The 1114348-nt window shown below is 55.1% G+C and overlaps 38 protein-coding genes, 3 long non-coding RNA genes and 1 other non-coding gene across 78 annotated transcripts in view; 19 read left to right on the top strand and 23 right to left on the bottom strand.

The window, feature by feature from the left end:
- Positions 1-24749, top strand: part of MROH1 (maestro heat like repeat family member 1) — a 53237-nt gene extending 28488 nt beyond the window's left edge. The window contains exons 21-43 of one of the 4 annotated variants that reach the window (XM_039911697.1): positions 563-685; positions 1813-1959; positions 2179-2205; positions 4193-4315; positions 4551-4630; positions 5173-5287; positions 5471-5566; positions 6193-6297; positions 7140-7275; positions 8430-8542; positions 9535-9687; positions 11278-11432; positions 15698-15863; positions 16855-17051; positions 20901-21038; positions 21741-21855; positions 22029-22175; positions 22410-22598; positions 22712-22867; positions 22953-23087; positions 23269-23311; positions 23418-23483; positions 24432-24749. In XM_039911697.1, the coding sequence (XP_039767631.1) occupies positions 563-685; positions 1813-1959; positions 2179-2205; positions 4193-4315; positions 4551-4630; positions 5173-5287; positions 5471-5566; positions 6193-6297; positions 7140-7275; positions 8430-8542; positions 9535-9687; positions 11278-11432; positions 15698-15863; positions 16855-17051; positions 20901-21038; positions 21741-21855; positions 22029-22175; positions 22410-22598; positions 22712-22867; positions 22953-23087; positions 23269-23311; positions 23418-23483; positions 24432-24517 (2811 nt within the window). In that variant the 3' untranslated portion in view covers positions 24518-24749. Of the gene's footprint in view, positions 1-562; positions 686-1812; positions 1960-2178; positions 2206-4192; positions 4316-4550; positions 4631-5172; positions 5288-5470; positions 5567-6192; positions 6298-7139; positions 7276-8429; positions 8543-9534; positions 9688-11277; positions 11433-15697; positions 15864-16854; positions 17052-20900; positions 21039-21740; positions 21856-22028; positions 22176-22409; positions 22599-22711; positions 22868-22952; positions 23088-23208; positions 23312-23417; positions 23484-24117; positions 24230-24431 lie in introns of those variants that run through there. The other 3 variants (XM_029062441.1, XM_029062443.2, XM_029062442.1) reach the window with 3 other exon arrangements.
- LOC114811121 lies at positions 19456-20952 on the bottom strand. Its single transcript, XR_003758824.1, has 2 exons — positions 20871-20952; positions 19456-19630 (listed from the first exon to the last, which is right to left on the bottom strand). It is a non-coding gene; the product is annotated as an uncharacterized LOC114811121 (long non-coding RNA).
- Positions 24750-24857: 108 nt separating the features above from the next.
- On the bottom strand, positions 24858-60794 carry BOP1 (BOP1 ribosomal biogenesis factor). The gene is made up of 16 exons (XM_029063306.2): positions 60634-60794; positions 55462-55692; positions 51805-51912; positions 28030-28184; positions 27788-27905; positions 27582-27683; positions 27250-27462; positions 26925-27086; positions 26621-26701; positions 26447-26516; positions 26228-26360; positions 25961-26141; positions 25570-25858; positions 25380-25464; positions 25179-25286; positions 24858-25074 (listed from the first exon to the last, which is right to left on the bottom strand). The coding sequence occupies exons 1-16, from the start codon at positions 60718-60720 to the stop codon at positions 24921-24923; spliced, it is 2277 nt and encodes a 758-aa protein (XP_028919139.1). The 5' UTR covers positions 60721-60794; the 3' UTR covers positions 24858-24920.
- On the top strand, positions 32043-35518 carry SCX (scleraxis bHLH transcription factor). The gene is made up of 2 exons (XM_029063307.1): positions 32043-32585; positions 35411-35518. Exons 1-2 carry the CDS (start codon positions 32043-32045, stop codon positions 35447-35449), a joined length of 582 nt encoding a protein of 193 aa, XP_028919140.1. The 3' UTR covers positions 35450-35518.
- A 274-nt stretch (positions 60795-61068) lies between the features above and the next one.
- On the top strand, positions 61069-81150 carry HSF1 (heat shock transcription factor 1). Of its 3 annotated transcripts, none has more exons than XM_029063695.2 (14): positions 61069-61209; positions 71601-71709; positions 72020-72156; positions 72278-72402; positions 75407-75482; positions 76039-76100; positions 76310-76406; positions 76578-76705; positions 77069-77296; positions 78240-78326; positions 79301-79406; positions 79499-79564; positions 79775-79844; positions 80240-81150. In XM_029063695.2, exons 1-14 carry the CDS (start codon positions 61093-61095, stop codon positions 80449-80451), a joined length of 1620 nt encoding a protein of 539 aa, XP_028919528.1. In that variant the 5' UTR covers positions 61069-61092; the 3' UTR covers positions 80452-81150. The 3 variants fall into 3 exon arrangements, with proteins under 3 accessions (XP_028919528.1, XP_028919530.1, XP_028919529.1); XM_029063696.2 differs by lacking the exon at positions 61069-61209 and adding an exon at positions 70292-70386; XM_029063697.2 differs by lacking the exon at positions 78240-78326 and having other exon boundaries at positions 61070-61209.
- A 437-nt stretch (positions 81151-81587) lies between these two features.
- On the bottom strand, positions 81588-84055 carry LOC107547244 (classical arabinogalactan protein 6-like). Its single transcript, XM_029063698.2, has 8 exons — positions 83969-84055; positions 83320-83375; positions 83141-83191; positions 82789-82944; positions 82426-82470; positions 82184-82222; positions 81957-82004; positions 81588-81766 (listed from the first exon to the last, which is right to left on the bottom strand). Exons 1-8 carry the CDS (start codon positions 83983-83985, stop codon positions 81759-81761), a joined length of 420 nt encoding a protein of 139 aa, XP_028919531.1. The 5' UTR covers positions 83986-84055; the 3' UTR covers positions 81588-81758.
- Positions 84056-91679: 7624 nt separating this feature from the next.
- On the bottom strand, positions 91680-104531 carry DGAT1 (diacylglycerol O-acyltransferase 1). The gene is made up of 17 exons (XM_029062553.2): positions 104195-104531; positions 100990-101077; positions 97203-97243; positions 96536-96621; positions 96329-96381; positions 95819-95924; positions 95427-95543; positions 95174-95248; positions 94162-94265; positions 94028-94066; positions 93830-93871; positions 93661-93705; positions 93151-93263; positions 92989-93054; positions 92800-92887; positions 92516-92578; positions 91680-92353 (listed from the first exon to the last, which is right to left on the bottom strand). Exons 1-17 carry the CDS (start codon positions 104428-104430, stop codon positions 92195-92197), a joined length of 1521 nt encoding a protein of 506 aa, XP_028918386.1. The 5' UTR covers positions 104431-104531; the 3' UTR covers positions 91680-92194.
- A 4305-nt stretch (positions 104532-108836) lies between these two features.
- LOC100087452 (TBC1 domain family member 20-like) lies at positions 108837-113048 on the top strand. Of its 7 annotated transcripts, none has more exons than XM_039911691.1 (9): positions 108837-108986; positions 109236-109415; positions 109500-109580; positions 110448-110634; positions 110722-110823; positions 111158-111269; positions 111426-111607; positions 111931-112118; positions 112576-113048. In XM_039911691.1, exons 1-9 carry the CDS (start codon positions 108875-108877, stop codon positions 113025-113027), a joined length of 1596 nt encoding a protein of 531 aa, XP_039767625.1. In that variant the 5' UTR covers positions 108837-108874; the 3' UTR covers positions 113028-113048. The 7 variants fall into 7 exon arrangements, with proteins under 7 accessions (XP_039767625.1, XP_039767624.1, XP_039767630.1 ...); XM_039911690.1 differs by having other exon boundaries at positions 111128-111269; XM_039911696.1 differs by having other exon boundaries at positions 111128-111269; positions 112056-112118; positions 112576-112661.
- Positions 113049-115166: 2118 nt separating this feature from the next.
- On the bottom strand, positions 115167-119917 carry SCRT1 (scratch family transcriptional repressor 1). Its single transcript, XM_029062636.2, is given in 4 exon segments — positions 115167-115186; positions 116048-116572; positions 116575-116916; positions 119635-119917. Coding segments are annotated over 4 exon segments (1002 nt in total). The 5' UTR covers positions 119750-119917.
- Positions 119918-129015: 9098 nt separating this feature from the next.
- On the bottom strand, positions 129016-134100 carry TMEM249 (transmembrane protein 249). 2 transcript variants are annotated; one of them, XM_039911689.1, is made up of 6 exons: positions 134003-134100; positions 133688-133834; positions 132678-132778; positions 130996-131191; positions 130800-130885; positions 129016-129090 (listed from the first exon to the last, which is right to left on the bottom strand). In XM_039911689.1, the coding sequence occupies exons 1-6, from the start codon at positions 134013-134015 to the stop codon at positions 129043-129045; spliced, it is 591 nt and encodes a 196-aa protein (XP_039767623.1). In that variant the 5' UTR covers positions 134016-134100; the 3' UTR covers positions 129016-129042. The 2 variants fall into 2 exon arrangements, with proteins under 2 accessions (XP_039767623.1, XP_028918398.1); XM_029062565.2 differs by lacking the exon at positions 129016-129090 and adding an exon at positions 130370-130671.
- A 1623-nt stretch (positions 134101-135723) lies between these two features.
- Positions 135724-145034, bottom strand: FBXL6 (F-box and leucine rich repeat protein 6). The gene is given in 11 exon segments (XM_029062542.2): positions 135724-136101; positions 137200-137443; positions 137826-138057; positions 139017-139130; positions 139306-139413; positions 139520-139651; positions 139935-139998; positions 140565-140612; positions 140614-140709; positions 141461-141954; positions 144863-145034. Coding segments are annotated over 10 exon segments (1668 nt in total). The 5' UTR covers positions 141934-141954; positions 144863-145034; the 3' UTR covers positions 135724-135944.
- On the top strand, positions 144942-152681 carry SLC52A2 (solute carrier family 52 member 2). Of its 2 annotated transcripts, none has more exons than XM_029062556.2 (6): positions 144942-145020; positions 149567-149641; positions 149994-150136; positions 150262-151162; positions 151626-151749; positions 152003-152681. In XM_029062556.2, exons 3-6 carry the CDS (start codon positions 150004-150006, stop codon positions 152213-152215), a joined length of 1371 nt encoding a protein of 456 aa, XP_028918389.1. In that variant the 5' UTR covers positions 144942-145020; positions 149567-149641; positions 149994-150003; the 3' UTR covers positions 152216-152681. The 2 variants fall into 2 exon arrangements, with proteins under 2 accessions (XP_028918389.1, XP_028918390.1); XM_029062557.2 differs by having other exon boundaries at positions 149897-150136.
- A 4426-nt stretch (positions 152682-157107) lies between these two features.
- Positions 157108-175104, top strand: ADCK5 (aarF domain containing kinase 5). Of its 7 annotated transcripts, none has more exons than XM_029062536.2 (15): positions 157108-157167; positions 164222-164322; positions 164757-164906; positions 169918-169993; positions 171229-171429; positions 171590-171730; positions 172033-172146; positions 172415-172546; positions 172926-173009; positions 173149-173230; positions 173419-173497; positions 173702-173793; positions 174037-174289; positions 174554-174670; positions 174762-175104. In XM_029062536.2, exons 1-15 carry the CDS (start codon positions 157135-157137, stop codon positions 174865-174867), a joined length of 1761 nt encoding a protein of 586 aa, XP_028918369.1. In that variant the 5' UTR covers positions 157108-157134; the 3' UTR covers positions 174868-175104. The 7 variants fall into 7 exon arrangements, with proteins under 7 accessions (XP_028918369.1, XP_028918371.1, XP_028918370.1 ...); XM_029062537.2 differs by lacking the exon at positions 157108-157167 and adding an exon at positions 157228-157279; XM_039911688.1 differs by lacking the exon at positions 157108-157167 and adding an exon at positions 162052-162256.
- Positions 175105-175168: 64 nt separating this feature from the next.
- CPSF1 (cleavage and polyadenylation specific factor 1) lies at positions 175169-191994 on the bottom strand. The gene is made up of 37 exons (XM_029062531.2): positions 191800-191994; positions 189869-189896; positions 189566-189708; positions 189071-189151; positions 188631-188782; positions 188184-188330; positions 187883-188022; positions 187601-187711; positions 187118-187211; positions 186724-186811; positions 186486-186626; positions 185888-185939; positions 185681-185775; positions 185247-185321; positions 185008-185088; positions 183473-183562; positions 182798-182908; positions 182497-182638; positions 181854-182032; positions 181530-181666; positions 180518-180692; positions 180200-180415; positions 180011-180100; positions 179765-179908; positions 179470-179622; positions 179176-179292; positions 178716-178806; positions 178178-178262; positions 177886-178027; positions 177562-177714; positions 176628-176804; positions 176328-176394; positions 176156-176203; positions 175835-175990; positions 175604-175733; positions 175370-175508; positions 175169-175291 (listed from the first exon to the last, which is right to left on the bottom strand). The coding sequence occupies exons 1-37, from the start codon at positions 191941-191943 to the stop codon at positions 175244-175246; spliced, it is 4362 nt and encodes a 1453-aa protein (XP_028918364.1). The 5' UTR covers positions 191944-191994; the 3' UTR covers positions 175169-175243.
- Positions 191995-194800: 2806 nt separating this feature from the next.
- SLC39A4 (solute carrier family 39 member 4) lies at positions 194801-200750 on the bottom strand. The gene is made up of 12 exons (XM_029062533.2): positions 200348-200750; positions 198192-198509; positions 197744-197948; positions 197384-197565; positions 197132-197306; positions 196772-196946; positions 196468-196609; positions 196248-196352; positions 196100-196154; positions 195730-195882; positions 195411-195598; positions 194801-195222 (listed from the first exon to the last, which is right to left on the bottom strand). Exons 1-12 carry the CDS (start codon positions 200555-200557, stop codon positions 195094-195096), a joined length of 2037 nt encoding a protein of 678 aa, XP_028918366.1. The 5' UTR covers positions 200558-200750; the 3' UTR covers positions 194801-195093.
- Positions 200751-209289: 8539 nt separating this feature from the next.
- VPS28 (VPS28 subunit of ESCRT-I) lies at positions 209290-214378 on the bottom strand. Its single transcript, XM_029062566.2, has 9 exons — positions 214163-214378; positions 214046-214074; positions 213688-213725; positions 212757-212846; positions 212300-212405; positions 211498-211599; positions 211263-211316; positions 211007-211098; positions 209290-210686 (listed from the first exon to the last, which is right to left on the bottom strand). The coding sequence occupies exons 1-9, from the start codon at positions 214200-214202 to the stop codon at positions 210569-210571; spliced, it is 669 nt and encodes a 222-aa protein (XP_028918399.1). The 5' UTR covers positions 214203-214378; the 3' UTR covers positions 209290-210568.
- A 3123-nt stretch (positions 214379-217501) lies between these two features.
- On the bottom strand, positions 217502-233774 carry TONSL (tonsoku like, DNA repair protein). 2 transcript variants are annotated; one of them, XM_029062532.1, is made up of 26 exons: positions 233631-233774; positions 230438-230533; positions 229990-230132; positions 229535-229718; positions 228681-228810; positions 228354-228525; positions 227740-227854; positions 227236-227381; positions 226849-227001; positions 226523-226648; positions 226198-226408; positions 225827-225897; positions 225442-225531; positions 225079-225151; positions 224826-224989; positions 224477-224603; positions 222777-223588; positions 222414-222517; positions 221991-222147; positions 221826-221904; positions 220988-221292; positions 220075-220246; positions 219683-219858; positions 218632-218705; positions 218153-218286; positions 217502-217841 (listed from the first exon to the last, which is right to left on the bottom strand). In XM_029062532.1, the coding sequence occupies exons 1-26, from the start codon at positions 233653-233655 to the stop codon at positions 217648-217650; spliced, it is 4233 nt and encodes a 1410-aa protein (XP_028918365.1). In that variant the 5' UTR covers positions 233656-233774; the 3' UTR covers positions 217502-217647. The 2 variants fall into 2 exon arrangements, 1 of the variants encoding a protein (XP_028918365.1); XR_005659912.1 differs by lacking the exon at positions 217502-217841 and having other exon boundaries at positions 218195-218286; positions 218632-218701.
- Positions 233775-245599: 11825 nt separating this feature from the next.
- On the bottom strand, positions 245600-275996 carry CYHR1 (cysteine and histidine rich 1). Of its 2 annotated transcripts, XM_029062564.1 has the most exons (6): positions 274981-275171; positions 273007-273116; positions 272724-272888; positions 251186-251424; positions 249290-249501; positions 245600-246502 (listed from the first exon to the last, which is right to left on the bottom strand). In XM_029062564.1, exons 1-6 carry the CDS (start codon positions 275153-275155, stop codon positions 246111-246113), a joined length of 1293 nt encoding a protein of 430 aa, XP_028918397.1. In that variant the 5' UTR covers positions 275156-275171; the 3' UTR covers positions 245600-246110. The 2 variants fall into 2 exon arrangements, with proteins under 2 accessions (XP_028918397.1, XP_028918395.1); XM_029062562.2 differs by lacking the exons at positions 245600-246502; positions 249290-249501; positions 251186-251424; positions 274981-275171 and adding an exon at positions 275725-275996 and having other exon boundaries at positions 271314-272888.
- A 204-nt stretch (positions 275997-276200) lies between these two features.
- On the top strand, positions 276201-288190 carry KIFC2 (kinesin family member C2). Its single transcript, XM_029062534.2, has 18 exons — positions 276201-276302; positions 276724-276796; positions 277066-277244; positions 278078-278273; positions 279586-279719; positions 281313-281378; positions 281501-281647; positions 282436-282633; positions 282919-283012; positions 283139-283269; positions 283482-283578; positions 283702-283859; positions 284460-284564; positions 284661-284791; positions 285012-285135; positions 285465-285594; positions 285783-286012; positions 286877-288190. Exons 5-18 carry the CDS (start codon positions 279690-279692, stop codon positions 287102-287104), a joined length of 1869 nt encoding a protein of 622 aa, XP_028918367.1. The 5' UTR covers positions 276201-276302; positions 276724-276796; positions 277066-277244; positions 278078-278273; positions 279586-279689; the 3' UTR covers positions 287105-288190.
- Positions 288191-288516: 326 nt separating this feature from the next.
- On the bottom strand, positions 288517-290805 carry FOXH1 (forkhead box H1). The gene is made up of 5 exons (XM_029062634.1): positions 290723-290805; positions 290233-290422; positions 289442-289546; positions 289012-289299; positions 288517-288918 (listed from the first exon to the last, which is right to left on the bottom strand). The coding sequence occupies exons 1-5, from the start codon at positions 290803-290805 to the stop codon at positions 288517-288519; spliced, it is 1068 nt and encodes a 355-aa protein (XP_028918467.1).
- Positions 290806-294907: 4102 nt separating this feature from the next.
- Positions 294908-296653, bottom strand: LOC114811133. Its single transcript, XM_029062554.2, has 2 exons — positions 296483-296653; positions 294908-296272 (listed from the first exon to the last, which is right to left on the bottom strand). The coding sequence occupies exons 1-2, from the start codon at positions 296640-296642 to the stop codon at positions 294924-294926; spliced, it is 1509 nt and encodes a 502-aa protein (XP_028918387.1). The 5' UTR covers positions 296643-296653; the 3' UTR covers positions 294908-294923.
- Positions 296654-298774: 2121 nt separating this feature from the next.
- On the top strand, positions 298775-338942 carry PPP1R16A (protein phosphatase 1 regulatory subunit 16A). Of its 4 annotated transcripts, XM_029062543.2 has the most exons (12): positions 303150-303175; positions 314610-314945; positions 321715-323543; positions 329901-329971; positions 330913-331058; positions 333683-333786; positions 334396-334520; positions 335295-335420; positions 336076-336151; positions 336331-336460; positions 337187-337370; positions 337726-338942. In XM_029062543.2, exons 3-12 carry the CDS (start codon positions 323285-323287, stop codon positions 338137-338139), a joined length of 1635 nt encoding a protein of 544 aa, XP_028918376.1. In that variant the 5' UTR covers positions 303150-303175; positions 314610-314945; positions 321715-323284; the 3' UTR covers positions 338140-338942. The 4 variants fall into 4 exon arrangements, with proteins under 4 accessions (XP_028918378.1, XP_028918377.1, XP_028918376.1 ...); XM_029062545.2 differs by lacking the exons at positions 303150-303175; positions 314610-314945 and adding an exon at positions 298775-298908; XM_029062544.2 differs by lacking the exon at positions 314610-314945 and having other exon boundaries at positions 303122-303175.
- A 2002-nt stretch (positions 338943-340944) lies between these two features.
- Positions 340945-350234, top strand: GPT (glutamic--pyruvic transaminase). 5 transcript variants are annotated; one of them, XM_029062548.1, is made up of 13 exons: positions 340945-341019; positions 341466-341554; positions 344460-344610; positions 346055-346144; positions 346335-346443; positions 347024-347157; positions 347435-347678; positions 348009-348088; positions 348360-348496; positions 348688-348862; positions 349052-349207; positions 349314-349426; positions 349701-350234. In XM_029062548.1, exons 3-13 carry the CDS (start codon positions 344464-344466, stop codon positions 349789-349791), a joined length of 1476 nt encoding a protein of 491 aa, XP_028918381.1. In that variant the 5' UTR covers positions 340945-341019; positions 341466-341554; positions 344460-344463; the 3' UTR covers positions 349792-350234. The 5 variants fall into 5 exon arrangements, with proteins under 5 accessions (XP_028918381.1, XP_028918384.1, XP_028918382.1 ...); XM_029062551.2 differs by having other exon boundaries at positions 340985-341019; positions 341502-341554; XM_029062549.2 differs by lacking the exon at positions 340945-341019 and having other exon boundaries at positions 341343-341554.
- Positions 350235-354195: 3961 nt separating this feature from the next.
- On the top strand, positions 354196-358318 carry MFSD3 (major facilitator superfamily domain containing 3). Its single transcript, XM_029063143.1, has 5 exons — positions 354196-355899; positions 356623-356770; positions 357040-357146; positions 357285-357394; positions 357968-358318. Exons 1-5 carry the CDS (start codon positions 355089-355091, stop codon positions 358139-358141), a joined length of 1350 nt encoding a protein of 449 aa, XP_028918976.1. The 5' UTR covers positions 354196-355088; the 3' UTR covers positions 358142-358318.
- A 140-nt stretch (positions 358319-358458) lies between these two features.
- Positions 358459-366571, bottom strand: LOC103164662 (alanine aminotransferase 1-like). Of its 2 annotated transcripts, none has more exons than XM_029063140.1 (11): positions 366396-366571; positions 366150-366239; positions 365847-365955; positions 362831-362964; positions 361135-361378; positions 360675-360754; positions 360283-360419; positions 359419-359593; positions 359022-359177; positions 358800-358912; positions 358459-358604 (listed from the first exon to the last, which is right to left on the bottom strand). In XM_029063140.1, the coding sequence occupies exons 1-11, from the start codon at positions 366516-366518 to the stop codon at positions 358514-358516; spliced, it is 1452 nt and encodes a 483-aa protein (XP_028918973.1). In that variant the 5' UTR covers positions 366519-366571; the 3' UTR covers positions 358459-358513. The 2 variants fall into 2 exon arrangements, with proteins under 2 accessions (XP_028918973.1, XP_028918974.1); XM_029063141.1 differs by having other exon boundaries at positions 358800-358876.
- On the top strand, positions 360751-379928 carry LOC114811200. The gene is made up of 7 exons (XR_003758872.1): positions 360751-360969; positions 371134-371204; positions 374017-374201; positions 375179-375444; positions 377640-377735; positions 378125-378409; positions 379323-379928. It is a non-coding gene; the product is annotated as an uncharacterized LOC114811200 (long non-coding RNA).
- Positions 373693-398552, bottom strand: RECQL4 (RecQ like helicase 4). Of its 2 annotated transcripts, XM_029063136.1 has the most exons (25): positions 398516-398552; positions 397022-397112; positions 394477-394510; positions 393584-393690; positions 392507-392647; positions 390159-390958; positions 389512-389611; positions 389203-389332; positions 388281-388397; positions 387631-387762; positions 387294-387386; positions 386527-386663; positions 385944-386027; positions 384773-384961; positions 383463-383645; positions 382412-382550; positions 381591-381853; positions 379919-380068; positions 378106-378379; positions 377629-377758; positions 377073-377245; positions 376506-376686; positions 375357-375522; positions 374690-374798; positions 373693-374260 (listed from the first exon to the last, which is right to left on the bottom strand). In XM_029063136.1, exons 2-25 carry the CDS (start codon positions 397103-397105, stop codon positions 374139-374141), a joined length of 4038 nt encoding a protein of 1345 aa, XP_028918969.1. In that variant the 5' UTR covers positions 397106-397112; positions 398516-398552; the 3' UTR covers positions 373693-374138. The 2 variants fall into 2 exon arrangements, with proteins under 2 accessions (XP_028918969.1, XP_028918970.1); XM_029063137.2 differs by lacking the exon at positions 398516-398552 and having other exon boundaries at positions 397022-397205.
- Positions 398553-404641: 6089 nt separating this feature from the next.
- LRRC14 (leucine rich repeat containing 14) lies at positions 404642-408609 on the top strand. Its single transcript, XM_029063977.1, has 3 exons — positions 404642-405031; positions 406100-406723; positions 407489-408609. The coding sequence occupies exons 1-3, from the start codon at positions 404736-404738 to the stop codon at positions 408042-408044; spliced, it is 1476 nt and encodes a 491-aa protein (XP_028919810.1). The 5' UTR covers positions 404642-404735; the 3' UTR covers positions 408045-408609.
- Positions 408610-412569: 3960 nt separating this feature from the next.
- LRRC24 (leucine rich repeat containing 24) lies at positions 412570-418158 on the bottom strand. Its single transcript, XM_029063223.2, is given in 7 exon segments — positions 412570-413054; positions 413056-413644; positions 414389-414557; positions 415511-415789; positions 415903-416074; positions 416351-416631; positions 418008-418158. Coding segments are annotated over 5 exon segments (1587 nt in total). The 5' UTR covers positions 416062-416074; positions 416351-416631; positions 418008-418158; the 3' UTR covers positions 412570-412663.
- Positions 418159-420419: 2261 nt separating this feature from the next.
- LOC114811217 lies at positions 420420-420867 on the bottom strand. The gene is made up of 2 exons (XR_003758887.1): positions 420829-420867; positions 420420-420563 (listed from the first exon to the last, which is right to left on the bottom strand). It is a non-coding gene; the product is annotated as an uncharacterized LOC114811217 (long non-coding RNA).
- A 287-nt stretch (positions 420868-421154) lies between these two features.
- Positions 421155-425887, bottom strand: C4H8orf82 (chromosome 4 C8orf82 homolog). The gene is made up of 3 exons (XM_029063224.2): positions 425724-425887; positions 423551-423599; positions 421155-421718 (listed from the first exon to the last, which is right to left on the bottom strand). The coding sequence occupies exons 1-3, from the start codon at positions 425874-425876 to the stop codon at positions 421249-421251; spliced, it is 672 nt and encodes a 223-aa protein (XP_028919057.1). The 5' UTR covers positions 425877-425887; the 3' UTR covers positions 421155-421248.
- A 4275-nt stretch (positions 425888-430162) lies between these two features.
- On the bottom strand, positions 430163-708329 carry ARHGAP39 (Rho GTPase activating protein 39). Of its 4 annotated transcripts, none has more exons than XM_029062655.2 (12): positions 708014-708329; positions 649446-649602; positions 610896-611333; positions 568419-568502; positions 518945-520352; positions 501595-502156; positions 476852-476944; positions 452044-452117; positions 439426-439625; positions 438608-438699; positions 435887-436056; positions 430163-433963 (listed from the first exon to the last, which is right to left on the bottom strand). In XM_029062655.2, exons 2-12 carry the CDS (start codon positions 649523-649525, stop codon positions 433769-433771), a joined length of 3396 nt encoding a protein of 1131 aa, XP_028918488.1. In that variant the 5' UTR covers positions 649526-649602; positions 708014-708329; the 3' UTR covers positions 430163-433768. The 4 variants fall into 4 exon arrangements, with proteins under 4 accessions (XP_028918488.1, XP_039767620.1, XP_028918491.1 ...); XM_039911686.1 differs by lacking the exon at positions 708014-708329 and adding an exon at positions 704902-705202; XM_029062658.2 differs by lacking the exons at positions 476852-476944; positions 708014-708329 and adding an exon at positions 704902-705202.
- Positions 708330-717138: 8809 nt separating this feature from the next.
- GFUS (GDP-L-fucose synthase) lies at positions 717139-729489 on the top strand. Its single transcript, XM_001518781.5, has 11 exons — positions 717139-717237; positions 720953-721109; positions 722243-722357; positions 723141-723269; positions 724658-724731; positions 725237-725370; positions 725953-726017; positions 726743-726809; positions 727172-727251; positions 727964-728063; positions 728755-729489. The coding sequence occupies exons 2-11, from the start codon at positions 720964-720966 to the stop codon at positions 728808-728810; spliced, it is 966 nt and encodes a 321-aa protein (XP_001518831.3). The 5' UTR covers positions 717139-717237; positions 720953-720963; the 3' UTR covers positions 728811-729489.
- Positions 729490-732183: 2694 nt separating this feature from the next.
- Positions 732184-741666, top strand: PYCR3 (pyrroline-5-carboxylate reductase 3). Its single transcript, XM_029063117.2, has 6 exons — positions 732184-732375; positions 737375-737439; positions 738238-738417; positions 739523-739735; positions 740283-740375; positions 740761-741666. Exons 1-6 carry the CDS (start codon positions 732234-732236, stop codon positions 740941-740943), a joined length of 876 nt encoding a protein of 291 aa, XP_028918950.1. The 5' UTR covers positions 732184-732233; the 3' UTR covers positions 740944-741666.
- Positions 741667-742784: 1118 nt separating this feature from the next.
- On the bottom strand, positions 742785-748812 carry TIGD5 (tigger transposable element derived 5). The gene is made up of 2 exons (XM_029063116.2): positions 745121-748812; positions 742785-743172 (listed from the first exon to the last, which is right to left on the bottom strand). Exon 1 carries the CDS (start codon positions 748721-748723, stop codon positions 746699-746701), a length of 2025 nt encoding a protein of 674 aa, XP_028918949.1. The 5' UTR covers positions 748724-748812; the 3' UTR covers positions 742785-743172; positions 745121-746698.
- Positions 748813-759123: 10311 nt separating this feature from the next.
- EEF1D (eukaryotic translation elongation factor 1 delta) lies at positions 759124-775534 on the top strand. 4 transcript variants are annotated; one of them, XM_007662164.3, is made up of 10 exons: positions 759124-759185; positions 761370-762607; positions 765130-765253; positions 765924-765995; positions 771769-771825; positions 773114-773213; positions 773344-773444; positions 773898-774131; positions 774890-775084; positions 775441-775534. In XM_007662164.3, exons 2-10 carry the CDS (start codon positions 761370-761372, stop codon positions 775477-775479), a joined length of 2160 nt encoding a protein of 719 aa, XP_007660354.2. In that variant the 5' UTR covers positions 759124-759185; the 3' UTR covers positions 775480-775534. The 4 variants fall into 4 exon arrangements, with proteins under 4 accessions (XP_007660354.2, XP_028918819.1, XP_028918820.1 ...); XM_029062986.1 differs by lacking the exon at positions 771769-771825; XM_039911685.1 differs by lacking the exon at positions 759124-759185 and having other exon boundaries at positions 761355-762607.
- A 5427-nt stretch (positions 775535-780961) lies between these two features.
- On the top strand, positions 780962-787162 carry NAPRT (nicotinate phosphoribosyltransferase). Its single transcript, XM_029063990.1, has 13 exons — positions 780962-781266; positions 782843-782970; positions 783386-783468; positions 783604-783734; positions 783883-783998; positions 784241-784416; positions 784552-784692; positions 784874-784958; positions 785091-785171; positions 785381-785483; positions 786110-786267; positions 786462-786569; positions 786778-787162. Exons 1-13 carry the CDS (start codon positions 781056-781058, stop codon positions 786841-786843), a joined length of 1587 nt encoding a protein of 528 aa, XP_028919823.1. The 5' UTR covers positions 780962-781055; the 3' UTR covers positions 786844-787162.
- Positions 787163-793049: 5887 nt separating this feature from the next.
- On the top strand, positions 793050-806086 carry MROH6 (maestro heat like repeat family member 6). The gene is made up of 14 exons (XM_039911933.1): positions 793050-793617; positions 793883-794064; positions 794218-794372; positions 796114-796264; positions 798258-798445; positions 798723-798860; positions 800608-800722; positions 801078-801221; positions 801423-801602; positions 801789-801944; positions 802696-802815; positions 803433-803535; positions 803941-804006; positions 805854-806086. The coding sequence occupies exons 1-14, from the start codon at positions 793050-793052 to the stop codon at positions 806084-806086; spliced, it is 2499 nt and encodes an 832-aa protein (XP_039767867.1).
- Positions 806087-809664: 3578 nt separating this feature from the next.
- GSDMD (gasdermin D) lies at positions 809665-829429 on the bottom strand. The gene is made up of 12 exons (XM_029061934.2): positions 829249-829429; positions 822764-822884; positions 818158-818393; positions 816765-816954; positions 816354-816519; positions 815569-815659; positions 815385-815429; positions 814769-814795; positions 813125-813291; positions 812665-812806; positions 811259-811332; positions 809665-810299 (listed from the first exon to the last, which is right to left on the bottom strand). Exons 3-12 carry the CDS (start codon positions 818372-818374, stop codon positions 810078-810080), a joined length of 1341 nt encoding a protein of 446 aa, XP_028917767.1. The 5' UTR covers positions 818375-818393; positions 822764-822884; positions 829249-829429; the 3' UTR covers positions 809665-810077.
- Positions 829430-832117: 2688 nt separating this feature from the next.
- On the top strand, positions 832118-1077318 carry ZC3H3 (zinc finger CCCH-type containing 3). Its single transcript, XM_029063878.1, has 12 exons — positions 832118-832189; positions 838069-839314; positions 842139-842335; positions 929177-929330; positions 987575-987768; positions 1012730-1012817; positions 1013746-1013904; positions 1016086-1016155; positions 1025795-1025926; positions 1055466-1055650; positions 1059935-1060140; positions 1075950-1077318. The coding sequence occupies exons 1-12, from the start codon at positions 832138-832140 to the stop codon at positions 1075979-1075981; spliced, it is 2715 nt and encodes a 904-aa protein (XP_028919711.1). The 5' UTR covers positions 832118-832137; the 3' UTR covers positions 1075982-1077318.
- Positions 882821-882893, bottom strand: MIR1346 (microRNA mir-1346). The gene has a single exon (NR_034692.1). It is a non-coding gene; the product is annotated as a microRNA mir-1346 (primary transcript).
- A 13609-nt stretch (positions 1077319-1090927) lies between the features above and the next one.
- MAFA (MAF bZIP transcription factor A) lies at positions 1090928-1092038 on the top strand. The gene has a single exon (XM_007658430.2). It carries the CDS (start codon positions 1090956-1090958, stop codon positions 1092036-1092038), a length of 1083 nt encoding a protein of 360 aa, XP_007656620.2. The 5' UTR covers positions 1090928-1090955.
- Positions 1092039-1114348: the final 22310 nt, after the last annotated feature.

Genomic DNA, 1114348 nt, shown 5'->3' with positions numbered 1-1114348 from the left:
TCAGCAGCCGGACAGCCGAGCGTCAGCCAGGCGTAGGGGAGTAAGCCCGGTTGCCTCGGGGTCGGTCGAACATCAGTTGGGGCCCTCGTGGTCCGGCAAGTAATTGACTTTATCCTGAGCTCTCGTCTCTTCTCAGCCTGTGCCGTCTGTTGAAGCTCAGAGATCGACCCGCTCTTGGCCGGAGCCCCCCGGGGCTGCCGCTGTTGGCTTTTTTTGAAGAGCCCTCGTCCCTGGCTCTGGAGAGGATGGCTCTTGCCAATGGGAGAATGGAGAGTCGGGGTAGGGAGAGGAGCCGCAAGTGCCAACCTACTCCTGGGTTGCCCCGAGGGGTCAGGGGAGACCCTGGGCGTCCCTGGGCCCTTTGGGCGGAAGCTGGTCCCGGCAGCTGAGCCCGAGTAGAAAGCTGTGTGGCCTTCCTTCCTGCCTTCCTTCCTGCCTTCCTTCCTGCCTTCCTTCCTGCCTTCCTTCCTGCCTTCCCGCCTTCCTTCCCTTCCTGCCTTCCTACCTACCTAACTCAGGGGAGCCCTTTTCCTCCTTCTCCTTCATCGCCCGCCCTCACTAGGGACTTGCGTGCAGCTTTGGAATCTGTGCAGTCACCCACCTAGACGACACTTTGGCCAAGCTCGAAGACTTTGTCAAGTCGGATGTGTTCAAGAAGACCATAGGGAGATTCACACTTTTTAAGGTACAGAGCCCCGCACCTCTGCTCGGGAGGCCTCAGGGAGCGGGCGGTCCCCGCGGGTCTGAAATCGGGAATGAATGGTCCTTTTCCTTTCTGGGATCCCCTTACTACCGCCACTTTTCTCCGACTCCTCTCCTGAGGGCGGGATTGAGGTGGGCCGGGGAGGAAGAAGGACCACTGCTCTAGAAGGAATCGCTCTCATTTGCCAGTCTCTGCCCTCCAGATTTATCCCCCTCAACAGATGGGACACAGGACTGTCTCCCCTGAGGCGAGGGGGCCGGACAGAGTCCGACACAGGCCACTGGGACCTATGCCCCAGGGCTTGGCTGCCGTCAGTCGGGCTTGGGGAAAGGGTAAGGGACTGCAGTTGGAGGAGAAGGAGCTTCACAGTTGTTGGGGGGCTGGCTTTGTCACCAATCCACCCCCAAAGGCCTGGGTCGTGTGAGGAGCCCCACGGAAGGAATCTCGCTCCCGTTCCCCGGGCCGGAGGCTCTGAGCAGGGAGGATTTTCCTGACTCCGCACGGGAACACCGTAATCAGACCATTACCTCTCTTTTTCCCCTCCTCTCCTCCTTTCCCGTCTCTTCCCCTCCTCCCATCCTTCACCATCTCTGGCACCCAGGGACTTCTCAGACCTCAGGGAAGGAACCCTCTTGGGTTGAGTTGGCCCGACGGTCCATCTGCTTTGGAGTGTGAGCTTTTCTGGGCCTGAGTTCCGTAGATTTTCTCTTTTATGGTATTTAAGCTCTTACTATGTCAAGCACTTTCTAAGTGCTGGGATAGATATGGGTTATCAAGTTGGACACCGCCCCCCACCCCCTTGGGGCTCACGGGCTAAGTAGGTCTCGAGTTTCCATTTACAATTGAGGAAACCGAGGCTTAGGTAATTTAAGTGACTTGTCCAAGGTCACCTAGTTAGCACGCGGCGAAGCTGGGATTATAACCCAGGGCCTCTGACACCCAGCCCCGGGTTGGGATTCTGACCCAGTGAAAAACCCCTTCTCCCCGCCTACCCGACCGCCTCCCTCCCCTCCACCCCACCCCCTTCAGTTTAACGGGGCCCCGGGCTGCCTAGCCGTGTGCCGCCAGTGGGGTGCAGGTCTTCCCCTCTCTCCCACGTCTCCGTTCAGGATCGCAACGATACCGAGGTGGAGAAAGTGAAGAGTACCCTGATCCTGTGCTATGGCCACGTGGCCGTCCAGGCCCCACCGGAGCTGGTGCTGTCCAGGATCGAGGCCGACATCCTCCGAAATGTCTTCCAGTATTTTAACACAAAGGTAGCGGCGAGGGGTTGGGGAGTGGGGGAGCGTCCGCAGAGGAGGGCCTATGGATTGCGGCAGCTTTTTCATCCCCGGCGGGCGCTGAGAGCTGGGGCGGGCCACCCCAGGGTGGGTCAGTCGGCCGCCGACTGGGCTGACCCGGGGCGAGGGCAGGGTGTGCCGGAGGAGGCAGGATTCTCTAACTTCATTTTGTTTTACTTTTTTTTCGTTGTTCAGGTTCTGGGAATAAAGGTAGAAACCAAGGTACAGTGTATAGGAATGAAAGCTCCCCGGTGTGATCTCCTCCTCCTCCTGCTGTCCCTCTTTGCTCTGCCTCCGTTTCTGCCTGTGTCTGTGGGGAGGCCAGAGTGCCATGGGCGCGGTGACCGGCGGTTCCTAGGGCAGCCCCGAGCTGCAGCTTGGTCGCAGTCAGGCGGGAGGCCGGAGCCCCGAGCCGTGGCTCCCGCTCGCTTGACGCTCGGGGATCTCAGGGACCGAGCCCGGTCTGAGCCTTCGATTTTTGCCTTCGCCACGGCCACCGCTCCCCTTTGGTCAATAGCCCAGGCCCAGCCTCTTCGACCGAGTTCCGGTCGGTTAGCTGGGTCTGTTCTGAGCCTCTAGTCCGGCCCCACCCGGGGCCGAGCCAGAAAGCCTTTTGCTAATGGACTTCCCTTCCTGGTCTCCGGTGGGCACTGACCGAACCCAGACGCCCTCTCCAGTCGCTTGGGGTCAGCCGGCTGGCGGCGTTTGGGTTCTTTCGCCCACACGACTCCGCAACTGACTGTACCGGAGGGGAGGCCGGAGGAGGCTTAGTGTCCTTAATTAGGTAGTGGTTCCTGGGGAGAAGAGAGAGGCGGGAACAAAGACTGGGATTAAAGAGATTGATTTGCTGGGGATTCTGACCAGATCTCTCCCCCGGAGCTCCCTTCAAGCCGCTCCTTCCAGCCCCGGGGGAGAGTTAGGGCCAGAGCCGGAGCCGGGCTCCCTTAGAGTCCGGGCTGATGCCCGCGGCGGTCCCCTCCCGGCTGTGCTCAAGCCCTCGCCCTCTTGCCGGCTCCAAGCACGCCGGACTGGAAAGGCAGGAGTGGGGGGCCATTCTCGCTGTGCTCTCGAAGCCGCGAGCAACGGGACCGGGGAGAGTCTGCTCTGGCCTCCCGGCTCTGACCGAAGAAGGCTTCAGCCAAGCCAGGGATTTCGGGACCTGCCCCACCTCCTTTCCTTGGCCTGTCGGTGTGGGGGCCCTCAGCTGCTGGGCTGGTCTCGTCGGCCAGGGTTGGACTCTGCACATTCTTTTGGGAGCCAGGACTCCAAGCTGAAGGTGGGAAGGGGGCGCTGGGGAAGGCTACTCCCCACCCCTGCCTGGTCGCCATCCGATCAACCGGGGCTCAGCTGGAGTCAGGTCTGGGCCCTGACTCCCCATCAGAATCCAGGTCTGGGCTCCCCAGCAGGGCCTGCCTCGGTCGGGGAGGGAAGGAGAGGAGGAGGAGGAAGAGGCAGTGGCCCCTCAGCCTTCAGTAGTAAGGCTGAGAGTGGACAGGGCAGCAGGTTTGGGGGGTCGTGGCCCCCTCTCCCTCAAGCCCTGGGAGGTCTTGGGGCAACTGACACCCGAGAATCATTCCCCACAGTATGGCCCGAGGCCTGCTGGGAACAGAGGGACCGTCAGAGAAAGCGGGAGATGGGTATATCTTTCTCATTTATTTTAATCACTTGTATCATTTCCTACTGCCGTTCTCATCAGTCGTTGCACTACTCGCTCTTATTTCCGTCGTATGTTTGCCGCCGTGTCTGCCTGTCTCCCGCGGTGGGCGGAATCTGTCTTCTACTTGAGTTGTACGTTTCCACGTGCCTGTCCGTCGGTGATGTTCAGTGAGCGCTCACTCTGTGGAGCCCCGGGCTGAGCGCTTGGGAGGATGCCACGGGGTTGGTGGCCACGGTCCTAGTCCTCGGGGGACTCGGTAGCCAGGCCCGCAGTAAATACCGACGTTGCTCACGGGAGCCCTGCTCTCTAGGAGCTCGCAGCGTAATGGGAGAAATCGGAAGCCTAATGGACAAATAGGGAAAAGAGGCTTGGGCGGGGCCTGGGACCCAGGGTCCAGACTTTCCCGAGTGAAAGCGCTCGCTCCGGGCTAGGGGGAGGAGTGGGATTGGACTCCCCGGGTCACTGGCCTGCCGCCCCGAGCTGAGGCAGCTCATTCTTGTCTTGCCTTGTCCTGCCCTCCTCCCCTGCTCTGCCCGGGGTGTCTCCCTTCAGGATCTGATGTTGAAGCTGTGCCTTATCCGAAGCCTGTGTATGATCAGCCAGGCCATCTGCAACAGCGTGCAGGCCACCTCCTTCGTCTTCACCCGCAAAGCGGAGCTGGTGGCTCAGATGGTGGTGAGCACGGGCGGACCGGGTCGGGGGCTGAGGGATTTGGGTTGGGGGGCGGGGAGTGGTGGTTGACCGGTGGTGATGGAGAGAGGTGATTGTTGAGACTTGTGAGGCGGGATGGGCCTTGAGACGGGTCGAGCGGGGAGAGGAGAGCGAGTGGATGTAGGCGGGCTTGTTTGAGCTCCTCCTCAAGGGAGCGTCGGGATGGGAGCTGATTGGGGATGTGGTTTGCTCCGCACAGGAGTTTATCAAAGCAGAACCCCTGGACTCATTGAGGACCCCGATCCGCAAGAGGGCAATGATCACCTGCTCGTACCTGGTGTATCCTTTTCCCTCCCGTGGGCCGGGCGAGAGCCGGCATCACCTCGGGGGCTTCCAGCTAGGGATCCGGACTCTTTCTCTCCCACCCCATTGGGGTGGGACTCCCCCCCCTACCCCGACTAGAGTGTAAGCTCCTGGAGGGTAGGGGCTGGAACTTTTTCTTCCACTGGCTGTTCTCCAAGCTCCTGGTACCCGCTCTGTGCACACAGGTGCTCAACAGATGCCGTGGAAGGGCTAGAGATCCGGGAGCTCCTGGGTCCCCTCTGCGGTCCTTAGACTGCAAGCCCTTCGTGGGACAGGAACCGTGACCGATCCGACTGTGTCGGGTCTATCCCGGCACAGTGCTTGGCACAGAGTCAAGTGCATAATAAATGTCACTGTTGTTGTTATCATTATTACATGACCTGGAGCTCCAGGTGACTCCTTCCTCCTGGCCGAAGGGGTGCACGGGCCCGAGTCCGGCCGACCTCTCTGGGGAAAGGGTTGGAACGGGCAGCCGCGTCAGCCCTGGGCCAGGCCGGGCTCCTTAACTCCTTGCTCAGACCCCTGGAGCCGCCTCTGGGAGAGACAGAGAGAACCGAGCTCATCCAGGCCTGCCTCCACAGCGTGCTGGTCCTGCCCGCGCCGGCCGGCCTGGTGGAGGACAGTGGGCAGGAGGTACGGCCGGCTTGCGGGCGGGTGGGCGGGGCCCCGGGGTTATTGCCGGATTTGCCGGGGAGCCCTCAGGCCCGCTCCCGCCCGGCCTCGTTCGGCTTCCCCTCTGAGGCTTGGGGTGGGCTGTGGGTGCCACGTGGCTGTAACCTTGGGCCACTGGCTGCTCCGTTCCCCCCCCCCCCCCAGCTCCTGTACTTTGACACCGTCAGTGCCCTCAAGGACTTGTTGACGAGCCTCATAGTGCGGGACATGACTCCACGTGGGCTGCAGGACATGTTTAAGGTAAGGCGAGGTAGGGTGGGTGTCTGTCCTAGGGATCCCCACCCAGATCTGCGGAGGGAGACCGGGCCTCTGGCGTAGGAACCAGCGGGCCCCCGCCCTGAGCCCGACCTATCCTTCCGCAGTTGGGTTCCGGGTGGCATTTGACTGTGTCCAACTTGATTTGCAAGCATCCACCCCAGCGCTTAATATAGTGCCTGGCACATAGTAAGCACTTAATAAGTACCATTATTATTAAATGCAAAGAGGGCATACCGGTCCCCGGGAACCCAGGAGCCCTGGCAACCCAAGAGGAACCCGGACGTGGACCCAACCTGGCTTGGGCTCTCAGGCGATTGGAGCTGCTTTCTCTCGGGGGCTTTTTGCTTGGAGCCAGGGTGGGCCCTGGCATGCATTTACCCTCGTGGGAGGGACCCAGGGTAGCTCCGTCTGGGCCACGCTTCACTTAGGGGAGTGTGGTTGGTGTGCCCCCTCCCCCTTCTCTGAGGCGTGCTTGGGCATTCTGAGATCCTGCTTCACCAGTCTCAGGGCTAAAGGCCCAGCGTGACTGGGCCTGGTCCCCCCTCCTAGCTTGGCTCCCCTCCTTCCCCCTGCCCAGATTGGTGACGGGAAGTCCCCTTCCTTTGCAGCATTTGGGTCCATGGGTGAAATCAGTCAAAGAGCACGAGCGGGAGCGGGCAGCGGGGGTGAGCGCCTGCCTGCTGCGCTACTTCCTGGAGCGTCTGCATGTCAGGGTGAGTCTCGCCTCCCCCACCCGGTTGGCTCCATCCCTCTCTGGCTCCTACCTTCTCCTCGCTCAGTCCTCTGGCTTTGGCAACCTGCCCCCGCCCCCCCCCCCCCCCCGGCCCCCAACTCCCCCAGCTTTTCCTCCAGATCTGCTCCCAGTCCTTCTCGGGCCCTGCCTCCGCTGCAGAGGGCCAGGTTCGCTTGCTCTCCCTGGGAATTTTCCCCTCCATCTCTTCGGACTCGAGAACTGGGCTCCGTGGTCTGGTGCTGACCCAGATTGACCAGAAATCTCTCACCTCTTTCTGCCCCCCAACCCCAGGTTTTTGAGGCATTCAATCATCTCTCGCCCTCCTACCTCACCTCGTTGATCTACTACATCCCTTCACTCCTCTAAACGCCGACCTGCTTACTGTACCTTGAGCTCGTTTAACTCTCCGCCAACCCTTGCCTACATCCTCTCTCTGGCCTAGACCTCCCTCGCACTTCATATCTAAGAGACCACCTCTCTCCCCACTCTTAAAACCTTCCTAAAATCACGTCTTCCTCCAATAGGCCTTCCGAGAGACTAAGTTCCTTATTTCTCCTCCTCCATCTCCCTTTTGGGTCATCTACGCACTTGACCTGTACCCCTTGAGCACACGATATTCTCCCCATCCTCAGCACTTACGTACATATCCCGTCTCTCCCATTTCTCCTCTCTGTAATTTAATATCCGTCTCTCCCTCTGGACCGTCAGCTCTCCGTGGGCAGGGAATGTGTCTGTGCACTGTCCCAGGGATTTGGGGGGTCTGCTTGAGGTGTTCTCCCACTGACTCTTGGTCCAGTTTCCCTCTCTCTCCGCTCTCCCCAGTCAATGGTGCCGTTTCACAACCTGGGGCTCCTGCTGGGGCTTGTAGCCCCCCGCTGTTCCGACTCGCTGGCCACCATCCGCCAACCGGCCGTGGACTGTGTGTACTCTCTGCTCTGTATCCAGCTGAGCTACGAGGGTAAGGAGTCCCCACCCCGGGAGGCAACGAGTGGAGGCCGAGGGCAGGGAAGTAGATGGGCCAGTCAGGGCTCTGGCAGCCAGGATGAGATCTTTCTCATTCTGGCCCTGGTCCAGATGCCGTCCGATCAAGCCCAGGCCTGGTTCCGGGGGAGCTTCCTGAGATCCGAAGCCTGGTTCCTGGTCTTGGGGAGCTGGCGTTCCCGGGGGCCACGCAAGAAGCAGTTGGATAGAGCCCAGGCCTGGGAGTCAGAAGGTCATGGGTTCTAAGCCTGGCTCCGCCATTGTCAGAAGCGGCGTGGCTCAGTGGAAAGAGCCCGGGCTTGGGAGTCAAAGGTCATGGGTTCGAATCCCGGCTCTGCCACCTGTCAGTTGTGTGTCTGTGGGCAAGTCACTTAACTTCTCTGTGCCTCACTTACCTCATCTGTAAAATGGGGATGAAGACTGTGAGCCTCACGTGGGACAACCTGACTTACCCTGTATCTGCCCCAGCGCTTAGAACAGTGCTCGGCACATAGTTAAGCGCCTAACAAATACCAACATGACGATGGTGATCTGTCTGCTCTGTGACTCTGGGCAAGTCACTGGATTTCTCCGTGCCTCAGTTACCTCCTCTGTAAAATGGGGATCGAGACTGAGACCCATGCGGGACAGGGACTGTGTCCAACCGGATTTGCTTATATCCACCCCGGCACTTAGCACAGCGCCTGGCTCATAGTAAGGGCTCAACAAATGCCATTATTACTATTATTATTACCTGCCCATCACCCACTAGAGCAAAACTCTAGTTCTCTATAGAGAACCTGAGCCCCTCTGGCTTCTGCCTGGGGATTGAGGGTTTGGCGTTGTGGTTTCCTTTCAGCTTTCCTCCCTCCTCCCTCCCCGACGTTGGCCGAAGCCAGCCGCGGAGCTCTCGGGAACCGCTCCGATCCGACCTCGGCCCGAGCTCCCCGTCCCGCTTGGGGGAATAGGCCGGGCGCCGTCTCCACCCCAACCCCGTCGATGAGGGAACGGCCCTCCCCGGGTCCGCTCCTGCGGGGAGACCGAGGCCCAGCCCAACGTGTCCAGGAGGGGGCGCTCCAGCCCCGGCCCTGAAGGAGGGAGCCTGGGGAGCGGGCCCGGCCCTGACTCTCTTGTAAATCCTCCTCCTTGCAGGGTTCGCCCAAGATCACCGGGACGACCTGGTGGAGTCGCTACTCTCTCTGAAAGATGGCCTGGTCAACCCTGACTACTCGGTCCTCTTCCATACCTGCTTCAAGATCGCCACGGTGAGGCTGCCCACCGGCACTCACGGTACCACCTGGGCCCCGCTGGCCCTACGGAGGCCACCTCCTCCTCCTCCTCCTTCTCCCCTTCTTCCTTCTTCCTCTTCCTCCTCCTTTTTCTCCTTTTCCTCCTCCTCCTCCTCTCGTTTCCGCTTTTTCTCCCTATGCCAGACCATAGTTATCTACTCCTGCCAAGTGGCCTCCTTCCCAGGGGAAGGAGGAAGTTTGAGGTCTCTTCTGGGACAGGCATGACAGAGAAAGGAGGCCAAGAGAAAGAGCCTTCCAGCCCCAAGCCGGTTGTCCGTGAATATTCCGGCTCCTTCCTCCACCTCCTCTTATCTGTTCGGGGAGAACCGAGCCCAGTTTGTCCTCCATGGACTGCAGCCACCACCGTGGTCGGGATGTGAGGGACAGAAATCTGCAGCAGGCCACGCCCAAAGTCTGGCTTTGCCTTCCTACCCCGACGATCCCGGCAAACCCGGCACCTTTCTCCCTGGATCCCGGCTTCTCCCTCAGCTGAGAAAACGGAGCTGCCGGGGAGGGGTGGGAGTGGGAAAGCCTTGCCTCGTTCCTGAAGGGAAGTGGAGAGGTAGGGAGGTTCGGAAATGATCCCGGGGCCCGGCGGTGCCGGAGCTGGAGATTGGAGGGCCTTGGTGTCTGGGTCCGGTTCCCCACGGCTGGCAGCCGGGCTTCAGGGAAGAGTTAGGTTGCCCTCTGCCTGGTCTGCCCGGAGGGTCCCGGGAGCCCGGGCCCCAACCCGTTTTGCCCAGGTGCCCAGGCTGAACTCTGAAACTTGGAGCATTATTCCCAGAGGCCCCAGCTCGCAGGCTTTGTTGCAGCCAAACCCGGTCTCTACCCCTTCCTGCTCCCCAGGGATCCGGAGGGAGACCGCGAGACCAGTTGTCTCTGGGAGGCGGTGCTTGCGGTTCTCCCTGCTCCGGGCCCGGAGACCCGGTGGGGGGGTCTCCCTCTGACTCTCTCCCCACTCGTGCCAGGTCATCGGGAAGCGGCTTCCCCCCGACCAGCTCATCAGCCTGCTGTTCGTCATGTTCGAGGCGCTGGGAGATGCGGACAAGAACTGCTCCCGAGCGGCCACTGTGATGATCAACTGTCTGCTGAAGGAACGGGGCTCGTTGCTCCTGGAGAAGGTCCGTAACCGCCGCCCAGCCCGCGGGTGTCGGGAGGCAGGTGGCCGGAGCCGGGGCCACGGTGTGGGTCTGGGTTGACCGCCGTGTCGGGGAGCCCAGGTTCTGCTTGGAGGTCGGGATCATGCGAGGACGGAGATGCGCGTTTGCTAGAGTCGGGGTGCTGGGGGGCCCCAGTAGAGAGCCGGGAGCCATCCCAAAACTTTGAGTGCCTGGGGCTGGGCCTGGCCGCTCTGAGCCTATCCCCTGTTTGCTCCTGGACCTCCATCGAAGGGATAGGCCTCAAGATTGGCAGCTCCAAAAGGCCTGCGGCCCAGCCAGCTATGGCCAGAAGCCCCTGGATAGTGAAGTTGGACCCTTAGGTTTTTCTGGATCGAAGCGAGGTGAGGAGCGTTCTCCCTCCCACCGGCCCCTTGGGCCATAACCGGTCTGGAGAGGTCTTGGAAGATGAAGCGGCTGCCCTTTCTTTCCCCCCGGGGGTTGGGGTCTAACTCCGCTGTCAGTCAAGGGGGCCTCCAGGCCCAGCCGACGCCGTCTAAAGGGACCAGTGGCGGCCGGCAAGGGGAGCATCTTCCCTTCGAGGGGGCAAAGAGGGGCCCATCCGAGCCACGGACAGGAGGCCCGGGGCCTGGACGGGGCCAAGTTCCATGGCGGAGAGGTCCCGGGCCAGGGGGCGCTCGGCTTCACCGGCGGCCAGGCGTGCAGAAAGAAGGCTCTGGCTTCCCCCTCGCTCGGTCCTTAAGCTTTGGATCAAGTTCTCCTCCGGTTCCCACCGCTATTTGGGGGCCATAATTGGAAACACCAGTTCCCTTCCCTTCTTGGGTTTCCTGCTGCTCCCTTTGCTGAGGCCCTATGCTCGCACCCCCCGTTCGAGTGGCTCCGTGCGATCGCTCCAGCTTCCATATGACTCACCTTTTGGTCCCGGCCAGCCGAGCCCAGATCCTGAAACCTGAAGCGACGCTAAGCCCCACCGAGCCGGCGAGGCCCGGGAGCCTAGCTGGGGGCAGGGAGCGCGCTGGGGCCGGGAGTCACGGTCCCCCTCCCGAGCTCCAGTCAGTCAGTCAAGCGTATTTATCGAGCGCTTAACGTGTTGGGAGCACTGTCCTGCGCCCTTGGGAGAGGACAATGTAACAAGCATCCTGGTCTGCTTGCTTGGGCTGGGGATGTTGACAGAGCGTCAGGCAGTCTGGCTTCGGAGGTTGGGGCAGGCGGTCTTCCTCGGGAGAGGCCTGAGGGCAACGGGCCGTGACAGAGAGAGCGCGTCCCCAGCTTGCTTCCCTGAGCCTGGCAGCTCCACGGTGTCCTAAGAAGGGGCAGCCCTTAGGGCTGGGGGAGAAGAGGAGGTGACAGAAACCAGAAGCCCTGAAACCCTCTTTGGCCTCGAGGAAGTAGGGGATGCTCAAAGGGCAGTCAGGGGCACGATTTCGAGGCCCTGCCGACAGTGGGTTCTGTGTCCCCAGGGTGGGTTCAAGGTAGTTGGGGCCGGGGAGACCGGCTGGGACAGCGTACACCTCACCGGGTACAGGTGAGAGGAGGCGAGACCTCTGAGTGATGAAGCCGAAGGTTACAGTGCATTCCTACTCTCCCCTTCAGGTGCCTGAGATGGTGGGACTGGTGCACAGTAAGCTGCAGGAGGTCTCTGAGGAGCACGTGCAGAAGGCCACCCAGCAGACCGTGTACATCCTGGCTTCCCAGCACAAGGCCGCCGTGGTGGGCAGCCTCCTGGCCAGCGCCCTCCCGTTCGACAGGTACCGACCGCCCCGCGGGGTCAGCTGAGCCGGGGCCGGGCCAGAGAGCGTAACCCGGCCTAGGTCGGGTCCGCCGTGACCTGCACGGAGCCGGCCGACGGCTTGCCGGCCAGGACGTCCCCAACCGGGAGACCGGGCCCCGGGTCCCTGGGGGGCGCCGAGCCCCTCTGCCCTAATTTCCCCTTCTCAGCGGGGCGGCTCGAGGATCCCCTCGACTTGGCCCTGCTCCGACCTCATCTTTTCCTAAGGGTTCCTTGGTTCCCTCGCCTTTGGGTAGCCCCTTGGAGCTTCTCGGCTGGGACACGGAGATCTCCCCGTGACAGCCCGGGGTGGACGAGAGTCCCGCGGGTGAGCCGTCAGGTTGATGGCTCCTCCAGCCGGGACAGAGGCATCCTGAGCCCAGCTGGGGCTAGGAACCTAGCTGATGACTCCAGAGAGGGCTGGGTGTTTCTATGTGCTTCCTAACCCTTCCAGGGCTACCCCACTACCAGCGATGGGAACAGCCTGAGACTGTGTTTGAGGGATTGCTCCATTTGGGTGGTGTCTCTTCCTTCCTAGGCACCACAGGGGCATTTTCCTAGAATCTGGGCACGCCAGCCCTGAACCCGAGGGAGTTTCTCCAGCACCTTGCCACGTTTCTGCCCCGTTAGCCTGTGTCCGAGCCAGACTGGCCCCGGGAGAGCTCTGCAGGCTCCCAGTGTGGGTGCCCTGGGCCTGTCTCTGGGGAGACCCAGCTTGCAGGGCTCAGACCTTGGTGGGGTCTAGCTGCCCAGCCCTTCGATTAATTGCCCATCTATCTGGGGGACGCCATCGCCTCCCTCGAGCTCTCCCCGGAATGCTGGCGCAGACGGCGAGACTGCGGTGCCCACGCAGCCGCCTCGTAAAGCCTGTCCTTTGGCTGGAGGCTGGTGCCGGGCGGGTCCCAGCCTGACCCAAACCCAAACTCGGACGGAGCCTCCACAGTTCCACCGGGCCCGGGCCAGGTTAGCGCAGCTCCGGCGCTCGTTCCTCGCAGCTGCACCCGGCTGACCCGAAATTGCTCCGGCGCATCCTCGGCGTCTGTTTGGCCCATCCAGCTGGCCGATCGGCAGCTGGTCGGCAATATCTTCCCATCGTCCGTTCTCCTCCACCAGCCTGTCCGGAGGAGCCGGGCTGCAGCCACGCTGCCCGAACGGCAGTGGACCGGCTCCGTTCCGGGGCTTCTGCGTCCCGGGTCGTGCTGCGACGTGACGTTGGGCTCGCAGATAACACTGATGAGACCGTCCGAGCCTTGCCGACCTTCAGTTGGTTGTACAGCCTCGGGTCTTATTGCCACCGCCTCCTTCTGCCGGTCTTTCAGAGGACACGCCGGCCCCCTGGATTCCATTTTCTTAGTCCCATCTGCACAAGATTGCACCCGCTGCCCAGGTAGTGAAATTCCACGGCATCTTTCAGCTCCGTTTCCAGCTCCGGTTTCAGCCGGCTTCGGATTTCACAGCATAGGCTTGTCTGTGAGGTCCGGCCTCTAGGAGCGACAGCAGTACTGTGCTGACTCTCAAGTGGCCCGTGGCCTCTGTCTTGTTTGGGCTTTGAGAAAGAGGACTCGTCTATGCCCTGGATGACTTTTGAGAATGTTTATAATCTGCTGTGTTTCCCAAGGGTCTGGAAACACCATCATCCCACTTCCCCGGTCTCGAAAAATCACCCGATCGGACAGACCTAGGCCATCCCGATGAACTCGGGAACCAGGTTTGCTAGGAGAAGGCAGAGGTCAGGAGGCCTGAAGGGGTGCTGTGCTTGGGCACGGTGGATGAGACCGGGCTACGGGTCCTTCCGGTGTCGCCCGCGCCGCTCTTTCTGCCACCCAGAGCAGCTCCTGTTTGCTTCACTCTCTTGCCGCCCTGCAGCGGTGCTGGCAGCAATCAGTGGGGTGTGCTGGAGAGGCATGACTCCGTCCAGGATCTCTCAGAGAGTAGAGACCAGTGTGCTGCCTTTTGCCCGTTTCTTCAGGGAGATGTTGCCGATGTCTTTTTTTTTTTTCTTAATGGTACTTGTTAAGCGCTTACTGTGTGTCAAACACCGTTCTAAACGCTGGGATAGGTACAGGTCAATTAGGTCGGTCCCAGTCCCTGTCCGGGCTCACAATCAAAGCGGTCTCTGGCGTTCCTTCCCTGCTCAGGGACCTTGACATCGCTCAAGGTTCTGACCGCAGCACTGCCCTGTCACGGATGCGACCGAGTCCGTGGGCTCTGCCTTAGCAGCTTCCCGGTTCCCGGTAGACGGCTTTCACCAGCCCGGGCCAGACGGTGGTCCGGCCAGGGCAGGATTCCATCTCCGGCAGTCCACCCGGGCTCTTGGAGGAACCCGGGCGATGGTGACCCGTATTGACGTCCCATCCTCGGGATTTGGGATGGTCCCTCCAGCCAGCCTCCAGAACTCTCCCTCCCTACCGATATTTGGACCTGCCGATTTATTTTTTTTCCAGCCCGCGCAGCATCCGGTGGGAACGGGTTCCTGCCGAGGAAAGATTTGTTTCTTTTGAATTCCTACCTTCATGCTTCAGTGGGTGCCTGCAAACGGGATCCCATCGCTTCCAAATCCTCTCCTGCTCTTGGCTGCGGGTAGAAGCCGGTTCTCCCAGGGGGGCCGCTGGTCAAAGTCTGTGGTTTGAGGAGCCCCCGTTCTCTTTAACTCTCGTTGCTCTCCGGGATTCTGACTTCTCCAGGCCCCTCGGCCGGATCTTAAGGCCGAAAGGTGCTGGCCTAGTCACTTGGCTCTGAATAAGCACTTCTCTGGTCCGAAAGGCATTCCCCGGGGCCCTGTGGGTTCTGTCGCCGGGCTGAAAGGAGTGGTCGTCTGCTGGCTCTCCACATTGGCCATTTTGGCTGAGACCTCTGAACCTTCCCTTGCCTTCTACTCGGGCCGGGGATATGCTGGAGGCCCTCCGCCACCGTGGGGCTGTGGTCTTGGTCTCCTATGGTCTGGGAGGAAGAGGGCTACGGAGAGCCAGTTGAAGGCTCTCCTGAATGGCCTCTCCCCAGACCTGAGTCACCAGATCTTCCCAAGGCCCCGGGCCACATCCTCTCGCCGTCGGATTGGTGGCCAAGGGAAAGGGTCTGGGGAGAGGAGCGGAACACTGTCAGGGCCCGGTTCTGCAGTAAATGACAGGCAAAAAAAAGCCTCCGACTTCCTGACTTCTTTAGAGAGCCGAGAGGTGTCAGTGGAGGAGCTGGTCTCGGGTGTCCACTATCCCCCGAGTGTCTCTCTTGGGCCTGAAGGGCTCAGATCATCCCACTCAGATCCTTAGGTTCAGTTCGAGTGGCGGAGTCAGGCACCCCGGAGCTGGAAGCAAAACTCCCAACAGACCTGCTTCCGGCCCGACGGGGAGAGGGGTACCGGCCTGCCAGTCGGGAGCCTCCGGGCACTTGTCCCAGCTCTGCCGCCGGTCGGTTCTGTGACCCTGGACAAGTCACTCTCCCGCTCTGAGCCTCCGTTTCCTCGTCTGTAGAACGTGGAGAATCATTTCTGCCTCTCCCTTCCTCGCGAGGCCGTTGTGGGGAGAAAAATGAAAGGGTTGATGTGAAAATGCCCCGGGGACACACGGGGACTTACATGGATGGTGGGTGGGGATTTGAGTGTCAGGGCTGGGCTTCCCCGCCGCCGCCCGCCCCGTCTCATCCCGGTTGGGATCAGGAGGTGTTCACCGGGTGGTCAGCAGGTGCGGAACAGGCGTGTTGTCTGCGCGGAGTCGGGGGGAAGGGGCCCGCGACCGTTTGGCCCTGCCCCGGGTCAGAGCCGGTTCAGGCCCGTTCTGGGTCCGGGCCAACTGCCGCTCTGTTCCGGACCCTTCAGGGGAAGATGGAAGTCGCGGGAGGCCCGAGCCGGCTTCACCCCCTTCCCGGGGAGCATTGTCCAGGGCAGACCTCCAGGGGTGGCCCCAGGCTAGCGGGAACCGGACCGGCCGGGTTGGGACTCGTGCTTCCAGGTTGGCGCGTCCGGGGGGGGGGACCTTCCGCTTGCTCCAGGTCAGCCCAGGGGACAGGCTGGCGGTGGGGGCCGGGGGTAGGGGAGCATTCCCTGGAAGCCCTTGCCCGACCTCCTCCCCCCGCCGCCCCCCCCCCCCCCCCAGCCATCGGGCCTGCCCGGGGCTAGGATCCGCGGGCGGCGGAGGTCAGATAGGGGTGTCGGAGGGGGATGGGGGAGGGGGACACACGAGCCGTCCGATTCCCGACCTCTGACCCCGGGCCCGGAGAGAGCCTCCGTTTGCCTCCCTCCGCTCCCTACAGACATGTGTGCACCATGTGGAGGGCCCTGGCGTCGGAGCCCGGCCTGACCGGCCAGATCCTGGAGCTGCTCCTGGAGAAGATGAACAAAGACGTCCCTTTCAAAGAGAACAAGCCTTCCCTCCTGAGCAGCAGTTACGACCGGATCGCCACCGTCCTCCCGCTGGCCGTGAGTGGGTCCCCTTCTCCTCCTCCCGGGCTTCCTCCCGCCCGGGGGACTGGTCCTGGGAGTCTCCGCCTCCCCCGGCCCCCCCCCCAGGAGAGGCTTTCCCCACCCTCCCTCCACCTGGCCCACTTTCTTCATTTCCTTCGCCCGAGGCTGGTGCCCGGCCCAGATTCTGGAAACCTGCATCCCTGCATAATGCCTATTAGCGCTAATCCACAGGCCCATAAAAAGCCTCTCAGGTGTTCATCCCCCAGGGAGATCATTTTGCGTTTTATCCCTTGAAAAAAAAATAAACTCAGCTTGGCAGCTTTTTAAGCAGGAAAGCAGCTGTGAAAATTTCCTCCCTCTCTGAAGGACCAGGTTCAGAGGGGACGGAATCCGTCACACTGAAAGGGGACACTCTGTCCCCGCCTCCCACCCCGGCTTTTTTAGCCGCCCCGGGGAGGTGATGGGGGCGGTGGGGGGGCAGCCTCATTACAGCGCCGCCGTGTGCCTCGTCCCCCCCTCCCCCCCGCCCGACCGGGTCCGGCGGGGGGTGTGTGCCCACGGGCGACGCCTTCCCGCTTATAAAACGTGAGACGGGCCATCTCCTGCCCTCCCAGTCGCTCCCTCTCCTCCCCCAAGGCCAGAAGTCGGCCTCCTGGAGGTTTCCCAGCTCCTGGGGCTTTCGGGCTTCAGCGAAGCAGGGTCCTTTGGAACGGTGGCTTTTAGGCTCGGTGCCCGCTCTTTCCAGCTTTTGATATCGCCGGTCTCCCCCCGCGCCCCCCCACCTCCCGAGCTAAGGGAGGGCCGGCCCGCCGGTAATCGCCCGGCTCGTCAGGGAGCCGGAATCGGAGACGGGATCTGGTTTTCCCCGGGCCCCGTCCCGCCTGGGGCCGTCCCGCGGGCAGGTACCTCTGCGGCCTGGAAGATCCTTCCTCTAATCCCCGTCTTCCCCCCTTCTCCTCTGTCTTCCCCCTCCCCTCCCCCCCAACTCCCACTTCTCTCCCTCCAGGCCACATGTGCTCTGTATGAGATCATGTCTGCTCCAGAGTCTGGGGCAGCGGTGCTGGGGCTTTACCCGGAGCTGTTTGTGACCCTCCTGCTGCGAGTCAGCTGCACGGTGGGTGTCCAGCTCCCCAGGGGCCTCCAGTCCCGGGAGAAGAAGAGCGGCCACTGCGGCCCGGGGCCCAGGACCCTTGACCCCTGCAGGTACCGCCTCGGCCAGCTGCCTCGGGGCTGCCGCTCTGCTCCCCGCTCCTTGCCATGTGGAACTGATTTTTGTTTTTCATCAGCGTGATCACCCGGGCCGGGGCGGTTGGGGGTGGGCGAGGATCGGGGGGCCGGGGGGCCGGGGGGCCGTGATGGCTGGATAATACTCGCCAGAACCAGTCAGGGTTTACCCGGTTGGGAGACGCCACTCTGGAGGAGATGGGTCTCCTCCTCTCCCCCTCCCAACTCTCCCTCGTTTTCCCCCTCCCTTTCAGGGCCGACTGGGGCGGGGGACATTATACGGATTGCTCAGGACGGAGGGGGGCTTCGCCCTTGGTCCAAACAGGGTTCTGCCTCCAACGGGGAAGGCCGGGCTGGGGTGGGGGGGGTCTCCGGCCCCGGGCCCGCGGCAGCGGGTCCCCCGAGGGCAGCGGGAGGTGATGACCTTCCCCGGAGGCCTGGAGATCCAGGGCCAGAGCTCCGCCTCCGGAGCTGCAAGTGGGTTGGCCCAGAGCCAACTCCGGGAAACTCTTTTTCCGTGTCCGGGTGTGAGGCTGCGTGGGAGCAGACGGCACTCCGCCCCCCCCCCCCCCCCCCCCCCCCGGGACCCGGTCCGGAAGCCTCTGCCGGTTCACGAGGGGACTGGGTAACCGGGAGATGGACCGAGGACTTCCGAGGGGGGACGACGGCTGTCCCGCCTCCGGCCGCTCGGGCAGGGCTGCTCGCCCGCGCTGTCTCCCGACGCCTCCTCGGGGCCGGATGGCGTCCGGTCCGGTGGCGTCGGCTCCCTGTGGGGTCCCCCCTCCGAGCGGAGGGGGTCGGGGCGGATCCCTGCCCGAGAGGGATTCTCGCCGTCGGGCTCTCGAGGCGTCCGGCCCCGCCGACCCCCGGGAAAGGAAGAGCCCCGAGCCCAGCCGGGAGCGGGGCTGGCGGGCGTCTGCTTGGCACGTGCTCGGGGCTAGGCCCCTGAGTGACGGCAGCGCGCCCGGGGCCGTGACGGCTCCCGTGAAATATGAGTGCCGCCTCTCCCTCTTCCTCCTCTCTCCCCCCACCCCCGTCCCTCCCCCCCGCCACAGCGGGAGCCCCTCAGCTCCAAGCTTCTGAAATCTCTGCCGCAGACGCGCCAACCCCGACGGCGTCTGCCCAGCCGGGCCTCTTTTCCCCGCAACCGTTCCCCGCCAGGAGTAGGTCGCGCCCGAGGCGGCCTCACGCGATTGCCACCTGAGGCGCCTTCTCGGGGGTTCCCTTGCGCCCCGGCTGCCACTACCCCCGGAATCCCCGCCGCCCCTCCTCCCCCCCCAACTCCCTCGTCGTATGAGCCGCGGGCTCCCTAGGGGTTCATCGGGCTCCTCGGCCCTTGGAGCCGGGCGGCGGAACCCTGCGCTCGGCTCCCCCCCGGGGCGGGGGCGGTGGGTTTAAGATGGCCCCGGCTCGGCGCCCGCCCGGCCCCATTTGAATTCCAGCCTCGTTCGGCGGTCGGGTGGGAGTCTGCCGGAAGCCGTGGCCGGACCCCCGACCCGCCGGGAGGCGTCTCTTCTAACCGGGAGACGGACGGAGCCTGATTTCAATTGCTAATGGACGCCTTGGCCGACGGTGGGTCCGATGGGTCCGGATTGGTCTTATCTGACCCGGGTGCGGAGCGATAGGCCCCCTTTCCGGCTCGGGGAGCCGCCGCCGATTCCGACGGTGGGTCTTTCCGGCGGCAGGGGCTCGGTGAGTGGAAGCAGGTTATTGTGCCGGAGAGCGACGCCGCCGACTGATTAGAATTCTATTCAGACCACATGTCGCGGCGCGGCCCGGGCCCCCCAGCGGCGCGCGTGTGGGTGTCTTCTGGGCTTCCCTCCGGAGCCGATCCCCGGCGGGAAGTCATCCTTAGAGACCGGCGGGTCGCCGACACGAGGCCCGCTCTCCCTCCCCTCATTCGCAGCTTCGCAGGCGCCGGCCGAGCCGGAAGCGTGCGGCTGGGTCTCGTGGGCGTCCTGGCCAACACCCCCCCGGCCCCTCTCCCGCCTCCCGCCCTCCCGTTCCCGCCCGGGCATTGGGAGGCCCCGGGAGCTGCTCGCATCCTCCCTGGATGGGGTGGAGGGAACCCCAAACCGGCAGCCCCTCGAGCCGGGAAGAGGGAGAAATGCCCTCCCTGTGGCTCTGAGCCCAAGAGCTAGGGCTCTCCCTGCCGTCGGGGTACCCTCACCATCCCCCCTTCTTCTTCTCACCAGCCGGGGTCCGGCTTCTTTCTGTCAGAGCAACCCTCCCCATCCCCCCCGACCTCCTGGGACGGGAAGCAGAGCGTGTTGGGGAAATCAGTGGTATTTACTGGGCACTTACTGCAGGCAGAGTACTAAGTGCTTGGGAGAGAACGACGCCTCCGTTGGTAGAGACACTCCCCACAAGGAATGTAGGCGAATTGAGGGTTTTAGGGAAGACCTCTTGGAGATGTGATTTTAATAAGGCTTTGAAGATGGAGAGGGTGATGGTTCTTTGGCCGTGAAAGAGGCGGGACGTTCCGGGCCAGAGGCAGGGCGTGGGCGAGGGGTCGACGGTGAGGTAGACGAGACGGAGGTCCGGTGAGTGGGTTGGTGCTAGAGGAGTGAAGTTGCAGGCTGGATTGTGGTAGGAAATCAGCGAGGTAAGGTAGGAGGAGCAAGGCGATCGAATGCTTTAAAGCCGCGGGTGAAGGGTTTTTGATTGATGGGGAGGTGGGTGGGCGACCACCGGAGGGAGGTTCTCGAGTGGGGAAACGTGGACCGGACGGTCGTGTGCAAGAACGATGGGTGGAGCTGATAGAGTGCGGACTGGAGTGGGGGAAGAGGGGAGGTCAGCGAGGAGGCTCACGCAGTAGCCAAGATGGGATAAGATAAGCGCTTGTTGGCGGGGTCCGGCTCGGGCCTGGGACAGCCCGAGGGGCAGAGGGCCCAGGCAGCGGAGGTGTGGTGCGGAGGGGGAGAGCCCCAGCCGGATGAGGCGGCCCACGACCGGGCAGAGCTCTCCACACGTGGCCCGGAAGGTGTGAGAGGAGCGGTGGGGACGGCTGGGCGCTTTATGGAACAATTAAAATTAACAGCCCAGATGTGGCCGCGCCACAGTGAAGCGGGAGTGAGGCGGGTGCTCTGATGGGGTGCTGGCTGGCGGGGACGTTTCCTTCTGCGGCCGGAGCTCCGGGCGGCCGGCCGCCCTGCTCCCGGGCCCCGGCGGGCGGGCGGGCGGCGAGGGCCCCAGGTGGCCTGGGTCTCGTTACTGGTCCCCAGGCGCCTCGCCCTGCTCCCCTGAGCTCCTCGGCGATGGCCGTTTCTGTCGGAGCGGAGGTCCCTCGCGGCTCAGAAGGGAGCGGGACAAAGTTAGACTCGAAAATCCTCCGCACTGCCCCCGCCGCCAGCAGAGGCGGGCGAGTTGGCGGTCCCGGGCCGGCCCTCTGCGGCCCTGCCCTCCTGGGCCTCGACGGACCAGACAAGGTGGGGGGCCGGGGCCGCCGAGGGCGACGCCCGGCACCCTTCCCGCGTGGGGAGCGTCGCCTCTCCTGCTGGGAAGCAGTGGGGATGGCGGGTGGGGAGATGGGGGCGGTTTTCTCGTCCGGGCTCGGCTCCGCCTCCTCCGGCATCACGGCCGGTCCCTCCGACCCGGCTGGCCCGATCCCCGAGAGCCTCGACCTCTCCGCGCTCCTCTTAAACCAACCCGACTTCCTCTGGCCCGCCCGTCGCCCGGTCCCTCCGCGCTAACACCTTGGGCCGCCCTCGGGATGCCCGGCCCCGCGTCTCCGGGGAGGCGGGGGAGGGCCGGACGATCCCCGGGGGCCCCCCGGACCCCTCGCGGTCGCCCTCTTACCCGGTAGAGCTGATGGATCGTTCTGTACAGTGGCGCCGTGGAGACCCTGCAGGCCATGCTGCTCCGTGGGGGTGGCGAAGAGGTGGTCAGGTCCGTGGGACTGGCTGGAGGCTGGGAGCTGATGACCACCTTGGATGGGCATCCCGAGGGCACGGCGCAGCTCGCCAGGTAAGAGAGGGGGACCCCGAGGGGCAGGCTGACGGGAGACGGACCCGTAGCCGTCGGGGGAGGGGTTTCCCGGCCCGGACCCCGCGTCGGTCACGTTCTCCTTCAAGAGGGTGGCTCCCTGGTGTCCGGACGGCCGGCAGGGCGACCCTTCCCCCCGGGGTCGGAGGGCTCGGGGGTGGGGGGGAGCGGGGACTCCTACCGGGTCCCGCGAGAGACCCAGCTGGCTGGAAACAACCTGCCCGGAGCCCCTGCCTCTGCCCCTCTCCCTCCCACAAGCGAGCCTTGTGCCCAGCAGAGCCAAGCAGCAGCACCACCCGCACCCCCATCACCTCTCCTATGCCCTCCGCACCCCATCTGGGAGGGAGGGTTGCCCCTTGGGCTCACCCCGCCGTGCCAACTAGGACCCCGGCGCCCTGACGTGGGCAAAGCTCCACCCAGTCACCGGGGCCATCCGAGGGAAGGCCCCGCCCCACCGGTGCCGGCTTGTGGAGCACCTGCCGTCCCCGGGAGGAGGGACGATTCCCCCCCGGGGACCCAAACCGCCTGCCGACTCTGTTATCGGGCCTCTCCCGTTCCCCCCGGCCCTAGTCCCGGCGGACTCGGCCTCTTCCCCCGTGGGCGTCGGACGGCCCCACGGTGGGCCGGCGGGAGGGGCCGAGCGCGTTCGGCTACGGGGGCGCCCACGTGCCCGCTTATCCGCAGGGCCATGGCCAAGCACGCCGGCCCCCGGCTGCCCACCGTGGTGAAGACCCTCGCGCCGATCCTGAACAGCGTGTTCGAGATCCAGCGGGTCACCGCCACCGCCTTCTTCGCCGAGGTGAGGAAGGAGCCGCCCCCACCCCCCCGGGCCGGCCGGGCGAGCGGACGCGGCGACTCGGGACGGAGGGTCCCGGGAGCCGCTTCCCGACGAGGGCCGGTGGGTGTCGGGGACGGGGGGGGAAACGGTCAGGCCGGCCAGCGGCCCCCGGCGCCCTCTGCTCCGTCCTCCAGCTGCTCGGCAGCAACGTGGTGAACGACCTGCCCCTGCTGGAGCCCCTGCTGGACCACATGATCGGGCGGCAGCGGGACGCGTGCACCTGTGTGCGCAGGCTGGCCCTGAGGGGCCTGGCCAACGTCGCCGCCAGCGCCCCGGATAAGGTGAGCGGGCGCGGGGCCTCCCCCGGCCCACCGGGGGGGGGGGAGGACGGGCCCCGCCCGACCCCGGCGGCCACCTCGCCCCCGCCTCTCGGCGCCACCCGGGGTCCCGCCGAAACCCCCGGCGGGGGACGGGTCGACACGGGAGCGGCGAGGCGGGGCCGGGATGCCGCGGTTCACACGCGTCCCCCACGCCCCTCGCCCGGCCCGGGGCGCTGAGCGGGTCTCTCCCGCCAGGTGCGGAAACACGGATCCCAGCTCCTCACGTCCATGATCAACGGTCTGGACGACAAGGACGACCCCCACAACGCGGTGGCCCTGGAGGCGGTGGCCGGCCTGTCCCGCCTCCTGGCCCACGTGGAGGAGCGGGACGCCCGCTCCCTCCTGCTGCACATGGCCATCCGCATCCGCCCCTTCTTCGACAGCGTGAGCCCCGGGCCGGCGGGTGGAGCGCGGGGCGGCGGGGGAGCGGGCGGGGGCCGCGGGCCCGCGGCGGGGCGGCGGCCCGGCGGGCCGCGGCCGACCCGTGCCGTCGGCAGGAGGAGGCCGAGTTCCGGCGGTCGTCGGTGGAGCTGTTCGGGAACCTCAACAAGTTCTGCCACGGGAACTGCGAGGACGTGTTCCTGGAGCAGATAGTGAGCGGGCTGGTCGCCCTGCTCCTCCACCTGCAGGACCCCAAGCCCGTGGTCGTCAGCGTAAGAGGCCGCTCGGGGGACGGGGGGACGGGGCGAGGCGGTTCCCGGGGCCCCCCCTTCAGGGCCGGGACCCCCTCTCCTCCAGGCCTGCAGGTTCGCCCTGCGCATGTGCGGCCCCAACATGGCCTGCGAGGAGCTGGACGCCACCTTCCGGAGGCTCGGGCCCGAGGCTCGCCGCCTGCACTACGGCGAGTTCCTCAACGACGTCTGCAAGCACCTGGTGAGCCCCGGGGGCGGGGGAGGGTCCCGGCCGGTGTGTGTTGGGGGGAGGAGGCGAGGCGGGGGCCCCCCCCCGCCCCTCCCCGGCAACCCGCCTCCGCACCCCCGCCCCCAACCCCCAGATGCAGAGCTTCCCCGACTTGCTGAGCCGCTTCGTGGCCACCAACCTCTTCTATTTCAAGAGCTGCTGGGAGGCCATCCGGGCCGCCGCCGCCATGTTCGTCGGTGAGAATGTGGGGTCCGACCGCCCCCCCCCCCCCGACCCCGAGACGCAGACCTCCCCCCCCCCCCCCCCCGCCACCCTCCCCTGACCCGTCTCCTCCGCGTTCAGGATTCCTGGTACTACACGGGGAGCGAGAACACTATTGGCAGCTGGACCTGGATCACCTGATCTCCGGTGAGCACGGCCCCCCCGCCGCCCCAAAGCCCCTGCGGGCCGGGCCGGAGCCCGCCCATCCCTCCCCCCGACCCGGTGACGGCCGGCGCGGTCGGTCCGGCTCCCCGGGCGAGGGGCGGGCGTCTCGGACCCGACAGAGCCCCGGGAGGGACGGGCGGACCTGCCGCCGAGGCTCGGCCGGTGCCTTCCCCCGGGACCCCGGGGAGGGGCCGGTAGGGCCGGGGAGTTGGGGCGGAGGGGCACGCGCTGGGGGGGGGAAGAGTGATTTTCCTGGATTTCGGGGATTTTTTTTCCCCCGTCACGACGGGTGACCTCATACTCTCGGGTAACGCACGGAAACTTCCGAGAGGGGCCAGCGGAGCTTAAAAAAAAACACTAAAAAAAGGGAAGGCTCCGTCGACTGTTTCTGGGGCTTTGTGAGGTGCACGCACGCGTGCGCGCGAGCGGGGCGGCGTAAGCGGCTGGAGCGTGTGCACGGGCCGGCCGGGGGGGGGGCCGGTGGCCTGGGGGACCGGATCGGCTCAAGCGGGGCCGGCTGCCCCCCCTCCCCCCGCCTCCCTCCCTCCCCACGTCCGGTGAACCCCCCCCCCCCCCCCCCCCCCGCCGGAGGCGGCAGTAGAGATTTCTTGAGCAGGAAGCCGCGGCACATAAATCAGGAGATTTCGGGAGCTGAGCGGCCGTGGGGATTTGCAGGGATGGAGATTCACAGATTCGCAGTGTAAACAAGCTACCGTGGAAGCAGGCGAGGCCCATCCCGCCTCCGCTTTCAGCCGGAGCGGGGGCGGCGGGGGGCCCGAACCCCCCCGCCGCGGCCTCCTCGGCCCCCCGGCCGAAGCGCCTCGCCCGGCGGACGGGGGGCTCTCTCCGAGCCGGAGGCCGGGGAAGGAGGGGCGGTGGCCTCGACCCCCTCCGGCCTCCTCCCGACGCGTGCGTCTGTCTGTGTGTCAGCCCTCCAGGTGCTGCTGAAGGACCCGGTCCCCACCGTCCGCGTCAAGGCGGCCGAGGCCTTGGGCCGCCTGGTCAAGTTCGCCTGAGGGGTCCCGGGCCCCCCCGCCCCCCCCCGGCCTCGCCTACTAGCGATACGGAGCCCACCCACCCCGAGCGGCGTGGGGGCGGGTGCGTACGCACGGAGCCGGGCTCCCCGAAGCCCCTGCCCTCCCCCCGGCCCGCGAGGACCGAACGACCGAGACCAAATCCCTCCGGGGGGCCCCCCCGGTCGGGCCCGTCCCCCTCCGCTCCTTTCTAAATAAAAGCCGTTCGCTCTGCCCCGGCTGCCGGCTGGTGCGGTCGAGGTGGGTTCCCGCGGCCGGTTCGCCGTCGCCCCTCCCTCCCTCCCGCCCACTCTCCCCCCCGCCCTCGTAGGAAACTCCAGGCCACGAGCCCCTCGTGCCTCTTTAATGGCCGGCGCGCCTCCGCCCGCCCGCCCGGCCCCGGGTCCTAGGTGAAGAGGCGCACGGTGCCGTCGGCCCCCGAGGAGAAGATCCAGGGCTGGGAGGGGTGGAAGGCGACGTCGAGCACGCCCAGGTCCCGCGTCGGCGCGTGGCCCTTCAGCACCTTGACGGGCACCAGCAGGGGGTTCCGCAGGAGGTCGCTGCGAGGGGGGGGGGGGGGGGCCGGCGGCCAAGGTCAGGCGGGGAGGGGGGGCCGGGACCGGCCCGCCCCCCGCCCCGCGGCCCCGCCCCGGAGGGTCCGTACCCGTAGACCGCGCCGTGACACACGATCACGCTGCCGTCGTCCGAGCCCGACGCGAAGAGCGGGTAGCGGGGGTGGAAGGCCACGGCCCTCAGTGCCTTCTTGTGGTGCCTGCGGGGAGGAGGGCCGACCCAGCCTCGGGGCGCGCCCCCTTCCAGCCCCGCCGCCCCCTCCCCCGCCCGGCCCGCCCGGCCGCCCCCTCACCGTAACACCCTGTAGGGCTTGGTGGAGAGATCCAGATCGAACCAGACCAGCTTGCTGTCGTAGCTGCCGCAGATCACGTTGTCACCTGGGGGCGGGGGGGAGCCGCGTGGGGTCGGGGCCGGCGACGGGGCGCCCGCCGCGGGGAGGGGACGGCGGGAAGGGAGGCGCGGCGCGGGGGGGGGGCCCTCACCCCCGGGGTGGACGGCCAGGCTGGAGATCCACTTGCAGTTGGCCAGCAGCTTCTTGGTGAGCTCCTGGCGCAGGAGGTGGTAGAGGCGCACGCAGCGCTGAGAGGCCACCAGCAGGAAGGGGCGGCTGGGGTGGAAGGCCACCCGCTGCACCTGCCCCCGGCTGCGGCGGAACGGGCTCTGGCTGCGGCGGCGGCTCAGCTGGTGGATCAGCACCTGCGTGTGCCCGCTCTCGGCCAGGACGGCGGCCAGGTAGTCCCCGCGCCCGTGCCAGGCCACCTGCTTCACGGGCTGAGGGGAGGGGGCGGAGACGAGCTGAGCGAGGAGGGCGCCGGGCCGCGGCCCGCCCCTCCCCCCGACTCTCCCCCCGACCCTCCCCTCCGGCGCCCGCACCTTGCCGTGGAGGACGATCAGCCGCAGCCCCCGTTCCTGCCGGGCGCCCTCGGCCTCCTGCCACTCCACCGGCTGCCGAGGGGGCTCGTCGGGGGGCTCGTAGGCGCCGACGAGTCGGTCGGTGGCCCCGCACGTCAGGCGGTCTCCCAGCCCGGGGTTCAGCAGCAGCACCGACCGATCCCTGGCGGGGAGAGCGGAGAGCGCCGGCCTCAGCCCCCGCCGCGGAGGGGACGGGGAGGGGACGGGGAGGGGACGGGGAGCACTCACACGGCGACGGCCACGAGGCAGACGGCAGGGTTGGGGTTCCAGGCGAGGCTCTTCACCACGCCCCCCACGGGCACCGTCTTCACGCAGCGGGCGCTGGCCACCTCCCACAGCCGCACCGAGCCGTCGTCGGAGCCTGGAACGGCGCCCGGCCGTGAGGGCCGGGCTCGGCCGGCCCCCGGGCCCCCTCCCTCCCCGGCCGCGGCCGCCCGGCCCCCCTACCTGAGGCCAGCCACTGGCCGCCGGGGGAGACGCTGAGGCAGCGCACCAGGTCGCCGTGGCCCCGGTAAACCTGCGGGGGAGGGACGGCTGCCGCTCACGCCGCGGGGGCCGGGGCCCGCCGGCCCCCGCCCTCCCCGCTCCCACCCGCGCCCGCCGCCGTCGGCCCGTCCGTACCAGGGCCTGCGTGGTAGGGAAGGGCTGCAGGTCCCGGGGCTTGGGCAGCTTCGGGATCAGGTCTTCGGGGTCCACGTTCACCTGGGAGCGGGAGGAGGGCGTGAGCCAACCCCGGTGGCGTCCGAGAGAGAGAGAGAGAAGGAGCACGGCCCCTCCCGCCCCCACCCCCGCCTCTCCCCTCCCGCCCCCCGGCGGCCAGGGGGACGCTCCCCACGCTCCGCCCGGCCGCGCCGCTCCGTCGGGCTCCAGGCGGTCGGTCCGTCCCCCCGCCCGGCGTCCGGGGCCGGTCACCGGCTCTACGTACCCGCATCTTGCGTTGGCGCGGGCAGAGGTAGAGGTCGAGGCAGCGTTCGAAGCGTTCGTGGATGAAGCGGGCGTAGGCGGGCACGGCCCGCAGGCACTGGAACCGCTGCGGCACGAAGCTCAGTTTCCTCTCGGCCGGTTCCTGCTGCTCCCACGCCAGCCGCTGCCGGACGGGGGTGGGATCGGTCGGGAGCCGGGCGGGGGACCGACCCCCACCCCCCGCTCCCCACCCCCGACCGCCGGCCCCGGTGCCCCGCTCCGGGAGGCAGAGGGAAGGGCGAGCTCCGAGCCGGCTCCCGCTCCCCGGCCCCGCCCTCGCTCCTCACCTCCTCCTCGCTGAGCAGGTACTCGGGGGGCGGGTTGTAGGACTCGGCGTGCCCGGGCAGTGCCAGCTTGGGGGCGGGCACGTGCATCTTGTGCCGCCCCAGGACGGCGTCGGGGTCCTCCCGGGCCCACAGGTCGTAGTAGCGGGGGGTCGTGTCCTTGGGCTTCCGGGGCTGGATCCAGCCCATCTTGATGGCGTGGACCAGACGGGACACCTGGGGCACAGAGGTCGGGTCGGCGGGGGGGGGGGGAGCGCGGGGGGCGGGGCGGCCGGGCGGGCGGGCGGGACTCCGGGCTCCGCCAGGGGGGCGGGGAGGAGAGGGGCGCCCGTCACCTTGGCCTTCTCGACGAGGGACGGGATGAAGCTGCGCTTGTCGGCCGGGCGGTTGGTCACGGGGTGGATCCTGACTTCGTGGCTGAAGAAGTCCACGGCCGGCTGCCGGGAGAGAGACGGGCGGCGCGGTCAGGGCCCCGGGCGGCCCCGCGCCCGCCGCCGGCCCCGCCTCCCCGCGGCCCCCGGCCCCGCCCTGCCTCTCCTACCTCGTAGGGGTCGAAACTGGCGTCCCCGAACTGCCCCTTCTGCAGCCGCTGCACCAGGGCCAGCTGCTCGTCCGTCAGCTTCACCTCCCTCCCGGTCATCCTGTCCTCCACCGTGCGCCTGTGGGGGGGGAGGGGAGGGGAAGAGGAGCCGTGGGACGGGGAAGGTGGGGGGTGGCGCGTCGGGGCGCGCCCCATCCCCGCCCCCTCGGCTGCGCCCGCCCCGCCGAAGCCCAGCCGCTGACCAGTAGTCGGGGTCGTCCATCTTGTCCAGGAAGCGATCCAGCTCGTCTCGGTTGCGCAGGGGCTTGTATATGCGCCGCCCGTCCAGGTCGTAGCCGATGTGGGGGAAATCCTGGTACCACTCGAGGGGCACGTTCCCCACCGTGTTCCGGATGTCCTGGGGGCGGGAGCGGCATCCCTCAGCCCCCCCCCCCCCCCGGCGCCCACCCCCTGCCGCCCTTCCCCGCGTCCCGCCCCGTCCCCGGGAAGAGGCCCGCGCCGCCGCCGTCCCTCGGCTCGGCCCGCCCCTCCCGTGCCGTCGCCGGGGTCGGGGTCCGGGCGGGACCGCGGCCGGCCGCACGGGTGAGACGCGCGGATGGGTGGATGGAAGGGCGGCCGCCAGGCCCGTTCTGCTGGGAGGAGGGGAGGAGCCAGGGGCGGGCCTGGTGCGTAGGGGGGTCTGGGGATGCGAGGTGGGTTCAGGTACACGTAGCCCCCCGCCGTGGTCTCCGGTCTGGGCCGGCCTAGACCCCACCCGCCCCCGGGCCCCTTTGAGTCAGAGGGCGAACCGGGGAGGCCAAGGAGAGGCGGGCGACACCTCGGACTCGAGGCCAAGGGGCGTCCATCCACCCTCCTCCCAAGCCGCGAGGACAGACACGGAGGGATCTGCCGAGGAAGGAGCCGGCCTCGCCCTCAGGGTGCCCCTTCCCGGCACGGGGACGGGAGGGCGGAGAAGCCCCCGACGATGGCAGTGGGCACGGGCAGATGGACCGGCCCGTTCCCGTCACCGTCCGCTCTCGACGGTCGCCGGGAGGGCCCGGGAAAGGGAGGGGCCGAGCCGAAGCCGCAGGGCTCCGGGAGCGGAGGCCGGCCGGCGGGCGGGCAGACGAACGGGCGGACAGGCCGGCAGCCGACTCCAGGACCTCTTGGAGGCGGGAGGGAGTCAGACTCGAGGGGGACCGGCAGTCGGTAGCCCACAGGACCCGAGCGCCCCATCCCGGACCGCCCCGCCCGGAGACGACCGCGACTCGAGGGGCAAGATGACCGCTGGCGGGGCGACTGGGCAAGGGGGCACCGGAGGGCCCTCGTGCTCCTCCTGTCACGCGGGGGCCGGGCTACACGCACGGACTCAGGGGCCGACCCCTCCCCAAATCCGGCCGGTCCCTCGCCGCGCGGTCCAGAGCCCAGCGCTCTCAGGGGCGGGCGAGGAAGAGCCGTGGGGCTGCCCCCTCCGTCCGTCCCGCCGTCCCTCTGACGCCCGGCTCTCACATTTTCCACTGGGCGGGAGCCAGCCCCGCAGCCCGCCCCCCTCCCCCCGCCGACTGTGGATTCCTTGGCCGGGACCCCGGGCGGTGGCTGCCGCACCGGTGACCTCACCGCTCGCTCGCTCACCCGCCTGGCATGCGGCTGGCACCCCGCGCCAGGGCTCCCGGCACGCCGACGGGCCCCGGACGGCTCGGCCCGGTCGGCGGGAGGGCGGGGGATGCGGGCGGCGCGCCCCGGCCCGTCAACCCCCGCCCGGCCCCCTCCAACCGGACCGGCGGGCGGCGCGCCCGACCCGCTGCCGCCCGACCCGCTGCCGCCCGGCCCCTCCGCCGGGGGCGAGGCCCCCGCCTCCCCCGGCTCCAGGGCCAGGTGCCTGCGCCGCCCCACGGCCCCGGGGAGGGAGGTGTGAGCTGCCCGGGGCGGGACACTCCAAGGCCAGAGGCCGCCTCCCGGCACCACCATCTGGTCTCCATAAACACCCGGCGGGAGCTACTCCCCTGGGCTGAGACAGAGGGGGAGAGAGACAGAGACAGGGGGTTGCGGGGGGGAGGGGGGTGACCGAGTGCAAGAACCCCAGGATTCCCCAGGGAGGGCCTCCGGCCCCCCGCCCCGAGGCCGGACCCGGGCAGCCAACGGCCCCGGGGGTTGGGGGGGGGGTCCCCGTCCGGCTCGGCCCGACCGGCTCCCGGGGCGGCCGCGGGCAGGACCCCGAGAGAGACGCCAAGGGGGCCCGGGAGGGCAGGGGCGGCGGGAGGAGGAGGAGCGGAAGGGGAGCGAGGCTGGACTTCCCCGGGCGCCGTGGGCTCCACGCACGAGACTCCCTCCCCGCCCCCGGCCCCTCGCCGCGCACGGAGGCCGGCCGAGGGATCCCCCCCTCTCCCGCCCGCCCCCCACCCACCACGCACGGGGGCTGCCGTCACCACCTCTCTCCCCGCTCCCCCCGCCTCCCCGGCCCCCGTCTGGAAGCCGCTCCGTTGGCCAGGACGGCAGCCGCATTCCGAGACGAGCATTCCTGGCCGGGCTCCCAACCCCACGCTCCCGCCTCCCGCCCCCCCCATCCGAACCCCAGCCCGCCCCGTCCCCCTTTCCCCGCCCCCCCCCGCCCCATCCCCGGGCCGGGCTCGCTCTCGCTCGCTCCTCGGCTCCCCCGGTTAAAGGGTTCCTTCCCCGGCGGCTTCCTGCAACAGCGGCCACGTGGAGGGGCGGAGAGAGGGGAGCCCGGAGACTCCGCGGGGAGGGTCCCGGGGGCCTCCTCCGAGACGGCCCACGGCCCACGGGCCGGGCGGAGGACTCCAGGGATGACGGCGGGCAGGGCCCGGGGACCCGCCCCTCCCCACAGACGGGGCGCCCGGGGACCCGCCTCTCGGCGGGTGGGCGGAGAAGAGCCGGGGGAGCGGATGACGGACGGGAGAGGGGAGGAGAGGAGAAACGAGATGAGGGGAGGGGAGGGAATCCTGCGAGAGGGCGCCGACAGAGGGGACGGCGGCCCGGGCGGAGAACGTCCGGCGCCTCCTCGGTCCCGGCCGGACGCCTCCCCGGGTGCTCCCCGGCTCCGGCCGCCCCGACCCGCCCGGGGCCCCGACTCGGGCTCACCGAGGGCGGGCGGGCGGCACCGCCCTCCCGGGGTCCGGTCCCCGGGCGCCTCGCCGCGGGCGCCGGCACGGCCCAGAGGGCGGTGGCCGGGCGGAGCCGGGAGAGGCGAGAGGGGCAGAGCCCTTTAAAGGCCCAGGCCTCTTCCCAAGTGTGTCACTGTTCCCCCTCCACCTTCCAGCCCGGGCCCGGGCCGGCCCGGGACATCCCGGGGGGCCACGCCGTGAGCGCAGGCGATGCCGGGCGGAGGCGGGGGCTCGGGGACGACTAACCGCCCCCCGACACCCCGCCGAGCGATCCGATCCCCCGGGCACTCGGCCCCGCAGGGGTTCCAAGACACGGGCGCCGCCGGCCCCGCTCGGTGGCCCCGGCCCCAGGCCGCCGCCCCTTGGCCGGGTTGGTTCGGCCCCGCTGGGCACGGGGCTGGGGGAGGAGGGGGCTCTCACGACCTCCCCCCGCTGCCGGCTCTTCCCCGGCTGCTCCCGGGGCCTAACCCCGGGCCTCCCTTCCTCGCTCCGCCGGCCGCGGAAGCCGGTCTCCCCCCAGCCCTGCTGAAATAGGACTCCCCGCTTCCCCGGCTGGGAGGGGAGGGGAGGGCTGGGCGTGGATACCATGCCCCTCCCCCGGGGAGAAGGGGAAGCCCCCCCACCCCTGCCCCCAGCCCGGACCCCCCCCCCCCCCCCGAGCCCCCCGGGGTCCGTCCGGCCCGGCCCGCGGGGAGGGACCCCGACCCCGGGGCCCGCCCCCCCGGAGGGCCGGCGGCGGGAGCCCCGGCGGGGCCCGCGCGGACGCCGCGGTGGCCGCGGAGGGGAGGGGGAGGGGCCAGGCTGACCCGCGCCGGCGGCTCTCGCCGCCGCTATAAAGCTCCCGGCTCCTGCCACGCTCCGCTTCTTAAGATGCACATGTGCGCGGAGAGCGGCCACCGCCGGCGGCGCGCCCCGTGAGAGCCCGGACTTAACTCCCGCCGCGCCGGGGCCCGCCTCCGGCCCCCCACCCGCCGCGGAGAGGATCCCCGGCTCGGCTCCGGCCCTCCGGCCGACCCCCGGCCGACCCCCGGGGCCCTCGGCGGGCGGCATGAGCCGGGGTCGGCGCTGAGGGCCCGGGCCGCTCCGAGGCGGCCGTCGTCGGCGTCCCGCTCGGCGCCCCCGGCCTCCCCGCGCCCCCGCGGCCCCCCGGCGCCATGTCCTTCGCCCTGCTGCGCTCGGCGCCCCCCAGCCGCTACCTGTACCCCGAGATCAGCATGCTGTCGGAGGACGAGGAGAACGGCAGCGAGAGCTCGGGCTCCGACGAGAAGCCCTACCTCCTGGACGCCGACGGCTTCGGCCTCAAGGCCGGCAAGCGGAGGCCGGGCGGCAAGAAGGCGGGCGGCGGGGGCGGGCGGCTGGGCCGGGAGCCCCGGCAGCGGCACACGGCCAACGCCCGCGAGCGAGACCGCACCAACAGCGTCAACACGGCCTTCACGGCCCTGCGCACCCTCATCCCCACCGAGCCCGCCGACCGCAAGCTGTCCAAGATCGAGACGCTGCGCCTGGCCTCCAGCTACATCTCCCACCTGGGCAACGTGCTGCTGGTCGGCGAGGCCTGCGGGGACGGCCAGCCCTGCCACACGCCCCCTACCTTCTTCCACCACGCCGGGGGCAGCCCCCCGCCCGCCCCCCGGGACGGCGAGAACGCCCAGCCCAAACAGATCTGCACCTTCTGCCTCAGCAACCAGAGGAAGCTGGTGAGTGCCGGGGGCCTCCGGCCTCGCGGCCGGGCGCTCGCACGTACGTCGACGGCCGCGTGCCCGCGGTGCGTGCCGGGTGCGGGGGGGAGGAAGACCGCCGGTCCTCTCGGTCCCGGTCGCGGGGGAGCCGGGCCGGACCGGGGCCGGCCCGGCGGAGGAGGGGGCCGCCCCGCGAGGGTCCAGGCCTAGACCCCCAGGAAGGAGACCGCCGGATTACAGGGTCCCGGTCGGGGCCGGGGCCCGGCCACGGGGTCGGCGGCCCCCCGGAGGGTACCCGCCCCATCCGTCGCCGGCCCCCGGGACTGGGGGCGGACTCCTGGGAGGGGGCGATCGGTCCCGTTGGCACGGCCGTGATTCCCAGGAAGCGGCGGGCCTGGGAGAGCGGCGAAATTCAAGCCAGATGCATCCCCCTCCCCACCACCGCCCACCAAGCGGCTCCGGGGTAGGAGAGCGGGGCCGAGGGTCGGCCGGGCTTGGTGCGGCTCCCCCGACCGACCTCCGGTTTGCCTTCCCCGGACGCTGGGGGCCAGGATCCACCCCTGCCCTGCGGTCACAGCGGGGCCCGGGCTTCCCCCCTAAGCACGCACCCCCTCCTTCCAACCCAGCTCCTCCGTCGTCACTGCTGACCCGCCAACCCCCAGGTCACCCCGACGACGCAAGCGGCAGAAGCCCCGGTCGTCGGTTGTAGATTCGGGTGGGGGGGTCCTGCCCCCCACCCCCCAATCCCCTGCCCAACAGCCCGGCCCCTCCCCCTGCCTGAGGATGCCCGGAGCCTCTTCTTGCCTGCCCCTTCCCTTAGGGCTCCCTTCCCCGGCCCCGGAGGGTAGAAAATGGATGTCCCCCATCCACCCATCTCCCCAAAGGCAGGGCCCACGCTGGAGGGAAGAGCTCGGCCTCGGGCTCTACTGAGCACCCCCGGCCAACACCAGCGTTAGTCCGGTGGGGGAAGGGAGAGGGGCAGGCGGGGCGGACGCACGCACATTTACGGGCACTGAGGGGTGGAGGGCGAGTGAGCCACGAGGGGAGACGGAGTTGAAATTCGGGCTCTGCCTTCCCCAAAGTCCACTCCCTCCTCCTGTTCACCTCCCGGTCAGAAGAGGGGGAGGGGAAGGAGGAAGTGGAGAGGGGCGGAGAAAGAGGATGGGGGGAGGGGAGACGAGGACAAGGAGGACAGACGAGGGGGGATGGGGCGGAGGAGGAGGAGGAGGAGAGGGTATCGTCGTCGTATCGTCCTCTCCCGAGCGCTCAGCAGAGCGCTCTGCCCACTCTAAGTGCTCAATAAATACGACGGGGGGGGGACGAAAGGGCACGTGGGAGCGGGGCCAGGCCAGGTTTCGCAAATCCGGCTGCTCTCCGATCTCCGAGACCCTCGGGTCTGACTGAGGAGACCTGGGACGGCCTCCCCCAGCCACCACCTGTAACCCTACCCCAGCCCCGACCCCTCTCGCTTCAAAATCCCCGGTCCCCAGAGAGGAGCCCAGAGAGCCTCCGGAGCTGCCGGGGCAGCGGCGGGGCCCCTGGGGTCGCCGGGGTCTGGGCTCCTCCGCCGACAAAACCCCAGCCCGGGGAAGCCGGGCTGCGCCTGGAGCGATGGGGACGACCCATCGCTGCCACTGGCTCGGGTCGACGGGCGGCGAAATCGAAAGCGATGGATCTGTTGGGGGTCGGTGGGGAGGAGGGCCTGAGCCGGGAAGCTCCTCAGGCGGGACAGAGGACGGGGAGCCCCGGGGGAGATCCTCGGGTGGACGGGGAAGGCAGAGTCCTGCCTCCAGATCGGCCCTTCCCAGGCCCGGGGCGGGCAGGTGGGTGGGCGGACCCTGGAAGCGGTCTTCCCGTAAGCTCCTTCTGGGCAGGGATCGATCGTGCCTACGAACTCTACGGCACCGCACCTTCTCCGGCGCCTAAAACGGTGCTCCGCCCAGTGACGGAGGGTTCCGTAAATATCACGGACCGACGGAATGAAGAGGGCTGTCGGATTGGGGGACCCCGGGTGAGCAGGAGGAGAAGCGAGGGGAACGGATCTGGGGAACGGCCTCCATCTGCAGCCCGGAGTCCAAGGCTCGACGCGGGTCTGCTTTTAGTGTGTCGGTGGCAGAGATGCGGGGAGGGACGGGCCCCAGAGGGCAGCGTCAGAGCAGGGGAGCGCACGGGCTCGGGCCCGGGGCCGTCTCCCCGGCGTCCCGCTCGACCGCCTCGCCGCTCTCTCTACCCCGGGGTCCTCCTCCGTGCCCACCCCCCAGCCCCAGCCCCTCACCCCCACCCTCCGGGGCTGGACCCGCCCCTCCACCCCAGATGTCGGGGCCCCGGGGCCTCAGCCGGCCCTCCCTGGCATCAAGGAGGCGGGCCGGCCTCAGAGCCCGCTAATTTACGGTTCCCGCTGCACGGTTCCCGTGGCACCGGAAAGGCAAGGTGAGAGGGGAAAAAAGACAAGACGGCCTTGCTCAATCCCCATTTCCTCTCCAGACAGCGCGAGGGCTCCTGGGGCCTGAACATCTGGGAAATTTAATTTTACAATTTCTGTTCTGTCGGCCCCCACGACCCCCGCGACGCTCCCCGATCTCCGCCCCCCCACACCGCAAACCGTGGTAACAAGAGACGAGGCGGAACGGAGTCTGTATGAGCGAGGGAGAGGCAGGGGAATCCTCGGAAGGCTCCCCGCCACCAACCTCCCCCCCGCCCCGCAGCAGGCGAAGCTGGGGAAGGGGAGGGGTACAAGGGTGCTGGGCCCGGCCTGACCCCAGGCCCGTGCATCCTGTCTCTTACCCCCCCCCCCCCACCGCTTTCCCTGAGATCCCTAACCCGGCTCTCAACTTCCTTTCCAGAGTAAAGACCGTGACAGGAAGACCGCGATCCGGAGTTAGGAGACCAAGAACCAACTCTGGGGGAAGGAGGAGGCGGACGATGAGGAGCGGAAGGCGGGGAGAGGAAGCAGAGGGTGGGAAGGAAGCGGGCCGACACCCCTTCCGCGCCCCCCGCCCCCACGGACCCCGCCGCACCCCCCGCCTCCTGGGCTCGGCCCCCCGGGGACCCGCCGCATCGGGGGCCCGGCCCTTCGGGAACTGCCGCGTCCCGACCCGGGGATGCCCCGCGCCCCGCCTCCGGGAACGTCCCGGCGCCCTCGGACCCAAAGCCCAAGGCGGCTCCGGGAGTTTTCCCCGCGCTCAGCCGCAGGAGGGGGACGCCGCCCCCGCCTCCCCGGGAGCGGAGCGGGCGGCCCCGGGGATGGCGACGGACTCCTGGCTGGGCAGGAGAAACGGGGCAGAGCTGGAGGCCACGCTCTCCCCGCCCTCGCCGGGCACCGAGAACGGTTCCGACGTCTACCGTCCCGACCCGGTTTCCTTGCTGAATCAATGCATGCTGGTGTTTCATGTCATTGATGCAATAACGCCTGGGTACGTTGTCTAATTAAAAAAAGTGAAATGCCGCCACGGGTCCAGGTGCCAGCGTCTCCCCACGGGGTGGCTCCCGGGCCCCCGTCCTACCGGTCCTCTGCTCCAGGCACAAGTGTGGCCTCGGGAGCGCCGGGGTCCGGGCCCCTCACTCCGGTTGGCCTCCGCCCTCGCCCGTCCCGGCCCGTCTGGGGTCCGCGTGGATTCCCGGGGGCCGGTGGGGAGCGGTAGGGACAAAAGGGAGGGGAGGTTTAAACGGGTGGCCAGTGATCTCCTCCCCAGACCGGGCGGGAAGGGCACGGTCAGGTCCTTCGGGCTGGTTCTGGATGAGACTGGGAAGCCCCCTAAGTCCAAGCCCGGCTGGCGGGGTCGGGGGGATCCACCGGGGTCCCGAGAGCTTCCCTGGCCCCCAGAACGGCCCCCTGCACCCCCGGGGCCTAGAGGCTGCAACCTCCCGGGGGGACCGACCCTCCGAAGGGAGGACGCGAGAAACCCGACGGCAGCCGAGAGTCCTGAGCGGGAGCGGAGGCCGGGAAGCGTGACGTGAAAACGACAGGTGGGCAGGCAACCCGGAGACGGAGACAGAGCGAGATGGAGTGGACGTGCGGTCCCAGAGGCCCCGCGTGGCGGGCGCCGCGGGCCGGCCCGAGCCGGAGGGAAAAGGAGGTAAACAGCCAACGACACGAGGAGACCACCGAGGGTCAGGGTCAGGCGGGAGGCCAGACAGACGGGGGGAGACACGGAAGCCCTACGTGGAGGAGGGGGAACGGCAGGCATCGTAGGGTGCAGGTGGGCCTCGGGGCCTCTGTTGAGGTGGAAGCTTCCAGACTCCCCCAGCTGGCTGCCCCAGCCGTCTCCTGTGGACCATCTCTGCCGCAGGGAAAGAGGAAGACGGGGCCCCAGAGCGGAGGAGACAACTGGGAGCTAAATTCTGCAAATCAAGAAACATCAACCCCCAGGGCTAGGGACTACCCATCTATGGGGGAGCCCCCTAAGCCTCCTTCCCTCTGCCCCCCGCCCCAACGACCCCTTCCCTCTTTCGGTGGCTGCTCTCTTTGGGAATGAGAGGCCAACTTCCTGGAGTCCCCGGGGAAGCTCGGCCCCCGAAGCAGCGGGCGCGCCTTGGTGGAGAGAGCACGGGTTTGGCAGTCAGAGGACGTGGGTTCTAATCCCGGCTCCGCCACTTGTCTCCTCTGTGACTTTGGGCAAGTCGCTTCACTTCTCTGGGCCCCGGTTCCCTCATCTGTAAAAATGGGGATGAAGACCGTGAGCCCGTGGGACGACCTGATAACCCTGTATCTACCTCAGTGCTTAGAACAGTGCTTACCCTCTGGAGAAGGGAGCGCCTCGCCCCGACCGAGACTCGGGGCTCAAGGCTGCCTGGCAAGCCCCCCTCTCCTTCGACCCCAGACATCCGCCTCCGACTCCCCGACTTCCTCCGGACTCCGGTCCCCCTCGTGCTCGTGGCCGGTTCGCCCGGTCCCCTCCTGTCGTCGTCGCCCATCCCCGGAGCTCTGGGCGGGCAGGCGGAGCCCCTCACCTCTGACCTCCCCCTCCCCACAGAAGGGGCTCCCCAGCCACGTCCGGCGTCCGCTGGGCCGGCTCCCGGAGTTATTTCCGTCTTCCCGTCGGTGCCAGGGGGATGAGCGGACGCCCGCGTGGAGCCGGGAGGCAATTACCCTGAGCTGGATGATTGCTCCTCGCTGGACTTCATTTTCCACCACATTTTTGCTCCGTGAAATCACAGGTGATCTCCGGGATCCGCACATCCCCCCGAAGCCCGGGCCTCCGGTCCCGGGGGCGGGTGTCCGACGGGGACGGGGGAAGAGGAGGGACCCGGCTGGCTCCGTGCCCACCCGGGGAAAGCCCCGCGCAACCTCCCGGCTCACGGCGAAGCCCGAGCCCGGGCGGAAGTCTCGCCGGATCCAGGAGCGGCGGCCCTCTTCCTCGCCGGGGCTCGGCCCCACCTACGCCCCGCGCCGGCCGCCCCGTCCCACCCCCGGCCGGCCAACGGGGCCGCTCAGGAGACGCCGACCTTCGCCGAGAGCTGGGGTCTGGCCGCGCCGTCCTCGGCGGGAAGGAGAGCGCGTCTGCCACGAGAGGATCCGGTCACCTCCCCGTGTTGGGAGACCAAATGGGAGAGCCCCGGACTCGGACCCAGCAGCTGCCCGAGGGCCATCTCCACAGCCCCGAGCTTCACCTGGGAATCCTAATTCCCGCCACTGGGGCCCTGGGGGCTCTCGGGAAAGAGAGGGAAAGAGAGAGAGGGAAGCGGCGACACCGTACCCACGCTGTGGGGGCTGTAGTCTGGGGAGGCCCTGATCTGCTCTCCTCCCCTGGGATACGCAGCCCGGGATCAGGAGAGAGGAAGGTTTCTAAGGGCTCCAGGAGCCTCGGGGAGAGGGGCCCCGACACTCAATCCGGGAGCTCAAGGGCCACAGCGGCCTCGGGGACGACGGGGCGGGGATCGATCGGCTCTACCCATTCGATTATATCGTCCTCTCCCGAGCCCTTAGTCCGGCGGGCTGCTCCCCGACCGGGCGCCCCCCCCCATCCCCCCCCACCCTCAGACAGGACGGTCCCCGGCGAGGTCAGCTCCGGTCACCCCTCCCCCCTCGCTCCTCCCCCCCGCCCCGCCGGGTCACCGGGGCTCGGCCGGCTCCGTCACGGATCTGGAGCGCATTACCGCGGCGGCAACCTGAGCCGGACCCCACGCAGACCCCGCTCTCCGCCGCTACCTGAGGTCACCGCCTCCCGTGGCCCCGGGGGCAGCCGGCAGCGCACCTGAGCGGGCACCCGCGTCTGGCGGCGGCCCCCCACTCTGCCGCCCGCCCACCCGCCCCACGCCGTCACAAAACCCCAGGGGAAGCGCTCGGCCTCTCGGCCGGAACACGGAAGGCGGCACCCGTGGCGGGGCGATGGCCGAGGCGGTCTCGCCGAAACCCACCCTTTGGCCCCATCTTCCCTGTCACTCCCGCCCGGGCCCCCACGCCCGGGCTGAGAAACAGCATGTGTGTGTTGGGGGGGCACACCCGCACAGGCAGGGGTGCTGGACCAGACCCTCCCTCCTTCACCTCCCGCAACGGATGACGAACGGGAAGCAGTAAAGATCAAAAAACCGAAGCGTGGGCAAAACGGAGCCAGTGGGAGCGGGGGGCGGGCGGGCCCCCTCCCCCCCACCCCGAGCTCTGCACAGCTGGCCGCCCATTAAAATGCCGCAGGTGACGATTATAGGTTAGGTTAGCGAGCTGCCCGGGAGCCTGGCAATCGAGAAGAAAGGCCAAGCCGGCTGAGAGGGCGGGGGCCGGGGGCACCAGGGAAAGGAAGCACAGCCCGCCCTGCCCGGCTCCCGGTTAGAACCCCGGAGTCCCGGTATCGGTCCCGGTACGGCCTCCGGCGGCTCCCTCGGAGGGTGGAGCTGGGAGGGGAGGGACGGAAAGGAGACGGGAAGGAGAAGCGGGGCCGGGAGTGGGGACGGAGAGGAGGAAATGGGTGAAACTGTCAGGGCAGTGGGAGAGGGAGCGCCAGCCTCCGGGTCATCGGAGAGGCCGTCGGCGGGGAGGAGAGGGGGAGGCCGTGCGGAGGACGATGCCCGGGGCTTGGCTCTGCCCCCGGCCCCCACTCCCCGGCCCCGGGCGGGCATCCCTCGCCCCGGCGCAGCCCCGCCCCCGGAGACAGAGTCGGGGAGAAGTCGGGAGTGTCCAGACAGCTCAGCGCCCGGACGGGCTACGGGGACTGAGTCACTGACGGCGGAGTCCAAACTCGGAGAGGCCCCGGGGCCCAAGCCTGGGCCCGGAAGCACCTCGCCCCCGCCCCGCAAGGCGCTGGCCACACGCCGGCCCCCCCCAGACCCCTGGCTCCCCTCTCCCGCCGGGCTGGGCGGGAAGAGGCCTCTCAGGGGGAGGGAGGGGAGAGCGTCCGCGGGCCGTTCTCTCCCCTCTTCTCCCTCCTCGTCCCCTCCTGCCCCCAGCGGCCCCCGGAACCCGGGCCGAGACGGCGGCCGGTCCCTCCGAGGGGGCGGGGACCCCCCCCCGGGGCTCCAGGGCTGGGGGACCGACCCCTCCGGGAGCACCCTTGGCTCAGCGCCCGCTCCCCCCATCCAGAAACCCGGGGTTTGAAAGGCCCGCAATCCCGCTCCGGGGCTCTCTCTGCCCAGCCCTTCTGCACGGCAGCGAGCTCCAGGGACCCCTGGAAGCAGGAAGCCGGCGGTGTAATTTTGGAGGAAATTCTCAAAGCCAAAGCCATTAAGGGCTAGAAAGGGGGCTGCGTCCAATCTGATAGAAATATTACAGGATAAAAAACATTATAATGGCAGGTTCAATTCGGAGAGAAACCCAATTCCAGATTTCCTCCCCTTAATCCTGCAGGAGCCCACAGCTGGCGGAGACGGGGAGGGGGAGGGGGGAGGAGGAGGAGGAGGAGGAAGGGCACACTAATCTGACAGGCTGCGTCGGAGCTCCCTTACGTGCTCCGTACCCCGGACCCCCCAAGCCGGAGTCGGGGGAGAGGAGAGGGCTACGAAAATTCAAATAACGAGCAACCGGGTAAAAGCGACGTGAGAAGCAGCCCGGCCTAATGGACGGAGCACGGGCCTGGGAGTCAGAGGGACCTGGGTCCTGATCCCAGCTCCTCCACTTGTCTGCTTTCGACCTCGGGCAAGTCGCTTACCTTCTCTGTGCCTCAGTTACCCCGTCTGTAAAACGGGGATGAAGACTGGGAGCCCCACGTGGGACAGGGACCGGGTCCAACCTGATGATCTTGTATCTACGCAACGGCTTAATACACTGCCTGGCACACAGAAAGCTCTGAACAAATTCTGTTTCACATTACTGCCTGACTCCCCCTCTGGACTGTAAGCTCGCTGCGGGCAGGGAACACGCCTGCTAATGTGGTTGCACTGTACTCTCCCAAGAGCTTAGTACAGTTCCCCGCACAAAGTAAGCCCTCGATAAATACGAACGATTGACCGATGAACAGAGACGAGAACAAAAAGTGATAGGTCGAGGGATACTCTCCCATCTTGGGGTGCAGTCGACACCCCAAGAGGATGAAGGGAAAGACGAAGACGGGGCCGGGCCCGTAACTACTGCGTCCGTCCGGGGAAGACCCGAGCGAAGATCACGGATGCCCGAGGACGGCTGCCTCGGGCCTCCGCCCCCCGGCTCGAGTGAACAAGGCTAGAGAAGCGCGAGGCACCTTCCGGGCCCTGACCAACCCGAAGTGCCCCCACCAGGATGGCGACCGATAGCTTCCCCCAACTTCCTTTCTGAACTTCTCCGGGCCTCGGTCTCCTCCTCCGTACAGAGGGGGTGCGTTACCTGTTCTCCCCCGGCCCTACTTAGACTGTGAGTGCCACGTGCGGCCGGGACTGGGTCTGATCTGCCTCCGCTGTATGTACCCCAGCGCTCAGTACAGAGCTTGGCCCGCAGCAAGCGCCGAACGAACAGTACAGTAATTGTTCCCGCTGGAAAATTCTCCACGGATGGCCCCGGCAGGCAGAGAAGACCCTCCCCACTGCTCTCGGTATCTCTAACGCAGAGGCTGGCGGTCGAGGGGCGGGGGCGGCGTAACGCCCTGGACTGGGAATGACCTAAGGTCAGACCCCGCCTCGATCGGGCCAGATACGTCCTGTGACCTTTGGAGGCGGGAAGGGCTCAAGGACGATTCCTGTAGCCGAACCAGTTTCCTTCCTGCCGCTGTTGCGACCCCCACCCACAGCTGCTCCTTCCAGACTCGAGACCCCCACCCTGCCGGGCCTTCGGACCTGAGGCCTGGGGACGGGGAGGGCTTCTCCCGGGGCCTGGGACGGTTTCTAGGGTTCGAGCCCTCTTCGGGCCTCAGGGGACCCTTGGCGTGGCTACGTGAGGGGCGAACGGAGCCCGGCGAGAAGGGCTCGGGAGCTGAGGGGGAAGAGCGGGGACGAGGGGTGGACGAGGGATCCTGGTTAACCGGACAAAGCCCGGACCGACCTCTCGCACACATCTCCCCGCCGCCGCCCGCCCCCGACTACTCTGGCGCCGCCTCCCGGCTCCCTCGGGGAGCCGCGGCTCACGGCCCTCGGCGGCCCCGGGCCCGCTCTCCCTTCCCCGACGGCTGCAGCTTGGCAGGGCCGCTGGCCCTGGGCAGCGAGCCCAGGTTGCTCCCGGCAGCGCCGCGCTCGGTAGCTGTCTAGATCCCGGCCCGGCCGACTCCGGGCCAGCGGGACGCGGGGCAAGTGGGTGGGGAGGACCCCGCGGGGGACAGAGGAAGAAGCCGCGCGGCGGGAACGCCGCTGGCGTCCCCTCGCCTCGCCGCGGACGGACGGGATCGGGGGACGGCGGGAGGGGCGCGGGGGGCCCACGGCCCCTCTGACTCTCCGGCCTCCGCACCGGTCCCGCCACGGTCGTCGTCATCCCCGGCCCCGGCCCGGGGACTCCCCGGGGCCCGGCCCAGCCTGGAAACACTCTGCGCCCGGGGGCCTCGGCTATCAACCCCCTGTCCCGGGGCCCGGAGAACGAGCTGCCGCTCTCGCCACATGATTCATCACCGGGTCCTCGCTCGCTCTCCCTCCTTCCCTCCCTTCCTCCTCCCTCCCTCCCTCCGCCGCCGCTCAGCACCTGCAGCGCTGCCAGGAAACACATGTGACCCGCGGGTGCAAGCTCGCAGGCCGCCGCTCCCTCTGATTTAGTTGCCGCGAGCTTCTCTCCCTCCCCCCGGGCCCTCCGCCCCCGGGGGGCCCCCTCCCCTCGCCCCCGGGCCGAGACGTTCGCTCGCCCGCATCCCCGACCGGGGCGGGGGGCCCGGGCCGTCCCGGGGCCGCCGGCGGGGCGGGCGCGGGGGGTGCCGGGAGCGGACCGCCCCCTCCCGCTATGGGATGCGCGGGTAGGCCCGCGGAGCCCAAGGGTCCCGGGAAGCCTCCACCGGACCCGCTCGCTGGTGCTCTCCCTCTTCCCGTCCGCCCCCGCCCCCCGCCCCTCTCCGGTTTCAAGCCCCGGAGCCCGAGGAGGGCCAAGCGGGGGCCGGCCGCGGCCGCTCCGTCGGCTGTGATTTTTCCGATCTCTGGCCGCGTCTCCCCCGGCCCCCTCTTCCTCCGCCGCCCCCCCAAAGTGGCTGCAGCTGTCAGGGCCGCAGATTGGAAGTGCAGGTATGGGGCTGGCCCGCTGCCCGCCTCCCCTGTGTCTGTCTGCCGAAGAGGAAGCCAGTCCACCTCTGGAATCCTTCACTCTCTCCTCGTTCTGCCTCTCCCCACCTGTCCCCCGGGAGCTTGGGGTCAGCCGCCCTCTCTCTTTTCCCTTGCCCCCTCTCCGATTACAATGCCGGCAGTGTTCGCTCCAACTCCCCCACTGCACGTTAATTCTGTGCCTCTGTCTCTAACGACTGAACCGCCTTCCTGTGCCTCCTGTCTTTCCATTCCGCCTCCGCGATTTTTTCTCTCTGACAAACGGCGCACGGTGGCTCCCGGAGGAGGGACCGGGCCCGGGCGGGGGAGGCGGCGGCGGCCGCGGGCCGCTCGGCCCGAGCCCGCCCGACGGGAGGCCGGCCGACCCCGGCGGCGAGTGACCGCCGCGGGACCGGGCTCCCGGGGCCGGGGTCGAGCCATCTGGCGGGCCGCAGGCTAGGGGGCGAGAGGCCAACGGGGCTCTTCTCCTCCGAGGCTGGGGTCACCGGGCAGCGGGAGGGCTCGGGGGGAGGGGAACCCTGACCTCGGTCGGGCACGGGGGCCCAGCGACCCTGCTCGCGCCGGCCCCGGAAGCCGGCCCGGTAGTCGCTCCCCGGGCCGCGTTCGTTCCTGTGGCCGGACCACCCCCCGCGGGCCGCCGGACACCATTCGGCGGGCCCCGGGTTCCGGTCCGGCCCACCGCCGCCCGGGCCGGTCTGAACAGTGACCCGCAGGCCAGGAGGCGGCGCCGGGTCGGACTCTCCGGGGCCCCGGAGGCCGGGGATGGCCCGGACCGGCTCCCGACCGGGAACCGGAGGGCCGGGGCGGGCCGGGGTCAGAGTCGGGCAGGCAGATGACCAGAGGCCATTCGGGTTGCCGGGGTCGGCCGCGGCCCGGTCGGCGGACTCCGCGCCCCCCCCCCCCCACCCCAGTTCAGATAAACCCCCGATCCTTGTCCCGACCAATTCCACCCCCCCAGACTCACTCGGGGACACCCAGGCTACCGCCATCCAGGCCTTCTCCCTCTTGGGCAGGAATAGCTCTCCCCCAGCCCCCGACAGGTCCCAGGAGAGACGGCGGGTGTCGGGGTGGAGGGTGGCTGGGCGGGGGGGGGGGGGAGGGTCCTCCGGGAGCGGGGCGCCCGGCCACTCTGAACCTGCACTCGCGCCGCCAAGCCCCCGGTTCATTCCCTCCGGTCGGCCCCGTCCCGACCGTCACAACTGATCGGCCCCTTCCCTAGAAGGGTTCCCATCGCGGCTCCCGCCGCTCGGGCAGTGAGCCCCACGTGTCCGACCCGACTGACGTGTACCTACCCCAGCGCTCGGAACAGTGCTTGTCACGTAGTGATTGCTTTACGAATACCATAATAACAACCCGTAAGAGCCACCCATCCCACCCCCTGGATCTCCCCTCCCCCAATCTTTCCATCCAGAGCCGCTGCCCACAAAGGAACTTTCCTTTTCCCCATCCAAGATTCCTGGAGTTCTGGCATCCTGTAGCACAGATCCCCGCGCCCCGGCAGGAGAGCTCAGCTCCCGAGCCGGCGGAGGCCCGGCCCTGCCCGTTGGCTCCCCTCGGCGCATCCCCGGGCCGCCGGCGCCGGCCCCGCCCCAAAGCTCTGCCCCTCCTCTGGAAAACTCCCAGGCCCCGAGCCCGGAGGCAAACTCGGGGACCGGCCCGCTCCAGCTCCCGGGACGGCGGCCGCGGGGAGACCCAGGCGGAGCCGGGCGGGGGGCACGTGGGGGCGGAAACCCGTCTCTGAGAGTTGGCGTCCTCGTTTCCCCTTCCGCGCCCCACAGTCCTCCACCCGATCAGAGCGGGCTTCTCCGCCGGCTACCGCCCCACCGTCCCGGGGGCGGGCAAGGTGGGGCCTGGGGTCCTAGGGCCGCCCTCCTGCTCCCCCCGGGCCCCAGATGGTGCTCGATAAACACCGATATGCCCCACAAAGTACAGCGGAGCCGGACCACTCCCCTTCCCCACCCCGCAACCGGCCTCCTTGCTCCCCGGGGCCACCTCCTCTCCGTGCCCTCAGCCGGAGCGAGGAGGGCCGGATGGAAGGCAACGGCTCTAAAACCCACACCGCCCCTCGGCAGCGGAACGACAGGTGGCCGGTCTGGCAGATGGGACGGGTCCCGCCACAGACACGCACCTGCAAACCCCACTCCCCCCCCCCGGCCGCAAGCGCGCGACGGCTCGGGCATTAGCCGGTAGGGGAGGAGAGCGGCCGCATTCGAACCGCCGGAGACGCTTCGGGGGATCTCCCGAGAAGAGGCGGCCCACGGGTCTTCGGTGCAAAACGTTTCTGGGTTTAGTGAAATGAGGCCTCGCCACTCCAAGCAGAAAGACTTCCTGAAGGGGATCGGGGGGGAGACGGGGGGACGGGACGAGAACGGAAGGGGGAATCCAGCCGGGCAGGCGGGTCGCCCGAGCCACCCCCCGGCCCGAAGCAGCCGACGACTCCCGCTTCCACCCTCCCTGGCCCCGTCCCGCTGGGCCGGGGTCACCTTGATTCCCAGGGAGGAGACCGGTGACCCCGTCGCAAGGCTGCTCACGAGGGCCCGGTCTCCCGGGGACGGGACGGCGGGGTGGGAGAATCAAAGAGGAGACGCCCCGGGGGCTGAAGGTGACGAAAGTGAGGACGATGAAGAGGAGGCCCGGCGGGCCCGCAACGCCCCCTCCCTGGGAAGCAACGGGACTGGCGGCCCCCGAGTACAGACGGGTCCGTCCGTGGCTCGCCACGGGGAGCCGGGTCCCCTCGGCCTCCGACCGGGGCCTCTGCCAGAGTCGGGGCACGGGCTCCCCGGGGTACGCCGGCTAAACGGCGACGGAGCCAACGTCGGCGAGGCAGGTTCGGGGTGCTGCCCCCTCTCCAGGTGCGAGCCCAGCAAGGGGTTGAGGTGGAGGGGAGCTAGAGGGGGAGGGGGGAGAGAGGGACCGACGCTTTCACTCCAGGGGAGAGGGCATGAACCTTAGGGAGGGCGGGAGGGGAAGGGTTAGGGGCGGAGGAGGATGGCTGCGGCTGCAGAGGATGTGAGTGATTTTCAAGACGCAAATAGGAGCCCGACGCGGCTCCCAAACAGAACGGGAGGGCCCCGGAGCTCGGGAAACCTGAGCGGAGAGGGCTTCCCGTGCCAGAGCAGACACGTCCATTCTGAGGCTGGGGGAGGGAAGGAGGGGAGGAGGGGGGCCCAGGCGGGGGCCCGCTCCGGGAGCAGGGGGAGGCCGCCAGCGCTGCAGGCAGCTGCCGGTTCGGTAGCCGGGAGAAGCCATTAACGGCATTTGGCTGGAGAGCAGAGGGGATCGCGGTTCCTGGACACGCAGACGGGCCGGGGCCGCGTCCCCTCGGGATCTACGGTTACGGCCGGGCCCCGGGGCGGGACGGCGAGCCCGGGGCCGCCGGCCCCCACGGCCGCCGGCCCCCAGAGCCCCGGCCCCCCGCTGCTACCGTCGACGGCCGGAGGGCCGGCGGAATCGACGCCTCGGTCGCGGGGCCGGGGGACGCGGGGCCCGGGGCCCGGCAGGGCGGGGGGTCCCAACCTCTGCCCCAACCTGGGATGTTGGGAAACCCCCGAGCGGGAGGGTGGAGGGATGGGGAAAGGCGGGGGGGGGGGGGGGGGGGGGGGGGCTACCGCGCGGCGGGGCGGCGGCGAGAATAAAGCCTCTCGCTCCCCGCCCCCGCCCCGCTAGGCTAAATGAGTCTTTCTCGGGGAAAGTTCACAGCGGCGGGCGAACTCCCGTGACCTCTTCCGCACTTCCTAGAAAAACAAGGCTCTGCACACGCCGAGAAGCGGCCGCACGGCCCGGGACGGGGGCAACGACCGGTGCCCGGCGAGGAGCCAGGACGCCCGGGTTCGGCTCCCGGCTCCACCCGTGGCGGTCCCGGGAACTCGGAGGCTCGACCCTGCTTCGCCCAGTGTCTCAGTTTCCCTAAAGTGATGGGGGGGCGGGGAGGGGAGAGAGAAATCCCCATCTCTGAGGCCTCCCCCTACTCCTTCCGCTCACCCCCAGCCCTCCTCCTCCCCGGGGGGCCAGGAGGCTGGATGAGATCATGTCTGTGAAGCGGTAGGGTTTGTGGGGAGAGGAGTGTGGGGAGGCAGAGAGAGGGTCTCCCGTCTCCTCCCCTCGGCCAGACCCCCCGGTTCGGGCGGCACGGGGCGGTGACTGTCCGGAAGTGGGTGTGACACGGGGGACGAGGAAAGCGGGGAGCGGGAGCACAGGTGCCCCGACCTCGGGAGGAACCGCGCGAAGCCACTGGACGCGGGCAGCCCCGCCGAGGGCAGGCCGGACGGAAGGGGGCCAGAGGCGGAAGGTCCCCGTGGGTCCCGGGGCCAGCCCTCTCTCTCTTTCCCGGGTTCCGGGTGACCGGATGGGGCCGGGGGGTGGTCGAGAAATAACAACAATAACGATGGTACTTGTTAAGCGCTTACTACGTGCCAAGCGCTGTTCTAAGCACAGGGGTAGATATAAGGTAACCCCGTTGTCCCACGTGGGGCTCACAGTCCTCATCCCCATTTTACGGATGCGGAAACTGAGGCACAGAGAAGTTAAGCGACTGGCCCCGAGTCACACGGCTGGTAAGCGGCGGGGTCGGGATCAGAACCCACGCCCTCTGACACCCAAGCCCGGGCTCCTTCCACTAAGCCACGCTGCTCCTCGAAGAGGCCGTCGGGTTGGCCCGTCCCCAGTCCCCCTGCTCCGGGGCTTTGTCTCCCAGCCCTCGGCCCCGGGGCTCCCGGGGAAGAGGAGGGTGGGGAAGGCCCCGAGGGGCGGCGCTGGGGCTCAGAGGGTCGGGGGAGGGAAGCCAAAGAGCACACCCACGGCGTTTAACGAGGGTCGGACTTTCCACTCCTCGGTCGGAGGCGCTGCGGGTCCCCCCCGCGCACCCCACCGCAACCGAGAGACGCGTTCTCTTTCAATGCTCTCGCTGATGTCATTTCTTCCAGGAGAGCGGCCCTCCCCGGCCCCCCCCCCCCCCGCCCCGCCGGCCCCGAGGCCGGCGCGCCGGGGAGGGGGGGACGGGAACGGACGGCCGGCGGAAACTGAACCGGGCCCGCCTTAATGAGGGCCCCATCGCCCGCAGGTCCTGCTCCTCTCGCCGCTCGAGACCCCCCAGGCAGAGCTGGGGGATGTGGGAGAAGGGGAGGGGAAGGAGGGGAGGAGGGGGGGGACGGAGGGGAAAGGGAGGGCCCAGAATAGCAGCGTGGCTACTCCCCGCCCGCTGTGCCAGCAGCCGCCCCGAGGCCAATCTGTTTTTCCGTGTGGCCGTGCCAGCCCGGTCTGGCGGGGAGCGGGCCGGTTCGGACGGACGGACCGACGGCAACGGAGGGGACCCGTGCAGCCCCTCGCCGTGCGTCCCCTCGGGGCCGACGCGGCGCGGGCCCGGAAACGCACGGACCCCGACCGGTCCAGCCCCTCTCAGACGCACCCGGGCTGGACGGGCGCCACGACCTCTCCGCACAGGAAGTCCAGAGCGAGCGCGCGTCCGGCCGAGGAGACCTCGCGCTCCGACCGCGGAGGGTGAAGGGAAAATCGTCCCCGAGCATCCTACCGGACGATGCCCCCTCCTCGCCTCGCCGGGCGGGGTCAGTACCCGCGGCGGCGGCGGGCCGGGAGGAATGGGAAGCGGTGGCCCCCGACGCTGGCCCGGTGGCCTCGCCGGGAGCCGTCGCCCAGGCCGCCGGGGCCACCTAGTGGAGCCTCATTTTGGGGGTGGCCGACCGGGAACCGCGGGAGACCCTCGCGTCCGGGAGCCCCGACTCCCACCCCCCAGCCCGGGTTCTCTAAGGGCCGGAGTGGGGAGTCCCTCCACACCCTGTCACTGGCAGGGAAAGCCCCTGCCACCCTCCCGCCACCACTCAGAGGGCGAGGATCCTACCCTGGCGGGGGAGGGTGGACCTCGGTCGCAGCTCGCCCCAATCCCCCCCCAACCCCTGGCCGTGGGGCAGGGCGCTCGGAGAAAGACCCGCTCTACTCCGACAGGTAAGGTACCGAGGCCGGCTCGAGCCGGTCCGTATTCGAGACGGGGCAGCGAGACCCCGCCGGCCCGGACGTGGGAGACCCGGGGCCAGAGGGAGTGGGGAGATGGAAAGGTCGGGGAAGGGGGGATCCCTCCCGGCCCCCGGGCTCAGCGGCCCCCTCCGTCTCCCCCCCCCCCGACCCCGGGTCCGTCGTGCGGCCTTGGTGGCGGGAGGAGGATGAGGAGCGGGAGGAGGCGGGGGAGGAGGAAGGAGGCGGCGCTGGAACGGGCGTGGGGGTGAGGGCTCACGGAGGAGCAGTCAGCGCGCTGTCATTCATTAGCCCGGACATATGGAATAGTCATCGCGGGAGGAAACAGACCCAGGCAGCCCCCAACCTGCTTCCTCCCAGCGCGGCCGCACCAGCACTCAGCCCCCCGCGGGCGGCCGGGCATGAGGACCAGACGCTCTGGGCTGGGGGGCGGGGGGGAGGGATGGGGGAGGGCACATGACCAGCTGCCCCCCTTCCCACCCCCGCGCCTCCCCGGCTCAGGGAAGCGAAGGGAATCTGGAGGACCCGGTGATGGGGGCCGGACCTCCACCTCCCCCCCTCCCGCCCCCCCCCCCCCCGGACTAACGCACGACGTGCAATCACCATCTATTTTAGAAAATTCGGAATATAAAAAGTAGCCGACAGGATGTGGCTGCCGACAGCCAGAGCCCTTGGGAGGGGGATGCCGGGCGGGGGAGGGGTGGGGGGGGGTGAGGGGAGGGGGGTTGCACTCATACTCCGGCCCCCCCCGCCCCACCCCCCCCAAGTGCGCCCGGCCGCTCCCGGCCAGGAAACCAATTTATTTTGTTTTGTCTCTGTTCGCCGAACACACGGCAGAGACCGGATCGGGCTGGCGGGCGGGCGGCCAAAAGGCTCGTGCGGCGGACTGCCAAGTGAACAGGAGGACGGTGGCGTGCGCCGAGGAGGGGAGGGGGGAAAGGGCAGGGCCGGGGGAGGAGGGGGACGCTCCTCCCCCGCTCCCTCCCTCCGGGGCCGGAGGGCTGAGTGGGGAGGCCCGGCAGGGCCGGCCTCTCAAAAGCCCCCACCCGCCGACGGCGCCTCCGCCGGCGGGGCGGAGAAGCGGAGAGCGGAAGGGACGCAATGACTCCGGCTGGAGCTGCCCGAACGGGACCCGGGCTCCGATTACAGCGGGCACCCGAATGCGGCCCGGCAAGGGAGGAGGAAGACGGAAGCTACGAGGCCGAGGGGAGAGGCCCACTGGGACCCAACTTCATCCCCCGGGGGCGACGCCCGCAGGGGCGGACTACGCTCCCCGGCAGGCCGCGCGGCCGGGACTCGGGCCGACCGGGGCCTCTGGGCCGGAGTCGGCTTAGTCACCGGACCGTCCGCCGGCGGTACCCTGACTCGGTGACGAGCGCGCCCCCGGCTTGCCGGGCGGGCGCGAGGCTGGGAGTTGAGAGACCTAACACACCCGGCTCCGCCTCCGCGCCGCTGCCGGGTGACCTCGGACAAGTCCCGACTCCTCGGTGCCTCCGTTTCCCCGTCTATAAAATGGGGATACTCCGGTCTCCCTTTCGCTCCTTAGACCGGGAGTCCCTTGAGGGACAGCCCCACGGGGGAAGCAGAGCGGCCTAGGTGTCAGAAGGAGCCGGGTTCTAATTCCGGCTCCACCACTTGCCTGCCGGGTGTCCTCGGGGAGGTCACCGAAAGCAGAACCTCCTGCCTAGGCCCCCCATTCGGAGCGACCATCGGGCGCACAGCCAACGGGCCTGGGGGCATCTCGGTTCAACCCAACGTGCTTGGGACGAGGCAGCTAGCACCGGTACCCTACCCGAGTCACCGAAGTCGGGGCCGTTTCGAAGACGAGACGCGGGCATGGGGTCAAAGAGGTGAGGGGGGAGCGGGTCGGGGAAGGTTCCCTAAAGCAGCCCGCCCCGGGGGTCCGGGCGCAGACACGGACGCGGGTCGAGCGAGGCAAGGGACACCTCGGCTTTCTGCACGAAGGGTCTCTGGGCCGACTTCCCTCCCTCCCGCCCACCTGCCTGCCTCCCTCCCGCCCACCCGGCGGCAACGTCTCAGACATTACACGAGTGCACATTTTCTACACTCGTCGATTTTCCCAGCTCCTAAATCTCTATTCCAGATCTCGGGGCGGGGGCTCTTCGGCTCCAGCTGCCGATGGAGCGGGCCCCCGCCCCTCCCCGGCCCCCTATCCCCTTCCGCCGCCCCCAGGCTCGCCCCGGCTTCTCGAGGTCACGCCCCGGCAATCTCCCAGCGACGACCTGGAGGGACAACCTACTGGGGTCTGGCCCAACCCCAGCCCCCCGCCCCCACCCGGGGAGCCCACCCTGGGAAGAGCTGAGTTCCGCGCCGCCCTTCAGCTTCCTTACCAGGGCAGACCGAAAAAGGCCCCCAAGCCCGGAGGCCAGGCGGAGGCCGCTGGTCTCTTCCGGCCTAACGGGAGGCGCTGGCCGCACGCGCGCACCGCACTGAACGAGACCCCCACCCCACGACCCGCCTCTTCGGGAGGCCGGGATCCCAGACTAAGGCGCTAAAGATCCCCAACCCGGCTCCGGTCGAGGACGAAGGATCGCGCCCCGACCCGGCGAGGGGACCGAGAAAGGCGGACCTGAAGGCGGCACCCTACTCCCCACCACCTCCTCCAGCCGTCTCTTCCCGCACCCCGACACCGATCACCACGGGCGCCCCGCGAGGGTCTCACCTCTTCGTCGGAACTGTCCTCCGCGTACTCGTCTTCCTTCTTCGGCTCCGGGGCGGAGGCGGGGCGCTGGGCGCTCGGTTCCTCCGGCTTCCGGGGCCTGGCAGCAGCCTGGGGACGGGAAGGAGAGCGGTTATTATCGAGGAACGCGGGGCGTGCGGTGCGGCACCACTGGAGGAGCCCAAGTGGCCCTGTGCCAGGGAGGGCCCGGCCAGGACAGCTCCACGGGCACCCGGGCAATGGCGTCGGAGGAAACCCAGAGCCTGTCGTCCTTCCCCCAGGTGCCGGTCGTCACCCTGGAGTCCGACCAACCCCCTCCCCCGCCCCGATCCTGGGGGGTGCAGAGATGGTGGACTGGGGATGGGACGATTACAGACCCAACGGAGTAGGGGTGTCTAGAAATCTTCCGCCCCCACCCCCCCGAGACTCTCCTGCAAATTCTGATAAGTCAAAAAACGGCTGTCGGGAGTCTTCTCCGATGGCCCCCGCACGACCGGCCCGCTCTGGGCTCGGGCCCAGCAGGGGAAGCTGCGGCCCAAGGAAAAGGGGAGGTGGGGAACGCCGTCGGAAAATTATACGGGAGGGGGGCCGGACGGCGCGGTGGCTCATTTCCCCCTCCTCTCTTCTCCCCGCCGGCAGTTAGACGCATACACCACGATGAGCCCAGGCACCTGTGAGAGCACACAATCTCAACCCAGGCCCAGGAAGCACCTTCCGGGGCTTGGCCCCGGGCCCCGTTCCTTCTGGAGCTTTGGTCCCCTCCCCGCCCGCCCGGAGTCTGAGTCCCCGGTGTCGGGGCTTCGGGCGCATCATCTCCCAACCCGGATCCGGATCGGGGTGACCCGCTCCCCAAGGCGGGAAGCCCCGATGGCAGCGAGTCCCGCCCACCCACGCCCGCCGGCAGCCACGGATAGACGGCGAAGCCGGGGCTCGGACCCAGAGCTCGCTGTCCCTCCCGAGTCAGGTCTGGCACCCGTTCCGAAGGTCAGGGAGTGGGCGCGCAGAGGCACGCACGTGCTCAGATCCTGCCCTGGAAAACAGATTCTCCCACTGCCCCCCTCTCCCGGCCCTCCCTCCCCCCGCTGGGGCGTGGGGAGCGGGACGTAGGCCGGGTCGGGTTTGCCGGAGGAACCAGGAAACGATCGGAAAAACAGCCCCCGTCGCGCCTCTCTCGGGAGTAGTAAACTCCTCACTGTGCAAGGATCACCTTCGGCCTCCGTAGCCTCCCCGGCCCACCCCCGGCCCCCACGCCGACCCCCGCCCGGCCGGGGGCTCGGCAGGCCTCACGCCGGAGCCACGAAGACGAAAGCCTTCGTTAAAATGAAATCCGCGTTCACCCTTCTGGGTTTATAAGGAAAGAAGGGGGCTAAGTCTTTCTCCAGGAGAGGACGAGGGCGGAGTTCGGTTTCCGAGGTCTCTGGCCTCTTCCCTCCCCGGCCCCCCGCCGCGGGCCTGCCGGAAGCCCGTGGGCCCGAACGGGACTAGCGCGGCCTGGGCGGTGCCCCGGGCCCGGGAAGTCCCGGGAGTTCGCCTAGGCGGCTGGGCGATGCCCCCAACGTCCCCGCCCGGGGACCCGCCCGCCTTCGGGGCGAAGAAAAGCGCTGCCTCGGTACGTCTCGGCTGAGGTCGGCCGGGGGGCTCCACCGCCCCGCCGGCCCCGTCCCTCGCCCCCGGCAGGCACCGCTGAGCTCCCGGGCGGGCCCCAGGTCGCTTCTCTGAGGATGGCACTTCAGAAGGCCAAGGAGGGGGTGGCCCCAGGGCTCTGACGGGCCCCCCGGATCCTTTAGACCCTACCAGAGATCAGACAAACGGGCCCCAGCTTCCCTCTACGTCCTGAAGCCAGTGGCCCAATCTAGTACCGGTGGGAAGGCGGGGGAGTCTGGAGAAGCCAGCACGGGGGGCTCCTGGATACGCCCGTCTGAGCCGGGCCCGCCGAGAGGCACACGGACAAGAAGAGGGGGACGGCTGTCCTGAGGGCCCGAGCCTTCCCGGGGGCGAGACTGAGAGCTGAGCCACCTCCCTCTTCCCGACCGCCACGGCCCCGGGGAGAGACGCCAGGGGCGGCCCAGGCTCGGGGAGGGAACCCGGCCAGCGGAGAGGAGGAGCGGGAGATGGTCAGGCCGCACCGCTGGCCAGACTCCACCAGAGGGCAGCAGGGGATGCTGGGAGACCCAGGGGATGCTGGGAGAGGCGGGTTGGGGGGCCAGGGAAGCGGCGCCCCCCCAGGGTCCGGGGGCGGGGGGCTCCCCCGCCGGACACGGGAAGCCTCCTCGCTCATCCCGTCTCCGCCCTTACTCCGACGCTTCCGGTCAGCCCCCGGGGTGACGGAGAGAGGGGCCGCGGGAAGGCGGGTGGTCATCCCGGCCTCCTGCTAGAGCAGGGTGCCGAGTGACAGAGGATGACCCGGCACTCCAAAGCCCCGCTCGCCCCCCGCCGGAGCATGGGTCCGACCGGGCCCGGCCTGACTGGGAGGGGCCGGAATCTGAAATCCGGCCCGGGCGGGCGGGGCCGGCCCCGTGACTTTCGACGCAGCCCCCTACTCACGTCCCCGAGGAGCGGGAGGTTAGAGAACGGGCCAGGTGGTCCCTAAGGACCCTCCCTCGACCCAGTGCCCTTCAACGCAGACTCTGCAGAGTTGGGACATCTCTCCACGACTCGGGCAGGAAGCTCCACACGGCTTAGCCCCGAAGGGTTTAACCTACCGGCGGGGTGGTCTCCGCCCTGCCCGGTGGGGCCGGCGCCCCATCTGCCTCCATCCCCATCAACTGGCTCGAGCCCGGACCGGCCCCTTCCCCAAAACTTCGAGACATAACCCCGAAGCTCTCGGCAAATGCCCATCTGAGCTATGGGGGAGTCTCCCGCTCCCCTCCCCGCCGGACCCCAAGTCCTCTCAATGAACCAAGACCAAATATCAGAGGTGGGACTCTCCCAGATCCCCCTCCAAAGCAGGGTGTGTCCCGCTCGCCCAGGAGGCCGGGATGGCCACCTGCTTCCCCGCCCTCCTGGGAAGGATCTCTCTCTCTCTCTCCTTCACCACTTCCCAACCCCCTCCCTCCACTTGGGACTCCAGCCCGTTGGAACCCTCCTGGAGGGCAGGGTTTCAAGTCGTCGACTAATTCCGTCGTATCCTCCAGAGCTGTCCGGTGCAGTCTCGTACAGGAGACGCTCGATAAATCAATACTACTGTTTGGTTGACGTGAAGGCACGGCTGGGAATGTGAAGGAGGGATGGCAACTGTGTTCTCCTCACGGGTGGGGTTGGGTATCCTGATCTGCACCTACCTCATGAGGACCCAGGGGTGCCCCACCATGTGCTCGGGTCGCGGTTCCCCAAATAACACCCAACAAAAGAAAAGCAGCACGGCCTAACGGACAGAGCATAGGCCTGGGAAGTCGGAAGGACCTCGGTTCTAATCCCGACTCCACCGTCTGTCTGCTGGGTGACCTCGGGAAAGTCACTTTGCATCTCTGGGCCTCAGTTACCTCACCTGTGAGCCCCACGTGGGACATGGACTGTGTCCAACCTGCTTAGCTTTAATCTACCCTAATCCTTAGTACAGTGTCTGGCACATAGTAAGCACTTAACAAATGCCATAAAAAGACAGACACACTGGACCATCACCTCTATGCCTCCCGGGCAACTGAGAATCAGCCCTCTTACCTGTGTCTGCTGAGAAGCCGCGTGGCCCTTCGAACTGTCCTTCACACTGATGCCACGGTCGGCTTGAGTTCTGGCACTCTCCTCTTCCTCCTCCTCCTCCTCCTCTTCATCTTCGCTGCTGTCACTGCCGGAGTCCTCCAACCCGGAGAACACGCTCTCTTCGCTGTCCGACTGGTCGGACTCGCTGTCCGCATCGCTCCGGCCGTGGTCCAGCTGGCTGAAGAGAGGCAACTGCAAAAGGAGCACCAGGGTCAAGGCACGGGACCATCAACCTCTCGCGGCAATCATAAGTGATACTTACTGACCACCTACATTTGAAACCCTGTGAAAGAATGCGCCTGAGCGGGAAGCACATTAGCTGTTCCCCTGGCCTGCGGGACCCTGTGATGATCTTCTATCTTCTCCACCGCTTAGTACAGTGCCTGGCACAAAGTCAGTGCTTAACAAATACCACAATTATCATCATTACTACGAGGCTGGGAGACTGCGATCCATTTGGTATTGGGCAAAGGGTGACTGATTCCAAGAGCAAAGACATCTACTGCCCACTTGATTAATCATGCATTGGAATAATCATAGTAATTTTGGTAGGCGCTTACTACGTGACCCGCCCCCCAAGACTAAGCACTGGCACGGACATGACACAAGCAGGTCAGACACAGTCTCCGTTCCACATGGGGCTCGGTCCAGCAGGGAGAGAGAACGAGTATCGAACCCCCTTTTACAGATGAGGAAACTGGGGTCTAGAGAAATTAAGTGACTTGCCCAGGGCCTCGCAGGCAAGTGAAAGAGCTAGAAGAACCCAGGTCTCTTGACTCCCAGACCTTTGCTCTTCCTACTAGGCCAAGCTACAGGGCTTGAACCAACAAAGCCAGCTGATGAGAGGCCCTTGAGGCTTTCACTACCACCAGGCCGCTCCCCTAACCTCAGAGACTTTTAGGAGTGAGGGTGGGATCTCATCTCTGCCCTGGGCAAAGATCACGCATCTGAGGATCCGCGGCCTCGTCCACATCTGAGGATCCCGGGCCTCGCCCGTGGGACCAGGATTTGGATGTCCCGAGATTCCAGGGCGGGCAGTTTCTCCAGAGTTCCCCTCTTGGGTGTCAGATCTGCCTGCTCAAAGGAATAAGGTGGCCAGGAATTTGGGCAGGAGGAAGGAACACAGGCAAAATAGCCGCTGGCTGGGGAGGGGATGAGCACCTCAGAGCGCCACAGATCCCTTCAACTGGACGGCCCTCTGTGGCCAACGAGGGACCAAGAGTTTGGTATCAGGAAGACTTACACCCGCATCAACGTATACTACCGAGAGGGCACAGCGATGAAATCTCCCCAGGACTCTCCGTCGCGGGTATGCCGCCTGGCGGGGAGGACCAGCTGAGCAAAGGAAGCTATTTATCTCCTGTCCATCTGAGGACTGCGGGGAACGAACGGATCGGGATCTTTCCTTCATTCATTCAATCGCGTTTACTGAGTGCTTACTGTGTGCAAAGCACTGTTCTAACCGCTTGGGAGAGTACAACGGACACAGTCCTGCCCACGTCGAACTCACAGTCTAGCGGGGGAGACAGACCTTAATAAAAATAAGTAGATGATACACTACATAGGTTCACATTTACAGGTATACGCGTGTATATCATATAAGCATAAATTACACATGTACATATATATCACATATATAAGATACAGACAAGGCATGTCTATCCGTGCCTACGTATACACATCTCTAAAATAAAGCGAATCCACGGCAGAACGGAAAAAAAGCAAAGAGCTCTAGCCTGGAAGGGCTTGCCTTAGGCAGGTGAACCCCTGCATGAAGCTCACTGCCAGATCTCCAGCTCCGACCTCTCACCAATCCCACGCTTCTCCGTCTACACCTTCCAAAAACCTGCCAAAGCACAGTTCAGTCTTTTCCCCTACGACCCGGTCTCAATTTTTCCCTCACCGACGGTGGCGCTTTCGATCCTCCCGGGAAACCCATAAGCCGAGTAACATCTCTTGGCCTCGTCTCCCATCGGCCGAGGGGCGGGGAGGCTGGGGATTCCTCAACCCTCTCATTGAATCCATCTTCGAATTTTGTTTCTTCCTCCGCTCCGTTTCACAGACCTGCTTCTTCAGGTCCACAACTACAGCCCTCATCACCTCCCACCTGGACCACTGCAAGGGACACCTGAAACTCCCACCTCGCCTCCAAACCTCCCCTTCACTCCACAGAAACGGCCCTCTCTAAGGTCATCGATGACCTTATCCAACGGCCTCGACTCCCATCCTAATTCCCTCGGTGCCTTCGACACCGGACCACCCCCTTCTCCTGGAAACATTATCCGACCTCGGCTTCACTGACACCGTCCTCTCCTGGATCGTCTCCTATCCCTCCGGTCGCTCCTCCTCGGTCTCTTTCGCTGTCCATCTCTAATGTCCATTTAATGTCCATCACCCCCACTCGACTGTAAGCTCCTTGAGGGCAGGGATCGTATCTACCAATTCCACTGCGTTGTAGAATTGTACTCTCTCAAGCACTCAGTAGGTTGTCTTGCACATAGTAAATGCTCAATAAAGACGACTGACAGATTCAAAAAGAGCAAGGTTCCTCTTCCTCCAGCATCCGCTCTGACGACAGCATTCCTCTCTCCCAATTTCTCTGCTGAATCAAACCTTTCCTCCCTTTATTTTAATATTTGTTAAACGTTTACTACGTGCCAGGCTCTGTACTAAGCACAGGGATGGATAGTGAGAAGCGGCACGGTGGATAGGGCACGGGCCTAGGAGGCACGTGCCTCTCGGGGGATCATGGGCAAGTCACTTCACTTCTCTGCGCCTCAGTTACCTCATCTGGAAAATGGGGATTGAGACCGTGAGCCCCAGGTGGGACGGGGACTGGGTCCAACCCAAATGGCTCTTATTCACCTAGGCACATAGTAAGCGCTTACCAAATACCACAGTTATTAATCAGGTGGGACAGTCCACGTCCCACACGGGGTTCACAGTCTTCACCCCCACTTTACGGATGAGGGAACTGAGGCCCCGAGAAGTTAAATAACACCGCAGGCAAGCGGCAGAGCCAGAATTAGAACCCAGGTACTTCTGACTCTCACGCCCCTGCTCTATCCACTAGACCTCGCTGCCCTCCTTCAAACTCCTTCCTAGGCGTCACCTTCTCCAGGAATACTCTCCCCTGGCCCCCTTCTGTTCAGCCTTTCAGTCATTCAGTCGTATTTATTGAGCGCTTACTGTGCGCAGAGCACTGTACTAAGCGCTTGGCGAGTACGATTCAGCAACAGAGACAGTCCCTGCCCACGACGGGCTCACAGTCTGGGGGGGGGAGAGAGATGGTCTTTACTGATCGCTTACTCCAGTGCTTAGGACGCTGCCTGGCACCTAGTAAGCGCTTAACAAATGTGATAATTAGGTGCAGAGCACTGTACTAAGCGCTTGGGAGAGTACAACAGAATTAGCGGATACTTTCCCTGCCTCTAGACTGTAAGTGTGTTGTGAGCAGGGATCGTGTCTACCAACTATTACACTGTATTCTCCCAAGCGCTCAGTCCAGGGGTCCGTACCCAGTTAAGCGTTCGATAAATAGGACTGATTGACTGACTGCCCAAAACGAGCTTGCAGTCTAGAGGCGTAGACAGACGTTAATACAAGTAAATGATTTATAACGTACAATTTAAAGATAGCTACGTCACTGCTGGGGGGCAAATACCAGTGAGGGGAAGCAGCATGGCGTAGTGGACAGAACACGGGTCTGGGAATCAGAAGGTCACGGGTTCTAATCCCGGCTCCACCACTCCTCTGCTGTGTGGCCTCGGGCAAGTCACTTCTCTGGGCCTCAGTTCCCTCATCTGCAAAAGGGGGGTGAAGACTGTGAGCCCCACGTGGGACAACCCGATCGCCGTTTATCCCCCCCAGCGCTTAGAACAGTGTCTGGCGCATAGGAAGCGCTTAACAAATACCATCATTATTATTATTAAGTCACTTGAGTTATCTGGGCCTCAGAGGCCTCATCTGCAAAATGGGGATGAAGACAGTGAGCCCTACATGGGACAACCCGATTACCCTGTATCTCCCCCAGTGCTCCGAACACAGTAAGCACTTGAGAAACACCATCATCATTATTATTAAGTCACTTGACTTCCTTGTGCCTCAGTTCCCTCCTCTCCAAAATGGGGATGAAGCTAGTGAGTCCCACATGGAACAATCTGCCCCAGCACTCAGAACAGTGTTTGGCACATAAGAAGCGCTTAAATACCATCATTAAGTCACTTGACTTCTCCGGGCCTCAGTTCCCTACTCTGCAAAATGGGGATGAAGACAGTGAGCCCCACGTGGGACACCCCGATTGTCCTGCATCTCCCCCCGCGCTTAGCACAAAGTGAGCGCTTAAGAAACACCATCACCATCATTATTATTACTAAGTCACTGGACTTCTCTGCGCCTCGGATCCCTGCAAAATGGGGATGAAGCCAGCCCCACGTGGGTCGCCCCGATTGCCCTGCGTCTCCCCCAGCGCTTAGCACACAGTGAGCGCTTAACGAGCACCCCCACCATCATTACTATTAATGATTATTAACGATTATTATTATTCTCGGCACCTCGGATCCCTGCAAAATGGGGATGAAGCCAGCCCCACGTGGGTCGCCCCGATTGCCCTGCGTCTCCCCCAGCGCTTAGCACACAGTGAGCGCTTAACGAGCACCCCCACCATCATTACTGTCAATGATTATTACCGATTATTATTATTCTCGGCACCTCGGATCCCTGCAAAACGGGGCTGAATCCAGCCTCACGTGGGCCGCCCCGACTGCCCTGCATCTCCCCCAGCCCTTGGCCCACAGTGAGCGCTTAACAAGCGCCCCCTCTTATTCTCGTGATTAAGGTCACTTGAGCCGTCTGCCCTTCAGTTCCCTCCTCTGCAGAAGGAAGGGCTTTGGCCCTCTTGGTCGGCTGCCCCGTCCCGGCGCTCAGTAGGTAGCCGGCACCTAGTAGACGGCCGGGAGAGGCGGCGGGGACGGTCAGGGGGTGGAGGGGCAACAGTGGTCAAGGGGCGGCGAGGGCCGAGGCGGCGCTTCCGGTTGCGCCGAAGGCCCCGGATGGAGCAGCACGTGGGTGGGCCGCCCTCCCTCCCTGCCTCCCTGCCTCCCTCGACGTCCCGGGCCCGGCCCGCGCCGTCACCTGGTATCCGGACTCCGGCGCCGGCTCCGCTCCGTCCTCGGCCGGCCTCTTGGCGGTCCCCGGCCTCCTTCTCCCGACCCCGGCCATCTTCCCGCCGCCCGGCCTCGCCTCGGGCCGGGCCGCGTGGTGCGCGGGGTCAAAGGGCGCGGGGAGGGCCCGGCCCCGCCCCCTCTCCCGTCTTCGCGCCCTCGGGGCGCATGCGCGGCGGGGGCCGGGCGCAGCGGCCACGCAGGCGCGGGGAGGCCGGGCGAGCGGCCGCGCCTGCGCGGAGAGGCCGGGCGAGCCACGGCGCCTGCGCGGCGAGGGCGCGCGAGCGGCCGCGCGCCCCGGCTGAGGCGAAGGGGGCGGGAGCCCCGGCCCGGGGGAAGATGGCGGCGGCCGCGCCGGGCCTCGGGCCTCCGGACGCCCCGCGTTAGCCCCGCGGACCCCCCCCCCCCCGCGCACACCCCCCCCGGGGGCATGGAGCTGTCGGGGGCCGCCGGCGCCGCGGGGCCCGGCAACGTGCCGGCCTTCCTCACCAAGCTGTGGAGTCTGGTGGGCGACCCGGACACCGACCCCCTCATCTGCTGGAGCCCGGTGAGAGGCCGCCCTCCCCCTCACACCCTCCTCCCCCTCCTCCTCCTGCTATCTCTTAAGCGCTTACTAGGTGCCCCCAGCACTGGTCTGAGCGCTGAGGGAGATAGAAGGGACTCAGGTTATCCTCCGTGGGGCCCACGGTCTTCATCCCCGTTTTCCAGATGAGGCAACTGAGGCCTGGAAGAGGATCATCATCAGTGTAAGAATGGTGTTAAGCGCTTACTAGGTGCCCCAGCACTGGTCTGAGCGCTGAGGGAGATAGAAGGGACTCAGGTTATCCCCATTGGGGCACACGGTCTTCATCCCCATTCTCCAGGTGAGGAAACTGAGGCCTGGAGAGGAATTGTAATAATTGTAGTAATGGTATTAAGCGCTTACTAGGTGCCCCAGCACTGGTCTGAGCGCTGGGGGAGATAGAAGGGACTCAGGTTATCCCCTGTGGGGCACACGGTCTTCATCCCCATTTTCCAGGTGAGGAAACTGAGGCCTGGAGAAGAATTGTAATAATTGTAGTAATGGTATTAAGCGCTTACTAGGTGCCCCAGCACTGGTCTGAGCGCTGGGGGAGATAGAAGGGACTCAGGTTATCCCCTGTGGGGCACACGGTCTTCATCCCCATTTTCCAGGTGAGGAAACTGAGGCCTGGAGAAGAATTGTAATAATTGTAGTAATGGTATTAAGCGCTTACTAGGTGCCCCAGCACTGGTCTAAGCGCCGGGGGAGATAGAAGGGACTCAGGTTATTCTCTGTGAGGCTCACAGTCTTCATCCCCATTTTCCAGATGAGGGAACTGAGGCCTGGAAGAGAATCATCATCATTGTAATAATGGTATTAAGCGCTTACTAGGTGCCCCACCACTGGTCTAAGCGCTGGGGGAGATAGAAGGGAATCAGGTGGTCCTCCGTGGGGCGCACCGTCTTCCTCCCCCATTTGGCAGATGAGGAAACTGAGGCCTGGAGAAGAGTCGTAATAATTGCCATAATGGTATTAAGCGCTTCCTATGTGCCCCAGCACTGGTCTAAGCGCTGGGGGAGATAGAAGGGAGTTAGGTGGTCCCACGTGGGGCTCACAGTCGTGGGTTCTAATCCCGGCTCTGCCACTTGTCAGCTGGTTGACTTTGGGCAAGTCACTTCTCCGGGCATCAGTGACCTCATCTGGAAAATGGGGGTGAAGACCGTGAGCCCCACGTGGGACAAACTGCTTACGTTGCGTCAACCCCAGCGCTTAGAACGGGGCTTGCTACATAGTCAGCGCTTAACAAAGACCATTATTATGAATAGTAGTAGTAGTAGTCTTAACCCCCTCCTTTTCCAGATGAGGCCACTGAGGCACAGAGAAGTGAAGTGGCCTGTCCTAGGTCACCCAGCAGGTAAGTGGCAGAGTCGGGATTAGAACCCACGTCCTCTGACGCCCAAACCCGGGCTCTTGCCACTAAGCCACGCTGCTTCTCTAACCCAGTGTTTGATACATAGTAAGTGCTTGACAGATACCGTTATCATTATTGTTATTATTTTGGTGTGGATATTGGGGGCTGGGTGTGTAGTGAACAGCAGGGAGGGCAGGGCCTGCTGGACAGACCCTAATGGCCACCCTAATGTCTAATTAGACACCTAATTAGACACCCTAATAATGTCTAGCCATGTGGGTCTGCCAGACTACTTGTTTTGTTTTGTTGTCTGTGTCCCTGTTTAGACTGTGAGCCCGTTGTGGGGCAGGGATCGTCTCTGTTGCCGAATTGTCCCTTCCAAGCGCTTAGTCCAGTGCTCCGCACATAGTAAGCGCCCAATAAATACGATCGTATGAATGAATGAAAGTGGAGAAGGGGGTCATCGCCTTTAAACGGGCTAAAGCAGGCAGGGCCTCTCTGCTGAATCCCTGGGAATCATATCACTCGTTTCCATGGCAACAGCTTCCCCCTAGGTACCAGGGCGTCGGGCCAGTGAGTTCTAGGAAGGCCCCGGTCTGCCTCGGCAGAAATGCCCCACGTGTGTGGGAGTTCCCTGGTTTCCCCAGGCCAGGCGGCAGCGCTGATAATGATGATGAGATCTGTGAAGCGCTTATTACGTGCCACACACCGTTCTAGGCGCTAGGTTAGATGGAAAGCCATCAGGTCGGACAGAGTCCCCATCCCACATGGGGCTCACAGTCTCAGTCCCCGTTTTGCAGATGAGGGTATTCAAGTAATCAGGTTAGTCAGGTTGTCCCGCCTGGGGCTCGCACACAATCCCCATTTTACAGGTGAGGAAACTGAGGCATGGAGAAGTTGAGCGACTTGCCCAAAGTCACCTGACAGGGGCGGATCCGGGATTAGAACCCACGTCCTCTGACTCCCAAGCCCGGGCTCTTTCCACTAAGCCACGCTGCTGCTCAAAGTGGCATCCCAGCACACACACACACCCCCCCATTGGGGTTGGGTTAGCGTCCCCCCGAAAATACACTAAGGGTTCCAGAGGTCAAAGATGCTGTCTGGTGACTAGGGAGAGACCCGGATTCGAGGCCTGAGGAAGGAGGGGCAGGGCAGCGGGCAAGGGTTCCTTGGGGCAGTGACGGGATGGGCCTGAGTGATTGATGCTTTGGGTGATGGGGGATTGGTGGTTGGGTTGGGAAGCGGCATGGCCTAGTGGATAGAGCGTGGGCCTGGGAAGTCCGAAGGACCTGGATTCTAATCTGCTGTTTGACCTCGGACCAGTCCCTTTACTGCTCTCTGCCTCGGTGACCTCATCTGTAAAATGGGGATGAATACTGTGAGCCCCATGTGGGACGTGGACTCTGTCCAACCTGACTAGCTTGTATCTACCCAGTGTTTAGAACCGTGCTTGGCGCATAGTAAGCGCTTAACAAATGCCGTTGTTTTTATGGGATGGATATTGGGGGATTGGTGTGAAATGAGCAGCAAAGACAGTGGGAGGGTTGAGGGATCAATAGCCTGGGGATGGGGAGGAACCTGGCTAGAAACTTTCAGACTGAGGCCACCCTCCCCACCCCCAGCGAAATAACCGGTATCTCGGCGTGCTTTGGGGTGCCATTCAGATTTCTGTCTCCCCTCCCACGCCTCCCCTAAAGGATGGGAAAAGGAAAGGTGGAGTCTTGTTTCTCGCAAGCCACGGCACTTGGCCTCTCCCCGGCAGCCTCCTCTGAGCACCCTGCCCAGCGAGTGCTACTTGGACTCGTTCGGCCCCGGCCCGTTTGCCCTAAACTCTCCCAGCGCCTCCAGAAGTGGGCTGCAAAATCTGCCCAGGCACCTCTAGGAGGTTAAATTACGCCTTTAAGCTGTGTGACGTTCTCCGGAGCTTGCGGGGAAGCTATTGACCTGTTGTCGACCAGTTGTCTGCAGGGCCCTGAGGATTTCTAATGGATTTCCGTATCTACTGCTCGCATCGCTGGCTTAAAATGCGGGGGTGAGGACACCAGTCCTAGTGTCCAGAGCGTCCCCCTCTTTCCCTCCCCCGGGGCACAAGCCTCTTTCCTAGAGGTCCCCCAAATGGGCCTGTCTTTTGCTTGCCCCTGGCCAGGACAGAACTGGTCACCAGGTGATTCAGGCTGCTGGATGTAGCTGGGAATTTGGGCCGACGGTCCGGCCAACACGGGGGTGCTTGGGTTCTCTCCTGACTTTGCCCCTAGCCAGGTGGCACCGCCCGGGTTGGGGAGGACCGGCTGGGGTCAGGCCAGGCTTCCAATCGAGTAATCAGGTATGCGTCCCCTCCCCCCCACCCTGCTGCCATCACCATACCCCACGGAGACATCGGGGATCTTTGGCCTTCTAGGGGCCCGAACCTTTGGACATTCTACTTCGTTCCCCGCTAAGCGGGGCCCGGAGACGGGAGTTGAGGAGCTGGGCTGCCAGGGAGTCGGGCCAGGAGCCTGAATCTGAATCCCAAGTCTTGGTCGCAGTAGTTCGTCCAAGCTGGACCCTCCTGCCGGACAGGCAGGCCCACACACAACCCCAATCTCGCCCGGTTGGAATCGGCTCCCTTGAAGGCTGTCGCCAAGGGTAACCTCCTGACAGCCAAGAAGTTCTTGTGTCCAATCCAACTCTCTCTCTTGCTGCAATTAAAGCGCATTTCTTTTCCTCCTCTCTTGGCCCCGGGATCCTAGAAATCTTGAGAGACTTAGAAGGCAGCGTTTCAGGCAGTCCGTCCACTCCCGCCCCCGTCCCTTGGCCTCTCCGTCTCTTGCGGGTGTCGGAAACAGAAGATTTTGCCGGGTGGCTCGTCCAGCCTGACCCAGGATCGCTTTGCTTCTGATCTTCCGCACGCTCGACCGCCACCGTTCCTTTATTTAACGTTTCCTCTTGGGACCCGTCTTCCGTCACTCCCCCATAGGCCTCTCGGGTTTCTCCACATCTCATGTAAAGCGCAGCGAGCGAAGCCGGCCCCGGGCCGCTCAGAGATGCCTGATCAGGCAGATTCCTGGCCCGGCTCCCACGTGCCACGCTGCTCTGTGTCGAGGCAGCCCGTGACCACGTTGGTGGTTTGAATAATTGCACGGAGTTGCTGACTCCTCTTCAGCTCGGGTCAGCTGGAACCTCCACCCCCTGCTCTTTCTCTGCTGAAACGGTACCTAGCCAGACTCCCCCATCCCGTCGCCGCGAGCTTTGTTGTTTGTGCCTGACGAAAGACCTGGCACGTGTGTCCCGGACGAATTTCATCCTAGTATTGAGGGTTATTTTCTCAAATTTTTTCAGTTCTCTTTGACTTCTGTTCCTGGCCTCTGAGGTGTTAACGCCACTACCCCACTGAATGTCATCTGCAGACTTGATGAACACCACACCAGCTCCTTAAAGAAGATCCGAACAGTCCTGCCCCCGGGTCCCCGGTCCCTTCCCCGAGGGTCACGCAACCCATTAGGTCCCCTAGCCTGGAGCCGAACGCCTGTTAACTGCCCTTTCGGGGCAACCCCAGGTGACAGGCCGCCACCCTCTTGCCCCGGCCTGTGAGTCGGCGTCTCCGTCTTGATATTCCGCTGCCCCTGCCCAGGCCGAGCCCTGCCGAACGCTGTGCCGTGTGGCTACAGCCCGGGGGTCCTGAGACGCCTCCCGGCTTGGGAGCCGCAGGTTGGGGGGTGGGAAATTAAAGATGGCAACATGACAGAATTACAGAGCCAGCTGCCCAGAAGCTTCCATGAAACCCGGCTTGCGAATCGCTGGCTCGTGGATGAGGACATCGTGTGCAGCTGGACGAAAGAGGGCCTTGAGTAATGCAGTTCCCCTCCCCGCCCCCCCCCCCCCCAGCTCTCCGGACTGCCGGGCTGGAGTAACCGAAAACCCAACTGACCCGGTCCGCCGCGGCCTTCTTTGGTCGCTTTCCAACGTCACGGGCCTCCACCGGGGATCGTCTCTTCACTGATTTTGGTGGTCGTCTTCCCAGGCCTTGAAATCAAGCTGACCGGTCTGCCACCCCTGGGGTCATCCTCATTCTTTTTTTATTTTATTTATTTTAATCAGTGGTATTGATCGAGCACTTACCGTATGCAGAGCACTGTGCTAAGGCTTCGGAAAACAAAAGAAGTAAAAGATACCCCCGACTCAATGAATGAACAGATACCGCTGGAGTTCTGTGGTAAACGATAGGTGTCGTGTGTGGAGGATTACTTGGGGACGACATTCTGGAGGAGGTAGCTTTTTTAGGGAGGGCTTGGAAGGAGGAGGTGGATGTGGTCTGGCGAGGCTGGAGAGGAAGGGGTTCCCCCGGAACGAGCAAGGGGTTGGGAGCAGGGGAGTCGAGGGCAAAGGGCGGCTGAAGGGGGACGGTGCTTAGGCTGAGCAAGGTGTCCAAACTGGGGGGAGGCCAGAGGAGAGAACGCCGAGGTTAAATGGAGCTGGGCCATCTTGGAGAGCCTTGAGGCCACGGGGCAGGAGATGTTGTAAGGGAGAAGCAACGACGAGCCGTTGGAGGCTTTTGAGGAGAGAAGTGATGTGCTCTGGTCAGCCTCGTCAGACGGTGCGGCCGTTCGCCGGTTAGCTTGAAAAGGCGAGGCCGGAAGGCCCGAGTAGGTAGCGCCGAGCTGGCCCGGTGGAGAGGGAGGGGTCTGATGCATTACGGCCCGGAGAACTGGCGGGATGCGGTGACAGACTGGGCACGCCCTACCGGGGAGGAGAGGAAAATGAGGGGTTCTGAAGTAGGCCTGGACTGAGGGGTCGGGCCAGCGGCGGGAGCGGGGAGCATCTGTTCCCCCCAACCTCCCGGGGAAGAATCCGAGCGGAGGCCCATCGGACGCCCTCACCCCAGGAATGTGTCTCCTGGGCCCCCTCTGGGTCTGGCCAGGCTGGTGTGAAGGTCAGATGAGATCAGAGAGGAGGTGGTGCTCCCTGGAGTTCGCAGGTCCGGAGCGGGAAGGAGAAAAGGGCCAGACGGGGCCCTTCTCTCTCCCCTCCCCTGCCCACATCTGACAGCCCGGACCCCCACTGACGGAGGAAGCCGCGCTGGGACGCGGCGGGGGACGTGGAGGTTCCGTGCGCCGCTCCGATCTGCAGGCTGCCCCCACCCCCGAGGCTTGTCCTGGCAGACCCTGGTCCCAGAATCCCCCGGGGTCTGGCATTCATTCATTGATATTTATTGAGTGCTCGCTGTGTGCAAAGCACTGTACTGAGCACTTGGGAGAGTACAGTATAACAATAAACGGACACGTTCTCTGCCCACAGCGAGCTCCAGCCTCCAGGACCGCATATGGGGAAAGAGTCCCGGGCCTCAAGACGCCAGTAGAGGTCCACAGCCTCCCCTTTCTCGTCCCTCGCACTCCGTTTCCCCTGCAGCCCTCTGCCCAGACTCCTCTCCACCTGCCCCCTGCCTCCACAGACTTATCGCCACTTCCTTCCAGGCTGGGCCGTGCCAGTAGGGCGGTGGATAGGGAGGGGTCGGTCTGAGTAGAGGTGTTTCCCAGGGCCGGCACCCTGTCGGGAGAGAAGACTTTCCCTTCTCTTTCTTCCCGAGTGGCGTCGGAGCTCTTCTCCGTCCGCCTCTCTGGAGTGGGGACATCTGCGGGCCAGACTGCTTCCCCCCGCAACTCTGAAGGAAATGGAGAGGGAGGAATCACGGACTCATTCCCGGAACCAGGGAGATGCCATCGTGTCCCAAGAATCTCAATTGGAGACTGGCAGGGACCCAATTGGGCTCTTCCCAGTGGAATCCTGTCCAGGCCAAAGACTGGGGCCCAGCCTGGGCTTCGCTACAGGAGGGTGAGGGTCACGTGTGTCGGGCGCACGTGCATGCGTGTCTTCGGGGACTTTCTGCATGGGGCCTCGCCCACCCGCTGCAGCTGGCCTCTCGGGCGCTGCTGGGGGAGTCTCTGAGGAAATGGGAGGCAGGGTCCAAGGATGAGGAGCGTCTTGGTCTGGACCCTGAAGAACTTTCCTGCCCCTGTGGAATCAGTCAGACCAGGGAGAGGGGAGTGTTGGGGATCCCCCTCCAGTCTACCTGCATCCAGCTGGGCATCGAGCCATTCCAGGCCCCTCCCCGAGCTGTTGTTCCCATCATTAGACCAGGCGGGACTTCTCACTCCTGGGGCTGGGAGGGAGAGGCTAGTAGACCCTGTTCTGCTCCAGGCAGTGAAGGACCGGCAACCCAGCCATCAAAGCAGGACTGAACTCCGCCTGAACCCCATCGTTCCGTACCAAGGCCACCATCTCCCCGTCTGGAGGGGGGAGGAGAGAGGTGGGACGGTATCCCAGTTCCCCGAGGAGTTATGGCCACCCGGTGGTAGGTGGGCTGAGAGGGCCTGCTTCCCGTCCCACCGAGCTTTCCGGTGTCAGCCCCGATCTCAGCTCTCCGGAGAGGAGGGATGACCCAGGGACATCAAAAGCTGAACCTTTGAAAGCAAGAGGGTGTGTTGACCTCAGCGCTTAGCACAGTACCTGGCACATAGTAAGCGATTAACATATATGAGTCAAATCAGTCAGGCCAGAGTCCATCGTACAAGGGGGTCCCCGGGAGGTGAGGGGTGGCGGGTGACTTGGTCCCCGCTGCCGACCAACTGTGAGGGTCCTAAAGCCGCTCGTCTGCCTAACTGGCCTCATCTGCCCCTCTTCCCCTTCCCTCCCCCACCATCGCTCTCACTCTCTCTTTCTCTCTCAGCCCTGTCGCTGGGAAATGCAATGTCAGAACTGCCATCAGCAAGCTATTTATCCAGCTCCCTACTGAACTCTAGCTCGGAAAGGCCTAGGGGCTGGTGGCTCCGCCTGGCACCATCCCAGTTCTCGGCGAACCGGGGAGCAGTCCCTAAAGTCCCCACCGATCTGCCTCTGGGATCGTGGAATGATGCCCCCCCCCCCAGCCCCCCGCCTCAAATCAAAACCTTTAAAGCCCATTTAAGATCAACAGCGTTCCCAGATTGCAAGACCTTTAATGTCCATTTAAGATCCACGGCGCTCCCAGATTGGACTGCTGGCAGGGGGCCGGGTGAGGGTGGGCCGGCCGATCTGTTCCTGTTGCGGGTGTCCACCTTGTGTTCTTTGACTAGGGAGGCTGGAACCCAAGGCATCAGGCTTCGAGTTAGCGGTGACCTCGAGGGGTTGCCAAGCCGAGCTGGCGGCGGGCTTGGCCGCCGTCCAGGGCCAGGCCTGCATCTGCACCGTCCGGCCTGATCCACTTCACCAAGCTTGGGCCAGACCAATTTTAGCGCCGATTCTCCCCATTGGAACAGGTCCCCAGCTCCAGGGGCCCTGCCTGGCCTGGGGGTGAATTTGCTCTTGGGTAGGTGGTCTCCCCGCGACCCCCAATGTCACTAGTGGGCAAACTCACTAAACGTGCCCAGGTGCCCCCAGCCAATCCCCAAATGCCCCCATGGCCCAAGCCCAGCCTAAAATGGGGCTGCCGGTGGGTGGGCCCGTCACCGTCCGTGGGCTAGTCCAGGAACCCCACACAGGCTGCCGTTGGCGCCTCCTGCCCACAACAAGCACAGTGGAGTTTTAGGGGAGATAGCCAGCCCCCCGAGTCCCAAGCCTGCCTCACCTCCCGACCTCATTTGGGAACTTCAGGCCAAGGGGAGTGAGCGGGTTGCCACAGTGTACGCGTGACTGATGCTTCCCCGTGTGTGTAATCGGTAGCCCCAAGGGCACCCGCTCCTCTGCAGTAACCTGGGCCTCCTTGCAGCCCGGCTCCTCCTCGCTCCTGAGACACCGGAACCGTTCTGGCCCAGACCGAGATGGGGGCCGGGCCCCGACTTCCCGGCCAGGGCTGCAGGGTACGTCTGGCGGGAGCTCCTGGGGGGTCCGCGGATGGTCCGCCCTCCCTGAGACACACGAAGCGGGGAGGGGACGGGAGTCCCCGTCGGCAGAGGGAGGGCTCGGGGCTGGTGCGGGGACCCGAGATTGTGGTCTCCTGCCCGCCTGGCCCGCCCCTCTCCGCTCTTGGGAGCGCCACTTGACAGACGACTCTCTGGGCAGTTTTCTGGCTCCCGGGCGGACTTCCAGGAGGGCAGCGGGAGCTCTGTCGTTCCCTGGCTCCGTGTGGGTGGTCCTGGAGAGCGATCGGCCACTGGCCCTCTCCCGCTGGAAATCTAGGGCTCGTCAGCGGCTCTGCCCGGCTGCCCCCCGGGGACCGAGGCACGGGAAGGGAAAGGGGAGTTAGCGGGGGGTCTGGCGGCAAGGGGCGAGCCCGCCCGTACCTTGGCTCCATCCCTCACCCGCCTGACTGGGAAGCAGAACCCCTTCTCTCTTCGAATGGGTCACTTTCCTGACTTTTGCCACTGTCGGGTTCCTGCCTCAAGAACCAGAAGGCAGACGAGATTTCACTCCAGAAGCCGATGGCACGTTTTTCCTCCGGGCGGAGGAAAATTGGGCCGGACTCATCCCCAAGGCGGGTTTGTTTTCCCAAGGCAAACACCCAGGAGAGGGAGGGATGGTGGGACAAAACCCGGCCTCTTGGCAAGGGTCCTGTTAACCCAGGTTCCCATCAGGTTTCCAACAACATGGTTGTCATCCCTCCCTCCTCTGCCCCCCTTCTGGCCCTCGTGGGCCTCCAGGAGACCCCCCACCCCCACCCCCAGCCTCTCCGGACCCCTCTCAACTTCTCTGTACCTCAGTTACTTCATTTTTAAAATGGGGATTGAAACTGAGCCCCGCAGGACCGGGACTCTGTCCGATCCGATTTGCTTGTATCCACCCCAGCACATAGTTCGGTGCCTGGCACGTAGTAAATGCTTTACAAATACCAGACTTGTTGTTCCTCCCGGGAGCAGCCGGCAATGCCAGCTAACCTGGGTTCCTCCCTCCCCCCCACCCCCCAGCCGTCAGGGTCTGAGCTGCCAGGGTCCTGTGGACCCTCAGAACCTCTCCCCATGGAGTCCAGGGGCCATTGGACTGCAGAGAGGTCCCCGAAGGCCACTTCCCGGGCTGGCTTTCCTTCAGGGTGGCCGGGCAGCAGGTGACAGGTGGTCTGCTCTGGGTTTTCTGACAGAGTGGGAGCAGCTTCCACGTGTTTGACCAAGGACAGTTCGCCAAGGAGGTGCTGCCCAAGTACTTCAAGCACAACAACATGGCCAGCTTCGTGCGGCAGCTTAACATGTGTGAGTTGACCCTCCCGCGTGCCAGTCCCTTGCTGGCATCAGATGGATCGGGGAGCGGGAGCGGGAGGGGAGAACGGACATGGCCAGGCTCACCTGCCGCTCCCTTGCCGTAAACGGGAGAGAGGGTGGGTGGGAGAAGTCCCTTAGCCTCGCGCCCCATCCCCAGCCCCTGCCCCGCGGATGTAGAAAGGCCTTCGTGTCCGGCAGCCCGGCCACAGTCCCTGACCAGAAAGCGACCTTCACCACCCGAGGGGTCTAAATCCATTCCGGGCAGCCACAACGCTGGGTTGCTCTCTCCCGGGGATGGCAGATGGCTTCCGGAAAGTGGTCCACATCGAACAGGGTGGCCTGGTAAAGCCGGAGAAGGATGACACGGAGTTCCAGCACCCGTACTTTGTCCGTGGCCAGGAGCAGCTGCTGGAGAGCATCAAGAGGAAAGTCACCAGTGTAAGTGCGTGCTGCCCTCTCCCCCGCCCCCCGACCTTTCCAGGCCCTGGGCCAGTCTGTGGGGGGCCGGGGCTAGGTGCGAGTGGCCTGCCCGGATTACCCCTCTCCCTTCGGCCCCCAGGTCTCCGGCATCAAGAGTGAGGACTTCAAGGTCAGGCAGGACAACGTGACCAAGCTGCTGACAGACGTGCAGTTGATGAAGGGGAAGCAGGAGAGCATGGACTCCAAGCTCATCGCCATGAAGCAGTACGTGCTGTTGGGGACGGTGGCGGGGGGCCGAGAACGGCAGGGGACCCCTGGAACCGAGTAGCCAGGGAGTGCTGGTCCGAGGGCCATGACCTGGACTCAAAGCCTGTCTCCAAGGAGATGGGGGTGAGGGTCTAGACCTCAGGGAGCCCGGACAATCACTCCCATCTTCCGGCTTCTAGAAGGCGCAAGTCTGGTGGGCCTCTCTGGGGGCACACGCGGGTGGCTGTCTGGTCCTGTGGGAAGTAGGCAGCGTCACCCCATCACCTTGGGCTTGTGAGAACATTGGCACCCTAGATGCCCCGAGCTGCTGCTGCTAACGCCATCTCTCTGGGTCTCGGTGCCCCCGGAGTTGGGGTGTTGGCTTTGGCTGGGGCCCTGTCACCCACAGCCGACTTCCGTGGCCTCGTCTTTGTCAGGCACCGTCCTTTCCCGAGGAGTCTCCCCACCCCAGCCCCTTGGGAGATGTTGGTAGTGGGGGGCCCCGATCCATCGGGCCCACTTAGGGCCAAGGTGTCCCCAACTACTGCCAGTCCTTAGCAGCAATTGCTCAGCTCGTGTCTGCCATCACCCCCTGAACGCCAAGGCCGTGGCGTTGATCCCACTTGCCGGCCCCCCAGCCGGCCGGGAGCCCTGGGCTGAGAGCCTGCGCTGCTACTTTGGGGGTGATGGCGAGGAGCCCTGCTCCGAGTGAGCCCAGAGTGGTCAGGGGCATTAGTCGGGCTGACCCCCAGCCCACCCTCACCCTGCCTAGAAGTGCCTGAGCTCGGGTTCGGCAAGGACCTCCTCCTCTCCGGCTGGCCACGGCCCAAGGGGTGTGGGCATGGGGGCCGTTAGCCAGAAATGAAGGGAGACAAACCCAGAATTCCTTTTCTGAGGGAGCAGGCCTTGGGGGCCTGGGGTCGGAGGTTCTCCTTGGCCTCCAGCCCAGTTAGCCAACCGCCTGAAATCCTCCCGACTGAGCCCCGCTGAAATTGCAGCAGAAGGGACGTCAGGGAAGGCTGAGCATCCAGGATGGGTTGTCAGAGCGGTTAGGGAGATCAGGGTGGGGAGCGGGGGCTGAGCTGGGTGCTCGGGCCCCAACCCTGGCCCTCCTTCTTGCCCTCTCACCCTGCCCTCCTCAGCAAGCCATCTCAGATCCCATCCCTGTGGAGAGCGGAGCCTTCGGTGCCCGCCGAGGATCACCAAGGCCAATCCAACCAGAAGACCGGAAGGAGTCCTAAGAGGTCACTCCATCCAGTCCCTGCCTCCAGACGGGGCGTCCCTGATCCAGCCAGCATCCCTCGCCCCAAAGCTCTAACGCAGCCAAAGGACCTTATCCCCTCGTGGAGCAGACGTCTCCCTAAAGTGGGGTGGGGAGCTGTGCGTGTGGGTGTGTTCATTAGTACACAATTAGCAGAGCCTTGGGCTAGGCACTTGCATTCACGGTTTGAAAACAGAACTGACCCCAAGCTTGAGGGAGTTGCCCAGTGCAATTCTCCAAGACAGACTGAGACCCCACAACCGTCCCCAGTCTCTGAGCTGAGGGGGGGTGTAGAGGGTCAATCCCAGAGGCCGTCCCAGAGGAGGTGGCCTTGAGCTCCATTGGAAAAATTGGGGGGAACAGGGCCAGGATCTGGGTTGCTGTTCTTGGCCTAAGGTACAGCCTGGGGCAAGTGTCAGGGAGAGGGAGGCCGGAGTCGGGGCTTCAAAGGCAGCGGCGAGGGAAACCCGGGGAGAGTCAAGGGTCTGACCTGGGTGCCCGGACCTTGGCCGGAGAACGCAGGGCTGATGTAGATTTGCTCCAGTCAGCTCTGGGGTGGGATGTGCACGCCAAGTTTCCTTAGGATACCCCGCCAGGCAGGGCCAGTGGGTTTCTGGGCAGCCCTGCGGGTCAGTGAGTGCCTGGTCTGGGCTTAGTCGTCCTCCCCACCCCCCGCCCCCACCCCCAGAGCCACCCCCACCGTCTCCCTGCCCTGAGCTGTGGGTCCAGCGGGGAGGTTTGCCGAGCCCCAGTGTGGCAGGAATCCTTGACTCCGACCGGGCCCTGGGTGAGGAGTCGTCAGTTGATATCAAATGGACCGACCCGTGAGAGGGGCGGGTGGGCCCCAGCGGCTGGGTCGGCATCTCTGTTGATGGGCTTGGCCTGCTCCGAGCTCAGGCCTTCAGAGTCCCATCCTCGATACCCCAGAGACAGCTCTCCCCGGGCCCCTCCCGTAAGTCCTTACTGCTTTTACGTGATCTTGGCTCTGCCCGGCCTCCCAAAGAGAAAAACCCTTCCCGGGGCAGGCAGGGGCTCCACTCCAACCCCAGGGCCTTGGGCAGAGCTACCCCAGGAGCGGCAGGTGGCCCGGGGAGGGGCCCTTAAGAGCCGGACCGCTGACCCAGCCCCTTCCTGGCACTCCCGGCGGGTGAGGAAGAGGGTCGGCACCCGGCGGGTCTCTCTGGGCCCGACTGGGAGGGCGCAGGATTCGAGCCGCTCTCCATTATCCGTGCCACCCTCGTCACCGGGGCAGAGGTCAGGAGAGAGAGGCGGATCCGCCCGGGGCTGAGGCACAGCTGGGGGCGGGGGGTGGGCAGGGCTGCCCCAAACATGGGGCCCCTGGCCGTGGGCCAACACTCTGATCTGCCGCAACTGATAGCGGCCCTAATTGCCAGGTGACGACATCCCAGAGCCCCAGCGACCCGGTGAAATGCCTCAGTGGATGAGCCTGTCAGCCCTCCCCCGCCCCCTCCTGCTTGTGCGCGCGCGCACACAAACACTCACACACTCCCCCTCCCCTTTGCTCTGCCCCTTCCTGGGCTGGGGTTGCCCGGGCCAGGGGATAGCGCAGCGGGGCAGGGCCAAGAAGGAGGTTGGTCCTTTAGCCCCCAGCAGCAGGGTTGCGGGGTCGGGGGCCACGGGGGGACGGGAGGACCAGATTTACAGTTGCATTCTGGGTGCAGCCAGCGGCCCCGACTCCAGAGCCCGCTGACTGGCTCGCTCTCTGCCGCTGCCTGGCTGACAGCAGCCGCTCTGTTGCAGTGAGAACGAAGCGCTGTGGCGAGAGGTGGCCAGTCTGAGGCAGAAGCACGCCCAGCAGCAGAAAGTCGTCAACAAGGTGATTGGCAGCCGCCGGGGAAGGGTCCCTAGGGGAGGAGGCCGCGGGCCCTGGTGGAAGGAGCCTGGGAATGGAAGCCAGCAGACCCCGGTCCCGATCCCGACTCCGCCACTTGCCCGGTGTGAGACCTCGGGCGGATCGCTTGTCACCTCTGTGTCTGTTTTCTCATCTGTAAAATGGGGATTCGATGCCCGTTCTCCTTCCCCCCCTTTGATCGTGATTCCCGTATAAGACAAGGGATTGGGTCTGACAAGGGATTGGGTCTGATCTGGTTATCTCATACCTACCCCAGCGCACGTGATGAATACAAAAATTATTATTTAGTGGGGTGGCTGGGCCAGATAGGTTTGGAGATCCATCCAGGGGTGAGGGGGGGATCTCCAGGGCAGCTCCCTCGACGTGGCCGACGGCCGGCCGGGGCTACCGGCTGTCGGCCGTCATTCAGCACCCCGACCCTGGGGACCCCTCGCCGTCCCCGGTGGTGCTACAGGAGGGTCCGCGGGGAGTAGATGGGGGTCTCCAGATCCTACTGAGGATCCTCTGTTCATCTCTACAGCTCATCCAGTTCCTGATCTCGCTGGTGCAGTCGAACCGGATCCTGGGAGTCAAGAGGAAGATGTGAGTTGAGGGATGGGGAGGGGGCGGGCCGCCCCGCCCCACCCGAGCCTGCCCTCTTCCCCCTCACTCGGGGATTTTCCAGATCTGAGCCCCAGGGCCCCAGTCCCCCGTCCCCACTACCGACTGCTGAATGCCCCTCTCCCCAGACCCCACCCGCCCCCAGCACCCTCTCGCCTGCCCCCCATCGGTCACCTTTCGCTCCCCACCAGCCCGCTGATGCTGAACGACAGCAGCTCTACCCATTCGATGCCCAAGTATGGCCGCCAGTACTCCCTGGAGCACGTGCCCGGCTCCTCCCCGTACACGGTCAGTGCAGCGGAGCCGGGCTGGGCCGGGGCCGGAGGGAAGCGCGGAGGGCGGGGATGCCCGGGTCTCGGGAAACGGCCCCCACCTCCCCTCCCTCTCTGCCCGCTCCCGCCTTTGCCACTGAACACCCAACCGCCTCCCCTCCCTCCGCGGCGGGCACGGCCGTTCCAGGCTTCATCCCCAGCCTACAGCAGCCCCAACCTCTACCCTGCCGACTCGGCGATCAGTTCCGGGCCCATCATCTCTGACGTCACGGAATCCAGCCCTTCGGCCTCGCCCGGCGGCAGTCTGGACGACAGGTACGGCGGGGAAGGCCGCCCAGGCCCCTCCGGGGAGCCGGGGCTGGGTGGGCGAAAGCGTGGGGGGCTGTGTCTCGGAGGCCCCGGTGTTTGGGGACCATCACCCTAAAGCTTCTGGGTTGCAACGGACCACTGGAATTCTGAGGAAATCCTGGTGGCCGGCATGGGCCAGTCCGGACCCCGACTCCCTCCCGGCCCAGAGAAAAGGCGTACTCTTTGGGGAACAGCCCCAGCTGTGGAAACCCCTCTTCCCCGTCTCCGTCAGTCTCTTCCCGGCACAGACTTCAGCCGCACCTCCCGTCACGGTCCCCACTGGTGTCCCCGCACCCCCACCCGCCTCACGGTCCCCGGCTGTGTCCCCAGAGCCAGTCCCATGGTGCGCATCAAAGAGGAGCCGCCCAGCCCGGCCCCCAGCCCCCGGATCGAGGAGGCCGGCCCCGGCCACCCTGCCACCGCGGCCACGCCCCTGTCACCCTCCACCTTCATCGACTCCATCCTCCAGGAGCACGAGCCGGGCCTCTCGACCGCCCCTACCCGAGCCGGGGGCAGCCTCTCCACGGACAAGTGCCTCAGCGTCGCCTGCCTCGATAAGTGAGTGGGGGGGGCGCGGTCCTAGTCGAAACGGCACCGGCGGTAGAGCGGCCGGGCGCCCGGGCTCCGTCGAGTCCGACCCCACCGGGGAGAGCGATGCTCCCCGCAGGGGGGGGTCGGGGGAGACGGACAGACCCGGGCTTCCTCATGGCATCCAGTTTCCCCTCACATACCACCACCACGCCCCCACAAGGCAGGGCCAGGGCCGGGGAGGGGCGTTGTCCGGGCCAAGGGACACCGGGCTTCCGGGGACTCACCCGGCTCCAGAGCCGGGTTTTCCACAGGTGACCTCTTGGGGTGGTGGGGCGGGGTGTCCAGGACAGATGCAAAGGTTGGCAAGAGGGCTGGGCGGGGTGACCTGGTCTGGGGGCAGGGGCAGTTTCTCGACAGCCCAGGCTTCTTCCTCTCTGATACTCCACCTTCTTCGCCCCATTACTAACCCACCAGATGCTCTCTGTTTCCCACCCTCCTGCCCCGCCCATCCCCTCCACCTTTCCAGTCTCCAACCACCGGCAATAGGACTCCCTCCCCACCCTGGGCGGTGCCTTGGGCTCAGTGTGGGTAGCTCCCCTGAGGCCTCCACCCCTCCGGGAGCCCAGGAAGGATCTGAAGCTAAGACCAGTCAAGCAGGGTGCGGGCAGAGAGCGGGGGCCGAGGCCACGGGCGCCACACGGTGCCCAGGCAGCCCCGGCCCACGGGTCCCACGGCACCGGCCCCGAGACTGCCAGTGCCGCCTGCCCGTCTACCTTCACGACCCCTTTTCGTGGATTCCCACCTCGTTCCCCAGAGGGACTCGCCCTCCCCCCCAAGGAGGTGCCATGTGGGATCTGAACGGCACAGAGGGCCGATGTGCCTACCCCATCTCTCCCCTCTTCCCTCCTGCCCCCCGGGCCACGGCGCCTGGGCTTTGAATCGGGTGTCCTGTTGTGTTTCTGTCTTGCAGCTTGACCCGCTCTCCACAGATGACTGAGGTCTCCCGCCTCTTCCCCAGCCCCTCCTCATCCTCTCTCCACGGCCGAGCTCAGCCAGGGTTAGCCCCGCCCTGCCCCCGTCCCTTCCCGGGTTGAGGCTTGGTTACCCAACCCGGGGCCCCGGAGTCTCCTGCCCCTCCCAGCGCCCCCCCTTCTTCTCTCTGCCCAGGCCTCGGGGCGACCGGGAGGCTTCTCCCTCCCCTGGGCCGGCTCTACGCCCTCTCCCTTTCACCCCCATTTAGTGCTCCCCATTTCCAGGTTTCGGGCCTCCCCCTGCCTCCCTGCCCTGTCTCTGCTCATTCTTCTCTCTCTCCTCTTCACTAACCCTGCCCCGCATGGCTCCCCTGCCCCCAGTCCCACCCCTTTCTTGGCCCTGCAGCCCACCCAGAGGTGCTCGCCTAGTTCCTCCAGTGGGGTGGGGATCCCAGCCAGGGTCAGTCAGTCATATTTGAGTGCTTACTATGTGCAGAGCACTGTACTAAGCGCTTGGGAGAGCACAGTACGACAGAATTAGCAGGCACATTCCCTGCCCATAATGAGCTTCCAGTCTAGAGGGACCGCAGGTGGTGCCTCAGAAGGCGTGGAGAGTAGTTGGAAAGGAGCATTTGGGGGTGCCCGGGTTGGGGCCGAGGCCAGCCTTGGGAAAATAGTCCTGGTGGAATCTTTTCCGTGGGGGCGTGCGGGGAGGCTGGAGGTGCCCTGGGTGGTGGAGGAAGGCTGGGAGAGCAGAGGAAGGGGAGTCTGTTCTGGTCTCTTGGCTAGTGGCCGGGTCCCCGCTTCCACCTCCTCCACTAGCCGTTGGTTCCAGCTCAGATTCCGCAGGGGAGGTTGGAGCAGGAGGAACCCAAGAGGCCTGGTCGCCCAGCCAGACTGGCAGGAGAGGAGTGTGGGAGGTCCAGCGGTGACAGGGCGGGTGCGGAGGCGGGGGATGGCCCCCGCCCTCCCCCCCATCTGTGTCATGCAACGAGGAGCAGACAGCCAGGGCAGTCCCGCCCTCTCCCCAGCCTCCCTCACCGCCCCCTTCTTGGGCCAGGGCTGAGCTCAGTGACCATCTGGAGGCCATGGACTCCAACCTGGACAACCTGCAGACCATGCTAACGGCCCACGGCTTCAGCGTCGACACCAGCGCCCTGCTGGACGTGAGTGGCGAGCCGGCGGTCCCCCGTCTCCCGTGGGCCCACGCCCGCCCCGCGCCCTCTCTAACCCAAACCCACCCCTCTCCCCCCGGCAGCTCTTCAGTCCCTCGATGACGGTGACCGACGTGAACCTGCCCGACCTGGACAGCAGCCTGGCCAGCGTGAGTGGCCTATAGACCCGAGACCACGGGGGCCGGCGGGGCTGGGGGGAATTGGAGGGGGGTCTGAACCCTGCCCGGCCCTTACTTAGTTTCCCAAAGCCAGACCGGGCTGGGTGTGGGCGAGGGTGCGGGTCTGTGGGTGGCCAGTGCCCGGCCACCTGCCTCCTCCTGGACCCCCAACTCTAACGCGGGCATGCGCCCACCCCGCAGATCCAGGACCTCCTCTCCTCCCAGGAGCAGCCGAAGCCGGCAGAGACGGAACCCAGTAGCACAGACTCAGGTGAGTCGAGGCTCCCCCGGCCCCTGACCATCCCGGCCCTGATCCCAGACCAGACTGGGCCCCGGCTCCCGCCCATCCAGGCCTCTGACTCCCGGCCCCGTCCAAACCCCCTGCTGCAGCCCGGCCCTGGCTCCAGCCCAGACCCAATCCCGTCTCTGGGCCCACCCACCCCGTGGCGGTAACTGGCCCCTCTCCCTCGGCCATGGGGTTTCCCACCCAGGTGCGGGGAGAGAGGGAGGAGGGGGAGTGCTGAGATCCCAGACCTGGAGTCTGGGCTGGGTGAGAGCCCAGAATCCCAGCAGCAGCCCCAGCCTCCCCTCCCTGCCTGGGCCCTGCAGGCCAGAACACCCACCCGGCCCCCTCATCTGGTCCCGCTCTTCCCACCCCACCCCCAGCACACACAGGGAAGCAGCTCGTCCATTACACCGCACAGCCACTGTTCCTGGTGGATTCCAGCGCCGTGGACGTGGGGGCCGGGGACCTGCCCATCTTCTTCGAGCTGGGGGAGGGGTCCTACTTTGCCGAGGGCGAGAATTACGACGACCCCACCGCCTCCCTGCTAGCCGGCCCGGAGCCACCCAAAGCCAAGGACCCCACCGTCTCCTAAGGGTCCCCCTTCGGCGGTGGGGGGTGAGGAGCGAGGCCGGGCCCTCACGTCGGCGCCCAGCGTAGGGTCGGCGGTGAACCCTCAGCCCCTCCGCCCTCCGCTGGGAGAGACCACCGACGTGTTGGGGGAGCGAGCGAGCATGGGGGCCGGGACGGTCAGGAAGGAGGCTGCCCGTGAGTTGCGAATGGTCGCGCGAGGAGTGGAGGGAGGAGGAGGAAGAAGAAGAACCCTCTCCCCCCGGGGTGGGAGGGGGGGAAGGGGGCAGGGCTGCTGGCCTCACCTGGAGCAGGAATGGCTGAGCTCAGAGAGTCACTCCACTGCCCCCTCCTCCCCGCCCCCCTCACCTCCCCGGCTGCCCACCACCCCTTCTCCCCCTGCCAGCAAGAGGCCGAGTCTGCCTCCGTGACCCTGACGCACCCACAAGCGCGCGCGCACACATACAAACACACGCCAGCGTGCACAGTTGGCCCAGGGACCCCCCTCACAGCCATGTGCTTCCCCACGGTCCCCGCAACCCCCAGGTGTGTCCCCCGTCGATTGTATGGGCCCTTGGCCCAACCATTGTTAATAGTCAGAATTGTATTTTGGATTTTTACATGAGAGAAGCCCCAACTTCTCCCCCGCCCCTTCCCGCCCATATAGAGAATATATATCTACCGAGAGACAGAGATCTATAAACAGACAGGATATATGGCTGGTCTGACTGGTGCGGTTTTATTTTGGTGGGGCGGGGAGGTAGGGCGAAGGTGGAGGGGCCTGCCCGGACCCTGGCCCCTAGGTAATCTCAGACCACCGGCACCCGCTCCCCCCGTCCTGTTCGTCACCTGAAGCCCCCGGCCCCTGCTGGCCCCTAGATTGTGGGGGCTCAGACGCAAGAATTTCTTCTGGCTCCCACTTTGGGGGCAAGTGGGTTGAGGAGTGGTCTAGCTGGGTGGGGAAGACTCCTCCCCTCAAGGGGCTCCAGTGAGAGGGCCTCCTGACCTCACGACCCCCAGCACCCCCCCTCCTTCACAGCCAGGGTGGGGGGCATTGCCCCCAGACACCAGAATCCCCTTCTGAAAGTGTGTCAGGGGCCCTACGGGCTCCCGCCATCCCCCCAACCACCCCTCTCCCCACATAGACAATTAGCTCTCCTCCCATTTGCTGAGCAGTCTTTATTAAGCAGGAGGGGACGGGGCCTCGGGCAAGGAGAGGAAGGGGTGAAGAAGAGCCAGCACCAAAGGGAGTTAAAGCAGGGCAGGGACATCGCCGGGAATGGCAAAATTGCTGGTGACGGCAGGATCCTGGACCAGAATCCCGTGTCGACCTCAGAGGCCTGGAGGGAAACGTAGAGGTCAGAAATCACTCAGTGTTATTTATTGAGTGGTTATTATGTGCCAAGCACTGTACTATGTGCTTGGGAGAGTATGATTTAGTAGATTTGGTAGATATGTTCCCTGCTTACAAGGAGGGGGGAAGCCACCCACTCCAGTCCCGTTCCCCCACCCTCCACCTTCCACCATAACCTTGAGCTGGGGCAGACTCTTCCTCTGAGTCACGGTCGGGGTCCACACCTGGGAGAGAAGCAGAGAGAAACATCAGAGAGACTGGAGGGCAGGGAGGGGGGCAGACGGGTGGGTGAAGAGGTACGGGAGACTGGGGGAAGGTTAGCAGGGTCTTCATTCAATCCAGTCATATTTATTGAACGCTTACTGTGCGCAGAGCACTGTACTAAGCACTTAAGGGTACTTACTCTCCTCAGATTCCTGGGTTGGGCTATCTCCTGTGTGCTCTGAAGGAACACAAAAAGAGGGTGGGAGAAATGGGGTCAGATGAAGCCAAAGAGCCCCTACTTCTGCACTACTGGTGGTCAGGTTGTATTTACTGAGTGCTTATTGTATACAAAGCACTGTAGTAAGTTCTATTCCATTCAGTCGTGTTTACTGAGCACTTACTGTGTGCAGAGCACTGTACTAAGCACTTAAGTGTACTCACTCTCCTCAGATTCCTGGGACTGGGCTGGGCTGTCTCCTGTGTGCTCTGAAGGAACACAAAAAGAGGGTGGAAGAAATGGGGTCAGATGAACCCAAAGAGCCCCTACTTCTGCACTACTGGTGGTCAGTCAGGTTATATTTACTGAGTGCTTATTGTATACAAAGCACTGTAGTGAGCGCTTGGGAGAGTACAACAGAGTTGGTAGGTAGGTTTCCTGCCTACAACGAGCTTCCAGTCCAGAGGTGTGACTTCTGCTACCAACCGGGCCACCCACCCCCCACCTCTGGCACTGCTCCGGCCCCAGGGCCGCCCCCCCCCCCCCCCCCCCCGGCCATCCCCGCGACCCTCCGCATCACAGCGCACCGCTCGGAGCCTCGCTGCCATCTGGAGCCAAAGGGGGGATGGCATCGCTGTTGGGGCGCGGCCCGTCCGACTCCTGTTCCGGGACGAGGTCTTCCTCCCCTGGGAGGGCCCGGCCGGTGGCTCCGGTCTCCGCGGCCGGGGTCTCCGCCAGCGGCTCTGGCCCAGGAGGGGCGGGGGGTTCAGGGTATGGGTCGGGGAGAGGGGCCTGGGTGGTGGTTCCTGGGTCAGGAGAATTGGGCACTTCCCTGGGGACTCCAGTCTGGGGGCCAGGACAACTGCCAGCACTGTTGAGGTGAGAGGGCCTTTCCATCCCCACTCCCACCCCCAGTCTTCCCTCCCCCACCGGACTCACCTTGGCCAGGGTCCGAGGGGGAAGAGAAAGGCGCCATGGTGGAGGCAGGGTCTGTGCGGGTTGGGGAGAGAAGTGGGTGGCGGCAGGGTTAGGGTCCGGCTCTTCCCCTCCCTGCCCTGACTGGACACTGAGGTTGGGGAGGGAGAGGGGGAGGGGGCGAGCTCCGGTCCAGTCCTCACCGTCAGCAGAGGAGATGGCCAGGAATACCGCCAGAGCAGAGACGGTCAGCAGGATCCTGCAGGTGAATGGACAGGGGTTAGAGAACATCAGCCTCCAGGCCCAGACACCCCCCCCCCCACCCAACCCAGTCCCCCAGCCGAGACCCTGCCCTTCAGGGCCCAGAAACCAACCTCCAGATCTTCCCACCCTGGGTCTGGGGCCTCTGGGAGACAGGGAGGCCCTGCCCCAGTCCCTGAACCCCCGACCAGTTTGGACTTGGAAAGTGGGGGGGGGTCTCAGGAGTCTCAAGCCAGGCCCTTCCCCAGGTAGGATGTCGTCAATGCCAAGCCCGTGCCCCCCTCCCCTGCCTATCTGGCTCCCCTCCTTCCACGTAACCTCTCTTCTCCCACCGCCACCCCGGCCCCGCCGACTGCCCTCCTCCCACACCGCGTACCCCATCTGCCAATCGTCTCTCTTCCCCTCCCTGCCAACCCCTTGCCCACCCCGCAATACCAGGTGGTCTCCCATACCCCAGGCCCTCGCCCCCATTCTCCCCTCTTCCCATCGGCCCGCAACCGCCCGGATCCTTCCCTGGCTTCCCAGTCTTTGCTGGGCCCAGGGACCGGTCGCCAGGAGAGAGGGGCCGCCGGACCAGGACCCCCCACTCACCGGACCAACGGAGCCATGGCTGCGGCAGGAAGGTGGGTAGCACGGGCTGCGGGGTCCCGGTCGGCGGGGCCAGGGCTATAAGGAGTTGGAGCAGGTAGGCCCGCCTTGGGGAGGGGCTGACAACTGACCTGTCCCTCCTCCCACCTCTCCCCCTTCCCCCGAGGAGGGGGACCGAGAGGGAGCTGAGCACAGGGGGTCTGTTTGAAGTCACCCTAGACGAGGGGGTTACAGGGACAGGTTCCCTGGAGGGAATCTAGTAGGAACTCCCTCCTCTAAGCGTTGAGCTGGGGCTATCCTCCCGGATGTTGGTGTTTCCTAAACCAGGGAGCTCCTGTCTCACCCCTCAACGCTCATATCCCTCCCCTTCTGGGGCTGGACCGATACCTCGTGTTCTCTTGGCTTCTGGCCTCCCCCCCACCCCCCGACCTCCAGGGTCACAACTGCTTTCTCCACTCGGTGGGGTAAAAAAAACCCTGACTCTGCCCAGTGATCTCCTGCCAGAGAGGCAGTCGGAGAAGGTGGAAGGTGGGCGCTCTTGAGTGGGGGACGAGGAGGCAGGGAATCTGGGCTCCCGGGACTGGTCTCGCCTTCGATATTTCCTGTCCCTGGGTCCCCCCCGACCTGGCATGTGCCCTCTCAGTGACCCAACCTCGTGTCCGGGGAGCGGGCATTGGGGACTCCAGGCACTGGGGTTGGGCTGGGTGTGCCAGGGTCGGGGGTGAGTGGAAAGAGGGAGGACAAGGGCCCCTTTCTGGAGGCCCCGCCCGCTCAATACCCTTTTGTCCGCTGCTCCCGGGTGGCTCCGCTCCGCTGCCCCCAAGGGAAAGGGATGCTGACAGAGGAGGGGCCTGGGGGGGGAGGGAAAGAGCCGGGGACAGGCAGAGGGCCCTGCTTTAGGAAGGGTCTTTGTTTCCTGCCTGAAACAGGAGCCTAGGGATATTCCACACCAAGCCCCCTCCCTCCCGTTCCTCTGGCTGCCCCCTCGCCAATTCCCCCCCACAACACACACTAGAGAGACAGGGCAATGCCAAGCTGGAAGTCCTGCCATCCGGGTCCTTTCCCCGGCACTCCCCCACCCACCTCTCCCAAAACCCGATCTCTGCCCTCACCCCATCATCCGGCCCCAGGGGAGGGGAGGAAGGGAGGTCTGGACTCCATCCGATTTGTCCATTCCAAGCGCTTAGTACAGTGCTCCGCACCTAGTAAGCGCTCAGTAAATACTATTGCATGAACGAATGGATCCCCTCACCCCCACTTCCACCCCTACCCGCCCCCCGCCCCTTTGGCCTGGGCTCAGAGGCCCTTTGTGTAGAGGATTAAAGAGGCAGAGCCGAGGAAGGCGGGACTCAGGAGATCGAGTGCAGGGAACTGTGACGGCTACTCAGGTACCTCCACTCCCCCTCTTTTTCCCCATCCCTCGCCTCTTGCTTCTCCGCTCTTCCCAGCTCTAAGTCTCCTTCCCTCCCCCGTCCCCAACCCACTCCTGATCCCACTCCCTCCCCTCCCAAGGAGTTGCGGTTCCCACACCCATCTGAGAACCGAGCTACCCGGTGTGTGGGTATGTGGCTATCCCTCAAGGTCCCCGAAATTTGCTTAGGTGTGGGCACGGGTGCCAACCTTTCATTGTGAGTGCCTGACAAGTCGGGGTGTGGCAACCAGGAGATGGGGTTTACGGGACCTGGCTTCCAGGGGTGGAACGCCCTGCCCAGGCCCCAGTGGGGAAATAAAAAGTCTTCAGCCCTGCCCTGAAGACCAGAACAGTGAGAGGAGCCCCCAAGCTGGGCCAGAGGAATAGATTGATGTGCCAAGATGGCAGCTCCCCTTCCAGCTGGACGCCGGCCAGCTCCAAGGAGCAGGAAAGGCTGGCTAGGACTGCCCGCTCTGTCCAAAAAGCTGTGTGTGGTGTGGGGGGGGAGCTAATTAACGCCTTAATGATTTAACCCCACAATCCAAATTCGGTGGGGACTATAGACTCGTCACCCTCCTCCCTCCCTGAGTTGGTCTCCCGCAAATGTAGGCTTGCTGAGCCAGGGATTCTGTCTGAATACTGCATATCTCTATAGCTCCCGGGTGTGTGTCTGTATCTGTGTGGCTACATAAATAGCCAAGTATCCCCATGTCTCTTTCCACGTTCGTGTTTTCTCTCTTGGCCTGGTACCTCGGTGTGTGCAGGTGAGGGGCCAGCTTTTAAGCCCATACTGTCCTCTGGTGGTTGCTTGGAGAGCCATGGTCCGAGCCTAACGGAAAACCCAGGTGCTCGGCTTCTGCTGAGCCAGGAGGCAGGATAATAATAAAAAATATCTGTTAAGTCCTTACTATGGGCCAGTTTACTATAGGGTGGATAAAAGCAAATAGTCCCTGTCCCACATGGGGCTCACAATCTCCATCCCTATTGTCACAGATGAGGCAACTGAGGCCCAGAGAAGCGAGGTGACTTGGCCGAGATCACACAGCAGACAAGTGGTAGGGCCGGAATTAGCTCCCAGGGCCGTGCTCTACCCACTGCGCCATGCTGTATCTCTAGCCAGGTGTTGCGGCTAGCGAACGCTGAGGACCAGCGAAGGGGTCAAGGAGGTCTGGGGCTTATCTGATTGTGACCCCTGGGTCCTCTGAAGCTAGGAAGGGGATGAGAAGACACTCAAGTTCCCCTCTAGAGAGACAGAAGTAAAATAAACAGAAGTCCCTAATGAAACTCACGTTGGCTCTTTGGGGCGGCGGGCAGAAGGGAGGGGAACGGGGAGGAAGGGAGGTCGGATAAATTACAGTTTGGGGGGTGAACCGGGACACAAAAGTGGCAGAGAGTAAAAAGGGAGTTGATGGGGAGAGAGTTGTGGGGGTTGGGAGGAAGCAGGGGGTGAAAGTGAGGGAGAGACATCAGAGTTGTCGTCACCGCTGCCAATCCAGTGGCAGTGCCCCCGTGGCCCAAGACAGCCCAGCCGTTGGGAGCCCCGCGGCAGCTGGAAAAACAGGCTTGCAGCGACTCCTGGGCCCGGATACTCTCTCGCATGGCCTAGTGGAGAGAGCACGAGCCTGGGAGTCAGAAGGAGCTGGGTTCTTATCCTGCCTCCCCCACGTGTCTGCTGCGTGGCCTTGGGCAAATCACTTCACTTCTCTGGGCCTCAGTTACCTCATTTGTAAAGTGGGGATTAAGACCGTGAGCCCCACATGGGACGGGGACTGCGTTCAACCTAATATGCTTGTATCCTCCCTAGTGCTTAGTACATTGACTGGCACACAGTAAATGCTTAACAAATACCACACTTATTAGTATTATAATTATTATTATCTTGATCCAGGGGCAGCCACTGGGCTGAACAGACCAGTCCACCAGCTCACCCTCACTGGACTTTAGGGCTAAATCTATAGCCTCCAGCCTAACAGGAGTGAGGGTCCAGGCTTCTGTTTGGAACCCAGGGCTGGGCCAGTTATGGGGGCTCCACTTCCCACCCCCTTCTGGGACAAGGGATAAGGCCTTTTCTTAGAGGCAAGGGAATGGGCAGCTTAACCAATCAATCAATCATATTTATTGAGTGGTTACTATGTGCAGAGCACCTTACTAAGCACTTGGGAGAGTACAACAGAATTAGCAGACACGTTCCCTGCCCATGAGTTTATAGTCTAAATTGACTCTTCCTTCCCTAGAAGGTTTGGAAGGGACCCCCTTGCCTCCATGGGGCTGCTGCTCCTTCCCAGGATAATAATAATAATAATAATAATGATGATGGTATTTGTTAAGCGCTTACAATGTCCGAAGCACTGTTCTAAGCGCTGGGGGGGATACAAAAATAATAATAATAATAATGTTGGTATTTGTTAAGCGCTTACTATGTGCCGAGCACTGTTCTAAGCACTGGGGTAGACAGGGGAATCAGGTTGTCCCACGTGGGGCTCACAGTCTTAATCCCCATTTTACAGATGAGGGAATTGAGGCACGGAGAAGTTAAGTGACTTGCCCACAGTCACACAGCCGACAAGTGGCAGAGCTGGGATTCGAACTCATGAGCCCTGACTCCAAAGCCCGTGCTCTTTCCACTGAGCCACGCTGCTTCTCCGTGGTACAAGGTGATCAGGTTGTCCCACGTGGGGCTTATAGTCTTAATCCCCATTTGCCAGATGAGGTCACTGAGGCACAGAGAAGTGAAGTGATTTGCCCAAAGTCACACAGCTGACAACTGGCAGAACCGGGATTAGAACCCATAACCTCTGACTCCCAAGCCCGAGCTCTTTCCATTGAGCCACGCTGCTTCACTAATAATAACAATAATTGTGGTATTTGTTAAGGGCGTACTTTGTGCCAGGCATTGTTCTGTGAGCTGGAGTAGATACAAGGTGATCAGGTTGTCCTATGTGGGGTTCACACATTTGATCCCCAATTTACAGATGAGGTAACTGAGGCACAGAGAATAAAATAATATAGTATTTGTTAATCACTTAAGTATTTGTTTTCCCATGTGGGGCTCATAGTCATGGGTTCTAATCCTGGCTCTGCCACTTATCTGCTGTGTGACTTTGGGCAAGTCACTTCCCTTCTCTGTGCCTCAACTACCTCACCTGTAAAATGGGGATTAAGACTCTGAGCCCCTCGTGGAACAACCTGTTTGCCTTGTATCTACCCCGGCGCTTAGAACAGTGCTTGCTACATAGTAAGCGCTTAACAAACACCATTATTATTTTTAATAATAGTGTTAATTAATCCCATTTTACAGAGGAGGTAGCTGAGGCCCAGAGAAGTGAAGTCGTTTGCCCAAGATGACACAGCAGACAAGTGGCAGAGGTGGGATTAGAACCCACGTCCTCTGACTCCCAAGCCCGGGTTCTTGCCCCTAAGCTACGCTGCTTCTCTCCAGGTCTGCACTCAGAAGCGCTCAATAAATGCCATAAACAGAGGACTGATTCATTTATTCATTCATTCAGTAGTATTTATTGAGCGCTTACTATGTGCAGAGCACTGTACTAAGCGCTTGGAATGTACAATTCGGCAACAGATAGAGACAATAATAATGTTGGTATTTGTTAGGCACTTACTATGTGCAGAGCACCGTTCTAAGCCCTGGGGTAGATACGGGGTCATCAGGTTTGTCCCACATGAGGCTCACAGTCTTCATCCCCATTTTCCAGATGAGGTCACTGAGGCCCAGAGAAGTGAAGTGACTTGCCCACAGTCACACAGCTGACAAGGGGCGGAGCCGGGATTCAAACCCATGACCTCTGTCTCCCAAGCCCAAGCTCTTTCCACCGAGCTGCACTGGCTTCCCCACCCTGGTCCCACCTAGCCAGTGTGGGTTGGGGCAGAGAAGAGAGCAGCGTGGCTCAGTGGAAAGGGCCCGGGCTGTGGAGCCAGAGGTCATGGGTTCGAATCCTGACTCCGCCACTTGTCAGCTGCATGACTGTGGGCGAGTCACTTCACTTCTCTGTGCCTCAGTGACCTCATTTGCAAAATGGGGATGAAGACTGTGAGCCCCACGTGGGACAACCTGATTCCCTTGTGTCTACCCCAGCGCTTAGAACAGTGCTCCGCACATAGTAAGCGCTTAACAAATACCAACATTATTATTATTATTATTAAGAGAGCCTGTTATTGGGTAGGGATTGTCTATCTTTTGCCTTATTGTACTTTCCAAGCGTTTAGTACAGCGCTGTGCACCCAGTGAGCGCTCAAGAAATACGAATGAATGAATGAACGAACGAATGAATGAATAGCTGGGGCGCGTCTCTATGGTGACCTGGGTGGGGCAGAGAGGCAGGAGGCTGTCGGAAAAGGCCGAGCGCCCCTTGGCGGCGCGGAGGGGAAACTCCACCACCTCCCCCCACCCCCCCCAAAAAGGGTCAGCAAACCCTCGGTGTTGTCCCCCAATGTCCTTGCAGGAAATCCTAATTCAGTAGAAGCAGCGAGGCTCAGGGGCAAGAGCCCGGCCTTGAGAGTTAGAGGACATGGGTTCTAATCCCCCCCCCTCCACCCCTTGTGTGCCGGGTGACCTTGGGTAAGTCACTTCTCTGGAGCTCAGGTACCTCAACTGGGAAAGGGGGATGAAAAGCGGGAGCCCCACGTGGAACAACCTGATTCCGCTGCATCTACCCCCGCGCTTAGAACAGTGCTTGGCCCATAGTAAGTGTTTAACAATGACCATCATCGTTATTATTTTCTTTCCAACTACTTGGTGTTTTTTTTCCTACAGGGTCAATATTAAAAATTGGCAAACTCCAGAAATCCATTTGACCCATAATTGCTGATGAGGTAGACATCCTTGCCCACCCCCTCTCCCCTCCCAGCTATGTCATCAAGGGAAGCTAGATGGAGGCAGGGTCAGTGAGGCCGTGGCCCCGCCCGCCCCTCGTAATAATAATAATAATAATAGTAGTACTTGTTAAGCACTTACTCTGTGCCAAGCACTCTTCTAAGCACTGAGGTAGATATAAGTCATTCAGGTTGGACACAGTTCCTGTCCCAAATGGGGCTTACAGTTTTAATCCCCATTTTACAGGTGAGGTAACTGAGGCCCAGAGAAGTGAAGTGATTCATCAAGGTCACCCAGCAAACAAGTGGCAGAGCCGGGATTAGAACCCAGGTCCTTCTGACTCCCAGGCCCGTGCTCTATCCCCTAGGCCCCTTCTCAGGGGCAAGCCACTGGGGTGCATGTGGGGTGAGGTGGGAGGGGAAGACCAGTCCACAGGCCCAGGGGTCTGCAGCCAGGGGGCCCGGGGGTCTCCCACCTCCCATGAGGAGAACCAGAATCAGAGGGCTGCCGCCCTCCGACCTCCAGGCTCGGCTGGCCGCCCGGGTATGCCACAGACCATTCCTACTTCAGCGAGGTGGAGAGGGAGGCGCGGGGGGCAGGGGAGGGAAGGATGCGGTCCAACGAGGTGCTACCTCATCCTCCCCAACCCCCCGCCAACTCCCAGACTCCATCAGTGAGGACACAGCCCGTGGGCACCCCACTCTCTACCCCCCTGCTCAGCTCCAGGAGCCTGTGGGTAAGGAGGGTCACAGGACAGAACAGGGGCAGGCGAGTAGGGGGTCTGTCCCAAGTAGAGCCCTCCCCCTCTCCAAATCTACGGGTAGGGCCACTCCTTGAGGTCTCGTCTCTCCTCCCAAAGGGATCCGGCCCCCGTAACGGCCCTGCTTCCGTTGGTTTCTCTCGCCGTCCCCCTCTGCCAGTCAGCGCCCAGCCCCTACTGCCCCCGCAACCTTTGGCCCAGGAGAGAGGGAGATGGGTCGGGTTGGTTGGGCTGGACCGTGGCTAAGTTCGGTGCAGGCCTCCCTGGAGGGGAGCGGGGAAGCGGCAGCAGAAAGTAGGAGGGTGGGAAGTAAACGCAGCCACGGTGAGCGCTCTGCCTTGCCCGACACCCAGGCCGGGCCCCTCCTCAGGGTAGAGATTGACGTGAGAATAAAGTTGATTTGGTACATCGTCCTGGGGTGTCCTCTCCCTCGCCCCTAGTCCGGCACAGGGACCCGGGCTGCCTCCCTCGGGCCTGGCAGAAGCAGGGGTGGGCGCCTACCTCACGCCACCTCCGGGAGAGGATGCGAGGGAGGGGGCGGGGGACAAAGCAGCTGGGCCCGGGGCCATGCTGGGTTTCTTCCCCCTCTTGCCCTCGGCCCTGCTTCGACCTGCCCGGCCGGGGTCCCGGAGCCGAAAAGGGGGCAGTGGCGCACCCGGCCCGACCGCTCTGGTCCCCAGCGTCGCCAGCGGGAGAGGGGACAACCCGCCCAGCAGCCACTTTGGACAACACTTTAATGACAGACATGGCCGCAGCACAGTGGAATCGTTAAAAAATCAGCAAGTGGTAAGACCCCCCCCATCCCTCGCCCACTGTGCCCAGGCCCCCTGAGCTCTTCCCTCTCTCCCAGCCGCGGGAGGGGGAGTTCCACGGGTAGGGAAGCGCCCAGGCCGGACCGTCCACCCTCCCCCCAAATCCCTGCAGATATGGCCGACGCGGGGGAGGGGGCGGCGGCCCCGGCGGGCCCTGGCACAGACGCACATTCTGAAGTCCCCGGGCGGCGGAGGAGGAGCGGGGACGGACGGACGGGTGACCGGGGTCCCCCCACCCCCCCACAGGAGGGGTTCTCCCTCCTCCAGCGTCCTGGGGGAGACTCGGGTTCCCCGGCCCGAGGCCCGCTGGGGGCGGCGGGCGGAGGGGGCCCCGACGGAGCCGCGTAGACAACTTGCAGCGTGAGCCGGAGAGGGCCGGCCCTCCGCGGGCCGGCCCGCCCGCCCGCTCCTCGTCCGATCAGGGCTCCGCGAGCGCGGGGGCCTCGTAGTTGAGCACGTAGTAGTCATGCACGTACATGAGGACGGCCACGGGCTGCCCGATGATGAGACTCAGCCACACGGCGGCGTTGCCGTAGTTCCCCCGCAGGAAACGCCCCACGACCCAGGCCAGCGGGATCTGCGGGGGGGCAGGGGAGAGGGTCAGCGGGACAGAGGAGAAAGTCGGGGAAGCCTGCTCTGGGAAGCCTCCCCCAGGGCCCAGGGGAGAGAAGGGCAGGGCAGAGCGGGGGAGGACGCGCGATCTGGGGTGAGGGAGGAGAGGAGGGGGCGCAGCTCTGACCTGGGCCATCATGCCGGTGAACGCCCACAGGCGGAACATCCTGAGCGGCACGCTCACCAGGTACTGCGCGGGGAGGGGGACGAAAACGGCAGGGTCAGCTCCGTCCCGGCCTGGCTCCTCCCACCCTCCGAACTGGTGTTCCCCGGGGGCTTCCCCGGCCCTTCCCCACGCTCCCCTCTGCCAACCGGTCACCCAGCCCAGGGGAAGGCACGGCCTCAGGGCGGGGGCGAGGCGAGATCTCCCTCCCTGCCTCCGGCCCGGCCCCCCGGGCCTGGCAGACTGACCTCATGGAAGAAGGCCGAAGCCAGGAAGACGCCCGTCTGGGCCAACCACTTGTTCATCCCCCGCTTCAGCGCAGGCTTGTAGAAGTGTCTGGTGGGATGGGGGAGGGAGAGGTGACGCTAGGCAGTGCCCGGCGGGAGGCCAGACCTCCCCCCTAAAGGCTGCAATGACCGCCACCCCCCAGCCCCCACCTGAGGCACCACTTGTGGACAGGAATGTTCCAGTTCTGCCAGAAGTAGGTGACGGATTCGGAGTTCCTGGGTGGAGAGGGAGAAGACGCAGGGGTCGCCAAGGCCCGGGCCCTCCCCTCCCCTCCCCGGGACACCCCCCCAACCTCCGCCTTCGCCCCTCACCACCAGTCACGGTAGAACTCGCGGTCTCCGAATTGCAGGACCTCGGCCAATGCGTTAAGGCAGGAGTGGAAGAACCAGTAGAAGAAGATGAGCCAGATCAGGTGGTTGGGGACCTGGGGGCACAACGGACTAAGAGAGGGAACGGAGCCTCTCCCCTTCGCAGCCAGGCGGTGCCACAACCAAATCAGTCAGTGGTATTTACTGAGCGCTTACCGTGCGCAGAGCACTGTCCTGAGCATTCGGGGGAGTACGATACGAGCGCGTAGGGCGGACGTGTTCCCTGCCCACAATGAGCTGGCGGTCCAGAAGAACCCCCAGCGCCGCCTGCCTCCCACAGCTCACCGGGGCACTACCCGTCCTGCGTGGCCCCACCAGACATTAGGCCCAGGGGATCCGATGAAGAAAATGGTGGGGGGATGAGGGGAGGGAAGGGAAAGGCGGGGGGGTGTTCTGTTCCCCTGCTGCATTGCCGGGGAAGGCTCAGACAACCAGAGAGACAGACAGACTCACGGCCAGTTTCAGGAGCCGCTCGATGATGCGAGAGTAATCCATGTCCTGGGGATGACAGGCTGGTCACGGCCCACGCCTCCCCCCTCCCGGCCCTCCCCACGTCTCCCTCCCGGCTCCGACACCTGCCCCCGCCGCCGCCCCTCGGCCCCTTCCCCCGGCCTCCGCGTACCTTGAATGGCTTCATGGAGTTCTGGATGGTGGGGACCATCCACTGCAAGGAGGAGAGAGAGGAGTTAGCCCTACCGCTCTCCCCACGCCACCCACAGTCCCCAGGGCGCCGGAGCCCCGACTCCGGTGGAGGCGCGTGGGGGGGCCACCCGGGCAGGGGATCCCCAGGACGCCCAGACCCCACCCTCGTCCCACGTACCTGCTGGATCAGCCCCACGAGCAGCTGCGTGAAGAACAGCTACGGAGGGAGAGGGAGAGGGGCCCGTGAGGCACGGGGCCGCAGGCCGCCCCGGCCCACCCGCCGCCCTTCCCCGCTCCCGCTTCGGGACTCACCATCTCCAGGAGCCTGCGCAGCAGGAACCGCTTACGGATGCGGGGGGAGCGTGGGAAGTTGAGCTCGTAGCACAGAGTGGGGGCCAGCAGGAAGTAGTATAGGTCTGGAGGGGGAGGTTTCAAGCCCTCCATCACCTTCCCCCCTCCTACCTCGCCTCGCTACGCTCCCACTACACCGAGCCCGTACACTTCACTCTAATGCCGACCTCCTCTCCGTACCTCCATTTGGTCTATCTCACCGCCGACCACTCACCCACGTCCTGCCTCTCTGGCCTAGAACGCCCTCCCTCTTCACATCTGACGATGACTCTCCCCGACTTCAAAGCCTTTTTGAGGGCCCATCTCCTCCGAGAGGCCTTCCCTGACTAAGCCCTCGTCTCCTCTTTTCCCACTCCCTTCTGCGTCGCCCTGACCTGCTCCCTATATTCATCCCCCCCTTCCAGCCCCAACAGCACTTATGTACGGATCTGTCATTTTACTCAATGTCTGACTCCCCCTCTAGACTGGAAGCTCACTGTGGGCAGGGAATGTGTCCGTTCTATTGTTGCCTTGTACTCTCCCAAGCGCTCTGCACACGGTAAGCGCTGGAGAAGCAGCGTGGCTCAGTGGAAAGAGCACGGGCTTTGGAGTCAGGGCTCATGAGTTCGAATCCCAGCTCTGCCACTTGTCGGCTGTGTGACTGCGGGCAAGTCACTTAACTTCTCTGTGCCTCAGTTCCCTCATCTGTAAAATGGGGATTAAGATTGTGAGCCCCACGTGGGACAACCTGATTCCCCTATGTCTACCCCAGCGCTTAGAACGGTGCTCGGCACATAGTAAGCGCTTAACAAATACCAACATTATTATTATTATTAATAAGTAAGACCGACTGACTCAGGAGGAAGAAGAGGAGGAGGTGAAGGTGGTGGGGGCGACGGCATCAGGCCAGCTGCCCCCGTTCTTCCCTCCCCCATCCCCCAGAAGTCTGGGTTCTGCCAGCCCCCGCCCCCTAACTCCCCACCCCGCCCCTCACCTCTATAAGTCAGGTTGGCCGGGTAGCTCACCGCACCGGACCCCACATCGCCGTTGGCCTTCTTGGCACCGGAAACTGCAGTGACACACAAGGAGTGGATCTCTGGGGGGGTCCTCACCCCAAGCCACCCCTCCCCACCCCCACCCCCGGGAGCCAGCAGGCGAGGCCCGCGCCATCCCCCCGCCCGCCTCCGGCCCCTGAGGGCGACCGGCTCCCCCGGCCTATCCTCCCTGCCCCGTGCCCGCCCCCTCACCGGCTTTGCCCGTCTTGCCCCTGGCCCACTGTTCCCGGCACCAGAGGTTGACGTCGCGGTAAGAGAACATCTTGAGGAACAGGATGGTGTAGATGCCCAGTGCAAACACGGAGCCAACTGGAGGGCAAGACAAGGGGGTGGAAACGTTGCTAGGTCGGTGAGGTTCAGACGCTGTGCCCTCCTCCCCCAACTCGGCAAGATGGTGGGGCAACGGACCCGGATGGCTCGATGCTGGAGGAAGGGGCTTTGGGGCCCAAATCCCTCTCCCAACCCCGTGCCTTGGCTCTCTCCCACCCCGGCCTTCCAAGGGGGCGGGAGCGCGGTGAGAACACACATACTCGAGGGCTTCCTCTGCCTCAAGGGGAGGAGGAGGAGGAGGAGGAGGAGGGTACCTGGAGTGATGGAGCGGACCAGAAGCACCACAGCAGCGGGGAAGCACAGGATGGTGAGGAGGTTGGCCACGTGCAGCAGAGTCCCCACCCTCTCTGACACGGTGCCCTGGGGAGCGGCGGGAGGGCAACAGGTGGCTTCAGCGAGACTCATCACCCCCTCCTCCCAATCACCCTTCCGACCCCCAGCGCCGCCCTGACCCTCTCCGAGCCCACGCTGCCTGACGTGGTTGACGGAGAAACGAGACAGGGATGGATGATTGAAATCGGGCGGCGGGCAGGTAACGGAAGTCCCGCGGGGCCGCGTCCGGCTGAACCGAACCGGAGAGGGTCTGGGGGCGGTCCAAACCCGACCAGTGAGCTCCCCGACCCCATACGGGGACGCTGGGCACGTCGGGGGTGGCCACTCCGCATCTGAGTCCGGCCCCTCGCCCGGGTACCGCGGAGGAGGTGGCCGGACGGGACCCGTTTCCGGGGTGAGGGTGAGGATTGAGGGGTGGGCCCGGCACGTACCGCCGCCAACTGCCTCTCCACCTGGAACCCGGCCAGGACGAACGTGTTGGCCACTGGGAACGGAGAGGACGGTACAGACACCACTGTCACCCCAGCCTCCCCCCCCAGCAGATTCCCGCTCCCCAATCTGCCTGCCCCGCAGCTCCGCCCCAGCCACAACCCGTGAGGATCCAGGCTCCCACACGGGCCCAGCCCGGCCTGACTCACCGATGACCAGGCACAGGGAGGGCCAGCTGTACGGGTCCTTCAGGAACAGGGACACCACCTGGATCGGATCCACCAAGATGCCGTACCTGGTCGTCGGGAGGGAGAAGAGGAGGAAGCACGGAAGCCGGTCGGTGGGAAGGGCGGCTCCCCGAGGCCGTGCGCCTTCCCCCCGGCAGGTTGGGGACGACGCGTCGTACTCCCCCGAGCGCTCAGTCCGGTGTTCTGCACACCGTAAACGTTCAACGAATACGACCGATGGACCGACGAGCAATTGACAACCCAGAGACCTGACCTCCCCAGAGGTTGTTCGGAGCAACCGAAACGCCCCCGTTCAGGGGCCGGCCGGCCCAACGGACAGGGCCAGGGGAAAACAGCCCGCCGAGCCCTTCCCGGACCCCAAGGACGAGACGCCTGGGTTTACGCGGGGCCGAGCCGGACGGCGTGAGGACGGAGAGGCTCCGCGAGGACGTTCTGGGGCAGGTCCCCTGAGGTCACACCGAGGGTAGCCCCGAAACCAGGCGGCAGGGCCCCGCGTGACCCACCGGGGTGGCCCGGGGCGAGCGTGGCCCCAACCGGCCCGGGCCCCCTCCGTCTCCCGAGCCCGGGACCGCAGGCGCACCGCCTCCCCTCAACCCTAGGCCCGCCCGGAGCGGACGGGGACACTTACTTGATGAGGTTTTCTAAAAATAGCCGTGCGTTGCTCAAGATCTGGCAGGGGGAAGAAATGACACTGTTACCTCAGACCAGCTGAGCGCCAGGGGCCGCAGCTGCCAGCTCAGGGGAAACCGACACCCGGCCGACCACTCCCTCTTCCCTTCCTTTCCCCTCCCCTCTCCTCGCCGCCGCCAGCCCGGCCTCGTCACGGACAGCTTTTACCGAGTGCCAATTGGGTACTGGGTCCCGGGCACTTGGGAAAACGCACTAAAAACCAGAAGAGATCCAGGCCTTGCCCCTGAGGAGATTCTAGGCCAGCGGGAAGAGGAGGGGAGGGGATGAGCCGGGCGGACACGGACTGACCTCTCACCCATCCTACCGGCTGTGACCCCTAAGGAGAATGGCCTGGGGGTGCGGGCTGGGGGCGGGGAACATTAGCGGGTCTGCCCTGTGCCCAACCCGCCCCAGGCCGAAACGTCTCTCTTCTGGGAGGGGGCGAGGGGGCCCCCGCTGACCTACTGGTTGGTTTGGGAGGCCAAAAGCACCATCCCCCACCCCTCCCCAGGGAAAGCTAGAACTCTCTGCCCCAGTGGCTAGTACGGTCACGGGCTGACCCGGACTCAGCTGGCCCGTAGCCTGGGACCCGAAACGGAGGGTTGCCGACACATCTGGGGGAGAGGCAGGGTGGACGGGAGAAGCGTGGAGAGGTGGTGGGGGGGCAGGCCCCTCCGGGGCAGGATGTGGCCACATCATCCCTGACACAAGTGGAGCTTTTCCTGGAGACCGTGCTGGCGCAAGTCCCGGGGTAGGGGGGTATAACGTCGGGGGGATGGGGGAGACCCCAAACCCCGCCATAGACCACCGTGCCCCGACACCCACAGCCGGCCGACCCCTCTCCATGGAGCCCGGCGTCCTCGGCTGGTAGGGGAGACTCCCAGGGAGGACCCGAACCAGACTGGTCGCCTCCTCATACGTCCTGGCGCGGCTGCCCTTCCCTCCCAGCCGCAGCTGACCACACGTTGTAAGTGCAGCGGCTCTAAACCACATCTTGGGCCTCCAAGATAAAGCCGGGCGGCGGCCTGTTGGTGTCTGCCATTTGGGACCCGGCCGGTTTCCTCGGGGAGAGGGTGCCGAGTCAGCAGGGACCCCCTCGTAGCACTCGGGGCTGCGGGGGACGGAGGAGGCAGGGATTCAGCTGCTTGGCGGGACCGATACCCACTAAGCAAGCAGAAAGATGCTTGAAAACCATCGGCAGCGCCACGGAAGCCCCTTTCCGGAGGGGCGGGGGCCGGGCCCTTCGTTTGGTCCAGATCCACCACGGTGGGATCTTTCTAGCGGAGTCCCGACCATCCTCGGGTTCGGCCCCTAGTCCCGGGACCACCCCGGTAGAGGACGCAGGGGCACAACCGGAGTCTGGACCGAGCCCTCCCACTCCCCGGCCCTCCTCAGGCCCCGTTTCTGCGCCTCGCCTCGGCCCCAGCTGGACCTCGCGGAGTGAGCCGCTAAAGAGGTGGGTGTGTGTCTGTGTCTGACACAGAGAGCCTGTCTACCATTACAGCCCCAGGAAGGGCCCCAGGAAGGGCACAAAAACTCCTGGGCTGGGTTCCCTACGTGGCACGGGCCTATTCATTCAATAGTATTTATTGAGCGCTTACTATGTGCAGAGCACTGTCCTAAGCGCTTGGAATGGGCAATTCGGCAACAGATAGAGACGATCCCCGCCCAATGACGGGCTTACGGTCTAATCGGGGGAGACAGACGGACAGAGGCAAGACAACGTAATCACGATAAATAGAGTCAAGGGGATGGACGCCTCGTTAACGAAATAAATAGGGTAATCAAAATATATCCAAATGAGCACAGTGCTGAGGGGAGGGGAAGGGAGAGGAGGAGAGGGAAAGGGGGCTTAGCTGAGGGGAGGTGAAGGAGGGAAGGGGGAGGGAGCAGAGGGCGGAGGGGGAGCAGAGAGGGAGAAGAGGCCTAGAGATATGGGGGTTCGGGGGAGGCTATTAGGAGCTGTCCCTGACTTGCCCCTCCCTCCCTAGGGCGGCTTATCTCCCCACCTGGCTGTTAAGGTGGCGTCTAGGGACGGTACGGGAGAGAGCCAATGAGGGGTTTGGAGAGAGAGGGCATTTCCTGCCAGACCCCTCTCCCAGCAAGCTTTAAGGCCCACAGAAGCAAGCACTGAGGCTGGGCAGCCCTCTACAGGGTCCGCGGGGGCCAGGGGCTGTGAGTCAGGAGGGAGGGGGACTGACGGACCCAGGTCTCTCACCCAGGGGCCGGACCCACAAGCCCGGCTCAGCCCCGGGCTACTGATGGCCGTGAGCGTAAGCCGGCACGGGCCAGGTGGGCAACGGCCCTCGGGCTGAAGCCAGGCGGCCCTCTGGCCCTAGGTCCCAGGTGAGGAGAAGTCGGGAGCGGGAGGGGGATGAGAGATGTCTTCGCTGCCCCCCTCGGCAGAGGCCAAGGGAAAACAGAACGCTCTGCCCAGGGCGGCCGAGCGACCCTGAGAGCAGTCAGAGGAGACCCAGAGTCGACGGCCTCTACAGGCGACGCGATCTTGACTCCACGGGAATCTCACCTGGGGAGAGCCAGCTGTGGGACGGGGAAGCTGAAGCGGGAGGGAGTTTCCGCCCAGGGGTGGGGTGGCCCAGAGAGGGGCCTCGGGACAGCTGACGGCCGGCGCGGCCGGAGGCGGGAGGCCCCGGCCGGCACGTCAGAGGGCCCCCTGGGTCCCCGACGGCCGAGTCTCGTTGCGCAACCTGGCCGGCCAACCTGGCCTCTGACCCCTATGAGCGAGGTGCCGCCGGAAGTGGAGGGGAAGGGCAGGGGTCAGTCCTACCGGGGCCCCGTCACTCCGCGACGTGGACAGCGAGAGCTGATAAATCAGGGCAAGGGTTAGCAGAGAGATTAGCCAACGCCCAGCGATCGGGGTTGGGGAGGCCCGGACCCCGGAGATAAGGGCCCCGAGCTCCGCTCTCAGCCTCTGCCCTCCCCAGGACCCTGCTCCTCAGCCCCCATCCCTGCTGGCTCCAAAATCTGGCAGCGGGGCCACTCCCTCCTGCCCACACCCCAGGGGAGAAACTGGCCCCGGGGGAGACGGAGACGGAGTCTGGCCCTGGCCCCTGATTCCACCCCCAGGGCGAAGGAATTCCTCAGCGCATGCCCCTGGGTCGTGGAGAAAAGGAGTGGTGGGTGTGAGAACAAATGGAAGCTTCCCGCTCCCCCGGGGCCAATGGCTCCTCCCGTCATCCTTGGGTTTGGGGGGCAAGGAAGGTGGATTCAGGATGAAACCTTCACTCCCGGGGCCAGCCCTCTCACGTCGGGGGCGGGGTGAAGGATTTCCCTCCTCCTCACCGCTCCCCCACCTGCACCCCGTTGCCCCCAAACCCCGGTCCCCGCCACCCTTTCAACAGTTCCTTGATAGCCGGGGCCCCCGCTCTGGGAGGAAGCCGGAATCTGGCTGCACTCAGAGTTGGCCCAAGTGGCCGGGCGGGAGTTGCCTCAGGCCGGGCGTCTTACCACCCCGGGCCGGCCGTGGGGGGCTATTTATAGATGCCTCTAGAGCCGGCCAGATCCATTACCCTCTCTGGCCCCCTGCCAAGCCACCCCCTGGCCCTCGGCCCTCCCCCACTTCACAACCAATCTCAGCTAAGCCCTCCTCACATTCCCACCCCTCCGGCCCAGCAGTGGCGGGGTCTGGGACGGGGCCTGGGCCAAGGAACAGGGAGGGACGGGTCAATCCGGAGTCGTCGTCGTCGTCTTCCTTCCCTCCCCTCCTCCGAGACCCTCGCACTCACCAACATGACCACACACCAGTTCAGGATGCCCCGGTAGTTACTGAATCCGCTGGCTGAGCTGAACAGAGACTCCTGTACCCGATGGCACCTGTGTGGCATGGCACAGAGTGGGAGGAGGAAGAAAGGGGAAGGGAAAAGGGGGGGGGGGGGGAAGACCACCCAGCCCAATCAGACACAAGCCTAGGGGCCGGGGAAAAGGAGGCGTGGAAGTAGGGTTTCTGGACTGTAAGGTCAATGGGAGCAGGGAATGTGTCGACCGACTCTTATATTGTACTCTGCCAAGCGCTTAGTACAGGGCGCTGCACAGAGTAAGCGCTCAACGAATACGACTGATGGATTAATAGAGCCCTGAGGGGAGAGATCCATCCACCCGAGGGGCCGGGCTGGGCCCAAAATCCCAAGGGAGCCTCCCCGCAGCCGGCCTTGGGCGGTTTTACTCCCCGGGAGACCCGTGACAAAAGGCGGGCAAAGAAGCAGGCGAAGGCGGCCCGTTACGCAGTGAGGGAGACTGGGCGGGGGAGGCGGGTGAAGGGGAATTGTGCGGCGTCGTTCCACTGGGGTAGAGCGAGTCCTCCAGGCCAAAGTTGCCCTCCCCTACCCCAGGCTGCCCACCCACCCAATAACCCCGTCGGGCCAGCTGCGCCTCCCCAGCTAGATCAAACCGGGTCTGACCTGGGCCCTCTCCCGGGATAAACCTCTCTACTCTGCCACCTCCACATCCTCCCCAAGTACTGAGCGCTTATTTGAGCGCCAAGCTCTGTACGAGGCACCGGGGGAAGTACAGCAGAGGCCTTCCTAAAAGAATCATTTCCTCCCAGAAGGCATTCTTTGACAAATTCTCTCAGCTTCCCGGTGATTTCTCCCTCCCCGCTTCAGCTCTCCTGGATCTATCCCTCTCCGCTCCTCAGACACTCCACCAGAGAGAGTCAGACCCTCCCTCCGCCCCCAGCCCACCCAATCAGACAATCGGCGGCAGTCGCCTCTTCCTGCCCTCTTCCCCAGCTGACAAGTCACCAGGCGAGGATGCCCCTGCCTCTGCCGTGCAGAAAGCATTGTCCGGGGCTAATCTGGCAACCTGCCCCTACCCTTGCCCTCCAGGAACCAGTCCGGGGCAGAAGAGGCTCTTCCATCTCTGAGAGGGCAGACCAATAAAAATAGTAATTGTAATTATTACGGTGCTCGTTAAATGCTCACTCTGTGCCCGGCACTGTAGTAAGCACCGGAGTAAAGACAATACAATCGGGGAGTCCCGCCAGGGTCTCAGAGTCCAAAAGGGAGGGAGAACAGATCTCCTATCCCCAGAGTGAAGTGACTCGCCCAAGGGCTCGCAGCGGGCAAGCGACAGAGCCGGGACGAGAACGCAGGTCCCGAGTAGGAGGTCCCTGCTCTTTCCGCGGGGCCAGGCCGTCTCCCTAATGTTTGACGGGGAAAAGGTCTGGGGAGCCAGAGCAATAAAGGCATGGAAGCTGGCACCGTCCCCGGCAGGTCCCAGCTGAGATGTAACTTCTCTGGGACCCCCGGGTCCCCGCCCCCCCGGAGGCCTAAACAAAAACAAGTTGAACGTCGGTGGTCCTCCCCAGTTCCGGGCCTCCGATCCGGATTGGGAGGGGCCGGAAGGAAGTCGAATCGAGGCCATCCCTTGACTTCTGGGGAGGTGCGGGGCAACCCTGCCCCTCGACTCCCCTAATCTTGGCATCAAAGTCCAGAGCCTTAATGAATTACACACGCGCACGCCACACACACACGCTCTCTCTGGCTCCTGCCCTTCCAACAACTGAGCCAGTTCATCACGTAATTCGGGCACTCGGGAGCAAACTGGGAACTTCAGCTGGGGCAGGGAAGAGTTGAAAAGGTGACAGGGGAAGGTGAGAAGGTTCCTGCTGAATCAGAGAGTGACTGGCTCCCGGGGTCCGGCCGCACCCTGGCCTGGCGGGTACCCCCACCCCCGGCCTCGCCTTTCGTGGAAGGCCTCACCCAGCCAGGAAGTGCTGGGAAGCAGCCAGCTGCCCGCTGCCTACCGGCGGCTCCGGAGAGAGCGACTGCGGGCCCGAGAGTCAGAAGGACCCGGGTTCTACACCCAGCTTCGCCTCCTGTGTGCCGTGTGACCTCGGGCAAGTCACTTGGCCTCGCTGGGCCTCAGTCGCCTCATGCGTAAAATGGGGGTGAAGACCGTGAGCCCCGGGCGAGGCGGGGACGGCGGCCAACCCCGTCTCTTCTCCAGTGCTTAGAACAGGGCTCGGCGGAGAGTGAGCGCTCAGATTCCATCATCGGGGGGGGGGGGGGGGGGCCGGGGCCACAGGGGCTCTGTCCGTCTCACCTTTGATGGTTCCGCTGGGACCAGCGGGGGGCAGTTGGACGGATCCGGAAAAAGATGAGACTCGGGGGAGTTGGGCAGAATCCGGGGAGCCTGGCTCTGAGGAGGCCCGCGCAAGACCAACCCAGACCTGCCTCTCCCTCCCAGCACCCAGGTGGACCACGTCCAACCTGATTTGCTCGACCCATCCCGGCGCTCGGTACGGTGCCCGGCGCATAGTAAGCGCTTAACAGATACCATGATCACCATTATCCCCCCGCTGCTCCCTCGACTCCCCCGTCGCTCCGCGTAGAGAACGCCCCAGTCCGGTCCTTAGGGGGGAGATACACTTTGTCCAGAAACCGGGGGCAGGGCCTCTCCCCCCTCTTGCCGGGCAGGCTGAGTTGGTTTCAATGCACAGGAGTTTTAAATAAAAGGGGGGCAGGAGAAGGGTCTGCTCCTCTCAGGAGCTGGACAGCAGGGAAAGGGGGGAGGCCATCGATTGATGGGACTCGTGGAGCACTTACTGGGTGCAGCGCAGTGTTGTGGGCAGAGTTGGTTGACACATTCCGTGCCAGTCGGGGGGCTACAGTCTAAAGGAGGTCGGGGATGGGGGGGGAAATGGGCACAGCAGCCGGTGGGCCTTGGGGACCCCACGACCTCCCCCCTCCCTCGGGGAAAACCGGGAATCCCCGGGTCGCGGGGGTCGTCCCGGACCTTCCCCTTGACCCCAAAGCCGCGGGTTCTTTGCACTCTGAACCGTGGGTCCGGCTCGGCTGCCGGAGGTCACGCCGGCCACGCCGCCGCCCCCGGCCGGCCCCGGAGCATCGGCGGACACGGACGGGCCGGTTCGGAGCCCGGGGACGGAAAGGTCAAGGGGGAAGGGGAAGGGGAAGGGGAAGGGGGGGCTACCTCCAATCCCGGTCGGGTGCGGGCGCGGGGGGTCCTCCTCCTGCTGCTGCTGCCGCCCCCCTGGGGGCCGGCCCGTCGGCGGCGGCCAGCTCCTCCGGACCCGCCTTGCCCCGCTTGGGCTCCGCCGCCGGCCGGTCCTGCTCGGTCGCCGCCAGGCCGCCCCCGCCGACCTGGGGCTGGTGCCGCCCGCCCGTCCTCCTCCGGCGAGAGCCGGACGCGCCGCCCCGGTCTCCCATGGCGACCCCGGACGGGCTCCCGGCCGGACTCCCGGACGGACTCCCGGGGCCTCGCAGCTGCCCGGCGCTGGACACCGCCGCCCCGCCTCCTCCTCCTCCTCCTCCCCCTCCCCCCCGCCGCCGCAGCGACCCCTGCCGCCAGCCCGCCGCCACGACGCCGGCGCCGCTCGGCTCCTCTCGGCTTCCGCTCGGCTCGGACTCGGGCTCCGCTCGGCCGTTCGGGTCGGGCTCGGGCTGGGCTCGGCCGCTCGGGTCGGACTCGGGCTCCGCTCGGCCGGGGTTCGGCCCCTCCCTCCGCCCAGCCGCTCCGGGAGGGGGGGGAGCGGGGCCGCGGTGCACGCCGGGAGTTGGAGTCTCCCGACCTTGACAGGTATCACCCTGATAAATAAGAATACTAATTCTGGGACCCGGGGGGACCCACAGGGACGTTTATGATGGTAATAAATACTAATACTAGCTCTGTGAGCCGGGGGGACGCTTCTGATCGTAATGATAATACTAGTTCTGGGACTTAAGCGCTTACTAGGTGCCAGGCGCTGTGCTGAGCCCTGGGGTGGTTACAGACCAAGCGGGTTGGACCCAGTCCCTGTCCCACCTGGGGCTCATAGTCTCCATCCCCATTTGACAGATGAGGGAACTGAGGCCCGGAGAAGTGAAGCGGCGCGCCCAAGCCCACACGGCGAACGAGTGGCGGAGCCGGGATTAGAACCCGGGTCCCTCCGACTCCCAGGCCCGTGCACCATCCACTAGGCCGTGCGCTAATTCCGGTATGTGTTAAGCGCCTAGTATGGGCCAGGCACTGTAGTAAGCACTGGGGTAGATTCAAGATCATTGAGGTTGGACACAGTTCCTGTCCCTCATGGGGCTCATGGTCTTAATCCCCAGTTTACAGATGAGGGGACTGAGGCACGGAGAAGCGAAGTGACTTGCCCAAGGCCACACAGCGGACAAGTGGCAGAGCCTGGATTAGAATCCGGGTCCTTCTGACTCCCAGGCCCAAGCTCTATCCGCTAGCCCTCCCTAAGCGTGCACACCTTACGCAAATTCTGTTGCCAAATTGTCCATTCCCAGCGCTTAGTACAGTGCCCTGCACAAAGTAAGCACTCAATAAATACGATCGAACGAAGAAAACGAACGAAACACACACACACACACACACCTAGAAATGGGTAGCTGAAGAGCAAAATTCTCCATAGGCAGCTCCCTCGAGGGCTGCCTACCAGTCAGGCAGTAGTACTTATTGAGCGTGTTCTTCGTGCTGAGTACCGAACGAAGGTGTGGGGAGTACCACCGAGTTAGAAAACATAATCCCTACCCTCAAGGAGTTTACAGTCTAGTGGAGGACACCTGCAAAAGACGGGTGCAAGAAATAATAATGTACAGATGGAAGGAAAAAGTGGGTATGGAGAGGAATAATAATGTCGGTATTTGTTAAGCGCTTACTATGTGCAGAGCACCGTTCTAAGCGCTGGGGTCGATCCAGGGTCATCAGGTTGTCCCACGTGAGGCTCACAGTCTTCACCCCCATTTTACAGATGAGGTAACTGAGGCACAGAGAAGTGAAGTGACTTGTGAAAGAGGAGGGAATGTCAATCGAAATGTACCGAGTGCTCTTTCCGCCCGGTGTTTGGGGAGGCTCTGGCCGTCCCCTTTGCTTGCCGGGACAGAATCAGGGAGGGCCTTCAGAACCAAAAACCTTTTCTAATGGAAAGAGCAAAGGACCGATAGGCAGGAGACCCGGGTTCTAATCCCAGACCCACCCTTCGCCTGCTGTATGACCTCGGACACGTCCCTTAACTTATCTGGGTCCCAGTTTCCTCATCTGTACAATGGGGGTTAAAGGCAAGCTCCCTCTCCCCTTTAGACTCTGGGTTCCATGTGGGCCAGGGACCCTTGAGAAGCAGCGTAAGCGCTTAGTACAGTGCTCTGCACATAGTAAGCACTCAATAAATACTATATTGAATGAACGAATGGCTCACTGGAAAGAGCCCGGGCTTGGGAGTCAGAGGTCGTGGCTTCTCGTCCCGGCTCCGCCGCTTGTCAGCTGTGTGACCTCGGGCAAGTCACTGTGCCACAGTGACCTCATCTGTCAAATGGGGATGAAGACTGTCCCTGATGACCTTGTATCTACCTCAGCGCTGAGAACAGCGCTCGGCACATAGTAAGGGCTTAAGAAATATCAGCGTTATTATTATGATTATTATCCAGTTGCGCTGTATCTACCCCAGCGCTCTGCACACAGCGCTTAAACCATCACCACGAGGGAAGAGAGCCAGAGGACGGGTGCCAGCCGGCAGCCGCCCCGGGGCACGTTAACTCTTTCGGAGGCAACTAACGAGCTCAGGTAATAGAAGGTCCAGGCTCAGTAAGCGGAACCGCAACCGCAGCAGAGACGTGGCCTGGGGCACACGTGCCCATAACCGGCTGCTTAGAAGCAGCGTGGCTTAGTGGCAAGAGCCCGGGCTTGGGAGTCCGAGGTCGTGGGTTCTAATCCCGCCTCCGCCGCTGGTCTGCTGCGTGACTTGGGGCACGTCACTTCACTCCTCTGTGCCTCAGTGACCTCATCTGGAAATGGGGATTAAGTCTGGGAGCCCCCACGTGGGACGAGATGATCACCTTGTTTCCTCCCCCAGTGCTTAGAACAGTGCTCGGCACATAGTAAGCGCTTAAGAAACGCCATCGCTATTATTGAGAAGCGGCGTGGCTCAGTGGAAAGAGCCCGGGCTTGGGAGTCAGAGGTCGTGGGTTCTGATCCCGGCTCCGCCGCCTGTCCGCCGTGTGACTGTGGGCAAGTCACTTCACTTCTCGGTGGGTGCCTCAGTGACCTCATCTGTAAAACGGGGATTAAAAGTGTGAGCCCCACATGGGACAACCTGATTACCCTGTATCCACCCCAGCGCTTAGAACAGTGCTCAGCACAGAGTAAGTGCTTAAGAAATGCCATCATTTATTATTATTATTATTATCTGGGCCTCGTTACCTCCTCTGTGAAAGGGGGAGTAATAATAATAATGTTGGTATTTGTTAAGCGCTTACTCTGTGCAGAGCACTGTTCTAAGCGCTGGGGGAGATACAGCGTCATCAGGTTGTCCCAGTGGGGCTCACAGTTCATCCCCATGTGACAGATGAGGTCACTGAGGCCCAGAGAAGTGAAGAGACTTGCCCGCAGTCACACAGCTGACAAGTGGCAGAGTCGGGATTCGAACCCATGACTTCTGACTCCCAAGCCCGGGCTCTTTCCACTGAGCCACCGTGAGCCCCACAAGGGACTGTGGGCAAGTCACTTCACTTCTCTGGGCCTCAGTTCCCTCATCTGTAAAATGGGGATTAACTGTGAGCCTCACGTGGAACAACCTGCTGACCCTGTATCTCCCCCAGCGCTTAGAACAGTGCTCTGCACATAGTAAGCGCTTAACAAATACTAAAAAAAAAGAAAAAAAAGGGGGACAACCCGATGACCTTGTATCTACCTCAAGGGTTAGAGTAAGCACTTAACAAATACCATCTTTTATTATTATTATTGTTATTATTTATGATTATTCTCTGGGCCTCAGTGACCTCATCTGTGAATGGGGAGGAAGACCCCCACGTGGGACCACCTGATGACCTTGTATCTACCTCAAGGGTTAGAGTAAGCGCTTAACAAATACCATCATTTATTATTATTATTTATTATTATTCTCTGGGCCTCAGTGACCTCATCTGTGAAATGGGGAGGAAGACTGTGAGCCCCACGTGGGACCACCTGATGACCTTGTACTTACCTCAAGGGTTAGAGTAAGCGCTTAACAAATACCATCATTTATTATTATTATTATCATCATTATTATTATTTATTATTATTCTCTGGGCCTCAGTGACCTCATCTGTGAAATGGGAAGACTGTGAGCCCCACGTGGGACCACCTGATGACCTTGTACCTACCTCAAGGGTTAGAGTAAGCGCTTAACAAATACCATCATTTATTATTATTATTATCATCATTATTATTATTGATTATTATTCTCTGGGCCTCAGTGACCTCATCTGTGAAATGGGGAGGAAGACTGTGCGCCCCACGTGGGACGTCCTGATGACCTTGTACCTACCCCAAGGTTAGACCAGTGTTTGGCACATAGTACGCCCTCAACAAATACCACCATTATTATTATTATTTTTATAACCGGACCTTGCCCTGTCAAACACGTCAACACCCATCGCGCTGGCGCCCGCCGACGCCTCCCAACTTTCGGCGCAGGCGAAAACTACATTTCCCAAGAGGCGTCGCTTCCGGCCGGGGGCTCCGGGCGCCTATTGGCGAAGGGGATGAGCGACGGCCGCGCCGTCCAATAGGACGCCGGGGGGGGCGGGCCGAGGTCCAATGGGCGCGGAGGGGCGGGCCGGCGGGGGGGGCGGGGGGGGCGGTCGCCTCAGGCCCGGCAGGCCCGGTGGAGACGGGAGCGGAATGAGCGGCGGGAGCGGGAGGCGCAGGGGCGGCCGCAGAGCGGCGGGGACGGGCGCGGCCGAGCCGCCATGGCCGCCGCCCGCCGTCGGAGCCGCCAAGAAGCGGGAAGGCCGTGAGTGACGGGCCCGTCCCGGCGCGCGCGCGGCGGGGGGGGGGGGGAGAGGAGGCGGCCAATGGGAGAACGGGGCGCCTGGAGCCCGGCCAATGAGGGGAGGGGCCGGCGGGGGAGGGAGCCAATCAGCGGGCGAGGAGGCCTCCGAGGTGCGAAGGCGGGAGGGGGGGCGCGTGCCGAGGAGAAGCTCGACGGAGGGGGGAGGGGCGGGGGGGTCAAGGGTCACCGGCGGGCCGCCCGTCCCCGCAGGCTCCTGGAGGAAGCAGAAGCTCCTGGACATCCACGAGGCGCTGGGCCGCGACCCCGTGGACGTGGAGGCCCTGCGGGCGGCCGCCCGGGGCCGCGGGGGGCTGCTCAGCGACCAGGTCCGCAGGCGGGTCTGGCCCCGGCTCCTGGGCCTGAACCCCTACGACCTGCCGCCCCACCCAGGTGCCGGCGGGCGACGGGCGGGGGGGGGGCGGGCGGGCGCGGGCCCGGGGCCGCCCCTCCACCCGCCCCTCCCTCCGTCGCCAGGCCGCGGCCCCCTCCGGGACCACAGGGACTCCCACCAGGTGCGGATGGACGTGGAACGCTCCCTGGGGCGCTTCCCCCCAGGTGAGACCGCGGCCGGGGACCGCCCCCCCCGGCTTGGCGCGCCGGACCCGCCCCGGCGCCGAGCGTCGCCCCCCCGCGCGCGCGGGCCTGCTCCGTGCAGACGGACGAATGAACGAGACCCCGTCTCGGGGCACCCGGACACGCGGCGCGCGGACCAGAGAGGAGAGGGCGCGTGGCGGCGAGGACGGGGCCGGCCATCAACGGCCCGACGCACGCGGCGCGCCGTCGCCCTCGCCCCCTTCTCGAAGGGGAAGACGCATCTCCTCCGAGGGGCCTCCCCCGACTAAACCCCCCTTTCCTCCCCCTCTGCGCCACCCCGATCTCTCCCTTCTCGTCTCATTCATCCCCCGCCCCTTCCACGTCCACGTCTGTAATCTCTTTATATTCTTCACGCCCGGCTCCCCCCACAGACCGTTGGGTCCTCGTGGGCGGGGAATGTATCTGTTGTCAGACTGTGATAAGGGTAATCTCCGTGATGGTGTTCGGTGAGGGCTTACTATGAGCCAAGCACTGGGGTAGAGCCGGGGTAAGCAGGTCTTCCACGGGGGGGGCGGCTCACGGTCTCCATCCCCATCTGACAGATGAGGCCCAGAGAAGCGAAGGGGCTCGCGGACAAGCGGCGGCGCCGGGATTAGAACCCACGACCTCCCCCCCCCCCCCCCCCCCAGCCCGGCCCGGGCCCTTTCCACTGAGCCGCGCCGCTTCTCTCTCTCGTCGTCTCCCGGGCGCTCGGTACGGGGCCCCGCACACGCTAAGGGCTCAGGAAATCCGCTGGAGCGAGTGCGCGGAGAGAGGCGAGGAGGGCAGAAGCCAGGATGCAGGCTGACTGGGTCGCGGCCCACCCTCTCCCCTCTCTCCTCCCCGCAGGCATGCGGGCAGAGCAGAGGTCCGTCCTGCAGGGACAGCTGGTGGCCCTGATCTTGGCGGTGCTGCACGGCCGGCCCGAGCTGCACTATTACCAGGGCTACCATGAGCTCGCGCTGGTCTTCCTGCTGGTCCTGGGGCCGCGCTCGGCCACCGCCCTGCTGGACCGGCTCTCCACCCACCACCTCAGGTACCACCCGGGGCACCTCCCTCCGGCCCTCCCCCCTTCCCCTCATCATCGTCCCGCTCCCCTCACCGCCAAACTCCCGTGCTGCAGGGATTTCATGGATCCCACAATGGACAGCACCAAGCACATCCTCAACTACCTATCGCCTCTCCTGGCCCGGGAGAGTCCCCGGCTGCACCGCTTCATGGAGCGGTAAGGGAAGCCCCGAAGCCCCCCGCGTCGGGCTTCGGGTCAGGGAGGGCCTGGGAACGGAACGGGGGAGAAGGAGGTCGCGCCGGGGGGCGGGCGGTGGCGGGATCCTTGGGGTCGAGCCGACGGATCGATCGCGTCTCTTGAGTTCTCTGCGCGGGGCACTGGACTCAGCGCTTGGGAGAGTCCGGTACCGCAGAATTACCCCATCCGTTCCCCGCCCCCAACGAGCTGAGGGTCTGGACGGGGAGACCGACGCGTCAGTGCGAATCGGTAGCGTCCGAGGCGCCCTCGGGTCTGTGCGCAGGGCAGACGTGGGCCCGGTTTTTGCCCTGAGTTGGCTGCTGACCTGGTTCGGCCACGTGCTCCCCGACACGGCCCACGTGCTGCGGCTCGCCGATTTCTTCCTGGCCTCGCACCCGCTCATGCCCATCTACCTCGCCGCGGCGGTAAGGGAGCCGGGGGGCGGGGGGCCCGGGGGAGTCGGCGCCGGGGTGACGGCGGAGGCAGGTGGAGACTCGTGGGGCGGAGGAGTGGGGTGACGGGAGGCCCCGGGGGCCGGGGCCGGGATGGCGATCACGCCGGCCGGGCCGGCTGTGCCGCAGGTGGTGTTACACCGCGAAGCCGAGGTTCTGGACGGCCCGTGCGAAATGGCCCACCTGTACCACCTGCTGTCTCGTCTGCCCCCGCACTTGCCCGACGAGTCTCTCCTGGCCCGGGCCCTGCAGCTCTTCGCCCACCACCCCCACCCCGAGCTCGCCCGCCAGGCTGCCCCTCGGCATCGGAGGTGAGAGCCGGGCCGGGCCCGGGGACGTAGAGGAAGGCGGGGGGGGGGTGGGGGGGAGCAGCGCGGGCCCGGGAGTCGGAGGACCCGGCCGCTCCGCTGCCGTGCCGCCTCGGCCGAGTCACTTCACTTCCCCGGGGCTCGGTCGCCTCATCTGTAGAACGGGAGCCCCGCGTCGGGCAGGGACCGTGTCCAAACCCGTGCCGGATACAGTGCCCGGCGCATAGGAAGCCCTTGGCGAATACTAGCAAAAATTAAAAAAAAAACGCTGGGAAGAAGGATACGGGGGAAGGGCCAGGGGCGGAACTTTATTTCTCCCGGGAGAGGGGCCTCGCTTCCCAGCGAACCATCTGGGGAGTGCAAGACTGGCAGGAGATTAGAAGAACTGACAGGCCTCCACTTCGTGGATCGAGTACCCCGGTTCCAGCTCTGCATCGCTCCCTCTCGTCAGGAGTAAAAGCGAAGCGTACCCAGTTGAGAGAGGCTCCTTTTGATGATTCCCCAGAGAGGGCAGGTTAGGACCGATCCGTTCGTGACGCTCAACGCGGTGTGCGATAAGCCCTCGATACGTGCCCAACGCCGTACGAAGCGCCGGGGTAGAGAGAAAGAAGATCGTCGGGTCCCACGTGGGGCTCGCGGTCTCAGGTAGGAGAGAGAACGGGTATCGAAGCCCCATTTCGCCTACGAGGGAACCGAGGCCCAGAGAAGTAGGTGACTGGCCCGAGGTCGCACAGCAGGTACGTGGTGGAGCCGGGATTAGAACCCAGATCCTCTGGCTCCCAGCCTCGTGCTCTTTCCACTCGGGCCTCGCCGCTTCCCCTCTGTTCTCCTCTGGGACGTCATTTGGCCCCACCGAGTTCGGTCACAGCTCGAGCGCCGGGGCGGGGGGGGCGGGGGGGGCGGGCCCGGCCGGGACGTTCCCCGGGCAGCCCAGAGCTCCCTCTGAGCGCCGCCCTCTCCCCACCTCCCAGCCTGGCCATCGGCTCCTTCCCCGCGCTGCAGGCGGCTTCCTCCAAGCAGCGGCCGGACTCCATCCTGCGGCGGCGGCGGCGAGAGGCGGAGGCGGAGCCGGGGCCGACGGCGGCCGGGGGACCGGGGGCGCCCAGCGGGCTGGTCAAGGCTGCGGTGTGGGGGCTGTCGGCCACCCTGGGGGCGGCCGCTCTGGCCGTTACGCACTCGGCCCTGGAGTGGGCCCCGGACTTCCTCCTGCAGCTCTTCTAGAGGATCGGACGACGCCCCGGCTGGACGGGATCCATCCCCGTGGACACCTTCCACCCCGTCCCCCTCCCGCCCGCCCCTCCCGGGACCCGGCCGGCGGAGGGACAGACGGAGGGCCCCCGGGGCGGGCCGGGAGCCCGAGGGGACGGGGGACAGAGGAGGGCGGGCGGGCGGACGGCGGGAGGGAGACCGAGCGGGACAATAAAGGCGGCCGCAGAAAACCTCGCGTCGAGGTCCCCGTCTCCGGTGCTGGGGGGACGAGGGGCGGCGGAGAGGGATGGAGGCAACTGGGGTTATTGTCCGTGCTTCCCACCGGCCTTCCTCCCCTCCCTCTTTTCCCTTCCCTTCCCCTTTCCCTTCCCTGCCTTCCCGGGCCGGGCGGCCCGGGGCATCGGTGCCCCCTCGTGGCCCGGCGATTCGCGCGATCCTAACGTGGCACGTGTTGGGCGCTCACTCTGTGCCAAGCGCCGGGGTATCTGGAGCGTGATCAGGTTGTCCCACGTGGGGCTCACAGTCTTAATCCCCGCCCCCCCCCTTGGGGAGACGAGGTCGCCGAGGCCCCGAGAGGCGAGGCGACCTGCCCGAGGTCACCGGGCGGGCGAGTGGCGGGGCGGGGATCGGAAGCCACCCTCTCCCGGGGCCCTTGCCAGATGGAGGACGACGACCCACCCCGGCGGACCCGTCCCGGGGAGACTCCGGGAGACGGGGAAGGGCCGGGATCTCCCAGGGAGCGGGAAAGGGCGGCGTCGGGGGGCCCCCGCAGCGACGGCAAGGAGGCGCGAAGCCGCGTCTTATCAAGAAAGAGTCAACTTTATTCTCCTGCGGAGGGCGATGCTCCCGGAGCTGGTGCTACTGTGCTTAGGAAGGAGGTCGCGGCGGCTCCGAGCCTCCAGGCCCCGGCCCCAAACGGGGGCGAGGCCGCGTAAAAACCCGGGCCGGGCCGGGCCGGGGGTATGTACATGTACAGGCTGGGGAGGGGGCTCTGGCCCGGCACGTGCGTTTCCTTTCGAGTCGGTACAAAAACATAGGTGCTATCTAATGAAACACGTTCCTGCTACCTGAATCGCTAAGTTAGGTTATTGTGCTGCTTAGTTATCGGAACGGGAGGGGAGGGCGGGTGGGCGGTGGGGAGCTGGGGGAGGCGAGGGACGGGGCGGGGGGCACAGAGAGAGAGAGAGAGGGAGGAAGAGAGGGAGAGAGGCCTCGGGCCTCGGCCGCGCCGCGGCGCGCCCGCGTGCCCGGGCGCGCGCGCCCACGCGGCCGCGATCCGGGGAGTCGGAGGAGGAGGCCCGCGCGGACGAGGACCCGGAGAGGGCCGCGGGCCCCGACCGGGCCCGCGGAAGCGCGGCCGAGCGGGGGTCGCCGCGGGGGTCGCCGGCCCCGCGCGCCTCCGCCGGGATCCGCGTCGGCGCGCGGGGCGTCCCGACGGGGCGCGTCCGGGCCGGCGAGGGGGAGCCGGAGGGCGCGGGAGCGTCGACGGGGGCTCGGGGCCGCGTCCGTCGCCGGCCCCCGGGGGCCGGTCGGGGCGGGGGCCCCGTCTCGACGGGCTGAGGCCCGGCGCCCCCGGAAGCCTAGCGTGTGGGGCCGGGCGGCGGAGGGCGTGCGAGGGCGCGAGGGGGTCGCGTGTGCGCACGGGGACGTGGGCACGTGTGCGGCGGGGAGGGGGGCGCCTGTGTGCGCGCGGGGGTCTGTGTGCGTGCGCGTGTGTCCCTCTCTCTCTCTCTCTCGGTATCGATCCGTTCCCGGTTGGGGGTGTCCCCCCCACCCCCGCCCCTCCCGAGCCGGGAGAGGGGGTTGTCCCCCGTCCCGGGCCCCGGCCGCGGGTCGGGGGGCTTAGGGGAGGCCCGGTAGGCCTCACGGCCGGCCGCCCCCGGCCGGCCCGGCGCGGCGTCCCTGATTTGGGCGGCCGGAGGGGCGGAGGGGCGGAGGGGCGGAGGGGGGGTCCGGAGGGGAAGGGGGCGAGGGGCGAAGGGGAGGGGGTTACCTGATTCTCAGTAATACTAGAGGCGGCGGCAGCTTGACATGCAGTGCGCGTTATTGCTCTATAGTCGGGGTGGGACTCTTAGCGAGAGTATTGCTCTCGATACTACCCTAAGGGGGGGTGGGGGGGTGGGGGCGGCCCCGGGGGGGGGCGGGGGGCATGCAGTGACGTCACAAAGGCGGCGGCGGGGGGGGTCGGGGCCCCGGAGGGGGGTGGGGGGGGATGGGGGGGATGGGGTTGGGGGTGCGCCGCCGAGGCTTTGGCATAGACGGGGCGAATTGGCAACGGACTGGGCCGGGGGGAGGGGGCGGGGGGGCGGGGCCCCGGGGGGGGTGGGGGGTGGGAGGGTGGGGGGGGGGACGTCTAGCAGAGGGTCTGGACCGCTTCGGACCGGGGGGGAGGGGGGGAGGCGAAGGGGGGGCGCGGGGGGCGTGACCACGCCCCCTCCTCCGACCCCAGTGCAATCCGTCCATAATTTAAAACGTAAGTCACAATAAATACATAAATAAATAATTAAAATAAAACCTCACCCCCAGACCCACCCCCCCCCAAAAAAAGAAAAACGACGCGTTCGGGACGCCCCCCGCCCCGCCCGGGCTTCTCCCCCCCCCCCCCGCAAGGCGGAATACTGAGGTGTTGGCAGCGGGAAGGGGCTCGGGTGGGGGGGGTGGGGGTCGCCCTTTTTTGTCTTAAATTATTATTATTATTATTATTATTATTATCATTATTACTTTTGCCCCTAAAAGACCCGACCCCCGACCGCCGGCGGGCATTTAATGCCCGGGGAGCGGGAGGGGGGGTCGAGGGGGGGCCCCCGGGGCGGGGGCGGAAGAGTCGGAGGGGTCGGGGGGAGGGGGGGGCGCGGGGTCGGGGAGGGGGCTATAAGGTCCATGCGATTCGATAGGAGTCGTTATTAACGGGGGTCCGGGGACGGGGCGGGAAGGGGGCCCGGACGGGCCGGAAGAGTTCGGATTTGGCGGGAGAGGCGAGGCGGGGGCGGGGGGGCTCCGCTCCCCGGCCGCCCCCCCCCCCCCCGGCGCGCGCACCTTCGTCGCCCCGCCCGGGCGACCGTCTGGACGCCCCCCGCCCCCGCTCCCCTTCCCCGGGCCCGGCGGCGGGCCGAGGGGGTCCGGCCCCCTGCGGCCCGGCCGTCCGGCCCGGCCCCCCCGCCCCCCGCGGCCCTCAGGGCTGCGGCGGGCCGAGCCGGGGCGGGCCGGGCGCGGCGGCGGCGGCGGCGGCGGCCCCGGCCGGGGAGGCCTGCGGGCCGGGCCCGGGCCCGGGCCCGCCGCCCTTGAAGCAGGCGGACTCGTAGTGCTTGTTCAGGTAGGACTTGAGGGCGAAGCTCTTCTTGCAGCGCTTGCACTGGAAGTGCTTGAAGGCCGAGTGGGTCTGCATGTGGGCCCGCAGGTTGGAGCGGTCGGCGAAGGCCTTGCCGCAGTGCGCGCAGCCGAAGGGCTTCTCGCCCGTGTGCGACCGCATGTGGCCCTGCAGCAGCCAGGGCCGGGAGAAGGCCTTGCCGCACACCCCGCACTTGTGCTTCAGGTCGTGGGTCAGCAGGTGCATGGCCATGGCGGGCATGGACACGTAGACCTTGCCGCACGTGGGGCAGCGCTTGGCCAGCTTGCTGTCCAGGCTGCGGTGGGTCTGCTTGTGGCGGCTCAGGTTGCTGGACGTGGCGTAGGTCTTCCCGCACTCGCTGCACGCGTGGCGGCCGCCCCCGCCCCCGCCCCGCCGCGGGGCTCGGGCCCGGGCCCGGGCCCCGGGCCGGTCCCGGCGGCGGGGCCGGTCCCGGGCCCGGTCCCCGGCGGGCCCCGGCCGGCCCCGGCCCCCCGGGCCTCGGCGCCCTTGCGGCGGGACCGGCCGTCGGTGATGTAGAAGGCCGCGGCCGCGTAGCCCTCGCTGACCGCCGCGTCCCCGTTGATGTAGCCGCCGGCCGTGGCCAGCTCGGCCCGGGGGCTGCGCGGGGGCGGGGCCGGGCCCGAACCGGCCGCCGGGCCCAGCTCCCCCCGCACCGCCGCCGCGTACATCGGCTGCGGGGACGGGCCCTTGAGGAGGGCGCCTTCCGGGCCTCCATCGTACACCGCCGTCGGCGGGATGTAGTCTCCGAGGTATCCTGCGGGGAAACGGGGCCGGCGGGCACGGGGCGGGGGGGGGGGGGGGGGAGGGGGACACGGAGGGGACCCCCCCCGGGCGGACAGCCCGGCGGGCACCCGCGGGAGGGGGGCACGGAGACGGAGGGACGCGGAGAGACGGACGGACGGACGGACGGAGGGACGAGGAGGGGGACGGATGGAAGCGGGAGACCGGACCGGGGACACGGAGAGGGGGGCCGGGTCGGACCGGCGGGAGAGAGACAAAGACCGTGAGGAAGAGAGAGACGAGAGACAAGAGATGGGGGGGTGGGGTGGGGTGGGGGTGGGGGGGGGAGGGGGGGAGGAAGAGGGAGGAGAATTGAGGTGAGGGGCGGGGGAGGGGCGAAGGGGCGGAGTCCCGGTTCCGGGTCTGCCTTCGCCCCTTCCCCGCCGCTCGTCCCGAGGCCCGGGGAGGACCGGGCCGGAGCCTCGGCCCGGTCCTCCGGGAGGAGGTCGGGGAGGACGACGAGGAGGAGGAGGACGAGGAAGGGGGGTGGGAAGGGGGATGGGGAGGGAACGGGGGGGTGGGAAGGGGGGGCCGTCGCCTCCCGCCCCATCGGGCTCCCGGCTCCGTCGGGTTCCCGGGTTATGCAAGACACTGCGGACCCGACGCCGCCTCCGCCGCACCGTCCCCGTCCCCGCCCGGACCCCCTGGACGGAGTCCCCGGACCCCCCCAACACACACACACACACACACACACACACACACACGCCCGGCCCCCTCCTCTTCCTCTTCTTCGCCCCCCGACCCCCGGGTTTCCCAAGACCCTTCCTCCTCCTCCTCCTCCTCCTCCGCCTCCGGACAGCCGCTCGGACGAGCCGAGACCGTCTCCGGCCGGGGGGGACGGATGGAGGGGGGCGCCGCACGCAAACGGTAACACGCACAGGCACGCGGCCGTAAAGTCACACACGGACACACGTTCACACACACACACGTACACAACCGTAAAGTCTCACACACACGAACACACGTTCACACACGCAAACACGCAAAACGGCAAAGTCACACATATAGGCGAGCACACACGCGCGCGCACACGACGGCGAAGTCAAACACGGAGACAGACACACATCCACCCACGCCACGGTAAAGTCACACACACACACACACAGAGACGAGCACAGTCACACGCACACACAACGGCAAAGTCACACACGGAGACAAACGCATTCACAGGCGCGCACACAGACCGCGGTAAAGTCACACACAGAGACACGCACACAACGGTAAAGTCACACAATCACACACACAATAGTAAAGTCACACACATAGACACACACACACACACACATTCACACGCACACCCACACACCACAGTAAAGTCACGCAGAGGCACGCACAACAGTAAAGTCACACACACAGACACACACACACACATTCACAACCGTAAACAAACACAACCACACACAACGGTAGTCACACGCATGCACACGTGCGCACACACAACCATAAAGTCGCACACCCCCCCCCCCCCCGCAGGGTCGCACGCGTAGTCGAGCACGCGCGCGCACAACCGTAAAGTCACACACCTCCTCACACACAAGGAAACAACCGTAAAGTCACCCACGTAAACAGACACACGCGCACGGCCAACGGGCCGAAGTCACGCACACGGCAAGTCGCACGGAGACAGGGTAACATTCACCGTGACAGGGACCGGCCCCGCGCGCGGCGACGGCCGTACCCGGAGCGGCGCAACGCGCCCTCACGGACCCAGGCCCGGAAACGGTCCCCCACACAAAGACACGCGCGCGCACCACCCGGACACACCCACGCACCGGCCGTCGCCAACGCGGATCCGCACACGGAGGGACGCGCGAGGGCGCCCACCCCCGCGGATCCCCAGGCGCCCGACCCCCGGTCGGGGCGTCGACGGGCCCTCGGTCGCCCTCGTCCTCGCCGTCGCCCGGCTCGACGGGCCCGACCCCGGAGGGCGACCCCGGAGGGTGACCCCGGAGGCGCGGGCCCGCGCGTCGCCCGCCGGCCATCGATCGACCCGCGGGGATCCGACGGTCGCGACGGGGCGGCGGGTCGCGGGCCGGCCCGCGGCCTCCGTCCTCTCGCCGGGGCGGCGCGGCGACCCCGGCGACCCGGGAGGCCTCGCGCCCCGCGGCCCCGGTGGCTCCGCGCGGCGGCCCGGCCCGGTCCTCTTCTCCCCGCCCGGGGGTCTGACGGTCGTCCTCGGACTCGGGAGTCCCCCAGACAAAGAACGCGGGCCCTCCCGCGTCCCCCTCCCTCCGGGTCCCGGGCGGCGTCCCCGCCCGGGCGCCTCGGCCCGGGGCCGACCCGTCGGTCCCGCCCCGGGCCTTCCCCTCCGCCGGCCCCATCCCGCCCTTCCCACCCCGCCGGTCCCCCCGCCTCGCCCCCCGCTCTCCCCGAGCGCGGCGGCGACCTCCGGGCAGGGCGGCCGGGGCCCCGACCCCGAGGCCGGGGGGCGACGGGACGCGCCGCGTGCGCCGGCGCGGGCGGGCGAGGCGCCGTGTGTGTGCCGTGTGTGTCTCGCGTGTGCGAGGCGGGCCGCGCGCGAGGGAGGGGGGCCCATCCGGGGAGACGAGGGGCTCCGCGCGGATCCGGGTCCCCGGGAGCGGAGGGGGCGGCCCCGGCCCCGGCCCCGGCCCCTCCCGCCCCCGCCGACCCCGGGTCGGGGTGGTCGTCGGTCCCTCCCCCGCCCCCCGTCCCGCCCCGTCGCCCCGCTCACCCTTGTCGTGCAGCCCGGGTCCCAGGTCTCCCCTGGCCCGGCCGTAGGAGCCCTCGAGGTCCGCCGAGGAGAAGGCGTCGAGTTTGACCTTTTTGACGAGGAAGGACCTGGGCATGGTGGTTCCTGCGCGGGCCCGGGGCCTCGGCGGGGCCCGGCGGGCCGGGGGCGGCGGGGGAGGCGCCTGGCGGGACTCGTCCCCGTCCCCGTCCTCGTCCTCGTCCTCGTCCTCGTCCCGCCGGCGCCCCCGGGGCTCCTCGTCCTCCCGGGCCGGGCTCCGGGGCCGCAGTGCCGCGGGCGGGGGCGGGGGGCGGGGGGGGGGGGGCCGGGGGGCGGTCCCGTCCGGCCGGCTGCGGCCCTGCCCGGCTCCGCGGGGGGCCCGGGGGCCCCGCCGGCCGCCCCCGGCCCCTGGCGGGCGTCGAGGCTCAGCGGCCCCCCATGCCCCCGGGGGCGACGGCGGCGGCGACGGCGGCGGCGGCGGCGGCGGCGGCGACGGCGGCCCGGGCCGCGGGGACAAAGGGGCGGAGCGGGCGGCGCCCCCCAACTTTCAGCACCGCGGCCAGCGCCGCCGCCGAGCACCACCCCCGCGGGCCGGCCGGGGCGAGGACCGGCCGCGGCGGCGGCGGCAGCAGCGGCGGCGGGACGAGACCGGGACCGGCGGCGGCTCCGCTTATTGTTCTGCCGCCCGAGCAGCCCCAGCCGCCGCGGCGGGCGGGGGACCGAGGGGGGCGGGGGGCGGGCCGGGGGCGGGCCGGGGCCGGGGGGGCGGCGCTCCCCGGCCGGACGGCTCCCGCCGACCGGGCCTCCTCCTCCTCCTCCTGCTCCTCCTCCTCCTCCTCCTCCTCCTCCCGGGGGTCGCGGGCTGGGGGGGGAGGGGGGGCTCCCCCGGAGGACCGGCCCGCCCCCCTCCCCCGGGCGGGGGGGGACGGACGGACGCAGAAGCCCCCTCCCCTCCCTCCTCCCCCCCGCTGCGGGGTTGGTAGGCCCCGGATCCACGCGGCGCCGGGGGGCGGGGTGGCGATGCTGAGGCAGCAGAACTGCATTTGGGAAGGCGCGTCGCTCGCTGCCGCAGTGTGCCCCGCTTCCCCCCCCCCCCCCCCGCCGTCACCCGGGCTGACCCCTCCTCCCGCCGGGGGGTCCCCGGCCTCCCGCCCCCCCCCCCCCGCCCCCCGGGGGACGCCGCCTCCCGCTGGAGGGGGGGGGGGGAAGGGGGACACGACCCGTCGGGTGTTTTCGGCCTTTCGAAAGCCGCGGCGAGGCCGCCCGAGCTCCCTCCCCTCCTTCTCCTCCCCTCCTTCCCCTCCCCTCCCGCCTGGGCCCCCGAAGGAGCGACGGGGGCGGCGAAAAGGGCCCCCGATCTACCCGTCACCCCGTGACGTCACGGGGGCCGGCGGCCAATGGGCGGGCCGGGCGGACGCCCCTCCGACCCCCGGCAGGGGGCGCGCGAGCGCGCGGGCGGGAGGCTTCCCCGCACAATGGCGGCGCGCGGGGGACCCCCTCCCCCCCGCACCCCACCTCCTCCATCATCCCGGGGCTCCCGCACCGCCCCGCGCGCCGCCATTGTCCCTCCCCCGCCGCCCCCCGACCTCCGAGGAGCCTGTGCGGGGCCGGGGAGGGGGGGGCGAGGGGAAATAGGGAAAGGGGGGCTGGGGGGGGGAGGGGCCGCCCCCCCCTTCTCTCCCCTCCCACAGCGCCCCCTCGCGTCGAGAGCGGGGATTGCCCCAAGGTCACGCGCGGAGCGCCGCCCCCGCCTCTCCTCCTCCCCCTCATGAAGGCCTTTCTTGATAACGATTAATAATAATATTCATTCAGTAGTGTTTATTGAGCGCTTACTATGTGCAGAGCGCTGTCCTAAGCGCTTGGGATAATAACGTTGGTATTCGTTACGCGCCGACTATGTGCCGAGCACCGTTCCAGGCGCCGGGGGAGACGCGGGGGAACCGGGTGGTCTCCCTCCCGGTCTCCGTCCCCATCTGACAGATGAGGGAACTGAGGCCCGGGGAAGTGACTCGCCCACAGGCCCACAGCCGACGGGGGGGGGCGGAGCCGGGATTCGAACCCACGACGTCCGACTCCCAAGGCCGGGCTCTGGCCACTGAGCCACGCCGCTCCTCTAGGAGAGCGGCGGTGTTCGTGAAGCGCTGTGCGCAGGGGAATGAGGTTGGACGCCCGGGGGGCTCGCGGTCTCCATCCCCGTTGGACAGATGAGGGAACCGAGGCCCAGAGACGTCAAGTGACTCGCCCCGGGTCGCCCGGCAGACGAGCGGCGGAGCCGGGATCGGAACACACGACCTCTGACTCCCCAGCCCGGGTTCTCGCCACCGAGTCCCGGTGCTTCTCGTAAGAGCCTGCCGTGGGCCCAGCGCCTTTCTAAGCGCTGGGGAGGACACGAGGTCGTCGGGTCGTCCCCCGGGGGGCTCGCGGTCTCCATCCCCGTTGGACAGATGAGGGAGCCGAGGCCCAGAGACGTCAAGTGACTCGCCCCGGGTCGCCCGGCAGACGAGCGGCGGAGCCGGGATCGGAACACACGACCTCTGACTCCCCAGCCCGGGTTCTCGCCACCGAGTCCCGGTGCTTCTCGTAAGAGCCTGCCGTGGGCCCAGCGCCTTTCTAAGCGCTGGGGAGGACACGAGGTCGTCGGGTCGTCCCCCGGGGGGCTCGCGGTCTCCATCCCCGTTGGACAGATGAGGGAGCCGAGGCCCAGAGACGTCAAGTGACTCGCCCCGGGTCGCCCGGCAGACGAGCGGCGGAGCCGGGATCGGAACACACGACCTCTGACTCCCCAGCCCGGGTTCTCGCCACCGAGTCCCGGTGCTTCTCGTAAGAGCCTACCGTGGGCCCAGCGCCGTTCTAAGCGCTGGGGGAGGACACGAGGTCGTCGGGTCGTCCCCCGGGGGGCTCGCGGTCTCCATCCCCGTTTTCGAGATGGGGAACTGAGGGCCAGAGGAGGGAAGTGGCTCGCCCAAAGTCACACAGCTGACAGTAACACCTACCCCGGCGCTGAGAACGGCGCTCGGCACATCGTGGGCGCTTAACGGATACCGACATTAATAATCGTCATCGTGACGATGGCCTTCGTTAAGCGCCTACTGTGGGCCGAGCACCGTTCCAAGCGCTGGGGGAGGATACGAGGTCGTCGGGTCGTCCCCCGGGGGGCTCGCGGTCTCCATCCCCGTTTTCGAGATGAGGGAACTGAGGCACAGAGGAGTGGAGTGGCTCGCCCACAGTCACCCAGCTGACAGATGGCGGAGCCGGGATTAGAACCCCTGACCTCTGACTCTCAAGCCCGGGCTTTTGCCACTGAGCCACGCTACCTCATTCATTCATTCGTTCGTTCGTTCGTTCGTTCGTTCGTTCAGTCGTATTGATTGCGCGCTTACCGTGTGCAGGGCGCTGGACTAAGCGCTTGGAATGTACAGTTTGGCAACAGAGAGAGACCATCCCTGCCCCACAAGGGGCTCCCGGTCTAAACGGGGGAGACAGACAACAAAGCAAAACAGAACAGAACAAAACAGGTAGGCTCCCGGCTGGACTCCGAGGGGGTGGCCAGGAAGATACCCAGGAGGGGGGCACCTCTTCATCCTATTTATCTTGATGGCGTCTTGATGGAGGAGCAGCGTGGCTCGGTGGGAAGAGCCCGGGCTTGGGAGTCAGAGGTCGGGGGGTTCGAATCCCGCCACTCGTCAGCCGGGTGACTTGGGGCGAGTCGCTTCGCTTCTCTGGGCCTCGGTGACCTCATCTGGAAAAGGGGGATGAAGACTGCGAACCCCACGGGGGACAGGCCGATGACCCTGCATCTGCCCCGGCGCTTACAGCGGTGCTCGGCACACAGCAGGCGCTTGACGGATACCGTCGTTATTATTGATGTCTACTTGTTCTGTTGTCCGTCTCCCCCTTTTAGGCCGTGGGCCCGTCGTTGGGCAGGGATCGTCTCTCTCTGTCGCCAAACTGTACATTCCGAGCGCTTCGTACCGTGCTCCACACGCAGTAAGCGCTCAGTCGGTACGATGGAACGAGTGAATCAACACCCTCACAACCACCTTCCTCCTGGCAAGGGGCTAGAAAAAGGACACCGCTGGGTGACCGGGTGGGGAGGACGTGGGAAGAGCGGGATCTGCCTCATGTGGGATACCTTGCGGGACATCACCGTACCGTGTGTGTGTATGATAGATATAATTGCGCGATCCTGAAGCAGCGTGGCGTAGTGGAAGGAGCTCGGGCTTCGGGAGTCAGAGGTCGTGGGTTCTAATCCCGGCCGGGAGCGAGATCCACACTGTAGGGAGACTATGCGGCAACCCGAAATCGACCCGGTGTGTGACGTTGAGAAGGTGTACGCGAGAGGGTGAGACGGTAACCCCGAGCGTGGCGCCGTTAACGTGGATGGCGCTGAGTGGGATCGGTTGGCTGACAGAGTGTGCGATGGTGGGATTCCAGCTCAGAGATCGTGGGACACTCCTACCTCACGTGCGTGTACGCGCCGAGGGTATGACACCGTACCAGACGTGCCTGTAGGACAGCGTGTACCGGGACACCCGCGGTTCCGACGTACGACGCGGGTGGGTCGACGCGGGAAGGAAATGAGGAAGTGGGTTTCTTGCCGCGGGAAGACTGTGAGTACGTGGCTTTCTCGCCGCCCATCGGGGTAACATTCTGAGTCTCTGCGGTTGCGTTTCCCTAGCTCTGAGCGTCCGTAGGGGTGCCTGCGGATCCGTGTCGGGTATGACTTTAGATGACGGTTTGAAAGTCTGACTGTGAATGTGTGTGGCTGAATTCGTGTGGTGCGGTATATGTGTCTGTCTGTGTGAGCGACTGTACCCTTTGTGGCCGGGTGTCTCTATATGTGTATGTTGGGTGTATACGTCTCTGGGTGTCTGATAGTAATAATGACGATAGCAATAATTCGGTATCTGTCGAGTGTTCATCACGCGCCAAGCGCTGTACTGAGCTCTGGGGTAGGTACAGTACAATCGGATCGGATTCGGTCCCCGTCCCGTCTGGGGCTCACAGACTAAGCGGGAGGGAGAACAAGTTTTTAATCTCCATTTTACGGATGAGAAAACCGAGGCCCGGGGAAACTCAGCGACTTAGCCAAGGTCACACAGAGACAAGCTGCCACCGGAACCCCGGAAATCCATACGACAGAAGAGGTTAGAACTCGACACCCCTGGGGTCCCGCTCGAGCCCTCGCTCTGCCCCCAGCCGCCCCCCCAGGACGGGGCTGTTTCTTGTCCTTTGGCCTCCGAGTAGGCGGGTGGGGTGGCGGAGAGCTTTCCTGCTAGCCTTAGAGGGGGCTCAAACGTGGAAGGGAGTTGTTGAAGCAGACCCCCTCGTCGGGACTCTGGGGCGGGTGACGGAGAAATGGGGAAGATGAACGCGGGGCTGGGTGCGGGGGGGTTCGCGAGCGAATACGTGGCTCCGTGTAGCGGGTGCGTAGCTACGTGAGCGGAAGAGTAGATCGGAGACGCTGAGGGTAGAAACGTCTCGTCTTTGACGGTGTGAGTTCGTGTGCCCATTTGGGGAGACGTGGGGCCGGCGTATCGCAGGCTCACAGACCGCCTGAAGCTTCTAGTGACTCGGGCGGCCCGGGCTCGGGTAGCCCTCTTCCCCGGGGGTGGCGAGGGGGCGGGGAAGGGGTGCCAGCCCCCGTTCCCCCCCCAGCTCTGGGCGAGTGCGGAGGGTACCCTGCCGGACACACAAACCTACCCTCGCGGCACTCGCCCGGTCGCAACAGTCCGCAGACCCGGTCCCGTCGGGGCCCACGCTCCCGGCGGATCCAAGGTCACACCGACACACGCGCTCTCCCACGCGACCCCACAGCCGTAAGTGCGGACACGATCGCAGTCGGGCTCACGGTCACACGCTGGGTCACGCTGAGCTGCACTTGCCCTCCCTCTCTCTCTCTCTCTCTCTGCCGGGGCCTGTCTCCCACTCGGTCCAGCGGAGGGGGGTCGGGGTTTGTGTGTGTGTGTGTGTGTGTGTGTGTCTGGGGGGGGTGGGGGACGGGGGTCTTTGTACAGGGGGCCATTCATCTTGCGTGTCAGGAGGTCCCACGGGGCGGGGGTGGGGCGGGAGAAGCGGGGAGGGGCGGAGCGGCCCCCTTATCTCCCCCAAGCAGCCCGGCCCGGAGGGGCAGCGGGCCGGGTGCGGGCGAGAGAAGGGGCCGGGCCCGGGGGTGGGGACGGGGCTGGGGGCTGCGGGGACACCGGCCGGCCCGGCTGGGGTGGAAGGGTCCGACCCCGCGGGGCCGGTGGGGAGGGAGTTGGGGTGGGGGCGGAGGCGTGGGGGGCGGGAAGGCCACAGCCGGGGAAATAGAGCCAATTACCATTTTGATTGCGGGGGTTGCCGGGGGGAGGGGGGTGAAGAGAGTGCGGGGCGCATCTGGAGCCGGTCGGCTCATTACCATCGGGGTGTGTGCGCGCTGGGGGCTCGGGGAGGGAGGCGGCCGTCGAACCCGGGCGATCCAGCTCCCGGCCGCCAGAAGAGTCGGGCCGAGGGGCTCGGCCCGGGCCCCCGCCGACCCCCGGACCCCGGCGGCCGCCTCGTCCGGTCCCTCGGGGCCGGGTTCCGGTTCGGCCTTGCCCGCTCCTCCGTCTTCCCCCTGCCCCCATCTCTCCGTGGGCCCTTAGCCCTCCGACCCCGGGCCCCGGCCCCGCCCCCTGCCCTCTGACCTCTGCCCCCCGCCCCCCGTCCACCCCTCCGTCCCCCGCCCCAGCCGGTCCGCATCCCCCAGACCCTGCCCTCCCGTCCGTCCGTCCGTCCCCCTGGGCTCATTGTCCCCCGATGAAGCGCGCACACACGAAGACACGTATACACGCGCACATCTAGACAGATACACATACGGACACACGCGGAGCCGGCCCTCCCGTCGCCCCGCGGGGGCGATTTGGGAAACACATGGGCCCGGCCTCTTGGGGGGACGGTCGAGGCGCAGCCCGTTGGGTAGGAGGGAGAGCATCCGTTACTCGGGGGCGGGAGCCGCAGCTGGGCCGGCCGGGCCGCCATCAGCCCCCTCCGCCCGGCCCGGGGAGAGCACATGGGGCCCCCCGACTCAATTACTCCGGCCCCCGGCCCAGGGAAGGCCCCCCGACCACCGAGGCCCGCCCCCACAGGCCCCAGATGCGGCCCACGCCCCCGTGGGATTTTGGGGGGGGGGGGGGGGGCCCGACACCCCCACCCCCCGTATTTGCTTTGCAAATCAGCCCCAGACGAACCGACGGCTCCATTGGCCGAGCGAGAGGCCGCCGCCCGTCGACCGGTCGGATGGGAGCCGGGGCGAGCGCCATATAGCGCTCCGGAGCCGGGGCGGCGGGGCCGGTAGCCAGCGGCCGGTGTCCGGGAGCCCGACAGAGGCGGGAGGCCCGGGCGAAAACGGGCCTCGGAGGGCACGTGGGCGTGCGTGTGTGTGTGAGAGAGACGAGGGAGAGCGTGGGAGACCCGGGCACGGACACAACGGGTCACGGGTGGGCCGGGGGCTCCTCGCCGAGGACACGGCTTCCCCTTCTTACACGGGCCCGTCGCCCCCCGACGCTCCGTCCGGGCCCGGGTAGCCACCACCCCCGCCCCGACCCCCCGTCCCCCAGCTCCGGCCTCACGTTTCCCGTCCGCCGGCCCTTTGGCTCCGCGAGGTCGGAGAAGGGCCTGAATCCGGAGAGGGGCAGGGGGAGGGGAAGGGAGCGATGGCGGCGGCGAGGGGGCGCCGCGCCGGTGGGGGAGGGCCAGAGGGGGACCGAGGCCGAGGTGGGGAGGGGGGAGAAGATGCAGGTGTTGCTAATTAACCACTCGCCCGTTAATTAGTCCCACAGACGGGCTGCCAGGCGGTGGGGGAAGGCCTGCAGGGAGCCCTCTTTTCTCCACCCCCTTCGGTGCTTCCCTCTCCCCCCGCCGTCCCCCTCCTCTGCTTCCTTCACTGGGCTTCGCCTTGACCCCCCGCCCCGGGCTGGACGGACGGAGAGGCAGACGAGGTCCAGGCCAGCCGGCACGGGGAGTTGGGAGACTGGGCAGCCTGACCGGGGTCAAGAGGAAAACGGGGATGGTTACACGGGGGCCGAGCCGGAATCAGAGGGTATGGAAATACCGGGGCGGGGACTGGTTGGAGTCAGAGTGGGGAGTGGACGGAGAAATGGGACCTAGGGCAGGGCCGAAGAGGGGCTGGGATCAGAAAGACGGGACAGAGAGAAGGCACCGGTCAGGCTCTCGAGGACGGAGCCGGCGGGGCGGGCCTGCGTCTGGGAAGGGGAAGGGTTGGCGAGGTGGGAAGAGAAGGGCGGGAGTCGATGGGCTCGGCCAGGGACGGAGGAGAATGAAGGGTAAGGCAGAGAGACGTGCAGGAGTAAGTGCTTCGTGGGAAGGGCGCGGGCTCGGGGGTCCGAGGTTGCGGGTTCTATTTCCGGCTCTGCCACTTATCGGCCGTGTGACTTCGGGCAAGTCACTTCTCTGTGCCTCAGTCACCTCATCCGTAACACGGGGATTAAGACTGTGAGGAGCCCCTTAAGATGGGGATTAAGACTGTGAGCCCCCCCCTCCTCCCGGAGGACAACCTGATTACCTTGTATCTACCCCAGCGCTTACAACAGTGCTTGGCGTTGGAACTAGGAATAGGGCCTGTTCTCTCCCTCTCTCCCCCTGCCACCCTCTCTTCTGGCTTCTCCCTCTCTCCGTTCCTCGGCTTCTCTCTGTGCCACCCCCCCCCCCCCGCCTCGGCCCCTCCCCCCGGCTCCCCGTAAGGGGTTGGGAGATGGGGGGCTGGAGATAGGGGGATGAGCTCTTTCTCCATCTGGTCTTGATCCAGCCGGTAACTGTAGCTGGCCGGGGTGAGTGGTCTGCACAGGAATCCCCCACCCCCACTCGGGCTCCTGACGCCCCCAGACCAACCCGCCCGCCCCCCCCTTCCCGCCCCCCCCCACCCCAACCAGCTGTTTCCGCTCATTATTTCCTGCCCGGCCACTGAGCCGCCAGCTCCCATCACTATCAAGGCTCCGGCCGGGCCAACCCGCCCCGAGGTGTGGACGGCGAGGGTGGGGGGAGAGTCACAGGAGTGGACGGGGAGTGCCGGAGTCAGACTGGGGTGGGGCAGGAAGGATCAGAGTTGGGAGCCGAAGCAATCCCTCATGCTGACCCCCAGCTCAGGTTGCAGTCAGAACTCAGTTCTGCCTAGGTCCGTCTGTTTGTGTGGACCAGCGTAGAGCCCGAGATCACGCGTGTGAGCGTCCTGTAGCCCAGCGCGTGTCTCTCCCGGGCCCCATTGTGGCTCTTGCTCCGTCTCTGTGTGTGTGTGTGTGTGTGGCTGGGGTTGGAGGGTGAGGCCAACCGACCCCATCGGGTTTGACCTGAGGCTCGGACCTGCCCTCAGTCACGCCAGGTTGCGCGCACCTCCGAGGCTGGGGCTACCGTGTCGACTTCTCTTGTAAGTTCCTAATTATCTACTACAGTTCTTTGCCTGCTGAAGGTGCTCAATAAATGCTGGAGAGAGAGAGAGGGAGAGAGAGAGAGAAACACATTATATTGTTTGAGGGAGGAAGGACAGAGGGAGAAAGACAGGCCCTGGGATTTGATGGGTAGATAGGGCAGTTATAGTCACAGACGCATTGCTTTGAACGAGGGAGGAACGGAGGGAGAAGGAGACGGTATCGGCTCTCCGGGGCGGGTAGCGTGAAGAAGGAAGGATTCACCCCTCTCCCTCTTCCTGGGTTCTGAGTAGGAGGCAAAACCCAAGGGCAGAAGTTCCAATCTGATCCTAGCAGGGACTTGGAACGTCTTGCAAGATTGTAATAATAGTGATGATAACCGCATTTAAGTGATTAGCCTGTGCAAAACACGGGGGTAGGTACAAGATAAGCGGGCCCCAGAGGGGGCAGATGGTCAAAGTAGGAGGGAGAACAGGTACGGAAGGTGGGAGCAGGGCGGGGACAGAGAGGGTGGGGAAACTGAGTGAGAGGTGCCTGGATTTGGAAGCTTAAGCCTGATTTATCGATAGTCTTCTTGGTGTGGCCCCTGAGAGGGGCACAGGAGACAACTCCAGGGCTAGGAGGGTAGAGGTTGGGAAGGGGAGTGGGCCTTGGGGAAGGTCAGGGCAGGGTGTTGGGCTGACGGTCATCCCTTTGACTTGCGGGAAGTGGAGCTGCAGAGCACAGCAGGGGTCTCGGTTGAAACCCGTCACAGAGGAGGGGACGGTGGGGTCCGCAAGCGGACACTGCAGCCGTGTCGGCTTCCGGCATTCCCTTCACTCCTCCGGCATTCCCTTCTCTCCTCCCGAGGGGCCCCGATCCCGTGGGGTGGGGTGGGGTGGGGTGGGGTGGGGATCCGGTAGTCTACCCCTGACAGACATTCCTCAGGCCGTAGCTACAGCCCGCTTTACCGGAGAGGGAATGATTGAGAGGTGGGGGCGGGGAAGGAGAGGGATGGGGATGGGTGAGGGGGGAGTTGGTACTACTCCCCACAGGTGGGACTATAGGGGACCCCCCGGGCGATGGGGAGGAGCCAACCGAGGCATAGTGGATAGTGCCCGGGCTTGGGAGTCAGAAGGTCACGGGTTCTAATCCCGGCTTCTCCACTCGTCTGCTGCGTGACCTCGGGCAGGTCGCTTCACTTCTCTGGGCCTCAGTTACCTCATCTGGCAAATGGGGATGGAGGCTGCGAGCCCCACGTGGGACAGGGACCGTATCCAACCCGATCAGCTCGGATCCACCCCGGCGCTTAGTACGGGGCCGGGCACACAGTAAGCGCTTTCCAGATACCGTCGTGATTCTCGATTATTATTGTCGAGCTGAGGAGAATCGGGAGGATGGGGGCGGGAGGGACCGGACGTTTCGGGGTTCAAGTCCCTTCCAGGTCGGTCGTGACGACCGGGGATGGGCAGGAGGCTTCTCAGTAGCCGTTCTGCCCTCTGTGGTACCGCCTCTGGGTGATGCCCTGGATGCCCAGCGTTCCGGGCCCCTCGCCCAGGGGCCAGTGGCGGATTATGTGGCGGGTGGACAGGGAAGTGCAGTCGAAGTAGTTGAGGTTGAGTTTGCGGGCCACGTATCGGCCCAGGAACTCCATCTGCTGCAGGGAGAAGGAAGGGGTGGCGGGGAGGGTTGAGGGGAGGGAGGGAAGGAAGAAGGCGGGGAACGAGGGAATGGAGGAGGGTGAGGAAGTGGGTGGGGGGTACCGGCGACCAGAGGAATCCCTACCTCGTAGTGCTCCGACAGCTTCACCAACACCAGCGCCTCTAGCTTGTGCCCGCACAGGACCAGCTGGTAGAAGCGGCGTCCGTAGGCTGCGGGCGGGAGGGGAGGGGGAGGGTCTCGGCCTCCGGAGAGCCGGGCTGGGGCGGTCCCCTCTCCCGGGCCCGTTGCCCGGACCACCCCGGCGGCCCCGCCGCCCTACCGTCGATACGCACGGCCATCCGGACGTAGATGTAGTGCAGGGGGCCCTGGTAGACCATGCGGCCGCTGATGGAGAAGTGGTAGAGGCCACGCGTGTGGTTGAGCACGAGGCGGCGCCTCTGCATCGAGGACAGCACGAACCACAGCCCGATGCCCAGCCCGTAGATCAGGAAGCCGCTCCCTTCCTCAGAATTCTCCTGAAAGGAGGAGGAAGAGGAGCAGGAGGAGGAGGAGGAGGAGGAGAGGGGTGAGGGGGGGAAAGGGGAGGGAGAGGGAAGAAGGGGAGAAGAACCTCCAGAGGCCGGGGGTGGGACTGGGGTGGTGGAGCCAGGAATCCTAGAATCGTCGGGTGAGAGCCTCGGGGCCGGGGAGGGCACGGAGGATAACAGAGCACGGGCTTGGGAGCCAGAGGTCATGGGTTCGAATCCCGCTCTGCCACCTGTCGGCTGCGTGACCGTGGGCAAGTGGCTTCACTTCTCTGTGCCTGTTACCTCATCTGTCGAATGGGGATTAAGACCGTGAGCCTCACGTGGGACAATCTGATGACCCTCTATCTCCCCCAGCGCTTAGAACAGCGCTCTGCACAGAGTAAGCGCTTAACAAATACCAACATTATTATTATTATCAATAACGATGGTACTCCTTAAGCGCTTACTATGTGCCACGCACTGTTCTAACTGGTGGGGTAGATGCAAGTTGATCAGGTTGGATACGGTCCCTGTCCCACATGGGCCTCACACTCTGAATCCCCATTTTATCGTTATCATTATTAGTGATAATGATAATAATGGGATTTGTTAGGCGCTTACTATGTGCCAAGTGGCGTACTAAACGCTGGGGTAGATACGAGTTAATCAGGTTGGGCGCGGTCCCTGTCCCACGTGGGCCTCACACTCTTCATCCCCATTTTATTATTATTTTTATTAATAAGAGTAACAATGATAATAACAGTATTCGTTAAACGCTTACTACGGGCCAAGCACATGCTGGAGTAGATAGAAGATAATGGGGTCGGGCACAGTCCCTGTCCCACGTGAGGCTCACAGTCCCAGTCCCCGTTTTACAGATGAGGGAACTGAGGCACAGAGAAGTGAAGGGACCGGCCCCAAATGACACAGCTGATAAGCGGCAGGGCTGAGATCAGAACCCCCCGACCCCCGACTCCCAAGCCCGGGCTCTCGCCACTAGGCCGGGCGGCTTCTCCGGGAGGGAACCGAGGCACAGGGAAGCGAAGCGCCCTGCCCGAGCTCGTCGGACAGTCATCAGAGAAGCAGGATGGCTCAGTGGAAAGAGCCCGGGCTTGGGAGTCAGAGGTCGTGGGTTCGGATCCCGCCTCAGCCACTCGTCAGCCGACGGTGGGCCGGTCACTTCACTTCTCTGGGGCTCGGTGACCCCGTCTGTAAAATGGGGATGAAGCCTGGGAGACAACCCCATCGCCTCGTATCCTCCCCAGCGCTCAGAACCGTGCTTTGCACCTAGTGAGCGCTTAGCGAATGCCGTTATCGTTACTATGGGGTGGAGGCGGAATTAGAACCCAGGTCTTCATGGGGGCCGGGCCCGCGCCCCGACCATCAAGCCAGGCTGCTTCTCTGTCATGGAAGGGGGGGGTGTGTGTGTGTGTCTCGTCCTGTCCCCTCCCTGCAGGGTTCCCTGCCCCCCCCCCGGCCCCCGCCCCCGACTCACAGTGATCTTCAGTAAGTAGGAGAACTGCAGGCCGACGAGGCAGGCCAGGCACATCAGCCCCCCCTTCCACAGGGAGTCGTGGTAGTACTCCAACACGAACACTAGGGGGCGCCGCCACGCCGGGGGTGAGGAGGCCGGCGGCTCCGGGCCCGGACAGCGCCCCCACCCGGCCCTCGGGGCCATCGCCCTCTCCCTCCCTCCCCCCCGCTGGCCCTCGTTCGCCCCCCACTTTTCCCTGCCCCCCATCACACACTCACTCTCACCCTCACCCCCCCCCATGCACCCCCCTCCCCAGCCAGTCGTGCTTTCCCCCTTCCCACTGTCCCATTCAGACCCTTCCCCTCCCGACACGACACACACACTCACACACACACACTCACACACTCTCACACCCCACCCCACCCCCAGCCCCCTCCCCAGCCAGTCGTGCTTTCCCCCTTCCCACAGTCCCATTCAGACACTCCCCCTCCCCACCCACCACTCACACACACTCTCTCTCTCTCACACACACACACACCCCTCCCCATCCAGTGGTGCTTTCCCCCTTCCCACTGTCCCATTCAGTCACTCCCCCTCCCCACCCAACACTCGCACGCCCTCACAAAACACACACGCACTCACACACAGCCCGACTCCAGTCGTGCTCTCCCCGTCCCCACTGTCCCCGATTGTTGCCCCTCTCCCCGGACACCGAAACACACGCCCACTGCCCCAATCCAGTCGTGCTCTCCCCATCCTCACTGTCCCCCATTGTTGCCCCTCTCCCCCGGCACACTCGCACTCCCCCGATCCAGTCGTGCTGTCCCCCACCCCCACGTTTAGACCTTGAGCCCATCGTTGGGCAGGGGTGTTGCCGAATTGTACGTTCCTGGCGCTTAGTACAGTGCTCTGCACATAGTAAGTGCTCAATAAATACGATTGAATGAATGTCCGTGACTGTTGCCCCTCTCCCCCGACACAGACACACACACACACACGCTGCCCCGGATCCAGTGGCCATCTCCCCCCACCATTGGGCTGCTGCAAGGTGAACGGGTGGCAGCTGTTCTTCTTCAGCCGCTGGGCCAGGCGGTTCTCGGTGCTGAAGAAGCCGAGGTCCCACAGCGAAAACTGTTTCTTCATGGTCTTCATGGAAGGCAGGATGGTCTTCTTCCATCCTTGGGAGAAAGCGGAGCACCTGAGGAGCCAGCTTCGGTGGGACGCCGCCCCCGGCCTGGTGCTCGGGGAGGGAGTTGGGGAAGGGACTCTATCAGGGAAGCCCACCCCTGGACCTTTTCACCCTCCACCTCCCTTCCTTCTCTTCCTTCTCCCACTTCCTCCGATACCGGGGGAACTCATTGGAAAGCCGGAGGTGACCGACAGAGCGGGTGGACAGCGATGTTCTAGAGGAGGAGGGAGTGACTCATCTCCATGGCAACAGAGATGGGAAACCGAACCCCAGTCCAGTGTCCTTGGGTCAACAAAAGGACCGTGACCACCTTCCCCTCCGCGTTCTAAATTCCCCGGAGCTACGCTGAAGGGATGTGAGTGCCCTCTGAGGGGGCGGGGGGGATTCCAGCACCCTCTGCCCTCTTCGTGAGGGCACAGGTGCCAATTTGTCACTTGGAGTGCAGGGGCAAAGATTTTAGAAGGGAAGGTGGGCTGTGACAAGCTTCAAAGAACTACGGGGCCAAAAGGTCACCCTCTCGGGCCTTTCGGTTCTGACTGGAAGCTCCAGGTCTGGTCAGAGGCCTTGGACGACTAGGGTCGAGAGTCGCACCTGCTTGCATCGGGCCATTGCTCTGCCGGGCCCGGAATCCTGCCGCTGACAGAAGCCACGGGGCATTTGAGATCAATCGGTGGCATTTACTGAGGGCTGACTGGGTGCCAAGCACTGTGTTGAGCGCTTGAGAGAGTACAATCGAGTAAACGGGATCTCTACTCTCAAGGAGTTTACCGGCTAGGAGGGGACATTAAAATACAGCACGGGGGAAGCAAAGAGTATAAGGAAATGGCCGTAAATGCTGTGGCTTAGTCCCAAAGTGCTTAGGAGTTAAGGACCCAAGTGTGTAGGTGACACTGTAAGGGAGGGAGAATAAGGGAGATTAGAGGTTAGTCAGGGACAGCTTCCTGGAGATGCGATTTTTAGGAGCTGAGGAGAATGGTGGTCTGTCAGATGTGGAGAGGGAGGGAGCTCCAGGCAAGAGGGAGGGCGTGAGCGAGGGGGTTAGAGGAGTGAAATGTGTGGGCTGGGTTTTAGTGGGAGAGGAGCGAGGATAGGTAGGAGACAGCTGAGTGCCTTGGGGAGTTTCTGCTCGATGCGGAGCTAGTCGGGCAGCATTCGAGGTTTTTGAAGAGTGGGGAGACACGTGCAGGACAATTTTTGGAAGGACTGGTGTGTCGACCCCCTTTGATATCCATTCTCGTGGTTAAAGATAGACTACCTAAGATCGCTCATTTCTCCCTCTTCAATCTTGTTTTCTGGGGACCTCCTTGAACTTACTGACATTTCCAGCCTGTCAAAACTTTCTGTTTTAATAATGCGATGTTTCCTGAGAAGAAATCTTTCCTTTATTCCAACTACAATAGGTGTTCCTTCCCTATCTCGGTGGTTTGGGGTTTGGTGAGCAATGCTGGCTTCGCCCCGTTGGCAAACCTCACTTAGCCTTTTTCTTTCCGCACGGAAATTCCTGCTACTGTTTTCAGATGGTAAAGTCTCTCTCCTCACCGCCCCAGATGCAACTGACCTTCACAGCACCCTCACCTCCTCAATTTCCAGCCCAGCCCACCACCCTTGCGATGCCCAGAGCCTGCAAAGGCCTCTCTGCTACTCACCCTTCTCCCCGGCCCCTTCCTCCCAGGTCCGCCCTCCAGCCAACCCTTCTATCTCTAAAACCCGAGACCAGTTACTCTCCGCCCTCCTCCTCCAAGCACTTGAGTCATTACTAGACCAAAACCTATTGATTTTTTAGAGTGTGAGCTTCGGGAAGGCAAGGCCTCAAAGACACGCCGGGGGGGGGCCCAATCCGGGCCTCTACAGAGGAAACGCATGACATTCCGCAGCTGCTAATAGCACTGAGGTTTTAATTTAAATTTTACAAAACCTGAAATGTGTAGAAACTGTGGGGGGGGAGACAGGAATAAGAGGGAAAGTTAGCAGACGTTCTCTTCACAGGCCAGGGCTCGAGGCCTCAGCTTCCCCTGAACTGGGGAAGAGGGGCAAACCTCCCCTCCTCTCCCTCACGCTGAGGCGGCATCGGGGACCGGGCCAGATGTGGGATCGGGGTCCTAAGTTGGTTCCTGAGTGGCTGTGCTGCCGAGGAGCTGGTCCAGGCACTGGCGGAGCTCCTCTGGGCCCCGGTACACTCTCTTCATCCCTCGGGGCATGTAACGGCAGGCCGAAAGGTTGAGGTAGGTCAGGGTGGGGCAGTTGCTGATCAAGGTGCTGAGGGGAAAGGAGACACTGTGAGCTTCTGTCGGACAGAGAGATTACGGAAGCTGGCCAGGTGCGCAGAAGGGCCAAGCTTGAATGGTAGGTAACTCCGAGACCTGGAAGGGAACTCGAGGGGTCACGTCGTCCAGCCCGCGGCCTCCAGGAGAGTGGCTAACTCCACCGCTCGCAGACGGGTGTCTGTTCCCTCCTGAGAGCCAGCTCCAGGGACAGAGCTCCGCATCACTCCTGGCTAAACTGTTTTCAGAGTTTCCTCCTGACCACAGAAACTTTTTATTTTGGTCCTGCCTTAAACTCACTTCTTCCTGCTCAAGCCCGAGACACAGAGGATATCTGGCAGATACAATCCTCCCCATAAAAATCCCATATACTTAAAAGAGTGATTACGTCCTCCCTCTCCAGGCTAAACCTTCTCACATCCCTTCACGTTTCCACACAATTTGTCTTAAATGCCGGAGCGGCGACGGACGCCAGCATGAACGAGAATCTCACCGAGGCACCGCGGGGGGTGGGGGAATCCCAGCCCAGAGCCGTTCCCCATCAGCTGGCTCTTCCGAACTTCGGTACCGCCGTCGCGTATTAAACTCCCCCCCTCGGCCTCTCTCTTTTCTGCTGAGCTCGTGCCTGGCGGGTCTTTCGCCATCTTGTCTGGATGGCTATTTTTCACTCCCCAGGTGTGCTTCCTCACACTCTGCCCTAGCCATTCTCATCCTGACTCTGCAGGATCACCTCCCCATTTCTCTCTTCGAATCCCGTCCGAGGTATTGGCTAGGCAGGGCTGGCGGTAGAGTCGATGGGCGGGATTTTGTCTCTTCCTTCCTTCAGGCCATCCAGAGAGATACGATGCCAGGACCCATCTCTCTGGGGGACCCCACAGGAGCCACATCCCCGCAGCCAGGTTGCCACTGCTGCTGTCCCCTGATGTTCGGGGGCGGGGAAGAGGAGACGGAAGCACGGAAAGCCCTGCCTGCCAAAGACAGCCGAAGAGGCTAAGGCAGCCCCTCCCTTAGGCCTACCGGACCACGGGGGCGACGGTGCCGACGACGCGGGGGGGAGAGGCGGGAGGGGGGAAGGGGGGCGTCCCAGACTGACCTGACCGTGGTCAGAGTGACCCGGGTGCCCTTGAGGCTGAGGGAGTGCAGGGCGGGGCTGTGCTCGGGGTCTCCATCCGTGAAGGCCGCCAGAGCCTGCTCCAGGTCAGCCTCCCGGAAGCTCTGGCCGCTGAGGTCCAGCTCCCGCAGCCCTCGCCACTTCCAGGTGAGCAGGTGACAGTCCTTCTGGGGCTGGGCTAGTTCCACCTCGGCATAGTACAGGCCCCAGTGCAGCTGCTCCACCTCTGGGACAGGGAGGGGAGAAAGGACAAGAGAGCTTGGCTTCTTACTGGCGTTGCCCCGATCCTCTGGGGCCATGGGTGTGTGCTCTTCCACACTGTGGAGAAGAGAGGGGTGGTCGAGGGCAGCAGCTCCCCACAGGTAAGGCTTTGTCTTCCCCCAGCCGGTCTCCACCAATTCCTGGATTCAGCTCTCCACTTGCCTCCCGCGTCGGCTGGCGCCCCACGTTGGTTGGCCGGCCCCTCCCGCTTCCCACTCCTTGAAGCCGGGGGGCACCTGGCCTGAACTGCATTTATGACCCAGCCGGGTGGGAGACGCCAACTCCTCCTCCCTCCCTCCCTCCCTCCCTCCCTCCCCGCTCACGGCGGGGACTGCAGGCTCACTGACCCGGGCAGGACAGGCTGTGCAGGCCGGCGGGGGTGAGGCGGGAGCAGCCCCGGACGTCGAGCACCCGCAGGAGAGGGGAGCGGCACAGGAGGCGGGCCAGGGCCTCGTTGGTGACGAAGGTGTGGGCGGAGGTGGCCAGGCAGAGCTCTTTCAGGTGCGGGAAGCCCGGGGCCGCCGACGCAGTCCGCGATGGGGGCTTGGGGGACCAGATGAGGTTGAGCAGCCGCAGGACCTGGGAGGGAGAAGGGGGAAGGGAGGGAGGGAGGGTTGGACGGGAAGACCACCGGGTGCCGGGTCGGGCCCGAAGGAGGCCGGGGTTCTAGGACTTGGCTTAGGGCCAGGCGAGGCTGCCTGTCTGGGAGCGGCCTCGTGCAGACCCCCTCACCGATCCCTGGAAGCATCGCTGAGCCCCCACTGGGCCTGTAGAGTTGCGGCACTTCAGACCAAGCGCCGGCCAGCTCACGCTTCTAGCCAGTGGGTTCAGGGCACCTGCCACCCAGAGGATCTGTGGCCGGGGCTGGCCTCCATCTCCAGATCCTGGCCCTGGAGGGGGGACTCACCTGGACAGCGTGAGCCTTGGAGGGGTGGCCGGCAGGACAGCTGGGTGCTGACAGCTTCCCCTCCTTGGGTTTGAGGCGGTGAGCAGTGGCCGGGACACTGAAGGGCAAAGGATGCCCAAGCCACCCCTATCTCCTTGGGGTGATGCCCATCTCTTTGTCTTGAGGCCCCCCACCAGCCTCTGCCCTTCCCTCCAGTGTCACCACAGCCGGTCAGGCCTCCAGAAGGGTTCCAAACCCCGGGGAGGAGGAAAGATGGACTGACCTCTGGGACTGAGGCCTCTGGGCCAGATTGGTAACTGGGCATTGGGTCCTCGGGAACTGGACGGACGGGTGACTTTTTTTAGCCCTGCGCCTGCTGGGGTGGGTCTAAGGCTGGCTCTGAGGGCAGAAAGGGAGACTGAGGTAGGGGAAGAAGCCACTTGGGGCAAGAGAGACAGGAACAAGGAAGAGGAGCAAGAGAAGACACCGGGGCCGAGGAAGTCCGGAGCACCCGAGGTGCGTGGGGCAGTCGAGGAGGGGCCGGGCAGAGAAACGAGGGGGAGCGTCGGTGACCGCGGGAGAGGCCTTCGAGACGAGCGGCTAGGGGCCGGGAAGGCGGAGGCTGACCCAGCGGCTCGGGCAGCGGCGGTACCTGCAGGCTCGGGCAGCCGGCCTGGAGCCCCTCGATGTTCAGCTGGAAGTGTTGGCTGTTGGGCTGGATCCCCGTATCGATCTCCAGCAGCTGCAGCTCCGGGCAGCAGCCGCCCTGCTCAGACCAATCGGTGGGGTCAGGAGTGGTGCGGGGGAGGGCTCCGGGGCAGGCCGGGAGCGTGAGGGCGTGGAGGGAGGGCACGGAGGGAGGGAGGCTCTCCCGGGGCCAGCTCCTCGGCCCGCCTGCGTGGCGGCGGCCCCGTCCCTCTTCCCGCGACCGGGGCGCTTACCGACAGGGTCGTCACGATAGCGCTCAGCCGGCTGCTGTACGTCAGCTGTAGGTCCCGCAGCCGCAGGCCGGCCGCCTCCAGGAAGCTCACCACGGCCACTGACTCCACCTGGGGCCAGAGCGGCCGGGAGAAGGTTGGGGGAGGGGAGGGCGCGTCGCTGGCCAGTCCTCCCCTCCCCGGCCAGGGGCCCGGCGCTTCCGCGGGAGAGACCCACCTGGGAGTTCTTCAGGTCGAGGCTGGTGAGCTGGGAACAGCGCTCAGCCAGTGCCCCGAGGGCCTCGGCGCTCACGGCCTGGCAGTGGTCCAGTCTGACGGACGTAAGGTGCGGGCAGGACTCGCTCACCGCCTGGAGGGACAGGGACCCCTCAGCGGGACAGGAAGAGGCTGGTGGGGGGCGGTGGAGCGGGAGGGAGGGAGGAGCATCTGAGGGAACGGAGCCGGTGCCGCGGGGCAGACGAGGGCCAGAGAAAGGAGGGGCTGGCAGGTGAGGAGCACAGGCTTTGGGGGGGGCATGACCCTCCAGGTTGCTGGGGTGCAAGGGAAGGGAACGGCGCTGGAGGTCGGGGGATAGAGAAGAGGGAAGCCCGGGGTCCCGGGCGGCAGCCCCGACTCCCCCGCCTCTATCTCACCTTCAGGATCGGAGGCACATGGCTCTTCCAGTGGAAGAGAGAAAACTCCCGAAGTAGTGAAAACCTGAGGCCCAGAAAGAGGGCAGGGATCAGCTCCGCCCAGCCCAGATCCGGTCCGAACCCGGGCTGGGGCACAGCCCCTAACGGGACGCTGAAGGACGGCGGGAAAATGACCGAGGGCCTCGGGCTCTGAGGAGGCCGGCCGGCCGGACCCTCCCAACCGGGTCAGGACGTTCCCTGCGCCGAGGGCCCCGTTCGGACTAGACATCTGAAGCCTGGCTCGGTCTGAGTGAAGCCCAGGGACCCGCGTGCCGAGTCGGGTCAAAGCAGCGCCCAGGCGTTATCGGAAGCGGCCTGGGATCCCCTTCCGAAGGCATTATTCCCTCCGGTACACGGCCGTCCTGGGGCCGCTGGGAACCACACCCTCACAGCGGACAGCCACAAACACGCGAGACTCGGCCCGTAAGCGGCGGCACCCCCCAGCCCTCGCCCCGGGTACGCGACGGGCCGAGAAGGAGGCCGCCGGGTGCCAAAATCGGTCCCATCCCAATCGGATCTGGCTGCGATCTCGAACCGGTTCCCGGAGGGGGAGGAGATTGGCTTTACCGCTCAGCGTCTCTGCCGGCTCACCTGTTGGGCACTAGCCACTTTAAGGCCATGAGGATCTTCTTGGAGGGGTGTGGGGTCAGGGCCTTGGGGGGGGGCGATGGACACTTTGCGCCACAGCAACGGATGGGAGGCCGCATCGTACCACCGCCGGCACACCCGGGCAACCCTGGGAGGGAAGACGGAAGATTACGGCAGGAAAATGGAACCGCCCTCAGGGACGCCCCAGGAACCCTGGCCCGTGGGCCTCTGGGTGCTGGCGTTTCTAGGGTTCCCAGGCACGCACCCTACTCGAGGACCCTTTCTCCCTGTTGGACTCAGAGCCTCGAGGGGCCTGACCCTCCGTGAGGCTTCTGTCATTCCTCCCCTTCTCCTAAAGTCCTAAAAGGCCACAGGGACCGGCGCCTTAGGCTCGAGGAAAGGGTAGCGAAGGAACTGGGATCTCTCAGCCTGCATCAGAGAAGACTGCGGGGTCAGTGTTGGGGGTTAACAGCCAGAGTTCGGGGGGGGGGGAAGGTGAACCAGGTGGTCCCCCTCCCCACTGGGCCAGAATGGGGCGAGATTAAAGGGAATGGTAGTGAAGGCTACTGACAATCTGACAGTTCCTTCTCCCGGTGTCCCTTACAACCAAGATGGACAGAGAGCTCTACGGGTTGCTCACGGTGCTGCCCTCCCTGAAGCAGAGAGGTGGATTAAGTTCCTCTAGACGGTAAGCTTGTGGCGGGCAGAGAACGTATCTACCAACTCTGTTGTATTGTACTCTCCCAAGTGTTTAGTACAGTGCTCTGCAAACAGTAAGCACTCAAATTCCACTGACTGGTTGACTAAACCGGCCTCTGGAGTCTAGGAGGTCGGGATGACAAGGTTCCTCTTTGGGAAATAGGGAAGAGGGCTGTTGGCAGGGGACTGAGGAATGTTACCTGCAGAGGAAAGGCACCGCCCCATCCTCCGCCACCACGGTCTGGAAGATTCGCACCAGGATCTCCACGGGGAGCCGCTCCCCCCAGCCCGGCTCGGGGGCGGCGCTGATCTCCAGGGGGAGCGAAGCCTCTCGTTCTGGCACCCGCCTCACGGCCCTTGGCTTCTCCCCCCGGCTCCGGGCTCGCCGGACCGGGGGGCCCGGCCGCTGGGGCCTCTTGGGCCGGCGGGGCCTTTTCCGAGGCTGGCGCGGGCCGCCCTCGCCCGGGTCGGAGATGACCAGCAGCATGCCCTCCGTCTCTTGGATGAGGTAGCCGGGGTTGCTGGCCCGCGGCGCTCGGCGGGGCCTCTTCTTGGTGACGGCCGAACGGGCTCTCGGCCTGGAGGTCGCGCTGGGCCCCCCAGCCGGGGGTCGAGGGTCGGACTCGGGCGGGGAGGCGGTCCCTCCGCCGGGCGCCTCCTGCAGCTCCTCCATGCTGCCCGGGGCCTGTGGGTCCTAGAGAGTGGAGGAGCGGGAGGCGGGGGTGGCACGTAGCCCCTGGGGTGGGAGCGATACCGGGGGAAAGGATCGGCTAGGACCAGGGGCCTGGGAGAGTGTGTGTTTGAAGGGGTCGGGGGAGGCGATACAGGGAGCGTGTTTGTGTGTGTCTGTGTATGAGAGAGCGAAGTGAGGAAAGTCAATCATTTATTGAGCGCTTACCGTGTGCAAAACACTTTACTAAGTGCTTGGGAAAGAACAGCAGGGAGGATGTGAGAGAGAAGGAAACAGAGGGAGTATATGAGAGAGGGGGAGACCCAGGGAGTGTGTTTGTGTGTGTGTGTATCCGTGTGAGAGAAAGAAAAAAGTCATTTATTGAGTGCTTACTGTGTATACAGCACTGTACTAAGCACTTGGGAGAGTACAATATAACAAAGACACAGGGAGGATGCGTGAGATGATGAGACACGGAGTGTGTGTGGGGGGGAGAGTCACAGGGTGGGTATGAGAAGGGGGAGTCACAGGGACTGTGTTTGTGTGTCTCTGTGAGAGACGGAGAGAGGAGACGAAAGTCAGTCAATCGTATTTATTGAGCACTTACTGTGTGCAGTGCACTGTACTAAGCACTTGGGAGGGACACAGGGAGGATGTGTGAGATGATGAGACACAGAGTGTGTGTGTGGGTCTCAGGGAGTATTTGAGGGTAGGGGGAGACACAGGGGGTGTGTCTGTATGTGTGAGACGGAGAGGAGATGAAAGTAAGTCACTCGTAGTTATTGAAAACTTACTCTGTGCAGAGCACTGTACGAAGCACTTGGGAGAATACAATATAACAGAGACACAGGTAGGATGTGTGAGACGACGGGGAGTGAGTGAGGGGGAGACCCGGGGAGTGTGTGGGAGAGGGGTAAGACAGGGAGTGTTCGAGAGAAGGGGAGACACGGGGAGTGTGAGAGAGCAGGGGAGACACAGGGAGTGTGTTTGTGCGTGTGAGAGACAGAGGAGACGAAAGTAAGTCAGTCGTAGTTATTGAGAGCTTACTGTGTGCACAGCACTGTACTAAGCACTTGAGAGAGTACAGTATAATAGAGACACAAGGAGGATATGTGAGACGGGGAGTGTGTGAGAGAGGGGGAGACAAAGGGAGTGTGTGGGAGAGGGGGGACAGTGTGAGAGAGGGAGGGAGACACAGGGAGTGTATGAGAGAGGGGAGACACGGTGAGTTTGCAGGGGGAGACACAGGGAGAGTGTCGGGGTGACATAGGAAGTGTGTGCGCATATGAAAGAGGGGGAGACATGAGTAGATGTGAGTGGGTGCGAGAGAGAGAGCAAGGGGGAGACGCAGGAGATGTGTATGTGTGACGGGGGGGTGGAGATGCAGGGAATGTGTATGTGTGACGGATGGATGCAGGGAATGTGTATATGTGATGGGGGAGATGCTGGGAATGTGTGTGTGAGAGAGGGGGAGATGCTGGGAATGCGTATGTGAGGGAGGGGGGAGATGCTGGGAATGTGTGTGAGACAGAGGGGGAGATACTGGGAATGTGTGTGTGAGAGAGAGGGGAGACACTGGGAATGTGTGTGTGGGGGGGGGAGATGCTGGGAATGTGTGTGTGATAGAGAGGGGAGACACTGGGAATGTGTATGGGGGGGGATGCTGGGAATGTGTATGTGAGAGAGAGGAGGAGATGCTGGGAATGTGTATGAGAGAGAGGGGGAATTACTGAGAATGTGTGAGAGAGAGAGGGGAGACACTGGGAATGTGTAATGGGGGGGGAACTGGGAATGTGTATGAGAGAGAGGTGGAGACACTGGGAATGTGTATGGGGGGGATGCTGGGAATGTGTGTGTGAGAGAGAGGAGATGCTGGGAATGTGTGTGAGAGAGGGGGGGACACACTGGGAATGTGTATGGGGAGACACACTGGGAATGTGTATGAGAGAGAGGGAGAGACACTGGGAATGTGTATGGGGGGGGGGGAGATGGTGGGAATGTGTGTGAGGGAGAGAAAGGGGGAGACACTGGGAATGTGTATGGGGGGGAGACACTGGGAATGTGTATGAGAGAGAGGGAGAGACACTGGGAATGTGTATGGGGGGGGAGACGCTGGGAATGTGTATGAGAGAGAAGGAGAGACACTGGGAATGTGTATGGGGGGGAGACGCTGGGAATGTGTGTGTGAGAGGGAGGAGGAGATGCTGGGAATGTGTATGAGAGAGAGGGAGAGACACTGGGAATGTGTATGGGGGGGGGGAGATGGTGGGAATGTGTGTGAGGGAGAGAAAGGGGGAGACACTGGGAATGTGTATGGGGGGGGGGTGCTGGGAATGTGTATGTGAGAGAGAGGAGGAGATGCTGGGAATGTGTATGAGAGAGAGGGGGAATTACTGAGAATGTGTGAGAGAGAGAGAGGGGAGACACTGGGAATGTGTATGGGGGGGGAACTGGGAATGTGTATGAGAGAGAGGTGGAGACACTGGGAATGTGTATGGGGGGGATGCTGGGAATGTGTGTGTGAGAGAGAGGAGATGCTGGGAATGTGTGTGGGGGGGGGGACACACTGGGAATGTGTATGGGGGGGAGATGGTGGGAATGTGTGTGAGGGAGAGAAAGGGGGAGACACTGGGAATGTGTATGGGGGGGGAGACACTGGGAATGTGTATGAGAGAGAGGGAGAGACACTGGGAATGTGTATGGGGGGGGAGACGCTGGGAATGTGTGTGTGAGAGGGAGGAAAAGAGGGAGAGAAGGGGTTGTGGAGGAAGGTGAGGGGGGGCCCGGCTGGAGCGGCGGGGAAATCGAGGCAGCGGCCGGACAGGCCGGGGGAGGGGGAGGAGGGAGAGGCGACCCGGGGGTGGGGGTGGGGGCTCGGACACCGACAGACGGTTGGGGAGGGAAGGAGGGAGGGAAAAAGGGGGCAACTCACCCCCTGAGCAGACAGCGGAGGTGGGCAAGGCAAGGCAAGGCAAGGAGCCGGGGCCTAGTTGAGGCTTCCGGGCTGGGAGGGACTTCCGGGGGCGGAGGGACTGTGCGGGACACTGCGCGGGGCGGAGCCTGTCGCAGCGGGGGTCGCGCCCGCGCCGCGTGAGTTCAAATCCTCCCCTCCTCCTCCTCCAGCTCTCGGCGCCTCCTCCTTGGGCCTCTGTCCTCGTCCCCCCTCCCCCCCGAGGCCCCAGAAATGGAGAGGCAGCCCCCCGATCCCGCCCTCCCCTCGGCCTTAGCGATCTTGCTATTTGTTGAGCGCCTACTACGTGCCAAGCACCGTCCTGGGCGGCGGGGTCGGTACCGGGTCATCGGGTGGGCCCACGGGGGGGGCTCGCCGTCGTCCTCCCCATTTTACAGAGGAGGGAACCGAGGCCCAGAGAGGTGAATCATAATATTGCTATTTGTTAAGCGCTTACTATGTGCAGAGCACTGTTCTAAGCGCCGGGAGGATACCAGGTGATCAGGTTGTCACAGTCTTCACCCCCGTTTGACAGATGAGGTAACTGAGGCACAGAGAAGTGAAGTGACTTGCCCACAGTTACAAAGCTGACAAGCGGCGGAGCCGGGATTAGAACCCACGACCTCCGACTCCCCAGCCCGGGCACCTGCCACTGAGCATCCCCTCCTCTCTCTCCTCCTTTCTCTGTCCTTCTCCCTCCCCGCCCGCAAGTAATAATAATAATGAGGTTGGTATTTGTTAAGCGCTTACTATGTGCAGAGCAGTGTTCTAAGCACTGGGGTAGACACAGGGGAATCGGGTGGGCCCACGTGGGGCTCACGGTCTTCATCCCCATTTTACAGATGAGGTCACTGAGGCACAGAGAAGTGAAGTGACTTGCCCAAGGTCACACAGCGGACAAGTGGCGGAGCCGGGATTCGAACTCATGACCTCTGACTCCAAAGCCCGTGCTCTTTCCACTGAGCCACGCTGCTTCTCTAAGTAAGGACCTGTCCTCTCTGTAAAGCGCATACTATGTGCCGGGCACTGCGGCGAATGCAAGTAAAGAGGGCCGGACACCGTCCCTGCCCCACGTGGGGATCGATCCCCATCTCACCGAGGCGGGAACCGAGGCCCCGAGAAGTGACTTGCCCCAGGTCGCGGGGCCGACGAGTGGCGGAGTCGGGATTAGAACCCACGACCTTCTGACTCCCGCGCCTGGGCTCTAATAATAATAATGTTGGTATTTGTTAAGCGCTTACTCTGTGCCAAGCACGGTTCTAAGCGCTGGGGGAGATCCAGGGTCATCAGGTTGTCCCCCCGTGGGGTGCACGGTCTTCATCCCCATTTTACAGCTGAGGTCACTGAGGCCCGGAGAATAATAGTGTTGGTACTTGGTAAGCGCTTACTATGTGCAGAGCACCGTTCTAAGCGCTGGGGTAGATACAGGGTAATCAGGACGTCCCACGTGAGGCTCGCAGTTAATCCCCATTTTACAGATGAGGTAACTGAGGGACAGAGAAATGAAGTGGCTTGCCTAGGGTCACACAGCTGACAAGCGGCAGGGCCGGGATTAGAACCCGCGACCTCGGACTCCCGAGCCCGGGACCTTTCCACCGAGCCGTGCTGTTCTCTAGCTACTAGGCCATGCTGCTTCACGTCCTGCCTCTGGCCTGGAAGGCCCTCCCGCCTCCAATCCGACACGCAACCACTCTCTCCCCCTTCAAAACCTTACCGAAAGCCCAGCTCCTCCAAGAAGCCTTCCCAGACTGAGCCCCACTTTTCCTCAGCTCCCACTCCCTTCTCAATCGCCCTGACTTCCTCCTATTGCTCTCCCCGCCCCTGACTCCCAGCCCTACGTCGTTTTATTTCTTTGTATTGATGTCGCTCTCCCCCCGCCAGACTGTGGGCAGGGATTGTCACAGTTTATTGTTGTAGTTAGAACAGTGCTGCGCACACAGTAAGCGCTAATAAATGCGATTGAATCCATGAATGAGAGGGGAGAGGCAGAGTCCAAGGGGCCGAGGAAGACTTCCCTGATGATATCACGCCTGACTTTGGTGGTTGCCCCTTGCCCCTCAGCCTTTGTCTTCACCCTGTCCCTCACCTCCCCCTTTCCCAACCTTTTCCCTCTCCCTCCCTCTCTCCTTTTCCCTCCTCTTCCCACCCTCGACCGTTTTTCTCAGCGGGCTTCTGTGGGCAGGGCCTGGAAATGAGGGAATTCCTTGGGGTTGAGCCCCTGGTTGCCGATCTGCCCTGCCCGACGGGGAGGGATGGAGCGTTGGGGGTAAGTTAATCAATAGTATTTATTAAGCACTTGAGGGCAGAGTTCTAAGATCTTAGGAGAGTAAGCAGATCCCTGACCTCAAGGCGCTTCCAGGCTCCCGACTATAGCGAGCGTCCCAGCATTGGGAGCCGACTGCTTTGTCGGTGAAGTCAGGGGAGAAAGGATCCCCATTCCTTTGAGGAGGAGGGTGCGGACACCGTACTCCAGCACGGTGAGGAGGAGCACCGGGAGGAGCGAGGGGTGAGATCGGACACTGGCTATTCAGAGCGGATGAGCGGAGGGCTCTAAAGCCCAAGATCGGGAGTTTAGACTTGTTTGGGCCAGCAACTGGGAGCTTCTGGCATCTTCTGAGCAGGGAGAAAGGAGGTCGGGGCTTTGCCGTGAGGTTCTTACTGTGGAACAGGCCGGAAGGGATCCAGGAGGGAGGTCTGCCAGGAGGCCGGGGAATGGGTTGGTAGCGGAGAGTTTCTCGAGGAAGAAGGGGCTGGGCCGACCGGGGGAGTGAATGGGCAAGATTTGGCCTTGATCCCGGATTTATGAGTGTGGCATCGGGGAAGGTAAAGGTGCCGCCCTCCTTCCCCAAATCAGTGGACTAACCCCGGCCGTGTCTCGGGACTGAGATGCCTGAGACCGACCGGCGTCACTGGGTGCCTTTCTCTTAGTGCCTGTTCATGATGGGTTCTTAATGATAATAAAAATAATAATAGCATTAAGCGTGTACTTCAGCAACGTGGCCTAGTGGGTAGAACATGGACCCGGGAGTCAGAAGGACCCGATTTCTAATCCCGGCCCCGCCACTCGGCTGTTTGACCTTGAGCAAGTCATTTCACTTTTCTGTGCCTCAGTTACCTCAGCTGTAAAATGGGGATTAGCCCCAGGTGGAACATGGACTGTGTCCAACCGGATTAGCTGATATCTTCCCCAGTGCTTAGAACAGTACTTGTCACATAGTAAGTGCATAACAAATAGATGAATATGTGCCAAGCACCATATTAAATGCTGGGGTAGGGACTATATAATGAGATCAGACAGTTCCTGTCCCCCGGCAGCCTAGCCCCATTTTATCAAAGAGGAAATTGAGGCACATAGAACGGGCAGGTGACCAGGATTAGAACCCAGGTCTCCTGACTCCCAGTACAGTGTTCTTTCGCAAGACCATGGCTCTGGGATTTGTAGTTCCAGACCCCGTTGAGGTAGCCATCGTAAGAACAGTAATAATTGTGGTATTTTTAAAGCGCTTTCTGGGTGCCGAGCACTGAGGTCGTTTCAGGATAATCAAGTCGGACACGATCCCTGTCCCACATGGGGCTCACGGTCTAATTGGGGAGGGAGAACAGAGGAGGAAACAGGCACAAAGAAGTTAAGTGACTTGCCCGAGGTCACCCAGCAGGCGAGTTGCAGAGCCGGGATTTGAACCCGGATCCTTTGGCTCCCTGACCCTGGTTCTTTCCGCTGCTGCTCTAATGAGCCCACCCTGCTTTGTGGGTTGAAGGCATCAGATAGAAGGAGTCCATGCCAGTCGGTCAGTGAGTCCATGCCAGTCGGTCAGTCGTACTGAGCACATATTGTGTGCAGAGCACTGTACTAAGCGCTTGGGAAGTATAATTCAGCAACACCCTCCAGCATTCTAATCCCTCCCCTCTCCCCATGAGGACCCCAGTTCCTCACAGCTTCTCCCCTGCTGCCCCTGTCCCAGGGAAACACCCAGTGCCCTCTCCCCCAGTGAGACCCCGTTACAGGGGAGCAGCCGGGCATCAGGAGGGCATTGGGGCTGACGGGGCGAGGCCCACAGAGAGTTCTTGACCCAACAGTCACGAGGAGCGTGGTGCAGATAATAGTAATTCATAGTATTTGTTAATCACTTACTGTGTGCCAAGCACTCTACCAAGCGCTGGGGTCGATACAAGAAAATCAAGTCCAGAGTAGTCGGTAGGAAGAACACTGAGTTTCCTGAGAGAGAGGTGGGCTTGGAGTCCCCATTTTTGGTTTGTGACTGCTCCTTGCAGCTCTAGGAAATAGGGGAGTGGGGTGGGGAACTAAAGGGGGGGGGCAAGAGAGGAATTGGGGGAACATGGGGTGTTTGGAGGGTTGTGTAGGGGGTGCGGGATGTCCTCCCCGGAGGGCAGAATGGAGCTGTGAGGCGGCCAGACTTGGGTTCCGTCTGTGCGGCTCCTAGTGCCCCCCGGGGCTGCAGAGCAGGGGATGGAGTTGGCAGTTGGTTCCAGGTCCGTGGTCCCCCACCCCCCCACCTCCCTCCGGACGAAGCTGGCCTTGGGCTCCCCAGCCGCCGGCCCGGCTCAGCCTCTGTTCCTGTTCCAGCCCCGTGCCCACCAGCCTCTCTGTCTCCTCCCACCTCCCTACTGCGCCCCACCCCCGGTCCGAGATCCGGTCCCTGGCCCTGACTCGCCTGCCTTTTGCAGCCTCGCAGCCTGAAGGAGCGGGTCGGCGGAGGCCGGCCCCGGCTGGGAGACCCGACCCCGCCAAGGGGCCCACAGGTTCGTGACCGCGTGGAGGGCGACAGGACTGGAGGGAGGCCAACGGGCAAGTTGGGGGTACCCTCGGGGTGAGGGGTTTCAGCCTAGATGTACCCCCTTTCTGTCGCTCACACCATCCCCCCCCCGCTCCAGCGCAAAGTTGCCTCTTCCCTGAGTCTCCCAGGTGGCAGTGGAGTCAGTGGACTCTCCCAAAGGACTCTCTCCTTCTCTCTCCTCCTTCCACCCTCTCCCCTCACCCCCTCCCCACAATCCCAGGACCAGTGGCCGGGGCCGGGGGCGCCCCGGGACGGGAGGGCTGGACGGAGATCTAAGAGATGACCTGACCCCGCCCTTCCACCCTCCCGGTGCCCAGGGCCGGCGGGATGGCGGCTTCCCCGAAGGCGGGTCCCACGGTCCGCACCCACGTGCTGGTGGCCCTGTTCGGCATGGGCTCCTGGGTGGCCATCAACGGGCTGTGGGTGGAGCTGCCCGTTATGGTTGAGGATCTGCCCGAGGGTGAGTTGGCTCGGGGCCCTGGGGACTGGCTGGGAGGAGCGGGGGCGGCGGAGGGGAGGGAGGATCGGGGGGCTGGGGTCGGAGCCCCTCCGCCGACCCCCACCTCCCGCCCCTTCTGCCCACAGGTTGGAACCTCCCAGCCTACCTCTCAGTGTTGGTCGCCCTAGGAAACGTGGGACCACTGGGGGTAACGCTGTGCCGGCGGTGGGGCTGGGGAGTGGAGGGGGCCGGGGAGCGGCGACTCATCCAGGCGGTGCAGTGGCTGGCCGTGGCGGGGATGGCCCTGCTGGCCCCGCTGTGGGCCCGCACGGCGCCCGTGCTGGGCCAGCCCCACGCCGTGGCCTTCCTGGCGCTGGCCTTCGTGCTGGCCGTGGCCTGCTGCACTTCCAACCTCACCTTCCTGCCCTTCCTCACCCGCCTCCCCCCGGCCTGCCTCCGCACCTTCTTCCTGGGTCAGGGCCTCAGCACCCTGGTGCCCTGCGTCCTGGCCCTGGCCCAGGGGGTGGGCCAGCTTGAATGCCGCAACCTGACCCTCCCGGCCCCCGACGCCCACCGCGGGACTCCCCCGCCCGGCCTGGCCTTCCTCCCCACCCCCGTGCCCTCCCCGCCCCCACCCTCTCCCTCCCTGGTGCCCATCTACTTCCAAGAGCGCTTCTCGGCCGGGACCTTCTTCTGGGCTCTGGCGGGCCTGCTGGTCCTGTCCGCCGGCGCCTTCGCGGGCCTCCTGCTGCTCCTGCCTCCCCCGCCGCCGCCTCTGGAGCCGGAGGGGGAATCGTCTCCGCTGCGGGACCACGGCGGAGGGGCCGCGGTGGAGGTGGAGTCCCCTCCCGCCCCTTTCTGGACCAGCCGGACCACGTACTCGTTGGGGCTGCTGGCCCTGGTCAACGCGCTGACCAACGGGGTGCTGCCCGCCATCCAGAGCTACTCCTGCTTGCCCTACGGCCGCACCACCTACCACTTGGCCGTGGTGCTCAGCAACGTGGCTAACACGCTGGCCTGCTTCGTGGCCATGGTCGTCCTCTGCAGGTGTGGGGAGAAGCGTTGCTGGGGGGCTTAGGGATGATGGGGGTGCTGGCGAGGCAGTGACCGTTAAGGCGGGGTGGGGGGGTGGGAACGGGAGTCCCCACCCGCTGCCTACCCCCATCGACCCCTCGACCCCAAGGGGCCGAGAGCCCTAAACGTCTGAGGCGCTCGTCGGCCGCTTCCTTTTTCTGTTGGCTTTGGATTGGACTGCGACTCGCTTCCGAGGATGCCGCCAAGTGGTCCTGGGCATTTTAAGTCCAGCAGTCCCAGGAATGCCATACCTGGGCAGAAAAGCCCCACCCGTGCATTCGCACCCCCATCACCGTGGCAGGGGGCGAGGGCAATCCCAGCCAGGTTTGACTGGAAGTCGACTGCCCCGGGCTGGGTTTGAAATGGAAGGGTTTCTTCGGCCGGGCCCAGCCCGGGCTAAGTTCTCCTCGATCTTTTCCCGCCCCCTCTGCTCCAGGGCGGCCCTGGGCCTGGCAGCGCTGGCCTTGGCCGGGATGGCCTGTGGGACTTTCCTAATGGTGCTGGCTGCCCTGAGCCCCTGCCCGCCCATGGTGGGCACCGTGGCTGGCACTGCCCTGGTGGTAAGTCGAACTGGCCGGCCGATTGGCCGGTGGGGCCCTGGGGCGATCCGGGGAAGGCCCCATCCTGGGGCCTCGGGTCTTCCCTGGGGGGGGGGGGGGACCCCATCCCCTAGTCCCTCCCACTTCCCCGGGGCTACCCGCCCGTTGACTTTCCTCCCGAGCTCCGCCCACCGCACTCTTCCTCCCGGCCCCTCATTTTGTCTCTTTCTTCCGGTCCCTCCTCCCTCTTCCACCTCTCTGCCCCCGTCTGTAGGTAACGGTGTGGGTGCTGGGCCTGGGGCTGCTGTCCTACGTGAAAGTGGCCGTGGGTTCTCTGCTGCACTCCAGAGGCCGGCGGGGCCTGCTGTGGGCCGGCGTGGCCATCCAGGCCGGCTCGCTCCTGGGGGCCGCGGTCATGTTTCCGCTCACCAGCGTCTATCAACTCTTCCACAGCGGCCAGGACTGCGTGGACGGCTGCAGGGCCTGAGGGTCCCCTCCGGCCCCCTGGCCCCGAGTCCCATCGCTCCAGTCCCGTTCCCCCCGGCCCGCCACTGGCCGGAGGGATGCCGGGGCCCCTGCCTTAACCCTCCAGGGCCCCGCGGATTCTCCGTCGGCTGGCCGACCCGGACCGACTCACTCCGCGTGAACGCCCCCTTCCCTGCCTCTGGGCATGAGGTGGGCACAGAGGCCCCCTCCGTGGCCCTACTACTGACTCCTCTTTCCAGAGGGACCAACTCAAGGCTCCCCGACCTCCGCCACCGGCCCCTTTTCCCTTCTGTCGCTAGGACCGCATTTGCACTCCCCCAACCTCCGAGTCCTTCCTTGATGTGTAAGTGGGGAGGTCACTGACTGAGCGGGGGGCTTGGGCTAGCCTGGGATAGCACGACTGGAATCCCTCCTTTTCTCTCCCCTGGGGGACGGTGACGGGGAGGGGGGGCGGGTCCCCACTTCAGGTGGAGTTTTACAATAAAACCGTCACCCGAAGTGAGCTCTCCCCTGTTGTGTCCGCGGTGTAGGATGTGAGGGGTGGGGTGGACGGGGGGAAACCGCTGGTCGGGCGGTGGCCGGAGAAGCCAAGATGGGCTTGGAATTTGGGATTTAGCACTAGGAATAAGAGAACGGACTTCAGGCTTATCAGACTCTGCCACCTTCAACAGCCCCTCCTGTCTCATCTCTGTCAGGTACGGAAGGGATTTTTTTGTTTTAAAGACATCTGTTAAGCGCTTACTATGTGTCAGGCACTGTTCTGAGCGCTGAGGTAGATACAAGGTAATCAGGTTGGACCCAGTCCATGTCTCACATGAGGCTCACAGTCTTAATCCCCATTTTACAGATGAGCAAACTGAGTCACAGAGAAGTGAAGTGACTTGCCCAGGGTCACACTACAGATAAGAGGCGGAGGTGGGAGTAGAAACTCAGGACCTTCTGACTCCCAGGCCCGTGCTCTAATCATTGGGCAGCGCTGCTTCTCATGGGGGAGAAGGGATTGGAAGGGGTGGGTTGCCTAGGACTGGGACGGGGGGGTGGGATTCGGTCCCTCCCATCTTTCTCCCTGTCCCCGTCCTTCACAGCCTCCCCCAAGATCCCCTCCTTCAGCAGCCTCCCTCTGGGCTAGCGGGGATCTGAGAACTGGGTTTCTCCACACATCCTGTAACCGGGAGTAGAGGGGAGGGGGCCAGGCAGCTCAGCGGACCTCCCAAAGGTCACCCCTACACCTCTTCCCGGCCCAGATCCCTCCTTCCCCGCCCACCCTGCCGAACCTCCACTGCCCACGCTTTCGGGGCAAACGGGCCCTGGTCGGCAACCGTTCGAATCCGGGCCCGGGCTTAGCCCGCCTCACGTCCAGCTGCAGCAAGGCATGCCAAGATACCTCGTCTCTTGGGCGAGCCTGACTTCATAAATGCGGGCTGCAGTCTAGAGACCGGGCCCGGTTTCCCGAATAGATGTCCCCCAGCCTCACTTCCAGGGCGCTTGACTGGCCCTCAGCAGGCTTCTCCCCACCCCATCTGACTCTACTTCATCATTTGCCCCTAGGCAAGGCCCAGCCTGAAGCTAAGCAAAGAAGGGGGAGAGAAGCCCAGTAGAACTGAGCTCTCTGACTCATGGGTGGACAGCGATTTGGGGGTCACTAAACAAGGGATGGTGGGGGTCTGGAAACCCTCACTGCACAGTCTGAGCCGAACAACCCCGCCGGAGCACCGTGGCTGACTCCAAACAGCCTCCTCAGGAAGGATGGAGATATTATAACCGAAGGTACCCTTCGGCCACAATGCAAAAAAACCCGTCTCCCCCCACACGGGACACTGCAGTCCCAGTCCCTGCACCGGAGAGCATCTAGACGATCGGGAGGTGGAGAAGCTCCTGTGGGAGGAGACGTAAAAATCAATCCATGGTATTTGTCGAGGGCTTACTGTGTGCAGAGCACTGCAGTAAGGGCTTGGAAGAGTACAATATGACAGTTGGTAAATATCCTGTCCACAAAGAGCTTACAATCTAGAGTGCTCTTCGGCCTGAGAGGAAACAGAAGTGACGATTATAAATTCAGAGTTTATTGAGTTAATTTGCCATTTTCTGTGGCCCTGGCAGACACGGTGACTTCTGCGATAGTTGGGGTGGGGACTGTTTCCTCTCTAGACTGTAAGCTTGTTGTGGGCAGGGAAAGGGTCCACCAACTCTGTCATATTGTACTCTTCCAAGCACTTACTACAGTGCTCTGCACGCAGTAAGTCCTCAACAAAAACCATGGATTGTTTTTTGTCACTTTCCACGGGAGCTTCCCCATGCCCGCACACAGTAAATAATAAATCTGATTGATTGATGTCAGTTGGAAGGTGCTTGATGGTGGGGACTCATTTTCCACAGAAACTGTGTTCAGGAGAATATTGAGGCATTTATTCACTAGATATTATTATTACAAATAATGGATAGTCACTAGATTGATATAGTCAATATCTAGTTATTCACTAGATCGTGAGCTCCTGGAGGGCAGGACAGGGATCATGTCTACTAGCTACGGTACATCCCCAGTTGCTTAGCACAGTGTTGCACACGCAGGAGGTGCTCTCTAAATATTCCTGATTGATTCTCAGTCTTCCCTGTCTGTGTAACCAATCCCTTTGGAGGTTGGGTGTGTGAGTGGCTGTGTGACTGTGGTCACAAAAGAAGAGAAGATGGAGTTAGATGACCATGTGAAGATTCAGAGAAGCAGCGTGGCTCAGTGGCAAGAGCCCGGGCTTGGGAGTCAGAGGTCATGGGTTCTAATCCCGGCTCTGCCACTTGTCAGCTGTGTGACTTTGGACAAGTCACTTAACTTCTCTGGGCCTCAGTGACCTCATCTGTAAAATGGGGATGAAGACTGTGAGCCCCATGTGGGACAACCTGATTACCTTGTATCCCCCAGCGCTTAGAACAGTGCTTTGCACATAGTAAGCGCTTAACAAATACCACCATTTATTTATTTATTTAGGGGATGGAGTGTGGGCCTGAGAGTCAGAAGGTCATGGGTTCTAATTCCCACTCTGCCACTTGTCTGCTGTGTGACCTTGGGCAAGTCACTTCACTTCGGGCCTCAGTTCCCTCATCTGTGAAAGGGTGAGACTGTGGGACAGCGACTGTGTCCAGCTCGATTTGCTTGTAAAAAAAATAAAATAAATGGTGGTATTTAAGCACTTACTATGTGCAAAACACTATTTTAAGCGCTGGGGGATGCAAGGTGATCAGGTTGTCCCACGTGGGGTTCACAGTCATTATCCTCCCCAGCTCTTAGTACGGTGCCTGCCACGTAGTAAGCGCTTCACAGATACCACAGTTACTATTACTATTAACTCCCATTTTCCAAACGTGGTAACTGAGGCCCGGAGAAGTGAAGTGACTCCCCCAAGGTAACACAGCAGACAAGTAGCGGAGTGGGGATTAGAACCCAGGTCCTTCTGCCTTCCAGACCCGGGCTCTATCTGTTAAATCAGTAACCTATGTGTCGGATCATTTTTTTATATAGATAATGGGTTTTATTAAGTGCTTACTATGTGCCAAGGACTGTTCTAAGCGCGGGGGTAGATACAAGGTATCCCCATTTTGCAGATGAGGTAACTGAGGCCCAGCGAATAATAATCACAATGTTGGGATTTGTTAAGCGCTTACTATGTGTCAAGCACTGTTCTAAGCACTGGGGTAGATACAATATTAATCATAATGTTGGGATTTGTTGAGTGCTTATTATGTGCCGAGCACTGTTCTAAGGGCTGGGGGAGATACAATAATAATGACGGTATTTGTTAAGCGCTTACTATGTGCTGAGCACTGTTCTAAGCGCTGGGGGAAATAATAATGCTGGTATTTGTTAAGCGCTTACCATGTGCAAAGCACTGTTCTAAGCGCTGGGGTAGATAGAGGGTAATCAGGTTGTCCCACGTGAGGCTCACAGTCCTAATCCCCATTTTACAGAAGAGGTAAACGAGGCACTGAGAAGTTAAGTGACTTGCCCAAAGTCACACAACTGACAAGTGGCGGAGCCGGGATTAGAACCCATGACCTCTGACTCGCAAGCCCATGCTCTTTCCACTGAGCCACGCTGGAAATACAATAATAATCATAATGTTGGGATTTGTTGAGCGCTTACTATGTGCCGAGCACTGTTCTAAGCGCTGGGAGAGATACAGTAATAATCATAATGATGGTATTTGTTAAGCGCTTACTACGTGCCAAGCGCTGTTCTAAGCGCTGGGGGGGATAGAAGGTCATCAGGCATAGAGAAGCAGCGTGGCTCAGTGGAAAGAGCCCGGGCTTTGGAGTCAGAGATCATGGGTTCGAATCCCAGCTCCGCCACTTGTCAGCTGTGTGACTGTGGGCGAGTCCCTTCACTTCTCTGGGCCTCAGTGACCTCATCTGTCAAATGGGGATGAAGACTGTAACCCCCCCCCACACACACGTGGGACAACCTGATTCCCTGGTGTCTCCCCCAGCGCTTAGAACAGCGCTCTGCACATAGTAAGCGCTTAACAAATACCAACATTATTATCAGGCGAACAGGGCCAGGCCAGGCCGGACGCTGCGCATGCGCGGGGGGTGAGGGACGGGGTGGGGGGGATGAGGAGGGTCGGGGCCGGAAACTGCGCATGCGCGGGGGGTGAGGGACGGGGTGGGGGGATGAGGAGGGGCGGGGCCGGAAGCTGCGCATGCGCGGAGGGTGAGGGACGGGGTGGGGGGGATGAGGAGGGTCGGGGCCGGAAGCTGCGCATGCGCAGGGGTTGAGGGAAGGGGCCGGGGTGGGGGGATGAGGAGGGTCGGGGGCGGAAGCTGCGCATGCGCGGGTGACCCCCTCCCCGGAGGGGCGGTCGAGCCGGGAAGCTGCGCATGCGTGGGGGGTGACCCCCCGGGCGGGGCCCGCGGCCGGGTCGGAAGCTGCGCATGCGCGGGAGGGCGCGCGCGCGGGGTGTGAAGGTACGCGGCGGAGAGGGGCGGGCTGGGCGCGCGACGCTGCGGGCGGGAAGGAAGGAAGGGAAGAAGGAGAGCGCGAGCGCGGAGCGGCGCGAGCGGCGCGATGTGGCGGGCGGTGAGGAGACCCCCGGGACGCCGCCCTGACCCCGAGGGGACCCCCCTCCACCGGAGGCCGCGCCGGGGGGGCCCGTTGGGTCACCGGGGGGGTCAGGCGCCAACCACTGCGCCCCACCGCCATCCGAGCCCCGGCCTGCCGCGGAGGAAACTGAGGCCCGGGGAGGGGGAGGGGCGGCCACGGCCCCCCGCCAAACCCGGGGAGGAGGCGGGATTAGAACCCAGGACCGTACGACTCCCAGGAGAGGGGAAGGGACTGGGGATAGGGCCACCCAGGGGACAGATGGAGGAGGCGGGATTAGAACCCAGGTCTCTGTGACTCCCAGGAGAGGGGAAGGGACTGGACAAGGCGACCCAGGGGACAGATGGAGGAGGCGGGATTAGAACCCAGGTCTCTGACTCCTAGGAGTGGGGAAGGGACTGGATAAGGCGACCCAGTGTCAATCTCGGTGTCATCCTTGACTCGTCCCTCTCGTTCACCCCACACATCCTATCCGTTACCAAGACCTGCCGGTTTCACCTCTACAATATCGCCAAGGTCCGCTCTTTCCTCTCCACCCAAACGGCTACCTTACTATTACGGGCTCTCGTTATATCCCGGCTAGACTACCGTGTCGGCCTTCTCTCTGACCTCCCTTCCTCCTCTCTCGCCCCGCTCCGGTCTATTCTTCACTCCGCTGCCCGGCTCATCTTCCCGCAGAAACGATCTGGGCATGTCACTCCCCTTCTTAAACAACTCCAGTGGTTGCCTATTGACCTCCGCTCCAAACAAAAACTCCTCACTCTAGGCTTCGAGGCTCTCCATCACCTTGCCCCTTCCTACCTCTCCTCCCTTCTCTCTTTCTACCGCCCACCCCGCACGCTCCGCTCCTCTGCCGCCCACCTCCTCGCCGTCCCTCGGTCTCGCCCATCCCGCCGTCGACCCCTGGGTCGCGTCCTCCCGCGGTCCCGGAACGCCCTCCCTCCTCACCTCCGCCAAACTGATTCTCTTTCCCTCTTCGAAACCCTACTTAAAACTCACCTCCTCCAAGAGGCCTTCCCAGACTGAGCTCCTCTTCTCCCCCTACTCCCTCTGCCATCCCCCCTTTACCTCTCCGCAGCTAAAGCCTCATTTTCCCCTTTTCCCTCTGCTCCTCCACCTCTCCCTTCCCATCCCCACGGCACTGTACTCGTCCGCTCGACTGTATATATTTTCGTTACCCTATTTATTTTGTTAATGAATTGTACATCGCCTCGATTCTATTTAGTCGCCATCGGTTTTTATGAGATGTTCTTCCCCTCGACTCTATTTATTGCCATTGTTCTCGTCTGTCCGTCTCCCCCGATTAGACTTTAAGCCCGTCAAACGGCAGGGACCGTCTCTATCTGTTGCCGACTTGTTCATCCCAAGCGCTTAGTACAGTGCTCTGCACATAGTAAGCGCTCAATAAATACTATTGAATGAACCCAGGGGACAGGTGGAGGAGGCGGAATTAGAACCCAGGCCCGTCGGACTCCCAGGAGAGGGGAAGGGACTTGGACAGGGTAACCCCGGCAGACAGATGGAGGAGGCGGGATTAGAACCCAGGTCTGTCCGACTCCTAGGAGAGAGGAAGGGACTGGACAAGGCGACCCAGGGGACAGTTGGAGGAGAAGGGATTAGAACCCAGGTCTCTGTGACTCCCAGCAGAAGGGAAGGGACTAAGACGATAATAATGTTGGTATTTGTTAAGCGCTTACTATGTGCAGAGCGCTGTTCTAAGCGCTGGGGGAGATACAGGGTCGACATCACCATCGTTATGGTATTTGTTAGGTGCTTATTATATGCCAAGCACTATTCTAAGCGCTGGGGGAGATGCAAGGTCATCCCATGTGGGGCTCACAGTCTTCATCCCCATTTTCCAGATGAGGGAACTGAGGCGCAGAGAAGTGAAGTGACTTGCCCACAGTCACACAGCTGACAAGTGGCAGAGTCGGGATTCGAACCCGTGACCTCTGTCTCCCAAGCCCGGGCTCTTGCCACTGAGCCACGCTGCTTACCTGGCAGACGGATGGAGGAGTCAGGATTAGAACCCAGGTCCCTATGACTCCCAGGAGAGGGGAGGGACGGGGTCACCCCGGCGGACAGATGGAGGAGGCTGGAGTAGAATCCAGGTCCCTCTGATTCCCAGGAGAGGGGAAGGGTCACCGGGTGGACAGATGGAGGAGGTGGGATTGGAACCCAGGTCTGCCTGACCCCCGGGAGAGGGGAAGTGACTTGGACGGGGTCACCCAGGGGACAGATGGAGTAGTTAGGATTTGAACCCAGGTCCGTCCAGCTCCCAGGAGAAGGGAAGTGACTTGGACAGGGTCACCCAGTGGACAGATGGAGGAGGCGGAATTAGAACCCAGGTCTGTCTGACTCCCAGGAGAGGGGAAGTGACTTGGAGAAGGTCACCCAGTGGACAGATTTAGACTGTGAGCCCGCTATTGGGCAGGGATTGTCTCTATCTGTTGTTGAATTGTCCATTCCAAGCGTTTAGTACAGTGGTCTGCACAGAGTAAGCGCTCAAATACTATTGAATGAATGAATGACAGATGTAGGCGGCGGGATTAGAACCCAGGTCTGTCCGGCTCCCAGGAGAGGGGAAATGACTTGGACAAGGTTACCCAGGAGACAGATGGAGGCGTCGGGATTAGAACCCAGGTCCGTCCGCCTCCCAGGAGAGGGGAAATGACTTGGACAAGGTTACCCAGGAGAAGATGGAGGTGTCGGGATTAGAACCCAGGTCCGTCCGCCTCCCAGGAGGGGAAGTGACTGGGCAAAGTCACCCGGCGGACAGATGGAGGAGCCGGGATTTAAACCCAGGCCCATCTGACTCCCGGGAGAGGGGAAGTGACTTGGACAAGGTCACCCGGCGGACAGATGGAGGAGCCGGGATTAGAACCCGGGTCCTTGCGACTGCCAGGCCCGGTAGGTCACCCGGCTTCTCTGTGTACAGTGTCCGCTTTGGTGTTTTGGAGGCAGGAGCTGTTGCTTCTCCGTGATTTGTGAAACCCCTAGCAGGGAGGGCCCGGGCTGTTGCCACCGCCAAAGGTTCTGCCCCTAACAGTGGCATTTATTACGTGCCTACCTTGTGCTGTCCACTGGGGCGAAGGTGATCAGATCGGATCCAGGATCCGTCCCACACCACTCACCCTCCCCGAGGGAGACACTACCCTCGTCTGCAAATCGAGCCAATCGTTTATTTATCGATATTCATATCTGCCTCGCTCTCCAGAGTGGGAGCTCGTGGTGGGCAGAGAATGCGTCTGTCGTCGTGGTGCACATCCCCCAAGCGCTTAGTACAGCGCTTTGCACCCAGTGAGCGCTCAGTAAATACGACTGAATGAGGGACAGAACCGGGATCTCCTCAGTCCCAGACTTGTGCTGCTTTTAACCTGGCGTTTAACTTTCAAAGCCTTAGGTCTTTCCGAATAACGGGAGCTTTGGACCCGAAGCCCGACCTTCCTGTCCGTCGCTGCGTCAGTCTGTCGGCATGGACCGCCCTGGACCTTGTATCGTGTTTCGCAGTGTGCGTCTCTTTGTCCTCTGCCCGTCGGATTACCATCCCTCCAAGGCAGAGACCCCGTCTTCTGGGTCTCATACGTTCAATCAGCGCTCTTTACTGAGCGCTTACTGTTTGCAGTGCGTCCCTAAAGACCCGTACTTTTTATCTTAATTTATTCTCCAAAAATGACGAAAGCACACTGCACTTTAAGAGACAGCGTGGCTCAGTGGGAAGAGCCCGGGTTTGGGAGTCAGAGGTCGTGGCTCCGCCACGGATCAGCTGGGCGACTCTGGGCAGGTCGCTTGATTTCTCTGAGCCTCAGTGACCTCCTCTGTAAAATGGGGATGAAGACTGTGAGCCCCACGTGGGACCACCTCATTCCCCTGTATCTCCCCCAGTGCTTAGAACAGTGCTCGGCACATAGCGCTTAATAACTGTCATTATTATTATTATTATTATTATTAAAGAGCATGGGACCAGGAGGCGGGAGACCCAGGTTCTGGTCCCAGCTCTGCCACTGGCCTGCTCTTTGGGCTTGGGCAAGTCACTTAAAACCTCTCTCTGCCTCAGTTGCCTCATCTGTGAAATTGGGCCAAGACAGACTGGAGGACCTGTTCAGAGTGGAGATTGTGTTCAAGCTCATAATCTCGCGTCTACTCCATTGCTTAGCACACAGTGAGTAATTAACAGATGCCGTCGTTATGGACCAGTGTGCTACGATGTCTTGGACAGTCGTGTTGGCAGTAAATTAGAGGCACTGAGCCTAGTGTAAGTAGATGGCAAAATGACAACTTTACTTGCCAGTCACTGATCTATCTGTGGTATCTATTGAGTGCTTATTGTGTGCAGAGCACTGTACTAAGCACTTGGGAAAAGTGCAGTATCATATTAATTGTGGCATTTGTTGAGGACTTTATGTCAAACACTTCCAAGTTCTGGGGTAGTAATGATTATAATAATATCAAAATAACTGTGGTATTGGCTAAGCACTTATAATGTGTCATAATAAGAATTAAGGTATTTGTGAAGCGCTTACTAAGTGCCGAGCCCTGATCCGAGTGCTAGGGTAGATACAAGGTATTCAGATCGTCTCACGTGGGGCTCACCGTCCTAATCCCCATTTTACAGATGAGGTCACCGAGGTGGAGAGAAGTTCAGCGGCTTGCCCCAGGTCACGCGGCAGACAGGTGGCGGAGCCGGGATCAGAACCCACGTCCTCTTGACTCCCAAGCCCCGGCTCTCGCCACCGAGCCACGCTGCTTTCCTCAGAGGGTTGACGGAGGCCATCCCTGCCCACCAGGGAGATTTCAGACTGCAGGAGGAGCTGACGGGCTGCGGCCATCTTACCTCCCCCTCGGCGTAATTCGTCCTCCGATCTGCTCGGCGATGGTGGAGTTCCTTTCTTGCTCCCGATCTGGGAAGTGAGAGCGTCCCACTCGTCCCTCTTACGGAGCGTGTGAGGGCAGCAGGTACCGTCTGTGCCCGTGGGACCCGGGCGTGTGCTCCCCTCCTATCTCAGGTTCACACGAGGTCCCCTGCCATCAGTGTGTGACCCCGGGGGAGGTCTCTCTCACTCACCCGGAAAGAGACAGAGCCGTCGGCCCGTTAGGTTCTGCCTCTCCCCGAGCTCGAGGTACCTTTGGCCTCCTTTCCCGGGGAGTGCCACGTTCCGCTGAGCGGAGACGTCTCCGACACGTCGGGGCCGGGATCCCAAGGATCGCTCTCCCGGAGAGCCGCCGCAAATTCCCGGCAAGCTGGGCCGCATGTGGCCTTGCCCGCCGCGGGGGATTTGGCCCGGCTCCGGGGGTGGGATGGCTCGGTATCTCTGGGAACATTGGATCAAGGACACCGTCCTTTGATTTGTGGCTGTTTTGCAATCTTAAAGATGATTCTGACCCAGACGCTTTGGCCGAGAGGGGACGTGTCAGGGGTCCCTGGTTTGGACCCGGTGGGATACCGGGAGGCCAGAGCCCTGGTCTTTTCTCTCTCCCTTGGGGTCGAGCCTCTCCCCGGGGAGTTGGAAGGAGTGACCGAGCCCCCGGTGGACGCCGGCAAGACCCTCGTCCCGGTACTAAGAAACCAGATTCCAGGCTAGAGATATTTGATTTGGAATTAGGCCGAAGCTGGAGCCTGCCCTTTCCCCCCTGTGCCGCCAGCTCAGGGTTGGTTCCAGGGCCTCTCAGCCGGGGGCAGAGCTCCCTCGGGGTGGACGGGGGCGGGCGGAGGGCCGCAGCTGGGTGCCCTTCCTTGGGCTTGGCGCCTGAGTGGCTCCTGCCCTTCTAGGGGGACAGGGACTGTGTCCAACCCGATCACCTTGTATCTACCCCAGCACTTAGCCTGGCGCATAGTAAGCGCTTAACAAATAGCACAATAATCACTATTGGCGTTAGGATCCAGGGGACGCTTCCGGGGCACGTGCTTTCCGTGAGATCCCGAGGACCCCCCCCCCCCCCCAGCCTGAAACCGGCAAGCAAGAAGGCAGGGAGCTGGGGATTCCAACCCAAAAACTGGCCACAGGGCCCACATGGGGCTATTTCTCTCCCTGCTTCACTCTATTAACCGTCTTTGCCTCTCCTTTGGCTCCTCCAGCTTCTAGGCTCCCTATTTAATCCCCATTTTACAGATGAGGTAACTGAGGCAAAGAGAAGGTCATCCAGCAGATGAGTGGCGGAGCCCAGAATACTTCAACCAACGATGACTTGCAAAGAGCCCTGGGGGTTTTCAGCCTAGGTTCCTCGGGGAGCCAATAAAGACGATAATAATAATAATAGTACTTTTAAGCCCCTACTATGTGCCCAGCACCGTGCTAAGTGCTGTGGTAGATACCAGATAATCAGGCTGGATACAGTCCCTATCCCACACGGGGCTCACAGTCCAAGTAGAAGGGAATAAGATTGAGGCAATAAGTAAGGCAACCGTGGCCCCGTGGCTAGAGCACGGACCTGGGAGTCAGAGGGACCTGAGTTCTAATCCCGCTCCGTCACTTGTCTGCTGTTTGACATCGGGCAAGTCTGTTCACTACTCTGTGCCTCAGTTACCTCACCCGTCAAATGGGTATTAAGACCGCGAGCCCCGTGTGGGACCCGGACTGTATCCGACCCAATTTCCTTGTCTCTAACCCAAGCTTTTAGTACAGTGCCTGGCAAATAGTAAACGCGTAACAGATACCACATTTCTGACTTTATTCACTGTGGATCACCTCTTCCTCAAGCGGAAATAACTGGACCCTTTGGAGAGCACAGCTCGCTCAGAGTCTCCTGTCTTTATGTATCGTCTTCCTTTGCCTTCCCTACGTCAACCTCCAAGGAGACACGCCGCGGGGTGTAGAGTTCCCTGAGTCGTGAGGAGAGGAGCCTTCGATAGCGGGGTACCCTGGCAGTCACCCCTCGATCCCTGCCGCCTCCTGACCCCCCCCGCCCTCCTTCTCTCCGCAGGGACAGCTGTGCCGCTTTCACTCCGCCCTGCTGCACAGCGAGCGCTCCTGGCTGGGCCCTGCAGTGCTCTTCCAGAGAAACGTCAGGTCCCTCCCAGAAAGGTCAGTGCCCCGACCCGGGGTTCGTTCGGTCAGTCAGTCGATCATTCGGTGCTATTTATTGAGCGCTTACTGTGGGCAGAGCCCTGTACCGAGCACTTGGGGGAGGACAGTACAACAGAGTTGGTAGGCACGGTCTCTGCCCACAGGGAGCTCACAGCCAAGGGTCGGGGGAGACAGACGTCAATGTAAATAAATAAATGGCGGATTTGAGTGCCGTAGGGCCGAGGCATGGGTGAATAAAGAGAGCGACGCAGAAGGGAGTGGGGAAAGAGGGCTTAGTCAGGGAAGGCCTCTTGGAGGAGATGTAAGGAGGGAGGCGGAGGTAGCGAATGTCTGCAGCCCCCCCAACTGAAGCCTCGTCCAACGGGATCGGCCAGCCGAGCCATGAGAGGGAAAAAGATCGCGACTTTCAGGTTCCTGCCTTTCCCGTGCAGCTCCGTGGGCCTCAGGAAGCCATGGAAGAAGCTCCTTCTGGGCACAGCGGTAGGAGTGCCCTTGGTGGTGGGCATCCGCTACAGCGTCGCCGAGACGCAGGAGAGGAGGAGGATGAGGCTGTTGGTGGAGGGCTTTGCCCGGTTTAGCAGGTGGGTTGAGTGTGTTTGCGTGTGCTTGCACGTTTGTGCGATGGTATCCCATTTTCTTCGGGCTCCGGGGTGGAACTAGGAGCTTTTTCTTTCTCTTTCTCCGTCAAGTTCCTCCCTAAGTTGCTGAAAGGTGGCTTCCCGAGGCTGACCCTGACTCAGCCGCCTGGTGTTTTAAGTCCAAACATTGGCCCGGAGGGCATCCCCTGGTCCGTCTCTTTGCCTCGGAACAGACCCCAGTTACCCACCGAGGTACCGTCCTCCCCCTCCGCAACGGCTTCCCCCAAGGCCGCGCCTTTTCCCCTCAGACCAGACCAGACCGGGCAGGCTCCCGCAGCCTCTGGCATGGCCCTGGTGGGGTCGGTCCCGTGAGAGTCATCCTGGCTGCCAGGATGCCCAGTCCAACCACTGTCTGCGATAGCTGGGCGGGAGGAAGGAGGGAGCACATATGACCCAGCCATCACAGTTTATCACATTATTATCACAGTTTAGGTCAGTTCTCCAGCAGGGATTAATGAGCCAGCACCTGGAGACCCAGGTGACCGCCCCCCGGACACCCTGAGTTAAAGCCCATTCGTCCATCGGTAGTATTTTTACATTCATGGCTGGCTGCTTGACGATGCCTCCAGAGCAGGTCTCCCTCTCTCTCCGGTGAGCAACCTGGTGTCAGGGTGGGAGCGAGAGCTTCCCAGCCATTACGGGGTGGTGGGGGAAGCTCGGTGTGGCGGGGAAACCAGGGTGGAGGCCCTATCTTGGGTTGCTGCCCTTGCCCACAGTTCAGTGATAAAACAGTGGCCAATGGGAAGGTGTTCACCCTGGCCTCCCACCCTGCCTGCGGCCAACTCCGGGTTATCTTGGAAGGGGACATCTCCAAATCAGTGAGGAACTCTCTAGTTGATCGTTCGACTTCGCCCCACCTTTTCCTCCAAGTTGTCAAGTTGTTTTAACCCCGCCTCCTCTCCCCTGCCATCTCTCTTTCGCCCTCCCGCACCTCTCCCCAGCCCCGGGGCCGGCTGAGTAATCTAGAACTGAAAGACTCAGCCCGACTCCTCACCAGACCCTGGGCTCCAGGAGGGGAAACTGGCTCTCCTCCGAGGTGGAGGCCGGGCCGCGGGGGGTGACCGGCGGGGTGGGGGACCGGGCCACTTCCTTGTTCCCAGCCTTGCTGCCCGAGGGCCGGCTCGGGGATATCCTGGAGCCAGCACTTCCTGGGGATGAGAGACTTTGTGGTCTCGGTGGAAGCCAGGACAAGCCATCTGACCTGCACGCCTTCCCGCTCGGGAACGAACACACCAACCTCAGTTACATCAGGCAGGGAGGCAGGCCAGGGAAAATGTCCCGGCCCCTCCTCCCCCGTCCCCCCTGCAGGCAGGAAGGGAGAGCCGGAGAGACCAGGCCCTGTTTCCCTTCTGTCCTTATTCTGCAGATCAAAAGCGAGCAGTGGGCCCCAACAAGTCCCCCAGAGCGGGGGGAGGTCAGAGGTAAACGGCTCCCTGGCGGGGATCCCAGGCCACCGAAGGGTTTGGCAGATGTTTCCGCAGGGCGACGGGAGATCTAGGGAGAGCTCTCCTAGACAGGGACGTCTTTGAGGTGTGGGGGAAAAAAAGGAAAAGCGGAACTCCATGGTAAGGATAGATCCACCTTGACAGCCCCTTCTCGAGGCCCCTTCCCGGGCTCTGATTCTCTGATCTAGTAGGAGGCTTCGGCTCATTAGCCAGGATAGTTGCTGATTGTCTGGGGATGAATGTCTGTCAAGGATATCTAGAACTTTTATTGTCTGCTGTGAGTCGGGGTGCTTTCCCATGTGTGAGGGCGTGGCCTTGGTCTCAGGTTCGAGGAAGGACTCTAGAATTTATTGAGCCAGAGCACTGTACACTGAGCAGTTGGGAGAGTCATCAATCAGCTATATTTATCGAGCGGACCGTGTGCCAAACACCGTACTAAGCGCTTGGGAGAGCACAGTATAACAGAGTCGGTAGGGACGTTCCCCGCCCACAACGACCTTAAGGTCTGGAGATGGAGACAGATATTACTAGAAATAAACAAATTACACGGAGATTTACGTAAATGCCTGGGGCTGAAGGAGGGGTGAATAAAGGGAGCAAAGTTCAGCCTAATATAATAATAATAATAATGTTGGTATTTGTTAAGCGCTTACTATGTGCAGAGCACTGTTCTAAGCGCTGGGGTAGACACAGGGGAATCAGGTTGTCCCACGTGGGGCTCACAGTCTTAATCCCCATTTTACAGATGAGGGAACTGAGGCACAGAGAAGTGAAGTGACTTGCCCACAGTCACACAGCTGACAAGTGGCAGAGCTGGGATTCGAACTCATGAGCCCTGACTCCAAAGCCCGTGCTCTTTCCACTGCGCCACGCTGCTTCTCTATCTGATATCTATCTCTTCTAATATCTGAACACGAGGAGCTTACAGACTGGAGGAGGAGGACGGGCATGAAAATACATTTCAGATGGGGTAGGTGGTTAAGCACAGTAGGGCTGGGGGCATTGGTGAATAGCAAAGTGCTTAAGAGGTGGGGAACCAAGAGCAGGGGTGACAGAGGGAGGAGTTAGGCAGGAAAGTCCTCTTGGAGGACTTTGAAGGGCGGGAGAGTAATTGTCGGGTATGGAGAGGGGAGGAGGGTGTTCCAGGCCAGAGACAGGACGTGAGCGAGCGGTCGGTGGCAAATTAGACAAGACCGAGGTAAAGCGAATAGGTTGGCATTAGAGGGACGAAGTGCGTGGGTTGGGTTGTAGTAGAACCGATGGTCAGGAATCTCTGTTTGATGCGGAGGTGGGCGAGCCGGAGGTTCTTGAGGAGTGGGGAAACCTGGACTGAACGTTTTTGTAGAAGCGAAATAGCGCGAGCGCTACAAAACCCGTGTCGAGGTCTCACTGTTCCCTTCGCTGCTCCTGGGCCACCGCGATCGTGACCGCCCTGCTGTGCAAGGGATTCTGGGATTCCGTCAAAGGGCACGGTGATTTCGGAAGAACCCGGCTGGGACCCCGCTGAGCTCGCTGCCGGCCACAGTTTTGAGGCCGCGATGGCCTCGCTAGTTTCCAAAGTCAGCGGTCTCGCCTCCCTTCCGGAAGATGGTAAAAATCTGCCGTCTTTGAATCCCTGTGCTGTTCCCCATGTTGAGGAAAAGTCTGAATCTCTGGGGCTTTGCTATCTCCATGTTTTGGCAGGTTCTCCGTTCTCTGTAGTTGTGTGTGTGTCCGGGAAGAGAAGCAAATTTTAGATTAGGAACCCCATGCCTAGAGCAGAAAGGCGTTAACAAGTGTCCTAAATAAATAAATGGAACTTTCTTCTTTCTGTGAGTACCTCTGGCTTGTACTCATCAAGCCAGTTCTTCTGATGGCTGGTGGCAGTATCCACAGTACTAGAAGTGGCCTACTTAATAATAATTACTACTTATTTATTATTCATTGCTATGATTAATTAAACTCTCAATCTTATTAAGCATAATCTTATATTCATTGTTAATATAATTCTATAATCAATACACATATAAATGTAAATGTATATAGTTCTAATCTTAATATAATCTTATTAATCCACAGCCTCCATACCTCTTACTGTGCGCCGGGCGCCGTACTAAGCACTGGGGTGGATTCGAGCAAATTGGGTTGGATACAGTCCCTGTCCCATGTGGCGCCCACAGTCCCAATCCCCATTTTACAGATGACGTAACTGAGGGACAGAGAAGTGAAGTGACACGTCCAAGGTCACAGCAGACAAGCGACAGAGCTGGAATCAGAACCCACTCCCTTCTGACTCCCAGGCCTGTGCTCTGTCCACTATGCAATACTGCTCCTTGATAGTTGTACCCCCTGAATCCCATTGACTTTTTTTCTTCCTTTTTTCTAATTGATTGCACTTGTTGAGTGCTTTCTCTGGGTGAAGATCCAAGGAAATTGATTCAGACTTGGGGGCTCACTGTCTAAAAGAGGAAAGGCTGGGAAGCAGGCACAGACACACAGGAGACACAAGGAGGTGATGAAATAAAATAGTCCAGTGCTCTGCACACAGTAAGCGCTCAATAAATACGACTGAATGAAAAATAAAGCCCAACAATATGTTAAGAAACAAGGATAAGGCACTGTGGTTCATTCTAGTTGAAAGATGCAGTGTGGCCTGGTGGATAGAGTACAGCCTTGGTGTCAGAGAACCTGGGTCTTGTCCCTATCCCGCCACAGTCTGCCATGTCTCCATATCTTGGTCAAGTCACGTAATTTCTCTTTGCCTTAGTTACCCCCTCTGTAAAATGAGGATTAAACCTGTGAGCCCCATGTGGGACACGGACTGGGTCCGACCTGATTAACTTGTCTCTACCCCAGCGGTGGATTTGGGCTTTCCGCACGTCCCCCCGGGGCAGATCTGGTGGTGGTTGGGGAGGGCCTTGTCCGGAGCTGGAGACGGAGCCCCCAGGGTCGGAGTTGCATTTTCTGCCCGTCCTGGACAGACACGGGGGTGAAAGGGGTTTCTTGTCCAGAACGCTTCTCGCAGGAGTTTGACGGTCAGCCATCTGATCTGTTTGGGCTGTTCTGGAGCCCCCTCCTAATAGGAAGGACAGATTTTGGTGGGCATATGGTAGTCTCCCTCAGGAAATGGGGGTTTGGCCCAGCCGGGGAAATCGAGAACTCCAGGTTAGACTGCAAGGGATTGTGGCAGAAGCGATCGGCAGTCAGTGACGATCCACATCTGACCCAGAACAAGTTCTGCCGGGCCCTCCCAGACAGGCCCTTATCTGCCCGGTCCCTCCCTTGTGGGCTGGATGGCTCTTCCTTATGTAGCCCAGGAAGTCAGGCGATGGGAAGGTTGGGGCTGGGAGGGGGCGGGGGGAACCTCCATGAAATGAAATCTCCAGGGAAGGAGACCCCATGGCTTCCCCCTCTTCCCCGCTCCAGCTTTGGGAAGGTCTTCCTTATCCCAGCGAGAATCTCCGTTGCGGGGAGTGTTTGGGATGAGATCCAGCATGGCTCCGACTCCTGTCTGGCTTTGGCCCCGGCAGGTCTCTTCGGCTGGGCATGCAGATCTCCCTGGATTACTGGTGGTGTTCCAACGTGATCCTGCGAGGGCTTGATGAGGTAGGTCTCGTGGGAGGGGTCGGGAAGCGGAGTGACCAGACTTGGGCAGGTGACAGGGGAAGGATTCCTCCTCCTCCTCCTCCTCCATATTTGGGGGAAGAAGCTGCCTGGTTTCTCTGATCTTCATTTTCCCTCCACCATCTCCTCCAACCATGGCCCCTTGACTCTGAGGGGGTGGGGGACCAATCTGGTAGGAGCTGGCCACCTCAGGAGATAGCCGAGAAGCAGAGGGCTCCTACCAGTAGCCTTCCCTCCCCTGGTCGGTCTAGTTCTGATCCTGGCGAGTTTCCGATGCCGTGTTTCTTTCCCTTCCGCCCCAGCTCTGGCCCTGTTCCCCTCAGGAAGGAAATGGGGGCGGGTTTCCCCCATTCTTCTCGCCTTCATCCAGCCTGGAACTATTTGCTCCCCTTTCCTCCCTCCCCGCCCATCATTCTCGGGGCCCGCAGGCAAAGGCTGGCTGTTGGGGGTGCCGTTTCCCCGGGACGAGGAGACCTGGCCCCCCTGGAAGCAGACCTTCCCTTCGCCCCCGACAGCTGCCGGTGTCCTTGTGGGAGTCAGGAGATGATAATAGTGCTGTTTATTAAGCGTTTACTATGAGGCAATCACTGTACTGAGCGCTGGGGATAAACAGCCTGGGCGTGGGGGTGGGAAGTGGCAGAAGGGGATTGAACAGGGCCGGGTTAAGGTTTCGGAGGGGGTTTCTGTTGCACATCTTGCCCACATCCCTGTGATAGACGATCTTCCTGTCCGTTACCCTTTATAAGTGGAAAACGGTATCCAAACTAGCAACCCGGCTGGGAGGCAGGCGGGGCATCATTTTCCTTGGGAGGACCGAGAGCGGTTCCCCCCTTGGACGCCTCAGTCGCTAGGCTGGTAGGACTGGAGCTGGGCTCTTGGTTTGCTCTTCGACTGACCTCCAGCCTTCCTGTGTTCAGGCCTCTGCCGCTCTTGACTGGTTGCCGAGCTGAGCTGTTTTAGGGCCAGGAGAGAGCAGTATCTGTTGGGTGTGGGAAGGCACAGGGGTTGGGTTGAGAGCCATCCGGCCGGAAAACGCCCCCCTCTAGAGCGATCTGGGCCACCTGTCTGGTCTGGACCCCGAGGGCCGAGCCAAACGTCCCCGCGGCGCTTCGTCGGCCCGGTTCCCCGACGCTAGCCAGAGAGGATGAGGGGGGAGGACCCAACTCGCCAGCGAGAGCCATCCCCATCCCCGTCCCCCTGTCCTTCCCTCTGGTCAGAATAGCCCAGAGTACCAGGAGGTGATGGCAGGGTGCCATCAGCGAGCAGCCGACCGTCTGGTGGAGGGTGCCATCCGCAACGGGGGGCTCTATGTCAAGCTGGGCCAGGGGCTCTGCTCCTTCAACCACCTGCTGCCCCCGGAGTACATCACCACCCTGCGGGTACTGGAGGACAGGGCCCTCACCCGAGGCCACAAGGAGGTGAGTGACCCCGGCCGGGCCGTCCCCCCGACCCTCATCCTTCCCCCCGGATCCCTCTGACCACCTAGAACTAGAGGGGGGAGGGCTCCAGGACTCAACTAAGCTGTCCCTGCTCCGGTCCCCCCCGCCCCCCCCCACCCAAATCCCCAAATCCCTCCAGGTGGACGAGCTGTTCCTGGAGGACTTCCGGGCGCCCGCCCACCAGCTGTTCCAGGAATTTGACTACCAGCCCATCGCGGCTGCCAGCCTGGCACAGGTGCACAAGGCCAAGCTCCAGGATGGCACCGAGGTGGCTGTGAAGGTGGGTGAGCGCCAGGGAGGGTGGGAGGAGCCGAGGCCAAACTGAGAAGGATCCGCGGAAGTAGGCCGGAGGGGCGGGTGAGAAGTTTCCGGCCAGGTCACCTGTCCGCTCTGGTGAACTCTCCCCGTCCACCCTGCCCGAGGCGCTGGACGCAGAGGGCTCCCGCTGGGGATTGGGCGACGGGTTCGGCGCCTGCCCTGGGAAATCCCCGTGAGAGAGGAGAGGGCTCGGAGAAGAAGGCTGAGCAGTGGAAAGAGGCCGTGGCGCAGCCAGATTGAGCCGAGCTCTGGCTCCCGAGGCAGGTGCAGTACATCGACCTGAGGGACAGGTTTGACAGCGACATCCAGACCCTGGAGCTCCTGCTGCAGATCATCGAGTTCATGCACCCCAGCTTCGGCTTCAGCTGGGTCCTCAAGGTACGGTCGGACCCGGGCCCTCCCCCAAACTCCCCCAGGGCCACCGCCACTGCCGCTCGCCTCCCCGCGTGTCCCGGGGCCGGTGTCGGAGGCCAGACGTTGGGCCGGACGGACAGTACGACTCACCCAGAGCGGGGCCGGTCAGGGTCTGACGGCCTCCCCTCCCCTTGGAGGCTAGGGTGGGGTGGGGGGGGTCCCCGGTTGGCTGGGGGGGTTGGGAAGGGGTTACCAGATGTGTGCTCAGCTCCCCCTCTCCCCTGACTGCCAGGATCTCAAGGAGACCCTGGCCCAGGAACTGGACTTCGAGAACGAGGGCCGAAACGCCGAGCGCTGCGCCCGGGACCTCCGGCACTTCGGCTACGTCGTGGTGCCTCGTGTGCACTGGGACAGGTCCAGCAAGGTAGGACCCCAGGGGAGGGCACCGGAGTGTGAGCCCCTGCTCGGGGGCCTCTCGACCTCTGTCCCCACCGAAACGAAGGGCTTGGTTCAGAAATGACCACCCCCCGCCCAACCGACCCAGGCCCCAAGTGGAAATCTCGGTTATCGGACTGTTGGGAGGCAGGCGGGTCTCCGGGGCCTCAGGTGGAACACGACAGACTTTCCAAGAGGAAAGAGTCTGGCTACCTGCGGCGTACAGGCTGCGCAGCCCAGGTCTAACGAGGCCGGGCCCCCATCCCGCAGCCGCCAGCCCCCGCTGTCCAGCTTCCCGCCGTCCTCAGAGGTCAGCGGTCGGGATCACGGTTTCCCAGCCGCCTCCTCTCCCGCCCCGTCCCTTCTAGCGGGTGCTGACTGCGGACTTCTGCGATGGCTGCAAGGTCAACAGCGTGGACGAGATCAAGAGTCGAGGCCTGACCCCGAAGGACGTGAGCGGGGGCCGGCCGGGAGGAGGGCCGAAGGCAGGGGTGGCCGGGCCGGGGGATCGAGAGCGCCCGGGTCTCCGGTCCTCCCGCTTCCCCCGCCACCCGGGAGACCGTCAAGATCGGCTCTCCCTCTCTCCGGCAGACGGCCGAGAAGTTGATCCGGGTGTTTGCCGAGCAGATCTTCTACACGGGTTTCATCCATGCCGACCCCCACCCTGGGAACGGTAGGCGTTGTCTGTCCCCCACTCCCACCCCACCGGCCCCGGGCTTGGGGAAAGGGCCGGATCGCCGGGCGCGGGGCAAAGCCTTCCCCCGCTGACCCCCTGCCGGGGCCCGGACCCAGAGGGGCCCCGGCCTCTCCCCTAATGGCTCTTGCAGGTGGGGCGGGGACTCAGGTGGCTTCTGGTTTCAGTGCTGGTGCGGAAGGGCCCGGACGGGCAGGCGGAGCTGGTGTTGCTGGACCACGGCCTCTACCAATTCCTGAACGAGGAGTAAGACCCGCCGGCGGGGAGGGGGAGGGGTGGGGGGACAGATGGGTCCCTTTCGGCCACTCAGCGCCCACACCCCTATGCAACCAGAGCAGATCGGCTCTGTGGCTCTGGGCCCAACGGTCCCCGAGGGGGAGGCCTCTCCTGGGGTTCAGCCACACCCCCGCCACTCCCCCCCCCCCCCCCCCCCCCCCCCGTCTCGTCCAGCGACCGGTCCGTGCTGTGCCAGCTGTGGCGTGCCATCATCCTGCGGGACGACGCGGCCATGAAGGCGTACTCTGCCAAGCTCGGGGTGGAAGGTGAGGAAGCCTCGGAGCGGCGGGGGCGAGCCGTACACGGTTCGGAACGGCCCCGACCCCGAAGGAGGGGGACCCGCCTCCTCTCCCTCTCCACCCCTCACCGTTGGGTCGTTGACGGGCGTGAGAGCCGCCGGGGCCAGATGGCACTAAACCTCACCAAGGGGAGGGATTCGCAGAGGAGAGCGGGAGAGGGAGCGAGTGGTCCCCGGTCGCAGCACCGCCCCGCCTCCTGCCCCGACGCAGACTACTTCCTGTTCTGTGAGATCCTGATGCAGCGGCCCATTCACATGGGCCAGCTGTGGCGCACCAGCCTACTCTCGGCCGAGGAGGCGGCCTACATGCAGGAAATGGCCAAAGAGCACTTTGCCCGCATCATGGACGTCCTCCGGGCCCTGCCCCGCCCCATGCTGCTCGTCTTCCGCAACCTCAACACCGTCCGCTCCATCAACGTGACGCTGGGAACCCCCGTGGACCGCTACTTCCTCATGGCCAAGAGGTGAGGCCCGCCCGCGGCCCCAGGTGTCAGCCTTCCCCCGGCTCCCGGGGCAGGGAACTAACCGACCGGTCGGCGTTTAGAGGGCGCAGGCCCGCAGGGAAGGGGGAGTGGGAGGAAGGAGATGAAATGCCCCTGCCGGACTCGGGCTGGCCAAGCCCTGCCCTTAGGGGGAAGGGGGCGAGGGGGGTGGGTGTGCACCTGCACACGCACGTGTCCCCTGCCAGTTGGCACTGACCAGCCCTTGGCGCCGGGGGCGGGGGGCAGCGCGGTTAAGGGCTGGAGCCGGCTGGCGGGGGAGCGGTCCCACGGCCTTCTACACAGCAGCATTCTGCGTCGGCTCAAAGTCGCATGGGAAAGCATCAAGTTTGAGCTCGCCCTCAGGTGAGACGGGGGCGGGAGGGGAGCGGGAGGAGGGGGGCGCAGCTGGAGCCGTACCCTTTCACCAACTCCGCTCCCTCCCTCCCCCCTCCAGGTTGGAGATCCTGTACATGCGCATCACGGCCACGGGCATCCGGCTCCTGGCCTCCCTGGGGCTCATCGCCCAGCCCGAGGGTCTGTACGAGTACCTGGAGACGTAGCGCAGCCGGAGAGGAGGCGGAGGTCCTCCCTGCTGCTGCTGCTGGGGCTCGCGGAGGGCCGGGCCGGGCCCGGCCAGTGGGACCTCGGGAGTGGAGCTTGAGGAAGAGACTCCCGGGCTGGAGAGTCTCCCCCACCCCGGTCCCGCTCACCCCCACAGATGCCTTGGGGAAGGGGCGTGGGGGTGGTCTCGGGGTGCCGGCTCCGCCACGTGTCACAAAATAAACTCCGAATCTGAGTTCGGTGCTGCCGTGCCTCCCCCCTCCCTGCGCTCGCCACCCCAAACACAGTTTTGACTATTTCTTGTATCTTTTTTTAAACAACTTTAAGGAACCGGTTCGGTACAAAACGGGGAGGGTTTGGGGGCAGATACTCCCGTCAGAAGTGAGCCGTGACACGGTCGATCTCCAGCAGGTCATCCAGGATCTGGGGGAGGAGAAGAAAGGCAAGTCAGGGGGAAGGCGAGAGGCCACGCGGCCCCACCCGGGTCCTCCCTCGGCTCACGATGTCGGGCGTGGTGCCGATCTTCTTGGCCAGCTCGGCGCGTTCCATGGTGCTGAGGTAGAGGTAGCGGTTGAGCAGTTCCCCGTCCAGGATGTTGCGTACGGCGTTCTGCAGGGTCCGCCGGTCCACGTGCAGCAGCCTGGGGACGAGGGGCGCGCGGCCGTCAGTCCGCGGGGGGACCCCGGGACCGGCCGGGGGGGGGGGGGTGTCCCGCCCCGGGGCCGTGCCACTGACCGGAAGGCACGGGGGTTTAGGCCGGCGTGGTGGGGCAGCATGGTGGTCAGCGCGTTCTGCAGCATGAGCAGTCGCCGGTACGTCTTCTCCTGCATGGGCAGCAGCAGTCCGATGCCCCCGTCCAAGGTGGCTGCGGTGGGGGGGAGGAGGGGGCGGAGGTCAGCAGAGCTTCACCTCCCCAAGAGCAAGTGGCACCTACCTCCCACCCCCGCCGGCCCACGGGCCCCGTACCGAACCAGGTGATGTGTTTGTTCTCCCAGACGATGGACTTTTTGCTGGGTCCCTCGGCCGCCCCGCGGCAGGGCGTCCGCCAGAAAGCGTTGACGTGGGCCCCGACGTGGAAGTCCGCCCGCCGCAGCAGCCGCATTCCCCCGAAGCTCTCCTTGGCTGGGCGGGGAAGTACCCGACACGCTGGGGACTCCCGCCTACGGGGACCGTCCCCCCGCAGCTGCTGCTGCTCCTCCTCCTCCTCCTCGCATACACCCCCGCCCCGGGGCCCCCAGCCCAACCCCCCTGCCGGGGCCGCCCCGGTTGGATCAGAGAGGTTCTTACCTTCGGGCAGGTACATGTAAACCATGAGGTTGCGGTCCCGGTCGGACACTGTCGCGGGGAAAGGGGCAGGGGTCGGTCTCCGCCGGCCCCTCCGGAGGAGCCCACCGGACCGAGACCGCCCCCCGCCCCCGTGGGCCGCCCGGGCCCTAGAGGGGGAGGCCCTCCGACTGACCCAGGAAGCCGAGCTGGGCGTTGTCCACCATGAAGTCCACGCTGTAAACCTCCAGGGGCTTGGCATCCTGGGGAATCACCAGAGGGCCGGGACTGAGGGAGGGGCTCGTTCCTGCCCTGGCCGACCACCCTTACGGGGGTCTGAGGTCCGGGGGCCCAATCTACCCTGAGCCAGCGCCTCGCCCTAAACGTGTTGTTCCCGAATAAGCCCAAGGTGCCGGCTGGGAGCCGGGGGCTCCCCTCAGATGGCCGGCTCGGTACCCCCCCCCCCCCCCCGACCCAAGGCAGGCCTCTCCCTTACTCGGCTGACGAGGCTCAGCGTCTTGCTCTCCTCCTGATAGCGCAGCAGCGAGATGCTCTTCATGACGTCGGCTGCCAGGATGAAGTTCTTCACGCTGATCATCTGGTGGATGTAGAGCTGCGTGTCGATGAAGGCCATGCCCGTGAGCTCACTGGCACGTAGCGACCACAGGAAAATCTAGCGGAGCGGAGCCAGGCGCACGGTGTTAGAGAAAAACCCGGGGCTGGCGTGGAGAAGTCCGGGGCGTCGGGAGAAGCGGGGCCCCGGGGCGAGATCCAGAGATTCATCCAAACCAGACGGGATCAGCTACGGCTCCCACTCGGCCCGGGCCCGTCTATCGCTGCCAGCGGGGCGAGGGGAGAGGCAGCGACGCGTGTGGGCACGGTCGGGGGATGCACCGCCCCAAACCGGCCCTTCCCGGCCTGGACCTCCTCACGCGGCCCAAACCCCTCACCGTCCCGGGACGGCGAATGCCACTCCGACGCCCCCACGGCCGCGTTCGCGCACCTCTTGGTCTGGAAACCTATCTGCCCACCTGCCCGCCCACCCCTGGATCTTCCCTTCGCCGTCTACCGGGCTGTACGTGCCAATCGACCACTCGCTAGTATTTACTGAGCACCTAAAGGGGGCAGAGGGCTAGACGGCGTGCTTGGGAGAGGACAAGAGACGGTTTAGAGGTCATCCTGGTCCTCGGGGAACCCGCGGTCTAGCAGGGGAGATGGCGTCGGCGGGCGCCCACCTCGCTCCGCCCAACGGGAAGTCTGGCCGGAGGAGGAACCCCGTCTTCGCCCCCTGGGTCTCCCTCCCCAGGGTCCAGCGTGCGCACGCTCTCTTTCGGTCTGACTCTCGGGCCCTGGGGTGGGGCAGGGACCCCATCCCCCCCAGCCCCGGGTTCGGCTTCGACCCGAAGCCCGGGCGGACCGGGTCTGGGCACCTTCTGTCCGATGGCCGACACCAGGTAGCCGTTGCAGTGGCAGAGCGCCGTCACGGGACCCTTCTGTTCCTTCTCGTAGAGAACCTTGAACTTGTTCTTGGTGAGGGGCTGCCCCGGCTCCGGCACCACCTCGATCACATCCATGATCAGGATCTGGAAGGGCGGGAGCGGGGACCGGTGCGGAGGGTAGGGACTCGCTCCTCCCCTCCGCCGCCACCTCCGGGCCAAACCCGTCCCCGGGGCCCCGCCCGGAGCGGCCCCCCGACCCCGGCCCGTCTCATCCCCGTCCCGGGGTCCCCCCCCGGCCGCCCGCTCTTCCCGTACCCGTCCCCGGCACGTGACTTCCTCCCCCTGCATGAGGCAGGTCCCGGCCGCCACGTAGCCCTTGAGGCCGGACACCGTCTCCTCGCTGCGCAGAGAGACCGTCTTCATGCACGTCACGTGCTCCCATTCCTCCAGCTCGATCCTGGAGGGCGGCGAGGGGGTGGGGCGAGAGGCTTTGAGCGCGGCCGTCCGACCACAGGCACGTGCACGGCCGGGCCCCGGAAGGGGACAGACGGCGAGAGGGCAGAGGGCGGAGGCCCCGGGCAGAGAGGAGTGGAGCCTGGGGTCCTACCTGGCATTGGGAATGGCCTCCCAGCTGACGGGGGAGATGAGCTGGATGGAGAAGGCCTCCTGCAGGGGGTGGATGTAGCGCTCGTCTGGGGAGAGATGAGGGGGGTGAGAGAGGAAGGGGCAGGGGGAGAGAGAAACTGACACCACGCCCCCTCTCCCCTAGGGCCCTCCTTCTCGCCGCCGCCCCCCAGGGAGCAGGGGCTTAGCAAGTGAGGCGGGGGGACGTTGGACACCTGGCTCCCACCTGCCAGCACCCCTCTGCCCGTCCCCACCCCCTCCTCGGACTTGCTCCGCAGCCGGGGGGGGGGGCGGAGGGGCCGGGAGAGGTCCTTCCCCACTAGCCCTCCTCCTCCCCTTCCACCCATAACCGCTTCCCCGTGCTCCAAACCGTCACCCCCATGTCTTCCCGGGATCCCCTGCCCTATTCACCCACCAGCCCGCTCCAGTCTCCCGGAGTCCATCCGGAGGGCAGGGGGTCCCCGGATCCGTCTCGCACCCCCGTCCCCCCCGCAGCCGGGGGGACTGCGGGCTGCACTCACCCCTCTCGATGGCCTCGAACTCCTTCTCCTCGCCCGTCATGCGGGGGATGCGGGTGCACAGCGTGTTGGAGCTGGTGGCCACGACATACACCTGGGACAGGGCGTGAATTGGGGATCTCTGCTCTGGGGTCCCGCATTTCCGGGGGGGGGGGGGGGGGGGGGGGCACCTGCGGCTTTGGGGAGGGACCCTCCGGCAGGGTCTGCCCCGAAACGAAGCTCCGGCCAGCCGGGGTTGGGGCAGGACCAGATAGGCGGGAAGCGGTAGGATCGGCTGCTGTCCCGTGGGCAGTTGGGAATCGTAGTCCCGGGAATCCGAGGCTCATCCCCACGGGTAGGGAGGGCGGACGGGCCTCTTCCAGTCCGGGCTGGACCCCCATCTCGCAGCGTGTGACGCTGCTCCAATCGGGGCTGGGCCCGGGCTGGGGTCGGGGGGCGGACCCAGGGAGGTTGGGGCCCTGACCTTGGACTCGACGTGATAGGCCACGTAGTGGGCAGTGCAGCGTAGTGGGATCTTGCGGACGGGCCACGGGGCGTCGTAGGAGAGGTAGGCCGGCAGCACGCTGATCCGCAGCTCTCCCTGCGGGCGCCGGGGGAGGACCCTCAGCCAACGTGGGGGCGGGGGGACGGGGGGCGGCACCCCCGACTCCCACGCGGCCTCGCAGGCGTCCACCCTCAGGCCCCCCCGGCCCGGTTCGGTTCCCCTCCTCCCGGCCCACCCGCCCCGGAGGGAGAGGAGGCTGGGCGGTCACCTCACCTGTCTGTTGAAGTAGAGGAAGCCCTTGGGGCAGTTGACGTTGTGGAAGGGGGCGAAGGAGTCAATGAGGCCGTCGATGGTCATGGGGTGCAGTCGCAGGGCCCCTCGCGCGGTCACCAGGAGCCAGTGCGGGGAGGGCCCGCAGATGAACACCTGGCAGGGGGAGGAGTCAGCCAGCTCGGCCCCCTCGGGGGTCCCGACGGCGGCGGGGGGACGGTTCCGGCACCCAGACCCGCGGACCCCTCCCGCCGCCCTCCCGCCCGGCGGCCCCGGCCTCCCCCCGGACCCCGCTGACCCCCGAGTAGCCGTAGATGTCCTCAAAGTAACGGAATCGGGCCACCCGGCCCCGGGTCCCGGCTCCCTCCTCGCCCCCGCCGCTCTCCGGCTTCTTCTTGGACGGCTTCGGTTTCTTCTCCCGGAAGTTGATGTTGTGGGGGACCTGCGGGGAGGGCGGGGCTGGGTGGAGCGAGCCCGGAGCGGGGCTCGGCCGGTGAGGGGTCGGGGGGCGGGCCTCGGGGTGGGGGTGGGGGGGGTCCCGTACCTTCTTGAACCGCACTTTGAGGTTGCTCTGGCCGAGCTGCGAGTCGTGGGCGAAGGCCTCGTAGATCAGCAGCTCTTGGTCCACGTGAACCTGGGGGAGGGAAGGGGGCCGGGGTGGGGGGCCGGCGGAGACTTAGCTTGGGCCCCGCCCGCCACCCCTCCCCGGCCCCCTCTGCCCCACCCCCCTCACCAGCAGGTAGGGGCGAGTCTGGCGGTTGCCCAGGGCGACCAGCAGCACCTCCTTGACCAGCGGCAGCTCGCCTTGGCGGGCCGGCTCCTCCTTCTTGGCCTCCGCCTGGGCGGCGGAGGCGGCGGGCTGACCGAAAGAGCTGTCCACCAGCACCCGCTGCCCCATGGGGAAGTTTTTGACCAGGAACACCAGGCGCCACTCGGGGAGCTGGTAGATCTGAGGGCGGCGGGAGAGACGGGAATGATGGGGTGAGGCGGGAAGAGGGCGTCAGGGCGGGGAAGGCCGGGGCGGCGGTGGGACGGGGGGGGCGGCCGGTACCTCCATGGCTCCGTTGTCGCGCACCAGCACGCACCAGTGGGTGGGCTCCGCCCGATACTGGGGGGCGTCGCGGTCGGCAGGAGGCAGGCTGCTGCGGCGCGGCTCGTCGCGGCTCGGGCTGAACAGGGAGCTGGAGTCTCCGTACAGCATCTCCTCCTCGTCGTCCACCGTGTGGCTGAGGGAGTGGGCGGGGGGGTCTCGGGTGGGTGGGCGCGCCCCACACGTACCCTGTCGCGGGTGCTCTGGTCCGCCCGTCCAGCGGTGGGGAGCCTGGGGTGGACCCCCGCCGTCCCGGACTCCCTTGGAGGACCCACACCCAGTCGGGGAGGGACCGAGGGCAGTTCAGTCCCGGGGCCTCGCCGGGGCTCAGAGAGCGGGCGCTACCCGCGAGTCGGTGGGCAGGAGAGCCCGGCTGCTCCCCGGGGCCGCGGAGGGCAGTGCCTCCCTCCCCACGCCCGACTGACTGAAAGGCGTCTTGTCCCCAGCCCACTAAACGGGTCCACAGAGACCGCTCGTTAATTTGAACTCGTTTCATCGTATCTGTATTTTCTTCTCTAGCCGCGATCCTTCTCCGCCTAGCCTGGAGCCCTGCGGGGAGCGGGACCCCGTCCATCGCTCACCCCCAGAGCGGGGCCGAGCGTCTTCCACACGGCGAGTGCTCAACGAACGTTACGGCGACGGTCCGCGGCCCTTGGGTGGGCCGGTTCACCTGAGGCCGCAACCGTCCCTTCCGCCTAAGTCGCAGCGGCAACCGTTTCTTACTTCCGCCCAGTTTCCTCCTCCCAATCCATCACTTCCATTTTACTGAGCGCTCACCGCGTACTTAGCTCCTCGCCTTCTCCCTTACCCCTCGACCTCCCTCTTCTCTCTCCCCGGTCTCTGACCCTCTTGGGTGAGGGAAACGCGGTTATTTTTCCACAGCCGGAAGGCCGGGCCTCTCTCCCTCCCGCTCGCGTCCCCCCTCCCCGCCCCCTAGATCTTGTCGGCCCCAGCCCCGGAGGGTCAGCGGCACCTGAGTTCCTGCAGCAGGGGCTCCGCCTCGCTCTGGCCACGCAGGCTGGGGTCATCGCGGGGGCCGGAGGCTCGGCTCTCGGTGGTGAACATGCCGCTCACGTCCCGGTACACGCACAGGGCGATCACCTTCGATTGCTGTCGCGGGGGGGAGCGTGGGCCGCCGGGGTCAGCAACGGCAGCGGCCCAGCCCCCGCCCCCTTCCCGACTCTCCCGTGGGGGTCGGGACCGGGACGGGGGCGTGAGGGCGGTGCAGGGAGAACACGGCCGGGCAGAGGCGGGGGATCCGAGCCCCGAGGTCCCCGGGGGGTCCTCCTCTACTTACGGAGTGCAGCGGGGGCTTGTGCAGGGCCAGGCGGTGGGTCCGGCCCCCGTACGAGTCGCTCTTGAGCAGGAACATGGTCACGTGGCCCTCGGCGCTCATGATGACCACGTAGGGGTCGGCCACGGCACACTGAACGATGGGGGAGCCCAGGTCCACGGGGATGAAATGCAACTGGTTCACTAGGAGCGGGGGGAGAACGCCGCTGACGTCGGACCCCCACCCTCCCGGGCTTCCCAAAGCATCGCGGGCACGGCCTCTCTCCCCAGCGCCTCCCGAGCTCGGCGCCGGCTCCCGGCCGCCTGGGAGCCAGGTCTGGGAGAATAGGGAGCAGCTGCGGGTTCGCTGCCCCCATGGAACCTGAGGCCCCAGACCCCGGGGGATGCTCGGAAGACACACGGCTTCAGCCCCCGGAAGCCCGACGGGGTCCCTGGAGGCTCTGCTGACTGGAACAGACCAGGCCGGGCCCCGGCCCGGTGCTGGAGATCAGCCTGGGGGCCGAATCGGGAAAAGCCTCGGCCTTGTTGGGGCTTCCGAGAGCCCTTCCCCAGCCTCAGCCCTCACAACCCCGCAGCGGGAAACGGACGGGACAGCTCCATGCCCGTCTCCCCTCCGCACCCCGGCGCCCCGTGGGGGGGGGCCCCACCTCCTTCCAGCAGGCGGAGGCCGAGGGGCGAGACCTGCACGATGTAGCGGTCGTCGCCAATGTTGCCGGCGTAGACGGTGGGGCCCTGCGTGGCGAAGCCGCTCGTGTCCAGCTCCATTATCTCCTGCCCCGTCTGCAAGATCTGGACGAGAGACACAAGGAGGGGAGGGTTTAAGCTCCCCAAACCCCAGGCCCAGACGGCAGCGGGGTCCAAACTGGAGAGCAGTGATGGGCCACCCCACTCCACCTCCCGCCCCCACCCCCAGCCTCCCGTCAACTCCCTCCAGACCCGTGCCCTCACCATGGTAGAGTCCTCCCGGCTCAGGATCAGAAAGCCGTGTCTCTTCCCATCGTCTTCTGGTTCGGGCGGGGTGGGCTCACTCTCAGCTCCTTCCCCCTTGGGGCTATCACCCTGGGGACACAGACCAGGAGATGGGAGAAGATGAGAGGAATGGAGGCCCGATGGGGGCTGGGGGCCTTGGGAGAAGGGAGGTGGGGTGGGGGACAGGGAGAAGGGAGACGTTGGAGCTAGACGGGTGGGGGAAGGAAGAAGAAAGGGAGCGGGAAGAGGAGAGGAATGGGAAGAAGGGAAGGGAAATGGAAGGTAGGAAGCCACCACCCATTTTTCCAACAGACGCCAAGGGGCTGCACGGACCTCGGACCCCAAGGAGGGAGGAAGGGAGGGAAAGAGAGGAGGAGGAAGCAAGGGAAGGATGGAGAGGGGAGCGGAGAGAGGGAGAGAAAGATATGTTCTGGGGCGGGGAGGGAGAGAGAAAGAGAAGGACAAGGAGAGGGAGAAAAGGAAGAAGGGATGGAGGAAATGAGTGAGGCAGGGAGATGGGAGGGAGAAGGAGAGAGGCTCTGGAGGGGAAGCCGGGATGGAGGGGAGGCAGGACGGGGAATCACACAGTTCAGTGCTCTGCACACACTAGGTGCTCAATAAATACGACTGAGGGAGTGAGCGAAGGGCCCTGACCTCCTCCTTGCGCACGGGTGCGATGACTGTCCACATGTCGTAGCAGCCGGGCAGCTCGAAGGTCGTCACCACCTGCGGTCGGATGCTCTTCTGCAGCGTGAGGGAGCCGGGCCGGGAGGGACGAGTATGAGGAGGACGACGAAGGCTCAGCCAGGCCACCATCTCCACCCCCGACCCGGGTCTGGACTCCATCCCCGGACCGTGCCCTGCCCGGCTCTCCGCAGGGTGAGCGGGAGAGGGGCGAAGCGGACTGGAGCGGGGCCTTCCTGAAGCATTGCTGGGCTTTGAAGGACCGCGTCCCAGTGACAGTGGGCGGCCCCGGGGACGAGACGGCTGCTGGGGCACCCGCACCAGACCTACGGCGTACGCTCCCCGCCGCAGACCTCCGGAATAATCATCACTGGGGTACCTGTCCGGCCCTCGCTATGTGCCAGGCACTGGGGTGATACGAGTCGATGGGGTTGGACCCAATCCCTGTCCCATATGGGGCTCACGGTCTTAATCCCCATTTTACAGATGAGGTGACTGAGGCCCGGAAAAGTGAAGAGACTCGCTCAGAGACGCTGTGCCTCGCTCTCATCTATCTCCCCGCCAATCCCTTTCCCATATCCTCCCTCTGGCCTACAACTTCCTCCCCTTCCACATATGCCACAGCACCACTCCCCCCCGCCTTCAAAGCCTTATTAAAATCGCATCTTCTCCGGGAGGCCTTCCCCAGTTGAGCCCTCTTTTCCCTAACTCCTTCTCCCTCCTGCACTGGCCGCATTGCTTGGATCTGTATTCACTCAATCCTATTTACTGAGCGCTTTCGGTGTGCAGAGCACTGTACTAAGCGCTCGGAAAGTACCATTCAGCAACAAATAGAGAAATCCCTGCCCAACAACGGGCTCACAGTCTAGAAGCGGGGGGCAGTCGGACATCAAAACAAGTGAACAACAGCATCAATATAAACAGAATGACACACATATACGCATCATGAATAAAATAGACAGAATAATATATACATATATACCCAAGTGCTGTGGGGTGGGGAGATGGGTAGAGCAGAGGGAGGGAGTCGGGGCCATGGGGAGGGGAGGAGGAGCAGAGGAAAAGGGGGGCTTCGTAGGCCCTTGACATTGACCCTCTCCTCGGTCCCTCAGACCCACAGCCCTTATGTACACATCCATAATTCATCTTAACGTCCGACTCCCCCATTAGACTGCAAGCTCCCTGTGGGCGGGGAATGTGTCTATTTTTTCGTATCGTACCCCCCTAAGGCTTAATACAGTACTCTACGCGCAGTAAGCGCTCAATAAATACCACTGATTGGTCCCCGCCCAGCCGTCTTCCACCTTCTTAGTTCCCACCCCAGACCGCCCAGACCCTCCCCGGGCTCCCCAGTCAGTGGGGAGACCTTAGCCCCTTAAGAGACTCCCCAATACTGCCTCTTGGCTACCCCAAGCCCCATCCCCACCCCCCATCCCTGGCAGCACGAAAACCCCCAGCCCCACCTGCAGCCCGCACGGCCCCCCCATCCCATCCCCCAGCCTCACCTGCAGGACAGACAGCGCCCCGTTCTTTCCATAGCCCGAGCAAACCACGATCTCCAGGTCAGGCTCGGGGCTGTTCTGGAACTGCCGGGCGAGAGGGGAAGGCGGGGAGGGGGACATTTGGTTAAGTGGGTGGCTGGCCGAGGGAGCGGCTCCTCCCCGGCTCCAGCCCTCGGCCCCCGCCGTCCTACCGAGCCTCCGGCGCCCCCGGGGCCGAGGCTGGGGGAGGGCGGGCCACCTACCTCTTCGGACAGGAAGGCCGGCTCCCCCATGGCGGCATTGGCACAGGGACCGATGTTCAGGATGCTGTCGCACACCTGGGTGGAGAGGGGTGACCCGGTCGGGTCGTCGGAGAATTCAGATTGGGTCCTCAACCACGAGCGCCCAGTCCCGATCGGTCGCCCCGGGGACATCCCCCCTCACTGTGGCCAGGGATCGGGTCTTCCGTCTCTACTGCGCTGTACTTTCCCGAGCGCTCGGTACAGCGGTCTGCGCACGATAAGGCCTCGGTAAACGGGACTGGCGGATTGAGTGGACGGATGGGGGAATCGGTGGGGAGGATGGGAACTCTGAGGGCGGGGGCGGGACACCAGATGCGGTGGCGTCCGCTGGGACCCCGGGGGAGGGAACAGGAAGGAGGGGGATCAAAGGGCAGCGGAGTCTCCGTCGCCCTCACCTCGAAGGAGTAGGTGGCCAGCTGGGTCCCGGACTGGGCCTCGCTGCCGTACACCTCGATCTCGTCCACCTCGTCCTGCGCGGCCGACTTTCCCCCTGGAACCCGGGCCCCTCCAGTTCAGGCCCGTCCCGGGCTCCGGCCGCGCACCCCTCACCCCCGGCCGACCCCCCACCGTCCCCGGCCCCTCCGGCGGGGCCCGGCTCCTACCCGCCCAGCTAAGCGCTTGCTCCACACGCTTCTTCTTGACGGGGGGCTCCTCCTGGGGACGCGGAGAGGGGAGGGGTCGCGGCGGGCCCAGAAGCAGCCTTGACTCGGTCCTGCTCCCTCCCAACCCGAGCCGAGATGCCTCCCTTCCCCGTCCCCCGGCCCGGCTGGCCTCTCGGTCCCCCGGCCCGGGCCCCGGGACTCCGAGCCTGACGGGGGGGGACGGCCAGCTGGCTGCCGGGCCCGCATTCCTGCGTCTGTGCGGCCAGATCGGGTGGGTACAGACTCCAACCTGGCTGAGTGGGGCCCGGGTTCTAATCCTCCCCGCTCCCCAGGCACATCTATTTTAGGTGCTGGGACTGAAGGGAACGAGGTCAGAGATTGGGGGGACCGCTGGCCCAGAAGGGAGCCCGGGGCCGGGCTGAGCCGAACCGCCGCAGCTCTTGCACCTGACGGGTCTTGGGGCCCCGAGAGGGCCCGGACGTCCACTCTGAAAGGGGACGGGACTCCCCCCGCCCAGGCAAGCGGGCGGGAAAACAAGGGGATGGGTGCAGGGAGGGGAACGACGGGGTGGGAGGAGTTGGGGTGGGGACCAGCTGACCTGCTTGTCGGCCCCGGAATCCCGGGCTGGCTCACGGGCACTGCCGGCGGGGGGCTCCTGCAGCTTCTCCGTGTACTTCAGCAGCAGCGAGTTGCCGAGACGGGAACCCAAGAACAGGTACCCGGGCTCCATGGTGATCATCTAAGGGGCGGTGGGGCCGACCCGACTCGTCAGCCGCCCCCAGGCGACCCCTTCGCCCAGCTCGCCCCCGCTCGCCCCCGGCCCGCGGGGCACTCACGCAGGTGGTGAGGACGCTGGCGGCGGCCTTGTCGAAGTGGAAGGACCGGACGCTGCGCATGCCGTCCGTGATGAGGGTCAGGACGTAGCTGGGGAGAGAGGGGGAGCGGCGGGAAGGGAGAGAGGGCGGTGAGAGGGGCTGGCGTTGGGGGGGCTCCGTGGGGGCCCGAGGTGGGCCCTCGGCCTTGTCTTTCTGTTGGGTGGTCCCGGGGCAACAAAGAAGGCCCGGGGGCTGGGAGGGAGAAGTGGACGGGGGCCCCTCGAAGCGCGGGACGGACACGGGAGGAGGACCTTTCGGGGGGGAGGACGGGAACCTGGACCCCAGGCAGGTAGGACGGGGAGAGTGGATTGCGGACCTGAGGCGTGAGAGGGGAGGGCCCGTGGGAGATACTCACATCTCCCCGCCCTTGAGCGAGATGACCATTTTGTCATAGGAGATGAAGGCTGCCTGAGCACAGTCCAGTGTGATCCTCACCCCGTCGTGCAGGCCTGGGAGGAGCGGGGGGGAGGAAGTGGAGCCGAGACAGAGGGTCAGGGGTGACCCTCGGGTCCGGTCACGCCCCGGGAACGCCGAGGCTTTGAAGGAGGCAGAAGGGAGGTGGGGGGGGCAAGCGACAGAGGCAGGTTGGGCACAGCTGGGGTGACGGGAAGAGGAGCCCAGGGCGGTGAGACGGAGGGTCCCAGCCCGGTCAGATTGGAGGCGGGGAGAGGGGCGCAGTGAGGGGCCGGAAACCCCAAATGGCCCAAAGGTTACGGTGAGCTACCTCCCGCTCCCAATCCTCGAGCCCACCAGGCCCTCCTCGGCCCCCGGGGCCCTCCCGGCCCCGCCCCGCCCCCAACGCCCGCCCCCACCCGCCCTTCGTCGCGTCCGGGCTCACGCAGGGGGAAGGCGGTGGTGCCGGCAGTGAGGCTGTTGAGGGAGACGCCGTACGGGGGGACGCTCTGGTTCAGGTAGAGCAGCGAGTTCACGGCGAAGATCACCACCCCGCCTGGGGAGAGAGGCAGAGAGCCGGAGGGTCGGCGGGGGGAGGGTCTGGGAGGAGAGGCTCGGGGGAACGAGCGGGCCGCCCCCCGGCCCCACGCCGGGTCCCACTGCGGCAGGGGAGAAGCGGGCAGAGCGCGGCCGTCGGACCCCGGCGCCCCCGGGGGCTCCTCCTCACCGATGGGCTTGGGCACGGCCAGCGCCTGGGTGCAGTCGAAGGGCAGGCTGGTGAGGGACCAGATCACCGGGTGGACCTTCTGCAGGATGTTGAGCGAGATGGCCACGATGGAGCACGTGTCCTGACGCACCGCCACCCGCCTGGGCCGAAAGAAGCAAGGAGGGGGCAGGGCTTAACCGGGGGGCGGGCAGGGGGAAACAGAGTCCCAGCCCGACCGGTTTGGGCTTTCGGGGGGCGGGAAGGGTGAGAACGAGGCAGGAGAACAAGGGGCCGGACGGACGAGGGGAGGGGGCGGCCGCACCCGGGCCAGGTCTGGTTGGGCTCGTAGAGGATGAGGAGGGTGGGCTCGTAATAGCCGTGGAGAAACTGAAGGTCGATGATGTTGAGCAGTTTCTCATCCAACGCCCGCACGTCGATGATATAGCTGGGTAGAAAACTCGACTTCTGCCTGGAGGAGGGAAGCGGGGGACAGGGTGGAGGTGTCGCTGGGAACTCGGGGCCGGGCGGACAGAGCCCGGGAAGATGGGGAGGTGAGAGGTGGAGGGGGTCTCTCCTCCCCGCCGGCCAGTCCCGCCCCCTCTCCCCGCCCCGCCGCCGGCCCCCGGCACCTTTCTCCCCTCCCTCAACCTCCTCCCACCCGCGAGATCCCCTCTCTCCCCAAATGTAGGCCGCCCGCCTCCTCCCACCCCGCCACCAAGCCTCCTCTCCTCCTTTGCCCCCAACGTAGGCCTCCCCGCCCCCGACATACCCCTCCCCGACGGGCCCCTCGTGCTCCTCGGCCAGGCTCTCCCTGCGGAAGGGCAACACGACGAGCCGGGTCCCGTAGATGAGCATCACGGCGCAGCGTCCGTCGGGGTCCACCCGAACGCGGGGGATGTGCACGTTCTGGACAAACCCGTCCTGCGACGGGAGACGGGGGCGGGTTCGGGCCAGGACGGGACAGACGCTCAGGGCGCCAGAGGGCAAGGCCCGGGGCCGCCGGCTCGGACGTCTCAGGGGCCACTGAACCCTTCCCGCGTCCGCCCCTCGGCCGGACCCGCGCTCCCCACTTACTCCCAGGGACGGGCCTGGGGAGAAGCAGAAGTAGCCGATCCACACGGGGCCGCGTGGGGGGCGGGAGGTGGGAGGGGAACGTCGGGGGGGCTCGGGGCCGGCGTGTGTGAGGAAAGGGCCAGCGTAGGGACTAACCCGCAGCTCAGGTTCTTCAAAGTAATGCAGGGAGAGGGTCTTCAGGTCATGGGTCCCGGGGTCGTATTCCACCACAGACAGCTGTCAAGGGAGCGGAGGTTATCCATCGGCCCCGGCCCGCTCTTCCCAGGGGCTGAGCTCTGCCCTCCGAGGCCTCCGACCCCCCACCTCCTACACACACACACACGCTTTGGCAGACTCCTCCCCCACCTCCTTCTCGCTCCACACCCCCGTCTCCTTCCCCTCCCGCTGCCCCTGCCCCGAGCCCGTCCAAAAATAAGAAGGTCCGGGTGTCCGCCGGCCTGGTCGCTCCTGGGGGGCGGAGGCCGGGGCCCCCGTCTTACCGAGACCCCGGATACCCGGCGGCCCGGGGCTCCGCCCCCCCGACGGGGAACGAGAATCGACCAACGGGCCGGCGGTCCCGCCCCAGCCGGCTTCCAGGGCGGGCCCCCGGGTGCCCCTAGGGGCTTCTTCCCTTCCCACCGCGGCGGGCACCTTGGCATCCTTGAAGCTGAGCAGCAGGGCGTCACGCTTGGCCCCGGCGAGCTGCACGCTGGCCATGGACATGACGTTGCCGAAGAAGGAGAAGGAGGCCACCAGCTCCAGCTTCTCTCGGTGCTCCCGGGGAGCCTTGCCATCTGCGGGGAGGGGAGGGAGGGGTGAGAAGCGGGAGTCCGCCTTCGCCCGCCGGCTCCCCCGCCACCGGACCGGGCACCGGGGGAGGGCTCCGAGGACTCGCGATCCCTTACTCCCGGACCCACCGTCCCCCCGCCCGCCTCCGGCCCCCCGGCCCCTCACCTGGATTCCTGTCACTCTTGGTCGCCGACTGGGGAGGAAGAGACAGAGCTGCCGTGAGGAGCAAATCCCTCCCTGCCCGGGACCCGCCTTGGAGGCCTCTGCCCCGGCCTGGCCGGAGGGACTTGGGACGGGAGGCTGATGGCGGCGGCCGGGGCGGGGGGAGCGGCAGCGAGAGTGCCACACTTACCAAGCCCTTCCCGGGCAGAGAGCGCTGGGCTAAGAACACACAGGTGGGAACGAGGCCCGGTACCTATCCCTCGGAAGCAGCCGGGGGCCAAAGGGGTCCCCGCCTCCACCCCAGTGAGGGGAGGGGGGCTCAGAAGAAATCACACGTGGTGGTCCTGACCCGGACTGACAGGTGGGTACCTTTACCCGCCCCCCGGCTCCCCCCACCAAACACCCACACGCACCCCTGCCCCGGGGTTGGGGACCCACACCTTGACCTCTGCACGGACCCCTGATGATGGCAGTCACCCAGACCGGAGGGCGATTATCCCCTCATCCCCCTACAATCCCCCTCCGCTCCATCCCCTTCCCCACCCCCCACCCATTCGTCACCACCCCCTCCCCCTAACCCCCTCCACCCCACCGCTTGTCCTCCCTCCCCTCGCCCCCCAGCCCTCCCCCCTCCCCCCTTCCTCCTCTCCCCCACCCCCTCTCATCCAGTCATTCGTTCGATCCGACTGACTGAGCGCTTCCTCTGTGCAGAGCACTGGACTAAACGCTGAGAATGAACAACGGGGGAGCAGATACAGACCATCCCCACCCAATAACGGACTCACAGTCTAGAAGGGGGAGACCCTCTGTCCTCCCTCCCCCCTTCCCTTCTCTCCCCCCTCCTCTCCCCCACCCCCTCTCATTCATTCATTCGTTCCTTCAACGGTATTGATTGAGCACTTACTATGTGCGGAGCACTGTCCTAAGCGCTAAGAATGGACAACTGGGCAACAGAGAGAGCCCATCCCTGCCCGGTAATGGGCTCACAGTCTAATCGGGGGAGACCCTCTGTCCTCCCTTCCCCCTTCCCTTCTCTCCCCACCCCCTCTCATTCATTCATTCATTCATTCATTGGTACCGATTGAACTCTATGTGCACAGCACCGTCCTAAGCGCTAAGAATGGACAATTGGGCAACAGAGAGAGCCCACCCCTGCCCAGGAACGGGCTCGCAGTCTAAACGGGGGAGACCCTCTGTCCTCCCTCCCCTCCCCCCCACCCCCTCTCATTCATTCATTCATTCATTCAATGGTATTGATTGAGCGCTTACTATGTGCAGAGCACCGTCCTAAGCGCTAGCAATGGACAACGGGGCAGCAGAGAGAGCCCATCCCTGCCCAGTAACGGGCTCACAGTCTAAACGGGGGAGCCCCTCTGCTCCCCCCCCTCCCCTCCCCCTCTCATTCATTCATTCATTCATTCATTCATTCAATGGTATCGATTGAGCGCTTACTATGTGCAGAGCACTGTCCTAAACGCTAGGAATGGGCAATTGGGCAATAGAGGGAGCCCATCCCTGCCCAGTAACGGGCTCACAGTCTAAACGGGGGAGCCCCTCTGCTCCCCCCCCTTCCCCTCCCCCTCTCATTCATTCATTCATTCAATGGTATCGATTGAGCGCTTACTATGTGCAGAGCACTGTCCTAAACGCTAGGAATGGGCAACTGGGCAATAGAGGGAGCCCATCCCTGCCCAGTAACGGCTTCACAGTCTAAACGGGGGAGCCCCTCTGCTCCCCCCCCTTCCCCTCCCCCCTCATTCATTCATTCATTCATTCATTCAATGGTATCGATTGAGCGCTTACTATGTGCAGAGCACTGTCCTAAGCGCTAGGAATGGGCAACTGGGCAATAGAGGGAGCCCATCCCTGCCCAGTAACGGCTTCACGGTCTAAACGGGGGAGCCCCTCTGCTCCTCCCCTCCCCCCTCCAGCACCTCGGAGTGGTGGTTGAGCCGGTAGACGTAGAGCTGCGAGGTCCCGGCCACCACCAGGTTGCGTTCGGCGTTGCTGAAGAAGTTGCAGTACATGGAGAACTCCAGACCGGTGGGCGGGTGCGCCTGTTTGTACACCGCGTACATCGCTGCTACAACGCGACCCGCACAGCGCGGGCGCCGGCCCCGGGGCCCAGGGGGCGGGGGGGGGGGAGGGGAGCCAGGCAGGGAGGCCGCGCACTGCGCCTGCGCCCCGCGCCTGCGCCCTCGGCCCAACCCGGAAGCGGCGCCCGCCTGGCCTCGCCTCGCCTCCCCCTCGGCCCCCGGCGCGCCGGAGAAACCCGTCCGGCCGGGCCCCCGCGGACCCGCCACAAACGTTCCGCGGCCCCTCCGGCAGGGGGAGGTCATCGCGTCTGGTGGCCGGACGGGGGAACGGCGGCGGCCCCTGGAGGCCGGACGGGGAACGGCGACCCCTGGTGGCCGGACGGGGGAAAGCGCGGCCCCTGGTGGCCGGAAGGGAGAACTGCGGCGGCCCCTGGAGGCGCGACGGGGACACGCGACCCCTGGTGGCCGGACGGGGAAACCGCGACCCTGGTGGCCGGACGGAGAACTGCGGCGGCCCCTGGAGGCCGGACGGGGGACACCGCGACCCCTGGTGGCCGGACGGGAGAACTGCGGCGGCCCCTGGAGGCCGGACGGGGAAAACCGCGACCCCTGGTGGTCGGACGGGAGAACTGCGGCGGCCCCTGGAGGCCGGACGGGGACACCGCGACCCCTGGTGGCCTGTCGGGAGAACTGCGGCTAGCGGCCGGGGGTCCTCCCGTCTCCGGCCCAAGCGGAGGGACTCGGAACCGGACAAGCAGCAACACTCGGTGGCAAGAGGCCGGGCTGGGGACTCAGAGGTCGTGGGTTCTAATCTCGGCTCCGCCGCTGGTCAGTTGGGTGACTTCGGGTCACTTCACTTCTCTGGGCCTCGGTGACCTCGTCTGGGAAATGGGGATGGAGACTGGGAGCCCCACGTGGGACCACCCGATGACCTTGTATCCCCCTCAGCGCTTAGAACAGGGTTTAGCGCGTAGTAAGCGCTTAACAGATGCCATTATTATTAATAATAATAATGTTAAACATTTAGTATGTGCCAGGCACTGTACTGATAATTGCAATAATGATGGTATTTATTCATTCATTCAGTGGTATTTATTGAGCACTTACTGTGCACACAACAGGGTTAAGCACTTACCATGTGCCAGAGACTGCACTAATGATAACAATAATAATAACGGTGGTATTTGTGAAGCTCATACTATGTGCCGGGCACTGTTCTAAGCGCCGGGGTAGATACGAGATAACCGGGTTGGACACGATCCCCGTCCCACGTGGGGCTCACAGCCTTAATCCCCATTTTACCGATGAGGGGACCGAAGCACAGAGTCGTTAATTGATTTGCCCAAGGTCACACAGCAGACAAGGAGCAGGGGCAGAATTAGAACCCATAACCTTCTGACTCTCAGGCCCGTGCTCTATCCACTAGGCCGTACGTATCTGCCTGGGGATTCATTCATTCCATTCAATCGTATTTATTGAGCGCTTACTGTGCGCAGAGCATCGAACTAAGCGCTTGGGGAAGTACAGCACAGCAGTAAAAACAGACAATTCCCCATCCACAAGGAGCTCACAGTGTAGGGTCCGGGGGGGAGACAGACGATTAAAGAGACATCGACATAAATAAATCCCAGCAAGGTCAGAGGGCGAGGGCGTCATCATTTCAGCAAATGCCGGGCAAAGAGCTTTTCAGATATTGTGTCGTCTGCGGTCTGTTCGCAAGTACGTGAAGCTTTTCTATTTTTTGTTTTTAAGGTGTTTAATGTTCCCAGCAGACGGGCAGATCAGATAAAGGTATTCTATTTTATCAGGGAAGCGGCCCGGCGTAGTGGATAGAGCACGGCCGGGGCGTCGGAAGGTCATGGGTTCTAATCCCGGCTCTGCCACTTCTCTGTTGCGTGGCCTTGGACCAGTGGTTTAACTTCTCTGTGCCTCAGTTACCTGTCTGGAAAATGGGGATTGAGACTGTGAGCCCCTTGCAAGTCAGAGAACGGGTCCAACCGGATTCGCATATATCCACCCCAGGGCTTAGTACAGGGCCTGGCACATACTAGGCGCTTAACAAATACCATTATTATTATTATTATTATCATCATTATTATCACCCTGCCTGAGCTGTGTCCCTGCAGTTCCATCCCCTCCGTCCATCAGCTGGTCTATCTTCAATCCCTTCTGCTGCATACACAAGCCAAGCCGGCGGGGCCGGTCATTCCCCAGGTCCCGGTTCCTCCTCTGAGAGGGGCCAGAGGCCGCCGCCTGGGGCTGAGATGGGAGCGGCTTGGCGATCCTTGCCCGCCGCACCCTGGGGGTCGAGTCTTCGGCCCATCTGGGGGGGGTCCACCCCCTCTGACTGTCTAGGGTCGGTGGGCAGGCCGTACCTGGGGGACCCTCGAGGAGCCCTACCCTCGTTTCTGAGTCAGAAGATGTGTGAGGGGCAGATAGGGTTACAGTCACAGGGACCCCAACACGTTAGGACCTAGGGAAAGGGTGAGGAGAGGTTGTCCCCTGGTTTGGGTTGATTCGGGGGAGCCAGAAGAGGATGACAAACAGGCCCAGCGGAGGGTGAGGATCTGCCCACCCACCTTGAGGGATTGGATCCCTCCTTCTTGGACCAAGAGCCCAGCCAGACATCCCCTCTCCATCCCTAAACCCACTTCCCAATTCTGTGACCGGGACATAAGACCGCCTCCCACTCCCTTCCTGTCCCTGCTTCCCTGGGACCATTTTTTATTTTATGGCATCTGTTGAGCGCTTACTATGTGCCGAGCACTGTACTAAGCCGTGGGGTAGCTACGAGATCATCGGAGTAGACACGATCCCTGCCCCGGGAGGGTCTTAGAGTCTAACTAGGAGACGTGATAGGTTTTAGCCCGTTTTACAGATGAGGAAATGGAGGCACCAGTAAATACAATCGATTGTATTTACCGAGTGCTTACTGCGGGCGGGACACCGTATTGAGCGTCACAGAAGAGGGGAGGTCGAAAGGCAGTGTGCGACTAGATCGGCAAGATCACGGGGTACGAGGGGGAGTCGATCCCATCGATCGATCGATCGATATTTATTGAGTGCTGACCGGGTGCGGGACACTGCACTGAGCGCTTGGGCGAGCCGGAGCCCGTCGGTGACGTCGGAATGACCTCGTCCGGGAGATCGGGGGTCAAAGGGTGCTGCTCGAGGGCGGGGGGGGTCGAGGGGTCAGAGGGCGATGTCCTCCTCATACACCGAGAGCAGCAGCAGGATGGCCCAGCCACCGAGCAGCCCCACGTTGTGGAGCAGGAAGAGGAGCCGGGGCCGCGGGTCCTTCACGCTCAGCATGGCGGGAAGCTGGAGGGGCGGGAGGGGCGGGGGAGCTCAGGGTGGCTGGCTCCGCTCCTCCCCCGGGCCCGGGTCTCCCCGCCATCGACGCCTCTCCCCGTCGGCCTCCCGTTCCCGGAGTCCGCGCACCGCCCCCCGCCCGCCCCCGCCTCAACCCCGCTTCCCGGCTGTCAGTCAGCCCGGCCCCCGGCCCGCACCATGTCGCAGAGAGCCACGTAGAGGAAGAGGCCGGTGGCCACCGACAGGATCCAGACCTCGAAGTCCCCTTGGGCCCCCACGGCCAGAGCCAGGTAGAGGCCCAGGAAGGCCGTCAGGGCCGAGCCGAAGTTCAGCAGCAGCGCCCGCCGCACGCTCAGCCCCACGTGCAGCAGCGCGGCGAAGTCGCCTGGGAAACGAGGGGCGCGGGGGCGGTCGGTCAGCCCGAGGGACACCGGCCTGACCCCGAGCCCCGTCTCAGCCACCTCGGTGCCGCCCCCCGGCCCCCCGGCCCCCACCCCGGCGGCCCAAGGCACCGACCCAGCTCGTGGGGCAACTCGTGGCAGAGCACGGCCAGCGACGTGGCCAGACCGGTGCTCCAGGAGGAGGAGAAGGCGGCGCCCACCGCCAGCCCGTCCGCGAAGTTGTGCAGCGCGTCGCCGACCGTGATCATGTAGGGCAGGACCTGTAACTCTGGGAGGGTGGAGGGCGGAGGGTGGCGGTCAGGGCACGGGCGAGCCCGTCGTTGGGGGGCCCGAGGGCTGGGGACGGCTTGAGAACGGGGGAGGAGAGGGGCACGAGGCATCTCCGGGGGGGGGCCCGGATCCCGGGCTGGGGCGGGACGGCTCTGGACACGGGGCGGGGAGAGGGCCGGGTGGGACGGGGCGCCGACCGCGTGGCCCCGACTCACCCCGACTGGACTTCTGGGTCTCCAGGCCGCCCTGCTCCGGGTTGTCGATGGAGACCTGAGGGAGGCGGATGGGGAAGCCCGGGTGAGTGCGGGGGATGATGGTGGCTCTGGTGCCACGGAGGGGTGGGGAGGGGTGGACGGGGCGTACCAGGTCAGCACGGGACCCCTCCGGGGATGGCTGTTTCTTCAGCTTCAGCTCGTTCTGTGCCATCTGCAGGGGCAGCCCACGATCGCAGTGCCCGTCCGTCGAGTCCTGGGGGACGGACGCGGTCGCTGGGAGCACCCCTGGGCCGGGCCGGCCGGCCCCGCGGCCCCTGGGGGGTTCCCGGGGTCCCCGCCCGGTGGCCCCGGCTTCCCCGCTCTCCCACCTTGTGGCCGTGGGCTCCCAGGAGGCTGAAGAGGGATTCCAGAAGGAAGAAGCTGTAGAAGCCGCCCAGCACCACCAGCAGCCGCCACACCGGCTCCACGGCTTCCGGCCCCTCCTCGGCCTCGTGGGAATGCAGGCCCAGGGACCTAGGGGGCGGTGGGCGGGGTGGGGGGGGACGGACAGTGAGGGACGGGGCGCGGGACGGGACGGAGGGGAGCGGGGTGGACCGGCCTCAGCTCGGGGTCACCCCCCCACTTCTCCGGGCGTGCTGGGGAGGAGGGGCCGGGGGCGTCCGGAGCCGGACTACCTTGGGGATGAGGTGGAGGACGGCGTCTCCGGTGAGCGAACCCACGGCCAGGCTCAGGAAGGTCTGGGTGACGTAGCGGGAGGCGGCGGCGCAAGCGGAGCAGGACAGGAAGACGAGGCCGACGAGAGAGCCCAGACAGACGAGCAGGGTCGCCAGCGACCCGTACAGGTACTCTACGGGAGTGGGGGGCACAGGTACCGGGGGAGGCAGGATGGGTATCCTGTGGGGGAGGGGGACGGAGGGAGGGGACAGACCGACCGGGGCAGAGAGTCGGGTGCCCCGCCTCGGGGGTGGGATTGGAGATTGGCAGAAGGGGCGGGACGAGGGGAGGGGACGGGGACGCCCTTCGGCCACTCACTCTCCGTCTGGGTCAGCCGTCCGGCCGACGGGGCCGGGTCGGGGGACGGGAGGCAGGCTCCGCTCAGCTGCTGCTGGACGAGCGCCGGACTGAGCCGAGCCCAGGCCGCGGGGGAGACGCCTCCGGCCCCCGCTATCCCATACACCTCCAGCAGCTCCGACGCGCTCAGACACACCTGGGGGCACCGGGAGGGTCAGGGGGCGGCGCCCTCGTCTGGGGGCGCCCCCCCCCAGCCCTCCGTCTCCGCCTCACCGTGTCCCACACTTCGCTGGACTCCCGAGACTCCCCCGGCCGGGGGCCGTTCCTCCTCCTCCTCCTCCGTCGCTCCGAGTGGCTGTGGTCCACGTGGTCGTGGTGGCCGGGGTCCGTGTGATCGTGGGGCTGGGCTGAGGCCTCCTTCCCCACCCTTAGGTGTCCCATCAGGGCGCTCAGCTCTGAGGGGGGGAGAGGGACGACCTGGGCTTAGCTTGATCCCCCCGCCCCCAACCACCAACCTCCCCCCAAGTGGTTTCTTGGCCCCGCAGCACCAGGTTTTCAACTCCTCCCCGGCCAGGGCCCCACTCGGACCCCCCCCGCCCCTCCCGCCCGACTGTGGCCCCGGACCCTCCTCACCAGTCAGTGTGAGATTGCGGGACTCATTGCCGACGTGTCGGAAGACGTAGTCCACGAAGTAGCCCGGTGGGGGCAGGGCGTGGAAGCAGGACCCGGCCAGGACGTGGTCCAGCAGGGGCGGCCAGCAACCCCGCTCTGGCCCCCGGCCCCCGGGCCCCGCGGCCCCCGCCGCTTCTGCCAACACTTGGCCGGCATCCACACAGGGCTGGGGGGGGGGTCGAGGGTGTCGGGAGTGGGGAGAGACGGGCTCAGAGCCGAGCAACGCGGCCGAGCGAGGTCCTCTCTCCCCCCAGGGCCGGCCCTCAACACCTCTGGGTCCACCCTCCGCCGCCGACGCCCAGCTCCCCCCGCCGGGCTCGACGAGGTGAGACGGAGAGAACGCCAGCGAGGCCGGGGGGGTCCCGGAGCAGGTCATCCCGGGGCCACCGAAGCCCTCCCCCCCGCTCACCTCGGAGCCCCCAGGCTCCGGACGGTAGTGGGTCAGGACCCTCCTCATCAGCTGGCTCAGGAGGTCGGAGTTCACGGCGATGTCGGAGGCGGGGGCCGGAGCGGGCAGGGGGCCGGGGTCGTCCGGAGGTCCTTCCAGGTGCCGGAGGAGGGCTTCAGCCCGAGGTCCCCAGAGTCGGGCCGTGGCGTCGGCGCACACCCCGAGGGGGTCACTGAGATAGAGCAGGGCCCCGGCACTGAGGCGCGGCACATCCCCGGGGCCCAGCACCGGCCCCTCGGACCTCCCCAGCAGGGCCAGCGCGTCCTCCTCGTTCAGGCACTGAGGGCAGAGACACCGAGTCGTCAGCCAGCTCCCTCCCACAGCCCGGGCTCTCTGGCCCGAGCTGAGCCTAGCGCTTACTACAGTGCTCTTCCCATAGTAAGAGCTCAATCGCTTGTCTGCCGTGTGGATCACTGGCAAGTCGCTTAACTTCTCCGGGCGCCTCACTTGCCTCATCTGTAAAATGGGGACGGAGACCGTGAGCCCCACGGGGGCCGGGGACTGCGTCCGACCGGATTTGCTCGTATCCCTCCCGGCGCTTGATACGCTGCCTCACACATAGTAAACGCTTAACGAACACCGAAATGATTATTATAAGCTGGGCAGGGATGAGGGTTTTCGGCTCAAGCCCGGCTCCCGTGGGGGAGGACTCTGGAGAGTGACGGAGCAGCTCAAGCCTAGAGGGGGGCCGGGAGGAGCAGGGGCTCAAGGACAGAGTTCAGTCCCGCCCTTCCCAATCCTCCCCTCATCTTAGGTTGTCCCGTCCGGGATCGGGGTCCGGGATCGGGACAGATTCCGAGAGGGGCAGGGGAACCGAGGTGGGGGAAACAAACGGCGGAGGATCCGGGTACCCTGCCGCACCCGCTTCCAGCTCGGGAATGGGTCTAATTAAGGTAGTTATTAAGCTCTTACTTTGTGCCGAGCACTGGGCTAAGAGCTGCAGTAGGATCGAGGTGATCAGATCGGACAGGGATCTCTGTCCTAATCAGGGCTCACAAACTAAGGGGCAGAAGCAGGGTGGCGGGGTTAACTCCGGGTAGAGGGGAGGACCTGACTGGACTGACAGAGAGAGGGGGAGAGTTGCCATCTTCTGTGCCTCCCCTCTCTCCCCCACACCCCGGGGCGGGATGAGGTCAAGAGATGGACAGTCCTCCCCGGCACCTCCCATCTCTCTCTTCCGCCTCCATTAGCCCTACCAGGATCTGTATCCCTTCCAAGTGCCCCAGGTCAACTTTCTCAGAGTCAGTCCCCAGGCTAGGCAGGGCACAACCGAGTCTCCGAGAATCCCTCCTGGGGCTGAGCCATCTCTGCCCGGGGCCTTCCCGGATCCGGTGATTTCACCAGCAAGAGCCGGGGCAGGAGGATGCGGAGGGGGGGAGGGGGGGGAGGCCGGGCCCAGTTTTCATTCCTCCCGCCCCGCTTCTGGGACTGAGGGCCGGGAGACGTGGAGGGAGCTGGGGTTGGGGGGCAGGAGCCCCTGGGGTGCCGGAGGAGCCAAGGAAAGGCCCTCCCCACCTCCGGCCAGGTCCCAAAGGTGCGGAGGCTGTCGCCCCCTTCCCCGCCCCCCATCCCACCCCCGGCAGAGGAATGCAGGAATGTGGCAGGTGGTAGCCTCGGGCTCTCCAGGGAGCTGGGGGCGGTGGGGAGACTTGGGGTGGGGAGGAGGAGGGGGAATCGATCCCGAGTGCAGCACAAACACTCTCTCCATCTCCAGCTCGCTTCCAACTTGGCCTGGGCGGGCCGGGCCGAGACGATGGGGCGGACACCCCAGGCTCCGCTAGGCCCCAATCCAGGGTCGGGACGCCTAATTGGGGGCGGGGGGGAGGTGAAGGCAGGGGCACGGCCGAGCCGAAGGTCCGGGCCGCCTCCCCCGACCCTGGAGAAGGTGGCAGCGGGGCAGGATCGGGACGGGGGCTGGGCTGGGTTGGGGCAAGGTCTGGGCAGGGGCAGGGCAGGATCTGGGCAGGGCGGGGGCAGGGTCGAGGCCGGGTGGAGTTTGCCCGTCTGGGTGCCCTGCGCTCCCGACCCGGTGGGGGCAGAGGGCGGTGGGGGGAGGGAAGGGGGGGCCGGAGGGGAGGTCAGAGGGCAGAGTGGGGGGGAGGGGGGGGAGGCCTTACCTTTCCACACGGCCCGGCGGGGCAGTGCACACGGGCCGCCAGGGTATTTAACACGGAGCCCAGGGTGGCCCGGCCCAGAGGACCGTCCCCGTCGGCCAGCAGCGCCAGCAGGCTGGTCCCGGGCCCGGCCCCGGCCCACAGGCAGCCCCGCAGGCCGGGCGGGCAGACCCCCAGCCAGACCCCCAGGAGCCAGACCCACGGCACCCCCATAGCGCCGCCGGCCCCCCCCTCTCCGGCCCTCTGTCCGGCCGTCGGTCGGTGTCGGCGGGCGGGTCTGTGGCGTCTCGGGGTGGGCGGGCGGGTGGTCGTGCGGCTGTCCCGCTCCTCTCCAGAGGCAGATGCTGCGGGCCGTCGGTGGTTGGGCCGTCGGTGGCGGGGCCCGGCGGCGGGTCCGGTGTCAGGTCCGGTGACGGGCGGGGAGGCTCCGTGCGGGCCTGTGATTGGCCGCGCCGCGGGCGGCCCGAGTTAACCATTCCACCGGCATCGCGGCCTCACCCACATACCGGGCCCCGGGGGCCGGGGGAGGGGCGGGGGGGCGGTTGGGGAGGCCCTGGGGGGACTAGGGGTGGGGGGCCGGGGGGAGACCTGGGAGAAGGGCCGGGAGAGGGGAGGGGGGCCGGGGGACGATTTAGGTGGGTGGGGGGGCGGGGGGAGGTCAGAGGGAGACGTGGGAGAAGGGTGGGGAGTTGGGGGACAACTTAGGAGGGCGGCGGGGGACAGGGCGGAGACGTGGGAGAGGGGTGGGAGGCCGGGGGACAACCCGGGAGGCGGTGGGGGCGTCACAGGGAGACGTGGAAGAAGGGTGGGGAGCTGGGGGGCAACAGGAGGCCGGTAGGAGAGGGGGGGAGAGGGCTGGGGGACGACTTGGTGGGACGGTCGGGGGTCGGGGGGAGACATGGGAGGGGCAGTGGGGGACGGGGGTGGTCGAGGGGCAACTTAGGAGGGCGGTAGGGGTCGGGGGGCAGAGGGCTGGGGGACGACTTGGTGGGGAGGTCGGGGGTCAGGGGGAGACATGGGAGGGGCAGTGGGGGACCGGGGGGGGGCGTCGAGGGACAACTTAGAAGGACGGTGGGGGACAGGGGGCAGACGTGGGAGTGGGGTGGGGAGTCGATGGACAACCTGGGGGGGGCCCGTGACCCGGAGTCTGCCCATATAGGGGTGTCCTAGGAAGGGGGAGAGGGGCCCTTCGCTGGACCGGAGCTAGTGCCAGGCTTCCCCTTTCCCCCACCGAGCTCTCCTCCTCAACCCCAGCTGGGAGCTCGGGAGCGGAGGCCGGGAGTCGGGAGACCCGGGTTCTAATCCCGACTCCCCCACTTGCCTGCCGGGGGGACCTTGAGCAAGTCACTTCCCTTCTGAATCTTAGTCTCCTCACCTATAAAGTGGGAATCGAATACCTGTTCTCCCTCTCTCTTAGACTGTGAACCTCACGGGAGACAAGGACTGTGTCTTCCCTCTAGCATTTAGCACAGTGTTTAGTAAATAGTAAGCTGTTAACCAACGGTAATAATAAAAGTGGTATTTGTTACACACTTACTGTTTGCCAGGCACCGTACACAATGCCGGGGTAGATACGAGGTGATTGGGTTCGACACAGTCCCCGTCCACACAGGACCCACAGTCTTCATCCCCGTTTTACAGGTGAGGCACAGAGAAGCGAATTGCCCAAGGTCACACGGCAGACAAGCGGCAGAGCCGGGATTAGAAGCCAGGTCCTCCCGACTCCCAGGTCCGTGCTCCGTCCAGTAGGCCACACTGGGGGGCAGGCTGAAGCGATGAGCAATGTTCAGAATCACGCGTCCAACCCAACTTGGATCTTCCCCAGTGCTTAATATAGTGTTTGGCACATAGCTAGTGCCTATCGAGCGCCCTAAATATTGAGATTATCATTATACACACCCACTGCTGCTGTGTTTTCGCCTGTCCCTCTCACAGGTCCTGTAGGCTGGGCTGCCTTGGCCGCCCCCCCGCACACAGTTCTGGTCCAGCTAGACGCCTGCCTCTTTGCTCAGTCCTCCCCTGGGGTCAGCAGCCACTTTTGGTCCCTGGGATGGAGTTGGGGGGTAGGGGGTTATTGGGGTCCCAAGCAGATACAACCCACCCTCCACCCTGCACTAGCAAGGAGGCTTCAAGAGAGGCCACAAACAGCTGGGGGTGGGGAGAGGAGGACAGGGGACAGGAATTTGGGGCTCTGAGAAAGACAAGCGGTTCTCCGGGCCTAGTGGCGGCCATGGAAGTTGGCTCAGTACCCGCCCCCCATCCATGCCACCTCTCTTCAGCCCCTCCTTCAAGTTTCTGACCTCAGGTCAGGCCAGACCACCCCCCTGGCGGCCCCTGGGGTGGGGAATCAATCGTCCCCATCACCATGACAATGGCCAAGGGGCTGCACCGCTCCCTGGGCCCTGGGGGATTGTGAGGGGCAGTTGAATTGGAATGGCAGCCCCTCCCCTAGCCTGGCCCCCACCCCACCTGGTCCCGCTAGACCAGGGAGCAAAGGGGCCCCTTTTCCGGGGTGAGGAGTGGGATTCAGGCCGGGGCATGATGTGGGAAGGTCGCCCTGGGGAGCTAAGGGTAGGACCGGGGCCCCTCCAGCCCCGCAGGAGAAAGTCCTTCTGGATAGGGGACATTCCTCTTCCCAGCCCTCTCAGCTGTGGGTTTGGAGAGCCGGTGTGCGGAGAGAGGGAGCCTGCCGTCCCGTAGCACTCTGGAAAGCTGGGCCCCTGGGGTTGGGCTGGACTCTGCCCGGAATCCGCTCCGAACAACAGCAGCAGCAGCAGCAGCAGCGGGGTAGGTCAAAGAGCAGCCCTGAACAGCTCTGCGGCCTTGGCCTTTGGCCCTGCCAGGTAGGGTCCTCGTCCCCTTCCCGGAGGACGGAGGAAGGGGCAGCCCCCCACACCCCCGACCCCTGGCCGGTTTCCCCGGCCAGCCGCGGCAGTGGTGGAGCAGACCGTGACCGGAGGGAGGGGGTCGGGGGAGAGACCCTCTTGAGGCCTGGGAGTCCGGGAGGACTTGGGTTCTTAATGCCGCTCCGCCATTTGTCTGCTGTGTGATTTGGGGCAGGTTACTTCGTTTCTCTGCAACTCAGCGACCTCATCTGTAAAATGGGGATTGTGAGGCCCACGTGGTCCAACCTGATTACCTTGTATCTGCCCCGATGCTTAATTCAGTGCCTGGCACGTAGTAAGCGCTTAACAAATACCCAAATTACTATCATCATTATGAACCTGTGGGCACAGGGGTTTCAAGAGATGCCAGGCTGAGGTGGTCAGAGAGGGGCGATTTACATGCCCACCCCACCACGCAGGTTCCGAAATAGGGGGAAAGAAGAAGCCCTGCGGTGACTAAGGTCACATCTCCTCCAAGAGGACTTCCCTGACTAGATAATCTTTTCCCTACCTCTCCCGTCTGCCTCGGCATGCACCTCAATCTGTGACCTATGGACACTCGAGAAGTCTCGTGGCTCAGTGGAAAGGGCACGGGTTTGGGAGTCAAAGCTCATGGGCTCTAATCCCCGCTCGGCCGCTTGTCAGCTGGGCGACTTTGGGCCAGTCACTTCACTTCTCTGGGCCTCGGTGACCTCGGCTGTAAAATGGGGATGAAGACTGTGAGCCCTAGGTGGGACAACCTGATTACCCTGTATCGACTCCGGCGCTTAGAACACCGCTTGGCACATAGTAAGCGCTTAACGAATACCCACGTTATTATTATTGATATTCTCCCCACCCCCACCGCACTTATCTTTAAATTAGATACGATGAATTACTCATTTATTCAGATTAATGTCTGTCACCCCACCCCACCCCCCCACCCCCGTGGACTGTAAATTCGTGATGGGCAAGGGCTTGGCTGCTAATTCTATTACATTGTCCTCTCCCAGGTGCTTTGCACATAGAAAATACTCAATAAATACCAGTGACCGATCGACTGTCACCTTAGGGCACGTCCCCTCAGACCCCTCCCGACCCTCCCACCCCCGGGGGAATCGGGTCCCTGACTCAATGGGGGAACCACGGGCACTCCCTCCGCTGCCGTTCAGCCGGACGAGCCCCTGACTCAATCCAGAAGGGATAGATTGGACTCCCGTCCCCCCCTGTTCCCTCCTCTCTCAGCTGGAAGAGCAGAACAGAGGCAGGAGGGGGAGGGAACAACGGCTCAGGAGGAAGGCCAGGGATAAAGGAAGGGGATTGAGGGAGGGAAAAGAATCCGTTCTGTTCGGGGATCAGGACTGTGACCATTTCCAGCCAGTGTACATCGGCTTTAAGTCTTTTTCTCTCTCTCTCTACATATATATATATATCTCTCTCAAACACACACACAATTTCACAGACATATCATCCGCTCCGGGCGGGCAGAGAGCAGGTTGGTCCTGCTGAAGCCAAGGCTGTTCAGGAGGAAAGGTTGGCTTGGATTCTGTGGGCACGCTGCCTCCTCTCCGTCTCAGAGGACCATGGAGAGCTCGTAGCCATATTTTCCTCCTTTTTTAAAAAAAAAAATTAAAACGGTACTTGTTAATCAATCGATAGGTGGTATTTATTGAGCTCTTACTATGTACAGAGCACTGTACTAAGCGCTCGAGAGAGTACAACAGAATTAGCAGACCCAGCCCTGCCCATAATGAGCTGACAGCCCAGAGGAAACGCTTACTATGTGCCAGGTACCTTACTAAGTGCTGGGCTGGATCCAGATTACTCAGATTGGACATAGTCCATCTTCCACATGGGGCTCACAGTCTTAATCCCCATTTTCCAGATGAGGTAATTGAGGTCCAGAGAGATGAAGTGACTTGCCCGAGGTCACACAGCAGACAAGTGGCAGAGTCAGAATTAGATCTGAGAAGCAGCTTGGCTTAGTGGAAAGAGCCGGGGCTGGGGAGTCAGAGGATGTGGGTTCTAATCCCGGCACTGCCACCTGTCTGTTGCGTGACCTTGGGCAAGCCACTTCACTTCTCTGTGCCTCAGTGACCTCATCTGTCAAATGGGGATTAAGACTGTGAGCCCCACGTGGGACAACCCTGTATCTCCCCCAGCGCTTAGAACAGTGCTTGGCACATAGTAAGTGCTTTATAAATCCCATTATTATCATTATTACAAGTAACACCGGTTGGACACTGTCGCTGTCCCATGTGGGACTCTCAGTCTCAATCCCCATTTTACAGGTGAGGTAACTGAGACACCGAAGAAGTGAAGTGACTTGCCCAAGGTCACACAGCAGACAAGCGGCAGCAGAGCAGGAATTGGAACTCACGACCTTCCGAGTCCCAGGTCTGGGAGAGCTAGAGGGGCAGGGAGCCCCCGGGAGTTTAAAGAGCTGGATCATCGGACCTGAAATGCCAACGGCCTGCGAAGTCCCGGCTGCTTAAAACTGAGCTAAAACGGATCATGTCTATAAAGTCTGTAAAAAATTTCGATGCTCGTCAACATGGGCAGTCGCCACCGCTGGAGGAAACCCGGAGGGGGAATTCCGAGATTTCATCACTGCCGACTTCTTTAAAGAAGGCAAGAGAGACAGGTGCCCCCGGGTACGGCAAGGGTCAGGCCTGAGATCCGGGGGTCAAAATCCTGTGGGGTGGTGGGAGGGGGAAATCAAACTCATCCGCATTTATTTTAATTGCGTCTGTTCAGTGCTTATTAAGCAGTGGGGTAGAGGTCAATTAAGCAGGGTAGACATTGTCCCTGTCCCACATGGGGCTCACAGTTTTAATCCCCATTTTCCAGATGAGGTGACTGAGGTCCAGAGAAGTTAAGCGACTTGCCAAAGGTCACACAGCAGACAAGTGGCAGAGGCGGGGTTGGTCCTAGGGCCCAGCGGAGGTTTGTTGCTTCGATTTTCCCCCACCCCACCCTTTTCCAAGCAGTCGTAAAGGGGGCAGACCAGTTTGAATGATTCCCAGTTTTCTCTCCTCTCTCCCGAGGGGGAAGGCAGGACGGTAGTGAGGTAGGTGGTGCTTCCGGCTGGCCCTGCCCGGCAGGAGGAGGGACCTCCTTTGTCCCTGGGATGGGGGGAAACAGTGGATGAGGGTTGGAGGGCTCAGGGTCAGTCCTGATCTGGGGAACGTCCTTTCCCCTTTCTCTCCTTTCCCACCCCGGGATTAGGTGGACCGGTGTGAGGTGGGAAGAGGTAGAGGAGGTTGAAAGCGCCTCCCGCTCGGCCCTCCTGCTGTCCGGAAGCACAGGCCCTCTCAAATCTCCCATGAGTCCAATTTTGCACCGGAGGCCGGAAGGAGGGGGTCCATTTTGCCTTTCAGCCATCACTGGGATTAATAATAATAATTACGGTGTTTGTTAAGTGCTTACTATGTGCCAGGCACTGTACTAAGCGCTGAGGAGGATACAAGCAAATCGGGTCGGACACACACTCCCCTTGTCTCACTTGGGGCTCACAGTCTTAATCCCCATTTTACAGACGAAGTAGCCGAGGCCCAGAGAAGTTACGTGACTTGCCCAAGGTCACACGGCGGATGAGCGGCGGGGCCGGGATTAGAGCTCACGACCACCTGACTCCCAGGCCCGGGCTCGACCCACTATGCCAGGCAGCTTCTCTGCATCGCCAAGGCCAACACCTTCCCCCCAAGATCCATCCATCCAACCGAGGGAGCCGGGGGGACCGGGAGAAGCAGCTTTAGGCTCCATAGGGGATGGCCACTCAACTCCATCCTCCTCCTCCTTCTTCTCCCCTAGGGAGGAGGCGGATGTGTCTCTGTCTTTCCCTTCCAGGGTTGCCAACTGCCACGGCCTATTAGCGGCTCGTCATAATCGTCCCCACTGGACTCCCGAACAGCCGCTATCTCCTCCCCCTCCCCATCCGCTGCCCCGAGAGCAGTCTGCTCTCCACCGCTTTTGATCTGTCAGTAAAAGTTTTGAAAGTCGGTGCTTTTTATTCATGCCGCTCGTAAAAAATCACCCAGCAGTTGGCATCCCTGGATCAGACCAATACTCTAGGCTGATGTCACGCCAAGCAAGCACATGGCCCGAGCCTTCTCTGGAGGTCCCTGGTTCCCCCACCTCCCCCTTTCCCCACCGTCGGCAGCAGGGCCCAGCTGGGATCCCAGTTTCTATAGAAAAATGCTCCCTGCTTGCTTTCTCAGGACTGAGCCTTGACCCCGAAATCAATCAATGGTATTTATTGAGCACTTACTTCGTGCAGAGCAATGCATCCTAAGCACTTGTGAGAGTATGACCAGTTTGGTAAACATGCCCCTGCCCACCAAGAGCTTAACAGTCTAATAATAATAATAATAACGTTGGTATTTGTTAAGCGCTTACTATGTGCAGAGCACTGTTCTAAGCGCTGGGGTAGATACAGGGTAATCAGGTCGTCCCACGTGAGGCTCACGGTTAATCCCCATTTTACAGATGAGGTAACTGAGGCCCAGAGAAGTGAAGTGACTTGCCCACAGTCACACAGCTGACAAGTGGCAGAGCCGGGAGTCGACCTCATGACCTCTGACTCCGAAGCCCAGGCTCTTTTCCACTGAGCCATGCTGCAGAGGGGGAATAATAATAATAATAATAATGTTGGTATTTGTTAAGCGCTTACTATGTGCCGAGCACTGTTCTAAGCGCTGGGGTAGACATAGGGGAATCAGGTTGTCCCACGTGGGGCTCAGTCTTAATCCCCATTTTACAGATGAGGGAACTGAGGCACGGAGAAGTTAAGTGACTTGCCCACAGTCACACAGCCGACAAGTGGCAGAGCTGGGAAGACAGACAGGCATTGAAATAATTTATGGATAAGTACCTAAGCGCTGTGGGGCTGAGGGTGGAGTGAATCTCAATGGGCTCGAAGGGTACAGATCCAAGTGTAAGGCCCAGGAGGAAGGGAGGGGGAAAAGGGAAATCGGGGCTTCATCAGGGAATGTGAGTTTAAGTTTAGAAGGTGGGAGAGGGGTGGTCTCTTGGGTATGAAGGGGGAGGGAGGTCCAGACGACAAGACAGAGTAGGCACCTTGTAAGAGAAGTGAAGTGAGCGGTTGGGGTTTGTAGTAGGAAGTCAGCGAGGTAATGTAGGAGGAGTGCTTCAAAGCCAGTTGTGAAGAGTTTCTGTTGGCTGCAGAGGTGGATGGGCAACCATGGAGGTTCTCGAGGGAGTGGGGAAACTGAACAGCTTCTTTAGAAAAACGATCTGGGCAGCTGGGCAAAGTAGGAACTGGAGTGGGGAGAAAGCGAGGGGCAAGGAGGTCAGAGAGGAGGCTGGTGTAGTAGCTGGATGAGCGCTAGGGTCGGCGTAGCAGCCGTTTGGAGGAAGAGGAGAGGGCGGATTTGAGCCGTGTCGTGAAGGTGCAGGGGCAGGGAGCAACTTTAGGAATCGAATACCCCAGGAGGGAGGAAGTGGAGGTGGGGAGGAAGGGAAGCTAACTGGACGTAATTCTCTTTAACAGGGAGCACGGTCACTGGCTACCCACAAAGTCGAAAACTATTGCTTAGTCCGTTCCTTCGATCGAATGCAAGACTTCCGAAAAAAGCATTTGCAGGGGTCCCTGCTGTCCTGGGTCCAGCTTATTTCCACACTGCCATAGCTCTGCAAAGAATCCTATTCCCGACAGCCAACGACCACAGTACTGCTATATTGTTCCCTCCCAAGCCCTTAGTACTGTGCTCTGCACACAGTAAGCACTCAATAAATACGATTGGACTGATCAGAGAGGAAAAAGTAACTGAAAAAAAATAAACCAACCCTAGGGACCTTGGATTATTAGTCCCTCCCACCCCCCAAAATTGTGATCTCCACTGCTGATCCAGACTGGGGCTTGAGGTCACTGCCCAGTGACTGGAAAACTCTGGATTAATTCTCTCACTCCTGGCTGCCTACCCACTGCCTTGCCCTAAACCCACAGCCACCTGCTTGATTTCAAGTCAAAATCCACAGAAGCCCTTTCCTCTACCTTCCCCAAGCTCCAGGCCCAGCCGTTGGACAAGACTCCCTAAAGACCAGGCGACGACACGGCACTTCCATACGTAATCGCGTGCAATTTATTTTCCTGTCGGTCTCTCCGCCACTAATCCATACGATCCTTGAGGGCGTGAGTCTCTACCAACTTTGTGCTTTACCAACTATGTAGTCCGGTGCTCTGCACATAGTAAGCGCTCAATAGATACCATCGATTAAGCATAGCCAAAACCAACAGGGGAAGCTCCCGGGGGAGCACACCCTCAGCTCCTCTGTGTGATCATCTCCGCGACCAACTCCGGAGACGGCTCGCTGCTCCGTCAGATGCCGAACGGGTGGGGAGGCGACCCTGGGCACTGGAGACAACTGAGAAACGGGGATCCCGGGACCGTTGAATGTTGGCCAGTGAGGCGGAAGCAGCGGAGACGGACTGGGCCACCCCCAGGACCGAGGGGGGGTCATGAAGGGCCAGCCGGTCCATCCCCGTGTCCACGCCCCAAAATGACCGGCCCATCCAGGCCCGACAGGGGTCTGCTCGTTTCCTTACCATCTTCGGGGGCCGTAATCCCACCGAACCTTGGGTACACCCTGTCCGCTTTTTAATGGGCCCCACGGCCAAGGAGGTCTTCCTTCGTTCCAACCACCATCTCTCCTGTTGAAATTTAAGCTTGCTCCCCGTGGTTTGTTTGCAGCGGGCGGAGGAAATAACTGGCGAGAGGCTTCCCCACGAAAACCCTTTATACAGTTGGAGACCTTGATTCAGTTCCCCACGGGCCTTCTGTCCGCTGGGCCGCGCGCTCCCCCAGGTCCCAGGCACCCCTCCTCACGGGGCTCACTTGGACATCCCTTTCAGCAGCGGGGACTCAGTCTCTCCCCGCCTATTGCCTGTGGAGGGTGGACCTGGGCCCTGTGACCCAGGGTCTGGCCTCCAATCCAGGGGGAAATTGCTACTGTCCACTGTGGCAGAGGGGGCCACTTCAGCCCAGCTCGCCCTTCTCTCTCCCAGCCCCCACAAATGGCCCACGGAGGGGGGCGGGGGGCAGAAGGGACAGCTTCGACACCGAGGCTTTGCTTTTATTCCACCTGGGGCGGGGATAGGAGGGGCTAGAGCTTGGCAGCCTCAAGGGAGTTAAAGTAGTGATGGTGCAGAGGCTGGGGCAGGTGTGAGCAGGTGGGATGGGAGGCCAGTGTAAGCAGAGACTCTGGTTGGGGATGTCCGTCCGGTAGGGATCTCACCCCCTTCCCTCTGGGAGATGGTGTCCCCTCCGCTGTCCCGAGAAAGAAGGGGGGGTGGGGGGGGAGGCCTTTGTCCTGGGGAGCAGAGGAGGGAGGTGGACACTCAGGAGTGGAGGAAGCGGTTGAAGGCGTTGTAGGCCGACTCCAGGTCGAACAGCATCTGCCGCACCTGCGAGTCGTCCAGCTCATCCGCGGCAGACATGGCGCTCAGGGTTTGCAGCCTGGCAGGGGTTGGGAGAGGGAGAGGTCGGTCGGGGGCAGGGGTGAGGTGGCTCCGTCCACCGTCACCCCCCGTGTTGGAAAGGTTGGCACGGGGAGTTCCCCCTCGGCTCATCCCTGACCAACGCCACGCGGCCGGCGGCTGCTGGGGCAGTTTTTGGGTCCCGGTTGGGGCTTGGCCGTGGGAACGCGGTGCCAGTGGTCTCTGGCAGGCAGGGGGTGTGCATGGCCGGCTCCAGATCTGGGCAAACCTGGACCTCACGCACTTGGCTCTGATTGTAGTCTGCCCCCTCCCCTTCCTGCCCCATCCCCGGGCACTGACCACTGGTTGACCTTCTGCCGCCCTTCGAAGTCGGTGGGCAGATGGCTCATGCGGTTCATCGTCTCCATCAGCTCCCGCAGATCTGGTTGAATCTGCAGGCGTGGGGGAGCTCAATCCTCTACTGGCCTCCCTCCCCTTAAGCACCCCCATCTTAGCCCCAGGAAACAGAGCTCGGTCCCGCCCCCGCCCCCTGCCCGGAAGGAAGGAAATCCCCTTCTCCTCCAGGTGCCCTCATCCAAAGTCCCAAACTCCCGACCTCGTCCATGGCGCGGATTTCCAGCCGCAGCTTGTCCATCACGGTGATGAAGAGCTGAGGGGATGGGAGGGGAGAGCGCACGTCCTGAACAAGGCTCCGGGCCCTCCCCTTGTCCCAAGGAGCAGCCCCGAGCACGATCCCCCACCCCCACGGCCCAGATAGTGACTCCCCGACCCCAGGAGGGCAGAGAGGGCCACCAGCCCCCCGCGAGGCCGAGCCCCGGCCCGGTCCCCACCGAGACGATGTCAGCGATGCAGCGGTTCAGATTGCCCTTGTCGTCTTTGATGGTGATGGGTCTGTCCTCCTTGATCCGCTCCATGGCCAGCGGACAGTCCAGCTGAGGAGACGGAAGGGGACGGGAGAATGTCGAGGGACAGGGAGCGCAGTGACACGGACGTTCTCTGCCCCCACCCTGGACAGAAAAACCTGTCCTCACAGTCCAGGACGATCCCGCCCCAAAAGCCGGTGGCCGAAGCTGCTTTCGCCCTTTGGAGCTAAGGGCCCCTCCACCCCCAATCTCGTCACCTCCACCCTGAACCTTCCACACCGGTTATGCTCTCTGGACACCCCGTCGGTCAAAATCACTGAGCGGTTACCGTGTGCAGGGCACCGTACTAAGTACTTGGGAGAATACAATATAACCAAGTACGTAGACACATTCTCTGCCCACAATGAGTTCAGCGTCTAGAGCCAAACTCACACACCTCACCCACCTCTGAGCCAACGTACGCCCCGTTCCCTCGCCTGCATGGGCTTCTTCCTTTTTCTGGGCCCGAACCATCTCCCCTCCTCAAATTCTACCCATCGCTTCCTCCTCCAGGACGCCCTCCCAGGGTCACCCCGGCCACTCCGGCTCCCCAGTACTGAAGCCTCTGCCTGGACTAAGTTAATTCCCCAAGGGCAGGAACCGGGCCTTCCTCTCTCTGTCTCACCCCAGTGCCAGCTGGCAGCCAACTGCCGAAAATGTGTTTTTTCGTCTTCCCTTCCTGCCACATCTCGGCCCAACCCCACGGTTCCCGGGCTGACCGGGCACTCACCCGGAACTTGCGGCAGAATTCGTCGATGGAGCCGATCTCTGAGCCCTGAACCTGCTTGAAGGCAGCTTTGTATTGGACCAGGAGCCGAGAGCAGGCCGCGGTGTACCTGGAGAGAGAGAGGGAGGGAGGCTGGGGCTGAGGCAGGTTCTCTGGGGCAGGGAGCGCTCGATAAATACCACCGACTCCTTGATTTTAGTCTTGCTGTCTGCTCTCAAGGTCCGAGTACAGTGCTCTCCACCCATGAGGGGTTTAATACACGTGAATGGGCAAAAACAGACCTACGCTCCAGATAGATCCTTGGCCTCTTAATCCCCCCTTCTACGCTCCCCTAGTAGGAAAGCAGAAAGAAATAGCGGAGGGAGGACACAAGATCGGACAACAGAGAGGAGGCAAGTTGGGGCAGGGGAAAGGAAAGAAAACAGAGGAGAGAAGAAGCGAGGGAAGGGATCATACTCACTCTTTGGGGGTGACACAGTCTTTGATGTAAGCTTTTTCCAGGGCCTGAAGAGTCTTCACTACCGCAAAGAGTTCTGCCATGTTGTCGTACCTGCGCATCAACACTGGACCGTCAGCCCACGGGGCAGGGGGCGTCGGGGGCGGGGGGGGGTATCGAGGTAGATCCGGGCCCCCTTGGGCTTCCCCTCCCTCTTTCGTGGGCATCTTGGGCCCCCAATAAGATGGGAGACGGCTGGTTCGGGGAAGGGGAGAGGGGAATGCGAACGGCAGCAACGTTTCTGGTTTTTCCAGAGTGGGTGGGCAACTCCCCCATCCAGTTGGTCCCACGGGTGCCCATCCATCCATCTCCCCATGAGAAAGAGAGTCCCTCCTAGCGGCTTTAAGACACTCTATCAGCTCTCGCCTTCCTACTTTACCTAGCTTATCTACTACAGCCCGGCCCGTACGCTTTGCTCCTCTGTGCCCTAGAGCCTACTCACAGTGCCTCCACCTCACCGCCGACCCCCTCGCTCTAGCCTGGAATCCCCTCCCCGTCATAAGCCAATAAAACCCCATCTCCTCCAAGAAACCTTTCCTCCGCCAACCTCCCTTTCCCCCACCTCTATTCGCCTCCCCTTCTGCGCCACCCATGTACTCGTTCCCCACCCTTATCTGTCTTCCCTTCTGCATCACCCTACGTATTGGGGTTGAGGCTTGTCCCCTAAGCAGTGCCCCTCTGCAGTTATGTACATCTCCCGTCCCCCTGCTGCAACTCTGGGCTGCAAATTTTCTCTCTCCCCCCGTAGTCGGGCAGGTTTCTCTTCCAAGCAGTCAGCGCAGTGCTTTGCACCCAACGGGCGTCGTCTGGCAGGGGAAGGGAGGGTGGACGGCTGGGGCTCCTGGCCATCGTCTGTCCATCCTCCCCGGTTATTCAATGGGTGGCGGAGACTCACTTCTCTCGTTCGCGGGCGTTCTTGTAGAGCTTCACCTCCTGCAGGGGGGATAAAAACACCCGGGTCCGGCGACCCCCGCCGCCATCCTCCCTCCCCACCCCGGGGCCTCGACCTCCCCCCACCCCGGGGGCAGCGCGGCTCGCTGGCAAGAACCCGGGCTGGGGAGTCCGAGGTCATGGGTTCGAATCCCCGCTCCTCCGCCCCGAGTGAGTCACTTCGCTGGGCCTCAGTGACCTCCTCTGCAAAATGGGGGTTAACTGGGCGCCCCCCTATGACCCCGGACCTCCCCCAGCGCTCAGCACAGTGCTCGGAGGGGGTTAAACGACGTTATTAAAAGGGGGCATGGCGAGGGGCTCACCTCGTAGAGCTCCGGCTTGTTCCCCGGGGCTGGAAAGCGAGAGGGAGGCGGGGGTGAGGCCGGGCGGGACCGGGCACGGCCACCCCCTCCACCCCCGCCGGCGGGGGGGGGGCTCACCTGGGGGCCCCGCGGACGGGGCCGGGATCCCGTGGAACATCTCTCCGGCCGCGGGACGGGCGGGCGGGGGTCGGCAATGGCTGCGAAACGAGAAAAAGGCAGCCGGACGGTGGCCAAGGACCGGCCGGGTACCCGGATGGAGCCACTTCCGGTGGAAGCCGTGAGGCCTTGGCAGGACCGGCCAGACGCCTCACGTTGGGCCTCCGGACCCCCACCCCGGGCCCTCCTCCCCGGATCCGTGTATAGTTTTACATATATATATGGTTTTATATATATATTTATGTGGGGGGGGGGTGTACACTGGGATACGTGGGCGGCTCTGTGTGTCCCCGCACTTGACCTCTCCAAGATGGAGTCGGGGCAGCCGCCTCCGATCGACGACTCGGCGCTCCGTTCGCCAGCCTGCGGCCCACCGCGCCTGCGCGCGACGCCCGATCTGCCCTACTTCCGCCCTCAGAGGCCTAACACACGCGCCCCCCCCCCTTTACTATAATAATGTTAGTCGTTGTTAAGCACCTACTGTGTGCTAAGCACTGTTCTAAGCGCTGGGGGAGATGCAGGGTCATCAGGGTGTCCCACGTGAGGCTCCCAGCCCTCATCTCCATTTTAATAATAATAATGTTGGTCTTTGTTAAGCGCCTACTATGTGCCAAGCGCTGTTCTAAGCGCTGGGGGAGATGCAGGGTCATCAGGGTGTCCCACGTGAGGCTCCCAGCCCTCATCTCCATTTTAATAATAATAATGTTGGTCTTTGTTAAGCGCCTACTATGTGCCAAGCGCTGTTCTAAGCGCTGGGGGAGATGCAGGGTCATCAGGGTGTCCCACGTGAGGCTCCCAGCCCTCATCTCCATTTTAATAATAATAATGTTGGTCTTTGTTAAGCGCCTACTATGTGCCAAGCGCTGTTCTAAGCGCTGGGGGAGATGCAGGGTCATCAGGGTGTCCCACGTGAGGCTCCCAGCCCTCATCTCCATTTTAATAATAATAATGTTGGTCTTTGTTAAGCGCCTACTATGTGCCGAGCGCTGTTCTAAGCGCTGGGGGAGATGCAGGGTCATCAGGGTGTCCCACGTGAGGCTCCCAGCCCTCATCTCCATTTTAATAATAATAATGTTGGTCTTTGTTAAGCGCCTACTATGTGCCGAGCGCTGTTCTAAGCGCTAGGAGGGATAGATGTGGAGAAGCAGCGTGGCTCAGTGGAAAGAGCACGGGCTTTGGAGTCAGGGCTCATGAGTTCGAATCCCAGCTCTGCCACTTGTCGGCTGTGTGACTGTGGGTAAGTCACTTAACTTCTCTGTGCCTCAGTTCCCTCCTCTGTAAAATGGGGATTAAGACTGCGAGCCCCACGTGGGACAACCCGATTCCCCTGTGTCTACCCCAGCGCTTAGAACAGTGCTCGGCACATAGTAAGCGCTTAATAAATACCAACATTATTATTATTATTAGATGGGCATCAGGTTGTCCCACGTGGGGCTCCCAGCCTTCATCTCCATTTTAATAATAATAATGTTGGTCTTTGTTAAGCGCTTACTATGTGCCAAGCACTGTTCTAAATAAAAGTAAATAAATTGTGGTATTTGTTAAGCACTTACTATGTGCAAAGCACTGTTCTAAGCGCTGGGGGATACAAGGTGATCAGGTTGTCCCGCGTGGGGCTCACAGTTTTAATCCCCATTTGACAGATGAGGTAACTGAGGCACAGAGAAGTGAAGTGACTTGCCCAAGGTCACACAGCTGACTAGCGGCGGAGCTCGGATTAGAACCCGTGACCTCTGACCCCCAAGCCCATGCTCTTTCCACTGAGCCATGCTGCTTCTAAGCACTGGGGGGGATAGAAGGGCATCAGGTTTTCCCACGTGGGGCTCACAGCCTTCATCTCTATTTTAATAATAATAATAATAACGTTGGTATTTGTTAAGCGCTTACTATGTGCAGAGCCCTGTTCTAAGCACTGGGGGAGGTACAAGGTAATCAGCTTGTCCCACGTGAGGCACAATCTTCATCCCGCTTTTACAGATGAGGGAACTGAGGCACCGAGAAGTGACTTCAGTCACACAGCTAAGTGGCAGAGCAAGGATTCGAACCCATGTCCTCTAACTCCCAAGCCTGGGCTCTTTCCACTGAGCCACGCAGGGGGCACAGACCCTGTGCCCCAAAGGTCCCATTATCCCCAGCTCGGATGATGTGATACATCACCATGACATGGGGTGGCATAAGGAAGGAGAAACTCTTTCCTAGCGGCTTTGGAACACTCGAAGCAGCGTGGCTCAGTGGGAAGAGTCTGGGCTTGGGAGTCAGAGGTCATGGGTTCAAATCCCTGCTCTGCCACTGCTCAGCTGTGTGACTGTGGGCAAGTCGCTTCACTTCTCGGTGCCTCAGTTACCTCATCTGTAAAATGGGGATTAACTGTGAGCCCCACGTGGGACAACCTGATTCCCCTGTATCTACCCCAGTGCTTAGAACAGTGCTCTGCATAGTAAGCGCTGAACAAATACCAACATAATAATAATCAGCTCTCACCCTACTTTACCTAGCTTATCTACTATAGCCCGGCCCGCGAACTTCACTCTTCTATCCCCTAGGGCCCAGTCCCCTTATCCCATTTTAGAGCAGTGCTTGGCACATAGTAAGTGCTCAACAAATACCATAATTATCATCATCCATCCGAGTCCAGCTAGCTGTGAAAGATTGGACAGCGGCCGGTTTCTTATAGGCCTCACCACTCGGTAAAGTTACTTCGACGCTGAACTTCTGCTCTTTGATCCCTCCTTGGGTGCTTGCCCCAAGCCCTGACCCCCGTAGGGATGGCCATGACCTTCGGAAACTGAAGACCGGCGGGGATTGGGCAGGTCTCATCCTCTAGCCTGTCAGAGGGCCGGGGTATGCTCCCATTAGCCCACCAACCAACCCTCGGCTACGGCTTCCTCCCGGGTGCGATTACAGCGAAAGGAGATAATGCGTTTGGGGAACGTGTGAGAAGCCAACCCCGTCTTCAACTTTCCAGGTGACCCTTTTTTCTCCCCTGCTCAGAGGGGAAAGTGGGAACCCCTTCCCTGTCTTTAGAACCGAGATGTAATCGTGCCTCCACCTGAGGCTCAGGAGCCCCCAAATCTAGTCAGCCCGGAGGCAGCCCTCCCCAACCACTGCTGGGTTTAACAGTTTGTATCCAGCGGCAGCCGAGCCGGTAATCCCGGGCCCAGTCGCCGATCCGTGGACCAGACTCCAGGGGTTTGCAAGAGGAGCCAGCTTGCTGCCCGAAATGGGGTTGTCGGATGTTCTAGAGACCGTTGGTGCAGAAGGCCCGAGCCGCACTTCCAGGGGCCATCGAGTGCACATAAATAAAAAAAACCCCACTGTCCTTTATTGAAGGTTAAAACTCTCTGAGGCGGGCGACATTCCCGATTTTGGGCCTGCCCGACGTTTAAACCCACCCGCAGTTAGAGAGAGCAGGCAGGATTGCAGGGGTGGGGGAGGTGGCCGGTGGGTCAAAGACCCCTGAGGAAGAGCTTGTGCTGATGAGTAACGGTGCAGAAGGCAGGGCCCGGCTTGCCGGGGAGGTGGTCCCTGATGTTCTCCCGGTCGGTTCGGCTTAGCCGGCGGCTACACAGCTGGAGCTCCCGCAGCTCTGAAGAGATCCAGTCCCACGTGGCGCTGCCCAGTGGCCCTTGGATGGAGCAGCCTGTGGACGGGGGAGACACATTGTGCTTCCCATGCGCTTAGTACAGTGCTCTGCACGCAGTACTCGCTCAATAAATACGACCGAAAGGACAGACTGAAGGAAAGATTTTCGGTGAATTTGGATTCATGAAACTAACAGAGACCGTGGAAGCCTGGTGGCATAAGAAAGGTGAGAACTCAAGCAGACCTTTCTAGGCTCACGCGACAAGCAAGGCGCAGGGAAGGGGGAGCTGCACCCCTCGATGGGAAAAGGTCAACGGGAAGGGAAGCCGTCCTGGCAGATCTGGTGCCAAACGGCCACCTGAGGTTCACCTGACAGGCTGAGGAAGTCCAGTCCCCGGCGCCTCTCCCGAAGCGTCAGCAGCACCGTCTCCAGGCCGGCCCCGCTGACGGCGGGGTTGGCAGACAAATCTAGCGAGACCAGGGACAGACAGGCCGGGAGACACCTGAAAGGCAGAAAAGGGCAAGGGACCCGATGGAGGGGGGGAAACATCGAGTCCACAGTCCCTCCCTGTTGCCAACCCACCCACTCTGGCCTGCGGGAGAGGACCCAGGAAGCTGGGGCAGCCCCTGGGGGAGACCCCGGGAGGCCCGGCAGGCCACGGGCCAAGGAACCTCTCCCGGAGATGACCCGGGCTGCCGTGGCCTGACTCCGTCCCTCCCCTCCGGGCCCAGCCGCTCCGATGGGCCACGAGCCGAGTAGCCGTGGCCGGGAGGGACGCGGGCTGCTCGGCCCGGCCCGGGCTCTGCCCTGAAATGCCCGTGGGCCCGCTCTGAAATGACCCTGTTACCTGCTCAGCTTCGCCACCGACTCGTCATCCAAGTGATTCCCGGGCAGGGCCAGGTGGGTCAAAGCGCAGCCTTCCTGGACACAAACCATAAAGTGTTCCGGTGAGGCTGGCAGGGGGTCAGGACCCAACACTTTCCCTCCCCTCACCCTCCGGGCCTGGTCATCAGGAGGAAGAGATGGATTTGGGGGCGGGGGGGGGGGCGGATATCTGGAAACCCGCGGGGCCTCCAGATGGGAAGGGATTGCGAATCCTGGGTGGGATGGGGAGGGTGACCGTGCCTCGTCTCGTCCTCTTGTTCATTCAGTCGTATTTATTGAGCGTCTACTGGTTGCAGAGCACAGTACTAAGCGCTTGGGAGAGTTCGCCATAACAATAAACAGACACATCCCCTGCCCACGACAAGCTTACCATCTAGAGGAGACAAATATAAACAAATAAACTACAGATATATACATAAGGGCAAGTACATATCCGGAAGGGGTTGTCCACCCCAGAACTGAGCACGGTTTCTGGAATATCCTAAGTGCTCGACAGACAATCCATCACTAGCAATCATCTTCGGTGTGCAGAGCGCTATATCAAGCGCTTTGGAGGGTTCGACAGAATTAGATGTGAACCTTGCCCTCGGGCAGCTTCCACTCTAACTGGGGGGAAACCGGCACCAAAACAAATTATACCTAGGAGGATGTAACCTAGAACACGTACAAAAGTGTCATAGGGTAGGGGATGTGGCATAGAAGCCCTGAAGTCATCAATCAGTGGTATTTTCTGAGCGCTTGCCGTGTACTGTACTCTGCATTTAAGTGATAATAACTGGAAGTAATTAGTAGGATTATTTTAATAATTGATAATGGGGTTCTGGTCTGACCGTAAGCTCGTTGCGGGCCGGGAAGGTGTCCGCCTCGCCCAAGCACGCAGTACAGCGCTCCGCCCACGGCGGGCGCTCGACAAATACGACCGACTGACTGGTCCTATCGTATCCCAACCCTAAGTCTCCTTCCCCGCTTCTGCTTAAGGGACACCCCCGTCCACCCCAGTCCAGGGCCCTCACCTGGATCAGATACCCGCCCACCGACTCCATGAGGCCGGCGCCGGTGCGGGTCCCAGCCACGGCCCCGAGCTCCAGTCGGGAGATGGTGCGGTGGGGCAGGCTCCTCAGCACCCGCTCCAGGGCGGCCGGGCCCAGGGCGTTGTAGGACAGCGAGAGCTCCGTCAGGTGCGCGGCCCCTGGGGTCGGCGGGTCCGAAGGCGGAAGGACGCCGGCGTCGGGAATCCGTATCCGCCCTCCTCCTCCCTTCCCCGGTCGCCCTCGGTTCCGCGCGCCCTCCCAACCCCGGGGCCGCGGGGGCCTCCCTCCCGGACAGCGGAGCTGTAACCCAGCCGGTTTCGGGAGACCCCTCCCGCCCCCCTCTTTTGAGGTGAACCCCCAAACCGTTCACCAACCCTGCAAGGCGCTGGCCACCAGAGGCCGGTGGTTCTGCAGGAAATTGGGGCTGAAGCCACAGGCTTGTAGGCGCAGGGTACTGAGCAAGGGGCAGGCCTGAAGCAAGGAGGCCAGGACGGGGGAAGAGCCATCGCCCAGCAGGTTCATGCTCAAGTCCAGCTCTTCCAGGCTCTGCAACGACATACACGGCAGCTGGGGCCACGGCTCCCTCAGCGGGCCGGGCAGTCGGCGGGGCGGCAGACGGGGGAGGAGATGGCGGGGCCCGAGCCTACCACGGTCCTCCTCTCTTTCAAACCCTCCCGAAGCCCACCTCCTGCAGGAGGTCTTCCTGGGTTAAACCCACCGGATCGCAGTCCCTCTGCTCCGGCTGCTTCCCAAGGCTGATGTCTGGGACTCTTCCTTCGGGGATTTATTTTTTAATGGTATTTAAGTGCTCAGTATGTGCCAGGCGCGGTACTAGGCGCCGGGGTAGGTACGAGATAATCAGGTTGGACACGGTCCACGTCCCACATGGGGCTCACGGTCTCAATCCCCGTTTTACGTGTGAGGTAATTGCGACGTGGAGAAGTGTGCCTTGCCCAAGTTCACCCAACAGAGTGGGTGGCAGAGTTGGGATGGGAACCCAGGCCCTCTGACCCCCAGTCCCGTGGCTCTATCCACTAGGCCGCGCGGCTTCGCGACCCGATACGGTTCCTGTCTGCGCTTGCGTTTTAGGATGATCCCTATCAGTCTGATCCATGAGAGAAGGCGGCTGGGCGCGGGGCTTCTGTCGGAGAAGCCCCCCACAGCTCCCAGCCCGGGCTCAGAGACCGCGAGAGATTCCCCCGGCCCAGCCGCCCCCATCGGGGAGGCCGGAGGCGAGGCCCAGGGCCGGCCCGGCTCCCCCCGGATGCCCCCGGCCCCAGGCCGCACCTGGAAGGCCGTCTTTCCCGAGAGCCCCTCCGCGAGCCGCTGCAGCCCATCGGCGCTGAGGTGGTTGGCGGAGAGGTCCAGGAGGGTCAGGCCGGGCATGGTGCTCACGGTGGCTGCCAGCTCGGCGGCGACCCCGTCCCCGAGGCGGTTCCCCGTCAGACGCAGCTCCCGGATGGAGGTCTGGAGCTTGAGGGCGCGCAGCAGGGGGACGAGCGCGGCCGGGCGCAGGGCCAGGGAGCGGGCGCTGAACGACGGGCCTGGGCCCCGCTGCTGCTCCAGGGCCTTCAGGACCAGCCGATGCTCCGCTACGGGGCCGGGAGAGGGGGAGATGGCGACACGGAGGGAGAGAGAGCTGGTCAGTGCGGCTGTCCTCTCTCCCAAGTCCCTCTCCCACACGCGCGCTCTCTCTCCGTGGACCCTTCGCTCTTGAGCCTCCCCCGCCTGCCCCTCTAATACTACTCATGATAATTACGGTATCTGCCAAGCGCTCACTACGTGCCAAGCACCGTTCTAAGCGCTGGGGTAGATACGAGATAATCAGGTCGGGCACAGTCCCCGGCCCACCCGACAGAGACGGTAAAATCCCCAATTTACAGACGAGGTAACCGAGGCACAGAAAAGTCGAGTGACTTGCCCGAGGTCACCCGGCAGACCCGCGGCGGAGATGGGATCAGAACCCACGTCCTCCGACTCCCAGGCCCGTGCTTTTTCCACCGAGCCGGGCTACTTCCCAGTAAATAGATACCACCGGCTGACGGAGACAGGCGGCCGGCGCTGTCGGGGGTGACGGGTTCCGCCTCCCCAGGAGGGCCCCGGGTGCCCGCCCCCCGGGCCTTACCTTCCCCCAGGCTGCGGCAGGCCTTGCGGTAGCGATCGGTGAGCGGGGGGAGGTCCCAGGACTCCACCTCGGCCAGCACCTGGCGAACGCCAGCGGGGGTCGGTGGCCGGTCCGCCTCCCCGGCCCCTGCTCCAACCCGCCTCCCCTGCCCGGTCCCTAGCTCACCTCCTCGTTGCTCTGCAGGACGTCGGCGATGAGGTCCTGAGAGGCCAGCAGGGCCCCCTCCTTTTTGAGAGTGAGGCGAGGCAGCAGGCCGCCCATCTGGTAATAGCGCTGCGACGCCTGCTCGGCCAGCCAGGACACCGTTCGAGCCTCGCTGTCGCTGGGGGCGAGGGAACGCGGCGGGCGGGAAGAGGCTCGACGTCTCCGGGGCCGGAGACCAACCCCCCGGGCCGCTCCCCCCGCCAACCGTGTCGCCCCCGAACCGGGAGTCCCCCCGCTCCCCGGCCACCCCTTCTTCGGCCCTCTGCTACGGCCCGTGCCCTCCTGGGAGCCTTCCCTGCCTGACTCAACTCCTCGACCCACCCACACGGAAGGGGGGCGGGGGGGGTGCCCCGACGGACCGGTGGCGAGGGGGGGGGCCCTTACCTGTGAGGCACCGGGATGAGGAAGACGTTGTCTTGCACACGGACCCGGACTCTGATTGGCGGGGGGAGGGGTGGTCCCTGGGGACAGGGGGGGAGGGGTGGTCCCTGGGGACAGGGGGGAAGGGACGTGAGACTCCAAAACTCCCCCTGAGCCCGTCACCGGCTCCCGCCCCCTTGCCTGAAGAGCTCTTTGAGGACTCCAAACCCAAGGTCGGAGCCCCTCACCCATCTGGGGGCACCGGACAGATACCCCAGCATTCCCCGAGAAGCGCGGTGTCCCCCAAATTAGATTTCTCAGGGAGGAATCGGGTTCTGATGACCCTCCCTCCCCTCCCCCTCCAACAGACTCCCGCCCCGAGCTCACCGACGGTGGCCCCGCCGGGGGGCTCTCCATGTCGACGTCCGGGGTCCTAGGGATGGGGGGGCTCTCGGGAGACTCCCTCCCGGCTCCAGCCCGGGCCGGTTCCGTCCGGTCCACGACGCGCGTGAGCCGGCTCTGCCTCTGCCGGGGCCCGGGTCGGGCGGTCCCCCGACCGCCCTCGGGCCCGGCCGGGCCCCGGCCCTCCCGCTCGGGGTCGGTCCCGGACAGCAGGCGGCTGCGCTTGCGGCGGGCCCGGCTGGGCCCCACGTCGTCCTCCAGCCAGTCCTGGGCCAGGTATTCCCTCTCGGGGATCAGGGCGGAGCGGTCCCCGGGCCTCTCCCCGCTCTCCCGCAGCGGGCCCTGGCCCAGGAGCCGGCTCTGGGCACTGCCCACGCCCCGGATGGCTTCCTGGTACACGGCCTGCACCTCCCGCAGCCCGTCCCCGTCACCGGTGCCCCGGCCGGCCCCCACGGCCCCGTCTGGGCTCCGGCCCCCCGGCTCCGCCGCCGCTCGTTGGCCCGGGACGGGTGGCTGGTGCTTCCTGACGGGCCGAGGGGGCACCGGGCCACCCTCCCCGCCTTCCTCCTCGCTGCTGTCCTCCTCTCCCTCCCGCCAGCCCCGCCGGGCCCTCGTGCCTCCCGGCCGCCTGGCCGGCGAGGCGGCTACGGGCTGCTGGTCCGGCATCTCTCGCCTGGAGGCCGGGGTCAGCCAGGAGGCCGGCGGGGCCGGCGGGCGGGGGCTGGCGGGCGGCGAGGTCTCGGCATCGAACAGCTGGCTGGATGGGGAGCCGCGCCGAGCCAGGGAGCCCTGAGTAGCTGCGGGAAGAGAGGACCGCCCCCCAAATAAGCTCTCTGCCTCTAACGGCGCCCACAGAATCATTACCCTCAACTCCGGGGCACAGGCCTTCTGACCTTACACCCTAAAACCCCAGAACAGGTGAGCAGTCCCAAATCTCTCTCTAGCCCCGACCTGCAGAGACACACTTCCTCCCATCTCTGCTACGTAGCCACCCCCTCTCCCCTCCCCAACTCTTGCCACCGTCAGCCTCACTGTCCCGCCCCCTGCCACCCCGGGGTCCTCGGTGACTCCCCTCCCGAGCCAGTTTGTCCCACCTTCTCGCTCGTCGCACTCCCAAATGAAAATCCAACTCAAAACCCAGCTCCCTCGCTCCCGTCCTCAGGTCACGGAGAGATTCCCTCAGAACCTACCCCACCCTCAGACGCGGAAACTCCCAGACCCAACCAGATCGTCGGGCAACTGTGGCATTTGTCTGTCCTGTGCCGAGCACCGGGGTGGATCAGATCGGACCCAACCCCTGTCCAACGTGGAGCTCCCGATCTAGGGCAGAGGGGGAACGGATATTTCATCCCAGCTTCACGGATGAGGGAACGGAGGCCCAGAGAGGTTAAGTGACTTGCCCAGGGTAACACAGCAGGTGAGTGACAGTCCCGGGATCAGAATCCAGGTCTGCCAGGCCACGCCGTTTACCGCATGGGCATTCTATCTCCCCCATTAAACCGTGGAGCCTTTAGGGGTGAGAGTCACGTCTCCTCTCTTCTGTCCATCCCCCAGCTGTCGAGGTGTACGTGCATCCTGCTCTCTACCCCTCGCCGCCATCAGACCCCCTGCTCTTCTTTTTCCTCGAGTCCCCGTAGAGCGTGGGTGCCCTGAGAAGGCTCCCGATCCCACCCGTCTTGCCCTACCTCGACCTCCTGCGGCCGCCTGCAGCAGGAGCTGCTCCGTGGCCTTGGCCTTGTGTCTCGTCTCCCTGTCCAGGTCTTTGCCGTAGAGCTTCACCCACTGCTGCAGGGTCTCCCGGGGGCTGTGGCCCTGGGGAGAGAGGGTGGGAGGCAGCGGTCGTCGGACGGCAGGGGCCCCGGGTCGGCTGAGGCGGGCCACAGGGTGCCCTGGGTGGCCTGCTCAGCCTCTTGGGGTTTGGTGGGACCGTTCTGCTACGGGATGGCGGGGGGTCTCTTGCGTGGGGAGGGCGTCTGGCCCGGTGCAGGGGATCCCCGGGGACACGCACTGACCCCCGTCGGCCCCGCCGCCCACCTTGCTGTTCCTCTGGCTGACCGAGGCCCCCCGCTCGACCAGCAGCTCCGCCACCTCGAAATGGCCGCAGTTGAGGGCGTCGTGCAGGGGGGTGATGCCTTCACAGCCTGGACCGCCGGGGTCATCCACACAGGCGCCGTGTTCCAGCAGGAAGCGCACGATCTCTGGGAACCGGGACCCCGCACCCAGTAAGCCGCTCCGTTCCCCCAGCCGCCGGGAGTCCCGTCCCTCGCCCGCCCCGCCCCCGACTCACCGAGGTGTCCGTGATTACAAGCCTCGTGCAGGGGAGTCCAGCCACAGTAGTCGCGGGGGTTCAGGGGGTGACCCTGAGCCGGTTGGGGGGAGACAGTGCGGAGTCTGGGGGTGACGGGGCCCAGATCTCCATATTTCACCCAAGGCCCTTGGTCTCTCCCCCGCCGGCCATCCCTAGTCGGGGCCCCTCAGGACTGGCAAAGTGGGGGAGGATTCAGGGCTGTGACCTGTGGCCACACGGAGCTCTCTCTGACCGGTGAGGGCCAATTCCCTAGCCCTCCCCGGGCACCCTCCGCCACGCCACGCCCGTGTGGTCCTAGCCGCGTCCCCGGCCCCCGCCCCGCCATCCCTCGGCCACACCCACCTGGCCCACGAGGTCCCGGACCCGGGAGAGCTGCCCTTCGATGCAGGCCCGGTGCAACAGCGTCTCTCCCATGTCATTGCGGCGATTCCACTGGAAGGGTAAGTCCCATTGGCCGGAGGGTGGGGATGCGGGAAACGGGGGCGACCTCCACTCCTGACCCGGTTCCCCAGCTCTGGGCCCATCTCCTTCCCCACCAGCCCCGGTTCCGGGCGGCTCCGGGCCTATGGCAGCCGGGGCCCCGTCGGGCTCCGGCCTCGGCTTGTAGGATACAGAGGGCGGGCCCGGGGCGGCGCTGCCCGGAGGAGGAGGCAGCCGGCCGGGCCACGGTTCACCCGGGTGGGGGCCGGTAGTCGCTGGGGCTAAAGAGGCCGGGCTGCAGCTTTACCTTGTTCGCCCTCCTCCGACTCGGGGCCCCCAGCTCCTCCTCTTCCTGCTGCGACCCTACGTCCTCCTGCTCTGGAACACAGCGCCCACGGCCATCACACACGCGCACGCATCTGGAGGAGCGCCTGTGGCCGGCCCTTTCTCTCTACGAGCCCCAGCACCGCCCACGAGAAACTAAAGGGGAGGCTTCCAGAAATCGAGCCCCCCCAAGCCTCCCCGCTCAACTGGGGGAGCTGGGGGTGTCGGGGAGATGACAGGAGGACCCCGAGAGGCTCCAGGTCAATGCCGACCCTCTGCGAACAGCTCTACCCGTCTTTCTACGTGGCCCGGGCCCTGTCTCCCTCCCTCCTCCTCCCCCTCCCTGGCTCTTACCGCTCTCTGACAGCTCCAGCTCGCTGTCGCCCAGGGGCTCGCTGTCGCCCAGGGGTTCGCTGCCCTCCAGGTCCCCGTCCTCCCCGTCCTCTTCGCTGTCCGTGCCCCTGCCCTGGGCCCGGTTCAGCTCCCGCAGTCGGGCTGCCGTGGTGGGGGCTTCCGGGTGGGCGCGCCTCAGCTGCACGGCGTGGAGGTGCCGAAGGACCCGCCGCTGCGCGGCAGAGCGGACCGGGGCTCACGGTCGGCCTCCCGGGAGACGGACAGGTATCGGAGGGGCGGGCTGTGCGTCAGAGTGCGGGCCCAGGGACGGGGGAAATGCTCTCACCTGCAGCTGTGCCAGGCCGGCCTGCTCTGCGCAGCGCAAGGCGCTCTGGAAACACGGTGCCAACTCCTCGTAGCTTTCGCCCACCTCCTCCTTGGCGAGACCAATGTTCAGCCACGTCTGCCCCTCCTGGGAGCGCAAAGGGAAGGGCTGGAGGCTCCAGCCGCCCCAGGGACCCGCCTCCCCTCTCCTCCTCTCCCTTCCCCGAGGCAAATGGTTCCAGGACCGGGGTCATCGTCTGGCTCGGGGCCACCGGCGCAGGAGGCAGGAGACGGAGGACGAGGGTCCCACTGGGGTGACGGGGCGACCCCCCCCGCCCCTCCGCTCACCTCCCCGGGGCTGCCCTGTCTCAACCGCAGCTCCGCCTCGTAGTGCCGCACGGCCCGGCCGTGGTCCCGCAGGTCCCCAAACGTGGTGGCCAGAGAGACGTGGATCACGGCCAGCTCGGCGGGCGGCCGCCCCAGGGACTCGGCCAACTGCAGCTGTGGGAAGAGGATGTCCTCGTTCCTGCGACCACCCCCGGCCGGCCCCGCCATTCTTCCCGGCTCCGCTCCTACTCTCAAAGCCCCTTCTTCCAGGAAGCCTACCCGGACCTCTTGAGCCCAGGGTCACCCTCCGTTCTTCTCTCCCTCCCCGGTGGATCTAGACACCACCTACCCCCCTCTACAGATTTCCCTTGGCCCTTCAAGCCCCTCAGGCCCCCCCAGGCTTCTCACCTGCTTCTCGTAGGCCTTGGCCGCCTTCGGGAACTCCCCGGCCCGGGAGAAGAGGTCCCCGAGGTGCTCACAGACGGCCAGGGCACCGGCCGGGTCGCTGCCCACCGCCTCCTCCAGCTGCTGCTGTAGGCGCACCACCTTCAGCACTGTCCAGGGCACAGAGACCCACGGGTCAGGGCGGTAGGGCTGGCAGAGCCCAGCCTGACTCCACCTTTCGCAGGCCAGAAAAGCCAAGCAGGGCAGCCTGAGTCAGTGACCCGGGGAGGCCCGTGTCCGAGCTCCCAACCTGCCCCCCCCGAAAGCGTCCCTGGAAACTCCCCTACCGCCCCCGGGCTCAGGCTTCGGGTCTCAAATATCCTTTCCTTCCTTCCAAACCCAGGCCAGGAGCCCCAGGGGAGGGAGAGGGGAAGGAAAGGGGCACCCCCTACGTGAAACCTAACCTTCGATCTCCCCTCTCAGGAGCCACGTCCCCTCCCGACGACCCCGGTGCCCCCCGGGACGCACCATATTTAAGGCTCTGGCGGATGGAGTCCCGCTGCCGTGACTGCTGAGAGCCGAGCGCGTAGGCCTTCTTCAGAGCCCGCTTGGCCGCCACGAAATCCCCCAAATCCTGCAGCACCTGGAGGCCCTAATGGGGTCACCTTCCCTCCACCTCTCCCAGCACGGGGGTCCGGCGACAACTGTGGGAGACTCCCCTGGGATCTCTACCTCGGACACGGGCACTTTCGGCCTGCCGGTCCGTGCCCGTCCGTCTCCAGCATCGGACTGTCTGCTCCTCGGAGGCAGGGACTGGGTTTCCTTTTCCTTAGGCCTCACCCCAGCAGACAGACAGTGAGTGAGTGTGAGAGAATGTGTGTGGGAGTGTGTGCGCGTCTATCTGTGTGAATTACCTCCCCCTGCAGATGGGCAGCCCCTCAAAGGAGAGGGTCCGCACCTCTAGCACCTAGTCCACGGCTCCGCCCAGAGCAGGAGGGTGGAGAACGGGATGGAGGACGGGACGGTGGAACCGGGTCTAAAGGGATCAAGCCTAGCGTCCGCCTGTCCGTCCCCCGGGTGGGCGAGGAGGGCCTCGGGTCAGACAGCCCGAGAGCAGCCGGCTCGGCCTCGGCAGGAGTTACCTGGGCGATGACGACGCAGCACTCGCTCTCCATGAACTTGGCCTTCATGGTCCGGGCACACTCCCGTGCCCCCTCCAGGTAGCGCATGGCCTTGGAGTGCTCCCCGCTGCGCCAGTGAATGGTGCCCAGGTTGTAGCGGGCCCGGTACAGGTCTTCATACAGATGGGTCTGCCTGGGGGTGGGAGACAACCCAAATGTTTCCAGAACCCCAGCTCCCACCTGGCTGCAGGGGCCCGAGACCACCCTTCCCCTCGGTGATTCCTTCTCCTCCCCCCCCTCCCCAGGATGAGCAACCAGGCCTCCGGACCGTGGGGATCGGGGCCTCACTCTGAAATGAAAATGCTCTTCTTGATGTAGTAGCTGGACATGGCCGGGTCCTTCATGCTGTCGTAGGTCAGCCCCAGGTTGAGGTAGAGACGGGTCCTCATCTCATTCAGCTCCCGCGACGCCACGACCCCTGCAAGACCGACCCCGGCTTCCGCCGCCGCTTCCTCCCGCCCCGCCCCGGGATTCCCCGGCCTCAGCCGCCCTCTCAGACCTGCAGGATGGGGAGGGGAGGAAACCGGAGAGTTTCCCCCTTCGGCGGAACCCATCCCCACAGATGGCCAGGTGAAGGGGAAGGCAGGCAGGAATAATAATAAGTGTAGTTTTTGTCAAGCAAGTACCGGGGTAGACACACGACAATCGGGTCCCGCGTGGGGCAGTGACTCCCCGTTTCGCAGATCATAATGACGATTATGGGATTTGTTGAGCGTTCGCTGTGGGCCAGGCACTAGATTAAGCGTTGGGGGACACGAGCAAATCCAGGTGGACGCGGTCCACATCCCACCCGGGGCTCCTGTTCTTCCTCTCCATTTTACGGACGAAGGAACTGGGGCCCAGAGAAATGAAGTGACTTTCCCTAGGTCACACGGCAGGTTAAGTCCTCTGCCCGATCTCTTTCCGCTAGGCCACACCGCTTCACGCCAAGAATGGGAGGGCAGAGGGTTGTGGGGTGGGGAGGGAACTGGCGTTCTGAGGCAGGACCACCTCCGGGCCCCAACCCCGGGGAGGGGCAAGGAAGAGGAGCTGGCGGTCTCTCCAAACAAAACCCCAGGCCGGGATAAACGGCAGTGATTTCTGCCGGGCCCGCTGGGAGGTCGCAGTATCCGGGCCTGGCCGGGGCCCTCTCGGACACTCACCCTCCAGTTTCTCCTCCACCAGGGCCAAGCTTTTTCCGAAGGCCCGCCGGGCCTGCCGTAGCGCGTCCCCTGACTGATCGGTGTCATAGACGGATAGGTAGGTGCGGCCAATGGTGGCCCAGGCTCGCTGCTGCTCCGTGAAGTTGGCCAGGGACTGGGCCAGCTGAAGGTGCCGGTGTTGGTGCTGAGGTCATGGGGGAGAGAGGCCTCGGGATCCCTCACACGGCCGGGGAGCGGCCTCTCCCGGGGTCTCGGGGGGAGCGAGGAGGGGGCGAAAGAGGGTATCTGCGCCCTCGTGGTCGCAGGCGGACCGTATGCGCTCAGCGGGCGGGGGTCTACCCGCCCGCCCTCCCGCCGGGACACCGTCCCCCGGAAACCGGCACCGCTGAGCGTTCACCTGACCCTCGGCCGGCGAGGGCGGATCTACGGAGCCCGTCCCCCCGATCGCGCCACACCTTCAGAGCCGCCGGGTAGTCCTCCAGCTCGGCCAGCCGCTCCCCAATCTTGCGGTGGGCCACGGCGCAGCCCAGCACGTCCTCCACGCTCTCCAGCAGCCGCAGCTCCCGCCGGTGCTCTTCCAGGGCCTCCCGGAAACTCCCTGACCCCCGCGGGGAAAGAGAGGGGAGCCGCCTGGATCGAGGAGCCGAGGGGGGTGGGGAGAAGGGGAGCGCGCCGCCGGTCCTCCGGCCGGCTCGACGTCCTCTGCGCCCAGCTGACGGGGGGAAGGCCGGGGAGGGGTCTGACCCCCAGGACTCCCCCCGCGCCGCCCACGCTTGGGCACGACAGGGCCCGAGGGCCACGGGGCGGACGCTGGCCGGGACGGCTCTAGATTCGGCCCCCGCGGGAGGACGAGGCAAGGGACATTTTGGCTGGGGCCCAGGCGGGTGCGGTCCTCCCACTCACCATGACTGGCTAGGACCTCGCCAAGCTGGTTGCAGATAGCGGCCTCCTCCTTCAGATGCCCACTCTTCTGGGCCTTGGCTTTGGCTTTGGTCAGCTCTGCGGGCGGAAGGGGCACAGCGAAACGGACGGGAATGAAGCTAGCTGGGCCGGGCCGGATCTTGGGCCCCTCCTTGACTCCGAGACCTAGGTATCTACGTCCCGGCATTTGCCGAGAGGCTTGAATAATAACGCCGGTATTCGTTAAGCGCTCACTGTGTGCAAAGCCCTGTTCTAAGCGCTGGGGCGATACACGGCGATCAGGTTGTCCCTCGTGGGGCTCACGGTCTTCATCCCCATTTTTCAGCTGAGGTAACCGAGGCCCAGAGAAGTTAAGTGACCTGCCCCAAGTCACACAGCTGACAAGTGGCAGAGCCGGGATTAGAACCCATGACGTCCGACTCCCAAGCCCGGGCTCTTTCCACTGGATTTAGGGATGAAGGGGGGCAGTTGGCACCCTCCTAGACATTAGGTGGGATGGAAAGGAGGGCGGAGCCACCACGGCGCGGATCCTCACCGCTTGAATAGTAAGTGCGGCATCCGTTAAGCGCTTAGTATGTGCCGAGCGGTGTCCCAAGTACTGGGTTAGACAGCTGCGAGATCATCAGGTCCACACGGGCCTAAATATTCCGCTTGAAACAGAAAATGAGGTTGACTGGGTCACCGGTCTGGCCCGGGAGTGGCATTCCCTCTCTCCCACCTGCCACTCACCGCCCCCCAACCAAGAGCACGATAATAATAATGATGGCGGCATTTACTAAGCGCTCACTATGTGCCGAGCACTGTTCTAAGCGCCGGGGTAGGTAAGAATGCGGGCCCGAGCGTGAGAATGACGACGGCCACTGTTAAGCAGCAGAGAAGCGGTGGGGCTCGGTGGAAAGAGCCCGGGCTTGGGAGTCGGAGGTCGTGGGTTCTAATCCCGGCTCCGCCACTTGTCTGCTGTGTGACCTTGGGCAAGCTGCTTTGCTTCTCGGTGCCTCAGTCGCCTCGTCTGTAAAATGGGGATTAAAACTGTGAGCCTCCCGTGGGACAACCTGATTACCTTGGAGGACAGCAATAATGAGGATGGCGGTACTTGTTAAGCGCTTACTATGAGCCAGGCACTGTACTAACCGCTGGGGAGGAAACAATAATAATAATAATAATCATAATGATGGCATTTGTTAAGCGCTTTCTATGTGCCAAGCACTGTTCTAAGCACTGGGGAGGATACAGTAATAATAATGATGGAATTTGTTAAGCGCTTACTATGAGCCAGGCACTGTACTAAGCGCTGGGGAGGAAACAATAATAATAATAATGATGGAATTTGTTAAGCGCTTACTATGAGCCAGGCACTGTACTAAGCGCTGGGGAGGAAACAATAATAATAATAATAATAATAATGATGGCATTTGTTAAGCGCTTACTATGTGCCAAGCACTGTTCTAAGCACTGGGGAGGATACAGTAATAATAATAATGATGACATTTGTTAAGCGCTTAGTATGTGCCAAGCACCGTACTACACGCTGGGGTGGACACAGTAATAATAATCATAATGATGGGATTTGTTAAGCGCTTATTTTGTGCCAGGGACTGTTCTAAACGCTGGGGGGGGATACAGTAATAACAATAGTGGCATCTGTTAAGTGCTTATTATGTGCCCAGCACCGGGGAGGATACAGTAATAATAATAATGATGGCATTTGTTAAGCGCTTAGTATGTGCCAGTATTACACGCTGGGGTGGATATAGTAATAATAATCATAATGATGGTATTTGTTAAGCGCTTATTATGTGCCAGGCACCGTTCTAAACGCTGGGGGGGGGGGGATACAATAATAACAATAGTGGCATCTGTTAAGCGCTTAATATGTGTCGTCAAGCACTGTTCTAAGCGCTGGGGAGGATACAGTAATAATAATGGCATTTGTTAAGCGCTTTCTATGTGCCAAGCACTGTTCTAAGCACTGGGGAGGATACAGTAATAATAATAACGATGGAATTTGTTAAGCGCTTACTATGAGCCAGGCACTGTACTAAGCGCTGGGGAGGAAACAATAATAATAATAATAATAATGATGGAATTTGTTAAGCGCTTACTATGAGCCAGGCACTGTACTAAGCTCTGGGGAGGAAACAATAATAATAATAATAATAATAATGATGGCATTTGTTAAGCGCTTACTATGTGCCAAGCACTGTTCTAAGCACTGGGGAGGATACAGTAATAATAATAATGATGACATTTGTTAAGCGCTTAGTATGTGCCAAGCACCGTATTACACGCTGGGGTGGACACAGTAATAATAATCATAATGATGGGATTTGTTAAGCGCTTATTTTGTGCCAGGGACTGTTCTAAACGCTGGGGGGGATACAGTAATAACAATAGTGGCATCTGTTAAGTGCTTATTATGTGCCCAGCGCCGGGGAGGATACAGTAATAATAATAATGATGGCATTTGTTAAGCGCTTAGTATGTGCCAATATTACACGCTGGGGTGGATATAGTAATAATAATCATAATGATGGTATTTGTTAAGCGCTTATTATGTGCCAGGCACCGTTCTAAACGCTGGGGGGGGGGGGGATACAATAATAACAATAGTGGCATCTGTTAAGCGCTTAATATGTGTCGTCAAGCACTGTTCTAAGCGCTGGGGAGGATACAGTAATAATAATGGCATCTGTTAAGCACGTCCTATGTGCTAGGCACCGAATAATGACGATGGCATTCGTTAAGAGCTTAGCATGTGCTAAGCCCTGTTCTAAGCGCTGGGGAGGAAACAGCAATTATAAGGGCATTTGTTAAGCGCTTAGCATGTGCTAGGCACTGTTCTAAGCGCTGGGGAGAATACAGCAATTATAAGGGCATTTGTTAAGCGCTTAGCATGTGCTAGGCACTGTTCTAAGCGCTGGGGAGAATACAGCAATTATAAGGGTATTTGCTAAGCGCTGGGGTGGACAGAAGGGAATCGGGTTTACCCGCCGTCTTCCTCCCCATTTTCCAGATGAGGTCACTGAGGCCCAGCGCAGTGAAGTGAGCGGCCCGGCCGAGAAGCGTCGGGATTCGAACCCAGGCCCGCGCACCAGGCGCCGCTGGAGAAGGCCGTGCGCGGGGGGGGGAGGGGCAGTGGAGGGTGTCGGCGCGGCTCTCCCGCCCTTTGACTTACGGCGGATCTCCCGCTCCCCGCTCATGGCGGCGGCGGGGCGGTCGTGGTCGTCCGTCCTTCCTTCTCCTTCTCCTTCTCCTTCTCCTCGATCCTCCTCCTTCCCGCCGCGTCCGCCGGCGACGGCGGCGGCTCCATCCGGGTCCCGGCCCCGCCTCCCGACAGCCCCCGCGGCCCACCCCGCCGCCATTGGCCAACCCGCCTCCCGGCAGCCCCCGCGGCCGCCCCCGGCCGGCCGGCCGGCCGGCGCGCTGCCCGCTGGGACTTGGAGTCCGGGCCCCCGGCAGCCCCCGGCAGCCCCCGCGGCCGGGGCTGGAAGGGGGACGTTCGTCCGTCCGTCCATCCATCTATCTATCCATCCATCCGTTCATTCATCCATCCATCCATTCATCCATTTACTCCTTCATCAATTCATCCATTCGTTAATTCCCTCATCCATCAATCCATCTACTCGTCCACTCATTCACTCATCCATCCATCCATTCATTCATCCATTCATTCACTCATCCATCCTTCTATCCATCCATTCATTCACTCATCTATCCATCCATCCATCCATCCATCCATCCATCCATCCATCCATCCATCCATCCATCCATCCATCCATCCATCCATCCATCTATTCATTCACTCACCCATCCATCTATCCATTCATTCATCTATTCATCAATCCATCCACTCATTCACTCATCCATCAATCCATCTATCCATCCATCCATCTAACCATCCATCCATCCATCCATCCATCCATCCATTCATTCATTCAATCATTTATTGAGCACTTACTGTGTGCAGAGCACTGTACTAAACGCTTGGAATGTACAATTCAGCTACAGATAGAGACAATCCCTGCCCAACAATAGGCTCAAGTTTAAAAGGGGGAACTCATTCATTCATTCATCCATCCATCCATCCATCCATCCATCCATCCATCCATCCATTCATCATCCATTCATTCATTCAATCATACTCAGTAAAAACACCCCACACAAAAGTCAGTCAATTGTATTTATTTATAGATAATGACAATAATGATATTTGTTAAGCACCTACTCTGTGCCAAGCACTATTCTAAACAATGGGATAGATACAAGGTCATCAGGTTGTCCCACGTGGGGCTCACAAGACTTCATCCCCATTTTACAGATGAGGGAACTGAGGCCCAGAGAAGTCAAGTGATTTGCCCAAAGTCACACAGCTGATAAGTGGCGGAGTCAGGATTCGAACCCATGACTTCTGATTCCCAAGCCCGGGGCTCTTGTCCCTAAGCCACGCCGAGAAGCGCTGTGGCCTAGTGGAAAGAACACGGACCTGGCAGTCAGAAGGCCATTGGTTCTATTCCCGGCTCTGTCCCTTAATAATAATGCTGGTATTTGTTAAGCGCTTACTGTGGGCCAAGCGCTGTTCTAAGCACTGGGGGAGATCCGAGATCCCACGTGGGGCTCACAGTCTTCATTCCCATTTTACAGACGAGGTCACTGAGGCCCAGAGAAGTTAAGCGGCTTACCTAAGGTCACAGAGCTGACAGGTGGCAGAGCCGGGATTAGAATCCATGACCTCTGACTCCCAAGCCCGGGCTCTTTCCGCTGAGCCACGCTGCTTCTCCAATCTGTTGTCGGGGAAAACAACCTGGTTTCTGTAAGAGGAAAATACCTTGACTGCGCACGTGGTCAATGGGCATAACGTGCTCACATTTTCAAGGAGAATTTGGCAAGATTTTGCCTCAAAAGCCTCTTAAACTCTGCGTAAACACTGGATTAGAAAACCGCCTAAAAGGAAACCGGTGGAAGGGATAAACAACCGCTCCTCAGGATGGAGGAGTGGGGGGCTGGGGTCCCCCAGTTATTAATGTGACAACCAGTTTCTAACATCTTCCTAAATGACCTGATAGAAAATGGGTAGCGAAATCTCCAACTCCGTGGATGCCACTCAGCTTTTCCAGGAGTGGAGGTGCCACGTAGCTGGGCCTAAACTGTCGAAAGACCTCATGGCTCTGAGCGGGCTGAGAAATAATCGAGGAGCTTCGATGTGCGTGGGTGGAAGATTCATTCATTCAATAGTATTTATTCATTCATTCATTCAATAGTATTTATTGAGCGCTTACTATGTGCGGAGCACTGTACTAAGCGCTTGGGATGAACAAGTCGGCAACAGATAGAGACGGTCCCTGCCGTTTGACGGGCGCACGGTCTGATCGGGGGAGATGGACGGACGAGAACAATGACAAGAGCGCTTACTATGTGCAGAGCACTGTACTAAGCACTTGGAATGTACAAATCGGCAACAGATAGAGACGGTCCCTGCCCACTGACGGGCTTACAGTCTAACGAAACTGGGGGAAAAAAAATAGGCCATTACATGATGAGGCGCTCAGGAAAGAGGTCTCCGAGTCCTTGATGATGGTGCCTTTTATTGGTCCAATGTGCAGCAGCAGTCAATGATATTTATTGAGCACTTACTAGGTGCAGAGCACTTTCTAAGCGCCTGGGAGAGTACAATGTAACAGAATTAAGAGACACGTTCCCTGCCCATAATGAGCTTACAGTCTAGAGGGGCATATAGCGGCCAAAAAAAAGCCCGCTGAAGGCTGAACGTTAACAGGATGGGGGATTAAAGCCGTTTCGCCCACACCTGAAATAAAGGCAGTCCTCGACTATTTCCTCTTTTGAATAATATTTAAACGCTTACTATGTCCTTGGAGCGTAAGCCCCATGTGGGACAGGGACTGTGTCCAACCTGATTATCTTATATCTACCGTAGCGCTTAGAACAGCGCTTGGCATATAGTAAACCCTTCAATTTCATTTAAAAAACAAAATGTGCCAGGCACTGTACTAAGCGCTGGAGTAGATACAAGCTAATCAGGTTAGAGAGAGTCCATCTCCCACGTGGGGCTCGCAGTCTCAATCCCCATTTCGCAGATCGGGTCACTGAGGCACAGAGAAGTGAAGTGCCTTGTCCAAGGTCACACAGCAGAGCACTATAATAAGCTCTGGGAACCCAGGTGAGAATTAGACCCGGGCCCCGGCCTTCGAGTGAATAATAGTGATAATAATAATAGTAATAATGATTTGTATTTGCCAAGCATTGTGCTAAGAACCGGGATAGATAAATATTAGCGGATTGAACACGGTCCCTATCTCACATGGGGTTCCTGATCGAAGAGATAGCTACCCTATCATTCATTCATTCGGTAGTATTTATTGAGCGCTTACTATGGGCAGAGCACTGTACTAAGCGCTTGGAATGTACAAATCGGTAACCGCTTTGCTCATTAAATACTAATGAATGAACGAATGAACACACTACCGTGGAACCTTTCTGATTCAATATAAATACAGTAATGTAGTTACAGGACTCATCTGTAATCGACTGAGGACGCATCTGAGGCCAATTCAGTAAAAACAGGGCTCTTGACCTTGGTTCAGGAAACAATTCCCTCATTTATGACATTTTTTCGATGAGAAAACCGGTTCTGCCATAACAGTGTTTCACCCTGAGATAGTTCTCGGGAACCAGCTGAGAATCTCAGTTTGAGAACTGCCAGAGCAGCCCACGGTTTTGATCACAGCACTTTAAGAGGGACACGGAAAAGCAGGAAGAGGTACGAATAAGATGGTTGGGGGGATGAACGAGCTTCCTCATGAGGAGGGTCTGGAATGATTTAGGGCTCTTCGGTCCAGAAAGATAATAGTAATAATAATGTCGGTATTTGTTAAGCGCTTACTATGTGCAGAGCACTGTTCTAAGTGCTGGGGTAGATACGGGGTAATCACGTTGTCCCACGTGGGGTTCACAGTCTTCATCCCCATTCTACGGATGAGGTAACTGAGGCCCAGAGAAGGTAAGTGACTTGCCCACGGTCACACAGCTGACAAGTGGTGAAGCCGGAATTAGAACCCATGACCTCTGACTCCCAAGCCCGGGCTCCTGCCACTGAACCACGCTGCTTCTCTGAAGCAGTAGAAGACCCGGGATCGGAACCCAGCCGGTGGTGGTTGTTTATGGCATTTCTTAAGCACTTACTAAGTGCCAGGCACTGTATTGAGCACTGGGGTAGATACAAGCTGATCAGGTTAGACAGCGGGCACGTTCCACATGGGGCTCACAGCCTTAATCCCCATTTTACAGATGAGGGAACTGAGGCACAGAGAAGCTGAGTGACTCGGCCGAGACTAGTGGCCGAAATTGCGATTAGAACCCCGATCCTCTCAGGCCTGTGCTTTTTCCAGGAGGCCAGGCTGTTTCTCAGTGTGATCCGGGCCCTTACAATATGCAGAGGACAATCCTGGGCTCCTGATTCACGCAGATGGCCGTTCGGGGTGCCTGTGTGTCAAGCATTAGGCTAAATGCTCATAGCCCGTGCGAAGTACGATACCTCCCCATCTGCGCTGGGTGCGTTGAGCTCTCTGAGCTCTGTGTTTTTGCGGATTTGGTCTCCGCTTCTGGCACGGGAGCAGAAGCAGCGTGGCTCAGTGGAAAGAGCACGGGCTTTGGAGTCGGGGCTCATGAGTTCGAATCCCAGCTCTGCCACTTGTCGGCTGTGTGACTGTGGGCGAGTCACTTAACTTCTCTGTGCCTCGGTTCCCTCATCTGTAAAATGGGGATTAAGACTGTGAGCCCCACGTGGGACAACCTGATTCCCCTATGTCTACCCCAGCGCTTAGGACAGTGCTCGGCACATAGTGAGCGCTTAACAAATACCAACGTTATTATTATCTGGGCCATCTCTGCTTCCCCCCGCCAACCCATTCAGTAAGCGTATTCCCTCTCCCTCCCATCGGATCGTCGGTTCCCGCAGGACAGGAACCACAGACCGGCCGAACGGAAGGAGCACGGGCCTGGGAATCAGAGGACCCGGGGTCTAACACCTCCGGTCGGCTCCGCCATCGGGCTGCTGGGTGACCTGGGGCAAGTCACTTCACCTCGCCCCAGTCTCCTCATCTGTAAAATGGGGGTTCGATACCCGTCCTCCCTCCTACACGGACGGTGAGCCCCACACGGGACAGGGACCGGGTCCAACCCGATCGACTATCGCAGCACTTGGAAGTGGAGCTCGACACGTAGTTCATTAATGAATTCTCCCCGTCCGGGGCCCGGCATTTCACCGTGAACACAGGAGGATCTGGGGCGGGGCAGGAGGCAGGGAATAAAAGGGCGGAGACGGAGAGGTTGGACAGGGAATCCTACTTTGCCCAGTCCCCGGGCCTTCTGGGTCGACTTGAGCGACTGACGTCGGGTGTGGATTTTCAGAGCGCTTGGAAGGTGATCAGGAATCTCGGAGAGACGGTGGGAATCCTGGCCGAGGGCCCGAGACTAGGTTTTCTGGGCTGCTGGATCTGACGGCGGGGAAGCGGATATAAATGCCACGACCGGGTCAGGTCCGTGGAACAGAATTCTCCCTAAAGGGAGGGGAGCACGTGGGGAACGGAATCCAAATGGTTTCCCCCACCAAATGTCTGCTCACCTGTGACTGAGCAGATCCCGTTCCAAAGGGCAATTCCCTGGAAACCAACGGGAGCTCAGCCGGCAGAAAGGAATAGTCTCGAAACCGTTGATTCTGAGGATCTGTCCCAGGGCTCTGCTCTTACTGGATCCTCAGTAGAAAGGGTCCCGACCCTTTCTATAAAATCAGGGAGCCAGAGGCCAGATCGGAGGCCACGCTGTGGTGATCCAGAGGGGAGCTCTCGGTGTGGGCGGGTTTTGGAATAAATCCACTTTCAGGATCTTGCTAGAGGAGGGTGTTGGTGCCCCTCTAGGCCAGCGTGGAATCCTTTCCCCCCAAATCCTGTTGCCCAAATAAAGCTTTCTCATTTGTCTGGTCCCCCGAACCTTGCGATGGTCACTGTTGAGGGGACAGAGGGAGTATCTGACTTTCCCCCGCTCCTTCCTCCGGGAAGCCCTTCTGGATTAACCACCTCCCGACCCCACCCTTTCCAGTTCTCCCAGAAATCTGCCCGCAATTAAGATTAGTTCGGGCACCAGATTACTCAGTCTTGGTGCCAAGGTTGGCCTTCTCTAATTTTGAACCATCAACAGTATTCATTTGGTGCCCGCTTACAGAACGCGGCACTAAATCCCGGCCCTGCCACTCGCCCGCTGGGTGACGCTGGGCAAGTCACTTCTCTGTGCCTCAGTTCCCGCATCTGTAAAATGGGGATTGAGACTGTCAACCCCAGGTGGGACAGGGACCGGGTCCAACCTGATTTGCTTGTATCTACCCCAGCGCTTAATACGGTGCCTGGCACATAGTAACAAACACCACGATATTATTATTAAGCCCCTGGGAGCATTCAATAGAATTGGTAGACATGATTGCCTTGCAGACTAGTGGAGGAGCTTACAGTCATCTAGATTTTTTTGTTTTTTAAAAACCACAATGCAGCTTTGGTTGGATTCTGATGACCAGCCCCTTCTCTTGGACACACCATCCGAACCTGGGTTTCCCAATACAGTCCTTTCCTGGATCCCCTCCTCTTTGGCCACATTTCTGACTCACCCTCCTGTTGGACTCTCCGAGCACACAAAGCCGGCACTCAGAGACACTTCACCACGAACACAGGAGGCCGACTGATTTTTCAAACTGCATTCTCGATTCTTTCCCGTCGGACTGTCCGCCCCTCAAGGCCAGGGACCGAGTCCTCCGTTCCACCTGTCCCTCCCTGGTTCCACAGCCCAGTGGGAGGCGGCGATTTCCAGCAACCATCTAGTGAGGCCGGCAGAAAAGCCGGTCATCTGAACTCAAGGACACATGGACACAGTGTGGCTTGGCAATTTTTTTTTTTTAAACTACAGTTACATACAGAAAATATCCAAACAGAACGCAGACCACAAAAGTAACGAAATGAATCATTCTCGACAATTAGCGACACTTTTTTCTCTCCCTTACATTTTCTCTTTTTCGGTGAGCTGGATCGAGTGCCCGCGGGGAGGCCCCTTCTCTTCCAGGCCAACTCCCGCTTCCCATCGGCCCCAACCTTTCGGCGACAAAGACCACCCTCTCCCCCTCGCTTTTAAACCGGAGGCCGACGACACGGTGGGACTCCACGGCCGTAAGGGCCGGCCTCTCCCCCATCCCGCTGGACAACAGCCCGGCCTGACTCCCGTGGGCCTCCCCCCGGCCCCCCGATTCCGTGACCCGGTTTCTAGTCTCTCCGGGTGGGATGAGTCGGAAGAACGAAAACACAAATCGAGTCGGGTGAGGTACAGAGAGGACACGGAATCCTGCGAACAAAGCGTTAGTTCTGGGGTTCGGTTATTTTAATTCTACATTCACGAGTTAAATAAATTACCCACAGTGAATACTGCAAAGAGGTTTGTGGCGTGCCGGCCGAGGCCGGGTAGAGAGACATGCTACAATCTTTAAAATCGTCTAGTTCTGGACCAGACAGGTAAGGCTCAGCTACTGTGTATGAATTTTACAGGGTCCGAGAAGGACAGGGTGGCCTAAGGGGGATGAGGGATGGAGGGGGACAGGGGAGGGGAAGGAGGAAGAAACATCTGCTATGTAAAAATGTCAGGATTATTTACAATTTCCTTCTTGACTGTCACTGAGACTTGTGCATACCACGCACACGCGTGCATACACATACATACAGAGACACACACACACACACACACACACATACACACAATCTCTCTCTCTCCCTCCTTTCCACAGCAGTGACCTGGGTGGGGGGCAGGAGGTAGGCCGGGAGCTGCAGTTTCAGACGGTAGCCAGGGAACGCTCTCGGGAACCCGTCAGGAGGGGTGGAATCCGGTCTCCGGGAACCCCCAATCTGAGCGGCCCGGGGAGCGGAGCCGGCGGGGATGTCGGAAATTCCCATTTCCCGCCACCGGCCCTGAGCCTTCCCGGTGCCGCCCTCCTCGCCCCTCAAGACGGCGGGACCTCAGCCGGGCGAAACCTGGCCGACCTGGGGGTCAAGATACGGCCAGCGGCAGGACCGGCACCCCGGTTCTCCGCAGGAGCACGCGGAGCTAAGTTTCCACCGGTCGGCATTCTTGAGCGGGCACCTGCGCGGCTTCTCTGCCCATCACCCCCTGGAGCCCTAAGAAGCCGTGGGGGAGGAGGTCCGCCCACTCGAAAACGTACGGGAGGGTCCTCGGGAGGCAGCGGGGGGCCCTCTGCTTTTGCTCTACGGGGATGGGGAACAGGGAGGAAAAAGGTAGGAGCAGGAGGGCACGTGGCTACCCGGGAGATGTTGAGGATCGGCCGAGGGGCACCCCCAAATCAGGCTCTCTCCCCTCGGTTCCGGCTACTGAGAATCCGCCTCCCCAGTCGCATCTCCACTCTGGCGCTATCCAAAGCACACAGGGAAGGGATAGAACTGTTTCCCTGGGGTGGCGGACGCCCCGTCTTCTGGGTGGCCTTGGTCACCTTAGGAGCGACGGGTCTCTGACCTCACCCCGGGTGGGCACGGTTGGACGGACGTGGGGGGCGACTCCCTGCGGGGTGCCCCCTGTAGCGTGCCCACCGGCCCTCGACAGCGCCACCGTCCGGGAGGCACATCGCCACCTCAGCCGACGTCTCCCCTCACTCCCGCCCCCCGCCCTCTAAGAACTACCACTCTCCCAAACCAGGACCCCAGGGTAGGGAAGAATCTGGGGTTAAATGGGTGGGGTGGAAGGCTCTGAGGGGTCTTCAGGGTGGCGACTCACAGCTGTGACACCCCCCCCCCCACCAAAGAGTACCCTCCCCTACGACCTCCCCGGGGCCCTGAAATTGCCATCTCCGACAGGACCACGGAGAAGATATCTCCCTCCTATATTTTATCATCCGAACCTGCGCCTCCCCGTCCGTATCCCCAACTCTTGCCCCCTCCGCTCGCCAGCCCAGACTCCCGACTCGCGCCTTCTGACCCGGATCCCCCATCCGGTCCCACATTCACTCCCACGTACCCAGACCCGCACCTGAGCCCCTAGACCTACGCCCCTCAGACCGGCTTCAAAGCTCCGACGCCGCCCGCCGGACGGCCGGGGCAAACACCCTCTTTATGGGAAACGAGAAATATCGGCACGGAGGCAGGCCGCTTGCCCCTGGAGAGCGGCCGGGTCGGATCTTAGACGGCCCGGCGGAAGCCCGAGACGCTCAGATTTCCCCAGGAAAGGACGGAACAGCCTCCCTACATTTCCCTTGCGGGATTCTCACCCCGCTCCTCGGCCTCTAAGCAAACGGGAGGGACTGAGAGAGCCGGGGGCGGGGAGGGGCGGACTGGGGAAGAGACGGAGAGGAGGAGGAGGAGCCCGGCCACCTTAGGGAGAGAGGACCGAGTGGCCGTTTCCCTTGGCACATCTGGGAAACGAACGGGGCTGGACGCACAACTGGACAGAAAGCCCTGATTTGGAGCACGGGGGGCGGGACGGGGAGGTAAAAGGGGGCGATGATGGAGGAGTGGCTCACTGCCCAATGAGTAGTCAGGCACGTGCTACTGCTCCTAACGCCGCCTGGATTTACGGCGGCAGAGGACGTCCTGGACTCCCGCACGAGCCGCCGGCACCCGGCGGCCATCACCGTTACCTTCCCCGCCCGCCGGCCACGCTGCCGAGGTAGCTCCGGCCCTGAGAACGCCAGGGCAGGAAAGGGAGAGGTGGGCAGGGTGCGGGGAGACCTCGGCCAAAGTCCGCCCCTTTCCTCTTAAGCCTTCGGCCACCGGGGAGGGAACCGGGTCCCGGGGAACGGGGACGGACACAATCCCTCCGAGGAGCGTCCCGCTCCTCCGGCCCGCGGGGGGGAGACCTAGACCACGGCCCGCTTCACAGGACCCCAAGCCGCCGGCCACCTCGGAGGACCCACGATCCAACGGATTCCACTGGGCTCACTTTGACCCGCTAGCCGTTCGGACGGGAACCGAGCCGAGAGCCGCCCCAGGATCCCGATTCCTAGCCCCGCGAGCGAGTGGCCCCAAGCTGTCCCGGCAAGTCACTCCGGGAAGGACCTCGTGGTTTTCCTCCACGCCGGTAGCTAGTGGGCATCGCGGTGACCCCGGGCTCCTGGCCAGACCACCGGGCAGTCTCCCAAAATGGCCCAACCCGATTTGGGTAGAACAGCCGCCCCACTTGGGAGAAAGTCAAAGGAGGGTCAGTCTGTTCCCCCATTTCCTAGTCCTCCGTGCTATAGCCTCACTCCAGCAGTTGAGCAATCCAAACTGGCCAGGGCACAGAGAGGGGGGGATCTCCCGAACGCTCAGCCAGAGTTCCAAGGGGCATCCGTCCACCTTTCACCCACGGCTCCTCTGACGAGTCTCTCTCCTAACCGTACCCACTTACGCATCAGGGCTCCCCGCAAGGGACACCCTGCCTGAGCTGCTATTAATCAGGCTAAATGCCTAATGCCCAACCGGGATGAGCAGAGGGGAGTTGGAGCAGAGCGAGATGGTTCTTTGGTATTTAATCAAAAAAAGCTATAAGAGGGAGGGTGATCTTCCTCCAGCGGATGGGGGTGGGCAGGAGGGGTCAGGAGAAGCAAGAGCCGCGATCGCCCGCCGCCGGGACACGGTGAGGGAAGTGACGGGACCGGCTCAACTGGGCCCCGTAGTGGGGCAGATCCTCGGGCACCTCTCTCCACAGGCACCGGGGCTCCTCCGCCCAAAACCCTCCCCAAGATCCCTTGGGGGAGAATGGGCCGAGGCCCAGAAGCCCCAGGCTCCCACTCAAAGTCCCGACGCTCGGCGGCCCAACTCTTCTGGTCAGTAAAATTTGGGCCCGAGAGCCTAGAAGGGCTTCAGGGAAGCGCGGGACAAGAGGGAAAACCGGACCCCCGGGGCTCTCCCGGGCAGTCGGCCGGAAGCAGCCGCGTGACCGCGGGGTTTTCCGAGCAGTTCCGTTCCTCCCGCCCCCTCCGCCGACAGGCCGGGGGCACAGAGAGGCCCGGGGCCGGGGCCGAGCCACCCCAATTGCTCTGGTGTGGAGAAATGCCTCCGAGGACCACAGCCCAGCGGAGCGGCCGGCGGGCGGACGCCGCCGGCCCTCCCAGTGTGGACTACAGGGAAGGGAACGGATCCGAGAGTCCTCTTTGGGGATTCGCAGGATCCTCAGAGAGCCCGGAAAGGGGAGGGGCGGAGGGATGGGCGGGAAAGGGAGGAGGTTGGGGAGAGGGGAAGATTTGCACCCTGCATTCCGAAAGCGTCTCTAAGAACTTACAAGGTCCGGTTTCTACGGCGCTGCTCCTTCCGTCTCCGTTAATCACAGCCTGTGCTCTGGGGTGGGGTCGGGGGGTGGGGGGAAGTCGGCACGAGACGGTCTAAAACCGGGCCCCTGCCCGAGTTCCTCAGTCATGACGGAACACGAAACAAAGTGAACTAGACATGAGAGACCTGGCGGCGGGGGGGGGAGGAAAGGGGAGCGAGTCTGCAGGTGCTGAAGAGGCGGGGAGGGGAAGGGAGCACGGCAGAGGGCGGGAGGGATGGAGGGAAGTGACGGAGAGGTCTGGGAAGGTGACGCCTAGAGAAGACGGGAGCGTCCGGCTCGCAGTACTGAGTTCCACCCCTCGACCCCGACCGTAGGCAGTCCTACCGACCGCCTTTCCAGCCACCCGCGCGGCGCTCCTCCTACCCACACGGATGCCGACTGATTGCCGGGGATCTGCTCAACGGGAGCCAAAGAAGGGCGTTCGAAATGTCCCCGCCGGAAACAAACCAAGAGTTCCGTTCTTTGGAATCTAACCCCCTCTTCCCGGCCCCGGCGGCCCCGGCCCCACGGTTGCATTCCCCAGGAGTTCCGCTCCCCCCGGCCCCTACTGAGACTTTTTGCCAGAGACACCCCCCGGCCCCCGCCCCAACACAACCCCAATCCAATCTTTCCAGGGGAGGGAAATCGTTTTCCATTTAACTTGCAATTCCCCAACGGGCCTTCCGCTCCCCGTTGCGCATCTGGTGCTTTTGGATTTTCAACGAGACCGCCACCCTCCCCGGCTTTCTCCCCGTCCCCCTCCCGCCGTGACCCGCCACTCCCCTCCCCGAAGCAAAACAAAAGAAAGAAATGATAGGCTTTTAATTTCAATCCAAGATGCCATCTGACGCAGCGGGTGGGGGCCCTGAATCCCAGGGTCAGAGAATTGTGCACTCAACCGTGATCTCGGGCCGCCTCCGCCCTCGCTCCTCCCCCAACGTACCGGAACCACCGGACCAGACCCGCGCAGGGTTGCCAGGGAGCGCTCTGCCAGCCACCAGCCAGCACCGCCCCCGGGGCCGGTTGGGAGAGAGCCGGGGGGCCGGCCGGTCTTGCCTGTCCATCGGGGAGGAGAGAAGACGAGAGAAGGAGAGGACAGGACAGGACAGGGAAAGGAGAGGAGGGAAGGAAGGAAGAGAAGGAAGGAAGGAAGGAAGGCTGAGACGGCTTACACCGGTGCCCACGCATGCAGCCTCGCCGGGCTCGCTTCCATTTCTACCACGGCCCGGCCCCCGCGGGATCGTGCCGGGCGCAGGCCGCCGGCCGAGGTAACTCTGGTTCCGCAGTGCTCTGGCTTGCTCCGGGCCCGGGCCTGGGCCTATTTCTGTATCTGGAATATAAAGAGCCGGAGGTTGATGTTCTTGGCAGCGAGCAGTTTGTTACATTCCACGGAGTCTATGATGGGGAGGGGTACGTATTCGGTCTCGTTGTTCTCGTTGGTGAAGACGAAGTGGTAGATGACGGGGTTGATCTTCACGTCGTCGTAGGGCCCCTTGAGCAGCAGAAAGGAGCACTCCATGGGCGAGTTGGTCTTGCTCTTCAGGATGAGCTGGAAGGACAGCGTGCGCTTGCAGGAGAGGTTGGGGTTGCGCTCCGAGTCGTTGACCCGCGCCTTCAGGACCCACGTCTGGTTCAGCACGGTGAAGCGGGGCGTCTCGTAGTAGAGCCGGGTGATGAAGTCGTCGGTGCGGTAAGGGCGGAACTGAACTTCTGCAAGGGACAGAGGGGGCAGGGGAGAGAAGGCGCACCGTTAGCGAGCCCGCCCCGGCAGGGCGCCGTCCAGCTCACGTTACCTGCGGCCCCGCGGGTCCGGCCTTCCTGGGCCCGGCGGGGGGGAGCGGCGGTCCAGGCGGGCTGATTCCGGAGGGACGGGACGCAGTGAGAGGGGACTCTCTGCGCTTTAGTTTTAAGTGACAAATGACCTACGGGGACCACTTGAAGATGCATGAGCTTGGCGGTGGGTGGGTGGGGGGGGGGGAATAGGAAAAAAACAAAACAAAAACACAAACACGGTTAATGAAAATGAACAGGAGAGATAAAAGCCTCAAGAGGACAGTCCACGAGTCGGTTCCCGGGGCCAGGATGGCCCCCGGGAAACCACTACGACCTCCGGGCGGCCGCGGCGGGGCCGACCCCCGTCCGTCCGACTCCGCGGCGGCCGACCCCAACGGCCAGGGGCCGGCTTTCCCACCATCCGTCTGGCCAACCCCGAAACGATCCCCCGGACGGAGGTGGCCGGGGACCGGAGGCGCCCCCCGGGTCGGGCCGCTCGGTCTGGGGGGACGTCGCGTTGGGGGAAGAGATCCAAGTTCCGAGGACGGATGCCGGCTGCGGGGCCAAAGCCGAAGACACAGACAGGATTCGGGTCTGAGAACAACACACAGTTTATTTGGACTCGGCATACACAACGGTACACGAGGTAAAAGGCACAGACGCTGCCCGGCCGCGGCGCCGACCGGCGGGGAGGGCGGCCGCGCTACAGACTCGGCTTTTCGGAAGGACGCGCGGTGCCGGTTTGGGTACAGAAAGGCGGGAGACAGTACGCCGGGGCGGAGGGGAGCAGTCGAACCCGACCTCTCGGGGGGCAAGTGCTCTCGGCCCAGTCCAGCGGACCCCTCCCGGACCCCTGAACCAGTGGGCTACCTCCCGGTTAAGTCTTTACGGTACATACCAAGCCTCTTCGGAGAGCCGAATCTACAACCTTCCCGTGCGAGTCACACGATTTTCCCTCTTCGTCGGGACTCGGGAGAGAGGCAGGGCGAGCCCCCGGGGCAGAGGGGATCCGAGCTCTCGGGCTGGGCGGATACCCGCTCCCGCCCCTCCCCATCCCGCCGGCTCCCCCCGCCCGTGGCCTTTTCCAGCGCCAGATCCGGTCTGCCTCGGTGTATCCAGGCGCCCTCGCTTCTGCTTCCCGTTTGATCCCCAAGTCTTTCCTCAATGGCGTCGGGGGAGGGCGGGCTCCCGTCCTGCCGAGAGCCGACACGCAGCCCGCCCGAGGCTGGCCGCGGAGCCCAGAACCGGATCCCGAGCTCTCCCTTCCCGAGCCCCGGCCGTCCTGCGTTCGGGGAGGTCTCGGCCGGTGCGTTCTCGGGGGACCAGCCTCCGTGGCGCAGCGGGGAACTGGGGTCTGCTCCCTGGTCCAGCCCAACTGCTCGGGGTCGGGGAGGGAACGGGGAGGGCCACGGACCCTAGGGCGCGCCGGTCTGAGGCCACTCCCTCGTGGCGTCTTCGCCAGGTTTAGAGCCATTTCCGTCTTCGGTGGGAAGGGGTGCCCGAGGCAAGATGCCGGCTAAACCGGATCCCCGTGTCTTCTCCCAGAAGAGCTCTGGCTTGGACGGGCTGGACCCAAGCCAACCCTCAGAGGCAGCACGGCTCCCGCCTCAAGCTCGGGTTCCCGAAGCTGGAAATATCCAGGAAGGAAACCTTCTGCTCCCCGGAGATCGAGGGGCCGGCGGCACCCGTCAGCATTTAGCCCCGACGCCGTCCTCCGAGGAACGCATCGACAAGCCCGACGTCGTGCCCGTGGGGCTGGCTCGCGCCCGAGACCCGAGCGGCCCAAACCTACCCGGCGAGCTACTACCGGGGCGTAGAGGCAAGGCCCCCAGGACGCCAGGAGGAACCCCGAGCTGAGGTTTCCGAGGGCCGGGGGCCGGCGCCTGCCGGCGGCCTCTGCAAGACCAAGCCAGGTAATCTGGCATCGGGAAGACGGGCGGAGCGCTAACCCCAAGCGGCCCCAGGCCTCTGCATCGTGAACGGACCGCCGATCCCGGGACGGAAGCCCGAGGGCGGTTCTACAGTGGAACGACGGGCCCGTTCCCTCGGTCCGGGTCGGCGGGGCGGAGGAAAGAGAGAACCCGAGAGAGGATTCTGAATGAAACGGCACGAGGACCCCAGGAGGAGGGGCGAACCAGGGGTCCGTCAGGCAGCTGGCAGATTCCCTTTCCGTGTCCGATCGGTCTGGGGGGGGGGACGGCCCCGATGGCACCACTCTGGTGGGCTTGCGATCCCCCACTTCTCTGGTCTTGCCCGCTCCCGGGTACCTTACCTGCTTCTCAGGAAGGTGGAAACCAGCTTCCTTGATGGCCCTCAGGTGGGGGCGGCCCGAGCCGGGGGCAACTCCTGCCCAGGCCGGACCTCCAACCTGCCCAAATCCAGGCTCCACCAGCCCAGGGGCCCAGTTCCTATTTCACCGCCTCCCCGGGCTCCACCCTGACCGGTCATTCAGTGTGCTCTTTCAACGACACACGCCACAATAACACACACTCCCTCCGGCTCCACACGGGACACAGACCAGCCAGAACCAGGCGTCCAGTGGGTGGGCTAGGTTTTGAAGGAATTCTGCGGTAAGAGGAAGTCCATCCCCCTGCTGACTCCTCAAAACCCTGCACTTCCGGTCCAGAGAAAGAGCCCTGCCCGTTCCAAAGGCATTCAAGGGAGAGGTCGGCGAGGAGGCCCTGGGCCGTGCCCGCCAGAAGCGAGGCCCCGGGGGGAATTTACCTGTGTAGCCGATCTTCTCGAAGCTGAGCAGGCTGAAGATGCTGTTATACAACTGCATTTCCTTCTTGTGGGTTTGGTCCATCCCATCCAGGATCTCCATGAGCTCATTGCCCGTCTTGGTGGGGTGGGTGCACTCCGCCTCATGTGCCGTCAGCTCGTGGAACGGGCCCTGCCACGGGCAGCCGATCCGCTTGTACTTGCACTGAGTCACCCTAGGCCAAGAGAAGACAGACGGAGGTGACCCCGGGCCCCGCCGCCGGGCACGGCCCCAGGTCCCTCCTCCCGGGGCAGCCTGGGGCCGGGGGGCGGCTCGGAGAGTGAGCCGTAAACCTCGCTCCGCTTTCAGACTGCCTCCGGGCCGCGGCACTAGCAGCTCCTTGAAGCCCGACCTAGGTCCCGAGGCCTCCCCGGGGCCCCTTCCCCATTCCCCGGCCCCGCAGATGCTCGCTGCTCTTCCACCGCCTTCTCCTGGGAGGGACAAAAAACCTTTTTCTGGACTCGGGTTAACCTCCTGGTCCGTTTACAGACCGCTGAAAAGGGTCTGGCTACCCCAACATAACCGGGGGGGCTAGAGAAGAGATAAATCAAGCCGGTCAAACCCATTAGGGCTCAATTATTTGAACGTTCGCCTCCAGGTTGATTTGAAGGAGCCTGGCCGTTCGGCACTGACGAGAACTTTCCCGTGACACCGTCCCCTCTCTCCCGCCTTGAGCCCTACCCTGGTCGGCGGTCTTCCGGGGGACATAGGTGCCGGCATCGCTTTATCCCGGGAGGAGAGAGGAGGAGGGTGGTGAGGGAGAACTGGCAGAGGGCACCGGGCCAGCGGAAGGGTTGCCTGACAACCCGGGGCAACCTTAGTACTCCCATTTCCCTCAGCGGGTGTCCAATCGGGCCACCTTGTCTGACACCCAACGTCATGCAGCAGAAAGGGCTGGGGCTGTGCTTTCAGGCTGGCTCCGGTTCAAGTCCCGGGCTCGGGCCGGGCCTGGCCGGGGACTCGGGCCTGGTCAGGCCGAGGGACCCACCCTGCAGCCGACCGAATATCGAGGTGCTGAGCTTGTCCCTTGGACATCCCGGATGGGGATGACTGGGATTGAACAAGCTGGGCAGGTAACAGTGGGCCGCGTTGGGAGCAGACTTGGGATCCCTGTACCAATGCCCACTGTTGTCTTGAGTGCGTTCCAGGGGCCGAGACCACCCACTGATCACACACACCCTCATTTTACACCAACTCCCCCTCGCCCCGCACACACAGACCCCACAGGCCCAGGAGCTAGGTCCGGCCAGGCCCAGGCCCCGGACCTTCACTCCATTTGGGGTTCTCCTGGATGGGGATGGGAGATGTTCTAGAGTTCAACTCTCAGGAACCCCCTGCTGCCATTGTGGGGCTGGCTCTCCGTTCCTTGGGAGCAGGCCAGAGACCAGGCTGGCGTAGCCGAGCCTGGGTCTCACCCAGGCACCCTGCTGACAACCCAGCAGGGCAACAGACCATTCCCTATTCTCTCCTCCTACTGCCCTTCCCCCAGGAAGTTCCAGCTAGATGCCCCCGGACCTCATCGCCTTCCGGGGGAGTCTCTCCGTCTCGACCGCTGCCTCGGGCAGGCGGCCGGCCCGGGCTGCCCTAGCCCCGGCCCCCGAGGCTCCCCGAGCCAGGATTGAAGCGGCTGCCCCGGCTCTTTGGAGTAAGGATGGTTGTTTTCCAAGGCGGGAGGGAATCCCGACGGCTCCTTCGGCAGGTTGGAACCGGAGCGGCGGGAGTCCGTTCCCACCAGCCCCACCGCTCCCGGGGCCTCCACGGTCACCAGGCCCCGGAGCCCCCCGGTCACCTGCTCCTCCACACTGACTGCCGAGCGGCCCAAGAGCAGGGCGGCCGCGGCGGGGCCACAATTGGTTTACCTGTCCTGGCACTCCTCTTTCTGGTGCCTCTCCAAGAGGGAGCGGGGAAACTGCTGCAGGCAGAAGCCACACTCTGAGGGCAGCTCGCTAACAGCTTTCTCCACAGCTAGGTTGCGGCAGCACAGGCTCTTACTGATTTCACAGCGACAGTTGGGGCACGTGGCCTGCTCCTCTTTCAGCCGGGCATCTGCTAGTAGGTGGATAAAACAGCCAGCGCACATCAAGTGACCATTAGTACACTGTGAAGGAAAGGGAGATGAAGCTTCATAGATCCGGTGGCTCCAGACGCCCGTTCGCGCAGCTCGATCCGTTCCGCGAGCGGGTCCGCCGGCCCGCCGCCTTCCCCGGCCTCCCCGCCCCCCAGCCAACGAGACGGGAATCGGGACCGAGAGGAATCGGGCTCGGGTGGCGCGTTTGCACTCGACGGCGAAATTCAATTCTCACTGGGGTTGGGAGTAGATTCCCGAAGCTCTTACAGAGAAGAGAAGGTTAGAAACGCTGCATTTTTTTTTTTTCCTTCTAGAAATAACAATAAAGAATCCGGGGAGGCCGGCAAGAAGGGAGCTGACTCTATCGGCACAGCCTTCCACTCCGCTCCCGAAACCGCCTTTGATATTCTCTAACGATATCTAGTCCTTACTCCGCAGAAACTGTCACGCCGGGAAATTCCCGCTGCAGAGACGGGATGAATGGTGAGGGGGAAAACTTGAGTTTCCCACCGAGGAGCCTTGGGCCAGCCCGCTCTGCAGAAAGCCTTTTGGCCCAGTCTGGTCTCTCCCCCTCGCGCCGCCCGCACCCCAGACAAAAAGAGGTGAGGGGCTAAATTTCTCCCTTCGCCAGTCCAAGTCTCTGGGGGGGGGGTTTGCTCAGGTTTTCACTTGCGAACCCGAGTCCACGAAACATCTACACCCAAGACACACCCTCAGGCCCGTGCCTGGGGAGCACAGCCAAGGCCACCTCCTCACGGTCGACGCTTCTCGAGCCCGTGGAAGGCCTAAAGGGGGTGTCGGGGGAACGAGCACCATCAACGCAGCCCAGTAATCACGTTCCGTTTGGGAAAACCCCCAGGCCTGACCCAAGAGGGGAAAATTTCAAACAGATTGAAAATGACGTAGTGAAGACAACGCAACTCTTCCGACCGCTTTCTGGAAGGCTGTGTGGTGCCTGGGGTCAGGCGGGGAGAGTCTGTCCCTTAAAGGCAGTCCTCTTCCGAGGTGAAGGGAATTCATCCGTGAACCAGAACGTCCCAGCATCCAACCCTCAACTCCCGCAGTGTCCCCCTCTAGTCCAAGCTCTGAATGATTTAGCCAAGGCGTCTGCCTTTCCCTCCTGCTGCTGCTGTGAAATGGGAGAGCAGGCTCTCAGAGTAATAATGTTGGTATTTGTTAATCGCTTATTATGTGCCAAGCACTGTTCTAAGCGCTGGGGGAGATACAAGGTCATCAGGTTGTCCCACGTGGGGCTCCCGGTCTTCGTCCCCATTTTCCGGATGATGGTAACTGAGGCACAGAGAAACCAAGTGACTCGCCCAAAGTCACACAGCTGACAAGTGCCAGAGCCGGGATCAGAACCCACGACTTCTGACTCCCAAGTCTGGGCTCTTTCCACTAAGCCAAAGTACTGTTCGGTGAACCTTTCCCTGAAACCCCAAAGAGGAAATCTCTGAGGAGGAACTTAGTAGTATTTTATCTAATCGGCCCAGGGGGTGAGCTCTTTTAAAAAAAAAAAGGGAAGCGCTCAATAAATACCACTGATGATGACGACACAGCGAGCAAAGGCTCTCACAGGTAAGCCCTCAAACCAGCTCCTCCCATCAGAGAGTTTACAACCTACAAATCTACTGATGATGGCTTACCCTGAGCCGGATTCGGAAACTGTAAGCTCGCTGGGGGCAGGACATGTGACTGTTATATTGTGTTGTGCCCTCCCAGGCGTTTAGTACAGTGTTCCGCACACTGTAAGCACTCAATAAACATGACCGACTGAGTCCGGTGGAACCAAGGGTCTCGCACTGGCTGAGGGCCTTTCCGGGAACCACGGGGTCCTGTTTTTCCCCAGCCCAACCGCCCCTGTGACACCACGGCCCACCCCTTTATCTGGTTGTTTTCCTTTTAGATAACGCAGCTTTTTCCAGCTCGGTCTTTCCTCTCTTTGAAAGGACGGGCTGTGGAGCCCGCTGTCCGGACAGGAAACGGGACAAGGAAAGTGCTTGGCTGACTCCGGCCAGATCGAAACTCGTGCTTGTGCCCACTCGGCACGGCCCGTTCCTCCTCCCGGAATCACCCAGAGCAGCTCGGAAGCGGGGAAGACCCCACGCTCCTCGGCCTTCCACAGAGGCGGGGTGGGGTCGCAGAGGGCAGGCCACTTGAAACTGAGGTTTGGAGGCCAGGGACTGGGGCTTTTGGGTGGATTAAAGCCCCTGACAGGATCCTCTCTAAATTGTCTGAAATGAGTGCTTCTTGGACCTCTTTCATCCCAGTTCCACCACTTGTCTGCGGTGTGACCTTGGACCAGTCACTTCACTGGGCTCCCTTATCTGTCAAATGGGAGCTGAGACTGTAAGCACCCAGGGACCGCGTTTGCTTCTATCCACCCCGGTGCTTAGTATAGCATCTGGCACATAGTAAGCACTTAAAATGGAAACGGCCACAGTCCCAGCCAGCCAGCCCAGGGAGAACGTTTTCTGACTCTGGCTCGCTCTGCCCAGGAGGGAAATCCCTGGGGAGTTAAACGATGGGGGCCGTCTCATCCATCAAACTTTGATCCTCCTCGCTGATGGAGGGGGAGTAGTAACCTGGGAATTACAGAGCAGCGGGGAGTGCAAACCTGAGTCGGCTGCTCTTGGCCCCCGTGACCATCCGGGTGGTCAGAGGAGGAAGGAGAGCACAGGTGGTTGAATCGTGCAGAGCACAGCCCCTCTGCAGTCATGGAAACCCCTCCTTCGAGCTCCTTCCCCCGGCTCTACACACCTTGTAAGAGACCTAGATCTCCTAAAGCTCCTTTGAGCTACCAACTCTTGATCTGCCCTCCCCCAAGTGCTTAGTACAGTGCTCCGCCCTTAGTAAGTGCTCAATAAATACCACCGATTGATTGATGGATTGGAACCACCCCTAGGGAAATAACCCCTATGGAAACCACCCCTATGGGATGCAGGCTGCTGGACACAAGAGGCTGGCTACAACTCAACAACAAAAATGTATTCGCGTCCTTGGAAACAAGTTTTCCCCTATTTCGGATTTAATGGTCAGCCTTCCATTCTGATCCTGTAAATAACTGTGGAACGCCGAATACGACCTAGATTTTACAGTCGGGAGGAAAAAAAAGAAAAAAGCAAACAAACAGCAGAGGAAACTGAAGTTCCCTGTCCTGACAAGATGAAACGGTCCCCACAGAAATGTGGTCAGGCTCACGCTGCGCTGTCTTCAAATGCAAACTTTGAGAGTTTCGACTGTTTTTTTTTTTTTTAAGAAAGATCGTGAATGTAACTTATTTCTTGACTCATTCGGGATTATCGGGGGTCCCTTTTGCCTCCATCTGCCCTAGGGCTGTGAGAACCCACGAGCAACAGTTAATAGGTACAGGCTTATGCCCCGTAGAAGGGCAGGGCCGGCCGTGGTTCCTTGAATCTGGACGGCTGCATCGTGGAGCCCGTTTTCCCACAGACTCGCACTGTATGAATCAGGATTTGATCCAGAACCTCTGGAAAGCACCTACGAAATCCCTTTCCGTGCTGCCAGACAACGTAACGACAGAAGCAAAACAGCCCGTCGTTAACAACTGACAGAGGAGTTGTGCTTTAATTATGAGTCCTCTGCAGGAGCTGAAACCGGTTCTCCTGACCGCGGCAGTGGTTTTTGAAGTTCAGTGAAGAATTTGGGTCGAACGGCAGTCTTCGCCTTTTCTGCCCAAAGTACCGTGGCAGTCTAACTCCTTGTAACCCAACTCCTTCTGAAACCTCTGACCTCCCGGCGGGACACGGAGCTCAGGGACACGGAGGCTGACGCGCACAACCCTGAGTGCCAGGATTCCCGAGTTTTATTTCCGGCCACGGCTTCCGCCTCCGCAATCTCTCCCCTTCGCACCCAAGGGACCATAATGGACCAGACCTTGCCACGGGAGGAATCTGTTCCCCTCGGTCTTAGACTGGGTGAAAAGTTCTGCCTCCGGCCTCCGCTCCCTCCCTGCCCACCCTCCGCCGTTCGCGGCAGCTTTTCCGCACCTCGCTCTGCCTCCCCTTTCCTTCTCTAGCACACTGTTCTGGAAAGTACAGTGTTTTGACTCTTGCCTTCATCTTTAATTTTCACCTTAGTGTGATTGCTTTCTGTTCACTGGCTTGTGGGCCCGTTTCCATTCCCAGCTCAAAACTACGGGATGTAGACAGTGACGGATAATGGGATGGGTGTGTGTGTGATGGGGGAATGACACCGTCCCCTCTCTGCTCACCCCATCCCGATCCGTTTCTCTCTCCAACTCCACAGCTTTAGGCGGAATGGCAAAGTGGGACAGCAAGTTGGCAGATGGGAGGCAGAGAGCCAAGAAGGGGAAGGAACTAGACGGGCAGTGGCTTCTACGGTCCGAATTAAAGGAGAAAGGACCAAAATACCGTGTACAGCTCAATATAAAGGGAAAAGGGAGGATGGGAAGGGAACTGACTTACCCCAAGTGATTGGCTGTAATGTTGGGGATGGGACGTGCACCTAAGTCAGCAAGCAGAAAATGTGGGATGGTGACTCCCAGGTTTTATGTACCGTGGGGGGCTCTTTACTTGGAGCACAGCTGTAATCTCTTTCCCGCTCATTTTTCCACATTCCCTAAGCAGCACTTCCCACCGTCAGAAAACTTACTCCAGATCTCCGTTTCCCTCTAAAAAAGCAGTGAGATTTTGGCTTCCCGGGCTCTCGAAAGAGGCAGGCAGCAGCTCCCTTGGAACGAATGCGACCTAGGTAAAAGCAACCCCAAATCTGCCCATTAACGGAAGAGCGAGGGGCAGGATGGGGGAGGACAGAGCGACAGCTGCTACGAGAATCAAAAATTCCTCAAATTAGGACAAACGGGGTGGTTTCGCTCTACCTTTAGAGGTCAATTCTGGCTGTAAAAAGATCCAAGCGAGTCAGGGGTGAGAGACTTGCATTGGACTGGTTAGGGGGTCTGAAGAGTCTCGTCTTTTTCCATACTGGGTGAAACGGAGGCAGAGTCTATATTGTGCAGAGGCGGGTGGTCAGGTCTAGCTATTCTCGACCTGCTGTGCGGCTCGGGCCTTCGAACTTCTCGTCGTTCGGCTGCCCTAGCCTTTTGGGGGGCCGCATTGGCCCCCGTCTCCAGTGTCCGCCACCTCCTGCTTCCCACCGCTGCTCACCCCCGTCAGCACGCCTGCTTTCCAAACACACCGCCTCCCCACGCCTCCGTCCCCGGGCCGGTTAAATGTGGGGAGGGGGCGGGGGTCCCGCAGCTCTCGGACACATTCCGTCGCGGGTTTTCGGTTGACGAGGCTCGGCCAACCGTCCGGTCCAGGAAGCTGCACGTTCCCCACACGGAATGACTTTTCAGCCTACGAAGCCAACCCCGAGAGCCACCATGGGGGTCACCGAGATGGCACCGGGCCCAGCACTGACCGGCCCGTCTCCCGGTCGGGTCTAACCTCACTGCCAAAGCATCCGCACCCTACACCTCAGGCTTGGTTCTCCTGGGATCTTTAACACCGAGGTCGAGGGCGACCAACATCCCGCTCCCCGCCGACCACGCTGTCCTCGCCAGGGAACAGCTGAGCCCACCGCCCAGGTCCGGGTCAACCTCAAAAAACCATGTGCCCTAAGCACACAGAGGGCTCCTTTGTTCTGGAGTCTGTCAACTCCTCCAGATTCAGAAGCTCAAATATTGACCTACTTTGGGGTTGCCTTAATAGCCACTCGTGCCCCCAAAGAGTCAGAAGTCTCAAGTACACACGTGCAATTAATTAATCGTGGTGTGAGTGTTAAGCACTGTATCCTGAGTTAGCCCGAGAGTAGACACGAGATCATTAGGTCACACCCACTCCTTGCCCAACCTGAGATTCCAGGTTTAAGGAAGAGGTAGAACAGGTATTTAGCTCCCATTTTCCAGATGAAGAAATTTGAGGCACAGAAACACAGTATCCTGCCTGAGGTCACCCGGCCAAACATGGCGGAGCCAGAATTAGAACGCAGGGGTCCCCTGCCCCTTTTTCCTAGGCTACGCTGCCCTTAGAGCTTTGTAAAGTCCACCGATGCCAGCATCCTTCTTAAAAAGGAGCCAGGAGTCCTCGTCACGGCCTCCAGCTTCCCACCTGGCAGAGAGCCTTCGCGTCCCATGGGATGGGCACCCCGAATCCCGAGCGGACGCAGGTCTCGGTCACACCCCGGCCTATCCAGTCCGGTCCGAAATCTTGACGCGAGTGGCTACGAAACTTGGGGGAAGAGAGGAAAAATCAGAATCCGGTCCCAATGACCACCAACTCTGAAACACCTGGAAACTACACGGGCCAGAGATCCCCATGTTTCCATCCATGTGCCCGCACAGCATAGATGACACATCCTCCTCCACACTGGAAGGCCACACCACAAACGGCTGTTTTCCTGGGTGGGGAGGAGTGCCCGATGACAGCTATTTATCTCAGCGTGGGGTGGGGCCGCAAAATTTGCAATCCAGTCTCCCCTCAGCCCAGAGTACCAGCGGGTCTCGCCAAACCAACCATTGGTGTTCCTCCTCCGCCTCGACGACGACGGCTCCGGGGAAGAAGCATTCCGAGCTTCCTGGGTCACTCAACCTCTGCTTAAGACCGAGTCAGACCATTTCGAGAAGCATTTAGTGGCCTGGGCTAAGCTGCCCTTTTTGGCATTTTTTCAGCAGGGAGAATGGACAGCAATGGATCATCTTGGAATTCAATCCCTCCCTGACTTTCCACGGGCTGGGCTCCGATCCCCAGCCACTCTGCCCTGGGCTGCTGGGGGGGGGACGAGACCCGTCCGAGCCCTCTCTCACCTCCGGGAAGCTACGTCTTCTAAGTCGGGATTTACTCCGCTTTTCCTTCAATCCCTTCTCTGGAGCTGAACCCTTTGAAAGGGTTCTTCCTTCCAGCTTTCCTCCCTCGGTCTGCCTCGGTCTTCCCCTCTACGCCGCCAGCTTACGCCACCCCTGCTGCCTAACCACCACCTTGGGCGTGCGCGCACCTGCTCTTTCCGAACTCCCACGATCAACATAAATCCAAGCTCCTGACAGTTGGGGGGGGGGGGGGGGGGGAATCGGCGGCTCCCTGCGGAGGGAACGGAGGCAGGGAGAGGGCGCACCCTTTCATTCCCTTCACTCTTGGCGGCTGCCACTTGGTATCCTTCCCATGCCCTCGTCGCAGACAGACAAGCGAAGGCAGACCCCTCGAGGGCAAGCACCGTGACTTCTCCCTCTGGCCCTCTTCCCGGCACCGAGTCCGGAGCCGCGGTGTCCGAGTGTGCCCCTCTCACCAACCCTGTCAGCCCCGGGTTTTCTCCCCCGACCCCACCACTCCCTTCCCACAGCGAGGGCACAATAACTACGACTGATCCACTACCCAAAAACCTCACGTTAAAGAGTCCTGCCTACCAGGCTCCAGTGGCCCTGGCCTCTCTTCCCTCTCCCTGCAAGATGAACGCCTAGGTGCGCCCGGCACCTTGCGAAGTTTCCGGGTGCCCGCCCGGCGGGGCCAGAAAGCCCATCGGCAGGTAGGCCCACTCTCAGAGAGCCTAGGCCTGCTGCCTCGGAAAACCAGGTAGGATTCCGCCACTTCTGGGGTTTTCCCGGTCTGGGCCCCGCTCGGGACCCCACATCTGACTGGAAAATAGTATTCCACCCGCCTGGGCCCTCCCTCTTCGAGCTGACAAGAACTCTACTTCCCCATAGGGCAGATATCTGACAGATGCTCCTGCCACCGTTAAGACGACGACGACGATTACTACTTCCAGCTTGCGTCCCTCCCGCTGACGCCGAAGGGTGGAGAGAAAGGATTCGTTAGAGCCGAAAATTAAGATTGGGGAAATGGAGGGGAGAGGCCGAAGGGGCGCGGATTCGGCATGCGGGATCAAGCCCAGGGCGGAGGCCTGTCCGAGCCGCCCCGCCACAGGGGCATCAAGGATCAGAGAAGAGTCCCATACGAAGCCGTGGGAGCTCCGGTCAGGCTCAATTTTCTAACGACCTTTCATTTTCCTGACCCCGGTGGTCAAGGCCGCTTGCTTCGGGGGACTGCTAGCTTTTCATTTTTGAGGAGGAGTAGCGGCAGTCAGCTGCTGGAGCAGGTCACACAGGAGAGAGGTCACGGCCTCCCGACTCCAAAAGACACCACCGGGCCACCCATCATCCCCTTTCTCTTCAACCGCAAGAGACCTTCGGGCTCGCAGGACGCGGGCAGAGCTTCGGCTACCTCCGTGACTCTGACTGTGGCTTTTGGACCCGTGGAGTCGTGAGGAGTCCTCGTCTCCGCTCTTCTAGCCAAAATGTCGTAAGCATCACCGACCTGGTCTTTTTTTTTTTACTGCCCTTGTGTTTTCATTCTTTCATCTTCCCTTAGGTGTCTGTTGCCCATCGCCTCTCCCCTCCCTTATACTTAGGTTGTGAATCTCTTGAGGCCCAGGTCCATGTCTCATTTGCACCTGTGTATATTTCCCAGTGTTAAATACCACACTTGACCCAAAATAAATGTTTCGTGAATACCACCATAGACGACCAAGACGACTTCTAATACCACAAACCATCACGACCACTCTTTCTTCTGGATACCAACGGGTCTTCATCTAAGTCTGTTTCTACCCCATTCCCCTCTCCGGACCACGAGCGCTCAGAGGACAGGCTCGGGGCCGGTTTAATTCCCACCAGCTCTGGACCCCACAGGGTGTCGTGATCTAGAGATAAGATCCACAGAAGTGCGACACTTCGGTCTCCAGACGCTTCGGTCTCTAGAAGGGCCGGAAGGTGGAAAGGAGGGACAGGGCAGAGGGTGAAGGAAACGAGGAAACAAAGGGGAGGGGAAAGGGGCGGTGTCAGAGGTATCCAAGTCACAGGAAGGTAGCCTGTGGAATCGTCTGTTCTCGGACCTCTAGAGCTTTACGGACTTTAAATGGAAGCCATCCGGGGGCCCCGCTGATTTAAACTAAAATGTTTGCCTGACGATTGGCCGTAAAACAAAATCAGCGGTGAGATGGCAGAGGGGTGACGACTGGAGGAGCAAGGTGACCAGAAGGAGGAGGCGGATGCAAGGAAGAGCATAAGCCCTCTCCTTTTCCCCTTGGAGGTGTCCCCCGGGGACCCCGGCAAAGTAATCTTCCGACGGAAAAGCCGGACGCCTGCTGCTCTAGAGGAACCCGGGGGGTATCCAGAAGAGTTTGACGGTTTCGGAACCAGAGGTGCACTATAAACACACAGCCAGCCGTGAGCCTAAAACCTAGTTACCCAGAAGGTGAGAGAGAGTACGCTGGAAACTCTTTAGCCACTGGCCTCAAATCCCTATCAGAGAATCCCCTGCTGCTGCAGCCAAGTCTCGAGGCTTGGTTCTCTTCAGGTCTCTCCCCGGCTAACTACAGACGTCGCCCACCTAAATAGGATCGGCGGCGGAGTACTCGGCTCCCACGGCTGAAAGGCTCCACCTCCGCCTCCACACGAGAAAGCAACACTTCCTCCGGAGAAATTCCGGGCAGCGGAAACGGCGACCGCTCATTTCCTCTCTCCAAGAACGATCCGCCTCTGGGTCGGGAAGCCAAGCAGGCGGCACCCACTTTGCGGGGAAAAATGGCATTTCTCCATCGGCCTTTATTTTGTGCCTCTGGAATTATGTGGTCCAGAGCCCCGCCCTCTCCCCTTGCTGCCTGCCTAAGCCCGCTAATGTTCCTCTAAGTATCGCGTGCTCGCTGAGAGCCATTTGGACCTCTCCAGAGAGCCCCATCCCACCACCTCGGCTAAGCCGGAGTGGCCGGGATCTTGGGGCGATCCGAGAGCCGGAATCGGTAACGGGACCACCCCCCCCCCCCCAAGCCCCAGAGCTGAGTCCTCAGAGGAAAGGAGTGATTTCTGAGAGGCTGGGGGGCAAACAAAACCAAGACAAAGCACCCTCGGCCGGGCTCCCCTGAGGCAACCGACGGAGGGTCCCGAGGTCCAAGTGGCAGTTCGGGACGATGACGCTGGCTTCCTTCTTCGTTCGCCACTCTGACGGTTCCCCGAAGCTCCCCTTCACTCCAAGGCCCTAGGGGGCCCCCCAAAATCCAGGCCCAGAATCCCATCACCACGAGGGCCCGGTCCCCGTCACCAGCCCTTTCCTTGGATGGACAAAGTAGGGAAGGGTTCGATGCTCCAGGCTGGGCTGGCTGCACAGGTTTCTCTTCAGATCCAGCAGCCATTTTAAGAGATTCCCCACCCTCCTCCTACCCATGGTCTGCGCACCTTACTCCAACCAATGTTGTGTTTCTGAGTGAAACCGACCTCGACCGCACCGGTCCCCGTCATCACGGCCGGCCACCACCTCTGCCCTTCGCACCACGGCTGGCATAAGTAACAGATCAGGACCATCGGGTGGCTATTTTTAGGGCCCGATCGGCACAGACAACGTCACCATGGCAATGACCTTTGCATCGAGTCCTCTGTTTCAAACCTGGCTAACCTGCCATCCCAGACCCTTTCCGACATCCCTCTCCTTCGTCCTTGCGGATGCCCCTGAGCCTAAACCCAAATCGGCCCGTCCTGGGAAGGCTAAACAAGGTGCCACGTTTGGCGACAGCCGGCCCGTTGCCGCTTCCGACCTTCGCCCCTCGCAGATGGGACCGGTCACGGGCGGTGGAGTGGTGATTCCAGCTGGGCCCAGAGTTCACCAGACCTAAGCATCAATGAGCATCTTCTGAGCCTTTAAATGGGCAGACCACCCAACCTGGTGTTGCCCCAAACCTCGGCGAGCTTTTGTAATGTACGAGGGGGAGGTCGTGACTCCGTAGAAACGATGACTACCGGGGCGATTTCAAACACAAAGTAATCACCAGATCCTCCTTTCTTGGCTGGGGGGGGGGGGGGGGGGACACGCTACCAAAGACAAAAGAAAGAAGCAGGAAGGAAAGATGGCCTGCCAGAGTGGGATCAGGCACTGAGGAACCTGCTCAACCTGAGGAAAAGCACATCGCAAGGTGGGGAGAGGAGGGGGAAGAATAGGAGGGACAAAGCCATTCCCGCCCACTGGCCAGTCCTGGGGGGCGGGGTGGGGGGAAGAGGCAGCAGCCGGCGACTGGAATTTGTGCGATTTGGATCTTTTTCTCTGCCCCATTAGAGGCAGAGGCGAGGGGTGGCCCGAGCAGGGCGCGGTGGGCGGCCAGTACTAGTTGGGGGAAGGAGGGAGTTGGTGACCAGCAAGGGTTAGGGGGGGAGGCGGGCGGCAGGAGCAGGGAGGGGCAGTTGACGCTTTTGCTGGTTGTCAGGGGCAGTTGTGTCAGATCTCTCCCGAATGGAGATCCCTGGCCCTCCGGGATGACAGCAAAAAAGATGGACAGAAAGACGGAGGTTAGGGGAGAGGGAAGGAGTAGGAAGACGGGGGGTGCTCTTCTCTTGGGTAAAGTGCTCCCTTTAATTTCCCCATCACGCTCTGGACTCCTGCTTTGGCGGTGAGGAGAAGCCTCGTCTGCTTTTGGGGAAAGAGAAGAGAGCAGAGAGGAGGGCCGCGGGGTGAGCCGGGAGGCGGACGGGGGGAGTGGTCCAAGGGCAGCAGCGGGGAGTGGGAGCCTGGATCATCAACCAGAAAGGCTCCGGAACAAGGTCCGGACCCTGGGGACGGGGAAGATTCGGGGCCTGGAGTGTGGGGGGGGTGGGCAGGAAGGTGGGGGGGCTACATATAAAGTGGGGTGGGAGTGAGGAGCTGCGGGGAAGAATCAAGATCTGACAAGGTGGGGGGGGGGGGGGAATATAGTGCCTGGCACATAGTGCGCGTTTAACAAACACCATAATTATTATTATTATTACTGGGGGGCGGGGTCGAGGACGCTGAGATGGGGTTAAAGAATGAGGGTCTATGGGGCAGAATGAGGATCTGACATGGTGGGGGGGGGTTGAGTGCTTAGCACAGAGTGCGTGCTTAACACTATATTATAATTACTTGGAGGGGGGTCGAGAACGCTGGGATGGGGTTAAAGAGAGAGGGTCTGCGGGGAAGAATGAAGATCTGACAGGGAGTGGGGGGGATAGAGTTCTTAGCACAGAGTGTGCGCTGAACGAGCACCACAATTATGATTATTAGTGGGATGGGGTCAACGAGGGAGGGTCGGCAGGGAATAATAATAATAATAACGTTGGTATTTGTTAATGAAGAGCTGACGTGGGGCGGGGGGGGGGGGCGGAGCGCTTAGCACAGAGTGCGCGCTGACCACACACCACAATTACGATTATGATGGTTATGAGTGGGATGGGGTCAAAGAGGGAGGGTCGGCGGGGAATAATAATAATAATAATAATAATAATAATAATAATAATGTTGGTATTTGTTAATGAAGATCTGATGCGGGGGGGGGGCGGAGCGCTTAGCATAGAGTGCGCGCTGAACACACACCACAATTACGATTATGATGGCTATGAGTGGGATGGGGTTAGAGAGGGAGGGTCTGCGTGGAAGAATGAAGATCTGACAGGGGACGGGGGGGGGGGATAGAGTGCTTAGCACAGAGTGTGCGCTGAACAAGCACCACAATTATGATGATTATGAGTGGGATGGTGTCAAAGAGGGAGGGTGGGCGGGGAATAATAATAATGTTGGTATTTGTTAATGAAGATCTGACGCGGGGGGGGGGGGGCGGAGCGCTTAGCACAGAGTGTGCACTGAACAAACACCATGATTGTGATGGTTCTGAGTGGGACGGGGTTAAAAGGGGAGGGTCGGCGAGAAATAATAATAATACTGTTGGTATCTGTTAATGAAAAGCTGGGGGGGGGCACGTTTAGCACAGAGTGTGAGCTGAACACACACCACGATTATGATGGTTATGAGTGGGATGGGATTAAAAAGTGAGGGTCGGTGGGAAATAATAATAATAATGTTGGTATTTGTAAATGAAGAGCTGGGGGGGGGGGGGCGGAGCGCTTAGCACAGGGTGCACGCTGAACACACACCACGATGATGATGGTTCTGAGTGGGACGGGGTTAAAAAGGGAGGGTCGGCGGGAAATAATGATAATAATGTTGATATTTGTTCATGAAGATCGCGGGGGGGGGGGGCGTTTAGCACAGAGTGCGCGCTGAACACACACCACAATGATGGTTGTGAGTGGGACGGGGTTAAAAAGGGAGGGTCGGCGGGAAATAATAATAATAATGTTATTTGTTAATGAAGATGGGGGGGGGGCGTTTAGCACAGAGTGAGCGCTGAACACACACCACGATGATGATGATGGTTGTGAGTGGGACGGGGTTAAAAAGGGAGGGTCGGCGGGAAATAATAATAATAATATTTGTTAATGAAGATCGGGGGGGGGGCGTTTAGCACAAAGTGCGCGCTGAACACACACCACGATGATGATGATGGTTGTGAGTGGGACGGGGTTAAAAAGGGAGGGTCGGCGGGAAATAATAATAATAATAATGTTGATATTTGTTAATGAAGATCGGGGGGGGGGGGGCGTTTAGCACAGAGTGCGCGCTGAACACACACCACGATGATGATGATGGTTGTGAGTGGGACGGGGTTAAAAAGGGAGGGTCGGCGGGAAATAATAATAATAATAATGTTGATATTTGTTAATGAAGATCGGGGGGGGGGGCGTTTAGCACAGAGTGCGCGCTGAACACACACCACGATGATGATGATGGTTGTGAGTGGGACGGGGTTAAAAAGGGAGGGTCGGCGGGAAATAATAATAATAATAATGTTGATATTTGTTAATGAAGATCGGGGGGGGGCGTTTAGCACAGAGTGAGCGCTGAACACACACCACGATGATGATGATGGTTGTGAGTGGGACGGGGTTAAAAAGGGAGGGTCAGCGGGAAATAATAATAATGTTATTTGTTAATGAAGATCGGGGGGGGGGGGCGTTTAGCACAGAGTGAGCGCTGAACACACACCACGATGATGATGATGGTTGTGAGTGGGACGGGGTTAAAAAGGGAGGGTCGGCGGGAAATAATAATAATAATATTTGTTAATGAAGATCGGGGGGGGGCGTTTAGCACAGAGTGCGCGCTGAACACACACCACGATGATGATGATGGTTGTGAGTGGGACGGGGTTAAAAAGGGAGGGTCGGCGGGAAATAATAATAATAATAATGTTGATATTTGTTAATGAAGATCGGGGGGGGGCGTTTAGCACAGAGTGCGCGCTGAACACACACCACGATGATGATGATGGTTGTGAGTGGGACGGGGTTAAAAAGGGAGGGTCGGCGGGAAATAATAATGTTGATATTTGTTAATGAAGATCGGGGGGGGGGGGCGTTTAGCACAGAGTGAGCGCTGAACACACACCACGATGATGATGATGGTTGTGAGTGGGACGGGGTGGGGACGAAGAGGTGCGGCGGGGAGGACGCAGCGCTTAGCCCAGAGTGCACAAAGGTGGTGGTCCGTAGGAGGGGGTGGGGCCCAGCGGGGGGGCGTCACCTGGTAGACGGAGGCCTTGGGTAAGTCGAGGCAGACGGTGCAGCAGAGGACGGAGTAGAGGCGCTCCTCCAGCTTCCCGCTGCCCGCCGCCGCCGCCGCCAACGCCGCCGCCTCGGCCGCCTCGGCCGCCCTCAGACGCTTCTTGGGCGGCGCGTCGGGGTCCCCGCCGGCCTCCTGCAGCAGCTGCCGGCCGTCGTCCGCCTCCCCCGGGCCCGAAGCCGCCGACGACGCCGCCGCCGCCGCCGCCGCCGCCGCCGACGACGACGAGGGCGCGGCGGCCGAGGCGGCCCCGCCGGCCTCCCGCTCCTCGGGCCCGGACATGGCGGCGCGATGAGGGACGACGAGGCCCCGCGCGCTCCCGCCGCGCCTCAGTGGCCCGGGGCCGCGCTCCCCCCGGCGGCCGCTGGGGCCGCCCCCGCCGCCCGGCCCGACGCCGCCGACGCCGCCGCCATCTTGGTTGTTCCTTCTCCCTCCCTGCCCGGGGCCCCCTCCCCCCCCGCGCGCGCGCGCGCGCCGGCGCGGCACGTGCCGCCCTCCGCCAATGGCCGGGGCGCCGGGGGCGCGCGCCTCCGGCCCGCGGCCAATCAGCGACGAGCACCGTCGCCGCCCCCCCCCACTCCCCTCAGGCGCCGCCCCCCCCCGTCGTCGTCGTCGCCCGCCTTGCCTCAGTTTCCCCGAAGTGACAACAACGATGACGGCCCTCACTGGGCCCCAAGCGCCCCTCTAGTCATACACAAAATAACCCCAACGTTGGCGTTTGTTAAGCGCCTACTAGGGGCAGAGCCCCGGCCTCGGCGGGGGGGGGGGGGGGGGAGGCGGGGCCCGGGTTGTCCCACTTGAGGCTCGCTATATCCCCCTAAATGGAATTACACAGAGATGCTCATCATTAATAAAATAAATTGAATAATAATAAGAAAGTAAATAGAAGAATAATAATGATGATGGCATTTATTTAAGCACTAATTAGGTGCAAAGCCCCGTTCTCAGCGCTGGGGGGGAGGCAGGGCCCGGGTTGTCCCACTTGAGGCTCGCTATATCCCCTTAAATGGAATTACACATAGATGCTCATCATTAATAAAATAAATTGAATAATAATAAAGTAAATAGAATAATAATAATAATAATAATAATAATAATGGCATTTATTTAAGCGCTTACCAGGTGCAAAGCCCCGTTCTCAGCGCTGGGGGGGGAGGCAGGGCCCTCAGTTGTCCCACTTGGGGCTCGCTATATCCACCTAAATAGAATTACACATAGATGCTCATCATTAATAAAATAAATTGAATAATAATAATAAAGTAAATAGAATAATAATAATAATGGCATTTATTTAAGCACCTACTAGGTGCAAAACCCCGTTCTCAGCGCTGGCGGGGAGGCAGGGCCCTCAGGTTGTCCCATTTGGGGCTCGCTATATCCACATAAATAGAATTACACATATATGTTCATCATTAATGAAATAAATTGAATAATAATAAAGTAAATAGAATAATAATAATAATAATGGCATTTATTTAAGCGCTTACTAGGTGCAAAGCCCCGTTCTCAGCGCTGAGGGGGGAGGCAGAGCCCTCAGGTTGTCCCACTTGAGGCTTGCTATATCCACCTAAATAGAATTACACATATATGCTCATCATTAATTAAATAAATTGAATAATAATAATAAATAGAATAATAATAATGATGGCATTTATTTAAGCACTAATTAGGTGCAAAGCCCTGTTCTCAGCACCGAGGGGGATGCAGGGCCCTCAGGTTGTCCCACTTGAGGCTCGATATAGCCACATAAATAGAATTATAGATACATGCTCATAATTAATAAAATAAATCGAATAAAAATAATAAAGTAAATAGAATAATAATAATAATAATAATAATGGCATTTTTTAAGCACTTACTAGGTGCAAAGCACCATTCTCAGCATTGGCGAGGGGAGGCAGGGCCCTCAGGTTGTCCCACTTGAGGCTCAATATATCCATATAAATAGAATTATAGATATATGCTCATCATTAATAAAATACTTGAATAATAATGATGATGGCATGTGTTGAGCGCTTACTAGATGCAAAGCACCGTTCTCAGCACTGGGGTGGATAAAGGGTCCCCAGGTTGTCCCAGTTGAGGATCAATACGTCCATATTAAGAGAATTATAGAGATAAACACATCATTGATAAAATAAATTGAGTAATAATAAATAGAATAATAATCATGATGGCATTTTTTAAGCACTTACTAGGTGCAAAGCACTGTTCTCAGCGCTGGGGGTGAATGCAGGGTCCTCAGGTTGTCCCACTTGAGGCTCAATATATCCATATAAATAGAATTATGGAGATATATACATCATTGATAAAATAAATTGAATAATAATAATGATGATGGCATGTGTTAAGTCACTTGCTAGGTGCAGAGTACCGTTCTCAGCACTGGGAGTGGATATAGGGTCATCAGGTTGTCCCACTTGAGGCTCAATATATCAATGTAAATAGGATTATAGATATATGCTCATCACTAAAAAAATAAATAGAATAATAATAATGATGGCATTTGTTAAGCGCTTACTATGTGCAAAGCACTGTTCTCAGCACGGGGGTGGATGCAGGGTCCTCAGGTTGTCCCACTTGAGGCTCACAGTCTTCATCCCCATTTTACAGGTGAGGGAGCTGAGACACCGAGAAGTCAAGTGACTTGCCCAAAGTCACACAGCTGATAGGTGGCAGAGTCGGGATTAGAACCCAGGACCTCTGACTCCTAAGCCCAGCCTCTTTCCACTGAGCCACGCTGCTTCTCTACAGGGTCCATTGGGGGGAACAGACCTGTCCCACAAGGGGATCGGAGTCTCCCACCCCCATTTTCCAGATGGGGGAACTGAGGCCCGGAGAAGGGAAGTGACTTACCCAAGGGCACACACTAGACAAGTGGAGGAGGTGGGGTTAGAGAAGCAGTGCGGCTCAGTGGAAAGGGCACGGGCTGGGGAGTCAGAGGTCTTGGGTTCTAATCCCCGTTCCACCACTTAGCTGTGTGACTTTGGGCAAGTCACTTGACTTCTCTGGGCCTCAGTTCTCTCTTCTGGAAAACGGGGATGAAAACTGTGAGCCTCACGTGGGACAACCTGATGACCCTGCATCCCCCCCCCCACCAGCACTTACAACAGTGCTTCGCACATAGTAAGCACTTAACAAATGCCATCATTATTATTATTATAACCCAGGTCCTTCTGACTCCCCGGCCAGGGCTCTACCCATTAAGCCGCCCTACTTATTATTAATAATCGTATTTATTGTGAGCCCGTTGTGGGGCAGGGATTGTCCCTATCTGGGGCCGAATTATTCATTCCAAGCGCTCAGTGCAGTGCTCTGCAGAGTAAGCGCTCGATAAATACGATTGAATGGGCCCTTACTGTGGGCAAAGCACTGTACTAAGCAGTTGGGATGTACAATTCGGCACCAGATAGGGACAATCCCTGCCCCGCAACGGGCTCACGATAAATACGATTATTAATCGTATCACACTAGCTGTGTGACTTTGGGCAAGTCACTTAACTTCTCTATGCCTCAGATACCTCATCTGTAAAATGGGGATTAAAACCGTGAGCCCCACGTGGGACAATCTGATCGTCCTGTATCTCCCCAGCGCTTAGAAGAGTGCTTTGCACATAGTAATCGCTTAACAAATACCACCATTATTATTACTATTATTAATAAGTAAGGCGGCTTAGTGGGTCCATTATAATGTGGAGCTGGATCTCCCGCCTTTGTGTGGGACTCACCGGGTGAGGAGGGTTTCTGTCTGCTTTTGTCCTGGCTGGGCAGAGGTAGGGGTGTATACTGGGTGCAGGTAGGTAGTGGGATTGGGGGATACTGGGTATACACGGTGCCCGGGATCGGGGGCCGAAACCCCCAGCGGGAAATGGATGCCTTCCCCTTGTTGGGAGGTCCAAAAGGACACTGAGGGTCGGAGTGGACCCCCATCAGCTGTCAGGGCCCACCCTGTAGAATAATAATAATTGAGGTCTTTGTTAAGGGCTACTAGGTGCCAAAGACTGTATTGAGCCCTGGGGTAGATGCAAGATAATAATGTTGGTATTTGTTAAGCGCTTACTATGTGCCGAGCACTGTTCTAAGCGCTGGGGGAGATACAGGGCAATCAGGTTGCTCCACGTGAGGCTCACGGTCTTCATCCCCATTTTACAGATGAGGGAACTGAGGCACAGAGAAGATCATCAGGCCCCGCCCTGGGATCAGAGTCCAAGTAGGAGGAAACACAAGTATTTAATCTCCATTTGGCAGAGGAGGGAACTGAGGCACAGGGAAGTAAAGTGACTTGACCGAGGCCACGCTCGGGCAAGCGGCAGAGCCGGGACGTAAGCTGGTCCTCTAGTCCGTAAGTTCGCTGTGGGCAGGGAACGCTGTCTGCTCGTTCTGTTGTACTCTCCCAAACGCTTAGTACAGTGCTCTGCACCTAGTAAGCGCTCAATCAATACGATTAAGCGATGGAATAGAAACCAGGTTCTCTGACTCCTCCCAGGTCAGTGGTCTTTCCACTGCTTCCCCAAGCAGGCTGAATCGGAGGCAGAGGGAAAGGGAGGACCTTCAGCCGCCGCACAGACTGATTCCGACCCTGGAGTGGCTACCCTGACACCCACGCTGTGTGACCTTGGGCGAGTCACTTCACTTCTCTGGGCCTCAGTTACCTCATCTGTAAAATGCGGGCGGAGATTGCGAGAACTCCGTGGGACGGGGACCCCGTCCAACCTGATTTGCTGGTATCCACCCCAGCACTTAGTTCAGTGCCTGGAGCATAGTAAGCGCTTAACAAATACCGTAATTATTATGATGATCAGGGTCACTCATCCAAAGGGCGACTTCCAGGGAACAGTGAGGCTCTCCAAAGGGCAGCCATCCAAAGTCAACCCTCGAGTTTGTTGGAGAGGAAGAGGAGGGAGGGGGCTAGGCCTCCAATCTAGTGTATTTTTCCTCTCTGGCCAGAGTCTGGGGGCCCAAGGAGGTGGAATCTGCATCCTAAATGTGTATTTTGAGAGGGAAAGGGGATGGCCGGGTAATTCTGCCCTGTCTGAGGAAGAAGAGTAGCACCTCACCCCTTGGAGCTGAGAGCTTGGCCCGGGATCTTGGGGGCTTGAGAATCCGCTCAGGGTCCCAGGCTACCAACCGGGCAGGCAGCATGGCCTAGTGGATAGAGCCCAGGTCCTAATGCCGGCTCTGCCTCTTGTCTGCTGGGTGACCTTGGGTAAGTCACCTCTCCGGGCCTCAGTTACCTCGTCTGTAGAATGGGGATTCAGACAGTGAGCCCCACGTGGGACGTGGACTGGGACCTGATCACCTTGTACTTACGGCAGCAATGCCCACCCCTAGTAAGCTCTTAACGAAAACCAAAAAATAAGAAATTGTTGCCCTCTAGCCCATAACCTGCCTTTTCAAACCAAACAGTTCAGAACTGCAGGAGTGAAGCTGATCGGCCCAGGGTAGCTTTGACCTGGGGCCTGTGGAGAAAAGGGACCGGGACAAACAGGCTTGAATTCCCGAGGTTTATTAAAACGCCCTTTGGAGCCCCAGGGTCTTTCCCATCCGGAGTCTGGTCCTAGCCAGCCCGTGTGCCTAGGCAAGGGCACGGGGCAGCCTCCGGACAAAGAAGGAGAGGGAGGAGAAGAAAGGAAGAGGAGTAATTACAAGGTCACGGTGATGACGCAGGGCCTCTCTCAGAGTCCTCCTCCAGAGTCCTCTCGGGGCAGGGAGCGGGGAAGAGGACAAACCTGATCATCCGGTCTGGGAACTGAATTCAGGAGGGAGGCAGAGGCTGGGCAGGGCCAAGCGGAGGCCGAAGGGAGCCAGGAAACGCGGTCACCCCCAGAAAGCGCACTCGGGATGGACGGGAGGGAGGTGGAGGGGAGCTAGGCTCTGCCTCCCCGGAGTGAAGCTGAGGCCCAGCTGCCTACAGCCACTCCCCGCTCTTCCTGGGGAGAGATCCTCGGCTCAGAGCAACAGCGGGAAGGAGAGAAAAAGGCGATGGGGGGGGGGGGGGTCTCACGGTAGCCCCCGAGGCCGTGCCTTAAGGGAAGGCCCTGTCCCTCTCCCCACAGAGGTCCCTGACCCAGTTTACAGGTCCTCTGGTGGAAGGAGACGGGGATTGGGGGAGTTCCCGCTGAATCGACTGAAAGGGAAAGGACAAAGGAAGAATGGGCCCGGACAGAACTCCCTCCCTGGTGGGCGACCGCTTGGCAGCCCCGATCCAGCTGGGAATTGCAAATGAGGTGCCACGCCGCGATTTTCTCAGTCCACCTCTCCGCCCCCCGAGACAGTCCGAATCCCAGCCAGCATTCCGGTTTCCGAGGGAGCTCTTCCACCTGGATTGAGCCAAGGCTTCCAGGTCCCAGAGAGGCGGCCACGTGCCTCTGCGGAAGAGGGCAGCCTCGACTGTTCCCCAAGGCCTTATGTGCCGGACACTTGCCCAACCGCCTCCCTTTTGGCCCGGGCTCCGCCTGACCCGATCCCGCCCCACGGCGGTTTCTCCGAAGGGCCCCAGGTGTCCGTCCGACCGCAGGGCAGCCACGAGGGGCGAGCCGGGCGTCCTGGCCACCGGCCGGTCCCCGCTCAGTCCAGCTCCTGGTGCTGCATCTGCAGAGCCCAGCGGTACGCCCAGCTGCCCAGGGCCAGTACCCAGCAAATCACATTCTCCTTCCTGATCCCCAGCAGGCGTCCTCCCTCCAGCCGGGCCATCAGGCCAGACGCTCCCATGGCCACGCTGCCGACCACCCCGTAGGCGTTAGCGGTGAAGACGGACACGATCAGGATGGTGACGGAGGCCACCAGCGCCACGGATTGGGCCACTACGGCCCGACTCTCGGGGCTGAAGTGGTCCCCGCTGGCCGCCAGCACCATCCCGCCCCCGAGCAGCAGGTTGGCGGTGGAACGGTCTCCGTTGACCCAGTGGAAGCCGAAGGCCAGGAGGGGGAAGCCGATGACCGTGGCCACCCAAGCGCCCGCCTGTGGATCGACATCCGGCCAGAGCCCCGGGGAGAGCGTCGACGCGGCCACCAGCCCGGCGGCCAGCGCCTGGAGCAGGAAGCCGGCAGCCACCCCACGGTTCACCTGCGGGGCAGAGACAGGCGGGTGAGTTTCGATTTGGCTTTTGCGGGCCCAAGCGCTGGGCCTCAGGACCCTCTGTTCTGCCCCAGCCCCCTCCCGCCAGCGAGTGGAAGTCCCTCACCTGGGCAGTCTGAATAGCAGAGCTCAGGGAAACCGCACAGAGGAGGACGTTGGAGACCACGGGGCTCCACTCCGCCAGCTTGTCCGCCATGGAAGGCAACTCCGACGGACCTACGGAGGGAAAGGGGACACGCTGGTTGTGCCGGGCGTCCGGTCCTCTTGTTTTCCCGTCCCCAAACGGCAGTGCCAACAGGGCGGGAGTTGCCACCCTCCGGGAAACGGTCCTAGTCTAACTGGCAGGGAGCTCAGACCTGGCAGGCAGGCAGGCCTGGCGGGTAGTGGGTTGAGGGGGAGGTTACCTACCGCCTCACTTCATTCATTCAATAGTATTTATTGAGCGCTGACTATGCACAGAGCGCTGTCCTAAGCGCTTGGAATATACAATTCCACAACAGATAGAGACCATCCCTGCACAGTGATGGGCTTACAGTCTAATCGGGGGGGACAGACGGACAAAAACATCCTTTTCAGACTCGGGTGGTCCCCACTGGGGTAACCTCAGGGCTAATGGTGGGGGGGAGGGAAGGAGGAAGGGGCAACTGCATGCTCAGTACCCCAGCCCAAGCTCTCCTCACTGAGCCAAATTCAAGCCATCTTACTTCCCATTCTCCTTCCCATCCTAATTCCCATCCTCCTTATTCCAGAAGGTAGGAGGGGAAGAAAGACGCCCCCAGACTTCAGCAGGGGTCCCTAAGCTGTTGGAAGTAGACCTGTGGAACCCCTTCCCTGCTTCAGCGTGGCTCGGTGGAAAGAGCCCGGGCTTGGGAGTCAGAGGTCATGGGTTCGAATCCCGGCTCCGCCACTTGCCAGCCGTGTGACTGTGGGCAAGACACTTCACTTCTCTGTGTCTCAGTTACCTCATCCGTAAAATGGGGGTTAACTGTGAGCCTCACATGGGACCACCTGATGACCCTGTATCTCCCCCAGCGCTTAGAACAGTGCTCTGCACAGAGTAAGCGCTTAACAAATACCAACATAATTATTATTCCTCTTTCCCCTCACTTTCCCATTCCTTCTCCATCCCCCTTCTTCCTCCCCCTACTGCCTTGCCTTTCCCCCTTCCTTCCTCTCCTCCTTCCCACCTCTTCTTCCCTCCACCCTTCCCATTCCCTGCTTCCTGTTACCCTTCCTCCTTCCCATCTTTCCTTTCCCCTCTTCCTCTTCCCCTCTTCCTCTTCCCCACTCATCACCTCCTTCTCCCTCTTCTCTGTGCCTCAGTTACCTCATCTGCAAAATGGGGATTAAAACTGTGAGCCCCCCCGTGGGACAGCCTTGTAATAATAACACCGGTACCTGTTACGCGCTTACTACGTGCCAGGCACTGTACTGAGCGCTAGGGTGGATCCAAGCAAATCAGGTCGGCCACCATCCCTGTCCCACGTGGGGCTCCTACTCTCAATCCCCATTTTCCAGGTGACCGAGGCCCAGAGAAGCGAGGTAATAAGAATAGCTGTGTGACTGTGGGCAGGTCACTTCACTTCTCTGGGCCTCAGTTCCCTCATCTGTCAAATGGGGATTAACTGTGAGCCTCACCTGATGACCCTGTATCTCCCCCAGCGCTTAGAACAGTGCTCGGCACATAGTAAGTGCTTAACAAATACCAACATGATTATTATTATTATTATTAATAATGAGGGTATTTGTGAAGCGCTCACTATGTGCAAAGCGCTGCTCTAAGCAGCTCGCCCAAGGGCACCCTGCAGACAAGGGGCCGGGATTAGAACCCAGGACCTCCTGACTCCCCAGCCCGTCCTCTATCAAGTTGCTTCTCCATCCCCAGTGCTTGGCACAGCGTTTAGCAAAATACCAAAATGATGACTCTGCTCTCCAAGCGCTCAGGGCACAGGAAGCGCTCAATAAATAGGACCGAACGAATCCTCAGAATGATCTCCTCTCCCCTCCAGGGCCTCCATCCCCCCTCACTCCTCTCTTCTCCTCCCCTTTCGTCCCAACTCTGGGAATCGGAGTTTCCCACCTGCTCCCGAGCTGGAAACGTGCTCTGCCCGCCGCAGGCCCCGTTGCCATGGCAACCGGTGACGCTCCCGCCCCCCTCCGGGCTCTTCCGGGGTCACCGAGACGCGCCCGGGGGATAGATGGGCCCCGACGCCGGCCCGGCCCGGATCCTGGACCCGGCGCCCCCTACCGGCCATCGGTGTCGCAGCCGCCCCTGGCGCTGGCCTCCTCCCTGCGTGGGCGCCTCCAAGGAGGGGGTTTTTTCCTAACCACGTAAGGGGTGGGTTTCTGTCTAAACCCGTCCCCCATGCGCCGATTTCAGACTCCGAGTTCCCTCCCACTCCTCCTGTCTTCCTTACCCCACCCCGGACCTCCTCATCCCCCTCCCCATCCCTTTCCCCATCCTCCTCCCTATCCCTTTTCCCATCCTCCTCTCCATCCCTCTCCCCATCCCTTTCCCCATCTTCCTCCTCATCCCTTTCCCCATCTTCCTCCCCATCCCTTTCCCCATCTTCCTCTCCATCCCCCTCCCCATCCCTCTCTCCATACCCCTCCCCATCACTCTCCCCATCCCTCTTCCCATCCTCCTCCCCATTCCCCTCCCCATCCCTCTCTCCATCCCTCTTCCCATCCCTCTCCCCTTCCCTTTCCCAATCCTCGTCCCCATCCCCTTCCCCATCCCCTTCCCCACCTCCCCACCTCCATCCCCATCCCCTTCCCCACCACCCCCCATCTCCATCCCCCTCCCCCTCCCCATCCCCCAGACCTTGCAGGACCGTTGCCCATCCCAGCTCCTCCAGCTCCTGGCCCTCCTCTCCGGTTCCTTCCCCCGGGCTCCATCCCTTAACAAATACCATCATCATCATCATCATCATTATTATTATCATTATTATCCCCGGCCCAGGAGCCAGCCCTCGCCCTCTTCCCCAGGACTGCCCTCCTTCCCGGTCCGAGCGTCCCGGTCTCTCCGCAGTTCCCTCCTTCCTCCTCCTCCTGCCTCAAATTCCCAGCCCCTCCCTCGTCATTCCCCTGCGCCCGTGCCGGGGTCCCCGCGCCCCCTCCTCTCGGCAGGCCCGGGAGTGGGGGGCGGGTGGCACTGGGCATGCTCACTGCCACTGCGGCGGGCGAAGAGCTTGGTCGGGGAGCCAGGCCCGGGGGCCACCGGGAGAGGGGTGGGAAGGACAAGGCCGCCGGGCCGGTGGGGCCTCGACCCCTCCATGTACGCCTTCTACTCCCTCCTGATCTACATCTTCTACAGCCTCTTCCGGAGGGAGGCGGGTGGGGAAGGGGCGGTGGGGGAGTCCGACCCCCAGCCCCGGGACCCCCCCCCGGGACCGTTCCCAGGTGAGTGGGGTTCGGGTGGGAGGAGAGGGGAGGAGGCCTCGAAGACCCCCGACGTGCTCCCGGCCCTGCCCCGAAGCCCTCGGCCCCATCTCCATCCCACCGGTCCTGTGGTTTTCCCCCTCCCCTCTCTGCCCCATGTCCAGCCCTGCTCTCCGACCCTGATTTCATTCAATCGTATTTAATGAGCGCTTACTGTGTGCAGAGCACTGTTCTAAGCGCTCGGAAAGTACAGTTCAACCATCCCCTCCGGCCCTCCCCGTATCCCCCCGGTTCTACGCCGATGGCCCCCTCCCACCCCTCCGGGACGAAGCTGTCCAGCTCCTCTTCTCCCAGATCCGGGTTCCCATCCCAGCTGTCCAGGCCTCTGGGAGCCAGGCCAGGGGAGCAGACTGGAGCCCTATCCCTCCCCTCCCGCCCCTAGGGCAGCGACCCCGGGGAGCCCCCACACCACCAGGCTCTGCCGGACCTGTGGACGGAGCTGACCGGCCCTGACAGTGCGTACCTGAGGAGGAGGGCGGGGCGGGGGGAAGCTATGTGGGGAGGAGGGGAGAAAGGGGACGGCACGGGGCAGGGGGAATTGGATGGGGGGAGAGGTGGGGAGACAAAGGAAGAGGGGCAGTTCCCCGTCCAGCCCACCCCGGGTTGATCCCGGGCCGATTCCTCAACTGACCCTCTGTTCAACTTGACCGGCCCTGACCCCTTACGACCCCGGCCGCTCCCCAGATGCTGGCCCAGCTTGACTCCTCGATGTCCACTCCTACAGGTAGCTCTGACCAGTACTCAGATGGAGGGGAGGGAGAGGAGGAGGAAGAGACGGCCGCGGGGGCTGGGTCCAGCCCTGAAAGGGGCTCTCTGGAGGAGGCCTTGGCCCCCCTGGCTGAGTTCCTGATCCTCACGCTGGGGGCGAGAGAAGGTCGTGAGGGGCTCCCTTCCCCAGACAAGGTGAGCGGGGGCCCTTTTGCCTTGATCCTCCCTCCCCCCGGCCCTTCACCCGGCCCCCCAACCTTTCCCCAGTCTTCCCCCGCCCTCTCCCCGTTCCCTAGGGGCCCTTCCCACTTCCCCGTGGAGCTATTCCCCGATCCGGTCATCCCAACACTCCTCCCCACCGCCGTCCGTCCCTCTTCGACTCCATTTCCGAGAAGCAGCGGGGCCTAGTGGGGCTTGGGGGTCAGAGGACGTGGGTTCTAATCCCGGCTCTGCCGCTTGCCTGCTGTGTGACCTCGGGCCAGTCACTCGGCTGCTCTGGGCCTCGGTGACCTCATCTGTAAAACGGGGATTAAGACCGCGAGCGCCATGTGGGACGGCGACTGTGTCCAACCTCGTTATCTTGTAATAATAATGATGATTATGGAACTTGTTAACCGCTTACTATATCCAACCACCATTCTAAGCACCGGGGTAGATGCCAACTGATCAGGTTGTCTCCCGTGGGGCTCACGGTCTCAATCCCCATTTGACGGATGAGGGAACTGAGGCACCGAGAAGTTAAGTGGCTCAGTGGAAAGAGCCCAGGCTTGGGAGTGAGAGGTCATGAGTTCTAATCCCCACTCTGCCGCTTGCCAGCTGTGTGACTTGAGGCAAGTCACTTCACTTCTCTGGGCCTCAGTGACCTCATCTGTAAAAGGGGGATGAAGACGGTGAGCCCCACGTGGGACAACCTGATGACCTTGAATCCCCCCAGCGCTTAGAACAGGGCTTTGCACATAGTAAGCGCTTAACAAATACCACCATTATGATGCCCCCCTCCCCGTTCTTTCCCTTCTGTCCCCCCACAGCCCGAGGGTGCCACCCTGCTGGCCGCGTTGGTCCGGCAGCTGCTGGGCTTCTTGGCCCTGCGGCTGCGGCGGAAGGAGAGGCGGCGGGGCCGGCGGAGAGGCCCGGGCCGGAGGCTCCGGCCCCAGCGAGGTGTCGCGCGGCACCCGGCGGGAACACCGGCCCAGGCCCCGCCAGAGGAGGCGGGATGCCCAGGTGGTATGTCATCCGTTGGTTCATTCGATCGTACTTATTGAGCGCTTATTGTGTCTCGGGTGGCGGTGTCATTTGCTTCTATTCATTCATTCCTTCGTATTTATTGAGCGCCTTATCGTGACTCGGGACGCGGTGTCATTTGCTTCTCTTCATTCATTCGATCGTGTTTATTGAGCGCTTACTGTGTGCAGAGCACTGTACTAAGCCCTGGGAAACGACAGTCCGGCAACAAATAGAGACAGTCCCTGCCCACACCGGGCTCACAGTCTAGAAGGGGGGAGACAGACAGCAAAACAAGTAAACAGGCTTCAGTAGCATCAGTATAAATAAAAAGGATTATAGATATATACACATAATTAATAAAATAAAGAGAATTATAAATATGAACATATAAACACATGAGTGCTGTGGGGCGGGCAGTGGGGTAGAGGAGAGGGAGGGAGTCGGGGCGATGGGGAGGGGAAGCGGAGGAAAAGGGGGGCGGGATCCGGGAAGCCTTCCTGGAGGAGGTGAGCTCTCAGTAGGGTTTTGAAGGGGGGAAGAGAGCTAGTTTGGGGGACGTGAAGAGGGAGGGCATTCCAGGCCAGAGGCAGGATGTGGGACTGGGGTCGACGGCGGGACGGGTCGCCCCCCCCTTCTAGACTGTAACCTCACTGTGGGTAGGGAGTGTGTCTGTTTATTGTTCTGTTGGACCCTCCCATCCCTTGGGAGAGTGCTTTGCACACAGTAAGTGCTCAGTAAATACGGCTGATTGATGAGAGGGCAGACTGCGGAGCCAGAAGGTGGGGGGGTGGACCTGGGGGGGGCCAGCAATCCAGTCCCGGGCCCTGCCTTGCCTCAGCGCTGGTGCAGACGTGGAGGGAATCATTCAATAGTATTTATTGAGCGCTGACTATGTGCAGAGCACTGTACTAAGCACCTGGAATGGACAATTCGGCAACAGATAGAGACCATCCCTACCCATTGACGGGCCTACAGTCTAATCGTGGGAGACGGACAAAAACAAGACAACTTAATCACGATAAATAGAATCAAGGGGATGGACACCTCATTAACAAAATAAATAGGGTAATAAAAGTATCAAAGTTGAATATCCTGTTTTCACCCAAATCACCCAAAATTGTGCCCTCCATCAGTTATATGTATGCAATAGTTTTCAATCAGGGGTACATATTGAGCGCTTTACTGTGTGCAGAGCACCGTAGTAAGCGCTTGGGAGAGAACAATATAACAGGAAGCAGGCCGGGACTGGGTTCTGGGGTGGAAAGGGGTCGAATGGATGGCAGCGCGCGCCTCGGGTTCTTCGCTGCCACAGGCCTCCCGTTCCCTGCCGACCTCCTAAGCCCCGAGGATCCGCCCTCCCGCCTCACCCCGGTCCCCCCGGCGGGGCCGGTGCCCGGGGAACCGGAATGGCGACGGATGCTGGATGGGACGTCGTGGAGCAGCCAGGTGAGAGCGGAGCTGGAAGGAGGGGACTGGCGAAAGAGGAGGGGAAAATGACAATAATATTCAATAGTATTTATTCAATAGTATTTATTGAGCGCTTACTATGTGCAGAGCACTGTACTAAGCGCTTGGAATGAACAAGTCGGCAACAGATAGAGACAGTCCCTGCCGTTTGACGGGCTTACAGTCTACAGTCTAATAATAATAATAATAAGAGTAACGATGGGATTTGTTAAGTGCTTACTATGTGCCAAGCACCGTTCTAGGCAGATTTGCATGGCCTAGTGGCAAGGGCACGGGCTTGGGAGTCAGAGGATGTGGGTGCTGATCCCGGCTCTGCCACTTGTCTGCCGTGTGACCTTGGGCAAGTCACATCTCTTCTCTGTGCCTCAGCGACCTCGTCTGTAAAAGGGGGACTAAGACTGTGAACCCCACATGGGACAAACTGATGACCTTCTATCTCCCCCAGAGTTTAGAACAGTGCTTTGCACATAGTAAGCGCTTAACAAATACCAACATTATTATTAAGTACTTACTGTGTGCCAAGCACTGTGAGGTAGGTTCCAGATCATCAGGTTGGACACTGTCCCAGACGGGGCTCACAGTCTCAGGCGGATGAGGCTCAGAGAAGTGAAGCGACTCGCCCAAGGTCACAGCAGGCAAGTGGTAGAGCCGGGATTGGAACCTAGGTCCTCTGACTTTCCACTAGGCCGTGCCGCTTCCTTATTGAGCGCTGACTGTGTGCAGAGCACCGTCCTCGGGAGAGTACAGTGCCATGAAGTTGAAAGACAGGGTCCCTGCCCACAGGGGGCTGTCAGTTTAGAGGGGGAGACGGACGGGAGAATAAATAAATTATGGATCTGTAACAAGAGGTGCTGTGGGGCTGACGGCGGCCTGAAGAGCAAGTGCTTCAAAGCTAAAGATTCAAGTGCCTAGTGACCCGAAATACTGAGGGGAAAGAGGGTTTAATCTGAGAAGGTCTCTTGGTGGAGAAGTGGTTTTAATAAGGCTGATTAATAGTAATAATAATAATTATGGTATTTGTTAAGCGCTTACTATGTGCAGAGCACTGTTCTAAGCACTGGGGTAGATACAAGGTAATCAGATGGTCCCTCGTGGGGCTCACATTTTTTTCTTCATCCCCATTTTCAAGGTAACTGAGGCCCAGAGAAGTTAAGTGACTTGCCCAAGGTCACACAGCAGACGAGGGGCGGAGTCGGGATTAGACCCCACGACCTCTGACTCCCAAGCCCGGGCTCTTTCCACTGAACCACGCTGTTTCTGTAATCAGGTCGGACACGGTCCTGTCCATGGGGCTCCCAATCGACGTAGGAGGGCAAATAGGTGAAGGAACTGAGGCTCAGGAAAGTTAAGTGATTTGGCTAAAGTCACACCCCAGATAAATTGCGGGGCCAGGATTAGAACCTCTGACTCCTTTGAGTGGGACAGGCAGGACTTAACGGATACCAGTTAGAAAAAAAAGAAAGAAAAGGAGACCTCTGTGGCTCACTGGCAGGAGTTGGACCACCGACTAAACAACGGTCCCGTCCCCCGCAAGCCCCTCCACACCTTCTCCTCCTCTCCTTCCCTCCCCAGATCCAAGATCAGAAGCGGCAGGTGGAGCAACAGGAAGGGGAGCTGGGACGGCTGCCGATGGGAGGGGTGAGAGCGCGGTGGTCCGGGGGGCCGGGGTCCCCGGGGCGAGGGGCTCTGGACACCTGGTTCTAGGGGTCGAGAAGCCCGGACGAAGGGTCCCGGACGCCTGGATCCGCGGTGTTTCCCAGGGGGTGACCGACTCCGAGAAGCGGATCGAAAACCTGACGGCGGAGAATGAGGGGCTGAAGCAGAGCCTGAGACTCACCCGGGAGCTGCTGTGGCAGCTGGGGGGTCCCGGGCCCGGATCCCGCCCTGCCCACCTCCCCCTGCTCCAGGTGACCCCCCGCATCCATCCCTGCCAGGGAGGAGGGAGGGTCTGGTCGGTCATATTTATTGAGCGCTCATCGTGCGCAGAGCCCTTGGGAGAGTGCGATATAACAATAAGCGGACACGTTACCTGCCCGCAGTGAGCTTACGGTCTCGAGTGGGAGGCAGACGTTGAGATGAACAGATAAAATGACGGATGTGTTCATAAGCGCTGTCCTACTGGGCGATGAATTAAGGGAGCGAGTCAGGGCGAAGCAGAAGGGAGTGGGAGAAGAGGAAAGGAGGCTCGGTCAGGGAAGGCCTCTCGGAGGAGACGGGCCTTCAACGAGGCTTTGCAGGGGAAGAGAGTAATCGGCCAGAAGAGCCGCGGGCCCGAAAGCCGGAGGTCCCGGGTTCAAGTCCCCGCTCTCACACCCGTTCCCTGTGTGGCCGTGGGCGAGCCGCTTAGCCTCCCCGTGCCTCAGTTTCCCCAGCTGTACATTGGGCCCTGCCTCACAGGGGTGTCGCGAGGAGTAAATAACTAACTAATGTAAGGCGCTCTGGTACCACATGGAAACGCCACCCTAGACCGTAAGCTCGTCTCTCGACCGTAAGCTCGTCGCGGGCAGGGAAGGTGACTGTTTATTGTCGTATCGTCCTTTCCCGGACGCTCAGTGCGGTGCTCCGCACACCGTAAGCACTCGGGATGATCGAATGACGCGGGCGAGGGCTCAGGGGCGAGAAAGACGAGGTGGAGGCAGAGTGAGGAGGGGGGCATTAGGTCGCCTCTCTCCCCCCCAACCCCTTTCCCTCCCAGGAGGACGCGGCCCCGTGCGCAGAAGCGGGTTGGCGGGCGCGGAGCGTGCCGGAGCAGGAGGAGCGTCTGGGCCGGCTGGAGGAGTGGTTGGCGCTGCTCGGGGGGAGGCAGGAGGAGGCTGCGCGGAGGTTGGAGCTGGGGCTCCAGAGTCTCCGGGAACAACTGGAGGCCCAGGGCCGCCGGGCCTCCCCCACCCAGGTGAGACAACCGGCCCTCCCCGCCGGGAGACCCCCGAGATCCCGGCCGGCTCGACCCGGGCCGGGCCTGGGGGGGGAACGGACGTCCGCGGCCGGGACCCCGGCCGACGATCCCGCGATCCCGGGACTCATTTCAGGGCAGCATGTGGACAGGACAAGGTCTGGCCATGGGGGAGCGCAAAAAATGGGGCCTGGAGGAGCTGGTGGGGCTGATGGGACCACGGGCAATGGGCAGACGCAGTGTGGGGAGATTGTCCCCCACCCCTCTGCCCCGGCGGATGCACAGGACCGGGAGCTCCAGGGGCTGAGGGACCAGCTGGCCTGTCTGGAGCGACGGCTGAAGGCGTCCGAGCGCGGCGGCGACGGGGGGCAGCTGGCGGGTAAGGGCGCTGGGGCGAAGGACGGGGCGCGGGGGCCGAGGAGCGGGGAACTGGGGTTCGGCACTGAAGGGATCGGCTCATGCCGGGGGGCTGGGGTGCCCGGCTGCCCCTCGTCGTCCCCCCCAGAGCTGCGGGGCCGCCTGGCTGCCCTGCCTTCCGCCCTGCACGGCCTGCGCCGAGGATGCCTGGACCTCAGGAGCCTGCTCAGAGACTTCACCCAGAGCTCCAGGGAGGTGCTGAGCCAGGCCCGCGGGCGGGTAAGCCCACCCTCCGAATCCCGGCCCTCCGACCCATCCCCCACCGCTCCCCCGGAGCCCTCAGAGCCTCCCCCGGAGGGCCACGAGGGAGAAGGGGTCCTCCGGTGGGAGGGAGAGGGTCAGTGAGGCCAGATGACTGGATTTTGTTTTCCGCCTTAGCTCTGTCCTCCTTCCCATGCCTCCGCCCTCCCTCCCCGACCCCCTCACCCCAGATGGTGCTGTGGGAGGGCCCGCGGGCCCTGGAAGAGCAGCACCAGGCGGAGCAGAGGTTGCGGCGAGACCTCCAGGGGCCACGGCTGGAGCTCAAGGGTGTGACTGAGGAAGATCGGGGTGGGGAGGCCGGGAGGGAGAACCGAGGATCCCGTGGGGACCCGGGCCGGGGAGCGGGGCCGAGGGGTCGGAGTCGGGACGCCTCCTCCCCGCTACCCCCAGGGAACATCCGGGTGCTGTGCAGGCTGAAGCCCGGGACTCCAGGAGGCACTGTGAGTGTGGAGCCCGGCCCGGGGGGCATTATCACCGCCCATCACAGGGGCAGGCGACGGCGATTTTGTCTTGACCGGGTCTTCCCGCCCCAGGCCACACAGGAGGAGGTGATTCGGTGCCCTAATCTACGTGCCCTCTCACCCTGAACGGCATCGATCGTAACTGTCCTGTTTGTTAAGCGCTCACTATGCGCTAGGCACTGTGCTAAGCCCTGGAGTGGATACAAGCAAATCGGGCTGGACGCAGTTCCCTGTCCCACGTGCGGCTCGAGGCCTCGATCCCCCATTTGACAGAAGAGGGAACTGAGGCCCAGAAAATTTAAGCGACTTGCCCGAGGTCACACAGCAGACAAGCGGCAGAGCCGGCGTCGGAACCCGTGACCTTCCGACTCTCAGGCCTGTCCTCTATCCATTCCGCCAGGCTGCTTCGATCTGCGCTGTTTATTCATTCACTCATTCGGTCGTATTTATCGAGTGCCTACCGTGTGCCGAGCACTGTGCCGAGTGATTGGGCGAGTACAGTAGAGTTGGTAGACCCCTGCCCCCCAGGAGTTTCCGATCCAGCGGCGCTGTCCCCTTGCCGTGTTGCCCCCTCCCGCCGCGGCCTAGGCGAAGCCAGCCCTGACCGCGCTCCTGCCAGTCGTCCACCTCTTCCTCTTCCTTCCTTTAACCACACTTCTGTGCCCCCCTCCCACCGTCCCCCGTCAGGTCTTCCTGGAGCTGGAGCCCACGGTCCTGTCCTGCCTCAGCGGCTACAGCGTCTGCATTTTCGCCTACGGCCAGACCGGCTCGGGCAAGACCTACACTATGGAGGTGGGGATGGGGAGGGACGGCGCCAGCCTTCCTCCTCGGAGGCGAGGGCGCGAGGTTCCCAGGTCTGAGCTGGTATCATCTCCCCCCACCCTCCAGGGCCCCAGTGAGGACCCGGGCATCGGCCCGCGGGCCCTACGGGTGCTGTTCCGGGAGCTGGGGGCGGAAGGCGGGCCGGCCCGGCCCCGCGTGCGAGTCAGCATGGTGGAGATCTACAATGAGGTCATCCGGTCAGTCCTCCCAACCCACCCCAAGGATCTGACCGCTGGCCTTTCCCGACCCCGGGGTCTCCGAAAGACCGTTCCCCCGCCTCCCTCCTGGGCCCCCATCCCTCCTCCACCGAAACTCCGTTCAGCCCAGGTTCCTCTTCCCTCCTCTTCCTCCCGCTCCCAACCTGCCGTCCCCTCCAACCCCCCGGCCCCCCCTCAATCCGCTGCCCTCCCTCCTCAGAGACCTGCTGGCCCGGGAGCCGCAGGAGAAGCTGGTGGTCCGGCAACGCCCAGATGGCAGCGGGCAGCTCCACGTGCCGGGCCTGACCAGCCTCGACGTGCCCAACCTGGAAGAGCTGCACAAGGTAACGCGGATCCCCTGGCGATCCCGACGCGGAGGCTGAGCCGCCCAGCGGCCCCTCGCGGGGACGCCCGCCCGGGGATGTCCCAGCCCTGCTCTCGGTTCGCTCGGGGGTCTTCTGCCTCTCAGATATGGTCGTAGTTCATTCGGTCGTATTTATTGGGCGCTTACCGTGTGCAGAGCCCTGCACTAAATGCTTGCCCACGGTGCTCACCAACCCCATCCGCCGTCCTCGCTCCCATTTCACCCCCGGCATCCCGGGCCCGCGCTCCCAGGCCGCCGTCCCCCTCCCCCAGGCAGCCGGGGTTGCCGGACCTTTTGACTCGTCCACAGATGCTGGCTCTCGGGAGGAGCCACCGGGCCACAGCTGCCACCCGAATGAACGAGCACAGCTCCCGCTCCCACTCACTGCTCACCCTAACGTTCACTGCCGCTCGGCCTCCCCACGGCTCGGGCGCTTCAGGTACCTGCCCGCCATCCTCTCCCTTCCCGGAACACCCTCGCATCTCCTGTTTACCCTTTCGGGGGTATTTATCCACCGTGTACGGCGCGCAGACCGCTGTGCCGAGCTCTTGGGAGGGTGTACGACGACGAGAGACACATCCCTTGCCCACACCGAGCTCACCGGCCACGCCGTCTGTCTCCGCTCAGGCCTGCTACACCTGGTGGATCTGGCGGGCTCAGAACGGGTGTGGAAGTCCGGGGCGCAGGGCGTGCGGCTGCGGGAGGCTCGGAGCATCAACCGGTCCCTCCTGGCACTGGGGGAAGTCATGGCCGCCCTGCGGGCACGCCGGCCTCACGTGCCCTTCCGCGACTCCCAGCTCACCCGTCTGCTGCAGGGCACGCTGGCCCGCGGCTGCCGGACCCTGATGCTGGTGCAGGTGCGTGGGGCCGGGGGGGCCTGAGACGCTCCATCCATCAATCGTATTTATTGAGCGCTCACTCTGCCAAGTGCTTGGGAGAGCGATAATAATAATTATGGTCCTTGTTAAGCACTTACTATGTGCCAAGCACCGTCCTAAGCGCTGGAGTAGATACCAGTCGGGACGTAGCGTGGTTTAGCGGAAAGAGTCCGGGCTTGGGAGTCAGAGGACGTGGGTTCCAATCCCGGCTCCGCCACTTGTCTGCTGGGTGGCCCTGGGCAAGTCACTTCACTTCTCTGGGCCTCAGGTCCCTCCTCTGCAAAATGGGAATTAAGATCGTGAGCCCCACGTGGGACAACCTGATGACCTCGTATCTACCCCAGCGCTTAGAACAGTGCTCGGCCCATAGAAAGCGCTTAAGAAATACCATCGTCATCATCAAGTCGATCAGGTTGGACACGGTCTCCGTCCCACATGGGGCTCACGCTATCCATCCCCATTTTTACAGATGAGGGAACAGAGGCCCAGAGAAGCGAAGTGACTTGCCCGCGGTCGCACGGCAGACATGTAGCAGAGCCGGGATTAGAACCCAGGTCTTTCTGATTCCGAGGCCCGTGCTCTATCCACTAAGCCACACTGCTTCTCTAACAACAGCTCGAAGTGGGGTTCCGTCAGACCCCTGCCCGTGGCCAGGCCCGTGCTCCCTCCGCTGTGCCACACTGCTTCTCTAACAAATGATAGCTCGGAGTGGGGTTCTGACAAATCTCTCCTGGGGGTCCTGGGGTGGCCTTTCATTTCCTCTCTGGGTCTGGCTGGGCTCTTGGGGGTTGGGGAGGGATATGGGGGCCGGGGTGTTTATGGCTGCCCCTTCCCCCCCTTCAGATCTCCACAGATCCCGAAGACCTGGGAGAGACCGTGTGCTCCCTCAAGTTCGCTGAGCGCGTCGGCCAGGTGGAACTGGGGCCGGCCGTCAAGCACCGGAGCCCCCCCAGCCCGGAAACTCCCCTCATCCGCACCCCCTCTACCCCTGAAACTCCCCCCACCCAGACCCCCTCTACCCCAGAGACCCCTCCCACCCCGGAGGGCGCTCTGTGGCCCCTGCCCCCTTGAAGGATTCCCTATCCCCCCTTCCCCTCCATTTTGTCACCCCTACAAGGCGTGGTCCTCGGAGTCCACCCAGACCCAATCCCTGTTGCCCTCTCTCCCCTGGCATCGGCCCCGCGCTCCTTCCCTTCCTGACTTCTTCCAGAGCCATGGCTCCTCTCCATCTCCCCCAGGGCCAGATGGAATCAGTGAAATGGTGGTTGGGGCCTCTGTCGGTCCAGCCTGGGGCTCCCTGTCCTGTCTCCCCTGGAGAGGGCCAAGAAAATGGAGTGGTGGGTGACCAGCATCCTCAGGGAGACAGGCTAGGTCACTCTGCAGAAGAGAGCTGAAACCCCAGGGTCCAAACTGGTTGATTTCCCCCAGGCTGACCCGAAGTCTTCCTTGCTCCTTCCTCACCAGCCGGGGAGCCTAGGTTTGACCTGGCTCCCCCCATCCCCCAGGAGGTTGGCTTGTCTGGCCTGGGCTCTGTCCTGGCCACCCCCCTCCTGGTCACCATTTGCTGCTGGTTCTGCCCTTCCTCCTATTGTGGGGGGGGGGGGGGGCGGGGGTCTGGACTTGGGAGACCAGAGAGCAGGGCTCTGCTGGGAGACTGACCTCATACCGAGAGACCCCCCCCCAACCAGCCCCAGTCCGACACCTCCCCTCCAAAGCACCAACTCTGGGGGCCAAAGTGTCACAGATTCCTTTATTGCCGCTGTCCCTTTCCCTCCAGCCCCCCACTCCAGGGTAGGGGGCTCTGCCCCATCTCCCCCCTCTCAAAAAAAAGGTGCTGGCTCCCTGCTCCGGGGAGCCCCCGCCCCCCGCACCGCCCGGCGCGGTGGGAGGTGGGGGTGACGAAATTGATTGTATCGGCCCCTCCCCCAGCCATCCCTGGAGATCCAGATAAGGAGGAGGGGGCCCTGTTCGGCAGATGGTGATGGATGGGCAGACCCCTGCTGGGGCTTCCTCCCCCACCCCAACTCCTCCAGGCTCCGGGGCCACCAGGACAAGTGGGAAGGAAGGCTTTGAACCCGCACTGGGGTTCTCCCCCCTGCCCCGTCTCTGTCTCCCCCCCGCACTGGGGCTTCTCAATAAATAGAAACATTAAATATTCACAAGGCTCAGGGGGGAGAGGCGACCGGCTCGACGGCGGAAGGATGGATAAAGCGATCTGTGGAAGCGTCATCGACCCCAGTTGGCTAAGGTGGCGGGGAAAAAATGATGACCCAGGAATGCCGGGGCTCCTGAGAATCGAGTCGGACAGCGAGCGGGGAGGCAGTGCGGGTCGGGGGACCAGAAGTGAAAACTCGGCCCGCCTCGGGGCAAGAGGCCCGTGGCCCCGCTGCCGCAGACTTGGTGGTGCCGCCCTGGGCTGCGGGGAGGTTTCCCGCCGCGTACTCCCCCAGATGAAGGGCGGCCTGGGCCGCCCCCGGCCCGTATCACGGGTTGTACCAGGCAATGATGGGCCCCAGGGAGTTGGGAGGAAGCAGGTCCCGGGGGTGGGTGAGCCGGATGTCGCTGACGCTCTTGTTCGGGGGCACGGCCTGCAAGAGGGCGCCCAGGTCCCGGGAGAGCCAGGGCCGCGGGCGCGGCCCGGGCACCAGGCCCCAGTGAGTACCGGGCGGGCAGCTGTAGCAGGGCAGGACCACGGGGGCCACCACGTTGGGGGCCCAGCCCCGGCTGTAGGACGTGGGCAGCGTCCCCCAGCACGGATGCTCCCCGGAGGACTCCGACCCTCCCACCCTCGCCGGGGGGAGCCGCAGGGGCTGCGGGGCGGGGAAGAAGCGGAGGGGCCGGGGAGCGTGGAGGGGCATGGTCAGGGGTGGGTGCGAGGGAGGCGGCTGGGCCGGTGAGGAGGAGGAGGAGGAGGAAGAGGAGGAGGGGGAGGCAGACGGGGAGGGCAGCCGGGGCGAGGGGCTCGGCGGGGGGGTCACCGTCTCCTGGAAGTCCCGGAGCAGCGGGTGGACGTCGAAGGAGCCTTGGGTCTTGGCCGGATCGGGGGCGGAATTGGGGGTCGCCGGGAGCTCCGGGGGGCTCTCCCGCTCCTTGAAGCGGCGGCCGTGAAGGACGTAAGGGGCCAGGTCCTGGGGGAAGGCGGCCGGCCCACCCCCCTGCCTCACCACCGCCGTGTTCTGCAGCCGCAGGGCCTCCGCCGGCACCAGGCTCACGTCCACCGCCCAGAAGTTGCCCTTGGCCTGGGGCTTCTTGGGGTTTTTCAGCACCTGCGGGGAAAGGCCTGGTGGTTCGGCCGGATGCCCGGCCCTCCGGGAACCCCCCGCCCTGCCCGTATCGCCCCCCGACCCCTCTCCCTTGACCTCAGGCATCAGGGCGGCTCCGGGGCCCCGAGCCCCAGCCCGGGCCCACCTTGTGGAAGCAGGGGTTGGACGAAAGGTTATGGCGGATGGAGTCCTTCCAACCATGGTAGTCTTCCTGGAAGAAGGGGAACAGCGAGCCGATCTCCTTGATGATCTGCAACAGACGCCCCCCAGTCAACCCCGGGCCGGTCCCCCCTTTCCTGGCGGGGCCGGCTAGGCCTCGGCCGGCTGGGGAACGGAGACGGTATCCATCCTGGGGGCTGGAGGGCTTTCCTGGCCCCCAGACAGACAGGACCCCGACTCGGGGGGGGGTGTCTCTCACGTCTCCCCCCAGTCTCTCCGCCATCGGGAGGGACATTGGAAAGGAAAGGCCGGCCTCGGTCCCTGCGGCCTGGGGTGGACCCGTGGCACTCCCTCCCCGGCTGGATCTCCTCTCTCCCTCTCCACCCGACTCCCCATTTCGAACCTCTTTCCCACCCCTACTCACCTCCCCGACCCTCCGGAGCCCCCCGGGCCCGTCCCGGGACGAAGGGAGGCGGACGAAGGAGTGAGAAGGGACGACGCCGGTCCTTCCAACGCCCTCGCTTTCCCCTCCCCGACAGGCGCACCCCGGCCCGGGCCCGCATGTTCCCCGAGGCCCCCCACTCCTGTCCGACGGGCTGGGCCGGGGACCCCCCATCTTTTCGGCCGTCTTTCCCGGGGCCCCAAGGCCCGGCCACCGACTGGGGTCTAGAGGGATGAGTGGCTGGGGATTTGGGGGGGCAGGGAGGAAAGGTCCCGGGCTGGACCAGGCCCCAGAGGGGGGGCAGGGGTCAGGGGGGCAGGGGGCCCACCTCTTACCTGGGCCAATTTGAGGCGCTTGCCGGGCGCCGCCTGGATGACCAGGGCGATCATGGCCAAATAGGTGTAGGGGGGCTTGGCGTGCCGGAGATACTTCTTCTTCTTCTTCCTCCGAGGGGGCGCCCGGCAGGGGAGCGGCTCCAGGAGCTGGGGTGAGGGGGGTCCCTCGGCCGGCCCGGTTTGGGGGGAGCTGGGGCAGGAGGGGCTGGGGGGGGGCCATGCCCCGGCCACCGAGCAGAGGGGCCGGGGGGGACGGAGGCCCGGGCTCGGCCTCCACCGAGGCCTTTAGCATTCTGATGGAGGAGGTGGAGGAAGGGAGGAGGAGGAGGAGAGGGGGAGGGGGAGGCCACAATTAGCAGGTTTCTGCTAATCTGGGGGGAGGGGGAGGAGGAGGGGGCAAGGAGAGGTCGGAAGGAAGGACGGGGAAGAGCCGGGAGGAAGGCCCCTCCTTGTCCCAACCCCTGCCCCCCAGCTTCCTAGGCCTTCGAGCCTTTCGGAGGTGGCGGGAGCGGGAAGAGGGGGTGGGAAAAAGGGAGCCAGAGAGAGGGCGGGGGTATGGGACAGAATAGCCATTATAATAGAAGAAGAAGAAGAATACTGTTGGTATTTCTTAAGCGCTTACTAGGTGCCGAGCACTGTTCTAAGCGCTGGGGGAGATACGGGGTCATCAGGTTGTCCCACACGAGGCTCCCAGTGGTCATCCCCATTTTACAGATGAGGTCGCTGAGGCCCAGAGGCGTAAAGTGACTTGCCCACAGTCACACAGCTGGCAAGTGGCTGAGCCGGCATTCGAACCCATGACCTCGGACTCCCAAGCCCGGGCTCTTTCCACCGAGCGTAGCTGTTAGGCGCTTACTATGTGCCAAGCACTGCTTGGGGGGTGGGGGGTAGAAGGTAATGAGGTGGTCCCACGTGGGGCTCCCGCTCTCAATCCCCATTTTACAGAGGAGATCACCGAGGCACAGCAGCGGTTCGCCCAAGGTCACGCAGCAGACAAGTGGCGGAGCCGGGATTAGAACCCACATCCTCTGACTCCCCAGCCCGGGCTCTTTCCACTGAGCCACGCTGTTTCTCTCAAATAACTGTGAGCCCATCACTGGGCAGGGATGGTCTCTATCTGTTGCTGAATTGTCCATTCCAAGCGCTTAGTACAGTGCTCTGCACATAGTAAGCGCTCAATAAATACTACTGAATAATAAAGGTGGTATTTGTTAAGCTCTTAATAGGAGCCAAGCACTGGTCTGTCCCAAGTGTCCCAATCCCCTCCTCTCCTTGGGAAAACTCCACCTATTTTCTTCTTTCCCTCCGTCCCTCCCTTCCTCCCTCCCCTAGCCACAACCCATTACCGGCCCTTCTTTCCTCTTAATCAGTCAATGAGTCAGTCAATGGTTTTTATTGAGTGCTTACTACGTGCCGAGCACTGTCTTAAGTAATCAAGCGATCCATCACGTTTATTGAGCGCTCTCACCGTGTGCAGAATGCTGTACTAAATGCTTGGGCGATTACAGTAGAACAGAGTTGGTAATAATAATAATTTGGTATCTTTAAGCGCTTACTATGTGCCAAGCAGTGTTCTAAGCGCTGGGCAGATACAAGGTAATTAGGTTGGCCCTCACGGGGCTCACAGTCTTAATCCCCATTTGACAGATGAGGTCACTGAGGCACAGAGAATAATAATAATAATAATGTTGGTATTTGTTAAACGCTTACTATGTGCCAAGCACTGTTCTAAGCGCTGGGGTAGACATAGGGAATCAGGTTGTCCCACATGGGGCTCACAGTCTTAATCCCCATTTTACAGATGAGGGAACTGAGGCACAGTGAAGTGAAGTGACTTGCCCACAGTCACACAGCCGACAAGTGGCAGAGCTGGGATTTGAACTCATGAGCCCTGACTCCAAAGCCCATGCTCTTTCCACTGAGCCACGCTGCTTCTCTAAAGTGACTTGCCCAAAGTCACACAGCTGATAAGCGGCAGAGTGGGGATTAGAACCCGTGCCCTCTGACTCCCAAGCCCGGGCTCTTTCCACTGAGCCACGCTGCTTCTCCAAAATGGTAGTCATGTTCCCTGACCCCAAAGAGTCTAGAGGTGGAGACAGGCAATAATACGAAATAAATAAATTATGGACATGTACATAAATGCCGTGGGGCTGATGGAGGGGTGAATAAAGGATGAAAATCCAAAGTGCCATGCGCTTGGGAGAATACAATTCATTCATTCATTCAATAGTATTTATTGAGCGCTTACTAGGTGCAGAGCACTGTACTAAGTGCTTGGAATGGACAATTCGGCAACAGATAGAGACAATCCCTGCCCCTTGACGGGCTTACAGTGTAATCAATGCAACAGAGTTGGCAAGTTTGTTCCCTACCCTCAGAGAGCTTACAGTCTAAGAGGGAGACAGTACTATAAATAAATAATTTATAATGTATAATTTAAAGATACGTACATAGGTTGTATGGGGTGGAAGAAGGGCCAAATATCAAATGCCCAAATGCCTCCTCTCCTCTCCTCCCTTTCCCTATATTCCTAGCCCCACTCTGTTGCTGAATTGTCCATTCCAAGCACTTAGTACAGTGCTCTGCACATAGTAAGCACTCAATAAATACTATTGAATGGACTGTTAATTCTGCCAGCCTCTGGCATGGGGAGTGAGTGGCTAAGGGACTGCAGAATCCCCCCCTCTGAGGGACCCCTGAGCTTTAGACCTAGTTTAGCGTCCCTTGAGAGCCATAATAATAATAATACTGGTATTTGTTAAGTACTTACTATGTGCCAAGCACTGCTTTCAGCACTGGGAGAGAAACAAAGTAATCAGGTTGTCCCACGTCTTAATCCCCATTTTACAGATGAGGTAACTGAGTCACTCTTCTAAGCACTGGGGTAGATACAAGATCATGGGGTTGTCCCCCGTGGGGCTCCCAGTCTTCATCCCCATTTTCCAGAGGAGGGAACTGAGTCACAGAGAAGTGAAGTGACTTGCCCAAAGTCACCCAGCAGACAAGCGGCAGATCTGGATTAGAACCCACGACCTCTGACTCCCAAGCTTGGGCTCTTTCCACTGAGCCACACCCCACCCCCTCAGGACACTGATATTCACTCCACCCTCTTGACTGAAAATTCAGTATGGCCAGGGACTGTGTCTGCTAATTCTGTTGTAGTGGACTCTCCCAAACGCTTAGTACAGGGCTCTGCGCATAGTAAGTGCTCAATAAATACTATTGATTCGTTGATTGATACTCAGTTCCTGAGGGAGGGAGGGAGGAGGCAGGCGCTGGAGGAGTTGTGGGGAAGGAGAGGGTTGTGGAGCAGGACGAGGGGGTGAATAATAATGTTTCTCTCGAGGGGTGGGAAGACTCTATGAGTCTCCAAACTGCTGGAAATAATCTGGGCAGGATCCCCGCAGGCTGAGTGTGGCTCGGTGGAAAAAGCCCGGGTTTAGGAGTCAGAGGTCGTGGGTTCTAATCCCGGCTCCGCCGCTTGTCAGCTGTGTGACCTTGGGTAAGTCACTTCACTTCTCTGTGCCTCCGCGACCTCATCTGTAAAATGGGAATGAAGACCGTGAGCCCCACGTGGGACAACCCTATGATCTTGTATCTACCCTGGTGCTTAGAAGAGTGCTTGGCACTTAGTAAGCGCTTAACAAATACCATTATTATTATTATTATTATTGTTCCCTGTGCCTTAGTTCCCTCACCTGTAAAATGGGGATTCCCACGTGGGACAACCTGATAACCTCGTATCTACCCCCGTGCTTAGTCGAGTGCTTGGCTCATAGTAAGCGCTTAACAAACACCATTATTATTATTATTATTATTATTGTTGTGATGGATCCACCTGATTGAGTCTCTGATACCCTCTGTGGGTATGAGGTTCTGTCCTTGTCAGAGATTTGCAGAGGGGTATCAATTAGCCCAGTGCTAATGAGGAAGGGGGGAGGGGGAGAATAGTGTGTAAAGCCCCAAAATTCCGCCCTTAAATCCTGCCCCTCCCCCTTTTACACCCCCAAAGTTGTGGAAACCGACCCTTTCCTGACCTTTTAGAGAGCTTGTTTCGCCTGCAGGATTGTCCTACCGAAATTCTGTTCTAGCCGAACGAGCACCGGCCTGGGAGTCAGAGGGCCTGGGTTCTAATCCCAGCTCGGCCGCTTGCTGGCTTGTTGTGACCCCAGGTCCTTTAACTTCTGTGTGCCTCAGTTTCCTCGTCCATGAAATGGGGATCCATGAACTATTCTCCAACTCCAACTTAGACTGTGAGCCCCATGTGGAATGGGGACTGTGCCTGGAACCTGATCGTCGTGTATCTGTCCCGGTGCTTAGTATAGTGCTTGGCCCACAGTAAGCGCTCAACAGATGGACCACAATTACTATCCCTTCCCTTCCGCCCAGCAAGTCGCCAGAATTCCTGCTGCTGTTGGAAATTTCTGTTCTTTGAAAAGTCCAGCGAGATCACCATCCCTAGCCAACTTGTCTCTTGTGCCCAGCTAACGTGTGTGTGTGTTTTCACCCTAGCCAACATTTCTGTCATCCTCTACAGAGCGGGGCTTCTTCAGTAATCGTCCTCATCCCCAGTACAATAACATTGGTCATAGCAGGGGTTCCAATTCCAGAGAAATTAAGGGGAACGAACCCCTTCCCCTAAATCCCTCTTTTCTTCCCCAGCACAAATCAGTGCTTGCAGCAAAGGCTGTTTAATATTGCTTGTGCTTCGAAGCTTGAGGACTAGCCAGACCCCTCCCTTCTTTCTCCCACTGCCCCGGACCCCTGAGCTGAGAGGGGGGTCTTCTCGCTCGTGCCGGGCCCTTGCCCTCCCCTGCGTTAGTGTCCTGACCTGAGCCCCGCCTGGTTGGGAAAGGGGCCTGAAGGAGATCGTCAGAAGGCCTGAAGTTTCCCCCTGCCCGGGAGCTGCCTCTTCTCCTTGACCCCCCGCTAGCCTGGGAAGCGGGAGCAAGACCCGGGGTCGGGATCAAAACCTGCCCCAACTCCTGCTCCTGGCGCTGGGCTGCCCGTTCAGCCCTCCGGGACTTGCGCTCAAATGCCTCCACGATGAGCCTGACATGACCCCGGGCCCTCCCAGGCAATACAGGGGCGCCACTGTTTCTGCAACCCCCATCCACCTCCTGGTGCCGGGGGGAAAGCGAAGCTTGGACGTTGTCTCCGGGGCCTTCCCACAGCTCGGGCCAGTTCTTCTTCATCTCCCCACTCCATTCCCACTTTGCCAGTGCCCAGGGATCTTCCACTGCCCTCTCTGGGTCCCTACGGTGCCCCTGATGGGTGCAGCTCCAGGCATCTTGTTCCTTAGGTTTTCCTCTCGGCCCAGTCTTTAGTTCCAGGGGCTTCCCACTCACCCACAGTTCTTCCCAATCTTCTTCTTCCTCTTCTTCTTCCTCCTCCTCTTCCTCTTCTTCTTCTTCCTCCTCCTCTTCTTCTTCTTCTTCCTGTCCCTCCTTCCCCTTCTTGTCCCCAGCTCCTGGCCACCAGCACGGTCCCGCCAACACCTTGCTTCTCTCTGGTCCCGGGGAAGAGTCCCTTTGCCAGACCTCCCCGCAACCCCAGTTCAGCCTCTGGCAGTCGTCGCAGCCGAACAGGTGGACCAGAGCACATTCCGGCCGGATCTGAGGCTCTTGGACCGGCCCCGTCCCTCTCTGGCTCTCCCGCTGGGTAGCGGCTTGCCCATCGTTGAAATCTGGAGGGTGACACCCGGGACCCCAAACCCCTGACCGCCTCATGCCTCCTGCCCTCCTAGGTGGGAACTCCTTCGAGTTGGAGCCGCTGGAGGTAGGGCAGGGGCCAGAGATGCCGTTGGGGTCGCAGGGAAGGCCGGAGTCCCTGGGATCTGACACCTGCCACATCTGGGTCAGGAAGGAGTGGAGAGCGGTGGAAGCATTGTTGGCAAACACCGAGTGGCGCTCCACGACCCGAACGGGTGAGGCCTCGGGGGGCTGTGGGCCACTGCCTCCACTAGCCAAGTCCTTGGAGTTGCGATGGTTTCGTTCTCCTCCGGGGCCTGGCTTACAGCCCCACGAGTGAAAGGATGGCTCTGCGGGGGACAGGGCCGGGATGGAGGTGTGAAAGATTTGGGGTAGGGGGCGGTTACTCCCGTCCACCTCTGTCCCCCCTCCCCAAACTAGATTCATTCCCACCAACCGTGAACTTCTCAATCCCCAGCGCCTCCTCCCCAACCCAGATTCTTCTCCCTCCCTGGACCCTTCTCTCCAAGCCCCCTCCCCTTCTCCTCACCCTCGCTCACCAGAGCCAGAACTGCTGAAGACGCTGGGGAAACCGCCCCCCTGACGTCTCCCCCAGCCTGTCTGGGGCCCGGCCCAGGCTGAGCAACAGCGCCTCGGCTGCTGTGGGGAAGGGTCCCGGGGTACGTGCCCTAGGGACCCCCCATAATGCCGGCGAAACATCTCACCCAGTTGGAGCCTGTCGACCCCCCTCCTGCAGTGAGGAGGAGCACCCCATTGTGAGGGAAACGGAACCGAGTGATGCGAAGGGCCACCTACGCATTAGAGAAACAGCGTGGCTCAGTGGAAAGAGCCTGGGCTTCGGAGTCAGAGGTCATGGGTTCGACTCCCGGCTCTGCCACTTGTCAGCTGTGTGACTGTGGGCGAGTCACTTAACTTCTCTGTGCCTCAGTTACCTCATCTGTAAAATGGGGATTAACTGTGAGCCTCACGTGGGACAACCTGATTACCCTGTATCTACCCCAGCGCTTAGAACAGTGCTCTGCACATAGTAAGCGTGTAACCAATACCAACATTACTATTATTATTATCCCGAGAATCATCAGCTGTCACTGCCCACTCGGGGCACGGGAAGACTCGGGGCAGGACTGGGGGACGTAAAGACCCAGAAGAGGAGACTTTGACATGCCAGCAAAGGGAGGGAAAGGGGACTAGGGGGTCATGAAGAGAAGGAGCTCGGTGCCTGAGAAGGAAGTTGCTTTGGGGGATGGAGCCGATGAAGGCCAGGTATGCTAAGATATGCTTATTCAGGTATGAAGATATTATATTATTAAGATATTATTAAGATATTCAGGTATGCTGATCTGAAAACTAGCTAACAGTGGTATTTAATAACGTTGGTATTTGTTAAGCGCTTACTATGTGTCAAGCACTGTTCTAAGCGCAGTGGTAGATACAAGCTAATTAGTTTGGACCCAGTCCCTGTCCCACGTGGGGCTCATAGTTTTAATCCCCATTTTACAGATGAGGGAACTGAGGCACGGAGAAGTGACTTGGCCGAGGTCACACAGCAGGCAAGTGGCGGAGTCAGGATTAGAACCCGGGTCCTTCTGACTTACGGGCTCTATCCACTGGGCCACGCTGAGCTTACTCTGTGCCGAGCATTGTACCAAGTGCTGAGGTAGATATGAAATAATCAGGTCGGACACAGAGACAGAAACTTAGGGAGCCAAGGGAGGGAATGGGAACAGCGTCGGTTTGGACTGAGGTCATTAAATCGGAAACCCTTGGTGGCTAGGCAATGAGTACTGGGTTTCTGTTGTACTTCCCCAGGTTTTTAGTAATAATAATCATAATTGTGACATTTGTGAAGCACTTACTAGGTGCCAGGCACTGCGGTGGATACAAGTAAATCAGGTTGGACACAGTCCCTGTCCCAGATGGGGCTCACCGTCTCCATCCCCATTTTACAGAGGAGGGAACTGAGGCCCGGAGAAGTGAAGTGGCTTACCCAAGGTTGCCCGGCAGACAAGTGGCAGAGCTGGGATTAGAACTCATGGCCTTCTGACCCCCAGGCCGGTGCTCTATCCATTACTCCATGATGCTTCCCGCTGCTCCAGAATGTATTCATTCATTCAATAGTATTTATTGAGTGCTTACTATGTGCAGAGCACTGTACTAAGGGCTTGGGGGCTATTGCAGAACGTATTGCATTCTGCAGTCACTCAATTAAAAACCATTATCGCTGCTATAATTTTAGGCGGAGCGAGAGAGGGAGAAGGAGGAGAAAATCAAGTTTCTCGCCCCAGAGGGGCTGACAGTTTAATGAGGCAGTTTGGGAAGACCCCACCCCACCCCCAACTCCCATCCATTTTAAATGACAAACTCCCCAGCTTTGGTGGAACAACCATGCTTTCAGAAGGGTTCGGCTTGTCATTTGACCGGTCTAAGGTCATTTAGGGCTCCTCATATTGTCCTCTCCCAAGTGCTGAGTACAGTGCTCTGCACCCAGTAAGTGCTCAATAAATACACTTTATTGTTAATCCTGGAGAAGAAGAGGAAGAGTCCTCTCCTTCAGTGCCTGCGAGAGCAGTCGTTCTTACACTCAGTCGACGACGGTATTTATCAAGTGCTTTCCGGATGCAGAGCACTGGGCTAAATGCTTGGGAGACTACAGTACGACAGAATTGGTAGACACCTTCCCCACACACAGGACCTCCCGTTCTAGAGGGGGAGAAAGCCCCAGAGCTAAACTGTTATTACCGGGATGAGAATAGAAGTTTACGGCATTGCTGTGTGACGCGTTTCTGGCTGATTCGGAAACTAGCTATTTTCAGCCAGGAAATTCCTCTTTGACCAGGCCGGCTGGCTGCGGTAGCTCCCTGCGGCCTCCTGCTCTTGCCACCCAGCTCGAGGGGTGCTGGGACCAGAAGAGGGGTGCGGGGACCAGAACTACCAGGACCAGAAGAGCAATAGAGGCTGGCGGCAGGTAAGAGAGAGGACCAGGTGGCGAGTTGTCCTTCATTCCTGCTCCTCTTTCCCTTTCCTCAAATCCCCATTCCTCTCTCTCCCTCAGTCTTCTCCCTTCTCTTCCTTTCCCCCTCTGGGAAAACAGGGTGCACACACTCTCATACACGCTACTGCCTTCCATGTAGGGCTGAGGGAGAAGAGACATGGTCCCTACTTTCGAAAGGGTGAGAGATTGAAGGGACACAGGCATAAACACACCCCTCCCCTTACCTGGTGCTGTGGGGAGGGACAAACTCTCAGTCCCGAAGAGGCCTGAGGTAGAGACGGGACATCAGACACACCAACCCACCTGGAGAAGGGACAGAGAAGACAAGTTTTTTGCCCTTGAGGAAGTGACACTTTGTTGGTTGGGACTGGACAGAAACAGAAACACAAATACGAGGTTTGATTAGCGGTGCCAGTCGTCCAGAGTAGGGACGACTCAGAAAGTGTGGAGGGGATTGGGGGGTCATAATAATGATGATGATAATAATTGTGGCTATTTGCTAATTGGTGACTAGGTGTCAGGCAGACAGATCCGAAGCAGTCTGAGTAGGACGGGAGGAGTGGAAATTTCTTTTACTTCCTCTATGCCTCGCTAATTGGCTCCATGCCGAAAAACTGCTCTCTCACCTGGCTCCAGGTAGTTGCTGGGTAGGAGCCAGGAGGATTTGGGAGTAGCCCTGCAGAAATAAAAAAATCCCAGAGGCCGATCAGTTCCACAGGGTTAATGCCGGTGCCTTCAGCGGCTGCTTGGAAGTCCCCAGTTATCAGGAGCCTGGAGCAGTTGCTTCACTGCTCTAGGGCTAATCCGGATGTCCCGGGGAGGAGGGACGGGTGGAGGTGGCTCACATGATTCTCCTTCTGAGGGAGATTTTGGATCCAGGCCCCACCACGGGGATTTTGGCACCCTGAACCTGTGGCTGGGAGCAGGGCCTTGCCCACGTTCAAACTGGAATCCACATTTATAATATGCATTCGACCTGGTTTGCAAAGTTCCCATCCAGTTTCAGCAGGCACGTGATGATATTTTTTACCTTAGGTTTTTCTCATTAAGAGCCCCAGAGGAAATAATAATAGCTGTGGGATTTGTTAAGCACTTACTCTACGCCAAGCACTAACCAGGTCAGACCCAGTCCCTGTCTTAATCCCCGTTTTACACAGGAGGAAACCGAGGCACATTTGCTGCCTTTGTGCGTATTCTCGGTGTTGAAGACTTTAGACCAAGGCCCATCCTACTTCATTATCATCATCATTGGGTTTTGGGGAAGATGGGCTGCCCTCGAGGCATGGATAGTCGATAAGACAGTCCACTGAGAGACCAGGTACACACTCTGTCCTTGGTGCTCTGGGGAGCGAGAAGAAGAAGACATTTGTCTGCTGTGTGACCTTGGGTGAGTCACCGCACTTCCTCTGTGCCTCAGTTACCTCATCTGGAAAAGGGGGATCAGGTTGGGAGCCCCATGGGCTGAAAACTCGTTGTGGGCAGGGAATGTGTCTGTTTATTGTTGTAATGTACTCTCCCAAGCGCTTAGTACACGTAAGCGCGCAAGCAGCGTGGTTTAGAGGCAAGAGCACGGACTTGGGAGTCAGAGGACGTGAGTTCTAATCCCGACTCCATCACCTCTGTGCTGTGTCACCCTTGGGTAAGGCACTTAACTTCTCTGAGCCTCAGTTCCCTCATCTGTAAAATGGGGATTTAGACTGTGTGAGCCCCACGTGGGACAACCTGATCACATTGTATCCTCCCCAGCGCTTAGAACAGTGCTTGGCACATAGTAAGCACTTAACAAATATCATAATTAATTGCCTGAATGACATGGACTGTGCCCAACCTGATTGGCCTACATCTAGCTTAGTACAGTGCCTGGAACATAGTAATCACTTATCAAAACCAAAAAAAGACAGTCCTTATTATTTTCCAGGGGCTGACGGTCTGTCGGGGCAGCCCAGGCAGACGCCATGCACATTGTACAGGCTGTTGAGGGAGAGAAGCAGCGTGGCCTAGTGAGTAGAGCACAGGCCTGGGAGTCAGGAGGACCTGGGTTCTAGTGCCGCCTCTGCCACTTATCTGCTGGGTGACCTTGAGCAAGTCACTTCACTTCTCTGGGCCCCAGTTCCCTCATCTGTAAAATGGGGATTGAGCCTGTGAGCCCCATGTGGGATGGGGGACTGTGTCCAACCTGATGACCTTGAATCCACACCTGATGACCTTGTATCTACCCCAGCGCTTAGTACAGAGCCTGACACCTAGTAAGTGCTTAACAAATAGCATTAAAAAAAAAAATGGAAAAGAAAGAAACCTGGTCCCCACCCTGGATGTGCTGATAGGGTAGACAAAAAGGTTACAGACACAATCAACAGAAGGAGGCTCCTCGCCCTACAAATCCCCGGCCCCACCCGCCTCGCGGGGCCTCCCTCCCTCTTTCCCCCTTTGATAATATTCATTCATTCAATAGTATTTATTGAGCGCTTACTATGTGCAGAGCACTGTACTAAGCGCTTGGAATGCATAAATCGGCAACAGAGAGAGACAATCCCTGCCCTTTGTCTGGCTTACAGTCTAATCGTGGGAGACGGACAGACAAGAACAATGGCAATAAATAGAGTCAAGGGGAAGAACATCTCATTAAAACAATAGCAAATAAATGGAATCAGGGTGATGTCCATCTCATTAAACAAAATAAATAGGGTGATGAAGATATATACAGTTGAGCGGATGATAATAATAATAATGATGGTATTTGTTAAGTGCTTATTATGTGCCAAGCACTGTTGGAGAAGCAGCATGGCTCAGTGGAAAGAGCATGGGCTTTGGAGTCAGGGCTCATGAGTTCGAATCCCAGCTCTGCCACTTGTCGGCTGTGTGACTGTGAGCAAGTCACTTAACTTCTCTGTGCCTCAGTTCCCTCATCTGTAAAATGGGGATTAAGACCGTGAGCCCCACGTGGGACAACCTGATTTCCCTATGTCTACCCCAGCGCTTAGAACAGTGCTCGGCACATAGTAAGCGCTTAACAAATACCAACATTATTATTATTATTATTATTCTAAGAGCTGGGTGGAATACAAGGTCATCAGGTTGTCCCACGTGGGACTTCCAGTCTTAATCTCCATTTTAATAATAATAATGTTGGTGTCTGTTAAGCGCTTACTATGTGCAGAGCACTGCTCTAAGCGCTACGAGGTCACTGAGGCCCAGAGAAGTGAAGTGACTCGCCCACAGTCACCCGGCTGACAAGTGGTGGAGGGGGGATTAGAACCCACGACCTCTGACTCCCAAGCTGGTGCTCTTTCCACTGAGCACGAGCTTCTCTGTAAAGCTGGTGTGGGCAGGGGTGGTCTCTCTTTATTGCTGAATTGGGCTTTCCAAGTGCTTAGTACAGCGCTCTGCGCACAGTGAGAGCTCAATAAGAGAAGCAGCGTGACACAGTGGAAAGAGCCCGGGCTTGGGAGTCAGAGGTCATGGGTTCGAATCCTGGCTCTGCCCCTTGTCAGCTGTGTGACTGTGGGTGAGTCACTTCACTTCTCTGGGCCTCAGTTCCCTCATCTGTAAAATGGGGATGAAGACTGGGCGTCACGTGGGACAACCTGATGACCCTGTATCTCCCCCAGCGCTTAGAATGGTGCTCTGCACATAGTAAGCGCTTAACAAATACCAACATTATTCATATTGTTCTCTGGGCCTCAGTTAACTCATCTGTAAAATGGGGATGAAGACTGTGAGCCTCACGTGGGCCAACCTGATGCCCCGGGATCTCCCCCAGCGCTTAGAACGGTGCTTTGCACATAGTAAGCACTTAAAAAATACCAACATCATTATTATTATAAGAATGAGTGAGTGAGTGAGTGAGTGAGTGAGTGAATGAATGAATGAATGAATGAATGAATGAATGAATGAATGAATGAATGAATGAATGAGGAGCCCCACTTGGGGCAGGCCGGCTCGATGCCACACTTCCGCTGCGACGCCACACTTCTGGCGGTCCCGATGCCACACTTCCGCCTCACAGCGGTCCGGCTCTGAGCCACACTTCCGGCACGACGCCACACTTTTCGGCCGTCCGGATGCCACACTTCCGGTCTCTCGATGCCACACTTCCTGTCCCCCCCGATGCCACACTTCCGGTCCCCGTGGGGGCCCCACTTCCGGGCGGCCGGCTGGCGCGTGAGCGGAAGTGTGGCGTTGCCATGGCGAGGGCGTCGCGCGGGGCCCGCCCCTGGGGCAGAGGGAGCGCAGCGCTCAGGTGAGTGTGCGGCGCGGTCATCGTCCTCCCTCCCTCCCCCCCCCCCCCCCCATCATCACCATCGTCATCATCAGGGCATTCATTCAGCACCTACTCTGTGCCAAGCGCTGCGCTCGGCGCCCCCTAATAATATCATAATGGTGGCATTTCTTAAGCTCCTGCTATGTGCTAAGCTCCCCATAGTAATATAATAATGATGGCATTTCTTAAGCGCCTACTATGTGCTAAGCGCCCCATAGTAATATCATAATGATGGCATTTCTTAAGCGCCTACTATGTGCTAAGCGCCCCATAGTAATATCATAATGATGGCATTTCTTAAGCTCCTACTATGTGCTAAGCGCCCATAATAATACAGTGATGATGGCATTTCTTAAGCTCTTACTCTGTGCTAAGCGCCCCATAATATAATAATGGTGGTATTTCTTAAGCTCCTACTATGTGCTAAGCGCCCCATAATAATATAATAATGATGGTATCTGTTAAGTTCCTTCTATGTGCTAAGCACCCCATAATAATATAATAATGATGGTATCTCTTTAGCTCCTACTATGTGCTAAGCGCCCCATAATAATATAATAATGATGGCATTTCTTAAACTCCTACTATGTGCTAAGCGCCCCGTAATATAATAATGATGGTATTTCTTTAGCTCCTACTATGTGCTAAGCGCTCCATAATAATATAATAATGATGGTATTTCTTAATCATAATGATGGTGTTTAAGTACCTACTATGCGCCAAGCGCTGCTCTGAGCGCCCCGTAATAATATCATAATGATGGTGTTTCTTAAGCTCCTACTCTGTGCTAAGCGCTGCTCTAAGCGCCCCATAATAATATAATGATGATGGTATTTCTTAAGCTCCTACTATCTGTTAAAGCACTGCTCTAAGCGCCCCATAATAATGTAATAATGATGGTATTTCTTAAGCTCCTACTCTGTGCTAAGCGCTGCTCTAAGCCCCCCATAATAATAATCATAATGATCTGTTTGTTGAGCACCTACTCTGTGCCAAGCGCTGCTTTAAGCGCCCCTTAATAACATAATGATAATGGTATTTCTTAAGCTCCTACCATCTGCTAAGCGCTGCTCTAAGCCCCCCATAATAATATAATGATGATGGTATTTCTTAAGCTGCTACTATGTGCTAGGCGCTGCTCTGAACGCCCCATAATAATGTAATAATGATGGTATTTCTTAAGCTCCAACTCTGTGCCAAGCGCTGCTCTAAGCGCCCCATGATAATATCATAATGATGGTATTTCTAAAGCACTTACTCTGTGCCAAGCGTTGCTCTAAGCGCCCCATAATATTGTAATAATGATGGTATTTCTTAAGCTCCAACTCTGTGCTAATCGCCGCAATCATAATGATGGTGTTTAAGCCCCCACTCTGTGCCGAGCGCTGCTCTAAGCGCCCATAATAATAATCATAATGATGGTATTTCTTAAGCTCTTACTATGTGCCAAACGCTGCTCAAAGCGCCCAAAACAATAATCATAATGATGGTATTTCTTAAGCTCTTACTATGTGCTAAGCGCTGCTCTAAGCGCCCCATAATAATAATCATATGATGATGTTTGTTAAGCACCTACTCTGTGCCAAGCGCTGCGCTAAGCACCCCATAATAATCATGATGATGGTATTTGTTAAGCGCCTACTCTGTGCCGAGCGCCGCTCTAAGCGCCCATAATAATCATCATGATGATGGTATTTCGTAAGCGCCTACTACGTGCCAAGCGCTGCTCCAAGCGCCCATAATAATATAATAACAATGGTATTTCTTAAGTTCTTACTCTGTGCCAAGCGCCGCTCTAAGCGCCCCATAATAATAATCATAATGATGGTCTTGTTAAGCGCCTACTATGTGCCGAGCGCTGCTTTAAGCGCCCATAATAATAATCATAACGATGGTATTTCTTAAGCTCTTACCAGGTGCCAAGCGCTGCTCAAAGCGCCCATGATAATAATAATGATATTTGTTAAGCGCCTACTCTGTGCTTAGCGCTTCTCTAAGCGCCCATAATAATAATAATCATAATGATGGTATTTCTTAATCTCTTACTATGTGCCTAGCGCTCCTCTAAGCACCCATAATAATAATAATAATAATCATAATGATGGCATTTGTTAAGCACTTACTCTGTGCCTAGCGCTGCTCTAAGTGCCCATAATAATATTAATCATAACGATGGTATTTCTTAAGCTCTTCCTATGTGCCTAGCGCTCCTCTAAGCGCCCATAATAATAATAATAATCATAATGATGGCATTTGTTAAGCGCTTACTCTGTGCCTAGCGCTGCTCTAAGCGCCCATAATAATAATAATAATAATAGTGGTATTTGTTAAGCACTTACTCTGTGCCAAGTGCTGCTCTAAGCACCCATAATAATACAATAATAATGATATTTCTTAAGCCCTTACTCTGTGCCAAGTGCTGCTCTAAGCACGGATGATATTGATGGAGTCTATTAAGCGCTTACTATGTGCCGAGTGCTGTTCTAAGCCCCCATAAAAATGCTGGTTTTTGTTAAGCGCTTACTCTGTGCCAAGCGCTGCGCTAAGCGCCCGTAATAACGATGGTATTTTTTATGAGAAGCAGACTTTACCGACGAGGTAACTGAGGCCCAGAGAAGTGTCCCGCTCCGGTCTATTCTTCACTCCGCTGCCCGGCTCATCTTCCCGCAGAAACGATCTGGGCCTGTCACTCCCCTTCTTAAACAACTCCAGTGGTTGCCTATCGATCTCCGCTCCAAACAAAAACTCCTCACTCTAGGCTTCGAGGCTCTCCGTCACCTTGCCCCTTCCTACCTCTCCTCCCTTCCCTCTTTCTACCGCCCACCCCGCACGCTCCGCTCCTCCGCCGCCCACCTCCTCGCCGTCCCTCGGTCTCTCCCGTCCCGCCGTCGACCCCCGGGTCGCGTCCTCCCGCGGTCCCGGAACGCCCTCCCTCCTCACCTCCGCCAAACTGATTCTCTTTCCCTCTTCAAAACCTTACTTAAAAATCACCTCCTCCAAGAGGCGTTCCCAGACTGAGCTCCTCTTCCCCCTCTACTCCCTCTGCCATCCCCCCTTTACCTCTCCGCAGCTTAAGCCTCATTTTCCCCTTTTCCCTCTGCTCCTCCACCTCTCCCTTCCCATCCCCACGGCACCGTACTCGTCCGCTCGACTGTATATATTTTCGTTACCCTATTTATTTTGTTAATGAATTGTACATCGCCTCGATTCTATTTAGTCGCCATCGGTTTTTACGAGATGTTCTTCCCCTCGACGCTGTTTAGTGCCATTGTTCTTGTCCGTCCGTCTCCCCCGATTAGACCGTAAGCCCGACGAACGGCAGGGACTGTCTCTATCTGTTGCCGACTTGTTCATCCCAAGCGCTTAGTACAGTGCTCTGCACATAGTAAGCGCTCAATAAATACTATTGAATGAATGAATGAATGAAGCGGCTTGCCCAAGGTCACCTAGCTGCAAGCAGCTCGGAGAAGCAGCGTGGCTCGGTGGAAAGAATCCGAGCTTGGGGGTCAGAGTTCATGGGTTCGAATCCCGGCTCTGCCACTTGTCAGCTGGGTGACCGTGGGCAAGTCACTGCACTTCTCTGTGCCTCAGTGACCTCATCTGTAAAATGGGGATGAATAATAATGTTGGTATTAAGCGCTTACTAGGTGCAGAGCACTGTTCTAAGCGCTGGGGAAGATACAGGGTCATCAGGTCGGCCCACGTGAGGCTCACAGTTAACCCCCATTTTACAGATGAGGTCACTGAGGCACAGAGAAGTGAAGTGACTCACCCACAGTCACCCAGCTGACAAGTGGCAGAGCCGGGATTCGAACTCATGACCCCTGACTCCCAAGCCCATGCTCTTTCCACTGAGCCAGTGTGGGACAACCTGGTGACCCTGTATCTCCCCCAGCGCTTAGAACAGTGCTCGGCACCTAGTAAGCGCTTAACAAATACCAACATTATCATTATTTGTGGCCGAAACCGTACTTTCCGGGCCCGTAGAAACCAACAGTATTCTTATCTGTGGCCGAAACCGTACTTTCCAAGCACGTAGAAACCAACATTATTCTTATCTGTGGCCGAAACCGTACCTTCCAAGCACGTAGAAACCAACATTATTCTTATTTGTTGCCGAAACCCTACGCGGGCCAGTGCCCCGCACACAGTAAGGGCCCAATAAATGCGCCGGAATGGATGAAAGGAAGGGAAGCTAAGGAGCCGGGCCCAGAATTCGGGAATTTCTGGGCCCGCACACAGTAAGGGCCCAACAAATGCCATGGAATGGATGAAAGGAAGGGAAGCTAAGGAGCCGGGCCCAGAATTGGGGAATTTCTGGGCCCGTGGCAGGAGGTGTGGGACTTGAAGGGGCCGGGGGAGGGGAGATTGCTGTTAATCCGGGGGCCAGATAAGGCCGAGTGGACTGGGGGCACTGAGGGCTAGGGGAGGAAGGGACAGATCAGATCTGGGAGATTTCTCCACGTGATGGGGTGATGGAGGCGGGGGCAGGTGGGGGGTGGCCTGGACTTTTTTTTTTCCCCTCTCCCCTGCCTTTGTCTGGGGGAGGTGGCCGAGAGCCATCTGTTGGAGATATCCTGAAGAGAGGAGGGGCTGGAGATACTCATCGGAGAGCTGTCTGCATACAAATGCCACCTCCCTGGGGGGGGACGCGACGACATCTCCAGCCAGGGAGAGAGGGGAGGAGCTCAGAATCCCTCCTGGCCCCCAGCCCCGGGGTGGGGGATCGTCACCGAGAGGTTGGGTGGAAGGGAGACGTTTCCGACCCTCCGTCCCTGGGATTCTCTGGCTCTTAGGGATATAATCTGAGTGACCAAGACACAAGACCTCCCTCCTTCCCTCTCCTCTTCTGATGGCATCCCCTCCGCCGCTCTCCTACACCTGAAAGTTGCTCCTTAGCTGTAGGTTCCCCTCCTTGGATTTCCCTCTTTAATAACGTTGGTATTTGTGAAGCGCTTACGAGGTGCAGAGCACTGTTCTAAGCGCTGGAGGAGATAGAGGGTAATAATAATAATAATGTTGGTATTTGTTAAGCGCTTACTATGTGCCGAGCACTGTTCTAAGCGCTGGGGTAGACATAGGGGAATCGGGTTGTCCCACGTGGGGCTCACAGTCTTCATCCCCATTTTACAGAGGAGGGAACTGAGGCACAGAGAAGTTAAGTGACTTGCCCGCAGTCACACAGCCGACAAGTGGCAGAGCTGGGATTCGAACTCATGAGCCCTGACTCCAAAGCCCGTGCTCTTTCCACTGAGCCACGCTTGTCCCTCGTGAGGCTCACTGTTAATCCCCATTTTACAGATGAGGTCACTGAGGCCCAGAGAAGTGAAGTGACTCACTCACAGTCACACAGCTGACAAGTGGCAGATCCGGGATTCGAACCCACGACCTCTGACTCCCAAGCCCGTGCTCTTTCCACTGAGCCACGCCGCTTCACTCTCCCCTTCTTGTCTGGGAGCGGCAGGCCGGGATTTGGACGGGCGATCTAAATCCATTTTAGACCAGAGATCTGTCCTTCTACCCCTCTGAAGCAGCGTGGCTCAGTGGGAAGAGCCCGGGCTGGGGAGTCAGAGGTCATGGGTTCAAATCCCGGCTCAGATGCTTGTCAGCTGGGTGACTTTGGGCAAGTCGCTTCACTTCTCTGGGCCTCACTTACCTCGTCTGGCAAATGGGGATGAAGGCTGTGAGCCCCACGTGGGACAACCTGATCGCCTTGTATCCGCCCCAACGCTTAGAACGGTGCTTTGCACGGAGTAAGCGCTTAACAAATGCCATCATTATTATTAGTAGTGAGATTCCCTCCGGGCGTCAACACGTTTACCCAAAGTAGATGCCTCAGAGGAAAGACTCCAAGCCTGGGAGCCAGGGGATCCGCGATCTAATCCTGGCTCCATCACTTGCCTGCCGGGTGGCCTTGGGCAAGGCACCAAACTTCTCTGGGCCTCGGTTTCCTCCTCTGTAAAATGGGGATTCCTGTTCTCCTTCTGTCTTAGACGGTGAGCCCCAGGCGGGTCTGTGTCCCACCTGGTTAACGTGCCTCTGCACTTTGGCACATCACTGGCACTTTGCAAGGACCAGAGTTACGACTATTATCATTAGATGGACAGTGGTCTCTCGCACCAGGACCCTGCTTAGGGTGGGGGGATAGACCAGATGACCCCTTTATAGCCAGTAGATTCCACGATGGCTTCCCTCCTCCTCTCTCCCCGCTCCGGCCCCTCTCCCTAAATCAACAGCGAGAGTGTCCGAGAGTCGGGACACCCACATGCTGGGGGGAACGGGCGGAACAGGAAGAACAGGCCCGGGAGTCAGAAAACTTGAATCCCTTGCCCGTGAGACTCCCAACCCTCTGACTCCCCCCCCCCAACCCTCTTGGGCGAATCTTTGTAGCCCCGCCTAGAGACGCAGCGTGGCCTAGTGGAAAGAGCGAGGGTCTGGGAGTTAGAGGACCTGGGTTCGGATCCCTCGGGCAGGTCACTTAACTTCCCTGTGCCTCAGTTATCTCATCTGGAAAATGGGGATTCAGTCCTGCTCCCTCCTATTTAGGCTGTGAGCCTCGAGTGGGAGAGGGATAGATAATAATGATGGTTAAGCGCTTACTATGTGCCAAGCACTTTTCCAAGTGGTAGCTTAGACATCTCTCTCAGGTCCCTGGACCACCTTTCCAGTCGACTACCAAATACCATCCTCTAGTAACCATCAAAAGCCCACATTAATGATATGAATAATTATGGCATTTGTTAAGCACGTACTACGTGACGAACACTGAACTCTCTCAGGTCCCTGGACCACCTTTCCAGACGAGGACCAAACACCATCCTCTAGTAACCACCAGAAGCCCACATTAATGATACGAATAATTACGGTATCCGTGAAGCACTTACTATGTGACAAACACTGTACTAAGTGCCGGGATAGATACGAGATAGGTCTGGCACAGTCCGTCCCTTGTTTGACTCCCGCTTCGAGGGGGAAGAAGAATGGGTTATTCCCCATTTTTCAGACGAGAAAAGAGAGGCGCAGATAAATTAAGTCAGCAGGCAAATGGCAGAACTGGGATTAGAACCCAGGTCCGCTGACTTCCAGGCCCATATTCTAGGAGGCCACGCTGACTTCAGTGTTTCCTTTTCCCGCTTTTGGAGCCGATGGGCTTTGACGACAATTTTGGCGAGTGTCCGCCCCTCAGCCTGTGAGGAATAGGAATAATAATGATAGTGGGAATTCTCTTTAAGTGCTTAGTTCAGGGCTCAGCACCCAGGAAGTGCTCAGTAAATACCATCGATTGACTGATCGTACAAGCAGAATTTATCGAGTACAGCAGAATTTATCGAGTACCCATTCGGTGCTGTGCATTTTACTAGGCACCTGGGAAGGATAGAATAGATAAAGGGCGCATTCCCTGCCCCTCAAAATGCTTACTCTGTAATAGGGAAGAGCAACGTAAAAATATTGACAACTAGAGCGCTCAACCAGTGTCACTTTCCAGCAGTAATGCTCTCCCAAGCGCTTAGTACAGTGCACTGCGCACAGGGATCGCTCAATGAATACGATGGAAGTGAATGAGACCTTCGAACATTCCCCCAGCCTCCTTGAGGGTCGGTCACTGTGCCCCTGCCTGGTTGTGGCCGGGGAGAGAGGGCGAGGGAATGTCAGGCACCCGGGAGGAGGGAAGGTAAGAAGTTTTCCAGGGATGAAGGGCAGAGAAATAGGGGCTATAAAGTGGCCACATTGCCATACTGTAAAATGCAATCGGGAGGTTGTGGGGGGGAGTCATTGGGATTCTGCATATCAATCAGTTGAATTTATTGAAGGGGACAGCAGGGTGTGAGACCTGGGGCTGGAGGGTGGGGAAATGAGAGATTAATCAGGGAAGGCCTCCTGAAGGAGACGCGACTGCTTTGAAGGTGAAGGGGGAGGGAGAAGCGCATTGTGAACAGATTGGCTTGAGAGGAATGAAGCCTTTGAACTGGGGTATGGGGGGAGAAAGAGTCGATCAGTAGGATTTATTGAGTGCTTACTGTATACAAAGCACTCTGCTAAGTGCCTGAGAGCTTATATACACAGTCGATCCCTGCCCTTGAGGAGCTTATTGTCTTGTGGGGAGAAGAAGGAGCTTATTGTCAAGTTGAGAAAAGAGCTGATGGAGTTCCTCGAAGTCAGGAATTTCGGTCTGCTGAAGAGGGGAATGAGCAACCCGTGGAAGATTTTGAGAAGCGGGGAGGCGGGCCCAGAATGGCATTTGAGAAAAAATTCTATTTTCCAAATTATTGGTTTACCGTCATGTCTTTCTCTAGATTCATTCAATCGTATTTATTGAGCGCTTAATAATAATAATAATAATGTTGGTATTTGTTAAGCGCTTACTATGTGCCGAGCACTGTTCTAAGCGCTGGGGTAGACACAGGGGAATCAGGATGTCCCACGTGGGGCTCACAGTCTTAATCCCCATTTTACAGATGAGGTCACTGAGGCACAGAGAAGTGAAGTGACTTGCCCACAGTCACACAGCTGACAAGTGGCAGAGCTGGGATTCGAACTCATGACCTCTGACTCCAAAGCCCGTGCTCTTTCCACGCTGCTTACTGTGTGCAGAGCACTGTATAAGCTTGTGGTGGGCAGGAAGCGTGTCTGCCAACTGGAAGGAGCACGGGCTCTGGAGTCAGAGGTCAGGGGTTCGAATCCCGGCTCGGCCACTTGTCAGCTGGGTGATTTTGGGCACCTTAACTTCTTGGTACCTCAGTTACCTCATCTGTAAAATGGGGATTAAGACTTTGAGCCCCACGTGGGACAACCTGATTCCCCTGTGTCTACCCTAGCGATTAGAACGGTGCTCGGCACATAGTAAGCGCTTAACAAATACCAATATTATTATTATTACCCCCCAAGCACTCAGTAAAATGCTCTGCACTCATTAAACGCTCAATAAATGCGATCGATTGATTGATTGACCTGTCGTTAGACTAGTGAAAGATGGCACTGCCAACCGAAACGGGAGAGCAGCTGTACTGGACGCTGGGGCCAGGAGCAGAGGGAGGATGCCGTCCTGGTTCTCGAGGGGCTGATAATCTAACAGGCTCCTGCGTCCACTCACTTGACCAGATGCTGGGGGAAAGGGCAGATCGGGCCGCGATAACACAAAAGTCCGAGGGGTGGAAACATAGGAATTAGGAGAGCTCAGTGGAGTTAGTCTAAGCATGTTTGTTGGAGAGGAGACATCAATCAATCCATCATATTTACTGAGCGCTTACTGTGTGCAGGGCACTGTATGAAGAGCTTGGAGAGCCCAGGATAACAGAGTTGGTAGACAGGCCCACAAGGAACTTGAAGTCTAGCTCTTTCAAGCGCTTAGTACAGTCTTCTGCACACGATAAGCGCTCAATAAATACGACCGACCGACTTGGACGGGGCCGAAGGGGATGAGATGAGGACTCTGACAGAAATTATGGGAAGGTAGGCTGTGTGCAGAGCACTGTATTAAGAGCTTGGAGAGCCCAGTGTAACAGATTTGGTTGACAGTGTCCCTGCCCACAAGGAACTTGTAGTCCAACTCTCTCAAGCGTTTAGTACAGTCTTCTGCACACGGCAAGCACTCAATAAATACAACTGACCGACTTGGACGGGGCTGAAGGGGATGAGATGAGGACTCTGACAGAAATTATGGGAAGGTAGGACAGGAATGGTCTCAGTCAATCAATCAATCTGGTATTTATTGAGCACTTGCTTTAGGCAGAGCAGCTGAGCGCTTGGGGAAATATAATACAACCGACTTGGTGGACGTGATCCCTTCCCACAAGGAACTTTCCAGAGTTTTCCAGGGGAATTTAGGGTCTGTGGGGGTGTCTCGAGGAGAAGGAGCTGGCTGAGGTGACACAGCGTGGGAGGGTAATAATAATAATAATAATAATAATGTTGGTATTTGTTAAGCGCTTACTTTGCGCCGAGCACTGTTCTAAGCGCTGGGGTATTGAGCATTGAGAGAGCAACTGCCAGGAGCCAGCATAGGTGCGTGCATTCATTCATTCAGTCATTTATTGAGCACTTTCTGTGTGCTAAAGGACTGTACTAAGCGCTTGGGAGAGTGCAGTGCAACAATAAACCCACACATTCCCTGCCCACAGCGAGCTAACAGCCTAGAGCATGGGAGACGGGCGTTAATGTAAATAAATTACAGATAGGTGGGTTGTGCTGTACATTAATGTAAATAAATTACAGATAGGTGGGTTGAGGCACAGCACGGGGAAAGTCTGAGGAGTATGGTCCTTAAGTTCTCATGGGCAAGGGATGTATCTACCACCTCTGGGCTTTGGTATTCTCCCGAGCGCTTAGTACAGTGCTCTGCACCTATTAAGTGCTCAATACCTTGATTGAGTGGGAGGTAGGGGCTGGTCTGGGGCCAGGGCATGGATAGGGGGACTGGAGACCCCAGTTCTGAGATGATGTAGGCGGAGCTGGGGTGGTATCCTCTGGCGGGGGGGAGACCATGCTGGGGTCCAGACCATTCCCTAGAGTTCCTGGATCGGATCCCTCTTCCCTCTTTCCCCTCCCCACCCCCAGCCTGCTTCTAACCTCTTCACTGTTTACGCAACAGGCCCTGTTTCACAGCGAAATGACAGTGAGAACCAGGATGGCTAGGAGGGACTAGTATGGGGAGGGGGGAGAGAGAGAAAAAAAGTGTGCGTGAGTGTGTGGAGGTGTGTGAGACTCTTACCTAGGATACTGAGTACTCCCCTCGACTGACAAAATAATAATAATCATGTTGGTATTTGTTAAGCGCTTACTATGTGCCGAGCACTGTTCTAAGCGCTGGGGGAGATACAGGGTCATCCGGTTGTCCCACGTGAGGCTCACAGTCTTCATCCCCATTTTACAGGTGAGGGCACTGAGGCACAGAGAAGTGAAGTGACTCGCCCACAGTCACACAGCTACAAGTGGCAGAGCCGGGATTCAAACCCAGGACCTTGGACTCCCAAGCCCGGGCTCTTTCCACTGAGCCACGCTGCTTCTCTGATCTCCAAGCATAGCGGGGACGTACTATCGATCAGTAGTATCTAGGGAAGCAGCAGGGTCTGGCCTGGGAGTGAGAAGGTCCTAATCCTAGCTCTGATCCTTGTCTGCTGTGTGACCTTGGACAAGTCACTTTACTTTTCTCTGGGCCTCAGTTAGCTCAACTGCAAAATGGGGATCTCCCTTCTGAGTACTCTCTCCCCTTTAGAGAAGCAGCGTGGCTCAGTGGAAAGAGCCCGGGCTTGGGAGTCAGAGGTCATGGGTTTGAATCCCGGCTCTGCCACTTGTAGCTGTGTGCCAGTCACTTAACTTCCCAGTGCCTCAGTGACCTCATCTGTAAAATGGGGATGAAGACTGTGAGCCTCAGGTGGGACAATCTGATTACTGATTATTATTATTATTATCTCAGCAGGGTGACCATCAGAAATGGGAGCTTTGCCCTTGCGACCATCAGAAATGGGAGCTTTGCCCCTGCGACCTCCTCATTCGCCAGGCCAGATGTCACTGTGGGTTGGGTGGATTTTCCCAGAGTTTCGCAGGGGAAAGAGTTCTGAAGAATATTGAAGTATGCTTGCATTCTCCCCAGGATTCCCTCTCCGTCCGGGATGAGACTGGAGCCGCCTCCACCCTTCAGAGTGTGTATAAGGCCCATTAAACTTTCTTTAGTGATGTGCAAAGATCTTGGCTTAGATCTCTTCTGCTCTGGTGCCTCACCGGTTGATTAACTCGATTTGCATGTTACGAGGTAGGTTTGCTGTAAAGCCTCCCTTTTGTCTACGTCTTGAGGTGCTTCAAGGGGCTGTTGATACATTGTTTTGCTGCAAGTAATCTCTTTATCTCTGAGTCGTTTTCATTGAACTCACCTTGGCTTTAACTAGGTATGCCCAGTGCCTTGATAACTGGTAGAAAGTCAGTCAATCCTGTTTATTGAGCGCTTACTCTTTGCAGAACACTGTACTGAGCACTCCGGAGAGTAGGGTGTAACAAAATAACACATTCCTTGCCCACAACGAATTTACAGGCTAGAGGGGGAGGCAGACATTAATATAAATAAATAAAATTACAACCACCTACCCGAGTGCTGTGGGGCTGGGAAGGGGATGAATAAAGGGTGATGCAAAAGGGAGTGGGAGAAGGGGAAAGGAGATATTCAGTTCAATCGTATTTATTGAGCACTTATTGTGTGCAGAACACTGTACTGAGTGCTTGGAAGAGAAACAGATACATTCCCTGCCCACACTGAGCTTACAGTCTAGAGAGCTTAGGTAGGGAAGGCGTCTTGGAGGAGATGTGCCTTCAAAGAAAACAGCGATGCCCATGTAACTTTGGAGGTTGTCTGACGGCTCCTTGTTCCATTTGTAGTTTGTTTTTTTCTTTCGTTCTCCAGCAGCCTGACATTTAGCCACCTTGGTGGTTGGAGGTAGCTTTTTGAAGTTGCACCCGATTGCCAGGGTAAACCCGAAGGTCTCGAAACAAATCACAAGACTGTTAGGTGGAACGGATTGCCTTTTGTGCCCTTGTCCAGTGTATAAACCTTTGTTGAATAAGACACTCACCCATTGAACACAGAGAAGCAATATGGCCCAGTGGAAAGGGCGGAGGCCTGGGAGTCAGAGGACCCGGGTTCTAATCCCGGCTCTGTCTGCTGCTCTCTGTGTGACCTTGGACAAGTCACTTAACTTCTCTGTGCCTCAGTCTCAACTGTAAAATGCGGATTAAACACCTGATCACCTTCCTATGTAGACTGTGAGCCCCATGTGGGACAAACCCATGTGCCTGACCTGATTAACTTGTTTCTACCCCAGCTTAACAAATATCATAAAACAAAGCAGAAGCTAACCCCCCCCCACCCAAATCCCACACTCTTGGGGCCTCAGCTGGGAAACCTTCCAAACATGTCAGCCCCCTCGCCAGGAGCAGTTGGGTCCTCATCGCTCAGTACAGTGCTCTGCACAAGGTTAAGCGCTCAATAAATACAATTGAATGAATGAATGAATCTGGGTTTCCATGCTATGGCTGTGAGCGCTTTGTGCAACAGGGATTGTGTCCAACCCGATTAGCTTGAATCTACCCCATCTCTTAGCACAGTGCCTGGAGTATAGTGAGTGCTTAAAAAAATGAGTACAATTATTATTACACTGAGATTTGCCCTAGAGCCTAACCTAAACTCTAGGCCTAGGACCATGTGGCCTGGAGGAGTGTAAGGGGGTGGAGGGCTTGGGAAATAGGATCATTTGACAGGTGAGCACATATTTGCTTCACCAGATTTCCTGGATCTCAGAAAGAGAAGGCGAGGTGGAGGGTGGGCAAGGGAGGATATGGAATCTTTAGGGAAAGCCATTCCCTGATTAATCCTCCCACCTTCCCAGTTATAACATCCCGTCAGCCACCTCCACACTCATATTAACTTGTCAGGGAAGCGGCGTGACTTCCAGACGGCAGGGGCGGGGACCGAGGTCGCCAACTCTGTGACGCCGTACGCTCCGAAATGCTTACTACGGTGCTCTGCACGTAGCCAAGGGCTTGATATATACAACCGATTGATTGAAAAAACACAGACCTGGGAGTCAGAATATAGGTTCTGATCCCAGCTCCATCGCTCGCCTGCTGGGTGACCTCGGGGAAGTCACTTGCCTTCTCTTTGCTTCAGTTTCCTTATCTATATTGTACTTTCCTTTACACTGTCCACTCCCAAGCACTTAGTACAGTGCTCCGCACACAGTAAGCGCTCAATAAATCTGACTGATGAAATGGAGATTCAGTTCATGTTCTCCCTCCTCCTTAGACCGAGAGGCGTGTGTGGGACACGGAATTGGGTCTGACCCAGTTATGCTGTATCCTCCCCAGGGCTTAGAACAGTGCTTGGTACATAGTAAGTGCTAAACAAATATCATTATTATCATTATTATTATTATATGAACTCCCCTCTTCCCTTCAGTGTATTCATCAGTTTGATTCTACTGGCTCTCCCAGTAGTTTGGGTCCTTTATTTCTCTATTTCCCACACACTTAGGACAGTGCAGGATCTCTTTGTAAGCACTCAGCCAATCTGATGACACACCGATCCCTCAGTTCTTCCATTTCGTGTGTGTTCACTGTAGGTTTAGGGTAGGACGCCGTTAGGGAATTAGGGAATTAGGAGCGTTTTTCCAACCACACACATCTAACTGTAATGCACCGTCCCCCCCTACCCGGCTCTCACACGTGATGGCAGAAGAAATGGTTGGGAATGAGGTATTGGCGACGACAATCCGGGCGTGCATGATATAAAGCAATTTTTCCTTAATGGATGATTAATTAGAAACCCAACCCTCATATAACAATAATCGAGGTGTTCGTTAAGACACTTACTGTGAGCCAAGCACGACAGTGAGCACTGGTGAATAGAGGATAATCAGTTGGGACTCAGTCCCTGTCCCCTGTGGCACTCAAAGGCTGAGGGGGAGGGTGAACAGGTATTTAATCCCCATGCGAACGGAAGGCCCAGCGTACGAATTGAAGGCTCTCAGCTCCTTCACTTCCCCGCTGGGACCTGGCGAGCTGGGCATGTCGTCCTTTCCCACAGGGCTGTTTTATGGGTTTTTCCCATCCACTCTGTCTAATTAGAGCCCTGCCCCACCAGGCTTCTAGCCTCCTTTGTCCCAAACCGACCCAGGGCCCCTCCCTGCCCTGTCCCGACCCGACCTTCCAGCCACCTTCCAGCCGGCAGTGCCCCGTTCAGCCTGCTTCCACCCCGACCCTGCTGCTTCCAGCAGAGAGGGATGGTTTCCCCCGAGTAGACGGTATTGTACCCTCCCTTGCGCTTAGTACCGCGCTCTGCACACAGTAAGCGCTCAGAAGTCGGAGGATGTGCGTGCTAATGTCCTGCTGGCCCAGCCTGCCTCCCCCTTCTTCCCCCCTTCACCTCCCCTCAGCTAAGCCCTCTTTCCCTCTGCTCCTCCCCCTCTCCTTTCCCACTGTGCTCATTTGTATATATTTTTATTACCCTATTTATTTTGTCAACGAGGTGTCCATCCCCGTGATTCTATTTTATCGTGATGATGATGTCTTGTTTTGTCCGTCTGGCTCCCCCGATTAGACCGTAAGCCCGTCATTGGGCAGGGATCGTCTCTATCTGTTGCCGAATTGTACATTCCAAGCGCTTCGTACAGTATTCCGCACATAGTAAGGGCTCACTAAATACTATTGAATGAATGAATGACGTGGCCCTAGAAAAGAGAAGGGCAGGAGCTTCGGGGCGGCTGGTTTGCATCGACTTTCCTCCTCCGGTGGTCTGTCTTTGGGGTATGGATGTCAGCTCTGCCATCCGCCGCCGGCCTCGGCTTCCTCCGGAGAAGCCCAAAGATCAAGGCAGCGGATTAGGAGAAACAGTTGTCTCTCCCAATTCCCGAGGCGGCTCCGGCCAGGGAGAAGCCATGCTACACTGCCTTGTCCTCTAGGATGAGGGGCAGGGTGGAAAGGGTTCTGGGGTTTGATCAGTTGACTCTCCACATCTGAGGAAGCACTCCTGATCCAGAGCAGACCCTGTCCGCTTGTCACGGGTCTCAGGAGAGGAGGGACACCAGGGGTAGAGGGGGTATCCTGTGACTTGGACTATCTTCACCGCAGGGCCAGGTTTGCTGATGTGCAGATATCCACGGCCTGCGTCCCCGCCGTCTTCCCTCCCGTGTCCCCCTCGCCTCCCGCAGGCTCCGGAGGAACCGGGGGGCTAAAGGCAAGGAGGGAGCTGCCAGTCGGGCTCTGCGGGGAGAGGCAGTTTTGGAGAATCCCGATCCCACCACGGGCCCAAGGAAACACATAATGCAGGGGGCTGTAGTGAAAGAGTGGAGGGAAGGGGAGGGAAAAAGAGGGGCGTAGATGGGCAGGGAAGCCGTGCTAATGAGTAGCCCTGATCTCTGGGATCCCCAGGGTGGGAAATGCTGAAGGGAGTGAATGCCACGCCAGATCTAGATAAATCTAGTATTTATTTATTTTTCCAACCACACACATCTAACTGTAATGCACCGTCGTCGTCGTCCCCCACCCCCCGGCTCTCCCACGCGATGCCGGAAGAAATGGTTGGGAATGAGATATGTGGTATCGGCGACGACAGTCCAGGCGTGCGTGATATAAAGCAGTGGTATTTATTGAGCACTTAGTCTGTGCAGAGCACTGTACTAAGCTTTGGGGAGAATCAGCGTAACAGTGTTCCCTGCCCCTTCCGAGCTTACAGCCTCAGAGAAGCACTCAGGGTTCAAGAAGCCATCTTCTGATCTGCCCCCCACCTCGTGACCAAGCAGAGGAACGGAGCTGCGAGCAGTCAGCGGGGCCGGGTTTCAGGGTGCCGCACTGCCTTTATTGTTTTATTGTACAGATTATTAGTACTCTATTAGTGCAGAGCTCTGCACGCAGTAAGCGCTTAATAAATACTATTGAATGAATGGCCCCCCCGCCAGCCGCCGGCCTCTCAGCAGTAAGAATTAGACCCGAATGGAGCCAGTCGATGGCCAGACGGGATGGGTCTGGCAGGCAGACGGAGCCGGGGCACCTCCTGGTCTGTAAGCGTGGTTACCTGTACATCTGAGTGCGGCTGCCGAGAGGGCCCCGCAGCAGGTCGCTCAGCCAGAACGGTCATGAATTCTTCATCTTCTTCTCCCGTTCCCCCAATATCCTGTTCCCTGGGCCCGGACTCCCTCTTCCTCTGTACGGGCCAGTCAGCCGGTAATCTTTATTGAGCGCCGGCTGTGTGCAGAGCACTGGACTGAGTGCTTGGGAGAGTATAATGTAGCCATAAAGACACATTCCCCGCCCACAAGGAGCTTACAGTCTAGAGGGGGACCAGGGTCAGCGGGCCTTCCGAGCTAGAGCAGCCCTGGCCCTCTGGTCGGGGGCAGAGGGGGGAACCACCGCTCAGCTCTCTGAGCCGGGAGCCCGTCGGCCAGTCGACCCTGGGTAGTTGTTCCTGTAGTGTGGATGCTGAGGATCCTTGGTGATAGGATCCCAGAGGTTGGAGGGAGACGGCCGCGGCGGGAGAATTGGGAACCACCAGCTCAGGGAGGGAGCCCAGGGGTGGGCAGCAAGCAAGCCAAGGCAGAAGGGAGGGCCCGTCCTGGACCGGGGGACTGGACTTAACACAGAGCCGTCCATCCAGTAAGCGCTCGGTATATACGATCGAGTGGATGACTTGGTGGTTGCTGGAAGTCAGGGATCCCCTACGGCTCTGTGTGCCTAATGCTGGGGAGGGTGATGCTGGCAAATCAAGCGCTTAGTACAGTGCTCTGCACCCAGTAAGCGCTCAATAAATACGATTGAATGAATGAATGAAATCCCGGGACCGAGGGCCCCCGTGGACTCACTCTTCAAAATTTACTGAGCACTTATTGGGTGCGAAGAGCTGTACTAAACGCCGAAGAGACCCTTCCCTGGGGCCACAAAGCCAGGCTGAGGTCCGAACAGAAAGGAGGCTGCCCATCTCACTCCCTTTGAGAACCGAAAGGGGAGAAGGGCAGTCCCCTGGGTTACCCCGCTTGGCAACGCTCCAAAGAGAGTTTGGGTGGAGAGCTGTGGAGAACCCAGAGGCAGCTTAGAGCCCGGACCTCGGGCCCGGGGAATGATGGAGCCGCAGGAGAATGGGGGAATGAAGAACCGAGACCGGCTGAAGAAGAGTGGGAGAAATGGGCTTGGCTCTGGGGCATTGTGTAGGGCCTGGGGTTGGGCTCGGCAGAGCTCTGAGTGGTTCTTTCACGGTCACCCCTACCCAACGCCATCCCGAGCTCCCAGCCTCCCCCCTGCCTGCCTGGGAAGTGTTGTAAACGTCGGCCGCGGTGATTAACCAACCCCTAGCTTATTAGGGAATTAAGGTTGGGTTTATTGGCCTGGAATCGGGAACAGTCTGGGTGTGGTGGCTCACGGGGTGGGGTAGGGGGTGTAGGCCGGGAGTGGGTCCGGGTCAAGCAGACCCCAGCCGAAGGGGAGAGGCCACCCCGGACCCTGACCGGTCAGTTGGATGGGGACCTAGTTTCAGCGGTTCCCCAAACCCACCGTAACCCTTAGTCGATCGTACCGTAGCGCTTAGTACAGCTGAGCAAATACCACGATTTCATTCATTCTTTCGAGAAGGCAAGCCGGACGGGATCTGAGCTTGTTGGACCCAGTCCCTGCCCCCCGTGGGGCTCACAGCCTTAATCCCCCTTTTACAGTTGAGGTAACTGAGGCACGGAGAAGTTAAATGACTTGCCCAAGGTCACGCTGCAGACAAGTGGCAGGTCCTTCCGAGTCCCAGGCCTCTGCTCTATCCACTGGGCCACGCTGCTTCTCGGCGTCGTGCTGGGGGTGCAGGCTGAGGAAGAACTTTTCCAAACGAGGGAGGCCAAGAGCTGGGCCCAGGGGCAGAGAGAGGTTACGGAGGAGAGCTGTAGAGATGGGCTCGGCTCACCGTTTCCCACAGAGACCGCCTCCCTCCGACCCTCCCGGCCCGCTCCCCCCCTCCCTCGGCCGGGCCCCTTTCATGTGCTTCCTTGTTCCTTCCTTTGCAGGCCTGTGGGAGCCGGCCCAGGGAGAAGCCTGGGGCCCAGCTGCCTGCCGGGAGGGAGGAGTCGGGCCGCCTGCACACGGGAGAACAGGATTCGCACCGGATTCTCCTCTGGAGCTCCGCTCCGCTGCCCACGCTCCCGGCATACGGACACACAAGCAGGCACACACGCTCCTGGACCCCGCCGCTGGCTCTGCTCTGGAAGTCGCGCAGTAGCCGTCCGTGCTGGCCAGGGCCCGGCTCCTCCTGCTCCTCCTCCTCCTCCTCCAGACTCAGCACCGGGTGGAGCCAGGACTGAGCCAGAGCCAAGCCGGGGGCCCGGAAGAAGGAGAGAGTCGGCCGGCCGCCAGTCCGGCCAGCAGCCCAGGGAATTCCAGCCCGCGGCAGGGCAGAGCTCCGCGCCTCGGAACCGGGGAGCAGCTACACCTCCCCCCTCCCGGAGGCGTTCCGGATTGAGGGAAGGATAAGAGGAAGCGGCCGCCTCAGGATTGCCAGGCCCTGGACCCTGCGCGGCAGCGGGGAAGGAGTCCGCCTCTGGCCCCTGGCCACCCGGCCGACACCCCCCTCAGGAAGAACGGCCCCCCGCCAGCGGCGGGAATGGGGGCGATCCCCCCGTGCTGGTGAGCGGAGCCGTCCCACGGGGCAGTGTGGGGAGAGGAGCAGGAGACGGAAGGAGGGAAGGAAGGACACAGCTATGGGCAGACGTCTGGGCGGACCTGTCGATCTTTCACCTCGGAGAGCGGTGGGTGTTCCCGCCAGGACCCTGGCCGAGGTAGCCGCCACCAGGTGATTGGTCGCCGGCCCTGCTGTGCCTATGCTCGCCCTCATCCCCACACCCTTCTCCTTCCCAAAGCCCTGAGGGAGGCTGGAGCCCTGTTATCTAGGTAATTTAGGTTCAGACCATGGACTCCCTGGGGAGTGGACCCAGCCCCTCTCCCGCACTATGACCCCGGGCACCACTGTGACCTGACCCGAGCCAGCCGACAGGCAGGCAGGGGGATCCCAGGCAGGCAGGGGGATCCGCTTCCCTCTCCCTCCGACTTCCACCCCATCTCCGGGCGCCCAACCATCCCCACCCACATTCCCTCTCCCTCCACCTCCCTCCCCGTCTCGGAGCGCCCACCCCCCTCACCCACATGGTCTGAGGGCTGACCTCCCAGGGGTTATTTGCTCGGAAGAAGAAGAGCCTAGAGTGGGTACAAGAGACTTTTGCCACCTCCCTTTCTTATCTGGCAGACTCCTCCCCGACTTTTCCCTTTCTCCCCTTCCTCCCACCCTAGCCGGATTCTCCCATCCTCCCTTGCCACAACCCCTCCTGGACAGAGGGCCGGGTGGGTGGGGGGCCCCAGAGTGATGGAGCGGGACCTCTCCTCTCTGAACCGCTGGGCCAAGGGAGTCGCCCAGGGCTGAAACTCCCTTGCTGCTGTGCCAGGCTGCCAGGCGGGGTGCTGGGTGCCATCAGGTAATGCCCTCCGAGGGCTTGGCTCCGGCTTCCTTCCTCCGTAGTCGGGCTCGGGTGGGCCCTCCCCATCCCCACCTTGGCCTTTCACCCCATCGGACTCCGTGGCCCCATCATGGCGGAGCACCTGGAGCTGCTGGCGGAGATGCCGATGGTGGGCAGGATGGGCACCCAGGAGCGGCTGAAACACGCCCAGAAGAGGCGAGCTCAGCAGCTGAAAAAGTGGGCGCAGGCCGAGAAGGAGGCCTCGGGCCGGAGGGGCCGTGGGGAGCCGAAGACGAAGAAGGGCGGCGGGAAGAGGGAAGAGAAGAAAGTGTTGTTCCCACCCAGCATCACCCTGTTGGAAGCAGCCGCCCGCAACGATCTGGAGGAAGGTGAGAGCCCGGGGCCCGGGACCTCCCCACGGGAGCCAGCCCCGAGAGAGCCCAGGCCCTGTACAAGGGGCGGCTGGGACCGGCCTTCCTCCGAGTGCCCCCGCAGACCAGTCTGCCCCCCGGCACCGGCCCAGAGAGCTGGGGTGTCCATCCGTTACCTTGCGGCCCGGACCAGAATCGGGCGTTCTGCCGGACGGTGTCCCCGTGCCGATGGCCCATCCCCCCATTCATGAGCTCTTACTACCTTGGTATCTCCCCGGAGACCCCCACGCTGGAAAACGGCTCGCCCGGTGGAACCCCCTGATGGCCACTGAGGAGTGGGGAGTCAGGAAGATGCCAGCTGAGCCCCGCTAGGAGGGTTGTTCCCCGACCCCGTGGGTCTGGAGCTCGGCCTGGAGCCATTTTGATCGGGAGGAACCCGGGGTGGGGAAAGAGTGCATTGTTTCAAATCCATCTTCCTGTCATCGTCATCCATGAGCTCTTGGCAGGAGTTAAAGCTCTGTCTCTTCTCCTCCCTCTCTTCATCCTTGCCTTTAATAATACTGGCATTTCTTAAGCGTTTACCTGTGTAGGGATGGGATAATCAGATCAGTGCCTTCCTGCCACCGGCCCCCATAAAAACCACAGTGGGTTGGAGCTGAGGCCGTGGACCCTTAGAGGATGATGGGTTCCGGACGGGGTACCACTTGGTTTATCTGTAGAGATTCAGGGCCCCCAGGCTATAAGTCCCAGCACGCGGTGCCCGTTTGGGAGCTGCAGGATGCATTGTGTTCTGGGTCCTGTGATCTCTTTTGGTTTCCCCTCCTTAAAGAGGCAGTCCTCTTCTCTTCCTCCCCGCACCCAACCTGGGGCTGGGCCCTGCCGCAGGGCCAAAAAAGTTGCCCTCTGGCTTCTTGTATAAGGCAACCATGTTTTCTAAAGTTCAAAGTCGAGGAAGATGGGGGGGATTGAATGGGGTAGGCCACTTGTGGGGTTTTTGGTTTCACAATCCTATGAATGGGCAGAAAGACAATCTCCCACTTTCCCCTGCCTCACTCCCCCGAGCTAACATCCAGAAATTGCTCTGTAAAGGTTTAAACCCACAGGTTTCCTCTAACTACTCTCCCGGCCCTCTCCCTCCAAATGGAGAGAGAGAGACCGAAAAAGGGAGACGGAGAGAGCTAAACAAACAGAGGAGTCGAGAGAGAGGTAGCGTGGCCGAGGAGAGAGTCCGTGGAACTGGGAGTCAGGAGACCCAGATTCTAGTCTCTGCCCTGCCACTGGCTTGCCGGAGACCCTGGGCGAGTGGCATAACTTCTGTAGGCCTCTGTTTCCTCTGTAAAATAGGGATTAATAATAATAATAATAATTAATGTTGGTATTTGTTAAGCGCTTACTATGTGCCGAGCACTGTTCTAAGCGCTGGGGGAGATACGGGGAACCAGCTTGTCCCACGTGGGGCTCACAGTCTTAATCCCCATTTTACATTAGATGCCTGCTCTCCTGTCGTTTTTCTTTTGTGATCCCAGGGTAGGAAAGAGGCTGAATCTGCTCTGATGGTGACGGTATTTGCTGATGGTGGTGGCGGGTGAGCGCTCACTCTGTTCCAATCACCGTTCTGAGTGCTGAGGTAGATGCAGAAACGTCAGGTCGGATACAGTCCGTGTTCCACGGTGGGTTCACGGTCTAAAATGTGATCTCAGATGATCTTGCATCTACCCCACCTCGTAATACCACGCAAGCATTTAATAATGGAGAGAAACTAAAGATGTGGAGAGAAAAGAGCAGGTCAGGGGCGGAGAGAGACAGACAGACGGGGTGCCACAGACGTGCCCATAAAACAAAAGCCACACCATACTTTCCGAGCGAATTCTTTGTTCAAGTCAGCCAAGCAGGGGAGCCGCAGCTGAGTAGCAAGCGCCCTTTTCTTCCGCTCCCCCGTCGCTTGCCATATTCCTGGTGCCTGGCGGTATTTCTGAGGTCATCTCCACCGTCATCCAAGGCTCCTCCCTGAAGGTCAAGGCAGAAGTGACCGCAGAAGTCAAGGTCAGTTACCAGGAGCTGGGCTGCAGTGGAGGCGGTGCGGGGAAGGCCGCTACATCGTCGGCTTTCACGGCCGCTAGGGAAGGTAAACGTTAATCAGGTTGGACCCAGTCCCCGTCCCACATGGGCCTCACACCGTTGACCCCCATTTTCCAGATGAGGCAACTGAGGCCCAGTGAAGTGACTTGCCCGAGGTCACACAGCAGACCAGCGGCGGAGCCGGGATTAGAACCCAGCTCCTTCTGACATACAGGCCCGGGCTTCTCACCTAAAAGAAGCACCTTCGTGGGTTCTGTTCATCGGCCACGGTTCAGGTGGTAGGATGGAGGTCAGAATTTTGAAACTGGCTGGCTTGACAGTGGACATCCACTCACCAGGTGTCCAAAGGTAAGAAGCAACGTGGCCTAGTGGGTAGAACCCGGGCCTGGGAGTCCGAGGACCCGGGTTCTCATCCTGACCGCCACTTGCCGGCTGTGTGACCTTGGGCGAGTCACTTAACTTCTCTGTGGCTCAGTTTCCTCATCAGTAAAATGGGGATTTGATATCTTTTCTCCCTCCCTCTTTAAACTGAAAGTCCCTTGTGGAACAGGGACTGTGACTTATCTGATTTTATTCTCCCCAGTGCTTAGAGCAGTGCTGGGCACATAGTAAGTGCTTAACAAAAATTACTATTATTATTATTAGTGCTCCAGACTTTTAAAGCAGGGGGTGACCTCTCTTCAGAGGAGCCCATGAGGCTGGGGCAAGGCCAGGATCTCCTATCTGCCCCAACCAAGGGCAGTTGAGGCCTGGAAATAGGAAGGGTTCAGATCACGTGGCTTAGTGGAAGGAGCCCAAGTTTGGGAGTCAGAGGTCGTCGTTTCTAATCCCTCCACTGCCACTTGTCGACCGTGTGACTTTGGGCAAGTCACTTAATTTCCCTGTGCCTCGGTTACCCCTTCTGTAAAATAAAATGGGGATGAAGACTGTGAGCCCCACGTTGGACAACCTGATTACCTTGTATCCACCCCACTGCCTAGAACAGTGCCCGGCCCGTATTCTTATTCTTATTTTCAGTTTCCTCGGGGCTGGGGTTGAAGTCATCCCAAAGAGGGGAGGGTGGGTGAGCAGACCTGCCTTCCGAGTAGGAGACCAGTCTCTCAGAGGCCTGAGAGAGTCACGCTTTTGCGGGAGTGGGAAGCAGGGTGGTTTGGCTGGAGTGGTCTGATGCCATCTCCTTTCCCACAGCCCCAGCAACTCTCCAACATTGGTCCCTGAGGGGCCGGCTACTCTGATAGTGAGATAGTCCAGCTGGCCCACCTCGGGTTCGGAACCTGCTCCGGGGAACGGCTTCCTCTCTGGTCTGCGACCGGGCCCTTCTTGGGAGGAATGATGATGATGATAGACGTATTTAAGTCCTTCCTATATGCCGAGCACTGTGCCAAACTGTAGGGTAGATACGCAAAAACCAGATTGGACCTAATCCCATCTCACAGCGGGGGCTCCCAGTCTAAGAGGGAGGAAGAACAGGTACTTAGTCCTCATTTGACAGGTGAGTAAATCGAGGCACAGAGAATTTAATTCAGCTTGCTCACTCAGCAGGCAAGTGGCAGAGCTGGGGTTAGAACCCAGGTCCTCTGTCTCCCAGCGTAGGGTCCAGATTTCCAGTTATATTCTGACCGTCAGCCCCTTCCCGCCTCCCACTGGCTGTGGCCCTTTTGGGGCTCACGCGGAGTGCCCGAGGTGGGTCGAACATGTGAGTGGGTAGGGACTGCTGCCAGGAGACGAGGGGAATCAGGCCCTCCCATCTCCACTCGGCCTCCCTTTCCTCCCCGCCTTCCTCTCTCCCCTCTCCTAACCTCCCTCTCTCCTCTCCTTCCCACTCTCTGCTGGGGGGCTCCAATTACAGTGAGGTCACCGTGGGGCCAGGCAGAGCTTTTCCCCGGGAAGCCTAGGGGATGGGCACACTCGCTCCCTTTCCCTCTGTCTCCCTCCCCCACCGAGAGGAGCCAGAAGACAGATCCAGGCGCCACTCTTCCTTGTCTCCAGCTGAGCAGCTTCTCTTCTGTTTACTGTCCAGCCCCTCACCTCCTCCCGCTTGCTAAGAGTTTGATCCCTTCAAGCGGTTCCCAACTCTCAGCCTTTCAGCCCCATCTCCCCACTCTTCCCACCTCCACTTCCTTCCTCTTCCTGCTCTTACATCCCCCTTTCCTCTCCAGTCCCCACCCAGGCAGGCTTGGCTCCTTCCCAAGCCCTCCCAACTCTCCCCAGTGTTCCTGGTCTCTCCTGGGGAAGCCTGGCCATTTCCAAAACTGTCCCAGGACCTCTGGCTTCTGTCTGCTAAGGGAGAGCTTGTTTGGCACGAAGGGGGAAACTAAGAGGGGCAGCATCCCGAAATCCTCCCTTCCTGGGCCCTGCAGTGAGTGGGTGGAGAGGAGGGGTATCGAGTTGAGCGGTCTGGGCATGAAGAGAGTGCTAGAGATTAATTTATTTAGGCTGCACAAGAGATATGTCGCTTAGGGTACTGAGAAGGACTTGGGGGAGCAGGACTTAATAATAATAATTTTGGTATTATGCGCTTACTTAGCTCTGGATAGATACACTTTCAAAATCAGGTAGAGGCAGCTCAGGCCATCCACCAGCCAGTGGTACCTCTTGAGCACTGACTTTGTGCCAAGCACTGCATTTATTGAGCACAAATACCTGGCAGCTGCCATTCTGGGGGCGTCCTGGGGTTGCGGATGGACACTGAGCTTTCCCGGGCTCGGAGCTCTTGTCCCAGGACTCGGGGAGGGTGTTCCATGTAGACCTCGAGGGGCCAAGAGCCACCACCCCAGGTGGACCAACAAAACTGGAAGAAAGGCCGGCCAGACTGAGGAAGCCGGAGTCCCCAAGCGTTGGACTGGGTCCCACCGAGGCAGGGAGGAGCCCACGAGGGGACTGTAATCTCTGTTTTGTTTCTTGGAAACGTGAAGCCTTTGATCTCTGTGGATTTGGGTTCCTGAGCTGACCAGAGATTGAGGAAGCCAGGGAGTGGTCGGAATGACTCTTTCCCCTCCGGACCATTTAGTGAGGCTCTGTCTGTGGAGCCTCCTCCTGTCTGTGGGGCCCCCCCACCCGGCACTGTCGGGTTTGGGGGTCCTGCCCCCAATGAGGCCAAGTGAGGACTTTCCGGAAGCTGCCAACCCCTGAGTCGCCCACCCGGGACCGGGGCTAACATCCCCTCCAACACTTGGCCCAGTGGGTTGGGGGAGAAGATCGTTACGGGGAAACTGTCTTCCAGGGGGAGCTGAGAGGGACAGTTTTCCTCTTAGTAGAGTGCTCTGCACTCAGTAAGTGCTCAGTAAATACCATTGATTGATAAATTGATTGGTGGATGTTTGCCCCCATCAGAATATAAACTCCTCGAGGTCAGGGAATGTATCATTCTGGCCTTCCCAAGAACCCAGTAAAGTGCACTACACTGCTCAATAAGTGCTGCTGCTACTACTAAAGAGAAGCAGTGTGGCTCAGTGGAAAGATCCTGGGCTCGGGAGTCAGAGGTCGTGGGTTCTAATCCCGGCCCCGCCACTCGTCTGCTGTGTGACCTTGGGTAAGTCACTTCACTTCTCTGGGCCTCAGTTACCTCATCTATAAAAATGGGGATTAAATAAAAATGAGAGCCCCACGAGAGTCAATCTGATTACCCTCTTATCTACCCAAGCGCTTAGAATAGTGCTCTGCACATAGTAAGCGATTAACAAATACCTTAATTATTATTATTATTATTATTTTTAAAGACCTAAACCCAGTCCAATCCACCTAAGCACAGCCCCTCAGGAGTACAATCCGACAACACCAGAAAGAACGCTTGAAGCCCTGGGGGGTCACCAGCCACACACCGGGGAAGAAGGACAAGAATGTATGGATTGTGAGGAATTAGATGTGGCCGAAGGGGCTGGAGGCTTCCCTCCATTCCCACCAGAGAAACTGCTCAGAGGGTCAGGGACCCCAGTGGAGAACCCTGAAGCGGGGAGGTGGGTCCAACCCCCCGGCCGAAGGCCCCGGGAGCTGAATCCAGAGGCCCGTGAGGGGCTTCGAGGTGGGAAGACCAGCAGGATCCGACTGTCCCGGCTCCCCGATTCGATTTAGCTGCCGGAAATTAGGGGGCGCAGTCAGCCCCAGATCCGCCAGTATGCTGGAGTAGGAGGACGCTGTCCTACCGCCTGGAAGAACCGAGACCAGGGTGGAAGGGATAGGGGACCCACCTCCGGGAGAGCGCCTGGCAAAATCTTAACACCTCACCTCCGCCGTGCCCTGTGCCTTTCCAGAGCCCAGGCTAACTGTCCCCCCTGCCCACTCGTCTCCTCTTCGCAGTATGCCAGTTCCTCCGGAATGGAGTCAGCCCCAACTTGTACAACGAGGATGGCCTCACGGCACTGCATCAGGTGAGCCCCCCTCCCCAGCTGCCATCATCCTCTTCCCAGCTTCCCCTTCCCGTGCCAGGCCGGGCGTCTCTCGGCCGTCAGGACCGCTCCGGGGAGCGGAATTCTATCTGCCGGCATGGAGAAACCATGGCAGGCAGCGTGGGGAGAGGCCGGAGAGAAGTGGCCCACGGACCAGGCTGGGGCCTTTGGAGAGTCCTCCTAAGTCGTTCCTCTTTAGTCGGGGCCTCCGCTGTCCGCCGTGCAGCGCTCTGTTGGGCCGGGAGGGGACCGGTCACGCCCTCGAGGCTTAAAACAGAACTACAGCTCCAGCAGTAGCGACGATTCCTGCTCTTCCCTTTACTAATCTCTCCAATTCTGCGCCAAACTCTAGGGACTCGTACGCGGCCCTGCCTCTCCTATCCTTACCTGCCGCTGCCGGCAACCTCGTTCAGACGCCGTCACTCAGACGAGCACGCCCCTGTCAGAACCGGGCCTGTGGGCCGTGAGGAGGTCACGCTTTTCCAGAGGTGGGGATGAGGGGAATCCTTAATCCCACCTCTTAGTGAGGGTGACTATCAATTAGCCCTGGAGCTTCACCCACTGGCCTAGCGCCCGGGAGTCGGCCCAGCCTAGCGACCGGGCGTAGCCTGACAGTATTACACGTTATTTCTCGCCCTCTTTCCTGGGCCGCCTCACACACGACGTAGGCTAGTCAGTCGCGTTTACTGAACGCTTAACTGTATGCAGAGCGCCGTATTAAGGGTTTGGGAGAGTACAGTGAGGCTAGCTGTTCCTCTCTCGCTGGGTTCCCCTTCGACACCCCGTCCCTGTCGCCCCCACAGCCACCCCTCTTCCCCGGGGAGACGGGGCCGGTGGGATGCCGGGGAGGGTTGCTGGCGAGGGTGAGGCGGCAGGTGCCAGGGCCCCCGGACTGTGAGCGGGACTCTGCCCGTGCCCCACAGTGCTGCATCGACGACTACGGGGAGATGGTGAAGCGGCTGCTGGAGGCCGGGGCCGACGTCAACGCCTGCGACAGCGAGCTCTGGACCCCCCTTCATGCCGCCGCCACCTGCGGCCACCGGCACCTGGTGGAGCTTCTCATCACACAGTAAGTCATATTTCTTGAGCGCTCACTGGGTGCGGAGCGCTGTACTAAGCGCCTGGGAGGGTACTGTTCCCCGCCCGCAACGAGCTTACAGTCTAGAGGGGGAGCAGAAAGCTGGATGGGAAGGAAGACCGAGAGTCCAGGTTCTCTGGGGGCCCTGTGAGGAGAGGCGGGAGCGGTCTGGACTTTCTCGATCCCTTTCTGGATAGCGGCGGCGAGGGAGCAGAGAGCCAGTCTGGCCCGGAGGTCAGTCGATCAGCCAGTTGTATTTATTGAGCGCTTACCGTGTGCAGACCACTAAGCGCCCGGGAGAGTAGAATACAACAATTATAACAGACTCGGTTCCTGCCCGCCACGAGCTTCCGGTCCAGTCTTTCCAAGTGCTTAGGACGGTGCTCTGCACACAGTAAGCGCGCAATAAATACCACTGATCGAGTGGTTAGTCGTCCGGGGCCGGAATCCCGGAACAAGCAGCTGGAGAGGGCCGATCCATCTGAAGCTCGGGGGTGACCAGAGGAGGAAACGTTTATTCCTCCAACAGCTTATAATAGTGTTGGTATTTGTTAAGCGCTGACTGTGTGCCAAGCACTGTTCTAAGCGCTGGGGGATACAAGGTCATCAGGTTGTCCCACGTGAGGCTCGGTCTTCACCCCCATTTTACAGATGAGGGAACCGAGGCACCGAGAAGCTAAGTGACTTGCCCAAGGTCACATAGCTGACAAGAGGCAGAGCCGGGATTAGAACCCATGACCTCTGAATTCCAGGCCCGGGCTCAGTCCGCTACGCCAGGGAACTGAATACCACAGGAAGTTGTTGAGGCTAAATTAGCAGCAGGGTCCAGCTGGGTTGGGCCAACTTCATATCGAAGCATTCCCAAGTGGGTCACTAAAGGGAAAACTTGGGAGTGTTAGGTGTTCTCCTGCCTGAATTTGAAGAGTATAAGCCATCCCCGGGTTCCAGCACTGGGGTCCTCCTTTTAGAAACATAGTATCGGTCTGGTCGGTCCATTGGTCTGACTCCTAAATGACTATTTTAATGTTCCTTCTCTTCAAGAATCTCCAAGGAGGTTGATTCTCGCCCCTCTCCCAGGCCCGAGGTGGCTCACTGGGCGCCCTTCCCGCTGTGTGGGCGGTCTGGCCCCATCGCACCCCTCCCCTGCCCTGGGTTGCCCTCACCTGTCAGCCTTCACTGCTTCCCTTTTCACTTGCACCCACGGCCCGGCCATCAATGTTTAATGCAACCAGCTTAGGTCGCCGAGTAACCTGACCCCTTGAGTCCCTCCCGCTCCTTTTGCCTTCCGCAACTGGCCCGGCGCCCCCAAGTATGAGTCTTTTAGCCTTCTCTGCCAAGACCCTGCTGGGAGGCCACCTGCCTCTGACCTAGTTGAAGAGTCTTTTCTCTCCCTCCCTCTCCTTCTGTCTGTCTCTCTCTCCTCTCTCGGTCTCTCTCTCACTTGCTCTTTCTCTCTCCCTCTTATCTGTCCTAGGGCTGAGGGTGCCAGTTGAGGATGAAGCCTTTGGGTGCCTCCCCCCTGACCCCAGTCCCCACTGCTCACCTGGCAGCAGATGGGGACCCCAATCCACAATCAGGCAGGGGATAGGAAGCAGGTAGCCAGCCCAGGAGTAAAGCGGCTCTCTGCCCATCCAGGAATCAGGATGGCCCCTTTCTGCTAGGCTTCGGCCCCGGCTGAAGATTTCTTGTAAGTCAGCGACGCCACATCCTTCAGGAGCCGTTTCCTCCAGGGGCCCAGGCCCTCTCTGTGGCCGGGCGCCGTATCTGGCTAACGGCCCTCTCGCTGCGGCCCTGGAACCCCTTGAATAGTGGAGGTGCGAGGCCGAGGATTTCCTGGAAGAGGCAATGTAAAAGACGCTTCGGAGGATCTTCCAAAGGAAGCCGGGCCCAGAGCTGAGGGCCGAGGAGAGGATTTTGGGCCACCGATTGAGCGGCCTGCTGTCCAGGAAGCCCCGAGCAAGTCCAGCAGGCCTCTGTTCCTGGCAGAACTCTCCCCGGGGGAGGGATGGGGTTGCCTAGAAAGAAGGAAGCAGGGTCTCACCCAAAGGCCAGAGCCGAGCGGGGAGCTAGAGTACCCGGCCTGCTGGTGCAGGCCTGGGCAGGACTGGGCCAGGAAGCCTTCCTAATGGAGTCTTAGAGAGGCAGAAGGGACTAGTTTTCAGCAGAGGGAGGGAAGAGGAAGCAGCTTCCATCCATCATGCAGAATGAGAACTGTCGAGGTGCCAGCATGGCCGAGAAGAAGCTGGGGGTCAGAATGAACCCAAGTCAGCAGTAAGTCGCTGGGCAAATGGGTGGAGCCTCCGGGAGCCGTGAGGCCTCCTCTCTTCTGCCTCGACCTTTGAGGGCTGGCTCAGGACTCCACGGGCTGAAGAATTTAAAGGGCCCAGGGGAGTGGCTTCCTGGGAGGCAAGATGGCAAACCCTGGAACGGATCGTCCAGGGCTGCGGTTGGGAGGCCTTCCCGTGACCCCGGAGGGGGCAGGTGAGCAGATATGGGAGGGACCCGACGTCAGCTGCTAGGAGTCTGCGTCGCGGTGGACGAAGACCCCGAACGGAGCATCCGGGCAAGGGGATCAAGGCAGGGGTTCTGTCCCCCACCCCTCTCTTTGTCCCTAGTGGTGCCAACCTCCTGGCGGTGAACACGGACGGAAACATGCCCTACGACCTGTGTGAAGATGATTTGACCCTAGACTCCATCGAGACTGCCATGGCCGACCAGGGTAGGTGGTCCCCTCCATTGGCATGGGGCTGCGAGGGCCTCGTCCTGGTGTGAGTAACTGGGGACTGGGGCCTGGGAAGGGGAAAGCCCCAGGCAGACCTCAGACCTGCAGTGAGGAGGGGTTCAGGGCTGCGGCGAATCCAGGGAGTGAGCCCCAAAAGCTTCAGTCAGGGACTGAAAATTACCAACAGCTGCCCTTCCCTCAGACTCTCTCCCCGGGACGTGCCCTGTACCTGATAATAATGTTGGTATTTGTTAAGCGCTTACTATGTGCCAAGCACTGTTCTAAGCCCTGGGGTAGACATAGGAGAATCAGGTTGTCCCACGTGGGGCTCACAGTCTTAATCCCCATTTTACAGATGAGGGAATTGAGGCACAGAGAAGTTAAGTGACTTGCCCACAGTCACACAGCAGACAAGTGGCAGAGCTGGGATTCGAACTCATGAGCCCTGACTCCAAAGCCCATGTTCTTTCCACTGAGCCACGCTGCTTCTCTGATAGATAACCTGATAGATTTGGCTTGCCCAGGCGAGGGAACTATGGGAGGCGAGGCAGGGCGGGACCCAGGCTCGTGACTCCCGGAGGCGGCACTGAGCCCCGGGCCCCACAGGCATCACCCAGGACAGCATCGAGGAGGCTCGGTCGGCCCCAGAGAAGCGCATGCTGGAGGACGTTCAGAGACTGCTGCAGGCCGGAGCTGATCTCAGTGCCCCCCAGGACCACGGCGCCACACTGGTGAGATCTGCTGACCTGGTGGGGGAATGGGGCAGGGAGCTCCACTGCCTGGGTTCTTGGCCTTCTCCTGGTGCCCCTTAAGGGCCTGCGTGAAATCCAAAGCTCTGCCCAACCCCGACGGGCCCTAGAGAAGGCTGGACCCTGGGGTTTCTGCCCAGGGAAGGCGGTGCTGTTGACCAACCACGGTAGATCTGGGGCAGTCCTGGTCCCGTTCGCTCCACGATCTGTCCCGGGCCTCCAAGAGGCCGTAGTAGCCACACTAACCTTCTGGTCGCCGAAAGGCTGAACTGCTGAGTCCTACTTCCAACCTGCACGGCTCCAGCTCCCACAGAATGGCCAGGTAGCATGCTGGTCGGGCCGGGCCGGGGGGGCGTCTCTCCAGGCCTATTCTCCTTCATTCATTCATCCACTCAGTCGTATTTATGGAGCGCTTACTGTGTGCAGGGCACCGTACTTAAGCGCCTGGAAAATACAATACAGTAATAAAGAGAGACAATCCTTGCCCACAACAGGCTTACAATCTAGAGTTGGGGAGACAGACATCAAAACAAGTAGACGGGCATCAATATAAATAAATGGAATTACAGATATAAGTGCCGTGGGCCGGGGAGTGGCGGGGGGGAGAGCAAAGGGAGCGAGTCGAGGTGACGCGGAAGGGAGGGGGAGCGGAGGGAGAGGGGGCTCAGTCTGGGCTTAGTCTCCAAGTGGTGGAAGTGTGGAGCAGGAGTTCCAGGTGCTCATTCCTGCTTCTCCCTCCTTCCGTGATCCCCGCAGCTGCACATTGCCTCAGCCAATGGCTACCTGGCGGCAGCAGAGCTGCTTTTGGACCACAAGGCCAGTATGACTGCTAAGGACCAAGACGGCTGGGAGCCGCTCCATGCTGCTGCCTGCTGGGGTCAGGTGAGGTCAGCCCCGGGCACCGTCAGGATGGAGGGGGCAAGAGGAGATGAGCGCTGCCCTGCAGCTCGGGACACTCGTGGATGATGACGATGGATAGCGGGGTGGGGGGAGCAGCACCCTAAAGAGGGACTAAGCTTTCATTTTGAGGGTGGAGGGCCAATTTAGGTAGGGAGGGGCTCTCCGGAAGGGGTGGGTGCCAGGACTCGTTCGGAAAGGGAAGGCTGACCCAGCTGGGTCCAAAGAGGGAGCAAGCGGGTGCTGGGGGGCAAACAGGGAGAGCAGTGGGGACCGGGCAGGTCACCTGCACCCAGGTGACGCCACTGTCTAGTCAGGGCCCAGATTGATCGGTCCCGGGCCTACTCGGAGGGGACCGGAGGGCTAGCCGACCCTGGGAGGGCCGGGGCCCCGTTGCTCCCTCCCTTCTAGAGTGGGGGCACCGACTCCTTTGCCAGGCTAGGCTGGGTCCCCACTAGTTCTGCACAGGTACTTGGCAGAGTGAATCCGTCGCCCGTCCCAAGTCCCCCGCGGCGGCGAAGCCCCGGCTGGGTGTGGGCGGCGGACAAGGCCAGAAGTTTGGATCTGGTGGCGCAGGGGCAGGGCATAGGGCAGCACTTTGGGCCTGGCAGGGTAGGGGCAGCTCAACCTGTGACCACAGGTGCACCTGGTGGAGTTGCTGGTGGCGCACGGGGCCGACCTGAATGCGAAGTCAGTGCTTGATGAGACGCCCCTGGGTGAGCCCCTAGCTCCCGGGCACCACCGGCGGGGGGCCGGGGATAGGGATGGGCGACCCGGGCAGGGGCGTGGGGAGGGACGGACACCGGGCGCGAGCGGTTGGTTGGGGGAGGAAAGGCCAGATGCCCCGGAGGAGGGCCGAGCGGGCCGGGGTGGTCTGTGATCCTGCCCCTCCCAGACGTGTGTGGGGACGAGGAGGTGCGGGCCAAGCTCCTGGAGCTGAAGCACAAGCAGGATGCCATCCTACGCTCCCACGACTGCCACAAGACCCCGCTTCAGCGTCGCACCTCCAGCGCTGGCAGCCGTGGGTGAGATTTGGCAGCCCCCGCCCCACGGGATCCCCCGACCGCCTTCCCCGCCGCCCCCGCCGGTCTTCCGGGGCCTCCGCCCAGCTGGTTTCCAGCGCCGGCCACGTGGAGGCGCCCTCTCCCTGCCGATGACCACTCCGGGCCCGGGCCTGGCAGGGCCACCCTCCGGCACTGCCCCACCAACCTAATCCCCTGCCTCCAGGCCCTCCCAGCCTAACCACGTGTAAATTCCTCCTTTCCTCATCACGATTTGCCCCATCCGAGGCCTCCCGTCTCCCCGGGTCCATCTCTCACTCTATCTTTATCTCCCCCAGTGACCAGGTTTAGACCCATCTCAGGCCCCGCTGGGCGGGGGTGTCTCGACCGAACCCTCCCGCCCCTTAGATTCTCTGCTTTCCTCTCCTCCTCCCTCTAACTTTACCTTTCTGCTTAGGTCAGGTGGTGTTTGCGGCCCAGGCTGCTCTTCCCAGAATCCCCAACCGTCTCCACTTCTCCCCCCCGCCCCAATCTTTTGGGTGTCCCCAGGGCACCCTCCCCATGAAGAGATGAGCAATCTAGTTCCCCGGAAACGGAACCTCCTCTTCTGTGTCCTCCTTGGCCCAGGAGTGCCTCGATTTGGTCGGGAGGGGGTGGACGGGAGGGTGTCGGGTATAAGGGAACGTATACGCCCCGAGCGGTCGGGGCCTGGTTCTGAGTGTCGGGTTGGGTTTGCGCCTGTCCCCGCAGGAAGGTGGTTCGGCGGGTAAGCGTGACGGAGCGTACCAACAAGTACCGCAAGGAGCACGCCCGGGAGGCCATCGTTTGGCGGCAGGGGCAGGGGCAGACCGGCGAGCCCCAGGTAGGCGAGGGCGAGCCTGGCGATGAAGACGAGGATCGGCAGACTGACACCGAGCTCCAGCTGCAGAGCGGGGTGAGGGGGGCGGGAGAGGCCCCGCCTGGGGGGTGAACCTAAGCCACCCCACCCGCCATACGCCCCCAATCCCAGTCATATGCCATCCCGACCTATCCTATCCATCCTATCCAAATATTACAACCCCGTACACCCTTCGTACACCCCAGTCGCTCCCTCATCCCTGTCCTCGCATCGTACCTTGAGCTCCATCCCGATCCATCGCCCTGGCGTCTTGTCTACTCGGGGCTCCCCACGCCACCACCTTGACGCTGCTGTCACTTTGTAGCCCAGCCCTGGACCCTCGCGCGAAAGCACTTGACATCTCTCCCATCTCCTTCGTCCCCAAATTCATGGACGCCTGTCTCCCCTGCAGGAGGCCTCCCTGGCCCCGGGCAGCCTAGCAGGGGTAGAGTCGGGTACGGTGGGACTGGACCAGCGGAATGGCAGCGCGGGAGCGGGCCCGGGGCCTTCCGCTCGCCACCTCTACTCCAAGAGACTGGACCGCAGCGTCTCCTACCAGCTGGCCACGCACGATCCCCCGGCGCCCGGCGCCCTCGCCCGCAGTAAGGCCCACCACACCCTGGCTGACCTCAAGCGCCAACGCGCAGCCGCCAAGCTGCAGCGCCCGCCGCCCGAGGAGCCCGCTTCCGCCCCGGGCCCCGGCCGGGGCTCCCCTCCCCTACCCGTCTACTACACGGAGGCCAGCGGGGACCCCCCGTTGCTGAAGCTGACGGCCCCGGTGGAGGTGGCGCCGGCCGAGAAGAAGCCGTGTTGCCAGCTCATGTGAGCGGGTGACTCCGGGACTCCCCGCCCCCCCCGGACGAGCCCCACAGCCTCCCAGGAGCAGCAAGTCCCCAGCCCAGGCGTGTGGGGGTATCCCCCCCCCGTCCTCTCCAGCCAACCGGAGCACACAACTCCCCTCAGGACCAATGTGGGGCCGGGAGAGGTGCGGGGGTGACGTGGAGCTGTCTGGGCACCACTGGGGGGTAGAGGGTCTCCTCATCCCTTATTGCCCTCCTCACCTGAGGCAGAGTGCGCTGCCAATTCAGCCCGTCCCGAGGGAGGGCTTCTCAGGGCTCGGCGGGGAGAAGAGGGTCCCTGGAAGGTCTACTGGGAAATGGGTCAGTGTTGTGGGGAGCGGTGGGAAAAGGCCCAATGGTGGAGCAGCTGGACAGAAACTGGGAACCGGACCCACCTCTCTTCCAGCTGAGAGAACCTGGGGCAAGGTTGGCGGGGTCAGAAGAGCCTAAGCTGGACCCCCATCCCCCTTCTGCCTTCCCCTCCCACCCGGGGTCCTCCACTAGATCCGGGTGGAATCAGAGGGCCCGATGCCCCAACCCTAGCGGGCCTCGGGGTTCTCCAGGCAAACAGCTGGAAGGGGTGAGGTGGCGGGGAAGAAAAGAGAGGGAAATGGGGGACTCAGGTACTCAACGCCCCTGGCCTCCAGCCGCGGGCTCCTCTCAGGGACAGCCCTCTGCTCTCCGCCTTGGTCTTCTGTGTCGGGACAGGGTGGTGCGGGGGTGGTCAGAGGGGATGTATTTTCAATGTTTTTACTCTGTGCGTCCTGATAAAGGAAGTTTATGCCACGAAGGTGTGCCTGTCCACCTGTTTGGGTGCATGTGTCTATCTGTGAGACCAGCCTTTCTCCTGACTTTGTAATTCCCCCAGGCCCCGGAGCCCCGCGAAGGGGGCGGGGGGCAGGGTGGAGGCGGGCTAGGAGCCGGACGGGGGGTGAGATGGGGGTCCGCAAGGAGCTACCCATTCCTCACTTGGCCTGGCGCACTTCTCCCTTCTCCTAAATTCTTTCCCTCCGGTGGCTCCTTTAATCCTTAGCCGCACTGAAGCGGAGGGCCTAAACTCTATCGGTTGGGGGAGGGTGGCAGAAGATACGGGGCCAAAGTCTGGGCCTAGAGGGCAGCGCTGTCTTGCCCTAAGACTCTTTTTTTAAAAAATATATATATTTTTAAATGATATTTGTTAAGCACTTACTATGTTCCCGGCACTGTACTAAGTAATGTCGTAGATTGAAGCTCATCAGTTTGGACCCAGTCCGTGTTCCGCTCGGGGCTCACAGTCTTAATCTCCATTTTACAGATGAGGTACCTGAGGCACAGAGAAGTGAAGTGACTTACCCAAGGTTACGGCAGACAGGTGGCAGAGCCGGGATTAGAACCCAGATCCTTCTTACTCCCAGCCCTGTGTTCCATCCGCTAGGCCACGCTGCTTTCCCATTAGGTATCCCCGGTGGGAGTAAGCATGGCACATGAGTCGCAGAGTTGTGCCAGCAGAACCGGAGGAGGAAGGAGGAAACGGGGCCGATGCCAGCGTCGGCCCCTTACCCCTCCTCCTCCTCCTTCTCCTCCTCCTCCTCCCCTTAAGGCCGGCCCGGATCCTGGCTCCGTGCCTCGGCAGTGGCCCGTGGGTGCCAGGGGCCAGTCAGCCAGCGGCTCGGTGAGTTGGTAACCGGGCGGTTTGGAGGAGGGGGCTCTTGTCCCCCCGGGTCCTTCCAGTGTCCTGGAGGGATGTTTGGAGGAGGGAAGGGTCGTGTGTGTTGGTGCGCGCGGGGGGGTACTTTTGCACATTTGAGGAAGGAGAATCGCCGTCCTGGGACCCAGCTTCACTCGCCCAGGGTCAGGACTCCCAGACTCTCTCCGATTCCTGTCATTCTCCCTGCTTCTCCTCCCTGGTGCTGCCCTCTCCCCCTTTCCTTCATCTCTCCCCACGGACGAGTCCGACTCAGGGGTAGTCTCCCCGTTTCCCCTCTCCAGGGACTGCGTGTCCGTCTCTGACCTTGATTAACTGTGTATCTCCCTCTTATCTCATCCTCCACCCTGACCCGCTGACAGACTTCTACCTCCTCCCCCAACATTGACCCTCATGAGGCCCTTATCGATCTGCTGTCCCCAGGATACGGCCCTACCAGGTTGCCCAAGATGGGAGTCCGCGCACGTCCCCCTGGGCAGGGGGAATCAGAGAGGGCGGGACTGGCACTCGGTCCTCCGCGAAGCCCTCGACTCTGGGGATAAGCCAGGGAGCACTGGACGGGGATGAGGAGGGGCGGACACGAGAGTGTCGGCTGAAAGGGGGAGGACGCGCACTTGGGAGGCGAAGGGAGCCGGATGGAGAGGAAGGGACCCCGAGGGAGGGAGGTGGGGGTGATATGGAGGGCCCTGGAGTGGCCTGGACTGGACGTCAGCTAGACCACAGGGCAGATTGGTGGGTTCATCCTCCTCTCTTGGGGCAGCTATTGGTCCACAACAGAGAGGGTCAAAAGGGTAGAATGGGCCCTTGGTCTACCCTCTCCCTGGAAAGTGAGAGGTCCCAGACTTGGGCGGGGGGGGGGGGGTAGTGTGAAGGCCAAGAGATTGCCAAGATCCCTGTCTCCAACTGGGTCACCCCTCGCCCCTCGGGGCCAACCCCCTCCCCGACGCATACCCCCCCACCACAGCCCACCCAAAGGAGGGGAGGGGAGGGGCAGGGCCGGGGTTAAATTTAGTGTGGGGCGGTGCAGCTGCTGCAGAAAGGTCACCCAGACTGGGAGGGGAGGAGACCCAGGGGGCCGGCCCCGCCTGGGGGGTGGTGGGGGGGTGCCCCAGCCTTTATTAGCCTCCCCAGGCAGAGGGCACAGAAAGGCATCCGCTGCCCCTACCGACTGGACACCAGAGAGGTGAGAGCCTCCGCCCCCTCTCCCCTCCCGCTCCCTCCCCCGAAGCCCTTCACGATAGGGCAAGAGCTGCCCTGCCCCTAGGAGGAGCGCCCCCGGCAGAACTGTGAGGCTGGGCTAGTGCCAGAGCCGAGTGGCTCAGCTGTGCCCGCTGGAGTCCTGCCAACGAGCTCGGAGCAGGGGAACGGGAGAAGGGGCCGGAGCTGCCCCAAGCTTAGGTCTGCCCAAAGACAGCGGGGGCCCCGCCCTCCCTCCCAAGCCCCCACCTGGGCCAGGGTCTCCTCTCCCCCTCCCCGCCACTACCCGCTGGCCTCGCCTCTCCGGCCCTTGGCTCAGCTAAGTTCCGGACGTGGGGCCGGGACTCCTGACTCGCCCCCGCCGCCGGGCCCCCTGTGAGCGGGGAGCGGGTGGTCCCACCTTTGCTCGGACCCTGTTTCCTCCCCCCGTAGATCGGGCATCTCAGCCCACCCCCTACACCTCCCCAGAATCGTTGAGGAGCAAGGGAAGGAAGGGGCGCGGAAACTCCCCGGAGCTCCAGGTAAGAGGCCCAGGGTCGGGGGAGTGCGGGTGGGCAGGGAGGGTAGGTGGGCAGAGGCAGGTGGGCAGAGGCGGAGTGTCCTTGAGACCCTTGGGGACCCTAGGCGGGGGCAATGGGGTCGGGACCAGAGTCGGGGAAAGTCAAGGTCTCGGAGGAGAGGACGTGGGACCCCGGGGAGAGGGATGCGCATTCCCAGGGTCAGGAGAGGGAGGCAGGGAATATCAAGGCTCTGAGGGGCAGCGTCGCAGGGTAGGGCTGCCCCCAGGGGGGCGGAGGGGTGGGTATCCTCTGGCCCTCCGGGTTGGCAGACGAATTGGGCCCATGCGTCTATCCTCAGGCCGAGAGGTCAGTGCGCTCAGAAGCCGTGGTCCCTCCGTGACCGGAGTCTACCCAACTGACCCGTCCCCCGGCGAAGCCTATCGGCTCCCAGCAGCAGGGCTACCCTAGCGAGGGGGAGGTAGATAAGGGGCAGGAGGCGGGACCCCGGCAACCTATCGCCACCTCCCTCCCCGCTCATCTGCCAATCGAGGCCCGGCAGGAAAGGGGAGCCGGGGTCACCCCGTCCGGCCCCACCCCACCCACGAGTCCAGCCGACGCCCCTCTGCCCTGAGTTGCCCCAGGAAGGGGATGCCAGCCCAGTGGCAAGAGCCCGGGCTTGGCGGAGGACGTGGGTTCTGATCCCCGCTCCTCCGCTCGTCAGCTGTGTGACGTGGGGCAAGGCACTTCACTCCCCTGGGCGTCAGTGACCTCATCTGCAAAATGGGGAGGAAGCCTGGGAGCCCCGCGTGGGACACCCTGATTACCTCGGGTCTACCCCAGCGCTTAGAACGGTGCTTGGCACGTAGTAAGCACTTAACAAATACCAACGTAATTATTATTACCCCAGCACTTGGCACATAATAAGCGCTTAACAAATATCCTAATTAGTATTATTCTTCTTCTCAGTTCTCACCCTTGGTTCTGGGGTCCGGTCCTGTCCCCTGCTCCAGCCCCGCCTCCTTACCGTCCCCTCCCTCCCCGGACCCCCCGGGCCCACTTTTCAATCAATCAATCAATCAATACTCTGTAAATGGTCTTCAACCTCACCCTGACCCCAAGTGAAGGGGAGGTGGTATTTATTGGCGGGCCGGGTTGGGGATTCCTCGGAGGGGCTGGCGGCTGGAGGAGGTGGGTCGGGGGGTGGACTGAGGTGGGTCGGAGGGTGGGCTGAGGTGGGAGTCTCCCCCTGGTCCTCACCCACTTCCGGAGGCAGCGCCCGGGGCTCGGCCTCACCAAGTTGCTGTCTCAGGAGTCAAGGTCCGAGAGTCCGAACTTTGGAACCCCCTGGGGCCCACTGGTGGGGGGGGACTTTGGCCGGGGCGGGCCCCGCCCCCTGCATGGTCCTCCTACCTCCAGGGCCCGGCCCGGCCGACGGGACCGGTGTATTATTATAATAATGATGATGATGGTATTTGTTAAGCGCTTACTGTTTGCCAAGCACTATTCTAAGCTCTGGAGTACATACGAGGTGATCAGATTGTCCCACTTGGGGCTCACGGTCTTAATCCCCATTTTGCAGGTGAGGGAACTGAGACCCAGTGAAGTGATTTGTCCACAGTCATGCAGCTGACAAGTGGCGGGGTGGGGGGGATTAGAAACCACGACCTCTGATTACTAAACCTCGGGTTCTTTCCCCTAAGCCACGCCGCTCCTCCAAGGTTTCCCCAGGATGCTGCAGGTGGGGGGCTGCACTGGGGAGGACCCTGGAGGGATTTGAAGGTGTGAAAAGGGCCTCGGCCATTCCCCACCCCAGGTAGGGAGAATGGCTGGGGTGCCCGGGAGCGAACCAGGCGTCCAGGCTCCCGGCACCTTCTCCTCGGCCTTCCGCCCCCCCAGCCGTGGAATGGGTGGAGAATTCCCCCCACCCCCCCTCCGCCCCCATGGATGGGGATTCCGAGCTGGACCCGTTGCCATGGGGAGCGGCCGGGGTGGGGGGTGGGGGGCAGGAGGGCCGGGGGGCCGCGGGGAGAGGACTGGGCCACCAAAATGAGAGGGATGATGAGGGGGCTCGGCCTCCTCCACTCCCTCTTGGGGTAACTGCCCCCTCCCCCTCTTCCTTTCCCTGCAGCCCGCAGGGAGGGGCAAACCAAATGGCTCCATAGTCTGCCCCCTCTCCCCCCCACTGCTCTGCCCTTTTCCCTTTACCCCTCCTCCTCCTCTTCTTCCTCCTCCCTTCCCCTTCCCCACCCTTCTATCCGAGTTCCTCCCTCCTCCCCCCGCATCTGTGTGCCTCTTCACCGCCCCCCCCCCCCATTTGTCTCCTCTCCAGCCCCAGCTCCCCGGAGAGACACAGTGTGTCCGGGCCTTTCCCCGTTCCTAGCAGTGACAGGGACCGATCCCTCCTTCCCGCCCCTCCCCGGGGCAGAGCTTTGCCCGGGCTGGGTCGGCGGGTGGGGCAGGGGCACGAGGCTCGCACCATTCCCAGCTCCAGCGTTTGGCTGCCGGAGACTCCGGTCCCGAGGCTCCGAGCCGGGACAGAGCAGGCGGGTCAGGTCCCACCTTCTCATCCCTGCCCCCCCACCCTCCCCCGGGCACCAGCTCCCCTTGCCCACCCCCGTGCCCCTTCCCTGACCCCTCTCCCTTCTTGTCTTGGCGCCCTCTCCTCCTCTCCACTTTCCTCTTCTTGTCTTTCTTTCTCCCTTTGCCCTCCCACCCCTCCCCTTCCCTTCCCTCCTCCCCCTTCCCTGCCTTGACAGCCCCGGGCATAGTCCCTGTAGCCGCCCCACCCTGGCAGTGCCCCGGGACTAGCGGCCACCGCCTCGGACCCCGGCATGAGAGGGTTTTCCCTGTCGAGGGCTGCCCGGTGGGCAGGTTCACCCCCGGGCCTCCTTGCCCCAGCCTCGCTGAGCCCCCTCCCGTCCCACAGGGCGATGGCGGCGGGCAGCAGGGCAGAGAATGGGCTGCGGGAGAAGGTGCTGACGCTGGAGTCCATGAACCCCTGGGTGAAGCGGGTCGAATACGCCGTCCGTGGACCCATCGTGGTGCGGGCCCTGGAGCTGGAGAAGGAGCTGCAGCAGGTACAAGGAGAGAGCGCCAACCCCTTCTGCCCCGACCGCCCAGTGTTCCCTGCGGAGAGCGCCCCGTCCCACGGGCACCCCTGCCACCCCCTGGCTCCCTGTTGCTTTTCGGCTGCAAGAGCAGCTCCTCTCTGCCACCTCTGCCCAGATCCCGGGCTCCTCGCTCCCTCCCACCCGATCCGCGCACGGGGCCGAGGTGGGACCCCTCGCCCAGGGACCCGGTTTGGGGGTGGGGAGGGAGATGCGGGGGCAGTGCCAACCTCCCTGAGGCTGAGAGCTGCCTCGGCCCCGGTCCCTGACCTTGGGAGACCTCCTTGCCTCTCTCCCCCACCGTCCTCTCCTCCCTCCCGAGGGCACTCCCGGAAACCTAGGCCCAGAAAGAGGGGCGGAGTAGAGCAAGGTGCGATCGGAGACGGAGAGCTAGAGATGGAGTGAGACGCGGAGACCTGAGGAGGGATCGATCCTTGACTTTGATTGTACTCTCCTAATTTCTAGTCCCGCACAGGGCTGGGCACAGAGTAGGAGCTCAGTGAATGCCGATGGATGAGGAGAGAAAAGTGGAGCCAGAGACAGGGACGGGGCAGAGACTGGTTTGCCTGGAATCCAAAGCCCGAGGGACAGAAAAAACCTGGTGGGGTGGAGGAGAAGCGGGGACAGACGCTCTGTCCAGGCTGGCCTGGGGTGTCGGTACCGTGGGACCCAGGCATCCTGCCTCCCAGCTCAGAATACTCTCCGGCCCCCGGGCGGCGGTGAGTGCACAGAGCCAGGGAGTGTGGGCAGACCCAACCTGAACCTGTTCTACCACCCCCGTGGGGCTTCGCGCCCGTCCCCACCCCCTACGACCTCTCCCGGCCCTGCCCCCTCCTTGGATCTTCCCCCTCCCGGGCATCTCGACGGGCGGTCTCGCCATCCGCGAAGCCCGGCGTGATGAGGGGACTCGGTGCCCCGTCGGTGGGCGGCCGCATTCCGCCCAGCGAAAGCCCCGGGGCGGGCAGAGTCGATTCGGCCTCGGAGCTGTGCTTTCCGCCCACCCTCCGGAGCGGAAAGAGAGCTGGACCGGGAAGCGAGGATGAGGAACCATCTTCCCCGGGGGGGGCGGCCAGTGAGGAGAAGGGGGAGGGGTCTGGACTTTCTCGATCCTTTCGATAGCGGCGGCGAGGGAGTAGAGAGCCAGTCTGCCCCAGAGGTCTTATTGAACTCTCACGGTGTGGAGACCATTGTACTAAATGCTTAGGAGAGTACAGTACCCCAATAAACAGCCACATTCTCCCCTGCTCCTACCCCTTTTTCTGGGTCCTGTTTCTGCCAGCCGGGTGGTACGAGGGAGGAGGAGGAGGAGGAGGAGAAGCAGCTGGGCGGGGAGGTGGGCAGGAGAAGGGGACCGGGCAGCGGGACGGGGCGGCCCGGCCGGGTCAGGAGGGCCGAGTCCCTGGGCTGTCCACAGGGTGTCAAGAAGCCGTTCACCGAGGTGATCCGGGCCAACATCGGAGACGCTCACGCCATGGGGCAGAAACCCATCTCCTTCCTGCGTCAGGTAAGGGTCCCCCCACCCCACCCCGGGCTTCACGCCCCCTCGCCTCCGTCCCCTTCAGGTAGGGTCCCGGGCGGTGCCCTGTGCCCACCGTCTGGGGCGGGGGAGGATTCATTTGCCCGGTTCCCAGGTGGGTGTGCCCCAGGCCTGGGGGTGCCGGTTGGCCCTGTACCCACATGTCTGAGTGGTGCAGGTGGTGGCACTGTGCCTGTGCCCGGAGCTCCTGAGCAGTCCTGCCTTCCCCGACGATGCCAAGAAGAAGGCGCAGAGGATCCTACAGGCCTGCGGCGGAGGCAGCCTGGGTGCGTGTCTTGGTTACGCCGGCTCCGTCCCGTCCCCTGCCCCTATAATAATAATGATGTTGGTATTTAGTAAGCGCTTACTACGTGCAGAGCACCGTTCTAAGCGCTGGGGGAGATACAGGGTAATGAGGCTCACAGTCTTCAGCCCCATTTTCCAGATGAGGTCACTGAGGCCCAGAGAAGCGAAGTGACTTGCCCACAGTCACACAGCAGCCAGAGTGGGGATTCGAACCCAAGACCTCCGACTCCCCAGCCCGGGCTCTTTCCGCCGCCGCTTCTCTCTCCACCGGGTTCTGGAGGGGTGGGGTGGATTCGGGCTAGTCTAACCTGGAGTGACCCCACTCCGCCCCTCCCTTAATCCATTTAGAGGAAGGCCGGGGAGGTTCTCCTCAGCGTCTGCGGGTCCTAGGCGATGCAGGCCGCGACTAGAGCGGAGTTACTGGGCCGGTGTAGACATCCCTCCGGTCCTCCCCTCCTGGCGGGGTCCTCTCTCTCCTCCTTGGCCCCGCTCCTACTCGTCGCTCTACCCCCCGCGGCGCCCCCGGCCTTACCCCTCGTCTCTCCGCCGGCCCTGGCCCAGGGGCGTACAGCGCCAGCCCGGGCATCGACCTCATCCGGCAGGACGTGGCCCACTACATCGAGCAGCGGGATGGGGGCATCCGTTCCGACCCCGCCAACATCTTCCTGTCCACCGGCGCCAGCGATGCCATTGTGGTATGCGTCCGGGGGCCCGGCCCCCTGCTTCGCCGCGTCCCTCCTCGGCGGCTCCCCGGTCCTCGGAGGGCAGCGGCACAGAGCCGGCATTGTGCCCGGCTGGCAGAGGGAGGGGGCGGGGCCGGCTCCGGGCCAGAGCCCGGAGCACGGGGCACCGTGGGGCGTGGGGGCGTCGGGGGGGGGGAAGGGCGAGGGCCGCCGGTCACCCTGGGGACCCTGCCCCGCTTTCCCTCCCCGCGGGCGTCGGGCCGCCGACCCTCTCTCCGTCCCTCCTCAGACGATGCTGAAGCTTCTGGTGGCCGGAGAGGGCCAGGGGCGGACGGGCGTGTTGATCCCCATCCCCCAGTACCCGCTCTACTCGGCCGCCCTGGCCGAGCTCAACGCCGTCCAGGTCAACTACTACCTGGATGAGGAGCACGACTGGGCGCTGGATGTGGGCGAGCTGCGACGGGCGCTTAACCACGCCCGCGGCTACTGCCGGCCCAAGGTGCTGTGCATCATCAACCCAGGGAACCCTACAGGTAGGCAGCGCCCCCTTCTCCGGGCCGCCCTCCGACGCTGAGGATCCGCTCTCCTTCTTTCCCAACTTCTCGTCTCCCCCTCTAGACCGTAAGCTCGTTGGGGGCAGGAAATACGTCTAATTATTATTATTATTATTATTATTATTATTATTGTTGTACTCTCCCAAGCGGTCAGTACAGTGTTCTGCCCACAGGAAGTGCTCAATAAATACGTCTATTCCTGCCCTCGTCTCTGCCTCCCAGATGCAGGATCTGTCCTCTCCCCTCCTTTTCTCCCCACGAACGGGGGCCGGCTCCTGACCTCGCTCCCCGACCCCCTCCCCACCCCAGGGCAGGTGCAGAGCCGCCGGTGCATCGAGGACGTGATTCGCTTCGCCATGGAGGAGCGGCTCTTCCTCATGGCCGATGAGGTGAGGGGACAGGGCGGCTCTCCCGGGGCCGGGGGACCCCACCCGGCCGGAGGTTCCCTCGATCGATCTCAGTAGCCCCCCCGCTCCCCGTTCTCCACGTTTAGGAGGCTGGCAGGAATCCCACGGTCTTCCCCTCCTATCCGGGAGCCCCCGTCGGACGTGACGGGCGGGAGGCGGCCGGTGGGACTTCGGACTGGGGTGGTCGGGGCCCTAGGGGCGGGACGGGACGGCGGACCCGGGTTGGACGGACCCCGTCTTGCGTCTCCTACAGGTATACCAGGATAACGTGTACGCCGAGGGCTCCCAGTTCCACTCGTTCAAGAAGGTGCTGATGGAGATGGGGCCGCCCTACTCCCAACAGCTAGAACTGGCCTCCTTCCACTCCACTTCCAAAGGCTTCATGGGAGAGTAAGTCTTGGCCCCGGTCCCCGGGTCCCTCCCTCCTTCCGGCCGGGGGTCCGTCCTGCACACCCCCTCTAGGCTGTTAGCTCACTGCGGGCGGGGAACGCGCCTCTTTATTGTTGCGTCGTACTCTCCCGAGCGCTTGGCACACCGAAAGCGCTCCATCAATCCGATCGAATGCGTGAAACCTTCCCCAGGTGCGGGTTCCGGGGAGGCTACATGGAGGTGGTGAACTTAGACCCCGACGTCAAGCAGCAGTTGTCCAAGCTGGTGTCGGTGCGGCTGTGCCCTCCCGTGCCCGGCCAGGCCCTGCTGGATGTGGTGGTCAGCCCCCCTCAGCCCGGGGACCCCTCCTACCGGCAGTTCCAGGGGGTGAGCGCGGGGCCGGGGATCCCCCGGACCAGGCTGATCCCGGAGGGTGCGGGCCGGAAGGGCGGAGGGGGGGCTGGCGGGACCTGGATCGGGTGGGGCGAGGCTCCCCTGAGGTTGATCCTCTGGGGCGAAGCTCCCCTCCCCGCCACGCTGCTCCTGAAGCCGCGACCCTCTTTCCCCCCACCCCAGGAGAAGCAGGCGGTGCTGAAAGCCCTGGCGGAGAAGGCTCGGCTGACGGAAAGCGTCTTCAACCAGGCCCCGGGCATCCGCTGCAATCCCGTGCAGGGCGCCATGTACTCCTTCCCCCGCATCTCGCTGCCCGCCCGAGCCCTGGAGCGAGCACAGGTCTGGGGGGTCCCGCCCGGGCCGGGGCCGGGGAGGAGGGCCCTCCCGTGCCTCTGACGCCCCCTTATCTCCCCCCAAATCTAACCCCGTCCGCCCCCGCCTCCAGGAGCTGGGCCAGGCCCCGGACATGTTCTTCTGCATGAGGCTGCTCGAGGAGACGGGCATCTGCGTGGTGCCCGGCAGCGGCTTTGGCCAGAAGGAGGGGACCTACCACTTCAGGTGAGAGCCGGACCCCCACGGGGCTGGGTTCCCCGGCTTCTAGAATCCCAATTACCGCCCCCCCCGCCGCCCCCCCCCATCCTCTCTCACGCCCTCAATCGATCGGCGGGATTTATGGAGCCCTCTCTGTGGGCAGATCACTACGCTGAACTCTGGGGCGAGTACAGCAGCAGAGGTGGTAGCGGGTGATCTCTGCCCACCGGTCTAGCGGGGGGATCAGCCCCTCCCCTCCAGTCACCCCGAGCCCTCCCCATCCGCCCTGTCTCTCTGCCAGGATGACCATCCTCCCCCCCTTGGACAAACTGCGCACTGTCCTGGAGAAACTGACCCAGTTCCACGCCAGGTTCACCAAGGAGTTCTCCTAATGGCGTCGGGGGCCAGCCACCCAGCCCCAGCCGCCCTGCCCCGCGGACACCAGCCCCTCTCCCTGAGGGGGCGGGCCCCCTCAGGGCTGAACCAGGACCCTCCTTTCCTCGGTGCCAGCGGTCCCGCGGGCCCCCGTGCCCCTTCCCATCACCCTCCAGCGCGCTCCTCAGTCCCCACAGCCCGATGCCAGGGCTCGACGAGAGGGAGCTCGGGGCCGGGTCGCACGATGAGAGAGACGGTGCGCTGGGGCCGGGCCAGGGCACGGCGGCTCCGACCCGGATCTCTGGACTGTGCCCGCGAGACGTTCCCCCTACTCCCCTGGGCTCCAGGAAGGGGACCCCTGAGTCTGGAACCCAAATCTGGCATGGTGAAGCTGGGATGACCGTGCCTTGGGGGCCTAAGCTTCCTCCTGGTAACCCAATAAAACCACCCAAGTCACGTAGCTGCGTCGGGCTCTTGGTGTATTTTTTAAAAATGGTTTATAAGTTCTCACTCTGGCCAGGCACTGTGCTAAGTGGTGGGGTAGATACAAGGTCATCAGTCCACGTCCCACAGGTTGGATGCAGTCCACGTCCCACACCGGGCTCACAGTCCCAGTCCTCGTTTTACAATCAAGGTGACCGCGGCACAGAGAAGCGAAGCGACTCGCTCAAGGTTACGCAGCAGAGTGGAGTCAGGATTGGAACCTGTGACCTTCTGACTCCCAGGCCCATCTCCTATCCCCTAGGCCATGCCGCTTCTCAGCATGGGGAGTGAATGGGGGCCTGAGGTCCCTTGCTCCCAATAGTGTTGGTGGGTAGTGGCTATAGTGTTAAGTGCTTACGATGTGCAAAACACTGTACTAAGCCCTGGGAAAGGGATACGTGGGCTGAGCTATAAACCGTTCCGCGCCCCCGGGAGCTCGCAACCTAATAAGAACAGGAACAGGGGAGGGGGGTAGCAGATAAATAAGGAAAGCTGGTTGGAGGCTGGGCTGGGGCTGGGAAGGCAGGGGGTGCAAACCGGAGACTGGGCGTGGGCCGTGTATACTTGCGTAGTTGTCCGTGTGCACGGAAGCACACGCTTCCGTCTGGCTCTAGCTCGGAGCAGGGGAGGGCGTAGCCAACTAGTCTGGACTGGAGAGTCATTCATTCAGTCGGATTTATTGAGCGCTTACTGTGTGTGGAGCTCTGCACTAAGTCCTGGGGAGAGTACAATAGTAAGTCCTTCCATCTGTGGAGGAAGAGTAGATTTTAAGGAGCGGAAGGGCCTCTGCCGCCTCCACCTCCGCTGACCCGAAACAGCCCCAGGCTCCAGTCCCTCGGCAGCCCTTTGCCATCCCGTTGCCTCACTCGGGGGCGGCTGTGGGAAAGCGGCGCCCCGAGGGCAGCAGGGGCCGGGCAGACGTGTGACGAGAAGCGTGGCGAGTGGATGGCTGCCAGCCGGCTCACCCCATCCCACCCATCCGGCTGGACGTTGCCGCAGGAGAGAGAGAGGGAAGTCAAGCTGGTCAGCCGGAGGGTCCTGGGTGTCCAGCTGGGTGCCCTGGCTCAAAGCTGGAGGCTCCCCTACCCTCCAGAGCCCAGGAACCTGCCCTGATTGACCCCACGGCAAGGCGGGCCTGCAGACCAGTGCTTTGGGCTTGTTCATTCATCCATTCATTCATTCAATCAGCTATTTATTGAGCACCTCCTGTAATCATAATAATAATAATGTTGGTATTTGTTAAGCGCTTACTATATGTGCAGAGCACTGTTCTAAGCGCTGGGGTAGACACAGGGGAATCAGTGTGCAGACCACTGTACTAAGTGCTTGGGTAAGTACATTGCAACAATAAAGAGGGACCGTCCGTTAGTACAGCCCTGCGTCCCGCTACCGAACCACTAAGCCCCAAGGTCCTAACCCTGCGATTCTTTCTTTAAAGTGCAATTGTTTTGAAAGTGTTCCCATTTATTAATCCTGCTGCTAATAATATCTGTTGAGGGCTTAGTATTTGCTAAGCACTGGACTACGGGCTGTGTTGGTTAATGAGATAGGTGGGACAGTTTCTATCGCGCATGGGGCTCCCAGTGTAAGTGGGAGGGAGACTAGGTATTAAATTCCCACTTTACAGCTGAGGAAACTGAGGGTCAGTGAAGCGGCTTGCCCGAGGTCACCCATCAGTCAGGGGGCAGAGCCGGGATTAGAACCCAGGACACCTACTCGCCCTAGACCGTGCTGCTTCTGTCACCGGCAGGGGCACGGGAGGCTTCCCGGAGGGTCTGGGAGCTGAATCGGCCTCACGGAGGCGTATACGAACCCGAGCCAGCTCCGGTTGTGCATTTGGGTACTTTAGCGGACGCGGCGGTTCCCTTGTCACGTGGAGGTGCCCAACAGACCGTGCCCTCTCTGCCCATCGGATGTTACCGACCAGTCCCAGGCATACGGTTCATTGCGTCAACATCGATTTTTGGTATTTTGACCTTTTAAAAAAAAAATCTGCATTTTCCGGTATCTCTGACCCTCCACTTGGGTTCACTCCCCGCCTACACCCCGTGATATAAGGGAGAGAGGTTATCGGTGTCCCAGAGAGACTCACTCGTCGGGCTCTGTTGGGCTCGTTGCTGCCTCAAAACGGGACAGACCCCGCTCAATGGCCTTGGGGTGGACAGAAACGCTCCTCATCCTCTGGAGGCCCCAGCCTGTCCACCCCACAGATGGGAGCAGGGATGGATAAAAGGGAATGGGGTTGGTTTAGGAAGAGATTGGAAGCAGGGGCTTGGGGCAAGATGAGCTGGGGCTGGGGGAGGGATGCGTCCTAGCTGCTGCGCAGCTCTCCCTTACCCCTCACCTCCCACGGTCTCCTGAGGAAGGTGAGGATGGACTGGAACCCAGAGAGGGTCAGCAACTGGTTCAAGGACAAACAGCAGTGGGTCAACGCGAGGATGGTAGAGGTCTCTCTTCCGGGGTTCAGTCCTCTCTGCATCTGAAGGCCCAGCCAGGCCCCTAACTAGGCACCAGAATCCTCGACTTGGGGGGGGGGTCTTGGCTTTGTGCTTGACAGTCCAAGCTTGACCCGGGTGGATCTAAGGACAAGGAAGGCCTGGGTAAGGCCGGCTCCCATGCACCAGAGGGGAAACCGAGGTACAGAATGAGGCAGGGACTTCAGGTAGGACCCGGGTGTTCTCACTCATCCCTCTCCCCCCGAGCGGTGCCCCACCCCTTTCCTTAAATGCAGCTACCCCCACCTTCCCTAAGCCACTTCGTCCAGTCATTCACTCATTCCATAGTATTTATTGAGCGCTTACTATGTGCAGAGCACCGGACTAAGCGCTTGGAATGGACAATTGGGCAACAGAGAGAAACCATCCCTGCCCAATGACGGGCTCACAGTCTAAATCAGGGAGACAGACAGCAAAGCCAAAGCAAAAACAAGACTGCATCATCAAGATAAGTAGAATCAAGGGGAGGTACACCTCATTAACAAAATAAATAGGGTAACAGATAATATCTACAAATGAGCACAGTGCTGAAGGGAGGGGGAGCAGAGGGAAAGGGGGGGGCCCAGCCTGGGCAGGCCTCCTGGAGGAGGTGAGCTCTCAGGGCGGTTTGAAGAGGGGAAGAGAGTTTGGCGACCCCATTAACTTGCATTCATTCATTCAATGCTATTTGTTGAGCGCTTACTATGTGCAGAGCACTGTACTAAGCGCTTGGAATGGACAAATCGGTAACAGAGAGAGACCCTCCCTGCCCTTCGACGGGCTTACAGTCTAATCGGGGGAGACGGACAGACAAGAACAATGGCGATAAATAGCGTCGAGGGGAAGAACATCTCATAGAAACAATCGCAAATATAATGGAATCAGGGTGATGTACATCTCCCCCAGCGCTCAGAACAGCGCTTGACACATAGGAAGCGCTTAACAGAGAAGCAGCGTGGCTCAGTGGAAAGAGCACGGGCTTTGGAGTCAGAGGTCATGAGTTCAAATCCCAGCTCCGCCACTTGTCAGCTGTGTGACTCTGGGCAAGTCACTTAACTTCTCTGTGCCTCAGTTACCTCATCTGTAAAATGGGGATTAAGACTGTGAGCCCCACGTGGGACAACCTGATTCCCTTGTGTCTACCCCAGCGCTTAGAACAGTGCTCGGCACATAGTAAGCGCATAACAAATACCAACATTATTATTAAGAAGTGCCAGCAGGCTGATGATGATGAGTGAGTCCGGAGGCTCCCGCTAGGAGGCACCAGAGCGCCCTCCGGCCCGCCCCGGGGAGTCCGAGGAACCCGGAGTTGGGCTCTCTAGCCGGCGCCTCTTATCTCTATGATCCCAGTAGTGGGGCTGGGTGGGAGGGGGGAGTCCTCCAGAGCCATAGAGGAGAGGAGGGAAGGAGCGTCCCCCCCCGGGGTCATAGAGAGGAGGCAGAGCGGGCGGCTAGAAGGGCGCTGGGGGGGACTGGAGGAGCGGCCGTCTGCCCCCCCCCCCGGAGGCCTGCTCTGTGGCCCTGGAGGAGCGGCCGGGCTGCTTTGACCGGTCCTTTTTGTGGGAGCATCTTGCCTACCTCCGCAGCCAATCCCCGTCCCCCATCCTGGGGGCTGCGGCCAATGGGAGAGCGGGATCCCCCTCCCCTCCAGAGGCCACAACCCCGGGGACCCCCGTCCCCCCTTCCCATTGGCTGAGGGCACGTGGGCCGGCCCCCTCCCCCTCCCCCCTGGACCCCTTTTGGAGAGGAGGGGGCTGCCGGGACCTGTGTCCATCCTGGGTCTTTGGGGGGGTTTCCTGAAGCCCCCCATTCCCACCCCTCGACCCTTTTTGGAGAGGAGGGGGCTGCCGGGACCTGTGTCCATCTTGGGTCTTGGGGGAGTCCCCTGAAGCCCCCCACCCCTGGACCCTTTTTGGGGAGGAGGGGGCTGCCGGGACCTGGGTCCATCCTGGGTCTTTGGGGGGGGTCCCCTGAAGCCCCCCATTCCCACCCCTGGACCCTTTTTGGAGAGGAGGGGGCTGCCGGGACCTGGGTCCATCCTGGGTCTTAGGGGGGTCCCCTGAAGCCCCCCACCCCTGGTCCCCTTTTGGAGAGGAGGGGGCTGCCGGGACCTGGGTCCATCCTGGGTTTTGGAGGGGGGGTTTCCTGAAGCCCCCCTCTCCCACCCCTGGACCCATTTTGGAGAGGAGGGGACTGCCGGGACCTGGGTCCATCCTGGGTCTTGGGGGGGGGGGTCCCCTGAAGCCCCCCACCCCTGGACCCCTTTTGGAGAGGAGGGGGCTGCCGGGACACGGATCCATCTCGGGTCTTCTTAGGGGGGTCGGCTGAAGCTCCCCCCGGGCAGGGGGCTGGACCCAATGGGAGATGGGGGGTCGTCCATCCTAGGAGTCCCTAGGCCCCGCCTGGCACCGCCCCCGTGCCCTAACCCCCCAGCTCCACGGCCGCGTGGGGAGGGGGTGGGAGGGGCGGCCCCGGGCGGCCCCGCGAAAGCCAAGCTGGTCCTCCTCGGTCTGCTGTACCTGGTGCAGGGGATGCCCTACGGGCTCCAGTCCGGCCTGCTGCCCGTTTACCTGCGCTCCCGCGGCCTCTCGCTGACCCGCATCGGCCTGACCAAGGTGCTCTACCTGCCCTGGCTGCTCAAGGTGGCCTGGGCCCCGCTGGTGGACCAGCGGGGCTCCAAGCGGGCCTGGTTGGCCCTGAGCACCGTGGCGCTGGCCGGGACCTGGGCCGCCTGTGCCGCCCTGCCCCCCGAGACCCACTTCGGGCCGTTGGCGGGCGCCCTGCTGCTCATGAACCTGTGCGCCTCGGTGCAGGACGTGGCCGTGGACGGGCTGGCCGTGCGGCTGCTGGCCCCCCACGAGGTGGGCCTGGGCAACACGGTGCAGGTGGTGGGCTACAAGCTGGGCTCCCTGCTGGCCGGCGGCGGGCTGCTCACCGTCGTGCACCTCCTGGGCTGGGGGCCCCTCTTCACGCTCCTGGCTCTCGCTTACCTGGCGGCCGCCGGCGCGGCCTGGCGCGCCCCTCCCCTGCGTCCGGACCCCGGCGCCCCGGCCGCTGCCCCCCGGTGCCCTCGTCCTGCGCCCCCGAGCCCCTCCCACCTCCTCCGCGCCCTCCTGGAGGTGACCGGGACCCTCTGGACGGCCGGGTTCGTGCTGCTGTACAAGCTGGGTGAGTGTCCGGGGGGCTGAGAGAGGAGGAGGAGGCGGCGGCGGGGCCTCGTGGAAGGAGCACGGGCCTGGGAGTCGGAGGACCTGGGTTCTCGTCTCGGCCACTTGCCTGCTGTGCGACCTCGGGCAGGCCGCTTCTCTGGGCCTCAGTTTCCTCACCCGTAAGTGGGGGACTCGCTACTTAGACCGTGAGCCCCGTGTGGAACAGGGACTGTACCCGGACTGATTAACCTCAGCACTTAGAACTGGCCGCGACATGTAATAAGCTCTTAACAAATACCATTTTTATTAAACCCCCCAAAAAAGGGGCTTTGGAAGTTGTGGGGATGAGAGAGAATCTCAGAGAACCCTCCTCTCCATTCCATTCCCGGAGGCCTCCTGCCTCTCTCTCTCTCTCTCTCCAGTCCCCACTCTCCAGCCCGTATTTCCCTTGGCCGGTCAATGGGCCTCTTGCCATCACTCCGCCCCCTCCCCCTTGTTCCGCCCTTTCTCCCCTGTCTCTCTCTCCCCATTTTTCTCCATCCTTTGTTTTTCCTCTTCTTCAATCAGTGGTATTTTTTGAGCGCTTACTGTGTGTACTGAGTGCTTTGGAGAGTGCAGTATAACAGAGTATAACATCCCTGCCCACATTCTTAGTGTCTCTCCCTCGTCCCAGTTTCAGTCCCCCCTCACTGTGTGTGTCTCTGTCTCTGCCATCTCCCCCCTCCTCCACGCCTCCCACCAGGTGAGCAGGGAGCCAGCGGCATATTTCCTCTCTTCCTGCTGGACCGAGGGATGTCCGCCCGGGAACTGGGCCTCTGGAACGGGATCGTGGCCGTGGGCTTCTCCATCACGGGGTCCTCCCTGGCCGGAGTGTTCCTGGCCAAACACAGGTGACCCCACTGACCCCCAGCCCCTCCGGCTCGTCGTCCCGGCCCTCCTCTCCCTCCCTAATCCTCCCCCTGCTCGGGGGCCCGGGTCGGATCGGCTCGTGTGTCGGGGAGGGGGAGGGGGTGGCTTGCTTGGATGTCTGGGTGGGAGGGGGCTGGATGGGGGTAGGGAAGAAGCTGAGGAGTTCCACCCTGGGTTTGGGCCGGTTTGGAGGGCGTCGGGACAGATGGACGGGCAAGAAGACCTCAACCTCTTTCCCTCCCCCTCGCAGACAGCCGCTCCTGGTCCTCAGGCCCCTGCTGCTGCTGCGACTGGGTGGCCTGGTTTTCCAGTCAGCCCTGCTCTTCACCTTTGACGGGTCCAAGGCTTTCTTCCGAGGTGAGCCCGCCGACCCTCGGCGGGGCCCCGGGCCCCCGCGCTGGGGATGGGGGCTGGAGCCGGCCAGGCCCTCCCCGTCCCGAGGGGTCGGCGCCCTCCCCCAACCCCGTGCCACCGCCTTTTCTCTCTCCCCTTCAGGGGCTGCGGTGCTCAGCATCTGCCTGCAGCACTTCGTGGGCGGGCTGGTCACCACCCTGACCTTCAGCCTCATGATGCACTGCTCCCAGCGTGCGGACGAAGCTATCCAGGTAGCGGCTCCGAACGCGGGAGCAAACTCCTCTCCCTCCCAAGGAAGATGGGGGCTGGGGGCTGCCGGGGTTCAGGGCTCCCCGGGCTCTCTTTCCCAGCGGGTCCCCCGTTCCCCTCGCCACACTGAGGGGCTCCCGGGTGGGTGGCGGGGGGTCTGCAAACCTCTGCGGGCAGTGTGCTGGGAGCCCTGTGGCGGTCGCTCCAGCTGGCCCCGATGCTCAGGAGGGAGAAGAGGAGCCTTTTGGGTCCGGGGGACTCTCCCTGGGTGTGCTGGGATGGGTGCCCCAGTGCCCCGAAGGCCAGAGTAGAGCTGGCGTAGGGGCGGAGCAGGCTGGGACGGGTGCCCGAGTGTCCTGAAGGCTGGGATAGAGCGGGGGTAGGTGCCCCGAAGGCCGGGGTAGAACTGGGGTAGGAGCAGGGCATTCCGGGTCAGGTGTCCCGATGCCCCGAAGGCAAGGGTAGGAGCGGGGCACGGTGGGATGGGTGCCCAGCGCGCCAGAGGCGAGGAGCGTGCCGGGGCCAAAAGTAGGGGGCTACGGAGAGGGATCCTGAAGCCGTCTCCCCCTCCCTAGGCCACACATTACAGCTTCCTGGCCACGCTGGAGCTGGTGGGGAAACTGCTGCTGAGCACGGTGGCTGGGGGGCTGGTGGACAGGGCGGGCCCGGAGCCCTGCTTCGGGCTCTTCCTCGCCCTGTCCCTGGCAGCTGTGCTGTACCTGGACCGCGCGCCCGGCTCCCTCGGCTGACGGACAGGCTGGCGGGGAGAGGGGACCCTCGCTTCTCCAGCCCACGAGACGAGACCTCGGCGCTCCAGCCCCCTCGGGCTCCCCGTGGCCGAGGCGCCCGGGCCCGCCCCGCTCCGGACCTTCCCCTCGGGGCAGTGGGATAGGACTGGCCGAGCCGGGCCGGGCCGAGGGTCGGGGGGCGGGAAGCTGGGGGGGGACCGCCCGGGGCCGGCAGAGATGGGGAAGGAAATAAAGTTCATCTTGGTTATTACAGCTCCGTCTTTCCTGTGAGGAGTGAGAGGGAAAGGGAGCAAGAGAAAGGCAGAGACCACTCGGAGTCGGGGAGTTGGAGAAAAGTGTAATAAAAGAGAGACGGAGCCCGATTCCGTTCGGTCAGCTGTTCTCCTCCACGAAGCGGCCGTAGAAGAGGGTGAGGGCGCGGAGAGTCCGGCTCAGCGTCTTCAGTGGCGGGGCCAGGCTCAGTCTGTGAGGGAGAGGAGGGTCCCGGCCAGGCGGCTCAGACCCCCACCCCACTTCTCGGTCTCCCCTCGGTACGGTCCCTCCCGCCGTAGTCTCGCGGGAGGGGAGTGGGTGCCGAGGACGGAGGGGAGGGTCCGTTTCCGAGGAAGGGGCTGGTGGTTCGGGAGGTGTGCGAGGATGGGGAGGAGGGCCCCGATACCTGAGGTGATGGGTGCCCGGGGCCTGCCCGAAGCTGCAGCCCGGGGCTACCAGGATCCCCGTCTCCTCCAGGAGGGACTGGCAGAAGAAGAAATCTGGGTCCAGGCCCTGGGCCTGAGCGAAGGGAAGCAGGACCCGGGGACCAAAATCAGAGTCCCGGCCTGAAGCTCCCTCCCGCCCCCTCCTCACCGTCCTCCCCCGGCCCGGGCGGGACCCCCCAGACCTGTGCTCGCTCCAGGGCTCGGGCGGGCAGCGAGATGCGGGGGAAGGAGTACACGGCGCCCTGCACGGGATTGCAGCGGATGCCCGGGGCCTGGTTGAAGACGCTTTCCGTCAGCCGAGCCTTCTCCGCCAGGGCTTTCAGCACCGCCTGCTTCTCCTGGGCGGCACGGAGGGGGCCGACGTCAGGGTCGGCACCGGGAGGACGGACGCGAGGCGGCGGGTTCCCTCTCCCCTCCTCCCTCGATCCCACCGCCGCCCGGTCGGTCGGGCAGGGAAGGGGGCAGAGCTTGGGGGAGGGGGGAGAGCTGGTTGGAGTTCGGGGGGTGTCCCGTGCTGCCCGCCTTGCCTCTGCCCCGTGCCGGTCGGTCCCCCCGGCCCTCCGCGGGAGCCGCTGCCACCTGAGTGAAGCGGAGGTAGGACGGCTCCCCGGGGCCGGGCGGGTCACTCAGAGCCCTCTGGGCCACCAGGCCCAGGCTGGGCGGGATACTCATGCTGTTCAGATTCTTGTAGGGGCCGCTCAGAAGGGTCCGGTCCACGTTCACCACGTCGAAGAAGCCGGCCCGGAACCCACACCTGCGTCGGGGACGGCACGAGGCGGGGGACCCTGTCGTGCGTTTCCCCCGCCCGCCCCCCAACCGCTCTGAGAAGCAGCCTGGTTTAATAGCGGTAATAGCGACGATGATAACGATGGTATTCGTTAAGCGCTTACTGTGTGCCAGGCACTGTGCTAAGCACCGGGGTAGATACAGGGTAATCAGGTTGTCCCACGTGGGGCTCGCGGTCCTCGTCCCCATTTTACAGAGGAGGGAACTGAGGCACAGAGAAGTCACGCAGCTGACAAGCGGCGGAGCCGGGATTAGAACCCACGACCTCTGACTCCCGGGCCCGGGCTCTTGCCACTGAGCCGTGCTTCTTCTCTAGCGGGTAGGGCACGGGCCCGGGGGCCGGAAGGACCTGGGTTCTGATCCCGGCTCTGCCGCCTGACCTTGTGCGTGTCGCTTGACTTCTCCGGACCTCACTTCCCTTATCTGTAAAATGGGGATGAGAGTGTGAGCCCCACATGGGGCAGGGACTGTGTGCAACTTGAGTCACTTGTATCTACCCCGGTGCCTAGATGGGTGAGCGCTTAACAAGTACCGGAATTATCATTATCGTCACAACACCCGCATCCCCCGCCTCGGTGGTGACGGGGACGGGCCTTCTCGGTGGTGGGCGGAGGGTCCCCCCCCCCCCGGCTCCCCGTGCTCCGGCCCGGGACTCACTCGGCGACCAGGCTGGAGGAGAGGGAGGCGAAGGAGATGAGCTGCAGGGAGCGAGCCGGGGGCGGCCCCAGCTCCAGCAGCACCCGGCGGAAGGAGAGGAAGCGGCAACCGGGCCCGAGGACCAAATCCTGGTACGCCTGGGCCAGAGAGAGACGGAGAGAGCCGGCGAGGGACGAGGGGTTGGACTGGGGGTGCCCGCGGCGATGGTTGGCGGTCGGCGTGCCGGAGGGGCGCCCGCCTACTGGAGCCTGGCTTCCAGTTCCCATTGAGCTGGTCGCGGGTGGAGAGGCCGCCCGGGCCGTCTGCCCACACCGGCCCCCCATTCCCGGGGACCCCGCGGCCCCCTCCTCAGGGTCTCCCCGCGGCATCCCCGGCCCCGCCGCCCGCCCCACCTCGTCGGCCAGCAGCAGCAGCCGCTCCCGGGCGGCCAGGAGGATCACGGCTTCCATGGTTTCCCGGCTCAGCACCTGGCCTGGGCGTGGCGGGAGGAGAAGGAAGAGAGGATGTCAGAGCACCGACCCTCCTCCCCTGCGGCCCTACGGAGAGTCGCTCTTCCCCCTCCCGCTCCCAAGAGGCCGAAGGAGAGGGCACGGCCAGGAGGGCTCGGGAAGTCGGGTCCCGGGAAGCTGCCCGAGAAGCCTCTGGGAGAGGGCAGACACCAGTCCCGGGCACGTGAACCGCGCCGAGGTAGGTATCGTCGCTTGGCTGGGGCAGCTGAGGTGACCGGTCGGGGAGGGCTAATCGGGGAGGGCTTCCCGTGGGAGGTTGGAAGCGGTCGGTAGATTCGGAAGGAAGGGAGGGATGTGTCCTGGTGGAGAGGGGAGAGCCGGGAGGCTCGGGGGGATCGCTCACCTGTGGGGTTCCCCGGGTTGACCACACACAATACTTTGGGACGGCAGCGCGCCCGCCCCTCCCTCAGCACCCTCTCCACCACGTCCACGTCCAGCGCCCAGCCCCGCTCCTCGTCCAGCTGGTACCGCAGCTCCACGCCGCCCACCAGGGCCACGGCCTCGGCCAGGACCGGGGGGCCGGGGGCGGGGAGCAGGACCCCCGTCTTCAGCAGGGCCTCTCGGTCCATCAGCATGTTCAGGATGTTCTGGGGTAGGGAGGGGCGCGTGAGGAGAGGGGCTCCGGGCCAGGGGGCACCCCATTCCTTCTTCCCGGGCTTCCCACGGCCGCTCCCATCCCGCCGTGACCCTGCCTCCCCTCTCCCCTAATCCTTCGGCCGCCGGCCCCGTCCTCTGTGGCCGTCCCTCGCTCTGGCGGCCCGATTCCTCTCCGAGAGAGCGAGCCCAGGGCCTGGCCAAAACTGGTCCCGTGGTCGGGCCGACCGAAGCTCTCTCTCTGTCGCTCGGGCCCTGGACCCTGTGCTCTTTACGAAGGTCCCTGTCAGCTCCCAGTTCCGGGAGTGACCGTGGCTTCGAGGTTGCCCCCCCAAATTTGGGCAGTTGGGGTAGAGTCTCGAGGAGGGAGTTGGAGAAGTAACTCGGCCTAGCGGACAGAACACGGGCCTGGGAGTCAGAAGACCTGACTTCTAATCCTGACTCTGCCACCGGCCTGTTGCAGGCCCTTGGGCGGGTCACTTGACTTCTCAGTGCCTCATCTTCCTCATCTGTGAAATGGGGTTTCAACGCCTGTTCTCTCTCCTGCTCGGTTCGTGAGCCCCATGGGGGATGGGGGCCGGGTTTAATGATCTCGCATTTGCTCGAGAAGCCTATGGCGCGTGGGCTGTGTGCTTAACAAACCCCGCCGTTATTTTAGCCCTGACTGTTTGAAGGAAACATTTCGTGGCTGCTCTTTGAGTGAAAAGGACCTGATGGCAAGACCTTGTGTCACTGTCCCTTTCCCGGCTCTGCCGCTTGTCTGCTCTGTGGCCCCGGGCAACTCGCTTCACTTCTCTGGACCTCGGTTACCTCATCTGTAAAATGGGGATTGAGCCGTGGGTCAGGGACTGCGTCCAACCCAATTGGCTTGTGTCCGCCCCAGCGCTTAGTACGGTGGCTGGCACACAGTAAACGCCTAACAAATGCCACAACAATTATTCCTGTTATTATTCCTGTGTAGAAAATTAGAATTCTCCTGCAGGGACTTGGGCGTGTTCTTGGCTACGAGTCGCAAGTCAGTGACCTTCACCAGGGTGGTCCAGCTTCCTTCAAGTGGCCTGGAGAATCTAACCATCGCCCTGAGCCTGGGGACCACCGTTCACGAGGCTCGGCGTAATGACCCAGTGAACGAAACCAGATGAGAAACTTATAAATTCTCTTATCGATAAGTCACGTGACCATATTTTTCACCCCGCGGCGCTGCTCGCCCCCCGGGCGTTCGATTCGTCGGACTTCTCCGGCCACCTTGGGGCACTTATTCCAGACTGCGAGCTCGTTGTGGGCAGGGAATGGGTCCATTTATGTTATATTGTACTCTCCCGAGCTCTTCGGTACAGTGCTTGGCACACAGTAAGCGCTCAGTAAAGGCGATTGGATAATGAATAACCCAAAGCTGATGGCCCCCTGCACCTCCACCCCCTTCTCCCGGGCTCCCTCGGCCTCACCGCGATGGCTTTGCAGGTCGCGCCGCAGGGCATCACGTCCAGAGGGCTGCAGGGGAGGCCCCCGTCTCGCTGCTCCAAGAAGCCGGCCAGACTCCGAGCCAGCGGCCCTTCCAGGAACAGCAGATTGTAGGAGCCTGTGGGGGGCCGGAATCGATCGATCAATCGTATTTATTGACCACTTACTTTGTGCAGAGCACTACGCTGTAAGCTCGTTGTGGGCAGGGAATGCATCCGTTTATTTTTGTATGGCACTTTCCCAAACGCTTAGTACAGTGCTCTGCACACAGCAAGCGCTCAATAAATACGATTGAATGAATACTTTTTTGTTTTAATGGTATCTGTTAAGCACTCACTACGTGCCAGGCTCTGTTCTAAGCGCTGGGGTAGATACGAGGTAATCAGGTCGACCCACGTGGGGCTCACGGTCCTCATCCCCATTTTACGGACGAGGGAACTGAGGCGCAGAGAAGTTGGGTGGCTTGCTCAAGGTCACACAGCGCACAAGTGGCAGAGCTGGGATTAGAACCCAGGTCCTCCTGACTCCCAGGCCCTTGCTCTAGCCACTAGACCACGCCGCTTCGGCACTTGGGAGAGTACAATATAACAGAGTCGACCGTAAGCTTGTTGTGGGCGGGGGAGGTCCGTTCTATTCTTATATTGTCCTTTCCCAAGCATCTGGTACAGTGTTCTGCACAAAGTAAGTGCTCGATTAGTACGACTGTCTACCTGGCCCGCAACGAGCTCTGTTTGAGGAGTCCTTGGAGGGAGAGTGGGGGACTGAGAGAAGATTCTCGAGGGCTGGTCAGTTGGTTTTTCCAGGCTATTTTAAGAGTCACCCTATCCAGAAGTAGGGAGATGGATCAGATGACTTCTGAAGTTTCTGCCCTCACGGACTTCTGTCAATCAGTGGTAGTTACCGAGTGCTTGGCGTGTGCGGGGCTCTGTACTAAGCACTCGAGAAAGTAGAATACAAAAGCTTGGCAGACACAAGTTCTGCCCATGAGAAGCTTCTAGTTTAAAAGGGGAGACAGACATTAAAATAAATTGCAGCTAGAGGAAATGGCAGAGGGCGAAAAAAGGTGTACTAAGTCTGTTTGGCCTCTTATCCCTTGAATTCAGCCTCTCCCTTCCATCCGCCTCAGTTTTCCCTTCCTCTGGGCCACGCCTGTTCTTTCCTTGAACACCTATGAACCCGTCTTTCTTACGGTAACACTAATAATAATGTTGGCATTTGTTAAGCGCTTACTATGTGCCAAGCACTGTTCTAAGCGCTGGGGAGGATACAAGGTGATCGGGTTGTCCCACGTGGGGCTCACGGTCTTCATCTCCATTTTACAGATGAGGGAACTGAGGCCCAGAGAAGTGACTTGCCCAGAGTCACCCAGCTGACAAGCGGCGGAGCCGGGATTTGAACCCATGATCTCTGACTCCCCAGCCCGGGCTCTTTCCGCTGAGCCACGGAAGCGCTGACTTACCGAACGCTGTCCTAAGCGCCGGGGGAGGTACCGGTGGATTAGGTTGGACACAGTCCCTTGTCCCGCGCGGGGCTCACAATCCAAATGGGAGGGAGAACAGGAGAACTGAGGGCCAGAGAAGTTAAGTAACTCGCCCAAGGTCACCCAGCAAAGAAGTGGCAGAGCCAGGATTAGAACACAGGTCTTCTGACCTCCAGGCCCGTGCTCTTTCCACTAGGTCTCACTGCTTCTCAGGCAAGTCTTTTCCAGTGACCGGTCTCAGCAACTCCACCCCCACCCTCAGTGCTGATGTTCACCTCCGCGATTCTGAGTCCGTGCCGGAATGTACCCATTTACTCTCGGTGCTTTGGACGCTGGACGTTGGTAGCGCAGAGTAACGTCTGGAGAACTTAGGAGCGAAGTCTTGTTTTTGTGTCCGTGTGTCTTGCCTCCCGCATCTGACCGAAAACCCCCTGAGGGCAGAAGCTGATGATTCTCTTAACTAGAGCCCTTTCCACTGCTGCCTGGCCCAGTGTAAGTTTGGGGAAGCAGCGTGGCTCAGTGGAAGGAGCCTGGGCTTCGGAGTCAGAGGTCATGGGTTCGACTCCCGGCTCTGCCCCTTGTCAGCTGTGTGACTGTGGGCGAGTCACTTCACTTCTCTGTGCCTCAGTTACCTCATCTGTAAAATGGGGATTATCTGGGAGCCTCTCGTGGGACGACCCGATGACCCTGTATCTCCCCCAGCGCTTAGACCGGTGCTCTGCACGTAGTAAGCGCTTAACAAATACCAACATTATTATTCCTTGTGGGCAGTGTTTACCAATATTGTACTTTCCCAAGCGCTTAGTACAGAAGCAACACGGCCTAGTGGATAGAACCCAGGCCTGGGAGTCAGAAGGACCTGGGTTTGGGAAGCAGCGTGGCTCAGTGGAAAGATCCCAGGCTTGGGAGTCAGGGGCCGTGGGTTCGAATCCTGGCTCTGCCACTTGTCAGCTGTGTGACTGTGGGCAAGTCACTTAACTTCTTTGTGCCTCAGTTACCGCATCTGTAAAATGGGGATGAAGACTGTGAGCCTCACGTGGGACAATCTGGTCACCCTGTATCTCTCCCAGCGCTTAGAACAGTGCTCTGTAGATAGTAAGCGCTTAACAAATACCAACATTATTATTATTATTATTATTATTATTATTATTATTATCCCCGGCTCAGCCGTGTGTCTGCTGGCAAGTCCCTTCCCTTCTTCGTGCCTTAGTTACCTCATTTGTAAAATGGGGATTAAGACAGTGAGCCCCATGTGGGGCGGGGACTGTGCCCGACTTGATTAGCGTGTGTCTGCCACAGCGCTATTCTATTCAATCGTATTTATTGGGCGCTTACTATATGCAAAGCCCCATACGAAGCGCTTGGGAGAATATAACAACAGACACGTTTCTGCCCACAACGAGCTCCCAGTCTAGATTTAGAGCCATGCCTGGCCCGTAGGAAGCGCTTAATAAATACTATTTAAAAAAAACGCTCTGCACAGAGTAAGTGCTCAATAAACTGGATTGATTGATTGATACCTATGCTGCATCCCTCGAGTTCCCACAGGATGCGGCGCGCTCTCTGGCAGACGTCCGTTGGCAGCTCCCCAGTTTCCAGCAGCTCTGGGTAAGCGCAGGCGGCCAGCACCTGGTGGTGGGACCGGATTAGGGATTCAAGAGCTCCCCGGGGGTCACCGCCCCCTCCCCACTCTCCTTCCTCAGTTTCCCTTCCATCCCCCAGTTCCTCCCCCCATCTGCCAGGCCCTTTTCCCTTCCCTTCTCCTCTCGGGGATCACGTGTGTGTGTCGGGGGGCGGGGGCAGGCCCCTTTCCTCAGCCTGACCTGGCGTAGGAAGCTGCAACTCGGACTCCCCGCGGCCTGGAGATCTCCAGCTTGGCAGTCGATCACCAACTGGAATGGCTTCTCGACCCCCTGGGAGGGAAAAGGGGTTGTTGGCCGGAGAGGAGCCTTCCTGATGACCGAGGGGAGGGCCGTTGTCCTTAGGAGCAAAGGTCTCTGGGATTATCCCGGAGATTTGGGACGGGCCACGGCGGGGAGATGGAGGCTGTGTAGCGGGGAAGGCCTCACCTGGTCCAGTTTCCTCTGGATCTCCCGGGCCCGGTCCAGCAGCACCCCCAAACTGTGGCCTCGTAGGGCCCGGATGCCTGGGTTCGTGGACTGCCGGGTGTAGACCCGGCCCCAAGAGGCCATTTCTCTGGACTCTGGCTCTGGTCTCTGCAGCCCAAACTATTGACTCAGAGGTCTGAATTGTCCAGGTTCTAAGGGAGGGGAACAAAGTCCTCTCCCAGAAGGGGTAGTGACCCATGCCAGCCTATGACTGGGCAGAGCGGGGGGAAGCGTCGGCTTCTACCAGCTCCTCCCTCCTCCCCTCTCGGAGTGGGGCCTGGACTCCAGGGCTCTGCCCTGGGGTTGCTTCCCCGTTTTGCTTCCTGGATCCAAGACGTCTGGGAAATTCCAGGGTCTTCTGCTCCCTAGGACTTCAGAGTGCCGATCTGGAGGTCCAGGGGTCCGGTTTGGTCCGGTACCTTTGCCATCTCCTCCTCTGACCCAGCTGCCTCTGGGCTGCAGCTCCTGGGGGGCGGAGGGGAGAGGGGGGAGCCAGAAGTGACCCAAACCATCCAGTAACCTCAGATCGAGGATGATTCAGACCAGCCTGGACTTCAAGAGTCCGCTGCCCCCGGGCCAGGCCTTAATGGGGCCGATCAGATCACCGGGTAGAGTAAAATTCATTCATTCAGTAGTATTTATTGAGCGCTTACTATGTGCAGAGCACTGTGCTAAGCGCTTGGATGGACAATTTGGCAGTAGGAGGTAGAAGCCCGCCCTCAAGGGGCTTCAAATCTAACGGGAGAGTCAGGCAGAGATTTTCTTTTCCAAGCTGGAGGAGGAAGCTCAAGGGTAACATTGGTAATCGGTGGTGAATGAAGGGTGAAATGGACGAATAAGTGAATGAGTAAGCAGCATTCAAAGAATGATATCACTACCTGTCGGGAATATTTGAGAAGGATCCGTCGTGGGATCAGACCTTGGATTTGTTCTAGTCGATATCTTTATGGGTGACCTAGATTTAGAGAACCAGTGTAGCCTAGTGGATAGAGCACGGGCCTGGGAGTCAGAAGGACCCGGGTTCTAATCCCGGATCTGCCGTTTATCTGTTGTGTGGGCTTGGGCAAGTCAGTTAGCTTCTCTGCGCCTCGGTTTCCTCATCTGTAAAATGGGAATTGAGACTGTGGGCCCCATGTGGGACAGGGACCGTGTCCAACCTGATTGACTTGCTTCTACGCCAGTTCTTATACAGTGCCTGGCGCATAGGAAGCGCTTAACGAATACCGCAGTTATCGTTTTTATTATACAACCCATCTATATATTGATGTACATTTAAGGGCCGGGGCTGGAGGTAAGTGACACGGGCTACCGGGGAGCGGGGCCGGAAAATGTACGGGAGAGGACGTGATTTTATAAGGTTAGATAATATATGACCGTGGAGTTGAGGTGTTTGATCGTAATGGGGGTTGACGGTTAGAGGTGAAAACAGAAAGCTTTTCTCGGGATGAATCATATTCAGAAAGGGAAGAGGAGACTTATCTGATTCATATACGGCTTTAGGGAGTCCCAGGCGTCGAGATCTCAGGCAAGGTCTGCCTGGTTAGCAGAGGCAGAGAAAGGAGACGTTGGGCGAGGCGAGGGCTGGGGACAGCTTCTGTCAGAGGTCAAGGTGTCACCACGCACCCTTCCTTCTGGGAGCTGTTGGCAGTGAAGTAAGAAGGGATTTTCATTTATTCATTCATTCGGTAGTATTTATTGAGCGCTTATAGCGCTTACTATGTGCAGAGCACTGTACTAAGCGCTGGGAATGGACAAATCGGCAACAGAGGATGAGATATCCAAGTCCAGAAGCTGCTTGGCATAGGGGATAAAGGATGGGCCTGGGAGTCAGAAGGCTTCTAATCCTGGCTCTGCCACGTCTGCTGTGGGACCTGGTTGTGGGCAAGACACTTCACTTCTCTGGGCCTCAGGTACCTCATCTATGAAACGGGGATTCAAAGTGTGAGTCCTGTGTGGGACAGGGATTGTGTCCAGCCTAGTGCTTAGGACAGCGCTTGGAACATAGTAAGCACTTAACAAGTACCGTTATTATTATTTCATATGCCAGTGGAGGTGAGGCTGGTGCCCAAAACACTTAACAAGAACCATAATAATAATAATAATAATAATAATTATTCCCCAGTGGGCATGGTGGATCAGACAGCAGGTGCGGGGCAGGGTGAGCCCGGGGACATACCCCAGCAGACTTCCACTGTGGTGAGCCCAGCCAGTTTATCTTGAAGAAGGGAAGGAAAGGGGTCTCAGTCGCCCTCGGTCTCTCCTTTTGGAAACCTGGGAGTTTCTAGCCCTGTCAAGACTGGGACAGAGCTTTAAGTGGTTGGATCGAGCCAATGGATTGGAATCTGTTCTCTTGGTGAGGCTAGGATGGGATAGGAGGCGAAGGGCTAGAGCTTATATTTTGATGTTTTTCCCGAGACCCTGGCACTCCAAGATTGGGCATTATATTCTTTGCCAGTGTTTCCTAGCCTTCCTGATTCCGCGTCTGCTCCCAAACCACCTCCCTTTGTCTGGCCCCACTGGAGTTCACCAGCCGTCTTCTGTGAAATCCAGGCCTTTCCCAGTTTGGCAAGCCACCTTGACCTGTCCCCCTTCCCACCCCATCCCTTCCCTCTCCCCGGCTCCTCAGCCTAACCTGGAGTGGGATCTCAGTTTTCCCACTGGTCCCCGGTTTCCATGGGACTCCAGTCAAAAGCGGAGCTAGAGGAGACAAGAAAAGCCTATTATTTCGGCTCATTAGGCACAATGCCTGCTGTTCATTAAGCCCCAGTCCCACAGCCGGGACTGCTTGCTTGGCTGGGTTGGCGAGGGTAATGTCTCGGCCATTATTCTTTTCTCAGTTCCTGCCCTGTCTCTCTGAACTGTGATTTATTGATGCCCGATGTAACCCGTTTGCTTCCGTTGAAGGGCTGCTTTGAGTCCAGTACCTTCCCTTGCAGCCCCCTTCTCCCGTGGGCTAAATCCCCCTCCCCCTGGCAGGCTCTGGCCACTGCCGACGCTTCAGTGACTCCAGGTTAAGGTTGAATAAAGAAAGCAACAACCCTCTTGATCCTGCAGTCTTAATTCTCTCCACTCCCAGGCTCCCTCCAAATAATTGTCTTTTTCCCCCTATTCTGATCAGTCATATTTCTTGAGCGCTTACTGTGTGCAGAGAGCTGTACTAAGCACTTGGGAGGGTACAAACTAATGGAATTGGTAGACACCTTCCTGGACCACAGGGAGTTATGGTCTAGAGGGGGAGACAGACAGTAATATTAAAAAAATAAAATTATTGGTAGGTAAATAAGGGCTGTGGGCTGAGGGGGCGAAGGAAATGAGAGCCTAAGTGGGGAAGGTCACTTGGAGATGTACCTTGAATAAGCCCATCAAACCTACCCTCCATCCCCAAACTCATCCTTCCCTCCAAAAGCCACTCTTGACAAGGCCCATTCCTCCACCTCTCTTTTCAAAGCTAAAAACTCACCCTTTGCCCCAAAACATCACCGATTATAAGGCTCCTGCCCGACTTCCTCTATCTCCCTTCCTCTTCAGCTGTGAGCCCCGTGTGGGACAAGGACTGGGTCCAATCTGCTTTTATTATATCAGCTCCAGTCCTTAGTGGGAGGCAGCGTGGCTCAATGGAAAAAGCACAGGCTTGGGAGTCAGAGGTCATGGGTTTGAATCCCGGCTCTGCCACTTGTCAGCTGTGTGACCGTGGGCAAGTCAATTCACTTCTCTGTGCCTCAGTGACCTCATCGGTAAGACTGTGAGCCTCACGTGAGACAACCTGGTTACCCTATATATACCCCAGGGCTTAGAACAGTGCTCTGCACATAGTAAGCGCTTAAATCCCAACATTATTATTATTATTATTATTACAGCATTCGGCCCCCAGTAAGCACTTCACAGAGACCACGATTATTAATATCCTTTCCAGCTGTCTCAGTTGTATGCCTAACTGGGTGGCTATATCCCTCTGTTATCATTTATTTACACCCTTGAATTTTTACCTGCTTCATTTTTACATTTTCCCCCCCCTCTCTGCTAAGAGGGAACTAACTTGGTCTTCCTTAATAACTCCTCACTGTGCCAAAGAGTAGGTGGCTGATGGTGATGAAACAGGTTGTGTCTTGATTGATTGAGATGAAATCTATGTAAAATAGGATCTGCGTTAACAGGAACCACTGAAGCTGGGGAAACAATGAGTTAGGAGGACAGCGGACTGGTAGAAACAGTACCAAAATGTCATTGCTATTTTCTACTGTCCGTGGGGGAAGGGACAGGCTGCAAGATTTCAGCCTAAAGAGCCACGGCCTCCTTCCTGACCCGATCTCATTTGTTTTGCTGGGCCGTGTCTGGTCAAGGAGCGAGTTCACGGTCTGACTACCGGTTAGGCTGATTCTCGGGCAGATGAAGTTATAGTTGAAAAACAGAAAAAAAAATTGAATCTGACAGTCGAGTTCCCCCCGCTGTGAGCCCGTTGTTGGGCAGGGATTGTCTCTGTTGCTGAACTGTATTTTCTAAGTGCTCTGCACACAATAAGCACTCAATAAATATAGAATGAATGAATAATCCATCTTCCCTAAGTCTGGGGTGGCTGGTGGTCAGCGGACCTGACTTCTCTTGACCAGACCTTGAGGCACATAAATGGCTGACTGAAAATCAGCTGCTTTCAAATGCTTTGCGTGACATTTAAAGGAAGCTGCTTTCTTTTCTTCCCTAGGGGCGATGAATGGGAAGGAAAGAGCATGGAGTTTCTGGAGGAATCGGAGGAAGAATGGGAGACTTAGAGAGGTAAGTTTTGACTCTACCACCTCCGCCTCCCTCCTCATGCTTTCTCCCCGCTTGGAACTCTCTCCTCCTCCTCCAAACCTTGCAGCTCTCAGCTGGCCGACCGTCTTCAAAGCTCATCTGAAATCCCACCTCCTCCTCCTCATTTTTAAATTTGTTAAGCGTTTACTACGTGCCAAGCACTGTTCTGAGCAGGGGTGAAGAGACAAGTGAATCAGGGTAGACGCAGTCCCTGCCCACATGGGGCTCACAGTCTTAGTAAGAAGGGAGAAGAGATACTTTAGCCCCACTTTACAGTTGAGAAAACCGAAGCACAGAGAAGTTAGTGACTAGGTCACACAGCAACCACCTGGCAGAGCTGGAAATAGAAATCAGGTCCGTGCTTTTTCCTCAAGGCCCTGTTGTTTCTACAGACTCTCCCCGGTTAATTTTTGTTCTCCCTGGAACGCATCCCCAAATATCAACTCCGCACTTTTCCTCTAATACCCACCGTAGGACTTCTGTACCTCTCAGTGTAGTTATTCTATTTAAACATTGACTCGCATTTCTCATCTTCCAGTCTCTTCTTCCTACCTCTAAATGATTTTGTCTGTCTCCCCCCTTAGATTGCAAACCCCTGGCGGGCAGGAATCGGATCATTCTACCTTGGTCGTAGTTCTCCGGGTGCTTAGGCTAGTATTCAACAAATACTATGGGTTTGATTGTTGAAAGGAGGAGATCAGGGGTGTTGCTTGAATAGTTGGTTAGTGGTCAAGGAAAGGGAGGATGGATGAGGGTTCAGCAACCCCAGTTGTTGGTTAGGAGCAGGTGGACTGTGCTTTTTGGATCGTGGTAGGTACGTTTCCTCCCCTCTCAGGGTTGCAGCTGGAGAGTTTCCAGCCCTCTACCAGTCTCGACTACGGGAGGGAGAGCCATGCAGAGGCCTAGCCATTCCATTCCTACTTGGGCCGTGGCTAGCGAGTGGAAGGCCATCTGCTGCAAGTTAAAACTCACCTGCGCTGGGCACCAGCGGCACGGGAGAGAGTCGAGGGCGGAGACTCAAAATTTATTGCGTGGAAGGAGGCAGCGCTTAACCGGTTCGGTATTTTTGTGAAGACAAATCTGTGGATCCACTACCAGAACGATCGCAGATGGAGGTGGGGCGTTCTGGGAGTGGTGTGTCTATGGCGTCGCGATGGGTCGGAGACGACTAGACAGCATAAGACATATTACCAATATGTTGTAGCCACTTACCACTGTCGGTTGGGCCAAGGGCCTACTCTGAGCTTTGCTAGGAGGTCCCTTTTTTTTTAAAAAAAGGTATTTGTTAAGTACTTACTGTGTGTCACGCATTCTTCTAAGCCCTGGGGTAGATACAAGTTAATCAGGTCAGACCTGATTATCTCCTATCTTCGCCACACCTTAGTACAATGCTTGGCACAGAGTAAGCACTTAACAAATATCATAGTTATTATTACTGTCCCACATGGACATGCAAGGGAGAACGGGTTTTCAATCCCCATTTTCCAGTTGAGAAAACTGGGGCACAGAGAAGTGAAGCAACTTGCCCCCGGTCACAGCAGGCAGGAGGCAGTGGCCGGATTAGAACCCAGGTCTTCTGACTCTCAGGCCCGTGATTCTTTCCCCTAGGCCATGCTGCTTCCCCGAAAGAGGACTGGTTGTGCGGGAAAGGAGAGAGCCAGAAAGTGGTGTGAAAAGTGCAGTCGGGGGGAGTCTTTCCTCCTGGGTGGGCAGAGCGCCAACCGAGGAATCCCTGACCACCTCGCCCCCGTCCCTCAACAGTTTCGTCTGGGTCTCTTCGTCAGATGCTGAAGGTGCGAGTGCCCTTTGAGGGATGGCTGCCAGCTGTTGACTGCAGCTTCTTCCAGGAATTAAATCAGGGAGCTGTGATGTTCAGTCCTGCATAAGGGCATGCCTCTCGCCCACACCTACCAGCTTTGGCTCGGGCCCGGGGATTCAGATGGGAATCTGAGTCGGGGGTGGGAAGACAGCGGAAGACATTGCGAAAAGGCCACCGCCAGCCAAGGGGGCACGGCCGTGGGAGGCTGTGAAGCGACAGCCGCAAAACCACCCCCGGCCAGGCAGTAATGGGGAGGAGGGGGAACGCTGAGGGGAAGGGTGACGGCTCTGCCCTCGGAACCCAGCAGAGGACAATCTCCTCTCAGATTCGCCTCGCGCTGAAATCCCTTCAGCGGGCTCCTCCCTGAACGGCAAGGCCACCGCCAACGTCCGTCTTATCAAAAGGCGAGGCAGCGGTGCCCGGTATGGGGCCCTACCACAGAAATCCTGAGCCTCTGGTCTCCAGCGGCTCTCCTCGGGCCCGGGAGCCAGGACTCTTGGCTTCTGTCCCTGGCTGCGTCCCAGACCCTTTCACTGGGTGACCCTGGGGGCGGGTTCGGGGCCTCCCTTTCTTCTGTAAAATGGGGTGTCTTGGGCCCGCTCCAGACGGGGCGGAGTCTCAGGGCCACACATCGAGGGTTTCAAACGGTGATAAAAAAAGCAAGTTCCACTTTATTTTACACATCCCCCCCCACCCCATTCTTTTCGTTCTACTCCTCTGTGAAGTGACAGTGACTGGACGTTTCAGACACCTCTGAAACAACCACCCCAGGGGCTGGAAAGGCAGCTGCTTCCTGTCCAAGAGATTGCCTTCAACTCCTTGAGCCCTCCCACGTCCCAGCCATAGGTCGGTGGGTGGTGGGCTGTGCTTTCTTCCCGCTCACTGAGCCCACGCTCGAGGCGGGAGGACCGGCGTTCCTCAGCGAGCACCCCGGGATGAACGTTTATCGTCTGCTTTCTCCCCTCGTCCTCCTAGGGGCCTAGGAACGGAGGTCCGGTCCAGCATCGGGGAAAGCCGCCTCAAGACAGTCCTGGTTGCCAAATCTCTAGGCTGGTGGTCTTCTCCCCCGACCAGGCAACCCGAAACCCTGGCCTGGCTTACTTCCAGCGCAGGATCTCCTCTGTGGCCAGGCGGATGAGCTGGTGGAAGTCCACGTGCAGGTACTTCCTCCAAAAGCGACGGTCCCGCCCGTAAACCTGAGCCGGGTAACAGGGGCTCCCTGAGGGCGGAAGAGAGAATGGCTCTGGTGGCAGAAGGCGGAGGCCTCCGCCACAACTGGGGCAGTCAGTCAGTTGTATTTACTGAGCGTTTATTGTGTGCAGGGCACTGTGCTAAGCCCTTGGGAGAGGACACTCTAACAGAGCGGGCAGACACATTCCCCGCTCCCAAGGAGCTTGCAGTCTAGGGGCCGAGCTGCACCAGGGCTCAGAACACGGAAACCCAAATCCAAACTGAGTCGGTGACCCCTCCTCGGCCAGCTCCGTGAAAACGGGGGGACCGATCCGACCCTGGGGTCACCGTCCACCCCGCTCCTGGAGGAGAGGTCCCCGCTGGTGTGAGCGCGCCAGAGGGTCGGGCTCTATAGCCCATGGAGAGCAGCGAGGCCGGCAGGGGCCCTAAGCAAAGATCAGAGGGCCGTAGCTCTCACCTATGCCGTGGAAGATCCGGGCAACTGCTCGGCCTGAAAACTTCTCTTCCTGCCGAATGGATAGGAACTGGCGGATATCCGAGCGGATCTGGTCCTCCCAATCCTGCAGCTGAAATATTTCGGGGAGGAGGAGGAGTAGAATCGGGAAGGGAGGGAGGCAGGGCCTCGTCCCCTCAGCGCTTCCTCCCTCCAAAGATCCCCTTGTGAGGATCAGGTGGGTCTCGGCCCAAGGCAGTCCGGCGTCTCCGTGGGGGGCGAGGGAGGAAGCTCCTCGGGCCCCACCCGGGACCCAAATTCCCCCGTCCGCCGCCTACGCCGTCCGAGTTTTCCTCTCCGCAAAATTGGCAGTAAACGAATATTTACTTGCTAAAACCCCAGGGGGTACACGGGGCTCCGGTCGAGCCGCAAAGCGTACCGACGCAGCTCAGAGCAGGGCATCGCACCCAAACGCTCAGGGGACAGGATTTTCGACACCTTTTGCTTTTTCAGGGACGACCGACACAGCCGGGATCGGTTCTTGGACCTCGTGAAGTGGAAGGGGAGCCCAAAGAAGAAGGAAAAGGGATCCAGACCACAGCCCAACCACTAGCTCTCTTCCTCCGGGATCTCTTCCCAGAGGAAAGGAAGGGCTCTCGGATGGATGCGGGAGGGGAAAGCGGGGACTCACTCTGGCCTGGCCGAGATGCTGGTCGTCGTCCTCATTCTCCGTTGGACCCTCATCCGGGCTTGCCTCTTCCTCCTCTTCAAAGTAGCGGGTGAGCAGGGCCTTGAGCCGATCACTCCTTTCCTCATCAACACGTTCTGTGCAGGGGCCGCAGTTGGGAAAGGCCACGCTGCCAGTGTGGATAAAAGCAGGACCACCTGGGGTTACTCAAAGGCCGCCTCACTCTCACCTAGGATCTGCTGGCTTCCCACCCCAACAAGAAATAACAATAACAATAATAATAATAACTGTGGTATTAAGTGTTACTGCGCGCCAAGCGTTTGATTAAGTGCTGGTGTATATGCAGATTGGACACAGTCCCGGTCCCACCCAGGGCCTACAGTCTAAACAGGAGAACAAGGTATCGAATCCCCATTTTACGGATGAGAAAACCGAGGCGCAGAGAAGTTAGGTAACTTGCCCATGGTCGCACGGTAATCATCTGTATTTACCGCACACTTCTGTGTGCAGGGCACGTACTAAGCACTTGGGAAAGAGTACAGTATAATAGAGTTGGTAGACACGCTCCTTGTCCACAGAAAGCTTACAGACCAGGTGGGGAGACAGACATTAATATCAATTCAATTACAGGTAAGTACGCAAGTGATGTGGGGCTGAGGGAGGGGTGAATAGAGAAGCAGTGTGGCTTAGGGGCAAGAGCCCGGTCTTGGGAGTGAGGACGTGGGTTCTAATCCCGGCTCTGCCACTTGTCTGCTGTGTGACTTTGGGTAAGTCACCTCACCTCTCTGGGCCTCAGTTCCTCACCTGTAAAATGGGGATTGAGACCGTGAGCCCCAAGTGGGACAACCTGATGACCTTGTATCTAGCCCAGTGCTTAGAATGGTGCTTGACGCATAGTAACCGCTTAACAAATACCAGCATTATTAAGTTACTTCACTTCTCTGTGTCTCAGTTCCTCATCTGTAAAATGGGGATTAAGACCGTGAGCCCCAAGGGGGACAACCTGATTATCTGGTATCTACCCCAGCGCTTAGAACGGTGCTTGACACATCAGTTAGCACTTAACAAATACCACAGTTATTATTATTACGATGGGGGGCCAGCTTACCCTGTCCTCGGGCTACCCACGTAGCGCCCCGACGCCCCCCTCACCTCCGGAAAGCCCGGAAGCTGGTGCGGAGCTGGGCCAGGGCCGTCCGTTCTCGGGCCCGCACCCGGTGGTGCAGGAAGTCGCAGATCTCGTCCCGCTCGCTGTCCGTCAGGTCTCCGGGGGCGCGTAGGTGGAAAGCCAGGTCCCCGAACTCCACCAGCACCCCCGTCCGGCCGGAGCCACCTGCACCCCGGGTCCAGACACGGGGATCACCCCTGCCCTCCAGGAGACGGCCGCCTCCCCGCTGGTGCCCATCCAGGCCTCGGCCCCAGATCCCGTCCACGTCCCGATGGGGCAGACGAGCTCCGTTCTCGGAGTTGGGGGAGGAGAGATGGGGGGAAAGGCAGAGAAGGGCAGGAGAGAGAGAGGCGGTAGATGGGACCTCGGTGGAAAAACCACCCCGGGGGAATGAGAAGCGCAGGACGGGCATGGCTGGCAAGTGTAAGAAAGAGGGCAGAGAAGTAATACGCTGCAAGAGGGAAAGGTGGGTGGAGGCTAGGCCTCGATCAGGGAGAGAAGAGGGACGGCGGAGACGGAGGAAGAGAGAGACAAGGTGATTAGTCAATTACCCTTCTCGGGAGTCGGTCCCCACTGAAGCTGGCGCAGCACCCGTCTCACCGGCGCCACGTCCCAGCCCATGGCATCCGCCAGCTCCACCACGTCGAACTCCAGCGAGTCGCCAAGCGGTTTTTCGGTCCCCGCCGGGCGCTGGCGAGCCAGGCACGCCGCCACCGGAGGGCAGCTGCAACCGGGGCAGGGCCAGAGGGCGGTGAGGGCTCGGCCCAGACCGCTCCGCCGGGCCCGGCCTCCATCCCTTCCCCATCCGGGCAGCGGGGAGCCGGTCCCCTTCCCCTCCTCTACAGCCAACGACGGCCCCAGGGGATCAGGGGAAAGCACCCGGCGTCGCTTTCTCCTGGCGTGGTTGGGTCAGGAGGCGATTCGGCCCATCTCCACAGACAACCTCTTCCCCGCGGACGGTCCCGCTACCAGGGCTGCCACAGGAGAGGGGGGCGGCGGACCCCTTTCGTTCATTCATTCAATAGCGCTTACTATGTGCAGCTTACTATGGGCAGAGCACTGTACGAAGAGCTTGGAATGTACAACAGATCTTTCTCTCCAACTCACCTCCTGGCCAGGGACCGGAGCTGAGGGGGTCCCCCGGAGCAGCGGAGGTGGCACGTGGCGAAGGTGGGAGGCAGCAGTTCTAACCATCGACGTGGGTGCAGCTCCAGGTAACACAGCAGTGTCTCGATGGCTGAGGGGGTGGGGGACAGAGCGAGAGAGGTGGGGTGAGGAAGGCAGGAGAGAGGGGGCCCAATAGGCTCAGCTGTGAACGGGGAAGGACTCCAGCCTCTGAACCCCAAGGCCCTCCCCGGGGCGGGGCACCGGGATATCTCCACCCAAAGGACGGACGGGAGTAAGAGCGCTTCAAACCGCTTAGCCTCACCTGCCCCGTCTCTCCCGCTGGACTAAAGAGGGCCACCATCTCTACCTGGACAGCAGAGTGGGGGTAGGGGCAGGGGAGAAGGAAGCAGATGATGGTGAAGGCTAAGGAATAAGTGGAAAAGGAAGAGGGACTGGGAGACCACCATAGATCCTCACCCTCTTCCCGCATGTCCAGGGCTTCCACCGACAGCTGCACTGAGAAGGCCCTCTCGTGCCCGGAGCAGACCCTCCGACCCCCTCCGGGCCCCAACGCCTCGGGCTTGAGGTCGGCCATCCCGAGTCCCTTCCCACTGGAACTTGGGTTTTCCATCTTCTCTTCCTCCGCATCTGGGCCCTCCAGCCTCTTGTCCCCTGGCAACGCCGGCCTCTCCTCAGCAGGATCCAGGGCCTCCAATCCCTCCAGCAGCTCTCCGTCACTCACCTCGGCATCCTGTTGAGAAAGCCAGTCACGTTGGAGCAGGTGAGGTGGGGCAGGGTGAGCCCCTCTGTCTCTCCCTTAGGAAGTTAGGACAACATCGACGCTTTGACAGCTCTTTCTCGATTCTGTGGTGGCTGGTGCCTGGTCATTTCTACCTGGTGGGGCGATCTGTCTGGTTAATTCCAGTAACAATCAATCTTTGCTATCAAGTGCTTACGGTGTGCGGAGCACTGTATTAAGCGCTTGGGAGAGGACAGTACAGCAGAGTCGGTAGACACGTTCCTGACCCACGACGAGCTTAGAGACGAGATCCTGGATAATTATACGACCCCCGAGCCAAATAAGCCCTCATTTCCTCTATCCTTCATGCTTCTGCATCGCCTGTACACGTGGATCTGTACCCATCTTCCCTGCTTCTAGACTGTAAGCTCACTGCGGGCAGGGAGTGTGTCAGTTTATCTTTGTAGTGTATTCTCCCAAGCCCTCAGTACAGTGTTCTGCACACAGCAGGCGCTCAATAAATTCGACTGACTGAATACTCTTTATTCACCCCGCCCTCAGCCCCACAGCATTTGCTTACATAATCTATAATTTATATTAATTTCTGTCTTCCCCACTAGACTGTAAGCTCCTTGTGGTATTGTTGTACTCTCTCAAGTGTTTAGTACAGTGCTCTATACATAGTAATCACTCGAATACTATTGACTGATTCCCATCCATTTGGATCAGCTGGTCTGGTAAGCGCCAGTCCACTTCCTGGGTTCTGGTTCTGAAGGAGATGTCAAAAGGGCCCCCCCACCTCCAACCGAAATCTCCACACTCCCCTCCTTTGCATCCTCCTCTTCCAGGGAGCCTTCCCAGTTTTCTACCCACAGGCTAGGCAATCTGCTGCAGCTGCCCCGAGCACCTCAGTTTACTCTCTAAATCACGTGTCCCTGTTTCTGTTTGGACTTAGGAATCTCATATTCGCTGCCCTTACTTCAGCTCTACCTATCTTTCTCCACATCTATCCTGTTTCACGCATCGGCCCGCCAATTTCGCAAGAGCGGAGATCGCGTCTTCTTCCGCTCCCGCTGCCCGAACCCAGTATCCCAGCTCGTCTGCCCCAGATCACCCCTCGGATCGTAAGCCTCTTGGGGACGGGGATCCGGCCAGCGGTTAGAACGGTGCTTCGCACATAGTGAGCGCTTAACAAATACCATCACCATCATCATTCTCCCTCTCATTCTCCCCACTCAGGCCCAGTACGAAGTTCTGCCCATGGCAGGTGGCAGAACCAGTGACAAGCGGGGCCAGATGTCTCTCCTTGCCTTTCATTTCCCCCTCTAGTCCGTAAACTCATTGTGGGCAGCAAACACATCTACCGACCCTGTTGGTCTGTACTTTCCCAAGCGCTTTACAGTGCTCTGCACCTGGTAGGCGGTCAATAAATACCGCCGATTGACGCTCATCCGCAGAGAAGGTTGGCCGGGGGGAGGTTCTGCAGCCCACCAGGGCCCGGGATTGGGTTTTCTCCTACCAGGTTCCCCTCTCGCCTCGTATCCGGCTCACCAACGCTTGCTGCTGCTGCTGCTGCTGCTGCTGCTTGAAGAGCTGGGAGCAGGTACAGTGGAGGAAAACCTTCTGGACCAACTTCTTGATGGTGAAATAGTCCACGGTGTCAGCGTAGATGTGTCTGCGCAGCTCATTCAAGTCCTCGCCCTACGGGAAAGAGAGCCAACACAGTGGAGGCGGAAAGTGTACTTTATATTAATGTCTGTCTCCCCCTCTAGTCTGTAAGCTCCTTGTGGGCAGGGAATGTGTCTGTTTAGTGTTACACTGTGCTCTCCCAAGTGCTTAGAACAGTGCTCTCAGTAAGCACTCGATAAATACGACCGAACAAACTAAATAGCAGGAGGAAAAGGAAGGGATCAAGCGGCCGTATTTATCGAGCGCTTACTCTGTGCAGAGCACTGTCCCTAGTGCTTGGGAGAGTACAATAATATAAGAGATACATTCCCTGCCCACAACGAGCTTACAGTCTAAAGGGGGAGAATGACACGATTATAATAAATAAATGACAGGTAGATACATGAGTGCTGTGGGGCTGAGGAGGGTGGGGAATAAAGGGAGCAAATCAGGGTGAGGCAGAAGGGAGTGGAAGACAAGGAAATGAGGATTTAATCAGGGAAGGCCTCCTGGAGGAGATGTGCCTTCAATAAGGCTTTGAAGGTGGGGAAAATAAAGCCATGTGAGCGATGTTAGGAATGTGCGAATGTATGAAATACCAGACTGGGTCGGGAGCATGGTAGTTTTGTGTTCTCCTGTGCGCTTAATACAGGGCTCTGCCTACAGAGGGACGTCAGACAGAGACGCGGCATGGCCTGGTGGATAGCGCACGGGCCTGTCAGTCGAAAGGATCTGGGTTCTAACCCCGGGTCAGCCACGTGATCGCTGCAAGTCACTTAACTCCTCTGTACCTCCGTTACCCCAAATGGAAACCGAGGATTAAGACTGCGAGCTCCACGTGGGACAGGTACTGTGTCCAATACGATTTGCTTGTATCCACCCCAGCATTTAGAACGGTGCCTGGCCCATAGTAAGCGCTTAACAAATACCACAATTATTATAATTATTATTAGAGATGGAGGAGGTCCAGGATCCATGGGGAGGCTATCCGATAGCAAACCAGCCTGGCATTGATGCCCGCCGGGGCGTCTTAGAGTTAGATTCGCCCCACCGCATTGTAATTTGCTTTAGTAGTTTGTCATTTATTTCTGCCATTCTACGAGTCTGTCTGTCGAGTCTGACCACCTGCTAGACGGTCAGTCTTGATACTGTGAGTTAACTGACTCTCTTGTATCTATCCCAATATTTGCCCAGAGAGAGGGCTGATCGAGACGATAATGAAAACGGGCCTATCACCTCTGTTATACTGCACTCTCCCAAGTGCTTCGTACAGTCCCTGTACTGAGCGCTCAATAAATACGGCTGCTGGATAACAGTGACAAGGCCTGATCCCCGCTCTGCCACTCGTCTGCCGTGCGACCTCGGGCAAGTGTTGCTCACCTTTGTGCCTCGCTTTCTTCAGCTGTACAGTGGGAATTAAGACCGCGAGCCACCACGTGGTCCAACTTATCCCCCAACGCTTAGTGCCCGCCTTAGAGTAAGCGCTAACAAACAGCAGCCAAAAGAAAGAAAAAGAGGGCTGGAAATGGTGGGAAGGGGAGCCCGAAAGACGTACCTGGGGCTGCAGGAAGAGGTGGCAGTGGGCGGGCTGCCCGTCGCGCCCGGCTCGCCCGATCTCCTGCACGAAACTCTCGAAGCTGCGGGGCAGCCCGTGGTGCAGCACGGCCCGCACGTCCGGCCGGTCCAGCCCCATCCCAAAGGCCACCGTGGCCACCACGACCCTCAGCCGGCCCCGCATGAAGGCTCGCTGCACCCGGCGGCGCTCGGACCCCGACAGCCCGGCGTGGTAAGCCTCTGCCAGCGCCTCCTGCCCCCGACCTGCACCGGCGACACGGTGACCCGGGCCGGGGTCGGGGACGGCCGGGTCAGGAACCGAGGCGGGCCGGGACCGCGGACCGGGGTGAGGGGGTCGGGGAGGGACGGCGTTGGAGCCTGGGCCCCGGACCCAGGAGAGGGAGAGACGGGGTCAGAGATGGGCATGCCCCGTGGGTCCAGGGAGTCAGAAATGGGGAAAGCGGTCCCTGGTTCCTCCGGGAAAAGGGGGTTGCATGTCTCTATCTGTAATTTATTTATTTAATGTCGGTCTCCCCCCTCTAGACTTGTGGGCAGGGAACGGATCTGTTTATTGTTGCACTGTACTCTCCCCAGCGCTCAGTACGGTACTCGGCACCCAATAAACGCTCAACAAATATGACTGAACGAAGGCCTCCGCGGGGCAGGACCCCGCTTGGGGAGAGTCTGCCGCTGATCCCCGTTCCTCTCGGGAGCCCCCTCGAGCCCCACCTCGATTCCCTGCCTCCGCGCCCTCCTCCCTAGCTTAGTTGCCCCTTCTCCCCTCCAGCCCCGGGCGAGGGCTCCCCATTCCCCGAGCGTTACCCTCGGGGGGTCCCGGGGTTCCCTGCAAGCAGGTCCGGATCAGCGCGGCCACACGAACCGTCTCCTCGCGGCGGTTGCAGTACACGATGATGGAGCCTAGAGATCTGAACCTCTCCCCCTTCAGCAGGGTCACCAGCGCCTGCCGAAGGACACCGGGGGCAGAAAGGGGAAGAGGAGAAGGAAAGGGGGAATGCTTAACGGTGGCCCAGCGAGGCGCAGACAGCACCCCCGCACTCCGCACGGCCCGATCGCTTTCGGCCTCGTCGAGAACGTCACCGCTCGGCACGCGGGCCCGGCTCTCAAAAGCCCGAGGCCTCCGTGGCGTCGACCCAGACCCTTATTTCCAACTTGACTCGTTAAAAATAAATGATCACGAGGACACGCGTGAGGTCCAAGGAGGGCGTGAACACGTTGGAGGAGAAAAGAGCGTGGCCCTGGGTTCTGATCCCGGCTCCGCCACTTCCATTCGTATTTATGGAGCGCTTACTGTGTGCGGAGCACTCGACTAAGCGCTTGGGGGGAGTGCAACAGAAGAGTGAACAGACACCTGTCTGTTGGGTGACCTTGGGCTAGTCCCTAACTTTTCCGGGTCTCAGTTACCTCACCCGTAACGTGAGAATTAAGCCTCTGAGCCCCGTGTGGAGCGGGGGCTGAGTCCAACCCGATTCCCTCGTGTCTACCCCAGCGCTTAGAACAGTGCCAGAGTTGGGTGAAGGGATGATAGGGGTGTACTCTCCAAAGAGCTTAGCGCGGTGCTCTGCACCCAACAGATGTACCGTACATACAGTGCAGAGTCAGCACCGGGCCCGAACGATCGAGGAGACGTGGGCTGAACGTTCTTTTACGGGCAGAGTGAAGTAAGAAATGGAGTGGGGAAGAGACAGGAGGCAGGGAGGTCAGAGAGGGGATTTGGTCCTTTCGTTGACCGCGCACAGAGCGGAGGGGGCTGGCTGGACCAACGTGCGGGGGTCTCGAAGAGAAGGGGAGACGGAGCGGACGGAGGGCGGGACGGCCCCCCGCAACGCACCTCGCAGAAAGGCCGGGCTCCTACCTGATCCTTGTCTCTGTCCAGGGAAACGGAGAGGTGCAGGTTCGGGGGGATGGCAGCCAGGTGCACCCCTAGGTCCACCCCTTCATGGGTCCCCAGGTGCTGGGCCACGTCCCTGGCCGTGGCCCGGGTGGCTGTGGCGGTGAGGCCCAGGAAGCACTTCACTCCCAGGCGCTCCCGGAGGACCTGAGAGGGCAGAGAGAAGCAGCGTGACGCGGGGACGCAACACGGGCCCGGGAGGCGGAAGGTCGTTCCTTCATTCGATCGTATCTATTGAGCGCTTACCGGGCGCAGAACATTGTACTAAGCCCTTAGGAGAGTGCAACAATAATAGGTCACGGATTCTAATCCCGGCTCTGCCGCTTGGGCAAGTCACTTCACTTCTCTGGGCCCCAGTAAAGGCTTGGAGGTTAAATGGGCCAGATGTAAAATGGGGATTGAGTGTGAGCCCCCGTGAGGGACAGGGACTGTGTCCCACCTGATCTGCTTGTAGGTATCCCAGTGCGTAGTACAGTGCCTGGCACGTAGTAAGCGCTTAACAAATATCAGAGTTATCATCATTATGATACGGGGTGAGGAAGAGCGGGGAGAGGGAGGAGAAGTCGACGGGGGGGAGGTGGAAACAGGGGACACCGACATGGGGTTTTGGAGACCCCAACACGGGGTTTTGGGGTTGTTGGGTGCTTTCTTTGGAAACAGGGTGGCACCCCGCAAGTAACTGCCAGAGCACACTGTTTTTTGAGGCTCTCAACCTATGGCTGGCTGGGTTTCCTCCTCCCCGACCCCCATCTTCTCCCCTCGATTGTATCGTGGGGCGTAATAGCAGCAAAAAGGCCGGGGGCTTTGGCAGTGGCGGCTCAGAGGGAGGGAGGCACGCACAGGGGTGGCAAGGCCACGGGCCTGGGCGTCAGAGGACGTGGGTTCTAATCCTGGCTCTCCCACATGTCTGCTCTGTGACCACGGGCAAGTCACTTCACTTCTCAGCGCCTCGGTTCCCTCATCTGTAAAGCGGGGATTAACACCGTGAGCCCCATGTGGGACAGGCACCGTGTCCGACCCGATGACCTCGTATCCACCCCAGCGCTTGGCACATAGTAAGTAGTTAATAAATACCACAATCACCATCACCATCACCATCATAGGAACCCCCCAGGTCTTGGAATTCCGGAGAAAAATGCCACGTGGCTCCCAGATTCGGAAATCCGGCCACCCCCCCGCGGCTCGATCCTTCCCAGCCGGCTCTTGGGCGGCGGGGCCCGCTCCCTCGTCCTCCGGCTCCCCCGACCCACCGCCCCCCAGGCCCGGGGCCTCACCTTGCAGAGCCTCAGGTAGCAGGGTCGAAAGTTGTGGGACCACTGGGAGAGGCAGTGAGCTTCGTCGATGCAGGCGAAGGCCATGGGTGGCAGCTGGGCGGCAGCGGGCAGGCAGCTGGCGCCCCCCGCGCCGCCCCCGACCACGGCCTCTGGAGACAGCAGCAGCACCTCAACCTGCCCGGCTTTCACCTGCAAGGGACGCTCTGCCGGTCACTCGGACCAAGGCACGCTCCTCAAAAACCTTCCCTGGCTGCCCGTTCACTATTTAGTGAGGGCTTACTGTGCGCAGAGCACTCCGCTAAGCGCTCGGGAGAGCACAAGAGGCGGCAGACACGTAGCCTGCCCGTGACGAGCCCGTCCTTCTCCGCGTCCGACTGGATCTTCTGACGGTAGGTTTTAAGGTCTCCTCGATCAACTCTCTCCCTTCTTCTTATCCACTCTCTTCTCCCGCTGAACCCCAGCTGGCACTCCTCGTTCCTCTCCAACCAACCTACTCGCTGTGCCTCGTTCTCATCTCTCCCGTCACCGACCTCTTCCTTAGGCCCCCTTCCAGGCCTGGAGCTCCTTTCCCCTTCATATCTGACAGAGCACAGCTCTCCCCACTTTCAAAACCTCGCTGAAGTCACATCCCCTCCAGGAGGTCCTCCCTGATTAATCCCTAATCTCCCCCCAAACCGTCACCCAACAGCCCCCGTCGTCTTCCGTGCTACCTGAGCATTAAAGTCTAACCCCTGTCAGTAATACTGTGTTACTTCTTCCTACCTGCAATTTATAATATTAAGGGTCTGTCTCCTACTTGAGGCCAAGGGTCACGTCTCTCAGCTCTACTGCATCGTCCCAAGCTGTCAGTACCGAGCCCCGCGCACGGTAGATGCTCGATAAATGGCATCGATTAATTAAGCTCATCACGGGCAGGGAACGTGTCCGCTGATTCTGTCGGATCGTGCTCTCCCGAGCTCTCCGTACAGCGCTCGGCTCAAGGTGAGCGCTCAAGAAATACCCCTGACCGATTAATCGACGGATTCAACGCTTATAATCGCAAGCCCAAAGGGGGAGCTCGGAAAAGGACAGTGGATGGTGGGCGGGGGGACGTTGGGGGCGGGGGGGGACCTTGGTGAAGTCGCAGGGCCTGACGCTTCCCACCCCCGCCCGGGGGCCCTCACCCACTCACCTTCTCCACGGCCAAATCCCTCTGCTTCTTGGACATGTTGGAGTGGACGCAGGCGGCTCTCAGTCCGGGAGGCAACCCTGACACCTGCCGGGCTCGAAGGACACAGTAACAGTGAACCTCCCCCAGAGCCGCCGAGGCCCACCCGGGGACGGGAACAGTTCCCGGCCTCGCGGGCCGCCGTTTTCAACTGTACCCCCCGGGATCATCTGCCATCGCCTCATCCCACCTTCCTAGAAGTCAGGCCCCTGCGTGGGGAGTTCTAGGATCCCATACACAGCAGCTGTGTATCCTGTTTTAGCCCTTTGGGGCCGGGGGAACTAAGTGGGGAGAAACAGAGTAAAGTCCTTAGAGGGGAGGAGGCACTTTAACCCAACCAGAATGTGGACAGGGGAATGCAGGAGGGGAGTGGAAGAGGGTAGTCGGGGGAGGATTTGAGGATCCGGGCATAGCTGAAACCGACGCAAGAGGACCAGGGAGATGCTCGAAAAATTGGTGGGGGGAGGTGAAGAAGAGTTTAGGGTCAGGGGAGTGAGGAACGTCAGGGACCCCAGGGACAGGAGCTGAGGGAGCGTCCTGGCCTCACCTGGTCGTCCATGAGCGAGACGAGCGGAGACACGACCAGAGTGATGCAGGGGCTGCGGCGGGCATAGAGCAGGGCCGGCAGCTGGTAGCACAGGGACTTCCCCGTGCCCGTGGGCAGCACCACCAGCGTGGAGAGGCCTGAACCAAACAGAGCCGGGTGAGCGGCCGATCCAAGGCACCTTGGGGCGGGGACAGCGCTGCCCACGGGTCCATCTCAGCCCATCTTCGGGTCGACGTTCCCAACCCCGGTTCTCCCCTCGGAGAGCCAAGCCACCCCCGTTTCTCTGCCGCCTGTCCAGGGTCTGGGCTTCCGCAGAGGACCCCGAGATTCGAGAAGCGGCATGGTCTAGTGGACAGAGCGCGGGCCCGGGAGTCGGAAGGACTTCGGTTCTAATCCCGGCTCCCACCGCTTGTCGGCTGCGTGACTTTGGGCAAGTCACTTCCCCTCTCTGGGCCTCAGTTACCTCCTCTGCAAAATGGCGATCAGGCTGTGAGCCCCATGCGGGATAGGGTCTGAGTCCAACCTGATTACCTTGTATCTGTCCCAGGGCTTAGAACGGTGCCTGGCACACAGTAAACGCTTCACAGATACCATTAAAAAAGAAACAAACAAAATAAGGAGGTGGGAAGTGGTCAGGAAGGCTGGGTGAGGGCCGCTCAGAGGGATCAGAATCACCAAAGGCCCCCTCGCCCCCAAGATCACAGCCTCTCCGTTTTAGGGATAGCATCTGCGGGGACTGGGTGGGTTGAGGGGAAAACGGGACTCACCGGAGAGAATGCGCATGACAGCGGCCTCTTGTCCGGGGCGGAAGGTTTTGTGGCCGAGCTGGGACAGAGCTTGGAACACCTCGGCCGGGGTCTCTGCCAGACACACGCGGTCAACGCCTCGGTGGGGAGAGGTCGGGGTGGGAGCGGTTTCCCCTCACAGAGGGAAACGTTGTCCAGGATGGGGGGGCGGCGGTCAGGGCAACCCCGGGAAGAGTCATTTTATAGGATCACTACAACTCTCAGGCCTCCACAGTGCTCCACAGAAGCCAAGGGGGAAGGGGAGAGGACAGAGACCTCCCCACCCTCCTGCCTCACGAGTCACGGGACGGGAGCTCACCTTTCACCTGTCCGGAGGGACCCAGACCGTACAGGGGCTTCACGGCCGGGGGTGGGGCGGGAGCGACGTGAGCCGGTCGTTCCGTGGGCACCAGCAGCTCCGACCCCGTCACCTCGGTCCCCTCGTCACCTGCTGGAAGGAGGGCGAGCAGGACACCCAGTTGTACCCCTAGGCCCACGAGTCCCAAGTCTCTCTCGCTACCCGGGGCGAGGCCGGGGGAAGGGTGAGGTAGGTCCTGTGGGGAGGGAGGGCGGAGGGCATCCAGTCCGGCCCCGACTTGAATGTCGAGAATACAAAGTCAGGGAGATGGGGAAGCAAAGTCGTGCACGAGGCTCAGAGGGAAGGCTACCGGGGTCACCGGGGGGCCAGACCGGGAAGTGTTCCCCTCTCCCTCGGCCCCCCAGGATACAACGGAGAAACAGCGTGGCGTAGTAGACGGGCCTGGGCATCGTCTGCTGTGACCTGGGGCAAGTCACTTCACGTCTCTTGGCCTCAGTTACCTCATCTGCACCATGGGGACGAAGACTGTGAGCCCCATGTGGGACGGGGACTGGGTCCGACCTGATTATCTTGTATCAACCCCAGCGCTCAGGTGCATAGTAAGTGCTTTATAAATACCATAAAAAAAGGGGAAAAAAAGACGTACTCACCAGGGATCTTGCTATACGCCGTGTTGGTCCTCTGGGCCACCTCCTCCAGGGTGGGCAGCGGGGGCTCCTCCTGGGCATGACTGCTCTCCTGTTCGGGCGGCTGGTGGGAGGGGGCTCCTGCAGGGAAGCACCCTGCTATCACAGACAGCTGGAGCAGAGCCCTCGAATTTCACCACACGGCTCCACGCTCGACCGTCGCATCCACCAACTCTGTCATACGGTACTCTTCCAAGAGCTCAGCACAGTGCCCTGCACCCAGTAAACGCTCAAGCGCAATTGAAAACGCTTAGTAGAGCGCGCAGTAAGCACTCAACAAAATACGATCGACGAGGCTTAGTACCGGGCATCGCCCAGAGTAAGCGCTCAATAAATACGATGCAAAGCGCTCAGTAAAGTGTACTGCACGGTAAGTGCTCACTGATTGCACTTAGTATAGCTCACTGCATGCAGTAAGCAGTCAATAAATACGATTGATTGAATGAAGGCACTTAGTACAGTGCTCCGCACACAAGAAACACTCAATAAATACGATCAATTGACCGATCGATGCCAGGACCCCCACCTTCCTGAGATGGAGAGGCAGAGGGGTACTGGAAGGACCTTTTCCACAGGGTACATACCCGTAAATTTATTAATATTAATGTCTGTCTCCCCATCTAGGCTGTAAGCACAGCGCGGGGAGGAAAAGTATCTGTTTATTGTTACATTGTAGTCTCCCAAGCACTTAGTACAGTGCTCCGCACACAGTAAGCGCTCAACAAATCCAACCGAATGAATGAACGAGGGGCCCCGCCGTGGCCTTCCGGGAAACGCTCCCACGAGGCCCAATCTGGAATCCAGTCGCGCCAACCCAGAGGCGCGTCGAGGCGCCTGCCACTTCGGGCAATTTCGAACGCGGCCCCTCCCCGCCTCGAGGCGTCACCTCTCCGCCGGCACTGAGCGGCCCAGTGTCCCCGTCCCCCACACCGGAAGCAGGTGTCGTTTTCGTGGCTGCCGTGCGAGCCTCCTCCCCCGAACTGCTGGCCTTTCTTCTGCCACTTCTGCTTCCACACCTGGGAGGGGGAGAGAGGGGGAAGACCCAGACAACTCCAACCCTCCGAGGAGGGAAGTGTGAGAGGACTTGCTCTTGTCCCCGTCGGCGTGGGTCTCGGGTGGAGGTGCTGGCGGGGGGGCCCACCAACCCCCGGGCGGCAACCGAGGCAGCGATCCCCATCCAGGGCCGGTCGGTCACCTGCTTGCGGAGGTGGTTGCCTCTCAGCGCGGAGGCCTTCACGTAACATTTCTTCTTCATGTTGAGCCGGACGAAATTACCGCTCGCCTTGGGGGCTGCCCTGAAAGAGACCCATCCAACAGGGAAGGGGTTACGAGCTCGCGGGCCTCCGGTTCCTTTTCCCAGGTCGTAGCGAGGCCTTAGAACAGTGCTCTGCACGTAGTAAGAGCTTAACAAATGCCAACGTTATTATTATTAGTGGACAGGACGACCTGGCTTCTAATCGCGGCTCCGCCGCTTGTCTGCTGTGGGCGACCCGGGGCAAGTCCCTTAACTTCTCAGGGCCCCGGTCACCTCATCTGTAAAATGGGGATTAAGTCTGTGAGCCCCATGTGGAACAAGGGACCGTGTCCAACCTGATAATCTTGTATCTATCCCAGGGCTTAGTACAGTGCCTGGCACACGGTAAGCGCTTAACATATACCATTAACAACAACAAAAAAAGAGTTTTTGGCCAAGGCTTCTGCTGTCTTGAAAGCCAGGAGCTCGTTGGGACTGCGGTCTTACCTGGCTGGCTTGACTTAAAGTCTCACTCTGAGATCGAGAGACCCTCTCCCCCCACCGAACCCCCCATTTCGAAGGTCCCCCCGCCCTCCACGAGGAAGTACCTGCGAGTGCTAACGCTGGCGAGGGGCCGGGGGGTATTCGCCCCTGCAATCTCTCCCAGGAGATCTTCCTCAGCCTCCGGGGCCGCCATCTGGACGGGTTTCTTGCCGTGCCGCCCGCTGCTGTCGGACGCTTGCCGGTCCCGGCTCACCGGATCGTCCGGTCTCTTCCTCTGTCGCTTTGGAGCTGCGGCCTCCTCTTCCTCTCCGCTCTCTCTCTGTCTCTTCTTGGCCGCGGGAGCCCTCGGCCTACACCTGCCTGGGAGGACCGAAGACGCTTCTCTTTCTCCGGGGCCGGCACGGAGTGGCGCCGCCTCTGCCTCGCTAGTGCTGCCTGGGCTGGGACTGGCTCCCGGAGCCTCGGGGGCCGCTCGGGGTGGCTCTTCAGCCAGATCGCGGGACCCAGGAGTCTCCCTGCCTGGCGGGGAAGGGTCCTCGGGCCTGGTTTGGGGGCCTGGTGGAGGAGGAGGCGGGGCCGAGATGGCTTCTCTCCCCGGGCTCCTCTCCCCGGTCCCGTTCTGACACCGTTCCAGCCAGCTGGGATCCAGAGAACTCAACCGTCGGTTTAGGGAACGCCGCAGCTGCCGCAGCCGGCCGGGCCGGGGGTTTGGTGCGACCCCGCCGGGCGGCCCGAGAGGGGAGGGTGGCTGGAGGCTGATGGCATCTTCTTCAGGGGGGCCGGGCGCTCTTTCGACCGGGGCCGGAGTCGTCACCGGGCCCAACTTGAGGACGGAAAATGCCCTCGGCTGCTGCTGCTGCCGCCCGCGTGGAAGCCGAGGAGTCCGGATGGAGAGGGCTCCTTCCTGGGGGCGGGGAGGACAAGGTGAGGCGGCAATCCCTTCTCCTTAGCCAGAGAAAGGCGTCTTTCTTAACCGGCACACCACCCCTTTCCAACAGGTGGGATTTAAACCTCTGGCGGGACTTCCCGGTACGCTAGACCCGAGAGTTTGCTCTCCTAAGATAAGGGGTGGGAGATCTCTAAAGTTACTTGTTTTTGTTTTAGCTCATTCTTTCAGGCGGAGGGGTGATCGCTGTAAATGTTGTATGAGTTTCCGTTCTCGATCTAACGGCGGGGGCCCCCGGGTCCTCTCCCTTCTCGGTGGAGGTGGGTCGGCCGAGAGGGAAGACGGGGGAACCGCTAGGCTTTTCAACCGCCGGTGCGGCACTGACAGTACATTCTGGCTGACGGCACTTCCCCCAAAAACCAGAAAAGATGGAAAAGCAACCTGTAGCTTCCCGGGATCGGGTTCCAGCCTGGCCCACAGTTAGCGCTTAAATATCACGGGGGACTCACGCTCTCAATCCTCATTTTACAGATGAGGTAACTGAGGCCCAGAGAAGGAAAGTGACCCGCCTGAGGTTCACACAGGGGACGGGTGGAGGAGTCGGAAATGGTTAGGGCTGGGGGCAGTTTTCTGTGACCGGGATCTGGACTCTGTCCTAATCCCTCAATCACTGGGATACATCGAGTGCTCACTGTGCGCTGAGCACTGCGGTCAACAGGTGGAAGAGGGAGGAACTGGCTTCAGGTGGCAGCCACCTGTTGAGCCCGGGCCTGGGAGTCGGGAGACCTGGGTTCTAATCCCGGGTGCTGCCCCTTGCCTGTTGCGTGACTTTGGCCAAGTCACGTAACGTCTCTGTCCTCCGGTTTTTAAATCTGTAAAATGGGGATGAAATATCTGTTCTCCTTATTTAGACTGAGACCCTCAGCTTGGTTATCTTGTACCTCCGCTACCGCTCAGTACGGTGCCGGGAACATAGTAAACTCTTCAAAAACTCCACCCTTATTATTATCGTCCTTATTGTTATCACTCCCTTAGGGGGTAATCACAGAGGCTGGACCAACTCTGACACGGTGAGAGCGTCCGCTTCGCCATCACGAGAAGCAGCGTGGCTCAGTGGAAAAAGCCGGGCTTGGGAGTCAGAGGTCATGGGTTCGAATCCAGGCTCTGCCACTTGTCAGCTGTGTGACTGTGGGCAAGTCACTTCGCTTCTCTGTGCCTCAGTTACCTCATCTGGAAAATGGGGATTGACTGTGAGCCTCACGTGGGACAACCCGATGACCCTGTATCTCCCCCAGCGCTTAGAACGGTGCTCTGCGCATAGTAAGCGCTTAACAAATACCAACATTATTATTATTATTCACGAAATGAAGTGTGCGTGTGTGGAGTGGGGAGGGCTTCGACTTCCAGCATAACTGCAGGAAGAACCCAGTCATTCCCACTTGGCTTTGACCCCAGAGGAGGCCGGGGCTTAGAGGCCCAAAGGGAATTCTCCACCCGAATTCCGTGCCTGCCCAGCCAGGGAGCCCACGAACCGATCAAACCAGAGGAATCCCCTTGGACACTCACCCGGATAACTGCTTTCAGGTTGGATTTGAGCTTCCTTCCAAAATAGTGGGCAGATCCCTGGGGGGCGGCCCGGGGGGCGGGCTGACGGATTCCAACCGCATTCCGGTTCAGGTGGGCACCCCAGCAGCCCGGCTCAGTCGCCTGGAAAGCCCAAACAAAGGGAAGAAGGGGGAGGCGATGAAGGCCCGGGGTTCGACGGAGGAAAAGCCAGAGGGGCCATTCGAGGTGAATGCGACCGCAGGAAGGCCCCTCACCCTGAGGGGAGCAGAGATAGGCAGAGGTTGATGAGGTTGAGGAGGGATTTCTAAATGTAGGCACCAGCTTGAGAGGAGACACCGCTAAACCTCCTTTAAGAGCTTGATGGCTCGGTGCGGGGTGGGGGGTGTGCGATGGGGTGGTCAGATCAGATGTTTTTTCTCCTTTTCTGAGGAGAAACGGTCAGCTTAAAAACTCAGACCTTATACTCCTCCTCATCCGCCCTGGGGGTGCCAAAATTTCAGTTTGCAGGCTGGGGGGGCGGACTTGGAACACAGTTCCAAGGGAACTTTGCTCTCTGGGAAATGTAGTTTTTTCTTTCCCTTCCCTGCAATTCCTTTGCCAACTTTCCGCCAGTTTATGAGAAGCAGATCGGAGATTCCCGTCACCTGAAATACCAAGGAGGCAATGAAACAAGGGAACGGATATACACACGACTGCGAAGGTAGCTCTCGGTTTGACATACGGTCGAAGGGATGGGCTCAACCAACCGATCGGATTTATCGAGCGCTACACCTGCAGAGCTTGGGAAAGGACACCACAGAGACCCTGTCGTCGCCCGGCCTTCTCAAAAAGGTTGTGCTCCCACCTGCCCTACCCCCAGCTCCGGGCAGAGTTACCGGAGCCTCATTTCCCTCAATTCATCCCAGAGGCTGGGATGAAGGATGAAGGGATTGGTTGGGGGAGGGACAACAAGGAGGCAGTAGAGTTGGTAGGAAAAAGGGATTTGCTGAGGTGAAATGCCAAGCGCTGACAGAAAACTCTAGCCCAACCGATCCCCCCACCAAAATGAGCACCCCAGGGGTCCTCTTGTTTTATTACCTTGTTTTCCTGCTCCAAAGCGGGGCTCGGTTGTTCTGGGTTGCCGGCATCCGCGAGGGCTGTTGACTCCAGAGCTCGCTTCAGCACTCGGTATTCCCGATAAAGCTCTGGATAGGATGAGGGGAATCGGAGCCACATTAGAGCGGGAAAGAGAAGTCTCCTGTCGGGATCGCTCCTCAGGCTAGCGGGGCTAGAACCCAGGCAGTCTGGGCCCCCAAACCCAGGTTCTTCCCCCTCTGCTGGGCTCTGCCCTCTGCTTTCCCCCCTTTACCCCATCAGCTCTGAAATATCCCAGAGATGTAGCCTGTAAAGACTACAAGTCTCAGCCCGCCTCCCGCTGTTCTTCGTCGCAGACGCTGCGCTCGACCCTCCTCGGGGAGCCAAATACCACCTCAGCCCCCATCAGAAATAATAATTAACGATAAGAGCCGTGGAATTTGCCAAGCGCTTACGCGGTACTAAGCGCTAGGGTAGATACAAGGTAATCAGATCCCACACGGGGCTCACGGTCTAAGTAGGAGGGAGAACAGGTATTGAACCCCCATTTTGCAGACGAGGGAGCTGAGGCAGAGAGAAGTGACTCGTCCGAAGGCACACAAGCAGGTACACGGAGATTAGAACCCAGGTTCCCCTGAAGCAGCGTGGTTCGGTGTAAAGAGCCCGGGCCTGGGAGTCAGAGGTCATGGGTTCGACTCCCGGCTCTGCCACTTGTCAGCTGTGTGACTGTGGACGAGTCACTTCACTTCCTCTGTGCCTCAGTTACCTCATCTGTCAAATGGGGATTAACTGTGAGCCTCACGTGGGACGACCCGATTCCCCTGTATCTCCCCCAGCGCTTAGAACAGTGCTCTACACATAGCAAGCGCTTAACAAACACCAATATTAATACTAACCCTTCGTCTCCTCCGGGGCTGCCTCCACATCGATCTACAATCAAAACAGATCAAGATCAGCACGGCGTCATCTTCATTTCCAGGCCTGGTGTCTGAGGAACAAAGAGGGACACCTGCCTCTGGATGAGCAGGGGTGAGGGGTCCCATCCTCGCTAAAATAAATAGGGCAATTCAGGGATACCTAAGGCTTGGATCTTGGCTCCTACAGTCAACCCTCTCACCACCGGCTTCATCGCGAATCCCAAACAGATATTAATTGAGCACCCAGAGCCAGCTTGTCCGGGGAAAGGAGTCCCAAGGGGCCCACCCAACCAGGAGGTTAAGGTCTCATCTCCATCCAGATCTTCCGCCCCCGGACAACGGGCCGGATTTCCCTGGTCCCGGGAGCTTTACTACGTCCACTCATCCTTCTCTCGTGCCTTGCGGTTCCGAAGGTTCCTCTTCCTGGGGAGGACCCTCCAAGACCAAGTGGAAGGAACCCGGCTTCTACTGAGCAAAGATAGCATCTCCTTGGGCTTTTGAAATCCAAAATCCAGCCCCCTGCTCCTTTTCCTGCCAGGTCCCTACGGTGCATCAGGAAGGGTCTGGAAATCTGTGGCCAGGTTCTCAACATAAAGCTACCTCCTCCACTTTTCATATGCCATCAATCGGTGGCATTTATTGAGCACTTTCTGGGTGGAGGGCACTGTATTACGCACTTGGGAGAGCATAACGGTGTTGGTAGATAAGTCCCTACCCACGTGGGGCTTACAGTCTAATAATAAGGGCATTTGTTAAGCGCTTACTATGTGCCAACCACGGTTCTCAGCGCTGGGGTATTCATTCATTCATTCAATAGTATTTAATGAGCGCTTATTATGTGCAGAGCACTGTACCAAGCGCTTGGAATGAACAAGTCGGCAACAGATAGAGACGGTCCCTGCCGTTTGACGGGCTTACGGTCTGATCGGGGGAGACGGGCAGACGAGAACGATGGCAATAAATAGAGTCGAGGGGAAGGACATCTCGTAAAAACCGATGGCGACTAAATAGAATCGAGGCGATGTACATTTCATTAACAAAATAAATAGGGTGATGAAAATATATACAGTTGAGCGGACGAGTACAGTGCCGAGGGGATGGGAAGGGAGAGGGGGAGGAGCGGAGGGAGATGGGGGGAAAAGAGGGTAAAGCTGCGGAGAGGTGAAGGGGGGACGGCAGAGGGAGTAGAGGGAGAAGGGGAGCTCAGTCTGGGAAGGCCTCTTGGAGGAGGTGAGTTTTAAGGAGGGTTTTGAAGAGGGGAAGAGAATTAGTAGACACAGGGTCATCAGGATGTCCCACGTGGGGCTCACAGTCTTAATCCCCATTTTCCAGATGAGGTAACTGAGGCACAGAGAAGTGAAGTGACTCGTCCAAAGTTACACAGCTGCTAAGTGGCAGAGCCGGGATTAGAACCCACGACCTCCGACTCCCCAGCCCGTGCTTTTTCCACCCAGCCACGCTGCTTCTCTAAAGAGCAGGAGGGCATACATTTGTTCATTCGTATTTATTGAGTGCTTTCTGTGTGCGGAGCGCTGTATCCTAGCTCTGCCACTTGTCGGCTGTGTGACTGTGGGCAAGTCACTTCACTTCTCCGCGCCTCAGTTCCCTCATCTGTAAAATGGGGATTAAGACTGTGAGCCCCACGTGGGGACAACCTGAATCCCCTATGTCTACCCCAGCGCTTAGAACAGTGCTCGGCACATAGTAAGCGCTTAACAAATACCAACATTATTATTAACATTATTATTACTAGGCACTTGGAAGAGGACGATAGAACAATAAACTGATCCCCACAACGAGCTTCCTGTCTAGACACGAATAGACTGTGAGCCCATTGTTAGGTAAGGATTGTCTCTATTTGTTGCCGGATTGTACTGTCCAAGCGCTTAGTACAGTGCCCTGCACATGGTAATAGCTCAATAAATACAACTTTAGTGACTGAATGAATAATGATAATAATGATGGTATTTGTTAAGCGCTTACTATGTGCCGAGCGCTGTTCTAAGCGCGGGGGGAGAGACAAGGGAATCGGGCGGTCTCCCGGGGGGCTCCCAGTCTTCATCCTTCATCACAGTCTTCATGCTTTAAGAGAAGCAGCGTGGCTCAGCGGCAAGAGCCCGGGCTTGAGAGTCAGAGGTCAGGGGTTCTAATCCCGCCTCCGCCGCTTGTCAGCTGTGTGATCTCGGGCAAGTCACTTCACTTCTCTGGGCCTCAGTGCCCTCACTCATCTGCCAAATGGGGATGGAGACTGTGAGCCCCACGGGGGGACAACCTGATGACCTTGTATCCTCCCAGCGCTTAGAACACTGCTTTCATTCATTCGGTAGTATTTATTGAGCGCTTACTACGTGCAGAGCACCATGCTGAGCGCTTGGAACGGACAATTCGGCTTGGCAAAATAGTAAGCCAAACGCCGGCATTATCATTATTATCCCCACGTTCCAGATGGGGGTCACTGAGGGCCGGAGAAGTGAAGCGACTTGCCCGAAGTCACGAGCAGCAGAGGAAGCCCCCCGTACCGTACCTTGGTGGGTTTCCTTTTGTGGTCCCGCAGGAACGCCAATTCCCACGCCTTTAGCAGGGCCCTCACCTCCTGGCACCGCTCCATCGGGGGGCTGCAAAAGGAAGGTTGGGAGGTGGTCCCAGGCTCGTCCCTGGGCCGGGGGCACGGGGTGGGCACCCCTCGATCGGGAAGCAGCGTGGCTCAGTGGAAAGAGCCCGGGCTTGGGAGTCCGAGGTCATGGATTCTAATCCCGGCTCCGCCGCTTGTCAGCTGGGTGACTTTGGGCCAGTCCCTTCACTTCTCTGTGCCTCAGTTCCCTCATCTGTCAAATGGGGATTAAAAACCGTGAGCCTCCCGTGGGACGACCTGATCACCTTGTATCCCCCAGCGCTTAGAACAGTGCTTTGCACATAGTAAGCGCTTAACAAATGTCAACGTTATTATTATTACTTCACCTCTCTGGGCCTCAGTGCCCTCATCTATCAAATGGGGATTAAAACTGTGAGCCCCACGGGGGAGCCATTTGATCACCTTGTACCCCCCGGCGCTTAGAACAGTGCTTGGCACATAGTAAGCGCTGAACAAATACCACCATTAATTTATCACCTTGTACCCCCCCAATGCTTAGAACAGTGCTTGGCACATAGTAAGCGCTTAACAAATACCACCATTTATTACCTTGTACCCTCCCCCAGCGCTTAGAACAGTGCTTGGCACATAGTAAGCGCTGAACAAATACCACCATTTATTTATCAGCTTGTACACCCCCCCCAGCGCTTAGAACAGTGCTTGGCACATAGTAAGGGCTGAACAAATACCACCATTTATTTATCACCTTGTACCCCCCAGTGCTTAGAACAGTGCTTGGCACATAGGAAGCGCTGAAAAAAATACCACCATTTATTTATTACCTTGTACCCTCCCCCAGCGCTTAGAACAGTGCTTGGCACACAGTAAGCGCTTAACAAATACCACCATTTATTTATCACCTTGTACCCTCCCAGTGCTTAGAACAGTGCTTGGCACATAGTAAGCGCTGAAGAAATACCACCATTTATTTATCACCTTGTACCCCCCCAGTGCTTAGAACAGTGCTCGGCACATAATAAGCGCTGAACAAATACCACCATCGATTACCTTGTACCCCTCCAGCGCTTAGAACAGTGCTTGGCACATAGTAAGCGCTGAACAAATACCACCATCGATTACCTTGTACCCCTCCAGCGCTTAGAACAGTGCTTGGCACGTAGTAAGCGCTGAACAAATACCACCATCGATTACCTTGTACCCCTCCAGCGCTTAGAACAGTGCTTGGCACGTAGTAAGCGCCGAACAAATGCCATCATTATTATTATGGAGGCTGCAGGGCGGAGAAGGACCGGTCATGGGTTCAGGTCCCTCCATAGGGGATGCCTGGCCCCGCCGCTGGGGGGCGCCTATCCCCCCCCCCCCACTGAGCGCTTACTACAGTGCTGTGCACCCAGGGGGAGCTCAGTAAATCCGGCTGGGACCTACCGGAGCAGGACGGGAGCTCAGGCCGAGCCTGCAAATCTCCCGCGGGAGGAAGGGAAGGCGGGAAGCTCCCGTGGCAGCGGCGGCCAATCAGAGGGCGAGGCTGGCCGAGCGGGCGGCGGGAGGGCCAATGGGAAGCCGACACGTCATCGGGTGCTAGGTGGCAGCTCGGGCAGGCGGGAAGGCAGGGGGATTCATTCATCCATAATGATGTTGGTATTTGTTAAGCGCTTACTCTGTGCAGAGCACTGTCCTAAGCGCTGGGGGAGATCCAGGGGCATCGGGTCGGCCCACGTGAGGCTCCCAGTTCATCCCCATTTTCCAGATGAGGTCACTGAGGCACAGGGAAGTTAAGTAATAATAATAACGTTGGGATTTGTTAAGCGCTTACTCTGTGCAGAGCACTGTTCTAAGCGCTGGGGGAGATCCAGGGGCATCAGCTTGTCCCACTTGAGGCTCCCAGTTCATCCCCATTTTCCAGATGAGGTCACTGAGGCACAGGGAAGTTAAGTAATAATAATAAGGTTGGTGTTAAGCGCTTACTATGTGCAGAGCACTGTCCTAAGCGCTGGGGGAGATCCAGGGGCATCAGCTTGTCCCACTTGAGGCTCCCAGTTCATCCCCATTTTCCAGATGAGGTCACTGAGGCACAGGGAAGTTAAGTAATAATAATTAGGTTGGTGTTAAGCGCTTACTATGTGCAGAGCACTGTCCTAAGCGCTGGGGGAGATCCAGGGGCATCAGCTTGTCCCACTTGAGGCTCCCAGTTCATCCCATTTTCCAGATGAGGTCACTGAGGCACAGGGAAGTTAAGTAATAATAATAAGGTTGGTGTTAAGCGCTTACTATGTGCAGAGCACTGTCCTAAGCGCTGGGGGAGATCCAGGGGCATCAGCTTGTCCCACTTGAGGCTCCCAGTTCATCCCCATTTTCCAGATGAGGTCACTGAGGCACAGGGAAGTTAAGTAATGATAATAAGGTTGGTGTTAAGCGCTTACTATGTGCAGAGCACGGTCCTAAGCGCTGGGGGAGATCCAGGGGCATCGGGTCGGCCCACGTGAGGCTCCCAGTTCATCCCCATTTTCCAGATGAGGTCACTGAGGCACAGGGAAGTTAAGTAATGATAATAAGGTTGGTGTTAAGCGCTTACTATGTGCAGAGCACTGTCCTAAGCGCTGGGGGAGATCCAGGGGCATCGGGTCGGCCCACGTGAGGCTCCCAGTTCATCCCCATTTTCCAGATGAGGTCACTGAGGCACAGGGAAGTTAAGTAATGATAATAAGGTTGGTGTTAAGCGCTTACTATGTGCAGAGCACTGTCCTAAGCGCTGGGGGAGATCCAGGGGCATCGGGTCGGCCCACGTGAAGCTCCCAGTTCATCCCCATTTTCCAGATGAGGTCACTGAGGCACAGGGAAGTTAAGTAATAATAATAACGTTGGGATTTGTTAAGCGCTTACTCTGTGCAGAGCACTGTCCTAAGCGCTGGGGGAGATCCAGGGGCATCAGCTTGTCCCACTTGAGGCTCCCAGTTCATCCCCATTTTCCAGATGAGGTCACTGAGGCCCAGAGAAGTGAAGTGACAGGCCCACAGTCACCCAGCTGATAAGTGGCGAAGGCAAGATTAGAATCCACAACCTCTGACTCCCAAGCTTTTTCCACGGAGCCACGCTGCTTCATGTTATTATTGTGTTTATATTGAGGTTATGATGATGAGCATATGATCAGTCTGATTACGACGATTGTGCAATTATCGTGCTTATTAGGATGATCGTATGATTATCGAGATTATGATGGTCACGTGATTATTGCGATTATGATGAGGAGCGTGTGATTATTGTGATGAGGATGGGGATCACGTGATTAGTGCGAGTATGATGAGGATCGTGCGATTATTGCGATTATGATGAGGATCATGTGATTATTGCGATTAGGATGAGGTTCATGTGATTATTGCGATTATGGTGAGGCTCACGTGATTATTGCGATTAGGATGAGGATCATGTGATTATTGCGATTAGGATGAGGATCGTGTGATTATTGTCATTAGGATGATCATACAATTACTGTGATTATGATGATGATCGGGTGATTATTCATTCATTCATTCAATAGTATTTATTGAGCGTTTACCATGTGCAGAGCACTGTACTAAGCGCTTGGAATGATTAGGATGACCGTATGATTATTGAGATTATGACGACCATATGATTATTGCGATTATGATGATGATCCTGTGATTATTGGGATTATGATGATGACCATGTGATTACTGGGATTATGATGATCCTATGACTATTGTGATGATGATGATGATGAGCGTGTGGTTATTGTGATTATGATGATCCTGTGATTATTGAGGTTATTATGATGGTCATAGGATTATTGTGATTATGATGATCATGCGGTCAGTCTGAGTATGAGGGTGATGACGCGATTATCATCATTATGTCAGGATTATCGTGATGATTATGATTATCGACCCACCCCGCCGCCCAGGGCCCCTCCCTCGCGCCGCCCTCCGCTCTCCTCGATGATGGCATTGGTTTAGCGTTTACACTGGTGCCTATTTATCTATATTATCGATTACTCTATTAATGACGTGTAGATATCTAGGATTCTCTTTATCTTCATGGTATTAATAATAATAAATATAATGGCATGGATTAAGCGCTTACACTTGTGCCTATTTGTCTATATTATCTATATTATCGATTACCCTATTAATAATGTGTATCTATGATTCTATTTTTTTCATGGTATTAGTAATAATAAAAATAATGATGGCATTGGTTAAGCGCTTACACTTGTGCCTATTTGTCTATATTATCGATTACTCTATTAATGATGTGTATCTATGATTCTATTTATTTTCATGTTATTAATAATAAAAATAATGATGGCATTGGTTAAGCACTTACACTTGTGCCTATTTGTCTACATTATGTATTACTCTATTAATGATGTTTATATATCTCTTATTCTATTTATCTTGATGGCATCTGTTAAGCGCTTACACTTGTGCATGTTTTTACACTTGGGCCTATTTGTCTATATTATCTATTACTCTATTAATGATGTATAGCTATCTAGTATTCTCTTTATCTTCATGGTATCAATAATGATAAAAATAACACTTGTTTCTATTTGTCTTTATTATTGATTATTAATGATGCGTATCTATCTAGGACTCTATCTTCACGGTATTGTTAATAATAATAACGATGGCATTGGCTAAGCGCTTACACTCGTTTCTATTTGTCTTTATTATTGATTATTAATGATGTGTATCTATCTAGGACTCTATCTTCATGGTATTGATAATAATAATAATAGTGATGGCATTGGCTAAGCGCTTACACTTGTGCCTATTTGTCTACATTTATTACTCTGTTAATGATGTGCATCTATCTAGGATTCTATTTATCTTCATGGTGTCGATGGTATTGATAATAATAATAGTGATGGCCTTTGTTAAGTGCTTACACTTGTGCCTATTTAGTCTATATTATTTATTACTCTATTAATGATGTGTAGCTATCTAGGATTCTATTTCTCTTGATAGTTTTGATAATAATACTAATGACGGCATTTGTTAAGCGCTTACACTTGTGCCTATTTGTCTATATTATAGATTACTTTATTAATGATGCGCAGCTATCTAGGATTCTATTTATCTTGATGGTATCGCTAGTAATAATAATGATGGCATTTGTTAAGCGCTTACTATGTTCCAAGCACTCTACTAAGCGCTGGGATGGATACCGGGAAATCAGATTGGACACAGTCCCCAAGGTGGGGCCGCAGAGGGGGCCAGTGTGGCGGCCTTCCCTTCCGACGGGGCATCTGGGGGTCTGTGACACCCCCAGCTCAGTCTGCAAGCATCTTGAGGGCAGGGAAGAACTTTCTTGGCTGGCTTTTAGGGAGGATAAGAAGGAGTCTTGTCCTCAGGCTGCAACAGGGACAGGCCTGAGGGGTTGCTGAGGCCTGTAGAACAGTGCTTGGCGCGTAGTAAGTGCTTAAATCCCCTAATTATTCCAGCTCAGTCTGCAAACATCTTGAGGGCAGGGAAGAACTTTCTTGGCTGGCTTTTAGGGAGGATAAGAAGGAGTCTTGTCCTCAGGCTGCAACAGGGACAGGCCTGAGGGGTTGCTGAGGCCTGTAGAACAGGCGCGTAGAAAGTGCTTAAATCCCCTAATTATTATCATAGAAGGGAGACCATCGTTTTTTTCCCTCCCCCGGGGCCGTGGGTTATCAGAGCAGAAAGCGGAGGGGCGAGCGTTCATTCATTCGATAGCATTTATTGAGCGCTTGCTATGTGCAGAGCACTGTACTAAGCGCTTGGAATGGACAATTCGGCAACAGAGAGAGACAGTCCCTGCCCAATGACGGGCTCACATGATGACCTGTTCCCCCCCCCCCCCAGCGCTTAGAACAGCGCCTGGCACGTAGTAAGCGCTTAACAAATATCATCATCATTATTCTCTGGGCCTCAGTTTCCTCATCTATAAAATGCGGATGAAGACTGTGAGCCCCACGGGGGACAACCTGCTGACCCTGTATCCCCCCCAGCGCTTAGAACGGTGCCTGGCACGTAGTAAGCGCTTAACAAACACCATCATTATCATTATTCTTCTCGGTGCCTCAGTTTCCTCATCAATAAAATGGGGATTAACCCCGCTCCTATTAAACTGTGGGACGGGGACCGTGTCCAGCCTGACTAACCCCGGCGTGGAGGGCAGTGCGGGCCCCATGGAGGCGCTTAGTAAGTCCCCAATGTATTATTGCGCGCTTAGTACGTGGCAGGCAGTGTACTGAGCAGCGCGAAGGGACAGAGGCCAACGAGGTGGGGGGAGGCAGAGGCCCTGTCCCGCGGGCGGGCTCCCGGCTTTTAGAGGCGACCTCCTGCTTGCCCTCTCATTCGTTTGGGGGCATTTACTGAGCGCTTCCCGCGTGCCCAGCACTGGAGTAAGCGCTGGGGGAGAAAGAGCAGCGTGGCTCAGTGGAAAGAGCATGGGCTTTGGAGTCAGAGGTCATGGGTTCGAATCCCGGCTCTGCCCCTTGTCAGCTGTGTGACTGTGGGCAAGTCACTTCTCTGTGCCTCAGTAACCTCATCTGGAAAATGGGGATGAAGACTGTAAGCCTCACGTGGGACAACCTGATGACCCTGGATCTCCCCTAGCGCTTAGAACAGTGCTCTGCACATAGTAAGCACTTAACAAATACTAACATTATTATTCTCTGTGCCTCAGTTACCTCATCTGTAAAATGGGGATGAAGACTGTGAGCCCCACGTGGGACCACCTGATTCCCCTGTGTCTACCCCAGCGCTTAGAACAGTGCTGCGCACAGAGGAAGCGCTTGACAAATACCAACATTATTATTATTATTAAAATGGGGATGAAGACTGTGAGCCCCACGTGGGACCACCTGATTCCCCTGTGACTACCCCAGCGCTTAGAACAGTGCTGCGCACAGAGGAAGCGCTTGACAAATACCAACATTATTATTGTTATTATTAAAATGGGGATGAAGACTGTGAGCCCCACGTGGGACCACCTGATTCCCCTGTGATTACCCCAGCGCTTAGAACAGTGCTGCGCACATAGGAAGCGCTTGACAAATACCAACATTATTATTATTAAAATGGGGATGAAGACTGTGAGCCCCACGTGGGACCACCTGATTCCCCTGTGACTACCCCAGCGCTTAGAACAGTGCTGCGCACAGAGGAAGCGCTTGACAAATACCAACATTATTATTATTATTAAAATGGGGATGAAGACTGTGAGCCCCACGTGGGACCACCTCTGTGACTACCCCAGCGCTTAGAACAGTGCTGCGCACAGAGGAAGCGCTTGACAAATACCAACATTTTTTTTTTTTTTAAAGGAAGGGCTGAGGGGAAAAGGGGCCCAAGATGGCGGCCAAGATGGCGGCCAAGACGGCGGCCAAGACGGCGGCCAAGACGGCGGCCTTCCCTTCGGGCGGAGGAGAGGGACGGAGGGGCCTCGGCCAATCGGGGCGCGCGCCGCGGTGACGTCAGGGGGGGCCCCAGCCAATCGCCGGCGCGTGCGCGGGAAGAGGCGCGGGGGCGTGCGCGCGGAGGGGAGGGGGGCGGTAGCCCGGATGTTGGGCAAGAGCGGGTGGGCAGCCCGGGGCAAGACCGGAAGTCGAGGCCCCGAAGGCCCGGGCCGGTCCTGGCCTGGCCTGGCCGCCCTCGCCATGTCCTCCCTGGTCTTCCTGTGCGCCCGGCAGCTGCTGCGCCACCAGGCCTCGGCCTGCCGGGCCCTGGAGCGGCTGCCGCCCGAGCTCTACCCGCCCCTCTTCAAGGCCGCCTTCGCGGACGGCAGGACGTGGGTGCTGCGGGAGCTGGTGCGCCGGTGGCCCTTCCCCCTGCTCAGCTTCCGCCAGCTGCTGCGGGAGGGCCGCCACGACAGGCCCCGCCGGGACAGCCTGCAGGCCGTCGTCCTGGGGCTGGAGGCCCGCCTCGGCCAGGACGCCCCCGGGCCCGCCCGCAGGTGAGGCTCGGGACCCCGTGGGTCGAGCACTCTCCTGAGCGCTGGGGTGGCCCCCGAGGGGCTCACGGGCTTCACCCCCATTTTCCGGACGAGGGAACTGAGGCCCACCGCAGGGAAGGGACGGGCCCGGAGTCACACCGCCGATAAAGAGGCAGCGGCGGGATCGGAACCCACCACCTCGGACTCCCCAGCCCGGGCTTGGGAGATGATGGCGTTTGTTAAACGCTCGCTACCTGCCAAGCACCGTTCTGAGCGTTGGGGTGTCCTACGTGGGGCTCACGGTCTTCACCCCCATTTCCCAGATGAGGGAACCGAGGCCCACGGAAGTGAAGGGACGGGCCCAGAGTGACACGGCTGACGAGTGGCGGGGCCCGGATCTGAACCCACGACCTCGGACTCCCCAGCCGGGGCCCCTTCCGCCGCGCCGCTTCTCTGCGGGTCGCGGGGGTCCCGCCGGCCCCCGTCTCGCCACCCCGACTGCCGCGCCTCCGAGGCCGCCTCTCCTCAGGGAGGGTTTGGAGGCCCCGAGAGGCGGCCCGGATCGATGCCGCCCATGCAGTCGATTATCGCTCGAGCCCTTCCCGGGAGAGTACGGCGCGACGGAGTCGGCGGACCCGGTTCCCCGCCCGCAGCGAGCTTCGGGTTTAGACGGGAGGCGGGGCCCCGCCCTCCCCCGGGCCCATCCGCCCGTTCTCCGAGACCCCTCGCGCCGCCCGGCTCGGTCGGCCCGTCCCCAGACGGCCGCGGCTTCCGAGGTGGGAGGCCCGAGAGAGGGGGAGGAGACGGAGGGGGAGTCGGGGTTGCGAACACGGGGGAGGGCAGGCGCAGGCAGCGGACGGGCCCGAAGGACGCGAGAAGGAACGGCCCGTCCCTCGGGCCTCCCCGGAGCCGGGATCGCTTAGAGGGAGGGGAGGAGGCCGTCCCGCGTCGCCCGGACGCCCCCCCCCCCCCCGGGGAACGGGGTCCGGTCATCCCTTCCGGCGAGGGAGAGGCGAGGCGGGTCGGGGGTCCGACGGGGAGGGTCCCGCCGCGGGTTTCTTAAGGCCATCCGGCTTCTCCTCCCCGCAGGAGGCGGCGGCTCCAGGTGTTGGACATGACGGGGCTCCCGGACGGCGACGGCGAGCGCGACCCCGGGACGATGAGCCTGTGGGCCCGCACCGTGGCCGTGGCCAAGACCTGCGTCGGCGCGCGCCGGCGGCGGGCCGGGGCCGCCGGGCGCCCTCCTAAGCGGCCCAGGGCGGAGGGGCCGGCCGGCGACACGCCGGCCCTGGAGGTGCGGGCCGACCTCCTGGTGAACCGGACCTCGTACGGGGTGCTGAAGGAGGCCCTGGAGGGCGGCGGAGGCGACGGCCCCGTGCGGCTGCTGTGCCGGGACTTCCGGGCGGAGGAGCTGTCCCTCACCGGCACCGTGGGCCTGCTGGAGCTGCTGGACCCCCTCCACCTGCGCCAGATCGACCTGCGCTTCAACAACCTGGGCCTGTCGGGCCTGTGCGCGGTCATCCCCCACGTGGTCAAGTTCGCCAACCTGGTGAGCCTCAAGCTGCAGTACAGCAACGTGGACGTGCGGCGGCTGTCCGCGGAGATGGAGAGCAGCTTCCGCTACTTCGTCGCCCAGCTCGGCAAGCTCGGCCGGCTCAAGGAGCTCAACGTGGGCTCCTCCCGCCTCTCGGGCCGCCTGCGCCAGCTGGTCGGGTAGGTGCCCCGGGGCGGGGTTCGCCCGGCCCGGGCCGTCGGGTCTCCCGGCCCCGGGCCCCCGGAGGATCACGGCGGGTTCCGCTGGCGCGGCTCAGCGGGGGCCGGGGGGCGGTTCCGGCCCGGCGGGGGAGGGGAGAGCGGGGCCGGGCCCCGCCGGCCTGCCGAGGGAAGGGGCGGGCCAGGTGGGAGACGAGAGCCTGCCGGACCCCGGTGTGGGAGGGTCTGGCTTCCCTCTGGGCCGAGACCTAGCGCCGCCCGCCCGCCCGCCCCTTGGTGAGTTTCCTCGGGCCGGGCTCCGGCCGGTCCCCGTCCTCAGAGGGGGCGCAGACCTACCTCGTCGGAGGGGGCGGCTCCCGGCACCCGGGGACCCTCGACCCGTCACGCCCTTCGGGCTCCGGCGGGGGGACCAGGTTTGGGGGGTCGGGGGGAGAGGGGAGGGCCTCATTTCGACGTGGCTCGGCGGATCGGCCGCGGGCCGGGGAGTCGGGAGGACCCGGTTCCCGGATCCCGCCTCCGCCTCTCCGGGCCTCGGTTCCCCCGTCCGTAAAGTGGAGACACGGAGGGCGAGCCCCCGTGTGGGACGGGGACCGGCGCCGCGTCCCCCGCCCCCGACGAGCCCGTCCCGACCCCAGCGCCGACGGCGGCGCTCGACCCGGGGCAGGCCCCCGACGGGCCCCGCGGTTACCGGAATCGGCGCCGACGCCTAGGTGTCCCCGCGGGGAGGGCCTCTGGCGGTAACGGCGTACGTCCCCTTCCTCCCAGCGGCCTGCAGAGCCCCCTGGAGAGCCTGGAGCTGGCCTTCTGCTACCTGCTGCCCGCCGACTTCAGCTACCTGTCCCAGAGCCCCCACGCCTCGGCCCTGAAGAAACTGGACCTCAGCGGCAACGACCTGTCCCGCGCCCTGCTGGACCCCTTCCGGACCCTGCTGAGGGAGATCTCCCCCTCCCTCCTGCACCTGGAGGTGACCGAGTGCCAACTCGCCGACCCCCATCTCGCCACGCTGCTGCCCGCCCTGTGCCGCTGTGCCCGCCTCCGCTACCTGGGCCTCTCCGGCAACCCCCTCTCCACCCACGCGCTCAAGACCCTGCTGCGGCGCTCGGAGGCGCTGGGGGAGCTGCGGCTGGTGGTGTACCCCTTCCCCGCGGACTGCTACGAGGACCCGCCCTGGCCCCCGTCGTCCGCCGGCCCGCCGGACCGGGAGAAGTGCTCCCGCGTGCAGGCGAGCTACTCCGGATGCTGCGGGGCCGCCGGGCGGGCCCACGTGCTGTGGACCACCGACGCCTACGGCGGCGGCGCCCTCGACTACTTCAGCTTGTAGTCCGGGTCTCCGGGGGCCGGTCCGGGCCTCGCGACCGGGGAGGCTTGGGGCCTTCCGGGGGCCACGCCGGCTCTCGCCCGCTGCACCCGTCCGCCGCCCACGCCCCGTCTCCGCCGGCCTCTCTGGTGCCCGCCGAGCTGGGTGGGGGCTGGGGCTCGGGGGCGGTCAAGCGCCCGAGCCCGGCTCACGTCGTCCGCCTTCCGAGGAGGAGGAGGACGACGGCCGTCTACGCCGGCGGGGTGTCCCCGGCCCCCTCGCCGTCCGCCCACCCCCAAGCCCCCGCCCCGGCTCCGAGACGGCTGCGGCGGACGTCCCCAGGGGAAGGACGACAGACGGGGAAGCCTGCGAGGGAGGCAGAGCGCTGGCCTTTTCCCTCTTTTGGAGGGGAAGGGGAAAGAGGAACGGCGGCCGGGCACCCTGGGCTTCTCTCTGCCTTTCCGTTGCTGCTTTCTCGCCGGGCGTCCCGTTGCTCTCCGCCGGGGTCGGGGGGGGGGGGGGGGGGGTGTCCGACCCCACCCGGCGTTACGAACCAACGTCACCAGGAATAAAGCACAAACTAGTTTAAGTGTGTCCTTTCCATCGTCGCCCTCTCCGCCCTGCCCTTCCAAGGGAGGGAGTCTCCCGGAGGGGCAGCCCCGGGCTGTGGATCCCTACCCAAACCCCAAAGTGGAAAAAGCCAGGGCCCCCCGAGGGGACCGGAAGAACGAAAGACGGGGTGCCGTCGCCTCAGCCCCTCTCCCCTTCCCCCTCCCGCCGCTGCACGCACGACGAGCAGCAACACGGTCTAGGGGCGAGAACGGGGGCTTGGGAGCCGGAAGGCGTGGGTTCCGATCCTCGCTCCGTCACCCTTCTGTGTGACCTTGCCCCTTGGCTTCTCTGTGCCTCATCTGTAAAATAGGGGTGGAGACCGGGAGCCCCACGTGGGACAACCTGATGACCCTGTATCTACCCCAGCGCTTGGGACACCGCTCGGCCCAGAGTAAACACTTAAGGACTACCCCGACTGTCATCACAACGGGGAGAAAACTCTGCGGGAGGAGCGTCAGAGGGGCCCGGACCCTCCGTCGGCCAGGGTGGTCTCGGGGGGGGGCCGAGTCCACCCTCGGGTCAACCGGGCCCTGGGGTCCCTCCCGGTTTCGGTGCCCACCTGGGTCGCAGCTCCGCGACCCGTCGGGGTACTCGAGGGTGCGGGACTGGAGCGTGTGGGCGCGGCCCGGGTCCTCGACGGGCACGTGCGACGCGAGGCTCCGGAGGCCGGGCGGGGCCGCCCGGGGGCCCGACGGGTGGGAGGGCGGCTTCTCCGGCGGGGCCTGGAAGCGTCGGATCTGGTCCGGCTCAGGTCCGGCTCCCGCGGGCGGCCGCGATGCGGGCCGTCGGGGCCTCGGGGTCGCCCGGGTCGCAGCCGGCCGGGAGGCGGAGGGCGCTCCGGGCCTTCGGGTGCCGGGAGTGGCGGCGCCGGACCTCGCGGGCGGACGGCGGGACGGCCCCCGGTCCCACGAAGGCCCGGCGACCGGCAGGGCCACGAGCGGGACCGCGCGCGCTCGCCGCAAGTCCTCCCGGCGGCCTCGGCGGCCCCCCCGCCGGACGAGCGGGAACCGCCGCCGGGCCCGGCCGAGAAGCCCGCACGGCCTTCGTAATAATAATAACGAATAGCGTCGTCAAGCGCTTCCTCCGTGCTGAGCACTGCTCTAAGCGCCGGGGTAGTTACAGGGTACTCGGGTTGTCTCACGGGGGGCTCGGTCTCCACCCCCGTTTGACAGATGAGGGAACCGAGGCCCAGAGAAGTGAAGCGGCTTGCCCAAGGTCACCCAGCTGACAAGTGGCAGAGTCAGAATTCGAACCCGCGACCTCTGACTCCCACATCCGGGCTCTTGCCACTGAGCCACGCTCCTCCTCTAGCTCGGCGCAGCGCCCCGCATCCACGTGAAGCGGCGTGGCTCAGTGGCAAGAGCCCGGGCTGGGGAGCCAGAGGTCGCGGGTTCTAATCCCAGATCCGCCGTCGTGTGACCTCGGGCGAGTCGCTTCACTTCTCCGGGCCTCAGTGACCTCATCTGGAAAACGGGGATGAAGACCGCGAGCCCCACGTGGGACAACCCGATGACCTTGTATCCCCCCCCGGCGCTCAGAAGAGGGCTCGGCCCGTAGTAAGCGCTTAACAGATAGCATTATGATCGTTATTATTAATAAATACCACCGACACCTCCAGCCTCCCGCTCCTCCTCGGACCACCCTCCTCTTCGCCGGAGCTGGAGGAAGGGGCTCGGAATGAATCCCTCCCGCCCCCCCCCCCCCCCCGCCAGGGAAGCCCAGCGTTTAGGTCTCTCTCCGTCCGAGCCGGTTTAGGTCTGCCATCTTAAGCACTCGCTAAATACCACCGTTCGATTCACTCGACAAATAGTCACTGTTAGATTCACTCAATAAACACCACTGTTTGAATCTCTGTGCCTCAGTGACCTCATCTGTGAAACGGGGAGTAGATCTGTGGGCCAACCCGATGACCTGCTATCTACTCCAGTGCTTAGAACCTAGTAGGCACTCAATAAGTACCGCCGCTCGATTGTCCGTGCCTCAGTTTCCTCATCAGTGAAACAGGGAGTAAGACCGTGAGCCCCACGTGGCCCCACCTGATGACCCTGTATCCACTCCGGCGCTTAGAACAGCGCTTGGCACCTAGTAAGCACTCACTAAGTACCGCTGTTTGATTCTCTGTGCCTCAGTTTCCTCATCTGTGAAACAGGGAGTAAGACTGAGCCCCGCACGGGCCCACCTGATGACCCTGTATCTAATCCAGTGCTCGGAGCAGTGCCTGGCACATAGTGAACGCTTAAATACCACAATAACGACGATACGTCCAGCACTTCCAGCCTTCCCCGAGGGGCAGCGTGGCTCAGTGAAAAGAGCCCGCGCTGGGGAGTCCGAGGATGTGGGTTCTAATCCCGGCTCCGCCGCTTGTCAGCCGTGTGACCTCGGGCAAGCCACTTCTCTGGGCCTCGGCTCCCTCATCTGTAAAACGGGGATCAAGACTCAGCCCCACGTGGGACACCCTGACGACCCTGTATCTACCCCAGGCCTTAAAGCAGGGCTTGGCACACGGTAAGCGCTCAGCAAACACCACCGTTACCATTATTGTTATCGACCATGCCGGCACTCTCGCGCCCCTTCAGCAGACTGAGCCATCCGAGTGTAAAGATCGGGTTCTCCCCGCCATAGCGGGGGGGCGGCCCGGCCCAAGGGGGGGAGAACCCAGGCCCGGCCCCGGGAGGCCCTCTATGTTAACGCTAACTCGGCCAATCGGCCGCTACGGGACCTCAACCTCCGCGCCTCGGTTTCCTCCTCCGTAAAACAGGGATTCCACACCCCCTCGCCCTCCTCCTCAGACTGCGTCAAGGACCGTGCCTGACCCGATCGCCTCCCCTCTACCCCCGTGCTCGGAACGCGGTAGACGCTTAGCAGATTGGTTATTATTGTTCTCCAATCGTCGTATCATCACACCACGATACTAATTACGGTAACAGTAAGGGTGGCCCCGGGCCCGCCTCCGGGGGCCGATAATCCGAGGAGAGGCAGGCGCACCCGTGGTTTCCCTCCCCTCTCCGCGCGGAGTCGGAACGGGGCTGGCCGGGGGAGGCGGGAGGGTGGGACGGGCAGGGGAGGGACCGGTCTCTTCCGCGTCACCGCCGCTCCGGACGAGGACCGTCCCCCTCCCGCCGAACGACCGGCCGCGCCCACGTTACCCGTCGAGCGGCCGGCCCCCGGAGGGGCCTCTCGGACTCAGCCCGAAGATCCACCTCCCCGGGGGCCGAGGACGCGCCCCTCCCCTCCCGAGCGAGTCGCCCGGGCACGTCTTCCCTCGGCGGGGCAGGCGGAGGAAGGGGCGGCAGGCCCAACCGGGGGGGTCGGGAGACGACTTGGTGCTCGGTCCCTCCCACGTTCGGGAGACAGAAGGGAGGGAGGTCGATGTCGGGGCCTCTTCATTTGGGGAGCGGGGCCGGGGCTCCGGCTGGAGTGGAAAAAGCCGGGCCCCCCCCACCCCCGGCCGGGGGAGCGCGGCCTCGCCCGCCTAGCCCTCCGCCCGGACGGCTCCGCGGACGGGAAGCGTGTGCAGGGGGAAGGCCCCGCGGAGCCCGCGACTACCCGACGGGGGACCGTTTTCCCAATCCCTCTGCTACAATCGGGAGAAGCCGAGAAAGCGAAGGCTCTGAGACGGCCCTCCGTCGTCGGCCGGGGAGCGGCCGAAATCCTCGGCCTCGTCCGACAGGACGGCGTCCCCGCGCTCCGCCCCGGAGGCCTCCCGCCCCCGGACGCCGCGTTCCCGGCCGAGGCTCCGCCGAGGGGGTCCGGGGAGGCGATCCCCGGGGGGCCCCCCGTCCCCCGCCGCCGGGGCCGGACGGCCGAAGCCCGTCCCGGGGAAGTCGCGGCTCCGCGACGGACCGGGAGGGAGCCCGGGCCGCGGCCCCGGGGGCCGCCGGGCCCCCGAGGAGAAGCCCCGGGCCGCCTCGACCGTCCGGTTTCGGCGGCGCCTCCGGCGATCCCCGCCGGAAAACGGAAAACCGGGGAGACGGGGCGGGGAGGCGGACGGCGGGGGAGCGGACGGGCCTCCGCGCGGGGCCCCCGACGCCTCAGCAGCGGATCTCGTAGGCGATCCGCGGCCGGAAGGGGAGCCCCCGGATGGGGAAGGGCCGGCCGGCCTCCCCCGCCGCGGCCCGGTCCCGCCGCGGGTCCGGGTCCGGGCAGCGGGCGCCGGGGCCCCCCCCGGCGTCCTCGAGGGCGGCGGAGAGGGGCTTGTCGCGGTCGATGACGAACATCTCGTGGCCCCGCTCGTCCCGGTACTCCTCCAGCTGGGCGAAGGTGGTGGGGCCGTCCGAGTAGTCGTTGACGTAGAGCACGCTCTCCTCCCTCTGGGCCTCTCTCCGCCTGCGGTGCTTGCGGCAGATCCCGGCCACCAGCAGCAGGGCGGTGAGCGCCAGCAGGGAGATGCCCACGGCCACGGCCGTCCGGGCGGCCGGCCCAGGGCGCGAAGTCCAGGCTCCCCGCCTGGTACGGGCCCCCCCGGCCGCCGGCCGCCGAGGCCGGGAGGGGCCCCGGGGGCCGCTGGCGGGACAGGTCGACCAGCAGGAGGAAGGGGACCCGGGCGGCGCCCCCGGGGTTGGAGGCCTCGCACTCGTACCTGCCGGCGTGGGCCACCGTGACGTTGGTGAGGGACAGCATGCCGCTGCCCGTGTCCGAGTCCACGCGCTCCCCGGCGCCCCGCCCGCCGGGCCCCGGGGCCCGGCTCGCCGGCCGGGCGCTCGGCCCGGGCTCCCCGGCCCGGGAGGGGGCCGCCACCTTCCTCCAGGTGACCAGCGGCTGCGGGTAGCCGGAGGCCCGGCAGGAGACCTCAGGTCGTCCCCTAGCGGGCGGCCGCCTCCGGCGGCTCCACCTGCACCACGGGGGGATGCAGATGAGGCTGTTGGCCGAGACGTCCAGCAGGCTCCGCCGGGCCAGGCGGGGGGGCTCCGCGCACACCATCTTCTCGTCCAGGGGGCCGAGCAGCCGCCGGCCTTCCTCCCTGATCCAGCCGCTGAGCCAGTGGAGAGCGCAGTCGCATCGCCACGGGTTCTCTGGTCGTAGGTGGGAGGAGAGACACGGAGAGGGACGGAGAGAGGGCAGGAGCCCGCCGCGTCGCCGAGACGGAGTCCAGCACGGTCTAGCGGCCGCAGCCCGGGCCCGACCCCGGACCCTCCGCCCCCCCAGGCCGCCGGCCCGGCCTCCTCCCGCGGCCCTAGAGCGGCCGGGGTCGGGAAGCGGCGCCCGGAGGCCCGCCCGGACGGAGCCGGACCGGAGGCCGGCTCCCCGAGGCGTCCCGCGGGCCTCCCCGGCCCGTTCTGGGGCCGGCCTTGCCGCTGACCCTCCCTCCCTCCCTCCCACTTCTGCTTCAGCCGGTGCAGAGGGAAGGGAAAGGAAGGGGAGGGAAGGAGAGAGGAGGAGAAGCGAGGGGAAGGGAAGGGAGGCGTTAGGCCCCAGCCCCGCCGGCCGCCCTCCCCGCCGCCTCCCCTCCACCCCCCGGGTCGCGCGTCGGAGGAGCGGGGTGGGCCGACGGACGGAAACCCGCGCCCGCTTCCCCGGAGCCACCCGAGGAGCGCGCGGGGCGGCGGCGCCGAGGTTCCCCCCCGTGTCCGCCCGAGGTGGGGATGGGCCGGGGGGCCCGGAGATCTCTCGGTGCCCGGCGCTTAGTAATGGCTTAATATCATCATTATTACCGTATTATCCGTTGAGCGGGCAGAAGGGCACGGGCCGCCGACGGAGAGGCCGGGGCGACCCCGCCCCTCCGGCCCCCCGCGCCCGCCCCGTCCCCAGCCCCGTACCTGCGAGCCGCAGGACCTGCAGGCTGGCCAGGGGACGCAGGGCAGCCCGGCTGATGGTGCGCAGGTGGTTCTTGCTCAGGTCGAGCAGGGCCAGGGACGTGAGCCCGGCCATCGCCTGCTCCTCCACCATCTCGATCCCGTTCTTCTCCAGGTGCAGCTCCTGCAGCCTCTGGAACGGCGGAGGGGAGCGGAGCCGGGGCGGGGAGTGGGCGGGCGGAGGGAAGGGGCTCGGCTCAGCTGCGGGACGGGCTCGGGCTACCCCCGGAGGGCACCGGCCGACCCGCCGGCGGCCGCCGGTAACCTGTCAGGCCCTCACGATGTGCCGGGCGCTCGGAACGGTGCCTCGCACACAGCGGGCGCTCAATGAACGCCATCGTGATCGTCATTAATCCGAACGCCGGGGCGGAGACCGATCAGTTGGGACGCGGTCCCCGTCCCCCACGGGGCCCGCGGTCCCCGGCCCCGTTTTACGGATGGGGTGACGGAAGCGAGACCCGCCCGGGGTCACCCAGCGGACCGGGGGGCGGAGCCGGGATCAGAACCCGGGTCCTTCCGAGTCCCAGGCTCCAGCCACTAGGCTGCTGCCGCTTCCCTCCTCCTCCTCCGACGCGACGTCACCTCCCCTAGGGAGCCCCCTAGGCTCGACCGGCTCCGTCCCCTTAGCTACCCCGGCCTCTCCGTAGGGACGGGGACCACGAGGGCAGGGAACGGGTCCGTTCGTTGTTCTTCCGGCCTCTCCCGAGCGCTCGGTTCAGCGCCCCGCCCACGGTGAGCGCTCGCCGAACACGACCGCAAGGACGCGCGGGCCACGTCGTTCGGTCGAAGCGGCGGGGCCCAGCGGACGGAGCCCGGGCCCGGGAGGTCACGGGTTCTAATCCCGGGCTCCGCCGCTCGTCCGCCGTGGGGCTTTGGGCGAGCGGCTTCCCTCCCCGGGCCTCGGTTCCCTCATCCGCATAAGGGGACGGTCGGTTCCCACGCGGGACGGGGACCGCGTCCGCCCCGGGGGGTCTCGCGTCCGCCCCGGGGCCGGCGCCCGGCCCGTAGCGAGCGCTTCGCGGATACCGTCGCCGTCAGACGGCGCGGCCCCCCGCCCCGGGGGGCCGGAGGGGCCGAGCGTCTCACCCGGAGGTGACGGAAGGTGAAGTCCGGGAGCCGGGTGATGCGGTTCCCGGCCAGGTAGAGCACCCGCAGGCGGTCCAGGCCCTTGAAGACGCCGCCGTCGACGAGGTGGATGCGGTTGGCGTCGAGGGCCAGCTCCAGCAGGCGCCGCTGGCCGCGGAAGGCCCCGGGCTCCAGGGCCGAGATGCTGTTGTTCTGGACGTACAGGTAGCGCAGGGCCGGCAGGCGCTCCAGGTCCCGCCGCTCGATCCGCCGGATGCCGTTGTCCTGCAGGAACGCCGTCTGGGGAGCGGGCAGAGGAGGACGTGGCCGGTCCCCTCCTCCGCCTCCGGGCCAAGAGGAGGGGGCCGCCGTCCTCCTCCCTCGCCCGCCCGCCCGCCCGCCCGCCCGCCCACCTGGGTGGAAGGCTGGATGCCGGCGGGGACGTCGCGGAGGCCCAGAGAGCCGCACTCCACGGTGGTGCTGTAGCAGCGGCAGGCGGCGGGGCAGGCCCGGCCCCGGAGCAGCAGGAAGCCCAGCAGCGGGAGGACGGCCGGGAGCCCCCCGGGGGCCATGTCAGAGGCGCGGCTGGACACGGAACGCCGACCGACTAGAATCCCCCTCCTCGCCGAGCGCCGCCGCCGTCCCCCTCCGGGGAGCCCGGCCCCGAACCGTCCCCCTCCCGCCCGCCCGCCGGCGACCCGGCCCCGGCCTCGTCTCCTCCGGACGGTCCGCTCCGCGACGTCCCCTCGCCGGCGGCGTCCGCGGCCGACCCCCCCGGCCGAGAGGTCTCCCGTCCTCGCGGTCTCTTCTCCCGCCCCGCCTCCTCAACCCCGCTTCCTCGGCGCCAAATGAATTCCTCACCCGAGGTGGGCCTTCCTACATCTTTGGGGTTCTCTTTCCACCCTCCGGGGGCGGCGGGAAACGCCAAACGGACCTCTGGGCTTCCGGATCCCTCGAGGGCCACGGGCCGCCTTCGGATTCGCCTCCTTCCGCCTCCCTCCTACACGCCCTCCCGCTCCGGCCGCTGCCGGCCAACGCCGGGGTTGCAGTAAACCGTTCCTGCCGCGACTCGCTGCCGACGGGGGGCCCCGCCAGTCCTTCCGGCACCCGTGACCTCGAGCGTCCTCCGGCGCACGGCTCCCCTAGGACCGTACGGACCCAACGGCCACGTCACGGATCGGTCACCGAAAAGAAAAGGGGTCGGTCCCGGACGGCGCTGGCCGAAGAAAACCGATTTATTTTGCAATTTCACTAAGGGGAGGGGGGTGACGTTGGGGACGGGGGTCTGGCGTGGCGGGGGGGGGGGGGGAGGACGGACGGACAGCGATAGAAAGAAATGACAGGGACAAAAGTGCTGTTGGGGGGGGTCGGTGGCAAGAGCCGGGGCTTGGGATTCAGAGGTCAGGGGTTCGAATCCCGGCTCTGCCACTCGTCAGCCGACTGTGGGCCAGTCACTTCACTTCTCTGGGCCTCGGTGACCTCGGCTGGAAAATGGGGATTAAGGCTCTGAGCCTCGCGTGGGACCGACCCGATGGCCCCGCATCTCCCCCAGCGCTTAGAACAGCGCTCGGCACGTAGCGAGCGCTTAACAGATACCAACGTTATTATAAAGGGAGCGGGGCGGGGCGATGAAGGAGGGGGCCGAGGGGGAGGAGAGGAGGGCTTAGTCAGGGAAGGCCTCTCGGAGGAGATGGGCCCGTAGAGAAGCAGCGTGGCTCGGCGGAAAGAGCCCGGGCTTGGGAGTCCGAGGTCATGGGTTCGAATCCCGGCTCCGTCACGCGTCAGCTGTGTGACCGTGGGCGAGTCGCTTCACTTCTCTGGGCCTCAGTTCCCTCGTCCGTGAAATGGGGATTAAAACCGTGAGCCCCACGTGGGACAACCCGATCACCTTGTATCCCCCCCCCCCCCCCCAGCGCTTAGAACAGTGCTTTGCACATAGTAAGCGCTTAACAAACACCACCGTTATTCTGTGCGACCCCCGTTCATTCATTCGATAGTATTTATAGAGCGCTTACTACGGGCAGAGCACCGTACTAAGCGCTTGGAATGGACAATTCGTTCCCTCATCCGCCAACTGGAGAGTAAGACAGGTGAGCGAGCCCCGCGTGGGGCAGCCCGAGGCCCTTCATTCATTCCTTCAATAGTATTTATTGAGCGCTTCCTATGTGCAGAGCACTGTACTAAGCGCTTGGGATGAACAAGTCGGCAACAGGTAGAGACGGTCCCTGCCGTTTGACGGGCGCACGGTCTGATCGGGGGAGATGGACGGACGAGAACCCCAGCGCTTAAAACAGTGCCGGGCACACAGTGAGCGCTTCGCAAATGCCATCACTATTATTACCACGAACGCCCGTTTTACAGGGGAGGTGACTGAGGCCCAGAGAAGCGAGGAGGAGGAGGATGACGATTCAATCATTCGGTGGTATGTATCGGGCGCTTACTGTGTGCAGAGCACTGTGCTAAGCGCTTGGCCCGTGCAATTCAACGCCGCCGCCGTTGGTGCCCGTCAGGCGCTTACCACGTGCCGAGCAGTGCGGCGAGCGGAGGGGCTTACTCGGGCCCATCGGAAAGGCCCGTGGCGCGGGTCGGGGGGTCGGCGGAGACGCCTTCGGCCGGGCGGGCCGGACGCCGCCGGGTAAACTGAGGCGGGGCCTCAGTCCTGGACCTCCCTCTTCATCCCTTCATCCGCTCGCCTTGACTGAGCGCTTCCCGGGTGCGCAGCACTGTCCTGAGCGTGGAGGCAACAGATCAGAGGCGATTATAATAATAATAATAATAATGTCGGTATTTGTTACGCGCTTACTATGTGCCGAGCACCGTTCTAAGCGCTGGGGGAGACGCAGGGGAATCGGGCTGTCCCACGTGGGGCTCACGGTCTTCATCCCCATTTGACAGATGAGGTCGCTGAGGCACCGAGAGGTGAAGTGACCCGCCCCAAGTCACCCAGCCGACAAGTGGCCGAGCCGCGATTCGAACCCATGACCTCTGACCCCAAAGCCCGGGCTCTTTTCCGCTGAGCCACGCTGCTTGTCGGCACTCGTTAAGCTCTGTGCAAAGCACCGTCCCTGCCCACACCGGGCTCACGGTCCAAACAAGTGGGCAGGCAATCGATAGAAATAGAATAGCGATACATATAGATATAATAGCAATGTAATAGCAATATATATATATATATATTGATATCATAGCAATATATATTGGAAGGTTTACATTGAGATGGAACGCGTGGCTCAGTGGAAAGAGCACGGGCTTGGGAGTCGGAGGTCGTGAGTTCGAATCCCGGCTCTGCCACTTAGCTGTGCGACTGTGGGCGAGTCACTTCGCTTCTCTGGGCCTCAGTTCCCTCATCTGTCAAATGGGGATGGAGACTGGGAGCCTCACGTGGGACAACCCGATGCCCCCGGATCTCCCCCAGCGCTCAGAACGCTGCTCGGCACAGAGGAAGCGCTTCACAAATACCAACATTACTATTATTCTTATGATCCAATATATTAATGCGATGTTGATATTAATATAAGTAAAATGATAGATCTCTATTCGACCCCCAGGGCCTTCGGCTCCGCCTGCCTTCATCAGATTGACGGCGTGTGCAGAGCGCTTAGCGCAGGGCTCGGCACGTCGTAGGCGCTTAACAAATACCGTCATCAGGGCGGTTATTCCCGGGCGGTTGCTGGGGGCCGGACCCTGCTCTAAGCGCTGGGGAGAAGGTCACCCCGCAAGGGAGGCGGGATTAGAGGCCCGGGTCCAGCTGGGGGAAACTGAGGCAGGAGGTGGGGGTGACCTTGGCGGGGGAGGGGGGGGGGGGCGCTCACCTGGGCGGCGGCGGGGGGGGGGAGCGTGGAGCCCCATGGCTGCAGCGCGGTGCAGCGCGGTGCAGCGGGGTGCAGCGCGGTGCAGCGCGGTGCAGCGCGGTGCAGCGGCTGCAGGCGCCCCCCGGGCAGGTCCTTCCCCTCCCCCACCCTGCTGCGCGCGCCGGCGCGCGCGCCCGCCCCGCGAGGAGGCGCCCGGTGACGTCACGGCCCCCCCCCCCGCGGCCAATGGCGAGGCCGCCGCGTGACGTCAGCCCGCCGCGGGACCCCCCCCCGCCCCCCTCCAGCGCGGCTCCGCCCCCTTCGCCCCAAACGCGCCCTCATTGGCCGCGCCCCTCCGCGACCCCGCCCCCCGTCACCTTGGCAACGGCCCTCGCCACGCCCCTCCTCGACTCCGCCCCCGTCACCTTGGCAACGACCCTCGCCCTGGTCCCGCCCCCACGACTCCGCCCCTCGTCACCTTGGCAGCGCTCACATGACCCCGCCCGCTATATGCCCCTCCCCCTCCCAAATTCATTCATTCATTCATTCATTCATTCATTCATTCATTCATTCATTCATTCATTCATTCATTCATTCATTCAATAGTATTTATTGAGCGCTTACTATAACAGTAATGTTGGTATTTGTTAAGCGCTTACTATGTGCGGGGCACTGTTCTAAGCGCTGGGGGAGATACAGGGTCATCGGGTCGTCCCCCAGGGGGCTCCCAGCCTTCATCCCCATTTGACAGATGAGGGAACTGAGGCCCAGAGAAGGGAAGTAATAATAATAATGTTGGTATTTGTTAAGCGCTTACTATGTGCAGAGCACTGTTCTGAGCGCTGGGGGAGATCCAAGGTCATCGGGTTGTCCCACGTGAGGCTCCCAGTTCATCCCCATTTTCCAGATGAGGGAACTGAGGCCCAGAGTGAAGCGACTTATAACGTTGGTATCTGTTAAGTGACTTGCGCACAGTCACCCAGCTGACAAGTGGCGGGGCCGGGATTCGAACCCACGACCTCTGACTCCCAAGCCGGGGCTCTTGCCACTGAGCCACGCTGCTTCTCACGTGCAGGGCACCGTGCTAAGCGCTTGGAATGGACAATTTGGCAACAGACAGAGACGGTCCCCGCCCACTGTTCATTCAATAGTATTTATTGAGCGCTTACTATGTGCGGAGCTCTGTACTAAGCACTGACGGGCTCACGGTCAAATCGGGGGGTGACGATGCTAGTGATGCGACTTCTCTGGCGCTTCCCACGTGCCAAGCACCGCTCTAAGCGCTGGGGGAAGATCCGACGTCCTCAGGCGGGGGGGGGGGGGGGGGGGAGACGTCCGGCGGGGGTCGGGGGGGAGAGGCCGGGCGCCACTGGGGTCTCCGGGGGGCTGTCGGAATCCCCCGGGTACGCTCGACCCACCTCCCTTCCGTTCCCTCCCTTCTCCCTCCACGCCGGGTCACGGCTCAAGGTCGAGGCCAGCCGGGACCCTCCCCGGCCCGGCTCCCCCCGGGGGGAGGGAGGATAACGTCGGTATTCGTTAAGCGCTTACTACGCGCGCGGAGCGCCGTTCTAAGCGCCGGGGGAGATCCAGGGTCATCGGGTCGTCCCACGTGAGGCTCCCAGTTCATCCCCATTTTCCAGACGAGGTCACTGAGGCCCAGAGAAGCGACTGGGCCACAGTCACCCAGCTGACAAGTGGCAGAGCGGGGATTCGAACCCACGACCTCCGACTCCCAAGCCCGGGCTCGCCGCTTGGTGGGGGGGGGGGGGGGGGTCCGAGGCAGCAATCCGGGGGGCGGATTCCGGGCCCGGCCCGGGTCTCGGGGGCGAGGGGCCGGGGGAAGGGCCGCGCGCGCGGGCCGCGACGCGAAGCACAGGCCGGGAGCCGGTCGTCGGGTCCGAATCCCCGTTAAGGCCCCGATCCCCCCGCGGCCGGCCCCGCGCCCCCCTCCGCCCCCGGGCGGGGGGGTCAGGGGGTCCGGGGGGTCCCGGGGGTCCGGAGCAGGGGCATCAGCTCGCGGGTGAGGGGGTGGCACCGCCCTTCCCAGAAGAAGTGGGTGGGCGTCCCGCCGGGGTCCCCGGCCTCGGCCGGAGGGCGTCGGAAGCGGGGGCTCAGCTCGGAGGCCAAGGCCGAGCCCACCAGCCCCACGCGGCCCAGGCGGCCGGGGGCCGGGTGGTAGAGCCGCCCGTTGTCCGGCAGCGGCAGCAGCTTGGCCGGCTCGAAGGGCACGGCCAGCTCCCCGCCCCCGCCGCAGAAGGAGAGGCGCGGGGGGCACCCGGCCGCGCCGTCCAGCAGCCGGGTGAAGACGACGGGCCGGTCCTCGCAGCGCACGAAGTTGCGCTCCCGGCCGCACGGGGACAGGTAGGGGAAGGACTCCTCGTAGCGGCCGCTGCGGTTGAGCCTCAGGCGCGAGAAGAAGAAGACGAGGAAGCGGCGGTCTGGGGGAGACGGGGTGGGGGGGGGAGGGGGCGCGTCGGGCGGGGGGAGGCGCGGGGACACGCCCTCGCGCCCCTCTCTCCCCCCCGGGCTCTCAGCGCCGTGTCGCTCCCCTTCTTAAGACCCTCCAGCGGACGCCCCTCGACCTCCGCGCCAAACGAAAGCTTCGAGGCCGTCCGTGGGGTCCCCCGGCCCCCTCCTCTCTTTCTCCCGCCCGGCCCGCCCGCCTCCTGGCCGTCCCCCGGTCTCGCCCCCCGGGCCGCGTCCTCCCGCGGTCCCGGGAGGCCCTCCCGCCTCGCCTCCGCCGGATTCGTTCTCTCCCCCTCTTCGAATCCCTACTTAAGGCTCCCCTCCTCCGAGAGGCCTTCCCGGACTGAGCTCCCCCCCCCTTTTCCTCCGCTCCCTCTGCGCCCCCCTTCACCTCTCCGCGGCGAAACCCTCTCCTCCCCCGTTTCCCTCTCCCCTCCCACCCCCTGGGCCCCGTGCTCGTCCGCTCGACTGTCTACGTCTTCGTCGCCCTACTCCTTCTGTCAACGAGAGGGACGTCGCCTCGATTCTATTTATCCGCTGTCGTTTCAATGAGACGTCCGTCCCCTCGATTCTATCCGTCGCCATCGTTCTCGTCCGTCCGTCTCCCCCGATTAGACCGCGCGCCCGTCAGAGGGCGGGGACCGTCTCTTTCCGTTACCCATCCGCCCATTCCGGGCGCCCGGGACAGTGCCCCGCGCGTAGTAAGCGCTCGATAAATACCACCGGATGAACGGATGAGCCGCCGCGCCGGCTCACGCGTGGCCGGGGCTCCGGACCGGGGGGCGAGTGACGGGCCCGGGAGCCGGGAGGTCCCGGGTTCTAATCCCGCCCGTCACCTCCCGTGGAACGGGGAGGGGGACCCAACCCCGCGTGCCCGGGCCGGCGCTCGGTACGGTGGCCGGCCCGGGGGGGGGGCTTAACGAATCCCGCGATCACGATTATTAGGATTATCGGGGGCGGGGAGCTGGACGTCATTAAAAGGACCGCGTTTCCGAGCCGGGAGGGATGACGGTGATGATGTCGGGATCCGTTAAGCGCTCACTACGTGCACAGCGCCGTTCTGAGCGCTGGGGGGGAGATCCGGGGTCATCAGGTGGGGCACTGCCAGCGCTGGGGTGGATAATAATAATAATGATAATAATAATAATGTCGGTATTTGTTAAGCGCTTAATAGGTGCCAAGCACCACGGGAGCCTCGCAGTCTTCATCCCCATTTTACGGATGCCGGAAATGAGGAAACTGAGCCCCAGAGAAGTGACCTGCCCCCCGTCACCCAGCCGACGAGGGGCAGGGTCGGGATTCGAACCCGTGATCTCGGACTCCCCAGCCCGGGCCCTTTCCACTGAGCCGCGCACCCCGATTCCGTTCCCCCCCCCCCCCCCCCCGGGCTCCTCTCTTCGGTCATCGGGCGCCTCCTGGGCGCCGAGCGTGGCTCAGTGGAAAGAGCCCGGGCTTTGGAGTCAGAGGTCGTGAGTTCGAATCCCGGCTCTGCCGCTTGTCAGCTGGGTGACCGGGGGCGAGTCGCTTCACTTCTCCGGGCCTCAGTGACCTCATCTGTCAAATGGGGATGAAGAGCCTGATTCCCCCGTGTCTACCCCAGCGCTTAGAACGGGGCTCGGCACAGAGTAAGCGCTTAACGAATACCGACGTTACGATTCATTTGTCCAGGCTCTATTTGGGGAGCACTCACTGTGTGCAGAGCACTGCGCTACACCCTTGGGAGGGTACACGGGGAGGGGGCGTTTACAAGGTCGGGCGGAGGGGGAAGGGGGTCCCCGAGAGCGGACGGGGGGGGGCAAGTTACCTTTGAAGCAGGTGATGAAATTCTTCACCTTGGCGTCGTCCAGGAAGAGCTGCGGAGACAGAGAAGGCGGGAGGGGTGAAGGGCCAGAAGACGAGGCTAAACGGGGTTTCTGCAACACGGCCTGCAAATCTTCTATGTGCCCCAGCGCTCAGTACAGTGCTTGGAGCCCAGTCTTCCACAGATACCACAGTTATTCCGGGCACCGTCAGCGAACGTGTGCGCAAACGCAACCCGAAGGACTCACGAGAGCAGGTCTCTCTTCCGAGCCGGGTCAGGGCCGGGGGAGAAATTCCGGCCGGGAGAATTACACGCTGGTATCGCAGTATCTACAGTACAGCATATACGGTATTTCAGCATTGATAATGTCGGTATTTGTTAAGCGCCTCCTACGTGCCGAGCACCGTTCTAAGCGCTGGGGGAGATGCAGGGTCGTCGGGTTGTCCCACGTGAGGCTCCCAGTCTTCCTCCCCATTTGACAGATGAGGTCACTGAGGCCCAGAGAAGTGAAGTGACCCGCCCCCGGTCCCACGGCGGACAAGTGGCGGAGCCGGGATTCGAACCCATGACCCGGGAAACCCCCCCCCCCCCCCCCCAGCCCGGGCTCTTGTCACTGAGCCGCGCTGACGGGGACCGAGAGGGGGCTCGGGGAGGAGCCCGGGGAGACCGAGAGAGGTCTGGGCTGGGAATCTCCAGCGAATGAATGAATAATAATAATAATAATAATAATAATGATGATGTTATTTGTTAAGTGCTTACTTTATTCTCTTAATGATGTCTCTCTATGATTCTATTTATTTTGATGGTATTGACGCCAGACCACTTTTGTTTTGCTGTTTCCCCCCTTTAGACCGTCAGCCCATCGTGGGGCAGAGACTGTCTCTCTCGGTGGCCCAACTGTCCATTCCAGGCGCTCAGTACGGTGCTCTGCGCACAGTAAGCGCTCAGTAAATACGAACGAACGAAACGCCACAATCATAATAATCATCACCCACCTCAGTGCTTAACACAGAGCCCGTCACATAGTAAGTGCTTAGGAAATACAACAGTCGTAACAATCATAATAATAATAATCACCCACCCCAGCGCGTAATACAGAGCCTGTCACGTAGTAAGTGCTCAGGAAATACAACAATATTAATAATAATGATAATAGCAACGATGACGGAGGAGCAGCGTGGCTCAGTGGAAAGAGCACGGGCCTGGGAGTCAGAGGTCGTGGGTTCGAATCCCGGCCCGGCCACTCGTCAGCTGTGTGACTTTGGGCAAGTCACTTGACTTCTCGGTGCCTCAGTTACCTCATCTGTAAAATGGGGATGAAGATTGTGAGCCCCACGTGGGACAACCTGACTCCCCTGTGTCTCCCCCAGCGCTTAGAACAGTGCTCGGCACACAGTCGGCGCTTAACAAATACCAACATCATCATTATTATTATTATAATCCCGGCTCCGCCACCTGTCAGCTGTGTGACCTTGGGCGAGTCACTTCGCTTCTCCGGGCCTCGGTTCCCTCATCTGTAAAATGGGGGTTGAGACGGTGAGCCCCACGTGGGGCTTGATTACCTTGTCTCTCCCCCTGCGCTTAAAAGAGTGCTTGGCACCTATTAAGCGCTTAACAAATACCGACATTATTATTATTATCATTATTATCATCATCCACCCCAGCGCTGGCACTGCCTGGCAGAAAGTAAACGCCAAACAAATGCGGCAGGGATTATCGGCGTTTAGAGGAGTGCTTGGCACCTAGTTAGCGCTTAACAAATATAGAAATTATTATTATTATTATTATTATTATTGTTATCCACCCCAGGGCTCAGGACAGTGCCTGGCGGATAGTAAGCGCCGAACAACTACGGCAGGGATAATCAGCGTTCAGAACAGTGCTTGGCACCTAGTAAGCGGCAGCGTGGCTCAGGGCAAAGAGCCCGGGCTTGGGAGTCAGGGGTCATGGGTTCGACTCCCGGCTCTGCCCCTTGTCAGCCGTGTGACGGTGGGCGCGTCACTTCACTGGGCCTCAGTGACCTCATCTGTCAAATGGGGGTGAAGACCGTGAGCCTCACGTGGGGCGACCTGATGACCCCGGATCTCCCCCAGCGCTCAGAACAGTGCTCTGCACAGAGGAAGCGCCTAACAAACCCCAACGTTATTATTATGAGAGTCCCCGGCGGGGTCCGCACCTGTCCCTGGTGATTGATGTAGTAGAAGTACTCCCGGGTGCGGGGCTCGGGGCTCTGACCCTGCGCGTAGGAGGTGCTGCGGCCAGGCCGGGCGGGGCCCAGGCGGGGCCGCAGCCCGAGGCCTCCGCGGCCCAGCGGAGGCGGCGGCATCATTGTCTCCGCCCCCCGCGCATGCGCAGATGGGGACCCGGAGCCCGCCCACCGGAAGTTATCCGGTTGCCGGGGAGACGGGGGGGCAGGGGGACCGGTGCGCCGCCGCACCGCTTCCCCCCCGCCCCCCCCCGGCCGCCGCGCCTGGTGCTCTTCGGTTCCGGGTGGTGGGGCGGGCCGGGCTTCTCTTCATCTCTCTTCACGCCTCTTCATTTCCCTTCATATGTTTTAGATCGTATCATGCCAGAGCATATCGTATCATTAGCACATCGTATCATCGATCTCATCTCATATCGAGAAGCGGCATGGCTCAGTGGAAAGAGCCCGGGCTTTGGAGTCGGGGGGCATGAGTTCGAATCCCGCCTCTGCCACTTGTCAGCTGTGTGACCGTGGGCAAGTCACTTCACTTCTCTGGGCCTCAGTGACCTCATCTGCAAAATGGGGATGAAGACTATGAGCCCCACAGGGCTTAGCACAGTGCTCGGCACATAGTAAGCGCTTAACAAATACCAACATCATTATTATTATTATTATCACTATATCATTTTATATCATAGTGATAATAATAATAATAATAATGTTGGTATTTGTTAAGCGCTTACTATGTGCCGAGCACTCTTCTAAGCGCTGGGGTAGACAGGGGAATCAGGTTGTCCCACGTGGGGCTCACGGTCTTAATCCCCATTTTACAGATGAGGGAACTGAGGCACGGAGAAGTGAAGTGACTTGCCCACAGTCACACAGCCGACAAGTGGCGGAGCTGGGATTCGAACTCATGAGCCCTGACTCCAAAGCCCATGCTCTCATTATTATTGTTATTATTATATCATTTTATATCATATTAATAATGTTGGTATTTGTTAAGCGCTTACTATGTGCCGAGCACCGTTCTAAGCGCTGGGGGAGACACAGGGGAATCGGGTTGGCCCACGTGGGGCTCACGGTCTTCATCCCCGTTTTACAGATGAGGTCACTGAGGCACCGAGAAGTGAAGTGGCTTGCCCAAAGTCACACAGCTGACAAGTGGCCGAGGCGGGATTTGAACCCATGACCTCTGACTCCAAAGCCCGTGCTCTTTCCACTGAGTTATATGATATTAGTTATATCATATATTATATCCTATCATATGACACTATATCATATTTTAATATACAATAAATAATACAATACAATATCATATGAGGTGATACGATACGAGATAACATAATATTATATAACATTGTATATTATATATCATTATATTATTTATAATAATGATGACGATGAAGATGATGATTCTCTTTATTGCTATTAAGTTGTCTTGTTTCTGTCCGTCTGTCTCCCCCAGTGAGACTGTAGGCCCGTCAACAGGCAGGGATCGTCTCTCTCTGTTGCCGAGTTGTCCATTCCAAGCGCTGAGTCCAGTGCTCTGCACATAGTAAGCGCTCAATAAATACTACTGGATAAATGATGATGATGTTTGTTAAGCGCTTACTACGGGACGAGCAACTGTTCTGAGCGCTGGGGGAGATACAAGCTAATCAGCTTGTCCCACGGGGAGTTCACAGTCTCCATCCCAGCATGGCTCAGTGGAAAGAGCCTGGGCTTGGGAGTTGGAGGTCATGGGTTCGAATTCAGACTCTGCCACCTGCCAGCTGTGTGACTGTGGGCAAGTCACTTCACTGGGCCTCAGTGACCTCATCTGTAAAATGGGGATTGAGACTGTGAGCTTCACGTGGGACAACCCGATTACCCCGAATCGACCCCAGTGCTTAGAAGGGCGCTCTGCACTTAGTAAGCGCTTGACAAATACCAACATTATTATTATTATCTGGTTGGCCTTGACGGCTGCGGGTCATTTAAGAGAGCGTTCAGCCGTGGCTCTGAGATTTGTTTCCTCGGCTGACCGCTTGGCCCGAAATTTGGGTTAATTTTCCTTAGGCGCGCAATTTTGTATTTGCTCATCTGCCATTTCTCGGCCCACCCCTTCGCTGCGCGAGGTCTTCCTGGACCGTACCGGCATCTTTACGGCACCGCGTCGTCTGGTGGAGCGAAGAGTCACCTGAAAACCTGAAGATTTCGATTTTCAACCGTTTCAAACGCATTCAACAAAGCTCGTCCCGGCCCAGAGCCCTGGGGGACCCTACTACTGCCCTCCATTTTCTCCATTCAGAAGAGAGGCCCTTTACTCCTACCTCTTGTTTCCTCTCTTTTAGCCGGTTGTCTATCCGTCACAGCACGTTCCTTCCAAACCCTCATTCCTCATTTTTTGCTTTTTTTTTTAAAAAAAAGCTCCTGGTGCGGTCCCTTGTCAAAGGTCTTTTGAACATCTAAACCTTACGTCTACAGGCTTTCACGATTCACACGCTCGTTGGAGCCTACGGAGCACGAAAGGGAAACGATAAGGGGGTCATCCACTACGACTCTTCTATTCTCACTGCTCTCGTTGTCCTTCCCGCGCCCGCCCCCGTGCGCCTCGCGGCCTTTTTTCCACAGTTTATGGCTTGGCAGGGTTGTATCCCATTGATTTCCTTCCCTCCGCTAAGTCTCAGAGATGCCACTTTTGAGGCCGAGAAGAGGCCACGTGGGTGGGGGGCGTCCAGCGAGGATGGACACATACATCTCTCTCCCCTCGCCCCCGCCCGAACGGTTCCACCTCGTTGCCATCTTCCCTTGGCCGGACGCCCCCTCCGCCGCCTCCTCCTCTTTCTGGAGCACCGTGGGCTGCTGAGAAAGGCGGCCCGGGAAGTCGGGCAGTCACGGAGCCGGGGCCGGGCAGACGTACGTAGTACAGACCAGAGGACAGCACGGGGGAATGTCCATATGCAGTTTATTCACACAACATGGAGTCGCCTCTACATGTCCATGCGTTGTAATTACAGAGTTAGTCAGACAGTGGGACTCGGGGGAAAGGAGGTGGTGGGATTCGGGGGGGGTGGGAACAGCAGTCTTCAAAGACGGCTCTGCTCTTCCTCCTCCTCCTCCTCCTCCACCCCTTACCGATAAGATGGAGAGCTGACCCGTCCCCCTCTTTTCACCCCCGGGGGGTTTGCCCAGTTCCTGAGATGATTGTCCAGGGAGGAATTCAGGGGTGGGGAGGGGAGCGGAGCCCTTCCCGGGCCCAGAAGGGCAGGCTGGCTGGGCACGGTTGGAATGGCTCGTTTTCCCCCTCGGCCCCAAGGGTGGGTCTTTCCGGGTGTCCCCCCCCCTCGCCCAACCCCTAAGAGGGGAAGGATCTTGGTCCCCGGGCGCTGCCATGTTGTGAGAGGCTTCACGCCTGTTCTGAAATCTGCCCGCCCCCGCCAGGATGACAGATCCCAGGGGTGCGCGAGGGCAACTCGGAGAGCACGAGGCGGCGGCCCTCGGCCCCTCCGGCCCCTCCCCGCCCCGGAATTCAGCTCAGGCTCAGCCAAAAGAGAAATGGTGTTGGACCGGCCCAGGCCCCGCGCTTGGATGAGACCAGGTGGGGCTCTAAAACCGTGGCCTCCCCAGCGCCGAAGGGGGAATGGAAAGAATGAGGAGGAAACCAATCGGGGGTGAAAACCTAGAGGTGGCAGAAACGTCGACCTCCCCTTCGGGACCGGTGCTACTAGTGCGGCGAGCCCCGGTGAACCGGCGTCCTCGGGGGTCGGAGGCAAGTACGAAGAGCGGAGAGAGCTGCCGTCCCACTCGGTCTTCCCTGAAAACCCCGGGCACGGAGAAGGGCCGGGAAGGACCGGTTGAAGGAGAGGACCTCTGGAATGACGGCAGTTCCGCTCCGTACGTCCCCGTCTTCCCAGGCCGAGAACGGCCGGCTACCCGGGGCTACCGATGGCCTGCACCGTTGGGGAGTGGGGAGAGAGGCAGGGAGAGACCCCCCGCCCGCACCCCTCCCCCTCCCCCCCGTCGTTTTCCATCTGACCTTGGGGTACGGCAGCCGACGCCAAGGGGTGGCCCTCAGGTGACCGCCAGTTCCGCTGGTCCCTAAAGCCGTCTCTCGCCTCCCCCCGACCCCGATCTCAGGGTAGAGGAGGCGCACAGCCGGGGTTGGCCGACGACGGGCCTCCGCTCCAACTGCCCTCGCCGGACGCCAGTCCCCCGAGGGCCGGGTGTCAGTCCCCGGGGTCCGGCGTCCGCCCCGGCCCCGTCGGCCCGAGGACGGGACCGCCCGGGTCGGTCGGCGGCACGGAGCCGGACCGGGGAGCGGGGACGGACCCCGGGGGCCGGGGCCGGGGGCCCGGGCACCCCGGCCGACCCCGTCTGCCTCTCCCTGGATGACAACGGGGGTTTGGTGGGGCGGGGCCGGCGGGGGAGGGTGGTTTTTTGCGCTTTTTTTTTTTTTAATAATAATAAATAAAAACTCAATTCTAAAAAAAATAGATATATAAAAACAGGAAAAAAAACTGAAGTTTTACAACAACCAGAACAACAGAAAAATCCAACATTGAAAAATGTACAAGTGGGAGAAAGCCCCATTTCGTCTTAAAAACAAGAAGGGAGGGAAACCGCAGCTCGGCCGGGCCCGGCACTAGCTGAGAGGCGGCTGCCTCTTCGCGCCTGTGAATTTTATACACCCTGTGACTCGTGGCCACGAAGCGAGAGAGAGGCCGGTGCCCCGAGGGGAAGCCCACCCCTCGTCCCCAGCGCCCCGGGGGATGGGGCCGGTGGGCTCCGGGGGCCCGGGCGGCTGGGAATCCCGGGATCGATTCGCGCGCCCGCCCGCACGCACACAGGCACGCACACACATACGCACGCACGACCACTCTCACGCGTGCAGGGGGATGCACAGAGGAAGAAAATCGTTCCCGAGATGGATAAGCAGGGAGGTTCCTGGCTTCTCTCGCCTTGACTGCAGAGGCCGAAGGGCAGAGGTCACCCTCCCTGGGTGGAGGGGAGCGGTGCCCACCGCCTGGACCTCGTGGATTATTTCCTTTGGTGTCCGGGGACCTCTGGGACTAACCCCGAGTTGCCCCGGCAGGCCCCCCGAGGCCCCCGAAGAGACGCCCGGGAGTCCTTTGCGGCGACCACGGCTCTCTCTAGCCGGGGAGGGGGCGGGGAGAGTCCGCGTCCGGGGTCGGTGGGGGAAAGGGCGCTTCTCCCCAAGTCGGGTTTGCTTTTTGGTCAGAAGCCAAGAAGGGCGGAGAGGAAAGATGGGCAATACCTAGGCGAGGAGGGTGGGGCGACGGTGGGGAGATAAATAGCATTTGGATTAAAACTATCTCATTAGCAAATTTAGTACTTATATCTCTCTCACTCTATTTATATCTCTATACATAGATTCTTACCGGCTTGGGACGATGACTAGAGTCTGGATCTACAGTTCCGCTAACAAAAAATAATCTCCGAGGCTTCTCCCTTTCCCCTCCCTACCCCGACACCCCCCCGAGCCATCCCTGCCGCTGCCACGGACTACTCTCCGGTTGGCCCGGAGTCCCCCGGCCCGCCCTGTCCTACCTGGGCCTCAGAGGGTGGGCAAGGCGGGGACCCGGGCTCCCAGGTGGACTCCAGCTTCTGCGCCTCGGACCAGACCGGGTGGCGGGAGGGAGAGGCCAGAGCACTTTGGTTCGGGCGGGGGACGGCACCGCGGCGAGCCGCGGCTTCGGGCCTCCCGCTCTGGCGACGGACGGCCGCGGCCTCCCGGCCCGCCCCGGGGGCCTCGCTCTCAAGACCCCCGTGGCGTCTGTCCCGCCGGCGAAGAGGGCACGTGGCTCCAACGCGGCGGAGAGGGTCGGGGGGAGGCCGGGGGCCGAAGCGAGGCGGAGCGCGGAGGGAGGAGCGGGGAGGAGGCTCAGCTGGGGTCAGAGGAAAGGCCACTTGAGGTGGAAAGGGTACGGCTAGGACGGGAGGGGGAGGTAGGATCGCCGCAGCCGGAAACGGACCCTTCGGTTAAACGAGCAGCAGATTCCCCGGGCCCCGGCTGGACGCCGGACTCCCTCCCGCTCCCGAGGACTCGCCGGGCCCCGGCCTGGGGGAAAGGGATTGCCCAAAGGGAGCCAGGTGAGCTGCCCGGGCTTGGAGGCTCTGCACCCTCTCCACCCGCCGCCAGATCGGACCGCCCCCGGAGACCGGGAACCTAGGAGGGAGGCAGGGAGACGAGAAGCGGCCCCCTCTCAGTAGCGGAAGGAGTTCACGAGACATCGGGCAGAAGCCAGAGGGTCAGCGTGGGGAGGGGAAAAGAGTGGCCGGGGCACCTCGTCCCACGGCTTGGAAGGGGGGCTTCCGTCCTGACCGGTGGGCGGGGGGCCTGGAGCTGTCACGGCAGGAAGAGCACCCGCTGCGGATGGGTTCGGGGGGATGGGACGCAAGTTTGGACAGGCCAGGCCCAAGGTGGGGTCCGCCAGGCGGGGGGGGGGAAGGGCCCTAACGGCCGCACCCGGCCTCTCCCCACGGGGCTACTTGGGGACGGGAAGGCAGAGGCCACCGGCCGGCAGATCCCGGGAGGAGAAAGGGAAGCCGGCGGCCGGCGCCCACCTGGAGAGCTGAGCAAAGGGGAGAGGAAGCGGGGCAGGGAGCGGGCCCCGGGGACAGGGAGGCGGTCCAAAGCCAAACAAGCAGAGGGCAAAGAGGACTGGAGCAGCCTGGGAAGGAAGAGAGGGAGGGGGCCGGGGACAGGGGGCCGGGACCGGAGGAATCGGAGCCGGATCCGGAGGGACGCTTTGACACGTGGGGCGGCTTTGGCCAGGAAGCCTCGGAAGTGGGGTCAGAAGCTGGAGGAGGAGGAGGAGGAGGACGACGACGACTCGCTCTTCTTCTGCTCGGACATCATCTCTGGCTAGATTTAGATCCCGTCTGCTCTGAAACCGCGAGGGGCTGGGCCCGCCGGAGGCCGAGGGGGGCCGAACCCCCGCGGGCTCCCCCGGCAGCCGGCCTCTCCGCTCCCGGGCCCGGGCGAGCTTCCGCTGGGCGGCTGCCGGGCTGGGGAGCGGGCGGCCCGCTGCGTGAACGCGACGCGGACCGGGGCCGACACAAAACCGTGGAGAAATCTGTACACCGGGCGGACGGTGGGCCTTGCCCTGGCTCAGCCTTCCCCCTATTTCCCCCGGGAGGGCCTGGGAGGGGTGCGACTGTCCCGTGTGGGTATCGTGAGTTCATAACCTGTCATGCTTATTTCAGTGGTCAATACATTCCCTCAGCCCCTCCCCCCTCCCCTTCCCCCTTCCCTCCCCCCTTCCCTCGCCGCAAACCCCGGAGCTGGGTCCGGAGACCTCACCCGCTCCCTTTTCACACGACGACGCTTTCCGGAGGGGAACGAACCGGGGAACGTCCGCGCCGAACGCTCGCCCGCCCCGCGGCCTGAACGTCCCCCTGGCCGGATGGACTCTGGAAGGCCATCCGTCACCTGCCCCGGGCCCGCACCCTTCCGCCACAGGCTCAGCCTCCCCCCCCCCACCCCGAGAGATCTTCTCCAGAGCACCGGCTTCCCTCCGCTACGGGCGGAGGGCCCGGCAAAGGGTTCTGAGAGCGTCAGCGGCCGAACCACCTGGCAGGCTCTGGAGAGCGGCCCCAGCCCAAGGCCTTCCCTGCCGGATCCGGTCGGAGGGGGGGGTCTCCGCGCCCTCGTTCCGGTGGTACCCTTTACCTCTCCTTATTTCCAATCCGAACGCAGACCCGTGGGGCCCGGGCCGCCCTGGGAACTCAACCCAGCCCCACCTCTACCCGTCAGCCGGGCTCTTTCCCGCCAGGGCTCAGGCGCCCGCCGAAAGTCTTCCCATCTGGGGAGAGGGGCCGGGGTCGGGACGGGCACCCGGAAGGGAGAGACGTCTCTGGGGCGGAGGCTGACCGAGGGGCCGGGGGAGAGCCGCCCCAGCCGCGGGCGGACGGGCGACGGGCCGGCCGGCGCGGTCCCTTTCCTCCGTGCCGCGTCTCTGTGCGGTGTGGGGCGTGGGGGCCGGCGGGGGAGGAGGTGCGGGCGGGGCGTGGGCCTGCCCCCTTCTTCGCTATAGCACCCCTTCCATGAAGCTGGTGTCCAGGTGCTGGATGAGGACCCGGATGAAGGACATCTCCTTCCTGGTGTTCTCAAAGATGATCCGCGGGTCGTCCGACTGGCAGCGTAGGCAGTTGGGAGCCATCACCATGGCCAGGTTGTTGACATCCATCTTGGTGATGGCCACGTTGGCGGGCTGGACGAAGACCTGTGGGGCGAGGAAGGGGCCGAGGGGGGCCCGAGAGCGTATCCGTGATGTATCTATCCCAGCGCCTGGCAGGTAGTAAGTGCTTAACGAACACCACCATTATTCTCCTTCTTAAGCTGGGAGGAGGCCTCTCCCATCTCGGGGTCAGCTTCGGGAATCCTCGCTTCTACTGTCCTCTCCCAAGAGCTCAGCACCGTGCGCCGCGCACAGTAAGCTCCATAAATACCACCGACCGACCGACTCCCCACCGTCGGCAGCGGCTCAGGGCAGGCGGGCAACACGGAGTCAGCAGCCTACGCAGAGCGAGAGTCACCGACGGAGCCGAGCCTCATGATTTCTCCTACTTCCCATCTTGGGGCGTCCCGATGATGGTACGAAGGATTCAAACGTGGTTCCTGCTACCTGGGGCTGCCAGGTTGGGCCTTCCCAAATCAGCCGGGGGGATCCCGGGCCCCCCGGACAAATGGGATGGTGGGGGAATGCTACGTGGCTCCCCCGGCCAGGTCATTTTGGACTGCGAGATGGAGCCGGGGACTTCACGGCCCACGACCGGTCCCTGGACAGCCGTCCGGGGCCAGATTTAGTCATAATAATTTTTCCCCCGTCCTTCCTCTCCCCGAGAGTCGGTTCCGCCCAGAGCCGGGGGCATCTCGGAGGCTTTCTGGAGGTGTGGAGTTGGCCAACCCAGAGGGCTTCTTGTGTGTTATACTGGGTGACTACAAGGAGAGTTCTGGGATTCAGAGGGGAAAATCTAGGGATGTCAGATAATTACAATAATAACGTTGGTATTCGTTAAGCGCAGAGCACTGTTCTAAGCGCTGGGGGAGATACAGGGTCATCAGGTTGTCCCACGTGAGGCTCCCAGTCTTCATCCCCATTGTCCAGATGAGGTCACTGAGGCGCAGAGAAGTGAAGTGACTTGCCCACAGTCACACGGCTGACAAGTGGCAGAGCCGGGATGACACCTCCCTACACCTTACGACTGACACCGATAATGATAATGAACGTGGTTATTTGTTAAGCACTTACTATGTGCCAAGCACTGTACTAAGCGGGGGTAGATCCGAGACAATCGCACCGGACACAGTCCCTGTCCCACATAGGGCTCGCAGTCCTGATCCCCATTTCGGATTAGAGCAGCAGCGTGGCTCAGTGGAAAGAGCCCGGGCTCGGGAGTCGGAGGTCGCGGGTTCTAATCCCGGCTCCGCCACCTGTCAGCCGTCTGACTTTGGGCAGGTCGCTTGACTTCTCGGTGCCTCAGTGACCTCATCTGTTCTGGCTCTTAGTACAGTGCTCTGCACACAGTAAGTGCTCAATAAATACAATTGAATGAATGAATAAAATGGGGAGGAAGACCGCGAGCCTCACGTGGGCCAACCTGATTCCCCGGTATCTCCCCCGGCGCTTAGAACAGTGCTCGGCACGTAGTAAGCGCTTAACCGATACCAACATCATTATTTCGGAGGAGGCAGCTGAGGCCCAGAGAAGTGACGTGACTTGCAGCGTGGCTCAGTGGAAAGAGCACGGGCTTAGGAATCAGAGGTCATGGGTTCTAATCCCGGCTCCGCCACCTGTCAGCCGTGTGACTCTGGGCAAGTCGCTTAACTTCTCTGTGCCTCAGTTACCTCATCTGTACAATGGGGATTAAAACCGTGAGCCCCACGTATACCCCCCCCGGCGCTTAGAACAGTGCTTTGCACATAGTAAGCGCTTAACAAATGCCATCACTATCACTGCCCAAGCTCACGCAGCCGACGAGAGGGGGAGCCGGGATCGGAAGGCACTCTTTCCCCTAGGCCACGCTGCCTCTCCCGACTGGGCGCTTCTTCCTCTCTCAGGGGACGGTGAGAGGACGGGCAGGGCGTCTAGGGCGCTTCTCTGAACCCCCAGGCCGAGCCCGCTCCGGGCTCTGCCTCACTTTACCTGGAGGAAGCGGATGAGGTAGCAGAGCACCATTTTATTGATCCGGGGCAGAGAGTGGATGACGGCGATGGCGGCCTCTGGGTTCTCGTAGTGAGTGATGCACTGTTCGTAGAACTCATGGGGGATCAGGGGCTCCTCCAGCTCCCGGTACCACAGCTTCAGCAGGGAGGCTGCAGGGCAACGGCACGGTGAGGAAGACACAGTGAGGAGGAGGAAGAGGAGGAGGAGGAGGAGGAGGAGGAGGAGGAGGAGGAGGATGGGGGAAGGCCAGCAGCTCGGTCACCACCACTTGGGCTGGGGATGGGCCGACGCCCAGTGATGCCTCTAGCGTGGCTCAGTGGCAAAAGCCCCGGCTGGGGAGTCAGAGGTCGTGGGTTCTGATGCCGGCTCCGCCGCTTGTCAGCTGGGTGACTCTGGGCAAGTGACTTCACTTCTCTGGGCCTCAGGGACCTCATCTGGAAAATGGGGACGAAGACTGGGAGCCCCACAGGGGACAACCTAATCACCTTGCATATCCCCCCGCCAGAGCTTAGAACAGCGCTTTGCACATAGTAAGCACGTAACCAATACCATCATTATTACGTACGGGCTGCCGATTTTTCCACGAGGGGGGTCGAGGAAGTGGCTCAGAGCCTCTGGCCCACCCGGAATGACACCGTTTCCGGTGCGGATGGACTGTTGGGTCAATTCTTCTTCTCCCCGCCCCCAGTGGGAAGAGGGGGAAAGGAAGTTGTTTATCTCTACTAATGTCCGTTTAATGATAATAATGATGATGGTATCTGTTAAGCGCTTACTATGTGCCGAGCACTGTTCTAAGCGCTGGGGGAGATACAAGGTCATCAGGTTGCCCCACGTGGGGCTCACAGTCTTCATCCCCAGTTTACCGATGAGGGAACTGAGGCACAGAGAAGTGACTTGCCCAGAGTCACCCAGCTGAAGAGTGGCGGAGCCAGGATCAGAACCCACGACCTCTGACTCCCAAGCCTGGCTGCTGCTGCTAAGCCACGCTGCTTCTCTGTTTCCCCCTCTAAGTTGGTCGTGGGCAGGGCATGTGTCCGTTTATTGCTGTATTGTACTCTCCCAAGCGTTTAGTACTGTGCTCTGCACACAGTAAGTGCTCAATAAATACGCCTGAAGTACACCCTCTCTGGTTTGTTCTAGTTGTGTGACTTCCCGCGCCTTCAAAGCCTTATCGAAGGCCCATCTCCTCCAAGAGGCCTTCCCCGACTGAGCCCTCCTTTCCTCTTCTCCCACTCCCTTCTGCGTCGTCCTTGCACGGGGATTTTCACCCTTTATCCACCCTACCCTTAACCATGACATACATAAGCACGAATTTTTCTTTATAGTAATGCCTGTCCCCTTCCCTAGACCGTGCGCTCCTTGCGGGCGGGGAACGTGTTTACCCACTCGGTTTTATTGTAGTCTCCCAAGGGTCTTGTAAAGCGCTCTGCACACAGTAAGGACTCAATAAACATGCCTGATTGACCGGGATCCGGTTTCCCCCAGGACCCTTCCTCGAGGGTCCTTCCTTTCCCCATTAAGACTGTGAGCCTCACGTGGGACAACCCGATTATCCTGCATCTACCCCAGCGCTTAGAACAGTGCTCGGCACATAGCAGGCGCTTAACAAATACCGGCATTATTATTATCGTTATTATTAATTAAAGCCTGCAAGGTTTCAGAGCATCCCTGGGGGGAGCAGGTGGAGGGGGACGGAATAGTCCTAAGGGAATGGGCCGCTCCCCTCGGATTGGGAACCGGGATGAGCCCGAGGACTTTCTGCAGCTGAGATGACTCTCTGAAGTGGTGTGGCCTGAACGCTGGGCCTACGGCGACCATCTCCTTTTCACGGGCATAAGCTTTACTAGAAATGGTGGTGTGTGCTCTGTGGGCTGAAGGGTGACCCCAGGAGTTTTTCCTATCCTACCTCCTCCGGGTGGTCCCTTCTGCGGGCCCTAGAGCAGTCGCTGGTCGGCCAGTCGGTCGCGTTTATCGAGCGCTGACCGTGTGCGGGGCACCGTGCTAAACGCTTGGGAGAGTACGATATAACCGGACGCATTCCCTGCCCGCAATGCGCCTATGGTCTAGTGGGGGAGACAGGCGTTAATGTAAATAAATGAATTACACCTCCATATCCATATCTCCTGCCTGTCCGCAGCTTCTCACCCCCGCCGACTCGGGCGGCCTCACTCATTCATTCATCCAATCGTATTTATTGAGCGCTTACTGCGTGCGGAGCACTGTGCTAAGCGCTTGGAAAGTACAATTCGGCAACAGATAGAGACAATCCCTCCCCAACAACGGGACCACGGTCTAGAAGGGGGGAGACAGACAACAAAATGAAACAAAACAAGTAGACAGGCATCAACAGCATCAATATAAATAGAATTATAGGTATACACACATCATTAATAAAATGAACGGAGTGATGAATAATAGAGACAAATATACACAAGTGCTGAGGGGAGGGGAGGGAGTCGGGGCGATGGGGAGGGGAAGAGGAGCAGAGGGAAAGGGGGCTCGGTCTGGGAAGGCCTCCTGGAGGAGGTGGGCTTTCAGGAAAGGGGGAAGTGAGCTAGTTTGGTGGATATGAGGAGGGAGGGCATTCCAGGCCAGAGGGAGGATGTGGACCGAGGGTCGACGTCCTACGTCCGGGGGCCTCCCCGGCTGATGCCCGGGGATGCCCGGGGATGAGGGAATAAGGGGTGCGGGACCTCTTACCGGGGACGTGGGGGTCTTCCAGGCCGGTGGGGATCTTCCACTGATCTACCTGTAGTTTCAGGGCGTTGACCTCATCGATGTCCCCGGGGACCCTGAGAGGGAGAGCGATATCAACTACGGGAGGCCGCGGGAAACGGTGAAAGAAAGCCCAGACCCACGGGGGCGGGAGAGTGGCGGGGTTCGAGGCGGGGCCGAGGGTGAGCCCACCCATGTTTGCCAGCAGAAAGGACTGGGAGGTTGTGGGAAAAGACAACCCCCTGGAAACCAGCCCACCAACCAAAGTCTCTCTCAGCTGAACTGGCAGAGAGTTTACTCTCTCGCCAACTCTTCCCCCCGGAGTCTGGCTGAGGTGCGGAGAACTGGGTCTCTTTTAGGGTCGGCTTGAGGCTTCTAGTATTTGGGGCCCATGGCCAAGACTTCCTCTAATGATCCTCCAGGTCACTACAGGGAGGCGTTTTCTCCTTTGTCCGAGATGCCCATAGTAGCCCCAAACACAGTTTGACCCGCTGCCCCGGCAGGGGCTGGGATCTATCGGAATCAGTGGCGGGATTTGAAGACATGCCCATCTCTCTGGGCCAGTTCCGACACCCGGGCCATAAAACTGTCCCGATTTCAGAGGCTTCGAGGCACCCCCTCCCAATTCAACACGTGGACCGAGACCCTTGGGGTGAGCTTTTTAAGCCGGCGGGGAGGGAGAGGTTGGGGAGGCTGAGTCTGGGCTTGGAGGGCCCCTGAAGGAGGGCCAGGGAGGCAGGCCCCAAACCCAGCGGTTCTCTCGGCAGCAGGTGTGACGGGGAGGAGGGGGAGGGCTCGATTACCTGAAGATGCCCTCCGTCTGGTCACCGTTGAGAGCCAGCACCTCCTCCGAGAGCCTGGTCTGCACCCAGGGCAGCTGCCGGTCGGGGTAACGCTCCTTCTGCATATTCATGATCTCCTGCAGCGAGCTGCCAAACATGGACGGGCTGAACACGGCGTTCTTTGCATGCCGGATCTCCTCAATATTTGGCTTCTTCAGGCCCTGAGGGAGATTGGACCACGGCAGACATGAGGTGTGGGAAAACGACAAAAATGAAAAACACAGTCTCGGCCCTCGAGGGACTTTCGATCTAACGGGACGAATGTGAATGGATACACTTGAGGGGCATATTTTCCTTCTCTAGTTGCTCAAGACTGTGGCTTCTCTCAAAGGCCACAGTCCCTATCCACTGCTCTTAGCTCCACCTCAGCTCCACATGGCCCAATATTTTCGGTTTCCTTTATTCGCTAATCTGCTCAGACCTATCCCCTCCACCTCGCCTTCTCACTGAAGGCAGGCAAACTACTTGACGCCTTCCATTCTTTATGGGAGGTCCAGTAGCTAGACCAAGGGCAAGGGAATCCAGTGAGCCTGGCCGCCTCTCCTTTAGAGACATTATGGTGATAATGGTTTCAGAATGAACAACGACATTTTGCTTTCTCCACCAAACCTCAACAAAAAGTCTGGGCTGAGCCAGGGAAGGGAAAACTGGATGAAAGAGCATTCCTTCTGAACTACTGCTGTGGTGCTTGGGAGATTACTGGGGTGCCAAGCCTAGTGAAGTCCACACAGTTTCCTGGAGAACAAACCAGAAATGGACTAAGATTTTACGGGCTCTCCGGCCCCAAGGAGTCCATTTCTCTTCCGATTGGCACTTGGTCGTCCCTCAAAAAACTAAGAATTGTGGTATTTAAGTTCTTACTACTTACTAGGCACCGTAATAGATACATGATCAGATCAGACAAGTCCCTGTCCCTCATGAGGCTCACATGGGGGAGGGAGAATAAGTATCTTACCCCCATTTTACAGATGAGGAATCCTAGGTACAGAGAAGTCAAGTGACTTGTCTAAGGTCATTCCACGGGCAAGTGGTAGAGCTGGGATTAGAACCCAGGTGTCTTGACTCCTAGGCCCGTGCTCTTTCCACTAGGCTTCATGGAATTCTGTCTGGTTGGGGACTTTCCAACCAGATTATTTCGAACATTTCTAGGATCGACCGCCCACATCCCCAGGTCCAGCAATGCCAAGGATGGAGATTTTTCTTCGGGCCGGAAACGATCCTTCAGTTGCCAAGCCGATCGTGTCCTTGATCAAGCTGCCCAGACTCTCTCAAGCAAAGACCACCAGCATGGGCTCTTTCGCTTTCGGGGCTGTGGGAAGGTAGCTGTGACTGGGTTGAGGAAAGCCAAAATGGAGAAGTGGAGGTTTGGGTGAACCTATTTACCTGCTCAGCTCCGGCGACCGTTCACCAACCTGGTAGCCTATGGACAAAACAGAACCCTGCTTGCCCATAGTGGGTTTTTTCCCAGGAATTAAAAACTTGGAAAGCCTCAATCCAAACCCCACCTCCAGTTGGCCAGGCAGTTCATCCTTGTCCCCGCCCCTACTAGATCAGGGGGTCGGAATCTCAGATCTGCTCCCAAGGGGCATCATCCTGGCCTAGGTGGGTTCGGCTACTGAGAAGTTTGCCCAAACTTTCTTGGAGATTCTAAAGTGGAGGCCCCCTCCTCGGCCTGGGCCAAAATAGGGGGATGGACTGAATGACCCCTGACTATCCTTTCCGGAACCCAGAATCCGGCAACGAAACAAAGTGGGCTCAGGATGTCCGCACGTACACGGCACATCCAGCCCACGGCGAGAATACAGGATCCAAAGGCGAGAAAATCTTGCGTTTGCACAAAGTTAAGCTTCTGTACTAGAACCGGGAGAGGCAATTGAGCTCACTGCTTCCTTAACAAGCCAATTTCTTTCCTTGATTGCATTCATTTGGCCAGGATGCAGTGGATAGATGAATTGTTTTCCAGCTGGTGGAGATCACACGCTGGAAAGGCATTCTAACCTCTCATTGATCTTGCATTCTGAAGCCCTGGTCTCTTGGGCTCTTTTCCATGTTGGAGCTGAGGGTGGAGGAGGGAGCGAGAGGGGTGTGTGACTAGAACAGAGCTGTTCATAGAGAGCTGGAAACACCTGAGAATAGCTGAACTCGGCCTACGTGGTGGTGGGGGCGAGGGGGAGGAAGGGAGAATGTGCTAAAGGGGACAGTGCCGGGTTGAGAAGAGCAGCGTGGCTTAGTGGCAACAGCGCGGGCTTGGGAGGCAGAGGTCGTGGGTTCTAATCTCTACTCCGCCACTTGTCAGGTGGGTGGCTTTGGGTAAGTCACTTCACTTCTCTGTGCCTCAGTGACCTCATCTGTAAAATGGGGATTAAGGCTGTGAGCCCCACGCGGGACAACCCGATTACCCTGCATCTACCCCGGTGCTTAGAACGGTGCTCGGCACCTCGTAAGGGCTTAACGAATACCATTATTATTGAGGGAGAGCCCCAGAGGAACTTGGGGATGAAAAAAGCACCGAATAATCCTCCTTCTTCCTAAAATATTATGGGAGGTGAGAGGGAGAGAGAGAAAGGGGGGAGGGAAGAGGGAGAAAGGGAGTGAGAGAGTGAGAGAGCAAGAGCATTTCTAATATGAATGGAAGGATGAAGGAAGGAGCTAGAGGGGCAGCCTCCGACTGGTAACGGGGAATGGGTCAGACAAGGCACTCTCAACTCTAATCTGATTGGACTTTTTAAAACGATATTTGTTAAGCGCTTACTATGTGCTACGCACCGAATTATGGGCTGGGGTAGATGCCATCTAATCAGGTTGGAAGCAGTCCTTGTCCCACATGGGGCTCACTGGCTTAATCCCCATTTTACAGATGAGGCGACTGAGGAACGAGAAGTAAAGTGACTTGCCCAAGGTCTCACAGCAGACAAGGGGTGCAGTGGGGGTTAGAACCCAGGCCCTCTGAATCTCAGGCCCCTGTTCTTTCCACTAGGCCACACTGCTCCATCTTATACTGCTGTCTTCTAGACCGAGCGCCCACCGTTGGGTAGGCATTGTCTCTATTTGTTGCCGAATTGTAGTTTCCAAGCGCTCAGGACAGTGCTCTGCACACAGTAAGCGCTCAGTAAATGTCACTGAATGACTTTACTATGGAGAATAGTAGTCTGAAGATCATGACACATTTCACAGGGCAGCCCAATTTACTCAGTGGTCACCGGGGCCTGGGTTTGCTCATGGTGTCAAATGCCTTTGTGAGATCTCGGGAGGTAGCCTGGAATACTCGGTGCTGCTTCCCGCGCTTCTGAGAAGCAGCGCGGCCTCCGAGAAAGAGCAGGGGCCTGGGAATCAGGGGACCTACCTCCTGCGTGCCCTAGGGCAAGTCACTTCACTTAATAATGTTGGTATTTGTTAAGCGCTTACTATGTGCCGAGCACTGTTCTAAGCGCTGGGGTAGACACAGGGGAATCAGGTTGTCCCACTTGGGGCTCACAATCTTAATCCCCATTTTACAGATGAGGTAACTGAGGCACCGAGAAGTTAAGTGACTTGCCCAAAGTCACACAGCTGACAAGTGGCCGAGCAGGGATTCGAACCCATGACCTCTGACTCCAAAGCCCATGCTCCTTCCACTGAGCCACGCTGGAGGCACTTCTCTTGCCTCATCTGTAACGGGCGAGGGGGGATCGCCGCTAACCTGACTGACCATCCCGGCCAAAAGACATCCTGATTTCTGCCAGGAGGAAGGGTCTCTCAGACCCCCCGTCTCCCATCGCTTTTCTTCCCACTCCTTCCCTGGGATCTCTCCTAGGTGACCCTTTCCTTATAAGTCCAGCAGGACCCCAAGCCTCTCTCTCTGTACGCTCAGCCCCCTCGAGCGGTCGCTTAGGCTGATTCTGCTTTTAGACCCAATGCGGTGATAATTGGAGGATAAAAAGGGTCTTCGACATAAATTACTTCGGCAATTAAGACCGAGCTGTATATCATTTCCCTTCGCAGGCAGATTTTATAAGGGATCTGCTGAAAGAGGCTTGGCCTGTCACTCTCGCAACACTGTAATTACCCAGCTCGCGCGGTAGATGAAGTAAAGGAACAAATTAATTAGTCAGACAGTTGGTTTAACTTATCAGGGGGTTGGTAGGAGTGCAGCTCGCTCTCCTTCGAAGCCACGCTTTCCTTTCTGCCTGCAGTCTTGAGGGGAAATGATTCTGGTGGGTAACATTTGCTTGGGATTGTAAGCGGCAGGGAAATGGTGGGAAATGCTGGGGGGCGTGTGTGTTCCAGGCCTGTGGATGGGTGGGAGAGGGGAGGAGAGTGGGGAAGGAGGAAAAAGGAGGGGAGGGAAAGCAGGGGGAGAGGGGAAAGAAGGAGTGCAGGGAGGGAGGGAGAGGAGGGACCGTTAGGTTTGGCCCCCCAGGACAACGCAGTCCACGGATCGCTTCTTCAGAGTGGAATCCCACATATCTGATGAATACAATTAGGTTATGTTACTTCAAAGTGGAACATACGTATTATGAGGTAGGTTTCCCCACAGACTGTAATATATTGTCATATATATTGTCATATATTGTAATGAGAGATGGCACCCAACTCCCGTTCGATCTCTATTAAAGCAGTTCGGAGCACAACATCCCGATTTTCGGTAAACGAGGAGTTGTGATACGAAGATGAGTCGCTGTGGGACGTGGCCTAAAGAGATACTTGGTCTGCTGATGGAGGTGGTTGTTCCATTTCAGTGAGGAATTTGTCCAAATTAAATAGACTACGTAGTCTTTTTTTTTTTTTTTAAATGTTTTGTAGCAGGTTAGCTCCTTTCAAACACCCCTGTGTACCTTTGGACTCTTCTCTTCAACAGGGTCATCGTCAACTATTATCTATGGGTCCAACCCGATTTGCTTGTATCCGCCCCCTCTCTGTCCCTCTCCTTCTCTAGACTGTAAACTTCCTGTCAGGAGGGAACGTGTCCATCGGCTCCGTCGTATTGGACTCTCCCAAGCGCTCAGTACAGTGCTCTACACACAGTAAGCTCTCCAAGACCGCTGATTCTTTGATCGATTGGGCGTCGGCACGGGCTAAGCCATCGAGCGATACACGGCTGTGTCCTCGGGATGGAAGTATTACAGGATGTCTGTAACCCCGGGTAGGGCATCAAATAATACAGGCTGAATCCCTGGGGGATGCCGGTATAGCGTTTAATTGTGAGAAGCGGCGTGGCTTGGGAGTCAGAAGGACCTGGGTTCTAATCCCGGCTCTGCCAAATGTCTGCTGCGTGACCTTGGGTAAGTCACTTAATAATAATAATAATGATGTGGGTATTTGTTAAGCGCTTACTATGTGCAGAGCACTGTTCTAAGCGCTGGGGTAGACACAGGGGAATCAGGTTGTCCCACGTGGGGTTCACAATCTTCATCCCCATTTTACAGATGAGGTAACTGAGGCACAGAGAAGTTAAGTGACTTGCCCACAGTCACACAGCTGACAAGTGGCAGAGCCGGGATCCCTCCTGTGTGTCACCGTTCCCTTATGCAGGATTAAGACCGTGAGCCCCACGTGGGACAGGGACTGTGTCCAATCGGATTAGCTTGGATCTACCCCCGAGTTTAGTACAGTGCCTGGCACACAGTAAGTCCGTAAAAAAATTGAAATGGGAAGTCTGAGGGCTGGGGGCCTACAGGTCCTGGTGTCGGTATTGCTATTACCCAACAGGAAGGTAGCGATAGACTGCTTCCCTAGGTAAACCTTTGGCTGGGGGAATAGCCAATACCACTCAAGTGTGTGTTTCCACGGCTAACGCCTACCCCGCTGAGGGAGGTGTGACTGCTGGTACGCAGATCTCTCTCATTCCCCGGCAGGAAGTGGTTCTTCACAAAGGAAGAACTTACAATAATAATGTTAGTATTCGTTAAGCGCTTACTATGTGCAGAGCACTGTTCTAAGCGCTGGGGTAGATACAGGGTCATCGGGTTGTCCCGCGGGAGGCTCACTGTTAAGCCCCATTTTACAGACGAGGTAACTGAGGCACAGAGAAGTGAAGTGACTTGCCCACAGTCACACAGCTGCTAAGTGGTAGAGCCGGGATTCAAACCCATGACCTCTGACTCCCAAGCCCGGGTTCTTTCCACTGAGCCACGCTAACTGATCCATCCTCTTAGACCGGATGCCATCTCTGCCTCAACCTCAGCTGCTCACTGACTGCGTGACTTGCAGAGATGGAATTAGAACTCAGGTCTGACTCCCAGGCCCAGGCTCTATTAATGAATGTTGGTATTTGTTAAGCGCTTACCATGCGCAGATCACCGTTTTAAGTGCTGGGGTAGATACAGGGTCATCGGATTGTCCCTCGTGAGGCTCAGTCTTCATCCTCATTTTACAGATGAGGCAACTGAGGCACAGAGAAGTGAAGTGACCTGTCCACAGTCACGCAGCTGACAAGTGGCAGAGCCGGAATTCGAACCCATGACCTCTGACTCCCAAGCCTGGGCTCTTTCCACTGAGCCACGCTGCTTCTCTATCCATTAAGCTGCGCTGCCTCTGCTCGAGAACTCTAACCAGGCACCAAGACACCCTTTCTCAGCCCAAGCCACTGGGGAGGGAGAGTCGGTCTCAGGGGGCAATCGATAATAATAACGTTATTGGTTAGGCGCTTACTACGTGCCAAGCACTGTTCTAAGCGCTGGGGCACAAGGTAATACAAGGTAATCAGGTTGTCCCACGTAGAGCTCACGGTCTTCATCCCCATTTTACAGATGAGGGAACGGAGGCCCCGCGAAGTGAAGTGACTTGCCCGAGGTCACAAAGCTGACAAGCGGCGGGGCCGGGATTAGAACCCATGACCTCTGACTCCCTAGCCCGGGCTCTTTCCACTGAGCGATCAGTGGGCAGTACTTTGGTAGGGTTATTGGTGAGATTCACCTCTCCCCTTCGGAGAAGCCCTCGATGTTAAGCAGAGGCTCACTGATCCCTCTGCGGTGGGATAAATAGAGAGTAAACCAAATCAGCATGTCGCCGGGAGGATTTTCAATTAAAAACCAGTTCCCAGGGCACAGCCCGTAATAAAGAACGGTGAAAATGTCACGGTCTCTCCCAATCAACATTCTGCCCCACTTAAAATCTGATTACCTTCCATTATTTATAGCACTAACCACTGGCTGCTGGGGTACCGAGAAGGAGTAGGGAAAAGTGAATGCGCTTAACCCTCTCCGTACAATCGATCGATGTATTTACTGAGCACGTACTGTACGCACAGCACTGGGCTAAGCGCTTGGGAGAGTACAGTTCAACTGAGTTGGGTAATAATAATAATAGTAATGGTGGTATTTGTTAAGTGCTTACTATGTGCAAAGCACTGTTCTAAGCGCTGGGGGATACAAGGTGATCGGGTTGTCCCACGTGGGGTTCACAGTTTTAATCCCCATTTTACAGATGAGGGAACTGAGGCACAGAGAAGTGAAGCGACTTGCCCACAGTCACACAGCTGGCAAGTGGCGGAGCCGGGATTCGAACCCACGACCTGTGACTCCCAAGCCCGGGCCCTTTCCACTGAGCCACGCTGCTTCTCATGTAAACATGTTCCCTGTTCACAGGATTAGAGCAGCGTGGCGTAGGGGCAAGAGCCCGGGCTTGGGAGTCAGAGGACGTGGGTTCTAATCCCGACTCCGCCACGTATCGGTTGTGCGACGTGGGGCACGTCGCTTAATTTCTCTGTGCCTCAGTTACCTCATCTTTAAAATGGGGATTAAGACCTGGGACAACCTGATAACCTTGGATCTACCCCAGCGCTTAGAACAGTGCTTGGCATATAGTAAGTGATTAACAAAATCACCGTGGCTCAGTGGAAAGAGCACGGGCTCGGGAGTCAGAGGTCATGAGTTCGAATCCCGGCTCTGCCACTTGTCAGCTGTGTGACTGTGGGCGAGTCACTTTACTTCTCTGTGCCTCAGTGACCTCATCTGTAAAATGGGGATTAACTGTGAGCCTCATGTGGGCCAACCTGATGACCCTGTATCTACCCCAGCGCTTAGAACACTATTACGGGCTCTCGTTATATCCCGGCTAGACTACTGTGTCAGCCTTCTCTCTGACCTCCCTTCCTCCTCTCTCGCCCCGCTCCGGTCTATTCTTCACTCCGCCGCCCGGCTCATCTTCCCGCAGAAACGATCTGGGCATGTCACTCCCCTTCTTAAACAACTCCAGTGGTTGCCTATCGACCTCCGCTCCAAACAAAAACTCCTCACTCTAGGCTTCGAGGCTCTCCATCACCTTGCCCCTTCCTACCTCTCCTCCCTTCTCTCTTTCTACCGCCCACCCCGCACGCTCCGCTCCTCCGCCGCCCACCTCCTCGCCGTCCCTCGGTCTCGCCTATCCCGCCGTCGACCCCCGGGTCACGTCCTCCCGCGGTCCCGGAACGCCCTCCCTCCTCACCTCCGCCAAACTGATTCTCTTTCCCTCTTCAAAACCTTACTTAAAAATCACCTCCTCCAAGAGGCCTTCCCAGACTGAGCTCCTCCTCCCCCTCTACTCCCTCTGCCATCCCCCCTTTACCTCTCCGCAGCTAAAGCCTCATTTTCCCCTTTTCCCTCTGCTCCTCCACCTCTCCCTTCCCATCCCCACAGCACTGTACCCGTCCGCTCGACTGTATATATTTTCGTTACCCTATTTATTTTGTTAACGAATTGTACATCGCCTTGATTCTATTTAGTTGCCATTGTTTTTACGAGATGTTCTTCCCCTTGACGCTGTTTACTGCCATTGTTCTCGTCTGTCCGTCTCCCCCGATTAGACTGTAAGCCCGTCAAACGGCAGGGACTGTCTCTATCTGTTGCCGACTTGTTCATCCCAAGCGCTTAGTACAGTGCTCTGCACATAGTAAGCGCTCAATAAATACTATTGAATGAATGAATGAATAGAACAGTGCTCTGCACATAGTAAGCGCTTAACAAATGCCAACATTATTATTATTATTATTATTATTATTGGAGCTCATCCTTTAGACTGTGAGCTCGTTGTGGGCAGGGAATGTGCCTGTTTATTGTACCGCTGTACTCTCTCAAGCGCTTAGTACAGTGCTATGCACACAGTAAATGCTCAATAAATACCACTGATTTTTATAAAAAATTAATGGTATTTAAGTGCTTACTAAGTGCCAGGCACTGTCCCAAGTGCCGGGGTAGATACAAGCTAATCAGGATGGACGCGGTTCCTGTCCACATAGGACTCTCGGTTTTCATCCCCATTTTACAGACGAGGGAACTGAGGCAGCGAGAAGCGAGGTGAGTTGCCCAAGGTCACACAGCAGACGAGTGGTGGAGCCGGGATTAGAACCCAGGTCTGGTGGTTCCCACTAGGACACGTTGCTGCTTCTCTGATGGATTGATTGACTCTGACTCTCTGCCTGAGCTGCTCCGGGCAGGCACTGAGCTCCACCAATGCCTAGGGGGAGGCCACTCCCAGCGGACTCTAAAGCAGAAGCAGCGTGGCTCAGTGGAAAGAGTACAGGCTTGGGAGTCAGAGGTCACGGGTTCGAATCTCGGCTCTGCCACTTGTCAGCTGTGTGACTGTGGGCAAGTCACTTCACTTCTCTGTGCCTCAGTTACCTCCCTCATCTGGAAAATGGGGATGAAGACTGTGAGCCTCACGTGGGACAATCCGATTACCCCGTATCTACCCCAGCGCTTAGAACAGAGGTCTGCACATAGGAAGCGCTTAACGAATACCAACATTATTACTCCTGGAAGATTTCTGCTGGCCCCTGAAAATCCCAAATCAGCAGCTCTCCCGGGGATTGGGGGGAAAGTAGCTCAATGCAACGGTTTCTTTGCCACCTTCCACTTGTGCGACGCTTCAGGCCTGCCAGGCCCGGAAGAACTGCAGGAGGCAGCAGAGCTCCAGACACGACCTTTTCAGGAACAGCGGAATCCCAGGAACAAAGAAGGGGAAGAGTTCGGGCGAAAGGGGTGTGATGATCACCCCAACTCGCCTCACGGGGAGAACCCAGAACCTGCTACACCACCTAAAAACTCACTGCTGGGACCGATCTTCCGGGGGAAAACTCATCTCCATTACCCTATTCAGCTGGGGGTTATACTGTGCTTTCCCAAATGTCTAGTACAGTCCTCTGCGCACAGGAAGCGCTCCATAAATATGATTAACTGGCGGCTCCGCTGGGAATAGAGCCAGTTCCAGGGGCGGAGGGAAAAAAGAGGAAGGGGCTAGTTAAATGGTGGGGAGGGAGGGAGAGGGCCCTGAGCCATTTTAAGGAAGAGTTGGGAGCGAGAGAACCCGGGGATGGGATGTTGCGGAAGAGGTCTCCACGTTGGGAGCCAGAGGCTAGGATCCCTGAGGAGTGAGGATCCCTCCCCGGAGAGGATAGACCATTTGTGGGGAGCGGCAGCCGTTTGGTCCTGGCATCCGGAAATCCCAAGGGGAGGATCTAGAGGGGGTGAACTTGGAACTGGGGTACCCTGAGTTGAATGGAGCGGAGGAATGTGGTCTCGGGGAGGGGGTGGGGGAGAGTGAGTGGAAGGTTAAACCTTGAGGAGAAGGGGTTAGATCAAAGAGATGGGTGGTTTTGTTGAAACACAATTTATCTTTGCTGCCGAATGATATCTGTTAAGGGTCGATCTATTTCGCTATTACCAATCAGCTAGAGCACTCTGTCTAGATTTGGTAGGGGGCCCGAACGGCTCCTGGTTTTCAGGAGTTTGCCCGCGAAGCTCGGAGACGGGAAGAAGGGAGATACGGCCCCTTCCAAGCTTCCTGCAGCTTCGGGAGGGCAAGAGGACAGCTGCTGGACACCCCCGTCCCCACCTAAATATCCTCTGGGTTCAGAGTGATGATGTGAGAATCCAGGAATGGGGGTAGTGATCTCTAAGAGATGGAGGTTTGGGGTTCCCTTTGTGGAAGCCCCCAATTTTCACCCATTTCTAGAGGGGAAGATCTTGAGGGCAGGCCTAGTGGCTCCAGGGGCTATTTTGGCTGGGAGGTGGGCTGAGGGGAGAAAGTTGCCCCAAGAACAGAGTCACAGGAAGTGAATAAGGAGAGCGAGACTAAGCGGCCGGCAAGTACACACTCTCCCGGTCCCATCCAGTCCTGCATTAGTTTTGTTGGGACCAACTTGGATGACAATAACAACAATCATTATAATGATAAGAAAAATGGCATTTCTTAAGTGCACACTATGTGCCAAGCACTCGTACTAAGTTCTGGGGTAAATACCGGGTAGACACAGTTCCTGCCCACATGGGGGCCACAGTCTAAGGGGGGGAGAATGGCTATTTAATCCTCATTTTACAGATAAGGAAAGCGGCACAGAGAAGAGCCCAGAGTCGCAAGCGGCAGAGGCAGGATTAGAGCCCAAGTCTTCTGACTTTCCGTCCTCTGATTTTTCCACTAGACCATGCTGCCTCTCTCCTCCCTGTTAGGCCAAGGCTAATTGAAAAGACAATTGCCCCTGCCCCTTGAGGGAGGCCCCTTGGGAACCCAAAAAGAAAGCTGACCTGAGGAAAACCAGAATCAAGTGAACTGCATGGTTTTCTCCTTCCAAAGACTTTAACAAGGTTGGAGTGAGGGAAAACATCAGCTGGGAAACGCAGGGTGGGGGCAGAATCCGTTGACTTCCATTATATAGGTGGGGAAGTCGAGTCAGAGGCAAATTTACGATTAGGACAAGCTCAGCTCTCTGAGCAACCTGTCTTATTATTAATCACCAAATCATCCAGGCTCCTGGCCGACTTGCGGTAAAAAGCCGAACTCCAGCGGCCACTCACTCAACCGCTCGCTTCTCATTTCTGCATCGTCAACCGAAGGGAAAAACAACCTCCGCTCGGAGAGAACAGAGCGTGATGAGGCAGGAGTCTCCACTGGGTGGGACACCATTTCGGCCCTCCCTCACAAGATCTGTCGGTTGTTGAATCAGTTCTGTGTCTGAACGAAAGGTTAACAGGATACTGTCACATGAATGAGGCCTTCATGGCCCAACTCATGACAGATTTCATTTCAATTGCAGAGGCTTCTGGGTCCAGAGGGGAGGACTGGCTGACGGGCTGGTGGGTGGACGGGTGGGTTGCCAGACTGAGCCAAGTGAAGGGCCCTTCTGTTGATGATGAAGCTTTTCCCAACCCGAATTAGCCTGCCAGAGTTAACCTCTTCCTTAGCGAGCTAGCACAAGGATCACGGCTTCTACCTCTCCTTTACCCTCCCAAGCACTGAGACTTTCGATAGCTCCCTCTGAGAATTACCCAGCTGGACCCCCCTCCCGCAACAAACCCAGAGATCACCCCTGAAATATCCCGGCAAGCTCAACCCAGATTTGAACTCCCCTCGAAGAGGGCTCCACGCGTGTTCATGCCGTGGGCCAGCCAACTGCAGCCTTGGCTTTGGAAAGTCTCCACCTCCGGACGGTAACATGCTCGGGGAGAGTCCTTTCATCACCTTCTCCAGGCCTCCCTCCCTTATCCGTGTCTAATCCCACCTGGGTATTCTCTCCCAGGGCTCAGTACAGCGCTCTGCACAGTTAGGGCTTTATAAACGCTAGTACTACTTAGGCCACCTCCCGACACTTTGAAAATCCACATGAAAAGGCAGAAAAAGGGCCGATACCTTCTTTGCTCCCGTCAAGGCTGCCTTCTGGAGCTTGTTGTAACAATACTTGGCGTATGTGCTTATTGCTACCCCTATAAGGAAAAACAAAACAGGGTCAAAATGGGAATCAGAGCAGAAGAAAGGGAATCTCAGTCTCCAATTTCAGGATGGCCAGAATCTCCCAAAGCCGTCAGCTTAGGACGGGACCGTTCTGGGAGTCGGAAAGCCCCCCCTCCCACCCCCGCCCGATACCAGCCAGTGTTGAAGGAGGGGAGGAAGATGTGCGGGAGGCATACGTTTTCACAGAGACAAAATGTGAGGGAAGTCTGAATAGCTGGCTTTCCAGGCAAGAGTTGTCAAACATTCCCACTGTTACCATAAAGGCCCAGAAATCAATGGCCCTCAGTTGACATGTTTTGGGCCTTATTTTGAAAATGGCAATATTCCAGCTGGCTCTCTCGTATGGAAGGGAGACAATTCTCCGATCATTAACCCCTTCCATCAGCCCGACAGAGATTCGGGGTAACCGTGAATTAAGGCGTAACCCAGGGCAGGCTGCTGCCGGGTTAGGGAACCCCACTCTGAGTTCTGTGGGTTCTCGTTCCTGGGGGCGGGCTCTGGATCACGGGATGCTCTTTCCAGCCCATAAGAGTGGAGAGCCAAACTGAAGAGTGATGGAAACACGAAACGACACCCCACATCTCCAATCATCACATTCAACTACAATCATGATCGACGGAGTTAGAGCAGTTTCACTTTTGATCTTACAAGCTGGAAATGCAGGGCGGTGAGGGTGGGGTAGGAATGAGAGATCAGTTTGTTTAGCATGGAAAGATTTCACAAGCACAGTGAACATGGAGGACCGAAATCCAAGCTCCGAAGGGTGGCGGAAGCTGCTCTTGATGACAGGAGACAAAAGAGAAAAGGAGTCAGTAGTCGCCAGAAATGGCAGCGTCAGAAGTTGAGCTTTGGTTAACGAACTGCACAGATGCAGCTAAGCTTTATTAAGCCCCTAGGAAAAAGATTAATCTGAGAGATACCGGATTTGATGTTCTGTGGAGAGGCTTTTGTAAAAATACGTCATCAGCTGAGTGCCAACCCTCTCCAAAGGAAGCTGCAAACCAAGGGCAAAATCCTGCTGTTAAATCCACATCTCCATCCCAACACTCTGCTCTCTGTGAGGGCCATTTGGGGCCTGGCTCAGGGCGGGGAGAAAGGGGAAGAGAGCAACAGGTAGTGAGGCCAAGAACCGTCAAATCTGGCGGGCCGACTGAGTCCGAAATGCGGGCACCGTCAGGCCCGGTGAACAGTGGCCTATTTCAAGTCAGAATCACTGGTAGCTTTTAACGGGACCCGCTTATAAACCCCTGACTGTCATGCCTACGTGCGGCTAAAAATCCCTACTCTCCCACTGCCCTTTCCTCCTCCTTCGGAGACCTGCAAGGCAAAGAATGCAAGGGGAGGGACTCTGGCTCCATAACTCTCTCCTGAGGGGAAGTGAGAATTATCTGATTTTAGTTGTTTCTTCCAAATAAATAGCTGGCCTCAGTTACAGCGAGGCTGCTTTCAGAGAAGCCAAAACCTCACCCGTCATCCGAGGGGGAACGGACCGGGGGAATGCAATAGCTGCCTGCTCCAGTCCGAGGCTGGCCCGCTTCTACCCGATCCCCCCCGAGCCTGGCTGCCCCAAACCTGAGGCATCTTCTGCACCGGGAACTCTGTGCCTGAATGAGAGGAGCAGTGGTTTAAATTAGGGTGGACCGGGGTAGAACCAGCTCTCCAGAACCTTGATCTAGGAATGACCGCTTTCCCCATCCCAATCTCCCAGCCATGCTTCTGTGGCATTAGAAAAAAGGAAGATATTTTCAATAAACCCAAACCTCTACCTAGAAGAGATTTCTTTCTAAAAATTTTCAGTTCCCAGTCAGGCTAGATAAAGTTCTAATTTCCTTTGGGAACTCTTCTCATCCATCTCACTTCACGTACTCCCCTTTCCCGCAAGAGTTCAGCAAGCTGGCTTTCCATTAGGATCCTATGAGACGCTCCTGTTCAACTCTGCCCAGGGGGAGGGATTCTGCCTCAGCTGGATAGGATGATCACCGGGGGGCAGGGCCAGATTCTTCCCGATGAGAGTGGGCTACTTCCCCCAAACCCGAGTGCCCTTTTCTGTGCAATTTCCTTGGGTTTGGGTGATGAGGCAAGCAGCGTGGCCTGTCGGAAAGAGCCCGGGCCTGGGAGTTGGAGGACCTGGGTTCCGATCCCTGCTCTGTCGGCTCCTTGCCGTGTGATCTTGGGCAAGTCACTTCACTTCTATATATCTCAGTTTCCTCATACGTAAAATGGGGATTAAATCCTACTTGTTCTTATTTAGACTTTGAGCCCCACGTGGGACAGCGACTACGTCCAACCGGATTACCTTCTATCTTCCCCAGCGCTTAGTACGATGCCTGCCAATTAGTAAGTGCCTAATAAATATCATTATTATTATTAGGAAGCCCAGACATCAGTGCTTCCTCCAAACTGGCGTCACCAGTCACGTATTAATTCCACTTACTCAGCAGGAGACCTGACTTTTTTTTCCAGTAGATAGTCAATCTACAAAGTAAACCAGTCAGGGTTATCTTTGTGAGTTATACAAGACTTCCCACCAAATGCCTGCTAAAATGCAGAGGCAGTGTATTACATCTATTGAGAAAGTATTGCCGTTCTCTAACGCTTTTATAATATTCTCCATAAAGAGTAATGCTCGGCACATAGAAAGCACTCAACAAATACCATCATTATTAATATTACTGTTGTGTCTGCCAATCACGACTCATTCTGCTTCCTCCAGAACTATCCTCTGCAAACCTGGTCCATTACTTCCAAAGGCTAATGTCTGACTTCCTGGATCAGGTCCTGCCTGGTGACACCAGGACCCTGGGGGTCGTCTGGGCCTGGTAGCATGTAGGACAATCACTGTAGGTAGAGGTTTGGGTTTGTTAAGAGGTTACTATGTGCCAAGCACCATTCTAAGTGCTGGGATAGATGCAAGGTGATCAGGTTGTCCCATGTGGAGCTCACAGTCTTTTACAGAGGAGGTAACTGAGGCACAGAGAAGTTAGGTGACTAGCCCAAAATCACACAAAAGACAAGTGGCAGAGCCGGGATTAGAACCCACGTCCTCTGACTACCAAGCCCCGGTTCTTTCCACTAAACCATGCTGCTTCTCTAATGAATCACTGTTTCCATCTCATCCTCATAGAGCTTGCTCATTGGGCAGAATTTGGCCCTCTGCCTGGTAATCATCAGGACCCCTTTACTCCTTCCTGATCGGGGCCACAATTGTTTTCTTCCAGCTCCTTAAACATCACCTCAGATGTTTCGATCCACGCTCCCCGAGAGGAACCTGAAGCCATTAATTGTATACAATACAACCAACTCAGCTAGCACATCCTGTGCCCGGCATGCTCAACACATCCATTAAAGCTGTGGAAGGAAAGGTTTGCAGTTTTCTGGGAGACAAAACCTTCCAGCCATCAGAATTTTTCGACAGCCCTGCAACTACGCTAGTGGATGATTCTACTTCCAGGGTAGCTTTCCTCTCCCAGGACATTCTGAAGAACAAATGAAATGGCAAACTATCTCAGTCGGAATAGGAGAGGGTGACCAGAACCGTACGAAGCCAGAAACTCACGTGACCAGAAACTGTCCTGTCTCCTGATTTGCCATAAAACTCATAGGGCCCAACTTTTCCATCAAATACACAGCCGACTCCAGTCCTGGATTAAGGGAATCCCTGGGCTGCCCGTTCTAAACAGCTCCCTTTTTTGGTCTCTCTGCACCGTCCCTTCCTCATCAGTTTATTCTGTTGACAATTTTTTTTTTACGGTACTTGTTAAGCACTCACTATGTGCCGGGCACTCTACTGCACTGGGGTAAATACAAGTTAATCAGGTTGGACGCAGTCCCTGTCCCACATGGGACTCACAGTCTTAATCCACATTCTACAGGTGAGGCACAGAGAATTTTAAGTGACTCGCCCAAGGTCATAAGACAAGTGGCAGAGCCGGGATTAGAATTAGAAGAGGACCATGTTCCTGCTAAGCCTAACGCACAAGTGTAATCTTTGCTGAATGTCAGATCCTGGAGAAATGCAGGAAATAACCTTTGAGGCCTCTATACGATACGTGTAGACTTTACCACCACTTGGCTCTGGCAACGACAGAAAAGAGTCTGGTTGCCCCAAGAAGTTTATTAAGATCCCAAGATTACACTTGGGATGATACGTCTGACTACTTTGGAACCGAAGGGATGCAGTGGGAGCCTCTCCCCCTCGGGCAGAGTTTTGCACTACACTGCCTCCTTCAATCTATTCAACCCAGCCTCGCTTGAGGACGCAACAAGGAATCCTGAAGCTGCTATCAAAATATGAATCTGATTCTCTGGGAAAATTTTAAGCCAACTCTAATCCTCCCTACCTTCTCTTTCTGGGAGTTGGTTTCAATAGAGATGAAGGTACCCTGAACATGAGTCTTACAGGGACTACATTTGATAGAAAATATCGTTTTACTCAAACTGAGGTATGAAGGCCAACTATGTATGTTGTTGACGATGACAGTGATGAAGAACCCCTTCAGAAATGAAAAGAAAAAGGTCTCCGTGGATCCCCGGGTATATAAAGTGGAAAGGGAAACAGAGAGACACAATTTGGTTTATTCCCAAATTCTGGAATTCTGTCTTGAGCCTGGGCCATCAGGAAAGTGCTGAGAGACTCGAAAGGGTATAGAAATAAGCAATACTCATCGTATCGCCGAGCGGCTGGAGAGATGACATAGCAGTGATTAAAGTAGGAGAGGTTGGACATTCCTCAGTGTGGGGAAAGGGGCACCCAGAAGATTCATGGATAGTGGACAGAGCACGGGCCTGGAAGTAAGAAGGAGCGTGATTCTAATTCCAGCTCCACCACTTGTCTGCTGGGCAAGTCACTTAACTTCTCTGTGCCCCAGTTCTCTCATCTGTAAAATGGGGGTAAAGACTGGGAGCCCTGTGAGGGAGAGGGACTACTTCTAACTTAATTAACTTGTATCTACCCCAGGGCTTAACACACTGACTAAGAGAGTAAGTATCTAATGAATACCATTAAAAAGAAGCCCAGAATTTTCTCGAGGCAGCAGTGGAGCCCATCTACTTTCTGGCTAAAGTAGACCTAGTCAAGTTTGGGCAATTTCTGATTTTCCAGCTCCACCTCCTTAAATCCGCAGGAGCCCATTTTTGAGCAGCCCACACGTTCAATTCATCAAACAGAGGGGAAAGAAAGCGGCAACAGAGAACCACCCTGGCTGTGAGGAAGAGCATTTTCGCCAACCTCGGTGGCAGGCGGTAATTAGACGTTTAATCTGATTAGAAGGTAGGATCTCAGGGTTCCGAGTCCTCTCAGGACCAGATGGCTTTGTTTAGCTCAGGTGGAACTCAACGATCCACACTTAACACCACCCGGGCTGCGTAGAGGCCTCCTACTGTAGGTGCCTTTCGAATCTGGTCATTGCCACAGCTACCTGCAAGCTGAGATCATTTTCCAGGCAGCGTGGGCGGCTGCCAAATGAATGGAAGCAAAACTGGGGTGGTGCAAGCCGACCAGGCTCTCTTGGCCTTTTATTTCTCTAAATTTAGCTTCTTCCAAACCCAGGGCCCGGTCTAGTTCTTATGCTTTATACTAGTTATCGTCTCGCCTGTCTGGCGAGAAACATAAGGTCTTCTGCTACGCAGATGCGAAGCTTTCCTCCTTGCAAATGGGGCAGATTTCTTTCTAATTCCCTCTCTCCCTTGACAAAACAATTTCGTCGGGTGAAAGAAACCACCTTCTTCTTCAGGAACGGCCAGAGATGTATCGAGGAGGAGCGTGGCCTAGTGGGAGTCAGAAGACCTGGGTTCTAATCCCGGCTCTGCCACGCACCTGCTCTGTGACCTTGGACAAGTCACGTAAGTTTTCTGTGCCTCCGGTTCCTCATTTGTAAAATGGGGATTCAGTCCTCCCTCCCTTCTACTTACAGTGTGAGTCCCATGTGGGACAGAGACTGTGTCCGACCTGATTAACTCGTGACTACCTCGGCGCTTAGAACAGTGTTTCTCACGCAGTAAGCGCTTAAAAAATACCGTATTCATCATCATCATCATCATCTCTGGAAAATAATGAACTAAGCCACCTGTCTGTCTCTCCTCTGGTTTCACGGGCTGGGCACTGTGATTTTACATGGGCTGTGTTTACCAATGAGACTCGTTTGGGTAGAGTCTAGCAAGAAAACACGCAATTCAGTGTTTCTGCTCCATCTGACAACCCAGTGAAACACTGGGACAATTTCCCTTGTCCCTTGCGTATTTCCCCAAGGAAGAGATTCCCATTTCAAAATCTTTGGCAATAACCTTGAAGACTTCAAGGACCTACTGTCTCTGGCAACTGTGCTTGGGAGATGAGTGGAAGAAGTTATTCTGACATGAACTTTGCTCTCTGGGGACTGAGAGATCAAGGCCTCCAAACTGATACAGAAGCAAAGAAAGAAAGGAACATACGTTTACAATCATTCCTAGGTAAAGCAAAAAATTCACACAGAGGTATATCTGTATTTGAAGAAGACTGGCTTATTTTTGGTAGACTGAGTGCAATGCTCACAAGACATCAAGATTCAGCTCAAATCGAAGGAATTTAGGGCTACTGTGTTGGTCCTACCATAAGAATCCCGTGTGGCTTCTAGAGCAGTTTCAGCAATAGACTTGTAAGCTCGTTGTGGGCAGGGAATGTGTCTGTTTACTGCTGTATTGGACTCTCTCAAGCGCTTAGCGGTGTTCTGCACACGGTAAGCGCTCAATAAATACGACTGAGTGCATGCATTTATGTGAAATAATGAGCAAAGAGTATAATAATGAGTACAGAGTTGATGACAGAGTCATAAACAAAGAGATCCTGGAAAAACCACTGACCGCTACCAGCGTCAAAGCGAAGCTCGACACAATACATCTTCCTTGGGGGAGCACGGAAGGAGAATGGACAACAGGCTACCCAAACGACTCCTATAGCGGGAGTAGGGTTTCTGATGGTTTCCGGCGATTTGGGGAAATTCCAGCTCTCCTTTGGCCAATCCTAGGTTGACTGCCAGGGGAGTCGTGCACCCTGTTGAGGTTGTGTCATGGGGAGCTGCCCTCTGCAGTTGTGCAGTTCTTTTGGAGACGATGAGAACAAGGATGGGGATTGAACCCCAGAAGATAGTGGTAACTCCCAGCTGTGCAAAGGGTCCAAACCTACCCAGCAAACTGCCCAACTGCCAGGAGGACTATAATAATAATAATAGTATTTGTTAAGCATTTACTGTGTGCCAGGCGCTGTACTAAGCACTGGGGTGGATACAAGCTTCCTTTCCTTGGCTTCAATTCAAGCATTCTACCCCTCCCAGTCTCAGCAGATGAAATGAAATTCAGCCAGCCAGGGATTTCCCTCAATCTGCTACTCATTCATTCATTCATTCATTCAATGGTATTTATTGAGTGCTTACTGTGCGCAGAGCACTGTACTAAGCGCTTGGGAAGTACAAATCGGCAACAGATAGAGGCAATCCCTACCCAACAACGGGCTCACGGTCGGCTACTCGACAGCGGAGTCGACCGCAGAATCTTTAAGAGTCTCACAGGGGCCCATGGCTACAGGAGACCACAAACCCCCCCACCCCTAGAGATCAGACCAAGTCCATTCTCCCCTCTAGGCCTGAGTGTTTCTCCTTACCCTAGTTGGAAAAGTCCCCGGTAGGAAGCTGCCAACAACTTTCCTGAGAACTTTATACCCCAAAGATCTCACCCTCAGAAAAAGTCTCCGGAGATAAGCCCCGCTGTTTCTGCCTTCCCTCTGAACAACAGCCCAATCTTTCTCCCTCTCCTGGGGCCCTTCTTCCAACAATCTGAACTGAGAGGGTTCACGCCCTTAGCCTCTCTTTCCTTTCAAAGCAATCCCTCCCATAGAGACCGCCACATTGTTGTTTTTTCAGTTCAGCGGGCTCCATCTCCCAGGATATCTTTGGCTTTCTGGAATGGAGGTATCTAACGAGGCTTCCTCCGCCTCTTAACCCCACAGAGTCCCCCCATCGTGCCCCTGGAACTGTGTTCTCGTCCCCCCCGGCCCGGCCACCTGGGCTCCTTTTCTACATTTCCTTCCTATTTTGCTCTGCCACTTTATTATTTTGGTATTTATTGAGCACTTCCTCCGTACAAAGCATTGTACCTTGGCGTTCGGGGGAACATAAAACTATCGGTAAGACATTTCAGGCTAATTAGCGCTTCACGGGGGACGGGACAGATGACGGATCATAAAGAACTTCCAAAATCGGCAGCTGTGAGCAGGGTTAGTGACGCTGTTATTTATGATTTCTTCCAGCAAGAGGCCGAATGCAATCCAATGGAGCCCTTTGTTGATCCACCGGGGAGGGTGGCCCTAGGATCACCGGCCTGGGCAGGAAATAATTGGAGAAGCATTTGAGGGAGTAGGGCCTGCCACTCCCAGCTGCCTGGAAAACTGGATTCCTGGGCTCAAAAGGTCTTCGAGGGCAGGGATCGAGCCCATCTGCTCTATTGTATTCTCCCAAGTACCTAGTACAGTGCTCTGCACAGAGTAAGCGCTCAAATACTCCTGATCGATTGGCTGAGTTCCCCCTATAACCAGGTAGAGCCCTTGGTTCGTTTACAGGATGCCAGAGCTCACTTCAGCCCGGCAGAGTCTGGCTATCTCCCCGCACGCCCCCCTCAACACTGGAGAGAAATGGACTCTGTCTCTCCAAGAGCTGTGGGTGGTATTGTTGTCCCTACTTTACTTTCCGGGTGGGCCAAGAACCTGCCAGGGAAGGCTCTGGGCTTTGTTTTCTTCATCAGATGAGTGCTGAGCAGCAGACTGGCAACCTCTCCTGGCCACCTAACTGCAAGAGCAACAGGCAGATGCTGTGGATCTGGAGCCAAGGATTCTCCCTTTGTGATAGGAAAACCATAAATCAGGAGGGCCAGTAAATCGCGACGTACGGCCGCGAGAAAGCCCGACCCTGCAGATCACCCGCTTCTGCTCCCGCCCCCCCAGACTCCAGGCTGACGTGAACTGGGAAATTCCCACAGATACTCGGAGCGACTCCGGCACAGTGTCCAGTTGGCTGCTCTGTTAGGAAGGGGAAAGGAAAAGGCGGGGGCGTTCCCTGATCGAGAACCTCGTCGGAAGTACCGGATTGCCTCTGTGCCAGAATCCCTGAGGCCTTTGACTAGGTTGTCTGCTCACTAGGCTCTGCTCGATATTAGTTCACCTGGTAAGGATCATGCGGCCGTGCCATCTATGCGACGGGCAGAGTACAGGATGTCGTGACCCTGGAGGCCGAGAAAGGGCCACATACTACCATTTCCAAGTTGTGGAGTGAAAACCCCGGGGAAGACACTGGTGTTTTGGTCACTTGGGAGGTGAGAGGATAAGAGCCTGCAGAGAGCTGGTGTGAAAGCATCAGCATTGGGAAAGTGGCCCTTTCCTTTCCCTGTCCGCTGGTGGTAATGGAGGACAAAAACAGGGCCCGGGGTAGTGGGGAAGGGTTAGATGAATGTTTAATTCTAAAAACAGCAATTACTAAGTGACTGGAAAAAAAAGACAACGTTCCTCTGTTCTGCACCACGCTTCCTCCCCATGATCGGCCTGGGAAAAAAACGCAGGGAAAGCAAAGGCAGCATTTTCTGACCTTCCCCAAGGGCAGCCATTTTGCCGAGAACAGGCGGCTGCCATGAATTACACAAGACAGTTGGCTGGTGAGAGCCTCTAGAAGGAGCCTTGACACCTACCCAATTTTCATCCAGCCTAAAATTTCAATTCCAACACAAAACAAACAACCATTTAGAATTTCACAACCCGAGGTTTGGCTTTGAGTTCCAAGCTTCGAGCCTATAGCGGGCCGTAGACCTCCCACTTGGGGGCTGGGAGGAGGGCACTCAGCCCAAACCAAGTGGACTTGAAACAGCGAACTCTTCAAGGAACAAATAAAGACTTCCTCCCTCCCACGGCTTCAGTTACTGATCCCCAAATCTACCTCTCCAGCTTGGCCACTCTCCTTTTTTGCATCTCACATTTCCTCCTGCCTTCAGGATACCTCTCCTGGGATGTCCCACTGACACCTCAAATTAACACGTCTGAGACAGAACTCCTCGTCTTCCCACCCGAACCCTGTCCTCCTCCGGACTTTCCCATAACTGTAGACAACACGACTATCCACCCTGTCTCATAAGACCGTATCTTCAACTCACCTCTCTCATTCAACCCATATACCCGGTCTGTTACCAAATCCTGTCGGTTCTACTCTCACGTCTCTGGAATTCACCCCTTCCTTTCCAAACCAACGGCTATTTGGCTAATCTTGGTGGTTCTCATATCCCACCTTGACTACTGCGTCCTTCTCTGCGCTAGCCATTCTGCCCCCTATCTCTCCCTTCTCCGAGCATACTTCACTCTACTGCCCGGATCGTTTTTCTAAAAAAACGCTCGGTCCACATGTCCCCGTCCACCCCATGTTTCTAAAGTTTGGTTTCCAGGGTCTGATCTGCCAGTCTTCGTGAGAGAGCTGGGACAGAGCTTCGCAAAAAGTAAGATGACCCAGTTTACGGGGACATTTCCCTGCTCAAGCCTCGGGAAGGGGATCTTGCCCCGGAGCATCCCGGAAGCCTGCTGAAGTCAAACTCACGGGAACCGAAGGCAAGTGGGAGTTCGACTTGTGGAAGAAAAGCTCACCCCGTGCGGCTACCCAAGCGTGTTCTCGGCTTCCAGAATGTGCCCAGTTCCCAGCTTCCTCTCACAGCCCAGACTGATCTTCGGGCAAGTAGGGATCGGCATTCAGACCGGAGCCTCCAGTGAGAATCGAGTGTTAATTCTGAAAGCCTTAATTACTGTTTTCCCACCTCCGAGCAGTTCCAAATGTCAAACACCTTCAGGATTTTATTCCTGGAATACTTGGGTGTGTTTTCAAGGTCTTTGGGAATCAATTCATAAAGAATGATCTTTAATGGCTTCAGATAGAAGAGGAGAGAGAAAAAGAAGGCTGATGGCACATTTTAATTTCATCCCACAGGTGGCCAGCAGAGCATAAGCAGCACAAACTCTAAATGAGATACAAGTCGGATTCAACTGGGGGCACGTCTATTTGATAATAGGACATCCAGATAATTATCTAATGAGCTTGAGCCGAAATCTGGGATCCAGGACTCTCAGCATCATTCCCCAACACTGGATTGATCTACTTGCCCTCTAAACTAACATGCCTCCCAACTCTGTTGTACTGTACTTTCCCGAGCTCTTAAGACAGTGCTCTGCACACAGCAAGTGCTCAATAAATGCCACTGGTTAACTGATTTCCAGGCGCTCTTGACCTGGGGAAAGTCACTGGCAGCGTGGTTCAGTGGAAAGAGCGTGGGCTTGGGAGTCAGAGGTCACGGGTTCTAATCCCGGCTCCACCACTAGTCAGCTGTGCGACCTCGGGCAAGTCACTTAACTTCTCTGTGCCTCAGTTGCCTCATCTGTCAAATGGGGATTAAAACTGTGAGCCCCACGTGGGACAACCTGTTCACCTTGTATCACCCAGCGCTTAGAACAGTGCTTTGCACATAGTAAGCGCTTAACAAATACCACAATTTATTTATTTATTCTGGTTCCAGGGCCCAAGAACTAGAGTGATGCCAGGAGAAGGCTGTGGGATTCTTAGAGGAAAATGTGCTTCCAACAGGTGTGACTCTTACAGTGACAGGTTACCCGCAACAATCTGCCTTCATATTCGCCAGGATTGAGAAACCACCAGCCAGCCTCATTCCGCTGGGTGTGCGGAGGGGTTGGGAGAGAGAGGGAGAGAGACAGAGTGTGTGGGTATGTGTAGGTTTAATTGGGGAGTGTGGCAAATTTTGGAGACTATGAGTATCTCTTTCATCCCCGATCCCTTCCCAGATGGTTTTGGCTGGAGGTAGGGACCCCACCACACTTAGTTTGGGAAGTTACAAGTGATCTCAGCCTTTGCCCTCCTACACATGACGCCAGGTTTAGACAGGATGTGTGGGAGGAATGCCAGGGGCTGGCCTTGGGCCTGAATTCCTTTCCAGACCTGGGCCATTCTGACCGCAGGTCATGAAATGAACGGGGCCGACCTGCAGCCCCTCTCATTTCCGGCTTCTGCTCCCTCCTTGGGAGAAAACCCACAGCCGCCGGGGGTGACGGGCGGCGCTGGAGGTGGTCCAGAGAAGAATAACGAAGCACAGAGCACTGACTGCGTGACGCCGCTGCTGGTTATTTACCTATTTATTTTACTGCAGGGATGAAGAGTCTCAATCCCGGCTCCCGGCGAATGGCATGTGCTGTGATATCCCTGGAGTTACAGGCTCAGAAGGGAATCAAGGAAAGGAGACTGTCTGAGCTGAGCTGCCCACTGGGGTCTCAGAGTCAGGCAGTTGAAGGCAGTGAAGAGATCAGGGAGGATGGGCCAGGAGAAGCAGCATGGCCTAGTGGATAGAGCCCGGGCCTTGGAGTCAGAAGGACCCGGGTTCTAATCCCGGCTCCGCCACGTGTCTGCTGTGTGAGCTTGGGCTAGTCGCTTCACTCCCCTGGGTTACCTCACCCATAAAATGGGGATTAAGGCTGTGAGCCCCACGTGGTACGGAGATTGTGGCCAACCCGATCTGCTGGAATCCACTCCGGTGCTTAGTACAGTGCCTGGCACATAGTAAGCGCTTTAAAAATACCATTATTATTATTAGTAGTATTATGAGGAGAGGTTCTTCTTTACGATTTGCTGTGTTCTTCCAGCATACTCCAGGTCAATAAACACAAAATCACTTATTCCTAACCAGAATGGAACTGTTAAAGCCCACAGGAAGAACCGTGGGTTAAAAAGGAGCATGTGGCAGCCGGGTGGGGCAGTGGCACATAATAAATGTAATAATGATCATGATGGTATTTGTTAAGCGCTTACTAGGTGCCCAGCACTGTTCTAAGCACTGGGGTAGACACAAGGTAATCGGGTTGTCCCACGTAGGGCTCCCAATCTTAATCCCCATTTTCCAGATGAGGTAACTGAGGCCCAGAGAAGTTCAGTGACTCACCCAAGGTCACACAGCGGACAAGCGGCGGAGCCAGGATTAGAACCCGCAACCTCGGACTCCCAAGTCCGGGCTCTTGCCACTCAACCCACGCTGCTTCTCACATGAGGCCCAAGGGAAAGAACCCTATGATCCGATCGGTCCATGATGGCCGAAGCCCGGTTAGGACCGGGGGATCGTGGCCGAGGGCCCGATTTGGGCAGCCCCTGCCTCGTGCTCGTCTCACCTCACTTCTGTCCGCACGCCCAGAAGCCGCCGGGGTGGGCTGGCTGGAAAGTCTGAAATTTCCCAACAGCCCCAGACCATCCGAAAGCCTTCCCGCTCTCTGATAACGAAGCGATAACCAACGCTGAGGCAGAGCCGCTGCGGCACGGACCGTGCCCTAGGCAACGGAAAAGCTGACTTCTCCAGAAACGTCTTCTCCTCGTGACTCTCGACTGGCTGGGCGCACATCTTAGGGCTACACATCTTGGTGAGAGACACACGGTGCCTCGGGGGCAAAAAGCCCGCCCGGTGGGTAACACATTATGAATCCCTCGGGAACCCGGTCGTATACTTTTGGAGTGATGCTAATAACCAGATCCATCTGGTGCCGGCACTGCCATCTTCTCAACCAATCTTATCTACTGAGCGCTTACTGTGTGCAGAGAACTGTGCTTGGGAGTGCGATATAACAAAATGATAGAGTTGGTAATAATAATAATGATAATAATACTCTTTCGTATTTGTTAAGCGCTTACTATGTGCCCGACACTAAGTGCTGGAGTAGATACAGGGTAGTCAGGTAGTCAGGTAGTCTAAAATCCACACTTTAGAGATGAGGTAACTGAGGCACCGAGAAGTGACTCGCCCAGTCACCCAGTTGACAGGTGGCGGAGCTGGGATTAGAACCCACGACCTCCGACTCCTAAGCCAGGGCTCTTTCCGCTGAGCCTCGGACATTCGCTGCCCAAGGTGAGCTTACGGACTAGAGGGGGAGACAGGTGTCAATATGAATTATTGAGATTATTGAGAATTACTATTCTGAATTATTGAGAAGCAGCGTGGCTCAGTGGAAAGAGCATGGGCTTGGGAGTCAGAGGTCATGGGTTCGAATCCCGGCTCCGCTTCTTGTCAGCTGTGTGACTGTGGGCAAGTCACTTAACTTCTCTGCACCTCAGTGACCTCATCTGTAAAATGGGGATTAAGACTGTGAGCGTCACGCGGGACAACCTGACTACCCTGTAACTACTCCAGCGCTTAGAACAGTGCTCTGCACATAGTAAGCGCCTAATAAATACCAACAATTATAGATATGCACTTAAGTGTTGCGGGGCTGAGGACGAGGTGAATAAATGCAGCAAATCAGGGCGGCGCAGAAGGGAGTGGGAGAAGAGGAAATGGGGAGCTTAGGGAGGGCCTCTTGGAGGAGATGGGCCTTCAATAAGGCTTTGAAGGTGGGGAGAGTCATTGTCCGTCGGATATGAGGAGGGAAGGAGTTCCAGGCCAGAGGAAGGATGTGGGCGAGAGGTTGGCGCTAAGACGAGATCGAGGTGGGGGGAGAAGCCTGGCATTAGAGGAGTGAAGTGTGCAGGCTGGATCGTAGTAGGGCAGCAGCGAAGCGAGGTGGGAGTCGGCAAGGTGATCGAGCGCTTTAAAGCCAACGGAAAGGAGTTTCTGTTTGACGCGGAGGTGGCTGGGTGACCACGGGAGGTTCCTGAGGAGGGGGGAAACGTGGACTGAACGTTTTCGGGGAAAGATGATCCGGGCACGTCTCCTGGAAGCCTAGTCCCCAGCCCCTTCTCTGTAGGGAACCTGAGAGGAAAGACTAATCAATGCCCAACTAGTTCTTCCAGAGGTCTAAGGAAATCAGCAGGCTTGTCCTGGATGGACAAGGCAATCCCATTTCCTTAGATATTTTGCCGCGAAGGAAGGGTGCAGCTGGAAAGAATGATTTTTTACCAGGTTTCTTTCCAAAGGGAGCTAGCCCAAGGTGAGGTTATAAATATTAATATGGAAAGCTTCAGCACCATGGCAACAGGTGCGGAACACGAGAGGAGAGAAATCAAATTGCTTAGCCTCTTCTAAATGGTTTTATTGATTAAATCTCAGGAATGGCTGTATGCCAATTCTGGGATTCTTTTATAAGAATATCCGTTAAGCTCTTACTGTGTGCCAGACACTCTACTAAGCACTGGGGTAGATACCAGCTAATCGGGTTGGACACAGCCCACATCCCACACGGGGCTCCCGCTCTTCACCCGCATTTTGCAGGTGTGGCGACTGAGGCACAGAGAAGTTACGTGACCTGTCTAAGGTCACACAGAGGGACGAGTGACCGAGCTGGGATTAGAACACTGGTCTCTCTGACGTCCACACCCGTGCTCTATGCACTAGGCGGTATTGCTTTCTAACGCCTTCCCTGAGAACCCCTGAAGCTGTTGCCTTTCTAGGGGCTGGTTGAAACACGAAGTCTGAAGAACCCCGGGAAGTAGCACGGCCTAGCGGGTAGAACACGGGCCTGGGAGTCAGAAGGACCTGGGTTCTAATCCCGCCTCCATCTGTCTGCTGTGTGACCGTGGACAAGTCACTCCACTTCTCCGTGCCTCATCTGCAAAACAGGGATTGAGGACACGAGCCCCACCCGGGACACGGGCTGGGTCCAGCCTGGTTAGCTTTTATCTACCCCAGCGCTTAGTAAAGTGCCTGGAAAATAGTAAGCGCTTCATAAATACCATCAAAACAAAAAGCAAACAAAAACCAAACCCTGAACCCCACAGCTCCAGCAGAAATAGCAATAAAAATGAGTCAACAGTGACAGGTTCCCCCTTTCTGCCCCGACTGGTATGAGTTCAGAGAGAGGCTTTAAAAACTGTGCCGAAGTGAGGAGCGTGGCAGTGAGCTGGGGGAGGGGAAGGGCTGGGTCGCAGCTGCACACTGCTGCATCACTGCAGCATTTCTCCCGGCTGGCCACAGTGTAGCATGCCTGCAGAAGGAGGGGGATTCTCAGGGATCCCACGTTACTCCTTTGCTGTCCTACGGCCCGCGGGCTTCTTCATCAGGGACTCTGGTGCCCGGGGCGATGTGGGGCTCTTGGTGGAGGGCATACGATATTAATATCAACCACTTACAATCGATGGGAGACAGATATTACAAAAAAAAAATTTTCAGGCAGGGGAACCAATCAAGTACAGAGATATATAGAGAAGGAGCGCGGCCTAGTGGATGGGCCTGGGAGTTGGAAGGACCTGGGTTCTAATCCCGGCTCCACCACTTCTCTGCTGCGTGACCTTGGACAAGTCACTTCATTTCTCTGGGCCTCAGTCAACTCACCTGTCAAATGGGAACATGTCGGTGAGCCCTATGTGGTACAGGCACTTTATCCAACATGATTAACTTGTATCTACCCCAGCATTCAGTACAGCATCTGGCACACAGTAAATGCCTAACAAATACCGTAAAAAGCCCCCAAAACACCGCAAGCCACTCTGCCTTGTTCTGCAGGAACATTCTAGAAGCTGTGAGGCCATTAATAGGGAATTAACCTGGAATCATCCACTTGCTCCCAGCCTGAAGAGCTCGATCTCAACACGGAGGGTCCAGCAAGTCACGAGAGCTCGGAAATGGGAGACTATTTGTGCTTCCCTGAGCCTAACTCTGTAGGGCTTGGCGATGATGGATAATAAAGATGTTGAGGCTCAACCTCTGCTGGGGAACAGAAACGAGCTGCACGTTGTGCAGGATGATTCTGACCTTGGCCCTTCGGTGGAAACTTAATCTCCTGGTGGGGGAGGTTCCGTTCTTTTGCGAAAGGGCTAAACGGATCGGCAAGGAGGGAAAGGGCATGCTAGGGCAGTCCTGATCTTCATTCATTCAGTCGTATTTTTTGAGCGCTTACTCTGGGCAAAGGGCTGTACTGAGCACTAAAAGGATGAGGGGCCATGAGGGGGCTGGCAGCCTGCAGCCAGGGCTAGCGGCCGGAGGTTTTGAGGAGGTCTGCAGGGAGGGAGTCATGGAAGGGAACAGAAAACTCCCCCAAATAGCCAAGTCCACTTTGGACCAGAAGGGCAGGTGGTGTGAGGTGAACTTTTTTTTTTAAATGTTTTTAAGGGATTAGTTAAGTGCTGATTATGTGCCAGGCACTGTACTGAGCGCCAGGGCAGATGCGAACTAATCAGGTTGGGACAAGTCCATGTCCCACATGGGGCTCACAGTCAATCCCCATTTGACAGATGAGAGAGCTGAGGTGCAGAGAGGTTGAGTGACTTGTCCAAGGTCACACGGCAGACAAGTGGCGGAGCCGGGATTAGAACCCATGACCTCGGACTCCCAAGCCGGGGATCTTTCCACTTAGCCACGCCGCTTCTAGAGAGAGCACTGTGCTCTCCCAAACACTTAGTGCGGTGCTCTGCACACAATAAGAGCTCAATAAATACAGCTGAATGAGGTGCTTGAAAAGCCACTGCCAAAAAGGTGCGTGAAGTACTTTGTAAATTCAAAGATCCCCAGGAATAATAAGATGATCTCTTTCTAGATTGCGACCTCCTTGTAGGCAGGGAATGTGTCCACCCACTCGGCTATACTGTCCTCTCCCAAGCGCTTACTTAGTCCAGTGCGCTGCACCCGGTAAGTGCTCAATAAATACGACTGATTGATTGATGCCAAAGTCTGGGAAAGTTCACTCCTCACAAATCAATCTGCCTTGGGGGTTAAGCTTGTCCAACTAGCCAATTCACCGTTGCCTTAGACCCACTGAGGGAAACCATTCCGGCTTTCAAGGGAGCGTTATCCATCGTCGGGGAGAGAATAACTTGCGATACGATCAACGTCCACGTTGGAGCCACATGATAAGTAAATCCCAATTTCACGCTTCAGAAAACGTGACCTATCTTCCAGTATCGAAAAATGCCACGGCCTAATTTACTCCAAGCCAACGCGATTTGTAAACTGAGGTTCGTTTACCCAAGATGAGATTCGTTAACGGACGAGACAGCACACGGATACTACAGTGTTCATGGGACTCAGTGCTTCTACCTGATGCCTCAATCCACACCATGCAGATTGTGGGCACCGATGGGCTGTTTCTGGCTTCGAGACAAGTAATTTAGGTCTTGAATTGTGCTCTCTCTCGCTCTCCTCTAGACCGTCAGCTCCTTGAGGGCAGGGAACCTGTCCACCAACTCACTGCATTATACTCTCTCAACTACTTAGTATGTGCTCTGCACGCAGTAAGTGCCCAAGAATACCACCGACTGATCAATTGATCTTGGAAATGGAGGGTTCGGCACAAGACAGGAGACTCACAATCTCTAAATGCATAAATGCAGATGTGCACAATGTGGACGGAACATCTTTTTGTCTTTTCAGGGACAGATATACGGCAGTGAAATTTTGAATCTTCCTTTGAGTACTAACGTCCATTGGTCGTACAAAGGCACGTTTTAAGGGGGTTAGAGGACAGGGAGATGAAAGTAGGCAAGAAGATGGGAAAGCGTGGGATAACCAGCTGTTCTCCATCTCCTCTGAAGGCTGAACAGGTGGAGCTAGCCTATAATCGCATGGAGATTAAGGCAAACCGAGGGAGACTCAGTTGAATCTAAGGAAGGTCATCTTGATAATAAATCTGGAAACACCGGGACAGGACAAAGAGGGAGTATGTGGATTCCCCCTTCATAATGAGGCGACCCCTAACTATCCTGCCTACGATCTCTTCTTTCTAGAAGTCGGCCAGGAGAACTGAGAGGTAAGTTTGCCATCCTCGCTGTCTTGTTGGCTCCTGAGGCCCGGGATTTGCTTCCCCTCACATTGTTTGCCTTCTGCCCTGTTGTGCTTGTTGAGAAAGGCCTGCAGGAACAGCGGCACAGATCAACTTGAGCTGCTTTTGCTGAGCATGGACTAAGTGGGGAGATCGCTGGAAAATATTTATATTTTTATTACCCTATTTATTTTGTAAATGAGGTGTACATCCCCTTGATTCTATTTATTGCTATTGTTTTTGTCTGTCTGTCTCCCCCGCTTAGACTGTAAGCCCATCAATGGGCAGGGATTGTCTCTTTGTTGCCTAATTGTCCATTCCAAGAGCTTAGTACAGTGCTTTCCACATAGTAAGCGCTCAATAAATACTATTGAGCGAATGAATGAATGAATGAATGAAATAGAGGGTTTGGTTTTGGTCGAGGCTGCCTTATTCTGTGGCACCTCTGGGGCCCCTCAATCTCCTTGGTTGATGACTTGGAAACTACCTTTGTCAATCGTCATCACCAATGCTATGGAGTGAGTGCTTCCTGTGTGCAGAACGCTGTACTAAGCGCTTGGGAGAGTAGAGGAAACAGCGTGGCTCAGTGGAACGAGCCCGGGCTTGGGAGTCAGAGGTCACTTGCTCGAATCCCAGCTCTGCCACTTGTCAGCTGTGTGACTGTGTGCAAGTCACTTAACTTCTCTGTGCCTCAGTTCCCTCATCTGTAAAATGGGGGTTAAGACTGTGAGCCTCACGTGGGACAATCTGATTATCCTGTATTTACCCCAGCGCTTAGGACAGTGCTCTGCACATAGTAAGCATTTAACAAATACCAACATTACAACACAACAGAGGGCATACCCAGTATGAGGAAAAAAGATAAGAACTTTCCAAGGAGAAGAAACCGGCACTTTACTTTTTCAAGTGAGACTGCCTTCCAGGATCTTTGAGAGAGAGACTGGACTTCAAGTGGCTTTACCTTGTGCACCCCCAAACCGCCTGGTGCACCGAAGCATTTTCTCCTCTGTATCAAAGAAATCACAAAAGCCCCCACCCGAAGGCTACAGGGAGAGATGCCACCAAACAGCTTGGCATCACCAAAGAGGTGAAGCAGTGGGAAAACAACCTACATCCTGACCTTTGGCTATTTCATATTCGTCCCACAGCACTTATATACATATCTATAAACTATATATTTGAAATCATGTATACTGTCGGTCTCCTCCTCTAAGCTCGTTGTGGGCAGGGACCATGGCTACCCGCTCTGTTATACTGTACTCTCCCAGATGCTTAGTACAGTGCTCTGCACGTAGTAAGAACTCAAATACCATTGATTAATTGATCCAAATCTTCTGAACATCGCAAGTCTTTTGGAGTGTGACCAGTGGGAAGAGTGTAGGTCTGCACACTGAGAAGCAGACTGGCTTAGTGGAGAGAGCCAGGGCCTGGGAGTCAGAAGGACCTGGATTCTAATCCCAGCTCCGCCACCTGCCTGCAGTGTGACCGTGGGCAAGTCACTTAACTCCTCTGTCCCTCAGTTACCTCATCTGTAAAACGGAGATAAGAGTGCGAGCCCTATATGGGACTGTGTCCAACCTGATTAACTTGTATCTACCCCAGCACTCAGAACAGTGCTCCACACCTAGCGATTGCTTCACAAGTACCATAATAATTATTAGAACTCACTCCCCTGTGACTCGCATCCTGCCCCTGGGTTAATCTGGGATAGAGTGGAACAGGCTGAGGGCTAGGTCAGAGAAACAACAGAGGAGGGCCATGGGAAGGTGGGGAGTGAGTGAAAGAGAAGACACTGAAATCAGGAGACGCGTATGATTTGCCATCTGTAGACTCCTAGAGCCACCCCGTCTTCTCCAGTGGTGGACAGACCGTAGAACTGGCCGGCCAAGCTGCTGCTCAGCTCGCTGCCCCCTCCCCGGTCTCTACCCGCCTGCCCCGCAACAGCTCGGGAGCAACCGGAATGCAACCATGCTTTCCCGCCTCGGGGCTCAGACTTAGCTGGTCGGTCCGGATCGGAGGGGAAGCCTGGAAATCATTATCCCTTTCCTTCCTAACCAAAGCTGGCAGAGGGAAAATTCTGAAACCAATCCACAGAGCCCAGGTAGTCGGGTCGGCTATGTTGATCTTAGCCATGCTTGAGGAGAGCGAGGGTGATTTTAAAAACCAGAGTGGAAGCCATCGAATTGGGAAAACTAGGGCGTGGGAATCCGATGCTTTTTCTTAATGAGCCTTAGAGCCGGGATCACTAAAAATCCAGAAACAGATTGCAGTCGCTGGGGAGAAGGGGTGAGGGAAGAGGACGGGTCCCCAGGTTTGTTTTTTTGAACTGCTGGAGAAATTCCCACTGGGTTTTTCTGGGCAGTTTCTTCAATCCCAGGCCCCCATTCTTTATTGCAAGGGAGCACGGCCCAATCCTGAATACATACTAACTCCTAGCCCCCACGCTTCCCTCTTCAGGCCCGTTTCTTCCCTGTTCACAGTAACGTATTTCGGGCCTTTACAATGTTAACCAAATCCTGCTGAAACGCTACCATTCCACCTTGTCCCGGTTGCCCAAGGGTCGGAGAGGAATTTGAGAATACAAATGTCAACTCTTCCAGACTTCCATCTCCCCGGTTCCTATTCCACCAGCATCCAGTTCAGCTGGAGTGTGCAAAGCTTACTTGGCGAGACTCGCAGGGGTTTTGCTCTGCCCGTTTCTGTAAATCCTGGCCCCATATGGAGGACTGTAACCATGGAAATGCTACCGGGGCTGTAGCAGCTCTCAGCCCCGAACGGACAATTTACTTCCATATCAAAAATGCCTAGAGTCAAAGCTTGGGGAATCACTCAAGCAATCTGCCAGTCATTATAGTTCTTAATTAAATGTTACATTTTATTTCTCTCCTGTTATACACAAAGCATCACTTGGGTAAACTTCCAGATAAGTGAATGGCCGGGACTTATTCTGATCCGTTTACTTCGGGGAAGAGATGTGAATTTCACAACGGTAGCTCTTACCTAAAAACAACCCTTTAACCCTATAAACCCGTCACCCAGACAGCCACGTCTTCATGTGGCCATATTTACTTAATACAGGCCTTCCCCTTTCAGGTAACCAGATTACTCCTCTCCAGTGTTTATTAAATGTTTCTCTTGCCCCAGTGGGAAGATGACTGACTGTAAAGAGACAATAGAGACATCACTGCATAAATCACTACAACCACAACCAACTCCTCCATGCCCTTTCTTCGGCCTGAAATCGCGGGACTGAGGCTCGGCAGTCGTTTGACAGGAGAGGGGCTATCAAGTATAAACCCACGGGGCTGAGGACTGGGGAAACCAAGCTGAGGGATGGAAAAAAATGTGAATAAAAATGGAAACTATAACCTAGCCCAAGTCGCTGCAGGGGTACCGCGCTCCTTTGGAAGTAGAAAAGCAAATCTAGTTTGTGGATCAACTTGGCATCAGGCTCCTGGGGAGGCTAGTTGGATAAATACAACCTGGAAGAGGCTACAGAGTGGCAGGGAGAACACAAAGATTGAAGGGGATGACTGGCCGGATAATGCACAATTCCACTTTTAGCCATTAGGTTCAATCTCCTTTCCAATGAGACCGAAAAAGTACAGCAAAATTGAAGGGCGGTGGGATTTACTTCACTTGTTTGTCCTTCGATCTTTTCCCTCTCCATTCTTCCCAAATCCAAGGTAAGTCCTGACTCAAGGGTCACATTCACATGACAGTCATCAATGTCCAGGGTCAATCTGGGGAGGGGCTATCATGAAGTGATCCGGGTTTCTCTCAATAAAATCGTAACAATTTTGGTGTTTGTTAAGCACTTACTATGGTTTGAGCACTGTGCTAAGCATTGGGGAAGATACACTGTAGGTAGAACTGAGACTCTCCCTATCCTACACGGAGTTCATGGTATATAGGGAAAGAAGAACAGGTATTTAATCCCCATTTTACAGTTTCCTGTTAGTTGCCCACAGTCACCCAGCCGGCAAGTGACAGAGCTGGGATTAGGACACGGATCTCCCGATTACCAGGCCTGTGCTCTTTCTACCAGGCCATGCTGCTTCTCCACATCTTTACCCATGACCTGAATGACAGAAATCAAGAATACGCTCCTTAATTCTTCAGGTGTCAAGAAACCAATCAAAGGCTGCCAAAACTTTGAAAACAGGAATAAGACAAAGTGACCTAGACAACGCAGAACAAAAGTAATAATAATAATAATAATGATTGTGGTATTTAAGTGCTTACTATGTGCCGGGCACTGAACTAACTGCTGGGGTAGACGCAAGATGATCAGGTTGGACACAGTCCCCGTCCCACATGGGGTTTATAAAATGCTGATGGAATTAACTGATTAACTTTTAGCAGCCTCGATGAATTTTCTGGCTAAAGTTTTCACCGGTTACTTCCTGCCGCTATCAGAGCCAACGATCAGCATCATAATTATCATCCTCCTCCTCCTCCTCCTCCTCGGCATCACCACCGCCACCACCAGCATTTACTGAGCTCCTACCATGGACGGAACACGAAACTCAGCCCTGGGTTATATACGACAGAACTAATAGATAATGCTGATGGTATTTGTTGAGCGTTCACTATGTGCCAAGCACTGTTCTAAGCGCTGGGGGAGATAGGAGGGAATCAGGTTGTCCCAAGTGGGGCCCACAGTCTTAATCCCCATTTTCCAGATGAGGTAACTGAGGCCCAGAGAAGTGAAGTGACTTGCCCAAAGGCAAACAGCTGAGAAGCTGCAGATTAGAACCCATGACCTCTGACTCCCAAGCCCGGGTTCTTTCCACTATGCCACGCTGCTTCTCAATATGATGCCTGCCCTTGAGGAACTATTACTTTGAGGTTTAGCGGAGTCACTGAGGCTTGAAGCCTAAAGGTAAATGGTTGCCAGCCTGGAGAAATATCTTGGAACCAAGTTCTTCTAGCAGTGGACCAGAATTCTACTAAGGCCTCATCTTGAGTCCCTTCCTATTCCTTTTCCTTTTTAAGCTCAAGACCCACAGACTCTTTATTTCCACTTTCCTCTCCTCTCAGCTCCCGACGGGAGCAGGATCCATTTCCAGAGAGAGAGAGTTCTATTTGTTCTGTAGGGAGGGGAGGAGTTGCCTCCAAGAAGGAAGTGGCGTTTTATTCCCCAGTCCAGAAAGCCCGAGGTGGGATTCCCCAGCCCTAAGTATTTTCTCCTGGGCCGGGCTCCCCTGTCACAAAGAAGGAAAGAAGCTGGGTTTGTTCTTGTACATCTAAGCAGCAATTCAGGGGCTGAAACAGATCCCCGGACCCACGTAGATGGCTGCTCTCCAGCACAACCGAGGCCCCGGCACAGACAAAGAGTACCCGATCAGTTTGACATCCATCTCCTGGGATCCATCCCAGTTACCTTCCAGTATTACGGATGAAGGAACTGATCGCCTCTCCTTAGTTAGAAAACAGAGAGAGTCTAGTACTTAGGTGCCTCTGTAGGTAACGAGATGCCCCGGGGACAAATCACGCTCAGTGCTGACTGCTAACTAGGCCCTCGCAAGCTACGGTGTCCTGTCAGGTTTCTGTCTTGGCCAAGGAGAAAAAGTTTCTCAAAGATTCTCATTCTGGGCTTTCTCCCTGTCTTTTTTGAAAAGGACATGCCAACCTCATTCAAGGAGAAGCTGACGGGTGGGATGCTAGCGATCGACTCCCGTCACCTGCCAGGTATCCATCCCGTCCAGGGAATCTGGGGGTGGCTAAGCCTCAGAGGTGGAAGGGTCATCAGGCTAATTCATGAACCTTTCCTCTGGGGGCCTCTCCGGTTCCAGAACTCTTCTCTCCCCTTCCCAGGCCCCAAATGCCCTCACCCTGCCTCAGGGAGTGAAATCTGCACGAGCCTAAGAGCAGTTAGGGCAGAGAGGAAGGGAGGGGGACGAAGGCCGAAGACAAGCAGGTTTGCTACGGTTGCTACGACAGGAAGCTGCTAGGAGAAGAGTTCTCGGACCCTACCATCGTGCTCTTCAATATAGGGCTTTGGTTTCTTTCTCAATTTGGATTTCTTCTTATTGTTCCTTTCCAGGAGCTCTTTTATGTGCTGAGTCACTGGGAAACAAACAAAACGATGAACACAACAGAACACAAACACACACGTTCCCCCAAAATAGAGATGACAAAAGTGCAGGTACCGTGTTTTCAAATTCAACAGGTCTGGGGGCTGTTTTTTGAAGACAATTCCCGGGGCGTCTCTTTGTAAACTAGGACTCGGGGAACCGAAGCACGGATGGGGCGCGGGGCAGTGGGCCAACTAGGATTTAGCTCTTCGGGGGGAAATAAACGGAGAGTGAGGCGTCACTTTGCTGGCAATTCTGGCCAACTGGGACTACTCCACTCTACTGTCTTGAACTTCCCAGGAATCTTCCAAAGAAGAAAGGAGCCTTCTCTTAGGGCACTGCTGGAGAAGATGTCACGGAGCTGAAATGCTCCTAACGCAGTCGAGAAAATCGTCTCGCATAAGGGCTTTGCAAGTTCCCTTAGTTTTACCAAATGTTGACAGACTCCAGGTCATTAAGTCCTAACTCTCTCTAGCCCTGAAAATGGATGCTCACATATAGGTGAAACTGAGTTACCAAGGGATTTGTTCCGACTTACAGGAAGGCTCAGAGGAATCAAGCAATCGTATTTATCGAGCGCTTACTTTGTACAGAGTACTGTACTAAGTGCTTGGGAGAGTACAATACAACAGAAGTAGCAGGGACTTTCCCGGCCCGTAACAAGCTCACAGCCTAGGAAGCACATGATTTTTTATCTTCAAGGCCTGGCTTTCCCCACTATGCCGCATCTAGTGCTATTTTTAGAAGCGAGCTACTGCAAGGTACATCTGTTCTACAAGTGGGGTGCTTGAGGAAGAGGCTGGGACTTCTGGGCTGGAAGAATCGATTGGATCAAGAAAATCTGAAGGAGGAGTTGACACCCCATGTCTTCCGCCCGGCCAAAATGAGCTTCCAGACCAAAGCGTTCGAGGGTCACTGGTCTGGACAATGATAGCTCGCCTTGTCTCCTCTACTCCGGAGTTGGATTTGTGTGTATGCATCCCTATAAGATGGAAGTTCCACATGGGCAGAGAACAGATTTACCAACTCTGTTGTAGGGTATTCTCCCAAGTGCTCTGCCCACAGTAAGTCCTCAAAAAATACCATTAATTGATTTATAGAATTGTGGCTTTCCTGATCAGAGATGACTGCATAGTAATGGAGAAATGGGTTGCCTATCTGGATTAGATGCCTTCTGGAGATTTAGTAATCTTTACTAGATTGCTCTTAGGGAGGACAGCATATTTACCAACTCTACTGTACTCTCCCAGGTGCTTAGCAGAGCATTCAGAACACTGCAGTGCTCAGTAAACATCATTAATTCATTGACTGATCATCCTGGTAACACTCCCCTACCTTAGTTATGGCCAATGCTTCATTTCCTGGGCTTCAGAAGAAAGACCGGGTAGCTGCTTAATTTGATTTGCGGCAGGGAGGGTCTCTTCAGTAACTAATCAGGTTTTGTTATTATTATTATTAGTGGTAATAATAATAATGGTCCTTATTAAGTATTTACTCTGTTCCACACAATGTGCTGAGCACCGGAGGGTCGTCATTTGTGCTCACTGCAGCAGGAGAGATCATCTCATCAGTTACCCTGATGTTTCAGAGACTTGTTGGCGGTGCTATTTGTGTCACCCAAACCCCATCCTGGTCGGAGTCTTAACGAAGACCATTTTGCAGTTTGCTGCACTCCCAAATGGGAAAGATCTCAGAGTGAGGGCCAGGCTGAGCTTGGCAGGTTCCGCCCATCCATCGCCGATCCAGGGACGGACGTACTCTGCAGCAGACAGACCATCTGCACCCAAAAAGGGGAGGGAGGATGCCGTTTAGCATTGAATGAAATGATGGGGGAGGGCGGGTCAGTGGAAGGTAGGGGCGCGAATGGTCTGGCCGCTTAGCTCCTCCCCTGTGGCGGAACATGGTGATGGACTTTTAACCTCTGTGGAGTAGTGAGGATCAATATCCCAGATCTGAAAACAAGGTTTCTGCAAATGTAAAATGACATTAAACAACAACAGCAATGGAATATAACAAAACAATAAGAAAATGCCAGGTGGAGGGTCAGCCTTTAGTCCTGGCTCCTGAAAGAAAAAAGGGTTTGAGATTAGACACCGGCTTTTCATCGCTGGGACATCCAGGGCTGAGCTCTAGCCCTGAGAGGGGCAGGAGAGCTGAGATTAGGGGACCCATGAAATGAGCTTTAGTGTCTCCCAGGGTTCAGAGGAAGAGAGTCTACCACAGGTTGCCAAAAAGCCTCCAAAGAAGCTCCCGGCTGTGGATGTTCTACTCTCGCTGTTCCAGGGTGGAATGGTGGAGGAGGGCGGAGGGGGAGATGGACTGGTTTAGCATGGGCTGCTCCTGCTCATCCTACCGCTTCATGTCCCAGATGGTTGATCCACTGGCTGCCGCTTCTCTTCCAATTTTCTCCCCTGTGTACACTACCTGGCAATGGGAACTGCACAAAGGAGAGATTTTGGGGGGAGCCCTTCCTAGACACGTCTTGTGGCCCACACTTACTCAGAGTAACTGCCCTATGAGAGTGACAGTGAGTGAGAGGGAGTGTGAGCATGAGAGAGGTGGGGAGAGGGGGGAATTCAGAAGAGAATGCCACAGCACTCTCTTGGCATATGCTTATTAGAAGGTAAAGGGAGCTGTGACCGGGAAATTATTACAGTCACAGGCCTCGATATAACCTAATCATCACTAATCCCATTTCACGCCTCTCCTGGCGAAGGACAAACAAGATAGGCAAACCACCCAGACCTCTCCGAACCGTTTTCATCAGGAGAGGGCTAGGGTTGGATGGGAGGCCCTGGGACACCAAACTAGCTGAAAAGGAACAAGGATACTGATTGAAATTTTACTCACATCCTCCCCCTACTCCCACTGTGTTTACGGCCCAAATCTTAAATACTTCAGGTCTCCGGGATGAAGGTCTGGAAGGTGCATCGGGTCGCTGCACAACGAGGGGAGCCTCCTTAGGTGATTACCTAGAATAATTTGTACTGGCTCTAGAGGAGAGGGTGAGCAGCCTGGGTAGTCTCTCCCAGAGGATTTTCCAGGGCCGTCCAGGCCGAGGCTCCTCTCGAGGCTACAGGCAAAGAACCCTGGGGGAGGTTAAGGCTAACCCACACTTAGAACCAGCCCTTCGACACTTCGGCGTCTTTAAGGGCCATTCTGGGGAGGTGAGTGGGTTGGTCATTGAATGTCACTGAAAAATCTTCCCCCCCAAATAACACCACCATCCAGCGTGTCTTTCTATCTCATAACTTCTCAAGTAGTTGCCCTTCCCTGCTAGTTGTTCTGGTGCTGAACCGCTCGTTCAGCTTTCAGAGTCACCACCATTCTATTGCCCGGGCTGCCCTTCTCCTCCCGGATGGCCGCTCCCACCCGCTCCGAGCACGGAGGCTCAGCTGCTGGCCCTTACTCTTCCTACCCGAAATGGGGCAGGGCACTGATATGCCTCCAAGTGAGATGGCAGGAAGGAAAAGATACGGCGGTCTGACTCTTACTCTTGAACTCTCCTTTCCCTAATGCCAAAGGAAGGCGGCACCGGGACCATACCCTGGCAGATTACGGGGCGAGGCCCAGAGCCTATTGTGCCGCATTGCGCTGAAAGACTTCAGAGGATGCCTAAGGCAGTCCCCCAAAAGGTGAAATTGCCAAGCAGGAAAGTAGTCACCATTCTAGGGAACCCCACATTATTCCCAAATGACCCCCTCAGTGACAGGGCACGGCAGTTTCCACAGCCAACCTCACTCATCATCATCAACAGCACTTACTGAGTGCGTACTACAGCAGAGCAATATTACTTTCTTAGTGGTCTCTGTTCAACAGTTGTAATGCAGCAAATACTATTCTAAACGCTAAGGGAGATACCGGTTTATCAGATACAGCCCCCGGCCCGCATGGGGTTTACAATCTAAGTTGGAGGGAAGAGGATTTAATCCCCATTTTACAGTTGAGGTAACTGAGGCAAGAAGCTAAGTGACTCGCCCAAGGTCAAAACTGCAAGCAACTGGCAGAGATGAGATTATACAACAGAAGAAGAAGATGTGATTCTAGTCCTCAGTGAACCTGCTATATACGATGGGAAAGTCACGGGAATTTCCCTCACTAGTGGCTGCCCTAGGGAAGGGGATCCCAAGAGCGTGGAGGTATCCAACAACTGGAACTTTGGGGCTCATGGGAGGAGGTCACAGGGGTGGGGCCCACCTTGACCCTCCTGCTGGATCCCACGGGGAATCCAGCCCCATCCCGCAGGAACTGAGAGCAGACCAACGTCTACCATCCCGCCATCACAGAAGCCTTGGGAAGACTGCAGTACTTGTCCATAAATGCCCTGCCCAAAGTGTTGAACAGTCAAGGGACCCAGCAGTAATCATCTGTTGCATCTTTTTTTCATTATTTCCTTCCTTTGTATACTCTTGAATTGTTCCATTTAGCCTGCTACCTTAAATTTTCTTTCTCACCTCTCCCCCATTTGACTATGAATCCCTTGTGGGCCAGGATGGGTGTCTTAAATTAATAACCTCACATTCTCCCCAGGGCTCAGTAGAGTGCCTTGCACACTGAAAGCACTTAATGTCATGACTGATAGAGTGATTCTGACATTTCACCTTGATGTAAGGCCCAAAGTTCTGCTTCTAGGGGAAGAAACAGTGTTGCTTAGTGGCAAGGGCACAGGCCTGGGAGTCGAAGGAGCTGGATTCTAACCCTGGCTCCGCCAATATCCGTGTGATCTTGGGGTAGGTCACTTCACTTCTCTGTGCCTCGGTTACCTCGTCTGTAAAAAGGAGATTAAGACTGTGAGCCCCACGTGGGGCATGGACTGTGTCCAACCTGGATCGATCCCAGCATTTCGTACAATGCCTGGCACACAGTAAGCGTTTTAAGAAATACCATTTAAGAAAAAGAATGACAAAGGAGAACAGATTAAGAGTTTGTCCCGGGACAGAAGGTCTCCGAACACATCTTCCTGTCTTGCAAATTCTTCACCTCCATCCCCGGACAGGGCTGACTGGCCGTAGCCACCCGTGAGAGTTTACCCGGCCACTCAGAAGGAGCAGCAGATGGTTTTCCTAGCTCCAGCCCATTTTGTGATTACTAATTCCGCAGCAGGAAGAGGCGGGGATGGAAGGGAAACAGGGAGATCCAGAGTCAGGGAACAAGAACCGGAGGGTAGTTGCTGTGGGCAACTGAAATGACCAAGAATCCCCAAACTTCATTCTAGCCATTAGTTTCAACCTTCTGCTCCATGAAATCTTTGACCTGAGCTGCTCAAATGGCCAATTTGATCCGTCTGCTTTTCTCTACTCCTATCCAGCCTGTGGTGGGCTGTGCTAATGAGCAGCGAAATGGAGAGAAAGAGAAAACGGGTCCAGATGACTAAATGAGAGGGGACTCAATAAGCCTGCTGCTCTGAGAACTGCCCCTCTGGTTCTCAGCTACCCCCTTCCCCTGCTCTGCTGGTCTCCCTTCCCTCCCCCAGGCTGGCCCCCTGCGACTGGCAGGGCAGAAAGGCTGTGAGGAATGCGATGGGCCACGGGATCCGGACCGAAAGGAAAAATCAGAGGCACGCTCTCTCCTAGTACTTCCAGTTGTCCTCTCCAAATGACCCCCAGCAGACCCGTAAGTCCCTGGGAAAAAAAGACCGCTCCGCTCCAGGGCGACAGAAGATGGAGGCCCTCTTTTCCATATCGTTTCCTATCAACCTTTTTCCTTGGAGAGTTTCTTTTATGTTTGCTAAACTAATCATCACAAAGTCAACACCCTACCTGGGCTTTTGGAGTCAAATACTCTCCCTCAGCAGAAACACCACGATCTCTATCCGAAGGTCAATGCTTTTCACTGCCTCTCTTTGGTGCAGGGTTTGGTGGGGTTTTTTTAATGGCATTTGTTAAGCGCTTACCATGTGCCAGGCACTATACTAAGCACTGGGGTCCATTCAAGTTACTCAGGTTGGACACGTCCACGTCCCACCTGGGGCTCGGAGTCTTACAGATGAGGTAACTGAGGCACAGAGAAGTGGTTTGCCCAAGGTCACACAGAAGACAAGCGGTGGAGCCGGGATTAGAAGCCAGGTCCTCCTGAGTCCCAGGCCCGTGCTCTATCCACTAGGCCATTCTGCTTCTCTTAACAACAAATCGTCTGGGATCAAGGACCGGGCATCTCAGGGAGGAGAGGACTCCTCTGACTGGGTTGGCAGCTGAGTCTCTCTGCTGCTCTTCCTGGTTGGATCCAGCTTGAAGAGTGACTTTTCAAGTGAGAGAAATCACTTCCTCCCCCTCCTCTCTCTCCCCTCTCAGCCTGCTCTTCTTTTCCACCTCCGCTGGCTCTCCCTCTGTCCTTTCCTCCTCTCCTTCAGGGCTCTGGTAGGCGTTCCAAAGAAATGACCAGTGAAGCAGCATGGCTTAATGGCAAGAGTCTGGACTTGGGAGTCAGAGGTCATGGGTTCTAATCCCCGATCCACTACTTGTCTGCTGTGTGCCCTTGAGCAAGTCACTTCACTTCTCTTGGCCTCAGTTACCTCATCTGGAAAATGGGGACTGAGACTGGGAGCCCCATGTGGGACAGGGACTGTGTCCAAACTGATTACCTTGTATCTACCCCCAGCACTTAGAACAGTGCTTGGCACATAATAAGTGCTTAACAAATACCATAATAATAATCATTATTAAATACCAAGAGCCACTCAACTCCAAGTGCTTTACACTGATAGTAACGGTTCAGGGCAACTGTATTCCTGGACTCAGGGCATTTCTCCCTTAACCTTCCCAAATTCCCAAAGTGAGATTTTATTTTTCTTGTACTCCTCATCCAGCTGAGGCACTTGAGATCCAGACTCAGAAAGGAACAGAGACATGTCCTTATTTGGAGAATGTCTCAAAGGCAGAAGCAAGAAGAGAAAAGAGACAGCAACCTACATAACTCTAGTAATTGTGATATTCAAGGGCTTACTCTGGGCCAAGCACTGTGTTGAATGTTGTAGTAGAAATGAGATAATTACCTCAGACCCAACCCCTGAACCCCATGGGCTGCCAGTCTTTGGGGGAGGGAGAACAGGAATTTGAATTCCACGTAACAGATGAGGAAATTGTGGCCCAGAGAAGTGAAGCGACTTGCCAGGGTCATATATCAGGCAAGTGGAGGAGCTGGAACTGGAACCCAGGGTCTCCTGACTCCCAGCCCTGTGCTCTTTCTGCTAGGCCAAGCTGTTCCTCGGTGTGGGCCACCCACCACCAACTGTCTGTATGGAGCAAACCCAAGACATGCCCCCGCCTTAAAGGAACTACAGTCTTACCCTGACTCTCCTAAAGCACTCTGAACTTTCTCCCTATTTTGTCAGCCTGCCAATCTTAAGACCAGAAGCCCACCATTCACTACCCTGCACCGTCCTAAACCCCGGCGACTTCCGCAAGTAAGAAGAACAATTTTATACCTACATATAATACTGTTCATTAGAAACCAGGCTGGCAGGGGCAGGTAGAACTAGAGAGGATCAAGTCACTGGGCCCAATACTCTGAATTATAATCCTCTAGAGGCTGCTGATGTCCAGGCAGGGATTCTCTGCTTGAACAAACACCTACTACAAATGGGGGATGAGAGAAAATCAATCAATCAAGGTATTTATTGAGCTCTTACTGTATACAGAGCGCTGTACTAAGCGCTTGGGAGAGTATATTACAAAAGACTTGGCAGACATGTTCCCTAGAGCATGCTTTGACCTTAAGAGCTTTCCAAGGAGAAGTGTTGCCTTTCCACAAGTCTTTTATCTGAGAGTCGAGTTCAATGATAAGAACATTCCTAGAGTTTTAACAGAGCTTTCAGATCAGTGAGCTCAACTGTGCTGCTGGTAATCGTGAGACAGATTATTTTTATGGTATTTGTTAAGAGCTTATTTTGTGTCAAACACTTGTCTAAGCGCTGAGGTAGGTAGGTGCCCCCTCCCCATCTCTCGACTGTGAGCCCGCTGTGGGCTGTCTCTCTTTATCGCTGCATTGTGCTTTCCAAGCACTTAGTACAGTAAGCACTCAATAAATATGATTGAATGAATGAAGGAGAAGCAGCGTGGCTCAGTGGCAAAAGCCCGGGCTTGGGAGCCAGAGGTTATGGGTTTGAATCCCTGCTCTGCCACCTGTCAGCTGTGTGACTGTGGGCAAGTCATTTAACTTCTCTGTGCCTCAGTTACCTCATCTGTAAAATGGAGATGAAGACTGTGAGCCTCATGTGGGACAACCTGATTACCCTGTATCTACCTCAGCACTGAGAACAGCGCTCTGCACATAGTTAGCACTTAAATACCAACATCATTATTATTATTATTATTATGAAGTTAATTAGATTAGACACTGTCCCTGTCCTGTATGGGGCTCACAGCCTAAGCAGGAGGGAGAACAGGTTTTTAATCCCCATTTTACAGTTGAGTGAACTGAGGCACAGAGCCCAAGGTCGCACTGCAAGCAAGCGCAGAGCCGGCATTAGAACCCAGATCCTCCGACTCCCAGGCCCGGGCTCTTTCCCCTAGGCCACGAAGGTTGAGCTGGGCCCTGGGCAAGCACCATGCCTACCAACTCTGTTGTTTTGTACTCTCCCAAGAACTCAGTAGAGTGCTCTGGGCAACCGAAGCACTCAATAAATATCATCGATTGATCTGACCGACTGGAGTACGGAGCTCTTTCTCCCAGCCCACGATGCCTCAAATTTCAGGTCGCGGTTATAGGTGACACAGCATTGTCTGTGCCAGGGATAATAAATAAAAATGTTCAGAGAAAAAAAATCCCCTTATGGCATCTGCAAAATGCCTTCCAAATAAAAAGGACTTCTCCAAACCAGACAGCTGAGAAGCCCTGACATGACTGCAGCAGCTGTCGCAGGTTCATGTTTAGGCTCCAAATAACCAAAGAGGGTTGAAAAGGACCCTTTGTTTCCAGAACGTGCAGCTCTGTCGGTGGAAAAATGCAGCAGCGCTCGGTCACGGGGTAAAGCCGGGCCCAGACTGGCAGCTCGCTTCTCAATCCACCTGGGAGAAAACCGGATTTCGAAGGGTGGCAGCAAAAAGCCGGGATCGGCGTCTCGCGCTTTGAGAAGAATACGTCTGGGGTCGGGAGGAGGAGCCGGAGAGAGGATGGGGAGGCAGTTGGGGAAAGTGTCAAGCAGGAGCAACTGGGGGAAGAGCAGGAGATGTTTACTGTCAGGCAATGGGCTACCTCTTCAGGTCTATCACAAACTGCCTGTGCGATAAAGGGGAGTTACAGTATGTTAAGAATTCATCTGCGGAGGAGTGAGGCGGGCGTCCTCAAGGAAGCTAAAGATGCCTTAAATGCTCGTTGTGGGCAGGGAAGGCGTATACAAACTCTTTTGTACTCTATTGGTGTTTTTTTTTTAAGCTATTTTGTTAGGAGCTTACTAGGTAACAGGCACTCTGCCGATGCTAACTCTTGGCCCTGCACTTTCACTCTCTCCCAGGAGTTCTCGATACGGCTAAAAGTGGCCTCCCATACGGCTAAAAGTGGCCTTCTGCGGTCTTCCTGGGAGGTGGTGGGCCACGGAGAGGGAACGGTCACATCCAGATCGACTGCGTTAGACGTTGGGAGACCGGCCAAACAATAAACTCCCGACTGGAGGTCTGCGTTTGGAACCAAGCTCCGCTAATAATTAACTAGGGCAATTTCTCTAGGCCTACAATTCTTCATCTGTCAGATCGTGAGAGCAACGCCGATCGTCATAACGTCTGACGTGAAGGGCGACAAATAAAACGTCATAAAATATTAAATAAATGATTGCTACCACTCTAGAATTAAGCTGAATTCTATGTCCCTCAGCAATAAGAAAACCACACTTCACGTAATTTAAGGAGCCAATGAAAAGTGTAAGAAGAACGACTGCCTTCGTCCAAGTTGATTTAACTCTTCCAGGGGACAGTTCCATTTCATTAGCAACATCTCTGTCATCCGTATTTACTGAGTGATAACTATACAAGATGTAGGCTAGGAACAAAATACAGGGCTCTTGCACATAGGTTCTAATGAAGGAGAGACGCAAACACAGACGGCTAAGCTACAACAGGAACGAGAGTATCAGCACAGATATAACCAACTGAAAAATGTTGGCCATTAAATAAATGAATGAAATAAAGAGGCAGTTAATAAACACAATAAAGAGATCTCTACGTGAGTGGGGATTAGTCAGGGAAGGCCTACTGGAGGAGGTGGTTGTGGGGTGAGGTGGGAAGGAAAGTGAATAGGTAGAAGTTTTTCTCAATCAGGGGGTCTGGCAAAAAATTCAACCCAATGTGAGAGAACAAATGGGTTTTCACATCCTTAAAAACAAAGCAAATGGAAATTGCACAGAAAGAGTCTAACGATGTTGGGAAAAGAAGAGTTAAGGTCCCAGGTTCACAAGATGGCGTTTTTAATTTATCCACTACAGCTGATATTTCACCCGTGCCCTGGAGCTGGGTCAAGGAGCTTTGGTCTGACCACAGAATCCCCCAGTGGGGACTCACAGGTGAGAAGGATCGGCAGGTCATTTACAGCCTTGAAACCCACAGCTGACCTATTGCCTGATTATAAATTGAGTCTGCAGATGAGCTTAAGGATGACCAAAGCCTAGAAACTTTAGCACTCAATAAATACACTGCTGCTGAGGATGGTGATGTTCGAAAGAAAAACACTTCAACTTAAAACTCAGACCGAAACCAAGGAGAGGATTTGACGGTGGAATTCAAAAGGCAGCTTCCAGAAAAGTAAGCTTTCAATCCACCACGGGCATTACTGATCAGTATTATTGCTTTCTGTATGCAGAGCACTGTACTAAATGACACTAGCTCTGCCCTCGAGGAGCACACAATTCTAACAGGGTAGACGCAATACTTACAGGTAGGGGAAAGAAACCGAATTACGTAAGCTGTAAGCTCGTTGTGGGCAGGGAACGTGTGTACCAACTTTGTTCTACTGTACTCTCCCAAGCACTTAGTACAGAGCTCTGCACACAAACGTTCAATAAATATGATTGATTGCTTGACTGTACTTTGTGGGTGGAGGGAGGCTGAGTACCCCAGAGCTTCAATCTCTCCACAATGACAAAGTAACTGGACAAACTTATCTTCGATCCCAAAATACACATCCAGTGATAAATACGCCCCAGACCTGCCCAGAGACTCCTGAAGGGATCAGTAATAATGTCTGACTAGGAGGCTGGTAATTCCCATTATTAATTATGCTCAACACGAGCAGAGACCAACCAAAAATGGAATCCCAAACTCATTCAAGGGGGTGTCCTCTCAGAAATCTTCATTCCTAATTACTGGGAGAAAAGAGCCTATGTGACGATGAAATTGAAGGTTGAAAGGCAATGTGACGAGTAAAGACAGATGTTCTTATCTCCCGTAGGGAATCAGATAGTTGGCAGGCCTGAAATTTGGGACCTGGATACGGGCCAACATTGGGGCAGGATGCATCCACGCCTTCCAGAGGTGCTGGGATGGCCCCTGGAAACCAAGCAAGGAAAACCAAAGGAACTACTAGACGGGAAGCTTTTCGTGAGGGCAGGACCGGGTTCAGAGGGTAAGTGGCCACATCGAGGCAGCCCATCGCAGGGCGTGCAGTGCCCTCTGACCCATTCAAGATGGCACCCAAGCCAGAGACCTCTATATTGAATCCCTTCGCCCCACCTCTGACTCCGCAGGCGCGGTAGCCATTTTCATTTCATTTTCTAGTGATCCCCCTTCCCCTTCTGTCCCGGGCCGCCAGACTGTGCTTGGGTCCCAGGTGCAGGTGGGTGTCCCGACCAGGGAGACCGCAACCACCGTCTTCCGGCCCGGGCACGCACGGAGCAGGAGCCAGAAGGATTCGGCCACACTGAGGGGGAGGAGGACCGGGGTGGCTTGGGCATGCTCTGTCCCGGTGGCCCAACAGCAATCCTCTCACCCACGGGGGGGTCCTAGGAGTGGGGTGGCTGGTATCCCACACCCCTTCCTCCCAGGCTTGATACTTGATCCACTCCATAATCCCTCAGGGCTCAGAGGGAGGCCGGGAGCTTCTCAGGACCGGAGCAAGTGACCTCTGACACAGACTGAGCCCTAAACTGCCACGCGGGTGGCATAACGTGAGGGCATCGCCTGGCACATGCCTCAGCCAATCGGGTTATTGCCTCCCAGGGTATATGATCCTAGAGCCAACCCTGCATGACGGTTTGGAGAAAACAGAGGGAAACAAGCAGCGGCTCAGTGCATAATGCTCCAGAAAATACCACCCTTCCTATTTTTATCTCGGTGATTCATCGTTCTGTCATTTGGTTCTTTAGGCCTCCTACCTCTCCAGGAAAGGACTGAGGTATTTAATGACTGGAGGTCAGAGCTTAAATCCTGATGTGAAACTATAAAGGCCTCTTCCTCTTAGCCAATTAACTGCAGCTGGGAACGGCGACCATATGAGAATTTCTGCAGCCAGTGGCTTTTCTGGCTCCCCGAACGTCACGGTTCTATTTCCGCATTCGCTCAAACGTTGAAGCTGTTTATCGCTGCGTATATTCAGACCCCAGGAACACTTTAGCTTAATTAACTGCTACAATCACATCAGCATGCAACACTTTCAGGAAATCACAATAAAAAACCTACTCGGATTGAGAAGAAGTAATAGGAAGCTTTATGAACGCTAAATAATGCCGGAAAAAGGATCGGCACCGCAAACCTGCTTACCTTGGGCACGGGTTCCATGAACCAGATCGAGAGGGGGCCTGGGATGGGGCGATACTTCGCAATGGCACTAGGGTATTCAATCACTCAATGGTATTTTTTGAGCGCTCACTGGGTGCGGCAAACTGTACTAAGCACTTGGGAAAGCACAATAAAATACAGTGGCTAGACAAGTTCACTGCCCTCAAAGGGCTTGCATTCTACAGGGGGAACTTTACTAACCCCAGTCACGTGATAGCCGGAGAGCAGTGGGTCTGCATCTTTTTGAGGAACTTTCCATAAACTGCTCTTTATTTTTAATTTCTAAAATTGACCTTTTATTTCCCTTTTTTAACGGTATTTGTTAAGCGCTTACTACGTGCCAGGCACCGTACTCGGTGCTGGGGTAGATACACGCTAATCAGGATGGACACAGTCCATGTCCCACATGGGACAGTCTTAACCCCCATTTGACAGATGAGGAAACTGAGGCATAGAGAAGCACAGTGACTTGCCCAGGGTCACCCGGCAGACAAGTGGCAGAGCCGGGATTAGAACCCAGGCCCTTCTGACTCCTAGGCCCGCGTTCTACCCACAAGGCCACGCTGCTTCTCTAACTTCTCCAACTCCTTCCTTGTAACTTCTGACAGAGAAGTCGTCTCGGGGTTTAAACTTTGCAAAGATCCAGACGCTATCACATGCCTCGCCGCTCCCGAGGGGGAAAACACAAAGGCAATAAGGCCTGCAAGCCACACCTGCCTTTCTCCCAAATCCCTTTGATTTACTGTGCCGAATGCAGAATCTCACGGGAGAGTTCACTGGAGGATTAGAAAGAATTAGTCGCTTCTCTATTCTCTAACCCCACACAACCCCGGGTCCAATCTCTAAAACTGCCCCTGCTGCTTGGCTGCCGTGATGCACTGTAAACACACATTTATGGAATCTGCTGCCTACCTCTGACCCAAAAGCTCTTTCGGCAACCCCATTCCCTGCTCTCACTCAATCTCCGTGCCTTCGGTTATTTTTCCTCCTACTCACTGTGTTCTTCTAGCTCGAACCTCAGGCTGATATTTACAAAGTTCCCTATAGTAATTTTCTGACCTTACCGGCTGCGGGAACATGAACCACCTGGAGGGAACGGTGTTAGATATCGCTTCCGGAGAGAGATGGAAGACGTTAGATGGATCTGAGATGCCCGAAGCATCCTCCTCATTCAATCACTCCTCATTTCTTACTCTTTCTGAACCCGTTTCCTGAAAACCCTTCTCACAGTCTAGCCAGCCCAATTGGAAAATTCATTTTATAAGTAAGATTCCTTGAAGCACCACAGATGCTAAGCAGTTGGGAACAAGTCCAAGCACCGGACCAGGAGTGACTAGCAGGAGGCACGTTACACATTCCCGTGGATGAGCCGAATATGCGGTCTGTGGGGGTTTGTGATACACTTCAGATTACTAATGCATTCTTCATAAAATCTTTAGCCACTTAACACGTTTTTAATGAATAGGACAAAAAGAGATTAAATTAGCCAGGAGCTTTTTCATTATTTTCTTGCAGATATAATATTAGCGGGAGGGACTTCCTTGGGAGGCAGGAGCAGCGCCCCCAAAATCGGAAGGGAAAGGCGGAGAGACAGAGAAGGGAAACAGAGAAGCACCCAGAGAAGGAGACTGGTGCCCAGAAGGACCCACATAAATACAGACAGCTAGCACGAGACACAGTCAGAGAGATACAGAGGGATCCAGAAAAAAGACCCAGAGATCAGCCCAAAGACAGACACAGAGAGAGAGAAAGAGGGGATATAGAGAGGCCTGCCACCACCAACCACTCACATATTCACCAGATGATTTTCCCACTGGACTCTAACTACAGAGGCAGCAAGTGAGATGGAGGGAGAGGATGAGGAAGGGAGAAGAGGAAGGGAGAAAAGGGAGAGAAGGGGAGAGAGACCCCATTCTTAGAGGGACTGAGCAGAAGGATGATGTCGCTGCCATTGCTCTCCTGGATTTCCATTGTGGTGGGGCTGAATGCATGCCATCCTGCTCGCCGCACTTCCAGCTCGTCCATCTCGCCGCCGACCTCTCGCCCCCGTCCTGCCTCTGGCCTGGAGTGCCCTCCCACCTCATATCCGAAAGACAATTACTCTCCTTCAAAGTCTTATTGAAGGCCCATCTCCTCCAAGAGGCCTTCCCTGACTAAGCCCACACTTCCTCTTTTCCCACTCCCTTCTGCGTCACCCTCAAGAGAAGCCATGTGGCTCAGTGGAAAGGGCCCAGGCTTGGGAGTCAGGGGTCAGGGGTTCTAATCCTGGCTCTGCCGCTGGTCGGCTGTGTGACTTTGGGCAGATCACTGCACTTCTCTGTGCCTCAGTGACCTCATCTGGAAAATTGGAATGAAGACTGTGAGCCCCACGTGGGACAACCTGATTACCTTGTGTCTTCCCCAGTGCTATAAAGAGTGCTTGGCACACTGTAAGCGCTTAACCATCATCATCATCAGATCCCTCGACCCCACGGCACCTATATCTGTAATACCTTTATTTATATCGGTCTCTGTCTCCCCCTCTAGACTGTAAGCTCACTGGGGGCTGGGAAAGCGCCTACCACCTCTGTTACACTGTACTCTCCCAAGCGCTTAGTACAGTGCTCTGCACACAGTAAGCGCTCAATAAATAGGATCGACTGATGGATTGACCTCAGAATCCTGGGAGAGCCGTTTCAGCAGGAGGAGCGTTAGCCCTTGGAGTCTGGAGCAGGAGCCAGGAGCGAGCTCTTCAAGGAGGGAGGTGGTGTCCTCCCACCTGCCTGCGTCCAGCTGCCCCGTGGGTGGGAAAGAACTTTCCGGAGAGGCCCAAGCGGTTTGCGGATACATACGTCAAACAGCAGGCTGGCCTGCAATACCAAGCCCCAGTCATTTGGGAACTTTCTTTTAACAGGGCGGGGGGCTTCTACCTCACTTGTGAGCTCATTTTATTCCTGTTCCTTATCAGCCTGTGGGGTTTTTTTCCCCTATCAAAAGAGGCAAACCACCTCTGATTTTGAATGATTGATGCCTTAGTGATAGAAAAGACCAAAAGTCTGGTTCAAAGCCCATATATAACAGACCGTGTGATGGGGGGCAATTGATAGAGGGGCAAACGCATCAGCATTGCAGGGAACTTTCTTTTGGGGCACCTAATAATAATGATGATGATGATGGTATTTGTTAAACGCCTACTATGTGCTAAGCACTGTTCTGAGCGCTGGGGGAGATACAGGTTGTCCCACGTGGGGCTGTCTTCACCCCCATTTTACAGATGAGGAACTGAGGCACGGAGAAGTTAAGTAACTTGCTCAAAGTCACACAGCTGACAAGCGGCAGAGCTGGGATTAGAACCCACGGCTCCTGACTCCTAAGCCCGGGCTCTTTCCACTGAGCCACGCTGCTCCTCGGCAAATACTGGAGTTCTCAGTCACAAGCTAGTCGGCCGCACCACAACCCTCGTTTCTGAAAACAAAGGACAGCTCTATGCTGAATGCACATGTACCCACCCACACGCCCACACCCCACTCCAGGGGCACGGAGGGCAAACTTCTGCATCCTAATGCCACAGCTCCATCTCTCTCTCCTCCCACCATCATTCCCTTGCTCATGCTGTCCTCCCAGCTCACCCTTCCCTCCCCACGTCGGACAGACCCCGGCTCTCCCCGCGTTCAATTCCATCTGAAAATCCCACCTCTTCCCGGATGGATTTTCCGATGCCCTGCACCGTACTGTCTCGAGCCCTGTCTCAATTTAACTCGTCCTTATTCATACAGTCACGCATATATGTCCGCTTTATTTATTTTTGACCTCTCCGGTTGTAAATATTTTTATGCTTGTCTCCCACTGTGAGCTCCTTGAGGACAGAGGACATTTCGCTTCTCCATCTTGCTCTTGTACTTCCCAATTGCCAGTACAATAAACCATTCCAAGTGGTCACTGAATAAATGCTAAACCTACTATTAACACTCTCTCTGTTGAAACCCTATCTCCTCCTCCTCCCCTCTAGACTGAGGCTCGACTCCAAACTCTGGCTCTCGAGGACCCAAGGCAGCCTGCCCCAACACATCCCTCCTTATCGCCCGTCGCCCCTACCGAACCTCTCTGTTCCAGCCCATCCCTGCTTGGGACAGCCTTCCCTTTCTCTCTCCCTGAGCCCAGTTTGAAGCCTCCACCCTTTCTGAAGTCTTTCCCAAGTGATCCTGTCTCCAATTGAGCAGCAGATATCCCTCGGTCCTCACCCTCCATGGATGATTTCAAACTTACCTAGTGTGCAATCCTTTCATTTCAATTGCTGTTTTTGTGATTTACCTGGACTGTGTGCTCTTTTAGGTAGGTAGGTATTGTGCTGGCTCTATGTTTTTTTCCCCACTATGGTACCTATGGAGTGCTTACTATGTGCCAGGCACTGTATTAAGTGCTGGGTTAGATACACATTGATCAGGTTGCACAGTGTCCCTATTCCACATGAGGCTCCCCTTGTTAATCCCCATCTTACGGATGAGGTAACCGAGGCCCAGAAGTGAAGCGGCTTGGCCAAGGTCACACAGCAGACAAGCGACAGAGACGGGATTAGAACCCAGATCCTTCTGACTCCCAGGCCCGGGCTCGATCCGCCGGGCAACGCTTCTCTCACCCCTGAGCGGGAGCTAACCATTCCGCCGGGCTTGATACCACCCCACTGGCTGATGTGGACAACGGGCTTTGGTGAGGTCCTTTCCAACTGCATCTTAACAGGGCCAGCGATTACATCTTCCCCCAGGGACAATCTTCAGAAACCTCAGGGCTAGCAGCTGCACCCTACCATTGGCTACATGGGCTGCTCAGGAAGGCAGCTAAATTCAGCCCTCCTGTCCCTTCCCCTGCCTATAATTTATTTTAATAATTGCGGTACCGGTTAAGTGTTTAACCCGGCGCTTACTATGTTCCAAGCTCTGGACTGAACGCGGGGACAGATACGAGATAGTATCTTAGATACGGTCTAAGTAGAAGGGACAGCGGTCCTCCATTCTGCAGATGAGGGCTCAGGGAAGTTAACCGGCTTGCCCAAGGCCACACAGCAGGTACGTGGCGGTGCCAGGATTGGGACCCAGGTCCTCTGACTCCCAGGCCTGTGCTCTTTCCATTAGGCCACACTGCTTCTCCTATTTCAATGTCTTTCTCCCCCTCTAGTCTTTACGCTCCTTGTGGTCAGGGGTCATTATCAACCAGCTCTAGGGTACTGTTTTCTCCCAGGCACTTGGTACGACTGGCACATATCGACCGACCGATTGATCTCTGGACACAAACCGCCAAAGGTAAGGTCCCCCGTGGGGTCCGCCTGAGAATCACGGCGGTTCTCGAGTGAAAAACCACTGGTCCCCTCTGGGAAAACCACGGGGGGCATATTACGGTCCGTGGGGAGTGAGTTTCCAGAGGAAGTGAGCTGAAGTCCTTTGGTGAAGAAGACGAACCACTGACAGGGAGCCGGTGCTTCCTGAAAGGACGATTTAATCCGCACAATGCCGACTAGAAAAGTTCAACAGCAAGCCTTCAACTTTCTTGAGTTGGTGCTGTAATCGCTTCTCGCAAAAGCTGTTTGGCAGAAGGTGGCGGGCGGGGAGTTGGATGGCAGAGAAAGGGATTTCATTTGTAGGTTGGCACAGTAGTTGCTGTTCTTCCTCACTCTCTGTGACCTGTGGTGGCGGGGCGGGGTGGGGGGGAGCTGAGGCAGAAGGACACAGAGTGCTTGTTCTAGGCACAGTCACCCAGCCCAAACCACAGGGAGAACAGTCCCTCAGAAAGCGCAGCGACAAGAATAGAGAAAGGGCTGAAGGAACATGATGTCACCCATAAGGGGAGACTCGGCTGGGCTAGCTGGGGATCCGAACACAGAGAGAACAAAGCCCCCTCTGTGTCCCACCCGGCTTCTCCCTGACTCCCACCCACATGGGAACTGCGGGAACTGAAGCTTCTGGGAGGGCAGAGAGAGAGAAGGGCTTTGTCTGCACAAAATGGGGGACTTTAAACCGAGAGGGCGAATGCCAAAAGCATCTCGCCAAGCACTAGTCACCACCCAGGACCGCCCTTCACCGGGCCACACCAAACGACCGTTTTCCCGGCCTAGAAGATGGCCTCGGTTGGGCTCTGCTGTCCTCCCCACTCCGTCGGCGCCCGCGGGCCTGGCGTTAAGGGAGCCGGGGCTTACGTTCTTTGCCTCACGCTTTCGAAGCGGGAATGGGGAACGGAGAAGGGGGATGCAAGTTCATCAGGTCGGGCACGCTCCCCGGCCCGTATAGGGTTCATGGTCTAAGGAGGGAGAGCGGGCATTGACGACTTCTCATTTTACAGATGAGGACACTGAGGCACAGAGAAGTAACTTGCCCAAGGGTCACACTGCAGGCAACCGGCGGGGCCGGCATCAGAACCCGGGCCCCCTGACGCTCCCTCCACTAAGTCCCGCTGCTCCTCATAACGGAGACAGGATGTCCGTTCAATTATGCTGCCCGCAGGGCACCTCGGGCATTTCGATGCAAGACGTGAGCTTTGGCCGTACAGGTCATTCGCTACACCCAGGCAGATAAGCTGGCAAGACGACCAGGACGCTGTGGCACCGAGGGCCTGCTCTGAGGACAACCAGGAGGTGTGTCCTCTGCATCTGTTCAGCTGAAGTCAAGAAGAGCCTAGTGCTGGGCCAGCAAATCACCCCAGGGTCACTTTAAGGTCTCAGCTCCTAATCGCCAGGAGGGACCGCCTGGCCGGTTGACCGGCGGGCCGTCAGAAACTGGACGCTTGAGGAAACCAGGATCTGACTCTGTTACATGGGAGGTCCGACTTGAGCAATTCCCTTAGATAAGTAAACAGAGAAACTTTGGTTTCTCACTCCTCTTCCTCGGGGGGTTCGTATCCAAGTCTGGTGATGAAAGAACAGCATCAAGAGCTTGGCTGTCACCGGACAGGAAGCCCACCAATCATCCAACCCACTGGGATATCTATCTCTCTATCTATACGAATAGATAGATATTCCCCCATCAGCCTATGGATATAGATCTATTCGTACAGAGAAACAGATATGGATGTATAGATCTATATCACTGCTCTAGAATGAGGTCACGAGTTAAACTTCTGGCTCATTTTAATGACTAGTCTGAGGAATAATAATAATGATGATGATGGCATTTGTTAAGTGCTTACGATGTGCCAAACACTGTTCTAAGCGCTGGGGGAGATAGAAGGTCATCAGGTTGCCCCACGTGGGGCTCACAGTCTTCATCCCCAGTTTACAGAGGAGGGAACTGAGGCAAAGAGAAATGAAGCGACTTACCCAAAGTCACATGGGGGACAAGTGGCAGAGCCGGGATGAGGACCCAGGACCTTCTGACTCCCAGCCCGGGCTCTTTCCACTAAGCCACTCTACTTCTCTAAGCAATCAGCAAACGGGACAAGGCGGGGAAGACAGCCTTGTCCTGTTTTCCCTGTTTCTTTGCTATTATTACCAGTAGAATGAGACACGATATGACAAAGAGGCTTCGTGTGGTGTTTTTATGGAGAAAAGAAAAAGGAAGCAATTTAGTGAATTTTCACATCTCGTTAAAAAAATCATTTTCTTCCAAACTGTCATCAGGTAGAGAGCACTAACTAGGATAGGCTCAATAATAAGTTAATGTATGGTTTACTGCTTAATGATTTATAATAAAAGCCTCTCACTAATAGAGACTAGAATCACCAATTACCAATTTGTACCTCAGGGCCGATTCTGGAAGGAGACGTAAATCTGATAATTCAGGCACTGCCATATTGCAAGTGGCATTTATAGGAAAATAACATACTAACGCTTCCGAGTTTAAATATTACTTGGGAAGTAGCGTCCTTTAAAAATAAAGCTGTTCCCTTCTCAATTTCTTTCTCCGGGAAAGGGTGAAATGGGTCCTGTAGAATATATATTGCCCATCCCCAAATCTTAGGTCCAAATCCTTTTTCCCTTAATTTCTTTTAGAATCTCTAATTCTTTTAGAATTAGCAAACTCCCTCAGGGCAGGGATCGTGGCTACCTACTCTCTTGTACCCTCTCCAGCACTGAGTACGGTGCTCTGCACACAGAGGTGTTCAATAAATACTACCGATTGATGAGTTGATCCAGGCAAGGGTAACGCGAGCCTTGCCTAGAGCGGTGGTGAGGGTGTGAACGGTTCCACCTGCAGCCTTCGCTGGGGCGAGAGGGGGCCTGAAGGCCTGCTCAAAATATTGCGGGCTTGGGGAGGGAACAATAATTCTCTTTAAGTACCGTGGTTGGGACATCATACACGTCGGGAAGCAGCACGGCCCAGTGGACGGAGCCCGGGCCGGGGAGTCAGATGGACCTGGGCTCTAATCGCTGATCCGCTACACATCTGCTGTGTGACCTCGGCCGAGTCGCTTCACTTCACAGGTGGAGAAGCAGCGTGGCTCAGAGGCAAAAGCCCGGGCTTAGGAGTCAGAGGTCGTGAGTTCTACTCCCGGCTCCGCCGCTTGTCAACTGGGTGACTTTGGGCAAGTCACTTCACTTCTCTGGGCCTCAGTTACCTCAACTGTAAAATGGGGATGAAGACCGGGAGCCCCACCTGGGACAACCTGATAAGGTTTTATCTCCCCCAGCATTTAGAACAGTGCTTGGCACATAGTGAGTGCTTAACAAACGCCATCATTATTATTATTCTCTGTGCCGAAGTTCCCTCATCTATGAAATGTGGATTAAGATTCTAAGCCCCATGTGGGACAGGTACTGTGCCCAACCTACTTAGGTTGTACCTACCCCTGCGCTTAGAACAGTGCTTGACACATAGTAAGCACTTAACAAATACCATTATCATCCTATAAAAGACTCACATGTGTGTGCAAGTCCCTGGTCTCTGGCTGGGACTGACTTGGTCTTTGTTTCACCTGGCTTCATTCACTCATTTATTCAATCGAATTTATTGAGCATTTACCATGTGCAGAGCACTGTACTAGTTGCTCAGTCTTCAGGTAGCATGAGTGGACTGCTGGGGTCTGAGATCGAACCCCAGGATTTCAAGCCCTTTATAATGGTATCTGTTAAATGCTTACTATGTGCCAACCACTGAACACTGGATTAGACGCAAGATAATCAGATAGACGCCGTTCCTGTCCCACATGGGGCTCACAGTCTGAGGAGAGAGAGCCGGTATTTAATCGCCGGTTTACGGACGAGGAAATTGAGGCACTGAGAAGTGAAGTGACTTCCCCCAACTGGCTCAGTTGGCGAGTGGAGGGGCCAGAATTAGAACCCAGGTCCTCTGACTTCCAGGCTCTCTCCAATAGACCACGTTTCTTAAGTCAAGGGCTGCGGGAAGCACGTAGCTTTCACTGTTAGCTACAACCTCTCAGGAAATTCTAATCTTCTAGACTGACTCGCCTCTAAAACAGGTCTAGATTATGGGTTTGAATAGATTAAAACAAACATCAACAACCATCTGAAGCAAGGCAACTTCTCTCACTGACACGCGATCGTTTCCAACTGGGACACGACTAACGGACTCACCCGTTCTGGAGGAATCGAGCACATGCCTCATTGTGGTATCGTTCGACCCTGTTGCTAGACTATTAGATATGATGTCCTGCATCAAAAATTAAGTGAATTCTCCTTCTCTTTTTTGCTTGCCACACCAAAAAGCCGGCCTCCTCCAGCTTACGTTCCAGGTGACCGTGGAACAGGTACACAATTCCTATAGCGGCTTTCCTTTTCCATCATCAATCCCAGCCTGAAGTTACGAGAGAAGAATCAGGCCAAAGAAGCCAGGAAATGGTGCGAGCTCTGGGAAGCAGAGGTCAGAAGGGTCAGTGACCCTTCTAGGAAAAGACTATCCTTAGGCCCTGCTTTAAGAGGAAGGGGAAGAGTTGTTAATCTCAGAGCGAGAAATGGCGAGAAAGCTCTCAGGCTGAGAACAGATGAGTCGTTCGGGAAACCATCTTGACCAAAAAAAAGAGATTAAAGAAAAATGGTCCACGGTGCTCAGTCAGGAAGGATGGAATGATAACAACAATTTGGGTCTTCGATTAGCGCTCATCATGTGCCATACACCATACCGAGCGCTGGGGTGGGTACAAGCAAATCGGGTTGGACACGGTCCCTGTCCCACACGGGACTCACAGTCTCACTCCCCACTTTACAGATGAGGGAACTGAGGCACCGAGAAGTGAAAAGACTTGCCCAAACAGTAGTCAAGTAGGGGAGGCGGGATTAGAATCTACCACCTTCTGACTCCCAGGCCCGAGCTCTATCCACTCCACCGTGTTGCTTCTCGATTTATTGAGTTCAGAGCACTGTACTAAGCACTTGGGAGAGAACAATATTACAGAGTCAGTAGACACGTCTCCTGCCCACAGTGAGCTTAAATCGGACCGGGACTCCTGACGACAGAGAAAATGATCGACGAAATGGCTCTAATCGATAGGCTGTAAACCCTGGATTAATCCTTGGGTTGAATAATTCAATTCCATAATTTCAATTCAGTAGGTTTATCTGCAGGGCCTTTCTTAATTTTGGGTCTGGATGTTATGCACTCGGCTGAATTTTAATTTGGGGGTGACCACAGGCCATTACTGACAAGCCAAAGGGTGACGGTGTCATTTCACACACGCATAGATGATTCCAGCACCTATTAAGCATGCTGCCCGTTGGGCTTGGAAACCACCTACTAACCCCGGGGTTGTAATGAAATCGAATCTACAGGACTGCGAGCCGGTGACTAATTGAAAACAATCTGTTGGGTTGCGGAGGAATGAACTGTTTCCTCAATCTGCGACTCATCCGAGTCCTATCTGGAATGGCAACACACGGTCCAGAATGCGGTTCCTTCCTCAAAATAGGTGGCTCGTCTAGAAGACAAATCCCAGAACTGCCAGCCACAAAGTCCTCCGGCTACTTGGGGGGCAGCGTTTGCGGAGCTCCTGCTGCGAAAAAGGGGTCTGAGTTGGAAACGGCAAACGGACGGCGACTTCCGCGTTCCGGGTCGATCCGCGTTGAGGGAAAGCAAATCTTTCCTACGTACTGGAGTACGGGAACGGTGTTGCGAGTCTTCACTCTGACAAGTGGCCCGAGGACATGAGGCTGCCCGTCGCCCTACCCCAAACTGGCTGGAGAAAGAGAACCATCTCAGCCTGGAGAGGGTAAGCCTACAATGACGGCGAAGGCGGGTACCGTAAATAGGACGATGAGCACCCGACCACCGAGTCAATGGAACTCTTGGTTTGGCTCACAAGTTCCTCCCTGCTACTCCACACTCTTACAGTCTTCATTCAATAATTCTTTCTTTCAACCAATTGTATTTATTGAGCGCTTACTGCGTACAGAGCGCTATACTATGCGCTTGGGAGAGTGCGACGTAACAACACACCGACACGTTCCCTGCCTACGACGAGGTCCCAGCCTAGAGGAGGAGACACACTGTGACATACTCTGAGCTCACTGTGGGCAGGGATTGTCACTCCTTATTGCTGTACTGTACCTTCCCAAGTGCTTGGGAGAGTGGTCTGTGCAGAGAAGCGTTTAATAAATATGACTGGATGAATACATCACTATAAATAGATAAATAAATTACAGATATATACCTATGTGCTGCGGGGATGGGAGGGAGGACGGATGAGGGAGCAAGTAAGAGAGGCACTGAGCGTATTAGAGGCTCGGGGGCGGTAGGGGGACGAGAGGAGAGGCTCCAAAGACGGGCCCCTTCCTCTCGTGTTTGGCAGCCTCAGCGGAGACCGGTAAAGCTCATTTCACGTTGGCAGTTTCCCGGGTCTGGAAAGGGACGCCCAGCGATGGAAGGCCAATGCTACGGTGCAGGCCCAGTTCCCTCGGGTCCCAGTTTCTCTTTGTTTTCAAAACAAGGAACCCTCCTCGGGGTGCAAAACTCACGCCACGGCAGCGAGAGGGCGGGAAGAGGGCCAGCCGACACTTCCCCCGGCCGGTCGGCTAACTCTGCCTTACCTTTGGTGTCGTTGACTGGATCCATGTGCCGGTAAATGTACCCTTCCAGGTAGGAGTGGAACTTGGGGGTCGGCGGGAAGAAGGCCAGGCAGATGGCCATGAGCTCCCAGCCTCGAGCCAGGCTCTCGTAGCGAAAGTTCTCCGTCGTCTGCCGGCAGAGCTGGATGTACAGCTCGTCTCTGAGGCCCTGCATGCTCCAGCCCTTGGTGGCGATCTCCAGGGCCACGTTGAGCTGGTCGGACTTGGCCCGGCGGTCCCCCATGTACATCTGGATCAGCTTGAAGATCTCGCAGGCTTCCTTCTTCACGTTGCGGTCGCTCGTCATGATCATCGGTTTCTTGATGGACTCGCTGCTCCAGGCCAGCATGTTGGCGATGGACACTTTCCTCCGGAAGAGCCCTTGGGTGTGTTTGTTAAAATGCTTCGAGGCCCAGTTCTCGATGTCGGTCTCCGAGGACGGCTTGCGCAGGGTGAAAGTGGGGAAAACACAGCTGGCGCTGGGCATCATGTTCCGGTTCTGTCTGCTGCTCTCAAACTGGGCACAGGCACCGAGGTCCTCTGACTGAGAAACAATAGCCAGAACACGTTATTATTACTCTCTGCATTCAGGGCCGGACTGTCAGCTGACAGAACCTCAAGAGCGCGGGGAAGCTGAGAGAACCACAGTAAGACTGGGAAAATTCAAGGAAGCCCACTTGGACGGTAGCAAGGCATGACACTTTTTGCTTTTGTTTTTTAAACGGCATTTGTTAAGCGTTTACTGTGGGCCGGGCGCTGCACTATACGCTGGGGCAGGTTCAAGGTGGGCGGGTTAGACACAGCCCACGTCCCACGTGGGGCTCACAGTCTCGCTCCCCATTTCACGGACGCGGTAACTGAGGCACAGAGAAGTAAAGTGACTCGCCCAAGGTCACACCGGAGACAAGTGGCGGAGACATGATTAGAACCCAGGTCCTCGTGACTCCCGGGCTCTATTCACTAGGCCACGCTGCTTCGCTAACGTTTTCAGGGACTGGAGAGAAATAAACTTAAGGTAAAGAAGGAAACTCATCGACAGATAAAGGATGCTGCTTGTCGGATACCATCCGCCATCGAAAAAGCATCATCAGTCATAACTATTAGGGAGCCCCAAAAAAAGACTTATTTTATTCCACGAAGCCAGAGGCCGTTGACGAGGATATGCTATCATGCTGACAAACCATTAAAACTCATATCCTAGCTTCTGCGCTGCTTACTCCTTTCATGACTACGGGTACAAGCTGAAAAAATCAGATTCTCAAACTGTCTAGCACTAAGAGCCCCAAATAACTCCCCTGGTTAGGACACCGACGAGATGATTTAAAAAGAAAAAAAGAAAACATTTTGGATCTGTCCGCTCAGCCTGAATGGAAATCAACTTCGTGACTATCTTCACGCTAAACAGTATCACCCTGGGTTTGGTTTTCCAAACAACAACCCATCCTGTCTTCTGGGACTCTGCAGAGCGCTGCGAACACAATGGGCATTCCACAAACCCCGCCGACTGTCCGGAAAAGGAAGATGCTTACCTGAAACCGGGGGGGTCCGGGGAGAGTATTTTCTTCAAACATCCACCCATAGGAACGAATCTTCGAACACTTAACAGAAGTTTGGGGGTGGGTGTTTGGATTTTATATATAACCTGTCGCCCAACTAAATACACACTGGCCGCATGCAGTCTTTGCATTAAATGCTTCAGGAAAGGCTGGTGATTTCCAGAAAACAATCAGCGCAGGTCAGATTGTAAGGAGGGGTGGGAGAGGAAAAAAAGACCTGTAAGGGAAGGTTGCTTTAGTGGCTTCCTGCTTCCTGGGAATTGTGGACAATTTCCTTTCAGGCAGCACAGCGGGCAGACAGGAAACTGGGGGCCCAGAGACGACTGGATCAGAAACTAAAGAGGGAAGGAGCCACTTCACCCACGGAGGTTTTATTTGGAAGGAAAGAGAGGCTCGGGTTACCGGGGACCCAACCTCGGTACCCTCGGGGACCCAAGAAAATATTTTTAAGACCCCCAAAGTAGTGCATCTCCAAGTAGCGATGGAAGATGCTTAGGGGCAGCAAGGTCCACTTGGAGTCTGTTCAACCTGATTAACTTCTATCGACCCCAGGGCTTGGAAAGGGCCTGGCGCACAGCGAGTGCTTAATGGAAAAATAATATAATTTTTTTTAACAAAAGAATGCGATAACTTTCTCTTTTGGTTCGATTAGATTGTGAACCCGTCATTGGGCAGGGATTGTCTCTATCTGTTGCCGAATTGTATATTCCAAGCGCTCAGTACAGTGCTCTGCGCATAGTAAGCGCTCAATAAATACGATTGAATGAGTGAATGGTTCGCCAATCCGCATCTCTTTTCACTTCCAACATTTTTCTACAAATTTACCTCTTCCAAGAAGCCTTCCCAGATGAATCTTGGCCTGGCTCTGATCACTCCTATCTCCTTAGCTTATTCTGTCTTGTGGCTCCATGGAAAGAGCCCGGGCTTAGGAGTCAGAGGTCCTGGGTTCTAATCCCGCCCCCCGCTACTTGTCAGCTGTGTGACTTTGGGCAAGTCACTTCATTGCGCCTCAGTTACCTCATCTGTAAAGTGGGGATTAAGACTGTGAGCCCCACGTAGGACCATCTGATTACCTCCTATCTCCCCCAGCAGTTAGAACAGTGCTTGGCACATAGTAGGCGTTTAACAAATACCATTATTATTATTATGCCACTGAGTCATTTCTGACCCATAGTGACACCAAGGACACATCTCTTCCAGAACATCCCGCTCTCCATCTGCAATCGTTCTGGTGGTGGATCCAGAGAGTTTTCTTCGTAAAAAATCCAGAAGCGGGTTACCACCGCCTCCTCCCGCTCAGTAAACTCGAGTCTCCACCCTCGACTCTGTCCCAGGCAGCCGCTGCCCAGCGTGGGTGAGTTTTGACCTGTAGCCTACGGCCTTCCACTCGCTAGCCACTGGCCAAGCTCGGAATGGAATGGACAGGCCTCTGCCTGACTCTCCCTCCCGTAGCCCAGACTGATAGAGGACTGGAAACTCTCCAGGAGCGACCCTGAGAGGGACCAGCTTACTTACAACTTGCAAATGATGTAGATATTTCCATGGTTTGTAGTCTTATGTCTACTTTACGCCCACGTATCTGGCCCTTGTGCCTTCGGTCTAGTTAGAATGTCCCTCTGATGCCAACCTACTCACTGTACCTCGATCTCGTCTCTCTCCTTCAATCAGTCATTCGATCGTATTTATTGAGCGCTTCCTGTGTGCAGAGCACCGGACTGAGCGCTTGGGAGAGTACACTACAACAACAAACAGACACATTCCTGCCCACAATGAGCTCACAGTCTAGAGGGAGCTCATGGTCTAGTTCGCCACGACCTCTCGCCCACGTCCTGCCTCTGGCCCGGAACGCCCTCCCTCTTCATATGTGACACGTTATCAGTCTCCCGACCTTCAAAGCTTTACTAAACTTCCATAACCGCCAAGAGGCCCTCTCCGACTAGTCACTTAACTTCTCCGTGCCTCAGTTTCCTCACTGAGAAAACGGGGATTCAATACCTGCTCTCCCTCCTACTTCAGACTCTGAGCCCAAGGTGGGACAGGGACTGTGTCCTACCTAAGTGACCTGTATCTAACCCCAGCACTCAGAACAGCGTTTGACACGTAGTAAGTGCTTACTGAGTATCTTAAAACAAACAAAACAACCAGCAATGTCACTGGACTAACTGCTTTTCTGAGGCGGTAGCCCAAACACCTTGATTCTCCGAAGTGATGAGACCACTGCGCTCTCAAGCGAGGCACGTCACATCTGCCAGACAACATCGACTGTTTTTAATCTCGGAACCCATCTCAGACTAAGGGCAGAACGTTCCTTTGCAAGAATGGGAGAACTATTCCTGTGTCGATAGGAAGTCTCACAGATTTATCTATGATAACGCGTGGTAGTCGGAATTACTCAGGGCAGGAAAATCTGATTTGAAAAACGGGGAAGATGGCTCCTAAGCAAAATAGCCACTCGAAAACTCTGACCTGATTCTGCCAGTAGTTCTCAGGCCAAACCACCCCTACTGGATTTCCGCTTAACTACGGACTGCATTATTAGGCCCGATGTATGGAAATTCAGGGAATGAATGATTTCATTGCTATTTTCAGCGATCCTTTCGCGTCCCCTAAGACCGTACAGAAATCTTAAAGGGAGCAGAGGAAATTCGAAGCATGGAAATGAGGAAGGGCGAAAAGAATTGAGATTTCATTTGGAAAACAGCCTTAGGAGCAAACTAATAACTCGCTTCAAATCAACGAAGGTTATTTTAAGGAGGAGGCCAATCAGTTTTTCATCTGCACTGAGGGAAGAATAAGATGAAATGGGCTAAAACCGTAATGAGACGGTGAGGTTAGAAATCAGCAGTCTCTAAATTAAATCTTCAAGGATGAAATGGAGTAGAAGCGAATGAAACAGGTAGGATTCCCGGAAATTTACAATCTAACACATCAGTGATGCAGATGGATACATATAAGGTCAACGAATGAAACAAGTTCATACGCTGAATAAACAACGAAATCAAGCTCGTGGTGGTCAGGGAATGTGTCTGTTCATTGTTTTATGGTACTCTCCCAAGTGCTTAGTACAGTATTTAGTACTCGGGGGAAGCAGCATGGCACAGTGGAAAGAGCCTGGGCTTCGGAGTCAGGGGACATGGGTTCGACTCCTGGCTCTGCCACTTGCCAGCTGTGTGACTGTGGGCGAGTCACTTAACTTCTCTGTGCCTCAGTTACCTCATCTGTAAAATGGCGATTAACTGTGAGCCTCACGTGGGACAACCTGATTACCCTGTATCTACCCCAGTGCTTAGAACAGTGCTCTGCACATAGTAAGCGCTTAACAAATACCAACATTATTATCATTATTATTATTTGCACACAGTAAGAGCTCAATAAACACGACTGAATGAATGAATGAACATTCTTTGCATGGAGATGGTGATTCGTCCCCATACGTCTGTCTTTTCTCCTGGTTTAAAGGGAAAGGATTTGAACCACTGGCGAGGGGATAAAGGAGGAGGCCTACGGTGCAGTTAGGAATAAGGTTCAGTGGTAAAAGGGGCCTGACCGGTAGAGTACGGGAAGCAGCGTGGCCTCGGGGAAGGAGCCCATGCCCGAGCGTCAGAGGACTCGGGTTCTAAATGCTGGCTCTGCCACTCGCCCGCTGTGTGACCTCAGGTGAGTCACTTCACTTCTCTGGGGTTCAGTTTCCTCGTTTGTGGAATGGAGCGCCGGCGTCAAGAGAATAGAGTTGAGGCACCTGGTGGTAGTCCCAGGGGGCCAGTTAGTGAAGGACTGGGTAACCGGGGTGAGAGAGTCTTAATTCTTAGGAAGGAGGGGGCGGGAGAGGGCGGGGGAGGTCGAACAGGTCACCAAAATGGACAGTAAAGTCACACTGAGGATTCACTTTAGGTAGGGAGGCTCTAATGGATAAGGAAAAGATGGAATCCGTCTAGAGTTGGCGAGGACTGTGGGATGGTGATGCTGTGAAGGAAAGTGGCAGGACTGAATAACGGAAGTGGGGAATGACAGGTAGTAATCAGTCCAAAGGGTAGTTGAAGTTTCTTTCTTATGAGGCCGGTGACATGACGGCACTATCCACTGCTTCATGCAATTAGGACCGAGGTGTTCCCCACTGACCTGAAAACTCTTGTCTAGAAAATTTCACTCCACCAAGCACCCACGGTATTTAACACCTGTTACTGGACGCAAGTGAAAAACATCTGGGGTTACCTTCCTGCCCGGCCCACGGAGAGGGAGGCAGATTTCCATCAGTGAAGATGAACTAGGGGTTCAGAAGACATTGATGGCTTCATAAATCGAAATTCTCCCCTCTCTGAATTCACAGTTCACATTTCTTTTTTCTTTCTTCCAGTCCAAATTGCCCCCTTATTCCAAAGGATGGAAAACAGGGCCACATGGGCACTGTCACCAGGAGGGGAGGTGGCCCACCATGACAGGATGAGTTCTCCTTGGGGAGAGAGGAGATGGACCGGCTGTCAAAAGGCTTTTCTTTTAAACCGCTCAAAGACGTTCAAGAGGTCTTCAAATTGTATTAAGAGGACCTCACTGGAATTAGATTAAAAGACCAAAGTAGAAATACAACCTGGAGAAACTGCATTTAAAGTGGAAGGAACTTCGGATACCCCAGTTTGCAATAAGCAAAGGTAACAAAAGATGAATCCCTACGGTCTGAGTCAAGAGAAACAGCGTGGCCTAGTGGAAAAACAGCATGGGCCTGGGAGTCAAAGGACCTGGGTTCTAATCCTGACTCGGCCACTTGGGAGAGCTGTGGGGGTTTGGACAAGTCATTTCACTTCGCTGTGGCTCAGTTACCTCATCTGTAACATGGGGATTAAGGCTGTGAGCCTCACGTGGGAAATGGACGGTGTCTAACCTGATTAACTTGATTCTACTCCGGCACTTAGTACTGTGCCTGGGACATAGTAAGCGCTTAACAAAAGCCTATTGATTGATTTGCCAAGGATTTAGCCTCATTCCTGTCATTCCATGCAGAAGCTATGGGTCAACCTGGCACACGGTAAGCACCATTTAAAGAAAAAAACCGAACCCATATTCTCTGCTCCAGACCACAATGTTTCGTCTCTGTCTCCTGTTAGAATGTGAGCTCCTTATGGACCTGACACCTGCCTGGTGTTTCTGTTGTACTTTTTCAAGCACTAGTATAGGAAACTGCATCCAATCAAGCATTCAGTAAATAGGAGTAAATAACCACTACTGCTACTAGAGCCAACTATTCTTTATGAAATTCTGCTATCGGTCTCCCCGAGCCTGGAGTGCTTCCTTTTTTCAGCATCCTACTGTCACGCTAACCCCTTCACTTCTAAAATCTCCCCTGATTTTTCCTTCTGCTCATTCGTCAGATTCACCTTGGGCAAGTGCTGTCCCATCGCCTCTTACCGCACGTCCCTCTCCTCCTTAAATTGGCCTTAATAAATTTAAGCCAGATATTTCGCCCAGGACTTCCCTCCCGTCACTCTTCATCTACTCTTCTCTGGCCTTTGGCACCACCGTCATCTGCTCTTGCTTTCTCCTCTGGACATCTTTTAAAATGCCTTGTGACAGGCCCATTCATTTGGCCCGACCTTCCCTTCCCACTCTTGGACTCCTCACTTTCTCCTTGCAACCCTTTCTCTGTTATTTCTTGAGCTTACTGGTTTCTTTTGTTTTTTATTCCCAGATTTACTGCATGGAGCATCTGTTTTCTTAAAAAAGAGTACGTTTACTTTTTTCCTCACCAAGTCTTACTCCAATCCCTCCCTCATATGTCCTTCCGGATGTCCTGAAAAATGGCTCGCCATTCTGCTGCTTTTGGATGATTTCTGGGATGTGGAAGCACATCACCGTAGCCCTACGGCCTGAGTTTGATGCCTTTCACTGGAACAGTCTCATTCCCAAGTAGAATCGTGGCCTAGTGGAAAGAGCAGGGGCTTGGGACATGGATTCTAATCCTGACTCTGCCACTCGTCTGCTGTGTGACCTTGGGCAAGTCACTTCACTTCTCTGGGCCTCAGTTCCCTCATCTGTAAAATGGGGATTAAGACTGTGAGCCCCATGAGAGACAGGGACTATATCCAACCTGATTACCTTGTTTCTACCCCAGTACTTAGAACAGTGCTTAACGAATACCCCAATTAATTAATGTGCATCATCTTTAATCTTTCATTCAATTGTATTTATTAGGTGCTTACTGCGTGCAGAGCACTGTACTAACTGCTTGTGAAAGAACAATACAACAGTAAACAGGGCCAATCCCTGCCCACAATGAGCTCACAGTCTGGGGAGGGGGGAACGGACATCAATATAAATAAATAAAATTACAAATCTATACATAAGTGCTGGGGGGTTGGGGGAGAGCAAAGGGAGCAAGTCAGGGCGATGCAGAAGGGAGTGGGAGACGAGGAGAAGTGGGGCTTAGTCTGGGAAGGCCTCTTGGAGGAGATGGGTCTTCAATAAGGCTTTGAAGTAGAGGGGAGAGTAACTGTCGGATCTGAGGACAGATCCTAGCTGCCCTTCCACTCCGCTCCCTTTGCTCTTCATTTCTTTCTCCTTCCTCTCCTCCTTCCCCAATGACCACTGGCATTCATCTGGTCCCTGTAGAAGTAGTTGGCTTAGTGGAAAGAGCCCGGGCTTGGGAGTCAGCAGTCGTGGGTTCTAATCCCGGCTCTGCCACTTGTCTGCTGTGTGACCTTGGGCAAGTCACTTAACTTCTCTGTGCCTCAGTTCCCTCATCTGGAAAAACGGGGATTAAAAAATGTGAGCCCCAGGTGGGACAACCTGATTACCCTGTTACCCCAGCGCTTAGAACAGTACCCTGCACATAGTAAGCAGTTAACAAATACCATAATTATTATTATTTTGCCAGGGGAAAACAGGATGGGGCTCTGAACGTCACTTCCTTGCAGTGATGTGACAAACAGCTGCTGCTGTACCACTCTCATCTTACCTTCCCCAGCTGCTGCAGACATCCCCCAGCTTCTCCATTCCTTTAAGTTCCCTGGTCGTTTCTAAGAGCTTGCGCCAATCCACTGCCTCACCATCGACCCCCTTACCCTCTCCACCCACCTCTTCCGTTCCTTCTACCTCCGCCGGCTCCAGAAGCCCCAGTTGGGCCGGCAGGAGCGGCTCTCCCCCCCCAGCACGCTGCCTTCTCCTGGAAGTCCATCTGGAGAAGACACGGCACGGAGGAGGGATGTAGAGAGGTTGTCATGGGCTCAAACCAAACTCTGAGAGATTCTGGAGAAGCACTTAAAAAACATTTACTACCGAGGAAGGGCTGAAATATCCAAGATGGGCACATCCGGACAGACTGTCAGAGACACTGCAATGAAGCTCTGAGGGTAAGGACAGAGCATTCATGATTATAACCACAGTGAATCAGTCTCAGTCTAAAATTAAAACTCCACTTGGGAAAGCCGCACTTCAAATAGCATTTTGGGTAATAATTTTGCTCTTGTGTCTGGGAGACACGGCTCCTTGGATTACAACCCGGTGTCTGCCGTCTCTAAATCGCACAAACCAACCAACGCAGCTTGTAGAAAATCGATTTCTTTTGTCCTGGTTCAGGAAAACATCAGTGACCAGTGAACAACTTGAAGCTGAGTCCAGCCTCATGAACAGAAACGTAATTTCCCGGAGACTGTGAGCTGCAGAGATGGAGCAGGCTGAATCGCTCGACTTACAGCAGCTCGCTGGGGGCAAAGAACGTGTCTACCAACTCGGTTGTATCAGACTCTCCCAAGCACTTAGCGTTCTGCACACAGTCAGCACTAATACATTATTGATTGATTATCGCCTTTGCATATTTCAGTTCGATTCAATCCTTAGTTCTATTATGCTACGCCATTACAATTTCCAAGTTTCATGAGTTACCACACACCTTATTTCCCTCAGGGGCAGGAAGGGCCTGGGCTGAAACGTTCCATAGTTTCAGGGAAAATCTCCTTTCGATAACTAAGGTCTGGTAAATATCAGTGTCGTGGGAAGGCGCCACGTGGGTAAACGAACCCACGTCCGCGTACTAATCTTTCGGAACTCGGAGTGTTTATTATTTGACTGCGTAACTTGCTCTCTGCTCCCCCAGGCCGTTGCCAAGTCAGCAACGGGGCTCAACTCACAGTCCTGACGTTACTTAGAAACCCGGAAACCTAAAGTCTTTGGAAATGCGGTCAGCCGCAAGATGACTTCTGGCTGAAGAAGAGGCAGCGTTGCCATTTGATGACCCTACTGGTGTCTGGGCAACGCCCGCCCTGACTGAGAAGGGGCCGGGAAAGGGGCATTTTGATGGGCACGGTGCCCGACTGATCGACTCTCAGTCACACCATACTCGTGGCTGAGTAGGAAGCAGCTTTGTTTCGTGGCTAGGGTACGGGCCAGGGAGTCAGGAGGTCATGAGTTCTAATCGTGGCTCTGCCACCTGTCTGCTCTGTGAGCTTGGGCAAGTCACTTCACTTCTCTGGGCCTCAGTTACCTCATCTGGAAAATGGGGATGGAAACTGTGAGCTCCAGGTGGGACTGTGTCCACCTCCATCTGTTTGTAATCACTCCAACGCTTAGTACGGTGCCTGGCACATAGCGCTTAACAAATGCCATTATTATTTTTACTATTACTGCTACAGCCTACGTACAACATCAACATTCTCTCTGATCCCAAGGACTCGGTTCGACTGCTACCCACTCTTATTTCTGAGTGACTGCTTTTGTTGATTCCACTTTTGTGCCTGTCCTTCCCAACTCTAGATTCCCTGGGTACCTGCGATCCTTCTGAATCAATGTCCTTGTGCACTCAATTCAGTATTTCACATATCAGAAGTGCTTTCTGTGGTTCCTATAGTTCTGACTTGGATGAAGAGGTCAGGATCTTGCCTCCTCTGTTGGAAAACGAACCTCCCCCACCCGACCACACCAAGTAACTTCTCCCCCTTTACCAAACTAGGGAAAGAGAGTAAATCAATTCGGAGACCACTAAAATGGATGATGAAAAAACCCTGCTGAATGTCTGCGCTGTGTTTGGGGAAATAATGAACATAAGTGTGGTACAAAAACGTTACCACTTAGTCCCCGAGCAGAGGGCAGGAACCACGTGTGTCTATGTGGTGAATGACACCTAGCTCAGGGTGGGTGCTTAGTAAATAGGAAACGGCTGCTACGTAAACAAGCCCAGCACTGGATACTTTCCTAATTAGGCTTCTGAGACACCCACGAAAAAGATGCCACCTACTCACTGGATAGTAAGGCGCCGGATCTTATTCAGTAGAGCCTCGTCTAGCTTCCTGACCAACATTTAAGGTTTGTGGCCACATTCACTTTCGACCCTACGATACAACCCAGGATCCAGTGAGGTCCTGACTTCTGCAGGCATGCCACTGCTGGTTTCTCCTCTCCTTACCTGATGGCTCTAACTCTACCTGTAATAATAATAATAATAATTATGGCATTTGTTAAGCGCTATGTGCCTAGCACTGCTCTAAGCGCTGAGGTAGATACAGGGAAATCAGATTGTCCCATGTGGGGCTTGCATTTGTTTTTTTTAAATCCCCATTTTTACAGATGAGGTAACTGAGGCCCAGAGAAGTGAAGTGAGTTGCCCGAGGTCACACAGCAGACAAGTGGCGGAGCCGGGATTAGAACCCACGACCTCTGACTCCCAAGCCCGGGCTCTTTCCACTGAGCCACGCTGCTTCTCTGCTGCTTCATATTATATTATGTAGCAAGTAATATGGCCAGTGGCTAGATCCTGGGCCTGGGAGTCAGAAGGAGCTGAATTCTAATCCCAGTTCTGCCAATTGTCTGCTACTTGGGCAAGTCACTTAACTTCTCTGTGCCTCAGTTCTCCTGTTCTCCTCCTACTTGGACTGTGAGCCCCGTGCAGGACGGGGATTGTGTCTAGCCTAATTAACTTGTATCTACCCCAGTGCTTAGAACAGGGTTTGATACAGAGTAAGGACTTAACCAACAACATGAGAGAAACCAACACCTGGAGGACCGTACAACAGGGAGAACCCGAAATTCCTGGGCCGAACCTATGCCCTCCTTCTGGGGTGAGACAGGATCGGAGGCAGCGTGGACTTTATGCCTTGAAATAATACCCACTACATCTGGGCCCAAAAGGAACGCTCTTGAACTGAAAGAAGTTTCGCTTGCCGAAAATTTTACGGCTCTTTTACATTTAGTGGTGTGCACTGAAGCAGATATTTTTAATCGAGTTCTTTCCCAGGATGGTGGAATTGAAAAAGTACATTTTGATTGATTCGGAGACATAGGACTATTTCTTGCCTCTGATATGGGTAAGTCCAATGCCCTTCTTCTGTCAGGTAATGGACGTGCTAGCCACTGAAACCCACTGGAGTGTGAAATCAAGAAATGGCCTATTTCTTCCCTATTGACGGAACAGAGCTGAGGAATCAGCACCCAGTGCAATAGATCACAGTTACCTCGACTGTCCTGAACGGTCTGTGTGGGAAGAACAGAATATAGAGTCCAAAAGGGTGCTGAAGAAAGGAAAAGGGAAAACTTGAGCGAAAAGGTCACTCCAGCAGATGTCTAACGCAAACAGCAGAGTTGTTTCTCCTGGAAATTCTACCAATCGGTTGTATTTACTGATCACTTACTGGGTCCAGAGCACTGTTTTAAGCACTTAGGGGAGAGTACACTCTAACAGAATCGGTAGGCACGTTCCCTGCCCACGACAAACTTAGAATCTAGAGGGGGAGACAGACAATAATATACATAAATTATGGATATGGACTAAAGAGCCGTGGGGCTGAGGGAGCAGCTGCAAATTCAAGCGTAAGGGTGACGCAGAAGGGAGTGGGAGAAGAGGAAATGAGGGCTTAGTTAGGGAAGGGCTGCTGGGGGGGGCAGTGGGCGGTGTCACAAACTTTCAGGTATAGCGGTATTTGGTGACAAGCTAGAATGACTGGAAGCCAATTTGAGGCCCGCCTTTCGTTAGGCAGGTCTGCCAGGCTTGGAAGCCCAAGAGGGAATGGGCAACATTTAAGGCGATGTCCTTTCCCTCATATACCACAATATTCTTGATTGCTGACCATCAGAGCAAGGCACCCTGGACTAGGCAGTTGGGACAAATCCCTCTGTGACCGAAATGGGACACACACGCCTTCAAAATGGTTAACCCTGGCCTATCCCATCCCATCCCGCTGCCTCCTTGCTCCGCTCTCTCTATAATCCGCACTTGTAGTTAAAATCTACAGCTGCTCTGCTTTTCACAGTCCTCACCAATGACACATATCGAATCTGCCCAATTTAAACTACTCAGCACAGGGATTTAAGCGTCAAAATAATCCCCCGTGAGAGATGCACTGAGGTTACAAGTTTAAACACATGGAAGACAAGAAAGGTCAAACTTAAATTTGAAGGGGCTACTCCGCCATCCTGTGTATTTGTGTATATATTTAGAAGTTAACTAGCAATCCAGAATCCTTCAATATGTGTCTTTGAGGTTCAGGATGAAATGACATCTGACTCAGAATTTGCCCTCTTGGCAGTGGAAATCACACCCACGGCTTTTTACTTCAAAGATGGAAGTGGGAGGACGCCCAGAAATATTGGGCAAGAGACCCTCCTCTCCCCCCAATTCTTAGAGACTGAGATTGAGACTGGGATATGTGGGATAGGTACTGTGTCCAACCCCATTACGTTATATCTACCCCAGTGCTTAGTACAGTGTCTGGCACACAGTAAGTGCTTAACAAATACCACAATCATTATTATTATTACTGTACCGAGCACTGGGGTAAATGGAAAGTAATCAGGTTGGACACAGTTCCTTCCCACATGGGGCTCAGAGTCTAAGTGGGAGGGAGAAAAGGTATTTCTTCTCGGGGGAAGCAGCGTGGCTCAGTGGAAAGAGCCTGGGCTTGGGAGTCAGAGGTCATGGGTTCAAAACCCGGCTCTGCCACTTGTCAGCTGTGTGACTGTGGGCGAGTCACTTCACTTCTCTGTGCCTCAGTTACCTCATCTGGAAAATGGGGATTAAGCCTGTGAGCCTCACATGATTATCAATCTAGATTATCCTGTATCTACCCCAGGGCTTAGAACAGTGCTTTGCACATAGTAAGTGCTTAACAAATACCAACATTATTATTATTATTATTTTACAGGTGAGGAAACGGAGGCATAGACAAGTTCAGTGATTTCCTCAAGGACATCTAGGGGGCAAGTGGCAGGATTAGAATTCAGGTCCTCTGACTCCCAGGCCCTTGCTCTTTCCACTACCCCATGCTGCTTCCCATTCATTAAGCACACCCAGATGTAGGACTTGCAACCTTTCTGCCACTGTGGTTTAAATGTAGGATGGCGGGTGTCGAGGGGAACAAAAATCCAGCTACCGTTGGCCTGGTTGGTATTTAACTGGGTCCCCGAAAGGTACAAAGTATTCCACTGGGCCCCCGGGGTGAGGAATTGTGCTCATACAAGGAAGTCGGTCTAAATCCCTGCCACTTCCCCACTTCCGAGATGGAAAAGTCTGAGGCCCAGTTCAGGGAAGAGACCTCCCCCCACCACAGAACCCCAGGGACGGACTGGGAGTGCAGCTCTCGCAACCCACCCTGGTTCCAAGTTCTCAGAGAAAACGACTCCGTGGTTGCCTGGTAGGAGTTGAGGTGACACTTGCACAGATTCCGCAGTAAGGTGGATGGTGCGGGGACGGGGTGGCGGTGGGGGAGGTGGGTAAAGGTAAAGCAGAAGTTATTTTTATACTAAATCACCGCGGCGCAGCCCAATCTAATGATCCCTTTAGCGAGGGGCAGGTTGCCGGGCTGCTGCAGCTGGAAAGCGGGTCTGCGTTTCGGCGGCTTTTTCCGTAACTTTTCCTATCTGGTAGCCACCACCTCAAACCATTAGCTTTCTCCTCCACTAATAGGGAAACCATTAATAATAATAATGGTGCTTGTTAAGTGCTTATCGTGTGCTAAGCACCGGGGTAGATATGAGTTAATCAAGTTGGACACAGTCCCTGTCCCACACGGGGCTCACGCTCTTAATCCCCATTTTACAGAGGAGGTAACTGAGGCCCAGCGAAGTTAAGAAGTGACTTGCCCAAGGTCACCCGGCAGACACGTGGCGGAGCCGAGATTAGAACCCAGGTCCGTGCTCTACCTCGCCAGGCATTAGGCGCTTGGTAACTCACTACCTCAAGCACTTAGTACAGTGCCTTGCACACAGTAAGCGCTCAATAAATACGACTGAATGAGCGACTGAATAGGCATCCACAACCCAGGCGTTTGGGGGTGTTAAAGCTATTTTCCCAGTCCATGAAAGAGGTCAACTGTCGTACCTCCTCCCGGAAAGAAGCGGAAACTAGCCCCAAGCTGGGACGGGAGCCCGAGTCCAACATTGCATTGGCCGAGGGGACGCTGACCATTCAGCTCTGCCCTCGATGACCACAGCGTGTGCCCGAACTAATATGGTCAAGGCTAGGGGCTGACGCAGTCTGCTGCAACGAAAAACAAACGCCTCCTGGAGGGGTGGCCTTCTCCGGGGTTGCCCTGGGCTGTATGTCCTAGACCGGATGGGGAGAAAGTGACCCCAGCTCTAAATAACTAGCTGGACCAGAGGCCTAAGGGATTTCTCTATTTCTCTCCTCTGACTTTCTCTTAATTTCACCCAAATATAGAGTTGTCCTTTGTGTTCAGAGAAGACGCCACTGACAGTGAAATTCAACTAATGGTGTGAGTGGGGCAGAAGAGAAAAGATCCAGATTCCGGCCACACTGTGTTCACAGAAAGGCCCCGTTACGTTTCGCTTAATGTGTGTAATGTATTCAGCCCAATAACCGTTTTCACTTGACCTAGAAGTGACTGTTAATTTACCACCCACGTATACATGAGTGCTTTAGAGTAAAGGCTAAATTTCTTCTTTTTTAAACCGTCGGGTTTTTTTTTCTCCTCAATGAAGGTTCCAGTGTCCTTCAGTTAGGAGATAAAAAGAGAGGAGTTAAATGGGTTCTCTATGGAAGAATCCTTCTCCTTTTCCAAATATCAACAGGTTTTAGATGACGGAGGGAGCTAGAAACGTAAAAAGCCCAGAATCGAGTAAGCAAACTCACAAGTTTACACCGGATACGGCCTTAAACAAAGTCTCTTTCTTGGGACTGTTCCTGTCCTCATGATGATCGTGATTCTCTGACAAAGACTAGTCTGGATCATGCAATCATTTAGCTCTTCTGTCTGGACTATTTCTGTCATCCGGCTTCTGGGCTAAGTCTGCTGGCCTTAGCAGCAGGCCTGGTTCCAGCTGGAAAAAAAAATTGCTTCTGAGGGATGATTGTTCCTTTGCTTTTCAAGTTTGGTGAGGCACCAAGAGTCTCTGCCTGGACACCATGCTTCTAATCAAGAATGAGAATCAGAGGCCCAGAAAGGACGGATGTAGGAGCTGGGGAATGGCAGCGGCAGGCATGGGTGGGGTCTTTAATATATTCTAAAGAGAGGGTCTTTAAAGGTTCTAAAGAGTCTAGCACGTTTTGGGCTCTCAGAAAAGAAGTACCCTATCTGTCTTTGCGCCCAGCTGAAGCTGTGAATTCCTGACACCTGGACGGCCTAAAAACAAAACATTTATTTGGAAAAAGGCAAGAGAATCCCAGATTGTAAAACAATGACCTTCTGCTTACCCAACACTTCCCCTCGGACCGCCGTCGTAACGGTACCTGGCTTGCGTCTCTCCTTCGTCAGACCTGTGGCTCACGCCTTTCCAATTCAATTCAATCGTGTTTATTGAGCGCTTACTGTGGGCAGGGTTTCCCTCCCCCCTTCAAATTGACCAAACCACAGCCCTCTGCTCCTCCAAACCCGCCTTACAAAACTTCCTCTGAAAGAAAATAATGATGATGATAAAAATTAATTATAATAATTGTGGTACTTGTCAAGTGCCTACTATATGCCAAGCACTGCGCTCAGCAGGTACAAGACGATCAGGTTGGACACCTAAGGCTAAGGATCACCGTCTTAATTCTCACTTTGCAGATGAGGTAACTGAAACGCAGAGAAGTGAAGTGACTTGCCCAAAGTCACAGAGCCCGACAAGTGGCAGAGCCAGGACTAGAACCCAGGTCTTCTGACTCCCAGGCTCGGGCTCTTTCCGCTGGGCTTTACTCAACTATTTTCCCGCCCCTCAGCACGTACGCGTATACCTGCTTTATCGCGCGTTCGTTTAGCCGTAGCGGGTCTACGTTCTTACTCACCTAGTGTGTACTTTTGACCATTTGGGTCCATTTACTGTGGTATTTGTTGAGCGCTTACTACGCGTCAAGCTCTGTTCCAAATGCCGGGGTAGAGCTCTAGGCTCTGACCTCACTGTGGCCAGGGAACGTGTCCGTCTGTTGTTACCCTGCACTCACCCAAGAGCTTAGTACAGTGCCTTGCACACGGTAAGTGCTCAATAAACACGACCGAACGAACGCACACAAGGCGGTCGGGTCGGACATTCATAAGCCCCATTTTCCAGATGAGAGAACCGAGGTAAAGAGAGGTTAAGGGAGTAGAGAGAAGGTAAGCGATTCGCCCAAGGTCACCCAGCAGGCAGGAGGCGGCGCAGGATCACACCCCAGGCCTCTCCGACGCCCAGGCCCGGGCTCTAATCCACTAGGCCACGCTGCTCCGCTTCTGGTGACCGTACAACGCGCTCACAGGTCCGGGTCCCACCCGGGAGCGGTGAAGACCTCCAGCGAGTAGGGGCTAAGAGGAAAGAGTAGTCCAGGCGCTCCCTTCCCCCACCCCCGGCCCGGGAGATCCTCGCCCCTCCAAAGCCGATCGGCGCCTCACCTGAGACGGATGTAGGTAGGGCTCCGGAGAAGCCAGGTTGGTCTGGACGGAGACGCTTTTCTCCAGCAGGATCTGAGGAAATCCCAGCTTCTCAAAGGTATTCCTCTTCCAGTGCTTACTCTCCTGCTGGGCCAAGGCCTCGTCTTCGCTGAAAGCCCGGACCACCGGGCCGGGCATGGGCAGGGGCAGGGCTCCGTCGCTCTCGTAGCCCGAGCCGTCCTTCTGGGAATCCCAGCTGCTCCGCTGCTTCATATGGTAGTGGGCCTGCTGGGCCTCCCACGCCAGCCTGGCCTGGGCCAGGAAGGGCTCGGGGAAGCCCCGGACCATCTCCGCCTCGATCGACTTGCTCTCCGTGCGGCTCATCTGGGGCCGGTTCGGGCCGGGCGGGGCCCGCTCGTCGGCCACGAGCTGCTCGCCGAGCAGGTCTCGGTCCCCCGAGCCGTCGGTGGACGAGGCGTTGGGGTCTTGGGACAGGGAGGGCTTCCTGCTTTTCCTCTTCCTGGTGCCGGGGGAGTAGCCCGTCGAAGACATGGTGTCCTGCTGGCCGGCCCAGGACACGGAGTCCTCCGCGTGCGAGAGCTGGGGGCCGGGCTGACCGTGCCGGAAGTCCGAGCCCTCCATGCTGCTGTAGTCGCCCGACTTGATCTCCAAGCGCTGGTCCCTGATGAGGCAGGGGCTGTGCTGCATGGAGTAGGAGCCCCCGATGGGGTTCGGGGAGTACTTGGGCCGCAGGCCCGTCTTGAGCTTGGGACTGGAGCCGGACTGCTCCACGTAGACCAGCTGCCTGACGTACTCCTTCCCCGCCGGGCTGTACTCCAGGCTCATGAACCGGTCGGGGCATTTCTGCTTGGTCAGAACCAGCTGCTGGTAGGGGGAGTTGGAGGTCTGCTTGGGTGACTGCAGGAACGGGTGGGGCTTGCGGATGGGTGACTTCTGCGGGGAGCCGGCCTTGTAGTTCCCACCGGCTTCGAACTGCATGTCTACGGGGGGCTCGTCGTAGATGGGGGCCTGGTACTCCATGGGGGGCTCCTCGTAGAGGGGCGGCTCGTAGGCATAGCGGGGCGACGAGGGCTGGGACTCGCCCGAGGGCTTCCGGTGCTGCGTCTGCAGCGGAGAGCAGAAGGCGTCGCCACGGCCCAGCAGCGGGGAGCAGCTGCCTACGTGCTCCGCTCGCTTCAAGAAGGGCGACGGCTTCCTCTCGGGAAAGAAGACGGCGCTGTCCGTGTCGGAGGCGAACGTCTGCAGGCTGGGGGACTGCTGGCCTCCCGAGGGCCTCCGCGACCGGGTGGCCTGCTGGTGGTCGGCGGGATAGCCGTTCCCCTGATGCAGGAGGAAGCTCGGTTCCCGGTCAGTCACCTTGATCAGCATCCGCTCCTTGGTGCCCGTATTCCACCGCAGTGAGGAGGTCCTGGGGAGGGGAGATAGAGAGAGAGAGACACCAACGTAGTTACCTTTGGGACGGGAAGCTTCCGTACGGCTTCTGCTCTGCAAAATCGACACCGAGACCCCCTGGGGTAAGCCTATCTCGGGGTCCGGGGTCAACTGGGAACGCGGCGACTCGGAAAGGGGACGGTCATTTTCTTTCCTCGTACTGTGGGACCGACAACCTAACGAGCGGAGGAGTCGCCCACTGAAGGACGGAGACTGTATCTAATTGTCTACAGTGCTCCGTATAGAGTAAGCACTTAGTAAACACTACTGCCAGATCAATCCCCTCCACCTCTCTAACGTCCTCAGGCAGTGGAGCGCTCCCAAGGGAGAGAGAGGAGGAGTGGGAAGGCCCGGGGGGTACAATTCAGATTACTGCATTTTCCAATCCCCTCAACTACGGGCAAGGGGCAATAGAGTCCTACAGGGGCTAAAAACCCAGAGCCCTGCCCAGCTCGAGGTCCAGGCTAGCGAGTGCCAATCTTGACTCAAGCCGGGATGGAGTCCCCTCAAAGAGAAAGTAGTGTGGAGACTCGCTACCGGGGCCCGCTCCTGGGCACGCACGGTTGCCCTCGTGGGCTGCTGGGAACTGTGGTCCTACCGGCCCAGAAGACTACAGCACAAGCACCTAATATCACAGGAAAGCGAGACTGGAGCCACTTTGAATTTGGCCCGGGCTCATTTCCACCTCTGGGTCGTAGCCCCGCTGCTTCCTCCTCCGCCCTCTGCTCCTCCCGCTTCCTCCCTTCACCTCCCCTCAGCTAAGCCCCCTTTCCCTATGCTCTTCCCCCTCTCCCTTCCCTTCTCCTCAGCACCGTGCTCATTTGTATATATTTTTATTGCCCTATTTATTTTGCTAAATATCCATCCCCTTGATTCTATTTATCGTGACTGTGCTGTCTTGTTTTTGTCCGTCCGTCTCCCCCGATTAGACTGTGAACTCGTCAATGGGCAGGGATTGTCTCTATCTGTTGCCGGATTGTACATTCCATGCGTTTAGTACAGTGCTCTGCACATAGTAAGCGCTCAATAAATACTATTGAATGAATGAATTCTTCTGCCCTGAAATTGGGAGACTCTTTGGGGGTTGAGAGGTCTTTCAAGCCTACCTACGGAGATTTAACTTTGGCCCGGGGACTTTTGAGACCTCCAAGTCCTCACTCTGCACTTACCATGAGACTGTTTCTCAGTCGGTTAATCGCATTTACTGAGCGCTTAACGCAGAGCACTGTACGAAGTGCTTGGGACAGTACAATAGAACAATATAACAGACACATTCCCTGTCCGCAACCAGCTTACAGTCCAGGGGCTCAAAGCCCAGGGAGGGTATAGAGGGCCCATCTCGGCTGAGGTCACGGAGGGGTCTGGAGCACTTCCCCCAGCCCCACTCGCCACTTGAGTTCTGACCTCTCCCGTGTCTGGCACGATTCCCGTCGCCTCCACCCCACCTCACAACTCTGGGACAGTGTTCTCATTGGGGGCGGGAGGTGCGGGGAGGTGGAGAAGATGGGGGAAGCAAAAGGGGGAAAGGGAAGAGTCACGGATGGATGGATTGGAAACTTTGAGGAAACACCATCCTAGTTTCACATAGCCACCAAGGTGCTCTTCATCTAGCATCTATTCACTCATTCAATCCTATTTATTAAGCTTTTACTGTGTGCAGGACACTGTACTAAGCACTGGGGAAAGAACAGTGCAACGACAAACAGTGACAAATCCTGCCAACAACAAGCTCACAGTCTAGAGGGGGCGAGAAAGACATCAATACATCTCCTCAATTCCTGGACCCTGCTGGAAGATTCCTAATGCGTAAAGCTGGTCTTCTCTCACGCACGCTCAAGAACCGAAGCAACAGAATGCATTCCTAATCAAGCTCCTGCAACACATGGGGGCCAAGAAACCAAAGTAGGAATGTGTCTGCTTATTGTTTCATTCATTGTATTCTCCCAAGTGTTTAGTACAGTCCTTTGCACACAGCAAGCGCTCAATAAATAAGACTGAATGAATGAAAGCAGGGAAGAGCACTGCAAACAGGTCTTTCATTTGGCCGGCACTCCTTTTTTCAATCCAAAACCAGAAGTGGATAAAATAAGATAATCCCAAGCAAAGTATATCACCACCAACACACTAGAATACCTCCTGCTCCAATAAGTTTGAAACTCTTTGGAAGACGGTAAGCATACTTACCAATTAAACAGAGAAACTGCCCTGCCACTTTCCCTTTAAATACCTTTCGAGAGAATATCCAGTTGGCCACAAGAAATCTAAAAGATCTGCAGAGAACAAAGGTCTTTCTGGCAACCTTTGCCCCTCCGAGTCTAGCAGCACGGAGTAATGCAAATCATCAGGTTTCTCTTTGTTTCCGCAAAGGTTTTCGGACTGTTCTCTCCAGCTCTCATTAAAACGCCTGGTCAGAAGAATTTCAGAACTCCTAATGAGCAACTTAAAACAGCGGAAGCGAGAGGAAGTCTAGCGGTAGACGTTTTAAAATGACTCCATTGGCCCGCTCCTTCCAGCCCCCCGAAAGCCACGCGGCGGGAAGAGCCGCCGGATTGTGGCTTGGCCTCCCATTTAGGTAGTCGGTCCCCTTGGCCACGAGCAAAACGAGGCACCCAGCTTGCCTCAGGGGGTCCTCCATCCCCCTTCCCTCCCGGCAAGCCCACACTCCTGGCCCATCTTAGGAACAACCCAGTCAGGGCCTTCCGCCTGACTTCTAGTTCTAATAATAATAATGTTGGTATTTGTTAAGCGCTTACTGCGTGCAGAGAGAGCACTGTTCTAAGCGCTGGGGTAGATACGGGGGAATGAGGTTGTCCCATGCGAGGCTCACAGTCTTCACCCCCATTTTACAGATGAGGGAACTGAGGCACAGAGAAGTGAAGTGACTTGCCCACAGTCACAGAGCTGACAAGGGGCAGAGTGGGGAGTCGAACCCATGACCCCTGACTCCCACGCCCGGGCTCGTTCCACTGAGCCACGCTGCTTCTCTAACTGGTTCTAGTTAAGGGTCATTCTCCCTGGAGGTCCTTAGTATGAAACTGAAGAGAAGACACATTTCACCTTTTTCCCCCCCTCCTCAGACTTTTACAGAGAGAGGTTGGTCAGATTGGAACATCAAGGCTAACTCTGGGTTAGATGGAACCAAACAAATCAAAATTTGGCACTACAAATTCGAGCGGCATTTCAAATTGGCCTCTGAAGTAGGGTTGAAGGAAAGAGAGGTGACACCCTGGCTAATTCACCTTTTCGGACTTCAAAAGCGTTCGACGATTTGAATTGGGGAGTTTCCTTAGTCTAGGGCAGCTTTCCTTATTAAAAAACAAAGATAAACCTCTTTGGGTACATCTCGTCATCTTCATCAGGAACGGTGTTAAGTGCTCACTGTGTACTGAGTACGGCACTAACTTAGTTGGTAGACACCGTCCCTGCCCACAACGAGCTTACATTTCACACTACAACAGTTCCCATTATAGCCAGAAAGTCAGAGTCGAGTTCAGCTCGGCTTTCGTTGTCTCGATCAATCAATCGATGGTGTTCGAGGGTTTACCGTGGGCAGAGCGCATGTCCTAAAAGTCATAGTAAAACGATCCAAAAAGGCAGTAGCGCACGACTTTCCCCCATCTCTCCTGTCTGCACAATAGAACTATTCTGATTGATTTTCAAAAGACTTCAATTCACACTTCCAAATGCGACGCCAGATTAACATCTAACATACGCAAGCAAACTCAAAGCAAGAGGAGAAAAGCAACAGACCTGAGATCGACCACTTCCATCTACCGAAAAGCCCCATTTCCTTTTCAATCTCCTAAAAGGACATCAGGGACAGTGGAAAATTTATCCCCGCAGAAGCATCAGGAGCCGAGAGAAGCCGACGGCCCTCTTCGGTGGGACTTTATTCAAAGGCGACACTGCCGGGAAACGTTTCTCTTTTCAGAGCTGGTGTTTGTGCGCTCGCTAATTACAGTATTGTAGGGCCCATTGTTCAAACTCAGTTTCTGTTACTATTCTAAACCTCGGCTTTTCGGGGCCTTACAGAATGGCATCGTTTTAAAACACATCCGCCAGAGACCCGGCGTGGCCCGGTGCTGTGGTTAGCACAGGAGTAATTAACTGAAGTGGTTTTTTCCCCTTTTGCTGCTGGGCCTCTGCTTCAGCTCCAGCTGTGCCGCTGCCCTGCCGCTACGGAACATTTTCCGGGATAACGGAGGAGCAATTTGCCCCCCCGGAGAGGACAATCGGCTGTAGTGGGGCAGGATACGGCATCTGTAGGGCTGAGGGGAAGGACGAGTTCTCTCCAAGCCTTTCTCCCCTCTCTGGGGAGCCCTTGCTGGTCAGGTTAACTCCGTGTAGGCAACGGAGCCCTCTGAGGCACGATGACCCAGGTGGGCCGAGGATCTCACCATGGCCTCACGCCGGAAAACGAGCTGCATTTTTCCAGGGAAACAAGCAACTGCCCGGAGCCAACACTTCAAGGCCTACACGTGAGGGGCAAACATCTCACCGACCTTCGTTCCTCTTTTCCATTCATTCATTTCATTCATTCACTCACTCAATCGTATTTATTGAGCATTTACTGTGTGCAGAGCACTTTACTAAGCGCTTGGAAAGTACAATTCGGCAACAGATAGAGACGATCCCTACCCAACAACGGGCTCACAGTCTAGACTGGGGTGACAGACAACAAAACAAAACAAGTAGACAGGCATCAAGAGCATCAAAATAAACAGAATTATAGATACACATCATTAATAAAATAAACAGAATAATAAATATGTACAAATATACACAAGTGCTGTGGGGCGGGGAAGGGGGTAGAGCAGAGGGAGGGAGTTGGGATGATGGGGAGGGGAGGAGGAGCAGAGGAAAAGGGGGGCTCAGACTGGCAAGTCATTTCTCCTCTCTTCTACCCCAGGAAAGCGAGGAACTCATCGTTTCTCACCTTCTCCCTACCGTACGGGCTCTCTTTGTGAAAAAAATGGACTTTGCAAACTCCAAGCAAGAGAGAGAAAAGCAACAGATCTGAGATCAACCACACTGAGTGTCATCTGGGGGTGGGTTCACTAATTTTCAAGCAAGCTACGGAGGGCGAGGGGCTGGAACAAGGATGCCAACCACTCCCTGAAAACCTGGTAGGGTAAATGAGAACCTCTAATGCAGGGGCAGCGTAGCCTCAGCTGGGACATGGGCAACTGCACGGGGTGAGGGGAACCACAGGTCCCAAGCCACCAGGGCCAGAGAGGAGAGATCGAAGCCGAACCAGGCTGGATTCAGAGCAGGTTTGGAGCCCGTTACCCCAACCTTTATTTCCAGAGAGAAATGTCGTGTGACCGATCTGGATCCAGCCCCAGCAAATTGAAATCTGGCCTCGGCCTGGCTGCCGCGCCGTAATCAGTACGGGGTTAGACCACGAGGGCAGGGGCTGGATTTCTTTTTCACGGTATTTTGTTAAGCGCTTACTATGTGCCGGTCACTGTACTAAGCGTTGCGGTGGATACAAGATAATAGTGTTGAACAGTACCGCTGCCATAGTCTCACATACCAGGATTCCTGGTAAAAGCAGTAACGGCATTTAAGGGCTGACTCTCTACACTGTACTAAGCGCTGGGAGACAATACCCAGGTGGGAATTAGATACAATCCCTGTCTTTTGGGGAGTGGAGCTCAAAATGCAAGTCATAATCTCCTATGATCCTGGTCTGACCATACTGTCACTGGGGAGAGGCATAGAGAACCGGAATCATTTCCAAAGGGGAAAATGTTTGTTCTTTTCGCTCCACCGTAGAGATGCTCTGAAAGGAAGGAGTTCATTACTGTTTAGGTTCACCTTTGAGTTTGCAGAATTCCTCAATTACATTTAGTAAAAAAATTCCTCTCTGCCTCCTGCCTAGTCCAGAATAATTATAAAAGAATCCCACGGATGATAGTTCCAAGCACAACTGAAGTTTCCATTTGGTAGTGCGATTTACATTCCAGTGGCATGTCCTCAGGATATAAATTTCACCTCTAATTGGAATTTGCGACGAAATGAACACAGTTTTTTCTTTTTCAATAATTCATGGGCAGAAATCATTATAATCTCAGCATAATCTAGGTCTGCAAAATTAACTCGCTGATGCCTGAGATGGGAAGCAGTTTGGCCTAGTGGAGTCAGAGGGGCTGGGTTCTAATTCTGACTCTACCACCCTGCCTGCTGCCTGACCTTAGGCAAGTCTCTTAATTTTCTGTGCCTCAATTTCCTCATCTGTAAAATGGGGATTCAATACCTGTACTCCTTCCTAATCCTTCTGTAGAGAAGCAGCGTGGCTTAGCGGAAAGAGCCCGGGCTTGGGAGTCAGAGGTCGTGGGTTCTAATCCCGGCTCTGCCGCTTGTCAGCTGTATGACTTTGGGCAAATCACTTCAACTTCCCTGTGCCTCAGATACCTCATCTGTAAAATGGGGATGAAGACTATGAGCCCCAAGTGGGACACCCTGATAACCCTGTATCTATCCCAGCACTTAGAACAGAGTTTGGCATATAGTAAGCGCTTACCAAATATCATTATTATTATTATCACTTAGCCCGTGAGCCCCAGGAGGATCAGAGCCTGGGTCTGACCTGATTATCTTCGATACACCCCAGGGATTATTACAGTGCTTGGCACAGAGGAGACCGTAAACTCCTGTGGGCAAGAAGCATGTCTATCAACTGTTGAATTGTGCGCTCGCAAATGCTTAGGACAGTGCTCCACCCAAGTGCTCAATAGCTACCACGGATTGGCAGTAAGTGCTTAACCAATTCTACGATTATCATGGAGTCAGTCAATCCTTATTTATTGAGCGCTACATGCTTGGGAGAGTACAACACAGCCATAGAACAGACGCATTCCCTGGTCCCAGTGAGCGCACAATCTAGGGGGGGAGTTGGACATTAAGACAAATAAATAAATTACAGATACGTACGTAAGTGATGTGGGGCTTGGTGTGGGGGGATGAATAAGAGGAGCACGTTAGGGCGCTGCAGAAGCAAAGGATGTCACGGGTTGACTCTCTCTGTTCCAGGCAGAAAGAACGGGACCATCTTGACAGCTAAAGTGAAGCCAACTCAGCTGCCTGGCCTTGTGGCTGATCTCAGGGATCCCCAGACAAAAATAATAATAATAATAATTATGGTATTTGTTAAGCACTTATATGTGCCAGGCACTGTACTAAGCGCTGGGGTGGATCCAAGCAAATCGGTTGGACACAGTCCCTGTCCCATGTGGGGCTCAAAGTTTTACAGATGAGGTAACTGAGGCACATAGAAGTGAAGTGACTCGCCCAAGGTCACACAGCAGACAAGTGGAGGAGTGGAATTAGAACCCATGACCTTCTGACTCCCAGGTGCCTGCTCTATATATTATCCTGATGGAGTCTCAGGGCCTCCCCGGGCTACGCCTCACAGTGCACACGCTCACTGTTCCGGAGGGCGTGAGGCCCGGCGTCCGCAGGGGCCTCGAGGATCTGGTCCAGCCAGGATTCCGGTCCTCCCGCAGCCTCCTCGGAAGATACTGGCCCCGAGTCCTGCCCTGGCCCCACTGCCGACACTGGGACAGCAGGGTCACCGGCTCCAACGAGCTGACCCTGAAGCTCACCCCCAGAGCATCGCCAGAAAGCGGTCCGAGCGCTCCGCCTGCCCGCCTACCCTTAACGGCCGAGCAGACTCGTTTCACAAAAGGCGATTTTCTCAGCGAAGGGTGGGATCAGCACAGTGTGAGGCCCCTGATACCACCCTGGGTTTCGTGTCAGTGATAAACCCACGTGCCCAGACACATCCCCTTGTCGACAATATTCCCACTCCTCTTCTCCACCTGTGTGGAAACCCTCTCTGCTCCCCTCTTGAGGCAGGAGGAGTCCTCCCACTGTCCCAGGGCTCAGCCGAATAAAGACTTGGTAATATCAACGCGGTTTACGGCGTAGGCCCCCGGCTACCGAGTGGCAAACCACGGCAGGTGCGGAGCAGGCGGCACCTTAGGGTTCTCCCTGACTCGGCCTCTCTCTGGTGCTTAACCAGCCCGCCCTCCTCCTTTCCTGAGTGGGTACCTGCAGAATCTCAGCTGCGTGGAATTCATTTACCTCCAAACCTGCCATCTGCTCTGAGTCCGTGGAGAGTTTATTAACAGCATTAGCGCTAAAGGTATTTATAAATAGTCTCGTATCTAGCCGGGACTGGTGCAGTACAAAGCAAACGAAGCAGATACCGTTCCAGGCCTCATCCACTCGGAATGTAATGGGTGGTAAAAGGCTGGGGCTCCCCTATTTATTTCCTGAGGGTTTACCATCAGGCTTATTGCTTTGAGTGGAACCCTTTCTAGCCAGGTAGGACAGGGCCAGGTGGAGTCAGTGTTGATTTGCTAAGAAGGACATTTTTCCCGTGTTTTGGCAATGCGTTGGGTTTTCTCCTTTATAGTAATAATAATACTTGTGGTATTTGTTAAGCGCTTATTTTGTAACAGGCACTCTATTAAGCACTGGGGTATGTACGAGATAATTGGGTTGGACCCTGTCCCTGTCTCACATAGGGCTCACAGTCTTAATCCCCATTTTACAGGTGAAGTAAATGAGACACAGAGAAGTTAGACGACTCACCCAACGTCACACAGCAGACAAGTGCGAAGTTGGGATTAGAACCCAGGTCCTAGCTCTATCCACTAGACCATGCTACTTCTTCCCCCGTCAGACCTTTGAGTATCTGTCTCCCTTGCTGAGTGGTAAGCTGTTTGTCGGCTGGGCTCACATCTACTAATTTAGTACAGTGCCCGGTGCATAGTAGGTGATCAATAAATACTATCGGTGGCTTGATTCAAACCTTGATTCCTGCCCCACTAGCCAGTTGCCTCCTTTCTCTCCCATAGCACCTCTGCTTTTGAATTTCTGCTTCCGAACCGCTCCCCTAGGTATTGGAACTCTTCCTGCCCAACTGGAAATCAGTGGGCCTGGCGATGAGTTTCTACCATTCCTCTGCTTAGGACTTGGTCTTCCCTGAATGAATCATTTCCCTGAGATGCAACCGACTCCCTCTGAACCCACTGTCCCTGACTGGAAGATTTATCCGCAGCGCCGGCAGGAGGATGACATAAGGGATCTGGTGGGAGCCCATATCGATCAACCGATGGCAGTGTCGGGGCCGGAATTACTGTATTCTACAAAATGCCCGGGGTTACGTGAGATGATGCCGGTTTCAGCGCTATAGCAATAACAAGACTTAACTCAAAAGCCAACGGGTTTTCCAGCAATTTATGGCCACTAAACATTAGCTCTGAGACCCTCCGCCAGAAGCTAAACCGAGTAGACAATAGTAACGATAATAATAATCATAATTATGGTATTTGTTAAGCGCTCACTACATGCCCGGCCCTGTACTGAAAAAAATCGGGAAGTGATATTTGTTAAACGCTTACTATGTGCCAAGCACATGGGACGATATGAGACAATCAGGTTGGATACAGCCCCCCATGGGACTCGCAGTCTTAATCCCCATTTTTCAGATGAGGGAAATGAGGCGCAGAAAAGTTAAATGATTTGCCCAAGGTCACACAGCAGGTAAGTACGTGGCGGAGTCGGGTTTAGAACTCAGTTCCTCTGAATCCTCCTCCTGTATTCCCAGTATTCCTGATGGGGAACTCGTACTCAAGATGCCAGAGTCAAAGCAGCTCAACAAGGAGCAAAAATATGGAGCCTCTAATATGGAGTCTCAGAGAACAGCAAGTTCCCTACACGGCAATTTCGGGCAAAGGAGAGAGCTCTTCCTGAGGAGGCCACGATGTTTAATCAATCCATCGATCGTATCTGAGCACTGACTGTGGGCAGGGCACGTGTATTAAGTTCTGGGGAGAGTACGATACAAAAGAGTTGGTAGACACGTTCCCTGCCCACAACGAGCTTACGGTCTGGAGGGGGAAACGGACCTTAATACGTGTGTAATAAGGAAGAGGTTACAAAGGACCCCATATAAAACTGGGGCTGCTGGAAGTAAAGAGAAATCCTGCATTTCACTGGACCTCCAGGAGAAGGTACCTATTCTGGAACGGTAAAGCGTTCCCCGTAAGGATGTCCATTTGTTAAAAAGCACATTTTCCCTGTGTTTTGGCAATGCGATGGGTCCTTTAGCAGGAGAGTGACTGCTGATGAATGCAGAGAACTGCAGTGAGCTGGAAGCTCTCGGCAGCTCCCTGTGCCTGGCTGAGCACTTGAGGTCTAGGCTAATCAGCCCCTCTGCTGCTTAATGAAAAAGGCCAAGGTCAGCACAGTTCCGTTGGGATGGGGAAAATAGGGAGAAGACAACAACTGAAACTCAGGAGCCACACTGAACAGGCCGGTTCCATCCACCCACATCCGGGGCAGTGATGGGAGAAGAGTGGAGAGTCGATGACATCCTGTGACCCCGCCACCAAGAGAGTTTCTGGCACTCTCAGTGTGATTGGGGTCCCTACCACCTGGGAAGTCAAGAGCTGCCTAATCCAGGCACTCTGATTAGGGAGGCAGCTGCTGGAAATTCCTAGCCTTTTCCCCAGTCCTCAAATTTTCTGGAACTGAGATGTGGAGGATCAGAGAGGCAGCGTGGTCTAGGCGGAAGGGTGGAAACCCTGCTGAAAGCCCCCCCAGAACCCTTCCCCTTATGGTTTGTTGAGTTTTTAACTCTTCCTCCACCCGCCCCCCGATGAAGCCAGGTTTCTACTCCATTCCTGCCTCCCTGAAAGGCTGAAAGTAACCTGCTGCCTTAACTATCCACACAAGTGTTGAGAAGCAGCTTGACCTGGTCGAGATGGAGCACGGGCCTGGAAGTCAGAAGGACCTGGGGTCAAATTCCAGTTCTACCACGGGTCTGCTCCGTGACCTTGGACAAGTCACTTCAGTTGCCTCATCTGCACAGTGGGGATTTTAAGATAATGAACATGGACAGGGTCCAACTAAAGGACTTCGAATCTACCCCAGCACTCAGTACAGTGACTGGCACAGAGTAAGAGCAAATACCAGAAAAATGTGATCACTTCTGTCTGCCCTGCAAGTCTGTAGCAGGAGGCCATGGGAGATCGTAGCCCCTGCAGCAACAGGAAGTCCTCCAGTTTGAGAACCTAATATTTTTTTCGGGGAGCTGTTGCTGAGAGGAGAACAGCCGGAGTTTCGGGACCCAAACAGAATTTACTGCACAAACTAAAACATACATGCAGATTTGGACTTATAAAAAGAGCTTATTTCATCAGAATTAAGAAAAATATTTGGACTCTCCAAGAAAACCGGGCTAGAGGAGCAAAGGGGTGAGGCTGGGGTGAGGCTTTGGGAGGGAAAGAGGTGAGCAAGGGGAGGGAGAGAAGAGCAAAAGGGAGGAAAGTCAGGGGAAAAATCAGTATCCCCTGTACTTCACCCTTGGGAGAGTACAATATTACAAAATCGCAGACACATTCCCTGCCCACAATGATCTTACAGTCTAGAGGAAAAAGGAGAAAAGTCCAGGTGCTCACCAGTTTTTCATCCCCGTCAGACTCTGGGCTGGGCCCAGGCATCTCTTGCCTCCAGCCTGGAAACCCTGTGAATGCGAGCGACCTGTCTGCCTCACCCTGCCGATCACCCGATGCCCGAGGAGCTCCGCCCAGAACCAGGAGGAAGTCCAAATTAAGGATCGTCTGTGAGGCTGCATCCTCTACAGCATTTTCTAACCTGCAACCCGGCTGTTTGCCTGGTCCAAGGAGCCGTGCAAAACCGCAGTAAACCTAATTGCAGATATTCCCCCGACTGCCCACATCCTGGGGCAGCAGAAACCTGAAATAGGTCTGGTCTGTAAACTCTGGTGGTCAGTTGTCCAGACTTACAAAAGTCCGTTTGGTTTTCGGTTGATACATGTAGAGTTTGGCAACCTGGTAGTTTAGCCTATATCTGCCCCGTCCTCACATATAAACCATCATTAAACATCTGAGGCCAGCAACCTGCAAGTCAGCAAACTGGGAACCACTGGATTTTGATTCTTTCAGTCAAAAAATAAAACTCGTTTTTTATTAACACTACATCAGATGGTCACGCCCCAACTAAGGCTATGCTTTATTTTGAGACTAAAGAGGCAAAATTGCAAGTCGTCTTATTTATTGAGCACTTCCTATGGGCAGGGCACTGTATTAAGCACTTGGGAGAATTTGATGCAACAGTAAACGGATACATTCCCCGCCCACAACGAGTTTACAGTCTAGAGACGAGCTTAGACTCTAGAGGAGATAAAGGGACCCGTGATCAGAACAGAAATTCCATTTAGAGGGAGAGAAGTAACTTACGTTTCCTAACTCTTGTCACAGCTATTTTGAAATCTTTGGTTTTCATCGTTTATCAGAGTGGAATCCCAAATGTGATTATTTGCCAATAGAGATAATCGTTTCTCAAGCCTCACTGCTGCTCTGTACCTTCCGAAGAATCCATCAGCTGAGCAGACTAAAACGTACATTCAAGAAGGGAAACCGACCTCCCTCTTCTTTTGCTCTTAACTCTTCTGTCACCTACCCTGCCACCCTTTGCCTCCCCCAACCAAACGCCCCGCCCCCAGTTCAATTACGGATTTTGATATTAAAAAATCCCACAAGAAATAGCTACGTAATTCGGCTTTCGCTGGTTCCCCACTTACGTTGTTGTACAGATCAAGAGTTAGGCTTTCCTCCGAGACATTTCAAAACCGCTAGAGGCAGTTTCAATTGGAAAGCCTGCTCTGTTTCAGTAAGGTACTGCCTGAGCAGTATCGCCTGGCGAGACAGAAACTACAAAGAGCAGAGAAGTGTCTAAAAAAAGGCCCATTTCCTTTCCTGCAGTCATTTTTCAGTCAGATGATGACTGACTGAAGTTTTCTAACTAAGCTAGAAAACGGCTCCAGGGTAAAGATGGATGTTTCTTTCCCATGGAACTGAAGCTCAGCGAAGCACAAGTGGACGGGGATTCCGCATGGGCAGGGGAGAAAAGGGCTTTCCAATGGTTAAGTCAGCAATATCGTTACTCATTTCTCCCACAGAAAACGGATCAAAAGGTTCTGTTGGCAAGTTTTAACCTTAGGGAACGTTCATCGGACAAATGAGGGAAACAGGCTGAACGCACTCCGGAGTTTTCTCTCTAAAATTCACTGTTGATAAATGGCCCTCCTAAGTTTTTACTCCACAGCAAGATGTCTCCAGTTTGGCCTATCTCAACTTGAGCTCCTTCGCAGTTTGGTTTCCTCGGCTCACGGCTTGTTCCGGGGCAGACGGTGGGGGCAATAACGGTATTGACGCAGAGAACGTTTAGATCCGTTTCACACTATCTGTCTAGTAGACGTATGGCAAGATTACTCAGTGAAAGTCAAGTCCCAGTCAAAATCTAACATTTCCTATAATACTCCTATAATATAGCCCGATTCCCTAGCTGCTGAAGGATCTGGAGCTTACTGGTTCTGCTCCTACAGTAAATTGTCTTCTGAAAGAAAGCAGATTAAACGTAATAATAATTACGATATTTGCTAAGTGCTTACTATGTGCCAAGCACTCTTCTAAGCCCTGGGATAGATACAAGGTAATCAGGTTGGACACAGTCCCTGTCCCACGTGGGGCCCCAGTCTCAATCTCCATTTTAAAGATGAGGTAACCGAGGCACAGAGAAGTTGAGTGACACGCCTAAGGCCACACAGCGGACAAGTGGAGGAGCTGGGATTAGAACCCAGGTCCTTCTGACTCGTACGCCTGTGCTCCATCCACTAGGCCATGTTGCTTCTCTTGAAATTAGGCCAAGTAGCCAAGACTGTTGGCCACTCTAGATACTGTGGAATACTTGAGGGATGAACCGGCTCGCCCCTTGAACTTGATAACCAGAGCTAGTTCGGTGATTCTCCTTGCTTCCTATTTTATCTCTGACATGACCGAAAGCTTCCCGGCTTTTCAGGAACCTGGCTGAGTACCTCTTTATTGGTAGTTTATCCCCAGAGTGAATTATTTCCTCTTAAGGACACCCTTAAGGACATCCTTTCCAAGATCTAAGGAGGTGTGCCGTATCGGAGGTCTGGTTAACGTGTGAGTGGAAGGAAGCTGCGATGATACCCTCCTTCCCCCATCCAATTCTAAACCACCGGACAGGGAGGACAAGCAGGAGTCATCCCTGAAGAATAAATCGGGCCTGGGAGTCAGAAGGTCATGAGTTCTAATCCCAGCTCTGCCACTTGTCTGCTGTGTGAACTCAGGTAAGTCACTTGACTTCTCCGGGCCTCAGTTTCCTCATCTGTAAAATGGGGATTAAGACTGTGAGCCCCATGTGGGACAGGGGCTGCGTCCAACTCAATTATATATATATACCCCAGCGTTTCGAACAGTGCCTGGTACGTAGTAAGCCCTTAACAAATACCATTATTATTATTATTATTATTATAAATTAATTAGCTGTGTTCCTTCCGGAGTGTTGCAGTGGTGTCTCTTGAGCAAGATGGCCCCTATCTCGCTTGGCAGAGTGTGGAGTAAGGGAAGCCAGTACCAACAGGATAGAGGAGTTGACAGTGCTACAGTAGGGATAAAGAGGCCGAGGGGAGGCCCTGAAGCTTGCGGGGTGGAAGAGGTGGAGGACATGGTATTTGTTAAGCGCTTATTATGTGCTGAGCACTGTTCTAAGCACTGGAGTAGACACAGGGTGATCAGATTGTCCCACATGGGGCTCACATTTTTTAATCCCCATTTTCACTGATGAGGTAACTGAGGCACAGAGAAGTTAAGTGGCTTTCCCAAGGTCACACAGCAGACAAGTGGCGGAGCCGAGACTAGAACCCATGACCTCTGACTCCCAAGCCCAGGCTCCTTCCACTAAGCCATGCTGCTTCTCTATGCTTAGGACAATGTCTGACACCTAGTAAGTACTTAAATACCATTAAATAAATGAGGAAGTCTGTGAAGACAGTTGTCCGGCAAAGATTTCACCCCCAGAATATCTGACATCATCAGGAGATAAAAAATATGGACGATTTCTGATATTTGAGCACTCAGGGCACAATATTTCCCAATGTATTAATTCAACTATACCCTGAGTCAAATTTCTTTCATCTTTTTCTTAGTCCACCGCTAAAGACTCAGAAAGGATTGACGTGCAGCTTTCCCATTCACCCTTCAGATGCATGGCCGATACTGGGCCCCTTACAAACTCTTAGACCCCGGTTCCAGGGATAAATTTCACACTGACTTCTAGAGTCCAACTACTTGAAACAAACTCCTTCCAGGTTCTCAGAAAGAGAGATGGGAAGAGAGGGGAAGTCCAATGAGGAACTGCGGGGCCAATTCCCTCTTGGACCTTCAATGAAATTCCTTAGAATCAGAGGAGTAACGGGAAGGACAATAGGAATTTCTAGGTTACTTTTCCGCCGATGGAACTCGTATCTCGTATTACACCGGTTAATACCCAAGCCCCGAGACTAATAACCATCAATGATATTTGAGCACTTACTACGGACAGAACACTGTACTAAGTGCTTGGGAGGGTTCAATACAACAGTGTTGGCAGACACGTTCTCTGCCCACTACGAGCTGTTCACCAGAGGAAGATGAGAATAATTGGTCTGCTCCTGGTTCACTGATATTACTGTTAAAGGTACCTAGAACCTGGTAATGAGTTACTTTTTTCTCTACTTGAAGTATATTGGGTGTTCACTCCTCCACCTGAAAGGCATTTGAAATACCAGATTGGGACTCCCCAAAAAAGATGGAACCCCCCCATCTCTCCGAAAGACTCATCTAAATTAATTCAGAAAGATACAACTCAGAGTCCTCACTGTTTTTTTTCTGCGGCATCTGTTACATGCTTATTATTTTTCCGGTACCGTAATAAGTCCTGGGGTAGGTACAAGATTATTGGGTTGGGCCTGGTCCCTGTTCAACATAATAATAAAAATAATGTTGGTATCTGTTAAGCGCTTACTATGTGCAGAGCATTGTTCTAAGCACTGGGGGAGATACAGGGTAATCAGGTTGTCCCACGTGAGGCTCACAGTTAATCCCCATTTTCCAGATGAGGTAACTGAGGCACAGAGAAGTTAAGTGACTTTCCCACAGTCACATAGCTGACAAGTGGCAGAACTGGGATTCGAACCCATGACCTCTGACTCCCAAGCCCGGGCTCTTTTCACTGAGCCACACTGCTTCTCTTCGCTCAAAGTCTCAATTCCCATTTTACAGATGCGGAAACTGAGGCACACAGAAGTTAAGAGACTTGCCCTAGGTCACACAGCACAAAAGAGGAAGAGCTGGTTATTAGAAACCAGTCCCTCTGACTCCTGGGTCTGTGCTTTTCGCACAAGGCCACAATGTTTCCCACGCTGCCCGTGTGCATTTGGCTTTGTTCAGGGGTTTGTATCCACCACGTGGCCAACTGGCATCAAAGTTTTAATTCCCAAACGAAGAGAAGCCACAGACCTCAGTGCATAGCGCTGAGGTTTGTGGTTTCTTCAGTTTTGGCACTGTCAATTGGCAGCTTAATATCTCATTCCCAAGAGATCGAGTAGAGTGAGTTCAGTTTTATTGCCTCCCACCAAGACCCAACACCCTAGAACCTGAGGCTAACTGACTTCCATGTCTAAAAAACTGTAAGAAGAAACACATACCCACAGAATGGCTGTGCCCAGCCTCACATCCCACAGCATTCCTCGGAGGTGGGGAAGAGAGAGAGAGAGGGAGAGAGAAAGAAAGATGGAGAGAGGGAGGGAAGGCGAAATAATAATAATAATGGTACTTGTTAAGCACTTACTATGTGCTGAGCACTGTTCTAATCGCTGGGGGTAGATACAGGGTAATCAGATTGTCCCACGTGGGGCTCACATTTCTTTTTTAAATCCCCAATTTTACAGATGAGGGAACTGAGGCACGGAGAACTTAAGGGACTTTGCCCAAGCTCACACAGCAGACAAGTGGCAGAGTGGGGATTAGAACCCACGACCTCTGACTCCCTCTGGCTCTTTCCACTAAGCCACTCACAAGTGTGAGGGGAAGGAAGGGAAGGAAGGAGAGAAGGAAAGTAGAGAAAGAAGGAAAGAAGAAAAGGAAAGAAGGAAGGGAGGATGGAAAGAAAAAGGGAAGGAGGAAGGAAAGAAGAAAAGGTAAGAAGGAAGGGAGGATGGAAAGAAAAAAGGGGAGGAAGGAAAGAAGAGAAGGTAAGAAGGAAGGAAGGAAAGAAGAAAAGGAAAGGAGGGAGAAAGGAAAGAAAAGGGAAGAAGAATGGAAGGAAAGAAGAAGAAGAAAGAAGGAAGGAAAGAAGAAAAGGAAGGAAGGAAGATAGATCGAACAGATCATCTGGGCGCTTACTTTGAATAAATACACCTGGACCTAGGTTCCAGGTGAAGCAGGTAAATTCCACTCAAATACAGAATACCCAAATCAAAGGGTCTGGGATGGAAAGAAAAAAGGGAAGGAGGAAGGAAAGAAGTAAAAGGTAAAAAGGAAGGAAAGAAGAAAAGGAAAGAAGGGAGGAAGGAAAGAAAACGGAAGAAGAATGGAAGGAAAGAAGAGGAAAGAAGGAAGGAAAGAAGAAAAGGAAGGAAGGAAGATAGATCGAACAGATTATCGGGGAGCTTACTTGGAGTAAATACACCGGGACCTAGATTCCAGGTGAAGCAGGTAAATTCCGCTCAATTGCAGAATACCCAAATCAAAGGGTCTTCCCGGGCACCTGGAGTCCATTTTGGTTATCTTCAATTTAGGGGTCTACCAGGCCAGGGATGGAGGGTAATTTGGCCACTGGAGAAAAATCTGAATACTATAGTGTGGCCACAGGCAACACTGAGGAACTTCTTCTGTTAGAGTTACTTTCTCTGTCCCCTATCGTTCGTCATGAGCCAGTGGTTTCCTGGGCTTTTAAATACATTCATTTTATTTAGAGATTGGACAAAATAAAACATATCTATCCTTTACTCAACCCACAGGAACTGGCCTGCTACTGATTTGCGGTGCAAGAAATTATAGGGAGAGTGCATCTCAGATTGCAAGTGTTTCACGCTTCAATGGCTCTTTTCCTGTTTGGATTTTACTAAATAAAACGTTGGAGATGGCTAAAATGAATAATTCAAAATGAAAATTCTCATGCGTATTTTAAGCACTGATCCCGCAGGAACACCTGCAACACCAGGTTTCTTGACTTGTTTATTCATTTATATTTAAATCCTTTTTAAACTTTCGGCTTCTGGAATGTTTTGATTGAATTAGTCTCCTGAGTAAATAATCCCCATCGGCCACAACTTTAGAGATCCCATCCGGGTGCCGTGGTCACTTTATCACTTTCTCTTTGACTTTATCGACAGGAAGGATCAGCTACCGTGGAATAATACATATTTATTTAGCCCTTCTTAGGCTTTCTCTGTTGCTCCCAGAGGACGACATTCATTTTCCCTTGAAACTGCCTGTTGGCAAAGTCACTTAAACGCAAAATGTAATCTTATCTTTAAAAGGATTATTTGGACAATTAGCGGGCATTCTACCCAATGGAAACTATACTGGGAAGAGTCTGCTGTTAAAACTGGCCACCCAGTGCCAGGCTACCTGTGGAAACACAATGACGCTAACTGGCAACAGAAAAATTCCGACATCGGGGCAGCCGATTCTCAGCCAAGATCCCACCCTGTGACTGGAAAGGCTTCAGAATACCTAACAATAAAAAAAAATCCTCAGATATAACCATGACAGAAAAATGACCAAAGTTCTTAGTCATTCCCGCGGGCAATTAGTACAATAAGGCAACGGATAGAGACAATCCCTGCCCACAATGGGCTCACAGTCTAGAAAGGGGGAGACAAACATCAAAGACAAGCATCAATAGTATCAATATAAATAGAATTATAGATATATACACAAAAAAACAAGTAAACAAGCATTAATATAAATAGAATTATATACACAAGCGCTGTGGGGCGTTGGGGTAGAAGAAAGGGAGCGAGTCGGGGTGATGGGGAGAGGAAGGGGAGCTGAGGAAAAGGAGTTACATTTTCCTATGGCCAAAACAGGCCAGAAATTCTTCAGAGGCTTTAAGTTAAATATTGCTTTAACCCAAGATTATTTCCGGGTTCCTGCCACTGGCCTTGCCACAGGATCAGCATGGGGAGCACAGGTTGTAGACAACAGGCTCGAGCCATACCACGGAGCGAACGTTCTTGGAAATGGAGAGGATATTTCCCTAGAGAAAATGAGGGAAAGGAATGCTCGGAGAGTGGGACAGGACTAGAAAGAAAAGGAGGTGATTTATCAGCTGAGTGAGCACTGAAAAAATGATCAAAAGCCAAAACGAAATGTCAGTGGCTCCACAGCCACAAGAATAGGGGTGCAAAGAAATAACACCGTTGGTCAAGGCAAACTTTGAGGCTGAAAAGATTTCAAAATTAACTGCTCAGTCCTTCCCATGCCCCAAAATGTAACTTCTTACAACTGTTCTCCCCAAAGGGTAGACTGAATATAAATTCAATTCCTTCAACTAATTCTCCAGAATAGTGCACAGAGAGAAGGAATTAAGTAAGAACCGCAGAGCTAGGCTGGCCTCATTCAGAGAGAATGCAAAAACTGCAAGAAAATCTGTGGGTGAATATTGATCGTCCACAGTGTGTTGGGTTTCATTCGGGATTTACACAGTGATCATGCCTGCCCAGGACAAGCCAATTTATTTTCAAGAACATTTATAGGTGGAAATCTAGTTTTAGCCTGAATCTGTGCAGAGCAACCGAATCATTAAATAGATTTGGGCTGTGCGACCAAAAATAACAGTGGGAATCGATCTCTCCCAAGTCATCCCAGGAACTCCGCCACTGGCTGATGGAATCAACGTTCTGCTGGTGGAATAGGAGGATTCTTAGATCGGGACCTCTCCATCCACCTGAAGACCGTCAACCCCCACACTGGAGCCTTCCATGCCAATGGAAATGACCTTCTCCAGATCAGGATCCATATTTGATCCCAGAGAATGAAGGCTGCCCCAGTCTGATTGGAGACTTGCCTATTCAGTTGGCGATTCTATGTGGATACCGGCCCCACCTCTCCTCTCTTATCCAGAGGCAGACCGGTGGTGGGATGACCAGAAGACTCCTTGGCTGCCATCACCTCCGGAAGGCGCCGTCAACTGGGTGGTTCCCATGGTCACCCAAGGACAAATCTCAGCTCAAGCCAAGTTTTTGATCCACATTATATAAACTGAGTAAAACAATATTAATCCTACTAATACTAACCGTAATGGCATCTGTTATGCACTTACTATGTGCGAATCACTGTATTAAGTGCTGGGATAGATACAAGATCAGCGGGTCCCACACAAGGTGCTCTGCACACAGTAAGTGCTCAATAAATACAACTGAATGAAATACGATTGAATGAAATATGATCGAATGAATACAGTCTAAGTAGGAGGGAGAAGGGGTACTGACTCTCTATTCTGCAGATGAGGACACCGAGGCACAGAGAACTTAAGTGACTTGCCCAAGGTCACACAGCAGGTAAGTGGCAGAGCTGGGATGGGAATCCAGGTCCTCTAACTGTCAGGCTCGTGGTCTTTCCAATAGGACACACTGCCTCTCCTAGTTAAAAACAGCTGGTTAACAGGTCAGATATTATCAATGCCATTGAGAGGCACGTGAATTCCATGAAAAATCTTCAACCTGCCATTAGGTTTGCCTTCCGCAGATGTGGCCAAAGTTAGGACTTGAACACCCTAATTGCCTGCCAGAATATTAACCAAGCCTGGTTTCGCCTAGGGAAGAACCTCAGACTCCTTTATAAGACAAAGAGTTATGCATCAGGTGACAGAAGGTCTTTCTGGATTCCCCTTTCCCTCTTGGCTCCTGTATTTCTAGGGATGAGGCGGAATTCAATCGTTTCTCTACTTTTGGTTCAGTATTTTGCGAGGCTTCGAAGAAGAGAGTAGCAGGGGCTGGAAGACAGCTCAGACAAATGGCTAAACCTATTTTGAACCCCTGCAGTGAGGGCAGAGAGCAGACCACAGTGGCCTCCCTTCTCCCCGCTTTTAAAACCATTTCTCAGGAGGAATAAGACCCCAGCAGATCACATTCAGTTCAGCATTACTAAAAGAGGGGAAAAGAACCAACTCTGTCCGACTCTTCCTTTTCACCCATTTATTATTTTCTGTCCCTCCCCCAATCTCCCATCCTCTTCTCCGTTGCCCCTCTGGTTTTTGCTCTTTTCTCTTTCCTGCAACCTAAATCCTCTTCAGTCAAGGGGCTATGGGGTATCCTGGGGCAAGCAGGAAGTGTTCCCACTAGGCAAGAAAACTTGGCTCTGATCTTTCGTTCCCTGATCAGAAGGTGGGGAATTCTCAACTGTTCTTAAGGGTGCGAGAGTGGGGTCTGTGATATTTTTCTGTGACTCTAAGAGCAGGAGACCAGGCCCGGACAAATAAGGAGATGCAGGATAAAGCACTTGGTCTCCGTTACCAAGACCTGCCGGTTTCACCTCTACAATATCGCCAAGATCCGCCCTTTCCTCTCCACCCAAACGGCTACCTTACTATTACGGGCTCTCGTTATATCCCGGCTAGACTACCGTGTCAGCCTTCTCTCTGACCTCCCTTCCTCCTCTCTCGCCCCGCTCCGGTCTATTCTTCACTCCGCCGCCCGGCTCATCTTCCCGCAGAAACGATCTGGGCGTGTCACTCCCCTTCTTAAACAACTCCAGTGGTTGCCTATCGACCTCCGCTCCAAACAAAAACTCCTCACTCTAGGCTTCGAGGCTCTCCATCACCTTGCCCCTTCCTACCTCTCCTCCCTTCTCTCTTTCTGCCGCCCACCCCGCACGCGCCGCTCCTCCGCCGCCCACCTCCTCGCCGTCCCTCGGTCTCGCCTATCCCGCCGTCGACCCCTGGGTCACGTCCTCCCGCGGTCCTGGAACGCCCTCCCTCCTCACCTCCGCCAAACCGATTCTCTTTCCCTCTTCAAAACCCTACTTAAAAATCACCTCCTCCAAGAGGCGTTCCCAGACTGAGCTCCTCGTCCCCCTCTACTCCCTCTGCCACCCCCCCTTTACCTCTCCGCAGCTAAAGCCTCATTTTCCCCTTTTCCCTCTGCTCCTCCACCTCTCCCTTCCCATCCCCACAGCACTGTACTTGTCCGCTCAACTGTATATATTTTCGTTACCCTATTTATTTTGTTAATGAATTGTACATCGCCTTGATTCTATTTAGTTGCCATTGTTTTTACGAGATGTTCTTCCCCTTGACGCTGTTTAGTGCCATTGTTCTTGTCCGTCCGTCTCCCCCGATTAGACCGTAAGCCCGTCAAACGGCAGGGACTGTCTCTATCTGTTGCTGACTTGTTCATCCCAAGCGCTTAGTACAGTGCTCTGCACATAGTAAGCGCTCAATAAATACTATTGAATATCTGGGGTCCCTGCAGGCTGCCGAGGAACTCGTGTAGATTTCGAATGAGTTTTTCGAGCGGCAGTCATTGGGAGCTTCCTGTTTAGACAATCCTTTGCAGAATTCTGTGCTGACCGTCCTGCCTGATGCAGCTGCCCACAGTGCAGTCACTTTCTCCCGCCCTCAAGGAAAGCAAGATCACAGGGCTTCTCAAAGTGAGGAGAATCAACGGCCTCTTAGAGCCACTGATGGGGGAGGATTTTGGCAGCCTTCCTGCTGCATAAAGAATGATCCTGGATGAAGTAAATCAGAAGCCCACTGCAAATCACAATTGATTTAACAGGACTCCGCTGTGTTCTCCCACACTTGGCCGTGGAAAGCCTCATTTCGGCCCGGCTCGGGGCTCTTGGGTTCCAGAAGTTCCCCGCCGAACCAAGGCCCGAGTCTCACACGCACGATAAAACCTTAAGTTCCCTCCCACATTGCAGGGTGCACTGAAGTTAAAAAAAAAAAAGTAACCGCTTCTTGGAGGAGGGTGGGTGCTTGCCAATGAAAACCAGGATCTCTGAAAATGTGCCGATTCCACACTGTCTTGGTCGGCGGGGTTCATTTCTGCCCTCAAGAAAGGGGCCTGAGACTAGGCAGTGGGGACAAACAGCACACTGGCTTTCGTTTTTCACAGGCTGCCCCGGTGACTACCCCGCAAACTGGCGAGGCAACCAGCTGCTCTACATTTCCTGAGCGATTCTGGTAAAAGCACAAAAATCACAGTCCAGACCTGCAATAACCACTATGTAATAAAGAGTGCCAGAAAAGCAGAACATATTGAGCTTCCCCACAGTTCCAGCGGAACAAGCTGCTCGAGCAGTGATGGAGTATGGCAAAGAGGGGGATCGTTAAAGCCGGGTGTGGGACTGAAAAGTCTCCATACTAAGCAATTGCTAGATGCGCTTGAGATGTAAATAACCCTTTCAAATTTCCAGATAAAAAGCAAGTCAATAGAGCTTTGCAATTCTTGCCTCTTAATGACTTTTGTGATCATGTTTAAGACCTAAATAGAAGCAATGTCATTATTAGGGGGAAGGCAAAACAGTTGCTCCACATGTGGGGTTTTTAATTAGAAAAAAAAGTTTACTTTTTAGATGAAGGCTTTGGACAGCAAAGCTAAAGGCAATGAGAACCATCTCCTCCCAACCTGAGGTGTAAGAATACATTTCTCATTAGTCCTGGGAGCTAACTAGCTCTGCCCAACAATCAGAGAGAGGTACCACTGAGGAAGGATGGGTTGGAGAGAGTCATTAGAAATCTATTAAATGGAAATAAAGCAGTTTATCTCAGGAGGCCAGTGAAGCTGGACAACTGTAACTTATTCCCCTACCTAAAGTTCATTTTGGTATCCGCTATCCCCTCTAGACCGTAAGTTCCTTAAGGGCAGGGCTCAAGACCACTTATTCTACCGTAGTCTTCCAAGCGCAGTACATTTTTTTAATGGTATTTGTTAAGCTCTGTGTGCAAGGCACTGTACTAAGCCCTGGGGTAGATATAAGCTAATCAGGTTGGACAAAGTCCATCTCCCAAACGGGGCCCACAGTCGTAATCCCCATTTTATAGATGAGGTGACTGAGGCACAGAGAGGTTAAGATACTTGCCCCAGGTAGATGGTGGTTGCAGAATTAGAACCCGGGTACTTCTGACTCCCAGACCCATCCTCTATCTACTAGACCACGTTGCTTCTCAGTAAATATCCTGTAAATACCACTAACGGATTGACCGATTAAATTAAGTAAAAATTGGAAGCAGGAACCCTGGCTACTCAAGTCCATTTGGGTCTTGGAGGACAACAGAGCTGCTCTACTCTGGGAAACAACTCATCCACCCTCCCTTCGGTCTACCCTTACTCCCGACTCTACGCAAATCCCAGAAAACCCCTACATTGCCAGGCTAACGTGTGACCGAACCGGTGCTTTTCAATCTCTTTTTGGCAGGATCGTGGTTGGCAGTCTCGGCCCCATTGGAAAAGCTCTTCTGTTTTCCGACTTCTCCCCGAGCCACAGCCGTGATGATGATGAGAGGCCCACATGGTGAAGAGGGAGGGGAGAACGTGGGGGTGGACAGAGGGAGGGGAGGAGGGTTTGGGGGGATAAGAGGGGGAAGGAACACTTAAAAGACCCAGAATGGCAAACTAAAATAACACTTAAAGGGGTTCGGGGAAACTCAACAGTAAACAACCTCTTTACATTTCAAAAGAGTAAATAAAGCAATGAGGTAAACAAGGAACAGATTATCCTCCTCCTAAGTAAAACAAACACTACAATAGTTTACGGAAGGTGCCACAACAGAGAAACATCTGTTGAGGAGGGGAAGCTTTTCCCAACTGATCCCCACCTCAGTGATCCGGGTCATCCCCATCAATCAGTCTCAGCAGGGGTATCTACACTCATTCCATTCATTTGCTGATTTATTTGTCATTTACTTTTGTTTTTTGCTATCTGTATTTGATTTAAGTCCAAACATTATATGGATACAGCGTGTGTCTGGCCATCTCACTAACTGGACTGCAGACTCCTCTAAGGCGGAGCCATTTTATTGTGGTCCCAAACAGCTCCTCTCATGGTCTCCATTGAATAATAACAATAATAATGATGACGATGATGGTATTTGGTAAGCACTTACTAAGTGCCAGGCACTGGAGAAGATAAGCGGTGTGGCCTACTGGATAGAGCACGGGCCTGGGAGCCAGAAGGACCCGTGTTCTAGTCCTGGCTCCGCCCCTTTGTGTGATCTTGGGCAAGTCACTTAACTTCTCTGTGCCTCAGTTCCCTCATCTGTAAAATGGGGATTAAGACTGTGAGCCCCATGTGGGACATGGACTGTGTTCTACCCGATTATCTTGCATCTAATTCAACCCGATTATCTCGTTATCTACCCCAGTGCTTAGAACAGTGCCTGGCACATAGTAAGCGCTTAACAACCACCATAAATTATTGTTATTCTTATGAAGCACAGGATAAATTCTGTGCAGTGTCATCAGGTGAAAGCACTGACCCAACCACTGGGACACACCATTGACTGATACTTACAGATGGGGAAGAAACCCCTGTTACATTTAAGATGCTCTCGTTTAAATCTAACTAACTGCACTCTGTCATTGCAATATAAGCCCCCGTCCTCTGATTTGGTTTTCTGACCTTCTGGAGGACAACAGGAGAGCCTCCTTTTCACACAAACCTTTTACAGGCAACGCAGTTAGGAAGGTAAGCCCTTAATCACCTTTCCTTCCAGCTAAACCACCTCCTTCTTTTAACCTTTCTTCCCCCTCATCCCTTCATTTATTTCTGTTGTCCCTCTGGCCTATTCTTTCCAAACTTGCCAAAACTATGGTAACAACAAGGTGATAGGAAATTCAAATAGGGAGGACTAGAATGTGGACCAGTGGCTAAGTGAGGGCTAGGGCATCTCTAGAGAGATTTCTGAATAGAACTAGATAACCATCAGGCTTGGGTCTGGAAGAAGTGATTTCTCAAGGCTTCTTTTGAATCAATCGATCATTCAGTCGATCATTCGTATTTATGTAGAGCACCTTACTAAATGCTTGGGAGAGTAATAATAATAATGATGATGGTATTTGTTAAGCACTATTCGAAGCGCTGGAGTAGATACAAGGTAATCACATTGTCCCGCATGGGGCTCCCCAGTCTTAGTCCCCTTTTTACAGATGAGGCAACTGAGGCACAGAGAAATTAAGTGACTTGACCAAAGTAACACAGCTGATAAATGGCGGAGTCGGGATTAGAAGCCACGACCTCTGACTCCCAAGCCCGGGCTCTTGCCACTAAGCCATGCTGCTTCTCTGTGCAGTATAACAGAGTGGAAAACATGTTTCTTGTCCACAACAAGCTTAGAGTCTAGAGCAGGAGACAGACATTAATGTAAATAAATTATGGATATGCACGTAAATGCTGTGGGGCTGAGGGAGGGTTGAAGAAAGGAAATGAAGGGTCTAGTCGGGGCAGGCCTCTTGGAGATGTGCCTTCAATAAGGCACATAAGATTCCCCAAGCTGATGTTGCCTCAGTTTGCCTCAGAAGAGTGTTCAAAGACGTGTCAACAGCTGGATTCTGAGACTGTGCCAGAGAAGAAGCACATCCTGTAGACTAATTCTTACCTGGAAACGGAAAAGGACTAATGCTTCATCTCTTCCCCTTCCAGCTTCGCCAGAACTCAGAGACAATCTGGCAGCACACACGGGCCTGTCCGGGGAAGCCTCTGCATCTCATCTTTTCGTCTCGTACAGGAAAAGAGAGAGCCTTCCCCAAGACCGCGCTCGGACTGCCCTGCCTTGGAAAGCGTCTGGCTTTTAACAACAGAAATAGACAAATGGCCTGTCAAAGGCAGGACTGGCAATGGAGAAAAGTGGAGAAGCTGCAGGGAGTGTGTGGGGGGGTGTGGGGGGTGTTTCGGGGGTTGTGGGGGGAGAAGGGAAGTGGTGACTGGAGAGCCAATCTGCGTGGATTGGTGTAAGGTTAGCATGCAGAAGCAACACTGCCTAGTAGTCCGAAGGACCTAGGTTCTAATTCTGGCTCCACTTGTCTGCTCTGTGAACTTGGGTATGTCACTTAACTTTTCTGTGCCTCAATTTCCTCATCTGTAAAATGGGGATTAAGACCCTGAGCCCAATGGGGGACGGGGACCGTGTCCAACCCGATTATCTTGTATCTACCCCAGTGCTTAGAACAGTCCCTGGCACATAGTAAGAGCTTTACAAACACCCTCATTCTTCTTCTTCTCTGAGGCTCAGTTCCCTCACCTGTAAAATGGGGATTAAGATTATGATCCCCAAGTGGTCTAACCTGATTAGCCTGCATCTACTCTAGCGCCTAATACAGTGCCTGGCACATAGTAAGCGCTTAACAAATACCAAAAAGAAAAAAGAGAGAGAGAAAGAGAGAGAGATAGGTCAGGAGTCCAACTCTGCTTTTGGGTCCCACTGATGAGGATCAAAAATCCAATTTGTTTATAAACTGCTCCATCACATGCAGAACTAAGGTCAGTGCTTCAGAAATGTGCTAGGTTTGTCAGAAGGGAACAAGCACCATGGAAGCCTACGCCTGTGCATACAAACCTATCACATAATGATTCTCTCATTCAGGCTCATATTAAACCTCACTTTCCCAGCCACATGGAGGCCAGGTATTTCGGAGAGGAGTGATCGCAAACAGGATCCAGGCCTCGGCTGAGGCCAGATAAAAACAAAGATCTGTAGCCCATATTAGTATTTCAAAACACCAGTGAGCATCTGGCTCCGCTGAATATAAAATCCGAACATGCGTTACACTGCAGCCTTGCCCATGAAATGAGTTGGCAAATGGGGAAGTTTTAAATCAGAATATTAAGTGACATCAAACAATAAACTTGAAAGCTATACCACGCAGTTTAAACCCCGGAATGAACTGTTTCAGACCAAATTCAATTTTCCAACTAGAAAAGCAATACTATCCAAAAAAAAAATCCTTTTTAAGTCCTAATTTGCTGCAGCCACGGACATCTCTGCAGCACTGCGGTTACTTGAATGAAACAAAAACGATCCTGAAACGTCTAGTTTCTAATCTGTGTTCCAGTGCCTTCCCTAGGCTTCAGTTCCTCCAGGGATAACAATAATATTGACGATGGTATTTGTTAAGCGCTTAACTATGGGTCAAGTTCTATCCTAAGCCCTGGGGTAGATATGAGCTAATCAGATTGGACCCAGTTCCTGTCCCACACGGGGCTGACGGAATTAATCCCCATTTTACAGATGAGGTAACTGAGGCGGCGGGAAGTGAAGCGATATGCCCACTGTCACACAGCAGACGAGCGGTGGATTAGGGATTAGAACCTATATCCTTCTGACCTCCAGGCCCTTGATCTGACCATTAGGCCTCGCTACTCCCCCGGCCCACCCCATTTCAGGAGTCAGAGAGGCTAGTGAGAGAGGTTAACAATACGTTGTAAATTTGGTTAAATGTCTTGACTAGAAGGAGCTGATGCAGTGGCGTCACTATATGCCATTCATATACGTTATCATACCCCGCGCCCCCGCACTGTGCTCTTTTGTATATATTTTTATTACCCTATTTTGTTAATGAGGTGTCCATTCCTTTGATTCTATTTATCGTGATTATGTTGTCTTGTTTTTGTCCATCTGTCTCCCCCGATTAGACTGTGAGCCCGTCACTGGGCAGGGATGGTCTCTATCTGTTGCTGAATTGTACTTTCCAAGCGCTTAGTACAGTGCTCTGCACATAGTAAGTGCTCAATAAATACTATTGAATGAATGAATGAATGAATGAATATACATTAAGCCCAAGTTATTACACAGGTTTTGGGGAACCCTGTTGCTACCCTCCACTCCTCTGGTCTTGCTGGAAAGCAGGGGTGGGGGCAGTTATTTCTGTGTGGAGGTCGGTCACCTCCCTCCATTTCATCCCAGCCCAAAAGGGGTCTTCCTCCAGACCTCTCAAAGGCCAAACCGGAATTCCTGCATTCCTGACTGTCCCTCTTAAAGCACAGCACTGTACCTGGACGGGGCTTTTTGACGGTCCACCTACTGCTCAGAATCCAACTTCAAATGGGCCCTTCTAGCTCCGAAAATGGGGTTGGAGGAGTGGGGAAGGGAAACACCCAGTAAGGCTCCATTTACAAAACCTACTCGGGGACAGCGATCTCCAGATCTGCCTCTTCGCTGACAGCGTTAGAACTGAAGTTGACTGCATTCTGAGCAGAGACAGCAGGAAGACCCGAATTCAATCAATCCGTCGTATTTACTGAACGCTTACTACGTGCAGAGGACCGTCCTAAGCGTTTGGGAGAGTTAAATACAACGGAATTAGCAGACACGTTCCCTGCCCACAATGAGCTGAATCTAAGACTCCAGGTCACAAACATCAGGCTCGACCATTAGTGGAAACAAGCGCAGATGGTCTTTTCACAGTGTGGCGGGGGCTGCTGGTTCCTTCCGTTATATCCACTGATTCGATAGTATTTATGGAGTGCTTACTGCATGCGGAACACTGCATTAAGCGCTTGGGAGAGTACAACACAACAACAAACGGACACATTCCTTGTCCACAATGAGCTTACAGTCTAGAGATGGGGAGACAGACATTAACACAAATAAATATATTACGGATATCACGTAAGTGCTGTGGGGCTGGGGGCGGGGAGGTAGACCAAAGGCAGCAAGAAGGGAGTGGGAGAAGAGGAAAGGAAGGGCTTAGTCTGGGAAGGCTTCTTGGAGGAGGCCTGCCACTCAGCAGCTTCTTCAATTGGGATTGCCCTTGTGGATAACGATAGGTTCAACTTCAAAAATGCAAGGAGTTAAAGGACATTCCGGGGCTTTACGTATAAGCATCATTCTTTCATTAAGAAATTAAAAAAAAATCAATCCTTCTAGAACAAAATTAGAATATATTCCTCTCAGAGTGTGATCTTTTAACTCGGAATATGCATAGGCCCACGTTTTAATTAATATGTACATCCCCAAATGGCATCAAGAGTTCACCGCAATGATTAGCCTAGTTTACAAAGATCTTGGATGTAGCCTGCCCTTCTTGCCCCTGTCTCGGTAACTGCGGGCCCAGTTAACGTTAGCTGAACTCCCCGGCCGGATGCAGCCGATGAACAGCACGAGCAATAACAAACTCTGATGTTATACTAATAATAATAATAATAATGATTTGCTGTATTTGCTGTCCGCTGGCCAAGCAGGCTTCCCTCCCCTCTCTGTTCCTGCTTCCTTTCAAGATGAAGGGAGCCCCAGACGAACTTCTCCCTTTTTCTCTCACTCAAATATGGGTCACTTGTCATATCACTCTGAAGGCTGATGATGTTTCAAGATCCCCCTCGTCGGGGGCAAAGATAATATTTCTCCAGGAAACAATGCCACACAGAGTTTAAGCTCAGGCAAGGAAAGCTCTGCTTCCAAACAGTGCTAGCCAACAGCTTCGCTGACTTCATCCTACACGGTAAACGGTCACTAAATACAAATGAACGAAGGAATACTAAACTCTAGGCCGTAGGGTCGTTGTGGGCAGGGAACGCGTCTAACCCGGGGGAAGGGGTGTGTGGAGGGGAGAGCGGAACTTTCCCCCTCCTCCAGTCACATATCCAACAATCCCAAGACCCCCAGAATTCCTACGACAGTTCCATCCACCCCTCTGCTGTTCGAAGGTTTACTTAAAAAGTCTCTGCGTAGGTTTTCCTTCAACCACTAATGAGGCCAGCTCTGTCAATTTACTGATTACTTGCTTGTTTACTTGTTTTGTTCTCTGTCTCCCCCCTTCTAGACTGTGAACCTGTTCTGGGCAGGGATTGTCTCTATCTGTTGCTGAATTGTACTTCCCAAGCACTTAGCAGACATTATGCATCCAATAAATAAGACTGAAGTCAATAGCCACCTCAAAAGTGAAATTCACAACTTGGGGTGAGAGGTTGACAACCTCCTCAGAAACTGGGATCTCAGTAGGAAAAAAGGGAGGATTCTTTTCCAGCTAAATCACGCATTTACCGTGCACCCTCAGCAATTGCTTTGCGAGCCATTAAGCAGAGCGGGTCATACTAATCTGCAGCCAAGGAGGCAGAGAAGAGACTTTCCATTCCAGACTTTTTATAAACCCCTCTAGTGGGGATAAGCAGCTCATCTTTATCCTAGCTCCTTCAGCAAAACTGTCTCTGCCCTGAAGGCAGCGGATGGATTTCAGAGATGTTTTATCTCCAGAGCACCATGTACCCTTAGCTTGCAGGCCAACAGAGCAATCCATAGAAACTCACTCCAGTGGCTGGTTCTCTCCCTCAAGGCAGCTTTCCCTGTTTGACACCAGTGATGATTTTCTCCCCAAAGACCCTCTGAACTCTTTATCTTTTTGGTTTTTTTGATGGTATTTGTTAAGTGCTTACTCTGGGTTCTAAGCGCTGGGGTAGATACAAGTTAATCAGGGGGGACCCAATCCCTGTCCCACTTGGGGTTCACAGTCAAATAGGAGGGAGAATAAGGTATTGAATCCTCATTTTACAGTTGAGGAGACAGAAGCACAGAGAAGTTAGGTGACTTGCCCCAGGTCACATAGCAGAGCTGGGATTAGCACTCAAATTCTCTGGTTCACGGGACCGAGGTTTATCCACTCTAGCACATGGCTTCCCTCTTCCTTGGCTCCCTTAGTTTCCATTCAAGCCTTCACCTCCCTGAATTTGTGTCAAAAGTCTATCTTCTGGGCACGTGTCCACCAGGCTGTCAGACTGCTGGGAGACGGTCACAATGAATGGAGGAGAAGCAGCGAGAGTCAGAAAACTAATCTTTCCTTTCTTTGAAGTTACCGGAAATGTCGTATAGAAGGCAAGGAAATTAAGCCTGGCTGTGCCCCGTTCCAAGATACCCCAGCAGAGTGGGAAGTTGGCAACCCCGTGAACATTTCTTTCCCAAATACTTCTAAGTCACGAGAGATGATCGAGCACAAACCCAGAAAGGGAGGGGGCTGCCACTCGAGAAAACTGAGGAGTGGACCTGTAACTTGTCCCTTCCCCTCATTTTAAATCTGAACCATGAGGCGCCACTTCTCCATTCCTTCAATAAAGACTCAATAATTTTCTCTTAATGCCCCTGTGATTTATTATTTATCTTTGCGACTGAATTATTTAAGTCAGTCATGGGCTTGTCAGTTCTCTTTCTCTGGTTATTCCAGAGATGGACACCACCAAAATGCAAAAAGTGTTGGAAAGAATTGAGAACTACCCTAACCCATTCCATTCATCTCATCGGTCTGCCCAAACTACCCTCCACCATTACCACTCCCTTGGCCTCCGCCCGCAACCGTGGGTTGCGCCATCGCCCTTTTTCCAAGACAAATACCCAAAGAGCTGAATTCTGCCACCTTTCGGAAACATGGCAAGATCTACAGTAGTTCTAAAAATCTTCGGTGTGCATACTGAGTGTACAGGAGAAGGAAGGACTCATTTCTTGTCCTTGAGGAGCTTATACTCTAATGGGGAAGATGGACACGACGGGATAACATCTCTATGAGAGGGGAGATTAAACGGGGAATGCCTTGCTTAGGAGATGGCTTTTAGGAGGGCTTTGAAAGTGGAAAGGGATGAGGTTTGGTGGATTTGAGTGGGTTGGGAATTCCACGCAAGGGAAGAGGCATGAGCAGTGGGACATCAACCATTCTAGATGGACCCATTTCACCATCAGTGATACACCGCCTGCAGAAGACGTGGGCTAGGCACTGTGTCCTGGCAGAACGGGTTAAGCCCGAAGCCTCGGATTCAGGCATTCCCTTTCTTCTGCTCTGAGCCTATTACACTGTGGGGAGATCATCCCTGTCAGGGAATGCAGACCATTTGGCCTTGCCGGTTCAGAGGGGCTGAGCTGAATTTAGGACCCAATAGAAGAAATCTGATTTCCTTACAGTCCACCTTTCTAGGCCTCACTTGACCGGGACTATCCTGCTCTGGGGGAAGAGAGTCCATATAATAAAGAACTCTCCAAACCTGCTAACAGAAGCCATTCCTCAGTCAAGGCCCACATGGCATTCCATCCATCACGCATGGCAAGAAAGGACTGGTAGAGTCAGCTCGTCCACGGGGCTGGGCTCCCGGGAAGAATCAACTAGCCTCCCGTTTCAATGCCCGCCAAGGCAAGTAGTCGTTTCCGCCGTCCATATTTTCCAACATCCACATCCAGACCCACTTCCACCATTTGCTAAAAGCGGGGCAGAGCCGGAGAGACTCCTGACGGATAAGGAGGGATGACAGAACATGCCCGAGGGCTTAAAAACTGCCTGGAGAGAAGCAACTGGGAATCAAGCCATTTTTTGCCCCTCTCATGAGAAAATAAAAATAATATCAGATTTTCAGTGACAAAAGGAGATTGTTGGCTCGGAGTCTGGTGACTACCATGGTAACAGGACAGAGAGCGGGCTATTTTAGAAATGCCAATGTTTTGCAGCTACTGTTATAAACTACCCCAAATTTAACTATTGCTCAGTCTCAGAGCCCTTAGTCTCAATGGGAAACCCATTTGGACCCAGGGGCAGCTGGAAGAAAAATTCCTTCACCTACATCAAATAGCCCTCCCCAAAACTTGTAATAATGATTATGGTACTCGTTAAGTGCTTGGTGTGGTGGCTTGGAAGCTGGGGAGGCAATATGCGAGAGGGTCTCAAGTGGAATGATCCATAATGCCAGAGGGGAGACCGGAGAAGGGGCTCAGCCGATATTCGAAAGTGAGAAAGTGAGAAAGCAGGATGATGTTCTGGCGCAATGACGCGTAAGCTGGGAAGGGTCATCCGGGACATAGGACCACTCGGGACTATTCATTGGGTCAGTACTCACTGAAAGCCCACGGGGTCTAAAGCCTAATTATAGGGGAGGACGAGTGGCAGGGAGAAGAGTGATCCGGGACTCTTCCCCGACCATTCAAGTAGGGGCACTCCGGAGAAAGGTGTCACATTCGGTACTAAAAATAAATGGAGAGACTGGACCGAGACGGAAATGGATTTTAGAGTGGCCTGTCTGGAGATGAGAAGGGAACTAAGCAGGCACACTACCACAGCCACGCGCACCAGCAGAACACACAACTCCCTTTCCTCCAGTGCTGGGATTTCCTTGGGAATAACTCCACGGGAGAATCACGCTCCCAATTCTGGGAGAGGATCACCGCGGCTGCACACCAAATGACTCCGGTCTTGAGCCCCTGAAACCTAGTAATACCCCACGACCCCCCCACCCGGGGCGACTGCCGGTTGTTGTGAAATGGGTTGGGTGTCCTCTGTCACTGACGATCCCGGGGTCCTCCACGTCAGCGGCGGCCCCGCGGTGACCTCTTTGGGCTCTAAAAAAGTTCCTCAATCCTATCCACTTCTCTCCCACGCCTCTTTTCCAATTCTAGGCCTCCCGCCCAACTCTTGTGGACCTCCACTCCCCCAGATCCAAATTACAGTCTGGCTGCTTTAAAACACTACTTGAATACTAAAGCTTATTGGTCAGGGTGGGGGATATAAACTTGAATTTTTTTTAATGGCAATGAAATGCATATTAAGTGCTGGGGGGGTGGGGTGGGGTAGGGGGAGTGGGAGAATACAAGCAAATCAAGTTGGACCCAGTTTCTGTCCCACAGGGGGCTCACCGTCTTAAACCTCATTTTACAGATGAGGTAACTGAAGCTCAGAGAATAATAGTAATAATGATGGTATTTGCTAAGCACTTACTATGCGCAGAGCACTGTTCTAAGCCCTGGGGTAGATACAGGTTGTCCCACATGAGACTCACAGTCTTAATCCCCATTTTACAGATGAGGGAACTGAGGCCCAGAGAAGTGAAGCGGCTTGCCCAAGGTCACACAGCAGACGAGTAGTGGAATGGAATTAGAACCCTGGTTCTCCGACTCCCAGGCCAATGCTCTTTTGACTAGGCCACGCTGCTTCTCCAACAACCTCCCTTAAAGTTAGCGTGCTCTCCCCAGTGCAATTTAAACTGCACATTTCTGCAGAGAGCAGACTTGGGATTGCCCTCAGTTTCCACTTTTTACCAAGTATCTTTTCCACCCTGATGCTCGCCAGACTTTGCAAGACGAACACCGACGGGTGACTTGACTCTATTTATTGCCATCGTTCTCGTCTGTCCGTCTCCCCCGATTAGACCGTAGGCCCGTCAAACGGCAGGGACCGTCTCTATCTGTTGCCGACTTGTTCATTCCAAGTGGTTAGTACAGTGCTCTGCACATAGTAAGCGCTCAATAAATACTACTGAAAGAATGAATGAATGAAAGTCCCCCAAGACCAGCCACCAACTACTCCCGCTGCTGCTGGGGGGGGAGACTTGCCCAAGCCCCAGGGGCACCAAGAAAGTGAAGCTGTGCATATAGCAAAAAGGGGTCAAAACAATGCCCTTGTCAGGCTGAGACTTTCTTTCCAGGGGAAGGAAGTTCTGAGGGCGGCGACTGGACAGTTCCCAGCTTCGTAGAAGCTGCAGGGCCGTGGAAGGGATCACCATTGAGTTCTGTGAAATTCTTGAGGAAAGAACGAGAGACTCTCTTCCCTCAGGGCCCGCCTGCAGGTTTTAATCCACCAGAAATTCTTCCAGACCAGAAACCCTTTGGATTCGGCCGCACCGTCGGTTCGTTCTGTCCCAAGACACCTGAGCGCTCATCTGGTAAAATGAAGCCGTTTGTGACAAAATATATACTACGGAATCTCATCCTAATCCCAGTGGAAAATGATGAAGCGGGAGTGTGAGGAGGAGCTCAGTGGGTCGGACAGCTGGCTGCAGAAGTCACGTGCTCGGAAACCGAAGCCCTCCCAGACAACTGGAACTGTCCCTGACATGCCGACGGGGGCTGGTGTGAAAGGGATTCTAGCCATCTGGCAGACGTGACAGATGTGTGGCCACTTGCGCCTTGAGCATGCCTCAGTGTTGGGGGTCAGAGGGCGGGTTCGCCTTGTAAAACCGGTAAGCGGAGAGTTTAGCTCTAGGTCACTTCGACACAAAGCCTTTGGCTCTCGGGAGAGGGGAAGCGGCCGATTTTACTAAGTCAACTCTGAACAGTTTTCTGGTATTCACGGTCTAAACAACTCCCCTCATCCATCCTGTTGCAGAAAAGTAAGAGACTACCCAGGTTGAAATAGACCGTCATCATCTTAGTGAATGGGGCCTTGAGTTTGATCAGGAGGTTTAGGTTTAGGGGGCGTCCAGCAACCCCTGACTAGGGGAAGCATGGATCAGCTAAACCTTTGAGGGGGCTTACTTCTTTTGAAACTCCACACATACTTCTTGTCTTCCCCGACATTAGGTTGCACAAACAGCAAAAGATTAAGTCCTCAGGTATAAACCACAGGGAACTGCTCTAGAAAGGTTTACAGCTACGCGGATTGCCAACGTCCTCGTCGGAAGTGTTGATTTAACTGTAGTCAGCGCTGCCAGATGGCTATCACTGACGATCTCTAGGGCCCTAAAAGGTCCCTCTATATGAAAACAAACTTCCGATGCTAATGAAGGGTTAAGAATCAAAGGCACCTCGTGACTTCCCTTTCTGTCGATGCATTAGGGCTCAAGGGCTCTGCTTTCTAACTACAACACAGTGAGCAGGTCATCATTTTCCTAATGGCAGCCACTAATCTTCATCTGACAATTTCTCCCATCGGACTGTTGGCGGAGAGGTAACGCCTTCCCAGCGACACACATCTCCGCCTTCTTGAGGATCGAGCTTCCTTACAAATTCCCTCCAAGAGCCCTGCTCCAGGCTGGGGGATGCGGGTTTTCCTCAAGCAGGCTGGATTTCAAGGTGGCCGGAGACGGCAAGGGGGAGGCGGTAGAAACGGCACGCCCGGTGACGACCGGGAATGGGATCTTTTTCAAATTTGTTGTCTCCGTATCTCCCTAAAATGAGTGGCCATAAAACCGCTGCAGGGATGCCTTCTGAGAGTCATTTTCCTTGTGAATGACTCCAGCAGGAAGAATAAGCTGTTCTTAACCTTGACTGTGCTGTTTTACTAGTCACCGCCCCACTGAAGCCACGTGATCGGGCAGCGGGGAGAAGAGGAAGCTAGGACTGACAAGATTATTAATCATTTCTTTCCTAACGCTATAAAGCTTTATTATTTCAGGTCCGGCTGATGGTGGGCAAATATTACGCCTAGAGGCAGATAGCAGGATTGACAATGGATTTATGCCAGAAGACTCCCTTAGGGATCGGGGTGGAAGGGGTTTATAGGAAGGAGAGTACATGAAGACGCTGTTGGCCTCCTTGCTTTGAGCGTGCTTTTTGAAGAGTCATTTGTACCATTTTGGCATCAGGTCCGCACTCACTAAATCCCAGAGTTTACACTTTCTTTTCCCTTGCAATAGATTAGGGGAGGCCCTCTGCCCAGAATAACTTGCCTCACAGGCTGGGCCTCCAGGGAAAGGGGAGACCCAGCTGAAAAGAACCTGTCCAGGCTCTTTTGTTTGAATCTGAAAGAAATCAGAACCTATTGTCTGTTCGGTCATCGGCTCGGCGGAATATGAAGTTTACCCACCAGAGTTTAGAAAAAAGGGCCGGTGTAAAGATGTGAGCTGAGTTACAAAGCACGACATAATCGCATTTGTCCTTTCTACCTGTGTTCGTCTCCTACTACAACCCGCTCTGCACGTTTTGCTCCTCTGACGCCAACCTATCACAATTTCATGTTTTGTGACAGACCACCGCTTTCCCCACTTTCAAAATCCTCCTAAGATCACCGCTCCTCTAAGGACATTCCCTGTCTAAGGCCTTATTCCCCATGTCTGCCTCCCCTCTGGGTCAACTGTGTACTTGGCCGTGTACCCTTTAAGCACTTCGATACTCACCCCATCCCTACAACACTTAACCTAGGTATTCTTACACTCAACCACTTCCCCGATCTGTAATTCATTTTACTGTCTGCCTCCCCCCGTAGACTGTAAGCTCGTCATGGGCAGGGATCGTGTCTACCACTTCTATTGTACTGTATTTTCCCAAGCGCTCAGGGCAGTGCTTCGCACACAGCGAGTGCTCAATAAATACCATTGATTGATTGCAGGCAGGTACAGATTACATCTCTGGCGATCTCTCTTGAGTGAATCAAGGTAGCTGTGTCAGATGGACATATTCAAGGCACTCGATGCTTCTCCACTCCAGGAGCGTAACGCTCATTTTTGTGGCTGGCAGCATTTGGAGTCTCCGGGAACACCAGTCCACCTAGCAGGAGGCAGAGGATGGCTTTGAAAATTTTCCTTTTGGGGCAGCAGCTAGAACCATTTATGAGAGACCGCTGGATCTTCTCAAATACACACTTTGTTTCTCCGAAGTACTGCGATTGTGGCAGTGAAGTCTTATTATGCTTTTTCTCCAGTGTGTGTTTCCGCTAAGGTGACCGTCTAGATATCATCGACTCATCGATGGTATCTGTCGAGTGCTCAGGATGTGTTCAGTACAGTACTAAGGACTCGGGAGAGTCCGATACCGCAGAATCGGTAGCCGTGTCCTCTACCCACAATGAGCTAAAAGTCTAGAGGGGGAGACAGACATTAATATAGTTTATAATATATAGATTATAGAAATGTATGTAAGTGCTGTGAGGCTGAGGGTGGGGCGAATATCAAATGCCCCAAAGTCACAGGTCCAAGTGCAGAGAAAATTGGGAAGATGCTCTTCATATGCCTTGAGACATCACCCACCATGGACTTTTTTTCTTATCTTCTCCCTTTCAGACAGCAGGGGTTGGGCGTCACTATCTGAGCACCGGTTTGGTCTTTAGGCCAAAATCATTGCTGTTCTAAAAAGCTTTGTCGTGAACCCTCCTTTCATTCGTTCGTTCATTCAATCCTGTTTATTGAGCGCTTACTGTGTGCAGAGCACCGTACTAAGGGTTTAAGAACTGAGCCAATAATTCTCAGCACCCTCTCTAGACTCAAGAGGCAAGAGTATGGGCTTGGGGGCTTGGGAGTCAGAGGGCGTGGGTTCAAACTTTGCCTCCGCGAGTTGTCGGCTGTGTGACTTTGGACAAGTCACTTTACTTCTCTGTGCCTCAGTTAGCTCATCTGTAAATGGGGATTAAGACTGTGAGCCCCAGGTGGGACGTGGATCGTGCCCAACCTGATTACCCGCTAGACTGTGAGCTCATTGTTGAATAGGGATTGTCTCTATTTGTTGCTGGATTGTACTTTCCAAGCGCTGCACACAGTAAGGGCTCAATAAAGACTATCGAATGAATGAATAAATGACCCTGTATCTACCCCGGCGCTTAGAACAGTTCCTGGTACTTAGTAAGCGCTTAACAAATGCCATTATTATTATTATTAGACTCAACTCCGAAGTCACCGTCCTCACCTCATCAGCTGTTCACCTGACAATTTCTTCCAGCTTCTCCTTTGGTAAAAACTTTCCCTTCTCTTCCCTGATTGTGGAGTATCCCACAGGGCCCTTGTTGAAACCAACCCACCCACCTGATTGTACTGCTGGACGCCACGATAAACTGGTTAGACAGGTTCCAGTCCTCTTGGGGTTTATGGACAGTAGAGAATCAACGAGTTGGAAGGAGTCTAAGAAAATCACCTAGACTATCCCTCTGCCGCTTCAACACATTCTAATCGTAAAGATTTAAACTCGTGTCCTAATTCTGACTCTGCCAAGAGGGGGAAATGCCCGCCGGAGCTAAGCCACCAGTGGGGAAGGATTCTTCCCGAACAGCCACGGAAGGTGTTCCGCAGACGAGTCCAGCAGGAATCCTGAAAAGTATTTATTTAGTCCCGTTAGCGTCCGTCTCCCCCTGTAGTGGGCAGGAAATGTGTCTGTTTGTTGTTACACTGTACTCTCCCAAGCACTTAGTACAGTAAGTGTTCAATAAATACTACAGAATGAATGAATGGGGTAGCTGGCTTCCATGGGCAGTGGAACTTGCAAGGGCCATAAAGGCCACCATTCTAGGCCTAGCACAGAATCGGGATTACGTTGCGATCAACTCAAGTGAAAATGGCACCTAACTTTTTTGAAAAAAAACCAAAAACACAAAAAACCAAACGCTTCGCGTGCCCTTCGTCGTGTGCTAACCTCCCGCCCGCTGCCTTGTTCGTTTCACTCTGTTGCCTCGGCAGGAACAGTGAGTGACATTGAGCCATCGCTACGATCAATTCATTTGTGCAAGCTCTCGGTCCTGAAGCCTCAAAACCCGTCCATTGTTCTCCAAGGGAGACATCTTCGTTAGCGTTATGAATGCTTCAACTCGATGCCTATGAAAGGAAAACTTTTCTCGATCCCTTTTGTTTTGGGAGGCTTTTGAATTCCACTTGTGCCTAGACCGGGTCCTGTTGAATTTAATTTCTGTATCCAACCTGGGAAGGTGCCGGGCACTTAGGAGGAAATGGGTATCGCCTGTTAGCTGATAAGGATTCCAGACACGATTCCTATTAGGTGCCTATTTTAAGCTTTTTCCTGTCAAAATCCTGCTGGAAAGGCAGGGAAAGGAGAGGGAAGCGATGAGCAGGAACGCAGAGGGAGATTATCCCGGACCTCGATCCCCCGGGTCCTACAATAGACTTTTCTAGATAACGGCGAGGACATCAGTGATGACGAAAATCGGAGCGACAGAGACGTGTGAGCGAAATTAAGGCAACAGCTTTCTCTCACCCACACAGAAAGTACTGCTCGCAGAAAAGATGATTTAAGGTCCGAGTAATGAGATCACTTGTCCAAAAGACACAGACAACTGGCCACATTCGCCCTGGCAGCTGGGTGGACCTGAGGTGGCCCCAGGACAAAGAGCCGTCTGTGTCACTGATTATGAGGTGACACTGAAGGCAGGCGTGATCTGGCCTTGCCTTAGCTGAGGGACCCAAGCAATCATTTAGTGCTTACAACAGTGCCTGGCACATGGCAAGCGCCTAATGAATACCATTATTATTATTATTATCATTAATTAGTAGCCTTTAATAAGTAGGCAGAGCTCTTGGGAGAGTACAACACAATTAGTAGATATAATAATAATAATGTTGGGATTTGTTAAGCGCTTACTATGTGCAGAGCCCTCTTCTAAGCGCTGGCGTAGATACAGGGTAATCAGGTTGTCCCACGTGAGGCTCAGAGTCTTCATCCCCATTTTCCAGATGAGGTAACTGAGGCACAGAGAAGTTAAGTATTGTTTGAAGGAGATGACAATCTAGCTGGGGAGACAAGCACTAATATAAATTACAGACAGGAGGGAGGAGGAAAAAGGGTAATTTGTATCTCAACGCTTAAGCAAGAGGGTATATAGGAGGTAAAGAAAATGCTTACCAAAATGCCACGGGAGGCTGTGAATACGAAATCCTAAGGGGATGCCAAAGTTCTGAACCGGGAGTAGGAGGAGAAGCAAGGTGGGGAGACTGAAAGTTAATCCGTGAGGGCTTCCCGGAGATGGACTTTCAGAAGGGCCTTGAAAAGGGGAGTGCCGGGAATCTGCTGTATTTTCAGAAAGAGAGAGTTCCAGAGAGTGGAGTGAACAAGAGGTTGGTAGTGGGAGAGATAAGAATGAGGCCTAGAGGAGGAGGAGAGCTGGAGAAGAATGAAGAGTGCAAGCTGAAGTGTACGGAGAGGACAAACAGCATGGTCTAGTGGAAAGAGCGCCGGCCTGGGAGTCACGGGACCTGGCTTCTAGGCCCACTTCCACCACTTGACTGCTGCGTAACCTTGGGCAAGTCACTTGGCTTCTCCATGCCTCAGTTTCCTCATCTGTAAAATGGGGATTAAAGACGCGTTCTCCCTCCCCCTTAGGTTGTGCGCCCCTTGGGGGACGGGGTTGGTGTCCAGCCCGATTATCTTCTACCTACCCCAGGGCTTAATACAGTACTAGGCCCGGAATATAGTGCTTAGTAAATACCACAATTACTAACATCATCATCATTATCAGTAGTAGTAGCAGTAATAAGTAGATCCAAGAGGAGTTTGTCCATAAATAGTTACCAGAGAAGAGCTTAAGGGTGTGGAGGGCAAAAATTAGCAATGCTAGATAATAAAAAAAATAATAATAGTATCTGTTAAGCTATGTGCCAAGCACTGTTGTAAGCACTGGGGTAGATACAATAACAATAATAATGATAATGTTGGTATTTGTTAAGCGCTTACTATGTGCAGAGCACTGATCTAAGCGTTGGGGTAGATACAGGGTAATCAGGTTGTCCCACGTGAGACTCACTGTTAATCCCCATTTTACAGATGAGATAACTGAGGCACAGAGAAGTGAAGTGACTTGCCCACAGTCACACAGCTGACAAGTGGCAGAGCCAGGATTCAAACCCATGACCTCTGACTCCCAAGCCCGGGTTCTTTCCACTGAGCCACGCATTACCTCATGTACTGTCTCTTTTCCCTCTTCCTCCTTTTTGTAATTTATTTTAGCATCCCCCATTTTACAGATGAGGAAACTGAAGTCCAGAGGAGTCAAATGACTTGCCCAGAGTTACACAGCTGACCAGCGGAGGAGCCCGGGATTAGAATTTAGGACTCCTGACACCCCCCCGCCCCCAAACTGGTGCTCTTGCCACTGAGCCACTCTGCTTCTCACGAAGCATGAAGTTAGAGGAAATACACCTAACATTAGCAGGGCCGGCTTCAGATCTTCGGTCTTCCTGAAGCAGGAGAAAATGGCTGCCCCTCGCAGATAAAACCTCCAGATTTGCAAACTTCTATTTTCAACAGCTGCCAACCTACCGCCCCGCCCCGCCGTAGCTGCCAGCCCGAGTCTGGGGCTGGCCCTGAAAGATAAGCTCAATGCCAAGAAGGACTTCCACGACACGGTTCTTCCGAACACCCGACCGTCACCATCGGAGGCCGAATACTGGGGCTCGAAGGATGCTGACCTGACCCGGCCCATGCCATTTCTTATGTTCCTATCGGGAGAGGCCCTTTCGGGATCCGGACGCTGCCCATCTATGAGCTGCGGTCAGCGGCCGATCCTAAAGAGCTGCCCTTTATGCTTAGTTCCCGAGGCAGAGGCCTCCGTTTCATTCACCATTCGAGCTGCAGCCCTTAAAGAGATGCTTTTCCATCTTTTGGAATCCGTTCAGTTGAACACAAGGCAGACATTCCCACTGTGCCGTCTTGCTGGTCGGCGCACAAAGGAGGTACGGGGTTCAATGCCTGAAAGAATTAATCTATTAATGTGGGGGTCTGTTCCGGAGGCAGACTGTTTGCTGGCAGGGAGACCTGCAGTTTCTTGCAGAGGATGCTGTGCTCGGGAATGGAGCCAATTCCACCGACCTTCCAGCCCGGCTAACCCCTCTGAGGGGCCTATGCCGTCCCGGCAGGAAGCGTCGACGGTACCAAACCCAATCGACCGACCCGAGGGCAGCCCGCTCGGCTCCACTGTGGCCAACCCACGTTGACTTCGGAGAGAACTAGGCTTTACCAGGGAGAGGCACGCGATCTAAACTCATCTATTTTTGCCTTTGGTGTCTGGGGAAAGGCTGTCGGGTGGGTCGTAATTCTCAAGCAACAGCACAACAGAGAGAAGCACAGACACTTCTGGGCCAGGGAGGTGTGGATTTCAGATCGAAGTAAATGACTTGTGGGGCACGGAGACAATAAACAGCAAGGCTGATTTTGTGAATGATACACGACTAAAATGACCGGTGAACCCAGAACGGCCCAATGCTTGTCCTTTACAGAGGATTCGTTTTAACAAACGGAAAACAAATAAAGAATGAATGTGTCCTCCCGAGGAGATTTCTGAGCGCGGCTGAGATCGTTAAATCTGCAACTCAGAGGACTGATAAGAAAAGAGAGAGACTGCGTCTGTACGTTCTGGGACGGAAACTGGCTTTACTTCCTGCTAAGGGAGGCTCTCCCTCCAATTAATAAACCACAGTTTCGAATAAATGAATGCCCGTAGCGAGAAAACCCCCCCAAAAAAACTCATCGGTGTGCCAACCCAAACCATCTTCACGATCGACTCCCTGGGCCAAGTCTGGGACGAGTAGATCTTGGCAGGCTGCAGGTTCAGCAGGGGGGCAGAGGGGCACGCGGAGGGGCACACGGAGGGGCAGAGGGGGCCTGGGTGGCACAGGTGGGGGCGGCTCTACCCCCGCTGGCTCCCATATGATTATCTTCCTCAGAACAGCAGATAGAGTTGAGAAGAAAACATACGAACGGGAAGCCAAGAGACCTCTCTCCATTCTTCCCTTTCATTGGATTTCCTCATTAATAAATTCCAAGAGTTCCATAAGAAGGCAGATGTGAACATTATGGACTATACGCCAATGTAAATATTTCAGTATAACAACTCAGCATTTCAACATTCAGCTAGGGCTGCCTCTAGAGCGTTACTTTTCCGTCAGGTTCGTTCTCCATTCACTCATTCCTACTTATTGAGCGCTTCCCGGGCGCAGAGCGCTGTACTAAGCACTTGGAAAGTACAATTTGGCAACAGAGACAATCTCCACCCAACAACGGGCTCACTAAGGGGAATCGAAAGGGGACTTTTGAAAATAGAGACAATATCCAACCAACAACGGGCTCCCTAAGGGGCATCGAAAGGGGAGTTTTGAAATAAGATGAAATTATTTACTGGAGTGAGAGAAGCTCAAAGATAGGTCTAAGATGCCAAGCATCTGTAGAATGGGAAGCACTCTCCCTCCAAAGGGGCTGAGGTTCTGGAAGAAGCGTGGCCTAGGGGAAGGAGCAAGGGCCTGGGAGTCAGAGGGCCTGGGTGCTAATCCCGCCTCCACCATTCATTTGCTGGGTCACCTTGGGCAAGTCGTTTCACTTCGGTGGGCCTCAGTTCTCTCGTCTGTAAAAGGGGGATTCAATACCTGCTCTCCCTCCTACTTAGACTGGGAGCCCCATGTGGGGCCTGATGGGCTTTCATCTATCCCAGCAGTTAGTACAGTGCTGGGCACATAGTAGGTGCTTAAAAAATACCACTGTTATTATTACTAGTGGAGAGCATACTCTCGCTCCCTAACACCTTAACTTCCCCCGCTCACGCTCACACACACGCGCTCACACACACGTTACAAATCAGCATACACACACGAGAGCATACACATCCAACCAAACTGTAAATCTGGCAAGGGAGAGAGAAGCTCACAGAACGGCGGGCAGCTTATCCCAAGGAGCCTGAAAAGAGAGATGCGAATGCCAATCTGGAACGGCTAATGTGAAAGGGGGAAGGTTGTGCTTCTTCATTTACACGGAGAGGCAGCATGATTACGCTTATAACATGCTGCAGCTTGAATAATAGGAAACAGGAATAATGGGAATAGGAATGATGAGGCCGTGGAAAAAGAAATTGCAAGAGCCAAGGGTCTGCGGAGACAAAGCCCCAGACTGAGAGTTTCGGCAGAAACTTGATTTGAGAGGGTGCTAATCATCTCGTTTGCCTGGCATCCCTGCAGGCCCAGGATCCGGGGAGAGGATCCGGGAAGAAGTCTGCAAGCTCATCTGGGCCAAAACCTTAAAACTGAGGGCAAAAAGGATGGATTGTCACTGTTTATTGTTGTCTTGTTCTTTCCCAAGTGCTCAGCACACTGCTCTGCACACAGTAAACACTTAATAAATACGACTGGATGAATGAGGTCGACCTCCAAGAAAAAAGGCAGTAACCAACACTGGACCATAGAGTGTCCTTTCGATTTGCAAGTTGGTTAAAGTGCTATTAGGGAACAGAGGAACTTTCTGTCACCAGACAAGCCCGCTTGGCCTCAGCATGCCCTGTTGGCATGGGAATGCTAGAGCCCTGGGTTTGTGAGAATGCCCATTATTGGAGTACTGGATGTTCGCTAATAAATGCCTGGCCAGTGCAAAGGAAGCCAAAAGAGGATTCCAAGTGTTTGCTGGATTTTTAAAATCATGGCACTACCTGCTGATGCTTGGTGGGTTTGTGATCAGCTTTGGCTTCCAGGATATTTTTTTTTTATGGTATTTGTTAAGTCCTTATTATGTGCCAAGCACTGTATTTAGCGCTGGGGTAGGTACAAGATAATCAGGTTGGACACAGTCCCTTAACCACATGAGGCTCACAGTCTCAATCCCCATTTTACAGGTGCAGTAACTGAGGCACAGAGTAGTAAAATGACTTGCCCAAGTAGTAGACGAGGTCTGAACTGGGATTAGAACCCAGGTCCTTCTGACTCCCAGGACTGTGCTCTCTTCACTAGGCTACGTCTTCTGTTTCTCAATGTCTAAAGGTAAGCACGATTAGGGAGAGGGCCATAGAATCAAACGATAAGAGGCTGGGTGGAATTAAAAGATAAAGTATTTTTCCTAAAATATCGAATTGTGCCAAGAAACAGACGTGACCAAATGAGGGAGAAAAATGAGGTTTGTGGAGAGGGCAAAGAGGAAGTACCTGTGTCACCACCATCTCTGAAAAACGCTGTAGAAGATGCTTTTCCCTTACTGATTAGATTGTCTCTACCTGTTGCCGAATTGTACATTCCAAGTGCTTAGTATAGTGCTCTGCACATAGTAAGCGCTCAATAAATACTATTGAATGAATGAATGCTTTACCATCGGCACAATGTGTCGGGCAAAAAAAAACAAACCCAACCCATACTCCCTGCTGGAAAAGCTTTGTACTCTGAAACAATGTCTATTAAACCAACAACAGAAAAGCAATTTATCTGGGACAAAAAAGAGCAGAGGGCGCTTATGGACCTGGATGATTTTGCCTCAAGTGAGTCTGGAGGAGATCTGCAGGGATAAGGCAGGGTGCTTCTATGTCCCTATTAGGAGGCTCTTCCATTCTAGGGAGAAAGGACTGGAAGGGGTGGGTGTGTTTGTGTACGAATGTGTGTGTATGCGTGCACAGGGGGAAGTTAGGGTGTTAGGGAGTGGGAGTGTGTGTATGTGATTGAAGTGGTAAGGGGAGAAATGGAAGGCGACTCGAACAGCTCAACCAGCAACAGCTAGGAGAGTGCATCTGACGCATCTCCCGGTGAGGAGGGAGGTGCGTTCTTGGTGAACGGTGAGGGTATGCTGACTGGGGAGGTCAGAGAAGGAGTTTGGAGAAAGGAAGACTGACAGGGAAGAAAACAACGGCTGCCAAAGAAACAGCAAAGAGGTTCTTCTGAGAGAAACACCTGTGACTATAAGGGGGAAAAAAACATTCAGAATGGAGAGAAATGTCTGACCACTTTGAGATATACCGAAAGAAGAAAGGCAACTTCCTCCCCTCGTCTGAGATTGTAGGAGTGATGGATGATTTACTGCCCCATTGGAAGGGTAAATAATGATGGCATTTATAAAGCCATCAAGCGCTTAGTACAGCGCTCTGCACACAGTAAGCACTCAATAAATATGATTGAATGAGTGAAGCGCTTACTAATGCCAAATATCGGCCTAAACATTGTGATGTATAGAAAAATACTCAGATTGGACACAATCCCTGCCCCAGATGAGACTTTCAGGCTAAGAGGGAGGGAGAGCAGGAATTTTAACCTCATTTTAAAGATGAACTTTCACATTTTACAGTTGTCTAGATCAGGATCTGGATCAATTACCTCATCTGTAAAATGGGGATTAAGACTGTGAGCTCCACATGGGACAACCTGATTACCCTGTATCTCCCCAGCGCTTAGAACAGTGTTTTGCACATAGTAAACGCTTAACAAATACCCCCATTATTATTATTATTATCAGGATGGTAGCCATGTGGAGAGAGATGGGGCAGATCTGGAAATGCCGTTGGGGAAAAACCGGCCGGATTTAGGAACAGACAGAATATGAGAGTTAAAAGACAGCAAGGAGTCAGGAAAAGAGAGATGGTGATACAAGGAGGAATGGAGAAAGTGTGGAACCGTAAAAACTGGGTTGGTGAGGTTGTGATTGGAAGCAGAATAAGGCAAAGAGAGATATTGCTAAAGGAGAGATTACTGGACCTAGATCTAAACCATATATCATATATATGTCAGGCAAACAAGACAAAACTGAATTCATTCAATAGTATTTATTGAGCGCTTACTATGTGCAGAGCATGGTTCTAAGCACTTGGAATGCACAATTCGGCAACAGAATGAACACAAAGGCAAAAAATGAGAAGTAAGCTCACTTGAAAAGAATTCAGTAAATCGCCAGGTGAAGTAAGCACTTCCTTTCACTCTGACATACCCACTCCGAGTAGCTGCTGATGCCCAAGTACATGAAACGGAACCCACATTTCTCCAGAGAAAACAATTTGCGAACAACCAAGCACTGGGGGTTGAAGATAAGTTGGAACTACCTGTAGTGAAGAAGCTGGCCTTCCGCATTGTAATCCCGATAAATCTCATAGTCTTTCTCAATAAATACTCCTGGTGGTGAAGAACTGTAACGAGAAAATAACATCGACAAAGATCATTAGCACCGGTGCTGGCGATTTATTTTTCCTCTCTATTTTAAAACACGATCCAATACTCCAGTTCCTAATTACCCTCCCACCTAGGGTCACCACATCCTAAACCCTGTGGCCTAGCGAGAAGAGGGCAAGGGGCCAACTGATATGGAGAAGCGGCGTGGCTCAGTGGAAAGAGCCCGGGCTTGGGAGTCAGAGGTCATGGGTTCGAATCCCGGCTCTGCCACTTGTCAGCTGTGTGACCGTGGGCAGGTCACTTAACTCAGTTCCCTCATCTGTAAAGTGGGGATTAACTGTGAGCCTCACGTGGGACAACCTGATTACCCTGTATCTCCCCCAGCGCTTAGAACAGTGCTCTGCGTATAGTAAGCACTTAACAAATACCAACATTATTATTATTATTATTATTATTATATGGATACGACCCGGAAGGAGAAGAAAAATGGTGCTCGTCTCTGACAAGAAGGAGGAGAAGGGACCGGGCAATTAACAAGCGAAGGGGAGGGTCCCACTTCCTGCTGCCATCTACTGCAATCAACCCATCCATCCCTGCCCAGTCCTTCCCCTTAAAGATCCCATTTAGCCATTTCATATGTTGCCACTTGAACAGCTTTCAATTCTGTAAATCATAAAAAGGTCATCGTTTCTCATCGTCAGAATGGCAAGATGAAAATGCCTCATTGCTCGACGAGACTGGAGCAATACAGTAGTGAGGATCCTGTCAGCCCATCCTGACATACTTAGTCTTCGTATCGTCAGTCTAAAATACAGAATCGACTTCCAGTTTCTACACTAACGGTGACAGGAAGAGCATGGAGAAATTAAATCTGCAAGCAATCTACAAATCCTATTTCAGCCGCGAGTTTCTAGCTCTAGCCTGACCAACCATCTGCTGGAGCTGACGACAAGTAGCCAGACTGACGGATGAGTCTTGCCTCTTTTCCCCTTCCCACTCTCTTATGAAAGGACTAATGAGCTGTTAAATGACCAAAATGCCAGCAAGTGAAGACGGAGACGGGGAGGAGGGAAAAGAGAAAAAAAGAAGAGGAGAGAGGAGAGAAGGAGAGAAGAGAGAGGAGACACAGAAGAGCAGGGAGAAGAGAAAGGAGGAGAGAAGAGGAGAGAAGAGTATAGGAGAGAAGACAGAAGAGGAGAGGAGAGAATAAAAGAGAAGACAGAAGAGAGAAGAGGGGAGGAGAGGAGAGAGAAAAGTAAGGGTTTTAAGACTCCACGGAACAGAAGAAAACCAAGCCCATTCCCAGCTCCCAAAATGAGAAATTAATGCTTCTGGTATATTAAACAGCAATGAGCCTTTCATCATCATCACCGATGGTATTTATTGAGTGCTTACTATGTGCAGAGCGCTGTACTAAGTGCTTGGGAGAGTACAACAAAACAGAGTTGGCTGATATGTTCACTGCCCACAATGAGCTTACGGTTTAAAAGGGGATACAGACATTAATATAAATACATTTATTATATATAATTTAAAGATATGCATATAAGTGCCGTGGGGTTTAGGGTGGGGTGCAAATCAAATGCCCCATGGTCACAGATTTAACCATTCACTCATTCTGAACAGCAAGAACAATTTTGGATAGATGAATAATATTGAACATTTATGTCCCTTCTGGGAGGCTCAAAGGAGAGAAGTGGGCGAGGACCCTTTTAGATCGTCCGGTACTTTGCTAGCATTATCCATGGCCAAATAATACGATAGGTGCCTTAATGACTCTTTTCCTTCCTATGATAAAAAAATCCCTGTGTTATATTGTCACAATGAATCACAGAGAGTATGGCTAGAAAAACATCAAACATTATATAAGATCAACAAAAAGATAGCAGATCTCCAAATCCTTAAAATATCCCCCATTTGTTCATCACTATACCATTTCTGCTGTTCTGAGCTGCTAACAATTTAGCAAAGTTTGGTGTCGATATCTTTTATACCTATTCTCAGAGGAAGGTAGATTTACCCTCTCTGATAATAGCAGGCTGGTATTTTCCTTAACAGAAATGCAGGTAACTTGCCAAAATATGAAAAAAAAAGCCATACTGAGGTTTGCTGAGCACACATCATTTTATTTCCACATGGACTTTCTTGAGAGCAATAACGCTTCATTATTTGTCATGTAAATGATCTTGCTTATTTATAGTCTGCTTTCCCATGTGCAGCTTCAGAACAACGCGTTTCAAGTTTTCAGCTGCTACAGATTCAATGATAGAGGTGATGCAAAATGTATAACGTTATTTTCTTAGGCCATTTTTAAAAATGTTATGCAAAAAAACACTTTTGTGAAGGGTTTGCATGAATGAGTTAATATTACATGCTGATTATAGGAAGCAAAAAAGAAACAAATCTTCCTAATAAGGTGGAACTCTAAAATTTTACTCAGGAAACTGGCAATAAAATCAAATTCCCGTCAAAGCTAATTTTAATGGTGCTTCTGAGTCTTAAAAATTATAACTTGCAGAAACACGACAATGAGTCATTTAATCCTTCTCCTCCTCCTCGTCTTCCCTACTGCTGCCTCTAATTACATTAGGAACTAGTCTTTTCTAGGGTCCACAGAGGTATGGCTTTGAGGCAGTCCTTCTGTGTGAAGAACTGTCCCCAGGTGCTCTCTCCCCTGCTAGAAGCTTCCAAGGGACTCCTGAGACTCCTGGGGGAATCTTGAAGTTTTAGGAGAAAGGATTCTGTCCCATTCCTGGATTCTGGAACTCCACACAGATTAGGATGGGTCCCAGGCTTCACACACCTAAGAAGCGTGGCCTAATAGAAAGAGCATGAGCCTAGGAGAGGGAACTGTTTAGACTCTAGACTGAAAGCTTGTTCTGGGCAGGGAATGTGCCTGTTGGTTGTTATATTGTACTCTCCCAAGCACTTACTATAGGGCTCTGCACCGCACTGAGTAAATGACCTGGGTCTTAATTCCAGCTACACCATTTGCCCATGGTCACACAGCAGGACGACTTCTCTGTGCTTCAGTTACCTCATCTGTAAAATGGGGATTAAGACTGCGAGCCCCATGTAGACTGTGTCCAGCCTGATTAGCTTGTTTCTACCCCAGAGCTTTGTACAGGTGCCTGGCAGAGCGCTTAAAAACCGTATTTAAAAGAAATCTAACACTAGGGGGGAAAAAGGGAGAGGGGCAGTGCTCCAGTTCTGCAAAGTTACTGAAAGTGTGTAAAATTCCTTCACTATTATAGTCAGATGTGGCCCCACACAGGCCTTTTCCTCAAAAGTTGTAAGCTGCTGGCTGGCACTGCCAGGAAACATTAATGGCCCTTGGCCCTCTGGGAATCCATCACTTTTAAGGTAGCAGATGCAATTTGACGAGATCTATTGACTATATTTTCAACTCTCCACTCCGACTTATTTTTCTAGTTTCCACATTAAACCCTGCTGGCATCTGCCTGCCCCGACCTTTCAGCGGGAGCTGAGGTCAGCAGCAGTCAACAGCCTCCACTGCCAACAATCTTGAAAGAAAATCTTGCAGAAATTTCTGCCAGCGGGTCCTTCGTGAAGCGGGGAGAAAGCTACCTAAAGGCCACTGACTCACCAATTTAAGGGCCCGGGGACCCTGGGGATTCTCTGGCTTAGCACTCGAAAGGCATTCTTGAAACTGATGCAACGGTCTGCGACCGTTTCAGTTCCGCCTGGCATCCTTCAGGAACTGTACCTCAAACAACGGCAGATGTCCATCAGCACGTGGCTAGAGGCAGACCCTTACCGGCAAAGGCTGGCAGGAAGAGTTTAGAGAGGGTCGGGTCTTATCGTGGCTACCCGAGGTGGAGAGGTCCAGGCTGGAGAAAGAATGGGCCCATCTAAAGCTCAGGAGAAAGGGCCTGCAGTTTTGGACCTCTCTTTTCGAAGGTGCATTATATAGGTCGTTTTAGGCAGGGCTGATTTCCTCAGGTGGTCAGGCTAATTCTCCAGGCCTGATAGGTGGCATGTCGCAGAGGCTCTAGGGATCTGGGGCCTCTTTTATTTTTTTTAGTGGTATTTGTTAAGTGCTTACTTTAGTGCTTAACTGCTAAATTAAAGAAAGGGGAGTGTCCAGTTGTGGTAAACACACAGCATGTTCAATTCGTAGTTCCAAGGATTCAGTTTATGTCAAACTAAGGTTCCTTTCTAAATCACAAGACTGCAGTGCAGGAACAGAACACAGGTCCTTAAAGAAAGGCCCTGAGACAAGAAGTTTCACCCCAGAGCCACCTCTCTGTATCACATTAAATTGGAAAGTGTGGCAGGGTGAAGGGGACAAACCATAGACTTCTAGTTCCGGGTTTAAAATGTGCTCTTTGGAAATCACCTAAGCTCCCCACACCAATGCGATGGGTCTTAATGAGGAAGACTTGAGTATTTTCCAGGTTGGGCCGTTGTTTGGGGTGTCTCTGAAAGCACCTGGCCCTCCATGGGCCTCGGAGCAGTCAGGATTCCCTCCGATTTTGAAAGGGCCATCGACATCTACTACATTCCGCTGGCATCCTACACTAGGCAATGAAGGTGAGGAGGGGGAACAGGGGAAGAACAAAACCTCACCAAAGTACGCTGACCGCCAGGTGAGTAGAACGCAGAATTAATGAGAAACAGCATACCCTTCCAGATCGGCCGCTTAAGTATAGCCAGATCCCAGGGAAGAGAGATGTCTATTCCGAGAGAAAGTTGTGATATCCCAAATTTCCAGAAAAGAGGGTCCTAGTCTTCCTGAGATGATACTAAAGAGTGGATCCCCATAGCAGTGCTGATGATGGGATTTTAAAGACTCTAACCTCTAGGATGACATGCCAGAGTTTTGCTGGAGATTAGTAATGCTGTTCCCCAAAACACACACAACTCGATAAGAAACGCATCAGGGATGATTTGCAAATCAACCTAAAAAAAACCACCACACTCCAAAGGAGTTCACTGTCATTAGTAACCACCAGTTTTCTCTTCTGCCAAAGCTCCCAGTGCAAAAGCAGCATGGCCTAGTGGATGGAGCACGGGTCTACCCACTTCTCTGCCGTGTGACTTTTTGGCAAGTCACTTAACTTCTCCGTGCCTCAATTACCTCATCTGTAAAATGGGGATTGAGACTATGAGCCCCACGTCGGACAGGGACTGTGTTCAACCTGATTAGTTTGTATCTACCCCAGTGCTTAATACAGTGCCTGGCACATAGTAAGAACTCTGATACAAAAAAAAAAAAAGTTCCAGGTCAGTGACCCGGCATGAACCAGCAGGAAAATCAGCCCTGAGAACAACTCCCCTTTTAAGACTATGGAAAGAGCTTTCCCCAGATGGCTTTCTTTCTTTCCTGGTGCACAAGATCACCACCGACTATAGGCTAAAGAAAGAGAGCTCTCTGGATTCACATTCAAAATGGAAAGAACTGACTTTTCAGGAAAGTGGATCTGTGACAGAAATTCTAACTTCCAGGTCTGAAAATATCATGGTTGGAAGCAACTGAGGCCCTCTGACCTGCCGGAAGGAGTCCCCCTCTCCTAACCGCCATCCTTCCACGGCCTGTGTTCTTCCATCATTCTCCCCGCCCAGTTTCAGCTCAGATTCCAGATGAAGCACCTGGTGAAGTTCTGACAGGATAATCCTTTATTCTCTACTCCTCGTGGCCAGGCATTTTGTCTTCTCCCTCAGCTGTACTTTCCAAAGTGCTTAGTACAGCGCTCTGTCACAGAGTAGGTTCTTAAATAATTCCTGATCACTGACTTCCAATTGGCTCTGCTGCTCTATTCTGCTTTTTAACCTGCTCTCTCCCAATATGGCAGGGAGCAGCCTTGCTCAACTCCTCTGTTTAAAGTGGCTGGAAATCCACATAACACTTATCTCAGTGATTCATTCTGGTTTTCAGCTTTACTACTGTTTCCGACTCTTAATGCCTGCCGACTTCTCCTTTGCCTATCTTTCCTTGGTTTGTCACCATGTTCCGTCCAACTCTAAGGTGATCTAGTCAATCTGAGCCTTTGTTTGAGGAAACTGGCAGATAGGGATTTCGCCAACCTGTTTCAAAACCAATATATGATTTAACCCAATTTTATGTCCGTCAGTCAGGCGGCCAGCCAGCCAGCCATTAATATCGACCGAGTGCCTGCTTTACGAACAGCAGAGTACCAGCATCATGGAAGCATAAAATGAAAACAGGGAGCCTGGTCCCCGCCCTCAAAAAGTTTTCACTTTAACCAGGGAGACCGGCAGATGGATGGGAGCAGGAAGAAAATGTAGATTCAGCTAGAAGCAACAAACATCAGTTAAAAATTAGCAAATCACATAAACCAATCAACAGGGAAATGGGGATTATTTTTTGAAAGATAAGGAGAGTGCAAGAAATTTTTAAATTGTAACGATTTTCTTAAATATTTTCACCACTATTCCACATTGGAACTTGTAATATCTGGATAGTCACCTCATCCCCAACCCCACGGCACTTATGTACGTATCTTTAAATTATAAATTAAGGCCTCTCTTCCCCTCTAGACTGTAAGCTTGTTATGAGCAGGGAACGTGTCGGCTAATTCTGTTGTACTATACTCTCTCAAGCGCTCAGTACAGTGCTCAGCATGTAGTAAGCACTCAAATACTACTGATTGATCGATTGGAAGGTTTGGACGTTGTTATATACTTTTTTCCCTTAGAGGATTTTCTTTCTCCCCACTTTTTAAGAATTTTTGAGAGGGGTTATTTTTATCTTATCGCCTCTATGGGGGCATCATTCTTCTTGAAAAGGCAGTGGTATAAATATTGTTGATATAAACAGGTATCCTAAACTACTCTCGATTTTAAATGTTGCCAGTGAAGCCCAGAAACAGCACAAGTAAAGGGATTACATCTGTGAACACAGCTGGAACGTTGGGTAAAATGGGAGGATTTGGGTAATTCTGGGGATTATATCATCTCCTGTCCCAATGGTGCCTGGGCATACCTGTATTTCATATTTTCCCTGTGGTACACACTCACACACGCACATCTGATAAATTTATCAAATGGATCAAGGAACTTCGCTATGCCTTGGCTGATATTTTGACAAAAAAAAAAAGATGACCTTCAACTCATGGACTTAATTCAAACAATCAATGACATCTATTGAGCTCTTACTGTGTGTACAGCACTATATTAACTGCTTGGGAGAGTGCGATACAACAGAGTCGGTGGACACGTTCCCTGCTCATGACAAGTTTAGAGTCTAGAGGAGGAGACAGGCATTAATATGAATAAATTACGGATATGTTCCCAAGTGCTGTGGGGCTGGGGTTGGGCCCAAGGGGTAGAGATCCAACTGCTCAGACGGCTTATGTACATAAGTGCCGTGGGATGAAAATCAAAGTGCTTAAGGGATACGGCCCAAGTGAACAGGTGACTCAGAAGAGACGGCAAAAAATATGAGAGTGAGAGCTTGGTCAGGAAGGCCTCGTGGAGGAGATACGATTTGAAAACACCCCTGCATTAACAGAACTTGCAATAGTAATTACTATCATGGCAGGTGAAGTCATTCCGAGGGATACGGCTGACCTCACACTAAGCTCTTTGTGATCTCCAGTGGGAGGCTGAAAGGAGGAGGAGGAGGAGGGAGAAGGGAGGCAATCATTGGGGCCTGGTGGGAATGTACTCTCTGCACCCACTGGTTTCTAGTGGGAGGTTTAGTTGTTTGTTGTTTTTTTCAGTCCAAACAAGTTAATGGAGGAGAAGAGGAGGAGGAGGAATCGGGAGAATTCTGAACAGGAAAGGAAAAGGGAGGGGAAAGGAGGGCGTAGCAGAAAGAATGAATGGAGAGGCCAAGTAGCCGAGTAGAAAGAGCCCGGGCCCGGGAATGCGGATGGATATGGGCTGACGGCCTCTCAGGGGTGGTAGGCCTTTGAGGGATGCTTCAGGCAGAGGCTAAGCCCGGCCCCTCATAAAGGATTTCCTCCAAAAGAGATACGTGCCAAATGAGATCAACAACATGGCGTGGTGAGCTCAAAAATTCCCCTGCTTGGAAAGTGGCCAAGCTCCTTGTTCCAAAGGCGAGGGGAACAAAGAATAATAAAGAAATATGGCGGCATTTCAGCTAATGAATCGAGAGACATGGCCAGGGTTCGGTTTGCAAATGGAAAGTTCACTCATGGTGATAATACCTACTTCCAAGTCAATATTTAACACCTTTTCATATCATCTGAAATTTGAATGGAAATCTCAATTAATGAATGACTCCATTATTTATATGGGTGAAGGAAGCACAAACTGGAAAAATTAAATGAGTATTATTCAGTAAGTAGAAGGAAGGAAATGAGGAAGCACTTTAATTGTGCAAACATAAAATAGACCCTTAAAATAAGGTGACAGCTAGTAGTCTCATTTCACCTGCAGTTATTTTATTCTGGGGCTCTTATCTCCTTCAGGTATGAGGTGTGCTCACTGTTTGGTACGTAAACTGAGAAAATATCCAACGAGTCCATTAATAATCCACTTTTATCTACTGGGATCAATGAATGCCCCACCCTGATTTCGATTCTGACTCTAAATCCCTTAGGAGAAAAAGGCAAAAAAAAAATTTTCCCTACATAATGAAGCCACTCATTGAGGTACAAGAGAGGAAAGTCCACATGGATGATTTTTATCCTTCCACTGCCAATACTTTTACATGACTTGTTTTGGGGTGTTTTTTTTTTTTACAGCCATTTCTTAGCTCAGCTAGGGACAAGTCTGGATTCTCACAAGAGCAGATAAAATCGTGAACTGGAGTTTATCCATCTCTGCTCAGGATCTGCCTGACGCTGAGTTTCCCCAGGACCTAGTAATTCCCCTCTCCTTTCCAGCTATGAGATGGACGGGATCAGAGGAAGAAGTATTTTAGGAGGTGCTGAACTGCCCACAGATATTTTCGTATTGTATTTCCTCTTTCCCAACTCCCACATCCCGACGTCGAGCTTAGTTGATTGTACTCAAGCTCGGTGCTCAACCCCTCCACAACTTCTGGCTACTCGAGAGGGGGACAATTGTCAGGGCAGGAACCCAGAGGACTGGCTGGAGGGGGAAAGCGGAGGGAGGCTCTGTGAACTTCTGCCAATTACTTTCTATTATCAAAACACAACGGTCAGTCCTAGGAAGAAACCAAAGCCAAGCGAAAGGGTTTAGACTAAAGACACAGCTCCTCACGGCTTCAGGGATACGGAGGGTCAGGGACATGGAGGTGAGGTGATGATGATGAAGGCGTCTGTTAAGTCCTCGCTCTGTACCATTCTCTGGGCTAAGCGTTGGGATTAGATACAAGATAATCAGGTCGGACACGATTCCCGTCCCACACGGGGCTCGCCGTCTAAAGGGGGTTAGCCTACTGTGTGCACAGCGCTGAGCTAAGCCCTGGGAGAGAGTAGAAAGGTGGGAATTAGAGACAAAGACCAGGTCCCTCCTTATGAACAGGTTTCTTAATCGTCGTTCTATGGATGAGGAAATTATGGCCTATGAAGACGTGAAGTGATTTGTCCTCGGTTTCAAAGCAGACTGGGGCAGAGCTGGAATTAGAACCTGGGTCTCCTGGGTGTCAGTTCCAGGCTCTTTCCACTGGGTCAGGCCACCTTCCCCCTCCTCCACTTTCAGGAGGCAATCCCCGATAAATGTTCATTCTTCCCCAGTAACCACCTCGGCACTTACTACTCAGACACCAGAGCACTTATTCATATAACAATTTACATATTTCACTACTTAGTGTGCTTTTCTTGGCAGCATCAGGAAAACCAACACGATTCGCAGGTTGTCACTGTTCACAGAGAAGCCTGGGCAACAGCAAAGCAGCACATTAATTTAGGGAAAAGCTGACTTTAGGGGAGGGAAATAAGACTAGCTAGCTTGTAAAACTGCTATTTTTTCATGATGTATCAACTAAATCCATGCCATAGCAGGATGACAGCATCTTATGCCCCCTCGTCCTTTGAAAGGATGGTAGGACAGATTCAGTGTCCCCAGGATTTCCCCTTTCAAATTCACGATGAATTTCTATCTTACGAGGGCACCGCCATCTTCACAGAGAAAGGGGAAGGGGAAATGGAAAGGCCAAATGGTAGTCTCCTAAATTATAGCTATATTGAAGAAAAATTGGGCCTGGGGTCACGTCTACGTTGTCCTCCTTTGAGAAGTACGTAGAATGAATCCAGCACCAAAGTCGCTTCATATCTCAGACATAATAATTTCAGAATGCAGACGATGCTTGTGAAATTTACACCATTCAAATTGAATTCTGACCCACCTAAATGCTTCTGGGCACATCATCCTCTAACCTTGCAATGCCTAGAAAAATATGGATGAGAGGGAAGTCTCAGTTATCCTCCTGACGGCGGGGCAGGGAGAGCAAAAGGTTAGTATTTTGCACACGCACACTAGCTATTATGCCATTTCTTTTTTCCTCCTTCATCTAAATGATCTGACTACCTTCTGCCATATGGAGGCATTTCGACACTGCAAGTCATTCTGAGCGAAAAAAAATCTGCTCGAGAGCCCTGTTAAATGAAATATGCATTTCCAAATGTTACAGGAACGATCAAAACCTTCCCGCATGCACCATACGACCAGCAGATATAAATAAAAAAAAAAATCCTCCCTGGCTTCAAAATTCTTGGGAATTTGACATCATTCGGATCTTCCAGGTTAGTTGAGGGCTGGGTGGAATATCTTACGAACCACCCTCAGCCTACAGCCCTGATTTCCCAAGTGACTTTCCAGGGAAGAGTCGCAGGGATGCCTCGAGAGTCCAAGCTGAGAAGAGGCTGGCGTCTGGAGACTGGCTCCGGTGGTCTAAAAAAAACCCAGACATTCAAGAAAATTCTTGGACTCCTCTGGGAGAATGGAGCTACACTTGAGAGATTCTCATGGGATTATTACTATTATCATTATTAACATGGTATTTATCCCGTGCTTACTAAGTGCCAAGCACTGTACTAAGTCGTGGGCTAGATGCAAGATGATCACGGTGGACACAGCCCCTGACCCACAGGGGACTCCCAGCCTAAATCCGGGGGAGAACAAGTCGGTAATCCCCATTTCCCAGAGGAGGAGGCTGAGGCCCAGATACATCAAATGACCTACCCAGGGTCACACAACAGGAAAGTGGCAGATCTGGGATGCGATGTAAGTTGTAAATTATTAGGGGCAACCTCTCACCCCACAATTATTAACTTTTAACTAATGATGGCTGCTGCCCGGGAAGCTTAAATGAGTGGAGGGACCAGGGTGAAGGGCGGCAAAACCTGGGATTCTTCCACCACAACCTAACTCCCATAACAAATGCTTGGGAAGGTGCTTTGGACTCGGGGGGCGCTCAATAAATACCAGTGAATGAAAGAATGAGCGAATGACATGGACTGTATCCAACCTGATTAACTTGTATCTACTCCAGGGCTTAGTATTTTACTAATGATGTGTCTATCTACGATTCTATTGATCTATTTTGATGGTATCGATGCTTGACTACTTGTTTTGTTTTGCTGACTGTTTCCCTCTTCTAGACTGTGAGCCCTCTGTTGGGCAGGTATTGCCTTTATTTTTTTTGCCGAATTGTACATTCCAAGCGATTAGTACGGTCCTCTGCACACAGTAAGCGCTCAATACATATCACTGAATGAATACGGGGCCTGGCATATAATAAGTGCTCAACAAATACCATTTAAAAAAAAAATGTGCACATGCAAATTCTCCCAACTGCCCCAACAAGCAAAATTCTGCTCAGAAAGCTCCTCTCGCATTCCGTCTCTTGACCCTGAGGCCTGTGCTCCTTCGAGTCGTGGCTCTCTCTCTCCTGAGAGTGGCAGGAAACAGTAGCGGTAGTAAAGATGTTTTTTTCATTCAGTCATTCATTTCATTCATTCATTCAATGGTATTTATTGAGCGCTCACTGGGTGCAGAGCACCGTACCGAGCGCCTGCAAAGTACAGTTTGGCAACAGATAGAAACAATCTCTGCCCAACAAAGGGCTCACAGTCCAGAAGGTCGGGGGGGGAGGGGGAGACAGACATGTGACCTTGGGCAAGTCACTTTAGTTCTCTGTGCTCAACGCGGTCCACTAGGCATCCGAGAAAATGAATCAGAAGCGTGGGTCACAATCCCTGCCCGTGGGAGCTTACCCTCCAACGAGGGAGGGAGACATAAAAATAGAAGAGCCCACACAAACCATCACTCATATACAGATAGGATGCTGACAGAGATTATTATTTCATATGTACACGTGAAACGTACACGGGCGGGATCTGGCTGACTCTGGGCCGAGCAGCGCCAGGAAAGCCAACAATAGTCACAGCTTGGATTTGGCACGGCTTTGCTTGGGGCAAAAAGGAAGGCGGCGAATCAACGCTCAAAGAATCAGGTGGGAAACTAACAGCTTAGATTCCAGATCCTTCCACCTGGAAATGGGAAAATGGGTCCCTGGTTCCCCGTAACAACGGAGGGGATTATTTAATTTTTTTTTTTTTTTAACAGACAGTTCCCTCGGTCCACATCCCTGAAAGCCTACTGAAATCCTCCGGAATTATCTTATCACATGAAAACTGCCTTCGCTTGCCATGAATGAGATGGATGCAGTCACGCGACAGCCTTATTTTCAGTAACTAAGGCTATCGTTCCTTAGCTGATAGAAAAGCAACACCGCCAGAAAGTGCCATTCCAATAAATAGTGCTGGGACACCAAGAGAGAGGTAAGAGCAGATTCCGATGTGGTTTCACTTCCCCTGATTCAATTTGAGCCATCGCCATGAGGAGATAATGAAACCTTGCTTGTCAGATCTGACGACTTTTTGGGATCATTTTTGAAAGGTCATTCTGTGGGGATTTCTGCACTTGAGACTACAGTAGCTATGCAATCCTACCTCGATTACTCCCTCTCCACCTCACAGTGACAAATCTTTGGCAGCAAGTCAGCACTCATGAGCGGCTGATAAATATTATTGTTAATACTGTTTTAACAACTTCCCTTCGATAATAAACTGAATTCTAGCTCACAGTTGAGCACGACTCGACAATTACATACTTTCAGACCAGGATTTGTCATCACCCGAAAAGCCAAAAAAAACCCCCAAAACCCTTAAATACCTCCTAGTGGAGAGACTCTAGAGTCAGAAATTTGTGAATTTTTCTGTGGGTAACAGGATTTGAGATGTTCTAAAACACCCAGCTTTTTCACTGCAGAGAGCCTGGGCAGCTGGTTTGGGGGGAGGAGGGGCGTGTCAATCAAAACAAAGGTACCTGAGTGACACCTAATCAATCATTCATTCAATTGTATTTTTTGAGCACTTACTGTGTGTGCAAGGCACTGTACTAAGCGCTTGGGAGAGTACAATATAACAATAAACAGACACATTCGCTGCCCACAACGGGCTTACAGTCTAGAGCTTCATCCACTGAAGATTTCCCCAGAGTTGTCACATCCATATCCTTAGACTCTGCCATTTCCCTATCCACAATTTAATATCTCTTTCCCCTCTAGACACTAAGCTACTGGGGGACAGTCTATCAACTCTATCGTATTAAACTTTCCCAAGCGCTTAGTTCAGTAAGCATTCAATAAATATCACTGACTGATTTTGGGACTGGGAAAATTTCAGCCAGCCTCCCTCTTCGAAAAGAGGTCCTAGAACCTCTTTTATTTTGATCTCCCGAGGCAGGCTATCCGCGGCCACCTTCCCTCTGAGGGAGTAACGAAAGCCATCTGGGGGCGATGAAACCACTGAAACCGGCCCTGGGGCTGGGGAGGAGAGCAAGAGAGAAGTCGTAGGTTCAGGATGAAATTCCAAATCCCGATGCCCAAAGGCTGGCAGCAGAAAAAAAGGGAAGTAATTAAAATGAATAACCCCCACTCTTCCACACACACACCATTTCTCACCCTGCTTTGATTTCTCAAGAGGGAGAGCAGGTGGGGAAGATTAAGAATGGCTGCCTTGGCAGAACCTTGCCACAGCACATGGTTTCTTCACACCAGCCTGTTCGGGATGACTGACATGGCTTTACCAAGAGGAAATGGCCAAGGAGGTGATGGTCACCCTCCGGACAGAAGGAGGCGGGGCAAAGAGGCAGCTTCCATAGCTTTTTAAACTCTCCAACTGTCAGCTAAATGAAGGTTGAAGCACCTCGTTGTGGCCTAGAAAAATCAAAAGAACGACGGTGAGCTGCAGAGACGCACACCATGAGAAGCAGCCTGGCTCAGTGGAAAGAGCCCGGGCTTGGGAGTCAGAGGTCACGGGTCCGAATCCCGGCTCTGTCACTTGTCAGCTGTGTGACCGTGGGCAAGTCGCTTCACCTCTCTGTGCCTCAGTGACCTCATCTGTACAATGGGGATTAAGACTGTGTGCCTCACGAGGGACAACCTGATTACCCTGTATCTCCCCCAGCGCTTAGAACAGTGCTCTGCACATAGTAAGCACTTAACAAATACCAACATTATTATTATTACACCAAATGAAGAAGAGTTTCCTGTCAAAAGGAATCTTTTATGACCATCTTCATAATTCCTCAGGTCACACGTCGCAGGTCACCACCAAGGTGTCATGGAGATCTGGGGTGTTTGGTTTTTTTTTGCTTTCATGTCCGGAGGCCTGACCGCAATAGAGGTCATTACAACAGAAATGATGTTGCCTTGAAGTGGAAACTTACTTTTCCAAGGCCCTGTCCTTGCAAACAGCCTGTCCTGGTCCAGCCGGCTAGGGGCTAGTGCTCACATAATTTCTTCTTGCGTAGTTTGCTGATAAGATACCAACTAAAGTTGTGGATCTATGGCCTCATTCTGTGCATTTATCTCTTTACCGTGTTGACGCGGAAGAATTGGCAATTGGCAAGAGGCACAGCTTATTCTCACCGCGGGCCCCAAGGCCCGGTGGGTGTTGGACGAGCTTACGTTAGTCATACAATAACCAAAGCCCAAGCGTTCACCTCAGATGGAAGAAAATTCCTCTCAGCCATCCGTACTTGGAGTCCACGTCTTTCTGTCAAGGCTCCTGCCCAGACAAGTTCATCGTCAGTGGTATTTACTGAGCGCTTACTTTGGGTAGAGCACTGGACTAAACACTTGGGAGCGTACTTTTGTGTTGGAAAAGTACACCAAGAAAGCTAAGATCTTTTTTGAGGGACAAGAGAGAAGGGTGATAGAACAGATTCTAATTTTCGGCTCTTGGGACACTCTTCCGATAGAGTTGGCCACCCACCAGATAGGGAGAACACCGTTGAGGTCCCAGTCTGTTTCACAGTGGTTAGGTGTCATAACCATAAATGCCCCTTTTAAAGATGACTTTAAATTCCAAGTCCACTAAGAAATGTTTACGCTGCCAAGTGGCTGCTCCAACTCTCTTCCCAAGTTTTCTACTGCCCTGCTTGTCCCCCGCCGCTTTGGCTAAAAGCAGCTCAAGCACCTAGGAAGGCAGAGTATCGGTAGGGCCTGGGAGCCAGTGAAAAATGAAAACCCTACAACAAACTGCATAGGAAAGCAAACTGGCCAAAGCAAAGCATGCTTGAGAAGCAGCATGGTCTACCGGATAGAGCACAGGCAAGGGAGGTAGAAGGACCTGGGTTCTAATCTTGGCCCGGCCACTTGTTTGCGATGTGACCCTGGGCAAGTGAATGAACTTCTCTGCACCTCAGTCACCTCATCTGTAAACTGGAGATTACAACTGTGAGCCCTCTGTGAGAAAGGGTCGGTATCGAATCTTCTTAGCGCATACATACCCCAGTACAGTGCTGGGCAAAGAGTAAGTGCTTAAAGAATACCAAAAAAGGAAGAAAGCGAAGGGGCATCTAAAACAGCCCAAGGAGATAAATTGCTTTTCACACGCTCGTGTCATGTGAGTGCAGCGGGATAAAGCCATTTATTGCCAACAGCAGTTATGCTTGAGTTTCAGAGCTTTCATTTTAGGAGTTCGCAGCCTAGTCATGGAATAAATCTATTTTCTGTTGACTACCCTAACGTGGATTCTTGTTCTAAATAATGTGCAAATTTTAAACTTGCAGAGGACTTCCAGGAATGAGTCACTAGGGAATGAAACTAATTCTCCCGATTCCTCGCATAGCTCTGCTGAGAGGAGGGCAGACAGAGGAGAGGAGAGGCACCGAGGCCACTTCCATCCGCCCCTTTCCCGTCTACTCTTGGCTGCCACTTGCACAATCAGCCTCACAGGCCTGGTTTATTTTAAATATGCTCCCCTCAAACCCAAACTTTACTTGAACGAAACCAGCCTGACCACAGACTGAAAAAACAAAAATGCACCCGTCAAGGAAGGCAAGGACAAATCGCCAAGTGAAAACAGGGGCGAAGCGGTAGCTGAACTCATAAAACGTATCTGTCCTAAGGGCCGATATGCTTTATTCCATCCTGACTCAATTAACTGCCGGTCCCTCCGGGGAAGAGGTGAAAGAGTCCCCAGGCTCCCGACCCATTGGATTTCTCGGGAAGCACAAGGCCTGCGTCCTCAGGGCCAAATAAAAGGCCCATGGGAGTTGTAAGCAGCACTCGATGAGCCCAGGAAAACTCGAGTACTAACCAGAACTGGTTCTGGAGAAGGGGAGGCCTTCCCCCATCTTTAAGTACTTGCATTTTCTCCCGTGAGACGATAACAATAAAACCATCAGGAGGGTCGAGAGTCTGAGGATGGCTGGATGTGGGAATTCATTTGCTCACCTTACCTACGAATCTACTTCAGTGCTCTGGGGTCTTCCCTGGAATTCTAGTTTTGGGGAACTTCTGGAAACATATTCTAGTTTTGACACGCTCGCAGCTGTGAAACATGTCTTAAGCCAGACCGGCACCACCATTCACGGGGTACTATTTCCAAAGCCTTTTAGCTAACACCCAGCTTATACTTCCCGTGGAATCTGAAGGGAGGAAGGGATGACAATTATTAAAGAGGGCCACGGTCCCTCCCACTGCCAACTCTACCCAACCCACTCTTGCCAGGAAAACTTGGGGAAGGAAGGAGAGGACAGCTCTCCACAGTCCTCCATTACTGGAAAACGAAAGGGGGAAGCAGGGAGGAATGAGAGAGTTTATGACAGCAGTGAGGGTGAAGATTTATGCACTTCATGAATAACTACGTGCTACTAAGGAAGTGGAGTGTTCGGACCGCATTTGGCCAGTTCGGATACATACCGGGGAACATTATATTAGGGCTAATCCAAATCAGACGGCTTAATTGACTGGCCCAGTGGGCTGGGGGACTCCCCAAAGGGAAGGCTCATGAGGCGGACCATCCTGGAGCCGGAAGGATTGGGAGCATCTGAGTTTTGGAGAACAGAGCGTTTCCCAATTAATCATTCACATTTGTTGAGCACCTGCTGTGTGTGTGCAGATCAATACACTAAGCGCTCTCCCCCTATAAAGTCAGTCGGTTCATCCTATTTACTCAGGGCTTACTGTGAGCAGAGCTTTGTACTGAGCACTTGGGAGAGTACGCTATAACAATAAAAGGACACGTTCCCCGCCGACGGCGAGCTTAAAGTCTCGTAGCGGGGAGGTAGGTGATGATCAAATGGTGGACAGACGTCCCAATTTTGACAGGTCAATCCTAAAATTTAAAAACTGGTTGTTTTCATTTTAAGCTTGAGAATATGGTTATGTCCCAAAATGCCCAAGGGGACAAAAGAAGTAGCTAGCTGAGATGTAAGTGAAACTGAGCCAAAGGGAAGGGCGATACACAAGGGAAGATGTGTACCCACATATACACGTCGCTCCCGCCTTACACGATGAGTGAGACTAAGGGGCTAGGGAAAGAAAAGTGGATGAGGACGTGGGCCATGCTGGCTCACTGATGCCATCCAGGCAGAATATTCTATGAAATGGAGATGCTTAACATTTGGAATGTTACTATTATTATTACATACTACATGTTATTACAAGTAGCAATATTTTATTTAGCCCATCCCCAGCACTTTTCTTCTGAAGATTCACACATGGATATCAGGACTCCCAATGCCCAAGGAAGATAAGCTTCCCTATTCTGATACTCCGCCATTGAGTTTCCTCAGTGATGGAAGGGGAGGTCAGTGACGTCCCAAGGTCCACAGAGAGGAAAGAACACAATTCCTCGTCATGCTCTCTGCAGAAAACCTCGCTTCCTCTCTGAATGGAAAAGTGAATTCAGACCCAGCTAATACGAAACTTTCACCCTGCGAACTTTCCGTCAGTTGTGGGCCGATTTAGCTATCTGCAGCTTTCTGAGGAGAGACTGCGAAGCGGTTGTGACTCACGGAGTGGGAACAGACTTTTCCCCTTGCCCTTCGGTTATCTGACAATAATGGGCCCATTCCATGAAATGGAGATGCTTAACATTTGCCACCAGATGATGGGAGTCAGGCGTTTTCATCCAGAATATTCCATGCTCTGTCAATTAAGATGCATTTGCAATTCTCCACAACCAGGGAAGTAAAGAAACGTCCTTCTCTCCTCCGGCAAATACATCCTCTCTGAAAAGAAGCAACCTCCTCTAGATACTTGGAACAAAAAAGGAAACAGGCGGTGCAGCAGAAATGCGCTCGGGGCCAAAGCAATCCACTGAAACCAAGTCTTGCAGAGGTCAATGCGATATCTGGATTATATGTAGATTGTTGTTTAGGCTTTCTACTGAGGAAGATGCTGGGGATTGTCTCTCTTTATTGCTGTATTGTACTCTCCAAACGCTTAGTACAGTGCTCCGCACACGGTAAGCCCTCGATAAATACGACTCAATGAATAAAAGAATGAATGAACAGAGAAATGACCGGCGTTGGAATAATAACATACAACTGGGTATCACACTGATGGATGGCACTGCCTGAGAGAGGATGGTGATCAGCCCGTTTTATTCACTCAATGGTACTTATTGAGCATTTAGTACATGCAGAGCCCCTTACTAAACATTTGGGAGAGGACAACAGAGTTAGCGGAACGTTCCCTGCCCACAATAAGCTTAGAAGGGGAGACAAACATTAATATAGTCCTGGTTCCTTTCCTTTCACCATGCCCAGAAAGGCACATCTGCCCTGAGAAAATCCATTTGCAAAAACCCATAATTCTGATACGGTTTTAAAAGGGAAAAATAAACTGCAAAATAAGCTCCCTCGTGCAGCTTCCCTTTATTCCCCTCAGAATACCCAGGTGGGAATTGGACGTGGTGGCTGTCCCTTGTGGGGCTCACGATCTACGGCTTTTGCTTCTGTTGTACTTCTCTAAGTGCTTAGGACGGTGCTCTGCACTCACTAAGCCTTCAAGAAATTATCATCAACGGTAGCGCTTAAAATGATGCTACTGACAATCCCCGCAAAAGTATTTCCATTGACCGAGCGTGCGAAAGAGGCTCTCCCAAAGATCCTCACCTGTCACTGAGGCAATTTCACCATTGGCAGTGTGACCCGTGAACCAAAGGACAATCACCGCGATCGATTTGCGTGGACATGCCGGAAGAGCGCAAGTGTGAACCTGAGTGGGAGAGAAGCAGCGTGGCCTTGTGGATAGATCCACAGGCCTGGGAGTCAGAAGGACCAGGGTTCTAATCCCGTCTCTGCCACTCTTCTGCTGTGTGACCTTGGGCAAGTCACTTCACTGGGCCTCAGTTCCCTCATCTGTCTAACGGAGATTAAGACTGTGAGCCCTAACGGGCGATAGGGGTTGGGTCCATCCTGCTTATAACTACCCCAGTGCTTCGTCCAGTGCCTGGCGCATAGTAAGCGCTTAAAGGATACCTTAAAAAAAGCACCAAAAAACAAAACCACACACCAATGATCCTTTGCTCTGGTTTCAGGCACCATTTGGTGGTATTTTTGGCCTCTGCCTGAAACTCACAACACGCCTCCTCGCCGTGTCCTTCCTCCCCGTCCTGCTCCTATTAGTCACTGGGGAAATGGCATTATACTAGAGTTACAGAAGGGAATGAAGAGGCCCAGTCTTTGCCTGACAAGCTGACTATTACGGACGGACCCGAGCGCCCCATTGGACAAAAATAGAGTTTAATTCATTAGTGTTGAGGAGCCCCGTGGGATATGACATCGTGCTGAATTCAGTCTCATCGCTCCCGAGTTGCTGATGGAGTAGTTATGCTCTGTGCCTGCCATGGGAAGCCTCTCCCTTGCGGATGGAATTTCAGGATATTCATTTTGACAGAGACTCTTCACATTTAGGCAGCAGACCCGAGAAGCCCACTGCGGTTTCTGATTCCCGATTAAACCAACAACATCAACACTGCCTTTCGCCCCCTCCAGTTAGCCTGAAAGCTCCTTGTAGTAATAACAGCATCCATTAAGCACTTACTGGGGGTAGAGACTGTATGCCCATTGTGGGCAGGGATTGTCTCTACAGCCGAATTGTACTTTTCAAGCGCTTAGAACAGTGTTCTGCCCCCAGTAAGCGCTCAATAAATATCACTGAATGAATGAGCACTGGGAGAGAAAACAGAGTCTATGACTCTCGCTTCTGTTGTTCTTCTCTAAGTGCTTAGTACAGTGCCTTGCACTCACTAGGTGATCAGTAAATCATCATCAACGATATTTACTTAGAGCTTATTGTATGCAGAGCACTGGACTAAGCAGCTGGGTGGGAACAACAGCCCTGACTGAATGATTGACGGATTGACTGCAGCGGGAGAACTCTCATGGATGATGATGAAAGATGGTATTTGTTAAGCACTTACTATGTGTCAACCACTGTTCTAAGCGCTGGGGTAGATACAATCTAATCAGGTGGGACATGATCCCTGACCTACACGGGGTTCGCGGTCTATATCCCCATTTTACAGAAGAGACGACCGAGGCACAGAGTAGACAGGTGGCGGAGTCGGGATTAGGACCCAGGTCCTTCTGACTGCCAGGCCCAAGGTCTATCCATGCTGCTTCTCTATCGGTGGAGAGGTGCCTTTGGGCATTGGGAGGGGGGTGGGGGAGGAGGGGGGAGAAGACGCACCGCTCCCTTGTACCAGAATCTTTTGCGGCATATGCCAAGAGCGCACAGAGCAGTCTACCTGGAGGCAGATGGCCAGTGGGCGTTGTTGACGACTGCTGCCGCTGCTGCTGCCAGCGTGGCAGCCGGTGAAGCTGTTTCCCCACCTACAACTTCTCAAACCGCTCCCCAGGGGAGCACAGAGCCCTTCCTCCGGCAAGCATTTCAGTGTTTCCGGGTCAAGGTTCAACCCCGCTACCAGAGGAGAAGGAGGGAGGAGACAGTTCTCGAGAGAGGGGCCAAACAAAAACGTTCCATGAGAGCGGCCAGACAGGTGACAGGGAGGAACTGACCCCAAAATAATTAGTCGGGGGTCAGTACCTACCCCGGCGCTGGCGGGGAATATAAGCAAATCAGGTTGGACACGGTCCCTATCCCACGTGGGGCTCACAGACTTAATCCTCATTTGACAGATGAGGAAACTGAGGCACAGAGAAGTGAAATGGCCTGCCCAAGGTCACACAGCAGACAAGCAGCAGAGCTGGGATCAGAATCCATGACCTTCTGACTCCCAGGCCCGTCCGCTATCCACTAGGTGCGTCTGCTTTGGAGGATGACTCTCTTAACCCCTTGGTCTTACAGCCCCCTTCGGCTCTCCTCCAGACAACAGGGGAGGGAGGGCACTAGGGCCAACAAGACAGTAAAAACTCTGAAAGAGAATGACATGTCGAGGGTTGAGGGCTGTGGCTAGGGGTGAGGATAGGAGAGCAGTTAGGGGGGGAGTATGGAGAGGAGAGGTCACAAAAGAGATTCGGGAACCAATGACCAAGCTCTGCTGCCAACCACCAAATCCCCCGGAAAATACTGGAGATCCGGCTGGGTCAATCACAAGGCGGGGTCACGCTCAGCAGGAAAAAGAAACAAAAACTCTTCCCAAAGCAGGAAGAACCAAAAAAGACACTGGTAATCAATAACCCACTTGAACCGGAACAAGGTGAACCCGTCCGTTGAAAGGAGAGAACGGGAGAGCGGAGATTCAGAAGGAGACTTGCTCTCGACAGAACAGCTGCCATTTTGATACCTTGTTCATTTTGCTGACATACATAAATCGGGACGATACCACAGAAGGCTTTGAATTGGAGCAGATGTCTGTGGGAAGGAAAGGTTCCAAAGCGACGCACCATGGTACAATTGCAAACAGATTTAGATAAAGGCTGGCACGGAGCGAGAACAAATCTAGCAACTTTTGAGGAGAAGTTCCCCCTAAGTCATGACGTCAGTCTCGACTTCTCGAGAAGCAACAAATATTTCCAACCTGGCCCCCCACTGGGGTTGCCCTAATGAGATTACAAGCCCCTGGAGGGCAGGGGTCAGAGCCGACTCTTCCTTTATAAACCCTCCCTCCATTATGGGGCCGGATTCACAAAAGATACTCGTTGACTGGCTGGAAGCAGCTTCTACAGAGAATTCCACTCTGACTCTTCAGTATGGCATCTCCAAAAACAATCCTCTTAAGAGTTCTCAGGGAACGGCTCCTAAATGAAGTAAGCACCAAGAAGCAGACAAACAATCCTCTCTGAATGAGAGAGGTTAAGTGCATTTCTGCCCAAAGAATCTTGAGTGATATAGGAATACAAAAAAAAATAATCCCTCTAGCAATCTGTTTTCGGATTTTTTTCATAACTACATGTTACTTGTTGAAACTGGCGTCGGCCATATCTTCTGCACGTCCGATCTTTTGGCTTTTTACAGGTTTGACTCATCTGTATTTTTATATAACTTGAGAATATGAACACTGGTGAACAGGACCCCTGTCTTGTTTTGTACCTTGCTCTCAAGAGTGCCTGATAGATTTAATATTGTGTTTAGACGGGGATGTATCCCAGTCATATAGCTTGTCAGACACCCATTAGTGCTGAATCAGAAATGAATTAGATTGGTCTAACAGACAACCAAGCTCTGAGGAAGATTGTGTCCTGTGGTACTGATCCGGTTATCTTTCCGGGATGTAATATTCCCCTCCCTCGGGCACCTTCGCTTCACCAAATACTATGTGCGGGAAGGGCAGATGAAACATTTTGCAAGCCACGGGTCTGAAGAGCATCCAGAAGGGCAGATCCACCCTGAGATATCATCTCCTTTCTCTACAGGTTGACACGAGGACCAAACGGAGGTTGCCTTAGGATCTGGCTTTTTTCCAAGAATCAATAAGCGAAGTAGTCCGGATCTCACCGGCAAAGTCGGAGCTGGTGAGGAAACCAATTGCAGTCATTCCGGACACGTTATCGAAGGATTATGGCCTCTGGGTGGTCTTGGAAATCCTGCAGGTTGGGGAAGATGAAAGTGCAATCCCTATCTAGTCTAAGGCTTCGAGTCCTAGCTGGCCACGCTGCTTACGTTCCTACCGGTTAGCACCGTGACTGATATGTGTTCTCCAGTTGATGGTTATTTCTAAAGCTGTCCCCACAGCTGCTGGTCATTTTCATTTCAGCATGGGGCTGGGTTTTTGTTTGATCTGGATTAGTGCTTGGACTAAGCCCCCTGAAGTTCAAACACAGCTGTATTCCCTGCAGTTCAACCCGGACAGGATGTTTAATGGTTCCTCTGGGTGTCCCCAAGGATGTTTAGCCATCCAAAACCCCTTTTCCTATATGGATTTCGACGACCGCTCACAAAGGCCAAAAAGCTCCCCAACGTCTTGAGCATAATGCACAGATCTCTATTCTCTAGGACTCGTAGGGCAAAGGGGCAAGAAGTATAATTGACACCAGTGGCCTCTCTACTTTCTTAGCTCCCTGTTAAGTTTTCCGTCCTCTTCCCACTGTCCTCTCCCGATGCTCCGCAGCTGACCTTTGGATGGGGGTGGCGGTGAAGAGTGAGAAGCAGCAGATTCTCTCCTCCACCTCACTCTCCCCTCATCTTCCCCATCTCCCAAGCCCACAACCTGGCATTATCCTCGACTCCTCTCTCTCTTTCAGCCCCCTTATTCAGCCGGTCAATCGATCGTATTTACCGAGCGCTTAACGCGCGCAGAGCGCCGTACTAACAAATTCTGTCGTTCTCCCTTCCCGACGTCTCCAGGATCTGCTCCTTCCTGTGGATCCGAGCTGCCACCTCGCCGACCCAAGCGCTCAGCACGGTGCTCTGCACACAAGCCCTCAGTACCTACAAACGACTGATTGATCCCGACTCGACTTCCGCATCAACCTCCTTCACAGACTTCGGTCTCTCCGCTTTCAGTCTCTCCACTCTCCATGTTTTCACTCCGCTGTCCAATAAATATCATTCTGTGCATACCTCCCATGTTTCAAAAACTTCCAGGAGTTGCCCATTCCTTTCCAGATCCAATATCTTTGGCTTTAAGGTACTCAATCGGCTCTTTCCCCTTTACTTATCCTCTCTCCTTTCCCACTGCACACCAGCTCGCTTGTTTCACCCCTCTCATGCCAATCTACTCGTCGGGCCTTATTCTTGTCTCTCGCCACAGTCCTCTTGCTCATCCCTGCTTTTCTGTCCGGTACTCCGACCATTTACGTCTGGCGGACCACTGCTCTCCTGGTCTTCACTGGCCTTCTGAAATCACATCTCCTCCCCACAACTACTGCCCTTTCGCCATCACTTAAGCATTGATTAACCATAAGGTAACTCTTAGATCCTCACCATGTACTAAACACAGTTCTAAGCTCCGGGGTAGATACGAGTCCATCAGGTTGGACACAGTTCCTGTCCCCCTGTCCCTTAACCCCCCACTTGACAGATGAGCTGAGTGAAGCACAGAGAAGTGAAATGACCTGCCCAAGGTCACACAGCAGACAAGCGGCAGAGCTGAGATTCGAACCCAGGTCCATGCTCTTTCCACTAGGCCATGCTGATTCCTTTCAATTCATTCTTACACATAGAAAATCTTTCTTTAAGGGCACCCACGCCCTGAGCCAATGCTAAGAGATGGATTTCAGCTATTTTATTCTGTGTAGTTCTCAAAGCATCCTTTGCACATTAGATGATTCCACATGCAGTCTTTTCTAGAATCCAGAAGGATTTTTTTTTTTACTCCACTATCTGATCACCCCACTATGAACTCTCCCACAGAGCTACTGTGGCTGTCAATTGTGTTGAGCATTTCAGGTTTTCTCAGGGACAGCCCACTTAAGAAATTAAACTCCTGATAGAGGGAGTAGATGCAATAAGAGAAGCACACGCTGGGAGTCAGAGGACTTGGGTTCTAATCACAGCTCTGCCACGTACCTGCTGGGTGACCTTGGGCAAGTCACTTTACCTCTCTGTGCCTCGGTTCCCTCATCTGCAAAATGGTGTTTCAAAACCCGCTCTCCCTCCTACCTAGGCTGGGAGCCCTTCCCTGGACATTCTGGGATTGCCTTTCACCCTCTCGAAACACCACAGATACTTGGCTGGGAAAAGACCCCATCATTGGGCAGGGATGGTCTCTATCTGTTACCGAATTGTATATTCCAAGTGCTTAGTACAGTGCTCTGCATATAGTAAGCACTCAATAAATACTATTGAATGGATGAATGAATGAAAAGCTAAACTCCCATGCAACTGCAGTGCAGGGCAAATGGTGGAAGAGTCACAGACTAGCCAAGAAACTCGCTGTGGGCAGGGAACGTGTCTGCTATATTGTTTTGTATCCTCCCAAGCGCTTAGTATAACGCTCTGCACACAGTAAGCGCTCCAAAAATACGAGTGACTGCTGACTGACAAGTTGATGGCAATTCAGAAAGCCAATGAAATGAGGGTAGCACTTTCCCTCAGTTTGGAAATCTCCATGATACAAGCAGTCTTTCATGGTGGGAAACAGCTGTAATACCCCCAAGAGAAAGAGTACCATGTTGAAATACTTCTAAATATATATTTTTTTAACGAGTTGAAAAAATATTGAAAATGCTAAATACCGCAGATGCTTACGGATACCACAGACTGGACCCTGGGCCTACCTCAGGTGGCTGCCCCTTCCCAGCTAAAGAATCGGAAACCCGTTAGCAGATCACTGGTGAACGTGAGGCCAAGTCCTTGTGACGCATTCGCAACTTTAAGTCCAGCAACATCCGGGTTCAATGTGGGGGCCAGATCAGCAGCGCATGGGTTTAAAAAGGCATAAAATGCTTATCCTAAGACAGAGTAAAAGCCAAGAGCTGTAAATCCTACTTGGATAACAGAAGGTGAAAGAAATGTCCCTAAAGGCATGTAAGACTAACTGGGTGTGGGCAGGGGACTATATCCGATAACTCTTCCAAACTCTTCTTCTGGTGCTCTGTGCATTTTAAGCACTCAATAAATATCATTGATGGATAGACACTTAAAAGAAACTGCCCTTAAATTCTGCAAGTTGACTGTTGACATCAACAGCGGCAGAAAATCTTGCAGGGAGATAAGCCGAGGCTCTCAAGAAGAGCATTCAACATTAACTGCACCTTTTTCTAAATGTGCGATTCACCTCTTACTGTTAAAATGGTTTCCATCCGTGCAGCTTTTTCCAAATGGAAAAGGCTGAGCTGCTAAGGGGCCCGAGAGCCACCAATTAACCTCTGGAAGCTCAAGCTGCTGTATTACTTACCAACTCCACTGTTCAGTTCCTCCTCGAAACACCACTTGGCTCTCAAAAGCATCTAGGTGGTGTTTAGAGTTTCCGATTACAGTCCGACCTGCCGGCCCTCTTAAGGACTGACCTCCCAGATGTGCTGAGGTTTGTGTGTGTTCTGGGGCTTCCGACCACATTAACTAAATGAATGAACACCTAAGCAGCTTCCCTCGCAAGGAAATAAAAAATCAGTGGCAGATACTGACCCCGCACTGTTTCAGTGAATGGTGTGAAAACAGTAAGACTCCGTCAGCGGTAGCTCTGATTCCCTTTCTCATGCTAAATCCTGAATGATAATCACATAGACAAACGGAAAAAAAGGAACCAATATATTCTCTAAAACCGAAAAAGAATTGTTTTTATCACAGAAGCAGAGTTCCTCTTCAGGTCTGCCCTTTACATGAAATGGGTAAAAACCAAGGCTACAACAAATCCGCTCCCTGGATTGCTATTGCATCAAACGTCAAATTCAAATCCTCGAGGCCCTGTGTATCGCTGAGGTCTGGTAGATGACAGATAATATTGCCTTCATTATGAGATAGCTGACCCTCCCACCAGGGAGTTGTTCTCTGTCACAAGACAAGTTGCAAACACCAAAATGAAGGCAGCAACCTAAACTGCGCTTCCAAAACACTCCAGGATTTTATATTATTTCTTTTGCTTCATTTTGTGGCTTCTACTTCCCACCTATACTCACGTGATGAGCCCGATAAACCCTCACTGAAATGAGACCCTTAGTTTCCTCGCTAATTTGGTGAATGATACCTATATTCTTGAGTTTCTTCCAGCAAACCAACCCTAATATTACTCTGGCTCTCTAACCCCAAGCTCTCAAGCAGGTACAGAGGAGGAAACTTTGTCTTTTTTTTTTTTTTTAATAAAAAGACCAACACAGTAACACACTACCCAGCACCTGCTGCAATTCTTTCTGGATTTAACTGGGTAAACAAAACCTTATGATACATGACCAATGCTAGAAACTCCCTAAGGTTTTATTTAAAAAAACAAAAAAACCAACTCCCAACTAAGACAGACCCCTGAAATATGACCCCTAAACAGTCAGCAAAAATCATGACCACGTATTTTATCCAACCATCTTAGAAACCTAGAATTTTTAGCCCACTTCCGTTACCTAAAATGTTAACACATTTTAATATTAAGTTAAACGTTTAAGTTAAAAGTTTAATTCCTGTCTCCCTCTGTAGACTGCAAATTCCTTGTGGACAGGGATCCTGTCTAATAACTCTCTTGTATCATACTTTCTCAAGCACTTGGGCGGTAAGCGCTCAATAAATACCATTGAGTGCTTGAGGAATACCCTCTTTGTTTTGAGCAAATGAATGGAAAACTATAAAGGCAAAGGAGCACAAACCACGCAACTCTCAAAGATGGACTGACTGGGGAGAGGTCGTTGATGGGCACTAAAATAACCAGTTCCTGTAACAGATCAGGCCTACAAGTAGCAAGTAGAGGAGAGTTTCTATAATGGATATTTTGTACGTGTTACTGATTTACTGACTCTAAGCTGAAGGTCTGAATGTGAGATTTCATATGAGATTGAATATGATATTAGGGAAGCAGCGTGGCTCAGTGGAAGGAGCATGGGCTTTGGAGTCAGAGGTCATGGGTTCAAATCCCGGATCAGCCACTTATCAGCTGTGTGACTTTGGGCAAGTCACTTAACTTCTCAGTGCCTCAGTTGCCTCATCTGTAAAATGGAGATGAAGACTGTGAGCCCCACGTGGGACAACCTGATTCCCCTGTGTCTACCCCAGCGCTTAGAACAGTGCTCGGCACATAGTAAGCGCTTAACAAATACCAACATTATTATTATTATTATTAGATTTCTATCATACACTTAATGGCCAAGACATACGCTGCCTCTCTAAAATCTACACTGCAGAAATTGGCATCTGACTAAGGCCTTCCATGTCAATCAATTGCATTTATTAAGTGCATATTATGTGCAGAGCACTGTACTAGAAGCTTGGGAGAGTACGATACAAAAGAATTAGCAAGCACGCTCCCTGCCCGTAATGTGCTAGTGCATTAATGGTCTAGAGGATGGATGGATTTAGCGTACGCATAGAGGGAAGTGGGAAGATTCTCCCAGAGTCGATAACTGTCAGAGAGTCAGATATATAAGTTTTAGAGTGAAATTAATTGGCCAGGATTTTTCAATTTACGTTAAAAACTAACCCTCAACAATCTGGTATCTATAGGGGGAAATCGGGCCTGTGACCATCTATATTACAAGCTTAGGATGAATTAGCATTAGAAAAATGCCTTTACCAAAACCGCTGGGCTATTATTACCCACAAGTGAGAATGAGATATCAACAATCTCACTCTGCAAGGCTAACAGTCATAATCAGGGACCTTTAAGGGCATGCTCAAAAGTGAGGGAGCCGAGCATGTTGGGAAACTTGAGGTGATGGTGATGGCATTTGCTAAGCGCTTACTATGTGCCAAGCACTGTTCTAAGCACTGGGGGATACAAGGTCATCAGGTTGTCCCACACGGGGCTCACAGTGTTTATCCCCATTTTACAGATGAGGGAATTGAGGCATAGAGAAGTGAAATGATTTGCCCAAAGTCACACAGCTGACAAGTGGCGGAGCCGGGATTAGAACCCATGACCTCACACTTCCAAGCCCGGGCTCCTTCCACTGAGCCACGCTGCTTCTCTATGGCATTTGTAAAGTGCTTACTATGTGCCAAGCACTGTTCCAAGCGCTGGGGGGTATACAAGGTCATCAGGTTGTCCCACTTGGGGCTCACAGTCTTGATCCCCATTTTACAGATGAGGGAACCAAAGCACAGAGAAATGAAGTGGCTTGCCCAAAGTCACACAGCTGACAAGTGGCGGAGCCAGAATTAGAACCCATGACCTCTGACTCTCATGCCTGGGTTCTTTCCACTGAACCACACTGCTTCTATAGGTCTCAACAGTGAGATTGGCCACCCAGTTCTAAGGAGGTAAATGGTTGGCCAGCTCCTGCACATACTGACTTCTCAGAGTTTACTGGGGTTTTTAAGATTGTTAGCTTGTTCTTCCGTGGGCAATTGGATTTCTCTCCCTTGGGACATTAGGAAATTAAAAAAAAATACTAGGGTTTGAGCTCAGGAAATAGACTTGAACTATCAATTCTCCTGATTTATGGAATGTTAGAGCTCAGTTAATTTAGGGTTAAGTAAGCAATGAAAGCAGGCTTTAAAAAAAACCAAACAAACCACAAACCTGTCCGGCAACCCCAATTCACTGTTCACGAGATCACGAGATCAAGGTACGATGAATCGGTCGGTGTTAGAAGGAAATCGGAGAAGTAAGATAGGAAGGGGAGCGATGACTGTGGACTTTGAAGCCATATAAGGGAATTTCTGTTTGATGCGGAAATGGATGGGCGACCACTGGATGTTCTTGAGGTGCGCTTAGCGTGGACTGAATATTTTCTTTTAGCGAAATGATCTGGGCAGCAGAGTGAAGTGTGGATCGGAGTGGGGAGAGACAGGAGGCGGGGCAGTGATGCAGAAGGGAGATGAGGCATCAGTCTGACGCCAAGATTTTTAAAACAGCTTAGAAGACGGCTTGCCAGTGCACAACCGCACGATGGAGGGGTAGTTTGAAAGGGAGAGCTCACGCTGCCGAGTTGCAGGTCTTGGAGCAATCTAGACTATAATTCAACCAATTCCAAAAGTTGCCAGTCCACCCTCCTGGAAGAAGACATCCAGGATGGTTTTCTTCCAAAGGAGGAGAAGAGAAGCATGAAATAAAGCAGAGAGACGCCATTACTGGGATTGGAGTGCTGTTGAATGAGTTTATGAAACCAGTCACCAACACAAAGTATTTGATGCTCCTAGTACTGATCCAATATATCACATGGCATTTAATAATAACAATAATAATGGTATTTGTTAAGCACTTACTATGTGCACAGCACTGCTCTAAGCGGTGGGGTAGATACAGGATAATCAGATTGTCCCATGTGGGGCTCACATTTTTTAATCCCCATTTTTGCAGATGAGGTAACTGAGGCACAGAGTAGTTTAGTGACTTGCCCAAGGTCACACAGCAGACAAGTGGCGGAGCTGGGATTATTTATTTACAATTATTATTTATTACAATTACTTATTTACAATTATTTATTGTAGAAAGAGCCCTTTGTGACATTTCCAAGGAAAAGCATACTAATACTAATGTTGGTATTTGTTAAGCGCTTACTATGTGCAGAGCACTGTTCTAAGCGCTGGGGTAGACACAAGGGAATCGGGTTGTCCCACGTGGGGCTCACAGTCTTAATCCCCATTTTACAGATGAGGTCACTGTACTGATAACTTGATTCTGGCAGATTCATGGGAAATGATGATTGATGGTGTACGTAAACACACACACAGAGACACTCTTTTGGGGGTCAGAGTGATTAGCTGCTTAGAATCAAGTGGTGAGCCAGGTGAGGTTCCTGAGCTACTTTGGCCTAAAGCTAAGTTAAGGAGAAATGGAGAGAAAGAAATGGTTCTTCTTTACGCTTGTAGGATCTTTCGGCATCTCCATCAGCACATACTCCAAAGCTGGGAACTGCTCAGTAATCCCCCGAGCACATCCTTGAGAAATGTTCTTGAGAACACTAAGCAAAAATGCAGCATGGTAAATTCAGACCCACTTCCACACACAGTTTTCGGTGTCATTTGACGCACGGTGTGGAATACGGAATTGAGTTTGCCCAATTTTTTTGACTTAACCCTTCCCTTTCTGCAATCTCACTGAAGCCTGAGTAAAATTTCCCTGACAGAAATCCACTACTGCAGCCTACCTGAAGGGGCCATTTAGGCAAAGAAGGTCACCTTTGAACAAATCAAAGGACAATAGAGATATTCTAAATTATCTAACATTTAACCACCTGCCTCCCCCACTAGACTGTAAGCTCCTTGAGGATAGGGGTCTTCCCTTCTGATTTTATTGCACTCTTCCAAGCACTTGGTACAGAGTTCCATACACAGTAGACTTTCCAGACTCTAGGGGCTCAGTAAATACTTTTCACCGACTGATCCATTGATCCAAGACCATCAGTCATGAGTTTCAGATGCCTCAGGTCTAATGCTTCTGCAGGGTCTTCAGAAATAGTGCAGCCCAGTGGAAAGAGCATGGGCCTGGGAGCCAGAAGATCCGGATTCTAATCCCAGCTCTGCACCTGCCTGCCGCAGGACCCTGAGCAAGTCGCTTCGCTTCTCTGTGCCTCCGTTCCCTCCTCTGCAAAACGGGGAGTAAGACTGTAAGCCGCATGTGGGACCTGGACCGCACCCAACCTGATTAGCCTGTATCTTTCACGGCACTTAGCGGAGTACCTGGCAGAGTACGTGCTTAACGAATACCGCTGAACAGCTTTTAAAGAGTGTTAACTCGTCACCACAACTTCCACTGACAGCAATAGGATTTGTGTTATAATGTAGTATGGCAGCTTGAAAAAGGAGGTCACGCTCTAGCAGAAGAAAAAGGAAAAATAGACGGGAAAGGGGCTCAGCAGTGGGGATGGTGTTAAGGTGGTTTAAGTTTTGGAGTGGTTCAAATAACAGTGACCAATGTACACATCAGTGTTGAACTGGGCCTACTTCTTTTGTTCGTTAAGAGCGCTGGTTAGGGGCTGAAACGCATTAAGGATCAAGCACATAACACTAGCTAGCATGCGGTATGGATTCGGGATAATGGGAAAGACAGGACAACAAAAACATTGCCAAAATAATGCTTTTAATCCCTGATAGAGAAAAAGCTTCTTTCTGAGCAACTATCCCATTGAGGTATCAGCAGGGATGGCCACCACCCTCATGCCATGGCAATTTAGTCTTCTGCAAACTCCATCTCCAGACTCAAAACCCACTTTTCAATTTCCCAGCAATCAGACTACTCTAGCTTATCTGCAGCAGAAGGCTAGGCATTACCCATTTCAAGAGTCGCCAGCTGAGTATCCCGGGAGGCTTTCTGGAGGAAAGAGCTTGGGATATATGCTTAATATGTTTAACTCCTCCCAAGCACTTATCCTATCCCGCTTCGATTACTCCATCAGCCTCCTTGCTGACCTTCCAGCCTCCTGCTCTTCCCACTCCAGTCCACACTTCACTCTGGTGTCAGATCATTTTTCTTCAAAAACATTCAGTCCAGGATTCCCCACTCCTCAAGAACCTCCAGTGGTTGCCCATCCATTGCCGCGGCGAAGAGAAAACTCCTTTCCACCGGCTTTGACGCTCTCAATCACCTTGCCCAACCTGCACACTTCACTCCTCTAATGCCACCTTACTCACTGTAACTCAACCTCGTAAGCCCGTCAAACGGCAGGGACTGTCTCTATCTGTTGCCGACTTGTTCATCCCAAGCGCTTAGTACAGTGCTCTGCACATAGTAAGCGCTCAATAAATACTATTGAATGAATTGAATGAATCTCACTGCCGACCTCCCACATCCTACCCCTGGCCTGGAACGCCCTCCCTCTTCATATCCAACAGACGATTATTCTCCGTCCCCTTCAAAGCCTTTTGAAGGCCCATCTCCTCCAAGAGGCCTTCCTGCCTAAGCCCTCTTTTCCTTTTCTTCCACTCCCTGGGTCACCCTGACTTGTTTCCTTTATTCATTCCCCTTCCAGCCCCACAGCACTTATGTATATATTTGCAATTTTTTTTAATTTTAATGACTATCTCCCCCTCTAGTCTGTAAGCTCACTGTGGGCAGGGAATGTGTCTATTATATTGTTATCCTATACTCTCCCAAGCCCTTAGTAAAGTGCTCTATAAACAGAGCTGGATAATTGATTTTATCCTGCTGCTTCTTGCATCCCTGAACTCCAGGGACTGAGCCTAATCGATCAATCATATTTACTGAGCAATGTACTAAGCACTTGGGAGGATACACTATAACAGAGTTGGTAGACACGTTCCCTGCCCATAACGGGCTTACAGTCTAGAGGGGCAAGTTTACAGTCTAGAGGAACTGTATGATGGGATAAAGGAAAGACTGACTTATGGACTGGTATCTCAGGATGCTCTCTCGGAAGTCCCGGTTTTCCGGAAGTCCAAAATCACTTTCTACACATTCCTCACCAGAAGCCCCATTCGCTGTGGTGAAATTCGGGGCCCAGGATCGTCGGAGAGGCACGACATGCCCAACAGCTGGCTGCTAGGCAGGGTGAACTGACTGCACCAGCACATTCTGCAAGCTCTTCAAACGAACAACTACACATCAAAAGTACCTCTAGCAGACACGAGTCCTCACAAAGCAGCTAGCCAGAATGTGGAGACATGGACTTACCTCGAGCTTGTGAGGAAGAAACTACCTCAGTCAAAGCCACGGAAAAATGCGATGTTATTCAGATCTGATGCGACTCCTGAATGATGGGAACTTCACGCTTCGAACCCCAAGACTGGCTTTTCCTCACTGAATGGAGACGCCATAAGGCTTCTAACAAGCCATCGTAATTACTATCTTCAAGAAATAGAAGACAGCGAACTGGTCTATTCTCCACTGCCTGTCATTTATTCCATAAAATCTGGAAGAACACAGTGCAGTTCCTCCCTAATGTGGGTTTTCACCATGGGTTTTGACTAGAATATTGTTCTATTGGGAATATTTGACCAACAACATAAGCCTTTTGGGATGCAGCAGGCCACAGGGTCAGAAAACACAGCTCGTGCTCAAGAGAAGCAGCGTGGCTCAGTGGAAAGAGCCCGGGCTTGGGAGTCAGAGGTCAGGGGTTTGAATCCCGGCTCTGCCATTTGTCAGCTGTGTGACTGTGGGCAAGTCACTTCACTTCTCTGTGCTTCAATTACCTCATCTGTAAAATGGGGATGAGGACTGTGAGCCTCAGGAGGGACAACCTGATTACCCTGTATCTCCCCCTGCGCTTAGAACAGTGCTCTGCACATAGTAAGCGCTTAACAAATACCAACATAATTATGAGTTATGAGCCCAGCATTGGAACTGAGAAGTGCTACAGTGCGAATTTGTTTTCTGCGGGGCTTTGCAAGACGACCATCCTTGTTTCTTTGAACTGGGTGCATAAATAAAACAGCAAATACCACAGACTAAACAAAGTCACTGAAGAAATACATCCTATTCCCTCCCATCTATAACCCTTACTTTCCCCAGAGGGGCAAGTCAGTGTCCCTAACACCGACTAGTAAAAGCACCGTCATCTGCTGGAGAATGCCACAGGCTCGCTTTATGAATTCGGGAAAATTCTGAACAACGGCCAGCCCGCTACTTCAATTCAATCACTCAGTCGTATTTACTGAGTACTTACAGTGTGCGGATCACCGTACTAAGCGCTTGGGAGAGTACAATATAAAAATAAACAGATGCATTCCCCGCCCACAGTGAGCTCACTACTCAGGCTGTTGAAAGACAAAAGAGTAAGCACGTTCTGAATACCCTTCAGGAGGCAGGCGACCCTTATTCCAAGACAGTCTGTTACTACTATCAACTTTGATAGGGCAGTGATAAAGATGAGCCTCACAATGAAGTCAATGATCGCGTTAGTTACAATAAACAGGCCAGCGCGCTCTGGAAGTGGACTGGAGGTAGTTCGTAGCGTCGGCACCAATAAATAGCCAGTGGAACAGAGTCTGGTGGCCACTGGTCTCCTTACAGATGAACTGGTTTTTCTTTTTTCACTCCCACCTCTTGGCCTACCCTTTCTTTTCTTTCTTCCTTCTCCTCTTGTCTGCTCGGTAAGACCTGCCAGGGCACTGAGCCACCCCAGCCTCCTTCCGGCACTCAGGGCCGAAGACGTTGCAGCTCCTGGCCCTAAGGACGCTAGGCAGGTGGTCCAGCGAGCTCTGTAGACCCCCGGCATGGCAGGTCTCAGCAGTGTCAGAAAGAGAGTCTCTGGTCGCCCAAGTGGGAGACTCTAGATGGCCTCAGGATCCTGACAAGAGTACTAATCTTCTGTCAATGAGACAGGTCTTTGGGGAGCATAAGGAGGCCTTTGTGGAATTTTCTATGTTGCTGTCCCTTCAGCACATCAGTCTTGTGGGTCCAGAGGAGCCACGCTTCTTGAGAAGTTTTGAAGTGGATTAGAGACAACAGTGAAAACTGTTATAAAAAGGATGCATAAATCAGATCTGACAGATTTTCTGATATGAATTTCCATAAATTTCTGAAGGGAGCAGAATTTAAAACCAGATTTAGAACTAGTAAAAGAAATTAAAAATGCAGTCTACAGGGATTTTTTAAAATGAAACATGAATAGATTTCTTCACAAGCCAAAAGCCAGAGAACTCCTGAAGGCATCACCATCCCGAGATCCCATATAACCACGCGGCTGGAACGGGACACGGGTTTCTCTAGAAACCAAATCTCCCTTGCCTTACCAGGCTATCAAGTGACCGGCTGCCAAATGGATTTCCACAGTCAGGGAATCTGAAAAGTTTGCTTCCTCTTATTTCCCCCAACTGAGATGGGAATTACGCATCAGCTCTTAGCAATTCATGAATCACGTCTCCAAAAGCAGCTCAGGAATCAATGCAGAGAGCCTATTACCACAAGCATGAATTTATGCTTTCCTGCTTTCTTTTATTTTAAATGATGGATTTCCCGGGATTAGTCGGGGCCAGGTTTAAAATGCAAATTACGGAGGGGAGGAGGCCTGGATAGATCATCCTTGGGCGTCACTTCAATCGATTGATCCCAGAGAAGGTCTCTTGGCTTTTCAAACCCGGTCCTTTCACGAGAGACCTTGAGCTCCAGCCCTTTGGGTGACAGCATAAGAATGCAGCGATCTGGTGGCTCTGGTGGCTAACAACCTGCACTCCCTGGCCTTCTGTCAGCAGAACAAAGCACCAGGAAAGCCCACTCTAACAAAGAGAAGGCTCCAGAGATCAGTTGCAATAAAAAAGGAACTTTTCTCAGCTCTCCGAAGGGTTCTGAACATACACATGCTGTTGCCCGGAAAAAACTAAACACCATCTGCACTAGAGATTGAGCCGGCTGCTTCCGAGGCTCGTTAACTCTTCACAGGCTGCAAAGGGAGGTGCTCCTAGCCAGCGGTAATGGCGACTCGCTAGACGACAGAAAAGGCCACCCGATTCAGGCGGCACAAAAACTGCTCTCATCCATGACACGTTGCTGAAGGCCACAGAGACCGGAGAGGAAAAGATTCCAGGTTTTGTGCTCCATCTCCGGAGCGGAGGCCGGTTAGAGCATACATCACGCTAAAGGGGATGCTCTCGGAAAATCGCTTCTCCTGAATCCCAAGGGCTTGTACTTAAGACCTCAAGCAACGGATGTCGTTACCGGGTCGGACCGACGGCCCGTCTATCCCAGGAGTCTTTCTCTGATGATGACAGGAAAACGGGTGGCCCCGAGTAATGGCACAGGAAGTAGCACGGCGTAGCGGCTAGAGCATGGGCCCGGGAGTCAGAAGGCCGTGGGTTCTAATTCTGATTCCTCCACTCGTCGGCTGTGTGACCTCGGGCAAGTCACTTCACTTCTCTGGGCCTCAGCGATCTCATCTCTAAAATGGGGAACGAGACTGTGAGCCCCGCTTGGGGCAGGGACTGTGTCCCACCCAATTTGCTTGTATCCACCCCAGTGCTTAGAACAGGGCCTGGTACGTAGTAAACTCTTCACAAATATCACAATTATTATTATTAATGGCTGTCCTCCCTACTCTTCGTTCTTGGGGTCTCAGATAGTTCAGGATCTTTTCTATTCAATTACAGCACTTATGGGAGAGGACAAATTGGGGGCATCTTACTGCCTTCTCTTCCCTGTTCTTTTTCTTGATCCCTTTCCTCACCTCATTACCTCTTTCCCTTGGGAGGGAGTGGGAGAAGAGGGAAATGAAGGCTTAGTCGGGGAAGGCCTCTTGGAGGAGATGTGTTTTTAATTAGGCCAGAAGAATTAGTTCGGGGGCGGGCAGCAAAAAAGGCCCAGGTCAGCTCTTTGAGTGCATTGGGATCACCCTTTACCATTCCCCTTAGCCGGAATCATTACCCTCCACTTGTACTTCAGGTTTCACTGGCCATAAAACTTCAATCGATGAGAACAAAGTCAACCTGAATATTACAGGAGCTCTCGCTCACGTTAAATTATTTTCCCAAAAGGTGACTGGTTCTTTATTTCCCTCTTCTGAGTCATCATGGGGAAGTGGAAAGACTTCTCATCTGCGTGGTGCCACTGGGTGATCTCAGGCAAGACACTCGGCATCTCTCTGGCCCAGTTCCTTCATCTGTCAAATTGGGAGAATAATTCCTACCTGCTGTACAGAGTTAAAGGAGATAACTGAAATTATCTCTACAGATGCAAGATACTTTTCCCCAAATTCATACCTCCTTGATATTTTTTTCCCCTAGCTTGTCTTATTGGGACAAATTACTCCAAGAAAATCGGTGTCTTTTGAAATCAAGTTATAGGAGATATTACTATACCATTACTATACTATTATATTATTACTATATGTATTATTTACTATTATTCCAACAAGTCATCAAAAACCCATCTATCACTACATTAACCTCATTCAGATGAAATTGCATAATTTTTGCTTGTTTCTCCCAGAGCTGGAAGAGCCCTCTGAGATCATCCGGTTCAGCCTCTTGGTCCTAAACGACGGAGAACAGATGGGTTGCGTATTTTTCTCTTCAAGGCCCCCCGGGATGGAGACTCCATGACCTCTGTGGTAGGTTTTATTACCCTGAGAGTCAGGAGTTCCTTAAAGCCTAACCAAAATCTTGCCTGCTTTGAATTAAGTCACTTCCCTCCTGATTACTCCTCAGTGGTCACAGTTAGTTGCTCTTGGTCAGGACCCTCCCATAAAATCTTGCACTTTTTTAAGACTCCCCTTGGTCTTCTCTAGGCTACTACCTCCCAATTCCTCATATAACCCATTAAGCGTCTCTTTAATCACTTTTCTCCATTTTCTCTGACCTCTCCCCAGTTTAACATCCCTTTTAAAGGGTGGTGATGAAAAGTGGGGCCAGTGTTCTAACAAGAGTCTGACCAGTTTAGCAGGATTCCTTCACAACGCCTCCATTTCAGACGCCTGTGACCACACTTCAGTTTCACGTTGGCTACGTTAATCACCACGTTGCACTGCTGGCTCCAACCTTGTCCGGGGCAGGCTTTTCTTTTTAATGTATACTACTCCCCTTGTGCCTCGTACAGAGAGCTCTGCACAAGGTAGACACTCAATCAATAAGAATGAATGAATGAAACCTATGCAGTTTCTGCTCAGCTAGGATCCTTTGCCCAATATAGCTGTGCCTAGTCAGGCTTTCTCCTCATCCCTTATTTATACATTTAACACAGATGCGGAAAGATTAGCTAGACAAGGGTGAAAGAAAAAAAGAAAAAGGGTCACCGTATGGCCTTTTTTTTTGGTACTTCAGATCTTCATTTGATCTTGATCTCCCCTCTGATTTCTTTCTCGGATTTGTAGTCTCCCCTTTTAGAACATAAGAACTTACATGCTAGTAACAGCAGCAATTATTGAGTATCTATTGGGTGAACTTGAGGGATATATGAACAAAGTATGAGACTCAACTAAGCTACGGTCTCCCACTTTCTCATATTACCGATATGAGAAAGTGCTTTCTCATATTACTCATTACCCACCTCTTTGATCGTTTTTCTCGATTTTCTCTGAAGTCTCCCCAGTTTAACATCCTTTTTAAAAGGGGGTGATGAAAAGTGGGGCGAATTTACAACCTAATGATCTAATGAACCTCTCTACGGCCACATCCAGTACAATCTCAGCCACTTCAATAAATTACAAATCCTTTTTTCAGGAATTCCGGGGGGGGGGGGCGGTCTCTGGAGTCCTCAGTAGTTCACGCGGGACCCTTGTGGACAAGGAGAGTGTCCACTAACTCGGCCATATCGTACACTCCCGAGTGTTTAGTACAGTTCCCTGCACCACTGATAGATTTACCGAATGAATCGTGGTGGCCAGAGCCATTAGGAGTTAGGAAAAGAGTAAGAGGGAATAGGAACTTACAGGGCTGGTTCAACAACCTAAGGAGCAGAGTCTTGCAGTCATTTTAGGAAAAGACTGTGATACCCAGAAAAGTATAAAACAAACCCCAGGTTCAAAAACTTCTTCTGTTGATGATCTTGACACGTGAAATGAAAAATTCTGAACGGAGGGAATGGCAAATGGAGGAATGATCGGGTGCCAGAGGAAATCGGGGCAGTTTATTGATTTGAAAGGCCTGACCTATGCTCTAAATCAATCAAGGGTATTTACTGAATGCTTACTGTGTGCAGAGCACTGTACTAAGTGCTTGGGAGAGAACAATACAACAGAATTGGTAGGCACGATGACTGCAAACCTGGATGAGTGCTGTTAGTTTGTGGCTGGTGGTGTTTGCACGGGCACAAACTGAGATTCCCGAAACTGGTTTGGGAAAGTCAGGGGGCCCACCGTTACCTGCTTCGGCCTCCAGCATTCATGCCGGAAAATCGTCTTCATTCTCTAAAGAAATCTGTTTTATAGAAATATCCTTTCTTTACCCACCCCACATCCAATCTGTCATTGACACGTGATTATTTTTTCCTCCTGTAATAATTCACGATTCCTCCGATTTCTCTCCTCTCACGGCTTTCTTCAAGATCTCGTCACCTCCCACCTTGACTACTGCAGCGGCCTCGTAGACAATGTCATTTTAATCCCTCTCTTCCCGTCCCCCGCATCCACCTTGCACTCAGCATCCGAATCATCTTCCTCTAACGCCGGTGGGTCGATATCGTTTCCCTCCCCAGATAGCTGGCAACGCTTCTGACTGAAGCTTTTGACCACCAGGTCCAAGGCTCTGCCCCGACTGGCTGACCTCTTGCCCCTGCAGCTAGCTTGGGCCCTGGGGGTCCGCCCAAGTGAAATTCCTCACCCTCCCCTACACTTAATTCTACTGCCCCCCTCGACCACTCGCATCATCCCACCCCCATCCTGAAATTCCCTTCTGCTCCACTCCGTCGGACAACATCCCTCCCGACTCAAACCCCAACTCCAATCTGGAAATAATAAATATAATAATGTTGGTATTTGTTAAGCGCTTACTATGTGCAGAGCACTGTTCTAAGCGCTGGGGTAGATACAAGGTGATCAGGTTGTCCCAAGTGAGGCTCCCAGTTAATCCCCATTTTACAGATGAGGTTAGTGAAGCCCAGAGAAGTGAAGTGACTTGCCCACAGTCACGCAGCTGACAAGTGGCAGAGTCGGCATTCGAACCCATGACCTCGGACTCCCAAGCCCGGGCTCTTTCCACTGAGCCACGCTGCTTCTCTATCCGATATGTGGGTTCTAGAACCAACTCTGTGACCTTGGGCAAGCTGCTCGATCTCTCTGTTCCTCAGTTTCCTCATCTGTAAAATGTTGATGAAACTTGCTCTCTCGCTCTCTCAGACTGTGGACCTCACGAGAGACAGAGATCCTCCGATCTGAATTACTGTAGCCACCACAGCATTTTAATAAATGCTGTCATTAGTAAGTCAGCAGTACTGAAGATGCTGTCAGTCCGGTCCCGCGATTCTTCCTCGGGCAAACTTGCCGATGGTTTTTTGGATGAGGTGCCTGATTGGTCACCCCAGTACAAGGAAGTCTTTCGAGCTTTTCATCTTCAAGGTATTTTAAATACACTAGAAGCAGCGTGGCTCAGTGGTAAGAGCCCGGGCTTAGGAGTCAGAGGTCACGGGTTCTAATTCCGCTCCGCCGCTGGTCAGCTGTGTGACTTTGGGCAAGTCACTTCACTTCTCTGGGCCTCGGTTCCCTCATCTGTAAAATGGGGATTGACTGTGAGCCTCACGTGGGACAACCTCATTATTCTGTATCTACCCCAGTGCTTAGAACAGTGCTCAGCACATAGTAAGTGCTTAACAAATACCAACATTATTATTAATTAACTCTAGCATCCCCGGTGAACCAGGGGTTATAGACGGGGAAGACCAAAGAAAATACGCTCTGAAACTTGCTACAGCTCACCCATGGAAACAAGCTAAACGTTCAATACAGAATGCAGCACCTGAGCCCTGACTGACTGTTTTGCCTCTTCTTTTTCCCCAGACTACTTTCCCTTATCTTCTGCACAGAAAAGAAAAAACAGTAGGATGTGAAGGGAATCTGGAAGCAGCGCAGCCTAACGGATAGAGCCCGGGCCGGCGAGTCGGAAGGACCTGAGTTCTAATCCCGGCTCTGCCGCTTGTCAGATGTGTGACCTTGGTTGAGTCGCTTCACTTCTCTGTACCTCAGTTCCCTCATCTGTAAAATGGGGATCGAGACTGTGACCCCCAGGTGGGACCTGGACCGTATCCAACTTCATTGCCTTGTAACTACCCCAGCGTTTAGTACAGTGTCTGGCATATAGTAAGCATCTAACAAATACCACAGAAAAAGGTCCAGAGTAAGGAAAGACGGATAGAGGCACGGAAAGAAAAGGGGACAAACTCCTCTTTCCATTTACATCGTCCGGGCATCACTTGCCAAATGGAGGAAAGAAAATCCGCTGGGAAAACCATATGAGTAGTCAATAATAATAATAATAATTATGGCATTTGTTAAGCGCTTACTATGTGCCAGGCACTGTACTAAGCGCTGCAGTGGATGCAAGCAAATCGGGCCGGACACCGTCCCTGTCCCATGTGGGGCTCACAGTCTCAATCCCCATTTTACAGAAGAGGTTACTGAGGCACGGAAAGTAACTTGCCCAGGGTCACCCAGCAGACAAGGAGTGGAGCCGGGATTAGAACCCACCACCTCCTGACTCCCAGGCCCGGGCTCTCTCCGCGACGCCGCGCTGCTTCGGTCCTCCCCCGGCCCCCACGTTAGTTCGGCCACAGATCCGCCTCTGGACGGGCAGGAACGGGCTCTGGAAGAAAAGCGCAGTCCGACGGCGACCCGCAACCAGCCCCTCGGGGGCTGTCGGCCCCATTCGCCCCGGCCCTTACCTCTCCGCTTCTTCTTTCGTGGGTCCGAACTGCACGGACTGGCGGTTGACTCTCGCCTGCGGCTCCTGGGCCTTTTCGCTGCCTTCTAGCTCTTGCTCCAGGGAGGAGCTGGTGCTTCCCTCCCGGCTGACGTTGCTACTGCGTCCGGGGCTGTTTTCCGTCGAGGCCCTGGGGGATTCGGTGTTCTGCTTCAGGGTCTGCAGCTTGGCCAGCGGGATGATGTCGCAGTTCTGCGGCCGGTGCCACACGGTCCTCTGGGTGGTGGCGTTGTAATAATAGAAACGAGACGTGTTGGGGTCGAAGAGTTCCCACCACTGGTTCTCACTGGTGCGTTTTATCCTCACCCCGGCAGGAGGGTCCCAGACGCACTCCCCGGTGATCAGGTTGGCGTACATGCGTTCCCTCGTCCGGGGCTCTATGATCTCTACCCATTCCAGCCTGCAAGGGGAATGGCAGAGAGGAGAACAATCAGTACGCGCGACAGCGACCGGCTTGTCGTCAGAGGAGTCGAGGTACGCTCCAGTTCCGTCGAAGGGCGGGTTAGGGGACGTTCCTCCGGCGACGCGATCCCGTTCGCTCGCACGGTGCCGCAAAGGAAAGAGAAACGGTTGGGCCCGTGCGCCCAGAATTGGACCCGATGAGCATTACAATGTTAGTTTCCTTAACAGGGATCCTGCAAGAAAGCGACCCCCGCGTTATAGGAAACCTAGGCTATATTATTCACAGAAGCAGCGGGCCCTAGTGGAAAGAGTAAGGGCCCGGGAGTCAGAGAACCTGGGTTTTAAATCCCAGCTCCGGCTCCGCCACCGGTCTGCTGTGTGACCTACAGCGAGTCACAACCTCTCTGAGCCTCTGTCGTCTCATCTGCTAAATGAGGATCGAATCCCTACTCTCCCTTTTACTTAGACTGTGAGCCCCATGTGTATCCACCTTGGTCAATCTGCGTCTACCCCAGGCTTAATAACAATTGTGCTATTTGTTCAGAACTTACTACGTGCCAGGGACTGTACTGAGCGCTGGGGTGGATTAAAAGCAAATCGGGTTGGACACAGTCCCTGTCCCCCATGGGGCTCACGGTCTCAATCCTCATTTTACGGACGAAGTAACTGAGACACAGAGAAGTGACGTGGCTTGCCCAAGGTCACACAGCAGGCACATGGTGGGGTCGAGATTAGAACTGACTCCCAGACCCTTGTTCCATCCCCTTAGGCCACGCTGATACACGCTGATGCGCAGTAAGCACTGAAGAGATGTTTCCTAAAGAGAAGCAGCGAGGCTCAGTGGAAAGAGCCCGGGGTGGGAGTCAGAGGTCATGGGTTCGAATCCCGGCTCTGCCACTTGTCAGCTGTGTGACTGTGGGCGAGTCACTTCACTTCTCTGTGCCTCAGTTCCCTCATCTGTAAAATGGGGATTAAGACTGTGAGCCTCCTGTGGGACGACCTGATGATGCTGTACCTACCCCAGCGCTTAGAACAGTGCTCTGCACATAGTAAGCGCTTAACAAATACCAACATTATTATTATTATTAAATTTTCCCAAGTTTTCTCCGCAAACGCAGCTTTGCAACTCGGAAGTCTTCTAGACTATCAATCCATAATTCTTGGAGGAAAACGAGTGCTCGCCGTGGCCCGCTACTTAGGTTCCGGGCTGACAGAGAATTTGGCCCAGGGAACCGGTCACTTCCCCAGGAGGGCAATCTGGAATCCAAATGGTCTCTCCTGGGTCAATGAAATCGAACTTTCCTGCTTTTCATCGGAGGCACCGGTATTGGAAGAGAGGGCCTATAAAGCACTGAGAATAACTCCGGTTTCGACTACACGACAGGAAGGAAATGAATGATCTCCTCTGGGTGACGGTTAGGAAAATAGCACTTTAGAGTGGTTTATTCTTCAGCATTTGACCCTGTCGGCTCAGGGGAGATTTCTTTTTTTTAACTCAAGGATAATTTAATATTTTGAAAGGTAAGTACTAGCAACACTGCCGGCTACAGACCTTATCTTCACCCTACCCAAATCAGCTCCAACCCACAACCCCTCACTGTGTCACCCTGAGCTCTTAGAAGTTTTGCTGTCGCTGCCGTGTCTCTTGTTCGGAAACCCGTACCGCACTGGGCCATTTTCCGATTGGCCTGTCTCCTTCCACCTGATGGGCCTTAAGTGGTGAACAATCGGCAACCAGCAGCTGCCAAAATAACCCTCCCAGGCAGCTGGGCCTTGGAGATCAAACCAGCTGCACGGGAGAAATGGCCGGAGATCAAACGGCTTCATCAATCTCCTGTCAGGAACCAGTAGCAAGTGTAAAGAGCTTCGGGCCAAGAGAAATTGACTAATCTCAGCTTGCCTCCTCTTGAAAGAACCATAATTGCCTTATAAAGATGAGGACGCCTTTTGAAAGGTGATTACTAAACTACCCTTTTTCATCTGTCGATCTCAAAGCACTTTAGAAACCTTTACACTTTACAAAGGAAGGCTTTAAAGTTACTTAGGTCCTTTCTTCGGTGAGGCTTCAAGCACCCGGCAGACATTAGCCCAGTCTCCTCCATGTCATTCCTGAGAGGGAAGGTAGAAATAATTACTCTTCTAATAACACCTTGAGTACACATGTGACTCTCCTTCTCAGCGCTCAAGGGCCCAGAGAGATCATGAAACCTAGTTCATATCAAGAAATCGGAGGTCTCTTGACTTGCCATCCCGATTCTGGGCCTTCCCACCCTAAATCTGGGCCTTCCCTGACCGCTGAAATGTCGAACTGGAATAGAAACCTACAAGACCGTTGGTCAATTTAAAACAAAATGGAGATAGCCATGAAACATTCCTTCTCATATCAAGAAATTAGAGGCCTCTTGACCTGCCTCCCTGATTCTGGGCCTTCCCACCCTAAGTCTGGGCCCTCCCTGACCTCTTAAATGTCAAACTAGAACAGAAAACTACAAGACCGTAGGTCAATTTAAAACAAAATCGGGATAACCATGAAACAAACATTCTTCCTAAATGATAGGACACGGGCCTTCCCAGCCTCACTCCTAGGATACGGGGGTGAAAAATCAGAACGTCACCCCACCGCTATGGGTGTCCCTGCTGTCAGCTCCCCACCACGTCGCCAATAAAATTCCAAAGCACGTGACTTCAACCGAGGCAGGGGACTGTTGGACGATGATAATGGCACAAGATCGAAAGGCGTGGCTTTTTTCGGGACAGAAGTCTCTCTTAAAGCACAGGTTTGGGGAAAAGTATAGTACGCGGTCAAGAATGAAAAACTGCGCCAGGTGCTACGAATAGCCAATCTAAGACCTCCAGCAGAGGTCCGCGCTCCTGTGCATTAGAGAAGCAGCACGGCCTAGTGGATAGAGCGGGGTCTTGGCAGTCAGAAGGACCTGGGTTCTAATCCTGGCTCCTCCAGGTGCTGTGTGACTTGGGGAACGTCGCCTCTTTGCGGCTCAGTTACTTCATCTGTAAAATGGGGATTAAGACCGTGAGCCCCACGCTGAACGTGGACTGCGATCAACCCGATAGCCTCGTATCTGGCCCGGCGTTAAGTACAGTACCTGGTACAGAGTAAGTGCTTAACAGATACCGTAATAAAAAACGTGTGCGCAGTGTGGAAAGCTGCCGTTATTGCTAAGCTTCGTTTTTGGTTTCTTTTTCAGCCTCAGCCGCGTGTACGAGTAAAATCTGCCCTCAGGAACGACGCAGCAGATTGTCGATCGTTAAGGATAGCTGAGTGGGGAGTATATGCTGCTTAGAGGTGTGTGTGGGTATTTTATTCATTCAGTAGCATTTATTGAGCGCTTACTGTGTGCGGAGCTCTGTACTAAGCGCTTGGGAGAGTACAATTCAACAATAAACAGATACATCCCTTGCCCGCAGTGAGCTTACCATCACCTATATATGCAGCTGGATTCTCCCAGACTCTGACCCCAAACTGCAAGTTTAAAAAGGAAGAGCTTCAATCCCCAACATCAGGAGGGTCAGCGTTAATTAATCACACTAATCTGCTTCTCATTTTTCCCTTCCAGAGATGAGAATTTACGTTCAAACCATTTGCCAGACTGTCTGTCATACTTAAGGCAGAGAATAAGGGCAAAATTCTTAGAGCGCCGACTGGGGAAAAGAGAAAGCAGGTTACTTCCGGCACCATATTGTATTTACTTTAGAATTTCTGAGGGGTGACGTGTGGAGATAAATCGGGTTCTGTCCTCTCAGTTGATAATGGCGGCCGCTGCAGGGAAGGATCCTCAGGGAGAAATAAAGGAAAAATCGCAAGCACCGAAAGAACGAGGAAACAGCAGGGGGTTGTGACAAACAGGGAGAGAAGAAGTGAGCCTTCAACAAATACCAGTGATTGATTGAGCAGTCCAAAACTTGCATAGAGAAGAGGCATGATAAAGAGAAGGCAAGAGAGCACAGCAAGCCGAAAGGAGAAAACAAGTTCTCAAGCTTTGGGAAGCCCTCAGATGGAAAAACTGAAGAGAATCCCCGGATTAAGCTCCTTGTGGACAAGGAACGAATGCGTCTACCAACTCTGTTGTACTGTACTCTCCCAACCGCTTAGCATAGTACTCTACACCACGGCATTTGATAAATACCAGTGATTGATTAAGTAAAGACGGAAGCGGCAAAATAAATGGTCAGCAACCCATTAGACAGTAAAACTCATCTAGCTGGCAACTACCCCTCTATACACACAATCCTCACACCCAAAGGAAGAGCTGCGTTTAGAAAGGGCAACCTGTCTAACATCAGTAAGCGCTCCATAAACGTGCCAATGAAAAGACATCATTCCCAATCCCCGGGTCGCCCAACTTAGAGAGGTCACGTGTCGTAGAGGAAAGAGCACGGGCCTGGAAACACAGGACCTGGGTTCTAACCCTGGCTCTGCCACTTGCCTGCTGTGTGACCACTGACAAGCCAGTTCACTGGGCCTCAGATGAGGAAAACGGGGATTCAATGCTCGTTTTCCCTCCTACTTCAGTTGTGAGCGCCACGAGGGCCGGGGGGATTGCATCAGACTTGATAATCTCGTATCTGCCCCAATGCTTATTAGAGTGCTTGGCACTTAGCAAGCACTTAGATACCAGTACTGTTAATCTCTCAGCCCAGTTGAGGGCAGGGATAAGCCCCTTCCCTGGAATCTTGGGACTTCACAATTATGGCTTCGGAATTTAAAAAACGGCCCTAGGGATCCATAGGTTAAGGCAGGCAGGTCAACACCGCAATGCCCAAGCCACGTGTAGGGCACTGTGAGGTGGACTTTACTCCCTAAGACAGCCGGCAGCGGCAGGGAATAAAAAGGAAAATGGCGTGGCGCAGGCATTCCCGCTTGAGGGGTCTCTGTCGTTCCCCAAGTTTCCGGGGGCTGCTCTGCCTACAATTCCAGGCACCGGAACCAGAAATTCGGGAGAATGGCAATGGAATGGCGAACTCCCAGTCTGGACCCTTAAGGTGAGTTTGTGATTCCGAGTGCGTCTCCGTGAATCAGTCTGTGTGGGCGTCTGTCTATAGAAAAGGCTTTGTGTGCATATATATGTGTACACACACACACACGAGGGTATAAATGTGGGTGTCAGTGCAGGTCTCCACATGCCCCCGGCCCCCGCACATCTGGGCGGATGTCTGTAACTAAATGGACAGGTCTGTACCCGGGAAGTCCCAGGTTGGTGTGCGTCTGCATTTTGCGTGAGTCGTCTTTTGTGTTGCACCTGGCCCATCCCGGCGTGATCCCTTGTCCCACTGTGGCGGGATTTGATGATTCCAACGAAAACCCCGTCAACACTCCTCCCGATTTCTGCCCGACTCCGATCCCGTCCCCTTCTCGGCCTTCACCTTTACCAACTGAGAGATCCTCATCGGTCCCACCTCCCTTCATAGACGAGAGCTTCTCCGTTCCTCCGATCGTCTAGCTTGCCTCTCCCTGTGCTCTCGCCCGCTCTACTGATGTCCTTCCTAAAATGTGGTGACCAGAAGTACGAAGAGTGTTCCAGGCCAGCCGCACCGTGGAATTATAAAATGGCAAAACTAGATCTTTTTGCTCTGATCCGTCTTCCCGTCCAAGTGTTGCCCGGCGTTTGGAGAGTCTTATTGGTAGCTGCCCCTCATTGGGACGAAGACTGAAACACTCTTTCACTGACCTTTCTAATAACAATAATAATAATAATAATGTTGGCATTTAAGCGCTTACTGCGTGCAGAGCACTAATCTAAGTGCTGGGGTAGATACGGGGTCATCAGGTTGTCCCACGTGAGGCTCACAGTTAATCCCCATTTTACAGATGAGGTAACTGAGGCACAGAGAAGTGAAGTGACTTGCCCACAGTCACACAGCTGACAAGTGGTAGAGCGGGGATTCGAACCCGTGACCTCTGACTCCCAAGCCCGGGCTCTTTCCACTGAGCCACGCTGCTTCTCCATCACCTATGTACTTGGGTCCCTTAATCACTTGGATACTCACTCCTCCCCGAGCCTCACGGCACTTATGGACATATCCCTATCCCCTTATCTGGAATATCTGCGACCATCTTCCGCATTAGACTGTACACTCTTTGAGGGTAGGGATCCTATCTACCAAGCCCTTTGGATTCTACTCCCCTAAGTGGTTACTACAGTACTCTGCACACAATTAGCACTCAATAAATTCCCCGCCCCACAGCACTTGTGTATATGTGTGCATATTTATTATTCTATTTATTTTATTAGATGTGTATCTGGCTATAAATCTATTTTGATGCTACTGATTCCTGTCTCCTTGTTTTGTTTATTGTCTCCCCCCTTCTAGATTGTTGGGTAGGGACTGTCTCTATCTGTTGTCATATTGTACTTTCCAAGCACTTAGTACAGTGCTCTGCCCATAGTAAGCGCTCAATAAATATGACTGACTGACTATGACCACTGACTGAACTGACTGCAGATCGTATCTCTATAAAAATAGTTCTGTACGCGATTTTAGTTCCCTTTGGTCTATTTAATAATCATGAACCAAGCCGTATTTGAAAGCAAAGAATTTATCATTTGCAGCTCTTTTAAAGTGCAGTCCATCCTGACACACCCGAGTTAAAGGGGCGCAACACAAATGTTGAAATGAATCGAGTCGAATCAATGTCACCGTATATCACAGGCCAGTCAGGGTCCGGTCGAACCCAAGGCGCTCACAACTATGAATGTTCAGTTCGCTCTACGATGGACCCACACGCTAGTCAGGCCAAGAATCCGAGCTACCTAAGGGGTCTGGCCTGACTTTGACCACCCTCGGGTGCGTAGCCCATTCCCGGGCGGATTAACTCATCGTATTCTATTCTCGGTTAAGCCTCATTAGTTCAGAACTTGCAACTGATGTGAAATGTTCTGTGTAGCCTCGCTTTTTCTCCCTCGTCCTTCCCGAGAATAGGGTATTTGAAATAAGACAAAGAAATGGGACTATTCTAAAGGGTTCCCAATGAAAACCACCATGCATTCATCGCACCGGAGACTCGTTCTGGACTGGGATGATGTCACCTGATTAGCTTCCAGCTACCCCAGGGTATAGTGTGGTACTTGGCACAGAGTCGGTGCCGAAGAGATACCACGATTACTATTATAATGGGCCATCGGGAACCTACAGACCTGAGGAGTCTTACCTTTCACTGTGTCAAGAGTTCTCCTGCTCTGGGAAGACCGATTTCAGATTCCACAGACCCGTCTGGATCGGGTTCATCCTGTGGATCGGGTTCATCCTGCGGGCTACGGTGGGCCCTGAGCCTGTTGAATCAGGCCGGTCGGGCCCAAAGCCGACTGTACGCCGCCCTTCCCATAACTCTTTGTTTGGTTTTCACGGGATGCTTATTTTCTCAGTACTACAACGCCACCATTATTTAGCTGGTCTTGAGGCATTCTTTCAGGATCCATATGAGGTCAATATCCTCAGCTAAGCTCCCTTTCCCCCCTTTCCCTCTGCTCCTCCCCCTCTCCCTTCCCCTCAGCACTGTGCTTATTTGCTCATTTGTATATATTTTCATTACCCTATTTATTTTGTTAATGAGGTGTACATCCCCTTGATTCTATTTATTGCTACTGTTTGTGTCTGTCTCCCCCGATTAGACTGGGAGCCCGTCAATGGGCAGGGATCGTCTCTCTCTGTTGCCGAATTGTACATTCCAAGCGCTTAGTACAGTGCTCTGCACATAGTAAGCGCTCAATAAATACTACTGAATGAATGAACTATCATCTCACCCAGGTCATCAGGGGTGGAGATAAAAACCATGGCTTGGAGGGAGTGCCTGGCTCCGGGTCCCATACAGAGTCCAGCGGGCCCCGGGGTCTCTCACCTTCCTTTTAATTTACCGGTGCTATTAATCGGATCAGATGGGCATCTTTCCTGAACAAAGGATCAATGCTTTCAGCGTATTTCTTTCAACGAAACCGACCGTACACGAGCCGGGGAAACTGTCCGAGGGCGAAAGTGATCTAGGCCCGTAAACAGGTGCTGCCGAAGGGCAACTACAGTTCTCTGGACTGTAAGCTCGTTGTGGGCAGGGAATGTGCCTGTTTCATTATTCTATCGTACTCTCCCAAGCACTTAATTCACTGCTCTGCACACAGTAAACGCGCAATGAAAAAAATGAATAATGGCATTTGTTAAGGGTTTAATATGAGCCAAGCACTGTTTTAAGCACTGGGGTAGATACAAGTTGATTAGGTTGGATACAGTCCCTGTCCCACATGGGTCTCACAGTCTTAATCCCCATTTTACAGACGAGGGAACTGAGGCCCAGAGAGGTTAAGAGACTTGACTAAGGTCACACAACCCAAGTGGCAGAGCCGGGATTAATAATAATAATAATAATTTTGGTATTTGTTAAGGGCTTACTATGTGCCGAGCACTGTTCTAAGCGCTGGGGTAGATACAGGGTAATCAGGTTGACCCATGTGAGGCTCACAGTTAATCCCCATTTTACAGATGAGGTAACTGAGGCACAGAGAAGTGACTTGCCCACAGTCACAGAGCTGACAAGCAGCAGAGCCGGGATTCGAACTCATGATCTCTGACTCCCAAGCCCGTGCTCTTTCCACTGAGCCATGCTGCTTCTCTAATTCTGGATTAGAACCCAGGTCCTTCTGACTCCCAGGCCCATCCTCTATCCATTAAGCCACCCTGCTTCTCCATCATTATGGTACTTGTTAAGCGCTTACTATGTGCCAGGCATTGTTCTAAGCGCTGGGGCGGGTACGAGAGAATTGGGTTTGTCCCCACGGGGCTCAGGGTCTCAATCCCCATTTTACAGATGAGGGAACTGAGGCACAGAGAAGTGAAGTGACTTACCCAAGGTCACACAGGAGACAAGCTGTGGAGCCCGGGTTAGAATCCACGCCCTTCGGACTCCCAGGCCTGCGCGCCACCCCTACACTACACAACACTGACTGAAGCCTACAGACCCGTCAGGAGACGGCACAAACGCACGATAACCTGCATGGATGATAAGAAACTGCATCCTCCTGCCACACCCTGGACTTTTAATTGAGAAAAGCTCTGAAACTCATCAAGAAGAAACAGGGGGAAGATTGGGAGATGGGGTGCTCCATGAGCAACGTGGCTTAGAGGACAAAACGTGGGCCCGGGAGTCGAATCGACCTGGGTTTTAATCCCCGTTGCGCCACATGCCCGCCGTGTGACCTTTGGGCAGATCACTTCTCTGGGCCTCAGTTACCTCACCTGGAAAATGGGGATTAAGATTGTGAGCTCCAAGTGGGACAGGAACTGTATCCAATCCTGATTGACTTGTATCCACCCTAGAGCTTAGAACAGTGCTTAGCACACAGTAAGTGCTTCAGTACTGTTATTATTATATTATTGTGACGATAATGACGGAGCCCTCCTCCCTCTAGGAACTCTCTTTTTTTCCTCTTTCAAGGATTTTCTGCTCACATACAAGACTCACCCTGCCTTTTCTCCCCGCAAAAAAGAGAAGATGCTTAAGCTAATACCCAGGGAGGGGAGTGTTAACTTGTCTGTACAAAGGCCACTTTCTCCTTGCCCGGATAAACGGTCCTCACCTAGCAGTTCATTTCAATTTGAGGCCTCGTCAAATTGCTGGTGTGTTCAGTTCTTCACTGCAGATATACTATTTCAATTCCTCTGCTCTGTCCCCCGTTCAACTCCTCCACCTTCCACCCCAGTGCCAACTTGACATTCAAGACGCTAACTACTGCCAGTGAACTCTGCCTCTCTTAATTCAAGCTTGGAAAATCCAAAAAGCCTTGTGACCTTTGCGGGGCTCGGGGCGACGCACCCGAAAATCTAAACAAATCGCTTCACCCCGCTGGATTTCTGCTCCTCATTTTACCACAGATGGGCCAAGGCCAAGTGGAAACCCACCAGAACTACAGATTATTCAGGAACGGTCCCATTGAAAGAATGCCGCATGTTATCGGCTTCTGCTCTGATGTGGACGTGGGGAATTTCTCCTTAACGAATGACTATAATAAAACGACCATCACCCCGTGAGAAACAGAATGGCGTAGTGGATAGAGCATGGGCCTGGTAGTCAGCGGTCACGGGTTCTAATCCCAGCTCTGCCACTTGTCTGCTGTATGACCTTGGGCAAGTCACTTCACTTCTCTGGGCCTCCGTTTCCTCATCTATAAAATGGGGATCGAGACTGCGAGCACCCCATGTGGGACAAGGACTGTGCCCACCCCGATTTGCTTGTGTCCGCTTAGCACAGTGCCTGGCACATAGTAAGGGCTTACCGAATACCAGAGTTATTATCATCATTATTACGTGGCACGATACCGGCGGTTGACGTGCCAGGCAGCGTTTAGAAGAGACAGTAAGAAGTACGGAGTCGCTGGTCTGCAGCCTCGGCCACACATGACAGTTCTGTGTTCTCAGGCTTATTTTCGGCTTATCTGAGCTGCCGTCCTCCCCCAGCCAAATCCCGCTAATTAGAGAGGTGAGGGAACGGAGCCGCAGCAAGGCCGCCCAGACTGCCTCTCGCCAAACGTGCTGGAGCGGTGCGGATTTGATTGTGCACAGTCAGGGAATGCAGAAGGAATGCAGGGGGCTATGCGGGAAAAGGAGACTGGGAAAAAAAAAAAGAAAGAAAAGAATGCTGATGGCTAACTGCGGGCTCACCGGGGCGGGGAAGGAGGAGGAATGGTTATTTCCTAGAAGACGGTTTCAGGATTTCACCCACCAGAGCCAAATCAAATAACATCATCCCATCCGTCTGGAACGGGTTAGACGCAGCCCTGCCTTCGGGCACCTGTTCTTCCAGGAGGGCCCACGGATAAATGCATAGGCGGAAAATGAGCGGCTTGGCACGGCCTGACTGGGCATCACGGAGGGAAGCGGAAAAGAGAGGGTGGAGAGAAGAGAAATGCGCGGCCAAACGGCGACGGGACTGCTGTGGCCAGGTGGTATATTATCACGGCCTCTCCAGCCCACCGTCCCGACAATCTATCTATCAGTGGCATTTAAGCGGCACATACTGTGTGTAGGCCAATCGACCGTATCTATCGAGCACCTGCTGTGTGCAGAGCGCTGTACTAAGAGTTTGGGAGTACAACCCAGCAACATAAGAGTTGGCAGACCTGTTCATTCATTCATTCATTCAATAGTATTTATTGAGCGCTTACTATGTGCAGAGCACTGTACTAAGCGCTTGGGATGAACAAGTCGGCAACAGATAGAGACAGTCCCTGCCGTTTGACGGGCTTACAGTCTAATCGGGGGAGACGGACAGACAAGAACAATGGCACTAAACAGCGTCAAGGGGAAGAACATCTCATAAAAACCGATGGCAACTAAATAGAATCGAGGCGATGTACAATTCATTAACAAAATAAATAGGGTAACGAAAATATATACAGTTGAGCGGACGGGTACAGTGCTGTGGGGATGGGAAGGGAGAGGTGGAGGAGCAGAGGGAAAAGGGGAAAAAGAGGGTTTAGCCGCGGAGAGGTAAAGGGGGGATGGCAGAGGGAGTAGAGGGGGAAGAGGAGCTCAGTCTGGGAAGGCCTCTTGGAGGAGGTGATTTTTAAGTAAGGTTTTGAAGAGGGAAAGAGAATCAGTTTGGCGGAGGTGAGGAGGGAGGGCGTTCCAGGACCGCGGGAGGACGTGACCCAGGGGTCGACGGTGTTCAAAAACTGTACCGATAGTATCCTGAGAAGCAGCGTGGTCTAGTGGATAGAGCCCGGGCCCGGGAGTCAGAGAATCTCCGCCACTTGTCTGCTGTGGGACATTGGGCAAGTCTCTTCACTTCTCTGTGCCTCAGTTGCCTCATCTGTAAAATGGGGATTGGGCCTGTGAGCCCCATGTGGGACAGGGACTGCATCCAATCTGATTAATTCGTACCTACCTCAGTGCCTGACACATAATAAGCGCTTACCATTTATTATTATTATTATACAATTGGCAGTCAGGATCTGTGAGCCCCATGTGGGACAGGGACTGTCTCCAATCTGATTAACTTGTATCTACCCCAGTGCCTGGCACATAATAATTGATTCTATTTATTGCTATTGTTCTTGTCTGTCTCCCCCGATTAGACTGTAAGTCCGTCACAGGGCAGGGACTGTATCTGTTACCGATTTGTACATTCCAAGCGCTTAATACAGTGCTCTGGACATAGTAAGCGCTCAATAAATACTACTGAATGAATAAGCGCTTACCATTTATTATTATTATTCTCATTATACAATTGGTAGTAAGGATCTCTGCCCCCGAGCTTATAGTTTGGCAGGAGAGGGAAAAGGGACACAGAGTCCAGCCCAAATCTGCCCCATTTGGGGGAAGAGGGAAAGGTACCACAGGCCAGAGGAGCTCGAGAATCGGAGACTGCCCGTGCGAGGTTCCGCCCGGCTCTGTGATCCTCCCTCCCCAGAGACTTACGTTCTAAAAAGAAAACCCGACAGGCGTCCGTGAACACTTTTCGACCCATCAAATAAAGACCGACTCTTTACGAGATTTGTCTTCGGAGGCTTGAAGAGGGATCTGCATTACACTAGCCGGTGCTCGGCTCTCGTCAGATGCCAGCCAAGCGGGGGCCGGGGGCAAGTGTCAGTCTGTCACTCGCGATTCGTCAGGAAAAACCTCAACGGCAAAGCGAGATCCCGGCGGCCCAAGGAAAGCAGCCTAGGAGTCGGAAGGAGGGGGAGGTGTTTAACCTCGCGACGGAGGGGGACGTGGAACCGCTCAAGGGCCGGAAGAGAGGGCTCGGCAGGAGGAGACCAGCATCTCTCCCCGACGCCGAGGCCGCCTGCAAGTGAGAGATGTGCTGAAGAAGTGTTGGTCCGAGAAAGTGCCGACGAGGACTCGGAATACGAATCTGGCCCTGAATAGAGGGAGTCAAGGACAGGGGCACCTGGTGTTTGAGAGGAAGACAGATGCACGCAGTAAGCGCTCCGTGAATACGATCGATTTAGCGATAAAGGAAAGGACGCACAGTGAGGAGCCCGCTCTGAAGGACGGGGGGGAGACAGTGACACAGAGAGGGCAGAGTTCTGGGGGAAATGATTCCCAGTCCAGTGTCCGTGCTATCTGCAATGGTGAGGTGGACAGTTCCATTTTCTGCTGCACGGTATGACTTGTGGAAAAGGGCCAGGAGCGAAAGATCAGGGTGATACAGACTGCATATCGTTGATACTGAAATCTGTATCTGCAGATCTGCCTTGAGAAAATCAGATGACACGTGTCACCCCTGCAGCAGCCTACTAAGAGGCAGATGTTCCGGCAGGTACCGAGTGATAGCGGTGAGGCTCTGCCAGCCTACGGGGCTGAGAGGGAGGGAGGGAGGAGAGAGAAAAGGGAATGACAGACATCTGGGAAACGGCAGGTCCACAACTCGGCGTTGGGCTCCCGTGGAGCCGGCCTACGTATCCGGGAGGACCCCTGGGGTCCGGCGGCGGGGGAGGGGGGAGCGCCACAGTCCACAGCCACAGCGGTGGGCAGGGCGAGAGCAGTAATCGTATTTATCACGGGCTTACTGCGTGCAGAGCACTGTACTATGCGCTGGGAAGGAGTATACGGGTGGGAATTAGAACGGGCCCTGCTCCTCGACTCATAATCTATGAGGGGGAGAGAGAAAGAAAGAGAGAGAATACGTGTGTGGGCTCTTCAGGAGATGTATACGCCTCTCCCAGGCAGGCCACGAGGCTGAGCTGACGACGGCACCCTGCCACGCTTAGCGTGCAAGAAGAATACTCCGAGGTCCCTAAAATTAACAGTACGCACCAGCACGTGGACAGTAGATCGCCGCCACCTCCGCTACGACTGAAGCGTCCCCTCCGTGAAACGGAGACTGCCGTTTCTCAGGGTCTTGGCATTTAACAATCGTCTGGGGCAGACCATTCTCTCTGGTCAGGGAGAACCGTCCCAATTTAGACTGCGAGCCCGTCATTGGGCAGGGATGGTCTCTATCTGTTGCCCAATTGCCCATTCAAAGCGCTTAGTACAGTGCCCTGCACACAGTAAGCGCTCAATAAATACTATTGAATGAGTGAACCGTCAAAATGCAAACCCGGATTCCTCGCCAATATGGATGCCGGCGAGAAAAGCGGTCTGTGATACAAAAGTACACTGGGATTGAGTCTGACAAATCTGAAATCCGTCTTCCTGACGAAGTATACACGGAAGGGGAGAAAAGAAGCAAATACCAATACTGAATGATTTTCACTTCCAGCTTGAATCCCTCACCATTAGTTTATTGTGTAGAATCGATCAATCGAATCAGTCATATTTATTGAGTGCCTCCTGTGTTCAGAGCACTGTACTAAACGCTTGGGAGAGCACAATATAACAAAATAACAGAATTGAATCCCCGACTTTTTGGAAAGGGGGGAAAATAGAATAGAGCCATATCTCCGGTGAAACTGCTTTTCAGCCTTCCCCTCTCAAAAGAATAGCTCGAAAAATAGCAATTCTAAACCCAGCAGTCAGCATCCCCCAAATGACCTGCTCTTTGCACTTCAGAGTCTTTCCTTGTTCCTCCCCTAAGAGGGTCAAGAGCCAGATTTGGGGAAATGGGGGAGGAAATTTGCATTTGAGAAGTAATGAGGAATCTGATTTGTCAACCACTTCTACCAGAGAGAAGCAGGAAAATAAAGGCGAGAAAATCCTAGCTTCCCATTGGCAGTCTGCAGAATTAACCAGTTCCTGAATGGTAGGAGAAAAGCTGTTCGCGTACTACTGGGTCACGGAGTTTTTCTGATGAACGTACATTTGGCTTCCTGCCTCTCGCCTGTCCACAAGCATCTCAAACAGATCTTCCTCAAGAGGGCCCGCTTAAACGTTCACGGCACCAAATGTCCCCCCGGGTGATGACTCCACAAAGAGTTTGGGTCAAACCCATCAAATCCGAGCGGCAACTTCACCTTCTACCAAAAAAGAAAAAAAGCTGCTTTGGGAGAAGGATCCCGCACGCCTATGGAATTTGCCACATAAAAATGTTTTAGGAAAACCGAGGGGAAATTCTGGCCAGTTTGGAGAAGAATTCCAACACGTCTATTTCAAGCCCCGCCAAAAGCATCTGACATTTGCGAGTTCCAACCCAGCCAGTTGAAGTGGCCCTCAGGGAGGAATCCACTTGGAGTCACCGTCCTCTTGGAACCAACTGCCTGAATAAGCTTCCTGTTTCTTCGTGTCACCAGGAGGGACCACCCACTGACCACCGGAGCCAAGGCTGCCAACACAGAGAGTCATCCAATTAATCAATCCTCCAGTGGTATTTACTGAGCGGTTACTGTGTGCGGAGGATCGTCCCAAGTGCTCGGGAGAGTACAGCACAAGAGAGTTGGCAGACACGTTCCCTGCCCACAGCGAGTTTCCTCCCTTCTTCCATGTACGGGACAGATTTTCCTTAATCTCAAAGAAATTACGCAGTTTCTCTCCAAATCACTCTGGCAAAGCATGGGGCTATTACATTCCCATCTTGTCTCTCCCATCCCCTCTTCAACCTTCAATCACGCTCCTCATCACCTGCTTCCCCGCATCAGATTCTACTAAATCCTGGTGGGGCTTGGAAATTAATTAACTTTGGATTGATTTCTCACACAATATACTCAACTAGGGAAAATGGAATTCTTTGAGACTAGCTCAGCTCCTATGAAGGCAAAAAATATTCTCAACTTGAAGGACTTGACAGGTTGCATGAGAATTGGATCTAAATGTCGTCCTCAAATGCTCCAAAGAGAAAAACTGAATCTCTTAAAAATGACGGTAACTGAAAATTCCCTTATTGAATTGAACGCTTTAGGGAGGCGGGTGGCGAGAAGCGGTGGAGGTGAGCAGGAGGGGAAAGGAGAGGGCAGGGGAAGGTAAGATGGGGAGGTGGGGGGGGGGGTCGATAAAATGGAATTGGGAGTGGGGGCAATGGGGCCTAGTTGCGGGATTTAAGGTCTGGGAGTCAGAGGACCTGGGTTCCGGTCCCGGCTCCTCCGCTTGCCTGCTGTGTGACTTGGGAAGGTCACTTGACTTCTCTGTGCTCCCTTTTCCTCATCTGAATTTGGGGATTCAATACCTGTTCTCCCTCTCGCGTGGACTGTGGGCCCCATGTGGGGTAAGGATGGTGTCTAGCTGGTTGTCTTGTGTTTGCCTCAGTGTTCGGTGGGGTGCTTGGCACATAGGAAGCACTCATCCACTACCACTATTATTATTATTGTTATCATTACCATCATTATTATTAAAGAGGTGGCGAGAGGTCATGGAGCTAGGGGCGTCAAGGCAGAGGAGAGGAACCGGATTCAGGAAGAGGCAGGAGGGAAGAGACCGGGGGATTGAGGAGGAGTCTGGACTCTGACGAGGAGAGCGCGCCGGGAAGGAGGTAGGCTCCGGAAAGAGGAAAAAGGTCAGGGGTTGGAAACGGGAGAGAGTGTTGCCTGGGGAGCCAGTGAGAGACCGCGCCCTTGAAGATGGGCAGGGGTTGAGGTCAGAGATCAGACATCCAGGCAGAGATGTGGGAGGCAGCCGGGCTGGGCCCAGAAAGAGGGGTTCAGAGCAGAGGGGACTCAGACTCTCTCGTCTGTAAGCTCCTGGGGGCACGGAACGTGACTACCGTCTCCACTGTGCTGTACTCTGTCAAGCACTAAATGCAGTGCTCTGCAAACAAGAAGCGCTCAATAAATACCACTGACTGAATCCTCTGCATTTTATAGCTGGGGAAAATCCCCGATTCCCATCACGCCGGGACTATAAACCAGATTGGTGGACATTAACCAGTGCCTCTTGGGCGCCTTCGAAATGGTCCCAGGATGGGTGAAAAGTGGGGCCGGGAGCGAATCCTTTCCTCCTCCCCCATTCATTCATTCAATCATATTTATTGAGCGTTTACTGTGTGGAGAGCACTGTGCTAAGCGCTTGAGGGAGAACAATACAACAATAAGCAGACACTTTCCTGCCCACAACGAGCTTATGCGGTCTTCCTCTTGGAGACTCAAAGCACAGTAGGAATAGTAAGATAGTATTAATCAGTGTTTACTATGGACAGAGCAGGCAGGTGGTGATTAAACTCAGTCCCTGACCCTCGAGGAGGCTCACAGTCTACTCTCGCATAGGGTCTGCTCTTCCCCACATCCTTCTCTCCCTGAGCAGGAGTTCCCGCTAACCTCAGAAGGCATCATTTGGGGCAGTAAAGCCCTTTATCTGGGGACAGACAGTCTCTTTCAGCACGGGCAACACGTACTCCCACTCAAACTTCTTTACAGAAAATGTCAGTCAATTTACAGCAGCAAAATGTTCCCCCAAGGCTCTGCGATTTTCTAAGTGATCGAGACTAGGGAAAAAACACACCAAGAGGCATCCATTCCATTCCCGAACATAAATACTTCAGCCCCTTTCAATACATTCAGGAAGGCAAAATCTTGTTCGGCCTTAAAAGCTAATATACTGTAATACCTTTTTTAAAACAATACTCTAAAAGGCTTCGACCAACACCAGAATGCTCAGAAATGGCTCTGAATTTTGTTGCTCAAATACTCACATCTGCTAGTAGATTTTTTAATGTAAAAACTAAAGCCCAAATGGGGCCTACCTGTAAAATACCAACACAAAATTCACCCTGATGTCCCCAGAGATGTAGAAAATCCAACAGCCATAGGGTGAAAAGTCAGGAAAGCATGAAAAGCCCCCTGGATTTCAGTTACACCCTATTGCGCGGGTGTGACAACTGAGTGGTTGTTAGGGATCTTTTATGGTATTTTATTGTATGTACTGAGCACTTACAAAGCACTGTACTAAGCACTTGGGAGAGTACAATATGAGATAATATAAGTAGGAAGAAATGAAATCAGCACCAGTGACTACTGTGGATGACACCTACAAAATGTAGCAAGGAGCATTTTTTACTTGCCCAGGACACAAAAGGGTTTGCTGGTCACACACCCGTCTCTCCAGCCATATTCACACAACAATAAAAAAACCTCTACGGCAGTAGGATCGTATCCAAAGCCGAAGGACAGCTAAGACCACCTACGGGGGCTCATGATTTGGCCCTAAATTCACTGTGCTCAAGCCTCATACGCAAGAGTCAAAGAAATTAAATAAAAATCTGGATTCTAGCTAGAACAATTAAAATTTGGCTAGGTAAGTCTTCCTTTCAAAGCAGAAAAAAAAATATCACCGCACTATGAACAGAGCATGGAGCTCCCTCCGTGGGCCCAGGGCAGAGGGGAAGCGGGGAGAGACGAGAGGAAAGCGGAGCTGGGAATGGGAAGTTCTGTTATTTGTCCTCTTGAAGTTCTCTTGGTTTGTGTCTCTCATCTTGAACTTTTGTATGCAACTGTGGGTTTGTCTTTTGTCAGTCCCACCTCCCCTATTAGTTTGTAAGCTCCCTGCAGGCAGAAACTAGGTCTGTTCTTCCTCCACAACTCCCACAGTACCTAATTCAGAGCCCAAAGCCAAGCAGGAATTCAGTGGACTGTTTAGCTAGAAAAGAACAAAGTTTCCTTCATTTGCTTCCCTAGAGAAAACGGGAAGAAATTCATATCTACCAAAAAAAATTAAATGAAAGAGTCAAAAGCCAACTGATGCAAAACTTGAGCTACTCTGAAATATAAAATAACGTCATGGCTGATACCTAGAAAAGCGGCATTTCAGTGTCGAGGTAACATAAGCGGGTGATCAAGGAGTGAAGGGCAAAGAACACAATCCAGGCTTCTCAAAACAGGACTCGGGGGTAATCCGGCAATTCAAAGACTGCCCCCAACTCGGCTCCGTATAGGGGCCAGATTAGCCGGGAAATAGAGAAACCACGTATTGCCGAAAAATTAGCCCAGACCTGAAGAAAATCCCCATTACACCTTAGCCCCTAAAATGCTCCGGAACCTGGCACGGCACGGGGGTCAACCCATGGCCCGAGGCCGACGTGTCAGGAGGTCTTAGCTCACTGACTTCTTTCACCCATTCCAGAAGGGGTCAACTACTGGCCTAAAAAGGAAGGCTTATGCTAAAGTACTTTTTTCCAAGCCTTGCAGAAACCAGACTTCAACAGTATTCATTTACATCTGCTTCCAGTAATGAAGATGACCTGCATATCACCAGCGTATACTTTATTCCACCATTATCAATACTGAAAATGCTCATTATAGGGGAGGCACGGTGGCATTCCCCTCAATACCTTCTGCCCAGCTGATAACTACTCATAATTACTCAGAGAACACCTTCTGACCAACTGGGCGCCATTGAAGGTCAGTGGTTCTAGGCCAGGTTTTCTAGTTAAGTGACAAGAATTTTTATATCGGATTATTTACTGGGAAGGGAATGTGTCCATTCTACTGTCATAGTGTACTCTCCCAGGCGCTTAATACAGCACTCTGCCCATAGTAAGCACTCAATGACTACGACTGATTGATTCATTCTAAACTCTGAAAGCCCCAAGATTTTCAGTCTGAACTTTTCTCAGGTTTCTCTTCCCGGACATCAAACGCCAAACAATCCATGTAAATGCCCACGGTTTTGACGACTCTCATCTCCAGTTCATCTTTAGCGGGACCGTAAACTTTAATACGCGAATCAAACGGACGTCCCTCAAGGGGCGTGCATAAAGAACAGAGCTCTCGATGTCCACCGAATTCACCTCAGGTCTATTTCAAAAAGTGTTCAAGCTCTGCTTCGGAGTAAATGGGCTGTGATTTACGTAGGGTTTTACAAACAATCTGCAGGGGTGCCCCAGAATGCTCAAGAATTCTTCGGGCCCCGTTCCTTTCTCTCAGTGCCTCTCTGTCCCCCTTCCTTTTCCTTTACCTCCCCCCCCACAACCCTACAACGGTTGGATCCTTGGTTCCACGACACCCCACGACAGCCTCCTCTGACAGGCGACTGGAGCTCCATGTTAGTCCTTTCCTTGCCTGTCATTTGCCTCCTCTTTTCCTATTCAGCAAAGGGCAGTCTCCCGCGGCGGGGGAAAGAAGCATCCTCCTCCTCCTTGGGAATGCTATCGCTATTCTTAGGCTCATCCAGACATTTCCCAAGCAAAGCTGTCATCTGTCCTTTACGGTCACGATGCTGGTTAAGCACTTACTCCGGGCCAGGAGCTGCACTAAGCGCTGGGGCAGATACAAGATGATCGGGTTAGACGCAATCCATTGTCCCACTCGGGGCCCACAGCCTTAACCCCCATTTTACAGATGAGGGAAGCAAGGCCCAGAGAAGGGAAGTGACTTGCTCAAGATCACAGAGCGGGCACGCGGCGGAGCCGGGATTAGAACCCAGGTCCTCTGACTCACCAGACCCGAGCTCTTTCCATTAGGCTTCGCCGCTTCTCTCTGTGGACGGTTGTTGCTGCTGATGGCCCTGACAATCGCACGGCTGCCGAAAGCAATCAGGTGTCTTAAGGGGCGGCTATCACGCCCTCGCTCATCACTCCCAAGGATGCATCATTTGAGAAACCCGCTCCCCTATAGCTACCTTTCTCTGGTTTCTATGGCTATGTTCAGTGGAACATACTCATTTGATCGTCTCCTCTAAAACCTCCCATTAATAGTTTTACAGGCGTAAGGTAAGCTCTTTCCATCAGTAGTTCAGGCCGGCCTTCCCAGACATGGGCTCTTCCTCTTCGGAATGACCCCCGCTCTCTTTCTGCTGCCGATTCCTCTTCCGTTTACCAGGCAAGGCGGATGAATTCGGCCTGGGCCAAGAAACCCAGTGTGGTCATTTTCATCTGGGGTTCAGGCTCAAATGCCGAGGGAACGGAAGCTCTTGAAACCTCCTAAATAAATGAGTTGGTCACTCCTAATGGAGAAGTGAAGAGAGATGGAACGGTTGGGGTTTGGACCAGGCTGAGAGAGAGAGCAGAACGAGTCTTTCCTCTGAGCCACGGACAAGGAAATAGACTGCTTCTCGTTCTTTTCCTTTTCAGTGTATACAATCTGTGTCTGCCTGTCAATATGCAATTTGTATGCTCTCAAGTGTCCAATCTAGTGCCTTTTACTTTTATTATTACTAATAATAATAGTATTGAAGTGCTTACTATGTGCCAAGCACTGTTCTAAGCATCGGGATAAACAGAGGGATATTGGTTTGGACACCTTCCCTGTCCCACACACAGGACACAGTTTAGGTTGGAGGCAGTAGGAAGCAGCATGGCTTAGAGGAAAGAGCAAGGGCTTGGGAGGCAGAGGACGTGGGTTCTAATCCCCGCTCCGCCACTCGTCTGCTGTGTGACCTTGGGCAAGGCACTTCACTTCTCTGGGCCTCAGTGACCACATCTGGAAAATGGGGATGAAGACTGTGAGCCCCATGTGGGACAACATGATTACCTTGTATCCACCTCAGGGCTTAGAACAGTGCTTGGCACATAGTAAACACTTAACAATACCATAATCATTATTATTATTATCGTTGCTATTTAATTCCCATTTTACAGATAAGGAAACTGAGGCACAGAGTTACACCACTTGCCCAAGATCATACAGCAAGTAAGTTGGGGAGGCAGGATTAGAATCCAGGTCCGCTGACTCCCAGGCCCACGCTCGTTCCACCAGGCCACGCTGCTTCCTTTTAGCACTGTATGGACTCGATAGATAGGGAGGATGATGATGCCGAAGGCGCCAAGTAGATATTAATAACCCAGAGTCAACTTTGGGGGATGTATGAGGATGGATGCCAAGTAGGCTAATCATCAAATCATCCTCTAGGGATTCTGTCATCATTGGAGGAGACAGAACCCTGGGGTAGATGGACCAGAGACGAAACAACAATTCTTAATTTTTCCCAGTGGGAGTCCACAAAGATCGATGCTGTCCTATTTGGGACCTCGACTGGTGATCTGGGCAAAGGAATCGAGAGAACGCTCATCAAATATGCAGCTGATGTTCATTCATTCATTCAATAGTATTTATTGAGCACTTACTATGTGCAGAGCACTGTACTAAGCACTTGGAATGTATAATTTGGCAACAGATAGAGACAATCCCTGTGCAATGATGGTCTTACAGTCTAATCGGGGAAGACAGACAGACAAAAACAATAGCAATAAATAGAATCAAGGGGATGTACACCTCATTAACAAAATAAATAGGGTAATAAAAATATATACAAATGAGCACTGTGCTGAGGGGAGGGAAAGGGAGGGGGGAGGAGCAGAGGGAAAGGTGGAGAAAAGGGGTCTTAGCTGAGGGGAGGTGGAGGGGCGGCAGAGAGGGAGCAGAGGGAAAAGGGGAAGCTCAGTCTGGGAAGGCCTCTTGGAAGAGATGTTGAAGTGGGTAGGGCTGCTAACACTCTATGAAGCAAGAAGAGAATGCAAAATGAGTCGAATTGGGAAAATGGCCCCATAAAAGGAAAAGTGAAATGCAAAAGGGACAACTGCAAATTATTGGACCGACCCTCAAAAGACGACCATAAATAAGTAGATGATGGGGAAAGATTGACTAGACAGATAGAAGTTCAGCAGAAAAAGACCGGGGAGTCTCAGGTGACCCGCAACTGAATTAGACACAGCCCCAATGGGAGGCTGTAATTAAAATAGCCAAGAAGGTAAAAGTGAAGGGGCTTATTAACAGAAGCATAGCACACGACAGTCAGGAAATAATTCTTCTCCTAAGCCTTTCCCTGAACAGAAATAACACTGACAGATGCGCCGTCCTCTCACCGACGTGTTCGGTCTCTGGCTTATCTCTCTGTATTTGTTTTAGTTTGTTTGATACGTTAGCTGAATGCCGCTCGGCCACCTGTACTGCCCTTTTGTTCATTTCTGGAAGATTAGCATTTCAACAACCTTGGAATTTTATTCCTCAATGACATTTATTCAATAAATTTCCGTCTCACTCTCGAAAGATGCGTCACGGATGCTGGGCCATTTGGGGTGGATAGGCCGCCTCCCCCAATGCAGAAATGGTTTAAAATTGATCTCTAGAGATACCGGCGGCCTTTGTGCATCCCGCTCACCTCCCTGGAACTGTAACAGGCCTCCGGCAATCATGAGCCCCTGAGCATCTTTCAGAGCGTCTGATCCTACTGTTCTCCACCGCCACCAGTGACGTTTTCACCCAGCCTCTTGCAAGGAAAACACATCCAGATCACCCGCTCCTGTCCCGGTGGCTCGCGTTGAACAGACTAAGTTGGCAAAGGGGAGGTGGTGAAGGTGTGCCTGTTGATTACGCAGAGGTATAATTAAAAATAGTCGTGGTGTCTGTTAAGCGCTTACTCTGTGCCGAGCAATGAGCTCGCCTATCCCGCCGTCGACCCCTGGCCCACGTCCTACCTCTGGCCTGGAACGTCCTCCCTCCTCAAATCTGCCTAACGATCACCCTTCCCCCCTTTCAAAGCCCTACTGAAGGCTCGCCTCCTCCAAGAGGCCTTCCAAGATTAAGCCCCCCTCCCCATCGCTCCGACTCGCTCCCTCTTCTCTACCCCCCTCCCCGCCCCACAGCACTCGTGTATATAGGTGCATATCTATAATTCTATTTATATCAATACCTATTTACTTGACTTAATGTGAATATATCTATAATTCAATCTATTTATATTGATGCCACTGAGGCCTGTTCATTTGATCTAGATTGAAAGCCCGTTGTGGGCAAGGATTGTCTCTCTTTATTGCCGAATTGTACGTTCCAAATGCTTGGTACAGTGCTCTGCACACAGTAAGGCTCAATAAATACGACCGAATGAATGAACGAATGAATGCCGGAGTAGATACACGATAATCAGGTCCACGTGGGGTTCACAGTCTTAGTAGGAGAGAGAAACAGGTAAATACCCATTTTGCAGTTGAGGGAACTGAGGCTCAGAGAAATTAAGTGATTTGCCCAAGGTCACACACACACAAGTATGTATGTATATATATATTCCACTTCACAGATCTCCATCACAAACACGGCCTTCCCAAAGGGAAAAGTACAATTGGAATTTATGAATGCTTTAATTGACATCTGTGTGTTATTTACACTCTGGTTCTTGGTACTGTTTGGTAGGTTTCCATTCTGCATGCACAGGATATAAATTTTCTTCCAAATAAATCAGATGAAAATAAGCTTGAAATGGTTGCCTTGTACCCACTCAGAAATGGACAAAGTTTCACCATGTTTTTAATCCAATCTTTCTATTTTACCTCCAAGAAAAAGCTGATGGTCCCGTAAGCGTTAGCAGTCCAGAAAGCTCGGCCCAAAGCCAACAGCCAAAACCGGCACAAAACTCTTCTGAAATAAAAGTATTATCCTGCCACTGTTTCGTTGTCCCAAACAACTAAAGCGAAACTGATTAAAGACCTGAACTTGCTTCTTCGGTTATTCGGTGATTTGAGCGATTTGCGAACCCACTTTAAATTTCATGACGCTGGGAGGGATATGTTATTTGGGCATTTCCAAATTCCGGTCGCAGCTACATATACCGGGCCAGAGGACGTGACAACGAAGAGCTTATGACAGATTCCCCTTTGGAATTGCGACCTGAAAGTGGGCTGGTTCTCATGGTTGTTTCCTAGAATCAGGAAGCCAGCGGTTCCAGCTCTCACAGGACTGGTCATTATACAGCCGCAGCTGGCACAAATCCCAGGCACAGGTCATTCCTGCTTATCAAAGTCTGCGACCCCGCGGGTGATAAAAGGCAGACTCGACTCGATAGTTATGTACCTCATCTACCTTAAAAAAAAAAATAAAGCAGGAGAAATATCACTTCCAGAATGGTCTTACAGTAAGCAGTGGAGCCAGGACTCCAGGGATGAAATGTAAAAATAAGAATAATTAATAATGGTATTTGTAAATGGGGATAAAGACTGTGAGCCTCACGTGACACAACCTCATTCCCCTGTATTTCCCCCAGCACTTAGAACAGTGCTCTCCACGAAGTAAGCGCTTAACAAATACCAACATTATTAATATTATTATTATTTAGCACTGAGTACGTGCCAGGCACTGTACTAAATGCTACGGTGGATACAAGGAAATCAGGTTGGACGGGGTCCCTGTCCCATGTGGGGATCACAGTCTCAATCCCCATTTTAATTAATTAATGTTGGTATTTGTTAAGCGCTTACTATGTGCAGAGCACTGTTCTAAGCGCTAGGGTAGATACAAGGTAATGAGGTTGTCCCACGTGAGGCTCACAGTTAATCCCCATTTTATATATGAGGTAACTGAGGCACAGAGAAGTGAAGTGACTTGCCCACAGTCACACAGCTGACAGGTGGCGGAAGCGGGATTGGAACCCATGACCTCTGACTCCCAAGCCCGGGCTCTTTCCACTGAGCCACGCTGCTTCTCTAGGGAACTGAGGCCCAGAGCAGTGACGTGACTTGCACGAGGTCACACCGCAGAGAGGGGGTGGGATGGAGATTAGAACCCAGGCCATTCTGACTCCCAGGCCCGTGCTCTATCCATTAGGCCCCGCTGCTTCTCTAAATAAACTCTCCCGAACAGGGACTTGAACCCTGGACTCTCAGATGAAAAGTCTGCTGCTGTACTGATTGACCTAAAGCAGCGTGGCTTCTCTGGGCCTCAGTGACCTCATCTGTAAAATGGGGATGAAGACTGTGAGCTCCAAGTGGGACAAACTGATGACCTCATATCTCCCCCTGTGCTTAGAACAGTGCTTGGCACATAGTATACGCTTAACAAATGTCATCATAACTATTTTTTGAGAAGCAGCTTAGCTCAGTGGAAAGAACCCGGGCTTGGGAGTCAGAGGATGTGGGTTCAGAGAAGAAGCGTGGCTCAGTGGAAAGAGCCCGGGCTTTGGAGTCACAGGTCATGGGTTCAAATCCAGGCTCTGCCACTTGTCAGCTGTGTGACCGTGGGCAAATCACTTCACTTCTCTGGGCCTCAGTTACCTCATCTGTAAAAATGGGGATGAAGACTGGGAGCCTCATGTGGGACAACCCTATTACCCTATATCTACCCCAGTGCTTAGAACAGTGCTCTGCACATAGTAAGTGCTTAATACCCACATTATTATTATTATTATTATTATTCCAGCTCCTCCCCTTATCACCTGTTTGACTTTGGGCAAGTCGCTTCACATCTCTGGGCCTCAGCTACCTCATCTGTAAGACGGGGATGAAGACTGTGAGCCCCCCAAGGGACAACCTGATTACCTCATATCTACCCCAATGCTTAGGACAGTGCTTGGCACATAGTAAGTGCCTGACAAATACCATCACTGTTATTACTCAGGAAGATGAAATTCATATCCAAGCGCTTAGTACAGTGCTCTGCACAGAGTAAGCACTCAATAAATGCGATTGAATGAATGAATATCCTCTATCAAACATATTGCTGTAGCCAGAGACTGTAAACTCACTGTGGGCAGGGAACATGTCTGCCAACTCTATTGCACTGTACTCTCCAAAGCGCTCAGTACGATGCTCGGCCCATAGTAAGCGCTCAATAAATACCAGTGATGAGGGTGACAGGAAACACGCTTTCCTCTCCACTCTCCCCACCCCAGCCCAAACGAAAGGCTAGCTAACAAGTTCACAAGACAGGTTTCAAGGGGCGTGACGCCGAGCCTCGTCCCCTGGGACGTCCTCACTGGCGGCGAGCGGCCGGTGGATTGGAGCGGAATGCCGAAGGCCACAGACTCCCCCAGCCACCAACTTTCAGATGACTCCTCGGCACCTTCATCTCCATCTCTGAACCGGAGCATTTTAGCAGGCCCCAAGGGGCAGGCCTTTCTGGGGTCTCAGAGCCCAGACCCACACCACACTGGGATTTTTTCTTACCCTATTTATTTTGTAAATGAGATGTACCTCACCTTGATTCTATTTATTGCTATTGTTTTAATGAGATGTACATCCTCTTGATTCTATTTATTGCTATTGTTTCTGTCTGTCTCCCCCGATTAGACTGTAAGCCCATCAAGGGGCAGGGACTGTCTCTATCTGTGGCCGATTTGTACATTCCGAGCGCTTAGTACAGTGCTCTGTGCATAGTAAGCGCTCAGTAAATACTATTGAATGAATGTCATTAAAGATGATCTGGATGGTCCCTCCTAGGGAAGCCCCCGCCCCAGGGGTCACATCGTGGAAGTTAAAATGCCTTCATTTCCTCGGCAGCCGGCAACGGACCCTCCGACGACAGCTGCCTTGAGCTCTCATTTTCTCCGGCTGGTTACAAACTGCGAGAAAATGCCCTGTCCGTCCATTATTATTGCCGTTTGTGAAATGAATTACTCCACGGTCGTGAACCAAACAGGACCGTAAATTTCTTATCCCGGCTCAAAGCAATAGCTGCAACTGAAGCCCTTCCAAGACCCGATACTGGTGAACGTAAATATCCTCTCCCTTCTTTTTTTTTCCTTTTTTTCAATGGGTGCATAATGAGGCTACAGCATCTGAGTGAATTATTAAAGAGAAAACTACTCCCACTCTCATACAGAAATTCTCCATTTTTCACTGTGAATTAGAAGAGGTGCCTCAAGGAAGTAGCTTGGCCTAGTGGAAACAGCTCGGGTCTGAGGAGTCGGGGGACCTGGGTTTTAATCCCGACTGCCTTCTGTGTGATCTCGGGCAAGTCGTGTAACGCGTCTGTGCCTCACTTTCCTCATCTGCGAAACCGCTATTAAATACTTGTTCTCTCTCCCTTCTTAGACTGTACCTGACCCGACTATCTTTAATCTACCCCAGCATGTAGGACAATGTTTGAAACAGGAAAAGCATTTCAATTTCACAATTATTACTGCAGATAGAAATAAGGGAGGAAAAACACGTATACCAAGTAAGCACAAAGTAGTTTTGTAAAACTAAGCCGCATGGCCTAGTGGATAGAGCACGGGCCTGGAGTCAGAAGGACACGGGTTCTAATCCTGCCTTCACCACTTCACTTGATCGTGTGTATTGAGCGCTTACTGTGTGCACAGCACTGTACATTTGTTTGCGGGGTGATCTTGGGCACGTCGCTTCCCTTCTCTGTGCTTCAGTTCCCTCATCTGTAAAATGGGGATCAAGACTGTGAGCCCCACGAGGGCCAGGGATTGTGTCCAACCCGATTACGTGTCTCTACCCCACTGCTTAGAACAATGCTCGGCACAGAGTGAGTGCTTCGCAAATACTATTAAAAACACGAACTGTGGCTTGAAATTCTGAAATGAAATCTCTTCACTGAAGGCGGGGGTGTGTGTACAGAGTTTGCATACTTTTGGTCTGCAGCAAGGGGAGGGTTTCTCCTTGATGAAAGGCCTGGCCAGCTTTCGATTCACTCGGGTTTCACCCAACAGTGCTCTGCACACAGTAAGCGCTCAATAAATATGACCGAATGAACATTTTCAGGGTAGCTCCCCGGCTGATGTTGCTGTGGGCCTGTCACGGTCTGCGACAGTCACCGCTGCCGTGGTTGAAGAGTCTGCCGGCTGTGCCTTGTGTCTGGAGTTCACAGACGCATGATTCACGTTCACACGTCAAGTGTACTCTCCCAAATGGTGCTCTGCCCACTGTAAGCGTCCAATAAATACCACTGATTGATTGCTGACAGGATCTTGGAGAGCTGTGACAGATACTTGTCACACTCAACCATCTCTGGGTGACAGTGAAAGTGGAGTAAAAATGGTGGGAAAAAAAAAATCAATCGCTGAACAGTATCAATGAGTGTTTACTATAGGCAGAGCACTGTACTAAACGTTTGGGAGAGTATAACACCCCAGAGTTGGCCGACTCATTCCCGCCCATGAGCTTACAGTCTACAGGGACAGAGACTGTGTATGCTTGTTAAATTTGTAGCTTCCTTTCAAGACTTTTTCCTGCAGAATTGCAAACCCGTAAGGAAAAGTCCCCAAGGAGAGACTAATTTTTGCTCCAACTGATCCACGTATAAGGCCTACATTTTAGGGGCTGTAAGCCCAGAACAAATCATCCAGATAATCCTCCATCTTCTATTTTGAGGCTGTGCAGACCTATGAGATCACAGTTCCACAATTCTATACTATTTGCGCTCTCTAAAAGAAACATCCTGGTCAACTGGATACGGTGGTGCTCCGTCTCATATTTAAAATAACGTCCGTATATCGTGGCTAAACTGAAAGTAGCAGAGCCCTCAAAAATGGAAGTTCAGGAAAAGAGGATTTTTTTCCCAAGTCACGGGAGGAGAGGGTCTTTCCCTCACACATCTGTCTTTTCAACCGCATCTTCACCCACGGACAATAATCCCAGGCAGAAGTGTCATCTTCAGAGGCCACCTCTGGGAGGGCTGTGATGTAACAAGCCACAATCCTTCCCAGGGAAACTCGTGGCCTATTAATTCTGCTGACAGCCCTAAAGAACCTTTCACATTCTCACAAATACCCGATGACTTCCTCTGGCAGTGTTACATAATCCTAATCTTCGCAGAGTACTATAATTCCCATAACCTTCTCCTGACATTGTCAGAGTAAAGCCAACCCCTGTCAGAGACAACAAGCAGGAACACACCATGACTTTACTACGTAGAGGTCATTTTGTGCTTTCAATTTTTAAATAGTATAATAAACATCAGCCTGATATGCACCTGATAATGAATCACTCTGCCACGCAAATGATTTCTCCCAGATTTGAGACTTTAATTTTTTTTTTTTTTATTTCTGCCGCATCTATGATAAACCCTCTTCTCTGCTCCGGTCACCGCAGACGCTGTCAGAAATTAAGTTGTACATTCTTCCGCCTCTGCTCCAAACGCCCTTCAGGGCAATTTACGTAGCAGCGGCGATCCCGTTCAGTTCCCAAGAGGATTACTTTCAGTAATCCTCTGTGGCTTCTAAGCCCTCATTTGAAAAATATTTATCCTGTAGAGATTTCATCAGTGGCCCCCATATACAGTCCACCAGAGCATGGTACAACTGGATTACCTAGAACAGACATGCACATGAAAGAGTTCAGGGAATAAGTGAGTGAGAATAAAAAACTGGAGCTATAATGTCACGTATTTTTATTCTCATTTTACAGCTGGGTAAATATCTGGAGACACTGAGGTTGGCTCGGATTAGGTCAGTGAGGGAATAATGGTTTATTGCTGTAGGTTGAGCCCCACGAAGGTGTACAGACCTTCCCCAACTAATTTCCACCACTCCCAATCGAGTCGACCCAAAAGCCACATTTAGCATGAGCCTATATCCATTTACATACCCCATTTATTGAGGCACTTACCATATTTACTTTCATAACTGCCCCATCTGTTTGTATAGTTTTTGCACCCAGAAAACTGGTGGCCATTAGGTATCGGCACAAGGGGAGCGGTAGAAAGAAAGAAGGGAAAGAAAAAAATGAGTGGCCAAAGAAAGCAAATGATAAGAGGCATTTGAACCTGCAGACGCCCTTCTGTTGCCCTCTCTCAAATACTGCATATACTAGGTCCTCAGTGAATCATGGTAACTCCCTCTTCCTTCTCTTCTTACCCCTTAATGGGCATATTTTAAACACAAAAGAAGCAATTGTGCTGGTGAGGCAATTATGCAAAGTAATGAGGTATTTGTTTTCCATACTCTGGTACCAGCTGTAGCTGAGTTTTTCCCCTAGTCTCTCTGTAAACAATTTATGTCTGCCTGATTTCCCGATTAAAGGATAAGATCCTTGAGGACAGGACCTTGTCTTCCACTTTTCTTCTATATAACCCTGTCATCTCGTTGATCTGAGTACCAGCTTTTAGAGGGCAGGGCTCAGGTTGGCCTTTGGGCAAGTTTAAGGGTCGCGTGCTCAGGTATGCCCACGGTAGGACATTAGTTGTGGTCACGAAGGCTCAGGAGGGGAAGGGATCTTTCTCCTCTGGACTTGGATCGTGCTTGGATGCCTCACTCACATGTCAGAAGATCCTGTTTTCTGGTGCTGTCACTGTGCAGGTGGAAGCATGGGAGCAGGTGGACCGAGAGGGTCTGACAAAGTCCAAACCTAGAGCGGGATCGACCTGGACTTTTAGAGATTTAGCCGGAAGCCCAAATATTGAAGTAAGGACACCGTGCTCGGCAGATCCTGCAGGGAGTTTGAGAAGCAGCATGGCGCAGTGGACAGAGCACGGGCCTGGGAGTCAGAAGGTCATGAGTTCTAATTCCGGCTCCGCCACTTGTCTGCTCTGTGACCTTGGGCAAGTCACTTTACTTCTCTGGGTCTCGGTTACCTCATCTGTAAAATGGAGATTAAGTCTGTGAGCCCCACGTGGGGACAACCTGACTACCTTGTATCTACCCCAGTGCTCAGAAGAGTGCCTGGCACATAGTAAGTGCTTAACAAACACCATACTTATTATTATCCAGAGGCGATCTTGACCAGTTACAATCGTCTAGATGACCCCGGTCTTCTCAGCCAAACCACAAGGCCACTGAGCATTTCATTATTTTGCTTGGAGCAGAAGTGTGCCCAAAGGGAAGGAAATAAAACTGAAACTGCCCAACATGAAATAGAGGAATTTCCAGTGTCTGGGGCGGTATTAGGTAAATGTGCTCCAAGTCACGAAGTGGTGGCTAAACTCTTTTCAATAAAAGAAGGGCATGAAGGAACGGGCTGAACTACAGAAGGGAGGTATAAGTTAAGCACTAGGGACAACTTCCTTACAATAGAACTTGTGACACTGGAACCTCAGTACAGTTGCAAAATCCCGGGGAATTTAAGGAAAAGTTAGCTAACGATCGATCTTGTTGGAATGGCATAAGCCCCGAACCAGCACGAGGGCAGGGGGATGGCTTAGATAACCCCTCTAGGTCTCTTTAGGCTCTAGGATTCTCGAAAAGCTCTGGATTGGAAAAGAAAGGCAACAAAGAAAGCTTTCTCACTCGACTCCTAGCAGCACTCAAGTGGTGGCATAAGGCCATCAGGGGAAAGAGGTTGAGAAACTCTAACTGATAAATATACAAGCTAAAGCACCTGGCCATAAGGAAGGCAGCGGGACGGGCACAACTTGCCATAAAATGCAGCCGCTCCCACCTGCTCAGCCGCACTGCCTTTAAAATGTATTTTTATCGCTCCGGCTCAACTCTCTGTGGAAATCTTTTCATCTCCATGGAGAAAGGCGATAAGATATGAGAAGTTAGACACTCTTCAAACACAAGTGGAACGGAAAGTTTGAACCAAACTGTAGAAACAACCCTTGCCGGCTCTGTGAAACCTTGCCATATGTTCTCAGAACACTTTTTGAGGGGGATCACCTGTCCTTTCTCCTAACTGGAAAAACAAAAGCCTGAAAGAACAAAAAGTGGATATGGATATATGGCTATCCGAATATAGCTGTTGGTAGACTATACTCTTCCCAGCTCTCAGCAGAGAGTTCTACACATGGTAAGTGCCCAATAAATACCAAGGATAGACTGATACACAGAGCGAGAACCAATTTTTCCTTTTCATCTGTGTGTAAACCGATCCATTTCGGTAGGGTAGGCCTCGTGCTTCTGGTGGATACTCTTTGTTGAGATGCCTTGGTTGACGATCCTTTTTTTTTTCTCCTAAATGATATTTGCTCAGTGCTTACCATGTGCCAGGCCTTGCGGTAGAGACAAAGCCAATCCGGTTGGACGTAGTCCATGTCCTACATGGGCCTCACAGTCTTAATCCCCATTTTACAGTTAAGATAACAGGCATAGAGGAAGTGAAGTGACTTCCCCAAGGTCACACAGCTGACAAGTGGCAGAGCTGGGATTAGAACCCACGTCCTCTGACCCCCAAGCCTGGGCTCTTTCCACTAAGCCACGTTGCTTCTCGTTGGTTCAGGAATTAATGCACCAATTATAACCTATGTGAAGTGGGGAAAATCATATTAGCTTACCCCTCCTTCTCACAAGGATGTTATGAGGACAGTTTGGGAGCAATCGAGATAAAGCACAATACATGTTTCAAGATATTTCCCCCCAGCAGGAAAAAAAAAAGGCGGAATTTCCATATGCATGCAAATCCACACTAAGCTTTGTGCAGCAGTCTAAGGTTGGGGCTAGGCAGAGGGAGGAAAGAGGGTGCCAGGAAAGGAGTTGAGAAGAATGAGACACTATCAGATGAGGATGGACAGAGAATGGTGATAACAGGAAATGGGACATGGCCAAGAATCCCACCAACTCCTCCAGTGCCAGGGGTTCGGGACAGAAACAGAGAAGCAGAAGGAAGGACTAAAACAGGTTGCCATCCAAACCCACCCCAAACCTTTGCTCTCCTCTTGGGGAACGCTGTGTTTCCCGCGATTTAATGAAAACCTCCTGAGCTTTACATAACACCTCTGGAGAAGTGGCTTGGGGAACCCGCGACTGAAATCCACACGACATTTTGCAAGTACCGAATTCCCTTTTTTGAGAGCAGAGAAAGGAGCTGACAATGCCCTTTTTTTAAAATCCTGGGAAGCCAGAGAGGGTGTGGGCCCCACTGCCTGAGAGGATTATCCATAGGGTTTATCCTCTGTATCGGGCTCAGCCCCAAGCTGTCTGGGGAATCAAGATTCTACTAGGTTAGCTGGAACTCACAGGGCAGCGGACGAGTTTGTCTTTGCCTAAATTCTGCTTAGCACTTAGGAGAACGCTATGGGCAGTGAAGAAATTTTCATGATTCAAAAAACAATAAAAACTCACTCTTCTGAGCTCTAACATACAAAGCAAGAAGAAAGAGGGGGAAGTACGAAGTACCTGTTAATCCCGCTAGATGCCGAGAACAGTGGTAATTCAATCACGATAATTGGTGGGGAATTATATCTTCTAACACAATTCTCTTACAGTAAGGAAGCCAAGCACGTAAACAAGAAACTAAGGATCAGAATATAAGTCAGGAGGAAACCGGGTGGGCTACTGAGGCAGATTCAGCTCTTGATTGATCAGTTGTACCTACTGAGCACTTTCTGTGTGCAGAACACTGTACAACGTGCTTGGAGGCCACGATACGAGAGTTGGTAGACATGCCCCCTGCCCACAAGAAGTTTCCAGACTGGAGGAAAAAACTGATGAAAAGCAAGCTAAAGTCTTCTAAAGCAAAATAAAGAATCATAGGGAGATGAGAATCAATAAGAATCAAAATAAGAATCAAAGAATAATAAAGAGTTGCTGAAAAACATTGTGGTTGTTGCCAACTTCAGAGCTTGGCAATCAATCAGTGGTATTTGTTAGATATTTACGGGGAGAGCACTGTACTGGGCACTTGGGAGAGTGAAATTCTACGGAACTGATAGAAACAATCCCTGCTCACAGGATGGGGCTTGGCCCGTGTGCCACACTTCTGCTCACCTGAAATCTCTAAAACGGAAGGGCGGGAGGGAGTTGCTGGGAGCCCAAGATGACCAAAACCACCCAGACCATTTGGGTTTGGGTGGTGCCAACCTGCCCCAGCCCCAGACCAGATTTACCACGCAACGATGAGTGGAGTCACGGTTTTCATCTTTGTGACTGCATGCTGAGACGCCTCTTAAATAAACCCAAGCCCAAACTCTGATAACACTTAAAAGACAGACTGTAGCTCAGCAGAAAATCAAAGTACCCAGAAGAAAAAACCTAAAGGATGGGGGTGAGAACCCCATCATGATTATTCAAAATGGAAGGAGACAGTTTTGCACTAACCAGACAGACCATCTCAGTCTTGGCCATCTGCAACTTCTGTGATCTTGCCATCAGTCCCCCACACATAACCTCACTAGCCAGTGTTTGCCTGAGGAGGAAAGAAGCAATAGCCCCGAGCCTGAAAAGCAAGGCCCCAAAGGCATCAGAGATGAACAGATTCCTAATTTAGCATTTCACCTGAAAGACAGCATTTGTAAGACCAAATATCATTCATTCAATAGTATCTATTGAACGCTTACAATGTGCAGAGCACTGTACTAAGCGCTTGGAATGGACAATTCGGCAACAGATAGAGACAATCCCTGCCCGAAGAGGAAATAATTGGCAAGAATTTCCAGGGGCCTACTGGAAAGAGATAGGACCCAGGGGTCACAGGACTTGGGTTCTAATCCTCAATCTTCCACTTGTCTGGACTTGGGCAAGTCACTTCACTGTGCCTCTCTAAGAAAACGGGGATTAAGATTGTGAGCCCCAGGTGGGACAGGGACTAGGTCCCAAAGCTTACTACAGTGCTTGACAAATACCATAAAAAAAAAAAAGACTACTTAACAAAAGCCACTCAGAGCCTCCTAAAGCACACCTGTACACAATTAGCTGGGACGTAGTACAGAAACTTGGCCAACGTTCAAGAAAATAGAATAACTGGAACAACTTCCTGAGCCTTTAACCAGCAAAGCTCCAATCTCTATCACAAACACCACTACTAGAGCAAGATGGAATAATAATAATGATGATGGCATTTGTTAAGCGCTTACTATGTGCGAAGCAAACATGGATTTGCCGAGGGTGCTAGCAAATCAGGATCTGCTTGGCTAATTTGAGTTTACAAAACAAATATGGTGCTAGCCTGAAAGTTCTTGCACCCGTACCCCAAAATTAAAGTTTGTACACAGGTATTTCCCTCTCTCTAAAACACACATACATACAAACACACAGAGAGCATCTTACATCTATACCAAAAACTAGTGTCGAGTTGGGAGATTGCTTATGTTGGTCTCTCCTGCTCCAATCCAGGTAGCCTGTCTCCACCCTTTTTCGTAGTAGTTCTCACCCCGTCACTGGTTCCTTAATCGTGGCCTATTGGATAGAGCAAAGGCCTGGGAGTAGGGACCTGGATTCTAATCCCGGCTCTGCCGCTTGTCGGCTGTGTGACAGTAGGCAATAATAATAATGTTGCAGCGTGGCGCAGTGGAAAGAGCACGGGCTTTGGAGTCAGGGCTCATGAGTTCGAATCCCAGCTCTGCCACTTGTCGGCTGTGTGACTGTGGGCAAGTCACTTAACTTCTCTGTGCCTCAGTTCCCTCATCTGTAAAATGGGGATTAAGACTGTGAGCCCCACGTGGGACAACCTGATTCCCCTATGTCTACCCCAGTGCTTAGAACAGTGCTCGGCACATAGTAAGCGCTTAACAAATACCAACATTATTATTTGTTAAACTGTTCTAAGCGCCGGGGTAGATGCAGGGTAATCAGGTTGTCCCACGTGAGGCTCACAGTCTTCATCCCCATTTTGCAGATGAGGTAACTGAGGCACAGAGAAGTTAAGAGACTTGTCCAAGGTCACATAGCTGACAAGAGGCAGAACTAGTCAGTTAATTTCTCCGGGTCTCCGTTCCCTCGTCTGTAAAATGGGGATCAGGATTGCGAGCCCCACCCGGGACAGGGACTGGGCCCAACCCGATTAACTTGAATCTACCCCAGTGCTTAGACATAGTGCTTGACACATAGTAAGTGCTTAAGGAATACTATTATTATTATTATTAATTTTATTTGAATGCCATGGTGATGAGGAAGATTTCTCTAAGTCTCTTTTTTCTAAGAGTCATGGGGGGGCTGTAGCATATTGTTGATGCAGTACTTGTTTTTGCTGGAAATAGATTCCATCAATTATGATACCAACTACACTTTGCAAGATCGCTATCTTTAAATAAATTAAAATACAGAACATACTCATTATCCCAGTTTGCATTGGACAAGATTGCATTCGATCTCTTATATGCCTCCCCTATCTGTAATTCATTTTAACTTTCCTTCCCCCACTAGACTGTAACCTTCCCGAAGGCAGAGATTGCGTCTGTCAACTATATTGTACTCTCCCAAGCGCTTAGTACAGTGCTCTGAACACCCTCACCAACTCTGAAATCCCTCTCTCTGACCTTAACCTTCTCACCTGCCTCCTCTCTCACACTCCCTCCCCCCGCAGAGACCTCCGCTCTCTTGACCCCTTCCGTCTCTCCCAAAGCATCACACTCGACCTTGCCTCCCCATCCTCTCTTCCCGCTCTCGATGATCAGATTACTGCTCTCAACTCCACCCTCTCTACTCAACTCGCTCACTCCCGTCTCCCTCCGTTGATTACTGTCTATGTGGCAAGCATTGTTCTAAGCGCTAGGGGAGAGACAAGATGATCAAGTTGGACAGAGTCCACGTCCCACATGAGACTAGCAGCATTATTCCCCAATTTACAGATGTGATAACTGAAGCACAGAGAAGTTAAGTGACTTGTCCCAGGGCACACGGCTGGCAAGTGGCAGAGCCAGAATTAGAACCCAAGTCCTTCTGACCCTCAGGCCCAGGCTCTATCCACTGGGCCACGCTGCTTCTCTTCTCCTTCTTCCCTGAAAAGACCCACAGTTCCCTACTCTCCAACTTCCACCGACTGCTTATTCAGAAACCTCTCTTGCTTTGGATTTCCGCTGCATTGAAAAGGCTGCGGGTGAAACTGCTCACTTCCCTCAAGCGTTATTTCAAACGATCAACTCTGCCCACACCCTACATTAAAAAACAACAACCACCCAACTACGGTGAAAGCCTATGGAAACAACTCGGAGTCACCCTCTGCAAGCTTTACGTGCTGCCTCGAAATTAAAGCTCTGAGAGGATAGCAACTATAGACACCCTAAATTCACAGCAACGGGCCCGCGACGTAGCGATGAGTCGGAAGCGTGCGCTGACTACTCACCGGAGGCAAGGATCACAGGTCTGTAGAAACCTCCTTTTATAGCTCTGAAGCCCAGCCACCCTTCTGTAACCTCCAGGGAGAAATTGTAATTAAATGGCTCCAACTCCCCACGGATTTTTGACTTAGCCCTGACCCTTCCCACTAAAACCCGCTGGAAGCCCTAAACAGCTGGTACCTGGGACAAGCCAGATAAGGGCCCCAGGACAACCCCATTGGCTGAATTAGAACAATCATCTGGGAAATTTCCTAAACTATGAAAATACTCATTTTTCCACCAGCGGCAGTTAGAAGATAAACTGGGTTTGGTTAACTTCTAACTGAATAAAAAAGCTGGCCAACTATTCTCATCTGCAACCATGACCCGGAAGCGGATTGAATATGAAGACACAAATAACCCAAGTCCAACAAGACCCTTTCACCACACTCTGAATACGAAATGCATTCTACAGCAATAGGAAATTAAAATACTGCCCTTTCCGGCGCACTGGGGAGGCCCCCGATAGCCACATGGCAATCAACTCAAAGAGACTCTTTTTTTTAAAGGATCTTCAGCAAAACCGAGCCCTGGACGTTTGCTACATTTCGCAGGGAATTTTTCAACGACAGAGATATTTATTCGGGAAGAAATGAAAAGATGATAATGCATTTTGACCTCCTCTTCCCATCATTCCTTCGGCTCAACTCGAGTTTTCGGTTTGGATTCCCCCTTCCGTTTACCTGGTACTTGATCCGGTACTCCTGGGATCCTGCCCTTCAGCATTATGACTCCTGCAATCGTAATCCTGTGTTTGGGACATCGCAGTCTGTTGCCACCAAAGCGAATGGGATGTTACAGACTCATCATCAGGACTCCATCAGATGGGCGGGTGATGGGCTGAGAGAGGGGGAAAAAAAATCATTAGGTAAACACGCAGGCATCTGAACATTTAGTCAACAAGCTATAAAAATAATCAAGAATAATTAGCGGTACACTTTCTGCTCAGCCAGCCTACAGAGGCTAATTATCACCCAGGTAAACCTGACTGGAAAGGCAGGGAGGACTTTTCTGGTTCAAGGTCTGTGGCTGTGGAATTCCTAGTCTAGAGAGTTGTTTCCCGACCCTAGTTGGAGAAATTCTGACACTGTAATAATACTAATAATAGTATTTGTAAAGCGCTTACTATGTGCCAAGCACTGTTCTAAGCACTGGGTAGCATTTAAGGTCTAGAGAAGCACTTGTAGAGAAAGAATCCACTCTTTCAACGTAACCTAAATTTTTCTTTCTCTTACGGGAATAATATTTGCAGCAAATGGAACTCAAGAAGGAAGCAGCGTGGCCTAATGGATGAAGCACTGACCCAGGAACTTGAAGAACCTGTGTTTTAACCCCGGCTCTGCCACTCGTCCGCTGTGTGATCTCAGGTGAGTCACTTAACTTCTCTGTGCCTCACTTACCTCATCTGTGAAATGGGGATTAAGACTGTGAGCCCCAGCGGGACATGGTCCGGGTCCAACCCGATTAACTTGGATCTACCCCCAGAGTTTAGTACGGGGCCTGTCATATCATAAGTACTTAACCAATGCTCTCCAAAAAAAAAAAAAAATGAAAGGAAAATAATTCTTGCCTTTTGTCAGCCTGAAACTGGGCACATGGAAGTAGGGAGGGCAGGGCCTATGATATTAAAATACTGCAAAGCCCTCTCTCAGACAGTGCTGGGATAACAGCGAACCGCTGGGCACAACCTTAGCAATCACCCAGACCAGATGGCACACAGCAGTCCGGGGAAGCATTTCTCTCCATGATCTGATGCTTTGGGAACTCTGTTAAAAAAAACAGGGATGGGCACTACATATAACAAAAGTTTCAAACGCCCTCGATCCAGCGTGGGACAGAAGACGATCTTTACATGCAAAGCAATGTGGAGAGGGTTGCCGGTCACGCGTGGGATCTTTCAGTGATGCCCTCCACACGCAAAATGGCACAAGCCTTTCCTTCCGGCACCAAGCATCCTGTGACCAAACAAGTCCTCGCCGAACTCCCCAGTCAAAATGCTTAGTGAAGATATGTGTTATGGCAGAAGCGAGGGCTGAGTGGTAAGTAAAGGGATGAGGGTGAGGCTGATTTGAAGCGGATGAGGCAAGGAGAACATGAGTGCAAGTGGCAAGTGTAAGCAGCACGGTCTCTGCAGATAGGCTGCAAAACCGAAAGGATAATCTCCACAAGTAGGCCAGAGGGGGTCAAACATTTTTTCCAACCATTCCAAAAGTGTCATCTTTGACCTCAGAACCCAAGTCCTGGGAGTCAGACGACCTGAGTTCTAGTCCCGGCTCTGCCGCTTATCTGCTGTGTGGCCTTGAGCAAATCACTTGATTTCGCTGTGCCTGTTATCTCATCTGCAAAATGGGAATTAAGACTGGGAGCCCCATGTGGGACATGAACTGCATCCAACCTGATTTGCTTGTATCTACCCCAGTGCTTAGTCCAGTGCCCGGCACAAAGTAAGCACTTTACCACAAAAAAAAACCCTCAAAGGACAAAGATGATGTTCACATGTAAATATATATAGAATTCTTTAGAGGCTGTTAAGAATTTTGTGCTTATATATTGGAAACTCCACTTTCAGTTTTCAAAAGTGATGGTATGTTTTCTTTCCCAAGACCTAGAGTATGGAAGTCGTGTGAACCCTGTTCCGCAGAAACCATGGGATCCATTTGACTGCATGTATGTGGGAAGACTGGAGAACGAAAAGCAGTCGATAGTCTGAAGGCTAGGAAGAACACCAAGAGGTTGCCACAGGAACTCTTGAGTCTCTCAAATGCTCTTTGCCACTAAATTTTGCTTTCCAGTGGATCGATCCTGTATTCCAAAAATAAGCTCAGGCCCCAAAACACTTCTTTTCAATTCAGTTAGCACAGAGATGTTTTTTGTTTTCATTTTTAACTACAAACATTCCATCGCATGCTCCTCCAGACCGCAACATCACCAAATAAAGGCCTAGCCTGGAAAACTCTTTAGTTTTTGTTTGTTTGTTTGTTTTTACAAAAGCCCAATAAAACAGTGCCTTTACTGCAAGTAGCTGAAATAACATTGACACTGTGAAATGCACTGTTTTGCTTCCACATTCAAATACACAGGTAATCATTCTTCATCTCTACTCCAAGCTTTTCACAACAACACAGCTTCTTTGACTCTCTTTTGTCACTAATTCATAGTTTAGATCATTATTTACAGAGATAAATTACTTTTTGTTTTTCCAAGATGGGTATTATTTCCTGCCTATGTCTATATCATCTCTAGGTCTTCTTATTTCTTTTCTTTCCAACCACCTGCTGATGGAGGGTATGCTGTGAATTTCATTAATAAATTATTTACCCTCTTTTTCCTAGCCCACTAGAGTCACCATCTACAATGATCGAGTTTGGGAAACAGTCTTCTCAAGTCACATAAATGAGGGGGCCAAATATCTTCCTTGATGGAGACCCCCTCCGCCTCCCCCGACCCCAAGGTATCCTCGGATGACCCGAAAACCAGGAATCGCGATTGATACTTTCTCTTTTCTAATTTCCAAGACATGGACGGGGGGAGAAGCTGCCCTGTCTGCTGGCAGGGAAGCAAGGGGAATCATGGATGAAGCTTTTACAGAATGAAGTTCTCCAAGAAAATAAAATCCCGCAGGAATGATGGGGCTAGCCCGGAGCCCAAGGGGGTAGAGGCAGGGGTGAGTCTTCGTCTGCAAGCTTAGCGTATTTTAACTACCTTAATGTATTATGAAAATATGATTTGTAGGATATAGACTATAATCCGCAACACCACTGCCTCAGCCCTAAGTGAACCGATGTTCTGCACGGCCTCACATATCAAGGTCTATGTATGAGGAGAGTGAATGATGACTAATAATAATAATAATGTTGGTATTTGTTAAGTGCTTACTATGTGCAGAGCACTGTTCTAAGCGCTGGGGTAGATATGGGATAATCAGATTGTCCCATGTGAGGCTCGAAGTCTTCATCCCCATTTTCCAGATGACGGAACTGAGGCACAGAGAAGTGAAGTGACTTGCCCACACACAGCTGCCAAGTGGCAGAGCTGGGATTCGAACCCATGACCTCTGACTCCCAAGCCCGTGCTCTTTCCACGGAGCCACGCTGCTTCCCGTTAAACAGCTAGTCTCCTTAATTTTATTCACCGAAAACTGCATCTTGGTCATTCTGAATCTCTCCATGGCCCATGGGAAAACTCACTTGGGTGGAAACTGCAAAATAGCATTCTGACCAGATGGTCGCCAATATACCATTAATGTTTTCGGTGGCATCTTGGCATCTAGAATTGACTACTCAAACGCTAAACCTATTGACAGCTGGCTACGGAAGCTATTGTATCCTATGAAATGGCTCTCAATTATTCAGTAAGGTGGTAGGCACTGTCCATCAACTAAAATTACAGTAACATGATCTTCGAGGCCAATCAGTTATGCTATCAATCTAGTTTAAATGTTTGCTGATAACAGTGACTTTTATTATGACTATATTAAAGGGCTTGAGTTCGGCCCAGGCCCAGGCCAACCTGATTAGCCCATATCTACTCCAGCGCTCAGTACAGGGTCCGGCACATAGCATGTTCTTAACAAATGACATTTAAAAAAAAAGAGATAACGGCAGACCCCTGCAAAGAAAAATGTCCATCCTGCATCTCTCCGGTCCCTTCACGACCAAGTGCTATCAGGGCATTCGGCGGAATCGGACTTTGTGACAGGTGCCTAGTAGGCTTAGTGGATAGAGCGCAGGCCGGGGAGTCAGAAGGTGCTGGGTTCTAGTCTCGACTCTGCCACATGTCTGCTGTGTGACCTTGGGAGAGTCACTTGACTTCTCTGGGCTTCAGTTTCCTCAACCGTAAAATGGGGATTAAGAGCGTACGCCCCATATGGGACAGGGACTGTGTCCCACCTGATTACTCAGTGCTTGGCACCCAGTAAGCGCTTAAAAAGTACCATAAATATTATGAGGATGATGATTTTTCTGGCCACCAACCCTCTCCAAAGAGGCATCAGTTAGGTGGTGGGTTTGCAGTTGAACGGTCCTCAGTCTCTGACTTCCAAATCTCTCTGGCGGTTCTGGGACTGACAAATAACCTAGAACCAAGCACTAGGGTAAAAATCCTCTATCATCACTGGCAGGCACACAGGCCCCAGGATTCTATTTACTGCTATTGTTTTTGTCCGTCTGTCTCCCCCGATTAGACCTTGAGCCCGTCAATGGGCAGGGATTGTCTCTATCTGTTGCCAAATTGTCCATTCCAAGTGCTTAGTACAGTGCTCTGCACATAGTAAGCGCTCAATTAGCACTATTGAAAATACTATTGAACAAAGAGCATCGGAAATAAACCCAACTTCTCTTATGACCCGAATGGGCCTGCTCAGGTGGCTCCCAAATTCAACAGGCTGGCTGTCGTGGAAGTTTTCCACACGGGAGGGGAGACACGCCAGAACACGGAAACAATGCACCTGACCTCGTGGGGATGGAAAAGAAAATAGCAGTGGTCCAGTTCTGTTCAGTGAAGGGGCCAGCCCTCAACTCATAATCATCCACCCGGACCTTCTGCTTCCCAAATAAAAGAAGAATTTTGGACACACCCCTGGTCTAAACAGTGGTATGATTCTAAATCAATAAGGACCTTCAAACACCTGCAAAGGGACAAACAGAAGAGTGTGAGGCGTCAAAGGCGGAGACCAGGGGTATGCACGGAATTGTAAACTACAGCCCAAAGCAGCCTGGCTTAACGGAAAGAGCCCAGACTCGGGAGTCAGAGGACGCGGGTTCTAATCCCGGCTCCGCCACTCATCTCCTGTGTCACCTTGGGCAAAGCACTTAGCTTCTCCATGCCTCAGTTACTTCGTCAGTAAAATGGGGATCAAGACTGTGAGCCCCACATGGGTCAACCTGATTATCCCAGCGCTTAGAACAGTGCTCGGCACATAGGGAGCGCTTAAATACCACAGTAATAATAATCAAAAACTCTGGTACCACAATGCTGGTCCAGGAAGGAAGGGCTGAGGAAACATTTGGATTCAGTGCTTAGAATTTTCCATCATCATCATCTTAACGCCGGGTTTAGTGGTGTGCTGAACCAATGCTCTGATTTTAATGAATGTTACCTTCTAATTTCTTTGGTAAACCACAAAAGGAGATTTTATCCCAGTACGGAAACCAGAAGCATTTTATCCAATATTTCCACACAGAATGTTTCACTCACATACCACTTATCTCAAGTACCCCCAACCTCAAGGCAGACACACCTACAGTAGAAAACCAGAGAAACTAAATGCTTTTTCACAATTAAAAACCTCTCCTCTGCCATGCTCTGTGTCTCTATCAACAAGGGAAGAGCCTGTCTAAACAGATGAGCTCTGTAAGGCCCGGGAAACTAGCTTTGTTGGCTCAGGACAGGAAATGAACTCCACATAAAAGAGAAAGTCAAAGTGCTGGCTCCCTTCCTTTTCTGGCAGTGGTTCTGTACTGGGGCTCGACGCATGCGTGTGCACACAAATAAACACACACAAACTTTCTCTTTTTCCAAAAATACAAAGGAAAAAAACCCAGTAATAGTTTGGGTTATTTGGCAGCCTTCATTCACTTCGGCTGGCGTGCTCTATCCTTCCCGATCTTCTGAGTTTAAAGAGCTCTTTGGGCAGAATGAGATGATAATAAATAGATGACCGTTTCCACCCATGGCCAGGTGCCGGGAGGAGTTCCTACCCGGATTATCAGGTGAGTCAAGCCTTTGAGGAAATTCTATCAATCCCAAGAGCAGCAATCTGGCGGTGGAACCACAGCCTTTCATTTTTTTAATGCAAACGGGGTGGCTCGATTCATTCTGCCCATTTGTATTTTTAAATCTCTTGCCCTGAAAAGGACAGATTCTGCTTGAATCCATCAACAGATTTGGAGGCGGAAGTGCTTTCTAATCCATTTCTCTCTCCCACCTTCACTCTCCACCTTCACAAAACAACTCAGTTTCCTCCCCAACCCACTTCATTCTCTTCTGACTTTTCACCCACACACCATTATCCTCCAACTCGCCTGAAGGGAAAAGTGCTTTTATTTGACACCCCAACCACTGTGTTGCATGACAGGATACTGTATTTTTCTATGGAGGCATTTAATAAAATGTGTTCACAGAACAATATCAGCCCCGTAATCAGTTGTATTTATTGAGTGCTTACTGTGTGCAGGGAACTGTACTAAAGGCTTGGGAGAGTACGACACAACAATGTAACAGAATCATTCCCTGCCTACAGTGAGCTGGCAGTTTAGAGGAAAACACAAGAATCTTTCACTAACTCTTACCAATGCCAATGTACCTTTCAAATAATTGTGCAGAAGAGGATCCCTTTCTACCTCATCTCTTTTATATGAGAAGGCACAGTCCTCCGGTTGCCCAACTTAATTCCACCTTTTAATTGTTTCTGGAATTTTATTTTACATCTGGTGAGGTTTCTGATATTATTTTGAAAATAAAATGACGTTCCTTGCTATGAATGCTGAATCAGACCCTCTGGCCCACAATCCACATCCTCATCTCCCCTCTTGCAGAAAAGAATGGGAGAAGCTTAAACCATCCGGGGCATTTACTATGTGATTCTTAAAGAGTCTGGGAGTCAGAGAACCTGGGTTCTAATCCCGCCTCTGCCAAATACCTGCTGTGTGACCTTGGGCAAGTCACTTTCCTTACCTGTACCTCGGTTTCCTTATCTGCAAAAAGGTAATAACTGTCCTCCCTCTTAGATGGTGGGCCCCATGTGGGACAGGAACTGTGTCCAACCTGGTTAACTTGTAATGACTCCAGAGCATGAATGGTGCTTGGAACGATAGAAAGCACTTAATAAATACCATCATTAGTATTATTACTATTGCAGAGCATTGTGCTAAGCGTTTGATAGGGTGCAATATACCAGAGTTGACAGACACATTCCCTTTAACGTCTTCTGACGTTAAAGGAGAATATTTTTTCTTTGTGGGAGCCTGAGCTGGTCCAGTCACAACCATGTCTAAAAGGTTAATCCACTCAGAGCATAATAATAACAATAATAATAATATTTGTTAAGTGCTCACTATGTGCCAAGCACCGCTGTAAGCCCTGGAGTAGATGCAAGATAATCGAGTTGGACACAGTCCCTGTCCCACATAGCATTCACAGTCTTAATCTCCATTTTACAGATGAGAGACCTGAGGCACAGAGAAGGGAAGTGACCTGCCCAAGGTCACCCAAGAGTCACAGCGACTCTGGATATATCTTCTCCGGGACGTCCTGTCTTCTGCCATAATCCGTAACCTTTGTAAAGGCTATCTCTCTTCATTGCCGAACTGTAATATCCGATCGCTTAGTACAGTGCTCTGCACACAGTAAGTGCTCAATAAATACAATTGAATGAACGAACCTTGCTAATGGTTCTTCTCTTATTGTTACGGTTTCTATCCACCTAGCTGCTGGTCTCCCTCGTCCACATTTTCCCTGGACTTGCCTAGAATTAGTGTCTTCTCCAGAGAATCGGTCCTCATTACGTGTCCAAAATATGCTAAGAGTTAAGGACCTACATTAATAATAATAATAATAATGTGAGTATTTGTTAAGCGCTTACTATGTGCAGAGCACTGTTCTAAATATTGGGGGAGATACAGGGTAATCAGGTTGTCCCACGTGAGGCTCACAGTCTTCATCCCCATTTTACAGGTGAGGTAACTGAGGCACAGAGAAGTGAGGTGACTTGCCCACCGTCACACAGCTGACAAGTGGCAGAGCCGGGATTCGAACCCCTGACCTGTGACTCCCAAGCCCGGGCTCTTTCCACTGATCCATGCAGCATTATTCACACCCTCATTTTTTTTGTGGTTTGAGAGGTCCCTGCTACAAAACTCACACTGTAGGAACCGTCTACTGTCCACCTGTGAATCCGATCTGAACCACTCTGCTACGAGTGGACCGAATGGGACGGTATTCTCATGTGTCGAACAGGATTAATATAAAATAAGAGGCTAAACAATGATGCCATTGAAGAGAGTTGGGAAAAGAACGGTGGGGAAACAGGGAGGAGATATGTGAGGTGACAGCAGTAACTGAGCCTCATAGTCCAAGTGTCTAGTTACACGCTGGGGATAAATTAGCATTTTAGGAGGCTTATTAGCCCTTCAGTCAAGATACTAGGACACCACTGAATTCACTGCAAGGCTCCTTGTGTCCACAAGGAATGAATATGTCTACCAACTCTGTTATATTGCAATTTCCCAAGCGCTTTGTACAGTGTTCTGCACAGAGGAAGCACTTAAATATCCTTGCTGGTGAGCATTAGTGTTTTGATTCAAACTTTTATTTTACCATTTATTTTGAAAGTACATACCGACAATAAGGAAGTGCCCTTTTATTTTTCTTATTATACAAGATAAATTTGAATCTCTGGCCATATTTATCACAGTTGAAAAAAAATATGGTTGAACGGCGCTGTCCATTTAGACTGAGCACGAAGCGGTGTGGGAAATAAAAAACATTAATTTAGAGTACCTCTAGTCCTCTTTGGGAAACATAGTTTCATTTTGAATAACCTTGACAATGACATTGAAACAAGTAATGCCAGAGAGCAGATATGGATTCTGAATTGAACACAACACAGAAATGGCTAAAAGCAAATTCTTCAGTAATAACCTGGCTTTTGGTCTATATGAATCTCGAGTTTATGAAACACAAAAACACATATGCAAATCCATTTACTTTGCACAGAACAAAGAGGAAATTCTCCAGTCTGGCATTTGGGTGTTTTCCCTTTCCAACCTGAGGTTAAATTCGATACTCAAAAGCTGGCAGGTATTCAGCAGTCCGAATTTAACGAAAGGATTGTTAAAGATCTAATAATAATGTTGGTATTTATTAAGCGCTTACTATGTGCAGAGCACTGTTCTAAGCGCTGGGGTAGATACAGGATAATCAGATTGTCTCATGTGACAATACAGTATTAATCCCCATTTTACAGATGAGGTAACTGAGGCACAGAGAAGTTAAGTGATTTGCCCACAGTCACACAGCTGACAAGTGGCAGAGCTGGGATTCAAACTCATGACCTCTGACTCCCAAGCAATTCCCCACATAGCTCCATACATTTCCATTCAGGCCTGCAAAGTACTGCCGTGCTAATAATAATTATGATAGTCATTTAGCGCTTACTATGTGCGAGGCACTGTTCTAAGCGCTGGGGTAGAGACAAGATAATCGACTTGGACACAGTCCCTGTCTCACACAGGGCTCGCAGTCTTAATCCCCATTTTACACATGAGAGAACTGAGGCACAGAGAAGGGAAGTGACTTACCCAAGGTCACAGAGCAGACAAGTGGTGGAGCCGCGATTAGAACCCATGACCTCCTGACAACCAGGCCCGGGCTCTATCCACTAGGCCACGCTGCTTCCCAAGTACTAGCTTTCTGCTAGTACCTTGTAGCAGATATTCTGCCCATACAACTGAAAACCCACTAATATAAAAAGCACCCATTTGACACTATTAGAATCGATACAACCCTGCCAGTAGGATTCAAGCTCTAATTGGGATTTTTTTTTGTTATTTCTCATTTAATCAATATATTACATGTTTTCACAGAGGGTTAAAAGCTTCATAAAAATGTATATTGTGTATTCTCGATTCTCCATTTCTAAAATGCTAACACTGGGCACTCCATCCAGCATCTTTCTTAAATGGGACTCCAAAACGCTGGAAGGGAGAACAAAAGTGATTTCCTGCATATGGAAGGAAGGAGTAATGTCCTCAGGATCCTTGACCATACACTAATGAGACCGATAACAAATGGGATCATCATATTGATTCATGCACTGCCAATTTGGGGGGCTGCTAGTAGCTACCAAAATATTTTAATATGGCAAATTCCCTGACGAGAAAACCACAAAGAAGAAACATACTTTTATATGTATCAGCACGGGATTGGACCACCGAAGAAGCAACTCGTCCAGAAATATATTCCCAAGAGTTATCCATTCCTAAATTGCCCAGAAGAATGCTCAACACAGATTTCCAGAGCAAAAGGAAAGAGAAATAACATTTGTAGTAGATTTCCATTAAAGGACCGACCCGTACTTTGCTAATTTGCTCCAACGAAATATAAGAGCTCATTCTATTTTCCTGGTTTTCAACTGTGGGCTCCAAAACTATTAAAATTGGAAACACGCTGGTAAAAAAGATCCTAGAGCCTGTAAGCTCGTTGTGGGAGAGGAACGTGTCTACCAACTCCGTTATATTGTACTCTTCCAAGTGCTCAGTAAGCACAGAGTAAAAGCACTCATTAAACACAATTGAATGATCTTTATTATTTAAAATGATGACTTCGACTAGTCGAGAAAACTTTGGCTTTGTTTCATTTTCAAAACATTTATATATATATACCCACATAGACCCAGCCATACTGCATGTTTGGAAATTTATGCCCATTTCTTCCCCCCATTAGATTGAAAGCTCCTTTGGGGAAGGGACCATGTCTTATATCCGTTGTTTATTTCCAGGATATTAGCACACTCAATCTTTCTTGCCTTTGAACCAACAACATTTAAGCTGTAATTACTGTTGCTGCACTACATACTCTCTGAACAAATTCAGAATAAAATAAAAATCAATTTCTCTCTATAAATTATGATATTTCACCACACTAGAGCTGCTGACAGAACAGAATGTGTCTGGGTTTATTCAAACCAAATGTTTTTCAAATCTTTCACTTATGTTTGCTTTTACATTTGAGTGATACGAACAGAATTTTAAATCTGCAAATATTTCAGGTACATGATTTATTTTTCTGAAGGCTGAAAGAAAATCTCCCTCTGGGTTGAGTGCATGTCTTGGTTAGCTTTTCCACACATTCATCTTTGGTATTTCCCCTCTGCTGTGAGTTTTCTGATTCTAATCAATCAATTGGTGGTATCTATTGAGCGCTTACTATGCGCAGAGCGCTGTTCTAAGCGCTCTTGAAAATCTTATTACCAAAGGCCAACCCGATAAGTGAAGCAGGCAAACTGCCTAGGTGCACCAGTTGAAAAACTCCTCCCATTAAACAGGGAACTAAATCTATTTATTTGTTAAATTTCTAAGTTGTCCTTCCAAAGAGTGCAAGATTTTGTCCATAGGACTATACACTTATTATGCAGAATGATTTAAAGGGGAAAAGAAATCATGATAGAGAAAAGGAAAGGAGTGATGGATGAGAATGAATTAAAACACAGAGGAACAGAGAGAACATATGAGGGCCAATACAATAGGCAGCCAAATGGTAGACAGTAATATTTTCCAGGGTATTGAACAATCTCTTTTACGGGCCTCCATGCACCAGCCAAAGCAAGAAGAGACACCGATTAATTTCGCAAAATCCAGGTAATTGGAGGCTGTTTCTTCTGGCCTGACCTTCAGCTTCACTCTGGTGAACTGGGGGGAACACAGCTCCCATTCTGCTTCCCAACTAGCGCCTGGAGACTCTGAGCTTGTTGTGGTCAGGGAAAATGTCCACCACTTCTGTTATATTGTACTTCCCATGTGCTCAGTACAGTGCTCTGCACAAAGTAAGCATTCAATAAATATGACTGAATGACTGAGCCCCTGCCACAGATGTACAGAGCCAGGGGATAATATAACAACAGATGCATTCCCTCTCCACAGCGAGCTCACAGTTTAAAGGCACACTGCAGGTGCTTAACAAATATCAAAATTGCTATTATTTTCATTATTATGATTTTCAGGAAACTAGATTGTATCAGTTAAGACTGTGGCACCAGTTTAGGTGTAAAACTGTTAAACATTATGGGCCCATCAATAGTTTTTTTTTTTTTTTTTTCCTAATTTCTGGCACAGAAAATCAGCAGTGGAAGAAATACATCTTCCCATTTGGCACACCGCAAATACCATTCTTAACTCATCACTGTGTTGTTACAGTTAGCAAAATAACCTCCATTTGTTGTCTTACTTTTCTTCCTGGAGAGACATAATTGCTCATCTTCCTAAATGGAAGACCAAGCACCTTATTTCAGGGATGCAAGTTTCAGCCTTCAAACTTGGTCAGTTTTGATTGCAGCAACATGGATTTTTTCAAGCCCCTCCCAAAAGTGTTATTTGGAAGTAATGAACATGTCTACTTTTTTTTTTTTTTACAATGTGGGTACCTTTCAAAAACTTGAGCTTAATTTTAGTTTTAAGTTATACCCAAAATCATCTGTAAGACGAGTGTTTCTTCAGTTATATTCCTTTTTGGAATTTCCAAATGATGTGACTTGTTTGACATATATTCAGGATCGGAGCTTCCTACTGGCATAAATAGCAACTGATATCAGGCAATCCTCCTTAATTTGGGATAGCAAACTCAAGGTAATTGCCAAAATTGAACAATGTCCTAATTTTGGTTTTGGAATTGAGTGTAATGAGAGGATGAAGTCATCTGCATAAGAAGTAAACAAAAATGACCCAGGAGCCAGTTATCCAAGGAAATCACAGAGAACGATCCCCTAAAGAAAAAAAAGTCACATAAATTACCAAACCTCCCAGATCTCACCCTACATAATGTGTCAATTCTATAAATATGGAGATAGGCAATTCCACAGTCTAATGCATTAAATTAACTTAGAATCCTTCTCAATTTAGCCAGGTAGAATTAAAGGTTCCTCTCTCTATCTTGTTTCCACTTACTTGGGCTGATCAATCTTTGCTCTTACCCACTTTGACACTGCTTCTGATCTTATGTGATTTGTTATGGGAGGACCTCGTGAATATTGATTATATAACACCATTCATTTTCATTGTTAATCAAATAGCACATTAGATGCTGCAGGATTTTTTTAATAGTGGTAACGTGCAAGACCTGAAACATAGTGGAAAGAGCATGGGCCTGGGAGTCAAAGGACCTGGGTTCTAATCCTGGCTCAGCCACTTTTCTGTTGTGTGACCCTGGACAAAATCACTTAACTTCTCTGTGTCCCAGTGTCCTTATTTGTAAAATGGGCGTTAAGACTGTGAGCCTCATGTGGGACATGGACTGTGTCCAACACTATTATCTTCTATCTACCCTAGTGTTTAGTACAGTCCCTGGCACATAGTAAGCACTTAAATACCATTATTACCATTATTATTATGTAATCATCATCAAGAATAGTATTCACTGAGCACCTACTACGGACAGAGCCCATAACTTGGTTTTGCCTTTCAGGGTAGACAAATTATTGTTAGACCAATTTAAGGTAGTTCTTTTTTTCTTCTTTTGACAACGGATTACTTGGGAGTGGTTGGACTTCACCATCTACCTCCAAGTCATTCTGGAAGAAATCACCAATACCCGCTGCCCCAAATGATGGCTGGTGAAGGTTGCTAGCCTTGCCTTTCTAGTTTTTAGCAACTTAGTTTCCTAAACGCTGTGAGACGGGAAAACCACATTGTTCTGCACACAACTGCCTTTTTAGAGAGCCTCTATGAGAGTACCTAAGGCTGCTGCTCTTCTCCATTCGGATATTTTTATCAATAATAATAGTAACAATAAAGATTTCTGTTAAACGCCTATGTGACAAACACTGCACTGAGCACTGGGGTAGGTACAAGATGATCAGGTTGGACACAGTCCCTGTTTCACACGGGACTCATGGTCTAAGTAGGAGGGAGCACAGGTATCGAATCCCCATTTTGCCAATGAGGAAACTGAGGTCTAGAAATATTAAGTGATTTGCCCCAAATCACAGAGCAGCCAAGTGGCAGAGCCGGGATTAGAAATCCAGGTCCTCTGACTCCCAAGCCCGGGCTCTTTCCGCAAGGCCAAAGTGTTTCTCCCTCTAGATTTAACACCATCAGGACACACACTTTCCTACACACAACACCTCCACTGGGGTTTCTCAAAATCAGACCAGGAAATGTCCTCAAAATCCCTTTGTAAGCTAAGGCCTGTGTTCAGACTTGGGAATGTGATAAAATGTTAGTTTAAGACACACTAGAAAATGTACAGTCCATAAAAAGGTGTACAGCACCTTTTTATACTATGTTCATGTTTTGCTGAGACCTGCCCCTTAAGCTGACTAACTGGAATTCTAAAATCAGCGTTAAATGTCCTGCCAAATATATAATAAACATATTCCTTTACAGTCGACACTCGCTGTACAAAGGCTGTGAGTTCAAGACTGTGAAGACTGAATGTCATTTGGCTGAGGCTTCAGAATCTTTAGAGGCCGCAAGGGCAGCGGAAAAAGTTCCTTTGTGATCAACATTGGAGATTTTTTCCTGTTACTAAACTGCTGGTATTAATTCCAACCTATTGCAACCTAGCTTATTTAGAACTGGCATGATTTCTGCTACTCTAATAAGGTTTCCAGAGTAACATAACATGCCCATTCCTTCCTTCCCTCTAGACTTGTAAGTTCCTTGTGGGCAGGGAATGTGTTTACCAACTCGGTCGTATTGTACTCTCCCAAGCGCTCAGAACAGTGCTCTGAACACAGGAAGCGCTCAATAAATAGGAAACCTGCTGGCAGTGAAACTACAGTTCCCAGGCCTCGCTTCTCAAGCTTCCTCAAGTCGATCAGCGTTTACTGTGTGCAGAGCACCAACTAGTCAATTAACTGGAAATCTCACTTGCAGAAGCCAGACTACTAATGTGCCACTGCGTTTTATTTTCATGCTAGAAAATTTCCAAAAAAATAGCAAGTCACTTAATTTAAATAAGCGCGTGAGTAATATTTGGACAAGTAGTACCTGACTGACACATACTAAGATCTCAATCAGAAGCATTTTGTAGAAGGGCGACGAAGGAAATATACTTCATTCACTGGGGTTCTTGTTCTTCACGTGAAACAAGGAACTCAGAAATTAAAAGTTATAGCTCCCTCAGCAATAAACTCAGTGACTACACAAAGCTATTAATATGAAACTTACATACTTAATATCTCAAGTAAGCATAACATACTTAATATCTCAACCCTAGCAATGCGTATAATTCAACGAGACTGTAAACTCGTTGTGGGGCAAATGTCTCTGTCATTTGTCTGCTATGTGACCTTGGGCAAGGCACTTCACTCCTTTGTGCCTCATTTATCTCATCTGTAAAATGGGGGTCGAGACTGGGAAACCAATGTGGGACAGGGACTGTGTCCAACCCGACTGCTTGTATTCACCCCAGCATTTAATGCAGTGGCCGGCACACGGTCAGCACTCAATAAATACTATTGAATGAATACATCTATGCATTTAATGTAGTTGGTCAAAGTAAAACAACAAACCTCATTTTTCTAACTGCAAAATAAATTCCTTCAGAGAGCTCTGAAGATGAAATAGGCTGTGGTCTGAATTTCAGATCCTTCAGAGCAAGTAACTGTGTGATTCCAGTGAGCTTGGTAGCCAAAGTGCAGCACTTCAACCTCCAAACTGAATGAAGAACTTAGTAAAGAAAAAAAAAATGCTATTTGGTTGCCTGGGTTAAAAAGAGATGACAACAAAATAAATTCAAAGCTTTAAAAAAAAATGCACAAAATAATGAAAGGGCCTCATCATTCTGCTCCGTCTTTAGCCTGCACAAAGAGTCTCTTGAAGAATGGGCTTTGAAGATCAAAAATGGCCCCAAACAATGAAGCACTGTATTATTTTTCATTTCTTACTCAGGAGCGAAGTAGAGCTCGTCTAGGGCAGCTCTACTATGGGAGCCCTCCCTGAACACTTGGTTCCTTCTGGAAGTTGAGAGGGAAGGGCTCCATGACAGAGCCTCTTTCAGGCCAACTAAAACTTCAGCATAAAAGAATCGGTTTCCAAAATGGATGTATTTTTAGGTGGGAAAAGAAACAGATTCATTCATTCAATCATATTTATTGAGCGCTTGCTGTATGCAGAGCACTGTACTAAACACTAGGGAGACTATAATACAATTTAGTTTCCCTTCCCACAATAAGCCTACAGTATTTTGGATGTGCATCTGCCAGGGAAATGAAATGTTTTAAAGATATAATAAAAACAAGCTCAAATACCACTGGGGAAGTAGACCAAATTTTGAGTGTGACCCTTGGGTTTGGGGTAACCTTTTGGGCAGAAGCTTCAGACTAAGGGGAATATTAACAGGAGGAATTGATAAGAGGACTAGATGTTATAAAAATACCAATACAAATATCTAGCCCTACTTTCAATTCCTCCTCAGCAAAAAAATCTAGTTTGCCAGTGTGGAAGGAAATGTTTGGTCACAAACTCGGTCACTGTCAGACCCACCATCTTCAGCCACAAAGGACAGGTACAGTACGAAAGAAATTTCAGATCTACTAAACCTGAAAAGTGCCAGGTCGTTGGAAAATTAATTGGGATTGCAAAAAAGTTAAATAAAATTACCAGACCACCGAACTAATCAAGCAATGGTATTGATTGCTGACGGTGAGCACTGTATTAAGCTGGGACAAGCTTAATTAAGCTGTATTAAACTGGGACAAGCTGGGAAGCAGCATGGCTCAGTGGAAAGAGCCTGAGCTTGGGAGTCAGAGGTCATGGGTTCTAATCCCAACTCCGCCACTTGTCAGCTGTATGACTGTGGGCAAGTCACTTCACTTCTCTGGGCCTAAGTTCCCTCATCTGTAAAATGGGGATTAAGTGTGAGCCTCACATGGGACAACTTGATTACCCTGTATCTACCTCAGCGCTTAGAACAGTGCTCTGCACATAGTAAGCGCTTAACAAATACCAGCATTATTAAACGTCTGAAAGACTACGGCAGAGTCAGACACGATTCCTGCCTGTACACCTTATTCAAATTCCTGTAACCCACGATTTCTTGGTAAATTTGTTTCCCATGATTGATTCCCTCCCGATTCCATCCTTGCCTCATCAATTCTCCCTTCTTCCTTAATCACTCAACAGGCAATTCACAATTTAAACTCTATCCCGGCCACAACCTCATTTCCATGAAGTCTCCTTGCTGCCTTAGACATCTGGAATAGCTTTTTTCCTTTCCATGTGCTGCAAATCCGCCTCTATTTCCCTGAGCTAATTTGAGCTGCGGTTCTCCCACATCTAGAGAATTACTCGCGCTGTCCTGTTCATGAAGGACAAAGGAATACTGACCTCCAAAAGTACTTTCTATTTTGGAGAGGCTCATTTTTAACGTGCATCCTCCAAATATTTCTGCAGAAAAGACTCATTTTCCCTAGTAAGTCCTAGAGGAGCCAGCCTACGTGAATCGCCACTTGAGATGCACGAGATTGATCAAAGGTCATTACGAAGGGAAAGTATCTTCCAAAAGTCTGCTACAGCCTCGACTGGAGCATACTCACCCTCCGACTTCTGACGGTTTATGTCTGTGGAGAGTCAGTAACAGAACACTGCCAGTGACATCAAATTATACAATGTTTGGACTCTGAATTTACATTAAGGTAAGAAAGGGAAGTAGTGTGGGCTTAGTGGAAATAGCACGGACCTGGGAGTCGGAAGACCTGGATTCTAATCCCACCTCTGCCACCTGTCCGTCTGTGACCTTGGGCAAGTTACTTAACTTCATCTGTAAAATGGGATTAAGACTGTGAGCTCTACATGAGACGGACTTCCAAACCGGTTTAGCTTGTATCTACCCCAGCACTTAAAACGGCGCCCGGCACACAGTAAGTGCTTAATACCACTAAAATATGTACATTTTCTACCTTCCCCCCCCCCCCCAATGCTATATCCATTTCATCGGCTCTTTATGTTAATACCGAAAATGTCAAATTCAATAAAATGCAGGTAGTGCAGGCCCACAGATTAAACAATTGAAGCAATCAACTTCAAATCTGGAAATTTTCCTAAGATTCAGAATATCCTGACCTAGAGAAACCTCATTAAGTTACTGTATTCTAAAACCCTATGCTTTATCTATCCCTCTGCAGTCTCCATTCAAAATAAGGAGATATTTCTTTCCTATTGTAATAGCGAGACACAGAGTAGGGGCTAAACAAATACCATCAAAGAAATTGTTTCGTGGCAGTCAGCTTCACGGATTCCTGATGTCGTCCCAACTCCTACAGAGCTCCTGACAAATCTTAGTTTTTCCCCAAGGTCAAAGGCAACTGCTAAGTGTTGCTAGGATGTCATTCCAAGGCAACCGCTGGAGGATTTTCAATGGTTCATACCACAATGTTTCTGGTTAATGAGGCCACTGGGGACAGAAGCTTCCATTTCACTGGGGAACCCTCTCCTGAACACCTTGGAATCATCCTTGCATATGTACTCTTTTGCCCAGGACTTTCTGTTCTTTCTCCCTAAAGACAGGTAACTGTTTTCCTCAACTATGTGATCATCATCGATGGTATTTATTGAGCACTATGAGCAGAGCACTGTACTAAGTGTTTGGGAGAGCACAACAGTGTTGGTCGCCATGTTCCCTGCCCACAATGAATATCCTCTTGAGATTCACTGAAGACTAACAGGAAGAGTGAACATTTACACTCCCCAAGGAGAAAGTTAGACTCTCTGCCTCATAGAAATTCTTACCTTTGGTACTTGTGATTTTTTTATGGTACTCATTAAGTGCTCACTATGTGCCAGGCACTGTAGTAAGGTAGATACGAGGTAATCAGGTTGGACACAGTCCAGGTGTCAAACGGGGCTCACAGTGTTAATTCTCATTTTACAGATGAAGTAATGGGCACAGGGAAGTGAAGTGACTTGTCCAAGGTTCCGCAGTAGACAAATGGCACAGCTAGGATTAGACCCCACATCTTTCTGACTCTCAAACCCACGCCCTATCCCATAGCCCATACTGCTTCTCTGTAATTTTACAGAACGTCACACAATCAATCTGTAATGTTCACATTACAAGCACCGAAACACACGCAGCCACAATTCAATCATTATATATTTTTATAATTGTAATTAGAATATAATCATTCAGAATTGACTCACACTTCAATTATCATATATATTTTATAATTATTAATTTATAATCATTCAGAATGCAATTCAGAGTACACCTGCTCACATTTCCCAATTTACAAACCCTCAAACCCTTCCCTGCCAATTTCAGCCAGAAGAAGCACTCAGGATCCTGGCGAGAGACAACAGGAATAACAGAACCCTTGGAAAACTTATACTAAACCTGGACAGCTTGCAATGTGGACCACAAAGAGATAACAGCCAGAGCGCCTGGGTTATACTTCCATTTTGATTAAAGTCACCAAAAGAATCTATAGCTAATAATCTTCCACTGCCTCAGTTTTTCAGGTACCAATAATGATTTTTCAAGCACCACTATGGAGCTTTCATTCAAATCTGTAAACTCTTTCTGATATATCAAATGGACGTCAGTCAAGGCTTATGAAATTGCACTATTATATTTAAAGTGGTAGAGTGGGAAGCATTAAGCTAGAAGTTTTTAAATGGGACAGTTTTGAAAGATAGCCAAAAAGGAAATCAATGTCTTAAGACTAGCACTGTTAACAAAATAACCACCAAAAATACACATAAAAGACAACTATGCCATTGTCCTTTTGCACAGAAGATAATAATACTGGGATTTGTTAAGCGCTTACTATGTGCCAAGCACTGTTCTAAGCTCTGGAGGAGATACAGGGTAATCGAGTTGCCCCATGTGGCGCTCACAGTCTTCATCCCCATTTTACAGATGAGGGAACTGAGGCACAGAGAAGTTAAGTGACTTGCCCAAAGTCACACACTCGTGGTGGAGCCGGGATTAGAACCCATGACCTCTGACTCTCAAGCCGGGATTCTTTCCACTGAGCCACGCTGCTTCTTGGAGCATGAGTGAAAGATAAACCTCCAATACTGGATTTTCCCCTTTTGTTTTCATTTTATTTCAAAGGATTTAGGATGCTTCAGTTTCCCCCATTTCGAATTTCAAGCTCTTCCATACCCAAGAGGGAAAAAAATATTCTAGTGCTCCAAATAGCTAGAGGTAAAAAAATCAAAACCAGTGAATAAAACAGTATGGGTAGGAGGAAAGGTTAACTGTAGACAACATGAAGAGCATGGAAAAGGCAACATCATAAATCTGAAGGTCTTCAAATTCTACTTCTGTGATGATTGAGAGAAAATTCTTTCCTATATTCCGCAAGAGACCAAGCTTCCACATAAGCCTCAAAAAACGAGATAGCCTTTATTTCTATTAGAATACTGTGTTTGTGTTAATATACCTATAAGTGAGAGAACGTAAGTGCGATGAAAAAACCTCCAAATATTAGCAAATGCTTATCATCACGCCTTAATTACAAACATGAAAACAATCCTATACTTTCAACCATGGCAAACACCGGAGAAAATACAACATGGAATGACAACATAAATAGATCATTATATTTTCAAAAGTATAAAAGATCTAATGGTTAAAATCAGACTCTTTGCCAGAATAAAAAATAAAAATTTCAAAGAAATCAAAAGGAAACTCTAGGCCCAAACTCTATCACATTCATAAGCACCTGGCCACTCTGAAGACCTACCACAAAAGAGAATCGTCGCACGGAATCACTAAAAATGGGCTTACCCCATCAGGAAACCCACAGAGCAAAACATTTATTTGAGTTAGAGAAGCAAGAGAAGGAAAAAAAAATAAAGAAGGCTCTAGTGTTACAATTCAATTGACCAAATGTTTAGTTGATATCCAATCTGGTCAATGTATTTTGCCAGGATAGGTTATTTATGAGAGGACATGGAAATGGGGCTATTCCATCAGAAAAGAGCTCTTATCTATCTTGACTACTGCTTGTCTTCTGCTCACGGCAAAATATTTCTAATACTTCAAAAGAAGTCAAAAATCTAGAGAAATTGAAATCGCTTATCATAACTTCGGTTTACTGAAGATTTATCCAAACATGTGGACAGAGAGAAACCAGTGGCTATACAAGAGGTGCCAAAGTCGTCACGGACTTATCTTTTAAATAACTGGTCCGGTGGAGAGAAGATAAGCAGCCAAAATAACCATTGCTGACTATCCTCAGAAAAGGGGTAGAAAACAAAAGATATAGTTTTGACACTCCCCAAAAGCTGTAGCTTTCGCTGTCACACCTAAGCAAGGACATAATAAATGATGGAGGGTCTACAGTCCGAAAGGATACAGGTTGCGAGGGGTCATGATTTAAAAAATACAAGATGAGGAAGAGGGTGGCCATGGCAAACACAGAATGGTTGCTCTCCAAATCCCGCACCACAAATACATGGGCAGTGCCTATTTAAGCTGCAGGGTGGTGGATTCAAAGGAAATACTTCTTCACACTTCATTATCACAGGAAGTTGCGCAGGCCGAAAATACCAGCCGCTGGAGAGGTGTTGAAAGATACCCGGGCAAGATAGAGAGAGGCTGGTAGGAGGAAAAAATCAGGGATGTTAAATGGAACACCCAATCAATCGTATTTACGGAGCACTTGCTGGGTGCTGAGCATTCATTCGATCGTTTACTATGTGCAGAGCACTGTACCGTACTACGCATTTGGGAGGGTACAATACAAAAGTTTGTAGACACACTCCCTGCACAGAACGTGCTTACAGTCTAAAGGGGGAGACAGACATTCGCATAAGTGATTTATAATAAGTAATCGATAGATCGCTAAGTAAGTGTTGCGGGGAGAACTATACTCCCCTCTCTCACTGAAGGGAGATAGGAGCCTGAGAAAAGAGGGCTTAAATGAAGGGAAAAGAGGTAGGCAAATAAAAATAACAACAACAACAATATTAAGAGTAATAATATTCGTGCTATTAAGTACCTATGGGACAATCACTGGACTAAGCGCTGGGATAGGTACATTACAATCCGATCAGACACAGACTCCCATCCCACGCTCTAAAATGATCAAACAAGCAAGTACATCATTACATCAGTTACCCTGTAAGAAAGCAAGATGTAGTGTACACGTTCTAGGCAGAACTAGGAAGGAACTTTAATCCTCTGTCATACTGTTATGATGCCTTTTTGTAGTTTAAGAAAGGCGGGATCCCTACCTGTTTTTCGAGTAAAACCAATTTCAGCTTTTCCCAAGGGTCCTTTTGGGCCTGATGGAGTCAGTTATTGAATATCAGTAGCATCAATTTTGCCAGATGCTTCATTCTATGTGAATGTTTAATTAGGAATCGGATGATTCTGGTGCTCAAAATAGATTTGAGCACGCCTATAACCCTTCTTATTACAAACCATTAGAGCAGAAAATTAAAGTTGAAGTTGTGAATAGCAACTTCAACCCAATATCAGTTTAGAATGCCAGCTGATATTTATCCCACCGAAAGAAAAAGTGGAAGACCACTAGACCCAATAGTCACCTCAGGTGTGAGGGTCAAATTCTCGATGGGAAAATTAAAATGCCCTTTGACTTCTTCGAAGATAGGAGTCCAACTTTTAGACTGAAGATGGAACAAACAATGGCGCTCTCGAGAAACAAGAGACTGCTATAAAAATGAAGCTTCGACTTCTTCGTGCAAACTCAAGTTCATTCCTTGGTTTGAGACTTTTGAAACTTGAGGCCAGAAAACACAACCAAAGGATAGTCCACTTGGCCACCGAGCAGATATTTTGGGGTCACTCGACAAAGATCCTCTGGGCAGGAGAGTGCAGGCCACTTGGGGAAGTTTCCAAAATAATGAATGAATGAATGATGGCATTTGTTAAGCACTTACTATGTGCAAAATACTGTTCTAAGCGCTGGGGGAGGAACCAAGGTGATCAGGTTGTCCTATGTGGGGCTCACAGTTGTCATCCCCATTTTACAGATGAGGTCACTGAGGCACAGAGGCAGAAGTGGCAGAACCGGTAATCGAATCCATGACCTCTGACTCCCAGGCCTGGGCTCTTTCCACTGAGTAATGTTCTCAGTAATGTTGAGGATACATTTCAAGGGTTAAAAGGACTGAAGTGGAGAAGAGGATAAACAAGGATTTTGTCATATGACTGACAAACACCATAGGAATGATATCCCACAGAACTTGCTTTGACCTTAACAACACACAGCAATGACAGGCCCCCCGCTTCCACAAAGGCATTCGTATTATCTTTATTCTCTTCTCTCATGCGCTGCCATACACAGGTAAAGCAAGTGTGTGCTTCAAATTCTCTGATCCATCCATAAGCACTCAGTCATACGGCGCTGCGATGACTGTAGATGCCGATTTCTTCCCCTGCTTCAAAATTTTCCTTAAATCCTACCTCTTCCAAGAATCTTATCTTTTAGTCATTCATTACTATTACTACTAAAAATAATAATAATAGTAATATGTGTTAAATTCTTCCTCATTGCTATGGAACGTAGCAAGAACTGGGATATGTATAAGATAATCAGGTTAGACACAATCCCTGCCCCACGTGGGGCTCTTTATCTGAAGGGAAGGGAGAACAGGGAGAGGACCTGGGTTCTAATCCCACTCCACCACTCGTCTGCTGGATCCTCAAGTTACACATGAGGAATACGAAACACAGAGAAACTAAATGCTCAAATCACACATCAGGCGAGCGGCAGGACTAGGGTTAGAACTCTTTCCACTAGGTCACACTATTAGCAAACATTTGCCTTGGAGACCTTTCCTGAAACTCTGCTCTTTCAGTTTTAAATCTGACCACGAAACGGGCCGATATGAGAGACGGCGAAGTTTGCCATCAGGAACAAAAATAGAGCAGTGGGCAAATGGACATCACCTCACTGCAATATGGAATGACAAATCTGGAAGTAGAAAAGTGAACCACACGAATTTGCAAGCCATGCTTCAGGCTGAAAGGAAAATCTCTACTCCTCGGATAGCTCCACTGAACACTCTACCACACCTTCCAGATCAAAATTTAAACCCACTGCATATAACTGCAGTTATCTCAAAACCCAAGACCTTCAGCTCACCAAGACTACCATCTTCAGAAAGCGCTTAATCTGACAAAATAATAATTAACAATTGAGGTATTTAAGCCCTGTACCAAGTACTGGAGTAGAGACACCCGTTCCCTCTACTCTACCGAGACTGCTCTCTCTAAGGTCACCCATGACCTCCTTCTTGCCAAATCCAATGGCTCCTACTCCATTCTAATCCTCCTTGACCTCTCTGCTGCCTTTGACACTGTCGACCATCCCCTCCTCCTCCATACCTTATCTCACCTTGCTTCACGGACTCTGTCCTCTCCCGGTTCTCCTCTTACCTCTCTGGCCGGTCATTCTCGGTCTCCTTCGCTGGAGCCTCCTCCCCCTCCCATCCTTTAACTGTTGGAGTTCCTCAAGGGTCAGTTCTTGGCCCTCTTCTGTTCTCCATTTACACTCACTCCCTCGGTGAACTCATCCGCTCTCACGGCTTTGACTACCATCTCTACGCAGATGACACGCAGATCTACATCTCCGCCCCTGTCCTCTCCCCCTCCCTTCAGGCTCGCATCTCCTCCCGCCTCCGGGACGTCTCCACCTGGATGTCGGCCCGCCACCTAAAACTCAACGTGAGCAAGACTGAGCTCCTCATCTTCCCTCCCAAACCCGGTCCTCTCCCAGACTTCTCTATCACCGTGGATGGCACGACCATCCTTCCCGTCTCTCGGGCCCGCGATCTCGGTGTCATCCTTGACTCGTCTCTCTCGTTCACCCCACGCATCCTATCCGTTACCGAGACCTGCCGGTTTCACCTCTACAATATCGCCAAGATCTGCCCTTTCCTCTCCACCCAATCGGCTACCTTACTGTTACGGGCTCTCGTTATATCCCGGCTAGACTACCGTGTCGGCCTTCTCTCTGACCTCCCTTCCTCCTCTCTCGCCCCGCTCCGGTCTATTCTTCACTCCGCCGCCCGGCTCATCTTCCCGCAGAAACGATCTGGGCATGTCACTCCCCTTCTTAAACAACTCCAGTGGTTGCCTATCGACCTCCGCTCCAAACAAAAACTCCTCACTCTAGGCTTCGAGGCTCTCCGTCCCCTTGCCCCTTCCTACCTCTCCTCCCTTCTCTCTTTCTACCGCCCACCCCGCACGCTCCGCTCCTCCGCCGCCCACCTCCTCACCGTCCCTCGGTCTCGCCCATCCTGCCGTCGACCCCCGGGTCACGTCCTCCCGCGGTCCCGGAACGCCCTCCCTCCTCACCTCCGCCAAACTGATTCTCTTTCCCTCTTCAAAACCCTACTTAAAACTCACCTCCTCCAAGAGGCGTTCCCAGACTGAGCTCCTCTTCTCCCTCTACTCCCTCTGCCATCCCCCCTTTACCTCTCTGCAGCTAAACCCTCATTTTCCCCTTTTCCCTCTGCTCCTCCACCTCTCCCTTCCCATCCCCACAGCACTGTACTCGTCCGCTCAACTGTATATATTTTCGTTACCATATTTATTTTGTTAATGAATTGTACATCGCCTCGATTCTATTTAGTTGCCATTGTCTTTACGAGATGTTCTTCCCCTCGACTCTGTTTATTGCCATTGTTCTCGTCTGTCCGTCTCCCCCGATTAGACTGTAAGCCCGTCAAATGGCAGGGACTGTCTCTATCTGTTGCCGACTTGTTCATCCCAAGCGCTTAGTACAGTGCTCTGCACATAGTAAGCGCTCAATAAATACTATTGAATGAATGAATAATCGGGTCGGTCGTTGTCCCGCGTTCTGCTCAGTGCTTTATCAAATTGTGAATGATTTATCCAGTAAATACCCATAAAGAATATTCATTCTTTTTTCCAACCAAAAAGTAGTCCCTTTTGAGAAACTGGAGTTTTCATCTAGACCTCCGAGATGGCAGGACAGCGCTACATTACGTATTTTATATTCAACTACTGTAAAACACTATAATGCAAAATATCATGCATCAAAAAATTAACCTTCTGATTGCCGCACATGTCTCCAGGCGTTTCTCTTATATGCCTGACAATCTAGAAAAATGTTGGCAAACTAAAGGCAGAAAACTATTCATGCTAATGGTTGAATAATAAGCATCCCAAATTGTGACTTCATCCTCCTTAGGTATTCAAAAACAAACTTTAAAATGTTTACTCAAGGAATTAACAAGAGCCATATCTGATGTAGCTCCAACTATCAAATGGACTTCCCCATGCTGGAAAGGACTCAGTCCCAAACTCTCAATTTTTCATTTCTACTTCCAAACCAATAGAACGAAAGGCTCGATGATGTCTCTTTCACTAATGGATGTTCTAATTCTCTTCCATTTGTTCTCCTACGACTCGGGAACAAAAGGAAAACTTTCATCAAAATATCTTAGATAAATGGATGGGATGAAGGCTTGCTTAAAATCTAACTCTTAATTCTGCAAATGCCCATTAATCAATTCCAGCTATCCATTCTGACTTAGACTCTCTGAACTCACATCAAAAAGGAGGAAGAAATGTTTCACAGCCTGCAATACCATCTTCTGCGGCCAATCCAGTAGTTTGGATGTTAAAATACCAAGGCTCTATCGGGTGTTCAGGAATCGCAGTAAAATACTCCCCCGATCAGACTGTAAGCCCGTCAAAGGGCAGGGACTGTCTCTGTTACCGATTTGTACATTCCAAGCGCTCAGTACAGTGCTCTGCACATAGTAAGCGCTCAATAAATACTATTGAATGAATGAAAATGTAAAACAGAGGAGCAGGCAGAACCTAGTAGAAAGAGCATAGGCGTTGGAGTCAGAGGACTGGGTTCTAATCCCGGCTCTGCCAGTTGCCTCTGCGTGACCTTGGGCAAGTCATTTCACTTCTCCGTGTCTCCGTTTCTTCTTCTGTAAAATGGGGGATTCGATGAATGAATGACTGCCTTTTCTCTCTCCTATTTAGAGTGGGAGCCCCAAGTGGGACAGAGACTGTGTCCTACCAGATTACCATGTATCTACCCCAGTGCATGACCCACGGTAAAGTCTCACACATGATCAGAGTCTTCAGCAATTTAATAGCAGTGAGGAGGGGGAATTAACTGTTGGCAAACACTTGGAGTATTAGGCTTTGTTCCCATCTGTTTATTTAAAGGGGAGGGAAAAAAATCCGATTTTGGAAGAAGCTTGCCCTGAGGATTTGCTATTAAGGACAGGCTGTGTTCCGGATTATGTTGTGTGCTTCTGCAGTGCTGTGTCACTAGAGAGTACAATTTAAGCAAATACCGCAACATTAAGCTTTCTCCCAATTCAATATCCCCATTCCCTTCACCCAGGTCACATCGTTCAAGGCAAATCGGAGGTCAGTTACAGTACTCACATAGACCTGAGATAAAACCTGTAAACTACAAACTCTTGCATTCAGAATAATCTATAAATAGGCCAGGAGGAGAGCCCCTGCAGAAGGAGGCTAAAAATAGGCAAGACTGCAAAGCAGTTACTGAATAGCATTTGGGGAAGTAATGTGCTAATGTCCCTGTCAAGCCACAGTAGCCTCCACCAAAAGACACGGAAAGCAGGACTGATTTCCTGAAAAGGCACTAGACGAATGCGTTATGACAACACAAAACACATCTCATACTTTCCTTCCCTTTCAGAGCATCCAAACACATCACCGCGGCAGAGATCTTCACTCACGTCCTTCTATTTGCTGAAAAGCTTCCCCAGTAACCTGAAGCTTTCCCTTACTGGAAGTCGAAAATGATGAATCTGGTACCTGCTATGTACCTCTGCACCGTAAACTCATCGCGGGCAGGGAGCGGGAATATCCACTCTGTAGTGTACTCTCCCGGGAATTTAGTACAGTGCTCTTGTGCATAGTAAGCGCTCAATAAATACGGCTGAATGAATGCTCTGCACCCAGTGAAACGCTCAAATACCATCGATCGATTGATCCTGCCAAAGATATGATCCCCAGAAAGATTTAGGAGCAGCTTTGATTACTAACTTTTAATCCTCCTGAAAGTCAAAAAGACAAAAGTCACGTGACTTCAACAGAAAGCGCAAAGGGAAGGGAGGGGATGAGACAGTTTGTACGTCAGCTCCTATTATGTTAGCAGCGATGGCCAAAACCGTAACTCATCCCATTTTCACTGCTCAAGACCACACATGGCCGAGAAACCACAAGCAGCCACTTTGCGAGCTAGAGTCTCACCCGTGCTTACATTATGTTGACCGTTTTAACTTCACCAGATGGTAACGCTCAAACATTCCATAAAACTGACTCTACCCTTTCTCTGGTCAATACACTATCAAAATGTGATCCAGCCAACAAGGTATTTAAACGGGGCCAACTACAGCTACTCTTGTTTTCTAGGGAGACTCATCATTTTAATAATTATGGTATTTGTTAAGCACTATGTGCCAAGCACTGTTCTACGCACCGGAGGCATATGCACAAAACCTAAGACCAACCAACAGCCTCCTGTTTCCAAAAGAATATGGATTTTCCACCGATCCAAAAAACGTTCTTAGCCCGTGATCTTCTGAACAGGAGCTCCCCATCCTGCAGAGAAGAACGAACTGCTAAAATGGCTGGTCACTTTAGCAAAACTGAAAACCTAGGATGTGGGTTCTAATCCCCGTTCTGCCACTGGGCTGCTGTGAAACCTCGGACAATTTGTTTCTTATCTGCGATTCGATTCCCTCAGCTGTAAAAAGAGAATTTGACACCTTCTCTCCCTCCCTCTCAGCCTGTGAGCCCCACGTGGGGTAGGAACTGTGAACCATTTGCCTGTCTCGCATCTACCCTTGCGCTTAGTACACTGGTTGGCACATGGAAAATGCTTAACAAATACCACTGTCACTATTATTCAATAGTATTTATTGAGCGCTGTGCAGAGCACTGTATTAAGCGCTTGGAATGTACAATTTGGCAACAGAGACAATCCCTGCCCAATGACGGGCTTACAGTCTAATGGATAATGTTGGTATTTGTTAAGCGCTTGCTATGTGCAGAGCACTGTTCTAAGCGCTGGGGTGGATATAGGGTAATCAGGTTGTCCCATATGAGGCTCAGAGTCTTCACCCCTTTTTACAGATGAGGTAACTGAGGCCCAGAGAAGTGAAGTGACTTGCCCACAGTCACACAGCTGACAAGTGGCAGAGCCAGGATTCGAACCCATGACCTCTGACTCCCGAGCCCGGGCTCTTTCCACTGAGCCACGCTGCTTCTCTGCTGCTGTGGCATTTTCTCATAAGCCGGGGCAGGACGAAGGAAGAATTAAAAGGCCAAAATTGAAGCAGCATGGCCTGGTGGATAGAGCACGGGCCTGAGAGTCAGAAGGACCGCCCTCCCTCCTCAAATCCAAAAGACAATTACTCTCCCCTCTTCAAAGCTTTACTGAAGGCACATCTCCTCCAAGAGGCTTTCCCAGACTAAACACCACTTTTTCTCATCTCCCACTCCCTTCTGCATCACCTTTATGTCCTCCCTTTGCTACCAGTCCCACACGCCTATGTACAAATCTGTAATTTTCTTTATTTGTATTGATTTCTGTCTCCCCACCTCTAAACTGTAAACTCACTGTGGGCAGGGAATGTGACCGTTTAATGTTATATTGTACTCTCCCAAGCACTTAATATATTAAATACGACGATGAAGGAGTGAATAATCTCGGCTCTGCCACCTGTCCGTTGGTGATCTTGGACATGTCACTTAACTTCTTTAGGCCTCGGTTACCTCACCTGGAAAATGGGGATTACGACTGTGGGCCCCAAGTGGGAGATGTTCTGTGTCCAACCTGATTAATTCGTATTTACCCCAGTGCTTAGTACAGTTCTTGGCCACATAGAAAGTGCTTAATAAATAACATTAACAATAACAACAACAACAATCAGTCCTTCTCTACCTATCACTGCCTAAGAAGAGGGGAAAGACATTTTGAGAATGTTAATACATCTAAATTCCCATGGCTGCTAGCCAAAGACTTTTTAGTATAATGGATAAAATGTCTGCTTTCAGAGCTAAAAAGCCTAGGCCCCACAAGAGCTGGGAAATTTTGCCTTAAAAAAAATAAAATCCAAATGCCTTGAATCTTTCAATCACTTGGGGTTGAATACATACATTTTCAATATTTAGTTATCCTTTCACTCCCAGAGAACCCACATTTAAATAAAATTTAAGACAGAAAGCAACTCTCATTTTCACAAAGTTTTAAATAGTTCATCACCCAGAGAGCAGTAGCCTGAACTTTGCTGTCCCCGGATGGCAATGAAGCCAGGAAAGGAAACATATTGGTTTGGGCCATTTTTTTTTTGCTTGCTTTTTCCCTGCAATACTCCCCCAGGGTAAAATACCAGACAAGTTTAAATTTCCTTAAAAAACATGAATAAAGTCTTTCCCATCTTCCCTCTGGCACCCAACTCCTGACTTCTCTACCTTCCTAGGGCCACAGCTATTCTTTCTCCAGGTAGTGAGTTAGGATGGTCCTACTGTGGGTATTTTCTTAACAGCAAAAACAAAATTTTTGAAATTCATAGGTCTAATTCATTCGTTAAAATGAGTTTCTTGGAAAAAGTGAAACGTTAAATGAAGTACCTCACCAACTAGCATAATCGCCGAGTATTAAGCACTCGTCACCGTCTCTCTGAATTCAGTAAAAACACCTTGTCTTCTCTGAGTTCAAGTGAATGGGTTCGCTATCCGATTAACATAATCTCATTTTTGGAGTGGTTTCACTACCTATCAAATCAAGAATGCATCTAATTCCTTAAATGATCTTTTAAAAGACTATGGGTTAATGCTCTCATTTCTCCTGAAGAACACAGTGAAATTTTGGTCGTTTTCCAAGGTATTCTTTCCTCTTTCTTACTCATTCTTCCTAACACTCACTCTTTCCAAACAAGGGCACCTCCTATTTAGAATGTGAGCCCCACGCGGAATATGGACTGTAGCCAGCCTGATCTTTCATCTACCCTAGTGCTTAGTAGAGTTTTTCTCACCAAGTAAGTGCTTAGCAAGTACCATAAGAAAACCAAGTACCACTTTCGTCCTTCGGTTTTTAAGTATTACAACCGACTTTAAAAAAAAAATGAATAATTCTAGTTGACAATTTCCCTTGAACAATCTTTGTAAAAATTCCTTAAAAATTTGAATGAGGATCATCTGTGTTAATAAAATGCAATTAAATGGCCTTTTCCAAACCTCAACCGGTGTTGCCAACAGTTTCAATTGCATTCAGTTGTTTGCAATTGTAACCCAAAGGGGCCTTGTGGGACACACGATAGGATAAGAGAGACGAGGCTAAGAAGAACCAAAATCAAACCAAGGACTTCTATAAAACCCTTACACGTGGAAATAGCACCACTGAAGAGTAGAGTCGGCTCTTGCCTCGCTAACCAACAGAATTTATCGAGAAGCAGCGTGGCTCAGTGGAAAGAGCCTGGGCTTCGGAGTCAGAGGTCATGAGTTCGACTGCCGGCTCTGCCACTTGTCAGCTGTGTGACTGTGGGCAAGTCACTTCACTTCTCTGTGCCTCAGTTACCTCATCTGTAAAATGGGGATTAACTGCGAGCCTCACATGGGACAACCTGATTCCCCTGGATCTCCCCCAGCGCTTAGAACAGTGCTCTGCACATAGTAAGCGCTTAAAAAATACCAATATTATTATTATTATTATCGAGCACTACTGTGAGTAGAGAGCACTGTCCTGAGCCCTACAAGCGAATCAGTAGAGATGGTCCGGTAACGGCCACATGAGGAATCTTAAAACGTGGGCCATACTCCTTGAGTCACCTCAACACTCTTTCCGGTACTGGGGATGAAACTTTGTGGAGAATAGTTTGGCAACTCGTGAAGATGAGGCTTTCGCTCCAACACTTAATGAAGTCACACTGCTGTCAGAGCCATGAAGAGTGGCAGGGTTCCTAGTTTTGAGGGTAAACCAGCTGGGATCTACAAGCCGGGATGGAATGGAATGCCTCCACAGGCTCTTCCTCAACATATGGAATACGTTGAGGAAATGCCAACGATTTCAAAAGATGTCACCATTATCACCGTCTTCAAGCAGAAAGGAGTTGACGGTGGAAACGACCGTAACATCACCCTGCTCTCCGCTGCTGACGAGATTTAGTGAGAATCCTCCTGGACCACCCAGAATCTCAGTGCAGCTGCAGATTTTGGTGGGGTTCAACGGATGAGATCTTGGCTCTCTGTGAGATTTAGGTAAAATGCCAGGAATAATAGCAAGTCCCCTCCACTGGGTGAATATGCCTTACAGAAGCAGTTGATTACGTCGGTAAGCCTGGGCCGCGGCAACGACTGAAATAATCTAGCTACCTTGAATAGCATATCTGGACTTTTAGATTACTTGATGATAACGTGGTTGGCCGCATCAGAACTGGCAGGATCTTGTCAGGCCCTTGCCCCGACTACAGAGGAGTAAAGCAAGGCCGTGTACCAGGCCCGGTCGGGTTCAATCTATTCCACTGTGCTATGCTCGAGGACGCAAGGGAGCTTGAAAACAATATTGCAAAATGTTTCGGATCCTCTAGGAAACAACTCAGTAGAACGAAAGGATGATCTAAAATCCTTGAAACGCTCATTCAGAAGCTATTAAACAATGATGACTGTGCTCCGGAAATGCACACCCAAGAAGGCAGGCAGATGATTATCAGGGATTATTCACCACCAGCAAAGAGACATGGAATGGATTGGCCGATTCTTCTAAAGCAGACCGAGGCGCTGTATTAGCCTGCACCGATAAACCCTACATCCAACAGAAGTTTGACAGCTAGCTCTCCGGAGATGACTGCGGTCACTGAAGTCTGTTACCTGCAGAGACGGTGGGAAGAAAACCGGAGAAAAACCATCCTTTGGTATGGTGGAATCGCTGAGAAGCAGCGTGGCTCCGTAGAAAGAGCCTGGGCTTGGGAGTTGGCGGTCACGGGTTCGAATCCCAGCTCCGCCACTTGTCAGCTGTGTGACTGTGGGCAAGTCACTTCACTTCTCTGGGCCTTAGTTACCTCATCTGTAAAATGGGATTAACTGTGAGCCTCACGTGGAACAACCTGATGACCCTGTATCTACCCCAGCACTTAGAACAGTGCTCTGCACATAGTAAACGCTTAACAAATACCAACATTAGTATTATGTCTCCTTCTAGGAACTTCCTGAGGGAGCTCCTCATCCTTTCACCATGGAAAAATAATCCCCTAGTCCTTCAGAGCTCCTTTGGCTCTGAAGAAAGGAGGGATGCTGGGAGAATGCCTGCAAGGTGAGGGGGAAATTCTAACTTTTCTGTATGGTTTTTAGTTCATTATGGTAGCACCCTAGACCTCCGCTGCATTTGACAAACACTGCTGTAGCGAGACTGTCCAGAAATGGATAGTACTATATTGCTCTACTTTTCAGTGTGGCTCAACTGGAGAGGGGGAAGCTATGAAGCAGCATGGCTCAGTGGAAAGAGCCTGGGCTTCGGAGTCAGAGGTCATGGGTTCGACTCCCGGCTCTGCCATTTGTCAGCTGTCTGACTGTGGGCAAGTCACTTCACTTCTCTGTGCCTCAGTTACCTCATCTGTAAAATGGGGATTAACTGTGAGCCTCATGTGGGACAACCTGATTACCCTGTATCTACCCCAGAGCTTAGAACAGTGGTCTGCACATAGTAAGCGCTTAATAAATACCACATTATTATTATGAAGAGCAGGGAATGTGTTTTATTGATATATTGCTCTCTCCCAACCGCTTAGTACAGTGCTTCACACCCAGTAAGCACTCAATAAATAGAGAAGCAGCGTGGCTCAGTGGAAAGAGCACGGGCTTGGGAGTCAGAGATCATGGGTTCGAATCCCAGTTCTACTACTTGTCAGCTATGTGACTATGGGCAAGTCACTTCTCTGGGCCTCAGTTACCTCATCTGTAAAATGAGAAGTGAGACTGTGGGCCTCACGTGGGACAACCTGATGACCCTGTATCTACCCTAGAGCTTAGAACAGTGCTCCGCACATAGTAAGAACTTAACAAATACCAACATTACTATTATTATTATTATTATTCAATAGAATTGACCGACTGTGAGGCGTCCTCCCTGAGAATATGGCGGAGGATCTCTCAAGGACTCATACATTTATCCAGGAATGACCGGCAGCTTCACTCACAGGGGAAAGGGGAGGAACTGGATTGCTTTTTGCTCTCCAATGCTGCTTTTGTGCCATCCCCCAGCCTCCATGCCTCACCTTCTCTTCCTCTGAAGCCTACATTATATCTCGTCCTCCCACTATAATTACTAGTTAAAGTCATCTGCCCCCTCTCTGGGCCCACCTTAGACGTCATTCTCACCTTCTTCTTCTAAACTAAGCTCGTTAAGGGCGGGAAACACATCTGCTGATTCTACTTACTTATATTGATGCTACTGAGGCCTGTTTACTTGTTTTGACGTCTGGCTCCCCGCCTCTAGACTGTGAGCCCGCTGTGGGCAGGGATTGCTGAATTGTACTTTCCAAGTACTCAGTACAGTGCTCTGCACAGAGAAAGTGCTCGATAAATACGACTGAAAAAGTGAATTCTGTTGTCTCGTGCTCTCCCAAGTGCTTAGTACAGAAGTAGTGTGGTGTAGTGGATGGAGCACGGGCCTGGGAGTCAGAATTGTACTTTCCAAGTGTTCAGTACAGTGCACTGCACACAGCAGGCGCTCGAACACAATTGAAGGCAGAAGGTCATCGGTTCTAATCCCAGCTCCACCACTTGTCTGCTGGGTGACCTTCGGCAAGTCACTTCTCTTCTCTCTCTGTGCCTCAGTTACCTCAACTGTCAAATGGGGATTGAAACGGTGAGCCCCATGTGGGACGGGGACTGCGTCCAACCCGATTTGCTTGTATCCACCCCAGTGCTTACTATGATGCCCGGCACACAGTAAGCGCTTAACAGATAACTCAATATTATTATTACAGTTGTTCTGCACCCAGTAAGTGTCTCAATAAATACCAGTGATTCTCCCTCTCTGCCTCCTCACTGATCCATGGGGACTTCATCATCCTCGATATCCCCAGAGACCCTTCAGCCACCTCGTTCCTCTGGTCGATTCTGCAGACCTCCTCCACCCCACCTCGTTAACTCGGACACACACTGGATCTCATCCAGAACCATAGGGCCGCGCTGGGCTAGACAGGACTGGAAGGATCAAACGTACAGACATCTGTGCAGTTATTCTTCGCCTCACAAAAGCTTTAATCTCACCTCCTAAAAAACGGAGGTCTGAGAATTCTTCCCCATCTTCCCTTCTAAAGAAAGAGCGCTTCCCCCAAAATCCTAACGTTTTCACATTTCAACAGCTCCTGTTCTGCTCAACTGCACAAGTCAACTTGCACAATTCTGAATTTTCAGCAACCTTCCAATATTACTTGGTATTTAGAGCGTGCTTTTCACATTATGATCTCAGAGTGACTTCACCTATAATCACTAAGACGGCAGTTTTCCAAGCATGCTCTGGCTGCCACTAAAGCTCAGTTTCGTGGCCACATTTTTCTACAATTAAACCAAAAGTTTTCATTTTTGACTATATCTACGCAAAATGAAATTTTCAACAAAAATCACAGCTTGCAGCTACCCAACCACAACTGGCTCGAGAACCATCTCTCCGTACCCATCCTAAAGGCAAGTAACTGTCCCGGTTACTTCTTGACCGGCGTCATTGAGCGAGTCAGAAGAGAATCCAGTGACTATTTGGCCAGGCTTATAAAACAAAGTCACTGCTAAATACCTAATTTTCGAATTAATCGACATTCGATTAATTTAGTGATCCCATTCGTTGGCATCCGTGAAGCACCATATTACCCATGGGGACATATGCCCCCACTGGATTCCAGCTATGAGGGAGAAGTCACTATTTTAAGGACAACATTTTGGGCTGAAAATTGACCAAACTGGCACTTTCAAGCCCAGTTTGAAAGCTTAGAGTTATAATTATGGAGTTGGGTTGGTTTCTGCAGGCAAGAATTAATATAATGGCTCCCATTTCTGGCAGTGCCAATCAATTATGATTTTACTCCTTACTGAGCTGCTTTGGTCTACACTTCATCCAGACCTTACTAGGCATTTTCAGGATAGCCGGCTGCTTTGGAAGTAAACCCCGCTGGAAATGAGACGGAAAGGGGGCTGATAAATCTGATAACTGCACTGCAGATGGTTAAAAGCAATATTGTGACATGAGCATTTGGATCGTGTTGTTTTCTCCCAGCTGTTTTCAACTTTAAAGGGCAAGATTCTTGGACCAGGTCACTGGAGGTGCAGCAAAACTCAATCAAGATTTGATTCGTGGGAAGAACGTCTGTAAAATACTATCTAATTCAGGTCACAGATGAACGTTGTGTGTAAACATAAAATGCACTTTATTATTTCCTCTACCACCACGTGCCAAATATAAAGGAATAAAAACTCGGGATTTCAGAGAGCCTGAGGAACAGCTGAGAAAGAGGAAGAACTCAACAGGATTAGTCAGTTCATAAAGGACCACGTGACCAAATTGGAAATTGTGAAGGGAAATAAGGATGGGATACAAACATTACTCTTAAGCAAGGTTACTTGTTAAATTAGCTCGGCAACACTTGAGTACTTTTCTCTATCGATGCGGTTATTAAAAATTTATAATGTAGCTGACGCTGCAGAGCAGGGTACTGACTGACTCATAAAACAGCATGGGATTTTTTGGAGACCCCGAAGCTCTCAGAGGCTTGTTTGGATAGTGCTGGTTTTGCTTTACATATCCCCGAACTGTCGTGAAGACATCACACGTCGATTTTCTGTCTTTTATTTGGTTTTCCTCAAAACCTCTCTCGATGGTCCATTTACTTGGAATATTGCCAGAGGAATCAAATATATCCACGTATCGATGACTCGTTTGCAGGGGAGATGGGCAAAATTTATAATAATGTATTTGGTGAGGGTTATATAGTAAATTTGTATACAAAAAAGTAAAATCAAACTACAGAACACATGACACTATATCAAGCAAACGACATGCCAGGCACCATTTTGGAGCACAGCGCAGCCAAACAAAAAACAATGAAAGGCTGAAGTTGAAAAATGAGCGGTTCTAGCTGAGAAACTGATTAAAAATAAATGTTGTGCCTCTTTAAACTATGACTCAGAGCCCATTAGCTAAACAGAGTCAGTCTCCTCAAATTTTAAGTAAACAATTTGAATAGGCACCAACAACGCACTGGCACAGCTTAGAACGTAAAGTTGAGGAAATCTTTGTGTCCAAGGGAGAAAGACAAGAGATTAAAAGCACTGGAAAAGGAAAGGAAATGGAATTATGGTAAAGAAGGGAAAACAGACGCAGAGGTTCAAATATCCAGTAGTGGCAGGTTGTTAGCAGCCCGTCGAGTTTTACGTCGGCTCTGGAATGGCTTCCTAAACAGCCTTGGAAACTACTAACAGAACCGATGCCAGGGATTGAGTCTCAGGCAGATGAGGCCAGGGTATCAGAATGGTGCTAGGCCAGAAGAAACACAAAATCAGCAGCACGGCCTAGTGGAAAGAGCACGGGCCAGGAGGTCAGTGGACCTGGATTCTAATCCCGGCTCCTCCTCGGGTCTGCGTGTGACCTTGGGCAAGTCACTTCGCTTCTCTGCCCCTCCGTTCCCTCATCTGCAAAATGGGGATTCAATCCCGGTTCTCCCTCCTACTTAGACGGTGAGTCCCATGTGGGATGTGGTGATGCTGGAGCTTCCCCAGCACTTAATGTAGTGCGAAACAGAAAGTAATGGAGACTGTGGTGCCCAGTCTCTTGGGTGGGTGACGTGGGTAGGACCAGGACCAGTAGATGCCCACCACCTACTTGCTTGTTGTACTCAGGCTGTGGGGGGCAGAGGGTAGGGGGGCCACAGGCTGTTACCTAACCCCTAGCACAGATTCTTTTGCACAGATTCTCAGTCCCTAAAAGTCTTCATAACTGGACTAAAGCATATCTGACATTTACGATGGGAGACTCCACAGACATCGGTGCTATTTTAGAAGTGCTTCTGTGGCACTGGGGAAGAATATAATGAGGACCAGGGTGTGGGTGACAGAAAAAAGGCAGCCACAGAAGCCTAGTGGAATCCCCTCCTTTCCCCTCCACCAAGATTCTCCATTCTCCATCTCGGTGCCACTCACCATCACGGAGAGCAGGCCAAAGGCAGGCGGAGCCTTCACAAACTTCCAAATGGGAATTAACTCCAGTTTCCTTGGAAGGAATGGGATTGAGGAGCGATGGAAGTCACGGTGCTGGCTCACAAGCAGTCTCGCTGAGCAACACTTGTTTGAATGTTTAAATTTTAAGTGCTTCAGTGTTTGTCTTCCCCTCCCCGCCATTAGCTCATGAACTGTCAGCAAGAAACGTCTTAAACTCAGTCTTCTGAATTACTCGCTTTACAGAGACTCGATCCCTATTATTATTAATAATGACGCTGATGTTTAAACAGATAAAGTAAGGACTTTTTTTCGGTAGTCTGACGACGCACACAGATTTCCATTCCCTCCCTCGGAATCGGTTGGATCTACCGAGTTAGTTGAGCCCATTTGTATGAACATTTTATCAGATGACAAAACAGGTTTACTTCCTTAAACACTGAGTTTATGCTCCTAAAACACAAATAGCAAAGAATTACGGAAAGAGAAGGAAAAATGGGGAATCATTTTTACACCTGGGAGCTCCCCTGCCCTAACGTGAACCTTTTCAAAGTAACCGACACTGAAATAACCTCTCCCGGAGTTATCACGGTGCACTCCAGTAGGTGAACTCCAGGGACAGAAACCGTCCTCGGACCAATGCTGTTATACTGTACTCTCCCAAGCGCTCAGTACAGGGCTCTGCACACAGTTAAGTGCTCAATAAATACACTCGACTGATTGCACTCCACCCCAGGCTCAGCTGGCAGCTGAGGAAGGAGATTTGGCCCAAGAAGGGCCCTACCTTCTACGGCTTGGGTTTTTATTCTCAAAGATTGACAACTGCTAATTATACTGTCCCCTCTATCCACTTTTGTCAGCTGCTTTGCTCCCTTCTAGAAACAGTCCCATGCAGGATTCCGGGAGAGAAGAGGTCATCAAAAGGGATTTACTTTTCCTCTCATCATCTTCTATACGAGGGAGCATCCGTGATCTATGAAACCATGAAAATGATCACAGTAAGGGCACCATCAACAAGAAAATGGCCAAAAGAGAAAACCATCAACCACCAAGTAGGCACACAAGAGGCGAGAGTGATAGCCAGAGATGTTCGGAGCTATGGAGCTTTTTCCTTAATCCTTTCCAAACTGACAATTTAAGGCAATATCTGCTGTCCCACCCCCATGAGAAAATGTGAAGGCGATCCACAACTGAAGAAATGTTGAGTACATGTGGCTAAAAGTTATCGCTATACTGTTCTCAGTACAGTTCTTGGCACAGAGTGAGCACTTAATAAATACCGTAACTAACTAAATTTCCTCAATCCCATAAACAATCCTTGATCCCAAAAGGAAAGGTCAGTTTTCATTTCAATTCTAAACATAGCATACTGCATTCCTTGTGATCACTGATTTTGAACATTATTGATTTTACATACGGCTCTCTATTTTAAATGTTCCTTTCTAAAAATGTATAGAAAAATCAGCAGTGCATCATTTATGGCTCTGTGTTTGATAGAACTATGAATCTATTAGATAGGCGAGTATGCTACATTGAAAAATATTGGTTTAACTCAGTTACTCCATTTTATTTACGAGGAGGGATGCCACAGAAATGTAGACAGTGAATGTAAAGTGCGTGAAATTATAAGATCATAAGCTATGATGGAATAATTTGCTCCAGTGCTCCAACGTAACAAGAGAATGCTAGAATGCAATGGCTGACCTCCTTGATATACATCCCCGAAAAAGTTTGGGAACAACTGCTATTGGGATGGGGCCCTCAGAGATCATGGACTAACAATACTAATAGTAATAATTGTGGTAATTTCTATGTGTCCAGGACTGCATTAAGTGCTGGGATAGATACAAGATAACCAGATCAGGCTCAGTCTCCATCCCAAATGAGGCTCACAATCCGAGTGGGAGGGAGAATAGGAGTTGAATCCCCATTTGAGAGGGGAGGAAACCGAGGTCCGTAGAAGTTAGGTGACTTGTCCGTGGTCATACGGCCGGCAAATGACAGATGGGACGAGAAACCAGGTCCTCTGACTCCCAGGCCTGTGCTCCTTCCACTAGGCCACAATGCTTTTAGAGGACTTTGGCATGGAGCCATGATTTTAGTGTCTTAATCCAATTGCAAAATGGTGGCCATATTCTAGTCCAATTATTTTCCTGTGATTCCACATTACCACCCTCAGCTGCTGCCCTGTTTTTCTATTTAACAGCTGCCGCCCTCTGTCCCGGAGATGACTGAAATGAACAGAGAACTATGACAAATATTACTTATAATTCCGGACAGCGTTTGGAAGCTCTCGGTAGCACAGTGTATAAGCAAATAAAAATTGAAATCACCCCTTTCGATTCATTAGCCAGACTAACATCTCTGGACCGAAAAGTGGTTGAACCTCTAAACCCGAAGCTTGTGAAAATCATTAGCATTCAAGTGGTGCCCAGAATAAACGACGATCAATAGAAAAATGCTTTGAAGCAAAGAAATATCAGCGCCAAAAAAAGGGAGAGAGTCCAAATATGCATTTGACGATGGCAAAAAATGAACTGATTAGATGCATATATCTGTCTTTTGTGAAAGTTACATCGCCAAGCAAGAGGAACCTTAATTAACCAGGGGACAGTTCTTTTGACGTGCCATAAATATTTCTTCTCTGGCAAGGCAGATCCAAGCCAGAGTTGCACTGATATCTTGTCAGGAGATTGAAAATCTTAGTTGCATAACATGCTTAATGCAGGCAAGAGAAAATGCGGGGAATGACCAATAGAGACCAACAGAGCAGCAGGAGCTCTACAAATTGAGATAACTGTTGTGAGCACATTTTGGGAGACACAAAAACCTTATACAAATTCAAGGTATTATTACTGAATAAAATGTATTTACAAACCCATAGGCAGTGCCTTTTTTCCCCCTCAAACTGAAACATTTGCAAAAACTACTCTAAAACAAAACTACTCCTAACCCAAACAGAATGAATGCATCTCCCCAAAGCATTAAAACTAAAGGTATAATTCAGCTGGTCCCTCGACTGCATTAAATAGTATTTAGTGACGGTAGAGACCCTCTCGGTATTGGAAACGCTACCAGTCTCGGCTACAGGAGGGAGAGTCAGGCAGAGGCCTACCCATTCCATTCCTAGCTTGGCCAGTGGCTAGCGAGTGGAAGGCCATCTGCTACAGGTCAAAACTCCCCCGTGCTGGGCAGCAGAGGCAAGGTGGAGGTAAAGTTGGAGGTGACGGTACAGCACTTCCATATTTTGACCAAGAAAACTCTATGGATACACTACCAGAACGATGGCAGACGGAGGTGGGGCGTGCTGGGAGAGAAGCGTCCGTGGAGTCGCTATGGGTCGGAGATGACCCAGACGACAAGACAGAAGAGCAGAGGGCTGTGCTTCGGAGGATGCAACGAAAGACGAAACAGTCCCTGCTCACTAAGGCTCTTATAGTCTGTAGGGGGAGATACAGAGAGAAGTTGTACACGTACCGTGGGAGCTGGAGGGGGAAAAAAAGAGTCACGGAACTTGTAACCGCTGGGATATGGGAAAACGAGTAAGTGAATGGCCAGATACATGGGATCCGGAACTGAGCCTTGTGGGACAACCCCCCTCAAGGGGAAAGAGAGGACCAGCAAACCAACCTGAGGCGTGATCTGAGCCGTAGCATCTAGCCAAAGACCGTGTTGGTCAGGGGAGCGCTTCCTGGAAAAGGGAGAGGTCAAAAAAGTTGAAGACAGCAAAGAGGTCAGGGAGGGCTAGGACTGCATATACTCTACGACACTTGGCTAAGAGAAGGTTATTGGAGGGGTCTCTGGATTGTGAAGGGAATGAATAAGAGTGGGTTGATCAGAGTGTTGATGGAGGGCATATATATATAATACGTATATATGTATAAATACATATATACACACAGCCCTATTCAGGAGTGTGTTCAGGGGTGGGAGGGGGAGATAGACCAACAGCTAGAGGATGCAGTGACCTTTTAAGCAAAGGCTTTTTTGGTAAGGAAGAGTCTCAAGCATCTTTGAAAGCAGAAGGGAAGGTGCTGTTGGAGAGTGAAAGACTGAAGATGGCAAAAAAAAAGATGGTGGAGGCAGGAGTGGTTTGGAAGTGGAAGGAGATGAGGTCCAAAGCCCAGGGAACAGCGTTGGATTTGTCTCAGAACAAGTGGGAGACTGCATCTTAAGAGACAACTAAAAAAGCAGTGTGACCTAATTAAAAGAGCAGAAGTCTGGGAATCAGAGGACTTTGGTTCCAATTCCAGTTCTGCCACTCGCCTGCTGAGAGACCTTGAGCAAGTCGCTTCACTTCTCTGGGCCTCAGTTCCCTCATCTGTAAAATGGGGATGCAATACCTGTTCTCCCTCCTATTTACACTGTGGAACAGGGACTATGTCTGACCCAATTAATTTATATCTACGCCAATACTGAGTACAGCGCAGGGCACACACTAAGCACTTCATTACTATTATTATTGTTATTGTCATTATAAGAGGAGGGTGTGGACAACGCGTGCAGGACTTTTGAGGAAGCAAGGACGGTCCTTAAGGAAGTACATGTTAGTGGTTTCAATTTGGCCAAGTCACAATTATTTTCCCATGTAGCAGCAAGAGTATGAAAAAAACTAAACATTTTGAGGCATATGATTACATCAATCTAGACCAGACTGTCCCCCACTGCTCAGCACGTAAGCATCAGCTAAATCCTGTTTCCACAAGTCAAACCTAGGATTTTCTCTTAAAAGTTACCAAATCTCCTTTCAGGATTACATAGAATTTTTGGTGTTTAGCATCTACCAAAATGTGAGACAAACGAGACCAATGTAGAGTTCCTCATTTTTTATTGTTAATTTTTTTATGGTATTTGTTAAGCTCCTAGTATGTGCCAGGCTAAACGCTGGGGTAGATACAAGATCATTGGGTTGGACACAGTCCCTGTCCCACATAGCGCTCCCAGTCTTAATCCCCATTTTACAGATGCCTCAGTCAGTCAATCGTATTTATTGAGCGCTTACCGTGAGCAGAGCACTGTACTAAGTGTTTGGGAGAGTACAATACAACACTAAACAGGCACATTCCCTGCCCAAAAAAGGTTTACAGTCTAGAGGGCTAACCAGTTCCCTCTAGATGAGGAAACCGAGGCATGGAGGCTAATAATAATAATGTTGGTATTTGTTAAGCACTGACTATGTGCCGAGCACTGTTCTAAGCAATAGGATAGATACAGCGTAATCAGGTTGTCCCACAGGCTCAGTGTCTTCATCCCCATTTTGCAGATGAAGTAACTGAGGCCCAGAGAAGTTAAGTGACTTGCCCAAGGTCACACAGAGAAGCAACGTGGCTCAGTGGAAAGAGCGTGGGCTTTGGAGTCAGAGGTCATGAGTTCGAATCCCGGCTCGGCCACTTGTCAGCTGTGTGACTGTGGGCAAGTCACTTCACTTCTCTGTGCCTCAGTTCCCTCATCTGTAAAATGGGGATTAAGACTGTGAGCCCCACGTGGGACAACCTGATTCCCCTGTGTCTACCCCAGCACTTAGAACAGCGCTAGGCACATTGTAAGCGCTTAACAAATACCAAATGCCAACACAGCAGATCAGTGGGGGGGAGAGCCGGGATTAGAACCCAGGTCCTCTGACTCCTGGGCCCTTATTCCTTCCCCTAGGCTGCTTCTCGACTGTCCACATGAGGCAAATTTACAATAGGTTGAAAAAAAGTTCACACAATTTTTAACAACGAGCCGACAAGACTCTTTAACCCACGTGCAGAGAGGGATTAGCTCCTGGACCTTTTCTGTTGCCATTCATGAGGAAAAGGCTGAAAAACCCTAAACTGGGCTTGTGCAGACAGGGTGAGTTTGGCATGGAAGTGGTTTTTTTTTTTAAGCAAACTTCTTAATTGGTCTGTGAGTCTTTCACACTGACACCAGTCAGGTATCGACATTACTGTGAAAATGCACACTACCTTTCTGCTCAAGTTCTTTAATGGAAATAAAAATATCTTGCACTTCTGGGGAAAGGAGCAGGGCAGAGGAAGGCTGAACCTAGCTGTGTCTTGCTTCTGAAATTCCTAAGTGAATACATCGAGAGAACAAGCCGTTAACAGCAGGAAAAGTCAACAAATTATTTCCCCAATACTCTGAGGCACAAACAACTGAAAAGTTTTCACTAAAAATTACTGAAAAATAAACTTTTGAAATTCCGAATAAAATTCTTAGTAGCTGTGCTGACATCGAGGGTGGCAAAGTTTATGCTACGGTTTTTCTACAAAATACGCCATATGTGTGTGTGATACGCCTTTTTAATTATTAGGACACCAGAAAGGTTGAAAAGTCTTCTGGAACTGATAATCTGTACTCGAGTTAAAGATTGGTTTCAAAATTTGAAGACCTTAATGGCTAGGCTTTAAAGTAAAAAGGAAATGGGGGTTAACTCAACTTTAAAAGCACATTATAAAAAGGAATTATCTTCACAATATGAACTACAGAAACTAATAAAAAATACATTTTTAAACAATGAAAGAAATATGGATGAATCAAAACATTAAGTACAGAGATTCATATCTGAAAAACTACAGTATATGAAGACTGTACTTTCTAAGCACTTAATACAGTGGTCTGCACGCAGTAAGCGCTCGATAAATACGACTGAATGAATGACAAGATATGTAGGCATCAGAACAAAGTGTTGACAAAAATATACAACATGAATGATCATTTGGGAAAAGTCCTTAAAACTAAAAAAATTGAAAAACATGTTTTAAAGCCAATTCAGTAACGGTTATGCAAACAAGTAGAAAGTCCATCAAAAAAAAAAAAGATCCAAGTAATTTCCTGATAGCCTAATTTCAATCCTTAATGATTCAGCAGAATATTAAGAAAAACCTCCAAAACATTTGAAGCTAATGGATAGGGAGAGTCAGTACATCACGGGTTTATGGCGCTTATTAAAATGTGCCTGACACAAAGTAATATTGCTAAAATACATAGTGATCTGAATAATTTTAATACTGACGTGGTGTCGCGTAAAACTTTGCATAAAAATTAAAATTCCAATGGATTTGGACAAAACCCCCGAATTAGTGAGCGTGAGTGGACTGTTGACGGAAGAACCACAGAAAATGATGGTCCATTTTAAGAACCATCTGGGGGTTGCCAAATGAATGATTGATTGATTGACTGAAGTTAGGACCAGTCATTTTAAATATTCTCATTCATGATCCAGCACAGAGACTTACACCCTAATTCTATATTAATTTAACTTTAAACCCTAGATTAAACACAAAAAGGACAGTCTTTGGAAAAAGGTGGCAAAAACTAGCACGGCAGATTTGAAATAGAGAAACCCAGGCTACCAGCTTAGCCAGAATATTCAATTGGACAAAGTCCAGAATTGACAGTTAGCGAGGAGTAGGTGATGCCTATTAGGGAGTATCCAAGGTTGTCCTCCACCTCACCGTTTTTTTCTGCCATGTCCCCTCTAAGCAGCTTCCGCTTGATTGACGAGCCCCCCCGTGGGATTCATCTTTTTATCTCTGGGCCCCGATAAGTTCAGCCGCTTCCACAAGTTCAACTCTGGGCTGTACACAGGTTACCTCCCACCCTGCCTACTCTTCTCCAGTTGGAACCTGCCTAACGTTCTCCCTCAAGGATATTTCCAACTGGATGTCCTGCCACCGACTCAAATTCGACCGGGCAAATTTTCTCAATGGCCAGCTTCTCAGTCACCGTGGGCAACCCACCACCAATTTCTTAAATAAGAACGGAATTCTTATTCCTCCTCATTCTCCTTCCCTATACCCAGTTCACCATTAAATCCTACGAATATCTCCTCCATCGACCCATACCGAAGATTCAGAATCCCTAGAGATCTGCGCTGATATTCTATTTGCACTCCAGAGTACCCAAACCCGATCTGTCTGTACTAAAGTGGACACACTCCCTCAACTCGACCCACGCTTGTGAACAGCTTAGTTCAACTTGTGCCATACAAATCTGCAACGAGAACAAGGAGGACTCTTCCCTGCTGGAGTTTCCTCAGAAAAGGTTGATCTAGCCCCACGTTAGCATTCTTCGGGTCTCCCCCCTCTGACCTTTTCCAAACATTTCACTCTGTCGCATTACCGTGATTATGCTGTCTTGTTTTTGTCCGTCCGGTTCCCCTGATTAGACTGTAAACCTGTCACTGGGCAGGGATTGTTTCTATCTGTTGCTGAATTGTACATTCCAAGCGCTTAGTACAGTGCTCTACACATAGTAAGCACTCAATAAATACTATGGAATGAATGAATGAATCAAACTCACCGGCACTATGGCATGAAGATAATGTGAATACTTGAATTTCCCCACTTGCTCAGTGCCTGCATAATAGTACATTCGTCCATATGACTTTTTAGAGGTTTTACATATCAGTGTGGGGTCTGTTTTAGACTGCACAATCCTCAAATGTGCCCTTAACCCAATGTTGATTGCGATAAGCACAAAGTAAGCACTTAAATACCATAATAATAATAATAATAATGATGTCACGTCTCTTCCAAAAAGCCTTCCCAGATTAAGCCCTCTCCCTTCTGCATCAACTACGCACTTCCATCTGTACCCGTTGGGCACTTGGCATTCACCCCACCCTTGGATTTTTTTTTTAAAATCATTGACTGGCTTTTCTACGGTCTAACAAATACTTAGAAACATTACCACCTTATTTTTAATTGCAGTGACAAGTACACTGAAATGGCAGATATGTCCCCTCCCAGACGTTAGCCTTATCGTTGGTCTTGAACCTGTCCCTTTCAAGCTCCAGCGAATGTCTCCTTTTCTCCGGGGGTGGTGGAATTTGATGAATAAGAATCCCACGTTCATCCTGCCGCTCCATTTGTGAGTTTGTAGATTTCAATCACGTCACATCTCCCAGCCTTCACATTTATAGGCTGAAGAGTCCACACAATCGATCGATAAATCAGTGGTGTTTATTGAGCACTTACTGAGGGCAGAGAACACTGAATACTAAGCGCTTGGGAGAATAAAACAGAGTTGGTAGACACGTTCCCTGCCCGCATCGAGCTTACAGTCTCATCTCTTCGACCCGCCCCTCTGTGAAAACTGCTCCATCCCTCCATTTATTCTGATTTCCTTCTAGATCCCTTATGCCCTTCCTACAGCGAAGCAACGAGAATCACACGCAGGAGCCGTGATGTGAATTTAACATGCGTTCTAAAACGGAGCAGTGGTGTGACTAGGGCTGGAAAAAAATCCACAGCAAACAAAAGAGCAGCATCTCCTCTGCCGAGGGCTACCTCGTAAGGCAGGAGAGCCTAATGGGTCACCTTCGGGCATGGGTGCCAGGGCCAAAACATGATGGAGACGTGGCTGTACGAAGCAAATGAGCAAGGAAGCGACTTCACCTTGGATTATATATATGGAAAATATAATCCAAAGCGGTGGTTTAAAGGAAAAACAGTTAGAAACTCCTGGTGGTATCTGAATGTGTCAAGCTGTTGTAAAATCTTGATGCTTTGAACAAGGCCCATTGGGCATTTCACAGTCCATGAAGGAAACATAAGATTACCTTGTTTTCCACCAGCCAGTGCTTCAAATTAGCATGGTTGGTCTCCAGTGGCTGAGGAAGGCAATGGTTAGAAGGAAGTAGATTAGATGTGAGCTGGCAGTGCGAGAGAAGTTAATAAAAAAAAAAGGCTAATGTAACTTACGTGGGTACCACGTAAATAGGAAAAGATAGCAGCTTCCTACAGTGCTGCACCAGTCAATCCATCAGTGGTATTTATGAAGCCCTTACTGTGTGCAGAGCACCGTATTAAATGCTTGGGAGAGTACAATACGATAATTCATTAGAACCTGCCTAACGTTCTCCCTCAAGGACATTTCCAACTGTATGTCCTGCCACCGACTCAAATTCGACCGGACAAATCTTCTCAATGGCCAGCTTCTCAGTCACCTTGGGCAACCCACCACCAATTTCTTAGATAAGAACGGAATTCTTATTCCTCCTTATTCTCCTTCCCCATATCCAGTTCACCATTAAATCCTACAAGTATCTCCTCCATCCACCTGTTCTGATCCAACAGACAATTCACGTCTGTTGGAAATGAGGAGGGAGGGCATTCCGGACCAGAGGCAGGACGTGGGTGAGGTGTCGGAGGCAAGTTAGAAGAGATCCAAGTACAGTGAGTAGGTTGGCGTGAAAGGAGCGAAGTGTGCGGGCTGGATTGCAGGAGGAAATAAAGGAGGTAAATCAGGAGGGGGCAAGAGGATTGAGTGCTTTAAAGTCTGGGGTGAGGAGTTTCTGTTTGATGCGGAGGTGGAAAAGGAAGGTAAAGATTAACCCTTCGGGCATCCGACAAACCTGAAAGCGTAGTCTGTGCTGTAATGACGGCTTTAGTATTTTTACCTATTCTTAAAAAGGAGCAGAAGGTAAGACATTACCCGTTTGTCGGCGAGAGAACGGACAGCAACAGTCTGACTAATCCCTCGTTCCCCATCCTATTTGCCCTCCCTTCCCAAGAACCATGGAGTCTGGCACAATACAAAGGAAGATCCGATCAATAGCTTTGGAGTGCCTATCTGGGGCACAGCACCAAACCAAAGACTTGGGAGAGTACAAATATTAGAGAGATAAAAAGGCAGGAGCCCTCCCTTCAGAGTTCGGGCTGGAGTGTAGTGGGAGTTAATAAGTAAGGAGAGAGCTGTTTGGAGTGTCTTTAAGTCAATGGTCAGGAATTTCCTTTGGATAGGAAAGGGAAGGGTAACGACTGACGGTTTTTAAGAAGCAGGGAGCTACGCGGAGAACGACATTTTAGAAAATGACCCAGGCCGCAGAGGGAAGGATGGACTGGAGAGGGCTGGATATGGGGAGACGGGTGAGGAGGCTGACTCGATAATCCAGCCATTTTGGAGAGTTCCTGGACCAGGGTGGCGGCTATCTGCATGGAGAAGAAGTGGAATCTGGATTCACGGTGGATCCTGTCCACGGTGAGCCCCGTGGGACTGTGCGGGACCTTGTTATCTTTCATCGACTCGTTGATATGAATGTCTGTCCCCCTCTTTTAACTGTAAACGCTTCGTGGGCAGGGAACAGATCTACCAACTCCGTTGTACTACCCTCAAACCAAGCCCTTAGCAGAGTGCTCTGCACACAGTAAGTGCTCAATAAACACCACTGATTGAGCTACCCTAATGCTTCGTACAGTTCTTGGCATATAGTAAGAGCTTAACACATACCATAGTAATAATAATCATTATTATTTAGAGTAATAATATTCTTTTCTATTCATCTTGATTCTATTCTATTTAGAATAATAATAGTCTTTTCTAATCATCTTGATTCTGTTCTATTTATCTTGATGATATTGACGCCTGACTACCTGTTTTGTTGTCTTCTCCCCCATTTAGACTGTGAGCCCGTCGTTGGGCAGGATTGCCTCTATCTGTTGCCGAATTGTACATTCTAAGCGCTTAGTACAGTGCACTGCACATAGTAAGCGCTCAATAAATTCGATTGATTGAATGAATGACTGGAAAAGCAACAGGATTTAGCAACATACTGAACACGAGATGAGTGAGGTGTCGAGATTGGGGGCTTCAGATCCGTAAGCCCACTGAGGGCAAGGAACAAGTCTACTGCACTCCCCCAATGCTTAGCGCAGTGCTCTAGACACGGTGAGCGCTCAATAAATACCAGTGATTGATTCAGAGATAAGAAGATGGTGGGGCTGCCAAAGGGGATGGGAAAGTGACATGGAGGAACAGGTGTGGGGAAAAAAGATGAGGAATTCAGTTCAGAAATGTTGTACTTAAAAGGCTGTCAGGCCAGCCACAAGAAGATATTCTGGAGGAAACGGGAGAGTGTAGAGGAGGTGAGCGCTTTCACAGCCCGGGCTTGGGAGTCAGAGGTCGTGGGTTCTAATCCCGGCTCCGCCACTTACCAGCTGTGTGACTTTGGGCAAGACATTTAACTTTTCTGTGCCTCAGTTCCCTCATCTGGAAAATGGGGATGAAAACTGTGAGCCCCACGTCGACAACCTGATCACCTTGTATCCACCCCCCAGCGCTTAGTACAGTGCCTGGCACACAGTAAGCGCTTAACAAATCCCATCATTATTATTATACCCTGTTGCCTTCCCTACCTGTAATTTATTTTAAATGTTTATCTCCCCTAATCGATTTTAAACTCAGTGTGGGCCAAACAAAGGGCTCTGAAGCACTCGATCACCTTGCCCCTCCTAGTTCACCTCACCACTCTCCCATTACCCTGCCCACACACTTTGTTCATCTAATGCCAACCTAATGCCACTGTACCTCAATCTCATCTACCTCGCCGCCAACCTCTCGCCTACGTCCCACCTCTGGCCTGGAAACCCTGCCTCTTCATATCTGACAATTCCTCTCCCCACCTTCAAAGCTTTATCGAAGGCCCCTCTCCTCCAAGGGGCCTCCCCTGACTAAGTCCTCATTTCCCTTTCTCCTACCTCCTTCTGCATTATCCTTTAATAATAATAATGTTGGTATTTGTTAAGCGCTTACTATGTGCCCAGCACTGTTCTAAGCGCTGAGGCAGATACAGGGTCATCAGGTTGTCCCACGTGAGGCTCACAGTCTTAATCCCCATTTTAACACTGAGGCCCAGAGAAGTGAAGCGATTTGCCCAAAGTCACACAGCTGACAGGTGGCGGAGCCGCGATTAGAACCCATGATCTCTCTGACTCCTAAGCCCGGGCTCTTTCCACTCAGCCACGCTGCTTCCCTTCCTCAGCCCCACTGCACTTATGCACATATCCCTAACTTTATTTAAATTAACGCCTGTCTCCCCAGCTAGACTGTAAACTCACGGTGGGCAGGGAATATATCTACCGACTCTGTTATACTGTTTATACTGCACTCTCCCAAGCACTCAGTACAGTGCTCTGCACACAAGAAATGCTCAACAAATACCACTGATTGATAAGGAATCATGTCTACTATCGTGCCCTACCAAGCGCTTGTCCACAGGGCGCTCAATACGCCGATTGTGAGAGGTGAGAGCTAGTGAAATGTATTTGAAAACTAAGCAGCTTCCCAAAGAAAATCAACTATGCCAAACCAACTTAATTTTTTTGTTTTAACTAGGTCAGGAGTAAGATTACATTCCTGTGCTGATATGCAGTTAACTTGACCCTAAACACCCACATGCAAGAAGATCTTCAGATGATCGTCAATCGCCTTGGGGAATCAGTCCTGTATTGGGGATAAACAATAAGGCTGGTGAAAATGGAAGTCATATACCAGTCTGCCCCCCAACAACCCTTCACACTTCACTCTGCTTAGAGAAGCAGAGTAGCTCAGTGGAAAGAGCCCGGGCTTGGGAGTCAGAGGTCATGGGTTCGAATCCCGGCTCTGCCACTTGTCAGCTGTGTGACTGTGGGCGAGTCATTTAACTTCTCTGTGCTTCAGTTACCTCATCTGTAAAATGGGGATTAAGACTGTGAGCCTTATGTGGGACAACCTGATTACCCTGTACCTACCCCAGCGCTTAGAACAGTGCTCTGCACATAGTAAGCGCTTACAAATACCAACTTTATTTTTTTCACACAACAAAAGATCTTCCTCAGCAACATGAATCCGCTACCTTAGGTAACGCACTATCCAATATCGCGCTAATAGACACGGACGTAGAAAACCGAACAAAAAAGATCAACCTATCCTTTGAGAAACTGAGCGGCGACAATTTAATCGTTCAATCGTATTTAGAGAGCACTTACCGTGTGCAGACCACTGAGCCTCACGTGGGACAACCTGATTACCCTGTATCTACCCCAGCGCTTTGAACAGTGCTCTGCACATAGTAATGCTTAACAAATACCAACATTATTATTACTGAGGGCTTGGAATGTACAATAAATACTATTATCTGTTACAATTCGGCAACAGATAGAGACAACGCAGAAACAACCTCAGCCCAAGTCAAAATCTACAGTCGTAGGCCCGACCGCTGGTCAGTCAGTCGATCGTATCTCTTGAGCACTTAGTGTGTGCGGGGCACTGCACTAAGCGCTTGCGAGGGTACAACGCAACTACACAACAGACAAATTCCCTGCCCGCGACGAGTTTACGGCCTACGCTACTTGGCTGCTTCTCCACGTCAGAAGTGCACGCCCGACTTCTTGGCAGCCCCATCAGCGTCAACCGCGTGCCAATTCTGGAGGAACGATGGGGTGGCAAGAGAGAATCCGAACCACGAGCTCCGGCAACACGGGCGGTCCGCCACCATCCGATTTACGCTCGCCTCGACGGCTCCGCCGAGGGGCTTAGAATGAATGATGGCGGGCCGCCCCGACAGCTGTCGTTCGGTGAGCTGAAAAGGGGCAACGGAAAGCAGGGGTAACAGAGGAAACCCTCTGAGGGGTCGGGGAGGCCCGGCCTCCGACGACGCGGCGCGACAGCTGAACGCTGGGAGGCATCTGCACTCGGGAGAGAAGCGGCTCTTTTTCAGAAGGAGCTTCGGGAGGAATTTGAGACGAGGGGCCAGAACCCAAAGCAGCGCCAGAAACTGCAGCCGCCTTAGGACAAGAGAGGGCAGTCTTTGTGGAACGCCATGAGTTTGGGCCCGTCAATCGTGGCCTTTTTCAGGCACTCCTACGCACTTGGGTAAAATCCATCATCGGCAGGAGTGTTTTCCAATTCGTCCTCATCAGCGGCACTTTTTCAGCGCTTACTATGTGCGGAGCGCTTGGGAGAGTGCAATTTAACAGAGTCGGCCGACGCGTTCCCTGCCCACCGTGAGTCAATTCAAAGGACAACTATCTTTAGACGGCGTAGTAAGGCTAAGCTTGTTAAGATTCAAAGGGGATCATTATAAGTGTTTAGTACAGATCGGTGTAGCAAACTAGATGAGTAGGAAAGAGCAAGAGTCTTTTGCGAGAGGACCAGAATCTCAACAGAAAGACGTGGGAATATCCTTTATTCCAAAGCCACCGAAACGTCAAACGGGATTCTATTTTCCGTCGAAAAAACTTATTCGATAACTACAAGTTGCCCGAGGAAGAACTCATCCTATCCGCGGACAATTGAAGGATAGCTTCTAATAAATTCCAGGAAGGTTATGAAAATTAAGACCCATCTCATCCCCGACTCGGACCACTAATTCTACCTATAAGGTGAGTGGCAGTGTTGGAGGGAAGAGATTTATTGAAGACCCTGATGAAGGGGAGCTTCAATCTGAATCCCTTCAAACCAAGGACAGAAGGATAAGACATTCTCCAATATCCTTTCTTATATATTGTCACCCTGAACCTTTTTCCCAACCCGATTGCGTTCGACTTCTTCGCGGACCGGCCGTACCCACCTCATTACGACTGGAGGGAGAAAAGATGGGGCTGTGAGGTGTAAATAGGATTAGCAATGCTTTCCCATAGTGATTCTCCCCGGGAAGGTCCAGATCACTAAATGAACACATCCTCCACCACCGAGGGAGCGTTCTCTAAATCTCGGGAAGTGAATCCGATTTTCTCCAACCATAAAGAAGGATGAGGGGAACAGCGAGAGCGAACACCCAATCCTCCCGGTTTCTCCACGCCCTTTAAATCTTCCTCTAAACAATCGCCAATATTTAACTCACCTCCCAGGATAACGGCGGTATTAGGGGGATGCGGATCAACGCCAACCTTGAGCAACCCTCCAGGAAGGGTGGGCTTCCCCATTCCCCACTCCTAGGAGGAGGGGAAAGCCGAAAGCTCCAGAAATGATGCACCCCAGAGACCTGGTAGGAGCCCTGGGAGGATCCCAAACTCCCAGAGCTCATGCTTCGAGTCCCAATCCCTGAAATCCGAATGCTCTTGGAATCTCCCTGGAGCCCTTTCTTCATTATAAGTGTTTGGTACAGTGCTGTGCACGTATTAAGGGCTCAATAAACACCACTGGTCGATTGTACAAGGTCCATCTGCAGGCTTTTGGGGAGCCCAGACCCCCCCCCCCCGAAGAGCCACAGGTAGGACTCCTACGAACAATGGAGTTTAGTGGAAAGAGCCCGGGCTGGGGAGTCAGACGATGTGGGTTCTAATCCCGGCTCCGCCACTCGTCTGCTCTGTGACCTTGGGCAACTTTTATATGCCTCAGTTTCCTCCTCTGCAAAGGGGGATTAATAATAACAATAATAATTATAGATGTGTTAAGCGATTACAATGTTCTAATGGGGGAGTTACAAGGTTATCAGGTTGCACCAGATGGAGCTCACGGTCCCATTTTCCAGATGAGGGAAATAAACTGACTCGCCCAAGGTCACACAGCTGACAAGGGGCGCAGCCGGCATTAGAACCCACGACCTCCGACACCCAAACCCGGGCCCTTTCCACTCCGCCACGCCGCTTCTCACGAGCCTGTCGGCCCCACGTGGGACAACCTCATTACCTGGTAGCCACCCCGGCGCTTAAAACAGTGCTTGGCACAGAGTAAGCGCGTAACAAGTACCATAATTATTATTATTACTATGCAATTGCCCCAACTTCAGAAACCTATCCAATCATCCTCCAGCCACGACTGGGCTAGTAGCCCAAGACCACTCAAATCCTCCTACACCCCCTCCCCGTCCCCCACACACCTTTCTTGTCTACTACATCGGGAAGGCTCAATCCTTACGCCACCTGCTGCTAAGTGAAGCCACTCTGCGATGCACTGCGTTAACTCTCCCCTCATGCTTCAAAAGACAGATCACCCTTGCTTGCATGTGCCCGGTCAGGTGCAGCAAGCCTCCAAACTGGAGACTTTTCTGCAGAGGTCACTCGGCGGTTGATTAAATTGGCATCACACAGGAAAAAAAAAAAAAAGAGAGAAAATAGGAAAAAAAAAAAATCCTGCAGCTTTCGCCGTTTAAAGATGCAGAACTCCCAAAGCAGCAGAAGGGTAGGGAACAATGTCGAACACACCCACGGTTACCAGCGGACACGGAACATTTTAAAAATAAAAGAATCCAAAGGCAACAGAATCCACGTCCCTATGAAACTCCGCTTCCTCGCCCCATTCTTCCCAACATACCACCCCCCCCCCATCAACAACCTTCTGCAGAGCCAGATATTCCCCCAGCCACAGTCCATTAACACCCCCCGAACCTTCACGTTCCCCAAACGCATATCGCGAAGGAAAAATAGAGAAATAACAAATGGCCTTGATGCATTAACGAGTCGGGCAAAAATGCTACAAATTCCCTTTAGCCACCTCCCTCCCTTTATCAAGGGTTAAATCCCCACCCCCCAAACTGAAGGTTTTAAACCCCACTGCCTCCCAACTAAGAAGATTCATCGATTCCTTTACCTTATCAGCATTTGGAAGTTCAATCTCTACCCTCTACAGGAGATAAATAGCTCAACGGGGCTCCGGTCCCTCTTCTTTTTTCCCCCGAGATCTCGCTCCAGCAACCGGAATGCGAAAGCCTGGGCCGGGAGTAAATCGTCAGCCATCCTGTCTTGCAAATCCTCCAGCCATGATTTAAAAAAACCAACTTTCCTCTCCCGCGATTGCACGCCCCCACTTCTCAACGGCCAAAGCTCTATCCCACCCCTCACTAACCGGGTTTTAAAATCCCTCCTCTTTCCCAGGAATCACCTAATCCCTCTCCTGCCCATTCCCAGGTGTATCCCAACCCAGGCCTGGATCCCTTGAGGCTTCCCAATCTCCTTCCTCCTGAACTCTGGCTACTAGACAACACTATCGACCCTGGCTCCAAAGCCACCCAAAAAAGAAGGGATTCATTCAATCGTATTAGGTGCTCACTCTGTGCAGAACACTGTGCTAAGCGCTTGGGAAAGTACACTACAGCAATAAAGGGTGACAATCCCTCCCCGCAACGAGCTCACAGTGGGAAGGGCGGGGTGAGGGACAGACACCAATACAAATAAACAGACAGCCTTATAAATAAATAAAATTACAGGTCAATACCTAAGTGCAGTGGGGTGGGGAGACGGGGGAATTTACTTGCATCCACCCCCAGCGCTTAGTACAGTGCCTGGCTCACGGTAATCGCTTGACAGATGCCCTCATTATTATCATTAAGAGCAGCAGAAACAGCACGGCACAGTGGACAGAGCCCGGCCCCGGGAGGCAGCAGGTCCTGGGTTCCAATCCCGCCTCCGCCACTTGCCCGCCGTTCATTCATTCAATCGTTTTTATTGAGCGCTTACTCTGTGCAGAGCACTGTACTAAGCGCTTGGAAGGTACAATTCATTCGATCGCATTTACTGAGCGCTTAGTCTGTGCAGAGCACTGTACTAAGTGCTTGGAAGGTACAATTCGTTCAATCGTACTTATTGAGCGCTTACTCTGGGCAGAGCACTGTACTAAGCGCTTGGAATGGACAATTCGGCAACAAAAACAATCCCTGCCCCACAACGGGTGACCTTGGGCAAGTCACTTCCCTCCTCCGGGCCTCGGGTCCCTCATCGGCAAAAAGGGGGATGGAGACCGTCAGCCCCACATGGGGCGGGGGCGTCCAACCCGATCCACCCCGGCGTTTAGCATGGCGCCTGGCACGTAGTAAGCGCTTAAGGAAGGCCTTCATCATGGTGGTCATTGAGGGTTGGCCTCCCCCTTGTTAGGAAAGGAGGACCTGCAGCTGTCCCCCTTTTCCTCCCTCTAATAGATACCCTTCCCCTTTAGTCGTTCAATAGCATTTATTGATCGCTTCCTACGTGCAGAGCACTGTGCTAAGCGCTTAAGTAGGGTCTAGGGGATCCCCACCACCTCAATCTTTCAGTGTGGTAGACGCACCCCACCTGAGCAGGTTGGCCTCCTCCTTGTTAGGAAAAGGGGACCTGCAGCTGACCCCCTTTTCCTCCCTCTAATAGACGCCCTTCCCCTTTAGTCGTTCAATAGTATTTATTGAGCGCTTCCTATGTGCAGAGCACTGTGTTAAACGCTTAAGTAGGGTCTAGGGGATCCCCACCACCTCAATCTTTCAATGTGGTAGACGCACCCCACCTGAGCAGGTTGGCCTCCTCCTTGTTAGGAAAAGGGGACCTGCAGCTGACCCCCTTTTCCTCCCTCTAATAGACGCCCTTCCCCTTTAGTCGTTCAATAGTATTTATTGAGCGCTTCCTATGTGCAGAGCACTGTGCTAAACGCTTAAGAAGGGCCTCGGGGATCCCCCCACCTTAATCTTTCAGTGTGGCAGACGCCCCCCTCCCCCCCAGGGCCACCTGAGCAGGTTGGCCTCCTCCTTGTTAGGAAAGGAGGGCCTGCAGCTTTTTCTCTCCTTCTAATAGACGCCCCCTCCCCTTTAGTCATTCAATCGTATTTATCCAGCGCTTCCTATGTGCAGAGCACTGTGCTAAGCGCCTAAGCAGGATCTCGGAGACCGCCCCCTCCCCAATCTTCCAGTGTGATAGACTCCCGCCCCCGATGGCCTCTCCCAGATATTTGGGGTGTCCCCCTCCGACCCCCTCTGCATTAAGCGTCCCCAACGACGAGGTCTGCTCGAAGGGAGGCCGACCCTCAGCCTCCACCTCCTCCTCCACTTCTTCCTCCTCCACTTCTTCTTCCTCCTCCACTTCCACCTCTTCATTCACCTCTTCTTCCTCCACCTCCACCTCCTCCTGCTTCACCTCCTCCACCACCTCCACCTCTTCCTCCTCCTCCTCCTCCTTCACCTCTTCCTCCTCCTCCTCCTTCACCTCTTCCTCCTCCTCCTCCTCCTTCACCTCTTCCTCCTCCTCCTCCTTCACCTCTTCCTCCTCCTCCTCCTTCACCTCTTCCTCCTCCACCACCTCCACCTCTTCCTCCTCCACCACCTCCACCTCTTCCTCCTCCACCACCTCCACTTCTTCCTTCTCCTCCTCCTGCTTCTCCTCCTCCTTCACCTCCTCCTCCTGCTTCACCTCCTCTTCCTTCACCTCCTCTTCCTCCACCTCCACCTCCTCTTCTTCTTCCACTTCCACCTCTTCCTCCACCTCTTCTTCTTCTTCCACCTCCACCTCTTCCTCCTCCTTCACCTCCTCTTCCTCCACCACCACCTCTTCTTCCTCCACCTCCTCCTCTACTTCTTCTTCTTCTTCCTCCACCACCACCACCTCCTCCTCCACCTCCTCTTCTTCCTCCTCCACCTCCTCTTCTTCCTCTTCCACCTCCTCTTCTTCCTCTTCCTCCTCCTCCTCCTCCACCTCCTCCACCACCTCTTCTTTCTCCTCCTCCTCCACCTTCTCCACCACCTCCTCTTCTTCCTCCTCCTCCATCCTCCATCCTCCTCCTCCTCCTGCTCCATCCTCCACCTCCTCCTCCACCCCCCCCTTCTCTACCTCCTCCTCCTCCTCCTCCTCCTCCTCCTCCACCTCCACCTCGCCCTCCTGGTCGGCGGGTGGGGCATGGCTCCCGGCCCCCCGGGGGGGGAGGAGGAGGAGAGGGCTTTGCATTGGGCGTTCGGCGGGGCCTTTACCTCTCCGCCATGTTGTTGTCGGTTGTGTGTGTCCGGAGTGCGGCGGCGTTGGGGTTGGGGTTGTGGTTGGGGCGGGTGTGGGCCTGGGGGTGCGGGCTGGGGTGGGCCTGGCCGCCGCCCCCGCCCACGACGCCCTTGCCCCTCATGCCCTCATGCTGTCCTCGGCCCGGCCCGCCTCGGCCGCCAACACCGCCTCCTTTTTCTTTTTCTTTTTCTTCTCCTCCTCCTCCTTCTCCTCCTCGTCCTCGTCCCCCTGACAGAGGAGCCCGGAGCCGCTCGCGTCCTCCCGTCACCAAGCGCAACCCTCCGCCCCCTCCCTCTGTCCTCACTCTCCTCCTCCTCCTCCTCTTTCTCCTCCTCCTCCTCTTTCTCCTCCTCCTCCTCCTCCTCTTTCTCCCTTGGCCGTGCCCCTCTCCGTCAGTCCTCGCCGGCGCTTCTCCGCTGCCTCTCCCCGCTTTCCCCGTTCCTCCCCCAAAACACACGCACACCATTCCCCCATTTCCATTTCCCTCCTGGCCCTTCCTTCTCCCTCATTCCTCCCCTTGCCCTCTCTTCCTTCTCCCCCCCTTCCCCTCGTGGCCACTTCTCCTCCCCTATCATTGCTCCCCTTGTCCCCTCTTCCTCCCCATCATTGCCCCTCTTGTCCCCTCCTCTTCCCCTCATTGCCCCCCCGCCCTCTCTTTCTCCCTTCATTGCCCCCCGCCCTCTCTTTCTCCCCTCATTGCCCCCCTGCCCTCTCTTTCTCCCCTCATTGCCCCCCGCCCTCTCTTTCTCCCTTCATTGCCCCCCTTGTCCCCTCTTCCTCCCTTCATTGCCCCCCTTGTCCCCTCTTCCTCCCCTCATTGCTCCCCTTGTCCCCTCTTCCTCCCCTCATTGCCCCCCTTGTCCCCTCTTCTTCCCCTCATTGCCCCCAGCCCTCTCTTTCTCCCCTCATTGCCCCCTTGCCCTCTCTTTCTCCCCTCATTGCCCCCTTGCTCTCACCTCCTTCCCCATCATCACCCCCTTTGCCCTCGCCCCCTCCCCTCATTGCCCCCTTGCCCTCTCCCTCTGCCTTCCTTGCCCCCTTGCCCTCTTTCTTCGCCTTATTACTCCTCTTTGCCCTCCCTCCTCCCCTCACTGCTCCCTTGCCCTCTTTTCTTCCCCTATTACCCCTCTTTGCTCTCCCTCCTCCCCTCATTGCCCCCCTTGCCTCCCTCCCTCATTGCCCCTTCCCCTCTTTTCTTCCCTTTATTACCCCTCCTTGCTCCGCCCCAATCTTTTCCCCCTTGCCCTTCCCTCCTCTCCTATCTTTGCCCCCGTTGCCCTCTCCTCCTCCCCTCATTGCCCCCCTTGCCCTCTCCCCTTCATTGACCCCCTTGCTCTCCTTTCTCCCCTCATTGCCCCCTTGCCCTCTTTTCTTCCCCTTATTACCCCTCTTTGCCCTCCCTCCTCCCCTCATTGCCCCCCTTGCCCTCACCTCCCTCATCACTCCCTTGCCCTCTTTTCCTCCCTTTATTACCCCTCCTTACCCTCCCCTCCTCCCCTATCTTTGCCCCCGTGCCCTCTCCTCCTCCATTCATTGCCCCCATTGCCCTCTTCCTCCCCTCGTCCCCTTGTCCTCTTTTCCTCCTTTTATTACCCGTCCTTGCTCCCCCCCTCCTCCCCTATATTTGCCCCCTTACCCTCTCCTCCTTCCCGCTTTTCCCCCTCCCCTTCCCCCCTTTCCCACGTCCTCCCTTCGCCCCCTCGCTCCTCTTCACCCCCTGGCCTTCCCATCATCTCCCTCACCTCCCCTTCCCTCTCTCTATTCTTCCCCTCCTCTACTTCCCATCATCTCCTCCCTCTCTCCTAACTGCCACTTCTTCCTCTCCCTCCCTTCCCCGTCCCCTTCCTTCCCAACCCTCATTTTTTTTAGCATTTTTTGGAACACCTTCGGTGGGCAGAACACTGTACTAAGCACTCGGGAGAGCACAGAAGAGAAGGCCTTATCCCCGGCTTCGAGGTCCTCCCCATTAGACTGTAAAATCTAAATTACAGCTCTTGGAAGGAGCCTGATATATAGAAAACCTAAATAAGTGTTAAACAGAGGTACTTTAGGTGGTGTGAAAGGCTGAAATGACCACTGGGGATATTGGATCTGTGACAACCCCCCAGCACTTAACGTACGTATTAAATTATACATTATAAATTATGTATTAAATCAATGTCTCTAGACTGTAAACTCGTTGTGGGCAGGAAACGTCTTTGCCGATTCTTGTACTGTTCTCTCCCAAGTGTAGAGAAGCAGCGTGGCTCAGTGGAAAGAGCTCGGGCTTGGGAGTCAGAGGTCGTGGGTTCTAATCCCGGCTCCGCCACTTCTCAGCTGGGTGACTTTGGGCAGGTCACTGGGCCTCAGTGACCTCATCTGTCAAATGGGGATGGAGACTGGGAGCCCCACGTGGGACAACCTGATGACCCTGCATCTCCCCCAGCGCTTAGAACAGTGCTTTGCACATAGTAAGTACTTAACAAATGCTATCATTATTATTATTATCATCATTATTATCATTATCATTATTATTATTTCCTGGAAAGCCGCCTGGGGGCGCCAGAGGACAGGGCTGAGGGCCCGGGGATGGACACTTCCGGTGCCGCCGAAATGGATGATGGGAAATGTAGTTCTCTTTCCTTGGAGCCAAGCGAGTGGCCAGAGGGGCCTGGGTTCCTAAAGATGCTGCATTTTTCTGGTCCACCCACTCTGTGCCTTGATAATAATAATAATAATAATGGTATTAAGCTTTTACTATGTGCCAAGCACTCTTCTAAGCACTGGGGAGGTTACCAGGTGATCAGGTTGTCCCACGTGGGGCTCTCAGGCCTCATTCCCATTTGACAGATGAGGTCACTGAGGCCCAGAGAAGCTAAGTAATAATAATGATGGCATTTGTTAAGCGCTTACTATGTGCCAAGCACTGTCCTAAGCGCAGGGGGGGAGAGACAAGGTAATCAGGCTGTCCCACGTGGCGCTCACAGTCACAAGCTTGGGGCTCAGAAGCGAAGGGGTTTGCCCAAAGTCAAACAGCTGCAAGTGACAGAGTGGGATTTGAACCCACGACCTCTGACTCCCAAGCCCGGGTTCTTTCCACTGAGCCACGGGTTCCTACAGATGCTGCACTTTTCTGGTCCACCCACTCTGCACCCTAATAGTAATGATGTTGGTATTTGTTAAGCGCTTACTATGTGCAGTGCACTGTTCTAAGCCCTGGGGTAGATACAGGATCATCAGGTTGTCCCATGTGAGGCTCACGGTTAATCCCCATTTTACAGATGAGGTAACTGAGGCACCAAGAAATGAAGTGCCTTGCCCACAGTCACACAGCTGACAAGGGGCAGAGCAGGGATTCGAACCCATGATCTCTGTCTCCCAAGCCCGAGCTCTTTCCACTGAGCCACGCTGCCCCACATGATAATAGTAATGGTATTTGTCAAGCACTTACTATGTACCAACACTGTTCTGAGCGCTGGGGTAGATATAAGATCATCAGGGTGTCCCCCGTGGGGCTCCCAGTCTTCATCCCCATTTGACAGATGAGGTCACTGAGGCCCAGAGAAGCGAAGTGACTTGCCCAAACTCCCACAGCTGATAGGTGACGGAGTCGGGATTAGAACCCAAGACCTCTGACTCCCAAGCCCATGCTCTTGCCACTACGCCACACTGCCTTAGTAACACCCTCTCCCCAAAGAGACTATATTTTAGAAATGATTTCACCTTCCGGCCCGACCCGGGTGGCCGCGGCCGTACGCGCGTGGGTCCGGAGACTCGGCTTCTATCGAGCTCGCTCCCGACAATGCGGGGGACACTGGGCTAGGCCCGGATTCTGCACGTGCTCCCCGTCCATCTCCCCTTCTACCTGGGTGAAGGCAATCTGAGGAAAAGAGAGCGAGTCCTCTCCTCTTAGAGAAAAGACTCCTCCACCCTCCCGCTTCCCCAGCAGCTGGAGAGGCTGCTCTTTTTCGCTCCTAAGGCTACCGCTCATAAAGCAGATTTTGCATCCGACATCTCTGCGGAGGGAGAGAGGGCAGGGGGTGAGCGGGCGAGGGCCGGCATCCGGACTCCTGCTTTCAACTGCTGAGTTCGCCCTTCTTATTTGGATCTCATCTGGAGCTGGAGCCGCATCCCAGACCGCGTCGGTCTTGGAACCTGGGAGAGGCTTATTTCTTCCCTGGAAACCTGGGTCCAGAAGTCACTGGAATCTGCCAGGTGCTTTGGTTGTCATGGAGACTAGCTGGAAAGGGTGTTTCTGTCTTCTCCCCTCTCTCCCTCATTCTCTTTAATAGGCGTGGTGTAGTCAGGCTTCTTGCAGGAACCATACTAGACGCAAAGAACAGACCCAGAGAAACTATGGATTGCAGAGCTGACCTAGATCCCCAAAATGCTGTGTCCTAAAGATGGCCCACAAGCAATCTGGACTACCAATGGGCCTACATATACTCCTTTCCTTTTCTTTCTTTCTTTCTTTCTTTCTTTCTTTCTTTCTTTCTTTCTTTCTTTCTTTCTTTCTTTCTTTCTTTCTTTCTCTCTCTCTCTCTCTTTCTTTCTCTCTCTCTTTCTTTCTTTTCTTTCTCCCTCTCTTTTTTTCTCTTTCTCTCCCTCGTTCTCTCCCTCTTTCTCCCTCTCTCTCCCTCTTTCTCTTCCTTTCTTTCTCTTCCTTTCTTCCTTCCTTCCTTTCTTCCTCAGTTACCTCAAAAATGGGAATTATTCATTCATTCAATAGTATTTATTGAGCGCTTACTATGTGCAGAGCACTGTACTAAGCGCTTGGGATGAACAAGTCGGCAACAGATAGAGACGGTCCCTGCCGTTTGACGGGCTTACGGTCTAATCGGGGGAGATGGACAGACGAGAACGATGGCAATAAATAGAGTCGAGCCCTAAGACTGTGAGCCCTATATGGGGCAATCTGATATGTACCCCAGCCCTTACAACAGTGCTTGACACATATGTGCTTTAAAAATGCCATCTTTATTATTACTATTATTAGGATGGAGATTGACTGGGAGCCCACATGGGACAACCTGATTACTTTGTATCTACCCCAGTGCTTATAACAGTGCCTATCTCATAGCACTTAACAAATGCCATCATCCTTCCTTCCTTCCTTCCTTCCTTCCTTCCTTCCTTCCTTCCTTCCTTCCTTCCTTCCTTCCTTCCTTCCTTCCTTCCTTCCTTCCTTCCTTCCTTCCTTCCTTCCTTCCTTCCTTCCTTCCTTCCTTCCTTCCTTCCTTCCTTCCTTCCTTCCTTCCTTCCTTCCTTCCTTCCTTCCTTCCTTCCTTCCTTCCTTCCTTTTTCTCTCTCCCTCTTTCTTTCTCTCTCTCCCTCTTTCTTTCTCTCTCTCCCTCTTTCTTTCTCTCTCTCCCTCTTTCTTTCTCTCTCTCACTGTTTCTTTCTTTCTCTTTCTTTCTCTCTTTCTCTCTTCACCCTCCCTCCGCCCCCCGCAGGCCCCAGACAAGGCCAATTCTGACTTAAATTAGAGGGGCTTTAAAGGAATTTAACCTTCAAAGAGCTGGACACCGTTTACTGCCTTCTGGTTACTGTTATCCATAGCACACTTAGCTATGTTGGGGAGACTGTAAGAGAAAGGTCTTCTCTCCCTTAATAATAATAATAATGTTGGCATTTGTTAAGCGCTTACTATGTGCAGAGCACTGTTCTAAGCGCTGGGGGAAATATGCAGAGCACTGTTCTAAGCGCTGGGGGAAATACAGGGTCATCAGGTTGTCCCATCTGAGGCTCACAGTTAATCCCCATTTTACAGATGAGGTAAAATGGGCACAGAGAAGTGAAGTGACTTGCCCACAGTCAACAGCTGACAAGTGGCAGAGCCAGGATTCGAACCCATGACCTCTGACTCCCAAGCCCAGGCTCTTGCCACTGAGCCACACCGCTTCTCCTTTCTTGGGTATCTCTTGCCACATGCCCTGTGCAGAGATAACAAGACACTGGATCTCTTCCCTAGGGAAGGAGCTCCCCCTGCCCTGGATTTCATTGATTCATTCAGTAGTATTTATTGAGCGCTTACCATGTGCAGAGCACTGTACTAAGCGATTGGAATGGACAATTGGGCAATAGGTAGAGACAATCCCTGCCCATTGACTGGCTTATGCACTTCACAGATGTTTTATTAACAGACTCTTCAGAGCCGCAGCCCTAGGGTTGAACTGTTTATCCGCCCGATTTACTTATTAGCCCGGGGTAAGAAATGGCCGGTTGCTGCAGCAGTGGAAAATGGGAGAAGTAGGTTGTTTCAGCTCCTCCTCTAGACTGTAAGCTGCTTGTGGATAACGAACGTATCTACCAACTCTGTTATATTGTACTTTACCAATATATTTACCAATATGTAATTTACAACTCTGTTATATTGCACTTTACCAGTATATTTACCAATATGTACTTTACAACTCTGTTATATTGTACTTTACCAATATATTTACCAATATATACTTTACAACTCTGTTATATTGCACTTTACCAGTATATTTACCAATATGTACTTTACAACTCTGTTATATTGTACTTTACCAATATATTTACCAATATGTACTTTACAACTCTGTTATATTGTACTTTACCAGTATATTTACCAATATGTACTTTACAACTCTGTTATATTGTACTTTACCAATATATTTACCAATATGTACTTTACAACTCTGTTATACTGTACTTTACCAATATATTTACCAATATGTACTTTACAACTCTGTTATATTGTACTTTCCAAGCACAGTGATCTGCATGCAGTAAGGCATTCAATAAATATAATTGATTCCAAATACCTAGGAGTTAACACCTGTTTATCCCCAAAGAAAGGTGACTCTAGCAAAAAGAGCCCTTCTGATTGCTTTCTGCCACCTGCAAGCCAGCTGAAATTAAAGGCAAACCCAGGAAGATGTGAACCTGTGCGTGCACCAAATATGCAGCAAGCCAGACTCGAAAATAGGTGAGCCCTACTGAGAGCTCACCTCCTCCAAGAGGCCTTCCCAGACTGAGCTTCCCCTTTTCCCTCCGCTCCCCCTTCACCTCCCCTCAGCTAGGCCCCCTTTCCCCCCTTTCCCTCTGCTCCTCCCCCTCTCCCTTCCCCTCAGCACTGTGCTCATTTGTATATATTTTTATTACCCTATTTTATTAACGAGGTGTCCATCCCCTTGATTCTATTTAACCGTCATTACGTTGTCTTGTTTTTGTCCGTCCGTCTCCCCCGATTAGACCGTGAGCCCGTCACTGGGCAGTGATGGTCTCTATCCGTTGCCCAACTGTCCTTTCCAAGCGCTTAGTCCAGTGCTCTGCACATAGTAAGCACTCAATAAATCCTACTGAATGAATAAAACGGGAGTCGGGAAAGAGCGGGGCGACCCGTCACCGCGGTGGAGTGTATCCACTGGACCGGGGAAGGTGAGGATAAATGTTGGTGTTTTTTAAGCGCTTACTATGTGCCGAGCACTGTTTTAAGCGCTGGGGTAGTTACAGGGTCATCAGGTTGTCCCACGTGAGGCTCACGGTTAATGCCCATTTTACAGATGAGGTCACTGAGGCCCAGAGAAGTGAAGTGACTTGCCCACAGTCACACAGCTGAGAAGTGGCAAAGTAGGGATTTGAACTCATGCCCTCTGACTCCCAAGCCCGGGCTCTTTCCACTGGATGAGGTTGGTCTCCCCGCAGAGGCCTGAGGGTGACGGGCAGTATCTTTTGCCCCCCGAGCAGAGAATGGCTGGTCACCATATTTAAAGTTGGTTTCCTCGTTTCCCTCTTTTTGTGAAGAGAGCAGGCTGAGGTGCCAGGGAGGAGATGGAGCTTTAGGTTGCCCAATGCCTCGTATAATCTGTAATGATAATGTTGGTGTTTGTTAAGCGCTTATTATGTGCAGAGCACTCTTCTAAGCGCTGGGGGAGATACAGGGTCATCAGGTCGTCCCACGTGAGGCTCACAGTTCATCCCCATTTTCCAGATGAGGTCACTGAGGTCCAGAGAAGTGAAGTGACTTGCCCACAGTCACACAGCTGACAAGTGGCAGAGCCGGGAGTCGAACCCATGACCTCTGACTCCCGAGCCCGGGCTCTTTCCACTGAGCCACGCTGGAATAATATGGGAGAGCAGGGTGTGGGGGTAAAGGGGGAAAGGAAGTATATATTACTTATTGCCTTATTTATTTTGTTAATGAGGTGTATATCTCCATGATTCTACTGGGAAGCAGCGTGGCTCAGTGGAAAAGAGCCTGGGTTTTGGAGTCAGAGGTCATGAGTTCAACTCCCAGCTCTGCCACTTGTCAGCTGGGTGACTGTGGGCAAGTCACTTCACTTCTCTGGGCCTCAGTTACCTCATCTGTAAAATGGGGATTAACTGTGAGCCCCACGTGGGACAACCCGATTCCCCTATGTCTACCCCAGCGCTTAGAACAGTGCTCTGCACATAGTAAGCGCTCAACAAATACCAATGTTATTATTATTACTGATCTTGATGATGCTATCTTGTTTTATTTTATTCTGTTCTGCTCTGTCCCCCCACGTTTAGACTGCGAGCCCGTTATTGGGCGGGGATGGTTTCTCTCTGTTGCCCAATTGTCCATTCCAAGAGCTTAGTACAGTGTTTTGCACATAGTAAGCGCTCAATAAATACTCCTGAATGAATGAACCCTTACTATACCCTTAAGTATACCCTTAAGGGTAATTATACATGGTGAGATTAGAACTGTGCTCCAGAGCTTTGCACATAGTAAAAGCTTAACAATTCCATTATTATTATTATAATATTCAGGTTTGGTGTGGCCCAGGTAAGAGGAGGCCGCCCAGATTGGCTAAATTTCCCAGAGTGCCGCGCGGCACAATGTCAGCCGCCCGGGCCGATTGATCGGGGGACTACATTTCCCAGAATCCTCGGCGCTCCCCCCGGTCCCATTGGTCGGGGGACTCCATTTCCCAGAGTCCTCGGCGCTCCCCGCCTCCCTTGGACGGGGGACTACATTTCCCAGAGTCCTCGGCGCTCCCCGCCTCCCTTGGTCGGGGGACTACATTTCCCAGAGTCCTCGGCGCTCCCCGCCTCCCTTGGTCGGGGACTACATTTCCCAGAGCCCCCCGCGCACCTCCCCCCCCCCGGGCCCAGTGGTTTGGGAACTACATTTCCCAGAGCCCTCCGCGCTCCCCGGCGCCACGTGTCCGGAAAGCAGCGTCGAGCAGATAGAACCTGGAGCGGAGCTGGGGCTGCAGGAGAGGTGAGAGCAAATATTAATAATTATGGTATTTGTTAAGCGCTGACTTTGTGCTAAGCGCTGGGTTTGATGCAAACTTTCTCCATCCCCACTCACTCTAAGCTCAGTCCTGAGAGGATAATAATGTTATAATGTTGGTATTTGTTAAGCGCTTCCTATGTGCACAGCACTGTTCTAAGCGCTGGGGGAGACACAGGGGAATCAGGTCGTCCCACGTGGGGCTCACAGTCTTCATCCCCATTTTACAGATGAGGTCACTGAGGCCCAGAGAAGTGAAGTGACTCGCCCCCAGTCACACGGCTGACAAGTGGCAGAGCCGGGATTCGAACTCATGACCTCTGACTCCAGCCCGGGCTCTTTCCACGGAGCCACGCTGCTTCTCCGGGGTGGCTCGGTGGAAAGAGCCCGGGTTGGGGAGTCAGAGGTCGTGGGTTCGAATCCCGCCTCCGCCACTTATAATAATGGCATTTGTTAAGCGCTTACTAATAATGATCATGTTGGTATTTGTTAAGCGCTTACTCTGTGCAGAGCACTGTTCTAAGCGCTGGGGGGGATGCAGGGTCATCAGGTTGTCCCACGTGAGGCCTCCAGTTAATCCCCGTTTTACAGATGAGGGAACTGAGGCACAGAGAAGTGAAGTGACTTGCCCACGGTCACACAGCTGACAGGTGGCGGAGCCGGGATTCGAACCCATGACCTCTGACTCCCAAGCCCGGGCTCTTTGCACTGAGCCACGCTGTGCTGTTCCAAACGTTGGCACACTTAGCTGTGTGTCTTTGGGCAAGGCACTTCCCTTCTCTGGGCCTCAGCGACCTCATCTGTCAAATGGGGATGAAGACTGGGAGCCCCACGGGGGACAACCTGATGACCTTATATGTATCCCAGCGCTTAGAACAGTGCTTGGCACATTGTAAGCGCTCAACAAATACCGTCACTAGCAGCATGGCTCAGTGGAAAAGAGCCTGGGCTTCGGAGTCAGAGGTCATGAGTTCGACTCCCGGCTCTGCCACTTGTCAGCTGTGTGACTGTGGGCAAGTCACTTCACTTCTCTGGGCCTCAGTGATCTCATCTGTAAAATGGGGATTAACTGTGAGCCTCACGTGGGACGACCCGATTACCCTGTATCTCCCCCAGCGCTTAGGACGGTGCTCGGCATATAGTAAGCGCTTCACAAATACCAACATTATCATTATTATTACTATTAAGGCACAGGGTGGGTGGACCAGAAAAATGCAGCATCTGTAGGAACCCGTGGCTCAGTGGAAAGAGCCCGGGCTTGGGAGTCAGAGGTCGTGGGTTCAAATCCCGGCTCCGCCGCTTATCAGCTGTGTGACTTTGGGCAAGCCGCTTCACTTCCCTGTGCCTCAGCGGCCTCATCTGTAACATGGGGATGAAGACTGTGAGCCCCACGTGGGACATCCTGCTGACTTTGTATCCACCCCAGCGCTTAGTACAGTGCTTGGCCCATAGCGTATAACGAATACCGTCATCGTCGTCCCCGTTTTACAGATGAAGTGGCTGAAGGGAAGCGAAGCCCAAGGTCACACGGCAGCTAGGTGGGGGAGGCAGGATTAGAACCCACGGCCTTCTGACTCCAGGCCCGGGCTCTAGCCACTACGCAAAAATGTAGGGGTTGAGGCGAGAGGAAAGCACTTAGTACAGTGCTCTGCACGTAGTAAGCGCTCAACGATGTTGGTATTTGTTAAGCGCTTACTATGTGCCGAACACTGTCCTAAGCGCTGGGGTGGACACAGGGGAATCAGCTTGTCCCATGTGGGGCTCACGGTCTTAATCCCCATTTTACAGAGGAGGTAACTGAGGCAGTGAGAAGTGAAGTGACTTGCCCAAAGTCCCACAGCTGACATGTGGCCGAGCAGGGATTCGAACCCGTGACCTCTGACTCCAAGGCCCGTGCTCCTTCCACTGAGCCACGCGGCGTCTCTAATAAATGCGCTCAATAGACGCGATTGAATGAAGACTGGGGTGGGAAGGGAGCCTAATCAGACGACGACTCTCCCCTGCCTTCGAAGCCTCATGGAAGGTCCATCTCCTCCAAGAAGGCTTCCCAGACTAAGCCCCCTCTTTCCTCCTCTCCCACTCCCTTCAGCGTCGCCCGAATTTGCTCCCTTTGCTCTCCCCTCCTCCCAGCCCCGCGCCGCTCATGTCCATATCTGTCATTTCTTTGTATTGATGAGTGTCTCTCGCCGCCCCCAGACTGTAAGCTCGTTGTGGGCAGGTTCCCTCTTCATCTCCCTCACTCACAACTTTGTCCCGGGCCCTTGTTATCCTTTCTACCCTCCCCTCAGCCCCTCCTCTCTTAGTCTTCAGGGCTCTCCATCACCTCGCCCCTTCCTACCTCTCCTCCCTTCTCTCTTTCTACCGCCCACCCCGCACGCTCCGCCGCCCGCCTCCTCGCCGTCCCTCCGTCTCGCCCGTCCCGCCGTCGACCCCCGGGCCGCGTCCTCCCGCGGTCCCGGAACGCCCTCCCTCCTCGCCTCCGCCGGACCGATTCTCTTCCCCTCTTCGAAACCCTACTTTAAACTCACCTCCTCCGAGAGGCCTTCCCAGACTGAGCTCCTCTTCTCCCTCTACTCCCTCTACCACCCCCCCTTCACCTCTCCGCAGCTTAACCCTCTTTTCCCCTCATCTCCCTCCGCCCCTCCCCCTCTCCCCTCCCGTCCCCTCGGCACCGTACTCGTCCGCTCGACTGTATATATTTTCGTCACCCTATTTATTTTATTAATGAAATGTACATCGCCTCGATTCTGTTTGATCGCCGTCGGTTTTTACGAGATGTTCTTCCCCCTGACTCTATTGATCGCCGTCGTTCTCGTCCGTCCGTCTCCCCCGATCGGACCGTGAGCCCGTCAAAGGGCGGGGACCGTCTCTATCTGTTGCCGACTTGTTCATTCCGAGCGCTTGGTACAGTGCTCTGCACATAGTAGGCGCTCAATAAATACTATTGAATGAATGAATGAAGCGAATGGCGTGGTGGGTTTCGATCAAGCTCAGGGTGTGGGAAGTTCCAATGGGATCCGAGGAACCTGGCCTCACCCCGCTGTACTGGGTGACCTCGACCTGACGTAGTCCCTCTCTGGGCCTGGGATCTTCCATCCGGACCGGGGAAGGGACAGACCGTCCTTCCAGCTGCCGACACCGTCAGAAGCTCCTTACCTCATCGAGGGCCGGGCCAAATTCATTCAATAGGATTTACTGAGCGCTTACTACGTGCAGAGCACTGTACTAAGCGCTGGGAATGGACAGTTGGGCAACAGATAGAGATGATCCCTGCCCGTTGACGGGCTTACAGTCTGATCGGCCAGATGCCCGGCTCTAGCAGCCATTTCCCATGCTCTCGCCCTGGGGGTTAGGCCTCGGTTTTCAGTAGAGTGCCCTGGGGCGAGAGGGAAAGTGTCCAATTCTTTTTATTTATTATTGGAATTTAAGTTCTTACTGTGCGCCAGAGACTGTACCAAGCACTGGGGTAGATTCAGGTTAATGAAGTTGGACACGATCCCCGTCCCACGTGGGGCTCCAGTCTTCACCCCCGTTTGACAGATGAGGAAACTGAGGCCCAGAGAAGTGAAGTGACTCGCTCAAGGTCACACAGCAGACACGTGGCGGAGCCAGGATCAGAACCCAGGTCCCTCTGACTCTCAGGCCCGGGCTCTCTCCGCTGGGCCCAGCTGCTCCCGGTCTAAGTCTTGGTCCCCTGCAGGTGCTGCGGTCATGGCGGAGCCAGCCGGGACCAGCCGGATCCTGGTGACGGGGGGCTCCGGGCTGGTGGGGAAAGCCATCGAGAAGGTGGTGGCCGAGGGAGCCGGCCGGCCTGGAGAGGAGTGGATCTTTGTGTCATCCAAGGACGCAGACCTCGCGTGAGTGCTTCCCGCCCCTTCCCCACCCCCACTTTCCGGTCCCTGCGGTTTCTCCTGACCCCTCCTTGCATCCCTCCGGGGTCCGGGCAGCTAGGAGCTGGAGTCCAGTCTGACCAGCTCTTCGGCCTTGGGATCGGCGCGCTCTTGGGCTGGCGTTTGGGGACAAGGTCTGGGTTGGGACTCGCTGGCCCGGGGTGAGATTATCTCCGCTGACACTTGTCACTCCCGCACCTGTGCCGAGACCGCCCTCTGCAAACACCCTCCCCGGTCTCTCTTGGCCCATCCTGCACCGGGAAGTTGGCCCTAAGATGCCACCTGCTCACCCGCCAACTGGCTCACCTCGCAGAATTTCAGTTTTGGCCCCTCCGATCCCCGGCAGCTTGGCCGAGCCCAAGGAGTGGCTCCAACCGCCCTTCTGTCCCACCCCTTCTTATTTCTTCCCCCTGCCGCACCCAAGGAGTCCAATCGTCCCGTTGCCCCTGGAAGGTGGGAGGGACGCCGTCGCAGGTAGCCCGAGCCCCAAAATCCAATTCACCTTGTCGGCTCCGCTCAGGTGGAACCTAGGGGCAACGGCTAATTGAATGGGCCGAGAGGAGGATGCGTAAATAGAGCGGAGGAAAGACACGGGTCGTCTCCCAAGAATATTCGCCTCCACCATCCCCTCTCAAGCCCGTGCGGTGGTGACGACCACCCAGCCAGGCAGAAGTGCTCAGAAAAAGCAGCGATGGGGGGGTGAAGGCTGGAACTCCCCCAGCCCGTCTCTCCAGCAATTCAGTTAATTTCTTCCCCTCTGTGACCCTTCAAAGATGTCCCCCTCCCCTCTCCCCCAACCCGGGGCTTCCGCACCTAGGAGAGCTTCTCAGAAAAGTGACCGGAATGAGGTCCGGTGAGAGGAGGCAGCCCTGCTCCTCACTCCGGCGTCACCGGAGACGTTCGTATTAATGTCTTTCTCCCCCTCTAGACTGTGAGCCCGAATGGGCAGGGAATGTGCTTGCTAATTCTGTTGAACTGTACTCTCCCAAGGGCTCGGTACAGAGCTCTGCACGTAGTAAGAGCTCAATAAATACGATTGGTTTATTGACCGATCACCTGAGTTGGCCTTCTTGGGCTCCCTGATTGCTTTCCCTGCCTAGAGATGCGGGCCAAACCAGAGCCTTGTTTGAGAAGCACCGGCCAACTCACGTCATCCACCTGGCAGCCATGGTGGGAGGCCTCTTCCGGAACATCAAGTACAACCTGGATTTCTGGGTAAGGAACCTTTCTCCTTCCTCTGGCCTTCTCGCCCTCTCTCTCTCCCAAAGAAATGGCTAGGGAGGAAGAGACAGCCCCTGAGTGGCAGGGGGAAGAGCCAGCGATGGCTTTGCCTTGGCTCCGACCCCCACTATTGTTTAAAACGAGCAGCAGGGAGCATCGGCTCCCCCTCCTCCCTGATCCACGCCCTGTCCTGAGGCGGCAGGATCGGCTGTGACATCCACGGCCCGATTAGGGGTTAGGGGCAAGTAGTCAGGGGGATTTCCCAGTTAGGGACTTCAACTCCATGGGATGAAGAAGGCCATTTCCCCTCACGGCCCTGCCCTTTGGAAACGGTTGAGACAGAAATGGAACTAAGCCCGTCAATGGGCAGGGATCGTCTCTATCTGTTGCCGACTTGTCCATTCCAAGCCTTTAGTACAGTGCTGTGCACATAGTAAGCGCTCAATAAATACTATCGAATGAAGGAATGAATGAACCAAGATGACACCTTTTTGTTTTCCTGCCCCTCCCCCCTTCTTTTCCTATCTTCTAACTTTTTCTCCTTTCCCATGACCTTCCAAGGCCTCCCTACCTTACAATTATTGGTTGTGCCAAGCTTTTACCGAGCCCCGTGACACTGTCTCCTTCTGCCTGTTTCCAGTTTCTCTTCCCTGCTGCCTCGATCACAAGACGTCTGGGATTGGGGTGGCTTAAAAGGGATGGCTGGGTCTTTAAACCCCTCTTCTTCCCCAACACCTCACTTTCCTCCCCCCTCACCCCCCCAACCCTTTCTCCCAGAGGAAAAACGTCCACATCAACGACAACGTCCTCCATTCCGCCTACGAGGTGGGAGTCCAGAAGGTGGTGTCTTGCCTCTCCACTTGCATCTTCCCTGACAAGACCACGTACCCCATCGACGAGACGATGGTAAGGTCCCAGCCGGGTGCCGGTTGGGTAAACGGGTCTTTGGCCCCTTTCCCCTGGGGAGCGGGGCACTGTCCTCAGGGTGGGAGCCCAAACAGACCAGCTTTGTTTTTAGGACCTCACGGCTCAACCTCAACTGAGTCAACAGATAAGAGGTCCGGTTTGGGGATCTGTTGTGGGGTGGGGGGAGTCAGAGGCGATCCCCACCTGTTTTCTCCCCCGCCCTCCCACCCCGGCGGCCCCCTCGTCTTCCTCCAGCCGCTAGCAGCGGCTGGCTCATTGCAGCTGCCGAAACTCTGGGGAGAGCCACCCGTCGCCACGACCGAGGAGCTGTGTGCGAGAGTAAAGCATTCAGCTGCTGCCGCGAGTGGTCCCCGGGGGCTCGGCAAAGCCAGGGTTGAGGAAGCTTGTTTGTGGTGAATCTGCAGGGAATGGGACCCGGGACCTGCCTTGGCCTCCAGTGCTGATGCTGAGGGGAGGTCAGTGTGACGTGTCAGACTGGCTCACTGGCTTGCTTACCGCTGTCTTTCCCCAAAGCAGGAATCTAATAATAATTATGGTATTCGTTAAGCGCCTACTATATGCCAAGCACCGTCCTAAGCGCCGGGGCCGATACAGACTAATCAGGTTGAACCCCGCGGGGCTCACGGTCTTAATCCCCATTTGACAGATGAGGCACAGAGAAGTGAAGTGACTTGCCCAGAGTCACCCAGCTGACAGGCGGCGGAGCGGAGATTAGAAGCCCCGTCCTCTGACTCCCCAGCCCGGGCTCTTTCCGCGCTGCTTCTCTATCGTAATACCGATGGTATCTGTTAAGCGCTGACTATGTGCCAAGCACGCTTCTAAGCGCTGGGGAAGATACAAGGTAATCGGGTTGTCCCACATGGGGCTCACAGTCTTCATCCCCATTTTGCAGGTGAGGTAGCTGAGGCCCAGAGAAGTTAAGTGACTCGCCCAGAGTCACCCAGCTGACAAGCGGCGGAGCCGGGATTAGAACCCACGACCTCTGCTCGGGGCGCATTCCAACCTCTGGGAATGAAGATTCCTCCCCCTCCCCCATCTCCCGTGGCTCCCGAGAACAAGCTAGGGAATGGGTCTGGAAGGCTGCTCAGCACTAGGCCACTAAGTCACTGCTGCTTCTGATGCCGTTTATCTGAGGAGAAATAGCCGAGTCCCCCCGCAACGTGTGGCCCTGGCTGTCGCCCCAGACCGAGACCCAGTTATTTTCCAGAAAAGGCGAGGCCTAAGCTCAGCCCGGGATGGGACAGACAGAGCAGGAGCCCGGAGGCAGTAGGGGCAGAAAGGAGAGGGAAGGGGAAAGGTTCCCGGGCGGCAGGGTGGATCCCGTCGACCCTCTGGGATTCCTTCCGCCCCTTCTCCCTCCGATCCAGATCCACAATGGCCCGCCCCACAGCAGCAACTTCGGCTACTCGTATGCCAAGAGAATGATCGACGTGCAGAACAGGTACGTTCCCTTTCCGCCTTCGCCGCCGTTCAAGAACAAGAAAGAAGCTCCTGTTTAGGAGGCTCGAGGGGTGGGAGACGCCGCGGGGCTACTGGGTTCTTTCTCTGAGGTTAAACTGAGAGGGGAAGGTGGGGGGGACTCATTGGGGTCCCCTGTCTCTGCCTCCTTATTGTCCCCGGGTCGGCTGCCGATCAGTGAGTCGAGTTGAGCGCTTGCCGTGTGCAGAGCGCTGTGTTAAGCACTTGGGAGAGTACCGCGTAGAGTCGGTGGACACCTTCCCTGCCTACAGGGAGCTTACAGTCTAAGCTCATTGCAGTTAGACTCATTACGACGAGCCTGCCCTCTAAGCACTTGATATTCACCCCGCACTCAGCCCCTTAGCGCTTATGCACATATTTCCTCTTCCAGGCTGCCCCGACTCTACTGTAGTGTACTTTGTCTAGCGTTTAGTTCAGGGCTCTGCGCTCAGTACACAGCCCTATTTGATCCCCTCCCCGCCCCACAGGGGTTACTTCCAGCAGCACGGCTGCCGCTTCACCGCCGTCATCCCCACCAATGTCTTCGGGCCCCATGACAACTTCAACATCGAAGACGGCCACGTGCTTCCAGGCCTCATCCACAAGACCTACTTGGCCCAGCGTGAGTGACCGGGTGGTGGGGCGCGAGGGGGAGGAGGGTGCCGCGGCTCGCACGCTGAGCAGAGAGCTGGGGGCTGCCGTCCTCCGACCCTAAGTGCCGTCGCCTTCGGCGGGGGGCGGCTGGGGCTCTGGTCCCCCGAGGGTGGGGAAGGCAAGCGGGACTCCAGGCTCCCTTCGGCTCCTCCTGCCCTACTGACTCGGAGGACCGGAGTGCGGGTGTGTCCTGCCTGCGTAACTGCAGAAAGCCACACGCCCTGCCCTGTGAGCAGAGGAGGAGCCAGGACCCAGGGCCCCAACTCTCCCCTGGCCCCGGTTAGGGCCCTGCTGGGCGGTGGGGCACGGGTTCCGCCCATCAGGCACCACTGTCTCGCCCGTCCTGTGAGCAGAAACCGCCGCCCCGTGAGCATCTTCTGTACCAATTTGTGAAAGGTCCTGGGTCTCCTCCCAGGAGCCCTGCCTGCTTCAAGCCTCCACTGTCCCTTTTAACACCGAAGAGGTTCCCAGGAGGGGTGCGGGGCCTGACCTTGGGGAGGGAGTCAGGCAAGCGGGGCCTTGATCCCACTCTCGATGACCATTCCTGCAGGGGATGGTACAGCGCTGACCATCTGGGGCACAGGAAAACCCCGCAGGCAGTTCATCTACTCCCTGGTAAGTGCTGGGATTTCTTAGTTCCTCTCTAGTGAGTTGCCTGGGGAGGGGAGAAACAGAAATTTCAGCCCGGGGCATGGCAGGCAGGCAGGCACTCTTCCTTCCCTGGTCGTTCCACTCTGTTCTTGGCACCGAGTTCAGGGTCGGGAGGGCCCCGGGGGTGTTGAGGGTGGGGGTTTGCAGCCAAATCCAAGACCCAACCGGGGCCACTTGTCATCCAGCTGGATTATACCACGTGTTCATCCTCTGCCACGTAGAACGCTCCGATCTCAGTCTTCATGTGCGTGTGACTGAGAAACCCTGGAGCCCAGGGTCCCCCAGCCACCTCCTCTTATCATCAACTCAAGAGGCAACGTGTGCCCCCCACCCCCCCACTGAAACCAGAGCCACCAAGGGCTTGGGGGGTTGGGGGGTTTGCAAGGTCGGCAGAGAGGATTCTCTGTTGTTCTGGATGGGCAGGCCGCCCCGTCTTCCCTTCTTGTCCGGGATCCGTTGGGGCTCCGGGTGAGACCAGAGCAAGAGCTGTCTCTGAGGCTGCGGCGCCTTCTTCACCCCTGCGTCTGAGGGCTGAGGGACGGTCAGCCTTCACTCTGCCTTCTGCAGAACCCGGGGTCTCGTAGCAGGTGGGTGGGAGGGGTGTCCATCGAGGTTTGCAGTCCCCCAGGACTGAGGCTAGAAGGGCCCCGTTCCCCTCCCGATGATCCTGCTGCCCTGTGTGTCTCCAGGATTTGGCCCGCCTTTTCCTCTGGGTCCTGCGGGAGTACGACGAAGTGGAGCCCATCATCCTGTCAGGTACGGCTGCCCATCTCCCCCTCTTTAACTTCCTCTCTCCTTTCTTCACACGAAGGGACCAGGTCCCTGGGTAAAGTTCTGGGTACCTATTTTAATGAGAACCCCCGACTCCGAAACCTTTCCACCTTCCCGCCTCCACCTCCTTCCCAGATTGGAGCCCCGCAAGGGCCTGGCCAGACCCACCCTGTGAGCCGCTGATCCCCCAGCTCTTGAGTGCCCAGATGGGGCTAGGCCAGACCCACGCAGGGCTGTGTCCTAGGGTCCCCTGAGTCAATATAACCTGGAGGGTGGGGGGCGGGGAGCTTCCAGGGACCCGGCGGGATGCCTGGGCTGATCTGATCTGATATCTTTTCCCCGTGTAGTTGGCGAGGAGGATGAAGTGTCCATCAAGGAGGCAGCAGAGATCATCGTAGAGGCCATGGGCTTCAAGGGGGAGCTCACTGTATCCTTTAGCAGACCCGGTCGGCTGGCTCTCGGTGGGAACGGGGAAGGTACCTTCCCCGGAATCAGAAACCACATCCAGTTTTACTGCCGTTTCGGTCCAGCGCCGGCATCCCGGGGCCCAGCGGGCTGGGAGAAGGAGAAGGGAGCGGAGCCGGGACTAATGGGAAGACAGGAATGGAGTGACGCCAGCCGGGGCAGTCTCCGCCACATTGCCACCCAGTCTGGGTCACCACGGTGAGGCTAGCTTTTGTGGGTGGGGGGTGAAGGTATGGAAGGCAGAGGGAAGTGCCAGGGTTTGAGGCCACTTCCAGAAACCGTCCTGGAAATGGGGAGGTCCTGGGCTGGGGAGGAGCGGGATTCCCATGAAAGGCCCGACTGGGAACCTGAGGGAGGAGGGAGGGAAAGCAGAGTGGGAATGAGAAGTTCAGCCTCCGTGAGATGGGGGCCCAGGAGTTGGGCTGTCTGTGACCCCATCCTGTCTGGGCATTATTGGTGAGGAAGGTGAGGAGGAGGAGAAGGCAGCGGCCCACAGCCGTTTGCAATAATCGGAAGGAGGTTGCCGAAAGGCCCCGCACTCCGACTGTCTGTATGACGGTGCTGCTCCTGACGCAGAGAGGCAAATAATAAGCCACAGAGGGGAGAGAGCATCTTGGGATCGCCAAGGAGGATCAGCCCCGAAAGTGCTGTCCTTGACCCCTTGCCGCGGACAGTTCGACACCTCCAAGTCCGATGGGCAGTTTAAGAAAACCGCCAGCAACAGCAAGCTGAGGCGGTATCTCCCGGATTTCCAGTTCACCCCGTTCAAACAAGGTGAGGAGTGGTGGGGGGAAAGTGATGGCGGACTGAAACGGCTCCCTGGTTTTCTCCTGGGCCGCCGGTCCGCCCCGGTTCTCCAACCCGAAGCAGAATGCCAGCCTTTCCCCTGTCACGGCTTCCCAGTCCACAGGTGCTGAGAGTTAGATTGTAGATTGTCGTAGCAGAGTTTGGAGACACATTCCCTGACCACAGTGAACTCACGGTTTAGAGGGAGAGACAGACGCTAAATAAATGATGGATGTGTACGTAGTGTTGTGGGGCTGAGCCCCAGACTGCTTGTTTTGTTCTGTTTTGCTGTCTGTCTCGCCCGTTTAGACTGTGAGCCCGTCATTGGGCAGGGATGGTCTCTCTCCATTGCAGAATTGTCCACTCCAAGCTCTTAGTACGGTGCTCGGCACATAGTAAGCGCTCAGTAAACACCATTGAATGAATAAAGGGTGAAAATCAAGTGCAAGCCCGGAAGCCTCCAGCTCAGTTTGGCTAGTCAGGGGCAGAGCGTTGATCTATCCTGAGGAGATTGGCAGAAGTGCCAAGACTGAGATCTGCTCTGTGAAGCAGGTATTGTTTCTCAGAGTTTCCTTGGGGCCCAGTTCGCAGCCCCCGACCTGAGCAGGCGAGCAGAGCCAGCGCTCGGGGTTGCTTGACCTCTGGGCTCATTGCCTCTTCTGCCCATTTCTTTTTTCAGCTGTGACAGAAACCTGCGCGTGGTTCAACGCCAACTATGGGCAAGCTCGGAAGTGAACCCCTCACCGAGGCCGTCCCCCCCGCCTCAGCTTCTCCTCTAAAGCCCCCGCGCTGCCGCTCTGGCCAGTGCCAAGAAACGGGCTTCAGGCTGGAGGCCAGGGTTGTGGGTGGCCCTAGTTTTTCTTAGAGATTCACAGGGTTGGAGAATGGGTCGGGTGAAGCTGCTGCCAGGGTTGAGGACGGCCGCCCTCGGCCAGCGGCAGATTTCGGGAGAGGGGCTTTTCCGCGATCGGAGGTGGGAGGCTGGAGGCAGGGCGTTGGTTACCCCGGGGCTACTCCGGCTGGAACTGGAACAAAGGTTTTCCTACCCATTTTGCAGCAGGCTGCAGCCTGCAGCTGGGCAGAACCCTTCCTATGTACTCTGACGGCCTCCCCTCAGACCCCCCTACTCCTCCTCCCTCGTCCTGGGGGGACGACTGTGCCTGGCTCGTGCGTACTTTTGGGGGTGGGAGCCCAAGCACCTGAGCCAGGACTGATCCTCTCAGGACCGATGGCAGGGTTCGCTCCATCCCCCAAGTTTGGAATCGTGTATTCCATCCTTACCTCTGTAGGAGACTCCTGTCTGAACCCTCCTCCTTCCCCATCCGTACTCTTGGGCTACCTGGATTCTTTGTTCTGTTTTTTTAATCACTTGAGCCCCTTTGGAGATTGAAATAAATTGCATTTTCACAGGCTGGCTCTGCTCCCCTCTGGTTGTGTTCTGGGGCAGGACCTAACTTCCCGTTTGGGGGACTTTCAGACCTGGGTTCGAATGAGACCAGTCTCTGAGGGGAAAATAAGTCCGGTTCCACGCACTGGGAATGACTGCCTGGTGAGTGGTTTCTCTAGGCAGACCAGCCTGCCCGCCCCCTCCGTGGCCTTCTAGGTGGGTGCCCCGAGTTGACCCTCCCGCCAGATTTTTCCGGGTTTTGTCGTAGCAAAACTGCATCCCCTTCCTCCTCTCACGTCCCAAGAAGGGTGCGTGCAGCCTGTTCTGGCTCTAGACTATAAACATGCTATGGGCAGGGAATGTCTGTCGTTACATTGTCCTCTCCCAAGCGCTTAGGACTGTGCTCTGCACACAGTAAGCACTCAATAAATAAGATTTAATGAGTGAATGAATGTTGCCCCAGAAGAGTTGACTCGTTGTAGAACCGCCTGCTGCCATCTCTGGAATAAGTGCTTGGCACATAATAAATGCCATTTAAAAAAAGAAGAATTGTGGTATTTAAGGGCATACTGGGTGCCAGGCAGGATACAAGGAAATAGGATTGGACTCGGTCCCTGTCCCGCATGGGCGCAGTCTTAATCCCCATTTTACAGGTGAGGTAACTGAGAAGTAAAGTGACTTGCCCAAGGCCACACAACAGACAAGTGGCGGAGTCAGGATTAGGAAAGAAAACGGAACGGGGAGGGAAATCCTGTGGGACTGGGACCTTGGGCCGCCCCCCTGCAGCAGGGATGGCCAGACACTAATAATGATGGTATGTGCTGAGCACTTGATAATTATGGTATTTGTAAAGCACTTACTATGTGCAGAGCACTGTTCTAAGCGCTGGAGTAGACACAGATTGTCCCACGTGGGGCTCACATTTTTTAATCCCATTTTGACAGATGAGGTAACTGAGGCACAGAGAAGTGACTTGCCTAAGGTCACACAGCAGACGAGTGGCGGAGGCGGGATTCGAACCCACGACCTCTGACTCCCAATCCCGGCACTTTCCACTGAGCCACGCTGCTTCTTGTGTCAGGCACTGTACTAAGCGCTGGGGTGGATACTTAGTGGCAAGGGCTTGGGAGTCAGAGGTCATGGGTTCGAATGCCGGCTCTGCCACTTGTAGCTGTGTGACCGTGGGCAAGTCACTCCACTCCTCTGGGCCTCAGTGATTTCAACTGTAAAATGGGGGTGAAGACTGTGAGCCTCCCGTGGGACGACCTGATGACCCTGTATCTCCCCAGCACATAGTAAGCGCTTAACAAATGCCAACATTATTATTATTATTCTAATCCCGCCACTTGTCAACTGTGGGATTTAGGGCAAGCCACTTGACATCTCCAGGCCTCAGTTTCCTCATCTGTCAAATGGGGATGAAGACTGAGCCCCACAGGGGACAACCTGAAGACCCTGTGTCTCCCCCAGCGCTTAGAACAGTGCTCTGCACATAGTAAGGCCTGAACAAATACCAACATTTTTATTATTATTATTATTCTAATCCTGCCACTTGTCAGCTGTGGGATTTAGGGCAAGCCACTTGGCTTCTCTGGGCCTCAGTTTCCTCATCTGTCAAATGGGGATGAAGACTGTGAGCCCCACGTGGGACCACCTGATGACCCTGGGTCTCCCCCAGCGCTTAGAACAGTGCTTGGCACAGAGTAAGCGCTTAATAAATGCCACCATTGTTATTACTGGTTATTAAAGGTTTGCGCGTGCGCACACTCATCGGGGGGCGGGGCCGGAGAGCGGGAGGGGGTGTGTGCGCGTGCGCCTTCGGGGGCGGGGCCAGAGGGAGGGAGTGCGCGTGCGCACACTTGGGGAGGCGGGGCCGGAGGAGGGAGAGGGAGCGCGCATGCGCCCACTCATCGGGGGCGGGGCCGCAGAGCCGGAGGGAGAGGGGGTGCGCATGCGTCATTCAGAGGGGGCGGGGAGGGAGAGCGGGAGGGAGAGGCTGTGCGCATGCGTCATTCAGAGGGGGCGGGGCCGGAGGGAGAAGGTGGGAGCGTGCGCCCACTCATCGGGGGCGGGGCCGGAGGGAGGGAGAAGGTGTGCGCGTGCGCCCACTCATGGGGGCGGGGCCGGAGAGCGGGGGTGTGTGCGCATGCGTCCTCTCATCGGGGGCGGGGCCGGAGGGAGGGAGAAGGTGTGCATGCGCTCACAATCATCGGGGGCGGCGCCGGAGAGCGGGTGGGGGAGGTACGCATGCGCCCTTCCTTCGGGGGGCGGGGCCGGAGGGAGGGAGAGGTGGGAGCGTGCGCACACCAATCGGGGGCGGGGAGGGGGAGAGCGGGAGGGGGAGGTACGCATGCGCCCTCCCTGGGGGGGCTGGGCCGGAGGGAGGGAGAAGGTGTGCGCGTGCGCACACCAATCGGGGACGGGGAGAGCGGGAGGGGGAGGTACGCATGCGCCCTTCCTGGGGGGGGCTGGGCCGGAGGGAGGGAGAAGGTGTGCGCGTGCGCACACCAATCGGGGACGGGGAGGGGGAGAGCGGGAGGGGGAGGTACGCATGCGCCCTTCCTTCGGGGCGGGAGGGAGAGGGTGTGCGCGTGCGCACACCAATCGGGGACGGGGAGGGGGAGAGCGGGAGGGGGAGGTACGCATGCGCCCTTCCTTCGGGGCGGGAGGGAGAGGGTGTGCGCGTGCGCCCGCGCGGTCCCGCGCATGCGCCTGGGCGGGTGTGGGGGCGCCGAAGGCCGAGGCGTCTTCTCCCCCGTCCGGTCCCGGCCATGGCGGCGGCGGCGGCGGCGATGGCGGCGATGGCGGCGGGTCCGGCGGGGGCGGCGGGGCGGGGTCCCCCGCGGGGAAGGGTGGGCTTCGTGGGCGCCGGACGCATGGCCACCGCCATCGCGCGGGGCCTCCTCCTCGCAGGTAACGGCGCACGCCATTGCCACCCTTATGATTATTCTTGCTGATGGGAGGGGCGGGGGCCTCGCCCTCCTCCTCACCCCCTGCTGATGAAAGAAATCCCACGGTGAAGCAGCCTGGCTCCGTGGAAAGAGCCCGGGCTTTGGAGGCAGAGGTCATGAGTTCGAATCCCAGCTCTGCCACTTGTCAGCTGGGTGACGGTGGGCGAGCCACTTCCCTTCTCTGGGCCTCAGTTCCCTCATCTGTCAAATGGGGATTAAGACTGTGAGCCCCACGTGGGACAACCTCATTCCCCTGGATCTCCCCCAGCGCTTAGAACAGTGCTCTGCACCTAGCGCTCCCCAAATACCAAAATTCTTCTTCTTCTTCTCTGGGCCTCAGTTAATAATAATAATAATAATGTTGGTATTTGTTAAGCGCTTACTATGTGCCGAGCACTGTTCTAAGCGCTGGGGGAGACACACGGGAATCAGGTCGTCCCACGTGGGGCTCACGGTCTTCATCCCCATTTTACAGATGAGGGAACTGAGGCCCAGAGAAGTTAAGTGACTTGCCCACAGTCACACAGCCGACAAGTGGCAGAGCTGGGATTCGAACTCATGAGCCCTGACTCCAAAGCCCGTGCTCTTTCCACTGAGCCACGCTGCTTCTCAGTTCCCTCCCCTGTAAAATGGGGATATTAAATGTGAGCCTCACGTGGGACAACCCGATGACCCTGGATCTCCCCCAGCGCTCAGAACAGTGCTCTGCACAGAGTAAGCGCTTAACAAATACCAACATTATTATTTTTATTATTCTCTGGGCCTCAGTTCCTTCATCTGTCAAATGGGGATGAAGACTGGGAGCCTCACGTGGGACAACCTGATGACCCTGCATCTCCCCCAGCGCTCAGAACAGTGCTCTGCACAGAGTAAGCACTTAACAAATACCAACATTATTATTATTATTCTCTGTGCCTCAGTTAACTCATCTGTCAAATGGGGATGAAGACTGGGAGCCTCACGTGGGACAACCTGATGACCCTGGATCTCCCCCAGCGCTCAGAACAGTGCTCTGCACATAGTAAGCGCTTAACAAATGCCAACATTATTATTATTACTTCCCTTCTCTGTGCCTCAGTTTCCTCATCTGTCAAATGGGGATGAAGACTGGGAGCCCCACGGGGGACAACCTGATGACCCTGGCTCTCCCCCAGCGCTTAGAACAGTGCTCTGCACATAGCGCTCAATAACTACGACTGAATGCACTTGACTTCTCTGGGCCTCAGTGCCCTCATCTGGCAAATGGGGATGAAGACTGGGAGCCTCACGGGGGACAACCTCATCACCTTGTAATAATAATAATGTTGGTATTCGTTAAGCGCTTACTTGGGATGCAGCGTGGCTCAGTGGAAAGAGCCCGGGCTGGGGAGTCAGAGATCATGGGTTCGAATCCCGGCTCTGCCACTTGTCAGCTGTGTGACTGGGGGCAAGTCACTTCCCTTCTCTGGGCCTCAGTTCCCTCGTCTGTCAAATGGGGATGAACTGGGAGCCCCACGTGGGACAACCTGATTGCCCTGTATCTCCCCCAGCACTTAGAACAGCGCTCTGCACAGAGTAAGCGCTTAACAAATACCAACATTATCATTACTAGACTCCATCCAGTCAGATCAAAAACGGGGTGCCCACGGTCTGAGGAAGGGACAGCTGGTACTTTAAATAATAATGGTAATATATTGCGGTGTTTTTTAAGAGGTTACTCTGTGCCAGGCACTGTCGGGTCGATGGAGGCAGATGGGGTTGGACACAGTCCCCGTCCCCAGCGCTTAGCGTAGCGATCTGCTCACAGTAAGCACTCAAAATGCAATTGACCGAATGTGGGGCGCGCGGTCTCAATCCCCACGTGACAGATGAGATAACTGAGAATAATAATAATGTTGGTATTTGTTAAGCGCTTACTATGTGCCGAACACTGTTCTAAGCGCTGGGGTAGACACGGGGGAATCAGGATGTCCCACGTGGGGCTCACAGTCTTAATCCCCATTTTACAGATGAGGGAACTGAGGCACCGAGAAGTTAAGTGACTCGCCCAAAGTCACCCAGCTGACAGGCGGCTGAGCGGGGATTCGAACCCGTGACCTCTGACCCCAAAGCCCGTGCTCTTTCCACTGAGCCACGCTGCTTCTCTTGAAGTGAAGTGACGTGCCCACGGTCACCCAGCAGACAGGCGGTGGAGCCGGGATTCGAACCCAGGCCCGCGCCGTCTTCCCTGGGCCACGCTGCTGCTTGCTCAAGGTCACCAAACAGCAGGCAACGGGGGTTAGAACCGACGTCTCCTCTCTTCTTTTCACTAGGCCACGCCGCTTCTCCGGGAATATCTCATTGGTAAGGGTGAAATCTCCCCTGCTGGAAGCAGTTTGGACTGGGTGGCAGGAGCCTAAATCCTTTTCTTATTTGTTTGTTTTTTATTAGATAAAACGCCTCCCAAAGGAGCTAAAGTGGTTGTGGTCCCAGCAGAGATTTCCCCCTGGGGTCTGTCTGCTGTCGTAGAGCAGTCTCATGGCTTAAAGAGGAGCGTTATCTTGGAAGTAGACGCTCCAAAAATGAAAAAAGCCACCAGCGCCGTAGTTGGGCAGCCTTTAAGTCTCCAATAATGCATTACGATTGATTGACCGAGTGGATTACATACTCGAAAAACACCACAATTAAGGAAAACCTGAACTATTATGCCGTGTCTGACACCACACAGAGGCACGATATTTTCTTCCACCATCCAGAGGCACATAGAAGAACTTTCCCAAATTCCCCAACAGCCTTCTATCCAAAATGTGCGCTGAAAACGTGCTTTGGTTCATTCAGTTGTATTTATTGAGCGCTCACTGCGTGGAAAGCACTGTACTAAGCGCTTGGGAGAGTACAGCACATTCCCGCCCACAACAAACTGTTGGATACCTGTAGCGAAGCACTGCACGGGGCAAATACCCTTCAAGGGGGTCACATTTTGAGACACCGAAACAGAAATGAAAGCCACCTTAGGTAGGGAGACACTTGATTTGGCCCGTACGGAAAAAGGGGCAGCACAGATTTTTTAAAAAATGGCTAGGCCTTGCTAAATGGTCCACGGTGCTATTACTAGGGTCATCTTTTTACAGCAGAATCTACAATAATGAAAATTTGATGGCAACTGTCATTTTCTCTGGTCAGGTGGTCAATATTATTGAGGGCCTACTTAGTACAGAGCCCTGTAAAGTTGAAATCTAATCTGAATTTATGACACTTGGTGTTATCTTCATTTGGACAACTGAACCAAGTCCCCAGTTGCCAAGGAAGCAAAACCAGATTTAATTGAAATGATTTTTCTTTTCAGTGCGTTTACAATAATTGGGGTGCTTGTAGGCCTAAATCCTATTTTTGTTCAGTCCTATTTTTGATTATTTGAACTTGGTGTTTGGTATAATTTGGATAATAGGTGGTGTCTTGGCCTGAAAACGACAGCAAGTTTTTATGTGCCTGCTCACTGACTCACAAACCCAAATGGTTCAGGAATGGAGATGGGGAAAATGTCTTTGCACTTTTGTTGGAGGAGACTGTCCGTGTTTCTGCACGTTACCTCCCTCTCTGGGCTAAAGTTAGAGAAGGAAAAGCAGAGGAGAATAATAATTGCTTGTAGGAGAGATCATTGAGACTCCTTCAACAAAATTGGGGCAGAGGGTGGAGGAAAGTTACTGTGATTCATTAGTTTGGAGTTGGTGCCAGTTGAATTTGTGGGTGTTGAGTGGAGCTGTATAATTCAGTATTTTTATACCACTTTGGTTTAAATTCCTTCTACAACCCAGCCCACGCACTTGGCTGCGCAAATGCTAACTCTCTCACCGTACCTCGATCTCGTCCGTCTCACCGCCGACCCCTCGCCCAAGTCCCGTCTCTGGCCCGGGACGTCGTCCCTCCTCAAATCTGGCGGACAACCCCCCCTCCCCGCCTTCAAAGCTTATTGAAGGCCCATCTCCTCCGAGCAGCCTTCCCCGACTAAGCCCTTCCTTTCCTGTTTTCGTCACCCTGGCTTGCTTCAGAGAAGCAGCGTGGCTCAGTGGAAGGAGCCCGGGCGTGGGAGGCAGAGGTCATGGGTTCGAATCCCGGCTCTGCCACTTGGCAGCTGCGTGACTGTGGGCAAGTCACTTCTCTGGGCCTCAGTGACCTCATCTGTAAAATGGGGATTAACTGTGAGCCTCACGTGGGACGACCTGATGACCCTGTATCTACCCCAGTGCTTAGAACAGTGCCCTGCACGTAGTAAGCACTTAACAAATACCAACATTATTATTCGCCCCCGCAACACTTATATATATATATCCCCGTAATTGATTTATTTTAATGTCTGTCTCCCCCTCTAGAGTGTAAACGCACTGTGGGCAGGGAATGTTATATTGTACTCTCCCAAGCGCTTAGTACACGTGCTCTGCACACCGTAAGCGCTCAATAAATGCGACCGATTGAATGAATAGCACTCGTTTTCCTATTTGAACAAATCTGGAAGGAAGCTGAGTATTAGTCAAGCAAAAAATCTTAGACTTAGGTCGAGCGTGTTGGTCGTGTCTGGGTCTTTGAAACTGGGAGCCAGCGCTCACCTACTCTCTTTGCACCAGTCTAGCAGTCGGCGATGCCCACTGGGTGCAGGACCCCGTTTCCAGATTTTCAGAGGTGACGGGGAAGTCTGTCGTGTTCAAGACGACTTTCAACTCAGTGGAAAGAGCCCGGGCTTGGGAGCCAGAGGTCATGGGTTCAAATCCTGGCTCTGCCACCCGTGTGACTGTGGGCAAGTCGCTTCTCTGTGCCTGTTACCTCATCTGTAAAATGGGGATGAAGACGGTGAGCCTCATTTGGGATAACCTGATGACCCTGGATCTACCCCAGCGCTTAGAACGGTGCTGTGCACGTAGTAAGCGCTTAACAACTACCGACGTTATTATTATTATAACTGTGGTTGTTTCGGGCTTTCCCCGCCCTCCCTTACTGCATCTCTCCAGGCAAAGTGGAAGCCGGCAACGTGTTGGCCAGCGCGCCGTCGGACGGGAATTTATGTCATTTTCGGGTGAGTGTGGGGTTTTGGGGGGAGCGTGCTCTGTCACCGTGGGGGAGAGGGAATTAGAAGACTGCCCCACATTGGGCGAGTGACCACATTCTCCCTCAAGAGGTCACCTACCTCTTCATCCCCTCGATGACCCAAGATCCCGACAGAGACCTGTTGCAAGAGATAGCCAAGTCCCGGTGGCTCTACTTTACCTCCTTGGACAAGAACCATTCTAGATCCAGAATTTCCTGAGGGAATCTCTTCTGACTGCCCCTGGACCGCCTTGTTCCTTACATCCTGCAGAGTGGATGGGGAAGTTTCACTAGCTATCTCGTGTGTACCAGCTCCTCTAATAGAGAAGCAGCGTGGCTTAGTGGAAAGAGCCGGGGCTTGGGAAGTCAGAGGTGATGAGTTCGAATCCCAGCTCTGCCACTTGTCAGCTGTGTGACTGTGGGCAAGTCACTTCTCTGTGCCTCAGTCACCGCATCTGTAAAATGGGGATTAACTGTGAGCCTCACGTGGGACAACCTCATGACCCTGTATCTCCCCCAGCGCTTAGAACAGTGCTCTGCACATAGTAAGCGCTTAACAAATACCAACATTATCGTTATTAACTACTCCTGTTCTCTCCCCCTCCCAGCCCCACAGCGCATATGTACATATCTGTAATTTTTCTTTTTATATTAATGTCTGTCCTCGCCCCCCAGAATGTAATCTCGTTGTGGGCAGGGAATCTGTTTATTGTACTCTTCCAAACGCTTAGTACAGTGCTCTGCACATAGACAACTGAGTGACATGAATGCTGCTTCTTGGGCACAGAAACTGGGCTGCAGGACGACCCATTCCAACACCGAAGTGCTGATGAGCTGCTCCCTGATCTTCTTTGCCACCAAACCCCACATCTTGCCTTCTGTCCTTGCTGAGGTTTTTTCCGCCGTCACCGAGGAACACATCCTTGTCTCTTTAGCTGCCGGTGTTTCCTTGCAGATCCTAGAGGAGGTAAGCGTGTGGAACGTCTGTCACCTGGCCGATCTTCCCCTTAGAAAATACCCACCCACCCTCTCAGCTTCGGGGCATCCCGAGCAATAGCTGTGTTCCGTTGGTCACTAAGCCTGTTCTTGGGATGGTTTCCACTCTGGGCCGAACCTTTCCTTTCATTCCCACACTTCAGATCTGGTTCCCGGTGCTCAGGTCCAGACTCCCTTCTCTCCTTCCCTGGCACTCCCTCTCCATCCCGAGTCACCTCATCTGTGGTTAAGTCAGAATGGGAGGTACAGGGAGGTGAAGTACCCCTGGGCCGCGTCCTCCCGCGGTCCCGGAACGCCCTCCCTCCTCACCTCCGCCAAACTGATTCTCTTCCCCTCTTCAGAACCCTCCTTAAAACTCACCTCCTCCGAGAGGCCTTCCCAGACTGAGCTCCTCTTCTCCCTCTACTTCCTCTGCCGTCCCCCCTTCACCTCTCCGCAGCTAAACCCTCTTTTCCCCCCATTTCCCTCTGCTCCTCCCCCCTCCCTTCCCATCCCCTCAGCACCGTACTCGTCCGCTCAACTGTATATATTTTCATCACCCTATTTATTTTGTTAATGAAATGTACATCGCCTCGATTCTATTTAGTTGCCATTGTTTTTACGAGATGTTCTTCCCCCTGACTCTATTGCCATTGTTCTCGTCTGCCCGTCTCCCCCGATCAGACCGTAAGCCCGTCAAAGGGCAGGGACCGTCTCTATCTGTTGCCGACTTGTTCATTCCAAGCGCTTAGTACAGTGCTCTGCACATCGTAAGCGCTCAATAAATACTATTGAATGAATGAAAGTAGAAGGGGAAACCGCCACCCGACCGGATAGCGAATCTGGACCTCCGATGCCTGTGGTAGAAATAGCAACTAAGAAAGGGGGTTTAGGAGACCAGGTCTTCGGGAGGAGAGGGAGAAGAGGGAATGCAAGTGCTTCAAGAGGGGCCGGACCGCGAGCCACACGGAAAAAAGGACGTAGAGTTAGGATTTTACGAGAGAAGGCAGCCCCACAGACAAGGACTTCCAAGTTTGTCGGCGGGCACGGCGCCCAGGAGCTTCCTGCCAGGAGTGACCCTCGTGTCTCCCTCTCAGTTGCTGCCCCCGAACTCTCGGGTCTTGCGGATCATGCCCAACCTCCCCTGCATGGTGCAGGAGGGGGCCGTGGTGATCGCTCGGGGCAGCCGGGTGAAGAACGAAGAGGCGGAACTGCTGCGGGAGCTGTTGTCGGCCTGCGGGCTCTGTGAGGAGGTGCCCGAGTCCTACATCAACATCCACACCGGTCTGAGCGGCAGCGGTGTCGCTTACGTGAGTGCCGCCCCTCCCGCCGTCGCGTCACACGCTCCCCCGGGGCTGGCCAGAGCAGTAAGGTTGGTAGAAGCCTTCCAGGGCCCACGTTAGCGCTAACCAAGGCTTCCGTTGGGGACTCCGTTCGCCCTGACGGTGAAAGAGACCGAGAACCTGTCCCGTCGGGACCCGGGGGAGCCCGCTGCGCACGTTAGTCTGCTCCACTTCACCGCTTCTCCTTCGATCGCTCCCTACTCCCGCGTCATCGAGTCGGCCCCATTTTTCCCAGTCCCCCGATTGCTCTGCTCGCCTCGGCTATTTCTACAAAATTCAGTCAAGCCAGGGCAGGCAGTGTGTCCGTTTATCGTTGTACTCCCCCAAGCTCTTCGTACAGTGCTCTGCACACAGTAAACACTCAATAAATTCAGTCGACCGATGGTTGGCTCGCTGTAATCATCCAAGGGCTGGTAGCTTATTCCAGATCGGGTACACCGTCCCTCAGTTAACAAAGTTTTAAGTGCCCCATTGGATTTTCTTTCCCACTGTCTGCCTCCGGCCCTCCTTGCAGGTCTGCATGTTCTCAGAAGCCCTGGCAGAAGGTGCCATTAAGATGGGCATGCCAAGCGCCCTGGCCCACCGCATTGCAGCCCAGACGTTGATGGTGAGTTTGGATCCGCGGTTGGAACGGGACTGGCCTCACTCCTCCCCCGAAGCCTCCTCGCCGTTCCAGTCCCCGGCGAAGGAAGGGTTTGACGGACGGGAGAGGTGTAGCTGGCTGTCTGGGAGCACGGCTCTCTCGACCTCGCTGGAGGGCCTGGGACGGGGTAGATAACGAGGTGTTCGCGGGGCGGGGGCAGGAGGCGGACGGCCGAAGACCCGAGGGCGGGGAGGTGTTAAAGGTCGGAAAGTGAGCCGTGGCGGGGATGGGCGTTGGGATGATTAGCGGGGGAGAGAAAGAGGGACTGGCCGACCACTCCGCCGGGGGGGCCCGGGGCCCAGCACGGCTGCCAGCGCCCTGCCCCGCTGACCGGCTCCTTTCCCCCCAGGGTGCGGGCAAACTGCTGTTAGAGAGCGGGAAGCATCCGGCTCAGCTGCGGACGGATGTGTGCACCCCAGGCGGCACCACCATCTACGGGCTCCACGCCCTGGAGCAAGGCGGGCTGCGCGCCGCCACGATGAGTGCCGTGGAGGCTGCCACCGGCCGGGCACGGGAGCTGGGCAAGCGCTAGGGATTCTGCCGCCGGCCTTCTCAGCCGCCGCCTCCTCCCTCTCCTCGCTCCACCGAAGGACCGCAGGGGAGCGTTTTCAGGGGGGGAAAGGGGAAGATGCCGCCAGCTCTTAGGCGGGAATGCCTTGCTTACCAACTGGCATCCTCTCCTGGACGTGGACCTAGGGGTCTGCCGTACCCACGGGTGTTGGAAAACCTTCTCCGGGCAGAGCTTCGGTCACTGTCCCCTCGCTAGACCTTTAATTCAGGCTGTGGGGGACGGTTGAGGACGCTTAAGGGACAGAAGAGACGTCGACGGGGGTTTCTTCGTCCTGGCATCGACAGAGTAAGGACACGTCCGGCACCGCCATCACTTTCCTAAGGATTTTAGTCTTTTAGAAGTGCTTTCGGCTCGTGAGCCGGCAGATGTGGACAGAGCCCGCGTGGAGTCCGAAATGGGTTGGTTTTTAGGGAGCCAAGGTGGAAGACGGGGACTAGCTCTGAACTCTGCATCCCATTTCACCCACCTGGCTTCCCCGAGAAGGGGGAGGCAGTGACTCGCCCGCCTCGATTGACGGACTGCTGATCCCGGCATTTTAGTTCCTCCTCACATACCCCCATCTCAGACAGACAGGGGCAGAACGCAGTCTTTGAATCACGTATCGGCCGATTGCTTTTCACTGCCTCAGATTCCCCATCTCAGCTCTGAAGAATAAATGGAAATTAAAAACCAAGTGAAACAGTCCCAGTGATGCCGAGTGAGTCCTGTTGCTCTGTGCCTCCGTTCGTTCATCACTGCCCAGGCAGCTAAACTAAGGGCAATAAAAGGGAGGTGTTATTTAACGGAGTATAGTCTGCCAAGCCCCTCCACAGCTATTCCAGAGAAATCCTCCCCATTTCAGGGAAGAGGCTGATCCCACTTTGGCCCCCCTCCGTGTTTTCAGCGACAGACCTCTAGCCCTGTGGGGGAAGAGACCGAGCCCCGGATTTCATATTCCAACTGGGCACCGACTTGCTGAGGGGGGGCTTTTACGAGTTACTTCCGCTCTCTGGGCTATTTGCTTCTCTCTGAATGGGAATGACGATTTAGCGAACTAGCAGCCTCTTAAAAGCGATGGGGAAAATTCAAGTTACTTTCAGAAAAGTATGGCGATTGGATCGGGCCTGGAAAAGAGCGACCGCTTGTGTGAAGGGTCAAAAATAGGTGTGGAGAGGCAAGATCATGAAAGGGTCGAGAGTGTTTAATTGGCAGAAGAGAAGCCAGAGGGGTGACACTCATCTTCAAATGCAAAAAGAGGAGCAGTGTGGTCTAGTGGAAAGAGCACGGGCCTGGGAGTCAGAGCACCTGGCTTCTGATCCCAGCTCTGCCACTTGCATAGCTTTGGGCAAGTCACTTCTCTGCGCCTCAGTTTCTTCACCTATAAAATGGGGATTCAGAGCCTGTTCTCCCTCCTACTTAAACTGTGAGTCCCACGAGGGACAGGGACTGTCTGACTTGTATCTACCCCAGTGCTTAGGACAGTATTTGACACATAGTAAGGGCTTAACAGATGCCGTAAAAAAATGGTTAGAGTGGTGCTTGACACATAGTGAGCACTGAACAAATACCTGGCCGTTTGATCCTTACACCAGGATGTATCAAAATCGCTGCTCAGTCTACAGTGGAAATGAAACTGCCAACACAGAATGAAATGAACGGTGCCTTCCCCCTCGAAACATGAAGGGTTTAAGATGACCTGAGAGTGAGGTCTAGCGTTCGTTCACATTTCATCTGGCTATGTAGTCAGAGTAGTTATCTGAAGGGAAGCGGAGGTGAATTAATGTCCTCTGAGTCCTCGGGAGAGAGAAAAATTGCGATATTTGGAGGGTTTTAGACTCTTGCATGCTTTTATTTCATATCTGCTTACCAGCACCTGAGCTGGCTATGGCCTGAACAGTGTTAAATGTATAATTTCTTTGTCCCTGCTCATCCATCAGTTAGGCCAGGAGGTCCTCCCAGGAGATGATCCTTTGACCAAGTGATTTGCCCAAGGTCACACAGCAGGCGTGTGGCAGCGCCAGGATTAGAACCCAGGTTCTCCTGACTCCCAGTGGCCGCGTGCTCTTTCCACTAGGCCACGCTGCTTCCTGAATAGATTAGGATTCCTCAAATAGCTGGCAGGACCGTACCTGCTCTCTTTCCCCAGCTACACTGACACCAAGGATTCACTCCACAGTAGCGTTTTTGGTCAGCGCTGGGGATCTGCAGAACCTTCATATTAAAAAAAACAAAACAACATTTTAATGCAAACAACGGTCACTCTTTAAAGAGATCAAGAATTTCTATTAAGAAAAAAGATCTTCATAGGTATTTCCGGGGCCTATAATTGTTCAACCGTGAAAAAGTGCCAAAGGCGAGCATCGGGAATATACAGAATCCGTCTATAGTGTTATAGTGAGCCCGTGGAAAACCCAGTTCAGCCTACTCCCGGCATCGTATTCAGAAGCGGTTTGGAATTTGGGAATTCCAACTTGGAATGCAGGTTCCTGCAGGGGAGAGAGAGGGCCCCTCGTATTTGCTTAGGAGCACAGGGACTTTTGGGGGACAGATCGGGAGGCCACCATGAGGTACTTTCGTTTAAACAGAAAGGTGGCGAATTTCAGTTCACTGGGCTCTTCAAAAGAGAAGTTTGGCTTCACAAGCCCAAATGCCACCCCAAAGATGGTCAAATGAGCAGCGAGATCCTGGCAGTGCCTGGGATTAGAGATTAATCTACAGTTTGAGGACCGGTGCCCTGATCACAGAGGGGGAGGATATGGGAAATGCAGAAGGAGAAACTCTAGGCTGAAAAATCTCCCAGTAGGACTTTTCAGTTCCCACAGGCGGAGACCTGACATTTCAGCCCCTCCCTGGTCCGGGGACACTCTTGTGGAAAAGACCCAAGGTAGGAAGGAAGAGGAAGGGGAGTCCAGTCTATTTCCTATGACACCAGACTTCTGCCCGCTTCAGGGTCAGCCAAGTACTACCAAACGGCTCATTTTCTGGGTGCCCACAACGACAGAGAAAGCAGACAGATCTGGCCCTTCCCCGGTCTTCTGTAAATTTGTGCCACCCAGGGGTTCCAACAGAGGTTTAGTGTAAAGAAAAGCTGCTCATTTGCTTTCTCTGGGTCCACCAGAACGCTAGATCCGATGACTGCCAATCTCATTTTAAGCCCCGGCTACTAGGGTCTCCCTTCGCTGGAAGTAGACTGGAGCGACAATTGGGTCTGAAATAGCTGCGGGTTTCACATCTGGATTGAAGATGCAGGAAGTTTGAAGGGACCAACGGACAGCTCGGAGCCATTCAGCTACATACTGCTGAGGGTTTGCCCACAACAATGACAACGGGGCTGTGGCTGGGTGATGTGACTGAGTTTCTGAAAATCTGGCTGTAGCTAGAAGGGGCAGGACTCTCATAAATGGCAGACCCAGAAAACAGTCACGACTTTACGCCTCTCCCCCAGAAACGGGGCAGCTGAGAGAACGTCTTATGTCTTGCTCGCCTGAGATAACTTTTTTTTCCTATGAATATCCTAAACCATTCCGCCCAGCTCTCTGAGGGCCAACTGTAAAGGGAAGGTTTGCAATTGTTTCACAGGAAAATCATTTTGGGGGAAATCACCCCGTAGAGCGGTGACCAATTTAAAGGAATCTGAGGTATAAAATCTGTTCTCTTTCTAAATGCTGTCTCTATTATCTCCACGTTGGCTCCTCGTTTTCAAAGATCTCCTATAGAGTTCAAGAATTTAGGCAAAGTGAAGACGACCAGTCAAGCCCCTAAGGCTACTCTTACTGGCAGGGTAAAATTCATCCCTTCCACTTTGGCACGGGAAGACACCAGGGACCCAATCGTCAGCCCACTGAGGAGCTGATAGCAAGGCAGGTTTTCCACAGCTTTTTCTTAGCCATTCAAAGTAGTCTTCTCAGCTAAGTCTTAGTTTAACCGCCCCCCGCCCCCTCAACAAGTTAAACCCACTAGATATATACGGTTATATTAGCCACCAGGACTCATCTTTGAACAGTGAAAATGTAACATACAGCTTTTTTCCTCCCCCACTCCCGGTTCTGAACTGTTCTCAGTAACTCGGATTGGTACAGAAGCTGGGTACCAAGAAAGCTCCCCCCCCCCCCCCCCACAACCCACACTGGTTGCTCAAAACAGATGAATTCTGGATCACCTTTTCTGGCCTTGTCACAGCTTTGAGAACAAGCTCCCCACCTCGCCAGTGTGTCTCAGCGAGTGAGTTGGAAGTCATTCCGGAAGGGAAAACGTATTGGAATTCCAGTTTGAAGGGTGCTTTTGGGGCGTGTTGTTGGACCGAGAGGAAAAGTTCATAAGGCATGAGTGGTCTTTCCATCTTATTTCTCCAGGTCACCCTCGGGGACCTGAATTTGTAAACTGGTGTGAGATTAATTCCCAGGGGCGGGTACTTCGTATCTGCCGACTGACACCGTCACTTGGGGAGATTCAAAAGGAAAGCTTGCTTTGCGACATCACGAGGAGGAACTGTGAGAACGGGTTCTGATTACAGCACAGAGGTAATCAGTCATTCAATGGCATAAAAGCTGTTGCCTTTTTCTTTTCAGGAGAGAGACACCAATAAAAGCAGAACCCAAATTCACAGGGGGGTTGCCTTAAGAAAACCCTAGAGGTGTCCCTCCACCCTTAACCTCATTTACTTTGGTGGCAGCTCGGATGCTACGGACGTCTCCCCCAACAGCCCAGATAATCCTCCGATCCAGATCGAGTGGCATTGATCGGCGTCCCCGATTTGACTTCCTGCCGCGAGCCGGGATTGAGGACGCTGACGGCCCGGGTCCACGGCTCCCGTCACGCCCCAGGAGGCCTCGGAGGCCGTCAACCCCCCTCCCGGTTCTACGGCCCAGTTCGGAACCGCTCGCCACCCGGCCACCGAAGTAGAGATCCTTTCCGAGACCTGAGGCTTGAAAGAAATTCTGAGCTTTAAGAACGGGCGGTGGGTTGGCGGCTTTTTGTTTGGCACCGACGGGTAAAAAGCGATGGCAAATCCCGGCCAGCCCCGGGAAGTAGGCTCTGCAGTCCTCTCGGGGAGAGCAGTTCAGATCCTTAACCAGTGCGTGTGACTGGGACTTTTCAGAACAGGAAGGGCAGCGAGGGATCTACGGGGGCAGAAGGCCCCTTTAAGGTGGATATCTATCACCCGAGGCTTGGAAAAATAGGAATTTTTTAAAAACCGGCTCAAGGGCAGCCACGTTTTAGGACCCATTAGGTTCCTGTAGGCCGATGGTTCTGGACGCGGTGAAAAGCTGCTCCCTGACGGAGCCTCGCCTGCCTCTGAGTGAAATACGGGATGGGCTGGGGGCTGATGCTGTTCGTTCACCTTCGTCAATCTGTTTCCCTACACGTACTTTGTCTCTCCTCCTCCCCTTGGGTGCTTTTTGCTGATATCCCCAGGAGGGACATTCTGTTCCATCACCTGCGGTGACGGGCGGGAGCTGCTGGGGGCCGTGGGGCAGAGATCGCCCTCCTCTACCCCCGACGCCCCCCTCCACAGTGCAGTCCCTTCAAGTTGGCAGCTAGTTTCAGGTGAGGGGTAGTTCCCGTCCCTCTCGGTGGTACTGAAGGAGTCAGCCCAAAACACAGGTTCCCCCCTCCCACCCCGTAAAAAGGTGCGGCGGTCAAAAAAAACAGAGAGTCTAAGACTCCACCCCGGGGTTGGGGCGGGCTGGGTCATCCCCTGTCAGGGGAGGGGGACGTCTCTTTTGGAAGTGCCATCCTAGGGCCCAGTGCCCCCAAGCCGCTGGGCCGTAGCGATCAGAGAGCGCAGCTGCACTAGCTTCCGAGGCCCCACCTCCCTCGGATCCTGGCTCTCCAGCCACCGCAGCGCCGTCTCCAGACCCCGAATTGCCTCACCGGCCGTGGGCACGGGGATCCTTCCCATCCCGGCCTCCTCCTCCCGCCCGGCAGGAGGGCCAACGGGGGGTGGGAGAGTGGCAGCGGCCATTCCGGGATGCTTCCCAGGACGCTCCCCTTCCTCCTCCTCCTCCTCCCCTCCTTCCAGAGGCTCCCCCAACCCGGCCGCCCCGTCGTCCAGATGCAGCCACTCGGCCACGTCCTCGGGAGCCAGGCGCTCGTAGGCCAGGGCGGCCAAGCGGGTGAGGTCGCCGAGCACCTCGCCGTGCTCCCTGGCCTCCTCGTCCTCCCCCGGGGCCCCCGGGTGGGCCCGGGGCTTCCGCTCGTCGTCCGGCCGAGGCTCGAAGGCGGCTCGCAGCCCTAGCAGCCAGCACCGTTCGATGCTGCCGGCCCGCACCAGGTCCCAGGAGAGGCCGGCCAGGTAGAGCATGTCCTTGAGCACGAAGCCGCGCGCGAAGTCCGGCGGGGAGCCCCCGGCGCGGGACACGGCCAGCCGCAACAGTTCCCGCTTGTAGAGCTGCTTAAAAGCGGACACCACCCCCTGCTCCAGCGGGGCCGGGATCCCGCCCCGGGTGCCGCTCCCGGACAGGAAGAGCACCCTCACCGCGCCGTCCGGGGTCCGCAGCTCCTCGGGCGGGCAGGTCCCCGGCTCCGACCCCGGCGCCCCCACCGAGCGGGGCCCCGGGCGCCTCCGGGCCGCCCGGTCGCCCTCCGCCCCCGGGGAGGGAGGCCGCGGCGGGGGCCGGGGCCACGGGTGGTGGTTGACCAAGAGCACCGCCTTCTGCTGCAGGCAGCTGCGCCGCAGGTAACGTTTCACCCCCGGGACGAACTCCTCGAAGAACCAGCTCCGCAGCAGCGCGGCGCTGAGCCAGGCGTCGGGGCTGTAGCGGTACGAGGCCGGGAATTTGTCCTGGTTGTGGTGCCGGAGGCTGGGGGGATCGGGCAGCCGGCCGACCACCAAGGGCTTCAGCTTATGGCCGCCCGTCAGGTTGGCGGCCAGAAGCACCGTGACCCGGTCCCCTCGCCACCGCCGGCCCCCGCCCCCGGGGCCCCCTCCGGGATCCCCCTCCCCGAGGGGAGCCGTCTGCTCGGGCAAGAGCTTCCAGTAGAGGCCGGTGACGTCGGCGTTATAGATCTGCTCGTCGCCGTAGCCGCCGGCGGCGGGGGGCGGCGGGCCGGCCTCGGCCTTGACGGGCGACGGCGGGGCGGGGGCGGCGGGCGGGGGGTCGGCCTCGCCGTAGACGCGCCGGCCGGAGATGCCGTGGCGCTTCTGCCAGCGCCAGAACCAGCCGTGGCTGGCCTTGAAGGTGCACCGGGGGCCGTAGATCTGGCGGGCGAAGGCCTCGGCCTGGGCCTGGATGATGGGGCCGGACAGCGGGATGCCGTGCCGCCGCAGGGTGAGGAACCACGTGTGGACGGCCCGGTCGATCTCCTCCTCGTTGGCCAACCGCATCTTCTTGCGTCGGGTGCCCGCCTCGCCCCCGAGCTGGTCCAGGAACCAGCGCAGCTTGGGCTCGTCCTTCAGCCAGCCCCTCAGCGTGCCCCCGGGCACCCCGAAGTCGCGGCACACGCTGGCCTGGCGCTCGCCGCCCTTCACGCGCTCGATGGCCCGCAGCTTGTCCTTGATGGAGTAGGCCTTGCGGAAGGCCATCTTCGCCGCCATGCAGGGGGTCGAGCCGGACGGGGGCAACCCTGAGGGGGACAGGCTTGGGCCGGGGGTCGTCACCCCGCTCGCCCCGACCCCTGCGGGCCCTGGCAAGGCCGATGGGGGTCTGGTCCTCTCTGCCCCCATCGATGACCGCTCCTCCTCCTCCTCTGGCCCCTCCAGGATGGGCGGCTGGGGCAGGAGGGGACGGCAGCTCGATGGGGACGAGGCCGCAGGGTGCATGTCGACGACGGGCGACCACGGGGAGCCATAGATCGCCAAGCGCGTTATAGGCGGGGCGCGTAATAGGAGGGGAGGGGGGCGGGGCGCCCTTTTGTCTCCCGCGCAGGGCCCCGCTGCTCCCCGCGCATGCGCCCTCCCCCCTGCGGGCCCCTCCCGCGGCTGCGCATGCGCGCCCCCTCCCCAGCCGCCGAGGCTGATTCCCGCCCGCCCCAGCCTCCGGACGATCCCATTCGGACAGACGGGGGGGGGGAACTCGCTCCCCGTTGCCCCGCGTTCCCGGCTGGAAGCCATCCGCCATCCTCACCCCCCGCCATCCCCGGGGATCCCCAAAGGGGAACGAAGCCGAGGCACGGTGCCGTGCGGGGAAGGGCCGCCGCGGCTCCCGTGAGGGGAGGGATGGCCCTCCTCCTCCCCCCCCCCCGCCGTCGGGCGGTTGGTAGATTCCCGGCCCTCATTTCCCGTGCGCGAGCGCGGCCGCCTCCTTTCGCCCCGCGAGACCCCGCGCGCGCCTGGACGCTGCCCGGCCCCTCCCCCACCCCCAGCACGAGCCGGAGGAAGCCGCCTCACCCCCCTTCCTCACCCCGTCTCCCTCCGCGGCGTGTGAGTAGCGGGCCCGGGACCCTCTGCGAAGCGATCGGGGGCCGAGGGACCCAGCCGGGGCATCTCCTTTCGGGACCCACTTAGGGGTGAACGGTGCTTCGAGGGTCGGGGGAGGACTGCCGTCGCGGGGGAGGGAGGACGGGGGTTCGGGCGGAAGGATATGGCGGCCTTAGGGAGGGCCGACCTGGGGGAATGGCCAACCTGGGGGAATGGCCAACCTGAAGGAAGGACAACTTGAGGGATGGTCAACCTGGGGGATGGTCAATCTGAAGGAAGGTCAACCTGGGGGATGGCCAGCCTGAAGGAAGGTCAACCTGGGGGATGGCCAACCTGAGGGATGGTCAGTCTGAAGGAAGGTCAACCTGGGAGATGGCCAGCCTGAAGGAAGGTCAACCTGGGGGAGGCCAACCTGAAAGCTGGCCAACCTGAAGGAAGGACAACCAATGAGGGATGGCCAACCCAGGGGATGGTCAACCTGAAGGAAGGCCAACCCGAGGGATGGCCAACCCAGGGAAAGATCAACCCGAGGGATGGATGGTCAACCCGAGGGAAGGTCAACCCGGGGGAAGGTCAACCTGGGGGAAGGCCAACCTGAAGGAAGGCCAACCTGAGGGATGGTCAACCTGCAGGAAGGCCAACCCGAGGGATGGCCAACCCAGGGAAAGATCAACCCGAGGGATGGATGGCCAACCTGAAGGATGGTCAACCCGAGGGAAGGCCAACCTGAAGGAAGGCCAACCTGCGGAAAGGCTGACCTGAAGGAAGGCCACCCTAAGGGAAGGCCAGCGTGAAGGAGGATCAACCTGGTGGATGGCCAATCTCGGAGGATGGCCAATCTCGAAGGAAGGTCAACCTGGGGGAAGGCCAACCTGCGGAAAGGCTGACCTGAATGAAGGCCACCCTAAGGGAAGGCCAGCGTGAAGGAGGATCAACCTGGCGGATGGCCAATCTCGGAGGATGGCCAATCTCGAAGGATGGCCAACCTCGAAGGAAGGTCAACCTGGGGGAAGGCCAACCTGCGGAAAGGCTGACCTGAAGGAAGGCCACCCTGAGGGAAGGCCAACGTGAAGGAGGATCAACCTGGAGGATGGCCAATCTCGGAGGATGGCCAATCTCGGAGGATGGCCAATCTCGGAGGATGGCCAACCTCGGAGGAAGGCCAACCTCGAAGGAAGGCCAACCTGCGGAAAGGCTGACCTGAAGGAGGGCCACCCTGAGGGAAGGCCAACGTGAAGGAAGGCCATCCTGAAGAAAGGCCAACCTGAAGGAAGGCCACCCTAGGGGAAGGCCCAGGGCTGTCCTTCCTGGGATTCCCCCGCCATAGCCTGACCCCCTCCTTGCGGGCTGGAAATGTGTCTCTTTATTGCCTTGTTGACCTCTCCTTAGCGCTTAGTACAGTGCTCCCCCCACCGTAAGCGCTCCACGTGGCTCAGCGGAAAGAACCCGGGCTTTGGAGTCAGAGGTCATGGGTTCGAATGCCGGCTTGGCCGCTTGTCAGCCGGGTGACTTTGGGCGAGTCACTTCACTTCTCGGTGCCTCAGTGACCTCATCTGTAAAATGGGGATGAAGACCGTGAGCCCCACGTGGGACAACCGATTTCCCCTGTGTCTCCCCCAGCGCTTAGAACGGTGCGCGGCACATAGTAAGCGCTTAACAAATACCAACATTATTAGGAGAGAGCGGCAGAGGCGTCCGCCGGCTCAGGCCTGGGCTGGAGCGATGGCCGACGGCGTCGACTGGGTAACGAATGGCTACTCGGGGCTTCCTGGGTGCAGAGCGCTGTACTAAGCGCTCGGGAAAGAACAACGTGGCTCAGTGGAAAGGGCCCGGGCTTGGGAGTCAGAGGTCGTGGGTTCTAATCCCGGCCCCGCCACTTGTCAGCCGGGTGACTTTGGGCAAGTCGCTTCACTTCTCTGGGCCTCAGTGACCTCATCTGTCAAATGGGGATGAAGACTGGGAGCCCCACGGGACAACCTGATCACCCTGGATCCATCCCAGCGCTTAGAACGGTGCTCGGCACATAGTAAGCGCTTAACAAATACCATCGTCATCACTTAGCTGTGTGACTTGGGGCAAGTCGCTTCACTTCTGTGTGCCTCAGTGACCTCATCTGTAAAATGGGGATGAAGACTGTGAGCCCCACGTGGCACAACCTGTTCACCTTGTAGCCCTCCAGCGCTTAGAACAGTGCTTTGCGTATAGTAAGCGCTTAACAAATGTCATTATTACTAAGAATAATTGGTAGGCGGGCCCCAGACAGACCCCGGCCTCGAACCCTTGTCCGTGGTAGGAGCCGGTCAGGGCCGCCCGAAGCAGAAAAATTAGGATATTATCCCTGGGGAAGTCGAGGCAGGCCGTCGGGCCGACCCTCTCGTCCTCAGGCATCGAGTGGCTCTGTAGCCCCCAGGGAGAGGTCGCCAGCCTCACCCCTCGACGTAATAACGATGGCCTTTGTTAAGCGCTTACTCTGTGCTGAGCGCCGGGGTCGATCCAAGCTAATCAGGGTGTCCCACGTGGGGCTCACAGTCTTCATCCCCATTTTACAGAGGAGGGAACTGAGACCCAGAGAAGCGAAGCCACTTCCCCGAAGTCACCCAGCTGACGAGTGGCAGAAGGGGTATTAGAACCCGCGACCGCCGACTCCCAAGCCCAGGTTCTCTCCGCTGTCACGCTTAGTAGCAGTGGCACTTGTTGAGCGCTTACTGCGTGCCCAGCGCTGTACTAAGCGCCGGGGAGAATGGCGTAGAGGATAGAGCACGGGCCTGGGAATCAGATGGTCATGGGTTCTAATCCTGGCTCGGCCAATGTCTGCAGTGTGACCGGGGGCAAGTCACTTCTCGGAGCCTCAGTTATCTCATCTGTAAAATGGGGATTGAGACAGGGAACCCCAAGTGGGACAGGGACTCTGTTTAGCTTGATTTACTTGTATTCACCCCAGTGCTCAGTACAGTGCCTGTTACACAATAAACACTTAAATACCATAATAATAATTAAGCGCCCACTGTACTAAGCGCTGGGGAGAATGGCCAGAGGATAGAGCAACGGGCCTGGGAGTCAGAAGGTCATGGGTTCTAATCCCGTCTCGGCCACCCGTCTGCTGTATGACCTCGGGCGAGTCACTTCATTTCTCTGGGCCTCGGTGACCTCATCCGTAATTCGGGGATTGAGACCGTGAACCCCAAGTGGGACAGGGACTCCGTCCGGCCCGATTTACTTGCATTGACCCTGGTGCTCAGTACAGTGCGCGGCACGTAGGAAGCGCTAAACAAATACCACAATCACTTCTCATTTTTGCAGCCGTTCAAAAAAGCAAATCAGAAGTCGCCGACTTCCTGCGTGGGCCGAGCCCCGATGCCCGTCTCCTCCACGCTTAGTCCCCCTCTCTAAGCTCCTCCCTTCGCTTCCTCTTTTTTTACAATTTAAACTCCACCTCCCAAGCCGCCCAGGATGGGATGCTTTTTTTTTTTTGCACCCCGGAGGTGGGTGGGGACCGTCCACGCTGGTGGCTGTGAAGCCTGACGCCGAGGACCCGATTTAGCCCCCGGTGGGTTCGTCCAGTTCAGTAGTAAGATACTCCTTCAGACTGAGCGCCTGTTGTCTGAACCCTTAAGGCCAGAGAAGCCACCACCCGGTGCTGGAGTTCCAGTTCCCGAGACTGCCCGGCGTTCCCCGATTTAGCCCGGTCCCCGGATTGTCCGTCATTTCGCTATGCCTAAAGGCGGTAGCAGGTAATTTTCCCCAGGAGGTTGCAAGATCTGGGGCCGATTTGCCGTGGCTTGGGGGAAAAGACGCCAAGGGGAGGGGCATGATTTGTGGTGAGCTTCCCTGCGCTGTCGTCTTGCGCCCGAGCTTGTCCTCCCCTTTTTTCCGAGTAGCGCGCTGAACGTCGGAAGGAATTGTGGTTTTGCGGGTCCCAGATGTTTCCCCTTCTCACCGGGAATCGAATGCGGACCGGGAGCCCCGCAAGCTCTGCGTTGCATGTTTTCAGCCGTAACCCTGAAAGGATTGGCACGGCGGACTAAAACAGTTGATTTTGGAGAAGCCTCCAGAGATCATTTCAGCCACCTTTGCCACAGACCGGCCGGACCCAGATATTTTTTCCAAGGAAGGCCTCGCGGCCTCGGCAATCGGATCCGGGGCTTAATACAGTGTCGGTATCGGGTGGCAGGGGCAGCGGAGACGCGAGGAGACCCGTTTTCCTCCCTGCCGGGGTTGGAACCGAAAGGGCACGGTGTGATTGAGGACGGAAGTCTTTGCCATTTAAACCCCGCGTCTCTGAATTGCGCCGGGTGCGTTACTGCGGAGCAAAATAAGCTGAAGACCAGGATCCCGTTCTTGATCTTAAATCCTCAAAAACACGCTGGTCTGGAGAGTTCGTGGCTGAGGGTGATCCTAACCCAACGCGTTTTGTTTTGGCACCGTAACTTGTGACTTAAACCATATTTATAGAGACCGAAATGGCCAGTGCAAGCTCCCAAGAGCATGAAACTTTTAAGCCGGGAGAATCAAAGGAACTTGAGTGATTTCTCGTCAAGCTACTTCATGTGTCATCTGTGGATGATGAGTGGATCTGAAACTTAAAATGGCCGTCCCGTAGCCGAGTAGGGCCAAGTGGGTATCTCTAGGTCAGGGCCTTCTTTTCCTGGTCTGCCGTAAGGCGATGTTGCCGTGTCCATCGCGTGTTACAGAAGAAGCTCTCAGCCAGAGTGCGTGCGTTTGTATGTAAGTTAGGAGGGTGAATTCCACCCTTTTCTAGGTGTTGGGAAGCCGAGTGGATCGTTGTCGGTCTCGGGTAGAGAAGCAGCGTGGCTCAGTGGAAAGAGCCCGGGCTTGGGAGTCAGAGATCATGGGTTCGAATCCCGGCTCTGCCACTTGTCAGCCGTGTGACTGCGGGCGAGTCACTTCACTTCTCTGGGCCTCAGTGACCTCATCTGTCAAATGGGGGTGAAGACCGTGAGCCTCACGTGGGACAACCTGATGATCCTGTATCTCCCCCAGCGCTTAGAACAGTGCTCTGCACGTAGTAAGTGCTTAACAAATACCAACATTATTATTATTATTATTATTATTATTAATGGAATGAGGGAGGGAAGAACCCGTAGAGACAGTCACAGGTTGACTTTTGCTGTTGAACTCTCAAGCTGAAAGGACCGTTTAGGGTCAGCTGTGATGTGCATAATAAACACTCAATAAATGCCATTGATGGATGTGGATAATTGCTCTCCCTCACTTCAAAACCTTATCAAAGGCACATCTGCCAAATGCTTTCCTCTCCTCTTCCACTCCCTTTATCTGTCTCCCACTCTAGACTGTGAGCTCCCCATGGGCAGGGAACGAGTCTGTTGTCGAGTACTCTCCCAAGCGCTTTGTACAGTGCTCTGCACACAGTGACTGATCAATAAATCAGATTGAATGAATGGAGTGAGGCCGGTGCCCGGGTGTGTTCACGGTGCGGGAACTCAGGAAGTCGCCCAAAGGTTTTACTGTGAGAATCAGTCCGGCCCCGTGAACTCTGCTGGACTAGTGGCCTGTGGCGAATTAACTGTATTTATTGAGCGCTTACTGTGTGCAGAGCACTCACTATAACAGTTGGTAGACCTGTTCCCTGCCCGCAACGAGCTTACCGTCTAGAGGGGGAGAGGCATTAATATAAATTGTGGATATGGATATAAGGGCTGAGAGAGGGGTGAATCAAAGGTGCAAATCAAGTACAAGAGTGTCGCGGAATGAGTGGGAAAAGAAGAAATGAGGGAGCAAGTCGGGGAAGGCCTCTTGGAGGAGTTTGAAGGTGGGGAGTGCAAGTTGTGAAGAGGGAGCGAGTCCCAGGCCTCAAAGTGGGTGGGTGACGAGCTAGACAAGATCAAGGTACAGCGAGAGGGTTGGCATTAGAGGAGCCAAGCTTGTAGGCTGGATTATAGTAGGAAATAAGGGAAATGGCAGTGATTGATAAATCCGGTTGAATGAATTAATTAAAAGGCGGTGGTAAGGAATCTCTGTTTGCGGAGGTGGGTGGGCAACCCCTAGAGGCTCCCGGAGAGTGGGAAAACACGGACTGGTTTGTAGAAAAATGGTTCCGGGCAGCAGAGTGAAGTGTGGACCGAAGTGGGGGAGACAGAGGTCAGCAAGGAAGGATTAAAAAAGGCACTTCAAACTTGCCAGCTTTGTGGTTTTAGTTAAGGCAGGGTAGAATAAATGCTCAAACTTGCCAGCCCTGTGGTTTTAATTCTCTTTCCCTCTCTCCTCTTTTACCCATGTGCATTTCCTAGAAGGAGGTATGTCTCCCATCGGGTGACATATGGCATTTCTAGCGGGTTGGCCTACAGTCGCCCAGAGTGCTCTCATTAAACAAGGAAGGAAATGGGTGGGTGCTAATTACAACTGTAATAGCCAGTAACTGCATCTCATTAAAATTACAGAGCAGGTGGTTTCCACCGCTCTGGCTGTGCTCATTCAAAAGCACTGCGGGAAAACTGGCCTGGCATCATTCCGGAAACCCGGAAGGCTGAGGCACCGATCGACTACCAGCGTAATCTCTTCTGTATTAGAAAAACTTGATGGAGAACTTTTTTTTTTTGGCCCTGCGCGGAAATACGAAATGAACAAGGAGAAATGTGCAAAATAAAGATTAGCCGATGTCTCAACTATCCCCAAGTCAATATGCATTCCTCGTCTTTTATTTAAGAAGTGGATATTAAAGTCAAGTACTTGATGGTTGTAATTTTTTTTTTTTAATCCCACCTGGATTTTTGATTGGGGTTTAATTTTTCCCTGGCTCTGTTTATTTTGTCTTCTGGTTATTGTTATTGGATATTCCTACAACTAGAGGTGAATCTTACTGATTTCCTGAAACGTTCACTCTTCCTTTGTGAAGATGGGTCTCCCGGTGACTTACTTCAGAGTGTGTCCTTCCTGACCTTGGTTCGTGTCCTTGAGGAAATTTCTTTTCTGCTATATCTAACTTTGGTCCTTTTTCTTTATGCTGTCCTAGGAGCTAAAAAAGTAAGTACCGACCACCGTCTCCAGCATTGTCATGTCCCTTCTGTCAACCTCAGGAGTAGTGGTTACCAGACCAATCAATAGCAGTTATTGAACTCTTATTCTGGGCCAAGCGCTGTACTAAGCACTTGGGAGAGTACAGTAGAGTTAGGTATGATCCCCACCCTCAGGGAGTTTACAGTCTAGTAGATGACGCTGTCAATTGTGCTCTCTTCTATACTTGTGGGTTCCTGGGCAGATGGCTAAAAAATCTAGTTGCCAAAGTTCAGCATTTTGTTTTCATCTCCGCCCCCCAAAATTGAAAATATGTGCTTCAAAGGAATTTGTCATCAGTACCTAATGCAAACCCGTTACCTGCAAGGAGAGCATAAAGGTTCTCCGCCCCAAACGCCTCCCAAAGAATTGATCTGAAATGTATCCCGCTTAGGGATAGACAGGGTGAGACAGGCTGGGCCTGACCTGATTATCTGATAGCTACCCCAGCATTTAGTAGAGTGTCAGATCCCCTTCAAAAGATTAGTATCCCACCCGCAGAACGTTTGGCAAAAATTTTGCGCTGACAGAGAAGCTGGCCTTTCAGACAGGAAGGAGCCACAGGAGGAGAGGGAGATAAGATGGTGAGCCATCCATCAGCCAAACTTGTCACCTGGTTGGGGTGCGAGCGTTGGAAGCTCCCAGCTGGTCCACGGGTCCTTTCCCTCTTGCCAATTTCCTCCTGCCGTAGCCTGCGTCGCCCACCCCTCTCAGCGGCAGCTTCGTTTCTTTGAGAAGAAATTCTGCCACGAGTAAATATGAGTTTGACACCATTACGGTAAGGGAGTGAAAACAGTGGGTGGTGATTTACATAATATCCAACTCAGCTCGGTCTGGCAAGTTGCTTTCGCGGTGCCTGAAGCATCTGCCAGGTTAAATCAGCAATCCCACAAGACTGAGGTGTATTTCAATGGCAAAATGTTTCTGTTTTATGGTCGCTGTGCCTGATTTTGCTTTTAGCTTTTATTTGGTCTTTTAGCCCCCTCCCCACCCTAAACCTGAGGCATTTTTTAAGTGCTTACTGTGTGCCAAACACTGTACTAAATGCTGGGGTAGCTGTCAGATAATCAGGTCAGATACAATCTACGTCTCACATTGGGCTCACGTAAGAGAGTGAACAGGTTTTGAATCCCCATCCTTCAGATGAGGAAGCTTGAGGCACAGAGAAGTTAAGTGACTTGCTCGAGAGTAACTTGAAATATTTTGTTTCTTCAGTGTGAGTAAAATCCCCCTGTTAAATTGTGAATATTTTGCCCCATTGTCTATTTTCCTCTATCCCTGAAATATACCCAACTTGAGTTAGTCATGCACCTAGTTCTAAGTGGTTGAAGTAGAAAGGAGAAAATTGTTATATGAACAGTAGCCAAGCTCTCTGGGCCTGAAATAACACTTCTTGGACGGATGCCCTTTCTTGAGTCCTGGGCCCTCTGCCTCTCCGCATGTTCCTGTCTCGTTGTTTTTGTTTTTTTATGGGCTCTGGTGTTCTAGACCCAGTAGTTCCTCTAGGCGGTCAGTTCTTGGTGGGCCGGGATCGTTTCTACCCGCTCTGGTATCGTACGCTCCCAACTGCTTAACACAGTGCTCTGCTCACAGGAAATGTTCAATGAATTCATTCATTCATTCAATAGTATTTATTGAGCGCTTACTATGTGCAGAGCACTGTACTAAGTGCTTGGAATGTGCAAATCGGTAACAGATAGAGACCGTCCCTGCCCTTTGACGGGCTTACAGTCTAATCGGGGGAGACGGACAGACAAGAACAATAGAAATAAATAGAATCAAGGGGAATAAAACTGACTGCTCGATGGGTGGAGAGTCGTAGGTGTGGATGCGGCTGTCTGGAGGCAGAGATTCCAGGTAGATTCGGGATGCTCTGATCTTCCCCTCAGGGAAACGTTGGCCTCTTCCAGTGTTCTTCAGTGTATGGTTAAATTACAGACTCATCCCCTCTGTGGACCATAGCCTGCCTCGGTCCTGGAAGAGGGAAGAGTGAACAGCTCCCCTTTACTTGGTACAAGCCTACCTCTAAAGAATAATTTAATGCACTTAATAACAGCCACCAATCCTCCCTACTCATACTCAGTGGAATGAGAGGAGGGTGGATTCGACTGCCTGCATCGGTCCTGGAAGAGGAAAAAGTGAACAGCTCCCCTTACTTGGTACAAGCCTACCTCTAAAGAATAATTTAATGCACTTAATAACTTAATAACAGCCACCAGTCCGCCCTACTCATACTCAGTGGAATGACAGGAGGGTGGATTCGACAGGTGAGCTGCCCTCTTAGCTTCCCATTCTACATTCTCTCTCCCCCTCCCCCCATTTTTTTTGGGTGGGGGGGAGGCAGAACAGCTGGAGTCGCCCTAGCCACTGATGGGCTTAATTTTCTTTTTAATGGTATTTGTTAAGCATTTACTATGTGCCAGGCACTGTAACTAAGTGCTGGGATAGGTACAGGATAAATCAGGTTGGACGCAGGCCGGGTCCCTCGTGGAGCTCAGTTGTAATCCGCATTTTACAGCTGAGGTAACTGGCATAGAGAAGTTAAGTGGCCTGCCCAAGGCAGAGCTGGGTTGAGAACCCGGGTCCTTCTGACTCCCAGGTCCGTGGTCTATCCACTTGGCCACACTGCTTCTCATCTCAATGGTATTTGGGTGCGGAGCACTGTGCTAAGTGCTTGGTAGAGCGCAGTATGATGATATCACACGCTTCTGTGAGATCACAATGAGCCAGGCCTAAGCAAAGCCCTCCTGGGCATTTCCCAGCTTCCCCCCCCCCCCCCCCCCCATCCATCAGTAAACAACTGGACACCCCCGGGTAAAGCTGGACTAAGAAGGTACCGGGGAGGGAAGAATTGGGTTGATCTCGGAAACCAGTTTCCCTTTTCTAGCCTTCTGCTGTCATGTTATTTTTAATGACTTCTCCCTGCCTCGATGAGGATTTTTGGCTGGTGCTTCAGCCGGTCATTAAGCCTTTTCTTACAAACCTGAAGTTAGTATTTATTGAGTGCTTACTGTGTGCAAAGCAACATATGATGCAGCCGAGTTGGTAGGCACGTTCCCTGCCCACAACAAGCTGATAGTGCCATATTGGACATCTTCAACAATTAGATCTGAAAGGGAAGGCAGGTCTTCTATTTTTTAAGTGTAATAAGAGTTTTTACTGACAGAGCCTCTCCCCCACCGCCGGCGAAGCGCACTGTCTTTCCGAGGTGGGCCACCGTTGCCCGGATTTGAGTTGCAGTGGTTCCGTTTTCAAGGCGGACGGGGGACAGCGATGAGCCGAAACGCTTAGCACGGCACTCTGCACGTAGTATGGACTCAATAAATACCATTGATTGTTGATAATTCCCTTTATGTTGTGCTCCTGTGGAACTTGGGTCATCAGAGTGTTTTCTCACCTTTTTTACTCAGTCCCCGCATTTGCTCAGGAGTCCCTCAATTAGCGGTATTTATTTTGGGTCTACTGTGGGCAGAATACTGTGCTAAGTTTACAGATTTACACAGTACGTGTTTAATAAGTGCTTCAGAGTGGGACTGGAACCCAGATGCCCATGCTCCAGAACAGGCCTGCTAACAATTGGGCTGCTTCTGCTCATAGGCATTTCTACTTGAACTTATCCTTTATAAAAGTTACAGATTTCCCAGTAAATATCCCATCGATAAGACCAAGGGCTCATTATTAGAAAGCACAGTGAGATGGACTCTTTAGACCAATTTTTCTTAGTGGATGGAGGTTCAAGATTCGGGGGAGGCAGAAGAGGAGGCCCAGAGAGAAAAAGGCAAATACTCATCAGTAGTTTTGAGTGCCTGTCGTAGGCAGGTGTTTTCTTGTTACCACTACCTGACACCCAAGAGTGGCTTGTCTGCGTAGTACGGTGCTCAGCACAGAGTAAGCACTCAAAAGAGAAGCAGCGGGGCCTAGTGGAGAGAGCGCAAAGTCAGAAGGACTTGGGTTCTAATCCCGGCTCTGCCGGTGGCTTGCTGCGTGACCTCGGGCAAGACACTAAACTTCCCTCTGCCTCGTTTTCCTTAACTGTAAAATGGGGATTAAGACTGAGCCCCATGTGGGACGTGAACCAGCCTGTCCGACCTGATGATCCTGTACCTACCCCAGCTCACAGAAAGAGCTGAACAAATACCATTAAAGATAATTTAATCCCGGCTCCGCCACTTGCTGTGTGACTCTGGGCCAGTCGCTTCACTTCTCTGGGTGTCGGTTACTTTAAAATGAGAATTGAGACTGTGAGCCCCATGCGGGACGGGGACTGTGTCCAACCCGATTCGCTTGAATTCACCCCAGCCTTAGTACAGTGCCTGGCACGTAGTAAGTGTTTAACAAGCACCGTCATTATTATTATCGTTGTGCTCTCCCGAGCGCTTAGTACAGTGCTCTGCACAAGTAATCGATAAAGTCGATTGATAAGCTCCACTAGCCTTTGTTTCAGACCCAGCCTTGACAGGCAGGTGAACAAATGTGTTTGCCCCTTGTTGAAATGAAAACAAAAGATTGAAAGGAGGGAAGGACCTCGATAATATATTCCAGTCTCCCACCCTTAGGTGTTGGGAGTTCTCGAGAAACAGCCCGGCCAGTGGAAAGAACACAGACCCGGGAGTCAGAGGGCCTGGGTTCTAATCCCAGCTCTGCCCCCTGTGTCACTGGGGCAAGTCATTTAACTTCTGTGCCTCGGTTTCCTCGACCGTAAAAATGGGGTTTCAATTCGGAGCCTATTCTCCCTCCTATTTAGGCTGTGAGCCTCATGTGGGACCGGGACCGTTTCCGACTCGTATCTCCCCCAGCGCTTAGTACAGTGCCTGGCACATGGTGAGCACTGAACAGATTCCACCATCCCCACTGTTCGGGACTGGTTCTCTAAGGGAAGGTCGGAGGTTTTCTACCTCCCGGCACCCCAAGGTTTGTGGCTGGTTAAAAGAAGCTCCTTACGTTATCCCCTCGGTGTGTTCGGCTGTGTTGCAACTTCCTTCTTGTGCTTGCCTTTTAATGCTGCACCTCCGGGAAGATGGGGTCAAGGAAGCCCTCTTGCCTGCTGGAGACGGTCTGGGAAGATAAGCGCAAGTACGACGAAGCGGAGCGGCGCCACTACGAACGCGAGGCCGCGCAGGCGGCCGCCGAGGCCTCGCCTCCCCCCGCGTCGCCGAACGGTCTCAGCCGGGAGGAGTCCGGGGACGACGGCGGGCAGGACTCCCGGAGGGCCCCGGTGGGGGACCGGAAGCAGAAGAAGAGGAAGCGTTCGCCCAGGCACAAGAGCCCCGGCCTGGATTTTGCCCTCGTGGGCCTGTCGGCGGACCACGTCTGGTTTGACAAGCCGCTCTTCGACCGGGCCGAGCGGGCTTACCGGGCGATGCTCGCCGACGTGCTGGCGGGCGAGGGTCCCGAGGCGGGGGCCGCCGAGCCGCCCCCCGACTCGGGGCCCCGGCCGGAGGGGCAGGCGTCCGCCCCGGCGGGTACCCCCTGCGCCCACGGCAACCGGACGGCCTGCCACCACGTGGTCCGCGGCGTCTGGCTCAATAAGTTTTACTTCGACCGGGCCGAGAGGGCGTTCGTAGAACGCTCCCAGGTGTTGGCCCCTCCCCGGCCCCTGGACCTCCCCGCCCTGCCGCTGCCGGAGGCCCACCCGGCCAGCGGGTGGGGGACCCCGGATGAAGGGTATATAACCGCCGTGCCCACCCCGGCCGCGGCGGGGCTGCCCCCGGTCGGGGAGGACCCCCCGGCCGGAGGGTCCCCCTCGGCTCTCGGTTGGCCCGGTCCCTCCAGCCCGCCGGCCAACGGCAAACCCCGGCTGGCCGGCCTCCGGGCGCTGATGGCCGAGGTGTGGTTGGCGAAGCCCCGGTTCGACAATGCCGAGCGCCGCTTCTACGAGGCCATGTTCGACGGCCACCCGCCGGGGAAGGTGAGACTGCAGGAGCGGGAGGGCCCACGGGACGCAGCCCGGCGGGGACGGAAGGAGAGGCGGAACCGCAACGCCACCGGCAAGAGGCCCGGGCCCAAGCGGGCCGAGCTCTGCGGTCCCGAGGAGGCCGGCTCCCCTCCGCCCCCCTGCCGCTCCCCGCGCGAGGACAGCGAGCCGCGCTGGCCCGGCGAGCCGCCCCTCGGCGGCCCCGGGTCCCGCCACCGAGCCGTCAGAACCCTCCGGACGGCTCGCCCGGCCCGGGCCCGGGCAGCCCCGCCGTCCGCCTCGGCGCCCGGCGCCCTCCTCGACGCCCGCGACCCCCACTCCGTTTCTGCAATCGAACCAAAGTAGGAAAAGCTTTCTCTGTGATCACCGATCCCCCCGAACCTGGTTCCCGGTGGCGGTTCCGCGGTGCGGGCCGACGAATGGCGGGGGGAGGCGGAGGGGAGAGGGAGAGAGTTGCGGGGGAAAGGGACGCGGCGGGTCCCGAGGCTCCTCTGCTCTCTCTGGCCAGCTGTTGCTCATTGCGGGCAGGGAAACTCTCCAGAAACTTTCTAACCTGTGCTAGGTGGTGGGCAGTAGCGAAACAGGGAGAGGAGGGGCGGCGTGGGGGATGACATAATGTAATACTGCAATGCAGTGACTCCTTACGATGTCTGCTATTTATCGGTCCTTCGGTGATCTCTCTCGTGCCGCTAATTGCCCTCGGGAGGTTGAAAATGCTCAGACCGCCCTAGTCGGGTGAGTACAGGGCAGGATTTCTGCCGGGCTTCTTCCCCCTCCGCCCCCCGCCTGCTCTCTCCCGTCCCAGCTCCCCCACGGCTCAGGGCCCTGGTAAGTTTGCCTGGTGCGTGGTCCTGGCACAGGCCCCCGGCTTGCCCAGGGAAGGAGTTGGGTGGGTTTAGAGCCACGAGCAGGAGGGTTGCGGGGAGAGGAAGGGGAGGCAGGACGCACGCCGAACACCTGCTTGGTTCTCTCTGAGGGAGAGACGGGACCTTGCTGGTTCTGCGGTAGTGGTTGTCAAAAGCCTGCAAAATTGGTATCGTGTCGCGTGCAGGGCAGGCTTTCGGGGAAAATTTCCTTTTATGTAATACAGTACCAACATTCCCGCTGCCGTTCTCCGCTGGCGAGGAGCGAAGTGCAAACTTTCCCAAGGAGAGTGTTTGCCGAGCTGTCGTTGGCTTAGTTGCCGTCCACAATGGGGTGCGGTACGGGAGCTGGGGTCCCGGGCCTTTTGCGAGCTCAGGGTCCGAAGGGTAAGGAGGGTGTGTGGGATTCGGACGGGGCTACGGCCGAACGACAAGGTTTTATCGGATCTTATCCTCGTTCTCGGCGCACGGGGCTTGTGGCGATCCAGGGGGATGGTATTGAGGAGCGGAAGAGGAACGCAGAGCTCTTGGATTAAAGGGAGCTCGTGGGGCGAGTTAAGCACTTGTAAAGTGATCCGAGTGCAGTGACGGCTTTTAGCTTGGTGTCCCTCTACTTGGGGCTCTTTATACGAGGACCTGGCCCTCGAGGGGCTGCTAGTGTATTTTTTTTTTTTTACTCCTGCTTCTGCGCCACCCTTGCCGTGGGCCTCGTTCGAACCTCCCGGGTTTCCTTCCTGGTGGGATCGGGCAGCTTGGCTGGATGGGGAGTCGCTGGGAAGAACTCCGTGGGTTGTCGAGTCTGCGGGGTCTGGATAGCCACAGGATTCTTGAGACTCCCCGCTTCGTGGTGTTCAGTCAGGTGCCGGGAGGGCAGCCATTTTGACCCACAGAGTGGTTCCCGACTCACTTTGAGCCGTCTGTGGATACATTTCCCTCGTCCGGTCTCAGGATTCTGGTGTGCCGTGGGGTTACTCTGGGCTGGGACGGAGCCAGGCGGGAGCTGCCGTGGGCGGAAGCCACTGGCTCGCTCCACCCAGATCTGGCCCTCGGGTTGGGTTCGATCGTTTAGGCCGTATTCTACCCGCTCCGGTAATAGGCCTGTAACCCTGCGTCGCAGACCGGTTCCCGCAGGGTCCCGGGAGGCTCTTCGATCTCTTCCCTCTGGCCCCATTCTCTTCACTTTGACGAAGTCAACTTCAGAGAAGATGCTGATAAATTTGACCCGTGCCTTTTTGCTCCCGATGCCCCTGGTGCCCCCTCTCCTCCCCCCCCGCCCTGCGAGGCACCGTGAGGGCCCCGAGTGGGCGGTTGGCCTCGACCGCTTTTTGGTTGGGTGTTTCCAGTTCTCACTGATGCTAGAGTTCTGGGCCCAGAGCACATGGGGCAATCTCAGAGATGTGGAATATGGAGTTGTTGGATCAAGTACTTCCAATTTAGAAGGCCCTTACGAAGCCAATCTGTCTCCTGGTCCCCGAGCAGACCAAATGTGACTGAATGGGTGGCAAAGGGAGCATTGAGCTCAGTGGTTTGAAGTGACTTCTTATGGGGCCTCCCTCCCTGGCACTTGGCTCTGTTTTAACCTGTGCCGCAGCCAGCGGGTGGGGACTAGTAGAGTCCGGGGAGCCCGAAGGCCCTGGGGTGGATATTGAGTAGGCACCGTCTTACGAAGCGGTAAACGAAGCTGCCAGGGTGGAATTTCTAGGCTTGGTCAGCCTCCGGGCAGAGGCAGACCAGTTTGGCCACAGCACAGCCGGCGATGTCCTCAGTTCACCCATGAGTTCCCATTGTCCGCGGTGCGGGAAGCAGGGCAGATGTTCCGGGTGCTTGCCCTGATATTCTAATAGGATCTTATTGCTTGTAAGGGGCTTAACAGGACAGGGAAGTTAAAGGGCCTGGGCTTGGGTAGAGAGGCTCGCGGGCAAGGTAGTTCCCAGCAGATCTGGGAGCCAGCGTCTCTCCTCTTGCCCTTGGTGCTGACGTCTCGCCTTCCTCTTCTGCAGAAAAATGGCGACCAACTTCCTGATGCAAGAGAAGATCTGGTTTGACAAATTCAAGTATGACGAAGCCGAGAGAAAGTTCTACGAGCAGGTGAATGGGCCGGTCAACAGCTCTTCCTGCCCCCAGGTAATGACCGAGGGGAAGGTGGGAGCCAGTGGGGGAACGCTCAGAGCCCACCCATCCCCTCTGGGACCGGTAAATCCGCTTCTTCCCCTCGGCACTGGGAAGTTTCAGACTTCCCGAGTAGCGGGATCTGTTTGCTGCTTCTGCCGCCCCTGTGTGTGTCTTTGTCTCGCTGACGGCCGAGTCGGTGTGGTTGAGTGACACGCCCCCCCCCGGAGCGTCCGCGATACCTGGAGCCGGGCGGGATGATAACGTTTCTAGGTGGTTTCCGACCTGCCAACATTGAAAGGCAGCGAAGAAGCAACCACGGCAGAGGAAGGAGTGTGTGAGGGGCCAGATGCAGTTGAGGAAACAGAAATTGTCCAGCTGCCTTCAGGTACTGGGCTCGTTTGCCATCTGGGTCATCAGGTCCTGTCCAGGTGCTATTGCGTGAAACTGATCGACTCTGCCCGGTGGCACTACGTGGGAAGGTGGCTTTCTGAATCCTTAAGACTAACCAGCGAAGGGCAGACGGATCCCCTTTTTCTGCTGCTGCTTCCCACCGAGCAATTTCTCATGTAACTTTTTCTCTTTCTAGAGTTCTTGATTTTTTTTTCCCCTCTCCCCCCCCACCAAATTAAAAAAAACAAACAGAAAAAAAAAATTTTTGTGGTTCTTTCTGCACTGTCTGCAGGAGAACGGAGCCAGCACGATCCTCCGCGACATTGCCAGAGCCAGAGAGAATATCCAGAAATCCCTGGCCGGAGTGAGTACCTGGAACGCCCTGACCAGTTGGCCACCCGCAGTCATTTTTGCCGGAGCGTCCCCCTGTCCCCCCGCTCCCTCTCTGGGGTGGGGGCTGCGGGGCCTCCGTAGTCTGTGCGGTTGACCCGTTTGCTGATTTTTTATTTTTTTTAACCCACCCCCCGCCTTCCCTCCCTCTCTCTGGCATTTGAGAAAGGACAAGGTGTGCAGTGCTGTGTACCTCTGAGGAGTCTGGCAGATTCTCCCCGGCTCCGCTTATAGCAGTCTCATTTGTTCAGACAGACCTGTCCCCTTGCCGTCAGCCGGGAGCAGAGAGGCACGAGGTTTTCCAGGCTTTGTAAAGACCCTCGGCCTTGTAGACGGGCCCCCTCCCTCCTCGGCTTTTCCGAGCGGACGGTCACCGGCCTCGACGGGCTGACTCGAACGGATGAAGTTCCTCACCGGTCGCCCGGTTGAGTCTTTCTGGGGTGGGGGCTTGGAGCGGGGCTGGGCCTGGTTTCCAGGGTACACAGAGCTGCTGCCTTCTCTGTCCTGCTTGCTTCCTGCCGGGGGATGTGCATAGAAATGGAGCCTTCAGTCCGCTGCACCCAGGGGGTGGGTCTGGGCCGGCTGAAAGAAAGCTTTTGTCTTCTCCCTCCATGGGGCCTCCCGCTTCCCCACCGCCCTGCAGCAGGGCCCACGCTAGCTGTACTGACTCCATCGGGCCGGCTGTTGCGAGCAACCGTTTACGTAAGGACCTGGGGTAGCCCTCTGAGCCACGGTCTAGATGCGTCCCAACAGAAGGCCCTCTGGGGGCTCACAAGCTCGGCCGGCCCAGATATCCACGATCGAGGAGAGGGGTTTGGGGGCGAGAGTGGGTCTCGGCCATTGCCCGGTGATGCCGGTGGAGCTTGAGGAGCTGGGACAGGTTAGGTGGGATGTAGCCACGTTACTGGGGCCGAGGAGATCTCGGGTTGGATCTCAGAAGGGACCCCGAGAACCGGTTCGGACTGGACATAGGAGCCGGCCGTCTTCCTGACGATAATTGTGGTATTTGTCGAGCGCTTACGTGCCTTAGGTTGCACTAAGCACCGGGGTAGATACGAGGCCATCAGGTCGGCCACGGTCTCCGTCCCAGTCGCGATTCCCAGTCTCAGCGGAAGGGAGGATAGACGTCGAATCCTCATTTTAACTGATAAGGAAACGGAGGCCCCGAGAAGCGAAGTGACTTGCCCTGGGTCACAGAGCAGGGATGTGTTGGAGCTGGGCATAGAACTCGAGTCTTTTGGCTCCCGGCCCCGTGCTCCTTCCACTTGGCCAGGCTGCGTCTCACGGGTTTCTCCTTTGGCTCCTGGTTTTCCCCGAGCTACCCTCTAAGTCTGGCTGCCTTGGAGCCAACTGACTAGTTTGCGCTCCGTGAGTTAGACCTGGACCTGGAGACCCACCGACCCTTCTCCGTCGAGGCACTTCGATTAGGTGGCCATCAGCTTACCTCTTGGTGGCGAGAGACCTCGGGGTTTCCGGGCTTCGCTCTGAGAGGAGGAGGTCGTTTAAGTATCAGGCTCTTCATCTCCCGCCCACTCCCCTGCCAGCTGTGATTCAGAGTCGAGACAGCCCCAGCGAAGACTCGCTGCCGAACCCCATTTGTCCTAAAATGGAAAAGGCTTTTAGGTTCCCGGGCGTGAGGGGCAAAGGCTTTGGAAACCCGAAACGTGAGGCCTAGAACGGTTCACAGGTGCAGCAGGTCAGGAAGGACGGAGGTGTAATCTTGCCTCTCCCTGTCACTGACTGTGGATTCGGCGGACCTGCCAATTCGGGGAGCGGGAGGTCAAACTCAAGTCTGTTCAGCTCTTCTCTCTGCAAAGAAAATGGAAATCTCTGCCCCTCTGGAAGGTTGCTGGAAATTGGGCCGGTGCAGCACCTTGGGAGTAGCGGGGGCCCTGAAGGCAGCCACATTTGTCTGCACATGCCTCTTCTTTCTGCTCCGCTTTGCCGCTCAGCTCCCCCTGACCCCACTCCTGTTGGGAACTAACTGCCTTCTGTGCCGTGCCTGGTCTGGGGGGGGGTGGGTGGGGGCGGCCGGGAAGAGGGAAGGAGGGTCCTGGTGTTTCCCAAGCAGGAAGAAGCAACCGATTCTCCCTCTCGTGCAAACGGCCGAGGAGGAGGAGATCAAGTGAGCAGCTATCATAGGTCAGGCGGGGGACGGGGGCGTTTCCGAACTTCGGGATAGTCCCGAGGTAGAGATCTGAGGCATCTCCCCTCCTGCCATCTTACTCCGCCTCGGTAGAGTGAAGTCGGGAGGCGGTCCGACTTCAGATAATTCCACAGCTGCTCCCGGTCTTTTTCAGTTAGATTTGAAGCTCCAGAAGCGGTCTGGGAGAGCGGCCTCCTGGAGCCCTGTGTGGGGATGTGGTGTCCAGATGGCCGCAGTCGCTCTGCTCCTCCCCCTGGGGCCGTAGCATCCGCTCGGGTTTTGGATTTTCCGCTAACCCCTTCCCGAGCTCTCTCCGTAGACGACCTGAGAACTCCTATTGATGCTTTTTCTCGTGAGGACAGAAACAGCCACACCACACGGAGGGGATGTGTGTGTGCGTGTTTTGGCTGTTTTGCATGTGTCTGTCCCCAGAGGGTGTGGATGTGTGTGTCCGCCTGACCCAGCCCCCTGCGACAGTTTCGTGTGTTGAAAGCAGTAGGGAGTGTGTGAAGGCGCTGTGTCTGATTCTGAATATCTAATTCCAGAGTAGCCTTACACTGATTGCTTTTGTTGCAAAACCTGGGGGGAGGGGGGGTAAGGGGCAGTGGCTTGTTTGCCCAGAGAGTGTGGGGGGAGAAATGCCCCGTGAAGCGTGATGCATGAGGGCATGTGGACATTAATGACCTCTGTCGTGATTTGGCATGGAGAGCCCAGAGGCGTGTACATGATTTTGGCAGTCTACTTTGGACAGCCCTGAACTGGCCACTGAGAAAAGGACAGAGAGAAATGACGTGGTCCCTGCCCTCGGACCCAGTAGTCTGGTTGGGGACATGGTATATACCTACAGTTGTAGATGACAGAAGTGGGGAAGGTGATAAGTTACGGAAGAGCACAGATGCCGTAAGCCTTGTTTATAGGGTCGGGGCGAGGCCCGAGAAATCAGTGAGACCAGAATTAGGCAGGCTAAGTCTGGAAAGGCTTCCCGGAAGAAGTGACCCTTTATAAATGATCCCTGAGGCATTTGGGGGAGATAAGCCAGATCAGACCTGAGATCGCCAGGGGAGGGACCTCGGAAAACTGTCCTCATTCCCTGCAGTGAGCAGTCTGAGAGATTAGGGGTGATTACTCGAAGGCCTAACGGATAGAGCCCGGGCCTGGGAGTCGGAAGGACCTGGCTTGTAATTCTGGCTCCGCCGCACGTCTGCTGTGTGACCTCGGGCAAGTCACTTTACTTCTCTGGGCCTCAGTTACCTCATCTGTAAAATGGGGCTTAGGACAGGGACCCCGTCCAACATGAAAACCTTGTGTCTGCCCCAACACTTAGTACGGTGCCTTGCAAATAGTAAATGCCTAACAGAAGCCATTTTTTTTAAAGCCTCTTTCCTCTGTCAGGAGTTTCAGGCAGGGTTTAGTGATTCAGAACGAATGGCCACTCATCCCTTCGTCTCCCGTCAGCCGTTCCGTTAGGTTGGGGCCGGGGAGACTTCGGCCTCTGTGTTCACCGTGTCGTTTGGCGTGCCTTTGCGCTGGACCCTGGAAGTTTGTCCCCGGGGGAAAACCAGCCAGGATCACTTCCCCTCAGACAACTACTGTAGAGGATCGGTGCAGAGTCTACATCTTGGGGAAACCCCGGGGTTCCGGTGCTCTGACTCTCCCTCTACCTTCTCCAGACCCACCTAGGATTCCTCTCGTCGGCTTGACGTCCCGGTTCCTCTCCCGCGGCCGACCTTGACCGAGGCGACTAAATGCCAGGGGTCCGCCCGAGACTCCGCCTGTGCAGGGTGCGCTGGCCGCTGGTGCAGCCTCAGGGCTCCGGAAAGGAGGGCCACCAGGGCTCAGCCCTGACTGCCCATACTGGCCACGTGGTTGTACAGGAGGAGATATATCCTACACCTCAATACCGTTGATTTGATTAATTGGTGGAGGGGTGTAGACCACAGGAGGCTGGTGGGGGGGCCTTAAAGGGCAGTTCTAATCGGTGGAGCCTGTTAGGTGCCTCTGCACCGGACCCGGGGCGCTGCAGCGAAGGGGAGAAATTGTCGGGGAGGCAAGCGGGCGGTTAGCGAGGGCTTGATGTTGTAGGTGAGCCACGTATTCTATTTGTGGATGACGAAGTGGGCTGCAGCTGCTGCCTGGGGGCTGCTTGACCCCACACCCTCAGAGGGGAGCAGTTTCTGACATCCCGCTGCACATCAGTCCTTTTCTCTACGGTGCCTGGCACATAGTAAGCCCTTAACAAATACCGTTATTATCATTATTATTAGTATTTCTGAAGCACCACCCCACCACCATCCGGCAAAATCGCTAGTAGCAAAGAACACAGCCTCTAATGAATCCCAAACCTGTCCTTATTCCTCCCACAAATTAACACGCTTCCCTACCCTTTCCTCCACCGACCCCGGTTCATTGGCCCCTCTCCAAATCACCCCGGTCCCTCCCTCCCTGGGATTCCCCGGGCACAGGGGCCTTTGAAGTTAAAGTTCAATGCTCTGGATTACTCTGTTACTGGCTCTGCTCCAGTCAGCAGCGCCTGCAAATTGCTTGTAGTTCCTGGGTGGTTCTTTTTTCCCCCGATCTGTCAGCCGATCACAGCTTGCCGTGTAACACTAAGTTTAAAAAGTTTTAAAACAGAGAAAGATAAGCCACCCCAGGTGGGGCCAGTGAAGATGAAGTGTTGTTTTTTGTTACTTGTTGTTTGTTTTTGTTTTATTGTTGGGGGTTGTTTGGGGCTTTTTATTTTTGATTTTTTGGGAGAGTTTTTTGTTTTTTTGTCTTCGGCTAATAGTATTTGTTAAGCGCTTAGGATCCGGGTCCAGTACGGAGTGCTGGGGTAAATACAGACTGGGCACAGTCTCCATCCCACGGAGCACTCAGTCTTAATCCCCGGTTTTCAGATGAGGTAACTGAGGCACAGAGAAGAGCACAGGAGCCAGAGAGAGTGGAATATCAAAGAGCTGTGGGGTGAGGGGAGAGCTTGTGGAGGGGGGAAAGATGGGACTTGCCCGGTCTTCAGGGGAGCGGCGGGGGTATCGATATGGCTTCACCCCCGTGGCAGATTTGCCATGAACTAAATGGAGTAGGCGAATCTACCAACTAAGTTATACTGTACTCTCCCAATCACTTAATACAGTGCTCCGTACCCAGTAAACGCTCAGTAAATACGATTAATGGCCCCGCTCCCGGGAGCCAGCCGAGCTCCGCGTGTGCGGTCGGGGGAGAGAGCTGGGGCGAGTTTCCGAAGAGGGGAGAAGGACGGTTCGGTCGCTGCCTGGGAGAGTGGCTTCCCTGACTCCACCTGGGCCACGTTAAGGCCTCTTTGGAAGGTTCCCTCGTGTTGCCAGCTGCGCCCTCCCCCGGGGAAGAGACCGCATCTGGGTTCTCGGACCGGCGGCGATGTCACGGGCATTTGGGCATTTAGATGGAGCAGGACCGGCAGTCGGCATTTTGTCCCCCTCCCTTCTCCAGCCACGTCCTCGTGGTCTCCTGTGCATGCTGTGTAGATCAGTGATATCCCCTGCATGAGCACGTGGCCCACTTCTCTCTCTCTCCCATTTTGCTCACTCATCAACCTTTCTTCCACTCCCACCCTCCCCCTTTCCAGCTCAAGACGGTTCTGCAGAGCCCCCCCGAGACCCCGAGCCAGGCAGCCGCGGGTGCAGTAAGTCCTTCCGGGGACGAAGGAAATGGGGGCCCCTGGGGTGGGCCAGCCAACCCTGTGTCCTCAAGTCCTGGTCAAGCCGGGAACACAAGCCGGGTTCCCGAGCCCAAGTTACGCCCCCATCCCCCCGGTTGGCTGCCCGGTCCCCCGTATCCTGATTTTTTGTTTTTGCTGACAGAGCCAGTGGTGCAGTTGAACGTTGAATCAGTCCAGATTTAGGGACAGATAGGAGGGGGCGAGGAATTTAGACCCAAATTATGAAGGGCTAGATTGGCAGGCAAAGCCTCGATGGGCAGACTGCCCCGAGGCCTCGGATTCGATTCCGAGCCTCGTCGTCGATTTGGAGGGAAAAGCCACCTGCCGTCTCTGCGCCCCAAGGGGGCCGTGTGAGACACGGTGCTTCGGAGCTGGGCTTCCTCTGTCCCGTTCTGAGCTTTGGGGTGAACTCAACTCATCTCCCTCAGCTTCAGGTCTGCCCTCCTCGGGCGTTATTTCCACCTCTCCCGAGGGGTTGGGATTTAACGATCACTTACCCTAATAGGGCCGAACTTGCGGGATTTTCTCCCTTCTCACGGTCTCGGTGGGCAGCTCCCGGTGACCTGCTTCACCGTCACCTCAGCGAGCGTGGAAGGAAGAGACCGAGATCCCAGGTGGCCCCGCCAGCCTCGGGGAGGCCAAGTTTCCGTAGACTTTAGAGAAGTCTTAGGGTGTTGTGCTGGACTCGGGATGCGGTTTCCCTTTCCTCCCTTGGGCCGGCCCCCAGGGGAGGGCAGCTGAGGTCCCTGTGCTCAGGGGGCTCCCAGTTTGTAACGAGAAACCATCCTTGTGCGTGTGCACGTACACACGCACACAATGAAGCAAGCAGAGCGGTGGCAGGAGGTTGTCGAGGAGGTCACGGATTGTGCCGGGAGATTAGAGAAGCGATTTCCAGCCCCCTCTCCTTGCCTGAGCCCAGATGGAGGGGCAGATCCCCAAGGTGTTTTACTTTGAGCAAGTTGATGAAGATTTCTAGATGTTGTCGGGGCAACCACGCTGGACCCGGGAAACCGGCCTATTTTGGACTCTGAGATACCGTGGGGCGGGGGGCAGCCCTGCCAGCGGAGCTTTCCGGAACTTGAGAAAAAATGATCTCTCACTCCTCTCGCTCCGCCACCCTCCCTCCATGGCACTGGAGTTTTCTCTTCCTCCCCTCTGCCAGCCAGCTTTCCTATTTTCCTCTCCTGCCTCTCTCCTAACCAGTGCCGGGATGGCCAAGTGGATGGCTCACTGGGCTCTCGCTTTGTTCCAGAGTGCGGCTGCCGGCTCCGCCACTGGCCCCAGCGGGGACCACAACGAACTGGTGAGCAGGATCGCCAGCCTGGAGGTGGACAACCAGAGTCTTCGCGGTGGTGAGAAGGGCCCGCGCGAAAGTCGCGCGGGGAGGGCGGGAAGGGGCAAATACTGGGGTGGGGGGGTGGGCTCTGAGGCCGAGCTACTGGTAGACACTGAAACTTTTGCCCTCTCGCCGCTCCAACTCAGTTATTCGGGACCTGCAGCTGGCGATGGCCAAGCTGGAAACAAGGCTGAGCACTTTGGAGAAAAGCTCTCCCTCCCACCGTTCCCCAGCCCCCCAGACCCAGGTGAGCCCCTCCAGGACCCGCGTTTTCTCCCCTTCCTCCCCTGCCCGAATTTCTGAGTCGATTTGGGCGTTGGGTATGGCGGAGCGTCAGCGCGGCGCCCGTAATAATGATAGTAATAGTTGTGATATTTAAGTGCTGACTTAGGTACCAAGCACCGGGGTGGATACAATTAAACGGGTTGGAGACGGTCCCTGTCCCACGTGGGGCTCACAGTCTTAATCCCCGTTTTACAGATGAGGTCACTGAGAGCACAGAGAAGTGAAGTGCCTTGCCCAGGGTCACACAGCAGACGTGCGGCAGAGCCGGGATTAGAACCTAGGTCCTCTCAGGCCCACGTTCTTTCCACGAGGCCACGCTGCTTCCCTTAGCCCCTGGGCTGCCGTCCTTCCCTCCAGGGTCAGCGTCCGGGTGGATCGCTAATGGCCGCGGGCCCCTTCCTTCTCTTCCCCTCAGCACGTGTCTCCCATGCGGAAAGTGGAGCCACCAGCCAGGGCCCCCGCCCCTAAGGCGGCCACCCCGGCGGAGGACGACGAGGACGATGAGATCGACCTGTTCGGCAGCGACGACGAGGAGGAGGACAAAGAAGCGGCCCGGCTGCGGGAGGAGCGGCTGCGGCAGTATGCCGAGAAGAAGTCCAAGAAGCCCGGCCTCATCGCCAAGTCCTCCATCCTCCTGGATGTGAAGCCGGTGAGCGACAGCCCGGCCCCGGCAGCTCCGGGGACGGGCGGCGGGGAGCCTCAAGAAGGCCGGTCGACCTTACCTGATCTTCCAGTCCCATCCTTCACCGCTTCAATTTCGAGTCCTTCCTAAATCCTTTTCATCAGGTGCTTGGGGTCGCTCTTGGAGAGCCAGCCTGGTCCTTGCCCTCCAGGAGTTCCCCATCCGTAAAGGCAGAACAGACAGACACACACACAGTCCCCATCTATGTGGAGAGAGTAATGACCGAGTCAGAGCTGTCGGAATGAGCCACGGATGAACGCTACGCCGTTCTGGGTCAGACCGCCCTAGTAGTCTTTGATGGTGGTGCCGGAGAATATACGGAGGAATAAAACGATTGACCTATTGGCTTCGATCTTTCCGGCTTTGGAAAAGAAGGGTAGGATCATCGAAGCTCTCCAGAAGAGGTGTCGTGGGGCTGTGACTCGACAAGTCGAGCGGTAGCGAGGAGATGCGTATAGGGTCTTGGTCTAGAGCATTTAGGGGACTTGAAGTATGGTGATTCCTTTTCCAAGTTGCAGGGGAAGGCTGAATCCTGAAGGTGGTGAAGGACTTAGTCGTGAGCAAGTCTTTGCTGTGCAGAGAGCAGAGCAGGTCAAATGGGAGTACCTAGCCCGCTTTTCAGGGTGGCTTGGGGGACAGTCATTTTCTCAGATTTCCCAAGGTGAAATCTGGGTCTCGGGACCATCTGCTCCCTCCAAGCCTAACCCTCCCTCTTCCCTCCCCAGTGGGATGACGAGACGGATATGGCCAAGATGGAGGAGTGCGTTCGCTCCGTCCAGCTGGACGGCCTGGTGTGGGGGGGCTCGAAGCTGGTTCCCGTGGGCTACGGCATCAAGAAGCTGCAGATCCAGTGTGTGGTGGAGGACGACAAGGTGGGCACAGACATCCTGGAGGAGGAGATCACCAAGTTCGAAGACTACGTGAGTCCCCGTCCCGTGTCGTGATTTAGGGAGGCGTGCTTCCGTCTCAGCCGGCCGACTGGCGGGAGAGGGAAGAGAGGGTTCCGGAAGGCGCGGGTGCCTTGGGAAGTAGACGAGGTAGATGGGGGAAGAGTTCCTAGAGGAGGTGGCCTTGAGCTTGCTGTAAAAAAAAATGGTGGAGGGGGAAATGTTTGGGTGCTGTTGGCTTGAGTTGGCTTTATCTCTAGGTCGGGGCGTGAATTAGTTATCGGGGATTGGGGGGCTAAAGGTGCGGGGGGCACACCTGGGCCGAAGGAAAGTGAGAGGAGACTTTGCCTCTGCCCAACCCCTGTAATCGGACCGAATTCTCTTTCCAGGTTCAAAGTGTCGACATTGCCGCTTTCAACAAGATCTAAGTGCTCCCGAAACCTGTGTGGAAACAAATGAATAAAGAGCCCAGCTTGGAGCATGTGCCAGTGGACACCTTTTTGTTCGGGGGCTCGGGAGGAGGGATTGGGGGGTCATCACTTCTGACGTACGACGTGTCTCGGCCGGGCTTGTGGTGGAAATCCCATTCGACGGACCCAAGCAGCGGAGAAGCACCTCAGCCTCCGTTTACCCCAACCGCGCACCTACGTCCCCGAGGAACGTGCCCCCTGGGCTCGGACTGGGACACGTCCACGTCTTCGAATGCTGTCGGAGGCGATACGTTCATCCGCTCATCTCGAAGACTTGCCGTGATAGTTTGAGCGGAGACCCCTCGACATGGGCTGGGGGAGGAGTAGAGGGGCTGGGCGACAAGGGGGGGGGGGAGATTGGGGAAGGCTTCTTGGAGGAGGAATTTCGGTGGTTTGAAGGGAGACATATATTTAGTGATATTGAGGCTGCTGGGGAGGGTTGGTGAAGGGTGTATCTGTGTGGTCTTGGTGCTTAGGGGCAAGAGCTTTCCCCAAGATGAGCCATATGGCGCCCCGAGATTGCGCAGGTAGATGACCACCATAATCCCACGTGTGTGTTAACCCCCCTCACCTCCAAGCAATGTGGGCTTCCTCTTTCTGCCCTTGCTTGAACCTAAACCGTCGGTTATTTGACAGGTCACTTATTCTCAGGCTTTAGCCAAGGGTTTTGCTCTCCGTCCGGCTTTCCCTCCGCTCTTCTGAAGCAGAGATCCTTGGGTTTCCACTTCGTGGTCTTGGGGTTTACAGTCTGGAAGTGTAGTCCTCGAGGAAACTTGGGCAGCTGTTGGCTGGACACTGACCCCGACAGTTCTCAGAGCACACGGGAAAATGGAGGCAAATTTCCCCCTCCCCAGTCGGACCCAAGACTTTTCTAGGAGAGGGGAAGGGCAGGATATTGATCCACTGTCAGTCAATGGTAATAGTAATAATTGATATTTGTTAAGCGCTTACTATGTGTCAAGCACTGTTCTAAGCGCTGGGGTAGGTACAAGGTCATCAGGTAAAAAGCCTAGACGGGGACGATAGGTTTTAAAAATAGGAAAAGGGAATGTATGTACATAGGTATTACGTGCCCGGCACTGTACTAAGCACTGGGGTAGATACAGGCGATTCAGTTTGGACACGGCCCCGTCCCATGATTAAAACCCAGGTCCTCCATCTTCACGGGGGCTCAGAACAGTGCTTCACACATAGTAAGTGCTCAACAGTGCCCGGCATGCAGTAAAGGCTTAATAAATACTATCATATATTAATTCATTCATTCAACAGTATTTATTGAGCGCTCACTATGTGCAGAGCACGGTACTAAGCGCTTGGAATGGACAATTCGGCAACAGAGATCATCCCTGCCCATTGACGGGCTTACAGTCTAATCGGGGGAGACGGACGGACAGAAACAATAGCGATAAATAGAATCAAGGGGATGGACATCTCATTAACAAAATCACAAGATAGGTTGGATAAATGCAGGGGGGTGAATATCGAGTGCTTAAGACGTACCGATCCCAGTGCTTAGGCAATGCAGAAATGCCAAATGGGAGAAATGTTTACTTAATCAGATCAGGCCTGGTGGAGAAATGATTTTAGGAAGGCTTCGAAGGTGGGGAGAATGAGGGGTGGCCTGTCGGGTACAAAGAGGTAAAATGTAGGGCAGAGCGAAGACTTGGGGTAGATTAGGTGTTGATAAGATAAATAATAATGTTGGTATTTGTTAAACTCTTACTATGGGCCGAGCACTGTTCTAAGCACTGGGGTAGATACAGGGTAATCAGGTTGTCCCACGTGAGGCTCACGGTCTTCATCCCCATTTTACAGATGAGGCAACTGAGGCCCAGAGAAGTGAAGTGACTTGCCCACCGTTCCAAGCGCTTAGTACAGTGCTCTGCACACAGTAAGCGCTCGTACGAACGAATGAACTTCAGAAGAGGAAGAAGGTGCGCGTAGGCACAGCCCCTCTTCCTCCACCTCCCCCTTTCCGCGTCCCCCTGGTGACTTTGGGCGGATCCACCGACCAAGTGGGGAGTCAGCGCTAAATCTGGCCGACCCAGTCCCTCATCCGCTCTCCATTCATTCAGTAGTATTTATTGAGCGCTTACTATGTGCAGAGCACTGTACTAAGCGGAATCTCCACCCACTCCCGCTGCGCCCCTCCACCCGCTTTCCCAATTCCATGTTCCTGGCCCTTCCCCATCTCATGTTGAGAAACAATGTAGCCATGGGGACACGGCACAAGCCTCAAAGTCGGTAATAATTTAATAATATTGGCATTTGTTAAGCGCTTCCTATTCATTCAATAGTATTTGTTGAGCGCTTACCATGTGCAGAGCACTGTACTAAGCGCTTGGAATGGACAGTTGGGCAACAGATGGAGATAATCGCTGCCCAATGACGGGCTCGGTCTGAACGACGTGCCGAACACTTCTAAGCACTGGGTAGATAGAGAAGCAGCGTGGCTCAGTGGAAAGAGGCCGGGCTTGGGAGTCAGAGGTCAGGGGTTCGAATCCCGGCTCCGCCACTTGTCAGCCGGGAGACTTTGGGCAAATCGCTTCACTTCTCTGGGCCTCAGTGACCTCACCTGTAAAATGGGGAGGACGACTGAGCCCCGCGTGGGACGACCTGATTACCCTGTATCAACCCCAGCGCTTAGAACGGTGCTCTGCACATAGTAAGCGCTTAACAAATACCAACATTATTATTACTTGACTTCTCGGGGCCTCAGGTACCTCATCTGTAAAATGGGGAGGAAAACTGTGAGCCCCACGTGGGACAACCTCTCCAGCGCTTAGAACAGCGCTTTGCACATAGTAAGCGCTTAACAAATGCCACAATAATAATAATACAATTCGGCAACAGAGACAATCCCTGCCCAGTAACGGGCTCACAGTCTAAACGGGGGAGACAGTAAAACAAAACAACATCAAGATAAATAGAATCATGGAGATATACACCTCATTAATAAAATAAATAGGGTAATAAATCATTGCTGCCCCTCCTGGTGGGCAGGGAATGTGTCATTGTTATAATGTACTCTCCCAAGTGCTCAGTACAGTGCTCTGCACACAGTAAGCACTCGATAAATACGATTATTGACTGCCCCTGCCTGACCGAGGGCCCTGGCGACTGAGATGCTAGAATAAGCATCTCAATCGAGTTAGAGAAGCAGCGTGGCTCAGTGGCAAGATCCCGGGCTTGGGAGTCAGAGGTCATGAGTTCGAATCCCAGCTCTGCCACTCGTCAGCTGCGTGATCGTGGGCAAGTCACTTCACTTCTCTGTGCCTCAGTGACCTCATCTGGAAAATGGGGATTAACTGTGAGCCTCACGTGGGACAGCCTGATTACCCTGTATCTACCCCAGCGCTTAGAACAGTGCTCGGCACCTAGTAAGCGCTTAACAAATACCAACATTATTAGTAGTAGTAGTGATTATGGTATTTAAGCCCTTACTGTGTGCCAGGCACTGAACTAAACACGGGTGGATCGCAAGCTAATCGGGTTGGACACGGTCTTGTGGGGCTCACAGTCTTCAGCCCCAGTCTACAGATGAGGTAACTGAGGCCCGGTGAAGTGCAGACATGGGTTCTAATCCCAGTTCCGCCATGTTTAATAATGATAACTGTGGTATTTAAGTGATTAATAATCATATGTTGGTATTAGTTAAGCGCTATGTGCAGAGCGCTATGTTCTAAGCGCTGGGGGAGATACAGGGTCATCGGATCGTCTCACGTGAGGCTCACAGTCTTCATCCCCGTTTTACAGATGAGGTCACTGAGGCACACGGAAGTTAAGAAGCGGAGAAGCAGCGTGGCTTAGTGGAAAGATGGAAAGACTCCGGGCTTGGGAGTCAGAGTTTCTAATCACGGCTCCACCACTTGTCAGCCGTGTGACCTCGGGCAAGTCACTTCACTTCTCTGGGCCTCAGTTCGCTCATCTGTCAAATGGGGATTGAGACTGGGAGCCCCAAGCGGGACGTGGACCGTGTCCAACCCCGATTTGCCGGTATCCACCCCAGTGCTTAGTACAGTGCCTGGCACACAGTAAGCGCTTTACAAATACCGTGATTATCATCATCATCCACCCCGGCAATCGGAACAGCGCTCGGCACATAGTGAGCGCTTAACAAGTAAGGTGATTCGCAGCGTGGCTTAACGGCAACAGCCCGGGCTTGGGAGTCAGAGGTCGTGGGTTCTAATCCCGACTCCTCCACTCGTCAGCCGGGTGACTTTGGGCAAATGGCTTAACTTGTCTGGGCCTCGGTTCCCTCATCCGTACAATGGGGATGAAGACAACGAGCCCCCCCGTGGGACAAGCCTTGCATCTCCTCCAGCGCTTAGAACAGTGCTTGGCACACAGTGAGCACTTAACGAATACCATCATTACCGTCGTTATCAAATACAGAGAAGCAGCGTGGCTCGGTGGAAAGAGCCCGGGCTTGGGAGTCAGAGGTCATGAGTCCGAATCCCAGCTCTGCCACTTGTCGGCTGTGTGACCGTGGGCAAGTCACTTCACTTCTCTGGGCCTCAGTGACCTCATCTGGAAAATGGAGATTTAACTGTGAGCCTCAAGTGGGACGACCTGATGACCCCGTATCTCCCCCAGCGCTTAGCACAGTGCTCGGCACCTAGTAAGCGCTTAACAAATACCAACGTTATTATTAAATACCTATTACTATTATGAAGTGACAGCAGAGCTGGCTCCGAGGCCCGCGCTCTAATAATAATAATAACGTCGGTATTTGCTAAGCGCTTACTATGGGCGGAGCACTGTTCTAAGCGCTGGGGGAGATCCAGGGTCAGCGGGTCGTCGCCACGTGAGGCTCCCAGTCTTCATCCCCATTTGACAGGTGAGGGAACTGAGGCCCAGAGAAGTGAAGTGACTTGTCCACGGTCACCCAGCTGACAGGTGGCAGAGCCGGGAGGCCACACGGGGGGTGGGGGGTGAAAGTTGGTGGAGCCCGGGGGGGGCGGAGGGGGGCAGGGGAGGAGGGACGGTCCGGACAGGGGACCCTGGCGACCCCGGTGTCCCCCGGCGGGGCTGGGCCGAGGGGCGGTGGCTTTCGGAGGCCAAACATTGGCCGAGACGGCGCGGCCCGTGGGAGGAGCGAGGCCCCGCCCCGCCGGTGGCCGGCCAAAGTCCGGCCCGGGGGCCGGCGGGAGGAGGACCGGACCCGGACGGGCCCGGGACCGGATCGGGACAGGCCCGGGACAGGATCGGGCCCAGCCCGGGACAGGATCGGGACCGGATCAGGGCCGGATCAGGACAGGCCCAGGACAGGATCAGGCCCGGCCCGGGACAGGATCAGGACCGCCCTAGGACAGGCCCAGGACAGGATCAGGACCAGCCCGGGACCGGATCAGGACCGGCCCGGGACCGGATCAGGACCGGCCCGGGCCAGGATCTAGGACCTACCGGGGACGGGCCCAGGACAGGCCCAGGACCGGATCAGACAGGACCGAATCAGGACCGGCCCGGGACCGGCTCCGGATCGGATCAGGACCGACCCGGGACCACCTCGGCAGAGGCGGGGCCGGTGAGGGATGGCAGAGGCGGAGCGGGCCGCGTCGCCCCTGCTCACCGACCTGTACCAGGTGACCATGGCCTACGGCTACTGGCGGGCGGGGCGGGCCCGGGAGCGGGCCCACTTCGACCTCTTTTTCCGCCAGTGTCCGTTCGGCGGCGGCTTCGCCCTGGCCGCGGGCTTGCGGGATTGCCTGCTCTTCCTCCGACGCTTCCGGCTCCGGGACCCAGGTAGCGGGGGCCGGCCCGGCCCACCCACCCCCTCTCCCCACCCCCAGGGGCCTGTGGCGGGAAGGAGCAGGGGAGAGAAACTCTTCTGGGCCCCAGTTTCCTCACCCACCCCCCCTCCCCACCCCCAGGGGCCTGTGGGGGGAAGGAGCAGGGAAGAGAAACTCTTCTGGGTCTCAGTTTCCTCACCCCCAGGGGCCTGTGGGGGGAAGGAGCAGGGGAGAGAAACTCTTCTGGGCCTCAGTTTCCTCACCCCCCAGGGGCCTGTGGGGGGAAGGAGCAGGGGAGAGAAACTCTTCTGGGCCTCAGTTTCCTCACCCCCAGGGGCCTGTGGGGGGAAGGAGCAGGGAAGAGAAACTCTTCTGGGCCTCAGTTTCCTCACCCCCAGGGGCCTGTGGGGGGAAGGAGCAGGGAAGAGAAACTCTTCTGGGCCTCAGTTTCCTCACCCACCCAAGGAGGGTTAAGACTGTGAGCCCCACGCGGGACCGGGACCGCGTCCGACCCCCTGAGGATAGGCGTGGTTCGTGGCGAGAGCCCGGGCCGTGGGTTCTAATCCCGGCTCCGCCGCTGGTCAGCTGGGTGACCTTAGGCGAGTCGCTTCTCTGGGCCTCGGTTCCCTCTTCTGTACAATGAGGACTGGGAGCCCCACGTGGGACACCCCGATAATAATAACAGCGCTCACTACGTGCCGAGTGCCGTTCTAAGCACTGGGGTGGACAGAGGGGAATCAGGTTGTCCCACGTGGGGCTCACAGTCTTCATCCCCGTTTTACAGCTGAGGTGACTGAGGCACCGGGAAGTGAAGTGACTTGCCCACAGTCCCACAGCTGACAAGTGGCCGAGCCGGGATTCGAACCTGACCTCTGACTCCAAAGCCCGGGCTCTTTCCACCGAGCCACGCTCTCCCCGATGACCCCAGCGCTTAGAACGGTGCTTGGCACATAGGAAGCGCTTAACAGATACCCCAAAAATTGGCTCGTATCCACCCCCGGCGCTTCGTTCAGTGCCTGGCACACCGTCAACGCTTAACAGGGAGCGGAGTTATTGCTATTATCATTCATGATAAATATAACGGTGGCATTCGTGTGCCAAACGTTGTACTAAACCCTGGGGTAGGTACATACGGGTCAGGGGGAATTGGGGGAGGGAGCGGGGAAGAGAATACTTTCAATCGTGGCATTTGTTAAGCGCTTAGTGTGTGCCAGACATTGAAATAAACGCTGGGGTGGATAAATGCAGTCAGAGGGTTTGTTTTGTTTCTTTTTTAATAGTATTTATTAAACCCTTACTATGCGCCAGGCACCGCACTAAGCGCCGGGGAGGATACTCGCAAATCGCGTTGGACGCCGTCCCTGTCCCACGTGGGGCTCACCGTCTCGCTCCCCGTTTTACGGATGAGGTGATTGAGGCCCAGAGTAGTGAAGCGACTTGCCCGAGGTCACACGGCAGACAGGTGGCAGAGCGGGGATTAGAACCCGTGACCTCACAGTGTGGTGCACGCAGTAAGCGTTCAATAAATACGGTTGATTGGGGTCAAGTCCCGGCCCCTCCACCCAGCCTCCTCTCCTCCCGCCACGCAGACGTAGATTATCTGGCTTCCGTATTGCCCCCCGACACGGACCCGGCCTTCTTCGACTACCTGCGCGGACTGGACGCCTCGGAGGTGACCGTGCGGGCTCTGCCCGAAGGCTCCTTAGCCTTCCCCATGGTGAGTCGGGGGCCGGGGGTCCGGACGCGGGCCGGACACTTCGTGGGCCGTGGTCCGCTCCGCAGGATCCGGCGTCCACGTAGATAAGTACGCGTGGATACCCGCAAGTCCACCCGCAGCGTTCCCCGGGCCCCGACCCCCTCAGAAAAAGCTGGTTCAATCGATCGGTGGTGTTGATTGAGCGCTTACTACGTGCGGAGCACCGTACAAGACGCCTGGGAGAGCACGGCAGAGTTAAGAGACACGTTCCCTGCCCACCGTCCTCCTCCGTCCCCAGCAGAGGCGTCGCATTTCCCGGCTCCGGTTCTGCTTCTCCCTCGTGGAGACGCAGCGTCGCGGCGGGGGCGGAGGGGTCTTGGGCTGCAGTGGGAAGGGGCTGGACGTGGGCTGAGCGACCCCTCCCCAACCCCCACAGGTACCGTTGCTGCAGGTTTCCGGACCCCTGCCGGTGGTTCAGCTCCTGGAGACCACTCTCCTCTGCCTGGTCAACTACGCCAGGTGGGTCAGCGGAGCGAGCCCCGGCCCCTCCTCGTTCCTCAGATCCGGGGCTTGGGGTGGAGGAGCGGGGTCGCGCAAGGGGCTACCAGGGTGGGGTCCCCCGGGCTTCTGGTGACCTGCCCGTCCCCTCCGCAGCCTCGTGGCCACCAACGCGGCTCGGCTGAGGCTTATCGCGGGCCCGGAGAAGCGACTGTTGGAGATGGGGCTGCGGCGGGCGCAGGGCCCCGACGGGGGGCTCTCGGCCTCCGTCTACAGCTACCTGGGCGGTGAGGCTCCTGTGACTCCCACTCTCCCCTCCATCTCCCTTCCTCTCCTCTTCCTACTTCCACAGTCTTCTCCCCCCTCCCCTCCCTCCCGTCTCCCTTTTCCCCTTACCACCGCCCGACGCCCCCCCGCATCCCCGCTCTTTTCCAGGCTTCGATGCTACCAGTAACGTGCTGGCGGGACAGCTGCGCGGTATACCCGTGGCGGGCACCTTGGCACACTCCTTCATCACTTCCTTCTCCGGCCAGGAGCGGCTACAAAGTGGGGTTTGTGCTGGGGCCGGGGCCGGGGTGGCAGACTCCCCCGAACCCGAATCCAAACCCCGGCCGGCTCCTCGGTTGGCTCGGGCCTCTCCGTCCCCCCTCTCCTCACGAGCGTTTTGCCTTGCCTGGCCAAGGGCTTGGGAGGTTAGGGGTCAAAGGGGGCAGGCCTCAGAGGGGGAAGCCTGGTGTCCCGCTGACCTGCCCCCCGTCCTGCCGACCCGCCTCTTCCCGCTCTCCCTTCCTAGGCACTGGCCCCCGGGGACTTGTCCGCCCAGGCGGAGACCTGGCTGACCCGCGTGTGTGAGCTCCTGGGGCGACCGGTGAAGGATGCCCACCCTGGGGAGCGGGCGGCCTTTGTGGCCTATGCTCTGGCCTTTCCCCGGGCTTTCCAGGGGCTGTTGGACTCCTACAGCGTCATGGGGTAAGGGGATTGGCGGGGCACCTCGTTATGGCAGTGGCCTTGGTGGCTGGGGGGGAGGGTCAGACCCTAGAACTGAGGAGGGGACTCAGAGATCACTCCCGGGCCCGTCTCTCCGCTCTTTCCCCCCTCCTCCAGGAGCGGTCTTCCCAATTTCCTGGCGGTGGCGCTGGCCCTGGCGGATGTGGGACACCGGGCGATTGGGGTGCGTCTGGACAGCGGGGACCTGATCGGGCAAGCTCAGGAGATCCGCAGGATCTTCCGGACCTGTGCCACCCGGTACGTCCCCCCGGGGTTGGGAAAGAAGGATGGGAAGTGGGGCGGGGAGATATTGGAAGGCTATCGCTTCATTAGGCTCTTCTTTTCTTCCCCTTCATCCCCCACCTTCCCGCCCCTCTCCTCACCCCTCTCTCCTCTTCTTTCTCTTCCTTTTCCTCCTCCTCCCCCTCTCATCTCCCAGTTTCCAGGTGCCCTGGCTGGAGTTTATCCCCATCGCTGTGAGCAACAATGTTGACGAGGCACTCTTGGCCCAGCTGGCTCAGAAGGTCGGGGCTGGGGAGGGAGGGAAGGGGGGGAAGAGAGTGGGGAAGAAGGGTGCCGGGGGCGGGGGGAAGGAGGGAAAGGACCCCCCCATCACCCCAAAGGCACCGACCCCATTTTCTCGCACCCACCCCCAGGGCAGTGAGGTGAATCTCATCGGCATTGGCACCAACGTGGTCACCTGCCCGCTGCAGCCCTCGCTGGGCTGCGTCTACAAGGTGTGGCGGGCAGGGGGGTGGGGCTGGAGACCGCCGAGCCTCCCCTCTCTTCCCGTCCTCCCGCATTCCCACCCTGCCTCTCCCCGTCCCCGCCCTACCCAGATGGCCGCCCAGATTCCCATCTCGCTCCTCCCCTCCTTCCCCAACTCCCTCAGCGGGCAGGGCGGCGGTGGTGGTGAACTCTGACTCCTGCCCGGTCCTTTGCCCAGCTGGTGGCAGCGGGTGGGCGGCCGAGGCTGAAGCTCAGTGAGGAAAAGGAGAAGCGGACTCTCCCGGGGTGCAAGGCTGCCTACCGGCTGGGAGGTCCTGACGGTACGTAGGCTGCGGGACGGTTTTCGGCTGCTCTGCTCCCCGTGTGTTGCCGAGGCGACGCCGTGCGCTTTGCCGTCCGGCGTTTTTGCTTTTAAGTTCCATCTCCTGCCGAGTTCCACGGCTCAGAGGCGGTGGCTGGATTTTCAGGGGCCTGGGAAGGGAATACGGTGACCCTGGCGGGGAGCTGGGGTTGAGGATTCCCCCGGGAGACACAGTCTAGGTTCAGTGGGTTCCCGGAAAAGGATCTATAGGCCGTAATGAAATCTGCATGCTGCCCGCGGCCCAAGTCTGTCGCTTCCGGGTCGGCAGAAGCGTCCGCCGGTAGCGGCCACCCTACCTGATGGGGACGCCCCCGTCCTCGCCTCCAGATCACATCCCCGGCTCCTCGGGGTGCGGGGCTTAGAAGCGGGGGTTCATCCGAGCAGACGTACCCCCCTCTTCCCTGTTGGTCTGGCGTTATTACCACCGGGTCCCCAGCCCTTGGGCGAAAGAGAACCCACGGTTCCCACCAGGTCTTGGGGCTCCTGGATTCTGAGATAGGTTTCCAGAGACTCTGGGGGCGAGATGAGTTCTGCCTTCTGCCTCCTTCATGTTCTGCCCTGTGACCCCCCTCCCGTTCTGACCAGGTGCCCCGCTGATGGACCTGTTGACGTTGGTAGAGGAGCCGCCCCCCCAGGCAGGGCAGGAGCTGCGTGTGTGGCCCCTGGGGTCCGGCGAGGAAAGCCGGACCCTGACCCCAGCGACCGTGGAGACGCTTCATCGGCTTTACTTCCAGCGGGGCCAGGTCCGGCTGCCCTCACCCCCCGCCCTTAAAGTCCTTCTCCGTTTCTGCCGTCCCTCCGATCGAGATCCTCCCTTCTCCTTTCTGTCCCTCCCTTGCTCCTCCCGCGCACGGTCCCGTACCGCTTTCTATGCCCCATCTCGCCCCTTGGCTCATCCCTTTGGGTCTTACAGGCCTCTCTTGAAATCTCCCCCCAGGAGTGTGAATCCCTCCCCACTCTGACCCAGGCCCGTGCCTTTGCCCAGGAGTCTCTGAGTCGCCTCAGCTCAGCCCACAAACGGCGAGAAGCACCCGAACCTTACCAGGTGGGTCCACCCCCTTCTCACCCCGTCCGGAGACCTGGGGGAGCGGGGAGGTAGGTGAGGAGAAGGGAGGTGAGAGGTGAGGGGGTACTCGTCTTGCCCCTCCCCACGAGCAGCAGCCAGGGACCAGCCCCGAGGCCTCCCTCTCCCATTTCAGGCCCCTCAGCCACTCACTCTTCCCTGGCATCTCCCCTCTGCCCTTCCTCCTTAGGTTGCCCTGTCGGAGAAGCTGCACGCCCTTCTGGAGAGTCTTTCCCGGAGCAGCCGGGGCCTGTGAGCAAGCATGCCGGGGACCCAGGTGCCTCATTCCTGGCTGCTGCTGTGATTTGGGGTGTCATCTCCCAGGTCATCATCGGGACTGAAGGGGCACGGGGGCCCCCGTCACATCGCCCCCATCACATCCCATGACCTCCGGGCGGCCTTCCTCGATTCATTCCCATTCACCCCGTTTTATTTCCTTTCACCCCGTTTTATGTCCTCCCAGCTTCCATATCAGCATTTCACACCACCTAGGCCTCGTAGTACTTATGTACATAACTTATACTCTGTTACCATAATCGGTGATATTTATCGAGCGCTTACTATGTGCAAAGCACCGTCCTAAGCGCTCGGGAGAGCACAGTTCAAAAGAATTAGCAGACACGTTCCCTGCCCGTAATGAGCTTAGAGGACAAGCTCACATACTTCTCCTCCCCCGATTAGACTGTAAGCCCGTCAAAGGGCAGGGACTCTCTGTTACCGAGTTGTACATTCCAAGCGCTTAGGACAGTGCTCTGCACATAGTGAGCGCTCAATAAATACTATTGAATGAAATAAATACTATTGAATGAATGATCTTACCTCAGCGTCCGCCCCCACTAGGTTGAAAACTCCTTTAAGCGCTCGGGACGATGCTCTGCAAGCGGACATTAGACGTTATCGATCGAGCAGTTGCCGCTGATCCCGATTCCCTGATGTACCTGTAGATTTCCCAAGTAAAGTTCTCAAAGGCCTGGGATGTGATGAGGTTTATGGAAGGGAACAGCCCCTCCCTTTTACTTTTTTCACTCCCCCTCCATTCCCCACCCACCCCGACCCTGGTTCTTTTCGGCTCTCTGTGCCCTCCCACTCCTCCCTGCCCCCACCAAGCCTGAGGTGGTTTGGATGCGCGAGTCCTGGCTGGCATTCCCTGCCCTCGGCTGCCCACGGGGGTGGAGATAGGGCAGATCCACAGGCAGTCCCCATCCATAAGGGGACGACTGCCTGGGGGTGGGAGGGAAGACCTGAACTGGGTCAGAGCAGAAAGGGGTACGAGTCTGGGCCGGCGCCACGGGTGGAAACGGCTCAGCCGTTCTAAGGGTCTGAACTGGGAGGGCTGGCCGCGGTGAACTGGGAGGACTGGCCGCGACAGACTCGGTCGGCAGGGAGGGAGAGGCGTTAGGTGGGTCCTGGTCCTACCTGCTTCCGTCTCCTAAGGCGGCGTAGGGTCTGTGGATCCCGGTCTGTCTGCAGGGGCAACTGCCGGTGTGGGTGGAGAGCCTCCTCAGTGGCCCCCTCTGCCTTTTCTTCCCTATCCTCAGCTGCCTCCGCCTTTTCATTCTTTCAGTTGTGTTTATTAAGCCCTTACTGTGTGCAGAGTACAGCAGTAAAGAGTGACAATCCCTGCCCTTAATGGCTCACAGTCTGGCAGGGGGCGGAGGCAGACGTCAATACAAACAAACAGTCATCAGTATAAATTCTCCTCCCCTCGCACCTCCTTCTTCCTCTGGGTCTCTTCCTCTCCTCGGCCTCCCCCTTGGCCCATTTCTCCTTCTCCTCTGCTTCCTCCTCCTCCTCCTCCACCTCTACCTCCCCCTTCTCTCTTTTGACTCCTCCTCCTGCCCCTCGACCTCCTCCTCCTCCCTCTCATTTTTATGGTATTTAAGTGCCTATTAAAGTGCTTGGGAGTCAGAGGACGTGGGTTCTAATCCTGCCTCTACCACTTGTCTGCTCTGTGATCTTGGGCAAGTCACTTCTCTGGGCCTCATTTCCCTCATCCGTAAAATGGGGAGTAAGACCGTGAACCCCAGATGAGACAACCAGATTACCTTGTCTTCATTCATTCAGTCGTATTTCTTGAGCGCTCACTGTGTGCGGAGCACTGTACTAAGCCCTTGGAAAGTACAGTAGAGCCTAAAGAGAGACAATCCCTGCCCGCAACGGGTTTACAACAGCTGGCAAGTGGCGGAGCTGGGATTAAGAACCCAGGTTCTTCCAATCGGGTTAGATGGATCAAGCCCAGCGCTGAGAATGCTGCTTGTCACATAGTAAGCGCTTAACAGACAGCATCCTTATTATTATTATTATTATTCTGAGTGCGCCTCTTCCTCCCTCTTCTCTGACTTCTTCGCCAGCCGGGCTCCCACCTCCTCCTCGGCCTCCTGCCCTCTCCAGCCTCCCCGTTTGGTGGGCTGGGCAGGGCTGGGCAGGGCAGGGCGGATCGGCTGGGGCACCCGGAAGGTCCCTGCCCTCCTCCCTCGGGGCCTGGGCCGCAGGCCTCATGGAGCCTCGCCTCGGGGAGACGGAATCCCCGATCCGGGTCGGGGACCAGTTGGGCTTCTTCGAGGGGGATGATTTGCGGCGGGGGCTGGCAGGAGCCGTGGACAGGGAGGGCACGCTCTGGATGGTGAAGGTCTTTGTGGGGAGGACTGACCCCTTTTTATTCCTTCAATAGTATTTATTGAGCGCTTACTATGTGCAGAGCACTGTACTAAGCGCTTGGGATGTACAAATCGGTAACAGATAGAGACATTCCCTGCCCTTTGACGGGCTTACGGGGGGAGACGGACAGACAAAAACAGTAGCAATAAACCCCTGCCCCCGCCCCTCCCTATGGCGGCCTCCCCATCGCCCCATCTCCCCCTGCCCTTCTCTATGGCAGAACCACCCCCACCCCGGGTTGCCCTCTCTCCCTCTGCCCCTCTTTAATAATAATTATTATTATTATGGTATCGGTTGTGCGCTTACTATGTGCCAAGCACCGTTCTAAACGCTGGGGGTAGATACAAGGTAATCAGGTTGGACACGGTCCCCGTCCCACACGGGGCTCACACTCTTAACCTCCATAATAATAATTACAGTATTTGTGAAGCGCTTACTATGTGCCAAGCACTGTCCTAAACTCTGGAGTAGATACAGGGTCATCAGGGATTACCACTGGGATGGGAACCGGCCCCAGGCGTGACCCAGGGAGGAGCTTCATTCATTTACTTAGTAGTATTTATTGAGCGCTTATTATGTGCAGGGCACTGTACTGAGCGCTTGGAATGTACAATTCGGCAACAGATAGAGACGATCCCTGCCCAGTGACGGGCTCACGGTCTAAACGCCACTGCCAACCCTCACTGCCACCCAGCAATACCCCAGCCCACCCGGTGCCCCCGCCAACCCCTGTTGCCAGGGCTCTCCCGCCGCACAAACACTCCCACACTTGTCAGCTGTGTGACCTTAGGCAAGTCACTTAACTTCTCGGTGCCTCAGTTCCCTCATCTGTAAAATGGGGATTAAGCCTGTGAGCCTCACGTGGGACAACCCGATGACCCTGTATCTACCCCGGCGCTTAGAACGGTGCTGTGCACAAAGTAAGCGCTTAACGAACACCGACATTATCATTACCCCGGCAACTGCTGTCTCTCTTCCCCTTCCCGGTGCTTCCCTGTCCTGGCCCCCGTCCTCCCCTGTGCCCACAGACCCGGAGGAGTTCCTGACGTTGCTCATGCGTCATGTTCTGGGACTGGAGCCTCTGCTCAGGCTGCAGTGAGTGTCAGCCCCCCAGTCTCCTCCCGGCCCCCCACTCCTCCCAGCCCCGAGCCCTCCAGCTCCGGGGGACTGGGGATGCGGCCCGGAGCCCGGGGAGGAGTCCTGCAGCCCCCACGATGGAGAGGTGGTGCGGCCCTCACCCGGGCCTTCTGCCCGCCTCCACCGCCCGCCGCCCCCAGACCCAGAACCCTGTGCCCTGGGTCTTTCCCCCAGGTGTGGCGGCCGGGAGGAGCTGAGCTACTGGAGCGGCCAGAGGAGCTGGTGGTGCCCAGCGTCCAGCAGCTGCTTGAGCCTTCCTTCCTGGGCCGGTCTCAGACTGGCTGAGGTGAGTCACACCCGCAGGCCTGTGGGAGACACCTCCCTCTGCGTCTATCACAGCCCCACTCTGGCCTCGTACAAATGAGGGGGCGGCTGCCGGAGATGCAGAGGGCTGAGGTCCAAGGGGACTGGCCCCCTTTCCCTTAATAAACAGGCATTGGCTATTGACAGAGTCTAATTGGCCACAAGGTTTCTGGGGAGAGGGTGGGGAAACAGGGAAAGAGAAGATTTATTAGTCGGGGAATTAGGATTCGCCCCTCCCCTTCCCCTCAACACACATACAAACGACTCAGTCCCTGCCGACACACACAACACCTCTCTCTGCCTCTCTCTTTCTCACACTCTCTCCAAGATGAAATTGTCAGACACTTAAAGGGGTTTTGTCTGCCTGTCGTCCCTGTTGCATTATAAGCTCTTTGAGGACAGGAAGTGTATTATAGTGCTTAGCACCCTGGTGCTAAACCAGAACGGTAGGGACCAGAGACACGGAGGTGGGCACCGTGGATATAGGGCAGGGACGAGGAGGGCATTTTAGGTAGCCTGGCAGACGGATTGGGGCTGAGAGAAACAGGTCGTCCCAAGCGCTCAGTGCGGCGCTCTGCTCACAGAAGGTGCTTAATAAATACCATCGATGGATTGCCGGGCAGGTAGCTGGGCAGGGGCACCTCATCTGAGCAGGGTGGGAGTCCGGGCATCACTACCAGGGCGGAGTCGGACTAGCCGTGACTCAGTTCCGTGGCAACTCCCTGGGCCTGTGGGTGGCTACTGCCCGGGCCCAGGTAAGTCATGAGGCTGGCATGAAGGTGAATCCTGGCACCCTCCCCCGTCCCTGCCCAGAGCTGCCGGGCTGGGCTAGTGACTTGGGGGTGACTCTCCCGGGAAGGCTGTCAGCCTCCAGGATTTCCTCTTCCCGCTCCAGCTTCCGGGGGTCCTGCGAGGTAGGGCCCACTTGGTTCCCTGCCGGACCCTGGATGCCGCAAGCTTGGCTTTCGGTCTTCCGGGCCGATCAGGCTGACCCGGAGGAGCGGAGCGGGAGCCTGGTCAGGTCGGGGGGGCCGGGAGGGGGGCCGCCTCCTCCCCCTCCCCATCCCTCGGCCTCCCAGCTCACGGCAGACAGATCAGGGACACACAAACAGATAGGTCCCCGAGGGACTTGGAAAAGCTCGGAAGAAGCAGCTCTGTGGATTCGGGGCATAATTATCGTTATCGTTGTTGCCGCTCTTGTGGCCGCCAGCCCAGTCTGCTCCGAGAGGCTAGATTCCTCGCTCCCCTGCGGACTGTGTGATCGCCGACACCGGGCTGCGCTTCTCCGGGCCTCCCCGGGACCACTGGGGTGTGGGAGCTGGGGGAGGGGGGCACTCAAACCCAGTGACTTAAATCGATTAGAGGGTTGGACTCAAACCCACTGACTTAAATCGATTAATGGATCAGAGGGTCGGCCGGGGGTGGAGGACAAGGGAGGGCTTTCTGGCCACCGGGCCCCGCCCCGGGCCTGGGGGGCCTGGGAAGCCCGGCCCGCAGAGAGCTCCCGGGGGAGATGAGCAGCTGGCCCCTCGTCGGAGAAAATGCCGCTCCAGGCAGGTCCGGGCACGTCCCCGGCCCCGGTTCTTCGGAGCCCAGCCCGGCTTGGATCTCTCAGGCCACCAAGCGCCTGTCTGCTGGGCCTCCGTTGAATACTGTTTCCTCTGCTGGCACCCAAGTGGCTAAAAATCGGAGCACTTTAGCATGGGGGATTGATTGCAAGATGAGAGGTGGGCACCCAGACAGGTTTGCACACACACCACAGGGACAAAAGCAAACACATGTGCAGATCGAGATACGCAGATTATTATTATTGTAGTAAGTGCTTACTGTGTGTCAGGCACCGTTCTGAGTGCTGGGACGGATACAAGTTGATAAGGTTGGGCACGTTCCCTATCCCACCCGAGCCTCACAGTCTAAGTAGGAACACGCACGTATAAACAGACATGTGAACACACACACAGAGCTCCGAGGGGCCGGGTCCAAGGGCAGAGAAAGGGAGTTTCGGGGGAGATATGTGACCTCTCCCCAGTACTTAGTACAGTGCTCTGCACACAGAAAGCGCTCAATAAATACGACTGACTGGCTCCCCTGAGCCGATTTCTCCTCCCCCTCAGGGAGGGGTGACCGGGAGGGGCTCCTGGAGTAAGTCCGCTGCCCTCAAACAACCGCCCCCTGCCCGGGCTGCCTGGGTGTCGGCGTGCCTGGGACCTAGAAGAGGGCGGATCGATGCTCGGCGCTGCCCTTTTCACCTTTCTGGGCCGGGCGGGGCCACTCCCTCCCTCCCTCCCGGCCCCCGCACACGCTCCAACACGCCCGCACACGCAGGCACGCCCGGTGCGGCCTCCCGGCGCTGCGACGGGCAGGATGAGTAGGAGCAAACCCCGGCAGGTGAGAGCAGGCGAGGAGGCCGCCCCGGGCCCTCCGACCCCGGCCTCGAGGCCGGCCGGCGGGCCCCTGGGCATGGCTGCCGGGGCGGGCGAGGGGGTCCGGCCGGAGCTGGGCGAGGCGGAGGGGCCGGGGAACCCGGAGCCCCCGCCGCAGCCGAAGGCCAAGCCCACCAGGGCTCGCGGGGGGCGGCCGAAGGTGACCAGGCGCCCGCGGCCTGCGGTGGCCCCGGGGTCTCAGCCGCCCCCCTGCCCCGTGGGGGCCCTGACCCTGGCGGCGTTGGCCGAGGAGATCCAGAGCCACCGGGGGGACCGGGCCGGACCCGGCCAGCGGCCTGGGGACCGGGGGGACGGGCGGACGGCGGAGCCGGCGTCGAGGCCGCCGGCCCCGGAGGGGAACGGCGGGCGGCGCGGGGACCGAGCGACGGCCTCCGGGGAGGCGGGTGAGGACGCAGCTTCCAGTCCCGGGAACGACCAGCGGCGGCCACAGAAGCGGCCTCCGAAGCAGCCGCGGCCACAGCTGCCCCAAGGAGAGGCCCGGCCGGAGTGTCGGCCCTCTTCCCCGGCGCAGAGCACGTTCCACCCCCTGGCCTCAGCCTCCCCCTGCGCCCCCGGGCCTGAGCAGGTACTACTGGGTCGCGGAAGTGGACGGTCGGGTCCCCAGGGTTAAGAGATCCCGGGTTCGGGGCTGGAGGACGCAGGGCCTCGAGGGCCCGGGGTGGAGGGCGAGGGAATGGGGAAAGGGGCAGCGAGGCGAGGGGGCACAGGGAAGTCCCTGCAGCTCAGCCCCCGCTCCGCTCCCCTTTCCGGGAGGCTGCCCGTCCTCCCCCACTCGTCCTCTACGTGTCCAGTTTCCCCTGGCCTCCTGCTTCCTCACCGACCTAGCCGTCCACACCGTGGCCTGCCTGACGGACGCCGGCTTCTCGGGGACCCAGGCCACCGCCGTGTGCCTTTCCTCCACCCTGGAGGCCCACGGGACCATCCTGAGGGACAAGGTCAGTCATCCCCGCTGGCCTCCCCACCCCCGGCGTCCCTCCCGCCGGCTCTCACCCCCCCCCCCCCGGGCCCTGCCCCCCTCGGCTCCGGGAATCCGGCCGTTGGGGGGGTCGGGTCCCCCGGGCCCCACCCTCCGACCGTGCCCCTTGCAGGTGGAGGAGCTGGTCCACGGGCTACACCTGCAGATCCACAGGTTCTCGGAGGGCCGGGCCCGGCGGGCGGCGCTGCGGGTGCTGTGCTCGCTGGCTGTGGAGCACGCCCCGGATGTGGTGCACGGCCTCCTCAGCCACTCGCTGCCCTGCGACAGGTACCTGCCCGCACCCTCCTCCCCTCGCCCCGTTTGCTCCGGGCCCCGACGGCCCTCCCTCCTGCGGAGCCTCCCCGTCTCCGCCGCTCCCCGGTCCCCCGGCCCGGCATCCCTCCCTGCCAGATGCACTGGAGAGGCCCGGGACTCCGTCTCTCCTCCCCGCTGAGCCGGGGGAACCCTGACCCCTCGGCGTGGTTACCGCTGCCACGGTGACCCGGGCCGGGATTCGCTCCGGCCCCGGCCGGTCTACCCCCTAATTACTCGCTCTTGGCCCGGCCGCCCCGCATTCCTCCGTGGCGGCCGAGGACACGCTCCGGCAATTAGAGCTTGGCTGGGAGTCAGGACTCCGGGATTCTTCCGGAGGGAGAGCGCGGGCCAGGGCCCCGGGCCGGGAGGTGCTTCCTCCTTCTCTGCCTCAGGTTCTTCATCCGGATGGGGCGTCCCCGGGCCTTTCTCAAAGACCAGTCTGACTCTACCTGACCCCAAGGAGGGAGGAGTGGAGGGAAAGCTGAGTCTCAGTAGGGAATGGCCTCGATCCCTGCCCCCCCCCAAGCCTCCTTCCTCTGATTCCTTGGGTTGGAGCTCCAGAAATTGACTGCCAATCCTGCAGAAGTCCTTCTCCTCTCGTCCAACACTGGCCACGCTCGATTCGACTTTGGGGTCCGTTTAGAGAAGACAGTGGAGGGGGGATCGGAGGAAAGCAACAAGAACGACTAAGGGGTCGAGGGACAGGGTCTGGGGGGAGAGGTGAAAGGGATGAGTGAAGCGCTTGCAGAAGAGAAGGGGAAAAAAATCACCGTGCGCAGTCTAGAAGGGATTTTCACGGGGAGGAGCCGGGCCAGGTGTTCATCGTGTCCACCTAGGACCCGAAGAAGAGGAAAGGGATTAAATATCAGCAGGAGAAAGCCGAGTCGGACGTAAGGAAGAACTTTCTGACTTGGGACCCTGGATATGGCCAGATCACCAGGAAAATGGGGAATTTTCATCCCTGGAGATCTAGGGAAGGAATGTTCACCTGCCCGCCTTGGCTTGGGTCAGCCAGACATCTATCTGGAGGTCGGGGGCTGGAACAAGTGAGGATGGCATATTTCTTTCAGCACTTACTATGTGCCGAACAGCGGGGTATATACAAGATATAATTAAAGCAGACACGGTCCCCTCCTGCCCTCCTCCCCACATGAAACTCAGGAGAGGGAGAACAGGTATCTTATCCCCATTTTACAGATGAGGAAACTGAGGCCCAGAGAAGTCAAGTGATTTGCCCAAGATCACACAGCAGGCAAGTGGGGGAGCTGGACTAGAACCCAGGTCTTCTAACTCCCAGTCCCGTGCTCTTTCCACTAGGCCCCCGGGCTGGGGAGAACTCCAACTGTAGACCGTAGAAATTCATTCAGTCGTATTTGTTGATCGCTTACTAAGGGAAGGGCACCGTACTAAGCGCTTGGAATGTACAATTTGGCAACAGATAGAGCCAATCCCCGCGCTCTCCTTCCGGTCCCCCGCTGAGGGGGAAGAGCTCTTGTCTTTGCCAGGGTCGTATAGTCAGTTTGGGGATGAACTGGGGCCCCAAACCAGGCTTCCAGTCTTCCAGCCTTGCATCTTTTTCCCCGGGTCTCGGCCCCGCCCTTCTGCGCCCCCGGCCCAGCAGATTCCCCCGCCTCCCCCAACGTCCCGGTCGGCCCCGTTCAGCCCCGGCGGGGCAGGCTTTGAGGCTGCCGGCCCGGGCACCCGGGTCTCTCAGCAGCGCGGTGGAACTGTGGAGAGGTCTGAGCCGCAACCAGAGGGTCAACGTGACGGTGCTGGTCCAGCTGCTGTGGAAACTCAAGGGACAGCCCCGGGTCCTGGGCGGCAGCCCCGCGGGCCCCGACGGGGCCCTCCAGGAGCCGCTGGCCGTGAGTCCGACCGGCCCCTGCGGCCCGCCTTCCCTCACCGCTGGGTGGGATCCCCCAACCCGCCCCTGCTCGGTCACGGGGCGAAGGAGAAAAGGAGGGGAGTGGGTGCTGGGTGAGAGAGTGGGAGAGAGGTTGGGAAGTAATCACAATAATAATAATGGGAGTATTTGGGAAACACTTACAGCAAGCGCTTTGTATTTGGATTATAATAATACCGTGACATCTGTTAAGTGCTTACTGTGTGCCGAGCACTTTTCTAAGAATTGGGGTAGAGACAAGGTAATCAGGTTGTCCCACGTGAGGCTCCCCGTCTTCATTCCCGTGTTACAGATGAGGTAACTGAGGCACAGAGAAGTGAGTGGCTCGCCCGAGGTCACACAGCAGACAAGTGGCGGGGGCGGGATTAGAACCCACATCCTCTGACTCCCAAGACCATGCTCTTTCCACTAAGCCACGCTGTTTCCATGTTGTGTGAACTTGAGCAAGTCATTTAACTTCTCTGTGCCTCAGTTTCCTCATCTGCAAACTGAGGATTCAGTCCCTGTTCTCCCTCCTACTGAGACTGTGAGCCCTGTGCCGGACCTGAGTATCGGACTAGACCGTCGGCTCTCTGTGGTCCAACTCTCTTGTATTGTTCTCTCCCAACTGCTTAGTAAGTAGCGCTCAGTTAATGCCGATGATAATGATGTCGACGGGCAAAGCACTGTGCTGAGTGCTAGATAATCAATTCAGACACAGTCTCTGTCCCACGTGAGGCTCACGGTCTAAAGAGGCAGAGGGAAACATATTCAATCCCCACGGTGCGGATGAGGAAACCGAGAAAGAGAGAAGCAGAGAGATTTGCCCGAAGTCACACAGCAGGCAAATGGCAGAGCCGGGATTAGAACCTGGGTGTCCTTGTCTCCCAGTCCCATGCTTTTCCCGCTGGACCCCGCCGCCCAGAACTGGGATACAGGGACCTAGGGAAAAGGTGGGTGGGGTTCGGATCTCACTAGAGAGGAAGTTGGATGTCTCAGAAGCCCAGTCCTAAAAATTAGCCTGGAGAACAACCATCACGGGCTCCTTCTAGGACCCCTACTGCCGGTCACAGCGGAGAAAGGACGAGGGGACCGATGGCGTCTCGTATGTTCTCGGCAGAAGGGGACGGGATTGGGAAAATGACAGCGGCGAGGGGAGCGGGGAGGCTCAGAAGGCGCCAGGTACGGAGCTCCGTACATTGCAAACTTTGGGAAACGGTCCCCTTGAGTACAGGCCAAAGGAGCTGGGATCGTTGTGGTGGAAGAAGAGAAGGCTGAGAGCCGGAGACGCAGTGGTGAGGAGCGTGGTCCGGGTACCAGGGGCCAAGGCAGAAGAGATTGGCTTGAATAGCAGCAGGAGGGATCGAGTAGGGACTGGGGCAGAAGTCCCAGATCTATAGGGAGGGGAGATGGGACACCAGAGGTACGTGAGCCCAAAGAGATGGAAACCAGCGCTGTGGGGAAACAGCTGCCATCAAAGCGGTTGGAGGTAAATGGGGTGAATGTCGGAAAGCTACCTGGGGGAACGAGTTTTTAGTACGGGCTTGAAGGAGAGGAGGGTTGCGGGTCGTTGGAGAGGAGACGCGAGGGCATTCCGGATGGAAGGAGTGGAGGGAAGCAGCGTGGCCTTGGGGAGAGAGCGTGGGCCTAGGAGTCGGAGGACCTGGGTTCTGATCCTGGTTCTTGCCCGTTGTGTGACCTGGGGCGAGTCACTTAACTTCTCTGTGTCCCAGTAAAATGGGGATTCGATACCCGTTCTCCCTCCTTCTTAGACCGTTGAGCCCCACGTGGGACAGGGACCGTGGCCGACCTGATTAACTCGTAACTGCCCCGGTGCTTAGAACGGGGCCAAACACATATTTAGGGCTTAACAGATGCCTATCATTATTATTATTATCGTCATCGATTATTATTACTGACCAACCTCTTCTCTTCCTCTTCCATCTCTTCCTCCTCTTCCCCCTTCCCTTTTGCAGGCCACCCGGGCCCTGGGGGAAATGCTGGCTGTGGCGGGCTGTGTGGGTGCCATGAGGGGCTTCTACCCACAGATGCTCATCGCCCTGGTGACACAGCTGCATCAGCTGGCCCGGTGTCCCCCGGACAACCTCAGTAAGGCCCGGGGGCCCCCTCAGAGCAAGGCCGCCCACCCTCGCAGCCACGCCCAGTGAGTCCCGCGGCCTTGGGGAGGAGGGGACGGAGAGGGGAGGCAGGCACCGGGGAGGGATGGCTGATGTCGGGGAGAGCCGATGTGTCCCCTCTTGGCCTCCCTAAACGGAACTGAGGAATAGTTCCCGCTTTGGCACTCGTTGGCTCAGGGCACGACTGGAAGTGAAACCCGGGCGGTCGGGCGGGGGTTGGAGGGGCTCCCCCCAGCACCAGTAACACGCACACCCTTGACACCTTCTCTCTCCTCTCCCCCCGTTCCTCCCCCGGGCCCGCAGCTGTGCCGTGGAGGCTCTGAAGGCCCTGCTGCGGGCGGACGGAGGCCGCATGGTGGTGACCTGCATGGAGCAGGCCGGGGGCTGGGAGCGGCTCTCGGGGCCGGACACTCACCTGGAGGGCGTCCTGCTGCTGGCCAGGTGAGGGGCAGGCGGCCCGCCAGGGCGGGGTGGAGGTGGCCAAGAGGTAGGGAAGCAGCGTGGCTCGGTGGAAAGAGCACGGGCTTTGGAGTCAGGGCTCATGAGTTCGAATCCCAGCTCTTCCACTTGTCAGCTGTGTGACTGTGGGCAAGTCACTTAACTTCTCTGTGCCTCAGTTCCCTCATCTGTAAAATGGGGATGAAGACCGTGAGCCCCACGTGGGACAACCTCATTCCCCTGTGTCTACCCCAGCGCTTAGAACAGTGCTCTGCACATAGTAAGCGCTTAACAAATACCAACATTATTATTATTATTAAAATGGGGATGAAGACTGTGAGCCTCACGTGGGACAACCTGATTACCCTGTATCTATCCCAGCGCTTAGAACAGTGCTCTGCACATAGTAAGTGCTTAACAAATGCCAACATTATTATTAAGCTGACCGATTTTGGTGCGCTCCAAGGGGATTGGGTGGGGCCGGCGGGAGTGGCCGAAAAGGCCCAGAAAACCGGAGAGAAAGACTGAGGGGGCAGAGACAAGGAGAGACAGAAGGGGAGGGCGGGAAAGGGAGAGACAGAGACAGAGAGGGGTAGGGTAAGAGTGATTCTGCCACCCGCCCCTACATACAGTCGGACGGGACCTCCAACTTATTCACATTATAGATTCATAGATCAACACACCGGCGCCTAGATAAACAGGTCCCACCCAAGGGACGCACACCTAGGTGTTCGCACTTGTCTAGATACACATAGACAGACACACGCACCGAAGTACACACAGACGCCCAAAGTAAAGCACGGCCCCGTCGCTACCGGCAGAGGCACCCCCACCGCTGCCCGTTGGCTCGTGGGTCCACCATTAGCAGGTTATTTGAGTTTTTTCTGGGCCTTCCTCCCCTTCCTCTTCCCCACCTCCGGCTGTCTCCCGGAGATTCCCTAGGGGCCCTGTCAAGCTAGAGGAGCTTCCCAGGTAGTCATCTGGAAATGATCAGGGAGCCACAGTTAAGCCACGGTGGTTATAACAGCGAAAGAGCCACTCCTTAGCTTCTCCGCCGGTCCCCGTCCCATCTCCCGGCTGAAAGCAAGACCCTACGAAGCTCTTTGGTAATAATAATAACTGTGGTATGCGTTAAGTGCTTATTATGTGCCGAATTCTAAATCACGTGCCGGTGCTAAATGCAGGGGTGGGATGCGAGCTAATCAAGTCGGACGCCGTCTCTGCCCCAAATAAGGCTCACGGTCTAAATCGGAGGGAGAACAGGTTTCTAATCCCCATTTTGCCGATGAGGAAATGGAGGCACGGAGAAGTTAAGTGACTTGCCCAGGGTCACATAGCTGGCAGATGTAGAGGCGGGATTACCTGGGTTCTAATCCCAGATCTACCAGCTGTTTGCTTCGTGACCTTGGGCGGGTCACTTGACTTCTCTGAACCTCAGTTTGCTCAAACGTAAAATGGGGATACCTGTTCTCCCTTCTGCTCGGACCGTGAGCCCCGTGCGGGGCAGGGTCTGTGTTGGACCTAATTAAAGTGTACCTCTCTCCAGCGTTCAGAACAGTGTTTGGCAAAAAGTAAGCGCTTAACAAATAGCATAAAAAATGGTCCCCAGACTCTGAGGCCTGCTATGCTGCTTCAGTGCCGTGAGAGATTCCCCAAAGCTGTGACCGGCCCACTGAAGCTGGAATGAGCCTGGAATGGGGTTCGGGATTGGGGATGCTCCCTCTCCAGCTCCCCTGTCTCCCTCCCCCAGTGCCATGGTGGCCCACGCCGACCACCACCTGCGGGGTCTCTTTGCCGACCTGCTCCCGCTCCTGCGCAGCCCCGATGCCACCCGGCGCCTCACCGCCATGGCCTTCTTCACTGGGGTGAGGGCAGACTGACCGGGGGAAGGGAGTGGGCAGGGGGCGGCCAGGGAGTGGGATGGGAGCAACTGGGCAGAATGGGAGCAGGTGGGGGGCATCCAGGTGGGCAGGGAGTGAACTTGGAGTGGCCAGAGTGGATGAGAGGTGGACAGGGAGTGGGCAGAGGGTTATTTAGGAGGGCAGGGAGTGTCCCCCAGATATCTCTTCTTCTTCCCTCTCCATCCTTTCCTCCCCTTTGCCCAGTGTCAGAAGCACAGATCTGGCCCCAAACCCCAAAGCCCCAGGGCGGAGGAGGGACCCCCCCCCACCCACCCCGGCCCTCCTCCGGCCCACCCCCGATTCCAATCCCGCCCTCCAGTTGCTGCAGAGCCGGCCGACCGTACGCCTGCTGCGGGCAGGGTCCATCCTGGAGCGGCTGGGCGCCTGGCAGGGAGACCCGGAACCCAGCGTGCGGTGGTTGGGGCTGCTGGGGCTGGGACACATGGCACTGCACGCGGGGAAGGTGAGAGCCGGGCCGGGCCGGCCCGGGCCTGGAAGGGCGATGCCCGGCCCGGGGATGGGTTGGGAGCAGCTGGGCTGGAGGGAAGGGCATGGCCGGGAGGCGTGGGAGCGGGTGGGAGGGGGCAGGAGGGATTGGGGGATAGGGAGGGAGGCGGGGAGGAAAATAGACAACCCCCCCACCCTCGTCCCCCTGGGTCCCAAGGTGCAGCACGTGGAGGTGCTGCTGCCAGCCCTCCTGGGGGCCCTGGGCGAGGCGGACGGACGGCTGGTGGGGGCCGCGCTGGGCGCCCTGCGTCGCATCCTGCTGCAGCCTCGCGGGCACTCCTGCACCGACTCCATCTGCCCCGACGTCGGAGCCCGGCTCTGGCCCCTCCTGGACGACGTAAGCGGCGGGGCCCCGGACCCCCCTCCTCCGACCCCCGCTCCTCCTGGACCTCTCCTCCCGGCCCACACTAGTCTCACGGTCCCCACAACCCCAACCACGCAAGATGCCAGCCCCGGGGAGGAGAGGTGGGGGAGAGGCGACGGGGCAGACCCGGGCTCACCCCACCTCCCGGCTTCCTCCCAGGCCCGTGACCCCGTGCGTTCTTCGGCCATCGGGCTGTTTGGGACCCTGGTGGGTCGGTCGCCCCTGCTGCAACGCTGCGCCACGCGGGACCTTGTGCTGGACAGTCTGGTGCCCCTGCTGCTCCACCTGCAGGACCAGAGTCCAGACGCAGCCGAGGTGGGTACCCACGGCCCGTTTGTGCTCCCCCTTCACCCCTATCCCTCCGACCCCTGGCCTCTTCCTCTCCCTCCTCCTTCTCCTCCTCCCTCATGTTGGGAGACCCCTGCAGCTTCTACTGCCCGCCCCGGGCCCAGGCCCAGCACTGGCAGCGTCGCCAGGTCTGCGTTGGGCCCCCTCTCTGGGCAGAGCCACCGGAGAGAGCAGACCCGATCCCTACCCTCGGGGAACTCCCACCCCGAGAGAGGAGACGATAGACTGCCCACAGATAATCCCTTCCATCCAGACAGATCGATGACAGCAGAGTCCTGAGAGGGAGGGCTGGGTCATGGGTGGGGCTGGTGTGTTAGAGGGTGGCTAGAGAAAGCCAGGGAAGACTTCCTGGAAGAGGTGGCCTTGAACTGAGATGTGAAGGCAGGGCAGGAAGACAACCCATTTGAGAAGGAACAGTCGAAGAGCTGATTGAATCGGAAAGAAGAGAAAGAATTCTCCTGGAGGTATTTTAGAGCAGAAATGTCCCTACCTGTCTGGTCTGGAAGGATCCTGCTTAGAGGTGGGGGCCTGGACAAACTGACCTCTGTAAGTTCCTGCCAGTCTGTGGAGCATGGGATTTGCAATAATTGGGGAATGAACTGGGTTTGGGGCCTGAAGAAAAGATCACCGAGTCTTTCAGAGGCCCTCAACCCCTCCAACCAGCTGGGGGTGGATTTCTCAGCAGGGACCCCCAATCCTGTCTGATTTTTCTCAGCAGAGTGCGGAGTGGACCCTGGCCCGTTGTGACCGCTTTCTTCACTGGGGGTTGCTGGAAGAGATCGTCACAATGGCTCACTACGATAGCCCCGAGGCCTTCAGCCGCACCTGCCGGCGTCTGGTGAGTCCCGGCCGCCTGACCTCCCCAGGGCCTGCTCCCCCCCCCCCCCCCCCCCGGCCCGGCCTCCCCGGTCCCGGCCTCCCCTCCCTTTTTGCCATAGACCCTCAGCCCCAGCTTCCCCAACCCTGATGTCCTCGGCCCTGGACACCCAGCCCAGCTTCTTAGGCCTCACCATTTTGAGAGGGGCAGCCTCCTTCCGCCTCCACAAGTGCTGAGTGAAATGGGAGGAAGCGGCTGGGGGGGCCGAAGTGAGGGCTCAGTGAACCCCAGTGAGAGCTGGGAGAGGATGGAGGGGGGGTCCGCTCTCCCACTCCTCAAAGGCTACAAGTTGTGTCAGTACCCGGGCAGGGGCTCTGGGTGTGGGTGTGAACTGTGGGTGTGGGTGTGAGCTGTGGGTGTGAGTGGGGGAGCTGTGGGAGTGTTTGGGGTCTATGGGTATGTATGGAGACTGTGAGGTTCTCTCTGTATTTACTGAGCGCTTCCTGGGTGCAGAGCACTGTACTGAGTGCTTGGGAAAGTACAATACAACAGTAAACAGTGACATTCCCCGGCCACAACGAGCTCGTCTGTCCCAGGTCCCTATCTAAACCCCCGACCCTGGCTCGGTCCGCCCCCAGGTGCGGTGGTACCCCGGCCGGGTCCCCGGCTTCCTGGACCAGGCCCAGGGCTACCTGAGGAGTCCGCAGGTGTCCATCCGCCGGGCGGCAGGCATGTTCATAGGTGAATCGGCAACTCTTCCTTCTCTGGGGCTTGGTGACCGGGGAGAGCTGAGAGACACCTACCCCACCTCACCCCGCCAGGGGTGAATCCTCCCATCTCCCCTCCTACCTTGGCTTGGCTGACTGCAGCCAGGGGTCCCCAGCTGCAGGGGATCCCTCGGGGGAGGCGGGGCACGGGCTGCTCACGGCGATGTTGGGGATCAGCTCGGAGGCGGGGCCGGGGCCCCTGGGTTTCCCGGTTCCCAGCGAGGCCCCCTTTCTAGCCAGAGAGTAGGGGTGGGGTCCCCTTGAAGTGGCACGGCACCCCTCCCCACAGCCCGTGAGATCCTATCTAGCCCCGGGGTCCCTCCGTGCCGAGCCCAGGGGAGAGATGCAGAGGGATGACCAGGTCGGCTTGCGTGTCCAGGGTTTCTGGTCCATCACACGGATGCCGGCGCTGTGAAAGAAGGCCTCGTGGACTCACTGCTGCACAGTAAGGCACAGCCCCGGGCCCCGGGGGGGATGAGGTGGGGGTGGGGCGTGCGGGCTGAGCCGCGGGCCTTCGAGAGGTCTCGGGGGAGTCCACTTTAAGGTCTGCAACCCCGTCTGCGGGAGTCAATCAGTCAGTGGTATTTATTGAGCATTTACTACATGCAGAGCACTGTACTAAGGATTTGGGAGAGTACAGTGCAACAGAATTAGCCGTCACGGTCCCTGCCCATAATGAGCTTCCAGTCTAGAGAGTCACGGTTCTTCACTGAAATAATGATCTTTGGGGTCTCACCCTACTCGGGGATCGTGTGTCTTCAAACAGAAAACCTCCTCAATCGATCAGTCAATCAGTGGTGTTTCCCGAGTGCTTTCTTTGTGCAAAGCACTGTCGACTAAGTGCTCGGGAGAGTGCGACGTGGCCTGCTGGATACAGCACGGGCCTGGGAGTCAGAAGGACCTGGGTTCTAATGCCAGCTCCACCACATGCCAGCTTTGTGACTTTGGGCAAATCACTTGACTTCTCTGTACCTCAGTTACCTCAGCCGTGAAATGTGGATTTAGAGTGTGAGCCCCATGTGGGACAGGGACTGTGTCCAACCTGGTAGCTCGTCTCTGCACCAGGCTTAGTTGGGTGCCTGACACCTAGTAAGCCCCTAACAAATGCCATAATAAAAAGTACAAAAGAAGTTGGTAGACACAGTCCCTGCCCTCAAGGAATTTTACAGACTACTGACCTCTTAGAACAGTTCTTTAGGTCCCAGCAGCCCCACTCTGTGATTAACACAGAATTTCCGTTTAACAGCGTATTGGCTACAAACAGGATTTGTAAAATGCATCAGGTAGATATGCACAGAAGGTACTTTTGCCGAATTGTCTATTCCAAGTGCTTAGTACAGTCTATTCCAAGTGCTTAGTACAGTGTTCTGCACATAGTAAGCGCTCAGTGAATACTACTATAATAATATTAATAATAATAATGTTGGTATTTGTTAAGCGCTTACTATGTGCAGAGCACCATTCTAAGCACTGGGGGAGATACAGGGTAATCAGGTTGTCCCACGGGAGGCTCACGGTCTTAATCCCCATTTTCAGATGAGGTAGCTGAGGCACAGAGAAGTGAAGTGATTCGCCCACAGTCACACAGCTGACAAGCGGCAGAGCCGGGATTCGAACCCATGACCTCGGACTCCCAAGCCCTGGCTCTTTCCACTAAGCCACGCTGCTTCTCTATGCCACGGGTGGGCAGCTCCTTAATGAGTTCTCTCCCGAACACTTAGTACAGTGCTCTGCACTCAATAACTACGAAGGACGTATTTCTGGAGGTCAGCACCGCCCTGTAGGGTGCTATAGAGTCACCTCTAGACTGTAAGCTTCTTGTGGGCAGGGAACGTGATTACCAAATCTATTATACTGTACTCTCCCCAGCTCTTAGTAAAGAGCTCTGCATGCATAGTGAACATTCAATAAATATGATTAATTGATTGAATCCCAAGACCAGGCAGGGACAGGGGGCGGGCCTGTGCTTAGAACAGTGCTTGGCACATAGTAAGCGCCTAACAAATACCATAGTAATAATAATTATTATTAGTTTTGCCCCTCCAGTCCGGACCTCTCCGGGGAACTGGGGTACTTTGTTAGGTCTGATGCACTTGGAGAGGTTTAGGGGGACCAGACCGACTGGACGCTGTCCCAGAGTTCCAGCTGCCCCAGCCCCGACAGCCTGGGGCCGGGCAGCGGCGGAGGCCCGGATCAGAGCTGGAACTCGAACTCCGGGCAGCGTCATCCCAGGGTGTCTCTGGGGTCCGAGGGGCGGCTCTGATGCCTCGCGGGGGCACCTCTCCGTTGCAGACCTCAGGGAGCTGGAGTGCGACCCGGAGGCCTCGGTGCGCAGCGCCACCCACGTCACCCTGCACCAGCTGCGGCTCGCCAGCCAGGACTGGGCCTCCCGGCCGGGCCGCTTCTCGCCCCGCAGGCTCCTGCGCCCCAGAGGCCGGCCCGCCCGCCCGTGGCCCCTCTACGAGGAGGGTCCTTTCAAACGGAGGAGCCGGGCCGGTCTGTGGGGCTCCCACATGGGGGCCTGAGCGCGCCGCCCGGCCCCAGCGGAACCAGCCAGTGTGGGTGCGAGGCGCTGGGCCCCCCCCCCCCCCGGGTGGTCGGGGTGCGGTCTCAACACCCGACTCCGGGAGCCTCTCAGCTTTCCGTTCTCGGCTCCCCCAGCCCAGCCCACCCCCGAGAGCCTGAGGCCCCCCGAGAAAATGCCATTGCAGCCTAGCCGGGACCCGTGTTCTGGAAGGAGAAGCCGGGGGCCAGGGCACTGAGGGATGGGAAACTAGCGAGAGGGCAGGAGTCCTGCCGATCCCCTCTCCATCGTCAACGGGGGGGCAGCAGTATAGGCCTCAGGACTCAGTCTACCAGCGGAGTGGCGTGGCTCCGGGGCAGAGGGGAAGGGGCAGTCACGGAGGTGCCAGGGTCACTCTGGGGACGGGGGTTTTCACACTGCCCCCACTCCTTCACCTAGCAGGATGCGCCGTTCGGTCCGGGAGCCCTCGGAGGGTCCCCTTTTCCGCGCCGGGCTGCAGGGTGAGCCTGAGTCTGGCCACCCTGCCGCTGTCGCGGCGTGAAATGCATTCCTTCTCTGCACTGTTCCTCTAATCCACCGGTGCAACGGAATGGCTTAGCGGAACGGCCAGGCTCCTTTCAGTGCCTTGCTTGCAGTTTGACCCCGTGTTTCCTTTCGTCCTCGGATGAATGTTGGTTTTTGTTTAAACGCTTACTATGTGCAGAGCACTGTTCTAAGCGCTGGGGTAGATACAGGGTAATCAGGTTGTCCCACGAGAGGCTCACAGTTAATCCCCATTTTACAGATGAGGTAACTGAGGCCCAGAGAAGTTAAGTGACTTGCCCACGGTCACACAGCTGACAAGTAGCAGACCTGGGAATCGAACCCATGACCTCTGACTCCGAAGCCCAGGCTCTTTCCACTGAGCCACGCTGCTTCAGGGAGGGTTTTCCAGAGGAGTTGTCTCCAGTGGAAGACGAGGACACGGCGCCAGAGGGAGTCGGTGTCTGTCCCGTGGACCCCCGGGGTCAAAATAGAAGGCACGGGTGGGGGTCCTGGCAGAGGCTGCTCAGGTCAGAAGCGGCCCTCTGATTGGCAGGCAGTGACCAGAGGGCTTGGCTTGGCTCTGGGAGGAGCCGCTGCCCGGCTGCCCGGCGGGGTCTAAGCCAATGTCCTTGCTGGACTCTGAGCCACCGGTGTTACCGTCCTCTATGTTGGGATCAAGAAGCAAAAGTCACCCGAGTCCCCGTTGGATTTAACATGGCAGCTGCAGGCTGACTTAGGGGTGATCCAGGCAGTCCTCTAAAAATTCCCGCCCAGCTTAGTCCCACCCTCTGCCCCCCAGCCTTTTTTTTTTCCATCCCCGGCTGCTCTCCGGCTCCTTCTCCCATCTTAGAGACTCTCTCCTTTCTCCCAGCCTCCCACTCTGTCCCTTCACGGAGGGTGGAACCCACCCCGACCCGCACCCTGCACCTCGACCTCTTCTCCGGCTCCCGCCCCGTGTGGCCCCCAGAGGCTCTCCCCAAATGATCTGGACTAGACTCCTTTTTCCCTTCCCATCGCCCTCTTAGAGCCAAGCCCTCAAAGCCCCTCTCCTTCACATAGCCTTTACAGCCCAGGAGCGGGTAGTAGGGGGGATAGGACCCCCAGACTCAACCCAACCCGGACACCTTTCCCCTACTCGTGTGTACCAAGTGGGTGATTCTGTATATAGCATGTACATACAAATTCTCTAATCTACGTGTGTGGCTGTCTTTTCTGCTCAGGTGCTCAGGCTCCTGAAGGTAGGGGCCGGGCCTTCCTTCCCCATCCTGTAGATGGATTCCTTCAGCTGAATCGGTTTTGAGCCTTTGTCACTGCGGCCTCTCCCCACCTGGGGTGTGGACGTCCTTGGTTTGGGCTTGCTGTGTGGGGGGGGGTGCCTGGCCGAGGAGCTGAATTCAGTCAGGTTAGCTGGGACTCCTTGGCCCTGGAGAGGGTGGGCCTGAAGGGAGTTCTGAGTTGGGGGCCGGCTGGGCTAGGGACAAGGGGAAGGAAGGCTGGAGGACAGGCAGAGGCTGGGTTGGTCTCCAGATAGGGAGCACTGTTCTGTTTCACCTCCCTGATGCCAGCCCCTCTTCCCTCTCTCCTACCTCTCAGGCACCAGCTTTTACGCTCTGCCTGCTCTGCCACTTGTCAGCTGTGTGACTGTGGGCAAGTCACTTCACTTCTCTGTGCCTCAGTTGCCTCATCTGTAAAATGGGGATTAAGACTGTGAGCCCCACGTGGGACAACCTCATTCCCCTGTGTCTACCCCAGCGCTTAGAACAGTGCTCTGCACGTAGTAAGCGCTTAGCAAATACCAACATTATTATTATTATTATTATTATTGTTATTTTTACGCCCCTCAGGACCCAATAAACCCACCCCAGGAAGTCATAAGCCACTGCTAGAGGCGGCTTCTGCCCCCTCCCTCCCCCAGCTCTTCCTCAGTCTCCAGACATACCAGCTCTGATCTCCTGGTGGGGGAGGCCCTGGGGCTGGGAGGTGCTACCGGGGCCTCCCCTGGCCCGGCCTCCCCCGGACCAGCGCCCGGAGAGGCGGAGGGGATCAGACAACGACCAGTTTCCTCCGCCTCCCAAGGCCTTGGGCCGTCCAGATTCTGGAGGCTGGAACTACTGGTTCTCTTTCCAGTTTGACAGCTGACGCCCTGCCTGGTGTTGAGCCCCACTCCTTGCTCCCGGGTCCCGGCTAAGTCCACGTGGGACGAAAATCACCAGAAAATAGCAGCAGCTTGTTCGGACGTTCCCACAGTAAGGTCCTTCTTAGCATCGGCCTGACCCTCCGGCCATGAAGGCAAATGATCAGAGAAGAAGGGGAGCTGGGCCTTGATGGGGTCATTTCCAGTCTGGGCTGTAGTCCAGTCCAGTTCCAAGACAAAGGCAGGGAGAGGCCCTGGGCCTAGGACTCCCATCCTCTTCTGGGGTCCCAGGCCTTGGGCAAGTCAGGAACTACTCCAACATCCTACCCGGCCCCAACGCTCCCCGAAAGGGAGGCCTAACTCCCTGCCGGCTTGCTGCTGTTCCAGGCCCGAAAGTCTCCAGACACCTCTCCTCCCCAGCCTCCTCGTTCTTGGCGGGGAAGAATACCCTGGAAGGTGGCTGGCTATCTGCCCGGAGACTGGTTCAGTTCTGCCCCAATTCTGCCAGCTCCAGAAGATTAGATGTGCTCTCGCCACTGTGTCATCGGCCTGGAATTTGGAAACATTTAACCCAGAGATCTGGGGAGGGCCCGGTGGGTGTTGGAGGAGAGTCACAAGGACTCCAGGGCCTGGGAAGAGTTTGGGGAATTTCTTTTTGCCTTAAATCCTAGCCAGGAGAGAGATGCGTTTTGCCAATCCCCAGGAGTCAGCCCAGTCTCTGAGATCCACAACAACAACAACAACAATAATAATAATAGTATTTGGTGAAAGCTTAGTACGTGCCAAGTTCCAGAGTAGATACAGGATAATCAGACTAGATACGGTCCCTATCACACAAGGGGCTCACAGTTCAAGAAGAAGGGAAAGCTGGTAATTAATCCCTATTTTATTCATTTAATCGCATTTATTTGAGCACTTACTGTAAGCAGAGCACTGTGCTAAGCATTTGGGAGAGTGCAATACAACAATACAACAAATTTACAGATGAAGAAACAGAGACACAGAGAAGTTAGAACTTTCCCCAAGTCAGACCAGAAGGTCCGGGATTGGAATCCAGGGCTCCTGGCTTTCAGGCCTGTGCTCTATGCACTACGTCATGCTGCTTTTCGAAGGGAAGCACTGAAGCGGGAGAAGATAGGATCTCTGATTTCTAAGGGGAGAAACTAAAAAATGTATAAAAGACCCACCAGGACACACTGGTGTCTGAGTCACTCACCTAGAAATGAGAAAGCTTTGATTTACACCAGGCTGGCTGGGTGGGGTTAACCCACAAACCTCCTGGAGGACTTGGTTTTGAGTCCCCTGGTGGGGAGGCCCGCTCTGGAAGCCCGAGTTAATTCCTCCTATCCAAGAGCGAGAGGGCCCCGTAGAGAGCGGAGAGGGAGGCTAATGCATCTGGCTTCCAGAGAAACTGAGAGTTGGGTCCGGACAGCTCCAAACCATACTGCTCCAGGAGGGCGGTGGTGAAGGATCGCTCCTCGTCCTCAGGGCCCGGCGTCAGGAAGAAGTGTCCCTCCTGGCTCATGGGGAAGGTCTGCTCCAGAATGCTCTCCACCTGGCACGGACGGGCAGAGGCAAGGACGGGTCAGACAAGTGCTTCGCTGAGCTGTGAGACGGGTGGCCGTGACCCACTCCAGGGGTGGTGGCCGTGCCCAGCAGGGAGGTCAAGGACGGGGTGGTATTTGATCTCTTCAGCCCTAGCCCCACTCTGCGTGGTAGCCCCCGAGTCGTAGTCTATAAGGGTAAGCGGGCCATCATCCCTCAGCCGGGGCATTGTTTGGCCACTTTCCTTTAAGATGGTCATGGGAGGGGGCTTAGCCTGGGAGGGGAGGCAGCCGATGGAACTGGAATGGAGAACGGTAACAAGACTCAACGGGATCAAAGCTAACCCCGCTCATTGTTGAGCCTTTACAGTGATCTCAAGCAAACGGATCCCCTGATCCTACCTCACAACAGTAAATAATTATCATCATGCTTGTTAAGCGCTTACTCTGTGCCAAGACTGTTCTAAGTGCTCGGGGAGATACAAGTTAATCAGGTTGGATACAGTTCCCGTTCCACGCGGTGCTTATGCTCTCATCCCCGTTTTACAGACGAGGTAACTGAGGCACAGAGAAGTGAAGTGACGATGAGGTAACTGAGGCACAGAGAAGCGAAGAGACTTGCCCACGTAGCAGATAGCAGACCTGTGGCGGATCCAGGATTAGAACCCAGGTCCTTCGGACTCCCAGGACCAAGCTCTATCCACTGAACGATGCTGCTTCCGCACAGCACATCTTGCTGTATAGGCGGCAGGGCCCGAGAGCCACCTGAACTGCCGGAACCTAGCGCTGGGGGTTCAGGTGCCCCTCCGGCGGAGAAGCCCTGGGTTCGAATAGCCCTGCACCCTCCCAATCTACGTCCCTCCCAACGAGGTAGGGCGTTGGGAAAGACCGCTTGGCTAGGAAACACGACCATCTCCTTCCAAATCTGCCCCCCTTCTGCCCTCCTTGTCCCCATCCACTACTCGCTTACCAGCTTGAGCTGTTGGGGCAGCAGCTTCTTCTCCAGGGCCAACTTGAGCAGGTGCTGTTGGGTATCGCTCAGGACTGAGGAAAGAACATGGCATCAGGGGATGCCAGTTTGACAGCCCCATCTCTTTCTCCCGTAAGCCCCAACGGGGCCGGGATTTGAAGGGCCGAGGACTGCTGGGAATGCAAGCAGCCTGGAGAAACCCCGCCTGGGACCCTAACAGCTGCCTGTCTCCATGAAGCAAGGGGATCGGGGTTCCCACACTCCTGAGACCCACCAAAGAAGCCCCCCTGGGTCTGGTTGAGAGGCAGTTCCGCAAGTCAGGAGGCTCAGATTTTAGTCTCGATTCTGCTCCTGGGTTACTCCGTCCCTTTTCCTCCCTGAGCCTCAGTTTTCCCAACTGGACAATGCGGAGATCGTTCCTGGCTCTCTTGACACCCCGCAGATGGTGTGAGAGCCACAGAAATCAGAGCGGGTGATGTGCCCCAAAGGAGCTCCACTGGACTGTAAGTTCCTGGAGGGCAGGATTAGTGTCTATCAATTCTACTGTACTCTCCTGAGTGCTTAGTTCAGCGCTCCGCACTCAGTAAGCGTTTAATAACTATCAGCCATTCAGAGCACTCTACTAAGCACTCGGAAGAGTACAATACAACCGAGTTGGTAGACATCTTCTCCGCCCACCAGGAGCTTGCTGTCTAAAGGGGGAGACGGACATTAAAATAAATTGTGGATATGTACGTAAGTGCTGTGGGGCTGAGGGTGAGGTGAATAAAGGGTACCAATCCAATTGCAAGGGTGATGCAGAAGGGAAAGCGATAGGGGAATTATGGACTTAATCAAAGAAGGCCTCATGGAGATGGGATTTTAATTGGGTTTTGAAGGGGGGGGAAGGGGGGGTGTGTTGGTTATGAAGGGGGAAGGAGTTCCAGGCCAGAGGCAAGATGTGGGTGAGGGATTGGCGGTGAGATAGATGAGATTGAGTTACAGCGAGTAGGTTGGTTTTAGAGAAGTGAAGTGAGCGGGCTGGGTTGTAATAGGAATCCAGTGAGGTAAGGTAGGAGGGGGAGAGGTGACGGAGTGTTTTAAAGCCATTGGGAAGGAGTTTCTGTTTGATGTGGAGGGTCATGGGCAGCACTTAATCACTTTGCCCCCTCCTACCCCACCTCGCTGCTCTTCTACTATAACCCAGCCCACATACTTTGCTCCTCTAATGTTATATTGTTATTGTTATAGCATACTCTCCCAAGCACTTAGTACAGTGCTCTGCACACAGTAAGCTCTCAATAAATACAACTGACTGACTGACTGACTGAAAAAGCAACTCTAGGGTCAGGGATGGCTTTGGAATTGCCCAGATTCTGCTCCTTGGCCTCTTCCCCAAGTTTGCTCCTCCTTCCCCCGAGCCTCACCCAGCAGCGCTCCCAGAAGGTAGAGGACCGTGCCAGTCAGCTCAGGCACAACGTGGTCCGAGTCTTCCTTCAAGATGGTGAGAAGGATATTTCCGGGACCTTCCAACTTCTGCGTCGCCTTGCCATCCATTGCGTCTTCCAGCTGGAGGGGGAAGGGAGCGGTTAATCTCCAACCCAGTTAGGCCCATGGCCTCCCACGAAGCCCCAGGAGCCAGCCTCCTGCCTCTTGCCTAGGAGTATCTGGGATTGAGGATCCTGAGATTGGCTTGCCTTTGGGAACCCTGGGCTGGGTTCTCCTGCTCCTTCTTTCCTGCCACAAGCGAAACAGCCAGGGGAGACCGGAAAACCCAGGGGAGGAAACTGGTTGGCTCTTGTTCCTGTACCTCCGGATACAACCCAAGGGGTTCCCGCCCAGCTCTGGGGCTGAGGGCTCCCCAGGCCCACCCCGGGGCTCACTCACCGCATCCTCGACTTTCTGCATCTCCTCCCTCTGCCCCAGGAGGTCCTGGACAGCCTGCAATATTGTCTCCTTCAACTGCCGATCCAGGTATATCAGATATTGTTTTTCTTGACGCACCTCCTGCCGCAGCCCCTCAAACCCTTTGGCATCCTTAGCCATGGCCAAATCTATCCCCCCAAAAAACAAGAAAAGAGCCAGGATGACCTTCTCCTAAATCTCTGCTTCCCCTATCTGGGCTTCCCTAGACCCTGCCCCCTTAGACACTTCCTTCCCCCAGGATTAGCCTCTTCCCATCGCAGCTCTCCCTCCTTCCCTTTGCTTCTTTACCCATCCCAGTGACCCCACCCGGACTGGGAGCCGATGCTAAGGAAAGACCCTGCCCTCTTGTTCTTCTCCCCTCCCCACCTAAGGGCAGGGTTAGTGATGAAGGCAGGCGTGGGGTAGTCAGGCAGCTTTCTCTCTCTCCTCAACTGTGCAGTTCTCTTGCTCCACCCCATCTCAATCCACTCACCAGGTTGGACACCCCGTCCCCCCGACCCCACCCCCGCCAAACACATCCTGCTACCACGTCTAACCTCACCATCTCAGAAATCCCGCTCTCCGACTACAAACCCTGCTTTCTCCTCCACACCCTCTTCAACGCCAGTCTGTTGTCCCCACCAACAGAGACTTCCAATCTCCAGGTCCCCAAGCCAACATGTGCTCCCCCTCTAGATTGTGAACTCGTTGTGGGCAGGGAATGTGTCTGTTGTTATATTGTGCTCGTCCAAGGCTTAGTACAGTGCTTTGCGCACAGTAGGTGCTCAACAAATACGATTGAATGAATGAATGAATGACCATGCCCCACCTGGATTTCCTCCCCAAACTCCTCTCTCTTGCTGCACAAATTCACATCCTCAACTCCACCCTCTCCACTAAACTCAACCACTTCAGTAATTCATCTCTCCATCGGTATGCACTACAGACTCCAGCCCCGGATCACTCTCCCTCCACTCCCGCATTCACGCCTAGATATCAGAGGCGGAAGTTCAGGCACCGGGCTGACTTCGGCCGCCTCAAATTCGACCCTGTTTGCTTTAACTCTGCCCTCTCTTCAGCTCAAACACCCAACTTCTCTAATCCTGGCACTACCACTTGCTTTCTGTGTGAACTTGGGTGAGCCACTTAACTTCTCTGTGCCTCAGTTCCTCCACCTTGCAAAATGGAGACTCAATCCTATTCTCCTTCCTATTTAGACTGTGAGCCTTATGAGGGACCTGCTTATCCTGTAGCTACCCCAGCGCTTAATACAGTGCTTAGCACAAAGTAAGAGTTTAACATATACCACAATTGTTATTGTGACTATTATTCATTTTTCAATCTATAATCACTCCCCTTAGTGAAACTCATGGTTAGAACTACCAACGCTTTGCCGATTATTCTTTAGCCCTAAACTCTCCCTCGCTATTCAATCCCGCATCTCCTCTTGCCTTTGAGACATCTTTATACGGATGTCCCGCCAGCACCTCAAATACGATGGAGATTCCAAACTAAATTCCTCATCTTCCTTCCCAAATGGCCCCTCCAGGCCCGGCTCTAGGGCAGCTCGGGGGCAGGTCGGTCCCATTTCCCTCCGTCTTGTCGAGAGGGAAGGAAGTCACCTACCTTTGACGAAGGGGTCTTCCTCCAAACCTGCAAGAAAACAAAGCTGGGGTGTCAGGGAAGGGCCAGTTGGAACTCTTCCCCTGCTCTTTGGCCTTCTTGCCTTGCCTGACCCCGGGGAACCCCTCGCTGCTGAGGAATGGGGGTGTGGAGTGGGGCAGCAACAGAGCTGGGTTTCCACCCCCGGGGTTCTGGTCCCTGGGGCAAGATGGTGGATGAGGAAGGCCAGGGAGGTAGGCAGGCAGGTGGGAAGGAAGGGGAGGGGTTGGCATTTGGGAACTGTGCCGGGAGAGGGTAAACAGAATGTCTCCTTATCCCAGGAGAGGATTTGCAGCCCCCGGCTTCCTGTCCAATGGGGGGAGGGTTGGACATTTAACTCCACCCCCACCCCCATCTTCCTTCCTCCCTGCCCTCCCCCGCTAGAGACCAGGACAGAGTTTGGAAGGGGAATCCACGGAGACCCTGGGACCCTGGGGGAGGTCCCAGAGGGGCAGGCGTCTGGTCCTCTGGAGAATTGATATGTCTCAAGCAGAGCTGAACTGGGGTCAGGGACTTGGGCGGGGTCAGGAGGGGCCTAGGGTTGGCAGCAGAAGGTGCCCAAACTGGGTGTGTCACCCACCTTTTGACAGGAATGTTTTCTCCTTCGAGGGCATGGACAGGATTTCTGGAGAAGGTTAGGTAGTTTGGAGAAGGGCAGAAGCCAGAGGAGGAAAAGAAGTTGCTCTCCAACTCTCTTTTGCCCCTCCTTGGCCTCCCATTCACCCCCCACTCCTCCACGGCCCCAATTTTCAGCCTCCACTTACTCCACTTGTCCCGGAAAATCAAGTGTCCCAAGCCGAAGGCCAGGGTGCAGCCTTTCCCGATGTTCACAACTTCCTGATGGTTGTGCAAGGCCTGGTGGGAGAAATAGGAGCTGGGACTCCAAGCAGAGGCCTCCAGTGGGAGGAGGTTGATGGAGGGGCAGAGGCTAGAGGGGTTGGGGGAGGTCGCCTGGGGGAATGAGTAGAGGCTGGGGGATTGGGGAAAGGACAGAGGCTGAGCATAGGCAAAAGTCAGATCATTCATTCATTCAGTCACTCATACGTATTGAGCGCTTACTATGTGCAGAGCACTATACTAAGCACTTGGAAAAGTACAGTATAACAAGAAAGAGTGACATTCCCTGCCCTCAATGAGCTTACAGTCTAGAGGAAGCTTGCTATCTAGAGGAATGCGGAGAGGACAGCGATGGGGGATTTGGGAAGAAAGACAGAAGCAGTAAGATCATTATGGGCAGGGAAAGTACTCATTCTGTTGTATTGTACTTTCTCAAGCACTCACTAGGGTGGTCTGCGCATAGTTCGCGCTCAATAAGTACCATGAATTGATTGATTGAGACCACAGATGAAGGTCTGGAAGATGGCAGGAAGGTCTAGAGGAGAAAGAGTGGAGCCCAGAAGGGTGAAAGTGCCGAAGTGGTGACGGCAGCAGTCGGGGGGCTACCGTCCCAGAGGATGTGGCGGCCTGGGGGGCGAGGGCCAAGGATTGGCTGGTGTAGGTCCCCTGACCTCCCCGTTTTCCCCCGCCCACTCCTAATGGGGCCTTGGACCTTCATGTGAATGGAGAGGAGCTTCAAAAGGCAACCGCCCTCAGCCTGTCTCTCGCTGCTCAAATTGGCTTCCTCCAAGGTCTCCACAACTTTCGTCACCACGAACAGGTTTTCGCCCAGGCGGCGCAACTCCTTCAGCTCCTCGGGCTCGTTTTTCTTCAGTTTCCTGCAGGGGACGGTCAGACGGGGCTGGTGAAGAAGACTCACTCTCTGGATTCCCTTCCCCACAGGTTCGATACTCCCTGCCCAGACCACCAGACCACCGAGATGCTCGTCGGCATCGAGGCGTGTTCGATTCTGCACCAACCGCTGGTAAGGGCCCTCCCGGGTCCTGGAGCCACAGACTAGACTCCTGGGAGTGTCGAGGGGGTCCCCTGGTTTCTGTCCCCCCGCTTCTTCCTCAGGCCTCACCTCTCCTTCTGCATCTTATCCAAGTCTTCAGGAGAGATTAAGACAATCTGTACCTCCAGGGAGTAATTCTGGACTCTCTTGATTTCCCCCGACACTTGCACTGACAGCAGTGAGTCTCTCAGGTCCACCTTCCCTTTCAACCTGCCGTCCACTCTGTCCTGGAATCCGAATTTGTCCTCCCTTTTCAACTCTAGGGTAAGAGGAGAGAACATTAGGGCCTAAGACTGCCAAAACAGGGTCCCCTCCCTTTCCCTCCAATAGGCTCTTTGTTCCTCCAGCACCTCCATTCTCAGGAGGCATTCCCAGGCCTGAGGGTCTACGTAGCTGCAGGGCAGGAGGAAACTGTTTGTAGCTGACCTAGGTCTAAGGGGGGATACAAGTGACCGTATGTGTTTAGGGTCTTGATCGGGTATGACGTGTGATTTCCTATGGTTCATGTGGAATGGTGGGTGGATGTCTTAGGAATGTCGTGAGGGATATATGTAAGGGAGAAGGGCTGAGATTGGGTGGCGCGGAGTGACATATTTCTGTGTTTGGGTGGCATGTGACCGCGGGTGGATAATGTGACTGAGGAGGTGACATTTGGTTGTGAATAGCAGAGAGCTGTGTGTGGCTTGTGGGTTTCTGCGTGTGGTTAGGATGTGATTGAGTAGGTGGCGTGTTATCTGCCATCAGTGAGATGGCATGTGAATACTGTATGGTGACATCCGGTTGGCATGGGATTTGGCGAATTGGCATGGAGCTGAGTGTGGGTGTTAATGAGACCGCCGGCCAAGGCAGAGGGCTGATGTGACTCAGCTTGTGGGTGGCTCGGGAAGTTGCGCGGCCGAGTCGAAAAGACACTGACCTGGGAGTCAGAGGATCTGGGGTCTCACCCCGACTCTGCCAGTTGCCTGCTGTCACCTTGGGCGAGTCACCTAACTTCTCTGCGCCTCAGTTACCTCATTTACAAAATGGGGATTAAGACTCTGAAGTCCCATGTGGGACGGGACAGTGTCCAACCCGATTAGCTTGCGTCTACCCAGCATTTAGCGTAGTGCCTGGGACACAGTAAGCACTGAACAATTACTATTAAAAAAACAAAAGCGCCTGTTCTCCTCTTACTTAGACCGTGAGCCCCTTGTGGGACAGGGACAACTTTGTCTGATCTGATTAACCTGTGTATACCCCAGCAACTAGAACAGTGCTTGACACATAGTAAGTGCTTAACAAATACCATAATCATCAGGTGATTGTATGTTTATGGAGCCAAGTCCCAGGGGCAAATTAAGCTTTATTCAGGTGTGGGGGTTAAACCTCTCAGAAGTTTCTCGTTCTTGTGAACCCAACTCTTTTGGGGTTCTGTGCAATCCACCCTGGCTCTCCATGCCCCTTCGTCCCAAACAGGTGGTACCTGGTGCTGGGAGATCCGAATCCAGCACGTCCAAGAGGGAGAGGTTGGTCGGGCGGAAGCGAGCCCCAAAGAATAGGGTGCCCTTCCTCTTCTTCCGCACCAGGCACAACGGACGGAAGCGTTTAGAGTTGTTCATGCTGAGCAGAGGCAGCAGTTCTCCTTCTGAATTAATCTTCTTGGCCACATTTTTGGTGAGCTGAGCAAAAATGGGGGCCATGCTTCCTGGAGGCTGGGGGCTGCGGAGAGAGGGTCGGGCAGGTCAGGCAGCTGGCAGAACTGGGGCACAGAGGGGGCAACAAGAGGGTCTTGGCCACTTAGAATAACAAAAGCAGGGTCCTGTCTGGACAGGATCCGCTGGGGAAGCTGGACACACTTCCTACCTGTCAAATGAAACAGACTCTGTCCTAATTCTCCTGAACTTTCAACCATCCTTGACACTCTGGGTCACTTCCTTCTCCTGGAAATGCTTTCTAGCCTTGATTTCTCTGACACAGTCTTCTCTTGGTTCTCCTCCTGCCTCTCAGGACAATCCCACTCCATCTCTTTCTCTGCCTCACACCCTTAACTGTGGGTATCCCTCAGAGCTCTGCTCTGGATCCCTTTCTTTTCTCTCCTCGCTTTACACTCACGGCCTAGGGGTTAGAGCACAGACCTGGGAGTCAGAAGGTCATGGTTCTAATCCCGGCTCCGCCACTTGTCTGCTGTGCAACCTTGGGCGAGTCACTTCACTTCTCTGTGTCTCAGTTACCTCATCTTTTCACAGGCGGGGCAGGGACTGCAACCAACCCGATTTGCTTGTATCCGCCCCAGCGCTTAGTACATTGCCTGGTACACAGTAAGCACTTAACAAATACCGCAATGATTAACTCTTATTATTATTACTCCTCTGGGGAGTTCGTCTGTTCCCATGGACACCTCAAGCTCAATGTGACCAAAACTGAACTCTTCATCTTCTCTCCCAAAACCTCTTCTTCACCAACTATGTCATCACAGTTGACACCACCACCGTCCTCCCCATCTTTGAGGTCTGCTATCTAGATACTCTCCTTGATCCTCCCTCCCTTTCAACCTCTGCATTCAGTCCGTCACCAAATCCTGTCATTTCTTCCTCCACGAGATTTCCCCAATCCACCCCGCTTTCTCCAAACTTCCACAGCACTCGTCCTCTCCATCGAGAAAGAATGATGGTGAAGCACGAGGCCATCAATAATCTTTAAAATTTTGGGGCTGTTGTTCTGCCCGGACGGCGAGGTGCACGAAACTAACGCCTATGTCAGTTTTTTTTGCCTTTTTCTTTTTATGGAGCTTTCCGTTTTTTGTTTCACTTTTGTCCCATACCTGCTTCCAGCCTCCGCCCATTCCCCCGACACCTCCCACATCATTTTGAGATTATGAGCCTCTGAAGGGCCAGGGACCTTCTTCATTTTTTGCCTGTGTATGTTTCCCCATGCTTAGTACAGTGCTTGGCACAAAATAAGCACTTAATGAACACTAGTCTAGGCACTTGTCGTATCTCAGTTTGGCAATGTCATCGGCCCCCTCAAGAGCCTTCCTGCCTCCAGTCTCTCCCTTTTCCAATCCATTCTTCACTCTGCCGTTTGGATCAGTTTCCTAAAACCTTGTTCTGCACATGTGTCTCCACTGCTCAAAAACTTCCAACATCTTCCTCCACCTACTTATCCTCTCTCTTCTCCCACTACGGCCCAGGTCAGATGCTTTGTTCTTCCCCAACTGACCTAATAACTGTACTTCTCCTCTTCTCCTGACGCTGACCTTCTGCTCTCACCCGCTCCTGGAATTTCCTCCTTTTTCAAATTTGGCAAGCCGCGGTTCTATCGCCAAATCCTTTCTAAAATCACATCTCCACCAGGTGACCTTTCTTAATTAATTCCTATCTTCCCTATTTATCTCCCCCTTGCTACCACATCCATACTTAAGTACCCTCAAACGCCCCGGCATTTTTTCTTCCCTCATTGACGTCCATGCCCGTCACCTCCGCCAATTGTTGCGGACTTTTAACTCTCTCCTCGGGCCCCCTGCTCCTCCCCCTCCCCCATCCCTCACCCCCAACGATCTGGCCACCTACTTCATGATGAAAATTAACACCATCGGGTCTGAGCTCCCCAAAGTCACCCCCCTTCTCCATCCCTCCCGGCTCCCAACCCTCTCCCCTACTTTCCCATCCTTCCCCGCAGTATCCTCAGAGGAGATCTCCTCCCTCCTCGCAAGTGCCACCCCCTCCACCTGGGCTTCGGACCCCATTCCCGCTCACCTTATAAACACTATTGCTCCTTCCCTCCTCCCCTCCTTACTTCTACCTTTAACCACTCAATCTCCAAAGGCTTCTCCTCTGCCTTCTAACATGCCCATGTCTCCCCCATCCTGAAAAAACCCTCTCTCGACCCCACTTACCCTTCCAGTTATCATCCCATCTCCCTCCTACCCTTCCTTTCCAAACTTCTAGAGCATGTCGTCTACACTCGCTGCCTGAATTCCTTAACTCCAACTCTCTCCCGGACCCCCTCCAATCTGGCTTCCGTCCCCTCCACTCCACCGAAACTGCCCTCTCAAAAGTCACCAATGACCTCCTTCTTGCCAAATCCAATGGCTCCTTCTCTATCCCAATCCTCCTTGACCTCTCAGCTACCTTTGACACAACACTTTATCTCACTTGGCTTCACGGACTCCGTCCTCTCCCAGTTCTCCTCTTATCTTTCTGACTGTTCATTCTCGGTCTTCTTGGCGGGCTCCTCCTCCCCCTCCCATCCCCTAACTGTAGGGGTTCCTCAAGGGTCGGTTCTTGGTCCCCTTCTGTTCTCCATCTATACTCACTTCCTTGGTGCATTCATTCGGTCCCACGGTTTCAACTATCATCTCTAAGCAGTCGACACCCAAATCTACATCTCCTCTCTTGTTCTCTCCCCCTCCCTCCAGGCTCGTATCTCCTCCTGCCTTCAGGACGTCTCCACCTGGATGTCTGCCCGCCACCTAAAACTCAACATGTCTAAAATTGAGCTCATCTTCCCTCCCAAACCCTGTCCTCTCCCTGACTTCCCCGTCACTGTGGACGTCACGACCATCCTTTCCGTCTCACAGGCCCGCAACGTTGGTGTCATCCTCGACTCTGCTCTCTCATTCACCCCACACATCCAATCTGTCACCGAAACCTGCCGGTCCCACCTTCATAATATCGCCAAGTTTCGCCCTTTCCTGTCCATCCCAACGGCTATCGTGCGGTACAGGCTCTCATAATATCCCGACTGGATTATCGTGTCAGCCTCCTCTCTGATCTCCCTTCCTCCTGTCTCTCCCCGCTCCAGTCTATTCTTCATTCCGCTGCCCGGATCATCTTTCTACAGAAACGCTCTGGGCATGTCACTCCCCTCCTCAAAAACCTCCAGTGGTCGCCTATCAACCTTCGCATGAAATAAAAACTCCTCACTCTTGGCTTCAAGGCTCTCCATCACCTTGCCCTCTCCTACCTCACCTCCCTTCTCTCTTTCTACTGTCCACCCCGCCGGCATCGCTCCTCCGCCGCTCGCCTCCTCACCATCCCCCATTCTCGCCTATCCCGCCGTCGACCCCTGGCCCACATCCTACCTCTGTCCTGGAATGCCCTCCCTCCTCCCTCCTGCCAAACTAACTCTCTTCCCTTCTTCAAAGCCCTACGGAGAGCTCACCTCCTCCATGAAGCCTTCCCAGACTGAGCCCTCCCTCTCCCTCTGCTCCTCCTCCCCTCCCCATTCCCCCTACTCCCGCCCTCTGCTGTTCCCCCTTCCCCTCCCCACAGCACTTGTGCATATTTGTATATATCATTTATTATTCTCTTTTGTTAATGATGTGTATATATCTATGATTCGATTTATCTTGATGATATTGACGCCAGACTACTTGTTTTGTTTTGTTCTGATTTGTTCTGTTGTCTGTTTCCCCCGTTTAGACTGTGAGCCCGTTGTTAGGCAGGGATTATCTCTATATGTTCCCAAATTGTACACCCCAAGCGCTTAGTACAGTGCTCTGCACATAGTAAGTGCTCAATAACTACAAACTTACCCTATCACTCAAGCACTAAGTCAAACATTAACGCCCTATTCCTTCTCCCAAGTGTTTAGTACAGTACTCTGCACCCAATCAATCCATGGTAGTTATTGATAGCTTACTGTGTATAGAACACCTTACTAAACTCGTCAGAAAGTACAATACAACAGAGTTGGTAGACGTCCTCTTTGCCGACAAGGAGCTTTACCATCTACAGGACCTTCCAGTCTGCCTTCAGTAGCTACAGTTTACAGATCAAAAAGTCCTTTATAAATACCCCTGATTGATTGACTGATTGACTGACCAGATTTGGCCTGGAGAACGGCGCTGTGATAGATGCCGAGCTGGAATACTGGGGAGAACTGTGAGTGAAAGCACTGATTTCACAGGAACCTCAAGTTCAGCAGGCACTTCCCTGCTGGGTACTTCCATTTCCTGGACTACCCCGTCTCCTCGCTCCCGGAGGGACAGGGAAAACGGCTCTTTACCATTGTTCTTTTCCTGATTGCCGATTTCCCACGCTTCCCGGCTGTCTCTACCCTCCCCACCGACCCCAGAGGCAGCTTACCAGAGAGACGGGGCCCGTTCGGTCTAGCGGGGCGTCAGGACGGGGCTCTGCCAAACTTCTGGTGGTGAGAGAAGGCTTTGTCTGAGTTTTCTGCTGCAAAGAGAAGATTGCTCAGGTTTCTCTGAAAAGGGGAAAAAAAGGAAACAAAAGTGAAACTATGCTTCTCTGCCACGAGCTTTCAAGCCGTTTCCTTAGGAAAAGTCCCGTCGGGCCCCCGGGAGGAAACTCTTTGGGTCTGCCCGTGACTTGGTTTCTGTTTTTGCGGGTGGAGCTGGGGAGGATGAAAGGGAGGTGAACGCTCGGGACCGGCAGCTCTCCAAATCCCAAACATTTTTCCTGTCTCAACGATCGAAGGCCAGTTTTCTCCAGGAATTGGCCTTTGAACAGAACCAGCTCTCACTTTCTTTCTGTGAAGTTAAACGCCGGCCTTTATACGGAGAGCTGCCCCGTTCATTGTCCAAGCCCCTGGGTTCGCAGCACAGCAGAGGGAGGCAGTGACTTCCTGCGGGATTTGCCCCCGATCTTCAAATTTAGAACGCTTCTCCAGGAAGACAAGTGACCCTTGCCTCGCTTCACGGCCATCACTTTCACCGCCTGGTTCCCTGCTCAAATATCGGCCATTTCCAACTCAGGTGGGGAGGGGAGCCCTGTGCTTTCAAATTTTCAATCACAGCCGGCCCCCTGAAAAGTGTGCCGTGAGGCGGCTGCCTCGCTAACTTAACCTCCGAAGCCGGAGGCTCTGTCGGGTTTGGGGTTGAACGGAGGGGCCCCGGGCACAATTTGGAACTTTCTTCCAGGTCCTAGGGGAAAACATGAGAAGCAGCGTAGGCTCGTTGAAAAAGCACGGGCCTGGGACTCAGAAGGACCTGGTTTCTAATCCCAGCTCTACCACGTCCGCTATATCACCTTGGGCAAGACACTTGACTTCTCAGTGCCTCAGTTCTCCGGTTCTCCCTCTTTCTTAGACTATGAGTCCCATGTGGGACAGGGACTGTGTCCAACCTGATTCACTTGTATCTACCCCAGCATTTAGAACAATGTTTGACACATAGTAAGCACCTAACAAATACCATAAAAAAACCCAAAATACTGGCGCTGGATCTCTATTGTCCTTTACTGTCTGGTCACAGGAAGCTTTCAAGAATGCTAATTTATGGAGCATATGTCCTTTGAGCTTCCTGCTGGGCCTGGGAAGGGCTAAACCCAGAGCCAGTCTGCTCTTGATACTCGTTTTGAAAGCTACGTTTAGCTGGCGGAGTGTCAGGAAAGGAAGATGGGCTGACAGATGAGAGAAAGACCCATATTTTGGACCATCTGACAGGTCACGGGAGCCACCGGGGCTCAGTCCTGTCTGAGATTAGTTGGTAAATCATAAGATACCTGGTTACCTTAGATAGGGTGGGACCCTGGGGACAGTGTGTGGGGAGAGGAGGAAGAGGAGGTGGAAGAGGGGTTAGAGGAGAAGTGGGGAGGGGGGAGAAAGAGAAAAAGGAGAAAGGGGAGATAGAGGCCAGAGAGGGCAGGGGCTAAAGAGGGGAAGGGGGTAGAAAGGAGAGAGAAGGAGAGGGGCAGGGCCCACCCTTGCCTCCTCTGTTCCTTCTCTGTGGTGACCGTCTGGTAGCCCAGGCAAAAATACAGCCCTGGACAGGCCAGATCACCTAGGGCGAGCGCCATTTTTTTTAATGACATTTATTTGAGGCACCATACTAAGATACAAGGTGATCAGATTAGATACAATCATGTCCCACATGGGGCTCATAGTCTTAATCCCCATTTTACAGGGAACAGAGAAGTTAAGTGACTTTCCCGTGGTCGCACAGCCGACAAGGGGCAGAGCTGGGACTAGAACCCAGTCCCCTGACTCCCAGGCCTGTGCTCTTTCTGTTAGGCCATGCTGCTTCTCTTCATTGCTTCTGCTGTGACCTTAACTTAACTTCCCTCCGCTTCAGTTTCCTCATCTGCAAAACGGGGATTATGACGGTGAGCCTTTTGTGGGATAGGGACCGTGTCCAGCCTGATTATCTTTTAACCGCCCCAGCGCTCATTTCAGTGTCTGGCACATAGAGAGCGCTTAATAAGCATCACAATTATTATAATTATTTTTTCTGGTCAAATACTAGGGGTGACACCAAGGCCCTGGGGTAGTTGGGTTGTTCTGGGCCAGGTGTCAATGGAGGCCACAAGGCTGGTTTCAGAATTGTGGCCACCAGCATTTCCAGACTAGAAAACTCTGAGCTTGCCAGGAAAGTGCCCAGAGCCCCAGACATGTGGTTCTAGAGTTAGTAACAGTGGAGTTATGAGCCAGGGCTTGCAGGTCGACCATGGCATCCTCCCTTCTCTGTCTTCTCCCTCCTCTCCCTCCTCAAGGGAGACGGAGGCAAGGTGACACATCTCCCGTCTCATTCGGCCTGAGATGCCCACCATTTTCCTGTAACTTTTTCCGGACCTGAACGTGGACCGTACAGCGGGAGGGTGGGCAGATTTGGACACTTGGGGCCTATTTTGCTTAAATTGAACAATTAACGTTATTCACTGAGCATCTATTATGGGCAGAGCACTGTGCTGAGCGCTCAGGTCACGCGGGAGGCAGCATGGCTTAGTGGGGAGAGCACTGGACTGGGGGGTCATTAAACCTGGGTTCTAGTCCCAGCTCTGTCAACTTGCTTGCTGTTTGATCCGGGGCAGATCATTTAATGTCTTTATGCCTCAGTTTTCTCATCTATAAAATGGAGATAGGTGCCTGTTTTCTCTCCCGCTTCGACTGAGAGGCCTGCGTGGAAGAGGGACTGTGTCTGATCTGACTAGCACATATCTACCCTAGTGCTTAAGCAAAGCGCTCAGCACATAGGAAGTATGTTGTGGTCATCTTTTACTTTTGACCTCACCCTGGTGGGGCAATTTGTCCTCAATTGTAGCCGGCGCGGGACAACGGGGGATTTAGCCACTACTAAACCTAGGTTTGCCCGGTGCCTCGGTCTTCTCCTGGCCTCGGTCATTCGGCCACAACCCCAAGGAACCTCGATGGGGCGGATTTTTTTTTTCTTTTTTACTGGTATTTGATTGCTTCGCTTTCTTTGGGCTGAAACCTCAGGCCCACTGTGGCATAAGGAGTCCACAGAAATGGAGCTGGATGATGCAGTTTCACAATCGAGATCAACTCTTTCCTTCCATGAGCAAACCCCTTAGATTGCAAACCCCGGAGACTTTCTTTTGCACCATCCTCGGACTCACATTTACCAGCAGGAAGGAAGTGAGACTGGAGGCAGATGTTGCTGCTGCTAGAGTTAGTCATCAGTCAATAATGTAACAAACATCACACTGACTGTGATTATTATTACTGTGGTCTCTGGGAGGGGTGTGTGTGTGTGTGTTTTTCCAAAAGCCCCTTTCCCCTCCATTAGCTAATTAACCCCCGAGAGTCTGGAGGGAGGAAATGTTTCTGATTCAACTCTGGCACTTTCCACCCTGCTCCACTTCCTTCCTTCTCCATCTTCCCCTACATCAGTTTAGGTGACATAAGTCAGGGAGAACTGTAGTCTCCGGATCCTCCCCACTGCCGGGGAGGACCAGATAATAATAATAATGTTGGCATTTGTTAAGCGCTTACTATGTGCAGAGCACTGTTCTAAGCGCTGGGGTAGATACAGGATGATCAGGTTGTCCCACGGGAGGCTCACAATCTTCATCCCCATTTTACAGATGAGGTAACTGCGGCCCAGAGAAGTTAAGTGACTTGCCCACAGTCACACAGCTGACAAGTGTTAGAGCTGGGATTCGAACCCACGACTTCTGACTCACAAGCCCGATCTCTTTCCACTGAGCCACGCTGCTTCTCCGAGCCACGCTGCTTCTGGATCTGGCTGGACCAGATTTTTTTTTTAATGGTATTTGTTAAATGCTTACTATGTGCCAGGCACTGTTCTGAGCGCTGGGGCAGATACAAGTGAATCAGGTTGGACTCTGTCCCTGTCCCGCATAGGGCTCACGGTCTTAATCCCCATTTTACAGTTGAGGTAATTAGGACCAGAGAAGTGAAGTGACTTCCCCAAGGTCACACAGCAAAGCGGCAGAGCTGTAATTAGAACCCAGATCCTTCTGACTTCCAGGACCATGCTCTATCCATTAGGCCATGCTGCTTTTAGTGAGGGGCTGCAAGGACTAGGGGAAATAGCGTAGGGATGGGAGACAGGAGACTGGGATTCTAATGACAGTGGCCTGCTGGGTCTAGAAATCAGGTATTTATTCTGTGTCCTCGGACAAGTCACTGAAGAAGCAGCGTGGCTCAATGGAAAGAGCCCGGGGTTGGGAGTCAGAGGTCATGGGTTTGAATCCTGACTCTGCCACTTGCCAGCTGTGTGACTTTGGGCAAGTCACTTCACTTCTCTGTACCTCAGTGACCTCATCTGTAAAATGGGGATTAAAACTGTGAGCCCCATGTGGGACAACCTGATTACCTTGTATCCCACCAGTGCTTAGAACAGTGTTTGGCACATAGTAAGGGCTCAACAAATGCCACCAAAAACAAAACAAAAACAGAAAAAAACCTCTTTAGGCCTTAGTTTCTTCACCTGGAAAATGGGGGTAAGATACCTGCTCTCCCTGCCTCTTAGACTGTGAGTCTAGTATCAAGTTTGGGCTTTGACACGTATTAAGTACCTAATAAATAACATCATTTTTAATGATTTGCACTTCTTGATTAAATCTCTCTCCTTTTCCTGCTCTCCCCCTCACTTTTCCACTTTTCCCAGCATGGTCCTAAGCCCTGGGGTAGATACAAGGTAATCATATTGGGCACAATCCCTGTCCCACGTGAAGCTCACAGTCTAAGGGGGAAGGAGAACAGGTATTTAATCACTTCTTTGCAGAAGAGGAAACTGAGGCACAGAAAAGTAAAGTGAGTAAGCTAAAAGGTCCTTTCAGGCAGGGATTGTATCTACCCCGATTCTGTTGCATTTTACTCTACCAAGCACTTAGCACAGAGCTCTACCCACAGTAAGTGCTCAATAAATTCCACCGATTGATTGATTAATTGATTTGCTGTCATACGCAGCAGACAGGTGGCTGAGCTGGGATTAAAACCCGGGTCTCCTGACTCCCGGGCCCATGATCTTTCCACCAGGCCGAGCTGCTTCAGTCTGTTGTGCACAGCACGGTGAAGTCATATGTGAGCCCGCTGTGGGCCGGGATTGTCTCTATCTGTTGCCGGACTGTACATTTCAAGCGCTTGGTACGGCGCTCTGCACACAGTAAGCGCTCAGCAAATAAGACTGAATGAATCTGTAGCCTTTTAAACCTAGAGCTTGTCCCAGAGGTGACCGCTTCACCTCTCCCACTTGCTTCAGAGTCATTGTGTTCCACTCCTGCGAACATAGGTGCCATTTTGAAGCCTCAGAATTTGGCAGCCGGACCCGAGGTGGAGGGAGGCTCGGTCAACCCCGGGCATAAAAGTGCCATATAATAATAATAATGTTGGTATCTGTTAAGCGCTTACTATGTGCCGAGCACTGTTCTAAGCGCTGGGGGGAGATACAGGGTCATCGGGTCGTCCCACGTGAGGCTCACAGTTAATCCCCATTTTACAGATGAGGGAACTGAGGCACAGAGGAAGTGAAGTGACTTGCCCACAGTCCCACAGCTGCCAAGTGGCAGAGCCGGGATTCGAACCCAGGACCTCTGACCCCCCAAGCCTTGGCTCTTTCCACTGAGCCACGCCATATCTCTACCAGGTACGGGACAGACGCGCGGAAACCTGGATTGACTGGTCTGAAGTTGAATAAATGATAGAGGGGGGTTGGAAGGGGGAGAAATTAGGGGCGAGTGAAAGGAGAAAGGTCCCTGGGCTGGGGAAGCGTGATGAAACCAGTAACCATCACGTAACCTTCTTGGGACGTCCCTCCATGTCATATTATTGGCATGGGAGTGGTTTAACATCCTTTAACAGGGCTAAGCTTGGCTCTGGGGCCCTGCCCTTCGGAGGGTTGGCTGGAGAAGTAGGCGAATCAGCAAAGGTGGCAGGGTGGGGCGCTGGCTTTCTCAGTTAAATGCTGCCCAAGGGGCTCACCCCCATTCCGCCACCCTTCGCTTCAAGTTGGAGCAAACTCACCTCGCAGAGCCATCGGGGGAAGGACTACGTTTGCACTTCCAACCCCAGGAAGAAGTATCGGCTCAGGAAAGGGAAGTTGCGGGGCGCCACCTTTGCGCCCAAGTCGCTGAGCCGGCACGGGAAACAGGCTGCCCGGCTCCCGGCTGGGTTCCGCCCACCTTCGCTGACCCCCTGAAAACCGGGGACCCTCGGCAGAGAGCCTCAGCTTCTCGGAAGGGGTGGGCTAAGACTCTAGTTACACAGGTTTGCCGAACAATATCTCGGTCGGAAATTAGAGCGAAAAGAACGAAAGAAAGGAAATTCAAGTCAAGGTTTTAAACCACGAGATAAGGTCTACGCCCGAAAACTCCGAAACAGATCATCAACGCCAACTTGGGCCTACCTTCCCTTCATCTTAATTAGGAAATACGGCTTAGCCACGTGGAGCCCGCTCTGCAGAACCACAGAGGACACCTCCTCACTCCATCGGTCCCAGGAGAGGAAACAGATCTTTCTCCCCCCTGCCAAGAGAATTCAGGGGGCTTGGCTCCGTCCGGGACCACCCCTGATTGTGGGCAAAAGAGTCATGAGTCAACCCCTCGGCTTCCTGGTTAATTCCTCCTCCCCTTTCCCTCAAGTTCCCTGCTCGCAGGACCTTTGAATGTTTTGAAAACACAAGAGCACTCCCCAGTGACTGGCCGTTGATTCAGCAGAGTCTCACAACGAAGGGCGAGAACTCGACCTGCCTTCACCTCTGCGACCCGATGCTTTCTTTCTTGTCTCCGCCCTCGAGGACGGGGACGGAGTGACCGAGAGCGGCCCGTCCTCAGTCCCTCTGGAAGCCACGCTCCCTTCCCCCCTTTAAGCTCCAGAAAATCTGACCATTTCAACAACCCGTCCTCTTCTTTCGGAGATCTGGACTACGGTGACGAGGTGGATCGATCTGGGCGGGACGGGCGCACTTCTGAGGCTCCGGCCCGTCACCCGAATGGCCTGAAGTGGAAGCCATGAAGGATCCGCCGTCGGATCAGGGTGGTGGGAGAGAACCCCTTGGCCATGGCGAGGGCGGTAACGGCCGCCGTGGCTTCTTCGGAAGAAGGCCGGTCGAGGCATGAAGACCAGTCGAGGCATCCCGCTTCTCCGCCAGCGGTGGGAACTCCAAGCGAGGCCGTGGATGCGGCATCTTCCCACGCCCGATCTGGTTTTTCCGGGTTGGGAGTTTTCGGTCACAGTTGGAGAAAATGTCATCTGGCTTTTCTGGAAATTCCCAACCTTGGCTGGAAGGACCAGTTCTAGTATGGTTCAGTGGCCGTCGGCTTCTAGGTGCCACTTCTGCCCGCACCCACTGCCCACACCCGCTACCCACACCCGCTGCCCATGCTGTGCCAGTCGGGGTCACTGGGAGGGGCGATTGGAATAGTTATTGCTGCTGTAATAATAATAATAATAATGTTGGTATTTGTTAAGCACTGTTCTAAGCGCTGGGGTAGATACAGGATAATCAGGATGTCCCATGTGGGGCTCACAGTTTTTAATCCCCATTTGACAGATGAGGTAACTGAGGCACCGAGAAGTGGAGTGATTTGCCCACAGTCACACAGCAGACAAGCGGCAGAGCCGGGATTCGAACCCATGACCTCTGACTTTCTAGCCCGGGCTCTTTCCACTAAGCCACATTGCTTCTAGAAGCTAGGCGTTACTATGCTCTGCACACAGGAAGCGCTCAATAAATGCTTCATTTATTCATTCATTCAATCGTATTTATTGAGCGCTTCCTGTGTGCAGAGCACTGTACTGAGCGCTTGGAATGTACAACTGAACAACAGATAGAGACAATCCCTGCCCAACAAGGGGCTCACGGTCTAGAAGGGGGAGATGGACAACAAAACATCAGCTTAGTGGCAAGTGCCCGGGTTTGGAAGTCAGAGGACATGGGTTCTAATTCCTCCTCTGCCACTGGTCAGTTGTGTGACTTTGGGCAAGTCACTTCGTTTCTCTGTGCCTCAGTCCCCTTCATCTGTAAAATGGGGATGAAGACTGTGAGCCCCATGTGGGACAACCTGATGACCTTGTATGTCCCCCAGTGCTTACAACAGTGCTTGGCACAGAGTAAGCACATAACAAATAGCCTCGTGATTTTTTTTTTGGGCGAAGCAGCATGGCTTAGTGGAAAGAGCAGGGGCTTAGGAGTCAGAGGTCGTGGGTTCTAATCCCAGCTCCGCCACTTGTCTGCTGTGTGACTTTTGGCAAGCCATTTAACTTCTCTGTGCCTCAGTGACCTCATCTGTCAAATGGGGATGGAGACTGGGAGCCCCACGTGGGACAACCCGATCACCTTGTATTCCCTACCCCCAGCGCTTAGAACAATGTCTGGCGCATAGTAAGCGCATAACAAATCCCATCATGATTTTTAGGGGAAGCAGTGTGGCTTAGTGGCAAGAGCACAGGCTTGGGAGTCAGAAGGTCATGGGTTCTAATCCCGACTCTGCCACTTGTCTGCTATGTGACCTTGAGCAAGTCACTTTATTTATTCCCCTCGATTCTATTTATTGCTATTGTTCTTGTCTGTCCCTCTCCCCCGATTAGACTTTAAGCCCATCAAAGGGCAGGGACTGTCATTATCTGTTACCGATTTGCACATTCCAAGAGCTTAGTACAGTGCTCTGCACATAGTAAGCGCTTAACAAATACCAACATTATTATTATTCTCTGTGCCTCAGTAACCTCATCTGTAAAATGGGGACTAACTGTGAGCCCCACGGGGGACACCCTGAGGACCCTGTATCTCCCCCAGCGCTTAGAACAGTGCTCTGCACAGAGTAAGCGCTTAACAAATACCAACATTATTATTATAGTAAGCGCTCAATAAATAATAATAATGTTGGTTATTATAATCCTAATGTTGGTTATGAAATACTATTGAATGAATGATTGTTTGCCACATAGTAAGCGCTTAACAAATGCCCTTATTTTTATTACTATTATCAATACGCTTCAATCGCAATGCTCGTTTAGGCGCTCAATATATATGAATGGGAGGAACGTGACGTCATCACGCAATGTGGGGACAAGCGGCCGGGCCTTGACGCCCTCCCGGTTGCTCTGCGCCTGCGCCGCCCCTGGGAAAAAAAAAAGGGGGGTCCTACTGCGCATGGGCAGGCCGTCGCCGCGGCAACGGCGCCGGGGGCCGCTGTGCCGGGCCGGGCGCGGGGTGATGACGTAGGGGAGGGAGGCTGAGGGCTGCGGGCGCCGGGTGATGACGTCAGGGGGAGGGCAGCAGGCAGGACCGGCGATGGAGATGGAGGAGAAGGAGCAGCTGCGGCAGCAGATCCGGCTTCTGCAGGGTAATGGAAGGTTCCTTTCTCCTCCTCCTCCTTCTCCTCCTCTTCCCCCTCCTCCTCTTCCCCCTCCTCCTCTTTCTCTGTCTCCTCCAGGAAGCCCTCCCAGACTGCACCCTTCCCATCCCTACCCCTTTTCCCCCTCCCAACTGCCCTGCTGCCCCTTATTATTATTATTAATAATAATAATAATAATAATAATGTTGGTATTTGTTAAACGCTTATTATGTGCAGAGGACTGTTCTAAGCGCTGGGGTAGACACAGGGTCATCAGGTTGTCCCCCGTGGGGCTCCCAGTCTTCATCCCCATTTGACAGATGAGGGAACTGAGGCCCAGAGAATAATAATGTTGGTATTTGTTAAGCGCTTACTCTGTGCAGAGCACTGTTCTAGGCGCTGGGGGAGATCCAGGGGAATCGGGTTGTCCCACGTGGGGCTCACTGTCTTCATCCCCATTTGACAGATGAGGGAACTGAGGCACAGAGAATAATAATGTTGGTATTTATTAAGCGCTTACTCTGTGCAGAGCCCTGTTCTGAGCGCTGGGGGAGATCCAGGGTCATCAGGTCGTCCCCCCGTGGGGCTCCCAGTCTTCATCCCCATTTGACAGATGAGGAAACTGAGGCCCAGAGAAGTGACTCGGCCACAGTCACACAGCTGCCAAGGGGCAGAGCCGGGATTCGAACTCATGACCGCCGACTCCCAAGCCCGGGCTCTTTCCACTGAGCCACGCTGCTTCTCTAGCCACAGCGGCTCTATTTCTGATTCCCTGATGGTATCGAGGCCTCCTTCTCCTGCTGTCCGTCTCCCTCCCTCCCTTCTAGTCGGCGAGCCCGTTGTGGGGCAGGGACGATGAGGGTGGTGGTTAAGCGCTTACTATGTGCCAAGCGCTGTTGTAAGCGCTGGGGACCCGAGGTCATCAGGTGGTCCCCCGTGGGGCGCACAGGCTTCCTCCCCCTTTTACAGATGGGGTAACTGAGGCACAGAGACGTGAAGTGACTCGTCCAAAGTCACCCAGCTGACAAGTGGCGGAGGCGGGATTAGAACCCACGGCCTCTGACTCCCAAGCCCGGGCTCTTTCCACTGAGCCACGCTGCCTCTCTAAGGGTGAGAAGCATGCTTAGAGGGATGGACCCTCTGGGTTGCCCAGTTGTCCGAGCGCTTGGCGCGTAGTAAGCGCTTGACAAATTCCATCATTGTTGTCATTATTATCAGTGCGACTGAATTGAATGAAGTGCATTTGTTAAGCGCTTACTACTACTACTAGTAATGTCGGTGTTTGTTAAGCGCTTGCTACGTGCAGGGCACCGTTCTAGGCGCTGGGGGAGAAGCAGCGTGGCTCAGTGGAAAGAGCCCGGGCTTGGGAGTCAGAGGTCATGGGTTCGAAGCCCGGCTCTGCCGCTTGTCAGCTGGGTGACCGTGGGCAAGTCGCTTCACTTCTCTGGGCCTCAGTGACCTCATCTGGAAAATGGGGATGAAGACCGGGAGCCCCACGTGGGACAACCCGATTCCCCTGTGTCTACCCCAGCGCTTAGAACGGTGCTCGGCACATAGTAAGCGCTTAACAAATACCAACATTATTATTATTATACAGCAGCGTGGCTCAGTGGAAAGAGCCTGGGCTTCGGAGTCAGAGGTCATGAGTTCGACTCCCGGCTCTGCCACTTGGCAGCCGGGTGACTGCGGGCAAGTCACTTCACTTCTCTGGGCCTCAGTTTCCTCATCTGTAAAATGGGGATCAAGACTGTGAGCCTCACGTGGGACAAGCTGATTCCCCTGGATCTCCCCCAGCGCTTCGAACAGTGCTCTGCACATAGGAAGCGCTTAACAAATACCAACATTATTATACAGGGTCATCAGGTTGTCCCACGTGGGGCTCACAGTGTTCGTCCCCATTTTAATAATAGTAATAATAATAATGATATTTGTTACACATAGTAAGCGCTTAACAAATTATTATTATTTGGATGGATGTATTGGGCGGGGGGTGGGCGTCCAAACAGCTCTCAAAGCCCCACCCTGGACTCCATGCCTTCCTTCTGCTCCCCTCCTCCTGGGACCTCATCACCATCATAATGGTAAAACTGAAGTGCTTACTACGTGCCAAGGCACTGTTCTAAGCGCTGGGGTAGACACAGCCTGAGAGGCAGCGTGGCCTAGTGGCAAGAGCAAGGCCATGGGTTCTAATCCCGGCCCCTGCTCTTGTCTGCTGTGTGACCCTGGGCAAGCTGTTGAATGATGATAACGGTGGCATTTGTTAAGCGCTTACTATGTTCAAAGCACTGTTCGAAGCGCTGGGGAGATACAACGTGATCAGGTTGTCCCACGTGGGGCTCACAGTTTTCATCCCCATTTTACAGATGAGGGAACTGAGGCCCAGAGAATTAAGTGACTTAATAATAATGATAATGTTGGTGTTTGTTAAGCGCTTACTATATGCCAGGCACTGTTCTAAGCATTGGAAAAGATACAGAGTAATCAGGTGGTTCCACGTGGGGCTCACAGTCTTCATCCCCATCTTACAGATGAGGTCACTGAGGCCCAGAGAAGTGAAGTGACTTGCCCACGGTCACCCAGCTGACAAGCGGCAGATCCGGGATTAGAACCCATGACCTCTGACTCCCAAGCCTGGGTTCTTTCCTCTGAGCCACGCTGCTTCTCGGCTTCTCCGGGCCTCGGTTACCTCATCTGTATAATGGGGATGAAGGCCGTGAGCCCTACGTAGGACAACCTGCTCACCTTGCATCTAGCCCAGTGCTTACAACGGTGCGTGGCACGTAGTAAGCGCTTAACAAGTACCATAATTATTATACAAGGTCATCAGGTTGTCTGCATCCCCATTTTCCAGATGAGGGAACTGAGGCCCAGAGAAGTGAAGCGATTTGCCCGAGGTCGCACAGCAGACAGGCGGCGGAGACGGGATTAGAACCCGTGACCTTCTGACCCCCAGGCCCCTACTCTATCCACCCTGCCAGGCTACTTCATCATCGTAATTATCCTTATTTGAACGCTTACTCTATGCCAAAGCGCTGTGATGTGTTAGATGCAAGACAGTCAGGCCCGACCATGTCGCTGACCCATACTGAGCTCACACTCTAAGTGGGAGGGAGAGCAGGTACCAAAGTAATAATAACAAGAATAATAATTATATATTATACTAATATTATTATAAATATTATTATTATTATCTCCATGATTTGACATGTGAGGCCCAGAGCGCTTCTGTGTCTTGCTCTAAACTGTAGGCTCGCAATGGGCAGGGAACGTGTCCCTTAATTTGTTGTATCGTACTCTCTCAAGAGCTGAGTAATAGTATCCATTCGTTCCTTCCTTCATTAGTATTTTTTGAGCGCTTACTATGTGCAGAGCACTGTACTAAGCGCTTGGAATGGACAGTTAGGCAACAGAGACGATCCCTGCCCATTGACGGGCTCACAGTCTAATCACGGACAAAAACAAGACCATTTAATCACGATATATAGAATCAAGGGGATGGACACCTCGTTAACAAAATAAATGGGGTAATAAAAATATAGACAAATGAGCATAACGATGGCATTTGTTCAGCGCTTACTATGTGCCGGGCACTGTACTGAGCGCTGGGGTGGATACAAGCGAAGTGAGTTCGACGCAGTCCCCGTCCCACGTGGGGCTCACAGTCTCCATCCCCATTTTCCGGAGGAGGGAACTGAGGCCCAGAGAAGTGAAGTGACGTGCCCGAGGTCGCCCAGCAGACAGGTGACGGAGCTGGGATTAGAACCCGTGACCTTCTGACTCCCAGGCCCGGGCTCTAACCACTGGGCCGTGCCGCTCAGCGTCCCGACGCGTAAGATCGATCGATCGCTAAAGGTCGCACAGCTGGCCACGGGCCGGGATCGTCTCTATCTGTTGCCGAATTGTCCATTCCGAACGCTTAGCGCAGTGCTCTGCACATAGTAAGCGCTCAATAAATACTACTGAATGAATGAATGACTCGAACGGGGGGGGGGGGGGGGGGGGGTCTTCTCGTTCTTGGACTCGTGTTCTTTTCACTCCCAAAGCTCGTGAGTCTTTTCGGTGACCCCATCCACAAAAAAGGAAAACCACACTATGAATGTCTCCTTCCAGCCACAGAGAGCTGTTGGGAAGAGAAGCGCTCAATCAATCAATCAATCAATCAATCAGTCGTATTTATTGAGCACTTGCCCTCCTATAAGGAATGGACAGATGATCTTTATAGATGAATTTTGCCGAGAGTTTAGCTGTCTCTCCTACGTGAGTATTTTGCCGTTAGCCTTCTTTAGCACTCTCTGTTGGTTCCGTGAAAATAGCGAAAAAATACGCTAAACGAAATACAGTCTTCCCAGAGAAGTGCGTTAATATCTCCCCAGACCTCAAAAGCGGTCCAAAACCATCTAGATTCTTTAATGACAGCTATAGACCAAGTTGCTCGATCACGGAGCGATGCAGACATTAAGTTTTTGCCAACGTTGATGCTTCACGTATTGTTTATATGCACACTCGCATAGCGAGGCAAACATATACCAATAAAGAGAAAATTTTGAATTCTGTTTCTCGTGTATATAAACAATACTTAAAGAAGGCACTTAATTTTCAGGGTTATCTTCCACCTCTTATTCAGCCAGAGCTCCTGAGGCTAACGTATATGCCGTTATCCCTGCCAAATAGATGTTGTTTTCGAATGCGAAATTGAAATGGATTTTAATCACTCTTCTGCGTTAGAGGACTTCAGAGGGAGAGAAAGGGAAGTGTTTTCTCCAAGGGAGGCGGCCGAAGTTGGATATGCCCAACCGGCCGGAGAGCTGTTTATCAGTTGGAAAAAGAAAAATACCCGAACGCTATGGGACTTTTGGAGCAGGGTGGTAGACTTTAGAGAGACCCAAAGGAGACAGAGATATTAATAATGATAATTATGGTATTCGGTAAGCGCCTCCTATGGGCCAAGCACTGTTCTAAGCGCTGGGGGAGATGCAAGGTAGTCAGGTGGTCCCATGTGGGGCTCACGGTCTTAATCCCCGTTTTCCAGATGAGGCAACTGAGGCCCGGAGAAGGGAAGTGACTTGTCCAAGGGCACACGCCAGACAGGTGGCAGGGCCGGGATTAGAACCCGGCCCTTTTGACTCCCAGGCCCGTGCCCTACCCACTAGGCTACATGTTGGTCTGTAAGAATGAGGAGCAGCGTGGCTCAGTGGCAAGAGCCCGGGCTTGGGAGTCCGAGGGCATGGGTTCGAATCCCGGCTCCGCCGCTTGCCAGCTGTGTGACTCTGGGCAAGTCACTTCTCTGGGCCTCAGTTACCTCATCTGTGAAATGGGGATTAAAACTGGGAGCCCCACGTGGGACAACCTGATCACCTTGTACCCCCCCAGCGCTTAGAACAGTGCTTCGCACATAGTACGAGCTTAACAGACGCCACCGTAAATAAATAAGAATGAATGGGCCAAAGAGTAAATCATTTTAAGAAGTATTGATTCCTTTGCGTCCGTCGCCCCAGGCAGGGCAGAGATCCTACCAAGACCGGTGTGTCATTTCTCTCTCCACGGTCAGGAGACGTTGATTATTTTTCTGATTATTTTGCTCCCCATTGGACTGTCCCCTTGAGGACTGGGTGTGGGAAGAAGGGCTGGGGTGACTGGGCAAGAGAGAGGAAGAAAGTCAGGTCCCAGGTGAAGCTGCCTTGACCCCCGAAGGGATTTGTTTATGAAAACTCGAGGTGTCGCCGGTGGGTTCTCGGTCCAGCGTTCTCAGCGGCCGCCCCTTCCGCCCTGGACCTTGTCTGGCGGCCCTGGCGGTGGCCACGAGAGTCGGGGGGGGGGGGGCGGGACGGGGCGGGTTGGAGGCCGAAGGAATAGGTAGCTGACGAAATGCAACGTTCCGCCCTCCCCAGGACTCATCGACGACTACAAAAATGTCCACGGGAACTCCCGGGCCCAGCCGGCGGCCGCAGCCGGGCCGCGGTGGCCGCTGCCCGCCTACCGCGGCCGCGGGACCTTCGGCGTCGGCTATCCCCGGCCGGTCCGCGGGGATTTCTTCCCACACCGGGGGCTGTCCTGGCGCAAAAAGTACTCCCTCGTGAACCGGCCTCCCGGCGCCGCGGAGCAGCCCGAGGGCAGGGCGCCCCCAAGCCAGGACCGCCCGGGCCCGTCCCCGCCCGACCCGCCGAGGCGGGTCCGGCTGGGACCGGACCAGAACGTGGTAGTCGGGATCGAGGCGCCTTCGGATCCTGGCTCGGCGGGGGGGTCCCGGACCCACCGGGATGTTCCCCGGAGTGACCCGGGGCTGCAGAAGAAGGAGGGAGGAGCTGGGGCCTCCAACGGCGAGGAGGATGCCGACCTGGTCTGTCGGAAGGAGCGGGGCGATCGCCGCGTCGGGAACTCTGCGGGCAGCGGGCCCGGCGGCCCCGGCGAGCCCCGTCGGACCGTGAGCGAAAATGCCCGTGGGTTAACGGGCCAGGCGCCCCCAGCCCGGCCCCGGTCTAGCGAGGGGGCAGCTGGAGGGAAAGCCGGACCCCCCGTCCCCGATGCCTTACGTTTACAGCGGCTCAGGCCCGGGAGGGAGCCGCCCCTGCGGAATTCCCTGGCCCAGGCCCCTCTGGACGTCAGCGGACCCGGCAGACGAGCCCCGGCCACCAGAACGGCGAGAGAGCCCTCCCTGCCGGGGCCCTGCAGGACTCCTAAATTCAAGAAGACGAACTACACGTGGGTCGCCAGCACCGTGAAGGCCCCGAGGGGCCCCCCGAGGCGATCCCTCAGCCCCAGGGCCGCTGCCGAGGCGGCCCGGAGGGCGCCGTCGACCGGGGCGGCCGACGGGCCGATAAAACCCCAGCCGAAGGCCGACCCGGCGGTCAGGCCGAGGAAGCCGGCCGCGCCGTCCAAGCCCGGGGGCCCTTCCAGCAAGTACAGGTGGAAGGCCGCTGGTCCGACCCCCGCCACGGCCGCCGCCTTCCAGTGGCGGGCGGAGGCCCCCGGGAGGTCCGATGCTCCCCCGGCCTCGCCGGACCGTGCGGATCTTCCCGCCCCAAGCCAGGCCTCCGGGGGACCCAGTGGATGGAAGCCCGCTTTTGGAGAAACCGCGCTCTCGGCTTACAAGGTCAAAAGCCGCACCAAGATCATCAAGAGGCGAGGGAGCGTGAGGTGAGCGAGAGGTGAAGGGGGTCCCCGCCACGTCCCGGAGCTCTCGATCCCAGCCCCGCGTCGGGAGGGCGAAGGGGCTGTGGGCATTCGCCCGTCGGTAGCCCGGGGGGCCACCTGGAGCCGCCACGAGGCGACCTCTGGGGCAGAAGAAGGGTGGGGTGGGGCGAGTCCTCGGGCTTTCCCCCGCGAAGTGCGAGGCTGCCGGGGAACCTGGCCTGATGAGATTATCGTTATCGTTATATCTGTTAAGCGCTTAACTATGTGCCAGGCGCCGGACCGACCGCCGGGGTGGACACGAGCAAATGGCGTTGGACACGGCCCGTCCCACCTGGGGCTCGCAGTCTCAATCCCCATCTTACGGATGAGGAAACCGAGGCCCGGGGAAGTGAAGTGACTTGCCCGAGGTCACACAGCAGATGAGTGGCGGAGCGGGATTAGAACCCACGACCTCCTGACTCCCAGGCCCGGGCTCTATTCACTACACCACGCTGCTCTGCCCAAGGGCTGCTCCGCCCCGGGAGCAGGCTCGGGAACGGAGTCTGGGCTGGGAGAGGTTGGGATCCGGAAGGGACTGGTCCCTATCACGGCCCCAGCTGGCCCTTCACCCGAGCTGGCGAAATGAAATAATAATGTTGGTATTTAATAATAATAATAATAATGATAATAATAATAATGTTGGTATCTGTTAAGCGCTTACTATGTGCAGAGCACCGTTCTAAGCGCCGGGGGAGATACAGGGTCATCAGGTTGTCCCACGTGAGGCTCACAGTTCATCCCCATTTTACAGGCGAGGTCACTGAGGCACAGAGAAGTGAAGTGACTTGCCCACAGTCACGCAGCAGACAGGTGGCGGAGCCGGGATTCGAACTCATGACCTCTGACTCCCAAGCCCGGGCTCTTTCCACTGAGCCATTTAAGCGCTTAGTATGTGCGGAGCACAAAATGACCGGGCCTAGGCGCAGAGCGGTGGATGCCAGGACCGCAAGGGACCTCCAAAGGGCACCAAGTTCAACACTCCACCTTTGGGAAAGGTGGCCCGAGAGGCAGTGTGGCCTAGTGGAAAGAGCCCAGGACCGGGAGGACAGGATTCCCGGGTTCTAATCCTGGCTCCGCCACCAGTGGAAAGAGCCCGGGCCTGGGAGCCACAGGTCATGGGTTTGAATCCCGGCCCCGCCACTTGTCAGCTGTGTGACTGTGGGCAAGGCGCTTCACTTCTCTGTGCCTCCGTTAGCTCATCTGTAAAATGGGGATTAAGACTGTGAGCCCCACGTGGGACAACCCGATCGCCTTGTGCCTACACCCCAGCGCTTAGAACAGTGTTCTGCACATAGTAAGCGCTTAACAGATACCAACATTATTATTATTATTATTATGGCCTTGCGCGAGTCCCTTAACCTCTCCGCCTTTCAGTTTCCTCATCTGTAAAAGTGGGAGGGAGAACCCCTTCTCCCTCCCCCTTAAATCGTGAACCCCGTTATAGGAAAAGGCCTGGGCACAAGCTGCCCCAGGGCTTAGCACAACGCTTGATTCAGAGTAAGTACTTAAGAGATCCCGCGACTATTATTAATATTGCATACGAACAGCGTGGTTCAGTGGAAAGAGCCCGGGCTTGGGAGTCCGAGGTCATGGGTTCTAATCCCGGCCCCGCCACCTGTCAGCTGTGAGTCTCTGGGCAAGTCGCCTCACTTCTCGGTGCCTCAGTTACCTCGGCTTTGAAATGGGGATTAAGACAGCGAGCCTCACGTGGGGCAAACTGATGATCTTGTATCTCCCCCGGCGCTTAGAACGGTCTCCCCCGATTAGACCGTAAACCCGTCAGAGGGCAGGGACTGTTTCTATCTGTTATCGATTTGTCCATTCCAAGCGCTTAGTACAGTGCTCTGCACATAGCAAGCGCTCAATAAATACTATTGAATGAATGAATGAACAGTGCTCGGCACATAGTAAGCGCTTAACAGATACCAACATTATTATTATTCTTACAAACCATCCCTACTTATCCCTTGAATATCTCCAGAAGGCACTCTGTGTTCACGATGTTCCTGCGGGTCTTACTACCCTTAAGGAGGTTCTTCCTAATATCTCTCGCTATAATTTGGACCCCTTCTCCCTTCAATCGTACTAACTCTTGTAATCGTTCAAGTCTTAGTATAGTGCTCAGTAAATATTATCGACTGATGGATTGATAGTTTGGATAAACCCTGTTCCTTCATTAGATCTAAATATCGAATTTTTTTTTTTTTGGTTTCTTTTCCTGCCTTCTTTATATAAGTACAGATTAGGAAGCCTAATTAAGCCCCAGAGGGTGAGTTATTGTCCACCCTGAAGACCGCCGAGCCGGTGGAATCCTACCCCAGGACCCCGGCCGCCGAGATTTCTCTCCCTCCCACGCGTTGGCCGGATGCTTCTTCGGCTGGGAATTCCTTGTATCCTTGGGGGAAGGGTTGTGCTTGCTCCCTCTCCCCCTTCTTCTGTCTAAAGCGACGGGGGTCGAGGCAGGCCTTGCTGGCTGGGGCTCACGTTCCCCCAGTTGGGGTGGGTTAGCTCCGGGGGGTGGCCTGGAAGTGGCCACCTTCCTACGGGCTTTCCATTCTGCGTGACCACGACCAAGGGCTGGGTGTCCTGGGAGGTGGAGAAGGGGGAGCCCGGTGAAATAGCCACGAGCCCAGGTCCCCTTTCCGGACGCCCGGCGGAGTGGCCTCTGTCTCCTCCCGGTTCCGGGCGTCCGCCGAGCTGCCCGGAGAGGTCGGCAGAGTCACCCCGGAGTGGCCTCAACCTCCTCTCCCTCCTGACCTGCTCCTGACTCTCTCACCTGTCTCCCCAGCCTCCCAGGTGATAAGAAGAGCAGCCTCTTGCCCCCTGCCACTCCCAAGAGCCACTACAGTCTCCGGCGGAAGCACGGCGCCCGGGCGAAATCCAGCCCTGTGCTGAAGAAGAACCCCAACAGGGGACTGGTGCAGGTCACCAAACACAGGCTGCGCCGGCTGCCGGCCGCCCGGGCCCACACGCCTGGGAAGGAAGGTAAGAGCGGGAGGGCCGGTCGTCTTGGGAGATGGGGCCGTCGGCCGAGGGAGAGGAGCCCGCGGACGGCTGGCTCCTCGGCCTCAAAGCCCGAAGGGGAAAGCGGAAGCGACGGCGGCCCGCTCCGGCGGCAGGTTTCTTTCGACCGCGGCTCCCCGTAGGCGCTCAGGGTGGACAGGCTAGCTGCTGCTTTGTTCTTGGGCTGACGGAAGGAGACCGGAGGAGGCGAACGGCGGAAGGATTGAGTTGAACAATATTTACGGCATTTAAAAGAACGACCGAAGCCGCCGCACGCGGCGTTTTCTTTTCTGGTATCGTCTGAGTTCTCAGAGGACATTTAAGACTGCCGGCTCCGTTTCTTCTGAATGCCTCTGGTATCTCAGACTGTAGCCGGGGCTCAACGTCGTCTGACGGCTTCAGTCGAGAAGTGGGCAGGCAGGCGAGGTGACGGCCGAAACGTGCTCAGCCTTTAACCCGGACAGCGTCCCGTTCGTCGGGGACGCCGAATCCTAACCCAGCTCTTCAAAGAGCACACTGACTTGAAATGGGCCAGGGTGTCCTTACAGAGCATTTTGTCTAGAAGACTTAAAATCCTGGATTCCAAGAGATCTCGCGTAGAACCTCCTCCTCTTCGTAACAGTGCGCCGGGCGCACTGATTCGATACAAGCTAATCAGGTTGGACGCAGTTCGTGTCCCACGTGGGGCGCACAGTGTTAATCCACGTGTGATGGATGTGGGAACCGAGGCACAGAGAAGTGAAGTGTCTCGCCCAAGGTCACGCAGCAGATGAGTGGCCGAGCCCGGGATCGGAACCCCGCTCCTTGATAATAATAGCGATGGTATTTGTTAAGCGCTTACTATGTGCAGAGCACTGTTCTGAGCGCTGGGGTAGATGCAGGGGAATGAGGTTGTCCCACGTGGGGCTCACATTTTTAAATCCCCATTTTTACAGCCGAGGTAACTTGAGGCACAGAGAGGTTAAGTGACCCGCCCAAGGTCACACAGCAGACAAGTGGCGGAGCGGGGATTAGAACCCGTGGCCTCCGACTCCCAAGCCCGGGCTCTTTCCACTGAGCCACGCTGCTTCTCTATTCCCGGTGGAAAAAAAAAACAAAAAAACCCCTTCCCAGCTGAAGCAGATCTCATCAGGCTCAGATGGGCCTCGTTAAAGTCGCCCGCGAATCGCCAAGTGCGCCTCGGGAAAGAAGCACCAACCTTGTGCCCCCAGATTTGCTGCTGTGAATAAATCAAAAAGTGGAGAGGGGAGACCTACTGGAAGGAGAAGACACAGTCCCTGCCTATAGAGGCTGGAAAGACACTAGTAGATAATGTATCACACAAGGGTCAGTTGTATTCTGTATTTCCCAAACATTTAGGAGGAGGAGGCGGCACGGCCTAGTGGAGAGCGCACAGGCCTGAGAGTCAGAGGACCCGGGTTCTAACCCTGGCTTCACCATGAGTTCGAATCCCAGCTCTGCCACTTGTCAGCTGTGTGACTGTGGGCAAGTCACTTCACTTCTCTGGGCCTCAGTTCCCTCCTCTGTAAAATGGGGATGAAGACCGCGAGCCCCACGTGGGACGACCTGATTCCCCCGTGTCTACCCCAGCGCTCAGAACGGTGCTCGGCACATAGTAAGCGCTTAACAGATACCAACATCATCTTACCCCATAGCGAGAAGCAGCGTGGCTCAGTGGAAAGAGCCCGGGCTTGGGAGTCGGAGGTCATGGGTTCTAATCCCGGCTCTGCCGCTTGTCGGCTGTGTGACCTTGGGCATGTCACTTCACTCCTCTGGGCCTCAGTGACCTCATCTGTAAAATGGGGATGAAGATTGTGAGCCCTACGTGGGACAGCTCGATTACCTTGTATCTACTGCAGCGCTTAGAACAGTGCTTGGCGCATAGTAAGTGCTCAGCAAATACCAACATTATTATTATTATTGTTTGTCTTCTGGGTGACCTCGGGCAAGTCACTTACTTCCTCTGTGCCTCAGTTATCTCACCTGCAAGATGGGGATTAAGGCTGTGAGCCCCACGTGGGACGTGAACTGTGTCCAACCTGATTATCTTGTAACTCCCCCAGCAATTAGTACAGTACCGTGCGCCCGTCAGAGGGCAGGGACCGTCTCTATCTGTTACCGATTTGTACATCCCAAGTGCTTAGTACAGTGCTCTGCACAGAGTAAGCGCTCAATAAATACTACTGAATGAATAGTAAGTGCTGAGCAAATACCATCAAAAATGAAATTCGTACAGCAAGGTATACCGAGGAGGTTGCTCAGGAAATGCTGCTGCTTCGACTTTGAGCCCCAGGTGGGATGAGGTCCAACCTGATTATTAATCAGTGATGTTTATTGAGCGCTTACTGCGTGCAGAGCACTGTATTAAGCGCTGGGGCGAGCCCAGTACGACGGAGTCGGTAGACGCAGTCTCTGTCCGTAACGAGCTTGCGGTCTGGAGGGTCTCAGTGCCTGACCCACAGCGAGCGCTTAACAAGTAGCCCGGCTACCGTTACCGACACACCGACTCGTACACGTCGTGGGCGGACGTGCAGGTTAGGGGAGTCTGGCTGGAGCCACGCAGGGCTCGTCCGTAAAAGAGTTTATGGGGCCCGAGAGCCCGAGCGAAGTTTTTTGAAGGTGGGACGGGGCGGGGTCCGCCAGAGGAACGGGGAGGGCATTCGAGGGGGGAGAGGGGTGAGGACTCGTTCTAGGCAGGGAACCCGCCTGCTGATTCTGTCGTACTCTCCCGGGCGCTTCGTACGGTGCTCTGTACGTAGTAGACGCCATTGACTGAGGGAAGACGATGCACCACAAACCTCCCAGCCGGTCAGCCGCTCCTGAGAACGAAGACGGGTGGGTGGTTTCGGCTCCCCGTTTCCGCTCTTCGTCTCAGGGAAGGTTCACGCCGGTGCGAGCGGCTCTTCCTGCGCCGGTGGCGGCTGAGCCGGAAGACTGGGTCTGTCTGCCTGTCCTGAAGTCTGGCGCCTTCCCTAGAGCGGGAGGCCAGAAAGCCAAGCCGTGGGGGGAGGTAGGATCGGGCCGCTCCTGTCATCCAGAGAGAGACCGGGGCCGGCTAGGCCCCGGGGGACGTTGCCGGTGGCTTAATTTAGCTGGCCGGGAACGGGGAGGCGGGGCTCGGCCCCCGGGGAGTCGGGGACCCGTCCCCGCCCCGGCGAATTCAACGCTCCGGTTTCCCGGCCGCCCCCGGCCTCTCCGCGCGGCCCTTGGCGGCAGCAGTGCCAGCCGGTCTGCCTGCCCTCCCCTAGGATCCCCTCCCTCCCGGGCTACCGGCTCTCCCCCTCCCACCCCCCATTCCAGCTCGCCTATAAATAGATAAATAAATTGTGGTATTTGTTAAGCGCTCACGATGTGCGAAGCGCCGGGTGATACAAGGGGATCAGGTGGTCCCACGAGGGGCTCACAGTTTAGATCCCCATTTGACGTGTGAGGCAGCCGAGGCCCGGGGAAGTTAAGTGACTTGCCCAAGGTCACCCGGCTGACCGGCGGCGGAGCCGGGATCAGAACCCATGACCTCTGACTCCCAGGCCCACGCTCCTTCCACAGAGCCACGCTATACGCTCGCCGCGGGCAGGGGACGCGCCCCTTTATTTTGAAGTCCCGCTCTCCCGAGCGCCCAGCGGCAGCGAGCTCCCGATCAGTCCGTTGGGAGGAACGGATGGACGCCCGGATGACTTCCGGCGCGGGAGCCCTCGGCGCCCCACCGGCGGCGGCCGCCGCTCCGATGGCCGGGACCCGCCGGGACCCGCTCCTCACCCATCCCGCCGGGCTCTCGCGCCCGGGGCGGACACAGGGCGACGCGCCTCCGCCGGATAAATCACTGGATAAGTCGCTGGATCACTGGATCACTGGATCACTGGAAAGGGAGTCCAGGGAGGCCGGCCCGGCAGAGGGCAGCCTTGCCCCTCTTATCCCGGCCTCGTCCACCTTTTTCTGGTAATTGATCGCCTAATTTCCTCTTTATGTGAAAGAAAGCAGATATCAAGTAATTTGCAGCAATAACCTGCTAACGCCGGGGCCGCTATCAACCCCCCCGCCCCCCTCCCCCTTCATTCCGAGTGGCAGATAAAACACTAATATATAATTATCCTTGCAAATTGGATTGTTTTAAATAACCAAAAGGCTACGGCCAGGAGAAAACGATCCCATTTCCCCCGAGTTACTATTGCAGCGTAATTGCTGCGTTCAATCAATTTCCCTGGCATTAGAAATTCCATCACAATCAACATTAAGCTTTATTCATTGTGATGGCTAAGAGCCGGGCCATTTCTCCTCTTTTCCTTAACTGGCAAAATTAATCAGGGAAAAGATTTTAAACATTTACCCGTGCGAAAGAGGTCAGCTCTGCCACTATATTGCTCAGCAGATAAGGGGGCTAATAAAAAGAAAATTGAATTACTAATGATCACCGGGAACAGAGTATATAAAACCTGGCAATCGCCCGGTTCGGGAGAAGGGGGAATCAATTTTCTTCGGACAAGGTGCGCTCATTTTTTATTTTGGCGCATATTATCAGCGATTTAATTTGAAAGCGCATAAACAGGAGGAAACAGTTAGAAAATAATGAGCCCGAAGGTGTAAAGTGCTGCGGGATATATGCTGTACACAATTTATTTGGCACAACAGATAATCGCTTTAATTGAATTCAAAACTGCATTGTTCAGCAGCAGTGTGGTCTCTTAGCCTGTGGGGACTAGAGAATATTAGGAAGGTTCCAGCTAGGGACTTTCTGCGTCTTGTTCCTTCGCGTCGCCCTCCTCCCTCTCTCTCCCGCCGCTCTCTCCCACCTCCCCCGGCCCCTGGCTTCGTCCCTCCACTGGTCTTTCGTAGATCATTCGTTCGGGTGTGTTTGTTGAGCGCTTACTCTGTGCGGAGCACTGTACTGAGCGCCGGGAATGTACAGTTCGGCAACAGAGGCGATCCCGGCCCGGTGACGGGCCCGCAGTCTAATCAGATATCCGGCGGCGCTCGCGTCTTCGTGCTCTGGGGGTGGGGTTGTCAGTGCCGAGGGAGGGAATCCCAACCTCCCCATCCGCTCCCGAGACCCCCCCCCCCCCCCCCGCCCCCCCTCCGGCTGCCCCTCCGGAGGGGGGCCGATCCGGCGGACCCGCGGTTGGGCGGGCCGGGCCGTCCGAACCCACCCTGTTCCCCAGGGTGGCAGCCGCGTGCCCGCTCCCTTCCCCCATCCGGTGCTCAGGCCGGGCCCGGGCAAAGGCGACAGATCCCCCAGGGCTCATCTCGGAGCGTACGTCGGGAGCCGGGGATTTCGTTTTACTCTGGATGGGTTGGGGGGGGGCCGCGGAGCGGCTCCGCCTGAGAAACGCTCCGGTGCGGTCTTCGGAACTTGGAGTTTGGAGGACGCCGGAAGAGGCGCCTCAGCCCGAGAGACTGAAACCTCCCGGAGACTTCAGAAACGCCTTTCCGTTCAACGCCCACGTAACGGTGGCAGTCACGAGGAAGAGAGCCGGCGTTCGTAGTGAGTGTAGCGGAGGGGCGGGAGGAGCCTCTGCTTTCAGCGGGGGGCTCACGGCACAGACCGGGGGCACTTGGGGTCCTTCTTCCCAAATTCTAGCCCTCCCGACTGCCACTTCGGCACTTCAGGGCCAACTCGGTCCATCGTATTTATTGAGCACTGTACCAAGCCCTTGGGAGAGTACAGTATAACACCCTTAAGTCTCTGACATAAGTCTATGGCTTATACACTGTCGTCCTTTCACGCTAACTCATGAACCTATCACCGTCTCCTTTTTCCTCCTACTTCGGCACTTCTGGGCCAACTCGGTCCATCGTATTTATTGAGCACTTAGCGTGTGCAGAGCACTGTACTAAGTCCTTGGGAGAGTACAGTATAACACCCTTAATACACGCTAACTCTTGAACCTGTCACGTCTTTTTCCTCCCATCCGTGATTCACTGTTCGTCTGTAAATTCCCTGAGGCAGGGATCATCTCTCTCATCGTACTCCCCAAGCCCTTGGAACACTGCTCTGCGCACAGTAGATGATCAGTCGATGCCGCTTGTTTTTTTTTGTGGTATCTGTTAAGCGCTGACTACGCGCTAGGCACTGGGGTAGATACAAGCTAATCAGGTTGGACACAGCCCAAGTTTATGTCTCACATGGGGTTCAAACTGGCGCTCAGAAGCCCGGGTCCTTCCTGTACCAACCAGGTGGCCCCATTTGACCCTCATCGACCTTATGGAGACCCCTTCCCCTCCGCCCCGCCGTGGAGGGAAACCCAAAACACTGGATCAGGCCAGTGGGCGGGAGGTCCTAAGGACTCTAAGCCGGTCAGTGGGCGGGGATCGTCCCTATCTGTTGCCGAACTGTCCATTCCAAGCGCTTAGTGCAGTGTTCTGCACATAGCAAGTGCTCAGTAAATACTATTGAATGAATGAATGGATGACTAGAGCCGCCTCACCGCCCCCGCAAGAGCATCCCCCTTTCTCCCTCCCAGAAAGGGGATGAGGTTTATGCCGACGACCCCGTCAGCCCTTCCCCGTAAATCGTTCCCGCCCGCCCTTTAGCTCCCCTTCTCCGCCTCGCCCTTGAGGTCTCTGGAGGGGACTTCTCCTCCCTCCCCTCCTCCCTCCCGCCCCCCCGGAGGCCCGGGGAAGTGGGGAAAGTTCACATAGTTGGCCCCGTCCCCCTCCCCGGCTCGGCTCCGTCAAGCGGTCGAAAGTGACGGTGTTGGGTTGCGCCGGCTCCCGCTGGCACGCCCGGGGGGCCCGGGGGCGGCGGGGCAGCGGAGAGCCGCAGGGATGCCCTTTTCCAAGTGCTTTCAGAAGTAATAGTTGCCTTGGCGGTCCTCGCGGCTTCCTAGGGGTGGGGGCCGTTGGAGCGACGGGACGGGCCCCCGGGCTCCTATTTCTCGTGACTCTTTCCTCCCCTGTTCAGGCTGGAGTTTTAAGGAAGAGACGGATCGGCCTCCTTCCCTCTCCTCGGCCCCGACGTCGGCAACTCAGGTGCTACCCGGGCTCTTCTTCTCCCGGGCCTAGCGGATAGAGGACGGGCCCGGGAGTCAGGAGGACTCGGGTTCTAATCCCGGCTCCGCCACCTGTCTGCTGTATTAACCTTGGGCAGACCACTTCTCCGTTCCTCAGTTTCCTCCTCCGTCAAATAGAGATTAAGACTGTGAGCCCCGGGTGGGACACGGGCGGTGTCCGACCTGATTATCTTGTATCTACCCTAGTGCTTGGTACGGTGCCTGGCACGTAGTAAGTGCTTAATGTACACCGTAAAAAAGGAACTGGCAGGGCAGAGCAGTAACAGGCAAGGAGAGGCTGTGGCTGTCGTTATTAATATTATTAATCGGGGAGAAGCAGCGTGACTTAGCGGCAAGAGCACGGGCTTGGGAGTCGGGTCACGGGTTCTAATCCCGGCTCCTCCACTGGCCTGCTCTGTGACTTTGGGCAGGTCACTTAACTTCCCTGTGCCTCAGTGACCCCGTCCACAAAATGGGGATAAAGACTGCGAGCTCCACGTGGGACAACCTTATTTTCTGGTATCTAGCCCACTGCTTAGAGCAGTGCTCGGCACATAGTAAGTGCTTCACAAATACCATTCTTCTTCTTAATAGTAACAATAATAAAGATAATCCACTAAGCCAAGAAGCAACTTGGCCTAGTGGAAAGAGCAGAGGCTGGGAATCCCGGCTCTGCTGTGTGACCTTGGGTAAGTCACTTAACTTCTCTGTGCCTCAGTTCCCTCATCTGTCAAATGGGGATTCAGACTCTGAGTCCCGTGTGGCTTACCTTGTGTCTACCCCAGCGCTTAGTACAGTGCCCGGCACATAGTAGGTGCTTAACAAATACCATAAAAAATTTGCCAGGATGGGGGGCCCACCTGAGGAGCATTTACTGGGGCCCTCTATTTTTTCGAGCCTCAGTCAGTCGTACTTATTGAGCACTTACTGTGTGCAGAGCACTGTACGAAGCGCTTGAGAGAGTACAATATAGCAATAAACAGGCACATTCCCTGCCCACAGTGAGCTTACAGTCTAGAGTTGGGGTTGATGAAGGGAGCAAAACCATGGATTTTTCCTTGGTTAGGAACCAGAGGTAAAGACTTGTCCCAGCGGCCCTCGTGGGCCAAAAATCTGGAACCTGAACCCCCGGGGTGGGCCGGGCCTCCGGCGGGAGCGTGCGATTAACCCCGCCGGCTTCTGGGACCTGAATCTGGGATGAAGAATTCCCCAGATGGCGAGGGATCAGTGTTGGGTCCCCGGCTCGGGTCCCTCCCCCATCATCTCTCTGGCTCCTTCCTGTTGTGCCCCCGTGGAGCTGGTCGTCCAGAGTTTAGGGCCGGCGAGCGGAGTGCGATGGGTTCAGGGCGGTGCTCCCAGGGCACCCTGGCCGAACGCCCTCGGGTGCCTGATCAAACCACGTGGGGCCTGATGCGGCCAGCTCCGCAGGCCCCCGGCCCGCCCCTCTGTCCCGCTCCCCTTGAACGGAGCACCTGCCGACGGCCACGTCCTCCCTGCTCCTCGGCTTGGGCCTCGGGGCGGACTCCTTTCTTTCCCCTCGGGCACGTCGCCCCGTTTCCCCCGCGCCCCCGTCCGGGCCAGGAGGCGGGACCCCGGGCTCCTCCGGCCCCGCTCCCGCAATCCAACTGGCCTTGACGTCTGTCCACTCTCGCAGTGGCATTTTTACCCCCTGCCACTCTCTGGGCGGCCCCAGGTCGGATCGGCGGACGCTATTAGTAGCCTCTGGGTCTCCGGCAAAATACCCCGTAGGCAAACGGGAAAACTATTTGGCTTTAGAGTGGTCGGACCTCCCTTTGGGGGGCTCTGACCTTTGATATTCCGAAGTCCCTAGGGGCACGATCTCGCAGGGACTTGAGAGGACAGGCCCAAAATAAAATGAAAAAGGAATCCCAGCCGTTGCCCCCGCCTGCGCTGGAAAATTTCCCTTCCGCCCTTGTTTCGGGTGGTGACCTCGACCTACGATTTGACCTCTAGTGCTCTAGACCCGGGGGTGCGGAGGGTCTAGAATTGGGACCCCTTTGCCTTTCTGGGGAGTCACTGACCAAACAGAATTGTACTCTTGGGGGACGGAGCTGCCTTCTGGTTTTGTTTTTTTTTTTTAATAGGGTATTTGTTAAGTACTTATTATGTGCCAGGTACTGTACTGAGTGCTAGGGTGAATGCAGTCTAGTCCCTGTCCCCTGTAGGGCTCTCAGTTTTAATCCCCCCTTTGTAGATGAGTTAACTGAGCCACAGAGAAGTGACTGACCCAGGGTCACACAGCAGACAAGTGGCAGAGCCGGCCCAGGTCCTTCGGACTAGCAGGCCGGTGCTCGTTCCACTAGGTCAGCCAGTCAGTAGTATTTACCGAGCGCTGACTGTGTGCAGAGCTCTGTACTAAACGCTTGGGAGAGTATCGTATAGCAATAAACAGCGACATTCCCTGCCCACAGTAAGTTTACAGGCTAGAGGACTGTTGGGCAAGAGGTGGAGATTGGAGACGGGTGGATTGAGGGTGGGTTGGGGCTTGCGAGTCCTGGACTTCGGTTCCGCCACTGTCTCGCTCTGTGACGCTGTGGCCCGCCTGTCGATCTCGGTGGGTAGGCCTCAGTTTCCCAATCTGAGTAGTGGATTTTTACACTCTCCCCCTTTCCTCGGGGGGAGGATCGATGCGGGCCCAGAGTAGCATTCCGGTTTGGGTGAGGAAAGGGGCAGAGTTCCACTGAACTCTGGAAATCATTATTATTATTATTATTATTTTTATGCTATTATAACATATTATTAATAATACTGTTATTAAATTATAATTAATTATACGAGAAGCAGCAGCAGAGAAGCAGCGTGGCTCAGGGGAAACAGCATGGGCTTAGGAGTCAGAGGCCATGGGTTCTAATCCTGGCTCCACCACCTGACAGGTGTGTGACTTTGGGCAAGTCACTTAACTTCTCGGTGCCTCAGTGACCTCATCTGTAAAATGGGGATGAAGACTGTGAGCCTCACGTGGGACAACCTGATGACCCCGTATCTACCCCAGCGCTTAGAACAGTGCTCAGCACATAGTAAGCGCTTAACAGAGAAGCAGCGTGGCTTAGTGGAAAGAGCATGGGCTCGGGAGCCAGAGGTCGTGGGTTCTAATCTCGGCTCTGCCACGTGTCTGCTGTGTGACCTTGGACAAGTCACTTAACTTCTCTGTGCCTCGGTTACCTCATCTGTAAAAATGGGAATTAAAAAATGTGAGCCCCCCGTGGGACAATCTGATTCCCCTGTATCTACCCCAGCGCTTAGAACCGTGCTCTGCACATAGGAAGTGCTTAACAAATGCCATAATTATTATTAAATACCAACATTTTTAAAAATTAAATTATTCCCCTTCCAAATTGTCCAGGACACCAGGTGCTCGGGGTCCCCCGGGGACGTATTTGAGGACCTCCCCGCTATTCGCTATGGTGATTGGACGTTTATTGCTGTATTGTGCTTTCCCCAAGCACTGAGTATGGGAAGCAGCGTGGCTCAGTGGAAAGAGCCCGGGCTTGGGTGGCAGAGGTCATGGGTTCGAACCCCGGCTCTGCCACTTGTCAGCTGTGTGACTGGGGGCAAGTCACTTCACTTCTCTGGGCCTCAGTGACCTCATCTGCAAAATGGGGATGAAGACTGTGAGCCTCACACGGGACAATCTGATTACCCTGTATCTACCCCAGCGCTTAGAACGGTGCTCTGCACATCATAAGCGCTTAACAGATACCGACACTGTTGTTATTATTATTAGTACAGCGCTCTGCACACAGTAAGTGCTTAAATACCAACATTATTATTATTAATAAATAAGATTGAATGAATTGATGAACCAAGCTCTCAGCCCTTTCCAAAGTAATCTGTTTTTCTTGAGCTCCCCCTTCTGGGTCTGTACAAGTAGCACATAGAAAAACCTCCATCCTGGGAAAAGGAAAAAAAAACCCCGAATTTCAGCCCTAGCTTCTCGAACTCTTTTCTTCTCTTTAGAAATTAAACTGTATTTCACCTGCCCAATTCGCTGGCGAGAAGGAGTGCTCGGCCCCGTCTCCCTTTGGCTTTCTTTTCTGCCAAGGCGCCTCATTGCTTGGGTCCCAGGTGGGCAAAGGACGCGTCTGTTTATTGTGATATTGTATTCTCCTAAGTGCTCGGTCCAGTGCTCTACCCACAGCAAGTGCTTAAGGGATAAGATTGAATGAATGACTTCTGGTTATCGGGCGCCGGGTTCCGCTTCACAACTTTCAAGGTTGCGCTGTGCCGTCCCCGCCGTCCCTCCCCCCGCCAGGTGATGCCTGCCAAGTGAACGATTCCTTTGGCCCAATTCGAGACCACTCGGGGCCTAGGGGCAAATCAGGCCAATATAGAAACCACCCCCCTCCCTCCCGCCAATAACTACTCTCTGGGTTTCAGTTCTCCCTCAAGTCCCAGTTTGATAGTAAGTTACCTGCTTAAGGAGGCTCGGTCACACTTTCAGGGTAAAAGATGCCATCTGGGGAATTGCCGGGGGTTCGTCTGTCTTATAAATCCCCACCGTGCTTGGCCACCCCACGGCGCCCAGAAAGTGACACGGAGCCTGGGGCTCCGCTATTCACTGAAGGCAAATCTCAGCTTGTGGGGAAAAAAAAAGCTTGGTTATCAGCGAAAGCAATTCAAGCGTAATGCTTTGGATGGATGAACTCTCTCCATGGGTGTTGGACTTTAATTTTATCGTTTCTTATAGAGAGAGTTGACAGCGGAAACCCGACGGGCGTATTTGAGCGCTTTGGGGCTCCGGTTTTCCGGTTCTGTCCTTCCCTGGCTGAAGGGTGGTTGTAGGTTTTACTACCCCAAGCGCCGTAAAAGGGCATCAGAGCAGTTAAATCTGGAGTCCCGCTTTCATAAGGAAAAAAGAAAATGCTGAATTAGGAATCGAAAAAAGCAACGGCAGCGATCCTTTAATTTTGCATAAATTATCGGCCGAGTCAGAGGTCTAAGATTACTTTTGGCCACGGCTGAGCTAATTAATTATTCCTGGGGAACCAGTGGGCGAATGGGCGTGTTAACAGGAGTACCCGTGGGTGTGCACGCGTGCTTGGGGAGTGGAGCCCGCGGCTGCCCAGAAAATAGCTCCGTCCGGGGCGGCCCTGGCTAGGTCTTCCCCTGCTTCACCTCATGGAACGTTTGAGGGAAGACCTGAACACCCGGCCTTTGGAGATGGCCCCCAAATCGCTGTTGAAGCGTTGCAGTCGATCCCACCGGGGAGGGGAACTGAGGCCCAGAGAAGTTAAATGACTTGCCCGAGGTCGCACCGCAGGCAGGTGGTAGGGCTGGGATTAGAAGCCAGGTCTCCTGACTCGTGGTCCTTTGCTCTTTCCCCCAAGCCATGCTGCTTCTCAGCAATAGTCAACTGATCCCCGGATTTCAGCAGTTTCCCCCTTCTCCCCGCCCTCCAACACATACATACTTCGCTTGAACGATAAAGTGGTTTCTGGCCCAGCCCTTCGCTCCCGCTGTCACCACGTTCCCGTCTTCCCAGCTGAACTGAGCCAGGCGTGGCATCCTGTCACCTGGGTCTCATCCCCGATGAAGAGGCTTTGTTGAAAAGAGCATAAACCCGATACCCTTGTTTATTGCTTTACAGGCTCGGCCTGACTGCCAGAGGTGACAGGTGCGAGCGGCCGGTGGCCTAGCCCTCCTTCCATCCTCTTGCTGTCTGCTGAGGGTGAAGACGCACTAGAGTTAAAAGCCACAAGGAGACCCTCAGCCCTCCCCTCATCCCATGCCCAGCCCCACACGGAGACCGGTTTCTTGTTTCTTTGGGGTGCAGAACGATGTGGTGGGAGAGCGGGGTTAGTAAACCTCTCCGGATGGGCTCAGTGCTGGGGAGGCTTAGGCAGGCACGGTGACACCGGCGAGGCACGGTGACACCAGCGACGCAGGAATCCTCTCCCTTTCTGAGGGCCTCTGCCTATCTCCCCGCGACCTCCCAAAAATCTTAAGAAAGAAAGGAGTCTGGATCTGAGCCCCAGTGCCGACAGACTAAAATGTCAGCCCCGACCCCAGCTGGCCACACGGACCCATCCCTCTTTTCCTGTCACCACCCGCCACGGTTACAGCTTGTGGGGAGGGGGTCCGCCGGAGGGGGTGGCCTGGGACTACCTGGGGTCTCTGGCTTGGGTACGGTGAACCCGGGACAGTTTGAGCAAGTTTGGGGCGGTGAACCCTGAATTAATTTTTTCATTTGAAATTTTCCTTGCCCAGAACCCTCGAATCAGTCCCTCGGTGTTCTTTAGTGAATTTAGTTTGCGAGGTAGATCGATGGCCCTAGAAAGCCAAGCTTTCTGAGACTTACTTCCCCTGGCATCCTGGTGGGTCCTCTTAAATTCTGGAACTTTGTACCCAAGTCCACTGCCTGCGGGAGCAGGGGTGGAGGCTCTTCTCAGTTCCTAAAGAAGCAGGAGGTCGGTTGGGCTCGGGGCCAGGCTTAGCTTCTGGTCGCAGGTTCCGAGACTCATCTCTTGGGGTCCTGGGGTCCCTCGGATTAAGGTCCCCAAGCCTCAGTTCTGGGGGGCCTGGTGCTGGGTTGCCCCTGATGCTGTGGGGCTGGCAAGCCTAATTTCCCACCTCTGCCCAATGTCGTTTCCTTCTGCTCCTCTGCTCCCTGGTCCGGCGAGTTGCTCTGATTGGAGGACGGGCAAGGTGACCAGACCCCCCCCAGACCAGAGGGAGGCTTATCCCGGGGTCCCGACCCTCCCTGAACGAAGTTGTGGCCCTCCTGTGGCCAGGCTGGCCGCTCTGACTTCCCTTTGGTTGGAAAGCCGCGGGGTGTCCCGCGCGGCTGACCTTCCTCTCTCTGGTCTCTTCTCTCGCTTTAAAATACTCATGAAAGCAGAGTGGCCGGGGCACTAAACGGAGGTATATGGCACTGCAAGACGAAAGCAGAAAAAAACCACTCCGTGTTCGTGTATGTTAGCATCAGTTCCTCCATCCGGGAAAAGTGGGGAGAGCGAGGGAATTGTAGTCAGGAGGCCCAGCTCTGTCACCAACCTTTGGTGGTTGCCTGGGCAAGTCACGTACCCTTTCTGGGTCTCAGTTTCTTCATCTATAATATGGGGATAAATCGCTTCTCCCTTCTTCTGAGACTGTGAGCCCCATGTGGGGCAAGTACTGGGGCCAAACCGATAGCTCGCTATCTTCCCCAGGGCTTAGCACGTAGTAACTACTTAATGAATGCTATCATTATTATTTGCTCTGGTATCCCGAGGTCGATGCAGGCAGAATGACCCCTGCTCCTCCTTCATTTTCCAGAAAAGATGCTGCCGGCCAGAGCATCGTGTATCAGGGAGTTGGGGGCATCTGATGCTTCGGGGGATACCTAGGATTTGTCATCTCTCGAGCGCCGCCAACTCATCCTCTCCAAAAGGGGCCCTAAATTTATAGGATGTGCTTCTTGGGGAGAGAGCTTAACTCAGAGGATGGCCACTTGGCATTTGTGCCATTGTAGAATGACGCTGCCCACCCCTAGGCACTCAGCTTCTGGGTTGAGTCAGATCCAGTGCAGTCCTCCCCACCTCCCCAGGTCACTGGGAGAGGTGGAGTTAGAACCCCGAATCCCCTGCTATTAAAGTAGCATGGAGATTTGGGAGATCACACTTGACACATGGTGAGGAGACCCTAATTTGCCCTGGCAGCTGAGTGAAAAATGCTGGACGAGGGATTTTTTTTTTTCCCTTTTATTGCCCGGAGACGAGCAGAGATGTTTTCCAAAAGTTTTCTAGCGGACTGACAAGGTCAAGCAAGAATTTGGGGCCGGGATTTGGGTGAGTCACGGGCCGAGTGAGGCTCCTGTAAGTGGAAAACGTGAACAGGATGGGTGGGTGGGGGTCAGTACTGGGAGAGCGTCCCTCTCTTGGATTACATGCCGACCGTTTTCTGTCCGTGCTGGGTAGGTCTCCCCAACTGAGCCAGAAAGTCTCCACCGTACCTGCCTTTTCAAGAACTCCCCGATAATGGAGAAGGGTGACTGTCAGCCCTCTCCCTGGGAGGCTGATAATAATTGTGGTATTTAATTACAGTTAGGTACTTGGGACTTGTTAAGTGCGTACTGTGTGCCAAGCACTGTTCTAAGGGCTGGGAGAGATACAAGGTAATCATGTTGGATACAGTCCCTGTCCCACAGAGGGCCCACACTCTTAATCCCCATTATACAGATGAGGTAACCGAAGCCCAGAGAAGTGAAGCGACTTGTCCAAGGTCACACAGCAGACATGATAAGAACCCATGACCTCCTGACTCCCAGGCCTGGGCTCTATCCACTATGCCACGCTGCTTCTCCAGTGGTTACTTTGTGCTAAGCCCTGCACTAAGTGCTGGAGTACGCACAGCATAAGCAGATCATCTGCCCCCGAGTCCCCGGCTCAAATGGGATTCCCAGACTAAGCGGGAGGGAGAGCAGATATCTTATCTCCATTTTTACAGGTGAAGAAACCCGGGCCCAAAGTCACAGAGCCGACAAGCAGCAGAGCCGGGGTGAGAGCCTAGGGCTCCTGACTCCCGGAACCATGCCCTCACCACTAGGCCACACAGCGTCTCACGGCAACCGGCGGGAGGGTAAGGCTGAGACTAGGCCTGAGGAATTCAGGATGGCACCCTTTTTTGAGAAATTGTATTTGTTAAGCACTTACTGTGTGCCAGGCACTATATTAAGCACTGGGGTCGATACGAGCCAATCAGATTGGATACAATCCCTGTCCCACATGGGGCTCATAGTCTTAATCCCCATTTTACAGATGAGGTCACAGAGGCACAGAGAAGTGAAGTGACTTGCCCAAGGTCACCCAGCAGACGAGCGGTGGAGTTGGGATTAGAACCCAGGTTTTTCAGAGTCCCAGGCCTGTGGTCTATTCACTAGGCTACGCTGCGTCTCTGACCCCAGAGCTTGGGGGCTCAGACACGCGTCCGCAGTGAACTGGACTTGGATTGTGGAACTGGGTTGTAGGAAGCGCTGGCCTGGTCTGTGGGGGTGGCGGAGGGTTGGAGCGTACTGGCTACTCACGGGCTTTGGAGTCAGAGGTCATGGGTTCGAATCCCGGCTCTGCCATTTGTCAGCTGTGTGACTGTGGGCAGGTCACTTCACTTCTCTGTGCCTCAGTGCCACGTGGGACAACCTGATTCCCCTGTGTCTACCCCAGCGCTTAGAACAGTGCTCTGCACAGAGTAAGCGCTTAACACATATCATTATTGTTATTCAATCGCCCTTCTCTGACCCTTTGACTTCCCGGAGGGCTCGTTCTCTGGGCCCCATGGAATTGCCTGTCCTGCACCTTTCCTCACCTCCCTCCCCAACACTCCGTTTTTGAGCTCTGTCTCGTTTTGGAGCCCCGTTTCCTTGAGGATGATGATAATTATGGTATTTGTTAAGAGCCTACTATGTTCTAAGCCCTGGGGTAGGTACAAGGCAGTCAGGTTGGACACAGTCCCTGTCCCATATGGGGCTCCCAGTCTCAATCCCCGTTTTACAGATGAGGTAACTGAGGCACAGAGAAGCTAAGCGACTTGCCTGAGGTCCCACAGCGGATAAGTGGCGAATCCGGGATTAGAACCCGCGACCAGGTTCTGGATCGTTGCCCGCCTCTTCCAGGGTGAATGCCCCAGAGTGCCAGCGTCCAGTTTATCCAGGGTGATTGGGTGGTGGGCAGAGCTTGCAGCAGCTTTTGGCTCTGGGTGGAATTGGGTGTCTTTAGAGCTGCTGGGAGGGTGAACCGACCCTTAGCGGGGATCGTGATTGTTTAGACCGTCAGCCCGTTATTGGGCAGGGATTGTCTCTATCTGTTGCCGAATTGTACTTTCCAAGCACTTAGTACAGCGCTCCGCACATAGTAAGCGCTCAATAAATACGATTGAATGAATGGGGTGAACTAACAGGGTAGGGCTGGCATTTGGCCAACAAAGCACCCACTGCCCCGTCCCCCTTTGCCGCCCCGAGATATCGCTTCCGAGGACAGTGACAATCAGGAGTAGGACGATGGGTGACTTATATTTGTTTTAATGCCCGTTTCCTTCTCTAGACTATAAACTCATCGTGGTCAGAGAATGTGTCTGCCAATTCTGCTGTATCGCACTCTCCCAAGCATTAGTACAGTGCTCTGCACGTAGTAAGCGCTCAATAAATACCAATGATCGGTAAATACCGTCGATCGATAAGTGCCACTGATTGATTTTTCAAGATTTAGGAGTGTTCTTCCTTGTCTACAGCCTGGTGGAACTCTTTTTTTAAAGTTTAATGCTAGATTATAAATTTGAGACCGGGGATCACGTCGACTGACTCTGTCGTCATTTTCCCAAGTGCTCAGTACAGTGCTCTGAGCAGAGTAAGTGTGCAGTAAATATTATTGATTGATCTAGTATTCATTTGCACGGTTGAGCAGACATCTTTCCTAAATCTGCAGTTGGGCAAAATTGGGTGTCGGTTCCGAGGGCTTGAGACCCCTCCAGGTTGAAAGGCAAAGAAGAGGGGGTTGGGGTTGGGGGGGGGGCTTCACAGTAGGGAGGGATATGCCTTTGGGCAAGGGCAGGGTCCGGATCAGGAAGTGACTGGGGGTGAAGGGAGGGAAGAGGTGGATGGAGCAGTTAGCGACGTTTTCCGAAAGCCCTTCCTTGTGGGGCTGCACTGCTGCCTCAGTCGGCCGGCTCATTCGCCGAAGCCTTCCCGGTTGGAAAGCTCCCTCCGTGCCGCGGCCCGTTCCTCCGGAATGCTGGAATGTGGTAACTCCATTCCTTGAGAATACAATTTGAGCTATGACATAATCCCTGTAGCAAGCGAGGAGTCATTAGCAGGTTCTTTCTTACCGCAGTTGGTGGAGTGGAGTTCGGGCGTTTTGGGATGCTGTGCATTCCGGGGTATTTTCTCATGCTCCAAACCCCAACAGGTGGGCCCTTTCCCCGGGGCGGGGGAGGGCCGGAGGAACCGGGCTGGGGGTGGGGAGAGGAGGGTGATGTTTTAAATCATTCAGCACCCAGGAGCTGTTTCGCCGGCTGCAGCTCTCCTCCGGACTTGTTTGTGAAGCTATTCTTTGCTGGGTCATTCCAGGAGGGCAGAGGGGTGGGGGGAGAGGGAGACTTGAATATTTTCCGGGAGCGCGTGTCTGCGCTGCACCGGTTCTTCAGAAAGCAGGTTTCTCTAGAGCATCCTGGGGAGAGGGGAGAGGTCGGGGGCACTTGAGGCGAAGTGAGGCCCAGGTGTTAGCACACTTACCCTGGGAGGTGGGTGAAGAGATTGTGTCTGCGTGGGCATCCCTCTCTTCCTCCTCTTCTCCTCACCGACCTCGCTTCTCTCTGCTCCTGTCTGATGGACGAGCCGTCGCTGTTGGCCCCGGAGTCACGGTGGAACTACCTTTTCATTCAATAGTGTTTATTGAGCGCTTACTATGTGCAGAGCACTGTACTAAGCGCTTGGGATGAACGAGTCGGCAACAGATAGAGACGGTCCCTGCCGTTTGACGGGCTTACGGTCTCATCGGGGGAGACGGACAGACGAGAACGATGGCAATAAACAGCGTCGAGGGGAAGAGCATCTCGTAAAAACCGATGGCGACTAAATAGAATCGAGGCGATGTACAATTCGTTAACAAAATAAATAGGGTAACGAAAATATATACAGTCGAGCGGACGAGTACGGTGCTGTGGGGATGGGAAGGGAGAGGTGGAGGAGCGGAGGGAAAAGGGGAAAATGAGGGTTTAGCTGCGGAGAGGTAAAGGGGGGATGGCAGAGGGAGTAGAGGGAGAAGAGGAGCTCAGTCTGGGAACGCCTCTTGGAGGAGGTGAGTTTCCCCCCCGGGCCGAGAGCCGGAAGGGTCCGTTTCCCTCTGGAAGGGTCCAGCCCCGTCTGTCCCTCACTCTTGCTCTTTTCTGTTCAATTCTAGAGATTCAGGCCAGGAGGTCAGTGGCCTTTCCTCTTGACAAACCCCCTAGGGGACTGTATCTCCTCTGCCAGGCCCCAGCCTAGCCCGGTGTGCGGGTCCAGGCCGTACCTCACCCTAGTCTCAATGGTTGTCAGGTGCGGGCCAGTGGATGGGCTCCCTGCCAAGCCCCAACCAGCTTCCCCGTGTGTCCCGCGAACCGCCGGTGGATCTGCCTGGCCCTCCAGCTCCCCTCCTGCCTTGGTGAGAACTCCCCGTGGGCAGTGAATGGGCCTCCTGCTTCTGTTGTACTTGCCCGAGTGCTTATTTCAGGGATTCGCACTCTGGATGGGGGAGACTTCCACATAGGTGCATCATTTCTACCGTTACCCCGGTACCGTCTCCCTCTAAAGCCGGGCGTGTGGGCTCATGGCCGATATACTTATGTCGCGTAGTTTGGGTAACTTGTGAATTCCTTGAGGGCGGAGACCACAAGCATGTGAGCTGCTCTGCTAGTGCTGAGTAGATTTCGTTCCCTCTCCCTGCATTAATCAATCGATCAGTCAGTGGAATTTATTGAGCACTTACTGTCGGTCTTATTTATCGAGCACTTCCTCGTGTGCAGGGCCCTGCATTCATTCATTCAATTGTATTTATTTTGTGCTCACTGTGTGCAGAGCACTGTACTAAGCACTTGGGAGAGTGTAGTAATAACGGAGTCGGTAGGCACGTTCCCTCTTGAAAAGGAGCTTACAGTCTAGAGCAGCAGATGCCTTTCCCGAAAAGTTGGAAGAGGTGGCTGACACCCATTAAGGCTCTTGCTTCTAAAGGTTCAGCTCACCTTGGCTGGCGGAGCTGGGCGGTACAGTTGTCTGACATTTTCACTGTGCACCAGAAGAACTAAATCGTCATCACAGTTTAGTTTGAAGGGGGCACTTCGGGTCTGTGGGGGCTTTTCCCGTCTTCTTTAGTGGTGCTCCGGCCTGGGTGCCAATGAATGGCGCGGGCATGTTGTCAGGAGCTGCGATTCATCAACATTAACTAGCAAAAACAATTGGCTGATGGTTGACGCCAGAGCTTTGCACGCTAACTGACTGGGGCTGGGCAGCTGCTGGATTGCTCTTTTCCCAGAATTTTGGCTAGAGGAGAAGGACTGAGCTGTGTCACATGTGTGTACACCCAGGGGCACGCAACAGCTACGGGAGATTTAGAAGCCAGCAGCCTTTGTCGTTTGGCAGCGGAAACCAAGTGTAAAGTTTATTGGCCCCAAACAGGCCCTCCCTCCTGGGAACATCTGTTTCCAGGACTCATTCATGCGGGAGAGAACGCTGACTGAGGTCATCTCCTAGAGCTCCAATTAGTGCTTTGAGATCATCACGAGATCTCCTCTTTGGGTCGAGGCGGTCAGGTGTCCCCAGTGGGTAGGTGGGGCTGGGCTCTGGCGGCAAAATGGGTGACTCCTCAGAGCCTGCGGTGCTGGCTTTAGGGATCCTAAATTGGAATTTCCCTCTGGGTTCATTCGCCTTAGCTACGTGGAGCCCGTCTGTCTACCTCTGCCAGGGGTTCAGGGTTGCCCTTAACCGGCCTTTAACCCGCGTGAAGTTAAAGTGAAGTGATCCTGGACTCGGCTGGGGATTCGTTAACTCTCTTGGCCCAAAGGTGCCTTTTCACTTTCCTTTTTCTCCCCTCCCGGCTCTCTGTCAAACGCAGAACCAGCGGAGTTCTCAGCCCTCTTTAGAGGTCTCAGGGAAGCGACTGCGCCTTCGAAAACTGTCAGCGTTTCCTAGCAGATCTGGGAAAACACTAGATCCTGGAGTAAATGTTCCTTGCGGTGAGGATTTTGTTTCTGGCTTGGCACCAGATAACTTTCACGGGCTCTGAGCTCTGCAGGACCGCGGGGTTTGACAAGCAGCTCATTCGAGGGAGAGCCCTCGTGGGAAGATTTCGTGGCCTGCCACCCGGGCTGGGCTTTCATTCGGTGGCTCCTTGTGGCCCCAACTTAGGAGAGGGTAGAACTGTTGCCTTTGTGTCGTCGACATGTAGGCTTGCCCAAGGCCTCCTGGGAATTCAGCTTCACCTGAAAACTCTCTCATGGTCTGTTGATTTTCTTTGTCAGGTTTTTTTCCATTCTTCATCTGTCATCCCTCCTCCTCTTCCCCACCTGCCGAAAGGCACCTGAAATCCCTCCTGCCCACGAAGTTTTTTCCAACCAAGAGGGCGTCAGGTGAGGAACTTCTCCCCTTCCCCTTAAATTCCAGGGTTTTGCCAAGCCCGTCCCTTCCTTCTTTCAAAGATTAAAACTCCTAAAAATCTACCTTCTCCGGGAAGCCAGCTGGATCGACCCTCATATTGACACTGCTTACCGAATGCCTGCTGTGTGCAGAATTCAGGACTAGGTACAAAAATAGAGTGCTCCCCGCTTCCCCTAAAGAAGCTTATCCTCTAATTGGGGAGGTAATTGACATAAATTGACTGTTCTATGGCTAAGAATGAGAAAACAGAGAATACAGAAATAAGAAACACAGTTGAATGAATAAATAAGCAGCCAAAAACCTAAGCACCTAGGGGGATGATGAAGTGGCATGACTGGGAAGGCAGGGTAATTAGGGAAGACTTCCTGGAGGAGCTGACACTTTAGAAAGGTTTTAGAGGAGGGGAGGAATGTGGTGTGGCGATGCTGAGCGTGGAGGTTGGTGGAGGCAGAAAGGCAGGCTTGAACCATGGATTGGAGGTGGGAGAGTATATAGAGCAGGGGGAGTTATGAGGTTTGCTTGGGAGGAGTAAAGTGTTGTGGGAGCAGAGAGCGGATAGAGAAGAGAGAAACGTGGGCTATTGGAAAGACCGTGGGACTGGGAGTCATCGGACCTGGGTTCTAATCGTGACCCTGCCAGGTTTTGTTTTTTTTTTAAAGGTATCCGTTAAGCGCTATTTGCCAAGTAGTATACTGAGCCCTAGGATAGATAAAAGCTAATCACTTGGGGCACACAATCTTAATCCCCGTATTACAGTTTAGGTAACAGGCCCAGAGAAGTTAAATGACCTGTTAAATCACTTAACGTCTCTGTGCCTCAGTTTTCTCATCTGTAAAATGGGGATTCAATGCCCATTCTCCCTCCTATGTAGACTGTGAATCCCATGTAGGACAGGGACAGAGTCCAACCTGATTTACTCGTATGTACCCCAGTGCTCAGAACAGTGCTTGACACACAGCATTTAAGAAATACCACAAAAAAAGCCAGCTGATGGAGAGTGCATACCATCTGTGCTCTGTTTGCCACGGTGACTTCCTTAATAGCTGGGGCATGTCTTTGCACACTCTGCTCCCTTTGTAATTTACTTCAACCCATATGGTAGACCTGAACAGTAAATCTTCAATGCACTGTTTTGATTTTGATGATAAGGATTGAGCTGTTCACGAGGCAAACACTGTGAACTTTAGGCTGGCAATCAATGAATCAATTGTATTTATTGAGCGCTTATTGTGTGCAGAGCACTGTACTAAGCACCTGGGAGAGTACAATTGAACAGAGTCGGTAGACGCGTTCCCTGCCGACCGTCAGTTTGCGCTAGAAGGGGAGACTTCCGCATATGCTTGTCGTTTGTACCGTTGCCCTGGTATTATTTCCTTCTGAAGCCAGGCGTTTGGGCTCGTGGACGATATATTTATGTTGCATAGTTTGGGTAACTTGTAAATTCCTTGAGAGCAGAAACCACAACCACGTGAGCTGCCCTGCTAGTGCCGAGTTTACCTGGGTATGTCGGTAGACTTGCAAAATGATGCTGTTTCTGGAAAATGTGCTAATGTCTGTTTTGTGAGTACGTATGTGTGTCCTTGCGCCCTGGCCCCCGTTGAAGAGCCGGCCTACTTAGGGCTGCTTTTCCTTCAGGACAGTCCTGCCCCTTGAAAGTTCCTCTGAGAGGCTGAAGGACACAGCTTTGTCCGCCCTGGAAACCTCACCCTCTCCCGGGCCTCTTAAGGCCGGGCTGCTGCCCAACCAGCATGTGATTTCCTCAGAGTGCTCCTTGAGGTCATGCGCATTTGCTCTACCTCTGGGAAGCAGTTCCAGAGAACAAGATATTGTGATTGAAGAGCAGCTGGGGTGGGGGGAGGTGGGGAGAGGTGATGGGGGGGGATGGGGGATGTGGGGCTTCAAGCTGGGACCTGTCAGCCCTGGGGGATGGTTTTTCCCAAATTGCTGCCCAATCACCCGAAGAGGGGTCCCCCCCCCCCCCCCCCCACGGATCTCGTGATGATAGGAGGTGGAGAAATTCCTTGGGATCGGAATGATCAGCAGAACAGCGTGTCCTGTAGAGTGATTAAGAAAGGAAAAAAAAAAACTCTAATTGAGGAAAGCTTGGCTCAGCCGGGGAGTTGTGCCGGGCCCAGGCAGGGCCCTGAGAGATGGCAGCCTCTTGATGGAGGAAGGTATCCTGTTTCCCCACCCTATTCACCCTCCCTCATCCCCTTATGCACTTGCACCCCTTAAGCACTTTGATACTCACCCCACCCACAGCCCAGTCCTTACACATATCCTTATATGCTATCGCTTCCCCTCTCTGCCATATATTTGTCGGGTCTCCCCCTCTAGATTTTGAGCTCCTTGAGGGCAGGTATTGGCTTTATTGTATCTATTGAATTGGACTTTTCCGAGGGTTAAGTACAGTGCTCCGCACACATAAGCGCTCAGTAAATACCATCGATTGATTTATTGAGTGGAGGAGTGGGCCGGCTGGACTTTAATCCTTGCTTTGGCTCTTCTCACCTCCAAGGAAAAGAGTCCGGGAGAAAGTGACGGCAGAGCCCCTTCGGGAAGGGAAAACTGCTCCTGGCTTCTCTTGGGTTGGATGGATTGGGGAACTCTCTTCCCATAATGGGCTAGGCTAGTTCCTTTGGATGCCGGGGCAGCCTGCCCTGCCATTCTGAATCGGCACTGGGGGAAGTAGATTTGAGAGCATCAGACTGAGAGTCAGGAGATCTGGGTTAATAATAATGACTAATAATAATTGTGGTAATGATAATAATAGTATTTAAGTGTGCAGGCATGATACTAAGGGCTGGGGTGAACACCAACAAATCGGGTTAGACACAGTCCCTATCCCACATGGGGCGCACGGTCTTAATCCCCATTTTACAGGTGAGGAAACTGAGGCACAGAAAAGTGAAGTGACCTGGCCAAGGTCACACAGCAGATGAGTGGCAGAGTCGGGGTTAGAACCCAGGTCCTTCTGACTTCCAGGCCCGTGCCCTATCCATTAGACCTTGCTGGTATCTGTTAAGCACTTACTGGGTGTCAAGCGCTGCACTGAGCACTGAAATAGATACGGGATAATCTGATCGGACCCAGTTCCTGTCCCACAGGGGGCTCATAGTCTAAGTAAATTGAATTTTAGTCCCAACTCGATTATTGGCTTGCTGGATTTGGGCAATTCACTTAGTTTCTCTGGGTCACAGCTTTAACATGGGCATGAGATTGATGGTGACCCCCAAGTGGGACAGGGACTCTACCCCAGTACTTGGCATATAGTTGATGCTTAATAAATGACAAAATTTGTCGTTGAGATGATGGCGATGGTGATGAAGGATGTTTTTTCCACGGAGGCAGAAATCTCTTGCAATCCTCTTCTCAACCCCAAGTTTTCTAGGCTGGGAGTCTCACCGTCTTTTGGCCTCAGGTGCACCGGGCCCTCTGCATTCAGCCTTTCAAACACATTTCATTTAGGGTCTTTGCCGGAGGTTCCTCGTTGTATCTGCCAGTAGGAAATTAATGAGGAATATCCATTTGGTTCCTTTAAAGATCTTTCTGGCCCTGAGAGTGCTTTGAATGGTGATGGACACCAGGGTATTTTCATGGAGAAAGAAAGCGCCTTCAAATCCCAAGTCTTCTCGGTGAAGACCATAAATAAAAGTAAAGGTATTTTTATCTGCTCTGCCTGCTTGCTCCGCTCCACTCCCCCTCCCTCTTTCTCCTCTCTGTTTTCTATCTCTTGTGCGTCCATATATAACAGCAATTGCTTCCAGCCAGAGTGATGAAAATGACCAATTAACTGCCTGGGAGAAAGCAAGGGATCACACCAGCTGCAGGCAGAAAATGCCGTCCCCTCCCCGAGTTCCCAGCGTAACCAGATCCCGTTTTCAATTTGCCCCTCAAAACGATCCGTTTCTGAGCAGGGGGCCGGAGCCCCAAGGTGAATTAGGGCCGGGAAAGGCAGAGTGCGGGAGGAGAAGCCGCCGGGAACCTTAGGGGCAGGTTTATTCTGGTGAGCGGGTGGCTATCTTCACTGCCCTCGGCTCCAAAGAGCAAGTCCATTTTTAAAGCCGGCCCAGAAGCGTCTGGCTCGACATGTGAGTCACGAGAGGCATTCTGGCCCGGGCCTGGCCTGCCCGGGGCAGCCCCTGGGAGGCTCGCTGCCCGCACACAGGTGTCTTTCTATTTATACGATTCGGTCCGAAGGCATAGAGTTGACGGAATTTGCACATAGAGTTGACGGAATTTGCAGGGGAAATCCGCGGCCCGACACAGCAGCCATACATTAAGTACCACCTGACCGTTATCAGTCCAGGGTTTTGGGTCTTTTTGGTGTGTGTGTGTGTAGTGGTTTTATTCCTGTTCCCATCTCAGTGACACACTGGGAAGCACTTTGCACTACAGCGCGCAGTTAACACCATCGGCTTGGTCTTGGGGTTGGGGTTTCACCTTTCACCCGGATGGTTTAAAGAAGCAGTGTGGCCTAGCGGATAGAGCACAGTCCTGGGAGTCAGAGTGACATGGGTTCTAATCCCGGCTCGGACACTTGTCTGCTGAGTGACCTTGGGCCAGTCCCCAGACTTCTCTGTGTCTCTGTTCCCTCATCTGTAAAATGGGGTTTAAGCCTGTGAGCCCCACATTGGGCAGGGACTGTGTCCAACTTAATTTCCTTCCTTTCCAGCGCTTAACACATAGTAAGTCTTAACAGATACCACAATTATAATTATATTATTATTATTATTGTTGTTGTTGTTTTTCCCCTTGCCCCGACTGCCATCTGTACGGCCTCGGCATTCTGAACCGGGAATCCATGTAGCTCAAACTGGAAGGACCGTCCTTGGTGGGAGTGAATTCTGTGCGGTTATGTCGCTGTGGTGTCGCGTGATCCCTGTTGCCATCTTGCATATCTCCTGGCCGTCCTCCTCCTCTGGTTAGGTTCCCTTTGCGCCTCAGGGAGGCCCCGAGCCCAGATAATAATGTTAATAATGTTGGTATTTGTTAAGCGCTTACTATGTGCAGAGCACCGTTCTAAGCACTGGGGGAGATACAGGGTGATCAGGTTGTCCCATGGGAGGCTCACAGTTAATCCCCATTTTACAGATGAGGTAACTGAGGCACAGAGAAGTTAAGTGACATGCCCACAGTCACACAGCTGACAAGTGGCAGAGCCGGGAGTCGAATCCATGACCTCTGACTCCGAAGCCCAGGCTCTTTCCACTGAGCCACGCTGCTTCCCCCAATAATGATGTTGGTATCTGTTAAACGCTTACTATGTGCGGAACACTGTTCTAAGCGCAGGGGTAGATACAGGGTGATCAGGTTGTCCCATGTGGGGCTCACAGTTTTAATCCCCATTTTACAGGTGAGGTAACTGAGGCACAAAGAAGTTAAGTGACTCGCCCACAGTCACACAGCTGACAAGTGGAGGAGCCGGGAATCGAACCGATGACCTCTGACTCCCAAGTCCGTGCTCTTTCCACTGAGCCATGCTGCTTTTCAAGAGCCAGATCTTGTAGACAGAAGGTTTCTCGAGGTGGAAGGGCAAGGGTACCGCCTCAACAGAGAGGTGTGGACTAGGGTGAACTCTGGTGACATCAGCTGTTCCCAGTTATTTCTGACCTCTTCCAAGGGGAGCTGCAGACTCCCTTAGGCCTGAGGTTGGGAATCGTGAACTCCCTTAAGTGCTAATGGCCCCTGGGGTCCGGAGCCACTGCTGAGACTTCCGGGACCTTTTAATCTTTGGAGTCTTTACCTCTCAAACGCTTTCCTTCAGCCTCCCACCCCCACCCCCGGACTCTGGTAATGTAAATACCGGGGGAATTTTTATTGTTATATTGTACTCTTCCAAGCTCTTAGTATAGTGCTCCGCACCCAGTAGGCACTCAATAAATATGATTGACTGACTGTACTGGGAGCACTGACTGGGAGCATTGAATTTGACCAATAGGTGGGGGTTCAGATTTTGTGTGTTACAATCATGGCCTGCCCAAGGACCTGGGAGTTAGCCTCTCATATTTTCCTGAAACATGGATCTCGGGATCACCCTTCTTTGGACATTTGATTATGCCAAACTGCCATATCTGAGTTACATTGACTCCAAAACATATTTTTCAAGGCTGCTGACTTGCCTGAGCCAGTATGGGATAGCGCACACCTCCCGAGAGGCATCGGGCCGTCAAGTACTGCATTCGACGTTCCTAATAAAGTCTAAGCTCTCTCTAAATCTGATCTGGTGGTGGGGATGCTTCAGAGGGTTTCAAAAATGGTCAGTGGCTCCCTCAGCTGGAAAGCTTCTATCGTTTCCTCCTCTGGGACAGTGTAGGGAGGGGAGAGAGGGAGAGAAAGAAAACAAAGAAAAAGAGAGAAAAGGAAGAAAGAGAGAGAGTCCGTCCGGTTTCTCCTCTCCTTGTTTGCATTATTGTAGGCTTTCTGTGGTCAGGGAATGTTTGTACCAACTCTGTTATATTATACTCTCCCAAGCACTTAGTACTGTGCTCTGTCCATAATAAGCACTCAATAAATACCATTGATTGATTGAGCAGGGGTGTGGGGAGTCTTCTTGCCTTGGACTGGATCCCATCTCTAAATGTGTCACATTTTGGGTTCTCAGCTAGGGCCAAGGTAGGGCAGGTTGAGATGCAGGATCCCCTAAAGCTAAATTTAGTCCCTGTTGGCTTCACCCATCCACCCGCCTTGTGGAGATTTAAAGAGGGGTTCAAATAGCGTTCCCAAGTAGAAGTTTCTCCTGGATCGGGAGGCAGCCGTAAGGGCGACGTGATGAAGTCTGCCAATACTGGTGCTCGGGAGAGCCGCTCACGACTAATCTTTCAGTTCTGCATCCTGCTAACGTGGGAGAGCCATTCTGTATGGGAGTGCTTCCTTACCCTATCAAAGCTGGTAGCCGGTAGCTTCTGTTCTCTCTAAATCCCTACAAGGATCCTTAGGGCTTCCTGCCTGCCCTCTCACTCGTTGCACACTCTGTGCTTCAGAAGGATGAGAGCGTTCAAGTGACACTGCGCAAACCATTTGCCCTGTTGTCAATTCCTCCACACTGTTTTGTGTCTAAAGTCACCGGCCCAAGGCTCTTCTGTCGTTCCCAATGGGAGCCTCCATAATCATCATCGAATCCCTGGAGGACCCGGGAGAGTGCTCACTGAATGTTAAATGATAAAGACAATGTAGAGAATGTTGGCAAAATTGCACTTATCAGCCTGGAGTCCCCTCCTAAACTGTAGTTATCAGCCTGGAATCCCCTCCTAAACTGTAGTTATCAGCCTGGAATCCCCTCCTAAACTGCAGTTATCATTCCGAAAAGTCCTCCTAAACTGGTTTCACTAGGAAGACCCCTCCTAACCTGCCGTTCTTTCTCTATACACCCCTCTTAAACTAAAGTTACTATTCTGAAAACCCCTCCTAGACTAGTTATCAATGTGAACCTCCCCACCCTATCCGAACTGCAGTTACTACTTTGAAAACCCCTCTTAAACTGGAGCTGTCACTCTGAAACCACGCTCCTACCTTCTTTCCCTGCTCGTTCCTCCAGTCTGTCTCCCCATGCGTTTTTGATATCCCCGTGACTTGATTCTCAACACGGACGGTCTCCGAATGCCCTGGCAGGTTGTGTCCGCACCTGACTTTCTCTCCTGTGGCCTACCTGCCCAAGATAGCGACAGCACCCCCGTCTGCCGCTTTTTACCAGGAGTTAAGCAGCTTCTTTGAGCACTTCACTGCTCTCAGATGAGCATCTCTCTCTCTCTCTTTCTCTGGTCAGCAGTGGGGCGGGGAGCCGGAGTTTTATGTTCCGTGTCCCACTCACCTCGTGTAGGCAGGGGCAGCACTGCGGTTCCAAACAGCCCCTGCCCCCAGCCGAGCCGTTCGTATCGTCATCCTTCCTCGCCGCCCCTTCCGTCTAAATTCATTCCCCGTTGTGGTGGTGGCTGGTTTTTTTTTTTTTTTCTTTTTGAAATGTATTCGGAAGGGAAAACATCTGTAGGCCAGCGAGTGAAGGGAATCTGGCAGGTTTCCCCCTAATTGCCCTCTCCGTTTCAGCAGCGAAGTGATTAAATGGAGAAGTTTAAACGGAAAGCCACGCTCCCGGCTCCGCCGCCACTGAGACCTGCCTCCTGTGGCCTCCTAGTAAGTAGTCAAGGGCTAGGAGTTGGTAGCTCAGGCAGTCCTCAACCGTAGCCTCAAGGGGGCAGGACGTGCGTGTGCTTTGACAGGACCGGGGAGCTGCAGGTTTGTAATCAAAGTGACTGTAAATAAATTCAATTAGGAGGAATGGAAAACCAGCCACACAGGGATTTCCAAGTGAGCGTCGGGCTGGCAGGCGGTGTCAGACGCTGGCATTCTGTTTGGACTCGTCCGGAACTGCGCTCCCGCGGGCCGGGCGACCCGGGGCCCTGATGATTCGAGAGACCCCAGTTGGGTTCTCCAACTGGGAAACTCAAAACTCGGGCCGAGAAGATCAGCTTTCGGTCGTGGCGCATCTCGGCGCTCGGAGCAGAACGTTTCTGGAAAAGAAAGCCCCTTCCCGATTTGCATCAGTTATTTTTCTTGAAGGTTTGCCGAGATATCCGGGGGTCTGCAGGTGAACGTGGCACGTGGGTGGTACGCGCGTGCGTACACACGCGTGCGTGTCCAGAATTTCCTTTTGATTCCGACTTTCGAGTTCGAAAGCGTCTGGTGGCGGGGAAGAGTTGCGGGGGGTAAAGATCTCATTTCATCATCAGCGTCCTCATCGTCGTCAGCAAAAGCAGCCGCTTTTATTAAGCGCCTACTTTGCGCAGAGCATTTGAGACTTCTTTCCGAAATACAGTGAGCCAAAGCTCTCCTTCTCGCTGAATCAGGTCCCTCCGGTGATACTCAGTAATGGATCGCTTTTCCACGCACGAGGCTATAAACAGAAAATTAAATTTCAAATGGGGACCAGGGAAAGGAATAAGCTTGTTTTGCCCTGAGAAGAACAATATAAATGAAGGATGGACTGTTGAGGTTGTCACCTCTTGAATGAATACACTTCCTGAACAGTACGTAAGCGGCTGCCTATCGTCAGTGTGGACATTATAGCCAAATACTCTGATGTCTCATAAACCGCCTGACATAGGGAATGACTTCAAACTGCTGGTATCACTCACCCATTAGCCAGGTCTCTGATGCGATTAGGGTTTGCCGGGTTCTAGCTGTTGCACGTTGAAGGTTTTCCATGCTTTCTCTTTAAATACCAGACCTGTGTATTGGTCAGGCTGGACCCTCTTCATCTCTCCGTGTCCACGACCGACTGGAGGGTCCTTTGAACGTCGTCTCTCGTAGAAGGAAAAACCGTGGAGGTTTAATTTCTTGGGAGGGTGCACAATCAGTCACTAGTAGTTATTGAGCCTTACCGTGTGGAGAACACTGAGCTGAGTGCTTGGGAAAGTACAGTGTGGAGTGAACAGACATCCCTCAAGGAGCTTACAATCTAATGAAGGATACAGATATTAAAAAAATAATTTACAGGCAGGCGAAACAACCAAGTATAAAGATAGATAGAGAAGCGGTGTGGCGTGGATAATGTAAGGACCTGAGATTTGGGGTCTAATCCCGTCTCCACCGCTTCACTTAATTTCTCTGTGCCTCGGTTACCTCATCTGTAAAATGGGGATTAAGACTGTGAGCCCCATGTGGGGAAATGGATGGTGTCCAACCTGATTAGTTTCTACCTCCAGCACTTAGTACAGTGTCTGGCAGTTAATAAGTGCTTAATAAATGCCATTTAAAAAAATAAGCACCGGAGAGAGTTGGGGTGGGTGAGTACTTAAGAGCTCAGGGGGTTTAACTCAAGGACTCAAGTGCTTAGGTGATTCCCTCAAGAGAGAAAATAGAATGGAGAGATGAAAGATTAGTCAAGGCAGGCTTCCTGGAAGACATATGGTTTTTAGGAGGATGGTGGAGAGGGGAAGACTAATGATCTAGCAGGTGTGGAAAGGGGAGGGAGTTTCAGGCAGGAGCTAGGAAGTGAGCAAGGGGTTGACTGGGGGCCGCAGCAGGGACAGACCGGGGAAGATAAAGGGGGAAAGATCCAATTTTTTTAGAGGCGACGAGAGTCTGCGTGCCTGCCAGATCTGCCAGATTCTAGAGGAGGTGGGAGGGGTGAGCAAATGATCGATGGCACTTATTGAGCACTTTTTGTGTGCAGAGCACCGTTCTAAGCACTTGGGAAAGTGCGGTACAGAAGAGTTGGTAGACAGGTTCCCTGCCCACAAGCAACTTACAGACTAAAGGGGGAGACAGACATTAATATAAATAAATTATGGACCTGTACGTAAGTGCCGTGAAGCTGAGGGTGGGCTGACTATCAAGTGATTAAAGCATACAGATCCAAGGGCAAAGATGATGCAGAAAGGAGAGTGAGTTGGGGAAGAGAGGGCTTGATCAGGGAAGGCCTCTTGGAGGAAATGTGATTTTTATAAGGCCTGAAGGTGGAGAGAGTGATGGTCTGTCTTATGTGCAGCCGGAAGGGAGTTCCATGGAATGGCTGGCACGAACCACCCTGGGACAGGACTATGAACGAGTTTCTTTCCTCTCTCTACTCCTCACGTGTGTGTTCCCCAGGAGCAGAGGAAAAAGTTACAAGGGCCGTTGGGTTTTGGAAACCGGAAAGCCAGTGGAAGAAATAGGCTGGTTTGTTATCAGAGGCTCGGAATAGAGCAGGAAGAACTCTGGAGCCCTGGGCTTTGGGAGAATTGGCAAGCACGTCTCGAGACAATTTAAAATGGATAAATGCAAGGAAATACTTGGTGAAATGTCTGCTATTGCCTGTTGCAGACGGGCGGGACCAAAGTTTACAAAATACCCGTGATGGAAAGGAACGGATTTTGGCCCGACGCCAAAGAGCCACGGGTTTAGGATTGGCCCCTCTTGCTTCCATACCCTGCGTCTCTGTTTAGGGAGATCTCTACAAAGGGGTCTGCCCTTACCAGTTCTTTCTGGGGAGTAAGGAAGGGAGGGAACCCCATTCTGTACCATAATTCTGGTGCGTAGCAGGATGGGAAACCGGGAACAGCGGGAATAGCGTCGGCCAACCTCAGACCTTGCTCCTAGAAGAGGGGGAGAGGCAGAGGGGTTTCTCACAGGGCGGCAGGAATCTGAGGGTCACAGTAGCCATAGCAGAGTCCCAGACTGTGTCGGCAGTGTGTTGGCAGCTGGACAAGGGGAGGTTGGCTGGGGTTGTAAAGCAGTGAATCCGGAACCAGTTCAGCGCATTCTGCACATTCATCCGAACAGTGTCTACCTGTGGAATTCACTCGCTCTGGAGGTTGGCGAGGGGAATACCGGGGGTGAGCGGTTAAAAGGGGCTGGAGGGTTTTATGGCCCCTAATAACATCCGAGCCTGTTCAGGCTGAGCTAATAACATGAGTAATTAAGTCATATTTCAGGGGGAGACTGCTTTCCCAGGGGAAGGAGTATTCCGTTCTCTCCCTGGGAAGAGCCTGGCCCCGGGTAGCCCGCTGCAGGTGGCCTGCCGAGCGGCACAGATCAGCTTCAGGGAAAGCAGGAGTTGGAATCGTTGCTCATTTCAGCCAGGGAAGAGAACCAGGATCAGAGGAACTTTGGTGGGAAACACCCTTAAAGCGGAAGAAGCAGCGTGGACTAATGGATAGAGCACAGGCCTGGGAGTCAGAAGGACCTGGGTTCTAATCCCGGCTCCTCCACTTGCCTGCCGCGTGAGCTTCGGCGAGTCGTTTCACTTCTCTGGGCCTCAGTTAACTTCATCTGTAAAATGGGGATTAAGACTGGGAGCCTCATGTGTAACATGGACTGTGTCCATCCTGATTAGCTTGTATCTACCTCAGTGCTTAGTACGGTGCCTGGCTCATAGTAAGCGCTTAACACCTTAAAAGAAAAAACCCAAACAACTACTCTCTGTTCTGGATTCCCACTTGGCTAGGGAGGGAGTCCTGGGGTGTTCGGGATGCTGGAGAACACCGTTGCTCCCCATTTTGGGGAAGAGAGGCAGAAAGATCGAAAGAGTTTAAGTCGACGGCTTAGGCGATGGCTACCTGTTTGGCACTGGCCTTCTAGACCAGTATTTTTTTGTTGGTTTGGTGGTACTTGTTAAGGGCTTACTATGTGTCAATCAGTTCAAAGCGCTGGGGTAGGTACAAGTCAATTAAGGTCGGACACGGTCCCGTCCCGCATGGGACTCGCAGTCTTAAGTGGGAGGGGGGAACAGTATTGAATCCCCATATTACAGTTGAGGAAAGTGAGGCACGGGGAAGTTAAGTGATTTGCCCGAGGTCACCCAGCCAGCAGTTGGCGGAGCAATTGGCAGAGCTGAGATTAGAACCCAGGTCCTCTGACTCCCAGCCCAATTCTCTTTCCACTAGGCCATGCTGCTTCCCTGCGGCCACGCTGCTTCCTTGGATCTCGTTAGTGTTTGCTCTTTTGCAGATTTTGCCACAGTGGTTTTTGCTCACCCTTTCCCAGCAATTTGGTGTCATTTCCCCAGGGTGCCGGTGGGTGAGTTTGAAAACAGAGGTTGAGACTTGTTCGAGGTCACACAGCTTGGCCAAATCCTCAGGCCCTTGCGTAGCTTTCTGAGCTCCGTTTCCCATTGGTTTTTTCATAATGCTTTTTCATAATGCCATGTCGAAATGATTCCTTCACTCATTACCCTCACTCCTTTCCTTCTTCCCAAGCACTCGGGTAGAGCCTCAGCCCACCGATCCGGGGGAAAGAATATGAATCCCTAACAGAGGGATGAGACATCACATTAATTAATCAGCACCTGTTCCTGTTTAGTTTTCCAGGCACCCTGGAGTGAAGACCCGCCTCTAAGCATTTGAGTTGTGATTTTTCTTTGATAAGCCCAGTGTGGTATTCCAGAAACTGATCAACCTCCCCTCCGGAAGAGACAGGCTTAAGGGGCAGTTGGGTCCCCAGGAAGCCAATCTTCCTTTTTTCAGTTTCCCCATCCGTAAAATTAAGTGGAATGATCATCCCTACTTTCTAGGGGGATGGGAGGACGGGCAGGGGAGAAGAGCTTCTGGGCCTTTTGAGGCCATGAGCGATGGGTGTCTGAGCCACCGAGATTCCTCTTGGGACTCCCGTTCAGTAGCCAACCCAGTGTGAGAGGTGTTGCTGACTAAATATCATGGCTTAAGAGCACGGGCTGGGGAGTCAGAGAATGTGGGTTCTAATCCTGGCTCCGCCACTTCTCTGCTGTGTGACCTCGGGCAAGTCACTTAACTTCTCTATGCCTCAGTTACCTCATCTGTAAAATGGGGATTAAAAGTGTGAGCCCCACGTGGGACACCCTGATTACCCTATATCCAGCCCAGCGCTTAGAACAGTGCTTGGCATATAGTAAGCGCTTAAGAAATATTGTAATTATTATTATTAAAGAGACTAAGCCTCTGGGGCTGCATAGTGCTTCAGCACCCAATGTGAAGCAGCCGCTACAAGCCCAAGACCGTTTGAAAGCTTCCTCTAAAATTGCCTTTGACAGGCATGACCAATAGCCAGCTTTTATGGCCCAGAATGGAAATTCATCATTTCTTTTTAAGTTGAAGATCGCTACCCCTGGACTGTGGCATCAGAGTTGCAGGGTCGGGGAGATGCGTTGTCGGCACAGGCCTCCAGAGGTGTGAGGCGAGCCATCCCAACCTGATCAGGAGACTTTTGGCAAAGTCTGAAATGCGTGGGATGCTAGCTTCTCCGAACCAGGTGAACCATGGAGAGATTTGGAGAGATTTATAATGGACAACTAGAGGGAAAGTTTTAGAGAAATTGAGGGAAAAGTGTGGGTGCTTTCCTGGCTATCAGGACTGGTGTTAAGGAGAGCGGCGGTCATTTCTCCGCACCTTCAAGGGTCCTGCTGCCACTCTCAGGGTCAGAATCCTGGTCTGGATGGACCATTGCCAGTTCTCATGGTCATATGTTTCTAAATCAATCAAGCAGTGGTATCTATTGAGCACTTACCACGTGCAGGGCACTGTATTAAGCACTTGGGAGAGTTGACGGGCACGTTCCCTGCCCATAACGAGTACAATTCTAAAGGACTAAATGTGTTGGAAACAGTGGTCCGAGCAGAGGGGGGTTCACCGTATCCCGCTGACCTGCTTGGGAAAACTTCGATTTTGTAGTTGGTAATACAGAAGTGAGTTTGGGAGGGCCGGGGTGAGGGCGGGTTAATATTGGTCGTTATTCATTGTTTTTTCTCAGAAAAGGATTGTTTTCGCAAACAATTGTAAGAAAAGTGTTAGTATTGCAGCTAATGGACAGAGACCGAAAGAGACATTGTCTGAATCTGACTTGCCTACAAGCTTGTTTATTTTCGTCATTTCTGACCTCTGCATTCCAGCGGTGTGTTTGTCAGATGACTGCAGCACCGAGCAATTACACAAAACAAACAAATTCCCCGGCGTTCTTCTGTTCTTGGCAGGGATCAAGCCGCTCTTCCACGTCTGGTGTGGATTGGTGGCAACTGCCTTTCTGGAAATGAGATTTTTGTTTCAGGGTGGTTGAGCAGGGTGGAGGGGTAAAAGGTGCCTCAGGCAGGGTGGGGAGGGTTGCTTTTTTTCTACGTCCTACTCTGGGTTAACGGTTAAACACAGCACCGATCAAGATCTCTCGTGTCTTTCTAATTCAAGGACAGGGCTCATGCGTTCTAAATTGTGGCCTTCCGCATCTACCTGTTTCTGTCTCTACAGCTAATAATTATAATGCTTATGGTATTTGTTAAGTGCTTACTGTATGTCAGGTACTGGGGTAGATGCAAGCTAATTGGGTTGGACACAGTCCCTGTCCCACATGGAGTTCGTAGTCTTAATCCCCATTTTACGGGTGAGGTAACTGAGGCACGGAGAAGTGAATTCACTTGCCCAAAGTCACGCAATAGGCAAGTGGTGGAGCCAGGATTAGAACCCATGACCTCCGACTCCCAAACCTGTGCTCTTTCCCCTAAGCCACACTGCTTCAGGTTGGATACCGTCCACGTCCCACATGGGGCTCACAGTCTTCCTCCCCGTTTTGCAGATGAGGTAACTGAGGCACGGTGAAGTGACCTGCCCAAGATCACACACAGTGGTCAAGTGGTGGAGCCTGGGATCGGAACCCAGGTCCTTCTGACTCCCAGGCCCATGCTCTACCCACTAGGCTACGCTGCTTCTGTAGTTTGTGCAAGATATTTCCTCTGACTCCTGCACCTCCGCAGGAGAAGCCGCGCAAAGCTCACAGGTCTGAGTCAGGTTCTGCGGTTGATTTTATTCCAACTTTCTTCAGCCAAGGCATCTATCGGGTCTCCGCCCAGCTCCCACCTGGCCAGGTAGGCGGGGATGCCAGGTGGATGGCGACACGACAGGGAGGGGTTCGAGGTGTCAAGCCTCTTTCCTGGGCAACGGGCAAGTAAAGGAGCCGAGGGCATCTCGACGATGTTGTTGCAGCTGCGTCCTAGAATCCGAGAAACCCTCCCACGCTGCAGACAAAACTCCTGAGGTAGTGGAGGGAAAGGTAGGCCTAAAGCTTCCTCCCAAAGCCCTGCCTGAGCCAAGTCTGAAACCTGAGTTTCCAGTGCTGCCCCAGTTTTGCAGCCTCTTTTGGGATCAGGATCTCACACATGTGGATGACACAGTGAAGATAAATCCGGTGGCTTGTAAAGTTTGCTTTCCCTTTCTGTAATTAGGGAGCTCTAATGATGCCTCTGGAAATTGCCTGGGTGTAAGCGTTTTACGGAAGGGTTATTGTAGAGCCCCAGAACTGTGTTTATCATCAGAGAAAGACAGAGGTGATGACACTGGGGTACGTCATCTCATCTCACTCTGTCTCTGAAGGCAGGGAAGAGAGCAAGCACCCTCCATGAGGGCGGGGCAGGGCTCGGGTCAGCGGAGACTTTAGTTTCTCCCCGATGAGGTTGCTTTCGGGCACCCCAGCTTTGTGACTCCCACCGGAAATGCCACCGATCGCTGGTTTTGAGGAGGGAGAGATTAAAGGGAAACCTCCGGGCAGACCTGAATTCCTTAGGAAGAACCTGGAAGCCCCAGGAAAGGGGGAGAGATTTGAGCTGGGAAGCAGACTTCTCCTCAGCCACTGACTCAGCTATCAGCTGCTTCAGTTCTCGGGCCAGCCAGGGGCTAGCAAGGCCACAAACTAGGGTCTGGCTGAGTGGACCCCCCTAGAGCCCATTGGAATGTCCCATGCCAAGGCCCACTCTTCTTGTAGGATGAAAAGCTTTGGTTTTACCCCTCTGGGAGATGACAGTGTGCCTGTTGGAGGCCCGGCCATGTACGGCCTGACACTTTTAGGGCTTGGGTTTGGCTGGGTCTGGATCACAATTTTTTTGGTTTTGGCTATGATGGCTTCCCCTGGCCGCTTCAACCCTCAGGCGAGAGGAACTGAAGTTGGAATGGGTCCAGTTTACCTTTTGTCCCCGCATTTCCCTCTGCCCCAACCAGGTTGCGGATGGTCAAGGAAGCCCCTTGGCCATGCCAGCTTTATCAGCTCAACCCTAAGACTGTTTCCAAAAGTGACTTTCACTCCATAACTTTCAATTCCCTGAAAGTAAACAAACCAGTCCCTTCTTTAGCTGGGAGGGGAAGGGTCAGGGGGATCAGATTGAATTCTCTGCGAACAAAAAGAAACATTTTTGGCCGGGGGCAACGAAAGGGACCTGGAGCACGCTTGGTCTCTGTATGGTTTGTTAGGGTTGGGTTTATTAAGCACTGTATGCTAAGCACTAGGGTAGACACAGGGTAATGAGCACAGATGCAGTTCCTGATCTCCTCCCGGGCTTCACAATCTATCGTATCCTCATTTGACCAATTTTAGAGATGAGGAACCAAGGCCAGAGAAGATAGTCATATTTATTGAGTGGTTACTGGATGCAGAGCTCCTACTAAGCGCTTGGTGGAGTCCAGTACAACAGAGTTGGTAATCACATTCCCTGCGCACAAGGAACTCACGGTCTAGAGACGGAGACGGACATTAAAGTAAGTTCAAGATTTCTACATATGAGGATAAGTGACTTGCCCAGCTCACAGAATAGGCGAGTGGTGGAACTGGAACTCAAAGCCAGATCTCCTTACTTGCAATCCTTTTTTTTAATGGTATTTGTTAAGCGCTTACTATGTGTCCAACATTGTTCTAAGCACTGGGGTAGATACAAGTTAATCAGGTTGGACAAAGTCCCTGTCCTACATGGGGCTTACAGTCTAAGTAGAAGGGAGAACGAGCATTGAATCCCCATTTTACAGATGAGGAAACGGAGGCACAGAGCAGTGAAGTGACTTGCTCCAGGTCACACAGAAGGCAAGTGGCGGAGCCGGGATTGCAACCCAGGTCCTCTGACTCTCAGGCCCGCGCTCTTCCCACTGGGCCACGCTGCTTCCTCACAGGTTCTGTAGGGACACCGAACCTGGAGTCAGTGATACAGCGTGGGCGAAAGAACGGAGGGGTCAGGGTCGATGTGCTCCATCGGGGTGTGGAGTAGATCACGTAGTAAGCGCTCAATAAATAACATCGAATGAATGAATGCAGCGTGAGTGTCTTCTAGCCGGGGTCGGAGTGAAATATAAAGTGTGAATATCCACTAGCAGGCCGTGGAGAGAAAGGTGCAGAGTAGGTGTCTACCAGCTGGGGATGGAGTAGATGATAGATAGAGTGCGGGCGGCAAGCCGGTAAATAAGTCCCCCGGAGGCACACTGCATTGTGGGTAATGAAGTGGAAAGGAACTGTCCCTTGCGAAGGGCGGGGGAGTCAAGGAACTCCGGGCAGGAAAAGAGATTGATGGGATGTGCTGCCGTGGGGACCCGGACGTGACCATATCACTCTGTAGAGCCATTCATCTGAGAATGCCGGAATCTGTCAACCTCTCGTGTTTCCCGGAGCAGGAGGGAGCCCCTCTGGGGCTGGAAGGTAGTTGGGGTCGGGACTGGTCCTGAGGACTCCGGTATTTTCTTTCCCACCCCGGAGAGCCGAGGGGCAGCTGGAATCACAAAAACATTTCTCTCCTCTGGCCGGGAGCCCCGGGAACCTCCCGGATTGCCCGGTGCAAGTTGGGATTTGCGAGTCTCTCCCTGAGCCCTGGGAGCCATAGACTGCTTCTCCTAAGAGGAGGTGGTGCTACGTACTCTCCCAAGCGCTTAGCACATAGTAAGCGCTCAGTAAATACGATGGATTGACCGAGTCTGGGCTCAGAAGTCCCCCTGTCACCTCCCTGGACCTGGGGGTCGGAACTCCTGGTATGACCAGAGGCTGGCCTGCTCCGGGAAGGGAAGAGGCGCTCGCCACCTTGGGTTTGGGTGCCGGAGGCGGGCTGACCCCAGGCCTGGATTGCGCGCCTGAGTGGGGCGGATTCTTTCCACTCGGCAAGTGCACACCCTTGGATGTGAACGCTGCTTGTGCTCAAGGTGATTCCTCCCCTTCCAACCTAGCGTCCTTAAGCGAAGTGATCGCAGCTGATTTCTGTCCAAACAAAGAGGTGCCCTTGAAGAGCAGCATGGCCCAGTGGAAAGAGCTTGGGCCCGAGAGTCAGAGGACCCGGGATCTAACCCTGGATCTGCCACTTGTGACCCTGGGCAAGTCACTTCTGTGCGTCAGTCATTTATAAATGGGGATTAAGACTGTGAATCCCATGTGGGACAGGGACTGTGTCCTGTCCAAACCTGATTATCTTGTATTTACCCCACCACTTTGTACACAGAGTTAACGCTTAACAAATACCATAATTACTGTTATTATTATCGTGAGACTTTATAGTTCAGATCAATGAAGTTTCCATAACTTGAGTTGGCCGCAGGTGTAATACAGCTCAGACAGTGGAGTATGGTCCCATTTCTAGCCTGCCTGGCCTAAACCCTTCTTTTCCGGATGGTTGACTTGTGTCGGGAAGTGGCAGGTTTTGATGATTGCCTCTCAGATCCTCCTCAGTTGCTCCCTTTTTTTTTTTTAAAAAAAAAAAGATATTTGTTAAGCGTTAAGGTTGTGTCAGGTGCTCTATTAGAACAGTGCTCTGCACATAGTAAGCGCTTAACAAATACCAACATTATTATAAGCATGTTCCTTCCAAACCAGCTCTGTATGCCTAGATATTATTGTATCATCTCACTGACCTGGCAGGTTCTCTCCATTTGGCCCTGGAAGCTACAGATCCAGAGATGTGGACCAAGTTTGCGCTTCGGCGTTTACTTCAGGCCTTCTCTGTCCAGAAGACCCTCTGATGCTGGGTCGCTACTGGGCAGGTTCGAATGTGCCCTTTGGAATTTCCAACACTAAGGCTCACCATTCCAACACTAAGGCTCACTCTGCTTGTGGCATAGTGTTCAATAAATGTCATTGATTAATCAGTTGCTCCATGGGTTGCTCTGATGTGTAATGAAAACAAAGCAGATTATCTGGGAAGAGCAGCCCCCGCCCCCAACCCACTGTTTCCTGTCCATCTTTTGGTGGAGAACGATTGAACTGACCCCTCTCTCTGGGTCTGTGCCTTAGACATTTGGACCTCCTCTGGCAGAGCTGAGCCGAGCCTTGCAGATCACAATTAGGTCGGGACTGCTCTAGTCCTGGATCCTCCTTATTTGTCCCTGCTGCCAATTCCACCAAAGAAAACTTTAAATGAGGAGTGAGTAACAATCCCCCGCCCCCTCCGCTTCTCCCCAGTCAGTATTAGACCACGTGGGTTTGTACCGGCAGAGCGAATTGTTCATTAAGTGTCTGTTAGAGATCCCCAAATAACAGCGTCGGAAAGGGTAAAAGCAGTCTGTCTTGTTGGGCGGAGAGTTGAACTGACTTCCAAGCCTCTTGGATTAGCATTGGTATTATTGCTGTTGAATAATTCTGGCCTTAAATAGAATAGGCTGACAAGAAGAAGACTTGGTACTTGTGTGGAGTGTCTTCCACCGAGTTGCACCTTTCTCCAAGGGGCAATTTAAGAAGGATGTTTTCCCGAAAATTTGGAGTGGCTTGGAATAGCTTAGAACCTGCCCACATCCTCTAGACAGCAAGCTAATTGAGGGCAGGGAAAGTGACTGCTGACGCTGTCGTGTTGTGCTCTCCCACGCGGTCAGTACAGTATTCTGCCCACAGTAAGGGCTCAATAAATACCCTCAATAATAAGCGCTTGAAACCTACAACACATACCATCCCGATACAGGGATATGTTAACTGCGTGATTTAAAGATTACAATTTAAGCTCCCTCCAGCTGTTAAAAAGTGAAAATACCCAACCAGTAATGATAAATCAGGAAGACAAGTGAGATCTGGGAGGAAGATGGTGAAAGCTTACGTAAAGAATTGGATAGTTTCGGTTGTGCCGACTCTGATGGATAGTGGCTAACGATAATTAAGAAATTGCTTAATTTCTCCACGGAGCCAATGGCTCTCATTGCAGAAAACTCATGGAGGACCGGTGAGGAAGGCAAGAAAAGAGTTTCCGTGGGGTTTACCATTACCAGGGGAAAAATGATCAAGGGAATTCTAGACCCATAAACTTCTGAATTTAGGAAAAGAGTAAACAAATCATCGAAAAACAATCCACGATTGTGGGGAGCAATAACTTGGCTTTTTGAAGAGCAGGTTCTGGCAGATGGGCTCAACTTCCTTCTATGATGGTGTGACAGGCCTGATTAATCTAATAATAGTAATTAGTATGTACTGAGTTCCCACTGGGTGCTCTGAACTATACTAAGCATGTGGGAAGTACAAAATGGAGAAGTGATGCGTTCCCCGCCCCACGGGAAACAGACGTAAAAATATTCACAAATAGAATAATCCAAGTAAGTAACCGAATGTACAGTTGAGTAACATTGTACTCAGGAGAGGTATATATGAGTGCCTAAGTAGTGGAGATTACTACTGGAGGGTTTGTATCATGCTGGGAACCAATGCAGAAGGCTTGTTGGAGGAGGTGGGACTCTAGGGTGGCAATTAATGCGGAGAACACCGTGTTCAGATAGATTTGGGAAGGGAAGGAGCTCCATGCCGGGGAAATAGCATCGACAAGGGGACCAAAGTGAGAGAGGCGAGAGTGAGGTACATTTAGGTTAGCTTCGGGAGGCAGGAACAGACGAGTCTTGATTTTAGTCTTGGCTTTCGATTCCGTGATTCTCCGGTCCCGGGGCCGGTGGCGGTGCAGACTGTGTTCTCACACTTGCTGTGAATCTGGAAGCACAAGTGGCGTGACTGGTTCATGTCCCAGTGTTGAGCCCCTCCCCGCCGGAGAGGTGGCCCGGACTATCAATAGCCTTACAGTGAGTGAATCCACACTGTGGCATGGAAACCCGATGCCCAGGGCCTTTCACACATGCTGCCCTGCAGATGGACAGAAGTATTTCAGACAGTCATTGTAGGCTGCAAGAGGGAGGGCTATTTCTGGGTCTCTGGTTTGTGCTGCCGGGGTGAAGCCCCAGCATGTTTGTTTACATTATTATTTACATTCCTCTCCCACAGCACACTCCCCCCCGCCGCCCGTCAATTCCATCCGACCGGCTGTCCTCTAGGTGCCAGCTTCAGTCGAGGCAGCCTGCAAGGGGGAGAGCTGCCTTGCTGGGGTGCAAGGATTCAGAGGGAACTAGTGTTCCCCGCAGCGTCTGACTGAGGAGAAGACAAGGGGGCCTGCAGCTGAAGGGAGCCCTTAGATCCCCTGCACTAGTGGAGGAGAAGGCTTATGCCAAGGTACCTGTTGGGGTGTTAGGAAGAAACACCGGCCCAGGTTTCCTGGACTGGCCACCCCACTCCCCCCAGTCCCCACCCCAGTATGAGAGAGTCTCCACTAGGGGACCCCAGAGGCCGCCCTATGTGGGTGCATTTCTTTCCTTCCCCAGCTGTCACCTTCCTGAACCAATTCTTCCCCCTCCCAGGCTTTCACCGTATGTCAGGTCAGACCGGGTCGCTCTCATCTCCACCCTCCGCGGCGGATGAAGCCCATTCCGGAGAAAACGGGACCGATTCGCCGACTGCGGGCACCTCCCCAACCAGAGTTCGTATTGACTGAGCACCAGCGGTGTGCAGAGCTCTGTACTAAGCGCTCGGGAGAGTACAGTTTAACAGAGTCGGTAGACACGTCCTCTGCCCACAACGAGCTTACAGTCTAGAGAGGCACAGGAACACACACGCAGGCAAACACGTGGCCGCAGGCACACGCACAGAGGTGGAGGCAGACACGGAGAGGTTCAAGCACAAAGAGACGCAGGCTCACAAAGATGCACCCAAAACTGGGACTATTAGGCTTGGAGTGTGAGGTAGGAGGGTTTGACTGTGGGCAGGGGTCAAGCCCCCCATTCTTTTGTGGGTGTTCTGTTGGATGCTGTCCTTCAACGGGCGGGCGGTGAAATGCATAACGGTGGGGCCTTCTCCCTGCACCTCTGCCGCCATCCCCCTTGGGCCGCGTCTGACCGAGGGAGGTGTTATCGGGATGATTAGTAGTTGTTCTGATAAACACTTATTGAGTGCTGGATGCCCCGCAATCACAGAATTAGATTCACTCTCCGCCTGGGGAGCTGACGATCTAAATATTCCAGGTAATAGCCCGGGCCAAAGTTTGTTGTTCCGAAAGTGCTATTACAATGACTGCGATCGGCAGTTCACAGGAATAATGATTTCTCCTCTTTGCATCTAGTGAGCCCCAATTCCCCCCGGGCCTTGGGCCGGGGCGTTATTTGTGCTGGTTCATATGCAGAGCTTGTTATTGAGATAAATGGGCTGCAACGGTGAGCCCCCGGACTCCCGTAGTCAATTGTAAATATTCTATTGTTTAATGCCGAGAGCAGTACATGTTGTGCCAGATTTCATTAGAAGTTGTTCACCGGGTGGTTATAATTTTCCATGTAGATAAATATTGAATTTCTACTTCAGCTTTATTGATAGATGCCTGCTCTCAGGCTGCCATGTTGTGTTAATTTTTATTAATATGAAAAAATCAAAGGCGGTTGTTATTGTTGCTGCCTTGAGAGTTGCTGTGCTTCTCCTTTCTAGTTCGGGAATCAGATCGGTTAGTCAAAAGGAACATTTTTAAGCCGTGAACAGGGCAGACTATAAAATGAACCTGGTTTGTCACGGAAACCTTTACCGTCTAGGGCAACCCGCCTATTATTCGTTAGGACGTTTTGTGGCCCTTGCATTGTGCAAAGCAGCACTATTCTATACTGGGTCCAGTGCTCTGCACACGGTAAGTGCTCAATAAATATGATTGATTAATTGATTGACTAAACTATGGGGAAGGATAGTGATGCAGTCAGGGTTCCTGTCCCTTAGCCCATCCAAGGCCCCGGGCCCCCTCTGGCAGGACCTCCTGCGAGTGATTAGGAAGTTCCTGAAGAAAGACTGAGGTTCTGGAGTGGAAGAGATTGTACGTGGTTGGGTGTGGACTAGAAGGGGAGAGTTGTCAGAACCTGTTGGGTACTAACAGCCCCCATTTTGTACCGTCCTGGGCAGCTTCTCTGACACAAAAATGGAAGTGAGTGAAAGCTGAGGCCCATGGGAACTGTGGGCTATGAGGCACAACTTTTTTTTTTATGGTGTCTGTTAAGCGCTTACTATGGGCCAGGTGCTTTTCTAGGTGCTGGGGTAGATACAGGGTAATCAGGTTGGACACAGTCCCACATTTCCCACATGGGGCTCACAGTTGTAATCCCCGTTTTACGGATGAGGTAACGGAGGCACAGAGAAGTTAAGTTCCCGAGGTCTTCCCTCCTCCTCACGTCACCCCGTCTCAGGACCCCCTTAAACCCTCTGCAGCCATGGGTTCCACAAGGGAGTAGGCCGGGGTCGCTTTCCGCCACAGAAGCGGAGGTTGAGGACCTTTTCCATTTGGTGCCACTCACAGAGATGAGTTTTTCTTCTTTTATGAGGTCTTGGGGTAGAGGTAGGCTCCCATTCCCCCCAAACAGGGCAGCAGAAAATGCCTGCCAACTTAGCAGGGAGACGTCACAGAGAGAGTTAATGCTGGGCCGGCCTCCAGGACCAATTCCCACTTCACATCCAACCAAGGGAAAAATCAAGGTTCTTCTCTGGGCAGGGGGCTGGAGGAAGGTAATAAAAATCGTAATAATAATAATTGTGGTATTTAAGTGCTTACTATGTGCCAAGCACTGCACTAAGCTCTGGGGTGGATACAAGCAAATCGGGTCGAATACGGTCCCTGTCCCACGTGGGGCTCACAGTCTCAATCCCCATTTTACAGATGAGGTAACTGAGGCCCAGAGAAGTAAAGGTCACACAGCAGATATGTGGCAGAGCCGGTGTTAGAACCCGTGACCTTCCGACTCTCAGGCCCTTTCCCTATCCACGACGCCACGAATCTGTGGTCTTTATTAAGCGCTTGCTATGTGCCGAGCGCCGTACTGAGTGCTGGGGGAGACGCGAGATAGTCAGAGTGGCCACAAGTCCCTGTTCTACATGGGGCTCACAGTCTAAGTAGAAGGGAGAGCAGGTATTGAATCCCCATTTTACAGATGGGGAAACGGAGGCACAGAGAAGTTAAGTGACTTGCCCGAGGCCGCACAGCAGGCAAATAGTAGAGCCGGAATTAGAATCCAGGTCCTTCGACTTCCAAGCCCGTGTCCTTTCCCGGAGGCCACACTGAAGGTAGAGGAGAAGGGGTATGTAGGAGTTCAAGGTACATTTATAAGAGCTGGTGTGAAGCCTGGAACTGATGAAGGTGGTTTTATATGATAGCCCGGTGGATAGCTCAGGTCAGCTGGAGCAGTGCCAGGGGAAATCAGCTGCATGTGCATTCCGAATATTTCCTCAAAGTGAACGTTAATAATAATAATGATGGTATTTGTTAAGCGCTTACTATGTGCCGAGCACTGTTCTAAGCGCTGGGGTAGACACAGGGGAATCAGGTCGTCCCACGTGGGGCTCACAGTCTTCATCCCCATTTTACAGATGAGGGAACTGAGGCACAGAGAAGTGAAGCGACTTGCCCACAGTCACACAGCTGGCAAGTGGCAGAGCCGGGATTTGAACTCATGACCTCTGACTCCAAAGCCCGGGCTCTTTCCACTGAGCCACGCTGCTTCCCCGTTTTGTCTGAGAAGAGAGAAAACAGGATAGGAAAGACATCTCATGCAAAGTGACGGTTAAAGTGGCGAGTGTTTGCCTCAGAGAAGCCGAACGGGGGGAGGATTGTTGGAGCAGGAGTAGGTGAGGAAAAGATGGCCAAGTATAGTTTCTCAGAGATGGAGAAAGTCCCGAGATCGAGGCCCAAACCATCGTCACCCCAGAAAAGCTGGGAAGGAGTGCGGGGGCAGAGTGTTCTGGGAGAGACCCAGAATAATTATGGCATTGTTAGGTGCTTACTATGTGCCAGGCACTCTAGTAGCGTCGTTTATAAGTGAAAGACTGATGAGCTGTCTTTTTGTAACTGCTTCAGTTACACGAAGGAGTTGAGTTGGAATCTTGAAATCGGTGAGATCAGTGAATTGGCTTTCATTGGAAGTATTCACAGAATCCCTTTAGATTTGTTCCTGGGCAAGTAGGGGGTAGTCTGAGAAATTTGGGACATTCCACTAATGTGAAAGGTTATCCTTTATTTCCTTTCTCTGACTTGTGCGTTGGCAAGGTCTGTCGGGATCGGGGGCAGGGATTTTTGAGCACTACAAGCCCCACTTCTCCTCGGGAATCGAGGTGAATAGAGTTGGATTGTGAGCGACTTCCGCTAAATGAAATCCCGCCACCCTGCGCTAACTTCATTGGGAATAACGGGACCTAGTACTCTGCCAGAGGGACCCCATCTGGACCTTATGCCCCGTCAAGGGCAGGGAGGTGGCTGGAGGGGCTGCCCGCTGGGTGCTGGATCCTTGCTGAAACTGGAGGATTACGCCCGAAACCATCCCCCGCGGCCAGTGTCTTTTAACAGCTCCTCAGCTGCCCATATGACTGAGGTGAGGAGCCGGCGAGAGGCTCAGTGCTCGAGTCCAGTGCCAAACCACCACTTCATATGGGCAGGGAACGGAGTGAGGTCAGGGAGAGCGGTGCACGTCAGAGGAGCCTGGAATGCCAAGGGGGATTGGCAGAGCTGCGTGCCTGGAGCCTCAGTGACGCTTGTGCCATTCAATAGCCCAGATTCCTCACAGGTAGAGCGGGCCGAATCGGGCCAGCACCATCATAAGCCGAAGCGTCGTTGGCTGGGACCCTCGGATCAATCTTCTCCCGCCACAGTTTCTCCTTTGGGAAATACAGAAGGGAGCCGAGGGGGCTAAAGGGACCTGAACTTTGGTCAGGGCTTTAGGCCGCCATCCTAACTCATGCAGAGCATGGCAGGAATCTTGGATGGTGGAACAAGTCAGGAGGTCATACCTTTGAGCCCCTCTGATGTGGCTCAGAGGCTGCGAGTGCTATTTCTGGCTTGCTCTTGCCCTACGAGGTGACCCTGGCAGGGCCCAGGCCCTCCTCTAGGCCTCAGTTTCCATGCTGGAAAAGTAGACCCTCTTGGCTAGTTCAGTTGCCGGGGACAATGGAATCGGACGTTGTATTCTGGGATCCGGGCCTTCTGTGACCTCTTCCCCAACATGGGCTTCCGGGTATTCTGGTGGGGTTTTTTTAGTACATTTGTTAAGCGTTTACTATGTGCCAGGCACTGTACTAAGCGTTGGGGTAGATACCAGTTAATCGGCATGGACACGATCCCTGCCCCACATGGGGCTCACAGTTTTAGTCCCCACTTTTCAGGTGAGGTAACTTTGGCACCAAGAAGTTGTGATGTGCCTAAGGTCACACAGCAGACGGATGGCTGGGATTAGAAACAGAATTAGAACCCAGGTCTTCTGACTCTGAGGCCCGGACTCTATCCACTAGGCCACCCTGCTTCTCAAGGCTCGTAGGGGGGGCTTGGATATGGCCGTGGCAGCAAATTGAGGGTTTGGGACCGCTCAGGTATCCTGTCTTTGGGACAAGTGGCCCCATCTGGTTGTGGTGACCCTTCTCTCCGGGGCCTCCCAACTCTGGGCGGAGGAAGGCGCTCTGAGCGGGGGCTGGGGTGAGGAGGAGGAAGGAGTACTGCCATCTCCTCTTGAGCAGCATGCCAACCTGTTTTGAATGTCACTGATTTGGACAAGATCCACTGTGGTCACTTTCCCGAAAGAGATGACTGCCTTTTCCTGGCCAAGGTGGGAGCAAGGGTTGCCATCAAGAGCTATGTGAGAAGCAGCAAGTCTTGATGGAAAGAGCACAGGACAGGTGTCAGCAGATGTCGGTTCTAATCCTCTCTCTGCCCGTAGTTTTCTGTGTGGTCTTGGACAAGTCACTATACTTCTCTCTGCCTCATTTTCCTCATTTGTATTTGGGGATTCGGTACCTGTTCTCCCCCTTAGGCAGTGAGCCCCATGAGGGACAGGGACTCTGTCTGACCTAATTGAATTGTATCTACCCCGACGCTTAACACAGTGCTTGGCCCAAGGTAAGCCCATATCGGATACCCCAGCTGTCGTCCTGATTGTGTGATGGCTGGGAATACGGAAATAGCAGGATGTGAAGGTGTAGCTTGAGTAAGCCTACTGCTTTCTTCCCGCCCAGCCCACAACGGTCTGGAAAGCGAGTGATTTTTCTCATTTGTCAAAAAATGGCTAGGAAGGAAATCGGCTTCTTCATGCCCTGCGTCTTTGACTATCCGGTGGGTGAACTTGGAGGGAAGCACAGAATCGGAAACGTGGTTCCAATCTACTGTCTGACCTAGAGCCTCTAGACTGTAAGCTCGTTGTGGTCAGGGAATAGGTTTGTTATACCGTTTTGGTATACCCTCCCAAGCATTTAGTACGGTGCACGTAGAAAGCGCTCAATAAATAGAATTGACTGACCGGCCTGACCCGGCCGGGGGGAACCCACCCATCGGAACCCAGGTAGGTTCCCCTGGTGCAGTGGGCCCGGGGGGGCTTCGTCCCCCGGCTCCCCGGAGGATGGAAGGTGGTTGCGATGGCTTGTCGCTGGGTTTTCCGGCAGTGACCTCAACCGAAGGTCCCGTTCGCCACCCAGCCGTGCCCACCCGGTTTGGGCGAGGGGTGGAGGGGAGAAGAGACCTCAGTCCAGACCGCCAGGCATCGGGCCGAAATCATTAGCCGCCACGGCCCGGGGAGGCTAATTATGGGGAGCGGCAGCTGTTTGGGAAGCAGTTTGCGGGGATTCCAAAGTGAGCACATGCCGTCGGAGCCCGGCGTGGGAGATATTAGGAAATCTGTTCCGCGCCGCCTTGGGTGAAACTGATCTCTACCGAAGAGCTGCTCCTGGGGAGGAGGTGTCGGCCCGGGACTGGCCAAGGGGCTAAGCGGGGGTTCTGTGCTGCGCTCTGCTGCCGCCCCACGTCAGAACCTGTAAGGTGATCAGGTGAGGGTCGCAGGGGTCAGATATTAATAGGCGATTAAGCCGGCGAAACTCATCGGAAACAATAATAATTTGGAGAAAGGCTGCTGCCTTTTCATTGGCCTCGGCAAGGGGCGAGGTGCCCAGCGAGCAGAGACCAGCTCTCCCCGGGCATCTCTGTCTCTGGGGTCGGGCCATCTAACTCCCGCGGAGTTTTTTGACGGACGTGGCCTCCAGACCAGTCACATGCTGAGTGTATTCTCTTCGACAGGATCGTATTAGCTTTCCCTTCTTTGAGATCCAGTGCTATTCCTTGCCTCTCCTCCAGACCTCAGTTTAGGTGCCTTCTGCTGGCATAGCCGAGTCCCATCCCATCCTCTCACCTTCAGCTTTTGGGCCAAGGACACCCGGAATGGAGCGGCAAACTTCTGGCCACGTGGAAGTTCTCAAGAGGAAGCCTAGGCCTGCCTCTGCCCCCTCCTCTCCTGTGGCTCCGGCCTTCCTCTCCCTTTGCCCGTTTCATAGATTGGGCACCCCTTGAGGGACGGGGTCTGTGTCTAATTCCCACCTGTATAGCTCACTGGGGGTAAGGAATGTGCCCGTTCATTGTTATATTGTACTCTCCCAAGTGCTTAGTACAGTGCTCTGCACAAGTAAACACTCAGTAAATATATTTGACCCACCGACTGTGCTTTTTCCCAGTACTTGGCGCAGTGCCCTGCACCCAGCGCTCAATAAATACTATTATACAACGATTACTACCTGTAGTAGCTGTTCTTTTCAGCATTATAACCTGCCACATTTCCGGAAGGATTTCGGCTCTCCAGCCCCACCCAAACTGAACTGCAAAAGCCTCACGTCTAAGTGAAAGGGTTTGTGGCGCTCCCATCTTCAATAATAATAGATATAATAATTATTTTATTTGCTAAGCGCTGACTATGAGCCAGGCACTGTTCTAGGCGCAGGATTAGATACAAGATAACGGGGTTGGACACAGTCCCTGTCCGTCGTAGGGCTCACAGTCTTAACCTCCATTTTACAGATGAGGGAACTGAGGCCCAGAGAAGTGACGTGATTCGCCCAAGGTCACACAGCAGACAAGTGGCGGAGCCGGGCTTCTGACTCCCAGGCCTGTGCTCTATCCACTGGGCCATTCTGCTTCAGTGGTGAAGGTCTCTGGGTTTGTATTACCTAGAAAAGGAGCCCCTGGTGAGACAGGGGCTGTGGGTGACCCAATTAACCTGTGTCTGTCCCAGTGCTTAGAGCAGTGCTCGTCACATAGTAAGCAACAGAAGACGATAAATACAAAATTGGTTAGCTTGGCATGGGATGGGCAGGTCGGCCCTGGAGAAGCGCAGTCGTTGCCGCAGTTCAACCAGCCCCTTGGAGCTCAGAGCTAAAAGACAGGTACGAGCTACTGGGTTCAGGCTTGGAGATGCCGGCAGGGTTAGTTCCTCCGTGGTTTCAGACGGCGGTGTGTGGGTGATTACAATTCATTCTTAAAGCTGTGACCTGAATTGCAAACTTTCGCTCGAACATGGCTTTCCCTCCACATCGCCTTTGTTTTTTTCCCAGGGGTGCAATCTTTAATTAAGCCAGCTTGCTAATGGTGCCTTTTCCCCCAAGTGGGATCTATAGGCTACGTTGGCAGCCAGAGAATTGCGAAGTGGCTGCCTCTGAAATGTGACAGTGGAGGGTTCTCTGCTGAATTACGCAATGGAGCCCCAATCATTTACCGCTTCCTAAATTCCCATCGAATTCCTCCTGCCCCCTTCCTCCCATCTCTTTGTTGTTGTTCCTCTTGGGTTGGACTGAGTAGCATCCGGGTCCCTCGCTCCACCTGGAAATTCAGACAGGGGAGCTCAGAGCGAATGTGTTTCTCACACTAGGATGCCCGGTGGCATCTGGAGAATCCCAATAGCAGCGAGGATTAGGGTTTTATGGCTTGCACGTGAGGTTTTCTCTAAGCTCTGGGTCTTTTTATAGATGGATTATTTCCAGGGCTTTCCTGAAAGGGGATCGCTAACCTTTAAACAAGAGGCCACCGAGTGGTAGATCACCAGACAAAATAGAAAAATCTGTCACCGCTCCAGGCATCGCTCACTCTTCCTTCTGTGATTGTTTCCTTGGGCCCCGCGGTGGTGGTCGGGGGATTGATTTCTGATCTGGGGCAAGTCTGGGGATCCTTCGACCAGATGAGGTTAGCTCGGCAGAGAGTGGCTGGTGGGCATTTAGCCGGATGGTGCGAGTCGTGTGTGCCAAGCCATCCCTTGAGTCTCTGCTGGGATAGGGGAAAGAACTGTTATCCCGAATGGGCATGAGAGTGCTCTTCTCCATTGAGACAGGGAGTTGTGGCCTTGAAAATGTGGTTGCATCCTGATTGGTTCTATCCTCGGGAACCATTTCCCTGTAGACGCACTTGTAATGAATTGGAATCCCGTTCCAGAACCTCTGGAAAAGTAATATGATATTCTTTATTGTGCCATATCCTGCAATAATAAATGTCAGTAACCTATTTTTTAATTTTTGCTAAGGTGATTCAAAGCGTAACATCATAATCTAGACGGTAAACTGCTAGACCTTAAGTTTCTCCTCCAGACTATAAGCCCCTCCTCCAGGCTGTAAGCTCCATCAGGGCAGGGAACGGGTCTACCAACTGTTGAGTAATTGTACTCTCCCAAGTGCTTCTAGGAGGATTCCCTGCCCGGAGTATTCCCCCCGCTGTAAACTGGCTGTCTCAAAGGCGGCGCTCCCGCTTCTGGCCCCAGATTGCTCGCCTCTTTTCCAATTTCCCATCCCTCCCTGAGCCGGGGACGTTTGTCATTTTGGCAATATTCTTTGATTACAGCGGCTGGTGCCGTCCAGAGGTGTGAGCGGTGTTCGGGGAGCGGGGCACTTATAAGACTTTCACAGTCACTTACTTAATGGTGATTTGTGTCTTGACATTCACCCGACACCTGCTCGGCGACCACTAAAACCAAATTAGTATTGATGGGGGGGGAGCAATTACTTCGTCCACGTTGGCGGAGAGCTTAGGGTAGCGGTGCTGAAACGGGCTTGCAGAGCAACCCTTCAGCGCTTTGCGGCATGTGGTGGAGACGTTCCTGGGTGAAAGGCCCGCAGTGGGTGTGGGAGGGAAAAATTAGGGATGTTAGAAGTTTGGATATACCTTTGGACAATAGGCATATGGTAGGCTATTGGAGGGAAAAAATTAGGGATTTTAGGTGTTCCATTCATCCCCGTGAGGATGGAAGTCTAAGGGAGGCAGCTATGATGTCGATGATTATGGTACTTGTTCAGCGCTTACTCTGTGTCAAGCACCGTTCTAAGGCTGGGGTAGATACACGTTAATCAGGTTGGGTACAGTCCCTGTTCCACAAGAGTTCACTGTCTAAGTCGGAGGGAGAATGGGTATTGAGTCGCTGATGCGACTGAGGCACAGAGAAGGGAAGTGGCTTGCCCAAAGTCACAGCAGGCAAGCGGTGGAGCTGGGATTAGAACCCAGCTCCTCTGGCTTCCGGGCCTATGCTCCCTCCACCAAGCCATGCTGCTCCTCCTAGCTATCTCCTTTACCTCCAAGTATTCTTTCTGGACACTGTTGGAGACAGAACTATTGAGTGGAAGGACCAGGGGACTGACCCCAAATAGTATTGCTTGGGGTTTTGGGGTTTATAGTTCAGATGGGAAGGCCCTCGGGGCAGTTGAAGAAGAAAAAGAGAAAGCTCAGTGACCACTCCCAGGATTTCCTCAGCACCTTTCTCTCCGTGGAACTCAAAGCACATCTCAGACCTTAATGAATTTCTTTCCACCGGCTGGGGAGCATTAGGTATCCCACCCATTTCACAGGCGAGGAAACTGAGCCCCAGGCAGGCCGGATTGAAATTGAAATGGTCCGAATCGAAAAAAAACCCCTACTCTCCACCCAGGTCTGGGTTTAATGCAGTCAAAGGACGTCTTGGAGGCAGGTGGGCATGGGGAGGGGAATCTTGCTCACCTGCCTCGGCTGGAGAAGCAAACTCCTTGTTATTGTTGTTGAGAGCCAACCAGATCTGCTGAACCAAGGCATCTCCTCGTTCTCCCGAATCCTCTCGCAGGGCCATAGGAGGCAAAAGGGGCAGACGATGGGAAGCAGGTGTTTAAGTTCCTGGAAGGCTATTTTTATTGAGGTGAGCATTCAGGGTGCGGGCTGGTCTGGGAATTTGGAAAGTGTCCCTCTCGAGATGCTCGGGGCTCTTCCCTGCTCTTGAATTAGTTTAGTAACTGGTGTTCGTAGCCAAGTTCATCCCTCTGCAGTTACCTCAGTAGCTCAGCAAAACATGTCTGCTCTCGGGGAATGATCCTTGCAGCTGCACGAAATGCTTCCTCCAACTCCGACTCCCCCTGCCTTCTCCTGCCCCCAGCTCCCCAGATTTGCCAGATGAATATTCTGTAAGAATATTTGAGATTTAAAAAAAATTCCACGATAACCAAAAGAATGCTTTGAACAGGGCGCTTCCCAGAGACATCCTGAAAGGTGTTTCCTGCCTCTTCTCTCTGTCCTCGGCCTTGGGATAACTGGGTCTTGGTAGTCCACAGTTTGATTAAAAGTCCCTTTTGAGACAGAGGAACCTCTCCTGGTTTGACCCGTGGGGCTGAGTCCCCTCCTCTCTGGAACTTCCCCTCCCATATTTACTGAGCTTGTACTGAGGGGCAGAGCCCTGAGTTAGGTGGTGCTGAGGGTGTATGAGAGTCGAAGGTAATCTGGGATTGCAGGAAAAAGTCTCCCTTTTCCTAGCTGCAGCTTGATCCTGGGATTATTTAATTCATTCATTCAATGGTATTATTGAGCACTTACTGTGTGCAGAGCGTTTGGGAGGGTACGTTACAACAATACACACACGTGTTCCCTGCCCACAGTGAGTTTACACCGGGACTACTAGAATGGCAATCAGGTTGCGGAGGCCCTCATAAGCAATGACAAACAATTCTCGCCAGCAGAGGTAATATTTGATAAATTTTCATTTTCTCTTCCGGGCTGTCAGGCCCTCCCTCCCCTCTCCCTGGATATGAAAGCGCAGCGAATGCTTTTGGGGAGCAGGGCAGGGAGTTTTTGGGGAGAGTAGAGCTGGAGTCCAGCTGAGCCCCTCAGTACTGTGCTGGGAGGATGTTGACAGCAAGAGAGAGGATTGAAGAAGGAGTGACTGAGTCACAGAGGGACTGGACTGCCGATGCAGGAGAAAAGACTCAGGAGCCCGTCTCTGTTCTTTGGTTAATGTGGAGCGGGTAGTTGGCAGAATGAGCTGATGTGGCACCTGCAAGCTCTTGGAGGGTGAAACGGGGGCAGGGGAGGGGGCAACTATCTGTTCGCGCAGGATGCAGGAGCCAGAAACTCTGCAGGGGGCCCGGGGAAGGAAATGAAGCCGAGCAAGCGATGACCTTTGAGAACAGCATTTCCGTCCTGCAGCTCGGTGCATCTTAGGAATAATCTCTCTACAGAGCAGTGGGCAAAGCCCGAACCACCTGACCCAGGCAAGCTCCACTACTGCCCGGGGAGTCTTTCCCACAGTTTCTTTTGGGTCGGGGGGATGGGGAGGACCCACCCTCAATCCTCTCCCCATCAGCATCCACCTCCTTTTTTGAAAGCCAGACGTTTTAACAAGCTGGATCAGCTGCTCTCCAATTTTTCAAATGAAGAATAAGGCAGAGCTCCCTTCCCTCCCCACCTCCACCCCAAAGAGGGAAAAAAGGGGGGCCCATTAAGCTACAGATATTTGGTTTAATAGCAAGAGAGAGCACGCACCCTTTCCTGACAAATCCGGAAAACCCCCTGTAGGGCTGTCAATACAAAGATGGCCTGACAGCCTGGAAGGGAAAATGAAAATTTATCAAATATTACCTCTGCTGTCGAGAATTGCTTGTCATACGTGGAGGGCAGGGTAAGTGAGATTTCTGCTTCCCCCCCCCCCACCACCACCCCCGTCAGCATCATTTGGTAAATCCTCCTCGCAGTACAAGGGAAGCAGCCTGCTCCCCTGTCACTCACGGTTTAGAAAATTAGGTGTTTATCGAAAGCAAAATCTCGAAGCGGCTGCCGGTTTCCTCTGCGGGAATGGGAGCTGTAGCCAATGAGAAAAGGGCCCTCTCAGCAGAAGATGCTAAGATGTGGTTGGATTGGAATGGGGTGGGGGTTTATTTTAAACATCAGCCACTTTTTATTCGAGTGTAAAGATCTGATTATTGTGTCGTCTGGGTTTGCTGTCAGTCGGAAACAGAAACTTTTCCCTTTGGTTCCCGTCTGACACCTCGCTTTCCTCTCCCGGGTTGCGAAACTCGGGCTCAGAGACACTAATTGCTACACAGTTGACTCTGTTTCTGCCTTTCCCGACTGCATGATATTTACAAAGAACAAGTGCATCGGAAATGTGCACCCATTTCTCTTATTACGCTGGGGCTTGCATTCTTTCCGGACCCAGCATTGAAGGAAAACTTGGAGTGGCACTCACCTGGTACTAACCCCTCTAGACTGTCAGCTTGTTGTGAGTAGGAAATGTGTCTGTTATATTGTATTCCCCCAACCACTTAGTGTAGTGTTCTGCACATAGTAAGGGCGCAATAAATAAGATCAATTGACCGACTGACTCGTGTCCACTCCGGCGTGAGTGCTAACGACCTATTCTTCTGACCTCACGTCGCACTGTATCCAGACCGAGGTGCGTTGTCAGAAGAACGTACCCTAGTTCTGCTGTCATTTTCTTTCCAGAACCGATAGTGGAGATACACCTCTGGTAGAACTGAAGGTGTGTATTTAATGCAACGTACATTTAACCGGGAAGGTCACTGGCCCTCGAAGATACTGATGCTAATACCGAATAACATCAAGGTTTACACAAAGCAAGTTAGTTTATCCTAACTGTACTTTGCGTACAGGAACAGAATGTGTCTTGTTACCGAAAGCATATGCGTAAGTGGTGGAAATCTTAGCCAGGCAATGCACGCCCTAGATCTGAAAATGGAAAGCTACTAAGCCCCTCTTTCTTCCCCTGACACCAGCTCTTCCAACTAGACTGTGGGTCTTGGGTCCAGAAGGGAAGGAGCAGAAACAGCCTTTGGCCAATGTGTGGGCTCTTGGCCCAGGAGCTCCTAGGCGGGGCCGAGGGCACATTTAACCTGGCGAAAACCGAATCCCTTTGCCCATTCATTCATTCATGCATTCATTCATTCATTCTTTCTTTCAATCGTATTTATTGAGTACTTATTGTGTGCCAAGCACTGTACTAAGCACTTGGGAGAGTACATTGCAATAACAGACAGACACATGGCTGCCCAGTTGGAGGCCATCTAGTTTCAGCCCCCTACCTACCCCGGTGGGAACTATCCGTTAGCCTAGCCTCCTCTCCTCTTCCCACTCCCTCTTCCATACAGTTTATTTATTTTTGGATATCACAGTCACATTTAGTGAAACGCAGTTCTCTTGCAGCCAGGTTCAGTGTTTGCTCCACCAGTCCTGAAGGCTGGGGTGTGTCATGAAACAGACACTTCCCTTCTCAAGAAGAAAATGGGTGGATATCTCTTTGTGTTTCAAGTAACCCCGCCTGTACCGTGGAGCCGAAATGTAGCCTGCCCCTGCCCTCTGAGTCAAATGGAGCAAATTTGGAATAATCACCAGAGAGCCTGAGTTTAACAGGAGGAGACAAGGTTAAAAGGCATTTAAAATCAAATTCAGTCTCCCAGCGCCCCCGGGGGATTGCCCCCTTCAGATGCTTCTCCACCTCCTGGCAAGGAAGGCTGGATCATAGAGCAGGTTGTGAGCTTGCTGGAGTCCCGAATGGTGTGTAAGCTCGTTGTAGGCAGGGACCCTGTCCACCTACTATGTTGCAATGTGTTCTCCCAAGCGCTTAGTACAGTGCTCGGCACACAGCAAGCACTCAGTAAATACCATTGATGTCAATGATGGTCCAAGTCAACAGGGCAAATGGGGACTGATCCGGATCTCCGGACTCCTTTATTTCCCGTTAATCATCTGAGGGCAGGGACAGCATGGGCAGCCTTCCCCTGAGACAAGCTAGGGAAGATTATGCTTGTGAGGTTGGAAGTTAGAACCTTTAGAAGTGTTTCGTCAAGGTGTCTTCGGCCCAGAGTAAAGACCCCGGATTAAAGATAGAGGGGTGAGGGGCCGATTTAAGGTTTTCTATCCCAGGGTACACAACTCATTAATGAATCACTCTCTGAGAGACTCCCCGGTCTCAGCATGGCACTTCCCGGTGGTCATTTAGCTGGGTGACCCCGCTATGGGTATAAACGGGGTCCGTAATGCTTCTTGTTCTGCGGTCGGCTGCTTCCTGCAGCTATGACTAGGGCTGACCAAGGGAATATGTGATCTACTGTCCATTCTCTTTCTGTCTCTTTCCGGGCTCCCCCTGACTCCTGGACATCGCTGGGGCTGCGGGTTGTGGCGGGAGAGCCGGGGGCACCTCGGTAACCTCTTAGAAGTTTAGAAATAGAAAGCGATCTTGTCTCTCCTCAACTTGTGTTCTGGTTTGGGGTCATTACATGGCCCCTTGGAATATGCAGAACCCATGGCTGAACCACCTCACGTCCGGAGCCCGATGTAGCCTGATCACTTCCCTCCAGCTCTTTAATGACCAGGAAGCAGCAGCGTTTGGCCTCCTCCTCAACTTTCCTCTCAGATCCACCTTCCTCTCTTGCCGGGAGAATCCTGCCAGCGTTTCCGCCTGCCCGCCTCCTCTCTGCCTCACCCCCTTGCCCCTCCGGCTTCCAAATTGGACTGGAAAAGAAGCAAGAGGGAAAGTGGATTGGGCCCGACAAGTAGCGATTTGAGAAAGGGGCTTGTTTTCTTCTCTCCCTTCCCTTCTGGGCGTTGGAGGCTTTGTAAAGCCATGGATAAAAGAAAAAACCCACCCACAATAATCTATAACAACTGTCACCCAGCAAACTACTCCCATTTCATACAGATAGGTTAGGTGTCAGAGCACGATCGATGGCCCGCGTACAATAATTATAAAAACTAGCGGGTTGTGTTGCTTGAGTGAGTTTAAGAAGAGTAGGGTCTCAATCTTTCCTCTAATAGGTCTCTGACAGTCCACAGCGGCAGCGGCTTCGTCTTAGTCTGACAGTGTTGTCATTAAACACCAGGTAGTGTGGAACAACAGAGAACAAGGATTCGGAGCGCAGGGGAACATGAGATTTTGACAGGAGTTATTTGTCATCACGGAGCTGCCCAAACTCCTCAGACTGCCATACGGACGGCTGCTTAAAGTGACTTATTGCCCCTGTCTGGGGCTGCAGTTGTGATTTGATAATCGGTAAATGTTTGTCAAAGATGAATTCCCTTCCTGATTCAGTGCTGTGCTGGAAAAGCAAATGAAAAGCGGTCTGAAGGGAAACCCATCAGCTGGATTAAGGACGGGGGAAAGGAAGTGGGGTGTGTGGCGCTTGGCTCCGATAACTTTTTTCCCCCAAGGGGCAGAGGGTGGGGTGGAGGGACTGGGCCCCCTCAGCCCCTATGGCCCGGTTTGACCGTCTTGTCCATTCCCCGGAGGGTTCGGATCCCCGGGCGTGCTTCTCGGCTCCCCTCCGGGTGGGCAGTCAGGACTTGTGTCGTCTTGGCCCGTGCTGGGGACTGGGCCGAGGCTCCGTGGCCAGGTGGTTAGCGTCTGTTGGGTGCCGTTCGCCAAGGTGCTGTGGGCCGCTGGCTTCAATCAGTCAGTCAATCGTATTTATTGAGCGCTTACTCTGTGCAGAGCGCTGTATCTGGGCTCTTGGGAGAGTACACTATAATAATATAACGGACACGTTCCCTGCCCACAACGAGCTTACAGCCTAGTTGGGGAGACAGATATAAATATAAATAAATAAATTACAGGTATGTACTTAAGTGCTGTGGGGCTGGGAAGGGGGATGAATGAAGGGGGCAAGTCAGGGTGACTCAGAAGGGAGAGGGAGAAGTGGGAAGGAGGGCTTTGGGAAGGCCTCTTTGAGGAGATCTGCCTTCAGTGAGGTTTGAAGGTGAGAGAGTAATTGTCCGAGGGTTATGCAGAGGGAGGGCGTTCCAGGCCTGAGGTGGGACGCGGATGAGGCTTCCGGACTGTTTGGGGATCCTGGGCCAGAGCAGAGATTGAACTTCTTCTGGGCCCGATGTTTATCAAAATGGGATGCTCCTCTCCCTTTTTCCACCCCTCCTTCGGGTATCGGTTGGCATCTTGGACTTCTCGAAGGCCCGTGAGGTGTAGGATGGAGCAGCAGGGGAACACTGGGCCCGTGTAACTTCCCCCAAAATCCGGGCGCCTCGTCGTAATTCCAGGAGGGAAAGAGAAAGGGAATTTACCTGCCAGTGGCCTGTGATATGGCTGGGCAAAGTTGTCTTGCGCTAAGACTGAGAGTTTCTGCCGAGTTTTTTGCTGCTGCCCCCGCTGCACCGATGCCGAGGGGCTGAGCAGGTCTCTCTAATGACCGGTTAGGGAAGCTAAGGGCGGTAAGGAACGGCAATAGCTCCAACTCGAGAACTCCACTCCCCGCTGAGAGGCCAATTTGAGAGATTTGATTTTGGGTGGGGGGTTGGGGGAAGCTCGGCGACTTCCCTCGGGGATAGGGTGTGAGATGTTTGCTTCGGAGGGGCCGCCCGCCCCCCTCCCCGGGCCGGCTGGTCCCGCGAGATCCCTGAACCCGTTTGATTCTAGCCGGGCTTTTTCCAGCGAGTGAAGAGCTGAAAACGATCAAGAGCAGGAAAAGTGGAGTGATTTATTAGACTCATAAAAATTCATACTTTGTTATTCCAGTCATCTTACATCTGAAGCTTGTTAGAACGAGCACCCTGGCAGCTCCTGCAGAGCGCGAGTGGGGAGGGAGGGGGCATTTATCAAGCTTCCTTCTGCCTCGGCTGCCACCGCGTTCTCATTTAGAGAAATGGACTGGGCTCCTGGAAACACATTAATAATCATTCACTGGAGCAGGAAGGGAAAAAACCTTTGTTATAATAATAAGGGTTGTGTTTGAACAAGACCCAATGCTCTGGAGACCCATTCCCTCTCTTTAACTGGGGCCTTATCTGGGAAATGCGTGTTCAGCGTGTAAACTGTGACCACCTCTCGATAATCCCGCCAGGGGAGGGTCAAACCCCTTCCCCCCCCCGACATGCCCATCCAAACGCTGTATTTTCTGTGCCGGTGCAGCTGCTTCAGAGCTGCCCCCGGCCCTGGCCTCGGCCCGGACACAGCTGGACGGCTCGGGCCTCGGATTTGGTGGGGTGAAGCGCGGGGCCCGGCCCACCTCTTTGATCTGTCAGTCGCGTTGCCTGGAGTTTGTTTTAAGCCACTGACTCCCATGTGGAAAACAGTTACTGCTAGAACTGGGGACAATAATAATCTCTCTAGTTTGTCTTCCCCTTCATGTCTGTAAGCTCTTTGTGGGCAGGGATCTTCTATGCCTAATGTCTTGTATTGTACTCTCCCAAGTGCTTGTACAGTGCTCTGCACACAGTAAGTGCTTAATGGATACTTTTGACTGATGGATCATTTTCTAAGCCCTTATCTGTGCCAAGCACTGTACAGAGTACTGGGTTAATGTGTAAACTCGTTATGGGCAGGGAACGTGTCCACTAATTCTGTTGCGTTATACTCTCCCAAGCACTTAGTACAGTGGTCTGCACACGGTAAACTCTCAATAAATACCAATGATTAATTCGTTATGTACAAGACAGTCAGATCAGACACAGTCCCTGCCCGTTTGTGGGACCACTAGCTGAGCCCATTTAGGCCTGATTACCCTTCAACTGGGAGGGTCTGGGAGCAGGTGGATATAAATGGCCCTGGCCTGGGAATTTATCGCTTTTGGTAGGACAGAGCCAGGGAAAAGAGCATCTTGCCCATGATAGGGGGTGGACACTTCTGCTGTCCGTCTTCTGATGCTCTAATATCCCTTTGAGAGCTCCTGCCCGATTTCAGATTTGCAAATTGCAAATAATCCGCCCCAGTCTTCCCTAGGGGCTTTCGGAGGACTGGCGGGGCTGATGTGGGGGCCACTTGTTTCACCCTGGGACTTCCCCGATCCTCTCTTCTGCCCTAAGTCGCCTCCCCCCCTCCCCAGCCCAAGCATGGGTCTGCACACCCCTTGCCTTCACTTTCCCCCAGGAGATGGCCCTGTATATTCTAATTGTGTACTCTCCCAAGTGCTTAGCACAGTGCTCTGCACATAGAGAGCACTCAATAAATACCATTGATTGATTGATCGGTAAATACAATTGATTGACTCTGGACCTCTGATCCAGGACCAGAGATACAGCAGATGCTGTCGTTCTCTGAAAGGTCCCAAATCACATTCTAGGCCAGGCCGGCCCTGTCCCCCCGACCTACAACGCCCCCAACCTCCCTCACGCTCCCTTTCCCGGTGGTTCTGGTGGCCAGTTCCTCCGGCTCGCTGACCCAAGTCGTCCTACAGCACAGCCATTTGGCTGCCAGGCCCTCGCTGTGAGTCAGCCCCCAGGCAATTGCATTTCAGGCCTGGACTAAGTGGGGTTCATGGATGACAGCACAGGAGGGAAGGCAAGTGCTTATTATTAATAATCATCATCATCACCCTCGTCACTGGCCCAGTGGAAAAGGTTTTAAGTTACTGACATCATCCAGCTGGCTGGAAGCAGAGTGTGTAATGATGGATCCCTCTGCCAGACTGGCTGCCGTGCTGGCCTCGAAGAGGCTGGTGTCTCTGTTAGGCCAAGAATAGCCCGGGTTTGGGGACAGGCGTGATGTGGGATGTGAGGCTTACAGGGTCTCGGTGCCTTATTTGGGGCGAGAAGGAGCTGGAAACTATGCCGGGAGAGGCCTCCTCAGCCGGCCCGGGGGAGAAGGGGACCGGAGATCTCCCTTGTTTCCTCCCATTCCGTTTCCCGGGAAGACCCAGAAGGCAGATGCCGGCCAACCTCCTAAACCGAAGTAGCCGAACGAGCCGGGCCTTTTTTGGGGGCAGTGCGTGGGCGGCCGGGGTGGGGGGGGAGAGATCTGATGGGATGCGGGAAGAGTTTGAGCGACAGCGCTGCTCTCCACCACATCCGACCGCAGAAGGCCCTCCGGAAGCCTCCGGGGAAGACTGGGGAGAACTAGGCGAGCCTTGCAGATCTTGACCGGCACTAACGTGCAGTAGCTCTGATAGCACCAACCTGCTCAGCTAGCGGCTTAAGTGGGCAACGGGCTTTGGAAAGAGGGTCACTCGACATGGAGTTTGGCCCGATGGGTAAGGAGCTGGGCCAGAGGTCTGCTTCCCACTCCGTATCCTGGGGGGAATCCAAGTCAGACTTGGGGAATGAAATTTGAGTGCCCTCCGAGGGCAACACCATGTATAAAGAGCTTGGGAAAGCACGATGGCTGCCCAACATGGAAGCAGTTTGGCCCAGGAGATAGAGCATGGGCCTAGGAGTCAGAAGGACCTGGGTTCTACTTCCAGCCCCCCCGCTTGTCTGCTGTGTAATCTCGGGCAAGTCACTTAACGTCTACCTCATCTGTAAAATGGGGATTAAGACTGTGAACCCCATTTAGCACGGGGACCGTGTCCGACTCAGTCATCTTGTAGCCACCCCAGTGTTTAGGCTGTGCCTGGCACTCCTTAAGTGCTTAATGAATACCACAATTATTATTATTGCTACACATAATAATAATGATGGTATTTGTTAAGTGCTTACTATGTGCCAAGCACTGTTCTAAGGGCTGGCATAGATACAAGGTTATCAGGTTGTCCCCCCTGGGGCTCACAATCTTAATCCCCATTTTACAGATGAGGTCACTGAGGCACCGAGAAGTTAAGTGACTTGCCCAGAGTCACACAGCTGAAAAGTGGCAGAGCAGGGATTAGAACCCACACCCTCTGACTCCCAAGCCCGGGCTCTTTCCCCTAAGCCACGCTGCTTCACGTGTACCCTGGCTCCAAGGAGCGTACACTGAATGGGAGTCAGTAAGCATACATACAAATAGTGGGATCAGAATAAATAACCGAAAGTACAGTTCATTCATTCACTCATTCAATAGTATTTATTGAGCACTTACTATGTGCAGAGCACTGTACTAAGCGCTTGGAATGTACAATTCGGCAACAGATAGAGACGATCCCTGCCCAATGACGGGCTATACAGAGATGACTGTAGTAAGTTTTCTCGTCTGGAAAGTGAATCTCTTGACCAGGCCTGAAAGGGACTTGAGAAAGTCCCTTTCATCCAGGAAAAGTCCCTAATGAAAAAGTGGGAGGGTGAAATTATTTTTCTGGGGGAGAACACTAGTGGTGCAAATTCTTGTCTACCGGCGGGTACGTTGTCCATTGCAAGATTCAGGCTTCTACCAACTGGCACGCTGCAGGAATGCCAGCAGGAAATCCAAGTCAGGTCCCCGGTGGCAGACAAATGTGAAATGACAGATTCCCTAGACAGATCCCTCCATTGTGTTCCTCTACAGACAGAACCCAGACAGATGGGGAAGGTAGATTGCAGAGGAGGTTGGATAGATTAACCAGATGGATAGATTGATCAGAAAGACAGATAGGTAGATCTGAAAGACAGATGAATTTAAATCTCCGAGTTCCCCTTCGTGTTGGGACCGGAAAAAAAAAGTATATATAAGTTCTCAGTCGGAGATGGAAAGCCTCCTCAAATCACAGGGGCCATCAGCCAAAGTCAGCACGGTGGCATGGGCGGGTCTGAGTTCAAGCTGTGGGGGTGTCCAGGTCGACACACTGTGATGGATGGTTCATTTTAGATTTGCTGAATGCCTAGAAGAGTGAATACTCATCCATTTACCCAGGGCACTTAAAATCTAAGACCCAGGACCTGGGAGTCAGAGGACCTGGGTTCTAATCCCGGCTCCACCAGTTGTCTTTTGTACGCCTCTGGCCAAATCATTTAGCTTCTCCGTGTCGCAGTTTCCTCAGCTGTAAAACGGGGGTTTAATACCTGTTCTCCCTCCTACTTAGACTGGGTGCCCCATGAGGGATGGGAACTGTGTCCCTCCCATTAACTTGTATTTGTCCCAGCGCTTAGTGCAGTGCTTTGGCACTTAGTAAGCACTTAACAAGTACCAGAATTATTATTATTCCATCTAGAAGAGGCTACAGGAGAAATGGCTTTCCCTAATAGTTTCCCTTATTTCCCTTGGTTTCTGCCAAGATGGGGTTGGGCTCGGGGGGGGGTGTCACCGTGGATCCTATCGAATAGCAAGGACAGCTCTATAGAGAAACAATTTCAAGCTATAGAAGCACGACTCTCAAGTCCCGGATAGTATTGTTTCCGTTTTTATCGGAGTCACTGAAGTCGATAGAGCTTAATTCGATCCTCCTCGGGCCCAGTTCCCTCTGTAGACCTGGAGGCCGCCACCAGGCTGCTCCCTGTATGAGGTACTTCAGGCGGGAACTCCCCGGGGCAGAGGGCAGGCAGGCTCCCGTGGCAGCCGAGGACCCAAATGGAATCAAACCAGAGTTGAAAATCTTTTTCATGTGAGGATTTTACCCCTAAATGACTAGGTTTCACTTCATTAAAATCGCCGGTTTGCTGCCAAAAATGGTTAAATGAGAAGCCCTCCAGTCCGCTTAATTGAAGCTGATTTTGAGACCCATTACTGCGCAGTCTGTGCCCCAAAGCTAGGAAAATGTGATTATTTTGCTCACTAGTTTGTTAGCGGAACAATAAATATTTTTAAGCCCAGAACACCTATTTCAAGAAGATGGGACGTCATTATAGTGGTACTTTAGAGTTCTGTAGGAAAAGACAGACAAATAGCAGCCAAAAAAAAAAAAGTAAACTTATTAAGTTTGCATGTGCTACAAACCTGCAGGTAATAAACAACATTGGAATAGTGTAGACATTAAAACATTCACATTCTTTTGAAATTCAACCTTTCCCCCACATTCCCCATGTGAAAATGAATGGAGTCACGGCCCTTTTAAAGGCAAAAGTCATTACCATAATGGAGGACCCAGTTAGCATTAAGACCTTCAAGAACTTGGACTATGTAGGCCAACGAATCCTGGAATTCAGCTTTTCTAATTCATTAGCGAATCGTAGCCCTAAACTGGAGAAGGTGGAAGGGCAGAAATCTAAGCCAGCTGGCCTGGTGGGAGCCAGAGGAACTGCCAGGAGCGTGACGAACAGGGCTTTGTGGGAAACTCTCAGTGGTTAGGCTGACCCTGATGGTTTCTGAAACCAAGTGACCCACCCAGGTCGAGGGTGGAGCCGGCTGTGAGCACCCCCTGGAATCCGGACCGCTCTCCTCTTTTCCTCCTCCTCCTCCCTCTCCCCCATAGGTCAGCACCCCATCCCGACCTGACTCTTAGGGCCCTTCCTGAGATGCCAGAGGAGAAACTCAGAGGTTCGGGGGGCACTGCTGGAAAATGTGGAAGAGAGACACTGCCTGCTTTAAGGCAGCTGGGAAAGTCTTGGTTTCTGAATTAGGTGGGAAATAATCACTCCCTACGCTTGCCCGGGGGAGCAGCAGTTTCTGCTGGCAGAGAAAGGGAGACTTGAAAATGATACTCGAGACTCCAGTATGAGAAGGAGGATGGCCTAGTGGATAACCAAGGGCCTGGGAGGCGGAAGGACCTGGGTTCTAATCCTGGCTCTGCTACTCGTCTGCTGTGTGACCCCGTGCAAGTCATTTAGTTTCTCTGTGCCTCGGTTACCTCGTCTGTAAAATGGCGATTAAGACTGTGAGCCCCACGTGGAGCAACCTGATAACCTTGTATCTACTCCAGCGCTTAGAACAGTGCTTGGCACATAGGAAGAGCTTAACAAGAGCTTAACAATTAGTATTATTTAGCTTGCATACCTACCCCAGTGCTCAGTACAGTGCCTGACACATAGCACTTAACAAATGCTATAGAAAAAAAAATGTACAGTAAAGCATGCTCCAAAACCACAATCACATATGTAATCAACACTATTAAAATTTTATCCCATACATTTTTTTGTGTGTGTTATGTTCCAGGCACTGTATTTAGTGCTGGGGTAGGTACAAGCTGATCAGGTTGGATGCAGTCTATTCCCAGATGGGGCTCACAGTCTTAATCCCCATATTACAGATGAAGTAACTGAGGCACAGAGAAGCTAAGTGACTTACCCAAGGTCACAAAGCAGCTGAACATCTGTATACTACAATATATTGGAGTATTCGTGTACCGTTGAGGTTCATTAATGTTGAGGTGAGTGCAGAGAAACAAAAGTTTGGAGAAACCGAACAAAATCGACGGGCACATTCCCAATTTTGTTGGATGGTCTGAGCTCGGCTTGTTCCAACTGTGGTTCGTTTGGATAAAGGATGTTCAGATAATCAGCTTTCTCCTGTGAAAGCTATGAATCCCAAATCAACGAAAGGCTTGCCTTCACTTCGATGCCAGAGTAACCTCCACTGGGGATGTGGGAGCTGCTGCATTTTTGGAAATCAGAGGGCTGTGCTAAAGAACTTTGATCTTTTAGGAATGCCCTTAGACAAATGGGAGGTTGGTAGTAGCCTAGTTCAATCAGCCCTAAGTTAATTTGTAATCCTTTTTCTTCTCCCCTTGGGCTTGTCAGAGTTCCTCCTGTGAGCCAGGGCTTATGAAATCCAGGGGCAGGCCCCTTGAAAGGAGTGACCGGTGTCAGGGTAAGCTGTTTAATAGCTGGATTTCTTCTGGAAGGTTGGGTACCAAATGAGGTAAAGAGGCAGGGGTCCCCAAGGGTGAGAGATCCAATTGTCAGAACGGAAATGGGCTTCGTTACCGACTGTCTTGTCGCTCTGTTGAAAGAAAACGGAAGATCTCCATCGGCACAATCGATCTGAGCCTTGCAGTAGAGAATATAGAAGCTTGAGCATCCCTTCTCTTGCTTCCCTACGATGGCTCTGAGAACCAGCTTCACATATAGGCACGAACGCCTGCCAGTGCCCCAGACATCTCCCAGACCACTACTAGTTCCCCAGGGGCAAAATCCACTCAATTCCCTTTCCTTTTTGGCCTGTCCCTCAATATTCCTGGCCTCTGGAGCACCCCATCTCTGCTGGTGTGGTTAGCTTTCTGGTGCGGAAAACAGGTTCGGACACCAAACGTGTTTCCCTTAGATGGGCGCCAGATAGCCGAGGCGATGCCCTGTGGCCGTGCTCTCTGTGGTTTCCGCCTCCATCTTGTCTGGAGATGAGGACCTGAGCGGTTTGGTTGTTCATATCGATTCTTCTTGAACAGTCAGCTGGTCCTGGTCTATGGGCTCCATCCATTTGTACAGAAGTGAAAGCTCTGTTAGGCAAAGCTCAGGATGGAGTGAGAGGGAAGATGGAAAATTCCTTTAAGCAACAGGATGGACCCCTTTTGGAAAAGGTCACCGATCATATCCGTGGCCATTCTGTCATTTCTACGAGCCGTCCTTAAACTCTGGGGGCCGCATCTTTCTTTCACCATTTTACCCTGTTTTCCTGCTCCCCATTCCCTTTGTTAACTAGGGAAGTTGTTTTCCTTATAGGCTTTCACAGTCTTCCCCCACACCCTATGTGATGGGTAAGGGTGGGGACGGTAGGGAGGAATGTTTGGAGTCAGAATGGGATGAAGGGGGATCTACGGATCGAGAGTCACAGGAAAATAAGCATGAGTGACTGTGTGTGTAAAGCTGGGAGCCTCCTGTTTGGGGTCCTTGTGCTGGAATCGATAGGGCGTGTGAGAGGCTGCAGTCCGCTGAGCATCAGGTGCAGGAGGCTGCATGCTCAGATCGGAATCCTGTCTGAATGAGATGTCATTCAGATCGAGTATTCCCAGATGCCAATACATCTGGCCTTTTTATAGCACTTGGGAGCAGCTTTCGTCCCTTTCATCCAGGGCTCTAAGTGATTTTAAAAATCTCTATTAGTAACATTTATTAAGCGCTTACTATATGCAGAGCGCTGTGCCAAGCACTGGAGTGCCATTTAAGGAAATTAATTGATTCCTAGTCCCAGCCCACCAGGGGCTTCCAGTCTTTAGTGGAGAAGACCAGGGACAAAGTACTAAAGACTATTATGCAAGTGCAACGAAAACAGGTTAAGTTCAACGATAAACATATGAACAGTTAAAAAATACTGGTAGGGGGCAGCTTTCAGGCCCTTCACTCCTCCAGGCTAACAGTCCTTGGTCGCCACAGGCTGCAACCTTCCCAGCATTTTGCCTGCCCTCCGGTCTGCAGGGGCTGGAGCTCCATTTTCTTGGTGTCTGGTGGGTGGAGGAAGGCTGGTCCGAGCGCCTGCAGGCCCCGGATTTAATCTCACCTCGCAGCTTCCTGGGTGGGGAGGCATTGAACCTTGGTTAACAGCAGGGAAACTGAGGCACTGAGCCATCAGACTCGTCTGGAGACCCTGAGCCAGCCCTTCGCAGAACCAGGATGAGGACATGTGCAGTTTGGCCGGGGGTGGGAGAGTGACCACCCTCTCTGTGGGGAGGCGGTCCAGGGAAGTTGCATCCCACCACCCCCGTGCCCAAGTGGGCGATGGCTATCTGGGAGGGCAGATGTGGGTAGCCGCTGAGCTGTCCTTGGTCAGGAGTGGCGTCAGGGGCTCAGCCGGCACTTTGGCTGGCAGCTGTGACGACAGGGTGAAAAAATGGGATGAGACATTGCTCCCTCCAGCTTCCCCTTCCTGCCTGTCGGTGACCCCCCTCGCCCCGCTGAGCGGCTGGATGGGGGGGTGTCTGGCAGAGTAAACGACCCAGTTTTCGGTTGCGTTTTGGAGCCGAGTGGAAAGTCCTCTCCCTCGTGTATTTGTTCAATGTAGCGAGTAAAATTCTGCCCTTAGTTACACACGCACAAATCCCATTGACTTCCTGCCTTGATTACGTGCCCCGAATTCCCAGGGAAGCTGGCTTGGGGGCTTTTGTGGTTAAACCATTTAAGCTGCTAATTCTCTTTTGTCTGATTCTATCTGTCATGACCTCATGGGTGTTGAGAGAATGTTTACAGAGCCAGAGAAACCCTGGATCAAAAGGGACCAGCCCCTGCCTTCAGCCCAGATTACCTTCTATCCAGGTGGGAAGGGTCTCGGAAGGGCAGCACTGCCCTTCACCTCCGCCCAATAGCTTTCTGCTTCGTCTTCCTCTTTTAGAAGGACTGTAAGCTCATTGTGGGCAGGGAACATGTCTACCAACTCTGATACATTGTACTCTCCCAAGCACAGTGGGAAGCAACGTGGCTCAGTGGAAAGAGCCTGGGCTTCGGAGTCAGAGGTCATGGGTTCGACTCCCGGCTCCGCCACTTGTCAGCTGTGTGACTGTGGGCGAGTCACTTAACTTCTCTGTGCCTCAGTTACCTCATCTGTAAAATGGGGATTAACTGTGAGCCTCACATGGGACAACCTGATTACCCTGTATCTCCCCCAGCGCTTAGAACAGTGCTCTGCACATAGTAAGCGCTACGTAAATACCAACATCATTATTATTATTATTATTAAGTGCTTCGTACAGTGCTCTGCACAGAGTGCTCAGTAAATTCGACTGATGGAAGGTTACTTGCCAGTCAGGTTTTGAGGTGCCGCTGAACCTCGGGCACCGGTCATGCCAAATCCCAGGTGGGTGAATGTGAGGATGGAATTTCACGAAATTTGGAACTTATGTATTTTATTCTAGACTGAAGGTTTATTTTTTTAATCTAGTTTATGACTAATGCCCCACCTTGTGGTTTTGTGTGTGTTTGGAGCACGGTATCAGTGTTTTTGTAGTCTCCTAGACTCGGTGCTAGCCGGCACATACGCAAATCTGAAAGGGAGTTCGTTTTTCGGTTTTGCTGGATGTACGGCTGTCAGCGCCTGAGACTTTGCCTCTCTAAGTCAGCCAACGCAGGAGATGCTTTTCCGGTGTCTCATGGGAGACCTCCCTTCTCAGACACGCTGCCCGTCTGACTCTCAGCAAGGCCCGAGAGAGAGGGGCTGCTCACTGAGACAGTCTCCTTCTCTGCCCCTCTGCCTATTCTGAGCTGTTCTTAGACTAATAATATAATAATAACTGTGGTTTCAGTTAAGTGCATACTTGGTTATGTGCTGAGGTAGATACAAGATCATCAGGTCCCATATGCGGCTCAGAGTCTAAGTAGAAGGGAGAACTGCTTTGGAATCCTCATTTTGCTGATGAGGGAACTGAGGCACAGAGGAGTTAAGTGACTTGCCCAAGGTCACACACACTAGGCAGGTGGCAGAGCTGGGATTAGAACTTCTTCTGACTCCCAGCCCATTTTATTTCCACTAGGCCACGCTGCTTCTCATTAGGACTCAAGGAATATGAGTTGAGGACAATGATAATTGTGAGTCTGATCATCACCACAGACACCTGGAGATATCCACCCACTTCTCCCTTGGCCTGTCAGAATTGATGTATGTGAACCCACTTAGTTGGACCCAAAACTGTACCCTCTGCCTCCCCCATTATGCCCCAAACCTGGAACTGTTGCCAAAACTTGCTGATAAAACACCTATAAACTCACATGTAGGTCTGGCTCGCAGGAAGAAACCCATTGGGATCTGCTTAGGCACTGATTTTTGTGATTTTTTTTTTCCTTTTTCTTGAAGTTCAGACTTGGTGACCTAATTCAGGTCTGTTAATGTTTATTGAGCAGCGCAAAGCTCCTGGCTCTGTCTTAGGGACTGCTGGGGTTGGGGTGCCAAGCGAACCTGGAGTTTGCAGCCAAGTGCAGATAAGACAGATAGATACAGGCTCTATGCGGTAAATGTATGTCTGGTTGGATCCACCTGGGAGTCCTCAATTTTGGGGAAGCTTCTTGGTGGGGCGGGGCTCGCAAGTGGGTTTTGACAGAAGGGAATGGGCATGGGGTCGTAGGTGTCCAAACTACAGGGACGATGGCTCCTCAGCCAGACTCCCCCCAGGCTTGTTCACCCGGGGCTCTGACGAGACCCGCGTTTTTGCTATCAGGGCTGAAAAGACCTAAAATAAGTGCTTCTGTGGCCTAGTAGGAGTTTGAAACCTGTCCCTCTCACCGTTCCCAGCCCTGCTAAAATCCCTGCCCACTTTTCGCCCCCACACTCTTAAAGAAAAATTGGGCCCTCTGTGAAAGACTCCAGGCGAATAGTGTGGGAGGGGAGGGATGACACGACAGTGAGTTCAAGGAGTGGTCTCTTCACCTGAACAAGGGACAGTAGTTTTCTCTCTTTCCCTCGCTTCTACCGCTACCCCAGCAAGTTTTGGGGGCCATTTCAGCCCTGACTTATCCCAGGTCTGGCAACTCTGCTTCACATGTGGTGGGGGTTGAGCAGATCTTCTTCCCCTAAGGAGGAGCAGGAGGGGCCATCCAGGGCTCCTTTACAAATGGGGAAACTGAGCCATACGCAGCCCAGGATCACCCATCAAGGCAGTGGCAAATGCTGGTGTCCTAATTGCCGTTCCCTCTCAGTTTGGAATCAGTTATATTGGCTTCCAAAACTCACTTTTCTACAAAATGTTTTTTTTTCTTTCTTCCCTTAAAAGCAGAATACCAACCAAATTTGCCAAATCCCAGAGTAAGGCAGAGAATTTCCAAGTAAGAGTCGGATTCGGGGCAGAGACTTTGCGGGTTAGCTTTACTCCTGGAACAAATTTTCCTGAACTACTTTTAAAGAAAGAAACAAACAAAAAATCTTGCTGACACAATCTTTACCCTAGCTTCACTAGTGGGCACTGCAATCATTCCAAACCAGTGCGGTTTGCAAATATCCCCAATATAAGTCACAGTTTTTTAAATGCAAGAGCAACATTAGCTATTTAAGGCCTCTTCTGAAATGTATGCCTGTACAGTCTGTTTAAATTTTTGTTGCCATTTTCCTGGGCGCACGATTCAGCAATTGCCGCTTGTTTCTAAGCATCAGCTGCCTGACATAATCTTGCATTAGGCCCCTGAGTGGAGCACGCACCTCTCTCTGCAGGGCCCTTCATATATTATGCAAAAATAATCATAAATAACAATCTTCTCTTGCATTAGTCTCTGTGCAAAAGAGTCTCTTATTCAATTTGCGGCACATCTGAGAAACTGTTTGCGATCCCTTTTCCGTAATGACTCGGGTCTTGAGTACACGGAACATTTTCCGGGGCCCCGGGATCAGCCGAACAAAGTGCTTCTTATTTTTCTTTTCCTCCCCGTTGGAAGGAAAATGGGAGAGAAACGGCCAAGTCAACCAACCTGGGGAGTTAGTGACGGATCCCTGTCTCTGCAGATCTGACTCGCCTCTCCCCGAACAACACTACTTGGCTGTGCCCTTCTGGGGAAGCTCAGAAGGCTTTGCCCACATTTCCTCAGCTCGGCTTTCCTCAGAGAAAGGACTAACGTTTTGTTTGGTCGGAGTGGGAAACCGTGGCTCCCAAGGTCACGGAGCCGGGCTGGGGTGAAGTGACCCTTTGCCCTGGGCTCCTGTTTCAGATGGAGTCTCTTCTCTGTATTGTCCCGTGATTGCTGAACCTCCCTTATTCCTTTCCTACTTTGGCATTCGATCTAGGAACCCGAAAGCCCCCAGAGATTTACTTACAGGGAGGTGCAAATCCCAAGATCCTCAGGCGTCACCGAGGGCAGCCAAGGGCAGGGCAGAGAGCCCCTTGGGGACCCGCAAACTCCCCCCACTGGGTTTGTGTACGGCCTTGGGTTGCTGTGGCGATCCCTTCTCGGTCACTGCTCTGCTTCAGGTAAAGCAGATCTGTTCCCTTCTCATTCTGTATCCCACTTCTCTCTGGTCCCAGGTGAATCCCAAATGAGGGTCCCTGGGAAGGTCCCCCCCGGATGCGGGGGGGACGGACGGACAGGTACCTTGGCCAGGAAAACCCACAATCCCGGGGTTTGCCGGGGCTGGACCGGGAAAAGCTCCGTCTGGGAAAAGGGATGAGATGAGAGCTTTTTGCCCACAGTGGGGCAGTGAGGACACAGACACAATTATGAATTTGAGAAGTCAGTGGCTTGGCTGGAGTGTTTAGTTTTTCAGAGGTTGAGCTCAGTGATATTTTCAGCAGGCCCGAGCTTCCACACCCAGCAGGAGGGCCCTTATGCCGCCCTTCTCAGAGCCCAGGGCCTGGGTTCCCCGGCCGGCTCTTGGTTTTATGAGCTGTTAACTTACCTGGCAGGAGTCTCTCCCTGCCAGGAGTCTTTCCCTTCCGAGTTCTGCTGCGGGGATCATTCCCAGTTGTCATTCCCTCTCTCTCCCCAACTCACCCTTCCCCTCCCAGGGGGATCATTCCCCTTCATCATTCCTTCTCTCTCCCCAACTCACCCTTCCCCTCCCACTGCGGAGGTCCCTGTCGCCAGCCCAATCTCCTTTCCCACTGTTCCCTGGGGATTTTCTGGGGCTGCTGTGAGCCTTGGCAGCGCCCCCCCCGCCCCCCCCCCCCGATTAGTTCGCAACTCATTCAAAACTGTAATAGAAACTACAACCATAACAAAAAACCCTATGGTATTTCGGGCACTTTAAGCTGGGTCTAGGGGACGGAGAATGAAGTCTCTGGAAGACATTAAAGTTTATTTTTTACCAGTAGTTTAATCAATTCATCAGTGGTATTCATTGAGTGTTTACTAAGTGCAGTTCGAACTCTTGATTCTCCCCTCTGCTCATGAGGCGTGAGAGATTGTTTGAAGAAAAAGCCTACCATGGGGGAGGTACCTGGATTGCAGGGGCTGGGGAATTTACAGACAGGGAGCATGTCTGCTAATTCTGTTACATTGTGCTTTCCCCAGCACTTAGTGCAATGTTCTGCATGTAGTAAGCGCTCAATAAATACTCTGATTGACTGGGGGGCAGCCCAGGCACACGCTCTAGGGAAAAAGCTGGGATTCACCCAGAAGTTGAGCATCACAGCCCCAAAGCAGCCCCTGTGTTAGTTCCGCGGGGAACAAGGTGGCTCTGAAGCAAGTCGGGGGGCAGGAGAAATGCCCTGTTGGGGAGGACTTCCGTATGTGGCATCGCTGCTTTACTCTGCGTGTTCACTTGGGTCCAGTGTCTGCAACCCAGGCGGGGGTCGGGGGAGGGCGGAAGGCTTGTGTGGCAATGTATTTCCCGGCTCCAGGGTGGTCACAAGTATGAATCTGGCTCGAGGACAAGGCAGATTGTTCTGAAGCAAAACCCTTGGATTTTGGGGGCCACTCAGGCTATTTCTTGGGCTTTTGCAATCTCCTTTCATCCTGGAGGCCTGCGTGACTGACGAGCTTTGCTGCTGTTCCCCCAGAAGAATGTTCTCCTGGCGGTGAGGAGGAGGAGAGGTGGTGGTAATAATAGTAACGGTGGTATTTATTAAGTGCCAACGGTGTGCAGAGCACTGCAGTAAGCACTGGGCAAAAATACACAGGTCTCTGGCCCCCAAGGGGCTTCCAAAAGTATTTTTTTTAATGGTATTTAAGTGCTTACCATGTGCCAGGCGCTGTTCTAAGTGCTGGGGTAGATACAAGCTAATCAGGTAGGACACAGTCCATGTCCCACATGAGGCTCACGGTATTAATCCCCATTTTACAGACGAGGTAACCGAGGTACATAGAAGTTAAGTGACTTTCCCAAGGTCACACAGCAGGCACGTGGTGGAGCCGAGATTAGTCGAATAAAGAAGGGAGAAAGGGCGGGCGGCAGACCCGTCAGGACCAGGGAAACAATTAAGGTATAGAAATAATGTCAAAGAGGAGACGAGGAAGGCTGGTGTAAGCCAACCTCCAAGGGGCAGCCTGCCTAATTACGAGAAACCTCCACCAGGCCCCAAAGAGCCGGGGCTCGTTCCACTTCGCCGGAGGGGGCCGGCAAAAATGCCAAGTGGAAAATGACCAACTGAGTAAGAGAAGATATTTTATAAATGAGAAGAGAAGAAATCAATGCTGGTTCGAAAAAGGCTGAGCTACAGAACTGCTTTTTAAAGCCGTCCCTCGCAAGTGAAAGGGTAAAGACAGTCGGGCGGTATTGAAGAATGTGTCAGCGTAGCTGTTGATAAAAAGCAGATTAGGCAATATTGGAAGAGAGTAGAATCATAAAAAATTAGAGATGGGAAAGGCCTTATCAGGTTGCCTTTGCCCTCGCTGCCAGGGCGGCGCTGTCCCCGAGGGCTGTGGTCTTGCTCCTGGCTGGAGCTCAATAATTGTGGTATTCGTTAAGTGGTTATTCTGTGCCAAGCCCTGCTCTAAGCAGTGTAGTTGGATGAGACACGTGGGGCTCACGATCTGTCTCTTTCTCTCTCCCTCGGTCCCTCCTTTCTGCTGTGTTATACAGATTCTGTCACCAGGGACCCCAGTGACAGGCTCCTTTTTGGACCCATCCGACTTGTAGCATCCATTCATTCATTCAGTCGTGTTTATTGAGTACTTACTGTGTGCAAAGCACTGTACTGAGAGCTTAGCCAGATGTGGAGCCCCGTTTAGGCAGATTCCTTTTTCAGGATCACTGTTCCCTGGAGAACAGTGATAATGAGACCGTATCGATGACCGTATCGATACGATGACCGTGTCGAATTGGAATCATGATCAGTACGATGAGTGTGCGTGAATGTGTGGGAGCGCGTGTAGGCAGAGAGGGTCTTCTCTCAGGCCAATTGTTGTGTATTTTTACATGTGTTGGATTATTGCTTTGTTTCCCGCCCAGCTATTTCTAACCCCTCTACACTCCCTTGTAATAGCTCACGAGCTACTGTGCTTTTACAAATCCGAATTCTGAAATTCCGGATGATATTTCTGTCTTCACTGTGGAGAACCCATTTTCCAGTTCCACGGACTCTTGAAACGGCCTGGCTTAGACCCCGCATCCAGGTCCTGAAGGGCAGAGTTAGAGCGTGCAGTCTGAACTCTGGCACCGCGTTTGACACTTCCTGTCTCTTGCCGCTGAAGGATTTGTAAGGTTTCCAACCAGCTCTCGCCAGGGAGCATGACATCAGCTGCAGCTCCCTCTGTCTGTCTGCTGCCTTGCTCATTGGTTCCCCAAAAAGGGCATTGTGTGCCAAGATTCTTCTTTTATACACTCAGTCTATTTATTGCCCTGTTCCATTATCCTTTTAAATGCTTATTGATAATGGGCGGTTATTGTCTTACAGATTAAAATTAGATTGAACCGATAGTAGTTGCTTGGATTTCTGTTCTTCCCCTCTCCCTGTCCTTCTGTCCTCCTCTTCTCCTCCCTTCTCCTTCTGTCTCCCTTGCCCTCCCTTCTTAATTTCTCCCCCCCGTCCTCTTCCCTTTGCCCCCCCCCCCTTTTAATATAGTAGGGTCACCCCTGCATTTCTTTTAGGCAGGTAATAACATATCCCTAGCTGTCGAGGAGGGCATCTATCACGTGGTTCCTCCAGGTATCCTGTTGCCCCTGTTGGAGCCATATTCTTGGACTGGTTAGGCCACTGGTCAGATCCAGGGTGGCACTGGTGAGACCCTAATGTTCAGTTTGGCTTAAGCTGCGTTGTCTCGTGGACGGTCTCTCAATTTACAGCGACTCTCTCTATGCCAATCTGTGGTTAATTTCTCATTTTTCAGCCCTGCCCCACTCCTCCCTCTATTTCTGTAAATGAGGGTTAACTGTTAAAAAACTGGGTAGGAGTTAAGCTGTTGTAAAATAATAGTGTTGATTTCGTCTTTGTCCCCACATCAACTAACGAGGGAATATTGTCCAGGCCAAATTGTAAAATCGTGCACGTAGCTCCTTTTCTACCCAGTTATTCCCCCTCAAAGTTGGAAAAGTGTGAACTCCCCCTTTTAAGTAAGATCCAAATCGAAAGGAAAAATTTAGGATATTGGCACGGCAGGGAGGGCTAAGGAAGGGACCCCCCACTTCAGGCTGGGGGGTCCGATTGGGAGGGGGTGGTGAGAATGGTGAGATGTGCAGTTTGAATCCTGCCATGAAGGCAGCCGACTATAAATGCCACAGCTTTCCAAACGAGGCAGGGCAGAGCATCGGGGCACACACAGGTACCCTCCTAGAAAAACGGTACCCCAGACCCTGCCCGGCTCTGGGCACACAGAAGCTTGCCCTCCCGGCCACATTCCCACCTCGGGCATCACCCTGACTTTGTTCCGGGCTTCCGGTGCCCAGGAAGAGGACGGTTCCCAAAGCCTCACCGGTTTCCGGCTCAGGACTCCGGATTTCTCCCTCTCTCCAACTCCTCGCTAGTCCCTCAGCCCGGGCCCGGTGGTGGTGGTGCTGGTGGTGGTGGGAATTGCGCACGGGGGAGGCATGTCTCGGAGCAAAAGCCCCGGCTCAGCAATGCTCAGAGCACTGTGGTGTGCACGAGCCGGGCGCCTGGCCTGATAAATGGCACTCATATCCCATTCAAATATGATGCAAGCAGTTTTTTTGTAGTTTGTCTTCCATTGCGGTAGTAAAGTTTTTAATTAGGAAAGCTAATGAGATCGATTAGTCATTAGAACTGACCTCTGGATCTCTGCAAGGAGTGTGCATGTGTGTGTTGGACTGATAACGGGGGACGCTGGGGTATTGTTTGTAATAAAAGCGTAAAGTGTTTGATTTGAGTGAAATGTGCCACGGGGAATACTTCATGCGGAGAAAAAAAATTACAACCCTGGGAAGCTGTAATGAAGGGAATTAAACCAACATCCTATCTAAATAACATGATTATCTACACAAAACCCCTCCGCTAGCAAGTCATAATGGCAGACCGAGCTGCTCGGAGAGTCTTTCGGAATATGGTTAATGCCAGAGACTCTCACTCAGGCAGCAGCAGCAGTGCGTCTCCTGTCTGGAAGCCTTGTCCAATTCCCCCAGCGGAATCGGGTTTCCCGGGCTCCGGTCTGCCTGCGGTCCCGGGGGAGAATCGGGTCGGAAAGCCAGTGACTCGGGCCCCCTGCGTGCTTCTACTCTACGGGGCCAAAATCCCCTCCCAGCGGAGGGGAGGTCCCGAGCGGGAGCTGACCGAGTTTCTGATTGATTAACGGGAACTGGAGCTTGTAACGGGGCAGACAAATGTTTAGCTCTGCCTTCGGCAAATTCCCAGTTTCATAAGGTCAGACCAGAGGAGGGGAAAAGACAAATAATGCTTCGCTATTACTCAGATGCGAAGCAGGCTGGCGGAGGACAAAATGAGACTCCCCAGTAGGGCCTTTTTCCCGTGGATCTCCAAGCACATTGCTCCTGTAAACCTCCTCTCCCCGCCTCCTCAGCCCCACAGCCTTTTTCCCTCTCCTCTCCTCGCTTCCCCTTGATTCCTCTCCCCATCTCGTTGTTTATATTCCTTTGGTCCTGGTCTCTCTCCCTGGCTAGAGAAGTTGGGCTCCAGCATGGGAGGGGCTTAAACCAAATTCACCCCCTTGCCCCCAACCCTGATAGAGATGGAGCTTGGATTAGACCCTGATAGCCCCAGGCCACCGACTGTAAATTTAAGCAGCTACCTGCCACTACTCGTTCTATTCATAGGTGACCGTACCAAAAGCTTTCCTTTATAGAAACCGGTCTGAAGAATGAATTTTTGCGTTACAGTTTTGACTCATGCTGTTCGTCCCAGGTTTCAAAAGAGGCAGCCTGGTCTTGCGGAGAGAACATGACAGTGGAATCTTCCAAGCCCTGGCACCTTGCTGGGTAATTTCGGGCAGACCGCTTCATCCTGCTAGACCTTGGCTTTTTCATTTTTAACCGGTCCCATCAACCAGCATCAATAGCGTTTATCGAATGCTGACTGCATGCAGAGCACCGAACGATGTGCGTATTCTCCTTCAGACTCGAAGCTGAAACCCAGATGATGAGGTTTACAGATGGGGGTGTGTGTGTATGGCCGAGGGACCCACCATCCTGACCATCCCGTGCCCACACCGAGGCCGTCTGTGTGGTGTTGTTGATGTTACAGCCCCTGGCACTGTTTTGGTACAAGATCCTTCAGAAGTTCTGTTCCCAAGGAACCTCTCCTTTCTTGATTGCAACATGCCACTCTGATCTGCCTGCCACAGTTGTCTTCAGGGTCAGGTTGGGTTACCCTACCGGCAGGTGCTTCGCGGCACTGCGTCCTCTGAATGTTTCTTCTGCCCCACTTTGATTTTAATCGCCCCTTTCCGGCTCATCATGGCCACAGTCTGGATGCCAGTGGAGACCCCATCTCCCAGCGGAGCTGAGCCGAGGGGAGTTTAACTTCAATGCTAGCAGCCCGGCTCCAGATGTTAATTAAAACTGGAGAAAAGGACGCGAAGGATGGACTTTCCCGCTGCTCCTTGAGGTACCAAGCTATGTATTAAGTGCTTTATAAATTGCCAAGCACTACCGAGCTGTGCACTAAGTGCTTTATAAATTGCCAAGCACTGTACTAAGCCCTGGAGTCGATACAAGATAATCCAGTCGGACACAGACCCCATCCCACGGGAGCACTTCCCCATCCCGTGGGGGCTCACGGTCTTAAGGGGAGGGAGAACAGGTATTGAATCTCCATTTTGTATACGAGGAAACTGAGGCACAGGGAAGTTAAGCGACTTGCCCAATGTCACACGGGCAAGTGACGAACTGGGATTAGAATCCAGGTCCTCTGACTCCCACGTCCGTGCTGTCAGCTGAGGGGAAGGAAGAGCAAGTTTTGCCAGATGGAAAATATCGAGACGAGGGAGAGGAAGAAGCATCTTTTCCACAGTGGCAGGTGAAGCGTGGCCTAGTGGATAGAGCGTGGGCCTGGCAGTCAGAAGGACCTGGTTATAATCCCAGCCCCACCACATGTCTGCTGCATCATTTTAGACATGTCACTTAACATATCTGTGCCTCAGTTACCTCATCTGTAAAATAGGCAGCCTGGGATAGTTGCTCAGTGAGATTCTAACCCAGGGGCCAGCTCCTTCTCAGGATCTCATCTCCTTGTCCTAGCTCAGGCTTCCCACCCTCTTTGGCCACTTCTCCATCATGCCCAAAGCCTTGTGTCTCTGCCTCCTAGTTTTCCTATCATTTATAAAGCCCAGTGGGTGGGCATTCTTGCCTTGGTGCCCCAGATCTTGTTAAGTCTCCTCTGGAAACATAGCCTTCTTCCTTTGCTTATTCCTGCTTAATCTCTCTCGCCTTTTCCCCTGGCTGATATTCATTATTTTTACTTTTACTGTTCTGTAAGAGCATTTGGGGATCTGAGAGCCAATCCAGTTTGCATGAAAGATGTGCACGGTCTCTGGTTGTGTCGGGCTCAGCGGCAGCCTTCCCACTCTTCTGCCCTCTCCTTTTTCTCGGGCCCCCCTTGGAGGTTTCCTGGTCCTTCCTGACACCTGCCCCTTGGCCGGATGGACCCTGTCCTTTGGGACAGCGCTCTGTTTGGAAGCCCAGGCTGCTCTGAGGCAGAGGTTGGCTTCAATCAATCATATTTATTGTGCGCTTACTATGTGCAGAGCATTGTACTAAGTGCCTGGGAGAGTGCAACACAACAGTATATCCGACACATTCCCCGCTCACAACAAGCTTACAGTCTAGAGGGGAAGACAGACATTAATGTAAATAAATTTTGGATATGTACATAAGTGCCGTGGGGCTGGGATCGGGGGTGGTGAATAAAGAGAGCGGGTCAGGGCGGCACAGGAGTGGGAGAAAAGGAAATGAGGGCTTAGTCAGGGAAGGCCTCTTGGAGGAGATGGGCCTTCAGTAAGGCTTTGAACGGGGGGAGAGTAATTGTCTGTGGGATTTGAGAAGGGAGGACGTTCCAGGCCAGTGGCAGGATGTGGGAGAGAGGTCGGCGGCGAGATAGACGAGATCGAGCTACAGTGAGTAGGTTGGCATTAGAGGAGCGAAGTGTGCGGGCTGGGTCGGAGTAGGAGAGCAGCAAGGAGAGAAGCTGTGAGGGAGCCTGCAGGGCCAAAGGGATACCCGGAGAGGTGGCTCTGATCAGGTTTGCAGCGGAGAAAGCAATTTGATCCTTGGAGCGGTTGTCTGAGCTGATGAGGGTGACAGTGCTTTGTATTTATGCTTAGTGCTCAACCGCCTTTCTCCAACGCGCTCCAGGGACCACCTCGTTTCTCTGCCCAGTGGCTGGGGTTTGAGTGGGGGAGTGGACGAGAAACTGAGGCACCAGTTGCCCCAAGACACCTGTCCCGGAATAGAATGGTCCCTTCTCTGTCCAGAGGAGCCCGGCCCTCTGGACTTTGTCCAGAGGCTTTTTCCTGAGGGTCTCAAAGCATCTAAAGCACTTCAGTGTAACTAGGGTTTCTGCTTTCCCCCCCCCACAGTAGGTGTCTCCACCTTCTCATTAGGGGCCAGGCGGGCAGCTCCCCCCGGACCCGATCCCCGGAGGTCAGTGTGTGGCCAACGCGTCCAGGGGGTTTCATTAGTGGGTCTGAGCTAACCATCTCTGGATGTTAAGAGAGTTTGATGACGTTGAAATACAATTTCGAGTCAGAAGCCCCCCAAGCTGCTCCTAGTGGATTGGCAGACTGAGGGCAGGGGAAGAAATTCTGTGTGTGTGTTGGGGTGTCGGGGGGAAAGGACGGGTTTGTGGGAGGGGGTGATGGCAACTGATGAGGCTGAGCTGGAGGAATGGGGATGTGACTGTTCTAAGAGGAGGGTCTCCCCCACCTGTTTTTTTTTTTTTTGTAGAACTTTCCCCCTTAACCTCAGCTCAGAGGGTTGCAGGTCAGGCAGGACAATGCTCCAGGTTGGGGTTTTTTATGTATTTATTTATGTTATTTTTTAAGTGCTTACTGTGTGCCAGGAACTCTACTAAGCACTGGGGAAATATAAGCTAATCAGGTTGGACACAGGGCTCACTGTCATAATCCCCATTTTACAGATAAGGTAACCGAGTCACAGAGAAGTGAAGGAATGGGGTCACGCAGCAGACGTGACGAGCTGGGATAAGAGCCCAGGTTCTTCTGATTCCCAGGCCCATCCTCTATCCACTCGGGCAGTGCTGCTTCTCCAGAGGGTTGTTCTGGGGGGAAGTGGTTTGCTGGGGCCCCTGGAGGGAGAACAAGGAGGCGCTGGGCTCTGAGGCTGCTTTGAAGGGTGGAGGAAAAGCTAATTAATAATAATAATGATAATAATAATGATAATAATGTTGGTATTTGTTAAGCGCTTACTATGTGCCGAGCAGTGTTCTAAGCGCTGGGGTAGATACAGGGGAATCAGGTTGTCCCACGTGGGGCTCACAGTCTTCATCCCCATTTTACAGATGAGGTAACTGAGGCACCGAGAAGTTAAGTGACTTGCCCAAAGTCACACAGCTGATAAGTGTCTGAGCCGGGATTAAAGCTCCGGGTTGGGAGGGAGATTCTGGAAGGGGGAGGGATTGCTGGGGTGCTTTAATGCTGGAGCTGGGAGATGGCCATGCAACCTTGAATAGTTCCTCCCTCACCTCCCCCCTACCCTTTCATCAGCGTGGCTCAGTGGCAAGAGCCCGGGCTTCGGAGTCGGAGGTCATGGGTTCGACTCCCGGCTCCGCCACTTGTCAGCTGTGTGACTGTGGGCGAGCCACTTCACTTCTCTGTGCCTCAGTTCCCTCATCTGTAAAATGGGGATGAAGACGGTGAGCCTCACGTGGGACAACCTGATGACCCTGTACCTACCCCAGCGCTTAGAACAGTGCTCTGCACATAGTAAGCGCTTAACAAATACCAACATTATTCTCCCCCGATTAGAGTGTAAACCCGTCAAACGGCAGGGACCGCCTCTATCTGTTGCCGACCTTTCATTCCAAGCGCTTAGTACAGTGCTCTGCACATAGTAAGCGCTCAATAAATACTATTGAATGAATGAATGAATGAAAGGTCCTCCTCCTCCAGGCAAGGCAACGCCCACAAAAAAGGGCCAGGGCTTGAGGAAACAAACTTTTAGCAAGGTGGAAGACCCGGGAGCAGAGAAAAGGTGTATGGGGCAACTGGGATTTGGCAGTTAATGACTACCCCCTGCCACCGGCTCAACTTTCAGGCTAATTTGCCGTGTGACGCTAGGCTAGTCCCATAGCCAATCTGACGGTGGTTTCCAGTCTCTTTCTATTAAAAGGAGGGAACAATACCAGCTTCCGCCCCAGGGTGGTAGGTTGATAAACACTGGACAGATGCTCATTAATTAAAAAGCTAACGTTCTGGACAGGCAGCCTGAGCTAGGAGAACAGGTAATGGATCTGGGAGTCAGAAGCCCTGGAGTTTAGTCCTAGCTCTGCCTCTGGCCCGCCGTTTAGACTGTGAGCCAGTTGTTGGGCAGGGATCGTCTCTATCCGTTGTCGAATTGTACATTCCAAGCGCTTAGTACAGTGCTCTGTACATAGTAAGCGCTCAGTAAATACTATTGAATGAATACCTGTCCTCTTTGGGCCTCAGTTTCTCATCTGTAAAAGGGGAATAAGGATGCCTGTCCCTCTCTCCCTCAAAGGGATGCTAAGAGGAAAAGATAAGAAAAGTAATGTGAAAGTGCTTCGCAGAGATCATCAGGCTATGGCTTAGAGAAGCAGCGTGGCTCAGTGGAAAGAGCACGGGCTTGGGAGTCAGAGGTCATGGGTTTGAATCCCGGCTCTGCCGCTTGTCAGCCGTGTGACCGTGGGCAATTCACTTCACTTCTCTGTGCCTCAGCGACCTCATCTGTAAAATGGGGATGAAGACTGCGAGCCTCACGTGGGACAACCTGATGACCCTGTATCTACCCCAGCGCTTAGAACAGTGCTCTGCACATAGTAAGCGCTTAACAAATACCAATATTATTATTATTATTATTAAATTGGTGTTGTAATTCTGCTCTCTATTGCAGTCTAGGCACCCAACTTGCCTGAAAAGGGCTTTGCCTTGCTTTACTAGAAATGCCTCTCCCGTGATTTTGTTTTCACCCTTCCTCACATCTGTCACCCCTGCCTTTGCTCTGGTACTGAGTGGAAAGCTACACTGAGGTGCGTGTTTGTGGAGTTGGTTCTGCACCAGCTGCGGTCTTCTCCCCTTCCCCCTTGCAAGCAGCCAGGGGTCTGTTTTGGCCCCGTGCCTTGCAGGCGTGAAAGCCGCCTGCCTGCTTTCCTTTTGCCTCACGTTCTCTCTCTGCCTTTTGAGGCCCCGCCTGCTCAGAAGCGAAATGTTTTCGGGAAAACTGGGCTTCCCTCCCCACGAGCTCTGCACCATAATTTGAACCGGGGGCCTTGCAGAAGGAACAGTTGGGCTTTTAAATCAGTTATTAGAACCAAGGCGCCTTAGTTCCAGTATGTAGTGTTAGCTTTAATTATCTGGGCAGTTATAGCTGTATATTATGAAAGTCGGGCAATTAGATGCGTTCCTCGAAGCTATGGAGAAATTGCAGACTATCAAGTGGAGGGGAAGTGGAGTAAAACAGATCCCTGTTAATTGCATGAAACATTCAGTGGGAAAAAAAAAGCAGTTGTGTATATCACGCTGCAAAATATTATGAAAACAGAAATGATTAAATACATAAATCTGCCTTGAGCACTGGTTGCATCCTCGGTCTTTCTCCCGGGAGCCGGGGGGGGGGGGGATTCCAAACCTGTCAGAAACCTCTCCTCAGGTGACGGGCATCTGAAGACCCTGTCGTCTGCATCCACGAGTTTAGGGAAGTTTCTCCTTCCCTCCTTTCATCCTGGGCCTCAGTTTCCCCAAATGGAAAACGGCGAGGGTTTTGAGACCCTTCAAGCTGCCCTCGCTAGGGGTGTGGGGATTGGCTGTTCTGAAAATGTTCCACATGAATTCAGTGCTTTGGTGCCTTTCTCGTGGAAACCCTGCCAGGAGGGATGTGATTCCTGGTTGAAAAGCACTTCAGGCCCTTGGTTAGGTTCAAGCTACGACTTGTCTCCCATCCTGTAGTTTTAGTCATTGTAGTTGAGATTGTGGTTCATTCAGTGGTATTTATTGAGCGCCGACTATGTGCAGAGGACTGTACTAAGTGCTTTTTGTCATCGTGGTGGTCAGCATAGTAGCCGCCACTGTCGTCACTGTCTCAGTTGTGTCTTGGACCGCCCACTTGTAGAGCACTGTGCTTTTGAGAGGCAGCGTGGCTTAGCGGCAAGAGCCCGGGCTCGGGAGTCAAAGGGCGTGGGTTCTAATCCCGGCTCCGCCACTCGCCTGCTGTGTGACCTTGGGCAAGCCACTTCACTTCTCTGGGCCTCAGTGACCTCATCTGTAAAATGAGGGGCCCCACGTGGGACAACCTGATGATCTTGTATCTACCCTAGTGCTCAGAACAGTGCTGGGCACATAGTAAGCGCCTAAGAAATGCCATCGTTATTATTACACACTCGGAAGTGACATCGTCCCTGCTGCGAGGAACTTCGCGCTGTAACGGGGAGGCAAAGTGAAAAACATTTATATCTAGAGTATTCAAAATAAATAATTTAATAAACATGTGTGCGTGAGTGCAGAGGACGGGCATGGACCGTAAGTTTCCCAAGAGCAGGAGTGGCACGTGTTGCTTCTTTTGTAGGCTTCAAGTGCCGGGTTTGGGGAAATGCACCCAGTAGGAGGTTGATCGTCGCTGTTGAAAATACCACTGCTAGCAGGAAGGACCCGAGGTATCATTTCTGGGGCCCGAAGCAAACAAGTCAGCAAAGAGATTGCTCTCATCCTCCCTCAGTAAAACACCCCTTGCAGTGGCCTAGTGTCCACTTAGTGGGTTGGGAAGGACAGCCGTTGATTCTCCCATCCCAGTGGTAAGGCACCTTTCTAAATGTCCAGGGGGACATTGAATTAGAAGGGGATGAGGCTAAAAGTGCTTCCTAATTGTGCCAGAGGGGAGGTTTTTTTTTAAGGTATTTGTTTAGTGCTTACAATGTATCAGGCACTGTAGTAAGCACTGGCTTAGATATGATATAATCGGGTTGGATGCAGTCCATGTCCCACACAGGACCTTTGCAGTCTTAATCCCCATTTGGCAGATGAGGTAAACGAGACACAGAGAAGTTAGGTGACTTGCCCGAAGTCACACACAGCAGACAAGTAGTAGAGTCAGGATTAGAACCCAGGCCCTCTGACTCTCAGGCCCGTGCTCTTTCCACTTAGCCACGCAGCTTCAGAAGTGCTTCAGAAGTTGCCTTACTGGGCAACTGGCATTCCTTGATTGGAATAAGGGCTCACTTCGGGAGCAGATTGGGCTAGTGGCTAGAGCACAGGCCTGGGAGTCGGAAGGACCTGGGTTCTAATCTCAGCTCTGCCACCTGTGTGCTGTGTGACTTTGGGCGAGTCACTTAGCTTCTCTGTGCCTCAGTTTCCTCATCTGTAAAATGGGGATTAAGATTGTGAGCCCCACGTGGGCCGTGGACTGTGTCTAACATGATTACCTTGCGTCTACCCCCGTGTTTAGTACAGTCCCTGGGGCATAGTAAGTGCTTTACAAATGCCATTTTTTTTTTTAAAAAAAAAAAGGAAAACTGATTCCTTCCCTCAAGCAGAAATCAGCTCCTTGGAACAGGTAGGAATCCCCAGAGCCTGGCATCTCACTACTCAGCACTGCTCTATGCCAGAGGCTTCTAATCCAAGGGGCTTCCTTGGCCCAGAGAGCTGGGCTATTGGCTTTTGATGGTGGAGGGAGGATTCTGTAGCAGGAGTCTGGGAAAGAGACTATTTCATCAGTCAGACATCTCAGATCCTCTCAAATGGGCTTTGATCCGGAGTTAACGTCAGCCTGTGCTTCTCATTTTCTTTCCCAGGGTCCAGCATACACACCTTCCGGAGCCCCCTGGGCGGCAAAGTGATCAAGACCCGATACCGGATCGTGAAGAAGAACGTGGCGTCCTCGGCCCACCAGGAGTCTTTTGGTGCGCCCAGCCCCTCCTGGAGGACCAGGCGCCTCTCTAGCCCCAGGTAACCATGCGCAGCACACTGCTCATGCCCGTGGGTCTTCGGGAGAATAGCGAGGGACCCTCGGGGTAATCAGGCCCAGGGTGCCGCTAGGACTCTTCTCCCATCAGCCACGTGGGGGACCTTACTTAACTGTACAGCTCATTAGCTGGGGAATTACTTAATGGTTTCTGTTTGTTTAGCAGTTTCTTCCCCCAGCTCACCGGAAAACAAAGTCAACTCCGATTAGCAATCCCGTTAGCTGGAGGAGGGGCCAGACAGGGCCCGCTTGCTCCCGGAGAAACGGCTGCCCTGCCCGCCCCCCCCCCCCCCGCCCTCTCCCTCGGGCGGTGGGATGGACCGGTGGGAAGGGAACCGGATTGGGAGCTGCCGGGGTGTTCCCACGAGGCCCGGAGCTGGCAGAGCCCACGGTCGGGGCCCACTCCGGGGACCCGTCGGAAGATAGATTTTCAGAACCTGAGCAATCAGTTCTGGAGCCCGCACGCCCATCTTCTCGGTTCAATATATTGATCTTTAAAGAAGGTAAAATCAGGCTTTTCTTGCCCCGCCGCTCTCTTCTTCCTCTCTCCCCTCCCCGCCAACCTGTTCTCCTAGCGAATTTCCAGCCCTTAGCATTGAGCACTCCAATACGTTTCAGGCCGCTTCCATTTGCAAGCACTTAAGGGTGGGAGATTTCTCCAGGGAGCCCTGTTGGCAGAGGTTCTGTCTGACCAGGCCCGAGCAGGCCCCAAGCAGGGCCCCGGAAGAGTCCAGAGGCCTCTCTGGCAGCGGCACCCCGAGCAGGTCACCTCTACCAGTGGAGCTGGTCGTGAACAAAGAGGCCCGACGGCCCCAAGCTTTCTGGGTGCCTGAAGCCAGAAATGGACCCGGTTGCCCCACGACGCTCCTTAGAGTGCTTTATAGCCAGGAGAGCCGATGAACTCATCGCTCTCCTGTGGGATATGTAGGTGCGAGGGGTGGGTGGGGAGGGAGTGGATTTTTCTGTTGTCACTGGGAGTAGAAGTCATCGTCCACAATCCTCTCCGGGGCCCGGGAGGACTCGCCCTTCATGACGGTACGCTGTTAGACCAAGAGAGAGAGTGCCCAGGATGGCCGGCTTACTCCCAGAAGGCCCCCGATTCAAACCACAGCCGCAACTCGTTTTTCCGGCGCCGTGTCTGGGTGGCAGTGCCTTCAGGATTGGGAGGGAGGAGAGTCAGGCAGGCGGTTCCCCTTCTTGAAGCATGGGCGATCTCCACCCCATGAGGGGCTGGGTGCTCCTAGAATCAGTCATCCATCTTCCGTGTTCCTGGGGATGGTAGAAGGGGAGACATACCTCGGGGACAACAGCGGTTCTCCACTTGACCGGATTCTAGTCGAGACCGTTTCAAACTATCCCCTCCCCGTCATCTCCAGAGGACACTCCCTAGAGGGTCTCAGGCTCCTGGCTTTGCCTGACATTATCTTGCTGTATGACCTTGGGAAAATCACTTAACTTGCTTCGGGCCTCAGTTTCCTCATCTGTAAATTGGGGGCCGAATACCTGCTCTCTCTCATATTTAGCCTGTGAGCCCCATGTGGGACAGGGACTGTGTCCAACCTGATTATTTTGTGCTTGCCTCACTGCTTAGTGCAGTGCTTAGCAAATGACATATAGCGATTATCATTCCCTGCTCCGACTGCTGCCCAGCCCAACCCCGAACCCTTATATCCGGGACCCTGCCCCTTTGGCTCCGGGATAGTTCTCCTTCCTGGAAAGATGTCGTTGGCTTCCGGGTAAGGAAAAGTCCAGAAATTCCTGGGCCCGTGGTTCTGCAGTGGCCAAGGGGCTCGCAAGGGCCTGGCATGACCACCCGGGGGCTTGACCGGTGTCCGAGCCAGGGGACCCACCCAGCTCATTTGCTCAGGATCGTACGTAGTATGATCCTGTATTGAGCACATAGTAAACACTCGATGAATCCCTTCGATCGATCGATCTCCGTGAGATTCACTAACTTGATAGCGGTCTATTTCCCCAGCCCCGCTCTCCCCAGCAGCCACTACTGATTAACCCTTTAGGATTCCCGTGGACCTTGTGTTAATCCTAAGGGTGCAAAGCCTAAGATGGGGACAGCTTCCCCTAGGCCTTGAAGAGGCTTCTTTCTGCCTCCAGGAGGGTCTGTCTGGCTACCGTGATTCCTCCGCAAATCATCCCTGGCCCAGGATGGGGGCCCTGTCTCTAATTCTCTGAGGGGTCCCGGTGGAGCTGGTGTTGGCATAACGGCCAGCTGGGGAGATGGCGGGGGAGCTCGGGTGAGGCCAGCGGGGTTTCGTGTTGTCGGCCCAAGGCGTAAGACCCCCACGACTCTCACCTTCGTTCCTCCACCCAGGCTGGTGGGTGTCTGGATGGGTCCCTCGATGACCCCCCGGCCCCCAGGACTCCCCTTCTCCGCTTAGGTGTTCTCTCCCCTTTGGCGGGATTGCATTAAACTTTGCCCCTCTGCTGACTTTTGTGGAAGCGATAGCTGGAAGTATATTTTAAATTAATTTTACTGCACTTTTTGTAATATTTTTGTTTTAAATAGATTTATAAGCAACTCGGGGGCTATTTCTACAAATTTATGAAGATAATTTTCACTCTCTCGATAAGGTTAAATTTACACCTGCTATTTCCATATTAATTCACATTGCTAAGTGGATCTAATTTTCTTCCGTTCTTCTATCTAGCGAGCATGGCCTTTCCTAATGCAATTTCCCCCTCACTAAATCACTGTGATCGGGAGTCATGATCGAGTTAAATTAACTTAAATTAATTTACTTAATAAGAGCTCCAGATCATTGTGAATGAGGGTAAGATTTATTGGCTCTCCTCTTCACTCCTCCCCCTTATCCGTCTAGGCGTTTCAGGCCCGCATGGCAGCCGATCCCCGGCTGCCCTTCCCTAGGGGTAATTTTTCCGGGGGCTTCATGCTACATGACTTTGGTGGGCGCGTCGTCTCGGGCACGCTGGTTGTCTTGTGCAGGATGATCTTGATGGGTGGCTTAAAGCATCGGGCCGGTAACTACGTTCGTTCTCCCTCCCTTCCGTTTTGTTCCCTCCCTCCCGTTTCCTTCCCTTCTCTTCCCGTTTCTCTTGCTCGTTCTCTCCTTCCTATTTCCTTCCCTTCGATTCCACTCCTTTCCGACCTAGGGGAGCAGCGAGTCCTAGTGGAAAAAACACGGGCCTCGGAGTGAGAGGACCTGGGTTCTAATCTCCACTCTGCCACCTGCTTGCTGTGTGACCTTGGGCAAGTCACTTCATTTCTCTGGGCTTCAGTTTCCTCATCATACCATGGGGATTCAGTACCTATTCTCCCTTTTAAATAGACTGTGAGCCCTTGGTGGGACAGGGATTGGGTCTGACCTGAGTCCATCCCAGCACTTAGTACAGTGCTTGGCACATAATTAACAAAAACCACAGTTATCATTTCTCTCACCTTCTCCCTTCCTTCCATTTCTTTCACTATTTTCCTCCCTTCCATCTCTCATCCTCCCATTTCCTTTCCTCCCTTCCTTTTCCCTTCCTTTCCCGCAGTCGTTTACCTGGAGTGGCAAGCTGTTTCCAGAGGCTTTTTTTGCATATGGATGTATGGTGGGGGTGGGGCTAACCCTCAGGTGCTAAGAGGAGGGTGGATGAGACACCAGAGATCTTGCAAAGGTCTTCATCTCTAACTTTCCTTCTAGCTTCCCTTTGTGGACCTATACGATCTTTTCCAACCATCAAGCAATCAGTGGTATTTCTTGAGGACGTACTTTATGCGGGGCACTGTTCTAAGTCCTGGGTAGAGCACAGTTCAACAGACTTGATAGACACATTTCCCGCCCACAAGGAACTTGCAGTCTAGACAGGGAGGCAGACGTGAAGATATGGACATAAAGGCTGTTGGGATGAGTGTGGGGTGAATACTGAATGGTTAAAGGATACAAATCCAAGTGCGTAGACAGTGCAGAAGGGAGAGGGAGTAGGGGAAATGAGGGCTTAGTCAGGGAAGGCCCTTTGGAGGAGATGAAATTTTAATGTCTTCAAAGGTGGGGAGAATGGTGGTCTGTCATATTGGCAAGGGGACAGGGGAGGGAGTTCCAGGCCAGAGGGAGGATGTGGGAAAGGGGTAGGCAGTGAAATAGATGAGACTGAGAGTCAGTCGGTGTTAGAGTAGTAAAGCATTTGGCCTGGGTTATAGTAGGAAATCAGGAAGGTAAGTGAAGCAGGGAGAGCTGATTGGGTGTTTTAAAGCTGATGGTAAGGTGTTTCTGTTTGATGCGGTGGTGGAAGGGTCCTTGGAGTCTTTTGAGGAGTGGGGAAAGATGGACTGAACGTTTGTGTAGTAAATGATGCGGGCTCCAGAGTGAAGTATGGACCGGAGTGGGGAGATAAAGGAGGCAAGGACGTCATTGAGGAGGTTGATGCGGTAGTCAAGGCAGGATATAATAGGTGCTTGGATCAGCATAGGAGTTGTGAAGGTCGAACCGATACGATTTGGTGACAGACTGAGTGTGTGGATTGATTGAGCGAGATGAGTCAAGTATATTACTGAGGTTGCAGGCTCGTGAGACACGGAGAATACTGGTGGTGTATACAGTAATGGGAATGATGGGGTGGACAGGGTGTGGATGGGAAGATGAGGAGTTCTGTTTTGGGCATGTCACCTTTGAGGTGGTGGTGGGACATCCAAATAGAGATGACATCCAAATAGAGATGTCTTGAAGGTAGGAAGAAATTCAGCCCACGCGACTTCCGAAGGCCAGATCTCTAAGATTTTTTTTCCCAGCTGGGCCAAGGAACTGTTTACTTCTGTTTGTTCTGAATCAGAGGCCGAGAGTACTAGGCAGTGGCAGAGCTAGCCTAGTCAGCATTTGCTGAGCCCCGGCTGTAGGCTGGGGATCTCCTGATCTCTGAGAGCAGTGTTAGAGTTGTGGGAGTGTTAGCTACCACGAAGGAAACCAGGGGCTCAGCTTGCCGGGAAGAGGGTAGAGGGGGCCTCTTCTCCATTTGCCGCCTTGCCTCCCTTCTGCGAAAAGCATCTAGGAACCAAAGTCACTTTAGCACCTCAACCTTAAGTCTCGGGAGTTGGCTGGAGTGACCTTTTTGGGGTTGGAGTTCTTCTCAGTGATGCGGGAATCAAGCCATGATCCCCAGGGCCTGCTAACACCACTGTGAGGGCTCAGGGCACCTGCTCCAGAGCAGATGAAGTGGTGTGAAGTCCATGTCCTTGACCCCCAGCAGAATGACCTGAGCCTCAGGGAAAAAGAATTCCTAGGGTGACCCTTAGAGCCCCCCCAGGATTAACAGTCTCACCCTGGAAAGGGCTGTCCCACCCTCTGTTTCCCACCTTTTGTCTGTTTTCCACCCACAATAAAAGATTCTCTCTAGTCCCACGGTTTCCCTGTTTTAATAAAAAAGTGTTTGTTGTGGAATCTTTGGAAAGTGTAGTTATATTTTGTCCACTAGCTATGGACCACTTGTCTTCTTAGCTACTCCATTCAGCTTTTTCCTCCCGGAAGTACACATTTGATCAGAATGCTTTGTAAAATGTGATATCCTTGTTTTAGGATCTTTTTGGTCTTTCCCAGTGTGAGGTTGAATTCACTATTTCAGAGTAGGTTTTCCGTACGTATGTCCTCTCCCAGATCCTGAATCAGAACTAAACCCGGTATCGTATCTGTCCTTCTGGATTCTAATAATAATAACAGTGGTATTTGTTAAGTGCTTTTTACGTGCCAAGCGCTGTTCTAAGCACTGGGGTAGATACAAGGTAATCAGGTTGGGTACAGCCCATGTTCCTCATGGGGCTCACAATCTTGATACCCATTTTAAAGATGAGGTAACTGAGGCAAAGAGAAGTTAAGTGACTTGCCCAAGGTCACACAGCAGATGTGTAGCAGAGCCAGAGTTAGAACCCACAACCTCTGATTCCCAGGCCCTTGCTCTTTCCACTAGAGCATGCTGCTTCTGTGAGTAGTTGGACCTGAAAAGTCATTATCCTATCCCAAAACTTGTATTCTATCTCTACTTTGGGTTCTGCTCATTTATTTAGCCATTTGGCATGAAGACAATTGATGTCTTCTGTTTTGATTCCATGCCTTAATCTTAATCAGTCGGTGGTATTTATTGAGCTTTTACTGTGCAGATCACTGTACTAAGTACTTTCCGTTTCTCCACTCCCCTCCCCTTTCTCATGCTCGCCTTCCTCATTCTGGTCAGCTGCTCTATGAAACTTCCATTATGATTTTTTTTTTCTTCGAGTTTGGAGTTTCTACCCCAAAGGATTTCAAGATTCTTTTCTTATTTGCTAAGAATTTTACATTACTATTGTAGATGCTGTCCTTCACTTACAGTGTCCCCTGTTCATACATAAGTGTGATTCTTATAAGAGTCTGTAGTCCAACAGCACTGAATTCTGATGGGTTTCTTCCCTCCACCAATTCTCAGCAACGCCGGTGATATCAAGGTCCTCACCGGCTGCCATTTTAATTTATAGATTTCTAGCATTAGTGTAGAAGTATTTATACATTTTGACTTGGCTTTTTGCCCCTTCATCTTAGGCCAGCTTCTGGGTTTGGTGGGCTGTTTAATTTGTGTTTTTGGATAGGATGGGAGGCAGGGTGAGGGGAGATCAGGACTGTAGGCATTGGACTTTCCTGCCTCTGGTTGGATCTGCCTGGCATTGGGTTTGGAACTCGCTGGTGACATTCCCCCAAGCCTTGGCAGGGCAGGCCAACCCAGCCTTGTACACACCTCCTCTGTATGTTGTCACTGTAACCCTGCACTCCTCCATTCCCCCAAGCCTTGGCAGGGCAGGCCAAGCCAGCCTTGTACACGCCTCCTCTGTATGTTGTCACTGTAACCCTGCACTCCCACTCCCCCTTCCTCCCCCTTCCCTGCCCACCGGGTTCATTTGCAGATTTGGGATTAAAGGGTTTGGGGAATCGGTAAGAGATTTTCACCATACTTTCATTTCACTCAGCTGACAAGTCTCTGGTTTCTGCAACCCAGTACAAAAGTCACCCCAGAGCAGCTGAGTTTTCAAAGGACAGTCTATTAAGAGGGCACCCCGTCACCCACACTTTGGTGGACTCTGGGGCTGGGGGAAGGGGGGCCCTGGGCCCCACCGAAGATCTGGCACCAGAGACCAAGTCAGAGGAGGGAGGGAGGCTGTGGGTGCCACCTAAGTTCCCCTCACCATCCCAGGGATGCTGCTGGCACGGTCGAGGCTAGTGAGCTAACCCATGGCACTCGGTCACCCACCCAGGCCTACTCTCGCTCCAGAGGGAGAGTTTATAGCCCTGGGGGCAAAGCTGTCTCCCTCTCCCTCCACAGTAAGCATCGCAACTACATTATACCACTCTCAGCAATGACAGCTGCCATCAAATATCGCCAAAACCCAGTGCCCCAGTTTATTTAAAAGACTGGCAGTCAGTCAAGGCAGTCTTTTAGGCCGGCCAGGGCAGAAGGCACCATTTCACCCTTTCCAGATTGGCGTAAAGGGAAGATGTTTCAGGGAACAAACTTCTCTCTGCAGAGCCCTCAAGGGCATGGAGTAGGGGGCGGTCAGCCTTATTTCAAAAAAGCCAAGTCCAGAGAGGAGAGGGACTGGGAAGGGGAGGAATTTCCCACCTGCGGAAGGGTCACCCACCAAGGAAAATGCCCTGGCATTTCAGTTCTGGTGTGCTCTGAGACGCTGGCACCAAGAAGCCCCTGCAGTGCAAACAGCCCCCAGGACAGGTGCCTGCAGAAGACTGGTATCGTCCTACCTTCGGCTCGAGGGATGTTGGGGCTGAAGAGCTCTGCATGGGCTAAAATTCACGTGTCTACCTGGCCCAAACTGAGCCTCGTGGGAGTGGGACCTGTTCCCCAAGCTGGGACTTCCAGCTGGGACTTCCTCGACCTCTCTTCAGGATCGGGGTGCAGATGGGATGAGTGGTTTGTGTGCCTTTATTTTCTATCTGAGCTGCAGGATGTGTATGTGTGTGTGAGAGAGAGAGGAAGATAGAGCGAACCTGAGATTGTGCATGTCCATGGGCATATTCCTCTAATGATTGTGCGTGCCCAAGTACCTGCGATTGTGTGTGTGCTTGTGAGCAACTGTCTGGGATTGCATGTCTGCGTAATTTCCTAACATTGTCCAAAGGATGAGTCAGAGACCCAGCACAGAGTGCGGACCTGGTGGAGGAGGGGAGGACAGGAGGCTTGCGATCTTTTTCTGTCTCACCAATTTTAACCACAGACAAGTCACTTTCCCTTTTTTGCCTCAGTTTTCTTCTTCTGCCTTCCCCTCTCCCCAGTTATCTAAAGCTTTGCCCGGGGACAGAGGGTTTACTATGGTAGAAATTGCTGGCACCTGTTATTCTGTCATTCGTGCACCATGGCAGGAATAAGGATGAATAGCCGTGGCCACGGAATGATGCGGTCTGCTCGCTCGCTCTGCTTGTGTCCGGCCGATAGGGTCCAACCCAGACTGTAGTTTTCTCCCAGTTGGAATCCAGCTGCCTGGATGGGGGGCCGGGGCCGGGGAGGCATTGAATTGGGACGGCTCAGCGGCGGAAAGGAAACCCGACCTTGGACGGGGAGCCGGATTGTAATACAGGAGCTGAGCTCGTTAGGCTGGGAGTGGGAGATTGCAGCTGGGTCTGGACTGCTCTGGAGCCAAGCAGATGTTGCCCTCCGGCAGTCCCCGAGGGATGAGAAAGTACGGGAACAGTCTTACAGATTACGAATGTGATGCCGGTTGATAGTCTTAGGCCCCGGTTCATTTGGAAGCCGGTTCGTGCTGTGACCTGGGGCAAGTCACTTAACTTCTCTGTGCCTCAGTTACCTCGTCTAAAAATGGGAGTGAAGAGTGTGAGCCCTTTGTGGGACAGGGCCTGTGTCCCACCTAATTAACTTGTTTCTACCCCATCGCTTCGTAGAGTGCCTGGCACATAGTGAGTGCTTAACAAATACATTAAAAAAGGTTCACGTGGTGAAACTGTAGGCGTAACAGGAAGCCCACCAGTTGGTGTCTGACCAAGTCATGGGTGGTTAGTGCTTGGTGGACTGTAGACCTTTTGCACAGCAGGTTGGGAAGGCCACTTTCCATCATCTAGTCAGAGACCAGAGGGGCTTTCTCCGCCTTTCCAGAGGCATTGTCCAGGAGAATCTGAATATTCCACCGAACACAGTTCAAACCTGTTGTCCTCAGTCTTGGCAAGGATCCTGCCCTCCATGTGCATCGTTACCCCGAAATGCTGAAGTGATTGGATTGCAGGCTGCCTTGTGGTAGAAGTTGAGACTTCATTTTTTGTTTCTTGAGTATTATTAGAATGCGTTTGCGCCTAATTCCACTGCTAGCTCAATTTCGGCCTAAACGGCCTCTTTTGGGCTAATGTGCTGGAAACGGGAGGTGACATTAAATCCACAGCTTATGCGCAGAGCGTTCAGATTGGGAGCGATAAGGGCACTTAAGACCCATTACCAGCGTCTGTCTGGACAGAGCGTGAAGAGAAGGAAATAGCCCTGCATCTGCAGCAGAGACAGTGACTCCAGAAATATCAGTGAGGACAATCAGCTCCAAGTAAATCAATTAGAGCACATTATTTTCTGTTTACCAGTCAACACGCTTCCATATTTAGTCAAACAAATAGCTCTGTGAAGCCAGCTGAGAGAGAGCGAGCTACTCGTTTCCAGTGGTTGCTCGTCAGCTGACGTCGCCTTGCCTCCGGGAGACTGGCGGACATCGTTGGGATGACTTGTCACTTGCTTCCAACCTACTTGCTCTCCCCTCGGATGAAAGGATCTGGCCAGGTGTCCTCAAACTGAGAACCGGTGCCCAGAGGGAGAGGATGAGAAAGGCAGCAAACACTTCCCCTCCTGGGCAGAAGAGCTTATTTGGGTTTCTTGGAAAAGGAGCCCCGGGCTGAGTTTGTTTTATGGACATGGTGTTGTCACTTTTTTTTAAAATGGTATTTGTTAAGCCCTTTCTATGTTCCAGGCGTTGTTCTCAGGCCTAGGGTAGGTAGGCTCACAGTCTCAATCCCCATTTTACAGATGAGGTAACTGAGGAATAGAGAATTGAAATGACTTGCTCAAGGTCGCATGGCAGACAAGTGGTGGAGCGGGTATTAGAACCCAGGTCCTTCTGACTCCCAGGCCCGTGCTCTAGCCATTGGACCATGCTGCTTCAGGGAGGGGCTTTGATTCCCGGGCTCCCCGGGGGCGAGAGCAAGCTGACTGCTGGGCGGGTGGTTCTGGTGCCCAGAGAGCCAGAGAAGCCTGGAGCCGCAGGGAGAGCAAACCACGGCAGGGATCCCAGAGCAACCTGGAATGGAGGCATACCAGCCTCCGTAAGATCAGTATTTATTGATATTATTTAGTCCTAATTTGGGCTCTTAAACAGGCAACATACTTTATGATACCAGTAATTTTTTATTGACTGCTTCTTCCTGCAACCCTAGAGGTTGTCGGCCGTCACACTCCCTGCTTGCCTCATGACCCGGGGGGGCTGAGCTTCGGGGCCTACACCCCAAGACGGGCAGGGCCGAGGCCGTCGTGTTTAACCTCCGCTGCCCCTTCTAAGGAAGGATGACGCAGAGACAAAGAGTTCCCCAGAGCAACTCCTTTTGTCCTGCCGTAGAGCAGTCTTGAAAGGGGAGGCTTAGAGGATGACTGACTCATTTAAAAGCAACCCCACATAAAACTATGTTTTAAGAGTATTTTTCTAGTTACCACAGCAGTTCTTTTAAGCATAAAACAATCTGTGCTTGTTGCTCTGGGGGGGCACGTAGGCCGAGGAACTGGGGGACGGACCTCCAGAGTTCCTTTCCGGCTCCATGGTTTTATGATTCAGTGGGGTTGCATTCCTACCCTGGAGGGATTTAGTTGTGGAAAAAAAGAGAGCTGGCAACCTCTTCAAGGTGGAACAGCCTATCTGCTGTGCTGCAGTAATGTCTCCACCAAATTGAGTCACTGCTGAAGGTAGACTGCTGGATTAGAAGTTCTCTGCTGGTATTGAATAGTGCTCCCATGGAGCCCTGGCTGAAGAAGGATGAGATTGTCCTCCCATTTTGGGGGAACGTGAGGAGGTGACCCTATTGGGACAGGCTGGGCGCCACTGGTTCCGACCCACAATTTGAAAACCACTGCCCCTGAGGGAGTGGGCCCAAGTCCTCCTCAGAGAAGATCAAAGCCAGCGCTGCTGAGTTGGTGATGAGTGAGGAGTTAACTTTCTTATTGTCCTGAGGTTTGGGGATTTGGCCATCTCCTCTCCCAGCTTTCAGTTAGTTCATTAATCTGAATGGGAGCTGAAATGTGACTTATATCCTTAAACTGCCTGTCAGTCTTTTTTCTTTCCAAATTCATTTGACAGGAAAGTGCGAAATAAACAGAAGGCTCAGTGCTTAAGTAGATAAATCGGGGAGCCTTTTCCATATTGGTTAAAAAAATGGCCGTGTCATGGATTCTGCCAATTGGTGGGTTGTTTTATTTTATTTTATTTTTTGTGTCTGGGTGGTAAATCTTAAGTAATCTCTGTGTGGTTTGACGAGGTTTAGGGATGAGATTTTGAAGGGTTCTGAAACTATTCTCCAAAGTGACATCTCATTAAAGAGGAATTCATCCGCTAGGATTGGAAACATTGCTGCCAAAGAGAAACTGTAGTTCCGGTGTCAGGTTTTTTCCTTTTAGGAAGTACTTTTTAATCTTTTTAATGAGGATGGTATGCGACACACACACAACCCTCGATTGTTCCGGGGAAGTTCCGATACCCCAGCTAACTTGATCCATTTTCTCTTAGCTCCTAGCCGAAAGCTTTAAGCTAAACCATAGTGCAGCCTCGCTTTGTCAAAGTTCTGGATTATTCTTTGAAAGAGTTTCTCCTGTGCGCCGTCTCCTCCATTTCTGCCCAAGGAGATCATTGTGGTATATTGAAACTGACCCCCGGGGGTTGGGAAGCCATTTTTCTGAAACCTGTGAAGTTTCCTGGGAAGGTGAGACCTTGGCTACCGCAACCACTGTATGCTGTGTTCCTCTCTCCTGCCTCCCCGCTTAGGCCAGCGTTCGATCCCGAAAAACAGAGGGCCTTTTCCTTGCTCTGCTCTGTGGGCCGATTGTTAGAGAGAGAATCTGGATCTGGGGGATGGATGGTCTTGAGGGTCAGGTGGGCACCTTCCATGCTTCCAGGCTGGGATGGACCTAAGACTGGGAGTGGGCGGCTTAGATGAGTGGGTGCCCAAGGACAGGAAGAAGGCACTTTGGTGTGGCCTCCCTCTGCCCTTCCCTTCCTCCCTCCCTCTCCCTGCATTTCTTGCTTCCTTTATCTCCCCTGTGGTTTGAAGGGTTCCTCCACCCTCCCTCCCTCTGTCCATCCATCCCTCCGTCTCCCTGCATCTCTTGCTCTCTTTATCTCACCTGTAGTTTGGAGGGAGACTCTGTCTGCACCCGCCTGGTCTCATTCCGGCCCGGGCGGAAGACCGGTTTCCTTCTCCTCGGGCTAGCCACAGTAATTGAGCTCTACATCGGAGGAACTAATGAAAACAAAATAAAAATGGGACTCAGAGGTTAACTACCAGCTTTAAATGCATATGAAAATACTTAAGAATAATGGGATTTTCTTTTTTTAATTTTGGTTAATGGAGTAGTAGATTTTTGAATTGATTCTATTAAAAATAAAACTGTCAGTTTCAAACCTGGGGAGGCAATTATAGGTTATTTAGTTGACAGGCTATTGTGTTAATCTTGAATCGGTCCTTTCTCCGTACATATCCCGCTCCAGACGGCTTCGCGAGCAGCGAGGAATGTTTGGTGGAGCTGGGAATGGCTCTTTTGCTAGACGTGAAGTAAATTATTTCCTGGAAACCTTGCAGACACATTGTGTGTGTCTGCGTGTGTGTGTGTGTGTGTATGTACACGCAAAAGCTTGGATAACTGTGGAAGGAGAGATAACCAGTGAGTTTGGTCTCTTCTTTCTAAAGTCTTTTGCACAGACCCCTGGATAGCTCTGTGGGAGAAGTATTTTTAACTGAATGCCACATGAGGGACAGGGAAGTTAATGGCAGGAGGCTGGGGCTGAGGAAGTGACAGTCTTAGTCTACACTGTGAACTCCTTGAGAGCAGGGATTGTGTCTCCGTACATTACCGTACTCCCCCAAACACTTTAGTATACGGAGTAAGTGCTCAATTACTGCCATTGATTGAGAGATGTTGGGAGGAGAATTTAAGACCCCAGTGTCAGGTCATCCCCTTGCTCAAATCCCCTCCACTTTTAAAGCCCTTCTAAAATATCCCCTTTTCCAAAAGCCACAGCGAAGTTAAGTGATTTGCCCCAAGTCACACAGCAGACAAGTGACTCCCAGGCCCGTGCTCTTTCCACTACCCAATGCTCCTTCTCCATTGATCTCGCCTTCTTGGCACTTCTGTATAAACCTGTTCATCTATTTCCCTAACTATTCATCCCCTAACTACTTTTATTTTTAATCTTTTTTTTTATAATACTCTGACAAACTTTAGTGAAGTGTTCTGTGCACAGTAAGTGCTCAATAATACCATTCAGTGATTGATTATCATTTGTATCCATGCTCTTACTCTTTTGCCTATCGAATGTTTGCATTTTGTGCCTCGTCTGTTTCGCTCCATTAGATTGTAAACTCCTAGAGGTCAGGGAACACACCTTGTACTGCCTCTGTATGTTCTGAAGTGCTTAATGCTGTGTTCTGCATAGAGTAGGTGCTCCATAAATATTTATTTGGCTGTTTTTAACCCATCTTAGGTGGGTGGTAGCACTCCCCATTCAGACATGGCTATGAACCGGCAGTTAATGAGTGATGGTATTTCTTAAGTCTTCGTGCCAAGCATTGTAGACATCAATATAACAGATCAGACAGAACCCTGTCCCACATGGCATCTCACAGTATAGGTAGAGGTAAACAATGAAAGCAATCATTCGGTAGATTTTATTGACCAGTACTGTATGCAGAGCACTGCATTAAGCCTTGGGAGAGTACGAAAAAGATGATGGGCATAATCCCAGCTTACAAGGAGTTTGCAATCTAGACCACAGTGATAATGATAATAATGATCACAAGTGGATTGCAGAGAACAAGCAACAAGACTCCACACACACAAAAAAATAATGTTAAAGACAAATAGAAGAATAGATCTTAGATGGGAGCCCTCAGACTCCTCACTGCTCCAGGGAAACAGTCCTTAGCTGCAAACCAAGAGAATCAGCCTGTCCTAGTGGATGGAGCACAAGCCTGAAAGACAGAAGGACTTGGGTTCTAATCCTGACTCTGTGAGCCCTGTGTGGGATATGGACTGTATCCAACCTGATTAACTTGTACCTTCTCCAGGGCTTAAGTACAGTGCCTGGCATATAGTAAAGGCTTAACAAATATTAAAAAAAAAACCCCACAAACAAAAAAAAGCCACTGCAGCCTCCCCTCAGGGTTGTAAAGGCTGTGTTACCGTCATCGTCATCATTATTATGTTGGTATTTATTAAGTGCTTACTATGTGCCAAGCACTGTTTTAAGCACTGGGGTAGGTACAATTAATCAGATTGGACACGTTCCCCATTCTACATGGGGCTCAGTGTCTGTCGAAGTTGTAAAAAGCACCCTGGGTGTGGAAATGGGTTTTCTGGTCTGCCCTGTTCTGGCGCTGAGGGAGTTGGCCTGCCATGGAGAGGCAGTGACCAACCCAGGACCTCGGTTCAAGGGTGCTCAGAGACATTATTATTATTATTATTACTATTAGTAGTAGTGATAGTATTTGTTGAGCACTTACTGTTTGCAAAGCACCATACTAAGCACTTGGGAGCGTACGACACAGGTTTCGTCTAAAACACTCTGGGGATGGAAGAAGGCAGGGCACTTTTAGGGCTAGCTCACCTCCAAACTTGCAGGAGGGCAATTCCGAACGGTCAGTTCATTCAATCGTATGAATTAAGTGCTCAATAAATACAGTTGATTGATTTAACCCCAAAGTGCCCTCCCCTGCCCTCTTCCATCCCTGGAGTGTTTTTAAGGAGATTTTATCCCTCAAAGTGTCCTCCCCTGACTTCTTCCATCCCCGGAGTGTTTTAGAGAAGACTTTAGCCCTTGTCCGAGTTGGGGCACCCAGGCCCTCGCTCAACCTAAAGGACTCGAGCTACGTTTCTCTCCCGGGCGAACAGTCCCGTGCCCAGCACCTATTTGAAAATAATAGGCCTCATATGAAACAGCCGTCACTTGCGTCATCTTGATATACTGTCGAGATTTCTTTAGGGAAGAGATCAAAAGTTGCCAGGGTGTGGGATAACAGAGGCAGCCCCAGTGGCTGTTTTAATGAACGAGAATGTCCCCGTCGCCGCTGCCGTCTCGGGATTGGCAGCCCCAGTCCAGCCCTGCCTGTGCCTCTGACTGAGCGGGTGTTGTGAGGGAAAAAAAAAAAGCTTTCAGGCTAAAAATGTCCAGATCTGGTGTTTGATATGAGAACAAGGAGCCTCACTTACGGCGAGTTCAGTGGCAGTGATGTCCCATTCGTGGAATGCCTGGGATTTGTTTTCTGCCATTATGCTAATCATAATCCTCTCAACTAAGGAAATCAGATTTCTTGTGCGTCCAGGGTCGGGTCTCCTCGGTGGTTTGATGGTGCTGCCCAGAGTTTCCAGTTGAGCCAGGGGTCCCCGATGAGCGTGATGCAAAAAATTAAAGAAAAGCAGCCCCGAAATAGCATAAGTAAATGAGGTTTTAAGTTTTGTTTGTTTTTTCTAATGTTTCAAAGCGATCAAGGAAACACCCTCATCTAGCTTGCGGTGAGGAGGGGGCTCTTGATGATTTCCTGGATTTGGGGAGCTCTCGCCTGGAACGGGAACTGGCTAGCAAAGACCAGGCCCCGATCACCAGGATGAGAGATGCCTAAAGAAAATGGGCTGTCTGGCGAGCAGCCACGTGGCTGAGAAGGGCTCATTTAGAAAAGGTGGGAGAAAATATTTTAGAAGCTTTCTGGATCAAGGAACTGTGATTTTGGACATTGGGGCTACTCTATCAGTCAACCAATCATGGTATTTATTGAGCACTTACTGTGTACCGAGCACTGTACTAAGCACTTGGGGGAATGCAGGAGAGTAGGGTTGGTAGATCACAGTCCCTGCTCTTGGGCATCTTACAGTCTAACTGCTCATGGCCTAGTGGATAGAACTCAGGCCTGGGAGTCAGAAGGACCTGGGTTTTAATTCTGGCTCCACCACTTGTCTCTTGTGTGATCTTGAGCAAGTCACTTTATGTCTCTGTGCCTTACTCACCTCGTCTGTAAAGTGGGGATTAAGACTGTGAGCCTCACGTGGGACATGGGCTGTGTCTAACCTAATTAGCTTGTATCTTCTCCACCACTTGGTACAGTGCCTGACATATAGTAAGTGCTTAACTAATATCATAAAGAAAAGGATTGCAGGGAGGAGAGGATTTTCTGAGGAATAAAGCTCTGAACGGGAGAGAAGAGGAAGGTAGAGATGAAGCCTCAGGATTGAGCCCATTTGGATAATAATTCCTCCCGGCTCATTGAAATAGGTCTCTGGCTCGCCCCTCAGGCTGGACACCTGCTTGGCCTGAAGGAGGAAAAGGTCTGTTTCAGGGAATTTATTCCCCCAAGAACCCTCTCTTTCCTTTTAGGAAAATCCTTCCCTAGTCGCTGCTGTCATCACTCCTTAAAAAAAAGCCCTTTTAGAACAAAACCTGCCAGTATTTACGCCTGCAGCTTTCTTTCCAGTCCGGGAGTGAAACAGAGTTCGTGAGCAAGGTACCGATTGGAAAAGGAGTTTAGAGTGTACAGCCAAGACTGTAAACCTGAGAGCGGGGCCTATGCCATTGTCCAGTCATCCCACCATCCATTAAGGTCCTCTTCCTCATTCTCTTCATCTGCTGTCCATCTGTCAAACCTTGGTGGGCTGAGCATAGTATTAGGCCCTGGGAGAGGGAAAATGGAATCTCTTTTAGACCCGGGAGAGGTGATGACCTACCATCCACCTCAGGTATATTGACCTCTCCTCCCACCTCGGCTGAAGAGTTGGAGATCTGTCCTGCCACAGGGACTCTGAGAAGTCTCCAGTGAGGCCACATCCCCAGCTGCTTACCACCATGCCACCAGTGACCTCCTCCCAGTGCCCTGATCTCTTCTGATCTCCTGCCACAGATCTCTAGGCTCTACTTGGACTGAACCACATGGAGAGAGCCCTCCTTGGGCGTCGTCCCGCGTCATCATCCCTTCCTAGGCACCAGCCGGGATCGCCTGAGAGTGTGAGGCAAGGGCCCTTCCCGTCAGGAGCTCACAGTCACGGAGGAGACTTGCACGTAACGCAAACTACGGACAAAGCACACAGACCCGTTGTTGAGTGCAGGGGAGGTTGGAGCGGACACAGGACAAAGCAGGGGGTTAGTGGCGAAGGCTTCCCGTAGGAGATGGATTCCGAGACGGGCCCTGAAGAAGGGGAAGGATGGGGCTCGGTGGAGCACCGAAACTTTGTTTCTCGGGCCCCATTGTACGCAGCCCCGCCCTCGGAACCAAGTTGCAGGAGATGCCAAGAGCGTGGCCGGAGAGAGGAGGCAGAGGCAGTTGATCCCACCCCAGCCAGACCCCCTGACAAGACTGGAGAAAAAAATGTGACCATGAGGTGGAGGCTCTAGCCAGAGGCGAAATCCTTGCAAGCTGAGATCCCTGTTAATTGTGATCTGTTGCATGGGAGTTGGAATCCCTTGAACCATCAAATGCCAGAATTTTCTTCTCCACTGGGTGCCTATAGGATCCCACTTCTCAGAGCAGGTCCGGCCTTTTCTCCTTCTTCCCTCCCCTGTTGCTCTTGGGGACCCGAGTATCCTCAGGCCTTTAAAGTTTCATGATCTTGACTCAAACCGACCCTGTTTCCAGGAGGTTCGTAGTCGAAGCTGCCTCCATTTTATGCTGAGCCCAGGATAGGTATGCCGAAGGTCCAGTTAGTGAGCCTCAAGCAGAGCCGGGAATAGTCAGTCGGTCAGTCATATTTATTGAGCGCTTAATGCGTGCAGAGCACTGTACTATGCACTTGGGAGAGTACAATGTAACACATTCCCTGCCCACAGTGACCTTCAGAAGAACAGGAGATAACAATCGCCTTATTGTTAAGCGCATACTATGTACCAGGCACTGTACTGAGCACTGGCGTGGATGCAACCAAATCGGGTTGGACATGGTCCCTGTCCCAAGTGGGGCTCACTGTCTCAATCCCCATTTTACAGATGAGGTAACTGAGGCACAGAGAAGTGACTTTCCCAGGGACACACAGCAGAAAAGTGGCAGAGCAGGAGCCCAGGGACCTGAGGACGGGCGCCCCGGAAGGTGCCTGGTGTGATGTAAGAAAAGCTGTGAGATTTAGCCGACTTCCCTGTTAAAAAGGACGGGAGGCTTCTCAGACAGGCTGACATCAGACTTATCAGTCTGCCTTTTCTGTGGTCCCTGGGGTAAAGAGGAAGAGGGTAGTTGGCAGAGAAGGGACATTTAACCCCTAAAGAGCACTTGAAATTCCAGCCCTAGTAGCAGAAGGGAGAAAGTCCCCTCTTCTTGCTTTCCACCCGGACTCTGGAATACGGCGTGTGTTCGGTCTGTCTGCTTCTGCCTTTGTTTTTCTCCAGGAGGAACTCGGTAATGTGCTTTCTCAATCACTGTGAATTTATTTACTTTTAACTGCTTTGGAGACTATCAGAATTAAGCTGTTTAGTATTGAATAAACACCACCTTGAGGTATCAGAGATGGGGCTGGCTTCCTCATTTCACGAACTCTCTGTAGCTACTCCTTCTGGCTGCGGGCCTGCGTGTCTGGATCCTTTTCCAGTGGTTTTAATGTAGCAAGATTTCAGTCGCTCTGACTCCCCATCCACAGTGACCCTGCTCCTGGCCTCTGGAACGCTGCGGTTGAGGGTTGTAATTTGTGGCTTGGCTGCTGGTTCCTCTTTTCATAGCCAGAGGAAGTCTCTGTAGCTCTCATGTTTGTTTACCTTGGAGCACGGAAATCCAGTAACTGAACCCATGCAGCCCGGTTCAGTGGTTGCCATTCACCTCTGTTAGCTCGGAATTGGTGGGCTCCTATGGGGTAGAATAGAATGGTTCCATCGGGTTACGGGGGACCCCTCTGTGATTGGGCTTTTCACTTCTCCGTAATATTTGTTCATATGTGTTCTCAAGCTACTTAGTGGCGGTCTAGCTTTGCCGTCTGGCAGTTGTCGGGAACGTTTCTGACTTGAGGCCAGGCCAGACCCCGGCCCCATACTGGGTGGCACTCTGCTTGTTTGGTACCTGCCAAAATTGGACCAGCCCTTGATGCGAGGGATACCCACCTACATCCTCAGGGTTGGATTGAGTGGATAAACCAGCTTCTCTCCCCTCATGACCAGTCTCTCTCTCTTTTTTTTAATGGTATTTGTTAAGCGCTTACTATGTGTCAGGCACTGTACTAAGCATTGGGGTAGATTCAAGCTAATTAGACTGGACACAGTCCAATTTCCCACACGGGGCTGACAGTCTTAATCCCCATTTTGCCGATGAGGTAAATGAGACATAGGGAAGTCAAGTGACTGGCCCAAGGTAACACAGCAGACAAGTGGCAGAGCCTGGGATTAGAACCGAGGTCCTTCTGACTCCCAGGCCCTGCTTTAGCCACTAGGTCACACCGGCTGCTTCATAAGGTTGGAGGAGAGTCCCTTGGGTTGAGACACAGACGGCCCGGAGAACTTCCGTCTCCCAGCTGTGCAGGGCTTGATTGGAGCAGTCTGCCGGTCAGGGAGGGTGGCTTGCTCTGCCAAACGAGCTGAGCAAACACCATCTTGGCACCTTGCCGACCTGCAGTAACCTAGCGAACGCTCCTGCCCCGAGACCAGCCTGCCCGGCGGTAACATCTGTGTCCAGCCACCCCCCTGCCCTCCTGTTCCTGCCGCCCGCACAGAGACCCGTGGAGGCCAGCTGACCACAATAGCATCTGGGCCTCTCCTGGGCCACCGGGCTCGGAGAAGAGGCAACTTGCAGATGGATCCACAAAGGTCTAAAAGGTCACAGCTGTTAAATCTGGGCGTGAGGCTCAGAGGTAAAGGGTGGTGAGGCTGGCACAGATGCCAAAGCTACTGATCTGCATGAATCAGCTGCTCACTGGTGGCCGTGCGCTTGGATTCTAGGCAATTTCACATCACCGAAGGAAGCATATCAGAATGGCTCCTTAACCCGATCTTCATGTCAGTGATCACTTCTGATTTCCCAGTTATCTGTCGCGATACCATAGATAGCTATGGCGTTTTTCACGGAGATACCGTGAGTAGACAGTAAATATCCTCATCATCGTAAATGCTATTTTTTGAGCACTTACTATGCGCAGAACACTGTACTAGGCGCTTGGGAGAGTACAACACAAAAGATTTGGCAGATATATTCCCTGCCCACAGCGAACATGATTGCTTGCTTTGTGCTAAGCACTCTACTAGGCGCTTTGGGAACATGAAAAAGGTGCAGTACCTTCTTTTGAGAAGCTTACAGTCTAGTAAGGGAAAATGAGACAGAGGTTACCAAATTGGTCACTGGTGAAAGAAGAGTATAAATAGAGAATAAATAATAGACTCAAATGAATATATAATTAACAGGTTAACATTGTGAGCTCTAAGGTGGCTCAGGGGAGAACAAGTCTGGAAAAGGAGGGGAAAGTTGATCAAGATTGTCTTAAGGAGTGGACCTTGAAGGAGAGAAGGGGTATGATGGAGCTGAAGGAGCAAAAAGGAGGCGAATGTTTATCAAGATTGTCTTCTTAAGGAGGTGAACTTTGAAGGAGAGAAGGGGTGTGGTTTGATGGCGAGGCAGGGGTAGTGGATCAAGACAAAGGGGTAGTGGGCAAGACAGAGGGGATTAGCTGATGTGCAACAGGAGACCAGAAAAGAGAAGAGGGAACCAACTGGCCGATAGGAGCTTTGAAGCCAATGAATAAGGGGCAATCAATCAATCAATCAGTGGTATATGTTGAGTGATTACTCTGTGCGGAACACCATAACTAATAAGAATAATGTTGGTATTTTTAAGCATTTTCTACGTGCAGAGCACTGTTTTAAGCGCTGGGGTCGATACAGGGTAAGCAGGTTGTCCCACGTGAGGCTCACAGTCTTAATCCCCATTTTACAGATGAGGTAACTGAGGCGCAGAGAAGTTAAGTGACTTGCCCAAGGTCACACAGGTGACAAGTGGCAGAGACTAAGCATTTGGGGGAATACAACAGAGTTGGTAGATGTTTCCTTCTCAGAAGGAGCTTATGATCTAGATGGAGAGGCAGGTGTTAACACAAATTACTGATATGTTCATAAGTGCTGCGTGGCCGATGGTGGTGTATCAAGTGCACAAAGGGTACAGATTTAAGTGCACAGGGGGACATAGAAATGAGAGGGAGTCGGGGAAATGAGAGCTTCCTCTTGGAGGTGTGATTATAGTAAGACTCTGAAGGTGGGGAGAGTGGTGGTGTGTCATTTGTGAAGGGGGAAGGAGTTCCAGGCCAAGGGAGGATGTGGCCAGAGGGTTGGTGGAAAGAAAGATAAGGTCGAGGTATAGTGAAGAGGTTGGGGTTGGAGGAGCAGAGTGTGTGGGCTGGGTTGTAGTAGGAAATCACTGAGGTAAGATAGGAGGTGGCGAACTGATCGAGTGCTTTAATGCCACAGGTAAGGAGTATCTGTTTGATGGGGAGATGGATGGGCAACCATTGGCGGTTTTTCAGGAGTGGGGAGATGTGAACTGAATGGATTTTTAGAAGAACGACCTGGGCAGCAGAGTGAAGTAAGGGCTTTTCTGGAGGGGGGAGAGACAGGAGGTAGGGAGGTCAGTGAGGAGGCCGATGCAGTAGTCAAGGCACGATAGGATAAATGCTTGGATCAGAGTAGGAGGAGATGGGATGGAGAGGAAAGGGCCGATTTTAGCGACGTTGTTAAGGTTGCACCGACAGGATTGGTGACAGATTATATGGGTTGAATGAGAGATGAGTTGAGGATGATATCAAGGGTACTGGCTTGAGAAATAGGATAGCGTTGTTGTCTATAGTGATGGGAAAGACACGGGGAGCGCAGGGTTTGGATAGGAAGATGAGGAGTTCTGTTTTGGACGCGTTAAGCTTGAAGTGTTGTTGAAACATCCAGGTGGGGATGTCCAGAAGATAGGAGGAAATGGTAGACCGCAGAGAAGGAGAGAGGTCAGGGTGGGAGAGGTAGATTTGGGAATCCTTTGTGCCCCAACTGCTCAGGGATTAAAAGTGAATGTGAGCAGTGTGGCTGAGGCAGGGCTGGGGCTGGAAATGCTGTTTTCCATTTCCTGACTTATTTACAGTTTCAACACTAATAGTTTTTTTTGCATTTAATTTTTTAGAAAGATTGTCTCCTCCGCCCCCCAAAATCAATTTCATTTTGTGATACGTGCATGCTTATTTCTGAGGTTGAAACTCAAATGGGTTTTCCTGGGGTTGGGTAATGAGACATTTAAATAGATTAACTCAGAGTGGTTTATTTGGGGACTGAAAGCACTTGCATTTATTTCTCTGTTAGGCACTTCTGCCTACTGGCCTGCCAGCCTCCTCGCTCAGTCGGGGGAGATGGATAGGAAGTTCGTTCTGTAGTCAGGATTTCTCTTCTCTGACTTTGAGCCCCTGCACTCGCCAGTATCACCCCTGGAAGTGGGACAAATCATCACTGATACTTATTGAGCATTTACTATGTGCCGAGTACTGTTATAAGCACTTAAATCCCGACCCCCCTCAGACTCCATGGTGTTACGCGCTTAACAAATACCAACATTATTATTATTTATTAGATCAGCAAATGAGCATCTAGGTTATCTGTGACTTCCACCTGGGGACTTTGCTGTCAACAGAGGAGGATTTTGTTGGGAAATTCTTATACCACGGTGGAAAGGTTGTCCTCGGTGTACCTGAGACAACCTCTCCTCTTCGCCCAAACACAGAACTTAAAACCAGCAAAATCCCCTTTCCTCCCCTCAACTCCCCTCCAAAGTAAAGGCACTTGGTCGAGAATCAGCTTCAGCTTGGCAGTAGGAGCTGAAAGCTGCCCTCCTCTTCCTCCGGCCACTCTGGTTCGGCCGCTGTTTTCTGCTGCCTGGCTTTGTTTGCCCCCTGCTCTGGGAAGGTCTGGAATTAAAGTTAAAATGAAAGCATTCGGTTAACAAGACAGGTGTGAAGATGAAATTGTAGCGGAGTGCACGGTGACTAGGATAAGCCCATTGACTCTCCTGGTTCAGAGGAGTCCTGGGCGAGCGGCCCCAGGCAGTCACCGGCCTGGAGGATGGGCTTACGGCTGCTCAGGAGTTCAGATCAGTGTTGTGCAGATGTTTGGGGCCCCTTGGGTTTACACTATGGCAGATAACCCCAACTGACCTTCTTCCCATCACGCCCTGGAACCATGACAGGTTCTTGGGGTTCACTGGCTTGAAAATGGGTCAGAGAGGTTCTAATGCCAGCAAAGCCACCTGCCTGCCTTGCGACCTTGGACAGTAGCTTAACTGCGCTGCGCCTCAGTTTCCTCATCTGTAAAATGGGGATTCAACATCCGTTCTCCCTCCTGCTTAGACTTAGCCCCCTGTGGGACGGGGACTGCATCCAATCTGATTATCCTGTTTCCACCCCAGAGCTTAGTATAGTGCTGGGCACATAGCAGATGCTTAACAAATACCACAATTATTATTATTATTGTTAGAGGATAAAATCTTCTGGTGCTCCAGGTTAGGTTCCGGAGAGCGCTTCTCCCCTACACTGCCAACCCCGAGATTAGATTTGTCCTCCTTGGTGTCCCAGCCTCTAGGAGTTGGGGTACAAGGTGTCATTTGGTCTGGTTTCCCCCCAGACTGGTTGATGAAGGTGCAAAGGAGGCCTGGGGTGGGATTGGAGTATTGAGAGTAGGAGTAACAGGGAGCGCTGCCGGTGCCTGCCCTTTGGGTGGCATTGAAGGGGGACGGAATGCCCAAGTGACCCCTCTGGTTAGGCAGAATCCCCCCTAGCTTTTTACCCTCACCGCTGGCAGCATGCATCCTGTCCCAGGACTCTAAATGTGGAGGGAAGATTTCTGGGACTTGAAGTCCCAGAAGTACTTCGGGGATGCAAGACTCACCAGGTCCCGTTCCCCGTCTGATCTCCAAATTCTCTTTCCGGGGCCTCCTTTCCCAGGATAGAATAGGTGAGCGGGGGCAAAGCACCCGGGAGGGTGGAGAGCGAGGGGAGCCCCATTTTTAATTTACAGCCTGATTTCTTATTTGGCTTTTCTGTCGGCAATGCTGAAGCAAGGTTTCCTCCGGCAGGTTTTTTAAAATTTTATTTTATGAGAATAGTCGGTTACGACTCCCCAAGTGCTGTAAAAGTTAATGTGATGGCCTCTTTGCGCCTGTGCTCATTTTTATAATTTTTTATTTTATGAAACAGGACAGGGAGCTTAGTGACTTATTACTATTCATTTCGTTTCAATGCAGTAAATATTGATTCAGTTGGGGGTTTTCAATTTAAACCACTCGGCGATTATATAAAATATTACTAGCCTCTGAAATTATGCTTACCGATCCCTTCGGCTGCTCATTAAGGAAGGAGTGCAATTTTTAGATCCCTTTGCTTTCATCATTCTAATAAATGGGCTGAGATACATTTTTGCACGGAAGGTGCCGCAGACTCTGCTAGCAGGGGCTTGACAGCGTGGATACAGCTCTTAATTTGGAAGTCGTCTCCGAGCGCGCTTTATTTATTTATTTTGGAGAGGCAGGTGGGGCTCCGTGTGCAGCAGAGAGCACCGAAGGCAGCAGGAAGGAGTGGTGGGTAGCCCCCACCCCCTGGGGGAGGATGTGGGGGGGTGGGGGGGGGACGGGGGAAAGAGGTGGGGAGAACCAGAACAAGAGGTATAATGATCCACCCCCCTGCTCAGTTTATGGCTACACAGGCCCCCCTGCTCTCCTCTCTCTGGCTATCCTCCCCGTGGCCATTTCCCTGGTCATTAAATCAGTCCAGCAGCTGCTCTCTGACAGCTCCTGTAGAGAGGCGGTAGGGCAGGTTGGATTTCCAGTGTCTTTCCCCCACGTGCCCCAGTAATCAAGAGGCGACATCTGGGTCAGCCTCCTGGAACAAGTCGGGGATGTTTGCTGGAACCCCGAGCGCGTTTAGGTCGAATCTTTCTCCCTCTCCCCACCCCAGCCCAGCGGTCACCCGTCATCCTTTAATTGAAAATGAGAGAGGCTTTCGGGGGGCGACGCCGCAGGGAGCAGGGGGTCCCAAGCCCCAAGAATCCTGAACACTCTCCACAAAGACCGAAAGAGCCCCATGGTTCCGAAGCCAAGCCACTTAAGAGTTGGCCCCCCCGCATAGGGCCAGCGGGGTCGGACGTCGACCGTGGAAGGCAACCAAATCAGATAGCCGAGTGGCAGGGCTCGGGGGAGGGAGAGGTTTAGGGAGAGCGTGGCTATCCCGATTGGGTGGCATTTGGCATTCGGCCCTCATCGATGCTTCGGATTCTCTCACATCCGCAGGGCATCGTTTTACGTGCAACTTTTGATACGCAGGGATTCTTCCGTTGACCGACTCCCACCCTAGAGTTTAGCGGTCCTCTGCTCTGTGAAGTCATAGGACATCGAATGAGGCCTCTGACTCCCCTGACCACTAGCTGTGCTGCGGGGGGGACAGTAACCGTGAGCCCCAGTTGGGATAGTGTTAGATAGAGTTTCATCTGTAAAATGGGGATTAAGATTGTGAGCCCCACGTGGGACAATCTGATTATCTTCTACCTACCCCAGTGCTTAGAACAGCGCTTAGTAATCGCTAAATAAATACTATTATTCTTCTTCTTCTTATTATCTGAAGCTGCTCTTTCCTACGGGGGGGGAGGGTTTCCCGGGAGGTGGGCAGGCAGGTGGGCTAGTACAAAACAGTCCTGCCCCGTAGCCGTGGGACTGGACTGGAGCCTTCGAATCCCATCGATACTAAGCCAGCTGTCCAGTGGCAGAGTTGACAAAGAAGTCCAGGGTCTTGCCGCCTCTTTCCGCCCCTGAGATCTCTGCCTGTCTCTTTCACACGGGATTTCTTCCTCCGCCCCTGCTCGGGCCGAGTGGAGTGGGGGTGTTCCTGGGCGGGGAAACTGAGGGCCATATTGCAGACACACCTGTGCTGGCTCCTGGAGGAAGAGGGCTGGCTATTTCACTTTTCCTGAACTCCCTGTTGAACTGGCCTGGAAAAAGAGGCAGACATGAGCACATTCTACCAGAAGGTCACTGCTTTTGCCAGGTTTGAGGTGACCCGGAGAGATCTGGGAAAGGAGCAAGAGACAGGATGTCTGTTGCCTAAAGGTAACCACCCCAAAGCCTTCTCTCTTTACCCTCGTGGTCAGTGCCAGAGGCAACAGGACAGAAACGGTGAAAGAAGTGGGGCTGGTTGGATCAGAGGAAAAGTTTTTTTCTTCCCCAGAATCACTTCCTTCAAGAAGCGTTACCTGACTAATAAGCTAGCACTCTCCTTTTAGTCTCCCCTCCCCCCCCCCCCAGGTATATCTATTTGTCCATTGTTTTTCCATTATTTGTTTAAGAGCTTGGTTTTTCTCATGTCTGTCTATTCTAATCATTCTAATAGGTAATCTAATTTTACCTATTCATTCAGTCAGTCATATTTATTGAGCGTTTACTGTGTGCAGAGCGCTGTACGAAGCGCTTGGAAAGTACATTTCGGGAACAGATAGAGACAATCCGTACCTAACGACGGGCTCACAGTCTAGAAGAGGGAGACAGACGGCAGAACAAAACAAGTAGGCAGGCATCAATAGCATCAAAATAGATAAATAGAATTATAGAATTATAGATATATACACACCTACTGTCCACTGGGCAGTTAATGTCCTCTTTTCGCCCCCATTCATTTTAAGCCCCTTGAGGGAAGGGACCACGTCTTCGGTTTAGATTCCTCCAGTGCCTTGACAGCACTCTACGCTTAGCAGGTGTCCAGTGAGTGAAATTGATGACGCGGCCGCTGCTTCAGCAAAGGCGCTGAGTGGGGGAGCGAGCCAGGGCCGCGGATACGGGATTTGAACACTCTCAGTGCAAACACGTTCCCTCTTCTCCTTCCCACCTCTTTGGAAATACAGGATTTAAAGCAGCGGACCCTTTCGCGGTAATCCATTCGGCAGGCTTCACGGGAGGCTGTGAATGTTTTGGGGTTCGGAGGGGAGCTGGAGATTTCTGGCTTTTAAGTCGTATCCGAGCAGGCGGATCTGCTCTGTGAAAGCCGCTTTCCAGTGCTGTGGGAAATCAGGTCTGAAAGCAACAGGGCAGTCCGTGGCCACATAAGTGGATGTCACCGAGAAGCAACATGGCCTAGTGGATAGAGCACGGGCCTGGGAGTCAGAAGAACCTGTGCGTGACAAGTGACAGCAGACAAGTGTGTGACCTTGGGCAAGGATTTTAACTTCTCTGTGCCTGTGAAGATTAAGACTGTGAACTCCATGTGGGACATGGGCTGTGTCAAACCTGACTAGGCTGTATCTGCCCCATTGCTCAGAACAGTGCCTGGGACATAGAAAGGGCTTAACAAATACCATACAAAGAAAAAAAGAAAGTCCCAGGCCCTGAGGGGCTGAAGAGTGGTTACTTGGCCCGGACCTGGGGAGCAGTGATGTCATTGACATAGCAGCTTTGGACCCAGCTGTGTCCAGAGTCTTCTGTGCCCTCCTTAGGATTCTCCCACATCTCTGCCTCCCCCGCCCCGAGCTCGATCTCTCCCAAGCAGCACCAACACCCGATCACGCCGGCAGGCAGAGGGGGTGCTACCGGAGACCCCTTGGCGGAATGGCCCCTGCAGCCCGGTGACCTCGGGGTTTGGCCTGCGGGGTGGACAGCCGGCTCTCACACCTCTTCTCGCTGTCATGTGACCAGGCTAAAGACCTGGCGAGAGGTTGAGTGACAGTCATCTGTGTGGGCACGGGGAGAGAACAACATGTCACGGGATCCTACGCTAAGCCATCCTGGAGCCCTCTGTGTCATCTGCAATTTAATAGGCATGTGTCTGGGTGGCTCCCAAGCACCTGTGACCCCTCCGCATTCCTCCGGTCTCCCTGTCCTGGATTTACTTCAAGGTCAGATGCTTTGGTCATAGAGGGGGAGTATCTCCCCGTGCAGGGCGCAGAGGATCCGTTGTGAAGGTCTGAGGGACCTTCTTCCCTGTGGTCACGTGGCCCTTGGGGCTGCTGTCAAGACTGGGATTGAGGAGGGCTTCCTGGCAGGGCCTCAAAATTTCAGATAAATTGCTCCCCTCCACCCCTCCCTTACCCTTCACCCCTGCTCACACCTCAGCATGGGGTCCTGGGCTCTGGAGGTGTAATGGCTCCCTAGCAGGCACTGACATCTCTACATTTCTTTCCTTGACCAGCACGGCACCTCAGGGTTACTTGACCAGGTCACATGTCATGCTTCCTCTCTCTCTGAGGGCAGGGGAGTGTTTCCGGGAGATCAACTTGTCCTCTGCCCCACAGAGGCCCATGAGGCCTAGAAGCAGGACTATCCATTTCTCGCTCTGGGGGTCAGGCACTTCCAAGGGACCGAGGCCCCAGTCACCCCTGCCTCTCTCCCTTTCTGAAACCTGATTAAAGTGGGAGAGATAAGGGGCTTCCCCCTGATTGTGATGAAGGGAAATCTGTGGTGAAGCAGACCTTCAAAGGACAACCAAATAGGGTAGGGATTGAGCAGCCAAGGAATTAGAGGGAATTAAGGGCACCTGGGCAGGAGAAAGAGAGGCCAAGTAATAGTAATAATAATTATTATTATTATTATGGTATTTGTTAAGCGCTTACTGTGTGCCAGGCACGGTACCAAAGCGAAGCAAATGGGGCTGGACACAGTCCCTGTCCCACGAAGGGCTCACCGTCTCAATCCCCAATTTACAGATGTGGTAACTGAGACCCAGAGAAGTGAAGTCACTTGCCCAAGTCACCCAGCAGACAAGTGGCAGAACCGTGATTAGAACCCATGACCTTCTGATTCCCGGGCCCGTGTTCTATCCGTTGGCCCACGGAGTGGGGCAGACTTAACCGGCTGCTGATGCTCATCGTTTTGTCCCCTTTAAGAGCCAGAAGAGGTTCCAGCCCAGAGCCCCAATGAAATGAAGCACAGAGCTGAAGGGCCGCTTCTTCTCATGGCTCTTCTTTTCCGGGTTTTTCCCATTAGCCGTTCCGTCCCGGGACTGAGGCTGGCCAGGCCTGCCCGGCTCACGATTCCCACCGGTGGTCACCAGCTTGGGTGGAAGGGTAGACCTTCCAGCCCTCCAGAGCACTGAGCTGCCCCGGGGAAAATCTGTCCCGCCTGCGGGTCAGACTGAACAACTTTTCTCAGGGTGGGGCAGAGAGAGGAGTGAAAAAAGGAATCGTTCTGCGAGAGAGTGCTAGGCACTTTTTCCAGATTTTAATTTTTTTTTCCCAGTCTCCGATGCTTTTGATATCTTCTTAGGAGCCAGAAGATGAAAATCTCCCTACCAGTTTTACTTTGTATATGGCAAACATTGATTTTTATCCTATGTATCTAATGGAGCTTGAAATTAAAATGGCTTCTTTATATATTAAAACTTGCTCGGGCACCGAACCCGACGTCTGCCCGGGGTTGCTCCCCCGGCCCATTCGCTGGCAGACCGAGACGCCCTCTACTGGCTTCCGGTGCTTTGTTTTTGATTAGGTCCTACCCTAACCGCTAAGGTGAAATTGGAGATTTCTTTTCGAGGGACCCAGCTGCGGTGGGGGACAGACAGGGAGCTTGCCAGTTACCAGAAGGCGTCGACGTCAGAGCCAAAGAATTCGAAGGCGGCACCCGCTCCGGCCCTCACCGGATTGGCAGTGACACTCAAGGTGTTAATTGAGGAAGAAACTCTTTATCAACCGCAAAGTGTTTTCGACAAATCCGGGGTGAAGCAGTCTTCAGATTGGTAGGCGGGAAGCTGCCGTTTCGTAAGTGACCCCGAGCAGTGGATCACCGGACGGAGATGGCCAGCTGGGTTTGGACTGGGCTCGTGGAAGCCAATTAATATTTGATTGAAAAATATTTCGATCAGGGGAAATGGGAGAAAGCGTTCCCTCTTGGTCCGGGCCATCCATTAATAATTATCGAGGGCTCTCTTGGGGCCCGGCTCTCTGGTAGGTGCCGTATATTGGATAACAACACGGAGCCGCCCCCCTCCCCGGCCGCCGAAACGTTCCTGGAAATGAGGCCAGCGAAGGAGCAGAAAATACCACCCCCCGACGGGAGAGAGATAAAACTTCGTTGTCACTCGGAGGCCCTCACTTGGCTGACACAATTAAACACCATTTTAAATACCGCTTTTACCCAGGTTGTAAAGGTAGTAGTAAAGTATCATTCAAATAATCAATATACTATTTGACTACACGCATATTTCAGGCGCACTGACCTAATCTTACCCCAAAATATGATTTACTTTTAATGGCAGGACGTATCAATTTCAGAGTGTGCAGAGGAGGCATTGAATTAAAGGGGACCTCCAGTTCACGGCCTCAGAATGCCTTCCCCACGAGGGATGCTTTGATCTCCATATTCAGCTTTCTTCTCTCCATGTTCTCTTCCCTGTCTTCCCTCTTCTGTCCCTACTCCTCGCCCAGCTTGTTCCAGGGGCAGTGGAACTCGGGGAGTGTGGCAGACATTTGAACCAAAAGGCCGGGTGATTGGGTAAGAGGAAATTTGGGAGCAGTGACTAGGGTCAGATCCCCTCTCTGAGCGTGGGTCCCGTTCTCCTCCTTCCCTGTTCCAGCCATCCACCAGAGCTCCTGCCTGTTCGTAACAAACCCTCCAGTACCTTTTATAGAGGTGACGGGTTTATAAGGCTGTGGGGGACACTGGGGATGTGGGATGGGGTGGGAGGAGAGAGAGACTCTCTGACTGACCGACCATCTGGCCAGCCAGTAGCCACCCCTTGACTTCCAGAGACCCCCGTGTGGCTCACAAGCCAGGAAGATTGCCTCTCCCTGGAAATCGAGATGCTAATTTGCTTAAAAATCTTATGGAAATGATTGTTACAGAGGCTGGCTTGCTACTACCCACCGTTCCTCCCCGCCCAGCCCAGGTTGCTCCTATCACCTCAGCTACTAGTCTGCTCATGGAACGCCTCAGGATGCCTCCCGAGCACAGACTTGAAGGCCCATGTAGTCTGGTCTCCTTAGTGCCCTTCCTGCCTTCCTCCAGCACTGAACACGATCAAATCAATTCACTCCTTGGCTCTCCTCCCTTCGGTTTCCCATCTTGGTGTCTATTTAAGGTCAGAAAAGGCGAGGAGCATTGAGCCTTCTGCTTTTGTTTCAAGAAGGCGTATGGTCTCTCCTGTAGTTCTTTGCAAGAGAATTTGGGCTTCGATTCTGGACCTCCATTTTCTTTCTTTTTTTAATGCTATTTGTTAAGGGCTTCCTATGTGCCAGGCACTATACTAAGCACTGGGTGGGGTAGGTACAAGCTAATCAGATTGGACACAGTCTTAATTCCCAATTTACAGGTGAATTAACTGAGGCACAGAAAAATTAAGTGACTTGCCCAAGATCACACCTCAGACATAGGGAGGAGCCGGGATTAGAACCCAGGTTCTCTGACTCCCAGGGCCTTGATCTTTCCCCTAGGCCACTCTGTGCCTTTATCTCCTTCCTATCCCCTTTTGAGAGACCAATTTTCATTGATTTTGGAGGGATCATAATCTGGTGGATGACATAAGAGCTCAGGATCTGTTGGGTGTCCTGGAGCAAGTTGTCTATCTTTTCTGGGCCTCAGTGAACCATCTGTAAAATGGGGAGAATAATTCCCTCTCAGGGATGGTAAGAGGACTAACTGATGTGAAAGTGTTTGGAAAAGTTGAAAAGAACACTTAAACTTTCAAACTCAATTGTAAAGCAGTAACCTTTCTTTCTAGGTGTAATTCTTTCCGAGGGACAGTGGGAAAGCCCCTCTGGACCTCCGCGTTTCCCCCCGTCTGAGGATAATATTCCCTCTCATCTCTTCCTTCCTTTTCTCCCTCTCTCTTCCTCCTCTCCGCCATCCTCCGTCCCTCCCAGGGCAGCTGTAAGGATGAATGAGATCATGTCTGCAAAGCACTCTGAGCTCCTTAGAGAAAAGTATTGGATAAATACAATATGGTGGTATTAACAATAATCCTGACGATAGAGAAGAGCTCGTCGGCTTGAAATAACCACATACCGCGGTCCCATGCCGGAAGGGGCCGACTTCCGAATCTGGTGTTGGCGGGAAACTCCTGGATGACCTGACAGGGAGAAGCGACGAGTGAGGATGCCAGCCCCTCCCAGACTCCTGGCCTGATCGGGGATGGTGGTCCTAGACTCCGATTTGTACATTCCAAGCGCTTAGTACAGTGCTCTGCACATAGTAAGCGCTCAGTAAATACTGTTGAATAGACTCAATCAGCAGGGTTCAGAGGCCCATTCAGCCTGCGGCTGCGAGTCGAAACCATCAGCCGAACCCGGGGCCAGACAGAGATGACCTGCTGCCTCTAGACTGTGAGCTCACTGTGGGCAGGGAACGTGTCTACCAACTTCGTATTGTAATCAATAAATCATCGGTATTTATTGGGCGCTTACGTGCAGAGCACTGTACTAGTCGCTTGGGAGAATACAACAGAATTAGCCGACATGTTCCCTGCACGTAACGAGCTTACTGTTTAGAGAACTGTACTCTCCCAAGTGCTTAGTACAGTGTACTGCACAGTGTAATCGCTCAATAAATGTGATTGAATGATTGGTATCCTTTCAGCAGCGAGGTTCAGGGTGTCCCTGCCCCGGCAGTGGTCATTCATTTATTCATTCATTTGCATTTATTGAGTGCTTACTGTGTGTGGAACACTGTACTGAGCCCTTGCGAAAGTACAGTATAACAATAAACAGACACATTCCCTGCCCACAAGGAGCCCCACTGTCCATCCATTGCCCAGCTGATGTCCCTGGGTGGTGCCACGGTCCCGATTTCAGAGGAGAGCAGCTGCTTCGGTTTGTGACCGGTCAGCCGGAAGCAGGAGACCACAGGCTGCGTCTGTGGGCCACCTTTGAGCGTCAGCTGGAAGTGATGAGAAGGGGATGTTGTCGGTTCCTCACTAGAGCTCTGGAGGTCAGCCCTTCTGAAATGCTGCAGGCCCCCCGTTACCCATCACGCCGCTCTCTGGCCGCCCGGCCCCACGGCTCTCTCCATGCGAGCTGAGCAGTCGGAAGTTTGCTGACTGCTTGGTTGAGGACCCCTTGAATCATTCTCAAATATAGCTCCATGCTGGGAGGCTGAAGGAGAGCTGAAGCACTCGTCCCGCTCCTGATTTGTCCCGTTGGGGCTGCCAGGCCGAGCCGACCTCCCAGCCCTGGTTCTGCCCGCTGGGCATTCTTCCAGGGCATGGGACTCGTTAATAATAACAACTCTCATTATTAGTATGGCATTTAAATGCTTACTCTGTCCCAGGCATTGTACTAAGCGCCGGAGTGGATACAGACAAATTGGGTTAGAACCAAGATCCTTCTGACTTATAGGCCTGTGCTTTATCCACTAGGCCACGCTGCTTCTCAGCTTTTAGAGAGAGCCCTGGGAAGCTGTCGTTCCCGGCTCTGTCTGCAGCAGTGACCCAGAGGCATCGAACGGGATTCGGGTAGGGAGCGGAGTTAGGCTTGGTTCGTGGTCTCTGCCTACCCCTAGGAGATGGTGGGAAATGTTTGCCCATGGGCACCTAGAGAGTCCCAACCCGAGGGACCAGAGTTGCCCAAATGCCAAGGAGAAAGCCCCACTGAGCCAGCAAGGACAGAGAAAGTGCCCGTGCCCACTGGCCGTTTTCCCCAGCCATTTTCCGGAGGACCGGCTGCTCCGGAGCCTCCGCTCAGCGTGCCAGAAGCCAATGAAACGAAAACAAAGTTCTGACCCTTTTTTTTTTCTTTTTTTTTCCCCCTTCTTTCTTCGAAGTCAGCAAGGTTCAGCTGCCTGGCCCCACACACCACAAAGTGTAAGAAGCCCCCGGTTTAATTTGCGGTTAGATATCTGTTAAGATTGCATTCACTTCCCAAGTCAGCACTTAATTGGCAAGTCGCTTGATTTAACAGCGTGGGAGCCTGCACCGGAAAAATGGCTTGAATAAATCACTTCCTGACGCCAGAAAATAGATATAATCTCAACATTAACTACATTAATAGTAGCAGGAGCCGAATTAAGAAAGCCATAAAGTATAGGCAGGAGAGTATAAATTATAACCATCTCCCTGTCTCTCTGTCTCTCCGACTTTGCTATGCCCCTGCCCTCCTCCCTGCCTCTCTCACCCCAGACTACCCGTTCCCACTCGTTCCCCGTATGTCTCTGGGAGCTCGGCTCGGGAATGAAGAATCAGGGCAATCTGCATAGGGAAGAGGGATCATCTGGACCACGCGAAACAATTTGTGTCTGCCGTGGCAGGGCCCGGCAGGGCTAGGCCTAATCAGTTTTAGTGGTTCCGTATTGATTTCAAAAGGATACAGTATCGAAGGTAATTGCTCTGCTGTTGCAATAATGCATTTCGTTTTTGCCCTCCGCAGTGCTCTTTGGTCTCTCGTAATCGACACTTTGGGAATGCGGCCTCGGGAGGAGGGCGGGAGGGACACCCCTAAGGGTCCAAGTGGGCCCTGAAGGTGACAGGATTGAAAGTCTTCCCTGGGGCTTGAGTGGGCTACAGCCAACTGTATTAGACCAGAAACAAAACTTTTTTTTAGGAGGAAGTGATTTTAGTGTCATTTAGTGGGCTGAGTTCAGAGGGACGCAGTGACAGAGCTAAGCACAAGGAACCGTTTTAGTTGCTCGTCGGTGCAGCTTTTTCTCTTGCATGTTGAAATTGCTCAGGCTCATTCTGAGCAACACCAGAGAACGGGTCCTGCATCCCAGAGCCCTGAGCTTTGACTTTCTCCACCCCATGAAGCCCCCCAGGGCGAGTCTGGGCCAAGGTTCTTGGTTGTGTTGGGGTGCGTGGAAGACAGCGTGGTGGTAAGTGACTGACTAAGCTGTGAGAAGCAACGTGGCCTAGTGGAAAGAGCACGGGTCTGGGAGTCAGAGGACCTGGGTTCTAATCCCAGCTCTGCCCCTTGTCTGCTGTGTGACCTTGGGTAAGTCACCGAATTTTGTTGTGCCTCGGTTACCGCGTCTGTAGAATGGGGATTAAGACTGTGAGCTTAATGTGGGACAGGGACTGTGTCCAACTTGATTAACCTGTGTCTACCCCAGACCTACAGTAACTGTCAGATAGTGCTTAACAAATACCATTTGAAAAAAAAAAGCCGTGCAGCGATTACAAGCCATGCTCGTGGAAACTTTGACTTTGTAATTTTTTTGACTCATTGTGGAGAGGGGAAACCTCTACTAACTCTGTTGTATTGTAGTCTCCCAAGCGCTTAGTGCAGTGCTCTGCACAAAGTAAAGCACTCAATAAATACCATTGATTGATAGATTGATTGATTCGTCTACCGAGAGGTGCAATAGCTGGAAGACAGTTTTTGAAGCTTGGGAATGTCCAACTCTTTGACTTGAAGATGCTCCTTCAGCTTTCTCCCTTACTCGGCTACTCTCTTCTCCCACTCCAACCAAGCTCACACTCTTTGTTCTTCTCGAGCTAACCTTCTCCCCGTGCCTCACACTCATCTCTCCTTCCTCAACGTCAGAGACCGCAGTGGGGTCAAATTGGGACTTAAACCTCAGGCTTAAACCTCTCTCTGGGCCAGGCGACGATCTGGTTGCTCTGTGAAGGAGCTGAGGTCCTCAGAAAACAACTTCACAGGCTGTTTATTTCCAGAAAGTTTAAGCCCCTGGAATTCCTGTTCCTTCCATTTTCAATAGCCACAGCAGTTGTCTGGGTGTGGGGAATTCATACCCTCTGCCCCCCTGGCAGTCCCAGAAGGCTCCTGGCACCTTTCAGAATGCCAAAAAAGAGATTAGGGTGGAGAGAAACTTCTCAGAAGATGTCAAAGAGCACTTTTGTGTGTTTCATTATAGCCTGGCAGGTCTTCTAAATTACTTTATTCCACACATCTTGGGTAAATTTTTTTAAATGGTACTTGTTAAGCACTTACTATGTGGCATACACTTTACTAAGGTCTGGGATAGATACAAACTCATCAAATTAGACATAGTGCATGTCCCACATAGAGTTTATACTCTTAATCCTCATTTTACAGATGAGGTACTGAGGCACAGAGAAGTTAAGTGACTTGCCCCAAATCAAGGAATGTATGTACCCTCCTTGAGCACCTAGTAAATGCTACGGAATGATAGAATTCCCTTGTTTGGGATTGGCAACAGCAGCATCAGCAGCAAGATTTACTGAACACTCACTGAATACAGAGCCCTGTACTAGTCACCAAAGGAATACAAGTAAAGTTGAGACTAATACCCTAACCTCAAGGAGCTTCCAAGCTAGTGGGGGAATGACAGCCATGACCAAATACACAATAATTAAATGGTGGGAGAATAGATAAAAATGACAAATACAACTAGATATGAACAAATGAGTACAAAAAAATAAAGTGTTTCATGATTCATGAGGGCTGAGGTGAGGGCATGACTGGCAAAGTGGGGAATTAATCAAGCGCTTGGTACAGTGTTCTGCACACAGTAAGCACTCAATAAATGCCATTGAATGATTTTCTTTTGTTTTTTAATGGTTTTTGTTAAGTGCTTATTCAGCTCTGGGGAGATACAAATTCATCAGGTTGGACACAGTTCCTGTCCCACATCGGTCTCCAGTCTTAATCCCCATTTTGCAGATGAGGTAACTGCCCTCACACAGCAGACAAGTGGCAGAGCCGGGATTAGAACCCAGGTACTTCTGATTCCCAGGCCCTGGCTCTTTTCACTAGGCAACACTGCTTCTCTAGTGATTAATCAAGGACTGTCTCTCAGAAGAGATGGCCTTTCAGGGGGGCTTTGAAAGAGTGGAGGATCCCAGGGAGAGCTTGTTCCCAGTGTGAGAAGAAGGTGGTAATGATGGATTGGAAACCGGAGAGTTGGAAGCGAGGGACTGAAAGGTTATCTTGGACTGCGCAACCGCCCTTCAATATCCCAGAGAGTTCCCGAGCCCCTCTTTATTGGAAGTTGTCGGGGTCTCTGTTTAAGGGGCCGTCTAGGCCAGTGAACAGAGAGTTAAAATGCCCTCCCCTCTCCCGATCTCATCCACTGTGGAGAGCAAAGGCTTATGGAGTTTCATTGGACGATACTTTAATGAGACTCGTTATTAGGATGTGGGAAGTGAGTGTAGCACTAAAGCAGGGCTGGAATTGGCGGCCACCTGCCTTGCTCTCTAGCCTGCAAATTCCCTGGCCGGGCCTTGCCTGGCATGGGAGAACTGTCTTTGTTTCCACTCTTGCCACAGTAGGATGGGTTTGGTTATTTTAATAATGGAAGAGTTATTCTTCATCCAATTCCAGCAGGGGGAGACAGGTCATTATTAGTTTTCCTTTGGGAAGCCTGAAGAATTATTCAATTTTAAAATCGTAGAATACCTGGGAGGTTTCCCAAATGTGTGTGTGCGTGTATATATGTGTGTATGTGTGTCACCTGAAACCATCCAGACACTCAAGCTAGGGATCCAGAGTCCCTATGGGAAGCTGGGGAAGCAGCATGACCCGAGTGGATAGAACACGGACCTGGGAGTCAGAAGTACCCGGGTTCTAATCCTGGCCGTGCCATTTGTCTGTTGTGTGACCGTGGGCAAGTCACTTAACTTTGCTGGGCCTCACTTACCTCATCTGTAAAATGGGGATCAAGACTGTGAGCCCCATGCGGGACGTGGGCCGTGTCCGACCTGACTACTTTGTATCCACCCCGGCGCTTAGAACGGGGGCCGAGACATAGTAGGCACTTAACAAATACCATTTTAAAAAAAAAAAACCCAAACAGAGAAATGTGCCCGTACACATAGGTGTTTGTGTGTGCGTGGACATGTGTATACACGCTACTCTTTCCCGTACAGAAACAGATCCCTGAAATATCACACTCTGAGTTGGAGTCTGGCTGTCAGGAAGCATTGGATAGGGGGAAGATTCTTCAGTGATGTGGTGCAGGGTACTGGAGGCGGGAGTTCTGAACAGCTGTGGCAGTGTGACTGTTTCAAACATTCTTCCTCCCCCAGGATCTTTCCCTAGCTAACGAGAGGGCTCTCTTTCTGGAGCTATTGAAATTTCCTGAGCCCCCCCGCCGGGTGTTTGCCATCTCTCCCCAAGCCCAGGTTTCTACAGAAATGAAATTGTGCCCGAACCTGGCCCTCCCAGTTCACCCTCAGGTAAACTGAGGGGGCCTCAGAGCAGTTGGGTTCGGTGTGGCCGGGGCCTTGACTGAAGTAACTTAAAGCCCAGTACTGACTGTCCGTCCATCCCTGTGTGAAAGTCTGGGGGTGCTCGAAGAGCAGAGGGCCTGGCCAGGTATCTGGAGAAGTGGCCGTGCTTGCCACGTGTGGAGCAGGCCCTGGGCAACCTCAGAACCACGCTGCCCTTTGCCCAAAGAGCAGCGAGGTCTGGAGGAGCATGCTCTGGGTGAAAGGACCAAAGGTTTGGGTTAGAATTCTGACTCCCACCAGGATTGGTCATTCCTCTGCTTGTTGCCTCAGTTTCCCCTCCTGTGAAGAGGGAAATGCCTCACTTGGCTGCCCCCTAAACCTCCTGGAAATATCTCGAGTAGCCGTTCCTGGAGGTAAGACCAGGTGACGTCTCCAAGCATCTTTGCTGCAGGAGCTCAACCTCAAAGGGAGCACGGTCTGGAACCCGGCTATGGAAACTCTCAAATCTTCCCTGGGATCTCTCTAGGTCATCTGGTTTCCTTTTTCTGGCCTGTCCTGGAATGAAATTGATCTGCCCATTGAAATGCAACTAATAGGATTGAATCTTTTCCCCTTTCCTCTCCGCCCCACCCTCCTACCAATCCGATCCTCATCGCCGTTTCTTCCTCTGGGAATCCTCCTCTCCTATCCCATGTGAATCCAAACCACGCGGATTGTCTGCTGAAAGGAGCACAGGCTTAGGATCCTCTATGGGCTGGTACATCTTGAACTTTTTACTTCGTGAGCGTGGCCATTAACGTGAAAGCAATACCTTTTTTCTTTTTTTTCCTATCCGACCGTCCCAACCCCAATCGCCTCGGTTGAAATGGATTTTTAAAAGTGTCATTTTATGGAGAATTTTACTTTCCATCTTGTTGTTTATTAGGCTCTTAAAGGGAAAGCTTGTAATGCTTCCATTGATCGAAATACCAATTGAATAGATGTGAGCACATAAAATAGTCCCGACCCTTTAATAATGGAGCAATATCATTTGTAATGTAGGCAGCACAATTAGTATTGCCACCCAATACACTGCCTGTTGCTGGGTGTCACTGAATCATTTTTATTCATTACCGTGGAGAGAGAAAAAGGCTAGCCCAACTTGTTTCAAGATCCAGCCAATGAGTTCCTTAGGTAATGAAGTCCTCAGAAATGACTCTTTTCAGGGGCCACCGGGTCTTTCTCTTTCCTTTATTCTTTTCCCCCTCGTCTCTCACTCACGGCGTCTGTGGGTGTGGGGATGTTTGTCACAACTGGCTCCGCCTTGGGGGGTTAAGTATCCTGTACTTCTAAGAGGGCACTACTGTCGTGGGGCAGGAATAGGCTGAAGAAGGAAAAGATTCAATCAGTCAGTGGTTTATGAGTGCTTACGGAATGCAGAGTGCTGCTTTAAGCACTTGGGCGAGCCCAGCAGAAGCAGGCTAATTGTTCCTTGTCCTCAGAGAGCTCCCAATCCAGTGGGAGAGCCAGGCAGGCAAAATGATTTACAGCCAGTGGGAGCTGGAGAAAGAACAGGAATGTAACAGGAAATCATACAGAATCACCAGGGTGGAAGTAGTAGCCACTTCCTTTGCCCCAGGAGCCTTCAGGGCTCGGTAGTTACACCCAGTCCTCTGTTTTCCACGAGCATCTCCCTCCATTTCTGTTTGCAGAGAACGGGGTATATCAGAAATCTTTTTACTCCCCCTTGGATCTCACCGGGAACCTGAGCTCCAGGAAAAGGACTGTGAGAGAAAATGAGATTGGAGATTCTCCTAGGAAAAGCCCTCTAGGTGAACTTGGAAAACCTCCTGGCTGGACATCCCCAGCCAGGAAATGTCACAGGGAAAAGATCCTCTGAAATAATCTCCTACACTGAATTGGGGGCGGGGTGGGGGAGAGAAATGTAATTAATGGGGACAATGATACCACCGTCTTCCTGGAATAATGACCGAAATCTAATATTACCCTCACGCATAGGCAGAACTACATATTTGGGGGCCGTCAGCGGTTTCCATGCTAAGTCTTGACTTAAGCAGTTTAAAGGGACACTGTCACGGTTTTTAGGCTCAAAATCTGACCTACTTGGGAAACCATTTCCCCGTGCCAGGCCTCCCTTCTGGGTGCTTTCCACTCTTGCTGACGGCTGCGATCTTAGAGACGGGACTAGAAGCCCTGAGGAGACTGTGCTCCATTTCCCCGAAACGCCTTCTCTCAGTTCATGCTGCCTCTCCCTGGCCCTCCCCTGAGTGTGTCTCAGGCCGGGACGTGGGTGACGGGCGAGGGAGCGGTTGTGAACCGCGATTCCTGCCGGCGCCTAGGCGGACTTCTCACGTTGGTGGGTCTCGGTGGCTTAGTCCCCCAGTGTGCCAAGATGCATCCAGTCCCCTCTCTCCTCAAATCCGGTCAACCCGCCTCTCCTCCTCTGTTCTGTAGCACAGCCATTTCGTTCTAGGAACTGTGGAAGCTTTTCCAATTTCTGTGAGCGTTATAAGGGACAAGCACTAGGTCTAATTCTCACCGGTGTATTCTTTCCCAGTTCTTAATACAGTGCTCTGCATCCAGTAAGCCCCGAATAGACTGTAAGCTCATTGTGGGCAGGGAACGTCTATTATATTGTTATATTGTACTCTTTCAAGTGCTTAGTACAACGCTCCGCACACCGTAAGCTCTCGATAAATACGACCGACTAATAAATACTATTGCTACTATGCTACTCGAACTTCCACAGACCCCTCCTGTGTCCAACCCCTGTTGCTAACTCTAATTACCCTGGTTGTGGCTCTCCGGGAAAGCTGGATAATAGAGATCCATGGTTAATCCACAGCCTAAATTCAACTTATTTCATCCCTTCTCATCCGATCCTTTTGGGCACTGCCAGCTGGAGCAGCATTGAGAGCTGAGGTAGATGAGTTGCTTCTGGCTTTGCGAGGCGGGGAGTCCTCTTTGATTGCCGATACTGTGCTGAATGATGAAAATGTTTCCCCACATTCCAGAGTGAGTTGTAGACTGCTATTTCTGTTGGATGGTGACTTGAAGTGGGTGCACATCCCACTCCCACAGTTTCTGCTTTTGACCCCCACCCCACTTTTTCCCGGAATTTCCCCCATCAGGTAGTTTCTGTAAGGGTCTTTTGGGGCCTTCCTCCCTGATTCTGAGATTTTCACGTGGCTGGTTTCTTGAAAAGCCCCATCTCTGAGCCAAGTACCACTTGCCTTCCTTCAGTGGGAGTGGTGTGTCATCAATCAATCCTATTTATTGAGCGCTTCCAGAGCACTGTACTAAGTGCTAGGGAGAGTACACCACAACAGAATCTGCAGACACGTTCCCTGCCCTTAACGAGTGTCAGGTGTGCTCTCTGGATGATTTCTCCGTAGGCCAGCCGGGAAGGTAAGAATGAGCACCCCACCCAGTTTGCAAAGAATCAGAGATGGCCAGTCCTCAAGCAAGGAAAATTGGGATCTGGGCTGCAGGAGAGCCCGGAGTCTCGGGGAGGCTTGGTTCCTCAGGTTCAGAGAAATGAGTCTGGCCAGCATCCAGAGGTGGAATTAGTTCCCTGCAGGACTTCTCCCTAGGGACTCTGGGAATGTTTCTGGGGCCGGGATCCGCCCCAACATTGCGGGTGCCCTCCCTCCCCCACCAACACACACACACCCAAACATATGCCCTGTCCTGGGTACTGGGGGGAGACACGGAGGGGAAGACTTGGCTTCCCCCTTCCAGGGTCTGACAGTCTGAAGTGCGGAGACAGGACATACACGTGACATACAATTAAAGTAAAAAGTGCAAGTTGCAGGACATAGATTTTTAGGGGAAAAAACCAATGGCAATCCATACACAAACCTCAGTAAATTTCTATTTTGGGATCTTTCCACGTTTACCGCTTAACCCCACTTGAATCGGACTAGTGATGATGAGGCCGCAGCCTTCCGTGGCAGCGTGACCCAGATTGGAACCCTGCGGATGGACCCCGGGGTTATTTTGCTATGTACTCTGGACTGTGTGGCTGCACTGGCTGGCTCAGAATGGATCAGAACATCCAGGGAGCCCAAATGCAGAGCCCTGAGCAGAGCCGCATATTTTAAAAACCAAATAAAAAAAATCGCCAGTAAAACATGTAGTCTGGAGACTCTAGCGCATAGGGTACAGTTTATTGGGTTGAAAAATTGACCTAAAGTGAGCAATAAATCCTTCAGCCGGTGTTTGTGTGTGCTATAGCTGCTTCTGATCCCTTTATTTACCCCCTGGGGCAGGTTTCTCACAATAAAAGTTTGTGTGTGTGTGTGTGTGTGTGTGTACTTCTAATCCATAGTGTTTAAAAAAAATTGTAATACCTCTGTTCTGGGAGGGCACTCTGTTCTGTTGCCTTTGTGTAAGGGGTGGCATTAGTTTTCGAGGAAGTAAGTTTCAATGTGAAAACTCTAGCAGGGTGATCAGCCTTCTTTGAGTGTTTAAGGGCAGGAGCTGACCGTTAGAGTGAATGAGATCATTTTATTGCTGGTGGGGGAGCAAAGTCAGGCTAATAACCCCTCGGGGGGGCGGCACCCCGGGCGGTGGGGTGGGCGATTCTCACCAATAGGAAGTAAGAAGCCTAGGTGTTCAGGAATCTAAGCAGATGAAGTGCCTTGCTGCATCCTGCCTCCCCTCCTAGTCTCTCTGCCCCTTTCCACAGTTCCACACCCCTCCCTTCTCCCCCTCTCCCTCTGCTCACTCTGCTTCTTCCCTTCCTGGAGCTGCTTTCTAAAAGGACTTACCTGATGGTGATCTCTGCTTCGCTAAGAGAAGGCGAAGGACTGTAAAAAAAAAAAAAAAAGCTTCTAATCCCCTTTTTGAAGAAATTAAGAATTTAGAAGTAAAGCAGCAGGAATCCTCTAAATTTAATGTGGCTGTAAATTCAAGAGGGCTTTGGGTTTCTCTCCTTAAGGTGATTTGGAGAATTACTGTAAATTCCCCAAACCTGCCCTCTCATCTCCATGACACGCTGCCTCAGGCATGAATGGTAGGGGGAAGATGGCAGGGATTAGTAGAGCCTTGGGGCCACATGGCTTTCTTGCATAAGAGTTGTAAGTAAAAGGGGAAAGAAAGGAAATTTAGTAGTCAGAAAGTTGAACGTCATGGGACATTAAAGGTTATTTGCTCGTTTCAATTCGTTTTGCTGCTCAAGCCATTAAACTCCCTTGTAGGCTTTGGATATTATTGACCAATAAGTGATCCTACGTAGACATACAGCCTCAGGTTAAAGTCTTTCCTGAATATGTCTACTCAGGACTTTCTGTCCCCAGTGAAGGGAGAAAGGCAGGGAGGATCAGGACTTGCATGCTATTCGAGTCCATTCTTGTGGGCATATTGGTGGGGGTTTCTTCCCTCCTACAGACTGATATAGTTTTAGGGACTTAGGAGATGGTTTGTGGGGCAGGAATCTTCAACCCCTGGGGTTGAAAAGATTGCCCCTCCCTGAAGAAGGCAAGGTTAAGGCTCTGCCTACCAGACCACTGGGCCTCCAGACAAAGGCAGGGTCTCCGTATATCTAGCCCACTGGCTGACTGCATGAGTGACCGACTCCAGCAGACAAGGAACTCCGATTCCAAGAGGACAAGGTTGATGGTTATTAAGGACCGCAGCTTGCCCGGATGCTGAAGTGATGGGGGGAAGCAGAAAGCCTAGGGGCTTGTCCTCTTGTTCAACCTGTGAATCAGCTCACTGTGGCTGGGCCCTGAAAGCTCTCTGCTTCGGATAATAATAATAACCGTGGTATTTGTTAAGCGCTTACTATGTGCCACGCGCTATAGGAAGCGTTAGGGTGGATCCAAACAAATCGCGTTGGACACAGTCCTTGTCCCACATGGGGCTCCAAGTCTCAATCCTCATTTTACAGCTGAGGTAACTGAGGCACAGAGAAGTGACAAGGTCACACGGCAGACAAGTGGCAAAGCCATGACCCTTCTGACTCCCAGGCCCATCCTCTACCCACTAGACCCTGCTGATGACACTCTCTTCTGTTGGATGGGTTTGGGACAGGGTGCAGATGCCACTGTCTGAGCATTTGTTGGGTGACCAGCCGGGTCTTAGCCATTTCCCCGGCAGCTCTCACACGAGCTAAGTGAGCATCACCCACTGGAGATCTTCAAAGTTGTCGACGCCAGGAGGCCAGTGAGTTCAGTAAAGGAAGCTTGTGCTGGGGAGGACTTGTGGAATTGGTTCAGTTTGTGAAGATGACTAGATAATACTATGAACAACTATTAACTCCAACTATTAACTTCATAACTAGTGCTCGCAATCAGTGGTATTTATTAAGCTCTGTGTGGAATACTGTACAATACAACAGAATTAGCAGACGTTTCCTACCCATAAGTAGCTTACAGTCTTGTCTTTCTCTTTTCCCACCGCCTAAGGTATTTATCACCAAAGAAGGCATAGTTTGGGTAGGATGTGACATCTGGAATAGTTTTGACCCCAGGTAATCCAGGAGTCTCTAATTTTTGTTTCTCTGGGCAACCCTAGACAGAGAGAGACGAACAGCTTTACTGTTACGAGTGCGTGAGAAGTGTTTGGGATGAAAACCACTTGCTGTAGCATCAGTAACCCCTTCAACAACCAAAGCTTTCATTCTCCTGCGAGAGGCCGTGCCTTTGACTTGAACACAAATTGAACTGTGATTCACTCTGTTCGAGGTGTATTTAACATTGCATTGTAACGAATGCCGGGAGCCATCAGTGTCTCTTCCAGTCTAACAGATAGTCTGGAAGCTGCCTCTGAAGCTTTAAGTGGCCAGGTTTTTCCCAGCCTAGTTTTGGGATCCCTCTGTTCTCCTGGTTTTGCCCAAAGCTCTTTCTTTTTTTGGTATTTGTTAAGTGCTTACTATGTACCAGGCACTGTACTCAGTACTGGGGTAGATACAAGCTAATCATGGTGGACACAGTCCATTTCCCCCATGGGGCTCACAGACTTAATTCCCACTTTTCAGATGAGGTAACTGAATCCCAGAGAAGTGAAGTGATTTACCCAAGTTCACACAGCAGACAAGTTGCTGTCAGAGAAGCAGCATGGCTCAGTGGAAAGAGCCCGGGCTTGGGAGTCAGAGGTCATGGGTTCTAATCCCGGCTTCACCGCTTGTCAGCTGTGTGAGCTTGGGCAAGTCACTTAACTTCTCTGTGCCTCAGTTACCTCATCTGTAAAATGGGGATGAAGACTGTGAGCCCTACGTGGGACAACCTGATGACCCTGTATCTACCCCAGCGCTTAGAACAGTGCTTGGCAGATAGTAAGCGCTTAACAAATACCAACATTATTAAGTCGTAGAGCCCGGGATTAGAACCCAGGTCCTTCTGACTCCCATGCCCACAGTTTAGGCCACACCCAGAATCCCCCAGCTCTGCGGCTGCTCGGGGGTGAAGAAGACAAGGGGAGGGAGATTCTGCGACCAGATTTCACTAATTTTAAAAGAAGTGTTGTGCTCCTTCACTCTTGTTTAAATGGTAGGCCCAGGTTGCAGACTCGATTGTTTGATTGGAGGGCCTCTCCCAGAACCGGTTTGAGGAGAGTGGGGAACCTGGGCAGATCGAGTAGAGTTCACAGAGCAGAACCCCTTACTGTTATAGAAGCTCCACTTCTACAGGTTCATTCATTCATTCATTCAATAGTATTTATTGAGCGCTTACTATGTGCAGAGCACTGTACTAAGCGCTTGGGATGAACAAGTCGGCAACAGATAGAGACGGTCCCTGCCGTTCGACGGGCTTACGGTCTAATCGGGGGAGACGGACAGACAAGAGCGATGGCAATAAATAGAGTCAAGTTGAGAAGTGACGGGGCTTAGTGGGAAGAGCACAGAACTGGGTGTCAGGAGGCCGGGGTTCTAATCCCGGCTCCGCCACCTGCTTATTATATGACCCTGGGCAAGTCACTTAATTTCACTTCATTTTCCTCAACTGTAAAATGGGGTTTCAGCGCCTGTTCTCCCTTAAACCCTGTGTCCCACGTGGCTGTGTGTAATTCGATTATCTTGTGTATAACCTCGCATTTAGTGCAGCGCTTGACCCGTAGTTCAGCAATCAGTTCATAGCCTGGCACTTTTATTATTATTATTCTAATTGGGCCAGGACCTCCCCTAAATATCGCAAAATTTTTCCACGATTGGCAGTCCCCCAGCCCCGGAGGCCCGGTTGGGCCAAGTGGGCTCCCTCGTCATAGTCGGGGGCCCCGGGCCAATTTCCCATGGCCCGGTCCCCTCGCTCTCCCCTCCTTCCCCTCCCCGCCCCCAACCCTCTAAAGTTGGCCCCAGCCTCACCGCAAATGTGTTGATGTAAGAACCCTGCAAGCAAGCCAGCCCCGGCAACTCCCTGGCCAGCTGCATTGCAGGTGCAGCAGCATGGCCGTTACGTAAGTCTCGGCCGTCCCCGCTCCTGTGACCGTGGGGCCGAGGGGCGGATTAAGCGGTGGGGCGGGCCGGGCCGACCGGAAGAGAGCAGCACCCTGCCCGAACATCTCTGCGGTAACAGGTATTGGCAGAGAAAGCACGGGAAATCTCCGACGATTTAAAATAAACGCGAAAATATCATGCTTCCAAGGCAATCTGTCTCGTTGGCCGTCGATCCTCGCGGGGCCCTGAGGGCAGCCGGGGGCCTCAGGCTCGGCCCTGGCTACTCAGCCACTGGGAGGCGGGACCGTTGTCCCGGACCCAGCCTCGACCCCGGCCCCCGACCCCCGCCGGGCGGGGAGGGCTGGGGATCGGCAGAGGCGGCGTGGTGGCAGGCGGCCTATCGGGAAAGACGCAAAACTGTTTGGGAAACACGGGAGAGCAAAGTGGATGTTGCAGGCTTCAGGAAAAAAATCATTAGTCAAATGGCTACCAGGGGAAAACTTTCTGCTGAACTGCCGGTTTGTTCCACCAGCAACTGCTGAATAGACTTAACCTGGCGCACAGCAGTCAGGGGGATTCGTGGAGAGGCCATCTTCCTGAGCAGCTTAGCCGGAGCAGAACTTCTGGGGTCTCCGGAAGGTCGCCGGAGGAGCCGTTATTTCCCACAGAACAACCCCCCGTTGGGGGGAGAGTGGGTGTACCCCGGCCCACCAGCCCTTTCTTGAGGGGAGGTGGGCTTAGTTTGAACTGGCACAGTTGGCTCGCTTCCCAGATATCGCACATCTCGGCACCTCTCACCGGGACACCGAGATGATCATCGACATCTTTTCTCCTCTCCACGCAGTGCTCCCTACTTCTTTTTTGGAGGCTCCAAGAACAGCCCCCATGTGGAACCCTGTTCCCAGTTTCAAAAATGGCATTTTAGTTGCATTCATTCATTCGGTTGTATTTTTTGAGCGCTTACTAAGTGCAGAGCACTGTACTAAGCGCTTGGAATGGACAGTTCGGCAACAGATAGAGACCATCCCTACCCAACAACGGGCTCACAGTCTAAAAGGGGGAGACAGGCAGCAAAACGAAGCAAGTAGTCAAGCATCAATACCATCAAAATAGATAAATAGAATCATAGATATGTACACATCATTAATAAAATAGAGTAATAAATAATATATACAGATATACCAAGTGCTGTGGGGAGGGGAAGGGGGTAGAGCAGAGGGAGGGAGGAAGGGGATTGGGGAGGAGGGCAGAGGGAAGAGGAGGGCTCAGTCCAGGAAGGCCTCCTGGAGGGCCGGGTTGCCCTGACTTCATTTCTTCCTCCGCCCGAGTGATGTGCTTGCCCCTCAACTCTGCTCGTCCAGGCTGTGCCTAGGTAAATGCCAAGAGCTCAGTTATACCAGTCCTTGGGAGGAGACCTGCAGGTGACACTTGTCTGTGTATCTAGGGTTTTTTTTAAATGGTTTTTATGTGCTTACCATGTGTCAAACACTGTTCTAAGCAGTGGGGTAGATACAAGTTAATTAGGTCAGACGCAGTCCCTGTCCTGCATGGAGCTCACGGTCTAAGTAGGAAAAACAGCTATTGCTATTTTAAATTTGAGGAAGCTGAGGCTCAGAGAAGTTAAGTGACTTGACCAGGGTCACACAGGAGGCAATTGGCAGAGCTGGGATTAGAACCCAGGTCCTTCTGACTCCCAGGCCTATAGGCCCACGCCGCTTCTCAGGTAGTTGGCGGGCTTCTCCCAGTGCAGTGGAGGGCAGAGGGGAGCAGGTTTAACCGTCCTTACCACCTGACCTGACCCCCTCATCGCGTACTCTGCTCCTCTCATGGCGTCCCTCCCCGGGTGCGGGTGGCTGGAAAGGAATAGAGAGATGCAGGATTAGACCGCAAACCTGTTATGGGCCAGAAGAGTGTTGCTTATTCTGTTGTCTCCTACTCTCCCAAGCGCTCAGTACTGTGCTCTGCACAAAAATAAGCACCCAGTAAATACCATTGATTGATTGACAGGGACGAGGCATAGCCACTCTGCCGAAATCACGGGAAACACAGGCAGTGGAAAGAGAAGCGCCCACGAGTGAAATTTTGACACAGCTCAGGCCGCTCCTGGTAATTTGAAGTCCTACCTTCTTGAGCCCAACAGACCATCTGTTCCTTATTAAGAAAATTACATGGGATTTCCCCTAAGGCAGAGGCAGCGAGGCAGTCCACCGCCCGAGTCAACCTCATGAAACCTCCCTCGGAATCACCACGCCGACAGTGTAGACGCCGGAATTCTGCTTCCTAACGTGGTCCTCTATTAGCCGCTGATATTTTACGACTACGCTGAGGGTGGGGTTTTTTGTTTTTGTTTTTTTTTTAAACACACATTTTTATAGTGTCTCTCTTCCTCCCCTTCGCCGCTGCTTTTCATTTAAAATTGTGTTTCCCCTCTCTCCCCACCCTGGGGGGATCAGGGGTGAGAGAGACAACCCTCACCCTTGTGTAGTCAAGGTTATGGCGATAAATTCTGTTGCATTGTCACTTGTATTCGGAGTAAATTGGCTGGCCGCTTTCGGGCTGAAGGGAAGATAATTTGCTGTAGTATTTCAAATGGATTAGAAATGGATTGGAAGGGAGAGTTCATGCCTCCCATTACAAAGGCTAGAAAGAAGACTATCTTAAGGCACTGTTCACTCTCTGGCCTTCATTATCCACGCTTAATACCTTTCCTATTTTCCAGCGTTAATGAAATTTCCTGGCGGAGCGGGCCCGCTGGACGGATGGGAGAAGTCTTTAGATCTGAGGGCTCGTGCCGGAGAAAAGGAATTACAAGCCCCTCGTGTTGAGGGCAGGCGTATTCTTCGGGTCCTTGGCCCTGCTATTATCTCATTAATTTTCTCCTCTCTTCTCAATACAGTTCATTTCCAAAGGCCGTCCTTTCCATTAGGGTAACAATTTAGCGGAGTGCTGTGACACCGGCGCGAATGAAAAGCTACAAGCTGTTTGGAGAGACTCCCTGCCCTTCCTTGGATGTGTCCTTCCCCCCGCCCAGCCCCCCCATCCAGCCCTCGGCTGGGCCCCGCCATTTGTTCCGACTTCCAGCCGGGGATGCGAATGTCACTTCAAGCCGGCAGGGTTGAAGCGAACAAGGCTTTCCGGGCAAGGACTCGGTAACCATTTTCCCGGCAGCCAATCGGACTTCACTCCTCCGAGCCCGCTCCCAGGTGCCAGCGAAGCCCTCGGAGGATAGGGCTACGTGCTTGAGAGGAAGCGTGGCCACCTCACCCCCGCCCCCGCCCCCCAGGGAGGAATGGGTGTTTATTGAGCCATTCTGGCAAAGATGACATCGTCTCTCTTCCGATTCCCCGCGGCAGAAGGCCTGGAGATCCCAACCCGTTGCACCCTGCTTCATGTCCCACCTCTGCCTCTGGTCCTCTGCGCCTGCCATCTGCCAGTCTTGTGCTTGGGGTTGCCTGGTGCTCCAGAGGGACCTCTCTCCGCCTGAGGCCAGCCAACCCACTTCCCTAGCAAATGAAAGAACGACTACAGGCCAGGTCCCCGGGTCTGGTGATCTCGATGATAACCATGGTCATCCAGCAGTGCTCGCGTCGGCCTCGGAGGGAGAATTCCTGTGGACATTCCTGCTCCCGGGAGGACTCCGTGGAGGTACCCGGCCTTGAATCGGGCCCTGGAATGGGCGGGGGGGATTTCTTTCCTTCCCTCGGTCCAGAGCCCCACGGCAGAGCGGCCGATCCTATAGTCGCGTACCCCAGGCTCCAAAGCCAGGGGTGTTTGTGTGCGGATTTCCTGCTGCAGTGGGCTGGAACCAGCCATCGGGCACTGTCCTTTAATCAGAGCCAAGCAGGGCAGTAGTGTTTCTCCGTGAGCGTAGCCCCTTAAGATGGTAACCATGTCATGTTCACCAGATCACCCTCAGGGTGGACTGTGCTGAAGAGAGAGATAGACATACTAAGGAGACCTTCGGCGTTCCCAACTCAGATGGTTGCGAAGGGAGCTCACCTACAGTGCATGGCCAGACCTCGGGTCCTTAACGTCGGGGAGACTGTAGAATCAGCAAGACGGAATGGCACGCGTTTCCTTTTCCCGTCTGGCGCCGGGACCGATCGGCCGCGTGCGTCTTCGTGTGGCCTGTGAGGAGACGATACCGTTGGCAAGGGATGGGCCGAACTGCCCACGGTGTCTCCAGCCGGCTCTTCCCATCACCCCTTTCTCTTTCGCTGCCTTGGCGAGGCTGTCACCGCTGACCTGCGGTGTGGCCTAAAGTCCAGTAGACATTTCCAGGGTATGTGATGATGCTACTGCCCCAGAAGGACCGAAGCCAGGAAGTTGTCGTCAGCGGAGAGCGATGAGGTGTCTCGGCCATTGCTGAAGGGAGCCAGATCTTTGCCTCTTGATGATGGAGATGTCGTTGAAATCCGTGGCATTCCTGGGCTGCTCCGTAGCTTGAGGCGGAGTCCGTTCAGATATCCGACTGCCCCTCCGGTCCCGTGAAAGCCTCAACGGACCCTCTGACCAAACGGGGACACCCCCTGCTTTATTTGGTGCCGTACCGTAGTCGGGACGAAGAAAACCACGTCCAGGCCGCTGTAAGACCTGAGGCAGAGGGACCTGCGGACAGCGTGGTCATCTCTGCGTTCTTTAAAGGTGGACAACTGGAGGCCTGAAACTCGGGGCCTCAGAGCAGCTCTCGCTGGGTCAGGCAGAGACGTTAGGCCAGACCGGCCGATGGGGTGTGTCGGGCCGATGTGCCGGAAGAAGGAATCTGTGCAGAGAGGGCCAGGGCAGGGCACAGCGGGAAGTGGCACCTTCAGCCTGCCAGAGCGGGTTCTGCTTTGTTTAAGTGACTGACTCCGGGTGTCAGGCAGACCCGCGCACAGTTCAGTGGCTGTTGATCTGCTAAATTAGCCAAGTTATCTGTCCAGAAAGCGAAGCCGGGGGGCCTCCGGCAAGTCGAGCGAGATTGATGTGCTCTCAGCCGCTCCTTCCGCCGCAGGAGCGGGAGAGACTCGTCGGGCTTCGTGGGGGTTTTGGAGAATCACCTTGCGTTTGGCCAGGAGGGCTCTCACTCCAGCGCTTTTTGCATACACGCAATTTGCTGCTAACACAGGGAGAAAGAACCAGAGTAGCTCGCAGTTGGCTTCTCGAATGCGGAGCGTAACATGATCGATGCAGGATATTAAAGCAGCCCTGGGCACGAGCTCCGCCGAATCTTGTGGCTCTCTCTGTCAGTACACGGGAGAATGAGAAAAGTCGAACGTATGTAAGCTTTTCCCTCTGCCTTTTGGTCCGAGGAAACTTTCTGGTCGCGGTTGGCGTTCAGCACCCTGATCTCTGGAGCCCCTTTGGCTGGCGAAGCTGGAGCGTGGGCCTCTTCAGCTATTTGATTTCCGATAGGTTAAGTGGACCAATGTGGGTGATTTTGTTGAGTCCCCTGAGAAGTTCTTTGGCTAGGGCTCGGTTAGCAGCACCCTGGACTGGGTGTTTGGCCTCGGGGAGTTGTGGTGGGTCCTGAACTGTTTGAAGAGATCACTCCTGCTGCAGCTACTGTGTCTGGAGACCCTTCTTTGAGGGAGAGGGCCAGGCTGGTGACATCTGTGGGGACCGGGACATTGTGGGCCATCTTCCCGGAGCTGCTCGTTGGGAAGCTTTGAGCAGCCCGGGAGCCCCTTTGGCTGGCAAAACTGGAGCGTGGGCCTCTTCAGCTATTTGATTTCCGATAGGTTAAGTGGACCAATGTGGGTGATTTTGTTGAGTCCTCTAAGAAGTCCTTTGGCTAGGGCTTGTTCTTTCGAAGATTTGTGTTTGTGTTCTTGAATTTTAATTAAGGAAAACTAGGTTAAGTACTTTCGGCAGTATTTGCTCATCCCGCTTTTGATTACATTTTAAGTAGTCATATTTTGTACTTACATAGCAGCTTTTGTTCCCATGAGCGGCCTGGGCAAACTCTGCAAACATTATCTCTTTAATGACCCCTTGGGTAGCCGGCTGGCAAGAGTGAGCCCCGACTTGCAGACGGAGGATGTCAACGTTGTCGGCAGATCCCCGGAAAGAGATTGGTGGAGCCCGCCGCTCCCCAACCCGCCTCTCCCCACCCCTCCCATTTCTAATCCATTCTCCCTTCCTGCCCCTTCCTTCCCTTCCTGGTCTCCTTACAGGAGGGGCCGGAGGGGTTGTGGTTCGGTGACTAGATGGGCAGCTCCATGTCCTGCCAAAGTCTTCCAGGCTGGTGATAATCCATTTAGGGTAGATTATAAATAATGGCAACTTTACCAGATGGAGTCTAGTTCGGCATTCTGGAGAAAGCTGCCCCCGGGGCTGATTTCAAGCAAAGTCAACTAACCGAGAAAAGAAACTCCAGTGACCACCTCAGGGTCTCGCTAATGATGCTTTATCCCTCCGCTCAAACCTTGCCAGTTTGGGTCCCGCATGGCCCGGTTCAGCCCGGCTCCCCGCACAGGTGTCTCATGGCCTGCAGGTGCTAAGCCAGGAAAAAGCTGCAATCCCAGGCAAACGGGGGAGAAGAAAGCTGTCAGAGTAGAGCAGCTAACAAACCTAATCGGCACCTTCGGGGAGAGCAGCAGTCCTGGCTCCGCGGCCCTCCGTGGCTCCAAGAGACAGGTGGAGCTCTCGGCTGGCTTGAAGAAAAATTCAGATCACGGCCCCGGTTTGGAGCTCCCGGTGACTCGTGCCACCAGTCTCTGGGGATCGAGGAGGAAAGGTGGGAGGGATTCTGCATCGGGGTATTAATCTTCTCAGAGTTAAAGAGGCAGACTCCCACTCCATAACTGACAGCCCCCTGGTTTCTCTCTCGGAGTAAATCCCAGCGAGGGAGGTGGGCCACCAGCTCGCTACTTCTGTGTCACAGTGCGGTGTTCTGGACGCCCAATTTGGCGACGCCTCTCAGAACGACTCCTCTGTGGTCTCTGGAGCAGCTGCTCTATTCCGTCTCCGTGCGGCGGGTTGGGGACTTTTTTATAATGGTGTTTGCTTAGTAGGTGCCAGGGACTGTTCTAAGGGCTGTGGTAGATACAAGTTAATCAGGTTGGACCCAGTCCTTGTCCCACATGGGGGGCTCAGTCTTAATCCCCATTTGACAGATGTGGGAACTGAAGCACAGAGGAAGTGAAGTGACTTACCCAAGGTGACACAGCAGGCAGGTGGCGGAGCTGGGATTAGAACCCAGGTCCTTTTTAACTCCCAGGCCCGTCCTCTGTCCAGTAGGCCACTCTGGGACCTTCTGAACTGATTAAATAGATTGGCTTGGGCGATGAAAGGTGTTCGGATTACGTAGTCACAGTTAAAAACGGAGGCTCTCCCAGTTCCCCTCCCCCCTCCCGAACCTCCACCCCGGCCCCAAAGAGCAGATCTGTCTGCCCTGAGGGTAGCATCCTGCTTCTGTTCTCCCCCAGCACCCACCTGGCGACGTAGAAGTACTGGGCAAATCTTTAGGTTCACTCGGGGATTTTGCAGTAGAGCCGAGGGACTTTTCGCTTCCCAAATGCCCTTCTCAGAAAACTCCGATGTAAATGTAGCATCGATCCTTCCCTCAGGGCAGTTCGGACCAGCCAGCTGGGACCGGGGCTTCACTGGTTTGTGTTGTTTCTTGCTCTCTGCGAAACCCAGTATTTCCTAAAAGCCACATCCCCTTTGGACAGTTAATCCTCAGTGGATCAAGGTAAGGCCTGAAAGTGTCTACTCCTCTAAAGAGGCAGCATTCCAACACTTCCAGACGTCCTAGATAAATGTCTGGGTTTTTCTGCCACCAATGAACCCTGACTGGTTCAAGCCCAGCCGAAGGGAGCCCTCTCACCCAGCATATGGAATCTGTAATTGCTGGAAACTGCAGATTAAAAATAGCAACAGGTTCCAGAGGGGTTTAGGTGAATTTATTGACAAAGGGTCCGTAATCAATCAATCCGTGGTATTAATTGAGCACTTACTGTGTGCAGAGTAATGAATACTGTTGGGAAATTAGAGATGTTGGAGAGGACGGTTCAAGATTCATGGATGATGGGTCCACGGTGGGTAAACAGGAAGGACATCCCTAAACCCGAGGATGGATAAGAATGGCAACCACCAAACCGGCCGTGAAATGTCAGAGATGGAATCTCGGACTGGCTACCTCATGGGTCTGACTCACTGTCAGATCTGTGACGGTTTGGGTTCTCAAACTGGAACCCAAAGCCCATCTCCCCATTAAGTGAACATACTAACTCACCAACCACCAATAAATGTAACTATTACATTTTACATTTCTTGCCTTCAAACACATCTTCATTTAAAGGTAATTCGTACAGGGATTGCATTTGGCTGAGTGAATTCGGGCCCTTAATTCACAGCTATTTTTCAGTGATGCTCAGTTTATACACTTTGTGTTAACAGCATTATAGGCATAGATCGAACTAATGCAAAATTAGAGCTGTAATTTGCATAAACAAATTACCGATGGAATTAGCCCTAAACTGTTAAGATGACTGATCCTCCAGTAGAGTGGATTCCATTGCATTCCCCTGGTGTTTGCTCCGTCAGCTGACCTGCAGGCATGAGCTGGAATAGGGGGAAGCCTGGGACTAAAGCAGAGAAAATGCACAGACAGGAAGGTAAGAGTCCCCACTTCCCCCACCTGGGAACAGCTGCAAAGATTCCTGTGCACAAGCTGCAGAGCCAGGGAGGCCAGAATTCTCTCAAAATGAGAATCTGGTACTTGAGGATAGAGAAGCAGAATGGCTTAGTGGAAAAAACAAGGGCCTGGAAGGACCAGAGATCTAATTCTGGCTCTGCCAACTGCTTGCTGGGTGACTTTGGGGAAGTCACTTCACCTCCCTGTGCCTCAGTTCTCTGGTTCTTTCTCCTACTTAGACTGTGTGCCCCATAAAGGATAGGGACTGTATCCAGCCTAATTCATTTGTATCTACCCCACCGCTTAGAACGGTGTTCGATACATGGTAAGAATATAACAAATACCGTAGAACAGTAATCTCTTCTCCCACCATCCTGCCTGGGTCCAGCGATCCCAGCTGACTCCGGCAAGTTCGTCCTGAAAGAAAGTGCCCTCCCGTAGAGGATACGGAGAGGTCTGGGAGGAAGGGAGCTAAAGAAGAAGGGATGTTGCTGAGTGGAAGGAGACAGAAAAATGCACTAAGGAGAATGAACAGAAAGCCCGGCCCGGGCAACACTGAGAGAGCAAGACGATCCTACGGACGAGGGGAAGAAGAGCGCGCTGACTCAGACTGGCGCTAGCACCCACGGGCACCCACGTCACCGTGGCCTTTCTGAGCTGTCGACCCCTGTGTATTTAACACCTCTTTTTTATGATATTTGTCAGGTCTTGCAGGGAGATAGCTACGCTCGGCTCAACATCCGACTCACAGTCGGCCGGAGCCCAGATTCCTGGCCTAGGCCCAAGAAGTCACTGGTGTGTGGGAAGGCCCCATGGTGTTCAATTAGAGGAGAGATTCTGGGAGGAGAGCAAGGAGAGAGGGCAGATGTCAATGAGTTACCAGCCCGGGTCCCAGCCTACGATTGGTCTCTTTTAGCCATATAGATCCATCATGCGGAGACTTCTCGTCGCCCCATCCGCCCCAAACCCCGTCCTCTTCCCGTAGCTCCACTGTAGCTCAACAGCACGTCCGCCTTTTGCTGGTTTTCACCTCAGAGAAAATGACAGGAGGGAGCAGGGAAAAGAATCATCAGAGATTAGGAGAGAGTGAAGGAGATGGCTCTTTCACCTTCGACAGAGACCCACGAGGAGGACAAGGAGAGAGAGAGTTGAGCAGGGAAGGCAAGGCATTTTTCAGAGACTCCTTCTCTAATGGAGTGAAAATCGTTGCCAGGCTCAGCAGGGGCAAAGTCAGGTCTCAGCCTCGTCATCTGTAAAACGGGGATCGAAGACCTTCTCTCTCTCTCTCTCCCGCTTAGCGAGCCCCAGGTAGAATCTTGTATTTTCCCCCAATGCTTAGAAGAGTGTTTGGCACATAGCAAGGACCGAACAAATCCCGCAATAATCATTAGGTCTTCACCCCGCAGGCTGGGGGGGACCGCAGCCCAGCTTGCTGTCCGTGAAGCCACGCGTTGCCTGGGATTTAGCTGTAATTTGGGTTAAGCCTTGGCATCTGCAGAAAATGGGAATAAATCTTCAGCCCAGTGAGTCACAGCATTAGAGAAATTAGAGCTGGAAAAAGACCCATTAAATCCCATCAGCTTGCTCCCCCGGGCCCGGGCAGGATCCTGCCTTCTGAGCCGCACTTCCGAGGGTTGGCTCGTGCTAGTCCCGGTTTCCAGGCGCATGGCTCTCGTCTTCCCTCAAGTGACAATGCTCATCTCTCCTTTCTGGGGGCCGGGCCGCAAACCGGATCCATGGGAATGCTCTGCCCCGGGGAAGAGCCAGAATCCTCTGAGGCCAGAGGGTCAGAGGATTATCAACCTAGTGAAACTGGGGGCTGGTTCTCACCCCCGTGGCTGGCTGTGGATAGGGATGTCAACTCTGAGGGCCAGGTGGGAACTGGCTCCCTGCCAAACGTTTCTCCCTAGTCCCAAGCGTGTCTGTGTTTCTCGGTGTTTCTCCTACCCGTGCACACGGATGTCTGTGTTTCCCCTTTTCCGGCCCCGTGTCGTCGTCTGGGTGTTCCATCTCCCTGACCAACGGGTGTCTGCACGAATCATTTTTCCCAGCCCAGTCCCAAGTCTACCCCAACATGAAAATGAAAAATTGGCATCCCTTCCTCTGGGATGCCATCATGGGGATCTGGATGGAAATCCTCCCTAGCTTTGAATAGCCTGTTCCCTTATCCTCACGTTTGTCCTTGTCCCTAAGTAGATGCCCACCCAGTTTTCTGCTCATTAGGCTTCTCAGCTAATTTCCTCTCGGCCTGAAGTACAAGTTTTCCCCAGTCTTTTTTGCATTTTCATGATCAGTCAATCAACCAGTGATATTTACTGAGTGTTTACTGGGGACAGAGCACTGTACTAAATGTGACACGGATAGGGCCCGGGCCTGGGGGTCAGAGGGTCATGGGTTCTAATCCCAACTCTACCACTGTCTGTTATGTGACTGTGGGCAAGTCACTGAACTTCTCTGTGCCTCAGTTACCTCATCTGTAAAATGGGGATTGAGACTGTGAGCCCCACATGGGACAACCCGATTTGCTTGCATCCACTCCAGCGCTTAGTACCGTGCCTGCCTCATAGTAATCGCTTCGCAAATACCATAATAATTGTTATTGTTATTATTACAGTAGACTGTAATGCCAAACACGGCTTGTAAAGTTTTAGACCAGAAACCCATCTCCTCTGGAGGGGACCGAGGTGGTTTAGGGAACGGTATACATGACTTGGAGAGTAGGATTCCTCCTGCTCTGAAATGGCTTGCCCCTTAAATACCCCGGGCTCGGCTTCCCCATCGTTAATTAAGAGAAACCCATTCTCACCCTACTTTACGAGGTATTTGGAGAACAAATGAGGTAACTGATGGGAAAGTGCTTTGGGAATTAAAGTGTGTTAGAGACCTTCAAGGACTTGTTGTATTATTAGTATTGTTAGTATATCATCACATCCATCTGCTACTTCCAGGCTGACCTGGCATTTGCCTTCTTATCATCTTCGCAGGTCTCTGGTGTTAAACCAAATCCGGCACTCTCCCTTCGGGGGGAAATCTCAACAGGCCCAGCAGAGATGGAGGAGCAGAGGCTACCGCTGCATAGGAGGCATAATGTACAGGGTGTCTGCCAACAAACTCTCCAAAACCTATAGCATCCCACTGAAGGCCAGCGATGGGAGCACCAGATACCTCAGCAGAACAGGCGAGTTGAAAACTTCTGGGTGGGATGGGAACTCTCTGGAGGAGAGCCTGAATGACCTCATCAGCTTATTTATACCGGGCTTCTCCTATCTTGGTTTAAGCCATCTTGGGGCTGTCAGGCCTCTGCATTCAGCTCAGCCAGTGGGAAGGCACTGAACTCACGGGAGGGAACTGGAAGTGCCTTCTGTTGTTTTGGATTTCAGGCATGACCAAGGCTCTCATGAATAAGGGCCTCTGGCTACAAGGTTCCTGTCCCTCCCCCAGCTCACATGGGTGGACAGGCTCACTGAGACGTGGAAAGAAGGGGGTCCCAGTGGAGCACCGTTGACGTGAACCTGACCAAACGTGGGATAGCTCCTGAGAGGATAGGGGTTGGGAATTCATTTTCAAATTAAACAAGTGCTGATTCTTGAAACCCAGAGAGAAGGGTTAGGAACCGATGGGGGCTACTCAGGACAGTGACGGTGAGGAAATTTCCATTACCTTGACATCCTTTGGGAAGCCCTTTGTGGATTTGGGAAAGAAAGGAGCCCCCTCTCCCAGGGGGAGCGGTGGACTCTTTTCTCAGTCGGGTGAGCATCTCATGATTTTCAGAGTGTGCGCGGCGTGTGTCCCTCTTGGACCGAGGAAGTGCACCAGGTGTGCTAAACAAGATCGAGGTTAGAGAACACCTGGGGCCTGCCTGTCATAGGGTAATCATGTTGGAAACACTTCAGCCACCGGGCGCCCAGATGGCCTGTCTGTTGACCCTCAGCCACACTGAGGACATAGGATGAGAAGGAGAAAATTCTTCAGACTCGGTTATTGAACAGATGAACTAGAAAAATATTTTGGTCCCAGTTCAGTTTGCCCTCTTCCTTATCCATCAAAGGTTGGGATTCCAAGCCATGGGTGCTGGTAAAATGGTGATCAGGTGCAGACACAGTTACCCAAAGGAGAGCATCAGAGAGCAACAGATGCATAAATGAGAAGATGAATGTAAATACGAAGGTGTCTTGGAAAAGGTCTGGGACCGGCTCTTTGAAAGGGCTACCGTCTTATCAAGGGTTAGGATGTCAGGAACGGGGAATTTAAACACCACCTTTAAAGAGCCGTTGCAAAGGGTGTTGAAGGTGAAGGCGATTCCAGCAATGTGGACCTCAGCCTTTCCCCTGGGTCAAATTGGGAGCCTTCCCTAGGAAAGGTCCCCTTGTCAAGTCTTTTCTGGGGCAAGGGCAGATGCAGACCCCTCCGTAATCAAAGACCACCAACCACGGGCAAAACATGGCTCGGTCCTGATTTGTTCACAGGAAAGTCTTCCGATCCACCCGGCAATATCCGTGCTCCCTCTACCTCTGCATCTTCGAAACTGTTGCTATCAATCGAGTTCCCTCTGGGGCCCTGGTCTAGGATCCCGAGTGCTATTTGAGTGGAGGGGAGAGGTGCCTTGAGTGTTCACTGATATGGAAAGTGTGGCCTTGCCCCTCCTTGCTTCACCCAGACCTGCCCACAGGTTATCTGGAGGAAATCCTCTGCCCCAAATTAACAATGCCCCAGGGGCGGTCTGGTCTGACTACCCACAAACCCCATGAAGTCCCTGGTCATCAGGTGCGTCGAACCTCACTTCTATGGCTCCAATTCCAGTCTTCTTAGCTCCACTGGATTCACGTTTCTCCTCGACGAGGTTTTATCCGATATTTGTTTTCTGGTCGTCCAGTTTTTAACAGCTGATGCTCTGTCCTTGGAGGCTCACTAACTTCCAGGTAGCAGGGGGCTAGTGATCTTTCAGGCGGCCTGGGCCCCACAGTGGCTTCGGACAGCTGTCCCCAGGAAGCTCAGGGTAGGGTGTCCCCTCTCTTCTCTCTCGGTCCAACTGGGCCTCCATGCCCTTGGCGGGAATCCGGTTGTCGACGTACACAGTTTGATGCAGAGTATTTACAGCTGTGTATGTATGACCACGTATGCATCCCGACACACACAAGCACACAAATCCAGTTCTACTAGAGTGAAAACCAGAAATGAATATTACGAGTCTTGGATATTAATGTTTTGAGAGGGTTACGGTGAATGTGTCCAAAATCCAGCGCCTGGTGCTGCCAGGCCTTCTTGCAGGTGGCCTTGTGCTCTTTCCCGTGCTCAGAATATCCGACTTGGTGCTGCTCTTTTTCTAGAATTAGCGCAGGTTGCTCTGACACCTGCTGTAGATTCTTAGGGGTAACACTTAATGTCCCTCCAAAACTCAAGCTTATCAGGGGCTCTGGCTCTTCATTTTGTATTAAGAAAAAAATGGTTGCTTGAGATACCTTCTCACTAAAGCCAGCGGGAGGAGTATCAGGAAGGAAAATAACGACCCATGTCAGCATGTACTTTCTTCCATACATGATGAGGGACGAGAGAGGTTGGAGGAGAAAAGTTACTATTATTTTATCATTATTGTATTTCTTAAGCCCTTACTCCCCATCTAGACTGTAAGTTGCTTGTGGGCAGGGAACGTGTCTACCAACTCTGTTATATTGTACTCTCCCAAGCGCTTCATACAGTGGTCTGCACACAACACTCAATAAATACCAATGATTGATTGATTCATATGTGTCAAGTGCTAGAGTAAATACAAATTAATCAGGTCAGATCTAGTCGCTGTCTCACATGGGACATGTTGTGGGCAGGGAATGTATCTCCTTATTGTTATATGATACACTCCCAAGGGCTTAGTACAGTACTCTGTACACAGTAAGCACTCAGTTATTGTGATTGACCGACTCACCGTCCCAATTGGGCTTGTAGCTCAGGAGCCATCACAGCACGGTTCTGTCCCTATGCCCAGTGGAGCAGTGGCCAGCTCCTCAGCTGCCCTTTAGGTGGGCACGGGGGCAGCAGAAAATGGCATAAAATGGCAGCGGCAACAGAGAGCAAACCCTTTCTACCCTTTCTCTCATTTTCTCTCTTCCTGTTTTCCCTTCCATCTCTTCCTGTCCCCATTTTTTTTCCTTTCCTTTCACCCCCTTTTCCATTCTCTCTTCTCCTTTCCTTTCCTCTCAGATTCCCTTTCACATTTGTGTTCCACTCCCCCAACCCCACCTAAGGTAATCAGAGAAGCTGGAGTCAGAGGTGGGTAAAATGAATGGTCAGGGCCAGAAAACTCTACAATGAAGTTAGATGCCTTGGGTCTGACCTTCTTTCCAAAGTAGGCAGGGACTGTGTGACCTTCCCCCTTCCTAGCCCGTCAGATTCTGAGTTATGATTGTCCCAGAAAAGTGCTTGTTAACCTGAATTGAGAAGCGAAGAAAGAAGAAGGATCCCGCCGTGGCTCAGTGGAAAGAGCACGGGTTTGGGAGTCAGAGGTCGTGGGTTCTAATCCCGCGTCTGCCACTTGTCTGTTGTATGACTTTGGGCAAGTCACTTAACTTCTCTGTGCCTCAGTTACCTCATCTGTAAAATGGGGATTAAGACTCTGAGCCCCACATGGGACAACCTGATTACCTTGTATCTCTCCCAGCGCTTAGAACAGTGCTTGGCACATAGTAAGTGCTTAACAAATACCATCATTATTATTATTATCCACAGACCCCAATGAGCTTCAATATCAGCCACAAACTGAAGCCGGGCTTGGAAGAGACAGAGAGGTTGTTTAGTGTATGCAGCATTATCAGAGCACTTTTCTAAACATTGAGTTTTCTTCCCCCCAGAAAGGCTATTTTCTTCCAAACGCCCGCAAATGTCTAGAGATGTGCGGATAGACAAAAGAATCTTTAAATAAAATTTAAGGTTTGGGTTTGGATTCATTGGGACAAAAGTCGAGGGGAAATTCGCATTGATTGCCTCATTTCAGAGCTTCTGTGTTTAGACGTGAGAATTTTGTTTAGACAATATTCTTTGAGAGTAATTACTCCCTCTTTTTCCCTCCCCCTCCCTGCTTCTCTAAACTGCTCATTTTCTTTCTCCCTCTCTCTTCCTTTGTCTCCCTCTTTTGCTCTCTCGCTGTGCTTCTTGTCTTCAATCTCTCCTCCACTTTTCTTCCTTCTCCTTTTCTGTCTTGCCCTTAAATTACTGTTACTCAGAATTATTTCCCACAGCAAAGTATAAAAGCTCATCTTGGGTTGACAGTTGGCGTGGGTTGGTTTTGCTTTGAGGGTGGACCAAGGATAGACCGTGGGAAGTTGAGGGGTGAAATAGTGCCAGTGGGACTGTGCCCAGCCGTAACCGCTTGTCATCTGCTGGCTTGGTTTCGCAGATGCACCTCCATCTGTCTTGGGGATTATTATGATAACATTATGGTATTTCTTAAGCACTTACTATGTGGTGTTTGTTAAATGCTTACTATGTGCCAAGCACCACACTAAGCACTGGAATAGATGCAAATTAATCAGGTTGGACAAAGTCCCTGTCCCACAAGGGGCTCACAGTCTAAGTAATCAGATACTTAATCCCTGTTTTACCGAGGCACGGAGAAGTTAAAGTGACTTCCCAAGGTCACACAGCAGGCAGTTTGTAGAGCCAGGATTAGAACCCAGGTCCCCTTGACTCCTAGGCCCTTTCCAGTAGGCCACGTTGCTTCTCACTCTTCCCTTGCCACAACTGGATAGACAGCATCAGGGTAGTAGGGTGGAAATCCAAGCTAGAGTCAGGGAAGTCCCTATTTGAGCTGAACGTGTTCAGCTAGGAACCTCACACCTGGAGACGAAGAACTGGCTGAAGTAGTTGATTTGCACATTCCAAGTGCTTAGTACAGTGCTCTGCACATAGTAAGCGCTCAGTTAATACTGTTGAATGAATGAATGAATAGTTAGCAGGCCGCTTGCAGAAAAAACAGGTTTGTGCCCATAAATGCATTTATAGGTAGAGTGAGATCCCGGAGGCTTTTCAAAGGAATTCAGATGAAGGCAGCGGTATGGGCCTTTCAAGGCCTTCCAGAAAGAAGATGGCTCTGATTCATCTTTGCAGCAGATTGAATTTGAACTCAGGTACTCTCCTCAACAGGTAGGCCCATCAGTGGCACGAACAGAGCGGCATGACTTCTTTGGAAATTGTCAGAGCGTTTAGAGCAAGGGAAAGGCCGACAAGTTGCCCAGGCTTTTTGTACCTGTCCTGATCGGTGTTTCTCTACCCCTTTAATAGAATAGGAACCGTCTCTCTAGCTTTATGCATGCAGTAGGATCAATAACCAGATGTTGCAAAAACCAGGTCTTCCAAGCAGTCCAGGGTGGATCCATCCAGAAATGTCCCAGGGACTAGAGGCAGAATAGTCATTAGCAAGAGAAGGGCCTGATTCAGGGGTAGACCGTTTCTTCCAAGAGACCCTGGGAAAAGCATGCGGGAATAGAGAAATGTCTAATCCTGGCTCTGCCACTTGTCTGCTGTGTGATCTTGGGAAAGTCACTTACCTTCTCTGTGCCGCAGTTACCTGTAAAATGGGGGTTAAAGCTGTGAATCCCATGTAGGACGTAGACCGTGTCCAATCTGATTAGTTCTTAAATACAGTGCCTAGCACATAGTAAGCATTTAACGAATACCATTAAACGAAAAAAGTGTCCGTGCCCCACATGGGATTCAGAGTCTTAATCTCCATTTTACTGATGAGATAACTGAAGCAGAGAAGTGAAGTGATTGGCCCGAGGTCACCCAGCAGACAAGAGGCAGAGCCGGGCTTAGGATCCAGGCCCTCTGATTCCCAAGCCTGTGCTCTTTCCACTAGGCTTCGCTGCTTCCCATTGTGCTCCTCAGCTGGCAGGGAGCACTGTAAATCGTGTCATGTCACTCTAGAGCACCTAAAGCCATTAGTCCCAGCCGTTTCAGCATTTCTGTTGCTCTGGGTGATGGATGGGAAACAGCCAACTCCGCTGCCAGAAACCGTGCATCTCGACCGTATCCCGCACGCGGACCTAGTCACGAGAACCCGTGGTCTTGGGGCCAGGTTCTACGTGATCCATGTCCAGAGGGGCACAGCCAGCATCCTGAGCCCAACTGTCCTGCAGTGTGATCTGCGAAGCGGCATCAGCCGAATTCCTAGTCACTGCCTCCACCCCTCAACTTACTACCCAAATCGCAACCGCGGCTGTTTACGAAGCAACCTCAGGATACTTTCCCTGCTTGAAGAGAAGACTAAATGAAAATTAAAAACAATGAGATGAAAATTAAAAACAAGCACTTGCTAGTGTCCCTTTAATTATTGCCCTCATTACCATGGACTTCATAATAGCCCTCAACCCGCTGGCTCCCCCAGGGCAGGCTCGCAGAGGGAGTTGGGAAGGATTCGAAAGAAAAACGATGAGCTGCACGGTTTGTATGTTTGCCCTCGTTTTTCCCCAGGAATGCGTTTCAGAACTTCCTAAAGACTGTGGCCCGGCAGCAGCAGCCGCCCTACCAGACAGGATGTGATTCCCCACCGGGGGCTGTAAATCCAGCGTGGCTCAGTGGAAAGAGCACGGGCTTTGGAGTCAGGGCTCATGAGTTCGAATCCCAGCTCCGCCACTTGTCGGCTGTGTGACTGTGGGCAAGTCACTTAACTTCTCTGTGCCTCAGTTCCCTCATCTGTAAAATGGGGATTAAGACTGTGAGCCCCACGTGGGACAACCTGATTCCCCTATGTCTACCCCAGCGCTTAGAACAGTGCTCGGCACATAGTAAGCGCTTAACAAATGCCAACATTATTATTATTATTATTATTATCCAACCCCAGACTTAAGACGGCTCTGTCAATCAGCCACTGAGCGCGTACTGGGTGCAGAACGCTATACCTGGAATGCCCTCCCTCCTCACCTCCGACAAACTCACTCTCTTCCCCTCTTCAAAGCCCTAGTGAGAGCTCACCTCCTCCAAGAGGCCTTCCCAGACTGAGCTTCCTCTTTTCCCTCTGTTCCCTCTGCTGCCTCTCTGCCCCCTCCTTCACTTCCCCTCAGCTAAGCCCCCTTTCCCTCCGCTCCTTCTCTCCCTTCCCCTCCCCTCAGGACTGTGCTCACTTGGATATATTTTTATTACCCTATTTATTTTGTTAATGAGGTGTACATCCCCTTGATTCTGTTTATTGCTATTAAGTTGTCTTGTTTTTGTCCGTCTGTCTCTCCCGATTAGACTGTAAGCCCGTCAATGGGGAGGGATCGTCTCTATCTGTTGCCGAATTGTCCTTTCTAAGCACTTAGTACAGTGCTCTGCACATAGTAAGCGCTCAATAAATACTATTGAATGAATGAATATGCCAAGTACATGGGAGAGTCCAGTATAACATTATAACAGACACGTTCCCTGCCCACAATGAACTTACAGTCTAAAGGATGAGCTGAAACTGCCCCAGCCACAGAGTCCCAGCTGGGACGGGAGGGAAAATGGTGACATTTAACAGGCCGTCGGTGTGGTCTGGAAGAGGCAAGTAAGAGTTGGAGCTCTGTGAGGTTTTTTTGTTTTGTTTTAATGGTATTTATTTAGTGCTTACTATATTGCCAGGCACCTGTACTAAGCGCTGGGATAGACACAAGGTAATCAGGTTGGCTCTACAGAAGTCCCAGAACATCATCACGATGGGTCCTCTCCAGAGGACGGTTGAGAACGTAGGTGACCGTAGCCCATCCTGTTGCTTTGGTGGCCCTTATCCATTTCCTGGCAAATGATGTATTGTTTGTAACTTGTGCCTCCGAGTGCCCCTGACTGCCTGGATCTGGCAGGGTGTCGGTTTGCCGATCCGTCAGTGCCCAAGGCCGGGCCTTCCAGCGTGCTCCGAAAATCAGGTGGCTGCTCGCTTCTCAGTGATGATATGGATTCGATCTTGCTTGGAAGCAGGGGGCTGGATCAGCTGGCTCTTCAAGAAACTCCAGCTCTAAGTTTCATTTCTGGAGTCGGAGGGCAGGAGAAGGCAGAGAGAGAAAGCCCGCTCATTTTTTATATCGCCGCTTAAGCAGTTTTAATTGCTGCTGCTGATTTTTCCAATTGTCACTGATGCTTTAATATTTGTACTTGTGCCCTGAGGAGGTTTTCAAGAAGGATATGATTTTTAAATGGGAAGAACATCCCTCCATAAAATACAAAATAAATTGTCCTTTCTTTCATTTAAAAGAGTCTTTCAGTTTCCAGTGAGACGAAGAAGTACTTCAGGATCCCAAAGAAGTGTAGCTCGGAAACTGAGGGGGATAATTCATTTTGATATCGCAGTTGATTCATTTATTTTCTGTGTCTACCAGCACCCAGCCCCTACACGTTTAAGATGAAATATTGGGTCGGATCATGAGTTGCGTTTTCAAGTGCAGGTTGAAAATTTGAATTTCTCATAATTTGATGGCTGTCACTCATTTTGGTCAGGGGGATGTATCTCTTGTTTCTTTTGTAGTTTCCCAAGCGCTTAGTAAAGTGAATTGCTCCCAGTGGGTGTTCAATAAATACTATTGCTAATAGATATTTTGAAGATGCACCTCAGCAGCTTGGTTCTGTCCTGATATTGAACCCTTAAGGACTGGCTGCTGGGAATGTCCTAATTTTCAAGAGTGTGTTGCCCAGAAGCGGGATTTTTAGAACAGCCATAAGGGAATGAATCACGGAGCCTCACACTAGGGGCAAGTGGAAAGCAAACATTGTTCCTGGAGTCAGGTGGGCCTCCTCACAGCCCCACACCTACCCCAACAGGCCTTGGCCCGTCCCTTTTGGCCCACCCCTTTTGGCAAAACACCAACAGGGCCCAGGGGGCATCTCTCCAGCCTCAAAGCTTATTCCTCGACTCCTACCACCCGCCAGGGTCCCAGGCTGGCTGGTCTCCCTCCTCTGCGGTAGTATCAGTGGCCAATCACACGGCTGCCACAAACGATAAAGCAAGTCATCCGTCTCCCTAAGTGAGTGGGAAGCTAGACGTGGTGTTGAGCTCGTGAGCAATCCACCTGATTGTCCTGGGTTGGGGAGGGAGGACCCGGAGACCTTCTGATCCTCAGAGGGGGCGAGTGGGCTGGCTCCAGTGACTTTATCCTGCTGTGCGTCAGTCTAATAATAAGAATAACGATTATGGTACTTGTTAAATGCTTACAATGGGCCAAGCACTGTTCTAAGCACTGAAGTAGATACAAGATAATCAGGTAGGACACAATCCCTGCCTCACCTGGGGCTCACAGTCTTAAGCAACAGGGAGCAGGATTTAGTCCCCTTTTAACAGATGAGTAAATTGAGGCACAGAGAAGTTAAGTCACCCAAGGTCACCCAACAGACAAGTGGCAGGAGCAGAATTAGAAGCCAGGTCCTCTGATTCCCGGATCCGTGCTTTTTCCATTAGGCTCACGCTGTTGCTTGCTTGAGAGGTGGTCTTCTCTGTTTCCACTGAGTCTCATCGGCCCCTCCCTTGTCTTGAGAGTTTGATCCTGGAGCTGCAAGGTCATTTGGATCCCCTTAGTGGCCAAGGGCCCCCCAGTGCCTTTCTCTCCCCACCACCATCATTCCCCGGATCACGGCGTTAATTGTATTAGAGCCTTTCAGGATGGACCACCGAGAAGGTTTTGCCATCTCGTAAGAGAAGATTTCTCGAGATGCGAGCAGGTTGAGGGAGGGGAGCAAGATGGTCAGTGGGTAGTAGATTGAGAACCTACCGAGAGCAGAGCACAGAGCTAGGAGCTGTAGGAAGGGACAGAGGAAAGAGAGGAACACAGGTCCTGCCCTGAAATGTTGATAGTCTGAGGGAAACAGGACAGACTGTACATCTGTACATGTGGAGTTAGATTCCTTCCCTTCTTCCTGTTATTTATATTTCATTTCTTAGTCTTGACTTTGCTACCCTTGTCCCTTTATGTCTGCCATCTCCCCCATTAAATTGTAACCCTCTTAGTCATCAGTGTATTTATCGAGTGCTTGTCGTGTGCAGAGCACTGTCGTGAGCGCTTACTGTCAAGGATCAAGTATATACTCCTTTTGTACATTTCGTAGGCTTGGAGGCCGGTGATCTACACCCAGTAGGTACAGCGCTTCCGGTTTTCAAACCCTCCTTAATTCCCCCCTCAGAATAATTCACAAAATCTTTGTCACGCCAACCCAGTAGCCACCCTGAGCACTTTAGTAATTTTATTCCTCGCTTCAGCATTTATAGGCATAGATATATTTGTTTGTATATTCAATTATTTATTCAGCTATTGCATTTTGACATATTTGTATTACCTTTTATGTCCTTCTTTCCCTCCAGCTCTTAGTATTTGTAAGTTTGGAAACAGTAGTAATAGTAGAAAAGATATTTATTGAACGCCTGCCAAGTACAATGTGCTTTGCTAAGGGCTTGGGAAAGTACAGCAGAAGCCTAAAGGTACGTTTCCTGCCCATAGCGGGGATTTTTGTCTGATGGTCTTCCCCCGTTAGATTTGAGCCTCTTTGAAGTCAGGGAGCGTGTCTTCTTTTGCTTTCTTCCAAGTGCTTTCCACAGTGCCTTGCGCTTAGAAAGTACTCAGCAAATGCCATCGATTGACTGTGTGACTGAGTAGGTGCCCAATAAATGTCGTTGATTCTGATAATGTACTACTGGGCTCTGTGGGGAGAGGATTCAATGCCTTCCATGAACAACTGACAGGCTGATGGGGAAGACAGAATGGACAGAGGCACAAGGACAAGTAGACAGAAAGCACAAATGACAGGCATACAGCCTACATCTGAACGCAGATAACAGAGAAACATTGCCATAATTCCCAGAAATTTGCATGAGTACTGTTGAGGAGCTGGATTAATCTTAGTGAGTTGTGCCAGTTTGGGGTAATCCGGGAAGTCTTTCGGAGGAGATGGTAGGAAGAGTGGATGGCGGAAATCAGAGTGGAGTTTGCTTTCAAATATATTGTTTTGGGTAGCTACTTCTAAACATACATAGCATTTTATAATAGATGCACACATTGGTGTGAATGGCTTAACTCTCTCTCTGTATGATTTTGTATGTTGAGGATATCAAGGGTCTCTGAAAAAACCCTGGCTTGAATTTCGTTTGGAGGGTTTTTTTTCCTTCTCTTTAATAAATTCGAAAAGAAAAAGAGCAACTTGGTACCAGATTGAAAGCAGCAGAAACAAAATTAAGGCTTGACATTGTCCGGAAAGGAGCCCTGACCCCAATCTATTAGAGAGCTGCTTGTGGTTACAGTTAAAGTTATTGGGAACATGGCAGAATTGAAGGCCCACAAAGGCCCACTTAGCAGGCAGCTGATTTCTGCCTTTCCAGGTATAGCTGACCTGTGATCACTAGGCCAGGCCCGTTCCTGCAGAAATCCTGCCTCCCACATTCCCTCCCTTGGTGAGCCCGGGCCCCGGGTTTGGCCCCCTGAGCCGGGGCTTCTGGCCCACACACAAACCATCGGGCCCAAATCGGAGCGCGTTTTGGATCGACCGCAGGCCTTATCATTTCCTGTGAGGTTGCGGTCCGGACCAGGAACGCTGTCATTATCCTAACTGCCCTCTCTCGGCGCTGCAGTTGTGCCCCTTTAGATCTGCTCCGAACTAACACTGGCTTCTCTTATTTCTCAAGAATCAATGGCTGTAGCCGGGAGCAACCCAGCCGCCATTCCCTGGAGAGTTTCATACTCCCTGTGGCCAGGGAATTCTTTAATGTAAGGCCTGGTGGGGGGGGGGGGGGGGGGGGCGGGCAGTTCCCAAGGGCTCCCTCCCAGGGAATTGGAGCACCAGGGTCTGAACACTGTGCGGAAACCACCCCAGGAGGCTCATACAACTAAGCTTCCCAGATCCCGGGAGGAGACATCCGGGGAGGGTCTCGTCTCAGGTCCCAGGGTGATGCTGGGATTTGGAACAGAAACCGAGGAAGCTTTTAAGAGGGGGGAAGTCCCTTGTGAGGAATCCAGCATTTATTCCCTCCCTCTCCGGTTTCCCCCTGTCAAGCGTGATGGATTTGTCTTCAGTGGCTTTTTGCAAGTTGGACGCTCAGGGTTTGGACTGTGCCTGATAGCCGTGTTTAGTGCCGGCAGCGAGCCCACAGCTGTTAAGGGCTCCAGGCCAAATGCTGGATTTAACTAAGGGAGCTGGTGGTGTGCCGGAGCAGCCAGGCTCACAGGAAGCCCAGCCACACGCAGGTGATCAAACCATTTCCCCGCAAAGCTGGATCTCTCTTGGAGATTTTAGAGCGTCGCCCTGCTCTCCCTCCGGCATCGTATCCCGGCGTGGGTGTCTGTGGGCCTGTGTCATCCTGTCCCCCACAGCTAAGGAGCTTGGCCCAGAGAAATAGCATGGCCTGGTGGAAGGCAGGAGACCTGGGTTCTAATCCTGCGCGGCCATTTGCCTGCCGTGCTACCATGGGCAAGTCGCTTAAATGCTCTGTGCCTCAGTGTCCTCATTTATAAATGGGGATTCAATATCTATTCTCCTTCCATGAGTGACTGGTTCCGACCTGATTATTTTGTATCTATCCCCCCCCCCCCAGTCCAGTGCTTGCTATATAATAAGCACTAAGCAAATACCACGGTGATTATCACTGTTGGAGACGTGGGGCTTGAAAAACTGAGCACGGGAGTTGTGCTTGGTGCCTCCGTGTAGAACATAGATGCCATTACCAGTTCAAATCAGTGATCCATCCTGCTCAGCATCTTGTCTTTGACAGAAGCAGCAGGGCTCTAGGAGGAACTGCCCTCCTCAGAGCTAGGAATATGTCTTCTGACATCCCGAACATTTCTCCCTAATAACCCATTATGGGCTACTCATTCTTTTGAATGTGTTCAAACCCCTCTTGAACCTGATGATATTTTCATCCCACTCAACTTCCTGCGGTAACAAATTTACCAACTCCTGCAGTGGGTCCCCCTCACCCTGGTGTTTTGGGATTTAGTGAAAAATTCCAAATTTACTGTGCTCACCCTATGCAGGATTTGGTAAACTTCCATCACATCCTTTGTCTTTCCAGGCTGAAGAATCCACATCTTTTCCATCTCTCCTGGTCAATCAATCAGTAGTATTTATTGAGTGCTTACTATGTGCTATATGCAGAGCACCGTACTAAGTGCTTGGGAGAGTACAATACAACATAATTAGCAGACAAGTTCCCTGCCCATAACGAGTTTACAGCCTAGAGGCTTCTACAGTCAGAAGCTTCTCCGAGCTCCAATCACCCTGTTTGCCCGTTTCTGAAATTTCTCCATCTCTGAAAACTCCGCAGAGTTATAGCTCCCGTGCCACCTGGAAGCGAGAGCCCAACCCATTTTGAGGTTACTGCTGCTCTTTGCTCACTATCTTTGCCCCGTCTTCTGTCTGTTTCTCTGATCCCGTCAGAATCAGCCTGGAAAAACTTTTTGACCAACTGTGTAGGTCCCCGAATCGGGCGCTGCAGGGAGGGACGGAGGTGGGAGAAGACTTGGTCCTTGTCCTCGAGGGCCTGATCATCTACTGGGGTAGACTTTAGTAATATCTGAACAGGCTTTAAAGAACAGAACTTTGGAGGAGAGGGACAGCTGCAGTGCGTGTAACCTACCGACCCTTGGGGAAAAGCATGGCGGTGTCACCTGATTGAACAAATATGCTGAGAGGACTGTGGGTGATTGCTCACAATTTCTGCTTTTCTCTACGATCTTTTCTGTGAGTGCCTCCCTCCCACTTTATATCTGACAAGACAGTCATTCTCCTCCCCCTTTAAAGGCATATCACCTCCGAGAGGCCTTCCCTGATTAAATCCTCTTTTCCTTATTTTCCACTCCCTTCTGCATCACCCTGACTTGCTCCCTTTATTCATCACCCCCTTCCCAGCCCCACCGCACTTATGGTACATATCTGTAATTTTATTTACTTACATTAATGTCTGCCTCCCTCTCTAGACTGCAAGCTCATTGTAGGCAGGAAATGTGTCTATTATATTGTACTCTCCCAAGTGCTTAGTACAGTGCTCTGGACACAGTATAATAATAATATAGTATTTGTTAAGCGCTTTCTATGTGTTCTAAGCAGTGGGGTAGATACAAGGTAATCAGGTTGTCCTGTGTAAGGTAACTGAGGAACAGAGAAGTTAAGTGACTTGCCCAAGTCATTCAGCGGGCGAGTGGCAGAGCCGGGAATAGAACCCACGTCCTCTGACTCCCAAGCCCGGGCTCTTGCCACTAGGCCATGCTGCTTCTCAGTAAGCACTCAGTAAATATGATCTACTGACTGAGTGCCTCGCACCCTGGCTCGAGGCCCAGAGTATAGGTTGGGGGGGTGGGCTGACTGCTAACTTGATTTTCCTTTGCTGTGAAAGTGGAGCAGTGATTGCCTCCCCCAACCCCCAGGGACTGGTGGGAGTTGCAGGTCAACCTCAGTCAATCAGTGGTATCTATTGAGCACTCTGTGCTGTATTAAGCACAGTATTAAGCGTTGGGAGAGTACAGTATATCATGTTTGGTACGCACGTTCCTGCCCACAACAAGCTTACGGTCTATTCGGGGAGGCAATCGTGAGGGAGGGCCTGGTTTGAGAGCCAGCAGAAGTTACAAAAGAGGAAAATATTAGTCCCTGTCACCACACGCCTGTGATCAGTGCCATCTGGCAGACCACTGTCCATCCAGCCCAGGATTCAGTATCAAGCCATGGCACCAGAGGACTCTTGAGAGAACGCTATGGTGGTTCCCCCATTTGCCATTCATACTTGGGGTTAAAGGGATGTTAGATGGTAACCCCTTGTGGACTAACCATCCTTGAATCCATCTATATCTTTCTTGAACCCTCTATCTCCTCCAATTTTCCCCTCTAATGACCCATCACTAGCCTCTCTTCCACCCGTCTGCGAGGAGGAGCTTGCGGCCTGGCGAAGGATACCGACAAACGCAAAAAAATGTTTACGAGTCAGATGCGAGAAGCAGAAGAGTACAAATGACAGATACATTTGTAAGACTCACAAGCAGTCAGAGGCGCAGCATATTTCAGGGTAAATTGACTTGTGGCTGAGGTTTTCCAGACAAACCTGCAGCAAGGCGTGATGGGCCCTGCTCCCATCCAGTTTCAATTCCCTCTCCCCATACGCTATACCTTGGGCTCCCGCTCCGAGCATTGGTAACAAGGGATTCTGGGAGCTGCTTACGGCAGCCATGGCACCCCTGCGAGTTTAGCATTCTTCCTAGATTCTCTGCCATCAAATCCAGTGGAAACTTGGTCCTGAGAACTGGGAATAAAGCATGAATTGAACTGTCACACATCTTACCAGGAAAGGCTATGTTTAGGGCCCAGATCCACCCCCCCGTCTCTTTCTCTCTCTCTCTTTCCAATACTCCTGTTTCTCCACTAATTTTAGAAGTGCTGCACTCTGCAGAAATTCGGTTTCAACATTTGCACAGATGACAGAGCGCTCAGCAGCGCGACCAAGCGAGTGACGTCACCCAGCGAGTGTGAACAATCCATCGTCTCTCTCCGGCTCCAAGTCCCTGTGTTTGTATTCATTAATTTCCAGGGATAAAAGGCCCCAACTCCAGCATCGCCAACTACCCCCCCCCCCCCGCTTTCTTTTGCTAAAGGGGAGGAGGGCAGGGGGGAGGAAATTACCCCCAAAATATTTCCACTCCCTGGAATAGGGGATTGAAACCTCCCTTCTTCCACCCCCAGGGAATCCAGTCAGTCGGTGGTATTTACTGAGCGCTTAATGCATACAGAACATTATACTAAGCGTTTGGGAGAGTACAATACAGTGGAGTAGGTAAATCCTTGCCCTGAAGGAGCTTGCGGTCTAAATGGGGAGACAGAAATTGACATAAATTACAGATCTGTACATAAGTGCTGTGGGGCATGAATAGCAGAGTGGGTTTTTTTGTGGGGGTTTTTTGTATCGTGTTGAAGAGCTTACTGTGTGCCGGGTTCTGTATTAAGCACTGGAGTAGATACAAGCTAATCCTGTTGGACCCAATCCATGTCTCACACAGGGCTCAGAGTATTAATCCCCATTTTACAGATGTGGTAACTGAGGCACAGAGGAGTGAAGGGATGTGTCCAAGGTAATAATAATAATAATAATGTTGGTATTTGTTAAGCGCTTACTATGTGCCGAGCACTGTTCTAAGCGCTGGGGTAGACATAGGGGAATCAGGTTGTCCCACGTGGGGCTCACAGTCTTAATCCCCATTTTACAGATGAGGGAACTGAGGCCCAGAGAAGTTAAGTGACTTGCCCACAGTCACACAGCCGACAAGTGGCAGAGCTGGGATTCGAACTCATGAGCCCTGACTCCAAAGCCCGTGCTCTTTCCACTGAGCCACGCTGCTTCTCTAAGGTCACAAAGCAGGCAAGTGGCTGAGTTGGGATTAGAACCCAGGTCCTTCTGACTCCCAGGCCCATGCTCTATCCAGTAGGTCACGCTGCTTCCCAGTGGTTTAGGAGTGCGGACCCAAGTGCGTAGGCGACAGAGAAGGAAGGGCAAAAGGGGGAAATGAAGTCAGGGAGTTGTGTTGTGTCTGAGATAGTGAGGGCATGCCTGAACCTGGTCCAAATCGCCAGGGTTGGCTTTATGCCAGTCTAGCCCAGAGCCACCACTTCAGCACCTGGAGACCAAGCATATGCTTGCCCCTGGGTGGCACCAGAATACCCCAGGGAGACAGGCGGTGCAGTTCCACTCCCCTAGGAACCCGCAAAGAACCAGTCGGTCAGCATCCTCGCCGAAGCCGCACCCACGTTGAAGAGCCAGGCAACATCTCTGGATCCCGGCTGGGGCGAGGGAGCCCCCCGCTTTGATAACCGATGGGTAGACCGGGCAGCGGGTGGGCGCTGACCAGGCGGTTTGGGGCCGTCAGTGTCCGGGTTCCTCCCGCTCTACCTCGTTGGCCCGAGGCGCTCGCGGGCTGTGAGGAAAACAAATCACTCCCAGCCCCGGCCCCTGCTGATCCCTGTGAATCCACGGGCCCTACTTAAATGAATAATAATTAAAGAAATAAATTTCCTCTGGTGGCAGGGCCAAACTTTGAGTTCAGCAAGAAAGTGCAGCCCTCACTGAAAGGAGGCCAGGGCCCCCAGGTGGGACCGGCAGGGGAAAGGGAAGGGAGGCCGGTGCCCCCATATATTTGACGGATTCGCCCCCGGGGGCCAGGGCCTCGGGCCGGAACACGGGAGGAACTTCCGCCCAGGTCGGGGCCGGGACCCCAGCTGCCCTCGATCAAGGTGTGAGCAGATGGCGAAGGCGAGTGTGAGAAAGGATCGGCTTCATTTGCGGGATGAGGGGTGGAGGGCGGGTGGCCATGGAGAGGACGCTGACGGTCGTTTCCTCTTGGTCCCCGCCCTATCTCCCCTTCTTGTTTCGTGTCCCCCACGGAGGTAAAGTCGGTTTAATTCTGGTGACACACCTCCGAAGAGGTGTGAGCGAACGGATAATAGCCATTGCCGGCTTCGGGTTTTCCCCGAGGGGTCAGGGAGTCTTGCCTTGCTTTGTCCTGCCTACAGCACCGCCCTGCCCAGTGCTCAGCAGAGCTCTCCGGCAAGTACTCGCGCGAGCGTCCATTCGCCCACTTTTCCTCCCTTCCCGCTCTCTCCGGAGCAGCCGTCCCCTCCCCGGTATTCTTCTCCGCCCCGGGACTTGCCCCTTGAGGCTCTGAGTGACCAGCAGAGGGGGCTGGCTGATGGCCCACCCTCCCACCATTCACCTGCGCAATGTCTGTTGCCTTTTTTGTTCTCCGGGGAGCTCTCGCTGCACTCTTTGGGCAAGAAGGCCACGGAGGGGGCCCGGAGCTCTCTGCGGAGACTCCCAGACACCGACTTCTGGGGAGCCTCCTTAGTAGCACTGTCACCACCTTGGGGGTGAAGGGGGAAAGACTTAGAGGTTGCGTAGGCCTCTTCTGTCTCCGGCCCTTTCCCTGAAGGAGAGAGAACTGGATTAATCACTGGCAAGGTAAGGAAGGGGCCGGGGGGGACCCAGATCCTTTCCCCCCGCTCTGAATGCAAAGGATAAACACCAGGCTCTCTGGGAAACTCAGCGTGGGACTGCAGATCGGGCTCACTCTGCTGGGCTCACACTCGGTCCTTAGCAGAAAACTCAGAGATAGGGGACAAGAAATGAATTTTGGAAAGTCTTGGAGGCCAGAACTCTGGGTCTTTGGACTGGATTGGGTCCAAACAATATCCTGGAGAGAGAGTTGTCCTTCAGCGATGGCTTCGGATGTCGGCGGACGTATCCCAGCAGATCTGTGGGTGGGAGAGGTGTGGCAGAGGACGCCACCACCTTCAGAACAGGACAGGCAACCCTGCTACCAGGCAGACATGGCAGGCTGCCAGTTACTTGCTGATTTTTGGTGGCCGATGGGCAAGGCTTCTGGTTTCCTTTATTTTCCCTGTGCTGCTGGAATGTGGGGAGTTTGATTCCCCAAACTGGCAGACCATTTATTTTCTCTCCTCCAGGGTCCTATGGATCCCAGGGAGATGGGCTGGGAGGGCCTTGCCCCCATCTCAGCGTCCCATTTCCGCTTGGTTCATTTTCCTTTCACTTTCTTCCTGCCCCTCTCTCGAGCAAAGCCAGGCTGCGAAGAGAGTGATGATACCTCTCCTTGTCCCTTGTCCCTGTGCCTCCCAAATGCCACGTCAGCCAAACGGAGCAGGTAACGAGGGGATGACATTCGGGTAAATCCGGTGTTTCTTGCAATGCGTACTGCTAGTAATAATAATAACTGTGGCATTGTTAAGCGCTTACTAGGTGCCAAGCACCGAACTAAGCTCTGGGGTAGATTCAAGATCATCAGGTCCCACATGGGACTCCCAGTTTAACATTTCCGTTTGGCAGATGAGGGAGCTGGGGACCAGAGAAGTTTAGTGATTTGCCCAAGGTCACACAGCAGGTACATGCAGAGCCTGGGATTAGAACCCAGGTCCCCTCACTCCCAGGCCTGCGCTCTTCCCTGTAGACCACGCTGCTTCTCTTCCACCACCATCCACCTGCTGGGTTTTCGTAGGTGGTAGGGAGCTCCCAGGAAGAAATCCATGAGATGGGGCAACTGCAGCTCAGAGAAGCCAAGAAAGAGAACCAGTCTGGTCTAGGCAATCAGCGGCTGAGCCAGCTCCTCAGAATCACATCACCTCCTGATGAACCCAAGCGTCATTAAGCTAGGTGACCTTCGGGGGATCGCCGCAGTCTCGCTCTCTGCCTTCAGGGAAGGCAGTCCTCAGTGCCCTTTTCCCAAGCCCAGGGAGTTGCCTATCTGCGGGATTTCCATTCCCTCTTCCGTCCTTCCCTGGGTTCTACTGCCGTTTAAGACCAAGCCTGCTTCCTGCCCGTGTGACCTCCTCAGGCTGATGCCTGCCATTTGATCTACAGGAGATTCTGGCCACCTGGGGTGAGCCCTGAGCTTTAGTCCGGGGAGGGTGACCTTTAGGGCAGAGGTCACTGAGTTTAGTGAATGTTTGCCTTAGCTTAGATCCAGTTGTGGGGGGTGGGGAACGGGGACGGTAGGTTGCCATCTGTAAAGTCATCAACGGGATGGCTGAAACGGGAAGCCTCCTGCCCTCCGGGAAAGCGTAGAGCTCTGTCCGATGAAGTCAGCCGGAGGGCTATTGTGCGAACGGGGTCTGGCTGCCTTCAGAGGATGGAAAGAAAAGTCGTTAGGCTGAGACCCCACTATTAATCATCACTGTAATCATGCATTTAATGAACATGACAGCCCCTGTTCCCTCCGGAGAGACACACACACAGTCTCACAGCTGGGTTAGGTACAACAATCACTTTTCAGCACTCTCACTTGATAACACCGAGAGCTGCCAGCGCGGGAGTCGTGGCGTCAAATCCAGATGATGCATTAAGAGCAACACAGCTTTCTACGCGCCGCGGATTTTCTTACAGATGATACGCTTCAGCCCGGCTGAATAATTCAAAGCCCCGCGAAGACGAACACGGGGCCCCGTAAGCAAGACGGAAAGCACGAGTCCGCCGCCAGGCTGCAGGGCGGGAACGGTTCTGAACCCTTTCTAGGCATCTGGGTCCCGGGAATAGTGGCAATCGTCTGGGTCCTCCCTTTCGGCCCCGGTCAACAGGCCAAGTGAGACCAAGGCGAAAGCCGGGACCATTCTGCTTTGGAGGCCGAGCCCGCGTCCTCTTCTGCTCGGAGGACAGAGGTGCTAAGAGTGTGGGACGAAGAGCTGTGGGAAGAGATCTGCTCAAAGTCCCTGCCCTGGACACCGCCGCCTTCCCCTGCAGGAATGGACTGTGGGAGTCTTGACGGGAAGTGGCAGAAGGAGAGGAGTGCTGGGGTTAGCCTGCTAGTTCTGTCAGCAGAACTTAGTGGCCTTGTGTATTGCCCTGTAGCCCTCCCCTGCCCCCACTGATCCCCATCTTATTTTGTAGCATGGGGAAGAAAATCTCAGAGGACATCCCAGCTCCTGTTGGGGCAGCTGGCCGGTGGGGCTGTCCCCAGAGAAGGCCAGGGACAGGCCTCTCTCCCTCATGGCTACCGTTATCTGACCCTTATTGTGGAACAAGAATGGGGGTGTTATGGAAGGGGTGACCCCAACTCCATCCCTATCACCAGCTGGTAGGCCCTCATTAACCCGCTGCTCAGGCTTCGGGGCTGCCCGTTTCCAAGAGCCCGTTGGGCTCCTACCGCCTCAAGGGCAGAGGCTCTCTCTGCCCTGGGCATTTCAGAGATTTCAAAAGGAGAAAGTTGGTGTTCTGTCACCCTGCTCTGCCCCACCCACTCCCTAAGGGAGAAGGCCCCTTGTCAGGAGAGGCGGATAAGACTAATGACCCAGGTTCTTTGGAGATGGCAGGTGCCCTGGAGATTCCAGGTGTAATAATGAGGCAACCAGATTTCTTACCTGCTAGGGGACCATCAGAAATATAGGAGGAATAGGTAAAAAGGTTTCCAATGACATTTTGCCCTTTTCTTCCCATCGCATCCCTTCGGGGATGAGTAAGAAACCGGCAGCTTACTAGAACTCTGCCCCCTTTGAGAGATCCCTATATAGTTGACGAGGAGGGGGGTGGAGGGAGAGCTCAGGCTGTTGGGGAAAGTGGTGGCAAGACCCTCTGGTTAGGCCCTTTGCAAAAACTGGGATGTTTGGAAACTCCCCGGTGTAGTGATCTGGACAGACAGATGGCTGACAGCGCGCTTTGCTGAGTAGACCACTGAGCCCCTTCAGAAAACCCCAGCGGCCTGGTCAGATGGCTTCTCCCATTGTCTGGCGTGTCAGCCTGTCTTTTCCCTCTAAAATCTACGTGCGCACTTCCCCGCCTGACCAAGGCGGGGCCAAACGCAGCCCCTCGGTGCCTGTGCTCACAATGGGGAGTGGCAGGGGAGAGGAGTGGAGGAGCCCCTGGACTTTCTCGGGACCGGCTTTCAGTGCCACGCACTTATTCTGGAACTGCTTTTTACATTCTCCTCCTGCCAGCGCTTCTCTTTCTCATGTTTCCTTTTCTTTCCTCCCTTCTTCTCTCCTTCTCTTGTGCAGTTTGTTGGCCCAAATTCCCAGGGGCCACTCTGTTGTCACTCTCGGTGCTGTGTGTAAGATCGGGCCTGATCCAAACAAAGGAACAACTAACTTGCAGGGCTGCCCGCCAACTCCACGGGCGAGGTCTCCTGATGGTCTTGAGGCCCAGGGGTTGTATGTTGTGGTCCTGGGACAGGAAAAGCCTTAGCCTAGAAGAGAGATTCCTCACGAATTTAGCTTTCTGGGTCTGTCCGTTTAATGCCAGGGACAGGGAGGACACTTTGGCCTCCCTTGGCATAGAGCAGTATTCTTCCAGCCACGGAGGACTGGCAGAAATAGTAAGGAGCCTCACAGAGTGCCACCCTGGCTGTGCTCTCTCCATCTCAATTCCCCTGCCTACAGCCCCTTGGCTTCTTATGCCACCAACACCACCCACCCCAGTCCCATGGGCATGCTTGCTTAGTGGGTCCCCCAGTCCCTTTGGGATCTGGGAGGTCCACACTCCCTTTTGGCCCCATTTCGGCTTTCCCTCTGGTAGCCAGGTGCCAACTTGGTGGTCTGCCAGCCCCACGACGTTGCCGGTTGAGGGCAGTGCCTGCTTCTGGCCTTTCCCATTTCTGGAGTAGCGTTTGATTCTCAGGAAGCCCCCAGGCATTTTTGTGGGAAGGATGTCAATCTGCTACCTCCTACCAGGAGGCTTGTGTCCGGCACGGCCTTAGGAAATGCTCAGACTGAAAAAGAGCATAAATATTCCATTAGCTTGATGACCTCCGCCAGAAGAGGGCAAAATATCGTCGGAAACCTTTTTATCTATTCCTCCCATATTCCTGATGGTCCCCTCGCAGGTAAGAAATCTGGTTGCCTCATTATTATACCTGGAATCTCCAAGGCACCTGCCATCTCCCAAGAACGTGGGTCATTAGTCTTATCTTTCAGTGGGGTCCACTTAATCCTCTGTCCTGGTCCTCCTTGGAGCTGGCATTTTCAGACCAGAGACCACCAAGTTGACTCCATCCTACTGTCGGATTCGGGCGGTGATTGTAGGAGGACAGATGAGGAGTGAGAGAGAGTCCTTGGATTGAGGCCTTGGGCAGAGACGTCTCCCTGTCAGGGATACGAGGGGTGGGAGAAGGTATAATAATAATAACAATAATAATAATTGTGTTATTTAAGTGTGCCAAGCCCTGGAGCAGATACAAGATAATCAGGTCTCCAGAGATGTTAAGCGACTTGCCCTAGATGATGCAGCGGACAAGTGGCAGAGCCGGAATTAGAACCCGGGTCCCCTAACTCCCAGACCTGTGCTCTATCCACTAGACCACGCTACTTCTCAAGGAGGTGTGTCCTGGGTTTCTACTGCAGACTGCACGCAGACTCCGAGGGCTGGGTGTCTGCCATGAAGCCCAAGTCATTAGACAGCTCCTACTCAGGGCCGGTTTCGATTCAGAGTACAGAGCCTCAGAAAGCCCCATCACCACGGAATGGCTGTCTTTGCGTTGATTTATTCACGGTACTCATCGAGGAAGCGGAGGACTGTGGGATTTTTGTAAGTTCTCCAAGAAGTGAAAGTTCTGCAAAATGCTAAATACCTTCTGCTCTTTAGGTTCACTCCAGATTCAGTTTAACTTTTTAGCACCTTTCCGCTGAACATGTCTGGGTTTTATTACCTCTCTTGAAGGCAAGCTAGTTTATGTGCATTTTTTAACACCGAAAAGCATTTGTAAAGGTGCCTTACTGTTCTCGTCAAAACTCCCACAGTGAGACCATCTCTGTAAAAATCCAAAAAAGCCCCTGCTTCTTCTCCCCCCTCCCATCTCCCCACCTTCCCCCTCCACCCGCCTACGCGTATAAGAACCGGGGCCGGAAAGCATCAGGGAAAAGGCTCCGAGCACTCGGCACTGGGAGCCGAGGGCCCGGGCAACGTTCCGGCCCGGGGAGGGCAACTGAAGGATGCCGGTCGACTGCCGGTCGACCGGTCGTCGCCGTGCTCGCCTCCCAGACGCGCCCCGGGACCTGCCCGCCTTGACTGTCGCCCCGCGGCCGGGACGGCGGGCGGCTCTGATAGACATCCGTGTGACATCCGCTGCGGATTGCGACTGCGCCAGCGGTTTTCCCCGCGCCCGGAACAGATGGAGCCGGGCCGTCGGCGCCAGGCCGAGTGACAGCTCGAGCGCAGGCACCGCTCACTGACACGCTATCAAACCCCACTCACTCATTCGATAACACACTGGGGCTGACAGGTGAGTGACTGGACTGTGCTCGGACCAGCTGGAGCGTCGAGATGCAGGCCTCCTTGCTCCCCCCTCCTCCCCCCATCTCCTTGCTTTTTCCCGGGCTCGCCAAGGACAGTTTAGTCATGCGTGCGGCTGCACGGTGTGCAGGCGTGCGGCTCATTGGAGGAGGGGGAGCGACGTTGGGAGGGCAGACTTCTTCCCTAGCGCCTCAGGGAAAGGTTGGCTGGTTTCCGGCCGGGGCCAGGAGGACCAAACGTGTTACAAGGAGGTGGCCGGGAAAACTGATCGCTTAGGCTGGAGGTCCTGGGCCCAGAGCAGGCCACCTTGGCCCAAGATGGAGCTCCAGCTCTGAGGAGAAATCTTCCCTTCTCTGAGGCCGAGGGGTGATGGGCTCAGGCCCGAGGGAACGGAAGTTGGGGGGGCTAGTTTCAGTCACAAGACAGTCTTAGTGGAGCCCAGTGGAAATTTGCCTTGATTCTATAATGGGGGTTGGTCTGGGGAACCCCCTCTTCCCTTCCCCCCAAATCTGAGCACAGCCAGCGGCGCTCCCTTCCCTCCTGGTACTGCCCGACTCATCTGCCTAGATGGAGAGGAAATGTCTGAGAGTCACTGCTGGACTGGTAGCTCCCTGAAGGCAGGACAAGGCCATGGGCAAATTCTCAAGCTGAGAAAAGAGTACAGGCCTGAGAGTCAGAGGACCTGAGTTCTATTCCTGACTCTGCCAAATGCCTTCTGGGTGACCTTCTCTGTGCCTCAGTTTCTTCATCTGTAACGTGGGGATTAAGTTTGTGTTCACCCCATTTTAGGCTCTGAACCCGATGAGGGACAGGAACCGTGTCCATCCTCTTTATATCTATCTCAGGGCATAGTACGGTGCTTGGCACGTGGTAACTGCCTAAAAAAACCTCAATTCCTATATTATTATTATTCAGGTTTTCCTTGCCAACCCCCCGAGGTCTCCTCCAGAGGCAACGCCTGCCCATTGGTATTTGCAGGCCTCAGTGAGCAGCATGCAAATCCCATGCACACAGCATGTCAGTGCACTCTGCGAGCGGTAGCCCCAGAACTGGGGTAGGGTGAAGCGAGGCTGGACGGGGAGGGAGGGTAGGGTCTCCTGGACATTCCACATCCTGCAAACCCCGACACTCCACATGCCCAGAGGGGGACTCTTCATCTAATCCAATGCTCCTGATTCCAGGTGAGGATTCTGGGCCCGCTCGTTGGCCGCCCTAGACCGGGCCTGAGTCCATCCTCGCGTATGGACCTCGAGGACAGAGGTCAGGGCTCCACCTCCCACAGGCAATCGGGGATGCCGGGCTGATGGTCTGGTGGCCGGACGGGAGAGGGTGGATACGTGGGTGCCGCCTGGAACCCTGGAAGGAGAAAGTGCCAGTGGCCTCTGCCCTCTGCTTGAGATTGTGTCTCAAGGGGACCCTCAACATGACCGTCTGGCTCTCTCTTTCTGCACAGGAAAGCTGGACAGCCCCAGCAGCAGCAGCAGCCCCGGCCAATCTCCCAGCTGTTCGGGCCGAGCAGCCACCAGCCGCTCCATCGCCAGGTCCGTCCTCCTGCAACTCACAGCCCACCCCCCTCTCCTGTGCCCCCGCCCGCCGGTGATTTATGTGCTTAGCGGTGAAGCCTCCGTCCTCCCCAGCTGTTTCACTGGCCATTTATTCGGCACGGCTTCTGATTGCTAAGCTGCCGCAACGCACTGGTTATAAATGAATCCCAGGGACAGGGTTTCCATTTTAGACACGCCACAGCGATGCCATGATTCACTTTCCAAGCCTAAAAATGACAAGCCCTTTCCTTTTTCTTTGCCCCCTCCACTTCGGACTGCCCCTTCCTCTCCCACTCTCCCCCAGCTCTACTCTCTCCCTTCTCCGGCCCAAACTCTGGCCTTTATCTGGGTGGCTCCTCTAGGCCCAAGGAGCAATGATCCCTGCCTCTGAGCTGGAAAATACTGACGCCAGGAGTCTCCCTCTCTACTCTGGCCCCAGATGAGGCCTGGGGAACACTGGGATCTTGCTCCAGCCACACAAGAATCTCAGAATATCCCAGAGTCTGGCAGCATCCCTCTGCACTCAGTCTCTGACCACCTTGGTGGTGTTTCCCCTTGTCCCGTCCTCACTGGTAGCCGGTTTTGCGCTTTCCATTTGAGAGATCAGAAGCCCAGGGAGGTTGGGTGTCTCCCAAGGGGACGCAGCAAGTGAGGTCACGGTATCCAGCTTGGCAGGATCAGGACCGTGCAGTTTCCGGCACTCTGCTCGCTAGCGTGTTGGACTGACTCGTTACCATTATATTCCCTGCAACGTCCCAATCCTTCGTGGGCTTTGATATTGCCAGCCACGACTGCCGCCTGCACCTTTCCTGGTGAATGTGGTATCTTTGTGGGAAGAGGAGTTTTCCCGGGCTCAGACGAGGATTGCCGCCCCGAAAACTCGTCCTTTCCCCACGCTAATGATCTTCTCCCCGCCACCCTCCAGCCGGGCCGTCCAGCGCAGCCTGGCCATCATCCGCCAGGCCAGGCAGAGGAAAGAGAAGAAAAAGGACTACTGCATGTACTACAACCGATTTGGGAGATGCAACCGCGGCCTCAGCTGCCCGTACATCCACGACCCCGACAAGGTGGCCGTGTGTACCAGGTGAGTGCCGCCGGTCGGTCGGTCAGTCAGTTGTATTTATTTAGCGCTTACTGTGGGCAGAGTACTGTGCTAAACGCTTGGAAGAGTACAATGTAACAATAAACAGACACATTCCCTGCCCCAAATGAGCGGACAGTCTAGGAGGGGAGCGTCTCCATTCGATTCTCTGCGCTGCTTCACCGAGGCGAGAAGGGGACTCTAGTTTGTAGGCAGCGGCTGGCCTACCTTCCCTCGAGGCCTCCCCCTTAAGCCGAGGGGCTCGGCGGCCAAATGCCCGCCGAGTTAGGCCTGAGGCATCAGCTAATTAGGCCTCCTAGGCCGGGCAGAAATTGGCCACTTATTGGGGCGCCCCGTCAACCCCAAAACAGCCCAGCAGAGCAGCCCTTGTCTGGGCCGCAGGACGAAAATTCAACCAGGTTAGTTCATGGGCACATACTTACGAGAGCTTAATTTTTTAAAAATAGTAGTCGTTAAATGCTTACCACATGCCAGGGACTGTACTAAATGCTGGACTAGATAGAAGATTTGTGTATATAAAAGCCCCCACAATTTCTGTGTTCTACAGTATTTTACAGAGGCTGCACCTCTTCTGAACTGTAGAGTCTCCTAGCACGTAATGCCATTTGGGCACCCCTGGGGCCTCAGATGGTGACATTTATTGCGTGTGTTCTTTCCCCGGGATGAGGGTTCGAAGAAGCATGTGTGGTCGTGAGGCCTGTTCTCGCCCCACAGTCACATTGCCATGGGGCTGAGCTCAGTAGTCTGTTCCTCGGGCCCAGAATGGGCTTATTCCTCCATAGGCTCTGCCCCCTGCTCATCACCCACCCACCTTTCACTCAGCTGTATTTATCGAGCACTTACTATGTGCAAAGCACTGTACCAAGCGTTTGGGAGAGTACACTATAACAATAAACAGATACGTTCCCTGCCCACTGCAAGCTTACAGTCTAAGGAGGCAGGCTGCGAAGAGGTATGTTGCGGGTGATTGACTCATTTAAAAAAAAAAAAACCACAAACAAAACCAAACTATTTTACTATAAATATATGTGGCTGTAAAAGACGAAGCTTATCTGCCTGCAGCCCGGTCTCACAAATATACACGCTATCCAGGCAACACTAAAAACCTGGAATCATAGTGGATAGAAAACAGGGCTGGGAGTCAGAAAGGTCATGGGTTCTTATTCCTGCTTGTCTGCTTGTGTGACCTCGGGCAAGTCACTTCACTTCTCTGCGCCTCAGTTACCTCATGTGTAAAATGGGGATTGAAACTGTGACTCCCGCGTGGGACATGGGCTGTGTCCAAGTCGATTTGCTTGTATCCACCCCAACACTTAGTACAGTCCCTGGCACATAGTAAGTGCTTAACAGATACCATCGACTCTTGGATGAGGCACGAAAGGAGCTGGGTTTGCCCAGGAGCCTGGCTGAGGAGGGGTTTCCGGAGCTGAGCGTAGCCCGCAACCCCAGCCTCCCCGGGCACTAACCCCCAAAGATGGACTCTGCTCTACTGCACCAGTTTGATAAGTCCAAACCTCTACCAACTCTTAGTGCCATTAAGCAAATGACACCCCAAAGTTATTCTTGAAGCATCAGCTGTTCTCCTGATTTAGGGGGAGGAAAGGGGAACTGGGATGTTGTGGGAAAAGACCATTTGGGGAGGAACCACCCTTCCGAGCAGTTGAAGATTCTCACTTGAATTGTGCCCTCGGGCTAATTGAAGAAAGAAGTGGTTTGTTCAGGGCAGTTCCCTCTGTTTAAAATCAGCATGTTTGGTGACCTGTGGATAATGTTATATCCCCGCTCCAACTCAGTCTCCAGGGAAACTTCCCCGCACTAGCCTCCTAGCCAGCCCGAGAAGCCACGTGGCCTAGTGGGAAGAGCACAGGCCTGGAGGTCAGGAGACCCGGGTTCTAATCCTGCCTGCCGAGTGACTTTGGGCAAGTCACTTCGCTTCTCTGGGCCTCATTTTTCTCACCTGGAAACCTGCGGGGAAAATACTGTTCTCCTTCTCCCTTAGACGATGAGCTCCATGTGGGGTAGGGACTGTTTGATCTGATTATCTTGTCTCCCCTCCAGTATTTAGCACAGTGCTTGTCCTATAGTATTTCCCAAATAACCACAATTTTTCTATCATTATTGTTAACAAGATTAACTCTTTCAACTCTTTTCGTTTTCTGGCAGGTTTTTGCGGGGAACATGCAAGAAGACTGACGGGTCGTGCCCATTTTCCCACAAAGTTTCCAAAGATAAGGTAGGTACGGTTTACTAATGAGCCCACGTGGGCTTTATCAGTGAGCCGGCTCAAAGTAGCAGCAGTTTGCGGAGGTCTCTGGGCAGGGAGCCCAGGTGAGTGTTTTCTCCAGTGAGCGGTGTTCATTCAGATCCTGCAAGTCCAGGGACTGAGACCCATTGAGAGGACCCTGTTTCTAATAACCAAGGCTGCCTCAGCAGGCAAGGGCAGGACGTAGGCGGTGGAGACGATAGCCTGCTGGTATTTCTGATCCTGCAGGGGAATGGGCGTGTCCCTCGCCCCTGAACGTGCCAGAGCACGGCTGCTAGCCCTTTCCCGAAATCATGCTAAGGCACACTCAGATCACCAGCCTCTTAAACTGCTGCTCTGAGACGGAAATTTTCTTTACCCGCTGCCTTCACAACAGCCTAGACATTTGAAACGGCCCAGTGGAAGGAATTTTAATTTCCTAATCCTCCACGCATGGGCCCAAGCACATTTTAGGCTTTGGGGCCTTATCGCCCAGAGCTGTGGACAGCTTTTCCCCTAAGCGATCTCCAACAGATCCGTCATCAAGGTAAGGGTCTGTCTGGAAGTGGGAAGGACCTTCCAGAGGGGAGAAGGAACTGTCAGCCTGAAATCCGGGTCAGCAGGCCGGTGGCCAATAGCTCTCCTTCCGACCCTTGACATTTGAGCTGGAGCACCCGGCCGCAACAACCGGGAAATAGAAGGGAAGTGGCAGAGGAGAGGAGGAGATTATCTGTAGAGGAATTTTCAGTTTTCTCTTCTTCCCTCTTGCCCCTCCTAAGTAAGAGGGACAGATTGTTGGCAGAAGCGGTGGCCCCTGCAGCCTCAAAAAGCCTGTCTCTCTGGGGTAAACGCTGGGCCAGGCAGACAGCAGAGCAGGGGAAATGTCTCAGGCTGAGAGGCATCGTTCGAGCTGCTCTTGCCCTAGCTCATTCATCCTGCAGGCCATCGTGGTGTCCTCCAGTCTTCCCCCATTGCCCCCCTCTGCACTGTCTCTGGGCCACTGAGCAGTCTCGTGGGTCACTGCAGGTGATTGTAGCTCTGAACTGAAAGCTTCTTGTAGGCAGGGAACACACCTGGATGTTGGGGAGACCTGGTGTCTTCAGAGTGTGGTTGGTCCATCCCGGTCCCCTTGCCTGCCAGCAGGTGGAATGGGAAAAGACATGACCGGAAGAACCTGTAGCGGTGGGTGATGCTGTGTTTCGACCCCTTGGGCCTTCTGAGCCTCTGGCCCGGGTTTTGTTCACTGGGGAGTAGAGTCAGGGCGTGTGCTGAGCCTCCCGGGAATGGCTCCATGTGATCCAGGGCTGAGGTGGAACCATTCTGAGCTCTCAGTAGGAAAACCTCTCCCAGATTTGCCTTGTCTTCCCTTCTCACTGCTTGCCTCTGGCCTACAGAGGGCCAAGGGTAGAAGCTGATTGCTTGTGCTGGAGCTAAGCCCAGCAGCCTTTCCCAGCCAGCCTCTCCCATCCCCCGGATTCGGAATCACGAGGAAATAGAGGCTAAGGGTCAGTTTCTCATCTCCTTACAAAGTTTAGCTCTGAAGGATCTGCCCTCTAGGAGCTGACATTATTGGAAAAGTGAAATGAACCACTGTGCAAAATGGAACAGGATCCTGAAATAGACCTAGTTAGGGTGTCCTTGCCACCAGAGTCACCTCTGGGAACATTCTCCCATTAACAGGTTCCGGGCGGGGGGGTGGGTGCTGGTAAGTGCTCTGGCATAGGGGTGGGGGGAAGAGTTGGGCTTTTTTTCCCCTCGTGCCCGAGGCTAGAGAACTGTCACGCCGGAAGGGAACGATCATCCTCTCGTTCCTAGGCAGTCCAGCCGGAAAGATAAGGGAAAAGCGGGCAGGGGACCAGAATCCGTGCCATTGTCTGCCATCGGTGCTGCGTCTTCTAACACGAAGGACGACTATATTTATATGCCATTGTTATAATACACAGCTTCCATATCCTCCCTCAGCCATCTGTACTGGGCTTTCTCCCTCTTTGCCATAGAGAAGTCTGCCCTTGCCTAACCAGTCTGCCAGAGGTTTTCAAATAATCAACTAGCTCACAAAAACCTTAAACGGTCCTGCACCCGTTTGGCACAATTTGGCTTCCCTCAGCCCTTGCTCTCTCTAGGAGGCTAACCCTGATGAAATCTTATAATTGGAGCTTTTCCCTGGGTCTGGCAGAAATGAAAGCATCTAGCAGCCCTCAGTAAATTTCACCAGGCCAAGCAGGAGAGCAGGGAAAGATTTTAAGGAACCATCCTGCCCCTGCCCCCATCATTCATTCATTCAATCGTATTTATTTACTCATTCGTATTTATTGAGCGCTTACTGTGTGCAGAGCACTGTACTAAGCGTTTGGAAAGTACAGTTTAGCAACAAATAGAGACAATCCCTGCCCAACAGTGAGCTCACAAGTCCATCAGACATCAGTTCCCAGTTCCTAGTTCCACTGTCCTGAATTCATATTATTGAGGAATCTTGCCCCTTTCTTAGTCTCCCAGCTGGGATTAAGCTTGAAGCTAGATGTTCCTGGACTTTTTTCAGGAGGAACAAAACGCTACTCCAAGATGACTCCCCCTCCCCTTGTGGGATTTAAAAATTTTTTTAAATTAAAATTTTTTTTAATTTTAATGATTTTTTTCGAATTATTATCCTGTTGTAGTACTCTATGTGGGGAGCTTGTCTAGTGAATTCCACAGCCCGCTTTTTCCGCAGTTAGAAGAAATAGGAAGCAAATTGCAGTTAGAGAGTCATAGGTTAGACATAAAGACAAATGTTTCATAAGCAGGACTGTGAGACAGTAAAATGGAATTTTGAAGGCAATTGTAGAATCTCTGTCTCCCGGGGAAAAGATCATCTGCCTTTTTTTTTTTTAATGGTGATTATTAAAAACCGCACTAAATGCTGGGGTTGGTATGAGCTAATCAGGCTGGACACAGTCCCTGTCCCACATGGGACTCACAGCCTGAATCTCCACATTACAAGTAAGGTAGCTGAGGTACAGACAAGTTACGTGACTTGTCCAAGGTCACGCAGCAGACAAGTAGGGGAGCCGGGATTCGAACCCTGGTCCTTCTGCTTAGTCTGCTTCTCTTGGATGATGGGTAGATGTTGACTTGTATGAAGATAGGGGATGAACTCTTGTGGTCCCTTCCAGGCTCTGACCCCAGCGACTCTCCCCACACTCCTCCAGTTCTCTCCCGTAAGACTGCTTTCCTTTGGCTGCAGGCTGAGGTTGCTCTTGACCCTGCTGCTAGCTGGGTTTAGGACCTCTCCCCCTCCCCTTCGGATGACCCCAAGTGTCAGAAATTTCCAACCATCTTGTCCCAAGGCCTCCACGAAAGTGAGCTTCTCACAAGGACCAGGTGTGACCTCCCTGAGAAGAAGGCCCTGTCTTGGCTCGGCGCAGGCGGCTCCACGGAGTCTCCGGGAGTGGGGAGTTTTACTTGCAGCTCTTACTGATTTTTCAATCTCCTTATCTCACCTTTTGATAGCCTGACTCTCTCCTAGCTGCCTGGGAATTCCTGTCCAAACCTGGGGACTTGAAACTTTCAGAGTGTTTGCTAGGTTGTCAGCTCCTTGAAACCAGGGGTCACGTTGATTCCTCAGTCTGTTGTACTCTCCCAGGTACTCAATACAGTGCTCTGCACAGAATAAGTGTCCAAATACTATTGACTGATGGCTAATACCCAAGTGGGAAGAGCATTTGAATCCTGCCTTCCCCCTCAAGTGCTTAGTACAGTGTTCTACAGACAGTAAGCACTCAATGAATATGATTGATTGATGGAAGCCAGTTTTCTGTTTGCGGAGCCTCCGGGGGTGGGGTGGGAGCTTTCAGGGTGAGTAGACGGAGACTCTGGTTTCCCGACTTTCTCCCTGGAAACTCGCAGAATAGTTACATTTTGCCTCTGAAGAAGTTCCCCGCGCTGGAATCTGGCCAGGACTCCTGAACGAAAGGCCTGATGAGGCGGATTTTCTGCAACTGAGGGCAAATGCCTGGTTGGCATGAAGGAGTGAGTTTTAGAGGCACGGGACTCTCTCCCTGCTCCCTTTCCCCCTTCACCCGAAACCTGGCTCGGTGTCTCCAGGTAGCCTTTTTTTTTTTACTATTTTTTTTAATGGCATAAGTTTTTTTCTCCGTGAAAATGTTTCTCCCGAGGCCTCATCAAGGCTCTAAGCTACCGTTTGAGTCCACTTAGCACAATCCTTGATGAGCAGCAGATTCCTCGCAGGCTGGAATGTGGCTCGGATACGGCTCCTTTCACACTCCACGTCCCCCAGAGCACTTTGCAGGGCAACGAATTAGATCCTGGTGGCGGAGCGGCTGAGTCAGCACATCAAGCAGGCACTTCTGCAGCCGCAGCTCCTGCACAGCCCTCGGCGAAAACACCTGTTCTGCCTGGAGGGGAGGCGCTGTACTGGGGACCTCCTGGATGCAGGAGAGAAGGAGCCCAGCTTTTCCTCCTCCTCCAGCCAGGGGAGTGAGCAGGAGAGAGGCATAGAGGGAGCCCGCCATCCCTCCACACCACCAACGCAATCACCCAAGGCCAGAATGATTACTAATAACAATAGTCGCAGTATTTGTTAAATGCCTCCTGGGTGCCAGACACCGTACTGAGCACTGGGGTAGGTACAAGATAATCCAGCAGAACAAATCCCTGTCCCAAACGGGGCTCACGGTCTAGGAGGGAGGGGGAACACTAATAATAATAATAATGTTGGTATTTGTTAAGCGCTTACTATGTGCAGAGCACTAGCGAGCCCTCATTTTACAGATGAGGAAACAAAGGAAGAGAAAAGTTAAGTGACTTGCCCAAGGTCACAAAGGCAGACGGCAGAGGCAGGATTAGAACCCATGACTCGTGACTCCCAGTCCTGTGCTCTTTCCACGTGGCCACGCTAATTCTCCTGGGACCGGGAGCTGCACAGTCTGGAAATTGTATCCGCGCATATCTGTGCTCAGCCCATTTTTGCCCCCATCTCTCTGCCCCGCGGGCACTAACGTGATCCCCACAAATCCTCTTGGCCAGTTGAATCCAGCGTGTGATCCATGGGCCAGAGCCCAGCCCCGGGCCCTGGAGGAGAATGACAGCAGTGACCTTCTCCTCTCCCTCTCCCCGAAACCCTGATTATCCTTGCACAAGCCCTGGAGAGACTAGGATAAGTGTAAGACGTTGGTCCGCAAGGTTCATGGCAGATTACCCTGCTTAATGAAGGGGTGATGGTGGTCAGGACCTCTCAGGGGGCTCACGTGGAACCAGAGAAGAGGGAGAGAGGAAAGCAGAAGTCAGGGACTCCTTCCCTCGTGCCCCGGTGTGGAACACTCCTACTTCTCATGCAGTGTGACCGCAGCGACTGAGAAGAGGCCTGCCCCTGGGGAGCTTTGCTTGGGACGAACAGCTGGGGCCCGGCAGGATCGAGGAGGTGGGGACGGATCGGATCATAGAATCGAAAACCTGTTGGCTGAAGATGGGGGAAACCTTGTCCCTGCTTCGGGCTAGGGACAGAGGCTGAGAATGATGCGCTTTTCATAGAATATCATCACCACAACCCAGACATCGTCCCAGGAAGGAGCGAAGCCAGGTCCTTAAATAATGTCTGTTAGAGATCGGAGTTTCCAGCCAGCTCACCGAAGTTATGGGTCTGACCTCTAGGGATCTGCAATCCTAATAAAATGCTAACAAGCCAGGCTGGCTACTGTGGAACTGTGAAGAATGCTCCACCTCGCACTGTGAAGAACTGTGAGCCTCGCGTGGGAGAGGGACTGTGTCCAACCCGATTTGCTTATATCCATCCCAGCGCTCAGTACAGTGCCTGGCACATAGTAAGTGCTTAATAAGTACCATAGTAATAAGAAGAATCCCCCATCTCGCACCGCCAGCCAACACCCCTGCCCACCATTCCCTAGGTTGATCTCAAGGCACTTCTTCCTATGCGTCGGCTCTATGGGGCTGAGTCTACTGTTCTGGGACTGTGAAGCCATCAGTTGAGATGGGAAAGAAGGCATTTGGTTTTCTCTTGGGGAGTTGTTTGGGTAGGCAAGTGGGAAGGGAGAGAGATTTTCAGAAGCATGGCACCCCCTTGATCGAGAGAGTACCCTGAGGCCAAGCCTTTTTCAGGGGACTCTCTGAGAAGGACCCGAGGCCAGGCTGCCATCTCGTTTGGGAGACTCTGGTCATCCGAAAGTTGAAGAATAGTTAGGTCAGCCCCTCCCAAACCTGGCACCCCGGTGAGGCGGAGCCTTGCCCCGGGGGCGGTCACGGCCAGCAGGCGTGCCCAGAGGTAATTTATGAAGAAGCAAACCTGAAATTGCAGGGCATTAATTTTACTGTTCTAGCGCCTCACAGAAAGCCAGGCCAGCCGGGCATCCAAGTGATGATTTAGGAAAAACGGTAAATGTGAATGAATGAGTTTGCGAATGAAGGTTAGAGAGAGGCTAGGACTCGGGCAAAGGCGTGCTGCTGTTACAACAGCTTTTCCCCTTGAGGAACTTGAAAAGAATCAGCATTTTTCTCCCTAATAGAGCCTCGAAACTCTGTTGTGAGCAATTTGGAAATTCACGTCGAGTTTCGGGTTCATTAGCTCCCAGCTCCAAAGCTTGTACATATTCAAAGCTGTCTAATATGGACGCCCCGCACCAGTGCCTTGAATTAATGTTATTGTTATTTGTGTGGACGTAGTGGGGGGCAAACAAGGTTAATTGAAATGAGAATGCGGTTTCCTCTTGATAATGGCTCAGACTTGACAGCTAGGAGGAGTTTATTTTGGTGGAAGAGTTGGCTTTATTACCCCTTTTTATTAGAGCTAATTTGGGCTCTATATCAAAAACTACATTAAGGGAATTGTTTACGGTCACACCACCAACAACCAAAAAAAGATCGCCCCAGAGTCCTGTCCTTTATGTGAATGTCTGCAGTTAAAAGACAATTAAAAATAAACTCTTCTGGTTTAAATCACCCTTTGTTTCTTTCCTTTGTGTCCCCTCTTCTCCCTCCCACCCTTCCGCTTTTCTTCTCCCATCTCAGTGTGGGACAGTCAGTCACTCCCCCCACCTCCGACGAGTGAAGTAATTTAGAGAAAACACGATTCTCTCGTCGGGGTGGGCACACTGACCCGCTCAGCCCCACTGGCAGCCGTTAGGTCAGGTTTTAAAAACCCGCTTGGGTGGCTGGGAGCCAGCGGGGCTGGAGGCGAGGAGATGTATTGGGCTGGTTTGGGTAAGTCCATTTTCTGTTCCGTTGAGCCTCGGGGCTGATTTGGGACACGGCCGAGGCTCCAATAGCACACTCCACCACGAAGCAGCAGCCCGTGCCAATACCGGGTCCTGAAGCACAAAACTCCCACGGTCCTTGGGCACGGGGACAGTTTAACTCCTTTCCAGAGCCAGGGACATCTGTAACTAGCTGGTCGGTTTCTTCAGGAGCGGGCCGGAGATGGACCGGTGATGGACCGGTGATGGGGAGTTAAATATCTGAAACTCCACAGAGGGCCAGTGATAAATGTTATAACAGCCAGCTAAAGGGTGAAGGCTGGGGTCGTGGGGGGAACAGTCTTCAAAATATTTGGGGTGTGTCCACTTGCTCTCTCACTGTTTTACTTCAGTTCTAATAGTGTCCATTGACCCCGGGCGGGGGTGAGATACAATAATGACGATTGCGATGTTTAAGCGCTTTATTACGTGCCAAGCTCTATATAAAGCTCTGGTTTAGATACAAGAAAATCAGATGGGACACAACTTTCTGTCCCTCCTGGGGCTCACAGTCTAAGTAGGGGGGAGAACAGGTATTTAGTTCCCATTTTACAGATGAGGAAACTGAGGCACAGGGAAATTAAGTGACTTACCCAAGATCACACAGCGGGTACGGGATGGAGCCAAGATTAAAACCCAGGTCTCCCGAGTCCCAGAACTTCCTGTACTGATTCCCCAGCTCCCTGTGTCGAACTGATAGTCCCAAGATCCCCTGAGACTCCCTTTTCAGGAGGAGAAATTAGGTGCGCTTTTCCATTTCTTCTTGGGCCTCCTGCTCTGTTTTTTCAAGTACCCAAGTTTTCTCTCTGCTCGTTCTTGACGGTTTCTGACTCTTCCTTTGTGAACCCAAAAATAACAGGTCATCTGACTAGACTTGTGAAACTAGCAGATACGTCTGTAGCCCCCTGCACATCCCCCCTATTCAAGGTGACTTTTAGGCAGGCATTGCACTATGGGAGCAGATAGATTTGTTGTTAGGGCAGGTGATCTGGGAAGCCCCAGCCACGGTAGGCCTGGATTGTCAAGTGGCTGGTTTTCCCCAGGATCACAGTTCCTTTCATTCTTGTTAAGCACTTAGTACAGTGCCCTGCACACAATAAGCACTCAGTAAATACTGTTGATTGACTGACTGCCACCCTCAGCCTATGGGACTAAGTCAACCACCCTGTCCCAGAAGCCCTCAACCCGGATATCACCTTGACTCCTCGTCGTCTTTCTCCTCTCGTGTCAGACAATAAATCCCGCTGGCTTTTTCCATCACAACATTTCCCATTTCTGACCTTTCCTCCCCATCCAAGCAGCCACTATCTGAGCCCAGGCACTCATAACCCATCTAGACTAGCCCATCTACCTCATCGGCCTCCTACCTGGTCTCCCTGCCTTCAGCCTCTTTCTTCTTCTGTCTGTATTTCGCTGTGCTGCCCGCATTCTTTTTCTACAGTGTCATTCGGCACACCTATCTCCCACTCCTCAGAAGCTCCCAATGGTTGCCCTTTCCCCTCCACGTCAAGCAGAAATTCCCGAGGCACTTTAGCAGCTTTCTTCTCCCACTAAACCCCAGCTTGCACTCTGTGCGACTCCCACTCTCATCTTACTGTGCCTTGTTCTCAACTTTCCACTCTCTTACCTTGCTCAAGCCCTTCCTCCTAGCAAGAACAGGATCCTCCTTCAAGTCTACCACACCACACCCCACGCCATCTTCAAAGCCTTCCTGAAAATACACCTTCTCAGCATGGATCTACCTGTCAGCCACCCTTAGCATTTAGGTCTCATAGTACTTAAACGGAGCTCCATTTAGATTAACTTCCACATATTTATGGATCGAAATATACTTACCTCTACACTGTAAACTCATTCTCTATAGGTTGTAAGCTAACTGTGGGCAGAGAATGTGTCCACCTACTCTGTTATATTGTACTCTCCCAAGCACTGAATACAGTGCCCTGCATACAGTAAAGTCCTCAATAAATATGATTCATTGATTGATTGCCTACTCTTGCTGTCAAAAGCTGTAGAATCTGTGAATGATTTGTGCCTTTCAGTCCCTCAAGAGATTGTTGAGATTGTATGCTCTTTGAGAGCAGGGTCTTAGTTATACTTCCTCCAGATATTTAATACAATGATTTACACATTGTAGGTGCTCAACAACTCCTATCAGTGCATTGGCCAACTGTGACTTCACACCTCCTTAAGATCTGAGGTGTCAGGGATCTTGGCTGCCCTAGGTGCAAGCAAGGTCCTCAGAATACCCTTGGCTACCTGGAGTCCTTCATTGTCTCAGTTACAAGTTTCACTTCAGGTCTCGGTATTCAGAAGAATCCTGATCCCTCTCAGGAGGGACGAGAGACCGGCCTGCCTAACTCCTCTCTCTTCTCTTGTTCTGTAGATGCCGGTGTGTTCCTACTTCCTGAAAGGCATCTGCAGCAACAGCAACTGTCCTTACAGCCATGTCTATGTGTCCAGGAAGGCTGAAGTCTGCCAGGATTTCCTCAAAGGTTACTGCCCCATGGGAGAGAAGGTAACCGGGTGAGGGGGTGGGTGGGGAGTCAGCGGGCTAGAACTCTGGGCTCCAATCATCCTGCCATTGTTGATATGGTAAACATCCTCTCGGTCCTTTTCAGGCCAGAGCCACAGTGTCTGGGACCACCAGGGGTAGGCTTTGAGCTTCCAGCCATCCTGAGGGATACCCAGTGTTACGGGTCCATTGAGGTCCCTTCAGGGTCTGCCGAAGTCTCGGTTTCCTCACAGGACAGTATCAACAGGCAGAACCCCTTCCTGGCCCTTGACTGCTTCCTGCGTTATCCGAGCTCCCGGTGGCACCGAGGTCGGCAGGCCTAGCTCAGCTGGCCAGGGAGCTTTCCGAGAGGTCACGGAAGCACTGCCATTCAGGCTGATGGGAAGGGAACCTGAGCTCTGGACCTGCTTACCCTCCAGTCTGAGGGATGCTCAGTCTGCCCCTGAATTCCTCGAAGGGGCGAAAGAATGGTAGGAGGCGGGCTTCGACTCCAGATCCCCCAGGGGTGAGCCTAGGGCACAGGATGTGGACTTTATTTTCTCTCTTTCTTGGCCTATGACCTGACAAGGGCCTAAGCATAAGGGCAGGGCACTTATGGTTCCATCCAAAGGGTGATTTCTTCAGGGAGGATCCTGTCCTCAGCTATCCCGGCTGCAACTCGTAATTGATGTTGCTACTGCAGCAGGGAGTGACTCCCTGTGGAACCCAGACAGTGCAGTCCCTGCCTTCTAGGTACCTGTGGCCCCTAGCACTCCCCAGAAGTTGCTGCAGGGCTGCAAACCAGAAGCTGCCATAAGCTCAGTGTGGGCAGGGAACGTGTCTACCAACTGTGTTATATTGTATTCTCCCAAATGCTTAGTAAAAGTGCTCTGCGCACGCAGTAAGTACTCAGTGCGTACCACTGATTGATTGACCCACCCAAAGGGCAGACATTTCTCTGGCCTTCAACAAACCCAGGGTGACACTCTTCCCCTCCTCTGGAGCCACAGCACTGGTACTAATGGGGGAGAATTGTCCTGGCCAATAGGACATACTAGGGTTTGCTTGGACTCCCCAGTATGACATGGTCAGGAGCTTCTCTGTCTGGGGCTTTTCTGGGTTGACTGATCTCGGCTACCCTAGGGAGACATGCTCCCCTAGGGCCAAGTTTTCAGCTTAGCCTTTGCAGCTGACACGCAAGATGGGGAAGCTGATGGGTTGAGACATGAGACTGGGACCAGAGATAAAAGAACGATTTTTGATTTCCCAGGGACTGGTAGTCCAGAATGTAAAGGAACCGGGCCTTTTCCTTTTCCTCCTTCCACCCTCTTCTTCACCCTAACCTTAACCCCACCCCCTGTGACCAGTCTGTGCTCATTAGCACCACTCTGTAGTGGTGGAGCAGTCAGGTTAAAGAGAAGAAACTCCCCCAGACCAGTTTCGGTCGTTCCTGTGAGTTCAGTGAAGGTGTGGTGGAGCAGGGGTCGCGGCTATCGGATAAGACGCGCGGTGGCACGGGTCTCTCTGTCGATTTGTATTTCCAAGCACTCTTCATCTGCCTGGACCTCAGATAACGTGATTTGACCAGACAGTATCTCAAAGAACTTCCTGGGCTTTAAGCCTCCAGGGTCCTGCCCTGCCCTGCCCTCCCTAGGAAAGCAGCCACAAGCCCCTGCGGGCTGTCAGACAAGATCTGCCACCAGCACGATAGGATCTGCCAGTGGAGCCTAGTCACATAAGGGTATTTACTTCTGTTCTGGGAGACTGACCCTGCGGCGACCTCTCTCTGAATCATCCCCTTAAAACCAGCCACAGTGGCTCACCAGATAAACCCTCAGAGCCATGTGGGGTTTCAGGCAGTTCAATTCATAGACTGATTGAAGGGGAAAGGGAAGAGAGAAGGCAGCGTTCTGGGGAAGAGAGGAGAAACCCAAAATACTTGTCATTTCAAGAAATTTAAAGCAGAAGGAGCAGATGCATAAAAACACATAAGAACACAAGCATCAGTGACATTTGAACAGTTTACTGATCTGTGCAGAAAGTGCTGAGGGAGAGCCCGGAGTGATAAGTCTGAAAGGAGCCAGGTGGAGGTAGTCCCAGAAGGCTTCTTGCAGGAAGTATTACCTTCATACACGATGAGCCCCAGGAACTGTTCCCGACCTGATTGTCTGGTATTTAGCCCAATGCTTAGTACGGGGCTGGGCACATAGTATGCGCTTAACATATGGCACAATTATTAAGTGAACTGTTCTCACCATCTTTGGCGGAACAGTGCAACCGCTCATAGTAGGAAGTAGTAGTCCCGCTAATAGGGGAAGCAGCGTGACTCAGTGGAAAGAGCCTGGGCTTCGGAGTCAGAGGTCATGGGTTCGACTCCCGGGCTCTGCCGCTTGTCAGCTGTGTGACTGTGGGCAAGTCACTTAACTTCTCTGTGCCTGAGTTACCTCATCTGTAAAATGGGGATTAACTGTGAGCCTCACGTGGGACAACCCGATTACGCTGAATCTACCCCAGTGTTTAGAACAGTGCTCTGCACATAGTAAGCACTTAACAAATACCAACATTATCATTAGTAACGGGCCCCGATCTAATTCAGCGGCATCTCCCCAATCCCGGCGAGAGCCAAGGCTGGACCAGTCAGTGACTTGGTCCTACCAGTAGGCCGGAGCCCCGGCTGGACCCTACCAACTCTCTGCTGGAGAGTATCCCTGAGCCCCTGGATCGGAGTTCTGCTCGGGACCCCTCCCATTCATTCGATCGTATTTATTCGTTCAGTCGTATTCATTGAGCGCTTACTGTGTGCAGAGCACTGTACTAAGCGTTTGAAAAGTACAATTCAGCAACAAATAGAGACAGTCCCTGCCCACAACGGGCTCACAGTCTAGAACGGGAGAGATAAGCGTCAAAACAAGTATACAGACTCTTTTTTCTAGAGTTCTTGGTGTCAAGTTCCTTGGAGAAAAATCAGGTAGGATCCGGGAGCTGACAAATCTCCGGAAGCAGCTGAGCTGACCGTTTTGCCGATTCCCTCTGAGTCTTGCTTCAGAAGTTCACACCTGAGGGAGTGGTTTTCCTCGTTTTTCCCTTGGACAGCGTAAACCTGAAGGAGCATATGTGGGAATGCTGCCTCCGGCCTCTTTCCCATGAGGGAGCCCTTGAGGGGAAGCGGAGATGGGAACGGCTGCATTGGAACGCCCTCTCCCTTTTTTTCCCTCTATGGTATTTGTTAAGCACTTACTATGTGCCAGGCACTGTACTAAGCGCTGGGCTAGATACAAGCTAATCAGGTTGGACAAAGTCCCTCTCCCAAATGGGGCTTCTAGTCTTAATCCCCATTTTACAGATGAGGGAAATGAGGCATAGCGAAGTTATTTGACTTGACCACGGCAAGATAACAATAGCCAGGCAAATCCCCTGTCCACATCCTGCTCCCGTCAGAACGGTATCCACGGAGCAGGGTGGCATTGTGGAAAGAGCAGGAGCCTGGAATTCAGGTGACCTGGGTTCTCATGCTGGCTCCATCTGCCGCGTGACCTTGGACAAATCACTTCACTTCTCTGTGCCTCAGTGTCCTCATCTGTAAAAATGGGGGCTAAATACCTGCTCTCTATTCCCCCTTACATGGGAACCACTTGAGGGACAGGTTGAGCCCACTGTGGGCGGGGATTGTCTCTCTCTGTTGCTGAATTGTACTTTCCTGTACCGCACACAGTAAGCGCTCAATAAATACAAGTGAATGAATGAAGAGCAGACAGGTGGTGGAGCCGGGATTAGAACCCAGGTCCTCCTGACTTCCAGTCCCGTGCTCTGTCCACTAATCCACACCGCTTCTCTCTCCTCCTTGGAGCCCCTTCGATCCAGCTGATCTGGCATTCGCCCTGGGCATTCTGTTGCTCAAAGCCAGCAAATCCACAGTGGCCTTTTTATGCAAATAATCGGCAGCGGCTAGTTTGTTTGGAAATAATAGTAATAATTAGTGAGATAGTAATAGCTTTTGCTTCTCTAACAGCCGGCCCTGAGGATCTCTGGGTGATGCCCGGCTCCATTTGGGTCTCATTACGCTCCCTCCCCGTCTCTGTTTAGGGGGACGTGCTCTCCCCCTGCTTCCCCCCCGGGAACTGAGATGCGGAGTAGGGCTGCAGCCCAGCCTGGCTGCTCCTGGGGAGGGGAGGCAGCTCCAGAGTCCCGTCCCCTGTCCAGCACTCTCCGCCCTGGCCCGGGCTGTTAGTCGGGGCAGAGGTAGGTTCCCTGGCTGTTACCCCCAAGGCTGATTCTGATCCGGCAGGAGGTAATTAGGGCATCCCCTGGGGCTGGGCTGGAGGCCCACACTCACCCACCTCATACAGTTCCTGCCGTTTAGGCTGGTGACTTTGATGTCGCCCTGCTTTCCCAACAGTAATTGCTGAATTTCTCTAGCTTTGAAAGCAGCCCCGTCAGGCTCACCTGTCAGGCATGAAGGACCGTTGTTTTGGGAAATTCCCGACAGCTGAATAAACTCGTCTCTCTCTCTCCTTTTTAATTACCCATCCTGCTCGACTTCTCGTAGAGGCATCCGATCAAATGTCAGCCAATTTACAAATTTACAATATTCTCTTTGCCCCATCTCCCCCCCCCCCCTTTTGGATTGCCAATTGAACCCTGAAAACTCCGGGCCCCCGGAGGTGAGCAGCCCCGCAGGTGGAGAGCACATCTGTCTCTGAGCTTTGGTTCCTCCGTGGGTTTGGTGGTGTAAATCTCGATGTTTTCCTCAGGGTTCCCCAAACATCTGGCCATCTGGCCTTGCACGTCTCGGCTCTGTCTGGGGTTTGGGGTGCACTAAATCTTCCCTCTGCCCTTCAGAGGAGAAGAGCCGGCAGTAGCCCGGTTACTGGATATCTTCTCCATCAGAATGGAAGGCTGTTTGGATGGAGCAAGGTGGAAGGAGGTTCACCTGATCTACCACAGTCTACGGAATTAAATCGGGAAGCCGGATTCTTTAGTGTCACCTGCTTCTTTAGAGCCAGAAGGGCATGGGAGGATTGTATTACAGAGTCTTGGCATCTTCTGACCCCAGATAGCTGTGAATGGCCTCCTAACTCTTCCCTGAACTTCCCTGCTTCCCAGGAGCCGGAGACCGAGGAAGATGTGGGAAGTGTTATCTTCCTCTTCCCCACCCTCAATCAATCCATCAGTCATATTTATTGAGCACTTAGTGCAGAGCACTGTACTAAGCACTTGGGAGAGGACTGTATAACAGAGTTGGTACACGCAATCCCTGCCCACAGTGAGCTTACAGTCTAGAGGGGGAGAACAGACATTAATACAAATATGTTCATATATGTTTTGGGGCTGAGGAAAGGTTAAGTGCAAGGGTGATGCAGAAAGGAGTGGGAGAAGAGGAAATGAGAGCTCAGTCGGGGAAAGATTCTTGGTGGAGATGTGCTAATAAGGCTTTGAAGGTGAGGAGATTGATCACCTAACAGATATTAAGAGGGAGGGTGATCCAGGCCAGAGAAGTAGAGTGAGTAGGTTGGCAGAGCAACACCCTCCCCGAACCTCTTCTTTCTTAAGGCTCCCAGAAAAGGAGAAACTCTAGGGTCTCTTTCCCTTGGACTCCTGAGGACTATGACCTCCGAGGTCTATCCCCTCCTTGGTTGTTCCAGGGAAATTCCAGCACAGAAACCTGACTGGAGAAGAATCGATCCATTTGCCAATGAATCAATATCATTTATGATATGCTTACATTGTGGAAAGCACTGAACTAAGTCCTAGGAAGAACACCTGAATGCTAGTTTAAGAATGATCCCTGCCCCACAGCGGGTAAACAGTCTACCAGGAAAGGGATGAGGACAAACCTAGACGAACATCAGCACTTAGAATGAATCAAGGAAAACTCATGGGATAAAATTTGGAAAGTATTAACAGAGGATTCTCAACTTGCTCTAAGGAGAAGTAGCTGATATCCAGAGAATTAAGCAGCGCGGAGGCAGCATGGTCTAGTGGATAGAGCACAGGCCCGGGAGTCAAAAGGACCTGGGTTCTAACCCCGGCTCCGCCATTTGTCTGCTGTGTGACTTGGGCAAGTCACCACATTTTTCTGAGCTTCAGTTACCTCATCTGTAAAATGAGGATTACTACTGTGAGTCCCATGTGGGACAAGGATTGTGTCCAGCCTGATTAGCTTGTATTCATTCATTCAGTCAGTCGTATTTATTGAGTGCTTACTGTGTGCAGAGCACTGTACTAAGCCCTTGGGGGAGTACAATAGATCTACCCCGGTGCTTAGTACAGTGCCTCGTACATAGTAGTCCCATAGTTCATAGTCCTCTCTGTGCCTCGCTCTCGCCTGTCTCGCTGCCGACCCCTAGCCCAATTTTCTCTTCCTCCTTTCCCTCGGGGACCTACGGCCCCCAGATTTTGATCGTGTACAGTCCCCACTGCAGAAAACGCAGGACACAGAACTCCAAACCACCCACGATTCCCTCCTTCCCCAGCCTCTCCTTTCTGCTTCTATTCCCTCTGCCCACCCCCCAAGCCTCTGGAGCAGGGAAGGGAAGAAGCAGGTTTGAAGATTCGGAGGCTGCCCCACCACCACCCCCAGCATACTCGGATGGCAGAGGGGGGCAGAGATGTTAAGATATTGTACTTACTGAGCTATTTTGCTTGTTTTAGAAAAAATGTGGTGCTTATGGTGAGTCTCTCAGACAACCAGGGAGAATCAAACAGGACCTCCCCTTTTGAGGAAGGAAATGAGATCCCGGAAATTACCCCACAGTAAGTGCGAGATCGGCACTTACCAAAATTATCGAGCATTGACTGAGAGAAAAATCTATGGACACCTAGAAGACGATGGAATCGTGATCAATAAGTAGAGGAGGCTTACAAAGAGGAAATCCCGTGGGTTTAGGGCTCGATCAAGCAGGTTAGTCCTGAGCAGTCGTGGGGTGCAGCAGAGGAGAGTCTCTGGGCTTAATGGGTCCAAATGACTCTTGATTTGTTGGAGAAAGCTTCAGGGCCCTGGCTGGGTTCGATCAAGAGCTCGTGTGTCCGTTGTCTGCTTCTGTTGTCTGCTCAGTGGTGGCTGATTGGAGAGTTAGTCAGGCATCAGTATTTATTGAGTGCTACTCTGGGTAGAGCACCTGGAAGCACACAGTCAAAGTCGAAGACAAGATCCATGCTCTCAAAGAGCTTGTGTTCTTACGAGGGAGATGGAATATGGGACCTATGAAGAAAGGTAACAGGAATTGCATGTGTTTAGCCAAGAAGATGGATGGCCGAGGAGGCACAGAATCATTGTCTTCAAGTCTTTGGAGGGTTTTTATGGAGAGGATTTTCATGACTATCTCTTCACCAAGATTTCTGAGAAATGAACAAGAGAAAATGGTCTTAAATTACAACGGGAGAGATTTTGGTGGGATATAAGAAAGAACTTCCTGATTGGTAAGGGGATAAAATACTGGAACTGACTATCAAAGAAGAGGATGGAGTTGTTAAATTATTAATAGGCACCTATCTGATCTGGAGACTGGAGGGGCTGAAACGAGATAACGTCCAGCTCCAGGACCCCCAGTCAGGCAAGACTGCAGTGAGATCAGAGACTTTGAGGATGGTGGGAAATACTGATAACAGTAATAATGGCGGTACTTGTTAAGCGCCTACTATCTCCTCAGCGCCGGAGTAGATACAAGATAATCAGATCGGTCAATCCCTGTCCACTTAGGACTCACAGATGGAGGGAGGAGGATTTAATCCCAATTTTCCAGGAGAGGAAACTGAAGGCCCACAGCAGTAAAGTGACTTGTCTAAGGTCACACAGCAGCCAAGTGGCTGAGCTAGGATTAGAACCCTAATCCTGAGGAGCAGCATGGCTCAGTGGAAAGAACATGGGCTTGGGAGTCAGAAGTCATGGATTCGAATCCCGGCTCTGCCACTTGTCAGCTGTGTGACTGTGGGCAACTCACTTAACTTCTCTGTGCCTCAGTTACCTCATCTGTAAAATAGGGATTAAGACTGTGAGCCTCACGAGGGACAACCTGATGACCCCGTATCTCCCCCAGCGCTTAGAACAGTGCTCTGCACATAGTAAGCACTTAACGAATACCAATATTATTATTAACGCAGGTCCTCTGACTCCCAGGCCCGTGCTCTCTCCACTAGGGCACGCCACTTGTCTGTTCCTTCAGTTTTGCCAACCACAGGATTTAACTGTTTTGGACAGGCCCATATCCAGTGCTGGACGATTCTCCCAAATGACCTTGGTTTGGCTGACTGGCTATCTGCTTCCTCTTGTATTTGACCCTGGGGTAAGGCAGATGGGATGTTGCAGCCCGGAGCCATTAGTGAACAACCCTGCCTCTGCTCCACCCTACAGTCCTGCAGGGACTCTCTTGGGGCAACTGTCCTTTGGCCAAGAGCTGGTGGTTCGCTTAACTGTCCCCAAGGCCATACTGGGCCCTAGATGACCCGAAAAGTCCCAAGAAGGCCTGGGTGTGCCTGGGGGTGCAACCGGGCAGGGAGCACTGACCCCAGGGCAAGTCATGAAGGAGTCCTTGGCTCCCGGTCAAAGTACCAGCACTCTCACTCAATCATCTGCCAGAGCCTTGTGCCTGGCTGTGGAGCTGCTCGCTCAACATAATACCCCAGCCCTATCGAGCCTCCATGAGTAGCACTTAGATGCAATGTCCATATTGAACTTGCGGCCCCGTTTTCCTGGCCTGGCGTGTTCATTAAGTGCTTCTATAGATTGGGCCAGGCCAGGGATGTGTATTGCTTTGGCTTGGATTTTTTAGTCATGGGCAGAAAAGAGCAATCTGCATGATCACCTGAAAGCTCACTGTTGTTCTCCACCCTGACCTATCTCAGTACCTGGGTTTGTAGCACTGAAATTCAAAGACACCCAAGGATTCACCCCCTCCACCCAACTTCTTCCAGCCACCCCCAGGCTCCCGTCTCCGGCTTTCTTGGGCCGGTCCCAGTGATTTATTCCTCACTCATCACATGCCTTCCAGGGAACCCCAGAGCACTGATTCATATCTTCAGGGGATCCAGTGATCTCCTTCTTGAAAAATCTTCCAACTTCTCCTATGGGAGACTTTGCCAACTAGAGATCTCCCCACTGGGACCAGAACAAAGTAAAGAAAACACGTCTTCACTTAGTAAAAGGTAATCAATCAATCCGTGGTATTTATTGAGCATTTAGAGTGTGCAGAGCACATACTAAGCAATTAGAAGAGTACGGTAGAGTAATTCAACACATCCTTGCCATCAAGTGACTTAGAGTCTGGAAAGGAAGGCAGACATTAAAATAAATTGTAAGTAGGGGAAGCAGCTGAGTATAAAGATACATATATAAGTGTGGTGATGGGGGCGGTGATTTGTACCTAAGTGCTTAGGGGGTATATTCTTAAAAAATGCATAGATGATGCATCAGGGAGGGAAAATGAATCAGGGAAGGCTCCCTGGAGGAGATGAGGCTTTAATAGGGCTTTGTGGATGGGGCGAGTCGTGGTATGTAGGATGTGATGAAGAGGGAGAGAATGCCGGGTAGGAGGGAAGGTATGAGCAAGTGGTTAATTGTAATAGAGTCAGGAGTGAGGTGTATTGGGTAGGTTGGCATTAGAGGTGCTGCCTGGGTTGCAGTGAGAGGGAATTGGGCGTGAGTAGTGGGGAGAGAGCTGATGGAGTGTCTTAAATCCGGTGGTGAGAAGTTTCTGGGTAAATAACCTTTGGAAGTTTCTGAGTCGGGAGTCATGCACAGAATGATACTTCAGAAAAATGATCCAGGCAGCAGAGAGAAATATGTACCGGAGAGGGGAAAGACTGGAGGCAAGAAGGTCAGCGAGGAAGTTGAGGTAGGAGTTGAGGGGATATATGACAAGTGCTTGGACCAGCATGATGGCAGATTGGTTAGAGAGGAAGGAGCAGATTCGGGAGATGTTATGAAGGTAGAACCAACCGGATTTAGTGATTGACTGAATACGTGTCGGGGGGGAAAGAGAAGAGTCAAGGTTAATACCGAGGTTGTGGGTTTGTGAAAGAGGGAGGTTTGTGATGCTGTCAGTAGTGATGAGACTGTCAGGAGGAGGAAAGAGTTTGGGAAGGAAGATGGAGATCAGTTTTAGACTAGTTTAAGCGGATGGAATTTGTTAGCACAGGAAGTTGAGCCGGCTGAAAATATGGTGGACGAGGGGTCCGTAATGGATGACTAGAGGGAAAGTTAAGGATATGAGAGGTACATCCCTAAGCGTTAGGATGGATGTCAAAGAGGCTTTTTCACAGTTTTTCCAAGCATCCTGTTGCCCCTGATAAAGATACAATAAGGGACTGGGTAAATAGCTGATTTGATCCTGCAACGGCAATTTCTACATTCTAATTCAAGCCAGTAGGGCAGGGTTTGAGGGTGATTCCCTTCCCAGTCCACCTTGTTCTTGGAGCAGATGGAGCAGGGGGATACCAGCAGAGCTTTTGCTAGCCAACATTCCTAAACAGGGGTATGAAGTTTGCCGGCCAAAACCTGAAATCTTTTTTCCCTTGTCCTAGTAACCAAGCAGTGAAGCAACACCCAGAATATATAATATAATGTAGGAAGTGGACATTCATCTCTAGGTGGGAAAGCCCCAGTTTGGGGAGTTCTGTCCCATCACTTCAGCGGTCTAACACAGCACCTGTTGGGGTCCCGCTTTCACCCAGGAGGCACGGGTGGAACCTCTAGCCAGAAGCAGGGAGCCAGAGAAGGCTCAGTAGCTGCGTCCACCACCAGGAGAGACTGTCCGGCCCCAGACCGGGGCGACTGTGGGATTGATCGTGTGTACCTCCAGGAAGCCAGGGAGAGTCCGAAGGAGTGGGAATGAGGAAGGAGTGAGGTCTGGTCCTGCCCTTTGCCTGTCAAAACCATGTCCTGGCAGCTGCAATGAGCCTGGCCCTTTAAGGGGCCGGGCTAGTGAGAAGCAGGAGGAGGAGGAGGAGGAGGCTCTGACCACTCCAACTCCTTCCGGCAAAAAGCAGGGGCACCCCAGGGGTGGGCTCCCAACCCAAACAAGGTAATCTAGCGCTGGGGGAACCAAGTCACACAGGAAGGCAGGGTACAATTATTTTAAAATATTCCAATTTAAATGAAAATATAAAAGAGATATTTAGAATATTTATTCTATTAGTAGAAATGCTTACCGCGTCACTTTTTGCGTGTCAGAAAAGCATTCTCTTACAGATGATGGATAGCAGCCTGTAATTATATATGGGGGAAATTGCTGAGCGGGCCATATTTAACTTGGGAGGAGAAGGAGCAGCCTGGGCCTTGGAGGGTTAATTTTATTCTCTAAATAATATAAAAAGTGCTGAGTCCGTTCCTTTTGCCTGAAGTAGAAGTCCTCAAATGGACCCCTGAGAGTTTATAATATTCTACTGAATCAAGTAAAATTGTTAACCTTGCTTCATAAAACGATGGCTTGTTAAAGATGCGCAGTCCCTTTTCTTTTGAATAATTTAGGACGGAAGTAAATCTCTTATCATTCTGTGTTTCTGGGTCCAAGATACCGCATAGCCATCTGTCTGCAGCTCCAAAGGGGGAAGAGTGCGGTGGAGCCGTAAACAAGAGCCGGGCCCAACTCAGGGGAGGACGCCCCCTCCCGACCCCTCGTCTCCCCCTGACTCTCCGGTCCCCTCCGCCCTCCCGTCCCCAGCGCTCCGTCAGGATCCGCCGAGAGGCCTGTTTGGTGCTCTGGCCAAGGCCCTCCATCTCTGATTTTATTATAACCCTATAAAAGAGATCCATTATTATTTATAATTTATCACCTGCCGTTTTCAGCATCTCATCTTAAGTACTTTTTAGAATTTCTTCCAGGACTTTGAGGATGAAAAGCACAACCTTTGCCCGCCTGGCAGACCATAACTCTGGGCCGCACCCTGTCCGTCCCCCCGTCTATGGGTTTTTAATGAAAATTATCCCAATTGCCTTACAGAATCAGAGCACCATCTCGGGTCGGAATTAATAATGAATGAGACGGCGCGATGAGAAAAGGAAGAGTCTTGTTTTCAGATTGATCCAAGTTTCTGCCCATCTCAGTCTGGCAAATCTTGTAGCGATTAGAAGTCAGCCAGCCTGTCAGAGTCGGGGCAGTGCCCAGGCAGGTGGGGACTCTCAGCCTGGCCAAGGGGGCGCAACCCACACCGGGCATGCTGGCCAGCCGGGGACTGGTGACTGTAGCGAACTGGCTCTCCAGAGTTTCGGGACATTTTCCTGAGGGCAAGAAGGAAGCCGCCACGGGCGCGGTGGTGTGCCTGATCTTCCGAGAGAATGACAGCGACCTCGATGGGAGATGTGCTTTCGCCGGGCTCGAGATGACCCTGAGAGGATGTAGGTTTAGCCTCAGGGACTTTGGGATAGGCCACCCCTACCCTCTCAGGAAGAGTCCGTAGGCTTGGTCAGTTGAGCTCTACAGCCTCTCGTTAAAACTATCAGAAGGAGGGGTGGGTTCAGGTGGGTCCCTCCCTCGACCTGGTCCCCCTGCGTAGAGGGCTTGGGAAGTGGGTCTGCTCGAGCACATCAAAACAGCCGATGCATCTCCTGGTAGCCTCGTTTAGTGACAGCCGGCAGCAATCAAATCCTCGAGCCAGGGGAGATCTTGAGAGAAGCCCGTGGTGTCCATGGCCATTTCCTTCTGCTCTTTCCCAAGTGCTCCTACTTCCTGCCCAGCGAGCAGGCTCGGCCCCCTTGACTCTGCTTCAGACTGAGGGCAACGAGCAGCTGGGATGGTCTCCCTCTCCCTGAGAGTGTGTCTGCCGTGGCTTCTAGAAAGGGGTCTTTCCAGGGGACCCGGCCCCGCTTCCTGGGCCTGCAGTCAAACCTGGACTTCTCTACTGGATTCATCTGCTCCCCACCAGGGCCAGGTGGGGAGGCTGAGGGGAGGGGAGGGTGAGGGCAAGAGTGGTTACTTCCCCTCCTTCTGTTCACCATGAGGCCTGAATTGGGTTCGGTCTCCCTCCTGCTGCCCCCACCAAGATCACAAAACCTGCAATTCTTTTAGGATTTCTGAAACCCGGGTCTGGAGGCAGTTCTGAGATCATTCATTCGATCATATCTTTTGAGCACTTACTGTGTGCAGGGCACTGTACAAAGTGCTTGGAACGTACAATTCAGCAACAAATAGAGAAAAACCCTACCCAACAACAGGCTCATAGTCTAGAAGGGGGGAGACAGACAACAAAACAAAACAAGTAGACAGACATCAATAGCATCAATATAAATAAATAGAATTACCATTATTATCATTCCATCAATCAGTGGTATTTATTGAAAGCTAACAGTGCACGGAACAGACTGCCGGAGAGAATACAGTAGATTTAGTAGACGTGATCCCTGCCCCCAGAGAGATGAGAATCTATCCGGGGAGACCGACTTTAAAATAAATTGCAGGTAGCAAAAGAGTATAAGAATATGTACATTAAGTGTTGTAAGGGTGGCTGAGTATCAAAGAACTTAGAAGGTATGGACACAAGTGTGTAGGTGGCAGGAGGAAGGAAGGGTGAGGAGTTGGGAGGTGAGTCAGGGAAAGCTTTGGAGCAGATCTGATTTACTGGGGTTTTGAAGATGGGGGGAGTGGTGGTCTTGGGCTATGTAGGGGGACACTGGTAACATCACTTAGAGAAGCAGCATGGCCTGGTGGATAGAACACGGGCCTAGAAGTCAGAAGGACCTGGGTTCTAATTCCATCTCCGTCACGTGTCTGCTATGTGACCCTGGGCAAGTCACTTCTCTTCGCCTCAGTTACCTCTCCTGTCAAACGGGGATTAAGACTGTGAGCCCCGTGTAGGACAGGGATGGTATCCAACCCCATTTGCTTGTATCGATCCCAGCACTTAGTACGGTGACTGGCACATAGTAAGCGCGTAACAGCTACCACTGTTATTTTTATTATAATCATTATTATTATCACTATATTGATTGAGTTTCTGATCTAAGCAGCCCACTGTAACAGGCAGGGCAGCAATAACAGATACAGTGGAAAGATGGCAATCCCGCCCTTCCGCACCCCATTCAGCAACTGTTGGGTTGTGTCTGTTTCGTCTGCCCTGTCAGATGGTCCCTGCTTTCCCTCCGTCCCATTCTCCAACGCTCAGGGGAGCGTGGAGATGAGATTGGTCCAGCCTGTCTCCTTTTTAAGCTTTGCCCTCCAGGGCAGGGACTGTCTCTGCCTCCCCGTTCTCTCCCCAGAAGGCTCAGTACAGTGCCGTGGGCCATCTGACAGTTGTTGCTGCTTCTCTTCCTGCTGTGTCTGTGGCTGCTGCTGCTACTGCTGAATATGGCGACAGCAGAGGAAATCCAGAGACAAGACCTGGGTAGCTGAAATGAAGAACTGTGTTGGGGACTTGGTCTGGGTGGGTGGGGATCAGGGTAATGGTGACGTTGAGCTTTCGATGTGAATTCTTTTAAATTGACCCCATTCCAGCACGGACTAGGGCAGTGTGACTCCCCGCACTGCCCTGGGTTTGGGCTTTGGAGGAGGTCACGACTGAGGAAACCCTGAGGTGGTGGGGAAAGTACTTGTTGGGTCTCTTCCCCTTCCCTCACCCCAGCCGGACCTGGAGTGTCTGTGGCACAGCCCTGGCGAGTGAGAATCCCTTCTAGGGAAAATGCTCTCGACCAGAGAGCGGGTTGAGAGGAATTTGGGCTTTCTCTGAGAAATACCATTCAGCCCCTCCTTCCAAAGTGAGCACCCAGGGAAGTGTTTGCCTGTCTCTGAGAATTATCTTGAGAATTCTGAGAACTGATCTGAGCAGCATCACATCAAAGTACACCCGTAGCCACAGCAGCCGCTACGGTGGCCACCAGTCCTCCCAAGGTTTTGTGGTGGCCTCATGCTGCGGGTGCTGTTCTCTTTTCCCTCGGGCGCGGTGGCGGAAGGAAGGATGGGATAGCGCAGGGGAGGAGCCGATGCTGATTTCCAAGGAGGCAGCGTGGCTTGTTGTCCAGTGGCAGCAGCTTTTATCTCTAACCGGGCATACGCGGAGCAGATTGGAAGCTCCTGATGGCAGAAGGGGAAGTGGCGGGTACCAATTACTTTGCTCGATCGTGATGGAGAGGGAGATGCTCTCTGCTTTGCACTGGCCGAGGTCTGGAGTCTGGAAAGGGATGAGAGAATCAAAGCGGCTTCCTCCGCAGAGCTCTCAACCAGGCCTTTGGGCATATTTCCTCCTCCCTCCTCCTCCCCATGGCTTCTCCCTCTTTTCTCTGGGCAGCGTCCCCGCTGCCAGACTTCTCCCAGTGGCGTCGCCTCCCCCAGCCCATCAGCCATACGGAGCCAGTCTGGCTAATTAGTCCCCTGCTGGGCCCCTCTGCCGTGAACACATGGGGCAGACGGGCTTCTCCTGCAGCAGAACCTGCAGCTTCCCTGGGGCTGAGATGGGGGCTCCGTGTATGTGTCTGATCAGCTCAGCTTCAGGCTTGGGTTTGGATGCCAGGCCCTCCCTCTTCCCCCTCGGGTTCGAGACGCCTTGCCAGAAGACGGGGAGGGAGTCGGGTGGGGAGTAAGAACCAGAGGGAATTCCCCTACGTCATGGGACGCTGGGCTGTGCCTTTACTCTCTCCAGGAGAGGATGGTGTGACCAGGCACCTTATGGAACTATGCAGATGCCAGTGAGAGTATCCGATCTCCCTGGGATGCTGGAGTGGAGGATGCCCCAGGGGTATACTGGGAAACTCCCTTGGTATCTTCTGGTCCTCTCTAAACTCTGGAGGGTCCAGGAGGACATTGTCATTGTGCCCAACCAACCAGAGTCCAGGTCTTGGGTCGTCCACCTTTCCTTCCCTGTGCCAGGCTCGTCGCCCTGAGCCACCTTGACCTTCCCCGTGAAGTACGGAAGGAAAAGTCTTGGGGAATCCCTGGAAGGGAGAAGTTTGGTTTATGTGCAAGGTATTGTTCCCTAGGATCGTCAAACCTGAGGGGAGCCACAGGCTGGGGATGCTCGGAGACACTTCAGGACTTTACAGGCCTAGGATTTGACCTATTATTTCCCTTTACCACGTGGCTGAAGGGAAAGCCCAGCAAATGACCGGTCCTCCCTGGCCACCTCTGTACAGGCCATAGTACTGTGCACTGGCTATAGATGTTGGTATGTTAATACCCCTGGCAGGGTAATCTCATGAGACTGTCAGGACGAAACAGGCAGTGCAGTGGTTGGGCAGCAAAACTTGGCCATACCCAAGAAACTTCTAACTCATCTCTTTGTTTATTGGTTATAATTTATTCTTGCAGACATACCTAATAGCCTCCAGTCACCCCCTCCCTGAAGGGGCAGGGCAAGAGGGGGTATCATTGTGCAATTAATAGCAGGTGCTTCAAGCATGCTATTTGGAGAGGAGCCAAGGGGCAGGAAGGAGGGAGGCCAGACAATAGGAGAGCCAAGGAGCTCCTGACCTGGGCTTATTCTTGCTCTCCAGGGGCCAAGCTTGAACTTTCCACAATCAATAGCCTTGTCGCATTATTAGGGGTTGCCGCAAAGGAGCTGGGTGGGAGTGTGGGGGGAGAATTCATTAATGCTCTAAATCAGTTTAATGGGTAGCCTGGTCAGGGGAGAGGGAGGAGAGACGTGTGTTGGTTTTCCTCTGGTCAGATAAACGTCCTTTCCTCCCCTTCTCTTAGCGAAATCTGTTCTGTAAAGGTAATCGATGCTGTGACAGATTTTCTGTGCTCAGACTCCCTGATATTGGTCTGGGAGGTAGACACAGGACTCCCACCCTGGAGGCCACCGAGGTACCTCCAAGAAGAATAACAATTCAGAAGATTTGCCACCTGTCCCCTTGGCATCACGGTGCCCGGGTAATTGATTCATTTCCCTCTGAGGAAACAGATAATCAGGCCAGCAGCCCCGAGAACAGAGCTCTGCTTGGACAGAGTGGCCACTCTGAGCTCTCCACCGGTTTACTCGCCCCCGCCACGTCCAAAAGCTAAGGGCTGAGATTGAGTTTTTCTTCCCTCAGATCTCGGCAGGTGGGAGAGGTGGGAAGGTCAGCGCGCCAGGTGACAGTCTGAGAACTTCGCAGCTCGGAGGGCTACAGGATCTCTCTCCGGTTCTTTCTGCTAAAGGCCTAGCTGCTTTCACTAGGCCAAAGGGATAGAAGCCTCATATCGCCTCCATTGCCCATGCAGGGATGGAAGATATTATTATTAATAATATTTGTTAAGCCCTTACCATGTGTCAAGCACTATAGATACAAGTGGGAAGCAGCTAGACCTAGTGTCAAGAGCAAGGGCCTGGGAGTCAGAGGACTTGGGTTCTAATCCCAACTCTCCCGACCGCTTGCTGTGTGACCTTGGACAAGTCACTTAACTTCTCTGTGCCTTAGTTTCCTCAACTGTAAAATGGGGATTAGATCCTGCTCCTTTCTACTTAGTCTGTGAGCACCATGTGGGACAGGGACTGTTTCCAAGCGGATAAACTTGTATCTACTGCAGCACTTGGAACAGTAATTGACAAATACCATTAAAAAGAAAAGTTAATCAGGTCATAGTCCCTGTCCCACATGGGGCTCACAGTCTAAGTAGGAAAGAAACCAGGTGTTGAACCCCCATTTTACATCCCGAGGTCGCACAGCAGCCAAGTGGCAGAGCCAGGAATAGACCCCAGGTCCTCAGACTCCCAGGCCTCTGCTCTTTCCACTAGGCTGTGTTGCCAGAAGACCAAGCTCGGAGTTGAACGTGAAAGCTCAGGGGAACAGTGCTTTCCCAGAGAAGCCTGCTCGATAGGGAGAGTCCGGGTGGGATAAGAAGCGATGAAGTGGAGTGCCGGCCAAAATCGCTCTCCATCACCCCAACAAGAAGAGTCACGATCGAGACGGACGGGTTTAAAATGAGAGCTCCTTGTACAAATCTGTCCCGGGTGACTAGTAAACTGAAGGCGAGGCCTGACCTCACCCTCCTTTTAATACTCTTGGAGCATTTTCTTGGAAATCAAAAGGCAGCAATATATCAGGACCGCCTGCAAGCCCGAGTCCGGTGACTTTCCAGAGGATTCTGGCACCTGTCCGCTTGGAGCGGGAGAGACCTCCGCTCATTGTCCCCTCCTGCCCCGGGGGAGATTCTAAACTCTCAACTGAAACAGGACATTCACGCCTAAATGATCTTGTTTCTGCCCCAGCGCTAGATCCGTGCATGACACAAAGTTAAGCACGTAACAAACGCCACAGTTGTTGCCTAAAGTGGGCGGAAGCCATGTCTCCCGAATCGCCTGCAGTTCAAATGGCCGAAGCTTTTCGCGCACTGTTTTATTGTTACAGACCTCTGTCTTTCTGAAAAAAGTCCAGCTGAGATCAGGAAACCAGGGCAAGGTGCCACCTGTCACGAGAGGGTGGGAAGTGGAGGGACCATCGAAAGCTGGATGTGTCCAAAACAGCAGGACCAGATTACATGCATTCTAAGGGTATTAAGAAAGGGATCGATGTTATTTCCGAAAGTTGTTTCTGAGAATTCACTGATGTCAAGGCTGGTCCCTGGAGGTTGGAAAAGGGCGGAGGGAGAATCCAGCTTTACAGATGGGTCGAAGGTGGGGACCAACGGCAGACCGGCGTCTTAACTTCCATTACCAGAGAACCTACCAGAACAGATCATCAGTTGGCAAGCACTTGGAAAAGCTGGTGTTGCCAGGAAGCATCCCCTGGGACTCTGTGCAGAGCGGGTCGCATCAGACCAATGAAGCAGTGTAGCCTAGTGGATAGAGCACGGGCCTGGGTGTCAGAAGGTACTGGATTCTAATCCCGGTTCGTCCACATGTCTGGTAAGTGACCTCGGGCAAGTCACCTAACTTCTCTGGGCCTCAGTTACCTCATCTATAAAGTAGGAATTAAGATTGTGAACCCCACATGGAACAGGGACAGTGTCCAACCTGATTAACTTGTATCGACCTCTGTGCTTAGGACAGTGCTCGGCATATAGTAAGCACTTAACAAGTACCATAATTATCATTAATTATTATTACCAGTATGATTTCCTTCTCTGGTCCATCAGCAAACAGAGAGGGTGGTCCAGTGCTCGGCAGGCCCGAGAGTCGCACCGACACGGACGTGGTGTTGTCAAATAATGTCTCACCAGGAGCCAGTCCTGGACCTGATTCCCTGTCCTTTATGGGCCACTTGGATGGATCGGGAGGTCGAAGGCATGCGGTTTTAAATTTCCCAATGACACCCGGTTGGGTGCGGTCATTAGCACCTGCCTGGATGGCGTAGAATTCGAAGCATCCTTGACCAATTTGAAGCACAGACAGGGAGAAACAAAGATTAGGGTGGTTGGGGCTGAGCCGCCCAGATCTGGACTAAAAAAAGACTGATCGAGGTCAGGGAATCCCAGCTTGGCATGATATAGAGTGAACATGAGGAAGAGGATTTAGTTCACTGTGAAAGAGTTGAGTTAAATCTAAGGAAGAACTTCTTGTCTATCAGGGGAAGGAGTTATTGGAGTAGACCTCCGCCCCAGGGGCAAAAGAGGGCAACAGGGACCTAACTCAAATATGGCAATAGCAGCAGCTACTTCTATCACCTCTTGTGGCCCCCGGGGCATTTTGTGGGCCACAGATGGCGCCTCCTGGGGATGCCAATGCCAAGTTTAATTCTTCTGCCCTTATCAGGCTAGGAAGTTGAGCAGAGTTGTTTTTTTCCCTCCTTCTCCTCCTCCTCCTCCTTCTTCTTCATCTAAGAAGCACGATGCCATTGGTGGATTGGGCCTGGTGTGCTCCAGCCATTCAGAATTAACTGATGGATAGCACTTCCTTTGATGGCTCTTTTATAGTCCAGTGCAGCTGTATGAAAATCAACCACAAAGGGAGCTTAATTTTGTTTATCTTTAATTTTGGCTTTGTTTAACAGATGTTTTCCGGGTGCTATATTAGCTTGCTTAATTTGTTTCTTCTGTAATGTGAAGCAGATATCCTCAGTCAACAAACTGATTAGTAAGTGAATTCTTTAAAGAGAAGAAAGAAATCCGTGGCCGTGGGGCTGTTCTTTTTTAAAGGCTATCAACTTCTTAACCCTCCAGTCCTAGACTTCTGGGCGGCCTGGCCCCTGACGTGTCAGTTTGGGATTCTAGACCGGGCGCTGTGGGAAGCTTCTGACAGGCGAGGATAGGCTTTTCCAACTAAGCCCCAGGTCCAGCACTGAACCAGAGCCTAGCAGAGAAATGCCTGATGGATAGTGGTGGGGGAAGAAGGGGAAGGGGGAGGAGGAGAAAAGCCCCCCGGACCCTGCTTTCCAGGAGAGAACCCGGTGCCCAATTGTTTGTTCCCTGCAGATTGATCAAGGCCAGCTGACCCAAACCGGCCTGGCCAGGCTGGGGCCCATTTCCTTCTTTCACTGGCTGCTTCTCCTCAGGAGCTTCAGTAGTAATAGTAATAATACGTGGCTTAGTGGAAAGAGCACGGCATTGGAAGTCCGAGGTTGTGGGTTCTAATCCCGCCTCTGCCACTTGTCAGCTGTTTGACTCTGGACCAGTCACTTAACTTCTCTGTGCCTCAGTTACCTCATCTGCAAAATGGGGATTAAGACTGTTAGCCCCACGTGGGACAACCTGAGAACCTTGTCTCTACCCCAGCGCTTAGAACAGTGCTTGGCACGTAGGAAGTGCTTAACAAATGCCATCATTATTATTAGAAGTAATTGTGGTGATGACAGTATTTATTGAGCACGACTGGGTGCAATGTACTGTACTAGATATCAGGGAAAAAATTAGTGTCTGTTAAGTGCTCGCTCTGTGTAAAGCCCTCTTCTAAGCATTGGGGTAGATGTAAATTAATCCGGTTTGACACCGGAGTCCGACACACATGGGGCTCACAGTCTAAGTAGAAGGGAGAATAGGTATCGAGTCTCCATATTACAGATGAGGAAACTGAGGAACAGAGAAATTAAATGACTTGCCCAAGGTCACACAGAAGGCAAGTGGCAGAGCTGAGATTAGAACCCAGGTCCTCTGATTCCCAGATTCAGGAGGTACATTTCCAGCCCACAAAGTGCTGCCACTCTTGCTGTAGGGGCAAGACAGACAATAGATACGTTTAAAAATCAAGTAATTATAATGTCATGAACTACGTAATCAATAGTGCTTATAATTGTGTTTGTTAAATATTACATGCCAAGCGCTGTGCTAGGAGAAGCAGCGCGGCATAGTGGATAGACCATGGACCTGCGAGTCAAAAAGGGTCTGGGTTCTAATCCCAGCTCTGCTACTTGTCTGCTGTGTGACCTTCGGCAAGTCATTTCACCTCTCTGGGCCTCAGTTACCTTGATTGTAAAACAGGTATTAAAACTGTGAACCCCATGATGGGACAGGAAATGTGTTCACCCCGATTTACTTGTATCCACCCCAACACTTAGTACAGTGCCTGGCGCATAGTGAGTGCCTAGCAAATGCCACAATTATCATTTTGCACTGGGATAGATACAGTCCCATCAGATTTGACACAGTTCCAGTCCCACAGTCTAAGGGAGAAGGAGATAGAGTTTTTAATCCCCATTTCACAGATATGGAAACTGAGGCACAGGCAAGTGTAGTGAGTTTGCAGTCACCCAACAGGCAAATGAAAGTGACGGGAGTCCTGGCTCCCGCTCTTCTATTCTTTCCACTTTCTGAACACAAACGTTGCTGAAGATCGGAGTGATTCAATATGCAAAGACTGGAAGCGATTTTTCCCGAGTGTTTTCTTCTGCTCCCATTCCATTTGACCTCGCCTCCAACTGTGAATCAGAGGGTCTATGGAATGAGTGGCTGCTCCTTGCCCTGCCTCCTGAGAAGACCACTCCTTCATCACCTTGGACGGTTGAGACCGCCCTTGTCCTCCGCCTCTTTTTCTGGCCGGGCCGAAGAAATTCCTGCAGACCCCTTGTCTGCTCCTTCTCTCTTCCACCCCGAGGTGGGTCGAAACCAGTATCCCGGGAGAGGGGGTAATCAGTTGCTTTTAACAAAAGGGGATCGGGGATGGCCCCATAAAACACACTGTCCATATTAAGCAGGGAGCGCACCTTGCCGAGCCCGCGTCCTTGGGACTGGAGAACAGTTAGAGAAGAGGGAAGCCATGTGGCTGTAAATAAAGGAAGTAATTATTCTGTTGTCGGTGCTAGCCGGGGGCTCGGGTTCCAGAAGGTGGGATTCTTTGAGCGGGGGAGCCTTTAAACTCTCTCAGCCCATCTCTTCACCAGCCAGGAGGGAAGAGCAGAGGAAAATGTGCTTTTGCTTTTCACAGCTGAAGCTAGGAAGGCACAAACAATGTTCCATGTGTTGTATAAATTTCCCCATTATTATTCCACAGATTGAAAGATGTTCAGATGTACTGTCTTCCAGGTTTTAACGACGGGGAGCTAGAATTTTTAAGGCTGCCTCCATCTGCACCCAATTATAAAACAGCCATCAAAAAAAGCTATTTACTAGCTGTCAATTCGGAGCATCTTCAGAATGCAGGCCCTCTACATCCCCCGCCCCCACCCACCCACCCTGGTCTTCCCCCAGACCCAGACTGTGCCCATGCACATGGACTGGGGGATGCGGGGTCTCATCAAACCCACGTCCACCTTGCCTCTTGGTTCCAGGGATTGGCAGCCCTACCTGCTAGTGCCCTCATATCGTCCCGATGGGACCCCAAGGCCTCTGGCTCAGCCATTTGGATCACCCGTCCCACCAGCCCTGCGGACAGTCATCCTTCATATTCAAAAAAGAGACCGCCAACAGTGAAGTTCACCTACGAGTGTGTGCTTGGCTTAAAAGGCCAAGGCGGTATCCACAGTACTGGCCACATTAGGCGTCCAAATCGGTCCCTTGTTCTGCTTAAAGTTGGCAATACCCGTCGCCCTTTCCTCTCTTGCCTTCTTGTCTCTCATTTCATGGCAAGTTTTTGCTCAGAGAGCCACTCCCTTGATGGCAGTGCACTAGGCCTGTCTGTCCTCAGTCAGGGACTCCCAGTTTTCAGCTGAGAGGAAGCATTAACCGAAAAACTATGTATTTTACTGGGTCCCTAGAATGCTTCCTTTGCCCTCCGTGCCATAACTTCCAGGGAAGGAGTGAGAGGAGGAGGAGGAGATGGGGTGGGGCTGCCACAGGAGAGACTTCTCTTCGCTCTGTCCAAGTGTCTTTCCTAGGACTGGGCCTCGGTGGAGGATGGTGGATTGGAACTCCCTGAATGCAGCCTTGTATCTTTCCTTCCCTCCTTCCATCTTCTCCCTCCTTGTACTGCCCCAGGATTGACATGACTGTGGCCAGTCCATACTGAACCAGGCCTGGCTAGGGTAGCCATCTGTCCAGTCTTATACTGGACCGTCCGGGTCGCCGCTGATCTGGTTCGGATAGGACATCGAATGCTTTTATGTCTAGTATTTTCACTTTAAGCACACAGCTTCCATCTGCCTCTGCTCCTGCCACCGAGTTCCGTGGCTCGGAAGCGGGGCCCATGAAGCAGCGTGGGCAAGTGGAGAGACCTCAGGATTGGGAGTCAGGAGACCTGGGTTCTGGCTCCACCACTTGCCTGCCGTGTGACCTTGGGCAAGTCACCTAACTTCTCTGGGCCTCCATTTCCTCATCTATTCAAAATCTGTTCTCTTTCCACCGTAGATCGTGTTCCCCATGTGGGACAGGGGCTGCGTCTAACCTAATCATCTTGTATCCACTCCAGCCCTATGTGCTTGGGACAGAGTAAGCACTTAAGAAATGCCATTATTATTAGTATCATCATCATTATTGTGATAATAGAAGTAATCATTATTATTATTAATAATAATAGACACTCAAAGTCTCTGGAGCAAGGGTGGTGAGAGGTCAGGGATCCCCCATTGAAGCAACCTGGGTTGGAATGGACTTCTGCCAAGTGTTCAGTGTGATATTAGGTTACGCTGTGGGGCCTGAGGTAGGACGTGCAACATCACGTGTGTATGGTTGTCGGTATTCTTCAGTGCCACGACGTGCCACCTGGGGCCAACTTCACAGCTGGGGGAAACGGGAGTGGGTTGGCCGTGCACAATTCATTGCATTCATGTGGTCGACTGGACGGCTGAGGGTCGTGGTCCCTGTGGGCACCCAGGGATTTTTGCTTGGGTCTGGCATCCCTCCCATCTCTAAAAAGCCTCAAACAGTGAAAAGCCCAGCTCAGATCTGGACTCACTTCCTCTGACCCATGTGTTGCAATCCAAGGAGGAGTGGCATTCTTGGTGATGTCTACATGCCATCCCTCCTGCTCATGGCAAATTAAGCCATTTCTCCGGTCGGGTCTTCAGTAAAGATGGGAAAGAGCCAGCAGACCCCTTGTGCTGTACCTGAAGGTAGAAGCCCATCCCTCCCCGACCTCCAGGGCTGCCTGCAGAGAAAGGTATCAGCTCCAGTATAGGGCAAGTGCTGTGCCTGACTCGAGAAGTCTCTTCCCCTGGGCTCCCATTAAAATAGAGAATGGCCAGTACATCTCAGGGCCCGGGAAGGGTGAACCCTGGTAGTGGTGACCAAACCCCTTCCTTCCTCCTCATAGCCTCCCCACAACCCTCTCCCCTCAGCGCCCCGGGGCTGGACTCTCAGCGAGACCTGGGACATCTGACTCCCGCTTAACAGATTTATGGGTATCTTTTCTCATCTCTGGCTACCTTTAGGACAGCAAGGTTTTCGCTCTCTTTTTAAGACTCACATAACTCTGCTTCTCCTTTTTATGGTGCAACCTGCTAGCTGGCAGTGGGCCGCCGCAGTATAATTAGCAGCCACGACAGGTGGAAGGGATCCGGTGACCAGGGAATGAGGTCTCCAGCTCGTCCCCCTGGAGCCCAGGGCTGCTGCTTGCCTCATCTGACCCCAGTGGGGTGGCCAGCAGGTTTCCAGTAACCTGACCGGTCTACCCCCCCCGCCCCAGCCCGGGCCCGAGCCAGGTTTAATACATTGGAGGGCAGCTAGGCTACCCTTCCTAGAAAAGAAGGGGGGTTGTGGACAGGGGAGGGGTTTACCCCACACCCTTCCCTCCCCATCCCACCCCTCCCGCTCTGCCTGTCCACTGTCCCTGTCTGCAGAGCCAACAGGTGCTGGGGGTCTGTTTGGACTGGACTTTCCCCCCGCCCACCCATTGCTCCCAGGGCTCTGCAGGTTGCTGCTGCCGCTGCTCCTGCAGTTTGTCCGATTCATTGGCCCAGCTGATCCTGGCCCAGGGCCTTAGAATTCCCTGCGTGCCACTCACTCGCTCTCCAGAATGACGTGCTGCCTCTCAGGAAGCCAAGATGTCCCCCTCTGCCTTGAGTCCTGCTGGAAGTTTGGGGACTTGACGGTGATGCGGAGGTAGGGGGTAGGGTTGAGGCAGCCCGAGGCGGAGGGGCAGGGACGCAAGGGCAGTGTGGAACAGCTCTGAGTCATCTGCCAGGCTCCAGGGGCCGGAGCTGTTCCCAAAAGGCCTCTGGGCTGGCCAGCAAGCAGAAAAGAGGGGCAGCAGTTCAGAAATGCCAGCCAGTCCTAGAGCCAGGAACAATGCGTCCCCAAGCCAGAGCTTCCCCTCCCCTGGACCATGTGCGCTGTGATGTCAGCTGGCCCCTTGCAAGAGAGGGGGAGGGCTTGGGCCGGGTTGGGGGACAAGAGGCATTCCCCAGCCTTCACTTAAATAAAAATAGCCCCCCGGGAGTTGTGGCTCAGAGCCCAGCCCCGCCACCCCTGTCAGCTGGGCTCCGTGACTGCAGAAACTTGGGGGGAAGCAGCCACCTGCGGCGGTCTCATCGGCTCCCTAAAGCCAGACGGAAAGACCGGCAGAGAGCCGGCAGGGCCGGGAGCCCCAAAGGGACGCCCAGACCACAGCCCTCCAGGGCGCCCTCGCCGAGAGGCCTGCCCACAACGGCGCCCCGAGGACGTCCCTAAATTCTGGCCCTGCCATCTGCCCCAAGACTGTCCGCAGTTCCCATGGTGGCCAGAGCCTTGTCTGTACTGGATGCTGTTTGGGAAGGTTGGTGGGAGAAAAGACAGTCTCAGTGGTCAAAGGGCTGACAGGCCAGTGGGAGGTTCATGCTGTATGATAGGCGTATGAGAAGCAGCTTGGTGTGGTGGATAGAGCACCGACGTGGGAGTCATGGGTTCTAATCCCGATTGCCACCTGTCTGCTGTGTGACTGTGGGCAAGTCACTTCACTTCTCTGTGCCTCAGTTACCTCATCTGTAAAATGGGGATTGAGACTGTGAGCCCCACATGGGACAAGGACTGTGTCCAACCCGATTGGCTTGTATCCACCCCAGCGCTTAGTACAGTGCCTGGCACATAGCACTTCACAAATACCACAATTACTATAGAATAGAAGCAGCCAGATGTGGCCAAGCAGACACACACACACACACACACACACACACACACTCCCCATTCTTTTACAAAGGTACTAATGAGTTAACAGTTATCAGAGACAGGTGGGGTTAATCTGGGAAGTCTTCCTGGAGGTGCTGGAGATTTAGAAGATATATGAATAACTGGGGAAATGGTTGGCAAGGCTGAGTTGAGGATTTTCTTTGTAGAGAAAAGTTTAGATACCTTCCTGACCCTCTGACTCGCAATTGGGGAGCAAATTAGTGGGAAGTAGTTTCTGTTCTGCTTTTATGGACTGAAGTCCCTTCAGTTTTTCCTGGTTGCTGTATTTTTCCCAGGAAATTTTATCCCATGTGTCCTAGGGATGGGAGGGGCGCAGAGTGGGTATGGGTTAGGGTCCTTAGTGTGGGGCCCTGGAACATTAGGATCAGAAACCAACCACTCCCTCACTCCTTCTGTCTAGACTGTAATCTGGTTGTGGGCAGGGAACGTGACTGCCAACCCTGTTATATTGAGCTCTCCAAAGCACTTAGTACAGTGCTCTGCACACACTAAATGCTTAATAAATACAACTGATTGATTGATTGATTGATTGATTGATTGATTTCTGGCCAGGGCTGAGTAGCCTCTCCATCAGCTAGCAGGAAGCCCTTGGGGAAATATAAGGGCTCAGCCCAAACTGCTTTTTGATGGTTTTGGCCCTTGGGCAGTTGAGTGTCTCTTTCTCTTCCTCTAATAATAATGATGGTATTTGTTAAGCACTTACTATGTGCCAAGCACTGTTTCAAGCGCTGGGGTAGATTCAGGGTTATCAGGTTGTCCCCTGTGGGGTTCACAGTCTTAATCCCCATTTTACAGATGAGGTAACCGAGGCACAGAGAAGTGAAGTGGCTTGCCCAAAGTCACACGGCCGACGAGTGGCGGAGGCAGGATTAGAACCCACGACCACTGACCCCCAAGCCCGCGCTCTCTCCACTAAGCCATGCTGCTTCTCGCTTCTGCTTCCTCTCCCTTGCGCCTGCATCCAGCTCCGGCAAGAGGAAAATGGGCTCCTTTTTTTCCGGGTCCTGTTTGTTTGCCAGACCAGACTGGCTGCTCTTCCTCCTCGTCATCCTTCTCTTCCTCTTCTCTAAACTCCCCTTCCTGTGAGTGCTCGAGGAAATGAGAGTGGGGGTGTCGACAGGCCCCCAGCCTCAGTTGAGGACATGTTGGCTGGTCAGCAGGACAGGAGGAATGACCTCTCCCTCCCTCCGTCTCCCTGGGGCCTTCCAGGCCAGGATTCAACTCTCCAGAAACTCTGGTCTCTGACCTTCTTGTCAAACCCCTTGGCCAGGACTGGCCCGTCCCCTCTCCCAGCTGCTTCCAGAAAGCCGAAGCCACAAGTGCCAGCCTCCCGTGGGGTCCCTGGGGCAGAGACGACCTGGACCGGCTGGCCCCACTTTCCCCTCTATTTCTGAATTGGAGGAGGGCCGGGCGGATGGGTGGACGTTTCTAGCTCCCGCCCCCAGCCCCGTCACGAGGGCCAAGTGCAACCCTAATGAGAAGGGGCTGTTGGACGGCGTTTCTGGTGAGCTCCGTCCAGGCCCCACAACCAGTTCCCCTTGAAGTGGCTGGCGGCCTGGACGCCGGCTCTTTGATCCTGTCCCCGAGAGGCCATCAGCGGAGCCCGCCGTTCGAATGAGTGGCCGGAGGGAGACTTCTCCAGTGTGGCATTTACACAAGCCTAATCAGGTCGCTAAGCTGACACCCCATTAAACAGCCCCAGGAGGACACTTCACACTCAGGGAAGCCCAGCTCCAGCCTCGCTGACCGCTGCCCGGCCCACGGGCCAGCTCTCCAGCCAGCCAGCCAAGTTACACAACCGTTCGGCTGCCAGGAGAGCTGGGCTTGACCTGTGCAAGCAAGTGGGTGTACGAATCCAGAAAGATCAGAGGGAGCCTACGGCTCCACGCCCTCTGCCCCAAGCTAGATGTGACCGCTCTCTAGAGCCCCGAGGAAGCTACTGGTTCCGGACTTCCAGGAGCTCTGCTTCCCTCTCTGCCCTCCCCTTGTCCTCCCCCTCTCTCAGCTAAGCTGCTGTGAGGCCAGTCTGTGGGAAGGGGGAGCGGGAACCCCTCTGTGGACTGTGGACCTCTGTCCCGTTTCCAGGTTTCCAGATGTTCCGGCCGGATCCCATCCCCTCCCGGCAGGTATCACGGCAGGATGGGGAGGACTGATGAGGAAGGTGGGAGGCAAGAGTGGGAAAGGTCTCACCAGGTCTTCTGTCCTCGCCCTGGGCTCAGCTGACGCTTGACCTCACAGTCTTGCACCTCCACTCCCTTCCTCCTCCCTCTACTTACCGCCACAGGGTTTGAGGCCCCTAGCCCCGGGAAAAACTGTGGACATCTGTTCTGGAACTTCTTTGAGTTAGGAGTTTCTCCAGTCCTCCGGCACCAACTCTCTTCTGCTCCCCCTCCCTCCTCTGGGTCGCAGCCCGCACATCTCCTGCACTGTCGCTGACCCGTATGCCAACACTCGCCCTCCTACTTTAGTCTCTGCCATTTGGAGCAACCTCCTCCGGCAGGTCTTTCCGAATTCACGCCACCCACTCGCCAACCCTCCAGCACCCTCTGTTATTATGGTTTCTGTCCCTGTCTGGATGAATGGATCGATCAATCTGTGGGATTTATTCAGTGCTTACCCTGTTCAGAACACCGTACTAAGTGCTGGGGAAAGTACAGTATGACGGAGTTGGTAAAGGCGATCCCTGCCAACAAAGGGCTTGCAGTCTAAAGGGGGAGACAGACATCAAAATAGAGAAACAGCATGGCCTAGTGATTAGAGCGTGGACTCGGAAGTCAGAAGGACCTGGGTTCTAGTCCCGGCTCGGCCACTTGTCTGCTTGTCCGCTTGGGTAAGTCATTTAACTTCTCTGTGCCTCAGTTACCTCTTCTGTAAAATGGGAAGTAAGACTGTGAGCCCCATGTGGTTAGAGAAGTCTTCCTGGAGGAGTGGCCAAAAAGATCCTGAGAGAAGAAGGGTGTTCCAAACCCTGGGCAAAGCCAGAAATAAGGCCCGGGTGAAGGCGGGCACTGATAAGATGAAGGAGATCGGGAGGGAGGTTTCTCAATGTGAGTGGGAGGGCCGGGATGGGTGGAATTAGAGGGAGGTGGGTTGGTAGGGGACCGTAGCTTCTCGCTCTAAAAATTTGCGTTCCCAAAGAGGGGGAAAGGACCGAGGAGTTGGATCTGCTGGGGCAGAGCTAAGATTCCCCATCTTCTGAAGCCTGTGAGAGCTCTGCATCACCCTAATTGCCTGCAACCTTTCTGTGCCCTCAGTGCAAGAAGAAGCACACCCTGTTGTGTCCAGACTTTGCCAAGAAGGGCAGCTGCCCAAGAGGTGGCAAATGCAAGCTCCTGCACCGCCAGAGGAAGCGCCAGAGCCAGCAGTCCAGCCCCACGGACCCCCTGGACCCAAGCGTCTCGCCAGCCCCGTGGAGGAGAGGCGAGAGCGACGGAGCAGAGTAAGGGGGCTGCGATGGGGACCCCAGAATTCTGGGCAGGCTCGATGTGGGGGTGGCTGGAAGAGCATGGGAAGAGAGGAGGAAAGCGGGTACTCAACTTCACCAACCTCCCAGTTTGCTGCTTTCTGGCAAGATGGGGCAGCCCGCAGAGTTGTCAGCGAGCCCTGACAACCGCCTCTCTCTAGGTCTCAGACCTTCTCTGTCTCCGCTGAGGCCTGGTCCTGAGGAACTGGGTGGAAATCGCAGCAGCGGGGCTTTAGGTTAGACCCGAGGACGAACTTCCTTGCAGAAGTTCGCCCAAACCCCATACCGTGTCCCTGCTCCCCTCCCTCCCCGACTCCGAGGGCGGTTCTGCGGGGCTCGTGAGCAGCAGTGCAGAGTTCAGGCCTGGGGGGTGACCAACGAAAGTGGTGGAAAGAACAGTGTGGTAGTTGACACCGGGCTTGGGACAGCAATAGCTGTCAGGCCAGCCTGGTTTAGCGAACCATCGTCTGGCCCACCGGTCAGAGGAGGCTGACCCCGGCCCTAGGGAATTTGCATTGTCTCTCCCCCATGACTCCTCGACTGGTAACAATAAACACGTTCTAAGACCCTTCTCCGTCTCAGATCACAGTCCCGCGCTTCCCTTTCCCATGGCCAGGGAGCTAGCTGGACCCCTCTTCCTCCTGCCCAGGCACCTGACTTGAACCTGGCTCCCCCGGGGCAAGCGTGACCGAGGTTCCCCGCTCTGCCGTAACACGGGACCTAGGGCTCGGCCGGAAGAACGAGGGGCGAGGGGGGGGAGATGGAGAGAGGATCGGACCAGCTGGACGCCTCTGCCGGAAAGGCGCATCCTGGTTAATTGCCTCAGGGGGACTCGGCACAAAAATGGGCCCTGGGGGCTCCCCACAGTCAGGTCTCTGTCCCCCTTGGGACAGTTGATTACCCAGTTGGAGTCATTCCGCACTGCAGCTCAAAGCTCATGTCCTGGTGGCCCCCGGTGGGGGGCGGGGGGAGAGCCATTAACCCTTGGGGAGTCAGACCCCCAACGAGGTGTCCAGGTGCTGGGAATTGGGCCTATTGAGGACAAGGCGCTCCTGTCACTGAGGGACTCTGCCAAGAGCCAGCCCCTGCAGTGACAGCCCAGTTTGGAGGGAGGAAAAGGGAGGAACTCCTGGGTTCCCTTCTCTGACCCTGGGCCCATCTCAACCCCTCTCGGGACTTCAGTTCCTCCATATGCCCTCTCCTGGCCCAGCCGAGGGCCGGAGGGTAGAAGCAGAACTGGGTCCTCCCCCTGCCCTCCCATGAAGAAATATCAGTTCCCTTAGCTCCTCCTCCTCGGGGTCTCTGCTTCTAGCTCCCCAGCCCGGCCTCCTGTGCTGGCTCCAGGCTCCTCCTCCCTCAGTGCACTTCAGCCTGGGGCCTGCGAGGGAAATCCCCATATCCGATTGCCAGTTGCCAGGCCGCCCCCCCCCCCCCCCCCCCCCGCTGGAAGCCACAGGGCCGAGCTCTGGGGATCGGCCGGCTGGCAGCCCCGCCATATCCATCAGTGTCAGCAGCTTGTCACCCGAACCCACCAGGAGCATTTATAGCCGTCATCTGAGCGGAGGATTTCTTGCTTTTATTGATGCTTCTGCTGCCCGTTCGGGATGTTTTGGCAACTCCAGGAAATCCCTTGGGGAGAAATTCAGTCTCTCTTCTTGGGAAGTGCAACTTAGGCCGGGGGTGCCCGGGAGGAGGAGGAGAGATGTCACTGTGCATCTGGGGCAGGAGCCCCCACGATGAACGGGGAGTTGTTCAAGCCCTAGACTTGCAGGGAAGGGAACTTAAAGCACAGTGAGCTGGGATCCAGGGGCTTCTTTCCATCAGTCCCACAGTGACCCCCTTCCAACCACCTTGGACGCAGGAAGCAGAGTGACTTAGCCCTCTGGAGGTTTATTCTGACTGTAGTTTAAATATCTTTGTTTCTCCCGTTAGAGCGTGAGCTCCCTGAGAGCAGGGGAATGTGTCACTTGGTTTTCCTGTGCTTCCCAAGCACCTGATACATTGAACCTCATCAACTGGGTGTTCAGTAAATACTACTACTATTTCCACTGTCCTTCCTCCCCTGCCTTCAGTGGGGCTTACTTAAAGCCCAGGCGTGCTCACCAGTGTGAGAGTCCGTGGGGTGACAGAGCCCCTCTTGTGTAGAAGGTGGCTTCATGGGCTACCCCGTAGAAGGAGCTTTCTGACTGGGAAGACAAGATAAAAGGCCTCCTTTTTAAGTTTTTTTTTTCCACTATATTTGTTAAACACTAACTATATGCCAGGTGCTGTTTCAAGTGCTGGTGTAGATACAAGGTAATGAGTTTGGACACAGTCCATGTCATGTACGGGGCTCACGGCTTTAATTTCCACTTTACAGATGAGGTAATTGAGGCACAGTGAGGTGAACTGACTCGATCAAGGTCACCCAGCAGTGGTAAAGCCAGGATTGGAATCCAGGGGCCTCTGACTCCCAGGCCTCACTGCTTCTCGTGATAGTTCCTTCCACTTCCAAGATGGCAGAAGCCTCTAGGATAATTAGAGGCAGCCTTTCCAGGAGTAGGGGATGGGCCACATTGAAAGCCAGAGCTCCCTTGAGATTCTGGGTTTTAGGGGTACTGTCCCCTCTCCAGTGCTACCCGTCCCCCTGAGGAGGGGCTCTTTCTTTCCTCCGTTCTTCAACCCACCTCCTGGGGCCCTGAAGAGAGAACCAGCCACTCACCTCTCTCTCCTGGGGCCTAGAGGGCAGCCTTGGAAGCCCGCTCCATCCTTGTACGGTAACAGAGGGCAGTCCGCCCACCGCCTGCCCTAGTTACCCCAGCTGACGGCTGACAGAATCGGCTTGGAATGACCTCCAGCCCCAGCCCGAGGTGTGAATAGCCACTTGCTTGCTTCTTTTAGGTAGGAATGTGGCCCGGGCAGGAAAGGGAGCCAGCAAGGGGCAGAGCTAGGCCCAGGCCAGGCTCTGTCCACCGGGCTATCTCCGGCAGGCTCATGCGCCTGCCTGGGTTTCTCGTGAGCCTGGAGCCTGGCTCCCTTCCCCAACTTTCTGAACCCGGTCTGCCTAGGAGTCCCTTTGGTGGGAAGAGAGCAGAGAGTAGAGGTAGAGGGAACCAGAGAGGAAGGCACTAAATTCCCTTTTGCTACTACTGGAAGAGACTACTTCGTTGCTGCTGTCCGTGATGTTGTCACCCCATTTCTCCAGGGCCTCCTAGGCCACCCCAAGCACTTAGTCCTATTGTGTGTCCCCCATTTTACAGCTAAGGGAGGAAGGAGGGAGTGGGGCACCCCACACTCTAATGGCTGAGCCTGCACCAAACTTCTGGCCACCTCCGTGAGGTGGGCGAGAGTCCTCATTGCTTCACGGGAACCGGTTGGCCAGCCGAGGGTGACAGCTCTTGGCCACCCAGCCGCACCCTCCGGCTGAGCCCCGAGTCGGCCTGCCTCGTCAAGGTGAACCCAGTGAGGAGCCGGGGGACTTCTTAGAAGGGGCCAGTAAAGGCTGGACCCGGTTGGGGCCACCTTCCAGAGAGGGTGCCAAATGATTGACAGGCTGGAGAAATTCCCACGGAGAAAGTCTGCAGGGAGTGAGTGAGGCATCATTGTTTTTGTTAAAGGTGTTAGGTACTTACTTTGTGTCAGTCACTGTACTAAGCTCTGGGCTCATCGGGTAGGACACAGTCCATGTCCATGTCTTAATCCCCATTAATCCCATTTTAATCCCCATTTTAAAGATGGAGAAGCAGCATGGTCTGGCGGATAGAGCGCAGACCAAGGAGTCAGAAGAACCTGGGTTCTAATCCCAGCTTCACCACTTGTCTGCTCTGTGAACTTGGACAAGTCACTTCAGTTGCCTCATCTGTAAAATGGGGTTTAAGACTGTGAGCCCCACTTGGAGACATGGACTGTGTCCAACCTGATTACTTGTATCCACACTAGTGCTTAGAACAGTGCCTGGCACATAATAAACACTTAACAAATACCATAAAAACAAAAATAAACAAAGATGAGGTAACTGAGGCACAGAGAAGTTCAAAGACTTGCCTGTGGTCACCCAGAAGACGAGTGGCAGAGCTGGAATTAGAACCCACCGGCCCCATGCTCTATCCGTTAGACCTCGCTGCTTCTCAAACCAGATTTCTCCTGGCTCAGCACAAGCTATTGACTGAATTGGGTTGCCCGCAATGGGTGTGTGCCTGTGTTGCCCAAAGGGTTCGCCCTGAGCCCCCTGCTCCTCCCACCCCTAGAGTTCCCCTTACCTCTTCCCGTTATTCCCTACAGGAGGCAACCAGCTCCTCCATGCTGTGCCCAGGACCCCCCGGGACCCTCCTCCCCGGACAAGAAAGAGCCGTCTCAGACTGACTCGGAAGGCCCGGGCTCCAGCACCCTCCAGAAGCTGCCATCTTTCATCTCCCTCCAGTCCCCGGTCAACTCTCGGGGCAGGGCCCCCATCAGAGCCAAAGGAGAGCAGATGGGAGAGGACACAGGTACCTCAAGGAGGCAGGGCCCGACTCCGCGTGCCCTCCCCTCCCTCCCGCCCCCCAGGGATTGCCCAGAAAGGCCTAGGGGCTCTCAGCTGTGTCACCATGGGGCATGAGAGGGATGGGGAGATGTAGAGAGTGCTCTGCCCTTTGTTGTGAGAGCTGGGGGACCATTTGGAATGATTGAGCTAGGGGGGGTCACAGAGTGAGCCTGCCCCTTCCTCCTTGCTCCTTCACCCCCTCCTCACACTGCCCTTTGCCCTTCCTCCTTCGCCTAGATTCTTGTCCCACTATCCCTTACTCCTTCCCCACAGTTCCCCCAGCCTGCCCCACAGAACAGACTGTGTGTGTGGAATTCCATGTTGATGTTGTTTGGGGGCCAAATGCCCATTAGGGATCAGGTTGGATCCTGTAAAACTTGTTTTGCCTGTGACTTGAGCTGCAATTAGAGTGAGTCTCCTGAGGTGAAAGCCAAGTTATGTAACGTTAAGACAGTAGGCTCCCGGTCCCATCTAACCAGGCCCCTACTGAGAGACGGATGACTTCCTCAATTTCACAGCCCCTGGTCTCTGGGCCTGTCGGCCATCCTGACAGCCATCCTGCTCCCGAGACCCCCTCGCTACCGCTTCCATTTCTAGGAACACATCTTCCATCGTCAGCCCCAGGCCCAGTTTCCACAGGGGGTGGTCCCCCGGTCAAGGCTCCACAGCCCTAGAGAAGGAAAGTGACTGACCACACATCACATCACTCGGAACCAGGACTTAAATTTGGGCATCCTAATCCCCAGCCCTGCACACTCCCCCTTGTCACCACATCGTCCCTCTTGGTCCCAGTTGCAGCTGACCGTCTGACTCACAGGAGGTTGAAAGGAGAGATGAGTGTGTTTGCATGGGTGCGTGCAGAGGAGCCACGGGGTTGGCACGTGCAGACAGGCCTCCTTGCGTGGAAAATGCGTTTTGGGGGGAAGAGACCAACTCAAAGGCTGGCAGCCTTTGTCCGGGCTGACCCATCAGCCGCCTCCTGTGTGCAGGTGGCCAAGGGGCCGTACCCTGGTGAAAAGGCTTGGCGCACAACCTCACACAGCTTGGCTTCCCAGGGAAATGCTTCTACAATTTTGATTTCTACTCATTCACCGGTCGTGACTGTGCTCTGGTCTGCCCCCTCTTTTCCTGCTCCACGGCCCCTAAAACACCTCCCCTGGGCTTGACAGAGTGGGAACCTGGCACCGCCAGGCAGCATGGGCGGACAGTGCAGAGTATTTCTCCCAGTTCTCTGAAGTGAAATGGAAAGGGTATTGCCTGGACCTCACTGGGAACTATGACTGCCAGGGAACAGGAAGCCTACCTGGCTCTCTTGGGTCCAATTTAGTGTCTGCCTCCTGCCAAAAAGAGGGGAGTACAAATTGGAACTACAAGCCCCCTGGGATCCTGAACTCGATTCAGGTAGGGAAGAAGGGGTGGAGCCTGAAGATCCTGGACCTCTGGGCTATAATGTGCGCAAGCTTTGAGGCGGATAGCCAACCCGGCTCCTGGGACCATCCTGGGAGCTGGACTCTGGAGGCAGAGAGAGCTTCTTGGGTCTGCTCTCCTATCAGGCCTGTGCTCAGGCTCCCTGCAGCCCATACGAGCTTAGTGCTGGAGCAGTGCGACATCTCTGTTGAAGCCAAATCCATCCTTCCTTCCTCCCTTCCTCCCTCCCGCCCTCCTTTCCTCTCTGCCTCCTTCTCTCCCACCCTGTCTCTCTTCCTCTCTCTTTCCCTCTCTCCCTCCCTGTCTCTCTCCCTGTCTCCCTCTCTCCCTCCCTGTCTCCCTCTCTCCCTCTCTGTCTCTCTCTGTCTCTCCGAACTAAGGGAATGGGGCTGGGGTGGTTTCCAGTTGTTCCTCCAAGGCACTGTGTTAAAAATCAGGCCCCTCTAAGCAGCCCCCGACACGTGCCTGTTGCCACCACTGGTGCCCGCCAATTTTCTGATCAATTAACAAGGCCGTTATTTCCTGAGAACGCGTCCCCGACTCTGTGCAAATGCCTCGCGCCATGCAGAGCCCTGCTGCGCCGGGGGACGGGCCTCATTAGGCAAAGATCACACGAGCGGCACTGGGTGTGTGCGAGCGAGTGTGCAGGAGGAGGGAGCGAGACCGCTTCCTAGCCGGGACCAGCTCGGCCCTAGGGCCACTCCGAGGAGGGGAAGGAAGAGAAGCGTGGGAACGATGCACGCGAGTGGGAACGTCTCTGACGTTCAGGGCTGGGAGGAAGTTGGCCCTGTCAGTCTTGGGCTGTCTCCCGCTCACCTTGATTTGCTCTTCCCGACCGGGGGGGGAGAGCACAGGCAGAGCGGGGCCCGGCTCTCCCCTGGACGTGGGAGCAGGTAATGGGCTTCTCCATATTTCACCTTCCCATTAAACCGCCCGCGCGGCAGCTAACCGTCCGCCCCACGGTAATTGTAACCGAGCGCACCAATGCAAACCATTCCAATCGAGTGCTAATTTAATTAGAAAGCACCCATTTTAGTTAATTTGTTCGAGAAGATCACTGGAAACTCCTGGAGAGAACAGCTGCTCCCCTCTCCCCCGATGAACATTCAGGGCTTTGTAAATGGCTCCACTCAGCCTTGTTTAGGAGAGAAAAGAGGATTTTATAGCTGCAAACGACCCTTTCTGTAAACATTTTACAGCTCTCTGCACGTTTGAGTGACGATAAACCCCTAGCAACTCGGCGGGCTGCGAATTTGCGACCATACGGCTATCATTTTATTGTCATATTTCACGGTCGTAACGTTAATGGAAGATGCTCGCTACAGCCTTTTTTAACAGCTCCGCTGAGCACGCTCAAACACTTTCGCTTTGGAAAATTCATTGAGAGGGGCAGCCGCGTCTCTTTTTGTTTACGGCCCCCACTTTGTGAAGGATAACTTTCTTAAACCGCCCGTCGGGCCCCCACCACCGCCCGACGCTGGGCTTCCCGGCGGAGGGCTCGGCTCCGCTCCGCAGCCGCCCGCCCGTTGAGGCCCCGGGATAGTGGTGATGATATTAATAATAATTTGTGGTATTTGTGAAGCGCTTACTATATGCCGAGCACTGTAGTAAATGCAGGAGTAGGTACAAAATAACCAGTCTGTCACAGTCTCTGACCCACGTGGTGGTCACGGTCTAAGAGGGAGGAAGAACGGGTATTGAATCCCCGTTTCACAGATGAGGAAACTGGGACCTAGAGAAGTCAAATAACTTGCCCAAGGTCATACAGCAGGTAAGTGGCAGAGCCGGGATTAGAACCCAGAGCGGAATTGACGGCCCGTCCGGTCAGGGATTCCCTCCCTCCTTCAGCGAGAGCTGGGCCGCAACAGTGGGTCTGGACAGCACTGAGAAAGCCCTGGTAGACCGCGACCCTGAGGACCAGCCCAGTCCAAACTGTGCGTGTTCCCCTTACAAGTGCCTTGCAGTAGGACGGAGTGAGGAGAGACAGAACAGAGCTCTGTGGTTATTGCTGACTCAGCCGCCTTCAGCCAGGAGGTCCCAGAGCAGCCCCGGGAGAGATCCGGGGCAGGCACTCCTTGCTACCTGTTTGGGAGGAAACACCGGGGCCAGGGTCTTCTCTCTGCTGGGCCTCGGTGGGGTTCTCTGCCAGCCCCATTCAGACCCCTTTCCACCTGTCCGCACCACAGTAGGAAGAATATGTTAATCCAGATTGCTGGACTGGGATGGGAAGTGGGGGACTGGGCTTTAGGGCTGGGTGGTCCTGCTGGCCGGGAGCGAGCGTGTAACAGAGGCCCGATGGAGTTGGGCACCCCATCGCTTGAGTGCTCACCATCTGCTCTGGCCTCGGACTTTTCTGTCCCCTTCTGGTGGGTGGGGTTTAATCAGTTCTGGCCAGATGTGGGAAGGGCCACAGTACGTCAGAAGCAGCTGCTGTCCGAGCTCGGGTGTCAGGTGGCAACTTCCACTGCCCGATGCGCCCGCCAATCTTGAACGTTAGGTGTTTCTCCGGTCCCAGGCACCCAGAGCCCTTCCTTTGTCCCTGTGAAGTGAGCAGGTTTCGGGTGGGCGTATGGGGAATCTGAGCTCAGAGTAAGCTGGGGAGCCACCCACGTCCCTCCAGGAGCCAGTGGAGACGAGAGGCCGCCGATATGACCGTCTGACACGTGAGCCCCCCGAGAGGAGAAGTAGTCTCTGCTCTGGGGGGGGGGGCGCGTCTAGTCAGATGGAGAGAGAAGACTGGTCCCAGACAGGCAGGAATGATGAGCTAGGGAAAAGGATTGGTCTCTGATGATGCTGGTGGTCTGGGGGTCAAGTTTCAGTCAGGGAAAGCTGCTTCTTTCTTTCTGAGCAGTTTCAAACAGTCAGTGGTATTTATTGAGCACTGACTTTGTGCAGAGAACCGTACATAAGCGCTTGGGAGAATACAATAGAGTTTGTAGGCCACTGTCACTGTCAGTCCCGGGCTCCAAAGGGAACAGTGTGTCCGACCCAGGCCCAAGGATCAGGTACTTACTGTTGTCCCCACCACCCCGCCCCCAAAACCCTCCTGAGCCCTCTCCCATGAGCAGGATGAATCATATCCAGGTTTCAGGGTGTGAAGGTGTGTTGGTCAGACCATTCTCTGAGAACTGCAGTTTGGGAGATCTTAAATGGTGCCATTCTTTAGGAGGTCAGAGGTCTATCCGACCTGGTATCCTGGCTCAAGGAATGGCACTAAGATGCTTGATTGCCCAGGTATCCGCGGTTCGGGGTGGTCCCTCGAGCATCCCTAACTTTCCCTCTAATAACCCATTATGGGCTGCTTCTCAAGGAGTTTATCCAATCTCTTTTGAGCCTGTCGGTGTTTCCCGTGTGCCTAATTTCCTGTGGGAATTAATTCCAACCTTTTTTTAAATGATATTTGTTAGGTGCTTACTATGTAGTAAGCGCTGGGGTAGATACAAGGTAATTGGGTTGGATAGAGTCCCTGTCCTACAGAACGTTTATGGTCTTAATCTCCGTTTTACAGATGAGGTACCTAAGACACAGAGAAGTTAAGTGACTTGCCCTAGGTCACACAGCTGACAAGGGGCTTTCTACCCAAGATGGAGGAAACCCAGACAGTGGCCCAACATGGGGTTTCCCAGATTGGTGCCCTGTAACCGCGGTTCATGAGCTTTTTCTTTTCCCCTGCTTCACCTTCCTCACCCTCAGGCAGAGGTGGTTCTGACCAGGGCCCCCCTCTTTCCAAGAGAGACCCGTTCAGCTCCTGGGTGGCATTCTCTCTCTCTCTCTGGTGTGTAAGTCCTGCCCAGCAAGCTGTCCTGCCAGCCACAGAGACTAGAACACTTCCTTTCTGCTTGGCTTCTCATGTCCAGGAGGCGATAATACAGGCAACTCTGGGACAGACTGCCATCCTGGGCAGGAAGAGAGAAAAATTCAGTTAAGGAACACCCCCGTCTCCCGTCCTGGTCCCGAGCCAAATAGAGCCCTCCCCTCATCACTTTCCTCCAGCTTTCAGCCCACCTTGTGGCCAGGCCTCTCCCCCTTCTTTCTCCCTCCTCCTCCCATTCCCCTATATGCAGTTGTGACGGGTTTAGCCAACTGACTCCTGTCCCAGGAAGCTGTTTCTGCCTGCTCTGCCACTCAAAGACCAAAGACCCTTCTTCCTGCTCGCATCATTGAGTTTAGGGCACCTGGAAGGGTCTCCGGGAGTGTGGCTCCTGCCAAATCAGAGCAGGACAGGCCGAGCTGTCCCACCGCTGGCCTGTATCCCCCCCGGCACTAGCCACGGGCTGCCGACTCCAGCATTAAGCACCGCTTTGGGTTCGAGAATGTCCGTCCATGTGTTTGCAGGGCCCGTAGATGTGTCCGGCCAGATAAGGACCAGATAAGACAGGCTGCTCATCTGCCGGCTTTTACGGTCAGCGAATCGTGAAACGGAACCGTTGTGTTTGTGAAACAGTTGATGAGTCGAATGGAGAGGCCATGAAGCCTTCAGCCTGCTTTGCTGAAGACGTGGACCCTCCCCCACGCCCCTCTCCCTCCCCAGCCCCCTTCATCCTCCGCTGGGAGAGGTGGCCCGGTCTTGTGTAAAACGATTCAGTGAGGTTCCACCGCAGATCCTCCCCCAGCTCCCGGCCCGGCCCCAGGGAGTGTAGCTAGACACACACACACTACACAAACACGCCGCCTCCTGACCAGACACGTACACTCATGCATACATTCTCATTCACCTGCATGCACACACACACACACACACACACATACATCAGGTTCACCATTCATGCACTTCCTCTTGCAGTCTCACAAACACATTCACACATCCACTAACGCACACACAAACTCTCACTCTGGCCCAGACACACGCACCTTGTTTCAAATTTACCCTTTCTCTTTCTCACTTTCTCTCTCTCACACACACACACACACACACTCTTACAACGCAGGCTTTGCATTCATTCAATCATATTTATTGAGCACTTACTGCGTGCAGAGCACTATCCTCAGCACTTGAGAAAGTACAATACAACAATAAACAGACACGTTCTCCGCCCACAACGCGCTTTCTGTCTAGAGGACTGTACTCTCCTCTCACGTGGACATTTTCTCGCACTCAGCCCTCAGACACAAACTCACTCCCTTCTGTGGAAGTTCTAATCGTTGAGAACACCCAGCCCACCCCTCTACTCCTACCTCTGTTTGGAGCGTTACAATGAGAAGCAGTGTGATCTGGTGAGATTCAGTGGACCTGGGTTCTAATGCTGCCTCGTCCACTTGCCGCCTCTGTGACCTGGGCAAGTAATTCACTTCATTGCTTTGTACCTCAGTTACTGCATCTGTAAAATGGGGCTTCAATACCTGTTTATCTTCCTACTTAGCCTGGGAGTTCCTTATGGAACAGGTACCCTAGCCAACTTGATTATGTTGTAGCTTCTCCATGGCTCAGTGTAGTGCTTGGTGCAAGATAAGTGTTTAACAAATACCACAGTCATTAGTGATAGTAATATTAGTAATTATATTACTGATAGCAATTATAATTACTATTATTACAATTATAATTACTAATAGCAATATAATTAGTGATATTATTACTGGATGGACCAATAATAATAATAATAATAATAATGTTGGTATTTGTTAAGTGCTTACTATCAACAAGCACTGTTCTAAGCGCTGGGTAGATACAAGGTAATCAGGTTGTCCCACATGGGGCTCACAGTCTTAATCCCCATTTTCCAGATGAGGTCACTGAGGCCCAGAGAAGTGAAGTGACTTGCCCAGGATCATACAACAGACAAGTGGCGGAGCCGGGATTAGAACCCACGATCTCTGACTCCCAAGCCCGTGCTCTTTCCACAGAGTCTCTACAGTATAGTAGAGACCCCTGGGTTAGGAAACTGGGTTCTAACCCAATTCTGGTGCCACTCCCTGGAGGTACCTCTCCAGCCCTGCCTAAATGACCAGGTGTCTGGTCACCTTATACCGGCTCCTTTCTTCCCAGCTGCTCCATCATCATAATAGAAAAGCGGTTTCAGCTCCCAGCTCCCGCTAACTAGAAATTATATACCTGCTTCCTGGAAGATGGATGGCCGAGCTCTCACGGACCAGGGGGGTGGGAGTGGGGGAAGGTAAGAGGAGCGGGCTCGCACCAGCAGGGAAGATGGATCGTGCAGTCCGCAAAATATCCGGCCCCTAGGAGAGGGAAGCTGTTGTGTTTGCCAGAATCCAAGAGTCGCCTGCACCCGCTCCCTAACCTGGGCTCCACTCCCCTATCCCCAAACCCCCCCTGCCTTCAATCAGTCAGTCATTTATTTTTTATAGTATTCGTTAGGCACTTAATGTGGGCCAGACATTGTTCTAAGCACTGGGGTAGATACAAAGTGGATACAGTCCATGTCCCATATGGGGCGCACACATTTTGCAGATGAGGTAACGGAGGCACGGGGAAGTCAAATGACTTGCCTAGATCCTTCTGCCTCGAAGCCCCGTACTCTGTCCACCACATAGCCTTGCGGGGGGCTGAGTTTACAGAGCAGGTTCAAGTCCATGCTCTCAGGGGGTTGCGTACACAGACTGATCCACCCCAGGAGCGAGGCACAGCGTGCCCAGTTCTCCCTGGCTGGAACCGGGCTTGAGCCGGACCTCACAGTTGGCAGGATTGTCGGGGCGGATTCAGCCAGCGCTGTTCGGGCGGAGATACCCCCGTTTTCTGTCCCCAAAGCCTGAGTCGAAAGGCTGTTGACGAGAGACTCCGAACCCCTCCAGCGGAGAGCCAGATAAACCCACTGAAGTGTCAGTGGGGTTTCCTCCCCCAAACCACGGCTGACGGGGAGAGCTCTGGCCGACTCTGTGTAGCCGCCGGGCTCCCCGGCTGTGGTCCGGAGGTGGGACCGAGCTGTGTTTTTTTCTTTCCCCCGGGTGACTTCCCGAAGGGAATAGCTGCCTCCTGGGAACTCTGCAGCATCCCGAGCATCGCCGCAGCCCATCCGCACATTGCCCGGAGGGCCACTGGACGGACATGGCGCCCCCTGCCCAGGCCTGAGGGGCACTGCAGGTCACAGCCCAGGAGAAGGACCACTGGCGGCCACAGCCTGTCGCTTCCTCGGCCTCTGCTGCCCTAAACGCTCTGCAGACGTCCGGCCTCCAGCCGCGAAACTGCCCGGGGCAGAGCCGGCAGCCTTCCTCCCTCTTCCGGGGAGGAGAGACCCAGGCTGGCAGTTCCAACGCTCCGGATCCATCGATCAGTTGTATTTCTCGAGCGCTTACCGCGTGCAGAGCACCGTACGGAGCGCTCGGGAGGGCGCCGTGTGACGGAGTCGGTAGCTACGTCCCCTGTCCGCAAAGAGTTCGCGGTTCAGAGGGGGAGAGAGAGGTGAATGTAAATCAGTAAAGTGCGGACAGGTTCGTAAATGCTGTGGGGCGGAGAGGGGGCCGTATAAAGGGAACAAATCAGGGCAGATCTATTCCTGGATAGGGAAAGTATTAGGATAGCCTAGGTGGGTGAAAAGGCCTGGGGGTCCCAAAATGATTTCAGGATAGATTGTGTGTATATATGTGTGTGATTGTGCGTGTGAGAGAGAGCACATGTGTCCACATGCCCCCGGACAGAAAACGTGGTATATGATTCAAGATTAAGGTTCATAATTCTCTCAGAATGTGTTTCTTGGGGTTTTTTTATGGTATTTTTTAAATGCTTCAGTGTGCCAGGCACTGTTCTAAGCACTGGGATAGATATAAGATAATCAGGTTGGACAGAGTCCTTGTCCCTCTTGAGGGTCATAGTCTTAATCTCCATTTTACTGATGAGGCGACTGAGACACAAGAAGTTAAGTGACTTGGTCATGGTCACGCAGCAGACTAATGGCAGAGCCGGGGTTAGAACCTAAATCCTTCTGTGCCCTCACCATTTAGCCATGCTGCTTCTTGTGTTGACCACCGACCTCCTTGCTGGCTCTGTCCCCCACAAAGCTTCTGGGGTAGATTGGCCCAAGGCAGCCTATTGGCTGTCCTGGGTGGGCCGTGTTTTCTGTCCCCTCTGGAGAAATCACACCTCTGCAGTGGTGCGGACCGCCCTGAGGAAGGGCTGAGGAGGATGATTCAGCCAACCCGGCCGCTGAGACGTCCCCACCACCGGGCAGAGGTGGGATTCCACCGTGGGCATCCCTTAGTTACTGCATCCCTCAGTTACTTGGTTGCTGGGTGTGGGTGACCGAGCCAGGAGGCAGCGGTGCCCGGGAGGCCCGGGAACACAGCTGGTGTGGTCACTGTCCCCGAGGAGACGGTAACAGGTCACAGAACCAATCTTCCGGGGTTTCTCACAGTTTTCACTCCGATATGGCTAATATTGTTCTACGTAGGCAAGAAGTTTGGGACCTCCCGGCGGGAGTGATCCAAGCTGGGGGGGACGGAGAGGCAGTTGGCGTGGCTCGGCCTTGATTGTAACTTGGCGACCTCATCCCAGCAATTACGACCCTTGATCATTTTTTATTTATTGAGCACTTATTGTGTGCAGAGTACCATACTAAGCGCCCGGGAGGTAACAGAGTCGGGAGACACGGGTCTTGCCCACAAGGAGCTTACAGCCTAGAGGGAGCCGGCCGAGATAGACCCGAGCGGGAAGCCGGAAGGGAGGCAGTTGCCGATGCCTGCGGGAGCCAGGCCGTGGCTCCAGAAGATTGCTGTCCCTTTAAATCCATCGCCTTCCTCATCTCAGATGACTAATTGCCACAAAGACCATGATTGGCCTCTCTCTGATATATGGGTGTTGTATTAAGGGTGGAAAGGTGCTAAATGAACTCTCTTTATTTTACATAAATTAGCCCAAAAGTCATGAATCAATGCCACTGCTCGTTATACCTCAGAGCAAGTTTGTTTAGCCAAGTTTCGTCCGGGAAAAACGAACTCCAGCCGTTCTCTTGGCAGAGGGCAGACCCTGGGTGCCCCCCCCCAGAAGCGGGCAGCCTCCTCCCCTGCCACTCTTCTTCAGCGAGGAAGGGGCCAAAGGGCAGAAGGCCCGGAAGATGCAGAGTAGAAGAACGCAAAGTGTTCTCTCTCTGCCTTTCTCTCTCTTTCTCATGGTCTCCTTTGTCCCTTCCCCACTCTTCCCCCTTCCTCCTCCCTCCTTTCCCCCTGCCCTTTTTCCCTCTCTTCTCCCTTTCCTCTCTCCTGCTTTTTTTCTACTCTCTTCTCCCAGTGCTTAGAATAAAGGGACAGACGTGATATCTATTAATTCTACGGTACGCTGCCAAGCTTGTAGTACAGCGCTCTGTGCACAATAGGTGCTCAATAAATGCTATCAGTTGACCGGTGATATACCATCCAGGGACTGGGAGTGTCATGTAGGAGACAGGCACATCACAGAGTCTTGGATGCTTGGGAAAGGGTTAGAGGAAGAGTCATGATTCCTGCCTTCAGGGGCCAATAGTCAGACTAGGTAAGCTCTCCAGGCAGATAATAATTATTATCATTATGGTATTTGTTCAGTGCTTACTATATGCCAAAGCACTGTTCTAAGGGCTGGGGTAGATACAGGGTAATCAGGTTGTCCCACTTGGGGCTCACAGCCTTAATCCCCATTTTACACATGAGGTAACTGAGGCACAGAGAAGTGAAGCGGCTTGCCCAAGGTCACCCAGCAGACAAGTGGCAGAGCCGGGATTAGAACCCACATCCTCTGAGAGATCTTAGCGATCTCTTAGAGATCTTAAAGAAGCAGCGTGGCTCAGTGGAAAGAGCCCGGGCTTTGGAGTCAGAGGTCATGGGTCCGAATCCCGGCTCGGCCACTTGTCAGCTGTGTGACTTTGGGCAAGTCACTTAACTTCTCGGTGCCTCAGTTACCTCATCTGTAAAATGGGGATTAAGACTGTGAGCCTCACGTGGGACAACCTGACTCCCCTGTGTCTACCCCAGTGCTTAGAACAGTGCTTGGCATATAGTAAGCGCTTAACAAATACCAACATTATTATTATTTATTTATTATTATTTATTTACTCTGACTCCCAAGTCCGTGCTCTTTTCCAGTAAGCAACGCTTCTTCTCTAAATAATAAATGATAAATGGACAAAGCCCTGGCTGACAGAAAATAAGAAACAATCATAAATGAGATGATTTCAATACTGAACGCTTACTGTGTGCAGAGTAAGATTGCACACAGTTTAGATTTGAGCCCATTGTTGGGCAAGGACTGTCTATATCTGTTGCCGAATTGTACATTCTAAGTGCTTAGTATAGTGCCCTGCACATAATAAGGGCTCAATAAATATGATTGAATGAATGAATTCCAAGCACTTGGGAGAATACAGTATAACAGATTTGAGAGACACAGTCCCTGTCCTCAGGGAGCTGGCAGTCTAGAGGGAGAGATAGACATGCATATATAAATATATATAAATAAATTATGGATGTGGTCCTAAGTGCTGGGACTTAATGGACGATAGGTTCTCCACCCGTTCGGATGGATGTCGAGGAGGGCGACCTTGACTTTCTTCCTCTAACCCCCGTTAAGTGCCGCTGTTGGGGACCGAATGCTGGCGTGGATGAACCACGTCTCTGAACCAGTGGGGCCGTACTTGGGGTCTCCCAAGTACAGATAACCCCGTGGAATCACAGAGGTATTGGTAAATGCTGGGCGGGGAGGCTGGAGGGGATGAGAGCCCCAAAGTCTGATGGGGTTAATCTGTGTCGGCCTCCCGGAAGAAGAGTGTTCCTGGCGGAAGTAGGAGAAGGTTGTGCTAGAGGGAAGAGCACGAGCAGTGACGCATCTGCTTTTTTGGGGTTTGGTTTTGTTTTCTTATGGTACTTGTTAGGCACTTACTATGGGGCAAACACTGTACTAGCTGCTGGGGTAGATACAGGATCAGCAGGTTGGACACAGTCCCTGTCCCACATGGGGCTCACAGTCTAAGAGGTAGTTTAATCCCCATTTTCCAGCTGAGGTAATTGAGGCACAGAGAAGTGAAGTAACTTGCCCAAAGTCCCACAGCAGACAGTTGGCAGAGCTGGGATTAGAACCCAGGTCCTCTGACTCCCAGGCCTGGGTTCTTTCCACTGGGCCACAGTGCTTCTAGAGAGTCATGCCCAGGGGAAACTCAGCTGCTGGACCGGTGCCCCAATAGCCCACGGTGAGTGCACAGGCCGCCCTTTCCCTCACTAGCCGCTCTCCTCCTGCTTGCCAGTGGCCCTGGCCTGAAATGCCTTATCCCCCCGGTACCCCTCATCTCCTTCCACCCCCTCTGCCCCAGTGCTCAGCCTTCCCAGCTGGTGCCAGGGCGGGCCCACGGCAGCCTAGGCCCACGTGTGGCACGGGCAGTCGGAGCGGCGGCCCCAGCCTGGTAGCCGTGGTCCCGCCCTTCGGCATCTGCTGTCCGGGAGAATGTGCAGCTGCACCCACAGCCCCACCGGGCTTGGGAACAGAGTAACCAGATCCCCGGGCTTCGACGGGGAGGGCCGGGCCACCCTGCAGGATTCCCAGGATTCAAGAATGCCGCCCAGCAGGCTCACCGGTTGGGGCCGGGGGAGCCCGGGAGAAGTGGAAGGGGTCTGCCGAGCAAAGGGAAGCTGGAGGTGAGGGCAGAGGTCGAAGGGTCCCGCCCCTGATGGCAGAGAAGCCGGGGACTCTGACCCCGGGGTTGAGCAGGGGTAGTCTAGGGCAGTGGGCGACAAGGCCTTTGGCGATTCATGCCTCAGCCGGTCTTCGCTGGGGCTGGGGGGCGGGGGTTGAGCTGGGGCTCTTGCCAGAGACAGACCCCCGAGGGACACTCCACCGAGAGAGCCGGGACTCTGGAGACTCATTGGGTCCAGCCCACGCTTGGGCGGAGGGGCACGGAGGGGACCTGGCCTGGGGCAGGACCCTCTTATGATCTGCCCTAGGGGGACCCCAGGGCGACCGGGCCCTACCAAGGATGCCCACAGCCCTCCAGCGGGGTGTTGGCAGCGGGGCAGGAGTCTGTGATTAATCAATAAACTGTATATATTGAGCACTTACTGTATGCCAGTCAGAAGCGGGCCAGGAAGTTCAAGGAGCTAGAGAAAAATGATCAAAAAAGTCTCATCCTCCTTTTGAGTTCAGACTGTGAGGTAATGAGCTCATGCTGCAGAGGGAGGGATGTGGGTTAGACATAAGGAAGGACATACTGCCAGAATTGTTAACCCCTGAATGAGTGATCCAGAGAGTTTGTAAAATCTGGATAAGGCCTGGAGCGGGGATGAGCCGACCAATGGAGCTCCTCCCACTCTTCACGGCCGTGAGGCTTTCATGCATCCTCCTTTCTCATTGCCCATAGCCCACCCTCTGCCCAAGGCTCTCCTCCAGTTCCCGTGGTTCCCTAAGTTCAGATAAAGCAGGAGGACTTAAAATCAGACATTAAGAAGAACTTCCTGACAGATGGCATTGAGACACAGGGACTAGTTCCCAGAGAAGATTGTGATGTCTCCTCTTGCATGGACTAGATGGAGGCCGAGCGGTCTTGTCCAGAGGCCCTTTTGGGGGTGAGGTCTGTGGATGTGATCCTAGGAAAGGGTGGGCTGAGGACCTGAAGGCAAAGTTACCGCCCCAACTACATCTTCTGGTGAGGCTTTCTCCTCCAGGACGGGCTCGGGGGCTGCCCTGTCCCCGGCATCCCCACTTTCAGGCCATGGTATCCACCCCCCCACACCCTCCCGCCCACCAGCTCCAGCCCCGAACCCCATCCCCTGGGGTAAGCTACAGGTTCTACCCCTCCCCCCCGGGGCCCATCGGGGCCAACCCTGACGACTTTGTCGGAATTGAAACGTTACTAGGCAGTTGGCCCCGTCACCCTCTCCTCCCACTGCTGGTGATGGACGGCTCCAGCTGGCGGCCTTGGCCGTGGGGCAGAGGGCAGGGGGCAGAGCCGGCCGCTTGGCTTGTTGTGCCCAAAGGCCATGCAGCCCCGGGGTCCCCAGGGTTGGGGGTCCTCCAGCCGCTTTTCGGCCCCACATTCTCCCAACAGCAGTGCCCACGCTTGACCCCTCATTCATTCATTCAATCATATTTATTGAGTGCTTACTGTGTGTGAAACACTGTAATAAGCGCTTGAGAGAGCACAATACAACAACAGACACCTTGCTTGCCCACAGTGAGCTCACAGTCTACAGTGGGAGACGGACATTAATATAGATACACAAATAAACATATGTGCTGTGAGGATGGAAGGGAGGATGAATGAAGGGAGCAAGTCAGGATGATGCAGAAGGGAGTGGGAGAAGAGGAGAGGAGTGGTTAGGGAAGGCTAGTGTCCATTGTCCAGCAGGGTCAGTCCCAGGGTCCACAGTGGCATTCCCCCACCAGAGAGAGTTGGGCAGATTGGAAGACCTGTTCACATCTCTTCCCTAAGGGATGCAGCTCCATGGTCTGGATCCCGGACAGATTTTGCTGGCGCAGTGAGATGGCTCCTCCGGGGTGTGTTCTGTGGTCCTCCCTACCCCCAGTTTTCACAGCCCACAAGGACCCGCCTGGCATCCCTGGGGCCTGGGCTCTGGGCATCCGGGGAGTCAGTAGCTGCTGGAGATATTTGCTATGCAGTCATTTCCTCCAAAATGTAAGCTCGATCAATCAATCAGTCAATCAGTGGTATTTATAGAGCTCTTACTGTCTGCTGAGCACCGTACTAAGCGCTTGGGAGAATACATTGTAACAGTATTGGTGGACACATTCATAAAATAATAATAATAATGATGGTACTTGTTAATTGCTGACTATGTGCCAATCACTGTTCTAAGCACTGGGGTAGATACAAGAAAATCAGGTTGTCCCACGCGGGGCTCCCAGTCTTAATCCCCATTTTACAGATGAGGTAACTGAGGCACAGAGAAGTGAAGTGACTTTCCCAAAGTCACACAATCTGACAGGTGGAGGAGCTGGGATTAGAACCCACAACCTTTGACTCCCAAGCCCGTGCTCTTTCCACTAAGGCATGCTGCTTAAGCTCTAAACTTGCTGTGGGCTGGGAATGTGTCTACCAACTCTATATATCGCATTCTCCCAAGAGCTCTGCACACAGCAAATAAGCTCAATAAACACAATTGATTGATTGAGCCTCTGTAGGCCCTCAGAGACACGGTCGTCCTCCCTACCTGTCTCCAGGGCCCACAGACGGTCCAGGGGACCTTAAACCCAAGGCTGTGGGCTCTCAGGTGTGAGGAGTCATCTTCTTCGGAAGGGGCTCGGGATGGTCGGGGGGCTGGACCGCACTCCCTCACCCCGCCCACCCCAGCTTCCTCCCGAGCCACTCGGAGCAGAGCCGACCGAGGGGAGTTTCTCCCAGGTCCCCCAGCCAATTCGAGTGAGCCCATTTTATTGGCTCCCCAAGTCCACACCCCCGCCGACTCTCCCCTCTCTCTTTCCAGGGAAACCCCTGCAGATCAAGCCGAGGCTGTGAGGTGCCCTCCGGCCCTCCTTTCGCCCTCCAGTGGCCACGACGCCCCCTCAGGAACCCACCTCCGGAGCCCCCGTCGGAACAGGCCTGCTACCTACCTCAGCCACCCACTCTCCACACTGGACCTCTGGGGCTCTCCCCCCTCGAGCCAGCGCCAGACCTTAACTGCCCCCCTCCCAGGCCCCCCGGGCCCCACCATCCCCGGGCGTAGCCAGTCTAAGCACGTAGTTTCACCTTTCTGAACAAACTAAACTTTTCATCTTTCATCTCGTCAATCCCAGGTCTCTGCCTCCTGGTCACCCTCCCTCCACCCCCAGGTCCCGTCTCCCCGCCCCAACCGCCTGACACAAGTTCCAAGAGGCCGGGCTCTTCGACTGACGCCCCCGGCCAGATTTCCTTGAGACGGGGAGGAAAGGGGGAGGAAACTCCACCGTTGGTCCAGGAGAATGTCCTCAGCTGCCCCAGGCAGGGTCTGGTGTCTGTGCCCTCCCCCTCCCTGCCCGTCCCTACTGCCTTCCCTCCCCCTTCCCAGACGGGGCAGCCAGAGGACAACGGTCCATGCTGGGTCTGTGCTCGGCCTCTGCCCGGTCCCCGGAGGGAGGGACGGGGGATGGTGTCCAGAAGGGAAAGCCTGGGGACTGCAGGCCTTGAGCTCCTCTGCGAGAAGGTCTGCAGGAATCTCAGCGCCTATTCCAGCAGGGGATGGGCTCAGGGAGGGAGAGGGGAGAGAAGGGAGGGAGGATTCTGCCAGTTCCCCTCCTCCCGCCCAAAACCTGCGGTTTCCTTAAAGCCAGAGGGAATCTGAAATCTGGGATTTGTGCTGTGAATTTGGACAGTTCCGAGCTAGTGACCAGCAATGGCTTTTCACAGGAGTTTTCTGACAGTCCGTTCACCCGCCCTGCCTCCGGGAAATATCGTATAGGTCACCGCCGGCCTCAGCTCCTCCGAGCTCAGGCCAGGCTCCAGCTCAAGCACTGCCCCCCAACTCGCCCCCTGTTTGTAGCCTGTTTTCTAGCCTCTACTCCCTTTCCCCGGGCTCCTCCAGATTTCTTCTCTGAGCCGTGATCTCACTGCCCCCCCATCCTCACCCCCCGCCCTTTGCTCCTATCTTCCTCCCTCCCTTCCACACCCACACCTTGTCTCCCTTCATCCTTGGGGCCTAGGCCACCCACCCAGGTCACATTGATGATGGTGCTATGGAGAGAGAGGGGCTTCCAAGAGCTCCAGAACTCCCCCCACCCAGGTCTCTCCTACCCCTCCCCACCACCCCTACCCCTCTAGATCTTCTCCAGTGATTTTGGTATTTTAAAATGAGCAATAAAGTTACCCTCTGACTCAACTGACTCGCCTTTTCACTCTCCTTCCCTGATGAGCTGGCGTCTCCCAGGTGAGTCTGGGTACTGCCAGCCTGCAGCACACTGTGCCCCGACCCTGGACAGACCTTGTACCTCACAGAGCTGGGGGGGAAATGATAGGGTGGGGAGGCCTGGGGTTCCCGCTGCTGATCTGAATGCCCAGGAGTGAGAACTGGAAGTAGATTTGTCTCGGGGAGTTGAAGCCAAGGGAAGGGAGTTTCTCACCTCACCCAGGCCAGTGGGAGAGTCCAGGTGCCAAGCACTGTATTAAATGCTGTCCCTGTCTCACCCAGGAATCACAGTTTAAGGGGAAGGGAGAAGCGATGTTAACTCCCCATTTTATAGATGGGGATACTGAGGACCAGAGAAGTTAAATGATTTGCCCAAGGTGATGCGGCAGGCACATGGCAGAGCCAGGACTGGGTCCCAGGTCTCTCTACTCCCAGGCTCTCACTCTTTCCACGAGGCCACATTGTTTCTCTCCAGATCAGCTTCTAGAGCCCGGCTGTCCAGTGGATGGGGTTCGGGATGAAGCTCTGCCTCAGCTTCAATACCTAAACGCAGCCCTCACCTCCAGCCCATAGCCCCAGCTTCAGCCTGCTGGGACGATAAAGCTCACTACCATCCCCGCCTGCCCCATTCCAAATGAGAACATTTGAGACCTGGAACAGGTGAGTGAGAAAGGATGCTGGTGGGGTGGGTGTCTTTTCTGGTGCTTGAGAGTCTGCCTGATCTCCAAGGCAGACTAAAGAGCCAGAAGGATAAAATACAAAAGGAATTGGGGAGGTGAGGGAAGAAAGAGGAGAACGGGTGGTTGCCAGGTGATCTCCACCAGGCTGCAAAGTCTGGTTTTCAGGAAAGTGAAAGGAGAGGTGGAGATGGGGTGGAGAGGCTGTCTGTTCTCTGCCTTCACAGGGGCTCCCCCTCTCTCCCACCCCTTACCCCAGTCCTGGTCCGGCAACAGCTAGGACACGCAAGCTCTTCTCTCCGCCCCCCGGGATTATCCAGGGTCACACAGTAGAGGAGGGTGGTTGGGGACTGGGCCATACACTCCCAGGCCTTTTGCAACCACTCCCCAGTCATGTTGGGTATCTCAGTGTAACACACACACACTCACACATGAACTTTCTCTCACAGGAGTCAGAGATTTAGATACAATCAAATTCCGGAGGTGTAGTTCAAGGCAGCCATTCCCAGCACTGGCTGTTTTCAGGTCTGTCTTCCCTCCCCCTTACCACTGCCTCTTGTCCCCTCCTAATGCCTCCTTCTACCCCTCCTCGGAAAGTAGATCCAGGGGGATCCTGGCCCAGGTGGATGGAAGAACTTGGGCTGCGTGGGGCACGGTCCAGCTAAAGTGCCTATGCCTGGCTGAGAGGTCCAAGGGAAGGGGAGAAGAGCAGGGAAACACCTCCGCCTTCCCCTGTGAAGAGCAGGGAAACACCTCTGCCTTCCCCTGTGCCTTCTCGGGTTCTGCGGCCTCCCTCTTTCCGCCCTCCTGCCTCTTGTCCACTAATCTCCAGCTAACTTGCAGCCCACTCTGGAGAGACCTGACACCAATCAGGTCCCAGCCCAGCCTAGTCTAGCTCAGGGCATAAATCCTGTCTACAGCCTGTAAAGTAGCAGTGGGGAGAGGTCCCGGGCCAGCATAGATCCAGAAATAGGGTTCTTGACTCCCCATCCATCCCACCAATCACAGCTCAACTCCAAACCAGGTCAGGTCAGAGACTCTTAAGGTTGGAAGGGATCTAAGGAGGTCATAGGGAGGTCATCTTATCCATTCTCTTGCTTCCATTAGAACCCAATCGGCAGAGACTCGTTCACCCGCTATCCCGAGGAGCCGCGAGGGAGATCCTTAGCCTGTGTTAATCTATCTTGGATCAATCAATGAATTGTTGGCATTTACTGAACACTTACTCTGTGCAGAGCACTGTACTAAGTGCTTGGGAGAGTACAATGCAACAGAATTAGCAGACACGATCCCTACCCATAACAAATTTAGAGTCTGGAGACTCACCGGGAGGAAGATCTTCCTTGCCTAACTCCGGCCCCCGCGCTGCAGATTCCTCCAGCTCTGGCCTCGGGAGAGAGATCAGCACTCCACTCCATCCCACCTCCGCCTTCTCCCCTCTAGCCTTACCATCCTCTCCTTTCCTCTCCGTCCACATCTAGGCTGCTTGGCAATTTCTGTTCTTCGCTCCTAACCTATCTTCCCCAGCTCCCTCACAGTAAATGCGGTTATTGAAAGCTTCTCCTCTGTCTCTCACTGGGGAGCCTTGAGCACCCACTAAGAGTTGGGGGGAGGGACACAAGTTTCAGCTGAGAAGGACAGAGTAAGGGATGCCTCCCCCTCCGCCCCCGACCGCCTTGCTTTATCAGGAGAGGGTGGATCCGCGAGGATCACCTGGATGACTCCAATGCCAACTCCTGGGGACTCTGGAGCTGCTCCTAAACCCCAGAACCCTTCTCTCCCATCTTTCTCCTTCAGACCCCTTCTATAAAACCACACCCTCCTCTCCCCAACCCCTCGGGGACCCAGAGGAACCCCAGGGGAGCCCAACTCTTACGTGAGGAGCATGTGACTCATAGGTGAGGATGCATGTCTGAATCTCCCAATGGGGGGACGTGGGGGCTGCCTGATGGGGAGGGGACTCCTGAGGCTGGGGTGGCATGAGCCATGAGGAGGAGAACCGGTGATGGGGGTAGGGTGTGATTCAGGATGACATTTGAGCATATGGGAATAGCAGGGGGAGACCCGCCCCTCCTCTGCCCCTGCCACTCTGCTATAACCCAATAGTCTCCCGGCCCAGTCCCAAGAACAGCCCCAGCCCTGGATTCTTTGTGAAAGCGGTAACCGGATCCCAGGGAGCTTCCTGAGGCCTTCGAGTGGACAGCCAGGTCAAGAAGGACTTTCCAAGAAATCCCCAGAAACAGGTGCTGGGCTCTCCTGCCCCTTCCCTGAATCCCCACCTCTCTTTTCACCACCCACTGCCCCCACCACGATCCCGGTTTAGCTTGGCTGCCTCTGCAGGCTCCTGTGTCCCCTGCCCCTTAGATAGGAAGGGTTGCTGGGGGAGGGAAGGGGGCAGTGGTCAGAGATTCCTTCCTCGGGGAGTCAAGTGGCAGTGACCCCACGGGGAGATTAAGCATGGGGAGGGTCTTCCCAAACATGAAGGGGGAGGGATCCGATAACTGATGGAGCCCCACCTGTCTCCTCCCTTTTGAGGTCAAGGAAGAGCAGTCGCCATCATCCAGGTTAAATTGGAAGCAGAGGGAAGGGACAGACAACCTTCTTTTCAGAAGCAGTGCGGTCTGATGGTTAGAGCGTGAGCCTGGGAGGAGTCAGAAGACCTGGGTTCTAATCCCGACTCTGCCATTTGTCTGCTGTGTGACCTTGGGCAAGTCACTTCACTTAACTTCTCGGTGCCCCAGTTAGTTTACCAGTAAAATGGGGTCTAAGACGGAGAGCCCCATGGGGCACATGGACTGTGTCCAAGCTGATTAGCTTATATCTACCCCAGCACTTAGTACAGGGCCTGCAACATAATATTTGCTTATCAAATGCCATTTTTTAAAAAATCCAAAAAACTAGGGGAGTGGAGGTAGTTGGAGTCTTGGAAAAGAGAAAGAAGGGGGGAGGGGTGGAATCTAAGATTCACCTTCCTCCCCTCCTCCTCTGCTCTTTAAAGCCACTGTGGATGGGGAATGTGTCTACCTACTCTGTTGTATTGTACTCTACTTAGCGCTTACTACAGTGCTCTGCACACAGTAAGCGGTCAATAAATACAATTGATTGATTGGAGGATATGGAGAGCTGTACCGAGGGTCTATCAGCCTGCAGCCCAACTCCCTCTTCTGTAGGACTCCTCCACTGCTTGTAATCCCATCTTTCTCTCTGAAGAAAGGTAGTTTGAGGGAGGGGAGAGGCAGGAGGAGCCAGAGGCTGGTGTCCCATATTCATTTTATATTTAATATGTCTCTTCGCCAGGGGGAATAATGGGGTGTCCAGAGAAAAAATCCTGAGAGATTCAGGAGCAGCCAGTCAGTCAACACATCTGTCCTAAGAACTCCCTGGTGGGCTGGAAATCTGAGATAATAACAATAATAATAATTGTGGTATTTAAGTGCCTACTGTGTGCCAGGCACTGTACTAGGCACTGAGGTGGATACAAGCAAATCGGGTTGGACATAGTCTCTGTCCTACATAGGGCTCACAATCTTAATCCCCATTTTGCAGATGAGGTAAGTGAAGTGACTTTCCTGCCATATAACAGTCATATTGTTCCCAGTCTGACAGGATGGCAGGACAGACCCGAAGACGGTCCCCAGACAAAAGGACAGACAAAACCAGCACTGACGGGAGTGAGCTGAGTGGGAGGCTTGGCTGGGGGGGTCGGGGGAGGTTAACCGGGAGGATGAAGGGTCACGGATAGTGTCGGAGCGTTGGCAAAGGGAGATGAGAAGCAGCGTGGCTCACTGGAAAGAGCACGGGCTTTGGAGTCAGAGGTCATGGGTTCGAACCCCGGCTCTACCACTTGTCAGCTGTGTGACTTTGGGCAAGTCACTTAACTTCTCGGTGCCTCAGTTACCTCATCTGTAAAATGGGGATTAAGACTGTGAGCCCCACGTGGGACAACCTGATTCCCCTGTGTCTACCCCAGCGCTTAGAACAGTGCTCGGCACATAGTAAGCGCTTAACAAATACCAACATTATTATTATTATGATCTAGGAGGGCTTCCTGGAGGGGATCACCTTGAGCTGAGGTGTAAGGTGAGGGGGATGGGGAGATGGCAATCAGGAGGAGGGCATCTGTCCCCTGGGGGAATTGCCGAGGGGATGGGGCACCATCTGGGTCACTGGGAATTAGATAAATAGATTGAGATTAAGACCAGGGCCAAGAGGTAACCTTGGCATGGATAGGATGGAGCACAAGCGGGTAGGGGAAACACACTCGGGACTGCTCTTGAATTTAGGAGTAACGCTCTAAACCAGCTGGGAAGTTTCCCAAGCTGGACCAGCCCAACCTGTCACAGCAGTGCCTGGTAGGCCTGGGCGAAAGGAGAAGGTGGCAGGGAACAGCAGGGTCAGGATCCATTGTCATCGGAGCCATCAGGAGAATTAGGGGCAGAGGAAGAGAGGTTAGAGGTTTTCTGGGCACTTTGACGTGAAGGGAAACACAACATGTACCTGGTGTGCAAATAAAATATCGAGATCATCATTAACGGTTTGTATCATGTGGATCCACAGCTGGGGTCCGGGCTGGGAGAAGCCAGAGCGCCCTGGGCTGCCCCAGGGATATCAGGTATGGAGAGTGAAGCCGGGCTAGGCTGGGTGGGGCAGGAGCAGGTGGGGCAGGCGTGGTGGGACCTGAGTGGTGACCAGGGCCAGGAGGGAAAGGGCCTGGGTGTGTGGGGGGGGGAGGTGAAAGGGGCATAGGAGGAAGTCGGGCACGAGTGGGGAAGGGGTCGACAGGACCCAAGGAAGGCTGAGCCCACACATATGGGTGTCCAAACGGCGACGAGACCGGGAGGACAGTGGCCAAGGCTGGATGAGAAACACCGGCTCGAGTGAGCTGGTTGAGGATCCCAGAGGAGATGGGGAGCTGAGAGGGGGATGGAGGGCGGGAAGAGCTGAAGGGGAATGGACGGGGTGGGAGGAAGAATGGGGAGAGCTGGGAAAGAGCTGAGAGAGAGGATGTGGGATGCTAGGGGGAGTTGGGGAGAGACAGATCGGGGATGGAGGGAGCTGGGGAGGGGAAGCTGGGGAGATCCTGAGGTGAGCGAAACCGGAGAAACTAAGAAGGGGGAAGGAGGGAGCTGAGGAGGAGAAGCTGAAAGGGAACTGGGGAAGAACTGAGATGGGGGAAGCTTAGGGGGAGCTGGGGCGGAACTGAGATGGAGAGAGCGGAGGGGGTGCTGGAAGGGGGAGTTGGAAGGCTCCGTGGCTTGGCATGGTGTGGTGTGTGGAGTCCGAGTTAGGCTGGAGGGGAATGGGGGCTGAGGAGTCCCGCTGAGGTGAGATGTTGACCTGGTCTCAATCCATTCGGTGGAGTCCGCTCAGCCCAGTCAGCACTACTCAAAGCCCCGGGCTGGGCTCCCACGGCCTCCAATTGTAAGGCCCTGGAGGATAGAGATCACGACTGCTAAACCCAAGGGTATGCAGTAGGCATTCAATAAATACCATTGTTGGATTGGCTCAGTTTCGACTCCCCCAGGGTCCTCGGGGTCTCGGGCTGCCGGGACAGAGGGAGGCTGTTAAAGGGAGAATAGAGACTCCCCGGAGAGAGCGGACCGACCGGCTGCCTCTGCCTCTCTTCCTCTTCCCTGCCCCGTCGCCTGATTTCATTCGACCATCGGAACTGATGGAGCGCTGCTCAATGCCTGTTCTTCCTATTTAGACCCAGGTGGGACAGCAACTGTGGCTGATATGATTATCTTGTATCTACCTCAGTGCTTAGCACATTGTTGAGCACAGAGTAAGCGCTTAAATACCATTAATATTATCATCACTGCTGTGCGCGCAGCTCTGCCCCAGGCCTGGGAGCCTGGGAGGGGCCGGTTTGTATTCACACAGCGCGGGTTGCAGGCTCCCAGTGAGAATAAGGGAAAACATATCCTCTTGGATCGAAAACCCAATTGCAGGCAGGGAATTTGTCATTCAGTAGTATTTATTGAGCGCTGACTACGTGCAGAGCACTGTACTAAGCACTTGGAATGTACAATTCGGCAACAGATAGAGACAATCCCTGCCCATTGACGGGCTTACAGTCTAATCGGGGGAGACGGACAAAAACAATAGCAATAAATAGAATCAGGGGGATTAACAAAATAAATAGGGTAATAAAAATATATACAAATGAGCGGATGAGCCCAGTCAGTGCTGAGGGGAGGGGAAGGGAGAGGGGGAGGAGCAGAGGGCTGTAGCAAAGTCTCCCAAGCTCTTAGCGCAGTGCTCTGCGTACGGTAAGCTCTCAATAAATACCATCGCTCGATATCCAAGTCAGTGAGATGCTGGCACCCATCCGCTTGCCTCTCCACCCCTGCAGCCCCAGACAGAGCGGGTCTCCCCGACCCCAAACTGCTCATCCTCGCTTCCTGGCTCCAGCTGAAAGTCCGACTCCCCTGCCCTCCCGGCAAAAGCCTGTGCCAAGGATCTGGGCAAGCCCAGTCCTGGCGGGAGGAGCCTGGGTCTAAGAAGAGAAGGGATTTAAGCTGATGGATAGCAAGGAGAAAGGGAGAAGGGACAGTGTGAGGAAGACCATCTGTAAAGGGGGAAGAAGGGTCCCCGTGGGTGCGGAGCAGGAAGGGGTCTGACGCAAAGGGGGTCCGTGACAGGCCGGGGTGGGAGGTGGGGGTGAGGGAGGATGCTGTGGACCCTCCGGGATTGGGAGACACCAAGCATTAGTGACAGATGAAAGAGATCTGAAAACCACAGCACATGGGGAGCTAACTGTGAATTAGACCTGTACGGTTAAGGAAGGACTCACACCTGAGATCCGATTCCTCTATCCCTGCCCCCATCAAGCAGTGGTATTTATTGAGCGCTTACTCTATGGAGAGAACTGTATTAAGAGAAGCAGTGTGGCCTAGTGATAGAGCACGGGCCTGAGAGTCAGAAGGACCTGGATTCTCATCCCGGCTCTGCCGATTGCTTGCTGTGTGACCTTGGGCAAATCACTTAACTTTTTCTGTGCCTCAGTTACCCTCATCTGTAAAATGGGGCTTAATACTGTGTGCCCCGTGTGGAACATGGATTGTGTCCAACCTGAGTAACTTATATCTACTCCAGTGCTCAGTACAGTGTCTGTCACATAGTAGGTGCTTAAGAAATACCATAAGAAAAGAAATGGGTCAAGGCTTGGGAAAAAGGCTGCGATAAAAGAGGAAAAGTGGCCGTGGATTGGGTTAATAACAGTGCCAGCGCTTAGAATAGTGCTTGGCACATAGTAAGCGCTTAACAAATGCCATCAATATTATGATTATGATTATTATAAATACCTGGGGAAAGGATGACTGCTGGTGAAATGAGAGAAGGGGACACGAGGGGTTTAAGTACAGCCTAGGAAGTCCTTCATCACTTCTGTATCTACTGAGGTCAGGAGAGGAGGAATAAGATTACCCTGCTGGAGGAGGGATATTGGTTGGACCTGAGGAAGGCACCTGTGAGATGCCTCTAGGGTTATGGGACATCTTCCCTAGCAATCAACTGTATTTATTGAGCGCTTACTATGTGCAGATCACTGTACTAAGCACTTGGGAGAGTACGATATAACAGAGTCCCTGGAGAGCTTTAAGACAGAGGTGCCCTTCACTGAAGGATGCTCTGCACATAGTCCGGCTCGAAGGGTGACAGGAGGATGGACTGGATAACCTTTGGAAGTCTCTTCCAGACCAAGGATTCTTGAGTGCTCTGCCCTTTAAATGCCTTCTCTCTCCAAGGTTCCCGGTGCCCCACCGCTCCTGCCTCGGGGTCCCCGGACATGTCTGAGATGTGGTAGCCACAGCTTGACCTAGTGGAAAGAGCGCAGGCTTGGGAGTCAGAGGATGTGCGTTCTAATCTCGGCCACTTGTCTGCTGTGTGACCTCGGGCAAGTCACTTCACTTCTCTGCGCCTCAGTTACCTCATCTGCAAAATGGGGGATAAGATCGCGAGCCCCATGTGGGACAGAAACTGTGTCCAACCTGATTACCTGGTATCTAGCTTAGAACAGTGCTTGGCATACAGTAAGCGCTTAACAAATACTATTATTATTATCATCATCTCCTGTCCCCCAAAAGGATGTGGGGCTAGAAGGGAGGACTGTGGAGCTGACATCCCCATGACTCTTCTCTCTGTGTGTGGAGTCTGAGGGTTTAGGGACTGCTGTCCCCTCTTGGAGTCGGTGGGGAGGGGAGGAAGAGGGACAGCCTCGGTGCTGACCTCAAAACCATTTAATTCCAACAAGTGAGAGCTACCCACTTCCCCCGGCTTGAAAGAAATGAGACAGGGGCTGGAAGAAAATGGGTAGTGGACTTCAGGCACCTGAAGTCCAGAAGGAAAATGGAAACTCTATCCACTGGGCTTCCTGTCTCTCCCCGGCACTGCCCAAATCAATCTCTCTTCCAGATGGCAAAAAAGGGGTCCCTGGGAGTGGGGAGGACTAGGGAGGGAGGAAGGAGCTGGGCTGCAGGCTGTGATTGTTGTCTCTGCTAGCCCGAGTGTGTGTAGGTTGGGGGTGGGACTATCAGATTTCCCCACCTTCTCTTTTCCAAGGCTGCCTCCCACCTCCCCTCCCCCAGATTGGAAAAGTCACCTGTTCCATCCCACTGCCTCTGTGCAAGACCACCTCCCCTCCTTCCCCCTGCCCACCCCATTCCCAACACACACACACACACACACACACACACACACACACACACACACACCAGTCCTGCTGGAGGAAATGCTTTCTGTTGTCCCTAAGAAGGAGATTGCTAAGCCTCCATCTGTTAAAAGATCCCTGTCCCAAGCTGGTCTCCTCTTCATCGTCGTCGTCGTCCTCCTCTTCCACCTCCTCCTCGGCCTCTTCCTCCCCGTGAGGAAGCCCTCTGCAGAATCTAGATTTACAGGTAGTCTGATTCCGGATGGGATGGGGTGCCAGGGGAAAGGCGAAGGATCAGGGAGGCATTGGTTGGGGGAGGCCACGGGGTTGAAGGTAAAATCCAAGAATTGGGGGAGAGGCTGAAATCTAACCTGATGAGTGGGGTTGGTGGGGTGGGGAGAGTGCAGATGCGTTGTAGGGGGCGGGAGGAAGGAGATGAGAAACTGCACTTGACTTTTCACACCTTGGACATCCAGATGAAGTCTGAAAGAAGGAAACAACGGTGTTTGATTGGGAGAGTCTAGACACCTCCATGTAGACAACACACACACACGGTCAGCACCATCCCTCCTACCCTAGGGGTGGGGAAGAATACGTGATCCACCTCCCTCCAGGCCTGCCATCCAGTTGGACTCAGAACTGAATCTCCACTCTGGGAATATTGTTTGTCTTGGAACCCGCAACCTCCGTTTCCCCTTTCTAGGTCCGGCCTCTCTGTTTTTAAAATGTTATTTGTTAAACGTTTAGTATATTCCAGGCACTGTTACAGAGTGGTGGGGGTAGATACAAACTAATCAGGTTGGACACAGTCCATATCCCTCATGGGGTTCTCAGTCTTAATCCCTATTTTACAGGTGAGGTAACTGAGACCCAGAAAAGTGAAGTGCCTTGCCCAAGGTCACAGAGCAGACAGGTGGCGGAGATGGGATTAGAACCCGCTCCCCGAGCTCCTTGTCCCCTAAAAACCTGCACCTGTGAGCCAGGCAGATAATCCAAGATGACACCATCATTCTGAGGCTTGGAGTCCCGAGAAGTTGGCAGGGGGCTCCTGCTGGAAAGAATGGCCTCCAGTCAGAGAAGATCCAGTGCATCTCTAGGCGGGCATAATATTTGGGGTATTTGTTAAGCGTTTACTATGCGCCAAGCCCTGCGTTCGGCCCTGGGGTAGACAGAAGATCATCAGGTCCCACGAGGGGCTCACAGTCTAAGGAGGAGGGAGAACAGATAATCGAATTCCCATTTTCCTGATGAGGTAGAGAGGAGTTCAGTGACTTGCCCGAAGTCGCACAGGGGCTTTTCAGAAGCAGCATGGCGCAGGGGATAGAGAAAGGGCCTGGGAGTCAGAAGGCCGTGGGTTCTAATCCCGGCTCCACCCCTCGTCTGCTGTATGACCTTGGGCAAGTCACTTCACTTCTCCGGGCCTCGGTGACTTCATCTGTAAAATGAGGATTGAGACCGTGAGCCCCACTCGGGCCGGGGACTGTGTCCAACTTGATTTGCTTGCATCTATCACGGTGCTCAGCCCAGTGCCCGGCACATAGCGCTTAGAACAGCGCTCGGCACATAGCGCTTGGCAAATAATAATAATAATAATGATGATGTTGGAATTTGTTCAGCGCTTCCTATGTGACAAGCACTGTTCTACGCTCTCGGGTAGCTACAATGATAATAATGTTGGTATTTATGAAGCGCTTACTATGTGCCAAGCGCTGTTCTAAGCGCTGGGGTAGATACAAGGTAATCAGGTTGTCCCACGCTTACTAGGTGTCAAGCACTGTTCTAAGCGCTGGGGTAGATACAAGGTAATCAGGTTGTCCCACGTCGGGCTCACAGTCTTCATCTCCATTTTACAGATGAGGGAACTGAGGCACAGAGAAGTGAAGTGACTGACCCAAAGTCACACAGCTGACAAGCGGCAGAGCCGGCATTGGAACCCATGACCTCTGACTCCCCCAACACGTGCTCTTCCCACTGAGCCCCACTGCTTGATAAAGAGGATGTCCCACGTAGGGCTCATAGTCTTCACGCCATGATTACAGTAAGTGCTTCCCAAATACCATCCTTATTCCTTATGTATTTATTTATTATTTATTTCGTTTTATTATTATGACTATTTAGCTCACCGTCTTCATACTTGAATTCTAGTGAGCACTTCCCAAATACCATCCTTTTTCCTTATTTATTAACTATTTATTTATTATGATTATTTAGCTCACGGTCTTCGTACTTGAATTATAGTAAGCGCTTCCCAAATACCATCCTTCTTCCTTCCTTCCTTCCTTCCTTCCTTCCTTCCTTCCTTCCTTCCTTCCTTCCTTCCTTCCTTCCTTCCTTCCTTCCTTCCTTCCTTCCTTCCTTCCTTCCTTCCTTCCTTCCTTCCTTCCTTCCTTCCTTCCTTCCTTTCTTTCTATTATTTAGCTCACAGTCTCCCTCCCAGAATCCCAGTAAACGCTTCCCAAAGACCATCCTTATTCCGTATTTATTTATTATTAGGATCATTCAGCTCACAGTCTCCCTCCCAGCATCCCAGTAAGCGCTTCCCAAAGACCATCCTTACTCCTTATTTGTTTATTATTAAGAATATTTAGCTCACAGTCTTCATACTTGAATTATGGCAAGCGCTTCGCAAAGACCATCCTTATTCCTTATTCATTTATTATCAGGATCCTTCAGCTCACAGTCTCCATCCCAGATTCCCAGTAAGCGCTTCCCAAAGACCACCCCTTCTTCCTTATTCATTTATTATTAGGATCCTTCAGCTCACAGTCTCTATCCCAGATTCCCAGTAAGCGCTTCCCAAAGACCACCCTTCTTCCTTATTCATTTATTATTAGGATCCTTCAGCTCACAGTCTCCCTCCCAGAATCCCAGTAAGCGCTTCCCAAAGACCATCCTTATTCCTTATTCATTTATTATTAGGATCCTTCAGCTCACAGTCTCCCTCCCAGAATCCCAGTGAGCGCTTCCCAAAGACCATCCTCATTCCTTATTCACTTATTATTAGGATCCTTCAGCTCACAGTCTCCCAGTAAGCGCTTCGCAAAGACCACCCTTATTCCTTATCTATTTATTATTAAGAATATTTAGCTCACAGTCTTCATACTGGAATTATAGTAAGCGCTTCGCAAAGACCATCGTTATTCCTTATTTATTTATTGTCAGGATCATTCAGTTCACAGTCTCCCTCCCAGAATCCCAGTAAGCCCTTCCCAAAGACCATCCTTCTTCCTCATTTATCGATCTATCCCTGACGATGAGGATGATCTCTTCTTATTTCTGCCTCCCGCCCCCGGCGCAGATCCCCCCGGAGGCCACTAGAGGACGCCTCTCCTCCCTCGTCCATCCCCTCCCGGTCACCCTCTCCCGGCGCCTTGGACCCCCCCCCCCGGCCCCCCCCCAGCTGTTTCCCGCCGGTGATCGACAGCGGGGCCCGGGGTTGCCATAGGGATAGGCAAATGAGGGCGTGGGGACGGAGGGATCCCATTGGCCAGGGGGCGGTCGGCCCCGCCCAGGGAGGCGGGGCGAGGCTCGGAGCTCTATAAAAGGCGGGAGCGCGGTCGAAGCGGCGCCAGTCCTTGCAAGAAAGTGGAGGGGGGGCGGAGCGGGAGTTTTTTGGCGTGGGAAAAGGCGAAGCCGGGATCTTTTTTTCTTTTTTGGGGTTATTTTTTTCGTTTCTATCAGGGTCCAGAAGGGGGGTCCGCCCCCCCCTCCCTTTCCCATTGGGGGTGTCGATCTGACCTGCTCGGCCGGTGGAGAGAGGCCCGGCCCTCGGGAGGCTTTTAAAGGCCTGGATAGCGGCGGCCGCCCAGCGCTTCTGTGAGTTGCCTGAGAAAAACTTTTCTACTTTCTCCGAGGCCTTCCCCTCCCCTCTCCGGCCTGCCGGACTTGGCTCCCTTCACGCCTTTTTTCTTTTTTTCTTTTTTCTTCTTCCCTTCCCCGCCCCTCCCTCGCCCGAGCCCGGGATTCCCCCTCCCGCCCTACTGTGGGAGATCCGGGGGAGGGGTGGCGACCCCCCGGACGCCCCCCTCCCCGGGGAGGGGAGCCGGTCCCCTCCGCGTTGAGCCGGGGGCGGGGGGCGGGAGAGGTCCGGAGGGTCCCCCCCGCCCCCCGGACCACCCGGCCTAGCTCGCCCCGTCGGGCCCGGCTGGGCCCTCCCTGTCCTTGAGAGACCCCCCCCCCCCAGCTCGGTCCGGGGAAGGGGTGGGGTGGGGGAGGGGGGAGCCTCCCGGCTTCGCCCCCCCCCTCCCCGCCCCCTCCCCGCCCCCCGGGGGGGTCCCTCCCGCCATGGCCTCGGAGCTGGGCATGGGCGGCGAGCTGCCCAGCAGCCCCCTGGCCATCGAGTACGTCAACGACTTCGACCTGATGAAGTTCGAGGTGAAGAAGGAGCCGGCCGAGGCGGAGCGGCTGTGCCACCGCCTGCCCCCCGGCTCCCTGTCGTCGACGCCCCTCAGCACCCCCTGCTCCTCGGTGCCCTCGTCGCCCAGCTTCTGCGCCCCCAGCCCGGGCGGCGGGGCCGGGCCCGGGCAGCCCCCGGCCGGGCCCGGCCAGCCCCCGGCCGGGCCCGGGCACCCGACGGCGGGGGCGGCCGGTCCCTCCGGGCCCGGGGCCAAGGCTCCGCTGGACGATCTCTACTGGATGAGCGGCTACCAGCCCCACCTGAACCCCGAGGCCTTGAACCTGACCCCGGAGGACGCGGTGGAGGCGCTGATCGGCAGCGGGCACGGGCCCCCGCACCATCACCACCATCACCATCACCACCCGGCCGGGCCGGCCGCGGCCTACGACGGCTACCGAGGCTACCCCGCGGGGGCCGGCGACGAGGCGGGCGCGGCCCCGGCCCCGGGCCACCACCACCATCACCACCCGGCCAACCACCACCATCACCACCACCACCCGGCCCACCACCACCACCATCACCACCACCACCACGGGCACCACGGGGCGGGCGGGCCCGGGGCCCACCACGGCCCGGCCGGAGGGGCCCCGCACCCCGGCCGCCTGGAGGAGCGTTTCTCCGACGACCAGCTGGTGTCCATGTCGGTGCGGGAGCTCAACCGCCAGCTCCGGGGCTTCAGCAAGGAGGAGGTCATCCGGCTGAAGCAGAAGCGCCGGACCCTGAAGAACCGCGGCTACGCCCAGTCCTGTCGCTACAAGCGGGTGCAGCAGCGGCACATCCTGGAGAGCGAGAAGTGCCAGCTGCAGAACCAGGTGGAGCAGCTGAAGCTCGAAGTCGGGCGCCTGGCCAAGGAGAGGGACTTGTACAAGGAAAAGTACGAGAAGCTGGCGGGGAGGGGGGCCTTCCCCAGGGAGCCCTCGCCCCCCCGACCCGCCCCCCCCAGCAAAGGCCCTCCCGACTTCTTCCTCTGAGCCCCCTCCGGCCGACGAGGGTGGACGGGGGCAGGCTTGGCGGGGGGGGGGGGCGGGGGGCGGGAGGGGGGTCTCGCCCACCCCTCCCCCTCGGGGCCTCCGTTTCCTCCCCGGCGGACAACCCTCCCCGCCCTCGGACCCTCCCCATCCCCGCCCCTCCCCTGATTCCCGGCCCCCGACATTGTACATAGAAGTAGAGCTGGGGCCTGGGAAGATTGGAAATGGGGGGGGGGGGGAGGGAGGGGGGCGACTTAAGGTTTTCCCCCTCCTGGGGTGGATATGTGGGGAGGGGGTTGCGGGGGGAGACGCGAATCCTCGGCTCGGGGCCCCCCTCTGCCCGAGTCTGAAGTGGGAGGCGAGGGGAGCCTTCCCCAGACTCGAAGAGACTTGGCAAAGCAATAGAGACTGCGGTTCCCCCCGGGGGGATGGTCCCGGGGTCGGAGCCCCCCCTCCCCCAGGTAGCCCTCCTGCATGCGGGCCATGTACGGACTTGGGGGGCTGGGGGAGGGTCCCCCCAGGAAGGGGCGCGAGTCTCCCAGGAGCACTTTGGTATCCTTAGATTTTTTGCATCTTTAAACCCTCAATTCCCTCCTCACTCCCACTCCCCCCCCCACCACCACTAAGAAGTCTTAACGTCCCGGGCGGGGGGGTCCCCAGGTTTTCTAGGGGGCGGGGATTCCCTACACACCCACACACCCACACAACACACACACACACACACACAACACCCCCCTATCCCTGGGCTGGGATCGCCTGTCCTTGTCCCAGAACCGAGCTCTCCGCCTGCTCCCCAGACCCCGACCCTTTCTGTCCCGAGGATGATACTGAACATGATGATTCGTGTTATTATTATTATTATGGTTATTATTATTAATATTAATATTATTACTCTGAGGATGAAGAATGGTTATTTTAAACAGGAGATTTGAGCCAGATGTAACTTATTACCGGACTCGGTCCAACTGTATATAGGTAGTTTAGTTAGCGGGTTTGCTCTCCTCCCTTTTTGGCCTTCCCCCACTTCTGTCCGTCCCTCCCTGCCGGGCCCAAGGACGGACAGATCGCCGGTCCGCCTTTTCCCCTTCTGGTCTCTCTTCCTCCCTTCTTTCCCTTCTCTCCCGGAGGGTCTCTCGACCGGCCTCTCCCCTCTCTCGTTCGTGGCTCTGTTTGCCCCCCTTTTTTCCCCCCCCTCCCACCTCTCCAGGCCTTCTTCAAATTCGTTTTGCTCAGTGACTTTTGGAAGCAAGACCCGAGGATCGCGGCTTGTCCCATCTCTCCCCGAGCCGAAATATTAGTCGGAGTCGAGCCCCTGCCTGCCGCAGGCTCAATTTAACGCTGTCCCCAATTTTTACCGCGACCCTGGGCTGCCTACAAAAGATTTACTGGGGGGGGGGGGGGCGGGAAAGACGCGCTATAACGGGGCTCTTATTTCTCTATGCACCAGAGCTGATTTCTAGCAAAAAAAAAAAAAAAAAAAGCAAGGGAGAGTGGAGCGGGAAAGAGGTTTTTATTTAAATTTCTTCCTTTAATTTTAAGGGATGTTTAAGTCCCTCTCTTCCCTCCGGAGACGACGAAGGAGGGAAAATATAAACTAGAGAGATGCGCGCCCCCCTTCTTCCTCATTTCTTCACGTTTTGGGTTTTTTTTTTCTTTTTCATTTGCTACGAAACGGAAAAAAAGTAAAAAAAAACAACTAAACTAATAAAATCTGTTCGGACTGAGCCGTCGCTGGTTTTGCTGGTTTGTCTGGCGGGGAGAAGGGTGGGATTGACGGGACGGAGGGGATGAGTTTTCGTTTTGAGTGTTGTGTTATGAGTTTTTAAAAATATATTTTGGGGGGGGGAATGGGCTTCGGACCTAACGGACCGAGGGCCGACAACAATTTCGCTTCTCTGCGCCGGTTGGGGGGGGGGGGGAAACACATCGAAAGGAGTAGAAATTAGGCAGCGGGTGGGGGCCTGCAGGATTTTTCGGGTTGGTCCCGTTGGCTACCCCAGTGCGGCCTCCCCTCCCCGAATAGAGGGGCAAGGACCGGCCGGGGTCCCGGGAGGAAAATTGGATTTGATCGAGGTCCCATCTGGGAGCTGGGACCGCCCAGGGCCCCGGCCGGGACGTCGCGCTTTGCACAGAGTGAGTCCCTGGGAACGTCCAATCTGTCCCACCGTCCGGGAGGTGGGTCAGGGGTCCGGCCCTTGGAGGGAGGGGGGACGGGCCCGGGGACCCCCTCTGCGCTCCGCTCAGGACAGTGCTTGACCCATAGGAAGCGCTTAAGAAATACGATTATTTTTATTATTATTTTGAGCGTGGGGCCTGGAGGTGGGTGATCCCGCGCCTCTGTCCGGACTTTCTCTCTCTCTGTCCCCGCAGTGTCCGGGGGGACGGACCCCTGCCGCCGTCCGGAGCCGGATCCCTCCGGTCCTGCGGGCGAGGTGGCCCAAGGGGGGGTGCCCAGCCCCCAGATGGCACGGTGGGTAGAGCCCGGGCCTGGAAGTCAGAAGGTCATAGGTTCGAATCCACTTGTCTGTGGGGTGACCTTGGACAACTCACTTGACTTCTCTGACCTCAGTTCTCTCAAAGGGGGATGGAGGCTGTGAGTCCCAAGTGGGACAGGGGACTGTTGGCGGCCCGATTCGCCTGGCACAAAGCGCTTAACAAATGCCTTTATTATTATTAGTGTCATTCAGTGCTTAGAACAGAGTCTGGCACCTAGTAAGCGCTTAAGAAATCCCTTTATTAGTAGTGTTGTTCAGCGTTTAGAGCGGAGCCTGGCACCTCGTAAGCGCTTAACAAATACCTTTATTAGTGGTAGTGTTGTTCAGCGCTTAGAACAGAGTCTGGCACCTAGTAAGCGCTTAACAAATCCCTTTATTAGTAGTGTTACTGGGCACTTAGAAGAGAGCCTGGCACCTAGTAAGCGCTTAACAAATACTATTATTATTAGCAGTGTTATTCAGCGCTTAAAACGGAGCCTGGCACCTAGTAAGCGCTTAACAAATCCCTTTATTATTAGTGTTATTCAGCGCTTAGAACAGAGCCTGGCACCTAGTAAGCGCTTAGTAAATACCATAATAATAATTATTATTATTTCAGCTTGGGGTGCAGGGACCCCCCCCCCCCCGACCCCTCTTCCCCGGGCTACTGACCGCCGGAGAAGGAGGCCCGGGCCTAGCCAGCTCCTGGGAAGTGGAAAGTCCGGGTCAGTGGAAGGGCAGAAAGGTGCCCAGGAGCCTTGAAACCGACAGTGGGGGGGTCCAGAAACTGTCCCCCGCCGGGCCTGGGGGGGCCGGAGCGGCCAGGGCTACCTTGGTGGCCTCCTCCCTCTACCCCAACCCTCCGTGATGGAGGCCAGGCCGGGATCGACCGATGCCCCAGCGCGGGAGGCCGAAGGAGCCGGAGGCCGAGTCGGGAAGGGGAGAGGCCCGAGGGACAGCGAGGCTCGGAGGCTCGAAGACGATCCCGCGGTCCGAGTGGCCCCGGCTGGAGCAGAAGGGGGAGACACCCCTTTTTCCCGGAAAATGGGGACCCCCCGGACCAAGGCTCCGGCCGCAGGTCAGGCTGCCTCTCGTCAAGGCCCCGGGCTGGGCGGCCGGGAGGCTTCGGTGGAGCTGAATAATAATAATAATAATTATGATATTTATTAAGCGCTCTCTATGGGCCGAGCACTGTTCTAAGCGCTGAATAATAACGGTGATAATTATGGTATTTGTTGAGCTCTTACTATGGGCCAACTCCTATTCCAAGCGCTGAATAATACTAATGATAATTATGATATCTGTTAAGCGCTTATTATGGGCCAAGCCCTGTTCTATGCACTGAATAATAATGACAATAATTACGGTCTTTGTTAAGAGCTTACTATGGGCCAAGCCCTGTCCTAAGCACTGAATGATAATGATAATAATTATGATATTTGTTGAACTCTTACTATGGGCCAAGCCCTGTCCTAAGCACTGAATAATAATGATAATAATTATGATATTTGTTGAACTCTTACTATGGGCCAAGGACTGTTCTAAGCACTGAATAATAATGATAGTAATTATAGTATTTGTTGACCTCTTACTATGGGCCAAGCACTGTTCTAAGCGCTTTGAACAATAATGATAATAATTATGGTATTTGTTAAGCTCTTACTATGGGCCGAGCACTGTTCTAAGCGCTGAATAATAATGATAATAATAATGGTATTTGTTAAGCGCTTACTATGGGTCAAGTACTGTTCTATGCGCTGAATGATGATGATAATAATTATAGTATTTGTTAAGCGCTTACTTTGTGCCAAGCACTGTTCTAAGGGCTGAATAGTAATGATAATAATTTTGGTATTTGTTCAGCGCTTATTGTGTTCTAAGCGTTGAATAATAACAATAACAATTATGGTATTTGTTAAGCGCTTATGTAATAAGCACTGTTCTAAGATCTGAATAATAATGATAATAATAATTACGGTATTTGTTAAGCGCTTACTATGTGCCGAGCACTGTCCTAACCGCTGAATAATAATTATTATTATGGTATTTGTTAAGTGCTTACTATGTGCCAAGCACTGCTCTAAGCGCTGAATAATAATAGTGATGGTATTTGATCAGCGCATACTATGTGCCAGGCACTGTACTAAGCGCTGGGGTGGATACGAGCAAATCGGGTTGGACACAGTCCCCGTCCTAAATGGGGCTCACGGTCTCGATCCCCATTTTACAGAGGAGGAAACTGAGGCCCAGAGAAGTGAAGGTGACTTGCCCAAGGTCACACGGCAGACACGTGGCGGAGCCAGAAATAGAACCCACGACCTTCTGACTCCCGGGGCCGGTTTCTCCACTTCGCCAGGCTGGTTTTCACTGTTCAAAGCGCTGAAGCACTGTTCTAAGCGTTGATCTCCCTGGTGAGTGAGGCCCTGCATGCAGCGTGGCTTAGTGGAAAGAGCCCGGGCTTGGGAGTCAGAGGTCGTGGGTTCTAATCCCGGCTCCGCCACTTGTCTGCTGTGTGACGTTGGGCAACTAACTTCACTTCTCTGGGCTTCAGTTCCCTCATCTGCAAAACGGGGAGTCCGACTGCGGGGCAGGGACTGTCTCCAACCCGCTTTGCTTGTTTCCACTCCAGCGCTTAGTACAGTGTCTGGCGCATAATAAGCGCTTAACAAAATACCATCATTATGATTATTGGTGTCAAGCGCTTAGTACAGTGCTATGCACACAGAAAGTGCTCAGTGAATACGATTGAATGAATTGTCCATTCCAAGCGCTTAATACAGTGCTCTGCACACAGTAAGAGCTCACGAAATACGATTGAGTGAATTGTCCATTCCAAGCGCTTAGTATAGTGCTCTGCACACAGTAAGCACTCAATAAATACGATTGAGTGACTTCTACCTTCCAAGCGCTTAGTACAGTGCCCTGCACACAGTAAGCGCTCAATAGATGCGATTGAGTGAATTGTACATTCCACGTTCTGCACCCAGTAAGCGCTCACGAAATACGATTGAGTGAATTGCCCATTCCAAGCGCTCAGTACAGTGCTGCGCACGCAGTAAGCGCTCAATAAATATAATTGAATGAATGATGATGATGAAGTGCCTGCCTGGGACTGGGCTGCCCCTCTGCCGCCCTCGGGTCCCCTCTCTAAATTCCGACCAGGCGAGACCTCCTGGATTCCTGGGTTCCTGGGTCCGCACCTGTTTCAGGAACAGAAAATCGGGCGGCGAGGCCCGGGGTGTCCATCTGGGTGTCCGGAGAGGGAAGGACCGGAGCCGTGATGTCGCACAGGGGTGGGTTCCGCACCCCCTTCCCCTGGGCTAGAATAATAATTCTAATAATGGTATTTGTTAAGCGCTTATTATGTGCCCAGCACTGTTCTATGCGCTGGGGTAGCTGCAATAATAATAATAATAATAATAACGGCATTTGTTAAGCGCTTACTCTGTGCCTAGCATGTTCTAAGCACTGGGAGGATACAAGGTGTGATGAGGTTAATAATGTTGGTATTTGTTAAGCGCTTACTATGTGCAGAGCACTGTTCTAAGCGCTGGGGGAGATACAGGGTAATGAGGTTGTCCCACGTGAGGCACACAGTGTCATCCCCATTTTACAGATGAGGTAACTGAGGCACAGAGAAGTTAAGTGACTTGCCCACAGTCACACAGCTTTTGTCTCACGTGGGGCTCACGGTCTTAATGCCCATTTTACAGTTGAGGTCGCCGAGGCACAGAGAATAATAATACTAATAATTATGGCATTTGTTAAGCGCTTACTATCTGCCAAGCACTGTTCTAAGCGCTGGGAGGATACAAGGTGATGAGGTTGTCCCACGTGGGGTTCACGGTCTGAATGCCCATTTTACAGTTGAGGTCGCCGAGGCACAGAGAATAGTAATACTACTAATTATGGCATTTGTTAAGCGCTTACTATGTGCCAAGCACTGTTCTAAGCGCTGGGAGGATACAAGGTGATGAGGTTGTCCCACGTGGGGTTCACGGTCTGAATGCCCATTTTACAGTTGAGTAACTGAGGCACAGAGAAGTGAAGCGACTTGCCCAAAGTCACACCGCTGACAAGCGGCAGATCCGGGTTTTGAACCCATGACCTCTGACTCCCCAGCCCGGGCTCTTTCCACTGAGCCACACTGTTTCTCCACAAGGTAATCACATTGTCCCACGTGGGGCGCACCGTCTCCATCCCCATTTTAAAGGAGGGAATTGAGGCGCAGAGAAGCGATGTGACTTGCCCAAGGTCACACAGCAGACCATTGGCGGAGCCGGGATTAGAACCCACGTCCTGTGACTCCCAAGCCCGTGCTTTCCCCCCTAAGCCATGCTCCTTCTCTTGTACAAATAATACAAATATCAATACGAAGAAACAGACATCAATATGAATAAATAAAATTACAGATCTTTACATAATAGTAATAATAATAACGTTGGTATCTGTTTAGCACTTACTTTGTGCAGAGCACTGTTCTAAGCGCTGGGGGAGATACTGAGTAATGAGGCTGTCCCACGTGAGGCTCACAGTTAATCCCCATTTTACAGATGAGGGAACTGAGGCCCAGAGAAGTGAAGTGACTTGTCCACAGTCCCACAGCTGCCAAGTGGCAGAGCCGGGATTTAAACCCATGACTCTGACTCCCAAGCCCGGGCTCTTTCCACTGAGCCACTCTGCTTCTCTAATACAAATAAGATTAAGACTGTGAGCCCCACGAGGGACAACCTGATGACCCTCATCTACCCCACGCGTAGACGAGTCCTTGGCGCATAGTAAGCGCTTAATAAATACCACAATTATTATTGTTATTATGTTTGTACTTGTTAAGCGCTTACTATGCGCAGAGCACTGTTCTAACCGCTGGGGTAGATACAGGGTAATCAGGTTGTCCCACGTGAGGCTCACAGTTAATCCTCATTTTACAGATGAGGTCCCTGAGGCCCAGAGAAGTGAAGTGACTTGCCCACAGTCCCACAGCTGACAAGTGGCAGAGCCGGGAGTCGAACCCATGACCTCCGACTCCGAAGCCCAGGCTCTTTCCACTGAACTACGCTGCTTCCCCTGCCATCCCTCCCTCCGCCATCCTACCAGGCTGAGGAGACCCACTGTCCTCGTCCCTCTGTGGGACCACGAGCCGCCTTCCGAGATGCTGACCCCCTGCCCACTCTCCTCCCTCACCCTTCAACCCCAAGAGTTGGGGGGAACAGACCCCACCCCAGCTCCTGCCCTCTCCACCCTCTGCCCAGGCTTCACTTGGCCCAAGACTTTGAAGACAACTTTCTGGAAGAAAACCAACTGGGCCCCTCAACCCCCTCGTCTCCCCTTTCCAGCGACAACCCCTCCCCAAGGTGGGTGGGCTTCTTCTTGACCCGCCCCCATTTGCAGTTGGCTCCACGGACATGGTCACCGGGGTCAGTGGTGGCAACCCCGTTTCCTTCTGCCCAGTTGGCGACGACCCTGCCCTGCCTCTCTGGCCCCCCTGCTCCCCGGCCCTCCGATCCTCTGCTCCCCCTAGATCCTTCCCCTTCCCATCCACTTTCTCCCTCCTAACTCTCCCTCCTGGCCCAGCTTGGATTTCAATTAGGTTGTAGGGATTCTTCTTCCTCAAATAATATCACGGAGCCCTGAATTTGTACAGTCCTTTGAACACCTTCACAGTGATTATTTTGTTTTCCTTTGATTTTTTTTTCCAAAGCGCCTTCACGGTGATTATTTTGTTTTATCCTCCCAGCAACCTTTGAGGGAGGGAGGGGCAAGCATTATTACCCAATTATTAGGTCCAGAGAGGCTAAGTAACTTGCCCAGGATCACACAGCAGACCAGTGGAACTAGAACCCAGGTGTCCTGGTTCTCAAACCCTTGAATTTTCCACTGAACAAGACTCTGCAGCCTGGCTCCTGACAGTTTCTCCCAGTTCAGTCAGATTGAAGGGATGGGGGATTCCCACCCCTCTCTTCACGTAAAATGGGGATTAACAGTGAGCCTCACGTGGGACAACCTGATGACCCTGTATCTCCCCCAGCGCTTAGAACGGTGCTCTGCACATAGTAAGCGCTTAACAGATACCAACATTATTATTCACTTCTACTTCCCATCTTCCCCCCAACCTGCTCCTGGAAAGGATTTACCTAGATTCCCCACTGGATCACCTGGCCGGAGGTCCTTCCCTGGAAGAAGTTCTTCCCTAATCTAACCCAGATCTCCTCGGCGGCAACACCAGGGTTCAATCCCTTGGTTTTGGCTCCTGTCATTGATGAAGTGACTCTTCAGAGATTGGCAGACGTCATGGGACCCACATCGGTCTCTTCTCCTCCAGTTTCCTCCCTCTTCCTCCAAGTTGGGCCCGAGGATCCACAGGGTGGGGTTAGGGGGTGGGGGACAGGGTCCCATCTCTCCGTCCAGTACCAACTCAGTGTCCTTTCTGGGTGCTTTGGACATTCAAGGCCTGGAGAAGCAGCAGGGTCTTGTGGATAGAACACAGGCCTGGGAGTCAGGAGGACCCGGATTCTAATCCCGGCTCTGCCACTCGTCTGCTGTGTGATCTTGGGTAAGTCACTTCACTTCTCCATGCTTCAGTTACCTCATCTGGAAAGCAGGGATGAAGACTGTGAGCCCCATGGGGGACGGGAGCTGTGTTCAACCCGATTTGCTTGTATCCACCCCAGCACTTAATACAGTGCCTGGCACATAGTAAGCGCTTAATAAATACCGCAGTTATTATGGCCTCTGTGGGGCCACGGACTCATCCATTCCCCAAAGCTGCCCCGACCCAGCTGTGGAGGTCAGATAAATTATTATTTATTATGATCGTCTCTTGGCCCTGTTGGGTCACCAGGGCCTGGCACATAGTAAATGCTTAACAAACACCATTAAAAAATAAAAAATAAAAGCAAACAGAAAAAAACCCCTCTGGCCCTCAGTTAAACCGAGGCCAGGGAGAAGCAGCTACCTTGGGGGATCCAGGGCCCAGCTCTTCCTCACCCTGGAAGAGCTGACATCTAACGGATGTCACTTATACTCCCCTTCTCCCCCTTGCACCCCTTGCCCCCCACCACCGACCTGGATGCTGGGGGGAGGGGCAGAAGCCCTGAGCCCTGCCCTCAAGGGGCTGACCACCTGATAGGGGAGTGTGATAGACACATAAATTCAGCTGTGCTTTCTGGTCTATGTGTCTAAGCAAGAACTAGACACAAACTACATAATCAAATGCCTAAGTGAGAGTTATACGCAAGCTATATCAAGTGCTAAAGAACACAAAACACAGAAGCAGATAAACCCGTACTATAGGCTTCCAATCGCTCAGGACAGAGCTCTGTACCTATTAGGCCCTCAGGAGAGTGTTTTGTACCTATTAATAATAATAATGATGATGATGGTATTTGTTAAGTGCTTACTATGCGCAAAGCACTGTTCTAAGCGGCTCAGGTCAGTGCTCTGTACCTAGTAGGTGCTCAGGAGAGTGCTCTATTCCTAGTAGGTGCTCAGTAAGTGATGTGGATGGAAGATCTCTATTCTGATGGAAGAGTGTTTTGAGTTGAAGATGGAAAGGGATGACAGTGATGAGGAGAAGGGCAAGCCAATCCAAGCTTCGGAGGCAGGTGGCTGTGGGGTTGCCTTGGAGGAGGGAAAGTTATCCCTAACGTCTTGGGGAAGAAGACAGGGGTCCCAAACCCTTTTCTGAGAAGAGGGTGAGGACTGAGGTCTATTACTTAAACATCAACTGATTATCAGTTAGCGAAGATGGGGGTGTCAGGGGGTGAATCTCAGTCGATCAATGGTTTTTATTGAGCGCTGAAGTACGGGGGGTGGAGGTGGAGCTGAAAAAGAGGGAAGGGCAAGGTGAGGGGGCTGGGGAAGAGGTCCAAGGGGGGAACCTGAGCCAGGGGTGGGGAGAAATGATGAGGTCAGAGGGCTGATTGGTGGCGGAGTTGTTTTGGACTGAGGGCAGCCCGAGGAGTCGGAGCAGGGTGAGGAGTGGGAGGCCAGAGGCAGCCCCTCGCCCGGCCACCTGCCAGGAGCTGCGTGGCATAGGCAGCTTTGGCTCCGACTCCTGGCTCCGGGGCAGGGACAGCTGACTCTGCACATCCCCCAGAGGAGACAGGAAGGGCAGAGAAGCTCTGGGTTGCCCGGGTTGGGGTAGGTGTGTCCTGGTGGGGTGGGGGCCTGACTGGAGGGGTTCTCTGTAGCCCGGGATTTCTCTGTGGGGCTGGAGTGGGGATGGGAAAGCATCAGGGCCCAAACCCACACCTGGGTGACACTTGTCTTTGGAAATCTGTGTGTGTGTGTGTGTGTGTGCGTGAGAGTGTACAGCCGGGGGGTGGGGGGTGTGGATCAGGATCTTCACACCTGTATCACTGAGGAGGAACTTGGGGCCCAGAGAGGGGCAGGTCCTTCCCCTGGATCACACAGCAGGTTAGGACAGAGGTAGGTTGAGAACCCAGGTAGCCCCACTTCCCCCATCCCCTCTTCCCTGCTGGTGGTGTCCATTCCCGAGAGGGAAATTGAGGGAAGGGGAGGGGCTAGAGTTCTAGCTGGGGAGGCGGGACCCCTGGCTGTCTTGGCTAGGTCTGAGAGAATGAAGGTGGGAGTGTGACTTTACCTGCTAAGATTCCTACAGGAGTTATTAATAATAATAATTAGGGCATTTATTAAGCACTTATTATGCACCAGTCACTGTACGAAGCATTGGAGTGGACACAAGCAAATCGGGTTGGATAGAGTCCCTGTCCCACGTGGGGCTCACAATCTCAGTTCTCATTTTACAGATGAGGTGACTGAGGCACAGAGAAGGGAAGTGACCCAAGTCACATAACAGACAAGTGGCAGAGATGGAATTAGAACCCACGTCCTCTTACTCCCAAACTCATGCTCTATCCACTACACCACGCTGCTTCTCCTTATTCTGGCCATTCCTCTTTCTCCTTCCCAGAACAGAGAGGCACCTCCCTGCCATTATGTTAAGTCTCCTGTCCTGGAGTTAATTTACCCACCCATCTGTTCTGTGCTCACTGTCAGAGAAGCAGCATGGTTAGTGGAAAGAGCCCTGGCTTGGGAGTAAGAGGGCGTGTGTTCTAATCCCGACTCTGTCACTTGTCTACTCTGTGACCTTGGGCAAGCCACTTGACTTCTCTGGGCCTCAGTTACCTCATTTGTAAAATGGGGATTAAGACTGAGGGCCCCACGTGGGACAACCGGCTCACCTTGTAGCTACCCCAGCACTCAGAACAGTGGTGGCATCTAGTAAGCGCTTAACAAATACTATTATTATTATTGTCTGGGGCAGCTGGCCAGAGCTGGGGGTGGAGGCAGGGCTGGGGTTGGGGTCGGGGCTGGAATTGGGGCTGGGGCCAGGGCCAGACAGTGGGGACGAGACAGCAGCCTCAGTGTACCTCACCACAGGAGGCAGCCTTGCAACCCTGAAGATTTTACTGCGAAGGCCTTCCACCTCCAGCTTTGGAAACTGCAATTTTGAGATTCGCGACTTGTGAGATGAAAATTCTTAATAGATTGCCTTTCTTTATCAGCTGTTTTTTCCTGTAGTAATGTTCCTGGCTCAGACCAGGCTCAGCTCGGGTGGGCTTGAGTGGACTCCAGTGAGCTCAGGTGGGCTCCAGTGGGCTCAGATGGGCTTGGGCGGATCAGGTGGACATGGGTGGGTGCGGGCGGTTTCCAGTGATCTTGGGCACACTCCAGTGAATGAGCTTGGGTGGACTCGGGTGATTTCAGATGGACTCTCTGGGCTTGGCCAGGCTCAAGAAGACCTGGGCGGGCGGGGCCCAGGGGACTTTCACAAAATGTCTCGCATGATGTCATTCCAGGACGCTGCTTGTCTGGCATAACTGACCAGGGTCAGAGGCCGTTACTGACCACCAAATGGGGTGGGTAAGGAGGGCAGCCAAATCTCTGAAGCCAGCCCTAGTTAGAGCTCTCTTCTTTCCGGATCTTGGGATCCTTGGGTCTAGCTTGTGATTCTCTCTAACCGTGTTTCCCACCTGCTCCTTCCCTCAGGACTGGGTCTGGAAGTCCCTGCCCTGGCCCATGGCAGGTCAGGGTGGGAGGAGGGCAATAGGAACTCTGGGGAGAACCCTTCAGTCACTAGAAGAGACCCCTGCAAGCAGCATGGCCTGGGCCTGGTAGTCAGAAAGCGATGGGGGAGGTGAAATGGTGTGAAAGCGGCGACGAGGAGCGAGAAGGAAGCCAACACTTCCTCCTTTCCCAGGGAGTCTGGGGGAGTGGGAGAAGATGAGGCCCCCTCTGGAGAGAGCAGCAGGGGAGACCGTATCATCTGGGGAGAGCTAGGTTTCAGTGATGACGAGGAGGAGTGATGATTATGTCAGGAACAAGTCAAGGATGAAGGGAAGCTTCCCCATGATGCAGCGGGGGGTTTCACAGGCCGCACTTGGTTGAGTCTGGGGGTGGGGGGTGGGGAGGGGTTGGATGGGAGTGAGTCGGTGGGGGGTGGCATGGGGGAAGGGCACGAGGGGTGGCTTTGGCATAGGATGACAGGAATGGGGCGTGGAGGAGGGGTCAGGGCGGAGCTAGGGGTAGGGAGGGGTTGGGTGGTGGAAGGGGTTGGGGAGGCGAGGTGGGAGAGGAGGACTGGGATGGGCTGACTGGAGGGGGGCCGGTGAAGGGTCATGGTGGGGCCAGTGAAATTTAAGTCTTGTGGTGACCGAATGCTATCGAGTCGTTTCCGATTCCTAGAGAGCCCATGGATATATCTTCTGGTATGTGCATCCATAGAGTTTTCTTGGTAAAAAATACAGAAATGTTTTACCATTGCCTTCTTCCATGCAGTAAGAAAATTGAGTTCTTTTGATCATCCGCCTTTGACTCGTCCCATGCCACTGCTGTCCAGCACAGGAGAATCAACTGTGAAGCTTCGGCTTAGACCTTTCCATGATGGGTAATCTTAGGGAGAGAATATCTCTCAGTGGCAAATCTCTATGCTTCATTGGCATATGCAAACTCTCCTGCCTCGATAAGGCACTGATTCATAGGAGAGCTTTGGAGTTGAGGTAAAAGACAGCAATAACTACTTAATCCAGTGATCCTGAGAAGATGGTTCAATTATCCCTGCGTCCTTGTGAGTGAAGAGGCCAGTGATTAGGAGAGCCCTGAGGAGATGGTTGAATTGTCCTTGAGAGAGAAGAGGCCAGTGGTAAGGAGAACCCTGAGGAGATGGTTGAATTATCCTTGGGCCCTTGAGAGTGAAGAGGCCAGTGATTAGGAGTAAACAGATTGGGACGGTGTGAACCAGGAGAAAGCAGGGGCTTTGTAGGTGTGAAGGTCGAAGGCCTTCATCTCTTCACCAGATATCTAAAGATATATGAGCCTTTATCACCTGGAGTTGGGCAACCACACCCTGATCTGACCGCAGGGAAAGGGGGAGGATGAAGAAAATAGCCACTTCTCAGCTGCAGCAGATCGGGAACGGAAGGTCAGAGTCCTGACGGGCGGACGATAATAATAATGATAATAATGATTCTCGTATTTGTTAAGCGTTTGCCGGGTGCCAGACACTTTACTAAGCACTGGGGTGGATGCAAGCAAATAGGGTTGGACACAGTCCCTGTCCCACATGGGGCTCACAGTCTTAATCTCCATTTTACAGATGAGGAAACTGAGGCACAGAGAAGTGAAGTGACTTGCCCAAGGTCACACGGCAGACAAGTAGTGGAGGTGGGATTAGAACACACAGCCTTCTGCCTCCCAGGCTCTATCCACTACACCATGCTGCTTCTCATAGACAGCGGTTCCTGTAAAATGGGGATTAAATACCTGTTCTTGCCTGTGCCCTCATCACTCTGCCTAGACTGTGAGCTCCATGTGGGACAGGGATTGGGTCTGATCTACTGATTTTGTAGCTATACTAGTCCTTGGCATATAATAAGTGCCGATGAAGTGCCACGATTCTTAATCTTCAACCCACTCTGCATTATCCAGGACTGAGGACCCAGGCCCCTTGCACTCCACTGCTTCAACTCTACGTTAGCCTCTTCCTCCAAGTAGAGAGAAAGCTTGTTTGGATTATCCGTGGGTTCCAATTATCTGCCGTTTCCTCGTTTCTATAAACGTGCCTAGTGGATGGAGCACAAGCCTGGCTGTCAGAAGGTCCTGGGGCCCTAATCCCGATTTCGCCACTTGTCTGCTGGGTGATCTTGGGCAAATCACTACATTTCTCCGTGACTCACTTATCTCATCTATAAAATGGGGATTGAGATTGTGAGCCCCACGTGGGACGGGGACTGTGTCCAACTCAATTTGCTTGTATCCACTCCAGTGCTTAGTATAGTGCCTGGCAAATTGCAAGCGCTTAACAAATACTGTACTTATTAATTATTGTTATTATTACAATTGAGTGTGGCTGTAAATCAGATTGGGAGCAACCAGAGTTTGAGTCAGGGCTGTCAAACTAGGAGGGTCACAACTGCCCTTCCCTTGGAGGGGAAAAGGTGTTAGGGAGAATTAGGAGATGCTATGATGAATACAAGCCCCCACCCCAAGTCCCCACCCCTCAACTCTGCCCAGCCCATCTTCGTGTCCAGTCCGTTAGGATGGAAGGGGAAGCCTGAAACCCTCTGGCCCTCCAGTTCCCCCTTCACAGAGGACCACTTGATAGCAAACGGGCTGAAAGTAAAGCAAGAAGAACTGAGGTTAGACAACTGGAAGACCTTTCCCAAAAAGAGGGATGGGAAATCCAGGAATGGATGACAAAGTGGAGGCTATGGAAGCTCCTTTTGGAGGAGATATGTCTTTGCTTGGAGGCAGGGGGTTGGGCGAGATGGTTTCCAGCTGCCCCTTCCATCCTAAGGGACCGGGCACCAAGATGTCACCTCTCAGGGATCCCTTCCCAGCCCCTGGCTTCTCACGCTCCTGCCCCCCACATCCCCCAGTGAGAAATCAAGGGCAGTTCCTCTGAGTTTCAAGACAAAAGAAATAAATAAAAAGTCAAAGAAGACAAGAGAGCGGGAAAGAAAGAGAGAGAAAAATCCCCAAACCCTTACAATTCGGAGTCAGCTGAGAAGTGACAAACTAATTTGCTTTTGGCAGTCTATCGCGGCTGTCTAATTCTCCGTGACACCGCTCAGCTGCCGCTTGCACTAGCTGTCAGAGTCAATTAGCCGGCAGCCGGCAGAGGCGAGCTGTTTACGGGTGTTAGAATTCGCTTCCCATGCTGGGCGCGAGCGACTAGGCCCGGGATGAAAAAAGTGGGGGGCTGGTCCACCCCATCCCTACCTCCCTCCTTTCCTGCCTTCCTTCCTCCCCCTTCCTCCTTCACTCCACTTCTTTCGCCACTTTCTCTTTTTTCCCCTCTTCTCTTCTTTTTCCTCCCTCTCCTCTCCTTTTTTCCTCCTCCTCTTTCTTCTTCCCCTTTCTTCTCCTCCTTGGCCTCCACTTCCTCCTCATCCTTTTCCTCCCCTTCCTCCTCCCTCCCTTCCTCTTTTTTTCCTTCTCTTCCAGCCACTGCTGAGGATGCGGCGGAGAAACCTGGTGAGGCCTAACCCTAAATAGAGTAATTCGGGGGCCCCGGGGAGAGGCAGAGCGCAAATGTTTGGTGATGGAGAAGTCGGCTTGGGATTGCGGGAGGACCGAGAAGAGGGGGGAGGCGGGGACCAGAACACCTGGGTTCCTCCCCCAGGGCAGCAGCCTGGCACCTGATGGAGATGTGAATTGTCCCTCGCTTGGACGCTGGCTCGGGCATGGGGTGGAGTGAACTGGGAGAGGAATGGGGTCTGGAAATTCCACTGTTTTCCTTCCAGGGCTGGTCCTGGTGAGGGAGGTGGGACGGCAGTCAGGCCACTGCACAGGTGGACTGGTCAATCAGCAGACTCGTTGGCAGAAATGTGGGCGGGTTATCTGTTTATTGTTTTATTGGACTCTCCTAAGCTCTTAGGGCAGTGCTCTGCACGACAGTAAGCGCTCAATAAGTACGATCGAATGAAATCAAATGTTTGTCATCTGACCGGGCCAGCCCTGTCTCTCGGAACCCGTCTCTGCTGCCATACCTCTGTCCAACGTGATTTGCTTGTATCTACCCCAGCGCTTGGTACAGTGTCTGACACACAGCAAGCACCTAACAAGAACCATAAGTCTTACTATTCTTATGATTATTATACCCGTCGCACCTGCCGTGGCTGCGGGTACCGGCTGCTTCTCCCGCTTCACCTAGGAGGGTGAAAACTGCAGCGGGAGGGAGCTGGGTTAGATTGAGATTCCTCTCCCTGGGATTTTTGAGATCCGAGGAACGAGCGGTGGGGACATCGCCCCTGGAAATGTCTAAGAACGGGATTGAGGATGATTTAGAAGCAGGGGGAGGGACGCAAAGACCCCTAACCTGCCTCACCCATCCCTCTCTGCCCGGACCAGCCAGGGGTCTATGACCTGGCGGCCCGATCTACTCCTCACTGTGCAGTACCGAAGAGCAGACAGCAGAGAGCACAGAGACTTGATTTGTATTGGATCTGCAAAACCTGTTCACCTAATCGATGCGGAGAAGGAGCTTCTTAGACCATGTCGAAGGCCACCGCCTTGAAGCGGAGGCTTCCGAAGGACCCCCGTGTCAAGAGGAAGAAACTAAAACATCCCCGAAGTCCCTCTCCCCACCCCAGTGTCTTCAGCCCCTGCTTCCTCTTTAGTAAAAGTGGTAAGAATGATAATACTAATTATGGTATTTGTTAATGATCATCATCATGTTGGTATTTGTTAAGCGCTTGCTATGTGCAGAGCGCTCTTCTAAGCGCTGGGGGAGATACAGGGTAATCAGGTTGTCCCACGTGAGGCTCACAGTCTTAATCCCCATTTTACAGATGAGGTCACCGAGGCACAGTGAAGTGACTTGGCCACAGTCACACAGCTGCCAAGTGGAAGAGTCTCGGGATTCGAACCCATGACTTCTGACTCCCAAGCCCGGGCTCTTTCCACTGAGCCACGTGCTAGCGCTTACTATGTGCTGAGCACTGTTCTAAGCGCTGGGGTAGATACGGGGTAATCAGACTGTCCCAAGTGGGGCTCACATTTTTTAATCCCCGTTTTTCCTGATGAGGGAATGAGGCACAGAGAAGTTAAGTGATTTGCCCAAGGTCACACAGCAGACAAGTGGTGGAGGCGGGATTAGAACCCATGACCTCTGACTCCCAAGCCTGGGCTCTTTCCCCTAAGCCACGTTGCTTCTCATTATAACTATAATCATTATGTGATTATAATTATGGTATTTATTAAGGGCTTACTATGTTCCAGGCGCTGTACTAACTCTGGGAAAGATACAAGCAGGTCGGGTTGGACACATTCCCTGTCCCCTGCCCTGGGTCGGGGGCAGGGGGGATGCTGCAGAAGCCCTCATGAATTGTCCAGCGCTTAGAACAGTGTTCGGCCCATAGTAAGTGCCCTTCGAAACCCTACTGAGAGCTCACCTCCTCCAGGAGGCCTTCCCAAACGGAGCTCCCCTTTTCCTCTGCTCCTCCTCCCCTCCCCATCGCCCCGACTCCCTCCCTCGGCTGTACCCCCTTCCCCCTCCCCCTCAGCACTTGTGTATATTTATACTTATTTATCATTCTATTTCATTAATGATATGTATATACCTAGAATTCTATTTATTTATTCATTCATTCAATAGTATTTATTGAGCGCTTACTATGTGCAGAGCACTGTACTGAGTGCTTGGAATGGACAATTCGGCAACAGATAGAGACCATCCCTGCCCAATGACGGGCTCACAGTCTAATCTATTTTGATGCTATTGACGTCTGTCTACTTGTTTTGTTTTGTTGTCTGTCTCCCCCTTCTAGACTGTGAACCCACTGTTGGGTAGAGATGGTCTCTATCTGTTGCCGAACTGTACTTTTCAAGTGCTTAGTACAGTGCTCAGCACACAGTAAGCGCTCGATAAATACGATTGAATGACTTAATGAACAAATACCATCTTATTATTATTATTGGCCCCGCTCCTGCCCCCTACTCCCAACTCTCCTCTGTTAGCACTCTTCTCCCTGCGTAACACACCTCATACTGGAACCTGAAGCCCCGAGTTGGACCCAACCCAGAGGAAGCAGGGAGATGGCAGCCTGGTTTGCGGGATTTAGTGGAGGCCAGTACATGCATGCATATATATACATAAGTATATATATATATATATGTACACCCCCCCCACATCCCCTTTCCCCTCCCCACAAACACCCAGAGTCACATACAGACACACAAAGACCTAATTGTGGGCAGAGAATGTGCTTGTTATATTGTTGTGTGGTAATAATAATAGTAATGGCATTTGTTAAGCACTTATTATGTGCAAAGCACTGTTATAAGCGCTGGGGAGGATACAAGGTGATCAGGTTGTCCCACACGGGGTTCACAGTCTTCATGCCCATTTTACAGATGAGGTAACTGAGGCACAGAGAAGTTAAGTGACTTGCCCAAAGTCACACAGCTGTCAAGCGGCAGAGTCGGCATTTGAACCCATGATCTCTGACTCCCCAGCCCGTGCTCTTTCCACGGAGCCACGCTGCTTCTCTCCCAAGCACTTAGTACAGTGCTCTGAACCCATTCAGCACTCAATAAATACTATTGATTGACTGATCCTTCTCTTTCCTACTTAGACCTTGAGTCCAGTGTGGGATCTGATGATTTTGTATTTACTCCAGAACTTTGTAAAGTGCTTGACACATAGTAGGTGGTTAGCAAAAACGATTATAATTATTTATTCTTCGGGCCAAATCTTCCCACTTCCTCCATCCCCAAGACTATTAGTACCAGCTCTAGTCCCATCTCCCTGCTTCCAACCCTGTCTAACCTCCTTCAAAAGACTGGACACACCCACTGTCTCCTCTTCCTCACTGCCAACTCTCTCCTCCACCCCCTGAAATCTGGATTTCACCTCTTCCAATCAATCTCTATATTTTGATGGTTCCTACTCTAATATTGCAGAGAGTTCTCCATCTCTTCAGCCACCGCACATCATCACCATCATCATCATCATCATCACCATGATCAATAGTATTTACCGAACCCCTTCCGGAAGCAGAGCCCTGTACCGGGAAGCAGTGTGGCCTAGTGGAAAAAGCACAGACTTGGGGCTCAGAAGAGCTGGGTTCTAATAGTAGTAATAATAATAATAATAATGATGGTATTTGTTAAGCACTTACTATGTGCCAAGCACTGTCCTAAGCGCTGGTAGATACAAAGTGATCAGGTTGTCCCACGTGGGATTCACAGTCTTAATCCTCATTTTACAGATGAGGGAACTGAGGCACCGAGAAGTGAAGTGACTTGCCCGAAGTCCCATAGCTGACAAGTGGGGGAGCTGGGATTAGAACCCACGACCTCTAACTCCCAAGCCCGGGCTCTTTCCACTAAGCCACACTGCTTCCCAGCTTCACCACTTGCCTGCTGTATGATCTTGGACAAGTCCCTTAACTTCTTTGTGCCTCAGTTTTCTCATAAGCAAAATGGGGATTCACCACTTGTTCTCCCTCTTTCTTAGACTGTGAGGCGCATATGGAAAAGGGACTGCGTCCAACCTCATTAACTTGTATCTACCCCAGCGTTTAGTACAGTGTCCGGCACATAGTGTTTAATAAATACAATAATAATAATAATGATATTAGGCACCTGGGGGCATTTGATTGTAAAAGACCCTATCCTTCCTCTGCCTCTCACTTCCTCAGCCTCCTCCCACCTGTGCTCTGCCAACTGCCTCAAACCGTTCTTAAAACAATGTCTTCTCCCAGTGGCCTTCCCTGCTTAATCCCCACCTCCCCACGGCACCACCCGAACAGGAAACTTAGCACTTGTTTGCGGGAATATTTGTTTGAAATTTGTTTCCTTGTGTTTTCATTTGTGTCCTCTTTACCTAAGGTACATTTGGCAATTTGGGTCATTTTCTCTCCCATTAGCCTGCATGCCACTCGAAGGTGGGGATCACATCCTTTTCCAGTTCCCTGGGGAGGAGGGGGCACTGTGCCCACGGTGGCATTTGGAACATCGATACTGGTGAGGGTGGCAGCTACTGGCAGTGTTGGTGATGGTCCCGAGGATTAATGCACTGAAAGCAGCGGGGGGGAGCTCCACAACTTGCTGCTGCTGCCATCGTCACCAGTATTGATTGCATATTCCAAGTGCCACCTTGGGCATAGTGTCCCCCTCTCTCCCCCCAGAAGGGACTGGAGGGCAGAAGAAAAGGATGCGATCCTCAGTCATTCAGTCAATCGTATTTACGGAGCACTTACTGTGTGCAGAACCCCGTGCCAAGCGCTTGGGAGCGTGCAAAATATAACGATGAACAGACACGTTCCTAACCATACTGAGCTTGCAGTCTAGAGGGACTCCAACTCCAGGGACAGGAGAGGGGTGGCAATCAATGAAGGGTCAGGAGGAGGATTTCCAGGAGGGACAGGAACTGAGAGAAAATGGCCAAGGAGCATCTCTGTCAGCATCAAATCTTCTTCCGGCCTCGGTTGTTCCCAGCCACACAGTCCGTCCTGCCATTAAATCCGTCCTCGGCCCCGACCTCTCCCAGCTCCTTTCTGTCGAGCTGCAGGAAACCTAGTGGGTTGGGGGTGGAGGGGTGGGGAGACAAGGAGAGTGGTGGGCAGGGAAGTCTTGACCGTTCCCCTGTTCTCTGCTCGGGCCAATCTCTCGGTAGAGTACAAGACTGTAAGCTCGTTGTGGGAAGGGAATATGTCTGTTTATTGTGATAATGTACTCTTCCTAATGCTTAGTACAGTGCTCTGCACACAATAAGTCCTCAGTAAATACGATTGACTGAATGAATGGAGTTAGAAGACGTGATTCTTGCCTTCGAGGACCTTCCAGTCTTGCAAAGGGAGACAGACACCAGATAGTTTACAGATAGAAGAGGCAGGAAAAATAGAAATGGCAAAGAGTAGGGACACAAATTGTTAAATTTAAAAGTGCTTCAGATGGGTGTAAGTGTATAAATGTGTAGTTGGTGCGTAGTGCTGAGGTAGTTGTTGGGGGGATATGGCCTAAGAAAAAGAAAGCTTAAGGAAAACCTCCTGGAGTGTCTACCAACTCTGTTGTACTCTCCCAATCACTTAATACAGTGTGCTGAACACAGTAAATGCTATTGTTTGATTGAGGTGTGATTCAAAAAGCTCTTTGAAGACGGAAAGAGTGTGGGCTGGTGGATTTGAAGTTGGTGGGGGGAAGTTCCAGGCAGAAAGAAGGGTATAGGTAAGGGGTTAGAGGTGGGAGAAATGAGGACAAGGTACAGTGAGTAGGTTAGTTGAGGAGGAGAGAAGAGTGCAAGCTGGGGTGTTGTGGGAGAAGAGGGTGGATAAGTAGGTGGAAGAGACTGATGGAGGGCTTTCAAAAAACTTTTGGTATTTAAGTACTTACTATGTGTCAAGCACTGTTAGAAGCGCTGGGGTAGATACAAGCTAATAAGGTTGGACCATCCCTGTCCCACATGGGACTCTGAGTCTTAACCCCCATTTTACAGATGAGGTACCTGAGGTACTGAGGGAATGTGCCTCTTTTTGTTGTATTGTACTCTCCCAGCGTTTAGTCCAATGCTCTGCACAGAGTAAGCGGTCAAATAGGATTGAATAAAATTCAGTGACTTTCCCAAGGTCACACAGCAGACAAGTGGTGGGGCCAGGATTATAAACCAGGTCTGTGCTCTCTAGCCTAGGCCGTGCTACTTAAACCCAATCATCAGGCGTTTCTTTGTCATTGTGGAGAGGAATAGGGGACCACTTGAAGCAACGCTTCCGCTTACTGCTTCCGGTTTGAGATTGTAGTTTGGGATTCACTGCCAACACCCTAGTGTAGAGCCCCACCTGGTCTGACTCGAGCCAACCCCAGGAGGGCAGG

Source organism: Ornithorhynchus anatinus, chromosome 4 (genome assembly GCF_004115215.2).
Source record: "Ornithorhynchus anatinus isolate Pmale09 chromosome 4, mOrnAna1.pri.v4, whole genome shotgun sequence".
NCBI lineage: Eukaryota > Metazoa > Chordata > Mammalia > Monotremata > Ornithorhynchidae > Ornithorhynchus > Ornithorhynchus anatinus.
Note: the sequence above shows the minus strand (reverse complement) of the source record. Positions and strands in the feature narration are given on the sequence as shown.

What these genes read in the sequence shown, in the direction of transcription:
- TMEM249 (XM_029062565.2), bottom strand. An exon ending in CCTACTTACTGAAGATCACT is followed by an intron (nt 131,192 to 132,677) that starts GTGAGTCGGGGG and finishes TCCTCCTTTCAG; the next exon opens with GAGAATTCTGAGGAAGGGAG. An exon ending in AGCTGTCGGAGCACTACGAG is followed by an intron (nt 130,672 to 130,799) that starts GTAGGGATTCCT and finishes TTCTCCCTGCAG; the next exon opens with CAGATGGAGTTCCTGGGCCG.
- NAPRT (XM_029063990.1), top strand. Translation starts at nt 781,056, where the DNA reads ATGGCAGAGGCGGAGCGGGCCGCGTCGCCCCTGCTCACCGACCTGTAC. An exon ending in GACTCCTACAGCGTCATGGG is followed by an intron (nt 784,417 to 784,551) that starts GTAAGGGGATTG and finishes CCCCTCCTCCAG; the next exon opens with GAGCGGTCTTCCCAATTTCC. An exon ending in TTTACTTCCAGCGGGGCCAG is followed by an intron (nt 786,268 to 786,461) that starts GTCCGGCTGCCC and finishes ATCTCCCCCCAG; the next exon opens with GAGTGTGAATCCCTCCCCAC.
- LOC103164662 (XM_029063140.1), bottom strand. Translation starts at nt 366,518, where the DNA reads ATGGCCTCTTGGGGCCGGGTCTACACCCGGCAGTCCACGAACCCAGGC. An exon ending in TCCAGAGGAAACTGGACCAG is followed by an intron (nt 366,240 to 366,395) that starts GTGAGGCCTTCC and finishes TTTCCCTCCCAG; the next exon opens with GGGGTCGAGAAGCCATTCCA. An exon ending in TGCTGCTGCTGGCCGACGAG is followed by an intron (nt 360,420 to 360,674) that starts GTGGGGCGGGCG and finishes TCTCTGGCCCAG; the next exon opens with GCGTACCAGGATTTGGTCCT.
- SCX (XM_029063307.1), top strand. Translation starts at nt 32,043, where the DNA reads ATGTCCTTCGCCCTGCTGCGCTCGGCGCCCCCCAGCCGCTACCTGTAC. An exon ending in TCAGCAACCAGAGGAAGCTG is followed by an intron (nt 32,586 to 35,410) that starts GTGAGTGCCGGG and finishes CTTCCTTTCCAG; the next exon opens with AGTAAAGACCGTGACAGGAA.
- DGAT1 (XM_029062553.2), bottom strand. Translation starts at nt 104,430, where the DNA reads ATGGGAGACCGGGGCGGCGCGTCCGGCTCTCGCCGGAGGAGGACGGGC. An exon ending in GGTCCGCTCCATCACTCCAG is followed by an intron (nt 95,544 to 95,818) that starts GTACCCTCCTCC and finishes CTTGCCCTCCAG; the next exon opens with TTGGCTCCGTGTTTGCACTG. An exon ending in ACTCCATGAAGCCATTCAAG is followed by an intron (nt 93,706 to 93,829) that starts GTACGCGGAGGC and finishes TGTCATCCCCAG; the next exon opens with GACATGGATTACTCTCGCAT.
- GPT (XM_029062547.2), top strand. Translation starts at nt 343,580, where the DNA reads ATGAGAGGGATGATGAGGGGGCTCGGCCTCCTCCACTCCCTCTTGGG. An exon ending in TCTTCCTCATGGCCGATGAG is followed by an intron (nt 348,089 to 348,359) that starts GTGAGGGGACAG and finishes CGTCTCCTACAG; the next exon opens with GTATACCAGGATAACGTGTA. An exon ending in CCTACCGGCAGTTCCAGGGG is followed by an intron (nt 348,863 to 349,051) that starts GTGAGCGCGGGG and finishes CCCCCACCCCAG; the next exon opens with GAGAAGCAGGCGGTGCTGAA.
- LOC107547244 (XM_029063698.2), bottom strand. An exon ending in GGCCATCTCCTCTGCTGACG is followed by an intron (nt 83,192 to 83,319) that starts GTGAGGACTGGA and finishes CAACCCGCACAG; the next exon opens with ACCCTGCCTCCACCATGGCG. An exon ending in TGGCAGCGAGGCTCCGAGCG is followed by an intron (nt 82,471 to 82,788) that starts GTGCGCTGTGAT and finishes GTGTTCCTTCAG; the next exon opens with AGCACACAGGAGACAGCCCA.
- FOXH1 (XM_029062634.1), bottom strand. Translation starts at nt 290,805, where the DNA reads ATGGCTATTCTGTCCCATACCCCCGCCCTCTCTCTGGCTCCCTTTTTC. An exon ending in GCTCCCGCCACCTCCGAAAG is followed by an intron (nt 290,423 to 290,722) that starts GCTCGAAGGCCT and finishes CTCCTGCCCCAG; the next exon opens with CTCCCCCCAAACCGGGCCGG. An exon ending in CCAACCCCTGCTTCCACAAG is followed by an intron (nt 289,300 to 289,441) that starts GTGGGCCCGGGC and finishes CTTTCCCCGCAG; the next exon opens with GTGCTGAAAAACCCCAAGAA.
- C4H8orf82 (XM_029063224.2), bottom strand. Translation starts at nt 425,876, where the DNA reads ATGATGCCGCCGCCTCCGCTGGGCCGCGGAGGCCTCGGGCTGCGGCCC. An exon ending in ACATCAATCACCAGGGACAG is followed by an intron (nt 423,600 to 425,723) that starts GTGCGGACCCCG and finishes CTGTCTCCGCAG; the next exon opens with CTCTTCCTGGACGACGCCAA. An exon ending in TTTCATCACCTGCTTCAAAG is followed by an intron (nt 421,719 to 423,550) that starts GTAACTTGCCCC and finishes CGTCTCCCCCAG; the next exon opens with ACCGCCGCTTCCTCGTCTTC.
- TIGD5 (XM_029063116.2), bottom strand. Translation starts at nt 748,723, where the DNA reads ATGCACCCTGCGGCCTCGTCCCCATCGAGCTGCCGTCCCCTCCTGCCC.
- GSDMD (XM_029061934.2), bottom strand. Translation starts at nt 818,374, where the DNA reads ATGGCCCCCATTTTTGCTCAGCTCACCAAAAATGTGGCCAAGAAGATT. An exon ending in TCCTCTCCATTCACATGAAG is followed by an intron (nt 815,660 to 816,353) that starts GTCCAAGGCCCC and finishes TTCTCCCACCAG; the next exon opens with GCCTTGCACAACCATCAGGA. An exon ending in GGAAGACCCCTTCGTCAAAG is followed by an intron (nt 813,292 to 814,768) that starts GTAGGTGACTTC and finishes TTGGGGGGATAG; the next exon opens with ATTTGGCCATGGCTAAGGAT.
- VPS28 (XM_029062566.2), bottom strand. Translation starts at nt 214,202, where the DNA reads ATGTTCCACGGGATCCCGGCCCCGTCCGCGGGGCCCCCAG. An exon ending in CCCGTCCGCGGGGCCCCCAG is followed by an intron (nt 214,075 to 214,162) that starts GTGAGCCCCCCC and finishes CTCGCTTTCCAG; the next exon opens with CCCCGGGGAACAAGCCGGAG. An exon ending in AACGCCCGCGAACGAGAGAA is followed by an intron (nt 212,847 to 213,687) that starts GTGAGTCTCCGC and finishes GTTGATGCGCAG; the next exon opens with GTACGACAACATGGCAGAAC.
- CYHR1 (XM_029062564.1), bottom strand. Translation starts at nt 275,155, where the DNA reads ATGGCCGGTAGGGGGCGCCGGGTCCAGGATCCGGGCCGGGCCGGCGTC. An exon ending in CGTTTCCAGCTCGGGAGCAG is followed by an intron (nt 273,117 to 274,980) that starts GTGGGAAACTCC and finishes TTCCCTCCGTAG; the next exon opens with GTCCGTCGGAGTTGCCTTCC. An exon ending in TGGCCTTCGGCTTCCACTGG is followed by an intron (nt 251,425 to 272,723) that starts GTCAACGGAGAC and finishes TTTCCTTCACAG; the next exon opens with TGTACTAATGGTCACTTGAT.
- ADCK5 (XM_029062536.2), top strand. Translation starts at nt 157,135, where the DNA reads ATGCGCGGGAGGGCGCGCGCGCGGGGTGTGAAG. An exon ending in GCACCGAGGTGGCTGTGAAG is followed by an intron (nt 171,731 to 172,032) that starts GTGGGTGAGCGC and finishes CTCCCGAGGCAG; the next exon opens with GTGCAGTACATCGACCTGAG. An exon ending in TACCAATTCCTGAACGAGGA is followed by an intron (nt 173,498 to 173,701) that starts GTAAGACCCGCC and finishes CGTCTCGTCCAG; the next exon opens with CGACCGGTCCGTGCTGTGCC.
- LOC100087452 (XM_039911690.1), top strand. Translation starts at nt 108,875, where the DNA reads ATGAGCGGCGGGAGCGGGAGGCGCAGGGGCGGCCGCAGAGCGGCGGGG. An exon ending in GCTGCCCCTCGGCATCGGAG is followed by an intron (nt 111,608 to 111,930) that starts GTGAGAGCCGGG and finishes CTCCCGGGAGAG; the next exon opens with GGGCCTCGCTTCCCAGCGAA. An exon ending in TGATTCCCCAGAGAGGGCAG is followed by an intron (nt 112,119 to 112,575) that starts GTTAGGACCGAT and finishes CCCACCTCCCAG; the next exon opens with CCTGGCCATCGGCTCCTTCC.
- MFSD3 (XM_029063143.1), top strand. Translation starts at nt 355,089, where the DNA reads ATGGGAGATGGGGGGTCGTCCATCCTAGGAGTCCCTAGGCCCCGCCTG. An exon ending in GTGTTCCTGGCCAAACACAG is followed by an intron (nt 356,771 to 357,039) that starts GTGACCCCACTG and finishes TCCCCCTCGCAG; the next exon opens with ACAGCCGCTCCTGGTCCTCA. An exon ending in GTGCGGACGAAGCTATCCAG is followed by an intron (nt 357,395 to 357,967) that starts GTAGCGGCTCCG and finishes CCCCCTCCCTAG; the next exon opens with GCCACACATTACAGCTTCCT.
- CPSF1 (XM_029062531.2), bottom strand. Translation starts at nt 191,943, where the DNA reads ATGTACGCGGTGTACAAACAGGCGCACCCGCCCACCGGTCTGGAGTTC. An exon ending in TCGCTCAAGGGCGGGGAGAT is followed by an intron (nt 186,812 to 187,117) that starts GTGAGTATCTCC and finishes CTCTCTCCCCAG; the next exon opens with CTACGTCCTGACCCTCATCA. An exon ending in CCCCTGCTGCAGGAACTCAG is followed by an intron (nt 180,693 to 181,529) that starts GTGCCGCTGACC and finishes CCACTCCCTCAG; the next exon opens with CCACACGGTGGACGACGAGG.
- SLC52A2 (XM_029062556.2), top strand. Translation starts at nt 150,004, where the DNA reads ATGGCGGCTTCCCCGAAGGCGGGTCCCACGGTCCGCACCCACGTGCTG. An exon ending in GGTTGAGGATCTGCCCGAGG is followed by an intron (nt 150,137 to 150,261) that starts GTGAGTTGGCTC and finishes TTCTGCCCACAG; the next exon opens with GTTGGAACCTCCCAGCCTAC. An exon ending in GCCATGGTCGTCCTCTGCAG is followed by an intron (nt 151,163 to 151,625) that starts GTGTGGGGAGAA and finishes CCTCTGCTCCAG; the next exon opens with GGCGGCCCTGGGCCTGGCAG.
- LOC114811133 (XM_029062554.2), bottom strand. Translation starts at nt 296,642, where the DNA reads ATGTTTCGCCGGCATTATGGGGGGTCCCTAGGGCACGTACCCCGGGAC. An exon ending in CTTCAGCAGTTCTGGCTCTG is followed by an intron (nt 296,273 to 296,482) that starts GTGAGCGAGGGT and finishes TGTCCCCCGCAG; the next exon opens with AGCCATCCTTTCACTCGTGG.
- MAFA (XM_007658430.2), top strand. Translation starts at nt 1,090,956, where the DNA reads ATGGCCTCGGAGCTGGGCATGGGCGGCGAGCTGCCCAGCAGCCCCCTG.
- PPP1R16A (XM_029062545.2), top strand. Translation starts at nt 323,285, where the DNA reads ATGGCGGAGCACCTGGAGCTGCTGGCGGAGATGCCGATGGTGGGCAGG. An exon ending in CCGCAACGATCTGGAGGAAG is followed by an intron (nt 323,544 to 329,900) that starts GTGAGAGCCCGG and finishes TCCTCTTCGCAG; the next exon opens with TATGCCAGTTCCTCCGGAAT. An exon ending in GTGGAGCTTCTCATCACACA is followed by an intron (nt 331,059 to 333,682) that starts GTAAGTCATATT and finishes CTTTGTCCCTAG; the next exon opens with TGGTGCCAACCTCCTGGCGG.
- ZC3H3 (XM_029063878.1), top strand. Translation starts at nt 832,138, where the DNA reads ATGGAGATGGAGGAGAAGGAGCAGCTGCGGCAGCAGATCCGGCTTCTG. An exon ending in CAGATACCTCAGCAGAACAG is followed by an intron (nt 987,769 to 1,012,729) that starts GCGAGTTGAAAA and finishes CTTTCTGCACAG; the next exon opens with GAAAGCTGGACAGCCCCAGC. An exon ending in ACCAGCCGCTCCATCGCCAG is followed by an intron (nt 1,012,818 to 1,013,745) that starts GTCCGTCCTCCT and finishes GCCACCCTCCAG; the next exon opens with CCGGGCCGTCCAGCGCAGCC.
- SLC39A4 (XM_029062533.2), bottom strand. Translation starts at nt 200,557, where the DNA reads ATGGGGGTGCCGTGGGTCTGGCTCCTGGGGGTCTGGCTGGGGGTCTGC. An exon ending in CGGAGCCTGGGGGCTCCGAG is followed by an intron (nt 197,949 to 198,191) that starts GTGAGCGGGGGG and finishes CCCCCCCCCCAG; the next exon opens with CCCTGTGTGGATGCCGGCCA. An exon ending in CTCCACCTCATCCCCAAGGT is followed by an intron (nt 196,610 to 196,771) that starts AGTCCGGCTCCG and finishes GCCCCCTAGGTC; the next exon opens with CCTGGGCCTGCATTCCCACG.
- ARHGAP39 (XM_029062655.2), bottom strand. Translation starts at nt 649,525, where the DNA reads ATGTCCCAAACACAGGATTACGATTGCAGGAGTCATAATGCTGAAGGG. An exon ending in TCCAGTCAACGACACCAAAG is followed by an intron (nt 476,945 to 501,594) that starts GTAAGGCAGAGT and finishes TTTGTTTCCCAG; the next exon opens with TGACTCAGCACATAAAAGAG. An exon ending in CAGACGGAGGGCATCTTCAG is followed by an intron (nt 438,700 to 439,425) that starts GTAATCGAGCCC and finishes TCTCCCTCTCAG; the next exon opens with GGTCCCCGGGGACATCGATG.
- EEF1D (XM_007662164.3), top strand. Translation starts at nt 761,370, where the DNA reads ATGGGGTCAAGGAAGCCCTCTTGCCTGCTGGAGACGGTCTGGGAAGAT. An exon ending in GTTTCTGCAATCGAACCAAA is followed by an intron (nt 762,608 to 765,129) that starts GTAGGAAAAGCT and finishes CCTCTTCTGCAG; the next exon opens with AAAAATGGCGACCAACTTCC. An exon ending in TCCAGAAATCCCTGGCCGGA is followed by an intron (nt 765,996 to 771,768) that starts GTGAGTACCTGG and finishes CCCCCTTTCCAG; the next exon opens with CTCAAGACGGTTCTGCAGAG.
- GFUS (XM_001518781.5), top strand. Translation starts at nt 720,964, where the DNA reads ATGGCGGAGCCAGCCGGGACCAGCCGGATCCTGGTGACGGGGGGCTCC. An exon ending in AGTACAACCTGGATTTCTGG is followed by an intron (nt 722,358 to 723,140) that starts GTAAGGAACCTT and finishes CCTTTCTCCCAG; the next exon opens with AGGAAAAACGTCCACATCAA. An exon ending in GTTCACCCCGTTCAAACAAG is followed by an intron (nt 728,064 to 728,754) that starts GTGAGGAGTGGT and finishes TTCTTTTTTCAG; the next exon opens with CTGTGACAGAAACCTGCGCG.
- KIFC2 (XM_029062534.2), top strand. Translation starts at nt 279,690, where the DNA reads ATGCTGGATGGGACGTCGTGGAGCAGCCAG. An exon ending in GGACGTCGTGGAGCAGCCAG is followed by an intron (nt 279,720 to 281,312) that starts GTGAGAGCGGAG and finishes TTCCCTCCCCAG; the next exon opens with ATCCAAGATCAGAAGCGGCA. An exon ending in CCCAGGCCACACAGGAGGAG is followed by an intron (nt 283,860 to 284,459) that starts GTGATTCGGTGC and finishes GTCCCCCGTCAG; the next exon opens with GTCTTCCTGGAGCTGGAGCC.
- RECQL4 (XM_029063136.1), bottom strand. Translation starts at nt 397,105, where the DNA reads ATGGAGCGGTGCCAGGAGGTGAGGGCCCTGCTAAAGGCGTGGGAATTG. An exon ending in TGTCATGCGCATTCTCTCCG is followed by an intron (nt 386,664 to 387,293) that starts GTGAGTCCCGTT and finishes TGTTTGGTTCAG; the next exon opens with GCCTCTCCACGCTGGTGGTG. An exon ending in TGGACAGAGACAAGGATCAG is followed by an intron (nt 382,551 to 383,462) that starts GTAGGAGCCCGG and finishes GTCCTTCGGCAG; the next exon opens with GCGCTGGTGACCCTGCTGAA.
- HSF1 (XM_029063695.2), top strand. Translation starts at nt 61,093, where the DNA reads ATGGAGCTGTCGGGGGCCGCCGGCGCCGCGGGGCCCGGCAACGTGCCG. An exon ending in AGCAGAAAGTCGTCAACAAG is followed by an intron (nt 75,483 to 76,038) that starts GTGATTGGCAGC and finishes TCATCTCTACAG; the next exon opens with CTCATCCAGTTCCTGATCTC. An exon ending in AGCGTCGCCTGCCTCGATAA is followed by an intron (nt 77,297 to 78,239) that starts GTGAGTGGGGGG and finishes TCTGTCTTGCAG; the next exon opens with CTTGACCCGCTCTCCACAGA.
- BOP1 (XM_029063306.2), bottom strand. Translation starts at nt 60,720, where the DNA reads ATGGCCGGGGTCGGGAGAAGGAGGCCGGGGACCGCCAAGAGGCCGGCC. An exon ending in CGCCGGAGTCCGGATACCAG is followed by an intron (nt 55,693 to 60,633) that starts GTGACGGCGCGG and finishes CTCCTTTTGCAG; the next exon opens with TTGCCTCTCTTCAGCCAGCT. An exon ending in AAGCCCTACAGGGTGTTACG is followed by an intron (nt 25,287 to 25,379) that starts GTGAGGGGGCGG and finishes TCCTCCCCGCAG; the next exon opens with GCACCACAAGAAGGCACTGA.
- TONSL (XM_029062532.1), bottom strand. Translation starts at nt 233,655, where the DNA reads ATGAGCGGGGAGCGGGAGATCCGCC. An exon ending in GCTGGAGCTGTCAGAGAGCG is followed by an intron (nt 225,898 to 226,197) that starts GTAAGAGCCAGG and finishes GCTGTGTTCCAG; the next exon opens with AGCAGGAGGACGTAGGGTCG. An exon ending in CTCATCCCGGTGCCTCACAG is followed by an intron (nt 222,148 to 222,413) that starts GTAAGGGCCCCC and finishes CCTCGCCCCCAG; the next exon opens with CGACAGCGAGGCTCGAACGG.
- MROH6 (XM_039911933.1), top strand. Translation starts at nt 793,050, where the DNA reads ATGAGTAGGAGCAAACCCCGGCAGGTGAGAGCAGGCGAGGAGGCCGCC. An exon ending in TGGCACTGCACGCGGGGAAG is followed by an intron (nt 801,222 to 801,422) that starts GTGAGAGCCGGG and finishes CTGGGTCCCAAG; the next exon opens with GTGCAGCACGTGGAGGTGCT. An exon ending in TCTGGCCCCTCCTGGACGAC is followed by an intron (nt 801,603 to 801,788) that starts GTAAGCGGCGGG and finishes GCTTCCTCCCAG; the next exon opens with GCCCGTGACCCCGTGCGTTC.
- LRRC14 (XM_029063977.1), top strand. Translation starts at nt 404,736, where the DNA reads ATGTCCTCCCTGGTCTTCCTGTGCGCCCGGCAGCTGCTGCGCCACCAG. An exon ending in GCCCCCGGGCCCGCCCGCAG is followed by an intron (nt 405,032 to 406,099) that starts GTGAGGCTCGGG and finishes TCCTCCCCGCAG; the next exon opens with GAGGCGGCGGCTCCAGGTGT. An exon ending in CGCCTGCGCCAGCTGGTCGG is followed by an intron (nt 406,724 to 407,488) that starts GTAGGTGCCCCG and finishes CCTTCCTCCCAG; the next exon opens with CGGCCTGCAGAGCCCCCTGG.
- PYCR3 (XM_029063117.2), top strand. Translation starts at nt 732,234, where the DNA reads ATGGCGGCGGCGGCGGCGGCGATGGCGGCGATGGCGGCGGGTCCGGCG. An exon ending in GCGGGGCCTCCTCCTCGCAG is followed by an intron (nt 732,376 to 737,374) that starts GTAACGGCGCAC and finishes GCATCTCTCCAG; the next exon opens with GCAAAGTGGAAGCCGGCAAC. An exon ending in CCTTGCAGATCCTAGAGGAG is followed by an intron (nt 738,418 to 739,522) that starts GTAAGCGTGTGG and finishes TCTCCCTCTCAG; the next exon opens with TTGCTGCCCCCGAACTCTCG.